General features: G+C 35.5%; 25 protein-coding genes, 7 long non-coding RNA genes and 1 pseudogene across 143 annotated transcripts; 18 read left to right on the forward strand and 15 right to left on the reverse strand.

Moving 5' to 3' along the window:
- Positions 1–11,754: 11,754 nt before the first annotated feature.
- LOC126869835 (uncharacterized) lies at positions 11,755–14,558 on the reverse strand. Of its 2 annotated transcripts, none has more exons than XR_007691021.1 (3): positions 13,808–14,558; positions 11,945–13,684; positions 11,755–11,850 (listed from the first exon to the last, which is right to left on the reverse strand). It is a non-coding gene; the product is annotated as an uncharacterized LOC126869835 (long non-coding RNA). The 2 variants fall into 2 exon arrangements; XR_007691020.1 differs by having other exon boundaries at positions 11,945–13,687.
- Positions 14,559–17,262: 2,704 nt separating this feature from the next.
- On the reverse strand, positions 17,263–110,916 carry LOC126869803 (uncharacterized). Its single transcript, XM_050626813.1, has 11 exons — positions 110,122–110,916; positions 36,352–36,397; positions 36,110–36,277; positions 31,357–31,576; positions 24,691–24,774; positions 23,511–23,644; positions 22,033–22,169; positions 21,556–21,710; positions 19,959–20,200; positions 19,651–19,837; positions 17,263–19,514 (listed from the first exon to the last, which is right to left on the reverse strand). Exons 1-11 carry the CDS (start codon positions 110,154–110,156, stop codon positions 19,318–19,320), a joined length of 1,605 nt encoding a protein of 534 aa, XP_050482770.1. The 5' UTR covers positions 110,157–110,916; the 3' UTR covers positions 17,263–19,317.
- Positions 80,643–147,667, forward strand: LOC126869838 (uncharacterized). The gene is made up of 3 exons (XR_007691023.1): positions 80,643–81,647; positions 81,834–81,895; positions 147,536–147,667. It is a non-coding gene; the product is annotated as an uncharacterized LOC126869838 (long non-coding RNA).
- On the reverse strand, positions 146,125–157,992 carry LOC126869804 (D-xylose transporter-like). 2 transcript variants are annotated; one of them, XM_050626814.1, is made up of 13 exons: positions 157,465–157,992; positions 157,268–157,391; positions 151,063–153,783; positions 150,744–150,962; positions 150,290–150,452; positions 149,889–150,010; positions 149,576–149,820; positions 149,121–149,263; positions 148,527–148,701; positions 148,310–148,424; positions 147,883–148,042; positions 147,646–147,773; positions 146,125–147,577 (listed from the first exon to the last, which is right to left on the reverse strand). In XM_050626814.1, exons 3-13 carry the CDS (start codon positions 151,127–151,129, stop codon positions 147,528–147,530), a joined length of 1,587 nt encoding a protein of 528 aa, XP_050482771.1. In that variant the 5' UTR covers positions 151,130–153,783; positions 157,268–157,391; positions 157,465–157,992; the 3' UTR covers positions 146,125–147,527. The 2 variants fall into 2 exon arrangements, with proteins under 2 accessions (XP_050482771.1, XP_050482772.1); XM_050626815.1 differs by lacking the exons at positions 157,268–157,391; positions 157,465–157,992 and adding an exon at positions 153,853–154,386.
- Positions 157,993–158,001: 9 nt separating this feature from the next.
- On the forward strand, positions 158,002–198,186 carry LOC126869783 (phosphatidylinositol 4-phosphate 5-kinase type-1 alpha-like). Of its 23 annotated transcripts, XM_050626733.1 has the most exons (20): positions 158,002–158,063; positions 158,253–158,347; positions 158,423–158,753; positions 159,709–159,743; positions 161,597–161,725; positions 162,004–162,252; positions 162,423–162,575; positions 162,654–162,818; positions 162,899–163,114; positions 163,191–163,417; positions 163,508–163,643; positions 163,787–163,874; positions 167,801–167,875; positions 173,081–173,158; positions 175,210–175,263; positions 176,140–176,517; positions 180,146–180,353; positions 180,931–181,142; positions 185,340–185,440; positions 192,673–196,319. In XM_050626733.1, exons 3-20 carry the CDS (start codon positions 158,642–158,644, stop codon positions 192,826–192,828), a joined length of 2,772 nt encoding a protein of 923 aa, XP_050482690.1. In that variant the 5' UTR covers positions 158,002–158,063; positions 158,253–158,347; positions 158,423–158,641; the 3' UTR covers positions 192,829–196,319. The 23 variants fall into 23 exon arrangements, with proteins under 23 accessions (XP_050482690.1, XP_050482689.1, XP_050482704.1 ...); XM_050626732.1 differs by lacking the exon at positions 158,002–158,063 and adding an exon at positions 168,275–168,286 and having other exon boundaries at positions 158,311–158,753; positions 167,801–167,863; XM_050626747.1 differs by lacking the exon at positions 158,002–158,063 and having other exon boundaries at positions 158,311–158,753; positions 195,892–198,186.
- A 3,439-nt stretch (positions 198,187–201,625) lies between these two features.
- LOC126869808 (tropomyosin Per a 7.0102) lies at positions 201,626–241,925 on the forward strand. Of its 28 annotated transcripts, none has more exons than XM_050626844.1 (11): positions 201,626–201,777; positions 205,053–205,215; positions 205,555–205,680; positions 217,935–218,068; positions 221,169–221,286; positions 226,876–226,946; positions 228,903–228,978; positions 229,915–229,977; positions 231,179–231,248; positions 237,557–237,768; positions 238,354–238,938. In XM_050626844.1, exons 2-10 carry the CDS (start codon positions 205,102–205,104, stop codon positions 237,637–237,639), a joined length of 855 nt encoding a protein of 284 aa, XP_050482801.1. In that variant the 5' UTR covers positions 201,626–201,777; positions 205,053–205,101; the 3' UTR covers positions 237,640–237,768; positions 238,354–238,938. The 28 variants fall into 28 exon arrangements, with proteins under 28 accessions (XP_050482801.1, XP_050482802.1, XP_050482795.1 ...); XM_050626840.1 differs by lacking the exon at positions 237,557–237,768 and adding an exon at positions 202,035–202,145 and having other exon boundaries at positions 201,650–201,777; XM_050626845.1 differs by lacking the exons at positions 237,557–237,768; positions 238,354–238,938 and adding an exon at positions 239,755–241,912.
- Positions 241,926–244,070: 2,145 nt separating this feature from the next.
- Positions 244,071–286,926, reverse strand: LOC126869822 (LIM and SH3 domain protein Lasp). Of its 2 annotated transcripts, XM_050626889.1 has the most exons (6): positions 286,508–286,925; positions 272,304–272,398; positions 252,187–252,458; positions 250,527–250,733; positions 247,148–247,290; positions 244,071–246,533 (listed from the first exon to the last, which is right to left on the reverse strand). In XM_050626889.1, exons 1-6 carry the CDS (start codon positions 286,574–286,576, stop codon positions 246,354–246,356), a joined length of 966 nt encoding a protein of 321 aa, XP_050482846.1. In that variant the 5' UTR covers positions 286,577–286,925; the 3' UTR covers positions 244,071–246,353. The 2 variants fall into 2 exon arrangements, with proteins under 2 accessions (XP_050482846.1, XP_050482847.1); XM_050626890.1 differs by lacking the exon at positions 250,527–250,733 and having other exon boundaries at positions 286,508–286,926.
- On the forward strand, positions 252,466–257,042 carry LOC126869841 (uncharacterized). Its single transcript, XR_007691028.1, has 2 exons — positions 252,466–253,070; positions 256,317–257,042. It is a non-coding gene; the product is annotated as an uncharacterized LOC126869841 (long non-coding RNA).
- Positions 286,927–287,784: 858 nt separating the features above from the next.
- Positions 287,785–293,093, reverse strand: LOC126869824 (3-hydroxyisobutyrate dehydrogenase, mitochondrial). Of its 2 annotated transcripts, none has more exons than XM_050626893.1 (7): positions 293,059–293,093; positions 290,094–290,173; positions 289,615–289,793; positions 289,403–289,524; positions 288,328–288,538; positions 288,131–288,257; positions 287,785–288,055 (listed from the first exon to the last, which is right to left on the reverse strand). In XM_050626893.1, the coding sequence occupies exons 2-7, from the start codon at positions 290,127–290,129 to the stop codon at positions 287,867–287,869; spliced, it is 864 nt and encodes a 287-aa protein (XP_050482850.1). In that variant the 5' UTR covers positions 290,130–290,173; positions 293,059–293,093; the 3' UTR covers positions 287,785–287,866. The 2 variants fall into 2 exon arrangements, with proteins under 2 accessions (XP_050482850.1, XP_050482849.1); XM_050626892.1 differs by lacking the exon at positions 293,059–293,093 and adding an exon at positions 290,259–290,798.
- Positions 293,094–293,752: 659 nt separating this feature from the next.
- LOC126869794 (uncharacterized) lies at positions 293,753–301,313 on the forward strand. Of its 6 annotated transcripts, XR_007691002.1 has the most exons (13): positions 293,753–293,924; positions 294,020–294,164; positions 294,239–294,421; positions 294,677–294,828; positions 294,905–295,001; positions 295,129–295,195; positions 295,264–295,504; positions 296,127–296,316; positions 297,165–297,255; positions 297,329–297,484; positions 297,572–297,655; positions 298,627–298,865; positions 299,901–300,044. XR_007691002.1 is itself a non-coding variant. In XM_050626788.1 (12 exons), exons 1-12 carry the CDS (start codon positions 293,753–293,755, stop codon positions 300,180–300,182), a joined length of 1,860 nt encoding a protein of 619 aa, XP_050482745.1. In that variant the 3' UTR covers positions 300,183–301,313. The 6 variants fall into 6 exon arrangements, 5 of the variants coding, with proteins under 5 accessions (XP_050482745.1, XP_050482747.1, XP_050482749.1 ...); XM_050626788.1 differs by lacking the exon at positions 298,627–298,865 and having other exon boundaries at positions 299,901–301,313; XM_050626790.1 differs by lacking the exon at positions 298,627–298,865 and having other exon boundaries at positions 297,562–297,655; positions 299,901–300,110.
- Positions 301,160–306,664, forward strand: LOC126869819 (uncharacterized). Of its 10 annotated transcripts, none has more exons than XM_050626878.1 (10): positions 301,160–301,308; positions 301,380–301,795; positions 303,716–303,879; positions 304,091–304,217; positions 304,321–304,414; positions 304,728–304,843; positions 304,933–305,169; positions 305,250–305,455; positions 305,526–305,594; positions 306,359–306,664. In XM_050626878.1, exons 3-10 carry the CDS (start codon positions 303,852–303,854, stop codon positions 306,502–306,504), a joined length of 1,023 nt encoding a protein of 340 aa, XP_050482835.1. In that variant the 5' UTR covers positions 301,160–301,308; positions 301,380–301,795; positions 303,716–303,851; the 3' UTR covers positions 306,505–306,664. The 10 variants fall into 10 exon arrangements, with proteins under 10 accessions (XP_050482835.1, XP_050482836.1, XP_050482838.1 ...); XM_050626879.1 differs by having other exon boundaries at positions 301,380–301,719; XM_050626881.1 differs by having other exon boundaries at positions 301,380–301,701.
- A 7,186-nt stretch (positions 306,665–313,850) lies between these two features.
- LOC126869373 (bromodomain adjacent to zinc finger domain protein 2B-like) lies at positions 313,851–543,523 on the forward strand. 24 transcript variants are annotated; one of them, XM_050625812.1, is made up of 34 exons: positions 313,851–314,012; positions 314,121–314,464; positions 320,066–320,941; positions 369,247–369,306; positions 463,815–463,872; positions 479,247–479,415; positions 513,055–513,282; positions 514,311–514,496; positions 515,334–515,496; positions 515,627–515,644; positions 516,422–516,665; positions 517,297–517,558; positions 518,436–518,830; positions 519,538–519,852; positions 520,016–520,290; positions 520,709–520,790; positions 523,525–524,088; positions 524,845–524,868; positions 529,668–529,733; positions 530,344–530,388; positions 531,448–531,501; positions 532,528–532,726; positions 532,798–532,917; positions 533,957–534,530; positions 534,941–535,160; positions 535,254–535,995; positions 536,076–536,336; positions 536,435–536,933; positions 537,056–537,401; positions 538,285–538,406; positions 538,482–538,623; positions 538,732–538,862; positions 539,670–539,954; positions 540,156–543,523. In XM_050625812.1, the coding sequence occupies exons 6-34, from the start codon at positions 479,256–479,258 to the stop codon at positions 540,331–540,333; spliced, it is 6,900 nt and encodes a 2,299-aa protein (XP_050481769.1). In that variant the 5' UTR covers positions 313,851–314,012; positions 314,121–314,464; positions 320,066–320,941; positions 369,247–369,306; positions 463,815–463,872; positions 479,247–479,255; the 3' UTR covers positions 540,334–543,523. The 24 variants fall into 24 exon arrangements, with proteins under 24 accessions (XP_050481769.1, XP_050481770.1, XP_050481768.1 ...); XM_050625813.1 differs by having other exon boundaries at positions 313,852–313,951; XM_050625811.1 differs by having other exon boundaries at positions 313,856–314,464.
- LOC126869543 (uncharacterized) lies at positions 348,433–348,870 on the forward strand. Its single transcript, XM_050626196.1, has one exon. It carries the CDS (start codon positions 348,433–348,435, stop codon positions 348,868–348,870), a length of 438 nt encoding a protein of 145 aa, XP_050482153.1.
- Positions 459,651–460,052, reverse strand: LOC126869544 (uncharacterized). Its single transcript, XM_050626197.1, has one exon. The coding sequence runs from the start codon at positions 460,050–460,052 to the stop codon at positions 459,651–459,653; it is 402 nt and encodes a 133-aa protein (XP_050482154.1).
- Positions 474,490–479,240, reverse strand: LOC126869393 (uncharacterized). The gene is made up of 2 exons (XR_007690921.1): positions 476,385–479,240; positions 474,490–476,282 (listed from the first exon to the last, which is right to left on the reverse strand). It is a non-coding gene; the product is annotated as an uncharacterized LOC126869393 (long non-coding RNA).
- A 691-nt stretch (positions 543,524–544,214) lies between the features above and the next one.
- LOC126869380 (NAD kinase 2, mitochondrial) lies at positions 544,215–546,795 on the forward strand. Of its 2 annotated transcripts, none has more exons than XM_050625846.1 (6): positions 544,215–544,391; positions 544,860–545,157; positions 545,262–545,585; positions 545,670–545,751; positions 545,826–546,087; positions 546,162–546,795. In XM_050625846.1, the coding sequence occupies exons 1-6, from the start codon at positions 544,355–544,357 to the stop codon at positions 546,392–546,394; spliced, it is 1,236 nt and encodes a 411-aa protein (XP_050481803.1). In that variant the 5' UTR covers positions 544,215–544,354; the 3' UTR covers positions 546,395–546,795. The 2 variants fall into 2 exon arrangements, with proteins under 2 accessions (XP_050481803.1, XP_050481804.1); XM_050625847.1 differs by lacking the exon at positions 544,215–544,391 and adding an exon at positions 544,413–544,675.
- Positions 546,796–546,863: 68 nt separating this feature from the next.
- Positions 546,864–552,273, forward strand: LOC126869378 (steroidogenic acute regulatory protein-like). 2 transcript variants are annotated; one of them, XM_050625840.1, is made up of 13 exons: positions 546,864–547,083; positions 547,162–547,457; positions 549,033–549,310; positions 549,426–549,506; positions 549,621–549,698; positions 549,796–549,849; positions 549,925–550,057; positions 550,145–550,362; positions 550,446–550,598; positions 550,677–550,781; positions 550,853–551,028; positions 551,103–551,310; positions 551,400–552,273. In XM_050625840.1, exons 3-12 carry the CDS (start codon positions 549,068–549,070, stop codon positions 551,287–551,289), a joined length of 1,428 nt encoding a protein of 475 aa, XP_050481797.1. In that variant the 5' UTR covers positions 546,864–547,083; positions 547,162–547,457; positions 549,033–549,067; the 3' UTR covers positions 551,290–551,310; positions 551,400–552,273. The 2 variants fall into 2 exon arrangements, with proteins under 2 accessions (XP_050481797.1, XP_050481796.1); XM_050625839.1 differs by having other exon boundaries at positions 551,103–552,273.
- Positions 552,274–553,309: 1,036 nt separating this feature from the next.
- LOC126869377 (diacylglycerol kinase 1) lies at positions 553,310–704,023 on the forward strand. Its single transcript, XM_050625838.1, has 18 exons — positions 553,310–555,217; positions 632,036–632,164; positions 638,694–638,782; positions 683,234–683,365; positions 683,619–683,832; positions 686,631–686,792; positions 698,199–698,321; positions 698,671–698,720; positions 699,079–699,153; positions 699,521–699,758; positions 700,028–700,233; positions 700,699–700,872; positions 700,960–701,254; positions 701,328–701,452; positions 701,544–701,831; positions 701,945–702,146; positions 702,234–702,415; positions 702,492–704,023. Exons 2-18 carry the CDS (start codon positions 632,101–632,103, stop codon positions 702,579–702,581), a joined length of 2,709 nt encoding a protein of 902 aa, XP_050481795.1. The 5' UTR covers positions 553,310–555,217; positions 632,036–632,100; the 3' UTR covers positions 702,582–704,023.
- Positions 704,024–707,541: 3,518 nt separating this feature from the next.
- Positions 707,542–712,254, forward strand: LOC126869375 (enhancer of mRNA-decapping protein 4). The gene is made up of 9 exons (XM_050625837.1): positions 707,542–707,746; positions 707,855–707,927; positions 708,221–708,426; positions 708,500–708,879; positions 708,958–709,226; positions 709,312–710,951; positions 711,049–711,256; positions 711,323–711,613; positions 711,691–712,254. Exons 2-9 carry the CDS (start codon positions 707,872–707,874, stop codon positions 711,878–711,880), a joined length of 3,240 nt encoding a protein of 1,079 aa, XP_050481794.1. The 5' UTR covers positions 707,542–707,746; positions 707,855–707,871; the 3' UTR covers positions 711,881–712,254.
- Positions 712,255–713,332: 1,078 nt separating this feature from the next.
- LOC126869384 (rRNA-processing protein UTP23 homolog) lies at positions 713,333–715,143 on the reverse strand. 3 transcript variants are annotated; one of them, XM_050625852.1, is made up of 4 exons: positions 714,998–715,143; positions 714,634–714,771; positions 714,251–714,483; positions 713,333–714,167 (listed from the first exon to the last, which is right to left on the reverse strand). In XM_050625852.1, the coding sequence occupies exons 2-4, from the start codon at positions 714,751–714,753 to the stop codon at positions 713,738–713,740; spliced, it is 783 nt and encodes a 260-aa protein (XP_050481809.1). In that variant the 5' UTR covers positions 714,754–714,771; positions 714,998–715,143; the 3' UTR covers positions 713,333–713,737. The 3 variants fall into 3 exon arrangements, with proteins under 3 accessions (XP_050481809.1, XP_050481810.1, XP_050481811.1); XM_050625853.1 differs by having other exon boundaries at positions 714,856–715,004; XM_050625854.1 differs by lacking the exon at positions 714,998–715,143 and adding an exon at positions 714,856–714,991 and having other exon boundaries at positions 714,634–714,766.
- Positions 714,593–715,847, forward strand: LOC126869390 (probable small nuclear ribonucleoprotein Sm D2). Of its 2 annotated transcripts, none has more exons than XM_050625867.1 (3): positions 714,593–714,741; positions 715,330–715,585; positions 715,662–715,847. In XM_050625867.1, exons 2-3 carry the CDS (start codon positions 715,358–715,360, stop codon positions 715,764–715,766), a joined length of 333 nt encoding a protein of 110 aa, XP_050481824.1. In that variant the 5' UTR covers positions 714,593–714,741; positions 715,330–715,357; the 3' UTR covers positions 715,767–715,847. The 2 variants fall into 2 exon arrangements, with proteins under 2 accessions (XP_050481824.1, XP_050481823.1); XM_050625866.1 differs by lacking the exon at positions 714,593–714,741 and adding an exon at positions 715,004–715,152.
- An 89-nt stretch (positions 715,848–715,936) lies between these two features.
- LOC126869385 (proteasome subunit alpha type-6-like) lies at positions 715,937–717,331 on the reverse strand. Its single transcript, XM_050625856.1, has 5 exons — positions 717,174–717,331; positions 716,913–717,007; positions 716,669–716,750; positions 716,114–716,543; positions 715,937–716,041 (listed from the first exon to the last, which is right to left on the reverse strand). The coding sequence occupies exons 1-5, from the start codon at positions 717,247–717,249 to the stop codon at positions 715,984–715,986; spliced, it is 741 nt and encodes a 246-aa protein (XP_050481813.1). The 5' UTR covers positions 717,250–717,331; the 3' UTR covers positions 715,937–715,983.
- A 380-nt stretch (positions 717,332–717,711) lies between these two features.
- On the forward strand, positions 717,712–720,388 carry LOC126869381 (probable galactose-1-phosphate uridylyltransferase). Of its 4 annotated transcripts, none has more exons than XM_050625848.1 (8): positions 717,712–717,949; positions 718,059–718,131; positions 718,731–718,790; positions 718,869–719,038; positions 719,121–719,326; positions 719,395–719,623; positions 719,695–719,911; positions 719,992–720,388. In XM_050625848.1, the coding sequence occupies exons 2-8, from the start codon at positions 718,116–718,118 to the stop codon at positions 720,237–720,239; spliced, it is 1,146 nt and encodes a 381-aa protein (XP_050481805.1). In that variant the 5' UTR covers positions 717,712–717,949; positions 718,059–718,115; the 3' UTR covers positions 720,240–720,388. The 4 variants fall into 4 exon arrangements, with proteins under 4 accessions (XP_050481805.1, XP_050481807.1, XP_050481806.1 ...); XM_050625851.1 differs by adding an exon at positions 718,372–718,506 and having other exon boundaries at positions 717,714–718,131; XM_050625850.1 differs by lacking the exon at positions 718,731–718,790.
- LOC126869379 (adenylyltransferase and sulfurtransferase MOCS3) lies at positions 720,245–723,367 on the reverse strand. 4 transcript variants are annotated; one of them, XM_050625844.1, is made up of 6 exons: positions 723,234–723,367; positions 722,010–722,191; positions 721,605–721,818; positions 721,177–721,475; positions 720,630–721,097; positions 720,245–720,557 (listed from the first exon to the last, which is right to left on the reverse strand). In XM_050625844.1, exons 2-6 carry the CDS (start codon positions 722,185–722,187, stop codon positions 720,406–720,408), a joined length of 1,311 nt encoding a protein of 436 aa, XP_050481801.1. In that variant the 5' UTR covers positions 722,188–722,191; positions 723,234–723,367; the 3' UTR covers positions 720,245–720,405. The 4 variants fall into 4 exon arrangements, with proteins under 4 accessions (XP_050481801.1, XP_050481802.1, XP_050481800.1 ...); XM_050625845.1 differs by lacking the exon at positions 723,234–723,367 and adding an exon at positions 722,471–722,504; XM_050625843.1 differs by lacking the exon at positions 723,234–723,367 and adding an exon at positions 722,300–722,356.
- LOC126869386 (ras-related protein Rab-39B) lies at positions 723,199–725,464 on the forward strand. The gene is made up of 3 exons (XM_050625857.1): positions 723,199–723,347; positions 723,879–723,988; positions 724,097–725,464. Exons 1-3 carry the CDS (start codon positions 723,240–723,242, stop codon positions 724,533–724,535), a joined length of 657 nt encoding a protein of 218 aa, XP_050481814.1. The 5' UTR covers positions 723,199–723,239; the 3' UTR covers positions 724,536–725,464.
- A 17,553-nt stretch (positions 725,465–743,017) lies between these two features.
- LOC126869394 (uncharacterized) lies at positions 743,018–746,106 on the reverse strand. Its single transcript, XR_007690922.1, has 2 exons — positions 744,646–746,106; positions 743,018–743,487 (listed from the first exon to the last, which is right to left on the reverse strand). It is a non-coding gene; the product is annotated as an uncharacterized LOC126869394 (long non-coding RNA).
- A 1,531-nt stretch (positions 746,107–747,637) lies between these two features.
- LOC126869387 (katanin p60 ATPase-containing subunit A-like 2) lies at positions 747,638–750,181 on the forward strand. Of its 3 annotated transcripts, XR_007690914.1 has the most exons (7): positions 747,638–747,921; positions 748,057–748,254; positions 748,384–748,672; positions 748,829–749,030; positions 749,089–749,254; positions 749,408–749,607; positions 749,758–750,181. XR_007690914.1 is itself a non-coding variant. In XM_050625858.1 (6 exons), the coding sequence occupies exons 1-4, from the start codon at positions 748,172–748,174 to the stop codon at positions 749,145–749,147; spliced, it is 633 nt and encodes a 210-aa protein (XP_050481815.1). In that variant the 5' UTR covers positions 747,639–748,171; the 3' UTR covers positions 749,148–749,254; positions 749,408–749,607; positions 749,758–750,181. The 3 variants fall into 3 exon arrangements, 2 of the variants coding, with proteins under 2 accessions (XP_050481815.1, XP_050481817.1); XM_050625858.1 differs by having other exon boundaries at positions 747,639–748,254; XM_050625860.1 differs by having other exon boundaries at positions 747,639–748,254; positions 748,393–748,672.
- Positions 750,182–750,831: 650 nt separating this feature from the next.
- Positions 750,832–754,054, reverse strand: LOC126869383 (survival motor neuron protein-like; annotated as a pseudogene).
- On the forward strand, positions 753,397–755,427 carry LOC126869389 (adrenodoxin-like protein 2, mitochondrial). 6 transcript variants are annotated; one of them, XR_007690918.1, is made up of 6 exons: positions 753,397–753,758; positions 753,856–753,902; positions 754,033–754,223; positions 754,318–754,430; positions 754,595–754,727; positions 755,095–755,427. XR_007690918.1 is itself a non-coding variant. In XM_050625863.1 (4 exons), exons 1-4 carry the CDS (start codon positions 753,754–753,756, stop codon positions 755,183–755,185), a joined length of 504 nt encoding a protein of 167 aa, XP_050481820.1. In that variant the 5' UTR covers positions 753,398–753,753; the 3' UTR covers positions 755,186–755,427. The 6 variants fall into 6 exon arrangements, 2 of the variants coding, with proteins under 2 accessions (XP_050481820.1, XP_050481822.1); XR_007690915.1 differs by having other exon boundaries at positions 753,397–753,902; XR_007690917.1 differs by having other exon boundaries at positions 753,399–753,902; positions 754,033–754,169.
- Positions 755,428–755,951: 524 nt separating this feature from the next.
- On the reverse strand, positions 755,952–759,913 carry LOC126869388 (protein odd-skipped-like). Of its 2 annotated transcripts, none has more exons than XM_050625862.1 (2): positions 759,817–759,913; positions 755,952–758,753 (listed from the first exon to the last, which is right to left on the reverse strand). In XM_050625862.1, the coding sequence occupies exons 1-2, from the start codon at positions 759,844–759,846 to the stop codon at positions 758,217–758,219; spliced, it is 567 nt and encodes a 188-aa protein (XP_050481819.1). In that variant the 5' UTR covers positions 759,847–759,913; the 3' UTR covers positions 755,952–758,216. The 2 variants fall into 2 exon arrangements, with proteins under 2 accessions (XP_050481819.1, XP_050481818.1); XM_050625861.1 differs by lacking the exon at positions 759,817–759,913 and adding an exon at positions 758,895–758,954.
- A 7,026-nt stretch (positions 759,914–766,939) lies between these two features.
- On the reverse strand, positions 766,940–768,959 carry LOC126869391 (uncharacterized). Its single transcript, XR_007690919.1, has 4 exons — positions 768,454–768,959; positions 768,043–768,196; positions 767,775–767,951; positions 766,940–767,420 (listed from the first exon to the last, which is right to left on the reverse strand). It is a non-coding gene; the product is annotated as an uncharacterized LOC126869391 (long non-coding RNA).
- Positions 768,960–769,405: 446 nt separating this feature from the next.
- On the reverse strand, positions 769,406–770,476 carry LOC126869392 (uncharacterized). Its single transcript, XR_007690920.1, has 2 exons — positions 770,339–770,476; positions 769,406–770,291 (listed from the first exon to the last, which is right to left on the reverse strand). It is a non-coding gene; the product is annotated as an uncharacterized LOC126869392 (long non-coding RNA).
- Positions 770,477–789,862: 19,386 nt separating this feature from the next.
- On the forward strand, positions 789,863–793,867 carry LOC126869896 (translation machinery-associated protein 16 homolog). Of its 3 annotated transcripts, none has more exons than XM_050627044.1 (5): positions 789,863–790,186; positions 792,957–793,048; positions 793,166–793,310; positions 793,395–793,534; positions 793,601–793,867. In XM_050627044.1, exons 1-4 carry the CDS (start codon positions 790,142–790,144, stop codon positions 793,410–793,412), a joined length of 300 nt encoding a protein of 99 aa, XP_050483001.1. In that variant the 5' UTR covers positions 789,863–790,141; the 3' UTR covers positions 793,413–793,534; positions 793,601–793,867. The 3 variants fall into 3 exon arrangements, 1 of the variants encoding a protein (XP_050483001.1); XR_007691046.1 differs by lacking the exon at positions 789,863–790,186 and adding an exon at positions 792,544–792,562; XR_007691045.1 differs by lacking the exon at positions 789,863–790,186 and adding an exon at positions 792,629–792,647.
- Positions 793,868–979,005: the final 185,138 nt, after the last annotated feature.

Consider the following 979,005-nt stretch of genomic DNA (forward strand, 5'->3'; position numbering starts at 1 on the left):
TTAACCCTTCTCCTTTTATCTCGCTCCACCACCGTCCTCTCCTCTGTCTTCAGCACGTTCTGCCTGTTCTTTCTGATTCCTCTATCTGCTCTTAGATGATCCGGCTCTTAGCTCCTACCACGTTTAAGCTTCTCTTACCTCCGGGGGTTCCTTCTCCTCGCGCTCGTATATTTTTTCCTCCGTTCGAACACTCGCCGCTTTCCTCGCGAACAGTCTCCCGCGAACCGAGCGTTCGTCTTCGCCAATTCGATCCGTTGCTCCGTTCTTTCTCTTTTCTATTGATCGTCTCGTGTTTTCTTGTTATTGCTACGAGCTCTGGTTGACCGATGCTGCAAACTTCTAGGTCTTCGTCTGTTCCTTCTTCGAAGGATAGAAACGAAACGTTGTTTCGTGGTTACGATCGTTTCTCGGCTACTGGATAAATCAATCGCGTCGGAACCGCGGCAACGATCCTATGATCGCTGCTATTACGGTAATACACCGTTGTAACCATTCGAAACATTGTACAGACCTATCTATCCAATTTCATCTTTAGCGGCGAGTTATAGGGGAACGAGCCTAATGTCTCGAACGGATCTCGCGTGCATTATTAAGCGACTCTGGATCGGCGCAACATATTTCTTTTTTTTTTTCTTCTGTATTTTCGAGCAATGCCTCATCACTCTCATACATATTCAATCGAATGGAATCGAGAAACGATGTAGGCGAATTCCACGGTTGAACCCGTTTCAGTAACAAAGTAGTCGGCTGTTGTGTGATTCGAATTAAATTGGAATTACAGGAAACGTATCTCGATCTTTTTTTCTTTTTTTTTTTGCTTCTTGTTTTGGGATATTCTAAGTAGTCTAACGCGTCTCTTGATACATTTAGGTATATGAAAAAATGCTATATTACAATCATTGATGTTGAAAATAATAACGCGAGTTCGTGCTCGCCATCCATATGCAAACGCGTTAGTTATAAGAAATAGTAACTAGAGAATGATCCTGGTTACAATCGATAGATTTGATCGATAGGCTTAAGATGCCTTTTTGTTTTTATCCCTAGTTTTTGTAAACGCGTGCAATAAAGGTTTTTTTGGCTCAGAACGATGTGATAGATTTATCCATTCGATAAAATAATAACTATTCTGATCTTACCTCTGAGTATAGAAATAACAACAATTGAATTAATAACTTACTAATTATTAAATCATATACGATATGATTATTAATTTTTAACTGTCGCTTTGAGAACATCACTAGGGGCGCATGTAAAGAATTTTGTTTTCATTTTTATTGTAATTATTCAAAGAAACCGGAAATACCTACATTATGTCACACAGTTTTTTACACTAATCGTCTCACTATCTTTGCGTATTTCGCGCTTCTTACGAGTAAAGTATTCCAAAAAGGAATAAGATTTTTGAAGAAATACAGCTGTGAAAAAATGGGAAGAAGAGAAGGATTAAGCCGATTTTCACGTTTCCCCGTACCTATAAAATCTTTCGACAATTTCCATACTTTTCCATAATGTCGCGAGCGAAATTTATATCCCGTACAAGTTTAACACGAGCAGATGTGGCCCGCCGAAATTAACAGATAAAGTAGAAATACTTATGGGGGGTTAATGAGAGAAAAATCGAAACAGAATACAAATGGTGAGTGCAGACGTGGGAAGCGGATAGGCAAAAAGAGCTAGAGATGCAGACGCGTCCAGCTTTGCAGAGAAACGGACGTTAGCTCCGCGAATATCGATTCACCCCGCGCCGGTTTTTCCTCCGCGATGGAGAACGGTGGCGTGCATGCGCGCCGTGAATCACGTATTCATTTTTCGTCGGGTTCGTGAGGAGCTTGGGTGCGCGTCAACGTGCTCTCGGGGCGATCGTTAAGCCTCATTATGGGCCGATCTTTCAGCGGATAGGAGGCAGCGAAAGAAAAAGAAAAAAAAAAAAAGAAAAATGTCAGCTCGTAAATCGTCGGTTAGGTGAAGTTTAAGTGCGTCAACATCGATCCGTGACACGTAACTTCCTTCGTGAGTTTTACCAGCGATTTCCACAAGCCGTACCCTTTCTACCTGTTTCGTGATCGACTGATTGCTTCTTGAGAAGATTAGAGGGAGTACGGCTTGTGTGAGAAGATTATCTGAGAGAAACGGTAGCGGTGGTAATCGATGAAGATCCAATAATCCGATAGAGATAATGTTTATACAGTAGAAGTATCGAAATTTGTAAAATAGCGGGTTTTAAGATTTCGAGTTTCCTCGATCTTTAAATATATGCGAGCGTTTTTGATATCATATTGATGCTGTTTTCAATTGATACGTGATCAGATAAAATTGATCAATTGTATTATATAAATTAAAAAGTAAGGAATAGATTGTCATAAACATCGTTCCCTTCAATCTATGTCGATACATAATATTTATTTATAGAATCACTTTGTGAAAAATAGATTGGTGAATATAACTTGCAAGTGCATTTATGAATTAATACAAGGAACAAACGAGAATTTAAAAATTTCGCTATAACGAGTACAAGTAGATGAATGATCTGAATCTAGATTACGATAATTAGGATAGGAAAGCGAATTTTATTAAAATTAAAATGACTACTGTTTCCTATTTCAACGATTAAGATGGTTATTTTGTTCTATGTTAATAAATAAATGTGTCATTTGATAACATCGTTTTGTTTATATGTTTGTATGTTTATATGTAAAGACTTTTGTGGGTGACTGTATGCAAATGCTTCATTTTTTCTTAACACTTTGACTGCCACGCCGAAATCACATGTTTCGCTCAGGACGCTCCAGAATATACTGTTGAAACGTGTAAAAGATATTAGTAGACGGTATTTGCTCATTATAATAGTAAAGTGGAGAGACAAGCGTGACATTTTTATGATTTCGACGAAACATTCGGCTGAAATAGCAGAGATCCGCAAAAAAATTATGTTTGTGATAAACCAATGGTAGTGGTAGATCACAACTGAGGAAAATGTGCTGTAGATTTATCGGATCAAATGATAGCATATTCTACGCCACATAGAAGAACCTTCAAGTGGTATATAAAATTAGCTTTAGAGTTATTGTTAAATACATCGATTTCAAACGCGATGATACTCTATAAACAAGCAACAAACACAAAAATCAGGGTATCAGAGTTTAGAATGGCACTCGCAATGCAGCTTACACAGTGCCATTCACCAGAGCCGTCAAATATACTTATTCGACGAAGATTGCGACACGGAATGCAGAAGAAAGAAGAGCAAGCGTATCTGGCACGAAAATTTTGCAGAGAGTGCTATAAAAAAATGTTAAACAATCAGGATCAAAAATAGCTAAGAATCGGACCAAAAGGTGACCACCTATTATCCAGATTGTATTGCTGAACCACATTTATGTTTAAAGTATTTTAACACAGTGCACCGTTAGATGCAAGATTTCTTCTCATTTTTTTATTGATGTTCTAATAAAAATGTTTAATTGTTCAATGGGGCACTTTTTATTTCAAAATATTTTCTATTTATCGGTTATATATAAGCAAAACGTCCAGAATATATTGTTGAAACGTGTAGAAGATATTAGTAAACAGTATTTGCTCATTCTATATATAATAGTAAGGTACGTTCACATTTCTAACTTCAATTATATAATTATAAAGCAGCATTTACGGTTATTTTCTAAGGTGTGTTTATAATAATATTCGTAGATTACTCTTGAAAGATATGGATGCAAACACAGTGCACCGTTAGATGCAAGATTTCTTCTCATTTTTTTTTATTGATGTTCTAATAAAAATGTTTAATTGTTCAATGGGGCATTTTTTATTTCAAAGCACCTCTATTTATCGGTTATATTCAAAATGCCCTAACTGTCAATTTTCATTCAATTTTTACAATTGTAAGAAGTTCAAGCGCTCCGGTCACCAATGACCAGCGTGACAGTCAAAGTGTTAATGTTTAATGAAATTATGAACTCATCGTGATGGAGGTCGCGTTTCTATTTGATTGTTTAAGAAATCGCTTATTAAGATTATCTACCTCTTGTTACAATATCGCTTCTCTCTCACGCGCCTTTCTTTTCTTTCTGCCCACGTTCAGAAAAGTAAAATTTATTACCAAGTAATTCCGGATTCATGACGCGCCTTTTCCACGAGAGAACGCGGAAATCTATGCTAATCCGACCGAATCCAACCGGGATAGTATCTGTCCAACGTGTTCGCCAAGGTGCGTGCAAAACCTTTTATGGCTTCCTCCGGTGGAAATTGTCATTTATGGAAATTAAAGAGTGGGAGTGACTTGGATTGGAACGCTCAGAAAATCTATCCACGACGTTTGCACGATCAACGAATTGACTGGTAGCGATGGAAATATTCTGTGTGCAGTATAAATCGAAGTAATGGCGATCGATTAAAAAATTAATCTACTATATTTTCGGAAAATATGTTAATTTTGGTATCAGGTTAGGGTAACTTTAAAATGCTGGAGATTAGCCGATCGAAAGAACTCTATTTGCTGTTAAAATATTCTGATATTGAAATTGACTTTTCCGAGACAAGTAATCTTTAAAATCTTCAAAATCTTAACTTTGTACTTGAATAATCAAACTGATATATCGTGAGACACTATCAGATCCTAATATCATGTTGTAATAAAAGATTATGTGCAAAAGACATGCTCATTAACCCTTTGCACTCGGAATTTTATTTCAATTTCGTTAGCAGTAGCTCCCAACGCTTTGAAGTGTTTTATTTGAAATTTACTTTAACAAACAAGTAAGACAATTTAAATAAATAAAGGAAGAAAGAAATTCACTTAAATACCAGCTTTATTCACGCTATTGTTGTATTTTGCAACTTTTAAACGTATGATATATCTTGAAACAATTTCCAGGATGCAATCCTGCTTTTCTTCCGCACGTTTAACAAAAAAAGCTGGGACTCGACAAACGAATTCCTGAGATAGAAACTGATATCGAGTCACACTCAGCATAGGAGTGCAAAGGGTTAATGTTGATAAAGCATCCAATGCTTCATAAAAAAAGGGAAATGAAACATTCAAAGTGACAATGTCCCATTCCATTGGTCAAAGATTAAACAGCCAAAGTTATTTCGCATTTTCGCGTGTTAACGAATGTCCACGTAATTTGTTAATATTGTGAAAAAGTCTACTTATTATTAGACGCAGTAGATGAGTCGAAGACGAATTCCGATTCGTAGGCAGCTTCTCTCATTTACCGAGTCGACGCAGTTGGCCAGACAGCTGACCCGTAGATTTTAATTGTACGCCGCATCCGGATGAATGCCAGACAACTAGACGGGAGGGAGTGTGGGTATTTGTTCGTTTAGAGGATTAAATGTTTGTTTTCCCGGCTAATTTGCGGTAATGGTATTTGAAGGCAACGAGTGGATTAGTTCGTGATGTAATGAGAGGCCGCATCCGATACGTATTATGCGTTATTATCGACGAGAAATAATTTTCATTCGAAAATTGATTTTGTAAGGATCGATTGTAAATACGATAGTTGATAAAATAAATCAAGATACGTAATGTTAGTTTTGATAGGATTGAAAAATTGTAAGAGAATTACTTCGTATGTATATTGAAGTAGTATATTTCATATATTCTGCTATATGTGCCCAATTCATTCAGTTCATGGTTTGGATTATTTAAGGGGGTGTCCTGAATTAGAATGTTCTAAAACAGCGTATTTTTGTGATTTTTTTTAGAAGGGAAAGAAAGAAATGAAGTTATTGAATTTTGAGGTATGGTTTTGTATGTATTTAACGAATACAAAACAATTTTTTTAACGTAAAAAAAAAGATTGTAATAGATTTCTAAGCCTGTTTCATGGGAAAGATCCAGCTCGTAATTCTTGACTGAAATAAAAATCCAAAAAAGGATTAAATTATTGTATATTTTTTTCTGGGCGAACTAAAAAAAGGCAGAAAAAAGTTTATTTAAATAATTGTTATAGCATCTTAGTTTATTTTCTTTTAACCGCCAAAATTTTTAATTTCACATTTTTTTCTGCTATTGTTTAATTTACCCAGAAGAAAAATATATAATAATTTAATCCTTTTTTAGTTTTTTGTTTCAGTCAAGAATTACGTGGATCTTTCACGCCGATCGAAAACTGTAGCCCATGAAATAGGCTTAGAAATTTGTTATAATTTTTTCTTTTACTTTAAGAACAATTTTTTGGAAAACGTTAAATATGTATAAAACCATATCTCAAAATTCAATAACTTCACTTCTTTCTTTCCCTTCTAAAAAAAATCACAAAAAGACGCTGTTTTAGAACATTTTAATTCAGGACACCTCCTTAATATTAGATACTTACACGTTTCTTTTCCTTATATTTGATTATTCAATTATATTGTTTCGTTAGATTCGTTTATTTACATTCGTAGTTTTTATTTATATTCCCAATTTGTTCGTTTACATATCTAATTCCTTTCTTGACATTTCCAGTTTACTTAATTAAAATCCCTAATTGCTTAATTTGCATTCTAAACTCACCTATCTACATTCTAACCATCTATTTACATATTCTATTCGTTTAATTACATTTTATTCGAAATCTTAAGGTTCCTCGAGCAGAAACATATACTTTTAACGACCACCATGACACATACCAATATTTCGCCGTAATTCAAAAGCCCACCGATATCAATCACCGATCATCGATTAATAAAACCTGTCGACAAATTGCAAATCAAACCACGAAACAGTGAATACTAATATCGTTGAAACAAACGGTCGGAACATGAACGCGTTCACGCAGATACCTAATCCACCGGGACACATTTTTCACCGTGGACGTTCCTATAGCAACTTATTATCGTGGAAATCCGTATCAAACTGTAATATCGACCCGTTGACACGTAATTACACCGAGAAATCAGTCGACCACGAATTTGTTATAAGTTGCAATTTTCGTACAACGGCCACTCCCGTTTCAGTCGTCGATACGAGTGGCCAATTTCGACAACGAAGAAAACGTCCCTTCCGTCTTTCACGGAATTAACATTTCCAATAGACGCGTCGTAACCACAACTTTCCACGAAACTAGCCATTACAGACACATGTTGCGCCTTCGACGTCCACACGACGCTATCATTTTCGCGATTACGCGGTTGATTTTTTCCTCATTAAGATGCTATCGTTTTTAAGAATAATTGGCCAAAGCGATAGCGGTAAGACCGGCCCTCCGTTCCTCGTTCACTCGAGTATCGATTCCTTGAGTATATCGAGCAACCCATGAGGCATTAGCATGGAAAAGAAGGTGGCAATTTGCGTCTGATAAGCGGCCTCTCGTCGATTTAACGACAAGAAACGCCGCTCTATTGGTTCTTCTCCATTTTTCTAGCGGAGCCTGAACTTTCTTTTGTCTTTTGTTCCCGCTTTTCTTTTTTGTCCTGATCTTCGTCGCCACTCGTTATCCTCGATTCCCTCGTTCAGGAATGGGAAGGTAGAATGTGACGAATAATTATGCGAAATGTACGTAAAGTCACTCGTAAATGTGTTAGAAAATAAAGCACCACGAAATGGGTAATGAAAGTTTTTTAAATAGTAGGTATTCGATGTATTTTATAAATAATTGAGCAGCAATTAGAATGATTTATTTTATTTAATTTTTAAGGGGGTGTCGTGAATTAGAATGTTCTAAAACAGCTTCTTTTTGTGATTTTTTTATAAGGACAAGAAGGAAATGAAGTTATTAAATTTTGAGGTATGGTTTTATATATATTTAACGAATACAAAAAAATTTTTTAAAGTAAAAAAAATATTATAACAGATTTCTAAGCCTATTTCATGGGCTGCTGTTTTCAATCGGTGTGAAAGATCCACCTTGTAATTCTTGACCGAAACGAAAAACCAAAAAAGGATTAAATTATTATATATTTTTCTTCTCGATGAACTAAAAAAGTTCGTCAAAAAGTTTATTTAAATATTTGTTACAGGAATTGTTACAGTTCTTAAAGTTTACTTTTTCTTTTTAAAAAACACATTTTTTCTTTAAACCCGCCAAAATTTTTAATTTCACACTATTTTTTGCCTTCTTTTTAGATCATTGAGAAGGAAAATATATAATAATTTAATCCTTTTTTGGTTTTTTTCCCGCCGATTGAAGACTGCAGCGACATTAGAAATCTGTTATAAATTTTTTTTACATTAAAAAATTTTTTGTATTCGTTAAATATATACAAAACCATACCTCAAAATTCAATAACTTCATTTCCTTCTTTCCCTTCTAAAAAAAAATCACAGAAACACGCTGTTTTAGAACATTCTAAATTCAGGACACCCCCTTAAAGCGGTACTTTTTTTATAATTTTACAATCCTGCGTCGGACAAGGTAATCGAATAATTTGTAACTCGCAAATTTCCATTTGTTCCATTGGAACAGTGTTCCAATTTTCTGACACAATCTCCTAGTATCTACTAATACATAAGTGTGGCGGATGAAAAGAGGAGTTGTGCGTTTCGTCCCGGGACTACCGGTGGACTCGTCAGTAAGGCTATGCCCGGTAGTCCCTGCCTTAGGCGTAGAGGGAGTCTCGGGCTAGGTGCGGTATTTGTATCAATCGCTCTTATATTCGACCGCTATAGCGAGTTAGACAGACTCGCTGTCGGTGGTCACCAATGTGGCGGATGAAAAGAGAGTTTGCGTTTCGTCCCGAGACTACCAGTGGACTCGTCAGTAAGGCTATGCCTGGTAGTCCCTGCCTTAGACGTAGAGGGAGTCTCGCTAGGTGCGGTATTTGTATCAATCGCTCGTATATTCGACCGCTAGCGAGTTAGACAGACTCGTTGTCGTCGTAGCCCTCTAGTGTTGGCGGTTGGTACCAGCGGATCGCCCGGGAGGTGTTGCGCCGCGTTGATGCCTCGACCTGTCGGCGTCCTGTTGATACCGATCCGCCACAATAGTATATATAATAATAACAAGTGTAATTTGCGACAAGTGAAATTTTATCAATAATGTTAATTCAATTGAGCGAAAGAGAGGTGCTAGGTTTCTATATCATTTACCATTTTACCATTTCTCAATCGAAACGTTTTTACTCGATCACGAATGCCTTGATCGTATTTTTCTCCCAGGACTTTTTCATTATCCTGCTCCTGGTAATCATGCGAAATCACGCGAGGGTCCTTGAGTTATATCCGCAGATACGTCACGGAGAGAATCGGCGAGGAGCATCCATCAGATTTTATCTGCCGACCAGCCTCGAATACTCTCTCTCTCTCTCTTTCTCTTTCTCTCCTGAACCGGTAATCTCACTTATACATAGATCATAGCGGGAACCAGTCGAACATGTTTGATGAAATGATTTAATCAAAGGTAAACGCGAGCACGGAAAAATTCCGATCCCGAGGATTGACGAAAATCGGCGATGCCATATTTCGCTCGTTATCTACGGTTGCCGAGTATTTGCACAGGTAAATGTATATTACACGCGCACGAGGCGCGTTTTATCGATTGAATATTAGGTAAAATAACGTATAAATGTGTTGTTCAGCAAACACAATCGTTTTTGAACGATGTCTCGGCGTTTTGGAGCGGAGGAAAGTTTGGCTCGTTGGAAAGCTTCCAAATTGAATTTATTTGAATGCAGCAATACATGTTTTAAAAGCCGACAATTCTTTTTAAACTGTAAATGTTTATGAAAATTACGATTAAAGAATTTAAACGGAGATAATATTATAGCAAGTAAGTATTTTACTTCGAATATTTTAGACAATATTTTATAAATATGGTTAAAGAGAGATGGCAAGTAGGTATTTTACTTTGAATATTTTATACAATTTTCCACGCTATATGCATTTTGCAGATTTTTGCATAATTAAAAGTGTTGTAATTATAATATCCAAGCGTTTGTTAGATATTATTACTTGGTAATAAACAATCCTGTTTTACAACAGTAAACGCGAATAGAGACAAAAGTACGTAATTCTTAATCCTAAAACTGAAACACAGATTATAAGATAGCTGAAATTAAAGTAACTTTATTAATAGAAAATAAAGATAAATAAATAAGATAATAATAAGATAATAATAATAATAATAATAATAATAATAAGATAATAATAAGATAATAAAGATGATATAAAGTAGTTAAGTAAACAGTTTCAAATAGAATGTATGTAAATCTCAGAAAAATTATAATAAATAGTAGTTTTGTCCAAGTTATCTTACAATGTGTCGTTCCATAAATCTCGAAAGTGTTCAATAATTTCGTAATTATCCAGAGAAGTAATCGAGCTTCTACAATTACTCGTTCTTTCGTGGCGATTTGCTCTTGAACTTGTTGCAAACCGAGTCGATGGATTGCGCTGCATTATTTTACGAACGTCTCTTTACCTACTCGGCACTCGGTATCATTGCGTATCGAGTATCTCTTGGGCCGGTGAACCACGTTGTGTGTGTACACTTAATAAAGTAGAGGTGTGGAGTTCCGCGATAGCGGCTCGCGGAAGTTATGTCCGACCGGAATCGCTGTTAGGTCTGTGCGCGGCAACGTTTGCTGAATTATCGCCGACCGAAGGCTGCATATAATACCGCAACGCACTCAGTTTCCCGATTCCCCGACTACTTGCGATTGCCACCGAGATTATTTTCCATTCCGACCGAATTGAACAAGTTTTAAGCTTTTAAATATATTTGTACTAATATAATAAACTAATATAATTATGAACGATTGATTCAAGTAAAGTTTGGATATAGTTATTTAGCTCGTTTACATTCACTCTGCATTGTGTCGAATTTGGATGTACTATTTTATTTTTAGTATTAATTTTAATAAAATGTATTTAAACACCAATCAAATATATTGGAAAATTTGTCTGTCCGGGGTATGGTTTTTTTTCAAAATTGCTAAAGTGATATGAAATGAGGATATGTGATACTTGAATAGTTGCAGAGATTAATAGAATTAGGGAAACGTATAAAAACATAACTATAACGTAGTATCGTGCACAGATTGCCTAAGAAATATCGGTTGAACTACAAACAATGTTGCGGGAAAACCTAAGTGCCGACAGGCCAAAAAGGTCTGGAAACTTCAATGGGCCAAGCGGAACATCAATGTGTCGTTGGTCCTTCAGTCGAATAGTTACGCGGAACAAGACATAACTAACTATTATAGAAGAAGAATAAATAACTATTGTAGTACGTGATCATGCTCTCGAACGATTACGAAATACGTACGTGGTGGAGGTATGAGAAAAGACAAAGGGATGCTTAAGGGAAAAAGACGAATTAATCGGCATTCGTTAACTAAGAGTCGAGTTGTGAAGAGTTGCGAGTTGAGTCAAGAAAGAGTTGCCGAGTTGTTATCAGTTGTTAACCATTAGTTGTGAGTTGTGAATTATCCATTGAGTTATATCCATTAGTTATAGCACGTTACTGTATTTAGTTCATGTTAAGTAACCATCGTTTCCTGTTTAACCCTTAACGTGTGCCTCTCAAGCACCACCGATGTGCGACGCTCTACTCCAAATGTATTTTTGAGTCATTATCGGTAATTGTTTACAAATAAAAAATAATACTCCTCAGTGAGTACTATGAGACCTATGAACGCAAACCCGGTTTGCATCTGAATGAATATTTTAAAAAATTCCACACATTACTCAATTATAATTAATATAAATATTGTAATCAAAATTATATTACTTCTGAGATGAATAAAGATGATTGTGAATGACTTTAATATAATTATTTAATATTAAGCGTCATTGTAGCATTTAAAATGTGACACTTAAAAACTTACAAGCCAAAGTACGATGAGAACAAGTTGAAATTGCTCCTCGATATTGACAATTAAAAGTCGCAGTGTTAATGGTTAATCCATTGTAAATAGATCCATCTATCAATAAATTTATTAGGATAGAAATCATTGGAAACCCTAATTTCTAATATTTCTGAATAAATAAATCCTATAATAACATTAGTACAAATACCTTATATTTGAATGCAGTTGCGGTTTCCAAATTTTTGCAGTTTCATCTTTTTAAAGAATAAAGTATATATTATAAGTAAGTATCTAGATTTTCGATTCCAGAAATTATTTCTAGAACAATGTTCAGCCTGTGAAAAATTAAGAATAGTTTAGATTACTTTGAAATCTTTCATTCAAAGAGTGTAGATTAATATAAGAATCAAATTTAAATTAACTTTGCAGCCAAATCTTCTCTTAATGTTATAAGTATAATTTGATACAAAAACGATAGATATTCTTCCAGTTTTATCAAAGACACCCTATTTTCATGGATCCTAGCCAACGAAGCTACCTCGTCGTTTCCACATCGCATGATAACTCGATTAAACCCGATAACCGAGTATTTATTATCCTGGGAGATTTCATTTTGATAAAATCCGCTGGCACCCTCTTTCGCCGCTGCTGTGCCCTCGTGCAACGATGCGTTTCTCCAACCGGAAGTTGCACGTCCAGAAGTACACGCTTGAATTCGCGGCGAGATACCGCATTGGATTGAAATACTGAACCATTCCTAGGAATGCATTTTCATGATATTCCTCTCTCTCATCCCTGTAGCTCGTAAAAAAATTTCTAACGTAACTTTAAAATTTATAATGTGCACGTTGTTGATAAAAATTTCCTCGGCTACGTTTCACTCCATAACCTGCAAGCCTGTTAATGCTGAAAATATTCTATACCCTTCATTATATGTATCTACATATCTGTGTAATAAATATTAGTTTTCAAACCATTTGAAACTAGTAGACTCTCAGGCTCTGTACATGCAAAGATGAAAGATATTATTATCAAAATCATAAGCGACATATTATATACAGGATGGTTATTCACCGTTTATTGTGAATATGTACCTAAAACTGTATCCTTGGATTCAATAAACTTAAGCTTAAAAAAAAAATATACAGGATGGTTGGTAACTGGTGGTACAAGCGGAAAGGGGCTGATTCTACGCGAAAAAAGAAGTCGAAAATATAGAATATAAATTTTGTTTTTAATTTTTTTTTTAATTTTTTTTAAAATCTACAGTGAGATCCGTTATAACGAGACGTGATAAAGTGGACGCGTACCGGGCGAAAATTCAAAGTCGATTTTCTCGAAAACAAAGCCTCGAACGAAAAATTGTTATTTTATATTTTCGACTTCTTTTTTCGCCTAGAATCGCCCCCTTTCCGCTTGTACCACCAGTTACCAACCACCCTGTATATTTATATATGCCACATTTGTATACATATACCTTTTTAATATCTTTCTGCGAATTAGGAACTACATGTTTTGCATTTATGGCAAAATTCTTACAATTTCTTTTACTTTTTATGTTGCGTCCTCCAAATCGCCAAACGTATAAAAAAAAAGATTATTTTTCATATTCCACAGAGTAAACTTCCACTTTGTGTTTCTAGAGAACCAGTTCCACTTTGTATTTCATGCCATATGTTTTTTAATGCAAACAAAAATTCTTCCGGCACCGCAATCTTCGTGCAAGGAAACTTCATTTCGTAACGAAGCACCATAGTCCATAAAACGAATCGCATTGAGAATTGCTTTTGAATAACGTCTTCGACCATCTTATGCACGAGCCCTTTGACTTAATCGTTGCTCCACTTAATAAACGACATTTGCGTCGGTAGGATGATAAAACTGCGCGCGAAACGGTGGCTGGCGATGCGATATTTCGCGTTGCGATCTTTCTTCCAGATGCATTAATCTGCTGCAACATCGAAATGGTTTCGCCAACGATTTATTTATCACGGACACCCTTTTATTGAAATTAAAAGCGATTTAAAAGAGAAGAGTAGCGACAGCCAGGGATCGATCGAGATATACGTACGTATCGAATTACCAGCGGATTATCGTCGTGCAGAGGGATCAACGCGTTGCCGTGGCGCACGATAATTATTTCTGCGTTAGCCATAATTATTGCCGGGGTGGTAATTAATTCCTGCCTGAGCGGCAATTAATTTATTGCGGCTTGATTAATTGCCGCATGCTCGCCGCCGAGAGACAGTTCGTTACTGCGTTGCTGGATCGCCCTTTTGGCTCCACTGCGAAATCGACCGACACTGCGACCCTTTCTTAAGAAGAATTCCTGGAGACATCCGGATCGTGCATTGCTTCCCTTTGTCTACAATTTTCGATCACATAATCGGAACGAGGTTAACGTTTCAAGTAAAAAGTTGATATTCCTCTGAATTATACTAGTTATCTAAAATTATTGGGTTGGCAACTAAGTGATTCCGGATTTTGTCAATAGGTGGTCTTAGCACATTCTTTTGTTTTGACAACGTATTCAAAGCACCTAACCTATACTGCTTTCTTGTTGTGTGGAGTTCTGCCTTTAATTTAGTAAAAATTATATCAATTAGTTATATAGTTTCGTTTTTATCTGAATTTAAAAGTGGAAGACGCGCATTTAAGACATGTTTTATTGTATTATTTCCGAAAAGGCAAGAACGCATCGCAAGCACACATGAAGTTATGTGCCGTATATGGGAATGAAGTCTTGAAAGAAAGGCAGTGTCAAAATTGGTTTGCCAAATTTCGTTCTGGTGATTTTTCACTGAAAAATGCTCAACGATTTGGCCGACCAGTTGAAGTTGATGAGACCCATATCAAGGCCATTATCGATTCAGATCGTCATAGCACAACGCGTGAGATTGCAGAGAAGCTCAATGTATCGCATACATGCATTGAAAAAAAATTAAAACAGCTTGGCTATGTCAAGAAACTCGATTTATGGGTCCCTCATTCGCTTAAAGAAATTCATTCGACGCAACGCATTAGCATCTGCGATTCGCTTCTGAAACGCAACGAAATTGATCCATTTCTGAAACGACTGATTACTGGCGACCAAAAGTGGATAGTTTATAACAACGTTAATGGGAAAAGATCGTGGCTGATGCAAGATGAACCAGCCCAGACGACACCAAAAGCTGAGATTCACCAAGAAAGGATTATGTCGTCAGTTTGGTGGGATTATAAAGGAATTCTGTACTTTGAATTTTTACCAAGAAACCAAACGATTAATTCAAATGTGTACGTTCAACAACTCGTCAAACTGAGCGATACAGTTCAAGAAAAACGGCCAAAATTGGCAAATAGTAAGGGTATTGTTTTCCAGCATTATAATGCAAAGCTCCACACATCATTCGCCAAAAATTATTGGAACTTAGATTGGGATGTGTTGTTACATCCACCATATAGCCCTGACCTTGCGCCTTCAGATTACCATTTATTTCGTTTCATGCAGAACTCCTTAAATGGTACAATTTTTAATGACGCTGATAATGTAAAATCACATTTAATTCAGTTTTCTGCTGGCAAAAATCAGAAGTTTCATAAACATAGAATTATGACACTGCCCGAAAGATGGCAAAAGTTCATCGACAAAAACGGACAATACCTAATTCAATAAAGTTATATCTGTAAGCAAAAATTTTGAATTTTCCTTCTTATTTAAAACACGCAATCACTTTGTTACCAACCCAATATTAACGAAAATTTTGGTTGTAGCAAATGGCTTCATAATTTGAACAGAAACTTGATGCTAAAAATTTACTATTCCAGAAAGTTTGAAATGTTCAATGTTGTTCTAAAATTGAACTAAAATTTTTGGTAGTAATCGATGTTTCCTTAATTTTCAATTATCAATGTTAGAATTCTCGATTTCACTGTTGATAAAACATCAGAATATGTTTTCTAACAGGATATGATATACATTTGGAATGTCCAATGTATTTATATTTTCTTCGTTCGATGTTATATTTCTTTGCTTCGTATCTATCAGTTTTATGATATTTATGCGTACATCTATCTCGTAATGATTATCTTATATGCGAAGATATGTTTTTCTATAAACTAAAACTGGCCACATAGGATAGTCATAAAAATCCTCTATAGAGAAAGGATCTTATTAATTGCCTGGGTCCCAAAGCTATTTGAAAGGTTTCCCTCTGTCGAACAAAAATGCAGTCATCGATAATGCGCTAGCTTGAACGAGACCGACGAACTATCGTATATTTCTTGCGTTATCGAGGGAGGATCGAGCGACAAATGGCGGTGCCAGTCCATTCTGCAGGTGAGATATTGCGTAGATTTTCACTTTTCACCATGAACCGGCCATTTGCGGCGATCTTTGAGTGTGCTCGAAGAAACGAAAGCACCGGCTGCATCTCGATGAAGGATATGCTGTTTGGAAAATACGATTCGTTCCGTGCCGTGACCATTGTAATCCTGGGACACGTCGAATTTTTCAAAATCAACCAGGTAGAAGTCCTCTTTTCGTCACGCTGGTTTTTCGCTCCATCGGTGGTGGACTAATTCCTGGAAAAGCGGTATTTGTATAAAATCGTCCAGATTCATTCTCTTTAACCGATCCTTTGCGATACGTGAGCCATCTGATTTACCGTTGACAGAAATTATTTTCGACTTCTTCGTTTCCAAAATTTCAGATATTTCATTGGTAATACCAACGTAAGAGGAAAATTTTGTGAAGGGGGTGTCCTGTATTAGAATGTTCTAAAACAGCGCTTTTTGTGATTTTTTTTGGAAGGGAAAGAAAGAAATGAAGTTATTGAATTTTGAGGTATGGTTATTATATTATTATAAATATTAATTATTATATATTATATATTATGTTATTATAAATTATTATAAATTATTATATATTTTTCTTCTGTGTGAACTAAATAACGGCAGAAAAAAACGTGAAATTAAAAATTTTGAATAAAAAAATTTTTAAAAAAATTAAAGAAGTTTAAAAAAAAAATAAACTTTAAGGTGCTATAACAATTATTTAAATAAACTTTTCTCTGCCTTTATTTAGTTTACCCAGAGGAAAAAATAATTTAATCCTTTTTTGGTTTTTTGTTTCAGTCAAGAATTACGAGATGTATTTTTTCCGCCGATTGAAAACTGTTATAAATTTTTCTTTTACTTTAAAAAAACTTTTTTGTATTCGTTAAATATATACAAAACCATGCCTCAAAATTCAATAACTTCATTTCTTTCTTTCCCTCCTAAAAAAAATCACAAAAGAACGCTGTTTTGGAACATTCTAATTCAGGACACCCTCTGAATGGAGAAGCTCATAATTACAGACATGTATACTTGTAATAATACCTAATATTGTCGTAATAATATCACTCGTGGTATAATACTATCATAGCAATAATATAAATAGAAAATTTCATAATAGGACTGACAATATAATAATATTTTCATAATAACATTATTCGTGAATAAACAATTGTACGAGTCGATGAAGTTTATTTAAAAAGACAATAAATACTCCTGCTACAGTTTATTGGAAACCTTGATACACTCGAGCTTAATTATAAATATTATGGATCATACACTGCTATATTTACAAGTAATTCGATCGAGAAGGTGGATTCTGTTTGCTGTCGATTGTAAATGGGCAGGGAGGGGGGGGGGGGCAGTATATCCGAAGAACGTGTAGAAAAAAATGTTTCCGGAACGACCAGGAGGGGAAATTAATATTTCACAGATTGACGAATTCAGGATGCTTCCGCGAAGTTTCGCAATAAATTATCAAGACGAGAGCTGAGCTACGTTTCTTTGGCTCCCCCGATACACGCGCGGGGTCATCTCGTATGATGCAAAATATTATTTAATCCTCGCTGGCTGTTCTCTGGCTTCTGGCAATTCTTTAATGCTCCTGCCTCTCGAGAATTGAAGAAATTAAGAGAAAAATACAAAACAAGAAAATACGAAGAATAGCATGAAAAAAAAAAAAAAAAAAAATAAGAAAGTCCAGACACACTTGGACACTGAGTATATATCATTATGCATATAAAGTATAAACCTAAATATTGTAACTGTTTATTGCATAGCGATGTTTATATCATACGAAAATGCATCGTTCGCAAACATTCAGAAACTTCGACTATAAAACGTGTTGTTATATCTCTGAGATACAGCTAGATCTGAAATATGATAGATATAGTAGTGTTCGCATAAATTCCGATACACTGGACGTCTCGTTGTATTCTCTAATAAACAATTCTCACAAAGGAGATAATGACCTTAACCCTGCTGCGATTTTCGAATTTTTATATTACAATCTTTTTCACGCTTCAGCAAACAAATTTTTAAAATGTTCAATAAGGAATTGTGTCTACCATTAAAGTCTCTTCAGTATTTTGTTCAATCATATTGCAGTACAATTAGATGAGAAATAATCGAAAGGATGTAGCAGGGTTAATCCAAAAACACTTTCACACACGCCTGAAAAAGAAGTACATCTAACGAGAACGAGCGAAAAAGGTATAATATTTATGGTTTACCCTTGCTATATCTATTTACCGTCTTTGTCAATGGTAAGATGGTGACCTTACCGCTTGAACATAAGCGAAACAATTCTTCCAATGATCTAAAATATAAGAGAACGCTACTATAATGTTATCTATGAGAGGATGATTTGAAATTGTAAAAAAGTGCACTGACACGTGTAATGCACGTAGTTCTAAATTTTTGTATAAGTACGGTAACACGCATATAAAGTATGATCAATTATTTGTTCAGCTGTAGCTCGAGACCTCGATGATTTTTATGTTCCTGAATATGGCGAGTAATGCTATTAGGCATACTTAAAGTACTGAATCTCATTAAACGGTATTAAACGACTGTATATCTAGTCATTCGTTTTGATCTCGTATAGTAACGTCCGCGCGGCCGAGAAAGATTGTAATAAAATATTTTTCTCAATCGCGCGTTCGATACGGAGAACGTGGCAAAATCCTCGACTTCTAAATTCGCCTTTGATCGTTGTTATCTACGGACGGCAACTCACTTGTACGCAAAATAAACGAAAAAATTACAATTGAAAAAAGATAAAAGGAAACAGCGTTTACGTAAAAAGGAAGCGCGAGTTCAATCGTCCACGATCTACTGGACTACGTTTCGCTTGTTATCGACGGTTAATTAGTTATTAAACAAACAAAAAGGAAGTAGAAATTTAAGCCTAATCGTATTTATCACAATATATATTCTTTGACTTTTCTAATTTCATTTTCTAGCTATTCGTCTAAGTATCTCACGCTTTACCGAAATATACAATTTTTAGCTACATTTGTATCGCTTGTGTCTCGCAATTTGTATTCTCGACCGTCGATTGAAAATACCTTTTTTATCGATCGAGCTTGTGTTTAGCTTTATTACCGATCGCGTCGCTTCTTACAAACGCGATGATCGTCCTCGCCTTATTACCGACGGAGAATGTTTCCTCGGTGAATCTCTCGATACGCTTGTACCGATGGAGTTGCCACGAAGAAGAAGGAAAAGAGAAGAACTTCGCTTGTACGTCCAAAGAGGCCGCGTTTAGTTGATCCTACCCTTGTGGGTCATGTAACTTATGCTATCAGATAGAAGTTTTTCCCTAGCCTGTCTTCGAATTCTCGAACACATCGCTAATATCGTCCCTGCCATTAAACAAAGGAAGCCACAACCGATTCCTATGATCGTACTAAGAACAGTTGATCTAAGGCACACTCTGTCGTTCGTGGATTCACTAGGTCCTGCAAAAAAAGCATCAATAATCAGTATATATAAACAAATAAAAATGTTAATAATCATAATCATACAAGTTCTGTTTAAACGATGACTCGGATAACAGATTAAATATTTTAAGGTCGAATCATTTACTGAAATTACCACTTCGGAAAGCTGTAGTGGAATTCTGGAAGAATTCCGTATCTGCCTCGCCTTCCTGTAGAACACGCAACGATTGGAACAGATTGACGTTCTCTGACAAACTCGTCGCTGGCGTCGACGGGCCACCAATTTCTGGCAAAGAACGTTTAGCCACATTCTTGGCGTTCCTCCAATGACACGGTTGACTCTGTACAATCACGAATAATTCATATAACAACAGGCATATAAATTTACATCAAGACTTTTAACAAAACGATCTATTGTATGACAATTGGCTAAGAATTTATTCTCATTCGTTTCCTACATACTGGACATCTTCCGTGACACATTCTGACGTCGCACTCGATGTATAGAGCAGGTGAGCCAGTGAACCTGAACGTCTTCATGTAGGCGAAAACTTGAGTCTCGAAGAGACCACTCTCTGACCAGGATCCGCGAAATCTACTGATCAATTTATCATCCACTGGGCACCCGTATTGATCAATCAGCTGAATCCTTTTATTTCCACCGTTGTGGGCGTAACAGTCGTTCACGACGATGTCGAAACCATCTGTGAAAATAAAAATATTCATTTTAGATGTCCATCCTAATATAGATTCGAATCTCTTTTATTAAATTTTACAGTAGAGTTCGATCTCTATTTATTAGAGTTACATTTTAATTAAGTCGACCAAACACCTGCAAGTAGAATCTATTTGAAACTAATACTTGAATGAGAAATTACAAAATTCCTATTGTATCGATGTTTCAAAAAATTAAAGTCAATAAAATAAATATGTCATATACAGTGAACAGTGGTATCGACCACACCTATGCTGTCGATAAAACAGGAAAGACCTTATTGATGAAAATATGTGATATTTAGATTTTTGTTTATCCAGACAAATATTTGCTTTTTTAATAACTATTACATATTCCTGAAGTTTCATATCAACGTTCTGAACCAACCTAATGAACTTAAATAGCCTGAGTATATCGATTCTACTTAGAATTCTAGTATCTTGGAATATTTAAACTACCGACTTATCGTTGTCAATTATTGGCAACTTGGAATCGCGACTCGTTATCGATTTCTCGAACGAGGAAACCCTACTCTAATTTTAGTTTCTCGAAGGGAAACTGTGTACATAATAGAGGTCCTGGGTATCCCGTTGACCAGTGGAATAACACCAAGCAGATGTTATGTAGCGCCACGTGATTAGCACTAGAACTACCACACCAGATAAATTGACTGCTTTTACAATTTTATTTTAAAATTCCTACTTTATGTTATATTTTTTTCCGCAAAGATATAATGACTTTCGCAACGATAACTAAAGGAATAATATAATGAATTTTATCTTGTTCTTTATGTATTCAACCTCAAAATAATTTTGTATCAATGCTACTTATACCAATGCCAGTTAAAATGACTGGTACTTGTCAAAGCGTAAAAGGGTCCTGCAATCTGTTTATCGAACCCCAATTAACCAGTTTCCTCGTTTTCTACAACTTGCCACGCGTTTTTTAAATTTTTACTGTATATCATTCGATATGATGATATTAGTTATGAGAAAAATTCCGAGTCGATCGCTAGATTACTAGATGCTAGTTAGATTAGTTAGTCTAGTTCTACAATTTTATAAATGTGTCAACCCTCGTTTAGGGATTATGGTCCCAGATGGATTAATAATACCAAAAATGTACTACATAACATGGAATTCCTTGCGTAAGAAAGTAATAAATCAATAAATATAAAAATATTCTATTATCACGTATTTTTTAAAGACCAGTCATTGTGACTGCTTTTTGGTAGAAATAACTTCCTGTTAACTATCGGTAGTTCTAGTGTTAGACACGTCGATCGTATGGAATCGATGTAAGAGTAGCGTAACGCGAAAATGCGTGTCCGCTATATCCCCGTACCGTATTTGCTGCGCATATAGATAATGAGAGTCAGAGGATCGCCGACACGGACTGGTCCAGCCACTCTAGTTCCAGTGGTCCCGTAACCGTATCTGATTTCCATGTAGCACTCTGGTGGCTGCAGGGTGAACACAACAGGATTCCCCGTCGCAACTCTGAAAGAAGATATCCGCGTTAGAGCCTTCTGCTGGGATCAACTTCCCGTTATCCATCAGTGGGACATCATACAGTACACGTTAAAAAATACACGGTAGTACAAATATATATATATACAATAATTTTGAATTCTTTACTGTTATTATGGATGACTGATTGGCATGGCAAGTTAACAGATATTTAATAAGATGGTCGACATAGAGGAATTGGAAGGCGAAACTTCTTCCAAACGTTGTAATCACATTCGCAAGTCGCTTTGAAGAGCTTAATTAAGGATCACTAATTGGTATTAATAATTAAGGTATTTAGTAAGACACTTACTCGACGTCGAGGAATGGAAAGGTGACGGTTTTCCAGAAGTCATAACCGTATTCGCAAGTCACTTTGAAGTGTTCGTCGAACTCCTCTTCGATCAGCGGGTTGTACTGCACTGTGACCGTGTTCCACATCAAGTTTTTCTGCAATGGAAAGAAATCGAGCGTTGTAAATCGCGAGGAGAAAATCACAGTGAGTGGGCCATTTAGACGAAATATCGATCATCGATCAATTGGTTAAAGCGGTTTACAAAGAAATGCAAGCGCTAGATACTATGTATTAGTGGAGTTAACTGAGTGTGAAGAGCGAAGGAAAATTCTTTGAAGAGTCGACATTAAAATATTACTGGCGCTACTGTATTTTTCTAATATAAAATTAAATATGATATACTGTTGAAATTTTTCATGTAAAACAACTAACAATTGGAAAAGAAGAAATATAGGAAAAAAGGATGAAGAATGACAAAGAAAGGAAAGAGGGAAGTTAGGAAAGATATCAAATGGGAATGAAGGAAACAGTGAGAATAAAATGGACACAGGCAGAGGAAATGAGATGAAGGCCAGATCGAAAAGGAAGAGAAAAGTGAAAGGGAAATTTGTGATCTGTATTTAATTATTCACTTTATATGTTCATTTTATATCTTTTCAACGACTCCATAAGTCTAGTTCGCTAATCTATAAACTACTTAAGAGTCAACAGAATATCGTCTTCATCCAAATTCTTTTCCTCCGTTTCGTTTGATCTCTTTCTGACCGCAACTCAGTAGGAACAGACACGATTTTAGTGCATCCTGTATAAACCATGTCGAGTTTAATAAATCACAGCAGAACGTAACAGAATTATTAGCATCGGCATTTATGATTCACGTCCGTTAAAGTTCTCTAACGGCACGGACGGTGCGTATATTAATATACATGTCGAGTCTCGTGGGACGTTAAACATTCAGACGACGGTGGATGATCGCGAGATAAAAGATAAAACGGGCCAAGTCGATTCTTTTATTTTTTTTTTTTTTTCGTCTACGTTAATCATTATTATTCCTTGTCAAAAGGGGCAAGTGGTCACGCTGTGATCATAACGAACCACACCATCTATCTTTCGTCACACTATTATACAGTACTGTGCAAAAGTCTTAAATCATCTGTGTTACTCGTTTTACAATGGCAATTAAATATGTAGTCCCATTGGAAAGTCTTAGGATACATCTTTAATAAAACCGCAGTGTTTGATATAGATTACGTATAACAATATTAAGATATTTTGTTCATGCCACTGGCTACTTGTGCTTTCTTCTGATGCACAATTTCTTTTTTCAGTTATAATACACAGAGCCCTGGTTTAATTCTAATGCAGTCGTTTACAACAGGTCTTCTTAACAAATAGCGTCATCTATTTGTTCGTTACTAGAAGTGAAACATTCTCATTTAATACATGGACTAAGGCTTTTGTACGTTACAGCATACACGCATGCTCTCTTTACGTACCGTAGGATTTTTTCGGCTGTCCTGATGATGAGTGTTCTCGCCGAGGGTGCCGCAACGATTCAGCTGAATATAGAACTCGTAGTAGTCGCGGCCAGTTCCGTTCACGTACATGCAGTCCGGGTCATAGGAGTAGCCTTTAATTGAAATTGATCGTTCACTGTCAGCAATTTTCGTACACACACCCACGTTTACAAGTACATATTCATTAACACACTTACTGGGGTCATGTAAAACTCAATAACGAATCCAGATTACCAAACAAAACCATTTACAACAGATACAGTAAAAATATGATAATAAAGTTTGCTAATAAATTGAGAGCTGTAAGAAAAGGTCAAAGTCTTTTGTAGAACTGAATTAATATTAATAGGAAAATTATACGAGCTACAAGCTATGTACGTGTATTAACGCATTCTGTTCCATAACAGCATGTAACACGCTTGGCAACAAAGCAAATAAAATTGTGAAAATTACATGTGCTACAGTAACCTACATAAGTAACGTACATGAGATAGGATTGTAGACTCGAGCAATTTCCTCTATGTTTTATTCTTTTCATTTCTTCTATATGTTGCCACACAGAAACTAGACTACGTCGGAGCTAATTGTTAAATTTCTGAATAATTGAAACACGCGTCGTGTAAGAGAAGTTTTCCTTTAGCTTTTAAAATCACAAATATGAAAGAACGATCGAGCAAAACTGGAACGATAATCATCTATACCCTGTTGGAATCGAGAGGAACGCTCAAAGAGAGCTGAATAGTGTGGAAGGAGGACGGTGACCAACAAGGACGAGCTATTTGCAGGTGCATCGCGTGCATCGTGCAAAGAGCAGGCAACGCGTTATGCTTCTTTCAAAATAACGGAAATGCACGGTTCGACTATGCTGGTCTGGATGGACTCGCCTTGGAAAAAAGGAAAATTTTCTCTCTTTCCATCTTCCTTTCTCTATCTCTGTTTGCTAGTGGCGAACTTCAGCGAGATCGTTTCACGATAATGTTTTGCCATTAGCTCGTCAGCATCGTAACAGTTCGAGCGTTGTGTCCGCAGAGATGATGATTGCGAACGGCAAAGTCGTGAGGTCGTACAACGCGGACGTGATAGTACGTCTTTTGATGCGGATCCTCGCAGCCACGTCCACGATTCATGTCGCGATGTTAATTTCCAAAGGGCTACTTACCCGCTGAGTAGAGCAACCCGGTGAAGGAACCGTTGAAACCGATCCGGATTTTCATGTAGTCGTCCTGACACTCCGCCTCGATATCTACAAATTTTTATTTTATTAATGAGAGATACTTCCACAATTTTTTTTTTTTTTTTTTTTAGATGTTAGTTTTCTGTGAGTTGAGTGAGTTCTGTGTGATGAGTGTTTATACATAGTTTGTACATTTCTCTTAGTAATGTTATAAAATAAAGATATCTTTTGATTTTTATATGTGAAGCACAATATTTATCGTGTTAACCATGTTCATACTAATCTTTTTCTCATTATTCTCAGCATTTTTAAAAAACATTTAACTCTGAAGGAATCAAACAATTAACTTTGTCAGGATTGAGTTGTCAGTTTGGTGTTTGCATATTCCATATGCCGATGATTAATGACTAATAACGTTCAACTTTAAATGTAAAACTCAAATTTACATAAAATACTTAACACTTTGACTGTCATGCCACGCTCAGGACGCCACAGTGTTTTAACACAGTGCACCGTTAGATGCAAGATTTCTTCTCTTTTTTTTTATTGATGTTCTAATAAAACTGTTTAATTGTTCAATGAGCAACTTTTTATTTCAAAGTATCTTCTATTTATCGGTTATATTCAAAATGCCCTAACTGTCAATTTTCATTCAATTTTTACAATTGTAAGAAGTTGAATGTCATCAATGACCATTGTGGCATCACAGATAACCGTGGCGGGTCATATACCTACAGGGTGGTTGGTAACTGGTGGTACAAGTGGAAAGGGGGTGATTCTACGCGAAAAAAGAAGTCGAAAATATAAAATAAAAATTCTTTTTTTAATTTTTTTTTTAATTTTTCTATCGGGACAACGATCTACAGTGAGATCCGTTATAACGAGGCGTGATAAAGTGGACGCATACCGAGCGAAAATTCAAAGTCGATTTTCTCGAAAACAAAGCCCCAAGCGAAAAATTTTTATTCTATATTTTCGAATTCTTTTTTCGCGCAAAATCACCCCCTTTCCGCTTGTACCACCAGTTACCAACCACCCTGTATATCACGAGGAGAGAGTAGCTCGAAGAAAAAATTCTTCTTCCATTTGAAATAAAAATTCTCGAGTAAAACATATTTCTGTTTCATTTCTTCACTTCTTATTATCCAATGTAAGAGCAGCATAACGTAATAAAAGTAGGCCAGAAGTACTATGAAGTTGTCTTCAGCGTCCATTTTTGATAATATCATAGGTATTTAAAAATATGTTCGTTAATAGAAAGTACATTTATTGGCCTTTGATAAATATATATCATAAACTTGTCAATAGTAATGGAAAATAACAAAATTTTAGAGTTTTAAACAAGTTGGAAATGTCCCTTTTACGACTAGGTAATTTTGTATGGGACATTGTACGGTATGAAGAACGCACATGAATGAAAATAATCTTATCAAGTATTACAATTATAATTCTAAACCTTGGTATTATAAAATAAAGCTTCTTAAATTATAAAGTAAAAATTGTTATAAAATTTGTGTCTTACAAACTAAGTTCAACGTAAGAACACCCTCGAGTTGTAAATATAAGTACGAATATACGAAATGTACAAAACATTTAAGTAATAAAATAAAAATAGTCCTATTCAAGACTCGTTATGTTATTTCATTCAAGACTATAAATAAACATATTATAAAATAATCCAAAAGCAAAGAAAATAATCAATCAAGTTTACCTCCTAAATGTTCACGTTTCAATCGAATATAGGCACTTTTAAAAACATAATATTTAGTATGTAACATTATATAAATAAAAATATATTTACAAAACGACACAGGAAACCAAAGAAAATTTTATTTTTACATCCGAGAAACATTAACCGCGGGCTACTATTTTGTTGCGAGTGCGACCGCAGTGAAATTTAAAATTTAAATCAAACTAGATACTAGTGTTGGCATAAAGAGAAAAATAATTTGTATACGTAATGAGTTTAGAATTTTAGCAATATGACTTATCTTCCAAACCAGCTGGCTGCTGAAGCGAGCAAAACTCCCATAGAAAGAAGACCAAAAAGAAAACACCGTACTGACCTCACTAAAGAAATAAAATAGTCAAACTCGAAGATGGTATCCCGCTGGGGTTAGCCATCCACATTAAGCCAGCCCAAAGTGCAGGAAATATCGGAGATTAAGAGATAAGCAATTTCTAAATTCTTCGTTTTATCACACTGTCGAAGGGTTAATAGCGGAATATGTAGTACACATACATCCCCCTCAAATTCCCCCATGTTCTTCCCAAAGTCACGTATCGTACTTTCCAAACGAGCGTCAATTTCCACGATGACGAACGAGTCATCAACACCCGCCTGCTTTTACGATCGGAAGCTTCGATAAAACGGTTCCAACGAGGCAGCGAACCTAAGAGAAGTCACGATGCCGAAACGTTGGTGTTTCGTGTCGAAACGGTCGGAAAATCGGGGGCCATCCGGTGGGCGGAAAGCGGCGGAAAACCGGCCGCCGATGACGAGTGAAAGTAAACCGGCGAAGCCCCTTTATAGGTGCTCTTCGTGGTAAGGAGCCGTTTCCATCGTAAAACGACGTAATCCAGCGGGAGTGTGGAAGATGAACGGCGTTAGATGGAGGCTGAAGATAGTCACACTCGAGGTAATCCTCGATGATACAACGTTTCGTCGAGAGAACGTTTCCCGCCCGTTTTCTTTTTCTCTCTTCTTCCTTTCTTTTCTTTCTTTTTTTATTCTTCAGTGTGACTGTGTAGGTAGGTGCGCGTGCTGCCAGTGCAGCACGCGTACACCATTTTCGACCGGTATGCACACTTATTAGAATTGCGGATAAGTAAAGTGCTTTGTGTTCAGAGGCCGGCAAAACGTCCGAGAGTAAACAATGGAAGCGGTTACGCAACTCTGATATACTCGCGCTCGAGTACGCGAGGAGAAGTATAGTAGTATCTCGGTGTCACGACGAACATTCTTCACTCGCGATTTCGCCCGTGACTCCTTTCGTCGTTGGTTTACCTCTTTGTATCTATGCACGAGATACGATACGACTCGATGGTATGTGAATAATTGTATATTTTATCTGGATTTTGAGTTATATTAAGTCGTTGCATAACGATATCTTATTATTAGGTTGTCCGAAAAGTTTCTTTCGTTTCATTAGGTGATGATGGATGAACAACAATTTCTGTTTTATATTGTTTTATTGAATTAGGTATGATACATTTCGTTATTATTATGTTCGTGCATAATTCAATAAACTAATATAAAACAAAAGACATCGTGCGTCTATTATTTCCTTATAAAACGAAAGAAACTTCTCGGACAACCTAATACGTAACAATGTTGTTCGAAAATTGAAATCTTCCTAACTTAATCTCATTTTCGTTCGAACCAGGGACTCTACATATTTTCTGTAAACGTAAATAAAAGATAAATAATCCTCTTCCAATTCCACTAAATATAACGCGCAATATCTCACTCTGAAGAACAGCGAAACATTGCCAACAATCTATTAATCATCCAACTTCTAATCATAGTAACATTTAACTATCTAGCTTTTAACCGTAAGGACATCGTTCATTTTCAACAGCGAAATCGTTTGTACGCGCACGATGACGAGATTACGAGTTTCAAAAATAAGAAGCGCGATGGTTCATTTACGTGAAAGACGCTGCATCAACGACGACGAAGAGCAGAAGAAAGAAGAGAAAATGGAGACCCGAGGTCGTAGAAACGAGCGTGCACAGGAGGATACATTAAAGCTAATGGGCCTTCTTTCGCGTAATCGACGATACCGCGGGTGGCCGCCGTGTTTCCCGCAGAGAGAACCTTTATGACTTCATCGAGACTAAGCCGGTCTCCATTGGGGAACGTGCACAGCTCATCATCGATAAGCATGCTCTAAGACGAGTCGTCTAATTCGGGAACCTGTCATGTCGTTCTTTAACGATTCGTATCAATTTACCTCTTGATTAAGCCAGCCTTCGTCCGTGCATCCTTAACCTTCCAGCAATTACGAGTCGTGTTTCGTTCGAATCTGGACAGCGTAAATCTCGGAAATTACAATGGAGACTGGACGAGCAACGCCTTCGAGACGAATTTATTGGAGGATAGCGTCTCGCGATCCGCAATTTCGCGAATTACAGACCTTCACGGGTCACGTCCACCAGATAAGATCAAGTTCTTTTTCCTTAGGTTGGCGCATAAAAGATGTTTTTTCAAGTCGCACACTGCATTTAATCGAAGTAATTTTCACGTTAGTCGTTTAATCGATTAACAATTTCTATTTTAAACGATGATACTTATCCTAGACTTGTCAGAAATTCACGATAGACGACACTTTTTCAAATCCATCAAATATCATACAATGTACAAAATGTAAATTGTTCAGTCAAGAAGAAAGTGGTGAGACGCGTGCAATTGTGTATCGATGAATATCTTTGAAATCGCTTATCAAATAAATATATAACTATTCTAATATGTATCGGAGATGTAGGAACATTGGGCCACTCTTTTGGAATTTTGGGAATATCCCCAATACTAGAAGTAGTTGTGTGATATCATTTGATTATGTTTGCCCGAGATTTGTGACGTGGGCTCGGGCTCGAGGTGACACAACTGGTTGCCGAACGTAGTCACGGTCATGGGATGAACGTTTTTACCTAACAGAAGAAGTATCAATATCGAGGGACACACGCTGTATTAACAAACAAGCCCCGGGCAGGAGCAATGTCGACTCTACGCGGGTCTGCCTAGTAACGGTGTCTGGAATTTTGTTGATATCCCCGGTCAATATGCAATTGACAAATGTGATCGTATCAGTCTTTTATTCTTGTGATCACCTTGGAGAGTTTTCACATAACGTCTTGTCAGTCTGTCAGAAAGATACCGAACGTCACAGCTAACGTCATTTTGTGTTTCAAAATATATTCTATTGTACAAAGAGTTTTCCCCGTTGACCGTGGATTCGTTAATGAACCGAAGAACATTGTCTTTAACATCTAGAGTGTCTAATCACCACGTTTAATTGTCAAACTCTGTTAAATCAATATTTGTACATATCATTGTAAATATAATCTTCATTGAACAACAACGATGGCTTGTCCTAATGAAGATACGTTACACGCCCCTAAGTTTAACGTCAACCCGACATATGAATTCTAAATGTAAATGTAGCGTTCCTATACCATTATTTCGGCTATTAAGATCCAAAATTCTCAACAACTGGTAATAGATTAATAAATTTTATTAGCGGATTCACATGTTATAGATTGTAGGCGATAGACTGCGGTTGATTTTGTATTAATGAGAATTCTGAAGGTGAAAAAATACACGGAACGCGCTCATAAAAATATATAAAATTCTACTTCTTTGGTTGTATGTATATATAAGAAAACAAAATTCCATCTTTCATTTTTCGATTTATAATTCACGCTCGAATTTAAATTCCATCTCACGTTTCTCTACACCATTGCTGGTAATTTTGCAGCAAGTCTTGCGAATGCTAATTGCAATGATTACCGCGATGCGGCATTTCCATTAAATATCCCAACATCAAATCACTCGAATATCACAAAATGTCATAATTAATGACATACACGGAAACCTCTGAAAGAACAACAGCGCTATCAAATTTGAAACGAATCGAATATCCAACACGATCCTTTCAAATATGTATGTATATCGAATTATGTACAAATTCTGCATCGACCAAACACAAACGAGTCTTTTATTCTTGTGATCACCTTGCAGAGTTCTCACACAACGTCTTGTCAGTCTGTCAGAAAGATACCGTGTGTCACAGCTAACGTCACTTAGAGTTTCAAAACATATTCAATTGCACAAAGAGTTTTCCCGTTGACCGTAGATTCGTTTGAACCTCAGAACATTGTCTTTCACATTAAGAGTATCCATTAAATTACCATTAAATTACTGTTAAATCAACACTTGTACATATAATTGTAAATATAAACTCCATTGAACAACAACGATGGCTTGTCCTAACGAAGATACGCAACGCGCCCCTAAGACTAACGCCAACCCGACAAACCCGACATATATATTACTATCCTTCGTGTATCAAACGGTTTATAACTAAATAAATGGAATTTATAGAGAAAGGAGACTCGAGAGCTATAGAGAGCTATAGAGAGCTATGGAGACGCGGATAATACCGATCGAGAGAGAAGTGAAGAGAAAGGAAATGAGTGGACGTGTCGAACGCAGTAGTGTCTCGGTGTCGGGAGTGCCGTACGAGTTTCCGACACCGTTTTAATTGCGTCCACTCTAACGGTAGCTGTTCGCCATAGCATCGCGTCGCGAATGCCGGATCGTCGAGAAAGCTGTGCACCAGCGACGACGCCGATGGATCGATCGATCAAACGCTTCCTAGCTACGTCCACCGCCACTCGGAAAAGTAGCAATAATAACGGATATCTGCGTGTGGTAACGGTCCTCGAGGGTGAAAGCGTTCTCTTTCTTATTGGAGATTCCTAGTTTCAGGATTTAGGTATTTAATTTAATCGAATGAAAGAGAATCGTGCAATAGCATAGTTAGAAGTTTTTGTTTGGATATGCAAAAACTGCTATCCTTTTACAGTTGGGAAATGTGGTAAGTAAACTGATGGTAAAATGTTTCATAGTATTTGGAAATCACTTACGTTGAACTCGAGTAGTATTAGGTCTGTATCTCCTGTGTTCCCGATCCCAGGTCTCCGGATGCCTTTTCCAGTCCTCATCCCCAACCACTCCAGTTCCTCCACCTCCAGGTATTCCTTGTAGACCCTGAAGGGTCTGAAGAGCTTGAAGATTCGGGCTCAAGGGTCTTCCTTTTAGCGATGGTATTGGCACATACGCTGCTCCTTCTCCAACGTACACAACCTTCGTTCGAAAGGAACAAAATTAACTCGATTAACAAAGCTAAATTGAATTAAACCATTCGAAATCCATTTCCAACTAATAGACAGTCCAGTTACAGATTGCTCAATCTTTCCTTATATTTTTGAATTTCTAATAATTTTAAATTTCAGATGGTACTTTCCACAATACGTTTATTTTTTTATTTTAACTAGATTGCGAATGTTTATGCATTTATGAAAAATTTAAATATACAGAAATATGTAAAATATATATATAATATGCAGAGGTATCTATAATATGAGTAATACATAATATAATTGAAATAATCCAGCTCTAAAAATTCTGTTCTTTTAGGCAGATATATTCGCAAAATTATGAATTTGCGTAAATATTCACAATCTATTAATAACAGAAGCACAATTTTTGTCACATGACGAACACCGTCGTCAAAAATCAATTTCAAATATCTTAACGTCATCACCGAAACTTACAAATTAATGAATAATGAATAAACGATGGTATACGAGGAATAACAAAATTGCCAAACCACACTATGGGAATCGCACAACAAACAGCAAAATAGACCCACACCATTCATAACAGAGATTTAATGCCTCTTTTACCGTTGATCCAGGTGCAATTTCCCACGTGGAAACGAGTGGTTACAAAGGAAAAGGGAAAACGACGAGATGAGAAGGAAAAGAACTGTACGATGGACGCGTGACTAACGCTTGGCAAGCTCGTTCCTCACGTGTTGTGTGAACGCCTTGAAACATCGGGTTCTTGTTCTTGTACGATTGCAATGCACGCGCGTCAGGATAATACTTGGTTTCGCTTGTCGCGTAACCCGTGACTTCCATTTGTTCCACCATCTCCAGCAATCTTCCTTCTCCTCTTCCTCGTTTTCTGTATCACTTGGTGCACGTGTCTTATGGATCTAGCAGCGTGCACCAAAGTTAGCCGATAAATGTTTCAAGAGAAAAGTCGTGTTTATGTCAAAGATGGTTATTGCAGTTCGTAGTACGATGCTAATACTCGCTACTTTGCAACAAAGTTCTTAAACCAATGTTATACAACTTTCCTCAAATTGTGAATTTCTTTCGTAATAGCCAAATAATCTGCCACCTCCTCTCTTTTATATGGTTTAGATAGAGCTGCGTTTCATAAGGATAAGACTATCATAAATTTCCAATTCATATAACACGAGAAAATCTAACTATAAGTCTACAAAATTGAACAGTTATGAAAGTTCACTTAAGGAACTTATCGTGTTTTTAGTTTAATTTTCGTATAATAAAATATTCTGCTATTTTAGCGGCATAATTATGAAACAAGAATATAAATTCTTCCTCTTTAGCGAATACAATCAAACTTGATTTCAAACACCTTATCATTCAATATATAAAATACATTCTTATATATATTAAGTTAATATACAAAAATTAAAAGTTTTTAGGTGATTTTATGGTTATGAGACGCAGTGCAATGTATTTCCTTTCTAAAAATCTTGAAAAATAATTATAACGATCTTTAAAAACCAATCCTCAAAAAATACTTTGCGATTCAGAGATTGGTAACCTGAATTATAAGGAATCGTGTAAACGAAGTCTATCTGTGTCTGAATATCAGTTTTGTTTCTGATCTTCAGTTTTACGAGACTGTTTCGCCTTGCAAACGCGGCACGCAGAATCCAGAGGGGAGAAAGAACAATAAGAAGAGAAGCAGATTGCAACATGCACCGTAAACGAAAAAGAGCATAATTCTTGTGGAATAAGTCGTCTTACGGGACCTCTGGAATCTGTTGCAATTATCGAAACCATAATAGAAAGCCATTTTCACAGGACTTTTCAAAAAAGCCTCTCCCTTCCTTCCTCATCAACCTTTCAAACCCTACGCAAACTTTCGAGACTTTCCAACCTATCGAGATGTTCAAGATTTCTAAAACGATCAAGTTTCTTAAGAGTTTTAAATTTCGCATCGTGTTTGAAGCGATTGGAAATTTTTACTATAATGCAAATTCAATGCGAATTCATCACTAGTATTCTCTCTGAGCCGGATCAGCTAGGAGGCGGCACGTGGTTGGTGGTAAACGCCAGGCTACGCAAAAAGTACTGCAAATAGCCTCCATATGTCGGTACCAGTGGAAACAATCGTGTCGTTACACGCTCTTCTTCGCCGATCTCTCGCCTCTTTTTACCTCGTTTCTTCGTCTGCTACCAGCTCCAACAACGAGCTGAGATTCTTTCTCGGATTCCAGTTCGTGCGTTCTCCACCCGAATCAACTCTCCGCGCGAGCAACTTACACGCAGTATTCTCGTCATTTTCCTTTTCGTTCTCCTATTTGTACTCTTTCTTGGGAGATTATAGCTTTTCATGGATTCCACTTTTCTGACATTTCTGAAACTTCTTCTGGAACTTGAGCGGCGTTTATGGGCCACTAGAATGGTTAACAGCATCGCTCCTTCGTGGTATCTTCTGTCTCTTCGCTTTATGGGAGCCGGAGGATACTTCGAAACGTCTTTAGAGGTATCGTTTTGAGAAACGCTCGCGAGGTAGAACGTGCAACGTGTTTGGCAACAGGCTTAGGTTAAAGTGCTCGGTTTCCACGGAAATGGATCGTTTAGATCTTCCTTTTCGGCTTTTAGGAATATCCAGGAAGCGCGCCTTTTCACTGCGGATGATCTCTTGTTCTTGTAAGAAATAGAATTTTGAGAGCTAAATAGCCTTTCACAAATTGTGATTTTGAAACGTCAGTGCTTGTGCTTAAAATATAGCTCATCCTAAGGATCAAAACTTTATTGAATTATCTCAATAAACTTTCTATCCTTTTCATTGTTAAATACAATTTTGAATCTTCAATCGTAGCAAATTTATCTAAATATCTATCATAATAAATTCAAAATAAATTCAATAAATTCAAATAAATAAATAGATGAGAATATTAGAAATATTTCTTCTGGAACTGGATATCTTGTGAAAAATATAAAATTGTAAGACTCGTATCATTTTGAAAATTGTAACTTTCCTGTTTTCTATGCTCCATGTCTATTTAAAATCGAAAGATCTATTTTCTCGAAATATCTTCCATTGTCTCTATAATTAAATATATTAATTCGCTACGTTCAATATAATATAAATATATTCTAAATCCTCTACATATTATAAGCTCGATATAACAAGAATACTTGGAATGCTTCTCCTAATAGACGATGGTTTTTTACCTTATGAGAAAAGTAAGAATTTGAGACTTAAAATTCCTTTTTAACAATATTGATTTTCTACATAATTTTTTATGTTTGATACTTAAGATCAAATCTGCATAGATATTTTATCTTCTTGAGATAGCTTCAGTCGTCTTCTTCGTTAGATATCATTGTGGATCGACTACGTGTCATAGTAAACTCGAAGTGACATCCATGGATAGCGTATTTTAAGACAAGATCTTTCTGCGGGCTGTTGTCGATGGTCTCTCGAGTCTCATCATGACACGAGCACTCATGCGATGATTAACGGTCGCGTGGTTAGAGCGACGAAACTCATTAGTCGAGCTATGATCGGTCAGATGAGAGCTAGGTGAACGTACCTATCGTATCTCGGAGATTGTCCCTGACCTACACCTGTTCATCAACCAAACCTGATTATCTTATCGTTTAATGTTTCTTGCGAATTCCATGTGATCCGTAATTCCCGGTTTTAGCCAGAAGAATTCTCTTGTGGTTGTACTAAATTACAGAAAATACGTTCATCGGTGCTTTTTATAGTTTCTTCTGTTGTGATTTGTTTCGTTGATGCACAGGTATTTCGTTCACTGGATACTACAAGTAGGAAAGAATGTTGTTGATTATCGTTCGAAAAAACTGTCCAAGTTCGCAATGTGTAGATTCTTAGAAAATAATGATTTATCACTTCACAAAATGGAAAATAACCAGCCGTTTCTATAGAACCGCATGATCAGGGGGATTAACCTTCGGCGTACTAGTCAAACACGTGTCAATCGCTTATCTTCTCTCCTAGCGTACAAATAATCGATGCGGAAAATATATCGTCGCTCTGCTAAAAGAATGATATAAACAGTAAATTTAAACTTTTTAGGAAATCGGTTTAAAGCAGCAGATTATTAAAACAGAGAACATTTTTCAATCTTCTTCCCTTCGCAGTTGAGTTAATTTTTAACGTTAAGCAAAATCTTTAAATTTTGTACGTCTCTAGTAAAAATTCCAAAGGATTATAATAGTTTTTTGTGTCAAATAATATAATTTTATTAGATAAGATGATGGTATCACCGTGCTAAAATATAGGGAAATTTGCAAATACACAAAATTAACTCTTCTAGTAAACCAAAGAATTTCTTTTTATTTGAATAAAAAAATTCTTAAGTTTCCTTATACAAGAACTACCAATGTTCTTAAAAAAACGGAGGTAAATTATGCTATAGACATCACCGGCGCAATTCAGGTGAAAATGATTCGATGAAGATGAAGAATTTGCAACGTGAATATGCATCATGGAACTGACGCTTCGTCGAATCAACTTCGACTTCGTAAAAATACTCACAGCATCGTGATCGCTGGCCTCATGCGTTAACGCTTCCCTGGTTTCATTGTGAAGCGAGTCGTCATCCTCGGGACCAGATCCACTTCCGGCCCAATAATCCTCGGTTGTCTCGTCCAACACCGAGTCTTCCGCGTTTCCATCGCCCTCTCCGTGCTCGTGATTCGTTGCCTTCAAAATTTACCTTTAACTTTAGTCTTCATAAAAGATTAAAATTTCAAATAGTCATTTTTGTGCTGATCTACCTGACATCGAAGCGTTGCCACTGTTAAAAGCCACACGATTGCGTATCTGGAACAAAAAGAAGACAACGTTTTTATTAGTTTAATAATATATTTTCAAAATTTTAGAATTTTGCGCTCAAAATAATTATTTTCTCTTGTCTGAAAACAACTATTTTCTCTACCTGAAGAAGAAGATATTTCCAAAATGCTATAATTCTATAATATTTTAAATAACTATTTTAATTATTGTTTACACAATATTGAAGGCAATATAGATTAATGTACTACACATATTCCAATGTAAAGACATACAAATCAATTAAAGGCAAAATTAGAATTATGTACTCGGATACTTAGCAGTGCAATTCTCGTAGGCACCTTTTATTTATTCGATGACATAAGCAAATTAATAGTCTACAAGTTCTAATGCATTCTAATGACCAGTTTAGACGCATTCTAATAACTACTTTAAATGCTATGAATATATTTGAATAGGTATGCTAATTTCAAATACTGTCGCAAAGTTCTTTGGTTTCATTAACTTTTCTATTTCTTTTTACAGAAAGCTTTCTGCAGAAACAACAACAATATTTTTATGTACTTGATTAGTTTAGCCATTAGTTTAGCAGTGTTAAAGACAAGGTAAATTTAAATTATATTTCAATTGCCATATAGAATATAGCAACGCTTCTTCGATATTTGAGTTTTCATTTGCATTTGAAATTATAATGGCATTAATAATTGCTACTTATAAGTGCCAATAATATTGTCGCTTTAGCATATTGTTATTTGCGTCGCCCCGCTAATTCTTTTATCGTCGAGTTCAAATTTTCTATTGTTCGTTCATCTTCCAAAGCGAAACATCTACAAAAATCATTTAGCAATTGTCCTTCTGAAAAAATTATAGCTAGATAACAAAAATAACATGTGAGGGAAACAAAGAAGATTTAAGAAATCTGTAATGTTTAACAAATATGAAGAAACCAGACATTTTGGACAGAAATAAACTTTCCAAACTTGTTGGTTTCTCTCGGTAGAGACAAAAATAACAAATTTTTCCACATTGAGTCAGAATTTGATCTACAAGATTTTGATTACCCTACAGATTTCCAGTCCACACACGTTTCTAGTCTAGACAGCGTTCCCTATGCCAAAGAAGCCCCAGGTTCCCTGTGATTATCCAAGGTAAGCGAAGCAGCCTGAGAACGTGAAGCGGACTCGGAACGTGCACGTTTGTTCACGCGGTAACAGGCCGCGGACCGACGCGAATTCGCGATAATAACGAAAGACAACGGACGGATAGGATCGCGGGAAACCATAATCGGATCATTGCCAAGCGTGACTTGGCCTAATCGGCCCGCAGGATCGAGGGAATCCTCGTCGATGCGTCAGCAAACGCGTGTCTCGCATACGGAACGCGTTTCACCACTTTTTGACTCGTGACACTCGCCAAGTTCCTGCAAGCTTCCATAATGTTCCCAGAACGAGAGTAGAAGAAATAGAATGATCAATGAGTCGTGTTCACGAGAGAGTAGCGCAATGAACTTGACAATACTCGATCTTGTAAGAAATGGAAAGACGTTAACCCGTTAGGATTCGTGTCACTTTTGTTCTCATAGAGCGAACCGATGAATTCGTTCCTCCCCTTTTGTTTTATCACTTCCTCCTTCTCCGGGCTACGTTTTTCGCCATCTACCTCTTCTACGTGGCTGGTTGCACTTCATCGACTTCCTTTCTACGACGCCGATGTAACGGGTCTCTTTCTTTCACATCGATCACACTCGAGTCTAACCCTGTGTGGTTTGTTGGTTTTCCTTTGATATATTCAGGACATATTGTGATCTAAAAATCATAGTTCGCTTATTTTTTTCATAAAGCATTGTTGTATTCTTATTATTATAGAAAAGCTTGAACTTTCGAATTAATAAAATATATCATGAAATGAAATTGTAATTTGATTAACTGTCAAATTAAACGGATAATTCTTTTAATATACGCTTAAAACTTCGACTTACGCCACTCTAATTTTCAGTCTTCGATATATGATGTATGTACAACCCTGTTCAAAAATCTTCACATAGCCGCTACGTATAATAAAACAATTGAACGGCTGTGTTCGTAGATCGAATACAGAAAAATAAAACAATCATTCAGCTCTTAAGCTATGGAGTGCAAAAGGAAAAGATTGTTCTGTATATTAGCAGTCCACGTGAACGAAGTGGCGGTCAAAAGCTAGTAGACACTATCTATTAATAGAATCATCTAGGTTAGATAGAAAAGAATTTAAGATTGAATTTAGGTTGGCAGAAAATTCGAGGAATTATATGTTCGTATAAAATGGAGACATACCTCTGACTAACAAAAATTCCAATTTATTTGGGTCGGTTGGAAAATATGTTTCCGGAGTGTTGGTTTTCCTATTGGTTTGCTCTAGACATTATTTCCCAATAAACACGCGTTCACGATGATTACTATGATATAGGTGGTAATGAGGCGGTCGGAACCGATGTAATTTCTGTTATCGAGATAAACGCGTGTACACGTTAACTCTTGGTAACGGCAGGGATGAGGTTCCTTTCTGGGCTGTTAATTGCAACGCTGCAGCTTCTCGCGGAAATCGACAACTTCCCACGAGCGAAAGATCTCGATTAAAAACGGGGCACGTGAAATCAATCTTGCGAATTGTTTCTGTGATAAGCTGAATGATTATTTCAATTAACCGGTCAGCTGTTTCTGACGAGTATACTCGTCATGAAGAAATGGCAATATTTTGTGTTATCACGAGCCCTGTCAGTAATAAAATTAAAAAATAAAAGTCATTTTACAATATAACAAGTTAATTTTATATTATAACAGCCACACGCTTACCTTTTGCGACACATTTCAGGCACACACTTTTCAAAGAAATCGCAACGGCTGATTAATTAGATGCTACTTTACGTGATATTAGGTTGTCCGGAAAGTTCTTTTCGTTGTTTAAATAGGAGGTAAATATAAAATGTATTTCCTTCTGTGTACCTTTCTTAAATAATGTATGATCCTTTCTCTCCTAGCATCTTTTGCCATCTCTCCGGGAGCCTCATAGTGCCATTTTTCCAAAATTCTATTGACTTGCTTTTAAAATATTCTTCGAGGCCGTTTTCTACTTCGTTTACTGATTTGAATTTTCTATTGCGAAGAAAATTCTTTAGAGAGAGGAACAAATAATAGTTCGATGGTGCAAGGTCTGGAGAATATGGAGGATGTGATGAAACATCCCAACCAAACTCTAGAAGTTTCGTTCGCAACGCTAAAGAAACGTGCGGCCTCACGTTATCGCGGTGGAACATGACGCCACGTCTGTTCACCACTTCAGGACGTTTTGTGATAATGGCTTCCTTAAGTTTTTCGAGTTGGGTGCAATATTTTTCACTGTTGATCGTTTGCCCTTCCGGAAATAATTCGTAGTAGAGGATACCCTTCAAGTTCCACCAAATTGAAAGCAGCACCTTCTTCGGGTGAAGTCCAGGTCTTGCTACCGTTGGAGGACACTTGTCGTGTCGTAGAGAATCTAACTTTCATCCCCAGTAATTAACTTTTTAAAAAATGGCTCTCTTTTGTTGCGTTGAATTAGCAAATCTCATGTCGAGATTCGATTCAGGAGATTGCTCTCCACCAGTTGATGGGGGACCCACACTTCGTAGCGATTAACGCACTCAAGCTTTGACAAATGCTCATGAATCGTTGTCCACGGATTGTTTAAAGCATCTGCTATCTTACGAACACTAGACCTTGGGTTTTCATCGAGGTAGGCCTTGATGAGGTCAGTATCAGTGGTGGATGGACGTCCGCTGCGATCTTCGTCTTTCAGATTAAAATTTCTTGCTCTGAATCTCCTAAATCAATTCAGGGCTGTTTGAACAGTTATAGACCGATCACCATAAACGTCACAGATCTCCTTTGCAGTGTTTTTAGGCGCACTGTTTTTTTTAAAGCAGTGAAACATAACGAAAATGCATCTTTTGGTCTTCCATCTTTCACCACGAAAAAAACACTTCATACACTTTCCACTGACGCCGAGAACTGTTCTCTTGCCTCACCAGAGGATAACTAGTCACCCCACGATTGACGGTAGAGTGATTTGGTGGTTTGTTTACTTAAGCAGAACGAGATAAGGCCCCGAACGGCGAACGCACAAAAACTTTCCGGGCGACCTAATAGTAATTACGTGTTCAATCCTGATCCGTTTGTTTACTCTTGGGCTTGTTCCTTTATGCTCTCCACTTGTTTGTTTACATTCGTGCCTTGTCTATTTACATTTCAGATTTTTTATTTCCAATTAGCTTGTTTACGCGATATTCTTAGAACTTTTTATAATTTCGTAGCGGCACATGAGTCGGAGAACAATGTTGTTGTTTTGCCTTGGGACATTGACACCGTCTGGCCATATCAAACGTAGCCGCAAATAAACTCCAGGCAAAACAATGTCGCCGCTACGTGCAACCGTCAATAGAAGTTGAATTTAAGCTTTTCGGCACTCGCCCGACCAATATAAATAACCGAACACGATCGTTAAGAGAATCAGTCTTTGGACGAGACAGTAGCGAATCAGTTAGTCAATCAGTCTCGAGCATTCTCATATCAGCAATCAGTACGCAGTCTTTAGAGCGAATCAATCAGTAATCAGTCTGTGGCGGCACTCGACCACGGAACTTTCCAACGGCTTCGCGACACAAAACGCTATATCTTCAAAGCGTAAAGCCGACATGCCTAATGTACCATCGATATCCCTACGGTTCTTTCGCCGAATATTCGGAAGAATGCATACGCGGCAACTATTGCGGACATCTAATTAACGCGTGCGTAGTGAGGATATCGAGGGGCAACAAAGAAAAGAATCCGTTTGGTTTCGAACAAAAGATTCATTCTGCGAAGATTCAGCTGCGAAAGGTTCAGCGTCATAGCGAAGCAAACACAAGCCGAGATACGTGATTATTAACTCTTGATAGTTGATTGTTGATCGTAAATTGTTGACTGTTAATTGTCAATAATTTAATAAACCTCTTTTGTTGAACATCAAAAGTATTTCTTGTGGACACCTTCATCAACAACCACTTCAAGTCTTTAGCGAATCAGTTATCAGTTAGTATCGAGTATTCTTATAGCGACCAGTATCGAGCGACCTACGGTTAACTTTGTATTCTGTATTATGTATTTATAAATATTTTAAAATACATCTGACGGCACAAATATCAACTCGTCTCATCACTATAAAAACCAACTCGTTTAATCGTCCTCCACAATTTTAATTTAAATAACTGCTACTATCACGTTTGAGTGTACTATCTCTCAAAAAATCAAACATAATCTGAGTGACCATCAAGGTATCACACAATACAGCCCCTTCACATCCAAAGCTGGTCCAAAGAAACATAGCGTTTACGAATCAGGAAGCAATTAAGACCAATATATTGTAGCTTAAAGGACGACATAGAACGTAAGCAACGCGGATCTCACGGATCAGGATCGACAGAACGCCGGAAGGGAAGGCGGCAAAAGCCGTGACCAGCTCTTGTTAAGGCATTTCGTATGGTTTTCTTGTTTGCGTTATGCGAACGAATCATCCTGTTCGCTATGCGTAATTATTATTTGCTTGCTGGCGGCGCAGCTAAACGGAGCGGAAGGTGTTAGGTATGGGATGACCGCCTCGAGAGACTAATTGTAAGTAAGGTGTCGTCCATAATTTGGACATCCAGCGTGCATCGATCAAAATTTTGAATTTTTTGTTGTATATTTGTTATATATCTTGTTATGTGTTATTATAAATTTTCAACGTCACGACTGAAGAACATTTTTCTTTATTGTTATTTCTTCACTTCTTCTTATAACTTATATCAAATATTCTGCTAAATTTAAACCAAGAAGAAATTTCTGAAAAGAATTTTTTGTTGTATATTTGTTATATATCTTGTTATGTGTTATTATAAATTTCCAACGTTACGGCTGAAGAACATTTTTCTTTATTGTCGATTCTTCACTTCTTCTTATAACTTGGATCAAATATTCTGCTAAATTTAAACCGAGAAGAAATTTCTGAAAAGAATTTTTTGTTGTATATTTGTTATATATCTTGTTATGTGTTATTATAAATTTTCAACGTTACGGCTGAAGAACATCTTTCTTTATTGTCGATTCTTCACTTCTTCTTATAACTTGGATCAAATATTCTGCTAAATTTAAACCGAGAAGAAATTTCTGAAAAGAATTTTTTGTTGTATATTTGTTATATATCTTGTTATGTGTTATTATAAATTTCCAACGTTACGGCTGAAGAACATCTTTCTTTATTGTCGATTCTTCACTTCTTCTTATAACTTAGATCAAATATTCTGTTAAATTTAAACCGAGAAGAAATTTCTGAAAAGAATTTTTTGTTGTATATTTGTTATATATCTTATTATGTGTTATTATAAATTTTCAACGTTACGACTGAAGAACATCTTTCTTTATTGTTGATTCTTCACTTCTTCTTATAACTTATATCAAATATTCTGCTAAATTTAAACCAAGAAGAAATTTCTGAAAAGAATTTTTTGTTGTATATTTGTTATATATCTTGTTATGTGTTATTATAAATTTTCAACGTTACAGCTGAAGAACATTTTTCTTTATTGTTATTTCTTCACTTCTTCTTATAACTTATATCAAATATTCTGCTAAATTTAAACCAAGAAGAAATTTCTGAAAAGAATTTTTTGTTGTATATTTGTTATATATCTTGTTATGTGTTATTATAAATTTTCAACGTTACGGCTGAAGAACATCTTTCTTTATTGTCGATTCTTCACTTCTTCTTATAACTTGGATCAAATATTCTGCTAAATTTAAACCGAGAAGAAATTTCTGAAAAGAATTTTTTGTTGTATATTTGTTATATATCTTGTTATGTGTTATTATAAATTTCCAACGTTACGGCTGAAGAACATCTTTCTTTATTGTCGATTCTTCACTTCTTCTTATAACTTAGATCAAATATTCTGTTAAATTTAAACCGAGAAGAAATTTCTGAAAAGAATTTTTTGTTGTATATTTGTTATATATCTTATTATGTGTTATTATAAATTTTCAACGTTACGACTGAAGAACATCTTTCTTTATTGTTGATTCTTCACTTCTTCTTATAACTTATATCAAATATTCTGCTAAATTTAAACCAAGAAGAAATTTCTGAAAAGAATTTTTTGTTGTATATTTGTTATATATCTTGTTATGTGTTATTATAAATTTTCAACGTTACAGCTGAAGAACATTTTTCTTTATTGTTATTTCTTCACTTCTTCTTATAACTTATATCAAATATTCTGCTAAATTTAAACCAAGAAGAAATTTCTGAAAAGAATTTTTTGTTGTATATTTGTTATATATCTTGTTATGTGTTATTATAAATTTTCAACGTTGCAGCTGAAGAACATTTTTCTTTATTGTTGATTCTTCACTTCTTCTTATATCTTAGATCAAATATTCTGCTAAATTTAAACCGAGAAGAAATTTCTGAAAAGAATTTTTTGTTGTATATTTATTATATATCTTGTTATGTGTTATTATAAATTTTCAACGTTACGGCTGAAGAACATCTTTCTTTATTGTTGATTCTTCACTTCTTCTTATAACTTGGATCAAATATTCTGCTAAATTTAAACCGAGAAGAAATTTCTGAAAAGAATTTTTTGTTGTATACTTGTTATATATCTTATTATGTGTTATTATAAATTTTCAACGTTACGACTGAAGAACATCTTTCTTTATTGTTGATTCTTCACTTCTTCTTATAACTTATATCAAATATTCTGCTAAATTTAAACCAAGAAGAAATTTCTGAAAAGAATTTTTTGTTGTATATTTGTTATATATCTTGTTATGTGTTATTATAAATTTTCAACGTTACAGCTGAAGAACATTTTTCTTTATTGTTATTTCTTCACTTCTTCTTATAACTTATATCAAATATTCTGCTAAATTTAAACCAAGAAGAAATTTCTGAAAAGAATTTTTTGTTGTATATTTGTTATATATCTTGTTATGTGTTATTATAAATTTTCAACGTTACAGCTGAAGAACATTTTTCTTTATTGTTATTTCTTCACTTCTTCTTATAACTTATATCAAATATTCTGCTAAATTTAAACCAAGAAGAAATTTCTGAAAAGAATTTTTTGTTGTATATTTGTTATATATCTTGTTATGTGTTATTATAAATTTTCAACGTTGCAGCTGAAGAACATTTTTCTTTATTGTTGATTCTTCACTTCTTCTTATATCTTAGATCAAATATTCTGCTAAATTTAAACCAAGAAGAAATTTCTGAAAAGAATTTTTTGTTGTATATTTGTTATATATCTTGTTATGTGTTATTATAAATTTCCAACGTTACGGCTGAAGAACATTTTTCTTTATTGTCGATTCTTCACTTCTTCTTATAACTTGGATCAAATATTCTGCTAAATTTAAACCGAGAAGAAATTTCTGAAAAGAATTTTTTGTTGTATATTTGTTATATATCTTGTTATGTGTTATTATAAATTTTCAACGTTACGGCTGAAGAACATCTTTCTTTATTGTCGATTCTTCACTTCTTCTTATAACTTGGATCAAATATTCTGCTAAATTTAAACCGAGAAGAAATTTCTGAAAAGAATTTTTTGTTGTATATTTGTTATATATCTTGTTATGTGTTATTATAAATTTCCAACGTTACGGCTGAAGAACATCTTTCTTTATTGTCGATTCTTCACTTCTTCTTATAACTTAGATCAAATATTCTGTTAAATTTAAACCGAGAAGAAATTTCTGAAAAGAATTTTTTGTTGTATATTTGTTATATATCTTATTATGTGTTATTATAAATTTTCAACGTTACGACTGAAGAACATCTTTCTTTATTGTTGATTCTTCACTTCTTCTTATAACTTATATCAAATATTCTGCTAAATTTAAACCAAGAAGAAATTTCTGAAAAGAATTTTTTGTTGTATATTTGTTATATATCTTGTTATGTGTTATTATAAATTTTCAACGTTACAGCTGAAGAACATTTTTCTTTATTGTTATTTCTTCACTTCTTCTTATAACTTATATCAAATATTCTGCTAAATTTAAACCAAGAAGAAATTTCTGAAAAGAATTTTTTGTTGTATATTTGTTATATATCTTGTTATGTGTTATTATAAATTTTCAACGTTACGGCTGAAGAACATCTTTCTTTATTGTCGATTCTTCACTTCTTCTTATAACTTGGATCAAATATTCTGCTAAATTTAAACCGAGAAGAAATTTCTGAAAAGAATTTTTTGTTGTATATTTGTTATATATCTTGTTATGTGTTATTATAAATTTCCAACGTTACGGCTGAAGAACATCTTTCTTTATTGTCGATTCTTCACTTCTTCTTATAACTTAGATCAAATATTCTGTTAAATTTAAACCGAGAAGAAATTTCTGAAAAGAATTTTTTGTTGTATATTTGTTATATATCTTATTATGTGTTATTATAAATTTTCAACGTTACGACTGAAGAACATCTTTCTTTATTGTTGATTCTTCACTTCTTCTTATAACTTATATCAAATATTCTGCTAAATTTAAACCAAGAAGAAATTTCTGAAAAGAATTTTTTGTTGTATATTTGTTATATATCTTGTTATGTGTTATTATAAATTTTCAACGTTACAGCTGAAGAACATTTTTCTTTATTGTTATTTCTTCACTTCTTCTTATAACTTATATCAAATATTCTGCTAAATTTAAACCAAGAAGAAATTTCTGAAAAGAATTTTTTGTTGTATATTTGTTATATATCTTGTTATGTGTTATTATAAATTTTCAACGTTGCAGCTGAAGAACATTTTTCTTTATTGTTGATTCTTCACTTCTTCTTATATCTTAGATCAAATATTCTGCTAAATTTAAACCGAGAAGAAATTTCTGAAAAGAATTTTTTGTTGTATACTTGTTATATATCTTATTATGTGTTATTATAAATTTTCAACGTTGCGACTGAAGAACATCTTTCTTTATTGTCGATTCTTCATTTCTTCTTATAACTTAGTTCAAATATTCTGCTAAATTTAAACCGAGAAGAAATTTCTGAAAAGAATTTTTTGCTGTATACTTGTTATATATCTTATTATGTGTTATTATAAATTTTCAACGTTGCGACTGAAGAACATCTTTCTTTATTGTCGATTCTTCATTTCTTCTTATAACTTAGTTCAAATATTCTGCTAAATTTAAAGCGAAAAGAAATAGCTTCATATTTTACTATATACTGATAATAGACATGTTTCGTTATGGTTTATTTATAAAATTTCAGAAAGCTCGTTTGCTAATTGTTTGAATGTTTTCTTAAACCAGTTTATATTTTATATATTTATAATAATCCAGAACAGTATCCAGCTATTTATAGACGGCAGTAAACGTTGTTGCAGAGATTCTCGAAGAAATCGCCATTAATCACGTGGCAGTTAACGTGTGCGCACGAGATACACATAAGCGTGGGCGACTGCGATGTTTCGCGAGCAATGCGTTTATCACTGAACTCCAATGTTTTGACCTCGGTCACTGATCGACATTTTGGCTTAAGTTGTTCTCAGCTAACCTCAATTATACCAGAGATTTCTACGAGAACGATGAGAACAAGTGCAGGTAAGTGATTAATCTCGTTTCTGTCCGAAGAATTACCATGTCTGGTGTTGAGGGGAAAAATGGATGATATATTAGGATGTCCGAAAAGTTTCTTTCGTTTCATAAGATGATAATAGATGAACAACAATTTCTGTTTTATATTGTGTTATTGAATTAGGTATGATCCATTTCGTTATTATTATGTTCGTGCATAATTCAATAAACTAATATAAACAAAAAACATCGTGTGTCTATTATTTCCTTATAAAACGACAGAAACTTTTCGGACAACCTAATATTTAGTAGAACAAATGAATAAGAGAGGGAAAGTACTTCGCCCTGAGACTCAGTTAAAAAAATATCACTTGAAATCTCTGAAAAGTTCTCGTTTAATGTAATACACGCCTGTTCTTATACAGTTAAATGTAGAATTTATTGAAGAATGAAATTTCATTTATTTTAGAAGAATTAAGAATCAAGTGAAATTTGAAACTTTAAAATATCAGCCCTTAGGAATTGTCTTTTAATCAGAGATTAGTCTCGAATGGAGTAAAGTTACACTACTAGATACATTAACCAGATCGTACAATTAAAAATTAATAAAGATGTTGAAATGGTCACCACTTATAAGAAAACTCTAATCTGGTCTTTTTAGTATTCTCAAGCAATGAAGCCATCGACAGCGCGTAGACAAAAGACTGCGACGAAATCTGACAGGCGACGTTGGCTTCAGCTCCGCTTCCCAGCGGCTCAAACCCAAAAATTGTATTATACAACGAAAAATGTAAAGCGCCGACACATAATACAGCATGGCAACGTCGTACCGCTGCGTATCGGTACCCTTGCCTAACATATCATTACAAAAATTCACCGTTTATTCTGAATATGTACCTAAAACTATATTCTTGGGCTCAATAAACAAAAAAAAAAAAAAAACGACGTTGGCTTCGGGGTTTTCAGTTATTGGGTAACACAGCTAGAGTACGGATCTGGAGCTCAAATTGTATTCTTACTTACAATTACACTTCTATTTAAATATATTTTCTGCCTTACAATTTATCCACGTGTTTTCTCTGTTTACACATCGAATAACCTCAACAAAAGATAAGTCAATTTTACTTGGAAAATGAAATTCTAGATTTTACAAATGTATATGTTAGCGTTAACATATACATTTCGTTTCCTTGGATCAACTTTGGTGAAAAAGTACGATGGAATCGAAGCACCGAGATAAAATCACCACCATGGCGCAAAGATAGTGAGTCCAATTCAGTGCGGCAGTTTCTTCTTCGTCGGAAATTACGAAGTGAAATGAAGTCGGGGCAAAAGAAACGGAGAATGATAGAGAGACGTAGTGCAAGAGTGGCTGGAGGGCAGATCGGGAAGTGATCGTCTTTCAATTCCGTTATTCAAGCGTCAGGTAGCGGGCGGCGAATCTTGGAAGGTTTTCAGTCGCCTTGGGCACAGCGGAAAATCTTTAAATGGCCTAAGGATTCGCATCGCGAGAGGGAAGGTAATTGGCGCGATTCGCGGTCGCTCGCGATCTGCCACGATCCTCGCCGTCGGCGATTCCGCGTCTGTGAGAAACGTGCCTGGTTGAAACTTCACTTTGCTCCATCCACCCGCGGTTGGCCGTACAGTTACGCATTTGAAAGTCAGATCGTAGCGACAAGTTACGAGCTTGTAATTTATCATCTCTTTGCTTACTGAGATAATGTCTTTCCTTGAATATTGTTACGCAGTACTGTGATTTATATTGCGCAGGTTTTTCAATATTTATGTGGTCTTGACGTTAACATTGTCGATTGTCCGCTAAGAAACACAATGGCAATATTACTTATAGGGCTCAAATTAACAAAAACTTAGAAATGGCCACTAGGATGATTTGAATGCTGTATAAACGCAATAGTAAGCGACGTATGTATGTAGATGTTACTTCTTTTTCCTTATTTCTTCACAAAAGTATACCTCTTTTCTCAAATATAATCCTCAGTTCTATACTGGGCAGTACTGTGATTTATATTGCGCAGGTTTTTCAATATTTATATAGTCTTGACGTTAACATTGTCGATTGTCCGCTAAGAAACACAGTGGCAATATTAATTATAGGGCTCAAATTAACAAAAACTTAGAAATGGTCACTAGGATGATTTTAATATTGTATAAACGTAATAGTAAGCGACGTATGTATGTAGATGTTACTTCTTTTTCCTTATTTCTTCACAAAAGTATACTTCTTTTCTCAAATATAATCCTCAGTTCTACACTGGGCATATTTATACAAATATATATTTTTAGAAATACAACTAAAAAATGTCACCTAAATAGAAGTTTATTTCACTGTTTAAATATCGTATTATGGTTTGAATATTTTGTATATTCTTTCAAATGATGTACACTCTATTTCTAATTCTAATTTAGATTTCGCCTAAATTTATAAACACCTGTAGTTTAATAATAGTTATCACTGCGTACAAATATCAAATTGAAGAAGAAAAATTCTAATGAATTATAATTTCTTCTCTCGTAACATACAAAATTTTAATTACAATGGGTTAAACAATATTTTCGAGGAATCACGAGCATTTCATGGAAATAGAAGTTAATCCGATAAAGTTAAGAAAGATACAACGATTTCTTGAGGACAATAACCGGGTCGAGCTGAAAAACGGAACGCTAATTGCCAGGACCCGAACAGGAAGTTAGTCTCTTGATGTTTTCCCCTGTTAATGACATTTTACCGTTCTTTATTAATTCCAAGTTTCGTGGCGTTCCTGTTTCACGGTTCCGTCCGATTACAAAGCGGAAAGACATTCGATTTTCACTGTTTCGTTACGGTATTTCAAAGAACTGACAGAATCTGTGGGAACTGGAGGAACAATGAATCCCTTGAGAATAGGAAACCATTCGAGCGAGACACGAATTTTGAGACAGAAGACGGCGTTCAAGGACCATTTATCCTTGAGGTTGATACGACTGTCGCGGTTAAACGAAGTAAAATGATATCACTTTGAGCAGTCGTGCGTATCAAGATCTCACAGACGTCTGGTTATAGACCGTCCTGAAAAATAGCTTCTCTCTTAGAAATGGAACTTAAATTGTGAAGATAAATTAGAAGAATGTATTTTACAGAGAAAATGATGACAATATTCCTCCAGGAAAAAATTGTTTATATATAATTTAGTAGAATAAAGAGTTAAGATTGTCAAACTATATGAACGATTCTATTTTTTATATAAAATATTTGTAACACAACAATAATTCAATCAATTAACACTAAAACTACCGATAGTTAACACGAAGCTATTTCTACCAAAAGATCAGTCAAAATGACTGGTCTTTAAAAAATACGTAATAATAGAATATTTTTATATTCATCGATTTAGTGCTTTCTTTAGAAGGAATTCCATGTTATGTAGTACATTTTTAGTTTTATTAATCCATCTGGGACCCTCATCCGAGATAAACGAGATGGTGACAAATTTATAAAATTGTAGGACCAGTCATTTTGACTGGTATGGTATTTCTAGTGTCACCCAAAAAGCAAGCTACCGAAACGTCCTGTTTTACAACCAAGTTTTCAGGACAGAAAAAACAAACAAAAACAAAATCACACAGAAGCTCCGCATCCCCAGCGGCTTAAACCTAAAAATCATATTAAACACGAAAAATGTAAAACGCCGACACATATTATAGCATGGCTACGTCGTACCGTCGCGTATCGGTACTTTTGCCTAAAACATCACTACAAAAATTCACCGTTTATTGTGAACACCAAAAGGTATTTAAACATTTGTATCTTGTCTTTAATAAACATCTTAAATAAAAAAAAAAGTATTTCTAGTGTCAGCATCTAGCGATCGATCCGGAATTTTCCTGATATCTGATATCATCATATCGAATGATACGCGGTAAAAATTTAAAGAACGTGTGGCAAGTTGTAGAAAACGAGGAAACTGGTTAATTGGGGTTCGATAAACAGATTGCAGGACCCTTTTACGCTTTGACAAGTACCAGTCATTTTAACTGGCATTGGTATAAGTAACATTGATACAAAATTATTTTGAGGTTGAATACATAAAAAAACAAAATAAAATTCATTATATTATTCTTTCAGTTATCGTTGCGAAAGTCGTTACATCATCGTGGAAAAAATATAACGCGAAGTAGGAATTTTAAAATAAAATTGTAAAACCAGTCAATCTGACTGGTGTGGTAGTTCCAGTGTTAAAATTAGTTTCTCTGTATCTAGGAATTCAACTCGAAGTCTGTCAGAACTGATTGCAATTTTAGATTCAACTGTGAATTTCTATAATCTAGCGAATCCTATATCCATCGTAATAAGACATAAGGATCGCTAAATTATATCACATACTACTTACTCAAGTTAAAAATTCCTCGAAAGAATTCTAGTCTATTCTGAGTCTATAAAAAAAATCCTAGCCACATTCTGTTTCCATGATATGTCGAATAATACGTCCGTAATATTATCGTAACAAGAATAACGCCATATGAAATACGATTTACTTAATTTCAGAAATTTCACATCGAGTTTCAGATCGAAAAAAAAAAAATTCTATCGAGTAGTCCGAGGTCAACTAATAAAGGTACAGTAGCCTCATAACGTTAATTTACGATAGTAATTCGCTATACAGGTATACGTCATCGTTCGGCATTACCTTGTAATGATGTAACTACTGGTGTAACGCTATGCGAGTAAACGCGCTACAAAATAGCGGCATCATACTTATTTCTACCGCTATGTACAACGTGCATATGGGCATAGAAATATATCCTGGATCGATGACCTTGAACGATCGTTCGCTGTAATCGATCGATCGAAGAAGCACGATGATAAGGTGCCGTTGCTTGCCGCTTTCGTCCTCGATAGCTTGGCGTCTCTGGAATTTACGGTACACCAGTGTGATCGTTACAATAAAGTATCACCGTCGAATGACTTTACAAGAGTACCGTGTGAAAGATCTTTAGATAATTGTTTCATCAATGACGTCGGTTTATGGGCTTTTCGAATTGATGGCAGTTGAAGGGTAGTAAATTCGATTTAACGGAGTACCTAGATCGATCGATTGCGTAAAGTGAATCTGACGAGCGTTCTATAGCGAACTCTGTTCATGGTTCGAGGAAGAAATCGTTTTAGTTCGATGCAACTTTCTTCGCGTTATGATCATTGGATATATTAAGTTGTTTTTCAAATAAGGCTGCAACCGCAAAGTAATTTCTTCGAAACGTCATTTATTTAATCAAAGCAATTTCCACGTGATTCATAGCACTTTCCTAACGAGTAATTGATTTCAGTATTCCTGATTTATGAGGCTTATCGGTTATAACATTCAAAAATTCTTGCAACGAAGCTGTTACTGCATTTTAAATATTAATATTTTCAGTTGTCGTTATGGTTTTACGGGTTTTCTTTTAAAGAAATTCACGAAGAGTATCGTAAATTACCATTTTTTTTCATCGCTCTTTCAATCTTCTTCCGCATTGATTCGCTGCTACTGACACACACGATGCAGTTATTTCACTGTTAACTATTGACACAAATGTGGCACTTTTATCCTTCTGTGCGTTTCGATGAAACGACTTAGAGAATTAAAGCAATTAGCGCAGAGTGAACAAAAATTTTCCTTTTTATTTCAAATAAAAATATATGCAATTTAAGAAAAAGCTGAAAAATGCAGCGAATGTTAACACTGATTAATAAAATTCGTAACTAAGAAACGATACGTTACGAAACTACACATAATAAAAAATTATCGTACCAATGGAAAAACGACTTATAATTCTTCTGCAAAAATTCAACAATTCGAATAATTTTCTCCATATAATATCTCCCTTGGTTAACATCGTAAAAGATCTTCGCAAGAAAACGCAGTGCTCTCACGGTTCATCCACTTTGTAAAATATGATCGGGTAGTAATAAAGAGTAATGGTAGAAGAAATACAATCACGCGCGAAAAAAATCATCCCTTTACGGTTTCGCCACAGGATTTGTATGTATGTATAAGCTATACGTAATTTATCGAAGTACGCACTAATGGAATACTCATTTTCCGTATACACACGTGTTATTCTTATCCGCATGATCCCTACGAGAACGATTCATTAAGTTATCAATAACACGTCGAGGATCGGTAATCACCGGCTTCGCTCCGTTTATCCCTCGCTCGCACACAAAGTGTCCATCAAACTCTCTTCCGCCGCCGCACCTGCGTCGTTCCTCCTAACGACTTACTAAATCGTCAATAACGCCTCGAACATCCTGTCGACGGGATCGATTTATCGCGCGATATCTATCTCCGGGTTAAATCTGACCGGTCTCTCATACCAATACTTCTCGCTGGAACAGTGTTCCCGCGATGAATCACCACGTTCGGCTTTCTGTACGCTCGAGCAAGTACTTTTTCCATTACGACTGTGGTAGAAAACGTGAAAAATCCAGATTACACACACAGGCTGCATCTTCCGTTTCATTAACCATACGCTCTTATTATACGATCCGACGAGATTCGTTGCGGATCGTATCGCGTTGTCTTCATTAAGAGGTCCTGGCACGTACGAATCATGATAATCGTGCCTACATCTGCACCATATTCATCGTTTCACCGTATGATTCTTGCTTTTCCTTTTTCCTCCCTGTACCTTTCTCCGGCTTTTTGGGTCATACTCGAGTGTACACGAGTTACGGATTTATATTTAGATGCGATTAAACTCGCTCGTAAGGAGATGAGGAACAAACGTTGAGAAGTAGGATAATGAGAGGAGGTAGAAGTTATAGAGATTGATTTAAGTCTTACGAAATTAAAGGGTCAATATGTTTGCAGATAGTTTTTAGGGAGGGGAATTATTTAGAATTACATATTTATATATAAGATTCTACTCTAATTATCATATACATATATCACACATCACATTTTAAGCTACATGTGGTGTAAAAAATTGTAATTAACCGATATGAAGATCATAAATGAAAGATATGACAAGTATATTTTTATTAATTTTTTTATTCTATTTATCACTTTATAACTAAAATGGAATATTTTAATACAAAGTAGTTAAAGATAGAAAGGACCTATTAAATTCAAAGATATAGTTGATGGTGTTTTATAGCAGTCAGAGGTATAACTATTAAGACAAACAATTATAACTAAAATGGAATATTTTAATACAAAGTAGTTAAGGATAGAAAGGACCTGCTAAATCCAAAGATATATTTAGTTGATGGTGTTTTGTAGCAGTCAAAGGTATAACTATTAAGACAAACAATTATAACTAAACTGGAATATTTTAATACAAAGTAGTTAAAGATAAAAAGGACCTGCTAAATCCAAAGATATATTTAGTTGATGGTGTTTTGTAGCAGTCAGAGGTATAACTATTAAGACAAATTATTAAGACAAACAATTATAACTAAAATGGAATATTTTAATACAAAGTAGTTAAGGATAGAAAGGACCTGTTAAATTCAAAGATATAGTTGATGGTGTTTTGTAGCAGTCAAAGGTATAACTATTAAGACAAACAATTATAACTAAACTGGAATATTTTAATACAAAGTAGTTAAAGATAAAAAGGACCTGCTAAATCCAAAGATATATTTAGTTGATGGTGTTTTGTAGCAGTCAGAGGTATAACTATTAAGACAAATTATTAAGACAAACAATTATAACTAAAATGGAATATTTTAATACAAAGTAGTTAAGGATAGAAAGGACCTGTTAAATTCAAAGATATAGTTGATGGTGTTTTGTAGCAGTCAGAGGTATAACTATTAAGACAAAACAATATTCTTAAAATCATGAAGCTTATGGAAAAGTACATGCTTGTCCTAAGGTGAAATAAAAGAACAATTTTGGTAACATGAAGTTTATACGACGCACTGAATTTTAAAACCACTTCTTTATAAAAGGTGGAACTTATTATCGTCTTTCTCTGTAGCCTTTATATTTTTTTAAATTTGAGTATATTACGTTTTGTACTACGACATTATCATTTTCATTCTTTATTTTATTCTTAATTCAAAAGAAAAATCCATCTCGAAACGTTTATAGTTTATAACATGTAAATTCTAGGAATACCAATCGAGTTATCTAGAATTCGAGTCGTGCTTATCAGAGCTATTCGCTGGATAAACCTGACCTGGTTCACGGAGGATGATAGTGCGAATGTCCATCGGAGCGTGGATAAATTATACACACGCGAATTTCATCATTACTCACGGGACGTAAATAGGAATAATTTCGTATGGTAATTTTTTGGTACGCGTCCCGATCTTATCGATCGTATTTCGTAGTGAAGATTTATTGGAGTCACTCGTTGGAATTTAATTTTACTCTTATCAGCGTTCCGTGTCGTCCATTGAAATCAGATTCAAAGGAGGATGGCAGGAAATGGTTATCTCTAGCTCTACTTGGAAAGGAAAAATTTCTACAGTAAGGAAAATTCAAATTCAAAGGAGGATGATAGAAAATGATTATCTTTAGCTCTAAATACTTGAAACCAAAACTTTTCTATACCTAAACGATATATCATATCATAATATGCACGACATCAAAATACACATTCCTATTCACAAGTATTAGAACACTTACAGAAAGTGAGGTAAATTGAATAAGAAATTATTAAAATTATTCAGAATTATTATCTCGTTTGGGTTATAAAATTTATGAAAAGATACAAGTTATATAATCTTAAAATAAATAAAGGATTTTAGAAGACATTCGATGTTCTAATGAATGCATTTTCTTGTATATAAACTGTTAAATTTTTCTCCTTTATATTCACCACATATCCTTATCATTGCTTTAATTATCTTTCACGTTTGTATTATTAATTACGCTATGGTATTTGTTTCCATTTGATTCCAAACTTCGATCCAGATTTTAACATTCTACAAAAATCTTTCGTTTTCAAGGAAGAATGAAAACTGGCCATTATCCGTTTTTCTACTTGTTGAACGGTATATCATCGTTCCCGCGGCAGAAGAATGAAATAAGAACAGGCGGGAACGCGGAAAAACCATGCGCGATCGAGAGTAAAGGGAAGAAGGAGGGAACGAGTGATCCAGGAGACTAGTTACCGTTGCTTTTAACCGATGCGCGCTCGAGATTGGGCTAATGCGCCGTTCGCGATAATTATAATGCCCGTGCACCGCCATAGGCGAGAAAAAGAAATGAATCTCTTCAATATCCTTGATCGATCGATGAATTTAATATAATAACATCATAATCTACGAGTATGCCGTGCCCTTAGCTAGATTGATCAGGTATGGTAGCTAGAAAAAATTAATAAAGTTTGATTAAAAGAAAAATCATCCATGTGATCGAAGCTCTGTACAGTCTGTAGTTAAGTATTAATTATTATACATACTGCGGATGTTTGAGCATCCATGGGAAATCTAAAGAAACAAAAATGTACAGGTTGCGTATAATATTCCCAGTTTATGCCTCATTTCTTTAATTATATGAATCCTTCCATTTAGGATACTAGCTATACTGACATTTTTGATATACTGATTTTTTCATTATCATAAATACGAGCCTTATAAACGTATTCAGTTTATGAAATTATTAGATAGCAACTTTATATAAAATATTTTGTTTCAGAGGAAATTAACAAGATATCAATTTCAATGAGTCCACGATAAGGAATAATCTCTTCTTCTAATTATTCTAATTGTCCTAACAATTATTTGAGAAAGATACCACGTTTTAAAAAGTTATTAGAACGTATATAGAAAGCAATCTTTTTCATAGTCACAGCAATTATGTTTAATGATACAGAAACGTTTCCCGAGTGCAAACGATTAATAACAATCTAGCAATCTACTTACGACAATAATGCTCACCTAAGCGTATCATATCCGTAATCACGACTATTCTTCACTGCTTTTTAATGCCAATTCCAAAAGGATCGTATTCAGTTGAAAAGTCAACTACGCAATGTCCTAGTACACAAAACGTACAAAGCCACACAAAAACGCACATCCTTCATCAAAGAGAAAGATCATCGGAGACAATTACCAAGCATTCTTTCAACGAGAACCGACACGACTCGCGATTATTCCGCGAATCGTTCCGACCAATTGCACGAAGAGCAGTGGCTGAACATGTAGAGCAACGTTTTGCTCGTGCAAAGAAACCATCGTCCATGATGAATCTCACAATAGGGAAGGCGAGGAAGGCGCGTGCACGAAGGCGGCCGTGTGTGCACGCGCAGGAAGACGTTGATTTGCCTCTTCTCCTTTGCAAAATGAGTAGAAATCGAGTGACACGGGAAGTCTACACATCCGGTAGCTGCGAAAACACGTGGTGGCTATCAGCAACGGGACGAAGAAACCATCGCTTGTATTTCTTGCCCCATCTTTCTTCTACACTCCGCTCCTTTCGCCTTCCATCTTCATCGGATGTTTTTAAGAAAAGGCAGATAACGCTAGTGGCGATTACACGAACGATTTCCGAATGCAATACATCCTTGGGCCACTGATTTCACGGATAAGATGATGAAGCAGCGACCACGCGAAGTCAACAACCGCGAGACGCTCTTAAAATTGTCGCGAAGTATTCCCATTGCCAAGATTGAGATCGTATCGAAGCAATTATCGACGATGAAATCGAAAGAAGGAAAGTACGTGATTTCCCGGTTGCAGCTTTTAAAACGTCTGATGACTGATGATGCTACACTAGCGCCACGTAGCCATCTAACTACTGGCGCACGATATAGATTAGTGTTCATAAATAAGAGAACACTTTGATTGATTTGTGGTTGTGATAGTGATACTAATTAATGATGACTTGTTTTTAGATATTAAAGATATTTAGGTATTAAGATATTACAATCTGATTATATGCTTAGTTAATGAAACTGAGAATTTCATAAAAAGTGGACTTAGTCAACTTAGCTGCCGAGGGACTCGATTACTTTTATTTCTTTGTTTTCCAAATATTTCAACTTGTTGAATCTTCCTATAAACATCATGAAAATTATATTCTGTTCATTTTCAGCCAGCTATCACGATATTCAGGAAAGGATTAACGGTTGCGTTGCGGGATGGAGAAATACGCCAAACATCTTTGCAGATATCGAACACGTCCAGAAATAGACCGTGGACGATTCGAACGATAATTACGAGCATCGATCGGTCGAACCAATAACAGATAGCTCCGATATCCGAAGAATTCGCGACTAACGACGAGCTACTTCTCTCCTTCTCACTACTACAGTAGCGAATTCCGGGCACCGATAAATTCACCTGGAGACGAGCACGGAAGAGAATGTTCGGTCACGCGTGGTTGCGGCCCTTTTAGAGCGGCTTGATCTCTCTACAGCTAAAGAAACGGGATGAATCAGCGTTAACCCCTCGATTTACATGTTACATAAATTACGCAAGATTGGAACGCGCTGGATTAGAACCTAACCCGAACAGTTATCCTTGCGTCGATTCTCGTCGTCACCTAATGCGCACGGATATGAGTGACCATGCGATTAGCCTCGATGAGAGGTTTAACATTAGAATTAGCCACGATTGAAGTATAAATTGTATATTAAAGAAATGAAGATGTAAGGTATGCGAAAAGACGTAACACAAGACAGAAACAAGTTTTTATCTGTACAAATTGATAACAGGAGTAACAAGGCCATGTTAGATATTCACATTAGTATAGTTAGATAGGTAAATATAAATATTTTCTCTTCTTTATATTCGTGTGCAGAGAATATACGTAACTTAAATATAGAGAAGCAAAAATAAATCGAAATCTATTTTTGATAAATATTTCTTATTTTATTATAAAGTGATAGTAGCGTAAGAGTTGTTGGAAGTATAGTAGTACTAAATGCCAGTTTTAGTGTGAATTGATGCTTGAATTTTTGCTTATTTTGTTCCATGATTGGGTTCGATTGTTTTGTAACGATATGAAGGAGATCAAGTTCACGATTAAGCGAATTAAAAGTTATGGCGCGTTTCTAAAATCGTTGAGCATGATTAGCTTGCTCCTAACTCTTTCATTTACTTCTCGATGAAAATTTAGAATTAGTACTTGTTGAATAATATTATTTATTATTATGTTACCGAACATTACGTAGATATTATATGATCGAATATTATATGGTATCATATTATCGAAGATTGGGCTTCAGCAATCAGAGTCGCACAGGTTATCGATTCTTCATCATTGACAATAATGAACATGATCTTCTTTCAACACTCTTATTTCTACACCTCTGTTTATGTTATAATCAAGCTACAAGAGTTTGCTGCTTCCTCTATAGACACGAAGCAAAGACTATAAATTCAGTATAGGTTGAACATCCTAAATAAAGTAGAAAATCTACCATCAGTGTCTGCAGACCTAAACACTGCTAAAAAATTCGATCTAACGAAAATGTTGTACACGAAAGATTGAATCATAACTAAATCACGAAAATGTATAAATTTACGTCAAATTTAAAGCTGCAAAAATAACGTCACTTCCAAACAGCTCATTCGTCTTTCCTATTAATGCAGATAAATTTCTTATTATATATAGGCAGTATATATAATTGTTGCAAATATAGTCGGTAAATAATTCATTTTTAGACATTTGATTAATGTAATTACCTGACTTATAAATACGAATGATCCCCCAGTGAGAATCGGCGTGAAAAGTAAATCAAGAACTAAAAGCATCATATAAATTAAATATCCAAAAACACTTAGAAATCAATAGTAAATCTGCAAACTTGGCTACTACTGGAAAATTTGATCAAATGAAAGATTCGTACACGGAAACTATAACAATCTGTTGCTTCTTCCCCTGACATAAATCGATAATTACAAATTTCATACAAACTGCATATCTTAAATCAACAAAAAAATCATCACAGACCTGCAGACCTAAGTACGTACTAAGAAAATTCGATCGAACGAAAGTTTCATACAAGTCATATACGTAATTATCTGAAGGCAAAGGAAGAAAAGAAAGGAGTAAAAAATCGGTGGACTCGCCTTCCAGGAAATTTATTTGATAAATCTACGGCAGAGCCGCTTCGGGCGCACGTCGCCCGATCATTATCGGTTCATTAATTTCTTCTCGCCACGATTAGCCGTGCGACGGTATCACGCGCGAGGAAATATAAAGTTTTTCATCGCTTCGCGTTCGCGAGCCTGCAGTTTCGAGCGTGGATTTCTTGTTAGCCAAGTCGTGGCATAATAACTTCGTCTGAAATCGTAAAGGTGCGTTTCCCGGTTCTACGATCGTTTCTCCGTTGCTTTTTCCCCTTACCCTTCCCCTTTTCCACGAATACCAACACGAATATTATTCGCCACGATTATTATCGCGACCAGTCCGCAAGGTTCCTCGTTAACACGGTCGTCGAATTATTCGCACCTTTTTCGCATGTTTGCAAGCCACGGTGACACTTAACGGGAAATTTTTCTAATTTAATTCCCCGGTTGGAATTCACGGGATCGTAAAGACACGCGGAACCGTTCGGATAAAGCGAGGCCGCGGATAAACGACGCCGTATAAGCTCGTCCTAAACTATCGAAATTTTTTTACGATTAGCCGACGATATTACTCATCATGTATTTCAGTCATAAACGTGAAACACGGAAACTTCTACATGGATAAAGTTGGATAAGATTCGATAGAACGTCGCGAAAAACTCAAACTTGACGGTTTAATTGGTCAGAATTTGATATTATGTATTTCTTCTGTGGATAACGATACGGATCTTTGAAATTTTCTCACGTGAGTATATGTTGGAGAACATCAGCGAAATTTACGTGCTCGTGCGTGTTACGAGTAGCGTGATCGAGGCACTTTTCATTGAGTAAAAAAAGAAACGAAGGTGATCAGGAAGACACGAAGAAATAGGAACGTGTGACACGTCCAGTTGGTTGTTTAATCGGCCATGTGTCGTGTGCAGACAGGGGATAAAAAACGAAAAGATGGAATTCCGTATCAGGAAGCACTTTTACCAATTGCGCTTTATTTCAAATCTGTGTCTGTGGTATCGTACCTGGCTCCAAAAGAATGACACGCTCTTTTCCTTTTGAAAATTAGGATTGAAATTGAATTGAAAAAGGAAAGATTAATCTCTTTTCCTTTTTGAAAATGCTATTAAAAAAATGTTTCATAGCAAAACCGATTCTTTGAAGACAATTAGGTTTATTAGCATTTTAGCATTTTAAAGATTCATAATACAATCAGTGGCTATCGTAATACAATTTTGAAAGAAAGATTAATCTCTTTTCCTTTTTGAAAATGCTATTAAAAAAATATGTTTCATAGCAAAACCGATTCTTTGAAGACAATTAGGTTTATTAGCATTTTAGCATTTTAAAGATTCATAATACAATCAGTGGCTATCGTAATACAATTTTGAAAGAAAGATTAATCTCTTTTCCTTTTTGAAAATGCTATTAAAAAATATATTTCATAGCAAAACCGATTCTTTGAAGACAATTAGATTTATTAGCAATTTAGCATTTTAAAGATTCATAATACAATCAGTGGCTAGCGTAATACAGTTTGGAAAGAAAGATTAATCTCTTTTCCTTTTAGAAAATGCTATTAAAAAATATATTTCATAGCAGAACCGATTCTTTGAAGACAATTAGATTTATTAGCATCTTAGCATTTTATTTTAGCATTTTAAAGATTCATAATACAATCAGTAGCTATCGTAATACAGTTTGGAAAGAAAGATTAATCTCTTTTCCTTTTTGAAAATGCTATTAAAAAATATATTTCATAGCAAAACCGATTCTTTGAAGACAATTAGATTTATTAGCAATTTAGCATTTTAAAGATTCATAATACAATGAGTGGCTATCGTAATACAGTTTGGAAAGAAAGATTAATCTCTTTTCCTTTTTGAAAATGCTATTAAAAAATATATTTCATAGCAAAACCGATTCTTTGAAGACAATTAGATTTATTAGCAATTTAGCATTTTAAAGATTCATAATACAATCAGTGGCTATCGTAATACAATTTTGAAAGAAACATTAATCTCTTTTCCTTTTTGAAAATGCTGTTAAAAAATATATTTCATAGCAAACCCGATTTTTTGAAGACAATTAGGTGCTATAAATATATAATATAAACACAAATGTTCAAATGCTTTTATGAATAAGAGTAATTACTAAATTAATTACGGATGTTTATACAAACAAACAAAATTTACATGTATATACAACAGTACAATATATGAAATACAAGCAATATCCAAAAATATAAAATATTTCCAAAGTAAGATACTTATAATATGAAATATTTAGAGGGTAAAACAAATTCCTATTTAGACTAAATTTCTGTATTTGCATTTATAAATATATAAATGCATAAAAATGTCCGCAGTGGAGTAATTACTTCGAAACCCGGAGGAAAGTATCATGATCATTTTCGCTCCGGTTGTCACGCTAATGATCTAAGGGAGGATCGTGTGACTGACGATTGCCTTGCCACGATAGAGAGAATATTTAGCTGCCTATTGAATTCACGAAGATAAAGGAACGATCCTGGTGGTGAACGCGCTGCTCTGGGAAATAGGACGGAGCCACGTTAGCTCGCTCAGTTATCTCATTTCGCATAGTAAGCTATCTGCTCGCCTTTTTCCTCCCTCTTCTGTCGCTCGCCTTTCCTTTTTCCACGGGCCGCAAGGATCGGATATTATAACTGTTTATTTTAATCTACATCATCGGCATCTACGCAACGATAAATCTCGCTGGACGTCCATAAAATCGTTCTTCTTCTATTCCATCTTCTTCTTATTATTCTCTGTTACTTCTCGTGTCTCCTTTCTCATCATATCTTATATGTATATATGTATAATAGTCCATCATCTTTCTGTCTCTCTCTTACTTCCTCAACTTTAGCTGAGCGTAATTTGCCGTATGTAATGTACTTTCGTTCGTCGTTGCTTGGTACGCAGGAAGCTGGCCGTCTGAACAATGCACGGCTATATCTACTGCGCGATCGCGAGATCGACCAACGATTCGTTGGGCGAAATAACCATTAATAACGAATCTCAGCAGCCTGATTTTGGTCTCGGTACAACCGGTGATCTCCTTTCTATATGCCATTGCCCGGGCTTTCACAAATGAATTGCTACGTTCATTGTTTCGTTGATTCTTGCGAATCTGGGTAACTTTTAATCAATAAATCTCTCGTTTGCATTAGGATTTCTATCTAAAATACGAATAAAAATATCTTCTACTCCGTCCACGGTAGATGTCAACGACAGATTTTTAAATTTTAATTTTGTACGTATTTGGAATTATTATCTTGCGTGAATATATAATTTTGACGGATTAATCGTTTTCCTGATAATCTGGATCGATCGTCATGTTTTGTACATGAGCAGCAGGTATCTTAAAACACTGATGAGTGACTATGTATATTTTCCTCACATAATACTCATAAAACGAGTATCAGCATTATATTTTACTTGGAACTTATACGGTTACTATATATGTACATAAAAAGTGTATCTCTGTCCAGATAATATGTCTACGCTAAGTGAGAACAATACACGAAATGGAAAGAAATTGAGAAATGTTGAGATCTCCTCAATCAATGGCATCCCAACATATTTCGAAACAGGAGAAATAATTAATTCGATAAAGTTAATTCAACAGATGATTATGCAAATTCCAAATTGCATCAACGAGAATGTCCCACTTATAAGAACAAATATGCGACATCTAAAGATGCTTTGTTAACAATAAATTATTACATACGCGTGCATGGATAACGACAGAAACACCATCTTCAACGAAACGCAGTATCTCAAGTAAACTTCTTCCTTGAAGTACCTGATTCGATAGTAGCCCTGACGATCACGAACTGAACCAGTCGAGCAGATCGTAAACAGGCTCATAAGACTTTCCTTCGCAGTTACGATCAGTTCGGGTCCAAGAAGTTGCTTTCGTTCGAACCAATTGGCACTTGACACGGCTACTCTCGCGTATTTTCAGGCCGCAAGTATCAATTTTCCTCGAACAAGAGTTCCTTCGTTCAAAGGCCGGGTGTTTCGTTTTGTTCCGACCGGGAAGGAACCGTATCCTGGCCGAGCAAATCGATCAGGCGTCTCCGTACCGTTAGAAGCGTGCCCTTTCCTTCACAGGCAGCGCACCTGCGTCGATCCTTTGCAAAATCCCATCCATAACATTTGAATTCCCGATCGGCGATCATAACATCTGTATTTTTCGTTTCGTTCTATTGCGTTCCTTTCATTCTTTTTTTAACCCAAAAAGAATCAGGCAAAGAAAGAATGCTATACATACATCAATTTCTCGATTTTCCATGAAATTGTAAAACCTAATTGGAAGAAATCGGGACGAGGAGGATATGAAGCGAATCTTTGAAATATTCTTACAGTCTGAAGAAAAATGAAAAGAAACGAAGGTACAGTCTATACAATTGAAATTCATATAACGAGATTTCGTATGCAAACGAATGAGTTGAAGGGACAAAAGCTCGATCAAAATTCAGTTCTAGATGAACTTAGATCGTGGGATATTTTTAACTCAAGTTACTAAATTCTATATATATCTATACTGAACATCCATTTAGCTCTAACATAATCTTAGTTTCTAGACTAATAACTGTTTTACGAGTTCACCTGCGAACTTCTTCAAAATATTAATGCCCTACACGATCACCCATTTACTGCTGAAAAATACAGAATAAAAATTAGCAGTCGGTTTCCTTCGAAGCTCGTACGCTGTACCGCAAAACGTTATGCTAATAAAACGATTAACGCGCGTAAATCAACGCGGTCTCTCAGCACAGCCAGCGTTCAACCAAGGATAAAATAGGTAGAGAAGAAGCATATTACCGGTAATGAAGGCAACGAGTAATGTTTCTTGACCTGTGCTGTCCGTTCACATTATCGAAGTCATAAATGCGACCTCGCTATTTCCAAACGATTTGCCAGATAAAAACTAGTGGCGGAAAATTATTCGGGAAGTATAAAAACAGATAAATAGGATGTTTCGGGAAATTTATTATTGCCGAGTGATAAATTATTTGGATAGCACGTGGCTGGTTCTCGGATCCGCTCGTTACCGTTTTCAACCGAATACGGTAAACGCTCATTAGTCGGAAAATAACGCGTACGGCTGCATCGGCCGGTGTTTTCTGCTAACGACCTACCGGCTGGCTCTTTGTAATACACCCTGCCGACCGGAAGCGCTGAATCGTGAAAACGAACGTTCTTGGGTGCGGCGATGGCTTATTGTTTGCTCCGACGACCGAGTCTTCTTCACTCGTTTGTAAGTAGTAAGTATGTTGTTATTGCGATTAATCATAAATCATCGATAAGTTACAATAGGAGCGGCATAAGCTGACAAGATTATCGTAGAATTTGGTTTTCCGACGAACAATAGTATAATTTGCCAATTGACAAGATAATTAACAAGTTCTAATCTCTTTTTGCAAACAATTTTTACTAGCTTATATCAATTATTTAATTTCTAAATGGTAGAATTTACATACAAATCTTTGCTTGTTAGTATTGAAGAAGTTTTTAATATTGGCAGCTTACTTTTTAATATAACAGAGTATAGTTAGAAGACTATTCCATTGTCTTTCTAGCAGAAACCTAAATTAACCCCTTGTCGGATTTTTCTAGTAGCTGCTAATGACACTTACAATTAACTGCCTATCTCCAAAACTAAGTGTCATTAGCCTTAGTCTTTCAAGTTCTACTATTGTGCAATGGTTCATCACTGTTGTAACTAAGACGTGCCTCAGATCTTCTTGTTGGAATTTTTTTTCGACAGTAACTGGACCAAAGCAAAGGTATACTTGTGTTTTATGTGTCGTTTTAAATACATCACAGACCTCTATAAATTTTAGGTGGAATTCTAACACTATAAAATAATATTACTAAAAAATAATCATCCAAGCAATTTCATCGTTAAAAAGACATGGATTATTGAAGCAAGCTAACGACGAACTCGTAGAAACAAAAAAGAAAAAAGAAATTATGTCACAGGAATGTCAAAAAGTAAATTCATTAATGAAGATAGTAACGTAAAAAAGAATGAAATTTCAGGAATAAAGAATCCAAGTTAAGAACAGCGTGAGAAATTTCAGCAAACGAAACAACAAATAATCGAAACAGGAGGCAGTGATATATTATTATCGAATTGAATATCATAAATGAATGCTCGGAACATAGTTCAAGGACGAAAATCAGCGAATACAGCGGAAAAGGAGCTAAGGCGAAGCTAAGGTAAAAGCGAAGGTTGATTAATTAATCAGTTGATTGATTAATAGAAAGGGGCGTGAAAGACGAAAGGAGGCACTCGAGTGGTTTCAAGCGGCGTTTGAAAACAACAAAGTGGGAAAACTACTCAAAAATCGAAGCCCGCGTTAATCACTTAGCGCGTTGATTAATAGACGCCTGTCGGGTAAAGCGTCGCCTAGGAAAAGCGAAGCGTAGAGCCGCTCCTGAACACGATATCATCTTTCATCCGCAATGCGTGTTATTATCGATGGAGGGGAAAAAATCGCAAGCTCGTTTCTCACGAGTTTAATGAAATGGCAAATTGAATTTATGGGAAGAAGTCGGGGGAACAGTAGAGAATGATTCTTTACGAAAGAAGAAATAGGAAAATATATTTTATGATTTTTGGATGAACTGTATTTTAAGCTTCTCCTACATCATTGACAGTTTATTCTGTGAGCAATTTTCGCGAAGCTTTAAGGAATTAAGTGAAGCAGTTCATTCTGAAAAATTGTGACGCGTAGATGTTATCGGTTTGTTAGAGCCTCTCTTTCTATCTTTGTCCTATTCTGCCTATAATATGATGTTTAATAAACTTTGTTGTGGAAGTCAATATAAAATCAGTATGTATCTCCAAACCAACAGTGTTAATTATCAAAAATATATGTATAAGACATATCTTTTTACACCTTTTACTATACCCAGAAATAGTTGAAAACACAAAAAATATATATATTTTTATATTTCCTATTCTCACTTTATAAAATTGTTTACCATGTTTAATAATTCTTTATTGGTCGAGAAGGAAACAGTTACTAGGCTAAGCTCTCTTGCACAAAAGAACTAATAATATTAAAAACCTAGGTATAATTAAAATATTTAGTACTTTATCTCATCACAGAAGGAGCATACAAGAACATAACAAAACTGCAGGAAAGCAGTACATGCAGTGGAGTAAAATATTTGGACATGAAGTAAAGCAACTATTGTAACAATATTACTAATCTTGCGCTCAGTTTGCTACAACTTTCGTTCTTTTAGTATCGCAATAATTTTGAAATGCCCCTACAGCTTCTCAATATCCTTCTCTACTTCTACGTTCTTTCATTCCACGAAACAGAGGGAAGCACAAAACCGAAAGAACACGGCCAACTGGCGAATCAGTTCTGCAGAAAATTACTCGAGTTCGGTGTCTTTGTGGTAGAAAATGTGGAACAAGCAGACACCTGAGGGCTCGAATTCCGTTCGGAAGAAGTTCGAGGCGAAAGAAATGCGGTTAATCAATTGGCAAATTGTTGCCCGTTATTCGACTACGTCGAACTATTCTCTCGATGGCACCTTCGACCCGGTGCAAGACAGCTTTCGTTCTCTCTATCGAGCTGACTGCTCCCTCGAGCAACATCCAACCCGATTTATCGAAACGAGAACTATACTCGATTCCCCGGAACAGCGTGTCTTTTTCCAAGAGGCAGGCCACCATGCTGCCGGCGATCCAGATCAATCGAACGACGCCAATTATTGGATTCCCAAGGATAGAGTCGTTGATCGTGACACGAGAAAACTGGGCGATCCAGCTCCTCCGCGAGAACTGACCTAAAGTCTATTTTATCGACCGGTTATGCTTCATGGTTTTGTTGTTTCCGTTGCACGTTTCTTATCAAACAGTCAACTACGAGCTGCTGGTATTTTGTTTCAAGAGTTGATCATGTGGAATTTAGAATGATTGAGAGATGTAGGTATGTAAATTAGTATATTACTTTCGATAGTTATACTCTGACTATTTATAATTGTAGACAGCTTAGGAAACTGTTTTGTAGCTTAAGATTTCATCACGAAGATTGGGAAATTATTCTTTAGATTAAATTTGCTATTAAAAATTGGTATTAAATTTGGTAATTAAATTGGTTAAAGGAATACGATGAATTATTTATCGAAGCGATTATGACTTATGGTTTATTGCTTTTTTTAATCTGTTGTCTATCGAAGAATCGTCTGTACTTTTCCAGCATTTCACTCAGAGTGTTGATTTCTAGTTTCTAGCTAATTTCAATTAATCGTTCGTATTAAAAATCGACCAAATGTACAGCTGCGTCTGACAATCGCAACTATAACAACGATCAGAATGCGGCCAATCTGCATTTAATGGCGAGCAATTCGAGATTGGCACAATTCTGGTTTCTCGAATCGTTGAAAGATGCATTGTTTTTCGCTAGGAGAAATTCCATAGAGCACATTTACGTCGTTCAATGTGACGTAACGTGTTCCTTCCGCGACGGCCTATAAAATCCTCTCGTCTAGAACATAAATCTTATGTATGCATCTCACGAAATTCCATTCGACGAATACGATTCGTTCAGGTTCCGCGTCTATCACAATTAATTAACGTCTACTGGAATCTACTTACGGTAAATTTGAAATGCAAAGACAGATCAATTAAGATGACGAGGCGGATAAGAATCGTTACTAAATTCTAATTACCAGGCAATCAAGTGGTGCAACGATTAATCGATAAGTAACAATGATTTATGCCCATAGAACAATCCACAGATCCCTTAAAGACGATTATCGATTCGTAGTGAATCGATAAGTACGATCTGAAATCTCATTACAGACTATGTTTAACGTAACCTCCATAATTGTAATTTCATTTGCTTATAAGAAACAAAATTATAACTCTTAGATCCTATGAAATACAGTGAACTTACACGTTAAACATTAACTTTTTTATGTACTATGTCGTGTAAATATATAGAAAATTATGCTTTAATATGCTATTAACTAATTATTTAATTAAATTTTATTGTATTATTTAATTATATTATATTACTTATATTATATTATTTAATTAATCTAATCTTTTTAAGGAATGTGTCCAGAGTATATCAATGAGAGTATGTTTAAATTTCTATTAATAATGAAAAACATATAACGTACAAAAATATAAATAGATTCACAATATATTTTTATAACATATGTAGATATTTTAGTATATAAAATGTTATGGATCTTGAATCCATAAAGGCAAAAATAAATGGCTAGAATAATCGAGTAAATTATAAACAATTTATACCCACAGGTATGTGTCATAGAAATGTGTATTAATTGGATAAACAACAAATGCATTTCTTTTCAGTAAAACTAATCAATCTTTTTCATCTTATCTTCGAATTAAAGTATTAAATCTCTTGTACACAAACATAGGGAAAATATTTACTATTACCAATCGATAACAACAATTTTTTTCACGACACGTAGAAAATGATAAAATAAACTTTAATTCTGCTTCTCGAAAGTTGAGATAAAATTATATCACTTATAGCGCAGGAGAATTATAATATACGATAATATATGTTAGCAATATGTGTACTATAAATAGATACCATTATCGAAGATATGTATTTTAAGAACACGAAGTTAAAACGGTACCGGATGTTTCACGACCAAGTCCCCACTCCCAACTCCTCGAACAAAATTATCTAATTATTCGTCGATTGTTAATCTTATTGTAGGATTATACCGCTAGGCCGGGAAACCTGCTCCGTTAACAGTTCTCGTTCGAGAAAATTACACATTCTCGTGAAACGAACGTCGATACACGGAGTATTTATTAGACACGGGACATAAATTTCCCTTAAGACCTTGGATCTCGCAGGCAAATGATGATGAATTACCATGACCGAGAAAAGGCAATTTCCTTAGAGTTACGGAACATCAGCAATCGTCTCGAGAAAGAAATGAGCGAAACACCGTCCTTGCCATTCACCGAGAACTTACAAACAGAATTCAATAAATTAATCATCTCTTGATTAACTTGGCTATTTTACACAATCTTTGTAGTTACTTATCTCTACATTTCTGTGTGACACTAATTATATTAATATTATTAATATAAATTATTAATTATCAATCATGAGAGAGACACTAATAATTAAGCTCAATTCAAGGCTTTACACAATTCTAAGTGACATATGTAGTTTATCATTGACTTTTTTAAACAAATATTGAATAACATACCTAGTGCGTTGTTAGCTTCGTATAGGTCAAATAATATGAAATTTCATGCGGAAAAATTTATCCTAACATTGTAATCAGTCGTAAGAGTGCAAATTCTATCTGTATAAAGGATTCGTTGTATCGAGCCTGGATAAATAACGCGATAATTTAAAAGATGAAAGATTTCTAATAGGTCGAGTGGACAGCATTCATTTAAATTTTATTAAAACGACAAATACCGTATAAACCTTATATAACTTACACTGAACCTTCTATTTGGACCTTCAATATTTTCATATATACACAACATACATTATTAACCCCTTGACCTACGATTTACGTTCGAGAATTTACGTTTGGTCCGATCATCTACCACGGACTATGCCCGTAATATTTACGTTTGGCCCGATCATCGTACTACGGGCTATGCCCGTAGTTGTGGGTTAAGGGGTTAATACATATTTCACACATAAAACAACTGTCAATGCATAACATCAGTAGTACAAATAATTTACAAGCAGTATAGGTAGGAACCTAACACAACGCTCAATGTATTAATACAACGATATTAGAATTATTGATTTGCCCATTATCAGTCTTGTACAGAAAGCAAAGCACTGCTATAACTCTTCATTTTACCTTCCGGTTGAACGTCTAACAGCACTATCAACATCAAAAGCTAATCCGTAAATTTCTCACGACAGGAAGCCGTGCCTTTGATCTAAAATTAACAACCGACCATGTGCCACATTCTCGTAACGTCGTTTTGATGGGAAGAGGCGGAACCTGTCGATGACTAACTCATATCTCATAGTACGCGTATACCTGGGCTAGAAGCCGACCCGGCCGGTATCGATAAATTTTTCTATAGAAGCATCTGCGGTCATATTTTTTCACGCGTCGTGATACAGCATGAGGAGCAGCAGGATGTCTGATGAGACACGGGACTGGTCGTAACGCGATCCTCGTAACCGCGGGCTAGGATAACTAGGTAACGGGTAGCACACAGCCACTAAACGCGTTCGTCCTCCTATACTGCATCCTGAAACCTTCACCGACTATTCAGGATACGCTGAATAATCCGCTACCAGCTTTTATAGCGGGACAACGTCGCAGGGCGGTTTCCATTGCCTCAAAATTCTAACATAAAATAGTATACATATACAACGAGGTAGAGATATTTGAGCTTCAACATCTTATATGAAATTCAATATCAAAGACGAGAAAATAATTCGAATAATTCTATGATGGATAAAATAGCTTCCAGAAATAAACTAATATAAGTAAGTAATATACTACTGAATTATGATGATTACAATTGAGAGTATTGACATTAGTTGAACAAACTCTTCTTGTGAAGAGTAGAAGTCACATCCTTGTAGAAAACTGTGACCGTCAATCTGTCAATGTATGCGATATTTCACTGTTTATCACGCCATTAGTAACGAATTAGACATGTAATCTGTTTTCAAAAAGGTCACTTAAGAATTATATTACCCAAATTTGACGAATTACAAGGCAAAACTTAGGCTTCGCTCAAATATCCTTCTGGTTCAAATAATCCTACCTTATCTATATTCTAAAAGAAAAACTACTAAAAGAAACAGGAATAAATGGAATGGATACGACTATTTTCGTTAATTAATTCGATTAACAGTATTCACAATGGTTGACAGCTCGTCAGCTACTGGTCACTTGGCTCGTCTAGCTGCTTTTGTTTGTGCCTCAGGTTCGATGGCGTCTAAAGCGGCTTTTCAAGGCCGGTTACGAGGCGATTCCATGCAAACTAGCTTCCTTAGGGACACAAATAACCATCCATCCTGCGATACAATCGCGGAAGCTTTAAATGCTTCCATAGTTTTAAAACTTATTTAGTGGAATTTAGGTAAATGACTTAATCGACGTTGATAATTAATTCGATGATTACGGTGAAGTTTCCTTTATGGCATTGAGCTTCCTTCGTCCTCGATACCATTTACTTTCTTTAATTTATGATGTAACGATTATTCCCATTGATTTATTAAAAACTCAATTCCTCTATTAGCAAAAACATAAACCGCATCCTCTGTATCACTCGCCGATAACTTTCTCGTCCAATTCCACGTATGTACGAGTTTGTTTCGATTTTCAACGAGCAACACACTCTTCTCGGACTGACGAACACGAGGAAAATTAATCTCAGCGTGTCAAACGTCGAAATGAATTTTCTTCCAACTGGTGAAATTGTTCCACCTCGTTAACGCAACGAATTCATTTCTTCCACAACGGTTCATATGAGAAGACATTTTTTAGCTTGATAAGATGACACCTGCTGAGCTCTGCAGGTGGTCAGCTATTATCGTACGCGTATTTGCACGAAGAGGCAATTGCATGATCTTAACAAGAGAAATTGAATATAGATTAGTATAAGCAAAGAAAATTAGGATATAGTAGAATGTATACGTCGAATGTCTTTTTTGAAGTGCAATCATCTATTTCTTAATACACGATTGAGTATATAATTCCCTGAGAAAAAAGTATTACTGGACTAACTATTTGTATCAAATACCCAATACTTTCAAAGTATTTTAATTTCTACATTTAAAAAATCTCTTGTATACTCTCTCAAATAATACCGTAGTTATACATATAGCGTAGTAATATATACAATCATTTTTGCTTTAATCGATGTATATTAAAAGCTTCTAAATACTCATGTTCGTATTTTTTCTTATTAACAAAAACAGCTATACAATCTTTGCACCAAAATCCTTCGCCTCCAAAGATCTCGTAGCGAAAGGATTAAATGCAATTAAACTACACGAAGAATTACAAGCGACTTCAAAGCACTCCTACAGCTGAAAAAAGAAATCTACATGTTCACACCTAACTGCTATAATTCATCCAAACACGATTCTATACATCCACTCAATCTTTCCCTACGAGCACTCGTCTTCGTTTACCACACGTTCAACACGCAAGGAGTTCGTTGGTCGCTATCGATCGGTTGTTCTGTCTCGAACTCATGTATCCACTCCACTATGTACGAAGCGGATTCATCGTCAGAAGTCGCGTTAACACATTTCCACTTAATGAACCGTTACCGTGCGAAGCAGCTTCTGGCCAAGAGGCTGCATTCTTGTCCAATGTGTATCTGTACGCGGCGAATGACCGGTCGTAAATTGCCACGGAATTGGTAGCGAAAGGCCCGGATCCCTTATCATGACGATCGACAGATCGAACCTCTCCTGTGGCGAGTCATCAACGCGAGAACACATGGTGTTACGGTAATACAAGCTTCTGCTCGGTTACCATGACTTCTTCCTGCCCGCCTGTGGGAACAATCAATGCCACCGAGAATACTTTGTCTCTGTTCATGCTTGTTATTTCGATGTTTCTTAAATTGTACGATTTGTAAGAATATAGGAGTGTAGCAACATGGCATGAGAAAATTTCCATTTGAGATGGTTGGTGGAATTGCGAAGATTCGTTGAGATCTGAGACAGGTCTTTTACGGCTACTGCTATTTTAAGATGTTTACAATTATTTATATACTAATTGTTTATACTAAATGTCTATATACTCATTTGAAATCAAGAAATCTTATTGGCAATTGAGATTTTTATTGTAAGAGTATTACAAGAAGTGCAACACTCGCTTAAACTGGTTGAAGAAAATGGAATATAATATATAATAATAATATATATATAATATAGAAATAAAGAAAAATTAATATATTTTATACTTTCTCTAAATTAAATAAATTTGAAAAAAGTGGTAAACACTGGAGCTTCATAATATGATAAATAATCCAAAGTGACGAAATTAACACAAATATATTTTACATTTCTATTGGAAATTTTCACTTCTGCAGATTTCTCATTTAATCTTGCCATTCGTTTATCATTCCAACTCTTCGATTCGACTCGCGTCTTAAATTGCTACGAGGAAGTAGATTCAAGCCAAAAAATCATAAATATTAGAATCCTCCAAAAGAGCATTAATACCAAACTTTTAATCTGTTAGATAAACATGGTTCTAATCCTCGTAAAGAGTCGACTGATAAAGTTGTTCTCTAAAACGAACAGTTGAAGACTTGATTGTGGCGATATATACGATGTATACGTCGATAGTGACAACTGATGCGGAACGAAGCCATGTAAATCAAGCTTTACGTGAGTCGAAATAAGAAATCGTTCGAGAAAAATGGAACAAGGATATTCTCTTCTACAAAATTGAAGTTTTACGATGAAGGTTGCAAGGCGAAATAAACGTATACAACTAGAAACAGTAAATCAAACGGATTCACGTAAAACGTATTCCTGCCCGATATCGAAATGATTGTTTTATGCAAAATGGGCACTGACTCGTTCCCGCAAGAACGATTTTATTCTTCCTTACAAAACGGAAATTGTACGATGAGAAGGCAGATGGGAACGAAGCTACACGAATAGGTGCCAATTGCGTGGAAACAGTGAATCGAAGTCCTTTCATTTGTGGGTATTATCTTTACAACATCTCGCGTCATTTTCTACAAATTGAAACATTTCAAAGCGAACGCTTGAAGCATCGTGAATATTTCTAAAAGAAGTTAAATGTCTAAGAATAAAAGAAATAAAATACACGGTAACCTGGTTTCCAAAGTATGTATGTTACTCGAGATATAGAGATAGTTCTCCAAGCAAATCTAAGATCTGAAGGCGACGTTGATAAGTATATGTATTACTTTGAATATATAGTGAGTCTAAACTTCAAATACCGTGTCATCGATCCTCGGGATATTGTTCTTTTTCGATGTTCATCGTCGTTCTCGTGGAGTCCCGTTCCGGTGTCGGAATACCGCACGAGCGACGGCCGTAAAGAAGCAACAGAAGCAACAGCGTATCGATGAAACATGAAGAAAAAGCCTGCTGGACGTATATTTTATCAGGCTCATTTAACCGACCTTAAATTTAAACTCACCCGGTTTATTTTCTTCCTCATTTGCTAGCTTCGAGCATCGATTATAGATTCAAGGCCTAGTGCATAAGCAAAAGTTGACGAAGAAGAGGTTGGATGAAGACGAGAACGATCGCAATGATAGCAAAGAAGACTCAAGAAAGTAGGAAGGTAAAATAAGAAGATGCGAAAGGAGGATGAACGGGACAGAAGAAGAAATGCATATTTACTTGGTCGCATGACCGCCCAAGAAATTTAATCCCGAGCGATCGACCGCAACGACAAGGAAACGAGGCGACACGGAAGAACAATTCGGTCCTTCGACGTTCGACTAACGTCCTCATCCTCGTCGTCGTTGTCGTGCCTGTACACGTTTTGGAATTCCATCGAGGAACCGTCCAGCCTATCTCCTCGCGGGAAACCATTGGCGAAAGCAATCGACGCATTACACGTGACGTAACGGACACGTGCTCGAGCCGTCTCTCGTGACCGTTTCCGCCGCGTGGAACCAGTTTTCCTTTTGGTCCCAACCGACACGACGCTCTTGCCGTACGATTCTCTTCAACTTGTCACCTCGTAGATTGCCATTTAATTGTTCTATTAATATAAACGATAGGAAACCTTATCGTAAACATCTAATTTGCATGGCGAACGTCATTTGCCAGTTTTTCGTTTGATTAATTGCCAGGAATGTCGCGAGAAAAAATGTTCTGGATCAGTTTATTGTCGATTATAGTCAACTAATTTCTGTTTTATGTTATTGGTATTATTTGAGGATGTAGTATTTGAGATGATTTTAATATTCTGGCCTTTTAATATTTAAATCTTTTATAACATCTTTATGGCTGTTTTATATATGTAATTATCATAAATAGCGATGTGCATGCAGATTTATAGGCCGAGTTACGACTGAGATTCTATCTATTCAAATTTGGTAAAACTAATCTCAAGAGATAAATCCAATAATTAAGATAAATTATATCTGAAGTCTTGTTATAGATAGAAAACTATTTTCCTACAATTTTACTTTTTTATGAATGTAATGATCTTGGAAAATGCAAACGCATTAAATGGGACTACTTATTTTTGATTCAATTCATCGGTGCAATCTGTGCCAAAAGGAACTAGAATACAACACTATCTCATCTAGCCATCTTTCTATATAAACTTTCAGAAGTATAAACCTGTAAATTGTATTTTATCTGTAATATATAGACTACACTATACATACAAATAACTCTAATTAAAGTGATACATGTATTGAAAATGATTAGGTTATATAATTATATTCCCACATCAAAAAAGTAAATTTGGTATATTTACATAATACTACTTTTGCATATTTTTTATAAATATGTAAGTAAGAAATCTAAAATCATCCAGATCGAATGCTTCTATTGTTCAGGTGTTGAAATCCTTCGATTTTAACGTTAAAGCGATCGAACATTAAGTAGTCTCGTCTCGTTAACCGCTCGTTAGGAGAACGATCGGTTGATCGCGTCAATTTTGCGCTAATAAAATCGTTCGTGATGAACGATTACGTTGCGTGTAATCCGTGCGGGTCTCATTTAACCGCGCCACAGGCGGCGTGGAACAAGCTCGAAGAAACAAAGGTATCCAACATACACGATCGCAAGAAAAGCAGGAGTGTCTAACAAATCGTCTCCTAATCGCCTTTCTCCCTTACAATCTTTAACGAAACCTAAATCCTCCTCTCTTTGCTGTTTTTCGTCTCAGAAGCTCCATTCCGCTCGTCTGCACTGTTGGCTTGCGTTTATAGCCAGCTCATTATTTATTACTTCGTTACTATTATTTATTTATTTACTCCTCGGAAATCTAATGGAACATAATGACGACGGGTGCCAGGCTCTGTCTATCTGTCTCTACTTTATTTCGTTTTTCTCTCCTCCTTTTGCTGGCTGGCGAGAACTGGTGAGGCACATAGAAGAATAGCTTGGTTCGAACTGCACACACCGGGTGTTCGTAAATCAACCCCTAGCAACACGAATTAACCGGCAGATCGTAAAACTGCCTATACGCCCTCGCTACAGGACTGAAATTCTACCTTGCTACATCGCGGCGAATCATTATTGCACCCGTTTAACATGCTGGAAGGCAAACGAGAGGAATTGATCACGTTTAATTGATAGACTTCATTCCGTTGAATCAACCTTGTTAAGTTTCTATCTTTTCAGCCAGCGATTTTTAAACACGAAGATAAATTATGTACATTTCGGGTGCTTGTTGCAAAGGTAATAATAATTGTATCTGCAATATTGAAACATTGATAATTATATCCATGGAATTAAAATATTGTAAACTAAGTAACTGGACAAAAATAGAAGATTAACCTAAGACCCAAAGGCATTGTTATTATTGGTACACGACTTTATCAAATACCATTTATCTAGAACGTACTGATTCTGGTATACCAAGCGGATTAGACACGGTGTTTAGTTGGTCTAACAATCTGCAGCATTCCACGCGGCAAAAAAAGAAACATTTTTTGTAACAAATACTCCACACGATTCTTTCCTTCCAATCGCTACTCCAATTTTAATGCATCTCGCAGATCAGATTCATAAATCACCATCACCGCACGAGGCAACCATGCCTGCTTCATTCGATTTCCATTATCGTATCTTCTCGTTGGAGCGAATCCATGCCGTGGAAAAATCATCTTCGACGCTCGTTTATTCATCTTCTCTTTTCTTCCTCTTTCCACGAACTATATGTACCTAGCAGAAGATCGATGCGATGCAGGCTTGAACAGTACTATGATTCGTTCCGCGAATTCAATCTTCGTTTTCGCTGTGGGCTCGATTTTCAGTTCATGAATAATCGGCGTGGATCGACTCGACGCGATGCTGTGCACAGCCACCAGGTAGGTATAATGAGAGAATAACCGAGGACATTTACTCGGGGCGCCACATGGAACGGACCGTTATCCTCGCTTCGCGAACTCACCATCACTCTCCTTCGTCGTCCCTGGTCTTTTTTTCCTCCTGGTCAAGTAAATTTCGAATTTTCCACCGGCTTCCCGACACCGATACTAACGTAATTATTACGGTAAACGATGACGTGGCTGAAGGACCGGAGGAACGACTGTATTAACGGGGAATAATTGATGGAGATTTTATAAAGAGGTTGGGACTGGTTTAAGTACACGTAGAAGTTGTATTAGATGGTGGCATGTTCTGTCGTAAGATTTTGCTGATATGTACTTAGAATTTTATTTCGAGGTAGATCATTGAGATGTAGATAAAATCTTGCAATAATTTTTTTCGCTTGTATTTATACTCTCTGATTTTATTATTACTTTGAAATTAATCTTATTCTGTAGGATTCTATAGAATAAATTACCTCTATATAGATTTTAATTCAATACCTTTACATCCTTCCATAGAATCTTCTATTTGATAATATTTTTTATATAATAGTATGTTATTTCTTTCTATATAAAGCAGCAGAAAATGGTGAAACTCGAATAAATAATATCAGATTGGCGTGGATCATTGATCATCGAGATGTACGATAAAATTGATGTATCAACGACGCACTGATAGCGTCAGAGATTATTGGGATTATACATTTGATCGACTGTGAGGGATTTATTTGGGCGAAATGGGCCAATAAACAAGGTAATTGCCGTCTTGTCGGTCAAGTAAGGGTACTGGGATGGAACGGAGGATTTATAGCTTGTAAGAGATATGAATCACGGAAATTTCTTACTCTAAGACGAACCATTCTATTTCAGTCTTACAACTCTACTAAACTATTTTCACTTCCGTGACATTTTTAGTTTATACGTTTAGAATAAAATAAATAATCGAAGATCGAACACTTTTTCATCAATTTCTTAGATAAATTTGGAAAATAATGGCACCAAGCACGCATCTGTACGGTACGCAATAATCGCATTACAAAAAAACGTTGCAGACTTTGTCGAAACTAGTATATTTATATATACATGTAGCGACACATAAGTCATAGGACGATTCGAATCGAGAGTGACTCATGTTGTTATTTTGCCTCGGGGCATCGACACAGTCTCGACGTACGAAATGTAAAGATAAACAAACTCGGGACAAAACAATATGGCCGCTACGTGCAACCGTCAACCGGAGTCGAATTCAAACTTTCCGGTACTCCTTCGGCCAGTATAAATAAATGCTCATGTTATCCAGAAGAGAGAGAGTATCGAGTATCCTTATAGCGAGCGAGCGACGATTACGTCTAACTCTGTATTCTGTACTTAGAACGATTTTAAATATATTTGACCATCACAAGTATTCATTCGTGCCGTCATTTAAAGCAACACGTTAAATCATCACACCGCATACATAATATTCTAGCTGAACGTTAATCGAAGTGTTTGTAACAATAACATGATAGTTCTAATATTTATTTATTTTTATTGGGAGAGAAAGAAAGGCATAGATTTCACATCCAAAAATACTACAAATACTATTATTTACTACATGTAATACTTAAATATAAATCAAAGTTGATTTTCATTGACTTCGAGCTGTTCTTTATTGTTTTGCTTAAATTACTAGAGGGCGTAATTGTCTTCTTACTGTAACAATTTCTCTCTTTAATTTTTTAAATCAAAAGACTCCTGACAAATACCAAAAAGAAAAGATAAGAATATAACACAAAATTTCCTTTGTTTCATATCGATTAATCTCGATAAACTGTGTATAGTATATAGCTATTTCCCCAAGCTCAATTTATGCAATTAAGAGACACGTCGCGATAGGTCGTGTAAACGTTGATGCAATTTAATAGTAATTGCTAGTAAATTCGATTTCTGGGTGGCATCGAGTTATGAGGTCTTTCTAGTAACAAAGGATGAACAAAAACCCTGGAAACATAGCGAAAAACTCGCGAATATTATTCGAAGATAATTGCCCACTTGGAATAATGTTTTCACGGATAATCCAATGAAACGTAGCTTATCCTGATTTAATGCTGCGCCTTTAATACGAACGACTTTAATAATAACGAGCACGAGCTCGGTTTCGTTTGTTCCTCATGATCGAAGAGTTGGTATATATTACATATATGTCTGTTATACATTATAACGTTCAGTGACTCATGAAAGCATTTGAACATTTATAAAAACTTTATATATATATATTACTTGTGTTACATAAAACATTAAAAAATTTCATTAACATTAGAATCATACTTAAACTTTAATTCCGTAATTTATTAGATTATAATTTCATTTTTTCCCGGCATATATTTTCATAGCATAAAGAATATGATAAATTTTTTATAACAATAAACACACAACAGAATTTTATAAAAACTAGCAGTGGGCTGACTTATATCATTGTAATTCTCAGCCAGTCAGAAAACTACAATAGTTTTCTTTTTATACATTACTTATAGGTTAACTAATATAGAAAAATATAATCAAATTTGATACGATTATTTTCAATACGTAAAGAAATAATGGCATGCATATATGTGTAAATCTAAACCAGACATACCGTATAAATTTGAAATTTCTGCACCACTTTCAGGTCACCATGTGTAAGTATATTTTATTCAGAAGTTCTTCACACATCTCCGTTCCATCATTGCTCAAATCATCTCCTATTCTCTTCAACGATTGCACTTAACCACAACACAAATCCGACCGCCATGAACTCTTCGCCTGAAACACGCTTGATAACGCCGTCCATGTATGCTTTTTGCATCGTCTACTTAATCGGTCTTGACAAGAAACGATTGCAAGAAACACGAAGATCGCTTCCTGCGATCGTCGACGAGGGACCAGAAGCCGACCCGTGTCGGCGCGTTCCGCCGCGAAAAAATCGGTTACACTTTTATGGACGTCCCGAGCTGAGGGAGTTTCTTGCGGCACGCGGCTCGTTCCTGCACTCCGCGCGACCAGCTTCGTGCCACAACCACGCACTCCTCGCCTCTTGACAGCTTCGACATCGAATAATTTGTACCGCGGGCTAATTTACCGATCGAGAAAAAGTCGAGCGGCTCCCTCTCGAGGGGAAGCGATACACGCGATTGCCAGTAGACTGATTGCGAGGATGTCACTGGGTGTTTCAAGGAGCATGCAAAGAGATCGAAAAACGTGTAATTAAGCGAAGGAAGGAAACGTGGGGGTACGGAGGATTCGCGATGTCGATTACTTATATCGTGTCGTAACGGGGTTTTCAATGGTTTTGTGTTCGATTGCCTGATGTACGAGTGTGGAATGATTTGCGATTGGTAACCTTCACTGCTTCTAACGGCAATATGTACTATATGTTTCTTTTTGTGACTATGAAATGGAGTGTATGGATATGTAAAAATTATGTGAGTAGAAATTGCATCCAGCAATTAGAGAATCCGAGCCGTTAAGAAATCTTTTCTCGAATCGCTTCGTTTGAAATAGTGTAATATGTGCTATGAAATGTGTGTACGTATGTCTGGATGTGTGAACGCTTTTGGAACTGGATGGTTTATCTACATATGTAAGAAGTTGAAGCGTCGTTTGAGTAAGTGAGCTATTATTTACTTTGATAGTATATAGGTTGTCTGAAAGGTTTCTCTCGTTTTATGGGAAAATAACAGATACACAACGTTTTTTATTTTATATTATTTTGTTGAATTACATACGATCCATTTTGTTCTATTGAGATAAACACCACATTTCATAGACTTGGTTTCACGTTTGTATGAAGGTGCGCTGTTGTAGAAAACACGTTTGCGAAAGGAAGACACTTTCCGGACAACCTAATAGACTGTAAGTTGAGTGAAAAATTATTTTATAGAGTTTGTGTAGGTTTGAGTCGTCTTTTTTTATTCGAAAAGCTAGATTTTCGTAGAGCTACGCGTGGATTATGATTACGTGATCGTTGCACGAGAATCGCAGATGGCCAAAATAATCTTTGACACGGACGTATCGTTCTAATCACGTAATAATATATTGCATGTTTTTGCCAATAGATGCTATTATTATATATAGACTGCAACGAGTTTTGCGTCATCTTTGAAAGAACTGAGTTATTCCGCGCTTAAATCGCATATATAATTCAACTCCCTTTAATCATAACCTATCTATTCATCTCGTAATATCACTTAGCTTTAATGCGAAATCAGAAATTTATTTTGTTCAGAAAATGAAACCATAAAAAAATGTATATACATATATAATACATACAAATGTATATATATCATCTTTATTGATACAGATGATGGTGACAAACGGAGATAAGTCCCCGTTAGCGTACATACTTATGTTACGGTTGTAGATGCAGAATTTTAACATAGAATGCAAACATACATGTTTTATATTCAACCCAATTGATGCGTAGAAATTTTGCAAAAATTGAATCTGTCATTTATGCTATAAATCTCGAAGTTATATATGTATACTTCAATCCGCCAGAATAATATTTTGTCGAAGTCGTTTCCTCGTCTCCGATTTGTCATCCTTCTTCAATCCAATATCTCGTTGTTCCTTTCCCTGTGTGCTGACGCGCGCGCACGATTCAGAGCAGAAAACAGAAACGCGTCGTCGTTTCTCATGGTCGATGACATTCAGCGACGGGCAACGGAAAACACGCGATAAAACAATACGAGTTTCATTCTCACGCGCCGACTGCACGATTGTTCGTTATTCGGAATTGTAGCACGAATAACGTTGATCAATTTTACGCGCTGTTCTTTCTTTCTACTTTTCTGTGTACCCGGATCTAGCTCGTGACACCTGATTCAAACTTTGTCTAATCACGTGGCAAAAACGAACAATGAAGATAGGAACAATAAATAACATTCATGTAATATTTTGACATTAAAACTATCAAAGTCAAGATGATCAATTCAAAAAAATTCTAACTGTGTATTTTTTAGGATTTAACAAATTTTGAATAAAATATTTACTTTACTCAAAATCTTTCAAATCATTAATATGAACCAACATATTACATGTTTCGGGTAAATTTAAATTTGGTGAGCTAATAAACCGTTTTAGTTTATTATCAATTATCGACTACATCCAGGAAGAAGATATCTGTCATAAATTACATATATTCAGTATAAAAAAGATATATGATAAAAATATCGAAAGCTTGTTAGTGATAGCCTTGAATTATTAATTATAGTTAGTCATGGAATATTTTTGTGTTTTTTTTATATTAGTTTGACTTTGAAGAAAACATCATGAAAGTATCTGGAGAAATAAATTTAACAAGTAGACATTTTTTTAATGAATAGATTATTTGAATTGTTTAACAAAGAAATGATATGATAGTACCATTATAAGAATTGTTCGAATTGTTTTTACAAGCTTAGGATAACGAATCTGTTTAGTCATTGAAGTGCCTACATTGAATAACGTTATGAAAATTACTTAGATTATATAAATATATGTTCTCTCTCTCCCTCTCTCTTTCTCCCTCTGCATTAATTACCTGTGGTTAAGGTTTTATTTCAAAAAGTGGTGTTCATATGCACCAATCTAACATGTCTAACTTTATCTGCATTTCACTCGAAGACGTGATTTGCAAACAACCTTCGTATTCAGCGACCCGTCAGCTTTAATTACGTCTTTCTCTTTCTACGTCCTCAATCTTTTACTTCTACGTCCTAGGAACCTAACGCGTCCCGGAAAGCTGGCTGATTGTTCCCCGCTTGTTGGTTGCGTTTGTAACCAGCAATTTCCAGGCAGAACTGACTTTAACCGCCGCGTTAATAGTCTCTTACAGTTGAATATTACTGTTCGTGAAATAAATAAGATCATACTGGTCATGATCAAACTGGAAATTTCATTGAAAAATTAGAAAATTACCGATGAGTGATGAGTAGAGTATAAAGGATATATGTATATATAAAAAAGTATTACAATGCAAGTACTATAATGCAATTCATGTAATATAACTTCTGACCATTGAAATAGGATAATTTTTGACGGTTTTCAATACAAAAAAATATTGCTAGAAAATTCAAGAGATGTGAATATAGTTTATGTATATATGCATAATAGAAAGAGATTAGTGAAGGGATCGTGAAAGAAATTCATATGGAAACGATTGCTTATTTGCAAATTGCAATTCTCTTGAACCACCTGTAAGATATGTTTATCTTGCGTTTCATCAACTCGTATCAGTATCGTTGTCAACTGTTGATTCGTAGAAGAGATTAGAATCGACAATTTCTATAGATCGTAAAAGAAACTTGCTGCATCATCAATCGAAGAGATTCTGGTTAACATGCTTGCTTGTCATTAACCGCGCTCAATAATTGCATGCTGACTGACATTTCGACCTCTGCACTGTACATATATATAGTTATTCGACGCTATCACTTGTTCGTCACACTTGATATTTCCTATTCGTAGACCGGACATGCCTTAATAAATATCTAAAGCTGATCGAAAAACGATCTGCGGAATATACTTAGTATATTTTTACAATTATTGTAATATTTAAACTCTTCCCGTGCCATTTAGTTCGACGAAACTCGAGCCCAAGCGATAGCCATCGACGCGCGCTAAACAGACCAGACTGATGCTTGTAAACAGTAACTAACACTCAGTCACGATCGTAACGGGCAAAAAAACAGTCCGCGAGCTCGGCTTGTTATGTTTACGTTTGGCCCAAGTCTCTGGTCGCGAGTCAAACTCGCGATATTTATGTTTGGGCCAAAATCTTCATCGCGAGTATGACTCGCTAAAGCACAGGAAGACGTTAAATAGATAAAAGAGTAGTTGACAAGGACGACGTTAATCGAATGTTGTAAGAAAAATTCAATTACCTATGTAACAAACTATCAATCTTTATACGTTCATACATGAGATCATTCTCATGATTTATAAAAAATACAACGATCTGTAAAGCATACTGCTTTTTTATCATTTATCGCTACATATTAAGCTGAATCAAACGAGGGTTGAACTCAAACTTCCCCACGAGAAAGTTCAACGACCGACAGAACGATCCATCACTGTCTTCGGCGTTCCAGAAAAGTAATCGTTACACGTAAAACGTAACCCTGCTTTTGCGTCCAAGTGTACGCAGAACAATCCTTCATCAAGGTCACATACGATCAAAGGATATCCTTTGCCAGCGTAAATAACACCCTGCACCAAAAATTCGAGCGAACCGAGTCACTGGGCCACTTCCCGGACGCCAAGAACGCGTTGAAACGGCGAAAATGTCGGTTGCTGATATAACACCAAAGACTGAGAGTGCCAAGAGGAAAAACGACGACGAGATGTATGAAGAAGAAGAGGAGCGCGAGATGAAAGAGGAAGCAAAAGAAGAAGTAAAAGAGGGAAACCCGTTAGAACGGCTGACACGTTGTTACCGTGGCGTCTGTCTGCTCTCTGTTATTGGCTCGCAAACCGAGCTAATGAATGCATCGCCCACGGCCTGCTACAACTTGCTAAAACAATTTCAGCCCGTTCACTTATCCGGTTATGTGTGCGTGATTCGTGCAAGTTGGCCTTGGCCGCCCCAGGGCCAGCGGTATCGGTCGAAACGCTGCTGGTGAAATTAACCGCGATTCCGATAGCGACCAGCTGATGCGATGTCACGAAACCACGGATACTGTTAGCGGCGCATTAGCCGCTCGTTTTGCTCGCTAACAGCCAACCAACGCGTTAACAACGCGACTAAGCTTCCCAAGCTTCCAGTTACGACTGACCTTGCGTCCGGAGAACGCTAACGGGTCGACATGGCCCACCCATTGTTCGCGGTTTCTTTCACGAAATGATCAGGTTCTTGGTAAACGAGGATAATAAGGAGCGTTATAGAGTATTTTTAAGAAGCTTAGGTAATGAGGCTAGGATTTTTTAAATGATCAGCTTTTTGTGTTTAGAGAATGGGATGGTTTCATGCTTTTTTTATTACCGAGGAGTAGGTAGAACTTAAACGAGGAATATTGATCGGTTTGAATTCTTGGTAGTAACAAACGGTGTTTTATCGAAACCACTCAGCCTATTTCCATTCTGATGGTAAATGCCCGTTTTACGAGGCAATGTTGCTATGAAATAATAAAAAGTCTCTTCTAAAAAAGTTTCTATCTCTGGATGGTGGTTGCGGTTTGGAAAATGAATGGTATCGCACTATTATCATCGCTGTTCGTCGGTTTTCGAGCAATTTTGTTGCGACCATTGGGCATCCTTTAACGGAACTGCTAAAATAGCTCTACTCGCTAGATGAAGTCTATTTTAGTAAGAAACATTTCATAGAATTGGAGAATCTTCTTTCCGCAATAATTTAGAATATAGATAGTTTTTTATGATATCAGCTCCACAATGAACTTTAACTAACTGTTTTATAATACCAGTTTCACCATAAACTTTAGTTAATAATTCTTTTATGATACCAGTCCCACCATGAATATCGTTTTAAGAAAGAATACAAATTTTTTCAGAATCATCTTTTTATTTCTTTAATTGCAGTACCCGGTTAACTGATTTGTCATTTCAATAATTCGCGTAGACTGTTATCTCAATGACTGATTCCTAAATCGACGTGATTCCTAAAATTAACTGCAATGGATTGGTCAAGTGGTATTACAAGGATACTGTTACCGCGAACAGGCTGTCGCGTTCTTTGAGATAAACGCGCACGAGCGAACGACCCAGCATATCCTCATCCCCCGGTCGTTTCTGGGACGAGGACGTGGCCGACCTCGAAATCTCTTGAGGTAACGGAACGACCTTGCGCCTCGACGGCCAACACCAGCTGCTCGCCGATGACGGCCGCGCGAATCGAAGTGAACGGTCGATGTTGTTTCCCCTAGACACCAAGCATCATAAACGTCGCAAACCATGCCACGAGCTAACCTTCACATTAAGAAAGCATCAAGAAAGAATATGTATACTGTAAGAGCTTTGTGAGGTTTCTTCCGCAAATCTGTACCGGTCTTTCAAATTTCAAAACGTTTAAATAGAGATTTGTCTCATTTTTAAATATTAGGCTAGTACGAAATACTTTCTTTGTTTAGATAAGATGTAAGTTGAACATATATATTCCCTTTTTTTAATTAATCAAAGGAAATTTCGCATAATCCAATGTACTTTTCCAATAACTAGTTATATTCATTCTTTCAAATTTCTAAGAATTATCGGTTTTAAGTTCAAGACCTGTGACGTAGAATGTGTTTTCCAAAGTGGTTTTTCTTTGCGATTACGTGTTAAGTATCAAAGTTAATTGGAGAATCACTCGAGTTAAAATCCAGGTTCTTGACACGAACGAAAGTGACATAGGAAGAATGATGGGCGTGAAATAACCGCCTGAGGAAAAACAAGCCTCAGCTCTTTTTCTTTATACCGGCGTACATAACCATCAATCCTTACGCTGCTTCTCAGTACATTAAGAGTTACTTTCCCAAGAGGCCGGCGTATTAACGACCATTCGATCTCAAGATCATCCTTGTGCGATACAACCGAATAGACACCTTGTGGCTCGATCACAGGTACCAATCAAAACTTCGAAACTACCGATATTCGACGTAAAGTATCTAGGAAACGAAACACGGATCTCCCTGGAGGAACGTTACGAAACCAGCTTCCCAGGGAGTATGATCAATGGATCTCGCGTGTCTAGCTTCCACGACCAAAATCGGTCCGCGAGCGGCGTCCGTAATTCCGTTAAATGCACGACCAGCGCATTATTCAAATTTCATCGCGTTCCGCACGTGTACACGTGTATACATATTCTTGGCCACAGATACGAGCGACCCCTCGAATTACAATATTCGCGAGCTGAGATTCGTCTTCGCGCGACGCTGCACGGAAATCACGGGTAGATCGTTAGATGAATCACCGAGTAGTGGTCACGATGGATCCATGGCACGGGACGAAGTAGAAAAACGGCGATCGGCATGCAAATACGAAAGTGAGAGGGCCTGGACTGTATAAAACGAGACGGGCGAGAGTGTTTCCTGTTTGCGAAGCATCGCGCTGAAGAAAATGGTGGGTGGCAATGCCTGTCCCATACCGTTAAGGTCAACGTACAAACACAATCAACGGCTTCCCTCTTGCATAATTCTTAGAAGCGATATAGGCAGGTCGTAAAATCGATCAGAAGCTAGAATTTGTATGTTATGTATTTGAGGGATATTAAGGAACCTGAAACTTTGTTTAAGGTTGTGGTGAAATTTACGTATTGGTTTATATAATAACGAGACGAATTGATGCTTGTGCCGTCAAATGTATTGTAGTATCGTGGACGAAGGGCCTAAGAGATATCGGGTGAACCATAAACATTGTCACGAGAAAGCCTAACTGCCGACAGGCCATCAATGATCGTCGGTCCTTAAATCGAATAGTTACGCGGAAGAAAGGCCTACGTGACTCTGGCCACGAACGGTTGCGGAATACGTGCGTGGTGGGGCTATTAGGAAAGACAAAAGGACGCTAAGGGAGAAAGACGAATTAACAGCCAGTGTGAGTTGAGAAGTCAGAATGTTGTCAGCGTTGTCGAGAGAGTATAATCCGCGTGAAAGAGAGCGTTAGAACCGTGGTGACGAGAGTTGTAAATTAACTATTTAGTTGTCTTATTTATAGCACATTACTGTATTTAGTTCACGTTAAATAACCATCGTTTCCTGTTTAACCAACACCTGTTTAGTCCATAATAAATAAATAATAAATAAAATCCTATAGTATTTAAAAGTATTTTTAAATATATAATACAGAATATAGAGTCAATTGTTGTTCGCTCAAAGTCACTCGCTATAAGAATGCTCGCTACTTGTACGCTGGGTATTGCTTACGTTCGCTCGATACTAACTGTCCTAAAGATCGTGTTCGTTTATTTATACTGGTCGGAGGAATGTTTAAATTTGACTTCGGTTAACTGTTGCACGTAGCGACGATATTCTTTCGTCCGGAGTTTGTTTATCGTTACGTTTCGGTCGTCAAGACGGTGTCAATGTCCCGAGGCAAAACAACAACATGAGTCACTCTCGATTCGCATCGTCTTCTAATTCGCGTGCCGCTACAAAATCATACAATGTGAATTTAGAACTCGTTCCTTTATACCAGAATAGAATCCTGATTATCAGAATACCATTTAACGGAACCGATCGATTGTCAGAGTATCATCTAATAGATTTGAGGATGATTTCTTGTAACAGACACATTCAATATTCTCCCTCTTCTATGTTGTATGTGAAACGATATAGCGAGGTCGTCAAATCGATCAGAAGCTGCAATTTAATGTTTCGAGGCCCGAACCAAGGTGATTTAAGACGATTTGAGAGATATTAAGAACATAGATCTTGTTTAGGATCATATAATGTTAATTAACACGTTGACGCCGGCGTGTGTCGCGACCGGCTCAGTTCAAAACCGGAGATAAAGATGTGGCGGCACTCGGCAACAATATATATCGCCGAAGCGAAGTGCCTAATGAACCCTCAATATCTCAACGGTGCTTCCGCCGAATATTCCGCCTAACAAACTCGAGGACAGTGGGGATATTGAGGGGTGACAAAAGGAAAATAACCGAATCCGATCGGAAGTCGAATCTTAAAAAGTCACGCTTAGAGCTCGGAAGCAAATTGTAAACCAGGTGTTAGAAAAAAAATAAAGTTCCTTTTTTTATTTTTCATCTTAAATTTATTTTTTTATTTTTTTTTTTTTTTTGTGTTATTTTACGTGACACGTGCATCATCGGCGGGTCACACGTGTCTGTCCCGTGAGGCGGCTTGCACTACCGATGGGTCACTCGAGTTTGTTCCGTGGGGCGTCGTGCATCGCGATGGGTCACACATATATTTCACAAAATAGGTAGTACAAAATAGGTTTATATTATTTTATCTCAACATTATAACATACCTGTGATTTTTGGAAGTAGCTAGCATACATACTGGCCTTTTGTCAGTCCATTTTAAATATTTACCCTAACATTATTTTCGTCGTGCGTGTTCCTTACGCGCGCCGTCGTTCTCCGACGAACACGCATGACTATTTTTTTTTCCTGTACGGAATTGAAAATTTTTTTGATTCGCGCTATGAACGTTTCTTATAGGAAAGTGTTCACAGAATTGCGTGCGATGGTCAGAATTCGCGTCAGTCTACTTTTTGAGAAAAATCGGAAAGAGTATAAAATTAGAGCCAAAGCTGGTCCCGTCAGCTTTATTTAACATTTTTAGATATATGCAAATTGATATTGTCAAACTATTGTATATCAATGTATGGTGGCACGTAAACTTGAGACTTGGATTATAAAAGAAAAGAAGGTTGAGTCGTAACCCAACCATTAACTTTCTTTTATCGAACTTTATTATGAATACAATGGTTTTACAGAGGTAGAATGATACTAAATCTGAAAAAGGCTAAACAAAAACTGCCCTAGCTGGCTGAAGTCTCGGCGTATATGTTTTGGTTTGGGTCGAGAGTCGATGTCTTACCTCTGGTGTAAATTAAGATGTAGTTGATGTCACGCACGCGACGACGAAACTTTCCGACGACTTCGCGACACTTGGCAACAATGTATATCGCCGAAGCGTAGTGTCTAATGAGCCAGCAATATCGCAACGGTCCTTCCGCCAAATGTTCAAGAAAAAGGAGTGCGTGGCAACAGTCACGGACAACACAAACAAACGCGTGGATAGTGGGGATATTGAAGGGCGACGAAAAATAATATTCTTTCCGTTCTGAACAGCGTAGTGCGAAGGGTCTACAGTAGCAGCGATGCAAACACATTCGAGAAGCGTGATTGTTAATTGTTGATCGTTAATCGTTGATTGTTGACTGTTAATTGTTTAATAAACTTTTTTGTTGAACATCGAGGGTATTTATAGGGGCACTTACATGCAACACCACCTCAAATGTATTAGTTGAAGTTCACGGAATTCATGAACCTAACAGGAATCGTATAGCTTTTGTAATTTTGCTATAAATTGAGATCAAAGTTGAAAAATTGCGGTCGTGTCGAAGCAGACTGTGCATTCGGGCACCCCCTCACAGAGAAAACCATGAATATCGGCGCCGGCGTCAACGTGTTAAGATCCACATAGTTTTTCCTTTGTAGCAGAGCAGGACGTTATCAGAATACCATTTAACGAAACGATAGACTGTCATGGCATCGTTTAGTGAAATTTAGGGATACTCACTTATAAAAAGGAAGAAATTGTTTCATTTTGATTCAACAATTGCTATTTTTGTTTAATATCGATATTCGTAATATAATCTAAGACGAATGATTGCATATGATAATAAAGTTGTACGATTGTCTAAACAGTGTGAATCATAATTATTTCGGATAACTGAGATTCGACTGGCATATCTAACAGAATTCGCTACTTTACCTCTGTAAAAGAGAACAATCGTAGTTCCTTTGTAACTTACATTCAGAAAACTTCAGTTTTATCGTTGAACGCTAACGATGAGAAAAATTGATTTTCAAAAAATTTGTAGGAGTATTCGCATGCACCTATCAGTCTAATTATCGAATTAAGACCACAATTTCAACTAAGGCGTTCACTCTGTAATTAACATTCCTTGCCATAGATTTTTCTATATTCTTACTCTCATTAGGAATCGGCTCGCTAATTACGACGATAGTTATTCTTAGAGAATAAGATATAATGAACGTAATAATTGATAGGAATAATAGATAGAGAAAGTGTGAGGTGTAATCTATCGGTGATCAGCGAGGGAAGGTTCGTTCAAACAATAGCGCCAATTGTTTCCAAAGGAAGAGTTGATGAAGCGACTTGTCATGAATCGACACGAGCGTAGATGTAGATTGAAAATGTTGATAGGACATGTAACCGATATTTTGATAACTATCTACAAGAATATTTTAAGATAAATTAAAGTAGTTATTTATAGAGCGTATAATTTAACGTATCGAAACACTGTGTCCTCCCACGCATGTCCGCGTTCTTGGTGCAACACGATGATCCGATGAAAAGAAGTAGATCGAAAGATCCGGCGGCGAACTGCCCGCGGAATTGCCGTAATGACACGAGCGCGGTCGCGACGAATCGATCGGAGCCGAGTCTCGTTTAATCTCTGGGAACGCGTTAAATTCAACTTCTAACTATAGTGATATTACAGCATCAGCATGAATTTCCATACTGTAGAGAGAGAAACACCCTATGTCATTGTATATCATTTGAAAATACCTGTGTCCCATTAGTATCATATAATACTAAACTATATTTCACCGTATAGCGTATCAAGAAAATACCATTCCATCCGAACGAGCATTCTACGTTGTACCGCAAATTACAACTATTCTTCAGGAAATCTTTAAGCCGATCGTCGATCCCCGCTACAATTATCGTATTAAACGAAACTGTGTATCGATCGGCGTATTAGCATTACAATGTATCATTAGGATGAGTGGCGCGTTATTCGAATAATTTTCATGTTCGATGCGTTACCACGGCCCGGTTAGAAATTTCCTGGAATTATTCTCGATCTCACGGTAATCGTTAAGGTTTAACGAGCATCGATACTAGTACGCGAACGTTTTCGGAGAGCCAGAATGTCTCTATTAAAATTCCACCATTGTTCTTTACGAGCAACCAGACCTGGATGCTTCGGTGCGTGAACAGTGAACACACTCGACCCCGTACTTACTCGCTTCCTTGCCGTACGATCCGCAATGTCACAGAATACTACAATATAATACATAACGATTATTGTCTGCCGTCTGTTCATCCCTCTTCCTATTATTACACGTCCTTATAGATATGATCATTCCATACTATTCGATAGAATTCCAGATATTTAACGATTTTTGTGTTGGCTGGAGTTTGAGGTAGGCTCCTTTTTCGAAAGGACAATTTTTTATTACGAGGAAGATATTACGAAGAAATCCTATGCAATGCATTTTCTGATGAATAACATTTTGACGAATAGGATAGTCAGATATACAGACTCTTATGAGAGTAGCTACATCGTTCTTGAGATGTTTCATTCGTCAGACAGTTTGTCACAACATATACACTGTAATCATATCCTTATTGGTCGTTCAGTTCCAAGATAAAAGATAGTAGAGAATGCCACGCACGTTCTCTTTCTTAGACTAATAAATTTCATTTTCGCACTTAAGGGAAATATTTTATTGGTATTTCTTTGGCATATCTAATTTATTAGAATGACTAAGTAATAACCTTTTCGCATTGGAGTCATTTTAAGTAGAATAAAATTTCTTCGATACTATGACGAACTTAATAACTAATGATATTAATGGATTTACGGAAATATGTCATTTGTTTCTTAAGAATTCAATAATAATCATGTACTTATGTAATGAAATTAAGAAGTTGAAAAAGGTGGAGTTGCATCAGTTTGTCTTCTAAGAGCCTCAACAGTCATCAGTCGCCTCGAGGCATTTCATGATACACAATCGATTGCTTTGGTGCGTTATGGAAAAGTTACACGTATCGAGTGTTGTATTGCGATTGTTCAAGCGTATTTATACAAGGTCCCGTTACAATTTACTGTTCCGACAGTCTTATTTATTTCATGTCAAAGCACTTCTCGCATTCCATTAGGGAAAATCCGCGGTACACAATAGAAGCTAATGCGCGGACGGTTCACCGGATAATTTCATAAATTAAACATTTCTCCCAGCCGGTAAACGAACAAAGAATCGATGTCTCGTTAGGGAGCAGCGTGCGAGTGCTTAGGTATACGTATTCCGTAACGGGAACCACTGTACGGTGTCCCAACGAAAAATTCGTTGATCTTTATCCATAGAAACGAGTAAGAGTGGAAACCGGCAAGTCGCAGAATGGGACGAGAATTCCCAGGCTGGTTTCAATGAGGTTCGCCCCTCGTGCGACTTTCGCGATTTGTTCATTTCTGTCCCGTTGCTGTAACTGTTGTTCTTTGGATTTTCGTTTGTCAAATTACGTTGGGTGTACACATTGCAAAATTGAAAAGAAATAACATAGAAGTGGATAGAAGAAGATGAAAAAGATTGATGTGCAATCGCCAATCGTATGATTGAATACAAGAATTCTTCTGTATGTAAGATTCCAGAGAGCAGACTCTTCCTCTAGAGCGATTATCCTTACAGAAGGTGCTTCTGTGTTCGAGCGACATTGTTTTGGTGACACTATAAACATTTGCAAAGGAGACACCGACCATTAAAGGTCCGTTCTGTAGATTGGAAATGTTAAGGTACGTCCTCACTAGCTCTCGCGAACAGATTACATATTGCTCGTGGATATGTTCATGAAATATAGTTCTTTGAAGCATTTATGCCAAAGCTCTTGTGAACACGATAGAGTGTATACGATATGAGATATAGATATGGAATATTTTCCTAGATTTCGAGAACTATCCGTAAGTTTAGTAGCGAAGAAGTCGTAAAATGGTCGTAAAATATTTCCGAACATCTTACGAGCGCTCCTCACAAACAGTTTGCTAATGAGTACACGCCAGTTTCCTCAATTTTTTATCGATCTTAATTTCGTTTCACTATACTTTTCAAACCTACATCCCATTTAAATTCGCTTAATTTTTATTTCAAATATAATCAAAAGGTCAATTTACTGTATCATTCACAACTGTAGATTACTCACTATTACCCACTATTAAAAATAACCATTCAAGTGCTACCAAACAATCTTCAAAAGTCAACATCTATTCAACCCTTCGATCTTGATTTTTCTATCAGATTATAGTTGCTTCTACGACCGCTCGTTAAATTGACCACGGGGCAGCATCTTTTACGACGATCGCTACTCCGAGAGCGGAAGATTCTTTGCTAGGACGAGGCTATCCCCAGTCGTTCTCTTGAGCCCTTTCGTTCATCCGCGAGCTTACGATGCCGACAGAGAGAGATCGGGCCTCCTTTTACGAGGGTCGAGAGCTTCCCTCGATTCCTCCTATTCGAGCTCGTGTCTTGCGGTTCTCCCATGGTGGAAAGCCGATCGTTAAACGACCGAACGATCGACCATCGTCCTCGCCATTATGTTCCACTGAGTAATTTTCGTCGCGCCGCGCCGCGCCGTCTCGATCGCAACGAATAAACCGTCCCCTTCGACACCCGCCCTCCATCTTTTCAATTTTACGACTGCTCTTTCATTTAGTCGTACGTTGTTTTCTCTTCGACTTCCTGGTTCCCCTAATAAACACGTGTGGCAGAAGAGAATTGAAAAGAGAAGGGAAACGCCCTGGTATTTTAGTTGGAGGAAATTGTGGTTGGGTTAGGTTTGCACAGTAAAATGCTAAGCAGTTTAATGCGTATCGTTAGGTTTCGCGGCGCCTGTGTTTGCTATAATAGAACGAACAGAGATAATCTGGATCGTGTTCCATGTTATCCAATGTTCGTCATTGTTACAGAAATAAAGAAAGCTCTGCTAAAACGTGGAGGTAATGGTCGTTGCGTGCAGTATCGTAAAACGCGAGCTACAGTTACGTAACTTACGCAGAAAAGGAGATCGAACGAAAGATCCTATCCAACAGGCAAATACTCTTTGTAGAACAGGTTGGCAAAAAGCGGAAGCAATTGGAACGTTTTGCGCGGTTTCGCGGCCGCGTCGCTTCCGGCCAATCGCTGCTCCCGAAGTTGCCGCGTAACCATTACATGCGTTATCGGTCTCTCAAAGGAAAGCAAAATGGAATTCCACGAAAAGAAACTAAGCAAGAACGTCTAAGAAGCTTTAATTGTTCCGCGATGTCGTGAATCCCTTAAATCATCGATCAAAAAATATATTAAGTATAAAAAGAAGAAATAAAACAATGTTTTCATTCAACATTCTTGGCGAGGAGTATTAAAGGCACAGAGAGGATGCAACTATGTCTTCCTGGTGAAAAATAGCATGGAGAATATCAAACAACCCCTGGATGATAGGGATCTGAATAAAAACAGCATATTTCCATAGAATTCAAGATCGATCTCCTTAATCTCCTCGACCGATCTTCGACACGGCGTGACCGTGCACAAGATCATCAGCTCGATCCCCTGTCGTCGTATACAAGACACATAGCGTAGAGGGGATGAAAATCACGGAATGGTAAACAGAATCGGATGATCGTAGGAAGCGGAAGTATGAATGTTGTAGATGGATCAGTTATAATCCTGTAGGTGGAACTTTATGCTGTGCCGGTTTTATGCGTGCAAATGCTGGTATGCATCGAGTTGGAAGGCCGAAGAAAAGGGAAAGAAAGAAGAGAAGGAAGACTGTTTTCCTATTATCCAACCACCGCCAGTTTCCAGGTATAACAGGCTACCGAGAATCAGTTCAGGAAGCAGCCCTCGCCGCGGGTCGCTTCTCCTTGCTCTCGCCGCTTCCGTGTTCCTCGCTCCCTTGTCCAAGTCTATGCACGATGTTTTTTCCACCCGTTTCTACTCTTCCATGCTCTGTCTGTACCATTTCGAAATTACGACACCACCGTGAATGCCAGTTATTACACCAGCCGGACTCTTTCAACGATTTTTTCCATCACGTTGGGAAGGTGAACTTAGACTCTATGTTGAAGAATATCTTGGGTAAGAAGAGAGAGCACTCGGTGTAAAACAATGATGATTTTGTTTTGTCGTGATGGATTCTGACTTTCAATGAGTTCTTGGAATTTATGACATACGAAGCTTGAAGCTTTCATGAAAACTTTTAAAGAACAACCTTACAGACTGAGCTTTTAACGTTGATATTGTACGAAGAGTTTCAAGTTTTCGAAGTTTTAAAGACAGCAGCTCTCAGAGATCCCAATTTCAACCCAGAGAATTCAACAACACAATTCGAGGTTTCAAAGCTGAAAATTAAGCTCATTTTAACAATACTCCATTGAATAAATCACTAATTAAATTGATATTAATGCGATAATATCATAAGATGAAATGCTAATAACAAGAGGTCACGTGTAACTACGTATCCCATGTAACTGCAGTGATAGAAAACTACACATAACTCGGACCAACCATACCAATCACCTCGCGTTCCTTCATCCACTATCTCAGACATGATCTCCACTATTAAATACAAAATGATCGACAAGTACACGGTTCCGCAGCATCGTTCCCATTATTTATCGCACCCGGTTCGACCGGTCACTGTTCCACTGTCACCCACGCAACAAGTGCATCCTACGCGCATTCCATTCGAGTTCGTGGTGTCAACAACAAACGGAAATGCTGGCTTCACCAATGGAAGACAACCGTTAGCTCTGGTCAAGTCACCGACAACCTTATTTCGATTCGATCATTCTGATCTAAGCGATTTATACTGTCACCATTGAAGTCCAAAAGCACTGATTGCTATAAGGTTAACCCTGTGGATATCTAGTTGGTTAATCGAATTGGTCAATGTCGATAGATAAACGATTCTTTAACAGTCACGCACGAGTTCATCGATCCTGGAATGATGGAAAAGAGAAAAAATGGTAGATGACTGGTTGCTCGAGCAAAGACCTGATTGTAATTACGACCGTGCAGAGTCATGCTCGCCAAGATGACACTCGATGCCGTTGTCCTTCCATGAGTACACGCGACCTGCCTTGAGAAACCTCCGGAATGTTCCGGAAGGACTGTCTTTTCTCTAGAATCCGTCAACTACTCCATTTATTTCGGGGCTGACAATTTCTTTGAAGCTATTTGGTGGTTTTCGTTTATCGATTGGACGTTTCGTGGAAGTTCGTTCGCTTCTTAATGAATGAATTACACGAGAATGAATTACGAGAACTGTAAGTGTTTATTGAACACTTGTTATAATTATACTTGATACAGTTGGTACGGTTTTATGTTTAGAATAATTAGAGGGATTTTAGTGACAAGTGTCACAGATTTTAAGGGTTCGAAAGAAATTGGAGATGGAGATAGGAAAAGTGGTCGCATTCGTGGGATTATGGAAGACATATAGCAATCTTAAAACGTTTAAGCAATTAAAAATATTTGTTCACACCAAAGGATAGAGACTCAGTTCCTCAGGAGATACAGAGCAAAAATATTTCAAGATTACAGTGATTCAAAGGAAAGTACATTACAACTTATACAGCTTCTGATATATTAGCCGAAAAGGAAATATTTGAAACTTTGACATTGTATCCACTTTTCTAACTAAATTGAAGGCAATATAAAAATTAATCAATGCGTTCAATTTGTATCTCAAATAAAGAGGAAATGACATTATCTTGGAAAACGTTATACAAAAATTCGTATATATCTACATTAATTGATATATCTCATTCTAAAGAAATTGACAATTAATGTTTCACGTTTCCGAACAATATCAGACTGTGTAACGTAGAAGTTGCCTAATGAGCGTTATAAATATTCATTAGGCAATTTCTAACAATTAACTTTATCTAAATACGTATACTCAAAATCTCAATCGCGTGCAACGTACGCGTTAACTACGGTTAGTTCACGATTTTTATCGAGTAGCTGGCGCACGAAGCGCGTAAACGATCGGAAATCATGACGGCAGGATGTATAAAGGAACCACCGGTAGGCTAGAATAATTACAAGGAGTATCTAAAATAACAGTGGTAGACAATAATCAGCAAGTTCTACTAACGTTTGTAATTGCAAACATCTCACTTCCCATTCTCGTCTTACATCCTCGTTCTTGATAGTTTTTCAACCTACCCGGAATCACGAAGCTACATTCCACCTCTTGTCGCTTTTATTTCATCAAGACTACGAAATGAAGTAGGAATCGCGTGGAAGATAATCTTTATATGTATATCTCAGTTCGAGATGACGTTCATGCGCTGAAAAAGCTGTGCCATTTAGAATGCAAGCGTCAGAAAGAGATTATTACGCGTGAAAGAAGAAACGTCGTAGAAGATCGATCATTACATCGGACCACACTTAAAGAATCAATGCTGTTTTCCTTTTTCCTCGCCTGATTATTTCGGTACAGAAGAATTCCATTTATCTGAATATTCAGGGAAACCCTATTTCACGTTTATTATACGCTTAAGATGTTGCATACTATTTTTTTTACCAAATATATAAATAAACTTAATCGTAACAATCGTGCCTCATTAAAATGCTAATGAAATTTCAAAATGTTTTATGTAACACATACAAGATGACCATAAAAGTTTTATATGCGAGTGTTCTAATATTTTTATGAATTAATATATAAACTAGTTCAAATAATAATTGATTATAAAAATTATAAGTTCGTATATCTGAAGTTGAGCATTATTTTGGTCCTGTAAAAAAGTGTGGATAAACGATACTCTACTACTGTATTGCAAATGATTATACTAGTTATACTTTTTAAATATAAAGTTTATAGTCATTGATCATCGAAAAGAAAACAGCAGAAAGAGAGAGGACAAGTTGAATAGATTGCAAGGAGAAAAAAAACGAATAAGATAAGTTCGTGCAATTAAACGCTTATGAGATTGCAAGGTATCCTCGTCATTATCATCAACGTGCACGTGGGCAAAGGCTCATGGTCAGGAGCAGCACCGTGGCGATTATGAGTTTTTCGTTCGTTTACACCGAACCATTATGTTAGCATGACATAATTTAGTACGTTTCGTCGTAACAGTTCCTAAGTGGTTCGCGCAGTTGGTTTCGTCGTACGCAGCGGGAAGAAACGTTAGTCGTGTCTGAAAATTGTCATGATTAATAAGGGCTTCCGTTTTTAGAGAACTGAAGCCACCTTTTTTTAACAACTCATCGTTCTTTGTTTTAAATTCTCGTTAAATATTTGAAAAAGTTATTATTTATTTGTATAAATTAAATACTTTTTAAATTATTCTTTATTTGTACATAAATTACATAAGTATAAAAAGTTCATGTTATGTTTCTATTGTCAAAAAAATACCAAGTACTAATATATGGCTGATGTACTACTATTGGATAGCATAGTAACACTACCAAGTTGTAACAATATTACATTGTCGCGACGTAACAAGCCAATTGTAGTTATCTAATCGTAGTCGTAGGGACCATTGTGAATTTTGTCGCCTTCTTACGATTTAACGGCACAGTCGAAGTTCCAGCTAGTTGAACATCGTAATAGGACCAGGCAAAAATTCATATCTCCTAACCCAAGTTCAGTGACAACTGGCCTTACGGTTCTTTTCACTCTCATCTACGACAGACAACGTGTCGTCTAATTCGTACTTCCGATACTTTCTCTTCCATCTACTTTTTTACAAATCTAAAATTATTAATGCAGCTTCCTTCCACATTTAAAACTTACTGTTTCAGATAAAAAATCCCATATTTTCTTTCTAACATTGAAAGTCTATTAAGTAATAATTTTTTAACTCCTTTAATTGTTTTAACCCCTAAACTTTTTGTTAAATTGCATTAGAATGAAAATTGAACAATTACGTCGCAAAAAATTCACTAATTATTAATATAGCGCAATGTATGTGTCAATAGAAGCGAATGTGTTAACTGCAACAGTTTGAAGCATAGCGGACGAACGATCAATACTCGACAAAATCCATAACCATTCCAAGAAGCAAATTAGCCGAATGTTTTCCGAGTTCAACGATCGTCGAGTATCTCCTTTCGTCACAGAATCTCGTACTAAGAGGACTCGTTCCACTGTTCTACGTCGAAAGAATGCCAATAAGCGTTCAATCGAGCTGGAGAGACCAAAGACCATCCAGAGAGCAGGATCGATTCTCTGTCGGTATCCAAGGAAGCAAATTAGTCGCGTTTTCTACGCCCGCTTCGATACTCTGCGTCGTGGTGCCGTACTTCAAAGTGAAATTATTAACGGAAATACTACGTGGATGGCTCGAGGACACGCCTGCAGTCATTTTCCATTGACGTCTATTCGAACGCAATCGAATCACGATTATTCGTAGATGTTGGTGCGTGTCAGTATTGTATGAGAACTTGAAACTTGCAGTATTCACAGCGATCATACTGCCAGAATGGTCAGGTTTTCTGTTATCTACCAGGGAATTCAGGAAGTGAAAGCGACAGACTTTGAGGGTGGTTTCTTTCAATATTGTGTGATAGTTTAGGGAATTCGAATGTCTGTCCAAGAGATAGAAAATATTTTTGTAAAAAGAGTGTGAACGAAGTTAGAGATGGATTATTGAATTTCCAAATACGTAGAATATTCATTCGTTATAATCACTTTTATTTAAGAAGTATTGGTAGTTCACAACACAAAGAATTGAATAGAAAAAACAAAAAAGATACAGAAACAATTTTTAAAATTCTTCTATATTTTCGCCTAGGTTAGACGTCTGTTCTCTTATAATATTTAGAAACTTGGGAAAACAAGCTGGCTATCATTATGCCCTGCTAATTTAAAGCAGTATCATTTTCTCATTCGGAAGTGCTATTTTCAACTGAAAAATGATTACTCAATTATATACCAGGAGACTTAAAATTTCCCATACAAGTTTGATTACGTTGTAAGAGAATATATTGTAATTTTTGTGAATGTGTTGTGTTCCTTTATTTAAGTACATACTAAGACACGATCCAAGAAGAAACTTTATGGTAAGACAAATATTAAAATGTCTAAAGCTTTCCAACAACTTCGGTCTTATTTTACTACACCTGTAGCGGCACATGAGCTAGAGGACAATTCAAACCATATTGTTGTCTTGCCTCGGAGTGTCAACATCGTCAGGACGTCCGTTTATAGACTCATTCCCTTCTTTAGAAAATTCCGAATTACATGTCCTCCCCGAGCTGTAAACCTAATGACTCCAAGGTCAAGTAAAACCCCCGGGAAAGGACCAGCCGGAAGGGCACGATGGAGGACAGTTCATCGACAGACATCGTACCGTACGGGTGAAATACTTTACTCCCAACAAGATCTTACCACCGCCGTGCATCACATCACACGTTACGTTTATACAAGTTCAACACAGTGCTGGATTACTCTGACACTCGATATATTAAAGCTCCTCCACTTTGAGCGTTAATTCATTCGAGGTACGCGACATCGACCGATCGATTTGACCTGACCGGCTGCTCTTTAGTCGATAATTCGCAACACATACATACTGCAATTATAAGTAAACTCCGGGCAAAACAATGTCACCGCTACGGGCAACCGCCAAACAAAAACGAATTAAAATTTTTCGGTATACCCTCGACCAATATAAATAAACGAACGCGATCGTAACGTGACCAGTTTATCAGTCTCAGTCTCGTTGTTTATACAACAAACTCAACACAGTGCTGGATTACTCTAACACTCGATATATTAAAGCTCCTCCACCTTGAGCGTTAATTCATTCGAGGTACGCGACATCGACCGATCGATTTGACCTGACCGGCTGCTCTTTAGTCGATAATTCGCAACACATACATACTGCAATTATAAGTAAACTCCGGGCTAAAACAATGTCACCGCTACGGGCAACCGTCAAACAAAGACGAATTAAAATTTTCCGGTATACCCTCGACCAGTATAAATAAACGAACGTGACCAGTTTATCAGTCTCAGTCTCGAGCGATCTTATTAGCGATCTATACACAGTGTTTAGCGAATCCGTTAGTACCGGGCGTCTTAGCGAATATTTTCTGTATTTATTAATTATTTTTAAATACATTTGAAGGTTTCAATATCGAGTAATCTCGTCATTTAAACCACACAACCATCCTCTACACACACATATGCATAGAATTTCATAATACCGATGTAAAATCTTTTTCATCCATACGACGCATTTCCTCGTGATCGAGGTCGTCTACCGAATAACTGCAAAGCGTCCCATCGATAATGATCCACTCGATCACACCACAACGGTCATAATAATTGAACCGCTAGTTCTGCATGCAACAGAGGCACGCGAAAAACAGCTTACACTATTTGCCGACAAATAGCCTGAGATGAAACCGAGGAACGTGGGTTGATAGGATTGGCCAAATGGTTCTAGTAGATTTTGATGGGACGATTGATCGACGTCGTTACGGGGAAGAATGACATAATAGTGTTTATCTGCGAATCTCTGGATCATTTGTTTGCAGTAAAAATCTAGCTTCTCTGTATAGAGATAATTGATTAGAATTATTTTCATTCGCACAGCGGGTGATATACATACAGATAAATTAATTATTGCGTGAAAAATCTTAGCTAAATGAAGTAATATATTCCATATGTATTTTTATTCTATAGTTAAGAGTTTATGATTTTGCAGTTAAGGAACACACTTTTTTGAATCGTATTCAAGCGTAACAATAACAGAAACTACCACTCAATAAAATGTCTAATACTAAAAATATCATTGACGTATCTTCCACTTATTAAGATACATAAATTTGAAATTCAACTTACTACAAATTACTTCTTCAACAGACACTGACTTTCTTTATATAATTGAAAAGTATACGTCTCTAAGGCGTATCGAAACGTATAGAAAATCAGAAAGTAAACAACGAATTACTACGACTGCTGTATATCTTCCCATATATTAGTTCTCGCGAGAGCCAAGAAATCACGATCTTGACGCCAGTTTCGCCCTCGCCATTTGCCCACTGGGGTCGCAAAGGTCGTGACTGTAACGCGCAGTTGCTCGGTCACGTTTGGCTATCGTTTCCCCGTTATATGCATATCAATTTAAGTCCACCTGCGGCCCAGGATCCATTGCGTTCAATTTATTATGATCCTGGTCCCAAGGAGTGGCCATGGTCGCATTTTCAGCGTGGGCGGAGATACGTTTGTTCATTTGGCGAAATGCTCGAATCCTGACACTCGATATTACGCGAAGTGCATGGTTGCGTTGTTTCTCACACAGAACGCTGTTCGCTAGATTCGAGACATTAAATCGAGCACTAGCAGCGATAAGTTGCGAGAAATGGCCAATGCATTTCGCTTGGTCGATTGGCTCGCTGTTCGGTTACTTGTGCCAGTGGAATGTGAATCACGTGGTGAGATTTGTTGAAAAGAGTACTTTATAGAAGACAAAGAATGGAGTAAATGGGAAAATGTTTTTGACGTTAATTAAGATTTGTTTGACAAGGAATGGGCCTGCGTTTGGTGGACTTCGGTTTTAATCTGCACATATGTAGAATATGGATGTTTATGGAAATTTACATTTTTATGAATACATCCAATTAAAATTATTTAATTAAAAGTTATCAAAGTAGAATGATCCATTCTTGCACCAATGTGATCCTGTGCATGTTAAATTATCCTACGATCAACTTCCACTTATCAATGTTTCCCTCTTGTAATTTCTAAAATTCACGATGCCATTTTGTTTATAATACTCGAACATTTTATATCATATTTTCCTTATACCTACGTGCAGTGATTATTATCCAGCATTACATGCCATGTCACTTCGATATCATCTTTACAATCGATACCCAAATATCGATATATTTTATCAAATAGAATTAATATTCAATATTATACTTCCCTTGTTAGAAGAAATTCAACTGTTTAATTGTATAAAATCATAAATAAAACTCTTCCACCGGAATGCAGTGATTGTAAGACAAGCTAGCTGGCTACTGTTTTCTGGAAAATATCTTAATAATTCCTGGAAAGGAAAGTCTCCCGGTTGTTTTTTAAAGTCTCTGGCAACAGAGTCAAGGAGGCTGTGTTTGTACGGATGCAACCGATAGAAATAGCGTACCGGTGATCGGTCAAGATTTGCACATTTTGCTGGCGGAATTGCAAGGCGAAACCGACCTATAAATACACGTTTCAACTGCCACTTAAGATTCCTAGCTGCCCTTTCTCTATCTTCCTCTTGGCTATTTCTCCACGTTCGAGTACAACGAATCGAGAGAGAGAACAGGAAGCACCAGGAAACTGTTCTCCAGAAACAATAGCAACCACGTAAAAGCTCCCCACGAGAGAATTAAGCGAGCAGCTCGCCGAGATTAATGGATGATTCTCGTAATTGGACGTAGCCACGAAAATCTAGCTGCAAGAACACGTATTTTACTTTGAAAATTCACTTTATCTCAATTTCTTTCACTCTGACTTGTAATTTCTTGCGAATAGCTCAGGCAAATTGTTTAATCAGTTTTTTCCTTCTTTATTATGTCGACTGATAGTGAACGAATAACCATATCAAAGATAAAACGAGGTATATGATTTACTAAAGTTAATGAACTGAAACAAAGATAAATGAGAAAAACTGGATCTCATCAAAGTGTTTGAAAGTTAAACCTGAAGCAACTTTAAGGAAACTGTTCAAATTGCCAATCTCATGAAAATAATAATTTTTTCACTTAAGTACTATTACGTACGATTTCCTTTCTGTTAAAAATAGATTACTATATATCTGACTAAAACTAATCTAATAAAAACTCAGTTTAATCAATTTTGTGATTACAAAATTCCTCATTAAGGAATAACACAGTTAACGAGTTAATTGACTAATAATCGTTTTGTATCGTCGCTACTTGCCGCTTTTTTATGTCATGCTACAGAAAAGAAAATCACTTATTATCTTAACACATCAAAGAGTTTGAATCGGTTCCAAGGAAAAAGCACAATGAAATTGTCTTCATGGTAAGAATCGATCAAGAAGAAAGGGAATCAAAACTACATTCTTCCGACCTTTTTACTTCGCTTCTTTCTTCGCTACAAGAATACGTAGGGTACCTGTCGCAGATTAGCAACAAGTTAATCATCTGGAACGCGCGATCAGAGCAAAAGCTGAAAACAAGAGCGTAAGAAAGAAATGTAGACAAAAGACGGGGACATCGTAGCCGGAAGACGTTGGATTTTTACGCGACTTTTGCGCGTTTTACGCTTCATGAAACAGCTCTTTCAGTATTTCAACGTAGCGTACACTGTGAATCAAGGAGACTCGTCCGTGTAATTCGCAATATGTCTATCGAACGACGTTCCATACACGTCCATTCGAGACGTGGTAGAAAAACGTACTTTTACTTCTGAAAAATGTCGTGTTTTTTATCTTCGTACTAGTACGCGTCGTTAACCAATCGTAAAAGGAGCAGAACTAGGGGCGTTTCCGTGTTTTTAAACGAGAAATCTGAATTACACGTCCTCGATCTCCCGTTGAGATTGATCAAGATATAATTCGTCACAGTAAGCGGGGAAGAAACTAGAGAAACATGATGTCCCTATCTGTAGGAAAACACGCATAACATCGCGAAGAATTGGAGCTCGTGCTAAACGAGCATACACCACTTATCGATATTTATCGCGGGCATCGTAAAAGCAGCGACTACATTCCACAGATGGCACCTTCTTCCGTGTCGGACGTGTTTTACGCTGAAAAATTCCGGCCTTTACGTCGAATTCAAGTCCATACGCGTTTCTCGTCTTATTTCTGCACACTCATAAAACCAAGAAGATTATACGCTCCGTAGAAGACGCGTGTGTTTTTGCCACCTCGAAAATGACATTGTGTCGATTGATACCCTCGTTTCTTCGCAGTTGTAAATCTGTTCGATTTACGACCGATCGGGGGCTGCAATCGAAATACGGGCTCGGTGGGTCGCAAGGAATTTTTACGGGAGCCAATTAGCCAGTTAGTAGTACTGGTCGACCGGAAGAACCGACCCCATTATAATTTCTGATCGTGGCTCAATCTGCAAGATCTCAGAGTGAGCTTCCGGGATTACGATCCCGCGTTGGTTGACAGGGACGTCATAGAAAGATATGGCGCTCGAGATAGGAGGTGGATACGAGCTGCAGAACTAGCTGTAAATTAACCGCACACCACGGACCCGATGTATTCGTCGCTTCGTGTTCTTCTTCCTCCGGCAAGTCCGTATCTGTGCGCATGTTACGTTGGACGGGTATAGCTCGTGTATCGAGCTGCGTATACCACGGAAGGACTGGAGAGTATCCTGTCACGATTTCAGATACCTCGTACGCAACCATCTAGCCGATCGTGCGCAGCATTTTTCTCGTGAGATTTGTATCGTTGCATGAATTCAAGGTTCCCGTATCTCTGTGTTACCTCCAAGTATTTTAGTGTTTAGTAAAGGACAGAAGATTTTTAGAATTTGTACATATGGAATTTCCGAAAATTAGAGAAACTACATTTTCTGTTATCTAGGGATGGTTTCTGTTTCATATCTTGTTCTTTGTTCTTTTGTATCTATATTTTGCCATTATCTTAATCAGAATTGTTCGACAATTTTCGATAAATTGCATTGTGTTCTATTATGAGTAGTTTTTAGTGAAAATTAATTAAATCATTGGTTTCTAAACGGTCTCTGACGTGTAAAAGGTTTGTATTGGATTTATTAATTTTATTGAAACTGTAGAAAAATCATTTGGCATATCCAGTTTGAAACCCTAGCAAGTTTCAGTAAAAGTCTGAATCCTTATCCTCTCTGTCATCAGGACACCAACTTTCTCTTTCGTTTCAATATTACGTATACTTTTCAATCAATCTACCTCAAACATCTCTAACAACTTTATCCATTTCTTCCTCTCTACAGTTTCATCCACATCCGCGCAATTATATCAAAGTTAATGCTTAACACATTACTTCAAAATAACTTCTTCTTCGCTTTAATCCTATTTTCTTCGTTCTAAATTTACTAATACATATTACAGTTTCCAAGCTTCTATATGAATGATCTAAATTAACCGATATTCAAGGCTGTAATTACTCGATACTTAGCGTGTTTGTATTTCACTTGGTTTCTCGCGGAACGTGTAACGCAACTTTCAGATGCTAATGATTCAATTTCTCAACGCGTATCACACGATCGTATATACATAGGCGCGCGTCAGTTTTAATTACTAATCTCCTTTCGCGCACGTTCCACCGTTATCGATATAATTTAGGCGTACGCATGCATAAATTACCATTAGATCAGATAGATCTTTTCCCTCGATCTTTCCTTATCTCTGGCACATTCAAACCAAACGCTCGATTTCTTCGCAACGCTGTGGTTAATGTCCCGTTTGATCGCTCGACGAACCGACCGACGACGATCGATCAAGAGATCAAGGCCAACGCTACGATCCGCGAGATCGATCGTTTTTCCATTGGCTCGGACAACCATCGTTTCCGTGATCCACTTATTACGCCACCTTCCGTGCGCGTTCACCGGTAATAATTACCTAATTATTATCCACTCAATAAGAAATGTTTCTTACCTACAATCGTAAACTTATGTACGTTACACGACAACGTCGTCTACGCTATGATTAGTACGGTCATGAAAATAATTTTTTACAACCCCGAATGAGGTGCATGATTGATTAAAAGGAGATACTATTTTTTAGTGTAACTAATAATCGAATCGTTTTGTTGATATAATGTTCTGATTTTCTCTAGTTATTCATCAATGACCATATGAAGGAAAGATTTGTACTATGTCATTCGCGGAAATGTACAAGAAAATGTTTGTTACTGACATAATCGTTCTTTACGAATCATTTATTTTGCAACTAAAGTGATTCGAATGAAAGTAACGTGTCTCACCTATGCATTTGTGGGAAATTTACAGATACAAAAATGTATAGATTGCAAATAATGTTAGAAATGTATAATATCAAGTATTCGTTGCAATGGTATTCAATGAAATAAACACTTTTCTAGCAAAATGTAAAATTGCATAAACACCCACGGTTTAATTATAATATTTAAGGCAATTTTATTGCTTTACTTACTATAAAAATATGAGTCTGCGTAAAGATCCACGGCTTAGTGAAATGTTCTTCACTCAATGAGAAATTCATATTTTTAATTTGTTAAATCGTCAGTTAGAAGACAAATAGGAAAAGATGATTTCCATCGTAGATCAGTCAACGAAAGTAAAGACGATGTTGGTATCTGAAAATACCAATTATTATTTACTTCGGCGCGAAACGATCGCAAGTTGTTGGAAGATCGAGAGGCAAGGGAAACGGATAATAGATAAACGAGATATGCGGCGTTTCACGGTCGATAATTCCGCCTCTAATCGATTATGTTATTTTTCATCGTTCCTCCCCTTCTGTTCGGTTGCCTCGTGATCGAACAGTTCTCATATCGGCTGAGAAGATCGTGGCGAAAACGCTGGACGAACGATTATTCCTTATTTCCCGTAAATGAGCGGGCAATCAGCACTTTAATGCGATACCAAGGAATAATCCGCCGATCCCATCGACTCGCCGCGTGGTTATTAATCCATCGTTTAATTGTTTCCTTTTCTAAACCGTTCTTTCGTATGAATTAACATTTTTTCACGTTTTGTTTGCCATTTAAATTAAAATTAATCGTGTTTCGTAGCAACTGTCCGAAATATTCATCTGTTCTATTCGAACATGCAAATAAATCTACGTATATATTGAGATTTACTTTTAACACAAACGAAACAGCTTTCTTAAGTAAAGAAATTGTAATATTAGGTCCAAAGGATTATCAATTACAAGATAAAGAATCAACTTGCCATCTTCGATTAACTTGTTAAAAACTTGTATAATAAGTATAGGAAATACTAAACTCGAAAAGTACTATTTCCATGTACCTGGACATAAAATATATAGCAATTAGTTAATCAAACATAGCATTCGAAATTAATCAATAAAAAAGATGTGTTTCGACACGAGGTTGAGTCCTTCGTAACGATAAAGTATAGAAAAGTAAAAATGAAACATAATCTTCCTGTCATTTATTCTATTAAATTGTTGTACTCTGATTTATTTTCATAATGACGAAAAAGAATATTTTAGAAATCTGTGAACATTACTTGGAGGAAGAAACAATGAAACATTTGTCGAAAGAATAAAATACTAATTTATAAAATACATACGTTGTCCTTAAGTTCTGAACTTTCCAAACAGCTTTCTTACGCTTCAAATTCTTGAAACGAAGGCACAGCTTACATTTTCTCGTAAACAAGCGATGATAGATAATCGTATTCTAGAAAGGACATTTACCTTGCGAAAGGAAAGTTGCACCACCACGTGCACCACCAAGCGCGACGATCATCAATCTCGACGTTTAAAAAAACATTCAACCAATACGCATAATTTCTCGCGAGAAAGGTACCGTTTTCGGAAAGAACGACAGACTCCGTGACGAGGGTCCAGAGGAAATGAGAGAAAAAGACGAAGAGAGGGATTCGATGCACAGAGTTGGCGGTGTGCACTGTTGATCGCGCCTGCTCGTTGTCAAGCGTCCCCTTAAGCAACTAGAGCGAAGTAATAAAAATAATCACTTACAATCTAAACTTCCAGTCCATCCTCGTGGCAGCCATGACGCGCTGCTCGGTTCCACGGACCTGCAAGACCTTCGTTCGCCCTCGTCGCTGAGGAACCAGTCCCTGGAAACTCACTGGAACAGGGTCTCTCACGAATCACCAGTTGCACTGTCTTCCCTCTCGTCGAAATCGAAAGCGCTCGCTAACGTAATATCACGCGTATCTGTGCACGTGTATACGCGTGTATATTAACGAACTATGTCTGTCGTTGGCCGCGTAGAACCCGTTCACCACCGGTTTCCGTTTAGCCGCGCCACGAACGGTCCGTTTCCACTGTCTGGTCGCGGCAGACGATCCACTTCCACTGTAACGGAAGGAGAACACCCGACGTCGAACGAAACGTATCGTAACAATACGACTCTACCGATCGTATCGATCTATCGTCGATTGCAACGTATCGGATTTTTATTTCAATAATATTTCTTTTCTTCTTCGTCGAGATTTACAAAAATTTCCTCCTTTCTGTTACGTTCTCTGTGTTTGCAATTGGTGCACGAAACGAAGGATCGCTGAGTCTCGATATACGGTTGTGTTCTTTCTACCGAAAGTCAAAATAGAGGCGCGCGTCAGTAGAACCGATCAAGAGTAGAAGGATAAAGAGAAGAGGACGGGCTTCCTACGCGCGATCCACGAAAATGGAGCAACGTGCGTTCTGTGCCACTGTTCTCCGTTCTCCGTAACACTCTGCCAGGATATCCGCGCGTGGCTGCTCGTCTTCCACGGCTGCGAAAGGTGGGAAGATGAGGAGGAGGAGGACGAAGAGTAGTAGAAATAGAAGAGGTTATGCCGAGGTGGAGGCGGTGGTGGTGGTGCTGGTGACGGCGGTGGAGGTAGAAGAGATGGTGGAAGTGGTGACGACGGTGGTGGACGAATGATTGTGACGGTGGTGGAGATGGTGGTGGAGGTGGTGGTGGTGGTGGTGGTGGTGGTGAATGGTGATAGTGGAGTGGTGGAGGTGGGTACTCGTGAGAGGATCCTCGCCGTGTGGAGTACTAAGTAATAATGACATGGTCTAGGAGATGCCAGTCAGTTTTGTAATAACGTCCGTAAAAAGTGAATTTCCAACGAAGGTGGGGAAACGTAGCTGGGTCCAATCCGAGATAGCATGGGTTCGGCAGTTGGCCAATCGGAGCGCGACATTCCGGACCCCCAGGCTCCTTCGTCCTCGTCTTTTTCACAAGTTTTTTCGTTCCTCTCGCGAACCATCTTCTTCACAGAGTCGTAGGTGTTTTTGAAGTTGCGCTAGTATGCTACTTGAAACGGACCGCCCGAGAGAAACGCTTTGGGTGTCGAGAGCGGATGAACAGAATCGAGCATTTCGAATCGAAACGTTTCGTTCGAACAGACTCTAGGAAGTTGCCGATTCGTACGAAATATTTTCCTGCGATGGTTTGTCTTTTTACGAAGATTTTAGATTCGAGAGAACGAACAAAGTTGCAAATATCAGAAAAATCGTTAATTACGAAAGAAGCGTGATTTGTCAAAACGAACGTGGTTCAAGAATTCGGGAAGCGAAATCGCACGTGTCGATCTGCGATTGTACAGGTTGTTGTCATTATGGAGCATTACGCCATCGCCAGGTACTCGGTACATTTAACTGTGAACGGTATGGTGTATAATATGTCAATATGATGGTACCATCGTTAGAAAATGATCACCGCAAGAACAAATCGGTCCACGAGGATGATCTTTGGTAACGAGAAAAAATGATTTGCCTCGTATCATGTAGATGCTACAGGCACCGATAGCTATCTCTTTATTGCATAACAATAACTTATTTCTTTTTTTTTGCTTATCTTATTTATTTTTGCTTTTCATTAATCCTATTTCGTTTATCACGTCGATGTGTTTCGTGCTTCTCTTCGTATTAACGTTCGAAATTTTGAAATTCAAACTAGTGATATGCTTTGTAGATTGCACTTATTAAAGATATCCAAATTCCAGTGATTTTTAATTTAATTTACGATCAGTTTCCTAATAAATACAGAATAGCAATTTATAAAATGATTCTATCGAAAACTATAACATACGAGCCATTTGGAATTGCTTTTCGTAGCATGATTCAAGACTGATATTACTTTTTTATTAATCCAATACTTGGTTAAAAAGTTATAAATACATACAATTAAACATACAGTTAACTGTTAAATAGAAATTTAAAAGTTAAATACAAATAAATACAAAAGTTACAATACATAGCTAGAAATACATTGTGCGAACGGAACACTCTACATAATTCTTATAATTAACGAACAAGAAATTAGTAATATCGCCAACGCAAAGCTTAAGTAACACATCAACCTCCGAACAAACGACAAAACGGCAGATTTTTCTGGTCGTTTTGAAGAATAATAAAAAGGGTCATTGTTCGGCAGGAACTACTGTCGCTTTGAGCAGCGTTTCCGCGAAGATTCCGTTTCGCACTCGTGTAACGGCACCGGGCGCATCCTCGCCAGGGAAATCGTCGAACTGTTGGAAAGAGAAAGAGACCGGTACGCCACCAGAAAGAATTCCGTAATAGAAGTCCCTTATTTCCGGGAAAGAAATCTTTATTTTTCAACTGAATTTCCCATGACTCGTTAATTGCCTGCGCTCGCGTTCCGTTGGACCTATGGCGTGACGTCATTAGTTTCCGCACCATCAAGAAATCCACGAATAATTGATACCGATACGATAATCCCGTGATTATCGTCTTAGTTTTCCATTAGCCTGAGAATGCCAGCTTCAACATCGTATTTCAATTAGACGAGCGAAATAAGCGGTTAAAGAAGAGAAATAATTTACGATAAAGATGCATCCTCACTGAAGCAACAATTTTGTACATTTTGTAGTCTATCGTTTCTTGTATGTTTCAAACAATACTCAATAAGTATCAAACCTGTAGAAACATTTTATCGTTTCGGTTTCAAAGTGACAATTTGTTTCAAGCAAACAAGTTAACAACTGTGAAACAGTCTATGAACTGTGAACATTGAAAGATCGTTTGAGTTTCTCAGAAGCCAAACTAATTAACTGTACTTTGCTCAGAAACATAATTGCTATACAATGTCTTAAAAATTGTATCATATTCACTTCCATGAACTTATTTATCGAAAGAGAAGCGTACAGATAATTGTAAATTCGAATGTGAATTTTAAAGAATAACATTTGTAATATCGTCAGTCTTTCTATTTTTTAACGTATACAGTTAATGTCAGTGTGGCCTCTGAACTACTCATTTGTTTCCATCTTAAAGTATCGCCGCGTGTTCCCTATTTTCCGCCAAAATCTGCCTCCAAACGGAAACAAATAATTTTTGTTACTATCAACACACATTAACTAATAACCATCAATTTTTTCAAAAACCATAATACATCAACAAAAAGCTCCTCGCTGTTGTCCCCGTGAGGATGCTGCTTAAGGAACCTTGGAAGAGTTTCGTGCTCGATCCTGTTCCTCGTCTCGATCAGTGACGTGAAAGGAAATCGTTCGTTTACGAGCACCAAAGGTTAATTGATACGATGCTACTACTAAATAATAATTAGGCCAAGAGTACTACCGATGAACCAACAGGGAATTGATAAATGGACCGAGTTAGGTTTGGTACACATGGCGATGCATCGCCTGGAACATGCGAACAGGCTACCGTTCGCAGAGAACGTTTCCGCGAACCGTCTGTTTTCACGTAACGGGATCGGTATCTGCGGAAATTGACGAAATTGTCGACGATACCGGTTACATCGGGGAGAACGTTGCATAAGATGGTTCCGCGTGTCGGAGGGCACCAACGGTTTTCGTTTTCACTCAGGTTTATGGCTTCGTGCATTTCTCTCGGTTCTTTTGAATTTTCCCAATGTTAGAAATATCTTCCATATTCGCTGAGTTGAGTATTAGCGATGCATTCCTTCAGAGTCCCTGCGGCTCCTGAAGTATTTAGATAGAACACCATAGAAATTTTAACCGATAGAAAACCGCCACTATACTCTGCATCCTCCCCTAGAGACTGCAAGGTGTTCATGAAGATTTCCTCCACGAAAAACAAGAAATGTTAAGAAAAGTTGAGAAATTATTGACAAAGGATTCTATCATGAGTTATGAAGTTCTAAGACTTTAAAGTTTGCTAACATACAGATGTTTATATTAATTTTTATAGTTTCAGTCAGTTTCTTCAAATCGAAAGTTTTGTCACTTGTACTACTTTTTTCTTTTGCAGACTTTTTATTTATTAACATCACTGACCTCTTGAGAATGGTAATGCGAAGAACTTTATCGTTATAGTTCTGTCTGAATTTCATCTGCTAAAATATTGACGCGCACAATCGAGAATTTTACTTATTCTTATTTCAGAAATCCTTTGTTGTCGTTATCAGTTCATCGTCTCGTAACAGCGCGGCATGCTTTACCTATTACGCGTTTTGTAACGTAAACGACGTAACGGTGAACTTCTCTGCAGGTCCCTGTGAACGAAATACGTATCTTAATTATCTTCTTTTGATAAATTTAACGAGCTTCTTGCGCGAGATCCATCTCCGCGGATTTTTATCTAATTTGCTTATCAAACAACGAACACGTCGCGTTGGCCTATTTCTCACTATACACTAGGTGCTCTTATTCTTCTTCCACGTACCAAACAAAATGATTTAACGGTATTAACACCCGGTCACGAGTCTCTCTTTTTTATACGATACTCTTCAAATCTTTATGATTCTCTAACAAAATGTCCCACTAATCATTCTTAAATATATCTGTCAAGCCGTTTTTGAGCGATTGTCATTTTCATTTTCTATACACGTTATGGAATTTGATAAATTTTGTAGCTTTTTGTGAGGTAAATAAATACAGAACTGTAAGATAGTACAGACAGGGTGTGGCAGGTGTGGTACAATCGGATTCCACACTCCGTGTGGAAGAATAAGTTGAGCGACTGAATAGAATTCTTTTGACTCAAGCCTCGCTTTAGAGAGTTGAAAATTTGTCAAATGTAAACTTGGCTATTTCTATACTGGGTATAAGTGAACCAACAGAATGTCATTTTATATGGAAAGCAGGTCGAAAAAGTGAACAAACAATCGAAGTCAAATCAAATTTTCGTTTACGAGGAAAATGAATTAAAAAATGCATGCACGAGACTAATTCCCGACTAAAAATTGTAAAACGAAAACATTTTAATCTACAAATTTGAGTTACTTGTGCGATTATATTCCACTATATATAAAATAATCTCCGGCTAATTATTATCGAAATTAGCCGAGTTCTCGTATATTTAACACTAGAACTACAGAAACTATTTCTACCAAAAAAGCAGTCAAAGTGGCTGGTCTTTAAAAAATACGTAATAACAGAATATTTTTATATTTATTGATTTATTACTTTCTTACAGAAGCAATTCCATGTTATATAGTACATTTTTCGTATTATTAATCCATTTGGGACTATGATCCCTAAACGAGGGTTGACACATTTATAAAATTGTAGAATCAGTTATTTTAACTGCAGTGGTATTTCTAGTAATTTTCCTGATAACTGATATCATCGTATCGAATGATACGCGGTAAAAATTTGAAAAACGTGTGGGAAGCCGTACAAAAAGAGGAAACTGGTTAATTGGGGTTCGATAAACTGACTGCAGGACCCTTTTACGCTTTGACAAGTACCACTCATTTTGCCTGGTATTGGTATAAGTAGCCTTGATACAAAATTATTTTCAGTTTGAATACATAAAAAAGAGAATAAAATTCATCGTATTATTCTTTTAGTTATCGTTGCGAAAGTCGTTACATCATTGCGGAAAAAATATAACACGAAGTAGGAATTTTAAAATAAAATTATAGAACTAATCAATTTGACTGGTGTGTAAGTTCCAGTGTTAACAAGTTTCAAATTAGATTTGTCAAAAGCGGAGACTTAAACGAAACAAATTGATTCTAAATCTCCTACCCAATATAAAATACGTAACTCAATTTCGAAAAAAAGATTGACCTGCATTAATAGCGTCTGTAACTCTCTCAAGTTCTCTGTCCATATGTTGCGTTTTTGAATAGATAAACTCGTGTTTAATTTGAACATTGCGTTTTTATTCACGGAGGAGGCCATGTTTTACGGGAAATCTCATTGACAATGACACTGCAGCAAACCAAACAATTGAAACCTGACCTAGGGCACAAAGCCGCAGAAATGACTAAATACCGACTCATTAAACGTAATTGTTTGTGTACCAGCGAAGTGAATACGAGTCCCCTTCTGGTGGCACGCTTGATGCGTCGCTCTTGCGTGCGTGTAATCTTTAAACGAGACTTACGTATGTTACGCGTACGCTGATCAATCTGATTTTTCTGTTCTTTTTTCCTAAGCAACATCAACTTTGTTATTTATAAAAGATTCGAGATATAATTAACTAATAAAGCATTTTACGAGCTTTGTTTATAACTCAGACTGACATTTTATGCCCACACCAAGTAAACAATAAATATATTTTTTCTATTTTAGTGCATTATATTTTCTTTGCAAAAACATCAAAAAATGAGTGTTTCTATTGTTAATAATTGCAAATAAAATTTGTTCTGCTGTTGAAAAAAGGTTCGGTCTTGAAGCAGTTAAAATTGCTTGATGCGAGAAGAATGATACAAGTTTCGAAAAAAAGTAATTAAAAATATCGTATCAGATAATTATCTTAAAAAATTAAGCATTTTTCTTATTAACATGAGTAAGATCGATAAATATTATAACAATACATAGTACGAAAAGCTTTCTGTACAGTTCAAACCTAACTTCTTCCTCAAGACGTTCTAATTTGTGTCACAGAACATCCAGAAGACGTATTCAAAAAATATTTTATAGGATATTACCAAAATTTCTTTAAAACATGCATAAGATGTCTGTGTACTGTTTGTAATGTCCGGGACGGTTTGATGGATTGGTAAAATTACTGCAACCTTTCGGATTACCTGAATGGTAATCCGTTCTTGAACCACGTACATAACAAGCATGTACAACAAGTTCAATGCGGTTAATCTCGTTACAAATCACGGTACAGAGAATACCTACAATCTCCGTGAAATCCCTCTTTATCCAAGGTCTGGCAACGCAAACGAGTTGCAAAGGAGTTCGACTTGAATCGATTGTAAGCTTACAATTAGTATCTTCAACTGTGGATTATCATTAGAGCGGAGTAAATCTCTTTTCACATTCGACATCTTCAACTTCTTATTGCTTCACAATATTTGAAGAAATATATAAATGAAGATAATTAGATTTAGAATAGATTTTAATAAAATCGTTGCGATAATATAAATCTAATAATCAATTACATAATGCATGTACATATTACATGTATTTTAACCATGGAAACATGACCTATAAAAAGGCGGTATAACATTACTGGAAAAATTATCTGTTATACATTCGATCGATTAATCGTTCTACAACAAAGTCTATTTTAAATATTATTACATTATACAAGTTATAGATACAGAAAATGTACAATATTCGAGCAGCAATATGTAACGCGAACTGTAATTTCTCAATACAACAATATTGTTCCTAAATCGTCTGGAAATAGAATTCCACGCGAAGAATCATTTGAAACAGAAGCGTGTCTTGTTCTTTTATACATCGGTGGCCCTGAAAGTTCGCACAGCCGAGAAACAATGGTCCCAGAAGTCGAACCACGGTAACTGTTGCATTATTCGCTGCAAGATGCAGCGTCAACCGGGCTATCGTGGGTTTCGATCGACCTCTTGCTGGATGTTAGAGGCCACGTTCGCCGAGCTGTCGTCCTTTCCTTCTGTTTTAAACTCGATGGCCAAGCGAACGATAATAGAACAAGCAGTTTGGCTGAATTACGAATTATTTGCCTTAGCGTTTTCAGAGGAAAATTTTTATCTGCGACACCATTGTCAGAGATAATTTGACCCGGTCAAAGAATTCCTGCAAACGAACAGTTTCACTTTACAATTCCGTCTCTCTTCCTTCTTATCGTTGTTCACGTAATTCTCATGAGTAATGTTGACTTCGTGATTTAGGAAGTTGGTGTACCGTTTCGTAGATCCTCCGACACGTTTAATACAAGAGAAAATGTTAGGTTATTGTTTTTGTGTTTTTATGATAGATGATTGGCGTGTAATAGCTCCATTTGTCTAAATTCTATAACATCCTACGAATTCTGATAATCAACCACTTGGAATTATTCTATATTTTTACATTTTATTTTTCTCGTAAAGACGTCAGAAAATCGCTCTGGAACCATATTCTTCGTTTTAACATCGATTTACATTTTCGAAATAAAAATTAACGAAAGAAACTTTAGGTATTGAAACCGCAACCTTATTTATACGCTTTACATTTCTTTTATTCATGGAGTATCTAATTTTTCCTGTTCATCGTTCAAAATATATGTTTCTCGAGAAGAATCAGGAACATATGCGCCTGAAATTCAATAGAGTTAAATGGCAAGAAATTATGCACTTGATGGAAAATTAACCCGCTAAACTTGTGAAAATTGCCGAACAGAAAACGTATTGTATAATACTCTTCTACTTTGCATTTCAAATCACGAATTCAATCTCCTCTTCGATTCTTATTACCATCGCCTCCTTTTCACGACTCTTTGTCCCACAACATTACAACCACAATTTCATAAAGATACACCTGCAAGTACCTCAATCTTGCACAAAGTCTTTTACACGCCCTGTAACAAACGCCTTACACAAAGATTACATCCACCTCACGATCACGAAATGCATTTCCATCTACATACATGTAGACTTGTGTTTTCCAGTCATTACGATACCAAACACGATACAAACAATGAAAAAGTTTGATGAACTTCCGATTTGAGGCGACGTCTTGATCATCATCGTCCGACTGGTATAATAGCCGTTGTTTCGTTCGGCTCGTTTGACCCTTGCCCATGAAATCATCCTACTATAATAATTTACTGCTACCAGCTCGTGTTTCTAGTCGGTAGGCGCCTTCGTTCCTCTCAATCTAGATCGGTCGGAGGAAGAAGCAACGTTTCTCGAGTCAGCCCTGGGAATCGAACCCGGAACCCAGCCTGTTTTCTTTTTCCTCGCGGTACCTTCTGCCCGTACTATCTTCGCTCCACGCCGCAAAACTGCCCTGCGAGTTATCCTATCGACCATTTCTTCAATTTCGCTGGATGCATTTTCCGTTACGCGAACGCGGAATCTCCATTGAAATTCCGAATCATACATGACGCGTCTTCACGCTTTTTTAGGGGAAAAATTATCCCTTTTGTGGGTTTTATTTGTGAGTTATTTTCCTTTTGATTCGTTTGTTCTTTTCTGCGATTGAGAGTTTAAAAAAATAACAAAAGGAAGTAAATGATAATCTTTTGATTTGTGTTACAAGTGGTTTAATCGTTAAAGGGTTCAGATGAAGATTAGTGCAAGTGACAGGAACTTTAATTTGAAACAAGACTGGACCGACACTATCCTTATATAATCCATTCTAAAATACAGTGACAAGTGTTTAACATAAATTAAAGTGTAATTATTATATGTATACTTGAATTGAATATTTGAAAGTTGTTCAATATTTACTTTAAACTACTTTTAAATTTGCAATTCTTTACTGAAATTCTACTTCATTTGACTCTTTTCAATTTTATTATATATTCAACCTTTAAAACTAGAAAGATTAACAAATTTTAGCTTCTTCATTTTTACAACTTTTCTATTTACTCCCATAAATCATAATAAGGTATTGTCAAGTAAGATTTCTTTTTACAATATTTTCTTCACACACCTCATGTGACTTGGCAAGGCTGGACCAACACTATCCTTCTATAATACATTCTAAGATACAATGACAAGTGCTTAAATAAATTACAGTGTAATTATTATATATGTACTTGAATTGAAAATTTAAAAGTTGTACAATATCTACATACATGTTACATACATGTCTTTAAATTACTTTTAAATTTACAACTCTGTACTGAAATTCTACTTCATTCAACCGTTAAAACTAGAAAGATTAAGAAATTTTAGTTTCTTCATTTTTACAACTTCTCTATTGACTCCCATAAATATTGTAATAAATGTCATAACAAGATATTGTCAAAGAAGATTTCTTTTTACAATATTTTCTTCACACACCTCACGTGACTTATATCTCGATAATAGTACTCTTTCACAATGAAGAATCCTTGTATACTTAATGTCTGGCTAGACGTTATGTATCTCCTCAAACAAAGATAAAAGATGCGAAGAGAGTATCAAGCGGAACCGGTAAGGAGCTACGTTTGAAAGTAACAGCTCTATTAAATGCGATCGTACAGCTTCGAACTTCCTGCTGTTGCTTCACCGACGACGATAATCGATGCTTAAGGACACGACAAAGGCAAGAAAGAATTCACTTGATCAGCGCTCGTTGAAGGATCGAGAACGGTGAATAAAATATATACATATTTCTGTAGTGAACCATCGGGAATTCACCGTTACGTGGTTCACCTCATAGTCTGAAAAGATCAAGGAAAGAATAGTGTGATAACCATTTGATTCGATAAGATACCAAATATCTCTGGTATACAAAATATTTTTTTTTGTTATATCTATTACATCGAATTCAAATACAATATATAATAAGCAAATCGCGAATATTTATATACTTTGATGACTGCAACTAAAGAAATTTGTTTTGCTTCCTAAATATTATAATAAATACTTTTCTTTGGATAGTTTATACACTTTTGTCTATTTAAATTCCTTATGAACGAATGAACGTTATCTAAAACGAGATAATGGATGATGATTGCTGAAATATTTGACCTGAAGAATAGCCCATTTAAGTGTTTAATAGTAGTCAATCAAAATACTAGAACACTACTTACTCTGATATCTTTTCATGCCCGAGTTATTCTGAAATTGGTTGCCAAGTTCGTAATTTATGGTATCCGCGGCTTCGTACAAAAAATCCAAATGAAATCCAGGAAATGAATTTTTAAAGACACTTTACGTTGCAAATTTTTATAAGACTTGATAGAATAGCCATAGATTATTGACAAACTAATTATACATTAAACACTGAAAGATACAGAAAATGATAGGTAATGAAAAAGTCTAACAGTAGATTGGAATTTAGTATAGAAAAATGTAAGAATAAGTGCAAATATTTATACTGTGACAAAAAGTTCGTTAATCAGTGCATTAGATCACGCGATCTTCGCGCCGTTGAGGAATCGATCCCGAAACAGAGAATCGACGATCGTGTTTTCCCGTTGTACAAACAGCTTCCGGTATGATGCTTCGTTGTATGGCTGTCCTGTGTAATGACACGTCCTCTGGTTATGGTGTCACTCGTCTATTGTTCGCTCGTTAATTACACAGGTGACTAGAGCCTCGTTCGCACGTCATGTTTTATTTTCTGGAGGAATTACGGTGACACGGTGAAACATGGATATAATTGAGGACCTGTAGAACAAGCATCATAAGGAAAACAGTAAAAATCATTAGTAAGAAAGAATCGTCGTATGGATAGCACGAATAATATAGTTTGATCCTGTGGATTAATTTTAACGTATACCTTAAATCCGTATCATTGAACTTATTAGAAAATCAATTGTAGATGATGAGTATTCTAGGGATCCCTAGAATCAATTTAAATGGTTTTCGAATCTTAAAAGATGATATTTTGGTAGATATAAATATAGTGAATATGATCAGATAGATATAGCGAACCGAGAACAAAGTAGATTCTGTAGAAAAACTCCAATCGGTAACTTAAATTTATGTGTTTAGATTTGGATATTAGGGAATTGTAGGTGATGCGTATTCTAGGGATCCCTAGAATGAATTTAAATGGTTTTCGAATCTTAAAAGATGATATTTTGATGGATATAAATATAGTGAATATGATCAGATAGATATAGCGAACCGAGAAGAAAGTTGTTTCTGTAGAAAAACTCCAATCGATAACTTAAATTTATGTGTTTAGATTTGGATATTAGGGAATTGTAGGTGATGCGTATTCTAGGGATCCCTAGAATGAATTTAAATGGTTTTCGAATCTTAAAAGATGATATTTTGGTAGATATAAATATAGTGAATGTGATCAGATAGATATAGCGAACCGAGAACAAAGTAGATTCTGTAGAAAAAGTCCAATCGGTAACTTAAATTTATGTGTTTAGATTTGGATATTAGAGAATTGTAGGTGATGCGTATTCTAGGGATCCCTAGAATGAATTTAAATGGTTTTCGAATCTCAAAAGATGATATTTTGGTAAATATAAATATAGTGAATGTGATCAGATAGATATAGCGAACTGAGAATAAAGTAGATTCTGTAGAAAAACTCCAATCGGTAACTTAAATTTATGTGTTTAGATTTGGATATTAGGGAATTGTAGGTGATGCGTATTCTAGGGATCCCTAGGATGAATTTAAATGGTTTTCGAATCTCAAAAGATGATATTAAATATAAATATAGTGAATATAATATAGTAAATATAAATATAGTGAATGTGATCAGATAGATATAGCGAACTGAGAATAAAGTAGATTCTGTAGAAAAACTCCAATCGGTAACTTAAATTTATGTGTTTAGATTTGGATATTAGGGAATTGTAGGTGATGCGTATTCTAGGGATCCCTAGAATCAATTTAAATGGTTTCCGAATCTTAAAAGATGATATTTTGATAGATATAAATATAGTGAATGTGATCAGATAGACATAGCGAACTGAAAACAAAGTAGATTCTGTAGAAAAACTCCAATCGATAACTTAAATTTATGTGTTTAGATTTGGATATTAGGGAATTGTAGGTGATGCGTATTCTAGGGATCCCTAGAATGAATTTAAATGGTTTTCGAATCTCAGAAGATGATATTTTGGTAAATATAAATATAGTGAATGTGATCAGATAGATATAGCGAACCTAGAACAAAGTTGATTCTGTAGAAAAATTCCAATTTATGTGTTTAGATTCGGATATTACAGAACTAATTACAAATGCTAAAGTAATATTTCGAAAATTACGGTTCTAAATATCGATGAACTTAAACAGTTTAGAAATCTTGATTTAAAGAGGAACGATCATCAAGAAGTTTATAGCTCAGTCACGATAGTAGAGATCCTTACAATGAAGTCGTTTAACCAGGTGGATACTTGTCAGATACCTGTTCCACGAAGATACAGCATCGCCATAGAGATCGGAACCAATCCCTTCGTGGGAGAGACGAAACGATTTCATGGTCGTTCCCTGTTACGGTTCGATTGTCTCTCATCTTCCATCGGCTTTGTTCTTTCCTTCTAGGACCATGTGTTAATTGCATTAGTGTAGGGCGAAACTTTGCAAGAGTTTTCGCAAAACTGGGAGAGATGCATCGCTCTCTAAGTACTTTAACGTTGCAAAACAGTGCAAGATGCATCGGCGGTTGGAAATGTTATGAAACAGTTTGCAACTGGCATTTCCGGTTCATCCTCTCTTTTTTAACCGCTCTATTGCCCTCGTTTCTCATTATTCACAACAAAGTTTCGAAAAGATTTTTTTTTTTATTATAACTTGTTTGTTAGTCGTTATTATCCAGGTCAGAGATTCGAAGAATATTTTGTTATCGATCATCTTTGTTAAACAGAAATTTATTTCAGCTATAGAAACATTTGTAATATTTTGAAATCCACTTTTTACATTTGCATTATAAAACATGTTTTCGAAAGGTATCGTCATATTACACTTTTCTCCCTTAAATATCCTTCTTGTTCAGATCTCTATGCCCTGGAGCGTGTAATTCTTATATTTCATTACCATTTTGATTCTAAATCCCGCGGGACTGTACCTTATTACCATATTACCATAACCTTACACTAAGTATAAATATTTCTACAATTATTAAGACATAATTACACAGGTAGAATTGCAGAGAAGTGGTACTTTAGAGAATCTTCAAGACGTACAAAATTAAAATCCAGTATTATAAATTAACGGTTGATCGTACTGTTTCATCTGATTTCTAACGATCATCCATATTAGTGAATATTAAATATCGAAATATTCCTATTTCAACTTGGATAGGTTAATTAAAATAATGACGATGGTAAAAAATCATCTAATAGCCGGTTATGACTTCATATCCTGTTGTTTCCAACCGATGATAATAAAAAATACATTTATTAGATAGAATCAAACTCTAACCTAACTGCGATCATTACATGAGCTGAGATGCATCGATCGACCCAGGTTGCATAAAAGGATCTAATAAACAGAAAACGTAGTTGACGAGACTGACCTCCACCTTCCTCTTTGACGCGTGACTGTATATGTATTTACTGTATCAATCCTGTAGATATCGATCGTTTGAATTGATAAAGCATCTATCGTAATTTATAGGAAATCGTTAATTATAGGTTGCTAAACTCAATCCGGCAGTAATGATTAAGGATGTATGGAAGAAAACATTCGTGGTATAACATGATTGAATTTATTGAACTTAATTAACACATTCTGTTCGAGCCATTTTAATATCTTATTTATAAAAAGAATTTTCCCTTAACATCATCTCTAGGTACACAGCCATGGTTTATATTGCAATATTTTCTAGATATGTATATCAGGCTTTTTTATTTATATAGTAATAATTTTCATCGTTCTTCTTCGTCTTTAACTACTATGGGATATAATTTATTTAATAAATATAATGAATGAGTAAGTCGAACGTACACTATCGTGAATTTGAAAAAAGTTAATTTATAATTCTATTACTGAAAGAAATTCTTTAATAAAAAATGTATCGAAGTAGATAAAAAATTAGCATTAATTTTCAGTGGTTAAAAATGTCGCAAGAAGTTATAGGAACAACTAAGAGAGTGATAAAAAAAGGGAGCGATATTTTATAACGTCCAAGAGTTGTTAGCCAAAGCCTGGTCCCCTACTTGAACTTGTTATTTCCAACCGATTTCTCGAAAGTCGTTGATCCGCAAAATTACCAGAGATATTGCGGTTCAAATTTAAAACTCCATTGTAACGACGCTTTACCAATAATCGTTGCAACCTGGCTCCTCTTCTATTGTTTTTCCCAGCGTCGTTCACCACTGGCTTTGTCATCTCTCACGCTCCCACACTTCGTGGTCAGTCGACTGTCACGCTCAGTGAGACATTACAAATTCGTTGATAGCTTTTAACGAGTCGTTTCCGTTTGATAATTTATTTTTTCTCACAAACTGAGGTGCAAGGTAATCTAACTGGGATTACTTTTGCAAGAAACCATAAAGTATCAGAGTATTAAGCAGATTGGAATGTTATAAGTATTGGATTGTTAGAGCATAAAGAGATTGTGATATTGAAACATTTAATATTAGAATTTTGGGATATCAAGAACCAAAAAATTGAAATATTAGAGCATTTAGGATTAAAAGTTTGGAACATCGGTGTATTTGATATGAGAAGATTGAGGCATCAAAATATTAACTAACGAAGGATAAAAGTATCTAGGGTATGTATCATTCGGGTGTTGAATTAATCAAATATTCTTATTAAATAATTTAGAATATTGAAATATTAAAAATCAAAATTTTGAAGTATTAAAAATTGATCGTGGGAAAGATCAGGAGTGGATATTAGGGCAATGGAGTAGCTTCAAAGATTGAGAAAAACTTCTGAAACAAAGTGATTCGTCCAGTTCATTATCAAGAAAGATAATTGTCTACAGTCTATAAAATGCCTGTTTATGTTAATCGCATTGTTTGCTCTACCTTTGTTGAGCGAGATGTATATACTTATATACTTCTTTTGTGTTTATGTCATCCGAAAGTATGGTATAAAGAGTCAGTATCTCGTAAAGGAATCATACTGTCACCCAACAGGTCGTCAGGTCTAAGGTCATGTCTTATAACACAAAAAAATACTGGTGGATACAGAACCCATAACAAAATAAGAGAGAACATTAAACCGACAGAACTCAATTCTGACACCGCATAACACAGGTATAAAATGTAAATACTGTAAATATTTGTAAATAATCCTATTTGACATCCCTCCACTCCATCCCTCTCATCCCACCCCTCCCCAAAGTTTCACAGCACCCAAAAAGCAGACTACCGAAGCGTCCTGTTTTGCGACCAAGTTTTCAGGACAGAAAAAAGTAAAAAAGAAATACATAAAAAGAGTTCCGCTCCCCAGAGGCTTAAACCCAAAAACTGTATCATACAACGAAAAATGTAAAGCATCGGCACATAATACAGCATGGCTACGTCGTACCGCCGCGTATCGGTACCTTTGCCTAACATACCATTACAAAAATTCATGTTTATCGTGAATAATGTACCTAAAACTGTATTTTCTGGTCTCAATAAACTTTAAACCTCTCTTTAAAAAAAAAGGTCTAAGGTCTTCGACACACGCGTCGTCGTCGTCACATTAGAACGAACAAAATTGACGTTACCCTGAATAATTAGGTTCTCTCTCTCTCACTCTGAATTTTATTTCAATTTCGTTAGCAGCAGCTCCCAACGCTTTCAAGTGTTTTGTTTAAAATTTACTTTAACTAAAAAATAAGACAATTTAAATAAATAAAGGGAGAAAGAAATTCACTTAAATACCAGTTTTATTTTGTAATTTTTAAGCGTATGATATATCTTGAAACAATTTCCAAAATGCAATCCTGGTTTTCTAGGACATCTATTAATTTGGACATGAAAGAGTGGGACTCGACAAAGGAGTTCCTGAGATAAAAAATGATATCGAGTCACAATCGACATAGGAGTGCAAAAGGTTAACGAGCTTGCTATCGATATTAATCAAATTATTCCTACGATAACATTTGATACGATTATAACATCAATTATACAATTTACAGCTTTCTTTAGATTTTTATTTTTACGATAACGTTTACTTTTATTTGTATGGTATTAAAAAATATTTGCACATCTTATCTTTAATATTAGTTAATATTAAAGTGTCAACAAGAAGCACGTGCACATACCTTTATTTTACAACGAGATATTTCTTTTATCAAATCTTACATTCCACTTTCATAGTATTTGCAGTATTGTAATATCAAATATAAATAAATTTATATATATATATATACACTGTAACAAATGGTGTGCAAGTACTTTGTATTTTTAAATAAACTAAATAACCACTAACAATATTTATTTTCTCCCATTTGCATAATTAATCTCCTTCTAGTAAAAGGTGTTAGCAAAATACTTCTACAGACACCAAGTTCCTATTCCCTCGTAGAACAACTTCATCGTTTATAAAACAGGGTGTATAAAGGTACGATAGTTTTTAATGAAGCAGCGATCGTGTCATCCTTTGGGTCGTCGGGTCGAAGGTGTTCAATGTACGTGCTCTTCAATTAACCCTCCCCGGCCTATCGACAGGTCTGATCGGATCCGTGCAGCCGCATCGAACAACCGTGCTCGTAGTACTTTCGCCATGCTCGCAGCGTGGGATGATTCGATCCTCTGTCTTTATACTTGCGTACCGTCAATGGATCGTAGTTTTTTCCACGTCAGTCATCCGCGTCATAAAGCCATCGACGTTTTATTCCAGCCTCGTTTTACCACCCACCTGTTCGTTATACTACCGCTTTATAGTACCAAAGACCGGTTGTTAGTAAATCTCTACCGAACGTAACTGAATTTCAGTCTCTGAAGTGAGTATAAATAAAATTGTCACGACTTTTATCCCGAAGTAACGGTTGTTACATGTCTATTAGAGCCATTAAATGAAAAGAGGTATATCATGTGACAATAAAGGAGTCAGGTTAACAGGAGTTCTTTTCAACGAGGGATTAACCAAACAAAAGATTCTTTCGCCATTCGTTCAAGGTAATTTCGAAATCTCTTTCCGAATGAAGACACAGAAACAGATGATGGGGATAAAAATTATTTTGAACGCGTACAGAATAGAGAAACGAGGTCTCGATCGATACGAATTTCGAGAGTTTCGACGAAGCAACGGTACTTGATAACCTCGAACCAATTATGCATGCGAATTATTTCGCAAACATTACTCTGTGTTCGCATTTCCCCTCGGTGGTTTTTCAGTCTGTCGATTTGCGGTCAGGTTCTTCGTTAATTTTCTATAACGCGCTTCTTATATCGACGTCGATCCTCCCATCCTTCTCACGTAGATATTTTTTTCTAGAAAATTGCAGTTAAGTAATTTCAATTTGAAATTGAATTGTGACCGAGAAACGCGATACGAACTGAAATTCTTCAGATTCCGAGGATACCGCGTTCGGAAAAGAGGGAAGAGATGTTAAAGTAAACTAAGTGGTTAAACTGGTCGGCACACGACGATTAACCTGCATAGTCACTTTATCTAAATCTACCGAGCCAGTGGACTCTACAAAGTCGTCCCTAAACTGGTATAACGTTTCTTTCTTCTCACGGTTGTACTCTGCACAATCGGCATCTCGTCTAACAGAACTAGAAAGGCGAGCCAAGTGGATGAAGATCATCGTCGTCATTTAGATACTGTTGATGATACAGCATCGTTCACAACTCGATGTATTGATAATCATAGATATTTATTTTTTTATTTATTTATTATTGCTTAGTCCTTTGGACCAACTTTCGGTTTTACATCTCTTATATTTATTTCGATTCTTTTATGTCTACCTCTCCTCTTATCCACTCTATTATATTGCACTCCCTTAATTATTTTATCTCTAAAAACTAAAACTAAACACTACAAATTAACAACTAATGACTAAAAACTATTGCAACCTTGGGCTTTTGCCTCCTTGCTGTGCTTCCTTCCTGTCGTTTCCCTTCTCTTCTCTCTATTATTGCTTTTAGTTCTGTTAAACCTTCTCCAGTCTCATTTAGCGTTTCTCCTATGTCCTTTGGTCCTCCCGTTATTTCACATTCTTCTATTACATGTCTCAGGTCTTCTTCTTTCCTTCTACATAGTCTGCGTTTTTTTTCTCTCTCTTCTTTCCAGTATTCCCTTGCTTTGGTCTCGTTCCCACATCTGAATCTTGCCAATATGATTATCATAAATATTCGTTCTACAAATATAATTGATTCACTTCGTTTCAGGTATTACTAGGGAAATTTTCACCTGATCGAATCTATATTTTTATTAGAATGGTCTTACAAATTCGCGTGTATATCTTCATTAATATGTGATAAAAAAAATAGAAGAAGTTTTAATTTCGTGCTTCATAAGGGAAGTTTAAACGATGTTCTATCATGCTCACTCTCAGTTAAACGTATAAATATTATTTTTATAAATATGTTGACAATTTCCTTTAGCGTAAATTACAGTGACTTGTCGAGGCCTCGAGCCTAGTCGCATTAATCAGAGGAATATTCATATTAAAATTGACTATTCCAAAATTGAAACCAATAGAATGCCATTTATTGGTATGAAATTTATTTAGTGCTGAATCAAATGAATTTCTATCCATTGAATCTGTTTATCTAAATTCTCGTTATTTGCTTTAGAAGAAACTCCTATTCCATGAATCGTTTTCTCCCCGGCGATTCCAAATAAATGAAATTCTACTACTTCTGTTTTATTTCATATCCTTCAGTTTTCATTCGTAACACGATATTTCAAATCCCAATGAAAGGACCTAATCTTTCTCTCTGATCCGTAGAACCAAACCATAAACTTAATGACACTCTATGCTGCCCCAATTTTGATAGTCACCACTTGTTGCTTCCTCCTTGGAACGCAGGCTTCTGCATCGTGCAATTGACGTATACGATCACGTTAAACACAGGCCGCTCCTATCATCGCTGATATTTGGTTAACTGTACAAGACTGTGTGCACAAGCAATCTCTTAATTGCTACAAACATCTCGGTCGAGCGTATTCTTTTTCCTTTTCCTCTTTTTTTTTTTTTTTTTTTTTTTTTCTTGAAAAGAAGCGACTGACGAGCGATGAACGAGCTACGAGAGACGCACGAATAGTCGCGACGCGATTTACTTAATTACGGGGAACACCGTTAACGCCGTTGTAAATACGCCGTTGTACCGTTCGTCAACTTTCAATGTCGACCAGTATGTCCTGCCCTCGCAAAATTTACGAGGTACGCTTAGAATTTCCGTGCTCGCTCCTCCTCATCCTGTCTCCGAAGCGGAGATGTCTCTGGCTCGAACCTGAGTACAGTTAGCGGAACAGGCATTTAAATATCACTTCTTGGATACAAAAGGAATCTCCCTCTTATTCGAGAAATCAGAAGAAAAAAAGAATTTCGAACTGTCTGTCCTTCGCTTATACGAGAAATCAGAGGGAAAGGAGAATTTTCTGTTCTTTCAAAACCCGCAGACTTTCGCATCGTCGAAACGATGACACCTTGGATGGAAGCAGTAACCATAATCTGAATATTTTAACAACATACATGGTATAAAGATGGTTGCAACGTGAACGCGATAATTTCGCTAGATACAAGGCAACGACTTGCACGGATTGCGGTTTTTCTTGAAGACGCAAGGACACCGACGCGCAACATTCTCGAAATAACACTTCAATTTTTCAACAGCGTTTGCCGTGTTAGTATTTTTACATAATTTCCAAGGCGACGCAATGGCGATAGAAGGTCGGTACACTTTGATTTATGAAGCAGTTAGCAGGAGTTACTAGTTTCAGTAATAAGCATAATTATTCGTCAAGTTTTGACATTAACACATTGACTATGTATCTGAGTCTACGCGTATAATATTGCTGTCCTTAGCTAAAATGCCCTATCTGTTATCAAAAAACTGAAATATTTCTTTTTTGCTTGAGCCATCTGCGTTTTTCTTCATTCCATTTAAAATATTTGATTATTATCTTATAACAGTCCCTATGGTATTAATTTTTTTCAAATGATAAAATAAAAGATTTCTGGGCAGGACATTTTAACTACTAAAAGGAGCAGACTTAAATATGGGGCACAAACTGAAGACCACGAAATTTGCTAATAATTCACATTTTTTTTTTATTTCTTAAAATTTACAATCAATTCTCTCATTGAGAATTTTCAGTAATTTTTTCTGGCGTGGCGCAGTGACATGGCTAATTATTTATAATAAGTTAATACTTATTATAGATAAGTATAATTTATAAGTAAGTATTATGAATAAGTAAATATTACTTAATTTCAATAACTAATTGAATCTAGCTTTAGATCTAGCGGGTGTTTGTTGACTCTTTTGCTATATCTGTCGCTATATTTTGCTATTTCCTCTTTAACTGTTGTTATCTTGAGGTCGCGATGTTTTTCTACGATTTAAAGTTGTTCATTGAGCCCAAGAATACAGTTTTAGGTACATATTCACAATAAACTGTGAATTTTTGTAATGATATGTTAGGCAAAGGTACCGATACGCGGCGGTACGACGTAGCCATGCTGTGTTATGTGTCGGCGCTTGTATAATACAATTTTTGGGTTTAAGCCGCTGGGGAGCGGAACTTTTTTTATGTATTTTCTTTTTTATTTTTTTCTGTCCTGAAAACTTGGTCGCAAAACAGGACGCTTCGGTAGTCTGCTTTTTGGGTGCTGTGTAACTTTGGGGAGGGGTGGGGTGAGAGGGAGGGGGCGGGGGATGGGGATGTCAAATAGGTTTATTTACAAATATTTACAGTATTTACAGTTTACACCTGTGTTATGCGCTGTCAGAATTGAGTTCTGTCGGTTTAATGTTCCCTCTTATTTTATTATGGGTTCTGTATTGGGTACCACCAGTATTTTTTTGTGTTTTTTCTGTGTTTGTCTTTGGTGTCTTTCCGGAGAAGAGCCATGTTGTATCTCCATCTGGTGTCTGCGGTCTGTCCATTTATATTTTCTTCGTAGAATATGGTTTTGATCCCTATTTTTCTTTTTATGTGATAAATTATTGGCATGTTGTTTTGGTCCTGGAGGTAGTGGATGTTGTTTTGGTCCTGGAGGTAGTCATTATAGTCGCGATATATTAGTTCGTTGGTGACATACCAGGGTGCATTTATGATGGATCTTAGCGTTTTCGATTGGAAGCGTTGAAGTATTTCAATGTTGGAGTTACTTGCTGTTCCCCATAGTTGGGTTCCGTAGGTCCAGACAGGTTTTATTACGGTCTTATAGAGGATAATTTTATTCTGTGTGTTTAGTTTGGAGCGTCGGCCAGTCAGCCAATAGAATTTTTTGAGTTTGTCCTTTAGTTGCTTCGTTTTGTCTGTGATGTGATTTTTCTAGGTTAATCTCCTGTCCAGGGTCATGCCCAGGTGTCTGACTGTGTCCTTGCTAGGAATTGTTGTATTGTCGATGGTGACCTGGGGGCAGGTTTGTTTTTCGGAGCGTGAAGGTTACGTGTGTGGATTTCTTTTCATTAATTTTCAAGCCCCATTTATGAAACCACTTTTCCATAGAGTCGAGACATCGCTGGAGAGTGGGTGAAATAATTCACATGAATGTAAAAGTTTCACGTTATTGAGCCAGGTATTGTACGAAAATTATTTGCTACTGTTGAGGAGGAGTGGATGAATTTGTAAGAGAAAAATATATTGAAATAAATAATAGTATAAGTATAAGTATAATGTATAAGTTTATGCTGATCCATATCTTCACTCTCATAGTGTTACAATATAATAGAATCAATAGGGAGCACGTGCATATATTTAAAAGGCATTACCAAAAAAGTTAACCTTGTAGGTCAAGCTAAAGGTTACAAGCAACATAAATAAAAATCTATTTATTAGCTCCTTTGTTCCTAGACCTTGTAACCTAAAACATAATTTATATTCAAGGGCACAATAATGAGGATCTCTCTTTATTTAGAATACTTTTTGTTTCACCAAATTCTATTTTCTATGCAACAGTGATCTCCAGGTCATGGATATACAAAAATAAAGATGTAGAGTTTTTCTTAATGTAATTACTTCAACAGTTACTGTACAGTATTCTAGATAGTGAAAATACATAATTAATGAAGCACTGAATGTGTTAAAGAAAAATTGATGTCCTTTCATGTGCTATTTAAATTGAAAGCAGATTATTCTTTAGTGATTCGTGATAAAATATGAAAAACAGTATGTGCTAAGAGGAATACCAAAGCAAAAAAGATTTTAGTAATTCTACAATTAAAGTCGTGCGCAAAAATATTTTGTACTGTCGCGAAATTTGCAAAGAAAAATACATAGATTATCTCCGATAAGAATCTGTTCTAAGCAACACTGTGGCAAGACCTACCACCAGATGCCAACGGTTGAACAGGTTAATTACCGAGCAGCGACCAGTTTTATCTTCAGGCTGTTGCCGCGAAAAGTTTCCCGACCCCCCGGTAAATTCAAGGATCACTCGTTCCTAGAAACGTAATTACGCTGTGAAACACCGTGGCGATGCGTCGAGATGTTTAAAAAACTCCTAGTAGGGAATAAAGTAAAATCATGGTGAACTAAAAAGGAATTAATAAAGCTAACATGTACGCATCTTTTTTTTCATTCTGACAGCAGCGTGATGAAACGGAACTTCGTGTCAATCGTGATTAACCACTGCGAAGAATATTGACGCCACTTCCACGATGAACGTGTGAAACGGATGCGTCGTCGCCATTGCGTAACAATCGTAAGCGTCGTTTATTAGACAACCGTGGCCCGCTTGAAATTCACTTCTCACGTAACTCGTCAGCAACCGTGATATCGACACGAGAAGGAAATAATGACTCCATGATAGAGGAAAGGGAGCTCTCCGGCAAAAGCAATCGCCTCTGTCTTTTTCTCTTTCTCCACGCTCGCTGGCGAATGTGTAACGCAAGGTCCGTTAATTACCACAGATTTCTATCAGCCTTAACTAGAAACGGTGCGTTTATTCATCGCGCTCTCCGCACAAGAGCAAAAGACACGATATCAATCAAATCGGACAAAAACGGTTTGTGGTATATGTGCAGCACGTGATGAGAGACTAGAGGCGCGGATGAATTAGAAGCGATTCTCGTGTGGAAAAATAAACTTTAACACGAGCGCTACCAACCTCGTCAAAATAGCGGATATTAGGTCTTTTGTTTTTAGAAGTATTTGGTTAAAAGTATCTGCAAGAGTGCAGATGCTTTTGTGATATTATTGTTGAGTTAATTGAGATAGAAATATAACTGTACATATTTATCTATTTATATTATATATTATCTATATCTATTATAACGGACATTAGGTTTTTTGTTTTTAGAAATATTAAGAAGGCTGGGAGAGTGCAAATGCTTTTGTGATGTTAATGTTGAGTTAATTGAGATAGAAATGTGACTGTACATATTTATTTATTTATATTATACATTATCTATATCTCATATATTATATATTATTTATATTTATTGTAATGGATATTAGGTCTTTTGTTTTTAGAAGCATTTGGAAGGCTGCAAGAGTGTAAATGCGTTTGTGATATTATTGTTGAGTTAACTGAGATAGGAATGTGACTGTACATATTTACCTATTTATATTATATATTATCTATGTCTATTATAGCGGATATTAGGTCTTTTGTTTTTAGAAGTATTTGGAAGGCTGGGAAAATGCAAATGTTTTTGTGATGTTAATGTTGAGTTAATTGAGATAGAAATGTGACTGTACATATTTATATTATATATTATCTATGTCTATTATAGCGGTCATTAGGTTTTTTGTTTTTAGAAATATTAAGAAGGCTGCAAGAGTGCAGATGCTTTTGTGATGTTAATGTTGAGTTAATTGAGACAGAAATGTGACTGTACATATTTACCTATTTATATTATATATTATCTATATCTGTTATAATGGATATTAATTAGGTCTTTTGCTTTTAGAAGCATTTGGAAGGCTGCAAGAGTGCAAATGCTTTTGTGATGTTAATGTTGAGTTAATTGAGACAGAAATGTGACTGTACATATTTACCTATTTATATTATATATTATCTATATCTATTATAATGAATATTAGGTCTTTTGTTTTTAGAAGCATTTGGAAGGCTGCAAGAGTGTAAATGCGTTTGTGATATTATTGTTGAGTTAACTGAGATAGGAATGTGACTGTACATATTTACCTATTTATATAATATATTATCTATGTCTATTATAGCGGATATTAGGTCTTTTGTTTTTAGAAGTATTTGGAAGGCTGGGAAAATGCAAATGTTTTTGTGATGTTAATGTTGAGTTAATTGAGATAGAAATGTGACTGTACATATTTATATTATATATTATCTATGTTTATTATAGCGGACATTAGGTTTTTTGTTTTTAGAAATATTAAGAAGGCTGCAAGAGTGCAAATGCTTTTGTGATGTTAATGTTGAGTTAATTGAGACAGAAATGTGACTGTACATATTTACCTATTTATATTATATATTATCTATATCTATTATAATGAATATTAGGTCTTTTGTTTTTGGAAGCATTTGGAAGGCTGCAAGAGTGCAGATGCTTTTGTGATATTATTGTTGAGTTAATTGAGATAGAAATGTGACTGTACATATTTAGTTATTTGCTTTCGTTAGTATTATTGTTGAGGTTAAGGTTGACTGATTGTAGAACGAGTGGATGAATTTGTAATAGAAAAGTATACTGAAATAAATAAAGGTATAAGTTAATGCCGATTCAGATCCTTACTATCTTAGTGTTACTAGATAATGGGATGATAGGGAGCACGTTCATATATTTATAGCAAAAGGACATTACCAAAAAGCTTTGGCTAGAGGCTACAGGGAACATAAGTAGAAATCTGTGTATTATTCTCTTTGTTCTTACACCTTGCAAACCAAAACATAACGTATATCAAAGGTACAATAATATGCACCTTTCCTTATTTAGAATATTTCTGCCTAATAGCAGTTTCCAGGTCACGGATATACATAAATAAAGATGTAGAATTTTTCTTGAATTAGTTACTTCAACATTTACTATAGTAAATATATTAAAGACTGGCAATGGCGTCTGGAATTGTATAGAAGTACATAAGTACATTTTTAAATCTCCTTTTACAAACTCGCTTATAATCGCTATTTTAATATCTCTATTTAATACTATAGCCTAAGCAATTAAATCCAAATTAATTATATACCTAACAAGTTTCTCAGAAGATAAATATGACATAATATTTTTATATTTTATTATTCCTGAGTGGGGAGAGGCATGATCGTGTCTATCATCACCTCCTGTCTGCATCCGCCGCTAAAAATTGGTGGTTTTCGTTTATGTTAGTCTGTTATACAATTTGTTTGTATGAAGTGTTTTTTCATTTTTCCATTGGAATGTTCCCAATTTTTTGTAATCAATTGCGAGAGCATAATCTACAAGTAGAAATACGGACAAAATTTTTTGTCGGAGATATTTTTTTATGAAATTATACACAACATTGTGAAATATAAAAAATTAATCTATTATAGAATCTACTAATATCCAATTCTAGTCAAGAAAAACAATATAAATATAAATATAATAAATATGATTAATCTTCTACAATAATTTAATTTTTTAACAACACATTCATAGTTAAACTTCACGTGACATTCTTTTTCATTTTCACTTGCAAATTATGTGCTTATAATTCTTCAAGAAAAACCGGAACCATTCTATACGCTTATCTTGTATCTTTCTCATGAAATTCCTCTAAATACAAAAACCACAAGATAAGAACGAAGGAAAAAACTAAGTCGATCATCGACCAGCGTGGAATCGTGTCGCAATTTCCTTTCGGTTCGCTATCGACATAGATTTCGACCAACACAGCACACATTCCGATGCACGTGCGTTCGATGACAAACTGACGTTTACCACAAAAAATTCGATCAAACACGCCTGTCCCCACAGCTGTCTCGCGTAAAATGCGAGCATCGCGAGACGACTCGTCTCATCGTTCACCCAAGTCAACTTGTTCAGAACGGTTGATTAATGAACGTGATTATGCAAAGTGGATCAGTATCTCTAAGTCGCTGGACCAGGCTTATCTCGTCGACGGTGACGCCGCGCTGTCTTCTGACGCGAATTCTGCAGCACTACTGATAATTAAGGACGTTGATTTGCAAATTTTCCTTTGGGTAAAAGTGACGCAACTTCCCATCAATTTCCTTTCTGAATTTATGTTTTTCTTTAAGGGTTGTTGGTTACAAAAAAAAAATTCAGTATCTCAAGGTCAGTAACCTAAACATTAAGTCACTATAGTCTGAACCATATTCAGATATTTGTATCATTGATAAATTCTTGGATCGCAATAGAAAGGAGTCGTTTTATTTTAAAAGTGAATTGTAAAATAAAGTATGTAAATCATGAAATAGTCGTTAGTCTAGAAATGAAGAAAAAATATATACGAATATACATATTCCAAAATACAAATTATAACTGCAGAAACTAATTGTCACTGAGGGCAGTCTAATCAAAATACACTGATCTCGAATTTCTATATAATTAACTATATAATTAAGATCATATACGCTAATGAAGATAGTATACACTGATAGCATCCGAACAAATCAACATTTTATGGCGAATAATCGTAAAAAGACGTCAGAGAGCTCAAGCTTCCAGACTTAAAAAGATCAATGAAGCTTTTGAAGATTCGAACAGATCTTAGCCTTGGACATGTTTTCCAACGAGTATCGACTTACTATTAATACTCGTTAATTTGATAATATATCTTGTTCATTGTTAATTGAGACGATGTAATTAGCAACAATGTATTATTCTAATTCGTATGGTTGCCATTTCAATATCGATTTCTTGTATTTACGAAGATAAGCCTTTTTATCGTGACTTCTCAACTTTGATCGAAAGCTGAGAAATCTCTCGAAAACTATTAGCGGTTTCTAGATAAAAACCGTAGGAGAACGTCCGTGTGGAGAACCATGCGTCAGAGTTTAATTATTACGAACCTGTTGGTATGGCGGCGACACAAGGATATCCGCAGATTGAGTCGCTTCTTCGGGATGACAATCTCCCTGTCGAGCTGCCATTCAGCTACTCGTCGGTGGTCTTTGAGGACCTATCACGGAGACTGCTTCGTCATTGTCACCGGAAGTAGCGTGTTCGCGTCACAAACGGCTGAAAATCTCGATAAAATCAACCTACTCTACCGTTCTCGTTGATCATTGCATTAAGTTTTGTTTTATTGTGTGATTAGCACTAACTATCAAAATATCATTTTTTCACAGAAATTTTATGAATCTACAATCATGTATTTTCGAGTTTGAATAATTCTTTATAAAATACACCTGCTTATGAAAGTATTTGAACACTTATCATAGAAAACTTTTGATCACCATAAACAGCAAATATCAAGGTAAACTCTGAGAAATAGTATTTGTAACATCGGTTTTCTCAATTTTCCAATTTATGGAATTGATCAGTAGCTAAATTATTGAAATATTGAATACGTTTATTCTGGAAATATTGAGCCACGTGTATCCTGAAACATAAAAATACAAGGCGTATCGATGACTTTATCGATTCTATCAATTTTGCTAATCGTAGCGCGAAATTTCGTCTTCGTATTCCATGATCAAATATTGAATGCGTTTATTCTGGAAATATTCGGTTACGAATGACCTAAAACATAAAAATACGAAGTCGTATCGATCGCTTTATGTCTCTTGCTATTCTTATACCAAAGAAAAAGGGCATTCCACTAATAAAAATCGTTGTCCAAGTAAGAGAAGCGAGAAGATATTTACAGCAATAGAACGCGACTACTTAAGAGGAGGTCACTAAATCAAAAAAACGAAAAGACGAGGTGAGTAAGGTGAGAGTAAACAAGATGAACGTTAATGCCAAAGCACGCTAGTTATTTTCATTTTCACTGACTCAGGCGGAAACGATTTGCTCCGTAACGAAGTTAACATATTGTCCATTGATAATGCAGCAATTAGTGGATTTAATATGCACAGCTGTACAATTGTAAACGTTGACAACGCGAACGTGCGTGGAAGATATCTCAATGAAGATATGTGGCTTCAATGAAATTCAAAACACAACGTTATCCTATATACAGGGTGGTTGGCAACTGGTGGTACAAGCGGAAAGGGGGTGATTCTACGCGAAAAAAGAAGTCGAAAATATAGAATAAAAATTTTTCGTTTGAGGCTTTGTTTTCAAGAAAATCGACTTTGAATTTTCGCTCGGTACGCGTACGGTACGTTATAACGGATCTCACTGTAGATCGTTGTCTCGATGGAAAAATTAGAAAAAAAAAAAAAAGATTGTATACAGAGTGGTTGACAACTGGTGGTACAAGCGGAAAGGGGGTGATTCTGCGCGAAAAAAGAATAGAATAAAAATATTTTTCAATTTTTTTTTTTAATTTTTCCATCGAGACAACGATCTACAGTGAGATCCGTTATAAAGAGACGCGATAAAGTGCACGCGTACCGAGCGAAAATTCAAAGTCGATTTTCTCGAAAACAAAGCCTCGAACGAAAAATTTTTATTCTATGTTTTCGACTTCTTTTTTCATGTAGAACGCCTCGTACCACTAGTTACCAACCACCCTGTATAATGCAATATCGTATAATACAGCGTAATACAATAATTCTATATAATATAAACGACGTAAGATATATGACAAGGAATTTGGAATGAAAAATTGAGAAAATAATTATTTCTTTGTCATCGTTGAGAAACATCTTACCTAACGCAATAAAAGAATAATTCATAAATAATTCATTTTACCTACGAACTGTGAAAAGGTACGCTGCCTTACGGAATGTTAAACGAAGTCCCCGTGAAACGCAGAGAGATCAAAGGTTTCTCAAACGTGTATCGCCAAGATAATTTCAAAATTACGATATTACGTTACACGGTGGTAAACACACACTGTACGACTAAATAGAAAATCAACGTGTTGGCAATCTCGACGGGAGATCTTGGAAGCTTCAGGCAAAATCGAAAAGTATAATAGAAAGAAACGACGGGGAGAGGTGAGAAGAGGAGACGTTGGCGAGGAATGAAAGCAGAGTGAGGAACCACGAAAGACAAGTATCAGGAAGAGAGGCCGGGTTTTGCAGCGTACTGGCAACGGGAAGAGGCGAACAAGGAAGCCGTGGGGAGGTCGTAAGAAGGCATAACGAGGAAGAAAGAATTGAACAAGAACGGTAAGGAGCCAAGGAGTCACACGGTGTTCCATAGGCATAGCGGATCTCGACGTAGCGGTAGATACTTTCAGATAATACTCTTATTTACATAGGTAGGTGCATAAATGAAAAGCAATGCGATGCATCGGAGTGCGCATATGGCCGACGAGTTATACATATCTGGGTAAGTGGATGCAGGCCCGTTCCTGAACCCACTTTGAGCTCTTTAACGACGATTATTTTCGATATCATGCAGATTACCTGTGTTAATAATGCGTTTATTTAATAGATCTGCGCGTTTAATTGCTTACAATGGACCACCCGTTCGATGCAAATCGCTTACTCGGTTGATATGGATCGTTTATTAATAAATGTACAGTAGTCTTGAACATTTAAATATTTTATAATATAAATAAATAAAATGGAATATTTTACTTTCTGTAATGTTTCTAGTGGAACTTGGAATTACAAATATCCTGTTATTTAAAGTGTACTCCACATATTGATTATTTCAGGAATAGTTGTACACCATTTTTATATCATTTTTATATCACAGTAGTTGATACGAACTGAACAAATATTGCAAATATAAATATCGTAAAGATAGATAGTAAGAAAAGCAAACCTGTCTTAAGTAGGTAAGCTTCATAAAATTGTAAAAGAAGGTAGGAGGAGAAGTAGTAACAAGAAAATATTAAGCAGATTCTTGTAATTCTTTCCCATAACAAGAATGTTCAAAAATACAGAATTTAAGATAACTGTTTTCCATTTATGACATAGTTTGTTAGGTAGCATTACATTCGTTATCATCTGTTTCTGATTATTGGTGCTGCAACTGTTTAAGCAGGCAACAAATTACAGGAAATGAACTTGCACTATTTCCAAAATAATTGATTATGCAATGCCGTTTATTAGGGAAACCTCCATTGATTAAAACAAACGAATATTTTAAGTTTAAATTAAAAACTTTTCATATTAATAAATTCTATAAATGAAAGTTTATGAATAATTTATAAATAAATTTAGAAATAAAAAGTTTACGTTAAAGTGTACGTAAATTCTTCGTTTTTTCAATTTTTTCACAAAATGGATTTGCCACTCAAAATATATGGTCGAATTAAGATAAAATTTAACACAATAGTCCAGAAAATACTAACCATTTGCACATATAAAAGCCACATAAAACGATGGAATGTATTTGCAGAAAGTCACTTAGTTTCATTCATTTATTGACGTAAGTCATAACAAGTTTTGTGTTTAAATATTTAATATTGCCATTATATCACACGTTTAAAAATGCGATGTGAATTGAAAATCTCGCTTTTAAAATGACGCTTTTACCCTTTTCAAACGCTCAAGACATTCTTCCAAAAGAAATTCATCACCAAATTGCAGCATTTTACGGTAATAAAGTTATAGATGAATCATTGATCAGACGATGGGTGTGTGGATTCAGTAGACAAACTGTATGTGATTACAGTTGTGATTACGCCTGTCTCTCATTCCAGAGAAGCTCAAGAACGTGCCTGCGACTTCATTGCAAATGATAGACGCGTCAAACGAGTCAGATTACCATTTTCTTTTTCTTTTTTTTGCAAAACTTAAAGAGTTTTCTGGTCGATAATCGTTTCAAAAGAAACGATGATTTAAAGGACTGCGTAAGACGATGGTTATGCGAACTGGCAGTGGAAATGTATGAATGAAGGTATATGCAAAATTCGTATAACGTTAGGACAAGCGTTGGAATGGGGCTGGTGGTTGTATTGAAAAATAACTTAGTATATATACTACTTATTTCGAAACTATTTATTTCAGATGATATCGATTCAAATCAAATTTTAATTTGGAAAACCACACTGTGAATGTACCTAAATTGCGCTAAAATTGATATCAATTTCTCAAGGAAATTAATAAATTGAAGGAAAGTCCTAAATGATATATCGCATTAAACAACGTTAGCAACATTCACGCTTACAAATAGGCGATTAATTTCATTAATTAAAACAGCAATAGCAAACTGTCTAAGAGAAAATAAAGCAAATATCGCGGTTGCATGTTCGTGTGCGTATGAAAATATTTGCAAAAAGAAACCAATTTTTATTAATATGCCAACGACTTGATGAAACGTAAGGCCTAACATCGTTTACGTTCATCCAGTTAAGTTCTCGTTCGATGAATCGATTGATTATTACCTCGCTATTTCCTTCCGCGAGGGAATTCAGGGATTTCGTTGCTTTATTTTCACCGCGATCTCGCGTAACAAGTTTCTTCTCCTGGAGAAGCTTCAATTTTCTACAAAAGGAACAATTATTTCGTTGATTTGCACAGTTCAGAGTCAACAGCGTTAACTGTCACTTACGATAATGATAGTCGCGAATGACTCACAACCTTCGATTAAGCAAATGTTACAACTTATCAAACATACGACTAATTATGTAATTGCAAGCCGCGTTTATCTTCTGGCCTTCGCCGGTTACTAGGATTAAAAAGCTCCTTTCTCGGCTTCTATACATTGCGTGCTTCGAGGAACTTGTATTTTACACCTTGGTATTTGTTTTGATTTTCTGCACGGAAGAATAACAGGTCGTTAAGGAAGCGGATTATTCTCAGAAAGATTTACATTCTTCGACTATCGAATTACATAAAATACTTACCATTCTCAACCTTTTCAGTTTTTAGTCAAATTGTCAGGTGTGAGGAAACTTTATATGCATAGCAAAGTTTGTTAGTTACCAGTATCTAATTTATGTTTATTTTCCTTATCTCTATTGCCATTCATTATAAACATTACGTACTTAACTTATGCAAATATCTTGAATTTTTGTTTTCTAATCGAGCAACGTTATGGTCGAGAATGAGTTCATAAAGGATATGAGCAGCTTCTAATCATTCTGAATGATATCCAAGTTGGATGAATTGCCTAGCTATAAAAGTACTTACCAAAGTATAATACATCGGGGCCTTTTTTTGGAAAGTTTGGCAAGGTACCCGATACTTTAGTCCAGGCTTTTTATTATAGCTGTACTTAAATACTAAAACTGAGAAATATTTGTTTATGATCTAATCCGAGTATGCGTGTTAGAGGGACATGTACTTAATAGAGGTATGGAGTAATTATATAATTCTCCTTAAAAACAAAGATTGACCCGAGGGGTCCAGAGAGGTACGGACAGGAGTATGTAAGGGCAGTTTCACTTGGACCGAGATTGAGTCAGATAAGTTCTACTTGTACTGTGGACAAGTACGTTGAGACACGGCCGAATCGTGGATCAGTGAGTTGAGTTCGACTTAGACTGTGGCTGAAATCGCATTCGTCATCACGTTGACCGTGGATTCGTTATCGAACCTAAATTCATTATCATCAACATCTCGATTATCTAATCGTCGCTATCACTTGTTACACTCTGTAATAATCACATTTGTATCAGTAAAATATCATCTATAGTAACATAACAACGATGGCCAATTCACGTGAAGATTCATTATACGCCCCTAACTCCAATGATAAGCCGACATATACAGGGTGGTTGGTAACTGGTGGTACAAGCGGAAAGGGGGTGATTCTACGCGAAAAAAGAAGTCGAAAACATAGAATAAAAATTTTTCGTTTGAGGCTTTGCTTTCGAGAAATTCGACTTTGAATTTTCGCTCGGTACGCGTGCACTTTATCACGTCTCGTTATAACGGATCTCACTGTAGATCGTGGTCTCGATGGAAAAATTAAAAAATAGAAAAAAGAAGTCGAAAATATAGAATAAAAAATGTTTTTTTTCCATTGAGACAACGATCTACAGCGAGATCCGTTATAACGTACCGCACGCGTACCGAGCGAAAATTCAAAGTCGATTTTCTCGAAAGCGAAGCCTCAAACGAAAAATTTTTATTCTATGTTTTCGACTTCCTTTTTCGCGTAGAATCACCCCCTTTCCGCTCGTACCACTAGTTACCAACCACCCTGTATATGTAACGAATATTCTCATTCAGACAAAATTTAATAGATGATATTGATCCATTGATTGATATTTAGAAATTTAGACTTGGAAAATCACACCTAAAACTTACCTAAATTGCGTTAAAATTGATATAGATTTCTCAAGGAAGTTGTAAAACAGAAAGAAGTCGATCCAATTTCATCGTCACCGAATGAAATCCGCATTAAATTTCGCAGTGACGGCACCGTCATAAATTAAAGGGTAAAGGCAGTACCGGAGTGCGGTCTTCAGCCGGAGGGCGGTCATTTTACACCTTTGTTGTTGTTTCCCGAGGACATTCTCGGTTTCTTGCCTAGAGGATACTTCTTACTATTTCCATGAGAAACTGTCAAGCTTATTGCACTCGTTTCTTCGAAATGAAGTAAATAAATCCATACCCAGGGTGGTCCCTCGAAAAAAAAAGAAAACAGTAATTCTAATTGCATTTTCAAAACTTAAATACATGAAAAATATTTTCCTAAATCTCCTTAGATATCCCACAGACTTTATACAGTCTAACACAGTAATTATTTATAAGTAAGAAATTTTCTACGAGTTACGAATCTACTGCAACTTCAAACCACGAAATTTATTTCTGTTTGAGATAAAGTGTCCTTAAAATCTTAGCTGAGTCGCTTACTGTGATTGCACCAATAAATTACTTTTACTATATAAGACGTCTCGTGTTCTCGCGATTATATATACAGTGAGAGCCAAAAGCGAGTATACACCTTGAAGACAGAAAATTTATTCGAAAACTCTTACGCGCATATATTGATAACATTGATTGAAATATATAAAGTAGGAATATAAATTAGTAATAAAAATAAAGTCAATGTTATACAAACCTTATTTTTGTAAGGTGTATATTTGAAACACAAAGGAGGGAGAAGAGAGAGGAAAGAAAGAGAAACGATGAATACGTCGATGATTCGAGGATTTTGCGGGAAGAGTTAACAGTATCGAGGCGATTCTGATGCGACTGGCTGCTGGTAGCCGTACCCACGCCGTCCGTTCTATTTCTCCGGAAGAAAGAACGATCGAGCGAATAGCAACCGTGAAATCGCGATACGTCTTCGTGTCCGTAAAGAATGATTAGAGGACCGTGGGCCCATCTACGCGATCGTTTTCACAAGACACCCGGAGATGTTGTTATTTTATTCCCTGTAATTCGTCTTTGCGTATTTTCTGATTCCTCTGTCGAATCGATGACTGGTCAAACTCGAACCGTTATTTTCTCAGGCGTGTTTTACGATTAATATTAGATTGTTGCATAATGATATTGTTCTTTTACATTTTACAAATATTTTACATTTATGAAGCATACGATAGTTGTTTTCATTTATTTATTATATTATCGATTATTAGTTACTTAGTGAACCTAATAGTTTCTTACACATACATGAGTAGTAGGTTCTGTTAAAATAATTGAAAGTCAAATCTTATCTATATCTTATCGTATTATAATCTATAAAGATTACTCGGAAGTCAAAGTAGAAATTTAAGAAGAATTCTTTAGTAAATGACGAGAGATAGCCATGTTATGTAGAAGAGTTTTTCCATGTTGTAACAATATGGAGCTCTTAGTAGATGAACACTCCAGAGAGAAAAACGCAAAAGCTATGCCAACACGTTTTTCCTCCGACACGTGCGTACGTCTACGCTCTTCCGTTCCGCAATTTATTCGGAATGCTGTCTTAGGCGCCACCTTGGGTGCTTCTTACGCGAAACGCCAACGAAACGTATACTGCGCCAGTCAACTCCACATTCTACCCCAGCAATTTCTTTCCTCGTGGTATTATTGTGTAATACCATTTAAAGCCTTACATTCGTTACTTTAGGACAAAGAAAGTAAAGTATGCGGTTCAAGTGAACGCATAGCTGTAAACGAGTTCCCTGAACCTCATTGTGCTTTATTTAAAAGATAATATTGTGAATCAATAGCGCAAGAGGCGCAGTATTTGCTCAAGTAAAACAAGATTAATTTCTTTTTACGAGTAGCATTTATTGCCATTCGTATCCCGTTAGCCTTATTAAATTTAATCTAGTTATTCTATAAAATATTCTTTTTATTTTATGATACAAGGATCGTAACTGTAACGTCTTAATTAAACTAATAAACAGAAATAACATCGAATTACATAAGTGTATAATATGAATTTCTCTAGTAATTCTTGTGATCAAACTAATGATACAATTGATACATTAACATAGACATAATTTCTTAAGCATTTCTGGCAAATTAGATTGTTCAAAAATACACGAAATACGTACAATCCTATACAAAAATATATAAAATATCCATAATATTTATTGAAACAAATCTTCTCTTACATTCTGTTTCTTTAAACGTAACAAAATTCTTCACAAAAATGTAATCCTACGCTACCATCTGCAATCTATTAGTAAATATAAAATATATGCATGAGATTTGAATGCACCAGTTCACAGGTAGATTGCCGTTTAAGTAAACGAAAGGAGCAAAAACCAAAATCAAATATCAAGCATCATCGCTGCATCTCGTGACAAAATAAAACGTCACGTTGCAATCAATTCGATACCTTGACTTTCTCCCATTCTTCCATTGTAATACGCGCGGTAAGTTTTATGGACACGCGTAATTACTCGATCAACGTGGCTAGCGCGAAGGTGTCGAGATCCCGGGCGCGCGATAAAGCCGCGTCCACACGAAACGCCGGCTGAACGGAGCCGTTGTACGCGGGGGATCGAGAAGAACGAGCATGTGGGTGAAGGCTGCAGCGTGGAGGGCTCTCCAGGATGTGTCGAAAGTGAAACCCAAGGCCCCCGTAGCAGCGTCGTGTTCACGCTGGGCGAGGAACGCCGCGTTCGTCCTCGACGCGCTCGATCATTGTTTTAAACTGAGATCGATCTTCTCCTGAAAATGTGACCGTGAAGAGTGTCCAACTGGAAACATCCCACCCTTTCATTGTCTAACAAACATCGTTGTCGTTGTTTTTGCCTGTATTCGCCTTCGAACGCGTGCTTCCTTGCTTCGATAGATCCTTCTTTCTATTATCCTCTTATTTTGTACGTTTCGTCTTATTGATATCATTCATTTATCTATTTATGTCTTTCTTTAATTATCCGATACTTTTATCTTCCTACTTTTTAAATATTCAAAGTTTGTGAATGTTCCTACATTTTTGATCCTCTTGAAATTTGTCTATTCTTAATGTGAATATTATAGTCATATCAGAGTCTTAAGAAAGGTATCATGGTTCGCTTTGGAAATTTTGATCATGTTAGAATGATTCAAGGATGAGTATACATGTAATTCCTTGGTTTAGTGTTGGAGAACGAGGTCTGTAGGCTATCTGCGATGCGATCTATTATTCGTAGTTAGAGTATGTGTATGTACGTAAAAACTTCTCTATTGGCAAGTTCTTTCAGAGAAGCTTAAATATCGTAACACAATCTTACGTATTTCTTATTATTTAGCTTTCTTGGTCGACGGAAGAAAACACGTTAAAATGAAGCAAACTACAATAAAGAAGAGTTATAGTATTTTCAAAAAGAGACACGTTCGACAGCGGGAGAGGGCAACTTACGTAATATCAAGCACGCCAACTGGATCATGGGTACGAAGCATCCTTGAGCCAGTAAAATTGGGAAGAGAAGGTTCCCAATCACCGACCCTATTCTTCCGGCTGACATCACCAGACTCACTGCGATCGCTCTAATTTTAATGGAAGATATTAATTTAATTTGAAATTCTGAATTTTATGTTCCTATAGTAATACCTTAGTTAATATTATTATTTAATTGGTACTATTATTATATTTAACCTTAGAGAAGTTGGAAACATAATAACGGTTGCAGCAATAATTATATTTTGGGTAGTGTTTGTCAATCCAATGAACACACTCGTCAAAATTAGTGTTAGTAATGTGTCAGACGACCAGTTCAGATAAATTATACATAAGAATGCTACTCCGTAAGAAATATCTATAATCATACGTTAATACTATCAATTAAGCGCGAAATGTGTAAATATAATACAATAGCGTATAATACACTGATTACCAGAATACTGATTATTGGAATTGTATAATGTATAGTAAAAAATTTGATCAATATTGATATTTACAAATATCTCAAAATGAGAATAATCTTTCGTACAAAAGCGAAATTATTGAGCGTGTGCCATAAACAGTTCGGATAATCGAGATTTTACTATAATTAGACTATAAAATTTTCATTATAAGTACTTACACAGTAAGATTCTGTATTTCAAAATATTCAGTAGAAAGCTACTCAATAAAATAAGAATGCCTCCAAAGGCAGTTACAACTATCGTATTCACATAAACAGACTCATTCACGACAATCTAGAAAATTCAAAGAATATTATGTAATCAGATAAACACAAGGAGAAATAAAATTTACTGAGAGGGACGATGAAAAAATATTTGCTAAGTAGGCTGCCCCACGTTTGTACAGTTCACGTTGTCTTCAACGGCTACGGAAGTTTCGTCTACGACAGAGAAGAAATCCAAGATCTCGCAAAATGTCGATTTATGTGCTTCTGTTAGATTATGATTCACTGGATCGAAATTTCCTAGTATCGTGAAAAGTTGAGGTTGCCACATACGAATCGTGTTGGTTCTGTAAAATGAAAAACGTATAAAGATTTACTTAATATCAATTTGTATTCTCTTCTTCCTTGGAATGTCGTCCTTTGATAAGATTGTTTCCTCACTGACGTTTCGTGGATTTTTTTACGATTACTGTTTTCATATCAGTCTTGATAAACGTCACCTCTCGATTTCTTGTCGTTTACGTCTTTTACTGAACACAGCAACGCAACGTCAGTATTTATAGATAAAGCAAATAAGGTCGTTCGTCACAAACATCGTCATTCTGACAAAATGAATCGATTAAAAATTTCATTCTACTAATTACTTTTTAACAACAACCCATTTGCAAAGTTCCTTGTGACACAATTTCCGATCACGGATAATTGTGTTTACGCCAAAGTTAATGTAATATTAATTCGTTTCAAAACATTAAAAAGAGATACTCACGTGTACATTGAACCAAATTGCATGACTGTGACCAAGAGAATTCGACTTAAATGTGGAGTAAAGAAAATTGCCTTCTTCTCTATTTTTCCATCGTAGTCGTTATCATTTCCTTCTTTAGGAAGTTCGTTTTCTAAATATTGTATCTTAAACAGAAAACATTGACACTGTTGATAAAATCTTTTGTTAAAAAAAATGTATTATTTAATCCAAATATGTCTATCGTGTTTCCAAAAAGATGATTGTAGGGTTTTTGCAGCACTGTTCGCACAGAGATTCTTGGGATGAATGATCATTTCTAGAAACTAGCTAATAGCAGTACAAAAATTGAATTAATATATTTATTTTAGATATCAAATAAAGAAAAATGTAATAGTATTTCGTAGAACATCACGAAAGATTTGGACATATGTGAGTTAAATTATTTAAAAGCTGAATAAATTGTTCAAACTTCTCACCGGATATTCTTCCGCCGATTTTCCCGTGTTGATGCTATAAATTATCTTGAAAACTTTCAACGCATCCTCCATATGACCCTGAGACATGAGAAACTTTGGACTTTCCGGAAACAGGAAGAGACAACTAACACCGATCAATGTTGGTATTCCACAGATGGAAAGAAAAAGTCTCCAGGAATTGTAGACAAACGCACCGTCCCACAAGACGATGGACCAGCGTTGTGGAATGATGATGAACGCCAGCACTACAAGATTTAGTGATCTGACATATAAACAAGCGTTTTATCTTGATGTCAACTCGCATATACCACACCTGCGCTTACGATATTTCCAGATGTAATGGCAAAACCGACGATCAATGAAATTCTTCCTCTTTCTTTTATTCCATAAAATTCCGAAGTGTAGGCCACGATGGAAGCATGGGGACCGCTTATTCTAACGTACAATATCTATTACACTGTGCGTATTCATGTATTTGTGAGAAACTTAAGTGTAAAAAGTAATTTAAATATTAAAAGAAATTACTTTAAAATATTTTTTATATCTGCTGCAATATTTTATAAATGAAACAAGTATTTATTCAAGTCCGAATTGTTTAATTACGTCAATTAAAATTTGACCTTGCATTGTTATCCGTAATCCAATAATTATTTTTAAACACTCGAATTGACAATTAAGGGTTCAAATAATTTAGAATCTCTGTTATAAACTCACATGAAACCACTAAGGAATTTGAAAGATACAAGCATCCAAAAATTCTGTGAAAACCCTGACAGGAAGTTACAAATGCCATCAGCTATATAGCCATAAAGAAAAACGGCTCTCCTGCCCTTAACATCCGCTATGTAAGCCCATAGAAAACCACTAGAAATCATTCCTAAAAGTTTCAAATAAATGCCTTTAACATATATTCTTATGAACACTAAGATTTTAGACTTAGCGTACTAGTTGGCCCTGATCGAGCAGAAGTGGGATAAGAACAGTCTGTAGCGACCAGTAATATTGATTTAATCAAGTAACTAGTCGCTCACGTGACTGACGTTAACTACATACTTATACAGTTTTTAAATTATGTTAATCATGGTATTTACTTGAGTAAACAAATATATCAAGGAATGGACTTGCGATCGTCGCAACAAAATCTTTTTGACAGAGTTACAATACAAACCTATGTATATGATGGCGTTTAGCACACCCTTCTGAAAGAATGTCATTTGCAAATCGCATTCTGCAGAGGGAAGAATCATCGCTACATTGGAACTGTCGATACTGGTTGCCCATGATACTGGAATAATCGCCAGTAGCAGAAGATATTGAAATTTTCCATAACCAGCTGCGGCAATGGCTGTCTCGAAATCCGCAGACTTCTTCTTTTGATTCGCTTCATCTGTTCGACATACATTGGACAAAATGTTCTTTTAAGAAGCATCTGTTTGAACGATAAAACGATACGATTAAATAAACTGTTCTCCATGAGAAAAACTTACTTGAATCTTTTCTATGCTCTTTGGTAAGCTTATCCGGAACAGCAATGATGCTAACTCTATGTGGCATTTTTATAATTTTCCACGCCGGTCGTAATTTTTATGTGTACCAGATGATTTCTACTATGGACCTTTCTCTGAATTTTACATGAATCGGTGTATACGTTTTTCTATTTCACTCTGTCGGAGAAATGTGTCGGAGACAGTAACACGCATCTCCTAAAACGGCTTAAATTAAACGAACTGATGAAAGCCATATAGAATGTTGCCGTAACACGTGCACTGGCTCAGATATTCACAAACAGTTTTATCTTTTATGTAAATAACCGTCAGCAGTTCATCACTGGCATTACATATCGAATTAAGATGTAAAGTTATCGTTCGATCGATCAACTAAAGAATAATAAATGTTATAAAAGTAATCAGCAGTTTGACCTATCTCAGCATGTCAACATTCGTTAATTATTTTTTTCCATTTTTTTTCATTAAAATTAATTTGATATACGTGCAGAATTCCAGGTTGATAATTAAATATTTATACTCCACTAATTGAGTATATTTTTACATTATTTTTACGAAATATACATAAACTGGAGATAACTTCTGAACATTTATTTAAATTGGATCACAATACAAATAGAACTACCACAAACGTAATATAAGCCAGCATCGCGCGACTCACGTGGCTTTAATTATACAATTATCTTTTTGCTCTTGCACGCCAAGTTACTAAGGCAAAACCCATCGGGTTTAAACAGACGATTTTATCGATTAAATTATTCTTTTCCGTTCTTTGAATTTGCTGTTCGAAAAGAGAGCAAAAATAATAGAATATAAAGAAGTAATATCAAATATTTGTAATTCTTATTATTTTCTTTCATTTTCTTTATCATTTCTCCTCTCCTTTCTTAAATGACTGATTCGTTAATTGAAAGAACAATGCTCTTTGCACTTATTCTTGCAAACATTACAAAAGAACACGTTACATTTTCTGCGCCACCTTGGAAAGGATGATTTCAACGACCTTTCTCGCTTATCGGAGATTATTTTGCGAAACATATCTAACGATTGTGTCATATAGTGATATAGTAAATCATAGAACGTATCGTATGACAATAAAAACATGTTTAACTACGTCGCGTTTGTTCAGATAAATTTTCCTTTCATATGGAATAGAGACGCATGGAATTTTTGAATCCATCAATCAAGCTGTCCAAACAACAGCTCAAACAGGTCTATAAATTAAATATTATAGAGAAGCGATGATGTTATAAACACTATTTCTCATGATTTACGATTTACGTCATCTTATTGCGATGATTCTTCTTATAAAAGTTTGAATTGAATATTGATCGTGGGCTTATGTAATCGATCAGTCAGGCCTCTGAGAGGCTCAATTGTATCATAATCAAGACAGAGCAAAAAATCGAATATTTTCTGAAATCAATTTCCTCGAAGCAAGAGGAACAGAGGAGGAAAACGAGAAGAACGCTTTGTTCGCCGTAATTAGCAATGCAGTTAGTTAACTTCGCGTTAACGATCAACAAATTGGTGGCCATTCCTTTTAACTCGTGATAACTTACACGCTTCGCGTACTTTGACAGCAGCTTTTGTTCCTTTGTCTTGCGGCCGATACAGGAAATATCATGTCCACCCTGACCTTACGTTCGCGATACCAGCCAGATACTCGTTGAAAACGGCCGAAACTCCTGCGAAGCTAACGGCCATTGTCTTCACGGGAATCTCGATTGGCGATGGTCAAAGAATCCAAGTACTCGTAAAAGTTCCATCGTTTCGTAGATTTATTGTCAAATTTCTACCCTTTCCTTTTCTCCGTTTCTTAAAACAATTACTTCCTTTTGGATACTAGACGCTCCTCTGATAGCCGTTTTGATTAAACGACTCGCAACAAAAACGGCCCTTGTCCATGTTTGCCTTTTTCTCAGGAATTTGGAAGAATACTGACATCTTTAATTGTTAATCAATACTTTACAATATTTTATATCTTTAACATAATATTCACCGTACTATACAACTACATCGTGAACTGTTTACTGTTTACTATTTACTATTTAACTTTGATTTGACAATAAATAAAAACAGAACATTTCTCATAATCCATATATGCTAGGTGCATTATTGCCTAAAAAAGAAAACAAAATAAACTATACATTTCCGCTTCTTATCTTCAATACGAAGTCTAATTAGTTTCGAAGCGGCAAGTTTTACCAATATCTGTTTACCTAGTTTATGCGAGTTCTAGGAATCATCGCCTGTAAACATGAAATCTGATAGGCGGTTAATGAAATTTACCTTTAGCTCTTCGTTACCGTGATCATCGACTCAACAGAATGCCTCTGCCAAGCATATTATATTAATATGCTATTTTATACTCGCAGCATAATTATCTATTATCTCTTTGATCTTTATTCAAACACCATTACATACCAATATACCCATACATCAGTTGATCGAGGAGTAAAATATCAAGCATAAATATTATCAACACATTCTACGTATAACAATCAGAAAGAAAATCATTTGATTTTATCTTCCATGTGAACTCTGATCAACTTCCGGAAAACCATTAGTATTTTTCGAATCCGTAGCAGAAGGACACTTATCGGACGAAAGCTGTTGTTGGTTCTTCATCCGTTGCTTGTTGTAGTCATGGCTGGCTTCTCTCGCCTGTCGATATTCCAACGAGCTCATGTACTCCGTCACCTTGATCGCGAAAGAGGGAAAAGAGTTACAAGGTCAGGCCGTATCGTAAGAGCACAAAGCTCGTCTCACCGAACTAATTAAAGTTTCCTGTTTTTAAGGCTCGTCCGAATCGACGTTGCGTGACAAATGACCTGCTTTTTAGGCTGTTCGAACGATTTCTGGACGACGCGAGAAACGAGGGCTCCGTCGTTCTTCATACACACAACGCATAACATTGCAATACATACGTATTTGCACGGATAACCACGTCTATAGTTGACCCTTTTACCGAAGTAGGGTCATTGCTGATTAGATATCGACAGCTTAATAATCGAGCTGATTGATCTCGCAACGCTGGTACGGTCAATCAGCACGGAATATGCGGATTAATGCGAAATAGCAAGAACACGTTTGATCGAGAACACATAGGAAACGTCCTTTCCTCCTTTTCCGTTTCTTTTCTTTTCGTGGGTACTGTCCGTGTTGTACAGGATGTTTCAGAAAATCGATACCGAATTTCAGAAGTATATAGTTCTGATTATAACAGAGATAAGTCTTAATAAGCTTTGGTTCAAACATCGTTAGTTTTGTTAGCTATGTACAAGACTTTTTCAACTGCGAGATTGTAAAAGCATAAGAAACTTCATTGCATGTTTATCGTGCATAAATCATTAGATTAAGCGTAATAAACACATTATTATTATATAATTGTACTGATACCGCGTATTGTTGGTAACAGTAATAAAATAACAATGCTTTCCACTTTAATGTTATAGCATTCGCGCGCGTATATTTCACAGTTATATCATAATTTACTTTTACATTATTTAGTTAATTGCAATGAGAAAACATGCTGATACGACTGTTACAGTGAATGGATATCATATCAAACGGTAGCTCGTGAAATTATTTGTATTATGTGTGTTACATAAAAGACTTTAAAATTTCCTTGTAATTAAATATCGTGTACCTTCTGTATACATCTCCAGATTAATGTCAAATTATGTCATCATAATCATGATAGCCACGTCTCATTATACTACCAATGAAATTTTTAAATATTTTATATAATACATACAATATACGTATATAGAAATTTTCTCTAATTTTTCATGTATTTTCATGAGTCACCGTATGCTATAGACAGAGATAAATAATATGAATTTCGCTGATGAAAACACCGTATAACTTCCTCGTTCGACTCATACTTATTAAATTTTACCGTATACGTACTCCTGAAGTTTGAAGCCAACTTTCAGAAACATGCTGTATGGGTAACTATTGCGGATCTACGCGCGTACGTATACGAACATTATCGCGTTTTTCGGTTTAATTCGCTTACTTGCCATTTAACCGCGATAGATTTTCATCTACTGTTTGCGATCTCTCCGGCATCGAGGCTAGCGGGATTCGTAGCGGTAAAGGACGATTAATATAGGCAGAAATCGTACGCCGCGATAATTGGTTTTTATCCAGAGGAAACTCGGTCAGATACGGGAAGAACGATAATGCGTTATGTAATCGATGAGAAGTTTGATATCGAAGAGAGTAGTGCATCTTCCCGGTGATAAAGTGAAAAAGTAATTGATTCACGCCTCCGGCTGATCACCAGACATCGCGTTATCTTATAGAGTCGTTAAATCAGGTCAAAAATATACCTGTTCGAATTCTAAAAACGACTGATTGCCTTATATCGAGAGTATCGTCACGCATCTCTTTAGTAGACTAAAGCCTTCTGTTTCTTAAAGCCAAATCGATTGAAAAATTCGTGAAATAAATTCAACACATCCGTTTCCTGTTGTTAATTGAATATCGAATCGCTGTTTGGCCTCGTTATATGTATATACTACTGTTAAAAAGTATTCGGATGCTTAGTTATTTTTGACAAGATGTATTTTAATTAGAAAATTAAAGATAAATTGAAATGATTTTAGTCTTTAGATAAGTATAGTAATATATTGTAACGCGATTAAATTGGTTATCAAAAGTCACTATTTTATAAATCTTTACGAACTAGTTTGTTACTCATACGCTCCTTATGCTTAAATCCCGCAATTTCTGAATTAGAAATCAAATCAAGAAGAGTTTTCTACGCTGATATAAAAACTTCGGATATTAACATAAACATTAATGTCTAAATAGTAAATGTGTTTAGTAATATACATAATACATTGCAAAATATATTACACTTGCAATAAATATCTTGCAATTTTTATAGAAATGTTTTTCTAATTTAATCAATATAGTCACGACAGTACTCATGAAATTTCAAAACGTTGAATATACGATATATTCATAAAAGTTTTCTATAGTGAATGTTCAAGTATATAAATTCACAAGTCGCTATATGTATGTACCTACATGAATACATTGACTGAAATTCAACGTTGAGTGCGTATCGTAACGCGCATTGTGACAGTATGTATTTTAATTGTCGTATCACGGGAGCGCTATATAAATCGCGGTTCAAATACGTACAACGCATCGCGTGATATAAACATCTGATATCTGAACTTGGATCAGCGATGCAACCACGCTGGGGCGTGTTAGATTTTCCACACGCGAATACCAAAGAAGTACGTGAATCAGAGATAAATACCGAGGAAACACACCGAACCGAATCAAGAAAGTTTCGTCGAACGGTATGATAATTAATTGTGCATTGCCCGCTATAAATCTCGTCCATCTGGCCAAGCCTTAAACGAAACTTCTATGTAAAACACTTCACACGATCAATGCGCTCCCTAATGAGCGGATGAATTAATGACGTCAGATGCTAGCTAGTCATTCCGATAATGCGAGTTGCCAACAATTAAATTGAACGATGATTCATAACTTAGTTAAACTCGCATGGCATGTTTTATTCTTTCCCTATTGCAATTTTCTTTAGGGACTGATGTTTACGTCTTTATTATTATTAGGAGCTAATTAATCAATTATAGGTGAGTGGTGATTGCATGAAGGGAAATAAAAAAAAGTGCAATTCCTGATCACCGAATTAAAACTGTTCGAAACTTTCTGTATTTCTCGCTTTTTTAATCGAATTGAAATTTGCATGAGCAAATTTTAATAGCTAAATTTATTAATTACTGCGATTTTTTATATACACATACATGTTGATAATTTGTTTTCTTTCTTTACCTTCATTACAGTATGCTTCATGTATATTGTTGTGTTATATATTTTATATTCTTATTGTTTTGCTAAATATGTTGGTCAACGATGAATAAATAATTTAACTATGCTCCAGAAATTGTCAATGGCATTCAAGTCAGATGAATTGCCTGACCTGGGAATACCAAAATATTTTTTGACATGGTGTAATTATAAATTAAATAAAATGAAATACTCGTAATCGTGTAGATATGTATTAATAATTTGGACAATCAAAAATAATTTGTGTGAGTGTGTATGTATAAGACATATTACAGTTAGAAAAGTGCATATGGTTCTAATTCGATGACCAGGGACTGTAATTTTATAGGATTCGAAATGATATGGTTACCTCTTTTTCGTATTTCATGTGACCCTTCAATATTCCGTATGAAATCATACCAATGATGGTCAAGAGGATCATTCGTTGCATTTGAATCTTGTTGGAAGACCACTTAAATGTAACCATGATATGACTGGAATTTATAAGAATGATACCCGGTATATAAAAATGTGTGCAGTTTATTTACAAAAAAATAAAGTTCTTACTTTTACAAACATTGCTGTGTCTGATGTTAACAATCAATGCTAATTAAAGAAATGAGAAATCGCTTTTACGGCAACTGAGAATTTACCTCTTCATCGCGTGACCAAATGCAAATCGCAGTCAATTTCAAGATCGATATCGTCACTATCTATCGCTATATTCAGTGTTATTAATTTAGAAGCACAAATATAGAAACTTTCTATTTGTAAACAGAAATGAAAATAGAATGTTGTGTGGTTTCCAAATCGCAACATAAAATATAAAAAAATTATGGTTCATTATGTATCGATATAAATTGCGTGTCATGCATGATGCTGCATATAATGTAATGTAATTTTAATCTCGTACACGTAACAATTTTATCGTAATTCTAGTGTCGTTTAATGCCACACGTGTTCATTGATGGAAGACATGTAGATACAGATTTTCACCTTTACTTGCACAACATTAGACTTATTGTTTGTCATTAATTACTTATATTTATTTTTTATTTTATCTCTCATGAGACAATATCTATTTCTAGCACGATATGATCATCGAATCGTATTCAAGATTTTTCACTGAAATAACACTTCTTCGAACGGCGAAAGATCTACCGTAGGTAAATATCTAAAACGAGAACATGTTATAAACAGAATTTTTATTTTTAGCAACCATTCGCTAATTTATTCACTTTATTTTCTTCAACTTGCCAAATTGATAACATTTTACATACATACATATACAAAGATATGTAAACTATAAGTCATTAAACACACGCGATTATAATAAAGACATCTTGTACGTGTAGCTTGCAAGTATTTCCACTAGATGGCGGTGAAATCTGGGCAAGATGGCGTCCGGTCAATAGACGAAGAGCAGAGGGAGGCCGGAGGCGCTCTCGAGGTTCGTGGGTGTTCTCAGCCCGGAGCTGGAGAGCCTTTGAGGCCGTTTATCATTGATATTTTTTCTCCACCGTAGTAAAACGATCGACACGCGAGTGAAACGTAAAAATGTTTCGTGAGGGAGTGCGCGTTACATATATGTCGGCTTGAACGTGCCGTGTTTCTCGAACTCGAAAGATGCTGCCATGTAAAGCGACGACAGAGGAGGTGCCTTCGCGAAACTGTCAGGAAGATCGTCGTCGTCGTACGTGAGTCAGTGCGCTCGGTCGATTGAAAGAAGGCACGTACGTACAAAATGGCTTCAGGCGACAATGTGGACGTGATCGAAGTGGTCGAGACAAGCTTCTCTGGCCCGGCACAGGCCACGGAGGATCATCTCAGACCGGAACAGTACGCGGACGAGGACAGTGAGTAGCCCTTTATCCACGTTAAAACTCCTTTGTTAGTTCTCGGACAAGTGTCACGACTTAACCTATAAAAGCAACGCGATTTCAAACGCCTATAACGACGGGTATCGTTTCTCGCGGTGTGCGGGGCATTTGCGCCGCGAGACGTGACGAGATAGGCGTGATCGATCGATTTTACCCGATCGGATTTTCGTTTCGCTTCCGCATGCCCGCACTACGTTCCGTCCTTTGTTAAGTCGCCAACCGGACAACCCAGTATGCTCTTTCAGGGCTACACTGTGCTTAATCCAGTTCGCTATTTGACAGCTGATGGGTGTCGCCAGTCGTACCGTATAGTGGCAGCAAGCTTCTAAAAATCGTACTTATCTGTTAGACATACTTCTCCAAATTTTTTTTTTATAAATCATTTTTAAAACGCCTTGAAAGTACGACTAATTTTTCTTCCCGCTATCGCGTTACAAACACAAAGAAGACGACTACCGAATGAACTTTCACGAAAATAACATCGGTCCGAGTATGAATGAAAGTTGTACGTGGAAAACTGAGTTCTCAAACAGAAAAAAGTTGAATGAATCTACCTTGTGAAGCCTTGTACAGGGGCTGAAATTTAGTGGTAACGGGAGCAACGGTACTAAGACTTACATATGTCAATAGTGAATCCGCGTCGCAATCACCGTGTGCACGACTTTCGTTTTTGAACTCGGTTAACGTTCCACTTTCTCGCTTCTTTCCCGGAATACACGCGATTGACTCGGCTGGTCATTTTAAGCGTGCGATCTTTCTTTCTTTACATGCATGGTTCCTTCGATATTACTCACATTAGAAACGGGACTTTCGTTCGTTCCGACGCCAACGTAATATGTGTACATATATATATTACGGTGTGCACGTCGAGAATCGACTGTTACGTGACCTTATTTCGTATAACAAACATGTTGTTTTCGATCTGTTACAGGTAAATCTACAGGGGATAAGGTGACAACATTTGAGGTAAGTAAAAAATGCACAAATCTCGCCTTTTTTTTCGATACGGTGTGATACCCGTGAACAAATTTTTGTTCCACGCGCGTTCTGTAGATATTAACATTGACACTTGCATGCTCTAACTCAGTATACGATGGACGAAAGCCGGAGATAACTAATAAACACTTTTACGTAGGCATCGCTATCAAAATTCTCGTGGCAACTTCCAACTTGGCGACTATCATCCTTACGTTCTAATCATTTATTTTTTTATAAATTTAACAACGATTAAATTATTAAAAATTCTTGTTTACAAATCATAGTGCAGGTCATATATACGAGATATGAAAATTTGCATCATATGAAACTAATGTTGCGCAAAATCCTTCTAAATATACTGCCCTCGTTAATTTTATATATCATTCTTTCATTTTTTAAGATACGAACCACACATTTGCTAAATCGATTGACTCCACAAAGCAGAAAGTAAAGAATATTGATGAAATTATATAAGATAAGCATCAATACTTTGCTACTAAAATTTCAAAGATTTCAAAAAGTCGAGTTAATCACTTTAACCTGTGAGTGGTTTGTGTATATATTGAAGTATGTGGAATTTTCTTATACCTCTAAAGTAAAATTATATTATACAGGCTCTTGTGAAGTAATTAAAAACAAAAACGATCAGTTTTCTGCAGTTTCGAAATGATAAATATAAAGCATTTTAAGTAATGAGAACAATATTCATTTAAAACTGGTGTTATAATATAACAAGCAATAAATGTAATAGAACGTTATATAAAAGAACGCGCTCCTTAATCATGTAACGCGCGTGCATGTTTAAACGCTTGAATCCCGTGCAATTTATTTTCAAGCAAAAAAAGAATCAGCGCCCGGTAACATAGTAACGTTCTCAAACACGGAACTATGCTTCACAGATGCAGGTGAACATTATGTAAGAAAAATCCTCGCTATCTCTCTGCTGCTTCTATATTTTCACATGTTTATTTCATTTGAATGCATCGTTTCACTCAACAATGTCAATTTTGCCGCGTCTCGTGTCATCTCTGAACAATCGATCGATACAGAACGCCTCGATTCTTTTCGATTATACAGCCCATACAACCATTCATCATCCGTTTCATTCACGATCGACATTTCGATTGTCAAAATCGAAGATTCCATATTCGCGCCAGCACGTGTTAATCGATTTATCTTCGATGCGTATCGCGACTATAGTCGATAAACGAGACAGATACTCGCTGGTTCTCAGATCGATTATATCGTTGTCTTATCGAGTATTATCATCTATTATAACGTTCGCCGAGATTTTCTGGGAAGAAACGCGCGCGAACGTTCCGACAATTGAAATCATTGATTCGAAATAGCAACGTTTTCAGTAAGATGGTTGAATTCATCTTGCGATGAGTTGTATTATGTGTACCACCGGTCTCTAGAGGCAAGAATAGTTGTGTAATTATTCATTCGAATGACGCATGCCCGTGTATTTCTTCTTCGGTGCTTCTTCTCGCGCCTCGGTGGACAGTGAACATTCGACGCGACGTTCGAGCTCGCTCCCATTTAACAAACTTAAGAGAAACTTAAAATAAAGAATCTTTAAGCGTTGAGGTTATGGAGGGCAAAGTGAACGCGAGTAAAGTAATTTTACTGCGCTATCTTGTTTTCGAGATTAATCATTTACATCCATATCTTCAGCTTTCGTTCACTAATCTATTATTCACTAATTTTAGCATATTTTAACATTTAGTTCCGTGATTAAATACAGGCGAGTAGAATTTTTTTTCGTAACTTGTAGATTAGAGATGTATGTACAATGTTTGTAGTGTTAGAAAAGAATGACGCATCTTTTTTTTTTACAGAGTTCGGTAAATCAACATGGCACCGCGGGGCCCAAGACCCCTGTGGGGGTGTCGAGGAACAAATCGGAGCGAGAGAGAAAGATCGGCCACAGGAGAGTTGGAGTGGGAGGTGAAATCACGTACAAAAAGGTATTTTGAAGAAGTACAGAAATATCGTGTTTTATCGTTTCGTAAATAGTCTGATAAAATAAGGTAACAGGATAAATAGATAAAACCCATTAAGCAACTTATTGTTAAAATGATAACTAGAAAGGAAATAGATGCCAAGATTAATAATAACACATTCCCTTGGAACATGAACTTGATGAATAACAACAAAAGTGAAAAATTATTATTAATCTAAAAATACATTAAACTCAGGGTCAAATTAAACTAAGTTTTATTATTGTGTTTTATTCACTGTGTAGATCCAAACGACACAAATCATGGGCTCCATCCAGCTAGGCATCCAACACGCAGTCGGTGGTTTGGCTAGTAAACCAGAGCGTGATTTACTGATGCAAGATTTCATGACTGTAGAAACGACGAACTTCCCGAGCGAGGGATCCAATCACACTCCAGCTCATCATTTTTCGGAGTTTAAGTTCAAAAATTACGCACCTATTGCATTTCGTTACTTTCGGGATCTCTTTGGCATTCAACCGGATGACTTTTTGGTAAATATAAATTGGTCTACGTATATTTGTGTTATTTTCTTTTGTTATCGTAAATGAGTTAAGAAAGAATACAGTAGATTTTAAATTCCGTATGTTTCTGCCCGTAAACGGTCATCGTCTTATTTGTTTGCTAATTAGCGTACATCTAACGACACCATTTGAATATTCAGATGTCGATGTGTAGCGCTCCGTTACGCGAATTATCAAACCCCGGCGCTAGTGGAAGTATCTTTTACCTAACAGATGATGACGAGTTCATCATAAAGACTGTACAACACAAAGAAGGAGAATTTTTACAGACGCTTCTTCCAGGATATTATATGGTGAGATCGAATATCTTTTTAAATATAATGTAGCTTTATATCAAAGATTATCATTGAAGAAACAATTTTTATTTGTAGAATCTAAATCAAAATCCAAGGACATTATTGCCAAAGTTCTTTGGATTATATTGCTATCGGTGTAATAGTAAAAATGTTAGATTAGTCGCTATGAATAATCTTCTGCCCTCGTCGGTGAAATTGCATCAAAAGTATGACTTAAAAGGATCAACATACAAAAGAAAGGTTCATAACTTTGAAATATTTATATCAGCTTTGTGAACAGTTTTCCAACGAATGTAATGAAATATTCCTGTGATTTGTAGGCATCGAAATCAGAAAGATCTAAATCTTCTCCAACATACAAAGATTTAGATTTCATGGAACACCATCCAGAAGGGATCTTTTTGGAGGCGGACACGTATAGTGCCCTAGTTAAAACTATTCAAAGAGATTGTCGGGTGTTGGAAAGTTTTAAAATCATGGATTACTCTTTACTCGTTGGTCTTCATAACCTCGACCAGGCTGCAAGAGAAAAAACGGTAGATATAATAGAAGTTATACGAAAATATTATTACTCGTTATCAAGGATATAAAGCACAATTTTTTCTGTCATAGCAGGAGCAGAGATTATCAGCGAGTGCGGAGGAAGAAGTTGGCGAAGTGGGAGGTGAGAGTACAGCACTTACTCAAGCAGAAAAAGAACGGGAACGAGAGGACAGAATAGGAGCCAGCGCTCTGAACCGATCACGAAGCATAAATCGACAAAGGTTGGTTGCGCACAGTACCGCTATGGAGAGTATTCAGGCTGAAAGCGAGCCGATAGACGAGGAGGACGATGTACCGTGAGTATCGTGTTTTCATTTCCTCGCACGACGATTGTATACAAAACGAGTGCTCTAGTAACGTGATTTTAATTATGTTCGTGTTCCTAGCAGTCCAGGTGGAATTCCTGCTCGTAATGCCCGCGGCGAACGCCTTCTACTTTTCCTTGGTATTATTGATATTTTGCAAAGTTACAGGCTTAAGAAAAAATTAGAACATACTTGGAAGTCAATGATACACGATGGTGTAAGTTCTATAGACCTCCTTTATTTTTCCTATGATGATCGATCTTTCTATGATTGTTTATAAATAAACGTACTATATTGCCATTCATTTTCATTTACTGTTTTGTATATATGTTAAAAAATGTGAACTATCTTTGTTTGCAGGATACTGTGTCTGTACATCGGCCAGGTTTTTACGCGCAACGTTTCCAAGATTTCATGGCGAAGACAGTATTCAAGAAAATACCATCACGTAAGTACCATCCTAATCAGCCTCTTCTAACAAATTTGACCTCAATGTTAACACTGAACAAGGCTCATTTTTAATTTGTAAGCAATTTTTTTAATGAGTTACTTACCGTTATATTTTTGGGTTCATTAATATTGACTGACGTTTCTCGTAGTATCTCGTCAAATCGATTTAGCTATATGTCGTATAAAGCGTTAAGTACAAGAAAAATGTTAAGCTTTAAGTAGAAATTATAACGACAAGTATTTTTATCACCAGCTGAACGTGATTAATTGAATTTTTCTGTTTATAGTAATAGCATCAATTACTGTGATTCAACTACATTATAAACAATACAATGTTATCGCATAGTACTTTTTACAAAAAAAAAAAATGAAAAAATCTTTGAAATATATTTTAAATGTATGGATAGGTAAATGGGGGTGAACGAGAGTTCGGAAAAATTAAATTTCTAAGGGTAAAACGCTCAAAAATGTATGATACTTATATATTTACGTGCATAATTCTGCCATTTACAATTAAGTAGCGATGTAATGATCTTGTTTAAGATTTCAATTTGTATAGAACCGTAAGCCATAAGCTAGAGTTACGTATAATTATATATATTTTTTAGCTTTCTTATTATATAAGCGCTATCACTGAACGTTTAAATTTATTTATTCGATTCAGTGAAACATTATTTTATTTGTTCGTAATGCATGATAAGTTCACTATCGAATCATATTATCAGCGGATCATTCGATTATGTAAATTTTTAGTTCCATCGATTCCATTTACACATATCATTCCATTATTTTTATTTTTCGGTCTATTTTCGATTTTTTTTTTCCACTGGGAAAAGAAAAGAGCTATTCGAAGCGAGAATGAGCGAATATCAATTTCTTTCTATCATACTATTTATCACAGATAAATTTAGCCGTCCAAAAAGATTCTAATATTCGTAATAGTGACTTAAGGTAATTAAGTGACAGCAGAGAATGCGATAAATCCCGTGCGGATATCCGAAAACTATGTACGCATTTTTGACTGCGTCTCATATCGAATTTTAGGAAAGTTTTTAAAATGAAATTGTGTTTTATGTGTACGTATAGTATATATGTGACAATATTAATTAATGTTCGGAGAATGTAGTTGTCAGCCTCGACGTCGATTTTTCGGATACCTGCATCTCCTTGATAAAGCAACGCTATCGGTCAAATATCCTGGATTTATTGAATGTCAGTTGGTCACTTTTGGGTTTTGTATTGTGGTGTAACTAATTGCTAACACGGCACACATATTTCTTAATATTTTTTTAATTTCGTTCAATTTCATAACGTTCTTTCAATTCGTTTTTCATTATTTTGCTCGTTTTAACATTCGATCTCATTATTCACTTCGCATTTCGTTTTGGGAACAATCATTTCTTATCTTGAGATGTTTAGTAAAAATGCCATTTTTCACGAGTATAAAGTAATCAATCCACTGGTGTCCACACACGTAGCTGAGTATTTTGTTGCTAGTAATTCCGCTAATGTCGAGCAAAATTTTGCTAAGTAACGCACGTAGATTATCGAAGCATCTCGAGAAACACTAGTAGCGATTACGATCGAATCATATATAGAAAAAAGAAAAGACGAATCGATAATAAAACATGAGTTTTTTGTGGGAAGCGCACATTGTGAAGACAATTCCGTAACATTTAACGTAAAGACATTTCTGACTCTGGAACGTAACCGTCCCATATGAATAGAATCTTTAACGACATATGCCCTACGTGATTTTCAGTCAAGTTTTCCCATCGTCGAAGTTCCTTAATCGTTATCGTATGAACGTGCCAAAGTTTTGTAAAACTATATCCACGTGTTCCTAGTAGTGTACAAAATAGTAAATGGGTCGGGATTACAGAGGTTTCTATTTTACGAACACGCGACAGAGCAATCACTGACGACTTGCTGAAGCCTGCTATCAAAACAATGTCATAGATCGCACAAAATTCTTATAACAATCTATATAATAATAAATATAAAAATCGTATAGTATTAGTAATTGTGAAATTTGTTAATGATATGCAGTTCCAAAGAAGAAAGATTATACACTTTTTATATACATATTTACTGTAATCATTTTTAAGTATCACTGACAGTTATACAATATGAAATAATTTTGTGCGATCCATTGTAAAGTTTAAAACAATCCTTTACGGCGTGTATAGTCGAGTATATTTTGGCAAAGCTAGTTAGTACGGTATGGATGTATCAGAGAGAGAGTACACGAGAGAGAATGTGAGAGAGAATTAAATGGTAGAAGTAGATACACATTCTTTTTTATTGTGAAAATATTCAGCTATCAGCTCAACGTGGACACCAATGTACATATTTATATATTTTGCAATAAACATTTTCGCTGTTTACAACTTCATTTCATTTATAAAGCCTACCCGTACATATTATATTTTATTTTGTCACTTTTTTCTCTCATCGTCATTTATCATTCTGCTTTTATAATTTCTTTTTCTTTACCTACCGACATTTATTTTATCGATTAATATTCCCATTACTATTTACCATTACCATCACCGCTATATTACTGCTTTATTGCAACGTATACTATTATCAAACACTATCTCGTCGTCCAGTATAACTCTTCACGTTTCCTTCATCGTAGTCATGGGCTCATCTATAAGATTTTATTTTCTGCACTATACCGTCGCGTGACACTTTATGTACTGTCTTAAATAGCATATCATGCGATGTGTTTGTTGTTTGTGTTTAAACGTATATACGTTTGGGTTTTAATCGCCACCTGTTTACCACGTGTACTTTGCGATGCGATCACCTACTAAAGTACGGAATTCATGAAAGAACAAAAAGATCAACGAGACGATTTTCTATCGATCCCTCTTACCTCCGTCATCTTTTCGATACTGTAACAATATTCTTCCATCCCGTTGTTTTCTTTTTTTTTTTTTTTTTTTTTGTAGATCTTTCGTTCGATCGAAATGACCAATTTATTTGAATTACCATAAGTTTTGTACTTCGTTCTGAAGATACGTTACTAATAGATATCTCTTACGGGAATGTGGATTATTCGAACGAAAACGTGGAATTTGTTTGTATTACGCGATCTATTTATTACGGCACCATTATTAATCCATGTTCTTAAAAAATCACCTCGTTCAATGTGAACATAACGTGAGATATTATAGCTGAATTAAAAGTAAATCAAATTGGACTTAACATCGTTGAAATTAGTTAAGTAATGTTTAAGATGCGTGAACTCACGCCACAAACAGAAAGTTATTCCCTGAAAAACACGTTAGTGGGACTAACGAGCCGCTATTTCAAATGAAAAACAAATCGTGTTTCCGTGCTCTTACCATACGATTGATATTCGGATCACCGTTTTATAAATTAAAGTTTCACAAGTGAAAAGAATATACGTATAAGATCAAATAAATGTATTTACACGTTCGAATAATCAAGCTTTCATCGCGATGGGAATCTCCAATCGTTGAAATGTAAATTAACTCAAGATAGGATATATAAAAAGATAAACGATACACTGTATTTATTTGTTTAATCATTTAATCATTTAATTTACAAGATCATGAATGATACTCTTTTACCATCGCATTCTCCTTCTCTCTCTCTCTCTCTTTGTCTGTCTCTCTGTCTCTCTCTCTCATACACTCTCTCTCTCTCTGATCTACGATTCTATTTCGAGGCAAGACCGTAAACCACGCTTTCCTTTATGTTGCTATTTTGATTCTCGACAGTCCCTATGATCTATCGATCGTTTTAATAATTCCGGTATATATAAAAGATGTTTAAGTACGGAGTTAGCTAAATGTTGATGTTTCTGTGTCCCGTGCACTTCTTTTCGTGTCAACCCCCAATGACCTGATCTGACCTGCTACCGATCGAAACTCGAAAATCGAATACCAAAAGTGGACCTGCCTGAGATTAAGGGGAATCATCGCAAATTCCGTAACCTCGTCACCAGCTACATAGGTAACTTTGTCTGTCTGTTCGTCCGTCTGTCTGTCCATTTTTGTATAGTTGTACGTATAGTTGTGTTTTTTTATTTCTCTCTTAACTCTCCGTCTTTTTTAACTTCTTTTTTTTTTGTGTCTCTCTCTTAAATAAATTAACGTCGATCGTTTATATATGCTTGAATGCGTACACATTTTTCTCTCTCTTTCTGGTGTCGATCTGGTTTGTTGCTCCTTCGAGTCCCTTAAATTGCTCCACGATATTTTTCTATCGTCATATTGCTGTTTTTTCTTTTTTTTTTTTGTTATCGATTTTACCTTTGGTCTGTGTTTTATTTTATATTTCTTTGTTCTATATACTTACTGAACTATTTGTATCTGATCGAGTTTCAACTAATTTAGGCGCTTTTCTGTTTTTTCGCAAATACAGTCTTTGCTCAAAGTGAGTTTTTCTATATTGAAATTCAAGTAGCCACAGATACGTAGAACTTTCAGAGTACTGGTTTTTCCTAGATCATACCTGTATCTATTGTCTGGCATGTGAAACCAATCTTTTTTTAGCATTTGTGAATCGTAGATTTAAGATGTTACACACATTTACTTGTAAGTAAGAAAGATCGTAAATGTAAAATAATGCTTTCTTTGCAACCGTTATTTTCTTTTTTTTTTTATCCAATCTTAACTTTAAAACGATTACATTCAAATGGAATTGCGTGTAACTGCAATCTGTTTCCCTTGAATTTTGTATATAATGTTAATCTTCTGTGATATGCTTATTGTTTGTGGATTTGGAGTCTTCTTTTTGATTTTTCTTTTCCTTGTTACTTTACTTTTAATCTCTCTTTGTATCTTGCCAGTGTTCAATACTCACCGTCACTTTTTTCTTTCATAACTAGACACTCTTTTCCAAATAGAAAATTTACACTCGAAGAATTCATCTTTGCAACGCTTCTTTGATTGTCTTTCTCTTTTATATCTAACCGAATTTTCAAACACTATGTGAACACATGTATATACGTTTGATATTGCAAATGTAATTTTAGATAATTTATACATTGGATATGTGAAATGTGCTCCGAACATCTTTGCTGATTATATCGAGAAAAGCGTATTCCACGCTTGAAAAATAAATTCATAATTTATATATATGTATTTGTAGACATACTTAATACTTTCAATGATCTCGTATAGTTGGCAAAAAAAAGGAGTGCAGAAGTTGTAGAAAAAATTTGATCGAGTTTTCCGCCCTCGTTCTGATTTTCTCTATTGCTTTTTGCATCGTGAGGTCTGCGTGCCTGGTTCGAATTCTCTCCCTTTCTTGTTATCACTTTCTCACACTTTTCTCTTTCCGTCCTTCTTTTTTAAGCTTCGACACGTTCACAATTTTTCAAGTACACCAAGTAATCACCCAACTCTTGATCAATGACCCTTTTTCTCCGCCAGAATCTAGGTCACCCTCCTCTCGAAAAGCATCTAAGGAACCACTATCCGATCCCATTTATAATCGCGATCGAGTTTTTATTATCGTACCGCCGATTTAGATGACGTATATCCGAATTTTCGTTAGGAACACTTTTGTCTAGAACATAATCCACACTATATATATTCGCATACTCACACATCAGCCCGTTTTTAGCTATGATAACCACGAATTTAAACCCAATATCGAAGGATACTCTCAAATTACGTATGCGTGTTGTGAAAAGCAGAACGACGGTGTTAAGTGCGCCTTTATTCGCTTATTTTTGCTGCAATCACAAAATTACAGAGTTACACCGAGTGTTCACAGTATTACGTATTATGGTTTTTCTTATGAGTGATAAATCTATGACGGAAGATAGAAGAGGACAAGGTGCAATTTAGTATTTCTTATGATAAGTAATATAGAATGGATCGAATATATATTTTTTTTTAAATCATGATTTAAGTCGTAATGACGAGACTATGGATGTTATTGATACAGCTACGTATAATTCTTTGTATATTATATGAAAGCGGTTATCGAAACGAATTCAACAGTCTATGACACATCTATCGGATAACAAATTTCTATTATTTTGAACGTTAAAGGCATAACAAGCAGCAAAGAACTCCAATGCATCGAATGTTATTCAATAATTGTCAACAACCTCTTTCATACGATGAAACGAAAATTATAGCTATTTAATCATAGCTTGTTCCATGACAAAAATAAATTTCAAAAATCCATTTAGACCGTCATATTACGTATAAGAAATAGTACCATGTGCAATTTATACAATAATATTTCTACAAAAATTGTATCCTTTTCTGCATTTCTCATGAATTTATCAATTACACAGGAGAAAAACGCTGAGAAGTAATAGCATGAACACTATTTCTATGGTGCAATTGAAACCGTTTGAGAAAATTCTTCCCATAATCGACTCAACGATGCTGCAGAAAAGAAAAGAACGTCTGGTTGCGTGCCTTAGCTCTGCCGTTCGTTTCTCTCCCGTACATGAGAATAATTTCCCAGAGATCCGTAGCACATTGTCGAGACTCGCGGGCTCGTTCTAGTTAACTTTGTTGCCCGGATTCTAATCAGACCTGAACACAACGTATACAGCGATACAGTCTGATAGAAACCAATAGAAGCCGTGGTCACGCGTGTTCTAGCGATTAGAAATGTTCACCGATCGCGATCGATCGAACATTTGTGAACGTCTGTTCGCCACGATATGTCGCCATTGTGTCCATGTACGTATATATATATATATACATATAGTAACGGACAAAAACCAGTTAAATGGTATGGAAATTACCATAATTTTACAAAAGGAAATCGTATTTGACAAGAACAGGCGATAGTCAGCAACGTACAATAGTAAAAAATATTTAATAGGAAAGTCACTAATACAAGCATATTTAGCAACTTTAAACTTTTCTCTGTCCGCTATTGTATGTACATACAGAGACATGTACAACAAAGAAAATGTAGCGTGTAGCACAAGTGACACACACGTAACTTTAACTCTCTGAAGATTATAGAAAGACTAAAAGGCCCTCTCGCTTTTAGATCGGTCAGATCGATAGTAAGAGGGAAAAATAGAAAAGCTTTCGGTGTTGTGTCAGCTTGACTATCGATATGTCGTAGACATTGGCGAGGAGATTAGATAAACAGACGAGGATAATTCCTCGTTTTGCAGTAGTAGTTTCGTTTGTGCCTACCCCTGTCCGATAACGTAGAGAGATCAAAGAAGCGTAGCTCCAGACGTTGTGGAGAAAAAGTTTATTAGACTTAGCCGTGACAAGCAGTGCTGTAGCGAGATTCACTTTACATGGGTGTTGATAGCAAGTAAATTGGAATTTTTAGTTAAAGAAAAATTGAATAGTTTACGCTTTGTGGTATGTGTAATATTCGACATTTTATTATAACATAATCAAAAACCTGTTGGCAATTTGGATGTAGTTTTATGCTTTAGTTATTGATAGTGTAATTAACACTAGTGTAATTAAGACTAGTCAAAATGATTGGTCTTTAAAAAATAGGATATTTGTATATTTATTGATTTATTACTTTCTTACAAAAGGAATTCTATGTTATGTAGTACATTTTTTGTATTATTAATCCATCTGGGACCTAAACGAGGGTTGACACATTTACAAAATTGTAGAACCAGTCATTTTCATTGGTGTGATCCGGAATTTTCCTGACAATTGATATCATCGTATTGAATGATACGCAGTAAAAATTTAAAAAACGTGTGGCAAGTTGTAGAAAACGAGGAAACTGGTTAATTGGGGTTCGATAGATCGCAGAACCCTTTTACACTTTGACAAGTACCAATCATTTTGACTGGTATTGCTATAAGTAGCTTTGATACAAAATTATTTTCAGTTCGAATACATAAAAAATAAAGTAAAATTCGTTATATTATTCTTTTAGTTATCGTTACAAAAGTCATTACATCATTGCGGAAAAAAATATAACACGAAGCAGGAATTTTAAAATAAAATTGTAAAACCAGTCAATTTGGCTGGTGTGGTATTTCTAGTGTTAATACTAAATTGATATTTAATGATTAACAATTATCTATAATGAACAAGTAAATGTCGATGTTTCTTATCGATGGATATTGCTATAATTTGATATAACATAGTAGAAAATTATATTGATCACATTGACAGAATATTATCCCAAAATATACCTGTGATAAACAAATCGATATACAGGGTGATTGGTAACTGGTGGTACAAGCGGAAAGGGGGTGATTCTACGCGTAAAAAGAAGTCGAAAACATAGAATAAAAATTTTTCGTTCGAGGCTTTGTTTTCGAGAAAATCGACTTTGAATTTTCGCTCGGTACGCGTGCACTTTGTCACGTCTCGTTATAACGGATCTCACTGTAGATCGTTGTCTCGATGGAAAAATTAAAAAAAAAAATTTTTTTTAAATTTTTATTCTATATTTTCGGTTTCTTTTTTCGCGTAGAAGCGTAGACGCGTTTTTCGCGTGAGATCCGTTATAACGTCCCGCACGCGTACCGAGCCAAAATTCAAAGTCGATTTTCTCGAAAACAAAGCCTCAAACGAAAAATTGTTATTCTATATTTTCGACTCCTTTTTTAGCCTAGAATCACCCCCTTTCCGCTTGTACCACCAGTTACCAACCACCCTGTATACGATATATATCGATATGTATATATACAAATAAATACGATGTCCCAAAAAATTCAAAAGGATCGACTGAAATATAATAAAATGTCGAGATAGGACCACAAAGGATTAATCGAGAGAGCTAGCGGAAAAGTGGTACAAGTGCATTTTTCTCGAAAATTAGATAAGTAGAAGAAACAATATAAACATACATATGATCTACACTTAACTGAACTTAATAATACCCCATGCAAGGCGCATTAATTGCGATACGGTGTTGCAGTAAATACGGTGCGAAAATAGAAAGTCCGTAACGCAATGGCACGTGCGTAATGCGTTTCGCGATATACACGGCGTACACGATGCGCAGCGAAGAACTTTTTCAAAACAAGTACGACGCTTCACGCATAAGCTAACACTTGCTACGGTACTGACGTCAGCTTTTGTAGCATTAACTCGTTTGATATCCCCCTTACGATACATAGGCACCGTTCTGAGACTTTTTTTTCCAATTAATCGTTCCGATTTCCATGAGTATTATCGATGTTCTTAATCCTGCACATCGATTCTATCTACATCGATTACAAAGGTACTAACAACATATTGATATGTGTTTCAGCGTTGAAACATTCCCCATCGAAGAGAAAAAGCATAACCAGGCCTCTCAGGCCCTTGGACGGCGACTTCGATTCAACCGGTGAGTTTGTTTGGTGATTTATATTTCCTAGACATTCATTCTTTTCCAATATCTGTTTCTAATTCGTTTCGTAAGCTTCAAGTGGTCTCGCGTGACCGCAGGTTTCGCGATTTCCGGACCATTTCAATGAACCACGTCATTTTTATGATATTTTCTTATCGTTCGTTCTTTTTTTATTTGAAACACTTTGCACGTGTATTTCACGATTGATATACCTCAACAACAAGTTCTTCAGAAAAAGCAGCGAATTATTTGGAAGCTCAGAAGGAAATTATTTAACTTATAACAAATATGTTCTCTCTTGTTCTCTTCGTGTTTTTCTAACACGAGACTGAATTATTTCGATAATGTCAGTTTTGAATTACACTTTTGAATACCGCTTGTTTGCTATAATTGCAACATGGAGAAAATCGTCTTACAATTATTACAGTCGAGAAATTGGATCTGGTCCGAAAATCGCGCAAATGTTATACGAACGAATACTTTCCACGATTTTATTATTGGCTTTGCGCTGAATTTCACATGTGTAGCCAGGCACAGCGATCAGTGCAATAAACTTAGACCCGGCATACCAATGTTCCCCGTGTCCAAAACATTCACCACGATCCCTGTCAGTGTTGGCGCCACGAAATGCCATTGAACCACCATCCTCTATCAGCCGTTCCTTTTGACAAGATATTCTGCCGCTTTTACGAAGATTGCTCGCGCGTGCTTTCACGTGTTGATCACGTATGCCTGTTCGTATTTCGTGTTGGTAGGTAATCCATTATTTTACGATCCTATTAACCCTGCGGAAATCGCGGTTCATCTGATAGATACGTGCGAAGATATTGGATGTACATATCGTAAATAGAATATATTTCCACAATAATGAAAGTACAAAGACTGGGGAACTGAGAGGGGGAAGAGAAAAAAGTGTGGGTAAAAAGATAAAAGTGGAAGTTAAAAAAGAAGGAAAAATGGTGCGACGGAAGGGAGGGGTGTAGAGAAAAGGAAAGACAGGCTAGAAAGCAGGAATAAAAACAAAATAGAGAATGAGAAATTAAGGGAAAGGAAGAGAGGGAGAGCAGAGGGGAAGATTAATATGGACAAAAAGCAGAGAAGTAAAGGAAAAAATGATGAAGAGCGTCGAGTGGTGGAGTATAAACTGTGGAAGTTAGGGTTAAAGAAAAAGATAGAGAAACTAAACTACTAAGAGTAGCGCGTATCTTCTTTATTCCTACTGATTTCATAGTATGTATAAGCAGAAATAATCTAATGTCTGTTTTAATAATCTATTTTTTGATGTTACTTCGTATCTACAATAAGAAAATTAAATATGCTTTATATATTTCATTCAGTTTTTAGATCGCAAGCTCCGCAGGGTTAAATTTGATCTCGTATGAGTAAAACTGGGAAATGGTATGGTTCCCATCGAGACAAATATTTTTTATTAGAATTTCATTCTCATTTCGCAATTGATTTGATCATTTTAAACTCGCAAAACAAACTATAAAGTAACGAAATCGCGTGACAATATCTCGTAAATCCGATACAATCGATAACATCGAAGAATTGAATAAATCGCCAGCAATAAAGAAAAAAACATCAAAGAATACAATTCAACTGTATCGTGAATTATTGCGTATCGAAAATATCGAGAATTTATGGCTTTATCCGCCTGTCAATCGTCCCATCAAAATCCGTTTGATTCTGTCTGCAGACGCAAATAACGTACGTATACAGCTTTCTATCGTGAATGTCAGTCGAATGCGCGCATTCCGACCATCGAATCCCTCTCTGTTTTGCCTCGAACGTCCCTTGCTCGAATCCCTGTTTTATTTCGGGACATCTTCGATCCGTGACTGGACAGAGAGACTTTGGAAATCGAAGAGCAATAAATCAACGTAGATGGTCTCTGTACGATCACGAACAATGAAAACAATGGGAACGTGGACGTGGTTTTGTAGAAAATGTCAAAAGAGAGAAAAAACGCGGAAGTTTCTCTGTCCGATCAAGAGTCGCACTCATGGTGATACGGTAATGGTACATGGTGTTGTATGGTGGTTTAGCGGTGCCGACAACCGGAACTTCGACAATGCATGCTACGTCACCCACGAAGGCTGGTGAGTCTCATACGATCATTTATTTTCCTAATATCCGTTTATTATCGTTGTCTCTCTTGTGTCGATTAAACGTCCAACGAAGAATCCTCGACATTTCTGTAACATCTAGTACGGTGAAAGAATAAGTGAGATAACAATAACAAGATACATGTAATAGGGATATTTGTGATAAAATTGAAAGAGATATCTAGAAATATTATTGAATCGATCACTATCACTGATAAAGCAGTCTCGAATGTTAGCCATCCGTTGTTCTATTGTTACGTAAATATTTACATATTAATATTTTCTCTCTAAACGAGCGATGTCACGTTGCTTCGAAATTTTAAACGATCCAAACCCTCTTGCACAATAGCGCTAATATCGTTAACTAAAGTTTCCAAAGCCGCGAGAGTTACAAATTATCAAAACTAAAAATTACTTTTGCGAAATAATGATTTATTTAAAATTTATTTAAAATTATGAAATAAAATCTTATAACCTGCATCTCCTAAGTCGTTGATTCACTAATAGGTATAATTAGAGTTGGCAAATTATTGCCCAGAGGAGCCCCGAAATGCGTTTCGTCGAAAGACATTTCATTTCCATTCAACTTAAATGAATCACCGCGAATATCAAACTCGCACGCGATACGAAGATTTTCGGTTGAACGACTTCTCGAAGCAACGTTGCACGATTCGTATCGCCACGCGACCTCTCACTCACCCAGCTTCTCTGTTTCTGTCTGCCCCATCTCTCTGTCTCTCTCTGTCTCTTTACCCGACTTGATCACCGTTGTCGCTGTACACGCAACCCTCGTGCACTCGATCTACCCGTTTCCGGCCACCATCGTACGACCTTGGAAACCGCCCATCCTGGACGACACAACGAAAACAGTAACCCCGACAGACGCTGCGATCAGCACGACCAGCACGGTGATGTCAACCGGTTCCGCGCCAATCGCCACCTCCACCCCCGTGAACTTCGCCGCGGGCCCGGTGAGTCCGCCTCCGTTGACCTTGGCCGCTGGTCCAGGCCTTTCTCATCACGAGCCACCGGTGACGACCTCAGCGGCCAAGGTCACGAGCTATCCAGCCGTCCTGAAGGGCAGGACCGCCGCCAGTCCACCGAATCCGAATCTGGTACCCTCCGGCAAGATTCCACCCCCTGTTCCTCCAAGAGGTACCGGTCAATCGAGGACCACGAGGTCCTCTGAGGAGCACCGTGGCCCTGGAACAGCCACCTCCACCACGTCCTCGATGACATCCAGCCGAGGTGACGAAGCAGCCATAATCACGAGATACCGCTTGCATGAAAGTTCGAGCATCCTGCACCATCTTCCCACACCCGATTACATTTCCACCGTTTCTGCTGCGTCCGCCGTCACTACTTCTACTACTACTTCTACTATCTACTCTGCCGCTACGTGTACTACCTCTTCTTTGCTGTTCTCCGCTGGTACCACCACTACTACCGCCACCTCGAACACCGCAAACTGTTACTCCGATTATAAAAATGCTACCGATACATTCACTACTTCTGTATCCACCGCCGTCGATACCAACGTATTGCATGCGCGTACATCAACTCCTGCACACCTACCCTCGCGATACGACAGTCTGATGTTCCACGATCGAACGACCGACCTGGCTGCAGCTGCCTTCCAAAGCATTCACGAGGAACCAACGCCTGTGCGTTGGAACGACCGTTGGCCGGCCGAGGACGTTTACGAAGAGGAGGAGGAATTCGTGAGCGTGGAGAAGGTCGATGGTTCGTACGTGATTAGAACCAGCCCTTATCCGTTCAGACCAGAGAGAGGGAACTTCAAGCGAAGAGAGAAAAATATTTCAACTAATCTTGAAGATTCCGTAGATAGCGGAGAGAAGAGAACCACGAGCTCGAAGGCTGATCACATGGCCAAGTTCACGTACTTCTTGAACCCTGCGTCCAGACCAGAACTAATGAACTACAAAATGTCGCGGAAGGATAAGAAGCACTCGGAGACCTACTATGAGCTAATGAAGAGGAAGCAGAAGGAACTGGAATCCTCGATCACGACGATCACGACGATGGCGCAAAGAAGCAAGATCGAAGCTACCAAGATGGACAGATCGAATACTACGATAAGTAAACAAGAAGGGGATCCTGAGAAAAGGATCGAAGTTCAGAGGCTCATGGATCGGAGGAGGGATAGTAAATTGTTAAGAAAGATCAGAGAAAAGTCTGCTCAGAGAAGGAAGAAGTTGGCTCCTGAACCATCGCCAAAAGTGCAACCTTTTAGAGATCCAACGAGGGTGAACGATAATTTTGAATATTTTGAGAAGAAGAGGAAAATCGACACTGGTGAAACTGCGCCTTCGTCTTCGAAATCTGATTATGGGGATGAGGGGAATTTGAACCAGTCGACGAGTGATGTGAAAATGTTGGAAAATAAAGAAAACCAGATTGTTCTTAAGAGTGATACGAGAACCTTTTTGGTTACGAAAGTTGATGAAGAGGTTCCGATAAAATTAAAGAATATAGACATGGTTTATTCGTGTGAGAATGTGAGAAAAATTGATACCAGAAATAGTAAAACATTTATAGTACCTAATAAAGTTCAAGTAGATCGAGTATATGATCAAATATATGAAAAATCGAGATCGAATGCCAGATATAACGAACATTTGAAAAAGAGCAAGAATGAAAATTTTAATATTCTAAAATCTCTGACCAAGTCTGATAAATCGAAAGGCGAGTTTCAGGAGCATCCTTCAAACATTTTGATACCTAATACTTCCTTTTTACACGGCTACAGAAAGTCTCAAAAGGAAACCTTGTAACCAAGGAAAAAGCTAATGTTAAACTTAAACACGTTTTTTTTATCGGTGTAAAGGGACCAAAATATGAAAATATCTAAGGGATCAATAGGATATTTAAAAAATGTACAACATGGAACACGATGATGCGAAGAATTAAAGGAAGTTTCAATTTGGAATCTGAAAATGAGAAACATACTCTGAATAGAGTGTTACTCAATTAGCATATTCTAAAAAAAACTTTTCTCTCCTGCATGCGCAAATACACTTTGAGTTATTCTTCCTGTTTTTTCATCTTTCATCACACTCTCTCTTTCTCTCTCTCTCTCTCTCTCTCTCTCTCTCTCTCGTCTGTCAGTTTATAACGATATGGATCTGTTTAACCAAAGACTCATGCAGAAACAAGAAAATATTTTTCCCACTATTACTTCTATGAGAACGAAGGAGTTAGTAGTTTTAATGTTTAGGTATTTTCTACCACTAGATGATGCACTTTGTCGTTACTGTTCTATTGTATACTCTGAGCTCGATGCCGTATCGACGTCGATTTTATAGCGTCGACGAGGTATCGTTTGAAATGTCGGGCCCGACTGTCCTCGGCACGCAGATGTTCCACGTTTGAGAATGTAGTGCGTGTAAGAATTGGTTTATTTCTGGTCTCGATTGGAGTATATTGTATTCCTGCATGCGTAGCGATCTTCTATCCTTTGATAGGACAACAATAGACGTAACTTATGAAAACGTAATCGGAAAAGATTTTTAAATGTTATTATTATATTTTGAAATACTTCTTATTCTATTTAATATTTATAGAATTTGCTGTAGCTATCGTGATCATCTATTACAATATTAAAAGTCGACGATTGTTTGAACGTTTCACCCTTCCTAGGCAACCGATCAGTATTTCACTGGAGAATCCCCGCGAAACGTATTTCTATTTTTCCCGAACAACATATCGAACCTTTAATTTAAAGGCTGATTGTATAATTTAGCAGAAACTTTAAGAAATATTCCAGAATCTTTCTCTGTTTTTTGAAAGCCTAATACGGTAAAAAATTCATGCCATAAACGATCTATTTTGCCTACGAAGAGTAAAATATGATCGCACACGAAGAGCGAAGATAAAAAATTAAAGTTTCCAGGAAGAAGATTACAAATAGTTACGTCTATATATAAAAGGTGTATTTAAAAATTGTCAGTCCTGTTATGCATCGTTTGGTTGTCTAAACAGGGCAGAATCTTATTGGTGTGTTTGTATGGTGTGCTCTTGTACCACAATAAAGGGACGTTCACACGAGTGTACTATTTACGGTGCAAATACCCTTCCCCGAGCAAAATATCAAGTTGCTGTATGACATGTTGGCTGAGTAGTTTACTGTTTGTGCACCTCTGTAGACACGCAAGTAAATGTAGCTTTAGAATCGCAATATATGCATAACTGTTGTCCCACCACGTCGAGTTAGAATGGCTTATTCGAACTGACTTCAATAGGAAGTACTGATTAATTTCTAACGTCACGATTATTTACTCGAACAGCAATGTTGCTGGCAAATTTAATAGCCTAAATTTAATTAAAAAATGTTCAAACTACGCTTATGCAATGGAATCTCATTCGCACCGTGTATTGTTTAATAAACGTTAGAAATGCTCGTAATTTTATTTTTTAGCAACTGCTTACTGTGATCAATGGTAATTGACAGCGTCAAGTAGGTAGCATTCAAATCCTTCCCAATCGTCTCCTGTTAGAAAGAAGTAGCTTTCAATTTTTCACATCCGTTTCTTTGACCTGATAAAATAACGTGCAAAGCTTTGATCGTGGATTATTATATTTTTAGTATTTTACACGATGTAAAAGTGAATATAAAATGCAATATCAATAATTAACACGGGTGTATTTATTTGTTTGCTTGGGCACAAGGTAAAAAATATTTATTATATCGGGTTAGCAAGATTTGCTCAAAATTGTTGGAAATATTTTTTTATTTTTTCGCCTCTGAAGGGCCAAGTCTTTCCACGCTAACGACTCCCCCCTGTCCATAGAACCCTTAACGACGAAGCATACTATATCGTGTTCATTAGGGCTAACTGTAGTGCGCTTTTTGTAGGTGGCACCCTTCCTTCCACTTGTTCCACCCCGCCCCCGCCCTTTGACGATGCAGTGCGCTCAAATGACCAGACCTTGGCTTCTGGTGGTCAACTTCAACAGGGTGCACCGACCACGATCTTAACGAGCAGTCTAAGCAGTGCTCACTCCAAGCAGAACAAGGTTGTGCACCATGTCACTCTCACAAAGACTTATCACGATGCCGTGAGGTGAGCGAACTTTTATTTTCTTCCATAATTTCCACAAGAAACTCTGTCAAATCGAGAGATCTCGTATTTATCGAATTAAATCGAATATAAAATATTTAACATTTGTAAACGACAACAACAACCGTATATACTTCCAAATGATACAGCGATTTTATTGTTTGTATTTTCAACAAAATAATTTGCAAATTCCCTATGGAATTTGATAGCAAATTAAATTACAAAAATAAAGGATGACTGTCTTTGGAAACCAAAAACTTGTGGATAATTATACTTAGCGATAAAAATCGTAACTGTTGTCAATTCTTCAATGTGTTTCAAAATAACACACCGATCTTCCTACCGTTAAACCAAAATTTATTCGCAAAATACGAAACTTTAAAGAATCGTCTCCTGTATCACTTTCATTTTATACCGAATCTTGTGCCCGGACATTTTGTCTTTAATAGCAATGCTCTAATTATCTCGAGCAGTGTAAAAATCTTTCAAAATTTGGAAATTCACATGGAACTCGTGATTTTGAAATTTTTGGTGCTAAACATAAAACAATTAAATACATCGTACTCAATTAATATTTCAGCATATCCGACGTACACTTGGAAAGCAGCGGTAGCGGAAGCGGAAGCGGCGGCAGGGAAACGAAATCTTCGTTGAGCGTAGAAAGCGGTGGTAGTAGTCGAGGAGGTGGGGGTCTGACCTGGACACCACCCGCTGGCAGTGCCGAGGGCTCTACGCCCACCTGGACAGAAGGCACGCCGTCCTTTACCGAGAGTTCCAGCAGCGGTGACGCAGGTAAGTTCCCGTACGCGCTCAACATCTACTACGCCACCTGAAGGCTCCCACTACGTGCCTCGAGGATTCCTTCGTTCTCTTCTTCTTGTTCTTCTTCTTCTTCTTCTTCTCTTCGACCTTCGCGACAAAAGGATTTGCATCGGGCGTGACCATCCCGTTGATTGCCCTGTCGATTTATAATGGCTGACTGAGAAACAGAGGTGAAATGATATAAAATTTCAAGTAATTTAACATAAAATTTGAACAAATATTGAGTTTAGATTTAGGCTGTAACCTAAATAAGATCAGACTTTTACTTGTTACTTTTGAGAGGCTGGTATTAGTCATGAAAGTTTTCATGCACTTTATAAGTGCGATATTTTTATGAAAATAAAATTTTGTCAAATTTTATTATCATCAACCTATTTTATAACAGAAGGAATAATTACAAGATATTTTGAAGCCAAAAAAAGTTCCCATAAAATATTATTTAATCTGTTTGAAATAATAATATTGCATATATACATTGTTTTCTTGTATGTTCGAATATTTTCATAAAATAACTTTTAAAACACTAACTTTTATTATGATTATATTTATCATTTGTTTTTATATAATTTACAGTGACTCACGAAAATATTCGCACGCTTACACTTACAAAATTCAGTTAATACAACGAGGTGTATTAAACTAATTTGTTAGAACAATTTGGTAACTATAATGATATAGGGAAAGTGTCAAGATTACATCTGTAAAATTTGAAAACGATTCAATAATATAGACAGGAATTATGATACATTTATTAGAAACATTCATAATAAGTGTCTCACAAAAGTATTCGAACGCTGTGATAAAATTATAGTTTTTCATCTTCCTTAGCACCGAATATAAACATCATTGCTAAATGAAAATATCGGTACGTTCACTTGATGTTAGGATATCGTTTCAGTAACAGTAACGTAAAAGTGTGCACAATAGCATTTAAAATGAATACCAAAAGGTCTGAAACAAAAGTGTGAAAGAGAAATGATATTCCGATTACATGAGGATGGCAAATCATGTAACGAGATTGCCGGAATTGTGAACAGAAGTAAGTCCACAATACATTGTATTATAAAAAAGTCAAAGAACGAGAGAACATTTGCAAACAAAGCTCGATCAGGTCGACCAAAGAAATTGACCGGAAGAGAGGAGAAAGATATCATTCGCGAATTAAAAAAAATCCTACTACATCCGCTCCTCAACTTGCAAGTATGGTAGCTGATATGTTTGATCAAGAAGTTCTCCCGGAATTATGTCGACGAATCTTACGAAACAATGATTTTCATGGCAGAGTACCGCGAAAGAAGCCACATATTAACGCTGTAAATCATAAAAAAAGATTGACTTTTGAAAAACCTATATTAATAAAGATAATTCTTTTTGGGACAAAGTCATCTTTTCGGACGAGTCAAAGTTTAACATTCTTGGCTTAGATGGTCAAAATTATGACTGGAGAGAACCAAATACGAAATTGGAAATTCCACATTTGCATGAAACAGTGAAACACGGAGGTGGATCACCTGGTGGCACCAGAAGTTTGACATTTATTAATGGAATACTTGATAAATATAAGTATTTAAATATTTTAAAAAATAACCTTAAAGAAAGTGCCCATGAATTAGGATTATTGAAAGATTTCCACTTTCAACAAGATAATGATCCTAAGCATGCTGCTAGAATTGTGAAAGGATGGATCGTATATAACACACCACACATGTTAATTACTCCACCGCAAAGTCCAGACATAAATCCGATTGAAAATTTATGGACTGAAATCGGAAAAAGATGAAATAAATTTCATATAATCTCAAAGCAGGTATTGTAAGATGAAATTATAGAAATGTGGAACTCCGTTGAGTGTAGTGTTACAAAATCATTGGTTTACAGTATGGAACGTCGATTGAGACGCACCATTGCTGCTAAAGATGGTCCAACAAAATATTAATATTAAATAATTTAATAATATATGTAGCGTTCAAATACTTTTGTGAGTCACTTACAATGCGTGTTTCTAATAAACGTATCATAACTTCTACCTACGTTGTTGAATCCTTTTCAAATTTTACTGACATAAGTCTTAAGACTTCCATCTTCCTATTGACATCTGCTCGTCTAAGCAAATTACTTTGATGTACATTATTTCGGCCATTCAAGTTTGCATATGTAAGCGTTCGAATCTTTATTTAATAAAGGTAGCCTTCGTAGGGTGCACAAGAATTTCGTGACTGTATTTTCTCTTTATTACGTTCGTTACTTGCTTAGTAGTTACTGTTGCTTTTGTTAGAACGCAGATAAATAGAATAGTCTCTATTGAATTTCGCTATACAAAAGGTATAAAAACCATTGATCTTAGTGCCATTCATAGTATAAAGAAGGATAGCCTCGAGCAGTAAACCGACAAAATTCAGCAAACTATAATCATTTATCTTCTGAAAAAAAAAAAAAAAGAAAATAGAATAATTAAACGGCAAAACGTGCAAGTTAATTCAACGGTGATATTATATTTTTTTGAACCGAGATTATTTTCGAAGAATGTCGATTTATGGGCAATCAACGCGGCGCTCGCGCCAGCAATCAGAAGTCTGATTAACGTGCCACGATTTAAGGTAGTGTTCTGAAACGAGCGACAGTATACCGTTGTCCAAGTAATTCGAAGCACTGCGTATTAAGCTCGTAATATTAAGCTTATGTCGATAGAAATATTATTTCTGCTATTTGTAAACGAGGAATCACTCCGTGCTGAAATAAATGTGTAAAATACATAGAGACTCGTGTTACTAGCTAGCTGTTAATTCAGATACATGCCGCATAATCATCGAGATAAATAACGATAGTGTTTCTATGATCATGACACAAACCTACATGTTGTTAACCACCTACATCGATTGCATTCTGTATACCAACGTTATTACGTAATCCGGAAACTAAATGAGTTTTACAGCAAATTAAGTTACACCGTTTTGCCATGGTATACTCGTCGTACCTCATTCTTCGTTATATTTGAAGAAAATTCATCTAATCATGAAATCATCGTTGTGATACTGATTTGTACGAAGAATTAAAAGTGTTAATCTTGTTAAATGACTTACGTTACGTAGGTTTAATTCTAGTCTCAATTACATACCTTGTACTCGTTTGAATCGAATTGGAAAGGTCATGCGACGAATTGATCATAGTCGAAGGAAAAAGGAATGGAAAGAAAAAGGAAGTTAAAACGAATAACAAAAACTCAGTGCCTAAATTTAATCTCATCGCCTATGTGTTGTAGACCATGTCTCGAGGTTATTCTCCGTAAGTGTCACGGTAAAAAAATGCTCTTAAGTCCATCGATCGTGTAACATACGCTGCGAAGGTGCTCGTCGTCGAAAACTAAAGTAACGATTAATAATAAAGCAGTATGAAAGCTGAAACGAAAAAAGGGGCGAGCATCTTCGGTTGTTTCTTTAAATAATTACGATACAATCCAACAACCACTTTTCTTAGTCCTGTCTAGGTGATTTCAAAATCTTGTCAAAATATTCGAACACGTTTATTTCTCGACGATGAGAGCGACAATAAAGCGACAATTGCAAAAGAAAAAAGTACACGAGATCTCATTCTCGCTGAAAACCCCATACACACGTTTGTTTTACTTCTTTTATGGTTCCTTTTAAAGCAAGAACGGGCATCGCCTAGAACCGATGTTACCTCTCGAGATAAGTCTAAACTTTTTCTTTTTCTCTATCTCTTTAGTTTTCTCTTTGATTTTTCGCTACACTCGCATATGAATATCGTTGTGTGAAATAGCTACACACGCTTCTTGTCACACGTAGTCATCGATTAGAACGATGCACGCTTTTTTTCTTATCGATGCATCTTGATAACTACAAGTAAAAATCTCGAAAGGACCATCTATATAAAATGAAAAATTACGTCACCACACACCTTCAATAATCACACGCTCTTCGCATGAGATTTAGAATAAAACGAGAAGAAAAATAATATGATTTGCTGGTCCTTTTGAAGAGCAGGTTATTTATTATAAATTAAAAGTTTCTCCATAGTTTCTCTTTCCCATAGATAGCCGATTCGACTCGAACACTACCACTAGACAAACACGTATCTACGCTTCGGTGATCGAGCTACAGCAACAGGCTGATCTTTATTTTGCACTATGACGATTAACGATAATTTTAGGTTGTCCGACCACACCGATCAGAGGCAGCCAGCGTCACGATGACGGAGGGAGAATCGCTGCCACCGTCGAGGAGGCGCTAGCCAGTCTTACTACAGAAATGGTAAGTTGGTAATCGTAGCTTTGAACGATTGGTCACTGCAAAAGTTGTGGTAGCGATATTTGGAGATTGTATCGTCATGTAAATACTTGAAACTTACAGTATATGTAAGTTAGATTATATTTCAATGAAAAATGTAAGATTGTTTCACGACTTTCGCATATATAGGCAATTTTCAGATATGGCAATAAAATAATGGGCATAAAATTAGGTTCACGATCTCCAACTATCATTATTGTATCTTCCTCGAACGATTCCTCAAAGCGGTAAGTGCGTAATGAGAGCCCAGTGACCGATCGATCGGACTGTGTAAATGTTTCCCCCGAGTGGCCGAGGGTATTTGTAACTAATGAACTGCCCCCAGACGACGACGTGTCGCGAAGCGTGTCATCTGCGTCGCGCAACGCGATCGTCTAAAAGAAGAAAAAAAGATTTGACCTCGTATCATACATTCGTCGTGTCTTTGGTCTCGTCTGCGTTTCGTGTCTATGTCGAGTCCCTGTCTTTTGTGTGGAATTCATAAAGAAGTACCGATTCGATCGCGCACGGAACGTTCCAAAGCGATGATTTTTCAAATTTAAATACACATCTTTACAAACGATTCGAATACGAGAATGGTTTGAAAAGGATGCATGACAGTCGTATTTGAAATTCTTCTTTGCTTCGAGCATCTTGGGCTGATCTTAGTATAGTTTGATCTTTTAGTGATCTAATTATATTGTAGCATACTTTAGTAAAGGAAGCTGCATGTGGAAAGTTAGATGACAGAACAATTTTTTCAAGTTTCAGAATAGAATATTTTATAGCGTCGATTCTATTGTTTGTTTATAAAGGGTTGCCCATTCGAGACCATCTCAGGTTATGAACAATGATATAAATTACTATATATAACTTCTTTTCTAATTTAGTTACCTGGCTACAATTTCAGGTAATTACCCGGCTACAATTTCAGGTATATATTTGAGATAAAAGACAAAGAGGTTACTGTTTCTATGTTTTTCATATACAGGGTGGTTGGTAACTGGTGGTACAAGCGGAAAGGGGGTGATTCTACGCGAAAAAAGAAGTCGAAAATATAGAATACAAATTTTCCGTTTGAGGCTTTGTTTTCGAGAAAATCGACTTTGAATCTTCGCTCGGTACGCGTACGGTACGTTATAACGGATCTCACGCGAAAAACGCGTCTACGCTTCTACGCGAAAAAAGAAGCCGAAAATATAGAATAAAATTTTTTTTAATTTTTCCATCGAGACAACGATCTACAGTGAGATCCGTTATAACGACACGCGATAAAGTGGACGCGTACCGATTGAAAATTCAAAATCGATTTTCTCGAAAACAAAGCCTCGAACGAAAAATTTTTATTCTATATTTTCGACTTCTTTTTTCGCGTAGAATCACCCCCTTTCCGCTTGTACCACCAGTTACCAATCACCCTGTATAATAGAATAGATCAATCATAAAATACAGGATGTTTCTAAATTTGTGGTACAATCCACAATTCCGTATGAAGCTCTATTTCTGAATAAATTAATAGACTACATTATTTTTTTGCTACATTTAGCAAAGAAATTCTACACAAAAAATTTGTTTTTTAACTTTTTCAGCCTACACTGCATAATGCAGTGAATCCACAGAGCAATACAATAATATCACAGAGACACTTATAAGACGTAGACGTAAATCAGGCTACATGCACCTGCACACATACATACTGGATAAAATTTGAACATCGATTTATTCGAAAATAAAGCTTCCTGCAAAAAAAAAAAAAAATACCACTCATCGTTTCGTATGGATTCGTCCTCTTTCAGATTGTACTAGGTAATTTTTAAAAAATTCTCTGCTAAAAATGATATGCTTTATAGTTACAAAGCATACTGTTGGAAAGAGTATGAGGGCAATGAAATGGTCAAATCGACTTCGAACGAAGAAAATTCATTCCACTTAAAACAAAAAAAAGAAAAGGTCATCGAATTAGCAATCTGTCAGATTTCTGCACATAATGACTCGTCTGTTGCGACACATTGAGAACGCATCCTCGAATTTCTGCGTACGCACGAATCACATCGTGCACCGTAAAGTTCGTATCAGCAATTATTCGTCGCGTGATTCGCCAGTACGTGCATTTTAACGAGAGTAAACAAGCTCGAGGGTTTGCAACACGCGAAAGAATGTCGAGCACGTAGAACCGCGTAAAACGTCGGCCAGGTAATTCCATATTAACCCAGTATTACTGTCGTCAAGAATTAGTATTGGTGAAGCATTTCAAACGATCGTCCTGGCACGACAATGTCTTTCATGTTTCACAAAATAGGTATTATTTCGTTAAAAAGAATCTTACGATTTACCTCGGAGTATCGTCGTTTGATATTTCATATTTTTCTATAAATATTTTTATAAATTATATTTCTAAGAGTAAGATATACTTTGGAACGATCCGTGCGAAAAGATCAGATTATCTGAAAGGTTTCTCTATTTCCTCAAATCAGAAGATACTGCAGCAAGAGTGAATTCAAAGCAGCTCATCCCTGTAACCTACGTCAAGTCAGTTTGGATTTGGTCTGGTGCACCGTCGTAGCGACGAATCTTCGAAAGAAAGAAAAAAAAAAAAAAAAGAAATGAAACTCGAACAGAGAAGAATAAATCATAGAGGAAAGCGTTTGATCGCGAATCAAGACGGATCGTGAGGGTGGAAGGGGTGAAAAGGTCGAACAAAGACACGTAATCTGATATGTCTTTAATCATTCCTTGCGCATTTTCGTGTTACTTGAGACACCATACTTTATCATATTCGATTCTGTACTTAACGAACAGCTTGCGTGGGTTGGAAGAAGTACTCGTCTTGATTCGCGAGTTTCTGAAGTATTAATCATCCAGCGTGCGTGAATCTTGCATTTATTCGTATGGAATGAATTAATGATTTAAATAGGCGCGTTCTCGCGAAGCAATTAAAGAATCGATGAAGAATTAATGATTCTAAAGCTTTGGAGCATGTCGGATAGGCCAGGAAGCTTATACAACGTGATAAAACTCGGCCTACAGTATTAGAGGACTGTATAATACTCGTTCAGGATACAAACACTTTGTGGAGAATTCAAGAATCCATCGTTCCAGTTGTATCTTTTATATGTCAGGTCTCATCGTATCGTTCGATTTTCAATAAGTAGCTAGTTAAACGTAATAATGTCACGTGTTTCGATATCTCACGAATTAATACACTGCTTAGCACAATTAGAGGTTCGTTTTGTCTTTTTAGATTTTTCGAAATAAATTTTTATACCCATTACTTGTGTCTGTATATCTTCTTTTAATTATTATCTTGAAGTCAACTTTTATTAGAGTGTCATATTAACAACGTTTCAATCTATCAAGCCTATAAATGTTTCTAGCTTTGTTTACTTGATTAACAAAATGGAACCGTTTATAATAACAATCCTCTAATTATTTTGAGCAGCGTAGTTTGATTTTAATCGATTTCTGTACCAAGCAATTATCAATTGACTTAATTTCAATGCAGACAACCTGTTTCTATCTTTTTTAAATATTTTTTTATCTCCTATTGAAAATTTTATATTTTTATATTTTTCAAATCGTTTGCAAAAGTTTTATATATTATATAATTATTATTATTATTAATTATATATTATATAAAGTTTTATATAAAGTTCCAAACATACATACACACTCGTTGGATAACCACTTTGTTTGACTACATACGAATTTTGAAACTTATACACTTATTCACCTAACAACCATATTTAGTCACACTTTTCTCAGAAAAGAAAAACTCGTGCCATTATTACAGTTACATAATTCGTTTTCTCGTTGCTTGTTCATATCCTAGCATTTAGCTGTAAAATTGTATGATCATCGAATCGCCGAGCTTTACGAGTGACGACGTTTAGGTTACACGTGATGGGAAATTGTCGCGAAATATATTCATTCATTACCTCTTATCGTAACTGACAATTACTTGTTGTTACGTTAGTTAGTTGTAAACGTTAAGAGGAAGGCGCTGGAGAGGAATGAAAGGTGTAAAACGAGGAAATGAAATGACCCGCGGACGAAGGAGATGTAAATAATACTTACAATCTAATTAGGACGCAGTCCTCAATCCCGTTTTTATTACAATAATATAGCCAACGGTCGTGTACATGTACCTATATGTGTCTCACGTTCTGTCTGTCTCCTGTACGTAATTATACATATACTTATACATATGTACACTGTACACACATAAAAGGAAACGTGTATACCGCATTTATTGTCGAGATGGTCGGTGAACTCTGAAATGTATTGGTAGCGAAATGTGGAAGTATTGATTGAAATCATTTTTAAAACAAAAATTTGGATAATAAACGTTAAAGATTTTGAAAATCGCTAAAATTTCAATAAAAGTAGCTGCCAGTTTCAGAAATATTCCGCAGAGCTTAAGAAATTCGTCTCCTGAGATTTACAAATTTTGGAAGATTAACAAAAAATTATAGATATCGAAAACAGATTTGCTACAAAGTTAAAAATTAAAATCTATAATTTCGAAAATTCGAAAAATTTCAATAAAGAAAATCCTACATGTCAGAAATATTCCGCAGAGCTCAAGAAATTGGTCTCCTGAGACTTTAAAATTTTGGAAGATTAAAAAAATATTATAGATATCGAAAATAGATTTCCCACAAAGTTAAAAATTAAAATCTATAATTTCGAAAATTCGAAAGATTTCAATAAAGAAAATTCTACATGTCAGAAATATTCTGCAGAGCTCAAGAAATTCGTCTCCTGAGATTTACAAATTTTGGAAGATTCAAGGAAAATTGTAAATATCGAAAATAGATTTGCTACAAAGTTAAAAATTAAAATCTATAATTTCGAAAATTCGAAAGATTTCAATAAAGAAAATCCTGCATGTCAGAAATATTCTGCAGAGCTCAAGAAATTCGTCTCCTGAGATTTAAAAATTTTGGAAGATTAAAAAAAAATTGTAGATATCGAAAATAGATTTGCTACAAAGTTAAAAATTAAAATCTATAATTTCGAAAATTCGAAAGATTTCAATAAAGAAAATCCTGCATGTCAGAAATATTCTGCAGAGCTCAAGAAATTCGTCTCCTGAGATTTAAAAATTTTGGAAGATTAAAAAAAAATTGTAGATATCGAAAATAGATTTGCTACAAAGTTAAAAATTAAAATCTATAATTTCGAAAATTCGAAAAATTTCAATAAAGAAAATCGTACGTGTCAGAAATATTCCGCAGAGTTAATAAAATTGAATATTAACATTACACTTTCGAAACTCGAAATCAATTGCAGAATTCATCGACGATCTCGATGAATATTATAAATATAGTAACTGCGCAAACTGTATTATACGTGATACGATAAATGATATTAATTAACGGGAGTGCCGCTGGTACCGTGTACGTATACATATATATATATATATGAATATATATATACGTGTATATATATATATATATATATATATATATATATATATATATATATATATATATATATATATATGAATGAACAAAAAGTTTATATATATATAAATATTACAGTAGCCGCAGAGCAAAGTTAAAGGAACGTTTTGAAAAAAAAACCAAAATGTTGTTCAATTAACACATACGTACACGTATAATGATATATTGTCCTGAATGAAACGCTTTCGACAGTCGATATGTTGTATTTAGGAAAACGGTGGTAAAAATCTAGTCGCAATCTCGGTGATCGGTCCGTGTTTTTCTTCTTTCTCCGAGAACTTTTTATTTCCTAGTTTTAATCGCGTCTTTTACTTTCTACGTTTATTATATTTTCTCTCTTTTTTTTACCTAATAGAAAAGAATCACTTCATTTTTGTAAGTTAGCGTAGTTGACTTATTTCTCTTTATTTATTCAATAAAAAGCGTGTTTGAGAATCACAACGATTAGGAACGCGCTCATTTCTCTTTTCTCGTTCTCTATTTTTTAAATCTACGATTTAACCATTGAAATCCAGCGCAAATATAATAAATAAATAATCAATCGTTTCACAAATGCGTTTTCATAAATAATCGATCGGTGTAAGATATTGTTCGAGTACAAATTGTCGTTTACACTGATTTTACAAATTTCCAACGAAAATTCAAGTAGTATTTCCATTGCGATCGACTTCCAATAAGGAAACGTGATTCGTACAACGTAGCGTAAAACTACTTACTCGATAAGAAACTATGAACCAATCTACGTGTCGCTGTTGCATCGAAGCTGGCACCTCTGAAAATTTCAAAGGTTAAATCGCCTGGAAAAGCTTTAACCCGTGGACACAGATTGTACGACCGAGAGGAAAAAAATGAACACAGAAGCTTGATAAACTCGTAACTTTGTTAACTCGAGATACTGTTTTATGGAGTATCGTGTATTATCATTCTTGTTATATACATATATATGGTAGCTAGTGTGCGAAAGGACAGTACCAGTGTTTATTAGCGATCTTGAAAGTGTGATATTTTTTTAACAAACATATCGCATCGTACGTTCGAGTTCTGCGAGTGATTCCAATGCTTGTACTTGAAGGAATGCTCCAAGTAGAAATTCAGGGAGGATTAAGATGAGATTAAATTAGGATCGATGGAAACGCGCTTAGAGAAGATTTCGTGCCAATTAAGTATTATTGCTAACCAGAGAAAAGAAATTTTCGTTTCAAACGACAAAACGAACCAATTCAACGAAAAATATCGTTGTTAATAAATTTCTCTGAGCGCAATCAGTCGAAGATCCGTCGCTTTTTACGCTTCTCTTTGTCACAAATTTCAATTGTTTGTCGATAATCGTTCGCAAGCCGTTAAACCGGCATATCACATTCCACACTGAATAACATATTCTGTGTTGTGTGTGCTTTGAACACGGTATCGTGTTAACTCTATGTAGAAGAGATTAATCAGCAGCTGTCTTTTATTAACTCACTTTATCGAAATTTATCTACATTCAGGATCGCTCTATTTTTTCCTGTTTGTGTGTTCCCATTTCTAACGTTTGTCCCGTATTTTACAATCAATTCAATCCGATTAATTGACTAATCTTGGTCGTTTCGTTCTTTATTCGTACAATCGGAAGCAAAGTACGAAGCAAGTGGAATTAAATCACGGAAAAACGGATTAATCGTACATAAAAAAAAGTTTCATTGAAAGAAGAGTGATGTTAATTGAGCAAACGATAGAAATCACAGAATTGATGTTTTTTATGCTCGTATTCAGAAAGAAACGAACAACACGAGGAATTTTGTGGAACAGAGAAGGTCCCTTTCGAAGTACAGTCAAGTGAGAACGAGTTTCAAACGTGCCAGCGCGAACCATGTGTCGATCATGAGGAACGTGCAAAATGTGTTAAGAGTTCAACGCCGGGAGCCATAAGGATCCAAAGAAGCGGGACTATAAGATAAATTCAAGTTTTTTTTAGAAATGTAATCCAACAAGGACCGCGTATAAACTGCGTGTAGAAAGATAAATGGAATGATTTAAGAAACCAAGAAGCAATTCAGATTTTATCGTCGAAATCTGTGATCATACGAACACGTCTAATTACTTCATCCTTTCATATACATCGTTAAATTAACGATATTCTTAACTCGTTTTTATTACCGCATACTCGATCATTTTTTTAATATTGTCGAATTGTAGATAATTAGAAGAGAAACTATGCCTGTTTAACCGGTTTGTACGATAGTCAGGCATAACTACGATCTTAATCCTCTCGTGACTATAAATCAGCCTTGCGTCTAAGTGTCTACTTAACTAACTGCATAAGATTTCGTTCTTTTCTTCCTTTTTCGTTGCGTCAACGTTATCGCGTCGTATGTTTTTTGATAATCGTGTAAACGAATGAAAAGAGAAAAGCAAAAAAAAAAAAAAAGAAAAACGAGAAGTCTCGCATTAAGGGAATTATTATCGAAGCAATATACCGCATATCGCGATCGAAGAGACGAAAACGGAAAACAATCGAATTCCTCGCCTGCGATAACGTGGTTGCGAGCGTGCGGAGGAAATGGCAGGATAAAATGACGATTTTATGGAGTGGCTCGTTTCGCGATCATTCGCAAACATTCTTCCACTTCGTGCTTCTTCTTTCAAATTCTCGAGACTTTATGTCCTTGTGATTCGAGTTATCTAGTAAATCTTCAGATTTGATAATGGTTCGAAGATGGCAGAATACGAAATAATCTCGAGAAATTGATTTTGGAAAAGAAGTTGAGAAGCTGCCGTAGAATTCTACAAGACGTATTGCATGTTAATTGATATTTTTAAAGGTATACTTTCCTCGGTATTCGTTAGATTCTTTTGCAGTTGCGTACAAAATTACATAAGCTTTCGATGGAATGTGATTTATTCGCGTTAATATTTACTTCGACTTTATTATCTGAAAGCCGGTCCTCTTTGTATTCGAGGAAAATTTCCGAAAGATATAGTTTCGAGTAGATTTGCGTAGAGAAATCGTGAAACCAAACGTGCCATTGAAAATGTTCAATTGCGTAGAGAGAAAAATGCGTGCACGAGTGAGGTTGCAAGAGCAATTAAAAGCGATTGCAGTCGCTGGAATAATTAACCCTTTAACCTAGCAATATATGTTAATAAAACGACTAGCGTTTAAGGCATTAATCGAAACGCGTTGATATCTTAATAAGCTTAATATTAATTTTCACATTTTATTACTACACATTGCCATCTTTTATCGTGTCTATAACAATTCCTGTCTTCAAATTTAATTGCCTGGTTAAAGAGTTAAAACGTTAAAGAGTGTAAACAACAGTTATGGATCGGTTGCACTCACGCCATGTGTTTCAAGCTATACATTTGTAACATTCTAATTTAAAAGTGCCTGCTACTATTTTTAATTATTCATAAGGAAGCAATATTTTTTTTCCATTTTCATTGCACGAAAAAAAAATATATATATAGTGGAAGACCAACTTTCCTAGAGATAGTTTAGAAGGCCGGTCCATTTCTGTTCTATTGAAGAAAACAAGGAAACGTGAAAACATACGTATTAATCATACGTAAAAGATAACTGTATCAATATTATACATAAATACGTTGAAACAATATGAAAAGATTCAGATGCATAATGCGAGCAATTGTGCTGTTGCGAAACAAATTGTCACTTAACCGAGATATTTCGGCAATACATACTATTACGATTATGATCATTACCATTATGATTATTACTATCACCATGATTATTGATATTATTTAAATAAAGCAGTTACTATTATTCTTATGACTGTTTCTGTTATCGTTTCGTTATCGCGATTTGAAATACGCGCGTTTTCGTACGTCGGGGGTAACCTCCTTTCAATTATATATTTTCGTCGTTCGATTTCTAGTTAAATATACAGTTTCTGACGAAAGTAATATTTGAAATTATGAATATATTACGTGTACTATACGATCCATTTTGAAATTTTATTAGCGCTATAGTGCCACGTGACTATCATTAATCGTATCAGAAAATTTTCAAACAAAACTGAAAATGTATATAGAAGCTTCAAATTAAATGCAAGTATATGTTTCGCAGAAATAGCAAAAATATTTAAACGTTCTATTGTTGTTAATAAACCTTAATATTTTCAGTGATGTTAATATACTGAAATGCTGTATGTTCTTGATGTATACGAATTTTCTACTAAATATATGTTTGCACTAAATGTCTCGCAATTTCTATATATATTTTCAAATTGATTCGAAATTTTACCAATACGAACATGACAGTCGTATCTCGTTTCGATGCTAATTAAATTTCAAAATGTTTTGTATAACACAGATAATATATCGATGAAAATTGTATTATTATACCTATTCAAATACTGCCATGAGTCACTGTATGTGTTATACAGGGTGGTTGGTAACTGGTGGTACAAGCGGAAAGGGGGTGATTCTAGGCGAAAAAAGAAGTCGAAAATATAGAATAAAAATTTTTCGTTCGAGGCTTTGTTTTCGAGAAAATCGACTTTAAATTTTCGCTCGGTACGCGTGCACTTTGTCACATCTCGTTATAACGGATCTCACTGTAGATCGTTGTCTCGATTGACGTTATTTTTTTAATTTTTTTTTTTTTTAATTTTTCCATCGAGACAACAATCTACAGTGAGATCCGTTATAACGCGTACCGACCGAAAATTCAAAGTCGATTTTCTCAAAAACAAAGCCTCGAACGAAAAATTTTTATTCTATATTTTCGACTTCTTTTTTCGCGTAGAATCACCCCCTTTCCGCTTGTACCACCAGTTACCAACCACCCTGTATATACATATATGTATGATATATGCGTGTATGTACTCCTGTCGGTAAAGATCGATCGATCGATACCTCGTATCGTTTACGTAAACCCACCCTCGGCGCACTTTATTTTCACTTTCTTTTCACCCTTTTTTTACCGAAATATTTTCTTATCCTGGTTTCTTTTATTTGCACCCGTTTCAGACCCACCTGTAGTCAAGCAAAAAACGAAGATAGTTATAGAAAAAAAGTCAAATGAAAAACACATAAAAAAAGAAAATACAAATTTGTATGTACGAGAGAGAGAGAAAGAGAGAATTGACTGCGGAGCCTGTGAATCCTCGCTGTCGGCGCATTTAGAAACCCTCCCCCTCCGGAATTAGCTTGAAAATGCATTAGGACGTTGATGTAAGTTCAACAGAAAGCAGGCATATAAGTGTGCGCATTTTAAACTGTATTTATAGAGTGTGCCGAAAATATCCGACCACGGAAGCGGCCTTTATTCATCCGTAGATTTTTGTCATTGTATTTTTCATTATACGATTGTGTTCGTCATGTCATCCTTCACTACTTTTGTGATGTCTAGTTGCAGAATTTTTATACGCTTATAAGAAATTTAAGGATGCAAAAATGCATATGAGCTTCAAATATAAGAAATCTAAAGTACAATATTTAGGTAACATTTCTTTATATTTGTTTATAAAAATATAAATTTGCATAAATGTTAGCAATCTGTTACTTATCTATTCTTTTAATCGTCCCTTTTATTAGTACAGTTTTTCTTTCATTAAAAACAACATAACGAAAGGATAATTTCGGAACACTTTATATTAGCAACTAAGAGATCGATTCGAGACGACATTTTGATCCTTCAACGTTCCCTTAAATCATCTCAGATTTTTCTACTTTTTCTCCGAAAAGATCGAATAAACTGATGATAAAGAAAATAAAGCAAACGTCTCAAATCGATGATAGCCAATTTAGTTATTTATTTTTCTATTGTTTTACTGCTATGTACCGCCAGGAAGTTGCAGTTTCCTTAGCAGGACTCTCGTTCTGGCTCAAATGTACAATGTACACAGATAAACGCTGGATAAACGCATCTTAAATCCTCTTTCGGAAAGACTGCGTGCGTTTATTTCCTCCGTTAATTTTTCTTCCTTTTTCTGCCTATTTTTGTTTGTAGTTTATCGTTTTTTCGACGACTGTCGATAAATCATCTGAGATTTGTAGTGTCTCAAAGCGATGTAAAAAACGATTCGTGAAGACGCGATGGGAAATTTTTGAAATTTTATCCTCGTTGAAAACAACAACTGGAGAATTTATTGAGAATTGCACGACTACACGTGTACAGCGTATACTTTGTACATTTAGAGAATTAATATATTATTATCCCTGTACACTACCATTAGTTCGTGAGTTTAAAAGTCTGTTCCCCAGTCTTTAATCGTCCAATTGGAGATATACCTGATACATTGCATGGTATTCTTACAAAAGATCAATCTTCGATTTACAATCTATTAATTAAATTAATTAACGAGGTCTGAGTGTTACGATAATCAAGCAGGATCAACAATTTTAATCTCTTCGTTGAGAAATTCTTAAGTGTTTAATTCGTTCTATAATTAAACGTTTCTGTAAGAAATCTCTCACACATACACGCGTCACGAAGTAATAAATACTTGCAAACAATTTAATTCGTTTAAATTGCGGTCGCCGTTCCAAACAGCGCGACTCAAGCATGATCGTTTTCGTGAGAAGAAAAGTTTTGGAAAATCGTGGATTCCGTTAAGCATTAGACGTTGGCTTGGAATATCAAGACTATTTCCATCGAGAACAGACGGAATCGCTGGCGTCGACTATGCATTAGGAACTCGGTGCACTTGAATATCCTTTCAAGTGGTTCTCGCGACGTTCCTCCAGAAGAAAACAAAAAAATCGCGTTGTCACTGCTGTATATATTTACTAGAGGGTATTGCTTGTATCTTGTATGTATGAAAAAAGGTATCTACTCGTATGTTTGTATATTATAAATATGTACCTACACAGACATTACCAAACATATATACATACATATATATACATACATTAACAAACATATATACACAGGCACAGATACACATTGACATACATACATACATACCCGAGCTACACACTAATATACATATTATATATATATACATATACATAAACACACGGTCGGTTATCATGTACATCGATGCATTTATTATGGCGCGTGCGACCGTGTGCACACAGTTGCATTTTCCTCAAGAGTCACAATCTTGATACCTCATTTTATTTGTACACGGCCGATCGCAGCGATAATGTACGATATAAGGGTGAATAAATTATTGTTGCGTTCTATTTATTTATGGAAGGACGATGGTCCTTCCATCGTAAAAAGTTCCGAGTCGCACGTAGGAAGATTTCGTTCGATTCTCGAGGGAGATCTTCCTTTGGCAATAATTGTTGTAACAATAAAGTTTGCGATGAAAATTATTCGTCTTGCATATTGCACTTTTGTCCCTGTGTCCGTGTTCTTTTCATTCGTTCCCTTGTTTTAGGTTTAAACGATGGTTTAGCTAAAATAAAGGTGAGTTGAACAATTGGAAGAGAATTAAGGTTTGAGAATTCATCATTTTCATTATATTTATGTCTCGTCCGATTGATCGATCGCGCATCAATTCCAACGGAGAAATTAAGGTGTATGACAAAGTAGGGGCTAACGAGAAGGTGACTCAACTTACTTATAAAGGCTTATGTCGATGAAGTAGAATTAGGACAGAAGGTGCCTCGACCTCGCCGGTGCAATATATCCTGCATAAGGTAAGTACTAACTAAGGACACGTACGCATACGTTGAAATAATGACGGACTGCTTTATAATAAGCATCCTAATTGTTGATCCAAGGTTGCCTTCTCTGTTAATTGTTGGCATACCGCGATAATAACTGATTCGATAAACCCTGCTGCCTTATGAAGCTCGATGAAATTGAAAGTAACATCGTGCAACATGATTTCATTTAATTTTTCAATTACAGAAGATTATTAAAAGAACTACCATCGCTTGGATTTTTACTTACTTTTTAACGCACTTTGATCATTATGTCATCAAGTTTCCATGCGCGATTGACAAGAAAATTTTTCTTTTATTACCACATTAAGAATCAGGTGATAAAAGTTATGTAAACAGCGTTATTGAAAATTGTATATGTACAATTAAAAAGAATAACACTTTATGATAATCCTGTAAATACCTTAACTTTTGTTAAGCTTCATACAGTTTTAGAATCTGGGTGTAAAAAAAGTAGTCAACAGAATCCTTGAAAATCTCTTTTATAAATACAATATGAAAAAGCAAAATTCAAAAAGATACAGATTAAAGAAAATATCAAGCAAATCCTTGGAATTTTCTCTTATCTTATGATATTGGAAAATATAATATAATAGTGTAAGTTGACTGAAAAAGTTATGTAAACATAGCGTTGTTGAAAATTGTATATATACATTTAAAAGAATAAGACTTTATGATAATTTTATAAATACCTTAACTTTTGTTACGAATCTGGGTGTAAAAAAAGTAGTCAACAGAATCCTTTAAAATCTCTTTTATAAGTACAATATGAAAAAGCAAAATTCAAGAAGATACAGACTAAAGAAAATATCAAGCAAGTCCTTGGAATTTTCTCTTATCTTATGATATTGGAAAATATAATATAATAGTGTAAGTTGATCAAAAAGATATGTAAACATAGCGTTGTTGAAAATTGTATATGTACATTTAAAAAAATAACACTTTATGATAATCCTATAAATACTTTAACTTTTGTTAAGCATCATACAGTTTTAGAATCTGGGTGTAAGAAAAGTAGTCAACACAATTCTTGAAATTCTCTTTTACAAGTACAATATGAAAAAGCAAAATTCAAGAATATACAGACTAAAGAAAATATCAAACAAGTCCTTGGAATTTTCCCTTATCTTATGATATTGGAAAATATGATATAATAGCGTAAGTTGACCGAAAAAGATCGCGGATAAAAGATTATCTCAATGAATCACTGCACTTTAATGTGTTAATTAAGAAAAATGAAAAAGATCGATGATAATTAATTGAATTTTCTATAGTATCCATGTGATCGCGTGTTCAGATCACATCGCAGGTAAACAGACGCGGCGTATTCATTGACTTTTCGCCGGTGATCGGTATGTCAGAAGTACGTACGCTCATAAACGCACACGAGCCAGTACTTAAACAGACGGTATATGAGTCAAGGCTGCGCAGGGACCCTTACCTACTTTTTCCTTTTACGGTATTGAATCGGACCGATGCATGAATGTATGGGATGTGGTGACCGATAAACTTACGCAAAAGATTTCGCGCGTCGACAAATTGCCTGGCGAAATTTTCACCGTTCCCATCACGAACGCATTCCATTGAAATTAAGTCGTCAAATCAGACGATTACCATATAAAGACTGCACGTTAATATCTAACATAAAGATCAAGTATAATATTCAGCAAGTTTCCATGTGATCGCTATCGAAATTACTCATTTGGAAATTGCTCGAATTATTCGGTAAATCTTGAAATAATTACACAAACGGCCAGGCTAAAAGCGTTGTCCGAGTCATTGCGAATTGACCATGACACGACTTGACTCAAGGAGACCGAGCGAGATACCTATAACCCCAATGCCAAAATTGTCGCCGCCTAATATTAGGATCTTCCTGCTGGAGACGCGATACACGAGACATTGTTACGATCGTGTATTTTTATCTTTCACGCGTTACATTTCCGTCTTGCGAATGGTCACACAATTGATACCCGTTTTAAGAAATCTTTTCCACGAAGATTATCTTATCTGTCGCGATAAATAATCTACGTATTTTTAAGGCCATCAATGGTAAGTTTTTTTTTTCTAATTGGTATTAAGGTAATCGAAGAAGAGTATCTAAGTTTTTATAGCAACTTTGCAACAATCCCGATGACTTTGATCTTGGTAACTATGGAAACTGGATCAAGGAATTACGAACGTAATCCCGAATGGATCTATCTCTTTTACTGGCGTACAGTGCTACTTCGCTTCCTTCTTGGTACAGTTATACAATTCCTGTCCAAAGTCTTCTAATGATACTCTTTATTCTCGGTTTTAGTCGTAACAATATATTTTCTCCTTTTTTTAAAGATAGTTTTAAGGATCGAAGATCCTTTCGAAGAATCAATTGATAAATAATTATTTCTTTACGCTGAAGATTTTCTGCATTTCCACTATCGGAGTATAAATCTCATATTCATAATGTAAAAATATGTATATACTTTCTACTGCTTATAGGAAATAAATATCAATAATTGCGTTCTGTATGACTTTATTTAATTTATAATGAAATTTTTCGACCTTTTTTTAAAAGTGGAATATTTTGCTCTCGCATCTATTTCAAACAACGAATTACGCAATTTGTCGAGCATTAGAATTAATGTCTCAAATATACTGATCCTTCTACGAATTTTCAATACAATCACCTCCATGGTAATTATCGCCACGTTACTTGCTTGAGAGGAGGCGACGACAAAAAGAAAGAAAGGAAGCTCCACTTTTCTTTCAATGCCTCGAATGTGCCTCAAACTCCATCAAAGACTCCACTGTCTTTTCCCAAATACTCTGAATTTCGGATCGCCGCGTTGGGCAAGAGCTCTCCAGGACCCGAGTGAAAATAAGCGGCGGTGCGATCGGGCGTTGTAGCGTCGCCGATTCTAAAGATAAATTCCGCAGCGGTGTATGTTTTCACAAGCCCGTACGTAGAAAATGCTCACGGCGAGTCTGTACACGTATAGTGTACACACATATAGACACGCATACGAGGTGTGGTAGGGATAAGAGACGTCAGAAAACGAGAGAAAGAGAGAGAAAGAGAAGCGCGTCCTGGCGCGCGACGTCATCGTCGTCTTTTACGATCGCGAGGAGAGAAGCCCGCGAGAAAAGGTGGGAGCCACGACGAACGGTTGTAGCCGAAGCTTTCAGCGACCAGTCGAGACTTAGCCTGCGAGTCAGACGCATCCCAGACGACGAACGAACCTGAATACTTGCCCCGTGAGTAAGCATGTGCACTTTTTCCAGTCCGTACCTACGTCCGATGCAACGGCCTGCTCGAGTTTCGCCTTTCGACCTCGCGTGTCTTGCAGGACCTTCCTGGATCTGCTCGATCGTGACTCTCGTTCCCTCTAACATCGTCCATGTGTGTGCCTGTCCGTGTATGTGTGCGTGTATGTGTGTGGGTGGGTGGGTGGGTTGGTTGTGCGAGAAAAAAAGTGACGTGAGTAGAACGTGCGTGTTTCTTTCGTGCGCAGGAAAGTGAAGAGGGTCGATCGCTGTCGGAGGCAGAAATCAGTTTTCGAATAGAGGCGGATGATCTTGCAGGTCGACGACGATTTTGCCTTGAAAAGGAGTTGAACCAAGTGGTAAATGAAGCTTGGATCGCCTTATATTTGATCTACTTACTTTTTTAACCGATAGAGATTCAATTGAGTTGAGAGAGAATTGATAATTGCAACGTCTATCATGCGCAGTTCATGCGAGCGATTTTAAAAAGCAATCGGTTATTATGCAAATTTTGGCGGACGTTTCGTAACGTTCAGGCCCGCAACCCGTTGTCAATCGTGGATGCAGCCTGAGTTGGTATTTGCCAGAAAAAGTGTGACTCATAAAAAGTTTCAGGCATTCACGCGTAACCGCTGTGACAACATTGTCCCAGACTACCGATTTCTTTGCTGTGCCAGAGTAGACAAGAATTTCTAACTGCGAGATAGCAGATCGCGGTCACGATGTTGTTCCGGACGCTCGCTGATAACAAATTCTCGAAAGAACCAGTGCAAACGTTACTATACTCTGCTTTTGGTGTTCGGTGTAGGCGATCGAAGAAATTGATAGAACAACCTGTAGAAGGTTTCAGTGTCCCATTAAAAAGTGTAGACTAATTTATTCGTAATATCGCATGGAATACTCATAGTATTTGCAGTGATTTGATAATTTATTACTTCATTATCGAACTTGTATCGAATTTTAATTCAAGAAATTTATTAAACAAGGTCGAATTTCTATGTCACGATCTAGGTCGCATTCTTTTCGCACACAAATTTCTTATCTGCTCCAAAAAAGATGTAGAACGATCATCATCATGACGTAGGTGGATTATGCAAAAATTTCCGCATCAAGTGTCAGAAATTGTTACGATAGGGGGCCTGGTAGGGAGGATAATTTTCTTTCGAGCGTAATCAGACACCGATCCGAATGTAGTAATGAAACTCGGCTGTGCGTAACCCGAAAAGGTTCGACGGCAGGCGACTAGCGATTCCACCCTCTCCTCTCGCGTGTAAAAATAACCCTCTGCTTTGATACAAGCTCCATTGCAATCCGGCAGCTGGGCTTATTTTTTATCCATCACTATTTCGACTGTGTGCTCTGTGACTTTCGATAGGCTTGGGATGTGACTTCATCACAATCTATACATTAAAACCAGAAACGGAAGAAAAAATCCCCACCTTTGATTAGGTATCTTTTCCCATTATATCTTCTTTTTCTTTTTTTTTTTTTTTTTTTAATTTTATATTTCATCTTTGCAAAGACTTTATTATGGATATATTATGGTAAATATATGATGGTGTCAACGATTTGATTTCGAAGGTATTTAAGTTTCACAGAGTAAAGGTGAGAAGTGATGACACGAAGAAGTTCGTTTCTTCGGAGCATTGTGTCTAGAATTTCTGCTTCTTTGAACTGGTTGAAACTTCGTTTTCTTCCCTCTTCGCTTCTCCGGCATCTCTGATTACGGGCGAGCCAGGAATCGTGCTCATTCGTTCGTATAGATACCAATGATACGGATGCAGAGATTCATACACGCGTAGACTCAACGAGTACCAAGAAGTTCTTTAACCCTGCTACGATTCTCAAATCTTTTACGTTTCAATCATTTTCTCGGTTCCTAAAAAGTTACCTAAAAAGAGACTCTAATGAAATTAATATTTTAAGAAAATAATTATTACGCAATAATGTATTACACAGCAACAGCTAATCACTCGTATCAATAACAATTCCTTAATACTTTCCTCGTACTTTAGAAGTTGTCAAAGCATAAAAAAATACGATTTGGTTAAAAATATTTCAAAGAACGCGGCAAGCTTGAGAAACTAAACTGAACTTTCTATAGTCTGACTCTGTCTTCTTTCTTCTCATTTCAATATCAAGTTTCACTTTAGAAGCTTAAAAGAGAAAAAAGAATTGGGAAGTAACCATCCACTGTTAACTCTTGATTAAAGTTTCGCTACTTCCTTAGAAATTAAATTCGATCTTCTATAATCTATCTCCGTGTGCTTTCTTCTCATTCCAATGCCAAATTTAGCGTTAAAAGCTTAACAAAGAAGAAACAAGCGAACAGTGACACTCATTGTTAACGTGCCAGATTAAAATTTCACTCTCGGCAAAAGAACTCGATTTTGAAAGCGAAACAGGATGGAAAAAACAATAGAGATAGAATGATCCAGGAAGAAACAATGTCTGGAATGTTTCCACGAAGAAAATTAACCCGTTCGTGGCTCTGTCCTGCTGGCCGTATCGGTACCCTCTCGTCCTCGCGATGCATCGGTTTCGCTCGTGTAGTGAAACGAGCGCATAAAATGCGAAAGCAGCGAGCCCGCGAAGAATCCTCTCGTTTCGCCTTGGTTCGTCCTGGAGGATCGCATACCTGAATGTCTGACGTCACGAGAGAGGAAGAAAGACGGCCGGAGCAGCGAAGACGTTTGATTTTATATATACGGACACGGTACAGAGCCCGGGCCTTCTTGAGCAAGAACCTGTCTCTATAAATAGGATATCCGGTCGTTCGCTAATTATACTTCGATGCATGCTGTCCGTATAGCGAGAACTTGCACGAATTTGCGGCCGATCCGGCGATTTCTATGGTAATTACCGTCGCGTCGCGTTTTTAAGAGATAACTTTGCGCTTCAGCTTCTGAAACAAACGAGAGGGAAGAGAAAAATAAAAAAAGCGATAGAAAAGAACGGTCGTCAAAAAGGTATGAGATATATAGGAGAACCTGCACGAAAAAAGAAAAAAATCAAATAATTAAGTTGCGGTTAATTGCAATCTTGATTCGTCTCACGGTCATTGAAATCTCCGGCACGATGAACGCGCGCGAACTCGATCATTCTCCTTGGGAATCGATCGAGTTATACGGACCAAGGGAGAATTAAAAAGTACAATTTGCCGATCGAAGATAAAAGCGTATGGGAAGGAATACGGTTTACGTGCTGGAGAGAACGCATATTCGAGAACGTTGAGATGATAATGGAGACGTCCGTTGCTGTTCTAGATACGTTGTCTTTTTTCTGGTAAACGAGTGAACAAACCAAACCGCCACCATGGACGCGATCAAGAAGAAGATGCAGGGAATGAAGCTGGAGAAGGACAACGCGATGGATCGCGCGTTGCTCTGTGAACAGCAAGCTCGTGATGCAAATGCGCGAGCAGAAAAGGTAAATGTTTCAAATTTTCAGCGTATTATGCGTTTCAGTTGGAGGACCTGAAATAACTGCTGACAAGCTAAGAATAAAAAGTAGTCTGACGTAATAAAAGAAATACCAAAAATGTCTATTTACCTGCTTTGCTAAAATGGGGAATAAAAATAACGATGAAATAATCACAATGTGATAAAAATGCGTTATAGGATTGGCATCTGTTCAAGAACGTTGATTATAGATCTGGAGTGTCTATACCTGTTTTCTCTGCCATAATCATATATATACACAACAAATGTGTAATTATCTGTTATTGTGTTAACTGTTTGATTTATAACATTCTTTTGTCCAACAAAGGCCGAGGAAGAGGCGCGCGCCCTGCAGAAGAAGATCCAGACCATTGAAAACGAACTCGATCAAACTCAAGAGGCTCTTATGCAGGTCAATGCTAAACTTGAGGAGAAAGACAAGGCGCTGCAGAACGTAAGTTATTCGTAATATTCCATCGTCGTAGTTCTATCGTAATTTCTTATCAAATTTAAGTTTCAAACTTCAAATATTTTAACCTTTCACGGACAATTTACAGTATATTAAATTACTTCATTTAGAAAGAGAAAGTTAGATAATTGAGTACACTGATACTTGGAGAAAGAACAACAAATATCATATAAGAAACATTTAAAAAATAAACTCAACCGGTTTTCGGATATGAAAACCCGCCAGTCTTTATCAATCACCGCGTTGTTACCGACAGAATAGTGACGTTCGAGCGCCATCAGATGTCGCGGCGATCGTGCGCAGGCGTTTCACAAGAAAAGAATAGGTTCTCCGCGAACGGAGCGCACAGTCGAGCATTAGTACGCGAAGCTGCCGCTTCGTTTGTTCGGCGGTGGTCGGCAAACTTCGGTTTCGTGTCGTAGTTTATGGTAGGGGTAACCTGGATCGAGCATAGAGCAATAGACGGAGAAAGAGAGAGAGAGAAAGCAAGAGCAAGATAGAAATCAGACCAGGACGGTGCAGAGAGCAGAGACCAACGTGTCTCCTCTCGTGCATGCGTTCGCCTGTACGGAACGGTGGTGTGTGTGCAACATAGAGAGACAGACAGAAGGACGTATGCGTGGCGCGGTGAGAAACGTGTTACGAACAGTGACAGACAAGATGGCGGTGTGTCTTGTGCAGTAGTAGGAACAGTGGTACGTAGAGTACATTAGAAGGATAAATAGTGGAAGAAAGGGGTTAGGTGAAAGGTTTAGCAGCTGGATAGTATGGAACCAGCTCTTACGACGACCACGAGACGTCGCGGTCATCAACATCATCCGCGGTACACTACGCGTCGACGTATCGATGTCTCCAGCAGAGGACCCGCGCAGTGTGGCCCTGCTGATATCGTTAAAGATACGCCGACTGGTAACAACGAAACGCCAACGACTACAACGTCATCGAGACTCGATGAAAAAAGCACTGTCATTGGTACGGAGTGTTCGACCGCGGTGACAGTACCCACGATCGTCGGCCCGAGGTGGCTCCAAGATCCGACGGCCACTACTGTGTTCTCAAAAGACGTCAACAAGATAACGTACAATCTCGAAGATGATGACAGAGAGGACATCCGACACAGGCTCGCGCAGTGTAGCCTGGATGTCCTCAATGAACGACGCGAACAGTTTGTTCTTGATAGAAACGAGAACGAGAGCTGTGACAGCCACGAGACGGAACAACCATCAACTGATAAGCCTCGATTAAGGCCACGTGGGATCGAGATATGCAAAAACGAGTCCGACAACGAGACGAGGAGCAAAGAAACTTCACCGGAGCCTGAGCACGCGGTCGCGAGGGCTCGCGGTGACGGGAACTCTGACGACGAGTCGACCAACGTCGAGGAGGACCCTGAACTTGCTGAGCTTGCCAAGCTTAGATGTCCTAGCGAAAGGACCGAGGTGCAAGCTGAAAGGGAAGCAAGAAGAAGAAAGAGATGCGCCGATTATCCTGGATTAGCTTTCGGATGGTCCATATTCTCCAGCGACACGATGATGAAATTCGGTCTCATAAGGAACGAATTGCAGAATATTATGGGGAACCAGCTTAAACGGGTCAGTATCGCATGATACATCACTGATGCACCCGGTACGTAGGTAAACGAGCGTGCTGCGTGAAGGTCATCATATGACATAACCTTGACGCAGTTTGACGTCACGTCGGTCAATGGGTCCTCGAGGGTCATACAGCCCTTGATAACGGAAAGAGATCATGACCAATGAAGATCTTGCTTTCTCTCTCGGACCATATCATACCACCCGTGTATATAATTCTTCATCTCTTTTGCATTTCTTTCTGTCGACTTACCCAACGTTTTCGTCGAACGAGGTAATCTTCGTAAATTCGATACCTTATATGGTTGAGAGCAGGATAAAAATACGCGCGCAGTTAGGTTAGGTGATCTAGTGGTTAACCACGGACCCCACGGTGACGTTACAGACCATTAAATCGTAGGTTGCTTGAGAAGGTTTTACAAAGGAACGTTGACGACTCTTGTTACTCTTTCTCACGTTTTAATTACACGCTCTTTTCTACCGACCATTCTGGAAAATTACCGAACCGCCACGAATACTGATTAGAGAAAGGCCGATTAATACATCGGAATTCCAGCCGTTGCCAAGTGAAAATCGAAATCAGTTTGCATTATCGCGTACTAAATAAATGATATACTACTTATTGCGTTTAATAATACTTAAGAGAATCATTAGTAGCGCTTTTAGCGACAAGCGACTTCTTGCAGAACTTAACGATGCACGATCGTCCGACAAAGGATACTTATTGTATAGGGTTACTGAACGGAGACAATGGATGAAGCGTAATTCTTTCATCCAATATGATAAATGGTATTCTTATTTAGTCGACTCCAAGCGACCGTACGCCCAGGTAATTCAAATTTTTCGATTATTTATATACAATCACGTCCGATGCACATCATAATATGCGGCGTTCTTACCAATTCGTTTTTGGTTTAAGCCACACCTTTCGATTTAATATGACGCGTTCGTACAACGAGTGTAACATTGCCAAACTTGGAAGCTTATGTTCAGTTTCATGAAGAACCTAACCTAACCTGACCAAATGCAATAATATATTGTAAAATGACATTATAATTGAAGTTTCTTGACGATTTTTAAAAAATTTTAATATTTTTAATATCTTTGCGAAATAGATAAAATAATTTAACAAATGAAAGATATCTTCGTATACATATATGCTTTTGGAACACATTTCCAAAAACAAACCCCACCCTGCACTGGTAACACGCGTTAAACATAAATAGCACTCGTCAACATTCTAAAAATACGTGGCTGTTGGTACACGGATCCAGCAGCTCTTTTATTCGGCACTCTGAGAGAGCATTGCGTAAGCATAGCGCCCGGAACACGCTCCCACAAATCCGCTTCGTTATGAGCGTTTTATAAGCCGGTGACGATATAGAGTATGTGTAACACCGTTGCAGAATATTCATAACATATTGCACCGGAATTTGAAATACGTTCTATACTTTATTGTCGACCTTTGAAACAAAGATCTGTTTCTTTACCCCGTTATCTTAGCCGATGTTTACACGTCACATTCTCTGCGATTTCATGGCAGATCAATGTGCTGCCATCTATACTTACATTCTTCGCATAATTCTGATGGACGAGTTTCTGGATTCTCGAACTTACATTCGAATTCAGTTGATTATTCTTAATTCGATGCTAACCTGGGATTTGCATACCATTTGAATTTATCGTAGAATGACTGAATATTAGAGATGGAGCTGCGGTAGTTTTTCATAAATGCACAATCATATATTTCTAACGTGTTATTTATACTTTGCAGTCACTTTTTAATATATATATAACTGTTTATTCTTTCTTCTGTAAAAAAATACTACTGACATATAAAAAGAAGAGTATTAGAGATAATACGAGTATTAACTATGCAGTTTGATGTATTCTGTAATTAATTCTTCGCGACGCAAACTAGTAATTAAATTAATATGCATAGCCAGTCAAACTAGATAAAATGTATTGAATATTTAATTAAAATTACACTACATGAATTCAAATTAAGAAATATGTTGCAAGCAAAATAACATTTAGTTTGATTTTTCCCGAAATTATATTCTTGAATAAAACAATTACGTCATAATTTATTAAAAATGTTCAATTAACGGTCGCAACTCTTATATAATGATATTACAATAATTCTCTTGCTCTAGAACTTCATAATAAAATATATTACTATTTCCGGTAGCGCTTAAACCATATGATACAATCCGTTATTCGATTTGTCCATAATTGTGTCTTTATTAAATCTCTCTAATGCGTACAAAATGAATAACAATTTATTACTAGGGGTCACATAACCGTTATATTACTGATCTCTATTATCATTTAAATTTCCGCGTCACTCATCCATCTCATTCTACCTACTCATCGTAAAACCGTCGATCATAGAAAACAACCAATTTTAGGAAAATTACGTCGGTACTGGAATTATCATTGGTGCATAGAATAAATGCGAAATGCCCCTCACAGCGAATGAAAAGCAGAAGAAGCGAAACAACGCAGGAATTGTTGTCGACCATCCATTCGAACGGTTGGGCGCGCTCGCGACGGGCGCGGTATTTCCGGGGCTTTGCGCGCGACGACACGTCGATTGGCGTAGCGATACTCGGCGTGCGCATCATACTGTGACACGGTCTCGAAAAGAAAAAAATAACGATTGAATCAATGAGCCGACTCTTTATAAATATAGGCGTGGTCAGATAGGAAGTATTTAAACGATGAGGTCAATTGCAATTTGATCAAAGGGAAATTTTCCACAAAATATCGTAGGAGAAACGTCGTTAAGGGCAAGGGACTATTTGACGTCCGCAGAACGGTAGCGCGCATGCGCGTACTGACCGGGGGCGGCCATCTTGCTTTCCAGTCAACAGCAGCCAGTGGTCGTCAGTGTACGACAGCTCGGAGGCTACGAAACTCTCTCTCTCGCACGGGTACCGGTTGTCTATCGTACCCCGATATACTTTGTCTTCGTACGTCGTGTTCACCGGCTGTCTTAGATCCTCCATTCTTCCATTTATCGTTCGAGCATTACCTCGATCCGCGCACTAGACTCGTAATCGCGATATTTACAAGTGAGAAGACGATAACACGCGCGAATATCCAGCAGCATGTCGACGCAAGTGCAGGGCACCCTTCTCGACGTGCTCAAGAAGAAGATGAGGCAGACCAAAGAAGAAATGGAGAAGTACAAGGATGAGTGTGAAGAGTATCAGAAGCGGCTGCAAGTGGAAGTGATACGCCGCGAGGAAGTGAGTGAGAAAATTACCTCAACTTCGTATTTCGTTCGTTTTTTCTGCTTACGAATTGGCTCGATACTATGTAGGGTTCTTTGTCGAGGATATTTTTCCAGTTTCCTCAGATTCGAGTTATTCCATTCTCTGGCATAACCTGACCTATCGTACGAGGTAGCTCGTGAATCTCGTCAATCGTTTCACGATGCTCGAATAGGGATGTGAATTAAACGCACAGAAGGGAAGAATTCAGTGAGGTTTGTCAATTTCGATGTCTGATTAACAGTCATACGAAGTGCACCGATCGCAAAGCCAATCGATTCATCTCGTGATCGACTCATTGTGCGGTTAATTTCATCGAGAACACGTAACGAACTGTACGGTTCACGGCGTGTCTTTACCGGAAATATGGTGCTCAACTTCGCTCGGTATTCGTCTGGAAAAGTATCGATCGGTTTGCGTGAGAGAAACTTGTTATATTGAAGAAAAATGGATACATTCTATCGAATGACATCACGTTTTGAATATTTAACTTAAAAGATAGAATAGTAATCATGTTCGAAGTCGGTGGACTTTCGATGGAAATCATTTTCACCTTTGTACACGAAACGCTGGAGCCGGCGTCCGCACGGCTATAGGATCGATCGTGAGTGTCAGGCAGCCAGGCACGTCGTCGTCAGGCTGGGTTGTGCCTCTGGAGAGGGCAGCCAGGGGGATATAGAAGGGACACCGACTCGACTTGCACTCGAGACATTCTTGATACAACGAGGACCGGCTTGAAAACTTACCTCTGTCGCTACTCTTGAGCGTTAACCAAACAATTCTTCGTACATTCGGAAATGTCGTTACGATAACGCCCAGAGCTAATTAACCGTGCGCATTGCGCTAAACCAATGTGTCCCTCGTATTCGCGGAATGGAATCAAGGGGAATACCCGGTCGACTTCTGTGTACGATCGTACAATAATTCTCGCATGCGAAGGCTTTCGTAGTATTATCGATATGATACGATCTGATATATTTTTTCGAGGATAATTACGTTTTTTCATTATTCTGCGTCATTTATGAAAAAAATGAACATGAAGTAGATTATTTTGAAGATTATAATTTTTGATCATCTTTTTATAAATTAAGAATTTAGAATATTAGATAGGAATTTATATCTGATGGGTTAAATATAATTGATCAAAAATATTCAGGTAAATATGTGCAGTGTCTGTAATTGTAAGCAGATTAAGAACGAATGAATATTCTAGGTGTAAGCCAGTTCATCAGCTTCGATTTCTACCACAGTCTCACTGTTTTTACCCTTTTCTTTCGCTGACGGTCTGGTAAAATACATAGCTGAACGCATAGGTGAATTTACATCTGGCCTGAAGATGTTCCAGTACGTTTCAAAAAGGTATTACAAGTAATTCGAACATTCGAAATGTTAAATACACGTTTTTAATTTAAATGTAAAATTATAAGTCTGCTTGTTTTACATGTATTCGATTACCATGACACTTTTAATAGATAGTTCAATGGTCCAACAGATTCCAACGCAAGAATACGATATATTGAATGCGTAACTCGTTGAAGTTCCAAAGTTGAGCACCGGTGAGAGAAAAAACATTGCTTTTTTTTTACCAAGAAAACATTACTGACCATATCTACCTGCTCGGTGTTATTTACAGTAGCGATATTTAAAATCATCAGCGTTGGGAGTCGATGATTTTATTTTCCTGCGGAGACCTTTCGACCCTCTGTTGAGGAAGCCTGTCACAGACTAATATCCTGTATACAGTTCTACCATGACTAACCTCTGCAAAATTATCGATTATGAATGAAGTAATCAAGTCACAGTATTATATATGATTTTGTAGAACTATCTTTCATCCTAGAGTATGGAGAATGTCTTGAAAAATATGTAACTTAATTCCTGAAAAATTCTTCATAGAAAGAGAAGAGACTTGGAAAAAAAAACTTATTAATAATTCAACTATTTGAGTAGAAAATATACTTGATATCTACATATATGTATAATATGTATATAACATTTACTATAGATCTATAGGGCGTCCTTTCGAAAACCTATCTTTTCTATATTTACATTCATTATACATATCATATTAATTATCTTTAACTCCATTCAGTATCTGTTGGTAGAACCTCTGCATCTTTTAATCCATCCTATTAAATAATTGCCAAAATCTATCCTGGTGAAGAAGGAACGTTTATAATCAAACTACAGATATTTATACAAATTCATATTTTTGTGAACTTTGAATATTTCCAATATTTTTGTATATTGTGTATGTACGTATATATTTTAGCATCTTTAAATTTGTCATAAATTTATAAATATCCATAATCCAGCTATAAGGATTCATGTAAAGGTTAATTAGGGCGATTCTTTTGTCGATTAGAGATTAACCTTGTATAGTCTCCGAAAAATGTCAATGTACCTCCGGTGACGTTGCTCGCTTTCTGCCGCTGACGTATCGTCGTCCTAAAAGGCCAACGAATAGGAGCTCGGTGAAGCTTCACTAACAAGCTTTTGTCATTGAGCAATGAAGTGCACTGCCGTGTATGCACTTCTTTTTTCTTCTTCTTTTTCTCGTCTAATAGAACTAAATAACTAACAACGTGTGTCCCACATGTTACGAACATTTATCCAAAGGATATACTCCTAAGTTCGGTTCATTGATTTACCGGGCAGCAACGGATTTAGCTTGTACCGTGAAAGTGATATTACGTACGAGCCGTACGCCAGCACGTGGCGTCTCTTTTATTGAGTTTATATAATCATGCCTCGATTGTCCTCATCCTGGGGGCAGACTTATTAATAAACAAATAAACATCGTCATAGCGCTTCGTTCGTGTTACGTTCCGTTTTTATTGGTTTAGCATATTGGTAATTGATCGATCGATACATTTTGACTTGCTTCGCGGAGGAACGTTTTCAGGATGGATAGTAGTCGTTCTACGTTTCTGAAATAATTCGAAGGATTAGGAAACGCTGAAAGCTTTTCGAGAGAAAAGAGGACTTTGTGGAGTAATCGGATACCGTTGCTTTGGATGAAATTCTCTTGTAGCGTTCCTATCGTATATAGGTTGGTATGTCGTGGTGTTGGTATATCGTAGGGCTGGTATGATTCTACACTTCAAATCAGGTTTTTAAACTAGAAAAGTATGTATTTAATACCAGCATTCTCATCGCGTACCTACTATGTCTATTTAAATACATAAATTACATATTATACGCAATGAAAATTATGTTTTTATTTCAGAAGCACTTTTTAATAATTTAACAAAAAAATATCATCAAAATATTACAGGATTAAGTAATATTACACATACGCTATAATCCATATTCTATGATATAAACAAATATTCCTTATTGAAATTATTTACTGTACCATATCATTACAGTATCATTTTCCTAGTCCCTTTTATAAGCAACAAAATAAGTTTTTCCTGAAATTTTCTGTGATACATTGCTGATACAATTAAACTACAGGACTGATGCGTGCAACATATAAACACAGTAGTACAATCGCGTCGAATTAACAGAACGTAGTGGAGGCAACGGAGGGTGATCGTTGCCGGAAGTTTGGCACACTTACCGTCATTACCGCGGATATGATCGGCAAGACCTGTTCGGTTGCGCCAGTGTGCGTGGGCGTGTCGGTTTCCTCCGACACAGATCGTCCGTGCACGACCTGATAGACGTGATCAATGATCGATACCGAGAATACATGGGACCGGAAATGGCACTCGCGTTACTTTAAATATTATACATTGTGACGAATTATCCGGTCGACAATTTAACCCGCCACATCGTCTGGATACGAATTATGACATTGTACGCGTTATGAGCATGCATAGGCGTAGCCTCTGGTTTCTTTGAGTGAATCATTTTAAGTAGAAAGAACGGCCAATGAAATTCTTAGTAATATAGTTTGATAATTCTCAAACTGTTAATGGGACGTTCTGAAAATTCAACGGGTGTGTTGTAAAACATATTAAATATGAATTGACTGAATAATGTAACAAGTTGGAATAAACAGGAAGTAGAATAGAATTTTATTTATTGGAAGAAAAGGAAATTAGATTTTAATTCAAACGAAACTTTGACTAAAGTCGTGCTAATTCCATTCGCTTAATCGAATGTGAACTTCTTTTATTTGAGTATCTACATCGTTATCATTTGAATGATACGTTCCTCGCATTACATGAATTCTAGTTATACAGGGTGGTTGGTAACTGGTGGTACAAGCGTAAAAGGGGTGATTCTACGCGAAAAAAGAAGTCGAAAATATAGAATAACAATTTTTCGTTCGAGGCTTTGTTTTCGAGAAAATCGACTTTGAATTTTCGCTCGGTACTCGTCCACTTTATCGCGTCTCGTTATAACGGATTTCACTGTAGATCGTTGTCTCGGTGGAAAAATTGAAAACAAGATTTTATTATATATTTTCGACTTCTTTTTTCGCGTAGAAGCATAGACGCGTTTTTCGCGTGAGATCCGTTATAACGTACTGTACGCGTACCGAGCGAAAATTCAAAATCGATTTTCTCGAAAACAAAGCCTCAAACGAAAAATTTTTATTCTATATTTTCGACTTCTTTTTTCGCGTAGAATTACCCCTTTCCGTTTGTACCACCAGTTACCAACCACCCTGTATAAACCAATAAATTGAATTATCACCAGAAACGAAACAAATCCATTACATATGTATGCACATTAAAACAACACCATCCTAAATCATACTAAAACAATCAAACGCGCAATATAAATTTATAATATTTATAACAATTGAACACAAAAGAATGTCTCGAAATTTTCTACAAACATTAATCAAGAAAGTTCACCGTACATTACACAAATCAGAGTATAGATATTAATCTATTTTGTAAGATAAGATAACCAAAATTAGTAGAATTGCACATTCATCGATATCGATATCTTTGGCCGATTTGGACGCGTCATCGGTCAAGGGGAATTGCAGGTTTGTTGAATCGGTCCGGATGCAAAATGTTGGTGGATGATCGAAGAACAGTACTTGCATGAAAGCGCGCGTAATGCCCGGTTCACGCACGATAAACTGGGATTTATCCGCTTGGCGCACAATCGTCACAGGTGCAGCCACAAACGGGGACAAGGGCCTCGAATTGCGTAGACTGTAGACGAATACGCGCGTAATCGAGCGTTAAGCAATTTACATTTGTAAGGGCGCGATCGGTTCGTTTCATTTGACGTAACACATCGATGAAGCCAACTTCTGAATACGTTACAATTCCATGTCTTAATTAAAGAACGCTTTAATTAGTATCATATTGTAATAGGGTGTTCGTGACCTCGTTTCACTCATTTTATTTCCATCTTGAGACGAAACAACATTAATTCACCTTCCTAACGCTAACAGGAAGCGCAATTTTCTATTGAACTGCTTATTTATTGGAAAAGTGTGTGGAATAATCTAAAAATGGTGTTTATTCGATAAGAAATAGATACGAGAAATAAAGATTGATAAGGAACGCGTTGAACAATTTTTGCAATAAATCAACACGTTGTAAACAGACTATCTGTAAGCTCTATTTGGTACTATCTTACAAACGAGTACAAAATTCTCCAAATTGAATGAAAGTTTTAAGTTAAATAACATGGGCGAACAATAACTTCCATTTAATACAATCGTACGAAAGAATACAAAGTTTTTTGGCGATTGAATGAAAGTTTCAAATTAAATAACACGGCAAGATACATCGAGTGAGAACGTTAATTACGTAGAAACTGTAACAAAGCGCCTGAGCCTAACATCTTTACGGAAAGTAATTATAAAATGCGGATTTTCTATTGGATCACGTCATAGGATCGAATAGAAACTTTTATGAATTTAATTAACCGATATTATTTGGAATCGAGTTTCATACTATTGCAACTGTTTAATCCACGAAGCGTTAAGTCTCGCGCTTTTAATAGAATGTGATAAGTATTTCTTTTCTTATCTTAAGATTAGTTTTCTTTTTGCGAGACAAGTATATATTCCATTTGCAAGGAATTTGAAGCTATTCGCATGAAAACGTAAGTGGATGATGTGAAAATGGTCGACCCATTCAATTAAATCGGTTGTTACGAGGAGTACGAGCACCGAAGGAAGTTAGGGTCATTGATATGCGAACAGAGCGAAGACCTTGGCGATCCCGCGATGAATATTCTTGCGAATTCTAATCACGTGTTGTACGATTGTGGACAATAGCTCTTTAATCTTGTTTTCCTTTTTGTATTTTTTATTTTCTTCCTTTCATCTTTTTTCTGAAATTCTTATAAGGATAAGGAAGTCGAGGACATCAAGCTAGAAATAAACGGCGCAATCGTGGTTGTCGAACGACGATAGCTTATCTGGTGTTTGGTCTTAACTTACTTCGTTCATGTGGTAATGAATTTATTGCAACCTTGTAACTTGTTGGCTGAAAAATTGTGGGACGATAACTATTGTTGTTATGGCGATGCAAAACTCTTGTGGTCATTCATTAAATCAGGACCTCGTGTTACAGGGATTTATATTTATTACTGCAAATTGTCCGTTTTTATATTGCCAATATGTCACTTAAAACTTAAGGCTAATGAGAACCGCTAGTGTCCGTTGTCATTACAATAGATGCAGCAGAACAAGATAAGCAAAAATATACAGGGTGGTTGGTAACTGGTGGTACAAGCGGAAAGGGGGTGATTCTAGGCGAAAAAAGAAGTCGAAAATATAGAATAAAAATTTTTCGTTCGAGGCTTTGTTTTCGAGAAAATCGACTTTGAATTTTCGCTCGGTACGCGTGCACTATATCGCGTCTCGTTATAACGGATCTCACTGTAGATCGTTGTCTCGATGGAAAAATTAAAAAAAAAATTTTATTCTATATTCTCGACTTTTATAATTTAAAAAACACTAAATATCACAATTGCTTGAAATGAACGAGCTAGCGTGGATATGAATCGATAGAGACAAATATAAAAAGATGGGTCAATAAATAGGTCAGGAGAGAGCTAAATAGATTACGCAGAAAATAAGAACGTCATTTATCACGAAACTAAGTCTGTTTCTTGACAAAAACAGCGAGATCAATACAATACTAAATATATAATACACTAGTAAAATTACTATTTAAAGACTCCATTTATCAATGTATATATAGTAATATATATGTATATCTTAAATATAGTAATCTTCAATCTAAAAATATAGTGATGGTAATAGGTCTATTACCGCCTGCCATATAGCTTTTAGTGTCAACTACAATTTACATTTTTACAGTTACATCAATAATACTTGCATACTGCGACTTAATATGTAATCTAAAGTTACTTAAACTACTTAAGTCGTAACTTAAATTTTAATTTTCCGTACTTAATATTTTCTTTTGTATTACAGGCTGAGTCCGAAGTAGCCGCTCTGAATCGTCGTATCCAATTGTTGGAGGAGGACCTCGAGAGATCGGAGGAACGCCTCGCAACGGCCACTGCTAAATTGGCAGAGGCGTCGCAAGCTGCGGATGAGAGCGAACGGTAAAGGAACTGCACATTTTTATCTTCATGTTTTCCTGTAATGAACAGAGCACCGGACGACCACGTAAATCTTATAAATATCCGTCGACGAACAGATATTTATAATGGAGCCGTTCAGTATAGTGGCATTCATGTTTTACTCAATGGGTAGATAACAAACCCCTTCCCGTTTGATTGATCGATTCAATGAAAGTTCGATTCATACACTTTCTTCGCCTCCTCGCAAGGTTCATGTTAATAAAGTTGTCAGAGATTGTAATTGTTTATTATTAGCAATTGTATATATATTAAAAAGGAAAATCGTATGATCGAGGTGTCGAGTTATTAAAGATGATAATTCTGATAGGCTTGTTGTCTGCCCTATGGGACGATAGGAGATTAAGTTACAGATAATAATTTGAAGTAACTTATGCTCTTATTGAAGACACGGCGAGGATATTGTAAAGAAAATTAATTCTACTTACTATAGTGGAGGTTATTGAATTATGCGAATGCTTTAATTATAAATTCTTTGAGATAATAAAAATCGATAAAATAGTACCTGTACGTTGCTCATAATAATTAGAAGATTATATCTGTGATAAATGAACTTTTATCAGAGTATAATACAATTTCAAAATTCTTGTCGTTGAATATATCAAGTCACAAGAAAATAATTAAACAGACGAATGCTAATGCATTTTTAGTAGATCTTTCGCCTTTACAATAACTTCAAACGTCGATATTAACCCTTCGATTACGAGCCATCCATTGATGGAACGAGATACAAATGATATTTTATATTGATATAAATACAGAAAAAATTAAAATATTTATTTTATTAAAAGAAATAATGATAACACACGGTGGGCATTATCGTCGAGCTTTTATAGCAACCCATAACAGTCAAAGGGTTAACATTTCCAAAATACAAGACGGTCGTTCGATGCTCCAAAAAGAATCAGAACTAACGCCGTACGTTCAACAAAATCGAGTGGGAAGAGCGAGTATCCTGAAACAAACTTACATATTTTCCCATTTATAAATAATCGTACAATGTTGCACTGTAATGTTTCGCGGTTAATACCGCACTCAATATAGACCTAGTTATATTTATATGACAATCGAGCCTAAGCACAGACGCAATTACACAGAGCAAATTCAAGGCTGCTGGTGAACTAGTAATTACTGTGATTTTATGGAGCGTGCATTTTCATTATACATTTATTATGCGTAAAGTGCCTGCTTAATTATCGATAGATCCATTCCAGAAAGTGATGCAATTATTACGCGAGCATTAAATTCCATCGTCGTTTGATCAGCTAACGACGAAAAAAACGATAGAATCTTTTTCTGGCAAATGAACCTGACCAGTCGATTGGTTTAATCTAATCGATCACTCGCCCTTCCTCTTGATTTTCGATCGATATCCCGGCATTATTTACCGCTAGGACTAACTTTTCGACGTTGAAAGAACTCGCAGATAATTATTTTGTCAGAATTTTCCGCTCTCGATCGATTGAAATACCGATTCTTGTTTGCGTCGATAAGAATTATCAATTTATCAGAACCGTGACTTTGAACATCTAGAGCGAGAGTTACCTCTGTTCTGTATAGATTAATTTAGATTCAAAAACGGCTAGGAAATTTGCGGATAAACGATATCATTGGCGATTATAACGCTATTGACGATACTGGATGACATGTTTGAGGTTTGTTATCGCGGAAAAAGAAATTGATAACTAGCCGACACATAATTCACGATATTTTATCGTTGTTTCGTATGTATTCGATTAAGCTTTTTATGCTACTACATTATCTAAAAAAATGTTGCAGATTAGAAAGTCTCTTGTAAAGAGAATTTCAAGAAAGTTATTGAAGATTCTTCTTTATTAGAAATTTTACCGTTTTTATAAATCAAATTTCTCGAAACATGAAATCCATGATGAATATTTGATGAGTTAGACCGGCCATAATTATCGTTTTAAATCGTATAATGTTGTATAATATGATCATATAAAATAATCATTAGTGGAACATCAATATTTTTATCCAGAATTTAAAAAAGCGAATGTTAATTCACGCGCGATTCTATATGCTATAATAATCGAAGAATATTTTATTCATAACCGCGAGAATCCTGTTTTCGTGTGTCGATGATCTTTCTTTCAACGGCGATCAAACCGGTGCTAAAAATCGAATGATAATCGATCACTAGGATACGCAAGGCACTCGAAAACCGTACCAATATGGAAGATGACCGAGTATCCCTGTTGGAGCAACAGCTAGCACAGGCTAAACTGATCGCCGAGGAGGCGGATAAAAAATACGAGGAGGTGGGTCACGAACCAGCGAACGAAAAAACAATTTTTTCGCGACGATCTTACGGAAGCCAATCTGTATTCATCTTGACGAACCACTTTACCATTTTAGAAACAAATTTCTTTTCGACATATTTTATATCGATGAATTTTCTTATTCGATAAAAAATATCATTGTCTTCGCCACTATATTTTCAATTGATATTTTAAATTGCACTTTAGTATTGTGTTACAGTACAACATTTAATTCCCAAAAATTGAATAATATAATGTCGATAATTTGTAACTCACAAAGTCTCATTGACGTTAACTATATTTCGTAGATTGAAAAATTTTGAGACTGTTTTATCAGTAGGAACCTGCCACAATTAGTTGGCTTGAATATCCTTTTAAATTTTTACTCTAATTCGCATTAGTCAAGTCGCTTGATCTCAATTTATTGGAATTTAAGTAATCCGTCTAATCTGAACGAGCCTTAAACTTCGAAACATTTCTTATTTATATCGTGAATTAAGTAGATTATGGAAATATTATATCATCCTCTAAGAAGAAAAAAGTGGCGTAGAATTATATAGCTGGAGAGGATTCAGGTTTGTCAAGATCAAGTACCAATTTGCTCCCGCAGGTATATCTTTCCAAGAATTTTAGCAGATAGTTGGAGAGCAGTGCTGTGCCTGATCATCGTGGAACCTTCGTTACAACGAACGAGGCAACGACCGATAATTTAAAAACTTCTCCTTCCAGCGATCTTTTCTTTCTTAATGTATGTTAATCGCCGTTCTTTGTGATAATTATTAAAGAGCCCGCAAGATTCTCGAGAATCGCAGCTTGGCCGATGAAGAGCGTATGGACGCCCTCGAAAATCAGCTGAAGGAGGCCAGGTTCCTCGCTGAAGAAGCTGACAAGAAATACGATGAGGTTCGCGAGCCCACGACTGACAAGCGTGATGGCTGCAGTGACAATGATCATGATAAAAATAATGATGATGATGATGATGATGATGATGATGATGATGATGATGATGATGATGGTTCCTAGTTTATAGTCGAGATAATAGTGCCTAACCCCATAACTCTCTGTTTTCTCTCTGTGTGCTCGAAATTACCGTGGCTCGGTATAATACGAAAAAAAGAAACGAAAATCTACTCACATTTCGATCGATCGAAAGTAAACGCGTTAATATTATACTCGAGAATATTTCAATTGAATAATTCAAAGAATTTCGATTCTTCTTCAACCGATCGTCCGAATCGTTCGTGAAAATTATTTCGAATAAAATCTCGTTTCTGGTAAAAATTCAAAAATATTTCTAACGAAACAGTGATTAAATGAAAAAAGAAAAAGAAAAAAGAAAGAAAGAATGGAAGGAGGAACGAAAGGTATTGATCGTCTGTGATTTCGTCGAGTGAGATAACGACTGATCGATCAACTGGTAAGAAGTGCAGTGTTTCAGTAAAATAATTCTTATTTTGGGAATATTTAAAAAAAAAAAGGAAAAAAATGATGGATAAGTGATACACGTATATGAATAATGTCAGTGTCACGTGTTTTGAGCGCGACTTAAATGTTAAAAACCGCTGTATATCTGTGATTTCCAAGTGTTTGTTGGAGCAAACAAAAGGGGCGGGGGGGAGAGAACAAGCAAACAATGTTTCAAGTGCCAATTTCGTAGAAAAAAAAAAGAAAAATAAAAGTCTACTTTGCATATAAAAATTATCGCGCAAAATCGTTTTTCAACGTACATTCGGTGAATATCGTAAGTTCGCGTGTTCGGTTTGTCTGATCGGAAACTGGCTTCGTTAAAATATGGTTAACGCGTTCTGTGTTGTGATAAAAACGAGACTATGTGGCTCTCGGTCAGCTGCGCGATTAAAATGGTGCTGCTTTTGTCCAAAGACTCCCTCTTTTTGCTTTTCTGGAATTCGGAACGTAGCTCAGAAATATTGCAAACATCCGTCTGTTATGGTAGGTTGTGTCACATGACGACGTCGAAGTTACAAAGATTACAAAATAATTACTTACTTTGATATTATAATATTACACAGTTCAAGAAACATAAAATTCATTTTATTCGATTCTTCCTTCTCAGCAGATGTAACTAGTATGCAGAAATTAGAAATTCAAAATAACGGGGCATCAGAATTAATTGGTTCGTGGTCGTTGCACATCTATAGAATTTGATATGCAATTTCTTTTCTAAATTCGATTATTTTCATATTACTCAACCGTGTTTTATACTTTGAATAAAATTGCGGCTCGATATATTCAAACGACTGTCTTGCAAAATAAAATTACGAAAAATTAATTCACCAAACTTTCCTGGCACGCTAGAGAACGTGAAATATTAGGAAAACGCTGTTCGATGAGCACAAACGAATCTTTGCTGCATCGAACGTACATCAACACATCCGGCAAACGATTAAAAAAAGAAAGTTCCATTACATCGTCAGATTCATCGAATATCTTGATTTATTGCTTGTTATTGCTCAAATGCACAGTGTCTTGCGCAAGTATTGATAAAAGTTTCACAGAAAACTACATTATTGATGACTCCTCTAGTGTTTGACAAAATTGATTTAATCCTAAAACTCATCGTTGTAACTTCAACGCGTCTGTATCCTCTCCCAATAACAAAATCGAACTCATCATTTATTATCTTCTTAGAGCGTCATTGTATTAACAAACATCGAAACTAGACAAATTGTACAATGTTTCTTAATGTTTGCAGTGATACCGAATCAAATTTCCGAGATTCTATTAGAATCTCGATTTGCTTGTCTGTCTAACGATCTAACAGCATAACAGTTGTTGCAGAAAATCAACGGAAGCGAGCCTTAACCGAGTGTGATATTACTTTCTGTGTTTTAACCCTATGCAATAATCGCTTATCATTGAACCCTCTGTATCTTGGACTTGCGAACGTTACATAAACCTCCCGCCAAATGACAAATTTTGGTCAGTTACGTCATCCAGATAACGTAGGTTTTATTGGTTCTAAAAAAACATTCCGAAATTTTGCGAATTGTAATTCTTGCTCCAATATTTAGCTATTAGATATCTAATCCAATTCCACTTAATGATCATTTCATGTCATGAACGTATCATCTTGATCAACTTCGTTTTTAAACAGTTTTCATTGTCGTTTGATATGTAAAAACAATGTGGGAAAAATGTAGAGTTTGCATTTGTTGATTTATATTTTCTAAATATTCAAAACGGTAAAAAATGCATATTCAACCTCGAAAGTAAATATTAAAACATATGGAAGATATTTTGAATATGCAATATAAGAAAAATATTTTGACGTGGTGTTGATTAACAATGTATCAAATTTTGAAATTAATCTTTTATAAAATATGCGGCTTCTTATGTTTTCTTCTAAATTTCTATATTTTATATCGAGTACAAAATTATTGGCCAAAATGAAACATCTACAGACGATAATATATTGTTTTTTATTTTTATATTTCTGCATCGAGTAGAGAATTATTGATCGAAATGAAAGATCCACGGACGATGATTGTCACGTGGAGAGGCAGTTGTACGAGGGGTTGCGTCACGTTCGCATAAAAGATGTTGGTTGCATGCATAGAACGAAAGGTCTACGTAGACAAACGAAAGGGACATTCCAGAGAGCTCGCTGTGAACAGCTTTATTCCGTGGTTTATGCTGGGGGACGACGTGAATTCTCTTTCGTTTTCCACGACGATCTCGTTGTTACTGCGTAGTATACGAGTATTTCTATCCATTCGTGCCAATCTCTAGGAACGAAGTGGAGAAAACGTCTTCTCTCGCTTCGTTTCTTATCTCCTCTTTACGAGATGCGTTCTACAGAATTGAAAGAGCTGTTCGTTAAAGATTATTCGAACGCGTACACTTATTCGACTCGTGTCGGTCCGAGCCACGAATACGGTATATCTGGAGTTTTATTTAAAATTCCAACCTCTCCGTGGCTCGTTGTCGCCAAGTTAAACGCGTTTAAATTATTCGTTCCTCGTCTAGCGAACGAAACAGTTCGAGCAGAAAAGCACGTTTCACGGTTAGTGTTTCACTGGTTCAATATTTGCGATTTCATGACGAGTGGGATTTTGCGCGGAGCAACGCGGAATACTATTAACCCCTTAACCAAGCGCGACGAGTTAGCTCGAATAAGTGGGCGAATATTTGTGAACGAATAATCAGATGATTAAGTGGTTCCGTCTTCTGGCTCTTTCCGACCCGTTCCACTTGGTCAAGAATACGCGATCTGCATCTTGTTTTGCAAAGAAGCGTCTAGGAAATGTATCGAATTGTTGGAAATGTTGAAAACAAGGACATCTTGCTGGTGATGGGACGACAATGGAAATTTTTTAATTAGAATTACTTTTTCTCGATTGAGTGGAAAGTGAAGGATGGAGGTGTTGGAGAGATTTGGAAGTTTGGTAGCTTTTTTTAAATGGAGGTAAAGGAAATTTCATTTTATAGTATCTTGTAGCTTGGAAGATATAAATACGTCCATGTATTAATATTTTTTTTACTTTTAGTTTACTTGCTTGTCTTATCTCTGCATCATTATACTGCCACCGAGCAATTTAGTGATTATCAGATTTTAGATATAAGAAACTGTAATCAGTTGACATGGTTCTCCTTGAAAGAAAATAAGATTCTATTAGAATGCTTCTGGAAAAATTAGTGTTGCTTTCTATTCGAAAAGCAACATAGATACATGTACAATTTATTTCTATTACACCATTTTCACTATAATTATTTACCGAGCTGTTCAAGTATTATAACACACTATCACTAATACTTTAATGATAGTAATTGCAATAGAGCGAATAAAATAGGCATTTTTATAAAAAAAATTCTCTACAAGGATTCCACAATATCGCATAGAAAATGTTTTTGGAAAAATTAGTATTGCTTTCCATTCGAAAAGCAACATAGTTACATGTACAATTTATTTCTATTACACCATTCTCACTATAATTATCTACCGAGCTGTTCAAGTATTATAACACACTATCACTAATTCTTTAATGATAGTAATTGCAATAGAGCGAATAAAAGAGGCATTTTTATAAAAAAAATTCTCTACAAGGATTCCACAATATCGCATAGAAAATGTTTTTGGAAAAATTAGTATTGCTTTCTATTGGAAAAGCAACATAGTTACATGTACAATTTATTTCTATTACACCATTCTCACTATAATTATCTACCGAGCTGTTCAAGTATTATAACACACTATCACTAATTCTTTAATGATAGTAATTGCAATAGAGCGAATAAAAGAGGCATTTTTATAAAAAAAATTCTCTACAAGGATTCCACAATATCGCATAGAAAATGTTTTTGGAAAAATTAGTATTGCTTTCTATTGGAAAAGCAACATAGTTACATGTACAATTTATTTCTATTACACCATTCTCACTATAATTATCTACCGAGCTGTTCAAGTACTATAACACACTATTACTAATCCTTTAATGATAGTAATTGCAATAGAACGAATAAAAGAGGCATTTTTATAAAAAATTCTCTACAAGGATTCCGCAATATCGCATAGAAAATGTTTTTGGAGAAATTAGTATTGCTTTCAATTGGAAAAGCAACATAGTTACATGTACAATTTATTTCTATTACACCATTCTCACTATAATTATCTACCGAGCTGTTCAAGTATTATAATACACTATCACTAATTCTTTAATGATAGTAATTGCAGTAGAGCGAATAAAAGAGGCATTTTTATAAAAAAATTCTCTACAAGGATTCCGCAATATCGCATAGAAAATGTTTTTGGAAAAATTAGTGTTGCTTTCTATTGGAAAAGCAACATAGTTACATGTACAATTTATTTCTATTACACCATTCTCACTATAATTATCTACCGAGCTGTTCAAGTATTATAATACACTATCACTAATTCTTTAATGATAGTAATTGCAATAGAGCGAATAAAATAGGCATTTTTATAAAAAAAATTCTCTACAAGGATTCCGCAATATCGCATAGAAAATCTGATACAAAATGCACGCCAAGAAGCTACCATCACTTCCCCTCCACATCTAACAACTTCAAACAAAATTTTCGTACTCCAATAAATCTCTGAAAGCAGTCAGTTAACACTAATCACCGACTCGTTACAACCAAACGCTGTTCCACGTTTCCGACGAGCCATTTACTTTAGAAATTCGCCACGTTCAAGGTAGAGTTAGAAAAACGAATGGAGGGGACACTAGACTGAGTGGAGTCGATGGAAGCAACCAGACGCAAAAGGAGTGTCAGTCTCTTTCAGTTCGTAGAGCGACATCGAGTCGGTCAGAATCACGGTGATCTCGATGATGGGGCGATAATGGCGGCAAGATCGAGGCGCGAGAGCGTCGATCTTGGCCCAGATGCCTGGTCGAGACACGAGACAGGGACCGGCGAAACGGAAAGAGAAAAAGAGCGAGCTAAGGAACTGCTGGAGAGAGACAAAAACGGAACATAAAGAGAAACCGTGTGTATGTGTCGTTTATACAGGTCGCCCGTAAATTGGCCATGGTTGAGGCCGATCTAGAACGTGCTGAGGAACGTGCCGAGGCCGGAGAGTCGTAAGCATCCGTTTCTCAAAAAATCAAAACACTCACACCCACCATATTTTTCTTTTCTTGCCATTAACAATGCCTTTTTTCGAATTTCAAGCGTGCGCCAAAAACCGCCAGTTTCTTATACCCCATTTTTCCCCCCTGTTTTTCGCTACACTTTCTCATGTGTGCATGTCCACGAGGATGTACACCTGCCACATATGTATACGTACACACAGAGGCACGATTAAAGACGTTTGATGACACGTGATCACGTGTGCAACTGTCTTAACACAGATGTTTCCTAATGTGTTCGTTTGATTGGTTTTCTTTTTGAGTTTTCTCCCAATGAAAATTCATATAGTTGTTGGTTCGGAACCAAACAGGTTCCGTGCAGTTGCGATCGATCACGATTTGTGTCGCGGATCGATCGTGTATGTCGATTGAATCGTGTTACTTTTAAAAGAGAAATCTGAGTCTGTAGACTCACTTTTATGTGAGGAGGGAGAGAACTTGCGTAAGAAAAATTGCAATTGCAAAACAATATTTACAATGTGTAGTGTAATAGCGATTGTGACTGAGATTCCTCTTCAAATTCTTGTATCCAAGAAAATCGGAATCAAAAAGTACTTAATACGACAAGGCAACTTGTGTATTTCTTTTTCTATATTTTATATTTTATAAAATACTTTGTTTTAATACTGTAATTCCTGAATGCACTATATATTTTATGAAATTCGTTTTGATTCCATTTTTTTTTTTTTTTTTTTTTTTTTTGGATAAAAATATATTTCTATAAGAGCGTTTCACTAAGATTCGAGTCACAAATCGAGCAGCAGACCGGTGAAGCAATGGGAAACAAGGAGAAGCAGACTGGAAGCTGACTGTCCGCATGCATTTGCGATATAACTTTTGTTTTCTGTATTTTACTGGAATTTTTTTTCTTTTTGTTTCTGTTCATATTTTTTTTATCATCCTTGCTTTTTCGCATGACAAGTGTGGCTGTTGATCACAGGTTGCCAGAAAACTAGTCATGATGGAGCAGGATCTTGAGCGCGCCGAGGAAAAGGCAGAACTTTCGGAAGGGTAGGTGGTTCAGTTTGTGCATGTGCCACTGTTCTCTACATTCTTTTTAATTTTTCAACGTTCATGAACAATTTCCTTCCGCTTGTCTGACAAGAACGAACGCTGGTCGATGACAAATCAGTATAAAATTATAGTCGGTGATATTATTGAAAAAAGAATTTCTATATAATACTGTTGCAAAAAGTTCCATATAAATTTTGAAACACCCTGTATAATATTTTTGATACTTAATATTTAAAATCGGGTATCTTAAATTCCTTTCATGAAAAAATTTTAAGAAGATCATATTTTGAATAAAAATTAAATGAAAAAATTACTGAAAAAAACACCCTGTATAATATTTTTGATACTTAATATTTAAAATCGGGTATCTTAAATTTCTTTCATGAAAAAATTTTAAGAAGATCATATTTTGAATAAAAATTAAATGAAAAAATTACTGAAAAAAACACCCTGTATAATATTTTTGATACTTAATATTTAAAATCGGGTATCTTAAATTCCTTTCATGAAAAAATTTTAAGAAATCATATTTTGAATAAAAATTAAATGAAAAAATTAGTAAAAAGAAACACCCTGTATAATATTTTTGATACTTAATATTTAAAATCGGGTATCTTAAATTTCTTTCATGAAAAAATTTTAAGAAGATCATATTTTGAATAAAAATTAAATGAAAAAATTACTGAAAAAAAATTAAAAATTAAATGAAATTAAAAAATTACTTGCTTAAGAAAATATTCTGAATTCTCTGTTGAAAACAATTCAGTCATCCTCAAAATTAAAACACAAAGACCAGCGACCAGTTCTCTTCCGCATACTTAAAGAAACACACTCACAGGTAGGAATTCGTATTTACGACCTGGATTTGTTGTAAATGATTTTTTCATTTTACAGGAAGATCGTCGAGCTTGAAGAAGAGCTGCGCGTAGTTGGCAACAACCTGAAATCCCTCGAGGTTTCCGAAGAGAAGGTAAGTACTATTGACAACAAATATATATATATATATATATATATATATCTATATATATAATCTCGAATATACATACATATACAATCTGTTTCACTTTCTCTTTCTTTCAAATTCACTGCACGTTCGCGCCGCGACCAATTTGTGTCAATTCTACGTCTTATAAACGTTTCTCATATACAAATGAAACATTTTCTGTATCTTTGCATACCTTGTAAATTTATATAAATTTGTATACCTTTAAAGTATACAAAATTAATATTAAACTATACAAAATTAAAATTAATATTATAATTAAAGTATAGAAAATAAAATTACTATCTTTTCTGTGAATACATAAATATCCGACAGTCTAATTATAAATATTGATAGATTTATTTATATAGTAGGCTTCTTCTCTTTTTCATTTTCGGAGCAATTTCACCTCTGAAAATAATAGAAGAAATAATTTTCATGCCATAAAATATCACTATAGCGATATCAGAGGAGAACAAAGAGTTCAGTTTATTAATAATCCAATTATAATCGAAAGATCAGATTTCAACGATTTGCCTCATAACGACGCGTTCATTTAACACTCGGGTTCTCGTTTTCCTTCGCGCGCATCAAAACCCTGGCTTCTCGAGGGACATACACACTGCGAAAGTTATCACGGGACAAAAGAATCGCTGTAAGAAAAACGGTAACACCATGTAAGAGAAATATCGCAAGATTTTCCACGGTAACGTGAGATGAATACACAGGTTCGCAGAGGTTTTAATGCACCGCGTTCGTCCACAAAACGTGTATGATAAACGCGATAGAAAATAACGCGAGAGATAAAAAAAATCGAACAGGCGGCATAGAATTAAAAAAGGAAAAAAGAGAAGACGCGTGGATGGATCGAGAAAAGTAAATTTCCATATTAAGATGCATAATGTTCACGTTACTGTACCATAGGCCAACCAGCGTGAAGAGGAGTACAAGAACCAAATTAAGACTCTTACCTCTCGCCTGAAGGAGGTACAAATCATTTTAGAGAGTGTTTTGCATCTGATTCTTGTTTTTTTTTTTAGCAGAGTGTGATTTGTCGTCGCGAGTTTTCCGCCGTTTCTACTAAAACATTAACTCGTTCACCCTTTTCTCTCTCCTCATTTACGCTACTTTCTTTCTATAACCTTAGCCGTCATTTTTCATCTTTCTTCTTCTCGTTTTGTTTTACTTCACACATTTTTTTTCTCTCTCTCTCTTTTAGTTTTGTAAAGCTAACTTGAGATCGTTTTTTTTTCTCTTTTTGTTTGCGCTTGTCTAAAAATAGGCGACGCAAAGAGAGGAGACTTTCGTGGGCCAGGTGAAGATTCTGGATAGTCAATTAAAAGAGGTAAGTGAGAATCGAAACGAAAGTGGAATCCTTCATTGCAGAATTTGAAATATTATCATTTTTTGTAAAAAAAAAAAAAGAAATTTTTAGAGACTCTTATATCTATTATTTTGGTTTCGTTGTACAAGCACTAGAATTAGCTGAATTAGCAGAATTTTATTTAGGTTTGTACATACTGTAGTATCCTGTTGCTTCTTTCCATTAGATGCTCGTTCTTTTTGTACACATTCCCCTTTTATTTTGCACACCTTTCATTAATCCAGTTCAGGTACTGATATCTCACATATTACGCATAAGTACAAGCGAAAAGAACAACCATAAAAGATGTATATCGATTGCTCAATTCCTGATAAGCAACGAATGAGGTACGAATGTTTGGGTGTTGAGTCATCAGTAAAAAAAAAAATAGAATTTTTTTAATTAACAAAAAACAATGTGTGCATTTAACTAACAGTTTTTCGTTATATTGTTTTCATTGGAAGTAAAAATAAAGCATGGAGTGCAATTGTACTAATAAGAAAATATGGTAGAAAAAAGAAATCCGTCGATTTTAAAAGGATATTTTATTTTAATAATATTTCATGTATATAATGATATTAGTAAATATCGATATTTAATTATTAATTATTATACTCGATATAATTTAATTATTATACTCGACATTGCATTTTAGTTTGACGAATTTAAATGGGTGCATAATATACGTATGCGTAATACTCTGTAAATTATTAGCATTGACGCATGCATAGAATTTAGTTTCCTATGTAAAAATTTTAAAATCGACGACAAATCACATGAATGTGACAAAGTACAAATACTGATCTATTCTTCTCGTTTCTGTAGGCTGAAGCTCGTGCCGAGTTCGCAGAAAGATCCGTGCAGAAATTGCAGAAGGAGGTCGACAGGCTCGAAGGTGCGTATCTCGTCCAACCATTTTTCATTTCCGTTTCTCTCGTGTCATCGTTCGAAATTTTCGTTTTCGAGACATTTTACTTTCTCGAACGGTCATTACGAACCTTCTTTCCAACTCTACTACGAATAGCAACCATTTTGTTGTTTCTTTGGTACTTTAGTCTAATTTAGCATTAGAAATTATGTTCTTAGTTAGAGTAAGAAAGAGAGAGAGAACTACGAATCGAACGTTAAAAACAAGTCGAAGGGAGCAGAATATGAACAGTAAGATTGCATTCAGTTACAGTTGCGATAACCTGTTAGGGATCTATTAACGAAACCATAACATCGCTTCTTTCCAAATTCACCAAGCTCCTCGAGTTTGTTTGAGTGCATCCAATGATTAATAGAACCGCAGACGACAGTCAGTTGGAGTACTAGATTTATGGAAAAATTCCACTTTCTTATGTTCAACGATTGGGGTTAGGTTAAAATCTGATTATAAATTACTCCACGTTTTCTTTCCTACAAATTATTTTTACGATTTTTACTATTGAATAACGAATAACTTATGTAATATTATGTAATGATCCATTAAGAATATATACACTGTTGGTCATAAAGATTAGGACACCCATTTACATTTATTGGTCACTTTATTTAATCTTTCACGATACAAGATACGATATGATGCGAATGAAATAACAGATTTATAATAAAATAAATAACGAATGAAGTAAAATAGTGGAAGAATAATAAAATCGCTAAAAGCCAGTGAAAAGAATTCAGTTTCTTTTTACGTATCTCCACGTGTCCTAATACGTGTATCTGATAGTGTATTTTTATTTTTTTACTACTTTTTTCTTCATTCGCTTCTTCTTCCATCTACGAAACAATCATGCCTGTCGTTTGCTGTACAACCTATTTCACGTATTTGCCGATTTTAATGCTAACTGCGACGACGACTTAAAACCCAAAAAAAGCGATGACATAATCGTCATATGTCGCGTCGTCTCGTGTGACGTGTGTACATAGTTGCTCGATGATTACGACGTGTTTCATTCCTCTAACCACTGCAACCCCCGAGAGGGCATATCCGCGATCAATGAGAAAGTTGTGCGCGCTCGTCTGTGCCTTCTATGTGCGTGTGCAACCTCCCTCTAACCGGTGATCTTTACAGACGACCTTGCCGCCGAGAGAGAGAAAAACAAATTGCTCCAGGAAGAGATGGAGGCCACCCTGCATGACATCCAGAACATGTAGATCGTGTCTCGCGGCTGACAGAAACATGAGAGAAAAAAAAGTCGAGAAAAGATTTATATAAATAACAAAAACGTTGAGAATTTAAAAAGCATACGCAGATACTAGGGTACGATTCCTTCGGGATTAAAGGAACAAAACAGAGATAAAAGGAATGAAAAGTAAATACTGTAAACAGAATTCGAAAGGGGTGAGGGTCGCAGAACGAACGAACGAACGAACATCGAAAGCTTTTTTTGAGTTCGACGATATTTATCGAAATATCGTTGAGAAACAAAAAATACACGCTGTGCGACACGAGTGCTTTCGTAAACGTTTCGCAAAACGTTGAAAAACTTTTTTTTTTTTTCTTTTCTTCCTTCCTTTTCTCTTTTTCGTCGGAAAGAGAGGATATACTTTATACTTTGTATACTTCTGCTGCGCACGCTTTTCACTCGAACTATCGTTTCTTCATCCTTTTCGTAGGAAAGGATAGAACGATGGTTCGAGTAAAATGTATAATGTATAAAAAAAGAAAGGTAGGGTATGCGGTTTATCAAAGGGGCTCGAAGATGAAAACTCCCTTTGTCTTCTGTGTTTCTTTTCTTCTTTTTCTTTGAAATTTTGTCGTTTGTTGTCCAAAACATATCTTTCACGACTATCATTTTTTTTTTCTTTTCTTCTCTGGTAATGCTTGCTTTTAATTGGATTGTCGATCAGTATGATTAATTTCAATACCATTGAGTGTCTTTTAATTCCTTACGAGGCGAGTACTGTAAAAGAGAATCGTGAGCGAAGACATAGGAAACAGAGTAAAAAGGGCAACCGATCAAAGCGTGTACGTCAAGGAAGAATTTTCTATCGAGTTTGTCAAGTATTTTCCACCTGTTACGTCCTATCACGTATCGTGGCTTCCGAACGTTCGCGAGATTTATACCATTCTACTTTTTGAATTAATATATTTTGCTGAAAATTCTACTCTTCTGTATTTTAATTATTATCTTTGTGTACGTGAGTTAGTTATACAGCTTTTATATAAACAGTATTAAATTGAATAATTAATGGCTTAGACTCCTCAATTTGTTAATTAATGCACATTTCAATGACAATCATAAAAAGTTCCAATAAACATATTGGGACGACCTTAACAAAAATATTTGACAAACTCGACCACATAAGTAAATTTTTCCTCGACGTAGGACTACTGTATGAATTGGCAGCAAAAGGGCGAACATGACCATTGTTCGTTGCTTTTCGTCGTTAACGTTTTATAATTCCTTGGGGCTCAGCATGAAAAAGGAACGTCCTTGGCCTTCTTCCACTGCTCGTTCGTTCACTGATGATAAATCTTAAATGCTTCTAAAAGACGCTCACTGCCAGCTAAGTGATACCTTCGAGGAACAAATCCAATATTAAGCTCGTATTTGCGCGTGGTCCAGCCAAAAAGATACTAGTATTAATCTCACTGGTTAAAGCTTAGAATTTAGCGAGGTGTATACGTCAGGAATAAGAGATATATAGAAAGAAACCGCAATATATGTTAAAAGTTTTTGTATATTTGTAGTTTAAATCGTATATTAATATACATGTATGATAATACAGGGCACTTCAGAATATATAGTCCAGTTCAAAGAGAAGGAGATTATTTATATATAATTATGCATGAAACGTGGAAAGGAAGTCTGTTGAAAATTTTTGAAGGACTTTTATTCTATGCTTTTTATTTGACTCTTTGTGATTCTGTGTTGAATTGTATTTTACATAATGTTAAAAAGTAAATAACAAATATGTTAAATTAAATAATTTGAAAATATTTCGGTTTTAATTTATATTGTTATTTGTATCATTATTCAATGTTGAAGTTTTAACTTTAAATTTAATAGGCAAATTTGTATTTTTATTTGATAGAAATATGTCAACATGGATACATATAAAAATGCATTCCAATTTTCTACATTTTTTAAAAGCATGTTAACTATAAACTATTTGATATTAAATGTCAAAAGCTATTTGAACCGCAGAGTGAATTTTTCAAACAGAATCTCCTTCTCTAATTTTCTACTACGTGTTCCCCAAGTACTCAATGTTTAATCACATAAAGATTATTCGACAAAATGTGATCTTGGAAACATCCTCACAGAAAAGGGTGAACTTGCAATCGCAATTAACGCAGCAATCATTAGAAATAGAAAGGTGAACGAGCAAAGTACGTTCGCAAAAATCCCGTGTCCTTCTAGTTCACGCTGAGCCACTCGACGTTTACCGATCGTGCCTGGATTAATCCTTTATTGTAATCATTCTCTGGCCAATAGAAAACGAAAAAGGAGAAGGAAAAAAGAGGAAAAGAAAGAATGAGAGAATTTCCATTTCATGGCGCGTAACTTCATCTTATGCGATTGTTCATCGCCGCAGTTAATCGATATCGTTAATTAATATCCACATCCGTATTAAGATCACCTAATTCGAAGGTGTGTCATAGTTAATTCCACGTGAAACATTCCTCCCTCTTTATCATCGTGAAGAAGAAACTGCCTGACCATCTTTTACGTATCTAATCCCCTGGGTGATTCTCGTTCATTGTAGCTTGTCGGATGTCGTGTCGAGATGAATTTAGAAAGTTTTCTCAACTTTGTAAAAGTATGAAGTATTAGGTAATCCCGTAAGCAATGCAGTTTCTTGAAAGTTGCATTTAAACTTAAGGATATGAATTGTCACTTGTCACGCTAAAAATGTGATAAACGAGGAATAGAAAATTCAATGGAAAGATGGCTAATAATTGAAAACGTTGCAGCAATAAGGAACTCTACCTCTTAATAGAGTTATGTAAACCAATAAAAATCAGCTCAAAATTAAATCACTGTAAACTTTTGAATAAACTGTTTCATCGTTGAATATACAAAGTCCTTCTATTGTAAGAAATAAGAAGAATATATCGGTAATTAATTGTTATGAACAAATAATAATTATTACTTTTCACTTGAAACAAAGATGCCGCATTTACTTACGGAATGACCATTTCGAAGAATAATTTGTGCAATAATGTTTTAGATTTGTTGTATAAATCGATGAATACGTTAGTATGCTAACTAAATCTTTTTAGATACAATACAATGTACATTTGGGTTTTTCAAAATCTCGGGAAGACATCCGAAGAAATTAATGCGCGTCCAGCGATCGAAAACGTCACGAGTTATTCTATAGAGAGAGAACGATAGTGAAAAAGAGAGAGAGTGCGTGTGAGAAAGAGTAAGAGAGATCATGCTCTTGCTCTCTAATTATGAAAATCGAAGAAAGCACAATAACGACGATTCCACGCGTCCTACCGTTAACGATAACGACATTTCTTTGTTATTCCCGTATTTTTTTTCTTTTTTTCGAGAAAATGCCAATAGAGTGAAAGAGCATGAGAGGGAGAGAAAGGTGGAATGAATGAGAAAGTGAGAATGAGTGCGACAGAGAAAATGCATAAAAAAGAAAACGCAAATACTTGAGTTCACACTTGAGAGTTTTAGTTTATTAATTTACTTAATATTAATAAAAAAAAACGAATGAAACGATAATAACACTAATATCATTGTAATGATTATTATATATATTGCTATTATTATAAAACTGTTTGTAATATATATTTTAATTTTGAAAAAACAGCGTGTCGTTTGTTTTTGTGCGTCTCTGTATGAGTGTTGATATTTTTTTTTTTTTTTTTTTTCTTTAATCTGATCTCCAACAAAGCGTTAATTCCCGATTTCTTAACAAAAATAAACAAATCTACTGACCATCAACTGTGTGTACAACGCGATATAACACACGACGCTGCCCGTTGTGTTAGCTGTGCGTAGTTGTTGCATGCCACAATACACAAAGGAGAACCAAAATGTGTCCATGGTACGTATCGAAAAAAATCGTGGTGAGTAAACTCGCTTGTTATTTTATTTGCTAGTCTTCGAATTTTTTAACTACAATCCCGTTGTCCAGCATGGCCCATCCCTTTCCTACGATAATCGTCAAACTTTCGACTGTTTATTCGGAGGACATCTCCGATCATAGTAAGTGTATTCGTAGTTTCTACAGACATATGTGTACATAGTATAAAGGTCTTTCTCGAGTCGAAGTCACGATGATTCAGAGAAACATAATATGTAGTGATGTAACCACTGCTTTTCTCTGGACCGTCGAAGTTCTCTTAAATGAAGACCGCGGCCTTGAGGAAAGATTTTTATGACGCCATATTTGTTTCCTTCGAATCGATGCCATCTTAATTAGGCTCTCGTATTTTTAGGAATATATAGAATATAGAATACTTAATCTTTTTTTTTCAATAACTTTTAACAATTTCGTACTCCCTTAGAAAAAATGTAGAATTATAGAAAATAGCCTCTCTCATTGTCGCTTAAGGAACATGTATAGTATAGATTCTGCGTTTCCAACCTATGAGTCGCGATCCCGAAAGATTGTAAAGTGTTTGCTGGCGAGTCACTAGTCAATTTCAATTGAACATTTTTGGCACTTATTTACTTCAGTTATATTAAATAACGCTGTTATATATTAGATAGAATTGTAAAGCAAAATTAAAATAGAAATTGACTTTAGCTACAAAAAAATTTTTTAGCGTTTATTTATCATTGTAATCTTCTTTATTTATATATATATATATAGAGAGAGAGAATGGAGAAGTCGTAAATTATTAGTCTATTACAAAGAGGATCGCGATTCGATAAAGATTAGGAAACACTGATACAACTAAGAATCATCTTTCTTTATTCCTCAAATTTTCAAATCATATATTCATATTTCATACACGACGCGTTACATCAGCATCATAAACTATAATTCAAACTCCATGGTCTACAAGCAGCTGTCAGAGATACATGAGTCTCATTCATCTTTACTAAAACGTCCAAGGAAGAACAGATTGAATCTGCTCCAAAGCCCACTTCCTGTCCAACCAACGCTTCATAGCTCTTTAACGATTCTCAGCAGCTTAGCACTACCTTCTTAGAGCTTAGATCTGCTCGGACACTTGCGACACTGTCGAGTAGATATCGAAGAGTTTGCAAATTTTCTTCGAAATAACATTGCGAATGCTTGCAGATGAAATGGTGGCTGAGAAGGAGAAATACAAGGAAATCGGAGACGGCTTGGATCAGGCATTCATGGAACTCTACGGCGTCTAACGTGCCACTAACCAACCTCTTTAACGCTTCGACCAAACAAATAAAAAAAATATATATATATATATTCATATATATACCACCAAAATTTCAAACTTTCTCACAATCTCGCTTGCTCTTAACACGTACTCCGTAAGTTACTTCTCGAGCTTAACCTGCTTAACTAACGACTTCGAGGCTCTAATTTGCCACAAGACAGCATTTTTCCATGAAAGTGAAATATCGATATCGTCCCTTGCTGAACCGAGACAATGGAGATATCCGTAGAGACATCGTCATGAATATCATTTTTTCACCTTAACTCTTTGCTTTTTTCCACAATTATCGAATCTTTTATTGTTTCTTTATTGCGTCTATAAATATAGAAGAAGATTTTTGTCAAATTATTTTTAGATCGTACAATTAAAATAAAGCTTGGAATGCTTGATAAAGAAGGAAATGGCGTAAACTTATCATAATAGATGCATATAAGCAAAGAGTTAAAAATCCAACATTGTTTTGTCACCGAAATGCATTTTTTATTACCATCAGATCATTTTCATATCAATATTTTCATACATTAAGTATGTATAAAGGCGATGGAGCAATATATTCGCTTCTTACTTTTTAGGATAATACAGATTACCTTCTATATATATATATGTATAAGTGTAATGATAAATGTTTTATTAGTTGCTTAATCCGATAAATTTTTAACGAAGGCATTGTTTATTTCAGACGAGCTTGTACACGAGAAAGAAAAGTACAAATACATCTGCGACGATCTGGACCTCACCTTCACCGAGCTGATCGAAAAGAATTAATTGATAATCGGCGATCGTGTGTATCCGACGACTGTCGAAATGATTGGCGGCTGTTCGTGCATCCGACAAACGCGGTGTACTATCGAGATCATTTTGTAAAACCGACCAATCCGCTTACGTTATCGTTATTATTACTATTACACTTGTATCTCAAATTTGTTGCATCTGAAACAAATACGTTCCGCGTTCCTTCACGTCCAATTCCTCCTTTTCGTTTTCTTTTTTTTTTATTTTATCCGGTTAACACCTTGGTTTTTCAATTATTCGTCGCTTACGATCTTCTCCCTTCCTTTCCTTTTTTTCTTCTTTATTCATTTTGTAAATCATACTTTAGATTACGATTAATCAAATCGCTCGTTTACGATAATTCCGATTTTACGACAAAACGTATTCGGTAAGTACTCACATTCGGCGATACAGAAGTTTCTTAATGACTGTGAAGCGCATTCGTCGATCATTGTAACTAAGCAAACAGGCAAATAAAAATTTAGCCCTGAAACTACCGTCTTATTTTATTTGTTGACTATTTTATGTAGATCGTGTTCTAAGAAAGAATGTTTTTTTCAACACTTACTGCGAGATTTCAATAAAAATATTCAAACTACGAGCATCTGTATTTTCTCTCAAAACCTTGCATAAAATCCTACCCTTTTTAAACCATCACTTATTAACAATACTAATATACTAACAAATAATAATAATGGTGTAAAACCATCAAAAACTACTGTAGATTTAATTACTATTGTAATTTTAAGTTATAAGTTATAATAATTGTAAGTTATCTCGGATAAAGATGTAAGAAACCCACAATTCCTAAGCAAAATGGTGAATCTATGGTTAAGATAGTCCCATTACTAAATTAATAACATCCTCTCTCTCTCTCTCTCTTTCTCTCTAACAAGATGATGATTGTTAAACTGCGGATTTTTATGCATAGCTAAATACATTTGCTTTGTTTAGTCATTTTACACGTATTAATATACTTTAATATCATAATATTTTCAATGCACTTTGAACGTTATAACGAATATTGGTAGAGCAATTTGTTTCATCTTCTAAACATTATGCTGAAAAGTTTACTTTGCAACTTTTGTATATTTTTGCATCTGTCGACTCTGGTGTAACAAATGAAATAAAGAAAAGAATGCTGCGCATTATAAGAAGAAATTACATTAAAATCAGAAAATAAGTAAGTGCAATAAATGAAGTTAAATACATAAAGATCCGCAGCGCGGTGACGGTAAAAGGTACCCAAAAACTAACACAGGATCTAACATTCGACTAGTGCCACGTAACCCTGCCTTTTGCATTGCAGACGTGGTGGTAAACGAGCGCTGTAAGTACAAAGCGATCGCCGACGAAATGGATCAGACGTTCGCCGACCTGGCCGGATATTAGCAGGCGGGCTAATTCTCTGACGAAACGTGTATACTTCATGTGTACACATACACGCGCGCATATACACTTCTCTGAATACATGTATCGTTTTAAAATGAGAAAGGGAAACAAAATATGAAAAAGGTCACGCTACGTTTAAAGAAACACTGCCAGCACGCGGATCCTTCGATGCACGACGCCCAGAGAAACCTTGATTGTCGATCAGGACGAAGAGGACGCAACGCCAGGCGTCTTCTCCAGACCCTACACAGCCCACAGACGCTCGATGGATTATGGAAACAGTCGGTTAGATCGTGTTTATTGGTTTTTCCTATGGTTATCTTATTTCTTACACTTCGGCTGAGAAAAAGCAGGTCTAAAAGGAAAGATTAAAGTAATTCTAACGAAGAATGTTGGAAATACAAGTTGAAGATAGCTGTTCGTCAATTTGATTTTCCAACAGCTATTTCATTTTGCAAAGTTTGGTTAAGGAAGTAGGAAAATAAAAGGAACAGAGAATGATCGAAGTTTAGGGTGATTTTGGATGGATGATGGGGAAATAAGTGGGGGATACTCGTTCGTCAAGTGGCTTTCCCATGGTTACCTTATTTTGCAGCGTTTGTTTGAAAAAGAAAACGAAGGATAGGAGATGACGAGAATTTGAAATAATTTCAATGAAGCACGTTCAGAGTAGAAGTTAGGCGGACTTGTTTGTCAATTTGATTTTCTAACAGCGTCTATTTTCATTTACAGAAACTGATAGAAAGAACAAGGATGATTTTATATTTAAAATATTTGATATAGGAATGGGCGGCAGTTTGAAAATCGTATAACAGGTTTCAGCGTGACGCTCATTCGTGATTAAAAACGCAGCATTAGAATCTCTATCTAAAATAACATAAACGAAGGAAACACTCGGAATATCAGAGGAGAATGAATCTGTTAATTCGCAATGATTGAAGAGTATTTTTTGTTTGATTTTTTTCCCATTTTTGTAGGTCTTTAGTACATGAAAGAGAAAGATATTATTTTTATTTAACTTTCATCCAACCCTACATTCCAATAACATGATTTATTACTCGTTTATTGTTTCGTTTATTAACGATAACTAGAATTTAGATCTAAGCGGTCGTATACTTAGACCGAATTCCTTCCCTGTCTCTTTACTGTTTCTATTCTATTTATTTTACACATATTTTATATTATCAATTCCGTTCTTCCGTTAGTTTTTAGCTTCTATACTTCATTTTATCATTGATACTGAAAACGATTGACTAATCGATCGATCAATACATTTTTTCAAACATTCCGTTCATTTTCAACTTTATGCATTTAAAAAATTGTTAACGACAAGTATCAATATCGGTGCTCTATAGCTGTGTAGGCGTTCTTTCATCCAGCTCATCCTTAATCGCGAATCATAACCTCCCACACCCACGTAGACGGTCCTGTATCCATCAGCAACGCATTTAATCGCGGAGTTCAGCTTGTGATAGCAGCCAGATTGATAGTTATTCGTCTCGCGTACTCGTCATTAAGTTTGTCGTGAATTGAGAATCGGCTTCACTTCGTGCCAAGGGATGGCGGTAACTTTCTTGTATAATCGAGATACTGTGCAGAGGGATAACCAACGTTTGATACTCGACAAACGAAAAGAAACGAAATAAGGAGGATAAAAATTCGAGAAAGAAAATAAAGCGGAAAAAATAATTGGCGGATTTTTAAAGGAAATATTTGTCGTCGTCCAGTGTGTACGTATAATATAGGCAAATCGTTAAAAACGATTAGGAACGAAAGGTGTGAAAAAGGATTGTTTGAAATTGAACGAATAGTCAAAAACAGCCACATCGAGTATATCCAGAGTGGTTGGTAACTGGTGGTACAAGCGGAAAGGGGGCGATTCTACGCGAAAAAAGAAGTCGAAAATATAGAATAACAATTTTTCGTTCGAGGCTTTGTTTTCGAGAAAATCGACTTTGAATTTTCGATCGGTACGCGTCCACTTTATCGCTTCTCGTTATAACGGATCTCACTGTAGATCGTTGTCTCGATGGAAAAATTAAAAAAAAAATTTTTTATTCTATATTTTCTATATTTTCTATTTTATATTATTCCATCGAGATGTACAGTGAGATCCGTTATAACGAGACGTGAAGTTCACGCGTACCGAGCGACAATTCAAAGTCGATTTTCTCGAAAACAGAGCCTCGAACGAAAAATTTTTATTCTATATTTTCGACTTCTTTTTTCGCGTAGAATCACCCCCTTTTCGCTTGTACCGCCAGTTAGCAACCACCCTGTAGGACATGAATAGGGACATTCGACGAATTATCTTCGCGATCTTACGAATTGTATTCGAATGTACGTTGCTGGTTATAAATATTAAGATATTGGATCTATTTGATATATTTATTGGAAAATTCTTAATAATAAATCTCAGTTTGATAAAACTTGTTTTATTTAACATTACAAGTAGACCACGGATTTTTTAACGTTTACGTTAAATTTAAAGATGTAAAAAAAAGTATCTACAAAGATCGACTTTTTCGATTATGTTCATAACGATATGAATTTGTATAAAGATTCAGGGTCCAATCATATTTAGATTTATAATAAAATAATTTGAAAATAGAAACAGTAAAAAGCATTGAATTTGTCGGAAATTTAAATATTATGGCGTGTTTTAATACTTGTGACTAGCAGTGTATATCAGTAAAAAAAAGAGGACAAACTCTTTGCTTCGTGTGTTGAGTTCTTTCATATCGATGTGGCTAGGCAGTGCGGTCTATCGATCGATATAGTCTGTCTGACATCGGTTAACCTCTCAAGGCCATTTGTATCTAGAGCAATCCCCACTACACTCGCAATCAGTTTACTTGGTATCTCTCTCCTATTATTTTCCAGGAAGAATGGGGCAAGTTTCTAATTAAATTACTCACTGAATCTTGTTTCCTAATGTGAAATGTGTTTGTAGAGAATTTAAGTGGAAGAAATGTATTTTAGAATAAGAAATAAATGGTCTTGAACATTGCATAGATTTTGGACAGACTCTAATGTCAATTTAGAGTTAAACTTCATTATGTTTCGCGATCTTTAGCGCCTGCTTCTTTGCTTTCGTAACTCGTAATTTTACGAGACTGCCACGCGTTTCGGTTAACACAAGCAACTTTTATGTTGGATGTTTCGCTTAGACAAAAATGAATTTTGCCAAGAAAGATTGTACTGTTTTATGTTAACGAATTAAAATGATTTGTCTACCTTTTAATTACTCCAAGATTCTTTTTATTAACGTCCACATAACGTGTTTATATCCACAGATTACTATTAGATATAAATTAAATATGAATATTAATTTTCAATTAGTATTAACGTTAAGGGAGAATTCTTGGTAATTAAAAGGTAAAGAATAAGAAAGTAAAGAAAGTGATAACGAATTGATAAGATTAAGAAACGCTCATGGTATGTTTGACATTTTTTAAGATTGAATTTTTTCAGTTTCTCTGTGATTAAAAAAAGAAAAATGAGATATTGCTGAAATCTAATTGCGAAAGGCTTTGTAGCAGAGTTGGGCATTATTAAGACGAATCTTTCGAATCATTCCATAAATATAAATCATATGTCGGTGCATTTATTCGTGTAAATGCATTTTAATCGCTTTTATGCTCAATTGTTTCACGTATTCAGCCAGTGAGTAGAATTTTACCCAAATCTGTTTTAAAATGGGCCCAACTGAGAACGTGCACTTACCACTGCGATACCGGTCCTACGAAACAGTTAACCTTTTACTGTACTTATATCACTTTCAATAAATGTGCATTTTTTATACTTGAACGCAGCGTTATCTTATTTATCTTTGATTTGCAACAATTGCAAGCGTTTGGTTTTGCAAGAGGATTTCGTTTTATTTTGAACAACCGCACTGCTCTGTTTTCATAAACTCTATCATGATATTGTTTTGAAAAAAGGCTCAGATTAAAGCTACTGATAACGCCAGACGATATAAAATATCAAATATTCTATCCTTGCAAAATCTATAAAAATGAAACTTCAGTCTGAATAATATTTAACACAGTGAAGAAACAGAAAAGAAAGATCTGTAGCGTTTACATTTTAAATTGTAACAAAAAAGAATAACGGATATGGTATGTAAGATATAATAAAGAATCTCTTTCTCATTCTCTGCTACTGTGATAAAATAAACAAATCTATGCGCGAGATCTGGAGAAAGAAAGGATAGAACAATAAGTCATAGGCGATGATTTACATAACATGTTCATTGTTTATGATCTCGTATCATAATATAATATTATCTGTTTTAAACAACGCTAACATATATTTCTGTATGCTTTCTCAATTATAAATTGTAGATTCTTCGACTTATTGGTGTTTTAATAATTACAAAAGGGGGAAATAATTATAATATATTTATAATAATTATAATAATAATAATAATATTAATAATAATGCTAACATGTTTCCAAAAATATGAATATATCTCCTCGCGGTTTATCACGAAGTCGAACGACGTCGCGCACGCCGGAAACGCGGCGTACGCGCGCGTGCACGCAACAACATTACTATTTATTTCTTTTACGTAATAATATAGCTTATAATCTTCTATTCTCCTACTCAGGTAAATGCAATGTAATAGATACGGCTTGCGTCCCAGGAACCAGATTTCTTTTCATTTTTTTTTTTTTCCAGCAGAGGGAAGAACAAATTTCGAAAGACAATGATCAAGGATTAAGGGACGAAAATTAGAAGAGAAACGGCAATATGGGGCGCGGTTAGTCTCCGAAATGGTGGCACGATGTTCCCGTTATACTTGAAATTTTCTCGCTATATTTATCTGTACATTAATCGAACGTTAAGAAGGTATAAAGCTATCTAGGAAAATCGAGACCATCGCGGAGAACAATCCTCTATTGCCGATAAACCCGCTTTTTACCACGAGAAATGTGTTCGCAGAAAGCGATCTAATCCTTTTAGTACTGTTTCGTATGTCATATTTGTGTTAATCAGTTAAGTAGAATAAAACGATAGGAAGTTGAAGAAATGTATTTCGTTTAACTGCACGTGCAATAAGCCGGATACACCGGCTTAATAAAATTAAAAATTCTTTCGTAACGATTTCTTAAATTGTTACAATTCCAAATTTCGTCCGATACAAATACACAAATACAAATATAAATTTAGTACGACTTATAACTAACGGTATGTACTAACTACAGATAATACTCTTTGTTACATCGTGTACAATTTGAAAAACGTACGTTTCCTGAATCATGCGCTTAATAAAACGCTTGAAATTTTAAAACGTTGTAACACAAGAACGCTAGTAGATATCGATATAGATCTTCTAATTATCGCTTGTTATCGATTGATATTTTCGCTATTTAATCAGTCGAGTATCACCGATACAGTGACTAAAAGGATCATCGAAAGCCGAAAAGTAAGCATTTCTTTGTTTAATGCAGGCGAATCTCGCGTGATAGAACTTAACAGCTATTCTAGGTAAATGTCGGTTAATGTCGTTAATTGGACAAAGTGAAACGGTAATAAAGATTTCTAGCGATCGTTGCTTTCTTTCGAAACGCATCGGATCGAGCAAGGCAAGTGCAACGAAACTTTCCTATCAACAATTACACTACAAAATTTCTTCTTCGTTTATAATCCTAACTAGATTCACTTTTGTTTCCTACAAAGTTCCCTCTTATGTGCTCCGATGATATGTAACTCAATACGGAACCGTAACTAACATACTTTTTCTTTTTCTTTCATCTTTTCCTTTAAGTCGCTGCGCAAAAGCTCGCAGGAAAAGATTGACCTAATTGGAGGTCTACGTATATAAGGCACATCGTTCTTTCTGTTTGCATCACAATAAACAATGCGTGTGGTATGGTGGTGAAGCCTAAATCTTCTGGTAAAATATTGCAATACAGTTTTCATATTTTCAGATAAATATCCATTGTAATTTGCGCATCATTCTCGCCAACGATTTACGAAAAAGTGAGAACTACGCTTAAAAAAGGTGGACAAAGGTCGGAAGAATATCGTTGAATATAAAAGTAATCGTTCGAATCTTGTGTACAAATGCAAAATGTTCGCGTATTGTAAAAGAAAAACGCCTTATCATAAGAATACGAGCAAAAGAAATAGAAAAGAATATTTTACGAATAACGTACACAATTCCTTCAAATGGAATATAAAACTTATATAAAAAAAAGTGAAGAATTTAAATCTTCCAGGCTTTGTCACCGCTCATCATTATTAAATCGTTATTCATTTCATCATCATTACCGTGGAATCCTCGAAGCAACGGAATGGTTTCGAAAAATATTGTATAAAATTGTTGACCGACAGGATAAATCTGCGTCACCATGAAAAAGGTCGTATAAAAACTGGGTCGATACTCTCGTAGAAAAATGTTTAAGCACATGACAGCTATCGGTGCTCTTCGTAATAGAATCGAGCAGAATTTGGTCCCAAAGTGGAATTACCCTCTAGTTTGCTGACTTTAAATGCGAAAGATGCTTTTTAAATTTGCACTGGTTCGACGTAATTCGCAGGCAACATGCCGTGTCGTCCGGTGCGCTGTACCAGGCCGGTCATCCAACCCTCGTCAATGGCTGTACAGTTAACGATCAGATCGCCGTCGCAGAAGCTCACCTCGTCCAAATCTTGCGCTTGGTAGTCGTACATCGCTCTATACACTCTCTAATGAAAAAGAAAATTATTTGAAAAATATATTTCAACTGGTGAAATAAGAAGAAGACGAAATACGATTAGAGAAATAAATAAATAAATAAATGGAAAATATTAACCAGTTTCTAATTGTTGAACATATAATACAATTGATAGATCGCATAATTGAACCATCCAGGATTGAAGTATGAAACTTGAATCAAAATTAAAAGTATATGAGAAAGATATACAATTCAAGGGAGGAAACAAATTTTTATACAAATAGATATACATACATATTTTAGAAAAAAATACAGAATGTTCACAGAAACATAATATTGGGCATAAATACTTTAGAAGCCAAAAAAGACGAGCTAGAAAGTATACTGGACAAACACAAACAATTTATTTCTTAAAATAAAGTCACATCTTTCTAGCAAGGAATGTGTTAAATAGAAAAATGTATAACCATTAAAAAGTTAACAAAAATAGCATTGAGTGACAATATTTTCAGAAAATGCTTGAATTACTTTTATACCACCCAATATCAAAGTTTGCATCTAATAGAAAGATACTTAAACTTTCATCTTCCAGCCTTATGGACCGTACTATTGAAAATAGCAATTTGAAAAATTAAAATAACTCACCCCAACATTGGTAGCTGGTGGTGGAGACGGCATATGCTGTGGGACGTGATTGTTATTCGTTGCTGGTGTTAACGATCCGTAGTACTCGTTTACAGGGTCTATATCAGCCACCGAACCAATCTTTCTAGCTGGTGGATTCGTCACTGAAAGAATTCGTTAAATTTACTAAGTAAAATGAAAGGAATCGAATTTATCGGAAAAAGTGATTTCCCGAAGAAGATTCGTCCGAAACAGCAGATATCGGTTTCAGACGCAACTTCCTCAAAAACACCACGTGTTAGCGTTTCGTGTTTAATGAAAGTTTAGATCACGTAAAACATATAAAATAGATACAGTATGGTGCAGAAGAATTGGAAAGCAGTTACGAGTGAATCGACGCAGTCGACGAATTGGCAACAACAACGAAACGGAAAATAAATATACCACATAGAAAACAGAAATAGTTTGTGACCAGCCACCGTTAACTACAAAACATCTTTCTCAATTATTATATTAAATCGTTTTATAAGTTTCATCGTATTTTTTTTTTTTTTCATTATTAGAAGTGTAACATGAAATTACAGAAAAGCATCATGAGTTCCATTGTAAATGTATTCTCTCTCGTTTTTTATTACCCTCTCATATAAAAATTAAATTCATTCTACTAGTTTATCAAATTTCTGTGATTCGGAATTTGGTCAAAATTTCTTGTAAAAAATTTCCTTCTGGGAACCTAAAAAATATTCCTGGCATGTTGCTGCATGCAAAGCCAATTAATATTTTGCTTGCTACTGTTATCTTTTTTTATACGAAACTCTTTTAGAGCTAATTTTTTACTAACTTCTTCACAAAATTGTACGGATCTTCTAAATCATACAGTGGCATAAGCGTTTATCGTTTGATCTTTCAATTGTCATTCTTTCAGCACTGTATCGATCTTCTTGGAATTTCCACTTACCAAAGCTTAGATACTAATCTAAAAGACAGACAATTAAGAAGCAACAGAATTCTGACAGATAAGCAACAGTGGCTTTTTAACAAAAAGGAAAAAACAACAGAGCTTATAAAACGATCTAATATTTTGTATGAAAATCTGATAAACAAACAGAGGTTGCACGTTCAAGAACGTTCAAGTCGTCCTATGGAGGAACGATATAAATTCACCGTGACGTCGTGCTCTGGAGATAATGGCCAACGATACAATAGGAGTGACCGAATTGTATCTACCTATCGTTCAAGCTAATCCAATTAGAAGTTTGATCTATTGAAACTAACTATTACCGGTTGCTAACTATAACCAATGACCAACCCATATGGTTGACTGTATAGGAAACAAGGCAACGAGGATATGTTCCAATTGTATTGAAGTATCGGTTCACTGTCAGAATAGCAGAGGGAAATAGAGCAGATAGTGTACAGGGTGTTCCATTTATCACTATCATTTATTTTTATCTCCTATCTATTCCCGCTCTTTCTTCATTTTTAGACTAATTGTAACTTACGAGTTTCTCAGCAACATAGTTTGGATGAAATCGTTTAACTGTTCAAGATTACTGTCCCCACTACTACAAGTTATGTCACGAGCAGGGATCCCCTTAAGCGAAGAGAGGTTATTCCTACTCCCACTGCTACTCTTGATACAGTCATAAAGATAATCTGGTATATTGGCCAAAAAGTCACATACACAAATAAGATTATATTGCTATCGACAGTGATAGTGGCAGTGAGAGTATGATTAAGGTATTAAGGGAATTGTCTGGTAACCGTGGTCGCGAGCCACCTCCTCTATAAGTTTTGCATTTTTCTATTGTAGGTATCATAGCAAAGGATACATCTTTGTATATTGTAGACCTATCTACGTCGCTATCTTAAATATTTTACAACATTTTCTTTATTGCACTTATGTATTCGTATTACTATTATGTATTCTGTATTCATATGTATCGTTATACCATTATCATTGCATTGAAACGAAACACTTTATTTATGAGAATTATCAGTCTACACAATTTTTAGATCAATCAATTAGAATTTGTCTTGTCGTAAGCAAGCAAAATTCCATTTATCTTTGAAAGTTGATCTCTTAACACATTGTTGACCGGCAATTTTACTGACAATTTATCTCATGTCACCGGCTAAAACAATATAAATACACTTTAATAAATTTTATTTATTATTCAACGTTTAATATTTCTTTTTCCTATGATAAACAGTGTAACAATCACCTACGTGTAATGGCACGCAACAGCTTTTGCAAATATATCCAGTTTCGCTGCGTTTTTCTTTCGAAGAGCATACTCTACACGCTCTAGTCGGATCTGTTTTTCTGCCAGTGACTATTTTTTCTAAGACGTGGTTTCTCAGTCGTCCGGAAAGCCTGAAGGGTGCATCATTATGAGAAGCTGTTTTAGAAATTCGAGAAGCGTCTGGTGCAATGCTGCGTTCTTTGGAATCCACAGTTATCCATTCTCTAGCTACTTCCAGTAGACATTTTTTGTATCTTGTTTTATTTTTTAGCAGATAGGTACAGTACGTTTTGTATGCATCGAACAAGGTGCAGTTTATCAGAAAAAATGCTCATTTTTTCGACCACTTTAAAGTTTCTCGTAAAATACTGCTGTTCGCCAAAAACTGATCTGCACGATCTACCCCTTTCATGCGCTTATTGTATTATAATATGCACGTAGGTTTAATGATATTTTGCCGGTCTAATATCAGACTCGCCATCTTCCGATACAGTATCGTTTTCCGAGTCACCACAATTTGATTCACAATCATTCGGACAATCAGGTAAAACATCGGCGTGTAATTCATTGAAAGATTCTTCATTGCTACGTTCCGTCATCGTTGACATTTTTTTACAACAAAGGACGCGACTTGACGAGTCTTATAAACGAGAGACACAGCTCGAGGTATGCTGACCAACACTTGCACTGTATCATCTCCAACAGCACACTGAGAAGTGGACAACGTTTGGCCATGAAAACACGAGTTAACTCGTGGCCGGTCAACAATGCGTTAACTTACAAATTTTTCATTGGATTGCCATTAGAAAGTGATCAAATATCGCATTATTATAATAAAGAATAGCTGCGGATAAAAGTGTATCTGATACGTGTTTCACGGGATACAAATTTCAATATCCGATACTATAGCCTGAATCTATTAAGATTGACGACTAAAATAAAAAGATCTGTCAAACGATTATGTATTATATTATATATTTACATCAAATGAAAATGAACCACTCTGTACGTAGCTTCCTAACTAGACAGATTATTATAAAAGTAACTAAATAAGCAAAGAGTAAGAAAAGAAGATGTAAAACTTGGTTCTAGAGCTAATCTTTTCTTAGAGAAGTTAGGAAGAAACCTACTCTGTAAAATGGACGAGAACTCACCTGGTCCCTTGTCGCTCGTATAAATCACAGTGGTTGCCCCAGCTTGCCTGGCGGAATAGGGGCTCGGTCTCACCTCGCTAAGAGGATCGTAATCGGCGATCCTACCTGGTGTCCTTTGCACCTGCGAGCTCGCAGTTCTAGCGGCCGGTGGATTCGCGTTCACGCCCGATGTAGGCGCGATCGAACCGTCCGTGTACTCTACGTACTCTAAAGTCAACAATACACAAGCTGCCGATATGCTTTTCCGACAACCATTCAAACGCCAACTTAAGCGATTCTCTCCAAGATACGAATATTCTCAAATATTCTAACTCAATTGGCAAGTTTCAGAAGCAGCTCTAGACTTTTCAGAGTTTCAAATAGATTTGATGTACGCGTTCGTCGAATACCTAGCCCTGATATCTATCGATCGAACGTATACAGGGCAATGGGAGAGATAGCGTTGACTAAGAGACAATTAACATACAAGCGAATATTAGTTGGTGACAGTGCATAAGTTCATAGATTAGTAGGACTCTTCGCTTCTTTTAAGTGTTTGTTAGTACATTGAGGATAGTTTGATCAGGGGTACGTTAACTCATTAAGGACAATGGTTGTGTTAATGCAATATTTGTGTTGTAGTTTCTTTCTGTTAGTCAATTTGTATTATTAAAGCCTGTTTTTTTTTCTTCATGTTAACAGTATAAAAGAAACTTTCAAGAATTTATTTCATACTTTCTTGAATAGTTAATTCTTTTTCCACATAGATACTGTTTTATAAAGTTTGCAAAATGTTATGTAACTGTAACGCTATGATAAACTATTTTCTCTTTGAATTATGAAAGCTCTTTTATGTATGTTATTTACGCAATACACTTATATAAAGTATATGATATTCTATAATATACAGGGTGGCTGGTAACTGGTGGTACAAGCGGAAAGGGGGTGATTCTACGCGAAAAAAGAAGTCGAAAATATAAAATAAAAAAATTTTTTTTTTAATTTTTCCATCGAGACAACGATCTACAGTGAGATCCGTTATAACGAGACGCGATAAAGTGCACGCGTGCCGAGCCAAAATTCAAAGTCGATTTTCTCGAAAACAAAGCCTCGAACGAAAAATTTTTATTCTATACTTTCGACTTCTATTTTCGCGTAGAATCACCCTCTTTCCGCTTGTACCACCAGTTACCAACCACCCTGTATATACTTTATACTTCAATAAAACAATATATAAGAAGATACTTTATATCGTTATTTATGCATGGAAATTAATGTATTTATAATAGCACGGTACACTATTTTTCTTTAAGTTATAAAACCTACTTTATGTGTCTGATTTCTATATATGTATTGCATTTACACATCTTTTATTCATTACTCCATTGTTCAGTCCTTAACGAGTTAAAATCTACTTAAACTTGTAGAAGTAATTTAAAGTTATCTATAATGAAATCTTAAACCTTCAGATTCCATGCGTATCACAATTATCAAAACAAGTAACGAAAAAATGCTTATGGAATAATCTCACGAGTATTACGAACATTAATATCTGTTAGGTATAGAAAGCTTCAGGAGCTTCTATTCACCGATTACCAAATCGCGGATACAAATACTTAAACAATCTAAGCAATACGTGAATAAAGAGTACAGGTAAACCATAGGACAAGTCTCAACTCACCGATCTGTTCGCCATTTTCTCCGGTCATCGTCCTCTTCTGCTCCATGATGGCCTTCTTCTGAAGCTCACCGTGATAAGCCACGTTCGAGATGATCTTGCTGTTCTGCTTGATTCTCAAGGTTTCCGGATCATCTGCCACCTGGGTGAACTTGCCTTTTGCCTTCTCGAATTCGGCGTGATACTTCACGTTACTCTGAATCTTCGTGTTCTCCGCGATACGCTTCAGTTCCAACGTTTCCGCCATCGTGGTGGCCTTCGCCTTTGGTATGTGTCTGAAATACATGGAAGTAACAGACCGGACTATATGGAAAACTCGATCGCCAGGAGTAGAGCAGTGGCGTGTGTCGATCTAGCAACACTTAATTAAGCATCGATAATCGCAGCGAGTTCATGGTGAAATGTTTCTGATACTTGTTCCACGCTAGTTGAGAAACCATGTCACTCGAATTTGCAAGTTTGCTCGAGTCATTGAATTGTGTTTTGAATTAATATTGGCTTCTAGAGGGCTACGTTGATTTGAAAGGATTGTTATTTATTTGAACCGTTTTGAGGAAAATTTCTTTTTCAGCAAAAAAAAAAACAATAATACAATAGTATGAATTATAATGCGAAATTTGAAAGAAAGGAACGAGTTAAATATGATATGCAAAATGAGAAATATAGTGGCGGAAATTCCTTCAAATGATATTGCGTATATACAGGGTGGTTGGTAACTGGTAGTACAAGCGGAAAGGAGGTGATTCTACGCGAAAAAAGAAGTCGAAAATGTAGAATAACAATTTTTCGTTTGAGGCTTTGTTTTCGAGAAAATCGACTTTGAATTTTCGATGGGTACGCGTGCACTTTATCGCGTCTCGTTATAACGGATCTCACTGTAGATCGTCGTCTCGATAGAATAATATAGAATAGAAAATATAGAAAATATAGAATAAAAAATTTTTTTTCCATCGAGACAACGATCTGCAGTGAGATCCGTTATAACGAGACGCGATAAAGTGGACGCGTACCGAGCGCAAATTCAAAGTCGATTTTCTCGAAAACAAAGTCTCGAACGAAAAATTTGTATTCTATATTTTCGACTTCTTTTTTCGCGTAGAATCACACCCTTTCCGCTTGTACCACCAGTTACCAACCACCCTGTATATTCTCAATCTTTTGCTTATAATATAGAATATAGAATAAAATATAGTCGAAAATATAGAATAAAAATTAGATCCGTTATAACGAGACGCGATAAAGTGTACGCGTACCCATCGAAAATTCAAAGTCGATTTTCTCGAAAACAAAGCCTCGAACGAAAAATTTTTATTCTATATTTTCGACTTCTTTTTTCGCGTAGAATCACCCCTATCCGCTTGTACCACCAGTTACCAACCACCCTGTATGTAATAAGTATCCCACAAGTGTTGACAAATGTGCAAAGAAGGGGATGATTCCACGTGAAAAGAGGGATGAGGTCGGAAATGTAGAATAACATTTCTTTAACACGCAGGCTACTTTGGAAGAACTTAAAAATGTTACAGTTGACACATGTCTAAAACGAAGAGGATTAAAATAAGGACAAGTGAGTCATCTTGGCTGATGCGCGTTCCTCATGGAGAAATTATGGAAATCACAATGAATAAGAGTTTCGAGTGCACGACAAGCGGTCGATGACGCCGTTGGTTATCGCTTACATCCTTTGTGAAGCACAGTTGATAATCGTACCGCAGAGAGAAGAGTATGAAACATACTCTGAACAGACAGTGACGGTGAAACACTTAGAAAAGTAGAGAAGAAGATGGACAACGTTGTGTCTTTCAATTTACTAAGTGAATCTTTTTTTTAAAGCTTGCCGTGTGAAACCATAGAGATACAATTTACTAGCATTCTATTTCTATAAAATTAAATTACCATCAAACTTTTCCCAAATCTTCTTATCAACTTTCCGAATAAACTAATATTTTTACGTCTTAATTCCATCTTGTTTTTAATACAAAGTTGAAACTATCGTGGATAAGGAAATAATTATCTTCCGAATCATTTATTCTGAATTTTTTGACATTTTATTAGATTATTAATCTTACGGATATATTCGATGGTACACGTAACGCGCCAATTAATGTTGATCAAAATCAAAGCTATTTCACCAGGGTGCATCGCAATGAGAGCATCGTAATTCAATGGAACGAAAATGATGCGAACCAGAAACGTACTATACTAAGTATAATTAATCGGATGCAAAGTTTCCCGCGTTTCGCAACGAAAACTTTCGACATCGGCTTGCGATCGTGAGTTTTTGCTCGTTTCTAAGCCTGCGACGAGGAAATAAAAGGCTTCTTATCATAGCGTTCAGAACGCACGTTACAACAGACGCTCGCGTGGATCGAGCGGAATAGAATTACGAGGTCGTTGCCGGTGTATTAATTAGGGGAGGAAACGGTGAGACGATGGGATGGACGCGTAATCGGATGCGCATACGTTTGAAACAAAGAAGAAAGTGGTGAAGAAAAATGGAAAAGAGAATGGAGGAAGGAAGAAAGAATGAACTGTAATAATTGAGGATGCAATCAACATTTAATAGATATGTATTCGCAAATCTAGTTGTAAATCAATTCCAATAAAATCAAAAGTTTCGCTTAAGAAAATTTGATTGTCAGTTAAAAATTGCTTCATTAAAAAAGAAAAAAAAAGTGAAGAAGAAGACAGGAAAAGGAATTGTAATTTCAGTGGGATTCGATATCGTAAACAGATAATAAGCTTTTAATTACAGTTCTTATAAAATCATTAAATTTTCTTAGCCAATGCATAAATTATGCATAAAATTACCGCTCTCACTCTTTTCAACGTATAATGCCTCTATTTAACGCTATTTTCCTTCTCTGTTATATCCTTTTCATTCACATGCAAACTTACAATAAAGTGGATCCTGCAATCCTACCACTACCTCTACTACTAGTAGTTGCTAATTAGTAAAATTTCTCTTTCTTTCTCTCTCTTTCTCTCGCTCTTCCTTCCTGAAGGATGCCAGGCTCCGATGGGGAAAATTTGCATCCAACGCATGACGAGGAATTCGAGGCTTTATCAGAGGACCGCGACGCGATAAGAGGAGCCAGGTATCGCGTAATCTTTCACAGTTTGTTGAATAATTGCGTCGCTCTGGCTGGTAATTAAAGGAAAGTGAAAAGGAAAGTAAAGAAGAGAGCACAAAGAAAGGAGAAGAAAAACGCAGCGACGGTTCCAGTCGCAATCAACGTTGTCGGCGAGCCCAGGATCAACCGGAGGAGGCTAATAAGCCGATATCGAGAGTCATCCGCCGGATAGAAACGTTTTGCAGAACAGGTCGTCCGATCGAATCGATACAGGGCGGTTGTCGATCGAGGCCGAGATCGAAATACATGCGCCTTTCAATCATGTGCGTATATGTAAATAACTCGCAGGAATTAAAATAATTAATCTTGCTTCTTATAAACTTCGCCATTTTATTATCTTTTTAGAAAATTCCGGTCTCAAATTTATTTATGGCACATTATAATAATTTTGTTTCATTCACATGGGTACAAGCTACTTATCGTTTTGATTCGCCTTTTTATGACAAAATAATACTACGTTTAATACAAAAGATGATGTTTCGTATCCTAAAAGCGAAAAAAATAGAACAGCGTAGAACGTGTCGAGCTTAACTCGAAATAAAACTGCAAGATATTAAAAGATTCAACCACTGATAATACGATTCCATAAAGGGAGAAAGAGGGATAAATAGAAATAAATAGAAAAATACTAGACAACTAAATAAATATTAGAAGAACTCGGCTGCTTCACATACTTGATTCTGCAACGAAAGACCTGTAGATCGGTTGAATAAAAAAAATTTATAAAAGGTGAAAAGCCTAAGAACTTTTTGCACTATCCGATTACTCGGCTTTTGTTTCCTTCCCTGGATGAATCACAAATTTGATGTAAAATATATACAGGGTGGTTGGTAACTGGTGGTACAAGCGAAAAGGGGGTGATTCTACGCGAAAAAAGAAGTCGAAAATGTAGAATAACAATTTTTCGTTTGAGGCTTTGTTTTCGAGAAAATCGACTTTGAATTTTCGATGGGTACGCGTGCACTTTATCACGTCTCGTTATAACGGATCTCACTGTAGATCTCGATGGAAAACTAAAAAAAAATTTTTATTCTATATTTTCGGCTTCTTTTTTCGCGCAGAAGCGTAGACGCGTTTTTCGCGTGAGATCCGTTATAACGTACCATACGCGTACCGAGCGAAAATTCAAAGTCGATTTTCTCGAAAACAAAGCCTCAAACGAAAAATTTGTATTCTATATTTTCGACTTCTTTTTTCGCGTAGAATCGCCCCCTTTCCGTTTGTACCACCAGTTACCAACCACCCTGTATAATGGTACATCATTGTTGCTAAGTTATATTTGAGAGGACACCGGTACATAGGTGTGCAATGCGATTCGATAAATCACGCGTCCGCTATCGCGTTTTGTAAACACCTTGTAATCAAGAGAAGCTCTTGTCAACGACCACAGAAAACGTAACTCTATAGCGAACAGATACTAGCGAACAATATTTACAAATGAACTTGTACTTCTAAATTATTCATTGAAAAAGAGAAACAGACATTTTCAGAGGTAATAATGAAACAAGATAATAATTCTCAATTCTGTCACAAACAGACAACAACAAACGATATTTTCAAACAAAGTAGTACTCTTACATTATTCAAAAAAAAAAAAAAAAAAAGATTTCAAAAGTAATAACAACAAACATCATAATGCTATGGTAATCAGATAGTAACGAGTAATAACTCTGTACTCTTGCATTATTCCTTAAAAAAAAAGAAGAAAAATATAAAAAGCAGAAATCTCAGAGATAATAAGAAGAGAAGACGATAATTCAGTATTTTTTCTGCTATTTCTGTGTGTAAAGAGGAATCAGACATGATTGTATATGGTGACAAATTAGTCATACATTGTTTTTTTTTGTTGAATTTTCCTTTGGTATGCATACACATCGTGTAGAGAACCCGCATAAGAATGCAATGAAAGTTCAAGTGTATCTGTGACACAAGCGTTAACGAGTGACTAGCTCCGATTAGTCATTGCGTTAGAACGCGCGAATAAATTATATTGAATATCGTTTCATGAATCACGCACGGCTAGTCGTCGGTTCACCGATGACTTCCATCAGCTTGATTTTTCCAACAACTCGTTTTCAATTCATTCATCCGGCAGATACATATATTAACAAACTCGTTCACCTGGTCGATTTCAACCTTTCTGCTACATTCAACGGTTACAAATTCAAATTCCACGTCCTGTTTCCTGCGTTGTGAAAGTCTAACTCTATGAAAAGATCTGGCTGAAATAGTTAAATGTAAGAAACAAGCGTAGAAAACAACTCTTGCGAAAATAAGTTCTTATAGTGTGACCGACGATGTATGTGTCCTGATTGATATAAATAGTGATGATAAATAGTAGTGCGTTCTAATTGATATAAAGATATATAAAAAATGTATTAAAAAACATTAGAAAGTTTTAGTAAAAGAAAAAATAAAAGGAACAAGAACTGGAGCAAGGAATACACACAAAATCCTATTTTCTTCAATTATTCTAGCTAATTACCTTAACAAATCTTACAACATGTGCGCTGTTACTCACTTACGGAATTCATTTGACATTGCACATCTCTTTCTCATTCAAAATATCTTTCTTTTTTCAAAGTAATATTGTTTGTTTCAATATACTGTTCACTACTTTGAACAATGAATGGATCATAAAAGTTAATCTATATTTACTATGTCAAACGAGTATTCTGGTTTAGAATGCCACTAAAATATTTGTTTCGAATCTTCTTCGAAAGAAAGTGTAAAGCTTTCTTGTATCGTTTGTTGCACACACATTTATTCACGTGAAAATAATCAACTGTATGTGAGTTAAATAGGGCACAAGGCCGATAACACAGACACCATCGATAAGAAAATATCTTATAGATTCTTTGGATAAAATCTCGAACACAGTCTTTTTAAAAGTGGCGTTCTAAACCAGGATAACCCTTTAATACAATAAACACGGATTAGCTTTTACGCTCCATTTAATGTTCATAGTGGCGCCTCGTTAGTTGGACACAAAAGTGCGAAAAGGTGAGCCGCGTATCGTGCCGAGCAGCTCACACCAGCGTAATCAAGATTTGTGTCACGAGTTCGTTTTCCATGTACGGCATCTATAGCGTTGTCTACCCCAGGTAATTGTGCCAGCCAGGTTACGTAACACGTGGTTGTGCCACGCATGAATATAATAGATACGCGTACCGGGCCTTTTGTCGGTCCGCTTCACAGAACTGTGCACTGTGTGTGTTCTACATTGTACACCGTTAATGGCTAGGATATTTCCTGTCGTCTCGAGGATCCACGCTATTCGCTCCACGCTACGTATTCGCATCTGCATAAAACTCCCCGTTGCCTGTGCTACCGCAAGATGCAACCGATTGGCGCGCGCTTGCGACACTCCTGACATTTAGTGATCTAATGAAACAGGAGATGTATTTGGTACGTTGTTTTCCCACTTAGAGAATTCCTATTTTTATTGGTGCTTGTAATTTTCCTCTAACGTCATAAGTTTTTTATTATCTTCGTCTTCTCTTCTTCTTTATTTTTGTTTAATTTGTTCAGTATACAGGGTGGTTGGTAACTGGTGTACAAGCGAAAAGGGGGTGATTCTAGGCGAAAAAAGAAGTCGAAAATATAGAATAAAAATTTTTCGTTTGAGGCTTTGTTTTCGAGAAAATCGACTTTGAATTTTCGATGGGTACGCGTGCACTTTATCACGTCTCGTTATAACGGATCTCACTGTAGATCTCGATGGAAAAATAAAAAAAAATTTTTATTCTATATTTTCGGCTTCTTTTTTCGCGTAGAAGCGTAGACGCGTTTTTCGCGTGAGATCCGTTATAACGTACCATACGCGTACCGAGCGAAAATTCAAAGTCGATTTTCTCGAAAACAAAGCCTCGAACGAAAAATTGTTATTCTATATTTTCGATTTATTTTTTTGCGTAGAATCACCTCCTTTCCGCTTGTACCACCAGTTACCAACCACCCTGTATATTCCACCTCAAACTGCGATATTTGGTACAAGCTATGAATTTGAAATTACATGCATTTTGTAGTAAAGTTGTTGATATATTAAAAACGTATACTTTTCTTATCTTATACAATATCAAAAATTAAACAAATCAGTACAATAAAGTTTGTCTATTATTTTTTACAATCTTGGAACAAAGATACTATAATTATCCTAACACTTTTATACGGGGCTGTATGTGTATGTACAGTTATGAATACATGAATAGGCAAGCTCTTTATGCTAATTTCTAAAGTGTTTTTAGAATCTCTAATTACTTTGTCGAAAGTGTTTGTCGTAGCTCTTTATGACGATCATGTCTTGCTCTTTGTATTCGTAGGAATTTATGCAGCTTCTTTACAACTAGTGGGATAGTTTTTATATGAATTCAACTTGATTTAGTTTATAATATTTTCTTGTTCTCGCAAGACAAGTAAAATTCCAATCCTTGATATATTTACTATTACTGACGCACATGTTGCCTCAATTCGGTTATATAAATATTCTTACGTAAACGCAACTGCGGCATTTTCATTTTTATGAATTCGAACAAAATAAATTATAAGTTTCGTGATGTTTTTCTAATATGCCAAACTTCCAATTGATGATCTTTTGAGTTATTGCCATTGACAATTATAATCGTCACTATGGGTGAGTGGAAAATGGATAAAATGGACTGATAGAGGAAAAGGAAGCTCGTCTAATAGACGGTTCCACGTTTTCAACAAAGCGATGGAGCAGAAACAGCGCTGAATGGAAGTAAAGGTACAGACAAAACGATTTTCTGAAACGTTAGGGAAATCTTGAACAAGGATACAAATTTTTCGGGCTATCAGATTCAGTGGAAAGAAAGACTGAGGGCAGGTGCGAACGAATGGAATATTTTCAACGGTTTATAATAAATGAAATGATAAAAATTAATAAATATGTAAGAACAGCGGGAAAGGCAGAATCCGAGGAAGAGAGAAAAAAAAAACAGCCAGAGGCGATTGCTATATGTTAGACTTTAGCCTAAGAACATAGATACGGAACTAAGCCAAAGGTAGACATGTGAGAGTGTATAGATTAATATAGGATAGTGGATATAAATTGAAAGAAAGATATATAAGTATATTTAAGCTTTTATTATTAGATATAAAATGAATGATAAGATGAAAGCATGAATGGGTGTGCCTATTTGGATATGATTGCTGCTCTATATAAAGTATGGGAATGAGTGAGAGTTAGAAATATGTAAACCAAGTGCTTTTTCCCGAAAAATAAATAGAAACGAAAACAACGATAACTGTCTTTCACTATTCAAGAATTGAAAATTCACTGTGAATTTATAATCAATAATTACATATCCTCGGCTACTTTACTCCCTAATAAAACCTTCGAAAAATATCCTTTCTAAAAATCGAATCCTGTCAACCATAGAAAATTAATAGATCCTCGACCAGTGTTTATCCCACGAATAACGCGTAAGAAAGTTAAGAAATAATTAATGCGAAGTACATGCAATAAGAGCAGTCGAATGCAAAGAATCGTGTAACTGCAGGCGATCGTAGCATGGTCAGGTATACCGGTCCTGCAGTAGACAACCACAAGGTCTCCTTTTTCCAATGACGTCTCGTTGGGGAGAAATTTTCCGAGACTGGTCTTATTGGATTCCGTAACCGCTGGCAGGAATCGCGAGAATGGCTTCGGAAGTAGCCTGCCTAGCAGTGTCGGCACAGAGACCGAACGAAGCCTTACTTCGACCGCATTACTCGAATTCCAACGAAGGCCGAAACGAGATTCCCACTTTTTCTTCTTCGGGCTTGTGTCCCTCTCGAGCCCGTAAAGATATCGACGAGGAGAGACAGCGTGCCACTGTGAACGAATTGAAATGTCGCGTATCAAAGAACTCGATCGATCGAACGACGATTGAGTTTCGAGCTGAGATGCTTCGGTTAACCTATTAACTCGGAGCAGACGAGTTAATTCGTTCTCCGGATCACAGATCTTCTCGACCTTGTGATTTCTTCATATAAAAAGTTTTTATATTTTAATCGTGGTTTCGTTTCTGTATATTTGTATATGTGAAATAAATTGTATCTATATTCGCAAGAATTAAAATTGATAATTGAGACTGGTTTAGCTTTATTAATTAATAGATCGCGAATGTTTATGCATTTATATACGGCAAATTTAAATATGTAAGGGTGTAAAGAATACAGATGAATACAGATGTTTCCATATTTTAAAGTTTTTATATTTTAATCATGGTTTCGTTTCTGCGTATTTGTATATGTAAAATAAATTGTATCTATATTCGCAAGAATTAAAATTGATAATTGAAACTGGTTTAGCTTTATTAATTAATAGATTGCGAATATTTATGCATTTATATACGGCAGATTTAAATATGTAAGGATGTAAAGAATACAGATGAATACAGATGTTTTCATATTTTAAAGTTTTTATATTTTAATCATGGTTTCGTTTCTGCGTATTTGTATATGTAAAATAAATTGTATCTATATTCGCAAGAATTAAAATTGATAATTGAGACTGGTTTAGCTTTATTAATTAATAGATCGCGAATGTTTATGCATTTATATACGGCAGATTTAAATATGTAAGGATGTAAAGAATACAGATGAATACAGATGTTTTCATATTTTAAAGTTTTTATATTTTAATCATGGTTTCGTTTCTGCGTATTTGTATATGTAAAATAAATTGTATCTATATTCGCAAGAATTAAAATTGATAATTGAGACTGGTTTAGCTTTATTAATTAATAGATCGCGAATGTTTATGCATTTATATACGGCAAATTTAAATATGTAAGGGTGTAAAGAATACAGATGAATACAGATGTTTCCATATTTTAAAGTTTTTATATTTTAATCATGGTTTCGTTTCTGCGTATTTGTATATGTAAAATAAATTGTATCTATATTCGCAAGAATTAAAATTGATAATTGAAACTGGTTTAGCTTTATTAATTAATAGATTGCGAATATTTATGCATTTATATACGGCAAATTTAAATATGTAAGGGTGTAAAGAATAGAGATGAATACAGATGTTTCCATATTTTAAAGTTTTTATATTTTAATCATGGTTTCGTTTCTGCGTATTTGTATATGTAAAATAAATTGTATCTATATTCGCAAGAATTAAAATTGATAATTGAAACTGGTTTAGCTTTATTAATTAATAGATTGCGAATATTTATGCATTTATATACGGGAGATTTAAATATGTAAGGGTGTAAAGAATACAGATGAAAAATTATAATATTTAGTAGAAGAGATTTTAATTTCAAATTTCTCCAGGTATGTTCATAAAAATATAAAATTGATAAAATATAAAAATATTAAATTTACCCAAGTATCTGTCTGTTTATAATCTTCTCTTTGAAAGCAAAAGTAAGAAACTAGACCAAGCAGAACACGTAAAATTATAGGTATAGGTACAGGTATAGGTATAGATTAAGTAGATCGACATTGTAGGGACTGTAAACGAAATCCTTTTCAAGGCTGTGAGGTGGAAATACAAAGATGTAAACATATATAATATTATATATAACATTATATAAGAAATTATATATATAATCTCTTTTCGTAACAAAGCCCCTGATTTCGAAAAATAATATTCAAGGACTAAAACAAACTTCTATCTATACAACAATCCCAAATGTAAGAAAACTCAGCAAAATTCTGAAAAATAAGAATTTGCATAAATATTCTCAACCTACTAATCAAATTTACAATCTACTGATTTCGTAATTTTAGTAGTTCCTAGTCTAAAAAAAAATGGTCTAATTAAGAAAAATTAAAAGTTAGAAAAAAAACGGTTTGTCTAGACATCCGCAGTCTATTAATTACTCATTTCCGAATAGTGAAAGTTGCTACTTAAGAAGCGATCCAATTAACAGGTTAAAAATGAAAAACATAATTACTTCCCATAAGCGTTATTCGCGTCGTACGAAGTGCAGTCTGTTGCAAGTAACGCGACAAGAAAGCTTGTCTGATACAGGGTTGTAAAATTACACTTAGGCCGAGTTGTCTCAACTATGGTGGGGTTTAAAGGTGCATTGTGGGACAAGGTCGGTTCACCGTAGCCACGCAGTCGGGTCACGCTACGCTGGCCACCCCTTTTACTCTTAGCTGTTAAATTACTCCGAGTTGAGGCCACGCGATTTAACGACGCCAATACTTCCGGCATTTTTTCTTCGGCGATGCGAATTTCTCACGTGCGGAGTATAGAGCTTAAAAGTTTAGTATGGAGCCACTTTTTACAATTCTATCCTTATTGCGAATATAGTACATATATTTGCGAATTTCATAGAGCCGTTAATTCAATACGAACTCGACTCATACGAATTTTCTTAAAAAAAAATTTTTTTTTTTTTATTTAATATTTCACATTCACAATTTGTCCAATTTGGACATTTGGTAGAATTTTTTAGCTGTTTGATTGTCATGTGGGCGGCTACCTCCAGCGGGGTACCATCTTCGTGTTTGTTGGGTTATATCCTTTATGAGAATTTTTCTTTAAATGTGCGAAATTTTGTCCTATCTCCGCAGGAAGACGAGCCAAACGGCATAATATAGCGAATCATTGAAAAGATTTCAAGATAACGTCACCGGACTTCTTTTCTCTTTAAAAAGCGAAAAATTGGAACCTTGAAACACCTTTGTGTTGCAGATTCTTTATCCCGATGCGACATTCTTCGCGTTCTATCTTGATAGAGCAATGTTAAATACACTCTGTCTATTTGAAAACTTGAGAGAACTGTTAATCGAATTACTATCGTAACCTTAAAGTTTATCTTTTTTATCATTATACGAAGATTTCAAAATAACGTCATTGAAATGTAATTTTGCTCTCTTCTGACGTGAGCTTTTCAGAACGAGAAAAGATTGACCTTGAAAGACTCTTATACTTGAAAAGCGGTATTCGTATCTGTACGCGACGCTATCAGAAATAATATAACTCTTATCGCATTTTTTATTTCATAACTGATACTTTATCATACGTAAAACATGCTCAAATTCAAATTCAGCAGCAAAACTCGAAATGAGAAGACGGTTAAATATAACGATCATCCTGTACAAGTTAATATGCGGTTCATTTAAATATCTTGATCATATACATAACATTTAAAAGCGATTTTAATAAAACGAATGAATAATGGAACGATTTAGAGAGACGTACGACCGTGTAACGAGCGTAATTTACGTACATAAATATATTACACATACGCAATGCATAACGACCACTGTTTCAGATTATGCATATACACATATGTGTGTTCTCGAGTTTCTTCCTCAGTTCGTATTTTATTCCCGGCCCTTGTGTCTCGTTTTACGCTACCGTGACATTTTTGTTCAACGTACTGTTCTAAACTAAAGTCGTTGCTTCCAACAAAACGGAGGAAAAAGAATGTAGAAAATTAAAATGAAATTTCCTTAAAATATTGATTTAAATAAAGGTGTGTTTCACTGCTCAATGTTTAGTCTTAAATATGTGATATTCACATAGAATTATTGCTTTAGCTTCATAGTTAATTACATTACAACTTTACTCACTGTTACGCATGTTACGTTCCCATGACTTATGGTATAATGAATTCCGAATAATAATAAACGTAGAACGCTATTTTATGGAAAATAACGATGTATGCATTTACATTAATTCTCAATCAGCTACACATATTTCATACTCACAGTTTCCATACATTCAGAAGTTGTAAAAGTTTATTAACACGAATATCAGTTGGCTATGATTTTATAGCGCGTTTCGAAAAGTGATTCGATTTTGAATAATTCTGAGTTGGTCTATTCAAATGATTAGAAAGTGAAATCTCATTCTTACAGCAGCTTCTTTAATTGTTTTTCAAGTGATCACGTGAGATTAGCAATCGGAGAAACTGCAGAACGATACTAATGACTGGCAATTAGAGAAAGGACCGACGATTATGAGAGTGTGCCAAGTTGTTCTGAGGTGAACCGCAGCCACGCTGCATGCCTCCTCTAAATAGAGAAGAACGAGGCAAAGGGAAGTGATTCATTCGTGGTGAACCGATGACGATCCGGAGGATGACATCATTTCCCAACGAAGAGTTGAAATTCGGAGGAGACGCGATCATTCGACCACCGGGCAACCGTGGATAACGCTACCGGAAGGAAACGATGACTAATTTCTCAATAAATTATGGAAATTCCGACACTTCACAAGTTTTCTCAATCATTAGAAATATCGTAGAAAATGATCTGCAACAGAAAGGGAAAATCTAAACGTTGTGCGATCGAGCTAGTATCACTAGCAGGAGTTTACAAGTTACAAGTTATCAGTGTCAATAAATTCTCTTGCATAACGATGAAAATAACAAGTTTGATAATATGGCAGAACTTTAATTATCCGAGCTAATTATAATACACGCTACTCGGATAATCAAACTATACAGATAATCGAATAAATTTGTTTTCGCGTCAGAGAAGATAATTTATATTGAACTGCTTTTATAAACACTAAGATTAAGATATTAAGAAACAGAGACAACATTCTTTGATTATAAATATAATAATTTCTCGCAATCTTTATTCTTGTTTTTCTCCAAGAAAGAATTCCACGCATGTATAACTGAACCTACGTTATTCAAAATTCAGATGTTATATTTAGCAACACAATGTCCACCAGTGCGCACAATCCTACTATTAAACAATATAAATCCATGTAAATCGATTCTAAACATTCTTCCCGTTATCTCAGAATACAATGATTTGCAGAAGACCAGCCGCGATGATTCCACATCTGAACATGCGGCAAACGTAAAATGTATTAATTACGGGCAATTAAAATCTCAATTTGCCGGCAATTACGTTGCATAGCTTCGTATCCAAGGTGCTTTCATCCGCGGGAAACAACGATCGTTTTCATTTCTAACGTTTCCGCACGCGTCCTTATCGAGCATCGCCATCATCGTTGCTGAAACGTTTAATTAAAACAGCGAGGAACGCAGGTATCGCTCAACCAGCATAATGACTAAGCGCGTCTACGTGCCTGTGCCATCCTGTCAATTACTATGATAACGAAAGGAAAGGGAGGAAGAAAGAATTAAAAAAAAAATAGCAGTTGGCGAAGAGAGGCGCGACAGACGCGGAGGAAAGACGCAGAGGAAAGACGCGGATGGAGAACGGAAGACGAGGAAAGGAACTGTCGCGTCGGTGGAACAAAAGCGGCCACGAAGAAACACGTGTTACCTTTTGCCATAGGCATTTGCCGGGTGTAGTTAATTCTGCGCGCGTCGCGCGACGACAGAACCCGGAACAAGTGTTCGCGCGCATTTGTAAGCAACAGTACATCAACCAGGGGAAACGTTTCGCTTAATTCAAATTGTTTTCGCGCGCTTCACGACGTGGGAAACATCTGCTGGAGAAATGGTTGGATTGGACCAGCTTTGGCGAACAAATGAAATTGGTAGGAAGGATGATATGCAATGGAAAATTGAAAAATCGTGATAACAGCTGTATGTAATTCTCTAGTATCTAATCTTGGATTCTGTTTAAGGATTAAATACAAGTTTCATTATGATATCTTTCCATGCTGTATCCACGTTTTGCAATTCGTGGAAGCTGTTAATCGAGGAAGACGTGTTAATTCCTTTTACTCGGAACCTTAATCTCTTAGAGATAATTCCTTTGTTTGCATCAGTTTTTAGTATAATTTGGATAAGTTTTATAGCGTGTATATGTGGAAAATTTCATTAATCGAATCTCTTGAAACCCTTAGCGATTAGAAGTGATTAGAATTGTGTATTTAACGGTAACTGTGAGAAATCTCCTTTTTTGTCTATGCGAATCATTTCAATTATCACTTTCAATAATCAGCCTTAAATTGAAAATTGCGTAAAGATATTGTGTTCTTTTTGATATTCTTTTTGTATGAACGAATACTGGGGCGAAGGAGGTCATCTAACTAGCAGACAACGTACGTTGCTCATATATACGGGCTCATAAAAATTAAATGAACGGTGGACAGACGCGAGAAAGGGGGAAGATAAAGAGCAAGGGAAATGAAGGTGAGGGGTGAGCAGGACCGAGCGGGAGGATGCCAGACGAATGAATGAATCTCACGACTCACACGTGTTCTGCTTTGCTTATTCAGACCATCGCACCGTCTGATTCGCCACGCATTGCTCGACACATGCACTCTGTCATTGCCGTAGCGAGGAACGCGATGCCGCCTCATAAACCGTTCGATTCGCGTAATTTTTCTTCTCCACCTTATAGTCACGTTTGGTGTAATTGGTAGAAGCCGTATGTTATTCTCTACATAATGGAAGCTGAGTTTTCGACACAGAATCAAAGCACTTTTATAAGATGCGTAAGTATGCGGCTGTATCAATCGATGTCCACATAGTGTTTTAATTTACGACTTTGCTATATCGGTTCCACTAATTATATGCAGGAAGGATATTCGAATTTCTACAGGGTGATTCTACAAACGAGGACAACGTGCAGTTGTTCTTTAAACGATGGAGATGAAGATGAAGATTCCGACGAAAAGCAGATGTCGGATGGTTTAACGAGATCTATCTTCTTATAACGTGACTTCTGCAAGTTGCAGTTGTTCTTCACCGAGCAAATGTACTTCCTTCTTCGAGGGAGGAAAAAATGAAACAACGAACCGTGAAGTATTATACAGTTACAAAAGTTCTTTAAATTTGGAACTTGAAAATTTGAAATTTGAAATTCCTATTAACCGAACTTAAAAAAATAACAAAATTTATAGAATAACAGACGATTCTACGACGAAATGTATTTTTTATTTCTTTCGATAATCCCATTATACAAAATTTGATGGGTATATATAGGAGTTTATAGACTGACTGTATATATGTATATGTACAATATACAGGGTGGTTGACAACTGGTGGTACAAGCGGAAAGGGGGCGATTCTACGCGAAAAAAGAAGTCGAAAATATAGAATACAAATTTTTCGTTCGAGGCTTTGTTTTCGAGAAAATCGACTTTGAATTTTCGCTCGGTACGCGTATGGTACGTTATAACGGATCTCACGCGAAAAACGCGTCTACGCTTCTACGCGAAAAAAGAAGCCGAAAATATAGAATAAAAACATTTTTTTTTAATTTTTCCATCGAGACAACGATCTACAGTGAGATCCGTTATAACTAGACGCGATAAAGTGCACGCGTGCCGAGCCAAAATTCAAAGTCGATTTTCTCGAAAACGAAGCCTCGAACGAAAAATTGTTATTCTATATTTTCGACTTCTTTTTTCGCGTAGAATCGCCCCCTTTCCACTTGTACCACCAGTTACCAACCATGAACCATAAAAATTGCAAATTTCATTCACACGGAATATAAAGATAAAATTCAACTTCGGTCGTGTATTAGAAATCCATGATCTATAAATAATGATCGAGAAAATCGTAACGTTCGCGTGTTCTTCGATTTCTTAAAGCCTCGCAAGGTATCGTCAATATGCGCGCAATCAAGCGAGGACGTTGCAGAAATTTCGTTTCCCCGTGGCAACGAAACGACCTAGTATTCGTGCAAATTGCAGGCCGTTACGTGGCGAAAAGACACAAAACGCCGGAGAAACGCAGATTCGATACGCGTTTCGAAGGATTTCATCATCGCAGATGCTCACTCGGAATACTCCGCGAGTCACTGCTTTACGGTAAAACGCTGTGCATACCGATCGTCTCCTGGATCGACCTGGATCATGAATTACGTTGTTCGATTTTGAAGAATCCAGTGCTATTGATTTGATAAGTGTGGAATATTTGAAAAATACAAAATTCAATACACAATTCAACGACACCGAGTGATACTGATTATTCAAATATTATTTATTGGTAATATCGCTGTTTGATAATATATTTCAATTGGACGAGTCTAAAAAAACATATTGTGGAGAAGTTATCACGAAAAAGCATTAAATCTCGCACGCTTTCTCCTCGGCCTTCCCCTCGTATATTCCAACTGATCTACGTCAGTGACACGAAATTGAGTGGTACTTGAAATCAATTTCAACGTGTCAACCGACGATAAATAAGCAGTAACTGCACTTATTTTTTTTTTTTTTTTTTTTTAGTAACGCAGATGATCAACATTTGCAAACATATCGAAAGAAATTTTATACAAATATGGTGCGCTCATCCACCGCGAATTTTATTTCAATTGATTATATATGAATAATAAGGATGATTATAATCTAACGCGAAAATAAGTGTATCTAATTATGGATGAATTCAATTTGAATATTTTCAACTTCTTCTAAGGCCCGGTGCAAACGAACGCTATTAGGTTGTCCGAAAAGTGTCTTTCTTTTACAGACACGTCTTTTACAACGATACATCTTTATACAAACATGAAACCTGATCTGTCAAAGGTTGTGATCTTTATTTTGATAGAACAAAATGGATCATAGGTAATTCGATAAAATAATATAAAACGGGAAATATAGTGCATCCATTATTTCCTTATAAAACAAAAGATACTTTTCGAACGACCTAATATGTGCGTGCACAGCGTCCTGTAAAACAGATGAATACAATTGTTCCGTTGGTAGCGTGGTAAAGAAGATGGTGAGACAAAAAGAATGCTGAGACTCGTGCAAATGTATATCGACGCAGATCTTGTAAATAACATATTAAATAAATTTGAAATTATTTTCATATCAATTCTAAGTGTAATCTTAGTGTAGTTACACATTTATTTCGGCGATTAAGATCCACAATTCCCAACAGATATAAATTTTTATAAAATATAAAAGTATAAAATATTATCAATATGAAATTGGAAATATTATATTAATAATATAAATATTTATATTAATAAATATTAGGTTGTCTGAAAAACGTCTTTCTTTTACAGACACGTCTTTTACAACGACGCATCTTTATACAAACATGAAACCTGATCTGTCGAACGTTGTGATCTTTATTTTGATAGAGCAAAATGGATCATACGTAATTCGATAAAATAATATAAACCGGAAAATATCGTGCTTCCATTATTTCCTTATAAAACAAAAGAAACTTTTCAAACGACCTAACATTTCACAATTTCAATAAATATTATCCCATTTACTTTAAATCTTATATTATATTCTCCATACTGATGTCTCATAGTAATTACAATATTATTTTGACAACTTAAGTCTAACATGCACATAAATATTTATTGTTCAATGTAGATGAGACATTTTGTATGTATAACACTGATATACCGATAATATATGTAAATCTTTCCCCTCGAAAGGGGATAAAATTTTATTCTATTAAATTTTCAAAGTTAACATACAGAGTACAACAGTGCACCTTCATACAAACGTGAAACCAAGTCTGTGAAATGTCCCGGTGTTCATCTCAAACAGAACAAGATGGATCGTGTCGTAATTCGACACAATAACATCAAACAAAAACACATTGTGCGTCTATTATTTCCTCATAAAACGAAAGAAACTTTTCAGACAGCCTAATGGAGTAACAGCGATACGAAGCGGTGGCAAATTAACGCAAAACGTTCGTTTGAACTGGAAGAAAAATTGAACGCCCGAAGCTGGCCTGCCGCAAGCCGCTCGCCTGCAACGAACCTAAATTCCTTCCAAATTTCTAATTCCTTATCAGAAGCTAAAGAACGACGTTTCCCAGAACACAGGGGAACAGATGGCATGTTTCCCCACGTACCGATGCCTGGTTCGCTCAATACACTTTCGGATCCTTTCACTCAGATCCCTATTGGAGACCATGAGTCGCAACGACGCGACACAGCGCAGTGGACGTGGCAAGGACACGGCAGCTGAAAGGAGCCACGATAAAAGGAGGATCCGTTGAGAAAACACGACAACTATACGTTATCCTGACCGCAGAATCGCGCGCTTTCGCCACCTCGACTGCATCTAACCATGAAAACTGGCCATTTCTTACGAATCCATGTTTCTTTCTCACCGATCATTTTTCTTTCTCGTCTAAACACGAGCTTCGCAGTTTATTACACGCTGAAGAAGCTGAGTACACGTGTGACCGATGATTTAATTGAAAATGAGGTAGCTGTTAGTCATTAAGAATTAATAGCTTGGTTTAGTCACGGCGTGAATTATGTAGTTTATAACGTTCGAGAAATGATAAAAATTAACTGTTTGAATGCTTGAAAATCCGTTTACGAGATTATGTGTGTAATAGAGTAATTCGTTCACAGAACTATTAGATTGTCCGAAAAGCTTCTTTCGCTTCATAAGTGAAATAATAGATGCACAACGTTTTTTATTTTATGGACTTATGTATGATCCATTTTGTAGTAGAAGTAGTATAATAAAATGGATCAAACGTAATTCAATAAAATAATATAAAACACAAAATGTTGTGCATCTACTATTTGCTTATAAAACGAAAGGGACTTTTCGGACAACCTAATACTTGAAATTAGGGAAAAGTTGAACGAATGTCTGGTAAACTCTATTCCCCTTAAATTTTACCATTACAATTGTTATACTTTAATAATTTCATAAATCACGACGAAATTAGAGCCATTAGAGTTTGGATCCTAGAGAGTCTCTTTAAGATACCAATGACAACTGATTTACATAAATATTTCCAATTAAGGAGAAGTTGAACGAGATTGAACTAAGAATTAATAACTTTGATTCCGTCAAACAAAAGTTTATGAAACACGGAGTTTGAAAGATGATAATAGTAAGAGTTCGAATGCTTGAAAATCTATTAAATGAGAAACTAATGGAGAAGCGATTTATGGAAATGTTTGGGATTAGCAAAAGTTAAACGAAAGATCAAAAAGAAATAGATCTATATATCGGAATTTATTATCCAAGAAGGAGGATGTTTATTTAATATTTCCTATCTATAATAAATGATAAACTTTTGGCTTTAATTACATAGATAAGAGCAATTAAGTGAACTAGTCATTATTCTGTTTAGAAAATATAGGATCGTGCATCATGTCGCAATATAAAGTGAGGAATTCTGTGCTACTTACGCCTCGCAGTATGGCTGTTTGTTGAAACCCTTGTACGTCCGCATGTTCAGAATCATGCCGCAACCCTGACACTTGAAGCACTGTTTGTGCCATATCTGCAAGAAATATATCTTTGAGTGAGTTTTCCCCTCGAACTTTGTACACAAATACATATTAATGAACCATTGACCAGAATATTTGTAAAATGTTATAGACGCTTAGAAAATAGAAGAGGAAATATATAGAAAAGAAGACAGAAATACTGGGTTGTCCGAAAAGTTTCTTTCGTTTCATAAGGTGATAATAGATGAACAATAATTTGTTTTATATTATTTTATCGAGTTAGGTACGGTCCATTTCGTTCTATTTCTATTATTATGTTCGTGCATAATTCGATAGACTAATATAAAACGAAAAACATTGCGCGTCTTTTAGTTCCTTATAAAAGGAAAGAAACATTTCGGACAACCTAATACCAGGAATATTGTGCACATTGTTCATCTTCTTTTTTATATGATCAACTCCATAGAAAAGATAGAGAAAAATGATATTAAAAAGATTCTTTTTTTTTAATTTATCACGAAGTATCTATAGTATAATATTTATGTCATCTCCTTACTATAAACAAGATTATATCTCAATTCTTGCGATCATAGAAATGACCAACGGTCAAAGAAGGAATCGGCAGGTACGCAGAAAAATACAAGGAAAGAACGGCAACATATTCAAACCAGCTGGCTGCTGAAGCGAGCCTAACTCTCATAGAAAGAAGACTAAAAAGAAAACACCCCAGTAACCTCGCTAAAGAAATAAAATAGTCAAATTCGAAGATGGTATCCCGCTGGGGGTTGCCATCCACATGTTATTTAGCAATTAAATTAGAAAAATTTACCAATTGTCCAGCTAAACAAATTCTAAAGTACAAATTAAATAATAAAAAAAAGAAAAAAATAGAAATGACTCGTTTGATTCTGAAGAAGCTGAACGCTAACTATATATCCAAGTAATCAAATCGTGTAACATGCAACAAGCTATTTTCTTTATTTTGAAAGATTCATGAGATTTTTGAGCAGCTCGAATATAAATCCAGTATTTTGGTATCAGACTGAAGAAACTGAGAAGTAAAATGAAACATTCTGTACGATAAAAGTAAAAAAGAATACCAAGAACCATTCGTCTCCTATCATACGCAAAAACCAACAGTTTCGCTCGCCGTATTTTCACCCACGTGCAGGAAAGAAACATTATTCGTAGGTTTCTAGGAGAACAAAAGCCATCTAATCGTGGCAATGCCTTTGTTTCATTGTTATTCATTGGTAGCATCTAAACGATAATACGCAGCCTCCCAACATTGTCTTTTCCGCGTGAGGATTTATCACGTGCCAACAATAAGCACGCACTCTGACCCAACTATCCATTTTCTAATGATAAATAAACGCGTGAAATAGTATTCTTCGATAAGATCGGCGAACGTTCAATGAGTGAAAAACGTAATCATCGTTTTTCTATCGAAGGTCGCGAACAATTGCAGATATCCAGAAGAAAATATCCTCGAACAACCCCTGTTAAACATTTTCATGTTTCGCAGTCTGTAAACGTAGATCAGGAACACGATATCTATGAAAATTAATTCGTTTTGTAAATCATCGTGCGTCGTAACTCTACCAAAGAGATCACAACGACAATTCGATTTGGAATGCGTTTGGTTCTGTATAGATCCATCGGTCGAACGTTTCTCACAGCTGACCCAGAGATAACCGAAGGCCGTCATAGTTGCTGGTCGATAATTAGCAAGGCTGCTGGTGATGTCAGATGTCGAATAAGGTCGCGGATCTTAGAGTAGAACGGCCATCGCGGGAAGGCCTACACCCGGAAAGAGAGAAATGACTCACGAGCGTGTGAGTCAACTTTGATCGCGGTCAACAAAGGGTTATAATTATTCCTCGTGAAAAACGCCTTGTCTCTTGAACGCTTTTTATTCTCCAGACGTTTCATTGTATTTAGGATAAAGTTTCTCTCCTTTTGTGTAAATTGTCGCAAAGAACGCGAAAACCAGTGAATTCTAGTTCAAACGTAAAAATTACCTAAGAAATAGAAGACTATTGACTATTTTTCGACCTACTGTGGCCCGCACATTTTTTAACATAATGAAACTTAATAATATGTTAATAATCTAACATAAACGTTGACCAAAAATGGTCACTTTAATAATCGATACAAACCACGGTAGAAAAGAAAGACAATCTGATCTTTTTGTCATACGAGCCAACTTTACCTAGCAGTTGTATGGTTCTTGCAAAGCATTGTAAAATCGAAAACTAAAAGGCAGAGCAAAATTGCTGGCTAATTAACCTTCCAAAACTGATAAACGTTACTACGTATGCCCTAATTACCGCGTAGATAAGATAGTCTTTTGTGGTCTCTAATGTATCATCGATCATCGTTAATCAACCTCTTACGTGAAAAAACAGCAACAAAATATATAAATAATTCATCTATATATTATACAGGGTGATTGGTAACTGGTGGTACAAGCGGAAAGGGGGTGATTCTAGGCGAAAAAAGAAGTCGAAAATATAGAATAAAAATTTTTCGTTCGAGGCTTTGTTTTCGAGAAAATCGACTTTGAATTTTCGATGGCTACGCGTGCACTTTATCGCGTCTTGTTATAACAGATCTCACTGTAGATCATTATCTCGATGGAAAAATTAAAAAAAAATTAAAAAGAATTTTTATTCTATATTTTCGGCTTCTTTTTTCGCGTAGAAGCGTAGACGCGTTTTTCGCGTGAGATCCGTTATAACGTACCGTACGCGTACCGAGCAAAAATTCAAAGTCGATTTTCTCGAAAACAAAGCCTCGAACGAAAAATTTGTATTCTATATTTTCGACTTCTTTTTTCGCGTAGAATCACCCCCTTTCCGTTTGTACCACCAGTTACCAACAACCCTGTATATTCAAGCGTATACTAAATTGTTAAAGAGAAATATCGGAAAACACTAAAATGCATGAAACACAATTAAGAAGATATGCAATTTGGACTGTAGGCTCGAAATACGATGAGTTAACCAAATTTCAAGTTTCAATGTCTAATGTTTCAAAGCTTTAAATTTCCATGTCGAATTCTTCAATATTTCAAATTTCACATGTCCATGTTTCAAATTTCAAACCTCCAAATTTGAAATTTTAATATTTCAATCGAACCAACAACCACAGGAAAGAAGAGAGAAAAACACGGGAATGCAAAAGAAGAGATAGTAACCGGTTGAAGCAATGGCAAAAGTACTTGAGCAATCTTGTCACGTTTCGATTTCTAGACGATGCAGGTCGTCAGTGTCAGTCCGTGAGACGGTGGAATGCATCGTCGAACAAACGCAACGGTACCTTATTTGTATCGTGCTGGCAATGTTAATCGCGCCACGAACAAATGCTAGCAGTGCCACTTTCGATCGTGCTTTACGTCGAGAACGCTATGGGACCGGCTAGCACGTGACGCACACCCTGGATCTCGTTGTTTCAATTTAATTGCAATTACTTAATCGCGATTAGCGGTAATTGCTCGTGGTACCGCTTTCAAATCAGTGAACAGTGAACAGTTAGTAACTTGATTGCAAGTAAAAATTCGACTCGCGAACGTCACGAACGCGTAACTTTGCTGAAATTATTTGCAAGTCGGTGAATAATCGAAGAAAATGATGATTTTATTATATGATAATATTATTGCGATATTTAAGATTAGAAACTTGGTTTGGAAAATTGTAGAAAGTTTGATAGATCTGTGGCAACGTAATTGGTATTTTAATTATGCAAATGTTTCAAAAATGCTGAGAGAATGATAGTGGTATTGTCGATCACAAGTTATCGCTTGACAAATTCTTTTGTATAATTGTAACAAGATTGATCAATTTTACAGATGAATTTTCTAAATTATAAATTGTTTGTTTTAATCGATACGTATTAAACAATTGTAGAAATTGTTTCATGTAACAAGAATTTATAACTTATAAAATGTAGTTTATAAATTTACTGATATTATCAGTAGACATATAAAATGTAATTACTTATGTAGTAACTTATAAAATGTAGTTTATAAATTTACTGATATTATCAGTAGACTTATAAAATGTAATTACTTATGTAGTAACTTATAAAATGTAATTTATAAATTTACTGATATTATCAGTAGATTGCAAATGTTTATACAAATCAAGAAATAGAATCTAGATACATATACATATAGATATATTTGAACCTCTAAATATTATAACAATTTTATATTTATTCATACTTATTTATACATATATTATTATTATTACATATACATATTCTATGTATTTATACATATATATTTGTACACATATGTATTTATACATATGTTATTTATACACATATGTATTTATACATATTCTATGTATTTTGTATATTATATTTCCCACAAATACATCGAAATCTGCGATTTAATTAATAATTAGAAAATTCTTTAAAAACTACTCGAATGAACACGTGATCAAAATGTAGTGTACATAGCTGCGTATTTTGTTCGCGTTTGAGTCATGAAATTTCCCGAGGACTCACGGTTGCGTGTACGCATCCAAAACGATCTTACGAGGTAGCAACGAGTAGCAACTTAACTCGATTACTCAATTATGTACGATGTTTGCGATTCGATTATACAGTCGATATTCACAAACGACACGATAAAACCCGATGGAACATTGTACTCGGAGCACTTTCACTCGTTTTTGGAATGTTTTTCGCTCATGCAACGACCAATCCCTTATTTCGCAAGACATTTTACTCACCATAAACGTTGTCCAGGATCAAATATGGTCATCGAGCTTTACGATGTTTTACGATGAAAACGATGCCGTTAATTGATCACATCGCATGATACATAAGATCGTAGCCATTAAGCTTAACTATATTTTTTTATATTTACTGATATTGGTTCCTAAACTGTGTTCACTTTAGGTATATGCGTGTCGTTTTAAGTATTCACTTTTCATTTCATTTATCTACCTATTTATATTTACATATATTTTTAACGCTAAAACTACCGATAGTTAAGACGAACCTATTTCTACGAAAACCAGCCAAAATCACTGGTCTTTAAAAAATACGTAATAATAGAATATTTTTATATTTATTGACTTATTACTTTTTTACAGAAACAATTCCATGTTATGTATTGTAATGTAATTCCATGTTATCATCCCTAAACGAAGACTGACACATTTATAATATTGTAGAACCAGTCGTTTCGACTGCTGCGGTATTGCTAGTGTTAGCATCTTGCGATCGATCCGGAATTTTCCTGATAACTGATATCATCATATCGAATGATACGCGGTATCACACAAAACGTATGGCAAATTGTACGAAACGAGGAAACTGGTTAATTGGGACTCGATAAACAGATTGCAGGACCCTCTTACACTTTGACAAGTACCAGTTGTTTTAAGTAGCCTTGATACAAAATTATTTTCAGTTTGAATACATAAAAAAGAAAATAAAACTCATTATATTATTCTTTTAGTTATCGGTGCGAAAGTCATTACATCATTGCGGAAAAAATATAACACGAAGTAGGAATTTTAAAATAAAATTGTAAAACCAGTCAATTTGACTGGTGTGGTAATTCTACTGTTAATTTATACGATATATTATATTGTAGAAATTTAAGTTGAAATAAATGGATTCACCTAATCAAGTACTAAGTGAAATTTCTTTCGAATAATTGCAGTTTCACTCCATAGAATTACATTAATTATAGAATGATCTAACACCATCGAGAAATCACCACTGCCGACTAAACCTGCGAATTTTATTTTAATTCCTTTAGCAGCATATGCCAACCCTTTTAAGTGTTTTATTCGAAATTTACTTTAACTAAAAAATAAGACAATTTAAATAAACAAAGGAAGAAAAAAATTCACTTAAATACCAATTTTATTCACACTATTGTTGTATTCTGTAATTTTTAAGTGTATGATTTATCTTGAAACAATTTCCAGGATGCAATCCTGCTTTTCTTTCGCAAATAAGGTGGGACATGAAAGAATGTCGAGTGGGACTCGACAAAGAAACTCCTGAGATAAAAACTGATGTCGAGTCACACTCGACATAGGAGTGCAAAGGGTTAATATTCCCCTAATCATCATGATGGCACTTAGTATGAAACCCATTAAGCTCTATCGAAATCGATACCAGTAATGGATTAAATGATTCTTCCCCTCAACACTCCTGCACATTGTTCTGAATATTCATATATTTTCTACATTATGTGCATTCTATACATATTTGCACTGACATATATATACAGGGTTGTTGGTAACTGGTGGTACAAGCGGAAAGGGGATGATTCTACGCGAAAAAAGAAGTCGAAAATATAGAATACAAATTTTTCGTTCGAGGCTTTGTTTTCGAGAAAATCGACTTTGAATTTTTGCTCGGTACGCGTACGGTACGTTATAACGGATCTCACGCGAAAAACGCGTCTACGCTTCTACGCGAAAAAAAAGCCGAAAATATAGAATAAAAGTTTTTTTTTATTTTTCCATCGAGACAACGATCTACAGTGAGATCCGTTATAACGAGGCGCGATGAAGTGCACGCGTACCCATCGAAAATTCAAAGTCGATTTTCTCGAAAACAAAGCCTCGAACGAAAAATGTTTATTCTATATTTTCGACTTTTTTTTCGCCTAGAATCACCCCCTTACCGCTTGTAACACCAGTTACCAACCACTCTGTATATATCCATAGCTTACCTATAAAACGTCAGTTTTGTCAACATTGGAAGTAAAAAATTGCAGGAATTTCGCTTTCGTACGAGCCACGATCGCTCATATGTTACACAATTACAAGGAACAGAAGCAGAGGATGGTAACAATCGGTCGTGTAATCGTGCACGTTGAATAACCAGCGCGGTTTTTCCGTATAAGGATGCTTCCCTACTCGGGAAGAAAGCGCGGCGTGCGAAATTAAATCGACCGCATAGAGGCAAGGAATCGTATCACACTATCACGATGGAATCGCATCGCGCGACGTTTCGTCGTTGAAAGTGAAAGTTGGCGCGGCCGAATCGCTTCTCCGCGGACAATGACAGCCAAATGATCCCGTATGACCTTTCTAACCTTCTAAATATCAAACGTTGTACATATTTCATCGGTGTACATTATTTTATTATTCCTGATCGATGAAAACTTGCAGAATAGAAGTACTTTAATCAAAATCGAATGAAATTTAATGTTGAATGACTTGCCAGGGATGAAGATAGTATTTCTTGACGTGGAGAAATAGTTCGAAGTTTATGTTAAAATTAATGCAGAAAATAAGAAAAAATAAATTGAAGAAATTCAAGTAAGAATATTAAGTTTAAAAATTAATCTATATAAGTTAAATAATCTATGTAGCATTAGTCCCTAATCTATTAGGTTGTCCGAAAAGTTTCTTTCGTTTCATAAGGTGATAATAGATGAAGAACAATTTCTGTTTTATATTATTTTATTGAATTGATCCATTTCGTTATATTTCTATTATTATGCTCGTGCATAATTCAATAAACTAATATAAAACAAAAAAACATTGTGCGTTTATTATTTCCTTATAAAACGAAAGAAACTTTTCGAACAAGCTAATACATAAACCATGGATTAATCTATATCTAGAGATGCAATTTAAACGAATTCGAACTGCTTCGAATGTATATAAGTGGCGGGAAATTTGAATCATTTCAAACATAATTCCATACTTGAAACGTTTTTGTAAGGAGGTATAAATTATTTTGCGGTGAAATTTGAACGAATATAACTTGATTTGTTTCGCTACGCTTGCAAATGGCAAGGATGTTGATTCGTCAGGAATAAAAATGCAATGTTGAAAGTAGAAACTGGCGTCAGAGTTGGTAGTTCTATCGGCTAGTTTTTTCCTTGCTTTGCAAGGGAAATAGTTTGTGGTTTTAGATTTATAGAAATGTCGCCGAGGATACAGGTTTGTGGTGATAAATTATAAAGTAAGTTGCAGCTCGTCGGAGAATTGAAATGCAACGAGGAGGTTCTCGATTTTTTCCTACTAAAAGGTATCTAGTAGATGTTACTCGCGCACGTAGAATAATTATTCGCGTTTTCGCAACAACTGGTGGGAAACAACCGGATGCCGTGTCGCATCGCTGGCATAACAGAAATTTCTAACGGCTGAAACCGGGGATGCAGGAAAGTAAAAGGCTCATTCTTCTAGATCACATCGTGCATCCCATGATATTACCTCAGATCATTCTATTATCTAATACAATTCTCTTTGTTCAACAAGAATAAATTCTTCGAAATTTAGATAAAATTTTTATCTACAGATAACGTAATTTTTCGTCGATTATCGATCATTTTAAATTCTTGGAAATACATAATTAATCGAGTTTTTTGACATTTTTAGATAATTATTTTTTTTTTTTAATGATTATTTATTCTTAGGTTATTTAATCGACGATTCTTGTTTGATCGATTAACGCCCTCGCTATTTATCATTAGGAATATCGTTCGACTAATTTCAAAGTGGAGATCATGGATATTCTCAACTATGAAAAATATTCTTCTCGATGGAATCACGTAAAAGACATTCGAGCAAATATTTGTGGTTCGACTCTCGAGCGGAGCGCAAACGTTCGTACGCTCGGCTCGAATCAATGTATTTTTGAAGAGATGTAGGCGCAACAGGTTGGGAATGACTCCCACCTGTTGCAACCGTGTGCCAGGCCCACGCAACCGAGTAGCCTCAGCCTGGAATTCGATTATAATTTCACTAAACTACGTTATTCCTGAGGATCACATAGCACGTTACTATAGTCGTATGATAGATGATCGTTTCGGATTTGTTGCCGAGCTATCGTGACATTTCCATTTTTCGTTTCGGTGATCTTTCGTATTCGAGTGGTATTCAAAGCAAAGGTGAGCGTTTGAATATGTGAAATTTCATTCTAACTTCGAACTGTTATCGATGCAATTTGAAAATTTATCAGCTGTGAAATTTATAAATTAAAAAATGTACAAGTTTGAAAGTTTGATGAATTGAGAATGAGAAAATTTGCAAATGATAAAGTTTATAAGTTTGAATGCTCCAAAATTGAAAGTTACGAGGATAAAAATTCAAAATGACAACAAACGTGTTCAATTTCCATGGAAGCGAAGATGATAAAAGTTCGCTCCTCGCCCTCGACCACGCCTTAATTTAATCATAGCGCGTGTTTTTGGAAAAAGAAAGAAGTAACGGGAAGGGGGAGGGGGGAAGAAAACAGAGAGGAGGAGGATCAACAATGCCGAGGGTGGTGAAAAAAGCAGCTAGCGGTTCCTTCTCGGTTAATGGGACGAGGATTAATTGCTTCTACACCAGGATGCGTATGTCTGGCCGTACGCAGATGCGGGTAGTGTAAATTGAAACAAGACACTATTTGAATCCGGCGCTGCACCATAACCGCGTCACATATACGATCGAACGTGCAAAAATAGAACAAACACTGTGAACGCGCTTCAAGCCCAGTGAAAGTATCCAATACAACGAAAAAATTCGTATAACGTGCGCGTGGAATAAAGAGCGATCTATAGATCGCAATCTAAAAATACATAATATAAACGAGATCGGTCAAATACTTTGCCACTACGAATTAGAAAACAATAAGAAACAGCCAATTTTTATATCCTTTTGCGTTCTTTTCCACCTTACAGAGTAGATATTCCTTTGCAATCTAATATTATATATATTTATAATATTAGATTAATAATAGAGAAGAGAAGGGCAATGCACGACGGGGAGGAACGACAAGAAGGAAGCACAGCAAGGAGGCAAAAGCCCAAATTTGCAATAGTTTTTTAGTCATTAGTTTTTAGTTTTTAGAATAATTAAGAAGAATAATTTAGAATTAATTAATTTAGAATAGTTAGAAATAATTTAGAATAATTAAGGAAGTGCAATATAATAGAGTGGATAAGAGGGGAGGTAGATATACAGGGTGGTTGGTAACTAGTGGTACAAGCGGAAAGGGGGTGATTCTAGGCGAAAAAAGAAGTCGAAAATATAGAATACAAATTTTTCGTTCGAGGCTTTGTTTTCGAGAAAATCGACTTTGAATTTTCGCTCGGTACGCGTACGGTACGTTATAACGGATCTCACGCGAAAAACGCGTCTGTGCTTCTACGCGAAAAAAGAAGCCGAAAATATAGAACAAAAATTTTTTTTTATTTTTCCATCGAGACAACGATCTACAGTGAGATCCGTTATAACGAGGCGCGATAAAGTGCACGCGTGCCGAGCGAAAATTCAAAGTCGATTTTCTCGAAAACAAAGCCTCGAACGAAAAATTTGTATTCTATATTTTCGACTTCTTTTTTCGCGTAGAATCACCCTCTTTCCACTTGTACCACCAGTTGCCAACCACCCTGTATAAGAAGCGAAATAGGTATAAGAGATGTAAAACCGAATAATAAAAAAAAAAATGTTAAATTACATACAGAGAGAGAGAGAGAGATTTTTCCATACATAAACTTGTTAATAAGCGATGTAAGAGTCTGTATGGACAAATTACAGATACGTATATACGCCACACATGCCCCGTCCTCACTGAATGCTTTCATTCCCCCTATCACTGTCATCATTAGTTCTATGGCGCCAATTTGAAATTTCAGGGAATACAATAAATAAATTTGAACGAAGAAAATAAATTCGTTATTCTATTATAAAATTATATATAACACGATCGTTTTGTTTATTTCATTATGGAAGAACTCATTGCAAAAAAGTACAATAATATAATTTATAGGTATAACACGAATTTGAGATTGTGAAGAGTACAACAAGCTACTTTTTGTATTAATAAAAAGAAAATTCTTTCGTTATAATTTATATCTTATAGAATTATACTTAACAATAATTTCGCTATTTCATTACGAAGGATTAGTTACATAACGCGAATTTCAAATTGCAAACAGAGAACATCAAATAAAGTTGAATATTTCTAAAAAGAAAAATTGCCCCATTCTCGTTTTTCCATCATATAGTCATATTTAACGACCGTTTTGTTTCTTAATTGCAGACAACTACGTTACAAAAAGACAACGTCCTTTTAGAAGTAATTTAAATTTCTTCTGATTAGAGGGACGCAGCACGCGTTAATTGTTCTTCGTGCGCTAAATTCGTCTTCCTCGACGATGCAACGCTCTCGCTACTCGCTTTGATCCGCGCACGTTGTCCTCCGTACTCGAGGTTTCTTCACAGATGGAGACCACTGAATCAAGATGGAGAAGGAGCGAAGATACAAAAGAAGAGCGCGCGCGCGCGCGAGAGAGAGAGAGAGAGAGAGAGAAAGAGAGGAAGGTGCTTCTATACACGCTATTCACAAGAACGTACAGGCTACGAATAACGAGAAGGCAAGATATGCGCGCGCGCACGCGGAGAAAGGAAAAATCAGCGAGCGCGGTAACAGACTGTAATTTTACAAAGAAATAATTATTCGCGGGTAGATCCGATTCTAGTGGTTTGCCTTCGTACATAAAGTATATATATATATATAAGTTTCTATATAACACAATGTTGACCGATCACGAATAAACTCGTATCTTCATGCACAAAATTAAATTGTTAGTTTTTTATAAAATAGCCTGTGGCGCGAATCAGTTTTTGTATGAAATAGCCGATCAACGATGTGTTAAAGCTTGTACGATTTTAATAATTGAAAAAGTAAAAAATTTGATACCAGTTATTTTCACTGGTTTGGTATTCATTTCGCTCATAAGAATTCTTATGTATATTAGTGGACAGTGAAACTGAGACAGTAAAACTGATCAAAAATCATAATTTTGAGCCACATACATACATACGTATACCGTGTATCATACACATATGTATATAAATACTAAATGTTAGACATAAGTGAGTTAAATTAAGGAAAAATTAGAGCTGTAATTCGTAACGTCCTAAAGTTTAACATACAGTGTATTTAATAAAATTAAAAACAGTCGGATTGTAAGCATTTTCAAATTTCTGTCTATCCTTTAGAAAGGTTAATGGCTGAGTAATCTAGTCGTGACCCAGAGAAGAGGCTAAAAATACATGAACTTAGAGGAGAGCAGGAGAAAGACGTAGGAAGTGAATTTAGAAAACCAACGTGAAGAGATCGCGCGTTTCGATACGTCCAAATTTAGGAGGTCCGAGCCTCTGCGTCCAGCTCCGGTTCGCTTTCCGGCGCAGAGTACCGCCTACACGATTTAAGCCTCGTTAACGCGATCCTATGTGCACAGCAGTGTACGTTAAATAAATTGTAACTGCTATACGTTATTTCAACGTCTATAATCTTATTGAAGACGATTAAGCGACTGAAAGTCGCGATATGTTCAACTATTCCACAAATACAATGTACGAAATAACGAAAGGGTTAATAGCAACAAACACGTGCAATTCACACGAAATCATTAGTTACCGCGTCGATAGCAACACGCTTGGCACGTGCAGTTTTCTATGCCACATTGTGTGCACTGTCGTGACGCTTCCGTCGAAACAACCCTATTAACGACATTGCCTCGCTACGAGTTAGTTGAACTGTCCCCGGAGACGCGATTCTGTCACACAATATAAGATGAAAATCAAGAATGGGAAAATTATTTTGTAGAGCGGCTTCATCTTCGAGAGAAATGCTTTTGAAAATCAAAATAAAATACAAATGAAGTTAAATTGCCTAGTAATTTATTATATTACTTAAGATCTTGTTGAAAATGTTGCTCATTTACACGGCCATCACATAACATCTGTATCTAAACTAAAATGATAAACTAACCTCAAAATGTTTATTACTGCCATTTATTATGTTCGTTGTGTTCATTCCTAAATCTTAAAAATAAATTAGTAAGGAGGTATTGATAAATAAGTCCTGACATTGTACTCTGTGTATACGAAAAAACATAAGAGAGGTTTATGTTAAAACCTCTAGCAAGTTAGAACATATACATTCGATAAGTTTTCATATATAAAACGAAACATCCAGTATCAACTTGTTATTATGGCTTTTCGTTGTATTTTGAATCATAAAATCTCATCGCCTCTCTGATATTACTACAATTTTCAACATACGGTATATACCAAACTAAAATATCCACTAGGAACTAACTAATTTCCTTGTATGTCACATCCTCTGGAAAATGACTACGCATATCTCAATTAATCGTCTATTCGAATAAGCATGCGTAAGTTGATGATAATGGTTTCGATGAAAATGAACTAAGAACTACAAACGTACTATAAAGAAGCAGCATCTTCGTCAGAAAAATGTTGGTAGATTCGATGGAAGGGAGAACAGAGAATATGTTGTACGCTGGCGTGGACGGACAGAACGACACAGACAATTATGCCGAATGGAACAGCACGCCTCAGTAAGCGGAACTAAACGAGAACGGTACATCCTACGATCTGTTGCAAAAAGTTCCGAGCCGTTCCACGCTATCCGTTCACAGCGGGATCATTCTTGAGGGAGATATGTATAAACCAAGAGCGGAACGTTTTCGAGGCGCAAAGAAAACAAAGAGGCTCGTGTAGTTCTTTTACAGACAATAATCTACAATCTAGAATCTAGACTGTAGATAATACGTTGTCTATACAAAAAAATCTTATCGCGTATTAGAGATTCTTTATATAAAGATTATTAGTTTCCAAAGTGCAAAAACAAAGTTCGCTTTACTTATTAAATTCGCATGCGTAGTGGGTTGGAAATAATCGCATCGCACGAAAATCGTAAATCTTTCCGGGAAACTTTGAAGAGACAGTATAAGACCACTTCTGTCGTTCGAGTAACAGTAAACCAATAATTTAGCTCGTGTTTATTGCATTAAATCAAATAAAGATAATACAAATGTAATTCTATAACCTATTTTCATTTCATGACAGAATAGATTTGGTTGAAACATTTGTTACTACATACAGATGAATAGACTGCGGACTTTTATGTATTTATGGAACATCTGATGGTGCAAAAATACACAGAATACACAAAATATGGATAAATATGTAAATATCGAAGATATAATACTCGTTATAATTTTTAGTGGATAGAATAAATCTCTAAATTTAGGTTCCATTTTTTAAATTATATTCATAAAAATATGAATTTGCATGAATATCCGCAATCTACAGATGAGAGAAAACATAGTAAGATCTTCGAAAATTCACCAGACAAACACAACAAAAACGTACCTTGTCGAGGCACTTGAGCTCCTCGATCGGGTAGACCGTTTTCTCGCAGCGGGCGCACGTCTTGCTCATCTTCTACTTCTTCCTTCGTTTCTTCGTCGTCTTTCTTCTCTTTCTCTCCTTCACAGCCGCAGTTCCGCGTACGTATGTATCTTGGCCTCTCTTGTCTTCACGAAACACTGCGCGAACGTAAAAACACGTGTAACACTAACGACACATCCGCGCGGTCTTTCGTATCGGGACGATCGCAGAAAATCAGAGACAGAGCACGTACACGATTTGAGATTGTTTACGAATTTTCTCGACGACAACCGCCACGATTAAGAAAATGCACACCAGCAGAAAACCTCGAACTACACGGGTGCCACAGAGCCGCACCAAACTACACTGCCCTCTTGTTCTCGTCTAGCTACAAAAACTTCTTGACTGACAGTAATGGTGGTGTACCACGCTAATCAAAACGATAACGAAATATTTATATATATCAAATCTTTCCAAAATCTTTTCTGCAAGAAATTATTTATTTGGAAGACTTTAATTACGAACAAATGAGATACTGATTTTATTATTCTTCGAAATGTTGGTTATAAATATCATTTCAAGCGTAGCTATCTCGAATGCAATGTGTTGGTAAGGTAGAGCAAGTCGAAAATATCTTGATAATTTAGGTTTAGAATTACTTTCTCAGATTAAATTTTTTTACTTTGAAGTATCTTTTTTGTGTGATGTTTTAATAGATAATATGCAATAATTGGATATTTAATGATGCTATAATCGATACGTCTAATTCAATTGGGAAAGTTTTAAACTAGTAAGTGGTTTAATATACTGCGCTAGTCAATGTAACAACGTGTGCTATTTACGTCTATCAGTAATTTAATTTTCGTATGGCTAGAATTGAATGTAAGTAATCAAGGAATACGTATGATAATTTTAACACGATTATCTGCGTTTGCACTATAAATATGAGTAATTTTAAAACGTGACGTATATAAATATCAGCGTGACAAAGTCGGTATAGTAGAAAACTAATACGTTTGTAAAAAACACTAATCTGAAACAATTCGCTTCTACTTTATGTCACATCCTATTTATTATTATATATACTATGATATATTTACATATAACATTAATCTGTAATCTTTTAATTCATTATTCTTGATTTGTTACCGACACTTCGTTACTGTTCCGTCTTGTAGCGCACTCTATGCTACCATATCACAACACGTTTCAAAGTTTAAGATAAAGAAAATCCAATACTACATTTCAAACATGTCTAATTACGTATAAAAGATTATAAAATCATTTATTAGAATACACACCTAATAGTAATAAATTAGTTACATCATTAGATTTCTAGAATTACAGTTGTTGCTGACCTTTAAGAAACTGATAAACGAAACTGAAATCTTTCTTTGTAAATCCTTGAGCGATAATTGCCCTATAAATTTGATGAGCCAAGGATCCAAAAGGAATACTTGCTTCTACCTTAGCCGCGGCAGCCTGCACCAATCCTAAATCCTTGGCCATTAAAGTCACTCCAAAACCACCCTAAAATTAAATCCATTAAATACACCAATAAAGCAAATCTTAACAAAATAAAAGAAATGCAACGTAATTAAATACCTCGTAATTTTTAGAGCTTGGAACATTGTCGAGGATACCTGGAACAGGATTATACAACTCGGAAGACCAACATCTGCCGGAGCTAGAGTTCACAATATTAGCTAACACCTTGGGATCTAAACCTAACCTAAAATATAATAACCAAATGAAATAGTTATATTTATAGTGTAGTATGAAATACAAACTGCGCGAGTTACTTTTGTCCGAGATTAAATGCTTCAGCTGTACCGATCATGCTAATAGCCAAAAGCATGTTATTACACAATTTTGCTGCTTGGCCCATACCCACGTTTCCACAATGAATAATCCTAGATCCCATGGATTTTAAAAGAGGCTTGGCAAGTTCGAAATTTTCCTTAGAACCTCCAACCATGAATGTTAACGTTCCATCCTTAGCTGCGTTTATACCTAATTGGAGTTAAACGAAATGACATTAACACGTGCTCAAACATATCTTCGCATCGTCCATGAGTATATTCGATCATCTATAACCACATCTAACTTTTTACTATTGTACCTCGCTGGTCACATTATTCAATCATGTTTTAAGTCACATGTATACATAAAGGATTTTTCTAGATAAATTTCGCTCAGAGTATAAATAATACAAGTTGCCTAGATTTCCAATTTTTATGTACGGTAGTAGATTTTATTTTTGAAACAAGAAATTGTTTATAGTTCAAGTAAACAGATTACGTCTATTAAACAGTTATAACATCCGATTGAATGTGTTTTATTAATATGTAATCTTGGGCAGAAACTTGACAGAAATATAGTATAGAACGCGAATTTCAAGTCGTTTAAATAGATAGAAAGAGAAAAAGCAAAAAGGACGCAAGCAAGAAAGAAAGATATGGGATATACTCTATAATGGTAGATCTGGAGCATCTATGTGCAACAATAGGTACTATTTTCTCTGCATCTAACTGTAGAGTGTAAACACGCTGTGGATAAAACCAGCTTAAGAATTATTAATACTTTATTATTTTTTTCCAGGTGAACGGAGTCGCTTGCGACTCATGGTTCCTTGGAGACTTTTGTTCCTTACGATGAACGAAGAACGTTGCAATAAAAAAATTTTGATCTTAAAAATCATACCCAAATTCAATTTTTCACGAACTTTTCTTTCAAATTTTCATCGATTCAGAAGTGTAGATTTACTCCACGCTGATTTATATAGGTTATTCACTTTTCATATACTCTGTCTTGTTTCCTCGTGCACTTTAAAACTTTTATTAATGCATATGAATTTCACGATCTATTTAGAATTACCTCCAGATACTGGACTGTCTATAAAATTAACGCTCATTTTTTCAGCCTCCTTCGCCAAGATTTGAGATACAAACGGATCTATTGTGCTGCTGTCGATCAGCAGTGTGTCTCTTTTTGCTGAACTGAAAGTACGAAAAGAGAAAAAAGAGACTCGGGTATTTCTTTTTTAAAGATAATACGCTTGATAAATTGAGAGGAGGATACTTATTTACCTCAATAAACCATTTTTAATGTTATAAACGTCCAGAACATCTTGATTAGATGGCAACATCGAAACGACTACTTCGACGTCTTTTACCACTTCAGTAGGATCCGAAGCTCTGTCAGCACCTACCTCTGTCAAATTCGACACAGCTGATTCGTTCACATCAAAGACAACTAGTTTGTGACCCTGTAACATGATATAAATCAATACATTCGATTTTAAATGAATCTTTAGATAAACATTATTTGATTGCAAGTATGCATATATGGAAAATTTCAGCTTTTTCAAGTGGATTTTTCTTTTGTAAATGAACATAATACAGAAAAAATGTAGGAAATATCTATAGTAAAGTTTCGTAATTGTTATATAATTACTTGTTACATAATTTAATAGGTGAAGCCATCTTCCATTTATGCCTTATTTTTTCGTTTCGCTTATTTTTCACAAAATTACGAATTTGCATAAATATAATAATGAATAATTTACGTTTCGTAGAATATTTCTCGCCATGTGACCACCCATGTTGCCCAAACCGATGAAACCGACTCGAGAAAAACATCGTTTCCCTGCATCACATGTAAGAAAATAAAAATATAAGGTAAAAATTGATTTCTTATTGTCATCGAATATTTTTACTATAAGATAAACAACCTGCACTAACACAGATAACAAACTTCTGCAATGAAGTAAAAATACTCATTGTAAAAATGCTTATATCACAGTGCGTTAAGAGAATTGATAGTTATCATTGAATTCTGTCATTATACACTATTATCATGCACGATAGTCATATAAACAACTAACTATATCACGAAACATCACATGTATTCGAAAAGTATAACACTGCACAGTAACAAGGTATAATATTTTCGTGGGTAAAGTTCAGTTTTCGAGTATTCGGCACAAAATTCAACGAGAAACTAACCAAACAGCTTATGAATGATGTTTACCATAAACGTGTTATCGACATGAGTTCAGTCTAACCTTATCGTATAGATAAATATTTTTTTGTTAGCTGTGTTGTACTAGAAAAAATATATATAGCTACTATATTATTATAATATGCCTTTTAAAGACACTGTATGTATTGCGTAACGAAAATAATATAACTACGAAAATGGAAATTACTTTCTCGTAGGTTGGTTTAATGTTGCGTCAAGTTCATGCCTTGTCGTTTGTCATTTAAAAAGTAATTGTATGCTGTTTTATATACGTATTTATTTATTTCATACGAGTGAAAGAAATGAAAATATACCTTCTTTGTTGTTAGACAATCATCTTTTTCCTGGTAGTGCATTCGAATATCTACTTGATAACGAACAAAATTTATTTAATTGTGAAGATGAAAACTTTAAAACGATTCGTTATGAAAGAACTCTGCAGTATGGTTTTTTATTTTAGGAGATAAGCATAAAGTCGGTGCCAAAGGCAGGTGATTAAATTTGCATAATGTTGTTCGGAATCCAATGTACTCAAAACATGGGCATGAAAGGAATTAGAAACAAGCACGTATTTCACGTATTACGTTATATTCCGCCGCATTACCATCTATTTTATCGAAATTTTTCTACAATAAATCCAGAAGTGCATGCATCAGCCTCAAAAGTAAATCAAACCTTGATGCAGGGAATAACAATACAGTGATAATTCGGACAAATATATAGATCGTCTTATTCAGATTTTTCTATCGATACTTGACATGCGACATAAGTTTTTGATGCTATCTGATTTTTTTTAAAGAACTACAACGATTTTCTTCTGTTTTTGCCGTAATTAATTTCATTAGTGTTTTATTGCTACTTGCGATCTAAATCGTTCCAGCTTTGTTGATGTTTGCACGTGTGTGTGTATGTGTGTGTGTGTATTTGTGCCGACTAAGAACTAAGTGGTTCGAAGGATCACCCTCGTTCGAAAAAAACACTGTATGTGGTTGACCATTTAATAGAAATATTTACAGAATACTAGGAGCTGTCCTGTGATCGTGCCTCACGTTGTGTGTAATTATTCTGTATAAACTATCTTGCGCGAGTGTTCTATCAGTTCGATGTACAGATGATTCTAACATAAGAAATTTCAACCGTTCGAGTCGTTCGGACTGCCTTGAATATTTTATAGATTCTAACGACGAATAGGAGGAAAAAATGGCTTTGCTCCTTCCTTCCACAGCCAATTTCAGGAGGATGGGAGTAGGGTGCAAGCGATATTGTATTTGATAGATGGCGTTTTGACAGCTTAGGGAATTTACATGGTTTCGTTCGCTCATGGTCACTGAGTATCGTTACGGTAACTTATACGTTTATAGCAAATGCACCGCAGGTACTTGGAGATCCAATAACCAAAGGTTGGGAGCTTAGTACACTAAAAAAGAAATATTAATAGTAACCTTGTCGATTTCTACCTGCAAGTCATGCTTGTTGTAACAATCAGTATGTTATCTTATCATTTCCGATAGAATAAACAATAAGTAATAACAATAAATTACAAAAAAAAATCAATATCATTTCCTGTATCTTTACCAGTGCCAGTACTATCATTCTTGCATATCTAATTGAAGAAAAACTTTGCTTATCTCGATTTTAATACTAATGGCCTTACAGTAATTCGCTTCTGAACCTTCATATACAAAATTTATTGTCATTTAATACAATTAAAAAAATTTGCTATTTTGTAAATGAAATGTAGAATACGATAAAAAGCATTTCATTGAAAAACATCTGCAAGAAAAAGGAGGTAATATCTTGTACGATCTATGTATAATATATTGCTTAACACCGTACTTTTTATTGCTTTTTACAGAGTAAAAAGTCATGGACATTCTTAATAGCTTCACGATAACATGTTTAATGATACAGATATATGTAGCTATCGATCAATATTTAATCCTTTCAGAATTAAATTTTTCCTAGACCCTGGAAAAAATTTTTGGTCAGTTGGGAGCTCATAGTAAAATCTTGTCAAATTTTTTGACTTTTATGGATAATAATATATTCTACTATCGGGTTGGCAACTAAGTAATTATGGATTTTGTCATTAGGTGGCAGTGACAAAATCCGCAATCACTTAGCTGCTAACCCAATAGTTAGAAGTAAGTCACATCATAGTAAAAATAAACTTGCTATTGTATGACGATTTATCATTCTTGCTACGAATCTTCAACTATTAATATATTAATAATATACGAAGAAGACAAAATTTTATTATTAATTTAAATTTCAGTTTTATCGAAAACAAATACATTTATCTCGTGTAATCTAATACATTTAATCTAATATGTTTAATTAGTTGACGGTTAATTAGTTGTTCGAATACAATTAAACAACGTATAACAATTCAGAATTTGCTTTCACCTTTAAAAACATCATTCTATTTTATATATATTTCATGAACAATGCGCAAGATATGAAAAACAAAGAAATGCCGCGACAGAGATAACAAAGAATATTCCTCATACCTGATATTTAATGTTATTTTGTTAGATTATCTTCTCACACACGAGACATCGATGAATACTTAAAACATCGTCAATTAGACATCAACGAAGCCATAAGCTTTGAAACTCGTTTATAATTATGTGTTTTGTGTCCACCATGAGTTGTAATTCTGTTTACACACTTTTTTATCGTCGTTTTTATCTGCCGTCAAACCACACCCTTAATTTACGTTTGTGTACAATAGACCACTCAAATTGCACGTATCGTCGTGTTCAGAAGCTTGTGTATATATTACGTCATTCTCTACGTCGAATCGTACTCCCGGCAACCTAAGAGGAGGTTACACTCAGGTTGGCCCTACGTGGACACAGAGAACTTGGCAAAAAAAGGAGACGACGCTGCACTACACGGAAAACACACGATTTGGAGATTAAACAAAGGGTTTCCTTGGCTCGCGAAAAGATTTGTGCTTCCTCAAGAAACGCCATGATTAACTCTTAACGCTCCGACTTTTAATTGTGAATATCGACCGGCAACTCCAACTTATTCTCATCATACTTCGATTTGCAAGTTTTTAAATATCAAATTTTAAAGGGTAGAGCGCCGCACATCGGTGGTGCTAGAGAGGCACATTTGTAGAGTTAAGGTTAAGTTGCGCGCAAAATAAATTAAATGGCGGGAATGCCTCCGTATAAATAATCGTACGAGTTCATTATGAAGGTGTATTCGTTGATTTACACATTTGTAGCGTATATTTTTATAGTGATGGCTGATAGAAGAAATATCTTCTTATCGAAGGGAAAGTCGTGGATTGCAGATGAGTATTTTACGAAACTTATCAAGTTGTCGTTTACTTCTTCTGGATGCTGCAACGTTTTCTTAAGTGGTTAGTAAAAATAAATTATGGGTTTTATTTATGTTTCTTTACTTAAATTACTTATAAATTACGAATATAATTTAAAATTATGGAATTTTATTTAGATACGACTGAAGATTCGGAAACATTGTTCAGTCAATTCAGAAGCATCTATCCATCCAATTACCTCTTGAAATCGAACACGCACGACTGCCACGAATTCTTTTTGTTGGGATCAAGTGAAGAAGGAATCATGGAGTCTATAAAAAAGTAAAATAAGAGAATCATGTTGAGTGTATAAAATCTGTTCCGTTTTTAATAAAAATGTAACTGTTTCATTATAGAATACCGTTGCTACAGTGGAATACAGAGATTCTGATTATAGTGAATAACGATATTTCCAATGATTCTCGTCTATTGAATAATTCTGTGTACGGAATTGCAAACATAAATATTGTCTCTATGTCGGGAATGTGGATACTATCGAAAGACTACATAAAACCGCGAGTCTTTACTAAAGTTGACAGGTAATACATAGTGATAAATAATACAAATTACGGTAGAACTCCATTTACTGAAAAGAAATGTTAATTAATTCCTATTATGTAAATGAACCACAATAGCTAATAGAACGAATGAATAGATGTATAAAATAAGATGTATTTATACAACAGCAATTGCAAAAACAAACAGTTTTACATAAATGAAGTTCTACCGTAAGAAGAAATTGTAAATATCATTTCAATGTGTGGCATTATCATCTTCTTTGTTAAAATGCAAAGATACAAGGAAATCCAGATAAACGACAAGGTAAACTTTCGTGGTAGAGAATTACAAGTCTGCAGCGATTATATTCCCCCTATGACGTACTTAAACCATACAATTCAAAAAACGATTAATGGTGTACAAGCAGAAGTATACACAATGGATAGTGGTATATAAATAAATGAATCACATAATTTAATGCAACCTTTGCCATAAGAGCTGTAAGATATATTTTTAAAATACAGATTTGGATTGGGACGGTATCGAAATGCGGTTGTTTCTAATAATGGCGGAAAAATTAAATTTCACGTGGACTTTGAGAAAACCAGAGGGAAACTACACGTAAATATAATGAATATAATCATTCTTGTTTTCATTAGTTCTTTGAATTATTTGTTATTGTTCATTAAAATGAAAAATTGTATTAATTTAGCTTTAATTTGCTTTTAACTTCATCTTAATTTGTTAGATATGGCAAACGAATCAACGACACATATTGGACGAGCGGTATAATGCAAATGATACGTGATCAAAAGGTACACTAATTTATTTATTATAGAAAATTAGTTAAAAATCTTTTTATATTTATCCCGTGTTTCTGCAGGTAGATTTAGCGTTCGCCAGTATTTGGTTAATATTGGATCAAGAAACATTCGTACAGTTATCCGAACCTTGGTACCAACTACATATACATTTTTTGGTACCTCGTCCTCATCGAACCACAGGCTTTTTGGCGCTCAAAAGACCATTCTCAGAAGAAGTTTGGCTCTTACTCTTATCTGTATTGCTTCTACACAGCTTCTATACATATGTTCGGACTTGGATTGATCCCAAATTTCCAAAACGTAAGAAACCATAAAAAATACTTTTTGCCATATATTTCATCGTCATATTATCATCTTATAGATTCCAAAATACTATAATTCTTCAATCATGTTTTTTCATTACATATATGTATATATAAATATATATAATATATATTTATATTTATACAAACCATTATTGATAATACTATCCCTTTGCGGACGGGACAGTTCGAAGTCAACCGTACCGTAGGGCCAAACTGCTGCCGCGATAGTCAGTAAAATTGCCAGCGCACATTTCTGCATAGACGCGATTCTCCACAGGATAAATAAAATGACATGCATGTGAGTCTTTTATATATACGCATATATGAGATATATGAATTTCTCGACCATAGCGAAGCGTTTACGTGGGGCACATATATGAATCTTCTGACTCTATCAGTTGTTTTCGTCAAACGCATATATGAGTTCCTCAGCCAAATTGATGGTTTATGCAGAACGCATATATGCGGCGGTAATCCACAAAGGGCTATATCATTTATACAAACCATTATTGATAATACCATATAATCCGTTTTTGATAATCTACATCATTGAATAAAGAAATAATAAACATACTCAGGAGTCAAGAAAGAGTGAGTTTCTAAAATAATCTTTTCAGGATATCGTAATTTTCTAATTATCCTAACCGATCTGATCGGCTGTTTACTAAGCATGTCGGTACCGAAGAGTGTCGGAACCACGATGAACAAACTACAGATTCTTTTCTGGCAGATTACGGGCTGGTTAATAATTACAGCTTATTGCAGTAGCCTTGCAGCTAGACTTGCGAGTTCAGGCTACGAGGACAGGTAACACAGAATCGAAGTGTCTAATTATCAGACTACTACTATAGTTTCGCTTTAACTGGTCTCTGCTTTTACTAATCGCATCTGTTTTTGTTGAAGTAGAAATAATTGCTCTACACATCAGTATATGATTTTGATAATATTATTTAATATGCAAAGTAAGTACGTAATTATGGAAGTACATTATATATACTACAACCAGAAGTGTTAGGATTCACACTCTATATATACACACAAACACACACAACATATAAGGTTGCAGAGTGTTCGGCAACAGGTGTAAACAAATTTAATGGATTATTCTTGAATCCAAGATAAGATAAAAATCAAGAATAAAAAAATTTGTTTTTTAATTATTGGCAATTAAAAATTAGTCGAAATATCCCTGTACGCGAACAAACCTCCTTACACGAACGAAAGTAGGGCAGCGTAAGCAGCGGGGTGCGCAAAAATCCTCAAATCGAACGATACATAGACAGCAACTTACCTTACGTAAGTCGTAGAGAAGAAAATTATGACATTTCAAGCCATAAATCATTCTGCACGACGTTTTGTAAGAAAGAACGTAGATTATACATTACGCGTGCCTACTCATTAAACTGCATAACAGCATATCAAAAACCGCCTGATGGAATTTTTATATATATCTCTATATATCTCATGTATATCTAAACATCTCTAATAACAGCACATATAAACAATGTTTATACAATTTTCATACACGTACCGCGACCATGTATGTATACACTAGGTTATATTTATTGCAAACTTTACTAAATTTCATAAGAAACAAATGAGGATGTCCACTGTGCAGATAAATTTAAATAAAAAATCATAATAAATATTTTTAGGATCGATACCATCGAACAATTTGTTCAAGCAAATTTGCAATGGGGAAAAACGGGTCAACCACCTCCGTTCGCCGATTTCTTCGACCTCACGGTACGTCATTTCAATCAAAATGATAATTTTCCAAAATTCACATTAAAAAAGAAAATACATTTGATTTAACTAGAATCCACATGCAGCGCAACTGCCAAATAGATATCGTCAAGTACAAAATAGTACACAGTTAAGACAATTCATTATGCAAGGTAATTACGCTATTCCAGGAATAATTATAGACACCTTTTTTTTTCCAACCGACTATATATCAAACGAAGACTTAAAGGTATCTATGCATAACTATATTCCACATATGTTTCATACATGTGTTGAAAAAGAATATTCAAGTTAAAAATAATATAGTTTATAATAGAATTACAGATTGATGAGAGAACCTGTGGGACACTTTTATGCTGTTTTTGCCGTTCAACCATGGCTTTTGAAACCCATAAACAGGGTAAATTACGATTCTCAGTATCAAAACTCTACATAAATGAATATGGCAGGAGAAAAACATGATGAGTGCAATTTCTTTAATTTTTTTGTTTTAACATCTCTCCACAAATTAAATAGGAAAATTTTAATGTAACATAATTGGAAATGGAAATAATTTGATAGGTACAAAGGTGGACAAAATTTCTTTCAAAATTATTGGTAATAATTGAAGTCAACGAATTTTAATGCAAGCGATATTGTAACATTTTTAATACTGTAATTGTTTTTTCGACCAATCGCGGGGAGACGAGCTCGCGAGGAGGGACATCAACGGGAGTCGTAAATTCCCATTACGATTATAGCAATCGACACCGCGAATTGACCGATCCCCTGATTTCCGTTAAGATAATAGGGGTGGTTGAGTTAGTATAACACTGTGATTCACAGAATTATAAGGTTTTATTTCCAACACTTAAGTTACACTGTTGAGTAGATATAATTCCTTGATGACAACTTGTCGCCCGAAGGTAAGATAGATATGCACGCTAGAGCAAGGTTCTTAGACTTGAATTTCGTACGTTAGTGGACGTAGCACTAGAGGATACTTAGTAAAGGACGTGAGTGTTCGTGCTCAGGCGTTAGATTTGGACTTAGTTGGTGAGTTTTCTAGCGGTGTAGAAGAAGTAGTTGACCCTTCCAACGGTGTAGAAAAAGTTTGACTTGATTCTCCTGAGGTCGTAGGAGCAGTAAATTACAGTGACGATGCTGTGTCGTAGGAAAACTCGTGATTGGTGTGTCTAGCGCACGAGACCATCGGATTTGTTCGTGACGATTTTGGCTAAGAGAATGAGGGAAATAGGCTTCGTTGTTAATTGGTTAAACGGAAAGTTGTTATTAGGAAGCATCGTACACGGGAAAACTCAACTTTCCTTTGTCAAGCCGTAGTTTTACCTTTAGAAGGTGATTTAGAAAAGATATTTATTCTGTCTGCAGGACCTTAGCAAGCAAATTAATAGGATTTATGACGGGGGCTTAAAGTTATTGAGGGTACGCCGTAAGAAGGAGCGGACGTCTGCTGTCCGTCGGGCCCACGGTGTATGACCTGGCCCAGGTAGAGAGTCGCCAGGCGTAACAGTAATATTATGACGAAGAATATTTTGAAGATCGTGAAGAAAATGGAAAACATATGTTTAGCTTCAAAATCGAATATACCTCTCACCCAAAAGTCTTACGTAAGGCATGATATTCATATGAAAAAGGAAGCATACATATATAAGATATCAAAATTATAGAAATTAGGATTACTAGTGGTTTCTATCCTATATGATAAATTTATTGATAGATGGATTTATTTACGGTGGTTTAAACAGGAAACGATGGTTATTTAATATGAGCTTAATGCAGTAATGTGATATAACTAAGTTAATTCACAACTGACAATTAACAATTAATAACTCATAACAATTCGCCAACTAATGATTAACCAAGCCGCAATTCACTCGCAACTCTCTCTCTCTCTCGACTCAACTGACGACTCGCAACAAATGAACTCCTCGCAACTAGGCTCTCAATTAACAACTGACTACTAATCGATTTTCTTCCTCAAGCTTCTCTTTGTCATCCTCTCGTATTTCCACCACGCACGTGTTGCGTAATCGTCCGCGATCATGGTCACATACGTCTTCTTCCGGGTATTATTTGACTGAAGGACCGAGGACATTGATGGGCCGCTCGGCTCATTGAAATTTCCTGTCCCTTTTGGCATTTAGGCTTTCCCGCAACACTGTTCATAGTTTACCCGATATTTTTTAGGTAATCCACGATACTACACATATATGTACGTATACAGTACTGACGTATTGATAATTTTATTTAAGACATATGTGTAATCTGAAATTCATGATCTACAGTAAATATCCAAGTTTTTGTAAAAGTAAGGAATATCCTAAAATATTTATGAGGAGGATTGTATAAAAACAATTTTGATAATACGGAATTGATTGACGGTATAGTGAATTGTAAAACTATTTTCTATTCTATTCTATTTTATTATTTATAATTTTATATTATTATTTATAAGTTTAGTTTATTTACAGATATTATATGAAATAAAAAAATTACGTAAAATATACCAATATTATATATGCTAATATTATTCTACATAATTTGTTTATCTCATGTAGTATCTATAAATTTTAACGACTTTTTTACTCTGTATCTCATAAATATGTATCTATAATAACTCCCATTTTTTCTTGTGTATACAGATCATTCTCTGGTTAAAGGAAACCGGTATCGTTATTTGGCATTTGCGCGATGTTATTCGCAGACGGGATAACTATAATCTACGCGAGGTTCTCGTGGAGCACGATAAGTACGACGGACACGTGCAAGTTCTCGGATTGATGCCGCTCGGCGCTGGATTCTCCTTGTTACTCGTTGGCATGTCGATTGCAACGTTTGTATTTTACTTGGAGTTGAGACGCACTGCTAAAACTACCTCTGTTAGCAATCGTCTTCGCGATATCGATAAAAAACACGATGCATAAAAATTCAATTTCACAGATGACACAATCGTAAACATACAATAATATTATATAATTGCTAGATCATTGTACAAATAAAGCAATCTCGTCATCACGTTGTTGTTGACTATTCTAATCTTCACAAGAATGTGCAATATCTCAGCATTAACAATTTGAGGACGAGATTTTGTTGTCATTTCTCGACGAAATATGTATTATTGCAATTTGTACGTTTAAGAATTTAGAAAGAACAAAGACCCTTAAAAGTTTAGAAAGTAAATTGTAATCTAGACTCCGAAATATTGCACAACAATAACCGCTGAATGTCATTCATGGGACACTGAACATCGTGTATACATATGTGGTATGCAAGCACAACCAACGTAGAAATATAGTGTGATCGTGTAGTAGCATAGTCGTGATTTGAATACATCTGCTTACTATTGATTCCAATAGAATAAAATAGATAATACACAGCTCAATAAAATAATATAAAATAAAAAATGTTTTGCGTCTATTATTTCCTTATAAAACGAAAGAAACTTTTGAAATTACATCAGCACGATAGTAAAAACGAATCTGAGTATGTATAAAGAAATTACAAGATATTAATATATAAGTTAGAAGATTTAGTGAGATCATTATTGGAATTTGTTTTGTTCTAAGGAATAAAAATGCGAGAACTTTTGTTAGTAATTTATGATGCTCATCCTCGCGATCTAAAGATTAATTTAGAAAACGCGAAATTTCCTTTAATATTTATAATAGCATACTTTATACTATTATAAAGCCGATCGTCAACGCTCGAGGGTCGGCCAGCGTAGTTCCATGACTTACCTAATAAACAGTACTAAGAGTCCTTCACATTTCAAGCGCATGTAAGTGCAATAAATGACGCTTTGTGAGCGAATATCCTGATTGGTCATTTTCTTGCGTTGGGTGAAAACCAATCAGCGTCCGTATTTCGGAATCTCCGCTTCAGACTATATTAGAGCTCGACATGGCATCTGCAGTTTCGTTTGTGTCGTTCAACCGTGAACATCAACTAGGAAGTTATTACATATTCGAGAGAGAGAAAAAGTCTCTTTATTAGAAACAATTGGTATAATCTTGTTCGTGATTTCGAGTCAATAATATCTTCTCCACCAGAGTAAGTTATAAATAATTAATTCTCTTAACCTTTCGAGAGAAGAGTTTCATATAGTCTGATTTTTACGGTAGCATGCCCACTGGAAGTGGAGCATTTGAAAAGATAGCAGCCCCACCTGCTTATCCTGATTCATCAACATCTCAAAATATTCGTGGAGACAAAATTGTTCCATTAGTCGCAACGATCAGTTGACCGCCTTCCCAACCATACCCGACTCATCAACGTCTCCAATTATTTGTACCATTACGTGGAGTGAAGTGAACGTTCGTCAGTGAACAGTCACACGGGGGTTTTTCAATTGTAAGCAGCATCGATATGTGTTCGCGGACAAGTATGATATCGTTAATCATTCGTAATGTTCCATCGTATATCGCGTCGCATCTGTTTCGTAACGTATGATCATACACATTCGTAAGCATTCGTAAATGTCATTTTAACCGAGAAGGCTACATTTTCAGACTGGTTTCAAGTTTCAAATTTTATCAATGTAATTATGACAGTCATTCCAGTCATTCCAGTCATTCCAGTGTTGACACCGCTAGCTTCAAAAAACGTATACGAATACTTTCGCAATTGTGTTCAAAATATTAGATGATCGTGATAAATTTTGGTGATACAGATGCAATATAGGTGATATAGGCATTATTAGACATAAATCAGCAACGTTTTGATTTTTGAGAGTTATCAATCACAAGTTACTCAGAAACTACATTTATCGATAAATCAACAATGCGATTACGAAATCAGTTCCGTCGATGGAAGTATTAGTTCAACATCGCGCTGCATTTCAGTAGTATTATATCCATAAAACTAAGCAGTACGCTAACTGACAATGACCGGTTTATAAAGTACGGGATAAGAATTGTTATATAGATTTAACGACACGGACGATGAAGTACAATAAAGCTGCGCGCGCAATACGGCGTAGAACAAGAGAAAAGTAATCTTCATTGCCTGATAATTTATGTAACGAGATACGAGATTTTTGTACAGTGTCCCAGTTTTTTCAGGAAAATGATATTAGCATATTGTACGAATGAAAATAAGAAAAAAATGTTGCATAAATGTAGACACAAAAGTGCTTTAGTAAAAAGATTAGAACGAAAGTAACTGGTCAATTTTCGTTTAATGTGGGTCTACGTCGATTGTATTTTTCTAATCTGTTTAATCAAGTTATGTTTATAAATTGAGGTTGTGATAATATGACTGGTATTAACACTAACAATATTGACAGTTATTAAGTTGTATGATCTCGTATTAACATGCTACGAGAGTTTCCCAATAGAAAATATGCCAATATTTATTTTATTTGCGGTTTCACACATGTAAATGCTTTACATGCTGTACGGGAATATCGGCGAAGACTTCTCAATAGGAAAGTAACATACAGTTTAGGAGAGTTCATGGCCGATTATGTGAAAGCGGACCGTTTCATTGTGTAAAATAAAAGCAACAATATGTACATGGACGTGATGAAAATCGAAATCCAAGGATTTTGAAAGTTTGTGATGATAATACGCTGCAGAGAAAGCGTTCACCGAGCTTTCTATAAACTAAGAATACTCACAGCTACTATTTGGTGAACGCTGCCTAGTAATTACATTGCGTAACAGGAACTTTCGTTCATTGATTATGGAAAGAGCCAAAATCGCACTTGTGTGTACTCCTTGAAGATAATAATTTGTAACTAAACATTCAAGAAGGTATTTTTAAAAAGCGCAATAACCATTAAATCCACACTCTGTTCGAAAAAGAGCATATTAACGCTAATTCAAATTTAATATGTTGGAAGGAATGTGTAACAATAAAATATTTACTTGGGCCTTACTTCCTACAACAGCGATTAACTGCACATACTTTCTTGAATCTTTTGCAAGATGAATTTGATCCAGAATTGGCAGGAAACATGCCACTACTTTTCATTTTAAATTTATGCATACAATTACATAGTTGTGCAACACATTATGTTGTGGAAATGTGGTTAAACGAGAATAATTTTTACAAATAAATAAATCAAAGAGGACCAGTTACTTGACCTCCAAAATCCCCAGATATCACACTTGTTTTTTGCTTATACGAAACAGTGAAAGGTTTACCAGATAAAACTTAATTCACGTGAAGAGTTAACGCAAAGAATTTTATAGAAATTATAGAAAACCAAGAAAATATTCGCAATGTAGCAGATTCAATTTTTTATAGACGTCGATTTTGTATTAATAAGAATGGGCGATACTATGAAATGGAGCTAATGAAAATAAATATTATCTGTTGTTATTTCGTATCTTGTAATTTTTTAACTAAGCTCTTCAACTTAGGTTTATATAACATCTTTTTCTTATCTTCACTCGTAGTAAAATATGTTGATATCGTCTTGTTGAAATAATCTGGGACACTTTGTATATTGTAGATTTAAATAAAATAGAACCTGTAACGAAGCGTTAAAATACAGTGAAAACAGTGCCGTGTTGAACGCTGTAATTTTCTATGCGAAATCTTTAATTCTGACATTATTTCAAAGAGAACGTTTTATTTAGCGAAGAACAATGAGGACTAAGACACACATCAACGACGGTAAATATTTATTTAAATACTTGTGCATTTGTTTTTTCTTCTTTTTTTTTTTTTTTTAATTGTATAAGTAATACATTCCTTTCATATCAACACAATGAAAGTGGATTAACCTTATTGACATTAATGTGGATCAACCTTATTGTTGAGATGACAAATTTTTATCTGCTACTTTAGAAACTCATAATTACTAAATGTTCGTACTTGTTGTTAGCTCAACCGAAAACAGTGGATGAGCATTTTCAACTGATCTTGCACGATAGGGAAATTATTGATCATGACTTCGTAAAAGTGACACCGGATGATCTACCTGAGTGGTTCGATGAAAAGTTATTCAAAATGTGAGTAGAAAATTAAAATAAATAATAAAATTTCCCTCGAAGTGTAAGTGATTGTGACAAGCAAAGAAAACACATAAGTAATTAATGAAAATTATAATTTTAGAGGCCAGGAATATTATAACGGAAATTTACTAGGATTTGGAGCTGCACTTGCGTCAGGCCTGACAGTGATATTAGCCGTTCCAGATATACTCGAGGTAATTTACATACTAACGCGTTTTAATTTAAATGGAAAATCAATTAGTTTTTTCTACATCAACAGCACAAGAAAGTGTCAATTAGAGTAAATTATTCAGATTTTAATCACAACCTATAATTAAATACCTAACCTCTCTATAATTCCATTTTTTGGAGATTCTGCGTTGTCAAATCTAAAAATATTCTTAGAAATCAAATATTCTTTCAAAATCCGCATATTCGATCAAGGTAACCGACGAAAACATCATAAAACCAAAATAGAAATGATAATTACTGTGTTGCTCAAGTAAGGAATATATTTTTATTTTCAAGGTCCTTCTTTTCACCAGGCAAAATGCCACGATCAACTCGTCTTACAAGCGATTCTCCCAAACGCTGTTACTCATGTATGCGCTCTTTCACTCGGACATGCTCGACCCAAATTCGAAGTGAGTTTCAAAACATTCCATTAAATATCGCATAACAATATTCGATGGAATCTGTGATATTAAATCTGCTTGAAACACTCCTATTGAAGATGGTTCAGTGCGTTGAACGTAATTCGACAAAAACACGCGAAGGTCAGTAAAAAGCGTGTTAAGCAGAATCTCCATGGGATATACCAGAAGGACATGGCGATCACGCAATTCGGTTTCTTAGGGTACGTCTTTGTGTGTCCCGAGAAAATTGGACTGGCGTACGCTACTGAGGAGCAGAAGATAGGTTTTAATCATTTTTGGCAAGTGACGGGTCACCTATTGGGTGTAAGCGACAGGTAATAGATTTATAAAATATACAAAGCAAAACTGGAATTTCCATGATAAGAAATGGCTCCAATTGTTGCGATCTTTTTAGGATAAATATTTGTAGAAGAACGGTGGAGGAAACGATAGAACTATGTAAAAGAATCCAAAATGAAATATTGGTAAAACATTTAGAAAATCCGCGTCCAGAATTTTTACGGATGATGACAAATATAACGCATGGATTGTGGTATGTCGATTTGTCAGTAAACGAGGACGCTTTCCTTGCTCTCGCATACAATCTAACGGGAATAAAATGTTAGCACATTTAAGTATATTTTATTTACTTTTATTAGAAAGGCGATACTGAGCTAATTTTCTTTTTTAGATATAAAGCCCATTGGCTGGTACTCTTATTTGAACCAAAAGACTCGTGAATTGATATTACAATCATGTAGTAAGTAATTGCTTTTTGCTAGAAAAAGGAATTAAAACGTATGTAGAAATTATAAGATAATAACAGCATAAAATACATCAGATTCAATAGATTTTGCTTATAAATCGATCTTGAAATTTAAATATTAAGTTGCGTAATATGTCCTGTCGCGATTCTTTAAATTCTTAAATACATGTACTTACTCAGTAGTTCGTGCGGAACCTAAACATCGCATTTGCCCATCATACCAAGTTTTTTTAAATGCAATGTAATCGATTTGTGTGAAATGTGTGATATATTGGTAATCTCTCTTGTTGAACGTCTTAGATTTTGTCCAATTAAACTTGCTATTTTATTCATACTAATTGTTATCGGTCTGCCACTTCGTTTTCGATCTTCCAAGTTGTAGCCTCTATTATTATATTTTCTAATTCGTCTTTAAGTAATACGTTTGTTATCGCCATTATTATCACCATAAATATCACAAATTCTTTTCTTTAGTTGTTCCGCAATCTCTTTCCTAAAAATAAAAAGCCATCAAATGCTGAAAATGAATACATTTCAAAGATGCACTTTTCTATATCAAAACTAAAGAAGAACTAATCGATACTGCAGATAAAATACTTGCAAAGCACACTTAACTCAATATCTTTATGCATCCCAACTGTTATAAGCAACAACTCCAGATAACTATTACACAGGACTATTACATGGCTTATAATTATCTAAAATAAAAGATTTCGTACATTCCTATTCGATACTTTTTTAATAAAATTGTTTTACAGATATACCGTTCATTGGCTGGGTGATACGACAAATATTCAATTTAATACTCGCAGTGTCTTACTGGATACTAGAATATCATCCACTGATACCAATGTTAGCATTTGGGAGAAATAATGCACAACTTTGTCTGTATTCAAAAAATTAATATTATTATAATTATTGTAACATAGGAGATGTTCAGCAACAGGTGTAAAAAAATTTAATCAGTTATTTATGAAACTAAAATAAGATGAAAATCGAAACTGACCAAATTGCATTTTTGACTTTGTTCTTTAATTATTGACGATTAAAAATTAGTCGAGATATCCCTGTGTGTGAGCAAACCTCCTTACATAATGAAAGTAGATTAGCCTAAGCAGCGGGTTGCACAGGAAACCTCAAATCGAACGATACATGAGTAGCGTTCTCACATATCTCACATAAGAAGAAAATTATAATATTTGAAGACGTAATATGCACGATGCTTTGTAAGAAAAATCGTAGATTTAACATTATACCTACTTACTTATTAAAATCCATAACGGCACATCGAAAACCGCCTCATGGAATTTTTGAGTAGGGAGCATTAATGTTTCCTCTAATCCTTTGGCTCCATAAATAATTAATAAATAATAGCACATGTACATAATGGTTATACGAATTTCTGTGCGATTTTTCTGTGGATACCCACTGTCAGTACGATCGCGGAGTGTGTGTAAAATTTATATAAGGATCATTCTTTACATTATATATACTATATATTAATATATAATATTATTGATATTAAATAATAAAATGGAAACATGTTTTAAATGGTGGTATATTTGATAAATTCAATAATTATAAAAATATATAATCCATGTTGATCTACCAGATTAAAATTGCCTATTTATTGAAATTTCGAACGAAGTACGATTTAAATGTCTATAATTATTTTACTTCTGAAACGAGTTCGTTCAGAAATGAGTAATATTGTATATACAAACATATATATTTACATAAAATACATGTATTTATCTGCGGTAGCAACTTTATTCTATGTATGTATACTGTATCGATAATGTCGCATGTGACAGGAAAATGATAAGAAATCATCTAACTGTCGAAATAATGTAACACGAAAAAGAATTACATGCACATCTATCCTATGCGTTGTCTATACCTAGCCTTATCGATGTACATATCTATTGCTTAATCATCAAGTGCTTCGCAGAATTGTATTATCTATAGTCGATACCACTAGATTTGCGACCGACAATGAAACGAGTTATGATAATAATACTGATCACCAGAGTTCGTTGTGTGTCACATAACGTTAACTAAATATTTAAATGGTAATAAATGATTGATTAGAAATTCATTAACACAATCATAATTCATTAAGCCAGAATGAATTAAACATGATCTGTAGATAATATGTAGACTTGTCATTTAACTAATGATTGACCGTCTCAAAAAACACAGACAACTTTCATTGTAACCAACAGAAAAAGAAAGACATACTTTTTCAGAAATATATAACATACCTTTACCGGTGTGCATATCGATAAATCTATTGTGGTGAAGAATCATCTGAAGAAATATCGTGAAATGAAAATCCTAATGATCGTGCATTAACGACGCATTTACCATTTCCTATATCTCGATTATTAACAGCATTTAATAAATCGTCCGACAGCTTTTTACTTCAGAAACACATCAATCGGTCATTCAATCGAATCAACCACTTTCCAGCTATTTCCTCCATGCCATTCCCTGTGTCTGTAACTGTCAAAAATTGGTCATTCTATCTGGCGGCGAGCATACCCCGATATCCCTGTCCGGCACTGGCGATAATTATCAGTTGCAATTTGTCTGGCACTGTTCTCCGCTCTACTCCACCCACAAACACCGCTCGAATCTCCACTCTTGCGCGCGTTCATCCATTCGGTGTGCCATTATCCCATCTCTCGCCGCGCAACGCCATCCTCTCCCTTCACCCTCCCCCTTCAGGATCGCAGGATCATTTTTTACGCGAGTCGCGTGATTCCATGTTCGCCGCATCTTCGATGCGAGCTGGTTAGAGAGACTCGCGTGAGAAGTAAGTCTCTGCTCGCACACACCTTCGTGCATCGTGCCAGGACACGATCGCTCGCGTGCACGCGCGTTTAGTTCGACTAACACACTGAATCACAGCAACACACACACAAACAAGGAAACGCACACCTGCTCGCTTACTTATACACGGAGGAACGGAGGCGTATATAACACGGGTCCCGAGTACATAATACACAGCCATATATCCTTCTGTCCCGTAGCTACTCTCCCTCGACCCTGTCGCCTCTCTTCTCGATTCCTCTCCTCGTTCCTTGGCACACCGGCCCTTCCCGCCCCTCGCACCAACGCCACAGCTAGCGAGCCCCTTCCTTCCCGCTCCTCGAACGCCCGGCGTCTCCGCGCGCCATCGAGTCCTACTCATTCCCCCTTTTGCTCGGCTTGCACGACCTAAACGAGATGACTCGTCGCGAGGACAGAGGAGCGGCGTCAGAGGAGACGCTGCTGCCGCCGTTGCTGCTGTTGAAGAAGAAGGAAGATGTGAAAGCAGGAAAGAAGGAGGGGAATAGGTATCAGAGGCCGTCCAGAGAGGAGAAAGAAGATGGCCCTGCGGCCCTCGTGTTGCACAAAGAGATCCGCGAGACCGTCCGCCTCTAAAGCTCGATCCATACGCAGCAACGGCAACGTGGCTCCGAATTGTTTTGCGCCGTTGTAAATTGCCAGCCGCCCTGGCTACCACTATCGTCAACGCGTGCGTTATTTCTCCCTCTTCTTTTCAGAACTCATTATTAGGATTATTTGAATCACCCAAGATTCGATACCTTAAAATTCGATCTTGAATTTTGCAGGGAGTAGTTGAACTTGTGTATAATATTATATGACACTGTTAGTCTTTAATTGTATACTTACATATATATATATATATATCGAAATTGGGTAATGAATAAAAAATGGAATCGATTAGTTTGTCTCTTGAGAAGCTTATAGAACAATCATCTTCCATACATTTGGTTACTATAAAAACACGAATACGAAAGAAACAGTTTATCAAGCTTTAAGTAAGCGTGAAAAAATAGATTTTTGTCACGAGCATGCATTCTTCGGACACAATCACATATCACTCGTAAGTTTCGATTCGTGTAATTATCTTTTGCGAGCTTCTCACATTAAGAAATGAATTGACTCGTAGATAGATATCTATGAAAATGAAGAAGTGGAAATTGTGAATAGTTCGGTGTGTTAACGCGGCTCCACGAGTTGAATGATCAACGTAGATTCCATATGATGTGTCTTTCTACACTTACTTCGTTCCATGTATTCCACCGGGTTTCATACGTACGCGATACATAGTACATATACACGCTCTCCGCAAAGTAGATGAAATATCATCATGTATCGTATTACAATGTTACCCGGCATCGATATATAGCCGCGATACGAGAGAATTCCGTAGAACATATGTTTCAAGGTGCAGAGCGCATTAGTGATAAAACTGTCTTGTTTCACGATTCGAAGGTGAATTCCGAAGTATGAGATTCTCTCGAAACTAGGAAGAGACGATCCCGGAAACTGTGTCAAGGTTGCAATAAATATATTCACGTCGCTTTCAAAGAAATCAATCTTCGTTAATCATTTATAAAATTTTACTACGTGTTTACATATAGTTCAAACATTGCAACTATATGTACGCATATCTATTATACTCTGAAATACAACTCTTTGTAAGTTATCAAATCTTGATGCCTACTTATTCTCCAAAATATTTACTTTCCGCTTGACTACAAATCTCGTATTTACGAGCCCCGTGAACCGGCCAAGTTTCCCCTGTAAACATGCACCTATGTACATACGTATATATATGTACTCATAGAAAAATACTCGGAACGAGCGTATATACGTTCTCGCGCGTATATAAATCACAGAGATTCCATTCTTCCGGTACGATTTTCGATCTTATACCGTGGCTGTGCGAAAACTACCAAAGATTACGGGTCGGCTGGTCGCCGAGGTTCGTGCAGAAGCTATTACGAGACATTATCTCGCGCAGGTGTCTGGCCGCGGAGAAGGCGATCGCCGCGCGCACGACAGAAATTCACGTAGTCGGTAAGAGGAGAACGTTCGTTAGGCTTTCACGAGTTAAGCTAGATAGCCAGAGGCATTGCGTACGATCTCCAGCGCGTATCGCATCCACTCGGACGACGTGCCTTTTTTCCCTTCCTTTCTCGTTCCCTGTTCACTCCCCCTTCCGCCACCCCCTTTACCATCGCACACCCTCCCGTTCCTCCCGTTCTCTGGCTCGCTACCCCCTCCCTCCCGTCCCTTCCGCGCGCCTGGTATCCCTTCCATCGTCTTACAGCATCGAGGAAACCATCTCTTCTCCCTTTCTCCCTCACAACGTGTCTTTTACTTACTCTCTCCCTCTCCCTCTCTCTCTCTCTCTCTCTCCCTTTTCCTTTTCTTCTTTCTTTACGCGTCGTGGTTCGCGAGGTACGCGACCGAACCAACGACTCCTCTCTTTCTCTGGATGAGAAACGACTGTCCTCCGATACTTTCGAGCCGGCGCAACGACGAACCTGAACACGATGGCGAAATGCGAGCATCCGCGGCCACCATGGGGAGAAAAAAATAGGCGAGGGGACTTTCCTCTTACGAAGGCTGCTACTACGAGCTCTCTATCTTTTTCTACCTTTTGTTTGTCTTCGTTCTTCTGATTTGTCTGATCTCGTTTCTATCGATGCGACAAATCGTATACGTACGAAGATTACAGGAGGAAACGTGATAAATAACATTTTGGTGATTTTTATGATTAACATGAACTTGTAAATTTAACATGGAACTGATTGACAATGTACTTGAATCCTAAAACCGTGAAAAGTAGGAAATATGACTTATCGTATTCTTTCCCTATGATCTTCATATATTCTATGTATTGCGCAATCGAATGCAAATTAATAAGCAATTACAATTACCTGATCGACTAGTAGTTCATTTTAAACGCGTGTCCATTATGCTTAACGACGGTATGAAATGTCTCGTAACGTATATATTAGCATACGCTATTACGCAACCAAAATAATACGAATAGTTGCAAACGCTATTAATACCGCGGACAAATTCTCAGCTACTTTAGAATCACGACGTTCTCCATCGGCGTATACACGTGTGTCTCGAATCAGTTTTCTGTTTTAGCGGATATTGGGAACGCGGCTTGGTATCTCGAATGAAACCGAGGGGCTCGCTTTTCTCTTTCTTCGGATAAGAAATGAACGTCCGCCAATGCTTTCGAGTCGGCGCAACGGTGTCGACGAAGGAGCACGACGAAGGCGATGACAAAGTGCGAGCAGTTGTAATGAGTTTCCTCAAAGTCCCTCTATTTCCAAGATTACATCGGAAGGTAGAGATGTAACAGCTGAATTCGTTGCACGCTTGTCAGCTCTTTTCCTCAGACTCTACCCCCTACGCTATATTAACTAGATGTAAATAAGGAAATGCATTATTACTCGATGCAACTAATTGCATATTGCGATAGCTGACGTGCAAATGCATAATCGCATGGAACACTACTACGACGATGGAATAACGCGTGTAGGATACTAGCCGTTCGATTATTGTACGTTGATTTAACCTTTATTATGGAAACGTATTTACTCTGAATCTATTGACCATGTCATTTCTTAATTCAAATCTTTTTATTGGGTTAATAGTTAGTAAATACAAATTAATTTCAACTGGTCAATCTTAGTATCTGTAAATATAAATGTGATATAACTTATTCGTAACGGAAACGATAAAAAAATTGTTATATTCAGGAGATTTGCCATGTAAGCGATGAACCAATTCGTTTTCGTCGTAATTTGTAAACTTTAGTTACACCGTAGAATTAAACTGTTGTTATCTGTAGATAAAAGTGCATTCGCGTTTTGTTCATGACCGATACGTGTTTCTGTGAATAATAAGTCTTGGAAAAATTGGTAAAGATTGTTATAACATCTTCAAACATTTTAAATTAAGATTATCATAAAAGAAGACGAAATGAAGGTTCGGAGAAGACCACGATAAGTCTCATTACCTATTTTTTACCGCGAAACAGTTTTATGATTCACCACGTTGCCAATCACTCCGGTATTATAAAAAATTTCTTTACATTTGGTATATAGTATAGGTCAATTGTCATATAGCGAAAAGTAGAAAGCAAAGTACATGAAACGTAGCGTCATCTTCGAAATAGTTCGAACACGAGAGACATGTGCCCTCATAGTAAGAAACAGGTAATCGTTTAATCATTGTCCTATTGGTGATATTCAATTTTGGTAAGGACTGGACTGCGGCGTTTCAACCACTGCGTGGATCGAAGAACGTCCTGAAAAAACCCACCAATGGAAGGGCTCGGTCTCGCGTCCTCGCCGATGCTATTTACGTCGGCGTGGTTCAATCATCGTGCAAATACTGACCAATTTTTACGACTTGTCGTACCTTTTATCGATCGAGAACGAATGATCGATAAAATTTATGAAACGTTCGTTGTGTTGCTATATCAATGTTTTATTGGCCTCTTCTATGTCATGATGCTTTCATCGGAGAAACAAACTGAAGAGTTTGTGAACACGTGTGTGTTAAGAGGGGTTGGTCGAGGAATCGAAGCGAGTAAAAAATAGACACCCGTTAGTTCGTTGGGTCGCGCAGAACCGGTGTACGCTGTTCAGAAGCCAATTAACGTAGTTACAGGGAGCAGAGTTCGAGAACAGTGAAGGTTTTATTACGATTACGACAGAAGGGTAACGAGGTAACTGTATCAACCTTATCACAGTTATCCGTGCTTATAGTAATAATCCGTTTACGTGTTGTTGCTCGTAAGAAAGAAACTAGAAGGACCAGATGATTTTCTGGAATTCTTACATCAATATTCCTTTCCTTTTGTATCTCGCATGGGTCACTATAATTTTTCTACTATAAATCATCAATTCGAATTTATCGTGGGATTTTTAAGATTTTTTATGTTACATTAAATCTAATTAGTAACCCCAGAACAACTTGACTCGACAAATTCCGTCGACAGAAAAATCATGAAAACGCCGAATTACAAATTGTTCGATGTCGTCAAACACGAATACGATCGAGGAAACAAAAGCCACACCGATTTGCCCTTCAAATACTACACGGTGGCTGGAAAAATGCAACGTGTATCGGATGATACGTACTTACACGATAGTACGTATTGGTGTAAATCAGTGGACACCCGTTAGATGGTGTAACGAGGGGAGGCGGGCCAGGTGGTCCGTCGGTGCGAATATCCATTATAGATTCGGCGGAGTGTAGCTGTCGTACGATCCTACTCATTTTCCGTGTATTCGTGCAGCGTATTTCTGGCATCGATGAGCGTCGGTCCATCGTATTGGTAAGAGGTTGTGTTTGTGTCGGTAGAAGAGGCGAGTTAGTTCACGAGGGCGCCTGTGTCGGCGCTCGCGGCGCCACCGGTTCATTCCGCCATCGGCGCCCGCGACGTACGGACGTGAAAAGACGCGAGCACGGCTCTCGTTTGGGCGGACAACGTGAAGGAGTGGACAACCGTTGCATATCGCGTACATACAACAAAACAAAAACATCGGACACGCAATACATCGATTAACGCAAGATTCGTCGGTAATATATTACGGGTGTTCCGAACGTGATATACATACGTATATGTATATATATGTATACATATATACATATATATATATACATATACATATATATATATATTCGTAGCGTGTGAAATTAGTGCGACGGATATCAGTGAGAATTCAGAGAGAGCAGAGCATCGATTGTCCTTTGTGTGATCGTCGTTACTCGGCTTCTTGTTCCTCGGGACGCCACCGCGACGTGTCGTGCCGGGGCTCGAACGAGTGAGAGTCTCATCGTGGGCTTCGAGGTCCAATTGCAAACGTCGTCGTGTTATACCTGCGCGTCCCTCTCACAAAGTGAGGCTCGTCGAAGGTCTCGTCGTCCCACCGGTGGCTGGGAGACGTGGAATGATATTTCGTCGAATCGGAGGTGCAGCCAGGCTCGTTAGGCTGCGACGTGACACGCGAGCCGAGTATTTGATACGTTAGGTAAGGAATATGCTGCGTATCGCCCAAGTCGATAAAAAGAAAAGAGGCCGCGTTAAATCGTGTATATTCGTATAGTGAAACAGTTCGCGCGTTTATTCGGTTCCGATTCTTCGCAAAAAGTGCAACCGATAGTAGTCATAGTTCATTGAATCCTTGAAATTTGAGGTTGTGACACAGTTGTGCTTCGGTAACTAAAGAAATCGATAGATCGTAAATCGATAGGTGAGACACGGTCAGAAGCGATACAGTCATTAGTGTTTTTCGTTCTTTATACGACGTCATATATATGTATGTGTGTTTATCAGATGTCCATGTATGATTGGAAAAGTGCAAGCAAGATAAAAGGTTAGATACAATACGACACACGAGGACTGAATTTGTTTAGGTAAGATAGAATAATACAGTTCGATTCAGAAGGATGTCGATTAATGGTACATCCTCTTTCGTTTCCTTTATACGGTATAACATTGCCTCTGTATATATATAAGTATGTGGTGCGCGTCCTGTCTTGTTTCGGATTTTATTGTTCGCTCGAGCGGCGATCAACATGGAAACGTTCGAACGTTTCCAAGCAATCGAGAAAGATTAACGCGATGACGCGCGCGTTGCGTGACAAACGTGTCATCTTTCGACACACTCGAAATTCTTATACTACTAATACCCTTATGCTTTACACGCGTACGTGTTGTTTCTTTTTCTTTGAATACCGTGCATCACCGATTTGCAAACTCGAGTCAATGAAAGAAAAAATATCGAAACTCGAAGGTTGGATGAAAAACGTAGGTCTTCGAGGATCTTTAGAACCGTGGAAACCGTGGAGAACGTTTAAAGAAGCACGGTGACGCAATTTTCGTGCAGGTGCAATTACATGGCAATCGCGCGAGGCACGTCAGCAAAATCGAGAGCCGTCGTAACGGGTCTTCTTTGGTTTCGCGGAGCGCAAACGCCGTTTTACCGTTAACGACCTAAATCGACGCCGAAGAACGAGATGCGCGCTCTTTTGCGAGTTCTTCGTGAGAGCACTTCTTACGTCGAGTACGGCTGGAGTGGTGGAGGCCGAGGATGCGCACCGACTCTTCGTGCTTGGCAAAAGTTTTTTCGACCGTTTAATTTGATGACTTCAGAGTCGCTTTAAGGGACCAACTGATAACACGCCCGCCTCCCACCATCTATCAATCGGTGTGCCTTCGCGTTGGACACGCTTCGCGTCCCAAAGTTCCACGCCAATGCGAGCTGCAGCGTAACATTGGCGTACGAATTTTTAAATGTCGATTCCATATATTCGGCGACAAATCATTCTAGATAAATACTTTTTCACCAATTCGTTACGCTACCGTGATAAAGGCGACGAAGAATTTTAAACAAGAACTCGATCGAAGTTCGTAACAAAATTCAATATGACTAACTGACGAAGACATTGTACATCATCGAATGTACTATGTATCTTTATCGATGATAGGTAACCACGCAGAAGGAGGGAGTGGTGGGGGGATCGGTCAAACGATAACGCAACGGAAGCACGTATACGTCACTCATTCGACCATACTAGGCACGCTCTGGTTTTCTAGCGAAAATTGCGGGCTCGCTTCGCCGCGTAATCTCGACTACCTCGATGCAGCTTACATCGCTGACAAATAGATCGATAACATTCGAGAAACAGTTATATCCCATCGCGGCTGCTGCTACGCGTTCGGCTTTTCACGCGTGTCGGTTTATTTCCGTGTTTCGTTTCAACGATTCTTACCTTTTCAAGCGTAACGTTCTGCAGAATATCTTCGCCTTCATTCCCCTGAATATGATTCGCGAAACAAAGAGAGGGAACAATTTTTTCCTCTTTCCATGGATAAAACTCGCGTATTTTTCCTTTTAATGGCTTTTATCCGGTTGAAATAAGAAAAGAAATTCACAGAGAGCTCGGTTAAATCGTCTACCGCCGGGTGGAATTCGAATGTTGGCAAGAATGGACTTAGAGAGGTTTAGCGGTCAAGCGAATTCGAGGATACCTTCAGACTCGTAGACTGGCGGACGAAATGACCTAGGCCGTTCTTTTACAGTGTCACGCCTGATTGGCTCGATCAGCCGTCTCTATCTGTGACTTTGTGTAGCTCATCTTCAGTTTGTCGTGGATGTTCGAACGCAGTGCCAGGACAGTGAATTTAGTGTTTTGTTTCTCGTCAACCTTTTTTCTCTCTGTTTCTCTACGTTTTGTGAGTATATACATTTTTGGCTACGAGTATTAGCGCATCTGTTAGATACGTTTACTGGAACGCTTTAACAAATTTTACTACAAATGAAGTAAGAAACGCCATAATATTTCAATGCATTGCATCTAACAAAGCGATAAGCAACACTCGCTGAGCTAATTACTAGAGAAATCTTAAGATAATACGTATATAGATTTAGGATTAATGTACATATAGATTCGATGAAACGCTCGATCTATTTATCACTTTTACCAAGAGACGATTTTCTCCGATTTATCCGATCGATTCGGGGGTTTCAGCCTGCTATCGTCTCGATCGTAAAATTTTAGCATTTCATGTCCGAACGATATTAAATGTCTCCGGGGCGAGATAAAGAGCGCAGAAAAGACAAAGGGGGCGTATCTTCTGTAGAAGGATCGATCGTCTTATGAAATCGAAACGTGACTAATCGCGGAAGAGGAGTCGCTGTTACCGAGCATGGTATCGTGCCAGACGAAAACGTTTCTCCGCCTCGATAGTTTCGATCTGACCAGCAACGATAATTGTTAACAACGAACGGTCGATTCGAAAAAACGACGAAATGTTGGATTCAGCACATTAAACGACGCGCTCACCCTTCCAGCTGATGAATCTCGTGACTAACCGGCGTAATCCGCGCAGCGCAATTAGCATACATGAATAAAGAATCTATGAATCCTTTAAGTCAACTGGCAAACGCCGGCTGAATGAATAGATGTTTGTAACTTGTTCGTAGTGCGACGAATAGGCTCACGTTTGTTATAATCAAACCTATTTATAAGGTGAATCGTGATTTTAATGCTTTCTTTAATTTGATTAAGTGATTTAGTTAAGTCGTGTCATCGATAAAAGTCAATAAAAATCGATTTCTGACTGAGGAAATTTATCAACAAATATTAATGCATCTGAAAATGAAACTCAACGATATTTCAGTTGATAGTTAATTGCTTGATAGGATATAAATATTGTGTCAGAAGAGCTGACAACACAAGATATGTACACTGATAGTTCATAGGGTATTCCAAACACTCTTCTGTTATGTTTACGCGAGTAATCGTAGTTGTGACTTGAAAGAAAGGAAAGCAAGTCGCATATCCAGTCGGTTCATTTCCTAAATCCAAAGCGACGTGTAGAATTTCCAAACGATCTTCGTTGATGCTGCAGTGAGTGAACTTTCGTACCGGCTAACTCGACGCTTTTACTGCTTCCGACAAATTGTTCGGCAGCGTGGTGACCTTATTTTATTGCGAGCCTAGCGATAGTCTATTCAAAATGCGTTTTACGGGCTATTAACGAACGTACCGTAATTTCCTGGAATAACGTCCGAACGAAAATTCTTTCCTCACGAATTCGGTCCTGTAAAATCGATTCCTTCGTTCTGTTCAAAAAAGAAACACGACGAAACGCGACGTTTGCCTCGAACAGTCTTTAAGAGCTCGTAGCTACATCCGATCATTGGAATTCTACCGATAAAAAGAAACGCAGAGGAGTAAAAAGAGACACAGAGACAGAAAAACAGGGAGACGTGGTATCTTATATTGCCGGTGGAACTCGAGACACGCAGGTAGCGAGCATAATTTTCTATCTACCTACGAACGCCCCGTAAATTGATCGAGGTTACGTCGAGCGTATTTTGTTATAGTGGAAAAGGACTCGTATACGCCTCGAACGATTCTCAGCCGCTTATTACCGGGCTTCGTTCGTTCGTGCTCAGTCACGCAACGCGCCACTCGGTATCGTGGGATTCGCTGGTTGTCGAATGAACTCGTTTACGAACTCGGGAAGGACGAACTCTGTGTTGCGTCGTCGTGACTGTGTCCACGTTTTCGATGAAAATCGATCGTTCTCGTTGTCGTAGTCACAGTCGTTCTCGTCGTCGTCGTCTCCGTCGCCACGTTGAAAAACGTTGAACGTTCGCGCGCTGCCGCGTTGTACGAGACGTTACGTGCCCGTTCGACCTTTCCCCGAGCCTCCTTTGCAGCCTTCGTTCCAGGGGCAAAAAGGGTCCCTCTCCGTCCGCCTCTCTGTCTCTCCACGCGCTACGGTTTCGTCCTGACTCTTTACCCCTCTTTTTCTCCGCGCGGCTCCCTTTCTTTCTATCTGCTAGTTCACCCTCCCTCTCTTTCTGTTCCTTTCTCCGTGTTACTCGTCCTTTTTCTCTCTCTTTCTCACTCCCTCTTTGTCGCACGCGGTAAATCGCTCTCGCACTCGACAAGAACGGGGCGAGTTCCCGAAATAATCGTGCGTATCGATCCTCACGCGGGGCGTGCAGGGTGAATTTATTCTCGTGCACGGGGAGAACGAGAGACTCGTACAAGCTCGCCTCGTTACTTAATCGTTCCGCGTTAGAAACGAAGGGTATATAGCGTGGAAACTATAGCGACGTAGTAGAGGCGGTAGCGTCTCCTGCTTGTTTGTCCGAGAAATATACAACCGAGCTGTTTGTCGGTGACACAGGAATAACGAGGATTCGTTGGCCAGTTTGTTCGGAAAGATATTCTATAGTGGTAATTACACCGTCTATTATGATACATATTCGATGTGTTTTCATAGCGAGCAATCGAACATGGAGTAGTAGTGCCGCTTGGTAGTATTCTTAAGTTGGCAGACCTGACTATTTGTTTCGATCCCTGACGTGCATTCGACTTATTCGTTTTATCACTTTTCGAAATTGGCGACACTTTCGTTTGGAATTTCAGTTTTCGCCGTAAGCGGAGAATGAGAGCAAGTGTTATCGTCGGTCGATATTTGCGGCAGCACCGGTCATTAGATCCGCTTTAACGGCGGGGACACAGTGTGTGACACACGGAAACGTGCACTCTTCGACCATTTCCGTGGTGTTGCGTATCGTGCTCGCGAACGTGCCGTATTTCTTTCGCCTGAGAACTAGATCCGTGGAACGCCACGATCATTTTACGGAGCCTCCTCCTCGTGTGTCGTATTCTGGCGCGAAGTCAACAGTACATAATCGTAAAATTCGCTTGATCGCGAGCCTAAGAACTTTGAAACAACATGCGAGTCCCGAGTGTTCGTTTCGCAAGGAACGCCCAAGGTACATATTTACCGGGTTGGTAGACATTTTCTGTGAATTCGCGTATTTGCGCGTCTGTCGTTAAAAAACATGACCCGCATCGTCTTACGTCTCTTCTCTCGTTTCTTCGTTATTTTTCCCGGTCCCCGGAGCACAGGTAACGACTAGTCTCTCGTATTTTCGTTCGTATTTTCCTTTTTTTTTGCTTTCCTTTCTCTCTCTCTCTCTCTTTTTGTTCTTCGCGGCGTCGCGGTGGAGAGAACCCTTGCGCGTTTTTTCGCGGGACATTGTTCGGCGCGCGTTTTGTCCGCACGTCAGCCATCACGGCGTATTGTATTCATTGTTTAGAGGCTGTTGGAGCTCTACAGGCAAGAAGACGGCAAGAGAGAGAAGGGCACCTCGTAGTGGCTCCGAAGGAAAGGAAAACTCACCGTTCGCCGGCTTATAGACAACGCCGGGCTCTTGCTTGCTTGCTTTCTTTCTTTTTCTCCCCCGTGTTTCCCCCTCTCCCTTTCACTCGACTCCGAGGCTTGCACGAAATCGCGTGTCGCTCCCGTACCGCGTAGAAATGTCGCCTCCTCAGGATCACGAGGTTCCGTGATCGCAGCTGTGCGCACAGCCAACGTTCTTCCTTCTTCGTGCGCTTCCTCTCCACCTACGGCCCGTTGGAAATTCAATTTCTGTGCAAACGAGTGAAATCAAGAGGAAGCGAATGCAGGAAGAGAAACTGGACACGGAGAAGGGAGGGCATCGCAAGGTAACCGTGAGGAAACATAGATAAAGAGAGGAGGAAAGAAATTTACAGTTGTACCGTTCTGTGTATCGGACCAGTGAGACAAGAGAGAGACAGAGAGTGAGAGGGCGCGCTTATTGTTCTGCTTTCGAAGAAACGCATTGGAAAAGGAGAAAGAATTGACAGAGGCAGATGCAACGATTGCTCGTGTTTGTATACACGTATATACTGCCTACGGAGTAGGACAAAGGGCACGTATGGGACAGAGATAAACGCATAAGGACGGGAAGAAGAAACTGGAAAGGATGCGTCCGATTTGCCAGTGATCGAACGTAGGCCTCGTCATTATTGCTTCGTGCGTGGGTGAAAACAGTGGTGTCGCTGGAAAACCGACCGAAGGAGAGAGAGAGAGAGAGAGAAGAGGAGGAGTAGAGGAGGAAGGGAGGAAAAGCGGCTGGCGGCGGAGGCCACTTCCTGTGGGCGACGACAAGGTACAGAAAACAGTTTCGATATCAAATATATTATTTGCTCGTTTTTGAAACCTAAGCTAAACCAAGGGTGTCGTTTAACGCCGCCCTTGGTAATAGCGGCAATTCTCGCAGAAGTAGAGCAATTGGTGTTAAGTTGTATTTATAACACCCTGTTAAAATTATAAACGCTCTCCCATGGAAGATGTATCGACATACATACATATATGGTATGTGGGAGTTCGATCGAAGTTTCTGTATTTGTCCGTTCGCGAAGAATCGAAATTAGGAAAGCGTTTACAGTGCTCGCAGGGTTTGTATTCTATACGCGTGGCAGTAACTTCGGACATATTCGTTATCTTATTATTCTAATTATTGTTTATCGGGGTTAGTAAGTTGGCAGTACGCGTGTCAGATGGCGCGAGTCATTTGGATCCGCCTGCAAATCTTTATCTATCCATTATTTCATAACACAAATTTAAACACATTTCGGGAATTGAATAATCGTTGGTTGCGTACCAACGAATTCTCACATAGGAAAACGGGATCGTAAAAGCTTAGAACAGACTCAGAGAGTAGCGTCAGTGAATAGTAGCGTAGTTATACATGGCCATGGGAGATTCAAAAGTTTTCTGTTTACCGTTACTAATCCTGAGGACTACCGCCGCTAGGGTCGTTCTCGGCGACGAGTTGACCGTAGGCAGTTTTAGTACGTGCTATTAGACTGTGCAATCTGTAGCCCGGAATTCCTCGCCGATAAAACCCCGAACGAAATAGCAGGTTATTTAACAGGAGAAATAATCGTTTTTAAACAAGCGTGTACTTCATTCCCGTCGATACTAAAATCTTTTACGCTCTGGTCAGTTTATACCAGAGAGAAGAAGACTCACCTTTTAAGAGAACCGATTTAATTAAATAATCCTTGTTATTACATGCGGTTCGTGGATTGTGTAATAATCGGGTCGCTTCGCGAGAACACACTGAAACGCCAGACGTTTCATCTCGAAATGGTTTTAAATGACAATGACCACCATCGAGTCGAGTTGGTTCTCTCTGTGTACCGTAATACTCGATCGGCGCTCGTTCTCGCCATTATGCTAATGAGACGTATTGTCGTCGGCCATGGCGGCCAAACTACTCCTCGTTCAAGGAACCCGTGTCTGTTAAAAAAATCCTTTATTTCGACTAATCGATTCCACGTTATCGTTCAAAGAAATTACATTATGCAGTAAAATGCATAACTCCTACGATACTTGTGTATTTACGTGTCGATACGAGAATACAAACTGCCTTTCTTTCTACAAAAAATAATGAAAGAAAATAAAAACGGAAAAAGAAAAGAAAAAAGAAAAGCAAGGAGAGATATACGCAGAGCACGTTGCACGGAATTCGCTGTTTGCAACGATGTCTTCTCTATATTTATTGCGTAATGCTTGAAATTTTTGTTACGGCCCGTAGTCACGTTGGTCGTTACACGCAGCGCCCGTTCGAAAATCCCCGATTATATCGACGTCGTTATTCACGACGGCGCGCGACAGTTGTTACTGCTCGTTACGTCTCCGGGTGTCTCTGGTTTATTTAGAATTTTGAGGTGCGCTCGCGGCCATCGCGCGTATTTTTTTCCCCCACTGAATCTCTTTTCCTCTCTTTCGACAGAGGGTTAGAGAGAAAGAGAGTGAGAGAGAGAGGGGGGAGGTGGACGAGAGGCGCCCCCGTGTGCAGTTTTTATTTCCGGTGCGTTAAAAGCGGTACGAGAACGAGAACTCGCTGACGGGTGCAAACTTCACGCAACGAAGAATAATCGCTTGGCGCCCAAGCGTCGATTCTCGGAAGCTGAAAATTTTTCGTGTATTTTTTTTTTCCTCGCTCCGGAGACGGCAAACGATAGCGATGTCGATGATAACGGGAAAAGCGAACGACGCTAACGACATGGTCGCTGTCTGTACGATACCGTTCGTGATAATCGAATTCTCGTAACGGTTGACAATGTCTATCGATTCATTATGACATTAGATGTCGCCTCTCGCGCAGAAAGGGGAGAAATGCGTTTACACCGAAGCTGTCGCGTGATCGATACGAGAGCCGACCGACTGCCGCGTGCGCTCGCTCGCTCGTCTAAAAACTAAGAATCACTTCGACTCGGTCACGAAACATCTCCCTTGTTCCAACTACATAGTAGGGAGAAATAATTTTATTTGCTCGTTTCTTAGGTGACAGCGTAGTAATTATGGTTTTAGAGGGGAATAACGATGTTTGACCTCGTTACCGAAACTGTCTCTGTATATAAAGATCGTAGAAGAAAACGTGACGAGTGCGTTTTTGGTAATTCTTTTTATTTCAATTTGAATTCACTTTATGACTAAATAAAATAGTTAAAGGTAGAAAGAATCTGTTAGATCCAAAGGTAGAATCGACGAAGAAATTTGTAGAAGCTAAAAATATGGCTCTTAAGATAAATAATACTTTGATGTTTTTGGTACTTTAGCGTTGTAACATTTAATGTTCTTCTTTATAAAACATGGAAAATCTAACCTCTTCTGCTGTCTATTCAAATTGAAGTTAAAATGTATTATCGTTTAGAGAAAATATCTGGGCTCATTTTATAATGTCACTAAATAATATTTGAATATTTGATAGATAGAAGATAATTAAATTTACTTCATTAAGTTACTAAAATTGAATCCAGCTAATGGAAAAATTCGAAACATTTTATTCCCCTTGTTACTCGCTTTTTATTTCAAGCTGAACAACCATTAATTGGTCCACTTTCTTTCTAAATTCGAATACGAATAAATGATCGCACTCTGTTGCGAATTTCCAACGATCGTGCGCGATTGCAGCCACCCTATGGATTCACCGTCGATAACTGTTTGTGTGTTTTAAGTGTTTTAACGTTGACCTTGCCGCTCGGCATGCTCGCGGAGGCTCAAGATATCGCTGACGGATATTATATGGTACAATGGAACAATAGGGCGACTACTGTGAGATCGCGTTCGCGCGTACAAAAGCCATAATAAACGAGGATGTATTAGCAATGTGATTCGAGTTAAAATCACGCCGAAACGTACACATCCGTGAGTTCGCTGAAACGTGGTGTTGCATCGGTGGAGGGAAGCAACGCATAGTTTAGCGAACGTAAGAGGGAGAAAGATAAGTAGGGAAAGGGGGGAGGAGTGGGATAAACGAAGACAAACCGATAGAGAGAGTAACAGGAACAATGGAATCCAGAATTATTAATGCCCGTTGAATTAATCACTTCAAATGTACGACCGTTAACGTCCTTACGCCAAGAGTAATCTATTTTGATTAAGATTAATTAATCAATTATCCGGCAAATTACCAAGTCTCGGAGCAGCGGCGACTCGAATTGTTTTTACATTTTCATTCCGCGAAACGAGCCTGGCCATTTTTTCGTTCCCCTCTTCTAGTTACTTTTTTCCCTGATAATAGTCGTGAAATGTAATTATGACATTTATTATTGTAGCGCCTTTGTAGCGCAATGGAAAACGATTAAAACGAAGAAGAACATCGACGGGAGAAGTTCTGTGTCTTATTCGTCGTATCTCGTAAATAGCTCCGTCGACGTTGAAAGAAAGTACATATGTACTCGTAAAACGTTCGATTCCACTCGTTCCGTGAGTTTATCGTTTTTACAATAGCCACGACAACGCACCCTGCCGGAGAGAATTCGTTTCGCAGCCGAATGCGACATGTTCTTTCGGTCCTCGATATAACGAGCAACGAGCGAGCAGGAAGTAAAAGTGCAGTTAGTGCTTGTAATTAACGCACACACGGACTGCGTGCGTTTTCAGCCGTCGAGCGGAATACATGTCTTTTCTTCGCGTCGACTCACGCACACACGATCGTGCTTCGATCCGTCTTATCGATGCAACGATTAAAAACATTTGCAAGCCGCATCTATCACTCGATAACGAATTTCGTTCGTTAAATAATAAGAAACCTTACTTCACGGGTTTCCGTATCGATACAATCGACGTTCCCAACGTATTAGACGCTTCGTTCCCTCCGATCTTAACACTATCGAGACAATAGAACAAACTATCTGCGTCACCCAGTAGCGGTCGGAGATTACAACGCCGGCACGCTTAACTAATTATCATAAGATCTTCGTTCTGGCCACGCTATTGAAAGAAACGATTTAATTTGCACAAGGTGTGTAATTATCGGCGTACCTCGAAACTGGAGCGATTTAATTTCACCGAGACAAAGAAACCGATAAGGGGCTCGTCCGTTTGTTGCTCAAAAGTGATACACGCATCAGATTACGCGGCGGTGGCGGTGGCTATCGCGGCTGCAATTATTCCTCTCGCGACACGTACAAACGCGCATATACACTCGCCTTTATTTCCTACGGCCGTTTTTCAGAGGCGCGTATACGCTCGTGCTCGCGCTCACGCGCGTATACCTGTCTCTCGCACGCGATTCCATATAAGAAAGTCGATGGTAACGCCTAACGTGCCTTCTGAAACTCGATACATATGTGTGTGGTACGGATTCGTGGCACACGAGCGGCAACACGAACGATCACATACACACACACGGTCCACACATGCACGCTATTCCTCGTTCCTCTATTGTGTACGAGTACACACACGAGGTCCCTCGCACACACGGTCACCGCGCGAACGTACGCGCGGTCGAGGTTTTCATGCGATAGTGTGTGTACCCGGTGATCCTAGTTTGCTGGCAGCTGCCATGAAAAAACCGAAAGCCGGCCTTTTGCGGCCCTTCCCGAGAGATCCCGGCTGTCCATGGCCCCGTCATGTATTCAACCTTCGAAAACGGAAGAATACGAACGAGCGTTTGTCTTGCTCTGTTCGCTAACCGTGACAGCCGGATATCGGGAGGCGAAGAATATGTAGTACAGCGTAGTTTCGAGATTTTCGGGCAACCTTGATTTTCTCCCTATAAAATGTTAGATTCGAAAGTTCCGTATTCATCGAATAAACGATGTTCATAGGAAATATTAAAACAATGGACACGTATGTGTTTGGTTGTAACGATTTGAATATTCGCTGTGAATAAGAACGGAAAGGGTCGCGTAACCGCAAAATGGGAGCATAATCAGTATCTGTGGTTTCGTACGGATCGTTTCGTAGTTAATAAACATCGAAGAAGAGAGGTTACGAGCGAGTACAAAGAAATGCAAGGACCGACGTTAATTACGACACATCGAGCATTGAACGACTCGCCGACGAGACCGACTAATGCTACCCTATTCAGGATTTCCACGTTATATTCTGTCTCCCTTTCTTCATTGAAATCGCGCTCTACTTTTCCTATTCTCGTTTTATTCGACAAACGGCCAGCCCTCTTGTTATTGATTAATGTATTCGGTATTCCGGATCAACGATGCGCCGACTTCCTCTCTATTCTGTTTCTATATCGCCACCCTCTTCGTCTCCCAATCTTATCGATTGTTTTATTTTAACTGGCCGTTATCTCTTCCACGTTAAGCTACCGCGGTCTCTCTTCGACTTACGTTTCGCCAATTGCCGACTTAATGACGGGTGTAATTCCGCGATTTCATGTCAGATTATTCCTCGCTTCGTATATACATATGTGTTTACTATATCGTCTGTTTCCTTTCCTTTTATTATACCAGTTAATGACTTAATGCAAAGACACGCTACATTGTATTAAATATGAGTCTTTTCAACAACGTGTTTCATTATCGTGTTAATTCAATTCGATATTTCATAATAATAATTCAATATTCACCATAGGATTGTAATTTATAGAAAAACGCAAACAGTTCTCCTATACTACTTGACAACCATGTTATCTTATCAGCCATGTGACACACATACGTTCCCGCGATCATTGATCGCTGTTTATCGCATCGATTCTTACAAACCTGTTCCTCCACAAATCCAAAGTTTCTCGTTCACCAAAGCTTTTCCACTAGTTTCACGCACGTAGCGATGCTACTGCGTGAATTTGGTTCCCTAAATCGTCGTCTATTCGGCAACAGCCCGCCATATTCCCTGCATCGATGTTAAATATCCTCCGCTCGACTTCGTCTCGAATTTCTCTGGCCTAAGTTTTCGTCTCCTTTCGACTTGCAAAAACGCAGGCATTTCGCCGGGTTTCTTGGTCCTCTCGGTCCTTTGCGAGAGCAAACGAACGCGCGCGTGTTCCATCGAGAAGGAAGCGGTCGAGCGAGAGAAAGAAAGCGAGCATCGACTCGAAGCGGAGATGACGAGGACGCGCTGGCGGTGATCTCTCTTCTTCTCGCGGCATCTTTCTCTGCGGGGAAAGGGTCCTCTTTGCCGCGCGTGCACCAGGTTCTGCTCTTCACTCGTTCTGTAATCTGTACGGCACGGCGGGCCGCGATTGGACCGCGGGAGGGGTCGTTGTGGGAAGGGACGACGAAAGCGAGAGAGAGAGAGAGAGAGAGAGTGGGATAGAGGTCGGAGAGCGAGGAAAAGGGATGCCGGGACGATGGCAGAGAAAGAGGATGAGGAGGAGATGGCGGTGGAGGGAGGGTGTTACCGTCGCATTTCAGAGAGGACTTTAGCGCTCTGGATGGAGGTAGGCTAGCCTAGTGAGCACCAGAAGGGATAGAGAAAGAGAAACGCGAAACGCTAAAGGCGAAGAAGGAGAGAGAAGTTGGCGAACAGTGGTGCGAGTAAGAGGGAGAAAAAGGGTCGTGAGAGGAAGCGAAAGAAGACTAGGGGATCCACAGAGCCGGCACGTCTCTCTGGCTATGCTGTATGCCGTGCCGGCAGGGTACCCTGCTTCACATTGCCTCCGTCTTTCTCCCGCGTGTTCGCTTTTTCGCTCTGTCGTTGGCGTTCGAGCTCGTTCCTACCCTCTCTTTCTCTGGCTGCCGCGTTCTCTCTACGTTTCTCTCTTTCTGCAACGGTCGTAGCGTTCGCGCTCGATCTCTCTCTCGGTCGCCGCTGCCTCTGGTCTCCTGGTTCCTCTCCTCGCGCTCGTTCGTTCAATACTCTGGGAGAGAGTGAGGTAGGAGGTGGAGGAGGAGGTGGCGGAGGAAGAGGAGGAGGAAACGGTTGCGAGGGGAGGTAGAGGCCAGAGGGAGAGAAGCAGCAACTCTCTCGCGCAAACCCGACGGACTTACGGAACACGATTCCACCGTTGGTTGGTGGGCTACGGATGGTTTGTTCGCACGATCGAAACCAGCCCGGCGCGACCGAAGGAGAGCCAAGAGAGAGAAAGAGAGAGCGAGAGAGCTCTCCGTTCGCTGATACGGAATGGAACCGCGATCGGTTGAAACGCGGCGACGGCAACGGCGACGACGACGACGGCGGCGACGGCGGTGGTGCCGGTGACTCTCGCCAATAGGTAGTATCGTTTCTAAATAGGTAGTTGACGACGCGACGTCAGCTACGACCGGCTAATGTGGTTTCTAGGTCGATGGCCCGACACACGGGGCACTTGTTAAACCGATGTGCTCCAAATATTCTATGGTGTCGAGTATCCTTTCGCGTTACTTCGGTCCAAAGTTTAAGGGAAGTTAAAGTTTAAGGGAAACGAGAAAGAAAGAAAAATGATACGTAGCTGTGTGTACCTTGGCGAGGGATAACCTACGAATACGAGATGTTATAACGTTTTTGCACCCTTCCGTTGGTTACCATTGTCGAAGAATCGAATAAGGTCACAGGGAGAAGCGGAGGAAATAAGACGTGGATATTAAATAAAAAGTAACGTGTATCGTGTGCGGCTCCGGGACTATTGTCCTATTGGAGGGGTAGTACCTTTTATTGTCGTAAAAGAGGTTCACCAACGCGCAAGGGAGAATGGAATCGGGAGTCCTGGTCGTACGACTCCTCCGTTTGTGCTTCGTTCCACGATATACACGAGGGCTCAATGATGTATCGTTAAACAAAAAGCACTTGGCTGTGTTTGTATACGGAAGTACGTACGGCAGAAGACTCGCGATACCGGTGAGCAGACAGGCGAGTTCAGTCAAGTTACCAGCGCAAAGTTGTTGTGCTTCGTCGGCTAACCATCTGTCTTTCTCTTCCTTCGTTGCTCTCCTCTTTTTCTTTTCGTCCGTTCTCCTCTCAATACGCGGTTGTCTGCAATCGCATATAAGCGCGTGGTACACCTATATGCATACCTCCGCGTATCTATACATATGCACACATTCAGCTATCCGGAGTCGTGACCTATGGTGATCGATACAGAGTGCCGCTCATTTGCCACGAGGTGAAACGACTACTACTACTCTTCGTCTCGTTTCCTCTCTTTATTTTCCTTTCTTTTCCCTTCCTCTGTAATTTCTCCCTCCGCTCTTGCTCATCGGCGATATACCTCCGGTTCCTCTTTCTCTCTGTATCTTGGCCTTCTTCCTTGCGTTCTCTCGCCCTCTTTTACCGCGGTGACGATCTTCCTACCCGACACTCGAGGAATAATTAGGACGGGTTCGTTGTTAGCATGGAGATTCGTCGGCGAGGCTATACTTTCTCCGTTGCGCCAGTCCTTTCCTCTTCGTCTCACGCACGGACGAGTAAGTTACGGCTGTCGTGGCGCAGGAAAAGAGAGAAAAACAGAAGGGTCGAGAAGGAACGACGAAAAGACAAAACGAAAGAGATCCTATGCGGATGCCAGGGGAGAAGATGGAGAACGCGACAGAAGGAAAAAGAGGAGAGAACGCCGGGTATGGTACCGAGTTTCGGATAAAATTCATCGCTGCTCAAACTCTTTTTCTCTTTCTTCCCCTATCTTTCCCTATATCCTCGTTCCCCTTTACTCTCGAAATGTTCTTGCTCGTTTCTTCATCGGCTCGTCTCTTATAGAGTTCTGGCTCTCTCCATCGCTCGTGAAACGTTGCTCCTCGTGGCAAAAGGGACTCTGCACTCGTTCCTTCACCTCGCTCTCCGGCAGCGTACGTTTTTTTCCAACTCGTTTCTCAGGTATTCCGCCGCTCTTAACGGTCGAGCGAGAGAAGAGCGGAGAGCGAGAGGAGAGTGGACGAGTTGGAGAGACGACGTTTCGCGCGTCTCTCCTTCACCTCCTCCTATTAATTTTCCACAATTCGTTTTGTTCGTAAGGCCATTCGTGAGAAACATTATCGTTACCCTTCTGCTTGCTAATTCGCCATATTCTTTGAGGCTTGAGCGGTTGTCGCGAGCCGTGACATTCTCGTTTCATAGCCTTCACAATCGCTGCGTGTACGCGTCGCTTCGGGACAGTATTTCAGTCAACGATATCGAACCTAGTAATTAGTAAAACGACGAACAAAAATCTAGGTACCTATCAGTGGAAAGATTACAGTTGCTTCGTAACGTTAATTCCAATCGTATCGTATCCGTTCCACCAACTATTGACCGAAACGAGTATTCGTGAATCAGGTAGGCATGTCTTCTTACGCTCGATACATGCGAAGAAACGTTCGCTTGGCTAGTTGCTCCGATACTGTATGCCTCGTTTATAAGCCGTTGCGAAGTCTCCAACGTTGTAGCAGCCGATCTCCCAATCGGTACCGCGGCCATAAATCTGGCGAAGGTGCGCGCCGGTTTAGCCGTGAATTAATCGACGATGAGTTACACACGGATTAACCGTGTTTGCGCTGCTCGGTCGTACCAATGACACACACCGATGCTGAATTCATTTAATTTTATTCAATATCGAGTCGCGATCGAATGTTTATAGACTTTCCATATTTTCGTATTTCACATTATTTCGCGGTTTGCGGTACACTTTAGTTGGATATAAAGTATTACGTTCAACGTATTGCAGGAATTAAAGAAATAACAGGTTACGATGTTTCATCTAGCCGTAAAGGATTGTACCTATAATTAGCGAATTTTCTTTGTTGTGTCCACGGTTAATCGTTATTTCTACTTATTTTCCATTTTCATTGGTGCAAATTCACGTTAACCAACATTCTCAAATGTTCATATCCTGCTTGGTCGACGAATACCCAATTCTACGTATCATTGCTATCTGCGGATCTTCTTGCGATTCTTTTGCCAGTTATTGGTCATTTCCTTCCCAAACTTCGAATCGCGTTACGACTCTGTACTATCCTCTAACGAAACAGACGATGCGCATACACGTTCGATAAAAACAGGCAGAAAACGAGCATGGAATTCAGAGAAATGCGAGATAATCCGTGTCCCGCGAGATTTATACCGCGATATCGCGAATTTATTACGCTTGTCATCGATTATGCACACTCGCGTGTAAAATGGTAAACGTTGGAACCGGGTCAGTCTTCGATATATGCTATCGACTACGAATGAAAAGAACGGAATGAGAAGGAGAGAAAAAAGAAATGCAATCGTTTCAAAGCTTGCTCGCGAGAAAACGAGGCGATGCAAAAGGGGGACATCCGGATGCGATGCTCGAAAACGTACGTAGAGGAGGCCCTCGTATTCGATTGTAAATTGTTCATAAATTAAACAATCCCGTTTCGCAACGGTACAAACGCTGCAGTTAATCAAATGTAGCGTAATTTTAAAAAACGACTTATACCGTTGAGGTGGTATGGTGATAGGTGCGTAAGGAACTACTCTTGGTGTTTTTAACGAACAATAGTTTATTTAGAATTAATCAACAATCAGAGTTAACAATTAACAATTAACAATTACACTTAACAGACAACTGGTAACAACTAACAAATAACGATAGACACCGAGAGATCATTCGACGCGTTGCTATGCAAATAGTACCGAGGAGTTACACATTTAATGGCGTAAGACAGACTACCTGCCCTTTTGTTTCGGATCGCGCAGATTCTTCCCTTCGTAGCCCATCGATATCCCCCACTAGCGTGCATTCATTAGATGTGCCGCCAGTGCTGGCACGTGTATGCTCTTCCGAGAATTCGGCGGAAAGAGTGTGAAGATATCGATGGTACATTGGGCACGTCGGTGTTGCGCTTTGGCGGCGTCGCGCTTTGCATCCGGAGCCGTTGAAAAGTTCCGTGGCCCGTGCTGCCACACCGTCTTGGTAGGAAAATGTTGTCGCTGTTGTGCATATAAAAATAAATTAGCTTACTACTTTGTTTTATGTCTGTTCGTCTTCATGGAAAGAAATTGGTGTTGTTCGAAAAAGCGAACTGATACTCCATTAAAATTCCATTTAAATAATTCTAGAATGGCGAAGAAGGTTGGTATATTTCTTCATGCTTTGAGAATAGGTTGGAGACACCAGTATAATGAGAAAGAATTTCAAATATACAGGGTGGTTGGTAAGTGGTGGTACGAGCGAAAAGGGGGTGATTCTAGGCGAAAAAAGAAGTCGAAAATATAGAATAACAATTTTTCGTTCGAGGCTTTGTTTTCGAGAAAATCGACTTTGAATTTTCGATCGGTACGCGTCCACTTTGTCGCGTCTCGTTATAACGGATCTCACTGTAGATCGTTGTCTCGATGGAAAAATGAAAAAAAATTTAAAAAAGAAATTTCTATTCTATATATTCGACTGTATAGTCACGTTTACATCTTTTTTAAATTCATGTAACACAATCGACAAAAAACAGACTTTGTCTGCTAATTATAATAAAATTATTTCTAATATTTAATATAAAAATACTCGTCTACATTGACTTCTATGCTTAGAACAGAATTTAGTGTTTTCTAAACTCAAAATATCATTTGTATAAAATAACTTTATTGTAATCTGTGAAATATGAGCCACTCGAAGCTATGACCTGTGCTTTTCTTAGTACGAACAAAACTCGGCTTTACTTTCGCATCAACAATATTTCGTTCGGGATATCGATACTTCAAAACACAGAAATGTCCATCGACGCGAGAAGCGAAACGAAGACGATAAACGAGGCATACTATCCCCAATGTGTGTTGTCGAACGAAATTGAATTCTGTTTGGTTTTGGAACCATAGGTGTCGCGTTGAGACCAGGGAAACAGGATCGAGAAGGTGTGACGTGTAGAACGTGAGGGCAGGTGTTCGTCGCACGTACGACTGTCCCGTAATAAGATTCTGTGGGTGTGCCAAGCGAAAGCTGCGGCTGTTCCATGAAAAATGGATGCGTCTTTGACTTTTTCTTTATCAAACTGTAGTTAAGAGCGTGAACCAAATAACTGGAGAATCAGGAAGAAAACAAACCGCGAATATTGGAAAAGTATTTAGGTTGTTATTTCTACCGATGAAACGAGAACTAGAATGAAGGTTAACTGGTGCTTAACATCCTCCACGTTTCTTCGTTCGGACAGCATTCCTTTCGAGTGTCCCTCTTAAAAGAACGTATATCTCTGAATCACTGGATATACATACGTATAGATTTCTCATACAAATTTCTATCTAACATTGTAATTTACAATCGGTTAATATATATTTTTTTTTATAAAACATTAAATATATCGCTAAATGTAGCCAATTTTTCCTACCGACAATGACTGTCATATTTTGTTACTCGTACACCTACGGAATAACGAAAGAAAACAGTAGAACCAAAGTGAAATTTAATGTGGTCGGCTTTATGGCTTGTTATTCGAGATTGCATAATACGGCGTCGTAATGAAGTACTGCTTATAGTTAAACGATCGCGAGCGTAACTTCATTCATAAATGTGGGCGGGTGAGGAGGGGGAAATGTTGGAGAGGGGAGGACGTTTGTTACAGCGCGAAACGACGAATCGTATTTCATGTACGACTATTGTATCGAGCGTTGCCTCTCCCGAGTTCTCCTCGACTTTTTCACCCGTTCGCCAGCCACGACGGGGACCGTTATATAAATCTATGACGTCCGCGCTAACAGTTGTCGAACGCTTGTAAATTAGACGAACCGTGATTTCCTAAACGTTAATTACTTTTTTTCCTTTCCCCACCTCTCTTTCTCTATCTGTTTATTTTGCCTGTTCGTTTCACATCGTTGCACGATAATTCTTCGGCGAGTATTATCCCGCGAGGACATTAAATCGCAAATATCGCAGCAAAACGCATTCATTGGAAAAGTGACCGGTCGCCGCGTCGACTGGAAGATGAAGTTTTGCTATTACACCAATCGGTGCGTCATAAATCGGGCGCGCGCGCGCACATCTCGTGATTCACGATTATAGATGTATCGTAAATCATCGGAGTGCAGGCCGGAATTTTCAAATTACCGTACAATTCGTGTATAATTTTACGGCGTGTGTTGCCACCATATTTTATCGGTAACGGTAATTTCTCATTACCAGCTGAATTTTTCTTCCCCTCCTTTTTATCTTTTATTTCCTGTCTTCTCTCGATATCTCACTTCATTTACGTATTGCAAGAAAGCGTGTTTAATACAGGCTGGTTGGTAACTGGCGGTACAAGCGGAAAGGGGGTGATTCTACGTGAAAAAAGAAGCTGAAAATATAGAATACAAATTTTTCGTTCGAGGCTTTGTTTTCGAGAAAATCGACTTTGAATTTTCGCTCGGTACACGTGAACTTCACGTCTCGTTATAACGGATCTCACTGTAGATCGTTGTCTCGATGGAATAATATAGAATAGAAAATATAAAATAAAAAATTTTTTTTTTAATTTCTCCATCGAGACAACGATCTACAGTGAGATCCGTTATAACGAGACGCGATAAAGTGGACGCGTACCGAGCGAAAATTCAAAGTCGATTTTCTCGAAAACAAAGCCTCGAACGAAAAATTTTTATTCTATATTTTCGACTTCTTTTTTCGCCTAGAATCATCCCCTTTCCGCTTGTACCACCAGTTACCAACCACCCTGTACATTACACATGTATTGATAGTATATTGACAGGCAACGTTGACGCTGTTTGCCAGCCACAATGTGAAACGTGAAAGACAAATGTGTATCGTTGTTTTTGTTACGAGCCCTACAACTGTATGACGCATTCAAAAGTCTCATTGACCATTAATTGAAGAAGAGACAGAAACATGATGTTGTTACAAACACTGTTCCTTAGAATTCACAATTATTTGCGTCATCTGGACTTACGGAGATAAATCATGTTGTTTTTGAATATGTTAATCGTGTACTTACGTAATGAAATGAAGAAATTAATAAGAGGTGTTGATCAGTTAACATTGATATGAAAAGTAGAACGTAATAGAAGAAAAAATAAGAAGAAAGAGGAGAAGGAAGAACGTATCCAATACGAACGACCGATCTTTGATAGTATTTCATCGAGACAAAGAATCTGAAATATCCAATACACGTTTCACGGCAAAAAATTGTCGCACGAACGAATCGAGAACGTCGGAATAAGAGTTTCTTTGAATTTATTGGCTGGCAGGTGATTGGCCGCTCCCAAAGGTAGACTTTCTTTCCCTCTTTTATTTTTTCACATTCACGTCCCTACGAAATTTGATTCTCGAGATATCTGCTCGCCAGCATTAAACGAAAAACTCTGCTCGATGACGTTACGTCGCGTGCTAGCCAGTCGCCTGTGTGCTACACGATCCCGCAAGCTGTAAATCAGCGGAACAATGAACTCGGCGTAGTAAACGTCCACCTCGATATAATTTATTTTCGAACGAAAGCGATAATTAGTCCCGACAGTGGAACTTTCTCGGCGGAACTGTATCGTTCGTGATTTTTGCAACAAGATCGACTGACAAGGATCGCCCGTGTCTTGCCGCATCCATACATCATGGCCGCGCTACACGGAGGGAACAATAATTTGTAAAAAGACGTATACATCATCCCTCATCGGTGCGTTCCGATAGATGGCATTGATATCAAAGAAAACGAATGCCAAGATATCGGCGCGAATAACTTTGTGATCGTCCAGAATCACGAATTAATTAATGAATTACAGAAATTATTCGGTGCTTGTGTCAGTAAAAATCTATATCTACTTTGTAATCATTCATTGATTGTAAAATTGTTAATATATTGCGATGATTAATGTACATATTTAATACGATATTTCATTAATGGTTTGTGTTATCATGTTTTTGGAGGGCAAGGAAATTCGCTACCAGTCGAACGAACGTTTCATCATTCTATTCATGCCATTTTCAGGTTTCGTTGTAATCAATCGTTCAATGTAGCAAAGTTAGTCGTCATTTTATAACAGTCTGCATGATATAACTGTGCTTAAAAGATAAAAATCTCTAAATATTTCAAAAATATCTCGTATATTTTTACTCGTCATTTAAATGTTGAAAAGCGAACAAATTTTAGGACGTTTTAACTAAAAGAGACAGGATAGACGATCTACTTGCTGTTCAATGTATTAAACATAACACCTTGCCTACAAAATTACAAAAAACACAAGAATACGAATGCTTATACGTCCTCCTTATTGTGTATCGTTGGAGGAATACGTGTGGCAGTGCAATGGCATGCAAGAAGTAGCCGAAGCAAATTACTGAAAATGAGAGTTGAATCGATAAACAGCACTAAAACGATCGTACCATACCAATATCGCAAGAAATAAAAGTCGGACTGTGGTTAAACCATGGATTAAAAAGGAGGGAAAAAATGTCGAGCTTCTAATTATCGACCAAATTTGTCGCTGCGAAGAGACGATTCTTCGTGGACCACCCTGTTTCGAATTCCACGACTCGTTCTCCCCACCACTGCGGCTGCGGACCAGCGATAGAGGAACACTTATCGCGTTCGTGCCGGTATGACCTAAGTTAGGTATGTACGGCCGTCGAGCTCGCCAGAGAATACAGAGAACATCTCTGCTTCTCTTCGTTTTCTTTTCTCCTTGTTTCTCTCCCTTCCCCTTCTTCGGTATTCTCTTTCTCGTTGGTTCTTCGTCCTTTTCTCTCTACGTCGCTCGTATGTTTACTCGTCGTTACCATCGTCGTCGCCGCCGCTTCTGTTTCTGCAGTGGGCTCTTTATACTCGACCACACGCGTACACACGTATATGACGCACACGCGTTCGACGAATATACGCCTCGGTCGTATTTGGATCGCTATATGCGCCACGACGCGCGACGCATCGCCGGCACACGCGTGTACGTAAATGCGTGGCGAGTAGCCGCTCAACGGCAGAGAGAAGATAAGCGTGCAGGAAAGTGCGTTTAGCGCAAGCACGCGCGTGTTTCGGCCACGCACGCGCTCTACCCCTGTTTGCGTTTCGCGCTCGTGTACACATACCCAACGAGGGTAATTAGCAACCGAGTGGCGCGATTTTTGAACGCAAGACGGATGAAGAGTTATTGGTTTTATTTTGGTTGAGTGTTGGTCGAGGTAAACATGAATCGTGAAGTGGTCGGTGTGGTTAGTTTTTTCGATTATGTATTTTGGATCGGTAAATAATTACGTATGGCTGACCATGTGCTTGAATTTAAAACTTGCAATTTGATCTTGTACTTGAGCTTGAATTCGAACCTGAATTTGAACTTGAATTTCAATTTGAATTCAAAATGTAATCATACTACAACGATATATGAATTAATGTTAAAAATCAAGGCTATTCTTTTAACTGAAACATTAGAACGCGCTTTTTTGATTTTTTGAGTAGGAAAGTTACAATAAACAAAAAATAGGTTTGAACGATCAATTCATTTTCGATCAAATTACGTTGAATAAAAAGCTAGCAAGTAGTAGGTGCTGCCCGTGAATACCATCGATTTAACTGAATATTTTAGTTGGCGCTTTTTTACTCCGTACAAAATAAAAAGCAATAAAAAGAAAGTAGCGTCACAATACAGGTTTTATGTGACAAATTAAAAAGCACGCGTTAAATAAACGCGCGTTTGAAAGGATGCAAGGCACATATAATTCGCATGCGTTCGTGTCGGAACCACAGACACGTGACACTCACATGTCTATTGGGAGATCGTATCGTCTGACTTTATATTATATGTTCCTCCTACCTAGAAAGTCATTTCTCATCGCGAGCTTTGGTACACGTATCTGCATACATACGTGTGAATTCATGTATGTGTGTATGTATATGCACACAATTGGTTTGCGTTACCGACGTGCTGTTGGATCAAGCAATACGACGAATTGTCAGTGATTTCGAGGAAAGACAGAGAGAGAAAGAGGAAAATGTGAGCATCACGTGTGTCGGCATTCAACTTGTTTGAACCTAGGAAACGGTCGTCAATTAAAACTAAAGCATTTCCTCTCATACAAAGAGGAAGCGCAGTAGTCATCACGATCGTTGTTTTATGAATACATCATTATCGATTATATTATCATTTTCCTTTCCACTATCCACGGCTTGTAGTTATCAAATTAGGACGAAAGAAGGAAATTTCATTTTTCTAATTGTCATACGATATATTCATTTATATTATACACATATTACGTTCAATTGGACTATCCTGTATATGTAGCAATTATTTCATTCATTTCACTTGTTACAATAATATATCGAAGAACATGACTATATTCTACTTGAATGTCATTGAAAATGTCTCGAGCTTGATCAAGTCACCTGTATGTATATTCATCTTTGGCTACTGTATTACTCGATTGGAGGATACAAATCCAAAATATTCATTGAGATAATGACCACATAAAATACATACATGGTATACATGGAGTATGGTGTCAACCGCTTCCCATACTTTATCGAGTCAGACTCGCGATGAAGATTTTGGCCCAAACATAAATATCGCGAGTCTGACTCGCGACCAGATACTTGGACCAAACGTAAACATAACAAGCCGAGCTCGCGGACAGTTTTTTTGCCCGTTACGATCGTGACTGAATGTTAGTTGACGTTTACGAGCATCAGTCTGGTCTGTTTAGTGCGCGTCGATGTCTACCGATTGGGCCCGAGTTTCGTCGAACTAAATGGCACGGGGAGGGGTTAAAGGCAAAGAGGAAGAACGCAAATTCTCAAGATATGTATGAATAATAGCTGTTTTGTAGGTTGTGCACATTAGTAGTTTGATCATATGAAATGGCGTTCATGACATTCAAATAGTTTTATAAAGCAAATACTGAAATTGTTTATCGCAGGAATCGTTCAAAACAGAAAAGAGACTCGCTATATAGATAATCTTTCGAAAACGAAGCAATCGTGAGACGTGTCTCTCAAGGGAGAGGTAACACGATGGAAGGATGATCAACCTTGCGCAAGGTGATCGATCGCGATATTCGATCTACGAGAATGGCGTAGGTGTGTATATAGTAGGGTGTCGATGGGAATTTGCGAATTTTCTTTTGCTAGCTTTTTTGCGGTTCGATTCGATCTCTGTTGCTCGCCACTTTATACGGTGGCTCACGAAAATATTTGAATGCTTATAGACATTTTTGATCAATGTACATATTATGTGTGCTACATAAAACATTTTGAAATTTCAGTCAATTAGTTATATTAGTAGCCACGATATTTAAAAAGACCATCCGCAACACTAATTATATTTTTAATATCAACGTTCTCGTTGTATTCTAATTTTTTACCAAGTGAATGTTTGCGATAGATGTTTTGTACTTTCTATGTACATTTTCCGATTGGTTTCAAATTTTACCAACGTAGCGATAATACTCGTATCCCACTTAATCAAATTTCAAAAGTTTAACACGCATAACATGTTCATAAAACTTCTCTGTGGTTATAAATGTAGGTATGTATATTTCTTTTTCTCAACTAGTTTCGCACACATTGGCCGATTTCGCTAAACATTTCCTCTCCCTTCTCCTCTTTAATCATCTCTCGACCAAACATCATTAATTCTGCACGGCTAGTGTTGCGCGTTAACGTTAGATTTATTCGCATTCCGCTCGAACTTCGATTCGACTAATCCAGGCAAATTGCTATAATCAATCAGATGAGTTCGCTTTTGATTTCCCGGTGCTCGTACAGCGTTAAACGTGCAAAGGCAGAATATTCTAGTTTAACAAAAAAAGATAAAAAGAGAGGAAAGTAGGAAAAAAAAGAGACATCTTTTACGCGTTTCACGCGATTGACTCTAACGCCAAAGCTCCCCGCGTTGCATAACAATAACAGCGACCAATTTTATGGTACAGATTTTTTTTCAACCATCCGTTACATAACAGTGACACGTGATGTAAAGTGCTGTTACAGGAGAAGCATTTAAATCGTGATGTATCGCGTTGCCGAGAAAGCATCGATATCACGGCACGCAATACAAACACAGAAAAGAAACTTATCGGTACGTGAAGTTGGCGTGTACCGTAATACACACAACTCCCCTACCTTTTCAAGTTCAAATTCAAATTTATGTGAAGTACGCAGCACACTGTAACCGAGATCGTCAAAATTTGTCGCTAATCACGATAAAGAAATGTCGCATGCCGAGATAAAGAGACTGAAAAACATATGGCTACGTTAGAATTTGAAATCTTGGTTACAGATGTTAATATAATAGAACTCCACTTATTGGAACGAAATCTTCGTTAATGTTCGATCGACTGAACTTGTGCTGGTTGAATTTATTTATCTGAATGCAAGTTGCTATTATGCGAACGAAAAATAATAGACGGCGAGAAAAATTGGTGAGCTCCTCCTATTCTATGAACTTCGATTACATATATCGATTGTTCGTCCCTAGACAACTTCAGATAAATACAGTTCCACTGTAGAGACCCGGTAATACTTCGTGTGCATAGTTATACGTATGCGTATTAACGTAAAGGTTTGTTTGCATTGAATTTTTGTCAATTCGTTGAAGTAATAATGCGTTTCTCTCTTATTGTTTTTTATTCTGTAGAATCTTAAAATAGAATGTATTGGATCGCCATTAGGTGACAAATCCGCAACCACTTAGTTGGCAACCAAATAGTAGAGGTTAGGTACTGTTCTAGGTTAGCTTACGATTGTAAAACATCGGTCAATGTTTATGTTATAAGCTTGCTATGTCGTACTGTACCAGCGCGATTTTTTGATTTCATACTCATTTACATTTGAGGTTAATGGTACATATATAACGTACAATAGGGATTTGAACACCAGACAGTAAGATATAATATGAATGTAACTGCGCGTTCGATCGAGTGTAGCTACATACATTTAACAAGCACTGAATAATTGTTATCTACAACAGAACTGTTCCGATAACTGAATGGTTTCGATAATAGGTTCACTAGCTGTCCCTTCCACCTGTTCTTATTAATATCGATAATAGGAGTTGACGCTGAGAAAATTGAAATCGAGCACGTCTGTGTGTCCTGTCTGAATTGACTCAACTCGTATGCAATTCATTTCAAATACAAACAAATAATAGTTTTGTTACCAATTTGTATATTTGAAACTCTACGCCAACTTGTTCCTATGTGATAAAACTTCATTTATCTGAATCCATCGGTGATAAACTTTGGATAATAATAGAAGTTTGATAATTATCCCTGTTATCTATGATTTTTCACTCGTATAGTAAGATTTCGCATTCAAATAAGAACATTCAATCAATAAGAATTTATTTATTAATTGGGTATTAAATTATTGATATGTGCATACCAACGTGTCGTCCGTGCAAACAAATTAAGAATGAAATTCCACAGGTTCAAAATTTATCCGACTCTCCGTAACCCTACCGTTTTGGCTGCGGGTTAATCCGAGCATCGAAGGTTAATTATACCGCCGCTAGGAGGAAAATATTTCATCGTCTGGGTGGAATCCTTGGTGAATAGACCCACCTACTCGGATCCTTCGGCACGACGACGAGAGACCGTTGCTTTGAGGCCCCGGTTCGCCGAAGGGCAACGTGATTCATGATCGCCGACGATGATTCACAGCTCCGCCGTGACGTTTCCTCGTTCGACGCGCAGAAGCGTACTGGCTCGTGGGAGAAAATGTCGTTTGCGCCTCCTTTTCCTTCCTGTGCGTTCTCGTTCACCGTCGTTGTATACCAACGGTGTTTCACCTCGATCGAAGATTATTCCTCAACGGCTTTGATCGCTGTTCTTAGCTAATCTCCGTGATTGATGTTTCGAGAGAAAGAGATATCACATCCTTTCTGCAAGAGTGATATACAACTGGGAAAAATGTAATGTGTTTTTCTGCGTGCAAATACTTTAGAGTTGCAGACCGTAAAGTGAGGATAATAAAACCTACGCTTTATATTATTTTATGAAATTTATTAATTCTGCCATGTTTATTGGTTCATTTTTTTATTCCTCTTATGGAACTGTTATGCAATTATGTATTTTGCAATGGTTAAAAATCTTGTTTAATTTGTAGAAAAATTTCTCATTGCAATTCTATGCTAAACTTGAAGAGTTCATAGCAAGGAGAAGGTAGTGCTATATTTAAATCGTGGGTATTTATTGGAAAGAAAGCTGTAGGTTTCATATTGAAAAGTACAGAAGCTTATTACTATTAATTGAAATTAATTGAAAAAGTGATTTGCTTGTATTTATTCAGTGTTATTTTCAACTGAAAGATATCGTCTATTGTAAATTCGTCACATTTTAAGAGCAGCTTTGAACTTATCTATTTGTTCTCGCTAATATGTTTTTAATTAATCACGTTTGTAAAGCGAGTATCCAGCCTTCACTTCATACGACTATACCTCTACCTTCCATCAACCTCTTAAAGATTGTGTTGCAGTTGTGTTACGGCACTCGATATATGGATATGTGAGAGGACGTAACCGGCGCGGCGTGTTTAAAGCATCGCGTGAAAGTATTCCAACCTCCTTTCTCCTCTTAAAGCTGTCCGTAATTCGCCGTAAAGATCGCTCGTCTTTCGCATACACAAAGGTGTTTTTTGTCCGAAAACACGGAGGTGTCGAACAAGACTTCCCCTGTCGTATAATGGCCGCGGCGTATTCCAAGGAACTTCCTGCCACGGTTATCGTTTCGATCTTCCACGAGTCGCGTGATCGTATTCACGGGCTTGTATCTCGAGCAAGTTGGCGTGCCTTTGCGCTAACGCGTAATTTACTTCCTTCATAGAGGCAAGTTTCGCGGTAAAGCGCGAAAATTTGCCGGCCCTTCGGTCTCCGCATTGTTTTCTTGCATTCCTCGTTGCTCTTGTGTGAGCGTGGTTCTCAGCTCGTAAATCAAATCGACGGAAAGTCGAGTCATTAATTACGACCGATAATCATTGATGGCTAAGTACGAGATAGGGCAATACGTATATCTGGAAGTAACTAGGAGTTCTTCTTGTTGGTGAAGTTCGATTGAAGCAATCGTTGCAACGATCTTGTGGTCCTTGTAATTATAAAACTAGGTAAAAGTTCTGAATTTTTATATACAGTTTTATATACAGCTCTTGTGACTGTATTATGTATGGTATACGATACTTTCGAAATCTTAACAAATTGCGTACGACGCTCCCTGGGCCCGCACATTTTTGATCGACAAAGATCTACCGATATACTGGATATACTGACTGATTGTTTTTACGTGCTTGGAATGTCAACATTCAGTTATTTTGCTAATCATTTGTCACAAGAATGCGCAAGGCTTCATTACCCTGATAACATAACAAAAACATTTGTCTCCGGTTGCCGAAGTCAACGGTTCAATCGAAAAAAACATGAAAACGAGATATCTCGTCACTCGGCCAGAACGTTCGGCTTGCTAAAAACGAGATATCTCGTGACCCGTACGTAATGTGTTAACGTTTCAGTAGCACTGTTATGAAACTCGACTATTATGTTTATATTGGTAAACGAAAACAAAAAGACACATTTACAAGGACACAGAAATGACAAAAAACCGCTAAAGCGTGCAGTTGATCAATTTGGTGTTCGAAAGACATATATATATATATGTTATTGAGATATGTGTAATTTGAGATATGTGCTACACCAGATTAGCTGCGTAGTAGTGACACACATATATGAGTACGAGCGTGTGAGAGTACGCGCGTGCACAGCGTCTCGTAAAACAGAAGAATGCAACTGTTCCGTTGGTAGTGTGGTAAAGAAGATGGTGAGACGAAGAGAATGCTGAGACTCGTGCAAATGTATATCGACGAAGATCTTGCAAATCACATATTAAATAAATCTGAAACTATTTTGATATCAATTCTAAGTGTAATCCAAGTGTTGTTATACATTTATTTCGGCGATTAAGATTCACAATTGCCAACAGATATAAATTTTTATGACATATAAAAGTATAAAACATTATTAATATAAAATTGGAAATATTATATTAATAATATAAATATTTATATCAATAAATATTAGGTTGTCTGAAAAACGTCTTTCTTTTACAGACACGTCTTTTACAACGACGCATCTTGAACAACATGAAACCTAATCCGTCGAACGTTGTGATCTTTATTTTGAGTGCTGAGACGCGTGCTAATGTGTATCGACGAATATTTTGTAAATCATATATTAATTTATTTCGGCGATTAAGATCCACAATTCTATATATGGTCCGTTCGAGTTTGTTAGGCAATGTTAGGAACATCATCGATGCCTAATGGCGACAAGTGAAAGCAGCGTTTGAAAATATAATGATCGTTAAGTAAGTCTTCTCGGTTCGCTCTAACGATCGGTTTTCCACTCGTCGTTTCTTCAACGTTCACGTTTGCAAATCTTGGCGCGTTTCTTGAATGATTCGCTGCAATTTCACGATCCGTTCTTTTTCCGCAGATATCTATAATTTTACAGAGGAATCACAAATAACCACGATACCTCGCGATTCCTCGACGATTCTTTACGTTATAGGAATTCTGGGCTAACGTCCAACCGACAATAACGACATAAACGCGGAGACCGAAATAGCGTTAGGCAAGCTAGAAAAGCAAACGACATGTAGAAATACAAGAGCGGAGTGAGGCCTGTAATCATTCTGTTTATCGCTCGTGCATATTGAAAGAAAATTAACGACAGACGATAAAACGGATTTTATTTGTTTGATGTTTACCGTGTAATTGTCTTAAGTATTTGAACATGGTAGAAAAAGAATTTAATAATTGAGTGATCAGGGGAAAAACAAAAATACGTTTCTATTGATTTTCCGATTTTAATGTCATTTTATGATCAAACAGAGGATTTTAATATAACATAATTGAAAAGAATAGATAGGTCCTGAGGTGTACAATATTCTTGAAGATAGCTGATAAATTGAATTGTGGAATACTGTTTCGTGGAAGACAAACATTTTGATGCTAAAATTTAATAATTAATGTTTGTATTATGGTTAAATTAAAACTGTCGAAGAAACAGCATTTATTGCACCAATAATGTCATAACGGGGATGGAAAATACAAGTTTAGCCTGAAAACCAAATACAAAAATAATTTTGGTAATATGAAATAAATTGACAACATGGCAAATCTTAAAACTGCTTTCCTGTAAAAAGAAGAAATGTGACTTTTGGTGTTTTTCCTCTATAGTTGCCAATTTTTTCGCTACTCCATTGTCTAGTCTAGTCCGACGTGTCACACGCTTCCGTTTAATTTCCCCGCGATCGTATTCAGCGCGAATCTCCGTGTTCAAATAGAGGACTAACGATGCTCGACGATAGTGTATGACTTTAATATGTCGCGGAAGTGCGACAAAGCGGCCAGTAGGGGCGCTGGTTCGCGTACAAATTGAAAACGCGAGGTATTAAGAGACGGACATTTTAATATGAATAGCCCGGCGCCCGCGTAATCGAAAAATTAATAACGCATCGCGAGTAGTCCTCCGCGGCGTACTTTATAGACGGGGGAGAAAAGAGACATCGTGTAAACGTAACATACGGGAAAACACACGATTCCCGTCTCTGTCCACGGTACGCTGTGTAATTTAATCAGCTGCACGTCTAATTTGGGAATTAATAATAGCCCGTTACTAATATTTGAACTATAGCGGAGCGTGGACACAATGCGTATCGTATACACTTCGCGGTCGCGGCCCACCTCCAAACAAAGGTTAATGGCGACTTCATACAAAGTCCAACGATATGGCGTCGTCGCGATGCGAAAGCACGCGGTAATGAAATTACAGTAAATAACACACAGAGAGCAGTAGAGTAAAAAAGGGAGGGAGACATAGACGTATACAGTAAAGAAAGAGATGTAGCAAGAAACAGTACGAAGAGAAAGGAGAAAAGCACGCGGCCAATGCGCGCATGGGCCCGGTAATTTCGCTGGAAACTGGCGAGAGTCCCTGGCCGAGTATCGTTCGGAAGCCATTTTCGCGTTGCTTCGTTTCGTCGTCTCTTTGGCATCGCCTTTTGGTCCGCGTTCCCTGCTCCTCCTCTCGCTCCCAGCGATCCTGCTGCCTCTCCTTACCCGCGCAAAGCCCCGACCTTTTTCCATCTTTCTCTCTCCTGGCTGTGAACGCGAGCCGAACTGCAGGTGTCTGTGCTGTGCGGACTTCTCTCGTTCCGTCTTCCTCGTTCTTACCGCTACGCCTGATTCTCGTCCTCCCTTTCGCGTTGTTTCCGAAGCGCGCGCGACCGAGCAAAAGGAGATAGAGAAAGAGGGTACCAGGCGGTAGTACACCGGAGCGAACGAGAAAGAGAAGATCGTGTCTACGGTTACGAGAAGAAAGGGTGAAAGGAGAAGGGAGAGGCGCTTCGGGCAAAAACGTAGCGCGGAGATGGTGTCGTTGCTCGTGGACCGTGGCCGAAGAACGCCGAGTCGACGACGAGTCGACTCAACCCTCCGCTCGTTCGTCGTTTTCTCTGTTTCGTCGAGCAAAATGGAACAGGCTGTGCAGAATCCGCCGAATGTTATTTCGCCTCGCGTTTCGCCACCTTACGACGACGAGGCAACGTATCGAAATACGAGAACTATAGGGAATTTCGGGCTTCACGGATGACGCTCTGCTATTCTAACTACTACGCTATAGCACTCTCGTTTAGACTCGATTCGTGTAACCGCGTAAATACTACGTAGAAAGCTGGAGAAACGTTTTCACGATTTCAGTTGGCGATTTTCTTCCGTTCTAACTTTCAACGTGGATCTTTTCTTCCAATCGCACCATCAATATCTTGAAAATCGACTAAAATTCACGCATCGAGTTTACGATGTCGGCAAACTATATTCATCGAGTTTATATCTACATGCATGCATCGTGTGAAATGATAGGATAGGCAGCTCTGTGACAATTTCAGAACTTGTAAGAACCACACTCTGTGAATAAGACACCGGAATCGTTGATACAGCTTTTCTCAATGATAGATTCACGAACAATGTCGAATTCCTTGAGATCGTGGCTAAAGAATGCAGGCTCGGCTCGTCGAGCGTCTCCTTCTCCTTCTCCTCCTTTCTTTCGTCAGCGTGTTATTGTCGACCATGGGGCTACCGACAACGAGCACACGTATGCCGAAAAACTTATTCAACCTCTTGTTCGTGGGCGTTTCCTTAAAGGAAACATTCCTTTGCGGGAATTATCTCCTATAAAATCGATTCTATATACAGTGGCTGGTGAAAATATTTAAACACTTGCGGAAACCTTTTACGAATATATCTTGTGTGATAATGCGAAATATTTTGGAATTTTATTAGCACTGCAATGATAAATGGCTATTATGATTATGTTGGTAACTTTTGGAACAAAGATAAAAATGTATATACAGCATCAATAATCCGTTACATTAATAAGCTGTAGAACCGTTTTTAATGTCGAGTATGTTCTTAAGGTGGCTATTTACGCTGTATATGTATTCATTTCCTTACTAAACATATTTTGTGATGACTATCTTGTAACTTGCATGTACATTTTCACATTTGTTTAGGCTTTATGAATATAATCATTAGACCGGGAATATTTATGCACGTGGAAATCTGCAATAATAAGAAATTTAAAATTTGCAAAGTGCTCTGAATGTATGTTATATGTAAAAATATGTAAGATAATCAGACTACAGTATTTGTTACATCTACCATCTAAAAATTTCTCTTTAGATTCAGTTTTTAAAATTCTATTTATAAAAATACAAATTTACATCGTACTGGCGTGTCATTATAGCGCTAATGAAATTTTTAATTATTTTATATTACACGATATATTTAAAATTCTCTTCTCATATGTTAAGTTAATCACTCGTTACACGTTACAAAGAAAGAGAAAGAGAAAGTGGAGTGTTCAAGTCAGGTATCGAAACGCAGTTATGATGATATATTTCAATACGTATTTCAATACGTCGTAGATGGTTTCCTGCGACTTTACAACCGGAAATGCTCAGGTAAACGCTCGTTGAACGGCGAATCGCTAAACGTCGACATTAAAATATAGAACAGGCGCAAAGGTCGGATGTAAGTATTTCAGTTCACGCTACAATTAGAACGCGTCTAAGTGTCTGGCAATTTTATACGTTCATCATACTTGTACAATAGCGATGGGATCAAGTACTACGTCGCAAGTAGGTTCGAACATCGCCCAACTAGCACTTTGACTGCCACGCCGAAATCACATGTTTCTCTCAGGACGCCACGCGAGTATTTTGATTATTCAAAGCATATAATGGCAAAATAATAATAAATTGATGATGTAAGACAACATTCTTCTCTAGTGGACCGGTTATCTTATTGGTGGTCTCGGGTGACCACCGTGGCGCCTTGGTAACAGTTGATAGCGACAGATTGTAACAAGGCTTCGTTTATTTCAACAAACCATTCGCATTCGGTATTTCGTCGTAAGCAAAACGTCCAGAATATATTGTCGAAACGTGTGGAAGATATTAGTAAACGGTATTTGCTCATTCTATATATAATAGTAAGATGAAGAGACAAGCGTGACATTTTTATGATTTCGACGAAACATTCGGCTGAAATGGTAGAGGTCTGCAAAAAGAATTATGTTTGTGATAAACCAATGGTAGTGGTAGATCACAACAGAGGAAAACGTGCTGTAGATTTATCAGATCGAACGATAGCATATTCTACACCACATAGAAGAACCCTCAAGTGGTATATAAAATTAGCTTTAGAGTTACTGTTAAATACATCAATTTCAAACGCGATGATACCCTATAAACAAGCAACGAAAACAAAAATCAAGGTATCAGCGTTTAGAATGGCACTCGCGATGCACCTTGCACAGTGCCATTCATCAAAGCCGTCAAATATACTTATTCGACAAAGATTGCGACACGAAATGCTGAAGAAAGAAGGACAAGCGTACCTGGCACGAAAATTTTGCAGAGAGTGCTATAAAAAAATGTTAAACAGTGAGGATCAAAAATTGCTAAGAATCGGACCAAAAAGGTGACCACCTATCGTTCAGATTGTACGGATGAGCCACATTTACGTTTAAAGTGTTTTAACACAGTGCGCCGTTAGATGCAAGATTTGTTCTCATTCTTTTTTTATTGATGTTCTAATAAAAATGTTTAATTGTTCAATGGGGCACTTTTTATTTCAAAGTATCTTCTATTTATCGGTTATAATCAAAATGCCCCAACTGTCAATTTTCATTCAATTTTTACGATTGTAAGAAGTTCAAAAGCTCCGGTCACCAATGGCCATCATGGTGTCACAGGAAAAACCGTGGCAGTCAATTCACATTGTACTCGTTCATTCAAAATGAAATTGCTTTTAAATTTTACCACTCTAATCGTAATAGCCATTTCTTATTACAATACCGACGATATTAGGTTGTCCGATAAGTTTCTTTCGTTTTATGAGGAAATAATAGACGCACAACGTCTTTCGTTTTATATTATTTTGTACGATCCATTTTGTTCTGTTTATCTCAGCACAGCGACATTTCACAGACTTGGTTTCACGTTTGTATGAAGTTGCACTGTTGCAAAGAACACGTTTGCAAGAGAAAGACACTTTTCGAACAACCTAATATTTTTAAAAATGTCACACAGATATATCCACAAAAATGTGTTACGATAAGATATTATACTCTCGTACTAGAAATACTTTCGTAAGTCAGTATATGTACCTCGAGTAAGAGCACGAAAGTTCAAAAACGATCGACAAGGTGATAATTACATTTTAATTAATAGCAGTATCGCTTCGAAATGATATTAGAGGTATGGAAAAGAAGATGTTAAAAAGAACGAGGAAGACGAAAATTGAATAGTTCAATTTTTACGATTGTAAGAAGCTCAAAAGCTCCGGTCACCAATGACCACCGTGGCGTCACAGGAGAAACCACGTGGCAGTGAAAGTGCTACATTCAGAAAAAAAGTATTACATACTACTTTGTACAGATAGAATAGAACACAGGTAGATTAGGTACCTCACCATTTTCTATAATCTATTTTCTGAACCAAAATTTATACAGATATCGCTTATCGTTTACGATTCTGTATAACTTCTGCGAAATCTGTAACAAGAATTCCATAAAATGGAATTTGCATAGACGTTCGTATTCTGGCTGCGAATGGTACTTGTTCGAATCCGATGAATCGAATCTTTGATATTAAATTTGACTCGGATTTGTTAGTATGCGTCTACATGTTGAACTCGATGGCATCGTCATCGCTCAACTTCCTTCCCCGCTATCTTTTCTTTTCCGCATTGAACTTGTTAATTCCTCAACAAAGAGATTCGTTGAATCCCGTAAGATGTTGTAAATGAAGTTGTTATCGGTCGATTCGAAGGACGATACGAAGAGAGAAGCATTTTCTCGGGGGATCCGTGGTTCACGGAATCGAAAAACGTATTAACATCGGCGTATCGTAATACGCTATTAATCACTCTTGGAGAAGAGTGGAAGCGGAACCGTGGCAGACGAGAGACACGATCCGTTAGCATGGTAACAGAGAGAGAAAGAGAGAGAGAGAGAGAGAGAGAAGCAGAGAGCAGACGCCGGGTAATTAGGCTGAGCCAAGGGAAAGAGATTGTGCAAATTATTAAGATATCGAGATAGTAATAGAGCGATATGTTTTATAATGGTCGCGTGGAGGACATGCGCGTTGTGAACGCAACGCAATTACTCGTCCCGCGGGGGACGTAATTCAATTCACGAAGGAAGCAGCGGGTTGTATTCACCGGGAGCTCACGTATATCCCCGGCTTCATTTCAATTTTCACTGATAGAAAACATTCCTCCTTCAATCTTTTGTATCTGGCGTAAGCGTAATTAAATACGCCGCACGCCGAACTGTAATTACGCAATTATCCTATCGTAGAATTAGCGAAATCATAGACCGTTTCGGAGCACTTAGCATCGTGGAAACGCGATACTGCCGTCCGTTTCAGATAAAACCGAAAAGTCAGCGGCGAGCGACGAAAATCAAACGATTTTCTCGTAAGCGAAGACCAGCGAAAAAGAACGCGACAAGTACACGTTTCTTACTGTGCTCTTTGTATTCGTGTCACTTTATGACGGACAGCGAATACTTTAACATAAAATAATAAAAAGTGGAATAAACCTGTTAGATTCAGAGATATACAGTGGCTACAAAAAGTATTTGTATCTCTATTTTCTAACGAGGCGGCTTTTTTCTCTCATTCTTTTTCTCTCTTGTTCTCATAGCGTCAAATTTGTGTAGTCGTATGGAAGTATATTACTGAATGACATAAAATTTAATATACATACCTGAACATCATTAACTACGATATAAATGCTGTAATAAATGCAGTGACGCACATACTTTTTATAGCAACCGTAATTGTTAATAATCGACGAATATGTATAGAAACCAAAGTACGTGTAATATTTTAATGTCTTTAATATTTTAGTGTCACGGCAGACAATATTTTCAAAGATAGTGCAAGAATATATATTTATCCTTTAAAACTAGATAACAGGAGATTTTTCGGTAACACGAGACAAATATAAAATGTTTTGAATTGTAAAGTTGCTTTTTAGTCAAACATAGAGAATGCGACTTATTATGTTCTTCGCCTATGATTTATGGCCTTCGAGTGGAATCGTTTTCGTAAACACGAATCGACGAAAAATCGGTGTTTCGTTTTTATATCTCGAGAAACATGACACGAGAGAATTCTATATAGAAAAATAACTCGTCTTGAGGCGATTACATCGACTTATCAGGAAGAATGAAAAGAAAAAAATAAAAAATAAATTGGAGAGAAAGACGATGGAAAAGAGACGAAGTGATTCTAGGAGAGAACGTCTCCGCTCGATAAAAGACACTCTGCGTCCTCGTTCATCCTCGCCTACCTCTCCGCTGAAATAAAGGAGAGAAGAAGAAGCAGAAGAAGAAGAAGAAGAAGAAGAAGAGACAAGGTTGGATAGACCCGTTTGAAATAGTTCCAGCCACGAGTTCATAAATAATGAGCCTGTCGATGATTTTCGTCTTGGCAAATACTTCGACCAGCTTATCAAAAATTTATTTTCCTAGCAGTCTCGAGTGTCCATTAGATTAATTTTAATATTCCAAAGATAGGTATCAATCGTGAACGGAGATAGATAAATAAGTAACGGCGGCTTACGAAAGTATAATATTTGAACGTGTACCATCACCGAAATCTTTTATGTATTTACTGCGTGTGTTATATTAAAGATTTTTAAATTTCATTAGCATCGTAATAAGACACCACTGTCGTGGCTATATTGGTGAAATTTGAAACGAATTTGAAAAATCTCGTAACGCTTGCTACAAATATATTTAATAAAAAATTAGTATACGACATAAACGCTAGAAATAAATAGAAGCTACCAAATAGTTAGGCCTATTAATGTAATGAATAATTTAATGATAAAATAAATTCTTCTGTGATTATAATAGGTCGTAATATTGTAATTTTATATATTGATTATAATAACGGGAAAATAGGTGGAAAATTGATCGATATAACAATGATAGTCAAGTGGCATTACGATAATGAAATTTCAAAGTGTGGAAATATAACACACGTAATATATTCGTGTTATATAAAATATTATAAATATATAAAGATAATAAATAAAAGATTGCTATAAAAGGTTTCTACAAACGTTCGAATATATTCATTAGCAACTGCAGAGCGCTATGTAACTCATGAGCAACCATATATTACCGATGCTTAAGTCGGCTGCTTATGATTCCTTTGCCGCATCTTTATGAAATTTTTAACATCATTACGATAACGGTGCACGGTGATTGATACGACAACCGTATTAATTAGAAGCGTTGCACTCGCACCTTTGCCATCGATTGGCAAAGGCGCGCTACCATACAGACCCGTGACTGGAAAATCTTGGAAAAGTTCAATTAATTCCCCCTCATTTTCTCCGTATACGATCGCGTTACGGTTTAATCGATGACTACAATAACGATCGCTTGTTATACATACACCGGGGCCTGTTCAATCAGTCTCGAAACAGATAGGATCGCGTTTGGTACGGGCAAACGTCGCACGGCATTATTTCCGATCTCGTTACTATATAAAACACATTGTATACGCGCAATTCTTTATATTAGGTGTATATGCTTTAATGTATGAATTCCAACCTTCTCACAAGTTCGCATTAATTGCCGCATCGATAGAAGGCGATAACCTAAATCGGGAGCTTCTAGAAATTCCCGCCTCTCTCTCTCTCTCTCTCTCTCTTAATAAGACCATCGAAGGCCACAGAGGCTTCAGAAATTGTCATTTGAAGAAACACCGGGTAGATTTGGAGAATCTTCATTCAAAGACATTGCGTTAGTGAATGACGCGAGAGCCTTCTGAAAAATCGATGCGATCGCCAGCCACGTAAAGCGCGTAAAATTTTGTCAAGGTGCACTCGCTGTACACGCGTTCGGTAGGCAAGGCCTACCGATAGTATCGATAATTGTATAACGAAGCGGCAATCGAGGCGGTATGAGAGGCAGACACAGCCACGATTCCAGAGAGAAAGAGACAGAGAGGGAAAGAGAGAGAGAGAGTGAGAGCAGAGAGAAGAGAAAACGTGGTCGGACGACGATGGACGGAGCAATATATAACGGGTGGCCGGATCGTAGCTCCTCGCGTTTGCCGTCTCTTATTCGCGGTGGGTCATTCGGTTATTTATGGCCTCGTAGTTGCCAGCAGCGCGGGGTTTGAACGATGGCCGGCGAGGGGTTGCTACGTAGCAGCAGGCGAGCGCTGCGCTTTGATGCCGCGAAAGGGGGAAAAGGGTGGCGATTTCAGGGGGAGGTGGCAGCAGAGGCTGACTCTCTTTACGTGCGCCTGTTTTTGCCTGTGTGCGCACGTGCGTGTACGTGTGGCGTAGTGTGCACGCGCAAGAGAGCGAGAAAGAGGGCACACGTTCGTTGGACGAACGAACGAAACGAACGAACTGAACGGTAGAGGGAGAGTTGGCCAAGCTTGTACAGCGTGTGTAGTGAAGTCTATAAAGGAGCGCTTTATTGATCTCAGTTTGAACGCACGCTAGGATACCGATATAGTCCTCTGGCCGCGCTATAACGCCGCAACTCACTCTGAATAAGGGGAGTTCTTGAGATACAGGGTGTGTCTGATGGCCGGTGCGCGCTTTCTTCGCAAATGCCTGGATAATGGCGAGAGCCAGGCAAACCCGCTTGTCGTCAAACTGGCCTGCGTGACTGGCTCCCCCAACGAACCCTGGAAAAATTATGTGCCGTCGCGATCTCGCCTGGAACGCCGCGAACGCTGCTCCGCGGTCTCGATCACGCGCGCTCTACAAAGACTATCGGCTCTCTCGGCTTCTACCGCGGCCCAGCTCTCTTTCGCACTCTCTCTTCGCGCCGGGGATCTGGTCGATAAGACCAGCCCGATAATTTTGCGCGTAGCTTTCGCGACGATATCGGAATTCAACTGTCTGATATAATATTAACTGTTCGTATCGCGGTCCATCTTTTAGTGGTATTGTCGTCGCGTGTTGCTTTCCAAGGATAGGATTGCATCTCTTTCGGATCGATAGCGAGCTCTGTCTACTGGAGTATTCGGAGTGGTAGGTTTGCATTTCGAAACGTTCAGTTGCTGACGTTAAGGCTAATTGGTAGGAAGTAGGAACTGCGTTCGTGAAATCGAATATGAAACTTTAATGTTCAGAGTTATATACGGAGATCATTGTTTTATATCGCCATCGTTTAACATTCGAATTATTAATAAATACGTCAGATTAGCTGCGTGCTATTCGCAGATCTGTGACACATAGCCTTTTGGAACCTCCGCATTCCCTAAAGTTTCCACGGTTATTTTCATTTCAGGCTAACTTTCGTTCCAGCCTTATCCGTCGTTATCTTATGGATGTCACTATTTTTACAGATATTAGCGTGTCATTTTTCTTCTATTTCTATTTTTATTCCTCCTCTTTTGTTACGCAAAGCTGTCTTCTGTTGAGGGAAGTCGAATTCTCTCGGTGTCAGAGTTCCGATAGAATTGTTCGAACGCAGACATTTTTCCAAGTCTCAATTTCATCACGGTAGAATGTATCCCAGGATGGTATTGCCCATGATCTAATAGATTATTTCCCATCGCTGATCCGCAATGGACTCTGTCCGCGAAAGCAGTTGCAACTGAATCGCAACTCCGAGAAACGTGTATGTGTCTGCAGAGATCAGATAGTCGCCAGGAACCATTCCCAAGAAAGTGATCACCGGTGACCACTCGACAGACGTGATACTCGGTACTGTGGAGGTATTTTTCGGTCGCTCTGACACCCGTAGAAATTAAAGAAATGAATTAGAGTGCCGTGAAGGATGCATGTTCACTTGTCTTTCGGTAAATGTTGGAAAGCAGTGGAACAGTTGCTACTTGTCGACAATTATTTATCTTCGCAATCAAATTGATTATTTTTCAATTAAATAGGTAATTTGTGTTAATTTCCATTCTGTTTAATCCTGATTTTACGTATAATATTATCATTGAAAATACGTAATATTAAAGCAGTAATTAATATATTATTGCAGAAATTTCAATAATTGACAATAAATAGCGTACAGATCAATTGAAAGGCAATATTCACATAAAGTGTCCTAAAGCCAGCCTCGATGCTTTGTCGAAAAATTTGCAACAGTATGTATGTATGTAATTCTGAGAATCATTGCGTTAACGATAATAATTTTAATTAGGACCTGTACTGCAAAAATTGTTAAACGAATTTATATCACGAATTTCTGAAAGCGTACACGCTTCCATGCACGTTTTACGCGCGATTACTCCACTCTGGATGTGTTTTCGGACCAGTAGTCGTACAGAATCGAAATATCGGCGAGCAGTGACTCAAGATTAATAAGAGATTTTTGCTAGTCGCTGCGCAAACAACGCACGTTGCAATAGATCGAGTATACATATGCATAAGCTACTCGAGCACTCGATTTCATTATCCTTCGCAATGCTTTCATTGCTCATGGCGAAAATTGATTGATTCGTGGAAATCGGTTTGAAAACTCGGTTACAATGGTGTCTATGAGCACTTTGATAGTAAAATTGCACGTTATATCGATAAATAATTAATCCACGATGAAAAGTATGTCACGTTCACACGTCACTTTGCAACATAGTTCAGTTTTTCCTCGCTGTTGATTGGACCCCGTTTCAGACGAACCGTTTGTGTAAATACATACTAGCATTTGCATCATTCGTGGTTAGCCACAATGATCTCGTATACGGCTAGGCGAGCCATTGGGCCTTTCTTTTAACGTCAACGTACATACGTACATATATCGTCACACTCTTTTTATCTCAATTCAGGTACAACTTAACCCCTTAACCTACAACTACGGGCATAGCCCGTAGTACGATGATCGGGCCAAATATAATATACAGGATGGTTGGTAACTGCTGGTACAAGCGGAAAGGGGGTGATTCTACGCGAAAAAAGAAGTCGAAAATATAGAATAAACATTTTTCGTTTGGGGCTTTGTTTTCGAGAAAATCGACTTTGAATTTTTGCTCGGTACGCGTGAACTTCACGTCTCGTTATAACGGATCTCACTGTAGATCGTTGTCTCGATGGAATAATATAGAATAGAAAATATAGAAAATATAGAATAAAAAATTTTTTTTTTAATTTTTCCATCGAGACAACGATCTACAGTGAGATCCGTTATAACGAGACGCGATAAAGTGGACGCGTACCGAGCGAAAATTCAAAGTCGATTTTCTCGAAAACAAATCCTCAAACGAAAAATTTTTATTCTATATTTTCGACTTCCTTTTTCGCCTAGAATCACCCCCTTTCCGCTTGTTACCAACCACCCTGTATAATAGCTTGTTTACGTTTCCGGCCAAAATTCTCGAACGTAAATCGTAGGTTTAGGGGTTAAAATGTGAGAAGATTTGTTATTTAGAAAATGATAGTTTAAAATGAATTTTATTACTGTATATATAGAATTGTATAATATTATATAATTTCGAGATAAGCGGAATTTGAGCAATTTTCATCTGATTGCTGGTAATTGGGCACTAGAAAAAGGCACGTTACACGCCAATGGGAAAGACGTATATATGTATGCAGCGAGATCGTAAAATCGATCAGAAGCTAAAACTCGTATATTTTAAGAATTGGAACAATTTGAGACATTTCGATGAACGTATGTGTGGACTTCTGTTTTCTTTCAAAAATATACATCTTAATCTTTAACAACTGCTTATTATTTTTTTCTGATATAATTCTTATTGACTAAGAAGCTACAAGAGATTCATATCGTACAATTTTAATGAAAAAACTTCTAATTTCTTATGCTAAAGTACTATACCTATTCGAACGCTTACACTTACAAATTTCAATTAATAAAATGAGGTGTACTAAACTAATTTGTTAAAACAATTTGGTATCTATAGCGACGGGAAGGTCTCAAGAGTACATCAGTAAAATTTGAAATCGATTCAATAACATAGACAAAATTTATGATACATTTAATAGAAACATTCATGACGAGTTTCTCGCAAAAGTATTCGAACGCTGTGATAAAATGATAGTTTTTCATCTTCCTTTGCACCGAATGTAAACATCATTGCTAAATAAAAGTATTGGTACGTTCACTTGATGTTAGGATACCGTTTCAATAATAGTAACGTGCCTACACAATTTTAGAACTGTATACACTAACCTTAATTTTATTAAGCTATTCGCTTTAAGCAGGTTCAGACACATATTACTCTCGATATTCCTATGTCAGAAAATTGACTAGGGCCATGTCAGTGAGTGTCGCCACTTATAGCTTCAATTTACGATCTTGCTATATCGGTCTCGCCAACTATACGTGGCAAAAGTCGAGCAGTCGAGGTCGATTCGTGAGACGTTGTCGGGTGCTCGAATTACGTTTGGTGTATTTCGTTTCTTGCGCGATTGCGTCCGAAAAATGCGAGCCGTTTCACTCGGTCAACGTGTTTCGTAAGCGCATATCGCGTGCGTGACAGGGCTAAGAAACGTTACTCTCGCGACAGCGATTCTTGACCATAGATTCGTATCTGTATATAAAACAAAAATACTTTGCACGTCTATAATGACTATGTTGTTCTAGTGTAAACGATATCCTTCGATTTATATTCCGTTGCAACTGTAGAAAATTGAATATACGATTCATGAAAGTGGAAATAAAAGTCTGAGGGATGACATATTTGTGAAAGTTCAGATGAAACATTTTGTTTCGATATCACGGCTCGTCTGTCGCGGAAAACTCCATGGGCGTGTGGAATTTATCGGTGTTAATCCATACGATATCTGTTCGTCGATAACGCGTTTCCAATACCCCGGCATAAATATGAGAGAGCTCTAGATTCTTACATATCTGTTGCCGCTTTAGAATTCCCCTGTCCGTCATTGTCGACTTATTCGAATTCCAAGAGTGAACACTTTCCCGAATATACGAGTTTACCTTTTCCAATAAACCTGTAGCTCCTAATATTTTTCTAAGTCATCGCTCTTCTATATAACAGACAAGTAATCTGTAATATTCGTCGCGTATAGAATACTTTTAAGGAATTAAAGAAACTATTAAAAATAAGTATTTCAGGATATAATTCTAATTTGATCGTTTCTCATTAGGCTCGGGTCTTATTAAACTCGGATATGAATGCCGCGCTGGTCAGAATTAATTTTCATCCCACGAATACTAATTCAATTATACCAAAGAAAATACCTAGAGAGTGAAAATAAAATTTGGCGTTACTACGTCTTTTATCATTGTAGATCATTCCTTGTTGGTATAATAAAGAAAGACAACTTAGTCTTATCGAAAATCTTGTGTATCTGCAAAACGTATTGGCTCAGAATAATAACGTTTTGGTAACTGTAAGTGAATATTGGATCCTAATTACAAAATCCGCAATCACTTAGTTGCCAACCCGATGTACGACCGCGAATGGTTAAAACCTAATTAGCGTCTAATTTGTTGTGTAAATCGTTCAATGTCATTAACGCTTAATTAGCAAAAATCTGCAACTAAAAATCATAGCGACAACCCAGCAGAAAACAATGCGTCCCGCGGGTTCGGAACTCGGGCAATGAACATTCCTTGACATCGACATTATCGCGATCGTGGAAGATGGGAATATTTCATCGTTTCGTAGCGTCACTTTTCTTCGAAGCGATGGTGTCACGATGAATCTTAACGTATTTCCCGACCACCACGCTCTATGTTAATTTACGACAGATCTAGGTGGCATTCTGCAGCGGCCGCTGTGACATCGGCACCGTTGTATCGCGCCACACGAACCTTCATGCCACGATAATAAGAGCTGACTGTCGGCTCGTTTATATCGTGTCATGGTCAAAGCTTACGAGGGTCAAAGACACAACTCGTCAAACTCTGCGAATGCTACTGTGTGACGTTACATGGAACAACACGTACACGGGCTAAGGAGGTGAAAGAGCCGTCATAGCTCGCAGAAATGACACGCCGACATGATTCCGCAGCCGTGTTACGTCAGATAAACGGAAATTTTCATCCGATACAGTGGTGGACAAACTTTGTTTTGTCAGTAACCATAACATTAAAGATTTTTCACAGTATCATTCATCGGAAACGTACTTACGCGAGGCATCGAGAACAGAAAGTGGACGACAAACTGAATACATAATTTCTTACCCAAAATAGATGTAACCGCGAAATATACATATACATGTAATATCGTGATTGAATATATCTACAACGAATGGATGATACAGGTGTTAATCAGACAGAAAATCGTGTTCAACATGAACTAATCGCAGCAAACGTTTAATAAACAGCACAACTAAATAATTAATCGACTCGACTTTCATAAACGCAATCGACACTCTCCCGGCAACGCAACTCGCAATCACTGTCGATTCGTCTCTCGTTCCTTAGCAACCGCTCGTGGCCAAGATCACGTAGGTCTCCTCTTTCCAAAACTACGCGATCGAAACGAACGCCTCGGCTCTCGCGACATTCGACGCGGTTCACCCGCCAACTCCCAGGCCCCTCGCTCGCGATACTACATACATGTAAATATAATATTATAATGATGATTTATTTACGATGAATGGATTGCACAGATGTCAATTAATCACAATAACGTATTATGGTCTAGACAACGCAATAGTTAATTTGTAACTCTCGTCACAACGCATCCAACGCTCTCTCTCTTTCACGCGGACCACACTCTCGCGACAACGCTGGCAACACTGTCACTTCTTGATTTGCACTCTCCGACTCCTCAAAATGGTACTGCCCGCCCTTCGATCTTTTTTGTCTTCTCTCGGAGACGACCCCCCACTACGCCCGAGTCACGCCACCGTTCGCGCCTATGATCGCCTATGCACCTTCCTTGTGTATGTGAAAAAAAACGGACCGAAGGCGAATCGACGTTTCTGGAACTATACGCTGGTCGCTACATTGTATGCATTTCGATGGTCCTATACGACGATCTGTCTGCGGCACTGCATTATACTATTCCGAGAAACTCGAACTTAAATATATGATGGACCAAGCGTATGCCCCGCCCCCCTTTTTTTGATATTACATACATAGTGAATTAGTGCTATAGCTTCACATTCAGAGAAAACGTGGCTTAGTCTGCCGTTGCACCTAATGTCTCAGTTTAAATTATTTTTTAATTGTACGTAAACTTGTTAACGATATTTAAGAAATACTGTAAAGGTGTTGTAGAACGAACACCTGTGGAACTGTAATGGGTTACATTGTAAAAGGATATTGTTTGAAAAGTTTCTATAGCTTAAAACGCGGATTAACAACCAACTCTTTCACCATTCTGAAACAAACCCTGTTAGATCTTTCTTTCGATTTCTATTAATATTTGTAAACCTAATGAAAGTTGGTGTGGCGCGATACAACAGTTTATGGTTATTCGGGTTTCTTTTCAAATTTAAACGATAAATCAAGCGATGAGTTGGCAAAAAGTGGCGGTTTAAACGCGGCGCGGATCGTTCTGTTGTAATTCACGGGAATTACGAACGGCAGCTTGCGCTCATTACGGATTAATAATTTATTTCGGGACCGTCTGTCTCATATTGGAAAGCAATTGTCGCGGGTAAAACAAAGCGCGAACTGCCACATACTTTTTTGTCCGCTTGTGCGTCGCAAACACATGCAATTATACGTACGAGCGTGTTATTCCCGTGTATAATCCCGTGCCGTCCAGGCGAGCGTGCACCTCGCGAATTAAAACTATCCCTGAACGATGATTACACGCAAATGGCCACCGCCTACGTTATACGACCAATACGCGATCTTTCTTTCTTTAAAAGTCTACTTATTCGCAATGGCAATGTTATTTATTGTAAAAAAAGAAGGTAGGATGGGGTTGACACATGATCGTTAAGGGTGTTAACCCTTAGCACTGGGAATTTTATTTCAATTTCGTTAGCAGCAGCTGCCAACGCTTTTAAGGGGGTATTCTGGTCTAGAAATTTGAAAAAATCAAAAAAATTTTTTTTTCATACTTCCAAAGTTTAGACATTCGAGAATATGCCCTTTAAAGGATTTTTCAAAATTTCAATTATTTTATGCGTTACAGCCATTTTTGTGACGCGGCATCTGCTCCGGTCCGATCGGAACAAATGAATAGTAGACGGTAGACGTTGTCCGAGTAAATTTGTCTGGAAACTTTAAACGCGTTTTTCTCGAAACTACTTTTTTCGAGTTGGCGTGCACGATATCTCCAGTTCTAATGAACCGATTAATTTTAAATTTGGTCTGTATATTCCTTATATATTCCTCTATCGTCCGGATCACGCTCAGCTCAAAATCTTTAATATTACTATTTTTTAAACATTCGGAATTGTCAAAAAAACGTGCGAAATAAGAAATTTTTCTTCAAATGGCCGTCATTTTGTGAAAAAATGTTGTATTGACTTTTCCAAGGTTCAGACGATAGCGGCATCCATACTAATTAAGAATCCGTTCGCATTTTTTGTCTCGGATGACCAGAAGGGTTGATATCATGCACGCCACGACACCCCATTTTTTTGGCAGCACCCACTTTACCAGCTCGTAACTTTTTAAATATTGAGTTTTTTTTTTCAGTGAATTTTTTACGTATTCTCGAAATATCAATAAACAAATGCTAAAAAGAAGGATAGCAAAAATATTTTTTGTTTCGCTTGTACAGCCTCTAGACCAGAATACCCCCTTAAGTGTTTTAGTTGAAATTTACTTTGACTAAAAAATAAGACAATTGAAATAAACAAAGGAAGAAAGAAATTCACTTAAATGCCAGTTTTATTCACACTATTGTTGTATTTTCTAATTTTTAAGCGTATGATATATCTTGAAACAATTTCCAGGATGCAATCTTGCTTTTCTTTCGCACGTTTCGCAAAAACAGCTGGAACTCGACAAAGGAGCTGCTGTGATGAAAACTGATGTCGAGTCGCACTCGACATGCAAAGAGTTAGCATGTTTGTCGCTAGTAGAAATTCATAAAACAGATAGATATTATGTGCCATAGATTCGTGTTCTCAAGTATGCGTATGCTTATCGCATACGTAATCATCATTGTTGATTATCGCGTGCATGATCGATCAAGATCTCTAGTTTTAAAACGAGGTTTTTAGTCCACAGTACGCTATTGTAGTCAAATGATTCAAGTTCAACGATCTGTTCTACCCGGACGCATACCGATCACCTGTACCGATTTTTTACACCGTTTCAAAATCGTATACAGAGAATTTTTGGGGAATGCAAACACGATGATCCGGATGGTGGCGTATTTCGTCCTCGTAATTAACAGCTGTCGTAAACGCGTGATAAAGGAGTGGTGCGGGGGTTAAAGCTGTGGCAGGATGTGGTTAAACCTTTAAATTGGGGTTTCTTCGCAGGCAATCTTTTGATATATACAGACTCGGTGGCGAAACGGTAGACGCGACGCACGATAAAAATAAATTACGTGATATTTCTTTTCCGCTCTTCGTCCGCGGGGATGTAATATATCGCAACCGCCGGGGGTGGATTTCTCGGGTTACAAATTCTTTATCGCCGCGACATTGTTGCACGTTTTATTTCCATGTCACTGGAGCAAATCAATGGGTGTTAACATTAAAAACCGACGATACATTGACGGTGCAGAGCTGATGACTAAAGAGAGGACCGAGACAGAAGAGGATCAAAGATCGCTTGTGTTATGTAATATAAAAATTAAAATCATTGGATCGTTGAATCATAATATACAGAGTGGTTGGTAACTGGAGGTACAAGCGGAAAGGGGGTGATTCTAGGCGAAAAAAGGAGTCGAAAATGAAGAATAAAAATTTTTCGTTTGAGGCTTTGTTTTCGAGAAAATCGACTTTGAATCTTCGCTCGGTACGCGTTCGCTTTATCGCGTCTCGTTATAACGAATCTCACTGTCGATTTTCTCGAAAACAAAGCCTCGAACGAAAAATTTTTATTCTATATTTTCGATTCATTTTTTCGCGTAGAATCACCCCCTTTCCGCTTGTACCACCAGTTACCAACCACCCTGTAGAATATCTATTTTTTTTGGTCGAAGTGGATATGCTTTTCTCGTCGCAGTAAATGTATCAACTCTGCTACAGTCTTCAAATTTTTATGTATTTAATATAATACCTGTTTCGACAAAGCAAAATCAATGTTAATGTTCAAGGAAAATGAAATTCATCTGTTAAAAGTTTGTTTAGGAACAGAAAAACACGATTAGGTCGATAATGATTCGCAGAATGCAACAGAGTCGATCGAAGTAGCATATAAATAGATACACATTCTTCTTATTGTTAGTATATGAGTTGTTTAGCTCCACTCAGTAGCTGCATTGATCAACTCCATAAATAGAAAAGTAGAAAACGATGATGACGCCAGTAACATCATTTTTCAAAATGTACCGTGGTGTTTATCGTTACTTGTACCATTTTCTTGAGTAAACTTGTCGAAATCATTCATTTTTTTTTTTTTTTTTTTTAAGAATTGGATACAAATGCTATTCCCGAATGAAGTAATTAAGAAATGTACAAAAGATGTAAATATTGATCAGTTTAAAGCTTGAGAGCCTCGATGTGTAATCTACAATCTAACAAAAATCATATTCACTTTAAACACGCGAAATGTCCAGACGATTTTTCAGGTAGCCTATTATACGAACGTACGGGCACGATTTACGAAAGAGCGTAACAGCATTCGTAGCGTCGAAAGACTGCCACCTTTGCGCTAAAACCGTTTTCCACGGATTACAGGAAATTACATGTAAAGAGTTTGCCAGAATGTGTCCGCCAGAACGATCAAAGCTACAGAAGCAATTACTTCTCACCTGTACGAAATTCGTCATGTTCGCGCGATTTTCCCCATCTGTTTGTCTGCTTTTTAATGGCTCTTCGATACCAATTCGCGATTACTTTATTGCATGGCATTATCATATATTAATATGCCGCGCTAACGATCGGAAAACAAATCGATGGACGCGGGCGGCGATTATGCACTCATGAAAGTGATCTACGCGGTGTGTTTGTGCACGCGCGCAAAACCTGATTGCTCTAACTGAACAACAAGCGATTTGACCGATATTATACACGACGACTACGTGTCTGTGCGCACGTGTAGCGTAACTATGATTACACATGTACTACTCCAATTGCATTCATTCATAAGTTTCATATTCGTGACAGAAACGATATATCGTGTATAAATATGTATGTACATGTACATATATCGTAACATATGTACGTAATTGGGTATTGTAACAATCGATTCGTTCCATAGACCATCAAGGTTTGTTCAACTTAGACTCCGCTTTTATTTTCTCTTCTTCTTTATTGTTTATTTATTTGCACATTCGTTTCTCTTTTTCCACTTCACGAGCATCGATTCATTGATATTTGCGCAGTCATTATTACATGATTGATCCTTTTCTTTTCGCGATGTTCAAGGTGCATTGTGCGTAATTCCACGGAAATCAAGAATAAAACGTCTTATCGCATCCCCTTCTGGCGGTCTCTTGCTTCCGTTTTCCGATGGCCGTCTTATCGCTACCGTTTATTTATGGAAATCATCGCGACTATAGAGTCGAAGTTTTCGTTTCGCCATTTTACAGCTCTGTTTTTATATACTAATTAACTTCACCTAATCTAAATTATTGAACATCCACTGATTCTTCTTTTCATTCGATATAACATGAATGTTACTATGCGGAGCTAGAGGCAAATGTGAATCCGATTGGTTGTAACGAATTAAACTATGGTTGCAGTTAGTGCGTCTTCTGATGAATGAAACATCCGAAGACTGAGATGCATATACTCGTAAGATTTATGTATTTACATTATACATGACATATTCGATTGGTTTGACGTATTCGTCATATAATTCGTTATACAGGCTCCTACGAATATGATGGTATTTCGTTCTCCAGATGTTCCTTTCGTCAAGACACGCATCCACCCATAATCGTAGCCCAGATTCACTTCAATCTCGCACAATGTTTCACCGTAGTGTGCTATTGGACAAAATGGTCACATACTTACGTACACTAATTGTGCCGTCTTATGAATGAAATACACCTCTTACCCCCGTATCATCTCACAGGCTTCTTTCCATCTCTCACAGTACACGCGCACCTGTCTATCACAAACGTTAATTAACATCATCTGCGATGTTAACAACGCGTATCGATATCCAGCTCGTAGCTCGACAGACCATTAGCTCTCGTATTTTACCATTACCTCTTTACACGTCGCCTTTCTTCTAAACTCTATCTCGTACAGCATCTCCGTTAGTCTAGTATCGTCGTTATCCTAGCAAGTCTTTCACGGAGCGCTGGGTCTGGGATACTCTCTTTCGCCAAGTCTCGCAGTCGTCCATCATTTTCTCGTATTAATTATCGAGGCTCTTTTATCCGGCACATCGGAATTTTTGGTACTGCTTTCGTGGCAGCAGATACAGGGAAGAGGTAAAGAGGGAGAAGAGGAGAGGGAGAACGCAGCAGAGGCTTTCAGGCTCGTTCTTCCGGTGCAACAACCCGGAATGCCTTCAGATCTCGTCCGCAAACGACGTCCGTCTTGTACGTGTCGGTACGTTACGGGCCATATCTCGTTCCCCTTAAGCCCCGTGCGCGTTCCATCCCCCGATATACCAATTCCACCCAGTGCTTTGCGATGGAACGTGAACTCGCTTCTGAGCCTTTCTCGTGTCTCATACACGCCGGGACACACGGAACGAGCCAGCGGAGAATCGGTTAGAGGAGGACCCGCACAGCGATAGAGCGACCGAGTAAGCTGCGAGAGAGATGACAAACGAGCGGCTCGCGATGGATAGAAAGAGAAAGAGAGCGAGATGAAACGAGAGAAGAGACGAGGCCAGGGAAACGTCGAGCAGGAGGAACCGGGCCGTGGAACGTGCACGCGGGAAAGAGAGCTCCTACCCGAACACACATCCACGGTTCTACACACACGGACAGGAGAACGCAGAACGAGAACCGATGCGGCTGTCGCGAGGAAGAAGAGTCGACGGGGGCAGGGAAGGCGGCTGGTTGGAGTGTCAGGAACGAATCCAGAGGGGGATAGAGAGAGAGAGAGAGGGAGAGAGCACGAGCGAGCCCGGCGATGCGACGGACGGTGCGAACGTGGAAAAGAGAGAAGAGGAAGAGCTTAGAGAGAACGAGAGCGCGCATTGTAAACGAGAAAGACGGCAAAGAGAGAAGGACGAACGGAGCGAATCGAGAGAACGAGCATAAGTGAAAGAGGATCGAGAGAGCGTGTATATATGTGCATCGCGGACGAAGAAGAAAGAGAGATGACGGCAGAGGCGTGCAAAAGCACGAGTGAGAAAGAAGAAGCGTAGCTACAGCTATACAGCTACAGAGAGGAACGAGGGACACGGCCAGATAGAACTCGAGCTTCGAAGAGTAGTAGCGCGTGCTCACAAACTCAGCCAGCGCCTCTCGCACAGCGTGTGTCTCCCCGATGTCCCTCTCCTCTCCTCCCTTGATCCGCCGGTGGTACGCTTCTCTCCTATGCTCTACTACGCGCGTTCGTCGTCGTCGTCGTCGTAGTCGTCTCACTCATCTCTTGGCCCCGCGTCCGCCTAACCAACCTCATCCCACCTAGCCTTTACCATTTCCTCCTCCTCCTTCTCCTCTCTCTTTTCCCCGTTCCTGCCACGCTCTATCTCGGTCCGCTGCTACGCTTCTCTCCCGGTCCACCCACCCACCGACCCACGAAACCGCTCGTTCCCGCGCGTCGACTCACCCCACGTACACCAGAGGCTCACTCCCTATTACTCGGCTTTGCTGCACCGTTCTCTCTTTTTCTTGCCCTCCGCGGTTCTTTTTCTTCCTTTCCTCCGGCACCCTTTCTCTACCGGTTATGCTCCCTTCGTTTACGCGTTTTCTTTCTTCGCGTCACGCGAAGAAAGGTATACACAAAGAGAGATACAGAGGAGAAGTAATCTTTTTCCCGCGTTCTCTCGTGGCTCTTCTTCGGCCCTTCGATCTCTTCTCATCGCTTTCCATCTCCTCACCCTTTCGCGTCGTCCTCCTTCGACTCGCCACGACCTCTCTTCGTTCGCGTCACCGCTGTTCGGTCGTTGGTTCGCTCGTTCAACGGCTACAAGCAGCATAGGCGCCCAGAGCCGGCCGACGCGACCGACAGCCAGCTCCTCGCGATTATCTTTTGTCCGATCGTACATACGTGCGTGTGCACGTCGCTCCGCAGTATGCTTGTTGCGCGCGGGATGAAAGCGCGAGCAGAGAGGCGCACGCACTGGATACCGGATACACATGCTCGTTTTAGTTTCTCTCCTCCATGCATCTGTCTTCCTCATCGTCGTCGTGGTCGACGTGCTCGTTCGTACTTCTCGTTGCTCTCCATCGCCGTCGTCGTCGTCGTCGTCGTTGGCTCGTCGGTCGCCTGTATGCATGTATCTGCGAGTGCCGCCGCCAGCGTAGCGCCACGCCGCGACGCGACGCGACGCGACGGCTAGAACGACGAGCTTTATATTATCGTCGCTCCCGGCGATGCCGCGCGTAGCACGGGAACCAGTAGCGGTAGCGGTCTGCTCTTCTTGCGGCGCAACAGAGAAAGATGGAGCTCTGGAACGATGGAAAAAGAGGTGCAGTGGGAAACAGGCAACGAAAGAGAGAGAAAGAGAGAGGAGACGGAGAGTGAGAAGGAAGGAGAACGCGGCGAGTCTGGAATTTTGCACAGCTCTGCGGGTCTCGATGGCCGGGAATATGGGTATTATCGGTGGGATGCTTTTTGAAACTGTAGCTCGTTTGGTCCTCTTTCTCCTCTCGCTACTCCTCCTCTCCATCTCCACCTGCATACCCTCCCACCTCCTCCTCCACCATGGCGCTCGGCTCTTCTAGGAGGTTGTAATTATTTGCGCGCGTGTGTGTAGGCGCGTTACGCGGTCGCGTAGTTCGATACAAAAGTAACGCTGTCGGGCATGCGGCAAATCGGCGGTTCGTCGACTCGACATCGGTTTCGTATAACGTATCTGCAATATAGATAGAGACGTACGTGTCTCGCTGTGTGTACGAATGTGTTGAGCACGGTGAACGAGATACATGCTCGAACGAATCTTTATACCTGATAGCTTTTGGTTAAGCCGCGTGTGTACGCTCGCATTCGCGTGCACGCATGGACCATCCGTAATTACAGGGAATATCGCGTCGGCGTTTAAAGCGTGCTCTAAACCGAGACAACGCTAACCGAACGGTACTTTACGAAGACCTTAAAACCACGGGACATTCCGGCAACTATAAATAAGGCGAGGCGCGCGAGTAACACACGCGTGCCTTCGTGCATGCCCACAGCATGGTATAGGATATAAGTACGCGCATAGAGAAGCAAAACCTAACCTAAACGATAATTGAGAAGCTTTCTGGGAAACATAGGGTAAAGTGGGGATTTGGGTAACTTGTATTGGAAGTTTCAGTTTTAGTTGTTTTAATATTAGCTACGTTTGTGAACACCATGATAAGTATATTTTTGTACATTTTTTGATTTGAACGTTACGAAATTGTGACTGATATCAGATTTTTGTTTTTTCAAGTACTAAACAATATAGTTGTTTTTGCTATATATATAGAGAGAGAGAATTTTTTAGAAACAATTGATTTTAACCAGTTGTAGATGGCGTTAGTTGAACACAATGGCAAATGTCAAATGGAAGAAGATGGGTTTTGAACATGCACAGGTCGAGAATACACTGACAAGTAGATTTAGCGAAGGGTAACGCGCGCGCGTCTAGTTTGCTTCTCCTCGCCTTTGCCAGCTCGTTTCGCTCGCTACTTTATGATTTACTATCGTGCCGTTATCCGGTGCACACTCAAGACACGTTTCTTTCTGTTTGATTCCGCAGGAGTTGGAGTGACGAAGGAAGTTCCTAAGAGGTTCCGGTACAATGTCGACAGCCTACAGGGTGAGTTACTTAAAATCGTTCAATTTTTTATATTCGCGCATATATTTCGAAAGTTTGTGTGTTAAAAGAATACGAAAATCGTCGATAAACGATTCCAATCGAAAAAATACAAAAGCATTGTTTGACCATTGTTCAGAATTTATAGTAGTCACGGTATTGTTCATACTAGAATTTATTTCTTCTGTTAATATTGTTTATTTGGCAAATACCATTTTCTGTAAACTTCCAAATAGTTTTTCGTTTTTCCTGCAAAGCTTGTTTCAGTTTGTGTGAGTTCACTTTTGAGATACACGCGTGGTATATGTACCTATCGTGTATACGGTAAAATGGGTCAGACCACAGGAAAGTGTAATTTAAAATAAAACACGAAGCTCAATTTTCTAAATAAACATCGAGGTTCCAGAGATTAGACCGTAACCGTTATTATATTTTATTAAATGGAAAATTTCAAGCCTCGAACCGTGTATCGGTTCTTATTACGAAAGCTTCGATATTTTCAACCAATTTTTGAGTCTATTCTGGCGAACCTAGAATTTGGCTATCCTTGCGGTAATGACCGCCACGAGACGATCGGATTAAGTTTATCAGATGTTTCTCGATGGATACTTAGCACGTTAGCGGCGGTGAACTCGCGATAACGGTTTTCCATGCTTCGTTTGTTGCGTGTAAATCACCCGTTCCGTGGCCACGTATAATTTGTACGTTATATGCTCGACACTCGGCAACCCTTTCTATGAATACCGCTTCATCGTTCGTGGACGCGTGTATATGCGTATAAACGTATGTATATATGTATTTGTGTGTAAACTACCGCGCGCGCATCAACTCCCCTTCTTTAGCTAGTGCAGCCTCGTTATCTGTGCGAGAAAGCTCGATTGATGTCGTTTCACGCACCGACGATCTTTTTGGATTTTGTATCAGTGCTAGCAAAGGGATGAGAGGGAGTCTAGGTCGAGATTAACGTGAGGATATTTTGCTGGCAATTAGCGAAAGTGGAAAGTTCCGTTTCCCGGTGCGACTACCATGACAGGATTTTCCAATTTCGTCAACATCGTTTTCTGTAGACGTTGGTTTCTTGAGTCGGAACTTGGAAAGCATTTTTGAAGATCGTTCCCGAACAAGATTCGGAGTAAATGTATTTTTAACTTTATCTGTAGATATTTGTGTTAATTCTTTCGCTGTGATACCTTCAGAGCCCTTTAAGGCGAAAGGGTTAAAAGTTACGACGCGAAATTCATGTTTAAATTTTACTTCAACCTCTATTAAAACTGTTCTAATTTTAAGAAACTGTGTCGAAATAGAAATGAAAGAAAGATACCTCTTCTTAGTCCATTCTACTATATAATCCTATTATCTACATGCATGTAACATATTTGTATTATAAATGTTCATAAAACTGTATCAGACGCTATTTATCGGAAGCATTTTCCCTTCTCGTATTTACGTAATACGAGATTAAATATGCAAAACTCAGCGTTTCTTTTTTTCTCGGAGATAAATAAATCGTTGAAAGAAAAAAAAAAAAAAAAAAAAACAGAAAGACGATGAAACTGGAATATACTCGTTGCCGTGGCATTACGTTCCGTGGGCACGTCGAACTCCCGCGAGTCGTATAATTTGTCACCGGATGACGTCAACGGACAGTTCTGTTTCTTAGGCGGCACAAACGTACTTACGTGTGCATCGTGATTACTGCTTATACGCTCATGCTGCACCTTGCGCATGGAAATACAGGAATACGAGGTAGCGTGTTCGCGAACTCGCTGGAATGAGTCCACTCGCCTCGTTTCTCCAACGACTCCGGTTCCTCGTCGCTGATCGAACGTTCCACCTACGCCCTTTCACCTTCTTTCTATCTTTCTCTGTTACCAGTGTAAGTCCGCATTCACGCTTCCTGTCTTTCTCTAAAGGTGTGTTTCTCGCCGATATTCGCAAATTACTTTGGTACTCTGATTAATTTATAGTAACAACAATTGGATCCGATTAACGACGAATTAATTAATAATTAGAAATAGAATTTACTAGCTTTTTATGGCATCGGCAGGCTATAAATTGAAACTATCTGTTAGAGAACGTAACAGTAATATTCTTGACTATTTGCTGTATCATTATGTATTATATGTACCTACGATTACTGCTTAAACATTACACTGCTTCTTACATTAACTGGCAAGTTGAGTAAGAACGGTTTTTCTACTAATTTAGGAAACTTCTTAATCAGACTCGCAAGTCAAAAGCTACGCAAAAGAATCTGCAAATGGGGTACTTGTCAAATAACGAAATAGTTCTACAAAGCTTGTGTCACATTCTATTTAGTTGCCGCGTTCGGTAGTGTTAACTGACGTTTGATGCAACTGGCAATATGTTCCACTTTCGGCTAACCTGCTGTGTGCGGGAATATTGGCACGGGAGAGGAGCAAAGTTGTTCGAAAGTAAATTAACAATATGATTAACAATGATTTATTCAAATCTTACTCGATTTCGATATTGACAATTGACTGACAGACTGACGGATATGAAATTCTTCGGTTGACAAAATGTTAATTCTTCGGTTGACAAAATGGTAATTATTCGGTTGACAAAATGGTAATTATTCGGTTGACAAAATGTTAACCAACTCTTCAATAGACAAAATGGTAACTAACTCTTCGATAGACAAAATGGTAACTAACTCTTCGATAGACAAAATGGTAATTCTTCGGTTGACAAAATGGTAATTCTTCGGTTGACAAAATGGTAATTATTCGGTTGACAAAATGGTAATTCTTCGGTTGACAAAATGTTAACCAACTCTTCAATAGACAAAATGTTAACTAACTCTTCAATAGACAAAATGGTAACTAACTCTTCAATAGACAAAATGATAACTAACTCTTCAATAGACAAAATGTTAACTAATTCTTCAATAGACAAAATGGTAACTAACTCCTCGATAGACAATGGTAATTATTCGGTTGACAAAATGGTAATTATTTGGTTGACGAAGGGTAATTAATTATTGACTTCTTTGAGTCGCTACATTTATTTATATCTGTCGGAGATGAAAAGACATCGGGGTCTTTCTTTTGAAAATGTTTTGGAAGATCCCCAACGTTTGTTCAAACTGCCGACATTGTTTAAAGCTTTAAACTGTTTTAATATCGTTATAAAAACATAGTTGGATAAACTGCCTTTTACTTCAAATACTATAAAAATGGTTTCAAGTAAACGTTTTAAATTACCTCGATTTCAAAGAAATTACCAATTTTACTTTCGCGCTACGAATCGTGCGAGGTGCAGGACGTGACACTTGACTCTTAAGAATCGTTTATTATTGCGTATTAGTTTTTAAAAATCAATTTAATCTTTTCACAACATTCTATTATACGTAACTATGGCGACTACAAAGAAACACTGCATTTACATTTATTTGTATCTAATTTTTCAATGAAATCTTCTCACGTACATCTTGTCAAAAGTGAGCTACTTACTAATACTTTCGAATTAAAAGCACATAGATATTATATTATGCACGTTCTTTGTGTCCTACTATCTTTTACTTTCTACATGCAGTTCATTTCAATATTTCAATTGTAGAAAGTATTTCAATGTCCATATATAGATATTCTAGCTATAAACATTTTGCAAGCATCGTTCGTGAACACTAGTCGCGAACACGTTTGCTAGCGAGTACACACGCTTCAACATTAAACGACGTTTGGGAGAACGCTTCGTTGCATATATTACGCGATCACGTTCGCTCGTGCCTTTTCACGTTCGTCATCCACAAGTTTCCTTTTTACCGTTTTATTCGAAAATAAGTGGCCAAAAGGGAGGAAAGGTTGGTTTTCTCTCCCTGGTGTTTCGCCTTCACTTTGCGTCCCTCTCGATGCCGCGATCGAATTTATGGCGCAGATAACTCGGGTTAAGTACGATCTTAAGCGACTGGAGGGGCGTAAAATATTTTATGGTTACAGTAAATTTTATCGGTTTATATCTCTGCTCTGTTAGCTTCGTATTAATATAAGATGATCTTCGCCGTAGAAACCGATGCGACCAAGCGATATTTTAACGGACGAATCAGCTTCGTTTGCGCGATACCGACGCGATTAGTAAATCGGGTACCTGGATCGTTTCATTAAAGCTGTCAATTGGCTTTAAATTTCTTCTGCTCTTTCTCTCTGCTCGTTCGATTTATCGGTCACATTTAGTTGGTTATTATACCTTCACGGTAGTTTATTTAATAAAAAGAGAATGAAAGAAACGGAGTTAAAGAACAAGGAGAGAGAAATAACTTGGCGTTTAATGAGAGTTCATCGGCCCTCCACACTTTCTCACGAAAATATTTAACAGCTACTGTACAGAAGACTTTTATGTCCATATTATATGTGTTGTATAAAACATTTTGGAATTTCATTGGCAAGATATCTATTGCAAAAGTATATTTAGTAACAAAAATTATACACCTATTTACAGCATGAACAGCCATGCTAAGCATACGGTAGGTGTCAAAACGATGAAAATTAACTCTTTAAATACCTTTATCACCTCTCTGAAGTATACAGGGTGGTTGGCAACTGGTGGTACAAGCGGAAAGGGGGTGATTCTACGCGAAAAAAGAAGTCGAAAATATAGAGTAAAAATTTTTCGTTCGAGGCTTTGTTTTCGAGAAAATCGACAGTGAAATCCGTTATAACGAGACGCGATAAAGTAGACGCGTACCGAGCGAAAATTCAAAGTCGATTTTCTCGAAAACAAAGCCTCGAACGAAAAATTTTTATTCTACATTTTCGACCTCTTTTTTCACGTAGAATCACCCCCTTTCCATTTGTACCACCAGTTACCAACCACCCTGTATAACTCCATTAAATATTTTCTGGCTTTTACGTACATTTTCAAATTTCTTTCAGATTTGACCAATGCGTTTACTGTAGTCGGGTCTCATTATTACACGATCAATGAAATTTCAGGATGTTTCGTATGACGAATAATATATTCATAAAAGGTATCTACAATTGTTTGAACAGTTTGGTGGAACTGTGCATATCATACAGCCTTTTTCGTAGCTCTTGTTTCTACCACTTTTATTCCAACCTCGCGACGATTCACTTCGTATCCGAATGCAAATCCCATTACTTTTTACCCTTTGTTTCTCCGCCAGCCGTGTCTCTTACACTGGCCGCTCAAGAGCAGCGATTTTAAAATTCGCGCTTCGTGCGCGTCACCGTCCACCGAGACGCGACTCGAATCGGTAACTTGCTCGTCTTTTCGGATACGTTCGAGGATGAGAAGCTCCGAAAATCGTGACTCACGCGAGTATTTGTCTGCTCTGCGACCTCGAGCTCTAGCCGAAATTTTAAGTAGCATGCCGCTACGCTCTCACGTAATTTCCAACATGTTCTCCAACTGTTCTCTGCGTGAACTCTAATCGAAATTTAAGGAATTTCTGCGTAATATCCAACGTGTTCGCGAACTGCACTCAAACGTCAAATTCATTTGCCAACTGTACTCAAATGTCAAATTCAGTCGTTCTTTGTTCTTTTATCCCATCGCTACTAATTGTTTCTGTTTCTTAATAACGTTGAAAGACGCTGTCGTATTTGCATAAATTAGCATCGTTCACGTACTCGCTAGGAAGAAATGAATTAACTAAAAGGATACAGACGAGAATGTTGAAAAGATCGTGTTTAGAGATAATTCACGATGGATTATCAGGAACATATTTTTCTCCGAATTTTGAAAACAAGAGTCACGATCGTTTAAGCAAAAGGTTTGCGGATTTTATTAATTGCGTCTCTTATGTTATCCTACTTTATTCGTCTGCATATTATTATCCTTATTACCTATCAGCGTGTCGCGCGTAATTTCTTTAAATACAACCTACTATACGTACTGCATAAAAATTCCTACTATCACTGGACTGCCTCATCGACGAGGCCAACTAACTATAGCTTCATTGATTAAAGTGTACAATTTGTTATTATTTCTTTCGTGTGTCATAACTTGCTGAAAATTCAACAACTCACTGTATTCTTAGGATACGTAACCCAATGTCACTTCCGCTACATCCACCCAATGCGTCACACTATAGCAGCGAAAAGTTTCTCAGCGTGTTGTACGCGTACACGTGGCGAAACAACAAAAACGAACACACGCACGCTCCTAGCGCAGTTAATCCGAGTGCGCCAGTGTCACCAAAGGGTTAATTGGGAAGGAGCAGCGAGCCGCGAATACTACGCGAGGTTACCTTAAAAGCAAGCAGCGACGTTGGACCCGAGGCGAGTCGCGCGTTGGAAGCTGCCGGCGGACTAGCAAAAGACGAGTGAGATATATGCACATCTATACAGGGTGTATGAGAAAATTGGTGTCAAACTTTGTGCCGAACTGGTCCGAGGAACCAGCAGGGAAATCTTAAAGCTGCGGATCATCTGTGACTCGATACACGTATCATACAGATAGATAATATTTCCTTTTTCTTTCTTAAGAAGTTCATTCTGAACATTTCTAAAGATAGGTACATGTCTTTTGTCGTTCGAAGCGTTTTAAACTTGTACAAAGTTGTCGTCAAAATTGGCCGCCGTACGAATCCCTCTTTACGCTCACCGTACCATCTTCGCCGGAAGTTAGAATCTAGCACAGTGAACCTTCATCTAGCAGAGTTGCGCAAGAAATTTGCAAACATCCGGACATAAGCTGTCGAAGAGTGGCATTCGAACGAAGAATCGCTAGCCATGTCACCGTGGAGAGAATCGTGCATGACCAATAGTTGTTTCCTTGTCGTTTAACATCTGTAAATAGGTAATATACAGGGTGGTTGGTAACTGGTGGTACAAGCGAAAAGGGGATGATTCTAGGCGAAAAAAGGAGTCGAAAATGTAGAATAAAAATTTTTCGTTCGTGGCTTTGTTTTCGAGAAAATCGACTTTGAATTTTCGCTCGGTACGCGTCCACTTTATCGTTGTCTCGATGGAAAAATTTAAAAATGAAAAAAAAAAATTTTTTTCTATATTTTTGACTTCTTTTTTATATACTATGTATATTAGTAACTGTATACTGGCAATTCCCAAGTATTGGGTTGTCCGGGAAGTTTCTTTCGTGTTATAAGGAAATAACAGACGCACAATTATATTAGTTTATCGAATTATGGACAAACATAATAATAGAAATATAAGGAAATAGGTCACACCTAATTCGATAAAATGATGTAAAACAGAAATTGTTGTTTCGTCTATTGTCATCTTATGAAACAAAAGAAACTTCTCGGACAACCTGATACGATATACAGTAAGCCACGCTCTCACGAGAACGTCTCATAAATCTCAAACTACTGATATTCGAATCCACGTTTATCAAAGGCTTCCGCTTTCTTTCGACGAACACCACCTGGAATTTCGCAGCAATTTTCTGAAACACCCTGTATAGAGAGGAAATCAGAGAGAAAAGGAGAAGACGAGACCGAGGGACAGGCGCGGCGAGGTACAACGAGAGAGAGCCGGTGGAATCGTTGCGGACGCATGAAACGGCGTTAGCTGCGCACGCCACCGTCTCCGCCGGAAATTATGCCAGCTCTCCGTTTCTACGTTCGGTGTAAACGAACCGAGGTAACGCCGGCCGGCCAGCGTCGACCATGCCAGTGCGGAACACGCCCCCAGGAACTGCGTTTCTCGTGGGCGACGGCCTGAAATATCGAGCGCCTTGCCCACGTACACACGCGAAAACGATGGAACCCGACCGACTGTCCGGAGAGAAAGAGAGAAACCGGCCTCTCTCCGGCGGTGGGTTGCCCGGGACGAAAACGAGAAGGAAGCAGGCAATCGGGACAGGTTCGACGCTGGATACGAACGATCGTTGCGGAGAAAGAGAGAAATATTATAGAAGAGGGTGTGGGTTCCAGCCAACTTTCCAGGGATAATTTTCCATCCTCCTGACCCTTCTTCGGTTAAGGAAAATCTCGGCCGGAATACCGCGTTCCTGTTCGCTACGCGCACAGTTTAGGGCGAAGGAAACTACGTTTCGATGTTTCAATGACTCGATGATGCTTGTGGCAATGTTGAGTTCCGCGAGATAAGATAGGCGAGGTTTATGTTCGTAGATGCGCTCAGTCGAATTGTTCTTGGAGATTCTTAGGCAAAGAGGACTAAGAGCGGTTTCTTTGTTGCGTCTAGCATGAAGATGCAACAGACTGAGAACAGGCTGAGATTGGAAAGAAACAATTTTGCCGTAGTTTAGAATCAACGTGATCGGTGTTAAAATATCGATCTACTGTAAAATTGAAGAGAGGAAAGAAAATCGTGTTACGAATATGGTTTTTTAAAAAATTACCTTGCCAGCTTCTGTCATCTCTTGATGATAAATGAATTTATGGAAGCGAGACGTTTATTCCTCTGGAATTAAACGTTAGATTACAATTACTAAGGATGCGTGTCCTGATGAATAAAACATTCGAAGATGCAACGATTCTCATAATAATCTATATACATGTTTGACCATTCCAACGTATCTTCCAGAACGTTAGTTCATTATAAAAGATCCATTACAACCGTTCTCTTAATCATGTACCTGAATAATGTAATTCAAACGCTTGCAAAAGTAGAATCGGCCAATTTGCTTTCCCAAATACTGAAATACCCTCCAATAAAATAACATTTATGCATCTACATATGTTACTACTAAATTATCCAATAACCCAAAATGATGTAATTTCCTTTTAACAATATTATTTCTATCCAAACCAGTCAAAGTGATTGGTCTTTTAAGAACACACGTAATGATGGAATATTTTTATATTTATTGGTTTATTACTTTCCTACAGAAGCAATTCCACGTCATGTGGTACATTTTTCGTATTATTAATCCATCTGGGACCACGATCGACCTAAACGAGGGTCGACACATTTATAAAAATTGTAGAGCCAGTCGTTTTGACTGCTATGCTATTTCTAGCGATCTAGCGATCGATCCGGAATCTTCCTGATAACCGATATCATCGTATCGAATGATACGCGGTAGAAATTTTAAAAAAAACATGTGGCAAGTTGTAGAAAACGAGGAAACTGGTTGATCGGGGTTCGATAAACAGACTGCAGGACCCTTTTACACTCTGAAAAGTACCAGTCGTTTTAAGTAGCCTTGATACAAAATTATTTCCAGTTTGAATACATAAAAAACAAGATAAAATTCATTATATTATTCTTTTAGTCATCGTTGCGAAAGTCATTACATCATTGCGAAAAAATATAACATGAAGCAAGGAGTTTAAAATAAAATTGTAAAACCAGTGAATTTGTGGTAGTTCTAGCGTTAATTAACCAGCCTGTATTGCCTCATCAAACGATCGACGGATTAATCATAATTACACGGCACATAATAGGCAAAGAGTTAAAGGAACCGCTGTAATAGAAGGTTAGCTGAATGTTGTAAAATCCGCGGTGGTTATCGTTGTTATTATCGTTTACACGGCTCGCTAAGAGATCCAAAATCAGTAAGATTTTTAAGCGTTGTGATCATGTACGCGCATGTTACATGGTCACGAAGTTGGTTCCGGGATGAAAAAAGTTTATGTTATGTGGGTGGATGGCTTAGAGAGAAAATTAGATGCTGGCAGAAAAGAGGGAAGAAAAACAGCGGTGGGGAAGTTTCGAGGGATAATTTTCCGCCTTCCTAGCCTGTGGCGGCTACGCGAGCACAGGAAACCCGGATACGAGTCGAGCTGCACGCAGCTTTTTATAGTTTCTTAGCGTGGAAACGCTGTCCCGAAGCAGGTTGCGGGTTGACGCATCTATTACGAAAGAAGTAATTTAATCGGCGTTCCGTGAAAAAAATCGAGAAACCTGTTATTAAAGCTTATCGTTAAACTTTGACGCATCGTGTTTATTCGATCTTCTCAAGAACACGAAAGTTTGAAAAGCTTTTGTTTCTTGCGAATAGTGCAGTCTATTATCGGTTATTAATCAGTGGAAGATAAAACGCGCAATATTGTATCATAATATATGATAAATCGCAATGTAAACTTTTCGCACGAGTGTGTTAGTTTTTTCATAGACAAATACGGTGTTTTTTCTGTTGGCGTTGTTTCGTAGAACCTCGGAGGATTTAAAGAAATGTATGTGCGTATAATATTTAGAAATCCTAGCTTAGGATTTTAAGTACGTTTGATTCATGGCAGAATTTTAACGTAAGCGATACTATAAAGCGTATTCAGGGCGCAATGGGTGCAATTCTTTCGCTTTATGAATTTAATTTCAGTTTATGTAGCGAGTATCAAATGTGTGTGTGTGTGTGTGAACAAAGCGCAGGAATTTCAAAGCTGTTTTAAGGTATTGCTTAACAATGACATCGCCTGGTCACATATGTTTATACATATGTATATAAATATTTACAGATAAAATTACAATTAAAGACAATAATACACTGGTACTTGGATTTCGATAAAAATCAACATTAAATTTGCCGAAAACACCTCTATGCATTTAGTAATTGCAAAAAAAAAAAAAAAGAAAAAAAGAAAAAATATCGAAATCCGTCATTTCGACGAGTTTGGTAGTTCTAGCGTTAAATTTCAGCGCTATCAAACAGTCGAACCAAATGAAACATCGATTCCAGTGCGTGAACGTGTGTACTGTACGATAATTTCGTTGGGAATCATGCGATTGTTTACTTAGCGTTGCGCGGCGATTCTTTCTCGTTTATTTTCAAACGCATTCGCGGCCCATCGATAAGCGAAAATTACAGTAACGCAGCAGGCCGAACGAGTTACGAGTGCTTTTTAATTGCACGCCTGCTCCCGATAAATCGGTTTTTATTTCGTTCGTTCCACGCCGAATACGAAACTGCTTGCTCTCCTCGCTGATTTTTGTCTCGGATCCACTGCGAGCTTGGGCGATATCGTTCGTGGCTAAGAGCGTGGCTCGTGTTTTAAATAGTCGGCTTAAATTTTGATTTTCAACTTTTTAGCAGGCGGAATTACCGGCTAACTGGCGCGGGAAATTAAACCGCCGATTCACCTCTTATATTTCGAGCAAGTTTCACGCGTTAACATCCAGTTAGCTCGCAGCTCGCACGGTGTACATTTTTCCACTACTTTTTTTTCACGTTTCTAGTTACATCACCTACGATTTTTTTTTTTTTACAACCGTCCCACTTGAACAGATTCTTACCTGTTACTTTTGCCTTTAATAAATTTAGAAATGTTTAGTATGTCACCGCGTAGCTACAACTTATCGGTAAATTAATAAATTTGTTTGCATAATAGGTACAAGCTCGACAAGCAATAAACCGAACGACGTTTTACGTGTAAATTTTACAAATTACATGCCACCTTATTATCTTATCTGTCTTGCAATTTATCGGCTCATTAATATCATGAATAATACACCGCTCGTAACAATTAAAGGATCGTTACTACCAACTATTTCGTTGCAACAAACAAGTATGTAAATAGAAATTAAAGGTATTATACACACTAGATAGTTGACACGTTATAATTATCTTACAAAATATAGAAGCGCGAAGAACGAATATGAAGATTAAAACGACACGGATGGCAATCCTCTGAATAATTTGAGCAACGCAAAAATAAGAACGTTACCCGAATTTAGCACCAGAACTACCAATAGTTAGCCCCTTAACCTACACCTACGGGCATAGCCCGTAGTACGATGATCGGACCAAATATAATATACAGGGTGGTCGGTAACTGGTGGTACAAACGGAAAGGGAGTGATTCTAGGCGAAAAAAGAAGTCGAAAATATAGAATAAAAATTTTTCGTTCGAGGCTTCGTTTTCGAGAAAATCGACTTTGAATTTTCGATGGGTACGCGTGCACTTTATCGTGTCTCGTTATAACGGATCTCACTGTCAATTTTCTCGAAAACAAAGCCTCGAACGAAAAATTTTTATTCTACATTTTCGACTTCTTTTTTCGCGTAGAATCATCCTCTTTCCATAAAACAGAATATTTTTATATTTATTGATTTATTACTTTCTTACAGAAGCAATCCCACGTTATGTAGTGCATTTTTCGTATTATTAATCCATCTGGGACCATGATCGACCTATTTGTAAAATTGTAGAATCAGACATTTTGACTGCTATGATATTTAGCGATCTAGCGATCGATCCGGAATTTTCCCGATAACTGATATCATCGTATCGAATGATACGAGGAATCTGGTTAATTGTGGTTCGATAAACAGGCTGCAGGACCCTTTTACACTCTGACAAGTAGCAGTCGTTTTACCGGTGAATACACAAAAAACAAAATACAATTCATTATATTATTCCTTTGGTTATCCTTGCGAAAATCATTACATCAAAAAATATAACACAAAGTAGGAATTTTAAAATAAAATTGTGAAACGAGTCAATTTGACTGGCGTGGTAGTTCTAGTGTTAAGCATCGAAAAATATCCAAGAAATGCGAGTATCTAACAAGCTCACCATCGCTGACCCTAGAAGATTCGTTAATTTGTCGCGAATCAGCGCCATTTCCATCCAAATTTTATCAGCGATCGAGCGCCTTCTGTTCCTCTGCTGATGCTGTTCTGATGGAGCAGCTCCGTGGCGTGGAAAGAAGCACAGCCTTTAAGCAGTAATTCGGCGGTGCAGAATGCAAAAGTCGAGTCACGGCGGAGGAAGACGGTTGCGGAGGAAACGCGATAAAAGAAGGGGACTGACGATCGGGTGAAAAAGGAAGAGGAAAAAGGCGGTCTCGGCGGTGGTGTGCTTGTTTGCTACGAAGATCCTGAGAGCGCGCGAAAAGAGGGACGGAGACGGTGCGGAACCAAGAACGATAAAGATGGCGTAGAATCGCCAGAGAAGCAGAAAGAGAGGACCAGAGATAGGATGAAGAGGAGACGATTCTTTTGAGCCCCGGCCAAGTTTTGTGGCCTGTTGGCCGGCTCGTGGAATCCAGTCGCAGGCGATTTCTCGTCTCTGCGCCTTTTAACCGTACTACGTGTCACGTTCGTGTGTGCACGCGTGCAGGCATATGTCTGCAACAGTGCAACCGAGAGGAAGCGTAGCGTGCGTGTATACAAGACGAAGAGGCCACAGCTCGTACCACGTTGTGTGTATTTGAAAGAGCGCGAGTGAGTAAGAGAGAGAGAGAGAGAGAGAAAGAGAAAAAGAGAGCGCACACGAGAAGGAGACGAAGGAATGAGAGATCGGTGACAGAAAGAGAGGCAAAAGCGAGGAGAGCGACAGACTAGCGAGGATGCAAGGTGCTGGCAGACGAAGAGAGACGACGGAGGAGGGAACGAGAAACCGTACACGTTTATTACACGCTGTCCCTTGGATCGCGCTACAGCCGCTGGCAAGACGTTCCATTAACGTCGCTCCGTACCTACGCAATTATTATACTTCCTTGTACAGCGCGTTTAATCGCGTGCGCCACGGTTTTCTTAATCCACTGGCCGATGCGAGTGGGTGCTTCGCAGCTACATCGATATTCTCGTTACAGTTGCGCTAGTGATCGTCGTCGTCGTCGTCGTCGTCGTCGTCGTCGTTTTCCTTGTGAGCCTTTTAATGGAAAGAAACGAAGAAAATGTTGAAGATAACGTTTCAGTGATTAGTCAACGACGAGCCACGGTGGTTAGCTGTTGTGTGTTCCTTCGACTCTCCGTTTCTTCCTCTGTGTTTCTCTCTTTATAGTTGGACGATGTGTAACATGCAGAGTGTCGTTCCACGAGTACCGTCGCGACGCGTGTACAACGATTGATACGATCCAGGTTGCAGAAGCCGCGCGTCTGCACCCCGCCACGCTGCTCCTCGCCAGTTCCTCTTGGTACGTATTATTACAGACGTGGTGTACGCTGTTCGCGATACGCTGTTGTACCAGGCAAGTTGCTTTCAGCGAACTGCGTTTCCCTGTGTCGATTTTACGCAGGCTTGGCTTCGATATGGCACAGACTGGATGACGTTGCAACTGGGAAACGCGTAATGTGTATTCTTTTGTTAATTGATCGGCTATGTCGTTTGCACGGCGGCTGACGCTTTGATATGAAACTCAGTCGCTGTAAGCGTTCTTTCTTAAGCAAGTGGATATCTCGCGATGAGCCAAGTATAAAGTATAATTCGACGAGGCAAAGATACGCGGCTGAAAGATTTATCGCTTTGATTGAGAATAGACTACGTCGCCAATTACAATCTCAAATTCGAATCGAGTTTAGATTCCACGAATAAAACACGTACAGCGTTTGTCTATCAGTTTAGTTAAAAGGTGGATATTTTCGTGATATTTTTAAAGTTGCAAGCGAAAAACGTCTCTATAGATACCATTGTTCTGTTAAAACATTGAAACAAGGATTATAGCCGCGAGTTGCATGAATTTGATATCGATACTTCGTAAAATCTATGTATTAGGTGGTCCGAGAAGTTTCTTTCGTTTTGCGAGGAAATGATGGGCGCACATTATTTTATCGAATTACGTACTATCAAAATAAAGATCGCGACGTTCGACAGATCGGGTTTCGCGTTTGCATAAAGATACGTCGTTGCAAAAGACGCGACTGTAAAAGAAAGACACTTTTTGGCCATCCTAATAACTCTGGCGTTTAAAAAACGAAAGAAACAGAATCCGATAACGTACATTGATGGGAAAATTCGCGAATGGAACGTTCCGTTGACGCAATGTCAGCCTTCAGCGTGTTGAAAAGCTTCGTTCGAGACGAACACGTATATTTTATATATTTGCAATAATTTAGAAGCGTTGAAAAATTGATAAAATCGCATAATTTGTGCATGGCAGTGTACAGATGCACACGGTACGCACACGGACACGCGTTTGTAACTGCAATGTCTTACTTAATTAGAAGTCCGTGGCGTGTAAACGAGACAAAGCCGCGAGTCGACGCATATTTTTGGAGCCGTGGTACGATTCGATCGTGACAGAACGTGGCGCGTCGCGATATGCGAAGCCGCAGAGAGAGAAAGAGAGGGCGGGAGGGAGAGAGAGGAAGCTGGGGTTTACATTTTTAGCGTAGCTTGGCAAAGATCGACCCCGAGGAAGATTCATGCCGGCACACCGTCGAAAACAACTTTTAATACGGCTTCGATCGGCGGAGTGCAATTCGAATTTAAATTGGCGCAGTCGAGTAGCGCGCGCCTAGCGCCGCTGCTCGTTACGAAACTTCGTTACTGCCGAGTATTTTCAACCCCGAAGATCTCGATGGCTCCGGGGCGAATCCATTAAAGGTAAAAGCTTCTCGTTTACATCTGCCGTTGCTCGCGTTCAGACTTTCTCTTTCTTTCCTTTCCTTTCCTTCGCCGGTCGTCGTCCTGTCTTCTTTTATATCTCTGTTTCACGCAGCACGTTACGATTCCTTCGAAACGTCAGCTGGTTAGCGCGACGCTCCTTCCACGTTATTATCCGGTCAACCGATGTCGTATCTGAATTTTCCGTTTTTTCCAAGATCGCCATTTTCAACGAGATAAAGCGTTGCTTCTGCAGTTTAAGTTGGCAAGAGAATCTGCACACTAAATTCGTGATAAAATTGAAATCAGGCCGAGTCTGTGACTCTAAACCAGACGAAGATCAAGAATGGACGCTTTATCTTGGAGAACGTCAAGTTTGACGACTTGTCAGGAATACGTAGAGTTACCTAAGTCAAACTACAGAGGAATAGACATTCACGATGTGAATTTTTTTTTTTTTATTTAACACGTTCGTCGCCACGTTGACGCTCTTCTTGTTCGAGTTAATTAAATATACAATATTATATATAGGTTATACAACATAAAAGTATTAAAAACACATTGTATCATACTTTTTATTCATTTAAAATTAATAATTAATTAATATTAATTTTATTAATTTAAAATATTACATTATGCTATATGGTATTCGTTAAAACATTCCAAACACATTTGAAGTGATTTTGGGCACTTCGGACGATATATTGTAGTTCTTTTCATGTTTTTTCTCGCTTCTTCACGCGAGTGGTAAAACTTTCAAGCCTGTTACTCTGTTCTGTAGTTTCGTTATTCACACTGTTTACTGAACATTTTGAGGATAAAAAATCACTGATGTACGTCTCACAAGTATGCTTCTCGACTAAATCAAAGACCCGAGATATCTGCCATGAGATCCCTCGGAATACTCTAGCTGGAAAGTTTATCGCTTTCTCCATTTCAGAACTAAATATATTTGTCGGAGATGAAAGAACATGGAGATTTCCCGTCTGGAATGTTGGGAAGAACCCCAATACCCTAGACTTTTACTATAGCTACGCTTAAGTAATAAAAATAAGAAATAGTTTCAATGTTCCAATCTGGCTTTATGACGATGGGTTCGGGCTCGAAGTGACATAGCGGGTCACTGGACGTAGCCACGGTCGGATTTGGGCCCCGCAGGAAACAGCCGAAACACCCTGAGCCACGAACGTGTTAATATTTCACATTCACAATTTGTCCAATTTGGACATTTGGTAGAATTTTTCAGCTGTTTGATTATCACGTGGGGGTACCATCTTCGGGTTTGTTAGGTTATATCCTTTATGGATGTGAATGCGTGTATGAATTTATTATACATATCTATTCTTTATTTGATGTGGTTTATCGATTGTTTTACGTCTTCTTTACTTTTCACGTACTAACTCGGATACATGCAAGTTTTTGCTGCGATTGTTAGCTGATTGCGCGAAAGACAGCCATCCTTGTACAAAGACAAGGCTGAAAAATCATAGAACAAAATGAAATAGCGATCATGCTGTTAGAAGTATATTCCTAATTTTTCAAACTTGTGAGATTAAACAACTCGTTTCTTGAAAGATTAAGCGTATATCTCAATAACGAAATTAAGATATTCACGGAATGTGTAGTAGAGAGATTAGACTTTTATCGAGTCATTTAAAGATTACGAGTTCGAGAATTCCTATCAATAAAATTAGAATATGCATAAATGTTACACTGTATAAGGCGTGGAAAACATTCAAACAGAATTGAACAACATTGCGTATATCTGCGTTGGCAAGATTTTAGCTGCGTCGCCTGCATTATGTTCTTTTGCCTGAAAACGCGGAGCGATGAAGAGGCTGAAAATCTGTGCTGGTACGTTGAATAACGCACGCTGGCTGGAAATTCATTCAGGAAATCGGGGGACGTATCTCGTAACAATGGGCCGCGAGTGTACGAGGGCGAGAAATCGGCGATCGCGGCAAAAAAAAAAAAAAAGGAAACAGACGGAAAGAATGGCGGACAATGCGGAAATGCAAGATGGGGAGTCGAGGCTTAAGTGCAGCTGCAGTTTAGCCGTCGAACGAGCTCCATACTCGCTCTCGTAATCGCGCCAGGACCGTACTTACGGACAGTATGGACAGATTCGAGAGAACGCCGGCCGTGTCTCTACGCGGTGACCTTTTCGCGGTGCACCGTAGAAACCGCATCGATGACGCACTAGGTCGAACGACAATCCTACCGTTGACTTGTACTCGTCGTATTCATAGTGAAAAATGCGTAAACCGGGGATTTTCAGCATTTTTCATTTCATGGCACACGCAAACCAAAATTACTGACCCTTAACGCCCCGATTTTTAACACGTTGTTGACCGGTCACGAGTTGACTCGGGTTTTCATGGCCAAACGTTGCCGACCGGCCACGAGTAAACTCGCGATGTGCTTTTTTTCGCATCAGCGTCCTTTTCTCAGTGCGCTATTGGAGATGATACAGTGGAATTGTTGGTCAGCATACCTCGAACTGTGTCTCTCGTTTATGAGACTCGTCAAGTCGCGTCCTTTGTTGTAAAAATAATGTCAACGATGACGGAACGTAGCAATGAAGAATCTTTCAATGAATTACACGCTGATTTTTTATCTGATTGTCCGAGCGATTGTGAATTAAATTGTGGTGACTCGGAGAACGATACTGTATCGGAAGATAGCGAGTCTGATATTAGACCAGCAAAATATCATTAAACCTACGTGTATATTACGATACAATAAGCGCATGAAAGGAGTAGATCGTGCAGATCAGTTTTTGGCGAACAGCAGTATTTTACGAGAAACTTTAAAGTGGTCGAAAAAATGAGCATTTTTTCTGATAAACTGCACCTTGTTCGATGCATACAAAACGTACTGTACCTATCTGCTAAAAAATAAAACAAGATACAAAAAATGTCTACTGGAAGTAGCTAGAGAATGGATAACTGTGGATTCCAAAGAACGCAGCATTGCACCAGACGTTTTTCGAATTTCTAAAACAGCTTCTCATAATGATGCACCCTTCAGGCTTTCCGGACGACTGAGAAACCACGTCTTAGAAAAAATAGTCACTGGCAGAAAAACAGATCCGACTAGAGCGTACAGAGTATGCTCTTCGAAAGAAAAACGCAGCGAAACTGGATATATTTGCAAAAGCTGTTGCGTGCCATTACACGTAGGTGATTGTTACACCGTTTATCACAGGAAAAAGAAATATTAAACGTTGAATAATAAATAAAATTTATTAAAGTTTATTTATATTGCTTTACTTGCACATGCAATTACGAAATAATAGCCGGTGACATGAGATAAATTCTCAGTAAAATCAACGATGTGTTAATTGTGAATATCGACCGGCAACTCCAACTTATTCTCATCATACTTCGACTTGCAAGTTTTTAAGTGGCAGATTTTAAATGCTACAATGACGTGTAAATAATAATATCAAAGTCATTCGGAACAATCTTTACTCATCTCAGAAATAATATAATTTTGATTACAATATTTATATTAATTATAATCGAGTAATGTGTAGAATTTTTTAAAATATTCATTCGAATGCAAACTGGGTTTGCGTTCACAGGTCTCACATTATTTTTATTTCTAAACAATTATCGATAACGACCCAAAAATTCATTTGGAGGGCCAATTTTCTACAGCACATCGAAAGATACGTTACATGGATGTTGCTCAAGACGGTCATCGTTGCTTTTATTTGATAATCTAAGAGTGAATAAATAGTTAGGTATTATAAGTTTCAATAATTCTTTTGTCTTTTCACCGGGTGAAAATTGTGGGCGTTGAGAGAGCGGCCCATAGGAGAAACGACTTTAATCCTAAGACTTGTAAAACTAATACAAAAATCACAATACACCTGGTTGCTCTCTGCTATAATACATTACACACACTTTGCTCGGCCGCCTTCCTCGCCCGTGCTTCTCATTTGCACTTACAGATGTACCTTTCATTCTTAATTACCAGTATTTCTCGGTCGTACATTCACTCGCGAGTCACATTTACGATAAAAGCAACCGCACAGGCCTAAAACACACAGATGTCGAAAGTGTAGGTAGCGATTCACTGGATTACATTTTCATTGGAAGGGTTTTACTCGTCGAGAATCGTCGGATGAACAGTTCGAATTCAGCTGAAGATTGCGCGACGATTGTTATTTCTGTCTAGTTTCTCACAGTTCACAGAGCTATGATATCAAATATCTAGGATCTCGTGTATCAAATTAATTTTGAATTACTCGTCGATCGATCCTCCGCAGCAATTACGCTTCGCGCAATCTTCTTCTAATTCAAAAAATTACCGACAGATTTTCGAAAGTGGGTTTTGGCTCGCAAAAGTTTCGGAATTCTAGCCTAAAATTTGTCTTTTCATCGCTCGGGACAAGACAAACTTCATTTTCTGATCTTCTCTTCGCGAAATAATTCTCGATTTTAGCAACAGATCACGCGATCAGCGTTTAATCGGTGCAATCGATCGGTTTAGTTCCTGAATTGCCGATTGATTTTTGAAATTTGTGAAATTTTGAGATTCTTGAAGTGCCAGGAATTAAAGAGGTACAGTTTCTAGAAGCACAGGAAATCAGTTTTTGAAATAGAAACTTCCAAAAAGCATATTATCAGTAATTCAACACACAACAATTGTGTGCAATTTAAGATTCAGAATCTATTGGGCTGGCAACTAAGTGATTGCTGATTTTCTCAATACCATCTATACTTAGCTGCTAAACATCAAAGTCCTGTTCAAGATATCAGATATCCTAAAACTCGTGTACACGGAATTTATAAAAATATCCTTTCCAAATATCTGTACATTCTGCCAAATAGTGTAACCAACAAGCTGAAGCTCGCTAAAAACTAGAATGATATTCCTAAAAATCAATGGTAGACTCGGTATCGTTGCACGCATCGAAACTCGGCTCTCGCCTAGATAATAGCCGGCAATAGTATCGCGTGTAACGTTGATCACGGTGATGCAACAACAACGGCGTAACGGCGATCGTTTCGACTATGGTAAAGAACCTTTAACGACGATTGCGAAACACGTCTGGCGAGCAAAGTAATCGCGATGTATCGTGGTCGAACGCTTCTCTGAACGATTCTTTAAACGACGCATGATTTGTCGTCGAAAGAAATAGAGTTTCCGCGAATCGCAGCTCAGATATACGGGCTGATCCAAAGCGTTAGGCTTCTTTCACACGGCACTACGAGTAATAGCGATACGCGTATGGTGGACATCGATTATTTATTATCGTTTGTGGAAACGTTCAGGCGACAATTCTTATGATATACGGCAACGTACTACTGATTTTCAGTATCAGATTGATTAACAGCCGGCGATTTTCTTTTCATCTATGCGGCTTCCTTTCAATCCATACAAACTATAGAAACAAATGCTGGTATTCGTACGTGTTGCAATTTCACCGATAATATGCACACGCAAACACAATATCTTTACGTAAGTGCGTAAGTACAAAAGCCTCTCTCTCGGCGACCTCCGCTTTTACTGCGCTGTTTGCTGATCAGAGAGACGAAAAAATACAGCAACCACGTCAGTTCGAAGATCAACCGATTCGCCCACGCATCAAAACTGTCTTACAGTTTTAATAAACAGTTTCACAAATAATTCAATCCACAGTTTTGTTTCGCATTTAGCTCTCTCTTTGCCGACCAAACACTAATTACGAAGACTTCCATTTTGATAAAAATTGTGTATTCTTTATACATTGCGTTGGCAACTAAGTGACTGCGGATTTTGTCATTAGGTGGTATTGACAAAAGCCGCAATCACTTAGTTGCCGATAGATGATGCGAGATTCGTTCGTTTGTTCGAGGTTTGCACGAGTTTGATCGATAGTTCGGTTATTTGTCGTAGTGTGCAAAAGTTATTAATTCATTCAGTGTCAATGTCACATTTGTGGTATATTTTTAATATTTCATTTTAAGCTACACCCACATAGACGACCCAGATAGATAGAATAAGTTCGACACTGCTCTGCTGCTGTCTGCGGCGGAATGTCCATGAGGATTTCTCCACGTACAAAAAAAAAAAAAAAAAAAAAGATAGATAGAATAAAGAAATCGAACAACATAGTTCAGTAGTTGTAACATCGCTTAATTTAGTCGATTCTCTCTCGTGTCAGTCATTTCTCAGCTGTGAAATAAACGATCCACATTTAGCTATCCTTTTATGAGCACCTACCTATCTTATTATCGGCCTCGTTTTCCATATATACAGGGTGGTTGGTACAAGCGGAAAGGGGGTGATTCTACGCGAAAAAAGAAGTCGAAAATATAGAACAAAAATTTTTCGTTTGACGCTTTGTTTTCGAGAAAATCGGCTTTGAATTTTCGCTCGGTACGCGTCCACTTTATCGCGTCTCGTTATAACGGATCTCACTGTAGATCGTTGTCTCGATGGAAAAATTAAAAAAAAAATTTGTTGTTCTATATTTTCTATATTTTCTATTCTATATTATACCATCGAGACAGCGATCTACAGTGAGATCCGTTATAACGAGACGTGAAGTTCGCGCGTACCGAGCGAAAATTCAAAGTCGATTTTCTCGAAAACAAAGCCTCGAATGAAAAATTTTTATTCTACATTTTCGACTTCTTTTTTCGCGTAGAATCACCCCCTTTTCGCTTGTACCAGCAGTTACCAACCACCCTGTATATCGCGATACACGTATTGTCATGTGAAAGAGGCTCTACGCGTCGCCATCGCGTTGCTCGTAGTTTCCGTAGCGCTGACGACGGCGCGTTGGCGAACAGAAGGAAACTTGCGCCACATACGGGAAAGCTCCGTTTCTTGGTGGCGTGCCTGCTTGCCCGTCTACCATGTAATCTTTCGAATATCTGCATTTTGCACTGTTAGGAAAGTTACAACGGTAATCGCATAGCCGCAGTTTTGCCCGCTCGCATGCACACGGTATTTACAGGGAACTCTTGCACAAGTAAAACGCCGCTCGCCTCTCTCTCTCTCTCTCTCTCTTCCTCCATCTTTTAATCGACCTCTACTTTTCGCGCGACAGTTTCCCAATTTCGATTAACAAATTGTCTATTTCTTTTTTTTTTTTTTTTACTTCTGATTACACATAGAAAGGAGAGGATATTGTAAATAGGTTTGAAAAGAGAATAGAAAGTTTTTGGTGTGTTTTAAGGTATGTTGGAACAAAGAGAGACAATATTTCTAAGGAGATTCGAACTTGGATCACACGAGCTTCAACTGTTATATCCACTTTCTCGTGTTTTCCTGATTGCATAATTTTGAACGGCGTTAACGCAACTGTTTAGTATTATTCCATATGTAAATACGTACAATAATTTTAATATTATTTTAATTATTGTTTAATTAATTAATTTAATAATTATTTTAAACAATAATTTTAATATCAGTTAAATAAGATCGGTGGATTTTGTCGCTAGTTTCTATCGATTCGTCAATAGTTTCTTTATTGATCGGTTTGAAAAGTGGAATATCTTTCACGTTCGTGCCAGTGAAATTGAAAATTTCGTGAAAAATAAATTTGGTCGATTTTATTTCTGAGAAACTTTACTATGTACATATGTTCGTAAATTGTTGAGTATACGATAGCATTTAGTTGACTATACGAATTGCAACTGTTTTGTACGTAAGCATTCGACACACATTGAAATAAGAAAGGACACATCGACATACAGACTTCACTTCCGTTATCTCTTCTCTATTAATAATCGGATTAATCTTATCTGGTGATTCCATAGACATCGATTAATGCTTCGTGGAAGCAACAGACGCGATCAGTACAGGATCGCCGCGAAGAAACAAAGGAGAATCTACTGTCTTTGTGCCTATCTAACTGTCAATCGGAAACCTGTGCCACTTGTAATAATACGCTTAGGTGAGCCTTTGAAAACGATCTCCTACTTTCCAATATCTGATAACTTTCTCGTTCTGAACTTGTTACCATTAATTTCAAAACACGTTGTACGTATTGTCGAGACAATGTTCGTCAAGTGCATATCGCAAATAGATTTGCAACATGACTGAAGAGGTTCGAATGTCTGGTGAAAACTTCGAAGAAGAGTAGAATAGAGAGATACTTTTAAGTAGAATCGAATCTTATACTGTTCAGCGGCGTTTACACTTCGAGAAACGGTGTCAAACCTTGATGAAATAAATTCTAAACTTCGACGATCATTTTGCGCTTCAAGTATCGTCAGAATTTTTGTTTGATCGCGAAACGTAGGTTGCTATAGCTGTGATTTGCTCCTCGTAGCGTCACGTCGTTAAACAATTTTCCACATTTACGTTTCTTAATTACAAAGATCTTGGCAAAAGTTTATAACGGATAATTTCGTTCGATCAGAAATAGCGAAAACACGTGCACAAAATATACACAGAACTCACTGCATAGTTGAAAATCTTGTACCATACGAGTGCTCGATAAATACAGGAAATGAAACATAATCTCTTGTAAGCGATAACCGAATCTCATAAATCGAAATTTTTATATTGAAATTCATCATCATCGACTCATCCGATACATACTGCACTCGATTTTACCCATTATTACGCACGATTTCGTTATTGAATCGCCACATTTCTGTGTCGAGTTTCTAAAGATCGGACGTTAAACGATCGACCGTCGTGGATTAATCGGTGAACTCTGGTCGATGGAGGAACGCGGAGGACCGCGGCATTTGTATGCAAATCCGGTGTTTCCATTATCGTTCGCTGTCAACGATTAGAGAGAGGCGTGCAATGCAACGGCGAGAAAGTGAGTCGAAGCGTGCTGTGCAAACGCTCCAGTCATCGAGAGAACGCGCGTTTTTAGCCGCCGCGTCGTCGCCGACCTCGTGGTCGTCGTTATGCCGCGACCATAGATTTAGATTCGATGCAATAAGACACAATACTTTTGATTTACCCCTAGACCTTTTCGAACTTCTATTTCAGCGTTTAAAATCAGCGATAGACCTTCCAGTCTAACTTCCCTTCCAATTTAATTTTATCTCCTTTATGATTTATTCTTTATTTTTGCTCCTTGCTGTCTAACTTTATAACAACATTCTTATTCTTTATTTATTTATTCTTTATTTTTACTCCTTGCTATCTAATTTCGTAACAACATTCGTATCTTCTGTATATACAGTGGCTGCAAATGGTATTGGCACGTATCTTTATTTTCTTATCAGGTTTTACATCTCATTTTTATAGCATTGGATCGTGGTAGTGTCGTGAAAGTGTTGCTAAAATGAAATTCAATATACCTGAACCTAATCAATTAGTATGTAAACACTGTAATACCTTTTGTGTTGAAAAGAAAAATATTTTTATGCTCGTCGCACCGTACTGTCCGCAGTTTCACACTCTTGTTTTCTCATATTTCTGTCAATTCTCTTGTCCCAAACATGTTCATTTCGCTCTTGATTGATTTTACGACCTCGGCATATCCGGATTATATTACAAAGGAAGAAACGTCTGGAGTCAAGAAGTCTCGAATCTCGAGCCCATTATCTCCTCCAGTATGTCTCAAATTACCGTTTCGGTTCTCGGAACATGTAAACTTTACCACCTGACCGATTTTATCACCTCGTCGCATATATCTTTTTCACCGAAGCTGCCTCAAAGCACATGTTCCTGATAAGTCTACATATGTATTTGCAAATTGTTTACGGAATGTTGGATGGTCACGACTTTACTTTCATTCCACGATCAGTATACAAACTTCTTGTCAGATAACGTATTTACCACCTTTTAAAAACGTCCACTTTATATTCTTTTTATATTTCAGCGTCTTATCGTCTAATCTGGATATCTTTAAAATATCGATGCAAGACTGACTTGTGCACAAAAGATTTACAGATGTACACAGGTGTAGAGAATGATAATTATTATTAATATACTATATTACAAGTATGTATATTATATACAGGGTGGTTCTACGCGAAAAAAGAAGCCGAAAATATAGAATAAAAATTTTTCGTTCGAGGCTTTGTTTTCGAGAAAATCGACGGTGAGATCCGTTATAACGAGACGCGATCAAGTGGACGCGTACCGAGCGAAAATTCAAAGTCGATTTTCTCGAAAACAAAGCCTCGAACGAAAAATTGTTATTCTATATTTTCGACTTCTTTTTTCGCCTAGAATCACCCCCTTTCCGCTTGCACCACCAGTTACCAACCACCCTGTATACTATGCTATATACTTTAATAAATAAATATCTTTACAATAGTTGGAAATATTTGCCAAAGGACAGCAAACCCATTTTCAACATATAAACGTGCTGATTTTCGAAATAGTATGTCTGAAAGGTACCTTTGATATTATCTCTAGTTGTTTCTCTACAACGGCCACAAAGTCGTGAAATATTTCCGTGAAAGTATAGTTGCCGAACTGTTTGCAAATGGTTCGCGAATTTCAGCGTGGATGCGGCATTACGTTAGAGCAACGTGCCACGAACGAACGAACGTTACACTAAAAATCTCTGCTCGATACGGTCACGTTACGTGTGCATTCGGAGCTGTCGTTTTTCTGCCTAACGACGTTTTCCCGGCGCTCGTTTCGCAACAATGTATCCGTGTAACTCGCCGCTGCTTTTCTTCACGCCTCGAGATTATTCCAGCTAATCGCAATACTCGTGATAACGAGCAATGCGACCTGTTGACGTCACTCTCGTTCGCTGACATCAGCTGTGCGCTTGTGAACAGTACGTGACGTACTGTCAGTCGATTAAATCGCGTAACGATTGCGAGTATATGTGGTATAAGTCTGGATTCTCACTTTTTGCTAACTACATAATTTTTTAACGTTATCTAATAGATAAGGCAATTATTCGTTACACGTAATTATCTAAATTTAGACTTTGAATAAGACAGGAAAATTGTTAGCGGTAGAATCTAAGGGGAAAGCTTCTATCAGTTCGTCAAATCCTCATTTTATGATAATTTCTTAATTGTTTAATTTGAAAAAATTCGAATCCCTTGGAGTATGATTCGAAGCTTACAGCTCTTGGAAATATTGATAGGTTCGAAATTCTAAAGAGTTTAGGTACGTTTTGAAAACTCGATGAGTACGCGATATTTTGATTACCTTCGCCCAAGCAGTATCATCGATATGAAATATTAACACTGCTATGCACCTAATCGATCTTATTATACGATAGAACCTCGTTTATCTGCATCTCGTTTATACGAATAATATCACGTGTATTAAAATATGTATTCACTTGCGTTGTAATTTACGCGAAAGAAAGTGTATGTATAAAAGAACGGTTGAAATCCTGACAGCTGGATTATGTTAGTGAATTAACACTAGAAATCGATAGTTCACACGAAGCTATTTCTACCAAAACCAGTGAAGACGACTGGTCGTGAAAAAATACGTAATAATAGAATATCTTTATATTTATTGATTTATTACTTTCTTACAGAAGCAATTCCACGTTATGTAGTACATTTTTCGTATTATTAATCCTTAAACGAGGGTTGACACGTTCATAAAATTGTAGAACCAGTCGTTTCGACTGCCGTGGTGTTTCTAGCGTTAGCATTTAGCGATCGATCCGGAATTTTCCTAACAACTGACATCATCGTACTGAATGACACGCGGTAGAAATTTAAAAAACGCGTGGCAAGCTGTAGAAAACGAGGAAAATGGTTAACTGGGGTTCGATAAACAGATTGCGGGACCCTTTTTCACTTTGACAAGTGCCAGTCGTTCTAAGTAGCCTTGATACAAAATTATTTTCAGTTTGAATACGTAAAAAACAAAATAAAATTCATTATATTATTCTTTTAGTTATCGTTGCGAAAGTCATTGCATCATTGCGGGGAAAAATATAACACGAAGTAGGAAGTTCAAAATAAAATTGTAAAACCGTTAACAGGAAGCTATTTCTACCAAAAAGCAGTGAAAATGACTGGTCTTTAAAAAATATGTAATAATAGAATATTTTTATATTTATTGATTTATTACTTTCTTACGCAAGGAGTTCCATGTTATGTAGTACATTTTTGGTATTATTAATCCATCTGGGACCATAATGCTTAAACGAGGGTTGACACATTTGTAAAATTGTAGAACTGGTCTGAGTAATCTAACTAGCATCTAGTAATCTAGCGATCGACTCGGAATTTTCCTCATAACTAATATCATCATATCGAATGATATACAGTAAAAATTTGAAAAACGTGTGGCAAGTTGTAGAAAACGAGGAAAATGGTTAACTGAGGTTCGATAAACAGATCGCAGGACCCTTTTTCACTTTGACAAGTGCCAGTCGTTCTAAGTAGCCTTGATAGAAAATTATTTTCAGTTTGAATACGTAAAAAACAAAATAAAATTTATTATATTATTCTTTTAGTTATCGTTACGAAAGTCATTGCATCATTGCGGGGAAAAATATAACACGAAGTAGGAATTTTAAAATAAAATTGTAAAACCAGTCAATTTGACTTGCCTGGTAGTTCTACTGTTAAAGAAAGGTTCTATCAGTTCGTTAAATCCTCATTTTATGATAATTTCTTAATTGTTTAATTTGCTTTCTACAGTATCGCTCTATTGCTCGGTATAGATCGGTTGGCAACTAAGTGATTACGGATTTTGTCATTAAGCGGTATTGATAAAATCCGCAATCACTTAGTTGCCAGCCCAATAGTATCCTCGGTATGATTTTTCGCAAAAAAATCCCTGATATTATCCACCTAATCCTCGTAGCTATTCGAAATATACCGAGCACCGATAGGTAAATTGCTAATTGGACGATCTATTCGTCGGTGAATTGGCATTGCTTGTTAGTGGTTGTTGCGCTCCTTTCTCTGTGTCTCGCGATCGCGATTCTCGTTGGAAAGTGCTCGTAAGATCGAGATCCTCGATCACGATCGATCCGTCGACCCTGAACTAGAGCAATTAACGACTCGAAACATGATTCGACTTGTAAGGGACATTTTATGGAACAAACTAATTAAATAAATTAATTGAAATATCATTGACCATCGAAATGAATTGTTTTTATTTTTCTGTGCGTTTAATGTCGCATTAATTGTAAGATTATTAACGACATTTTGACAGACTTTCTACATAAAAATCAACGATTCATGGATGGTCTTGATTTTTCAACTGTCTTTAAAGGGTTTAATTGGCCTTTCTCACGAATCCTGTTATCGTTCAAGATGTTGCAAATAAATAATTCCTTGTTGGATGATAATAAGTTGCACGTTTCGAATGTCCTATTCTAATATCGTGAAATACTTGATCTGTTTTGCAACATTCTCATCTTGAGACCTTCTATCTGATTAAGAGAAATTAACGCCGTGGGTACACACGTTTCAAAATTATGGTGAAACCGAACCGACTAACAGGGCTCGTAAAACGTCGAAGAATCTTAATAACCATTCGTTCGAAAAATAAACATTCGTCTTTACGATCAGCTACAGCCACCGAAGTACGTACACGAGCAAAACGAGAGTCAACTGGTTGGCGTGAAAATGACGTTCACCTGGTCCATTTCGATCACGATCCTTCGTCCATTTTTCGAGCGATTGCAATCGCAACTCGAAGTTACGTTATTTTTACACTTCGTCGTTTTATTATTCTCATTTTAGTCAATTGTCAGCTTATTGTCTTCTCGTTTTGCAACACTTTCGTATCGTTTTTCGACAAACTTATTTCCTATGACTTTTGGGATAGCTTTCACAAGATACTAAACATTCTTTGTGTTATCACGATGCACTTGAAATATTATTTTCAATTAATAGAATAAACGAAAGTATCGTTTTGGTGTTGCGACTTAGTAAAGATTACAACAAATCAAATTGTTTTTTCTTTAATACAGTCTCGTTTCGTATTTATAATTTACGTTAACTCAATCTCGATATTCTGAAGCCCATTTCACACCTGCTTTTTCTCTTAAAGACTTTTCAATTAATAGAATAAACCAAACTATGCGACTTAGTAAAGATTGCGACAAATCAAAATGTTTTTTCTTTGATACAGTCTCTTTTTGTATTTATAATTTACGTTAACTCAATCTCGACATTCTGAAGCCCTTTTCACACCTGCTTTTTCTCTTAAAGACTTTTCAATTAATAGAATAAACAAAAATATGCGACTTAGTAAAGATTGCAACAAATCAAATTGTTTTTTCTTCGATACAGTCTCTTTTTGTATTTATAATTTACGTTAACTCAATCTCGACATTCTGAAACCCTTCTCACACTTGCCTTTTCTCTTAAAAACTTTTCAATTAGTAGAATAAACCAAAATATGCGACGTAGTAAAGATTGCAACAAATCAAATTGTTTTTTCTTCGATACAGTCTCGTTTTGTATTTGTAATTTACGTTAACTCAATCTCGACATTCTGAAGCCCTTCTCATACTTACCTTTACTCCTAAAAACTTCATACAAACATGGATTTATTTTTACAAGGGTCACTTCCGAGGAGTTAAGCATGTTTACAAGCTCCATAGTTACTATGGCTTCGTCCTAACGATTTACTATGCATGCGCTTCAATGAAATATTCGACGTTGCTTGTATCATATCTCGTTGCTATCTATTAATACGTATTAAGCTTTTTCGTTTAGCCTCTACGCTAGTAAGATGTCGAACGACTTTTTTCTCTTTCTCGATCCTTCTCGCATGTAACATCATTAATCTTAATAAATAAACACTTAACAACTATATTTAGATGTCGATCGTTACAACCAACTAGTTGGCTTGATTTCGTATTGGCTGTCTGAATCGTGATCGGTTCACACGCTAAGAAACGCTTATCACAGTCAGATAATAACGATATCTTCCGAAAAGAAAATTAAGATATATCGGCATTGATCGTTTGTGTCGATAGTTGCTTTCAATTTAATCCAGAAGAATAGTACGTACTAACTGGAATTCTAACGTTCAATTCTAGACAAAAGTGTTATAGTAGTATAGTGAATTAAATTACATAATAATGACCAAGCAAATGCTAAATAGCAATAAGAAGACTAATGGTACGAATATGCGAATTGCTTGCTGCGATATAATTCGCATCGAATATATCAGCTTCTTGTGCTCTAAAGACTGAAAATGTGATAGTCATTCTTAATGATTTGAATAATTTGGCCTTCTCAATCGCCTAATTTCTCTATTCTTCTATCAGTGTCATAAAACTTATGAAATAAACGCAAACCTGCTAGAGCCAAGTCTACGATAAAATATTCGCAAAACAATCAGGAGCGATTAACCTTGCGAGAATCATCGTGATTCGTGATTTTCTCAGTGTGATCGCGACACTTGAAATTTTCCAAGCATCGAGAGACACGCGTACGATCGTTCTACGCTTGACAGTAGTCAGAGGTGGTCGTCAATGAGTCAGACGTCGTAAACGGAACCTCACGCGGAACTGGCGTGCGCAAAGCGTGCTCAACCGAATTAGGAGCACCATGCTACCAGCCGACTTCTTTTAATCAGACTTTCTAGTCTTAGTTTAGTATTCGTTTCTGCGAATCTTACTCTTTATTCTTCAAAATTTTTGTCTCATCCTGTTCCTGTTCACGGAACAGACAACTGTACAAGCTGACTGTGGGATCGCGAACTGTTCTGTTACAGCACGCCAGTACTATCGTGTCATGAGAGTTGAAACGCCGCAGATTTCTCCAGAATTCTTCAATTTGGAAGTTCTCGAAACTCAAAATGCCTAATTTTCTTCCCTTTCTCGAGGATTCTTTGCTTTCGCGTACGACATTAAACTGGTTTTTCTCGATACGTTCTCGAAACTCAAAATGCCTAATTTTCTTCCCCTTTTTCGAGGATTCTTTACTTTCGTGTCTCAATAAGTTCTCGAGACTCAAAATGCCTACTTTTCTTCCCTTTCTCGAGGATGCTTTGCTTTCGTGTACCACATTAAGCTGGTTTTTCTCGATATAAGCGATCGTAATTAAAAGAGTCTTTAGAATCGTAAATTTTCGGAACAATCGGATTATATCGCGTAGAAAAAGTAATCGAGAGTCGATTATAATTATTTCGTCGTTTGCAATTATTTTTATGTACGAGAAGAAAGCGAAAGATAATCAGAGCGATAGCACAAAGTCTCGCGTTTCTCGGAATTTCCAGGTTTCGAATGCCGCATCCCTATACTTTAAATTTATGAAATTTATGGAAAGGTAAAATCTCAAGCATATCCTTGCTTCGATTTTCTTCCTGTTCGCGAGAAGAGTCCAGTTGGAAACACAGCGTAGGCAGCGGAGGAAACGTGGGCAAAGCGCGTATGACCAGCTTCGAGAAATGTCGTTGCGATGACTCGACATCGCGTCGTCACGGAAAGTCCGACTTAACCTCGATCGCCGCTAGATTCGCGATCCCTCCTCACGCCTGTTGTTCCGTGGAGAGATAAGGAAACTGCTAGCTAGCTAGCGTGCACGAGATTCTCTGTTTCGCCTGGTAGATCGCCAAGTAGACTTTGTGTTTTAGCTCGCAACTTCGCGCGCGAGCATCGTTCTTGGATCGTTGTCGCCTTAGTCGCACCGCGGAGCATTTTTTAGCAAATGGCAATAGCGAGAAGCTACGTACGAAGATATACAACGAACATATAGAAAATAACGAAAGGTGTTGCTTGGAAATATCTATGCTGCGGCGATATTGTTGTTTTCGGTATCTCTTGGTAGATGTACTTTTGGGTTGACAACTAAGTGATTGCGGATTTTGTCATTAGGTGATATTGATAAAAGCCGCAGTCACTTAGTTGCCGATAGATGATGCGAGATTCGTTCGTTTGTTCGAGGTTTCACGAGTTTGATCGATACGTTCGGTTGTTTGTCGTAGTGTGCAAAAGTTATTAACTCATTCAGTATCGGTGTCACATATGTGGTATGTTTTAAATATTTGATTTTAAGCTACAAAGTAAACTAGAGTATTAGGGTATTTCGAAAGTTCGTAGAGAAATTTAAAGGAGATTTCAAGGTAATATATCTTTACAGAATGAAAATTTTTCTTTCGAATTCACTAGGGTTGAGAACGTGTGAAAGTTAGAACAGTACATAAACGCTATTTTATTTATGTTTGTATCAAATCTCTTGATAAGTTTTTTAATCTGCGTGATAATTCTCGATTGTTACCGATTCTTTTCTAAAACTCTTTATAACTTTATAATTTAAACTTTTCTAAAACTGTTTATAATATTCCTTGAGATTTGTGATGAAAAAGAACGCGTGTATTTTCCATTGCTTCCATGCTTCCCTATCGTTTCACGCATAGTATAAGATAACACATCTTTTGTGGTAGGTCGTGCCATAAATAAGATTTTATTAAAAAATATTTCTACAGAATCAAAATTTTTCGTTTGCATCTACTGCGTTCAGGAACGTGTGAAAGAACAGTACATAAACAGATGTGTATTATATTTTGAAAATTTCGATTCGCTAATTTATTTATGTTTATATTAAATCTCTTGACAAGTTTTTCTAGTCTGCATAATAATTTTCGATTATTGTCGACTCTGTTAGACATTTCACAAGTTTATGTTTATAATATTCCTTGAGTTTTTTGATGAAAAAGAACGCGTGTATTTTCCATTGCTTCCATGCTTTCCTATCGTTTCACGCATAATGTAACATGACACACGCCCTTTGTGATACGTCGTGTCATAAATAAGATTTTTTTAATAAATATTTTTGCAGAATAAATATTTTTCGTTTGAATCTACTACGTTCAGGAACGTGTGAAAGAACAGTACATAAACAAATGTGTATTATGTTTTGAAAATTTCGATTCGCTAATTTATTTATGTTTATATTAAATCTCTTGACAAGTTTTTCTAATCTGCATAATAATTCTCGATTTTTGTCGACTCTGTTAGACACTTCACAAGTTTATGTTTATGATATTCCTTGAGATTTTTGATGAAAAAGAACGCGTGTATTTTCCATTGTTTCCATGCTTTCCTGTCGTTTCACACATAATGTAAGATGACACACGCCCTTTGTGATACGTCGTGTCGTAAATAAAATTATTATTGTTGTTACAAAGCTCGATAGCTGTACCAAGCAAGATTTATCAGGCAGGTATGGTTGGTCTTTAAAGTATTGGTATATATGTATTATAATATACATACGTTAATGGACGTATGGCTTCGAACGACCGGTTGTCCGTCAACTTTGCTTAAGATGGTTTCGATGAAAGCCGCGGGACAATGCTATTCTTAGCTGAAAACTGTCATCCTCTTTACAGGCACAATCATACGTATGTTAAACTTGGTGAAATTGATCGAACGATAGTGAACACCTTCCACCTAATTTTTCATCCATAGAGGATTCCCATTAACTTCTCTCTTGATGTAAAATCACATAAAATTCTATGGAGAAGAGAGGAAAGGAAATAAGGACAAGGTTAAATCATATTGGACAAATTAACGATCAATACTGATGCATTGTTAGGCAAATTAGCTGGTATGGCTGTTATTTTATCACTTTATCAATCACAGATAACAAGTTACCAATATTAAAAATATTTGTATGTAACGATGACGGGTTTAGCGATAACCAGATGAAGTTGTACACGTAAATTTTACAAATTAAATTACAAACTATCTGATTATCCTATTTGAGAAAAATGACGAAATTGTACAAGAGAAGTTTACAACTTCAAACCTCTAACTTGTCAATTCATTAACGTTATTAGCTGGTAAATTATTATGCAAGAGGACTTTCAACACCGAATTGCAAGCCCTTTCGAGACTGAAATACGATTATTCTAACAGCCGCATAAAAATTACACTAATATCGCCGTATTATTATATTTCCCAAAGCCGACGTATCAGGCTGAGGCAAGGTTTTCCCAAAAAAGAAAGGGCAGTTTTCGACTTGGCAGACGTTTCGGGAAGCGTTCTCGGTCGCAGCAGGTGCGATCGACGATAAACCCGGAATTTATCCCTTCGACGCTTGTTTATGGATTAAACGAGGATAATACGAATTTACGCTGCATCGTATACGAGCCGAAATTCAGGTAGACGAAATAACAGGGATTTTTATAGCGCGCCAGGATCTGCCTCCGCTGCGGGCGAACGTATCGAATGTAATTGCAAACGTACGAACATTTACGTTTGTTTAATTTGTTTATTCGACGCCGACGACAACAGGTGTATGTGCACAAATCGCGAAAGTGATTTATATAAGTTGTACAAATAGTAACGAGAGAGAGAGAGAGAGAGAGAGAGAGAGGGGGGGGAGGGAGAGAAAGAACGCTGCGTAAATTTACATTTATTTAATATCGAATATATATATCCCCAGCGAATCTGCATATTAATATTTACCTTCGAAATCTGCGCTCACTCGACTGTTTTATTGCGCGCGGGCATTAATAAACGGCCTGGATGTTAAAGAATTTAGAGATGCCCAACTACCCCACCCGTTCTCTCTCTCCTTTCACCCTCTTTTCGTAATGGAGATATTGTAATTCGAAGTGGATCGATGAGTTCGGCGCGGTTACCGCGCGTTTTCATTGTCGCGTTTCCTGGGGAATATCGCGGCGGTAAATATTTTGCTTTTCGTCCTTCCACCTCTCTTTATCTCTTCTATTGTTTCGCCGCTCATCTTTTCCCCTTCGGCCTGCCGTTGTTTTTTGTTGCTTCAAATTAAGCGCCATGCTCGATATTTGCGTTCTTGCCTGGACCGGGCCGCGCGCGTCATATATCGCGCTCGATTGCGTGGGAACAAAATCGTCGGAAAAAATGGCAAAAAACAAAGCTGCCCCTCTCTTTCTACCCTGATATGAAAAACGGGAAAAACGATGCTTGTTGGACGCGGTTGTTTCCCCTATGGCACACCACCCACGTGTTGAGTCACGCGTCATATAATTAAAGGAAGGAGAGAGAGAAGAAAAAAAGTGGAAGACGAGGAGCAAAAAGGAATCGAAGAAAGAGGGAAATAGGAAAAGGAAAAACAATTCTTTAAGTGTCCTTCGTTCAAAAGAGTGGAAGCTATGGTACTCGGGGGAGCACAAACGGTCGACGCGGAATTACGTGGAAATTCCTCCGCCTTCGTCTCTCTCTCTCTCCCTCTCCCTCTCCCTCTCTCTCTCTCTCTCTTTTTATTTTTTCTTCCTTTATTGTGCTATTTTTCTTTCTCTCTTACGATTATTAACTGCTTCTCTCGACTCGATTCGAGTCTTTGTCGAGGTGGATCATACGACACACGAAGAAGAATCAACCAATTCGGATAGAAACGATCGGACGGAAGTGACGGATCTTGGTCTCTTTTTCCATCCACGGTTTTCTTTCTTGCTTTTTCCCCCCTTCTCTCTTTCTCCTTTGGTTCGAGGAGACAGCGGTTACGACTCGGTTCGACGAGTTCGCGTTACGCCTCGTGATCACCTCTTGACGACCACGACGACGATGGCGACGACGAAAGACCGAAGACGAATAAGAGAATCGTTGTGAATGGCGGCTTTCAGCCGGTAATCGATTCGCGGTCAGAAAAAGAAAACGAAAAGAAAATGGGAGAGGGCGATTAAACTGCCGTGCCGGTCCCATTTTCTTTGTACGCCTGTCCCCCTTCCTTCGTCGCCGTCACCCTCTTCAACTTGAAATAATAACTCTTGGATCACGGAACGTTAATTCTCTCCTTTCTCCTTCTCTATTTCTGTATTCCAACGATCAACGAGGTGTCTCTGGCTGTTGAATTAATACGCTTTATCGATACCTTTATTCGAACGCGGATTGCAAATAACTTACGTCCTATTTCTTAAGATTATTTCAAAAATTATATGATTATTAGGTTGTCGGAAAACTTTCTTTCGTTTTGTACAACAGTGCGCGTTAAATAAATGAAATATATGTTTCGGTGAAGAATAACGTTGGTCCGAGGTAATGACACAGTTAAGCGGGCTTTTTACAATTTCGGCTCAAAATTGATCATAGATTAAGTTAAATTAAGTTAAATAAAGTTTCAGCCAATAATCTTTTAGTAGTTAACAATGCTATATAGTTTCATTTATTTAAACATTGAAACTTTGCTTAAACCTAATTCAGATCTGATCTGGTCGAGTGATTTTGGTAAATTTTGAGAATTAGGTGAATTTAGGTGAGAAAATATATTTTCGTTAATTTCTACGAGATGGGAAAAAATTGTTTAATTTGTGACTTTCGTAGCAAGGCAATGAATGGTATATTAAAGTGTCTCATCATCCCTGTTGACGTTTGTAGTTTTAGTAATAAAATAAAACTTGAAAAAAAATACTAGTTCAAACAGCAACAATTGGGAAAAAAGTCAACTATTATACAGGGTGGTTGGTAACTGGTGGTACAAGCGGAAAGGGGGTGATTCTACGCGAAAAAAGAAGTTGAAAATATAGAACAAAAATTTTTCGTTTGAGGCTTTGTTTTCGAGAAAATCGACTTTGAATTTTCGATGGGTACGCGTGAACTTCACGTCTCGTTATAACGGATCTCACTGTAGATCACTGTCTCGATGGTGTAATATAGAATAGAAAATATAGAAAATATATAATAAAAAATTTTTTTTTAATTTTTCCATCGAGACAACGATCTACAGTGAGCTCCGTTATAACGAGACGCGACAAAGTGGACGCGTACCCATCGAAAATTCAAAGTCGATTTTCTCGAAAACAAAGCCTCAAACGAAAAATTTTTATTCTATGTTTTCGACTTCTTTTTTCGCGTAGAATCACCCTCTTTCCGCTTGTACCACCAGTTACCAGCCACCCTGTATATGCAAATAGATGATAAATAGACGATGTACTGTTCTCGAATACATATGAAGACGTAGCTTGATATATTCAGACGATAAAAGTTCATTTAATCAAACAGTAATTGAAATTTCCAATCTAATAAACCAAGTTTCACCGTATATGAAATGTAACTGGTGTAATATAAGACACAGAGTAGGTACATGCATTAAGTTACGCAGCAGAAGCACGATGAATATATACGGTGTCCACTCGTTATCTACTTGTTTGAACCGTAGGTACTTACCACGTTAAGCGGGATAAAGGAAGGAAAAAGGTGAGATTGTGGATTGGTGAATATTTTAAGCGGATGGAAAAACACACGATTTCTTAATGATCGTAAAATAATCCTGTTTTATTCGAAATTTCGACTATCTATACATAGGTGTACAATGAGTCAGGAAAAGTGTTGTATATAAAGACTACTTTAGTAAAATAAAATTCATTAAGAAGTGATAGTGTACTCTATTAACCCTTTGCACTGGGAATTTTATTTCAATTTCGTTAGCAGCAGATGCCAAAGCTTTTAAGTGTTTTATTTGAAATTTATTTTAACTCAAAAATAAGATAATTGAAATAAATAAAGGAGGGAAGAAATTCACTTAAATCCCAGTTTTATTCACGCTATTGTCGTATTTTGCAATTTTTAAGCGTATAATATATCCTGAAACAATTTCCAGGACGCAATCCTGCTTTTCTCTCGCACGTTTCACAAAAAAAGCTGGGACTCGACAAAGGAGCTGCTGAGATAAAAACTGATGTCGAGTCACACTCGACATAGGAGTTCAAAGGGTTAAGAGCTATTTTAAATACTATACAATATACCTACAAAATATTAACATGCTCTGTAGTATAAAATAATCTACACAAACACTGATTTTTCTTATCTGTTGGATTATTTTTACGAATTATAATATAGTCATTCTTTAACGTATCAATAATATTCTTACACAAAGATATAATATATCTACTTAATCGAGACGATTTACTTCTAAAATGCAGAAAAACTTTGGTGAACAGCAATACGTTATCGAACACGTTATCTCTAATCGTATCGACGATCGCTGAGAAGTGCAAACTTTGGCTCATTCAGCGCACGTAACTTCGTCTACTTCTTCCACATTTGAATCGTCCAGTAGATACGGATGACTGGTTCCTGGAAGTTCAGGAACTTATCGATTCCCGTCGACTACGTGGGCGACTTGGAGTTGACTGTTTCATCGGCGTTCCGCGTACCAGCTACTCGATCCACACACGGCCTATACCTACATTTACGCTCCTTGCATACAAACACACGCGCATCTCTACATGTACATATTTCCAAGGCATTGTGTAACCGCGTAATTATTCAAAAGCATCGCGCGATCGACGCATTCGCGATTTCGACGCCGCACCGTTCCACACCGCGCCGCCTAGTTTGCCACGCAATTACGCGAGCTACGATCGATCGCCAGCAAACGCGTGCAGAACACGTTGATGAAAGCGTAGGATCGAGTTGCGATGGGATACGAAATATTTCAAGGTTATACATATATAGTAAAAAGATAATACAAATAATACGTACACATAGCAAAAAATTCGAATCCCTCGGAATGTGATTCGAAGCTTACAGCTTTTGGAAATCTTGATAGGTAGAGGAAACTCTAAAGAGTTTAGGTACGTTTTGAAAACTCGATGAGTACGCGATATTTTGATTACCTCTGCCCAAGCAGTATCATCGATATGAAATATTAACACTGGTATGCACCTAATCGATCTTATTATACGATAGAACCTCGTTTATCTGCATCTCGTTTATACGAATAATATCACGTGTATTAAAATATGTATTCACTTGCGTTGTAATTTACGCGAAAGAAAGTGTATGTATAAAAGAACGGTTGAAATCCTGACAGCTGGATTATGTTAGTGAATTAACACTAGAAATCGATAGTTCACACGAAGCTATTTCTACCAAAACCAGTGAAGACGACTGGTCGTGAAAAAATACGTAATAATAGAATATCTTTATATTTATTGATTTATTACTTTCTTACAGAAGCAATTCCACGTTATGTAGTACATTTTTCGTATTATTAATCCTTAAACGAGGGTTGACACGTTCATAAAATTGTAGAACCAGTCGTTTCGACTGCCGTGGTGTTTCTAGCGTTAGCATTTAGCGATCGATCCGGAATTTTCCTAACAACTGACATCATCGTACTGAATGACACGCGGTAGAAATTTAAAAAACGTGTGGCAAGCTGTAGAAAACGAGGAAAATGGTTAACTGGGGTTCGATAAACAGATTGCGGGACTCTTTTTCACTTTGACAAGTGCCAGTCGTTTTAAATAGCCTTGATAGAAAATTATTTTCAGTTTGAATACGTAAAAAACAAAATAAAATTTATGATATTATTCTTTTAGTTATCGTTGCGAAAATCATTGCATCATTGCGGGGGAAAAATATAACACGAAGTAGGAATTTCAAAATAAAATTGTAAAACCGTTAACAAGAAGTTATTTCTACCAAAAAGCAGTTAAAATGACTGGTCTTTAAAAAATATGTAATAATAGAATATTTTTATATTTATTGATTTATTACTTTCTTACGCAAGAAGTTCCATGTTATGTTGTACATTTTTGTTATTATTAATCCATCTGGGACCATAATCCCTAAACGAGGGTTGACACATTTGTAAAATTGTAGAACTGGTCTAACTAATCTAACTAGCATCTAGTAATCTAGCGATCGACTCGGAATTTTCCTCATAACTGATATCATCATATCGAATGACATACGGTAAAAATTTGAAAAACGTGTGGCAAGTTGTAGAAAACGAAGAAAATGGTTAACTGGGGTTCGATAAACAGATCGCAGGACCCTTTTTCACTTTGACAGGTGCCAGTCGTTCTAAGTAGCCTTGATACAAAATTATTTTCAGTTTGAATACGTAAAAAGGAAAATAAAATTCATTATCTTATTCTTTTAGTTATCGTTGCGAAAATCATTGCGGGGGAAAAATATAACACGAAGTAGGAATTCCAAAATAAAATTGTAAAACCGGTCAATTCGACTGGTGCGGTAGTTCTACTGTCAAAGAAAGTGTGGAAAATTCGAGTTACGATGGATGACAAACAACTTAGGACTTATCGGAACTTTCAAAAGTTTTAATATTCGGATCAGGTTCGAGGCGATTCGCATGTGACGCCATATATACAACAGAGATTCGAAGCGATTCGAAGATCCTATCACTGAGTTTTGGTCGCGGTCGAACGAACGAAGAATCATCCTGGTCTCGATTTTAAAGGGGTATGACGTCAGTGATCCGGCGTGGGCTGACTTTTCTTTCTTTCTCCCTCCATCGCTTCTATGTAATCCTCTGCCTCTTTCGTTATGCGTGGCTATCTCTGTCTTTCTGGTGTTTCCGTGGCGCGTTCGATCGTGGAACGAGGACTGGCCTGGCAAAGCCTCCGGGCAGCTGTCGCCTTGCGATCCTTTCCATATAACGATCTTTCCTCCGGTCTCGACATTTTTCATATAGCCCCTGTCGACTTTCTACCGACTGGAAGCCGGTCGCCGGAGAAAGAGAGAGGAACGACACGCCGCCGTGGTGTAACGAATTTTAGTCGAGCGCATCTCTTGCGACGACTCGCGAAAGGGAGCGATGGGTTCCCTGTAAATTTGCTAGAAATTCTTTTTATAAATCGTCATTGCTTCCATACAATGCTGTTCTTACGATTTAGCCTTTAGAAATTAGTTCCTCAATATTTCTTTCGTCTGACGTATGCAGTTGTCGTTCTGCTGTTCACGCGTCCTTAGTGAGTCTGTATTATCTATGTTGGAATGAACAAAAATTGATTGATCGAATTAAGCCGTGGAATATGTGTCTCTTTGATTTTGATCTGTTAGATTCCTTTCGTTTTATGAGGAAATAATAGACGCACGATTATATTAATTTATTAAATTATGCAGAAGATAATAATTGAAGTATTATCATCTTAGAAAACAAAGGAAACTTTCCGGACGACCTAATACAACAGTGCACCTTCGTACAAACGTGAAACCAAATCTGTGAAATGTCCCGGTGTTCATCTCAACAGAACAAATCGGGTTGTACGTAATTCGACAAAATAATATAAAAGAAAAAAACCTTGTGCGTCTATTATTTCCTCATAAAATGAAAGAAACTTTTCGGACCTAGTATGCAGTTCATTTTGATTCTAGAGTATTATTAATGGGTTTATAGCATTTCTGTTACAATAGATCACCGACGTTCATTGTTGAATTAGGACGTGCTCGTAATGATTTAAGCGTGAGAAATTTATCTTCTCTATGAAGCGTGTAGAATTCTCATCTTTGATTTTCATCTACGGAGTTCACGCTATATTTTACAACTGAATTCTTGGTTTTGAAGCACTGTCAATAAATCTAAATCATTTGTGTACGAACTCATTGTTACTCCTCTCGTTGTTGATCGAGTCGAAGACACGAAATTCAGTAACTGTATGTTTTCTATGGCTAACTGTATGTATCCGTCTGTCAAGAGAAATGGATATTGTTTGACGCATGAAGCATTCATAGAAACAGCGTTACTATTGGTGTTTACTTATCGTACAATGCAATAAGTTCGCTAGCCTTATCATACAATGCAATAAGCTTCGTTAATGCATGAATTTTAAGGAATGTTTATAAAAATTATTAAAAAGATATGAAGATGTGGATATTTGAACTTCCTAATGAAGGATAAATATATTATACAGAAAAATGGGATTGATAGATAATTTTTAATTAGATAATTAACCTGTCATCGGCTATCGAGCTAATAAAACATTGAGAAAAACATTGAAAACGTTTTCAAATACGAAACGATTCTTTTTACGAAGAATATTCGAATTACTGGGGGGTCGGAAGCTGGCGAATGCCAGGATCGCGGCGATCTCTTCGAGGCTGCTTTTCTACCAAGCGAACCTGCATCCATCCGACGCACGATCGGATTTCAGAGCGCAACTCTACGTGGGAATGTGGATGCACGTCGATTTCACGTGTAACCCGCCTCAAGGCGTAGCAACCGGTCGCTTCGGCTAACGTTACGCGTGGAAACCGCGCGTGCTTTTCTTCTGTCCCTAGAAAAGATCTATATTTTCAAACTCAATCTTTCCAAAGTCTCACAAAAGGGCACGCGATCGTTATTTTCTTATTATCAAAATGTGAAATTTTGTTCACTACGTGCTGTTAACATCTTTGGAATTCTACAACTTTTAAAATAGAAATTCAAAGTTTCCATGACTTTCTACTTATTTTTCCCATGAATTGTTTTTTTTTTATGAAGTACTATATTTCAGTTTCGTAGTATGAAACTTTTCTAACCATATGAAAATTCTATTAAATGATGCGAAATTTAATATATTTGGATCTCATGAAGTATTAGTTGTCCGGAAAGTGTCTTTTACAACACCTTCGTACAGGCGCGAAACCAAGTCTGTGAAATGTCGCGGTGCTTATCTCAACAGAATTCGACGAAATAATATAAAACAAAGAAACCTTGTGCGTCTGTTATTTCCTCATAAAACGAAAGAAACTTTTCGGACGACCCAATAAAATGTATATACTATAACATAAATAGATAAAACGATGAAGAAATACTTTGTTAGTCATTGAATATCTGCCCTACAGAATATACGACGCGTATATTGCCATAATTTCGATCACCGCGAAACGTCTGTCACGCGCGATTCAGACGATCCATCGATATCCATAGCCATTCTCAAACCTTCGCATAAAATCATCAAACTGCAGAATCCTACATCCACGGGACAAAGACAGCGATAAAAAACGGCGCAGTTAGGAGCACATCACGCGAAAGTATTCGCTTACCGACGATTATCGATCCACGGAAGACGCGTTCACGTATTCTCGTAGGAAGTTCGCGCAGGATACTCCAGTCAGAGGCAGCTCTCGAGCAAATAGCGACTTCCGCGTTCGTTGCACGACGCCGACAGCGGCGACGACGTCGACGACGACGACGAAGAAAAGCAAGTAGCTAAAGAAACAGAGGAAGAAGAAGAAGAAGAAGAATAAGAAGATAACGGCGAGAAATGCTTGCGCGTGTAATGAAACCGTGCCACCGTTTCTCGATGGTGCCGACAAAAACTGGTCGCCATCCGCGATCCCAGCGACGTACGCTCGCTGCTCTACGTTGCTTGATGAGGATTCGATGATGCACGCACGCCGTGTCGAGAATGCAAATTGCCTCTTAAGATCGATAATCGCGCCGGTTGCCGACCGAAGAGGCGGCGGACTGCCTTCGAACGAGGTCTCGATAAGATCGATAGGACCGCTCTCTCACAGCTCGATACCAGAGGCTGCTGGCTATACGGATCGTTACTCGATCATCTTACTCCGAGAACGTGTTCTTACTTTGTTGTAATATCGCGTCGAATTTATTAAGGTCCCCCGGACAAGATTTACACGTCTAATGATACGGTGTGTGGGTACTTTGTAATTATAGGGAGCCGTTGCGCCAGGTTTCTCGGCTCTCCCGGTATATATCGTTGCGCAGGATATTGTACGGTTGACCCTTCAACGACGCTGCTGTACAATTCTATAGGCTGAGAGATCCGACAAGTAACGAGGTTGCAGATGTATTCATCCGAATGTTGATCGGTTATTTTATTCGAATTCTGTTCTGCTAATATCGCCACAGAACGCTAGCAATTGTTAATGAGCGAATAGATTTCTCGAGATGATCCTACAGTGGCACACTGACGTCTTTCGTCACTTCGCCAGAATAACGATTTTAGTTACTCCACTGCCAAGTATTTCATTGCAAATGAGAAGGTCCTTTAACCCCTTAACCTACGATTTAGGTTCGAGAATTTTGGTAGCTGGTGGTTTGGTAGGTGGTTGGAGCGGAAAGGGGGTGATTCTAGGCGAAAAAAGAAGTCGAAAATATAGAATAAACATTTTTCGTTTGACGCTTTGTTTTCGAGAAAATCGACTTTGAACTTCCGCTCGGTACGCGTCCACTTTGTCGCGTCTCGTTATAACGGAGCTTACTGTAGATCGTTGTCTCGATGGAAAAATTAAAAAAAAAATTTGTTATTCTATATTTTCTATATTTTCTATTCTATATTATTCCATCGAGACAACGATCTACAGTGAGATCCGTTATAACGAGACGCGATAAAGTGCACGCGTACCCATCGAAAATTCAAAGTCGATTTTCTCAAAAACAAAGCCTCAAACGAAAAATTTTTATTCTATGTTTTCGACTCCTTTTTTCGCGTAGAATCACCCCCTTTCCGCTTGTACCACCACTTACCAACCACCCTGTATATTATGCTTGGCCCGATCATCGTACCACGGGCTATGCCCGCAGTCGTGGGTTAAGGGGTTAACGTGTTTCGAGCATTTGAACTTTATTGCTTTAAGCTACACGCTTGAAAGTATTTTAGGGAATTTTTGCAGAATTTTTTGTATATACAAAATATGCGAAATTCATGCGAAATCCGAAAGACCACTACGCGAAGCAGTTCGAATAAATAGCATGCCATGTCAAAATTATTATCTTTATCAGATATCCATGTACGATTATTTTTATTGGAACTTAGAGTCTTGGAAATCGGAAGTAAAAATATCTGATCTAAACCCCATCCATATTTGCGTGTTGTCTGCCATGCTATTGTTATGTCTTATCGTTTGCCTTCGTTCTATTTGATTGGTAACTAAGAGATTGCGGAACCCAATATTCTGACATCTTCCTCTTGCGGTGTGTTGTCCGTGAAAAAAGCTAGAATGGAATTACTTGAACCCAGGTCGTGGCACGCCGTGCTATGCTACTTGTGGTGTGTAGAACGTCGACTGGTTAGTCGGCCTTGCTGCGTTAATCTCTTCCTGATGCTCGTGAGTAATCATATCGTTGGACGCTATCAATTGTAGTTGAGAATTTTTAGCATATACTGGGTGATTCGAGACGATGAGGTAGCGAGATTTGTTGTCGGCGATGAACACGAATGGGGATCGATGTCTGGATGAACGTCAGACTTGCAACGAATTAATTGGACAAGATTGTGGAATTTTCCCTTAGATTTAGTTCTTCAGCATGTAATGGACGCAAGAAGTTGCATTACTCGTTTTACAAGCGTTTTATTCTTCAATTTAATTGAGCATAATGTTCTGGCGGTACACGTACTGTCGACCATAAGTATTAGGACACCGACTGATGCATAGCGCGAATGAAATGTTTTTCATTAATCTTGCTTTCCAGCTATTTTATTATATTCGGTTGGAAACTAAATGATTGCGGATTTTGTCAATACCACCTAATGGCAAAATCCGCAATCACTTAGTTGTCAACCCAATACATCTATTTGTTGTTCTATTCGCGTTGTATCTACCTTATAACGTAAATTATTGTATAAGATAAAATTTGTTAGAATTTTTCAATAGGTAAATATAACCAGTAATTGCTCTAATATTTATGGTCGCCAGTGTACATATTAGCTTGTCCGAGAAGTTTCTTTCGTTTTATGAAATAATAGACGCACAATGTTTCTTGTCGAGTTACGTACGATTCATTTTGTTGAGATAAACACCGCGACATTTCACAGACTTGGTTTCACGTTCGTACGAAGGTGCATTATGTTGTATTAGGTCGTCCGAAAAGTTCTTTCGTTTCATAAGGAACTAAAGGATGCACAACATTTTCCGTTTTATATTATTTTACTACGCCAGAAAAATTCACTTATAATTCTCAATGAGAATTGATCGTAAAATACATCCAAATAAAAAAGAAAAATATTTTATCGAATTACGTACGATCCATTTTGTTCTATCGAAATAAAGATCACAACGTTCGACAGATCAGATTTTCATGTTTGAAAAAAAAAAACACTTCCCGGACAACCTAATAAAAGACACGTTTGCGAAAGAAAGTCACTTTCCGGACAACCTAAGACATAGGTATAAATGTAACGCGAATGTGACGGTTCAAAATCGTTTTGTGATGATACGTCTCCTCGATATTGTATTGCCGTACACAAGCATCTGTTATCGATAGTATATCTCTGTGTTGATGTATAATGTACCATGTAAAATATTCAGGATTGCTTAGGTATCGATTATTCGGAATATCTTCATAACTAGTTTCTCTAGGAAATGACGGAGCAGTCGTTAATTTTCGGACCGAACGAAGCATCGTCGATGTCTGGAAAGACAGCAACATTACTTCTACGAGAGCTCTCGTCGAGCGAGGGAAATTCTTCGAAACGTAACTCATCGCAACTTGTTTGCAAGTCCATGATATAAACGTTTCTTCCGCTTAATACTAAATTCCAAACGTCTCAAATAATATGTATCCTTCGTGCTGGCGAGTTTCCTCGAATAAGAAAGTTCTGCGAGCATGTATCCAAGAATACGCGTTCGCGAATTTCAAGAAAACGTTCGCAATATCTTGGCGTCGAAAGAGGAAAAGGATTTCTCGCGTGTGCCGGTGCGCGCACGCCACTACTTTTGGCAACGAAAAACCACATCTCGCTATCGACCAGCGCTGTTCGATATTTGGGACGATGCTGACCGCTTGCTGCCAAATTTTTTCTCCTCCATTCGTCGGTAAATTTCCGGGTGAGCGCTGCCGCCGTGGCAATAGCGAAATCGGTTTCGAGATCGTTTCTCCAAGTACAGTTTTTCCTTTCGTGTGTTATAGTTTAAACGACACCAGAACATTTTGAATTATTTATATCGATGAATTAAAAGCCCAGGTGAAATTCCACGCAGCCATAAAATATTCTTCCTCGGATCTCTTTCTAAATCTTTCAAAAATCAAATCAAGTAGTGCAAGAAGAAGCTGTTTATTGCATATAAATATTCACTTTATCAATATTTCTATCGTTGATTATTGTCTACAATCGATTTAGCATAGATTCCATTCCTATCGATCGCCGTATCATCTATTAGAAACCTTTATAAAAATAATCGTACGTTTTAAAAAACAGTGGCACGTTCCAATGATCTCGAGACTCCGTCGTACATTCAGCGACTGTTCTCACGACAAAAATGGGTCCGTACGATGCAGCGAGTTCTCAGCGTACAGTTTCGAGTCACGTTGATATCGACCGTTCGAACGAGCCCTTCTAACTTATTTAAGGTATCTCGATTCCCCATCGATGTTGTCTATTCTATTCGCGACGCCGAGCCGCGAATACTATCTGTCCGGCCGCAGTAGAAATAGAATGCCGGTTGAATGGCATTTGACGGTCCTCTAATCGAGTGGAAATTCCGAATTAGAACGTTGGATCGACAGGGGGTGGAGCCCCGTTGCCCATTAGCCGAGCTTTTATTCGGCCGTTCTCGTTAGCAGAAACTACCGATCGACGCGTTTTGAATGATTAATGAGTCGAAAACGGCGCGGTCCGTCTTTTGCTGGATTTCGGTGCCATCCGATTTATATCTCACCACCGTGTCATTTTGTCCACGTATCTTTTTACGTGAATAGCCGAGGTTCTAACCTGGTTCTAACAAATGCGTGTTTCGACGAATCAAACATCCGACGACCAAAATGCATCTAATCAATTTTACTATACAGCAGAACCTCGTTTATCTGCGTCTCGTTTATACGAATAACATCACGTATATTAAAATATGCAAAGAACAGTTGAAATCCTGACAGTTGGATTATGTTGTTGAATTAACACTAGAAATCGATAGTTCACACGAGGCTATTTCTACCAAAACCAGTGAAAACGACTAGATTTTAAAAAATACGTAATAATAGAATATCTTTATATTTATTGGTTTATTACTTTCTTACGGAAGCAATTATGTAGTACATTTTTCGTATTGTTAATCCATCTGGAACCACGATCGACCTAAACGAGGGTTGGCATATTTATAAAATTGTATGTATAAAAGTGTATGTATAAAAGAAGAGTTGAAATCCTGACAGTTGGATTATGTTGTTGAATTAACACTAGGACTATCGATAGTTAGCACGAGGCTATTTTTACCAAAACCAGTGAAAACGACTGGTCTTGAAAGAATACGTAATAATACAATATCTTTATATTTATTGGTTTATTATTATATTTATTACTTTCTTACAGAAGCAATTATGTAGTACATTTTTCGTATTGTTAATCCATCTGGGACCACGATCGACCTAAGCGAGGGTTGGCATATTTATAAAATTGTATGTATAAAAGTGTACGTATAAAAGAAGAGTTGAAATCCTGACAGCTGGATTATGTTGTTGAATTAACACTAGAAATCGATAGTTAACACGAGGCTATTTTTACCAAAACCAGTGAAAACGACTAGATTTTAAAAAATACGTAATAATAGAATATCTTTATATTTATTGGTTTATTATTATATTTATTACTTTCTTACAGAAGCAATTATGTAGTACATTTTTCGTATTGTTAATCCATCTGGGACCACGATCGACCTAAGCGAGGGTTGGCATATTTATAAAATTGTAGAACCAGTCGTTTTGACTGCCGTGGCATTTCTAGCGTCAACATCTAGCGATCTAGCGATCTAGCGATCGATCCGCAATTTTCCTGATAACAGATATGATCATATCGAATGATACGCGATTGAAATTTGAAAAACGCGTGGCAAGTTGTAGAAAACGAGGAAACTGGTTAATTGGGGTTCGATAAACAGACTGCAGGACCCTTTTACACTTTGACAAGTACCAGTCGTTTTAAGTAGCCTTGATACAAAATTATTTTCAGTTTGAATACGTAAAAAACAAAATAAAATTTATGATATTATTCTTTTAGTTATCGTTGCGAAAATCATTGCATCATTGCAGGGGTAAAATATAACACGAAGTAGGAATTTCAAAATAAAATTGTAAAACCGTTAACAGCAAGTTATTTCTACCAAAAAGCAGTTAAAATGACTGGTCTTTAAAAAATATGTAATAATAGAATATTTTTATATTTATTGATTTATTACTTTCTTACGCAAGGAGTTCCATGTTATGTTGTACATTTTTGTTATTATTAATCCATCTGGGACCATAATCACTAAACGAGGGTTGACACATTTGTAAAATTGTAGAACTGGTCTAACTAATCTAACTAGCATCTAGTAATCTAGCGATCGACTCGGAATTTTCTTCATAACTAATATCATCATATCGAATGATATACAGTAAAAATTTGAAAAACGTGTGGCAAGTTGTAGAAAACGAGGAAAATGGTTAACTGGAGTTCGATAAACAGACTGCAGGACCCTTTTACACTTTGACAAGTGCCAGTCGTTTTAAGTAGCCTTGATACAAAATTATTTTCAGTTTGAATACGTAAAAAACAAAATAAAATTTATTATATTATTCTTTTAATCATCGTTGCGAAAGTCATTACATCAACAAATATAACACGAAATAGGAATTTTAAAATAAAATTGTAAAACCAGTCGATTTAACTGGTGTGGTAGTTCTACTGTTAATAAGAAAAGCTGGAACAGCCCGGCCAAACGAGCTTCTATCACATACGTTCTAATGTGTTTGATCGTTCTAATATATTCGTCAGTACATGCATCCACGAGAATCAGAAGAGTGTTTCAAAAACTAGCAGAAATATGCGGAAAAAAGATTAAATCGGTGGAACGAGGCTGATCGATTGTTTGAGATGCAAGACCATTACGTAAGTGTGGAAACAGAGGTGTTTTCGCGAACGCGCCGACTGAATTATTTTGGGATCTGCGACGCGGTTTATCCTCTCTACAGCTTTTAGGATCGTTCGAGAGTTTCGAAGCTCTGTCATTTTCAAATCGACCGTATTTTTCCATCGTTGAAAGATTTGTCAAGTTTGCAGGAAATCTAAGGGAATCTTTGTCAATACGCATAATTTTTCTCCTTCCAATTTTATGCTAAAGAATTTGTTAAAACGTGAAAAGTTCTTTTGTTTGTTGAAGAAAGAGCAGGAAGGATCAAGGAATGAAAATTCGAAGATCATAAGAGGATTAAAATCTAGACCTATATGCAGCTCGAATCGAGAAGTGCGGAGATTCAGTTTGATTTATTGTGTTAAAGCTATACGTAATGATATGCTAACGACTTTATTAGGCGAGATGCCTCGGCTGAGATACATAGTTTGAACGATGAGATGGAAATGCATGAAGAGAAGGTGTGACCATTCCTGCTTTTATTCCGCTATAAATCTAATCTGAACAGCTTAGATGTTTAAGGGTTAGTTAAAGGGAGGAATACACGGGGGGCATTGGGGAAATCAACGAGGGATGACAAGAACAAAGGGGTTCGTTTCCACAATTTCACTTTTCCACGTTGGGATAATATCGACTATTCCATTAAAACTTCAACATTGATTCTATCAATCTTCTACTTCCATACACTGTCACAATCAATGACGCTAATGTCGTTCGAGTATTAACTATTATTACACGACATATGTACCTACTTATACGTTTCTCTAATTATTCCTTATCTATGCTTCTTTATTTTTCAAATATTCGATGTTATTGAATTTTTCTACGATCATGAAAATTCTGCTTCAGGATATTTAAGACAAGAAAATGAGTTTATATACAAAAATTTGAGTTTCACTTTTCAAGTTTCAACCATTTAATTTTACGCTATTCGAAGACGCAGATAATACAAAATAGCAGTTTCAGTGTCAAATAGCGTTTTATCGATGGAAAATTGGTGTGTTCAAGTAAGACATTACACAGCGTAGTTGGCAACTAAGTGGTTGCGGATTTTCTCATTACCATCTAATGACAAAATCCGCAATCACTTAGTTACCAACTCGATATATCTACTAGTCGATCGTATAAAACGAAAGATATCGATGATGGCTCATCGATATGCCGGACGATAATGCTATCTTTCGACGTGGCAGTTGCTCGATGCTTTGTATAAACACAGCTAGCAACAGTCGGACTAATTAAGCTTAATTACGGTCATCCAAGTCATTAATTAATTCGTCGGTGTCGCACCTGCTGATAAATACCTGCAAGAGAATCGGACTTTCTATCGTCTCTTCCTTCGAATTTGAATATCGAATGATGAAAGATATTGTGATCGATTTTTTGGAGCAAAGTAACGATGTAAGACACGGTCGCCAGCAAAACGAGTTGGCTGAATTTTTCCTGGCAACGTTCGTACCGGCCTGTATATCGGAGATTGACATACTTCTTGCGAAGTAGGTAACTCGAAAGGAGACTTTAAATGTGTTCCGTGCTTTATAGAATCAGTAAAATCATGCAGACGTTATACTTGGAACGCTCGTCAGTTGTAAACGCCAGTTTAAAGGAAATTTATAATCCACTTAGAAGTTGCTCAATGTTTGTGTACACTGCAAGATAAAATAGAACAATTATCGTGATCTTTATTGTCGAATAAGTGTCTGGTCATTCTATGTTCTGATAATCCTCGTTATACTCTAAACTGTTATAACGTACCTAGAATGCAGTCATAATGATAATTAAATTAATCTATCACCTGTCTTAAACCAGTACTTAAAAACCAGTCGTTAGAAGCGTAAGAACTAGTTAGATAAAATTACTGAAAAGTATTTACGTGTTCGTGCAGTAGTTAATTATTCGTACAATTCGTAGGAGTAATTAATCAACCCCTTTTTCATCTCATAATTATTATGAGACACATAAGTTCCTAAAAACGCATCTGAATACTTTTACTACGATTGTTTATCAAAAAGAAGGTCCTATTAAACACATACTGTACGTAGTTACGCTGATATCAGTATCATTAGCCCATAGATATATTAAAATATCTAATGAACTGTAGCCACGAAAAATTACATTTCAGATAACTTTCATACCATACATAATCTCAGAAAATATTTCAGACGACTATTGTATCGCGACTGGAGTATCGTATACTCACTGTATACAACAATCACTCGATCGCAAATAATTATAAATCGCCTGTAGGGACAAGAGGGTTAATATATAATCATTATGAGATACATAAGTTCCTAAAAACGCATCTGAATACTTTTACTACGATTGTTTATCAAAAAGAAAGTGCGTGGTACATGGAGTCCTATTAAACACATACTGTACGTAGTTACGCTGATATCAGTATCATTAGTCCATAGATATATTAAAATATCTAATGAACTGTAGCTGCGAGAAATTACATTTCAGATAACTTTCATACCATACATAATCTCAGAAAATATTTCAGACGACTATTGTATCGCTACTGGAGTATCGTATATTCACTGTATACAACAATCACTCGATCGCAAATAATTATAAATCGCCTGTAGGGACAAGAGGGTTAATATATAATCATTATGAGATACATAAGTTCCTAAAAACGCATCTGAATACTTTTACTACGATTGTTTATCAAAAAGAAGGTCCTATTAAACACATACTGTACGTAGTTACGCTGATATCAGTATCATTAGTCCATAGATATATTAAAATATCTAATGAACTGTAGCCACGAAAAATTACATTTCAGATAACTTTCATACCATACATAATCTCAGAAAATATTTCAGACAACTACTGTATCGCTACTGGAGTATCGTATACTCACTGTATACAAGAATCACTCGATCGCAAATAATTATAAATCGCCTGTAGGGACAAGAGGATTAATATCTAAACAGCAGAATATTTGTAAAAAGTGTGGCACCGAAAAGCCTCTAGTTTTATCGATTACGAGCACACACGTATCCCGTGTACGCAGAGAAGAGACACCAAAAGTGACGAACACGCCGGCTAAACGTTACCCAATGGAGGCAGATCGATCTTTTCTTCTACCGGTTCCGCTCCCTTCCCCCCTGTCTCTCCCCCTTTGTGCCGCCTCTATTCCATAGGTCTGTTCCCCGTGTAATTCGTATTCCACGGCAGTTGTATCCCGGATCGCCTGCAGCTCGAGCGCGCGTCTCAGTGTATTTCAACGGCACGTCGGATAGTTAGTCGATGATGTCGGACGACTAATGCGCCGGAGGAAGTATCGACGTGTCTCCGCCGTGAGCCCCTTGCACGTGTTTCCACCCTTTTTCCAATTTTCCAAGCTTACTTCTCTACCGTTACCGCTACTACTATTGCTACTGCTACTGCTACTGGATGCTGATGTCGAGCGCTGCACGCTGTACCGCCGCATCGTCTCTGTTCTCGTCCGTATCGTTCTACTACTCAGCGTCCCTGTGTATCGAGATCGACGAGATGCGCCACCGATGAGACATTCCGCGGTTGGGGAGATGGGAAAGCGAGCTTTGTTTCAGCCGCGTTCGCCAGACGGGTTTTCACCGTACATCTCCACTACCTTCTCGGATTATATAGATTTCGGAGGGAGAACGTGCACGAGGAAGACGTGGACTTTGAAAATTTCGTGCGAAGGAGTTGGTTGAAGTGCGATCGAATATTTGTGCATGGGGAGGAAACGGTGGTGTTTTGGGTAGCGCGGTTCTCTTTTTCGGGTTCAGTGTTTGTCGATCATCGTGAAATATATTGTGAAAGTACAGCTTCGATGCTGTGTTGGAGTACGTGGATTTTGCAGGCAGAACGTGAAATTGACTGAAGCGAAGCCTCGTGAAGAGTTGTGTTTGCAGAGGAAACGTTAGTGTTCTCTTTCTTTCCTGTTCTTCTTCTTCCCGGAGAGTAGTGGGTGTTGTTAGTAGTGAAATATATCGTGGAAATACAACTCTACAGTTGGATTATACAAATCTTGGAAGGGGAAAGTAAATGAGGAAGATGTGCACTTTGAAAATTTTGTATCAAGAGATTAGCTGAAGCGTCACTTATGTCTTGTGGTATGATATCATTTTTCTTTCTTCTTTCTCCTTTGAAAGCTTCTTTCGTACGACTGTTCGATGCTTGTCGACATCATAAAATACTTATTTATATCGAATTATATAAATTGGAATGTTGATATTTCTCGTGGTGTGATATCTTTCTTTCTCTTACTACTTTTTTTTTACAAATATTCAGTGATTATCGGTATTCGAGAAAAATTCTTAAAATTCTTAACTCCGTGTTTATATCGTGACGTTCGAGGGCAAGGGAAACTGGATAAAATTAGGAAATGACGATAAGTGTGTAGGGATGATCGCGAAAGGAACAGGACCCGAAAACGTCTACTTCAGAGTCGATTAAAACGACGGTCTTAACGTGTAACCATACTCCAAGAAGATGTTGGAGTTCGGTGACGAGGGTAAACTTAGCGAGACGTGGAAATTAGGGAACATTGGAAAATCAATGTTGAAACCGTTCTTGCATTCCCACCTATGTATAGTACTCTACATTCTACGTCATAATCCTTTTATTTGTTTGGTTCGACACGCGATTTCTCACAAATCAACGTAGCCTCTAAAAATAGGTGATATCAAGGTGATGTTAATGCGTTACACGGAACCGCGTGTCGCATCGCGTTATTGCCGAAGCATGTAACGCTCTCGTTTTGCACGATATTATCTCTTTTTCTACTTACTTCCATACTATCATTACGCGTTAAAATATGCGCCAAACAGATTTTTTATATCAGTGAACGTGTGTAAGATTTTTAAATCTTCGACTTATTCTGCGATAAAATATAGACAGGAATATCATTTGTCCATTAACGAACATTTGATATGAGAAACTTGAAAACTTTGGTACAACTTACACTCAGAGGTCCTCAGAAATGTATTTGTAAATATTCATATTAATGCACAACGAAACAACCTAGTGCCTATTGTCTTTATTTAAAGAAAGGGGAACTTATCTCAGCAAACATCCGAGGAAGCAGCTGTTACACAACTGTTTTGTTAGCCAAAAATGTCGTTCTTCCTCTTGATCTTCTTCTTAATGGATCAATGTGAGAAGAATTTCGCCTAGTCTCAAGTTAATGATTATCATCGACAGCTAAATAGCTGAAATGCGTTTGATTACTTATGGTTTGTGTTCATATCACCTTCCATAATTCGAGAAGAACGAATCGATCCATGGTGCATACAACATTTTTTATTCAGAAGAACTTGCCATGCATGTTGGCAAAGTTTGTCGATTTTATTCTACAACTTCAGTATAATTTCCTTTTTTTTTTCCACTATCGATGATCGCTCTGTCTCAACGACAGCTCTGTCTTTCCATCGTCGCGTTTCTTTCGACTTCTCGGCTAGCACCGATTGAACAAACGCGGTTGGTGTTCATGTGCATCGAATTGGCTGCGGTGCAACTGCAGCCGCGCGAAGGGTGAGGCGGAAGGCACGCATATTTTCGAGCGTGACGCACCTTGGACGCTGGGCTTGGCTCACCGGTCGACAGAGAGAGATATCGGACCGCTTTGTGCACAAGCGTGCAAAGCCGCGTTCACAAGCCCAGCTCTGACCGAGAGGAGTCGTCGCGGATCTGGTTCGTCTGGTTCTTTCGGTGCAGTTTGAAAACCACGGGGAACGAAGAAGCGGTTGCCTCCTATCGGATTAGGTCGTTAAGTTGAGAGAGTAATGGTCAGTGTAACGTCCAGGGTTAATGGTTCGAGTGATCAACACAGCCTCGAGAACTCTCTCGAAATCTTTTCATTATTACGTACTAATAGTTGTTGTTCTTTGATATACTTTTTTATGGAACATGTTCATACATGTGTCACGCAACTATTCTCCCAGTGGGTTGCGAAAGATTATCATTTTCGAAAGTGGATCTTAGATTATGAGATCTGAGATTAGAAGATGATCTTAGATTTGTAAATAATATACAAGGTGGTTGGTAACTGGTGGTACAATCGGAAAGGGGGTGATTCTACGCGAAAAAAGAAGTCGAAAACATAGAATAAAAATTTTTCGTTCGATTCTTTGTTTTCGAGAAAATCGACTTTGAATTTTCAATCGGTACGCGTACGGTACGTTATAACGGATCTTATAACTTAATCTTATAACTTATAACTTAATTTTTTGCTTATATATTGTTGTTTTTAATTTTTCTTTTTTTTTTTTTAATTCTTCCATCAGGACAACGATCTACAGTGAGATCTATTATAACGCACCGCACGCGTACCGAGCGAAAATTCAAAGTCGATTTTCTCGAAAACAAAGCGTCAAACGAAAAATTTTTATTCTATATTTTCGACTTCTTTTTTCGCCTAGAATCATCCCCTTTCCTCTTGTACCACCAGTATATCACTATTCGTAATAAGACATAACACAAAACGATTTGCATCCATTAGCACTTTGACTACCACGGCGAAATCACGTTTCGCTCAGGACGCCACGGGAGTATCTTTATTATTCAAAGCATATAATGGCAAAATAATAATAAGGTGACGATGCAAAACAACATTCTTTCCCAATGGACCGTTTATCTTATTGGCGGTCACGGGTGACCACCGTAGCGCCTTGCTAACAATTGATGGCGACATATTGTAACAAGGCTTCGTTTGTTTCAACAAACCATTCGCATTTGTTATTTCGTCGCAAATAACGTGCAGAATATATTGTTGAAACGTGTGGAAGATATTAGTAAAGAGTATTTGCTCATTCTATATATAATAGTAAGATGAAGGGACAAGCGTGACATTGTTATGATTTCGACGAAACATTCGGCTGAAATGGTAGAGGTCCGCAAAAAAATTATGTTTTTTCATAAACCAATGGTAGTGGTAGATCACAACAGAGGAAAACGTGCTGTAGATTTATCGGATCGAACGATAGCATATTCTACTCCACATAGAAGATCCTTCAAGTGGTATATAAAATTAGCTTTAGAGTTATTGTTAAGTACATCAATTTCAAACGCGATGATACTCTATAAACAAGCAACGAAAACAAAAATCAAGGTATCAGCGTTTAGAATGGCACTCGCAATGCACCTTACACAGTGCCATTCATCAGAGCCGTCAAATATACTTATTCGACAAAGATTGCGACACGAAATGCTGAAGAAAGAAGGACAAGCGTACCTGGCACGAAAATTTTGCAGAGTGTGCTATAAAAAAATGTTAAACAGTGAAGATCAAAAGTTGCTAAGAATCGGACCAAAAAGGTGACCACCTATCGTTCAGATTGTACGGATGAACCACATTTATGTTTAAAGTGTTTTAACACAGTGCACCGTTAGATGCAAGATTCGTTCTCATTTTTTTCATTGATGTTCTAATAAAAATGTTTAATTGTTCAATGGGACACTTTTATTTCAAAGTATCTTCTTTTTATCGGTTAGATTCAAAATGCCCCAACTGTCAATTTCTACAATTGTAAGAAGTTCAACCATGGCGTCACAGGAGAAACCATTGGCCGGTCATAGTGACCAACGTGATCAAAGTGTTAAGACGTATGAAAGTTTCACCGTCGATTTTCAGGGATTTCCCTATTTTCCGCATCGCGTACAAATAAATTGCCCGCGAGAACGTTCATCAGACTAACAGTAGTCGCAGAAGACGAGCTCTTCTAGCGCGAGGAGAACTATGTAAGCGGTTCAGTTTTATTCATCGTACGTCGTAAGTCTCTGGGTGTAGGTACTCGTGTTCGTCACGGCGTTGTATCGCGGCCTAAACGACGAGGCCGTCCATGTTAGATGCGACTGCTAGGCGCCATTAACGTCGAAGCGGTCGCGATCGCCTTTGAATTAACTATAGTATCTCCCTTATTACGCCGTGGTAAAAGTCGTCGCGTAAATAAAATCGCGCTTTCGCTGTGACACGCAACCTAAATGTCGTATACTTTCTCGAACGAATCTTCTTCGACGCTCTTGCATTTCGTCGTTTACAGGAACGTTCTGGTCGCGTCCGAAACTGGAAAGAAATTAAAGTAAGAAAGATGGAAGAAGGTAAATGAGGAAAAGAGAGAAACAGGAAGAAATAAAGGGGCAGAACGTAGGATAAAGGCGAAGCGGATACGCACGACGCGTACAAACGGACACGCGAATATACGCGATTATACGCCAGCTATAGGGTGTCCCGTACTTTTCCTTTCTAACTACGTCGACGTGTTTTATAAGCAACGTTAAGAGTAAAATGTCACGTAACCACGGGTTCACTTTTTAGCACAAATGCTTCGCCGAGAAATTATAAAACAAATATCGAAAACGAGGTTGTTTATAATTATTCACGAAAGTATTCCAATACTTGTGAACACGTTTTATGAATTTTATTTTATGTCTGTTACATATACCAAATATTCGTTAATTTCATTAATACTCCAATGACATTGAATTATCACGATCAGGTTGGTAAAGTTTGAAACAAATTTGAAAATATACTTAAAAGATAGAAAATATTTATCGCAATGTCCACGTGGTGTTGAATTCCCAATGAAGCATTTATAGACTTTTCGTTACGCGGCATCTCCCCCTTATTTCTACTTGTACGACATGTTGCTGCAGTTTAAACACACTGAGAAAGTGTGAGACACCCTGTATGCACTGGTGTGTGCGTCCGTTTTCACTGTCTCTTTCTTACTCATCTGTAGAGTATGTAGAGACGGGGCAAGCACACGATTAACCGGCACGGCGGTTCGTTTTCTGCCGGGAGACTCTTTATACGAGCACGCCGCTCTGCTAACTGGCAACCGGCTACGCTAGCTTAACTGCTTGGCCGAGGAACTAACAGGCGCGAAAGAGACGGAGAAGGAAACGGACGGAGACGAGGAACAGGGCCGTGCTTAAGCACCTTTAGTACCACCAGCCTCGCGATTTCCAAGGGGAATGCACTCGTTCCACGAGCCACGCTCGTTTTACGATACATCCAAGCCTTTTTTTTTCCACCGACCTCTCCTTTCTTCTATGGCTGTGCTTTGATCTCGTTCGAACGCCTCGTACATTGGCCTTTTAATTGTGGATCGTAGAACGAAGTCGATCAAATCTGTGTCTTGTCTGTATTCGTATATCGTATTAGAAGAAATGCTTTATTTTCACGTGCCTGGCTAACGTTACTCGAGTTTCATACTCTGACTAACGTACGAGACTTGGTATCAAAGAAGTAGGTATGTGTATGAATAAATACATAATGCAGGGAAAACAAGCCTCTATCCATATACTTTATCAAAGGCATTGAAATCTCCATAAATACAGCCTTGTAAATCTATAGAATTTCTATGACAACTTATGAATTGGTTACCTTGGTACTTGTAGCGTTAACAGGCCATAATCCCTTTGATATCATATACATTGTGGAAAGAGACGAAGTAAAATGAAAAAAAAGAGGAACGAGAAAGAAAGGAAAAGAAGGGTGTAGACAGGTTTGAAAAATTAGAAGAAGGAGCGCAACGGTTGCGCACCAATACGTCCATATTTTCCAAATCCCATTTTCTGCTCTGATTATCATATTCCACGCTCAATATCGATATCGTAATCAGCCAGATCCCACCAAGGTGCGATTACAGCTAGTCGAAATCGCATATTATATCTCGTCGATTTAAATTAGCAATCTGCTGTATTCGGATATAGTTATTTCCCATTTCAGCCGAATGATTCTCGCGAGCGTCAGTCGAACGAAATCGTAATTTATTTGCCGGTATTTCCCGCGCCATAGACACACAGCGGCTACAAAAAATATCGCCATACCGCTGTATTTATTATAACATTTATGTACCGATTAATTAAGTTCAAACATATCACATTACGTATCATTTAATACCACTCTCACGTGACTAATCCGCTATAAGAAAATGGAAAAAATGTAATACTACGAAAATGGAACGTAGAACGTAATACATTACCATAGCTTCGTAGGAAAATAAGAATATGTGTGGATACTTTTTAAAACCACTGTATGTATATCGATAAGTATACTTATAGTTGTTGTCGAACGATCAGAAGCTCGCGACGAATTAGTGGAACGAATTAAAAATACAGCGGCAGACCGGGTCGAGTGGAACGAAAGGAGGCTCGTATCGATCCTTCGGGGAGAGCCAGGGTGAAAATAGTTTTTCCTCGTCCCGACGCGAGTGGCAGTTTGACAGAGCGCGCAGTTGATATCTCGCGATGCGAATATTCACGACGTCCGTCCTCTGCTCTACTCTCTCGCTCTGGCACATACTTCGTAGTGGTAGTATGTATGCTCGTCCTCTACGTTTGTCGTCGTGGTCCGTGCACCTGGAACTTGCACGTTACTGGACCCGCAGCGTCGTCCTCGGGTCTTTGACCCCGTTGCATCTGGACAGAACGCGCTAATAATGCATCGGGACGATTATCGTCGGCTGCGCCAACCTCTCGCGATCTTGAACGCGTCCACAGGCGATTTCTCTCGTCGAACGACTTCGAGTTTCCATCGTGCGAACGATAATACGTAATGCTGGCTCCACACTGGCCAGAACTGCTTGAAGACAGCTCGTCAGCTGGACGCAGGTAGGTTTTTCGTGAATAATTCCTTTGAAAAACACAGCCTCGTTGAGAAATCTTAAGACAGTCGTCGTACTTGTTTCGAAACTGGACGAAAAACGATATGGAACATCGCTTAAGTTGATAGTTTATATTATTATAATTTTGTACAGAAAATAGCCGATGTATAACATCGTAATGTATCAAACATTATACCAAGAGATTTATTTAAATCTGAGCTTTATAATCTATCAGGTGTTGAAGTTTCACTGGAAATGGAAAGTGTGCTGAGATTTTTCAGTGTATTCTTAGCGGGGAAGACATAATAAGAATTAAAGGACTCGTAACAAAAATTATCCTTAACGATATTCGTATTTCTCCAGGAGAGCAAAATACGCAAACATCTTTAATTTCTCTTTGATACATTTCTTTTTTTAACCCAGTGACCAATTTTAAGATTCCATCGCATCATTTTCATCAAAAGTATCATTTCCTAAAGAAAGATTAGTTATTCGTTGACGAATTCGCTGTTCATAAAAGGCATAACGGGCAGAGTAAATATAATTTTTCGCTGATTACAAGCTGCTTGTGAATAACAGTGTGGATCCAGCAAAATTCAAGCCGATTCGTCGAGTTTTGCAATTAGTGGTCGTTGATACGAGGATGGCTCGATGGTAGGGAATAATCGGTGTCTCGTTAGACAGCAATTTCCTCGGTAAAGCGGTGCAGTCTGCTGTGTGACAGTTTGGCATTTTTACGCGTCAAGACGGTCGCGTGATATACGCCAAGCTCCTGCAATAATTGCATCCGTTGCTATGCAATGACAGCACATGCTACAAGTATACGTACGTAAGACTCATCGATAGTTGATGATCATTAAATCTCTCAGTCAGTGAAAATCCTTTTCGAAAGATGTTCTCCGTAATTGATGATCTTTTGATGTTCCAAGTTCCTAGAAATAAATCTTTCATTTTTTTTTTTTTTTTAGATAAAAATCCTATCATGGAACAGTAGAGTTAGCCAACCAGTTTGGCTTGTGAGATGTTGAAAAGTGAAAAAATGTTACACATTCGAACTAATTGTAGCAAGGACGTTGCCTTAGATTAAGAAAAAGAAATTTAAACGTTAAATTATATTGTTTATTTAATTCTTATCAAATATTCAAATCAAATTCAAATTCTTATAGTATATGTATTTATATTTCGTCGTTGTTGTAGAGATTTCTAGGAAGTAACGATTTGAAAGTCGCTAAAAACTCGGTCCTAGAAATAAATCTTTCATTTTTTTTTTTTTTTTTTTTAGATGAATCCTATCATGAAAAAGTAGAGTTAGCCAACCAGTTTAGCTTGTGAGATGTTGAAAAGTGAAAAAATGTTACACATTCGAACTAATTGTAGCAAGGACGTTGCCTTAGATTAAGAAAAAGAAATTTAAACGTTAAATTATATTGTTTATTTAATTCTTATCAACTATTCAAATCAAATTCAAATTCTTATAGTATATGTATTTATATTTCGTCGTTGTTGTAGAGATTTCTAGGAAGTAACGATTTGAAAGTCGCTAAAAACTCGGTCCTAGAAATAAATCTTTCATTTTTTTTTTTTTTTTTTTTTAGATGAATCCTATCATGAAAAAGTAGAGTTAGCCAACCAGTTTAGCTTGTGAGATGTTGAAAAGTGAAAAAATGTTACGTGCAACACTTGAACTAATTGTAGCAAGGACGTTGCCTTAGATTAAGAAAAAGAAATTTAAACGATGAATTATATTGTTTATTTAATTCTTATCAACTATTCAAATCAAATTCAAATTCTTATAGTATATGTATTTATATTTCGTCGTTGTTGTAGAGATTTCTAGGAAGTAACGATTTGAAAGTCGCTAAAAACTCGGTCAGAATGCATGCATAATAATTAGACTGAGCGAAAAACGATATTCGTATAGACAGGAAAGAACAAGGTTAGAGAGGAATAGAAGCATGCTGACGTTGGATAGGTCGCTTTGTTTAATTGAATTTTTCTGTCGACAATTTTTCCAGTATATTAAAAATCATCTTGCCTCGTTCGCGTGTCGGAGTATCGATCATCGCGACAGGTGTATCGAGTTCCCTCGACCGTTATTTCGATGGAATTTTCGAAAAAAAAATCGCCAACAGGAAGGAGACTCACTTCGAACACCGTTTTAACAATTTTTTTTTTTTTAATTTTTGTTTCTCCTATTTTTTTTTTCCTTCTTCCTTCTCTTCTCGTTGCGGGCTGAAACATATGTATTCGCGGTGCGTCGCGTCGCTTGGACGCTGCGTTTCACACGTGGCCACTCGCGTCGATACACCGTGTCCACGACATTTTTATGTAACCGTCATTTTCGCAGTTTCAGAATGCCAATCGCGGCTCGTTTAATGGCGACGCTCGTACGCGTCCAGAATCGTTTCATCACGTCCGATCTCTGATTGCGTACGATATCGATCGACTACGCCATCCACTCTTTGCAACATCTGTACCGGTTTACGCTTTCTTTACTCTCGTTTAGCTATATCGATCAATTCTACGAATTGATAGAAACGAAAACGCAATGATGTACGAATACTTGTGGACATGTTTTATTAATACAGGTTTTATTAATAATAACATAACATAATAATATCCATCTAGACAACGATCTACAGTGAGATCCGTTATAACGAGACGCGACAAAGTGGACGCGTACCCATCGAAAATTCAAGGTCGATTTTCTCGAAAACAAAGCCTCGAACGAAAAATTTTTATTCTATATTTTCGACTTCTTTTTTCGCCTAGAATCACGCCCTTTCCGCTTGTACCACCAGTTACCAACCACCCTGTGTATTATGTGTGTCATATGAAACGTCTTGAGATTTCATTAGCAGCGTTGTGATACTCTGAAACAAATCTGAATCTATAGAAATTACAATATATTTGGCATAAGTACGTATTTCATGGAGATCACAAAAGTATTTAAATAGTTAATCATCCATTGTGCCAATGAATCTGAATATTCAGTGTTGTCACGCTATTCGTATTAATATTTTTACCAAGTACGTGTTTCCAATAAATATCTGTAATTTTTATCTACATTTTCAGATCGGTTTCAAATTTCATCGGTACGATCATGACAGTCCCTGTCTCGTTGTAATTTCAATGAAATTTCAAAATGTTTTATATAGCGCGAGCATGATAATTTAGTCAGTGGCAATATTGTGGCAATATTTATGCGTGTAGGGAGTTTAGGGTGGAAAATGTGAACTGGCATGGAAATTTGTGAAGCGTCAGGATAAAGTCTGCCTGATAATTTTCACGATTGACTGACGAGATCGAATTTAGACGATTGTAAGAGCCATTTTACGAGCAGCGGGCTTAAGAGGATCTGTCGACCTAGATGATTCAATTGGAGCGGCAACTCGAATTTAACGACAATAGACGCGATCGATTTTATTTTCAAATCTTTAAGTTCCGTTTATAGGACATGAGAAATTTTCGCTTTGAGAATTGGCAAATTCGTTAATTTTGTTATTAAATATACGAACATCTTTATTCATTTTCTGAACACTTACAAATATTTATCGTTGTAACATTGAGCCATCCATGTATTGCCCAATTTTTCTCTCCCTCTTTGACTTTGTTATTAAACACCTGTATATATTTGTCAATTTGCTGAACGTTCAAAAGTATTGTTTATTATAATATTACGTTATTGATGCGTTACCAATTCTTTTCAGTTTATTTCATTTTGTATCAAACATACACATGTATATCTCTTTCAATATCGCGAACATTCAAAAATACTGAATGTTATAACGTTATGATATCGGTATATTACAAAATTTCATCCATTTCTAACATACTCGTGTCTTTAGATTCAACAAATATTCTTTAAAAATTAGATTCGCATTTCTGTGATCCTTAACCTTCCAGCCGAAATCGCGTTCTACTTATTTTATTACGCTGAGAACATGTAAAAAATATGCAGGTAAAATTCGCCTGATACCAACGCGTTAATTTCACCGCACCACGCTGTTATCGCGTCGTGGCTTTTGTATCGCATATTAATATTTTTAGCAAATACACGTGTGCAGTAAATATCTGTAATTTCTATCTACATTTTCAGATCGGTTTCAAATTTTATCGGCACAATCGTCACAGTCCCTGTCTCGTTATAATTTTAACGAAACATTTCAAAATATTTTATATAGCACGAACAATGACAATATTGTGGCGATATTTATGCGCGTAGCGAGTTTAGGGTGGAAGATACTCTGTCTAGAAAAAGATACGAAAAACGCCCGCGGCTGCAGGCTTCATTAGAACAGTTGACTGACTTACGAACCAGCAGCGTACACACACACATCCGTAATGACCATAATCCAACATCTCGAAGCATCTAATTGAATTCCCATAGGATTATCGCGGCGCGTTAAGAATGGTTTGGCCGCATCCGGCGGACGGTGTAGAGTATCGATCGCGTACAGCTCGCCGCGGCCTCGAATTTCACGCGATAGCAAAGGCAGATACCGTATGCGGCGAAGGGAAACGCGGCTTGGTTGTTCACTGGACGTGCTCAAAACGTCGTTTAGGAGCCTTAAACCCAGGCCACAGAGCGAGAAAGAGAGACAGAGAGATGGAGAGCAGCCCCACCCCGATATCCAGTTTGCCAAACGCCGGTTGTTTTTGTTCGCGCGCGTTGCACGAACTGAAACCCTCTCTCTGCTTGGTCACGCGCACATATAAAGATGTATATGTATGTATACAGGGTGTCCCGCGTAACTGGGACAAGCTATAACTCCGAAACGGTGAAAGATAGAAAAGAATTTCATTAGAGAAAATGAAATATTTTAGAATGACACGCGTCCACTTTCAAAGTGTTGGTGTTTCAAAGGTTTTAAGGACACCTATACCTTTTTTTAATAAAATTATAAATTTCTTTATACATCGATCTATCCTTTTTTTTTTCGTTCTCTATATAAAAGTGTCAAGCTAGTGGTGTCTTTCCTCGATACTTTTCTACGATAATACTTTTTCGAAATGGAAAGATCCATCGGTTGCTGTATAATCAAAGTTCCAAGATCGAAGAAAGCACGGGTAACCTTCGAAGCTTCGACCTTTCGCAGCCGGATATGGCACAGTGGCGGCATTTAAAATTTAAAAAAATAAATAAAATTAAAAATTAAAAATCCGAAGGTTCAAACTGTAAATACTTATTGCTTCGACTAGCTAAGTGATGCCATCGGAAACATTTTTCTTAACGAAATTCTTTTCGATCTGCCACTGTGTCCCACAGTTACGGCTTGTCCCAGTTGCGTAGGACACCCTGTATAGAGGAGGAAACACGTATATACACATAGGTAGATAGAATCGAGAGCGTGCGGAAGGTTGGAGGACGAGCGATCTACGTGTCCCGGCGCGGCAGCAGGACCCTCGTCGCGGTCGTCAGCAACCGGGGGAGGTTGGAACACGGCAGAGCAGGGGTTGGGGGGCCACGACAATGCCCCACCCCGAGTTCTCGTATCGATCTGTCGCAACGAAAGTCGAGATACCGGCCTGAAAGTATCAGCTGGATGGATAAGCCTGAATTATATTCCGATTTTCCCTCCTTCTTTTCCTTTTTCTCGTCTCTTTCGTTCTTTTTGCTTGCCGTTCGATTTCTATTCCTACGTGATTCTTGCATGGGGTAGCAACGCGAGTCCGACATGCATCGCGGGATTTGGTAGATCGCTTAACGACTGACGAGAAGGTTTTGTAGTTCGTTAGTTAGGTACGGGAACAGTCTTTTCCTTTTTCTTTCTCATCAGTTCACTTCCACTCTGTTTGTAATGTGCAACTTTTGTATATAATTACACGAGTTTTAATCGTAGATGCGGTCTGATGGATAGTTCGTTGCAGTTAGTGGCAAGGTTTCCTTTGCTGGTTTTCGTTTAGTTTGCATTGTTAACAGTTTCATTGATGGGAAATATTGACGCAACCTCTGGGTCTTTTTGTTTTGTTTTTTTTTTTTTTTTTTTTGGGAGGGTTGTTACGTTGTCAAGGTAACGTTAAACCATATCACGTATGCTCGTAAAACCAAGTTTCTACCCTTCCTCTTCCATGTCACCTTCCAGATTCTTAGTAACCAAAGCATGTACACAAGGTGGTACATCGAAGACCATCGTATCGTAACTCAGTCATCGAGTGCACCCTCGTCAACCAAGTAGGTTGAAATTTAACCGAAATATCCCCGATACCCTGACTGTCCATGCCCTAAAACGTCATTCAGCGAGTCAAACATCGATCCCTCGTGTTCCGCGTACCCCTTTCATGTAAACCAGGTGATCCAAATGACCTCAAGCGTCGGAAGCATGGACGCGTAATCAAGAGACAGCGAGGAAAGCTGAGAAACTACAGCGACTAGCGTTACGATTCGAGCATCGTATGTGGAACGTTTTATCGTTGCGTAGTTTTGTTTCTAATTGTTAATTATACAGGGTGGTTGGTAACTGGTGGTACAATCGGAAAGGGGGTGATTCTACGCGAAAAAAGAAGTCGAAAATATAGAATAAAAATTTTTCGTTTGAGGCTTTGTTTTCGAGAAAATCGACTTTGAATTTTCGATGGGTACGCCTGCGGTACGTTATAAAGGATCTTATAACTTAATCTTATAACTTATAACTTAATCTTTTGCTTATATATTCTTTTTTTTTCTTTTAAATTCTTCCATCGAGACAACGATCTACAGTAAGATCCGTTATAACGTACCGCACGCGTACCGAGCGACAATTCAAAGTCGATTTTCTCGAAAACGAAGCCTCAAACGAAAAATTTTTATTCTATATTTTCGACTTCTTTTTTCGCGTAGAATTCTTTTTTCGACTTTTTTAAATTTTCCCAATTGTTGCTGTTTGAACTAATCCTTTTTTTCAAGTTTTATTTTATTACTAAAACTACAAACGTCAACGGGGATCACGAGACACTTTAGTATACTATTCATTGTATTGCTACGAGTCACAAATTCAAAAATTTTTTCTCATCTCGTAGAAATTAACGAAAATATATTTTCTCACCTCAATTCACCTAATTCTCAAAATTTACCAAAATCACTCGACCAGATCAGATTTGAATTAGGTTTAAGCAAAGTTTCAATGTTTGAATAAATGAAACTATATAGCACTGTTAATTATTAAAAGATTGTTGGCTGAAACTCTATTTCATTTAATTTAACTTAATCTATGATCAATTTTGAGCCGAAATTGTAAAAAGCCCGCTTAACTGCGTCATTACCTCGGACCAACGTTATTCTTCACCGAAACATATATTTCATTTATTTAACGCGCATAATTTTCCTTAATAAGAACAAATCAACTGAATAATCCAGAAATCTTATGAAATTTCCGAACATTGGCCCGAGTTATCGTGCACGCGTTGTCGTTGCGTGTTACGAACGAGAACTCGTCCGCGGATACGTTGCAGAATCGACTTTCGCGGGCAAACGCGTTTGTGTGGGTACGTTCACCCCAAGCACGCGTCTTATGCACGCGTGAACACGACCAGGAAGGTGAACATCGGAATTCTTTGGTTCACAGACACTGACATTTTCTCGTTTGAAGATGTGCGATAAATACGCGCACAGCCTGGCATTTCGCGTCCGGTTCTCCGCAAAAGTTCAGTAGCTCCGTTCATCATGGCTCGTTTTATGCAAGCATCGAGGGTTTATCGTGAAAGCTTGGCTGAAGTTTCGAATATCATGCGACTCTCAGGAAACCTGTTTCATTTTACGCAGCATTGTGTTTAATCAGACAAAATGAAATGGTCGGTTTAAAGCATTAACATTGCACAACATTTCGTCGTGTTGACGTTAACGAATTTTATTTGTTAACGCTAAAGCTATCAGACAAGATGACTGGTATCGGATTTGTTGTTTTTAGCATCGTTCAAAACATGCAACACGTGTCTTTATTAGGGCGGAAACGTGATGAGGTACACACACTTATTCATTTTCGTCGTATTGTTAAGTTTAATTAAAGATGTGGAGCATATTTAGGTATCTACACGTTAAAAATAGTTTTATGGTGTTAAAGCTATGGCAATTCGTCTCGCACGTCACTGTCACGTTTTACATTAATTAAATACACTTTCGGCTACGTTTCAAGGAAAATTCAATGACCGAGTGTTTGAGAAGTACAAAGCTTGGATTAACAAACGATGAAAGAAACCCACAAATAAATAAATTATTATCTTATCGCATAAGCTCCATTCAGATTAGTCAAGTTACCCTAATTTGAGAATCTTAAAATCAAATGGCTTGGCTAGTAAGAACAAGCGTAGAAATTTGACAAAATATTCCAAATCAAGTAAATATTAGGTCATCCCATAAGTTCGTGCCGACTTTTGTGTATACATTTTTCATGTGTCGATTTATAAACATACGGCGATAAGGGACCAATGCACTTGAGCTGAGCTGATCGAGAACAGGCTAGAGCAGATTTTCGTGGCTATAAGATCGTAATATAGCGAACACAGTGACTTCTAACAGTAAAAAATCACGAGTGAAATGCGTATCCATTTTCGACATCTTGTGTTATATGAATTTCGGAAAGGAAGTTCTGTAACAATTGCCACGAAAAACATATGTGCTGTTTATGGAGAAAATGCGCTTTCATCTGGCACCTGTAGGAAGTGGTTCCAACGTTTTAGAGCTGGGAATTTCTGTTTAGAAGACGAGGAACGCTCCGGGCGTCCTCCTCGGACAGACGAAGGTAAAATTCGGGACCTTGTTGAAAAATCACGAAGTTTGACAGTTCAAGAGATGTCAAATGTTCTGAAAATACCTAAGACAACGATTCATAGGTGTTTAAAAAAAAATAACATATATAACCGCTCGAAAAACGGCACGAACTTATGGGATGACCTAATACATAGATACGTACTAAGTGCACGATGATCGAGCGATTTAAAATTGCTTGAATCCGAATAAATAAATTAATTAATTTAAACGAGATATTACCTGACACTCGATGAATTAATTATAATTTGTACGCGTAAGCTAAACATCTACATATACATAGCAAAAATGTTATTTTACCTTTCGGTAAATAAGCAACAATGACATTGAAAGCGTCGTTATAGCGTGATATCACAGGTGAAATTGCAGAGGCGAAGAGACTAAAAATGACACAAAACAGACTCGTAAAATAGGCTAGAAAGTTGAATCGATACGAGCAACTGAGAAATGAACCGCGAACAGAAGGTTATGCGATCGTTCGTTTGTCTGTTTCATCGTAAGAATTTGAATGGGTCGCGTGAAAAGGCTGATTCTAGGCGGAGATGGAGAAGAAACAAAAGCTTGGCTGAATGCAGTGAAAGAGAGAGTGAATGAAAATGGAAAGGATCCGACTTTCCGCAACTGTACTTTATTCTTCGAATTTCTTCGAGAACTGTTGGTTGCCTAAGCGTCGCTGGCGAACTTGTTACCCTATGTACGGTACATAATATGAAGTTGGCCAAACTAACGCCGAAACTTCTGGCCGTGAACGCGCGCCAGAGTTCGCATGCCGCGTTTACGCGGATTTCAGGCTTCATTTTGGACAAAAAAAAAAAAAAAAAAAAAAAAAGAAGAAAGTAGTAGAGTAGAGAGAATAATAAAAATAAAGTTGGCCGACAGAGCGATTAAATCACTAGATCACCGGCGAAACCAAGTTGTAGCTCGTAACCTCGCCACGGGGATCCTTGATTTTTATTCACGAAACTTCTTTTTACCTGTAAAAAGTTGGCACGCTGATACGGATTACGTTAACTGCTCGATTTCAGGCACTGAAAATTTTCTATCGAGTCTAGACGCTATGTTTTATTTATTTTATGGCTTCATAAGGGCGCGATAAAACTCTGTATACGATATTCCCGGAAGAAGAAGAACAAGTTGCAGATATGCAGGATTTTTTAGTCGTAGAAAATTAATAAGTTGAAGTTAGATTTTGTATCCGAATTTTCTATACCTGTTCTCGATATGGAATGTTTGGATTTTTAATCAAGTAGCATCAAAATTGTAGCACGTAGCATCCTGAAAGATTATTTTAATATTTCTGTTCCGTCTAATTTCCATTTTAATGTCACCAAAATTCTTATAAAATTACGTAAAAGTACTAGAGGAATTATGAAACTACGAGACGCGAGAAACGTGTCGTTGTAAATCTACAAAATTTCTATGAACAGTTATCAGTCGGTGATTTTAATCTCTTTGGTGATTCTACCGATCTTCGTTAAGTTGCGCTTTATTTGTTATTTATCAGTTTCTTGTCGCCAATGATTTCACTGGGTCGCGCGTGCAGCTGGTTGAAAAATTGTACTTCACACGCATATGGGCCTTGAGCAGGTTCTCGAGTTTTCAAGGGATCGCGAGGCCTGGATAGACAAAGTTACGTTGTCTTCCGGCTAGGAACGGATTCCACTCGACTTTCATGTAATCGGCTGGACGTATTTAAGCATCGTGACGCAATCAGTTGTCTAGCACGTAAATTGCGAAACGAAAAAATAACAAAAATAAGATATTAATTAATAAGAGTTACGTTCGACACTGTCTACTTATTGCAAACATAAATCACAATTATTTGATTTGATATTCTTTCGAGTAAAAATAAAAATTCCAAAGGAAGATATTTCACCCGTGTCTTCGTCAACGACTCGATTTACCTACAGAAAATTATATCTCATGGCAGCAATTAACCCTTGTTCCTCACCTGTTTATATTTGTATCTTCTCAGATATTTTCTTCTTTGAAATACTTTAGTTACAAAAAAAAAAAAAAGGGAGATGTGGACAAAAGCTAGTACAATTACATTAAAAATTAATGAAATATTTGAAGGTTATTATCCATGCTTTAATAAAATCTATTGAAATGGAAGATTTATTTCGGCTTACATGGAATAGCGGATTAAATTGTAAAAGTGAATATCGTGGTCTTTTCCAGAGGAAAATAAGAATAGTTTTAATAAAATCGAATGATGAAATATCCTCTCTTTATTTCTATAATCAGAAATACCAAGCATATGCTGCTATATTTTTAGCAATTTTCTCTTTTACCGCGTTTTACTCAAATATTTTAAATAATTTCGATGTTTTGAATAAAACTCGTGACAACTATGGAGAACACGATACGCGTTATTCAAGCGAGAAAAAAAGAATCGAAAGGTAAAAACACAACGAACGAAATAGCCACGTGTAAAACGATGAAATAGGAGGGTAAAAGAAGCTGTCGGTATTTCACAAATTATCGTATAATTAAATTAATGGCACGGCTGTAGGCACGACTGTTGAAGAGAGAAACATAACGAGAGCGAGCGTTATCCGATTGCGACGGATTTCCTGGCTGGCGTTGGCGAATTTCGTTGCCGGTGTGTATAATCCGATACGAAAAATCACGCAAATTAATAATAATAGAGTTACGAAGCGGCCGTACGACTCGTGGAATTAAAACATATCACGGCCAATGTAATTACCACGAAGTTGACGCGTGCTACTCTTGGAACGGTACGAAAAATGATAAAAAGAAATAAAAGCGAAAAATCGCGGGAAATAAAGAGATTAAAAACGTGTCTTTGATGCTGCAGGCTCGAAATAATAGGGAAAAAGTCGAAACAGCGACGACATTCTAAAGTTTCAATGAGATTGTTTCCAAGGTGTACGCGCGATACACGTCGTAAAAATGTTTGTAATTTAATTAAAGTATTATTCAGAGAATCGTTACGTTTATACAGTCAGTTATGTTGTAACCATTCAGCATCGGTAATTCAAGCTTCTCGATGCTATCATCCAACTTTTACGACTTTTTTAGATCGTTATTCCTGTCGATTCCTTTTTTTTCTTTTTTTTTTTTTTATCCCTCGCGGTGTTATCGTGGTTTTTAGTGGAAGATTATTGCACATGGAGCTTTTCTCTCGACGCAAGATGTACATATGTGTACATTTTACGTTACAATTATGTAGGCAGAGGTGAATTTAATAATTGAAGATTATAATGGAAAAACGCGTTGAATCGGTATATAACTCTGTTAACCCATGAAATAGCATGGAAATAAAAAATCGATAAAATGGACTTAATATGAATTTATAAATGAATTTTTCTCGTATGGGCTTCCATTGATATTATCCATATACTCAAAATCATCGCTCGGTTCTGTCGAACATTTTGCACCTGAAATTTTGGTTAACCGTTTTAGCACCACGCTGTTCCGAATGTAGCTCGTCGCGAGTCGTATCGAACTTTCCTCTCGCAATTATTCTTCTTTTTTCAAATAATCGCAAACTTTTCAGTGTTTAGTATAACGTTTCTGATATGATTGATGAAACGAAGATAGACCAAGAAAAATGAACGAAGCGCTATCTTTCTTAAAAATTCTTCTTCTTAAAAAACTCTTGGCACTGAAACGTTTAAGGATGAACACAATAATCTTCTGTATTTTTAAAGAAGAGTAGCTGCGCTATTTCACAACAGTAGTCACCTAATGTTATTATTAATAAATTGCAAATGTTTACATATATGTACGCATTAGGTTGTCCGGAAAGTGTCTTTGTTTTACAGACACGTCTTTTACAACGACCTTTATACAAACATGAATCCTAATCTGTCGAACGTTGTGATCTTTATCTTGATAGAACAAAATGGATCATACGTAATTCGATAAAATAATATAAAACGGGAAATATCGTGCTTCCATTATTTCCTGATAAAACGAAAGAAACATTTCGGACGACCAAACATTTCACAATTTCAATAAATATTATCCCATTTACTTTAAATCTTATATTATATTCTCCATACTGGTGTCTCATAGTAATTACAATATTATTTTGACAACGTAAGTCTAACATGCACATAAATATTTATTGTTCAATGTAGATGAGACATTTTGTATGTATAACACTGATATACCGATAATATATATAAATCTTTCCCCTCGGAAGGGGATAAAATTGTATTCTATTAAATTTTCAAAGTTAACGCACAGAGTACAACAGTACACCTTCATACAAACGTGAAACCAAGTCTGTGAAGTGTCCCGGTGTTCATCTCAAACAGAACAAGATGGATCGTACGTAATTCGACAAAATAATATAAAACAAAAAATGTGCGTCTATCATTTCCTCATAAAACGAAAGAAACTTTTCGGACAACCTAGTATCCATGAAAAATTCCAAGGAACACAAAATACACGTAATACGCAGACATAAAATGTTGAAAACACAGCACGTAGGTAATTATTATACCTAACATTTAGCGTTAGCCTAATCGTAAACACGCGCAATCTTATTTACCCCAATTTCCAATTATCGATTGCGCTATTGTACAAATCTCTTCACTCTGGCTGCGTCGAGACGAAACGCGTTTCCTCGCAATTCTGCAGTCGGTTGCGACTTTCTGTGTGTGTCGTATAGACGATCGTTTCGACCAGTCGATCGATCCTCCGCTCTCTTTCTCTGTGATGGCAAATGTGGGACGACGACGCGCGTTTTACGACGAGAAAAAGAGAGGAGCCAGTGCACAAAAGGGAAAGAAAGGACGGCGGAAGACGAAGCCGAGGAGGGCAACGCCGCGTTGCGCTGCTCCACGGCCTGATTTATAGGCAATACCGTCCAGGCGTTTTCACTACGTAACTTCCGCCAATTTCGTTCCATCTTGACACGCCGCGAGAGAAGTTTCCGGCTTTTAATCGAGTAGCCAACCGATCTCCCAACGAAATCCTCGTCGATCCTTCGTAAAACTCCCAGGTTATTCAATTTTCGAACCGATCTTCGTGAACCTCCGTTTTTAACGATGCTGCGAATTTTTGAATAAGGCTCGAGATTTTTGTCGATTGAGTAGATTTCGTAGTAGAACAGAAGGGTTTTGCTAGTTAGTAGGCTGTCGGAGGAAAAAGTAGGGGCTTTGTTGATTAGTTTTTGGAGCAAAGCCTAAGGGTTTGAAGCAGAAACCTCTCGAACGGAGCATTTCGACCGGTTGACTTTGAATTTTCCTTGCGTTTCACGTACGTATCGGTTTATGATTGTACAAGTTGCGATCGAAGAAGTAAGTGAGAAAAGAAATGAAACTGGCCATTGCTAGATACGATGACATAAACTTGTAGAATTGTGGCATTAAAGAATTGGAGGCCTTAAATGTGCAAATTCAAATTTTTACATTGTAATCGTTAAATTCAAATCTTCAAGCTGCAATTTTCAAGTCCAAGTGTGTAAACACACGTTTAAGAATTTCAATGTTCAACTGTCGTTTCTGCCGTTGACCAACATCGCGGCAATGAAGTGTCTATCAAAATTCAGACATCTAAATCCAGCCAGCGCTATTGTTATCTCGAATTTAGAACGACCACAATCCCCTAAGCCCTAAACAATAAACTGTCAATCATCAACGTAGCACAACACGTCGAATCTGATTATCCAGAGTTTGATAACAAAACGAACAACGCGAAATACGATCCTTCTTGCATAATAAGGAAAAGTTCGTCAAGGACGTCGGTCGATCACAAAGAAAACAGCGAAGGCGAGGTTGATCGAAGAACGAGAGACAGACAGACAGACAGACAAAGATAGAGAGACAGAAAGGGGGAGGGCGAAAAGGTTTCAACTTGAGAAACGCTACTCGATCGTTGGCTAGCGAGCGAAATGTGGGCCGTGCGACTCTGAGAACTGGAACGTGCGTACAGGTGCGAAACCTCGCTGTGTTTCAATCCGCAGCCACAGGTTTTCCTTTGAATCCGACTGCTTTTAATCGATCCGCTGAATTTCTACCGCCTCTGGCTTCGCCATCTTTAGCTCGAATCCGCCTGATAATTATTTTTAATTGCCGCTGACGATGATATAGCCGAGGAACTAGTGCCACTCTCTTTCCCCTTGCACTTCTCTAACGTGTCGCGTTCCAGTGAAATTCAGTCGATCGACGATTTCGTTGCCTGTGCTATGACGATTGAAAGGGACGAGGTTTCTGACGAGGATCTTCTCAAATTCAATTCGAGATCACGAGTCTGTTAAATTGAGAATATTTTGCTACGTTATTTAATTTTATTTAAGAGAATTTTGAGATATTAGGATGATACTGGTTGTTGGCGAGATCGCGTGTTTCCTTTTCTGTAATTAAAACATGGCTAGAGTCCTCCTGCAGATTAAACTAATATTATTAGTAAGATTTTACAAATAACTAGTTAGAAATTATTAATAAATGTTTTTATGTGATCGAAACGAGTTTGATAACACAGGAAATGTAATTTTATTCCTGTAAATGTTACGTATCGAAAATCATCTAATTATCATATCTGACGTAGAATTCCAGAATTGTAAACGAAAAGTCTATAACCTGCAAGTTGACACTTGTCGATTCGCTAGTATTATACTTATCGTTACTTAATAAATCATTGTGCCAGAGACTCTAGGTAGGTCAATTATAAATGACCGAATGAATAGTTCACGATTCAATAGATTAGTCAATGACAATCAACATGAATAATAAAACGTAAGAATAATAAAAATGTAACGCATTTTACTTACAGACATGGCAAAACCACGATGTTAGTTTATTAATTATGCATCTTATTCTTGCACAAGGAACGCTATTACATTTGAACAGACAATTTGTTGTATTTATTCCAGCTAATATTAGTAAACTGTACAAGTCCTGATACATATTAACAACTTCTGAATCTCGCATAGTTAGCCTAATTGCACAAACTCAGGATTTTCTACTTTAGTGAACGTATGTATTAACGCTTTGACTGCCACGTGAAAATCACATGTTTCGCTTAGGACGCCACAGGAGTATTTTTATTATTCAAAGCATATAATGGTAAAATAATAATAAATTGACGATACAAAACAACGTTCTTTCCCAATGGACCGGTTATCTTATTGGTGGTCACGGCTGACCACCGTGGCGCCATGATAACAGTTGATAACGACATATTGTAACAAGGCTTCGGTTGTTTCAACAAACCATTCGCATTCGTTCTTTCGTCGTAAGCAAAACGTGCGGAATATATTGTCGAAACGTGTAGAAGATATTAGTAAACAGTATTTGCTCATTCTATATATAATAGTAAGATGGAGAGACAAGCGTGACATTGTTATGATTTCGACGAAACATTCGGCTGAAATGGTAGAGGTCCGCAAAAAAAATTATGTTTGTGATAAACCAATGGTAGTGGTAGATCACAACAGAGGAAAACGTGCTGTAGATTTATCGGATCAAACGATAGCATATTCTACGCCACATAGAAGAACCCTCAAGTGGAATATAAAATTAGCTTTAGAGTTATTGTTAAATACATCAATTTCAAACGCGATGATACTTTATAAACAAGCAACGAAAACAAAAATCAAGGTATCAGCGTTTAGAATGGCACTCGCGATGCACCTTACACAGTGTCATTCACCAGAGCCGTCAAATATACTTATTCGACAAAGAAATGCAGAAGAAAGAAGGGCAAGCGTACCTGGCACGAAAATTTTGCAGAGAGTGCTATAAAAAAATGTTAAACAGTTAGGATCAAAAATTGCTAAGAATCGGACCAAAAAGGTGACCACCTATCGTCCAGATTGTACGGATGAGCCATATTTATGTTTAAAGTGTTTTAACACACTGCACCGTTAGATGCAAGATTTGTTCTCATTTTTTTAATATTAATGTTCTAATAAAAATGTTTAATTGTTCAATGGGACACTTTTTATTTCAAAGTATCTTCTATTTATCGGTTATATTCAAAATGCCCCAACTGTTAATTTTCGTTCAATTTTTACGATTGTAAGAAGTTCAAGCGCTTCGGTCGCCGATGACCACCATGGCGTCACAGGAGAAACCACGTGGCAGTCAAAGTGTTAAGAGTTTCAATAGCGATCAGATTGAAAACACTGTTTGCTGTCGATTGTTTCGACGATTCTAAGATTACTCGAAATTCGTGTCACGTTAACAACGCGGTTAAAATTGCCGATGCATTCGTAGAATTCATTGAAACGCACTGGAAACAGGTCCGCGTATTCTAAACAGCCACTTGACCTCTTGCACGCTTCCTTAAACACTTATCATTCACACGGAATATACCAGGGGAGAGGTTCATTCACTGCAGGTTCATTCACCAGCCAGCCTGAGGAATCCTACAAAAGAGGAGATAGTAACTCTTCACCGGATGATTAATACTTTTCGCGTAACCGTTGCATTCTTCGGGAGTAGTAAAATTACTTAAGAAAGCGTAAAGCACCGTCGAAGGCAATAACTGCCGGTGGCCTTCAATGGCCAGGCGTTTCGAAGCGTTTTCGCGAGTAGAATCACCTCGAACGTTCTCTCCATGAAATTAATTCCGACCAACAGTTTAACTGGAACGAGCTCCACTAAAGAAACTCGACTGCGTAGAAAATCCTTCTTGCCTTCTTGCAACTATCGATTTTCTTCTTTTTCTTCTTCCTCTTCTTCTTCTTCTACTTCTTCTTCTTTTTATTTCCTTTGCCTTTTCTTTCTTCTTCTGCAACTTTGAGATAAACTTGCTCGTCAAAGAGTGACAAAGAGAGGGAAAGAACGATGTAGAATAAGAGAAAGAATGTACTAGACGGAACGTTGTTGTTTTTCGCGAAAATCGTCGATTAAAACTTTAAGGTCGGCCATTAGCCTTCACCCACATTGCTCAATCGCGAGTGCTCGAGACGATTACGGCAAAACGTGTCCGATTGCCGTGTGCCGCGAGATGTGTTGCTCGTGGAATTAATTCGTGCTTATTACCGTGATTGCTTAAGCGCCCCGATAATATTGTATTCTTGTCATTTCATTTTAACGACCTGCGATTGACGCGGTTTACCAATTAGGTCACACGTAGCCTAATTTAACGCCACAAGCTAAGTTTCGATAAGAACGATGAAAACATTTATCACAGTAATTGTTGAAAATATTCTAACATGTTAATTGAATCAGTCGCAATAATTACCGCATGTTCTATTAGATGATATCATTTATATGAGCCCCTGAAAGGCCAAATTGATGATTTGCACTTTCTGTTAATTTCTTATTTTCATTACATAAGAATGTGATTAATATTCTACTCTCAAGAATCAAACGACCTACTTCCACGAGTTTATTTATGAAAGGAATATGACATAAGAGATAGCACATTTCAAGGTAAATTTAAAAAATAGTATTTGTAACGCCATCAACTTTTTTCGCTCTTCAATTTACAGAGTTGATCAGTGTGAAAAGAGGTTCAGACGCTACGACCCGAGTCAGTTACACCGTATTTCTACGATAATTTATCTGGACATCTTTCTCTCTAGAATTATTCCATTGATAAAGCTCAATATTTTCCACCTGTCGCACAGATTCCGCTGGAAAGATCTTCCTCTTGAAAATCGGATCGTTTTTCGAAAATCCCTCTCTTCTCTTGCGGTCACGTGTTCTCTAAACAAATCCGCCCACTCAAAACGCAAATAGGCAATCGAAAACAAATAACAGCAGAAAAAAAGAGAAAAGGGAAAAAGAGAAAAGTATACAGCAGGACGAAAAGGGAAAAAGAAGAGGGCAGAAAAATCAGAGGGTTTGGACAAACGGAAACGCCATGCTGTGTGGCAATCACCGAGGGCTAACCTTGGCAGCGAAAAAACAAAAGAGAGGCACGTTTACAAAATCAAGGAAAATCGAGGTGGGAACACCGAATCGAGGCTCGAAAAGCCACTCTCGAGGAAGACACTGACCCAGATACTCGTAACATGGGGAAGGTCGTGTGTAAACATACACGTACGCACGCATCAGACCTATATATACTCGTACGTATAAGCCGGATGAATAACGCGGCTGGGACACGTGTGCAGCGTGCACGCACACGAACGCGTGGACGCGCGTGCGTCCATGCTCATCCACACACACAATGGCCAGACACATAAAATAGAGGGTTATGTATTTTCTTTGGTCTATCGTGAGCGAGAGAGCAGCCAATTTGCTTCCCTCTTACCTGTGTGCACGTTCCATATGTTTCCATGCGTTTACGTATATCCTCGTACGATTATATATGTAATATATATGTGTATAGTCACAGAGCTCATTTATATATATTTGTTGTGTATTTAGAAGAAGAAAATCACAATTCATGTATTTTATATTATGAGAATTTTAAATTTGTGTTACATAATATCATTCATGAATATTAAGACATATTCTGACTTTGGACAAGATGTTATAATTGCTCCAAATTATTACAGGAAAAATTAATTGATTAGAATTTTGAATTCATGCGAGAGAGCAGCCAATTTGCTTGTCTCTTGCCTGTGTGTACTCCCCATATGTTCCATGTTTACGTATATTCTCATACGATTATATGTATATTATAATTACAGAGGTCAGTTATATATATTTATTGTGTGTTTAGAAGAAGAAAATACGCATATATATAATATATATATGTATTATAATCACAGAGCTCATTTATATATATTTGTTGTGTATTTAGAGGAAGAAAATACACAATTCACGTATTTTATATTATGAGAATTTTAAATTTGTGTTACATAATATCATTCATAAATATTAAGACATATTCTGACTTTGGACAAGATGTTATAATTGCTCCAAATTATTACAGGAAAAATTAATTGATTAGAATTTTGAATTCATGCGAGAGAGCAGCCAATTTGCTTGTCTCTTGCCTGTGTGTACTCCCCATATGTTCCATGTTTACGTATATTCTCATACGATTATATGTATATTATAATTACAGAGGTCAGTTATATATATTTGTTGTGTATTTAGAAGAAGAAAATACGCATATATATAATATATATATGTATTATAATCACAGAGCTCATTTATATATATTTGTCGTGTATTTAGAGGAAGAAAATACACAGTTCATGTATTTTATATTATGAGAATTTTAAATTTGTGTTACATAATATCATTCATGAATATTAAGACATATTCTGACTTTGGACAAGATGTTATAATTGCTCCAAATTATTAAAGGAAAAATTAATTGATTAGAATCTTGCATTCGAGCGAGAGAGCAGCCAATTTGCTTGTCTCTTGCCTGTCTGCACGCCCCATATGTTCTATGCGTTTACGTATATTCTCATACGATTATATGTATATTATAATTACAGAGGTCAGTTATATATATTTGTTGTGTATTTAGAAGAAGAAAATACGCATATATATAATATATATATGTATTATAATCACAGAGCTCATTTATATATATTTGTCGTGTATTTAGAGGAAGAAAATACACAGTTCACGTATTTTATATTATGAGAATTTTAAATTTGTGTTACATAATATCATTCATGAATATTAAGACATATTCTGACTTTGGACAAGATGTTATAATTGCCCCAAGTTACCAAAGCAGAGATTAATTGATTAAAATTTTGAATTCATACGAGATAACAACATAAGAATTGGTGAAAGATATTTGTAAGAGTTGCAAGACGAACGTGATAAGTTAGAAGTTATCGAATTTCATTTTGTTGAAAAATTATGCCATTATACAATCGTTAGTTAACGTTTTAATGTTAAAAAAATTCATGACAAATTACCCTCATTTAATCTTATCAAGTGCAATGCAGAACATATCCACAGTCGAGGAAATTATGCATTTTCTGAACAATTTAATAAATACATCTTATGAAAGATGAGTAAGTATTCAAATACTCATCAATAACAGTGTATGTGCAACGTGCGTGTAAAGATGAATATTATTTCACGCACGTTACGCATGATTGATTACGCGCATTATACGTATGAGTGTAATAATAGTGTGTTTAAAAAGTTGTGACCTGCTTGGAAATTATGTTCATTCGGTTGGATAGTTTTTATATTGCTCCTTTAGCAGTTCTTAAGCATCGTGCAGTGTTTATTATGATTGAAGAGAATGTGAACGCTTGAATGGTGTAATTATCGTTAGAAGGAATTCGTAGGATGAAGTTGGCAATTGTATTGCACTTGAAACTGTTTGGAAACTTTCAACTCTCAGATTCTTCGACTTCGCCAAAGTTTAGTTATGATTTTATTGTAGCCTTTAAATACTTCCGTATTCGAACAATCTATAAAATCTATATGTAACAAAAATCTAACACAATTTTGAATTCAAGTTCACGTTCGTAATTTAAATTTCAAAAATTAATTGCCAATATTGTGTTATTTGTCTGTGATCTGTTTTTTTTTTATTTTATATCCATATCATAATGGACAGAAACGAAATAATTGAATTTACAAATTCCTTTACAAAAATTAATTATTCGCAAATGACAAAATCATGTACAATACTCCCTTTTATAATAATTCATCAACTACATGATACTAGTGTTTTGTCAAGTTACAAACTGTAGTTTATACACTTTTCTTTTGCAATTTTACAATTTTATTATCACGTGATGCTCTAAATGCAAATTGTAAAATTTATTTCGTAAAATTAGTTCTGTCATAACCATAAGTAGTTATTATATTATACAAGAGAATTTACCGATATTAATAATTTGCAATTCATAAGATTTTAATAATAATATAAAATCAAACGTATTAAGTTGATGTCAAAGACAAATGCAAATGAGATACGCGTTTTTTTAAATAACTGTAGAAACAATCACATTCTCGGAACAATTTCCATAGAACCTTTTCAATTTTCATTCTCCACAATCTCGTACGATTAGAATCGGAAACTTGAATGAAATACTCGGAAAGCTCTAGGCTAAGCGAAAGTTTAGCATGTGTCGCAGGTACACGTGCGCGGGCGCACGTGTGCTCATTTGCATACGGTTCTTTAATAGGCACACGTGCGCATCGGTGTGCGTAAGTCGGCCTTTATGTTTATGAATGGAATTGTAGTGGTGACGTTGGTGCGCGGCACGTACGTGCGTAAAGTTATATTGATGACTCAGCCTCTGTCTCTTGTTGCACTCGTGATGCGCCATATACACATATTACGATCCTCGGAAACGTTGAACCGCCCCCTTCACCCTTTCACATTTGTATCTTCTCTACCGTGCCCTATCGACGTTCTCCTATTTTTTCCTTATTTTTTGTTACCCCTTACACCGCCTGTTTTTCCTCTTTTCTATCTCCTTCTTGCTAGAAGCTTTTCAATTAAAATCTATCACTTTTTTTCGTTCGTTAGTGATAGAGCTATTTTTTAGATAATTAAACGAAATTGAATTTGACATTTGAACTATTTAAGAATCAAAGTGATCAACTTCGTTTTGTTGAAAAGATTTCTTGATTTTAGACTATGATTACTATTTACATGGGTTTTGCTTACATAGACGTTTATGGAAAATTGAAATGATGGGCTGAAAGGTTAAAAATAATGACGTAACTCAAGTCTCGTAGATCTTCGGTTCTACGTTTAGTTCAGATCTTTCGTTTTATCGTTGTTTAATGACTCGAAGAAAAACAATGAATTTTCTGTAATAATAATAATAATAATTTTATAATATAATAACAATAGTATAGTATAATAGTAAATAATAATAGTAAAAGTATAATAATAATAATATTATTTTGAAATATAACAGTGAATTGATTTATATTTTATATCACTATAATTTTCAACAAGTGTGCAAGGATATAAAAAGATATCCAAAATAAAAAAAAAAATTATTTGTTACGAGCTTCTATTTCTTTGTGTAATTTTGATCGCAAAAATATAAACTTACTCATACGATTTACATAAGATACGTTCGACGAATTTTGGTCAGAAAATAGCGCGACGTTAAATGAAAGTGAAAATATTTTCGAATTTTGCACGTATCATAGGTATTGATTGTTGAATGGCACGTGGCTGGGTTAACAGAGTACACCCTGTATACATTGAAGTTGGGTAACATTGAATACCCTTCCTTCCGAGCGATAAAGTTACGAGAGCAGGTAAACCTCTAATTACTTGAAGCGTTGTTCGCAACTGTTACGTGGAAGCAACATTATTTTAATCCATCCATCAAGTGGCACGAGTATGCTTATTGACATATGCACGAAACGATGTTACTCGGTCATTTAGACTCTGTGTGTTGAAACTTTGAAAATTTAATAGAATAAAATTTTATCCCCTTCCGAGGGGAAAGATTTACATATATTATCGGTATATCAGTGTTATACATACAAAATGTCTCATCTACATTGAACAATGAATATTTATGTGCATGTTAGACTTAAGTTGTGAAAATAATATTGTAATTACTATGAGACACCAGTATGGAGAATATAATATAAGATTTAAAGTAAATGGAATAATATTTATTGAAATTGTGAAATGTTAGGTCGTCCGGAAAGTTTCTTTCGTTTTATAAGGAAATAATGGAAGCACGATATTTCCCGTTTTATATTATTTTATCGAATTACGTATGATCCATTTTGTTCTATCAAAATAAAAATCACGTTCGACGGATTAGGTTTCATGTTTGTATAAAGATGCCTCGTTGTAGAAGACGTGTCTGTAAAAGAAAGACGTTTTTCAGGCAACCTAATATTTATTAATATAAATATTTATATCATTAATATAATATTTCCAATTTCATATTAATAATATTTTATACTTTTATATTTTATAAAAATTTATATTTGTTGGGAATTATGGATGTTAATCGCCGAAATAAATGTGTAGCAATACTTAGATTACACTTAGAATTGATATAAAAATAGTTTCAGATTTATTTAACATGTGATTTGCAAGATCTTCGTCGATATACATTTGCACGAGTCTCAGCATTCTTTTTGTCTCACCATCTTCTTTACCACGCTACCAACGGAACAATTGTATTCATCTGTTTTACAGGACGCTGTGCACGCACATATTAGGTCGTCCGAAAAGTTTCTTTCGTTTTATAAGGAAATAATGGAAGCACGACATTTCCCGTTTTATATTATTTTATCGAATTACGTATGATCCATTTTGTTCTATCAAAATAAAGATCACAACGTTCGACGGATTAGGTTTCATGTTTGTATAAAGATCGTTGTAAAAGAAAGACACTTTTGGGACAACCTAAATATCCGTAGAGGACTTGTGTAGAGGATGTTGGTCGGTGAGGTTTAATGACGTGATTGCTCGTTGTCGAAACCGTGGAATATATTTAAAAATAATAAATTAATATACAGGCTATGTTCGCCGAGACTCTCGTACTGTGTATAAGTCGTAAAATAATGACTCGTTAATTAGATCGCTGATAATTCATTGATAACGGAGTGATAACTGATCGACAACTGACTGTAACTCTTTTCGATTGCATCCGATTGTATTGTTTACACTGGTCGAGGGAGAGTCGGAAAATTCCAATTCGTCTTCGTTCGACGATTGCACGTAGCGGCAACAGTGTCTTGCCCGGTGTTTATTTATTCTTAAATTACGTGTATCCTAACGATCTTGATACTCCCAGGCAAAATAACAACATGAGTCGCTATCGATTCGCTTCGTCCTTTGACTCCTGTGCCGCTACATATCAATGGCAAAGATATACGAAAATAGGAAGAGAATTATGTCGAATTTCGTTGCTGTAAATCACCAAACCCAATGTTATTTCTTATACATTTTCCTACTTAACCATTTAACTTACGATTTACGTTCGAGAATGCCCGTAATATTTACGTTTGGTCGGATCATCTTGTAGGTTAAGGGGTTAAAATATAGAATGAAAGAGAATATAAACAAGTGTTTGCGACAGAGAACTATGGCCGATATTTTTTACGCAAAATCGTACCCGGATGGCTTTTTAACGGCGCGTTATATAAATATCGTTATAACATTTCCTCGATTTTATTTCTCCGATTTTATATTCGCGAAACAATAACGCAACGCGAAACGGGAATAATTTTTCCCTGCGACAATTAACCACGCGTGCTAGTTCGAATTCCCAAATTTGCCATTCGTGGCAATGTAGAACGAAAGCGTGAGAAAGGGGGAGAAAGAGAGGAAGAGAGAGAAGCAGGGACAGAGTAGGTTAGAATAAAAGGAAAGAGGGAAAACGGATAAAGATTAACGGGGCAACCATTTCGAAGACTAATTGCATAAACGCGCAAATCGCGCCTCTGGAACAAACTACTTTCGTTCATTCTCAGCGACGCGCGTATATCTCGGGCCACGCATTATCGTATTTTTCACGTAACGCGTTCATACGGCGCAACCTCGCCGCCGATTCCGATTTGCATATCGTATGAATAATGCATACGCCTCTAACAGTAACAAACGCCTCGAATTACCGCCAACACACGAATAGACCAGATAACTAATATTAATAATAATTAATCTTCCTTCCGCCGACTCGTGTTTCCATCTTTCGATAAACATTATCACGCAACCTTTTTTTCTAATTGCGTGAAAATTCTATTTTTATAATTGAAAACCATAGAAGTAAAATATGACAAGTTAGATTTCTCTTGATTTTCTTAGTTTAATTTCACTTTATGGTTAAACAAAAGAACCCTAACATACTGTACCTTGCCTTTAAATGAAAATCTGTTAGATTCAAACCTTTTCAAAATATAGGCAAGCAATATTCCAATAATATTAAAGAAATTTTTAAAGAACTTTGTTATCATTGTTTGAGAAAAGCCGAAAAATTAAAAATCCAAAATTAAGAAATTTAGACTTTCAGTTTCAGATTTCTCCTGATTTTTTTATTTTAATCTTACTTTATGGTTAAACAAAAGAACCCTAACATACTGTACCTTGCCTTTAAATGAAAATCTGTTAGATTCAAACCTTTTCAAAATATAGGCAAGCAATATTCCAGTAATATTAAAGAAATTTTTAAAGAACATTGTTATCATTGTTTGAGAAAAGGCGAAAAATTAAAAATCCAAAATTAAGAAATCTAAACTTTCAGTTTCAGATTTCTCCTGATTTTTTTATTTTAATCTCACTTTATGGTTAAACAAAAGAACCCTAACATACTGTACCTTGCCTTTAAATGAAAATCTGTTAGATTCAAACCTTCTCAAAATACAGGCAAGTAATATTCAAGTAATAATAAAAAATTTTTTAAAAACATTGTTATCATTGTTTGAGAAAAGGCGAAAAATTAAAAGTCCAAAATTAAGAAATTTAAACTTTCAGTCTCGGATGTTTTTTCCAATAATATTAACTTTTCAAAAAAGACAAGAAAATTTCTACGAACCCAAAACGTTATAAACGATAACAATTGAAAAGGTCATTTACTTTAATACTAGCGATCCATAGAAAAGGCAACACGTACGAATCAGAAATGGAACACTCGCAGTTAGAAGAACGTCTTGCCGGTCGAGTTTCGAGTTCGAGTTTGTGTATCTGAAAGAAACGCGCGAACTCGGCTACTCGACTAATCGAATCACGAAACTAACTCATTTGCGTTAATTGAAACGGCGCGGAGTGCCGCGACGAGGCCCCGACGGTCACGAGTTCAATCCTATCGAGACCAAGAAAAAGATGTGTTTGTTTAATTAATTGGCTCTCCTTTGAGCGAGTTCAGCCGTAAAGAACAATCCACTAACGTTACAACGATTTTGACACGTCCGAGCAATCTCGATCGATTATCAGGCGTCGTTAATTCATTGATTAAAGAAAGATGCTCTTATCTCTGGACGAAAGCCATCGATAATAGCATAAAGGTGCTAATCTAGCTGAAAATAAAAAACAAGCTTCTCTGTATATGCTTTTCTATCATATTGAAAATAAACAGAAGAAATTTTGTTCGAACATCGTACTCTATTCTTAACGTCAGATTTATAATCATTGCAATTGCAATGAATTCTAATTTTCAGATTTAATTTTTCCAAGATAAAGATTCTCAAATTCAAATTTTGCACATTTTAAATTCAAACGTATTAACTTTTGCATTCAGTGTTACCTTTTCACCTTCGTGTAGCGTGGAAAATTTCATTCCATTAGCAGCGTCTAATCGAAATGCAGCGTGATCATCGATGAAGGTTTTCGAGAGTGCGAATATCGAACGCGTGTTCGTGAAATTCCACAGGATTTCTTGCCGGTTGTGGCGTCGTGCGAGAAATTAAAGCCCGTTCGCGTAATACCGTTACGTGACGCTACATCGCGTCCCGATCTCTCCAGCGTCGTTTGGTAATTTGGTTAATGCGAGAAAATTTGGATTATATCCAGACCCGTGGTTACCGAAACCGAATCAACCATTCGACACGATTGCGTTACTTGTTTGTCACAGTGTTAATTTCTCTACGGTAAATTCACGCGGGACTTTTATCAATATTTTTTTTCTGTTTTATACAAAAATATTTTGAAATTTTATTAGCTGTGTAATGACACCGAACGCTTATCAGAAAGCTTTCGAAAACTTTGAAATTTCATTAGTTCTGTATATAATAAAATTCGGCTATCTTGATTAGACAGTGGATGTTTCTGCAAATTCATATTTTTATCAACACCTTGAAATTTTATTAGCGGTATAATGACACAGAATCCATCGTGGTCATGTTAATTTTCAAACAAATCTGAAAATATATGTACAGTAGCTCGCCAGAGTATACTAACGCTTATAAGAAAGCTTTTATTCATATTTTACGTTTTATGGGAAAAACTTTGAAATTTCATTAGTTCTGTATATAATAAAATTCGGCTATTTTGGTTAGACTGTGGATGTTTCTGCAAATTCATATTTTTATCAACACCTTGAAATTTTATTAGCGGTATAATGACACAGAATCCATCGTGGTCATATTAATTTTCAAACAAATCTGAAAATGTGTGTACGTTAGTTTGCCAGAGTATACTAACGCTTATAAGAAAGCTTTTATTCATATTTTACGTTTTATGGGAAAAACTTTGAAATTTCATTAGTTCTGTATATAATAAAATTCGGCTATTTTGATTAGACTGTGGATGTTTCTGCAAATTCATATTTTTATCAACACCTTAAAATTTTATTAGCGGTATAATGACACAGAATCCATCGTGGTCATGTTAATTTTCAAACAAATCTGAAAATATATGTACAGTAGCTCGCCAGAGTATACTAACGCTTATAAGAAAGCTTTTATTCATATTTTACGTTTTATGGGAAAAACTTTGAAATTTCATTAGTTCTGTATATAATAAAATTCGACTATTTTGATTAGACTGTGGATGTTTCTGCAAATTTATATTTTTATCGACACCTTGAAATTTTATTAGCGGTGTAATGACACAGAATCCATCGTGGTCATATTAATTTTCAAACAAATCTGAAAATGTGTGTACGGTAGTTTGCCAGAGTATACTAACGCTTATAAGAAAGCTTTTATTCATATTTTACGTTTCACGGGAAAAACTTTGAAATTTCATTAGTTCTGTATATAATAAAATTCGGCTATTTTGGTTAGACTGTGGATGTTTCTGCAAATTTATATTTTTATCGACACCTTGAAATTTTATTAGCGGTGTAATGACACAGAATCCATCGTGGTCATATTAATTTTCAAACAAATCTGAAAATGTGTGTACGGTAGTTTGCCAGAGTATACTAACGCTTATAAGAAAGCTTTTATTCATATTTTACGTTTCACGGGAAAAACTTTGAAATTTCATTAGTTCTGTATATGTAGGAATGTTTATTATAAGTTAACAGAAAAGACAGTATGATAAACACAATATTGTAACACTCTCGCAAAATCAAATATAATATCGCGCCTCACGAATTCGCTTATCACTATTTCTACGTCACAGCAACACGATGAACTTCTCTCGACCACGATTAATTCAACTCTGACAGCATTACCACGCTCATTTTTCCCTTAACAAACCTTGGTAACGCTCACAACACTCCTTTACAACATTAACGTATCTTAACAACGTTTATAAACAATCAGCCACGTCTTTCCCTATCGTCACACCATCCAACATATATAATAAAATTCGGCTATCTTGATTAGACTGTGGATGTTTCTGCAAATTCATATTTTTATCAAGACAAATAAAGAAATGGGAAACCCATGTCGAGATTTGTTTCACCTACTGAATATTACGATGTTTTATTGCGTACTTCGGTTGTATTAGATTTCCTTCATATTATGCGTATTTTTCTGCGTTTAAATTTGCGATAAATACATAAAAATCCATGGTCCAATCGGTGCAAAAACGAATCGAAAAACCGCTGTATTAACTAAATTATCGATCAACTTTCTTTCTGCATATATTTTACAAGATTTATTTGTCGAGTATAAACTGTTGGAGAATCACTCGTAACGATAAATCGTATCGCTATTTTGTTCAGAATAACGATCGATCGGTAGGTTACAGGAGAGGAAGCGTAATATCGGAGTGGAAAGAAATTATAACGACAGGGGATTCTATTTAGCGCGCGTACGATGTAAATCGTTGGCCACTAAATTTTCCACGTATTTATTAGCTATTCGCCGGTGCGTAATGTGCCAGAACCTGGCTATTTATAAGGTAGCTATTTATCCGGCTGAGCTATTCAATTTTCGTCTTCCTCGTTCTTTTTAACATCTTCTTTTCTATACCTCTAATATCATTTCGATGCGATATTGCTATTAATTAAAATGTAATTATCACCTTGTCGATCATTGTTGAACTTTCTTGCTCTTACTCGAGGTACATATACTGACTTACGAAAGTATTTCTAGTACGAGAGTATAATATCTTATCGTAACACATTTTTGTGCATATATCTGTGTGACATTTTTAAAAATATTAGGTTGTCCGAAAAGTGTCTTTCTTTTGCAAACGTGTTTTTTGCAACAGTGCAACTTCATACAAACGTGAAACCAAGTCTGTGAAATGTCGCTGTGCTGAGATAAACAGAACAAACCGGATCATACAAAATAATACAAAACGAAAGACGTTGTGCGTCTATTATTTCCTCATAAAACCAAAGAAACTTTTCGGACAACCTAATATCGTCGGTATCGTAATAAGAAATGGCTATTACGATTAGAGTGGTAAAATTTAAAAGCAATTTTATTTTGAATGAACGAGTACAATGTGAATTGACTGCCACGGTTTTTCCTGTGACACCATGATGGTCATTGGTGACCGGAGCTTTTGAACTTCTTACAATCGTAAAAATTGAATGAAAATTGACAGTTGGGGCATTTTGAATATAACCGATAAATAGAAGATACTTTGAAATAAAAAGTGCCCCATTGAACAATTAAACATTTTTATTAGAACATCAATAAAAAAAGAATGAGAACAAATCTTGCATTTAACGGTACACTGTGTTAAAACACATTAAACATAAATGTGGCTCATCGATACAATCTGGACGATAGGTGATCACCTTTTTGGTCCGATTCTTAGCAATTTTTGATCCTAACTGTTTAACATTTTTTTATAGCACTCTCTGCAAAATTTTCGTGCCAGGTACGCTTGCCCTTCTTTCTTCAGCATTTCGTGTCGCAATCTTTGTCGAATAAGTATATTTGACGGCTCTGATGAATGGCACTGTGCAAGGTGCATTGCGAGTGCCATTCTAAACGCTGATACCTTGATTTTTGTTTTCGTTGCTTGTTTATAGAGTATCGTCGCGTTTGAAATTGATGTATTTAACAATAACTCTAAAGCTAATTTTGTATACCACTTGAGGGTTCTTCTACGTGGCGTAGAATATGGTATCATTTGATCCGATAAATCTACAGCACGTTTTCCTCTGTTGTGATCTACCACTACCATTGGTTTATCACAAACATAACTTTTTTTGCGGACCTTCACCATTTCAGCCGAATGTTTCGTCGAAATCATAACAATGTCACGCTTGTCTCTCCATCTTACTATTATATATAGAATGAGCAAATACTGTTTACTAATATCTTCTACACGTTTCGACAATGTATTCTGCACGTTTTGCTTACGACGAAAGAACGAATGCGAATGGTTTGTTGAAACAAACGAAACCTTGTTACAATATGTCGCTATCAGCTGTTACCAAGGCGCCACGGTGGTCACCACCAATAAGATAAACGGTCCATTGGGAAAGAATGTTGTCTTACATCACCAATTTATTATTATTTTGCCATTATATGCTTTGAATAATAAAAATACTCCCGTGGCGTCCTGAGCGAAACACGTGATTTCTGCGTGGCACTCAAAGTGTTAATAGTAATTCTACTAGTATTTTCAAGACTGTATTCTGACCTCTATGAAGTACATACGTGTTGCAATTACATTTCCTAATTTGTTTCGAACGTTGTCAATGCGATTATGATAATCACAGGTGTGTCTTATGCTTATCTATTTCTACAAGTGTCGATATACTAAATAGATAAATACTTTCGCGTGTCACGTATATTAAAATAATATACTAAACTCTTTCTTTGTCATAAAAAATGGCATTAAGTCGGTCGTGAGTTTCCGTACGACCAGTTTCATCGTGAAATGGAATGAAACTCGCGTGAAAAAAATTCCTCTGACATCCGTAAATGAAAGAAGGCAATGATTTATGACTTGGTTGGACAATCAGTGATATACGAAGCAGACTTTTAGAGAAGCAAACGAATTTCTCAAGGAGAGAAAGACAGATCGAGGCCACGAAAGTATTTCTTTGGCACAATAAAAAACAGTCGATGTTACGGTGCCCTTATCGTTTCGAATCGTCGAGAATCGTCAATGAAAAATCTGTACGGCCGTCGAAAACGGAGACGACACGCACGCGACTAGTAATATTGATTTCGTATTAACGAACGCCGATATACAGACGTTTCGTGGCGTTCTCTCATTTGTAGCGCGACGACCAACCTGACTGACCCTCCACAAATATTACCTTCGTTCGCGTTTCCACTTCGAAATCAATTTACTCGTTTGTGGTATTACTTTCGTTCGTCGACGATCGGAAGAAAGAGAGACAAGCAATTTGACCGACACGCGACGACGACAGAATCCTGGATTTTCCACCCCCTGCCCACCACCGTAGTTAGTTTCACATAGTTATTAACGATCGGTACATGTTTAAAGAATGGGCAGTAAAATGTGAATAACTTTCAGTGTCATTTTGCCGGTAATATTGATAAATTTTTCAAAGCACAAAATTGCTAGATTTATGAGAAAAATGTATCCTGTCAATTTTTCCCTGTTTTCTGCAGTAGGAAAAATATTGTAGTTTTGAATTGTCAGATTTTATTTTTTTTTTTTTTTACTACGGCATTTATTATATCATAAATTGCTGCGAGTATTATTTGTAATTATATCGCAATTAGCTGTCCATAGACAAACTGGGTCGTTGGTAATTTAAGCGAAAGTTGAAACTAGCTGCGTGTGCCCGGCGTTTCTCGCGCTTTTGAGGGGCTGAATAATTTGAACCTTGGGCATTAAACCTTCTTTCAAGGGTCTAAACCCTCACAAAATTATTTTTTTAAATATTCATAATTTTTTTCAAGTCCTCGCTTGTTCAAATTTCGCTTTAATTTACTTCCCGCTTTTTTTTTTTTAAAGTGATACTTTTACGTTAAATTTTGAAATTATCCAGGATACACGTGCACCATCGTGCGAGGAAAATCGATTCTTCACACGTTCTGTCTTCAAATTATCGAAAATCACCTATCAAGTCACTATAGAAAAATTTGCTCAGGCTTAAATTTAACGCATTTGGTTGTAATTGAGGATCCCGATAGAATTTTTTCTAAGGTGTTGAAGAATATTCATAGAAAATTTGGTGCGGGTACGTTGACTGCTGTGGAACTCTTTACAGAACACACAAACTTTGATTTTTATATATATATATAATGTTCAATTCTAGGATAATTCAGGGATCGATTCTGAAAATCTGAAAATCGAGTTTGTTGTAACAATACTTAAATAAAATACAGAAGTAACAATTAATGATAATTCATAACAATAAATAATAATAAATAACAAGGCTTTGTACAAGGTGTACCTGAAAATCGAGAATCGATTTTCCACGTCCTAAACTACCACTCTTCCTCTGTCAATCTTCAATACTCTAAATAATAATTTCTCTCTTATGATCGTGTCTATTTCTAACGCTCGAAATCTTTCTTCTTCTCTAACCGTCCGTCTGTGAAATGACTGTTTGGCAAATCGTAACAACAAATAAGGCCACACTGTCCATTAAACAGAGAAAGTCCCTTTGTTTATCCGCGTTTGAACTCTTAGGGAGTTTACGTATATAAGCAACGAATTGTTTTATACATAATAGATAAAAAATACATTATACATAAAAAATCATCAATTTTGACAGGAGTTATTTTTTTTATCCACCCTTAATCTTTACGAAAGAGTTGAGATAAGATGAAGGAATGGAATAAATTTATTTCATGGATATTCTATGCTTTTTAAGAATTACAGTACATTTACATTGTAATAGAATAGTAAAAAGAATTTTTAATTCATGGACTGGAATGTATATTCGTAGCATTCCATTTCAAAGTGAAATGATCGAAATATTAGTTATTAAAATATTCGTCCTTGCTTTAATTTTCCTCTTACACGTAACAGTATGTTGCAAGTATCTCGGTATAGTCGAATTTGCCCGATATCGTTTCGATATCAGTCAAAGTTGCTCCCTCGTACGGAAACTTGGTCTGTTTGCACCAGGAACTTCTGAAACATGGCGAAATTAAACATTTACCCTCGGTTGCATATGGTGCACCGTTCACCGTGTACGTATAAATATTTATCAGGAGTAGCTGGCTGTAATCCCTCGCGAAATGGATGCTCCGTGAATATGAATGGCGATAATCGCGTGCACACTATTGTACTTTGTTCCACGTAAGCAGAGCGGCTGTTTTCATTCATTGATATGGAAAATTGATTCTTGCGATATGCTCGAACTCGAAGCATAGAGTTGTCAGAGTGTGCAATTTTTTTCGAAATTCTGAATCCTTAATCTTTTCATATTCTCTGAAAATTTACGAAAGTTTCGCGTTATCGTGCAACTGTTAGCTCAAGGATTATAGATGCCGAAAGAATAATTTTTGGCAACTTTAATAATTAAATCCAAAGATAACAGAAACTGAAATTTAATTCCTTATAATATCAGATTATTGTTCCTATCTAATAAAAATGGAATGTATTTTCAATATAACTGAAATCGAACACTGATTTCGCATCGTATTGCTTACAGTATTTTGTGATTTTCATATTGCGTATATTTTGTTAAATTCTATCACCATTTGCATCTATAGTTACGTCTGAATTCGATCGATTCATTATAAATAAAATACAAAAATGTTCAAGGCTTTCGATGAACGTATCGTTGGCTATTAGGGAATGTCATATGTTAAAACTATGAGAACTGTCTCGCGTCGAACCGAGAATAAAAAATGACCAAACGAAGGATAAAGGGCGAAACTGTGGCGCGTAATGAACGAGTAGAAAACTCTTCGGTTAACATGCAAATGTGACGGAGATTTCCTAATGGCTGTGTGTTTGCATTCTAATTGGTCGAGGCGGTGATATAGGAACTGCGGAGAATCGTTCGACAGCGAAATATTAATGGCACCTCGTATTTCTCTGTTTCAGATGTGATGGAGCCTCGTGGAGCCAGCTTTTACTATGAGTTGAGGCCCCGTAATTAATTGTGAGTATTTCAACATTTTAACGCGCTTTTCCTTACCTTCCATAATCGATCGTCGCTCCATATTTGTTCACAGCGTGATTTGACTTTAATACACGGCAAATTAAATTTTATTTTCTATCCTCAGCATTGACAATGATCTATATAGCAGTAACATAAATAATGTAAGCATAGTTGCAAATTGAAAATTCTTTTCCTTCCGTTTAAATTGCAACGTGTTAAGAACAGTCGAAGAAATTAATTACCAACGAATAATCTTTGTAGTCAATGCTGAAACAAATTAAGAAAAAGAACAAATTAACAGACCGCGGATTTCTATCCCATTTTATCAATTACTAACCATGGAAACACATTTCTTCTTACGTTTCTGTAAATAAAACGCTAAACTTAGAACCGGGTTTGGCAACAATAAATGCATTTAATTGATTAATTAACAACCTGTTAAAGCACTATATCGCGTACATGCAACATCCAACATGAAAAGCTATCTATTTCCGTATCTAATCACAAGCAAAGCAATAGAATTTAAATAGACGTTTGTTTCATGTGTTTAAGTAGATATTATTCTATACATTCTATACATTTTTGCATTTTGAAATATCCATAAATAATCGTAGTTTATTAATTATTCAGCGTCAAGATTAAAACCGACCATGATTCAAGCGTATCTAGTGTAGTATCGTGGAAAAAAGGCCTGTGGCGGCACTCCATAGCAAATACTATCACTCGACACTAACTAGTGTCGGACGACGAGACCAAGTTTTCAGGATAGAAAAAAATAAAAAAAAATCATAAAAAAGCTCCGCTCCCCAGCGGCTTAAACCCAAAAATTGTATTAAACACGAAACCGCCGCGTATCGGTACCTTTGCCTAACATATCATTACAAAAATTCTGTAAACTGTTAAAACTGTATTCTTGGACTCAATAAACTTTAAATCTTCTTAAAAAAGTGTCGGACGACGGCAGCGCAGTGGTTAGCGCCTTAGGTTGCTAACGTTTGGAACTCGGGTTCGAATCCCGGCGACCGGAGTCCGATTTTTCTTCCACGATACAAAAAATGAAAAGAAAAGCGGCTGTACCCAGCAGCGACGTCTTACAGCCTGAGTATTCCGATACTACACTAGTAACCTTGTAACGTTTGAAATCTGGTTTAAAATGTCACGCGTCTGTATGTCTAACAAATCCTCATCCTCCGTGACTGTTCGCCTGGACTTCTGTTCGCATTATACTCGTTGATCGAAGGAAATGTAATTTACGCAGTGATCGAAGCGTTTCACGCTAGTTTCATTAATGGAAGGTTTAGCGAGTCGGCAGAGTCAAGGTCCATGATCTTGCGAATCCAAGTTCACGGGGATCGTGAACGTTCAACTAAGCAACCTTTCTCTTCGCCCTTGAATTATGCGCACAGCATTGAACCACGTGGTGTAATTATTATCGGTTCAAGAACGCAGTATTGTTCATGACAACGACGATCTGTCTCCAGTTAACTTCATTTGCTAAGAAATGTCTTCTTTGTCCTCTTTCTCTATCATTTCTTTATTATATCAACCCTCTGCTTAATGATTTGTTTACGACCAATTTAACGCGAGACGCACAAGCTAGTAGTAAAGAATAGCTCGCGAGGAACTGAATCTACCAAAATAATATTTCTACAAAAGTTGTTCGATGGAGGAAACCAAATGGTAGAAATTGTTTTCTGTAGATCGAGTGGTGGCGGGAAAAAGTGAAATTAATTTTTTAAGTGAAACCGTATATTCCTTTTTAATAGCACGATGGAATTTGTTAAGACGATTTTAATAAATGACCTACCCTATGCGGGCATTTATCGTTGGAATATCTTACAAATTATATTGTAAATTCGCAAAGGCAAAAACTATATCCATGTTCATAATGTTTAACGCATTTGATCGTGCTGCATTAGTAGTTAAGGGTGAAATTTACGGAAACGGTTCTTTAAAGACATAACGAAAGAAAGAAGAGAAATCCAATTATTTCGCTGGTATCCTGCGCGCTGGTTCATCGAAACACCCAAACCACCTCTTTGCAAGCCAAATCGGAGCCGCGTAGCTCGGGCGCGCGTTCCGAGCTCCGGCCGGTCCACTGGCGCACGCACGATCGCTCATAATCGCAGGTAACCCGAGCAACACACAGAGAGGAGAGAGAGTCGATGCGCACACAGAGAGCCGTGTGGCAGCTAACAGAAGCAGCAGCGGCAGACGCGGTCGCTCTCGACGGAACCGGATCGCGCGGGTGTGTACAACGCGAGAGATACACAGAGAAGAGAGAGAAGAGACCGGGCCAACACAGCCGAGTGGAAGCGTACGAAAGTCCCTGTTAGCGACGCTCTATGCCCTATAGCATCCATATAACCGTCGTATTCGTGGCTGTTAGGGGTAGAGAGAGCGAGAGAAACGGAGATAGAGGGATGGTGGAGGTTAAAGAAGAAAGATAGCGAGACCGCGATAGGAACCGAGCGCAAGAGAGAGGTAGATAGAAGTCGAGGGATGGTTTTGCTCTGGTGGCTCTGTATTGATTGCTACTCCTCCTCCACTTCCACCGCCTCCTGCGACCACATCTCTCGTTCTCTCTTTTTCTCTCGCTGAATTCTCTCTCCGGTCGCCGTGCTCTCCGAGCGTTGCCTGTATATTTCTCCTTCTACGCGTACCTGTCTCTTTTTTCCTCCCTTTTTCTGCACCCCCTTCCTCCTCCCGTTGGCACGTTCGCCAGCGTTCACCGCCACCCTTCGTTCCATCTCCGTCACCCTCCGCCTCTCCGCCTCGTTCATCCGTCCCTGTCCCTCTGGCCGTTCTTGCTGGCCCGGTCTCTCCTCTCTCCGGAGCCGCACACCAACGCATCTCGTAACCGTTGCCTCTGCTACGCGCAACCATCAAGATCCGAGGTCCTCGTTGCCACGTATATCCGAGCGAACCGCTCCTCTTTCCTCTTCCAACCACCCTCCTTCCTCTGTTTGCTTCTTTCTCTCTCTCTCTCTCTATCCCTCTCGTTTGTATGTTGCCCGTCTCTGTTCCTCGCTCTCGCTGTTCTCCTCTCTTGCTTCTCTGTGGAGAACCGACCAAGTTCGTCTGTAATTGACGCAGATGCGGCAAAGGGGGAGCGGGAGGATAGCAGAGACCGGTGACAGCGGCTTCGACGGCGGAAGCGCAATTCTTTGCGCTCCGCGTGGAAATTGATCGAACCAGAGCCGATGCCTGTGTAGAGGGGCAGGCTGTCTGGCATCGATACGAGACACGACTCGTTACCCACGGATAACGAGAAGTCTTCTTCTTGCGTTTAAGCACGGTTTCCTTAGATTCGGCTTAGTTTTCGTAAATTCAGGATCGAGGGCATTAAAATGTCGCGAGCTGTGCTGCAGAGTTTCGAGTGATAGATCTTGAGGAATTGTTCTTTTGTTTCCAGGAAGATGTTGGTCAGTGGAGGAACATTTTATTTGGACTTGTCGTTACGTGCAACAGGATTTTGTTGCTACGTCATGGTATTCGTTGTGCTAATATTCAAGGATTAAAGAAAGGGTAAATGAAAATAAAATGAATCTTGATTTTGCCCTACAAATGCTATAAATGCTGGATCAAACGTCGATCAAATGTTTAGAATCGTTATGTTCTGTGCTGTACAGGTGTCGATAATTCGATATATATGCACATTACAGCTTTAAAGTCTTTAATATCCTTGGTTTCGTATAGCTCAATCCATCTTGAAGTTTTTAGACAAATAAACATCATCCTTGGTAGCCAAAGGACTAAGTTAAACAAGGATTCTCATTTTCCTATATGATCTGTGATCCATCGAAAAGTGATATCGTGTCAACACACGCGACATGTTTCCCGTGGTCTGTTCCTCTACCATGTTTTGTATCCATTGAAGAGAATACTTCAAACAAGTGGGAACAGCATTTAAACTGGCGGCAAGATTCGCGTTGGGAAAACGGTCATAATTTAACGTCGATGACAGAAGGTAACGTTCCTTGACAGCAGTCACCTCGAAATTGACACCTGTCACCGTCACCTGCTGTCAGACGAGTATCCGACTAGCATGTGCATCGATAGCGTCGCAAAACAATATCGTTCTCCGTTATTGATTGATCGGTCGGCCTGCGGATTTTTCCAGCAATTATTAGAAACATTTTTTCGCAGTGGCAGGCTTTTTCCAATGGAACATGGTTCCGTTGTTGGAAATATAAAACGAGAAAAAAAACTATCCACGCTTCCTGGAGGCGTTTTTCGGATGCAGATCGACTTTTATGGAGAACTCGCGTTACCAAAATTGTTGTTCGTCGTTGATCGTAGTTTGATCTGCGTGTCAGTTACAAGGTACATGGCTTCTTCGTTTTCGTTTTCGCAACAGGAAAATACAGGTGGGTGGTTTTTGTATCGCGTCGATGAATTGTGCAAGTCGTAACGATGGAAACGCGCGGAAACAACAGAGAGGAAAGATTCATGATAATTTTAATGAAAAATATTTAGAAATTTATGGACACCGGTGGAAATGGAGTGTGTATGGGTTGATAAAGAACACAGAATCGGTAAATACGCGCGGTCTTGATTAAACGATCAAAGTTAACAAATAAAATATAAATCATTATGCAAATAACCGACGATGGGGTTTATCATATGCGTCGATCGGTAAATAAATCATTTCTCTCTTTGTCGAATGAACATTGTACCAACGCGTAACAAACGTGTAAAATTTTAGCGAAGATATAAAATCATCCGCTCTCTCGTACCTCTGGATACCAGCACTTCGTTATTCACGCCCGTGTAATTTATCTTCTGGCAATTTTGCGGCGTATCAAAATTAAAAGTTACCATCTTCTTTTTTAGATTTTCCGAAACACCGAATATCACCATTTTCCCATATTAGATTGATGTATGTTATTTTATATTTAATTTGATGAACCTATCCAATTTTATTCTATCGTTAAAAAATACGAATCTCGTTTATTTGCTTTCATGAATAACGAGAATTTTCCTGTGTTTCTCTTATATGAGTTTAAATTTGAAAAAGTGGTGTAAAAGTGGAGATACAAATTTGTAATTCGGACAAGGTTCGAGACATCTTCTAGACAGTTTCCTAACGCATGAATCATTCTAGAAACAATTGTAACTCTATTCTAGAAATTTTTCAATCCTAAAACTGCTAATTCGTATGAAATATCGACTGTTATAAATGAAACTATCTACTTGGTCGTTAGGAACGTGTCTTGAACTACGTAGAAATTGTTGAGAATTGTGAATCTTAATCGCCGAAATAACTGTATAGCAACACTTGGATTACACTTAGAATTGATATCAAAATAGTTTCAGATTTATTTAATATGTGATTTGCAAGATATTCGTCGATACAAATTTGCACGAGTCTCAGCATTCTCTTTGTCTGACCATCTTCTTTACCACACTACCACAATTGTGGACCAATTGTATTCATCTGTTTTACGAGACGCTGTGCACGCACATACTAGGTCGTCCGAAAAGCTTCTTTCGTTTTATAAGGAAATAATGGACGCACAATATTTCCCGTTTTATATTATTTTATCGAATTATGAATGATCCTTTTTGTTCTATCAAGATAAAGATCACAACGTTCGACAGATTAGGTTTCATGTTTGTATAAAGATCGTTGTAAAAGACGTGTCTGTAAGAGAAAGACATTTTTCAGACAACCTAATATTTATTAATACAAATATTTATATTATTAATATAATATTTCCAATTTTATATTAATAATGTTTTATACTTTTATATTTTATAAAAATTTATATCTGTTGGCAATTGTGGATCTTAATCGCCGAAATAAATGTGTAACAACACTTGGATTACACTTAGAATTGATATCAAAAGTTTCAGATTTATTTAATATGTGATTTACAAGATCTTCGTCGATATACATTTGCACGAGTCTCAGCACTCTCCTTGTCTCACCATCTTCTTTACCACACTACCACAATTGTGGACCAATTGTATTCATCTGTTTTACGAGACGCTGTGCACGCACATACTAGGTCGTCCGAAAAGCTTCTTTCGTTTTATAAGGAAATAATGGACGCACAATATTTCCCGTTTTATATTATTTTATCGAATTATGAATGATCCTTTTTGTTCTATCAAGATAAAGATCACAACGTTCGACAGATTAGGTTTCATGTTTGTATAAAGATCGTTGTAAAAGACGTGTCTGTAAGAGAAAGACATTTTTCAGACAACCTAATATTTATTAATACAAATATTTATATTATTAATATAATATTTCCAATTTTATATTAATAATGTTTTATACTTTTATATTTTATAAAAATTTATATCTGTTGGGAATTGTGGATCTTAATCGCCGAAATAAATGTGTAACAACACTTGGATTACACTTAGAATTGATATCAAAAATTTCAGATTTATTTAATATGTGATTTACAAGATCTTCGTCGATATACATTTGCACGAGTCTCAGCATTCTCTTTGTCTCACCATCTTCTTTACCACACTACCACAATTGTGGACCAATTGTATTCATCTGTTTTACGAGACGCTGTGCACGCACATATTAGATCGTTTGAAAAGTTTCTTTCGTTTTATAAGGAAATAATGGATGCACAATATTTCCCGTTTTATATTATTTTATCGAATTACGTATGATCCATTTTGTTCTATCGAGATAAAGATCACAATGTTCGACGGATTAGGTTTCATGTTTGTCTAAAGATGCGTCGTTGTAAAAGACGTGTCTGTAAAGGAAAGACACTTTTCGGGCAACCGAATACTTTCTCGATTTTGTAGAATCTGTTTCCGTCAACGAGTTGTGTCTTTCGTCGAAATAAGGGCGAGAGGAATCGCAGAAAGAATTGCGAATGAAAAATGGCGAAGATTACTGAATTGTGAGAATTAAGGGATAGAGGAATATCGTGGACATGAGCACTGTATGTGGTCGGTATGCTGTGCGATTTTCTCTTTTGTGTTTGGTCGATGTGGAATTTGTACAAAATTCGATATACATACATGTCTGAAAGGATCGTGTTGGATATTCGATTCGTTTCAAATTTGATAGCGCAGTTGTTCTTTCAGTTTCATATGTGGTGTTCATATATGTGTGTCACTACTACACGGCTAATCTAGTGTAGCACACGAAACGACACATATTTCAATAGAAATTAATTCGATTAAATACGTAATTTCGAAGAACTACGCGCAATTGAAATGTTTTTTCGAAAGATATTTACTTTTTTACGCACTTTTTTACATGTTATACGCATTTTAAACTTTATACATAGTCATAATGTAATCGTAATAACCGCATTTCATTCAACGCCAAGAAAATTTCTAAGTGTTTCGTGTAGCAGGTACAATACGATATACAAATTGGTAAAAAGTTTGGATAAGTGAGAAAATGCTTTCTTGAATTACTGTAAATCACTCAGCACGTGGCGCACAGTCAATCACGAAAGGGGTAAAGTTTTTGTCCATATGCGCAGGGTTGGAGGAAGTTTCATAGTCGTGTCTGGGTCACTATGCTTGGCAATAACCGATAAACTTTTCGCGCGATGGCACAAGCAGAGAAGAAAAAGGGCCTTTCCCTCTGTGTAGCCGTGTGTTCAGCAAGATATATGAGACACGACGTCCCCTGTATCTATTTCCATGTTATTGTTACACCATGGCCCAGTCGCGCTCTCAGAGGCCTCCATTTTTCTTTCCACCCTCCGTCGCGTTCTTCAAGGGGTTGGTCGATGCGTTCGAATAAAAATATTAGCTTGAAGTTCATTCTTTCTGGTACGGAGGTTAAGAAAATATTTTCATTCTACTGATATGCAAAATTTCATTTGTTAAATCTTTCACAGATTGTTAACTAATTAAATGTTAAGTATATTTGTTTTCAATAAAACTGGTTTTGAAGCTTCATGCGTCATATCTTCTGTATAAAACATCAGAAGATACGTGTCGTTTCTATCGTAAACGATAGATAAAACTTTCAAAAATTTCCTGAAAATTCAATTCTAAAAAAGCTAAGCCTGCTATTTTATGTTTTTCGTATGAAAAGCAGGTTTGTTATATTTTTTTAAATACTCGCATTTATATTACGTGGGAAATATTATAACAATTGCGAAGTAGAAGTGATACAGAAATTGTGCTATCGTACTGAAAACAGTCGATCCATTCTTATTGTTAGATTTACGTGAATCCATCCTTCCCTTTTTCCATGAAATTTTGCAAACTCGTGATATTGATATGCATGCGTGGTTTCAAGGAACGGAATCTAGGTTAACGCTTTCCGTGATTTATGCTTTGTCCGTTGTACCATCGGTCAGTGTTGAGATTCCGCAAGGCCATTTTATCGATTCGTAGCTGACTGTGTCGATTGACACTTGCAAAAATCGTACTCACAATTTGTTTTCTTCCGATGACATTATACAGAAAAATGACAATTATATCCTAACATATAATTTACCTACTTCTCGTTCTTTGACTATTCATAGACGTTTACATTAAATATTTTTAAAGCTACCACGTATTTCAATGGAAAAATCTCGCGACGAGCTATATTCATCGTTTCAAAGTATAAAAATCCTTTCGTTTCGTCGAATATTTATTTCTGCATTTTGATCCTAACATTTTTAACGCCTCCAGTGTATATCTTAAAATAGTTCCTCCGACGTTGAATATTTTTGGTAATTAAAGCCATTGTTCGTTTGAACCCAGAAACCTGGCAAGCTACAGTCGTCTCAATGCAAATAATTAGAAGGTCTTTTTATGTTTCGATGATTTTCTACCTTCGCAACTTTGCTTCAGTTTTTCCAGCACACCCAGTGTGCGTCTTAATAACAAATTCCCCAAGGAGCATTTTTCTCGTCACCGCGTACAGCCATAGCGGATCGTCGAGCGGCAAGTTTTTCCCAGTCGAAGGAGCGTAACACCGGTCGAGAAATCGATGGTCGCAGCCGCCTCTGGCTCTTCAGCTTCCCTTCGTTGCCTCTTTCTCTCCTCTCGACCATCCTTCGATTCTCTCTCGTTGACCGAAGGCTTCCCTCTTCTTATTCGTCTTCTTCTCTTCGTCTCACTTTATTTCTCCCTTTCGCCAATTTACGAGCGTCTGGAAGTGCTCGCGCGGCTGAAAACCGGGCAGCCAGGAGAAGTGCAGCCAGCATTGCGTCGAACAGAGGCTCGTTTCTCGATATTCGTTGACTACCGGGAATTCGACGCTCATGCACGGTCACTTCGGTATTCGCCGTATGAAACAAGTATCCGGGGAATATTGTGCTGCTTGTAAGCGGCGAATTTTTAGCAACTTCGTCGAGGGGTCGAGGGGTCGTCACGTCGCGGTTCACTGGTATTCCGAAAGTATCATGCCCGGTTGGACACGTACAATCGAGTATAGAAGTTTCGTCGCAACCATCTTCAGTCTACGAGGCTTTCCATTCAGTTCCGATGGTGTTTTCAGAGAGTATGATGGATTGTTTCTATTATTAGGTTATTTTGTAAGCGTAGATTTTCTTAGAGCCGAGCTTAGCAACGGGTTATCCAAATATATCATACATAGATAATTTTAACACATTGTTGACCGGCAATTTTACTGTCAATTTATCTCATGTCACCGGCTATTATTTCGCAATTGTATGTGCAAGTAAAACAATATAAATAAACTTTAATAAATTTTATTTATTATACAACGTTTAATATTTCTTTTTCCTGTGATAAACAGTGTAACAATCACCTACGTGTAATGGCACGCAACAGCTTTTGCAAATATATCCAGTTTCGCTGCGTTTTTCTTTCGAAGAGCATACTCTGTACGCTCTAGTCGGATCTGTTTTTCTGCCAGTGACTATTTTTTCTAAGACGTGGTTTCTCAGTCGTCCGGAAAGCCTGAAGGGTGCTGTTTCAGAAATTCGAGAAGCGTCAAGTGCAATGCTGCGTTCTTTGGAATCCACAGTTATCCATTCTCTAGCTACATCCAGTAGAAATTTTGTGTATCTTGTTTTATTTTTTGGCAGATAGGTACAGTACGTTTTATATGCATCGAACAAGGTGCAGTTTATCAGAAAAAATGCTAATTTTTTCGACCACTTTAAAGTTTTTCGTAAAATACTGCTGTTCGCCAAAACCTGATCTGCACGATCTACCCCTTCATGCGCTTATTGTATTGTAACATACACGTAGGTTTAATGATATTTTGCTGGTCTAATATCAGATTCGTTATCTTCTGATACAGTATCATTTTCCAAGTCACCACGATTTGATTCACAATCACTCGGACAATCAGGTAAAACATCAGCGTCTAATTCATTGAAAGACTCTTCATTGGTACGTTCCGTCATCGTTGAAATTTTGTTTACAACAAAGGACGCAACCTGACGGGTCCTGATGAGCGAGAGACACAGCTCGAGGTATGTTGACCAACAATTGCACTGTATCATCAACAATAGCGCGCTGAGAAAACGACGCTGATGCGAAAAAAGCGCATCACGAGTTTTCTCGTGGCCGGTTGGCAACGTCTGGTCATGAAAACACGAGTTACCTCCTGGCCGGTCAACAATGTGTTAAGATAGAGTAGAAATAAATAGATTAGGTTTAAGTTACTTTATTTAGGTACTTAGCCTTGAATTGATTTTAACACTAGAATCGGTTATAGATGATTTTAATTAAAATGATATATTATAAATAAAATAGTGTACAAAGCCGTATTTCCATTTCAATAAAAGTTAGCATTCGTTTTGTCAAAAACGCTGGAATATCTCTGATAGTTAAAAGTAAAAGTAAAGAGTCTAAGATCCGTCATTTTTACCGGTGAAAATCGTCGTAATACAAGCTTTGCAAAAGAAGAATAAAAAATTTGATAGAATAATAATTCTAATAGTAAAATTTATTAATTGTTAATTCGTGTTTCTTCTCTTTGTCTTCGTTACAACTCTTGTCGTTCTCAAAGTCGTCCGAAAAGTTTTATAAGGAAATAATGAAGGCACAATATTTTCCGTTTTATATTATTCTATCTAATTACGTATGATCCATTTTGTTCTATCAAAATAAAGCTCACAAAGTTCGACGGATTAGGTTTCATGTTTGCATATAGATGCGTTGTTGTAAAAGACGTGTCTGAAACAGAAAGACACTTTTCGGACAACCTAATATTTATTAATATAAATATTTATATTATTAATATAATATTTCCAATTTTATATTGATAATATTTTATACTTTTATATTTTATAAAAATTTATATCTGTTGGGAATTGCGGATCTTAATCGCCGAAATAAATGTGTAGCAACACTTGGATTACACTTAGAATTGATATCAAAATAGTTTCAGATTTATTTAATATGTGATTTGCAAGATATTCGTCGATACAAATTTGCACGAGTCTCAGCATTCTCTTTGTCTCACCATCTTCTTTACCACACTACCACAATTGTGGACCAATTGTATTCATCTGTTTTACGAGACGCTGTGCACGCACATATTAGGTCGTCCGAAAAGTATCTTTCGTTTTATAAGGAAATAATGGAAGTATGACATTCCCCGTTTTATATTATTCTATCGAATTACGTATGATCCATTTTGTTCTATCAAAATAAAGCTCACAACATTCGACGGATTTGGTTTCATGTTTGTATAAAGATGCGTCGTTGTAAAAGACATGTCTGCAACAGAAAGACGCTTTTCGGACAACCTAATACATTTGTAATACATTTGTAAAATACAATGTTTTATGAAAATCTACTTTTTCATATTCTAATAATAAACGTAGAAGCGTCGTCATACTTATGATACAAGTTGTGTCGAAATGTAAAGTCATGCAGAATGACTGGACATTGTTTTGTATGGCATTGGGAATTGGGTTAATCAATCGACCAAATGTTCCGTAACCGAAACAATTCAAGTACTGCGTCTTACTTTGTCGAATGTCGGGGTTCATCGATCGTCGATGACACGGTTGCAAGTCGATTTTGGACGCGTCAGAGGGTAGATAGCGCTCCATCGATCCCCGGAACGCAGAAAGCGCGCTGGTCCAAGACAATTTCCGGCGATCGACGGCTTCCACACGGCTTCGTCCTTCGATTAGGAATAAAAGGCTTCCCGATACTGTAGACTTTCTTCACGGTGTCTCGAATCAGTGCAAGAATTTTCTTCTTTTCGACTAAAGATATTTATTCCTCCACATGCTTACATCTCCTTAATTTTCAAACTACCGCGTCTTTTTTCTTTTAAATATGTCGGAGATGAAAGGAGACCGGAGCCGCCCCTCTGGAACTTCGGGAAAATCCGTAAAATTGCAATTAAAGTTTACGGTCGTAATTAAACAATTTGCCGTCATCCTGCCCAATTGTACTTGTTTGCGATTTGTGATAATAAACTTGGGCTCAAGGCGACCATCAGTCGCCGAACGTAGCCGCGGTCAACGGGACGGGCGCTTCGCCTAGCAAAGATGTGGAATTATAGTATGACCCTGGTTAAAAGAAATACCAATAGAGGTACTTGACAGTAAAACATTTCATCGGTTCCTTCGGACAATGAATACCTGATGTTGAGGCACGTACACGGCACAAGTCCAGTTAGCCCGAGGACCCGCTATAAAACCTGGGTTTTTTAGGCAATTAAGATTTTCCAAACGGACAGACAGTCTTTGTCCCAAACTGACCAATCGACAGTGACGTCAATTTCCCTTACTTTCGGAACGAGAGCTATATCCGACGGATCCGATGATCTCGTCACCTTAGACACACCCCATCATAGTTTTCCTCTGTGGCATCATTGGGACGAAGATTCATTCTTTCTTGAGATCCCACCGACGAAGGGAGCAGGGCCTGACGATCAGTGAGTTTGAGTTAGAGCAAGTATCTCTTCCATCCCGTTGACCGTGGATTCGTCATCGAACCTAAGACCAACGTCGCTAACATCGCAAGTGCCCAATCACCGCTGCTGATTGTCGAATCGGTAGTATCCATACTCGTAGCATCAGGCCGCGTCTTCGTTATCACACAACGATGGCCAACTCCAAGGGAGGTCTATCAAACGCCCACAACCCTGTTCCTGACTCTTCTCCGACAAATATATATAATAAAAAAATAAAAATGAATAAACACAATTATCTTATTACATATACAAAATAAATACAATTTTCTTATTACATATACGTAGTCATTTCTCGTATAACTAGAGAAATAAATCTGAAACCACGTTTTTGCGTATTAATCGTCATGTTTGTTTGCAGAATCGTTTCAACAATTTATCAACACCGTGTATACACGCATACGTTTAAATACCGTTGTTTAGCCAGAAATATATTTGTGTTTGCATAGCAGAATATAGAGGAAAAATTTGTGATCAGCATTCAGGAAACGTAACGTAGAAGAAACTGTAAAATGTTTAGCCGATAGTATTCGTCAACCGGTCTAATTATTGAATATATTCGTATATTTACATAAATGAATATATTCTTTCGTAATTGCATAAAATTACATAAAATCGCGATTATAGGTTTCGCGCGTTCTATTTCATAAATTTCCTTAAAAATAATTTTAAAAATTTATTCGCCTCGTTCTTTGTTCAATTACGGAAATGTACGTTTGCACGAGTTAATTTTTTCACGCGCTAATAGCTCAACAATATGTTAAGTAGCGAGAGAAGTACGCGATGTATGTAAGTAAATATATTTGCTCGCGTTGTCGAGCTCGATACGCGTTAACTATACTACTATACGTAAGGCAACAGTGTATGATAATAACGGTGCCAGTGGCTGGTGCGGTGTCTAGCCTAGCACCAGCCTAACCTGACTCAACGTTGTAACGATGTATATTTATACAACAGCTGTGCGGCGAGGGAGGGGAGTGTGCCAGTCAGCTGATTGAAGCGCTGGAGGGGAAATAGTGGAGGGGAGAACGACCTTTATTTAAAGCGCTCGAGGAAGCCTTTCTTCGACTGGTAAACAGTCATCGAATGAACATGCGAGACACACATACGTGTTTACGTATGCTCGTGACTGAAATAATAACGTTGAATTTTTACCTTCCCCCACCTTCACATTCTTTCTTCGTCATAAGGTAGAAAAGAGGGGGAAGGAGAGAAGGAGAGAGAGAAGAATGTTTCGCGAGTTTCGAGACGCCGCGCCGCGTCGGCGTATTAACATAATTAACCGGAATCCAGACGTTCCGCAGACACGATGCTTTTCTTTTTCCATCTATATACACTGTGTGCCATAATTACTCGAAAACTTTCAATTTTTATGTATTGTGTTATGAATTACGTTAATACGGCGGGGAACGAAGTCGTCTCGAAACGATTTGTTCTCTGCTTTTTCTTTAAACGAGCTGGGTTTATTCACTGGAAAAAGAGGTAAACGGTAGGAAAATAGTTTTTTATTCTTCTTTCAACTACATCGAATCAACGTGATAATAATTTCATTAAATAAAAGTTAGACTCTGAGAATACAATAATTTTTACAAATATAATAACTGTTCGATTTTACATGCTTCTGGTTGCATTTTGTCCGATTACATGTTCTATCTGTGATCTCTATGAGAATTGCAATAATTCTTTCTAGTTTTTGGATAATTCTAAAGCTGTGAGTCATTGTCAAAAATATCGTCGTTTATCGATAATAAAATACCAGTTATCTATTAAAGTCTTAGTATATCGCTTACGTAATAAGGTTGAGTTTTAAACGAGATGTAATCGCCATAGTTCTATAATTCTTCACAACCTCGACGTCTGAAAGGTCAAGGCCTGCGAAGACCTTCGCCGATGATTGTACGGTGGTTTGGAAAGAATGAAAGGAAAACAAATAGTACTATTGTTCCGTTACTACGAGCCTTACTATTATCGACTTTTCATTCATCGATCACTCCGTATATATACGTATGTAACCTAAATATTCCATTGAAAATTCTCTTCTCTGTATCCTAAATAAAAAAACCTCGAAACAAGGTCTAATATCCAGATTGCTACCGATTTACGTGAAATTTAAAACAGCAAAAATACACAAAGTGCATGTACGTGATACATAAAAATGTATAAAATATTCAAATCAGACATTCCACTTAATTTACTCTAATCTTCGATAAGTAAAACGAATCTCAATCACATATGTCCATCGACGTATATCCAGAGAACACGGAAATTTGCATAAAAATCCTAATCGTAATCTCTTTGAGAGAAAATTCAACTTAAGAAGCAGGAACCTGTCGTTCGTTTCTCGTCAAAACTTCCTGGCCATTGTTACCAAGTGCCATCCAGTTTCCACGGCAAAAATGTTCACCTTCCTCCGTCCTGTTCCCCATCCCTGTTATTCTTCTATCGCGAGCGTCTACCCGGCGAGGAAACGATCCATACGGCGGTGGCACGAAGTTAACGGTTCTAACGAAACGCTGATGCTCGTTTTCAGGGGACTGGCATGGAGAAGGAGAACTCCGCATCGGGCGGAGGTGGCGGGGGCGGTGGAGGTGGCGGAGGTGAAGCGGCGGCCACGGCGACTCCAGGCGCCACCTCCGCCTCCGAGAAACTGCAGGCGGACCAGGCCAATCCGTTGCTCGATCCGACTGCGCTCTTCGGTGGTAAGCCAATTTTTCTTCCCCCATTTTTTCCTCTTCCCCGTTTCTAGCTTCTCCTTCTGCTTCTTTTTTTCTTCCACGATATATATTTTTCTGTATTTCTGTATCTCGTGCGCACGTTCTTCTTACCGAGATCTAGTTGTCGCATATATAGATATGTACACTTCCGTTGATAAGTCACCCAACATTTATCTACTTTGGCCCCAAAAACACAGGAAGTTGATGAAATTTTGTACAAAAATTTGTGCAATTTCCAAAAATCCAGAAAGTCGTGCCTGTTTATGTCGTCGTAGTCGTTTCGCGCATAATAAGGATATTTCCAATGACATGGATTATACGTAGATACACTAACACGTTACTAGGCTTACAACGCGAGTCCTCTTGGTCCGAGCGGCTTAATTGACACGCGCGTCTTGGCAGATCGATAGGCCGGCAATAGACGAGCTAATTACACTAAAGTGGAATTCCTGGACGTGTTGAAATTTCAACGATTTATACGTTAGTCCGTGATCGATGGGTTTTCCTTTACAGTATTTTTCTGAGAACTGGAGCGATTTCCGTGTTTTGGCAAATAATCATGGCAGAAAATTTCTTTTTGTTAAATATGATAAATAATTTTTTTGGTCGAAATTAGGAAATCTTTTATTTTGGTAAAGTTGTAGAACTCTGTTAATGATATGCTACTGTTTGATTTCATATAATTCATTGCACAAAGAGATAATAAATTCGTCAAGTTCGCTTTTTCTTCATTAAAACTTTCTTCAGTCGCGTACCAAAGGATTTTAGAGTTTTTTTTAGTTCTTACAAATCTAATAGAGATTTATTCCATCTCTACATAAATTATCATATCCAAGTGTCTAATTAACTCGTTTCAGACTCTCGTAACCCGTTAAATGGGAAAAACGAGTCGTTATTATTCATTATCGGGATTATAAATGTATTTTCGTTGGATAGAACGCAGGCAATGTCGAAGCATCTTTAAAATTCTACAAAACTCTGTAAGATCAGACTGTAAGTATCAAATATAGCTCGAATGAGAAAGACGAGGAGAACCAATAAAATCGCTGCGATTAATAACAACATGATCTATGCTGAAAAGCATTGGATATTGAATGAGATTATCGACGTAATCCCTTTTGCTTGCTGCCGTTAATCAAGCTGTTTGCACTAATGCGAAATATCGCGGAGACGCTATATAAATTCCCTTTCGGGTACCTCGTTTATCTATAAACGAATAAATATTACTATAGTTGGTATACACTTGGTGTTTACAACGATCTGTATTTACGATGTTGAAGTATCAACAGGTTATCGAAATATCAATTGTTCCGAAATCAATTCGATAAATCCTGCAATTTTTATAATTTACGAATTTCTATTAATATTATCATACATCGTGTGTATATATACATATTTATATATGAAAATACTCGAAAGTTTTAGATTTCCCACGTTTAGCAAAATAGTCATATGATATAGGTAATCAGTAGATAATTTCGTCTAAATTATGTAGATTATTTTAGATTGCACATACGTTTCAGTAAGATAACCGTTATATCAACCCTTTGCACTCGACATTAATTTTTATCTCAGCAGTTTCTTTGTCGAGTCGCAGCTTTTTTTGTAAAACGTGCGAAGGAAAAGCAGGATTGTATCCTGGAAATTGTTTCAAGATATATCCGTAGAGGTTGTTCAGTCGTGTTCAACCCACACCGATTTGTAGAGGTTTATGTGTAGAAGATGGTTGGTCGGTGACGTTTAATGGCCGAGATTGCTCGTTGTTGAAACCGTGGAATATATTTAAAATGATAAATTAGTATACCGATAACTAAGACAGTGTATAAGTCGTAAAATAGGATCGCTAATGACTCGTTAATTAGATCGCTGATAATTCGTTGATAACTGATCGACAACTGACCGTAAATCCTTTCGTTGCGATCGCGTTCGCTTATTTATACTGGTCGGGGGAAAGTCGGAAAATTCAAATTCGTCTTCGTTCGACGGTTGCACGTAGCGACGACATTGTTTTGCTCGGAGTTTGTTTATTCTTACGTTACGTGTATCCTAACGAGCTTGATCTCCGAGGCAAAACAATAACACGATTTGAATTGTCCTCTAACTCATGTACCGCTACATATACACTTAAAAATTACAAAATACGACAATAATGAGGATAAGACTGGTATTTAAGTGAATTTCCTTCTTCCTTTATTTATTTAAATTGTTATTAGTTTTTAGTTAAAGTAAATTTCGAATAAAACACTAAAAAGCATTGGGAGCTGCTGCTAACGAAATTGAAATAAAATTCCCAGTGCAAAGGGTTAATGGCATGTAATTTTCTGGCGTATACGTGTACTGGATTTTTTTCAATTTTTAAACTTGTTGAAGTGGTCACCACTTCTAAGATAACTCTACGTCTGGTCTTTTTAGTTTTCTCAAGCACCGAAGCCATCGACAGCGCGTAGACAAAAGACTGCGACGAAGACAGACCATAAACAGTAGACAGGCGACGTGGGTTTTCAGTTATTGGGTAACACAGCTAGCGCGCGGATCTGGACTAGTTTAAATTGTATTCCTACTTATAATTACACTTCTATTTAAATATACTTTCTACCTTACAATTTATTCACCAGTTTCTCTGTTTACGCATCGAATAACCTCAACAAAACTAATGGAAAAATTGTGCCAAGACTTGTGTACCAGGGAGCTACTTCATGAAAGTATCAAATTCGTTCACGAGAAGTCTGTTAGGTTTATGAATACTCTACTCTTAAAATCAGTTCGACGAACCCTTCACTCTATCATTCATAAAATGCACAGTATCAAGAGCCTGGAAAGTACGTCTCAAGTTCAAGGTCGTGACCTGGAGTACCTACTTATTTTAAAAAGCAACTCTCACTCCGTTTCAAGGTTGTCGAACTCTCCCCTCAACCCCCTATATTGTAACTTGAAACTTACCTAGGTATCCATATATTAAAAGTTTACTGCCATACTTCGTTACTATATCATTATGCTAAACCGGATTAATCTATTCATGGTGATTATCGCTTCAGGTATTTCAAGTTAAAGCTATAAATTGTAATCAATTAGAATCCTTTCCTGTCATAAAGAGGCGACATTCTCATTATAGGAAGTTAACCTGTTTAAACATTGTAGTTTAACAAACTATCGACTAACTAACTTATAAAATTAATCATAACGTTGGTATATTACATTTTCTTTAAACGACACCAGCAAAAGTGTATTTCTTTTATCAACGTTTAAGGGGGGGGGGGAGGGGTAAGGTTCATTCGTACAAAATAAGGCATGTTTTTGTGAATTATTTGTGACGACACAGTTAAAATCTCTTTATTAAAACCAATAGTACATTAAAGTATGACATTCGAAGAATATTGTATAAAATTTTCACGGAGAAATATTAAAAAATACGGTAATGGCAGCAATTGCGGTGCCCCTGATAACTTGGTACTGAATCATCTGAAATAAAAAAATCAAAGTTCATTCGTTAGGTAACAATTTGCTCCAGGTAACGCTGGGAGGATTTTCCGAAATTTCAATTTTTCACTTTTGTGAAACACTTTAAAGGGAAAATTAGCCGCAAATTTTCGCAAAATCGGCTAACTTATCCCTTCAAAGTGTTCCAAAAAAGTGAAAAATTGAAATTTCGAAAAACCCTGCCAGCGTTACCTGGGGAAAACTATTACCTAACGAATGAACTTCGATTCTTTGATTTCAGATGATCCAGCACCAAGTTATGAGCAATTCTACTTTTTTCCGAGACACGTCCGAATAATTGCTGCCATTGCCGTATTTTTTAATATTTCTCCGTGAAAATTTTATACAATATTCTTCGAATATCATACTTTAATGCACTATCGGTTTTAATAAAGAGATTTTAACTGTGTCGTCACAAATAATTCACAAAAACATGCCTTATTTTTGTACGAATTAACCTTAGCCCCCCTTAATAGAAAGTAACTTTTCCCATAACCTACGTATCATTCAGTCCTGAAAGGGTTAAAGGATAGCCTTGAAATCTCTCACACGTGAAAATTTGGTAGAAAATTCTGCAAAAGGAGTGATGTATTTTAGCGAGCGATTGATAAAGAGAAACTTCCCCCCATAATACGAATACAATTAATTTGTCAGATAACTGAAGGTAACCTTGTAAAATCAACCTTGAAATCTTGCAGACGCCACGTATTATCGGCATAATCGACATCGCAAAGCCAGATTTCCGGTCGGAACAATTCTCGAATATGCGTTCTCGATATCGTGAATCACTGTAAATGCGCACGTTCTCCGACACATTAATAACACAATTGTATAGGTGTATACGATCATTCAACACATTCTGCAAGTTCCACGAAGTGTGTGTTCCTCATCGAGGAAAACGCAAACGGCGTACTACGAAACAGAGTCGGGAACGAACTTGCACAGACGTTATTTCTCCAAGTTTCAGACCTTGAACAAGCATCGAGATCGTTCAACTTTCGCTCAGTTTTGATATACGGGCGAAACCGTATATCATACTTATTTCCATAACTTATTCGAAGAAAACGACCACCATTTGACAATCATTGTTTGCATTTTATTTTATTTGAAGCATTTTTCAATAGAAACTTATTACGAAACACACACGCTGCAGTGAATTATTAAGTTTCTTGTGTTTTCAAGTGTTCCGATCTTACTTTCCACGATAATCAAAAGCGTATTATAGCGTTTTGGTTGCCGGTAGGTAAGTTACACGAATAAATATGATAACAATGTCCATTTACGTAATGTTTCCAAGATCACTGCCAATTATGTAGCCTAACAGTAGCCTACTTCTGGCGTACAAGTGTTTTCAGTTCTGGGATACAATAGCGCGGTGTAAAATCGTCATGTAGTATCGTTATCGTTCATAAATTACCGTTCAATCTTTTGATAGTACCGAAGCGTCCTGTTTTGCGACCAAGTTTTCAGGATAGAAAAAATAAAAAAAAAAAAAAAACAAAATCATATAAAAGCTCCGCTCCCCAGCGGCTCAAACCCAAAAATTGTATTAAACACAAAAAATGTAAAGCACTGACACATAACATAGTATAGCTACGTCGTACCGCCGCGTATCGGTACCTTTGCCTAACACATCATTACAAAAATTCACCGTTTATTCTGAATACCAATACGTATTTAAAACTGTATCTTGGATTAAATAAATATCATTAAAAAAAAAAATCTTTTGGTAGTAACAGGTAGAAATAAAAATTGACGAACGAAAGGTGTAGAGCAAACGATCCTAAATACAAGACAAAACAGTGAAAATGACTTTTACGTATGTTAACACGAGAAATATGGAGTAAGCCACGAAGATTGTGTACAGCGCATAAGATGTGGTGGAGAGGCAATCGAACTTGATCATTTTCAATATCGTCGTTTTTAATTTAAACGAACGGCGTTTCCATGTACCTCCGTATGCAAGTTTAGTCAGCTGATGCCAAAATGAAAAAAGGAAGAGATTTCTACTAAATACATGTGTTTGAATTTTCGAACTCGGTTTTTGTTATACCATGTTCTTTACGAATGTTATTTAATAAATAGAATTTTGATTACGCGCGTACGGTTTCCTACGTGTTTCCCATATACCGTAGTCGCACATTCACAGCAAAACGGATATTTCTCGTGGGTGGGTTGTTCTTTCACTCGACTCTCTCTCGTTTCCGTTCATGCTCACCCAAGACCCCTTCTAACGCTATTTTTTCCAAAGGAGTCGAACCAGCCTTCGTATTTTATATATACACCTATATATATATATATATATATATATATATATATATATATATATATGTATCTATATAACGCGTTCTTGAGGAAGGAGAGACCTGTTCGGCCACTTACCTTAATTAGCACTACTTGCACGTTTGCGATCGAGCCCTTCCCTACGCTCTCAGTAGGCGGTTAGCCTTTTCTCTTCGATTCGAGGATCCTTCTGACGTTGTTCTTTTTTTTTGAATCCACGTCGTCGTCGACACACTGAACACACTTTTGATACACGCGACTTCAACACTGATTCTACCATATTTTAATTCGAGTATTTACTCTCGAGCGGCGAAGAATAGTTACTTTTTGAGCACTGGTTTTAATTAGTCCATGAATCTTACGTTTCCGCTGCCATTAACTAATTAAAGTGTGTCCACTGTGAATCGTTTGAGTTCCAGTTCCTTAAAGAGGCGTAAACCTACAGACTCGCTTGTTTCAGGAAACTCGATTTAACATGGTTCAGAGGCGAGACCTTGACAATTATCATAAGTGGAATTTCACTTCTTTCGTATCTTAAATATCAATGAGCTTCTTTCGTATTTTACTTCACTTTTGATACACGCGACTTCGACACTGATTCTGCCATATTTTAATTCGAGTATTTACTCTCGAGCGGCGAAGAATGGTTACTTTTTGAGCACTGGTTTTAATTAGTCCATGAATCTTACGTTTCCGCTGCCATTAACTAATTAAAGTGTGTCCACTGTGAATCGTTTGAGTTCCAGTCCCTTAAAGAGGCGTAAACCTACAGACTCGCTTGTTTCAGGAAACTCAGTTTAACATGGTTCAGAGGCGAGACCTTGACAATTATCATAAGTGGAATTTCACTTCTTTCGTATCTTAAATATCAATGAGCTTCTTTCGTATTTTACTTCACTTTTGATACACGCGACTTCGACACTGATTCTGCCATATTTTAATTCGAGTATTTACTCTCGAGCGGCGAAGAATGGTTACTTTTTGAGCACTGGTTTTAATTAGTCCATGAATCTTACGTTTCCGCTGCCATTAACTAATTAAAGTGTGTCCACTGTGAATCGTTTGAGTTCCAGTCCCTTAAAGAGGCGTAAACCTACAGACTCGCTTGTTTCAGGAAACTCAGTTTAACATGGTTCAGAGGCGAGACCTTGACAATTATCATAAGTGGAATTTCACTTCTTACGTATCTTAAATATCAATGAGCTTCTTTCGTATTTTACTTCACTTTTGATACACGCGACTTCGACACTGATTCTGCCATATTTTAATTCGAGTATTTACTCTCGAGCGGCGAAGAATGGTTACTTTTTGAGCACTGGTTTTAATTAGTCCATGAATCTTACGTTTCCGCTGCCATTAACTAATTAAAGTGTGTCCACTGTGAATCGTTTGAGTTCCAGTCCCTTAAAGAGGCGTAAACCTACAGACTCGCTTGTTTCAGGAAACTCAGTTTAACATGGTTCAGAGGCGAGACCTTGACAATTATCATAAGTGGAATTTCACTTCTTACGTATCTTAAATATCAATGAGCTTCTTTCGTATTTTACTTCACTTTTGATACACGCGACTTCGACACTGATTCTGCCATATTTTAATTCGAGTATGTACTCTCGAGCGGCGAAGAATAGTTACTTTTTGAGCACTGGTTTTAATTAGTCCATGAATCTTACGTTTCCGCTGCCATTAACTAATTAAAGTGTGTCCACTGTGAATCGTTTGAGTTCCAGTTCCTTAAAGAGGCGTAAACCCACAGATTCGCTTGTTTCAGGAAACTCAATTTAACATGGTTCAGAGGCGAGACCTTGACAATTATCATAAGTGAAATTTCACTTCTTTCGTACTTTAAATATCAATGAGCTTCTTTCGTATTTGAAATATCAATAAGATCACTGAAACGCGATTAATTTTATTAATATGAATGCTATATATGAAACGCATTGCATTATTCAATGTTAGCTGAAAAATACAATAGGGAAGTTATTATTGTATTTGCAATAATAACATTATAGGACGTAATACTAAAGCAAAATTTACATGCAGTGGAATATCGTGAAATTTCTTCTTTTCATATTTTCTTCGATACTTTACAGAGTCCTTAATACGTGCAGCAGTAACTTACGCTTTCTGACGATATTCGTGTTCAAGGGTCAGAGAATGACACCACATCGATCGAAGAAAATGGTGTCGCTTCGGGTCACGGGGAAAATTATCAGGAGCATCGTTTCAGGGTTATGCTTCGTCAAATACGCGTTACTGTTAACTAGTCACGCATCGAGGTCTTATCTGACTAGCTATGGAACGAGGTATTGAATCGATACATATCAAAATTTGAATTTGGATATTCAATACTATGCACTAAATTCAATTCGATGATGAATGACGTTGAAGAAGAGAAAATTTGACATACATCAGGTACATTTAATATTAAAAGCCAGTAATAATCAAAATATTTTTCTGATTCTGTTATATGAGCTTCGATAAACAAAAAATTCTGGGAAAGTAAAAATATAAATTTTTCTTCTTCTTGAAATTCTTTCACTTCAACAGCTTTTTGACGCGTGAATTGATTTACAATTGAATCGTTTGAATCCTAGTATTGATCATTTTTATAAATTATTCGCCTTGTCAAATCAATTCCAACGACAACTAGACATAACAACGATCAGTTAACAAAGGAAGAATCCTGTTCAATTGATATACCACTACTATATTCTAGACGCTTATTTACCATTATTCAGCCCATTTCTTCCACTGACCATTTTTTTTCTCGAGGAAACTTAAGACACGTTACAGCAAGGAAATGTCTGGAAAGAGCCGTTCAGCCGGAAATCGTAGCTAGAAGTTGGAACAGGACGACGCGACTTTTCGTACAGTAGCAATCAATATCTTTCCCCTGCGTTTTCTTTCACGGTCCGATTGTTCCAATCGAATCGATCGTTTGGTCAGCGCGGCTGCATTCGCCATCCGCTCTATACGTTAATTATCGAATCTTCATCGCGATTCGAATTACAGTCGCGCTACCACGATACCGTTACAAGGATCGTTCGACTATCGTTAAGCATAGATCGCGATCGCTGGTCAAGCTCCAAGAAGATTTCACTGGCTTCAAGTACCGATTACCGATCCTCCTCCAATTAAACCCAGTGAAAAAATAATAACTAAAGATTATAGCAGAAATGTTATTACGTAGCGGTATAATGGAACATTACATTGAATAAGAGTTTTGCTTACCGAGCCATGTTTTACTAAGTCAGCTACGGTATCTGAATTTTTCTCTTCCAATGTGATTCTTGTTTCAGTATGTATCATTTCTTTCAATGCTTTAACTCTGCTGTTTCTCTTTAGATATCCTCGTCTTTTTTTCGAATTTTTACAAAAATCGTAGAGTACACGAAAGGTGGTAAAATGTTGTATCGAACACTAAAACCAAAAACTTGTATTTATTAAAATACAGCAACCATTTCGAGTTATACGAAGAGAGGAGAATAGCAGGATTTAGGGAAACTTTAATGATTAAACGATCATAGCAAAATATCGATAAATTCAGTCCCGTACAACGTAGTAGAAAAAACATGGAAGACTCTGACAAAACAGTAAGATTTTCCAGGATAACGTATTAGTAATATTTACCCAGCAACATCCATAATGGTATTTCACGATAGTTACCGAACAACGTCCAAACGATTCGCAGATTCCTCATCCGCAAGAAATTCTGTCGACACGAAACTACGAGGAAGTTCGGAATTCGCCAAACAGTAGTGTTCGTGTGTCCCTTTGGCAAACGGTTCTTCCTCTATCCTTGGTTCCATCGCGTTGGATGGGATTTCGTTTATTTCGTTGCCTCACCTCCGCGACCCGACGCGACGTTGTCCCTCCTCGCGTTTTCTGGACCTCTCCTCGCATCCCTGTATCCCATCTGTCTCTCTCTCTCTCTCTCTCTCTCCTCGCCCTGTTTGTTCAGTTGCCCCTGTCTTTTCAACCAAAGCCTCTCTCCAGAGCCTTCTCTGCCGCGTACCTCTCTTACTCTCCTGTAGTCTCGTTCCATCGTATCCCTGTCCCGCTTTCTTTCTCTCTCTGTAGCGAGAGAACGAGCGTCGGTTAGATTCGTGGGGGCTTTGGGGACGCAAGAACGGACCGACGGTCGGACAGACGCGACGAGCGCTCCTCTCCACCCTTCTCTTTCACCCCCTATCTTTTTCTCTTTCTCTCGCCGCCTCTTCGTGGCTCGATCTACCACTCTCTCTCTCTCTCTCTCCCTGCCGGTTCTCTGTATATTTATTGATTGCCACCTCACCTCGCCTACCATGGCCTCGGTCTGCGGCAGTTTCCCCTCCCTTCACCAGAATCCCTCGTTTCCCTCGTCCCAGGCTCGTTCTGCAGCAAGCAGCAGCATCGCGCTCCGCCACGAGACCAGAGAATCTCGTATCTTTCTCTATTCCTGTTTTTCTCCACGTTGTCCTCTTCCGTGCTCAACGGTTTTCTAGCATCCTACCTCGGTCTCTTTCTATCGCAAAGGCCACGACTCTCGCAGAGGTCCGACCCTCCGCAGCTTCGCTCGCGCTTTTGCCTCCTACGCTCGATACAAACTCGTTGGACGCGGCGGAGTTTTCGTTTGAACCTACCCTCCGGAGTACGCGCCGTGCCCAATACCAACCGGCTCGCCTTCTCGCTTCCATTCTACATCCTCCTTCTTCTCTCCTTCTTACTCTTTTCGCCTTCGACTCTCAGTCTCGTCTTACTCGCTCTTTTTTCTTGTTAAATCGGGTTCTCGTCCGGCTTGGTCGCCGTTGACGAGCTGGCTTTTCGGTATAAGCAGGAGATTGCTCGTACGAGATTATAAGAAGTTTTGTCTTTACGAGTAGAAAGTCGGCAGAAGTAATTAGCAAGTTATTTGCCACGCTTCCCGAAATGTCAAAGTGTGCTGCGTTTTTTAATCTATGGATCCAGTGGGAAATCGGAGCGACGTATTGCTCGATTGACACACTTACTCAATTTTCCAGTATATATAGTAACACGTTGATACGTTGCTCGATGGAATTAAGAAATCGCCACATCACTCGAACACCGTTATCAACTTTTATCGATTTAGCTAAATTACCGGAAAATCGAGTTGTCCTCTGATTGCGGCAACCTCTTCAATCGTCTGAAATTAAAGATTTTGTCACTCTCAGCACCTTTGCTCCGAGTTCGATCGATTTCCTTGTTTCGGTCGAAGCAGATGAACGATGTGACGTCGTGGCGATTCCACACCTGTGACGCCGTACGACTCGACAGGTTTATGTCTGTTATGATGCAATGCGCACCAGAGTGCTATCCTGCTATTGCACATATTAAACTGCGAATAGCGCAGTATCATTGTCTCTGCAAAGCAGCTACGATATCAAATCGCTGGTCCAGGTCGAACCTTCTAATTTTTCATTTTCACCATGTGGATCATTTCCGCGGTTTCACCGATGGTTCGTATGGAATACGTAAAGCAATCGGAGCAGCAAGTTTGCTCCAATTTGTAAGATTCGAAGGGGGAAGAAACGTTGGTTTTCGAGTTACTTCGGCATATTTGTTTCGCCGTTTCGAGGGTGAAATACAGTATATGTGTAGCAACTTTCGCCACGAGGTATTTTCTCCTTCTCAAGATCTTCACGTGTGTACCTATTACGCTTTGCTACCTGTGTCTCACGCAGAGGGAAACTTCGCGTCTGTTACGAACGATTTTTATTACCAAGGATTTTATAAACCGCGGTGTACTTGTTCGCTTTCTCTGATCGTCAGTTTCGCATTGGTTTATTCAATTAATTAAAATAACGATCAATGAGGAAGTATTAAAATAACACGAGAATTCCATTAAACAGATTGTACGTTATAACGAATAAAGAAGCTTAATAATACTTACTAATACTTAATATTACTTAACTTAATATTATCTCTATTGGAGAATGTTAAGATTGTGAATATGAATTGCTGTTTCAATAAATTCGAGAAGTTCTACGGTAGAATTTGATTTATTTGAATACATTGGAAGATAGACAGTTCATGTAATAGTAGTTTATTGATACTCTTCATTATCTTCATTCATGTAATAACAGTTTACGTTGAGGTAAGTAGAGTCAGACGGCAGGAGGGCATTTAATCAAACGAGAGCCTAGATTTCGTTCCATTAAATGCAGTTCTAGCTTCGTGCGGTACGATCATGTGGAATACAGAACTTTATTTCGACATGGTTTACAACATCAATTCTTCTGTCTTAATAATTTCATCGAATTCCTTGCACCGATAAAACGCGTTTAGTTTAACTGGCGTCTGATTCTACAAGGAGACACCTACAGCTACATCGTCCATCACATTCTGATTTCATCGATTCTTGACAAAATGTTCGTACTTATTTTTGGAACTGCAATGTGATCAACGAATGTGAGAAGAATCTGAGTGATCCAGCAAATACTTGAAACCCTCTTTCAAGGAACTTGCAATAGCAATTGAAACTTGAAGATACAAAGATGAAGCATCCATGTGTAATTTCATGGTGAAATTTTCAATAATTATCCATTCGTAGAGTACATAATTCCAAACAATGTCTATGATACCTTTTCTTGTCTCTTCAAAAAGGACGAAAGAAAATCGAGAAAAGGAAACGTACGCATTCCTTCGAGTTTATAACCGCGGTCGCGGGTTCACCCTCCTGTGGAGCGTGTCGCGTTTCTATTTCACAAGAACGACGCGTGAGACGTGGTAGTTCTCGCAGCTTTCATCGTCATTCTGGCGCTTGCCGGGATGTTTGTGTTCATAGAATAAGACGTGCACCATTTTTTTCGACGACAGTTCTCCATCTACGACTCCGCGAGATATTTTTCAAGAAGATTTTTGTCTTTTTTGGTAACACATGCTTTCGAGTAGCGTACAGGGGCCTCTGATGTGTTCCATGTGATCAAACGAATTTTTTAACGACTACACTAAACGCCGGTATGATCATTCTACATGTGACGTGTTCTTTAGATATTAAATATATTAGCTAAAGAAGAAATAAAGTCATAGCGAAAATCAGTAGATCGTTTTATTAAAAAATAAAACCTTGCTTATTAATCAATAATTTGTGACTTATAATTATACAGGGTGGTTGGTAACTGGTGGTACAAGCGGAAAGGGGGTGATTCTACGCGAAAAAAGTCGAAAATATAGAATAAAAGTTTAAAAATTTTAAAAATTAAAAAAATAACGTCAATAGAGACAACGATCTGCAGTGAGATCCGTTAAAGTGCACGCGTACTGAGCGAAAATTCAAAGTCGATTTTCTTGAAAACAAAGCCTCCATCGAACAATTTTTATTCTATATTTTCGACTTCTTTTTTCGCCTAGAATCGCCCCCTTTCCGCTTGTACCACCAGTTACCAACCACCCTGTATATTAAAAAGTTTTCTAAAATACCAGTATTCTGTGTTTACTTCTTTCATTTTAATTGTTATATTCTGTGAAACATTTAGTAATTCTAAACTTTGTAATATTGGTGTACATATGTGTAAGAATAAATAAAACAATAACTCTGATATGCTTATCATACCTTTAATTAAAAGGATAAGTGCAGTACAAGACCCAGTTCACGCTACTGGAAATTGTTTTGGAAAGGTGGTCATCTTTTAGAAAATCAGTAGTTGAAAATTTAAAAAATGCGCCCTATTTACGGACCAAGTGAAGAAAAAGACGACCGACGTGAAAAATAACTAATTAAATTAAAACAACTCGCTTCTATATTAGTTTTGGATTAATATTAGATTGTCCGAAAAGCTTCTTTCGTTTTATAAGGAAATAAAAGACGCGCAATGTTTTTTATTTTATATTAGTTTATGGAATCATGCACGAACGTAATAATATAGGGATCATACCTAATTCAATAAAATAATACAACCACCCTGTATAATATTTCATAATAATTTTTCTGATAATTCTTTAACAATTTCGTCTTGTATTCCATAATAATAATATAGTAATAATTCTACAATATTTCAACATAATTTCCATGATAATACTGCGATCATTTTCTAACTTATTGTTCTGTTTTGCGTCCAATTACGATCAATGTTTGTTTCAACGCGACTGTTAAAGGCAACTCGGTATTTCCACGTCGACGCCATCCGTGTGATCAACATTGCGCGGTGTGACGACACTCGTGGTGTGTGTCACGCTAGATTTTTCAAGAAGCTCGCAGATGAAATGCTGTTAGGCGAGAGGAACGCGGCCGAACGAAACGCGCGTGAGGCAGAATCGGCGAAAAAAGAGGGAAAGAAATAGGTTCTTTTTGCGCGGCGCGCTCATCCCCCGTATTCCACCCTCGTCGCCGGTTTCTAATTTCACTGCGTTCTCTGATACACGTCGCTTTTATCTCCGAGCGTTCGATGCAAGCTCGCGCTTCATGCGCCGGAGTTTTCGTTTCAAAGTGTTCTGCTTTCTTCCATCGCCGTGCATCGTCTTTTTCTTCCTTCTCCTCTGCTTCTGGCGACGATGACGGCGCGGTCGTTATGCGTTCTAGTTAAAGAATCGAGGGCCCGCGTTCGAGGAACCGGATGAGACGGCTGCAAGCAGCCGTTGCTTCTCCTAGTTGCAAGGAAACAGCGGAACGCAAACGCTGAAGGGTTTCTATTTCGTGGAGTGTGCAGAAATTGAAGATGTTGTGCGGTTAGCGACTGCGTATTTCCACGTTCGAAACGTTACGGTTAAGGATTTTTCATAATCGAATCGAACTCTGAACGTGGAAAGATAATGGTGCACGCGCGAGTTTCAGACGAATAAGCAATAGAATATTTAGGAAATAGACCTTGAATAGTAGACCTTGGTAGAGTTTGAGGTAATCAAGTATTTTGTTGCTAATTTTATAATATTTTATCTATAATATTTGGCGATAAAAATTAACGTTCAGAATTTATAATGCCAAACGTTCAGGCAATAATACTTTCAACAAGAATCGATGCAAAAGGTGCAAAGTAATTTTAAACAACTTTCGATTAGAACTCGTCCGTCGTCGCGCGTGTTTTACGAGGAATGTTGGATCGCGCGAGTTCAAGCTGCAGCTCGCAACCGACTCTAAGATTGCACGCGGAACGACGAATCGCCGAAAGCGGCTGGTGAAAAGCACGCGTAGAGGCGCGTGGGCGCTCGCGCGAACACGAGTGTGACATTTAACTAGCGTGCCCCTAGGGACACGCTGGCGCGAACCTTCGCCTACATGTGAGAATGTGGTTCTAGTATGTATATCGCGTCCCACGCGTCGCCGTCTTTTTCCTCCGCATAACTGCTCGCCAACTCCTCTTCTCTCCTCTCTTCCGATCTCTTTTTCCCGCTACACAGCCTCTCCAATAACGACCACCCACTCGTTTGCTCTCTGTTAATTTACTTTTTTCACTGTTTCCACGTTTCCTGCATTTTTCGCAAGTTTTCCTTGTGTTTTCACATTTTTCCTCTCCGTATGGATCTTTTTTATAATAATTTCTATGGTTTTCCGTGACTTCCGTTGTGTCGTTTTAGTTTCCGCCGCGTACGTTTATGCAAATTCATATTTTTTATCGACTCCTCTAGATAAATAGAACCCAAACGCAACTCACTGTTTAGGTATAACCGTTTCTCTTTAACCCCTTAAACTACAATTACGGGCATAGTCCTCCGTAGTACGATGATCGGGCCAAATATAATATACAGGGTGGTTGGTAATTGGTGGTACAAGCGGAAAGGGGGTGATTCTAGGCGAAAAAAGAAGTCGAAAATATTGAATAAAAAATATAGAATAAAAATTTATAGAATAAAAAAAAACGTCAATCGAGGCAACGATCTACAGTGAGCTCCGTTATAACGAGACGCGATAAAGTGGACGCGTACCGAGCGAAAATTCAAAGTCGATTTTCTCGAAAACAAAGCCTCGAACAAAAAATGTTTATTCTACATTTTCGACTTCTTTTTTCGCCTAGAATCACCCCCTCTCCGCTTGTACCACCAGTTGTCAACCACCCTGTATAATAGCTTGTTTACGTTTTCGAGCCAAAATTCTCGAGCGTAAATCGTAGGTTAAGGGGTTAAATATCTTGTGTAAGCTTCTGTACATCTGAAGGCACAAACAAAGCCGCAGTCTAGTAATTAATATTAGAAAGAACAATTGGATTACGTTTGAGGCGTTAATGATTCAGAGAAAATTACTAGTTTCACGAATCAATATATAATTACTGCATATTTATACACAATTGCGTTCTATCAAATTTCCTACTCCCCCGTCGTGACAAGGCTCATTATTCAATACTCGCTTCTAAGAAATAAAACCATATTACTTGGCAGGTGACCCAATGGTAAAAGGATTTAATTTTCTCATAATCGTCTTACTCCGTCTCAGTTGCTCTTGCCTGGTCCATCGTTACGTCTGCGCATCCCCATTACCTCGACCCGCCATATTTCACCGCCATAATTCCACTCCCTTTGCCGTGGTAGCCCCTCGTTTTCCAAATCTCAACCCTTCCAACTTTCACTCTCGTCTCATTTTCATTCTCCTGATTCCTCTTGCTTTCGACTGGCCTCGTTACCTCCATCAAGCCACGCTGATTTCTTCCCCGTGTTCCATCACTTTCTCCGCCTTTTCCTCCACCCTTGTCCGTTCTAAGAATTTCTTTTCACCCTCGGTGTCTTCTCCCCTTCTTTATGGAACAGGCCTTTCCCCCTTGCGTTCAAGCAACGTGTGCAGCTTGATAAATGCGATCATCGTGCCACGAATCCGATACAGGAAGAGCAAAACCATTCGAAGATCCTTCGAAGATAAGGCAAGACATTTGGTGTAATAATAAAGAAGGGGAACAAGTATAGAACACGAACCACCCCGTTTTCGATCGATTCGGGTTACTGGCATGAAAAATATTAATTCGACCGACCCTTTTAAACATCAAATCATTGAATTATGGAACGCGGGTAATCCGCCGGAAGTTTCTTTCGGGGCAGATTAGGCGGTTGGTAGAGGTAAAATGGATGGTACGTTGCGTTCAAATATGCATCACGTTCTAATAATTGTGCTGCAAGCAAGAACAGATGATTTTAAATGAGGCAAATGAAAACGAAGAGAGCATTTTAGTGATACAAAGCAGGGAATGATTCCGCTATGTGATTTTTATGTGTTTATGGGAAATTTCGAACTGTAAAAATGGACCCAATATAAAGATATGCATAGAAAATACCCAAAATATGTAGCAATTACCTTATCTACTTATAAAATACTTAAAATCCATTTTCTTGAGAACAATCCATTACTTTGCATTTTTCATTTATTTTTTCACATAAAATTACTCTTCTTTCGGTCGTAGTAACCGTAATTATTCAAACACTCTGTATGTACCTAAGTTGCGTTCTCCAATTCTGGGCTTTGAAAACGCAATTCCAACTACGCAAGTTGACAACCTTTCGCGTTGTATTAGGTCGTCCGAAAAGTTTCTTTCGTTTTATAAGGAAATAATGGATGCACATTTCCCGTTTTATATTATTTTATCGAATTACGAATGATCCATTTTGTTCTATCAAGATAAAGATCACAACGTTCGACGGATTAGGTTTCATGTTTGTCTAAAGATGCGTCGTTGTAAAAGACGTGTCTGTAAAGGAAAGACACTTTTCGGGCAACCGAATACTTTCTCGATTTTGTAGAATCTGTTTTCGTCAACGAGTTGTGTCTTTCGTCGAAATAAGGGTGAGAGGAATCGCAGAAAGAATTGCGAATGAAAAATGACGAAGATTGCTGAATTGTGAGAATTAAGGGATAGAGGAATAGCGTGGACACGAGCAATGTATGTGGTCGGTATGCTGTGCGGTTTTCTCTTTTGTGTTTGGTCGATGCGGAATTTGTATATAATTCGATATACATACATATCTGAAAGGATCGTGTTGGATATTCGATTCGTTTCAAATTTGATAGCGCTGTTGTTCTTTCAGAGGTTTCCGTGTATGTCATTAATTATGACATTTTGTGATATTCGAGTGGTTTGATGCTGGGATATTTAATGGAAATACCGCATCGTGGTAATCATTGCAATTAGCATTCGCAAGACTTGCTGCAAAATTACCAGCAATGGTGTAGAGAACGTGAGATGGAATTTAAATTCGAGCGTGAATTATAAATCGAAAAATGAAAGATGGAATTTTTTTTTCTTATATATACATACAACCAAAGAAGTAGAATTTTATACATTTTTATGAGCGCGTTCCGTGTATCTTTTCACCTTTAGAATTCTCATTAATACAACCGCAGTCTATCACCTACAATCTATAACGTGTGAATCCGCTAATAAAATTGATTAATCTATTACCAGTTGTTGAGAATTTTGGATCTTAATAGCCAAAATAATGGTATAGGAACGCTAAATTTACATTTAGAATTCATATGTCGGGTTGACGTTAGACTTAGGGGCGTGTAACGTATCTTCATTAAGACAAGCCATCGTTGTTGTTCAATGAAGATTATATTTACAATGATATGTACAAATATTGATTTAACAGAGTTTGTCAATTAAACGTGGTGATTAGACACTCTAGATGTTAAAGACAATGTTCTTAGGTTCAATAACGAATCCACGGTCAACGGGGAAAACTCTTTGTACAATAGAATATATTTTGAAACACAAAGTGACGTTAGCTGTGACGCTCGGTATCTTTCTGACTGACTAACAAGACGTTGTGTGAAAACTCTCCAAGGTGATCACAAGAATAAAAGACTGATACGATCACATTTGTCAATTTGCATATTGACCGGGGATATCAACAAAATTCCAGGCGCCGTTACTAGGCAGACCCGCGTAGAGCCGACATTGCTCCTGCCCGGGGCTGTTTGTTAATACAGAGTGTGTCCCTCGATATTGGTACTTCTTCTGTTAGGTAAAAACGTTCATCCCGTGACCGTGGCTACGTTCGGCGACCAGTTGTGTGACCTCGAGCCTAAGCCCACTGTCACAAATCTCGGGCAAACATAATCAAATGGTATCACACAACTACTTCTAGTATTGAGGATCTTCCCAAAATTCCAAAAGAATGGCCCGATGTCCCTACATCTCCGATACATGTTAGAATAGTTATATATTTATTTGATAAGCGATTTCAAAGATATTCATCGATACACACTTGCACGCGTCTCACCACTTTCTTCTCGACTGAACAATTTACATTGCTTTGTTTTCGAGACGCCGCGCACACACACATACTTCCACACGCTGATATTCACATACAAGTATCACTACTACGCATCTAACCTAGTCTAGCATATAAAATTATACATACCTCAATACTAGTTAATAAATTATTGCTCGAGAGAGCTTAGAGCGCAAAATATGTGGCTAAACGAAATAGAAAAATTCTTGTCGTTGATTTGCCCTTTGAAACTGATTTTTAGAGAAAATCAGGTTGAAACAATTTAGAAAATTCGTAACCACAAAGGATGCTTACACGATGGCCGTATTATTCGTTCACTTTCGATTGTTAACACGCGAATTTTGCGAAACATCATATGCATTTGCCCAAAACGATTCCCGTTACCAGTGTTCAACGTAATTTACAAGCTCTCCCTTTGGCCAGCCCGGTTCATTCTCTTTTCACCGCCCTTCGAACGAATCCACAATTACCAACAACCAACCCTTTATTACTTCGTCAAGCTTATCCTATATTTCTAACCAACTTATCCGACGTCTTGGCTCGATTATGTTTAAAGAAGGGAGCTTGCCGTGACTTCGTTAACGAGAAATTAATTAGCACGTAGCCAGGCCACGGCTAGATACCGATCCGCCTCACTCCCGTCACTCGATATCCGATCCTTTCTTGCGGTGAACAATAATATTGGATCGTTCGACAAGTTTTGTAGCGATATTTAAGATAAGTTTAAGTACAATGTGTGTTTCCGGAACTAGTATTTTGTTTGACGATATTTTTTTATGTAGGCAATAGCTTCGAGAGATCCTTTTCCACAAATTGTTCGTCCTTTTCGGTGATAAACTCCTTCAACTAACCCTTAGAAATATTCTATATCTTGGGACTGAATAAATTTTGCAACGACTATAATAAACAGATAGAGCAAGAGAATGTTTTTCATCGATACACGGGATCCTATATTATTTTATTCAGAAATAAAGAATCACCTTGTATTGCGTGTACGTATGCGTATAGTCGTTTTAGTCGCGAATAGTAGACTGCAGGTTGTTATGAATTTATGGGAAATGTAAAAGCGCAAAAGTGTGAAAAATGCGCGTAATATACAAAAGTATGTAAAATATAAAAAGTTTAGAGAACATTTAGATTAGAACATTTAGTTTCTGTAGCTTCATAAAGATACGAATTTATTCCCACAGACACGATCCATAGCTATTATATGATTAACATAACCGATACGAATCGTACGTACTTAACGTTTCCTAAGGGAAAGGGCTATACTTAAACAGTTTACGATTAGTATATGGATAAAATTACGTAAGGCCATCCAAGTTTCCGATATTTATTAACTTTAGTAATATCATTGTCCTCCTCTCGTTGCAAGCTGATAACTTCACGATTCGGTGATCGACTCGAAACAATTCGGCAAAAATTCACAAGAATAATTGAAAGGTTAAATGAGTCAATGATATAACAAATACCAGAATAAATAAATAAGAAAAAATAAGAAACAATTTTTTTAGCGAGAGTGCATGTAAATTCTACGCTCAACAAAGATTTAACCCTTTGAGCGCTGCGTTGTCCGACGTTAAGCGTACGCCGTGGACTGCCCACTCTTTACGAAGAAGCACACCGTGGGCTGCGATTTTTTGCGAAAGAGCGCAAGTTGAGCAGACTGAATTTTCATTGGAAAATATATTGATTGTAACTAAAATAAATTATGTAGTGACCTGAAAAGCCTTAATGACCATTTATTTCATTAAGCAATAATAACACGAAGAATATAAAAGTTTTCAATTATATCTTTCAAATTGAACATTTAATAATTTTGTATTGTATGGTAAATCTCAAAGCAGAGTCCAATACATAAACCAATGTTACGTTTTTTGCATTCGTAATGCGAGTCAGTCCTGAGATTATGTTTAACGCAAACAGCGCATCTTCGTTGCCAAGAATGTTTATTATTTTCTTTAGTTATGCAGAAAGTAGGGAAACGCCTCTACGTTAACCGAAATGGAAAGTCGTCCGAATGAACTCTTAACACTAGAACTACCGATAATTAACATGAAGCTATTTCTACGAAAATCAGTGACAATGACTAGACTTTAAAAGATACGTAATAATAGAATATTTTTATATTTATTGATTTATTACTTTCTTACAAAAGGAATTCCAGGTTATGTAGTACATTTTTGGTATTTTTAATCCATCTGGGACTATGATCGACCTAAACGAGGGTTGACAGATTTATAAAATTGTAGAACCAGTCATTTTGACTGCTCTGGTATTTCTAGCGATCGATCCGGAATTTTCCTGATAACTGTTATCATCGTATCGAATGATACGCGGTAACAATTTGAAAAGCGTGTGGCAAGCGTAGAAAACGAGGAAACTGGTTAATTGTGGTTCGATATACGGATTTTACACTTTGACAAGTATCAGTCGTTTTAAGTAGCCTTGATACAAAATTATTTTGACTTTGAATACATAAAAAGCAAAATAAAACTCATTATATTATTCTTCTAGTTATCGTTGCGAAAGTCATTACATCATCGTGGGAAAAAATATAACACGAAGTAGGAATTCTAAAATAAAATTGTAACACCAGTCGATTCTAGTTGTCGATGTAGTTCTAGTGTTAAGGTTAATGTGATCTTAAATACATAAATAAGCAATCTAGTAATTTCGTTATTTTACAAGGATAGAAAAGAGAAAAGAAGAAAGAGAAACGGTTAAAGGAAAGTCAAAGATTTCTCCAGCGAGTTGCCTAGCTCTCGTCACCGCTTGCACGCGAATGAGCCTCTCTTTATCCCTCTGTTTCTCTCTCGCTCTCTGCTTTTCTCCTCCGCTTTGGTCGCCGCGTAAACGAAATTAAAGCGATTTGGAGGCGAGCCAGCCATCGCATCGCGGCGACGCGCGACGCTCGCACGCGCCACCCCTCTCGGCATTCCGATCCCTCGATCGATCCTCTTCCTCGAGGGACAGGATACACACGTACGCTCTCTCTCCGCTCTCTCATGGACCGATGCTGAATCGCGATTGGACGGTTATAAGCGGAAACGCCGACGTTAAGGTGTAAAACCGGAGGAAAGAGAGAGAGAGAGAGAGAGAGAGAGAGAGGAACAGAGAAAGGAAGAGGAGAATGTCGTCGATATAGATTGGATATCCGCGTCTTTCGCTCGGCTGGTCTGTGCTGTCGTTTCAGCATCGCTGTAGACGAACGTTGCGATGTCGTTCCGTTTTTCTATGACGATCCTGCGTCACTTGGTAGCTTCATATTTCTAATAATGGAAGTGTAGGCTTGTGTGAGTTGTATCGCGTACAGAATGTGCGTAATGCAAATTCTGTTTCTTTGATTCTACTGATTTATTCTACTTTTATTTTACTGATTTATTCTACTGATTTATAGAAGTTTATGTGTAGAGGATGGTGGATTGGTGAGGTTTAATGTCGAGATAGTTCGTTGTTGAAACCGTCGAGTATATGTAAGATGATTAAATAAATTAATATATAGACAATATTCGCTGAGATGCTCGTACTAACGGATTCGCTATGTCAGTGTATAAGTCGCAAAATAAGATCGCTAATTAATACTCGATTAATACTCGCTAGATACTCGTCGATAATTCGGTAGATAACTTTTAGATAACTCATCGATACTATTGATAGAAATACAAATTTACATAAAGATCCACTGACGCAAAGATCTAATTATTATTATTAAAATCAAAAGCTCCAATAGGGTTTATTCGATTTCTGAGAAAGCTAATTGTAATCCTAACAAAAGCGTATGTATATACCTTCTGCAATGTAATGAAATCTAATCTTAAAGTTTTATTAAATTAAAGCGTGAAATATAAATAATTTTTTAAAAGAACTAAGCTTACAACTGAAAGCAAACAAAAACATATGTATATACTTTCTGAAATGTAATGAAATCTAATCTTAAATATTTATTAAATTAAAGCGTGAAATATAAATAATTTTTTAAAAGAACTAAGCTTACAACTGAAAGCAAACAAAAACATATGTATATACTTTCTGAAATGTAATGAAATCTAATCTTAAAGATTTATTAAATTAAGGCGTGAAATATAAATAATTTTTTAAAAGAACTAAGCTTACAACTGAAAGCAAACAAAAACATATGTATATACCTTCTGAAATGTAATGAAATCTAATCTTAAAGATTTATTAAATTAAAGCGTGAAATATAAATAATCTTTTAAAAGAACTAAGCTTAGATAAGCTTGATAATTTTATGGTACGAGTTCGAATATTTGTGTATGTAAAAGCCTGAAATTTCTAATAAAATTGTCAAATGGCTCAGCGTCACTGCGAAATCACAATGCCATCTCGTCGCTACCGAATAAAACTGCCAAATCATAACGCGTCATGCTACAAAATCGCAACAACGACGTTACATCGATCGTCTGCACCGAGTTTAAGACCACCAAATCGCGAAGCGTCATGAAATTGCAAAGACACGCGTCACGTCGCTTGTTTCCACTATTTCCTATCTAAGTAATAAAACGATGCTCTTGCTCGTAATTGCAATCTGTGTCGCGATGTCTCCTGATAACATGGTATGCTCCTTTTTAGTGTCTCAATTCTGCGATACGGAGCAGAGATGAGGAATTTAAAAAGACGTGTGTAGATTTCTGCGATTCTTGGTCGAGTATACCTGCACAATGGCTGGCAGAATCGAGCAATTCGTAAGCGATGATTGAACAGTTGTAAGGCTACCACACCATTATATAATATGTATAGCGTCATTCGCAACTATTTGAGAGATTGAGAAGTCTAATGCTTTTCGTAAAATGATACGTTCTTTCTTTATAAAAATTTCATTATACTTCTTCAAGCTTATTAAGGCGATACTTTTGAACATCGAAGTAGATGACTAAATGTAAATTCTCAAAATCCTGTCTTACGTCACGGTACGATTTTCAGCTTGTCCTCTGAGAAAATTAACCTTCTATGTTAAAATTATTTGAATTAACTTGTTCCTTAAAACTTCCTGGGACTTTATAAATGGCTCGTTTAAAAACCCTTCACTTACAGATTCAGAGGATAGAACATATGATAGATATGAATAAAAAAGATCAAAATTCTATGTTAAAATTAAAGCAGCTGTAAATTTAATTATCTGTAAATTGACATTTTTCTGAGTCTTCGTAAATAGCTTCTTATAAATTGGCGCCTCTTCACGGGTAATCCATACAAAATACTCGAACAGTAAATAGCTCGCTATTAATAATGCATTATTACTGAAACTATTCGAATTAACCGTCGAACGAAAACATATAAAATCCGATGGACGAAAAGGCCGTGATTTCCCATTACACTCGCCAGTGAACGATCCCATAGTCCGGAACAATAGCGCTATGACGATTCTCGAAGGCTATGCAGGGATTTTAGGCACAGGGGATAGGAAAAGGGCATTGAAAAAAGCTGAAGCGTGATACGTATGTATGTACATATGTATACGTGTGGTACTTCGCCTCGACGAGACCCTTTCGTGATTACGCGAGTCTTATTTGTATCTCGCTGGTGAACACGTTGAATGAATATAGCGTCGCGTTAAATCTCGGATCTTTCATTCCGTCGCCTTTCCAGCTCGTAAGATTCGCGTCGTTCCGTGCCACACCGTTGGTCCGAGCTATTTTCTTCTCGGCACGTTCCTCTCGTCGAGACTGCACCAACGACGAGAAGAAAGGGGGAAGGAAGAAAAAACGAAAGAAAGATAAAAGATCCAGTCCGTATATTCTGTACCCTTAAAATAGCAGCAAGAAGTTACGTTACCCTGTTCCGCAATAATCTCGTTCTTCCTCCCTCTCTGTTTCTTTTGCTTTTCTTTGCTCTTCTTCTTCTTCTTCTTCGTCTTCTTTGGTTCAACGTGGTATTTCGTAGAATTTCTGCTGTCTAGTGTTCATTATTATAAGTTGCGAGCTGGAGAGCGCAGAATTTGAAGAGGATTAATCTGGAAGATGAATTAACTCGTTATTAGGATTGTCAATCTCTTAGATACAATATTTTCTTTATTTAGAAATTTATTTAGGCGCCGTTTCGCAAGCATTCAAGAATTCAACTGATATCGATTTATTTATAACGTCGACTCGGTTAACAAGTTAAAGATACAGTCTCTAGCTATCAAATTAGGACCACGTGCAAAAATTTGGCTTTTCCAACTGTGAAATAGAAGTATTAATCGTTATTACTCATACAAACCTAACTTTATTTCAATTCGTAAATCATCCGATCGGTGTTCTGTATTCCAGCCTAGCAAGAAGCCATTTCTGTAAGTTGAAAGTAAGTTAATCTTCTTTCAAATAAACAAAAGGAGTTGTCAGAAAAAACAGCCAATAGACGTATGGTATTTTTTATCCGAATAATAGATTTATTATTAAATTTCCCTTTATATCTATAAATATATATATGTATATAATTATACAACTATAAATGTAACCTTATAACTATAAGGAGAACGAGATTCTTGAAGAGTCATTATAGGTGTCGAGGCAAATATTAGGAAGAATCAGAAATTTCCAAGCAAGTTCTTTTCCCATAAGAGCTCGTCGATCAATATGAATGAAGAATTTTGCATTTACTGGAAAGTTGGCCGGCAATGTGTTAACAAGCACATTTCACAGAAATCGTAACAGACGACCCTCTTCTTTATCCGTTGGAATAATTCCGCAGCGAGCATTGTGTATTAAAACGCGTAAACAGGAGACGCCGATTTCCGGCGGTGTGACGACCAAGCAAGAGCCATTCGTAATTCTCGAGCCCCTTTCCATCGCGTTCTCATCATCCCCGTGGCTATATACGTTTCTCTCCCTCTCGCAGCCCCCTGGCCTAGCTCCAACCCCTACTGGCCAGAGAGCGCCGATCGATTTAATAACACGGCCATTTTCCCGGCTCCCGGACCGAACACATCCTACGAACCAGTCGCTCCGTAACGCTTTCCTCCACCTACGATCCGCTCCTCTCGTCTATCCTGGCTTGTTTAGTTTCTCTTATCGGGCTGTTCGTTCGCTGATTTCGCATCGAACCTGGCCGAGATTTGTTGTTCATTGAACGCAGCCACGTACAGAGGAGAATTTGACCGTGGCGTCGAATCTCTCGTTAACCAACGAATTTTAGTTGCTTTTGCTTCTCCTTTAACGTGGAATTACGTATCGAGAGATGGAAGCGAGAAGATACTTCGTTGAGGTTCTACCTTTTAGTTACTTTTTTCATTGACTAAGTATTGGATATTTGGATTGGAACTAGGTCTTCCGAGTATTTTGCTTTATAGATAAGTACTCCTTTATTACTCACGCATGTTAGAATTAGGTTTAAGTATTTTGGTTATTTCGGATTGTAAATGTATACCGTTCTATATTATTCAGGTATTATCAGAGTTAGGTATTTTTGTCATTTTGCATTAAAGACGAACGCTCTTCTATTATTTAGCATATTATTTATTATTTACAGATAAATATATTTTATTATTATTTAAGATTTGAATTAGTATTGGATTTTATATATTGTAGTCTATATGTTATTCAACCATGAGAATGGATTTTCTTTGAGAAAAGGATACTCAGATATGGATATGATTTTCGTCACTGGAAAGTCTATTATTTTCTATGATTAATTCCATCTTAACTTTCAACTGACTTACATTTAAATTTTCCTGTCAGCCTGTTACATTTTTCATTGTATAAATACATGTTCTTTTTTGATCCAGTTAATAGAAGATGTAAGATTTAGTGGATGATATTAGTCCGGCAAATTTATGCTCGAAAGAAACGTTATACATTTTATATGTAGCGATTTAACACGAAATATCGAGAGAGAATGCAATCATCCTCGTGGAAACGGAATAAGAGAACGTTTGGAAGGGGGTAGAAACACAGGATAGGGTCATCGATGTGCCCGTTCATCATCATCGTCGGCGTCTGACTGGAAGCGACAGTCACGGGCGCGTCGCTAATTTCCTGTTTTTCCGTGCCCGTTAATAAAGGGCCCACCCCCTGTGTGGGGGTGTGCATTGTTTTTCCGTTAATCGATGGCCATGTCGAAAGCTCTCCGCCGTTAAAATCGTTAAAATCGTGCAATAAACGTCCTCGTTGGAGAGCGTGGCCGGTTATTGCGAGTGTGAATCGTGCGTGCGCTGATATTTATTCCAAGACAGATTCGTTGGCCGACCAATTTTATGGCGACGTAAAAGCCATCTGCCGTGGCAACTGCGATTTGTTCCCGTACTCGTGTCGATCTAAAATCGCCTCGATATCGATCTCAGAATGTTTTTCAGCGGACGATAATTCTTACTGCGATAATTCGATGTTCCGATTGAAACTTATACAACGAGTGTGGAATATCGTGCAGCGACATGTGAGGAAGCTGATTTACCTTGAGTCAGTCTTTCTATAAATTTAAATAAACAATCAGTCAATAAACTTTATGGAAAATTGTATTAAAGATTTTATAAATAATTGTATTTAATACAAAACCAGGTAGGATATTGTTAAACTAAATTAATTTCAGTCAATGAAAATTAAGGAACTTTTTCAAGTGTAGTAGCAGGATTGACAAATTTCGTGAAGAATGCGAGTTTGGAAAATTGAAATTTGGACAGGCAGCTTAAAAATTCGATTATTCCAAGCGATTCAAGGTGTCTTCATGCTGTCACTACCTAGTTCTCCCTAGTTCTGGGTAGGTGGCCCGTACCCAGCTGGCCAGCTCTCACACCAAAGCTTAATCACAAATCGATAAACGTGACGCATCGCGTGCTGAAACTATAAGACCGCACTGGCAGTCTTTGTCTTCGTTTAGAACACCGTGTTGTTGAATTTTCAAGAACACGTACTGCTACCGATCTACAACGAACATCAAACACATATTTTTTTCCATCAATTTCTCTCGTACAATTTTCCCAACGTCTTCTTCTCCCTCCAGTGAATTTCATTTTATTTCATTCAATTTTCCTAAGATATACAAGGTGGTACAAGCGGAAAGGGGGTGATTCTACGCGAAAAAAGAAGTCGAAAATATAGAATAAAAATTTTTTTTTTAATTTTTTCATCGAGACAACGATCTACAGTGAGGTCCGTTATAACGAGACGCGATAAAGTGCACGCGTACCGAGCGACAATTCAAAGTCGATTTTCTCGAAAACAAAGCCTCGAACGAAAAATTTTTATTCTATATTTTCGACTTGTTTTTTCGCCTAGAATCACCCCCTTTCCGCTTGTACCACCAGTTGCCAACCACCCTGTAGAATTGGTCTCGTTCGACTCGTTGGAAAAACGATTAGTCGAACGATTTATCGCGCCAATGTTGTGGAAACGAAGAACCTTCGATAAAATTGTCTCGTATAAACAAGATTACCATACGTTTAATTCCTCTTCGTTACGCGAATCCACGCAGCCTTCATTTATCCGATCGAAAGATCGTTGAAATCTCCAATTATAGATTTTTTTCCTTTTCAATTAACGATCATTACGTTGCTAGAAGCGTTTCGCAACGAAATTTCATACAGGCTGGCAGAATTCTGCCGAACGAATAAACGAGATGTTTGTTCGTCGTTTCTTTAATCGAGAATCGTTACAGAAGTTGGCGTGGCGAACGTAGTCCGCGGTCCCGAAAATGGCGGACTGGCTTAATGCGCGCCATCTCTCTCTGTCTTGCACGCTGGTCGCTCGGTTACTCGAATAATGGATTGCCATTAAAGCATCTACGTTAAAGAGGAAAGCACGTAACAGCTCGTGCACCGTCGCTGGCTCATTAAGGCAAGAAATTTGTGACTGTATTAAAAGTCGAGTAAAAAAATGTTATGTACGTTCTTGGCGAGGATGAGCGAAAGAGTAAGTTCAGAAATGTAATTCCCGTGTCTCGTATAATTCTCGAAACTATCTCTTAACCGTTTCGTCTTATACGTGGTGTTTATTAACAGGCATTATTAGAATATTTATTGGCAGTATCGATAACTAACAAGATTAAAATGATATAATGAAAATAAATGACATTATATAATTTAAAGAAGAAAATAACTCTTTATGTAATATGTGTACATACTTGACAAAGTATCATAGAAAATCCTCGAAAATGCATCATAGTACATCAAAAAAAAAAAAAACATATATGAAGAAGTCACGAATTTCTCATACTGACCACTCTAATGATTCTAATGTCAACAGACTGCCGTTTTATTTTTTTTTATTAACGACTCTTGTGCTTTTAGCCTGCTCTGTCTCTTTTCTTCAACTTTTCCCAATCATCGCATAAACTTCGTACACTACGATTTTTTAAATTAACGTGACGTTACCTTCGGCAACTGTAGCGTATCAAAAGAATCTTGTGCCGTTTGTTCTGCATACCGTGAAAACGTGGAAGGATAGAGAAACTCTGTGAAAGAAAAGTTAAAAATCGTGAGAACAAAGTAATTGCGATGAAACCAAGTGGGGAAGAGACAAAATCCATCGCGATAAAATTTCAATTTCCCATCATGTAAAACATCGTAACGCGTGCGTACGTACTACGTACGTACATCTATGTATACATATATACATATATATAGTTATATGTATGTACATAACACGTATGTATAGTATGTATATATGCAGCTGGAGTATTATGCAGTTGCTCCAGTCGGTGAAGTAGTCGTGTAAGCCAGCCGAGGGTTCAACGTCCGGTATAAATTAAAGCGGCGCTTGGATTTCAATGCCACGGCCTTGCTCAAGGCCGCCGTACTCGTAGAAAATCTATGGTACATTTGCGACCACGTTTGTAACAATAAATTGTAGAAACACGAGAATTCGACCAAACTCGATTCGTTCTTCGATCAACGAAAAATTGGGGGGGGGGGAATTCCAAGGTCGATTGATCTTTAATTTCTGAATGGTAGATAAAATTTTATTAAATGGTATAATATTATTGATTCGATTAATAAAGATCAACCGTTCACACGCATGGACCAAGTATCTCAGGATTAGATTTTAGTTCAGTTTCTGACGCTATAAATGATTCGATATTAATAACAATAATTCATTTCATTTGGAAAAATATAGGAAATTTATTTTCGAAAGCATAAAATAAATATTTTACATATATTTGCATGTAGCATTCTTAATTTATCGCATCTATGAGTGAAATTACGAAAGATCTCGCAAACTGATTATTTATGTAATCTCGTGCTTTTACATATCGTTGACCAGTCACGGTTGTATTATTTGCGTTTGCATGTTGCATATGCATACATTAATTTACGCAATTATACGAGTATAAAATTATGTAAGTTGTTCTAGTGCTGTTTGTCGTATGGGATAGTGTTTGTTTTTTAAATTATTGCAATTAAAGTTATTGCAAAATCTATCCAACGTTCTTATGCAATTATGAACATAGAGATTAGTGGCGCACATTAAATTATAAAAAAAATATTTCCACAGATGTATAAAAATTAATAAATGTTCATTGCTCGTCTAAGGGCTATGCCTCTTCTTAATTATCGTTTTCTACTTAAGAAAATACTAGTCGTCAAATTATAGCAATAGATATTTGCAATGATTATTAATTAGCTAACTGTTTAGATTATGAATCTTTATATAAAACTTTAATATTAAAATATATGACTAGCGTTTAATTTGCCAGGAATCGAATGATTAACTTGTTCTGTGTGTCTCCATTACATTTAATTTCTAAAAAGAATGTCAAATGAAAGCTTCGATTATACAGTTTAGTTTCAGTTCGAACCGAGTCCATTATTTGCCATTGAAGTTGAATCGTCTCCTTCTGTATAATTTCATTCAACCGATACTTACAGCTATCTGTATTCATTGATGATTCTACTTAAAAAGAAAGAATAGAAGCTCAACTTCGTATATCAGTACGAAGCGTAATCGCAGCCAGTCAAAGCACTATCATTATTCGAGGCAAGAACGCGTAATAGAGGAGATTTAGGGCAATTTCATAGGGACCGTAGGATATCCTCGATGCTTGATCACAGTCGTATAACTAAAGAAAGGTTTTATGAAAATCGTTAGCACTTCATGAAAATTAGAAAGTATCGGCATCCGCCGTTTTTATTTATCTCACCTAAACGGCATCGTCATAACGAGTTCCAGCAATGTGTACACTGCAATTTATTCCTCGCTTCCTGTTCTGCGTATCATTACGATCGTTGATACAACCGATAACAATTTAATTGTTAATCGCCTCGATAGGGATAATTCGTTGTACTAGGGAAATTTAATCGGTCAAACGTTAGTGTTATTCTGGCACAACGATAGGTTATTAGCAATTGGTGTAAGTTATTACCAACTTGAGAAATAAAAGTAAACCTACGGCGCAACTTATTTCAGTGGAATTTTAGTTACCTGAACTCATATTATATTATACGAGCGAAGAATAATAAATGGCGAAGAAAATTTGTGAATTCCTATTATGTGAACTCCAGTTATACGAATTGTTCATTCTCTGATAGATTCAGATAAATGGAGTTCTACTGTATATAAAAAAGACATATAAACATATAAGATGTGTCACACGCTAAAAGATTAGCGTAATGTTTCCTTTCTTCTTTCTTTCTTAAATCTTTGAATAAAACCTGCGGAAATTTTCCATTCATGGATTATTGAAACGTTAAGGAAACTTCTAATCTTCTGAATTGATAATTTCTATGGTATTCCTCTTTTTCCCTTTTAATTAAATTGCTAAATTTTGTATTAATCTGTTGGAATTTTCTTTTCATTAATTACTGAAAAGGTATTGAAATTTTGAATCTTCTAAGCCAATGATTTTCGAAATATTTAAACTATCAGGTTTTGGGTTGTGTGTAAGCAGATAGGTTGTTCTTGCGCATTTCAATCTTTTCGCATCGTTCGCGATCGGAGTTTCCAGCGTCCATTAACGGGGTTACATAACGAGGGCGAAATATCTGGCCGGCCCTCTAATTATCTCTTCGTTTCCCGAATTTACAAATATTTTTCGGCAACGCCGTACGTACGTGCTGGCGCTCTGCGAACCTCCCGTACTGAATTATATTTAATTCCGGGAGGTAAATCAATTGCGTATGACGCTCGCGGATAATTGGTTAATTAACTGGAATTGCCGACGGGTGTGTGCGTGTATGCACCAGTATCGTGTTACACGAGTACGAATCTGAGTGCTCAACAATGTTTGCAGCTAGTATTGGTAATGAAAATTTGAAGCTTCTTTTCTGCTCTCCCGTTTCATTGTTAGTTAAACATTTAATTAAATAATGGAATCTTTAACGATTACTTCAACGATGGTTGGGAATTAGTAGTAGCGTATTTTCGGCAATGAATTATCAAAGCATCAAATTCTTACCTTGTAGCATTTGGCATCAGACTGTAGCGGCATTTGACAACAGAACTTTCTAACGGTTTCGTCGATACACAAAGTACATCACCGAAGCGTAAGGCCGATAGGATAAATGAACCTTCGATATCTCTACGATCCTTCCGCCGAATATTTGGAAGAAGGAGTACGTGGCAACAGTGGCGGATGCCTAACGAACGAGTGCGTAGTGGGGATATCGAAGGGCGACAAAAGAAACAAATCGGACGAAGAAAACAGTCGAGTTTTAACCACGAAGTGAGAATAGTGAGTTGAAATCGAGAATTGTACGAAACGAGTCGGAAGCGAGGATTGTTAAATAAATATACTGTTGTGCATCGCCGAGTATTTCTTTGGCACCAAATTCACCTCAAGACTAAAGAAAATGGGTTGTTTGAAAAATGGCTAGACAGGACGCACGGGAGCAACAAATTTATTTCAATTGTATATACGTATGTTAATAATAGTATTCAAATTGGCAGTAGTAGTAGTAATAATAATAATGAAATTACAATAACAAATAACGGGATTGAATAAGAAAATACCCAAATATTTTGTAAGATCGTAGATAATTGTCGAAATGATCGAACTTGGAGGTTATGTAAATAGGACTACTTCTACGTACAGCTTTATAGAGATGATTCGCTATGAAGTTATCGCAATATTATATATCGCAATATATAAAGAGGATTCGCAATATCGATCGCAGTTGTAAATCGAAAGTACATCCCTCAAAGACGTTGTTTTCTTACGGCGACCATATATCTGTTATTTATTCATTTTATCACTCAACAAACACGCAGAACAAGCACCATTTTAATTTTCTCGTGTAACACGTTCAGAATATTGTTCGTAAATTTGCATATTAGAAAGTAATGGGTAAAATCTCTCGTCAATATTAAAACTCAAAAATTCATTAAACGTCCCAGCTGTACCATAGCAAGAAAAAAGAGTATACTTAAATTTAACGATGAGTATGTATCACTATAAATTAGCTACAGATATTGTTAAGTATAAAAAGCATGATATATTATTAACTAATAAGTCGTTTATAAGTGATGTAATTTATAAGTGATAATTGGTATATTAAAAGAGTTCAATTCAAACTGAAATTTTATTTACAGTGGCGTCTAATAAGTATTGGAACACCTACGATATTTAGCACAAATTGAACGTTTCATGTTCTAGTTATCTTATTAATAATGTCCTGGCTCGTGAAAATATTCCATAGAAAACTACTCCTGTATACATATATTGTATATATAATCGTAAACATACATAACCTAATAGAAGTTTGTTTTTCAAAGAAATTAAACGATAACGTCTCTACACTCGTGTAAGTACCTGTAATTGAACGTGCCAATTTGATTTTGATTGCAGCGTATTGGCCTCGAGGCGACAGTGCAGCTTCGTCGTTATTCGGCGGAATGCCGGGCGGATATGGATTGGGGGCCCATCATTTACCATCGGCTTATGCCATCTTGGGCCGTGGTGGCTCTGCTCCTGGATTCGGGGGGCACACACCAGCTTCCGCTCCACCACCACCTCCATACTCCCATAGCAGCCTTGGTACTCTGAGTGTAGCTGCCAGTCAGGCTGCGAGTTTAGGTAATTTCATTGTTATCCTACACATTATAGAGATATCAATGTTAGTATAGAATGGACTGTGTAATTGGAGGGTTTACAGGAATACGAAAGTAGCAGTAGAAATATATAAATTGTATTGTCTGGAGAGGGAAAAACGGTATAGGTATTTAACGGTTTTACATGAAACCCGTAGAGGAGAATCAGTGGTAAGTTACGCTTGTCTTTCATAGAAATTTTAAAATTCGTTAGTCTGTCAGGTAGTTTTCTATTACCTATCCTGATTGTTTGCTTGATTTAGGAATAAAATAAACTTCCATTACCTGTCTGTTCTTGAATATTTTCAAATTATTGATAGCTGTAATATTAGCTATTTTGTAAATTTGATTTTGATTAATTTTGAGTTAGTTTTTATTGGTTTACTTAAGTTACTTAACAATAAAGCTGACTTCATATTGCACCAGTGTCTTCAATTGTGAAATTTCATAGGAGTTCATATTTTTTATTCGTAAACTAAATGTATGAATTAAATCTATAATTCAATTTAAAGTAATTCAGCGTAGTATTAACATAGGTATGCTTGTCATCGCCCTAAAATTTCATTTTACGAGTTTTGACAATTTGATGTCATTTTTTTGTTTGCGCGTTTCAGGCAATAAACGAATAATAAACAGTATCATAAAATATTAAACGATATATTCAACATTAATACAAACAAATGAATATTTACAAAAACATCATACAAGAGAAATTCGAGTGTATCTGGGTTAGTAATACATGGTTAATTTGCTGCGGTTCTCGAATTTTTATGTCCCAATCTCACTCTTGTTTTAACAAGCAAAAGGTGAAATTGGAACAAGAAATCATGCATATCAACAACGATTTTTTCATATGTTTCTTCAACTTTAAACATTTTTTAACGGTAGAAAAACACGATTGTGTCGAAAATGTCTTAGGGAACACAGTAGAATGAACAATAATAAAGTGATTATGGTTATGAACGACTATAAGATAGCAACGTGAAAATGAAGCTAACAATTTGAAATTTGTAGGTATCAATCCTGCTAGTGCAGCGTGGTGGACAATGGCCTCACATTTAGCTGCACAGGACTACCTCGCGAGGTTACAAGGAGCGGCAGGGCTACCCGGATTTCCGCCTGGTGCCGAGAGCCTTCTGCCACCCTATCCTGCCTCTCTACTTAATCCCCCGTCCCTATCGTCACACAAGTCTAGTAAGTGTAAGTATCACAAATTTACAATCTTTCATTCTTCCTTATTTAATATTATTCCTGTTCATTACTTTTGTTCACATTTGATTCTAATAATTTTAGATTAGATCGTTTGATATTTTTTTAAATGCTGCCAATTTCACTATATAGTTACTGAAATCACACGAGATTAAAATTCTTCAGAATTTGTTCAACTCTTTCGCTACAACAATTAGAAAAAATACAGTCACGTGATAAATACACTGTATGAGACACGTGTAATTGCGTTAGTTAGTTAGTATAATTAAATTATCTAATTATATCTCTAAATACTTTTGCAATTTTATTTATAAAAGATGCTTTTAGTATTTTTTTTATATTTAAGTATATTTTTTAAAAATAACTGTACACACAAGTCAATGTCACAAGTATAATACTGGTTTCATTGCTCTTTGCAAAAACTATAGTAAAACAGCATTTATCTGAACTTCATTTATATATTGCGATGAAATTCTAGTTATGTTTGATTAAACAAACTCCTGTCGACTTATCTAAATGTAATTCCGGCCTCAATGTGAATGAAAAATTATAAATAATAGTGAAAATCAATACCTTCAAATTGAAATTAATTCAGATAAATGAAGTTATACCGTATTCCTTCAGAAAATATGAACTCTTTTTATATGGCAACCATGAATTATTCTTTGTTATAAGAATCGTAATTACAAATGTCTAGTAACGAAAGAGTAAAACAACTTAGTAATTTTTAATCAAACTTTTGAAATTTCTTTTATCTTTCTCGTACTTGGTAGTGCGTATAAAAGAATGAATAATGATAAAGTGTCTCTGTTTCCTATGAACCGAAAGCTAAGTCAAGTAAGAGTCACAAGACGCCAGCGAGCAGTAGCAGCTCGACGACGCCGAGTATGACGGGCAGCAGTTTACCGGTTTCGACTCAAGCACCAGTCACGTCGTCTCATCACAGCACGTCGACCAGCAGCACGCCGAATTCGCAAACGAACGTTGTCAGGTACGAGTGTGCACGCTCGTTAAATCGATGGTTTTCCCGTTTTCATTATTTTTTAACAGACGCCCCGCGTCCGCAGCGCACTTACCGTTTCCCATTAATTATTTTTCCACGCTTGCCGATACGCCTACAGTTCTGCGAAAGAGGGCAGGTGAGAGATCGTTAAGAACGAACAAAAAAAAGTAAAAATATTAATAACAACGACGAATCTAAAAAAAAGAAAAGAGAAAAGAAAATGATACGTAAAATGAATAAAAATGAAAGAGAAGAGGAAGGAGATAAAACAAAACGAATCGAAAGAGATGCTCGTGCACGATCGATATTTGTTATTCGCAATTCATGGGGTATTTTTCTCTATTTCCATTTCTCTCTCTCTCTCTCTCTCTCTCTCTCTCTCTCTCTCTCCCCCGTGAATTCCGCGCTACCGGCACTCTCCTGTTCATTTAACTTTCATACGATGCTTGTAACCGTGTAATTTCGTTGTTATGATTGCTCGATGGCCCTTAACGTCGCGCCGTTTTAAACAATTTGTCCTTTAACTAGTCGCCCGTTCCGTTGTATTTAATATTCAAAATAGTCGCGGAAAAAAAGACGATTACGCGCGGTTAACATTTTAGCCCTTTGTGGACATAGATTATATTCATCCTTTCGCATATTCGTCTCTAATACTTTGATGCTGTATTATAAGCTCTTATTATTATAGAATGATTCTTTGATTATAAAATTATTTTTATATCAATCTTATTTAGTTATATCTATATTACAATAATTAATTCAGTATACGATAATCGTGTGCTTGAAGGGCTACTAAACGCATGAATTGAAAATTTAAGTAAAAGTATCTCGTTCGTAAATCTTGCAAGATTCGGTCGAAATGCAAACAAGAGATTGAATGATCTAAATGATTATTTAAATTATATTTATTTAGCGATCCTAGCAGTATATTAGGAGGTGTACGCCTACCACCTGATACTGAGATTATCAAGTACACGTCGAGCATAGTCGGTCCAAAGGTTCCTGGCACAACGAACCGCGGGAGGAAGAAGACTATATCCTTAGACACACCGAGTGTGAGTGTGCATCCACCGCCGGTACCTGCTCTGAGTGCTCATCAGACAAACACCACGACATCCTCGTTAATGATGGAACCGAGAAAATATAATCGCACGGGGGTAATTATCATTTTCTATTTTAGAATGCTATGATAGAATGGAAGTAGTCTAAAAAATAGTTATATAGTCAATTTATCTTAGGGTGGAAATCTGTGTATTCTCAGCCAAGAAATGTATAAATTTTCTAATTAAAGGTTCATCAAATAATTGAAGACAAGGCTAGTTAGTAAAGTCGAATTCTAGTAGAAGAGTCTGTATGATTTTAGAGATTAAGACACATTAGTATACATATTTGTAAACGTTTGGAAATTCGCAATAGAATCCTCTAGATAAATATAAATGTTATATGTCGTATGATGCATTCTATACAATACTAATTATGCTATAGTGAGTGAAAGAATCGCTGTAGTCTTGATATATTTGATACTAAATGTCTCGAGGACAGTGCATCCTATAAAATATTAATTAGCGTGTGGTGAGTGTAAGAATCATCACATTTCTAATCTATTTGATATCAGATATCTTGCGAATAATGCATTCTATGCACTGCACGATATCAATCAAAAATTAAATCTGTTTAATATAGTCGGTTGGCTGAATTGAAGAGCTTAGAAGACAGAGTTTCAAAGTTAAATCCCAAAGAAGATCCTAAGAGTACTGGGTGTAATGTTGTCGTTTGTATTTCTTTCAGACCGAGTCGAACGATTATAGGGAGTCGGTGGATCGCGTGGAGGTGATCAAACTGCCGGCGCACTCGACAAACGGCTCTGCCTTACCAGCGCCATCGTCGTATACAACAACCACTAACGCGAGCAATTCGAATGATTCGGACGCGCCGCTGAACCTCTCGCTGAAACCCTCGACGACGAGCAGTAGCTCGCCGATTTCAGGCAGTCAGCCGCTCAGTCAGCTCAGTAATTTAAGTCAGTCGTTACTCGCCTCCGATCGAACTTGTAAGTACTACATTTGCGCAAAAATTCAAATGATTCAAAAACATCAAACGATATCGCAACAATACCTGAATAGATTGACCCATTCGCAACGACTACAGTAATCATATACACTATGGAGTCAGTCAATAGAACCAAGCCAAACAATAAAATAATGTAAAGAATCGAAATAAATGTACTAGCAACGAGGGCTGTGAATAATGCTTATTTATGATAATCTACTGCAACTGAGAAAAACAAGACAAAAACTTCTATGAATGTTTTATCTTTTCATACTTCATATTGCATATATGAAACACTCTATTTTAACAAATAACTTAGTAACTTGAAGATAAGTGTATTTGTTTTGAGTTAAACTGATTCTAATTTTAGATTTAGATTTTGATGTCCAGCTTTAGATCGATAAAAGAGGAACTTTTGCTATAACTGAAACTTCATTCACACCTGATAAAGTAATGTCACTGAATTGTGACACGTAGATTGTCCATGAATGTTTGATGGATGTGTTGATATATCTGATAAATTTGTGACAATGACCAATAAGAGTTTGACGTACATAGCTGCTCAAAATGTTAGAGCACCTTTTGCTTTTTCCACAAAACAAATTTTTTTTATACATTTCTTTAAGAAATAAGAATTATAATTATAACACACAGGTTTCATTTTTACATATAATTAATTACAATCTCAACACTATAAGAGAATTATGAATAAAATAGTTATTTAATTAAGGACATCATTATTTCTTTTGAAACTCCAAACTTTTGAGCTGGAGTGTCATCCATCGCGAACTGAAAAAGAAATTTTAATGCAAAAATTACGAAGTTTCAAATAAAATTTTGTACCATATTTCGTATAAACCGACTGTTTCCACAACTAGCGAGAAGAAAGCCAGGACCGAAGCCTCGAAGGGTGCCACAGAATTCCGTACCGGTGCCAGCATCGCCGAGTCCATCCTTGGCGCAGCTGTTCGCTGCAGCGGATTCACCTCAACGACCGAGCAGCGGAAGCGAGGAGAGCGAGAGCGCTAGCACAACCCACCACAAAGATGGTCGGCCGAGAAACTTGGGCCGTGGAGTATCTAAACCGAAGAAGAACACGGTGGCCTCGCTGCTAGCTCAGAGTAGAGCTTTGGGAATCAAACCGACGCCCACTTTGGATCCTAGTGTGCCATTGTCTCATCAGGTCTCGTTACTTAGGTCGAATATTCTGGCTGCTCAATTGCATGCCACTGCCACTGGCCAGGCTGATGACAAGAATCAGGTAAATTTCATAGTAAGTAAATACATTATGGAAATAATTTTTCGATTTTTTTTAAATGGGTATATTCTTTGTTTCGTTTTACGCAATTTGTACGTTCGATGAGTTAAGCATCTTGATTTATTGATTTTATTGAAGCTACGGTTACAGTAGTGCTCGTTTAAATCTCGATAGAGTTGTACAGCCCAGATTCAAATGACTCATTCAGTATTATTGTTCTCTATTATTTATTTTCAGTGTTTTCAGCTTAATGTGATCTAATGACTATGATATTTACGGGAACTTTAACAGTGTACAGAACGCGCCTAATATGAAAACGTATCTAACAAAATGTAGTGCTCTCATTATGATATTTAATTAATCGAACAAATGTCTATTTAAGCTCTATTTGTTTCGTCGCACTCATAGAAATATGCAATCCAAAGACAGTGGAAAAGACGTAATAGTTCTCTTACTTTTGCCAGATCTATTCTCTTTACTTGTCAAAGAGTTCAAGAGCACTCTTATGCAAAACGAAATTGCTGCTAGTTTCGCGAGAATTGCAAATTATCAGAATTTGAACGAGCACAGCTACATTAATTTTCACTGTAAAAGTGAAATTTCAAGCAGATGGAGCATCACGAAGGAAGAAATACCGAAAAATCGAAGCGAAAACCACGGGCGCGGACAGTTTTGTTTTTTTTCACTTATGATTTTCCACTAAAACCATTCTCCCTATATAGCGGTCTTTACAGGAGAAGATGAAGAACAAGGTGCTCGAGGTATCCGGTGAGGAGAGTAACATGGACGTGACGAGCGAGAGCGGCAGCAACACCGACGTTGTGACGGACACCGACGACGACAACGCGGATGGCGTGTCTAGCGCGAAGAGAAGAAAAGTGAAGCCTAGCGAGAGGGATCTCCAGGTGCCGCTTGAGCGTGGCTGGAAGCGAGAGACCGTCATCAAGGGATTAGGAAAGTCAGGGGTGATAAAGGGTGACGTGTCTTATTATAGTCCTTGTGGAAAGACGTTCAGGAGTAGTCCGGATTTGGCGAAGGTTAGTTCCTTTTCTTGAAAAGGATTTGTTTCTTCTCCTTTAATACCTTCGTTATTGATTTTTCATCCATTTTAATTTGATATTTTTTTCTCGTTCTTTTGCACTGAAAGATTGTAGTTTATATATATACGTGATTATCTTACGTTGGAATCGTGTTTTGTAGTTTTTGGAGCAACAGAATCCACCCGACTTAACGACGGCAAACTTTTCGTTCTCGTCTCGTCCGCTTGTGGGTGAATTCCTACAGCCAACGATGGGTCTCGCGGAGGCGGAATTCGTTAGGTTGGGCGCTCAGGAAGTTGCGAGAAGATTGGAGGAGTTGAGAGCCGCAGGTGGTTTCAGGGACGTGCGAACAAACAATCAGTACGAGAGGGAGAAACTGGCATATGCAAAAAAGCTAGCGAAAGAGGAGGCGCAACGACACAAGGAGCAAGCTAGGTAAATCATTGAATATCGTTTTAAATATAAATGTAACGATGTATGTCGATAAGGCAGTGTCTTCCCTTCATTAACCCAATTCGTAATTCTAGTTTTAAGTTTCGACCCAGTTGCAAATTGCGGAATTACTTCGTTCTAGAGAAACACTTGGACCGCAGAAGGTTAAATATTTATCAATTATGTAAATGATAGATCAATTGATCGAATTTTAGTTCACACAACTATGCTGATATAATGGGATAATGTATTTCTTTCATCAATGCAATTCGTAATTTGCATATTCTACATTTTTTTTTCTTTTGAAGTATACGCTTTGTAAGTTTGAATTTTTCCTTTCTAGAAAAATACTATTCGGGCCACAAAGGGTTTAATATTTATCACGGTAATGATTGATCACTTAATCGTGTTCCCGTTGCAGGCTCATCAAGGAGCAAGAGAAAACGGAAAGGCAGGAGGCAGTGAGGCGAGAGCGGGAAATTCGAAATCAACAGCTGCTCGAGGTAAGTTGAAACCCCTCTTTTATGACAGTGTTTACTTCCTTTTCACATTTTGTCTCGATTCTCGTTGTTTCATTCACAAGGAGTCTGTTCTCTCACTCTATTTGGGATACCTATTACGTTTTTTTGTATTTTGTCCACCTGTCGTGCGTGTCGCATGCTCTCTGTGTGTGTCGTATTTATATTATACATATACATATATGTATATATATATATTATCTATATCTATATACGTATATTATATATACATCTATTTGTACATTATATATATACATACATATATATATATATACTTCTCCAGTGGATATATTCTTGTAAAACTCCAAAAACTTTTATATACTCGCATATATGTGAAACCCCCTTAAACCACCCATTACGTATTCCAAACAACCAACCAAAAACAACAAAAAAAAAAAAAAAAATGAGAAGAAACAGAGAAAAAATGTCCCAGGACACACGAAAACCAAGAACCCCTATAGACGATCGAGAATCGCTAGCAATAGTGACAGGAGAACCCAGCATGTCCTCCCAGAGTCTCTTCCAAACTAATATACTATACCAACAATTTCTCCACCTAATCTCGTACCCCTTAGTTCCAAAGTTTCTTTTTTTAGTTTTGTGTTCGATACATTTTTCTGTTCGTTTACGCACCTCGTCGCCAGTGAGCCGAGAACGCGTTTCTTTTTAGTCGTTTTCCATCGAGGATCGTTTGTGGCTGCATCTCGCTTCCGGGTCCTCCACACGGCGAGAATCGACCCGACAGTCTTTGGGTTTCATTGATGAGAACCGCGATGAACCGTGCAGCTTTCATAGAGAGAGAATGAGCGAGAGAAAATGTACGAGAGAATGGGAGGGAAGAACTGTCGAGAAAAATCGAGACCTCCATGATGTCGATGTTTCAATTTCGAATTGCTTCTTTTCCGTTATTTTCTATATATTCGTTAAATTTTACATATCGTTAGAGGCGTTTCAATTTTACAAATTACGAAAATAGATACTAATTGCAACAGTTACAACAATTTTATTAGGTGATTGAAAATTCTTAACGATTTAGCGAAACCTGTATAGTATTCTCAGTATAGAAACAGGATATAAATAAAAGTAGACTAAAACGATATTGTTCTTGGCGAACATAAAATTGAAAACATCGATGTTTCCGGTGGTTTTGGTATTTTTAGTGGATAATAATTCGCTCCACCTACGTATCGAGATAGTCTGCCCGAGATGTGTTCCCATAGTCGTGTACGTGAACTCGATGATGCATAATTCCCGGTGCTTTTTGTGTGCGCTGTAGACAGTCTCATATATATCGATCTTTGTCGTCGTATAGTTTGTTCTCACCCGATTTCACATAGATCGACGGCGAATGATCGTGTGAGAAGTTAGATTAATCGGTTAGAACCAGAATCCATTTAGATTAGCTTCCTTTTCTCGAACGTATAGAACCTGCGCCCTGGATCGTGTACACGACTCGATTTCTTTCGTTCGACAGACCAAAACGCCGAGAAGTTGGTAGAAGTATTTAGCATGAAATAGAGGGAATATGGAGGAAAACGACAAAGAAAATCGACATGTACACGATCTCGAGAGCGCAAAGGGAAAGCGTACTTCGCCCGGAAAACTTCTCCGGTTGTTCGAATACCAGACGAAGTTCCTTTCTCGCTCGTCGAACATCGGTGAAAGAATGATTCGTGGTGCGAGAAATCAAGTTTACGATCTCGTGAAATATCCTCGACTGTGTCGTCGAACATTTTCGAGGATTTTTCCGCGGCGAAGACCGAAAACCGACGCGAGTAGATACGCGACTGTAGAAACTTTAATAGCCCATCCATTGTGATAGCTTTTCCAAAAGATATCCAAAGTGAACGGAATATCCTATCGCCCGAGGAAGCGAGACACACCAAAACTACAGACCAAACCCCCATCGAGGCCTTATCGCCCATTTTCAATCACTCTGTCACTCGTTCGCTCATTCGTTCCTTCGCATTCACTTGCATCCACCTTCACACGCACTATACATCACATACGTGTCCACCTTGGTCCCCCTCTGTTGAAAACACACGCAACACGCAGTTACCCCGCGCAGAGCAAGACGTTTTGAGGAGATGAAAGAACGTCAGCCGAAAGGAGAGGGAAACAGAAAATACATACATGTAATTAACCAGCTGAAACGCGGCCTAGGGATGCCCAGTTCACTTGTATAATCGATCCTAATCGATTTTTTCCCCTTCCACCTATGTTTCATTTTATTTCTCTCTACGTTAGAAATCATTTTTGTTACACCGACGATCGAGGGGAAAACAAAGAGTCAATTTTTATGTAGACAATACGACGAATACGGTATAGAATAGAGAGAGAAAAAAAAAAAAAGAAAGAAAGAAAGAGTATAGCGTTGAAGAATCGTAAGATCGCTGGTGTAGAGCCTCTTAGTTTGTTCTGTTCCAACTTTCAGTTGGTTACGAAGCTCGAAAAAGGCTCAGCCTATCCTCTTCACAGTGAGACCACGCTAGAAATCCAACCACCACCTACCACCACCATCACGACCACTACCACTACCACCACGATCATTCACCCAAGTTGCTCAAAACAATTGTTTACGAACGTCCTCCTCGAACGAAGGACGGGCCACCGTCGTCGAAAAGAGCGACGGGTATCACTCGCACGCGTACCACCACGTAATCACGTACCGCCGATTAACACGATCGATTATTGGGCATCCCTAAACCTACAAACGCAGGGTCGAAAGCGGCTAGCGTTCACGATCAAGCAGAAAATGAAGATCATCCAAGAGATCGAACGCGGTAAGAGCAAGAGCGACGTGGCGCGCGAGCTGGGTCTGGCTAGCAGCACGGTGGCCACCATTTGGAAGAATCGGGAAAGCATCGCGGAGAGCTGGAGGAACCGCGACATGATGCAGCACTCTGATGTCGAGGACACGGTCGCAAAAAAGTCCGGCCTGTCCTCATCATCGTCGAATTTGGCGTCCGTCACGTCGTTGGTGACGAACAATACGGTGTTAAACACCGTCAACACCACCAACAGTAGCACCACCGGCACCACGTTGCCCACCGCCATCGTGGTGGCACCGCCACAGGTGCAGGTGGTGCCGCCGCCACCACCACCGCCTCTCCCATTGCCGACCACCTCCGCCACGGTCGTCCCGTCGACGTCGCAACCGACGCAGCTCTCCACACCGCCAATCTCCAGCACCATGTCCACAGGCACCACCACCACCACCAACGCCAGCATGGACAATACTCAGCAGGCCCAGACCCAGACGCAAAGTCAGGAGCTTCTGGAGGTAAGATGTCGTATGACGCCTCCCGACCCCTCACCGAAATACCCTCAGATAACTCGAAAAAAAATCGAGTTACCAACCCCAAAATTCTCTCCGCCCTCGATCATCCCTTTCAGGGGAACCTTCCATCGCGAGTCGCGTCCTCGAGGTTTTTGGTCATGTTCAGATGGAATTCACGATGGAATTGTGGTTGGTGAGGAATCCATAAGCAGTGATTTTTTGATTTGGAACTTGATTCAAAGTTCTTCAATCAAATGACACTACTGTAACGATGGTTCGGTGATATTGAAATTTTCCAGGGAGTCGCTTTTCTTTAAAGAACGTTTCGCTCAACGCGAGTCTCGTTTCATATAATTAGAAGAAAATGTATTGGTATATTTAGCGAAAGCAAATTGATTCGTCGAGTGCGAAATTACTTTCGAACTGGAGCGTTCCCTGAAGAAGTTCTTTGCCCGAAGCCGGTTTCCGGCACCGCTGCCATTCTTTCCGCGAATCTTTTGTCCATTAGTTGCACTCTCGATTAATTGCTTTCGAAGAATCCGCTGTCTCTCACCTTGCCTCCATGCTCGAGAGTCCCCCAACCCGCTTCGCGGGACGCGAACTGCATTCTACGATCCTACATCGTCATTAAACCCTCATCGACTTCATGTTCACTAATGAGCGTTACCGTCGTCCTTGTGATTTCTTCGTTCAATCTCCTCCTCCCCTTTCTCTCCACCGTCTCCTCTACATTTATTTTTTTCTTCCGATTTGCACGAGGACCCAGACGAAGGACCTCTCGAGGTAAGACTACGATTGCCTGGTTTTCTATGTCGTCCATCCCATTTTTTTGCGATCGACATCTTTTCTCTAACCTGTCTACTCCATGCCCAACTTGTTCCTTCCATCATTTCACCGTCTCTACTCTGTCCATTGCTAGATTAAGTGTATCACGATGTGACAAATCAGAGGTAAGATATTATACTGCGTCTCTTTCAGACGTTTCTCACGCCAAGTATTTCACATGAACCATATTCCGCGGACCATACCACGTGTTCTTTTTTCTTTTTTTTTCTTTTTTTTTTTGTGTGTGTTCTCAATCGTTTGCATCCGGCATTTCTACATCGATCATCTGTGAATCTTTTTTTATATATTTTTTTTTCCTCATCATCGACCTTCTTTATGTTTTTTTCATTTTTCTCTGTTCGCAATTTACACGCGTGTCTCCCTTTAATTAACGAATTCGGGATTTTTGTTGGTTCTCTGGAAACAGTCTGACCAAGTCACGAGTTTACTCTTATTTTCCCGCGTGCTGGTTCACATGTTCTCTTCGCTTGTCTTTTCGTTTCTTCTTCGTAGTGTCTGCAATAATTTCTAATCGCTCGAACGATGGTCCGGGTTCCCTTCGACGAACACTTGTCGCGAGAACGACGCCTCGTACCGGCCACCATCGTGTCGTTTAACGTTTTCGGATTATCTTTTCTCGGTCGGGATCGATGGGTTTTACACGCGACACCGTCGTCTGTTTCTTATTAGGCCATCAAACTTTACCACTCGAGCTGTTAAACCGTTTACTCCCTATGGTCGCGTGCGCTCGGGATTACTCGCGATGGTTTTACCATGGAAATTCGAAAGGCTTGGCCGAACTACAGAGACTTTCTCTCGAGATTTCGAGACGACGTAACGAGTCGAAAAATGCGATGGTCGAAGGTACGAAACAGGTACACGAGCACCAGTAGCCACGTTATAAAATACCTGTGCATCACGTAGCGATCGAATGAAAGAGGACACACCACACACAGCCGCACACATACTCACACATAACGCGTGTGCACGTGCGCGCCAGCGCGTATATAGATGCACACACAGTGCTTTTGTAGGGTCAGAGACGCCGGGTGATAACAATATCGACATCCCTGGCACACGCCAAATTGAGTCCGTTTTTCTTTCTCTCCTCGGCATTTTTTTTTTTTTTTTTTTTCAAAACGCAATAAACGCGAGAAAATGAAGTTGGAACTGTCGATGGGTTTTGCAGGGTGGTTCACGCGGTGTCGCTAACGTGAGAATTTTTAAAGTTAATGGCGTAATCTGGCAGAGGATTTTTTGATTTGACAGAAAACGTGATATCGTCGAAAGTAAGAACATGCTTACGTATATGTACGTCTGTCTTTTATTTTGATCGAACTCGAAACAGAGATATCGAGAATCATTAAAATGTTCATGATCATTGAGAAATAAAAAAAGTTTCCTTTGAACGTCGATAATTTTGATAACAGACCACGTCGTGCGAATCACTTTGTACAAGGCAAAATGAATCGTATTTAATCGGTGAAATTAAATCGTCGAAATAAAAGAGAGAAATTTGGTGAAATTACTTTGGATTTCCAAATATTTAAACGACTGTTCGTATAAGACAAATCGCGTTATATCGATTGCAATAAATCGACCTTTTTAATCGGTCATTTGGACGCACATTTTAAAGACGGTGCTCAATTCGGCTCGAGTGCCATGAGAAACGAATCGTCGAACTTTTCTATTGATTTACTTGATGATACATGAGAAAGAAAGTTTCGAGATTCGACGTCGATATTGTGACGAAGATTAACACAGTATGCGTAGAAGACACAAGAAACCTTCTATTTTTTTTTTCTTAAACTACACGTGAATGTACAATATCTGCGAAACTATGACGATAAATTAAAAAAAAAAAATATTGTAATACCGACTGTCGCAATGCTATCCTGTGCCTAGCTTCTCCTGTCACTATATATACAAGAATAACAGCTAGCTACATGATTATCCAGCATGCCATATTTTTTTCAAATTTTTACGTGTTCTACCCGATTATCGAGTACCGCTGCCCGTGCAAATCAAGCGCTTTCTTTTCCTCTCGCTCGACAATTTTCCTTTTTTATTTTTATTTCGTTCTTTTTTATTTCGTTCTCTCTCAATTTTCTCATTTTTTTTTCACGTCTCGTTTTATTTTTTTCGCCCCTCTCTTTATTTAAAGTCGAGAAAACGCTGTCGCGTGCAACATATAATATTATCTACTCGATTAATCGTACCTACGCTCTCTTTGTAATTATCGCTCTTTATTATTACCGTTGTCATTATTCTAATTACCATTATGATTATGAATTATTATATATCGAATACCGATCACGCTCACAGCTATTAAGAACTCTTTGTAATTTAAACAGGCTACTGTTCCACAACACGTTCTAATTAACAAATACTCTACTATTTTTATCAATATAGCAGCTTCAGCGATTAATACGACTCCGATATAATATCATTATAATATGTGCATAATACATAAGGCGAGTATATATGCTTGGCTCCTGCATGCGCTCTCTTCCTGTTTCTCTTTCTTCTCACAATTTTCTTCTTCACGTTCTTCCTCTTCTTCTTCTTCTTCTTCTTCTTTTGATCGCTTCAAAAATTTACTCTTATACTCTCTTTTTTAACACTTTTCCACTTTTCTACGTTATTTTGTCTTTCGTCTTTTTTCTTGTACAAATTATGGTGGTGGTTTACAATATATACATATTTATATATACATATTACTATTATATATATATTATATATATACACACTTTTTATATATATATATATTTATATCAATTAAATATTTCATATGTTGTCTATATATTTTTCTCTCTGGTAGTTGGTGAGAAGCTTTTGGTTTCGTTCGATAAAACCTCAACCTCACTTCTCTTCCATGTTCCGTTTCGTGATCCGTGCAGTCACGCGGTTTCCTCGCGAACACGGAACACGTCGGTTTGTTTCGACTTCTCTGCTTGGCTGCAGTTCTTTCTCTCTGTTCGTCATTTCCATTCTTCTTTGTTTTTACGATTTCTCTTTTCTCTCACTCTCACCACGTTATATCTGTATATTATCATCACGTTTCAGTTTTCTTCTTTCTGTCACGAGATTTTCCACGAACTAGCATGCGTACGATTTTTCACCAGTATATTTCTTTTCTTTCTTTGTTTCTTGGAAGATTCCGGTGCAAGAGATTTCTCCGTCAAGAGTCCCGTGACTCGAACACACGCCGTTTTTATGTGTGCAATTACTTCTGTCCTCGTAGTTGTTTCCAATTTGTATCTCGATTTGATCCACTCGTTCACCAATTATGTAGGATGTTACAAAAAGAATTTAAGATTCAGTGTATTTGTAGTACATATTCACTCGGACGAACAAAGAACGTGGAATCGGTATAAGACTCAAAATCGATCGTCTCGATGAAAAGCGGGAAAACCTATTTTCATGTTTATAAAGGATGTTCGATGTGTTTTTCTTTTATTACTTCGATATTTTATGGGTTCACGTATGCTTTCCGTGTGTCGTAATAGACGTGTATTTTTAATAGATCATTGCCGTATCGACCACGTTATTATTAATCAACAAGCTGCAAATGTTTATGCAAATTATCAAGACAAAAGTTCCTTTCGCCTATTTAATACTTTTATATTATACTTTAGATATTTTATATATCTTTGCACTGCGTGTATTTTTGCATTTCTAGATAAGTGTATATAAATCCGCAGTCGTTACAAAAAAAAAAAAAATCCAAAACATTTCGATCCATCTCTCACCATGAATTTAAATATCATCTTACGTTGGTCGAAAAATGTAGCGAATACAAAACTCGATATAACGTGGAAAGAATTAACTTTGGCATTTATATCGAGCCAAGTCTTACATTTTCTTTGTAACTACCTATATTTGGATTGCTATTCTCCGCTCATTGGCATATTCTTATCGATTTGTACGTTTATTCATTTCTCAAGAAAAACGGATTCACCGAATTACCATGATTTTAATGAAATCGAGAAGGTTTACGTCTCGAGAATGATTTTTTATCAGCGGATACTGAAACCGACCAAAATGACGATATCGAGCCTCGATTGGAGAAATTAGAATTTAGACACGCTAGATTAGACGCTTATCTCCCTGTCACAGACTCTGCTAACGTAGTCGAGTTCGCTTCTACACTGTAGCGTTTGAGTTACGAATAGCACGAAGAGATCGGATTTTCCACAAAAAAAAAAGACCTCGCGAAAGAACAATTTTCAATGAGAATCTCGGGGCTTCTCCAGATTTTCAACGTAGAAATTTTAGACCTTGCAGAGAAGAGAATTTCATAGAGGTACACGCGGTGCACACGGTATCTAAGAAGAGAAACGATCGAAAAACAAAATATTGAAAATATTTCAACAGAAAAATAAGATCAATGTGACAGAACTTCCTGTATAATTCTTCTTTTTGTTGCTCTTTTTTTTTTATAAAATAAACATCCAATAAGATCCTTCGATTAGTATAGATATTAGCATAGATATTAGTATAGATAATAATATCGCGTGATTGTCGGTAAAAAGAAAAAAAGAAAAAGAAAAGAATCTACGGAAATTCCCCTCGTGTGAAATCGAAAAAAAAAAGACAAAGGAAAAATAGACGATCTGTGAATTTAAAACGGTAAAACTCCCCCGCGAAGGACGAGAAAAATAAGAAATCAAATTAAGCAGAAATGATTGTATAAGTTTGACCCTGCAAAAAATAATGATGGATGCGAGTGACGTGTGTATATGGCATGTGCGCAGGCTCGGAAAAAACGGCAGGAAGAGGTGGAGAAGATACGACTGGAAGAGCAACAACGGAAGCAACAGGTAATCCTAAAATCGTTGTTACACGTTAGCCTGATTTCTCTAAACCGTAACGTTCCACTTCGTATTTTATCCCGTCTCTGCGATTTATTAAAATGAAAAAAAAAAAAAAATACCCGACCCTGAAATTGCCTAACTTTATTCGAGCTGCGCTTTATTTAACGATAAATTAAATTCCAACTTGTTACTCGACTCTTGCTTTCCGCTATAGACTCGATTACGAATTTTATAAAATTATTCTCTATTTCAGCGTATTTGAAAAAATTTGTAAAAAATTTCAAAAGCCTGTTATTGTTAATTCGTGGCATGAAATTGGCGTTTCATCGGCACGGAAAGTTGTTCTCAAAGCGGGATGTTGTTTGTCATTAACAATTTGGCCATAGGAATTTCCTTTTTGCTCGTTGAACGATCACACGTTTTGTGTCTCCTCCGTTTTTTTTCCCCCCCCGGTTTCTGTCATTTTGTCTTTCTTTTTCTTCCTTCCTATCGTTTCGTTATTTTGTCCCGTGCGAACATACTCGCGTCTCGGCAGCTTCGTTAGTTGCTTTTTAGAAGAACGATAATTAACGAACGAGAGAAAAATGACTACGAGAATTCTCTTGTGATTTCCCAGGAACGAGAACTGAAGCGGCAGCAGGCGGTTATGCTGAAAGAACAGGTGAGTGCAAGCAGATCTTCTATCATTTTCAAAGATCATTCTCGCGTATCGTCTCATTGCTGTAGAATAGATGGTGTGTATGTGTGTGTGTGTGTGTGTATTTTTATTTCTTTCGTAGAGATATTAGCTTCTGTTTTTTATATATTTTCGACCTATACAAACAGCTTACGTCCATCCGTCTCTCCATTTACTAATCTGCTAAGCAATTAAATATTGAATTATATTATCTGTTCATTTTTCACTTTTATCATATTTTTGTTTCTTTTTTTTTACATCTTTTTTTTATTTCAATCAAGCATTCATTAATTGTTACTTCTATAGATTTCGTTTTTTATTCAAAATTTTTACATCCCTTTCGGTTTTTTTATATTGTATTTTTTTTCCTTCTAAATTCTTCATTTATTTATTTAAGAATTATTTCATTTGACTTTGATCTTCATACGAAAGCAAAGCTACACGACGGTGAGGAGACGCAAAGTTTTCCGTTATTTCGTCATTTCCACAGACACACGCTACGTCACACTGTTCTGTTACATATGTGTTTGCTTTTCTTTTTTTTTTTTTTTTAGTTTTGTGATGTAGCACTGTAATTTCGTCTCTGTAGTTTCTTGAACCTAGATTTCGCGGCACACTGCCGCATCCCTATGGTTGCCTTGAGTTTTCGTTTCCGTTCGTTTGTGACACAGGCGTGAATTTGGTCTTGACGTAGCTATCTTATGGAATTAGACGATCCGCTTGAACGTAACGTAATTACGATTCAAACTACGTTTTTTTCCAAAAATAAAATCTATATTTCAAAGTGTCTTTGATCGACGTTGATCTAGATACGATAATCGCGAACTATGGTCACTATGATGAACACAGATGTCAAACAGTCTTTTTTTATATGATTTAAAAAAGAAATTCTTAAAAAGACAGTTGAAAATTTATTTCTCATGAAAGATTTGATTTTGCAACGTGATTATAAGACGCGTCAAAGAAACCAAGATGTACTGTTAGTAGTGAGCGCGTAAAGTTAGTTTGAGCACTGGTGGACTGTGGATATGTTTTGTGCCGCAGATGTACATGCAGGAGCTCACCAAGCAGCGCGAGATGCTCTACACCGTCGAGCTGGTATGTCTCATACCCAATCTAGTTTAAGACGACTTCCTTAAAACGGAACGAATCGAATTTTCATCAACTTTAAACTCGTCACTGTCTACGCGAAGAAAGGAGGAAATAAAGAGTAAAGCACAGTCGATCGATTAAATCCCAATCCATACGTACGATACTTTTTCATAAGCCAATAATTTGTCAAATTTGCGGATAGTCTTACTGCGAATTTAAATTGAATTATCATCGCTTTGTTATCATTTTATCAAGCTTAATTATGGCAAATTATACAGTTGTGATATGGTAAGATTGAATCGATAGCTCGCTAAACGATGAGTAGCGGAAAGGTAGACCGGCTGACGAGTTCAAAGTTATCAGGTTCACTTGTGCGTCACTAGTTGAAATTAATCTGCACTCGCAGACTCGTCGGTTTCTCGTCGAGGATCTTAGATCTGCCACGAGTTATCGACGATTGAAATCGCATTTGAAAAATAATTTCGCCACGCGAACGACACTAATGCTTTTCGAGAGATCCACGTTCACTAACCAGTCCCTCGGTAACGATGTTTATACCCCGTCTCAGTGATATCAGTCATTTTGCATCCTAAGACGCTTCTTTCTCGCTTCGTTCATATCGATATAAAATTCAGATGCTTGCATCTCACGTAATAATAACAGAATAACGAGTAAAATATGTAGAGAAATGGAAAAGAAATATCATACTAAATAGAACGCTGTGTGGACATCAAAGCGCAGTGATCATTCGAAAAATAGTAGACGAAATATCGAACAGTGTGGTTGGGTAAAAGAAGAGTTTTTTGTGCACGGTATTTTTGAACAAAACCAAAAGTCGAATTGCCACTATCGAGTTTGTAGCTTTCTCTGAAACCAGTATCTTTGGAAACGGTCATAGAGTTTGCCGTAGTCCGTGCGTGTCAAAGTTGTGCTGCTAACGAGATCTTTTAAGAACAATTTTCTCTGCATGGGACGCTCTCTGTTCTATTTTATGCCTTTCGTTCGTTACATTCCTTTCCTTGGATACTTTAGGAGAGAGAACGAAGGAGACAGCACATGGCGTTGGTTCGAGCGTTGGAAAATCGACGAAAAATGGAGGAAAGAGAGAAGAAACGGTTGGAGGCGAGAGCCGAGAGAATAGCGACGAAGGAGAAACGAGCTGAACAGAGGAAAGTTGAGATGGAACTGATCGAACAGATCAGAAAGCCTGTCGAGGACATGGAGCTAACGGGTACGTCTCTGCCAAGCTTTTGTTCCTCGATTATAGAGCTTCTGTGACACAAGGTATTTCTCTGTTTTCAGATCACAGACCACTGCCAGAATTGAAACGACTACCTGGTCTCAAGCTGTCCGGTCAGGCATTCGCAGACATTGTGATGGTGTTCGAATTTCTGCATAATTTCGGCGAGACTTTAGGCTTTGGTGGGTTTAATTGTTCATTGGTTATGGTAGTCTTTGATTTGCAATAATTTTCCTGAAACAGATTATTGACTTACCACGTAAACCTCCGTTACGTTGGTTCCTTCTTCGCTAGGATACTGAACAATTTGTTCTTGACACTAGAACTTTCAAGCTGATCAAACGACTGATTCACAATTTCCTGACAAAATATGTAGATAACATTTCTCTGGTATTTCATATTTTTTATGTATCTTTCGCTTTGATTTCTTTGGTTACAAGTTTTATACTTTAATCTTCGTCAGTTGTAATATTAGATCGACCAAAGACACGACTGCCACGTCTTTCAAGATTTCCATGCTTATAAATCATTCCATTCTACTTTTGGAGCATTAGAATAGGAGAATGAATCAATTTTTTCCTTACTATCAATGATCACCTTGAATTGTGTGTCGAAAAAGATTTGAGACAATTCTAAAGTTAGAAGTAGATTAATTGTTCATTGATTATGGTGGTCTTTGATTTGCAATAATTTTCCTGAAACAGATTATTGACTTACCACGTAAACCTCCGTTACGTTGGTTCCTTCTTCGCTAGGATACTGAACAATTTGTTCTTGACACTAGAACTTTCAAGCTGATCAAACGACTGATTCACAATTTCCTGACAAAATATGTAGATAACATTTCTCTGGTATTTCATATTTTTTATGTATCTTTCGCTTTGATTTCTTTGGTTACAAGTTTTATACTTTAATCTTCGTCAGTTGTAATATTAGACCGATCAAAGACACGACTGCCACGTCTTTCAAAATTTCCATGCATATAAATCATTCTATTCTACTTTTGGAGCATTAGAATAGGAGAATGAATCAATTTTTTCCTTACTGTCAATGATCACCTTGAATTGTGTCTCGAAAAAGATTTGAGACAATTCTAAAGTTAGAAGTAGATTAATCATTGAAGCATTACTGATCGAAATCGTTGGCAATCTTTTATTCGTGAGTATTAATCGCACATAATTCTATTAAAATTTACTGATCATATAATCTTCGCTCATTCAGATATGGAATCGCTCCCAAGCCTAAAAAGCCTCCAACTCGCGCTGCTAAACGATGAGGAAGCTGAGGAAGAACTTCTTTCCGTGATGACACATCTGTTAGTATGCGCGATCGAAGATCCAGGAATCCCTCAACCGGCAAGGCATACAACCGGTCTTGGTCAAAGTTTACGTCAAGCTGATATAACGCACGCTAACATCAGCGAAGTCTTACGAATCTACTTATACGCGAACGCGACAGGAGAAGTGAAGGCTTTGACAGGAGTATGTTTGGAACGAGAGCGTGACAAGAAATTCGCAGATCATCATCAGAATGGCGGTGACTATGCCTCGACCTGTTCAGGAAAGAACGCTCAATTCTACGAACACTTGCACAACAACGAAACATGGAAGATGTCCGAGAGGCTGAGGGACAAACCGTTCCTGGCCTTGAATCCCACGCATAAGGCGCAGATGCTCGCGTTTCTCTGCAACGAGCTATTGCAGAACAAGGCTGTGATCCGACAGATCGAAGGTAGCTTGGAGACGGTAGCTCAATTGAGGAAAGAGAGATTTGTGTTGGATACAAAAATTAGGAAGTAAGTATTTTTTTATGCTAATACTTTGATGTATACTACCACTTGGCGTTACTATACTTTTATGTAATTTATACTATCTTAAATATTCAAATAGTTTGGTCGCTTTATACTAACTTTGCTTTGAATTTTTCCAACGTATGTAAATTAATGATAAATTATTACTTAGAAGCAACACTTATTAACTTTCGAAGGAATCGTTAGACTATAAATTTACATTACCTATTGGAAAACATTTTATCAGATCAATGATACTACTATATAATCACAATAGTGATTATGAAGAATAAAATCATTGCAATTTGATTTATCGGTAATCTTATAATTAAAATACATTTGATTAAAGGTAAGGAAGTGTCCAGATACTGCATATCTTTGTGATAATGATTGATTCTTTTCCATCTTTTTCGTAGATTGAGGCAGTTGCATAGTCGAAAGGTTCGAATGGAAGCAGTTGGCGTAATCGTTAACAAAACTGGGGATACTATTACGATCGAGAAGAAAGAGGTTGACGAAGAAGGTAACACGACGTCGACAGCAGTGGGGACGACACCCACTCCTGATGAAATTCATCACGAAGACGAGGTTGAAGACATGTCCGAGAATGAGAGCGAAGGAACTCAGCCAGAGGAGGTAAATTATATAGTTCAATAAATTACAATTTAATAAAATACAGTTGATTGCTCTATTCTGAAAGATGGTTTAATTCTCTTGTGCGTAACTTAGGAGGAGGACAAAAATCTGTCCGGCGAAGAACTGGGTAAAAAATTGGATAAACTGTTGAAACAGTCAGAGGAACAGTTGCAGAAATTGAACAGCTTCTCGAAACAGCTACGAGCACATATATTTGGGCAAGACAGATACTGGAGAAGATACTGGGAGCTGGCATGCGCTGGTGGCATCTTCGTCGAAGCCATGGAAAGCGCTGAACCAGAAATCCTAGAATTGCAGGCTGAACTAGACGAAAAGTACAAAAACGTGTCGATGGAGGAAAAATCAGAAACGAAGCAGGAGGACACCAAAGTCGAGAATCGCGAGAACGAAGCTCCTAACGACGTGAAGAAGGAGAAGAAATTCAATTCGAGCGAGCAAGAGGCCGACGTCAAGCCTTTGGCGGACAAAACGAAATCTGAAAGTGAAGATGTTAATTGCAAGAAAGAACCTATGCAAAACTGCGAGAATTTGGCGAACATGAAGGAAGAGAAAAAGAATGATTTGGATAATTCGATGACCGATGCGAAGACCAACGTCACGTCTGAAGAGATTAAACAAGAAACAGAGATAGTTAGTATGGATGTCGATATCAAAGAAGAGACGAAGAAGGAGAACGACGAAGCAGATGAAGACATGAAACCAGCGGTGAAGATAATGGAAGATAAAATCGTCGAAACAATTCCAAACGGTGATAAGTTCAACCATGTTAACAATCTTCATAATGGAAAAGAATTAAACGGCACATTTATATCTAGTAAGATTGTCTCCATTTACTGTTGATGTAAAGTTTTATTAAAGACGTTTTATTAATGTGCTTTACGCTAATAATTCCAGATAATAGCAACGAATCCAATTGGTTCTCGATTTTACCTCGCGAGACTTGCGATACTCCAGGACCAAGTACCAAGCAAATATTTGGAATAGCCGAACCAACCGAACTGAGAATACCAGTGTTCCCTCCGCCGGCTAGTCCAAATTATGACAGGTGCGACAGTCCAGCTCCTTTGATTTTGACTCAAGACGAAGCAGCGCAACTTGAGTATTTGAAAGTGCATGGTTTACCACCCCCTGGAGAAGCCAAACCAGTACCAAAAGGTAAGTAACATATGCTAGAGCTCTAGCTAAAAGACATAACTAAAAGTTATGTTTAAGATATATTCTTAAGACTAACGTCTCTCTTCGTTCATATTTAGATTTGAGATATGGTTGGTGGAGAATAACGGACGTAGACACGTTTCAAGAACTATTGGAGCACCTTCATTCTCGCGGTGTTCGCGAGAAGGAACTAAAACGTACAACGTGGGCGACCATGGAATCTTTCCTAGCTGTTACGGGCAAGATCAACGTGGACCCTGGTAACCTGACTGCTACCGAACTTCAAGCGACACCAGACGAACCCGACACACCGATTCCAAAACCAGACAACCCGGCTGACTGGAGTGAACAAGTCGCATTACGGGTAGATGCGCAGCTCTTGGAACAAGTCGAGGCTCTAGAAGATAAAGTCGCAAATGCCAGCATGCAGATCAAAGGCTGGAAGTTACCTCCACGAGCAGGAACCGAAGAGGCAGAAGAAATTGAAAAACTGAACGAAATGGAGAAAATTAGCGCGGTTGAACAAGCTCGACAAAGGTTACTATCCCTGGAAGCAGCTATTGAAAGGAGATACTTAAAACCACCGTTAGGCGTTTGGTAAGACTATCTACTAGTATTTAGGCTTTACATACCCTAGTTATTTTAGTTCAATATTATTCTACAATTTAAATGTTTTTCTGTCTGCATTTCAAATTTAAATACTTCATTTTAAATTATAGTACTGGAGATCCAAATCTAGCGGCCTTAAAGGCAGAACAAGCGGCCGCTGCTAACGCAAATTCGAATAATTCGGATCAGAGCAATCAGACCCCGATACCTCAAGAAGAAACGACTCCAAGAGGGCTGAACAACTGGCGAGAAGCAACGGCTCGAGCACACACGTCCGCTCAGCTCGCCATGGCGCTTTATATGTTGGAGGCCAGCATCGCTTGGGACAAGAGCATCATGAAGGCTGTGAGTCTAACACCAGCTAGAAACTCGGTCTGCGTCAAGCTACGAAACCGCTGCGTCTCACTCAAAGCTACCACTCAATACAATCAGCTATTGACTACTTCTCAGGCCTCTGTGGGTATTCGCACTAACTTACTAACCAAAGTATCCTTTTTACTTCCTGCGTGACTCTTTCGTCCTTCCTTGCACAGTGAACCACAGAGAACATTATCGCTTTCGATGATGATTGGTAAACGGTTCAGTCAAACGAAATGCTCTTACCGTGGTATTTTCCAATAATATACATACTTACATACGATATTGTAAGGAAGTTTAATACGAATTAATGGTAATTTTTATAAGTGCGAATAATGCGGCAGCCATAGTTGTAAATTAGCGAAAAATCAAATATAGAAAAATTAAATTATTTGATACGCTTTCATCATTGTTATTTGAAATAGTTTGATATTTTATCAATTCTAAACTTACAAACTAAGTTACTTTAAATTACTATAATTTGAAAAATGAATAATACGTTAACAAGTTTAATGGTGGTTAGAGTCTAACGTAACGGTAGCATGCAAGAAAATATGCCGCTTATCATCTACTCATTTTTTCCTTTATTGCTTCATATTTTTCCTTTTGTAGAGTAGCTTCGATGTTTAGTTATAACGACTTTATACTATATGCATAATCTAAGCATCGAAATATATCTATTATTCTTTTATCCCGACTCGCCATTTATACTCAATCTTAATCACATAATAAATTATAACAATGACGATATGCACGACACGAACGGAATTAAAATGCTTTACTCTCATTTCGTTAATTAAATATTCCTGAATGTTGATTTATCCCACTTATTTATTGTATTCTTTGCTTATTAACATTTATTGCATCCATGGGGTTTAGCTTTAAATGCTTGAATAACAAAACGCTGAAACATAAAAATTAATTTACCCCGAACAATGTGTTTTAACATTTTAAATTGGAAAATTTTCTTTTTCTGTTACAGAATTGTCAGTTCTGTCATAGCGGAGATAACGAAGATAAACTATTACTGTGTGATGGTTGTGACCGCGGCTATCATACTTATTGTTTCCGTCCAAAAATGGAAAACATTCCTGATGGTGACTGGTAAGAAATTGTATCTTAAACGTACAAGAAATAGTAAAAACTCGTTTTGTAATTAAACGATTGTAAATATCTTAGGTATTGTCACGAATGCATGAACAAAGCTACAGGGGAACGAAACTGTTTGGTATGTGGAAAGAGGGTTGGTAAAAATTTAGTGCTATGTGAACTCTGTCCACGGGCTTATCACACTGACTGCCACAATCCTGTTATGCCAAAAGTAAGAAATTATTTTATCTATTGTTTACAAACCACAGAATGTATTGAGGCTTTCCTTGAATAAAATATCTTTATCTGCTTGATTCACGCGCATACTTGATATTTTCAGATGCCAAGGGGTAAATGGTATTGTTCTAATTGCCACAGTAAACAACCAAAGAAGAGAAATAGTAGTCGAAGGAGTCATACCAAAGGGGCAGGCACCAGAGAAAGTGAAAGTTCTGATCATCCACCAGCTAGGTGATTACGTTAAAAAACCAAACATTGTCAACTCGCTGATTTAACAACGTTTCATACGAAGTATACAGTAGGGAAAACAGCTACGAAACCATGACTCAATAATTATAACATTGTTCAGCGAACGTATACGATAAACAAACAATTTCCGATCGAATATGAAACAAAAGAACCGCTTTAAAACGAACGAACATAGAAAGTATACACTGTTCTCATGCGATTATACCGACTTATATCCTCGACTCGTATCGTACATACTCGTCGAAAGTTATTGTTGTAAAGAAGTATTTACTCCATACAGGGTGTTCCACGATAGGTTAATCGTAGTTAATGTTGTTCTTCTACTAACTAAAAAGCAATCATCGATACCCTGTGAATATACCATAGCGTCAGGTCCCTTCTCGTCGGGGGACACCCTGTACTTTGTACAGCGTGTTACGATCATCAAGTATGGGATGGGTATTTTCTTAGAAAATTCCTCGTAACGGTAGTGCTGCCTTCAGGTTCTATGATTACTCGAAAATGTATAATAATAATAATAATAATAATAATAATAATAATAATAATAATAATAATAATAAACCATAGAAGGGCAAAAAAACGGCGAGAGAGAAAAAAGGGAGACCAAATATAAACGAAAGACAAAGAGTCAGAAAGACGAAATGTTCCATCGAGAACAACGTACCCGTCTCAAGCAGAAAAAACACGCTCGAGTCTTAATGCATTCGTCCAGAAGCTTTTATGACGGAAAAACCTCCTGCAAACGAGAAAGATAAACGTGCAAATAATTTCTGTTGTTTTGCGTCGCAGTCCAACGCCGTCAACGGCATCGAACACACACGTAGAGGACGTCAGTTCATCGGAACCGGCAACCCCAACTGCTTCGCCACGGAAGGAGGGAAACAATAGGACGCTCACGAAGAAACAGCAACGAGAGTTGGCTCCTTGTAAGGTGCTACTCGAACAGTTGGAGCAACAGGACGAGGCCTGGCCGTTCCTCTTGCCGGTGAACACCAAACAGTTTCCTACCTACAAGAAAATTATTAAAACACCCATGGATCTCAGTACGATCAAGAAGAAATTGCAGGACTCCGTGTAAGTTACACGCGTACCAACGACTACTAGTTAATTGAACGTACTCTCTATTTAGAAATGCCTCTTTCCCTAAACATAAAAAAAAAAAAGTAAACAGTTCACCTAAGATCTCTAGAAAAAAGCTCTAACGTGATCGTCAGCTTCAATCCGAACAAATTGGAAAATTGCCGAATATGTTCCAAAGAGTGCTTCTCGATACAGGTACAAGTCTCGCGATGAGTTTTGCGCCGATGTCAGACAGATGTTCATCAACTGCGAGGTATTCAACGAGGATGACAGTCCCGTGGGGAAGGCTGGACACGGGATGCGCAGTTTCTTCGAAATGCGTTGGACCGAGATTACTGGCGCACCACCTCCACACCCACAAACGCATAGCTGAGGCTCGGTTCGCTCTCGCAACACCTGCAACAGTTTTGCCCACTTCTACTACTAGAGGATAGATCCCTTGACATAGAGTATCATTAGGAATCGTCCAAGAGACTAACGGCGAGTCCTGTTTTCTCCGTGCTCCGTCGGCCTCGTTCTAGCGGCTGACCGAACAACTTTAATACTAATAGAGAGAAAACAAAAAACAGTAATAGGAAGTCCACGAATACGGGTACATCTTCGTATGCGTCGCGTTACACATTCGCCTCTCCTCATCTTATGTACTCGTTACTCACCCGTAATCGACGCTCGCGTGGCTGCTTCTCTCCTTCTAAGTACACACATACCTTAATACTCGAAACTAATCTAATGGTGACGAACGTCTTTAACGGCTCGTACTTCCCCTCTCTGTAGCATCAACGGCGAACTAAAGAAAAAAACCGCGATGTTGCAAGAATTATATATATATATATATTCGTCGAGATGCCTCTGCTGAACGAAACTCAAGTTACGTTTAACGAACAACATAAGGATTGTTAGTAGGATCATGAGAGAAGTTATAAAACTTATCATGGCCGGAAGCCGTGACAGAGACTTTACGATATAGATTACATTTTGTGATTCGGAGCTTCTTAAGATCGGCGCGACTAAAAACACCCATGTATGGGAATGCATCTACTCGTTCGAAGCCTCCAAACTCCCTGCTTCCCGAGTAGAAATGAAACACAATGCAGATGGTCACTGTACTTACTGAATAAAATGAGTAAATTTTTGCCTAAGCAAACAAGAATGTAATTTGCAATTGTATTATACGGGCTTAGTGCCGGCGTGTCGGCAAAAGAAATATTTTGCAAAGTAATGAATGTGAAAAGAAGAGGTATATATAAATATATATAAATATATATAAATATAAATATAAATGTATAAATATGAATATAGTGTATATGTATACTATATAGATAGTCACGTCACACGAACATGCAACACACATACACGTAACACTTCTGCCCACGAAAACGTCAGCACGATAAGGGTAACATTTGCTGTACAGTAAGATATACAACAGAATGACGAAGTCAATCTTCCAATTAAGGACGGAGTTAATGCCATTCCACGGATTCTTTGTCCCTTTCTTTTTATTAATTCGCTTTTTACTTTATTTATTTATGTTTGAATCATGGGTGAACGGAAATGAGGCTTATTTGATTGAATGATTGCACACAAACAGAGTATCTTAATAACTCGACGTGAATTTTTATAAAAAGAAATGTAAATCTCTTTACCTATGTCAAACGAAACTTGATAAGTAATTAATTTGCAAGGGAGAATTAAAACTATAAGACATAGGATAAAATAAAATATATGAACGTTGGAAAATGTAGTCTGTTAAAGTCTGAAAGTGAATGGTTTTTGTTGACTAAGTACGTTTTAATAAATCTGATTTAGCATGGCTAAAACTAGTGCTACAGTAACTCAACTGATATCATTCGGATTCAAATATCATATATGAAAGCAATATGAATTAAAAATTCCATTTACCTTAGAGTGAACACAGTACAATTGTATGCGTTGAATGGCAGTCGCTTTTAACAAAGAAAGAAAAAAGTTATAAATTTTAAAGCAAGGCAATGGACTATCATGTTCACGTTCTTTTTTTTTTTTTTTTTTAACAAATTAAAGCAGTTTTATCCTACATGGTGCGTAGCGTTACACTGTGAAATGTAAGCGTCGTTGAATTTTATCCGCGTCGAGTTCCGACAGGACCTCGAGTTTGATTGTTCGTAATAATAACGCGAGTTTTTTAAGCGATAATCGATTTCTCGATAGGATTACAATAATGTAATATCTCACACGCAGTGTACCCGGGACGATGAAACAACCCAAACATGTTTCGAAACGGATATCGTGCGACAGGGCGATGTAAGAACATGCTACGTATGAATGATGGTGTCGGTAGTAAGTCTTGGATTCATTAGATAAGCCGCGGTACCTTCGTAAATGTGACCATCGCACGACGATAAAACGATTAACACAAGAACATTAATGATATCTTGTTTTTTATGTAATTGATGTACATTATTGCTCGTAATAGCGGATAATTATGTAATAACAACGGTTAAAAAGAGAATAGAGAAAGAAAGAGAGCGAGCGAGAGAGAGAGAGAGAGAGAGAGAGAGAAGTGGTTCGGCCGTAGTGATATGTGCTAAACATTCGTAGTATGTAAAAGTATTAGCTAGATTATAAAATGCCGCGTGAAAACGACTACAACGTGAATGACGATTAACGAAATATGCAGGGTGCGGCTGAATACGCAAAATGGATGTATTGTCGTCCTGACATGATCTAAGAACGATCGGTAACAGTAAGATCGTAACGAGTAAAAACGCGCGTCTTTTTATTATCACTTTTTAATTTCATTTGCAGACAATACGTTTATATTAAATGACTATATAGTCATTTTCTTACTAATTTTTTTATTTCCGCAAATCAATCTATATATGTACGTCTCGGAATTTTTCTTCTTTAGGACGATCGTTGGTTTTCACAATGATAAATAATATAAAATATACAACGTTATATATTTTAATACGTGAGCGCATTGTCGGGGCATTTCGCGATCTTACCAAACGTTCTTAGAATGCAAGTCGACGTAAACGTATGCGTGAAACATGTGTGTACATCACTTTATGCACGCCTTGCACCCTCGTATTATAGTCGATGCATTAGACATCTCATACATTCAGATACACCACCAATAACAACAAGAACAAATAATTTTTTAAGATTCAATTATTATTTAAATAGTACAGTTACATTGTTAGTATGAATAACGACGCTTTTTATACGAATTTTAGTTTTTAATGTCGATCTTATGATATATTATATGGTATAATGATAATGACAATGGTAATAACAATAACGATAAACGATATCGATAATGGAACAGATTAAAGAGAAATTAAAAACTGCGCAAATGAGAAAGGAGAACACGAAGAGAGAACGAAAGAAAAGGAATGAGTGAGAGTGAGAGAAAGAGAAAAAGAGATTATTGGAAGCCAGAGTGTGTGTTTAAGCTAGATGATTGTCTATAGTATAAACGAAGGCATACAGTAGGTAGCCTCGATGCTATTTAAACAGACTTAATTAATGTATTGCAAATGAATTAATAAAGTGTAAGCGAAGCGTGTATCTGTACAGTGAAATCTTTTTTTCTCAATTATTTCAAAACGCTTGAGTTTAGAAATGGAAACGCTCTTTTATGTTATCTCTTATTACTTCGTAATTTGTTAATGACTTTTTTATATCAATATGAATAGACATCGAAGCATTTACAATTTTTTTTTAATACATTTCTTTTGGCACATTTTCTTTAAAACACTTTCTTTAGTACATCTTTAACATGTTAAATAGTATGGCGTATTAGTGACCGGAACTAAACTTATTAATGGCACATGGCACATAAAGCTCAGTTTAAGTATATATTTAAATTTAAAAGAGTCATAATTGTAAAATTTCTAATACTTTCAATATTCCAAATGATAATATTCTAAAATACTCTAAATGCAACATAAAATACTTAACTAATTTGCTTTCACTCAGATATGTTCATATTATATGGACATTATGATATTATGGTATATATTATTTTAAAATTAGTGATCGTGCTTTGGCGCTATAGGCAGGATATTTAAAATTTACGCGGCCATCAACGTGTTAACTATGCAATTTTATCTTTCACGCTTAGTAACTTTTCTTTTAATTAATCATTAAATTTAATAAACTATCATTTTATCAATGAAAAGAAATTATACGCATTCGTATTTCCCGCGGTCGCTGTACTAGTCTTTGAAAATTTATGCCCGTTATACTGCCATATATATATGTATGCTAACTCACATATATATATATGTCATTGCTGTAGTATTTACCATTTGTGCCAGTAGAGAGGTTAGAAACGTTTTAACGCGCTTAATATTTCTTTGTTTTGTATTATTTGTTCGCATTTCGTATATCAATTTTTTAAGCAGCATGCGATGACGACTCTCAACCATCTTCGAAAAAGATCTGCCAGTAAGTCAATTATCATTATCAGTAGCGTTTAATTCCATTGGTGACGATACGTAATGTCAAGACGCTCCAATGAAAATTCGCGAAACAAAAAACAAATTCTAATAATAACTTTAGTATATATTTTATTTTGAACGATTTCAAACACAAGATTAATTGGATATTAATCATCCGTCAATCAATGGTCTCATTAATAATAATGGAGACATTAAAATGTAAAAGTACTGTGAATACGTACTTTCTACACATGAAGCTCATAAATAAAGCCATAACAATAAAAAAAATATGTACGTAAATGTTATATAATTTGATATTTCTTATAAAAATCAAAATGAAATATTTAATGGTTGTTTAAATACATTTGTTATACTGCTATGACAAATGTATACAGGTGTCATTCCTCATTATTTATTATTTTGGAGTTTTTAGAAAATCAATCGATAACTTAATTTACACTTTATATCTTTCTAGGAGCTGTACAATTTTTACAACCGCATAAGTACAATGCTTCCAATAATCTTAGGTTATTCCTCCGAAATGAATCGAATTTTGTACCGAAGCGAGTGCTCATTGTGGCAAAATTGTCGCGATATCATTTTGAAAAAATACGAGAACCAAACTTAAGTGACGAACAATTAAAGTTTAAATTGTTGGAAAGAGGTTCTGATTATGATACAATGATAGCTAGTCATATAGCAACCAAACATGTAAAAAGTCAAGTAATTGAAGTCTTGAAGAAACTGAATATAGAGTATAAAATAATAAATAGGTAAAAATACATAATTCTTATTCTATGAATCTTTGTTGAGTTAAATATTTGTTAAACTAGCGCTGTGTTTATCCTGATTGTTATGCTTATGTATGTTCTATAAGGGAAAATCTAGACAGATCAAATTTTATTTGGGCTGATTTAATTCTTCCGATTGGTGGCGATGGGACGTTTCTGTTGGCGTCAAATATGATATTCGATGACAAGACACCAATAATTGGTATTAATTCATTTCCGGAAAGATCGGAAGGATATCTTATGTTATCTCCGAAATATACGACAAGGATACCTGAAATTTTCGAAATGCTAAAAGCAGGTCATTACAACGTAGTAATGAGACGAAGAATTCGTACGACGATAAAGGGAGATAATATTTGGGACCCTCCTTTCCACACGCACGAGAAAGGTCGCGTTGTAGGTGAAGAAAAGTAATAAATTAAGAGAGAGAGAATCACTTTTTATATAACAAATTTGAAGACATCATACATTACAAAAATGTTTTACTATTACAGATTTTACACACAAGATCTGAAGCAAGAAATATCAAATAAGTTACCAAAAAAAAGACGTTTGCCTTGGTTGGCATTAAATGAAGTAAGTTACACGCAAATAAATCATGTGTTCTTTAATAATTATGGATTTAAATTTAACATTTTTTAAACATCTAGGTATTTATAGCAGAAATACTTTCTGCTAGAATAAGTAATTTACTAATAAATTTAAATAATGAAGAGAAATATCATTTGGTAAGAAGTTCTGGCTTGTGTGTTAGCACAGGAACAGGATCAACATCTTGGTATAGATCTATAAATACTGTTAGTCCACAAGTAGTAAAAGAAATACTGAGCCTTTTAGATAAAAAACAAATTGACAATGAAGAGATTGAAAAAATCTCTTCTACTTTCAATGCTGGTTTACCTTTTCATGCGGGTAAGTATAATATTGTATTAAGTAAAAAAAGTTGTAATAAAATATGTATATATAATATAATATTTGTATTTTAGAGGAATTAAAATTGTGTTATTCTGTAAGAGATATGATGGTAAATAGCATGTGGCCTACACCAAAGTGTCTGCAACCTCGTGGATTTTGTAAAAAACTGACAGTAACATCACAATGTTACGATGCTGGTTTAGTCCTTGATGGTGGCATAGCAGTACCATTCAATTTTGGGACTACTGCAGTATTGGAGACTTATCCTGAAGATTCTTTACGAGCGCTAACCCTTCCAGATTGATAAGTATTTATTTTGAATAAAGATTTAGTTTTGATTTAATTTAAGAAGGTGGGAAATAGTTAGAAGGTGGGAAGTATCAACAGTTTTGATGTATTGAAGATTAACAAGGCTTTCACAGTATGTGAAATTTGCACTTTTGTATCTCAGAATGTTTTGGAATTTTATAAACCGCATTTGATTTGATATATATGTACAATTTCTCAAAGACTATTATAATTTTATAACGTTTTGCATTCTGCAATATAATTATGTACATGTATAAGTTAATGTAAACCATATTCCAATGAATAGCAGTAATAAAATCAATATAAGTAATGTTCATGTAAATGTAATATCAGTGAATTTTTATGAAATTGTATTTCTTAGGAATAAAGGAACAAAAATATTGTTTATACGTAAAAGTTCTAATCAATTGTTTATTTGCTCAGTTTGTATAATTATGCGCCCTTTTTATACAAAGATACATTGTCTAATTTAGAACGACAAATTAAAAGAGCCTTTGTTTAATGTTAATGTTTTAAATATTAAAGTATTAAGTAGAAAAATCTATCTAATCTTATCTCTATTCTAATCTTATTTCACGTTGTGTCGGTAATATTGGAAGTGACACTAGAATCCCCCGAGATGTGAGACAACAGAATACACAGTCTTCTAGATCTATTCTGTGCTGCCCATGTTACCTCATCTATGTTAGTAATAATTACAAATACAAAAATATTAATCTAAATATTAAAATATATTCAGTAAATATTATTTTTTATACGCAGATAAATTAACTTCTTCTCGTATAAAAACATCGAAAGATGTCACTATGTTCATCACCATCACATGGCGCCACCGTTGTCCATATAGTAAAAAATTTATGTGCAACTCATGTAGATAAATTGCTAGATTTGCAAATATTTATCTCTGTACAACGAAACTCGAAATATTAGTGGTGCTGTTTAAAATTAAACATTTCGTTGGAAATTCTTTCCTTCGGAATGATACGCGAGTGGAATATGTTAACGCTTAATTCTTCACCGATGCGATTGGATTTATGAGGACCTATAAGACTTAAACGGTAAACAAGTCATTCATTCATGATTCTTTTTTATTCTAATGAAGACAATATAGTTTTTACATTCTTTATTTATTGAGGTATACAAGTCAAAATTTTATAAATAGTATTATATTAAAAAATCTGGGAAAACAAGTTAATTATCTTCAAATTGTCAGTCTGAACGCTTCTTCATAAAGTTTGAGGTTAAAATGTTTCGTTAACGTCAATTCAGCTGAATACACCGGGAGAGATCCTTTGTTATTAGCATTTTATTCATGATTACGGAAACAGTATTGGAGGAGACTGTACGATTTACACAATAAACATGATTCTATATATATTTTGAGGAAATGTTTTCTTAGCATTGGTAAGGCCATCGACCGCATCAGCTGTTGCATTTCGTATATGTACTTTCGGACCTTAAAGTTTACTTGTGTATTTTATTAAAAAATGAAGCTATTTCTGGAAGAAAAAGGTATAAAAATATGATTCATCAGATGTAACGAAAAAATTTTAAACACACGCTCAAACAAATATTTGAAGATAAATAAAATCGTTATCGTGATAAGTATCGAACAAATTTCTGTAAGATAGTGGATAAGAGTAAAGTTATTAGCAGATCTGTTTTCAATATTTTAATGTGAAAATGTAATTTTTATGAGTCCAATTCATTCGTACATTTCTCATTTATTTTGTACTTCGATCATTGTAAAAGACATGTAAAGTGTAGATTTCTTTTATGTAATCGCTTATGAACCAAAAAATGACTTCGGTAAAATGTATGTAATTGAACAACACATGTATATAACTCGATATCGGTTGACGCGAATATATATTTATTTGTTTGTATTAATGAACCCAATAAATGTAAATACTTCGATCTAAATAAATAAATAATTCTTTGCTATCGAAATTATGTACATGTACACGAGTATATAAAAATAGAAAAATAATGTTCGTGATAATTGAAGTAGATGATACCTTTGTGCACGATGATCACGTCCTTGTAGGAAAATCAATGATTATAAATATAATTTTCAACTACATAATTCTGAACTTGTTTCTCGTAGATGTAAACGAAGTTGAAACAAAAATTGCCATGATTATTAGTACTTACTAACTTTTATCTTATAGGGTGGTATAATTTTTATCTCTTAAGAATGTCAATTCGATCACTTGATATCTTATAAAAGAAATTGCATTATTGCGTAGTCCTGGAATCACAATACATATCGAAGCGCATTTGAAAAAACAAACAATAAAAGCCAGTTACTCACAATAGTACAATAGATTTAAAGTGTTCTGAGTCGTACACTAATACATGTTTCCAATATCAATATATAACAATATAAACGATCTTTTTTTCATTCGGTAATTTAAATAAACCAATAGTCTAACAATGCACAAATACACAAAGTAACGAATGTAAATATAACGTGTAAACATGTTATATTATATAATGGCAGAATTCCTAGTTTTAGTCTCAAATAATCGGTATGTATTTCCAGTAGGTATAGTATCGATTCGATATATTATTATTGAAATGTTAATCGTGATTAAAGAGTATTAACCCGTGTTGGAAATTTTATTCTTCAGGTTACTGTTGCGCATATCAGAAGATACGGTAGAGAATGGCAGAAGACGAGAGGCAAATTAGAGCGGCCGCAGAAACCTTGCTGAGTGAATCTGTAAACTCCCACAGGAGTTTGTACACTCAACAAAATGTAACGCGAACTCCGGATATCATCCTTAGCGAGGACCTTATCGCGGGTGCCATGCATAACGGGAGGATGTCCAACGTCAGACGCTTCTTTTGCCTCTTCGTCACCTTCGACCTCCTGCTTACATTCCTCATGTGGCTCATTTGTACAATGGTAAATTGCACATGTTACCGCAACTAATTCGCAATTGGAGAAAAAATAGCTTTTTCATTTATGTTCGTTTGATCATACATGAAATATTATCAACTTACCCGAAATGTATATCTAGATTGCCGGTGAGAGTTTGGAGTCCGCCTTCATGAATCAAGTAGTCCATTATCACATAAAAACCTCACTCTTCGACATAGTGGTAAGTACCATGGTAATTATATGGCGATAACTATTCGAAAAAGAACGAAGAACAATGTCCAAAATGACATTCACTTCGTCGAAAACAGAGATTCTAAGGATTTCATCTTCTCAGATGGCAGCGATTTGCAGGTTTACCGTGTTGTTGCTCTTCTATGCTCTGCTCCATTTGGATCATTGTATTATCGTAGCTGTAAGTATCGTAATTTTGTAAACGATTAGAATGCGATTAATCGTAAAATAGTAATATACGATATTGTATAAAAGAAACGCTATGTGATTTGTTACAGTTGACAACTGCCACGACGTGTGCTTTCTTAATTGCTAAAGTGTTTCTTTTTGATGTAAGTGCCAAGTCTTTGTTTATGCATTAAATATTTATAATAACAGACTTATTACTTTATCACTTTCATTTTTAGTGGTCGATATGCAATCAACCAGTATTTCAGGTTCTTCTTATCCTTACATCTTTTGTATTGCCTTGGGTGGAGGCTTGGTTCTTTGATATTCGTGTGTTACCTCAGGAAACACAAGCCAGAAATTGGTTTAGAAGTACGATATTTATAATTATTTTCATTATTGAACATTAAGATGGATGTTGTGTATCAGTAGTAAACAGAATTTTCGAACTGGTTTTAGATTTTACGGATAATGAAAGAGAACCGCTCCTTCGAGGAGTTGTTTCGGAATCACGTCAATATACCAGCGAACCTGGTACATTTTTTACACCTATGGATTCACCAGCTCATTCTGATAACGAGGATGAAAGTTCTAGAACACCAGGTAATACTCGGGGCTTATCAAAAGCAACTGAAGTATTTCCACCTAAGTCTCTACCAAAACTCACGACAGAGATGGTGAGCAAAAATTGTATAATAAATCCTAGAAAGATATTAGTACGTTTAATAGTCTTTTTTAAACGATTCTTTAATGTTTATAGATACAGGACTATAAACGAAGAGCATATATATTAGTGCAAACTTGCCACGATTTATTGCAATCTAAAGATTGGCAAATTCAAAATATAATGTCAAATGGTGATATTATCTTTTATATAAACCGTCCTAAGGAAGGGAAAACATTAAAGATAGTAGTAAGTTTAAATGGGATATTAAGTTTATATATATTGAAGATTTTTTATTGTGAAATTGATTTCATATGATTTTTTAAGGGAACTATTGAAGCTCCAGCTGGTATACTCGTGAACAGATTATTCGACGAAGTTGAATTAACACCTTCATGGAATAGACTCGTTACAGAGTCGAAAAAGTTACAGGTAACATCTTTTTTATTATGTCTTATTTTTTACATATTTATCAAAATTACAAATTGTGATTTCTCAATCAGGACATTGATGAAAATACAGATATTGTTTATCAAGCCACAAGTGCCCAAGGAGGAGGCATTATTGGCGCTCGTGATTTCGTTATTTTAAGACATCGTGTGCAGTACGGTAACTATTATATAAATAGTGGAATGTCAGTGCCTTTTACGTCATTACCAAATCGCAGTAACGTCGTCAGGTAAGATTGCAAGATACATCTTTAAGATTGTGCTATATCAAAAACTAATTATTTGTGCTAACGTTTTGTTAAAGAGCCGAGAACAAGCTAAGCTGTTGTGCAGCAGAACAATTACCTAATGACGAGAGTAAATGTCGATTTACGTGGATAATTAATACGAATTTGAAAGGCTGGCTTCCACAAAAAGTTGTAGATAAATCAATGTCTACTGCATTGATAGATTTCATGTCTTATGTAAGGAAATACATGGATGATACGTAAGGATCAACCGTTTAGTATATTGTAGGTTTCGATATTTGATCAGAAAACCACGGTCTTTCATAATCATCCTCTGGATTCGTGTGATTGAAGGAATTTCATTTTTTTTATAGCATTTTTAATGTTCCGAGAGTAACGTAATTGTTAATCAAGTCAAATATGATTTTCCTACAATGTTTTCCATATGCATTAGTACAAACTAAAGGAAAAATGTAGGAGTCTATGAATGTTTATTTTGTGGAATTGACAGACTGACAAAAGGACGGTAAATGACTTTTTTCCATATTTCGTATTTCCTAATCAGAAATTAAAGTGAAGAGATACTTTTTATAGATGAAATATGTTTAAAAAAATGATTGATGTCTTATTTTCGATACATTTATACAGGATGTTATCGAAGTAGTGGTATAAGAGAAAAGAAGGTGATTCTGCGCCAAAAAAGATATAGAACAAACAAATAATATAGAATAAAAAAATTACGTTTCGTTTTTGAGAAAATCGAAGTTGAAAAAATGTGACTTTATATTTTCGACTTATCTTTTTATGTACATTCACTTCCTTTCAGCTTATACCACCAATTTGGCAACACCCTGTATCTTAAATTAATAGAGAAATTAAACATGCGTCTTGGGCAGGCACCATGTTTTGTAATTACTTTTCAATATATTATGACTTAACTATTATATTACCTGTTTATAAATTATTCAAAAGCGACATTATCATAACAAAATCTAATCTTGTTATTTATAAATCGTCTAAAATATTGACGATATTTATGGCTTTTAATTTTCTGCTTTATTCGTCTTGATAATTCTACTTTGCATTTTTAATTTTTATTTGGCTATGTTGATTTACGAATGCAAATTATGTCCAGGTAAAGTCACTTTTGTTATAAGAATATTATTTCGAAATATTCATTTAGTTAATTACTTTAAATCTTGAAACTTTTGTTAAATTGCAGTGTAAATATACGAACATATACAGATATATAGTGCTTTACATAAATTCTTATTTGCTTATATATTCAATCACAATTAATTGTATTTACAATACACGTTTAATCATGATTCATGCATGAATCTGGTTGACTATGTTTATCTTCATTGCATGTACAAAAAAGGCAACAAAATATCAGGGAAAAGTTAAAGAATAAATAGTTATATAAGTAATTTGACATGAACAACATAATGGAATGTTTAAGAAAATCTTTTAAAGTATTTTCATATCATTATAATTTTTTAAAAAATACACAATAGCATGATTCATTTTTAATGGCCGTTTCTCGTATATTTCATTCTTCGTATATTTCTTTGTTTCTATAATTCCATAGGTAGTATTCTTTATTATTTACAAAATTCATTTTATTCACTAGATATATGTAGATTGTAAAAGAATGCATTTGATAAATTATGAATGAAAAATACACAAAGAACGCGCTTATAATATAGTACGTATGTGTGTATGTGTATGTATATATATACATATATAATATAACATACATATATATTTATATTATATAATGTATATATATTATTATATATTTTTTATTTTATTATTACATTATATCATATAAATATATATATTTAGTAATATGTAATAATACATATAATAATATATAATATATTAAATAATTTAAAATATTATATATTTTTTATTTTATTTTATTATTACATTATGTTATATTATATATATATTTTTATTTAATAATGTAAAATATATTATATAATTTAAAATATATATATATAATCTATATATATATTAACGTAGTAAACTGTACATTTTAAAACAGTGGAACCTTGAAGAAAGTTATGGTATATCTACTTATTCATGACGCTAATGGAAATCATATCAATGAAAATATAGCATTTAATGTTAAGACATACTTTTGCCACTTCTAATAAAGTTTATTTTTTATCCTAGATGTTATTGCAAATACATGATTGTACAATCTATAAACATGATTATTGTATAGTTACTTTTAATCGCATATATTTGTATGTATATACATAACAGTCCATGTTCCGCTAGTCACATTTTTATTCTTGTAGTTAACTCAAATGAAGTTAGTTGTGTGTTCGATATCTAAGTTTGTAAGTCTGAATTACGTTTGCAGACAAATAACGATTAAATTGGATGTCAAGTTTGATCTGATTTTATAAAACTGGCCTAAATAAGGAAAATTGCCTATATGAATTGACGTTAATTGTACCGAAGTAATAAAATGTAGCAACTTTCTTTCGCTAAAGAATTTCATATAATTCATTTAATTTTTCCAGCGCTTGTTTCAGTCACGTTTTATGTAGAAAATCTTTGAAATTATATTTTTGGCTGATTATCATTTAGTCCCAACTAAAATTCTTATCTATAGTATAAAGTCGTGATGGCAATTCATCGTATAATTCGTGGCACGTATTCATGGTAACTTTTGTAATTGTATTGCTTAACTTGTTTATTTATTATCAACTCACCCTTTTTAAATACCTGAGTTCCAAACGTTCCAAAAACAACAATGCCCTCTACGTATGCATTCGCACTATACCACGAAAGTGTTTATCCTATATCCGTCACGCTTAAATTCTGTATCTAGTGAATGTAAAGATAAGATTCTGTTATCTCATGTTACAGCTTACCAAAATCTATCGTTATCCGAAAAAGTTATCTTTAATACTCTCGTAAAGTTTTATCCCTCTTGAAGTTCGAAAGTTGAATAGTGTTCCCTCTTTAGTCAAGTTCGCGGAGCAACGATACATATAAATTGCAGTATAACGTGGTAAATCACACTTACCGAAGATCCGAGATCTCATATGAATAATTCGTAAACGAAACTTTGTTGTCGCCCTGAGACATAACCCGTAAGAAAAGTTATCCGTAAGAAAACAAGAAAAGTTATTACAGTGCGCACACATTAATGCGAGCGAAGATGTAGGGTAGTGTCACGTTAAGTGGCCGAACTATGCCTCGATAACTGGCTATCGTTATCCCCACCAGTCATGTGAACTGATTTTATGAAGCGAGGTTTTAATGTTGCCTATGTGAAATAAATGTGTTAGGCTATGATTACATGCGTGTTTTGACGAATTGAATTATTAAAGCAATCAAATATGTGTATAAATTATTACGAGTAGAGTGCAAGTTTTTATGTAAATTTATATTTTTAAGGGTATAATTAAAATAGTATAGATTCGATAAAAAATTGTTTTATCTGCTAAGTATTATAGAAAGCACTATATTTTGAATATTATACATGTATATCTTTTCATACTATGTGCATTCTATACAATTTTACACTTTCAAATTTCCTGCAATAAATGCATAAGAATCCGCAATCTATGAATGAATATATACGTATATCGGTTTCCAGATGTTTCATTCGTCAGTATGACAATTTGCTAGAACACATCCACTGTAACCGTAGCCTTAGGTGCCCGTATTGCATTCGCGCTTAATGAAAATGAAAGATATTCCAGATTTCTTAGAAGTATACCGTCCTTGGTAACTGACCAGATAAGGTCCCAACCCGCGACCGGTTAGCGAAGTATTACTATATAATCGGTGGGTCGGTCACTTGTGTGTGTGTGTGTGTGTGTGTGTGTGTGTGTATGTGTGCGCGCGTATGGTGTGTGTAAAACAGGTGGCGCTGATGCAGGAGCCACAACCGAAATCGAGAAAGTCAGTCAGTCGGTCTCGCGCCTTACGCGTGTGCTTGTCATGTTTTGTGTTCGTTCGTAGTATTGGGGCGTCGTGTTTCATTATCACGTATTCACATTTAAAACGATTGTCAACGATTTATCGTGACAAGAACATTCTTTCTGTTCAATTCTACGAGGACAACAACAGGAACTTGCATCTAAACGGAGTGACGCCGGTTCAGGACGATGCCGGAAACGTAAAGGACGCTTCGAAGCGTCTATGACAGGATGATGCAGAAATGGTGAGTGCAAAATAATTGTTATCGTTTTTTCTTCTTCGAACGTGTTTCAATTTTAAAAACGTCCCTTAGTTATTCATGCAAACCTTATATCTTGTAACCGAAAGAAAATTACCATTTACCGGTTACAATCGTTCGCTTTATAAGATCGTAGTGATTTGAATCGACGAAAGCGCAACTTTATGCGACTGATTCTGAAATAAACGTAGTTTAGTCGTCTGTAAACGTGTAAGTGTCGATTGTTTCTAAAGCGTAATAGTCGTGCGTAGAAAAATGTGATTCTAGGAGATCACGAGTAAGATTTAGTAGAACGTTGAATCTGATCGATAAGAATTCCAAGACACGTTTGACAAACGAACATTTTCGAGCATCAATGATTCTTGCACTAAACCTATGGTCGATTGAAGTATAGATAAAACTCGTACCAAAGTAATTAAAATTAAAGGTGTATACAAAATTGCGTAATTCTTTATAGAAATTCTCTAGAAATGCAAATTTCAAACATTACTAACAGTCATTTTGATCAGCATGATAAATAGTTGTAATATTAAATTTGACGCGTAATTCGAGATTGTCATCCGAATTGAAAGAAACGTTTAATAAGTCTTGACTTCTGTTTTGACTAATTCGTTTTTCAAATACGGGACATATCGAGGTCGCACATTCGATGTCTATTCCTGATCCTTTGGGCGCGATCCTATTGACCTTCGACCTTCCAAGTCAGGCAAATATACATATTAGATATCTCTGTGTATACGTTTAGGAAGTCGTGTATGCACGCTGTTCCCGTTTTCTCGCGAAATGTAGAATTCTGCGGTTTCGAATGCATTATCCTTTGAAAAGTAACGTCCTCGTCTTCCATCTACCTCTCACTCCTTTTTTCACTATATGTGCACTTCCGTTTCGAGGTAACTTTGTTTCCAACTAGTTCCTACCGCCTTTTTCTTCAGACTCCAGACGAACTTTTGACGTTGCACTACGAGCGTTTTCGATTTTCGAATGTTACGAATATTGTTGTTTTATTGTTCCAACTTTAATCTTTTAAACGCTTCTTTTTTATTTTTATTATTTTCTCCTTAAATCTCTCTAAATGTACGTTCCAGAGTAACATAATGAAGCAGTTGAAATAACTTTAATCTTTTGAAGCTTCCATCAAAGAAAATTACGTTTTTTTATTATTTTACAAATCAAAATCAGACAAATGTAATTAAATTAAATTATAATTGATTTATTTGTCTTTTTCGGGAACGTAATTCGTAATATCATGAATTTAAAGAACATCGGGTGAAATTTCATCCATAATAAATTTAATTACTGCTATATTTATTACACATCTGTTAAGAATTAATTATTCTATATCTATATCTCAATCTTTTACTAATATATAATATAAATATAATTTCGGAATGTCTTGTAGTAATAAAAAATTATATTGCAAACGAGTCTACAAAATTACGACCGTTTTGTTATGTCAACAGTTCTCTCTCGCGCGGAGAAAGGTTTTTTGAGGAACGTAGATACATATTCGTATGGTTGGTACATGTGTAAACGAACTATCGTGTTGCATCGTCGGGGGTTTTGTTGACAGTAGCGTAGACGTTGACCTTTGGCAGCAAAACAGTTTTCTAGGCGTGACGCTGTTTCCCTCAAGGTAAATCGATTTCGCGCGCGGTTTCGAAATTTAAATTTAAACATTAAATCCCGTCACACTGCCGAAATTTCTAGTTCGGTTTCTACATTCGGTAAAACGCCAGTGGTTTGCTTGTCAGATGCAACCGTTAGTACGTTCGTTAAGGTTTGTACAAATAACCATAGGTTGAAAATTTTTACATTTCAGCCTTCCAATTTTTGAGTTCGAATCTTCGCATCTTTAGGTCTGAATTTTCGATTCTTTCTTTTTTTCAATTTTCAAGTTTGGATATTCAAATTTGTTTAATTTTACGTCTACATCTTTCGATTTTGAACTTTGCACCCTTATGTCTCTTTTTAGACGAATCTCGCAAAATCTATACAATTCTTGTTTAATTTCCTCTTTCCCTGAAAACCTTCAACACATTAAATGTCGCTCCTAGAAGGCCGACACTAAACTTTCTGTTTAGGTGATATCGATATACCAAACGTTTGTCTTTTGCTTGTACAGGGTGGTTGGTAACTGGTGGTACAAGCGGAAAGGGGGTGATTCTACGCGAAAAAAGGAGTCGAAAATATAGAATAAAAATTTTTCGTTCGAGGCTTTGTTTTCGAGAAAATCGACTTTGAATTTTCGCTCGGTACGCGTGCGGTACGTTATAACGGATCTTATAACTTAATCTTATAACTTATAACTTAATCTTTTGCTTATATATTCTTTTTTTTAATTTTTCTTTTTTTTTTTTTTAATTTTTCCATCGAGACAACAACAATGAGATCCGTTATAACGAGATGCAATAAAGTGGGCGCGTACCGAGCGAAAATTCAAAGTCGATTTTCTCGAAAACAAAGCCTCAAACGAAAAATTGTTATTCTATATTTTCGACTTCTTTTTTCACCTAGAATCACCCCCCTTTCCGCTTGTGCCACCAGTTACCAACCACCCTGTATAGCGTATTATTACTATATATGTAATATATTTATAGTATATTATTATAGTATATTAATATTATTATAATACAGATGTATCTTTACACATCATCTAAATGAAAAATAAAAGAAAATGAACTCCGCATTTAGCGTGCTAAAGGTGCTTTCAACTTAACAAACGCATATGCGTTTCAAAAGAATCTAATTATTCGTTGAGAACGCTCACTAATGAAAAAGTATTTTTGAAACATTGGCTAAACTGCATGCACCCTTATACGAAACATTGTCAAATCGAAACCGATGTTCCGTAACTATTGCGAATGTCGGATATGTCAAACTGAACTTAGCGAAAGTCCTTGGTGTTGTCTTGTTGATCGAGAGACTATTAATCTAACGTTGGCATTATTTCAAAAGTAACTTCTGCTTTTCGCTTATAAATGGCTGTACTTAGCGTTTCGCTGCGTCGCGGAAAACCACCCAACGTTATAATAGTAAACTTGTCATTATTGATTATGTAATTTCTCAATTTAACAACGAACCTCATTATTCCTCTATATATTCGTATTTATTTTTGTCGAGAATAATCAACTTCTTCTATTTTTTCTCCTTCATTAGGAAATTTAAATAACGAGGATCCAATTAATATTATTATCCTTTATGGAAGTTTATCGTTTTTTTGAGGTTTTAAATATTTCATTCGACAAACTTTCGTCAAATTAGACAATTTTACGAATAGCAAAGAAACATGTTTTAAACTGTTTTTAGTTAAATATACGTAAAGATTTATGAAATATTTCGATTTCATTCTTCTAACTTATCGAATAGCATTGCATCGAGCCTTTCATTTTCCAGCTTCGATATTGTCGCTGCTCTAAGTTGAGGTTATGTTGAGTTGGCAACTAAGTGATTGCGGATTTTGTCATTATCACCTAATGACAAAATCCGCAATCACTTAGTTGCCAACCCAATAGCATCACTCTGTCAGGAATTGAAACGAATGTATGAAAGGAGCTTAATATTAATTTTTACTATAAACAGGATTTGAGATCATTTTTTGTTAAGTTTAAAAATATATTTATAAATTAATAAATATATTAGAATTCAGATAGAAGACTTAAAAATTAATATTATAATTAACGTCCCGTCTAATTCCAGCCATTTTACAAATTTCTTCTGATAAAATGAAACTCACGGCAAACTAAGTCGATGATCGCAATAAATTATGTTCGAACAAGTTATGTTCAGTGGTTAGCTTTCCTATCGATTTCGACGCGGATGAAGATCTTTAACGGGGAAATAGACCAAGGCGAATTTATTGGTAGGATCTCGCGTCTGTGCTGTATTTATAAAATTTATGGAAACATCTAAATGGAATAAAGATTAATATTTAGGAACGGAAAATGCATAGAGTGCCTTTAGAGTCTAATATTATTTATGTCTACCTTTTCTTTGCGTTTCGATACGAGCGAAACTTTCTAACACCGAAGGAGAATAAGTTTCTTGATAGAATCGTTTAAATTTGTTCTGTAACCTATTCACTGAAAAATGTTCATAGACGAAGATTCAATATCTCAGAGTAAAGTGCACAAATGGGTTATACAAATGGGCGAATTTACAATTTTTGGAAAGTGGTTATAAAATTCTTGTTCAATTAAAAGCCTGGCGACTATAACAATTTGAGGTAGGAGATGAAAGAGCTGAAAAGTGGATATCAATAGGCAGGAAAAGCAGCATGAAAATGTTACTTTCTCGGCGTTTTTAACCCCATGAATCCTCCTCTTACCTTTCGCTTCTTCTTTTTCCATATTCCTCAAACTTGCGTGTATCTTATTATCATTTCTCTTTTCTCTCTATTTTTATTTTTCATATAGCTACGATATTGCCAACAAGCGATTGTTAACTATCCACTTTTGAAGTGTCTTTATGAAATTGGAAGCTACGATGGCAAACGTCCTTTCCAGAAATCTTTGGATTATTCAAGAATACGAGCTGCAATCTCAAAGTAATTATTGTTTATACGCGCCATCAACGATGCTTGTGAAATGCGAGGATCGCAGGTAGTTGAAAATTTCCTGTGTTGAGGCTGTAAGGAATTTTTTTAACGTTGTCTCTAGATCTTCTTCCACCGTCTTACTCGCTTCTTCCCTTCTATAACACATTTTTCTTCTTTCTTCGTCTCTCTGTTTTCCCTCCATATGGTCCCCTTAACAAGGTCAACCTACCGAGGCTATATTACCATCACGACGTATAAGTTTAGGTTAATAGTTTCTCATTTTTATCCCTCTTTCGTGTGCTAAACGTGAAAAAGCACGACTCGCGGCTAGGAACTAGGCTAGCGATGACGGTTGAAAGTTGGAAGAATTTCAAGTGCTTGCTTCGATTCTGTCTTCATGGCCAACACATCTTTAGCGGATGCGAGTATATTTTTTAATATAAACAGGATTTGAGATCATTTTCGTTAAGTTTAAAAATATATTCGATTGCACAAGGATAAGATTTTGCACAGGTTAGCATTCAGATAGAAGACTTAAAAATTAATAGATACCAACTTTCTGTAATGTTCCCCTGTGTCATGAGACGATGTCACGAGACATTTCACGTTGTACTACTTGCAAAACAATTTGCGATTAAACCAACATTATTGGTTAGTTTCATCACGTTTAAATGTTGATTCAGATGGTAAAGTCAGGTAGAATGATTTTTGTAAGCGATTCTTAAGGCGATGTTCGTATTAGGTTTCTTTCCGAAAAGTTTCTTTCGTTTTATAAGGTGATAATAGGTAAACGACAATTTCTGTCTTGTATTATTTTATTGAATTAGGTATGATTTCTACATTATTACGTTCGTGCATAATTTAATAAACTAATATAAAACAAAAAACATTGCGCGTCTATTATTTCCTTATAAAACGAAAGAAGCTTTTCGGACAATCTAATATTAATCCAAAACTAATATAGAAGCGAGTTGTTTTAATTTAATTAGCTATTTTTCACGTCAGTCGTCTTTTTCTTCACTTGGCCCGTAAATGGGGCGCATTTTTTAAATTTTCAACTACTGATTTTCTAAAAGATGACCACCTTTTCAAAACAACTTCCAGTAGCGTGAACTGAGTCTTGTACTGCACTTATCCTTTTAATTAAAGGTATGATAAGCATATCATAGTTATTGTTTTATTTATTCTTACACATATGTACACCAATATTACAAAGTTTAGAATTACAAAATGTTTCACAGAATATAACAATTCAAAGGAAAGAAGTAAACACAGAATACTGGTATTTTAGAAAACTTTTTAATATACAGGGTGGTTGGTAACTGGTGGTACAAGCGGAAAGGGGGTGATTCTACGCGAAAAAAGAAGTCGAAAATATAGAATAACAATTTTTCGTTTGACGCTTTGTTTTCGAGAAAATCGACTTTGAATTTTCGTTCGGTACGCGTGCGCTTTATCGCGTCTCGTTATAACGGATCTCACTGCAGATCGTTGTCTCGACTGACGGTATTTTTTTAATTTAAAAAATTTTTAAATTTTTATTCTATATTTTCGACTTTTTTCGCGTAGAATCACCCCCTTTCCGCTTGTACCACCAGTTACCAACCACCCTGTATAGGTCAAAGGTAAAATGGAGAAAATCATTTAAAAACTTTTACTCCGTGCTGTATATTTTGATTTGTAGTAGCACAAACGCAGTTTCTATTTCAACTAATCCAATGTGTTCCAAATATCCCAATAACCTACCATTCTGATTTGTAACGAGTTTGTGCAACTGTTGATGGAATTATCGTAATGTTTACATTAACCGAGTAATTTGCTATCCTCTGTTAGAATTCCATCAACATTGGATATCCAACTAGTCTGGCGTTAAACGCGTTTAATAATCACCGTTGTCACGCATGGAAATCGTTGATTGCCCGCGCGTTTATCATAGAAACACTAGCGATTACCACATACTATTTGTTTACGTTTGGAACGCTGCACCGTGTAGTGACGCGAGACACACAGTCTGTAGACCACTACGAACACGTTGAAAACAAGGACGATACGCAACTGATCTCGTACATATGAAATGGAATATCAAACGTTAATTCGATTTTTCTACTCTCGATTCCAACAAACAGCTTTTTCGTGATACGTTACGAATCGTGCGATACGTGTGTTTGCGATGGGTATCGCTAGACAAAAATGTTTTTGAACGATCAATGATTTACCAACTAATACTACTGACGAATTGACAAGTTACTGGCAATAGGTTACACGACTTGTTCTCTGTAATTTTCAAATTTATATTCTGATGGATAAAAAGACGATTCATATATTTATTACTATCGTACAAGTGCATGTATTAACACATTGCTCAACGCGCTCCCAGGGCCTGCACATTTTTAAACGCTGCAGAAACGTGCTTGCCAAGCTATGGGACGCATATACAGGGTGGTTGGTAACTGGTGGCGATTCTGCGCGAAAAAAGAAGTCGAAAATAAAGAATAACAATTTTTTTTTTAAATTTTTCCATCGAGGCAACGATCTACAGTGAGATCCGTTAGAACGAGACGCGATAAAGTGCTCGCGTACCGAACGAAAATTCAAAGTCAATTTTCTCGAAAACAAAGCCTCAAACGAAAAATTTTTATTCTATATTTTCGACTTCTTTTTTCGCGTAGAATCACCCCCTTTCCGCTTGTACCAACCACCCTGTATATAGATTTTTCATTTGCATTTGGTATTATATTCTGTTAGAATCTAATCTCGAAATTAAGATTAATAATCTGTGGAAGACACGATGTTTATGTTGAAATAATATTATGTGATATTTAGTAAACAAAAATTACAGGAAATATAAGTGAGTGTTGTGGAATGTTGACAGTTGGCTAGTTATTCTCAGACTCACTGACTTAGCGACCCCTGGCCCCTGAAAAGATTTTCGACCTCACTCTCTATGCAGTAATGAGTGTGACCTGTGTAGATGCTGTGTGGCGGCACGTGCTACGGAACCTTCCAGCAGCTTCGCGATACAAAGCGCTACGCCGTTGTCACGACCGGCATACTTCAAATCCGACGGACTGACGATAGAGATAAAGATGTGGCGGCACTCGGCGACACTGTATATCGCTGAAGTGCCTAATGAACCATCAACATCCCAACGGTCCTTCCACCGAAGGTTCTAGAAGAAAGAGCACGTGGCAACGATCGCGGACGCCTAGCAAATGCATGGACGGTGGGGATGTTGAGGGATGACAAAAGAAAGTAATCGGATCCGATCGAAAGTAAAATCATAAGAGTCAGTCTTAGAAAGTCACGCCTAGAGTTCGGAAGTAGATTGTAAAGTGTATTGATGTTAGAAAAAAAAAAAGTTTTCTTTTTTATTTTTTACCTCAAATTCCTTTTTTATTTTGTTATTTTACGTGACACCGTCAAAGCGCGACACCGACGTGCCCGATGTTCCATCCATATCCTTACGCTCCTTCCGCCGAATTCTCGAAAGAGCATACACGCGCCAGCCGCCGCGGTACGTCGAATGAACGCACGCTAGTGGGGATATCGAAGGGCAACGAAGGGAAGAATCCGTTCGATCAATCACCTCATCTGTGTAAGACTAATATCGTTGTATTCCAACATATTCACATAAAGTATTTGTGGTGGAATTGTAGAGGATTGATAAAACGGTAACGAGAACTTGCTGTTGCAACCCGTCAAATATATTTCAAATAAATGAAATTAATTATAAATAAATATAGACAAAGTCGCTCGTACAAACGTATTCGCAAAGACAGTGTATAATCGCTCGCAGATAACTCGAAGATATTAATCGAGAGCTCGTATAATAACTCGTATCATAACTGCTAATAACTCGTATGATAATTAATAATAGTTGATTCGCTGGCGATCGCGTCTGTTTATTTATATTGGTAGGAGGAGAGTCGGAAAATTCAGATTCGTCTTTGTTCGACGTTTGTACGTATACTAACGATCTTAATACTCCGAGGCAAAACAACAACATTATTTAAATTGTCCTCTTATCTAAATTGTCATGTGCCGCTACGTATTTTTAACACTAGAACTACCACATCAATTAAATTCACTGGTTTTATAATTTTATTTTAAAATTCCTACTTCATGTTATTTTTTCCCGCAATGGTGTAATGACTTTCGCAACGATAACTAAAGGAATAATACAACGAATTTTATTTTGTTTTTTATATATTCAAACTGAAAATAATTTTGTATCGAGGCTACTTATACCAGTAGCAGTCGAAATGACTGGTACTTGTCAGTGTAAAAAGATCCTGCAATCTGTTTATCGAACCCCAATTAACCAGTTTCCTCGTTTTCTACAACTTGCCACGCGTTTTTCAAATTTTTACCGCGTATCATTCAGTACGATGATGTCAGTTATTAGGAAAATTCCGGATCGATCGCTAGAAATACCACAGCAGTCAAAACGACTGGTTCTACAATTTTATAAATGTGCGAACCCTCGTTTAGGTCGATCATGGTCCCAGATGGATTAATAATACGAAAAATGTACTACATAACATGGAATTCCTTCTGTCAGAAAGTAATAAACCAATAAATATAAAAATATTCTATTATTACGTATTTTTTAAAGTCTAGTCATTTTAACTGATTTTGGTAGAAATAGCTTCGTGTTAACTATCGGTAGTTCTAGTGTTAAATATTACTATATATTTTATACATCTATTTATTATGTAAGATTTTTCATGTTTCAACTATTATTTATTTCACAAACTTGAATAATGCTTTAGAGTGTAATATCTGGTAAAGCATTTTTTGTTATAAATTGTCAGTAAGAGATCGAAAATGTAAACGACATTTAAAAAGCTGTTTCCTTACAAATTAAAACACGAACTTTGAAATAAGAAAATGTACAACAATAAAACACTTTATAAAATACGGTAGACGATCGGCATACATCTACCGATATACTGACTGATTGTTTTCACATGCTTGGAATATCAACATTCAGTTGTTTTGCTAATCATTTGTCACAAGAATGCTCGAGGCTTCATTATCCTGGTAACGTAACAAAAACAATTGTCTCCGGTTGCTTGAGTCATCGATTCAGTCGAAAAAACATGAAAACGAGATATCTCGTGACCCGTACGCAATGTGTTAATATCATTAATTCACGACGTTTGATTTGTAAGATTTCACTAATAATATTAATCCAATTGTACAAGAGCGTGGCGAAGATCATTTTTATTTTTAGTGAAAAATTTCAATTTTCTTTTTCTTTTCTTATCTTTCTTTATTGAAATACGAGACGGAATAAAATCGCTTTATCGTTTTCATGGAAATTTATTTGAAATGCTGGTTTATTTGCAAATAGAAAGAAATCGTTGGCGTTTGTTTGACGTTCCCCTCCCGAATCGGATTTAATTTGTGACTCGATTGAATGAAACGCTTGCTCTCTACTCGGTCGCACTACTACGATGCTCTATTTGTCTTGAAATTATCTTATGTCGTTTGTATCAGGTTTGCTTAGGGTTTAATGCTAGCGGAAAGGTCGTAGAATATTTGACAGTCGTAACTATCATATCTTATATATTTAGTAGAAATGGAGAAAGTATAATCAAATGAAATGCTAAATTCTATCCCCAATTCATCAGTTACAATCGTTAGTATATATTATCTTTTTACTTTAACTCAGGCTTTCCATCATTTTACTACAGTTCCTCCATTTAAATCTCTAAATATACATACGGACGTACAGAAATTACAAAAAATATTGACACACCGTTCAACTTGTAGAATTTGCATACTAATTAATTAGTATATTAAATTTCGTTTCTTCTAGTTTCTTCACTTTCATATGACTAAAAGAATTTGATGCTATGAGAACGAAATGTAATACCACATAAAAGAATGAAATAGGAAAAACAATTAATTGGAAAATATAATAAAGAAAATATGTGCTAACATTTTTGCCACTCGCTTTATGTATTATGTTGTGGCAAAAGTTTCTTTCATTTTACAAGGAAATATTCGGTTGGCAACTAAGTGACCTCCTAATTTTTATTAATTTCCCATTATCACCTAACACTTTGACCGCCATGCCGAAATCACATGTTTCGCTCAGGACGCCACGGGAGTATTTTTATTATTCAAAGCATATAATGGTAAAATAATAATAAATTGACGATGTAAGACAACATTCTTCACCAATGGACCGGTTATCTTATTGGTGGTCACGGCTGACCACCGTGGCGCCTTGGTAACAGTTGATAGCGACATATTGTAACGAAACTTCGTTTGTTTCAACAAACCATTCGCATTCGTTCTTTCGTTGTAAACAAAACGTGCAGAATATATTGTTGAAACGTGTAGAAGATATTAGTAAACGGTATTTGCTCATTCTATATATAATAGTAAGGTACGTTCGCACTTCTAACTTCAATTATATGATTATAAAGCAGCACTTACGATTATTTTCTGTGGTGTGTTTATAATAATATTCGTAGGTTACCCCTGGAAGATATGGATGCAAACACAGTGCACCGTTAGATGCAACATTTGCTCTCATTTTTTTTATTGATGTTTTAATAAAAATGTTTAATTGCTCAATAGGGTGCTTTTTATTTCAAAGTGTCTTCTATTTATCAGTTATATTCAAAATGCCCCAACTGTCAATTTTCATTCAATTTTTACAATTGTAAGAAGTTGAAGCGCTCCGGTCACCAATGACCAACATGGCAGTCAAAGTGTTAATGACAAAATCCGCAATCACTTAGGTGCCAACCCAATAATAGACGCACAACATTTTTTCTTTTATATTATTTTATCGAATTATGTATGATCCATTTCCTTCTATCAGAACCATCTAATACTAATATCTCCACATAATTTATGTCTATAAGATGCTATAACGACTAAAGATCTAGAATCAATTGTCAATCAATGTAGAATCTACAATCAACTGGATAGTTTATCCTAACATACTCCACTGCAATTGTTTCTCCCTTTCTTCCTGCTCTTCTGTTTCAATCTGATCGATTTGAGAATTGACTGCCACCCAACGTACAAGATACCTTGGTACTCTAAACCGATTCTTCAAACGCCCGCTACGAAGTCTGTTTTCAAAGCAAATAGCTCGCGGCGTGGTCTCGCCTCTATTTCCTCGTTGCGATTCCCAAATTCTCTTTCCCCTCTTCTTTCGATCTCGATCGTGACTTACGAGTGTGTTTTTACCAAGAATACGGCGCCACTAACTTCACAGCTCTTTCGGATTTCGCGCCGGTCCAGTGCCAAGAGTTTCGTAACCGACGCGGCGGCTGTCGCGCGGATTCGTGCAAGTGCCATTGACATCGAGAATGCCAACCGACCACCTGTAGAAACAAACGCTCGAGCCAAACTACTGTCGTCACCGGCTGTCGCTGCTAATTTTGCGATTGTTTCGTAGACGCGAGCCGTCAACCGGCCTCTTCGACCGATGTAGATGATTTGCACTCGTTCGCGAACCTCACTGCTACTCGAAAGTGCGCTCTGGACGATGATTCAATTATTCCGTAGTCTATAGTTAGATTCTGTAGTTAGATGGTGTGAATCTTGATCGTGATCGTCTGTGAAACTGGTTCATTAACGATGCACAATTAATGGAATCGTTTCGCGGTTAGGATTGATGTTTCTACTGAAAGTAGTACGAGAACATTATCAGTCAGGCAAATTGCAGTGTCTGGTTCTTGAACGGTTTTACTAATTAATTAGACAGAAATAATAAACGTATTTGTTGCATATTATTTAAGGACTTATTCCTTATGCATATTATTTTTGTCAACATAATTGTTGCACTTTAATTCTCGAGCTCTTTGACGAAACAATTTAAAAAGGCAAGCAATGAGGATAGTATGCAGCATACTGTGCTGTGACAAATATTGTTACACCAGGGATAATTGTGTTGTAGTAATAGTAAATGTGTTAAACAACCAATTAGAAGATGCTGTCATAAATTTTTACAGATTAGTAACTTTACGACATTTTATTTAGAAACAATAGGTACATTATTGTGCAAAATTCTTACATCATCTCATAAACTAAATATACTTTAGAAAAATTCTTCTATGTCTTATCATGGTGTAAACTGAGGAGGACTGTTTCTCTAGAGATGACAATGCTAATTATGTTGAACGAATCAATATTTTTTAAGGTATTTACTGATCCTGGAATTAAAGTAACATCAGGTATCCCTGTATTCATCCTTAAAAATAAATTATGTGTTTCTATGTGGTAAATGTAAGAGTTTTGCACGGTACTGTATATTGTTAACTTCTTCTGACAAATTATCATATCTTACTATCTTTTAACGCTGGATCATAAAATGTTGATAACCACTCAAAGATGAAAGGAAGCTCACTTTGCAGTATTCTTATAGTTTTCTTTCATAGTTTACAGTTTTTATTCTATGTGTCTTTAACCCTTTGCACTGGGAATTTTATTTCAATTTCGTTAGCAACAGCTGCCAACGCTTTTAAGCGTTTTATTTGAAATTTACTTGGACTAAAAAATAATAACAATTTAAAGAAATAAAGAAAGAAAGAAATTCACTTAAATACCAGTTGTATTCATACTGTTGTTGTATTTTCTAATTTTATAATGATATATCTTGAAACAATTTCTCTCGCACGTTTCACAAAAAAAAAGTGGGACTCTACAAACGAGCTCCTGAGATGAAAACTGATGTCGAGTCGCACTCGACATAGGAGTGCAAAGAGTTAAAGATTTTAAACACTAAAATTCTTTTCATTATGTTTTATTAGATCATATGATGGACTTTTTGCATTCTTCTTCTCAATTCAAGTCATCGTAATATTGTTCGGTAATAATGTAGAACCGCTCCTAAGTGACTGGTTTTACACGACTATTATGGCTTTAAACTTCGTTGTCGGATTCTTCGTTGAAAACTTGCCAGACATACTGTTTGCTTGAATTGCAGGAATTGTGGCCATTCGCTCGATGAAATCGTTCTGTATCTTCGCGTGTTATCTCGAACGCATGTGGAAACGATCGAACCTTTCGATTGTTCTTAGATCGAATCTCATCGAACACGTGTCTTTGTCGACGTACATGTTTCGCACGAGATATTTCGCCTAGTAAAAAATTTCTCAGCCAAGTGAAAGCCACATTCCTTCTGTTCTTTTATCAAATTTTTCCACTCTACTATCTTTCGAAATTTATAAGCAGCGAAGCATCAGTTTTCTAATTTTACGTGATTTATCATCTGGGTCACACTCCATATACCATCGATGGCTCACGCAGTAGTTCACATATTTTATAATTTTATATTTATTAGATAAATTCTGTTCCGTAAAGATTATACAAATTATTATTGTGATAAAAGAAATTAATTATACAAATTATCAAATATTACAGTATGCATTATTATACCGTGAGTGTAAATTTATGTAAATATACATCTTTATAAATTCGACTACAAAAGTAAAATGTAAATAGAGATTTATTTTACGCTCTAAATTTACATATTTAAGATAATAGATGCGGAAAAAAATACATAGTATAATCTATATAATAAATATAATAAATATGATCGTGAACCAGAAAATAATATATCCAAACTATCATACGAAATTGAAACGTATTAGCGAAAAATATCTTGCTTAAAGTTTTCAATTCGATCAACGCACGCGTTAATTGGTTTCGTTAACGAATATACGTGTTTCCTAGCTTATCATTTAAAAAACGTTGATTTTCGAGAGAAATCAGAATTGTATGAAAATAGTTTCGACATCGCAACTATAATTCATCGTACTTTTTAATGTTTGAAAACTCGGTAGGAATTATTATCATAACTGGCCACGGAGGAATAAGTCCGCGCACTTCTATTAGTTATTTATTGCTGAAGTTTATCTCATAACATCTTTAAAGTAGTTGCTGTTCAGTTACATTTACGAGCGGTACAATACGCTATCTGTATTTTCCTCGTTTCTTCTGCTGATGTAAGTTACCCATTGCCAAGATATCAGTATAAATGTTAATCTTATCGCATCCTACATATTGCTCCTTTTCTCATTACAGTTTCCACCCATTACAATTCTCCTCTACACCTCGATTCTACACTTTTTGCACCTACATGTTATCAGATAACATTTTTTCTCTTAGAGCGAATTTTTTGTTCGCCATCCTTTTTCTAATCCTGAATCTCAGTGTAGTTTATAGCTGTTTACTTCTAGATATATGTATATAGGTAGAGACTTTATGTTTGTGTTTTAAGTATCCTTGAATTTAGTACAGGAATAGTCAGATATTTTGGGTATTCAACGTTTTTAAACTGCGTGCGTTATTTCATTGTTTTAATTCATCAATTTACCTTTCTTCGTAACAAGATTTATGAAATATCGTAACAGTGATACAATTCAGGATAACTATACATTTTTCAATAATGTAGAATAATTTTTAGCCAGTTTTAAGAATATATTCGTATTTATGTTGATATCTCAGCGGTATAAATTCGAAGAGAAAGGAGAACTCTGTACTCAGCATCAACGACAAGTACTTCAGCAAGCTTTTTTTTCGTCATATAATATCCTAAAGTAATATAATATCATAAAATGTCACAAAGTCGCATTAATTTCACACCAATAAAATGAATATCAATCATATCGATAAAAGGTTCAAGGTTCAAGCTATGTAACACAGTAGCTTTTCTCATACATATCATATTTGGAAAATGTTAAACCCACTTAAACGAATGATATATTTTTCCACGAAACAAATCAATACAATCAATAGAGTAATCATTTAGGTGAAATTTTTATCTCCAACATCATCGTTAGAAAAATTTATACAAAGAGACACGCACATCTTTCTTCTACACGTTGCTTCCTATTCAAAAAGCATATTTCAATATATTTCATAGAAATATTAAATAATGCAAATGAAATTTTAGCTCGAATGTATCTCAAATACAGTAGAGAATTAATTATCGCGTTTATTAATTTATTAGAGAATTAATCAATTTATTAGCCAGACCTAGCAAAATTGATATTTTTAAATATTTTACAATTGTTCTATCGTGCAACTCTGTACAGTCACGAAGAGTAATGGTCGTCTCTCAGAAATTTCTCTAATAATTGCGTTTCTCTGCCTCAACGATCGCAGTCGCGATAATCAATCCACGCGACACGTGGAGCAGCAGCCCTCTCAGCCGTGAAATATCGTTTCACCGTTGCGCCACGATAAAGCGTTGATTTATACAAGTACTCAAGTCACGGTGTAATCACGATACAATCAAATATCGTTCGCTTTCTTTCGAACAAGGTAATCGTAATAATGTTCGCGAACGTGATCGATCCGCCATACTGTCAAACCTAATTGTAAATCAAAGCAAAACTGCTTCACTCGCATTTGTACGTTGCACGAACGCAGCACAGTCGACAATGGTGGTATTTAAATTACGCATCACGGACGAGGAAAATATATTGTGCGATATTTTATTGATTCGATGTTTGTAGCTTGTCAATTGGGCATATTCGATTCCTATTAGATTGGAAAGCACTCGATCGCTGGCTATTTAATCACAATCGATAATGTGAATAATGTATAGCATAATTGAAACGTATCGAAACATAATTATGTTAATTTAGAACATATAATACAGAATTTCTGTCCCTTTCTCACAATTTCACTTTGACACGAGTGACGTATGTTAAAAATCGAGAATTCTCAGGTATCTGTAAGGATGAATTTCAAGATTGAACTATTTACTAGCATGTAATATACAGGGTGGTTGGTAACTGGTGGTACAAACGGAAAGGGGGTGATTCTACGCGAAAAAAGAAGTCGAAAATATAGAATAACAATTTTTCGTTCGAGGCTTTGTTTTCGAGAAAATCGACAGTGAGATCCGTTGTAACGAGACGCGATAAAGTGCACGCGTACCGAGCGAAAATTCAAGGTCGATTTTCTCGAAAACAAAGCCTCGAACGAAAAATTGTTATTCTATATTTTCGACTTCTTTTTTCGCGTAGAATCACCGCCTTTCCGCTTGTACCACCAGTTGCCAACCACCCTGTATAGTGTTATAACTATTCAATAAAACTCTATTATTTAACAATGATATTGATAGCCGATTCTCTTGTTCAGATAAGGCCTATAAATATTATAATATAAATATACAAGAATTTAAAATTGTTTTTACTTTGATAAGAAGGAGTTAGTAAACGTTGTCGAAATTAGACACTTGAATATTTTTTAAAGCACTTTGGATCTATGTGAAAAGATGATCACACAGTACAAACATTACATATCCTCGAGCAAATTACAGTAAATATTTCCTTCTACTAATATAACATTAGAATTTGTAAACAACGAAAAAGTAAAATTACATATATCTATGCAGTACTTTCAGAAAGCAAAACACTAGACGATAATGAAAGCTCGTAAACTTATTCCGTCCCTACAAATTTATGCATGTCTGTACACATTCTACTTCAATAAACTAGCATGTGAATGGGAAGGAGCGAGCAACACAAGTTCAAATAATAAGGAAATTGGAAGGACATGACAGAGGAAATAGGCATGGTAGACATCGGTACCAATAACCGTAACTCGCTGTTCAGTTCCATCACCGTAACGTGTTCCATCCCATCGAACCCTTGGCCGACATCTCGTAACTCGTTGACACGCAGCCTCTCTTCCGGCGCAAGTTCCTTCGCGACGACGATTACGGACCCACTTGTATCCATTTCTTGGTAGCTTTCCGTATTCTTATCCATCTAACCATATCCATCGCGCCCGACCCCCCATGCAAAACGATCGATCGAGATTTTCTCGCATTTTCTTCAGAAATATTCGAAGCGTTCGCGTGTATCGATAAAGAAATTGGCCGCTCACTCTCGACCGAAGCGGAATAAATTTAGAAATTTAGGAATTTAGAGACACATCGAACGAATTTTCGCGTTTCCTCTGTTCCGGAAACGTTGACGGTCAACGCGGGGATGGCGTTCTGGTGTGTTCCGAGGTATCTGTATAAAAGGCAAAGAGCCTGGCAATCGACGTTGAAACGTCGCTGACGGAGTAGAGTGCACGGTCTGAGTGGCCACTTAAAATCTTACGGTGACGGAACGCCTTCGTAAATCGAATAAAATTATCCCTTCGAGTGCCTCGTGGCTGAGAGAATTTTTGAAAAGGTGTAGCACGTGGGTAAACGTAACACTATGGAGAAACGATCGTTGTTCGATCGCGTTACGATTTTGAGTGCTCGTGAATTTTACATGCGAATGTTTTATGGTTGGAATCGATATGGAAGTTTTTTTTTTTATTTATTAAAATTTACAATCAATTCTCGCATTGAGAATTTTCAGTAATTTTTTCTGGCGTGGCGCAGTGACATGGCTAATTATTTATAATAAGTTAATACTTATTATAGATAAGTATAATTTATAAGTAAGTATTATAAATAAGTAAATATTACTTAATTTAGATAACTAATTGAATCTAGCGTTTAGGTCTAGCGGGTAATGTCTCTTCAGCCTGCGGATCTGGGGGGGTTTCGATGTTTGTTGACTCTTTTGCTATATCTGTCGCTATATTTTGCTATTTCCTCTTTGACTGTTGGTATCTTGAGGTCGCGATGTATTAGTTCGCTGGTGACATACCAGGGTGCATTTATAATGGATCTTAGCGTTTTCGATTGGAAGCGTTGAAGCATTTCAATGTTAGAATTACTTGCTGTTCCCCATAGTTGGATTCCATAGGTCCAGATAGGTTTTATTACGGTCTTATAGAGGGTAATTTTATTCCGTGTGTTTAGTTTGGAGCGTCGGCCAGTGAGCCAATAGAATTTTTTGAGTTTGTCCTTTAGTTGCTTGGTTTTGTCTGTGGTGTGGCTTTTCCAGGTTAATCTCCCGATATGGAAGTTCTTATTTTTTCGCACACCTGTACTATTATTCTTATATTATATAATTCTGTTTTTAAGTTTTAATACCCTAATCGTGGTATTTATTTAATTTTAAAAACTGTTATAATTTAGTATTGGTATTCGCTGCTCTTTTTCTTCTTTCTTTTTAGAAAACTTTTAGTCATTAGTGAGCAAATAATGATGTTGTAAAATAACGATTATTGACAATTAGATAGTCAATATATTAATGTTGGTGGAAGTATTTGCAGCTACTGTCTTCAGATTTCTATGCTTTTCTCGATCTTCCTCCTCAGACTTGTGTTTCCAAATTCTCGCAGTTTTCAACATATAATTCTCGTACTTCAAAACTACTTCGCCATGAAAAATTGAATCTTTATTGATAACTCACGTCTTTGGAAACTTGAGTTTATCACGATCAGCAGAGAGTTCTCGCGGCAGCTTGAACATCGTCATTCAGTAATAGAATATGCTTCTTCTGTTACCTTCCAATCTCTTATACAACTCCGTTTGATACAGCAAGATAGTCCAAAACCTTATTTTATATTTTCACATTCTTTAACACTTTGACTGCCACGCCGAGATCACACGTTTCGCTCAGGACGCCACAGTGTTTTAACACTGTGCCCCGTTAGATGCAAGATTTGTTTTCGTTTTCTTTTTTATTGATGTTCTAATGAAGATGTTTAATTGTTCAATGGGACACTTTTTATTTCAAAGTATCTTCTATTTATCGGTTATATTCAAAATGCCCTAATTGTCAATTTTCATCCAATTTTTACAATTGTAAGAAGTTGAAGCGCTCCGGTTACCAATGACCAACGTGGCAGTCAAAGTGTTAACTTTTTATTTTGCAGTTATGGAAATGGAATGGCAAATAATGTATGCAAATACCAGAAGTAAAAATGCTTCAATCAATTTATATGTAGAAATAATATTTATTTAATCGTTTGAGCGCTATGAACGCATATATGCGTTCTCACACAATCATTCAATTTAGGCTAAAAGTGGCGTTAAAGTGGCATGATAAAAAAGACGTATGGTTGTTATGCACCTTACATTCTGATAATTTTGTTGAAATGAAAAAAATGAATTATCAAACTGGCGAACCAAGGCGAATACCAAAGTGTGCAGCAGATTACAATGACTTGATGGACGCAGTTGATGAAATCCATACGATTTTGAGTTCACTTCACTGCGTTCGAAAAAGCACAAAATGGTATAAAAAATATTGTTTCCTCCTCTTAGACCTCGCTATATATAATGCATATATTCTTTACAAAAGTGCTAATAATAAAACTGGAACGTTTGAAAATTTTCATCTGCTTCTCATAAAGCATATTTTGCAAAAATACCCACCACGCAGAGTAAAGGCTGAAGGAGGAAAAATTCATTCGGACGACCTTCCATTTCGGTTAACGTAGAGGCATTTGCCTACTTTCTGCGTAACCAAAGAAAATAATAAACATTCTTGGCGACGAAGATGCGCTGTTTACGCTAAATATAATCTCACGACTGACTCGCATTACGAATGCAAAAAACGTAACATTGGTTTATGCATTGAACTCTGCTTTGAGATTTACCATACAATACAAAATTATTAAATGTTCAATTTAAAAGATATAATTAAAAACTTGTATATTCTTCGTGTTATTGTTGCTTAATGAAATAAGTGGTCATTAAGGCTTTTCAGGACACTACATAATTTATTTTAGTTACAATCAATATATTTTCCAATGAAAATTCAGTCTGCTCAACTTGCGCTCTTTCGTAAAAAATACGCAGCCCACGGTGTGCTTCTTCGTAAAGAGTGGGCAGTCCACGGCGTACGCTTAACGTTGGACAACGTAGCGCTCAAAAGGTTAAATCTTTGTTGAGCCTAGAATTTACATGCACTCTCGCTAAAAAAATTGTTTCTTATTTTTTCTTTTTTATTTATTCTGGTATTTGGTATGTCATTGACTCATTTAACCTTTCAATTATTCTTGTGAATTTTTGCCGAATTGTTTCGAGTCGATCACCGAATCGTGAAGTTATCAGCTTGCAACGAGAGGAGGACAATGATATTACTAAAGTTAATAAATATTGGAAACTTGGATGGCCTTACGTAATTTTATCCATATACTAATCGTAAACTGTTTAAGTATAGTCCTTTCCCTTAGGAAACGTTAAGTACGTACGATTCGTATCGGTTATGTTAATCACATAATAGCTATGGATCGTGTCTGTGGGAATTTCTCGTTCCGAGTGCTTTTTACACTTAGCATTCGATTAAGCGTTAAATTCGATTTAAACGTAAGCATGCTTAACTAATGCTCTGTTCTATAAACACCATTGTAACACGAACTGTTCGAGATATCGTAAATTTGAAGCATCACAATGTAAATGTTAAATGTTAATGTATTTATATACAGGGTGCTTGGTAACTGGTGATACAAGCGGAAAGGGGGTGATTCTACGCGAAAAAGAAGTCGAAAATATAGAATAAAAAATTTTTTTTTTTTTAATTTTTCCATCGAGACAACAACAATGAGATCCGTTATAACGAGACGCAATAAAGTGGACGCGTACCGAGCGAAAATTCAAAGTCGATTTTCTCGAAAACAAAGCCTCGAACGAAAAATTTTTATTCTATATTTTCGACTTTTGTTTTCGCCTAGAATCACCCCCTTTCCGCTTGTACCACCAGTTACCAACCAGCCTGTACATTATGTTGAAAATGACAACGTGAGTTCGTGCTCGCCATCCATATGCAGATGCGTTGGTTATAAGAAATAGTAACTAGAAGATAATCCTAGTTACGATCGATAGATTTAATCGATAGGCTTAAGATGCTTTTTTGTTTTTATCCCTAGTTTTTGAAAGCGCGTGCAATAAAGGTTTTTGGCTCACAACGATCTGATAGATTTATCCATTCAATAGAATAATAACTATTGTGATCCTACCTCTGAGTATAGAAATAAAAACATGTATTAACATGTTGTTATAATAATGTTGTTGTAATAATATATATATATATATATGTTGTAATAATATAATGTAATATATATAATACATGTTGTTGAAATAACATGTATTATATATAATTCTTAAACAGTGGTTCGTACATTTATGAAAAATTGAAAGGTGCGTCAATTGTACGAAATGCACATAATATTCAAGAAAAGTATACATAATATTTTGCGAATGAAGCAACTTTGAATGAAATGATTCTTAACTCTTTGCACTCGAAATTTTATTCCAATTTCGTTACCAGCAGCTCTCAACTTTAAGTGTTTTATTAAGCGGTTTTATTTGAAACTTAATTTTTATTTATTTATTTATTTAAATTTTACAATTTGTCCAGTAGGACATTTGGTAAAATATTATAGCTTAGTGGTATAATAATATAACATGTGGATGGTTACCCCCAGCAGGGTTCCATCTTCAAAACTTATTTTAACTAAAAAATAAGACAATTGAAATAAATAAAGGAAGAAAGATATTCACTTAAATACCAGTTTAGTCACACTGTTGTTGTATTTTGTCATTTTTAAGCGTATGATGTATCTTGAAACAATTTCCAGGATACAATCCTGCTTCTCTCTCGCACGTTACACAAAAGTAGGTGGGACTCGACAAAAGAGCTCCTGAGATAAAAACTGCTGTCGAGTCGCACTCGACATACGAGGGTTAATATACAAAATGCTTGTTTTATTTTGAATTTGATAGTTGCAGTGGTCAATTTAAAAAAATGCAATGGGCAAATTTCGAAAAAAAATTCGATTGGACAATTTAGAAGGAATTCACTGTTACAAATTTATTTATCCCGATTTATATCGAAATACCATATTATGTGATCGAGGAAATTGCGATGTCAGTTTCGAACGCTTTTAAATCACTGCGACGTATATGCGCGACGTACGAATTTCTCGTGCAACATGCACGGTTTCCAGCCTAGCAAAGGATGTCGGTACGATTATGTGGACCGTAATTAATTATCGTGGAATAATTAACACGTTTTAACAGCCGTCTCCGGATTGAAGCTTATCGATACCTGTCATTATTGCGCTAGCTAATAAAGAGAAGTGTCGTTATTCGAGTAACGTTTATGGAAAATATCTGTCCACTAATAAACTTATATCGAGCCCGCACTTTTCATGAAGTTTTCGCGTGAACTTTTCGTGTGAAGTATTCGTGAAGTTTAATGAGATTCATAGGAAGCGAAGATTTATGGATATAGTTAATCTCTAGAGAGAATCTTGTGATTTTCATGTGGAAATTTCCCATAGTTAGATCCTCGTGTTTTCTAACTTTAAATTAATTAATCCTTAGCAAACCATTTACGATATCTGCTTTGTTGCTGTATTATTTCCCTCCTCGTCGTATTCCGTGATAAATTTAACTATAACAATTTTACATATTCATCAATTCCATAAATCAAAAGGCAATATTTTTTCAAGTTTGCCTTGATTTTTCCTCGTGAAGTAAGCTATCATTTGCTTTGAAGAAGTAGAAGATAATCACATACCTGAGCCAACTTGTACAATGGAACTAGTGTCTTGAATAACATTTTATAAATCACACATTACAAATTTTCCTGTATTAATAAGTATCTTAGCATAACAAAACAAAGGAAATTCTATAAGTAAATTTTACAAACTCATAAAAGAATTGAATGAAAAATTATAAAATCGTGAAACGAAAGTATTGTAACTCGTAACTTGAAACTTGTCAATTTTTGAAGTTGCTCATTATAAAATTACAAAATAATAAAATACAAAGGAATAACAAAACCACAAAAACAAAAGCTCTAGCTGGTCGATTTACAACATTCTCTAAGAAGTCCACGCTTAGCTTGTCGAATAATCGAAGCATCCAGTCAGAAATCGAATGATTCGACTCCATCTGTTCATCTCTAACGCCCCGGTTATTCTACCAAAAGCTTGTCCTGATTTCTCTAAATCCTGCCATTTATTATTTCCAATATTTTCAGTGAAGTGTGCATTGACGATAAGCTGCGAGAAACTTTCCTGCATCCGTGGAAACGAAAGGGCAACGAGATTTAGTGACACGTTCGTAGGCAGAAATTGAGGAATTCACGCATAGACGTCGAGCTTGTTAATTCTCCGTTAGATATTCGAGCTAATCCAGGTGTAACGGTATAATTCGATCGACTAAGCAGCAGAATAGAGCCGTTGTCTGTGCTACATGGTCTGTTAATGCAATCATTGCCGGAATTTGAGCCACGATAAGTCGCGTCGCTTTAACGAGCTCTCAGAGTCGAGTAACGAAACTTCCGTTGGGATTTAAGTTGAGGATGTAACCTGGGCATCCTCTCACTAATAACGCTACTCCGATGTCATATTTCGTATCGCTTGACACCAGGTTCGATTGCATCGGGACCTCGTGTCCCGACTCCACGACGCGTTATATCGCGAAAGATTGCGTAATCGAACGTTATTGAGAAAGATATTGCCATCTCGTGTGAACATGGTGATGAAATTTCTGGATTTAATTTTCAACCCCTTCTCAACACTTATGTGCTGTCCTTGGGATCATTCGTCATCATTTTAAATATGAATGAATTAGTCTTGGAACGACTGTGAAGCTGCTTTTACAGATAATACATCGAGAAGAAATAACTCGATGATACAATAAGTATCGTGTGAAATAATTGGTGTTTAAATTGGTGATTAAAAAATTGGTGTTTCTTGAAGAAAGAATTTATACGTCTATCATAAATATGAGGCTGTCAAGAGCCAAATTAATCGACTCCAGCTTTTGTAAATTCCCTAATTTTGAGAACAGTGTTCTTAACACTTAGCCAACCGAATAGGGAGACCTTTTTGACTTTAGCAATGTGTTTTCTTTTTTTTTTCTTTTTTGTTGTTATTACCAGTTATTGTTTACCTGAAATTATTGCCAATTAATTGCACCAATTTTTCTACTTTTATAAAGTACAGTATATAATAAAATACACCAATTTAGTGGTGTTAAAATTAATTAAAAGGTTATACTGTCAGTTATGACTAAATAAAGTTATAATCGAACGATAGCACACTGTGAAAAAATATTAAAATGCATTATGAATTTTTAATTTCACCTTCAAGTCGTGTCATGTACCTCTAGTTATCTTTAATGTTTTTAATTTTACCTATATATTTTTATATTTTTAATATATACTTTTAATTTGATAAAGAATATGTGAAATAAATTTATAATCGAACGATAGCACACTGTAAAAAAATATTAAAATGCATTGTGAATTTTTAATTTCACCTTCAAGTCGTGTCATTTACCTTTAGTTATCTTTAATGTTTTTAATTTTACCTATATCTTTTTATACTTTTAATGTATACTTTTAATTTGATATTTTGTATAAACAATATGTGAAATCGTCAAATAAAATCATTATCGTAAAATATAATTAACCATTTAAATAATTTGTACACTTCTTCGGTTTTTAAGTAGTAAACTTGGAAAAATGCACGCTAGAAACGTATAGCTCGTTGTGGCGAGCGCGGTTGGCTAAGTGTTAACATAATTTTTCTCCTATTTTTTATGTTCTGAAAGTGTCTCGTATATATATAGATGTTGAGAGTATTTTGAAATCAAATAATTAAATTATTTTGAAAGTTCTATCTATTATGTAGATATAAAGGGGACAGAATTGCTTAAGACATTACAATTACCAATTGTAAGGTATTTAATAAATATTGAAAAAATTGATCTACACCTCCCGAAAAACTTACTCAACTCACGATTTTGTCTTACGAGATCTTTTGCCAGATAGCAGGCTTGTTTTTCAATTAGCTAATTATAATTCTTCTTCATCCATCGACATAATATAAATTATATTATTCTTAAACAATTATTATGTAGGTGTTATCTTGATCTATGATAAGTTACGTGTCACTAACGTACTTTAACACTAAAACTATCACACCAATCAAATTGACTGGTTTTACAATTTTATTTTAAAATTCCTACTTCACGTTATATTTTTTTCCGCAATGATGTAATGACTTTTATCTTGTTTTTTATGTAGTCGAACTCAAAATAATTTTGCATCAAGACTACTTATACCAATATCATTCAAAATGACTGGTACTTGTAAAAGGGTCCTGCAATCTGTTTATCGAACCCCAATTAACCAAGTTTCCTCGTTTTCTACAACTTGCCACACGTTTTTTAAATTTTTACCGCGTATCATTCGATACGATGATATCAATTATCAGGAAAATTCCGGATTGATCGCTAGATGCTAACGCTAGAAATACCACAGCAGTCAAAACGACTGGTTCTACAATTTTATAAATGTGTCAACCCTCGTTTAGGTCGATCATGGTCCCAGATGGATTAATAATACGAAAAATGTACTACATAACATGGAACTGCTTCTGTAAGAAATCAATAAATAATTAAATCAATAAATATAAAAGTATTCTATTATCACGTATTTTTTCAAGACCAATCATTTAGACTGGTTTTGGTTTTCATTTTTATGAATCGATAGTTCTCTTTCTATTTCATCTTCTTCCTTCATATTGGTATGAGTGTTACACAGAGTTGCTTGGGATGTAATCAGCGGTCGAAGGTTATCGAAGGCGCTATTTCTCATTCAATCAATGAGCATTCTTGTCGGTGTAATAGCGTGACTTAAAGCTCGTTAGAAAGTTGTTCCTATCATGTTTGAGATTGTGTTGTGCGAAGTTTGATTGCTTCGAAAGTTCGTGTCCGGTTTAGGAAGCGCGTGTCTTGTGTGGCGCGTGTTCCAGCTTATTGTTAGTCAGGTAACGACAGTTTTAGAGAACTTTTCGATATTTTGGTGAATTGCATCTCAATTGATTCTTTTCTGTTTCGATTCCGGAACGCGTTTTTAAAAGAATCGAGCAGTTCCAACTCGTAAATGGAGAAAACGTAAAATGTCAAGTAGAAGCACGTATTTTGTCTGCAATTATCGTCGTATCGTCGCCAAAGGACAAGGTACAAAGACTCGGCAAGCACGTTCTTAATTATGGTGTAATGTCAAATGTAATGCTAGAAGACATGTTCCTCGTGAGACTTGACGAGCTGTAAACCGCAGTTTCCACTGTAGATAGAATGAAGTATGCAACTCGTAACCGTAAACTTAGCATTAGAATTAGCACATAATCTTATAATATAACGAAACGTTTTTGCGTAAATTATTACTGACAATGAAAAATTTCGAAATTTTGTAGGTTTCAAAACAGTCAGAAATATCTACGTGTTTTCTTTTCAGCTGCAGTAGCTCAAGTTTGAGGGATGAAAATTATGGGATGGAGATCAACTTTGTTTCTTTCAAATGGAATCATTTTTTCTCGAGATTCTTCATAGAAAATTATTCACCTACTTACGTCGAAAAACTATAAGTTTAATAGATATTTTAACTTTTAGTTGGAAAAAATTATCATATGAAAGACAAGGGAAGACGTACGGCATTGCTTTTGTATATTTGTTTTCTTTGTCTTTTTCGTACAATAATTTTTCTAAATTAAAAGTTAAAATACCTACTAAACCTATAATTTTTAGACATTAATAAGTTAACAATTTTCTATGGAGAATCTGAAGCTACATCTATTAATGTGTTAAAACATATATGCGATTCCATTTTAAAAAACAAAGTTGAGCTTCGCATGACTTTTGACCTCCACCTACAGAAGAATTAATAACATCAAAATATGCTCCCCTTGAAGCAATTCAACTTTTATCGGAAACATTTTCCGATATAGTTAATAGTAACGAAAATATTTCAGCTTAAACTCTTAGGTGACTCACCCTCTCCTCTATACGTGTGTGTTTTCGACGAATTTTCAATGTTGTTCGATGGAACGAACTTGTCGATCAATTCCCATAATAGAGCGTAATATAATAGAAGTGCTAGAGTAAGAGAAACAGATGTGAAGAATAAATAAACAAAATAAATAACAATGGAGCGTACCATTTCGCTAAAAACTACTTCATTTTTGTAGTATGCCAAAAGCTATTTAATTTTTATTTCAAGATTCTTCTCTATCTTTAAGCGTTTCCGAGTTTTAAGCTTTTTGAGAGTCAAAGTTCGAAGAATAGTTTCATCCCTCAAACTTTAGCTAACCGCAATTAAAAAGAAAATACATAAGTAGGTATTTTTGGAGGTTTTCAAGCCTACAAAGTATTAAAATATTTCCTTGTCAATAGTAATTTAAATTAAGAACATATTATTAATATTAATTTAGATTAAACATATTCAAACTTGATTTTATTGAAAATGGGGCTCTTAATGAAAAAGTTCTATTCTACATTAATAATTTTGTTTTGCATGTGAAATTTCTTCCTATCCGTTTTTATCAATTACCTCGCCATACTTTGTAAAATTCGCTCAATTCTACTATAAATTTTGCAAATGTTGAACCATTTCGATGGTCAAAGACTGTAAAATATGCGCCCTATAGTTTTCGAGACAAGTTCACGTTTGAAATTAAATGACCAACAAAATTACGAGTTACATCAAACGAAATTTCAGATCGAATACTTGTATTCATAGCATATGGGGTATGTTATCAAGCGTATAATGTAAATTGGTCAACAGCCCCGGAAGGAATGGTAATTTGAACGCGTCCAGGTAAATTAGGAGTTGGCGTTTCTGAAATTTCGCTTCTAGCCACGTAGCTAATTCATCGTGACCGTTAAGCGGCAAGAATCATAAGCTTTTCTCAACTCCAACTGGCTTCCTCGCCATTCTTATTTCTCATGCGTTTCCTGCACCAGCATTTAGGCTCGACTTTGTATTTCTAATATTACGGCCCTTTAAAACCATCCTGTACAGTAAAAAACGCGTTTCTACGCTAGCGGAGCTTTGCATACGACCCACGCACATTAAATTTACACGTCGTGTTGTATTCATGAATTTTTGACTCTAAATTCTGACGCTAGTGGTTTTCACGATGTATCGAGCTACTAAGTTAAAGCATGAAGAAGTGGCACTGATTGATATACCGACATGTAGCATCGTACGTAGCTTTCTTTCCATGGACCTTATGGCCTAGGGGCTGGGCCATTTTCATGCAAGCCTGGCTCATGTCTCAGACGCTGATTCTCTTAGATTCCTGTCTGTGCAGTCGTTTTTACATGTGTGGATTTATGTATTTGCTAGTGCATAAATAGGAACATTTTTTGTATTCATAAATTAATATTATTATTATTATCAATTTAATTTAATTTTATATTATATTATATTAATAATATAAATATTAGGTCGTCCGGACAGTTTCTTTTGTTTTATAAGGAAATAATGGGTGCTCAACATTTTCCGTTTTATATTATTTTATTATTTTACCAAATGTCCTACTGGTCAAATTGTAAAATTTAAATAAATAAAAAAAAAGAAAGAAAAAAAATATTATTTTATCGAATTATGTATGATCCACTCTGTTCTATCAAAATAAAGATCGCAACGTTCGACGGATTAGGTTTCATGTTTGTATAAAGATGCGTCGTTGTAAAAGACTGTAAAAGAAAGACACTTTTCGGACAACCTAATATTTATTAATGTAAATATTTCTATTATTAATATAATATTTCCAATTTTATATTAATAATATTTTATACTTTTGTATTTTATAAAAATTTATATCTGTTGAGAATTGTCGATCTTAATCACCGAAATAAATGTATAGCAACAGTTACACTACACTTAGAATGAATATCAAAATAGTTTCAGATTTATTTAATATGTGATTTACGAGATATTCGTCGATACAAATTTGCACGCGTCTCACCATTTTCTTTGCCACACTATCAGCGGAACAGTTGCGTTCAGACGTTGTGCACCCACATACTCCCACACACTCATACTCATACTTATATGCGCGCGTCACTACTATGCAGCTAATCTAGTGTAGCACACAAAATTACACATATTTCGATAATATCATATAATAATATTGATTATTAACCCTTTCCCGTGTCATTGAGTTCGACGAAACTCGGGCCCAAGCGGTAGGCATCGACGCACTCTAAACACACCAGACTGATGCTCGTAAACAGCAACTAACATTCAGTCACCGTCGTAACAGGCAAAAAAACAGTTCGCAAGCTCGGTTTGTTATGTTTACATTTGGCCCAAGTATCTGATCGCGAGTCAAACTCGCGATATTTATGTTTGGGCCAAAATCTTCATCGCGAGTCTGACTCGCTAAAGTACGGGAAGGGGTTAATTAATATTGTTATTTATTTAATATTATTAATAATAATACTATCTCTAAATAGATTCGTAAAGCTGTAATGAATATTCAAAAAATACATTGTTTTTCCATTCTTTTTCTAATGACTGTTTTAAAGTTAATCTTCATTTCAGTATCATACGAATAATACGCTAAGCTATTACGCTTATAGGATTTCTTCGTTTCGCTTGCTTGGCGCAATAGGGTCATTCATAGTAGATATCCTCTAATTCAAAAGGTAATTTCAGTTTTTATAGAAGTATTTATAATTACATTTATGTGGTTGTTATTGTACGTGCAATTACTCGTTAAAGTTTACTACATGTTTAAATTTTACACAAATATTCGCCATCTTATTACGATAATAAAATATCCCAATAACAAGATACTCGTCCTAATAACCTTCCTAATATTGTAAAATTATCCGAATATCGAATTACCCGATATTCCGAATTATTCCGAGTGTTACAGTCCTACGTCTAAACGACAGTAAAATCATCGATAGTTTCGAGGCAATTAGGTCAGGGGGTAGCTTAACTTTTACGAACCCTAAAATCCGTTGCGGAAGGCTCGATCAGATGGGAGGAGACGAGCGATGACCGAAATTTAAATGTCTGGGAAATCGAATCGACCGCAGATCCTCGTCGTAGATATCAACGAAACTGTTTCCGGTGCTTCCGGCGGAGTTACGTCTCTGCTACATCACGATATATCATAAGTTCGTATATTAAGCCGGATGCCCTACAGTTGATAGTATGTATATGTCAGGTTCACATTATGATTAGGGTTAGGGGCGTGAAACGAATCTTCATTTGGATTAGACATTATTGTTATGCAATAGAGGAGATATTTACTAGTGCAAATATGATTATTACTTAATTTGACAAGTAACCGTGGTAATTAGACACTCGAGATGCTGATGACAATGATCCTAGGTTCAATAACGAATCCGCGGTCAACGAGATAACAAAATGCGCTTTCTTCCAAGGTCCAAGTTGTACTCAACTTTCTTGTCTATGGTACAAGTATTACTGAACTAACTCTTTGTTAAAACGTAGAATATTCACCCAGCGTAAAGACGCTACGTAACTCGCTAATGAGACCTCACGAGAGAATGACTTTCCGTCACGATGATGCTGCAGAGGAAAATTATGATGGGGTGTGTCTGAGGACACGAGATCGTCGGATTCGTCGAGGAAAGCCTTCGTTCGAAAAGTGAGGGAAATGGACGTTTCTGTTAATTGGTTAATTTCTATGTTGGTGGTTGAAGAAGGATGCTAACCGCCCTTGAGAGAAAACTGCTAGCTGGAAGCGTCGTTCGTGAGAAAAGCAGATTTCTCGTATCTTCCTGTAGTAGATGGTAGATTTAGGAACTGTTAAGATAAAGACTGTTTGTCCGTTTGAAGGACCTTAGTTAACTAAATCTTAAGATTCACAACGGGTCCTCAGGCTAGCTGAACATGTACTGTGGAGATGCATCGACATTTGATAATCATCTTGCCCGAAGAATAGGGTCTGTGTGTGGCGAGCCACGGAACAGAAACCGTTGGAATGTTTACTGTCGCGTGCCGCCACAACTATTCCTTTTTAAGGAGAGCTATACAATTACTCCATACCTCTGTTAGGTAAAAACGTTCATCCCGTGACCGCGGCTACGTTCAGCGACTAATTGTCACTTCGAGCCCAAGCTCACTATCACAAATCTCGGACATTTATAATCGGGCTAAATCATAAAGACTAAAGTATTGGGGATTTTCCCAAGAATTCCAAAGGGAGGGCCCCGGTGTCCTTTCATCTCCGACATATATATATCTTTTATGTCGTTGTATGATTTGCGTATACCGTGTGACATTTTTACAGCGACAGCTTTGCAGTTGAACGGTAAACCTGCATTGTCAGATTTGTGGAACATGTCCTTTAGAATCTTAGCTCATAATAGGAACTTGGAAGTCGCTTTTAATCGTTTTTATTAGAATCTTATTCTCACTTTTCCGTGTATTTCAGTTTCTCCACTGTTTTATGATGTCTTATGATCTCTGTTCTTATCATCTTATCGTTCCTCGCATTAAAAGTATTCTTTTTTCTACCTTTGAGTTGAGCTTCTCTTGTTGAAACTTTCCTGTATTGTTACTTTTCACCACTAGAAACACGTTCTTCTTGCATTACGGGATCTTCTTTTTCTCTTAATATTCTTATATCGTATTTTATAGTGTAACTGCCTTTTGTTTGGATTTGGCCCACTTTTTTTCTTCTATTACTCGAATCTTTCTTTTCTTACAAGATTGGATTTTCTTTTCCTTAGAATTCTCGTTAGATATTCTTCCCTCCTACTTATAGGAGGATTGCTTCCGCGAATGTAGAAATTTTTGTCAGTCCAACTTTCATCACGGTAAAGTGCACGTCAAGGAAGGTATCGTCGAAGGGAAAGCCCTGGGGTATAACAGATTATTTTCCACCACTGATTCGGCTAGCCACTGTCCACGGAAGTAGTCGGAATCGGAAGCGAAGCCCCAGAGACGCCCACGATAGTCGAGTAATCATCAGGCATGATTTTCGTGAAAGTGAACGCTTGTGACTACTGACTGACCACAGGATATAAATACGTCCATGACAAATACACAATGTCGACTGTGTTAGACGAAATAACTCGGTGGGTTTAGTTGATATCGTAGAATCGTTATATCTCATTCAGACATTCGTAAAGATAACAAATAATAAATGAATTTAGTTATTTATGGTTTTCGGAAATTCTAGTGGACGTTCGAATTCAGATATTCGTATTCAGATAGAAGTGTGTAAATGAATTAAGGATCATGTTTCGTAGGATAGTGTAAGGTGTAATATCTAATTTGCAATAGCATTTCGTGCTTATATACATGTATATAGCTGACAAGAATTTTTAACAATTTAGATAACGTTTAAGATAATCACTTTTACAACAAAATACGAAAATACTCATGTAGATTATGTATTAATGTAAGCGTCGAATAAAAATTGTAGGTACATTGTAGTAGATCTATGTTAATATACAGGGTGGTTGGTAAGTGGTGGTACAAGCGGAAAGGGGGTGATTCTACGCGAAAAAAGGAGTCGAAAACATAGAATAAAAATTTTTCGTTGGAGGCTTTGTTTTCGAGAAAATCGACTTTGAATTTTCGCTCGGTACGTTTGCACTTCATCACGTCTCGTTATAACGGATCTCACTGTAGATCGTTGTCTCGATGGAATAATATAGAATAGAAAATATAGAAAATATAGAATAAAAATTTTTTTCTTAACTTTTTCTTTTTTAAATCTTTCCATCGAGACAACGATCTACAGTGAGATCCGTTATAACGTACCGCAGCGTACCGAGCGAAAATTCAAAGTCGATTTTCTCGAAAACAAAGCCTCAAACGAAAAATTGTTGTTGTATATTTTCGACTTCTTTTTTCGCGTAGAATCACCCCCTTTCCGCTTGTACCACCAGTTACCAACCACCCTGTATAATAAACTATTATGGTTATACGTATATATATAAATAAATAAAAAAAGTCATTTATCTATTTATCTATAATCATCTATATATATAGAAGAATTTGTTCATTTCATAAAAATCATCGGATGGAATAAAAGAGAGAAATATATTGTATATAGATGATCATAGATAAATAACTTTTTTCTCTCATCTGATGATTTTTATGAAATGAACAAGTTCTTCTAGTACGAAGGAATAGATTGATAGGCAAACAAGTAAACGAAAAATAAATATCTAAGAACAGGGAGACTCGTTGAATTTCCTCGCTTCAGACAAACGTCGGAAAATCTAGGAAACATGGAGCGTGTCGAAAGTTCGCAACGAAGTTGTTGCGTTCGCGACACAGAGCACTGAGAAGTCACTATTATGTCGCGTATTCGTTAAAACTAGCAACTTTTAGAATCGCGATAATATTTCTGTGTATACGAAATTAACCTCGCAACAACGCTCGAAAGAATAAAACTCCGAATACGAAGTTTCTACCTCTCAACCTGTCCGAGATTCGGACAGCTACGTCGACGAAATTTTCTGTCGCTAATAACTAGATACGTAGAATTGCGGAAATGGAAGAACTGCCACTTTGTCTACTTGCGGGTTGCATAATTCGACGTGAAAAGGTCTCGTAGCCGCGTAGAAAATAAGTTGCGTAAAGGAGAATGTCATTGTTGTCGATGAAATCAGGTTTCTCGATTTGAATCGACGTTCGACTTCGTTTTCTTGGCAGTGTTGATTTCGCCCCAGCAGCTTTTCCTCCACTTTCCTGCGGTTATTTGTCACGTACGCTGTTGAAGCACTTTATTTTCATTGCCTCGAGCTCTCTGTTCGCATCAGGAAAAACGAGGTAAGAAAGCATAGCGCCTGTAGCTTATTAAGAATCTCAAGGCGTTCGATTACACATAGCTAGAACCATATACGTTGTGTTTTGCTGATTTTCACGAAACGGAGACTTTCTATTTACTTTACTTCTTCTAAACTCTCCAAATGTAATATTTTTGATATTGTGCGGAAATATTTGTTTTCTGATACATTTGGCATATACAACGAATTCAGCGGGCGAAACTTGGTCTCCTTTAATTTTTAAATTCACTTATGAAGAATTAGTGTTAAGAATTCTTTAAGATAATGGAAGAAAAGAGCATTTTTCAGTTTGAGCAAGTCGCGTACTGGAAGTTTAGGGGTTAGATTAATTATATGCTTAATTAAGAATTAAGTAAGAGTAGGGCACATTTCATGGGTTAAATTATACGAGACAGAGTTATATCTTTAATTAAGAATTAAATTTACTTGGGAGTAGCATTTATTTAATATTTTGGAATTTCTGTATTGCGAAACTTAAACACGAGACTTTCTTTAAAAGATCAATAACATATAAAACAATTTACTAAAAAATATTACCTTTTACAAGAAGAAGAGCCATCGTTAGATGATATTTCTGAAGAGATTGTTTACTTCTGTATAGACTAATTGTGTTACTTTAAAAGGCAGACATTGTCCCGTATTTACATCGTTCAGTGTTATCATATTTAAACAATTCTCTTAGGTGTTGTTGTTGTTGTTGTCGTTGTCGTTGTTGTTGTCGTCGGCGTCGTCGTCGTTGTCGGTGTTGTTGTTGTTGTTGTCGTTGTCGTCGTCGGTGTTGTTATCGGTGTTGTTGTTGTTGCCTAGTCCGTGCCTTCCAGCTTTTGACGAACTTTCAGTTTTACATCTCTTATGTTTATTTCTCTCCTTATATGTCCACCCCCCCCCCCCCCCTCTTTTCCACTCTATTCTATTGCACTACCTTACGTATTCTACCTCTAAAAACTAAAACTAGAAACTACAAATTAGCAACTAATGACTAAAAACTATTGCAACTTTGGTCTTTAGCCTCCTTGCTGTGCATCCTTCCTGTCGTTTGCCCTTCTCTTCTCTATTATTGTTTTCAGTTCTGTTAAACCTTCTCCTGTCTCATTTAGCGTTTTCCCTATGTCCTTTGGTCCTCCCGTTATTTCACATTCTTCTATTACATGTCTCAGGTCTTCTTCTTTCCTTCTACATAGTCTGCATCTTTCTTCTCCCTCTTCTTTCCAGTATTCCCTTGCTTTGGTCTCGTTTCCGCATCTGAATCTTGCCAGTATTCTTCTGTCCTTCCACTTCATCCTCCCTTCTAAGTACTTTGTAGGTAAATAGTATTTTAATTAAGATTGCTTAAATATTTAGAGACATAAGGAAACCGAGGATTAGGTCGTAGAAAATGGTCAAAATTATGTTCTTCTCACGATCAGATAGTCAATTTAAGACACTGTACGACATTTCATTTCAATCCTCAACCGCTCTAATACAAATTTCCCAATCAGTGGATATTTCTTTGTTTTTTTGAAGCGAAAACTGTATCCATTTACATTTGAAGAATTAAGAAGACACACACAGTTATCCGTAAAAGAGTCGAGCAATTCTCAGACAGGAATGATCGATGCGAGCCTATTCCTAGAGGCAGGCTCAAATACCGTAGCTCATAATCTTTCAGAGAGCGTCGCAAACCTGATTAATATTTAACCGGAAACCACGACTGGCGTACCGCGGTCGAACGAATGATTAATCACAGCTAGATACCTCGTGGAACAATGCGCGCCGACGAAATTAATTAAAAGGACTACAAAGGGATTGTAGAAACAGGTGTAATTAGCAACGGGAATTGTAAAAGGAAAATCTGGCGTCTTTCGTGGAACAAGACGTTCTCTGATTCGCACATGACCATCTCTCCTTCGTAGCTTTTCTTATGGACTGCCACTTATCTCCATGTGTTTCCTGCTCGTTCATTTTGAACACCCAGTACAGCTTTTGTCGCGTGAAACAATGAACCGCGTGATTGCACGCAGGAAACAAGGATAGTGCAGTAAGTTTGTAAGTTAACAATAATATTCGAGCTACGTCATGAAGTTCTACGGGGACAGAAGATAGTTTATCAGTTCTAGTTCGTTAGTTTATTAACGTTTTAGTTATTTTTGAAACGAATAAGTATTTGTTAAATAGACTGCGGAATTTTTCTGCATTTATGCGAAATTTATAAGAAGCAGAAATGTATAAAGTATAGTATCTAAATGTGTATAAATATCCGCAGTCTCTTGATTATTTATATACTTCGAAAATGTCCAGAGAAGATATTTCAATGAATATTAAATTGAATAATCCATCGAGCGTATCTGTTACTTTATCGAATGATGCAGACTTTAATTGAAGATGCTGTAGAATAAAGTCAACTAAAAGATTCTTTGATAACGTATAAATCAGTGTCGTAATTCACTATTATCAATGTTATTATCTGCAACATCAATTACGAGCAACCATCTAGCCAGACCACCAGTATTTTACGTGGTCACGCAGCCAGAAACGATGAAAATTCATTTTGGACCAGGGCCAGGGCGTTAGACAACTGCGTACGCGGCTTCAACATTCACCTCCTTATAGCTCTCACGAGCACAATACCAGTGTACGCCCCTTTCGAATCAAGAGGACGTTCCATCGTTTGTTTTTCATGCCACGGAACCCTTCTCGAAGGGATGTTGGAAAATTGTAAAAATGGGACACAGGCACGACAAAATATCCGCTGCTATGATAAAGTTGCCGAATTGCGACGATACAAACTCGGTCACATCGAATAACAAGTTTTATTAAATAGATGGCTAAATTAAATTAGCTATGGTACATAAAGTAGCCCACGAAAGTATTTCTATATTTTCCATAGAAACTTCTATACCTACTTATATATTTATAATATGTGATTATATAAAATATTTGGAAATTTCATTAGTATTGGGTTAGCAATCAAGTAATTGCGGATTTCGTCATTAGGTAATGCCTATAGCATTTTCAATTAAAGTCTGCATCATTCGATAAAGTAACAGATACACTCGATGGATTGTCGAAATTAAGATTTATTGAAATATCTTCTTTAGACATTTTCGAAGTGTATAAATAATCAAGATACTATATTTTATACATTTCTGCTTCTTATAAATTTCACATAATTGCAAAAAAATTCCGCAGTCTATTTTGTCTATTTTGTCATTAGATGGTAATGACAAAATCAGCAATCACTTGGTTGCCAACCCAATACTATAACAAGACACGACTTTCGTCGTTATATCGATAAAATCAGAAATAAATTTGAGAACGTATGTAGAAACTACAAGATATTTATTGCAAACATATATTTAATAAAATACAATGTGGAGATTCGGTAACTGACATTCAGATTCATTAATATAATGTAATTGATTATTGAAATACTTTTGTGATCTCTGCGAGACGTATACTTGACTTTTGTAGCTTCTATGTAGCTTCTGTGTATTTTCAGACTCGTTTGAAATTTCTCCAACATAATCATGATAGGCTTGTCTCGTTACAGTTCACTCAGATTCATTAATATAATGTAATTGATTATTGAAATACTTTTGTGATCTCTGCGAGACGTATACTTGAATTGTGAAGCTTCTGTGTACTTTCAGACTCGTTTTAAATTTCTCCAACATAATCATGATAGACTTGACTCGTTACAGTTTACTCAGATTCGTTAATATAATTGTAATTGATTATTGAAATACTTTTGTGATCTCTGCGAGACGTATACTTGACTTTTGTAGCTTCTATGTAGCTTCTGTGTATTTTCAGACTCGTTTTAAATTTCTCCAACAAAATCATGATAGGCTTGTCTCGTTACAGTTCACTCAGATTCATTAATATAATGTAATTGATTATTGAAGTACTTTTGTGATCTCTGCGAGACGTATACTTGACGTTTGTAGCTTCTGTGTAGCTTCTATGTAGCTTCTGTGTATATTCAGACTCGTTTTAAATTTCTCTAACATAATCATGGTAGACTTGACTCGTTACAGTTCACTCAGATTTATTAATATAATGTAATTGATTATTGAAATAGTTTTGTGATCTCTGCGAGACATATATTTGAATTGTGAAGCTTCTGTGTACTTTCAGACTCGTTTTAAATTTCTCCAACATAATCATGATAGACTTGACTCGTTACAGTTTACTCAGATTCATTAATATAATTGTAATTGATTATTGAAATACTTTTGTGATCTCTGCGAGACGTATACTTGACTTTTGTAGCTTCTATGTAGCTTCTGTGTATTTTCAGACTCGTTTTAAATTTCTCCAACATAATCAGGATAGGCTCGTCTCGTTACAGTTCACTCAGATTCATTAATATAATGTAATTGATTATTGAAATAGTTTTGTGATCTCTGCGAGACATATATTTGAATTGTGAAGCTTCTGTGTACTTTCAGACTCGTTTTAAATTTCTCCAACATAATCATGATAGAATTGTCTCGTTACAGTTAACTTAGATTCATTAATATAATGTAATTGATTATTGAAATACTTTTGTGATCTCTGCGAGACGTATACTTGAATTTTGAAGCTTCTGTGTATTTTCAGACTCGTTTGAAATTTCTCCAACATAATCATGATAGGCTTCACTCGTTACAGTACTAATGAAATGTTAAAATGTTTTGTATGACGTACATAAAATATTCATTAAGTGTTTCTACGAGTATTCGTACACTGTCATTAGCCACAGTACGTAACTTATGGCAAACATAGAAAAACGTACTCTAAAATATAAAACCATTAGAATGCGAGTTGTAGCAGCGATCCAACAATATTATTGTCGCACTGTGCTTGTCGGCAACTAACAGACGGTGCGGTTGACACGAGATACGTACTTGAAAAACGGTCTGTCGTAGCTGGTTGCTGCGTATGTACGTTTCGACGTGTTCGCGTCATCAGCCTCTCGTAGACGCAAATATTTCGTCAGTTCGTAAACGCGAGTTGCAAGATGACGTTTGCATACGACGTGCACGTCAAGTACGACGTGATTCCTCGATTTGATGCGCTCTAGTGCTGTTTACTATGCTCGATACAGCTTGATTCGCGCAATTTTCAGAGCCATTTACTCGCTCGTCAATCCTAGGAATTATTTGTTGCCAGAACATCCTGCCGTGTGTAGATAAAACTGTTTTATGTTTTTATTTCATCCTGCATACTTCAACGTTAACTTTGAAGCTTGAGGAAGGATGCGCGTTTTATATAGATACAGACACACATATCCATATCGCGGAGATAAAGAATCAAAGGTCGATTGAAATAGTGTCAATATTATTTCACATATTTATATCGCATGTTCACCTACACTTTGTAATTTGTCTGTTTCATGTAGAACGTCAATCGATGCTCTCTATCGTTAAAGTGTTAGTACTTTATAGTACAGTTTCTATTGAAACGTTTTTGTTGTGAATATACACGGTTTATTTTTTCTCTTCGGCATCTTGTTTTTTTCTTTTTTTTTTAGCATTTTTGATGGTATTGTATGTAATATTCATAAACCACGATTATTAACATTTTCACGTTTCTTTATCTTCACGCGATATTTCGTTTATTTGTTCCATATGATACTTCTGTAGTATCGTAAATTACTATAATTAGTTTATTAATAATAAATGGATTAAACAGAAAACGATGGTTATTTAACATGAACTAATCGTAGCAACGTATTATAATTAAGACAACTAGATGATTAATTAACAACTCTCGTCACCACAGATTCAACTCTCTCTCAACAACGCTAACAACACTATCTCGACAACGCAATTCGCATTCTCTGGCTTCTCAACTCATACTGCTGTTAATTCGGTTATGTCCCTTAGCAACCCCTTGTCTTTTGTCTTAGCCTCATATCTTTTGTCTTAGCCCCACCACGCACATGCTCAGCATGCGCTTGTTTATAATTCGCACGACACCCCCCAGACTCCTCGTTCACGATATTACACTTCGTTATATTGAGTTGGCAACTAAGTGATTGCGAATTTTCTCGATACCACCTAATGATAATATTATTTTAATAATAAGAAGAATTGAATTTCTAATAAAGTTTAATTACCATATAAAAAGTGGAACTTTAACATAATAATAACTTAGAAATTGAGACTCTATCGATTTCTGAACGACATCAAACGTTTCTATTGTGCATTTCAAGATCGAAATTTTAAGATTTTAGTCCGATGAATAAATTAAAATACAATGTACGACAATACTGACATTCTTGAGTTCCAGGAAATGCTTTATCCTCTTGCGAGACCTGCGACTCTACTACCGAAAACAAATGTTTAACAAAAAAAAAAAAAAGAATAATAGAACAGCAACCACTCGCGTTTGCGTTTACTGTACCATTTGTCATATCATTCTATTAAATCGTGTAATATAAAATATCGGATTTTCGCTGAAAAATCCGAGCCAAATTGTTCGACATAATAACGGCTGCGAGCGTTGAGCCGAATATATAACGCTGGCGAAAGTATTAAAGTACTATTTCGTATACTTTCTAGAACATTGCGTTTGTGTGCTTTCTTACCAGAGCCAAACAACTTTCGTCTCTACACATTGCAATCTGATTACCACTAAAACTGTCAAAAACTTCTATTCGAATGGAAACACAATTAATACACGTACGTATATGTACATACATCAGCTTGAGGTACAAAATAATCTTCGACACCATTGAACAGTAAATAATTTCATTGAACATGTGAAGAATATCAGTTTCTCTATTCGAACGAGCGATGCATCCGTGGCGGATCGGTACCAACAGGACGCCGACAGATCGGAGGCATGAACGCGGGTACCAACCGCCAACACCAGAGGGCTACTACGACGACAACGAGTCTGTCTGTCTCGCTAGCGGTCGAATATACGGTGTCACGATACAAATACCGCACCTAGCGAGACTGCCTCTACGTCTGTTTCTTTTCAAATGCGAGATCCGCGTTGACTGAACCCAGACGTCTACCATTAAGTAAACGTAACATCCTCAAACATCAACTTGCAAACCAAGAATACGGACGATTGTTTTTCTCAGCCTGCGCATGAACGTGTCGTTGCACAGTGGCCAATTAGGCACATTCGAGTCGTGTCCAATTAAACGGACAGTCGAGCCGCAGCCAAAGTGTACATCGTGTTGCGTCTCGCCATTCGGTAAACAATCGCAAAGGAGAATTATAAATCTCGTTAATTGCATATGTTGGAACGTCCGACTGGACAATATTTCACGAAACAGAGAAAATGATTTGCACGCAACAATAATCGTCCCGATATTCACAGAACGCCCGTGTTTTCCAGTTTTTCCGCGGGTTTAACGATTCCATGGAATTCGATATATTTATCAGCGAATGAAACGGAGAGAAAAGTTTGATGCGTTGTTACACAATACGTAATTGATGGCTGGATATAACGAGACACACTTATTTCGCGTAGAAAAACGATAATTCATCGGAAATTCATCTCTGTCATTCAGGGGAAATCTGGATAAAATCGAGTATCGTATTTGGCGAACAGCATACACAACACTGTGGGAGTAACAGTAAACTTCGTGAAAGTTATCCTCTATTGTTATTAACATTATTGTTATTAACATGAATCCGAATGGTTCGTTCTTAAGTTGCATATAGTTTCTTCTTATTTATCTGTAACATCAAACATCAATCAAAATCAAAATTTTGTACAATAAACCTCCGATTGTCAACGTTAATCGTAACACGCGTGATTCGAATAATTGAATAATTTTAAAGATTATTTTCATTTTCAGGTATTTTATGAAAAAAAAAACATTATTAAATAGGAATATCTCGTGTAATCGTTAAAAATTCCGGCCTCGGGTTGGTATTTTCATGAATTCATTGTGTATGTACGTATGTGGAAAAGAGACAGAGACAACTATGTAGCGTGAAAAATCAGTAAAATGAAAAATTCTGTAAATCCACTTGATCGACGATAGAGGAGTAGCTTGGGGAATCGCGTTATGCAATCGCGAGATTCGCGCTCAACGATTTTATTCCGCGTTCCGTTGCGTGTATCAAGCGTTATGATCGTGTTATGATCGCATCAATGGTGAATCATGATGAGAGAAAATTTTTTTCCGATAGGTTCGTTACATGTGAAATTTTAGGTAAAATTGTTAGCATTCTAATTGTTATTCATATGAGGAAAAAACTTTTTGACAGAGAACTTTGAATTTCACGCTTAGAGGAAGATCAAGGAGTGATCGTTAGTTTTATCGATTAACCAGTTAACAAATTGATAATATAATAGAATAATAATATTTAGTAAATGGTTTTATTTTTCTAATCGCGTCATTGTCTTTCTGACATAATACATTTTTATTTAACTCGTGAATTATTATCTCGCCCGATCTTATTTTTATATTTCGCGGATATTATAAAGTTTACAATTTTATTTAGATATATCGTTCCTTTATCAAATCAGCGATACACAATTCTAACGTAACAATTTCATTTCCCGACTAATTAAGCGTATATATAGCTAATATTGGAAAATGTCAACGTATAATTTCCGTGTATTTCGACATAAACAGAACAGAACCGTGTTGTAAAATATCGAATATCAGTCAATGAACGTTTCATTGGAACACCGTTTCGCATTGTATTCTGTGCTTTCGTGTACAAGCGTACGCGTATCAGAACAATGGCACAAGAAGAACAATAATGGCAATGTTCGTGTAAGATGTGATGTCGATCGTGCGTAGAAGAGTTTAGACGTTTACTTACGTACACGGCTAAAATTGAGGGTAAATAGACCGCTAGAATATTTTTGGATCTAACGAAACAGAAGATCCGAATCGGCTAGAGATCGCGTGAAACTACTTTCGGAAATGACGTTGTTTCATCTTTGTGAAATCGTGTTACACATTCGCCAACTTCGCGTTATTCTCCTCTCGCTCGTCTTACTATTTTCTTTCGATTAATTCGACAACGATGCTAACAGCAAAGAACATGATCGATAAAGAAACCTAATTTCGCTATAATACTGCAACTTTCCACATGTTCGACAACAAAACGATATTATACATTTTAAAAATTGTACGTAACACTGTCAATGAAATTCAAAGCAGTCGTGAAAAATTACAGTCGTTAAATGAAAGAGAAAAGAGGGAATTTCCTTTCAGACATTTCTACGCGTAGGCAAGTCTTGTTGCTTCTATGTTCGAATGGTTGATCCTCTATAAAGGGTAGTGAGAAGAAACGAAAAGGAAAGATGGAAACATAGATCGGACGTGGCTGGTTTGACCGAACACAAGAAAAGAAGAGACAGGGCGAGAAAAGATTTTCTCCTCGAGAGATAACGTCCTTCTTTCTCTTCCGAATATCCATTTCCTTTCTGAACATCCTTCATCTATTTCCCTTCGCTGGTCGATACCGATGTCGTTCTTCTTAAAGAATCGTCCTCGTTCCTGCCCCGAATTTCTCCTCGTATCGCCCAGTATTACATTTTTCTCGCAGTCCAATTTTCGTGCAGTCCCCGGTAATTTGCTATTTGTTTCGCGAGAATTGAAAGTCCAAAGCTATTCGTGGCGCTGAACAAATAGAATTATACAAATTTCGGGAGTAGTTTATTATAATTCATATTTTTTATTTTGTTCTTCTTCGCTGTTTTATTAACAGCTGGAAAAATAAAATTTAACAGTTTAGTACAGATGAATAATTATCCAAGAATTTCCAAAAGTGGCGCCACTTTAATTTATTTATTTCTCTTTCTTTTCCTTCTTATTGAAAAACGAAAGAACAATATTTGACGGTTTAAGCGCGTAAACAAGTATTCGACAATTGCTAAAAGCGATGACATCTTTTCCGCCTATTCCTTTTCCGCTCTTGCTTCCTTATCGAAGGACGGGAAAGGAAAATTTTGGGAAAATCGATACACACGAATAATAGTTCAGCAATTGTCACAAACGAGAGGAAAGAAATTGACGAATTTTAGTAATTCGCGTAGTACATCTTTCAGTCGGTGTTCACGACTTCGATAATCGTAAGTCATTAAAACGGAATTGGTCTGCAAATTTCAGACATGCTATTTAAACGTTAAAGCTATCTCGGAAGCCTGATTCAAGCGTCTTTACTTGCTGCTTGATAGTCGCATTTCGTACGACAGGTATATAGTGTACTTCCAAATATTAACCCCTCGGTAGTAGCACCGTAAACCATTGTAATCCACAGTTATTTATTACCTCGTCATTAGTTTGTTTTAGCGCTATTGATCTGAATCTGCGTGTAATTTCTTGTCAAAGTGCTATTGCGATTCCGGATGTATTACGTTGTAGCAGTTTATGTAACATTATTTCTTCAGACGATTTCCATATCGCATCTATTAATTGTTATAGCTGGAAACTTCTAGCATGCCATGTATTAGTTTGCCCGAACAGTTTCTTTCGTTTTGTCGGGAAATAATAGACGCACAACATTTTTTGTTTTGTCTGTCGAGACAAACACCGCGACATTTCACAGACTTGGTTTCACGTTTGTATGAAAGTACACTGTTGTAAGAAACACGTTTGCGAAAGAAAGACACTTCCCGGACAACCTGATCGATGAAACTACCTTATTATTATTATTTATTATTATTATTTATTTTAGTCCGTGCCTTTCGGCTTTGTACGACTTCCAGATTACATCTCTTACATTGTCTTTACTTTGAAACTATCTTAGTATTCAAATTATTGAACTGATCTATAAGTATCTCGCTCGCTGATACGCTAGATTATAATTGTCGGAGATGAGGGAACATAGGGGGCCTTTCTTTTGGAATTTTTGGGAAGATCCCCAATACTTTGGTCTAGACTATTATAGCTGTACTTAAATGATAAAACTTAGAAATAGTCGTTATGATTCAATCCTATTATGTTTGCCCGAGATTCGTGACGGTGGGCTTGGGCTCGAGGTGACACAATTGGTCGCCGAACGTAGCCACGGTCACGGGATGAACGTTTTTACCTAACAGAGAAGTGCCAATATTGTGGGATACACGTTGTGTTAACAATCGAACCCCGGGCAGGAGCAATGTCAGCTCTACGCGGTCTGCCTAGCAACGGCGGCTGGAATTTTGTTGGTATCCCTGGCCAATATGCAACGAACAAACACAATCGTAAGGAGAGGAAAATTTCCATCAGTCTTTTATTCTTGCGATCACCTTGGAGAGTTTGCACAGTTGTCCTTACGTGCATTATTATACCGAGCGCCACAGCAAACGTTACTCTGTGCTTCAAAATATATTCTACGTTTAACAAAGAGCTATCCCGTTGACCGTGGATTCGTTATTGAATCTAAGAACATCATCACTAACATCTCGAGTGTTTAACCACCACGGTTATTTGTCAAACTCTGTCAAAATCAATATTTATACCAGTAAATAGAATCTCTATCGTACAACGACGATGGCTAGTCCGAATGAAGATTCGTTACACGTCCATAAACCTAACGATAACCCGACATATATTTATTTGATAAACGATTTCAAAGATATTCATCCATACACACTTGCACGCGTCTCACCACTTTCTTCTCGACTGAACAATTTACATTGCTTTGTTTTCGAGACGCCGCGCACACACATACTTCCACACACTGATATTCACATACAAGTATCACTACTACGCAGCTAACCTAGTCTGGCGCATAAAATTATACATATCTCGATAGTCTATCGATCGTTAAACGAACCATTTGAAAATCGCACTGATCGATTGTACAAATTGAAAAATACAAGAGAATTACACTTGAAATATGTCAGGTTGTCCCAAAGATGTCTTTCGCTATCTGCACGCAGCTACTTTATCTGGCAATATTTATACGAACACGAAACCTAACGTGTCAAACGTCGTGGAAAATCAAAGAAAGCATTTCCGAGATAAAAATGCTGCATTGTTTAAAAAAAGGCAACAGCGTTAAAGATACCGCAACCGCAACGGTGAGATTTGTACGGGAGCGGTGTCGCAAATGTTAAAAATTTAAAAAATTAAAAATGTAACGTCAATCGAGACGACGATCTACAGTGAGATCCGTTATAACGAGACGCGATAAAGTGGACGCGTACCGAGCGAAAATTCAAAGTCGATTTTCTCGAAAACAAAGCCTCAAACGAAAAATTGTTATTCTATATTTTCGACTTCTTTTTTCGCGTAGAATGGCCCCCTTTCCGCTTGTACCACCAGTTACCAACCACCCTGTCTATCAAATAAATCTGGAACTATTTTGATATCAATTCTAAGTGTAGAGGATGGTTGGTTGGATTATAATGACGGGATAAGTCCATGTTACAACCGTCAATTATATTTTAAAATAATAAATAAGCACAGACAATATTCGCTGAGACGCTCGTACTAACGGATTCGTTAAAGGCAGTGTATAAGTCGTCGATAAGATCGCTGATTACTCATTGATAACTGAACGCTTACGGTCACGTTCGTTTATTTATACCCGTCCGGGGACAGCCAGAAAATTTCAATTCAAGTTGTACGTAGCGGCGACATTGTTTTGCCAGGAGTTCATTTATTGTTACATTTGTATACTAGTGATATACTATTGTGTATACTATTGATACTCCGAGGCAAAACAAGTCCTCTAGCTCATGTGCCGCTACATTAGTGTAATCTAAGTGTTCACAAACAAAGATACCATATATACATTTCTCAAAATAATTCAACTTTGTACCTGTTAATTAATCCACTTTGATATCAAACACATAAGTACAAGCGATACAAAATGGAGAACAACGAGCGCTGAATTAGCGATACGACGCTTCTCTAAGTTACAGGAATATAAGGATTACGATGAATTACAATAAATTACATGAGATTTTCATGGGAAATACAGCTTCCTGTTTATATAAAAATTCGAGGATCGTAAGAGGATTAAACGAAACGAGTCAAATTGTACCACTTGTAAGGACATCTACTTCATCTTTCTAAGGACGAAAACTGATATAACATCGATAACGGTAACTCAATTATTCCTACCAGTTACAAGCCAAATTGCCACTATCGCGAAAAAGAATAAATCAGAAGACGACGAAATTTCGTTGCCATCGAAACTTGCGGAGTTCACGGAATTACGTGGATCAGAGGATCCAACGTTTGGCGACGGTCGAGGAGGCTTTTCCGACCTGGCTTGACCCATATCGAACCCTTGTCGTTCCTCGTGATTATACCAGATCGGCGAAACCCAGTCTCATCGGGTGTACGCTCTACCTAATTTCAGGCTGGACATTCTCGCGGCAAAAAACGAGCATAGGTTGGCGAGCGTTAAATCGCTTTGCTCTTTGGGACGATCGTAAATTTCCTCAGCGTTGATTCGACTTTCGGCTGCCGTCGCCGAGTAACAAGATGGAAAAATAAAGCTGAAACAATCACGATCTCTTATCGTGTCGTTTCTCTGTTTTCGTCTTATCCATATTTATCTGTTGTCCATCGATGACAAAGTGATAATTGGACACAGACTACATTTTCCTGTAAAATCTCGTACAAGTCTGGAAATATATTTTTTCAATAAAAGCATGGCTCGACAGACTTTCAGACGCGGAATATATCAAAGCAACATTGGACTTTGAATTTTATATTGAATTTTTTGAAATTCTATATTCTTGTCCCATTATTGCGATCAAGTTTCTCATCATTTAAGTTTCTAAAATTCCAATTAAATTTTTAGATATGCAAATGTAAAAACTCTTCCGACGAGAGTTTCACTAAAACTCCATACACGCGCCATGTCGACGATAAATAGGAGCCTCGGTCGTGAAAGTTTCGAATCTTTCAGAATCTTCATACGTCGTCGTATTAGTACAATCTTCGTTACATCGAACACGATAAAAATTTCAGAAACACGTTGGACCAATCGTTTTTGGCAACGATTCTCTGACGAAAAATTGATAATTTTCGATCACATCTCGCTCAAGTAAATTGACACTTCCGTAAGGTAGCAAGCGTTCCAAAAATTTTGATGAAATTCCGTCCATCGAACGTCGTCGGCGTGCGACGAATGCGAACAATGCGCAATCGAAGGCAGTTGGGAAGCTTAAGGGAGACTGTTCGGGCCTTGAATAACCTAGCCAGTCTTTTGTGCCGATGTTTCGGTGCTATCGAAACGCGAGCAACGCGAATTTCTACGAATCGACGATCGTGATCTGTTAAAATATTACAGGAAGCTTGGTGCGTACTCGTTTGATATCTTTGAATGTTTTAGAATTCCCTGGGAAAATTCCACTTTCGACCGGTCCCCATTTCTGTTTATTCGCATAAAGCATTCCGTTTGACTGGCTATCCAGTTAAAAAGCTTCACATCGCGGTTAATAATTCGTTTCACGATGACAGATCAAACAGACGTCGACCATAAAATCCGCTTCGATATTAACGCGTTCCTAATTCGAATTACGATCTTGTTTTAATAACGTATATATACATGTACATCAAAAACAGATACGTTGGATGTTTCAAAGTGTAATGTTTGGTTTTTCGAAATAGTTTTAAGACGACTTTTTTATGGACTGCTGTGTTATTGATCATTTGAAAATCGTAAAATATTTGATAATTGTGTTTGTTCTTTCGTGTAAATGCTATGTTGTTTAGAAAGCTTCGGCTTATTAACAAACTTTATCGACCAATGTGTGCTTAAATATGTCAATATTTAGATCAAAGCGATATAATAAACAAATATATGCAATCGTGTTATTAAATTAATAATGTTGAGATATTTAAGTAATTTAGTAATATAATGAGAAACAAAAATATAATGATAAACATTTTGCTTGTGCAATTATGTTTGTACTTCTCTATCTCTCTGTCTCGATAAAAAAGAATATTAATTTTTCGAAAAATACTTACATGCTTTTAGTAAGTGCAAGTACAAGAAATCTGAAATCCTTAATTTTGTCTGATTCATATTCTACTTCTTTCAAAGTGAGCCTTGATTTTTATGTCAGTTTTAATCAAATTTTCACGAAATCGCAAGAATGTTAAATTTTTCATTCCTTTTTAGATCACATCGTCAAAACCCGATCTTACGCTGTACTGGAATAAAAAAGTGAAAAAAATTGGAATATATCGGTCCTTAGCCTACGATTTTACGGAGTATGAACATTGTAATTTGTTCGCTTTTACCTCGACAAGACCGATAGATTCACGGCGATATTTCGAAACGACAGGGCGTTCCTGCAAGCCTGGGATAAAATGAAGATCGCGCGAAACCAGCGAAAAAGTCGACTTTGTTTTGTATCTGTATAAGCCCAGCCGCTTGAAAAACACGACACACCTCTAAAGTATAGACGCTCTCTTTATATTTGATCCCTCACGGTATGTTTTACTGTGACCAGGTCTATTCACGCGTCGTATATTATCATCATCGGCTACATATTTATGAGACAAAGTGAATGTTCGGATGACGAGAATTAAATTCTGAACAATTGAAATCAACCAATTTATACAATTACAAAAACAGAAAAAATACGCTGTCTCGGATGATTGTTACTTTTGGAACGAAACATAGTGCGAAGTTTCATTGGCATTGTAAATACGACTATAATGATTTTTAACACTTTGACTGCCACGCTGAAATCACATGGTTCGCTCAGGACGCCACGGGAGTATTTTTATTATTCAAAGCATATAATGGAAAAATAATAATAAATTGACGATGTAAGACAACATTCTTCCCCAATGGACCGTTTATGTTATCGGTGGTCACGGCTGACCACCGTGGCGCCTTGGTAACAGTTGATAGCGACATATTGTAGCAAGGCTTCGTTTGTTTCAACAAACCATTCGCATTCGTTATTTCGTCGTAAGCAAAACGTCCAGAATATATTGTTGAAACGTATAGAAGATATTAGTAAACAATATTTGCTCATTCTATATATAATAGTAAGGTGGCGAAACAAGCGTGACATTTTTATGATTTCGACGAAACATTCGGCTGAAATGGTAGAGGTCCGCAAAAAGAATTATGTTTGTGATAAACCAATGGTAGTGGTAGATTACAACAGAGGAAAATGTGCTGTAGATTTATCAGATCAAATGATCTTCTACACCACATAGAAGAACCCTCAAGTGGTATACAAAATTAGCTTTCGAGTTATTGTTAAATACATCAACTTCAAACGCGATGATACTCTATAAACAAGCAACGAAAACAAAAATCAAGGTATCAGCTTTTAGAATGGCACTCACAATGCATCTTGCACAGTGCCATTCATCAAAGCCGTCAAATATACTTATTCGACAAAGATTGCGACACGAAATGCTGAAGAAAGAGGGAAAGCGTACCTGGCACGAAAATTTTGCAGAGAGTGCTATAAAAAAATGTTAAAGAGTTAGAATAAAAAATTGCTAAGAATATTATATATTAATATTTATATTACTAATAGCAAACAACATAAATAATTTAAACTCTATAATAATATTAATATTCGTATCGGTCTTTAAAGAAAATTTCATCGAAACTAAAATTGAAGATAAATCGCTTTCATAACTTTAACTATACAACGATGAAAATTCATTGAAATAATAATATATATTGTTTATTATATTTATTATATAGGAGATTATAATGTAGGAGAAAGATTGTAAAAACGTATGATATCAGAGATATGTAATAAGAAAGTGATAGCAATCTTAGGAATGTTCATTATTTCATACTGCCACTTTAATACTATGCAATTCTTAAACACTTTGACTGCCACGCTGAAACCACACGTTTCGCTCAGGACGCCACAGTGTTTTAACACAGTGCACCGTTAGATGCAAGATTTGTTTTCATTTTTTTTTATTGATGTTCTAATAAAAATGTTTCGCTGTTCAATGGGGCACGTTTATTTCAAAGTATCTTCTATTTATCGGTTAAATTCAAAATACCCTAACTGTCAATTTTCATTCAATTTTTACAATTGTAAGAAATTCAAGCGTTCCGGTCACCAATGACCAACGTGGCAGTCAAAGTGTTTTAAACGAATTTGAAAATATATAATTACTACGAATAGAATTACTTGAATCGCAATTCAAGGCAATCAAAGAATTCGGTCGATTCGAGTTTTTTCACGAACCGGAAGATTTTTGTTATTGTTTGTCCCGCGAGTAACTGCGGGATCGAACATTACGATGATTGAAAAATTGAAATGGCCTCATCCGATCGTGAAGAACATGCTTTATGTGATTTATTTTCATCTATACCAAGTGCACATGTGGATCGTATATATGTACATGTTTCACTACGTGGATTTCGCAATAGTTGGATAAAGCGAACGATCCATTGCACGGAGAAGTTGTTCGAGCAACGTTCAATGATTTCATCGATATCGATTAATAATGCAGAAATGTAGTATTCGCAGATATGTATAACGTTTGTTAATCGTTCTACACGATTTCATGCTCCAACAGATTTGATATTATCAGCGTCTCCGAAATAACGCATCCGATTCGTGTTTTTCGAGTCGTAAAATAATTATTTTCTCAACTAGAACTTGTAGCTTGTTCAAAGCATAGGGATCGAAGCAATTTCCACATAAGTCAATAAATTTTTCCAACAGTTTTATCATCTTAGATTTATAGGTATTATCAGTTGCAGAACTAAAGAACTCTTGGAACAAATCCAAGACAATTTGTGCATTAAGAAATTATCCAGGGATAAAGAATTTCTTTAATCTTCCTCAAATGTTAAATCTGTTGCTACTTTTTCCAAATTTCAACTCGTACATGAGAAATCAGAATTACGAATAAAGCTTAACAAATACATAATGTACAGAGAATATCTTTTTCTTTGATAGTTACGATTAATAATCAACGATAAGAAGAAATCTAACGCGTAGTATAACTCGTCCTCGTCGACATCGACAAACACTTGCCGATTCATTTGACTTTTGACAAACTTCCTTTTGACAAAATTCTCTTTTACGTAAGTAAAATGTAGATGATACACTATCGTACCGTTTAACGTGTCTGTTCAGCGAGGACATAAGCTGGTCCTCTTGCTGGAGACGAATAGAATCGGCGCATTTGGGAAAATATTCATAGTGAAGTGCGTGTTACGTAACAAAGGGCTTATGCAAATGTTTCCTGTGAGCGGCTATGGGACATAGCTCGTACGTTTACGGATTCTGGACAGATAAGAGACTGCAACGATGCTTCATAGTTACCTACCGTCATTTCCTGCTTATGTGATGTTGCTTTTGATGCATCAGTAAATATCCCCGGCGCTAATGTTTCCGACATTTTCCCGACATGCTTTACTTAGCCGCGCAAACGAAGACTTAAATCGTCATCTGCACGGCTTAACGAGGGAAAAAGACTTCCATCCGCTGGTTGGTCTCGACCGCGTTTTACTCTCCTCTGAAAATTAGCAATTTGTATCGTAACCGTAGTACAAAAGGGTGGAGATTTGCCAGGGACTGGAGTCGTGAGAAACGAACAGTCGCATGCAAAAGGCGAGTCGTTGATTTTGTCACGCCGTGATGCCAGTTGAAACGCGTTCCAGACGGTTAGTACGTATTGATTCTTCCTTGGCATCCTTACCCTCTCTCCGCCTAGAAAAGCATCCTCTACCCCTGGCGGATCTCTTTCTTAAACCTCACCCTTTGACCTCACCTATCACCTTCGGCAAAGCTTAGGTTTCCTTTGATCTGACAGTGACTCTAGGCATTCCTTTTACTCGATACAGAACCAGACTTTACGGTAGTTCTGCTAGGTATCGCTAAAACGATATCGCTGAAAACACGGCACGAGGTGTTGAGATAAAATATCTTTTAGCCTTCTCTTTTTTTTGGAAATGAACGTTTTGGAGTAACGAGGCAGATGTTGTATAAATATCTACCTTTTCTTCTTTGGCCTTTCTATGGCCTCTCTGTTGTGCTCAGCTTCTTATTTGATTTATAATATTTTAGTTTGGACTCGATCCAACCTATTAAGAACCAAGCAATAGTTCATCGCGATGTTAAAAACACGTACAAATACAAAGTCAAGATTTGAATAAATACAAACGCAACTTTTGAAAAATTTAATTTCTTTAAACTATATAAAATTGTACGGTGATACGCGAAAGAGGTGGAGAGGAAAATGATATTAAAGCAATTCGCTCCTGCAGTCACAATGTTGAGAGGTAGAATCAATAATACGAAGTGATTTTAAACATTTTATTTCCAACTTGTTTGAAATAAAATGTTGCTTTAATTCAACGCTGTCCCTTAATGGGTTGAAGAGGAATAAATATCGTTTTTTTAATCGTTCGGTGATTTTATGCAGATCTTACGGTTTGTTTCAACAGTAAATACGCGATTATGTGTTAGAACAATAGTAGTGTACTAGTAGCATTAACGAGTGGCAGTCAGACAGCTGCCAGCGTCTGACAAGTTATTGTCTCATACTACTTACGCCGACTGCACTCCGAACGCTACATAAACTTGGAATTTAACGAACACTTATAATTATTCTCTGTCTATTGTTAAATTTACTATTGTACGAAGTTTTAATTGCCACAGAAGCTGCCCGAAAAATACAAGGACGTAATTAGGGACGGTTTACCGTAGCCATTAAAAGAGGAAACGTGGACATTATAACCGAATGAAAATTATTTCAGGCCATCGTATCACCGTGTACATAGAACTTTTAAAAAGGCCGTCGTTTTATTTTAGCGACAGTGGGCAAATAAAAAATTTGTTTTTCCCATGCGGCACACCACAATGACGAAATAAAAGCAATTTCTCGGCGAACCTATTCCACGAGGCAGTTGTATTTCACTTTGAAAAGCATTTACGCGAAACCGCGTTAAACAAGACCAATTCTTTCCTCGGCGATAGACAAGCCACGTGGGTAGAAATTTTTAACGCGACAACGATGACGTTTGGATTATGATCACGTAGGAAATTTGAATTTCAGATTCCAGTTAGTTATGGCGTGCCGTATTACGTATCATGTATATCCAGTTTCTGTTCTCCGATGGTCGGCCGGGCAGCGAAAATATTCTCACCATCGTGAAAGGTACCGCTACATTCGTGGAATTTTTACGATTAGATGAAGCGAACTTTCGAAAAGAGTTATGTACCGGCAAGACATATTGATCAAGGTCACGCCCCAAAATATTTAGTTAACCTGTTAATGAGAAAACACGAGATAACGAGTCATATTTAAATATAACAATTTGTTAATTTACTAATTCTTCATCTTTTTGTATATCGTATCGTTCTTGTTAAAACTAAATTGCGCAAAAACTAAAACTAGGCAAATTAATTCGTTGTCGTTCGTTTTCAATTCCGTAATAGAAAGAGCATTAGGTTGTTTGAAAAGTTTCTTTCGTTTTATAAGGAAATGGTAGATGCACAACATTTTTTCTTTTATATTATTTTATTGAATTACGCATGATGCATTTCCTTCTGTTACCTTTCTCCATCTCTGTGGAACCATCCTTCCAGAACTTTTTACCGCGAAGAGAATTTTTTAATGAAAGAAATAAATAATAATGACACGGTGAGATAAAACATCCCAATCAAATGATAACAATTTGTTCCTGACGGTTAAAGACATATGGAGCCTGGCGTTATCGTGTTGGAAAGCGACGCCTTGTCTGTTCATTAGTTCCGGCCGTTTTGTCGCGATTGTTCCCTTCAATTTGTCCACTTGGCAACAGTATTTCAAATTGATTGTTTCACCTTGTGGAAGCAGTTCATAATAAATGGCACCCTTCCAGTCCCACCAAGTGGACATCAAAACTTTTTTCCGCTGAAGATCACACCTTGCTACCGTTAAAGGCTTCCTATCCCTTCACCAAGATCTTTTACGTGTAATATTCTCGTAAAAAACCCACGTCTCATCCTCGCTAACCAATCTCTTCAAAAATGAATCTTTCTCCTTTCGCTGAGGAAGCAAATCACACGTAGAAATACGCTTTTAAGGAGCTAGTTCTCTGTCAACTGACGCGGAACCCATACTTCAAAGCGATTGACATAGCCGACCTTTGTAAGATTATTATACATCGTTGTTCGCGGAATGCTTCAAATATCCGCCAATTCAAGAACATTATATCACGGATTTTCATCAACCATGGCCTTGATTAATACCGTATCCGTAGTAGATGGGCGGCCGCTGTGTTCTTTATCTTCCAGATTAAAATTACCAGTTTTAAACTTCTTAAACCAACTACGAACTGTCTGAACATTTGTGACACCGCTCCCATACAAATCTCACCGTTGCGGTTGAGGTATCTTTAGCGCTGTTGCCTTTTTTTAAACAATGCAGCATTTTTATCTCGGAAATGCTTTCTTTGATTTTCCACGACGTTTGACACGTTAGGTTTCGTGTTCGTATAAATATTGCCAGATAAAGTAGCTGCGTGCAGATAGCGAAAGACATCTTTGGGACAACTTAACATATTTCAAGGGTAATTCTCTTGTATTTTTCAATTTGTACAATTGATCAGAGCGATTTCCAAATGGTTCGTTTAACGATCGATAGACTATCGAGATATGTATAATTTTATGCGCCAGACTAGGTTAGCTGCGTAGTAGTGATACTTGTATGTGAATATCAGTGTGTGGAAGTATGTGTGTGCGCGGCCTCTCGAAAACAAAGCAATGTAAATTGTTCAGTCGAGAAGAAAGTGGTGAGACGCGTGCAAGTGTGTATGGATGAATATCTTTGAAATCGTTTATCAAATAAATATATGTCGGGTTATCGTTAGGTTTATGGACGTGTAACGAATCTTCATTCGGACTAGCCATCGTCGTTGTACGATAGAGATTCTATTTACTGGTATAAATATTGATTTTGACAGAGTTTGACAAATAACCGTGGTGGTTAAACACTCGAGATGTTAGTGATGATGTTCTTAGATTCAATAACGAATCCACGGTCAACGGGGTAGCTCTTTGTTAAACGTAGAATATATTTTGAAGCACAAAGTAACGTTTGCTGTGACGCTCGGTATAATCTTGACTTTGTCAAGATTTTTTTTTATTTATTTATTATTTTAAAATATAATTGACGGTTGTAACATCGACTTATCTCGTCATTATAATCCAACCAACCATCCTCTACACTTAGAATTGATATCAAAATAGTTTCAGATTTATTTGATATACAGGGTGGTTGGTAACTGGTGGTACAAGCGGTAAGGGGGTGATTCTACGCGAAAAAAGAAGTCGAAAATATAAAATACAAATTTTTCGTTTGGGGCTTTGTTTTCGAGAAAATCGACTTTGAATTTTGGCTCGGCACGCGTGCACTTTATCGCGTCTCGTTATAACGGATCTCACTGTAGATCGTTGTCTCGATTGACGTTATGTTTTTAATTTAAGAATTTTTTAAATTTTTATTCTATATTTTCGACTTCTTTTTTCGCGTAGAATCACCCCCTTTCCGCTTGTACCACCAGTTACCAACCACCCTGTATAACTATTCTAATATAAATTCTAAGTGTAAATTTAATGTTCCTGTACCATTATTTCGGCTATGAAGATCCAAAGTTCTCAACATAGACAGAAAAATTAAAACCTACGCTTGAAAATTAAAATTAAAAATTAAAAACCTACACTTCGAAACAAGCACTAAAAATTACGTTTAAGTAAGTCAATCTTTTCCCAGAAATTACATTTGCAGCGTCGTGATTCAAAGAACGATCTAACTATGGTCGACAGTTTTCTGTGGCAACGTGACGCGTCACCTCGACGATATTTTTTACATTTGTCGACACACGTTTCAATTCATCTATCCCTGTTCGGATCCAACCAAATGACGAAAAAATTCCTTTCGTCTTTGGTCAGTCTAATTTTTCATCGTACCCCGTAATGGTCATCCTGCCAGCCATCATCCCTCAGCACACATTTCGACAATGTGCTAGCACTTTAAATGGCGTCTCGACAAAATTTAACCAAGAGAATCGCGAACGCCCATCGGAACTTTGCACGCTGGCAAATAAATTCCACTCGTTCTCGTAGTTCGCCGGTCCGACGACGTCCATGAGAGGCCCACACCCTTCGTTTTTAATTAAATGCTCGCCACCGCCTCGCTTCGACCATCTCTCTCCCCTTCTTTCGTCTTTTTCCACTCTCATTTATTCGTTCCGTCTATTTGCCTGTTCTTTCTTTTCTTTGATTAATCCTGCTCTCTATCGCGTTTCTGTTTTCCCTTCACTGTATATTATTTTGCGTCTCATTGGTTGTCCCTATTGACTCTTGGTTAATTATTTTCTTCAGTCTGTGCCACGTCGGAAGACACAAGAGCGTGGCCGATAAAAAAACTGCTATTTTGCTTATCTATGTATTGATAGGATTACAAGAAAATGACAGAGACTGCGATTTTGTGACAAATTTGTTTAGATTTTTTCTTATTTCTCAGATTTGTTATTTGTATTGTATCGGCAACTAAGTGATCACAGCTTTTGTCAATACCACCTAATGACAAAATCCGCAATCGCTTAGTTGACCTTGTACCAACCTAATAGTACTGTTTCTATGCAATTTGATGTTCTTTTATTTAGGAGTATTCTGTGTATTATGTTTGCCACGTGGGAATTCCACGGTTTTCCAATAGAGTGGGTTTCACTAACGCACATACATTGCATACACATAGACAATTATAATTAAAACGATGTAATGAAAATGCAATAAACAGATATACGTAACGCGTATATAAAACTGAAATAAATTATTCTAGCTCTTGCAACGCGTTACTCTCCTACTAAAAATACCGTTTTATATTTTCTTGTTATTTACATGTTTCCTATTTTACCGTACCACTTACATCCACTTGCCATTTTACTTTACCATTCAAATTTCTCCGTTTCTAATCTAAATTCAACTCCAACTTTTTCCAACCCTTCCACGTGTTATTATTTTTTCTAACTCTCAACAATCTCCGATGTTTTATATCTTTCTCCATAGTATCTGCGCTTTTCTACCCCCAACCCTTAGTCGCGTTAACCCACCCATTTAGCTCGTCTTTTTTCCGCTTGTTTCCTGCGTATCGATCGTCGTGATATATAATCAGCGGTACCGGAAGTGGAAATTGCAACCAACTCGTTTTCCAGCTCATACACACAAGGTAACGAAGATAAAGGAAAAAGAAGAAAAGAAAGAGACGTTGATCGGGTTTTTATACGACAGAGATACCACGAACGGGATATGTCGACAGCGCCGCTTTTTCCTCGATATTCGAGTATCTTTGGTCGATACAGAATTACCCTTTTGCATCTGATTGTCTCGATCAATTCGAGCGTTCTTTGAACCTATATCGAGTTAAATGTTACTTCTTCCATAATCGCTTTTCGCATTCAAGTACTTTCTTGTTGGAGCATGTGATCGTGTGAGCGCGTGGATATTTTTACGGATAAACGCTTTATTTACGCACACAAAAGGATACAAACACTCGCGAAGCTAAATGTTCTTCTGTTTGCTTGTTTGATCACCAGACCGGTTATAGCGATACTCAAATATTCAAATATTTGTCGGTATTTTGTCGTCAGGTTACTACGTTTGATTAAGTATTAAGAATCGTTCAATATTTGATTCGATTCCGTGACTGTACAAAGAAGTTGCGACTTTTCCCTGTGATAGAACATAATCTCACGTTCGCATCCACTCAGCAATTTACAATGCGTCGATGTTCAAGGACCTGGCGAACGATCTAAGGAATACGGATAAAAAGTTGGTAATGGAGTTTCCCTTAATCGAGAAAATTTTAATTTCGTCCCATGAGTATCTCACTGTACAGCCATTTGCCTATTCCATTTTGACGTTTGCATTTAAATAGGCATTTGTCATCTTTCTCATTGTCGAGATCCTCTCAGCCGTTTAAATTTTCTCGCTATCGCCCAAACATTCTCCTCGCTTAATACGTTTATTAATAACAGTATGTGGAGCGTGCGTTCCGTGCTATAGTCGAAAAAAAGGTGATTCCAAAAAAAAAAAAAAAAAAATAAATAAATAGAATAATAAATAGAAGATATAGAATAAAATTTCTTCATATCCCGGTTCCTTTTTGAAATAATCGAATCCCAAAATTTGTCAAGCGCGAGCGTATGACGAGGTTCTATTCTATTAGCAAAAAATTAATAGAAAATTCTTGCATTTGAAACCTCGTTTCGAAAATTTGTCGTTTGTTCAGACTTCAATTTATTCCACGTTTCCACCTTAGTTTTGCATGTAGAATAATTTTCTGGCGATTGTCCGTTGTTATTCATTCGACAATTAGTCGCATTCCTCTCGAACCTCGCAAGCTATTAAACCCGTTGTTGCTGAAAACGAAGTTTCATGTCGAAAAATTGAATTTTCTATTTTCGACCTATTTTAAATAGCATGTAGAACAACCATCTGTCTTAATCGAATCAACTAATTGTAAATTTATATTTATGTTAAGTTTGTTGGGTTGGCGCTAGTTTTAGGGGCACGTTGCGTATCTTCGTTAGGACAAGCCGTCGTAATTGTTCGAAGAGGTTTATATTTACAATTTTATGTACAAGTGTTGATTTAACAGGGTTTAACAATTTAACGTGATTATTAGATCTCTTTAGGGAGGGGGGGTAAGGTTAATTCGTACAAAGATAAGACATGTTTTTGTGAATTATTTGTGACGACACAGTTAAAAATCTCTTTATTAAAACCAACAGTACATTAAAGTATGGCATTCGAAGAATATTGTATAAAATTTTCACGGAGAAATATTAAGAAATACGGCAATGGCAGTAATTATTCGGACGTGTCTCGGAAAATTGCGGTGCCCCTGATAACTTGGTGCTGGATCATCTGAAATTAAAAAATCAAAGTTCATTCGTTAGGTAACAGTTTTCCACAGGTAACGCTGGCAGGGTTTTTCGAAATTTCAATTTTTCACTTTTTTGGAACACTTTGAAGGGAAAATTAGCCGCAAATTTTCGCAAAGTCGGCTAATTTATGTGGGATGGTGTGACGTTAGTGAAAGACGTGGCTGATTGTTTATAAACGTTGTTAAACGTTGTTATAACGTTGTTAATGTTGTCAAGGAGTGTTGTGAGCGTTACCAAGGTTTGTTAAGGGAAAAATGAGCGTGGTAATGCTGTCAGAGTTGAATTAATCGTGGTCGAGAGAAGTTCATCGTGTTGCTGTGACGTAGAAATAGTGATAAGCGAATTCGTGAAGCGCGATATTATATTCAATTTTGTGAGAGTGTTACAATATTGTGTTTATCATACTGTCTTTTCTGTTAATTTATAATAAACATTCCTACATTTATCGAGTTTTCGAAACTTGCAACGAAAAATAAGTTATTCCACGTTGTTAAGTAATTATTTTCGCAAGTACAATAATCTCTTATCAATTGTAAATCTATAAAAATTTATGTACAGAGGTATACCTTATAAACTATCGTATTCCATTTTCATGAAAATAAAACTTCAAAACCATTTCATTCTGCATTTTCAACTTACTTTCGTGCGTAAAATAAACTTATTTCCAGTGTCTTATCCAACCAGCAATTAGCCAAATTGTTATACAGGGTGGTTGGTAACTGGTGGTACAAGCGGAAAGGGGGTGATTCTAGGCGAAAAAAAAGTCGAAAATATAGAATAAAAATTTTTCGTTCGAGGCTTTATTTTCGAGAAAATCGACTTTGAATTATCGCTCGGTACGCGTGAACTTCACGTCTCGTTATAACGGATCTCACTGTAGATAGTTGTCTCGATTGAAAAATTAAAAAAAAGAAATTAAAAAAAATTTTTATTCTATATTTTCTATATTTTCTATTCTATATTATTCCATCGAGACAATGATCTACAGTGAGATCCGTTATAACGAGACGCGATAAAGTGCACGCGTACCGAACGAAAATTCAAAGTCGATTTTCTCGAAAACAAAGCGTCGAACGAAAAATTGTTATTCTATATTTTCGACTTCTTTTTTCGCCTAGAATCGCCCCCTTTCCGCTTGTACCACCAGTTACCAATCAACCTGTATATTGGGTTGACAACTAAGTAATTGCGGATTTTGCCATTAAGTGGAATTGATAAAATCCGCAATCACTCGGTTGCCAATCCAATACTTGACAAAGCTTTGAATTGTCAGCTGTCGAATGAATAATATTTAATCTATATTTTCCACTTATCTTATCACATACAATCACTCACTGCCCATTTGTACAATAACGAGACGTCCTATACTTCGCGTGAATAACAAATGAGTAAACGAATTGGTTGCTTCGTGTCGAGGGACTAACCATCAGACGAATTTTTATGAAATCTTTCGGCTGCGGGCGAAATCACCCCTATTAATCAACCCCCCGGAATAGAATTCCATTTATTCGTTTTTGATCGTCCTCCCCACTCACGTCTACGAGCTATCGCGCCTGATTGAAGTTAATTTATTTCCCGCCGCGTAAACAACTTGGCGTTCGGCCGGGGAACGGAAAAATGCCGCGATCCTCGAGGATCGAGCGACGATCGAACAACGTCGATCCGGGATTGGACGTAGCTGGACACGGTCGTGTTCTTGAAAAAGAAAACAAGGCTCGATGAAAGGCAAACAAAATACGTTGCGATGATTCCCGCCAAATTCTCCAATCCGTATAATTGCTCGCGATAATCAAAAATCCACAATGTCCTCGTCCTCGTTTTATTTCGTTTCGCTTCGAATTTCCTTCGTTGTTTGAATAGCTCGCCTCGTAGTCACGCGCTATTTCCAGTCCTGACTTAACGAACAAAGAAATCTGGTTATCTCGCTTCTAAATCCTTTCTTGCGGACTACATCAGTTTAATGATTTTATTGAGTGCGTTGCAACGTATAACGTGGGTATATTTCCTCCACCTCGTTATGTTGGGTTGACAACTAAATGATTGCGGATTTTGTCATTAGGTAGTATTGATAAAATCCGCAATCATTTAATTGTCACGCTTAAGCGGTTAGTAGATGTTCGCGTTGCCTTTAACGGCGATCGCCTTTGTCTTCACCAGTGACTTCGCTGAAGCGATTCGCGGGCTCAAGGCGGATGTGTAATGAAGAAGATGACTTTATTAACCCGTGTGGAACTAGACAATGTTGGATTTTGATATAAATTAGGCAGAGAATTTCGAAAGTTTAGGTATTGAAAGTCTGAAACAAAATCTGGGAGAAAATAATAGTAAATGTAATAGAAAAATGGGTAATATGAAAACGAAGGAAACCGTAATCTTATAAAAGTGGAATACTATAAAAATGCAGTACTATAATTCTCATATCTTCGATATTATCATGCGCAACTCGATTAATAATATTTATTTCTTAGAAAATGTTAAAAGTGTCTGGTATTCGAAATGCTCGAGTCTTGCATTGTCAATTTTTCCTCATTTTATTGCGCTATCAAATGGTCAACAATTTATTATCATGTGCAACTCAATTAATAATATTTACTTCTTAGAAAATGTTAAAAGTGTCTGGTATTCGAAATGCTCGAGTCTTGCATTGTCAATTTTTCCTCATTTTATTGCGCTATCAAATGGTCAACAATTTATTATCATGTGCAACTCAATTAATAATATTTACTTCTTAGAAAATGTTAAAAGTGTCTGGTATTCGAAATGCTCGAGTCTTGCATTGTCAATTTTTCCTCATTTTATTGCGCTATCAAATGGTCAACAATTTATTGTCATGTGCAACTCAATTAATAATATTTACTTCTTAGAAAATGTTAAAAGTGTCTGGTATTCGAAATGCTCGAGTCTTGCATTGTCAATTTTTCCTCATTTTATTGCGCTATCAAATGGTCAACAATTTATTATCATGTGCAACTCAATTAATAATATTTACTTCTTAGAAAATTTTAAAAGTGTCTGGTGTTCGAAATGCTCGAGTCTTGCATTGTGAATTTTTCCTCATTTTATTGCGCTATGTAACAGACTTGACCTAATGTCTTTAGTGTTTTTGGATGTTGATAATTCTGTATGATTTCTAAAAGATTAAAAACTTCATACAGTGGATTTTATTGCGCTATCAAATGGCCAACAATTTCATAATAATATTTGAGACATGCCTCATTTTCTCTAAGTATTCTAATTCTTGTTGATGAGAACCGTGGATCTTAATCGCCGAAATAAATGTATAGCGATACTTAAATTACACTTAGAATTGATATCGAAATAGTTTCAGATTTATTTGACATGTGATTTGCAAGATATTCGTCGATACAAATTTGCACGCGCTTCGCCACTCTCTTTGTCTCACCATCTTCTTTGCCACACTACCAACGCAACAGTTGTTTTCTCCTGTTTTAATGGATAAATAGAAGGTACTTTTAAATAAAAAGTACCCTATTGAGCAATTAAACATTTTTATTAGAACATCGATAAAAAAAGAGAACAAATGTTGCATCTAACGGTGCACTGTGTTTGCATCCATATCTTTCAGGGGTAATCTACGAATATTTTTATAAACACAACTCAGAAAATAATCGTAAATGCTGCTTTATAATCATATAATTGAAGTTAGAAGTGCGAACGTACCTTACTATTATATATAGAATGAGCAAATACCGTTTACTAATATCTTCTACACGTTTCAACAATATATTCTGCACGTTTTGTTTACAACGAAATAACGAATGCGAATGGTTCGTTGAAACAAACGAAGCCTTGTTACAATATGTCGCCATCAACTGTTAGCAAGGCGTCACGGTGGTCACCCGTGACCACCAATAAGATAACCGGTCCATTGGTGAAGAATGTTGTCTTACATCGTCAATTTATTATTATTTTGCCATTATATGCTTTGAATAATAAAAATACTCCCGTGGCGTCTTGAGCGAAACATGTGATTTCGGCGTGGCGGTCAAAGTGTTAGGTGATAATAGGAAATTAACAAAAATTAGGAGGTCACTTAGTTGCCAAACGAATATTTCCTTGTAAAATGAAAGAAACTTTTGCCACAACATAATACATAAAGCGAGTGGCAAAAATGTTAGCACATATTTTCTTTATTATATTTTCCAATTAATTGTTTTTCCTATTTCATTCTTTTATCTGGTATTACATTTCATTCTCATAGCATCAAATTCTTTTAGTCATATGAAAGTGCTACTAGAAGAAACGCATTCGATACGAATGTTCTCTTATTTCATAGTAAGCATAATTTGAAAGTATCGAGTGTCTTGAATTCTTTTCAGAATTCTTTTCGTCTGGTATGTCCGTATCCTTTTTTTTCCTGAGCTTGTAGTAGCCTCGTACACCGTAAAGCGGCACATAATCGTTTATGGAAGTGACTTGATTGTTCCGGGAGCCGGAGTTGGGACAGTGAATCTTTATTACCGAGCACGGAGCGCGTTACTCTGTCAGGGTAATGATCTCGGAATAACGCCTTAGGTACTATCGTATCTTCGTTAATCCGACTAATAGCACTTTATTAACGGCCATTACCTATCACACAGTACAACACTCTTCGACCGCCCAAATCATTTTCACTCGTTCTAAGTATCCAACATTGGCGATATCGCGTTCCACCAAACGATCGTTTCTTTCTCTAACAGAACGTGTCAAGTTATATAGCAACGTGTTAATTCGTCCCTGAAAGGATTTTTATTTTGTTACTGCAATTTAGTGGCAAATTTTGTAAGCTTGAAAATTCGAGTATCTTAAGTTGCGAAACGATCTAACAAAATATATATTAATAGAATAGATATGGTTAAAATTATGGGGAATTTAAATAAACCATTCAAATACAAACGGCCGTGTTTTATCCATTGTCGTGGATGTAAAGTCTTGCAGATAATTTATAATTAGCAATTTTATTTATCAAGTTCTTGCGTTATAGAAATTAATCCAGTATACGTATCTGTTACTGAAATTCTGAAATTTCTAAAATTCTCCATCAGATCGTGATTCGTAATTAAGGATTAAAGAATTCGAGTTCTTTAGAATATCGTTCCACTTAAAAATTTTCTACTGTAACCTTTACAATCCTACGTTTACGTAACGATGATTAATCGAAGAATCTATAACAGCTTTGAATATTCTGTCATCGTTGTTTCGTAACGACTAGCCTCATCAGAGAAACAGGAAATTAGCGAAGAATCGAGCCATCTGGTTATTGCACCTAATAATTGGAGTGAAGAGTGCAAGATACTCGTGTCGAGAAGCCATTTAGTAACAGTCTAATTGGAGATATGCCGACGAATACTTTGCGTAACGATCCTTGTGCCAATAAAACCAGTTTCATTCCTTTCCCTCTGTATCTTTCTCTCTTCATTTTTTTTTTTTTTTTTTTTTTTTTTACAGTACTAATTATAATTTTACCAATTACCTTTAATCACCTAATACAACGTAATTTTTGAACGATCGAAGAGAGAGTTTGGTTAACAGTTTCGATAAAAAATACTTTATATAACGAGGGGTTCGTGACGTTTTTATCCTAATTCAAGCGCAAACGTTATTAAACGATCCGTAGAAGGTAATTTACAAGGCAGATTGTGCTCTGATAAGAATCCACGATGTAATGAACGCGCTGGATATTCGGATCGATACATTTTTTAGTAACTCACGGCATGCGAACCGATCCCTTAGGTGTAATCGTAATTTCATTAACGAGATTAGTCCGCCTTTGTCGGGCGAAATTTCATGCCAATTAAAAGATATTAGCCCGGATATGAAAATATCGCTTCGACATATATGAAAGCATAATTTGTATACAGGGTGGTTGGTAACTAGTGGTACAAGCGGAAAGAGGGTGATTCTACGCGAAAAAAGAAGTCGAAAATATAGAATAAACATTTTTCGTTTGAGGCTTTGTTTTCGAGAAAATCGACTTTGAATTTTCGCTCGGTACATCGTTGTCTCGATGGAAAAATCAAAAAAAAATGAAAAAAAAATTTTTATTCTATATTTTCGACTTCCTTTTTCCAACCACCCTGTATAACCTCCGATCTTCATCTGAAAATGTAAAATAAAGACTTGAGGAAAGTAACATGATGGATCAAGTTCTTTATTCTTGAGAATATAGTATTACATTGTCAATCGATATAATTCTGTTTCTATGTGTTTCTTCATCTCCTTCGAAAAATTTCACATTTATATTATCAAAGATATTAAAACAATAATAATTATATCCTCGTAACGTAATTTTGTCCTAATAATTGTATCTTTCACTGCTCAACTATTCAACTGTTTCGACTATTTTTAAAAGACGTTTTCGAACCTAACAAGCTGCGTTTATTTTCAATTATGTCACATTAAAATTCTCATGTTTGATCATAAAGTGACATTAAAAAATAAAATCAAGAAAAATATATACATATGAGATCTTATCAAAAAATTGTATAATATTTCGTCTATCTCTGAAGTTCCCTTCGCTTTTCTAATAGATAAGAATTTATTTCAAAATAACATACCTAGAGCTTAAAGGAAAAATGAACTTTTTTAAAAAAAAAAGATTTCACAATAACAATAATGCAACAATGACTTGTCACCGGTGTTGACCAACTATAATATCGACGATAGTAAATACATGTTTGGTCAGCACTTAAAATCGGCTAATTTAAATAACTAAAGTGACCTATAGCGTGTACGCTGTCACGAACAATTAGTACACTTTCCGCGAAGAAACGAACTTCCAATTAGCAGAAATAATAATTACATTTTTCGTGGTAAATTTATTTATAGAAGTTAATTGATTTCCCGATCGATCGTTTATCTTTCAATCCAGAATCCTCTTAATTACTTCCTTTCATCACCGAAAACTATGTCATACTGTAGTATCGTGGACCTAGGTGTCGGGCGAATTATAAACAAGCGGTTGCGGAACATGTGCGTGGTGGGGCTAAGACAAAAGACGCGAGACTAAGACAAAAGACAAGCTAAGGGACAAAAACAAATTAACAGACATTGTGAGTTGAGTAGTCAGAGAGTGTTGCAGATCCGTGTTGACGAGAGTTGCAAGTTAATTATCTAGTTGTCTTAATTATAATACGTTATTGTGATTAGTTCACGTTAAATAACCATCGTTTCCTGTTTAATCAACATCTGTTTAATCCATTTATTGTAAATGTTGAAGTGGTTGCCACTTTTAAGAAAACTCTACATCTGGTCTTTTTAGTTTCCTCAAGCACTACTGAAGCCATTGACAGCGAGTAGACAAAAGACTACGACGAAGTCAGACCATAAACAGTAGACAGACGACGTTGACAAAGTTTTCAGGACAGAAAAAAATAAAAAAAAAATACATAAAGAAGCTCCGCTCCCCAGCGGCTTAAACCCAAAAATTGTATTATACAACGAAAAATTTAAAGCGCCGACACATAATACACAATAATTACATAATAATTACAAAACATAATAATTACAAAAATTCACCGTTTATTGTGAATATGTACCTAAAACTGTATTCTTGGACTCAATAAACTTTAAATCTCCTTAAAAAAAAAAAAAAGAAAGACAGGCGACGTTGGCTTCGGGGTTTTCAGTTATTGGGTAACACAGCTAGGACCAGCTCAAATTGTATTCTTATTTATAATTACACGTCTCTATTTAAATATATTTTCTGCCTTACAATTTATCCACGAGTTTTCTCTGTTTACACATCGAATAACCTCAACAGTAAATAAACTAATTGTAGTAAAGATCCTACACTACTAATTGTGGTAAACTAATAATAGTAGTAGTGTTTACTAATTGTAGTAGAGGATACAAAACCTTTAATATTTCAATAATATGTTTGCAATTATTATTATATCATCGAAGAATGTTAGAGAAAATTAGAGAAATTACGCAGGACTCAATTGGATAAATTTCATAGACAAACGAACGTAAGTTAAAGTACTGTATCATGAGATACATATGTAACAGGAGTCTGCACCTTCATTTACATGACGTGAACATAATTGCTATTAATTATCAACGCCCTTACGATTGCATTATCACGGAACCGAAAGTTCAGCCTGTAGAACCTAGGTATCTAGGTTAACTCGATTATATCTCTGATCTAACAAATTGCCACCATTCACCGCTTTTCGAACCATCAAAAGAACGATATATTACCGTTATAATATAATCGTTTTACTGATTATTTATCATTATCGAATCCTTATTATTTTTACCAAGAAATATTTCTTTTGTATGCGTTAATTCCTTTCTTAAAGTAAAATTTAAATGTTTGTAGAAAAACAGAAATTTCGCCACATATTTAAGTACACGAAAGTTATTCACAGATCATAAAGTTAACTAAAGGTGTTTTGGAAAAGTGGATTAAGTTAATGCGTCAAGAAATGTACGAAGGAATGCTACAAAGGAAGAAGAACTACATTTTTTATCTTCATATGATTTCTGCTTATAAGAAATAAAAACAAGAAACTAATCGCATTAGATTCATTTAATTTCTGGTTGGTATTTACTGATGACTTATCATTATCAAATCCTTATTATTTTTACCATGAAATATTTCTTTTGTATACGTTAATTTCTTTCTTGGAGCAAAATTTAAATGTTTGTAGAAAAACAGAAATTTCGCCACATATTTAAGTACACGAAAGTTAACTAAAAGTGTTTTGGAAAAATGGATTAAGTTAATACGTTAAGAAATGTACGAAGGAATGCTACAAAGGAAGAAGAACTAAATTTTGTATCTTTTATATCTTAAGAACAAGAAACTAATCGCATTGGAATCATTTAATTTCTGGTTGAAACACACTTTTGGTGTAATTAATAGTTGCGTGGCTATTTTAAAATCCTAATGTTAGGTGGCTTGCTCTGTAATTTCACATCGACCATATGCGTGACTTCGGTTTATTAAAAAAGTAATTCCTGCTGTCTATGAAAGACGATTATAATTTAAATAATTGGCTGCAGTTGTTTTTATGGAAGATTTCAATGTACAAAAATGTACAGAATGCGAAAATGTAAAAATGTACAAAATATTCAAAGTGAAATTTTCGTTAAAATATTCATAGGGTGAAACAAATTTCTATTTAATTTCTAGTCGTATTCATGAAAATATAATTTTGCGTAAACGCCCGTAGTTTATTTATTAACGACGTATGATTGATCGAGGTCGATTGAAGTCCACGAATCCAAAGTTCTCTATTCGATCGATAGCCTAATCAAAATCGAAGATAGGAGCGCCATGGTTCTAATCGCGCTACGCTGCTGAATCGCTTATTCACGAGCTTTTAATTACTAGAACATGACCAACGCTGCCATGAAATTACTCCATTAGCAAATAAAAGCTGGCTTAGCTTTACGAATTCTACGTGTCTCTGGTTAAAACGCTCGTTGCCTCGAAATTCTCGCAACACGCATCAACTTTTCTCTCTTAAGATGCAACGATGACGATCAATAGATTGATCTTTTTAAGTAAAATGCCCAACTATTTCTTTCTATTTATTTATGTGATCTAACAACGACGAATATATATTTACCTGCACATTGTGAAAAGACGTCTGCATTTGACTTTTACACTTGCTATTCTGCTCTTTCCCATTCGCATTGCTCATTGCACGTCTTTCGAGAAGCAGCTGGTAGCAATAAAAAATTTCATTATTACACTCAGCGTAAAGTGTAAATAAAAAATCATGTTGATAATTCGATAAAATAATAAAACAATAAAAGCGTGGAAATCGTACGTAGAAATATTCCAGTGGTTGGCATCGTGGTCCATCGCTCGAAGACGAGTGGAATACCCTGAGAAAACGATTGCCCGATTAAAACCATTCGTCATCGTTCTTCGTATTCTTTTTTATTGCGCGGTTTCCAATTTGTATTCGTAAAATGTAGTTGATAAGAGAAACAGGCGATTCAATATTCCACTTCCAAACGCAGATACGTGCATTTGCCCCGACTTTGACAGGGCGTCGATCGATCGAAAATGTCCGCATATTTTCCTATCTCGCCCGTTACCCGCATGATATATCGACCTACGTTGCCCGACGGTGACATCACGCTGAATGTATAAGCTCTGAGAAGCGGCAGTTCCTTCATCCGAATAGAGAATATTCGTTCGATTCGAATCGCACCCTAGCCAGTTGCATTTTGCTACCCTCGATCGGTTTCGTGACGAGCCATCGATATTTGTCAACCCGTTCCAACCAGATTTATCTTACCTAAGCTGTAAGGATGTTCGAGTAGCGAGCTTATCGATGCAATGACGTAAAGTCGCTTTACGGTTCTTGGAAAACACAGCGATGAATATTTGCTCGCAAGCAATGGTTATATCACATTGTATATCTCCAGCTATATAGCAATAAGCTATGGTAATATCACACTGTAGATCTTTATGGAAATTGATACTTCTACGAACGAAATTAAATCTTTCCAGACGAATTTTATTTAACGAACACGTTATATTTTTTAATGAACACATTAATATGATAAAATGGATTACACGTAAGCCCGTGATATGTTTTATTATGATATTAGGTTGTCCGAAATGTTTCTTTCGTTTTATAAGGAAATAATAGACGCTCAATGTTTTTTGTTTTATATTAGTTTATCGAATTATGCACGCACATGATAATAGAAATAGAACGAAATGGATCACATCTAATTCAATAAAATAATATAAAACAGAAATTGTTGTTCGTTTATTATCACCTTACGAAACGAAAGAAACTTTTCGGACAACCTAATACGAATACTGATTGGCGAGTATTGTCAAAATTACAAAATACGCTTTGCGAACAAATCAAATTCAATAAATAATATAAAAAGGAAATTGTTGTTCGTTTATTATCACCTTACGAAACGAAAGGAACTTTTCGGACAACCTAATACGAATACTGATTGGCGAGTATTGTCAAAATTACAAAATACGCTTTGCAAACAAATCAAATTCAATAAATAATATAAAAAGGAAATTGTTGTTCGTTTATTATCACCTTATAAAACGAAAGAAACTTTCCGGACAACCTAATACGAATACTGATTGGCAAGTATTGTTGTGAGTATTGTCAAAATCACAAAATACGCGTTGCAAACAAATCAAATTCAATAAATAATATAAAAAGGAAGTTATTGTTCGTCTATTATCACCTTACGAAACGAAAGAAACTTTTCGGACAACCTAATACAAATACTGATTGGCGAGTATTGTCAAAATTACAAAATACGCTTTGCGAACAAATCAAATTCAATATATAATATAAAAAGCAAGTTGTTGTTCGTCTATTATCACCTTACGAAACGAAAAGAACTTTTCGGACAACCTAATACAAATACTGATTGGCGAGTATTGTCAAAATTACAAAATACGCATTGCAAACAATATAATATAGTAACCCCGGTTACCTTATACCTTATGTGCCCTATCCGCCTTGGAAAAAGTATCCTACACAGGATTATAAAGAGTTATTGAGAATATAATCTATAGGAAGTTGTCGTTGACCGTGAATAAATAACGTTTTAATTGTCCCAATAGTTATAATGACTGGAATACGAATGTTGATGCAAATTTATGTCTTCAATTGTGATTTTTATTTGGGTTAACTACTTAACCATAAACCGAATGTCACAATGTTCCTTGATTCGCGACATTTAACGTTTTAACGACGGAATATTTCAATAAGCATCATATGAGACAATCACATTAGAACTTGATTTGATATGAAATATTGGGTTGTCAGAAATGTTTCTTTCGTTTTATAAGGAAATAATAGACGCTCAATGTTTTTTGTTTTATATTAGTTTATCGAATTATGCACGCACATGATAATAGAAATAGAAAGAAATGGATCATACCTAATTCAATAAAATAATATAAAACAGAAATTGTTGTTCGTCTATTATCAACTTATGAAAGGAAAGAAACTTTTTGGACAAGCCTAATAAATTTCATATATTTCGTTGAAATTCCTGAGATTTCCTGGAAAATATTGTCTCAGGTTGTGAATCTTTATGCAAATTCATATTTTCATAGCAGAGATAACCCTCGTTTTCTCACCTTAATTTGTCTCTTAACGTTAAATCAACGTAATGGTGGAATTCGATACAATGAGAAGATAAATATCCCTTCAAGTATCCCTTCAAATATAAAATAACGAAATATGCATAGATATTGCCTTTTTCACTTTATCGAAACGTGTGAAATTAACGGGGGAAAAAGGAATGATTTAATTTTAATGTTAATTCTCTTTTTAGTAGAAAGTATCTCTTTCGCTTTTATTTAAAATTCCATGGTGTTTATCGAGAATATTCTTGGGTAATATTTCCTCGTGGTTCTTACGGAATTATTCAATCCCTGGGAATGTATAGTAGGAAATGTCTGTTGTAACATACTTCGGAGACCTTTTGCCTCGCAATGCAATAAAATCTACCTTGGTTTCTAAAGAGAAAGACAATAGAATTTATAAGTCAATAACGATTACACAAAAGCAACGAAACTTTCTGATTTTGTAAAATTCCTATTTGATTACTGATGAGATTACTTGTTTCATAAATCGAATATTTTATAATCGATAAACTAAGATGAAAATATTTTCAAGGGGAAATCCTCGAATAAAGAAGCTTCTCAAGAGCCACCAAAAAAAAAAAAAAAAAAAAATGAAGCGTCTACAAAGAAAAATAAAATTCGAATGAAAAATGATCGTTTTTAATTACACAAACACAACGAGAAGCTTTTCACCTAGATCAGTCATGTAATCTTATCTTTCTCTCTTGCTTCTCTTCCTTTTTTCTTTTTTTTTCCAGTCGAGAACTTTTAATTCTGTTCCCCTGGAGACTCGAGTAATTTCGAAAATTTCTTATTCCAAGTACTTGCGTTAGATAACATCAATCGCCCCTCGGATATCCTGGTAAACTTGTGACAACCATTATCTTATGTTAATTTAATCGGTCAGTCCTCTGGAAACCTGCTTAAGAAACCATTCTCTTTTGTTTATCACAAATTTTATATTGAACATAGTTATGAATCATTATTGAACGAATGATAATCGATGACTAACAATATTAAAATAATCAATCTTGTTCTTTTTAAAACGAAAACAAAAATATTCATCGTATTCAATGTAGGGATATCGATGGATACAGGTTTGTCACATCGTAAACGTCAGCAGCAGCGAGGATGCTAAGAAAAAATTCAGGAAGAAATAAAATTTTCGCTTTTCGGGTGATAGCATTGTTAGAATAATTGGCGAAATACAACATACGCGTGAGTAACGACGAAAATTGCATGGAAAGAAAGCAGGAAGAGAAATTTTCAATTTTCTCAACTAGTTTGCAGATCGATGAAATCCGCCACTGGCGTTTGAACGTTCTACGTCCACACGAATATTCTCTTATCTCGTTCTTTAGCTCTTTCAAATAGTCGACAGTGTTTTATTTAACGCCGCGGCACACCGCGCTGTATCGAGCGAGATCGGTTGCGAAGAGGTTGCCGATAAGAGACAAACTCTCGCGCAGCCATTCCGCGGAATTCAGCCGTAAACTTTTCCACCACAAAGTGGCAACTTTTGGACTATTTGCTCGTGAACCGATAATTTCACTCTTGAATCCTGTCGCTTGTCGACCCAGCCGTATCTCAGGTTTAAATCTTTTTCTTTTTCCCTCTGATGTCTGGATCGAAAGCAGAGATTCAATTTGCCTGGAAATTCTATAAAAATTTCAAATAGACCTGCGTACCTAACGAAATACAGAATACAGAAAACGATCAGAGGAAACTTTGTCAGGTGCTTCTGTCTCTTTGGCAACTCTTTGTTACTCTTCTTTCCTTCCTTGTCGAGTGTTGCGCTGTTTTTAAATATTTGCACACTCTGGAAATTGATATAATCGTACTCCTGTTACACATTGTAGAGATTTTTTTATGTATGATTGACATACATTGTTGCGACACACAACTAACGACCAGTCAGGCACAACTGATCGGTTGGTATCGCGAGCCTTGTACGTTACTAGCGCCCAAGGTGGAGAATTATAATAAATGTAAAGAGCGAGGTTTAGTTCACCTTATTTATCCCACTCAATACTCTGAATACAACTGTCTTTAAGTTCACTGGCTATCCTGTAAAATATAATGTTCACTGACTGAATACTGTTATATATTGACTCTTAGAATACTGGTGCAAGAGTGTCTCTTGGTGATGTTGCTGTCGTAGAGGAAGGTTCGTGGTGGGTGTTTCTCAAGTCTGTTCCTAACTGATCATTGGGTAAAGACGCATGTTTGAGGATGGGCTTCATGAAGGTTCGCGCGCGGGTGACCTTACGCTTGGGGAAACCCGCGTGTCCGGTCTTCCTGAGATGTAGCATAAAATAAAGAAGTTGCATGCTTTATGGGTTTTCTCCGTGGGGTCCTAAAGTACTCTGACTGTACAATAGGCCTACTGTTTATGATGAGTCCGCACTAGGGTAGCGTAGACCCTCGACGGTCGTCCTGCCCGAGGATCGCATCTGGTTCACATAAAGCGTCGTGGCAATTACCAGGCGGCCACTCCAAATCCCGAACATACACATGTCACACTGATCAACACCATTAAATTTATATTAATATTATAAAATTATAATTTATATAAATTTATATTAATATTAACACAATGTCGACCGACCACGAGTAAACTCGTGATGCGCTTTTCTCGCGTCAGCGTCGTTTTCTCAGTGCGCTGATGGTGATGATACTGTGGATTTGTTGGTCAGCATACCTCGAGCTGTGTCTCTCGCTTATAAGACCCGTCAAGTTGCGTCCTTTGTTGTAAACAAAATTTCAACGATGACGGAACGTACCAATGAAGAATCTTTCAATGAATTAGACGCTGATGTTTTATCTGATTGTCCGGGTGATTGTGAATCAAATTGTGGTGACTTGGAAAATGATACTGTATCAGAAGATAGTAAATCTGATATTAGGTCAGCAAAATATCATTAAACCTACGTGTATATTACAATACAATAAGCGCATGGAGGGGGTAGATCGTGCAGATCAGTTTTTGGCGAACAGCAGTATTTTACGAAAAACTTTAAAGTGGTCGAAAAAATTAGCATTTTTTCTGATAAACTGCACCTTGTTCGATGCATATAAAACGTACTGTATCTATCTGCCAAAAAATAAAACGAGATACACAAAATTTCTACTGGAAGTAGCTAGAGAATGGATAACTGTGGATTCCAAGGAACGCAGCATTGCACCTGACGCTTCTCGAATTTCTAAAACAGCTTCTCATAATTATGCATCCTTCAGGCTTTCCGGACAACTGAGAAACCACGTCTTAGAAAAAATAGTCACTGGCAGAAAAACAAATCCGACTAGAGCGTGCAGAGTATGCTCTTCGAAAGAAAAACGCAGCGAAACTGGATATATTTGCAAAAGCTGTTGCGTACCATTACACGTAGGTGATTGTTACACTGTTTATCACAGGAAAAAGAAATATTAAACGTTGAATAATAAATAAAATTTATTAAAGTTTATTTATATTGTTTCTCTTGCACATGCAATTACGAAATAATAGCCGATGACATGAGATAAATTGTCAGTAAAATTGCCGGTCAATAATATGTTAAAAGGTACAAATTGTGATGTTGCAAATATTCTTTAAAACATACGTATGTGAGCTTGTGAGAAGCCAAAATCGATTAACTCAATTTGTTGACAATTTCTCAGTTTCGTTACGTAAGTACACGATTAATGTTCGATACTAAAAAAAAATAAGTTGTTTCTATAGTTCATTTATTGTAAATTCGTATATTGCAAGAAAGTTGCACAAATAATAGTAAATTCTATATTAAAAAAATTGTGTTTGTAGTCTTTCTGCGTTTCAACTTACTAAGTTACGTGAATGTGGCTTCTGAGCAGCTTCTATAGACACCCTAAATTTTAAAAAATAATACTCGTAACATCGCATTTTTATACTTTTTAATATACGCAGTCGATCAGTGTATGTTTCGAGGAACTCATACGTGGAAAGCTGAAGGGAATCGTATTCTTGAAAAATCTGGATTCCTTGTTTTCAATGCACGTCTCGCGTCGTCAGAAATTGGTCCGAGAGGACCGCAGTTTACTCCATTTGATGCGAATAGAGAGAGAGAGGGAGGAAGGGACGCGACAGGTTTTCTAAAAAGGTAAAACGGATATTCAAGTGAAATGCTTTATAGGCTGGTGGTCCTTAAATTTACGAAGCTCCGTAGCCGAAGTTTCCAACCTGGAAAATTCAAGGAAAAATATAATTCTACAAATAATAGTTCCGAAGAAGAGAGAAAAATAAGAGAGAAATAAAAAATGTCGTTTTTATAGAATTTCTTACAAGTTTACGGCTACATATACACTATTACAATTGCACATATTACAACGATTACAACTCATATCGGTGAAGCATTTATTGCACAAATTACAGCGAGCGTTGGAACGAGCGTGTTTACGAGGTAATTACCTGGCATTTATCGAATAATCGCGACCGAGTTATTCGTGTAATAATGCGCGTTGCACGTTTAGGATGAATGTTTGAACGTTCATTTTAAACATGTGAAATATTCATCAGAAGGAAAAGAACGAACATGAGCGATGGTTGTCGATGCAAGGTAAAAAGGTCTCGTCTATCGTGTAAAGCGGACGTTAAGTAGCCGCGAGTGTACTTTGTCGCTAGTCTTCAGACCGCCAAAAAAGATAGCACGTTACGCTTTACGTATTATTATATTACTTTGCAACATTTGCTTGAAAAGTACACTTTGAAGAAATTATCGCAAAGATGTTGAAAACCTTAAAAAAATTATTGCAAAGATGTTGAAAATATTCAAGGAATTTGGAACTTTGAAATTGTTTATTAAAGCAGTCGACCTTATCACGTGAATTTATAGCATATGAGACTTTTGTGCGCCAATATCTTCGCGTACAATGGGATTGAAAAGCTTTCCCTAATCCAGCGATATCTTTCCATCTACAGGTGACGACTTTCAGCGTTGGACAACTGGGCGTTCGTCCTGCGGGAGACAAAGACCAGAAGTAAGGATGGCCTTTCACTGGGATAAGCTCTCACCGGCAGAATTTCAACAGCTTCAGGATTTAGCAGTTTGTAAGTAAAAAGTGAAACGGACGGCTGGTTGCGAGTTTAGCAAACTTTGTTACCGAAGCGACGCTGGTCAAGGAAAGATCGTGTCATTTGTGCAATGAGTTTGCACTGATACAGTTTCTTTATCTTTCGAGCGAACGAATGTTACTTTCTTTGCTCATTCGTGTTGCGTGCATGAAAAGAGTTGTTTGCATTTAGATGGATGTGAATCTTAGGAAGATTAAGGGTGTGGCGAAAGAATGGCAATCGAGAACCCAAGTGAAGATTTCGAACATTACATGAACATTTTACGAACCTCGTAAAAAGAGGTAAATGAACAATGTGGCAATTGAAAATATTGCAATAATTCAGCTTTGAAATATAAGAAGAAGCGAAGTTCAAGGTTCAAGGAAAGAGCAGTCAGTGCGATGCTGGTTCGGATTTCTAAATTGATCTGATAATACTTTTCAGTAATTCCGTTCAACCTGCCGATAAGATTAAATGATTTTGATGAAATTTTTGGTAAAAAATTAACAGCGAAACTTATGCAACGATCTAACATCGTTATAAAATAAAAATGTTTTTAAACTTAACACGTAAAATTGTAAAATTGCAAAAACGATTGCAACGCATAAACGCGTCTAATAAAGTGAATCTCGAGGATGTCAACTGAAAGTCATGAAATGTCGGGTTCATTGTTTATGGAATTATGGAAATTCACGCGACATCGGCTGGAAGGAAGCGGAATTTATTCCAGCCGCGTTGCACGACACGTTTGTCTTCAGAATTTTTAAATTTCGAAACTGCATTTTTCTTGTGTAAGCCAAACGAAATTACCTAGTACCTATTACGTTATTTCATTGACATCATAAACCACATTGCCTTCGTTATTCACTTTAGAGAAAACTGCGCTTAAGTAGTACGTATTTGTTTGTCTGGCCATAGTTAACCATTTCTACTTATTATTTTGCCAATTTAAAGTGTCATCGATGCAATACATCATACAAGAAAGACAGAGAATATTTTTACATAAAGAAATAACTGTATCTGTTGAAGTAACTACTTCAAGAAAAACTCTACATCTTTATTTATGTACATCCGTGGCCTGGAGACTGCTATTACGCAGAAATATTCTAAATAAGCAGAGGTCCATATTATTGTGCCCTTGAACATACATTATGTTTTGGGTTGCAAGGTATAGGAGCAAAGGAACTAATAAACAGATTTCTGTTTATGTTTCTTCTCTAGCTAAAGCTATAAGATTAACTTTTTTGGTAATGTCCTTTTGCTATAAATCTATGAACGTGCTTCCTATCGATTCCATTGTATTGTAAGAATATGAATCAGCATAAACTTATATATTATACCGTAGTAACGTAAACTATTATGATTTATTTACAATGAATGGATTGTACACATGTCGATTAAACAGGAAACGATGATTGTCTAACAGGAACTAATCACAATAACGTACTATAATTTAGACAACTCAATGGTTCATTTTCAACTCTCGTCGCCACGGATCCAACACACTCTCTCTCTCTCTCTTTCTCTCTCTCTCTCTCTCTCTCTCACGCATAACACACTCTGTCGACAACATTAGCAACATTATCTCGACAACACAACTCACACTCCTTGACTTGTCGATTCACACTCCCTGACTTCTCCACTGACACTCACCGTTAATTCGTCTTTCTCCCTTAGCACCCCTTTGTCTTTTCTTAAGCCCACCACGCACGTGTTCCGCATCTGCTCTTGACCAAGGTCACGTAGTCCTTTTTCACGAAACTATTCGATTGAAGGACCGACGACACATTGATAGGCCTGTCGGCACTTCGACTTTCTCGCGACATTGTTTATGGTTCAGCCGATATCTCTTAGGTCTTTTGTCTGCGATACTACGTTACTTATACTTGTAGCTTTATTCATTTTAATATACTTTTCTATTACAAATTCATCCACTCGTTCCTCAATCAATCAATCTGAACGGTATCTAAAAAGTTAACGATTTGTGTAACAAGTGGAAAATTAAAAAAGAAAAATTCCGATTGCTATCCAATATCCTGAACACAGATTTGCCATTTTTGAGAAGAGCAACAGCCAATTTCCCGATTTTGGTGCGGAAACGTGAGTTTCCGAACGGGGCCGTTAATCATGCGAAACGTTGGTGCGCGATCCATCATAGTTCTTGTCAATCGCCTCGAAAATGCCGACTACCTAAAAATATCTTGCTCGTTAAGTGCATTATAACATCGATGTTTGGTAGATTAGACCAATGGTCTGCTATTATTAGTCAATTTATCGGTGTTGTTTCCTCTGCAAACAACTGAATCCCAGATGTCCGATCGATTGTCTTTCTATTCTATAGCTCTCGTGCTTTTTCCTTCTTCCTTGCGGCCAGACCTGGCCAATAAACCGAGCGAAAACGCGCCTTTATCCCTTGTCGTCCCTTTTTTCTCTATGCCTGGCTATTCGTTCGAAAGCTCAGCCTCTACTCCACGAACCGAGTAATATTGCGTCGATATCGTTTTAATTGCCAACGCCAGAACCACCACGAACTGTTGACATTCGTCCCGGTGAAGTTTGTTCATTGGCTGGGTCAAGCGTCCTATCGATAAAGACCGGTTTGCGGTAAGAAGCATAGTCGAAGAAATTGGTATACGTATACAGTCAGGAATAACAATAAATGGATAGGTAGTGGAAGTAGGTATTATTATGTAACATAGTTTAATCGAGCCGGTACTAGTGATATACAAGATGGTTGGTAACTGGTGGTACAAGCGGAAAGGGGGTGATTCTACGCGAAAAAAGAAGTCGAAAATGTAGAATAACAATTTTTCGTTCGAGGCTTTGTTTTCGAGAAAATCGACTTTGAATTATCGCTCGGTACGCGTGCACTTTATCACGTCTCGTTATAACGGATCTCACTGTAGATCATTGTCTCGATGGAATAATATAGAATAGAAAATATAGAAAATATAGAATAAAAATTTTTTTTAATTTCTTTTTTTTAATTTTTCAATCGAGACAACTATCTACAGTGAGATCCGTTATAACGAGACGTGAAGTTCACGCGTACCGAGCGATAATTCAAAGTCGATTTTCTCGAAAACAAAGCCTCAAACGAAAAATTTTTATTCTATATTTTCGACTTCTTTTTTCGCGTAGAATCATCCCCTTTCCGCTTGTACCACCAGTTACCAACCACCCTGTATATCCTTATATCAATCATTGGGTAAATAATTGAAATTAGTATTTACATTTTCTTGTAAACAAACTATATTTAACGAAACTTCATTGATATTTATTTCCACTGTCTGTTCACTTGACTGTAATTGTTGAAATAAATATACAGATAAGCGTTCGCCTAAATTCCAATATATTTCTTCCGCCCAAATTCAAATGACTCAGCCTTGCGATTTCCCAGTGTGTATTGGATCGGCAGCTAAGTGATTGCGGATTTTGTCATTAGATGGTATTGACAAAATATGCAATCACTTAATCGCCAACCCAATACTTGGTTCTGGTTTCTCGAGCTGGGTGTAACCCTAAATTCCATATCTTTTTCCTTTGGTTTGGCCAGATCTATTATTTTTCCCTCTGGTGGAACTGGCAAAGGCTCTACCTGTTCTGTCAGAATTACTACGCGGATTTATTGGAATTTAAGCAGCTACGTACTACGGTAGTAAGGTGGTAAAATCCATACAATATCATTGGTTAGGTTGTATCAGCAATTATATGATGCACACCGTGCGTTAATCGTTTCAAATGGGTTTCAGTGTTAAGTAGTATAAGGCGCTGAAGCTCAGCTAAATGTATACGGTACGGTACCGTTGTATTCGTTTGCGGAAAGTTCTCGTCGTGAGGTTTTTCCTTTAGCTGTTAATTATAATGATCGTGGAATCGTCGCAGAGAACACCACAGGTTTCCGTATAATGTTAGGTCGTCCGAAAAGTTTCTTTCGTTTTATAAGGAAATAACTGATGCACAACTTTTTTCGTTTTATATCATTTTATCGAATCCATTTTGTTCTATCAAAGTAAAGATCACAACGTCTGACAGATTAGGTTTCATGTTTGTATAAAAATGCATCGTTGCAAAAGAAAGACACTTTTCGAACAACCTAACATATAGAGGGAGTGCAGCGTTTTTGGAAATTATTGGTAATCTGGAATACCAAAATATCTAAAAAACTAGTAACGTCATCTGATCTATAACGTCACAAATAATAAGAGCGAATGACCCGTGAACCACTGGTATTTGTGAAAGGACTGTAATTTTGAAATTTTCGATTCTATTTGCAGGGTAAAAGAATATCAAATTGCGAATGGTTTTCAGCAATTATTTCGCTGTGGTGGTGATTAGAATACGTCAAAACTTTATACTAAGATCATTTAATCTACTCGTTTGTATATTAATTCTATGGTTTCATGTCAATTTTGCGAATATTTCGAGGATACAAAATCTGACGCGGAATTTTAGATTTTTATGTGATATTGCTAATTCAGAATACGTAAGATAAACTTACCGAGAATGCTATGTATCTCTTTTACAACGTGAATTACAGCGAAGGCAAGAGAGGAGAAACGCGGTTGCAGTGCTTCATGAGTGAAATGTGGCTGCATTGTGTTAAATATGTTATGACTGCGGAAAATTACACGTCTAACTACTACAAACAAATTTTGAGACATAAGATTGATATTTAGCTAAGATAATTATACCTATGCTGTGAATTTTCTACTCGATTAAATCCCAAGAGGAAATAATTTTATTATTTACTTGTTCTTTATTTTTATATTTATAACAAAGGTAAATTGCAATACCGCTAGTTCAAATTGTCTGCACCGTAACAAAATCATTACCTTTCTCTATTTTTACACCAAAAGTTCACATACTTTTTGTTTTCCATTGTTAATGAAAGTTTGGAATATAAAAATTTATTAGTTTCTTTATAATATTGCGCACTTTTTTTTTCTTGGTATCCTGTGCTGTAATTGTTTATTCTTCTTAAACAAACTGATATTCCAAATACGCTGCACTTGCTGTATATATTTATAAACAAATACCTATATCATTTACAGTAGTACGATATCCACTGACATAGTTGTACCTGAGTATTATAGGATACTCCTTGTTCTTGTCGTCATCAGTTAATGAGTTCATCAGTTAATCAGTTAATCGTTATCAGTTAATAACAGAGAAACAGGCAAAAAACTGAGGTTTTGTAGAAGAAATATTGTAAAAGATATCGTGTGAAATTAAAGAGTGATATCAGTTTCAAGATGAAGGAAAGAGGGAAAGTATCTCTTATTTATGGTCAGAGACCTATCTGCCAAAAAATAAAACAAGATACAACAACTTTCTACTGGAAATAGCTAGAGAATGGATAACTGTGGATTCCAAGGAACGCAGCATTGCACCTGACGCTTCTCGAATTTCTAAAACAGCTTCTCATAATGATGCATCCTTCAGGCTTTCCGGACAACTGAGAAACCACGTCTTAGAAAAAATAGTCACTGGCAGAAAAACAAATCCGACTAGAGCGTGCAGAGTATGCTCTTCGAAAGAAAAAACGCAGCGAAACTAAACATATTTGCAAAAGCTGTTGCGTACCATTACACGTAGGTGATTGTTACACTGTTTATCATAGGAAAAAGAAATATTAAAAGTTGAATAATAAATAAAATTTATTAAAGTTTATTTATATTGTTTTACTTGCACATGCAATTACGAAATAATAGCCGGTGACATGAGATAAATTTTCAGTAAAATTGCCGGTCAACAATGTGTTAAAAGGTACAAATTGCATTGCACTTGCTGTATATATTCATAAACAAATACCTATATCATTTACAGTAGTACGATATCCACTGACATAGTTGTACCTGAGTATTACAGGATACTCCTTGTCCTGTAATAATCAGTTAATGAGTTCATCAGTTAATCAGTTAATTGTTATCAATTAATAACAGAGAAACAGGCAAAAAACTGAGGTTTTGTAGAAGAAATATTTTAAAAGATATCGTGTGAAACTAAAAAGTGATATCAGTTTCAAGATGAAGGAAAGAAGGAAAGTATCTCTTATTTATCGTTAGAGATCAGTGTCGGATGAATCATTTAGACTTGTATACTGCCACTGACTATGTATACGTTATACGAACAAGCAAGTAGTTTAGCTATTTTTGAAGCTACAAGCAACGTGTGTTTTGATCAGGAAATTCGATCGTTTCGTTAATTCGCGACTGAGAAAACACGTATCTTTTGAAATTTCATAAGCTAAAGTTGTTTTATTGTTATCGTTAGGTATTAATTATTATTGTTGTTTAATAGGGTGGCGATTTCTTCTTTTTTTTTTATTAAATGTGTAGAATTGTAAAATTTTCGCAACTACGAGGTTGAACGTAATTTCATTGTAGATTCTAAGCAGAGAACACAATGCGCTCTTCGGCCATTGCATTGCTACTCTGGAAATTGTATTTTCTGTTCCGGTAAACAGGAAGCCACCGGTACTGCGTACGGCAAGTCACAGTTGCTTTTAACTTCATTGTTTCAGATTCTGCGCGAAAGCTACAAGATGTCCTCACCGAATTCTGCGGATCAAACACAACGCCCAGCGGTGCGCCGAAATATCATCCAGATGGTGTAAGTTGAGTCGAAATTCTCTATTGATTATACCGTTGAATCAATCTTCTCGTTTAATTTGAAATTTACTCTGGTTCTTTAATATTTGTTATGGTTTTATCGCCCACTCGTCTTCGTTTCTTTCCGACTTTACCAATTTGAATGGGAAATTAAATTATTGCCATGTAGGAGAATTATTTTGAGTTAATTCATACGAAAATGTTATTTTTACAAATAAAACCGTAACCATTCGTATAGTTCCTTTAAAACATCAAAGTAACTTCTACATAATTCTCTTATAAGAATTTACGTTATTTATAGCAAATATGATTAATAATCAAGGATAAAATTTAACAAATATAACTTATTAAATATAATTATGGAACATTTCGCATACAACAAACTAAATATGTGTAATATTGTGAAGGATTCATTGGCAGTGGGAAAGTGCATTTTCTTTGATGAGTACAAGAAACGGTGCCTAACGTCAATATTTGCCTAAAGAATTCTATTGTGAATCATTCAAAGTCTTACGAGTATACAATAGCGTAACGTATAGGAGCATAAAGATTTCTCTATTAGATTTTCTCTTTATCCACAACTTATAATATTACCATATCAATTTTTCTACCGAAGCTTTTAAAATTACGTTACCTGTAAAATATTCTCTCGACAATTCGGCCAAGTATCAAGATGCTATCGCGGTGTCATTTGAACGTGAGAATAAATTAGTCGCCGGAAAAAGAACGATACGGCTAATGATGATAGAGAAAAATAAAGAAACGTTGTTGAAAACGTCAAACGGTTCTCATTAATTCTTGGTCAATTTCAACTTAATCTTTAGCTTTACTATTCTTAGTTGCGTGAATGAAATACTCCCGGAGGATGGACGATATTCATGAAACGTGCGCGTTTTTAAAAAAGAAACAGAGAAAATAATTGGATGAATCAACGTCATCGCAATAGCACGAAAATTCAGCAAAGTGGCAAACGGTCGAGTAATACGCTGCGTGCTTGAAAGCTTTAATTCCGAGAGCACGACGTAATTTCATTACAATTTTTTTTTTTTACATTTTTTCGTACAGTCGTTGAAAGTAGTCGCGCGTCGACTAAATTTCCACCGATACACGAAATAATGCGTTCGCAATCTGCATTTTGCCTCCGCTTCGTCGACCTCGGAATTCATGCGAAATAAAACGATCAGAATGCAGGCGGATAATAGCGTAACCAAATAATCGTTGCAATTCTCTCGTAAACGTCTCTGAATCACGTTCGAACATAATCACGCAATGATTATTTTATTTTTGATTCTTCGTATATTTGTCTAGTTATTTTCTCTTTGGATATATAGAGGACTTGTGTAGAGAATGTTTGACCGTGAGATTTATTGCACGAGATTGCTCGTTGTTGAAACCATCGAATATATTTAAAAATAATTCAATAAATTAGCATACGGACAATATTCGCTGAGACGCTCGTACAGTGTATAAGTCGGAAAATAAAATCGCTGATACATACTCGATAAATGCTCGATAGATACTCGTACATACTGATCGATAACTGTTAGATAACTTGGTTGTTAACTGATTCGCAGGACTAACGGATAACTCTCTTCCTTACGATCGCGTCCGTTTATTTATACTGGTCGAGGAGAGTCGGAAAATTCAAATTCGTCTTTGTTCGACGTTGTCTATTCATTCTTGCATTACGTGTATCCCAACGATCTTGATACTCCGAGGCAAAACAACAACATGATTTGAATTATCCTCTAACACATGTGCCGCTACAGATATAATATACAGGGTGGTTGGTAACTGGTGGCACAAGAGGAAGGGGGATGATTCTAGGCGAAAAAAGAAGTTGAAAATATAGAATAAAAATTTTTCGTTTGAGGCTTTGTTTTCGAGAAAATCGACTTTGAATTATCGCTCGGTACGCGTGCACTTTATCACGTCTCGTTATGACGGATCTCACTTCTATATGTTATAACGGATCTAATTTTTATTCTATATTTTCGACTATATTTTATTCTATATTCTATATTGTAAGCCGAATATTGAGAATATACAGGGTGGTTGGTAACTGGTGGTACAAGCGGAAAGGGGGTGATTCTAGGCGAAAAAAGAAGTCGAAAATGTAGAATAAAAATTTTTCGTTTGAGGCTTTGTTTTCGAGAAAATCGACTTTGAATTTTCGCTCGGTACGCGTTATAACGGATCTCACTGTAGATCGTTGTCTCGATGGAAAAATTAAAAAAAAAAAATTAAAAAATTAAAAAAATAACGTTAATCGAGAGAACGATCTACAGTGAGATCCGTTATAACGAGACGCGATAAAGTGCAGGCGTACCGAGCGAAAATTCAAAGTCGATTTTCTCGAAAACAAAGCCTCAAACGAAAAATTGTTATTCTATATTTTCGACTTCTTTTTTCGCGTAGAATCACCCTCTTTCCGCTTGTACCATCAGTTACCAACCACCCTGTATATATAAGCAAAAGATTAAGAATATATATATATATATATATATATATATATATATATATATATATATATATATATATATTGTTATCAATTAGAAATGTTAGATAGCAATAATAATTGCCTTTATCTTCATATGTAGAATTTCGAGGAAAAAGTTTTCTAATCAAACAAAATTCTAAGTGGAGTTTCTGTCCAAATTCGTTGCACGTTGCAATTTCAAACTTTTGCAAGCGAGACAAATTATTTTGCTTTGATTATTGATAGCAACATATGTTTCGTATAATTTTGTAAATAAATGCAAAATACACTGAAATTTAAGTATTTACACGGAAACTTGAATAAGTTATACTATAATATTATAGTAAGTTCTGTCGATAAAATAACACAGTTTGCTTAACTAATCGTCAAGAGTCAATATTTTTTTTAACGATAACACTCTTGTCGATAGGAAAAATAAAACGAATTTGGATCCCTTTTGGACCAAACGACGCACGTTCGAGTGTGATAGCGTCGATTTGGGGGCGAAAACGTGAACAGTGTGTGCGAAAACACAAGTACATGTACGTAAAGCACATCGTGCGGTATAAACTCGCAATAACTCGCACCTGTTCCCGTGGACCCAGACATATTCCCACTGTAATAGCTACAGGAATAGTTTCGGATTTTATGGGACGCGTGTTTCCTCGATGCATACTAACACGTTCTAACCCTTTGCGTGTAGTTCATATATACAGTTATATCGATTGCATATTTGTCGTTGTATTAAAAGCGGTTGTACTGTATGAAATGCGGCATCAAGTCACAGCAAGACCGGTGACTTTACCTTTTATGGCCACGAGATTTTCCGTCAAAGGTAACGATTATACCTTATCCGCCAGCTTTATATGTTGCTTCGTTCTAGACGCGCATAGCTTAGCGCATGTCAGTGAATAATATGCGATATATTGTACCATGTCTGGGAATAAATTTCATAGATTTTACTGTAATAGCTATATGGTAGCTATATGTAAATAAATCATCATTGTTTAGGAAATTCATTGTTAGTTCAATTTAATTCAAAAGAGTGACTGTCCGTTTACTCGAAGATCTAAATTTTGTAATCCTTTATATTCTGAAAATTCTTTAAACACTCGTTCAATACCAGAACAATGAATGGGAATTTTGAAATCTAAAATGAACGAATGTGCAATTTTCGAGATCCAGTGTTGTGCTCCGAAGAGAAAATGATTGTAAATGTCTGTGAATTTGTTTGTACAATAGCTGTTTTTTCACTTTTCGATTTTATATCGGTAAAAGAAAGACAAAAATCTGGTAACACATTACGCATTATCAGTAGAAGAGCATAGACGGTTAAAAATAAATAATACGAATAAAAAAGTTTAAACCTTCGTCTAAATTGTTTAAAAATATTTTGAACGAATTATTAGTAAATATTCTGTTGTATCCACTTATTAAACCACAATGTTTTGTAAAAAAAAATCAACAACACAATTAGTCTCACGTCGATCAAAAGGCAGCTTTGACAGCATATTGAATTTTAAAATTATCTACTCCGCTATAAGACACGAAAACTATGACTCATCGAGTCTTCCTTCGTGGTCTTCGAATAGTTTCGTTAAAAATTCACTTCGCTGATTTTAGCTGCTAAGGTTACGCTAAATCCTGTAGACGTTTCGCTTTCAAAGCGAATGTTTCTACTAGCCTCTTGTTCCACGGTAAATGCGCAACAGAACGATGTCACGATGTTATCCATTTTGTTGCTAGATTTTAAATCATCAATGTTTGCTAAACAACTTGTCACTCTTTACTTGTATCTTTTTATTCGGGAATTTGATATCCGAGCCTCAGTGGCAACGTAACTTTAAACTCTTGACTGTCGTCTGGAATTTAACCACCGTGCTGCGTGAAATATTCAGCCGTGAATACTCGAGTAATATAATCTGCAACAACTATGAAATTAACATAATCAACACGTGGAAAACTTTAAAGCAAGTAAATTAGCTAATTTATCCGTATGAAAAGAATCAGAAGAATCATCATATTTTTATAATATTCAGGTTGTTATAATGATTATAAAAATATTAAAAATTGTAATATAATTATATTGAAATTGTAAATATTGTTAAATATATCTATGTCTACTACGAAATTAAAGTTACGACTTAATTACTTGTGAAACTATAGATAATGTTATTGTATTAACTATGGAAGTTCTAAATTAAAATTCTCAAAATCCTGATCTATTATCATTTGCAACCTACCATATCTTTGAACTTAATAAACGGTTTACTTTTAATCAAATATCATTGACACCAATTTAGATCAAAACTAAGAAATCAACAAAATGGACTGGTCACGTTTACTCCCAAACTCCAATAACATAAACATAATGTATCATTGATATCCATTGACAAAGGTTCTAACAGAGAATAGTTTTCAATGTTTGTCAAGACATAACGTTAATAATAATTGGTTATTAGGGGGACTTACGATGACAGTCTCGGACGCAATGATAAAACTATGAGAATAAGGGTTGTTATCGTAGTCGAAGCGATAGCTGATAATGTTCCTTGACTGATGGATTGTCGAGTGGCGCATCAACCACGGGGGAAGCCGTGAAAGGCGAGTATACATCGTTATCCGGTACCAGGATAACGATCCTTTATATCGAGCTAGCTTACACTTCTATATTTATTTCCCTTTCACGATTACGTCGCCAGCGCCCTGAGCAAATATTACGCAAGAGATTCCTTCATATCCACATCTTCTTTTCTTTCTCCTCTCTTACCCGTTTTCATTAATTAACACTACAACTACCGATTGTTAACACGAAGCTATTTCTACCAAAATTGGTCAAACTGACTGGTCTTTAAAAAATGCATAATAATAGAATATTTTTATATTTATTGATTTATTACTTTCTTACAGAAGCAATTCCATGTTATGTAGTGCATTTTTCGTATTATTAATCCATCTGAGACCACGATCGACCTAAACGAAGGTTGACACATTTATAAAATTGTAGAACCAGTCGTTTTGACTGCTGTGGTATTTCTAGCGATCGATTGGGAATTTTCCTGATAGCCGATATCATCATATCGAATGATACGCGGTAAAAATTTGAAAAACGTGTGGCAAGTTGTAGAAAACGAGGAAACTGGTTAATTGGGGTTCGATAAACAGATTGCAGGACCTTTTTACACTGACAAGTGCGTCATTTTGACTGCTACTGGTATAAGTAGCCTCAATATAAAATTATTTTCAGTTTGAATATATAAAAGACAAAATAAAATTCATTATATTCATTACATCATTGCGGAAAAAATATAACATGAAGTAGGAATTTTAAAATAAAATTGTAGCACCAGTCATTTTGACTGCTGGAGCATTTCTAGTGTTAGCATCTAGCGATCTAGCGATCGATCGGGAATTTTCCTGATAACCGATATCATCATATCGAATGATACACGACAAAAATTTAAAAAACGAGGAAACTGGTTAATTGGGGTTCGATAAGCAGATTGCAAGACCCTTTTATACTGACAAGTACCACTCATTTTGGCTGCTACTGGTATAAGTAGCCCTGATACAAAATTATTTTCAGTTTGAATACATAAAAAACAAAATAAAATTTATTATATCGTTCTTTTAGTTATCGTTGCGAAAGTCATTACACCATGAAGTAGGAATTTTAAAATAAAATTGTAAAACCAGTCATTTTGACTGCTGTGGCATTTCTAGTGTTAGTATCTAGCGATCTAGCGATCGAGCGGGAATTTTCCTCATAGCTGATATCATCATATCGAATGATACGCGGTATAAATTTGAAAAACGTGTGGCAAGTTGTAGAAAACGAGGAAACTGGTTAATTCGGGTTCGATAAACAGATTACAGGACCCTTGTACACTTTGACAAGTACCAGTCGTTTTAAGTAGCCTTGATACAAAATTATTTTTAGTTTGAATACATAAAAAACAAAATAAAATTTATTATATCGTTCTTTTAGTTATCGTTGCGAAAGTCATTACACCATGAAGTAGGAATTTTAAAATAAAATTGTAAAACCAGTCATTTTGACTGCTGTGGCATTTCTAGTGTTAGTATCTAGCGATCTAGCGATCGAGCGGGAATTTTCCTGATAACCGATATCATCATATCGAATGATACACGGCAAAAATTTAAAAAACGAGGAAACTAGTTAATTGGGGTTCGATAAACAGATTGCAGGACCCTTTTACACTGACAAGTACCACTCATTTTGGCTGCTACTGGTATAAGTAGCCCTGATACAAAATTATTTTCAGTTTGAATACATAAAAAACAAAATAAAATTCATTATATTATTCTTTTAGTTATCGTTGCGAAAGTCATTGCATCATGAAGTAGGAATTTTAAAATAAAATTGTAAAACCAGTCAATTTGACTGGTGTGGTAGTCCAAGTGTTAATTCTCTTCTCGTCCATTTTACCATCGATGAGTTTATTCTCCCGTAATGCCAAGATAATCTGTCTGCTTAAACGATCCTCTCTTTTCGCATTTTTCATTCGTCTATCACAGGATTTGTGTGCTTCACGTAAGTACAATTTGTGTCGTTTTCGTTCTATTATGTGCACACGCACACTGCAGAATGACACACATGGATATAAATAGTAAGGGAGATTCTTTGATCGAGCGAAATTACTGGCTCGCTTTTATCCACGAAACTCACCGAGTGAGAAAGAAGTCCATCAGGACCATCTTGGCCTCTGAGGAAATAACATCCAGTTGAACTAACTAAGCGATCAACGATGTAATTCGAGCCTTCTTGTTCGTCGATAATCACTAAATTCTTTGCGATAAGGTGACAGACAAAGAGAGACAAAGAGGCTAGAAAATAATTTTGAGTAATTAATCTCTTTATAAGACGCTCGAGTTGTACGGAAACTTGAAACAATTTAATGTAATTAATCTTCGTTTACATAGGATCGTAAAGCGTATAGTTGCAAACAAATGACGCCGCTACAGATTCTATCAGTCTTCGTTTAACAAATGTTTCTTACAAGATACGATGTTGGCAAAAAAATGTACGTTATTTAAATGGAAATTTGATTGCGTTTTTCTTTTAGAATTCTATGTAATGGTAGATTGTATTTCATTTTTTACTATTCTTCACTGAATGTTAAAAGAAATAGAAATATGAAAAAATAATTTCCTCGAAAATAAAATTTCGTATGAAAAAATTATTCTGTGTTTTCGATTTATTATATTTTCACCTAGAATCACATACTTCCTGGTTGTACATCAGTTATAAATAAAACGATCATCCAGACATCCTAGGTTTAAAAAAGGAGATTTGAGAAAATTGAACATATTCTCTAGGAGCAAATATTTTTCAAATTAATGTTATTCTATATTAAAATTGTATTTTTAATTGTTTACGAACTTGCAACGCTGCGATAGCAATCGATAAATAATTAAATTCTGCAGTAAAACACGAGTTAATTCTCAAAGGTTTCATTTAAAGGAAGAACAGTATTCCTATAAATTCCTGGACGAAACACCAGAGACAGGGGGAGAGACATAGAGATGCGCTGTTAGTAACATGGCAGGACGCTTTCGTCCTTTCTGCCGGATCACTAGTCGTGAGTTATAATTGAACATGCCAGACATGGTTAACTATTCCGTGTCGGTCACGATCGACCTCAAATCTCCACTTTGCCCACTACTGAGAGAATTCAATTTGCTCTGTCACGCCTCTTCCTCTAATATATGCTATTAATTATGCACGCTAGAATTAGGATATTCACCACCAATAGTATGCATTAAGAAGTTCAATTTGCACTGTATACAGATTTACCCATGAATCGAGATTTCCGCGGGAAATCTCACTGTCCGTGAATCTAACGTTAATTCAAGAAATTCTGATTAGAATCGTCAAGCAGAATTAATTACTTAGCGAAACAAAATTATTATGGTAAATAGAAGAAAATCCATCATCTCTCGGGTGATTTATTTCGAAGCTTGGAAATTATTCAAATGGTTTTTAATTAGCATTAGAATTACTGGCGCTACGGTACAAAACTTGTTCAAAAAAAAAAAAAAAAAAAAAAAAGAAAATACAGCGTAAAGCAGAATAGAAATTTTTGTCCATATACAGGGTGGGTCGACTGAGTGAGATCATCTAAATATTTGCATTATTTATTGGCGCATACAAAAAGTTTCTCGGGAAAAGGTTACACTGCTTCGTGTGGTACATGTGATACTAGAAATAGCTTTTTTGATTATTTTTTTACGAAACCTCCAGATTAATGATATTTTTTGTAGATGATCTACTGCCTTATCGCTTGCAATAGGAATTAATGTTTATGTTTGGATACGAACGTGAAGAATCAGCGCGCTACGTAATCCGAGAAATGCCACGTTCATCGAGATATCGCGTACAATTTGAATGCATTCAGACGTAAATATGTGGAAACGATGATTCGAATGTTCCAGTAGATCTTTAAACTCTTTTTCACACTCTTCGAAAATATCCAAAAATAAACATAGGGTTATCAATGAAAAAATATCGGTAAACCTCGAGATCTCATAGAAAAATAATCATAAAGAAGATTTATTTGCAATATTACACGTGCTCCTTGAAATAGTGCAATTTTCTCTTGCAAAGTTTCTTTATACGACAATAAATGATGCAGATACTTAGGTGATTGCATTTATCTGATCCATCCTGTACGTTAAAAGATCACTAAAAAAATCCCGAAATTATTGAAAATACTTGCAAATTCGTCATTGCAAATTTATAAAATTTCTATGAAATATTACAAATTTCGATAGTACATCCAAAAGACTAACATGCTTTTACTTAATAACGAGTCCAATTTTTCCAAGTATGAGACAGGCAGACACCTGAATATTTTCCACATTTTACATGTCACGAAGTTTACGCTTCAAAACAGTGTCTGGAATAGTGAAAACATCTCGTTGTAAGAAATTACTAGAAACGAGTTCAACACAGTCACGTTTTGCACCACCTTCTGTAAATTCGAACTCGCGTGCTTTTACTTCGACGTTCGTCCACACTACCAATTGTACAAAGGATAATCGAGTACCCTCGGCGTCGTAGCCGCGAAGAAGGTCAAAGCGCGCTAACCTGTGCGCTAGCGAGGAACAGGACATAGCGTTCGACAGCCTCAAGTGGCTTCGCTGTCTCTTGCTAAAACCGAAGCAAACGGAACCCAGGCAATCAATTGCTGCGAGCGTTTAGAGCTTCGCGTTTTCAGGCGTCTCAATCGCAAAACATCGGCACCGCTAGCCCACACACCATGCGGATGACAGCTTAACACTGACTGCCACGTTGGTCATTGGTAACCGGAGCGTTTGAACTTCTTACAAATATAAAAATTGAATGAAAATTGACAGTTAGGGAACTTTGAATATGATAAATGGAAAATACCTTGAAATAAAAAGTGCCCCATTGAGCAATTAAACATTTTTATTAGAACATCAATAAAAAAAATGAGAACAAATCTTGCATCTAACGGTGCATTGTGTTAAAACACTTTAAACATAAATGTGGCTCATCCATACAATGTGGACGATAGGTGGTCACCTTCTTGGTCCGATTCTTAGCAATTTTTGATCCTAACTCTTTAACATTTTTTTATAGCACTCTCTGCAAAATTTTCGTGCCAGGTACGCTTGCCTTTCTTTCTTCCGCATTTCGTGTCGCAATCTTTGTCGAATAAGTATATTTGACGGCTCTGGTGAATGGCACTGTGCAAGATGCATTGTGAGTGCTATTCTAAAAGCTGATACCTTGATTTTTGTTTTCGTTGCTTGTTTATAGAGTATCACCGCGTTTGAAATTGATGTATTTAACAATAACTTTAAAGCTAATTTTATATACCACTTGAAGGTTCTTCTATGTGGTGTAGAATATGCTATCGTTTGATCTCGTAAATCTACAGCACATTTTCCTCTGTTGTAATCTACCACTACCATTGGTTTATCACAAACATAATTCTTTTTGCAGACCTCTACCATTTCAGCCGAATGTTTCGTCGAAATCATAAAAATGTCACGCTTGTTTCGCCACCTTACTATTATATATAGAATGAGAAAATATTGTTCACTAATATCTTCTATACGTTTCAACAATATATTCTGGACGTTTTGCTTACGACGAAATAACGAATGCGAATGGTTTGTTGAAACAAACGAAGCCTTGTTACAATATGTCGCTATCAACTGTTACCAAGGCGCTACTTTGGGTCACCCATGACCACTAATAAGATAAACGGTACATTGGGGAAGAATATTGTCTTACATAATCAATTTATTATTATTTTTCCATTATATGTTTTGAATAATAAAAATACTCCCATGGCGTCCTGAGCGAAACATATGACTTCGACATGGCAATGAAAGTGTTAATTTATGACACCCTTAAGTGTTGGAGGCTTTCTCTTTCCCATAGCAGAAGGTGACGAAGGACAGGCGGCCGCCCAGGCGTTCGAACTTCACATTTTCTTATACTATCAAGAAAATATATCAATGAGTGCTTTAAAAATCGACCAACTTGGGCTCGTTAGAACAGTTAGTCGGTAGAATAACGAATCTTCTTTCGATCCATGTAATACTTTTTACATACTATTATATTTACAAACAATTGAGGAGTCCAGTGGGAGAATGGAAAACAAAAATAAATAAATAACTACAGGAATGAACATGTATAACATTCATACTTTGTATAGTAACGGTTTTTAGTATGGACAAAATTTCTGTGTCAGAATCTAACTTTATCTACTGTTGTATCACATGAAAGTTTTGGTTACTCATAATTCCTTTATATCCACGCAGTTAATCTTTGCAGAAATATTGCATCCATGATCTTGTGTCACGGATCGTAGTTTCCACTCCAGATACATAATCCAAATATTTCGCATTTAGTTGGGGCTTCGTGACCGTTTGAACGAGCGCGGCAGTGGGTTGCTCGATCGACTCGGCAAAAGGTACTCGAAGTGGAGAAACTCAACCATACACAGACGGATTACCCGTTCGGACAAGAATGTTCGCCGAGAACTCGCAATTAGGCAAGAACTTAGGATCTTGTTCGCGTAGTTCGTTTGTGTTGGCCCGTTTGATCGCATATTTCCGCCATTAGCCGGCCAGATATGCAAGAGAAACGCCCCATCGAGTATCGACTGGCACTCCTCCACGTCGATAATGATTCTCTACGGAAATACGAGTAGCTCTATCGAAACTCGGCTGGCTGGCAAAGCAGCTTACATCTCGTACAATCGTTCATGCTGTTGAACGCGACAAATCAGCTTTGTCACCGCGATCACGTTCCTCTACCAAAGGAAAAACACTAATTGTAAAACTACTAATTGTAGTCGTCTCTGGAGAAACCAAGCTGTGTCTTCGTCTTCTTTCTTTCCCTAAAAGTACACTCTAGCAATTATCAGGTTCGGTATATGAGCTATCCAGAAGATAATACAACTGCGTAAATCGAAGGATGGAAGAAAATGATGACGTGACAAACACTATATTTTTAATTTACCCGAATCGATTTTCTACTATTTATGCAATTTTCGTATAATAACGATACACGTTTGTTTCTTAAGGATCGAGTATCAATCGTGTTCTTGCACTGGCTCACGGAAGTGTTTCAACGTTTACCTTTAGTGCTTTGTGTCAATCGACAATCGTCAGCTTCCTTCATTGCAGACAAAATGCTTGGTATAACGCACGTAATATGTATATTCGTAAAAGATTGCTACAAGTAAATTAACAGAAAGTGGAGTTAATCAGTTTGGCTTCTGAGAGGCTCATATCGTATTGATGATACGCAACGATCAATTTCCAGCTGATATATTACCCATAAACATAAATAAACGTATACCGCAGGCGAATAAACACGTCGAACATGTGAATAAATCAAGCATACGATAAACAAACATATAAATAAATAATGGATCCAATAGAGGAATGATACCCGCAGTATTTTTTCCTAAGAACGAAGTACGTGTAGGAAATGGTATGTAATATTGATGTTTATGTAGAGAATTCACAGAATGCCTATTTTAAGCGTAAATGTATAAATTATCCAAGGTCAAGTGCTTAGTGTGTTAATTATTCTAATAGTTAACGTTGTATGTAAATAAATGTAGTACAACAGTCGATACAAATATGAATTAAACGAGCTCCTATCAATTAAATCTATTTATCTGAAGCAAAATTCCTACTGTTTGAATAACAAGTCATAGATTTTTTGTATTATTATTTATAATTTGTACTTTACAATTTGTCCAGCTGAACATTTGGTAAATTTTTCTAACTTAATCGTTAAATAACACGTGGATGGCTACCCCCAGCGGGATACCATCCTCGAGTTTGACTGTTTTATTTCTTTAATGAGATCAATGCGGTGTTTTCTTTTCAGTCTTCTTTCTATGAGAGTTTTGCTCGCTTCAGCAGCCAGCTGATTCGGATGTGCCGCCGTTCTTTCCTTGTATTTTTCTGCGTAGCTGCCGATTTCTTCTTTGATCGTTGGTATTTTTCAGTCTTTGCGTATATCCTCGTTTCCGACATACCATGGAGCGTTCACTATTGTCCTCAGTATCTTCGATTGTGGCGATTATAGTTTATTTATGTGACTTATTGCTGCTGTCCCCCATAGTGGTATTTCGTACATGCAAATTGGTTTATTATCGCTTTTTAGATTTTTAATTTATTTTCTATGCTGGGTTTAGAGTTTCGACTAATTAGCCAGTTCACGTGTCTTCTAAAAAGTCATAGATGATACTTCAATTCGATGCTACTGACAATTTTTCAAATTCTGAATTTTGTCGCTCCTACCTGTCCTCTGAAATCCTAGAATAGACGACAGATCAAACATACGTACAGACGAACGAGTGAAAGAACTCGATAAACGAAGCAACGTGGAGACCCAACAATCACGAAGATGACAGAGATACGCGAGCAGAAACGAAAAAAAATTGTAAACCGTAAAGTTAAATGTCAGTCTGCTAGATGGAGGATAATCGACGAGCTGAATCGAAGGTTCGTTTCCAACGGACGATCAAATCAACGAACGAAAGTTGCCACATAGGCTCGATGCCTTTTTTTTTCTCCTGATGCAGCGTTAGAGTGCAGAGGTCGTCGATATCGAAATCCAATTTAGTGGAACAAAGGGGACCGCGAATCTGACGCGTGCAAGGTGTTAAACTCTTCAACGCTGGCGAGCTCTAATCATACCACATATTCGCGTCGTCTTTCTCCAAAATTTCCCCGGACCATCTTCCACTTTTGCAAATTTTCTTTCTCAGTGAGAGGACGTAACTTGTCAGAACTACGTGGTTTATGACAAAGTATTTGTTACTCAGACGTCTAAGAATGAAAATATGAAATTTGAAGTACGTTATTTCCTTGCATAGGGATAATTCTATACAATACATTATGTTTTATACAGATTCGTATGCTTGGAGAATTAAGTTAAATAAGAATAAGGATCACTAATATTTTTTCATGTTATGTGAATTCTCTATAATTTTGCACTTTCGAATTTCCTATAAATGCAGAAAAACCCGCAGTTCATCGCGAAATTTCGCTTTAACACAACTATCGATAGTTAACACGAAGCTATTTCTACCAAGAACCAGTCTAAATGATTGGTCTTGAAAAGATACGTAATAATAGAATGATTTTATATTTTGGATTTATTATTTTTATTTGCAGAAGGAATTGCATGTTATGTAGTACATTTTTGGTATCATTAATCCATCTGGGACCATGATCGACCTAAACGAGAGTTGACACGTTTATAAAATTGTAAAACCAGTCGTTTTGACTGCTGGGGCATTTCTAGCGTTAGCATCTAGCAATCTAACGATGGATCTGGAATTTTCCTGATAATTGATATCATCATATCGAATGATACGTGGTAAAAATTTAAAAAACGTGTGGCAAGTTGTATAAAACGAGGAAACTGGTTAATTGAGGCTCGACAAACAGATTGCAGAACCTTTTTACACTTTGACAAATACCAGTCATTTTAAGTAGCCTTGATACAAAATTATTTTTAGTTTGAATACATAAAAAACAAAATAAAATTCATTATATCGTTCTCTTAGATATCGTTGCGAAAGTCATTACATCATGAAGTAGAAATTTTAAAATAAAATTGTAAAACCAGTCAATTTGGCTGGTGTGGTAGTTCTAATGTTAATGAGAAATAAATAGATACATAGAACGAGATATGTTCGCTTATGATGAATAAGTATCATCAAAGTTCTGTTCCAAGAAGACAACATAGAATTCTCGGTCATAGTACAAATAATTATAAATAACAACAACATCAAACAATCTTACGCACCCGCCAGATCGTTAGCTTGTCAAAAAGTTCATCCACTGTGATCATATTGTAATTCGAGAAAAACGTAATTGTGCATTTCAACACGATTTAGATTACCCAAAAAGTTACATCGAAAAAGTTACATCGTGTAATTAGAAACTCCAATAGGAATTCGCGTAATCGCGATGGGAATTCAATTGGACACGCAATTGGGAAAAATTGGACGAAAGAATCGAGTCGTAACGACGGAGAAAAAGATATTCGGCGGAAAAGATTCTGACTACTCGGTCGAGAAATGCTGTTTCTGCTCTGGCCACGTGCCAGCATCCGGCACGGCGGCGTGAAAAATCGCGCAGTGGAATCTCGCTAATTTCCGCTAATTTCCGCTAATTCCGTCGTACTCTTTTGCCGCAGGAAAAGCACATTGAAATGTGCGACTGTGAAAGTCGACTGTTGAACGTCTCGAGTAATTGAACGAGTGATTAAGCAATCGTTTGTTGAACAGACGAGCCCAGTGTCCCACTGCTACGCCGTGTAACCAGAGAAACATAGATTTTACGATGTTTCATCGCGCGTTCCTCAAAGTTTCTGTTTTCAATCAATCACATTCACTCGTTTTCGCACGATCGCTGGCAAAAAATAAACGCACCGGATTTAATGCGATTCACGATGATTTCTTCGGATTATCACGTGTGATGATCGCGAGAAGAAAGGAAATGAAACGAGAAAAAGGAAGAAGTAGAGAGAAAGAAAGTACCGAAAGGATGAAAAGAAAAGGAGAAAAGAAGAAAATAATACGAGTTATGGCGGTTCGTTTGGTTTATCACGAGTGATGATTACAATAAAATGGAGAAAGAAATAGCATGAGGTGATGGTAGGACGTGTAGGGCGCGAAAGAAATATTCCGCAGATTGATTTTAACAACGAGTTTATTAATATCAGGAAAATGACAGCCTTATCAGTGCGCGTTACCTGGGCTTCTGTACTTGTACTGTTGTTCGTGTGCTCAACGTCAACTCCACTTCACTCGGCACTCGCGACGTGTCACTCCGGGTGCGACTGTCTCTAATTGTGTGTCCAGCTTTTCCTCGTTTCCCTTTATATAGAGTGCCGAGGTGGCCGAAAAAGAAAGTCTTCTTCCGGGGTAGGTAAACGGTCTTTTTCTTGCCGAAGACTCTTGCAGATTTTTGTAAGTCCCAGGGTTTATTCTTTTACGACGTCCTGGCCAGGGTTTTTTTTTTTCTTCTACGACGCCCTGGCCTCGGACGTCGTTTCGCAGGCCATGTGGCCAACACATGCGCTTAAATCCTGGAACTTTCTTTACGGCCATAGGCCGCTACAAGCAAAAAAGAAAGAAACGGACAGATGAAGAGAAACAGAGACAACGAAAGGAGAAGAAAGAGGGGAAGAAAACGAAGAAGAAACGAAGGGGCGAATGAGGAGAAGAGTGCGAGGACGTAGAGGAAAAGAAGGGAGTGGGAAAAAGAAGAGAGGAAAGGAAAGTAACGGAAGGGGAGGAGTAATACCTAGTTTCTTCCACGTTCATTTCAAGGTTCGAGCAGGGATGACCTAATGCTCGCTTAACGAAGGACTTTTATATTCTACCTCGTCACTATCCAACTTTAACTCTATTTTATCATAACTCCATTAAGACTTTTAATCGCGAACGGCCTACGCCTCACTCTGAAGTTTTTCCAATCTTCTAACTACTAAATTTACACTCTAAATTTTAACTAATTGGATACATTACGTTTATTAACCACTGTAAATATCGTACTGATGAATCCTGCGAAGATTGCAGTTGATCTATGAAATGTACGCGAAATCTTCTTACAAATGTTAGCTCGTCCGAAAAGTTTCTTTCGTTTTATAAGGAAATAATGGACGCACAACATTTCTCGTTTTATATTATTTTATCGAATTACAAATCATCCATTTTGTTCTATCAAAATGAAGATCACAACGTCCGTAATACTTATTGGTATATACGCGTTTATGTAAAAATTGTGAATTTATAAGTAATTACATCGATATATTGAAGTTATTGTTAAAAAATATGCGAAATATCGATGTATTGATTGATCAACTAGTATAATATTTATTGTTTCGAACAACAATCGCTTATTTTCAACAATACAGGGTGGTTGGCAACTGGTGGTACAAGCGGAAAGGGGGCGATTCTACGCGAAAAAAGAAGTCGAAAATATAGAATAACAATTTTTCGTTTGAGGCTTTGTTTTCGAGAAAATCGACTTTGAATTTTCGCTGGGTACACGTGAACTTCACGTCTCGTTATAACGGATCTCACTGTAGATCGTTGTCTCGATGTAATTATATGGAATAGAAAATATAGAAAATATAGAATAAAAATTTGTTTTTAATTTCTTTTTTTTTTAATTTTTCCATCGAGACAACGATCTACAGTGAGATCCGTTATAACGAGACGCGATAAAGTGCGCGCGTACCGAACGAAAATTCAAAGTCGATTTTCTCGAAAACAAAGCCTCAAACGAAAAATTGTTATTCTATATTTTCGACTTCTTTTTTCGCATAGAATCACCCCCTTTCCGCTTGTACCACCAGTTGCCAACCACCCTGTATAATCGCATTTCGTAAATTATTAGACAAATATAAATCACGATGATTGAGAAGATAGGATGGATATTTCTTATAAATTCGCTCGTTTTATCGCGTTCTCCTGGCTTTTTTATTTTTGCTGGATAAAATCGTTATTCCTTCTCGTGCGTTCGATTCGTCGACCAAACGACGACCAAGACTTCTGCGGCTGCTCCTCGATAAATAGAAAGAATCGTTACGCACGTTTTATCTCTTTGTTTCAGTGATTTAAACTGACCTCTCGAGTAACCAGCCTCCGTTCTCCGCCGTTATTTATGTGCTAATACCAATGTCAAAAGTATAAAAAATATTTGCAAGCGCAAAGAATAGCACGGCGAACGTCGGATGTGAACTGTGTTTCTTTAAAACGTGCTAGAAGAACTGCATAAAAATTTCAGACGAAGAAAAATGTAAAAAAACAAAGGGAAGGAATTAAGGAAAGAAAAGTAAATCTCGTAACAGGCTAAAATATAAAACTTCCGTAAACAGTAGTTTTTCACCTGGCACACAAGTATCCTTAATTTTTAATCGCACGCTCTTTCCTCTTCGTAACAAAAGAAAACCAACCCTTTGTCTATACGTTGTAACAGGTCTGCCAATGCTATTTCCTCTGCTCTTCTCGCATTTAGGTAAATAAGGATGCACCGGAGTGAAGATTCGTTACGCGATTCCTCCACTGTTTCCATTATACGTAGAAACGCGATATCTGTGAAACTGAAGAAGCCGCTTGCTGTTTGCCGCTAAACCATTCGAATCGCTGGAACCGTCGCGATTGCCTTTTTATTTCGCGCGAAGGGGACTTCATTGCTAATTTTAAAGTGGATCCACCGAGGGAAAAAGACGATTGCATTTTCCTTCTCCGTCGTTCCCTCGATTCCATCACGGAACGTGGCTTCATTTTAATCGTAACACGCGTGATTACTTACGAAAAAATCAGCTTTCACACTCTTTGAGTCGCAACGAGAGGCACAAAGTGGCGGAACATGAGACACGCGTGTATTTAATTTATTATAAGACGATTATTTCTGCGAAGAAAAAAATACCTTTTCCGCTCTTGACCCTTACCCCGATCTTCTTCCGCCCTATTTCCCTCTCCCTCTTCCACCGATTAACCGCTATTTTGCCTCGGCCAGGTCTCTTTATATAACTATCGATTTATTTAAGCGCGCATTACATCCCCTTCCCCTTTTAGCAAAATTTTGCCTCGTCAACGAAACGCGCATTCCACTCCGCCCCAGAGACCAGGCTTGTTACCGCGAACGACAAGAAAATTTCATTCGAACAATACCGTCGTGCTACTGTTGCCTAAATATATTCTCGTTCAATGTTCCCGCTTCGACGATTTTCCGTGTCCGGAAACTTGTGTCTATATAACAGAAAACGGAGACCAAGTATCGTCAAACTGTCATGCATAAAACATTAACATTAACGAAAACAATTTGTGAATGCGACCTATGGAGAATTCCTCGACCCACGTTCTCGTTTTATCCAACGAAAACTAAAAGAAAAAAAGGAACTCGAAACATCGAATGTTCTAAGAATTTCTTAACTTTCTATTCGCATTAAAAATGCATTTGATTCTGGCGTGTGTGTGTGTGTGTGTGTAGATTATATGGGAATATTAACGAAAGCAATTTTTAATGTGATTTATAGCGAATTTCTGAATCTACGCTCAATTTCTTGAGGAATAAAAGAGGAGAAAAGGGCACAAAAGATAAAATGTTCGCGATATTAAGTGATCCGAGGATTAAGGTAATCCTCTTCGAGGAATTTCTTGGTATTTTATTAACGTCAAAAATCACTTTCGTCGTGTACAGATTATTTATTGCTGTAAATAATTTATTATTAAATGCCTATCAAATGGTAGTAATAAACTATAGATAATAGTAGTAATAGGTAATAAACAAAAGTAATTCGCGACACAATTTATAGAAAATTTCGAGATCTACTTGTTTCGTGAAAGAATAAAATTTAAAAAATCGAAATATGAAGTAGTTTGAGAATTTCGATAGCTTTGGGAATTCCGTAGAAAAACAGTTTCACGAAACGTAGAGACAAAGATAAACAGGGGGAGATCAAGATGAATGGTAAAAAAAAAGGGCTTTGTGTTCTATATCAGACTACGATATTTCCGACGAGAATGGATTTCTTCTGAAAGTCTGGACAGACGCATCGCAACCGTCGTACATCATCTAAAATTACGATCATAGCATAGTATCCGGTGATGCAATCGCGATTTTTCCATTGTATCGTGTTGTTGACGGTGGCAAGAAGCACAGTCTACAGTGAAATTAATCGACAGAGGATATTAGCGAGCAAAGTATCTAATGCATAATGATTTAGTGGCAAAAAGAAGATTTCTCATTCTCGGTGATAACAAATTCATCCATGATTTAACGTTATTGCTGGTTTACTATTGGGTCGCCCGAAAAGTTTCTTTCCTTTTATAAGGAAATAATGGGCGCACAGCATTTTTCGTTTTATATTATTTTATCGAATTACGTATGTTTCATTTTGTTCTATCAAGATAAAGATTACAACGTTTGACAGATTAGACTTCGTGTTTGCATAAAGATGCATCGTTGTAAAAGACGCGCGTGTAAAAGAAAGACACTTTTCCGACAAAAAGTTGAGCACATATTTTGGAAAAGACGAAGGCAAAAGAATTGCTGTTTCAGAGTTCCAATGACTGTGAGTGATTAAACAGAAGATACGATAAAGTTGGATATAAAATCGGAAATGACTGGTTCTTTCATTAAATGATACCTATAGCGCGAATTTTTATGCATTTGTGAGAATTTGTAAAATATGAAAATGCACATAATACGTAAAGATTATAAAATATCCAAGATATAGTACTAGTTATAATATTTAATACACAAAACGAATATTTCCACGAATACCTACAATTTAACGATGTTTAAACGCTAAAGAATGCTTGTACGTCAAAGAAATTCGAAATCGAGGGTATATGAAAAAAATGGATTATACAAGAGAAAAATAATCATTTTCAAATACGCTAAAACGCATCGTTACAAATCTATAGAAATCTATAGAAAATCTGTCGAGAAACTGACAAATTATTCGCTTTGATCGCTTTGGTAATTCCACGCTTTACAAATCCTATTACATCATCCGTTAAAAGGGATCAGATATTACGCAATAAAATTTCAAAAGCCAAAATCAAAGTCGACTCTTATTTTAATTAAAATTCCAATCAATGGGAAGCAGATTACGTTTCTCTACCCTGGATGTATCAAGTGTGGTGGCACGCAAAAATCCGATACCGTCTCATAGGTTCGGGCCAATTAACCCAAGAAGAACCGGTCCGAATATAAGTAACGGAGCTCTTGGACGACTTTCGGATTAACCATCTTCCACGACGGCAGATTATTAAAGCAACAAACTGCTCCTATACTTACGTTCCCTCGCGTTAGCTTGGTCTTCGCGGTTTCGTCCATTGGCGCGGGAGATGTCGAAGGACGCACGGAGGTGGAGGAATAGACAAGGTTGAAACGAAAGGTAGAAAAAGCGGGTGTTGGTGGATCGCAAGGGTGCGGTTGCCTAGCTACTACGTGACGTCATCTGTGACGCAGTCGAACAAGAGGAAACATCCGCATCGGAGTGACAAGGATGTGCGATAGGGAGCGAGGTCACTGCGTCATCATCCACGGGGATCCACTGAGAAGGTGGATTGACCAGATTAAACGTATCTTTTCTTCGAGTTCGCACCGAGACCTTTTCTACTCACGGGGCTAATTTCATCTAGCTGGAAAGAGCTGACAGAAATGTAAAACACATCGACCAGAAAATACGCCGCTTCCGGTATGCGCGTAGATTATTTCCGCTACCGGATACTAGCGTTTGGTATAGCGTTTTGGCCTATTGGTATAGCACGCGTAAACGTCTGATCGTAGTAGCGTGGAACGACCTACGGCTTGACACGAGAAACGTTGAAGGGATTTGATGTTCTGCCATTATTTGATTCTCGCCTATTGCGTAAAATTGATGTTTCTATTAACTACAATAAGTGTTTCAATACATTAGAAGAGAATTAATTCAACAATACCATTACAAACGAATATCTAGGGCAATAACTTTTGGCCTATTGCGTAAAATTGATGTTTCTATTAACTACAATGAATGTTTTAATACATTAGAAGAGAATTAATTCAAGAATACTATTGCAAACGAATATCTAGGGCAATAACTTCTAAAAGAACTATACATGTTCGGAAAGACAAGCTTTCATTATTATCAAGTTTCGTTACACCTCTTTAACTGCGATTAATCGAATGAAATATATTTAGAAACACGATGAATTGTTTGTAGTTTTCTTATTAAGAAAATTGACGTTGAAGTAGCAAGTATATGAAAGGAAAAGGAAAATTTCATACTCAGAAAGGTATAACAAAGATATAACAAACGTATACCTAATATGTCATAAAACCTGATACCCGACACCTAAGAATATCATAAAAAAAACTGAAAGCAACAATGATTAATGTCGAGCGAACAAAAGAATAAAGTAGTATTGGATGAACACTGACGTCTGACCACAGACTGGCAAATACTACTGATGCTCGGAAGAAAAGACACAGGTACGAGCATCCTGCTACGACTTTTCGTGCTAATATAAATTGTGTTGTCGTAAAGATGGAATTCTTGGCGACCTCGAAATCATACATCACGTTCGGACATGCAAAGGATATATCTCCCGTAAGGGAAACTTCTGGCCGATACGAGGCGTACGAGCCGACGGATATTACATTTTCTCCGGGTCGTCTGATCTCGCCTTGCAACGATTATGGCCACTGATGTCAACTTATTCATGCTCGATGAAGCATATCGCGGATGCCTCGTGTTGCTTCTGAAAACGACCATCAAAAAGACAGGATATTTAAGTTAGACGCCTGTCACTTATTTCTTTAGGACTCATCGTCTGTTATCTCGTATCAATATGCATTCGGCAATCATTTATTAATGTCGAATATTCGATAAGTTCCATCCATGTATCATTGAGTATGTAAAAGAAGCATGAAACGATATTCTTATTAAGTCAACCAGGAAATGCAATTTTGTATTTATTGTATTTATAATTAAAATTAGATATAAGCTTACATATAATGAAGCAATAGAAATATTGTGATTTTTATATTTGTAATGTAGGAACTGTACTTGGAATCGTGTAACATTTCCGAAATCTCGATTTGTTAACCATTACAGCATTATTGAACTATGAAAATGGTTTGTCTAATTCAATTAATATTTATATTGCTAATAGCAAACAACATAAATAATGTAAACTCTATAATAATATTAATATTCGTATCGGTTTTTAAAGAAAATTTCATCGAAACTAAAATTGAAGATAAATCGCTTTCATAACTTTAACTATACAACGATGAAAATTCATTAAAATAATAATATATATTGTTTATTATATTTATTGTTGATTATAATGTAGGAGAAAGATTGTAAAAACGTATGATATCAGAAACGTGTAATAAGAAAGTGATAGCAATCTTAGGAATGTTCATTATTTCATACTGCCACTTTAATACTATGCAATTCTTAAACACTTTGACTGCCACGCCGAAACCACACGTTTCGCTCAGGACGCCACAGTGTTTTAACACAGTGCACCGTTAGATGCAAAATTTGTTCTCATTTTTTTTTATTGGTGTTCTAATAAAAATGTTTCACTGTTCAATGGGGCACTTTTTATTTCAAAGTATCTTCTATTTATCGGTTAAATTCAAAATACCCTAACTGTCAATTTTCATTCAATTTTTTTAATTGTAGGAAGTTCAAGCGCTCCGGTCATCAATGACCAACGTGGCAGTCAAAGTGTTTTAAACGAATTTGAAAATATATAATTACTGCGAATAGAATTACTTGAATCGCAATTCAAGGCAATCAAAGAATTCGGTCGATTCGAGTTTTTTCACGAACCGGAAGATTTTTGTTATTGTTTGTCCCGCGAGTAACTGCGGGATCGAACATTACGATGATTGAAAAATTGAAATGGCCTCATCCGATCGTGAAGAACATGCTTTATGTGATTTATTTTCATCTATACCAAGTGCACATGTGGATCGTATATATGTACATGTTTCACTACGTGGATTTCGCAATAGTTGGATAAAGCGAACGATCCATTGCACGGAGAAGTTGTTCGAGCAACGTTCAATGATTTCATCGATATCGATTAATAATGTAGAAATGTAGTATTCGCAGATATGTATAACGTTTGTTAATCGTTCTACACGATTTCATGCTCCAACAGATTTGATAGTATCAGCGTCTCCGAAATAACGCATCCGATTCGTGTTTTTCGAGTCGTAGAATGATTATTTTCTCAAATAGAACTTGTAGTTTGTTCGAAGCATAGGGATCGAAGCAATTTCCACATAATTCAATAAATTTTTCCAACAGTTTTATCATCCTAGATTTATACAGTTAAAGAATTAGGATCAAAGTTTGCTAAGAATCGGACCAAAACGGTGACCATCTATCGTCTAGATTGTACGGATGAGCCACATTTATGTTTAAAGTGTTTTAACACAATGCACCGTTACATGCAAATTTGTTCTCATTTTTTTTTCTTGATGTTCTAATAAAAATGTTTCACTGTTCAATGGGGCACCTTTATTTCAAAGTATCTTCTATTTATCTGTTAAATTCAAAATACCCTGTCAATTTTCATTCAATTTTTGTAATTGTAAGAAGTTCAAGCGCCCCGGTCACCAATGACCAACGTGTCAGTCAAAGTGTTAACCTTCTCACGGAACATTTTATATTCTTCAAAATCGAAATTCACTTTTCAAATGGCTCAAATATTTTCCAGAAATAACCAATCCAAAATATGGGAAATCGATATGAAGTGAACGTAGAAAGATCTTTCCTATGTCATACGTAACTACCCCTCGAAAATAATTGTCCATAATCATCAGACCCTTGAAAAACCTCTTGAAGAACGTCTGAAGGAATCTGGTCGCGTTGAACATTTTTTTTATTATTATTATTCAATTTGTACTTTACAATTTGCCCAGCTTGGAGTTGCCCAGACGTTTGGTCAATTTTTCTAGCTTAAAAGCAGCACTCGCTATGACAGGAAAACCGATGCATTGTTTCCGCGCTTTGCTTTGCGCTATTTTTTTATTAAAGCTCGGCATTTCATCGGTGTGAAAGATTGGACGACTAAGCAATGGATTGGAAACAACGAACGAAATGAAAATGGAAATAATAATACATAATCGAAAGACGTAAAATAGGACGAGAGTAGTTTCTTGCGACAGTCTGATATCGATCCTGTACTTCATTTCATCGCGTTACTTTCTCGCCAATACTCTAATTGTGAAGAAGCGATAAACAACGTCGAAAAAAAGAGATGCGAATCCGAAGAGGGAAAGTTATTGGACGAGAAAATTCGCAGCGATTTCATAGCAAAATGGTCGTTTCAACGTGGCCGAAAATACTGGACGCTGAAAGATTCGTCGGAATAGTTAACGGGAACGATAAAAAGTCGAACGAGACGCGACAACTACGAGAAGATCAGCGTCGATCGCTTGCTGTTATGGTTCCTTTGCGAATATAAAATACGAAAATAACGCGACGAAGTGCTTGGTTGCGTGTTACGTACGAAGTTATAAAACGCGTGCAGCAGCGTATAATTCACGGTGACATGGAGCTCGTCGATGAATTTACTATCCCAGGGGAATCGAATAGGAAAAAATATAGACGAGCAATCGTGCAGAAATCTGCATATCGACAATAACGACTGTGTAACAATCGGAATTTCACGAGCGAAAGAATTGCGTGATGTAATTGTGAAAGAAACTCGATGATCACGAATTACTCTGAAGCTCTGAGTTTTATCTGCGACGTAACACGGATGCAAACTTGTTCGGCGTGGAAAACCCCGGAAGAATGGGAATATCATGAAAGGGCGTATGAAAGAAGACATAAAGAAAATGTCAAGCCGAAATCACGATGCATTACACTGGACGGTGCACGTAAATCTTTCTTCTCTTTGTAGTAAGCAACCTGATAAGAGGAAGAAGAAACGGAAGTAAAAATAAAAGAGAGAGTTTTCGAAGAATCTTCGCATAGGAAAATTGACTATGTAATTTCAGGGTGCACCGACAACACGGCTCTTTTCTTCTGTTTTTATCTTCGCCTCGCCCTTTTCTTCCAGCAGACCGTTTATCTTGCTTGCTGGTTGTTTGCGTACATCCGTTCCAACGGAGTTTCAGCAATCGCTGGGAAATATTTACCAAGACCCTAGCTAGCCAGAGGCACGCTTTTCAAGGCGAGCCAGAAGGAATAAGCGGGGGCGTGAAATTAAAGCGACGCGACGCGTCGGGAGGCGGCCGACTAATCCAACGCCACCTAATCACTTTTCTTTATTGCGTTCTCAAAGCGACCGTCACTTCCAACCAACCTCGATTGTCCATAACAATCGAAGACGCCTAAGAGATATCGGGATATTTATCTTCCGCTTTGTCACGTTCCAAGGGTTCACTTTTTAAAGATGAAGACCACGAGGCAAAGACGTAATAAGCCACACCTTTGGTTTTTTATACGAACATTACATGGAAAAACACGATAAGTACGTTCTCGTTCATTGTTTTGTTTTAATTATACTGTACGCTTTTATCAACAAAATTATACTTATCATATTTTTCTCCTGTAATCTTCAAAAATGTTGCATATTATTTTTTATTGTTTTAGTCAAACATAACGACGCTATGATAACGTTTGATTTCTTTTTCTTTTTTTTTTTTTTTTATTAGCTTTTAAAATTGCGAATGTCAGTTGAAGAGTATCGAAGTTTGAAAATTCTAACGAATCGATTGGATTCTGCCGCGAGTATTGTCCTTGATATTACGGCTGCCTTTTCCAAGTATCCCGAGATTACTAGAAACAACAAAAACCCTTTTTCGCGAGGGACAGGCCGCTTTTCAAGATATCGAGCAACGAGCAAACAAGTAAAAAGGAGGAAAAACAAGTGGAAAGCTACTTATTGTACGGAAAAGTAGGTCGATCATGCAGATCGTCACTTTTTTTACAAAAGAAAAGGAAATTTTGCGATACAACAATTTATTGATTTTCTTCTTCGAACGTGGTATCCCCTGTAGGCAACAAACTTTGCTGCAAAATAACTGTTTACGGAATTTCCTCTGTTCTAAACAACTTCCATAATTAAGCGAATGGTCGCGATCAAAAGGGATTCCCTTGTTAATCGGAAACAGCCGACGAACCAGACGCCGCTCGAAACTCGCTGCTAATCAAGGTTCACCGAATCTATTCCTACCGTTAAGCTACCACCCTTTATTACCAAGGAAAAAGGTAAAAGCGATGGAAGAGAATTGAAAATAGTTCGTTCGATTGAAATACAACGAACACCGAGCAAAATTACCCCCTTGCACTGCAATGTCGAATGTAACTCGACATCAGGTTTTATCTCAGCAGCTCCTTTGTCGAGTCCCACCGTTTTTCGGTGAAACGTGCGAAAGGAAAGCAGGATTGCATCCTGGAAATTGTTTCGAGATATATCACACGCTTAAAAATTACAAAATACAACAATAGTGTGAATAAAACTGGTATTAAGTTGTCCGAAAAGTGTCTTTCTTTTACAGACCCGTCTTTTACAACGACGCATCTTTAGACAAACACGACGTGTGGGACGTTGTGATCTTTATTTTGATAGAACAAAATGGATCATACGTAATTCGATAAAATAATATAAAATGGGAAATGTTGTGCATCCATTATTTCCTTATAAAACGAAAGATACTTTTCGGACGACCTAATATGTGCGTGCACAGCGTCTCGTAAAACAGATGAATGCAATTGTTCCGTTGGTAGCGTGGCAAAGAAGATGGTGAGACAAAAAGAATGTTGAGACTCGTGCAAATGTATATCGACGCAGATCTTGTAAATCACATATTAAATAAATTTGAAACTATTTTCATATCAATTCCAAGTGTAACCTAAGTGTTGTTACACATTTATTTCGGCGATTAAGATCCACAATTCCCAACAGATATAAATTTTTATGAAACATAAAAGTATAAAATATTATCAATATGAAATTGGAAATATTATATTAATAATATAAATATTTATATTAATAAATATTAGGTTGTCTGAAAAACGTCTTTCTTTTACAGACACGTCTTTTACAACGACGCATCTTTAGACAATCACGAAGCCTAATCTGTGGGACGTTGTGATCTTTATTTTGATAGAACAAAGTGGATCATACGTAATTCGATAAAATAATATAAAACGGAAAATGTCGTGCTTCCATTATTTCCTTATACAACGAAAGAAACTTTTCGGACGACCTAATATTGAACCGAATTTTTTCCTTCCTTTATTTATTTAAATTGTCTTATTTTTTAGTTAAAGCAAACTTCAAACAAAACACTTAAAAGGGTTGGAATATGTTGCTAACGAAATTGAAATAAAATTCCCAGTGCAAAGGGTTGAAACAAGATCCTTCCAGCGATCGTTTCTTGGTCAGAGTCTGTCAAATTTTCAAGACAAAAATGCATCTTGTGTAAAATACGATGGCTGAAAAACGGCCGATTAATGATGGATAAGAGAACGTATTTCAAATCTCTAGCGCGCCGCTTCTTTTACCTAAATAAACGAATATTCTCTTTTGGAAACATCGGTTTGCTGGAGAGGCGCCAGACTTTTTATGAAAGATAGCCTAAGAGGTGTAGGTTCAGATTAATTGAAAAAATGGGGGTTGTAGAATTTAGAAAACTATGGAATCGTAAAGTGGATGAAAGATCGTCGGGTAAGATGGATCCGTAAATCAATCATTCTAAGATAGAAAAAGTAGCGTTTGTCGGATATCGAAAAATCTCGTTTTAGAAAAGAATAAATAGAATTTGTACGTTCGGATATTTCTGGACGAATTCTCTGTTTAGGTCATCTCTTAATCGGAAAGTTCCTTAATCATTTAACAAACAACAGTCTCGGTTAGATTGAAATGATCGCAAATACAAATATAATATGCGATGAAAATGAAAACAAACGCGTTAAGTTAGAAAACAGCGAATTAAATAAGTAAAAGTTATTGTTATATCCAAGAGATTGAGAATTATCAAACAGGTTCAATTTTAAAACACCGTTCATACTTGTTTGCTTGTAACAATAAATCTGAGAAATTGTGCGCATATACCGAAATCCTTCCGTTCTTTTTCAAATGTTCTTCTTCGGATGTATCGTAGCGAACGAATTGCGGAGAAATTTCAAAAGTTCTATGGTTCGTTAGAATGGAAAGTCGCGATATTTTCGAATATTGAGTCGCTGAAAGAACGAGGTAAACATCTGTGGACGGTAAGAAGAAAATGATGTAGTGACGTCATTGCACAGATGCATGCCAGATGCAGGCGTTGGGTGCACCGACCTTCGTGCCGTCGTCAGCCCGAGCTTTGCAGCTAGTGACGTCACCGTTTGCCCATACTCCCGTTTCCATGAGAACAATGACGTCATAGTTTCCGGGCCGTGAATATACATCGGTTCTAGGTCGGTGAACCGATATTCGCGGGTTTTATCGAACGCGCCAACCCCTGCTCGCTTTCTCCACCAAAATGGATAGACTGTAAAATAATAGGATATAATTAGTTTAGAATAAAATGGTTTACATTCTAATTCGGATATTTATTTATATAAGTACTTATAGAGAAACTTAACCCTTGAAAAGTATCGTCACTGTGCATCATAGACGAGGATATACGCAGAGACTTAAAAATAGCAACGATCAAAGAAGAAATCGGCAGGTACGCAGAAAAACACAAGGAAGCGAGCAAAACTCTCATAGAAAGAAGACTAAAAAGAAAACGACCCACTGACCTCACTAAAGAAATAAAATAGTCAAAGATGGTACTGTTATTTAGCGATTAAGTTAGAGAAATTTACCAAATGTCCAGCTGGACAAATTGTAAAGTACAAATTAAATAATGATAATAAAAAGGAACTATGCGTCATAGAAAATCGCTTTAGTTCTACGTGTAAAATTTTATTCCAGGACAATGAATAAAGTGAAGCAGAAACAATGAAATATTTTATTATCGTTTGACATTAATCAAGAATTAACGAGTTATTGTTTAGAGTGCTTAAAAATAATATAAAATTTTAAATTTCATTTTTTTATTTCAATTGTTTCTCACATATGCATACATCACAGAGTGCATATAATACAGAAATATATATGAAATACCAAGCTTGATTTTCATTTTCTCTTCTCGAGGCCCATAGTGACAGAAGTCAAACGATCGTTCTAAACGTTACAATTTCCACGTTGCCTTACGGAAAACAATCGCCGTTTTACAAAGTACCCGCTGGATACAACGGTAGTTTCAGTCAGGGAATTGTCAATAAGAATAGAGGAATGATCAGCCAAAAGTTATTAAAATAATAATTCGGAGTTGAAAAAGTGAATTAATTATTAGAATGGGATGGAAAATGGTAAAACAAGTTAAAGAGAAATCCGTAGTGAAAGTGGTTGTTACGCAAGAAGAAGATCCTTTACTCCAAACAATATAAACTTTTAAAGATAATTGCCGATTCGCAAAGGACCGAATACGTCGAGAGGAATAATACTTTTACTCGAATCTCATTAAAATACTTAACATAATAATACACGAAAATTTGTGTTTCAAGCGAGGATCGAGGTCGTTCGTCGAGGTTGCGAGAAGCTTGCGAACTTGGCTTTCCACGATGCGAAACGCAAGAGTTCTCGAGAATTCTTGTTTATTTATAAATCCTGAACCGCGTAATTCGAGAGCTGCCGCGAGAATCTCGTTCCTTATTCTATTAAGAAGCTAATGCGAAGAAAGAGACCGACGACCAAGAAAGCGACCAAGCGATGGTTGCGGTAAAAGTGGCCATCCGCTTTTCCACAAATATATGTATATTATCCTCGGAAACGCTGTCTCGCATCTTGATCGTATACCTTGCACGTAACGACCGACCTCCTTCAATTTGACAACACGTAATATCGCGGCTGACTCGAATGTCTTCGATCTCTGCAGTCTCTAAAATAGAAGGGTTTACAGAGAGTAACGCGTGAAAGATTTTCTCGCGTATGTTTTATAGTTACGCCAATATTTTATAGTTAAGCCAAGTATGTGTTAGATATCAGTTTATCGCGAGCATACATATATCAGAGCAGCTCCTGCACACATCAATTGGATAAAAGAGAGATTTTTGTTGTAAACTTTATAACAACGTATGGTCGATTTGGACTGCATTTTTTCTCAAAATTTTGAAATATTCCACCGAATCCCATCATTCGAATTTCAACACATATTTGAAACGTATTTACAGATATCAACAATCAAAATATAAATCTTGTACTAAAGAGATGAGGATGAAGATTATATGAAAAAATAAATATTGCAAGAGATGAAACAGAACTTTATTCATATACTTTAGCAAAAATTATTAAAATTTGTATGAAAAATCATGATTCATTGGTGTAATTCTAGTTGGTATGATTATAGTGTAAATATTTATCAGTGTAGAATATTTCGAATAGATATAGAAAAAGGAAGAAGAATAGGAAACGTATATATTTCTGTTACTTGTATTCCAAGATGTTGAATACGTATATGAGAGAAAATGTTGTGAGAAAACCCGGATGCTGGATGAATGCGTGTGTCGAATAGTGCGTACTACAGCATATAGCCGTCATGACAGAAACAAACAGAGAAGCCTAGCTATTTTCGGACCATCAACCAGTCCACCGTATATTTAGATGATACGTACCCGTCTATCTCTCATGCTCGGTGTTAACGCGTGTGCCTACGCAATTATTCCCTTTCGAGTGACGCACTCGCGAAAGGGTGCCACTGACCTCCTCAATAAACAATACAGAAAGAAACATTGGAAGCATTCAATTCTTCCTACCATATTTCTTCAATTTCAGTTTATTTCTTATTACTATCAATAAGTACTAATGGTATTTCTAATTCGTGTGATGATAAACAACGTAGAGGACTTAGACTTGATGGTAATATTTATTCTGCAATCTATTTGCTATTTACTATTTACACTACTAGAAATATTTCTAATTCATAGAATGAGAAAAAATATAGGAAGATTAGATTTCATAATAACTAAATGATTTCACTAATTCGTGTGATGATAAACAACGTAGAGGACTTAGACTTGATGGTAATGTTTATTCTACAATCTATTTACTATTTACACTACTAGAAATATTTCTAATTCATAGAATGAGAAAAAATATAGGAAGATTAGATTTCATAATAACTAAATGGTTTCACTAATTCGTGTGATGATAAACAATGTAGAGGACTTAAACTTGATGGTAATGTTTATTCTAGAATCTATTCACTATTTATACTACTAGAAATATTTCTAATTCATATAATGAGAAAATATATAGAAAAGTTAAATTTCATAATAACTATCAATAAGATGGTTTCACTAATTCGTGTGATGATAAACAACGTAGAGGACTTAAACTTGATGGTAATGTTTATTGTAGAATGTATTTGCTATTTACTATTTACGCTACTAGAAATATTTCTAATTCATATAATGAGAAAAAATATAGAAGGATTAGATTTCATAATAACTATCAATAAGTACTAATGATTTTCCTAATTCATGTGATGATAAACAACGTAGAGGACTTAGACTTGATGGTAATGTTTATTCTACAGTCTATTTACTATTTACGCTACTAGAAATATTTCAAATTTATATAATGAGAAAAAATATAGAAAGGTTAAATTTCATAATAACTATCAATAAGTACTAATGATTTTCCTAATTCATGTGATGATAAACAACGTAGAGGACTTAGACTTGATGGTAATGTTTATTCTACAGTCTATTTACTATTTACGCTACTAGAAATATTTCAAATTCATATAATGAGAAAATATATAGAAAGATTAGATTTCATAATAATATTCACAATGATACTTAAATTTTCTGGAAGTGTTTAATTATTTGAAATATTTTTAATATCTCAAAAGAATAAGTTGAACCGTACAATAAAACTTTATTGTTACCTGAGCAGTACAAATTTGTGAAAGAAATATATTACAGAGCAATGTCATGGCGCAAGTATTTTAATAAAAATGTACGTATATGCAATGTACATAATATTAGATCGGATTAAAGGAACTGGATGAAAAGTTGGCCTTCAACATTTGAGAAATTGGAGAAAGAGAAGAAGAAAAATAGGTGAGAATGGAAAATAAAGAAAGAAGAAGAGGATGTGAAAAGAACCAGGGAGAAAAAGACTTAACCTCACGTGTCCGCGACGAAAAAGCGTTTTTTTTTTTTCATCACAAAACTAAATCCAGAGATCAAACAGTCTCGTTCCGTTTCTAACGGAGAACGTTGAAAATTCGTGGATTCGAAGATCGATTCGTTGACAGATGGCAAACAGTCTAAACCATATTTTAGATTGATTAAAACAAATATAGATACCATTTGTGAGTGTTGCTTCCCCCCCGTTTAGAAACGTTCAAATAAACTGACAAATGGGTGAGAAGGGGTCGGCTAAGAATAGTCTGTATATCAGAATTTAAAAAGCTACGATGCGTAAAACTCGAAGCGAGCATTAAATCTGTCTGCAGTCTGCTCATGAATGTTACTTCCAACTCGGACGTTTCATTTTTCTCTAATGTTACTAACAAGCTTCTCTTTTTATCATTATAGCATTATTATCGGAGTATTATGTTGTACAAACGTCCAATTTTTGCTGCAATTCTTCTTTGGAATCCCAACTATTGACTAGCCGTCCGTTCCTGGCATTCCACGTGGTAAATTCCACAAATGAACCGTGGCCAGTCGCTTATGATGTTGGCCTACCAGAACCCATCAAGTAATGAAGTACGTTTGTACCTTGTGGACAATCGTCCAGCCATATATATTTATCTATACTACTTAAATTCTCATAAGGAATGTTTTACATCTTTTCCAAATATCGTGGCCCGAAAATCACTCGTATATGAATTATTAGGAATATTTGTATAATATGACGCTACAGTAAATGTAAGGGAAGAATTGGAATTAAAATTGTGTATTGTTTATGCATTCAATAACTACCGGTGGAATTTAATCAGACTGTTGATATTTTCGTCATATTTTTAACGTTATGATTGAAAAGCGTTTCTCTGTTGTTAATTCTTATCACTTGTCATAATTTGTACTCAGTTTAAACTAAAACAAGGAATATACCCGCATCATTCAAGTTCTATGTTCACGTATAATGGGAAACTAACATAAAATCTATACGAACATTCAAAATGTGGCTAGGAACACGTGTTTCAAACATTGAATAGGCACATTTAAATTTACTTAACTCAGGCATCTCCGCAAAACCAATTTTCATCCGCCTTCTTATTTATACTGATTAATAAAACTATTATTTTCATCGATATCTACTAACTATATATGGCTGCTTAATGTCAGAATGCTTAAGAGGCCGAAATTAGTTCAAAGAGTTCCATCTTATCTGTATTTTATATATTTACAACAATATGATGTATCCAAATATTTATAAATGATAATATACATAGAGGATTGAAATTTTTGAAAAATCGACTGCAGTGTTTACAGATCGTGTTACATTTCCTCACCATAAAGTTGTTAAACTAGGTTAAATGGATATTCATCGATATCTACTAACTATATATGGCTGCTTAATGTCAAAATGCTTAAGAGGCCGAAATTAGTTCAAAGAATCCCATCTTATCTGTATTTTATATGTTTGCAACAGTATGAAGTGTTCAAATATTTATAAATAATAATATACATAGAGGATTGAAATTTTTGAAAAATCGACTGCAGTGTTTACAGATCGTGTTACATTTCCTCAACATAAAGTTGTCAGGTTAAATGGATATTCACGCGCCAAGGAACGCGATTCATTCTTATTCCACGCGTGTAATTTCGAAGACGATCCAGTTCGAAAATTTAATAGCTGTCCAGAGAACTGGAGAGCACATCAATGGTACTATTCTCCATTTCCAGCTCTTTCTCGAGCACGACTCGTGACAATATTGAATCCGAAGGCGGGAAATTCAGGTTCCTCCGCCTCCATTTCGAACCACTCTACTCGGGAGAGCTACTTCCACCGTAATCCACCGGCTATTGGCTTAAAAAGTATCCAGGGATGCTTACTCGCCTTCTACGAACACTCGAACGACTTTATATAACGTTACCGACGAAATCGATGCCTCTGATGTTGGCTGAACGAACAGCTTAACCGTATCAATTTCCCTGGAAAATCATACAACCCGTAATTTCCCTTCCAATATTTTATTCACGAATTCCACAACGGTACCGCTCTTGAAACTTTCATCGAAAGTTCCGCGAACTCGTGAGAGAACTTCTCGAAAATAACAAATATTTTCCGCTCGAGCGAGGAGAGACTTTATGAAAGCATCCGAAGGAGAGAGAGAAAGAGAGAGAGAGAGAGAGAGAGAGAAGAAACTTTTCTAACACAGAGGATAAGTTCGATCCTAGTAGCTTCCATTTTGTCGTCGTTTAACGAACACGCGATTCACTTATGGTAACCCTTAGAAGCGACGCCCTATCGAGACAATGACCCAAAAGCGGTTGTGTGAGGGCTACCAATGAAACTTGGAAGTTTCTTAAAGAGAAGCACGAGGAGCATAAATCTCGTCGAGCTCGAACAACTGACTGGTTCATACAGCCAGATAAAAGATGTGCTCGTGGAAACAAGGTCGATCCAAGTTGCGAAGAATTCTACTTTCGACGATGTACACTGGCGAAGTATTAGGACACCTACGCTTTACATTTATTGGAAAACTCTAATAAATTTTACATTATTTAGTACTTTACGTTATAAGGCATATATGGGGGCGCACATATGTGTATGTGTTATAAGATATACAAGTATGGGTAGACTAAATTTTCATGTAAAATTTTGTATAAATCTGTTACTTAACCTTAACTTAATAAACCTAATTAAACCAATACACAATTATAAATTCTAACATAAATGGATAATAAAATATACATAATGGACAGTTTTCAATGAAACTTCAAACTTTAGTCATTGTAAAATGGGTACAGAGATCCATTTCATAACTCTTCGATTCTTTAACCAATATGATATAGAGTTATGTAGATTAAAAAGATGATAATTTCAGAAGCAATTAATCGTAACCAGAATCAAAATTTCGATTATTTCTAAAATTTATCCAAAGTAAAGATTCCATATAACTATTTGAAGAGCCAAGATCAATATCATGGATGTATATAAGTTTCAACGCCGTAAAGTACATAGAGGATTTTGTAAGGAAAGCTGGTCTCCGCCGTTGCTTTTCTTCGTCGTTGTATATTTTATATTCAAAACTAAAAATGAAATACAACCGTTATCTCGGAGATATTCTTCTCCGTTTCAAACTGAATAAGTCACAATGCTGATACGTAACTTTCTCATCGTTCCATTTGATTCATTCTTTGCGTTATCTCGCCGATCGATGTACGCGCTCTTCAGTATCACGTCCAGAGGTAGAACAATTGCAATGCAAACGCGATAAAGAGTTCCCGCTTCAGTTGTTTCACTTATTGAACTAACGCAATTTGTTTCTTGCTGTTACTATTATTTAAACTTGAAAAGCTTTACGATGTTCTAGAAACTATTTTCTCGCAACTACTTTATAGGTAAAAAGATCCACCAGTTTCGAATTTCGTTGCATTAACAGATTATTCGCTGATAGGCAAAATTCTAATGAAACAAAAATTTTCGCTGTTTATTATTGGTAACAAAAGATATTGTCACCGTTGATAATGGTTATCAGTAACTAAAAAAAATTCCTATTTTGCCATTAAAGGAATATTCGTTACGTGTAATAAAATATTCGAATACCTGTAGAAACATTTTATGAATATATTATTAGTCTTACACGACACATTTTTCACATTTACAATTATCACATTTACAAAGTTTAAGATAAATCTGCAAATGTACATAGAAATTACAAAATATTTCGTGGAAGTATATATTTCGTGGAGATGAAAAAACGATTTAAACGATCAATTATATTAACAAGTCTCAGTATTCAGTGGGACCATCTTTAGCGCTTATTATATCTGACCATTCGTGCTTTATAATAATTTTAAATACAGGGTGGTTGGTAACTGGTGGTACAAGCGGAAAGGGGGTGATTCTACGCGAAAAAAGAAGTCGAAAATAAAGAATGAAAATTTTTCGTTTGAAGCTTTGTTTTCGAGAAAATCGACTTTGAATTTTCGCTCGGTACGCGTCCACTTTATCGCGTCTCGTTATAACGGATCTCACTGTAAATCGTTGTCTCGATGAAATAATATAGAATAAAAAATATAGAAAATATAGAATAAAAATTCTTTTTTTAATTTTTTTTTTTTAATTTTTCCATCGAGACAACGATCTACAGTGAGATCCGTTATAACGTACCGCACGCGTACTGAGCGAAAATTCAAAGTCGATTTTCTCGAAAACAAAGCCTCAAACGAAAAATTGTTATTCTATATTTTCGACTTCTTTTTTCGCCTAGAATCACCCCCTTTCCGCTTGTACCACCAGTTACCAACCACCCTGTATATGTTTGCAATAAATATCGTGTATCTGCTACATACATTTTCGAATTGGTTTCATATCTTACCTATATAACGATAATACTCTGTGTCTCGTAATAGCGTTAACGAAACTTCAAAATGTTTTATATAACACATACGATATGTACATAAAAGTTTTCTATAGTAAGTATTCAATTACTTTCATGGTTCACTTTATACCATATCGTAGTAATAAAATCCAGTTAATAGGCAACAAGAAGTTGAAATTCCGCAATTTCCAATAGAGTCTGTACTGTTGCCAGTTTTCACCACGCAATTAACTGATCAGTCACAATTGGTGCAGCAACGGGGTATGAAAATTCTTTTAATCAGAGCATAAAGGATGCTCCTTATAACGAGGAAAACGAGTAATATATATCATTATAGAACTTCACCCAGACTCATAGGGGTGAAAAGCTTATTATGTTTGAGCAAGGTGTGGATTCTCTCCATAAGAGGTTTAATTGAAACCAACCCACCTTCGTAGCAGGCAACCTTTAAGGTCTCCTTATAGACCAAGTACATGGACGATCGAGCTATTCCTGGCTCCTCAATTGTTGACACTGTGCTCCACCCCCCTATCAAATGATCAAACCCTGTGTGGTGCCCATATAATACGTGTAAACACGTGCTGAGTTAGTTTTAACCACGATTCGTAACGCGCGCTTGGTGAATGAAAATTCCTTCTCTAGCTATGCGGTAGAATTAAAGGATTCGGATTAACGAACCGCTTACTGCTAGTTAATTAGAATATTTAAACAGATAATCGACTGCTTTTAAAACTGCGTTACAGTTTCAACGTTTTCGCCTATTTCGGTTTAACGAATTTCCGCTTACCGTGGTGTAACATCGATGCGTAATTATTATCTGAACTTTTCGTTTTTGCAAACGATGCGTTGGAAACTAAAGCATCAAGAGATGCGCGAATTAAAGGATTTGGATAGATATTACGAAATATGTGAGTGATAGATATTATATTATAGTTTGTTAGTGTTGATACGAATAGAACGTTGCTGATAAATTATGAATATATGGCAAGTAAAATAGATTAGTACGCGATTCAGTATGAATACAGATTCAAGAGACTTTAACAATCTTTTCACGTCACTTCCAGAACTCTCGATACACCCTTTATACATATAGTTGTATGCAAAAGTTTCAAAGGATAATCGCATCTCATAATGATGTACTATTACATAGAAATAGATTCATAAGCTTTTCTCTTTACTACACTTATTTATCATTTTCATGATTCCATACATTTTTTAAAAATACTTCAATAATCAAATAAACGCATCTTGAAATTGAATGTAATACTTTTCCACAATACTGTACGTTTGCTTTCTTTCTCTAAGTTATACTATTTTCCAAATTTCTCATCGTTCAAACCCAAATTCAGTAAACAAATAGATTTTCTCAATGGAGCTAATTTCTTTCCTGATCGACTCCTAAATTTTGTTCAATTATCTGTGTTTAAAATTACCGTAACAAAAATATTTCTCCAGTTATACTCGACGTTAGAATTTACAATTCTCCATAACAAAACCTCAACCATCTTTCATAATTTACCACCTATAGCTCGTCGTAAAATCAGCTCTCACAGAAGGTACCGTGATCCTGGTTGCCATTTTTCCTGATTCCATGCTACGTATTAACGGGGCAATGAGTCAATTTTACGATAGCCTACGTGACATTTGAAAATATCCCGCGCTCCCTCTTCCTACGAATCCAAGTGCCATATCCTTTTCTTCTCTCTTTGACCTATATACCCGGCAGCCTTATCGAGGTTATGACGACCTCAGGATGATGTCATCGGCCCACTGACGTCACCAGCACCCCCTTACGTGACCATTGAGAACAACCTCGTTTCTATCTTTCTTCAAACTCACCCCCTGTACGACGTCTCGCCCTTCACGAGTTCTACAGACTGTCTCTTCCCAAAGCTTAATGGTCGTGTCCTGTCTCATTCATGCGGATATTCCTGCGACCAACGAGCGTGAACCAGTTTCCGGGACATTCATACGATCGTATATCCTAGCATAATCCATGACTACGCTCGATTTGTGATCGCTGAAGGAATCGCTCTGCTATTGTTCACGATCGTCCCATCTTTCTCTCAAGTAAAATTTCTAAAGTATTTCGATTGCTTTCAACACCTTTCGTATCGTTTTCATTTCTACGAATTCTTCTTAGTTTCTGAGTGCTCTATTTTATTTCTTTCCTTCTGTCTGTTTTTCTTCGATGGGATAATGAGATTGGATAAAGTTAGGAATTAGGAATTTAGGTTGGATCGTTGATTGGCGTGAAATAGAATTTCTAGATAACCCGTGCTTATCCTTCGGAACAATATTTTGCTTTCTTAGAGTAATTGCCTTGATGGAACTTCGCACAGAGAATTCTGTTGTTGAACTTTGGAATTGGAAGTTTTGCACCGGATATGTTTGCATTGGAATCTTTTGTATTGATTTTATGGTTAATATCGTGTTTGATGGGTTAAAGGGAATATCGAAAATAGTTTTTTAGGTGATACGTGTCTTTATAACATAAGTTTTTAGCTATCACGATGTAATTAAAACTCATAAGTAATAATTTCATGAAAACTTAATAGAAGATTTTATAAAATATTTCATGTTCTACTCTATAACATCATTTTGAAATATTCTTTCCTCTTCGTTCGTTAAACACACCTCGACACGAAGGTTGCCATAAAAGCTGCTTTTTACAAGACCAATGAAATCAAGTCCTATATACAACTTTTTTACATCGTACGATATCGTAACAAGCATTTTATCTGCCATTCGAGCTTTAAATGATTCACAGGAACATGTAACCGCTACTAGATTCGAAGCTATTGAACAAACAACCTCTTGGAGTTTTTCTTGAAAATTATATTGAATCGTTAAAGTTGTACGAGTCTTTTAAGGAAGATGTCGTATATGCATCACTTGCCTTAATTAACTGGCGGGTAAGTTGTAAACCACCGAGTACAATTGTTAGTCGAAGTTAGGACGAGTTTGAATCAGTTGTTTCGCTTGAAGAATGTTTGTAAAATCAACAACATTCGCAATGTTGTCGCTTTGTAAATATCGTAGAAACTCTAGGCAGAATACAACTGCAGCAAACGATCTCGTTTTGCCTGTTAAGTAGTAAATTCGAGCATTCGCCTGGCCAGCATCATTTCGATTGATTCTCACGACGATGGCGAACTATTTTAAATCTGTTTCACTTAGTGGACGAATAAAATAAAGGAAAATGAAGGAAAGATTTTTAAGATTAGAATGTTTCATATTCTTTTCGTATTGTTATATTGATTACTCTAAAAATATATCTCTACGAAATAACCAGTCGCTTTCATGTCAACTCTCTGCGTTATAAAGCAATACAAAGCGTAAAAAGATGAAACTCTCGAATCTCAGACTGTGAATCACAATTTCGAAATAATATTTTACAATATAGGGCGCCTTTATGCAGCATTTTCCTTCCTCCCCAAAACAGTGACACGTGTACACGTCGTTTCGACTTCATTTACAGAACAGTAACATCGAAATTGCTTTCTTTTTTCTTCTCTCGAGGCGATCCCTTATTTGGGGACGAACGTGTTGCGTTATCGGTCGCTCGCGGCCAAGTAACTGTGCCCTTTCGTTTTGCAACTGTGATCCATCGAAAAGCTTTATCGTCCGTGGCGCTTCAGTTCAACGTGAAACGAACAGGAGGTAAGAAAGAAAAAGAAAGAGAGCAAAGGAAAGGAGAGAAAAAGAATGGCAAAAGGCAACGCCCTCCGTCCTGGGCAAGGGAACATCGATAAATATCGCTCTCGAACGGATCTGTTCAAATAAAATACGAAACTGGGTTGGTCGTCAACGGCTCCTAGCAGACTTGTTTCCTCATTAACTTGGCCAAGCAATTAGAAGATGTCGGTGACTTCGGCGACCGGCCGTCCTGAATTCTGATGCGAAGTTACAAATGCCGGTTGTGCCGAATGAATAGACTGCTTAACATGCTGACGAATAAATAGCTTCATTGAAGTTCTGTACAGAGGATGTTTTGTTTCGAAAATGTACAGTCTACTGTAGATAGTAGAATTTGTTGAATGTCAGTCTGCGAGCTAAACATATCGGTCTATTGTTGAATTTATTGCATTTTTAAATGAAGATCATTTGGCAAAAAATGATAGGTACTTTTTTGTTAACTTTTTTATTTTAATGTTGCTTTGAGACTGAAAAGAATTTTAATATAAAACTTGAAAATGTAAAAACCTATTATGCCCCGAAATTTAAACATGTGTGTGTGTATTGAGATATGTGTAATTTTGTGTGCTACACTAGATTAGCCCCGTAGTAGTGATACACGTATACGAGTATGAGTGTGTTGGAATATGTGCGTGCAAACATGTATTACGATATTCTATATTTGTTACGAATAAATAACATATGCGTTAGGAAATTTCTTTGGTCTGAATATTTTTTAATTTGAATTGTTAAACATTCCATTATTTTGATGCTCTCCTCTGTTATTAATTAATTCACCTAAGCAGAAGAATGCAACTGTTGCGTTGGTAGTGTGGTGAAGAGAATGGTGAGACGCGTGCAAATTTGTATCGACAAATATCTTGTAAATCACACATTAAATAAATCTGAAACTGTTTTGATATCAATTGTAAGTGTAATCTAAGTGTTCGTATACATTTATTAAGTTCCACAATTCTCAACAGTGTATAAAAAGCAATCATAGAAATATTTATTGAGCAATAAATGGAGAACGAGATAAGTCGTTAAAGTAATAGTATGTATAATGAGCATTCTAATAACGAAGGAAGAGTCTAGGAACAAGCCGCAATAATTAATCATCTGTGATATCACAAACGCATTATTCGAGATCCTTCGTCAAGTACTAATTGTAATAAACAACCTGGATGGTTATAACTGATATTCATAAGCGACAACTAATGAATGCTAATTAATTTCGTGCGAACATGCTCTAAAAGGCATCTGCAATTATCGATTATGTTAAAATATCAGCCTATGTACGGGTTACGAAACTAAATTTTACGAGCGAAAAGTGAATTAATTAGTAGCAAGGGAGAGCATCAAAATAATGGAATATTTAACAATTCATATTAAAAAATATCCACACCAAAGAAATTTCCTAACGCACATATTATTTATTCGTAACAAATATACAGGGTGGTTGGTAACTGGTGGTACAAGCGGAAAGGGGATGATTCTACGCGAAAAAAGAAGTCGAAAATATAGAATAAAAACTTTTCGTTTGAGGCTTTGTTTTCGAGAAAATCGACTTTGAATCTTCGCTCGGTACGCGTCCACTTTATCGCGTCTCGTTATAACGGATCTCACTGTAAATCGTTGTCTCGATGAAATAATATAGAATAAAAAATATAGAAAATATAGAATAAAAATTCTTTTTTTAATTTCTTTTTTTAATTTTTCCATCGAGACAACGATCTACAGTGAGATCCGTTATAACGTACCGCACGCATACCGAGCGAAAATTCAAAGTCGATTTTCTCGAAAACAAAGCCTCAAACGAAAAATTGTTATTCTATATTTTCGACTTCTTTTTTCGCCTAGAATCACCCCCTTTCCGCTTGTACCACCAGTTACCAACCACCCTGTATAATATCGTAATACATAAGATATAATTAATTTTATTGCAACGAATCTTTTACACGAATCTACTACATTTTTTCGCTTGAAAGCATTTTTCTCTATTTAAGCAATTTGTTCTTGAGCAATATTATACCCGTAGTCTTGATCAACAGGTATGCCAACAGACGAGAGAAATATCGAACCAATTAAAGCAATTATTTCATTATACAGGTGCTCGAATGACTTTTATCCGAGCTCTGGTAAAATTTCATTTCGCCCCTATCGGGCGACTATCCTTTTTGTCCCGAAATCTTTCACTAGGAACGGCCGTATTACCAACGCGCAATCGCCAATATAATTTTAATCTATTCGAAAAACTGCCTATATTCGATGGATCAAAAGCCATTCATGTGATCCTGCAGTTTCTCGTATGGTGATTCGAAGCGCGACAGAATTTCATTTTCACCCGCGAACGCCGTACTACCATCTTTGTGTGCACAAAGCTTACGCGTTAACAGGATTTAGATCGCCGCATAATCCATGTATAATAGCAGTTGATCCAGATCGACCAGTTCCGAGCAAACTATTCAGCATCGCTGATTACAAGATGGCCGTTGCTGTTATCGAGTTAATATGTATGCTGGGGAGATTCTGGACATCATTAAATTGCTTGATTAGGAAAGATCGAGTAGAGAACGTTCGTGGTAGATATTAGGTCGTCCGGAAAGTTTCTTTCGTTTTATAAGGAAATAATAGACGCACACAATGTTCTTCGTTTTATATTAGTTTATTGAATTATGCACGAACATAATAATAGAAATAGAAGGAAATGGATCATATCTAATTCAATAAAATAATATAAAAGGGTAATTGTTGTTCGTCTATTGTCACCTTATGAAACGAAAGAAACTTTTCGGACAACCTAATACAAATATTGATTGGCAAGTATTGTTGCGAGTATTGTCAAAATTACAAAATACGCTTTGCGAACAATATAATATAATAACTTGTGGAATTTATATCTTGCTTATTATTTTAAATGAGTATATTTCACATTTGTAAAAACCCTCATATTATTTTAACATTTTTATGTTTCGTTTACTGTTCACATAGTAATTATCATTGAAGAGTATAACTCGAATGATCTCGTCATCTTTAGACGACTTTGAACTTCAATCACACGACTTTCATGACTCTGCACAATCTTCAAATAGCTTTGAACGTTAATCCCATTAATGAATGATCTCCGTGAATTTGAAAAGACTTTGAGCGTCAATGACACATGTCGATGATATTTGTAACTTTCAAACGACATTAAATGTCAATGAAAATGCGCTGTTGCGATGTTCGCGTGACGGTTTAATATCAGTGACAAAGCAACGATGATCTATGACGATATTCAATGGAGATTTGCTAGTACAATTGGGATTTGCTATATCAACATAATGTTTAAGTGATAAACCTAGGCGTAATCTGTTTCGAGAACAGACTCCAGGGATGATAATTAATTAAATTAAGTACTATCGATCAGGTTGAGCAATAAACGGTTCGCTGTTGCCAGGTTTGCATAAATAATCTACTTACGTCGCATTTATCAGTGGATGAGCTACGCCTTGATCGCTTCCCCGATTAAGGGAAACGTTAGTTCGAGATTAAGAAATTATAATAACTAAAGTTACTGTCATTCATTTTTATGTAGGAAATTACAACGCGAATTGGGATAAATTTATTTTTATGCTGAAATTTTGTAAATAAATATTATTAACGTATTATTGAGAATGAATCTTCTCGTTTCAGGACATCGATTACGAGGGATTTCGTAAATTTTTGGACACCTATCTTGAAGTGTCAACCCCCGATGAACTTTCACGACATCTTTTTTTATCGTTCGTTAAGAAGGTGCCTCGAGTCGATGGAAAAGCTTTCAAAGTAAGATTTTTCTATTTAATTTCTAAAAAATCCTTTCCTTTTTTTAAAGGGGTGACCTTACAATAGCCATTGAAAGGGAAGGTGACGAAAATAGTGTTGGAGAAATTATAATATCGATATCCAACCTGTTATACTATTCGAAGTTTCGTTAAATTTTTCATAATAATTTGTCAATTAAATCGTTAAAATTTGATCAGAAATACAAATATCATGTGTTCGTCTAAACTATCAAGGATAATAAATTCTGCATCAGGAAATGGCTGTGCTATCGTCGACAACCGCCTGTGCTGCCATTACGTCTCACACAACGTCCAGCAGCAACGTGAACAACACCGGTTTACCTGGTGGAACGTCGTCGGAAGGACATAGTTCTTCCTTGGCCGACAAAATTCATGGTCTCACGGAGAAGTTGCAAGCATTAGGGCACCATAGAACGGAAAGCGAAGCCTCCACCAGAGCACGCACAGGTAATTAACATTTCATCTTTAACTGAGTCACACAGATATTCGACATTCGCTATTTTCTAAGATACCAATTTCTGTATTGTTCTATCAAACTCTACGACTGAAATAAAATTGTAAAAAAATTCAAATTATTTTTCAAATAAATTTAATTATTATTGGTATTACATTTTACTTTTTATGAAATTTAAAGTTGCACAGACAAAAGAATATAAAAACACGAAAAATTACACAGAGATAAAAGGCCTCCTCGTTCGATTCTGTACTTTATTGTTATAAAATATAATGTTTAACGCTCGTGATAATGATCCAACTTGCCCAATCACTGAAGAATTATTTAAAATAGAATCTCTTCTTATGTAATGTTTAATCCAATATTGTTAAACAAACTGAATACATGTAGCTGTTTTCAAATCTTATAAAGAGAGAGAAAGCTATTATCGCTTCTAATTACTCGCAGCCTTTTAATCCTTGAAACGTTGACGAAGGAAAGGTCTATTTAGAATGTCCTTCGATGATAAATTTAGGTCCCTGATAAAGGTATTTACAGTGTAAACGCAATATACGTGCACGTAAACGCGCTGAATCATCTTTCACCAGTGCGCGTTTACAGGGACATTATGCAACATTAACTTCCTCTAACTCGGAGAGAAACCGACTGAAATGTTTGCATTAACTAGCTGTTCCTCGCGGGATACAAGAGGATTAGACAATAGATGCTTTTGATACGTGACTCTGTTATAATTGCACTGTAGACAATTATAAAATCACAACTTTAAGAAAATGTTAACTTAGGGTATCCAGTTAGCGCATGTGAAATGTCATCTTGTCAAATGAAACTTTTACTGCACTCGTAACTAATTTCCTTAAAATATTCTATACTTGATCAAAATAATTTCTATATAACTCGACAATTTCATTATCGTAAATTTGTATGAATTGTCGGTAGAATTAATAAATTCTTGGAATAGAGCTCATTTCATAAAAAACAGTTATTACGTAGAACAGTTTCCTTATCTACAGTTTGCTTTTAAGTGATTTAAAATATTATCATATGATAATATAATAATATGTTTATAAATATCGCATTAAAATAGTTTCCAAATGGAATAGATAAGATTTGTAATTTTTACTTTACCTTTTACGTACAAACGTAGTGTACAAACACGACACTTTTTCTAAATTTAATTTCATATAAAAAAGATCATACGAATATTTTAATCGCTTGAGGAGGCCAATAACAAGAGTTTCATATCTTTCTTATGGGCTCGTTAAATTCAAACTTTCGTGAAACGACATCTCATATGGATAAGCTTAATTTATTACCATAATTAAATACACAAGTAGTTCGTCATATTTTCGATAATGTAATAAATAAAGCGCAATTTCACCGTTTTACCATTTAACACATTGACGAACATCTCGAAGAACGATACTGGCAAAGGAACCGTCAATTATCCTTATTCGGTTCACGCACACTCTAATACCGAATGATACATTGCGCGGCCAAACGTTTCTGACATTGTCACCGGCTAGTACTATGCATAATCGCGAGTTTCAAAGTTATGACACGGAAAAAATCGATCGATCGTACAAAATGGGTCACCGTGAATGATTACTGGTTTCATTTGATGATTTAATCTCGCCGCGAAATCGTCCAGGGTGTCGATTTTCTTTCGCAACAGCAATCTAAGTGAAAGAGCATTTCACTGTTTAGTCGCATTAGCAAATAATCGAGGCACTAGCGTCGTAAAATAAACGAAAGAGAAGGAGACATTTAAAAGGAACGATTTTATTTGTCCAGTCATTCGCATTACAATACATTTCTTAGTCATTGACAAAACTTTCTTTGTGAAATTTGCTTGTAAACAGAGGAAGATAAGATGGGAACTGCGAGAAGAAGGAAATCATTAGTCTGACTTTATCCGCGCGCGACATCGTGCACAAAGAATGCTGAAAAATGAAATTTCTGGTTGATCTTCTTTCATCGGTTGCTTTGCATGAAAGCGTAGAAAAGGAGATTTATTATTGTATCGTTACTTGTAATTATTCTATACATAAATTTAGAGAATCTCATGAGTAACGAGGTTTTATTATTTTAAAGCAATGAAATTTGTTATGAGAATAACAGCAAATTCCAGAGGGCAATAGTAACCAGACATTTATGACAAAACGATAGAAATATTTATTTTCATTTAAAAGATGTATGAAAAAGTCCTAACTATTTGCAAGATAACGTGACAGAAGGTATAAGAGTGGGTTGCCAAGGAAAAGGACTTTTCTCTTGTCTCTCTAGTTCTCCTTCGGTGGACCAACGCCACAAACGAAGACAATTTGATCCAATCGAGGAATGATCGAATTAACCAAGCCAAAACTTGCTCCTCTAATTATCGTTTCCATCGAAATGCCCGGCAACCGTACTATTGAAAATCGAAAATCTCGTTAATGACTGGTATAATTGCAAACGCAAATGGAAGAATATTTAACGTGGCATTATTGACAATATCAGTAACTCTGTCCTTCTGTCGGGCAAATGTCGGCTGTTACGGGAAATTCAACGCGCGCACATTAAATGATCGGTGTCGATTTATCCGTGTTTGTGCATCTGATTGATCGAAATCGGAGACAAAAGCGGTCAGAAACGCAATGTACCCCCACGAACATCCATTAGGCGTTGCTTTGCCAGTATAGTAAATGGAGAATCGGAGCCACGATAAATCAGAAAGCTCCATCATTCGTTCGGTCATTCGACCACTCACTTGGCAATATCCTCTCTTGTGTTTCATCCGTTTGGGGGCTTCAAGGAAGCGTCCATCCTATATTGACGATACAGCACACCTCGTACAGCTGTCACGATGTGATTGAGAAGAAGAGCACCGACAGCAGCCCAAGTCACAGCCAAATGTCGCGAAATTCGTCCAGGAAGTCGAACAATTCGTTGCTCGTCAACAACGGGAAATTGGAAGGTAGGTGAAGTTGGATGTTAACGACGATGTGGACCAATTTGCACGCTCCTCTTCGGCATTCCATTGCTTTTGAACGGGATTACGGTGATTTGATGGCCCGCTTGCTCTCTTTTCTTTCCTCTCTTTTCTTGCTCTTTTTTTCCCCGTCGCCGTTGAATCGAAAAAACTTATTTAGGTGCTTGTTTTACGAAAACATAGAAGATTATTTTAATTAATTAGTTTTATTGGTAGATCGCGGGTTTTGTGCATTTGTGGGATATTTGAGTGTGACATAAAAATTTTTTTATTGACATTTGTCTAAAGCAAATTTTGTAAAAATCTGCATATTCATAGTCTATTAATTTATTATTGGCATACTAATTCTTTCGCGTTAAACGTTCCTGTATACTAGTTTCTTTCAATCGAAATTATTATTTTTCAACAAGCTTCTTTTAACTCTGCCTGTCCTATCTCTGTCAGCCCCAACACATTTAGAATTTCATTATAATATGAGAAGCGCAAAAATGTAGGAAGAACGACAGCTAACAACATCCAAATTAATACGTAAACTGTGGATATTTATGCATTTGTAGGAAATTGAAAAGTTCAAATTTGAACAAAAAGACGTGTACATAATATTTGCTCAGATTCCATTTCCTTGCTTACATATAAAATTACGAATTTGCATAAACATCCGCAATTTATTGATGAGAAGCAGCCATAATATTGCAAACTGCTTAACATTCGATTATTCGTGTAAATGGGTCAGCTGGATAACATTATGAATCCTAAAAATGGTATTAAAGTTCAAGAACATCTGGCAATGGATATAAAACTTGCGTTCGAGCAGGACGACGATATTAAAATTTACGTGCAAGGGAAATACATCAGTCGTTCTGTTTAACTCGAACAGGAAGTTATAGCTTTTGGTCGCATTTCAAATGGAATGCACAGGGATTCTGTTTCGAGGAACATAATGGTACAACGCCGATAAACGTCCGATTCGAAGTAGAACGAAGAATAATTCTGCGACTATAGGCCATCTCAAGTTAAACGACGATGGCATCACAGGATGATCGTAACGTAATTCTGTCTCTTTTCCTCTATGATCATCGTAAGATTCTTTACGATGAGTCGTGACATATAGATTGGCAAACAAATCGATGCCATAAAGGCGAACTGCCCGACACCGTAAAACTTGTAAGAATGTGTAGTACTTAATGGCGCGTCCATGGTAGCTCGATGATGTCTTAATCGATTAGTCTCTGCGTCACAATTATAACGCAGCGCAAAAGCTGTCGACGCATGTCCGGTCATATGTTGCTTGGTAAAAAATTATTTTCAATGGAAGCTTACTGGTCGTGTGTTCTTCCGTATCAACGTGATGTCATTGTCAAAGGAAAGCGGAGCTTTTAAATATCGTTATTAGAATTTTACGAATTTTACGCAGTAATTTTTTATAAAAACATAGATTTGATCTATTTTCTTGAAATTTGAATAACTTAGAACGTCTTGATAACAACTCCTTTGGTTTCCGTAAGACGTTATCGGCTTACCAACCATTTTTAAAAGGTCTACATCTCCTGATTCAACAGGTTATTTCCATTTTCAATTATGCCATATTACAATCCTCCTGGTTAATCCTAAGATAACATTAAAATCAGAAAATCAACAAATTTATGCGATGTGATCTTCGTATCTTATCCTACACATTTTTGGCGCAAGTTCCAAATCCTATTCATTTAGCTATCAATAATTCTAATGTTAAGACTTCGTGAATAGAATTTCCAAGGAAGCTACGTACAAAAAGGGGAAAAAGTAGAAAGATCTAAGAAATAGTTCAGATTTATAACGTAATAAAAAGATGACACACACTAGTCAGACATCATAAAAATCTAGGTATACTAGGTACTTCACGAAGCTATTTAGACACTTACCATAGAAAACTTTATGTTCCTATTGTATTTATATGTTATACAGGGTGGTTGGTAACTGGTGGTACAAGCAGAAAAAGGGTGATTCTAGGCGAAAAAAGAAGTCGAAAATATAGAATAACAATTTTTCGTTCGAGGCTTTGTTTTCGAGAAAATCGACTTTGAATTTTCGCTCGGTACGCGTGCACTTTATCGCGTCTCGTTATAACGGATCTCACTGTAGATCGTTACCTCGATGGAAAAATTAAAAAAAAAAATTTTTTTAATTTTTATTCTATATTTTCTATATTTTCTATTCTATATTATTCCATCGAGACAACGATCTACAGTGAGATCCGTTATAACGTACCGCACGCGTACCCAGCGAAAATTCAAAGTCGGTTTTCTCGAAAATAAAGTCTCAAACGAAAAATTTTTATTCTATATTTTCGACTTCTTTTTTCGCGTAGAATCACCCCCTTTCCGCTTGTACCAGCAGTTACCAACCACCCTGTATAATTGAAATTTCATTAGCGGTATAATGAGACACGACAGTAATGTTTTACATCGGTAAAAGCGTGGATGAAAAATATTTTGCCAGTAAAAGACAAGCGATCAGCGACAATCTCATCACGACCTACATACAAACTCGGAAGATCTGCTCTCCAGCTGCAGAATAATAGTTCGAACGTTCCATTAAAACCAGTATTCTGGACCAGCCGACGATAAATTTCGTGACAGCTCCGGTGGAACAGCGCGTTATTACCACTCGACTTCCAAAGTGGGATTTCAATTTAAGAAGCCGGATATTCGGGGCTAATTTTCATACTGATGAGATAGTCGGTGGCCCAAGAAAGTTATGTATCTCCAAGACCGACAAAAAATACGATCCGTGAGCCTGTGGATAACCGTAGAAAGCGAAACAGCGACACGAGAACACCCTTTGCACGCTGGAAAAATTCATGTGTTCCGAGAATGGAGTGGAATTTTCTTTGCTGGAAGGGAAACGCGTTACGTTCGATATGATAAGGGGAGGTTTCGTTCCGTACGCCTACCGATTTTTACGTCGATGCATTATTCCTGGGGATCCTATGTAACGCGATCGTAAACGCGGTTGAATTATAACTTGGCGCATCAGCTCGATCGCAAGTGCGTTCCTTATCATAACGGAATTGGAAAGATACGAGCCCCGCAAGCCTGTTCAGTTTTACGAAGCTTTTATTCGCGTCTCTACAAACGAGCCACCGTCCCTATCAGTCAGATTGCTTGAAACGTTTTGAAAAGTAGATGTTAATGCGTTCATATTAATCTTCGTTCAATGTCATTGATAATTAAAAGTAGTTTTGTTGTAATTTCAGTTAGATTACTTAAATGTAAGTGAAAGCACTTTTTACAGCTACTGTAAAATGTAAAATTCGAAAATTAAGGTTGCTGCAGTTTCAGCATCATTTTCACTCTGTCGTCTCTTTTAGTGGTTTAAAAATTGTTTAAACTTGAAGGAAATATAACGAGTTATTTTTAATTATCGATTAATCGTCTGAATTCTATGATAATGTACTTCTTAAAGCATTAAACATACTTTTATTGTTATTGAAAATTCGGAAACCATAATAAGTAACTTAACTCACATTTTTGCTGCTTATCTACAACTCAATAATGCTATTGTTCAGGGTCATCATTTTTACAGGATGTATTCAATATATATTAGATCATTTCGCTTATTTGAATTCGTAGTCGCATTTTAATATTTCATAATTTATCGTTATGAATAAGACTGAAGTCCACGTAACAAAAGTTCACCAACTCTATCGGCTACCTGTAATTTTTCAGATTATTCAGATTATTCTATCGAGAGAGCTTCATTAATTCAATCGACAGGAGTCCAGTTAATCAAGCACTAACTGAATCTTCGTTCAGGTAAATGGAGTTCTGTAAATATAATAACTGTAAAGTTCGAAAGCTACGAAGATAAAACGGTGTGTGTAAAAGAGAACACGCAATGGCAATGGCAATGGCAATAAAGAGTGACCTTTAGTGCCCTTGAGCGTCAGGAAATATTTAGCTGACTTTGACTAGATTTTGACGAGATAGACTAAACCTTTGCGCCTTCCTAGATACAGGAAACCGCGTAAATATCCATTTTTAAATGACAGCTTGATCTTTGTGAAATGTCACGGAGTAATTCGAGAAAATTCAAGATTAACTGTTTGTGGAGTTGTTCTGGGCAAAGAGGGAAACGACGAAATCTCAAAGGCGGTATATTTTTGAAACATGAAAAGAGTTGAAGCAACGACGACATCAAACGTTGTGTTCTTGCTTTACCTCGTTTAAACGTTGTCACCTTCGTTTCTTGATCAAAAAGAGCAATCTTATGGAAAAACATTCCCTTGGGAAAAACATTCAAACGATAGACAGACTGAAAGACGTATGTACGTCGTGCAATATAAAACGTACGTTTAACAACCTATTGTTCAAATAATGTATTACGATATTGTATATACAAATTGCAGTTATGTATTTTAATTACATTATAATGTATTGTTTTATTAATAGTAAACAATGAGAATACTCTTACACTTGAATATATACGAGATTCATCCTTTTATCTTTAGAGACAGAAATTGCAAGTTTATGGTTATTTTTCTTTTCTTTGTATTAACATTTTCTCATGTTGTCGATCTAATATCATTGGACAAATTAATTTATTTTCTAATTTATTTGATATATTATATAATTTTATTTTATACATAAATATTATTATTTTATTTTCGAAAACAAAAATTTTTAATTACTGACGCTTCCAAATCTCAAACCAGATGTATTCGTTATATATGTCGGAGATGAAAGGGTCTTCCCTTTGGAATTCTTCGGAAAATCCCCAATATTTTAGTCTCTATAATTTAACTCGATTATAATTGTCCGAGATTTGTGATAACGAGCTTGGGCTCGAGGCGACAACTAGTAGCTGAACGTAGCCGCGGTCACGGGATGAACGTTTTTACCTAACAGAGGTATGGAGTAATTGTATAGCTCTCCTTAAAAAGAAATAGTTGTGGCGGCACGCGACAGTGAACATTCCAACGGTTTCTGTCCCGTGGCTTGCCACACGCAGACCCTATTCTTCGGGCAAGATGATTATCAAATGTCGATGCATCTCCACAGTACATGTTCAGCTAGCCTGAGGACCCACTGTGAATCTTAGGATTTAGTTAACTAAGGTCCTTCAAACGGACAAACAGTCTTTATCTTAACAGTTCCTAAATCTACCATCTACTACAGGAAGATACGAGAAATCTGCTTTTCTCACGAACGACGCTTCCAGCTAGCAGTTTTCTCTCAAGGGCGGTTAGCATCCTTCTTCAACCACCGACACAGAAATTAACCAATTAACAGGAACGCCCATTTCCCTCACTTTCCGAACGAAGGCTTTCCTCGACGAATCCGACGATCTCGTGTCCTCAGACACACCCCATCATAATTTTCCTCTGCAGCATCATCGTGACGGAAAGTCATTCTCTCGTGAGGTCTCATTAGCGAGTTACGTAGCGTCTTTACGCTGGGTGAATATTCTACGTTTTAACAAAGAGTTAGTTCAGTAATACTTGTACCATAGACAAGAAAGTTGAGTACAACTTGGACCTTGGAAGAAAGCGCATTTTGTTATCTCGTTGACCGCGAATTCGTTATTGAACCCAGGATCATTGTCATTCGCATCTCGAGTATCTAATTATCACGGTTACTTGTCAAATTCTGTATTAATCATATTTGTGCTAATAAATATCTTCTCTATTGCATAACAATGTCTAACCCAAATGAAGATTCGTTTCACGCCCCTAACCCTAATCATAATGTGAACCCGACATATACTACGACATATACTATATACTACAACATATACTAAAAAAGAAGTCGAAAATATAGAACAAAAATTTTTTTTTAATTTTTTCATCGAGACAACGATCTACAGTGAAATCCGTTATAACGAGACGCGATAAAGTGCACGCGTGCCGAGCGAAAATTCAAAGTCGATTTTCTCGAAAACAAAGCCTCAAACGAAAAATTGTTATTCTATATTTTTGACTTCTTTTTTCGCGTAGAATCACCCCCTTTCCGCTTGTACCACCAGTTGCCAACCACCCTGTATATATTCATATTACATAATTATACAACTTCTTAGAAACGATAAAATACATATACACGCAGGTACATTAAATTTAACAAGTAATAGTGTCATATTAATTAGTAGTTATCAAAACAAAGGTATATAGATATCGATATAGATATCCTACGAATAAATGACCCAATATTAAAATCAATCACACAGGAAATGTATATATCGGATCACATTCTGTTCTTCCTTGTTTCAATCGATAGCGACCAGTAAACAAGCGAATCAATTTTTCAGCAATCCATAGACCCCCGTTTTCGTTGTTCAATCGTCCCGCTGTTCACCGATGAGTTTGCGTATTTGTTCGAATCCCAAAATAACGTCGAACCAGTATCATCTGGTATAAATAACGTCAACCTTAGAGTACATCGCGACTCTTCTTGGCGTTAAGCTCTCTCGATATACTTTCTCAGTATCTCTCGAGTCACGCGGCAAGCAACAAGTGTCATCTTCATATTTCCCGCTATATATTAATCGTTGATCGCGGCCGATGGTTGTTTAATAGTATTTTCAACTGCAACTTCATCGTCTTCCGGTTGCAAAGCTTCCGTGTTCTCCAACTCTGGAGTCACCTTGTTAATCATCGATTCCTGACACAATGGTGCTGAAGGGCGCTCGAACGCGTTTACCAGATATTCCTGGTGCATTGTTGAAGGAAGGTGAGACGAAGGCAATATTTCTAAGTTGGATAAAGACAGATTAATTGCGATTTCAATGGATTATGTTCGCTCTCTGAAAACTTCAACTAGTGTATATTATTGGATGTCTGGATGACATACAATGAATCAGATTGCAAATGTTATTAATATCGATGTGTCACAAAATTACATGCGGTATATAGTTTCAACACGGTGCACAAATAAGAATTATACTAAATACCACGTGTTTTTCGAATAGAGATTTTTCTGTAATATAAATATTTCAATTTTGACGGAGAATTCGGAATTGACAAAGAATAGCCGTAATTTAAATCCGAAGTATGCTTCCAACAAATAAAATGTCGAGTAATCTGGTCTTGTTTCTTGTTAACCAGCTTGTAAGTAACAAACTAGAGAATATTTAGAAGTAAGTATTTTGTGTAGTATATTTTACGCAACTTTTTCCCTTTCAACTTGCTCCGTTGTTTAAAGATAGCAGTGCTTTGTCATCCATTTATATTTATTACAAAGACAACGTAGAATATCATTGTTGAACATTATTAACAATGAAAGTTACAAACGAGCGAAATTCCGCTGTTAAATAAAATCGTTGCTCCGTGTCTATAACGCAAAAATTAAGCGTCATGAATTTCCAGGTTGACAGAAAAACATTTGTGTCATCGACGCTCGCCGCGATTGGCCAACGCTTCTCGTTGTTCGAAACAGGCGAAACATCGAGCCCTTTTATCAAACAAAAATAACATTGTGCAAGAATATCGCTTTCTCGACGTGGCCGAAAGACCAGGTCGGTTGTTGCACCGGATTAATTGTCGCGGGAAACAATGCACGTGGTCGTTCAGGATGATTCTATTCATACGGCGAAATGAAATCTGGCCGGAAATAACGTCGAATAAGTTAGCCCGTCCGGTTATTCATTACACCGTGATCGTCGTGGCGAGGCAATCAATCGTGTCATCCGGCGAGCACCGATGGTTTCAATTAAATTAATTGTTCTCAGCGATCACGTTGCTCGGTGGAATAAATTGCAGCCAAGTTTCTCCAACGAACCCGTATACCATGCACCTCTGATGATCGATGAACTCCTTTTCTCCCTTTCGCACCAGTAACTTCGTTGTTTGGAAGAATAATTAGTCGGGGCAATCGTGTTCTTTTTGTCTTCCTCGAACCTGTAAGTTCGCGCTGTATCACATTGCAAACAAGCTTTTACGTTAATGATTTCATCGGACGAAAGATTCGACAGCGTTTAATTACATGTTCAATATCAATATTTGTTGAAATACGAAAGCGTTGCTGCATCCACAAATAACACTGGCGTGGTCTGTTCAAAATCAACTGTTTACTTACAGCTATCGAAGACCATCCTCTGCTACCATCTTCATACGTAAATGTCGGAGAAGTTATGCCAAAGATATTCTCCGCTATATAACGATGAATCAGTTTTACTGGTAAAACAGAAGTTGTAGAATTTTATGAAAAGCAAAAGCGAACGCTACAGTACCGAGTATCAAGCTGATACGTATTAAGCTGTGCGATGGCCTGCTCAAGAGTGGAAAACAGGATTTTTCGCGTGTTTCTTGGCGGCGAGAATGAAATCAGTTTTCGCGGTTCATTCGTGCGTCACTTGAAATCGCCGCAATATAAATCGCGAGCGTAGCCATCGAGAAATCATGGACGAGGCAAAATGGACCGCCAGAGAGCAATAGAATTACCGGTGAATTTGTTTCAACGTTGTTGCGCGTACTAAAGATAAATCGTTCGCCTTCAACGATTGATCGACCGGTTTTATTTCCCTCGTGACTAGCCGTTTTAACCTTCCTCCTTTTTTTCTTCTTCTTCTCCTTCTTCTTAGTCTTCTTGTTTTTCTTCTCTGTTTCCTTCATAGGGACATCTCAGGTGTCTACGTATCTAGAGACTCGTAAAATCACGAGAAGGAATTACAGGGACAGTATCGATGTCTCGAGGCTTCGTCTTGTCTCCGATTCGGGACTATTTTTATCAGCAACACGGTAAACTAATAGTCTCACACGAGTTGCCTCTCGGTCAGACAATCACGTTCTACTCGTTTTATTGAGTCATCCTCGAGTGTCCTCGAATAGTTCCGAATCGGCCAGTTCGAGGGAATATTATTTCGATGAAATTCGATAGTTTTCTTTGCGCGATGATTGAAACATTTTTTACAGATATTTCCAGATCGCTCAAAAGTATACTAGATTATTCAAGGTTACACTAAGTTTTAATAAACTACGACAAATACTCGAAAAGCGTCAAAAATCGTGTCAAGGTCATTGGAGGGTTACATCGACGTCATTGAAAGTCACTTGGAGATCGTTTTTCGGATTTTCAAACAACTTGCTTGCGTTCTTCTATTATACAATTTCGACGAAATAATAATAATAATTCTTAAAACAGAATATTTTAACAGAGTATATAGTAATCCGCTCCAAAGTTCTTTTTAAGTTTAAAGAAATTGAGAAAGAAACATTGCGATATTAAAACGTTAAAAGACTTTTCTTGCTTGAAATTAAAGTAAGATTGGGAAATAAAGAATCGGAAAATCATAGCGCGGTTAAGTTATCGACTAAATTACATTTTGTTACAGAACCAGAGAAAGGTTGTACGATATACAGCAACAATATAACAGCAGAATATCAAATGTCAAAGATCCCAGTAACTTACGTTTTTTCCGTATTCGATCGTTCGATCGAGAAATTGTTTACGTATCGAGCGAAATTACGAAGGTAAAACACGAAATTTCTGCTTACAAATATCGTTCCAAGAATATTCGTCGCGTCTATCAACGAACAGTCGTGCACGTGCAATGCTCGATCGTTATAATTAGAGCGGTACTCGTGTGCATGCATCGATACTTGGCTCCTAAACCCCGCTACGTACGAAGCAACAGGTTCCTTGTAGAAATTCTTAGACACGACTGACGAAAGCCATTTCGTTCTAATCTAAAAATAATATTCGATCGGACTTTTCTTCGACTTTGACGTCACCATGAGACCATAACTTTTCCTGGACTTATTAGAAATCCAGGAATGTGTGCAATAATAGTTGAAACTGTCTAGTCACGCTATAAGCGTCGATCGAATGTAATGGTATTTTATATCTATGTTCGCTGCAGACGATGCGACACCATTGCAATTTCGTTGCAACAACGCTTTACGATTCAACAGGTTTATATTTCCAATGACGAAATGGACACAAGGGTGCTATATTGGAAATATACAGGGTGGTTGGTAACTGGTGGTACAAGCGGAAAGGGGGTGATTCTAGGCGAAAAAAGAAGTCGAAAATATAGAATAACAATTTTTCGTTCGAGGCTTTGTTTTCGAGAAAATCGACTTTGAATTTTCGCTGGGTACGCGTGCGGTACGTTATAACGGATCTCACTGTAGATCGTTGTCTCGATGGAATAATATAGAATAGAAAATATAGAAAATATAGAATAAAAATTTAAAAAAAATTTTTTTTTTAATTTTTCCATCGAGGTAACGATCTACAGTGAGATCCGTTATAACGAGACGCGATAAAGTGCACGCGTACCGAGCGAAAATTCAAAGTCGATTTTCTCGAAAACAAAGCCTCGAACGAAAAATTTTTACTCTATATTTTCGACTTCTTTTTTCGCGTAGAATCACACCCTTTCCGCTTGTACCACCAGTTACCAACCACCCTGTATACAACTATTGAGTCGTGCAATGTTACTAGTGGAAAATTGCAACGATGTATCGGATCGTTTGTTTCCACCAGGTCTCAATCTCTTCAGTTATAGCGTACCATTGTTTTGATAGATTTTACTAGGCATTTGATTTAAGCACTGAAAAAGTGAGTAGATATTGAAAAGTACGATTCCATTATATCGTAACACAGTTAGTACAAGAATGCCAATTAACCTAAAGATACGAAGCTGCGTTATGCTGAAACAAAGTTTCGATGAAATTTTTACGTCTGACTATAGTTATCCTTAACCATTCGATACATGCCCCTAACATATACGGTCATAGATTGCTTTTAATTTGGCTGATTATTTTAGTCACTGATCTTTATAGATTCGTACTATAAGACGATTATACACGTTTTCATTGTTAGTCGTTTTATATTGTAGCGGCACAAGAGTTAGAATTCGATTCAAATCATGTTGTTTTGCTTCGGAGTAACAAGACCGTTAGGTCACAGGTATTGTAAGAACCGTAAAACCGTGTAACCCATGTAATCGTAAAACAAGACAAATTTGAATCTTTTGACTTTCCCCTGACTATTATAAATAAACGAACGTTTCATTATAAACTGTGACCAAACGACTTTATACATACCGTTTCGCGACGAGAAGTGTTTTAAATACATTAACGATTACACATACTGGCAGTCTCATTATTCGATCTCCTACAATATTACGCGAAAATTTACCCATTTTCGCTACTAAATCAGAGAAAAATTCGTGCGTTAAGGGCTTGATATATTGAATTGCATCACAAATTCGTTCTATTTTAATGGAAGAAGACGAACGAATGTTACAATCCAATATAATAAACGCTTGATACTGGCTATCCACGGGTATAATTACTCGTTGTAACGAAAGGATTAAACGAAAATGAATAGAGAGCAGAATGTTTTTGGCAGTTAAACGATACGCATCGAATCAAACAGATCTTAATTTCGTTCATTATCTTTCATTCCGCAGAAATGAGAAACTTCGTTAGAAAACAGAGCACGATAGATGTCCACTCGGTTAAAGTCAGCCTCAAGGATATCGTGTGCTATCTTTCCCTCCTGGAAGCTGGTAGGCCAGAAGATAAATTAGAGTGTAAGTAATTGTTTCTTTTGTATCGATCAAAGTTAATTAGATCTCATGAAAGCGAGCAGTGGGTATTTTTGTTCCGATCTCGGGTAACCTTTCGCCATTAACGCGTTCTTATGTCACTTTGTCATAAATCATGGCCTGATAAAAGAAAAATTCACGGACGGATGCATCGACAGTCACGGCTGTATTCCTTAAACGTTCGTATTCGCGTGTCCAACGCCACTCATTTTCTCAGTCTGCTTCGCTAGTTGCACTCGCACACAGTGCACTCGAGCTTGCATATCTGCTGCAACTTGTTGCACGCCAATTTCGACGCGCATTAATTCATTTGCCTTTCTCTCTTTTTTTTCAGTCATGTTCCGGCTGTACGATACAGATGGGAACGGCGTTCTTGACACAAACGTGAGTAGAACGAGATTTTTTGTTTTATTTTTTCCCTTAATTGTTGCAAAAAACCGATTCTCATCGACAGCGTGTTTAAACGCGAAGAAAATGGAAACTGCACGGAATTGCAAATAGTTTGCGACGTTTCAAATGGTCGATTTTATATCTATATTTTTGTTCAATGTTTTCTCACCATATATGTTAAACGAAATGATTATAGGTTTCATATGGTAGTATTGGAAATTTATCGACCAATTAATCGTAAATACGCCTGTCGATAGGGCAACGAAGTCCATCAACGAATTGAAATAGATCGATTCGAGAGCACCTTATCTAACGTAGCCACGGGTTTAATATTATTATCACGTTTCCCTAGGAGATGGACTGCATTGTCAATCAGATGATGAATGTCGCCGAGTATCTCGGATGGGACGTCTCGGAATTGAAACCGGTGAGTTGGAATATCATTAATATTCCTTTTCAGATGCACGTTGTCGTATCCACGCGCATCTTAATAACTCTATTTTTCATCTAGATACGATTCTTTTCGTTTAAAACATTTATTTTAATTAATACGAAAAGAAACCTTTTCTAAAATAACGAACCATCCCATTAAAAAAAAAAATGTACTTTAAATAACATCGTGAATTTCAATTTTGTAATAAAACAGTTGCCCCAAGTTACTCTATTATAAACATTACAGAAGAGATATTACGTTTGGGATGAAGATACATAAAATCTAAAATTTCTTTGTTTACACAACGAAGAGATGGGAAATTGATGAGCGATATCTAGACGTAAATCCTCGATATTTCTAGATACTGCAAGATATGATGATAGAAATAGACTACGACGCGGATGGTACGGTATCTCTGGAAGAATGGAAAAGGGGTGGTCTGACGACGATCCCGCTGCTAGTTCTTTTGGGCTTGGATTCTCACGTAAAGGAAGACGGTAACCATCTCTGGAGGCTAAAACACTTTAGCAAACCCGCCTACTGCAATCTCTGTTTGAATATGCTAGTCGGTCTCGGAAAGAAGGGCCTTTGTTGTGTCTGTAAGTATCATCGGAGCTTCTTTGATGTTACAACGGTTCTTTTTTCACGGATGTTTTGCTAGAAAACATTTTCATCCGATCAGCTTCCATCCTTTTTATATGTTCTCTTTTCTCCTTTTGCGCCTTGGTAATCTGCGATGAAAGAGGAGCAATTTTCGTAAAGTATATCGTTGTTTATCGAGTTTACAGTAACCCGCGTCTCGAGTACCAATCATTTTTTTCATTCGCACTGAAGCAACAGACAAACGAGCCGTTCTCTTTTTATATAGTTTGCAAGTACACTGTCCACGAAAGGTGCGTTCAAAGAGCACCAGCCTCTTGCATAGCCACCTACGTGAAAAGCAAAAAGACGTCGCAAACGATGGCGCACCATTGGGTCGAGGGAAATTGTCACGGCAAATGTTTCAAATGTAGAAAAACTATCAAGAGCTACAACGGGATTACGGGTTTGCACTGCAGATGGTGTCAATTGACAGTGAGTAGTCTTTCCTTTTATAATTATTTCCTTTGTCAATGAATCAGATTCCCTGTGTAGGCAACCAAATATTCCAGTTATGCTGTAAGTGTATATGAAAGTTTGGAGGTTTGATACGTGAAACTTGTATGTACGTTTCGATATAAAACGTACGTTTCGTATGTACGTACAGATCGTATTTTTTATATTTTCAGCAAGAAATGTAGACATAGCTGGAGTTGAAAGAGAAAAGAGATAACAAAGCTATAATTAATCCACGTTCGTGTAAAAATTTAACGATACAATAACGCTGAAAGTAAACATAATATAGAAAAATACATAGAATGCCGAAAGTATTGAACGCGCCAAATCTCTGACTATATTCCATTCTTGTAATTATGTTCATAAACATATAAATTCTAGTTGTAACTATCGAACAACAATTATACTCGTATAACGTTATTCACGCTAATAACGATTTTACAGTTGCATAACAGATGCGTTTCGCAAGTGAGGACAGAGTGCACGTTGGGTGAGTACGCAGTTCATATCCTTCCGCCTACGGCGATTTGTCCAGTTGTCTTAGACAGGCAAAGATCGTTATCTAGGGACAGTAAAAAGGGAAGCAAACACGGCCAGGATTCGTCGACTGTTGCCTCGGTAAGTGCAATGAGCTGAATCGAACGATTAAACACCAACCAGACGCGATATCAAAGGATTCTAATTCGAGATGCAAAATTCTATTAGCAAAGTGGATTCCTGACATCCGGTGCTGCTACTAATCAACAGCCAGCTATGTCCTTCCAAATTACACCGCCGCCGGACACTTTTCCACTTCTGGTGTTCATAAATCCAAAATCCGGAGGAAGGCAAGGCGAACGCATGTTGAGGAAGTTCCAATATATCCTGAACCCGCGCCAAGTTCATAATCTGGCCGTGGGCGGACCTATGCAGGGTTTGCAAATGTTCAAGGACGTGAAGAACTTTAAGGTGATCTGCTGCGGCGGTGATGGTACCGTTGGCTGGGTGTTAGAGACAATGGGTACGATTAATAATTTGAGAGCTGGGTATTCAAATGATCCATTTATAACCAGCATTTTGTGTTTAAACTTCAGATCGTGTCCAATTCGAGCATCAACCAGCCGTAGGTGTCATACCATTAGGGACAGGCAACGATCTTGCGAGGTGTTTGCGATGGGGTGGTGGTTACGAAGGAGAAGCTATTCATAAAGTACTCAAAGTATGTAAATATCATGATAAAAGATCATTCTTACACGGACAGTTAAAACGAGGTTGATGCATTTAAAATTGCTGTGTGAAATAATTTCTAGAAAATAGAGAAAGCGACACCTGTAATGATGGACCGCTGGCAGATAGAAGTACTTGATCAGAAAGATGAGATGAAACCAAATCAAGACAGTATACCGTACAATATCATTAACAATTACTTCTCTGTGGGCGTGGACGCCGCGATCTGTGTAAAATTCCACATGGAAAGGGAAAAGAATCCCGAGAAATTCAATAGCCGGATGAAGAACAAACTTTGGTACTTTGAGTACGCGACAACGGAACAATTTGCTGCCAGCTGTAAAAATCTTCACGAAGATCTAGAGATCATTGTACGTAAATGTTTCAAATGTTTAAAATGTCGTTTAAAAAGATGGTTAAGATTAATAATGAATTCTGTTCATCCAGTAATACCGATTGTAATCTCGATATTTCTCATTCACAGTGTGACGGGACACCGTTAGATTTAGCACACGGACCTTCTCTCCAAGGTGTCGCATTATTAAACATTCCTTTTACTCATGGAGGTTCCAATCTCTGGGGTGAACACCATACGAAACATCGACTTGGTAAACGCAAGAAACGACCAGACAAAGAACTAAGCACCAGCAGTTTTAATTCCGTAGATCTTACAGCCGCGATACAAGGCAAGTGCATAGACAATGTTTCGTGATCGCTTAACAAGTTAGATAGACGTAGTTAGAGCAAATGAAAAATAAGTGTAATGTTTACAGATATTGGAGACAATCTCATAGAGGTGATCGGTTTGGAAAACTGTTTGCATATGGGTCAAGTGAAAACTGGACTTCGTCATTCCGGTAGAAGGTTGGCACAATGCAGTAGTGTCACCATCACCACCAGCAAACGTTTCCCGATGCAAATCGATGGTGAGCCATGGATGCAGGGTCCATGCACTGTAAGTTGATCCTTTGAACACTTAGTAATTATTTAATTATATCTACCGATCACTTATAGATATTTTATTGTTCCAGATTCACATAACGCATAAAAACCAAGTACCGATGTTAATGGCACCGCCACCGGAAAAGGGTCGAGGCCTCTTCCGTTTCTTAAAGAGGTGAACTTCAATATTATCAAATAACGAAACTGGAAAATCGAAATAATCGACTCAGTTCTCGATCAGAACGTAGTCTCGACGTCGTCCCGCCTGTTTTATCTTATCTTAATTAAAAGAAAGGGAGAATGAAGCGTATCAATTCGGTCGTACTTAACACAGCTTCGATGCTCGTCCGAGAGCATGGAACGAGCTTCGACGTAACTTAGGTATTCTTGTGTACAGTATTTTTGAGAATAATAATAAAGCATCGCTCGTCTTAGTGATAGGATTAGCGGTAGACTCGTCGGTCATCGATACCGATGTATGATCGTTTTGTATACTATGCGGAGATACGCCGAATATGTTTTCTTCTCTTCCGTTTCTCAAATCCGTGGCTTGAGTCTACCGTTTCAAATGTGCAAGCAAATACGAGGTTGTACTATTGCAATCGAGCGTATAATTTATATACCGACATAACGGATTGTACGGTATCATGCAAAAGAGAAAATAATCTCGTACGTAACGTTATCTAGATAATATTAACGACAACTTCTTTAATCATTCTTTTTCTTTGTACAACACTTAGATATATCGTAAGGGTTTTATTTCTCCATAAAATATCATAGTTGAAGATATGCAGATCATATTCTTTAGATGAATAATATTTGTTGTAAGTAAAGAGTATAAAATCTAATTTTATATCGATCAAACGTTGAGTATGTATCTGTTGTACGTTATTTTATATTCTACTTGCTGTTTTTTGATCTGCATATCCTCGACCAGTCTTGTATCCGTTTACTTTTATAAAGAAAAAAAAAGAAAGGAAGAAGTTTATCGCATTAACGGCGCATGAAACTATTCGAATCGCTCCTCTTTTTTGCACGACTCCGTCCAATAATCAAAGATCTTCTACTTTTCTCTCTTAACGTTAAGATTTTTGTACGGAAGCTTAGTCGTAACTGCTTAGACATAAATCACGATAGATTGGTTTTATTTATTTATTTATTTATTTATTTATTTATTCGTCCGAACTTATTTATTTATTCGATGGCTCTCAAGACGGAGCAGTATATCGTAAGCATATCAGCATCAGCAAACCGAGCGCGGCTATAAATTAGAGCCGCGAGGTTCAGTTGTTCCGCGTTTGTCTTTTGTATGAATCGCACAATCAAAAGTTACGAAAATTATGCGTATATTTTCGATTTGATGCGATGTAGCTTGTTAATCGGTGCAATAGTTCTTATAATGCGCGCTCTTATAAATTAGTCCCTTAAGTTTCTCTTCAACATATTGTTGTCTTTCTACACGTTGGCCATCTCTCGATCGATACGCAAATAGAGTTAGCACTTTTTTAATTGTACGCGTATTAACGCGCGTCGAACTATTAAAACATAGAAGTGGATTACAGTGGACATATTAAATATCATATTGCTAAATAAGTAGGAGACAAACACAGATATTATAATCTACTGCGAAGTTTAATCAAAAATCGATTCAGCCAACGTGTTACGTATAATGATCAGTATTGTGGTATGGAATTTATAGGATTTTTCATAGAATTCTTCTACGACTGCATCAGCACGCACTTCCTCGTTGTCTGTACGAACGCTTCTATAAGTACATTTGTAATTTTCATAGCCTCGTTTCCATGAGTATTCCAACTTATTTACCATTAAATTATTTATTTGCCAGAAATGTTTGGATCATTTCTCCAAAGTATTTTTCAGATCTTCCGTCCGATAATAGAAGTAATTAAAAATATAGGTTGCATTTTTTATTTCCGAGCACACGCAACTCACATTCGTTTCGCGTTATTCCAAAATGTCAATTTTAGTAGACGAATCTAATCGTACTTTGACAAAAAATCGACAAGGCAGTATCGAGTAGAGTATACTTGATGTTACAACATGCCAATGTCGTCATGTTCACTCGCATTATTCTGATTTGTATCTGCATATTTCGCTTTAGTATCGCGTTTCGAGATATTTATGCTTTTGTATGGAAAGTGTAACGAAAAAGTACGACACCAAGTATATAACATCCCGCAGGGACCATCACAACGTCGAAAAATCCACGTAATGATTATAGAATGATGTTAAATTTTATCTTGTAGCAGTGATGACCATTAAGCCTGATGTAACGTTTCAAAATTGAAGCAACGTCAGCGATGTCTATTGTATCCTCGAATTCTTTCAATTTTATTATTTATTTTGAAAAAAGCATAGATCCTTCTGTTCTCTTCCATTTTTCTTTCATATTTAACAAATTTATCATCTGTTATTCCTTTGATCGCGTACAAACGCAGAATATACATTGCTCGAAATGAATTCCCACGAAAAGACGTTCTAGAGGCAAGCGTTTACGAGTCAATATTTTCAAGCATGTATTTCTCGATCGTTTTACGTAGAGGAATTGATATACAATTTATTCATCGCGCAAATAATGATCGTTTCCCTTATAATCGTTATATACGCATATTTCCCTTAGCGATTATATGATCGACTATAATATAATATAGTTGCTCTCGTTAGACGAATCGAAATATTACGCTTACGTATAATGATACAACCATTAAGGTCTTAATCGTTAAGTTGTTATTCATTAGCAAACAAAAATCGGATGAAAGAAGTATCGGACGACAGAATACAAATAAATACATATATCGTCGTGCTTCTTCGTCGCGAAACTGTGAATACTATTGGCACAATAATTACAAATATTGTTTTTCTATTGGATTGGCGCAGTGTCTCAGTGTGCTTGTCATTGTAATAATGTTATGATATAAGGAAAGACCCAAAAATCAAAAAAAGAAAAAAGAAGAAAGAAAAAAATGACAAAAAAAAATATGAGAAAAGAAAACAAGTATATTCCCGTGCACAGCAGCGTGAGAAACCCACATCACCATTGCCCGAAACCGAAACGAACTTTTTAACCCTTGATGCGAAATATCGATTTCCTCGAGATAGAAATACTTCTATTCTGATTCATGGATTAGTAAATATAATACAGGGTGATCCATTTTTTTAACGTAATTCATACGTTTTCGAAGAGTATGGAAACGAAAGATCACGGTAAATTTTAATTAATAAATACATTGTGAACATGTCCCTTGACCCTTCTGCGTCAATTCTTCTTACTCAAACACTTTTAAACTTGAATTCGTTTTTTTAAATTTAACATATTCCTATGGTATAGTTATTATAACAGATATAACTGTTGACGTCTTTAAATGAAACGCCCTGTATATATAAAAGTAACACATAGTAACATTGACAATAGCGCACGTCAATTATTCCTTTCTTTTTATTACTAAGCGCGCTCCATGATTCATAGTGGAACCAGTAAGTTAAAGGAACAACGTTGTTATCTTCAGCGATGAAATAAAAACATCTTACTAACCAAAACGAGAAAAGAAAGAAAGAAAAACGTGTATTTCTCGTTGATGATTAAGAAGGCAGAAAAAAAATATTTGAATCGTACGATTCGAGTTGAAAATTCAAAGAAAACGTTGCCTCGGTGCCTCGAATATTTTAGTCTAAATCGTTGCGCGAAGTATGACTGAAGACATGACAGAATAAAAATTACGCAGAAACATTGATTCCTTTGTCGATTTTCAAAAATTCTCTTACGTGATATCAATCGAATTTCCATTACCTTCGATCCTGTCGAAAAACTTTTTCTTTCATTTTTAAGTTAATTTTATTCTAGGAATGTTTTTATTAATTAAAATTTTTATATAAAATAAATACACGTAAATGATTTCAAGGAAATTTTCTATTTCTTATAGTTTCGTGAATATAGTTTCATGAATAGGCTCAATGCATTGGGCTAATGAAATATGCAGTCTTAAATAAATAAGTAAATAAGTATTACATTATACGATCTTACAACTCTCATTCAACAATATTGTTACAACTTCTTAATAATTCTTCTACAACAACTCTCTTACAACTCTTCTCTATAGTACATATTCGATTTCATATACACAACAAACAATTTTACGACGTGTATTTAAATGTCCACATGTCACAATGCATCAGTTCCACGTGTATACGTATATCGCTTTTCAGGCTTATCATTCAATTCTCTAACATAAACATTTGATCTGTATTGCTCACTGTCAATCCTTAATCCTAATCCCCAAATCGTCACCTGTATCCGCACGTGATTCATTCCTTTATACATATATACATAGTAATTCGACCTATATTTATCATATACTATATAAGTGATGCAAATTTGAAATTCAGAAAAAGATTTTTTATCATTACGTATTTTATTATTTAACCGGTTTTTATTTCAGATTTTTTACTTTTCTATCCCAAAAATCAAAATCGAAGAAAGATTTATATATTTTGAGATTTAGTTATCGGAGGAACTTGTCGAAATAAGCAGAGAGGGTTAAAAAACGAAAGAACGCTTCATTGGGATTTGTAACAGTTAAGCGCGATTGAAAGATATTCAAATTAGAGAAATTTACTGCCACTTTTACTGGGTCTATGTACGTTTGAGCACTACTGCCATTTTCCAAAAGATAGTCATATATGAAGAGAAAAGCCTGTCTATTATAGTGTATTATACGAAATAAAGTGTAAATTACGATACAAGATTCTCTGCGAGTATCTATTTCAATAAAAAATATTCTATGTAGAACATTGATTATTAAATCTTATAATGAATATAAAGTATCAAAAAGATATATTACATGCTCCGTATCATATACAATACATATATACCTATACATACATAGCTATAAAGAATAAATTATAAATTGAGATTGCTATGTATTACTGAAAGTATAATTCTTTAACATAACCGATATAATTATTTTGTAATGTATTTGGTTGTATAATGTATTTTGGTATTAAAAAATCATCTTCCTGTCTATGCAATCTGAAAAATTTACTAATTATATACATACTTAGTGATTAAAATGCTTAAAATTACGATAGCTTAAAGCGCCACATAGCGCGAAATACATAAAATACCGTCAGTGCACTTCCGGTCCATTTTTCTGACAAGTATCTGATAGCTGTCTGACATTTCGTTTTTGATAATTTCATTGAACTATGTACATGAAACACGTTATTTATTCGCATCGATGAAATAATAATTCGCGTATGTTTCATTAAAATAAAAACCGCATCATCAAAAAACACTTTTACAATCCGGCAAATATATGCACGAAAGGTAAGACTGACAAAATATCGTTATCAGGCGTGCCACCGGCTGGGGTTAGAATTATCCGAATTCCGGCACGGTAATCGCCAAAATTTTATTAATTTTATCATTTTTTAGAATACGCTATCACGTTTATGAAAATGATCAAAACGGGAGAGGATAACCTAAATCTTCAATATCAGCAAACAGTGTAAGTATTTATTGAAATTTAGCTTCATTTCAGTTATAAACGGTAGAATTTCCATTGATAATTTTTATATATTTTTACACGTCTTTCATTCATAACATTTGATGCTTTTGATTTTTATCTATCTTGGTATTACGCTATATAAACACAATAAATATCAAAAGTGTAATCTTTAAATTTTTTTATGTTAATTTTCTGATCTTTATTATTAAATTTATCAACTTAATTTAATTTCTTTTTTATTGCTCAATTTTCTTTTTTCATATATATATAAAGATCTTCTCCTCTATGTTTAGAGAATTCACTGGACAAGAAAATCAACATTCAGTTGAATTATATAGTAGCAATGTTGTTGTTATTCCTTCACCAGGAGGTCATAATCACGGTAGTTCAAAGGTGAAGTTAAAAAATATTGTTGATTTTACATGGGAACATAACTTTTACCCAGGCCAATTATTAGCTGTTCATATGTCTGGGAAATATTTAGCTTATGGCATAAAAGGTAATGGTAAATTTAAACTTAAATTATAATTATTTTATTGACCTTCTAAATTTAAAAAAATAACATTATTTAGTTGGTAATGGAGGAGGTATGGTTAGAGTTGTATACAAAGAATTGGAACAAAGAGCTCTGTTAAGAGGAATGCGTGCAGCAATACAAGATCTGGCTTTTGCACATGTTTCTAATGCAATTTTGGCATGTGTTGATTATTTGGGAAACCTTTTTATACATACCATTGAATCAACACCACCAGAATTGTTATGTAGTTTATTGCTACAAGTAGATGCAGAAGATATATCTCCTACTAGTCATCGTGTGATATGGTGTCCATATATTCCTGAAGATGTACCATCAGATGGAGATAAAGTTTCAAAGCTTTTAGTTCTAACTCGTGGTTCCAAAGTAGAGTTGTGGTCAGTTAATACTGTTTCGGCAAGATTCAGATCAATAGAGGTGAATGTGTACCTTACTTACAGATTATAAAATCCATACAAAATGAACAAAGTATCCAACTGTTTGACTAAATGATAGGCAATTGATCCAGCTGTGAAGGAAAATGGAGGCATGTTGGAAATTGATCAACATTCTGACACAATCATAGAAGCAACATTCAGTCCAGATGGCACAGCCTTAGCTACAGCTAGTTTTGACGGAGAAGTCAAATTCTTTCAAGTTTACTTACATAGTAATTCTCATGGTAATCAAGTACAACCTCGTTGTTTACATCAATGGAGACCACATGGTGGACGACCGATTTCCTGCTTGTTCTTCCTAGATGACCATAAAACATACCATCCAGAGTAAGCAATATGTAACAGAATATTTTATTGAATTTATTTTATTATTAAATTAAAATAATCACTGTAACTGTATTTTGTTCCACAGAGTTCAGTTTTGGAGGTTTGCCATAACTGGATGTGACAATAATACAGAATTAAAAGTTTGGTCTTGTGAGGTATGGTCCTGTTTACAAACCATTAAATTTGCACCTACACCTTCTACCGGTAAATTACCAGTGTTAAAAGCCGGCTTAGATCTTAGTGCAGGATACCTTTTATTATCAGATATATACAATAAAGTTCTGTACATATTAAGTCTTACAAAAGATAATGATGAAATAACATCAGTAAATACAATATCAGAGTTCCTCCTCCCGTATCCAATACTGAGTTTTGGAATTGTTGATGCTGGTTTATGTAAAATGCGTCCTACTGGAGAATCGCTGGAAGACTTATGTCCTTGTGAAGAAGATACTGAAGAGCAACTTGTTATAAGGATGTATCTAGTTCAACCAAAGTCATTACAAGAATGTCATATCACTTTTAAGCCTGCCTCACAAGTGAGTGGTAACTGCCTTATGGACACACTAACTCATAAATCACTGGGCTACTCTGAAGACACACGAGATATGGGAAATGTTAATCATAATGGAATTTCAGTGGAAAATTGCGAAGAAAATCGTTCCTTATCTGCCACACTTGAGGCAACAACAAATCACAATGCTGGCTTAAATTTAATGACGCCAGATGCATTCAGCTCGCCTGCCAAAAAAGAAAATAATGAATTAGATTCTCGCCCTAGTAGCCCAGAATTAGGTAAAGTGTTATCTGCTAGTCCCTCACTTGCACAAGCAGTTCAGGCTCTAAATGCAACAGACCCACCATTAGCCACAAATGAGTTAGAAGAACAAGCACCTGCTAGTAGTGGTAGTAGCCCGTCGAGAGAAGTAAGAGAAATTTTATCTCTTACAAAAGCAGATGAAGAACCAGAACCAGAAAATAAGCCAAAAGATACCAATACTGCTGATGAAGATTGGCCTAATATCCCGATGGTATTATTAAAAGATGTAAGCAGACATGCCATGCAGGAAGCCGATGGATTCACAAATGATGAAGAAAAAAGAAAAAGATTAAAAGACGAATCGAAACCAACAACGCATACTACAGGAAATACTGAAAATACATGGCAAACAACAAACGAATTGAATACTCTCGAACTAATAAATAAAGTAGAGTCAATTTTGGAAATAATTCAAGATCAACGACAGGAATTAAGAGAGTTAAGTACTGAAGTGACTAGATTAAGGCAAGAGACACCAATTTCGACGCGAGTAGAATCTGCTTTAGCACGAGCTTCACAGCAACTAAATGCAACCTTAGAACAAACATTATATAGCCAAATGGCTCGGCAACACGATTTTCTTAAGACACTTGAAACAGCAATGAAAGACAAAATTGAAACTACCTTACCACGTATTATTGAAGACACAGTAGAGCCATTAAAGCATCAACTTAGATTAGATTCTGCTCGAATGGATGAACTCTTAAAAAAGAATTTGACAGAACTCATTAATAGTAATCATATAAAAGACACACTTGCTATGGCAGCAGTGAATGCAGCAAAACCAGCATTAGACGCAGCATTTAAAGAAACCTTTACAAATGTTCTTTTACCTGGCATGGAAAAAGCATGTCAAACAATGTTTAAACAAGTACAAGATGCTTTTGTTAGGGGTACTCGTGAATGTAAGATATCTACGATTGATAATACGATTTAAGGAAAATACCAATTATATTTGAAGGCTAATTTCGTATAAAACATTTTTCTTTTTTTTTTTTTTAGACCTTCAAAATGTGGATGCAATTGCGGATAAACAATATCAGCAAAGAAATGAACAACAAAGTGAAGCGCTATCCGCATTAGTTCGCGAAGAGTTACAAACAGAATTAAATAGAGGTTTAATTATTCTCCAAGAAGGAACAATACGTACAATTCGTGATTCTATTAGAGATAATTTAAACCAACAACTTACTGAGATCACAAATGCGCGGTAAGTGTATTAAAAACACTATATCAGTTTCCATTAAATGGTGAAATTAATCGAATATGCTTATAGTTCTCGAGCTACTACACCTGCTATACCAGTATCAGCGGTTGCTGATGCTCAAGCGCGAGTTATATCTCTCCTCCAACGAGGACAGTTAAATGCTGCCTTCCAACAAGCTCTAAGTGCTAGTGATTTAGGCTTGGTAGTACTAGTTTGTGAAAAAACAGAACCTTCTAGAGTATTTTCTTCTGTAGGACCTCAAGGTCAAACCTCAAGATGTATTTTACAACAACCTGTAATTCTTTCACTTGTACAGCAGTTATCCGCAGATTTAGGACACCGTACAGAACTGAAGCATAGGTAATAGAGATATCTTTTATTATTAGTGCTTAACAATGTTAGATAAAAATTTCTCATTCTTTATGATTATTTATTAGGTGGCTTGAAGAGGCGATATTAAATTTAGATCCCAATGATCCAGTAACACGAGAACATATGGGTACTGTGTTAATGACTTTGCAATCTCAGTTAGCTGCTTTTGTAGCAGCTAATCCAAGTCATAGTTCTATACGGCGTATGAAAATGTTAGCTATGGCTGCCCGTGCACTTTTTAATCAACAACCTTGATGTTATATATGTATGGAATAGAAAAGACCCATTGACATCAGGTTTTACATGTTTTGTTTAAAAAATACCTTAATCTGAAAGTAATATTCACATTATCCCTTCATGTCAAGACTGGCAGTAATTTACATAGAATATAAAAGAATATTGTACGAAGTTATCGTTAGCAGTTTACACAATTTGTCGAAACTCGCGCCTATAATTTGATTTTTTATAAAGTATACACATTTACGAAATATTCGAGAGTTTACCAAAAAATTATTTTCTTGATCTTACATATAAACAAATATATAAATGTATTATACAATATAATTAAAGAGCGTGATATAAATGAGATTGTCATTAAAATAATGGCACAATAAACAATAAAAACACTATATGAATTTAAATTATTAATTATTTTATAATTATCAATAAAGTTTTATTAATCACCAATATTATTCTATCAATTGGTATTGAAAAAATTCTCTATTAAATTTTATGGTACATAAAAAAGATTTATTTTTAATTATTATAACTCTATCTTTTGATAGCATTTTTCTGCGAAATTATGCTATGTACTGTCTTTATATTTAAAATGAATTTTAAATTAGGATCTTTACATATAATTAATGTATATTCTCCTAATTCTCTTAAATGTTAACTTTGTATTAACCTATAGATAATACATTTCATGACATATTGTATAATACACATTAAACTTCTCATACGCATGAAGATACAGTAGCAATTAAATTTTAATTAGAATTTAACTTGTAATCTTAAATGACTTCCTTTTAACGAAACGATGTTTCAGGAATTTTGTGTTTAAAACTATACGTATTTTGAAGTATTTCTATTCCATATTATTTTATTTTATCTCTGTCTCATTCATATTTTCTTTTATCTAATATGCTGCTAACTGTAATGTAACAAACCAAGATATTCTATATTTCTTACTATGAAAAAATAAACACTTTGAAATTAATAAATTGTATCTCAAATTTTATAATATATTATACTAGTATGTGGGAGAATTTTAATGCACCTTATTAATTAGTAATTTCTCTAACGTATAAGAGCATATAATCAAGACTTATTTTTTATTTATGTATTACTCTATATCGTAAAATGTATATTTTCAGTATTCCAGTTTATATAATTGTTAAATGAATGTAAATAATGTGCAATTTATATGCATTTATATTTCCTTCATGTTTTCTACGCATAGAAGTTCCTAATTCAAAATTTACGTCGTGTTCCTTATATGATTAAATATTTGAACGAGAATGTAATATATGTATAGAGTGAGTATTATTAATTTAGAGTATTCATAGAGTATTATATCTTCTTTATCATAATCATATCTTACTTTAAAGTGATGTGATTCCATTTACTTATTTTTCTTACTTTAAGCGTAATTATTAGTACTACTTGAATAGTATAAAGGAATATAAAGAATAGGACATTTTAAAATACAATGAATAATTACATATATTAGTCAATAAAGTCGAATGCTTAGACATCTTTTACTATACAATATTGTAAAAAAAAATTGTTGAAATAATTTTGTAATGTACATCAATATGAGATTTTTCAGTTCTATCTTCCAATGTGTTCGTTCTTTGTTACACAAACATAAATAACATAGTTGTATGATACTTCATGTATTTACAAGTAACAATTTTACTAGTAAAATAAGTATACTTATATTTATAAATGGACTCATATAAATACATTACGACACAGCTCTAATTACTGCAATTTTGTAAGCTGAAAGAAATAACTGTATCATAAATAAAAGGGAATTTGCATAAATTTTAATAATTTATACAAGTTTTATGTATACGTGTCCTTTTTTCATTATGTATCTTTTTCAAATTATTTTGTGCTTCCTAACTGTGTATTCTTTACTTCTGCAATCAATGCTTCTTTGATATGTGCTGCTATTTTCATTTTCTTTCTCTTCTTAACTCTACCAGATATTTTTTCTTTAACATTTTTTGGAATTTCTGTTTGTGATTTACTCTTCTTCTTCAGACAACTGAGAGGATTTGGGCCCCCTTTTTTCTTCTTTTTTAGTCTTACTTCTGTTTTATCAGTTACTCCAGCTACTTCTTTTAGTACTTTAATATTTTCTTTCTCCCATTCAGTCATCCCTAATTCTTTACGAATATTTTCAGCATATTCACGACTAGCTTGTGAAGGTGCTTCCAAAGTTGGTGCTTTACCATGCAAATACATTATTGGTACACCTGGAATTTTTCTCAAGTAATCCTGAAGTTCTCTGTCTTGCGTAGCTATAATATATCTGAAAAAAACATAACAGATATATATACATATATGTATAGTATCACTAATTTTAATTTCCACCCATTGAAATTTTTATTATACCTAAATGAATTATTTTTTCCAACCATAGATAGTAAACATTTTGTGCCACTAATTGAATGTTTTTCATGTCCACATTTATGTATAGGATATTGTTTAACAATTTGCATAGCACCACTAACTGCTTTTGAAAATGAACTTAATTTTTCAGTTTCCAAAATGATACATGGTGTAGTTAATAATTTTACTTCAGATTGAAAATATTTTGATAATTGATCTTGTATATTAAATTTATTCTAAAAAGAATTAAAAATTATTACAGATTCAAGTCACTTGTCTTCATTAATTTATAAGTAATTATATATATCATTTTCTATTCTTTATATACTGAAAGCAGACATCAACTTTAATTACAGTAACATAAAATAATATATTTAAATGCAAACCTCTAACGCAGCCAAAGCAAATGTGCCATCAATAAGAACTTGAAACGGAGATCTAAATTTGAAGTTGTTAATAAAAAAGCTTAAATTTTTTCTCGCTTTTTTCTGTCGGTTTGTTTTCATCTTATTTTCCCAGCTAACCTTAAAATGTGTCACATTTATCTTATACACATACAGATTTAATCTTCGAAATAATATGATAAAATATTATTAAACATTGTAAACCTTTATTTTAAATTGACAAAAATACTAAAAATTTTAACCACTAAATAAAGAGCTTTGCTTTTTCAATGTATTTCATAAACACAAATTGTGTATATATATACATATAGAAAGATTACTCAATATGCAATATAACATAACCTACTTTCAGAGGTGATCGGAATCGGAAGTGAATAGAAGTAAACTGAACGTTGTGTTGCTCGTTGATTTGAAAACATAGTTATTACTTATATTTTGTGTACTATTCCTGAGAAAAATTTTGCATTATCGATTTCATTCGTAACAGAAATTCATCAAAATGTAAATGTTTATACAAAATTTTTTATCGTTTTAACAGTAATTTTTGTATTTACACAAAACTTAACCTTACTTTTCTATTTATATGCTATCTTTTTGTGTAAATTTTATCTGAAGGTTATAACTTTTCTCTTTGAATTCCTATTAGCAATTTTCTAACAGAACAACTTTTATTTTTAGGTCGTCTTTAACTAAGCCAAAATCTGAAATGACTCCTGAGGAATTAGCAAAACGAGAGGAAGAAGAATTTAACACTGGACCACTTTCAGTATTAACTCAATCTGTGAAAAATAATACACAAGTTTTAATTAATTGTAGAAATAACAAAAAATTATTAGGAAGAGTAAAAGCATTTGATAGACATTGTAACATGGTTTTAGAAAATGTAAAAGAAATGTGGACTGAACTTCCACGTACTGGTAAAGGAAAAAAAAAGGTAATATAATATAACTATGTGGTATTGAAGCAAAACTTATGATTGACAGTATACTGAAAGCTTTGTTTTTATCTAGGCAAAACCAGTAAATAAGGATAGATTTATTCCAAAAATGTTTTTGAGAGGTGATTCTGTAATTCTAGTTCTACGAAATCCTTTAGCAACAGCATCAGGAAAATAATTTTACCAATATCTTCACTATTTTATAACTTATAAATAAGAAACATGAATTTGAAATAAATTTTTTAATTTAAACTATAAATATGTATAATTTATTCGTGTTAACAATTATATCTTGAATTTAATATAATATACTTTCTCTTATATTTTAAGTATAAAAATGAAACAGTGTTAAGTAGGTCATGACATTTATTTGTAATGAATTATACAAAAAATCATTAATCTTTTTCAGCAATTGCAGTAAGATGCTTATCAATTTCTTGTTCTGTTAAAGTTCTGAAACATAAAAACATTTCATACGTTATTTATTTACAACAATTTTATACATGAAGTAGAAATAATATTTACCGAAATTTGGGATTGTCCTTTGATACTACCCCAACTTCTATCTCTGTTGGCTTAAAATCTACTGATAAAACAGTAGATAAACAAGTAATTGCTAACTGTATTGTTTCATCATGATCATAGTTTTGTTTCTTCTTTAACTTTTTTTCCAGATAAGAATTAGCTTCAGTTTGTTTAGCACCAACAGAGATGGCTCTGTAACCACAATAATATCCTGCAGGATCAGCCTTATAAACACAAGGTCCTTTTTCTTTGTCATATGAAATAAGCATCATAGAACATCCAAGAGGCCGCATTTCTGCATTTTGTGTATATACTTGACTGATATCTGCAATACGTCTGCATAATGCATCCACAGGAATTTCATATTCATACTTGTATTTAAAATGAGCTGCTTCATATCTTGCACGTTGAACTTGAGATCTGCTATCGGCTAAAATGCACAACAAAAACAATATATCTTTAGTACAAAAAAGATCTAGATATTTCAAATAATAATGATTGAAAAATTATATAACAAATCTTTAGGATAATCATTTTCTTTAAAACTTTACTCACCTATCATGCCTGTCACAAGGCAACCGATATGCTCAGTGAGTTGAAAAATATGAGTAACACTGGAAGCATCAAGCAGCTTATCCTATAAACAAATATCCTTAAATTTAATAAGTTTCATTTGTATTCTTTGCAGAAAAATCTTTAAATGTTACTTTAAAATACTATACTATATACTGTAGAAAGAAGAGGATAATATTATAAAGAACTACTAGTAATAACAGTATAGTGATAGAGGTTATCTTACAGGCACTTTCTTTTGTGTAGCAAAAACAGCTGTGTCCACTCCTTTTACAGCAACAGATGTCAAACCACCTTGATTTATCGCTTTAAACGCATATTCTGCAAAATATTCGATACTTTTACTTAAAAAGGTTGAAAATTGCTAATCACGCCATGTCATGGTTCCCGCTTAGAAAATTCGTATAAGAGTTAGTACTTCGAAAGACAGCAACAAAAATTGAAAAACTGTTTATGTCTTAATGTAAAATATTTTCACAAATCTTACCTACTTGGTAAAGCCGCCCTTCCGGTGAAAAGATTGTAATATGTCTATCAAAACCAGCACTACTACCGCGCGCCATATTCGCAAATAATGTTAATGGTCGCGTTTAAAAGTTGCAGGCAACTATTCGAAACGTCAAATCATGCAAGGCGAGTATTAAGGTAATTTACATTGAACGACAGAAATTTTTACCGGAACAATTTTTATATATTCTTATATTCATTTAGAAAAGTAGACTTAAAATCAAATATAAAGATCTGACTTTCTAAGAAATTTGTAAAATTGTTTATTACTTATCCTTACAATTTTAATATATTTTTTAATATAAAATTATGCTCTTTATTATTCTGTATAAAAATCTGAATTTTATTTAAAGATTAAATTATAATTAAAAAAGATAATTGTTTAGTATTAACAGTTAGAATTTAAAAAGATATAAATTTTAAAATTTGATTTCAAAAGTAATATATTTTATTATGAATATTTCTCTTTTGAGAAATATACGTAGTAGCAGATTTTTTAGTATAATTAACTACGAAACATATTAGCATTCCTATGTCAAAAAATGAAGCAATTTAAACCGTATTTTCTTTATTGGCAATGCACATACATATATTTGTTTATTCGTTTTCCTATAAATAACGCTTGCGATATCTTTTAACATCTTAAGCTTGTTCTGATCGAGATCGAATCTGATTTTACACCAACCATCTAATACGTAGTAATACGTGATACACATCGATATGTGTACACATTGAACATTAGATTTCGTAAGCAATGTAAATGTTATCATAAATTACTGTACTTGGTATAGTTACACAAATATCTTGTCTATGAAAACAATGACACGTATATCTTAAATTACTGCTGTCATTAAAAATTTTCCAGTACGCTAGTAGCACTTAAGCGACACTTGCGATACCAAAAGTAGATACCAAAGTACAAATGTCTGCATCAACAGGTAAAAATATTTTATATTAAATGAAAAATTAATCACTTAGTACAACAAATATCTGTAAAAGATAAAGGTAGTCGTTGTATTATTTATAAAAGGTACACATTATTAATCGCGTAAGGTTTTTTTCAAGTAAATAAATTTTAGAACATAAGCGTCGGTCATATGACCTTCCATAAATTTTGTTTTATTTTTTTTATATTATAAATGTGTAGTGGCATGTGAAACTAATAATAATTTTTACAGTTTATTGTACATTCTGTATGATCGAAATCAAAACAAAACCCGCGTGAGTCTATTGTGCATTATTTATAGTTCTGATTAAAACGAAATCCACATGACGATTAAAATTTGTATTACTATTCGTAGCATTCCAAAAGTGTAAGTAATGCGTGTATATGTATATAGTAATGAAGCAAAATACTTTTATATGATATTTTTAAATGTTTATATTGAATAATATACTTTAATGCAATAAACTAATTGTAATTTAGTCAAACAAATTAATTTGCTGTAAAAATTAATTTAATACATTAATGTAATATATACATAATCTTATCCAAATTTTTTGTGTATATACATGAAGGCTTAATACTAATTTTCAGGTGATAAGAACAGCCTGAAAAATGGCACAGAAGCTTTAAAAACACAATTTGATCCTACTGGTTAGAATTTTTGTTCTTATGAAGAAATTATATCAAATTCAAGTTCTATGTATCATCTATTAGATCAATATTTTATAGAACATCAACATATTCGATATAATCCCTTAAAGGGAGAATGGGTACTAGTGTCACCACATCGAATGAAACGACCCTGGGGGGGACAAATTGAAACAAATATAGAAGAAGATCTTCCAGATTATGACCCTGATAATCCACTTTGTCCGGGCAACGTCAGAGCTAGTGGACAGGTAATGCATTTAAATAACTATCCTTTAACTTTAAAACCAGAATTGCACAACTTTTCTGATACTAAATGTTTTTGTTTTCCAGGTAACTCCAATATATGAAAATACATATTCATTTGTCAATGACTTTCCTGCATTATTGGAATCAGTTCCTAATCCATCAAAATCTGAAGATGAATTATTCCAAATGGATGCTGCCAGAGGTACTTGTAAAGTGATGTGTTTCCATCCCAAATCAAATGTAACAATAGCACTTATGAAAATTTCAGAAATTAAAGAAGTGGTTAAACGGTATGTTGGTAATACATTTAGTTTGTAGTATTGTAATATTTTATGTAATAAATGTCGTTATGATTTAGCTGGATTTTTGAAATGCTTGAGTTGGGAGAGAAATGGACTTGGGTACAAATTTTTGAAAATCGTGGTGCTGTAATGGGCTGTAGCAATTCTCATCCTCACTGTCAAATTTGGGCTAGCTCTTTCTTACCAAATGAAGCTAAAATAAAGGATAGATACCTCAGCGATTATTATAATCGTAATAAAAAACCACTTCTTATAGATTATGTACAAAAAGAACTTTTCAAAAAAGTAAAGTACCATATTAAGAGAATTTAGATTTAGATCTTCAGATTTTTTAATTTGTATATTTTATGTTGTAGGAGCGCATTGTATCAGAAAACCGAGATTGGGTAGTTTTAGTACCATTTTGGGCAGTATGGCCATATGAAACTATGGTATTGCCTAAGAAACAAGTATCTAGAATGCAAGATTTATCAGAAAGTCAACAAGAATCATTAGCAGCTACTATGAAAATACTGTGTACAAAATATGATAACTTATTCCATTGCTCTTTCCCTTATTCTATGGGTTGGCATGGTATGGTTAAATATTATTGGATATGTTCATTAAAAAAGGTCATGTAACTAATCACGATATTTAATTGATTCTGTTTGAAGGAGCCCCAACTGGACCATATGTAAAACAAGATTATCCTTATTGGACTTTCCACGGAATTTATTTACCTCCACTATTACGTTCAGCAACTGTAAAGAAACATATGGTTGGCTATGAACTTCTTGCACAAGCACAAAGAGACTTAACGCCAGAACAAGCAGCAGAGAAATTACGAAATTTATCAGATTCCCATTACAAGTATCCAGAAACCAGTTTAACTAGTTCTGAGATAGAAGAGTATTCTAAATGAATTAATTCACTTTATATAACTATATATTTTTATAAATGTACGTGTTATTCACGTATATATATTTATAAAAATGTAATGTCGAACATCATGTAATTATACACATATTAATTTTAGTAGTAAAAATCAATAAACATGAAAGTAATCAATTACATACAATTTTATACAATTAATATATAGGAAATGTACAATCAATTTTCTTGCTCCAAGCATGAATGCCACCAATTACATCTTTTATTTCTAGATTATTTCCCTGAAATATTTCCTGAAGACTTTTTACAGCCTTTTGCGAATCATTCCCTCTTCTGCACATAACATATACTAGAACAAATGCACACATATTTATTATATATTTACAACTTCAACATAACATATTAAGAAAAATATACTTACAACTAGCATTATCATGTTGTTTTTGTATTTCCTGTATTCTACTTCTTATTAATGTTACTGTTTCGTTGTTATTAATATCACATAATGGTATATTTATAGAGTTCTTTAAATGACAGATGTCAAATTCTTCGGCTGAACGTACGTCAATTAAAATATGAGCTTTCGTGCCTAATTTCAATGTTGTGTTATATTCTTCCACGCTTATTCTTTCTTCCGTTCTTAATAAATTTAATTTCGGATCTTTATCATTTGCTTTTGCACCACAAAATTGTTCATAATCAATTAATTTGTGCAGAGTTGGATGTTCGCCGCAAACGGCACAGTTTATATTTTTAGCACGCAGGTTGATCTTACGAAACTTCGTTTCTAGTCCATCAAATAATAGAAGTTGACCGGATAGTACATGCGGAAGATCGAGTACTATCTTCAGCGCTTCTAATGCTTGTAAGACGCCAATAGTACCAACAGCTGCAGTTAAATTAAGTAATAAATATTTTTCGAATTAAAAATACTGAATAAATTAACTAAATTAATTAAAAAATAATACCTGGGCCAAAAACACCACCATCTCCACAATTTGTTACTGTTTCTGGAGGAGGAGGTTTAGGAAATATACATCTGTAGCAAGGTCCATTATAATTAAATACAGATAAATGACCTTCAAATTTTAATGCTGATCCAGATACTAAAGGTTTATTACTTAGAACACACGCATCATTCAATAAATAACGTGTAGCTACATTATCAGTAGCATCTACCACTACATCGTAAGACTTTATTATGTCCAGAGCATTACTGCTATCTAGTTGAATTTTATATGGAGTAACTTTAATGTCACTGTTTAAGCTAAAATTAGGGATATTTAGTTTAGATTATAAAAGTAGGGATATTTTATATCATGAATTTTACCATCAAATAAACATTTAATACATATACTTGTAAAAATCTATGCATATTATATTGATATACAAATACCGATTAAGACTTTCTGCAGCAGTATTTACTTTTGGTGTTCCAATACTTGTTTCTGCATATAATAATTGTCTATGAAGATTGTTAATCTCTACATCATCATAATCAATTATACCAATTTGTCCAACACCAGCAGATGCTAAATATAATGCAGCTGGGCATCCAAGTCCACCTGCCCCTACGATCAATATTGCGCTATTCTTTAATTTTACTTGACCTGTAATTATATAATGAAAAATGTTAGAATTGAAAATAAAGACTTTATTATTATTTATATATCAAATTAAGAATACATATAGAAGAGAAAATATTAAATACTAAAGAATAACAGATTTTTGTTATATGAAATTCATATGATTTTAATTTAATATATATAATACATTTTAAAATTTTGTAAATAGAATACACCTTTAATAGCAATTTCTGGCAAAAATATTTGCCTACTATATCGTAATATTTCTTCGTTATTCAAACCGTAATCTTGTAAGATTTGTTTTTCGCGCCTTAAGGCAGCTAGTTGAGTTTCCTTCGTGCGTAACAACTCACGCAATTCAACAATTTCATCAATCAATTTCTTTTCGTTCATTTTTCTAGAAAAAAATTTAAAAATGATTTACTGTTCTACTATAAAAGGTTAAGAGTAAAATTAAATTCAAAATTTTTTATTACAGAAAATCACGTAGTTAGGTTATACGTACTAAAACTTATTCACAAAATTACTGGTTAGAAGGTTGTTATTACATAAGTAGCAAATCCTACATAAGAAACAACTCGTTATAGATAAAACTTAAACAAAGACGAGTGAAGATTATTATTCTAATCTTTATTATTTTATTATTAATTTCGAATACTATCACTTGTTTTATTACTTTATAATCAGTATACACGCATCTACTTGAATAGATATATATTACACATTCTGTGCCCTGTTCTACGTTTAAGATGCAAATGGCACTATGCTTTACATATTTAGTATACGCAAAAATGCTCGACTAATCTCTTAATTAACCTTTAATCCTTTCAACGTGATAGATAAAATGAAGAATTTATCGTTTCAAGTAGTGTAACAAAAATAGAGAATATTTTCGAATATTTACTTTTAGAGTTTAGAATAATATTCTTTTGTCCATTTTACTTAACTAGTAAAGAAAAGAAGTCAATATTTTCTTTTAATTTTTTTGGTATTCATTGATTGTATACAGATTTGTATTAAGTAAACTATAAATATGTGTAAGCAATATCTATAAATTAAATTATTATGTCTTTCAAGCTTTCTAGTTAAACCCGTGAAATGTGTATTTTAGGTGGCTACTATGACCGCGTGGTTCTGTGAGTGTCTCAAAGAATTAAAGAAGAAAGAAGCAGTGAAATTTGGAACTGCTAAAAACAGCTAGTTCGTTGAAAATTACGATGTGCTTGGTTTCAAAGATCCTTACGAGATCTACGTGTTTATTTGTACAGTGTCGTGCGCAATAAGTGCAGTACAGTCTTGGGCAAAGGTAGGAAGTTGATGATTAATGTCACGGTCAGCGAGGTTCTCACTCTTGACAAGTGCATACAAGAAAATCATGACTTTATAAGTGACAACTGGAGTATTGCTTGTGAAGAACTTTAATCGTAATATATACGTACGTCAAGATGGTGGAACCAATTTTTGACTATCAATTTCGCCTGATACTTATCGGTGACAGTACAGTCGGAAAAAGTTCGTTGCTGAAATATTTTACTGATGGGAAGTTCGCAGAGGTACGCAGCGACTCTAACCGTTATTGTCAACAATGTTGATAAAAATGTTGATTTTAATCAAATCTGTCATGTTTTGTTTTTTTGTCATTTTTCATAATATCAAATAAGTTATACTGTAATTGATGTTGAAATCGAAGTTGAAATAGATTTTATGTCGTTGGAGTATTTCCAATTTTGCTGATCTAATAATATTTATGTAGTTGATTGCTATTTTTTAAATAAAGAATTCAGGACAGCATAAAAATGCTATGATATTAAATATGTTTGAAGAATTTTTGTCACGCAAATGAATTAGTTTTAATGTCCAATTATAATTATTATATACATTGTACAATTAGTAGGTTAATGAACAATAATAAACAAAACGGTATCTTTGGTTGAGATACATTTTTATCTTTTATCTTGAATCTGTCATTGACTTTTATATAGAGTATGTTTTTTAGTAAATCAAAAATTATAATTCTTTTACAATTCAATGAGTTTATATCTGATATTATTATAGGAAGTATATAACGTATTTTATTTGATTAGCTTTCAGATCCAACAGTAGGAGTAGATTTTTTTGCTAGATTAATTGAAGTAAAGGATGGAACAAGAATAAAATTACAGTTATGGGATACAGCTGGCCAAGAAAGATTTAGGTGTGTTATATTTGTATTATATGTTTTTAGTAATTACGAATATATTAAAAACAAGATATGATATGTCATTGATACAAGTAAAATAATGAAATGTATTGTTTATCTTAGGTCAATTACAAAATCATACTATAGAAACTCTGTTGGTGCCCTGCTTGTGTATGATGTCTGTAATAGAGCAAGTTTTGAACATATTCCTCAGTGGATGATGGAAGCTCGTAGACATATTGAGCCACATCGCCCTGTATTTGCATTGGTAGGTTGTAAATTAGATTTAGTTACCAATGGAAGTAGGCGAGAAGTTTCAAAAGAAGAAGCAAGAGCTTTTGCTGATCAACATGGAGTACATCACATTGAAACCAGCGCAAAGACTGGAGTTAATGTTGAAGAAGCATTTCGAACAGTTACACAGGAAGTTTATAATAGAATACAGACTGGTGAATATAAGGTAGAAGATGGTTGGGATGGAATAAAAACTGGATTTGCTAGGCCTGGTGGTTTAGATTTTAATCTAGTCGAAGCAGAACCTGCAAAATCCTCTTGTTGTTAAGTTAAAATTTAATTTGTTATAAAAGCAAACAATGTTCAGAATGCAGTGGCACTATAAAAATTCATGTTTCTTAAGTTTTTCTAAATCTTGAGACATGTATATTAAGAGAGAGAAAGACCGAAAGAATACATTCAAATTTCCATATCAATTTTATTTGACAAACATGAAAGAAAATTCTATTCTTTAATAATTACATTCCACTGCATTCTCGTTTTAGAAGAAAGATTTACAACAAATTTAAAATGTGTATAAATCTTGATTAGACATTTTTGTACATAGCTTGTATAAACGAATGATTATATGTCATTGAAGTACACAGACATTGAACTAGAACTGTTTCTTATCTTATTTAAGGAACAAAATATCTCAATGTAAAGAAAGTTCATGTTCATAGTATAAATGTAGCTATAGCATTTTTATGAATTTTGTCATAAATTAATGATTTTGTTAACGATGAAAGAAAATAACGAATGTGCTTCTTTGTCAAAATCATCTTTTAAATATTGTAATAATAGAGTATTATAGTGAATATTATATAAATTAAAGAAAAGTTTTCGAAATAAAAATGCAAATGTTTGTAGATCACGCGTTTTACATACAGAAGTTATTTTTTGTTTTTAATGACACAGTTTGTGATAATGTCACATATATATGAAGAGCCAAAATACATACATATATATATATTCGTACTGTTCATATTTAATTAAAGCCAAACAAGTTAATATATCAGTACTTATATCTTAATTTATGAAACAATATATAAGAAGCGATCTGTATGTGCTCTAATTTTAAAACATCATAAACTTATTCTGTAAATATTATATTATATAATTATGTCAAAATATTACAAGATCTTGTTATAGAATAATAGATAGTGCATCACAATTTGTATAAGTTGCTACGAATTAATAAACATCTGCTTTATCATATTTTTATCATAAGATATAAACATGTCAGTTTAAATATGATATGAAAAATTTATATAATCTAATATAATATTTTTAATACAACCATTTTTTATTGGATGGTACATTTTACATTTTATCATGTCAATCTCTTAAAAGAAAATAAATTTCTGACTTTCAAGATATAAGTTAAGAACATAAACACTTGCATATACATACATACATTCTTAAGACAGAAATAAATTAGTCAAATAAATTTTATTCAAAAAAATATTATTTATGTGATTTGCATTTTTCAATACAACACGAATTAAGCAGAGATGTATTTATATCTGTACAATGTAACAGATATATAGAATACGTATCAAATGATAAAGTGCAGTAAAATCTGCATTTGTATAAATAATGTAAGTAAATGCAGCATGGATAGAATTTATGTATGAAGTTTTGTACTTATTAACTGTGGCATAAGACGAAATGAGTAATAGCTATTAGGAAAAAGAAAGAAAAACGCGAAACAGTAACATATAACTTATCATTATATTTGTATAGCTATAGGACATATCTTTTTGTCAATAAGTGATGTATGTATGTAATGAACGTACAACGTTGTAATATCCTAATTGACAAATAGACTTTTTCATCTATAAAAAATCTAAATTTGTTATGTGATCGTTTCTGTTTTAAAATATTTTTTTGTAAATAGAAATTAATATCATATTGAGGACATGAATTATAATAAATCTATGTTATATTATTTTAACATGTGACTATATAAAACTATAATTATACATAATATGTGAAAAACGGACACAGACATATATATACATATATTATAATGTCTATTTTGTAAAAATTGTTTTCTCATAAAATTTATTTTATGTCTAATTTGACAATTCAATATATACATCTTAGTGCACTACACATTTATATACATATAATCATGTTGGAAAATAAACAATTATAGAATTATATATCCTTTTTTGATAATGTAATGCGAGTATTAATTATTGACATTTCTTTTGTGATAGAATTCACAAAATTATGTTCTGCCACCATATTCTAGATAATTTCTATTTATTTAGCTCAATAAATTAATATTTTTGCTTTTTTTTAGAATAAATTAATTACAAAGATACTTCTACTAAAATTACATATTATCATATTCATAATTTTAGATATATATAAAATATGGTGTGTGTTTTGTGTAACTGGTTATTTTTATAGGCTGTAACAGATGGAGTAATCAAAATGTTGATGAGATATAATTTCATATTTAATGTACAATATATAACATATATACAGTATATACAAGTTAATACTTTCTTGCCAATATGCTTAAATTATACAGATTTTTGTAAACTGAATAATTTATATCTCTGAAATGTAAAATTGTCTGAATACAAGAAAAATATTACAAAATATCATTGTTACAGTTACATTTTCACGTAATTATGAAACATTAGCTAAACAGAATAAAACTAAATTTGTAAAAAAGCAAACTGAGAAAGAATAGTTTATATAATATTCTCATAATTAAATAATAACAATTAAAGAATATTGGTCGTTGTTAAGAAATATCTTATTGGTTTTATTTGACAAAATAATATAGTATTACGTTATATTATAGCACGTTATACTGAATTACGTTACGTAGTATTACGTTATATTGTACTACGTTATACTGTATTACGTTACATTATATTATGTTATATAGAATTACTTTATATTATACTTCATTATATTATATTACGTTATATAGTATTACGTAATAATGTATTACGTATTAATGTAATAAAATATAATGGATTACGTCACAATGTATTACGTTATATACTACTACATTATACTATATTACGTTATTTTATATTACGTTATATTATATTACGTTATAATCTATTACGTTATAATGTGTTAAGTTGTAATGTATTACGCTATATAGTATCATGTTATAATGTATTATGTTATATGGGATTACGTTATATTATAATACGTTATAATGTATTACGTTATATTGTGTTACGTTTTGCCCTAACTTCAAATACTGGGCAGATAGCGTACATTACCGTAATCACAGACGGATACGAACACATGTATAGTGCTGATATCGAAAGGTGACAAAGGGAAGCAAGTGGATCAAGACAGTAGTTGTCCGTAACCAGTCATTAGTAAGAGTCGCGAGTCGAGAGTTCTGAAAAAGTCGCTAGTCAAGGAAGTAAACAAACTGTTGAACGAACCGCCGCGTTTTCAGTTGATAGCTTTCACATTCTACATCTCAGTTATATTGTATTACCTTATATTACATTACGTCATATTGTATTACGTTATATTATATTATATTACGTTTCATAGTATTACGTTATAATATATTGCGTTATGTGCTATTACGTTATAATGTATTACGTTATATAGTATTACGCTATATTATATGTGGAGGACAATTAAACATGTTGGCGTATATAGTGATGGGACGAGTTGATACTTCGTGTAGCCAAATGTATTTAAAACTATTTGCAGTATAGAGTTAGTCGTCGTTCGCCAGTGCTGCTCGATACGCGTATACAAGGTAATGCGTACGTTCGCTCGATATTAATCGCTATAAGATTGCTCGATACTAACTGATTGTCTTAACGATCGTGTTCGTTTATTTATACTGGCCGGAGGAGTACCGAAATGTTTAAATTCGACTTCGATTGACGGTTGCACGTCGCGGCGACAATGTTTTGCCTGGAGTTTGTGTATCGTTACGTTTTGTACGTCAAGACGGTGTCAATGTCCCGAGGCAACGACATGAGTTGCTCTCGATTCGTATCGTCCTTTGACACATGTGCCGCTACATATATTGCGTTATATTATATCACGTTATACTGTATTACATTATAATGTATTACGTTATAATAGTATTATTTTATAGTGTATTACATTATAATGTTATATACTATTACGTTATAATGTATAACGTTATATTATATTACTTTACAATATATTACGTTATAATGTATTACGTTATATTGTGTTATGTTTTGTCCTTCCTTCAAATACTGGGCAGAAGGCATACGTTACCATGATCGCGGGCGGATACGAGCCGCGAAGCGCGAATGGTGAAGAGAAACGAGTCGACTATTTTTGAGAGATCGGTTGATCGTCGCTGTTGTTAATCGTCGTCAAGCGTCTACCGTAGTTAATCGTTAATCGTTATTCAACCGTTGTTAATCGTTTATTATTATTGAATGATAGTCTAATAAACGTTATTGGTTGTTGAACATATTTGAGTGTACCTTCAGTACCTATTACGACATTTTCTTTTTTTTTCTTTTTTGTACGTGGAAAAATCCTCATGGACACTCTGCTGCTGCAGTAATCACGTAACAGCAGAGTTGTGTCGGACTCCTACCGACTAAAACTCCACGATGACCATCCTATGCGTGTGACAGGGGTGCTCCAGGAACCTCTTATGAATTAACTTCTGTTGCACCCCCTTTTCGCGTCCTCTTGTTGGAGCCAATCCTAGTACCTCCTGACTTTTGAATTGGCGTTAGGAGGAGGTCATTGCCCCTAGCGCTGACGCTCCTTCCCGGCGTGGTCCCAAGGATCTCTCTAACAACCGACTGTGTTTCGAGAATATTTTTAAGCTTTAGAAATTCTTCAAGACAAACGGATTGAAGACACATGGCGAAACAATACAGAGAAGTGAAAGTTACGGTGGGTCCTTAGGTTTATTGAGGGTCGAAGTGACGTTACGCAGGCTGGTTGTTGTCCAGTGGCGCGGGCTGGCGTACAGATGTTTTAGGCGGCGTAACAACAAGGAAGATCCTACAAAATGAGAAGAGTGGATTAGAAGAACAAAGAAAACTCGAAGAAGATACAAAAGAAGAAACTACAGAGACAGAAGTCAATTCAAAAGGTATATTAAATAATAAGTGCGATTTACTTCGCACAGGACGACACAAGAGCTCGAGAAGCACATAGAGGACATGAAGGAGGAAGTGCAAAAATTAGAATTGCAACTCGACGAGTTACAAAAAAAAAAGTATACTCCTCGAGGTATAATTACTCAGACACGTTACAGCGTACCTTCGTTCCCTGATGGCTGATATTGATCGTTGACGTTTATAATGAAAGAATTTCGTCAACGGCGCCATCTGGGTCCTTGTTGAAAAACTAAAATAGCCGCAACAGCACCATTAAGCTCATCACCCAGAGTAGCTCTTGTTGCTGAGTCGTGGAGGAATTACTGTCAACGACATGAATTATACCAGTTCCGGTAACGTTCTCCAGATGGTCCAGGCACTCGAACTCGCAACATCGCTCTCCAACACGGAATTTCTTGCATGTCTGTAGTAAAAAGAAATCGATCAATTGTACAGATCAATCGTCACTCGACTGCTCGAGAATTCAGGTCATTCAGAGAATAGAATAGAGACGTGGAAAAATGTAGTGCGATCATCGCAGTGGGAGGAAATAGGGGGATAGGGACCAAATGAATGAACGAAAATGTTAAGGACAACTGACGATAAGTTCTTCTTTTGTCGAGAATTGCATGTTTGTGAATGGTTTGTGGGTGGTTAGGTGGAGAGAATTGAAGAGTTTGGAGGTGACTGGAAGAGTGTTTTGGGCAAGGTAGATTGCAGAATGGTTGCGGTAGCATTGTGTTAATTATGGGTTTGTACATGTAATCACTACATACAACCTAACGTATATTTTTAATAATACATCAGAGTTTTAGTTATTTCATAGCTATGAATTTTATACTCTATAATCTTGACGTTTTATTTCACAGAAGCGTTTGAATATCCATAAAAATTAAATGAACCAATGTATTCATTATCTTATAGAGAAGATATATTATTTTTAATTATGTTCCAATTATTTATCATGATCCTGATTTCCTTATTCTGAAAATTTGAAAGGAAGTTTTGTAGTTTGATACTTTCAGCGACAAAGGGTCAATATTGCTTTAGTATATTTCGTCACATATACATGTATATCTATATATCCACCGAAAATGCGCTCTTGTAGACAAACGCTCGATTCGCGTCATAGCTTTTAAAGCTTGTCGCATCTCAATCCGTTGGAAAAAGTTTTTCCTGTAGCATATTTTATTTTTACGAACCAACAAGGTCTTTGTTTATTTCCTTCTTTTTTTTGCTCCAATTTCCCCATTGTTTTTTCAAGGATAGTATTTCAGAGCCACTAGTCAAGTTTATTGTAACAATAAACGTACGTTTCGGAAACATTTTGCGCTGTGAAACAGAATACACTAAAGTTTGAAGGTCACATCGATTTTCGAAAGTTTATAAATGGAGGTGTATGACAGTATCACCAGCTGTTGCTTTCCCCAAGCGCCAAAATACGTTCTGACTACTATTTTATGTATCTCACAGAAGTATGTCTTCATTCATTATCTCCCACCACCATGCCGTCTCCCACCCAACTGCCACCCACCAACGTGTTCTTAACATGTTATCTCCTAGTAAAATATTGATGTTGAGTCAGATATCTACTATAAGACATTTAAAACCAAGGCTCGTACACACGTGTGCTTATACGTCAGATGTAATACTTAACACGAAACTTGCTTATATTAATATTAAATTTATGCATAGTAGGATGTTCGACCTTTGTAAAAATGAAATTATAATACATATTTATATTTATATCGTTATATCGATATTTATTCAAATATTTATATTTATAGTGCGCCATCAGCAAAGAAAACGTGTTTATCGAAACGTGCGCTATCGATTTTATGCTTTTGCCACGCAAACACGGAAATTGCAACTTAAAATTGAATTCGCACTGCAAAGCGTTGACGTTACGACATCGATTGCATATTTTAAAAACATCGAAGGTATCACACGGAATCAGGGAGATTCTATGAGAAGTTAAACGCATAGTCACCCTATTGGGAATAGGATTGCTTTGATTCAAGCTCGAACATAGGGAAAGCTGAAAGAATTTTTTGCGGATCTTCGTTCTTCTCTACGTTGGATTTTATACAAAACGACTTTAACCTTTTCAAGGAAATACGGAAATAAGGATTTTAGATAGAGAGATTTATCTGAAAGGAAATGGATAGAAAACGTATAACCAGTTCTTGTTGGTTGAAAGATGTTTTCTCTTCGCAGAGATTCAAACTTTAAAGAACGATCAAATATTATTAAAAAAAATTGTTGCATTTAAAAGGATAAATATTAATTTAAATTTAAAAAAATTGTTTGTTCCATTATCATAAGTTTAATTTAAATTTAAAAAAATTGTTAGTTCAATTATCATAAGTTTAAAGATATGTAGATATTGTATTTACATATCGAAAATCAGACAGCAATATTAATTAACACACCTAGTCAAACGCACACGTACTTTAAAACCGTGCTTTAAAATCGATATTCGCTGAAACAATACATCGCTTTGCGCTTCCAATTTGTTTTCGCACGAAGAATTAGTCCACTCATTGTTACCGTCACCATCTCTACCGTAATCTATATTACTCGAATAAATTCTATATCTTGATTGGAAAATCACATATTTTAACGAACTTCCTTATGACTTTTATGACTTTAATTGGCAATTTCCATAATGTTCTATAACTTGACAATAGACTGATAATATTTCAGGATATATATACATACATCATGTTTTTGAGGATTCTGTAGTAAAATAATGATAGGTTCTGCGGAAAGGGCAGGGACACAGCGCAGCACACCCTGGAGCTCTGTCCGGCGTGGGAGCTGCCCCACTACACCTTGCGTCCGCCTCTTCTGCGAGCGAGTTATGCTCGCGAAGGAGCGAGCGGAAAGGGAGAGAAAGAAAAACTCTCACCCCTGCAGGATAAGACGATAGAGAAGGATGGCAGTCAGACGACCCAGAGCCGCCCCACCACCACCCCAACGGACTACGACCAGAAGAAGTGACAACGACCTCCCCCTAACGCCTACTCAATAGCCGGCTCGAACAAGAGAACGCGAGAAGGGGATGCAACTGAAGTTAATTCATGAGAGGTTCCTGGAGCACCCCTGTCACGCGCATAAGATGGTCATCGTGGAGTTTTAGTCGATAGGAGTCCGACGCTACTCTGCTGTTACGCGATTATTGCAGCAGCGGAGTGTCCATGAGGATTTCTCCACGTACAAAAAAAAAAAAAAAAAAAAGTAAAATAATTATAGGAAAAACAAACTATTTAAGAAAAAATTACCACCTTCGAGTAATAAATTATAGAAGGTTACCAATGTAATTTAAAACTTAAAAATAATTTATTACACGTAACAAAGAAAAAGATTTCTTCGCAAACGGTAACTCGAAAATTACAGCCATTGCTGTAGAAACAGTTTTACAGGGAGAAGAATTTCGCTAGAAACTCTCGACGATGTCACATCAAGCGAAAATTCAATAAAGCGATTACTAACCATACTACCAGCGGCAATCGTGTTACGGCAATTCGTAAATAAATTAGTCTTCTATTTGCAGAAACGTCTCTGGCAATATCGTCACACTCTTGATTACGTCGACGCTATCAAATGGTCTTTGAAAGAAAGTTTTCCATTATTATTACTTTTGCCTATGGCGTCGTTCCAACAAATGAATTCGAGTTCTGAATCGCTTTGTCTCGTATTACGACTTTATAACGGTGTTTCTTTAAACTTTAAACGATCGTAATAAATGTATTTACGGACGATGACTGATATCTGGTCTGTCTTAAAGTTTCAACTAATTAGTGCCCCGTTACTTTGGACGTTATGAAATGTTGTATAATCAAAGACTTATCTTCTCTTTTGGTAGTTACATAAGAGAAGACTGAGCCATTGAAACGCTCGAATAGATTAGCTGATTCGCTTAACGTATTTTTACTTCCGACGAGCTAAACACAAGAGCAGAAAGCACATAAGGAATAATACAGAAACGTCAAACGTATACAGAAATATATTTCGTAAAAGCATTAGTACGTAACATGTCTTTATAATTCTATTTATGTATAGTAAAATGGCTTGTATCCATTTTCATGAATTATAACTGACATTTCAAAGCATTCATGTAGATATGTAACTCTGGTTAATTAATAATTTAACAATGCGTCATGAAACGTATCATTTTCGTTTCTTCCTTTGTTTCATTATACACGGAAACGAATTTGTAAATAACGATGTATAATCAACGATAACATATGACAGCGAGTATAATAACTGTCAGCAAAGGAAGACGTCGGTAAAATGATTGTGGTTGATTTCAGTGTATCGGTAAATAAGCTTTGACAGACGTTGCCGGGGGACTCGGTGTGGGTGAAACCGCGTCGATGGAATGATTATCAGTAATTTAAAGATAACCCAATTTATTGATCTGTCTCCCCTTCATGACGTTGTACGTCTCTCTATAAAACATATTCTACCTCGGAGGGCTGAAAAATTTAACTTGGTCTCACTGGACTGGACTGTAAGTAAGAAAATTGAAATGCAAAATCCACGTGTGAGCGCAACGGTTTAGATGGAAAGTTCGATAGGACAATTATGTATATTAGCCTGAAAGAAAGCTCGTGGCTTCGCACGCAACACGTAATTTCCCTCGCTGAAATAATCCTATTACAACGATACGATTTAAAATTTTCCTTAACAGACCTCGCAATGTAATTCTTCATCTACAATTTTTTATTCGGCCTGAAACAAGAGACTTTCGAAGCCTTATAGAGTCTCGCGAATCTAAAAGTCAGCTTTCAACGTATTTTCGCGTCTTATTCTATAATACTGAAGACATTAAAGGTGTTAACGATTATTGTCTCACTATGTACGTACATCAAACGAGTACTTACGTAAGAGACGAATGGAAATGGAAACAGCCGAGAATAATTGAAGATAATTTGAATACGTCCCAGGCTATAATACAATTTCTCGTGAACCGTAATTGATTCGCAGAAGGGAATTGCTGCTTCTCACGACTAGCAAAGTGTTTCGCAAAAAAAATCGCATTTGATCGTTATGTTCATTTAGCATTTTTATAATAAAAGCGTAGAACACATGTACATACACATAATATTCCATGAAATGATTTATACAGACTATGAGTCTCGTTTTATCATATTATAAAAGAATGAATTTTTCCCAATAAATGTAACTTCATACAAAATCTCGTTTAAAAACTTCAGTTTTTATTCTCATCAAATTAATTTAATATCGGAATATGTCATTTTAGTCGTTATAAAAATTTTATGTCAAAAAGCGTTCACAGATACATATATAAATAAATGTCCAATCCTATGCATTTATTTAAGCTGAAATCTGAATTTAAATATTTATTAACAATAGTCTGACGAATATGTAATGAAAGATAAAAGCAGCTTTATTTTTTTTTATAGGATGGCTCATGCTTTTTATTCATTTTCATGAATGCCAGGTTTTAATACTCAGAAGCGAAGAAGCACAGATGCAAATATACGTTACCTTGCATGGAAAGATGTTAGGTAAATATAAAAGTCATAACGTAGCTGTTTACACATGGGGAATATTAATTTTTGTATGAAATATTTTTGCCTCTGAATTCTCATTATAAATGTACGTCCATTTCCTACGTTAAAGTACGTCTTTGCTTTGAAAACCTTCATTTAAATATAACGGTTAAGAAAACATTATTAGAGAAATATTAAAACGAGACGCTAAAAGAACATTTTAATAAAGCACAAACGATTATTTGTTCTGCTGTAACCCCAATTTTATTAAATTCAAAATGAATCATTTATACACTGAACCGGAATATAAAATTTTATTCCGCAAAAATCATAAAGTTGAAAGTTAGGAACGAATAACAAATGAATAACCTAATTTCATTAAAAGGCACGTGTACGCCAATCCGCGTAATAACTTTGACACTCCAATTATTATAAAATATGTATCCTTAAGGGATTTTTTTGCGCGAATGCAAAATACTTTTCATACGTGCAACTGAATAAATGGGACGTGATTTTCAATATTTCTTTTTGTAGAATTTATAACAAAGTAACTTTTTCACAAATGTTTTCGCTAACATTTTTACAACGTAAATGTCTTCTTTTGTAATTAATAATTTCAACATTTCTCTGAACAGTTTCGTTGCGATAAAAAAAATATACAAAGCTTATGACGTGCTTGTTTAAAAATATTTATACGGAACAATACTTTGAATTTGTCAGACCAATCGTCCTAACGAACGAATAAATTAAACGACTCGTAACAAAAAATTATTCCTGTCCATGTTTCTCTTTGTAAAAGTAATTCAAGGCAAGTTAGATGAATCGCTGTGTACCCTATTCGCGTAGCATGTGCTTAAACGACCAGCGTGCAAGCGTTAACGGCGTACTTTAGTTTCTCTCTGATTGTGTTAAGTGTTTAAGTAATGAGCATATACTCACTACGGGCGGTTTGCAGAAGATCGCCTGGCACCACTTCGGCTCCGAATGATAGCAGACGCAGAGACTGCAAACCGCAGGTCCCGGCACATACATAAGACCATGTCGAATGGTTTCTCCTTGGAAGTCAGTACAGTCGTCGTCTGTAGCATTTAAAAACGGTTCTCAGCTTGAATATCTTTGCCATTCGACGGACGTACGCGCAGTTACGTTAACCGTTTTAACGCCACTCAGCGTGATCATGCTGTACGCGTAGTGTGGTGAACTGTGTCGCGATGTTTGGTTACGATTGTCAATTCACAACGCGCTCGGTTCCGAACGTAGCTTGTCGCTAGTCATATCAGAGTTTCCTCTCGTAATTACTTTTCTTTCAAATAATCGTAAACCAAATAAAGAAAAAACTAATGTATAAATTACCTCTTGAATTGGAAAACCAATTACAGAACGTCACACAAACAAAAGGTAAAGTACGAATATTTGGCAACCTTTTGACTCTTTAGTGTAACGTTTCTGATATAGCTGATGAAGTGAAGCGTGAACGCGTTGAACGGTATGTTTCGACAAAAAAAAAGAGCAGTGCAATCGAGTTGATCGGCACTTCTCGTAAATAAATAAACGAAGCGCTATTGCGTTTCATGGTACAATCCGATACGGATTTTGAAAACATCCCTGATACTGAAACGGCTAATAGCGTTACGAAAACGATCGTGCCAGGAAATTTTTGTTCGGATCCGCAACGGATCCGCATTGCGGCTGCCACGATGCTTCTACGTAGCATTGATGCTTCATCGATGAAGCACGATTGAAATTGGATATTCGATTTCATACTAGGGAGAGAGTTTTCATATCGTGTTTACTGTTTCACTTCGCAAGTGTGCTTTACAGTATACGTTAGAACTTGAAATCGAGCTATTTGAGTTAAAGTCGCTTGAAGCTTGAAATGACGTTTAAAGGATATAAGAATAATAGAAGGCTAAAATTCAAAAGTGTATATACGTACATATACATTTCAATAAAAATAGCAGATAATCTCAAGTAAAAAAAGTAGATTCGCGCTAGTAAAATAGTTTCAAAATACTTGTGAAAAGTCAAACGACTTGACTAATTAAAAATGGATGTAAGAGCTTAAAGGACAAAGGCGTATAAGAGTATCAATTAAGTAACAAATTCACAGTGACAAAGAGGTTTCCAGTCGATCGAGTTCAAATAAATCGGCTAATTTGAACGAAACTTTAGATGCACGAGAAGCGACACTCGTCCTCAAGGACTACGAAAGTTCTACTGGGATGAATGAAAACTTTTGTCTGACCCGGTGTGTATACACAAGATGCGCGAATCTCGAGTACAGCTTGCATTAATTAAAGTAATTGGTTGGTTTGATCAAATTAATCGGTTTAAGCAAATCACTTTGAGTCCAATTACCGGATGTCATCGATGCTACGTTGAAATGGCGAAGACCATCCAAATAATTGATGTCCTTTGTAATTATTTGTTAATCATGCGCGGAATCAGAACGATTCGACCTCGTTCCAAAGCAAATCGTTACTAAAGTAGAGACGGAAATTAATAATTCGTGTCAATTGTTCGATCGTGTTCACAAATTCAAATGCGGTTAAGTGGCGGAAACCATTTATAACACGTCCCATACAGCGTAGATCGCATACACGTCTTAGGATGTATTTTTGGTACTTATATATACTCTATATATACTTATATGTACTCTATATATATTCTCTATCTTAGATATACCATAAAATATTTCGTGAAATCGCGTATTCGTGTCTAATGTCAGGGATTCTCTTTCCATAAGAATCTCACAATTTGTGATTAATACTGCTCGTACAGGAATGTTAGGTTTTTGACGTTGTAAAATTTCACGTGAAATAATAATGCCTATATATTGACTAATTTATCAATTAATTAAATCCGTGTATATCAAGTTTTCTATAATTTAGTACTTTCGTGTAACTACAGAAATTTGATGCAATATAAAACTTGATTAAAACAGCGATTCATTAGGAAACGAGAATAATGATGCAAATATTTTTTGTAGCCATGTATATTTTGTAGGATTTCGATCGCATAATTAATCAGTATCAACTTACCAGTCTTTAACGGAAGGGCAAAAAGAAGAGCAGACGGCATACAGACCGCAATCATGATCATTTTCAAGTAGAATCTCACACGGCCGTACATCTTGGAAAACTTCGTCCGGATGATGTCCGCGCTGCGGAAAATAGATGAGAAGCGGTTATTTCAACAACCACCGTGTAGGTACTGCACTAGCCAGAAGTATCTGCGACAAAAATCAGAATACACTCGTTTTCGCATGGTTGGATCAATTTCGCGTGGGACTAAACTGATTGAACCAAACGCGGGATAATTGCTCAACTCACGACTTTAACCAGCCCGCTTGATTCTCTGTAAATGCTTGAAATTGACGCTTGGATTCTTTCCAGATTAACTAGCTTTGCCCCTCCCTCCCTTTATCTATTTTCTTAGATCGACTTAGACTGCCACAACATATTATCTTTCTTCTTTTCTTTTCTTTTCTTTTCTTTTCTTTTCTTTTCTTTTCTTTTCTTTTCTTTTCTTTTCTTTTCTTTTCTTTTCTTTTCTTTTCTTTTCTTTTCTTTTCTTTTCTTTTCTTTTATTCTAGTTATTAAAACTATACAGTTAAACCAATCTAATGTACTTGTAAACAAGTAATGTCGTTATATATTCTTTTTTAAATCTATATATTGTTTAATAAATCGTGGTTAGGATATAGTAGCTGACAAAAATATTCGGACAAATATATTTGTAGAAACATTTTAGGAGTGTATTATGCATAGTGGCACTATTTAATACTGTACTGTGACTATCATGGTCGTGTTGGTATTATTCGAAACTAATCTGAAAATCTGTATGGAATTTGTAAGATATTTAGTACGAGTACTGTGCATTACTGATATGTACACAACCGAGACGAGATAACGATCCATCGTTCATCGCTACGCGTTGCTAATAGCAACGTATAATGCATATATATCTCGCAAAGTCCATAAAAGTACCCAATGGAACCACGTTTAATATTTGATAATAATGTCCCATTACAGTTTCGTCATTTCCAATTAATTAAACACGACCCTCTCTTTAAAAATTAGAAGATAAAATACGTAATACAAATCTACTCGAAATCTTTTAAACCTTACGGACGACCTTACGGACCTTACTTATGGTCTTTAAAAGCAGCAGGGATTAGCAGAATATTAACTGCGGATTTTTCTCGGACCGTAGCATGCAATATGAAATATGGCTATTAAAATGTACATTGGAAATCTCATATCCATAAGATACTCGTGCTTGTAGAACCTTGATAATGAACTCTTAACCCAAATAGTCGACCGCGATACTCGAGAAATTTTGTAAAGCTGACGTCAATACCAATATGTACCGTCGTTGTGCTATTATTTCGTGATAAGCCGTATTGATTGCACTTCCATTTCACGGAATTAATTTTTCCACACAAAAAGTGATAACGATAATCGAAAAAAGAAAAATATACTACCACTTTTCGTATCGGCATACACAAGCGCACTCGATTTTACACGAGTATACAATTTGCAAATTCGACGGAACGATCGGATTTAATTATTTTTTCGATATTTCAGGCATCAAGTTCTATTTACACATCGAACGTTGAAATACGGCGAAATACAAAATGTACAAACCACTCTGGACATTATTTAACTTTAAACGTTATTGATTAATTAAAGAAACCAACCATTGTGTTGATTTTTACATTTTGAAAAATTGTTATCCACTTTTGCTTTGTTTAAAAATTGAAAAAAATACGTTTATTGTAAGTCACGAGTATCTCTTTTATTTATTTAAACTTTAGATCAAATATTACAATTTATAAATATATCATTTATTTAGATATACTTGTAATATCTGTTTTATAAGTTTGTACAACCATTTATCTATTTATCTATTTTATTTGCACCTAATCTTTAAAGACTGATTTTGTAAAGAATAAAAAATTGTGATTCTATTTAAAAACGATCGTGTCAGACTCAAGTGATAAGCGATATATATTTCAGCGATATATATATATATTCAGATTTCACCATCACATAAACGGTGCTATTGGAAACGTTTCACAATAGACGTCTTATAAGCGCCTGCGATGTCCGTCATATGTAAAGCTATACAACTGAATCACGGCCGCCATTTAGTGATTAAGGTCGATCACTTAGAGCTGTTAATCCGACATAATGGCGAGCAATATATCGAAGACATTATTGGAAACACAGTTACAGTTTAATTTCATTGAGCTTATTTGCAAATAAATGTGTACAATATATTTTAGAGGTTTTAAATATTATTGCTGACTAAACTTCGCATCTACGCATCATCTTTCTTTAACTTTTTTTGCATTTTCTTATCGACGCATGAAGACGAAATGCGTAAATTTTATTATTTATTTAAACATTACTATATTGTGCTCAAAGTAGCGGAATATCGTTCTATTATCAATATATGAAGAACTAAAAGAATTAAAAAAGAATTAAAAAAATATGTAGTTCAATCAATACTTCGTGTATTTTTCTATCTCCACAAGACAATATCCGGACCAGTTACGCTTACAGTATCAACAAAGATTTGTCCAGCCATACGGAATAAGTCGTACTCAGTAGTTTAAAAGTATTAACCGCACGAACTCCAGAAACACTTTTGAAGTAACTTTCGAACCAATAAATCCCCGAACTAAGAACTGTCATATTTCGTCTCTATTTATCGAATATTGTGAGAAAATGCAAAAAAAAAGAAGTTAAATAGAAAAAGTACTTGGAAACTTAAAAGAAAAAATCTCGAAAAATCTCTTAATACTCTTTACTGTCGTCTTGAGACGCACCATATGTTAAGCTTCTTCGTAGTTACAACTTTTACCAGGGCAGGGACACAGCGCAGCACACCCTGGAGCTCTGTCCGGCGTGGGGGCTGCCCCGCTACACCCTGCGGCACGCCATAGGAGAAACGTTCACCCCCTCAGCGATTGGGAAGCGATGTTGAGAGGGTCACAGGAATACGAGGCCGCCCGCCACTTCCGCGAGCGAGTTATGCTCGCGAAGGAGCGAGCGGAAAGGGAGAGAAAGAAAAACTCTCACCCCTGCAGGATAAGACGATGGAGAAGGATGGCAGTCAGACGACCCAGAGCCGCCCCGCCACCACCCCAACGGACTACGACCAGAAGAAGTGACAACGACCTCCCCCTAACGCCTACTCAATAGCCGGCTCGAACAAGAGAACGCGAGAAGGGGATGCAACTGAAGTTAATTCATAAGAGGTTCCTGGAGCACCCCTGTCACGCGCATAAGATGGTCATCGTGGAGTTTTAGTCGGTAGGAGTCCGACGCTACTCTGCTGTTACGCGATTATTGCAGCAGCGGAGTGTCCATGAGGATTTCTCCACGTACAAAAAAAAAAAAAAAGTAAAATAATTATAGGAAAAACAAACTATTTAAGAAAAAATTACCACCTTCGAGTAATAAATTATAGAAGGTTACCAATGTAATTTAAAACTTAAAAATAATTTATTACACGTAACAAAGAAAAAGATTTCTTCGCAAACGGTAACTCGAAAATTACAGCCATTGCTGTAGAAACATAGTTTTACAGGGAGAAGAATTTCGCTAGAAACTCTCGACGATGTCACATCAAGCGAAAATTCGCGTCGTAGCTTTTAAAGCTTGTCGCATCTCAATCCGTTGGAAAAAGTTTTTCCTGTAGCATATTTTGTTTTTACGAACCAACAAGGTCTTTGTTTATTTCCTTCTTTTTTTTGCTCCAATTTCCCCATTGTTTTTTCAAGGATAGTATTTCAGAGCCACTAGTCAAGTTTATTGTAACAATAAACGTACGTTTCGGAAACATTTTGCGCTGTGAAACAGAATACACTAAAGTTTGAAGGTCATATCGATTTTCGAAAGTTTATAAATGGAGGTGTATGACAGTATCACCAGCTGTTGCTTTCCCCAAGCGCCAAAATACGTTCTGACTACTATTTTATGTATCTCACAGAAGTATGTCTTCATTCATTATCTCCCACCACCATGCCGTCTCCCACCCAACTGCCACCCACCAACGTGTTCTTAACATGTTATCTCCTAGTAAAATATTGATGTTGAGTCAGATATCTACTATAAGACATTTAAAACCAAGGCTCGTACACACGTGTGCTTATACGTCAGATGTAATACTTAACACGAAACCTGCTTATATTAATATTAAATTTATGCATAGTAGGATGTTCGACCTTTGTAAAAATGAAATTATAATACATACAGTTTCACCGTGGAAAAGTGAATCTTTCTAGCATGTCCACGCAAATGCAGGGGAGGGGAGGACTGTGCATGCACCAAACAACTTTACGTTCGTAATTTTTCACACAAATGTACAACTGTAGGGAAAAAATTATCTCTGATTTTTCGGATGTTAGGAATCGACAATATCGCATAACGGAATGCTGTGTTCTACGTATTCTATTTTTGTTACGAAAGTGGTACAAACGAAGTCCACGTAAGAATAGTACAACAAAATCGGTTGAGGTTAGGTTATCGTGCAGATATCGCGGCTTTTGCATTGGAAATCACGCAACTGCCAGTCTCGTCGTTCCTTGTAAACGAAAGAAAGGTATTGTAATCGGTCGGAATTAACATAAAACTCGTCGCATGCGACCATATGGCCTGAATGTTGAATAAACGAGAGTAGAGCGCGAGCTATGTGATTCTAACCGTTTAGGCGGAAACTAACGATTGTAACCAGAGCCGAGATAAATGCCAATATTACTTTGCTCGACAAAGCGTATAAGATGAGGAGAGAATCGCGATAAGGTAGAACAAGAGACAGATATTCTCTACGTAAAGCAAGTCTGTCAACTAGATTGAAATCCTATAGCTATAACTACAGTGAATCCATATTCTGGCGAATTGTCTTTTCACAAATGAAGCTTCTGAAGAACGGAATTGATACAATAACTACTGTTCATTCATAACTACTGTTGTAAGAATCTATATCTTTGTCTATCTATATCTATATATATCGATCTATATATATTTGTCAGAATGTCATTTTATCAAAAAACCCATCCTCTGTAATCATAGTTTAACGAAGCATAATTAATAGAATAGGTAGAGCGTTAAGTGGAGATGATTTAATCACAGTTAAGTAGATAAATCTCTATATTAGTCTCTTTAATTAAAATGTCCTACGTTTTATTTGCGTCATTTTTTTCTTCATCCAATTTAAAATGTTTAAATAACAATAGCCTATACAATATAATTTTATGTAAAAAAATTGATTATACCATGTTTATTACAGATATTTAACATTTTTGTGTACATACAAAATTTAAATTATACCTCGCTTGAGAACAAAAATTCTATTTATTTTCCTAACATGTACTAATAATTATTGATCAAACTAGAAAAAGCTGGAGGAGATTACTTAGGAAGATTACTTAGCATCTTATATTCCTGGCAAGGCTCGAACGTTTTATCTTCCTTTAGATTTTCCTAAGTTTCCATTTCTCTGACTTGCTATTTTAGTTAGCTTAGTATACGTGCTATACATAGGTATGTATAGTGTCATGATCGCGACAGTCGTGAGTTACCCACGCTTTATCCTCTGTAAACTATTTATAAAAGAAGAACAAATTACATGTTAGAACTTTCATTCAATTTACCAATACAAATAATTTTAAACAAGAAAAAAGACCTAATGCAGTGGTTTCAACTTAAACATATCCAACAGTTATTTACGAATAAATAGTATAAATCTTTTAGCAACATGAAATTCGCGATATTTATTCAAATATTTATATTTATAGTGCGCCATCAGCAAAGAAAACGTGTTTATCGAAACGTGCGCTATCGATTTTATGCTTTTGCCACGCAAACACGGAAATTGCAACTTAAAATTGAATTCGCACTGCAAAGCGTTGACGTTACGACATCGATTGCATATTTTAAAAACATCGAAGGTATCACACGGAATCAGGGAGATTCTATGAGAAGTTAAACGCATAGTCACCCTATTGGGAATAGGATTGCTTTGATTCAAGCTCGAACATAGGGAAAGCTGAAAGAATTTTTTGCGGATCTTCGTTCTTCTCTACGTTGGATTTTATACAAAACGACTTTAACCTTTTCAAGGAAATACGGAAATAAGGATTTTAGATAGAGAGATTTATCTGAAAGGAAATGGATAGAAAACGTATAACCAGTTCTTGTTGGTTGAAAGATGTTTTCTCTTCGCAGAGATTCAAACTTTAAAGAACGATCAAATATGTGCGCAGCTGACTTACGCGTGAAGTTATTATTAAAAAAAATTGTTGCATTTAAAAGGATAAATATTAATTTAAATTTAAAAAAATTGTTTGTTCCATTATCATAAGTTTAATTTAAATTTAAAAAAATTGTTAGTTCAATTATCATAAGTTTAAAGATATGTAGATATTGTATTTACATATCGAAAATCAGACAGCAATATTAATTAACACACCTAGTCAAACGCACACGTACTTTAAAACCGTGCTTTAAAATCGATATTCGCTGAAACAATACATCGCTTTGCGCTTCCAATTTGTTTTCGCACGAAGAATTAGTCCACTCATTGTTACCGTCACCATCTCTACCGTAATCTATATTACTCGAATAAATTCTATATCTTGATTGGAAAATCACATATTTTAACGAACTTCCTTATGACTTTTATGACTTTAATTGGCAATTTCCATAATGTTCTATAACTTGACAATAGACTGATAATATTTCAGGATATATATACATACATCATGTTTTTGAGGATTCTGTAGTAAAATAATGATAGGTTCTGCGGAAAGGGCAGGGACACAGCGCAGCACACCCTGGAGCTCTGTCCGGCGTGGGAGCTGCCCCACTACACCTTGCGTCCGCCTCTTCTGCGAGCGAGTTATGCTCGCGAAGGAGCGAGCGGAAAGGGAGAGAAAGAAAAACTCTCACCCCTGCAGGATAAGACGATGGAGAAGGATGGCAGTCAGACGACCCAGAGCCGCCCCGCCACCACCCCAACGGACTACGACCAGAAGAAGTGACAACGACCTCCCCCTAACGCCTACTCAATAGCCGGCTCGAACAAGAGAACGCGAGAAGGGGATGCAACTGAAGTTAATTCATGAGAGGTTCCTGGAGCACCCCTGTCACGCGCATAAGATGGTCATCGTGGAGTTTTAGTCGGTAGGAGTCCGACGCTACTCTGCTGTTACGCGATTATTGCAGCAGCGGTTTGACAGCAGAGCGATCTCGCCAATTCAAAGCTTGACATTACAAACTACCGAGAATCATTAGGCTCGTTATCGAGCATCTAGCTTTCAGAAGTTGCTTTATCATATGATATGACTTCACGATATTTTTATAGCAAGAAGAATGGCCAACCTCTAACAAAACAAATTTTTACTAAGTGCTGCATGTGAGCTGCAGGCCGGCCTACTAGGGAAATTTGACGAATGAATAAACTAAAATATATACGAATATATTCGTTATATCATAAAATGCCCGCATTATGTTCTCTAACACCATAGAGGAAACTAAATTTATATATTAAAAAATTGGAATACCTGTTATAAGAGAGTTAATTAAATTCTAACCTATCGATGACTCCATAAAAACCTTTATTTCCTAAAAATGTATATCTTCCAAATTCTCCTTAGAAAGTATCATAGAGAAAATATGAAACCTGAAAAGTACATCACGCTGATGCCTCGATCAACCCTCGTGCTTCGCAGTCCATGTGTCCGAGCGATGAATTCCCTCTAAACAAGGAAAAACCAAAGGGAGGTCTTCTTCGAAGGACGTGAGAGGGTAAGGGAAGCAACAGCTGTTGCGAGAGAGTTCGCAAGAAACAAGAAGAAAAAAGGAATCGTAGGCCGACGCGACTATACGCTGTCGACGGACAAACAGCGACTAAGCCTAACTGAAACGAACTCTGTCGCAGTATGAGCACAGGCTACGTTCGCGGGTCGATCGAACACGTTCTGCGCCTTTCCTCGGCACCAGCGTCAAAACCACCCTTGACGAGCGCAACGCACTGGTGCACCTGCAATATTAACCACTGGTCTTTCCTTTTTCGCGCGATATTATATCAGCACCTATGATACCATTTCAAAGACCGCAATCAAAACATTAAATACCGCATTAAAGCCATACAATAATTCGCAATATTCATTCGTAAACGTTATTGTATATGTGCTTAATTAATCGTTATTATGTTTCGAATGTTTACTACCTCATATTCCATAAGCAGATATATGGTTCATTTTCACCTCAAGTACGATATAATTTGTAACAAATATTTATAATTCACAATGTAAAATATTTATAATTCATTGGAAATATTTTTCTATCACGATATAGTGGTCAAATTTCACATAAATCACAAACATATGGTAGTCACTCACGACATGACAAATCATGATGATGTCATGAAAAACGGCGTCCGTTCATATATATTCAAACGCAACGAACAAGTTCGAACTTTTCGAGAATAAACGATTTGTTCGATAACATCTGTCGCGAGCTTCTCTTCCTTTAACGATAACAATTGACAACTAAACCTCGAGAGGCTCGTAAGGATGAACAGCGACGAGTATCTAGAAGCTATGTACTCACCTGGGCAAGGAGACTCCAACACCAAGGACGTTGGAAGTTTCGAGAAGCGAAGATGGAAACTGAAGTAGCACGTCAGGTCAACTCTGGCAAAAACTGCTAAAGAAAGAAAAATCCAACTAATTTGTTTCCAACAATAAAATGAAATTAATTTGTTTCACAAATTATTAACTGGATATTATTCAAAAATTATTCAAAATTCGCTTGATTGATTCACGGCCCGGGACACTTGGGTCATACCATTTTGGTAATGGACGAAAATGGCAGAAGGAAGAACGACCGTTTTTTTCATATTTCTCTTTCCCCGGGAAACGAAAGAATGCCCGAGCACCTTGTTTCATTTCTTCTCGACATCAATTTCAATCTTTTTAAACGAAATATAATCTGAACGATGAAAAGTTCATTCAAATAATGCTCCGCGCCAGACACTCACGAAAATTAAGAAGAAACACGGAAAATTCGCGAATAAAACGGATTTCTTTGTCCCAGTGAGATAATAAACCTCGTACACGTATTGGTTTTTAAAATCAATATATCCACCAATGTGCACTCGTTTAACAAGGGTGATGGAACGTGCCAAAAATCTCTCAAGAGGGTCTTGGCAACGGAAGAGTCGAAAATGTCACAATTATGATTGAAAAATTCGAATAGTTGCTGATTTTACAGTCGAAACCTATAAAGAACTCCAGATATTCCCCCAATTAATTTACAATAAATTCGCGAAAATGATCGATTGCTGACGTCATTGTATTCTAGAAAGATTGTAAAACGATAAGAATTTATTGAAAAAACTTATATTCGATGATAACACTTCTAATAAGAGTACTAAGCGGAGCGATTCTGTACTCACCTTCCTGCCTCGAAGTACCGAACGCAATTAATCGTCCGCCCAGGATGGAACCGTTCGGAACTTTTGTAAGTCACTGCAAGGCCGCTGCTTATGGTGGAAATGTAATAGATATAGGTACAGAGCGCGTGAGCGAGCTAAAAACGCGATAGAGAAGTAGAGAGATGATGTTCCGTCCTTGTCTAATGACACGCACTTGTATAGGAAATATGTAACAGCGGTATACGATCAGTGTCCACTAGTGTGCATGCCTGATTAAACAAAGACAGGAAGCATCTATAGATGGTGTTCTCTTTCTATACAGTACACACACTCAGCTATTCTATCATTATATTTGTGCGTTGCTTATGTGTGAACCAAACATTTCCATGACAACAAATCGTTTGTCTCTTGTTTAATGCTCGGTTTTCAACGGAGTTGAAAGAATTTTTTAAGAGAAACGTAATGGACGGCTTGTTTTTAAAGTAATAAACGGAAATTCTCGTATCCATTGAGAAACGATAAGCGATTTGAAAGTGTCACTATGAACGGTGATTTAAAAGCAGAAGACAAGAAATTATCTTCGAGGATTTATATAGTAAATACATTCTTTTGCCTGTCTTACCTAGAGATAAAACAGTTGTTTGATGGTTATCTTATAGTGTTCAGTCATTGCGAAAAATATTTTTAATCAGTTAAAAACTATAATTAATTAAAAACTACATTTTTTTAGGTATATAGACATTAGCGATGTATTATTCCGAGAAGCTCGTCTATCTCCCGAACATCGGGTCTGCGACAACATCGATTTGGAAATTATCGTTGCAGAGTATGAAAATTATTACAAGATGAAATTTCAAAAATATCCCATATTGTGTAAGAAAATAACTGGAAGGGAAATGACGAGGGAAGTGACAAATGCAAGCAAAACGTAAGAATTTAAATTATTTAACGATATTAAACGGTATTCAACGTATTCAACGTATCGTATTCAACGTATCGTATTCAACGTATCGTATTCAACGTATCGTATTCAACGTATCGTATTACAATGATCCAGTGTTTGTAGAAGTATTGAGACGAAAGCCAAATCTGTTAGTAAACAAGCGAGAGGTGAGCCTGTGAAAGAGACGAATCTACAGCAGAAGATAACTGATGACAATACGAATCATATTAATCTCGCAATGACAGCGACGTCAATATTCCCCAATGAGAGTGATGGACGTTCATCAGAAGAGCTATTTAACGTCCCAATGAAACAATCCATGCAATCGAAGATATTGAAATGCATTGAAAAGCTTTATTCAGATAATCCGGAATTACGAAAGATTGCTGAGGACATCTCATGCGTAAGTTATTTTTGATTAATATATGTATCATAAAGCTTTTAAACGATAGATAAAGTTCCCGTGGATAAACCGTGGATAAACCGTCCAACTATATCGACGATGACTGATTTCAGTAACGCTTCAGATATCAAATTACGTAACACTTACTTAATATAGAGAAGACGCCATTTTATCTTTGTATTGTCACAAGAGATCATAGTAAACAAATTAAATGTACATTGGGATGACGTTATAGGCCTAGAGGAATGTAAAACCGCTGTTAAGGAGGCCATTGTGTATCCCCTTAAGTATCCTATCTTTTTTGATGGCCCGTTTTCCCCTTGGAAAGGTATTTTGCTGTACGGCCCACCTGGTACAGGTAAGATACTCGTATTCTTTTCATTTCTGTACGTGTTTACAAGAAATATACAAAACAGGGAAAACGAAGTTAGCGAAGCAGTTGCGACAGAATGCCATTGCACCATTTTTAACATAACTGCCAGCTCATTGGTCAGCAAATGGAGAGGCGATTCCGAGAAGTATATACGTTGCTTTGTCTGTGTAAGTTTCTTTGTTCCTTTGTCTATGAAGGAGAGATTCTAGGTATAAAAAGATTTGATTTTATTTTTCGTCATTTATATATAAATAGAATAGTTGTTTGGAAAACGAAATGATATCATATTCGTGATGAGGCAATGAATTTAAGGAATTTCGAATATAATATTTAATGAATAATACATTTGTTAAACTGAACAGGTTTTATTTGAACTTGCCTATAGTCATTCGCCTACAATTATTTTTATCGACGAGATTGACTGGATCGCCACAAATAAAGGAGACTGTATATTGTCTGAACCTGCAAAGAGATTCAGATCAGAACTTCTTTCTAGATTGGATGGATTAGTGTCTAATGAGAATTCTAATGTAGTTCTTCTGGCTACAACTAATTCCCCTTGGTACGTATATCACGTTATTTCAATGTTTTCTAAGTAGAAAATATCGTAATATTTCTCCAAATTCCAAATATGTTATTGTGTTGTTTGAAGTATTCCTTCATTATTATTAGTATAATAGAACGATAATATTTATTGTAAATATGTTATTAGGGGCATTGATGCAGCTTTACTCAGGCGTCTCGAAAAGCAAATATACGTATCATTACCCAATGAAGTTGCTCGACTTGGTATATTCAAATTATACCTTAGCAACCACTTATTAGAAAATACAGATATTGTAAACCACATAGTAAAATGTACTGAAAGATATTCTTGTGCAGATATAAAATTGCTTTGTAAGCAAGCGTGGCTACTAGAAATAAGCCCGATATGGAGGAGACTTGAAAAGAAAGAAACACCTGTTACCACTTTGAAATATGAATTAAAAAGTTATGAAATATTAGCAAAATTGTTAAAAAAAATGTCACCTACAGTTATGCAAATAGATAAATATGATACGTGGAATAAATAAATACGCAATCGTAAGGACAGATATTGAAAAATATAAATAAATGGATTATCGTTCGAGAAATCATTCGCATGTGTGTGCATGACAGAAATTGCCTAGCAACAACGATTGGAACCTTCTCGATGTTTCCAGCGAGCGTATAACAAACAAATGCAGTCGTATAGCGAAAAAGATTTTCATCAGATATTCATTCGTGTGATCGCCTTGGAAAGTGATACATCGAGCAATTTACCGAGTGTCTCAGCAATTGTATTTTGTGTTTAAAATTATTCTACACATAGTAAAGAGTTATCCCGTTGACCGTGGATTCGTTTGAACCCCGGAACATTGTTAATAGCGTTAATTAAATTCATTATTCGCGAAACCTATCAATCGTTGATCTCATTATACGTTAAATTCATTATTCGTAAGACATATTATTCGTTCCTCTTATTGTTCGTTAAACTTATTAATCTTTAATCTAATTATTAGTTAAACTTATCGTTTGTTAATCTTATTATTTATTAAACTCATTATTCATAATATTTTGTAAAATCTTGTTTATTCGCGTAAATATATTCTCTGTTTCGTAAAACAATGGCTAATTCAAACGAAGGATCATTACGCGCCTTAAATCCTAATGATAACCCGACATATACATGTGAGTGTATTTTATCAAAAATATGTTTTTTATGTTTTCTTATCTTAGTAATTATTTTTAAAAAAGTCTTAAAGTCTTATATGAAAATAAAGCTGTTCTTTATTTCAAATAATTGAAGTAAATAAATACAATGAGTTTTATATTTTATTATATCTTATATTATCGTTATATTGTTATTGAAAAAATTGATATAATCAACAGTTCTTCCTGTTCTCTTGATTGTTTCTTGCTTGTTTCAAACCATGATAATAACCTACAAAAGAAATAACATAGTCCATTGAAAATTTAATATACAATAAAATACTTATATGAAATAATTACCTGTGTAATATACCATGTAACCACTAATATACCATGACATCAACATACTTGAAAGTGCGTCTGTATCATTATCTGGTAATCTAGTACATTTTATTAAAATTTCGTATTTTTTTTCCAAATAAAATGTTAAACTTATTCCAAATTACTTATTAATATTAGAAGTATTCAGCATTCCATTAGAATTTTTAAATTGTACTTACTTGGCCATTAATTGTGGTGGTAAAGGAGGTGCAGGTGGCATTATATCAGTCATTGAATTGAAAGATGGTCCCGGTATGAAGTGATGTTTATACGCATTTGCTTCTTCAGAGTCACAATCCATTTTTTCTACATTATATTTTTTCGAATTTACATTTGTAGAAAAATTAGTCTCACAAGTCTCATCGTTCTCTTCATTGAATTTCTCTTCCAAAGCTTTCTTTTGTTGTGCTATTTAACTTTGCAAACCTTCTGATTCTAAAAGAGAACTCAACTCGACTTTCTCTGTATTACCATAGCCTAAACACAGAGTAAAAGAAATTTTTGTCATTTAATAGAATGACTGAGTGCCATTCAGTTACTGTCCTTACAGGCAATGTATTAGAATTTCCCGTGCATAAATGTATATGTATAAATGTTTGCCTTGATATATGTAGTAATAATCACTCGTCTAATGAGGAGAATTATATTCCAAGCAGCTAATAATGAACAATAAGTAACATGCATGTTTATGGTTCATGACCCTATATTCCACGGGTCTCCCCATAGACATTGACAGGTACTCCTGCCCAGTTAAGGACCTGCTGAATGACACTGTGATAGACTATGCGAAAGCCTTTACTTCATATATATGTGTATTTTTAGTACATTTCTTAATTGACATAACCATCATGCTAAAGGTATTACCTACAAATTTTACAACACACGTGCCATTGTTTTCGTAAATTTTTGATATTATAGCTTCATAAATTTCTCCATCCTCTGAGTATATTGCACGACAAGGTGCTCCTATGATCCATTTCTATAGAGAAAAGATGTGTATACAAATAAATATAAGTAAATAGCAAAATAAAATAATTTGCTTCTTAATCAATATATTTAATAATATTCTGTATCAAATTTGTAATATTCTATCAAAATCACAACCTTGTGTAATTTACTTGCGTGTTTAGGCTGCTTAAGATTTTGTAGGTTTTCTTTCGGTTGAGAATTTCCAACATCCATTCCCATTCGCTTGATAACTTCTTCTTTTGCTAAATTTATTGCTTTATCATATGCTTCTATTAATGCACTATCGTCCCAAACATTATCATTGGCTGTGTCTGTATCCTTTTGAGATAGCAAATTATACGTTATTAATATCGATACAAGTATTTTATTATCAAACTATTGCAAATTATCATATATGTCATTTTTCAAAAATTGACCAAAAGGTAATGGATACTGTTAATTACTATTATGCTAAGATCTTGTACTAAAATAATGTTAAAACCATTACGTTTCCATTACCATACATACGTTTCCATTTCCTCGTATAAAGAGAACATTCATATCATCTGCCATTTTAAAATAACATCATTTAAATATTGAATTTGCTTCTGAAATATTAATTTGTCTCATTTCTTTAACTTTAACACATTGTAAACAATGATGACATTATACCAACTATAATACTAAAAATCTATTCCCCATTCATTCGAAAGATTATTTTTTGAAGCAAGGTTAACATTGAATGTTCCCAGACTTCAATAACTGTATTTTACTTTCTTTACAATATCTAACAATATATTAGAATACTATAAAAAAATATTGTATGCACAAAAAACTGTTTATAGCGAAATAGCAAAAGAATTAATCACATATTATAACTAAAACGAGATTGTTAAGTAGATTATATTATACTGCATATGCGTTAGTGTTTCAGCTGGTAAATATAGTTTTTATATCTGAAAATAAATAAGATTTAATTCTATAAAATTGCATAATGAATTATACATCTATCTATTACTATTCGTATTTCCCTTTAGTTGTATGTTGTCAATAGCATCAATCACGAACATATAAATAAATATAGAAGAAACCGTCCGGAAATGGAAAGGGAAAAATGAACATGGAAGACAAGAAAGTTTTCTTCAGGTTTAGCGTATGCGTGATACGCTTTGAATGTCTCAGATAAAGATAAAGATACTCTGCTCATTTCTATTTGTTCCGCAGAACGAGAAATTTGTTGTCTTTCATATTGGTTTTTACGATTCAATTTTTGGGCAGTTTTCCCTAGCGAGTGTCGGTCCCTGTTTGATATAACCAGATCGTAATTTATACAGATATGTATTATAGATATATATTTGTAAAACTGAAATCAGATGAAATAAATGTTGCCTGAGGTTTTAAACGTTTAATAAAAACAATATTTCATTTGGAAAAAATGTAAGATATGTAAAATTACACATTGATCATTTTGCTGGTCTTGTATCATAAAACGTGTGGCCCGAAGAGCACGTGTCCGGTAGAGATACGTCACTTGTGTTAGGAATCGTTTTATAACCTATCACAGTAAAGGAACGTCCCAGTATAGCAGCCGAAGAATGCCGTGAAAGTTTCTGTACAAAGTACAATTGATCTACAATTGATATTTTCCGCAATACTTATCTGGTGTTCGGTCAGGGTGTCCCATACTCATGATATTTATGACAGTGGAATGGCGTTAGTAAATCAATTACAAAAATTTTCGAGATCAATTCTCGGTATTGCATCAAATTATTCAAAATATACAAGCAACACAACGTTGCCCTTTTTGCAGGCAACAAGAGGAATATCGACCACGCAACCACTTTCAGAAAAACAAGAGTAAGTGATACAAATTTTCTTGTGCTTTCTTTCTTTTTTTAATAGAATTTCAGTACTTACCTTCCAATATAAAATTGGTGTCAAAATAATAATGCTAATAATAATGTCTAAGAAATTTTTCTCTTTGTAGGAGTATAACATCTAGAAAAATAACATAGTATTAATAGAATAGTATTAATAAGAACAACATTGACAGTGAACAACTAAAAATATAACACTGTTATAAATATATGATATACGAATTTTATTCATGTATTATTAAGACAAGTATATCTTATTTTTAAATTATTTCTATTATCATAAGTGATACATATAATTAAGGTATAATTAAGAGAAGATTAATTGAAGAAACATAAAAAATAAAGAAAATAATTATATTGAGATAATTTTTATCTTTCATAAATATTATTTTCAGAGTAAATATAACGTTTGTTAAAGCAAGTGGAGAGAGAATCAAAGCGAAAGGGAAAGTTGGAGATACTATATTAGACATAGTAGTAAATAATGAAATTGATTTAGATGGATATGGTATGTTTTAAAGAAGCATAATTTACTTAATTTAAAATAAATAATTTTGAGGTAGAAAATATTTGAAAATTTTCATTTTTATCAAGTTTAATATTCTTATTATTTTTAACTTTTGATACTTTATTATATAAGTATGTTGTAATATTAAAATATAATTGATATAGGTGCTTGTGAAGGAACATTAACTTGTAGTACGTGCCATTTAATATTTTCGAAAGAAGTTTATGATGCACTTCTTGACAAACCAACAGATGAAGAATTAGACATGTTGGATTTAGCATATGAATTAACAGATACGTTAGTTCATAATAATCAGTATCAAATCATTCACATTATTAATTCTATTACTTTTTAATATTTTATAAAGTGAATTTTTCTATTTAAATTTATGTAAAAACAAGTTAGTATTGGGTATTTCGAAATCTGCATCTCAATGTAGAATTTCAAATCGCTATCTCTGAATACTACGAAACTGAAATTATAATAAATTTTCGTAGTTTTTTATTTATGACCCTATAATCATTACAAATCTATGTTGGAATTAGCATATTTACAATGTTGATTTTCAAATGGATAAATAGAAATCTTATTGTGTATTAGTATTAATTTGTATAGCAATAAATATATTTATTGACATATTCAGTTATATAATATTTAATTTCAGGTCACGGCTAGGCTGTCAAATAGTAATGTCTAAGGAACTAGATGGAATTGAGGTAAGAGTTCCATCAACAATTAATGATGCAAGAGCATAACTGAAATTATCTATAGGTTTTTGAAAATTTGTATACAATGTTATACATCTCTTGTTAAAAAACCCTTGTTATAATTATTAAAATATTGGTATTAAAAAAATATAATAAAGAATCTTGTGTTTAAATGTGAAGCTTATATATATACATATGTTATAGTATAATTGCAATTTTGATATTTGTACATTGCCATTGTAAAAAGCCTATCCAATTATGAAGAAAATATATCTTTTATTTTTAATATACAGGGTGTCAATTTTAAAACGTTCATCTAAATTATTTTCGTTACTATTAAAGATAAGAAGAAATTACTAAGGAAGACTTAAATGGTTTTAAGATGTGTACTTGGTTATGATAAAAAAGACTCTTGTGGAATAAATTTTGCAACTTCTGAAAGATTAGATAAAAGCTTAGAACCTAAAAAATAATTTGAAATTAATTTCGTTTAGATATACTGTTTGATTTCTTAGCTATTGGCAAGTTTAAAAGATCATCAAACTCATGGTCAACAAAACAACAGAAATGTACATGCAATGCTTTTTCATTTCACAACAAGTTATCTGACACTATCATCATTTTCGTGGCACATGCAACATTATCGATTCAGTATAGTAATGTTTTGGATTAAAACAAATGTCTCGACATTGGAGCAAAATATTTCAACCTTTAAGGACTAAAATTAAAACTTATGAGTTTGTTTATAATTTTAATAGATTTTATTAATATTGTGTTTACTGGTTTATTAATTACAAGAAAGTTTGTAAAAGACTGAAGTTTTACGTAAAAAGTACAAATATTCTTTCAACAAAATTAGTCAAATCACATCATTATTTATACATATTGTATATAAATAAAATATGCGGATATATTACTTTACCCTAGAATTAAAATTCAATAATATTGAAGAATCTTATTTATTCAGATTTTGTACATTATCGCTTCTAACCTCGGATAATAGAACAACAAATTAAATATTTTTAAACAAAAAAACTTTGTTCCTTTGTTTGATTTCCCTTGCTCGCGTTTCTTAACTACTTAGATATAAAATACTTACGTTTTCGAAAATTCACACTTCACAAGCTACTAAACGCTTTATCTGTTCAGAATAATTTATTGTTTTCTTAACTAGGTACATATCAAATACATCTATTAAGTTGGTATTTCTCATAATTACCAGTACATAAAGCTAAAACACTTTTGTACTATGCTTGTTATACATGGATCTAACAAATAATTTAACTTGTGTATTGTCGTTTGTATATTTTGTTACGTGTAAAATATTCTATTTCTACACTACTTACAAGTTCGATAAAGTGTACATTACACATCGTGAAATTTACATATTTTCACTTGGTTACCCTGCCCAATTCGAATATAATTCAGAACGTATGTGCTATATTTATATATTCTGCATTTGTTTTGTATATTATGTACACTGATCTGATCTTTGTAAACGCGAGTTTTACGATATTAATGAGAAATTTGCCAATTTAATGGAAGTTGTTAATTTTTTCTGGCACGTTTCACGTTAGCAGACATTTTTCTTAAGTTACAGTCGAAAAGTGTTTTTATGTAAAAGAATAGGAATGATCAAGTTATTTTAAGATGACAAGATATTTCACGTCTTCTATTTAAATATAGCGTTAAATTTTAATTCCGTCAATTCGTATATACTCATACATCGAATTTCCTTTTCTCATGTCATTTCTTTTCTTTCATTTCACATTTAATTACAAAGATAAAGTGTAAGTACGTTCCTCATAAAATTAATATCAAATGTCGCAAAATATACAAAAGTAAACTAAGAAGAGGGGTACATATTATTACACAAACTGTCGTTCATATTACATATGTACATATGCAGTATAAAAACAATACTTTTTAGTTTTTAATCTCTTGTTTAAATAATCCTAATATCTAAATTTGTATCGGTCATTGATTCGATATAACTGCGTTTATTGGAAGTAATTAAGCTATAGCCTGCGCACAAGAGAAGAAGGAACAAACACGTATAGTATACACGCTTAAATAACAAAATTAAGTCAGTTTACGTTCAATGTGAACTTGATCAAAGTTCCAGTCTCGAATTATAGAGTTTCTTACTATCAGTTTACAAAATTCGATATTACGATTATGTACCGTATTTGAAAAACATAAAATGCTTTGTTCAATTTTAAATAAAACTAATATTTACCAAAGCGAATACGAAAAAAATGTTATCATCAAACTCAATTTTCAATTATCAAACTTAATCCAGCACAAATACAAATGTTATTCGTGCTTTTTTACTTTTACTACTTTTCAACTCTCTATAGTTCGAGATTTGAGTTCCGCTAACTTTCTTTCTACTGCGCATGCGCAACAGGAAAACTTGAATTACACGTAATAGTAAAAAATTCGAAAATCTTATCTTTTCGTGGCAGCGAAAGTAACCTAGGACTAGAGGTTCCATAACATTAATAATAATAAGGCAATAATATTAATATTAATAATAATGTAATCGAGTACTACTAACAATATTAATAATAATAATAATAGTATGGTAATGGCAAGATACACGCGGGTATAAATTAATCATTCCTTTCGTAATATCTACGACGTCTTCGGGATATTCTTTAGAAATTACTTTATTTCTGGTCAATATTCATTAACGAGCAACTTTTCTCTCTGTTTCTTATCACGATTTTTTTCACTTCATCACAATTGTACCGTTAGAAATTATTCAAAACATTGTTAAAATGTCCATGAAATATATGCAATTGCCGTATTGAATAAGCGAATAATGGAGTTGCTGTTTCACTGAATAAAAGTGAAATCTCCAATGCGTGTGCTCAAGTATATAAGTTAAAAAAAGATTGGTACATCAATGCCTATTATTCTTAATCAATATTCATCATTTAACAATTAGGATCGAATTTTTACAAACCAACTCTAAACCACGACCCAATTTACAAATAAAAAGATCGATGTGTAAATTAACTATCAACTATTAATCTCCAATCCTATGTGAAGATATAATGTTCGGACCAAATTTCTAAACTAACGTGGACAATTCATGCGGACTATTGGTGGTTGCTGCGCTACTTAGATCCAATGTGGCAGCCGGAAGACCAGGACTGACGCTGCCGGTTGCTTCCCGTGGCAAATGCTGCGATCTATTTAGCTTATTTCCAGGACTCGGTGGCGATCTATCTGCTGATGTATCCGGTGGCTTAACCACGTTTCTGTGTCCGCTCACGTTCTGATGATTGTGCGTCGCCGCGATCGGAACTGGCGATGAGAGCAACAAGGGCGGTGGGGACATTGACACGTGTCGATGATGATGATGGTGATGATAGTGTTGGTACTGTGCAGCTCGGCCGTGCGTTGCGTGGCTGGTATTTAGTTGGTTCGTCACGGGCCCGACTTTCGTTGGGCAGCCAGCATGGTGGATGGTTAACGGGCCACGTAGTTGTTGTTGCTGTTGTAGCTGGGGCTGGTTCTGGTGCTGTTGCAGCTGTTGCTGACGCTGCAGCTGTACCGCCGCTTCGCACTGTTCGCGCGCTAACGCCTTCACGGCATTCGTCTTCTCCTACGAAATAAGAATGATAAGTTAGGTTGTAGTCAGGGACCATAACAAATTAAAAAAGTTATAATATAAGAATTTACATTTTAGTTGAAATGATTCTAGTTACGAATAAGTATTAAGGATGATTCAAATCTTTTTCGTTACCGATAACCATGGTGAAAACTCTTTTGGATTACTTTCAGCCATTGTCGATCTTATTGTCAATACTACATGCTTGAAGTAGAAGGAGGAGTACAGAGAAAAAGACTTTTTCTCAGCAAATATAATCGTTACTCAATTATTTTGTTCAACAGTTTTACAAATCTCCCAAAAATAAACGAGAATACGAAAATACACTGAATATCGTGTGTATGGTTATTTATAAAATCCCCTTGAAATAGTTGCGATCGCGGATCACATAAACAAACGAACCTGTCATTCTACAGAGTATCTTTTTCGGTGAAATTATGCAAACGTAAATGTAACTTCGGTAGAACTCCTCGAGAACTTGTAAGCTTATATCACTCTGACCCAACCAGTCCACTCTAAAGTGTATAATTTATAAAAGGGGATTATATTAATACGCGGAGGATGTGGTAGGTGGTAAGTTTTGCATATGAATGTTTGTTGATACAACGAATGGTTAAATGGAGGTTTTCATGAATGTGATAAGGACTAGATCGAATGTTTTAACACTTATAACTAGAATGCGTATTTTTATACAAGTTTGTAGTTTTACGAACATAATCAAAGAAATAAAATTTTAATCGAGATTTGTTTTCTTATATACGTATATTTTAGCGCATTTTATGCATTTTGCGCCATTTGCGTACTTTTCAATTTCGCACGAACGTATAAAGATCAGCAATATAATTATAACGCTTCTTAAAAATGTGAAAAATCCTGGTTTCCTAAAAGCTTGCAATTGATTTCAGAAAAATTTTTATGAACTCTACCAGATAAATTACGGTAACTCTGAAAAACAAAATTTCACGATAAAATGATTTCCGGGTAAAATACACATAAAAGATGATTTAGACGTGTTTGAACGTGTTCGTTTTCTTTTTTAATAGCGATATGTTCTTACCCTCTGCCACACGAAGACGTTATGGACCATTGCGCATCCACAAAACACGATGCCAAGGCCTATGAAAACCGACGTAACGATTGCCGGTGTGACACCAATTACCTCTCAGAGAAAAGACATCGACTCCCGACTGTCGGACGCCAACGCCGCGACGCATCTTAGTCCCCATCAGAGATAAGGCCCCAACCCCGACTTTCGGACTCCTTGGAATCCACACCAAACCCCCCAACATCCCCAAGCCAGGGTGTATATAAGCCGAGACTTCACCCAGCCCGGGGAGTTCTCGTTCTAGTTGCTGTTCTTGTACAACACCCCTTTCTCTGTTCAACGTTATTCTACTGTAAGTGCCAAAGTCATAATAAAGTTCGATAAAAGAGAATTAATAGTTGGGCTACGACTCAGCTTTCTTTTCTCTCGCAACCCAAGTATCCATTTTACGTGACACCGGCGTCGAATGAAACTGGATGAATGTATACAATATCATACCTGAAAGCATTGTTAGAGGATCATTATAACACGTATGCCATAACAATCGGGACAAAGAATCAGCGCAAATACATATTCTCAATACATATAATTCTCGAAGCGTAAACTATATACATATGCTTTTCATTGAAATTTTCAATACTAGTCGCAAATTATTTTTCAATTAATTTATTATTTAAGTCTTTATATATCAATTCTCGACGAATAAATTACTTAAATTATAGAGAATCTATCTTCAGACAATAGAGAATTCAATATTTTTGGTCGTTAAGTAATTTACAAATTTCTAAAACGATTACGTTCGGAGTTTTGGACAGTATTTGAAGTTTCTAACATGACATTAAAAAAAATAAATAAATTTTATGATATAATTAAAAAAACATTGTAGTCTATCATAATTTCTATTCCGTCAAATTTATTAAAACGCAGTTTTCTTCTGAACAGAGTCAAAATGTCCGTCTTGAATCGAGTTCAACAGCTTAACGATCGATCGAGCGAATGATAGCTGTGTAAACTAGCATGACACAACGTAAACTTTAGATTAGATCTCGATCCATCCACCAGCCGTATTCATGCATGACATGAATATTCTGATTCAGCTCTTTATAAATTAATCTGTTAAAACTTCCCTAAAAGACGATCATTTTTTATTTTTCTAAGAAAAATAATGACTATTCGGCGTTAAAATTAACTTTATTTCCATTGGATTTCTAAACTGATTTCATACACTCAGAGATAGTTCACAGTATCTTTTAGATTCATGCCTGAATTCAAGAAAAATTAAACGTATAACTTATGTACTAGTATCTTTCAAAAGGTTAAAGTTGACAGAATTGAAGGAATTGGTTCTTACCAGTTAGAAAGACGGGAATGCTAATGAAAAACCCTCCGACAGCACATATCCGGCTGATGGATGATTTTTGCAGGTACTTGTTACTCCTGAAACAGACAAAATTTGAAGTGAAAGTCAGTTTCACGATTCTATGATAATTGAGCGAAATATAAAGGAACTAGTTTTTTGTTTAACAGCCAAGAATCTTTCAAAAATTCTACTGTAATTGATACTTCAAATATATTTAGTCAGACAAAGGATAATCATAATCGCAACGTTAATCTTAACTTTAATTCAAGGATCAAACAGTATCATTATACATATAAAAGTAAACATAAAGTCTATCCACATTATTGTTATTATTATTATTATTATTATTATTATTATTATTATTATAATATGTTATTCTATAATTGATTTTTATTTCTTTATTATCAATATTATTCTATTTTCTATAATGATTCAATTATAGATCTTATTTTTTGTCAATCATATTTCACTGAAAAGATCACTTTGAAAATAATCTAATAGTAAAAAATGAAAAATAATCTTTTTCTACCTTGTCTTCATTTTTTACAAACTCTGTCCACCGCCGTAAACCTATTAAATGCATGAAACGACAAAGCAAAGCTGCTTCACATAATTCCCCGCTCACGCAGTGTCAATCAGCTCACGACCGCAAACGATACTGCTAATTTCCAGCGACCACGAACGATTTCACCGTAATTGCCGGTGTGAAATTTACCAATACGTGCTCGAATTGGTCAATAATGGATAGAGCGCTCTTGCACACACTAATCTACCAACAAATAATATTGACTCAATTGAACAACAGCGCCTAGATTAACGGACAAACCACATGTTCCAAACAGATTTACAATCACGGCAGAAAATACATGCCGTTATAGATGTTTCCTGGTCAAGACTAATTTCCACGCGTTAAGAACATTGTAACCGGAATCTAGGAAGAACTAGCACTTCCTGGAATAATACTATTGTGTCCTCGATGAATGTCTCTCCGCAATGCCCTCGAGTGAGTTGTTTTTGTCTTTGGTCGTACGACGTCCGGGATGAGAATTCGGGGAACGGTTTTGCGCTGCTTTAATACTCGCACAACCATCCATCCATGGGACTGCATCTTTTTAGGAGGACCAGTGATTAATCTTTTCCCACTCATTTTCATCTCTAATTTCTCATGAGGCTAAGATTCCTGCATCTTTTATCATAATAATTTATTAATACTATTAATAAATTGAGACAATTTTACACGTCGTATTTTGCGTTATAAGATGACTTGTAATTTGTAAAATTTACCTGTAAAATTCCTTTGTTTGTTTTACCGAAGCAATAGTTGGCATTTCTATACGACAATAAGAATTTGTTAATACTAATAATTTGTAAGGTTATCATGTTATCATTCTTCTAATGGATAGTATATTATTGAAACTTTTTTAATATTGAAACGCGATATTTTTTTGGAGAAGAAGTGCATAGTAGTAAAGAGTTGAATTCTACGGACGTAAAAAGTGGACATAACATTTTCTGTACATGGAGTCGCCTGGCCTAAACATTTTATGATTTCCGGGCAAAATACAGACGAATCCAGCGCTGATTTTAAAGCAGCTTCATCCAAATAAGCCACAATAAGAAATTCCCACGAAACAGTTGCGTTCATCCCCTTTCGAGGTCGCCGACCTCTTTGAATGCGTTTCAAGAGCGTCGTACCAATGAAACTTCGAGTTCTAAACTAATTTCTCAGCCTTTTGCGTTAAATTTAACCTTCCGCGTTAGTGTATTTCGGACGAGTTCCTATTTTACGATTTCGTCGACTTCACCAACGTAACACGCAGCATCCGCAAGTAAAACTGTCTCTTAAATTTGATGTGACACCAATACACGACGAGAAGAATCACAATGCCATTTTTATTCCACTTCGTTAATTTTTCGTCGTAAGGTTTAGCTGTAAATAGGATTAAAAAAATTTAGATTAACGAGGAATTTAAAATTGATCTGTTAAATCAACAATTTCCATTAGTTGTCAATAGATTTTATAAGCCTCAGATTACTGAGAAATTATACACATTGCAAAATATTTACCATTGGTTACCCACGCTACACGTAAATTTGATCAATCTACCAATGCACTAACACTGCAATAAATTTCTATTGCAACATTCCACGCTCCTTTGCCGCACCTTAAACTCCTCGCTAGATTTATTCCACCTTAAAGTGTCACATAACTCCTACGACACCGATATCAAATCTTAAACTCCACCAAATTCCAGAGAAACTTGATTTCGTCGAAAGTAAGAGATTAAACTTAAAAAGCAATTTATTTCATCTTTAAACTATCCCAAACTTCTTAAATATAATTTATATATATATGTTGGAGATGAAAGAACACCGGAGCCTTCGGAATTTTGGATAATCCCGCAACATTGTAACCTAGAATCTACTATAGCTGTAATTGAACAATTGTAGTTATTCAACCCGATTGTAATTGTTCGAGAGTCGTGATAATGAGCTTGGGCTCGAGGCGACAGTCAGTCGCCGAACGTAGCCGCGGTCACGGGATGAACGCTTTGTCTAACAAAGGTATGGAGTAATTCTATAGCTCTCCTTAAAAGAAATATTCGTGGCGACACGCGACAGTAAACATTCCAACGGTTTCTGTCCCGTGGCTCGCCACACGCAGACCCTATTCTTCGAGTAAGATGATTGCCAGATGTCGATGCGTCTTCGCAGTACATGTTCGGCTAGCCCGAGGGCCCGTTATAAATCTTAAGGTTTAGTTAACTAAAGTCCTTCAAACAGACAAACAGTCTCTGTCCCAACTACGGGAAGATAGGGGAGACATATTTTTCAACGAGCGGCGTCTCCCACTAGCAAATTTCGCTCGAGGGCGGCTAGCATCTTTTTCTAACCATCGATATGGAGATTGACCAATTAGCAGCAACGTCAATTTCCCTTACTTTCTGAACGAAGGCTTTTCTCGACGAATCCGATGATCTCGTATCCTTAGACACACCCCATTATAGTTTTCCTCTGTGGCATCATCGGGACGGGAAAGGCATTCTCGCTCGCGATCTCATCGATAAAAGAGTAACGTCTTCGCGATCAGTGGTTATTTCACGTTTTAACCAGACTTAGACTTTGTGAGTACGTTCTGTTGTCATCCCGTTGGCCGCGGATTCGTTATTGAGCCCGAGAGCATCGTCACTCGTGTCGCGAGTGCCGAACCGCCGTGATCAATTGTCAAGACTGTACTAATTCTATCATTACAATAAACTACACCTGTGTGTATCAATGGCTAATCCTCGAGAAGATTCATTTGACGCCCACAACCCCACTCCCAGTGCCAATCCGACATCAGAAGTGGGACCAGAACGGCTTCGAGCGCTGGAAGGGCAGGTCGCTGTCATGAACAACCTAATTCATACGCTAATGCAAAGGCCAAATACGGGAACCACCAAATTACCACATTTTAACCCAGAAGTCGCAGGCGCCGACCCAGCCGCGTGGTGCGCGGCTGTTAGTAGGGCCATGAAGAACAACCCCCTACGAGATGACACGCTATACTCTGCCTTAAGTGACTCTCTACAGGGTTCTGCAGCACATTGGCTGGCACGAATGACGGGAGACGGAGAGGTTACTTGGTCTACCGTTAAGGAACGATTCCTTATACATTTCGGTGGCCGAGAGACGACGTCCTCATCGTTAATCAAGGTATCCAGGGAACCGCGGGGAGTGGACGAATCCACGGGGGCGTTTGCCGGCCGTGTCCGTTCCCTCCTGCAGACGCGGTGGCAACATTCTACGCTAGACGAAATACTTAACGCTGTCACTCTCTACATATTAATTCCACACGACCAACGTCTTAAACGATTGGCCCTCACGAGCGATATCAGAACGGAGGACCAATTTCTGAGCGAAATGCGACCCTTTTGTTACGAAGAAGAGTCGACATTTTCGCTGAGAGATGCACCGGCGGAACCCGAAGCTAAGCGACGCAAGTAATCGGGCCACCAGACGAGGTGTCATTACTGTGGTACTCTCGGACACAGAATAAAGGACTGCCGCAAGAGGATGCAGAACGAACAGCAGAGGGATGCACGACGCCAGGAAGGAAGCCGACCGGCCGCACCGTCCAAGGCGGTTTGCTACAGGTGTCATGCGGAAGGCCATATCGCACCTAACTGCCCGGCACGACGGGACGGTAGACCAGGCCCCAAGGATGAGCGTAAAGTCAACTCCTGCGTGGTGGAGTCCCCAGCCGGTAGTTTAAGTCATCTGGGTGAGTCGTTCCCATTTTACTTCGATTCCGGAGCCGAGTGCTCATTAATTAGAGAATCTGTCGCTCCGAAATTCTCCGGTAGGAGAACGACAGATATAGTAGTTATGCGAGGAATAGGAAACACCTGCGTTAAGAGTACATCCCAGATCTTATCTACGGTACGCATTAACTGTTTTACATTGGAGATAACCTTTCACGTTCTGGCCGATAGTCACTTGCATTATGATATCATGATTGGCCGCGAGATCTTAAGCCAGGGTTTTGATGTAACTATTACACGAAATAGTGTCGATATTTGTAAAACGAAGACTATTAATGCCTGTAGTAAAACCTCCGAAGACGAGATCAATATCAATGCGGTTGACACTGACGTGGTTGGTAACGATAAAAGTCGGTTAATTTCTGTTCTCGAGAAATTCAAAAATTCATTCATTACGGGCTTCCCACGTACTCGCGTAAGCACGGGTCAGTTAGAAATACGGTTAATCGATCCTAATGTCACCGTGCAAAGAAGTCCTTACCGACTTAGCGAAGAAGAGCGTAGGATAGTGCGTGAGAGAATAGACGAGTTAATTAGAGCAAAAATCGTGAGGCCGAGCAACTCACCGTTCGCGAGCCCTATCTTACTTGTAAAGAAGAAAGACGGCTCAGATAGACTGTGCGTAGATTTTCGGGCATTAAATAAAAATACGGTCGCGGACCGGTATCCCCTACCCCTCATCGCGGATCAAATCGCGAGATTGCAGAAGGCGAGATACTTCATTAGCCTGGACATGGCCAGCGGATTTCACCAAATTCCCATTCATCCTAATTCGACGGAATATACGGCGTTCGTTACACCCGACGGGCAATACGAGTACGTTACAGAAACCAAGATTTCAATATTTACGATAAAAATTAGGTCTGAAAAATAACAATGATGTTAAAAAGTAATCGTTTGTAAAGATTTCGAGTGTTAGGGAGGGTGTTGAAGTAATACTCACTTCTAGGAAAACTACATCTTCTCTAGCGTTTAGTTCTCTTAGTCCCCGATGCTATTGAGTATTGTTTAGCTCTAAATCAATTTGAAGGGCCTCTCAGTCTCATAGCCTTTTTTAGGAATATGCCATGCACAGATGGTGCAGCAAGGTATATATAGACGAGCCAGTTTTCGTAATTATATAAATACCCATGGACTTATGGCTTCGAAGCTCTGTTGTAATGTAACACTGCCACAGTATGGTTCTGGATTAGTATACACTGTACTTATACTTATGCTTATACTTATACTTATACTTACAGTTACACTTATACTTAAATATATTTCTGTTACACATTCATCACGCGTTCCTCAAAGAGATAACTTCAACAAAGGTGGTTGGAAAATTCTTCAGCTTGCTCTTCGTTGCTTCTGGCTCATGTGTTGTCCGTTAATCTGATTGCTGGGATTAATTTAATTGGCTCCTTTATTTTGTTCGTGGCTTTCCATAGGAAATAGTTGGAATTCTCGTACGCAAAAAGTGAATCTATGAATTTTGAGAATTCGTTATTATTATGATCTTTTATTTTACTTTCTATTTCCTTTGCAAGTTTGTTTAGATGTTTTTTTGCTTTCACATGCTCTATGTTTTTGTCATTTTGCTTTCGCTTACCTTTTTTCCTCTGATTTTGTCAAGAAAGTCTTGCGGAATTATTTTTGTTTGCCTATTATTTGGTTCATAAGTAGTAGTTGCCAATGCTACTTCTATAATCTCTGTCAATGTACTGCCTGTTCGCAGTGGTGCATATACTGCTACATCTGGAAGTAATTGCCGTTAGTTAGTATTGTAACGGTGGTTGCTTGAGCGTATTACTGATGGATTTGGCTATGTTGGTGTTAAGGGTGGCGATTGGTTAGTTACTTGTGCATAACTTCGGCTACCAAAGGTGTTGGTGTTTCCATGATTAGAGTTCTATACATATTGTATTGTTTGCTGTTGGATCTGATTCCGTAATATCTACTCGTTGTATGTTCTGCTTCGAAGTATGTAGCAGGAGGGTGTGAGGAAAAAGCAACACCATGTTAATGATCATAGAGATCAACTTTTATCTTAGATATATGATTATTATGATTATATTATTCTTATTTTATATCTAACTAATGTCTAATAAATGTTATATAAAATAAATATTTTTTCATTATTAAAATCCTTTGTAAACTCTATAATTATATTATAATTTAGCTTCCTCAATAAAGAATTTAATAACATTGAAAATTTTTAATCATGGGTAATATTTTAAATATGACACTATTTACGTATGTTATAGGTAATGTTAATAGTTACACAATTTTTTAATAAATTAAGAAAAAACTAAAAACAAACTTACTTTCCAATATATGCGTCAAATGTAAAAGCATTAAAGATATGTGTACATATTTAATTTGAAAATTGTGGTCTTGTTAAACTTGTTTGTTGGTAATAATAATGCATGTTTAATAATGGTTCATAATTAATATTCATTTAAACAATGCTTTCTGTAATAAATGGAGTATTGTAGATGTATCTGCTTGAAATAAATGATGAGAAATTATAATAAATACATAATATAGTATTAGTTATTGAATAAGCTTACTGCTTTAGTTTATATTCTTTACCTTTAGTGCTTTCACCGAAGAATGGCGCCAAACACAAAATCCTAGCTACTCGATCGCAGTGTTCAATGGTGGCCGATTGGTAAAGTACATCTTGCAACATTAAGAACCTTATCTCCTTTACAGCAGTTAACAGATCTGTGTGTACAACTATGGCCTAGGGAAATTAACAGCGTAAAGTCATTAGTGTCTAATTTTATTAATGAAAACTTAAATACATTTTTTATGCTTATTATATATTTTTTTTAAATACTGTATGACTGGAATAATGTAATGCAAATACTTTGTTAAACATAATATATTAAAAATTGGATTTATATTCAATTACATTCTATTTTCCACCAAGAGTTACGCAATTAATTTGCAATTACTCTCTTCGTTTGGGATCGTTTGGATGATAATACATTTTCTTACCACTCTTTGACTTGTTTCTGCATCCCTTGGCTGAGTAATCAGGCATTTGAACTAACGTTCCAAACTTAAATGTTAATTCTGTATGTTCTCTATGATGACTGCAAAAATTTGTAATAAACACGAAGTATAAATCACCTTAAAGTAAAAACGGATAACACCATACAGATTTAATTACTAAGATGTGTGTAGCTCAAAATTTGATGTTAATTTAAAATTGTAATATAATTTATCGTTAAACTTTGCAAAAAAGTTGTATTTTCTTTTGAGGTTATCTTTAGCAATCTTATGAAAAGGTTATTCAACTATTATTTATATCTATTAATAAGAGCGACTTTTAATAATATCTTACTTTTTCTTATTATTCTTTATTTCCGTCGTTATATACAATCCAATACACGGTAAATATTATTACACTTTGTTTACAGACAACTTTGTAAACGTATACTTTATACATTTATATTTATACCAATCTATACATAACTGCTGCAGGAAGCGCTTTTATAAATGGCGGAACCAATCAGCGTTGAACGAGTAGATTTGCCACACTGTCCCTGGACCAACTACACATCGCAGGGTTTAACTCTTCAGTCAGGTCTGTAACTGATTCCGAATTTGAAAAATCACCGTAAGTGTAATCGATCCAATGATCGAATTAAACTGTCAAAATTTCCAATTAGTTGTGGAATAACAATAATTTTTTGGCCGTTATCTTTTCTGATTGAAGAAAACAGTTACAAAACGAAGTGTATTCATTGAAACTTTTATTGCATGCAATTTTGCATAAATAGAAAAGTTTTATTTTTTTAGGAGTAGAGTTTTAATTAAACAAAAATATTTATTTTGCTTTGATAAAATTAAAATTGAGTGTTATTAATGTCTTAAGACGAATATTAATGAAAGTAATCTGGGAAATACAATATATTACTGTAATATCGTGGAAATAAGGATAGAATTTTTTTTCCGATTACTTACAATTTATTAATATTAAATTGAATATACAAATATAAATTGGACAGAAAACGATGTTTATTTAACGGAAACTAAATGCAATACTCGTATCTATATCAAATAACTTTACAGTTATTTGACCACCCTCGTCACAACGAATCTAACACACACACACACTCTCTCTCTCTCTCTCTCTAACAACTCTATCAATTCTCACGACTCTACTCTTCGACGACTCGATTACCTCTAACGACTCTACTCTTCGACGACTCAATTAGCTCTGATTCTCGCAACACGCACACTTTTCGACTCGCACACTCTGATCTTTCGGTCGTCCCGCCTTGGATAGCGAAACCGTCCTTCTTCTAACGTTGTCTATTGTTTCTCTCATACCTATGTAAGAACTACCAACTACGTGCCTTTAGTCACGTAGGCACTCTTAAATGTAAACGAACCACAGAAAGACGACGTACACGGTTTTATCTATTTTCAACTGATTTCTAATTCGAACTACCTTACGATATTACATTACTCCTAAAACTAAGCTCTGAAATCTGAGCATACATATATATCAGAGATGAAAGGACACCGGAGCCTCTCCTTTGGAATTTTGGGAAAGTCCCTTAACACATTAATCTAGATTCTACCATAGCCGTAATTAAGCGATTGCCGCCATTCAATCCGATTGTATTTGTTCCAGATTTATGATAGTGAGCTTGGACTCGAGGCGACAACCAGTCGCCGAACGTAGCCGCGGTCAAGGGATGAACGTTTTTACCTAACAGAGGTATGGAGTAATTCTATAGCTCTCCTTAAAAGAAATAGTTGTAGCGGCACGCGACAGTAAACATTCCAACGATTTCTGTCCCGTGGCTCGCCACACACAGGTCCTATATTCTTCGGGTAAGATGATTAACGGACGTCGACGCATCTCCACAGTACATGTTCAGCTAGCCTGAGGACCCGTTATAAATCTAAAGATTTAATTAACTAAAGTCCTTCAAACAGACAAACAGTCATTGTACCAACTATAAGAAGATAGGGGAAATCTATTTTTCTCACGAACGACGCTTCCCGCTAGCAACTTTCCCTCAAGGGCGGCTAGCATCCTCCTCTAACCACCAACATGGAAATTGACCAATTAACAGCAACGTCAATTTCCCTCACTTTCCGAACGAAGGCATCTCTCCACGAATCCGATGATCTCATGTCCTTAGACACACCCCAACGCGACGGAGACTTATTCCCTCGTGAGGTCACATTAGCTAGTTACATAGCGTCCTTACGCTCGGTGGATATTCTATGTTTTAACAAAGAGTTAATTCAGTAATACTTGAACCGTAAACAAGGAAGTTGGGTACAACGTGGACCTTGGAAGAAGGCGCATTCTGTTATCCCGTTAATCGCGGATTCGTTATTGAACCTAGGATCATTGTCATTAGCTTCTCGAGTATCTGATTACCACGGTTACTTGCCATATTCTGTAATAATCATATTTATACTAGTACATATCTCCTCTATTGCATAACAATAATGTCTAATCCAAATAAAGATTTGTTTCACGCCCTGTTACGCCACGAGGCTTACCACAGGCTGTATTTTCTAACCGTCGCTCGCGGTCCTACAACGTCGCAGACGGATCGTCGCGGCTGCCCGGCAAACAAACATTGTAGTGGCAAGCGCATGGTTCATTAAGCAGGGCGACCTCCAGAAACGTCGACTCGTGGCCGTTATTTTACCTCGCGTAAAAGAATGTGGCGTGATCCGAACGTAGTGGGGGTCGCCTTCCAGAAAAAACGAAAATAATCGAAGGGCGTTCAGTTCCTTCTGACGAGTCAAACGTGACACTTCGACAAATCTGACGAGCAAACGAATTTATCTAGAGATATCGCAAAGTCGAGTCAAATTTCTGTAACATCTTCATCATATTATTGTAAAATACATTGTTCTATGTTAACCTGTTAATACAGTGTTACATTCATTAAACCACCTTTGTTATCCTAAACGAAACAGGGGAACGACTATTTCGCGGCGTCGATTAACATGATCGTAGCGAGAATTTACGCCTCTCGCTGACGCGTTCTCCTAGCGACCGCGTCTCTCCGCGAACGGTCGTAACACGCCCCTAACCCTAATCATAATGTGAACCCGACATATATATGTAATTAATTAGCTTTTGTTTTGTTCAATTTTCCTCTTATTGTTAGTATAGTAAAACAGTTATATCAATAAAAGTCACAACCTGCTTTCTCTCTCATACTTATCCTTCTTTCAATTCTTTAAATAATGCTCTCTTGCATATTTTATATTAAAGTACTTGTTAAAAAATATATGATCCGTCAGAGTTTTTGCTAATAATGTTCGCTTCGATATATGTTGTCAAAGACATTTTCCTGAACAATTTCTAGAAGATTTTAGCGATCGCCTGTTATTCCCTAAGAAATTATCAATAAAAAATATTTATAAAAAACAATGTATAGTATTCATTTACATATAGTAGAGAAACACTGTTCTCGTTGCTCGCTCTACTCGCTCGTAAAAAAGGTAGTCCAACCTAATACCAGTTTCATATGCGAGCGAACAAGAAATTTTTAGAAATGTTTTTTTGGCCGAAAGGTAGAGAAGCCGCTTCGCTCGCATATGGAACATTGGGTTGGAATAGATTTTTATGAACTCGCAGAGTTCGCGGACCGAGTGGAACGACCAACATATGTGATGTTCCTTTCAAATAAAAACTAGGAAATAAACACGTACGTCCATGTTTGCAATTCACAGTCATATATATTTACATATAGGCAGAATATAATGTACAAGGTATTAAAAAATTATTTGTAATTGCTTTGGGGGGGGGGGAGGGGGGTGATGCTACATCTTTAAATCTGCGGAGATCTGTTGAAAAAATGATTCGCAAAACTGATTTTGAGCATGATATTCAAAATCAAATTTTTTTACCGCGTCATATAGTACTTATCACGAAAAACAAATGTCTAAAAAGAATCATGGTTTGCAAATGACCCGTTCATTTGAAAAAAATCTTTAAGGTTACATTATCCCTTAAACTAATTTTGTTATTATATTGCGATAATATATTACGAATAAAAGACAATACAAGCAGAAAAATAAAGAAATAATATAATAATGATACGATATTATTATTGTATTAATACAAAATTAATAATATTATGAACATAATAATAAGTAATAAAGTTTAGAAAGCGTGCTGGGAATTGTTCTTTGTTCAAGACCTAATGGAAGATCACAGCGTGAAGTAGAAGTTTCAGATCGTCGATTGGGGATAGGTTGATTTCCACTCGACGCTCGTTGTGTACATTGACGTAAGAAAGAGCAAGTGTCGTTTGTGCAGTGTACGTATAAATCTATTGATGTATTTGCGAACAATAGCTTATCGAATAAGAATTTCACAAGAAGCAGTAAGAAGAATAATACGTAAAGAAGGTCTATGTTTTTATATGGTTCATATAATGCAAGAACTTTGTACGGTAGATTATTCGGTACGGTAAATAGAAAAAAAACCGATATTTCTTAGGCAATCTGTCCACGATACTACATATCTGACTTTAAAATATGAACAAAATCAGTTTAAAAATTCAAGACACTTTAAATACCTGTTTCTAAGAGAACAGATTTTTGCAACAGCAAAAAATTTGGCCTTGTTAATCATGTTCAGTGTTGAGATTATTCGATGTATAAACAGAGAAAACAAGTGGATAAATTGTAAGGCAGAAAATATATTTAAATAGAGACGTGTAATTATAAGTAAGAATACAATTTGAGCTGGTCCAGATCCGCACGCTAGCTGTGTTACCCAATAACTGAAAACCCCGAAGCCAACGTCGCCTGTCTACTGTTTATGGCCTGACTTCGTCGCAGTCTTTTGTCTACGCGCTGTCAATGGCTTCAGTGCTTGAGAAAACTAAAAAGACCAGATGTAGAATTTTCTTAGAAGTGGTAACCATTTCAACATTCAGGAAATTTGGCGTTCCACTTTTTTGACAAATAAATTTTTTAACACGCTGTACATAGTAGTAGCAATATGCTTCTGTTAACAAATTTTTAAGGACTATCGAGTGATGGCTAAAATCTTCTGGAAGTTAATCAGAAGTGTGTCCTTGTCAACATATATCAAGGCCCAAGGTATTGGTGCTGGCTTCCCTTTTGTTAGTATTTATTTGACTATGTAATTGTATATATGTACTATTTGATCCGCTTCAATGTGATTTCGGCCTATTTTCAAGAAGGAAAGGGGAAATATAACCCTCCCTTCTTTTTATCGATTTACTTTCGCGTTTCGTCTCAAAATTATGTTAAATTTTGCTTGTTACAGTACCACGCCAAAAGAATTTACTTATAATTCTCAATGAGAGTTGATTGAAAATAGTTCGGTCGAGTAATAATAACTCCATTTGATTTTAGGATTGAGTTCGACTCTATTTTATTTTGAATTTCTTGAATTTCCTTATAAGATCTCGAGTATGTTGCTGGTCCGTGATTGAATGTTGCTTTTTTCACTATGAAGTGATATGTGTCATCAACGGCATCAAAAGACACAATGAGGAACCGAACGCACAAGACAAGATAGATAGTTTATTTTCTAACTGTGAGCACAGGAACTACTACATACTTAATCCTTAAAGAACAGGGCACAGTAGATAATTATTATTATTAAATAATTTCCATTGACGTACTTTTTACTATCAACTCAACATATGTATAAATATATGTATATAAATGAAATGAATGCAAATGAATTTTGGAGAATTTTAAAGAATGCTTTGCACTGTTTCGGTAAAGTTATAATTCAGTCCTAAGCGGTACAAAGTAAAGTGTATAATTTATTTATTTTAATTTACAATGAAGAACGCAAGAATGATCATTAGATCGCTTATGCAAATAATAAATTTTCATTATTTTTAAAAATGCAATAATTATTTTAAGTTTAACTGGGAATTGTCAAGATTTATAGCTACTTCGTTTATGATTCATAAATATTGATTGGGTGAAACTATAGAACCGTAACGTCTTTTCCGATTTCAATGACTTTTGAATATGTTGTCACGTGCATGATTGCGAACAACTTCCTTCTTTAACTATCTCAGAAATCTATCTATATCATTACAATGAATTCTGTTTATAAATTACATATCATATAATTATATAATGACTCATTGAAAACCAGCTTTCATTTTTTGTTGATAGTATGGTAAGAAAATGTGAAGTTCGAACGCTTGTAACGATTGCCTGAGTTGCGTCATCCTTGGTTTTAGGAAAAGATAGGGAAGTCACTCAAGGGTGTCGCGACTTCGATGTCTTTCGTAGCTGCGACGCGGAAGCCACTCGGTTGTTCTTTGAACAATCGTCAACGTGGACGAAGGTCAAAGCGAAACCACGCGAATTCGGCATTTCCGATAATACGGAACACTGTAAACGCGACTGCGTTGAATTCGTTCGATTAATTCCTAGCAGTATCTATAAACAGTGAACTTAAGGCCCCATACACAACTGCATACGCTAGGTTGTAAGAAATAATAGCTATGTACGTATATAGCGGCACATGAGTTAGAGGACGATGCAAATCGAGAGCAACTCATATTATTGTTTTGCCTCGTGACACTTACACAGTCTTGACGTACATGTAACGTCAACAAATATCTCCAACCGCCTCAGGAAACCTGAACCGCCTTGCACACGACACCGACTCCCAAAACAAAGGAATATGAATTCGGCACATAGGCATAAGATAAACGAACATCTAGAAGGGCTGAGTCTTGATCGAGGCTTCAGTCTTTCGGTAACGGTCTAATCGCACACTTGTAATCCTATTATAAAATAAAGGTACCTCGAACTCTGGTTCAAGAACCCAACATTTTTTTATTATTATTTTCCCATTATTTTTACGTGACATTTTGGCGATCCTGCCAGGATCCATTCGTTTCAGTGTAAGCGAAATTACGATTTCGGTCTACGGACATTATTGAAGATCGAAGGATTCGAAGCACTTGTGTTATGAACTCCGCTGCCAATAATTTACCACAGTGAATCAAATCAACGGGACCACTGTCAGCATAGAACAAATCAACAGAACGAGTTTGACACTCAAACAACACCTTTGAACGCGCCACAGAGGAAAACACCGCAAGGGAACCTCATTCTACGAACTTACGTATCAAGGTGAGAAAAGTCTGGATTCTTTTAAACAATATAGAACGCGAAAAGTTAGTTTCTCTAGTAACTCTAGCGAAGAGACAATATTCACTATGAACAACAAGAAAGATTCAAAAGTCGAGACAAGTTTACCCTCTACAAGTGGAGTCCAAAATAAAACGGGATCACTCGATTCCTCTACCAGAGCAATTTTAGACTTAGTACAGAGACAGAACGAAGAATTTCGACAACAATTTAACGAAATAAAGAATGCTTTAAAATTAGCCAATGAAGAAAATAGAAAACGCGTTAACGAAATGGAAATATTAGGTAGAAACCTCTCTCGTGTTAAACTATCACAAATAGACGTAAAATCAACTGAATTCGGTTCTATGATGACTGACGATGACGATAATATATCAGTATTAAAACACGATACTAATCCACCTCCACCTATGCCACAAAAACCACCAACATATGTCCAACCATCCAATCCAACAGCTGCAAACTCTGGAAATCTAAAAGCTGTTTAGTATCTCCGATACTAAACGGAGAAGACGATATAGGTGTAGAAGATTTTATTCGTGAAATAAAAGAAATGAGAATGATGTGTAGCGAACAAACGTTATTATTAAAAATGATCAAAATAGAGAAAATTGTAGGAAAAGCCGCAATGACAATCCGCAATATCCATATTAACGAATTCGAAACTCTGTACGAAGGATTAAGGACGTAACGTAGCTACTCAAGCATCAGTAAGAGAACACCAAGATCAGTTAAGAGTGATAAAGCAAGGAATAACCGAAAGCGTGCAAAATTATAACATTAGATTTCGACGTGTTTTCAACAAACTTCAATACAGCATTACCAATGAATATAAAGACGAATTAACTCGATGAGCGATGAACGATCGACTATACATGGTTTCTGTGATTGACTATGTAAGAGGCCTTCGTTCAGAAATAGGACACGTGCTATTGGCTAACCCCCCCCCCCCCCAAACATCATCGATGCAGAAAAAAAGGCAATGGACGTGGAAAAATACTTTCGCGAAGACAACGCTCGCAGACGGATGACACGACAAAGAACCACTCCACCATCTTATCGTAACCAGACGTCTCGTCCAGTAGGTAACCGCTTCACGATTACAAGTAACATGAATAACAAAACTCCATCCACACAAAACATTCAACCAAGAATGAATAATTCTACAAAGCTTGAGAATCGACCATTAAACGAAAGGTCACAAACGAAATGTTCAAATGCAATCGATTGGGACACCTTGCCAATCAATGCCAAAATTTTCGAATACCGCCTCAAACAAAAGCCCCTCCAGGAATAAACCACAATCAAGAACAATCAGAATTAACAATGCTACCTCAGGAAGACTACCCACAATACGACTACAATTACCAGGACGACCAGGATTGCGATTTCTCGTTGACTCGGGAGCAGGAATCAACTTGCTTAAACGAGGATGCTACCCAGGAAGAACAATAATACCAGACACATAGAAATTCTCCATGGGACATTCCAAATACGAATCCAATTCCAAAATTAAACTAAATTTATTCAACAAAGAGATAGAATTTTCCTTAGTAGATGATAATTTCCTTATCATAGAAGACGGCATATTAGGCTTACCTGGTTTAAATCAATATCGATTCGAACTCTCCAATAAAACATTAAAATTAGATAATAATACCCTTCTGCTGTAGCAAGAACCAACCCTCGCATCAGGAGAAATCGTTCAAAAAATTGTATACCTCGAGAGAAAGCCAACGCCAGTAAGCTTTATCAATGGTGGTAAGTTTTCAGTCCAAATTTCTAACATTATTGAAAATATAAACACTGTAGATCAAATCGAAAAATTCAAATCTTTGATTCGACTATCGCACATAGAAAAACCTCTTGGAGAATCTATGTAGTATTTTCGTCTGTACCTACTTAAATTATATTTATCTTATTTTTCTTTAAGCATTCGTGAACGTAGTGGTAATGAACTTCAATGTGTTTAAAATTTTTTGTGAAATTTCCGTACTTTGCTATACTTATCACTCCAGAGTTATCGTCATAAATTTTTACAGGGTTATTGTCTAGATTTACATTGAAGACCTTCATAATTTCTCTAATAGACATTAATTCATTCACCGCTTCCGATAGAGCTACATACTCTACATACGTCCAGGCTTTTGTCACACACCTTTGTTTTTTAGATTTCCAACCGATTACATTTTCATACAATTTAATTACATATCCAGAAGTAAATTTCCTATCTAAATGATCTCCTGCCCAATCAGCGTCCACATAACAATCTATCGTTTCACACTTTTCATTCCTTTTCTAATGTAACCTTAAATCTTTAATATTAAATATTTCAATATTTCGGTACAAATATTTCAATATTCGCAAAGCATATTTAAAATGTGTCTCGCTACAACAATCTTGAAATCTACTTAAGATAATTCACACTATAACTTATATCGGGTCTGGCATTTGTACTAATATACAGCAACGCACCAATTAAGTTCTTGTATCCAATGTCATTTCTATTTATCTCGGCTGTTACGCCGCCTAAAACATCTGCACGCCAGCCCGCGCGACCTGACAACAACCGACCTGCGTAACGTCACTTCGACCCTCAATAAACCTAAGGACCCACCATAACTTTCACTTCCCTGTATTGTTTCGCCATGTGTCTTCAATCCGTTTGTCTTGAAGAATTTCTAAAGCTTAAAAATATTCTCGAAACACAGTCGGTTTTTAGAGAGGTCCTTGGGTTTATTAGTCGCACTTAAAACACGGAGAAAGCGGGTATGCACCCATTAGGAAAATCCGAATAGCCCTGTAATAAAACAAGCTAGGTTTTTCTCACGCACACAGTCATCTATTCACCACGATGGTAGGAGACTCCCTACTCATCCCTTCGAGCAGTAGTGCAGGTCATGACCAATCGACACCGCGGTTCGTTACCCTCACTTTTCCTAACGAAAGTGGGACCAACGAATCCGCGTTCTTTAAGCATAGGGGCACACCCACACCGAACTTTTCTTCCGTATTAAAAAAAGAGCGACAGACAGTCTAAAAACTAACGCCTAACGCGGCAGTCTACACATAGCGCGAGAGTCGCATACTTCACGCAAATCTTTTGTCGGTTCTCGGTGTTGTCGAACATACATCTTCTCTCCTAAACATATCATAGTGCTAAGTCCATTGATACATTAATTTCCATTATAAGAGCCCTGCTCTAGCGTACATATCTATCGCATTTTCGTGCGACAAGTTGTTAACTATTTATTTCTCTACGTCAGTGTAATCTAAGTGTTGGAAATATATACTTTATAATTCTGTGAATCACAGTGTTATACAAACTCAATCACCCCTTATTATCTCAACGGAAATCAGGGGATCGATCAATTCGTGGTGTCGATTGTTATAATCGTAACGGGGATTTACGACCCCCGTTGACGTCTCTCCTCGCGATTACGTCTCCCCGCAATTGGTCGAAATTACATCGGCTTTTTCAATTTTTAAATTTGTTCCCGTTGGTGTACAGTACAATTTGCTGTTTTGTAATTTATATTTGTTCGCTAATGATTCAATGTATTTCGTTTGGCTTAGTTTCATTTCATTTTTTATATAATCATACTCTATATTTATTCCAAAATATTCTTTTACTTCACTTAAATCTTTCATTTTAAATTTATCAGTTAATAACTTCTTTACATTTTGTATCCTTTTTTTGTTTTTACTACAGATTAACAAATCGTCTACATATATTAGCAAATAAACAACATTTTCCCCCTCTCCATGAGTATATAGGCACAATTCTATGTTATTCTTCTTAAAATCCAATGTCGTCACATATCTATCAAAACACTCATACCAGTTCCTCGGACTTTCTTTTAACCCATAATGTGCTTTCGATAATTTACAAACTCTATTCGTTTCGTCTGCATATCCCTTTGCTTGATTTACATATACCTCCGAACTTACTTCGCCATTTAAAAAGGCAGTTTTTACATCCATTTGCTCAATGATTAATCCATTTTGACAACAATATGGTAGAAGAGAAGAGAATATATGTCATCAACGACTACGTTTCTTTGTTGAAATCCTCTTACCACTAATCTAGCCTTATACCTGTCATCTGATTTTCTCGTGTAAACCCATTTTACATCTAATACTTCTTTGCCTTTTACCCTCTCTACCAATTTCCAAGTTTTGTTTTTATAGGGACACTCCATTTCTTTATCCATAGCCTGTTTCCAATCTTCACTATTTTCACAACAAATCGCCTCCTCAAATGTACAAAGGATATCTACTCTACAATAATTTGCGTGAATCTCACTACTGTTTTCCTTTTCTGGATACCTTACTGGAGTTTTCTTATTACGTGTAGATCTCCTAGGAATCTTTAAGCTTTCAGAACTATTATCATTTTCATCTTCTCTACTTTCTAACTCTTCCTTATTCATGCTGTCCAATAAATAATTATCTTTACTATCATCGCTAACTGCATCGAATGAATTCTCCTCAAAACCGATACATTTTTTGTCTGTTTCTACGACCTCTACATGTCGCTACTGTTATTTTTCCACCTAATAGGACTCTGTAACCTACTTCACTATATCCTAACAGAATTCCCATATCTGCCTTCTTATCCCATTTAGAAACTCTTTTTTGTTCTGGCCTTCTTACAAAAACTTTACTTCCATATAGATACAAATTTTCAACACTTGGTTTTCTCTCGAAGAATATTTCAAAAGGTGTCTTTCTCTCTGCAGTGTTTGCTAGTCTTCGATTTTTCAAGTACACCGCTGTACATACTATTTCCGGTCAGTACTTTTTATGTACTTTCGCTTCCATTAACAAGCAACGCGCCATGTCCATCACTGTTCTATTATACCTTTCCGCTGTCCCGTTTAATTCATGTACGTAGGTTGGACAATTATTTATTATGATACCTTTATCCCTAGCAAATTTATAAATTCGATTGTTTAAGTATTCTCTTCCATTATCGCATCTTAATATTTTTAACCTCTTGCCCGTTAAGTTCTCAACTTCATTTACAAACTGTACGAGAGAATGAAAGACCTTATCTTTGGATTTTATACAATAGATCCTAGCTATTTTATTATAATCATCGATAAATAAAATAAAATATTTCTCTCCATTTAATCCGGTAGTCTTAAAGATACCGCACACGTCCGTATGAATAATTTCCATTATCTCCCTAGCCCTAGTTCGATTATTTTTGAAAGATAAATTATGAATTTTACTTTCTATATACACCTTACATTTCAACAATTCCTTTTCAAATTTATTCGGTATGCCTGTCACTAGCTGCTCTTTACTTGCCCAAAATATTTAAGTATCTAAAATTTACGTGTCCTAGCATCCTATGCCATCTTTCCTTTTTACTCATATCACTACGTTCGCCACTGTTTACTAAGTGCTTCTTCCTTTCAATATACTTTTCATTTTATATGTACCATTCTCTTTGACCGCTAAAGCTGTAAGTTTATTGTTCTCATCTATTATTTTTGCAATATTTCCTTTTGAAATAACCATATTATTATTATCCGTTAACTTGCCGAAACTAATCAAGTTTGCGGACATTTTTTTCACATAAAAACTTTTATTCATATTTATTTTATTTCGTTTTTCAAATGCTTCAAAATAGCTTATAACATTTCATACTTTTGTTGCCTTTATCGATCTATTATCGCCCAAATATATATTTACCGGTTCTTTAAGGTCGATAGATTTATCAAAATAATTTACGTCGTTAATAATGTGATCGGTACAACCGCTATCTAATAGGCATGTTATTTCGTTACCACTTATCTCGTTCATCTCGCTGCTGTGTGCTGCGTGCGCTGTTGCCATCCATATGCCTGCTCCTGAGTTGCCATATTCGCTCGTGCCGGCTGCTGATTGACGATGGAAGTTTCCACGCCCCCTGTTCGTATTGCCTTTGTTTCCTCTTTCTCTGCTGCGACCACGTGTTGACCCACGCCGATAACTGTTACTGCTTCCCGCTTGGACGCCATTTTGACACTCTCATGCAAAATATCCCACTCTTCCACATTTGAAGCATCCTTCCTTTTTTGCAACAAAGGCATTAGTTTTCATTTCTCCTCGATTAGACTTATCTTTCTTTTCCGCTATTTCTATTTTATTCTTCACGCACGCTACTGTTTGTTTCTCTTCTTTCACTGCATCTATTATATCCGCTATGTAGCTATACTCTTCGGGTAACGTATTTAGCATGTAATTCAGCTTTTCCCTCTCACTCACTTGTGCGCCTGCACCTTTTAATTCATTTATTAATTTTTCAAAATCGCTAAAAAACAATGCTGAATCACTGTATTTATCAAGACTTATCTTCTCCAATCTCCTTCTGCACACGATCTAGTGCCGTCGACTCTTGTCACGACCGGCATACTTCAAATCCGACGGACTGACGATAGAGATAAAGATGTGGCGGCACTCAGCGACAATGTATATCGCTGAAGTGCCTAATGAACCATCAACATCCCAACGGTCCTTCCACCGAAGGTTCTAGAAGAAAGAGCACGTGGCAACGATCGCGGACGCCTAGCAAATGCATGGACGGTGGGGATGTTGAGGGATGACAAAAGAAAGTAATCGGATCCGATCGAAAGTAAAATCATAAGAGTCAGTCTTAGAAAGTCACGCCTAGAGTTCGGAAGTAGATTGTAAAGTGTATTGATGTTAGAAAAAAAAATAAAGTTTTCTTTTTTTATTTTTTACCTCAAATTCCTTTTTTTATTTTGTTATTTTACGTGACACTTTCAAGTACACTTCGTCGAACTTTTTCATTATTTCATACGCTGTTTTTTCTTCCCTAATATATTCTAATTGTCTATTTGAGAAGGCACTGTAAATTATATTTATCGCCTTCAGATCCTTTTTATCCCAGTCTGGATTGTCTGTTTCAGTCTTCACTCTAGTTATAACAATATCACATTCTTTATACCTCAGAAACATCGTTATTCTTTTCTTCCACATACCGTAACCCTCACCATCAAATATCGATATCATAATTTCCGATCTCTCCATTTTAATTGATTTCCTATTCTTTGCTCAAGCGTTCCTACGTGCTTGAAGTATTTTTTCTTTTATTTTATATTCTTTGAACGTTTCTTCCCTTACTAAACTCGCAAGACTAAAAACTACGCACTAAATAGCTTGCAAACTAGTAACCACGCTCTGCTACCATATTAAGGTTTAGAGAGGATTCGAAAATACAAATAGTTTACTTTATTTCGCACACAGCAGCTATACATATATATATTACACTCTGAAGACTTCGATAACCTTCTTGGACGCACGCTTGTTGTCAACCAACTCTTCTAGATTCTCCTAACAGCCTCCAATCGTCTTTTGTCTCAACTGAGACCTGGACGCCCTCTGACGCTTACACACACATTCACATGTACAGTGTAAATGTATCATCTACCTAACAAGATCATCAACGTAAAATCCTACCTTCCTCCCGAACATCATAAAACCGAAATAAATAAACAGATGACTGAAATGTTAAACAAAAAGATTATAGAACCCTCCGCTCCCCCTATAACTCTCCTGTCTGGGTCGTTCCAAAGAAAATCGACGCATCAGGGAAACAAAAGTGGCGAGTAGTGATTGACTTTAGGAAGTTAAACGAACTAACAGACCAAGACGCGTATCCACTACCTGACATTGACGATATACTATCACAGCTAGGAAATGCGAAATATTTCTCCTCTTTAGACTTATCCTCAGGGTTCCATCAAATACCCATGGACGAGAATTCAAAGAAATACACTGCATTTAGCACACCACAAGAACACTTCCACTATAATAGAATGCCATTCGGGCTCAAGAACGCACCTGCTACCTTTCAAAGAATGATGGATACCACGTTAAGAGGTTTGATTAACAATCATTGTTTCGTTTATCTCGATGATATCATTATATTCGGGCAATCGATAGAAGAACATACTAAAAACTTAGTCATTATATTCCAAAGACTCGGGGAAGTAGGTCTAAGAATACGACCAGATAAATGTGAATTCTTGAAGCCCGAATTAGAATATCTAGGACATGTAGTGACAGCAGATGGAGTAAAACCTAACCCTAAAAAGATAGAAGCAGTAAAGAATTTCAAACTACCAAAAAATCCTACAGATGTAAAATCATTCCTTGGGCTAGCTGGATACTATAGAAAATTTATTAGAAACTTCTCTAAAATTGCCAAACCTCAATCTATTTTTAAAGAAGGACATTTAGTATTAATTCATAACGATCATAAAGAACACAAGATAGATACTGAATGGCCAGGGCCATACACCATTGAAAAAGTGAAAAACCCCTTATTATGAAATAATAGTAAATCACTCGATTAGGAAAATACATGGTAACCGTATTAAACCTTACTTTCCAGGACGATCTTCACCTTCTTCATAGTTAGCTAAGCTAAACGTTATACCCCTTAATGGTAGTTCTATATATCAAGAAAAATTAGCTCATGCATACTTATATAGCGAATCTGTAAACGTAATTATAGGTTTAGACATTAAGGATATATATGCAAAACTCAGCGAAATTAAGAGATTTAGACTAATGTTAACAGAACATTTTAAAAGTGAATGCCCGTATTCCAATGAAATGATTACACGCGCTCGCAAAAGAAATTTAATCATGCATATTAAATTTATGACACACACTTGTTACCGAAGAGGGTCATTGAATTTTGTTGGATCCATTTCTAGAAGTCTATTTGTAACTCTGGATAACGATAATTTAGAATTAATGAATAAAAATATAGATAAATTTTTTGATGAAAACAATAACTTAAAAACCAATATAACTTACAAAACAAATCTCAAAACTATAGCTTTACTCTTAACTGACAGTCTAGAAGAAATCCTAACAAAAATTGAAAACACTCCAAAAATCATTAATAATGTATAATCGTATAGAATGCACCTCAATCAAATTTCCAACGAAGTAAACTCTCTTAATTACGAACATAGAATTAGAAGTCTTAAGAAATAGGAACTAAGTGTCTTATAAATTATTAGTTATATTGATCTAGCATTACTAGGAATACATATATAACAAAATAGGATTATATATTGGATTATATATAGGATTATATGGGTATATTTAACAAAATAGGATTATTCGATATTATAAGCAAATGCCTACCTTCCAAATTATGTATTCGCGTATTATGTTGTAAAACCAAAAAAAAAGACACAGGTATAAGCAATATCTCTAGACCAATAGAGACGCCTAGCGCACCTTTAAACACATATTCACATAGCGCACAAAAGGGGGCACTACACCGAAAATAAGAGTCTGGAGGACCAGCCCCACTCTAACACTGGGGGAATGTAACGTCAACAAATATCTCCAACCGCCTCAGGAAACCTGAACCGCCTTGCACACGACACCGACTCCCAAAATAAAGGATTATGAATTCGGCACGTAGGCATAAGTTAAACGAACATCTAGAAGGGCTGGTTCTTGATCGAGGCTTCAGTCTTTCGGTAACAGTCTAATCGCACACTTGTAATCCTATTATAGAATAAAGGTATCTCGAACTCTGGTTCAAGAACCCAACATTTTTTTTATTATTATTTTCCCATTACTTTTACGTGACAAGCAAAGCGTAACGATAAACAAACTCCGGGCAAAACAATGTTGCCGCTACGTGCAATCGTCAACCGAGGTTGAATTTAAAGTTTCCGGTACTCCCCCGAGTATAAATAAAAGAACACGATCGTTAAGACAGTTAGTATCGAACATTCTTATAGCGAATTAATATCGAACAAACGTAAGCATTACCTTGTATACACATATCGAACAACACTAAGCGAACGACGACTAATTCTGTACTGCAAATAATTTTAAATACATTTGACTACACTAAGTATCAACTCGTCTGGTCATTAATCAACAACACGTTTAATCGTCCTCCACATACATGTTGTATAAGCTACTATGTGTATATTTATTTATGTTTCCCATAGTACAGACGTATTCCTTATTTTATTGTAGCTGTGTAATTTCAGTAGTCTTGCATAAAGGACATCTGTTTTGTTGCAATTGTATCAGCTATTAATTGTAATACTTGAAGCGTTTGTATCTAATTGTCATGCATCTGTGGTGGCACTCGACCATGGAACTTTCCAACGGCTTCGCGACACAAAGCGCTATACCTTCAAAGCGTAAGGCCGACACGCCTAATGTACCATCGATATCCCTACAGTTCTTTCGCCGAATATTCGGAAGAATGCATACGCGGCAACCGTTGCGGACATCTAATAAACGCGTGCGTAGTGGGGATATCGAGGGGCAACAAAGAAAAGAATCCATTTGGTTTCGAATCAAAGATTCATTCTGCCCCGAGCTGCGGAGTGCGAAAGGTTAGACGTCATAGCGAAGCAAACACAATTAGAGATACGTGATTATTGACTCTTGATAGTTAATCGTTAATCGTTAATCGTTAATTGTTGTTGACAGTTAATCGTTAGTCGTTAATTGTTGATCATAAATTGTTGATTGTTAATAATTTAATTAACTTTTTTGTTGAACATCAAGAGTACTTCTTGTGGGCACCTTCACCCACTATCCACCTCACATCGTTATTCTACATACGGAAGGCAAGATTGATATCAAGTTCGAAAGACAGACCGCAGAAATCTGGTCTCTGCTATTACCACGAGACCTTTCGAGACCGCGCAAGGAAGTGCCGGGCCCCTTGCAACTGGACTCAGTGAAACGAGACCAGCCGTCCGTAAACGCGGCATGTGGCGATGGCTTTAGTATCCCGTCGCATTTTCGTGACGGACAGGGCACCAAGGATCTCTTTCCTCGTGAACACCGGTGTCAATATAAACGTATACCCATGCAACAAACTACGCGGATCCGCGAACAAAGATACGTACGAGCTATTCGCGGCGAATCGAGTGGTCGAAGCAAACCAATAACGCCTTTCGCGAGTCAAAACGCGTCGTCTCTGACGCCACAATGTTAGTGTCACGACCGGCATACTTCAAATCCGATGGACTGACGATGGAGATAAAGATGTGGCGGCACTCGGCGACAATCGGCGGCAATATCGCTGAAGTGTCTAATGAACCATCAACATCCCAACGATCCTTTCACCGAAGGTTCTAGAAGAAAGAGCACGTGGCAACGGTCGCGGACGCCTAGCAAATGCAAATGCATGGTGGGGATGTTGAGGGATGACAAAAGAAAGTAATCGCATCCGATCGAAAGTCAAATCATAAGAGCTTCAGTCTTGGAAAGTCACGCCTAGAGTTTGGAAGTGGATTGTAAAGTGAATTGTTGTTAGAAAAAAAATAAAGTTTCTTTTTTTTATTTTTCACCTCAAATTTCTTTTTTTATTTTGTTATTTTACGTGACATTAGCGCATCCGGTATCGGCAACAGCGCGTGAACGACAAATGGCAGTCGCTAGGATTCGTTACAAAATCTTTGTCTCCCGCGCGATTAATTCTGTATTTAGAATAATTTTAAATATATCTGACAATATCAAGTATCAACTCGTCAGGTCATTATTTAAATCATCCACCACAAATCCAAAAACAGAATAAGGAAAACAGAGAAAAGAACAAATAGAAAATTAAATTGCTAACATGTTTTTCTATAATAATATTTTAACATCAATATTGTAATACGCAATGTGAAAATGAACAAATTGGAAGCAACCGAACTACGGATGAAACTAAATCACTTCGCTGCTTGTAAAGATAACTTTTAGTGTTATAAACATAAGTCAAGTAGCAAAGAGCATAAATTGAATTTACCCAAACTCTTCTTGAAATCTGACAAAATGATTCTTTATTTTGTCAAAAAAATCTTTACGTATTTTCCATTCCCATTCGTCGCTTTTTTCAGTGGCGTGTTTATCGCTACGTCGAAACTCCGTCGGGTAGCAGTTAATTTCATTTAAAGTAGAAAAATATTCAGAAACGTGTATACGTTACACAGCAACAAACCAGTCGCCCTGTTATTACCTAGTTCTCAACAGTTCAAATTTCAGGGACGACCGACTACTTAGTATCGACCCAGTACGTCATATTTACTCGCCAAAAGTATTGTAAACGAAAATTGTAACCAGACGTGCCGTTAGTAACTACCATTTTTCGCGAAACTTCTTTTTCATTTGGCGGAAATTTAAACAAACCCCGAAACACCGTGGCGTTTTGCAACTGTCTTTAATCCTTTAAGATAAAAAAGATTGACGCAAAATTTTGACGGGATGAAATTTCACGATATATTCAGGTGAAACGATGCGAAATTACAGCGAAGCTTATAATGGGAATATAGTTTGCTTGTCTGTTATCATAAAATGAGATATGCAGAATATATTAAAAAATATAGTATATGTAATACGAAACTTTATATTATTCATGTTATTATGGACAAAATATCACAATATGTTCATATATTTAAATCTCATCCGAAAAAGATTATTGTATGTAGAACACAGTTTAACTGTATTTTGAATTCTTGTTTATCAGATCACAATTGATAAGTTGATATTGGGATGATTATCCTCATTTGAAACAATTTTGTGACTGTTACTTGTCAATATACTTTATATCTTATGTACATTTTAAATATAGTACGAAAACTCGAAGTTGCAAGGAACATTAATAAAAATTCAATGTTTCAATAACGCCTTTCATGATTATAATTAAATATTTTTCAAAATGTCGCATCAGTGTTACATCTAGCACCCCCTCCCCCACACACAGTTTACCAATTTTAAAGTTAAACAGTTTAAAGTTTACCAATTTATAATATATGTACTATTAGATTGACAAGTTACGATTTACAGGTTATATAGAATTCTATTTTATGATTTTATAATTTTTCGTTAAATAGAATAATCAAATAACTTGCAATTAGTAAAATTTCATTTGTTTTATCGTCAAACTTGTGCAAGGGAACATATTAATGCTGGTAACTTTAGTGACTTGCAAAATTTCAATAGTGCAAGACAGGCCAGATATTCAATTGCAATTGGTTGCTATCCATATTTTCATCGGTCTTACAATAACCTTATGTTATCAATTATGAATTAAAAAGTCAATGAAATCACAACTCACCCAAGGCCAATGGGTATGACTTCTTTTCGAAGATCGATTGAAATCTCGAGTTTGTTGTTTGAGACATTCAGTTACCACAAGACAAAAACACCACTCCATTACAGCCGACGTAAACAAAACATGACAGATTCTTCCAATTCACGGACAACAAACATAGGCTTACATACTTACTGTTTTAAAGTCACAGTCTGTCGTTGAACTTTCGCCAAGTAACTTGATACGTACATATACACGTCCCTCGAAATCAGTTTTCGACGAAAATACATACGTGATATGTTATGTTGCAACCGAACGTGAATTTCTCACGGGGAATAGCCTGATATCGTTTATTTATGCGTCTCTCAAATACGAATTTTACTATACACTTCGTTTAAGGTACGCCATTTTGCAAAACGATTATCGAAAGATTACTGCTTACATCGAGATCGAGAATAGATTCGCAGGAAGCTGGATGCCGCGATTTCTTCCCGCGCTTTACTTTCTTCCGAAGTTGTGATTGGTTGATTTCCTGCTGCCATATTCGGTTTCGCCGAGAATCGTGAACACGTACGCTGGAAGCAATGCGGGGTAATTATTTAATTTATTTCATAATATTATTTAACATATATCGTGAAAAGTTCTGAATATTCGGATTCTTCTGTTATCGTTTCATCGTATGTTAGCATTATCAGCTCTCGATATCGAATTGACAAACAGAATTTTTCTCATACAAAGTAAGTCACATTAAGTATATGTATATGTATAGTCGAAGCAATGCAATTAAAAATTTTTCCATTTTAATTGGAATTATTTATCACAGACATTTTACCGAGCATTCATTTTATAAATCTTATATATATATATATATATATATATATATATATATATATATATATATATATATATATATATATATATATATATATATATATATATATATATATATATATATATATATATATATATATATATATATATATATATAATATATAAATATATATAAATATATATATATATATATATATATATATATATATATATATATATATATATATATATATATATATATATATATATATATATATATATATATATATATATAACCAATTTATAATATATATATGAATACACACACGAATACACACACACACACATATATATATATACAAACAATAGAAATACTTTCGTGTGCTATTATACGTAGTTCGATAGTTTACATTTCACGGGCCCCGTGTTGCACCCGCGTCGGTTTCGTTCCTGTTTCCAACGTATAAGTGTAGCGTCAGTGATTCGCGTGACGCGACGTAACCTTCAACGTTTGTTTTTCTCCGTTTATGCGTTGTGTGTTCGTTTGAATGAAAACGTCGCGAGTGTTGTAACAAAAACCACGGAAAACAGAAGAAGAATACGGGAGCAAAAGGAATTCCAGGCTACGGCAGAATGCCCATTGCCCAACAGGGTTTCGTTCCATGGTATTTCAACGAGGTAAGCTACCTCTTTTAGTACGCTTCAAGGCGCCTCTTTCCAACCAATTAATTTGCGTCCAACACCATTTTAACTTCGTATACTTAGAGAAAATATCGTTCTTTTGTATTTTCTAACTCTGATCTATGTATAAATTTACTGCGACGGGTCATTTCTACGGATCAACGTATCTTATAAAAACGTTGCGTGAAATGTTAATAATATATAAGTCTTGAAACATTTGTATTAATTTCATAGAGGAACGTAGTTGGTACCTTCCGGGTGGCATATTGTATGCTTGTTACATGAACTTTCCAAATATCTTACAGTTAAATGGTTGGATTGTTTATTAGAATAAGCAACACAACATTGTTTTTGACTTATTGTGAATGAATTTATAGAATCATATTATTTTACACATATACACTATCGCGCAAAAGTATCCCAACATTTGATTACTTTTGATATTATGTTATTTAATTGCACAATCAAATTGATAGTATGTGCCGATATATAATGATTACGATCTGTATTATTATTTTATTCCTATGATGTGGTTTTAACATAGGTCGTAACAAAACGGTCAAAAAAATTCTTTATTCTCAGACTCTGTAGCCTGTAAGAAACGAATTAATTAATTAAGAATCTCGTTGTAACCTACAGGTTCGGAAAAGGCTGATAGGCTTTGGTCTACGTGGTGGTTGGGAATTTTCATTCGTTTCGAGTTCGCTTAGCTGATAAATAGTGAATGTGCATTTCTTCCAAAATAAAGAAGAAAGCGAAGTCGATAGAAACGTGGGTCAAATTTGAAATCATTTCTTGGTTATGTGGAGGTTGATTAAACACGTTGGTGCATATAGTGATGAGACGAGTTGATATTTGGTGTAGTCAAATGTATTTAAAACTATCGGCAGTACTCTTCTAACGATCTCCTTCTAACGAATTTAAATTCGACTTCGGTTGACGGTTGCGCGTAGCGGCGATATTGTTCTGTCCGGAGTTTGTTTATTATCAAGTTTCGTACCTCGAGACGGTATCAATGCCCCGAGGCAAAACAACAACATGAGTTACTCTCGATTCGCATCGTCCTATAACTCATATGCCGCTACAATATGCAATTGAATAAAGTGATAAATAGCTTGCAGATGTTTACGCGTCTCTGAAAATGTTAAAAGATATAACATGTTTAACGCGAAGTATTCGTGATAATATTCGCTGCAATTTGAAATATCTGCGTGCAGTCTCGTAGATTTTGAATAAAAATTTATCTTTTATCGAAAAATACATACATGTTTTGGCCTACATATAGCTTTGTACTCTTGTAAACTAAAAGAGAAGTCGAAAAAAGGTGATGTTGACTCTTGGAGTAAAAAATTCATTTATGTCAATACTACTTTTAGAAATGCACCAAGAGAAGCAAGACAAATTATTGACGAAACACAGGATAGTCATTTCCGATCCAAAAGAAAAACGCAACTAAAATAATATGTAGATAGCTATTAAGGCAATAAATAATAAAGTCATTGAAATGATCCATCATTTCAAACTAATATCGCTTCTCTTTACTTCAGAACTGCTATAAACATTTTAAATATCATTTATGTCTTGGTTCCCTTGCGAAGTTCTCGAAGAATTCGTCAAATGATGTCATGAACAATATAAATAATCGTAAAAAATCTATATTTGTGTTTAAAAAATAGGCGAATAAAGAGAAATAGGATAATCGAGACCGGTGAAAAAGGATCAACCTTTTCAGCAATGGCAAGGCACATCCCGCATCTGATACAAGCGGAAGAGAAATCAATTTCTATCATGTCGCACGGTGAACAAGAACGCAAATACGGAATCTTTTGTATAATACTACTCCAAACTCTGTTGAGTCGCAGTAATAATAATAATCGGGTGTTGACTTCTGCTCGTTTTTACTTGAAGTTTGCTCGTTACCTCTTTGACATTTGGTGGATCGTTTTCTGTCGAAACCCGTTCCATCTGACGTTAAAATCAATAAAAACAATATTACGATAAAGACTTTTATCTCCATTGTTGTCAACTTCCGTCAAGTCTTCGTTTTCTGCTCGCTGGATATAATACGGATTCCCAAAAACTTTCTTCGTATGAAATTTTACTAATGTACATTTATCAAACATTGCACATTTTAAAATAGGTTATCATTATAAGATTAAAAAAAATAGCTAAAAATATCTTGAAACAAAAGAAACCAATTTTGAAGTTTGTTAGCCCGGAAATGTCATGGTAAGAAGGTATACTTCGATATTACTTTTACTATCGATAGGCGTCGCCGTCGTTGCTGTTGTCACATACGAGACACAACAAATCACGAAATGGACAAATCACCGGTGATCTCCTCGAGTCGCAGTTCGAACGTTTCACAAATAAGTTAAAGAATTAAACTTTAGATATAGTGGTAAAATTTATTGTATGAATCCAACAGAGTGACGGTTCGGAGTGTTATAACAAAGAGGTATAGAACGCTGATTTGGGAGACTTCTTGTACTGAGGTTTTAGTCCCTCTGAAGCGGTTATCGTCGGGTGTATATCAGAGGCGCCTATCCGTTGCTATCTGGTTATTGTTTCGATAGCTGTGGCATGTAGGATGTTTTGTCTACTCTATTAGTGCTTCTAAGCGTGTGATACTGTCGACGATTCGCCTGTACATGATTATACATTGAGTAAACGCATAGCCTGAGTTAGAGTTTTGATGATTAGGATAATCGAAATAATTCATAACCATGGTAATATTTTAACTAATTTATTTTGTTGTCTTTTATAGGCCACTGCAATGAGAAAAGAATTCCTGAAGCCAAAGAAAATGATACATCCAAATAGCAGAAAGTCTATCGCTATTACGAAAAAAGCCAAAAAGTAAATACAATTACTATTAAATTATGTGATTTTGTTATGTACATTTCATTTATTTTATATGATTATATAATACTTTTGTGTAATAAAGAAGGAAATGGACAATGTGTTTTGTTTCAGAATATCAAATAGACAGAAGGCAGAAATGTCCTGCTTGATAAAACAGAATTCAATAGGAGAGAAAATATCGTGGATCAGAAACAATATGATTCCAGGCGTGTGTCCCTATACTCCAGAGTTAACTGCAAGTTTGTTAGAAACGAAGGTAAAACAAAAATGTATACACATGATGATACAGAGATTGTACATTAAAGATGTGATTAGTTATAGTTCTATATTTGATCCAAAGGTATGTAGCAAGAAATGATGAAGAAATGAAAGAAATTACTATTAAAAGGTCTATAGGTAGCAACAGGAGTAGACAGCATGCAGGAGGGAACACATAATTAGAGTAGAAAGAACTAGGAGAATATCATACACGTGGAATAGGTAAAGAATTACAGCCAAATTTATTTTCAATATATCCTGATGTACAAACCCTCCTTTATTTTTCAGAAATTTCTGATATTTTAAATGCAACTCAGTGTGAAATGTTATTGAATTGGAATAATGAATTACAGTGTGTGAATAATTTTAAATTTATAAGGTTTGGCGAGAAAGATTTAAAGAAAGTATTAGAGCTAAGAAAAAGAATGAAAATAAGCCATATTAGAATATCCAAATCTCTGTTAGCTATGCCTGTAAACAAGAAGAATTTATTAAGTAAGTCAATTGATTTAGATGAAAATAGTGTAATGGAAATAGAATAAATTCTGTAGATATGACTTTTTATCTTTCATCTCTATTTAAAAACAAGAAAACAGAAGAAAAGCGAACAGTTTCGTCCTTTTTTGTTTGCGAAATGCTAGAAACCGCATTTCGTCTTGCTCTTATCTCCCACGAGAAACAGTCACGTCACAAGATACAAGAGTACGATAGAAGAGAAAAGAAAATGTTCGAATATATAACGTCGTTCCATATAACGTAATACGTTATAACGTCATACCATATCACGTAATACGTTATAACGTCGTCCCATATAACGTAATACGTTATAACGTCATCCCATATAACGTAATACGGTATAATGTCACCCCATATAACGTAATACGGTATAATGTCACCCCATATAACTTAATACGTTATAACGTCATACCATATAACGTAATACGTTATAACTTCATACCATATAACGTAATACGTTATAACGTTTTAGCATATAACGTATTACGTTAGAACGCCATCCCATATAACTTAATACGTAATAACGTCATACCATATAACGTAATATGTTATAACGTTTTAGAGTATAACGTAATACGTTATAACGTCGTCCCACATAACGTAATACGTTATTACGTCATCCCATATACCTTAATACGTTATAACGTCGTCCCATATAACGTAATACGTTATTACGTCATCCCATATAACGTAATACGGTATAACGTCATCCCATATAATGTAATACGTTATAACGTTATAACATATAACGTAATAAGTTATAACGTCATACCATATAACGTAATACGTTATAACGTCGTCCCAGATAACTTAATACGATATAACGTCGTTCCATATAACGTAATACGTTATTACGTCATCCCATATGACGTAATACGGTATAACGTCATCCCATATAACGTAATACGTTATAACGTTTTAGCATATAACGTATTACGTTAGAACGCCATCCCATATAACTTAATACGTAATAACGTCATACCATATAACGTAATACGTTATAACGTTTTAGAGTATAACGTAATACGTTATAACGTCGTCCCATATAACGTAATACGTTATTACGTCATCCCATATACCTTAATACGTTATAACGTCGTCCCATATAACGTAATACGTTATTACGTCATCCCATACAACGTAATACGGTATAACGTCATCCCATATAATGTAATACGTTATAACGTTATACCATATTACGCAATACGTTATAACATCATACCATATTACGTAATACGGTACAATGTCACCCCATATAACTTAATACGGAATATCGTCATCCCATATAACGTAATACGTTATAACGTCACACCATATCACGTAATACGTTATAACGTCATCCCACATAACGTATTACGTTATAACGTCATAACATATAACGTAATAGGTTATAACGTTATACCATATAACGTAATACGTTGTAACGTCGTCCCATGTAACGCAATAGGATATAACGTCATACCATATAACATATTACGTTATAACGACATACCATATCACGTAATACGTAATAACGTCATCCCATATAACGTAATACGTTATAACGTCATCCCATATAACGTAATACGTTATAACGTCATCCCATATAACGTATTACGTTATTACGTCATCCCATATGACGTAATACGGTATAACGTCATCCCATATAACATAATACGTTATAACGTCATCCCATATAACGTAATACGGTATAACGTCATCCCATATAATGTAATACGTTATAACGTTATAACATATAACGTAATACGTTATAACGTCATACCATATAACGTAATACGTTATAACGTCGTCCCAGATAACTTAATACGATATAACGTCGTTCCATATAACGTAATATGTTATTACGTCATCCCATATGACGTAATACGGTATAACGTCATCCCATATAACGTAATACGTTATAACGTCATCCCATATAACGTAATACGGTATAATGTCACCCCTTATAACGTAATACGGTATAATGTCACCCCATATAACTTAATACGTTATAACGTCATACCATATAACGTAATACGTTATAACTTCATACCATATAACGTAATACGTTATAACGTTTTAGCATATAACGTATTACGTTAGAACGCCATACCATATAACTTAATACGTAATAACGTCATACCATATAACGTAATACGTTATAACGTTTTAGAGTATAACGTAATACGTTATAACGTCGTCCCATATAACGTAATACGTTATTACGTCATCCCATATACCTTAATACGTTATAACGTCGTCCCATATAACGTAATACGTTATTACGTCATCCCATACAACGTAATACGGTATAACGTCATCCCATATAATGTAATACGTTATAACGTTATACCATATTACGCAATACGTTATAACATCATACCATATTACGTAATACGGTACAATGTCACCCCATATAACTTAATACGGAATATCGTCATCCCATATAACGTAATACGTTATAACGTCACACCATATCACGTAATACGTTATAACGTCATCCCACATAACGTATTACGTTATAACGTCATAACATATAACGTAATAGGTTATAACGTTATACCATATAACGTAATACGTTGTAACGTCGTCCCATGTAACGCAATAGGATATAACGTCATACCATATAACATATTACGTTATAACGACATACCATATCACGTAATACGTAATAACGTCATCCCATATAACGTAATACGTTATAACGTCATCCCATATAACGTAATACGTTATAACGTCATCCCATATAACGTATTACGTTATAACGTTATAACATATAACGTAATACATTATAACGTCATGCCATATAACGTAATACGTTATAACGTCATCCCATATAACGTAATACGTTATAACGTCATCCCATATAACGTATTAGGTTATAACGTTATAACATATAACGTAATACATTATAACGTCATACCATATAACGTAATACGTTATAACTTCATACCATATAACGTAATACGTTATAACGTTTTAGCATATAACGTATTACGTTAGAACGCCATCCCATATAACTTAATACGTAATAACGTCATACCATATAACGTAATACGTTATAACGTTTTAGAGTATAACGTAATACGTTATAACGTCGTCCCATATAACGTAATACGTTATTACGTCATCCCATATACCTTAATACGTTATAACGTCGTCCCATATAACGTAATACGTTATTACGTCATCCCATATAACGTAATACGGTATAACGTCATCCCATATAATGTAATACGTTATAACGTTATACCATATTACGCAATACGTTATAACATCATACCATATTACGTAATACGGTACAATGTCACCCCATATAACTTAATACGGAATATCGTCATCCCATATAACGTAATACGTTATAACGTCACACCATATCACGTAATACGTTATAACGTCATCCCACATAACGTATTACGTTATAACGTTATAACATATAACGTAATAGGTTATAACGTTATACCATATAACGTAATACGTTATAACGTTATCCCATGTAACGTAATACGTTATAACGTCATCCCATATAACGTATTACGTTATAACGTTATAACATATAACGTAATACATTATAACGTCATACCATATAACGTAATACGTTCTAACGTCATACCACGTAACGTATTACGTTATAACGTTATAACATATAACGTAATAGGTTATAACGTTATACCATATAACGTAATACGTTGTAACGTCGTCCCATATAACTTAATACGATATAACGTCATAACATATAACGTTATACGTTATAACGTCATACCATATAACGTAATACGTTATAGCGTCGTCCCAGATAACTTAATACGTTATAACGTCATCCCATATAACGTAATACGTTATAACGTCATCCCATATAACGTAATACGGTATAACGTCACCCCATGTAACGTATTGCGTTATAACGTTATAACATATAACGTAATACATTATAACGTCATACCATATAACGTAATACGTTATAACGTCATCCCATATAACGTAATACGTTATTACGTCATCCCATATACCTTAATACGTTATAACGTCGTCCCATATAACGTAATACGTTATAACGTCATAACATATAACCTATTACGTTATAAAGTTATAACATATAACGTAATACGTTATAACGTCATACCATATAACATAATACGTTATAACGTTTTTGCATATAACGTATTACGTTCGAATGCCATCCCATATAACTTAATACGTAATAACGTCATACCATATAACGTAATACGCTATAACGTCATACCATATAACGTAATACGTTATAACGTTTTAGCATATAACGTATTACGTTAGAACGCCATCCCATATAACGTAATACGTTATAACGTCATCCCACATAACGTATTACGTTATAACGTTATAACATATAACGTAATAGGTTATAAAGTTATACCATATAACGTAATACGTTGTAACGTCGTCCCATGTAACGCAATAGGATATAACGTCATACCATATAACATATTACGTTATAACGACATACCATATCACGTAATACGTTATAACGTTATACCATATAACGTAATAGGTTATATCGTCGTCCAGTATAACGTAATACGTTATTACGACATCCCATATAACGTAATACGGTATAAAGTCATCCCATATAACGTAATACGTTATAACGTCATCCCATATAACGTAATACGGTATAATGTCACCCCATATAACTTAATACGATATAACGTCATCCCACATAACGTATTACGTTATAACGTTATAACATATAACGTAATAGGTTATAACGTTATACCATATAACGTAATACGTTGTAACGTCGTCCCATGTAACGCAATAGGATATAACGTCATACCATATAACATATTACGTTATAACGACATACCATATCACGTAATACGTAATAACGTCATCCCATATAACGTAATACGGTATAACGTCATCCCATATAACGTAATAAGTTATAACGTCATACCACATAACGTATTACGTTATAACGTTATACCATATAACGTAATACGTTGTAACGTCGTCCCATATAACGTAATACGATATAACGTCATACCATATAACGTTATACGTTATAACGTCATACCATATAACGTAATACGTTATAACGTTATACCATATAACGTAATAGGTTATATCGTCGTCCAGTATAACGTAATACGTTATTACGACATCCCATATAACGTAATACGGTATAACGTCATACCATACAACCTATTACGTTATAACGTCGTACTACATAACGTAATACGTTATAACGTTTTAGGATATAACGCAATACGTTATAACGTCGTTCCATATAACGTAATACGTTATTACGTCATCCCATATAACGTAATACGTTATAAAGTCATCCCATATAACGTAATACGTTATAACGTCATCCCATATAACGTAATACGGTATAATGTCACCCCATATAACTTAATACGTTATAACGTCATACCATATAACGTAATACGGTATAACGTCACCCCATATAACGTATTACGTTATAACGTCGTACCACATAACGTAATACGTTATAACTTTTTAGCATACAACGCAATACGTTATAACGTCGTTCCATATAACGTAATACGTTATAACGTCATACCATATCACGTAATACGTTATAACGTCATACCATATAACGTAATACGTTATAACGTCATCCCATATAACGTAATACGTTATAACGTCATCCCATATAACGTAATACGTTATAACGTCATCCCATATAACGTAATACGGTATAATGTCACCCCATATAACTTAATACGTTATAACGTCATACCATATAACGTAATACGGTATAACGTCACCCCATATAACGTATTACGTTATAACGTAGTACCACATAACTTAATACGTTATAACGTTTTAGCATACAACGCAATACGTTATAACGTCGTTCCATATAACGTAATACGTTATAACGTCATACCATATCACGTAATACGTTATAACGTCATACCATATAACGTAATACGTTATAACGTCATCCCATATAACGTAATAGGGTATAACGTCATACCATACAACCTATTACGTTATAACGTCGTACTACATAACGTAATACGTTATAACGTTTTAGGATATAACGCAATACGTTATAACGTCGTTCCATATAACGTAATACGTTATTACGTCATCCCATATAACGTAATACGTTATAACGTCATCCCATATAACGTAATACGTTATAACGTCATCCCATATAACGTAATACGGTATAATGTCACCCCATATAACTTAATACGTTATAACGTCATACCATATAACGTAATACGGTATAACGTCACCCCATATAACGTATTACGTTATAACGTCGTACCACATAACGTAATACGTTATAACTTTTTAGCATACAACGCAATACGTTATAACGTCGTTCCATATAACGTAATACGTTATAACGTCATACCATATCACGTAATACGTTATAACGTCATACCATATAACGTAATACGTTATAACGTCATCCCATATAACGTAATACGTTATAACGTTATAACATATAACGTAATACGGTATAACGTCACCCCATATAACGTATTACGTTATAACGTTATAACATATAACGTAATACGTTATAACGTCATACCATATAACGTAATTCGTTATAACGTTTTAGCATATAACGTATTACGTTAGAACGCCATCCCATATAACTTAATACGTAATAACGTCATACCATATAACGTAATACGTTATAACGTCATACCATATAACGTAATACGTTATAACGTTTTAGCATATAACGTATTACGTTAGAACGCCATCCCATATAACGTAATACGTTATAACGTCATCCCATATAACGTAATACGTTATAACGTCATCCCATATAACGTAATACGGTATAATGTCACCCCATATAACTTAATACGTTATAACGTCATACCATATAACGTAATACGTTGTAACGTCGTCCCATATAACGTAATACGATATAACGTCATCCCATATAACGTAATACGGTATAATGTCACCCCATATAACTTAATACGTTATAACGTCATACCATATAACGTAATACGTTGTAACGTCGTCCCATATAACGTAATACGATATAACGTCATACCATATAACGTTATACGTTATAACGTCATACCATATAACGTAATACGTTATAACGTTATACCATATTACGTAATACGTTATAACGTTATACCATATAACGTAATAGGTTATAACGTCGTCCAGTATAACGTAATACGTTATTACGACATCCCATATAACGTAATACTGTATAACGTCATACCATATAACCTATTACGTTATAACGTCGTACTACATAACGTAATACGTTATAACGTTTTAGGATATAACGCAATACGTTATAACGTCGTTCCATATAACGTAATACGTTATTACGTCATCCCATATAACGTAATACGGTATAACGTCATCCCATATAATGTAACACGTTATAACGTTATACCATATTACGCAATACGTTATAACATCATACCATATTACGTAATACGGTACAACGTCACCCGATATAACTTAATACGGAATATCGTCATCCCATATAATTTAATACGTTATAACGTCACACCATATCACGTAATACGTTATAACGTCATCCCACATAACGTATTACGTTGTAACGTTATAACATATAACGTAATAGGTTATAACGTTATACCATATAACGTAATACGTTGTAACGTCGTCCCATGTAACGCAATAGGATATAACGTTATAACATATAACGTAATACGTTATAACGTCATCCCATATAACGTAATACGTTATAACGTCATCCCATATAACGTATTACGTTATAACGTTATAACATATAACGTAATACATTATAACGTCATACCATATAACGTAATACGTTCTAACGTCATACCACATAACGTATTACGTTATAACGTTATAACATATAACGTAATAGGTTATAACGTTATACCATATAACGTAATACGTTGTAACGTCGTCCCATATAACTTAATACGATATAACGTCATAACATATAACGTTATACGTTATAACGTCATACCATATAACGTAATACGTTATAGCGTCGTCCCAGATAACTTAATACGTTATAACGTCATCCCATATAACGTAATACGTTATAACGTCATCCCATATAACGTAATACGTTATAACGTCATCCCATATAACGTAATACGGTATAATGTCACCCCATATAACTTAATACGTTATAACGTCATACCATATAACGTAATACGGTATAACGTCACCCCATATAACGTATTACGTTATAACGTCGTACCACATAACGTAATACGTTATAACGTTTTAGCATACAACGCAATACGTTATAACGTCGTTCCATATAACGTAATACGTTATAACGTCATACCATATCACGTAATACGTTATAACGTCATACCATATAACGTAATACGTTCTAACGTCATACCACATAACGTATTACGTTATAACGTCATACCATATAACGTAATGCGTTATAACGTCATCCCATATAACGAAATACGGTATAACGTCACCCCATATAACGTATTACGTTATAACGTCATCCCATATAACGCAATACGGTATAATGTCACCCCATATAACTTAATACGTTATAACGTCATACCATATAACGTAATGCGGTATAACGTCGTACCACATAACGTAATACGTTATAACGTTTTAGCATACAACGCAATACGTTATAACGTCGTTCCATATAACGTAATACGTTATAACGTCATACCATATCACGTAATACGTTATAACGTCATACCATATAACGTAATACGTTATAACGTCATCCCATATAACGTAATACGTTATAACGTCATCCCATATAACGTAATACGGTATAACGTCATACCATATAACCTATTACGTTATAACGTCGTACTACATAACGTAATACGTTATAACGTTTTAGGATATAACGCAATACGTTATAACGTCGTTCCATATAACGTAATACGTTATTACGTCATCCCATATAACGTAATACGGTATAACGTCATCCCATATAATGTAACACGTTATAACGTTATACCATATTACGCAATACGTTATAACATCATACCATATTACGTAATACGGTACAATGTCACCCGATATAACTTAATACGGAATATCGTCATCCCATATAATTTAATACGTTATAACGTCACACCATATCACGTAATACGTTATAACGTCATCCCACATAACGTATTACGTTGTAACGTTATAACATATAACGTAATAGGTTATAACGTTATACCATATAACGTAATACGTTGTAACGTCGTCCCATGTAACGCAATAGGATATAACGTTATAACATATAACGTAATACGTTATAACGTCATCCCATATAACGTAATACGTTATAACGTCATCCCATATAACGTATTACGTTATAACGTTATAACATATAACGTAATACATTATAACGTCATACCATATAACGTAATACGTTCTAACGTCATACCACATAACGTATTACGTTATAACGTTATAACATATAACGTAATAGGTTATAACGTTATACCATATAACGTAATACGTTATAGCGTCGTCCCAGATAACTTAATACGTTATAACGTCATCCCATATAACGTAATACGTTATAACGTCATCCCATATAACGTAATACGTTATAACGTCATCCCATATAACGTAATACGTTATAACGTCATCCCATATAACGTAATAAGTTATAACGTCATACCACATAACGTATTACGTTATAACGTTATACCATATAACGTAATACGTTGTACCGTCGTCCCATATAACGCAATACGATATAACGTCATACCATATAACGTTATACGTTATAACGTCATACCATATAACGTAATACGTTATAACGTTATACCATATAACGTAATAGGTTATATCGTCGTCCAGTATAACGTAATACGTTATTACGACATCCCATATAACGTAATAGGGTATAACGTCATACCATACAACCTATTACGTTATAACGTCGTACTACATAACGTAATACGTTATAACGTTTTAGGATATAACGCAATACGTTATAACGTCGTTCCATATAACGTAATACGTTATTACGTCATCCCATATAACGTAATACGTTATAACGTCATCCCATATAACGTAATACGTTATAACGTCATCCCATATAACTTAATACGGTATAATGTCACCCCATATAACTTAATACGTTATAACGTCATACCATATAACGTAATACGGTATAACGTCACCCCATATAACGTATTACGTTATAACGTCGTACCACATAACGTAATACGTTATAACTTTTTAGCATACAACGCAATACGTTATAACGTCGTTCCATATAACGTAATACGTTATAACGTCATACCATATCACGTAATACGTTATAACGTCATACCATATAACGTAATACGTTATAACGTCATCCCATATAACGTAATACGTTATAACGTTATAACATATAACGTAATACGGTATAACGTCACCCCATATAACGTATTACGTTATAACGTTATAACATATAACGTAATACGTTATAACGTCATACCATATAACGTAATTCGTTATAACGTTTTAGCATATAACGTATTACGTTAGAACGCCATCCCATATAACTTAATACGTAATAACGTCATACCATATAACGTAATACGGTATAACGTCACCCCATATAACGTATTACGTTATTACGTTATAACATATAACGTAATACATTATAACGTCATACCATATAACGTAATACGTTATAACGTCATCCCATATAACGTAATACGTTATAACGTCATCCCATATAACGTAATACGGTATAATGTCACCCCATATAACTTAATACGTTATAACGTCATACCATATAACGTAATACGTTGTAACGTCGTCCCATATAACGTAATACGATATAACGTCATACCATATAACGTTATACGTTATAACGTCATACCATATAACGTAATACGTTATAACGTCGTCCCACATAACTTAATACGTTATAACGTCGTTCCATATAACGTAATACGTTATTACGTCATCCCATATAACGTAATACGGTATAACGTCATCCCATATACTGTAATACGTTATAACGTTATACCATATTACGTAATACGTTATAACGTTATACCATATAACGTAATAGGTTATAACGTCGTCCAGTATAACGTAATACGTTATTACGACATCCCATATAACGTAATACTGTATAACGTCATACCATATAACCTATTACGTTATAACGTCGTACTACATAACGTAATACGTTATAACGTTTTAGGATATAACGCAATACGTTATAACGTCGTTCCATATAACGTAATACGTTATTACGTCATCCCATATAACGTAATACGGTATAACGTCATCCCATATAATGTAACACGTTATAACGTTATACCATATTACGCAATACGTTATAACATCATACCATATTACGTAATACGGTACAATGTCACCCGATATAACTGAATACGGAATATCGTCATCCCATATAATTTAATACGTTATAACGTCACACCATATCACGTAATACGTTATAACGTCATCCCACATAACGTATTACGTTGTAACGTTATAACATATAACGTAATAGGTTATAACGTTATACCATATAACGTAATACGTTGTAACGTCGTCCCATGTAACGCAATAGGATATAACGTTATAACATATAACGTAATACGTTATAACGTCATCCCATATAACGTAATACGTTATAACGTCATCCCATATAACGTATTACGTTATAACGTTATAACATATAACGTAATACATTATAACGTCATACCATATAACGTAATACGTTCTAACGTCATACCACATAACGTATTACGTTATAACGTTATAACATATAACGTAATAGGTTATAACGTTATACCATATAACGTAATACGTTATTGCGTCGTCCCAGATAACTTAATACGTTATAACGTCATCCCATATAACGTAATACGTTATAACGTCATCCCATATAACGTAATACGTTATAACGTCATCCCATATAACGTAATACGGTATAATGTCACCCCATATAACTTAATACGTTATAACGTCATACCATATAACGTAATACGGTATAACGTCACCCCATATAACGTATTACGTTATAACGTCGTACCACATAACGTAATACGTTATAACGTTTTAGCATACAACGCAATACGTTATAACGTCGTTCCATATAACGTAATACGTTATAACGTCATACCATATCACGTAATACGTTATAACGTCATACCATATAACGTAATACGTTCTAACGTCATACCACATAACGTATTACGTTATAACGTCATACCATATAACGTAATGCGTTATAACGTCATCCCATATAACGAAATACGGTATAACGTCACCCCATATAACGTATTACGTTATAACGTCATCCCATATAACGCAATACGGTATAATGTCACCCCATATAACTTAATACGTTATAACGTCATACCATATAACGTAATGCGGTATAACGTCGTACCACATAACGTAATACGTTATAACGTTTTAGCATACAACGCAATACGTTATAACGTCGTTCCATATAACGTAATACGTTATAACGTCATACCATATCACGTAATACGTTATAACGTCATACCATATAACGTAATACGTTATAACGTCATCCCATATAACGTAATACGTTATAACGTCATCCCATATAACGTAATACGGTATAACGTCATACCATATAACCTATTACGTTATAACGTCGTACTACATAACGTAATACGTTATAACGTTTTAGGATATAACGTAATACGTTATAACGTCATCCCATATAACGTAATACGTTATAACGTCATCCCATATAACGTAATACGGTATAATGTCACCCCATATAACTTAATACGTTATAACGTCATACCATATAACGTAATACGGTATAACGTCACCCCATATAACGTATTACGTTATAACGTCGTACCACATAACGTAATACGTTATAACGTTTTAGCATACAACGCAATACGTTATAACGTCGTTCCATATAACGTAATACGTTATAACGTCATACCATATAACGTAATACGGTATAACGTCACCCCATATAACGTATTACGTTATAGCGTACCACATAACGTAATACGTTATAACGTTTTAGCATACAACGTAATAGGTTATAACGTAATACGTTGTAACGTCGTCCCATATAACTTAATACGATATAACGTCATAACATATAACGTTATACGTTATAACGTCATACCATATAACGTAATACATTATAACGTCATACCATATAACGTAATACGTTATAACGTCATCCCATATAACGTAATACGTTATAACGTCATCCCATATAACGTAATACGGTATAATGTCACCCCATATAACTTAATACGTTATAACGTCATACCATATAACGTAATACGGTATAACGTCACCCCATATAACGTATTACGTTATAACGTCGTACCACATAACGTAATACGTTATAACGTTTTGGCATACAACGCAATACGTTATAACGTCGTTCCATATAACGTAATACGTTATAACGTCATACCATATCACATAATACGTTATAACGTCATACGATATAACGTAATACGTTATAACGTCATCCCATATAACGTAATACGTTATAACGTCATCCCATATAACGTAATACGGTATAACGTCATCCCATATAACGTATTACGTTATAACGTTATAACATATAACGTAATACGTTATAACGTCATACCATATAACGTAATTCGTTATAACGTTTTAGCATATAACGTATTACGTTAGAACGCCATCCCATATAACTTAATACGTAATAACGTCATACCATATAACGTAATACGTTATAACGTCATACCATATAACGTAATACGTTATAACGTTTTAGCATATAACGTATTACGTTAGAACGCCATCCCATATAACGTAATACGTTATAACGTCATCCCATATAACGTAATACGGTATAACGTCACCCCATATAACGTATTACGTTATAACGTTATAACATATAACGTAATACATTATAACGTCATACCATATAACGTAATACGTTATAACGTCATCCCATATAACGTAATACGTTATAACGTCATCCCATATAACGTAATACGGTATAATGTCACCCCATATAACTTAATACGTTATAACGTCATACCATATAACGTAATACGTTATAACGTCATACCATATAACGTAATACGTTATAACGTTTTAGCATATAACGTATTACGTTAGAACGCCATCCCATATAACTTAATACGTAATAACGTCATACCATATAACGTAATACGTTATAACGTTTTAGGGTATAACGTAATACGTTATTACGTCATACTATATAACGTAATAAGGTATAACGTCATCCCATATAACGTAACACGGTATAACGTCATATCATATAACGTAATACGTAATAACGTTTTAGAGTATAACGTAATACGTTATAACGTCGTCCCATATAACGTAATACGTTATTACGTCATACCATATAACGTTATACGTTATAACGTCATACCATATAACGTAATACGTTATAACGTCGTCCCAGATAACTTAATACGTTATAACGTCGTTCCATATAACGTAATACGTTATTACGTCATCCCATATAACGTAATACGGTATAACGTCATCCCATATAATGTAATACGTTATAACGTTATACCATATTACGTAATACGTTATAACGTTATACCATATAACGTAATAGGTTATAACGTCGTCCAGTATAACGTAATACGTTATTACGACATCCCATATAACGTAATACGGTATAACGTCATACCATATAACCTATTACGTTATAAAGTCGTACTACATAACGTAATACGTTATAACGTTTTAGGATATAACGCAATACGTTATAACGTCGTTCCATATAACGTAATACGTTATTACGTCATCCCATATAACGTAATACGGTATAACGTCATCCCATATAATGTAACACGTTATAACGTTATACCATATTACGCAATACGTTATAACATCATACCATATTACGTAATACGGTACAATGTCACCCGATATATCTTAATACGGAATATCGTCATCCCATATAACGTAATACGTTATAACGTCATACCATATAACGTAATACGTTCTAACGTCATACCACATAACGTATTACGTTATAACGTTATAACATATAACGTAATAGGTTGTAGCGTTATACCATATAACGTAATACGTTGTAACGTCGTCCCATATAACTTAATACGATATAACGTCATAACATATAACGTTATACGTTATAACGTCATACCATATAACGTAATACGTTATAGCGTCGTCCCAGATAACTTAATACGTTATAACGTCATCCCATATAACGTAATACGTTATAACGTCATCCCATATAACGTAATACGGTATAACGTCACTCCATATAACGTATTGCGTTATAACGTTATAACATATAACGTAATACATTATAACGTCATACCATATAACGTAATACGTTATAACGTCATCCCATATAACGTAATACGTTATTACGTCATCCCATATACCTTAATACGTTATAACGTCGTCCCATATAACGTAATACGTTATAACGTCATAACATATAACCTATTACGTTATAAAGTTATAACATATAACGTAATACGTTATAACGTCATACCATATAACGTAATACGTTCTAACGTCATACCACATAACGTATTACGTTATAACGTTATAACATATAACGTAATAGGTTATAACGTTATACCATATAACGTAATACGTTGTAACGTCGTCCCATATAACTTAATACGATATAACGTCATAACATGTAACGTTATACGTTATAACGTCATACCATATAACGTAATACGTTATAGCGTCGTCCCAGATAACTTAATACGTTATAACGTCATCCCATATAACGTAATACGTTATAACGTCATCCCATATAAAGTAATACGTTATAACGTCATCCCATATAACGTAATACGGTATAACGTCACCCCATATAACGTATTGCGTTATAACGGTATAACATATAACGTAATACATTATAACGTCATACCATATAACGTAATACGTTATAACGTCATCCCATATAACGTAATACGTTATTACGTCATCCCATATACCTTAATACGTTATAACGTCGTCCCATATAACGTAATACGTTATAACGTCATAACATATAACCTATTACGTTATAAAGTTATAACATATAACGTAATACGTTATAACGTCATACCATATAACGTAATACGTTATAACGTTTTAGCATATAACGTATTACGTTAGAATGCCATCCCATATAACTTAATACGTAATAACGTCATACCATATAACGTAATACGCTATAACGTCATACCATATAACGTAATACGTTATAACGTTTTAGCATATAACGTATTACGTTAGAACGCCATCCCATATAACGTAATACGTTATAACGTCATCCCATATAACGTAATACGGTATAACGTCATCCCATATAACTTAATGCGGTATAACGTCATCCCATATAATGTAATACGTTAAAACGTTATACCATATTACGTAATACGTTATAACGTCATACCATATAACGTAATACGTAATAACGTTTTAGAGTATAACGTAATACGTTATAACGTCGTCCCATATAACGTAATACGTTATTACGTCATCCTATATAACGTAATAAGGTATAACGTCATTCCATATAACGTAATACGGTATAACGTCATCCCATATAGCGTAATACGGTATAACGTCATACCATATAACGTAATACGTTATTACGTCATCCCATATGACGTAATACGGTATAACGTCATCCCATATAATGTAATACGTTATAACGTTATACCATATTACGTAATACGTTATAACGTTATACCATATAACGTAATAGGTTGTAACGTCGTCCCATGTAACGTAATACGTTATTACGTCATCCCATATAACGTAATACGGTATAACGTCATACCATATAACGTTATACGTTATAACGTCATCCCATATAACGTAATACGGTATGACGTCATACCATATAACGTATTACGTTATAACGTTATAACATATAGCGTAATACGTTATAACGTCATACCACATAACGTATTACGTTATAACGTTATAACAGATAACGTAATAGGGTATAACGTTATACCATATAACGTAATACGTTGTAACGTCATGCCATATAACGTAATATGGTATGACGTCATACCATATGACGTATTACGTTATAACGTTATAACATACAGCGTAATACGTTATAACGTCGTACCACATAACGTAATACGTAATAACGTTTTAGCATACAACGCAATACGTTATAACGTCGTTCCATATAACGTAATACGTTATAACGTCATACCATATCACGTAATACGTTATAACGTCATCCCATATAACGTAATACGGTATAACGTCACCCCATATAACGTATTACGTTATAACGTTATAACATATAACGTAATACATTATAACGTCATACCATATAACGTAATACGGTATAACGTCATCCCATATAATGTAATACGTTATAACGTTATACCATATTACGTAATACGTTATAACGTCATACCATATCACGTAATACGTTATAACGTCATCCCACATAACGTATTACGTTATAACGTTATAACATATAACGTAATAGGTTATAACGTTATACCATATAACGTAATACGTTGTAACGTCGTCCCATGTAACGTAATAGGATATAACGTCATACCATATAACGTATTACGTTATAACGTCATACCATATCACGTAATACGTAAAAACGTCATCCCATATAACGTAATACGTTATAACGTCATCCCATATAACGTAATACGTTATAACTTCATCCCATATAACGTATTACGTTATAACGTTATAACATATAACGTAATACATTATAACGTCATACCATATAACGTAATAAGGTATAACGTCATCCCATATAACGTAATACGGTATAACGTCATACCATATAACGTAATACATTATAACGTTTTAGCATATAACGTATTACGTTATAACGTCATACCATATCACGTAATACGTAATAACGTCATCCCATATAACGTAATACGTTATAACGTCATCCCATATAACGTAATACGTTATAACGTCATCCCATATAACGTATTACGTTATAACGTTATAACATATAACGTAATACATTATAACGTCATACCATATAACGTAATAAGGTATAACGTCATCCCATATAACGTAATACGGTATAACGTCATACCATATAACGTAATACGTTATAACGTTTTAGCATATAACGTATTACGTTAGAACGCCATCCCATATAACGTAATAAGTTATAACGTCATCCCATATAACGTAATACGGTATAACGTCATCCCATATAACTTAATACGGTATAACGTCATACCATATAACCTATTACGTTATAACGTCGTACCACATAACGTAATACGTTATAACGTTTTAGCATACAACGCAATACGACGTTATAACGTCGTTCTATATAACGTAATACGTTATAACGTCATACCATATCACGTAATACGTTATAACGTCATCCCATATAACGTAATACGTTATAACGTCATACCATATAACGTAATACGGTATAACGTCACCCCATATAACGTATTACGTTATAACGTTATAACATATAACGTGATACATTATAACGTCATACCATATAATGTAATACGTTATAACGTCATCCCATATAACGTAATACGTTATAACGTCATCCCATATAACGTAATACGGTATAATGTCACCCCATATAACTTAATACGTTATAACGTCATACCATACAACGTAATACGTTATAACGTCATACCATATAACGTAATACGTTAGAACGTTTTAGCATATAACGTATTACGTTAGAACGCCATCCCATATAACTTAATACGATATAACGTCATAACATATAACGTTATACGTTATAACGTCATACCATATAACGTAATACGTTATAGCGTCGTCCCAGATAACTTAATACGTTATAACGTCATCCCATATAACGTAATACGTTATAACGTCATCCCATATAACGTAATACGGTATAACGTCACCCCATATAACATATTGCGTTATAACGTTATAACATATAACGTAATACATTATAACGTCATACCATATAACGTAATACGTTATAGCGTCGTCCCAGATAACTTAATACGTTATAACGTCATCCCATATAACGTAATACGTTATAACGTCATCCCATATAAAGTAATACGTTATAACGTCATCCCATATAACGTAATACGGTATAACGTCACCCCATATAACGTATTGCGTTATAACGGTATAACATATAACGTAATACATTATAACGTCATACCATATAACGTAATACGTTATAACGTCATCCCATATAACGTAATACGTTATTACGTCATCCCATATACCTTAATACGTTATAACGTCGTCCCATATAACGTAATACGTTATAACGTCATAACATATAACCTATTACGTTATAAAGTTATAACATATAACGTAATACGTTATAACGTCATACCATATAACGTAATACGTTATAACGTTTTAGCATATAACGTATTACGTTAGAATGCCATCCCATATAACTTAATACGTAATAACGTCATACCATATAACGTAATACGCTATAACGTCATACCATATAACGTAATACGTTATAACGTTTTAGCATATAACGTATTACGTTAGAACGCCATCCCATATAACGTAATACGTTATAACGTCATCCCATATAACGTAATACGGTATAACGTCATCCCATATAACTTAATGCGGTATAACGTCATCCCATATAATGTAATACGTTAAAACGTTATACCATATTACGTAATACGTTATAACGTCATACCATATAACGTAATACGTAATAACGTTTTAGAGTATAACGTAATACGTTATAACGTCGTCCCATATAACGTAATACGTTATTACGTCATCCTATATAACGTAATAAGGTATAACGTCATTCCATATAACGTAATACGGTATAACGTCATCCCATATAGCGTAATACGGTATAACGTCATACCATATAACGTAATACGTTATAACGTCGTCCCAGATGACTTAATACGATATAACGTCGTTCCATATAACGTAATACGTTATTACGTCATCCCATATGACGTAATACGGTATAACGTCATCCCATATAATGTAATACGTTATAACGTTATACCATATTACGTAATACGTTATAACGTTATACCATATAACGTAATAGGTTGTAACGTCGTCCCATGTAACGTAATACGTTATTACGTCATCCCATATAACGTAATACGGTATAACGTCATACCATATAACGTTATACGTTATAACGTCATCCCATATAACGTAATACGGTATGACGTCATACCATATAACGTATTACGTTATAACGTTATAACATATAGCGTAATACGTTATAACGTCATACCACATAACGTATTACGTTATAACGTTATAACAGATAACGTAATAGGGTATAACGTTATACCATATAACGTAATACGTTGTAACGTCATGCCATATAACGTAATATGGTATGACGTCATACCATATGACGTATTACGTTATAACGTTATAACATACAGCGTAATACGTTATAACGTCGTACCACATAACGTAATACGTAATAACGTTTTAGCATACAACGCAATACGTTATAACGTCGTTCCATATAACGTAATACGTTATAACGTCATACCATATCACGTAATACGTTATAACGTCATCCCATATAACGTAATACGGTATAACGTCACCCCATATAACGTATTACGTTATAACGTTATAACATATAACGTAATACATTATAACGTCATACCATATAACGTAATACGGTATAACGTCATCCCATATAATGTAATACGTTATAACGTTATACCATATTACGTAATACGTTATAACGTCATACCATATCACGTAATACGTTATAACGTCATCCCACATAACGTATTACGTTATAACGTTATAACATATAACGTAATAGGTTATAACGTTATACCATATAACGTAATACGTTGTAACGTCGTCCCATGTAACGTAATAGGATATAACGTCATACCATATAACGTATTACGTTATAACGTCATACCATATCACGTAATACGTAAAAACGTCATCCCATATAACGTAATACGTTATAACGTCATCCCATATAACGTAATACGTTATAACTTCATCCCATATAACGTATTACGTTATAACGTTATGACATATAACGTAATACATTATAACGTCATACCATATAACGTAATAAGGTATAACGTCATCCCATATAACGTAATACGGTATAACGTCATACCATATAACGTAATACATTATAACGTTTTAGCATATAACGTATTACGTTATAACGTCATACCATATCACGTAATACGTAATAACGTCATCCCATATAACGTAATACGTTATAACGTCATCCCATATAACGTAATACGTTATAACGTCATCCCATATAACGTATTACGTTATAACGTTATAACATATAACGTAATACATTATAACGTCATACCATATAACGTAATAAGGTATAACGTCATCCCATATAACGTAATACGGTATAACGTCATACCATATAACGTAATACGTTATAACGTTTTAGCATATAACGTATTACGTTAGAACGCCATCCCATATAACGTAATAAGTTATAACGTCATCCCATATAACGTAATACGGTATAACGTCATCCCATATAACTTAATACGGTATAACGTCATACCATATAACCTATTACGTTATAACGTCGTACCACATAACGTAATACGTTATAACGTTTTAGCATACAACGCAATACGACGTTATAACGTCGTTCTATATAACGTAATACGTTATAACGTCATACCATATCACGTAATACGTTATAACGTCATCCCATATAACGTAATACGTTATAACGTCATACCATATAACGTAATACGGTATAACGTCACCCCATATAACGTATTACGTTATAACGTTATAACATATAACGTGATACATTATAACGTCATACCATATAATGTAATACGTTATAACGTCATCCCATATAACGTAATACGTTATAACGTCATCCCATATAACGTAATACGGTATAATGTCACCCCATATAACTTAATACGTTATAACGTCATACCATACAACGTAATACGTTATAACGTCATACCATATAACGTAATACGTTAGAACGTTTTAGCATATAACGTATTACGTTAGAACGCCATCCCATATAACTTAATACGATATAACGTCATAACATATAACGTTATACGTTATAACGTCATACCATATAACGTAATACGTTATAGCGTCGTCCCAGATAACTTAATACGTTATAACGTCATCCCATATAACGTAATACGTTATAACGTCATCCCATATAACGTAATACGGTATAACGTCACCCCATATAACATATTGCGTTATAACGTTATAACATATAACGTAATACATTATAACGTCATACCATATAACGTAATACGTTATAACGTCATCCCATATAACGTAATACGTTATTACGTCATCCCATATACCTTAATACGTTATAACGTCGTCCCATATAACGTAATACGTTATAACGTCATAACATATAACCTATTACGTTATAAAGTTATAACATATAACGTAATACGTTATAACGTCATACCATATAACGTAATACGTTCTAACGTCATACCACATAACGTATTACGTTATAACGTTATAACATATAACGTAATAGGTTATAACGTTATACCATATAACGTAATACGTTGTAACGTCGTCCCATATAACTTAATACGATATAACGTCATAACATATAACGTTATACGTTATAACGTCATACCATATAACGTAATACGTTATAGCGTCGTCCCAGATAACTTAATACGTTATAACGTCATCCCATATAACGTAATACGTTATAACGTCATCCCATATAAAGTAATACGTTATAACGTCATCCCATATAACGTAATACGGTATAACGTCACCCCATATAACGTATTGCGTTATAACGGTATAACATATAACGTAATACATTATAACGTCATACCATATAACGTAATACGTTATAACGTCATCCCATATAACGTAATACGTTATTACGTCATCCCATATACCTTAATACGTTATAACGTCGTCCCATATAACGTAATACGTTATAACGTCATAACATATAACCTATTACGTTATAAAGTTATAACATATAACGTAATACGTTATAACGTCATACCATATAACGTAATACGTTATAACGTTTTAGCATATAACGTATTACGTTAGAATGCCATCCCATATAACTTAATACGTAATAACGTCATACCATATAACGTAATACGCTATAACGTCATACCATATAACGTAATAAGTTATAACGTTTTAGCATATAACGTATTACGTTAGAACGCCATCCCATATAACGTAATACGTTATAACGTCATCCCATATAACGTAATACGGTATAACGTCATCCCATATAACTTAATACGGTATAACGTCATCCCATATAATGTAATACGTTAAAACGTTATACCATATTACGTAATACGTTATAACGTCATACCATATAACGTAATACGTAATAACGTTTTAGAGTATAACGTAATACGTTATAACGTCGTCCCATATAACGTAATACGTTATTACGTCATCCTATATAACGTAATAAGGTATAACGTCATTCCATATAACGTAATACGGTATAACGTCATCCCATATAGCGTAATACGGTATAACGTCATACCATATAACGTAATACGATATAACGTCATACCATATAACGTTATACGTTATAACGTCATCCCATATAACGTAATACGGTATGACGTCATACCATATAACGTATTACGTTATAACGTTATAACATATAGCGTAATACGTTATAATGTCATACCACATAACGTATTACGTTATAACGTTATAACAGATAACGTAATAGGGTATAACGTTATACCATATAACGTAATACGTTGTAACGTCGTCACATATAACGTAATACGATATAACGTCATACCATATAACGTTATACGTTATAACGTCATCCCATATAACGTAATACGGTATGACGTCATACCACATAACGTATTACGTTATAACGTTATAACATATAACGTAATACGTCATAACGTCATACCATATAACGTAATACGTTATAACGTCGTCCCAGATGACTTAATACGATATAACGTCGTTCCATATAACGTAATACGTTATTACGTCATCCCATATGACGTTATACGGTATAACGTCATCCCATATAATGTAATACGTTATAACGTTATACCATATTACGTAATACGTTATAACGTTATAACATATAACGTAATACATTATAACGTCATACCATATAACGTAATAAGGTATAACGTCATCCCATATAACTTAATACGGTATAACGTCATCCCATATAATGTAATACGTTAAAACGTTATACCATATTACGTAATACGTTATAACGTCATACCATATAACGTAATACGTAATAACGTTTTAGAGTATAACGTAATAGGTTATAACGTCGTCCCATGTAACGTAATTCGTTATTACGTCATCCCATATAACGTAATACGGTATAACGTCATACCATATAACGTTATACGTTATAACGTCATCCCATATAACGTAATACGGCATGACGTCATACCATATAACGTATTACGTTATAACGTTATAACATATAGCGTAATACGTTATAACGTCATACCACATAACGTATTACGTTATAACGTTATAACAGATAACGTAATAGGGTATAACGTTATACCATATAACGTAATACGTTGTAACGTCATGCCATATGACGTAATATGGTATGACGTCATACCATATGACGTATTACGTTATAACGTTATAACATATAACGTAATACATTATAACGTCATACCATATAACGTAATACGGTATAACGTCATCCCATATAATGTAATACGTTATAACGTTATACCATATTACGTAATACGTTATAACGTCATACCATATCACGTAATACGTTATAACGTCATCCCACATAACGTATTACGTTATAACGTTATAACATATAACGTAATAGGTTATAACGTTATACCATATAACGTAATACGTTGTAACGTCGTCCCATGTAACGTAATAGGATATAACGTCATACCATATAACGTATTACGTTATAACGTCATACCATATCACGTAATACGTAAAAACGTCATCCCATATAACGTAATACGTTATAACGTCATCCCATATAACGTAATACGTTATAACGTCATCCCATATAACGTATTACGTTATAACGTTATAACATATAACGTAATACATTATAACGTCATACCATATAACGTAATAAGGTATAACGTCATCCCATATAACTTAATACGGTATAACGTCATCCCATATAATGTAATACGTTAAAACGTTATACCATATTACGTAATACGTTATAACGTCATACCATATAACGTAATACGTAATAACGTTTTAGAGTATAACGTAATACGTTATAACGTCGTCCCATATAACGTAATACGTTATTACGTCATCCTATATAACGTAATAAGGTATAACGTCATTCCATATAACGTAATACGGTATAACGTCATCCCATATAGCGTAATACGGTATAACGTCATACCATATAACGTAATACGATATAACGTCATACCATATAACGTTATACGTTATAACGTCATCCCATATAACGTAATACGGTATGACGTCAAACCATATAACGTATTACGTTATAACGTTATAACATATAGCGTAATACGTTATAATGTCATACCACATAACGTATTACGTTATAACGTTATAACAGATAACGTAATAGGGTATAACGTTATACCATATAACGTAATACGTTGTAACGTCGTCCCATATAACGTAATACGATATAACGTCATACCATATAACGTTATACGTTATAACGTCATCCCATATAACGTAATACGGTATGACGTCATACCATATAACGTATTACGTTATAACGTTATAACATATAACGTAATACGTCATAACGTCATACCATATAACGTAATACGTTATAACGTCGTCCCAGATGACTTAATTCGATATAACGTCGTTCCATATAACGTAATACGTTATTACGTCATCCCATATGACGTAATACGGTATAACGTCATCCCATATAACGTAATACGTTATAACGTTTTAGCATACAACGCAATACGACGTTATAACGTCGTTCTATATAACGTAATACGTTATAACGTCATACCATATCACGTAATACGTTATAACGTCATCCCATATAACGTAATACGTTATAACGTCATACCATATAACGTAATACGGTATAACGTCACCCCATATAACGTATTACGTTATAACGTTATAACATATAACGTGATACATTATAACGTCATACCATATAATGTAATACGTTATAACGTCATCCCATATAACGTAATACGTTATAACGTCATCCCATATAACGTAATACGGTATAATGTCACCCCATATAACTTAATACGTTATAACGTCATACCATACAACGTAATACGTTATAACGTCATACCATATAACGTAATACGTTAGAACGTTTTAGCATATAACGTATTACGTTAGAACGCCATCCCATATAACTTAATACGATATAACGTCATAACATATAACGTTATACGTTATAACGTCATACCATATAACGTAATACGTTATAGCGTCGTCCCAGATAACTTAATACGTTATAACGTCATCCCATATAACGTAATACGTTATAACGTCATCCCATATAACGTAATACGGTATAACGTCACCCCATATAACATATTGCGTTATAACGTTATAACATATAACGTAATACATTATAACGTCATACCATATAACGTAATACGTTATAACGTCATCCCATATAACGTAATACGTTATTACGTCATCCCATATACCTTAATACGTTATAACGTCGTTCCATATAACGTAATACGTTATAACGTCATAACATATAACCTATTACGTTATAAAGTTATAACATATAACGTAATACGTTATAACGTCATACCATATAACGTAATACGTTCTAACGTCATACCACATAACGTATTACGTTATAACGTTATAACATATAACGTAATAGGTTATAACGTTATACCATATAACGTAATACGTTGTAACGTCGTCCCATATAACTTAATACGATATAACGTCATAACATATAACGTTATACGTTATAACGTCATACCATATAACGTAATACGTTATAGCGTCGTCCCAGATAACTTAATACGTTATAACGTCATCCCATATAACGTAATACGTTATAACGTCATCCCATATAAAGTAATACGTTATAACGTCATCCCATATAACGTAATACGGTATAACGTCACCCCATATAACGTATTGCGTTATAACGGTATAACATATAACGTAATACATTATAACGTCATACCATATAACGTAATACGTTATAACGTCATCCCATATAACGTAATACGTTATTACGTCATCCCATATAACTTAATACGTTATAACGTCGTCCCATATAACGTAATACGTTATAACGTCATAACATATAACCTATTACGTTATAAAGTTATAACATATAACGTAATACGTTATAACGTCATACCATATAACGTAATACGTTATAACGTTTTAGCATATAACGTATTACGTTAGAATGCCATCCCATATAACTTAATACGTAATAACGTCATACCATATAACGTAATACGCTATAACGTCATACCATATAACGTAATAAGTTATAACGTTTTAGCATATAACGTATTACGTTAGAACGCCATCCCATATAACGTAATACGTTATAACGTCATCCCATATAACGTAATACGGTATAACGTCATCCCATATAACTTAATACGGTATAACGTCATCCCATATAATGTAATACGTTAAAACGTTATACCATATTACGTAATACGTTATAACGTCATACCATATAACGTAATACGTAATAACGTTTTAGAGTATAACGTAATACGTTATAACGTCGTCCCATATAACGTAATACGTTATTACGTCATCCTATATAACGTAATAAGGTATAACGTCATTCCATATAACGTAATACGGTATAACGTCATCCCATATAGCGTAATACGGTATAACGTCATACCATATAACGTAATACGATATAACGTCATACCATATAACGTTATACGTTATAACGTCATCCCATATAACGTAATACGGTATGACGTCATACCATATAACGTATTACGTTATAACGTTATAACATATAGCGTAATACGTTATAATGTCATACCACATAACGTATTACGTTATAACGTTATAACAGATAACGTAATAGGGTATAACGTTATACCATATAACGTAATACGTTGTAACGTCGTCACATATAACGTAATACGATATAACGTCATACCATATAACGTTATACGTTATAACGTCATCCCATATAACGTAATACGGTATGACGTCATACCACATAACGTATTACGTTATAACGTTATAACATATAACGTAATACGTCATAACGTCATACCATATAACGTAATACGTTATAACGTCGTCCCAGATGACTTAATACGATATAACGTCGTTCCATATAACGTAATACGTTATTACGTCATCCCATATGACGTTATACGGTATAACGTCATCCCATATAATGTAATACGTTATAACGTTATACCATATTACGTAATACGTTATAACGTTATAACATATAACGTAATACATTATAACGTCATACCATATAACGTAATAAGGTATAACGTCATCCCATATAACTTAATACGGTATAACGTCATCCCATATAATGTAATACGTTAAAACGTTATACCATATTACGTAATACGTTATAACGTCATACCATATAACGTAATACGTAATAACGTTTTAGAGTATAACGTAATAGGTTATAACGTCGTCCCATGTAACGTAATTCGTTATTACGTCATCCCATATAACGTAATACGGTATAACGTCATACCATATAACGTTATACGTTATAACGTCATCCCATATAACGTAATACGGCATGACGTCATACCATATAACGTATTACGTTATAACGTTATAACATATAGCGTAATACGTTATAACGTCATACCACATAACGTATTACGTTATAACGTTATAACAGATAACGTAATAGGGTATAACGTTATACCATATAACGTAATACGTTGTAACGTCATGCCATATGACGTAATATGGTATGACGTCATACCATATGACGTATTACGTTATAACGTTATAACATATAACGTAATACATTATAACGTCATACCATATAACGTAATACGGTATAACGTCATCCCATATAATGTAATACGTTATAACGTTATACCATATTACGTAATACGTTATAACGTCATACCATATCACGTAATACGTTATAACGTCATCCCACATAACGTATTACGTTATAACGTTATAACATATAACGTAATAGGTTATAACGTTATACCATATAACGTAATACGTTGTAACGTCGTCCCATGTAACGTAATAGGATATAACGTCATACCATATAACGTATTACGTTATAACGTCATACCATATCACGTAATACGTAAAAACGTCATCCCATATAACGTAATACGTTATAACGTCATCCCATATAACGTAATACGTTATAACGTCATCCCATATAACGTATTACGTTATAACGTTATAACATATAACGTAATACATTATAACGTCATACCATATAACGTAATAAGATATAACGTCATCCCATATAACTTAATACGGTATAACGTCATCCCATATAATGTAATACGTTAAAACGTTATACCATATTACGTAATACGTTATAACGTCATACCATATAACGTAATACGTAATAACGTTTTAGAGTATAACGTAATACGTTATAACGTCGTCCCATATAACGTAATACGTTATTACGTCATCCTATATAACGTAATAAGGTATAACGTCATTCCATATAACGTAATACGGTATAACGTCATCCCATATAGCGTAATACGGTATAACGTCATACCATATAACGTAATACGATATAACGTCATACCATATAACGTTATACGTTATAACGTCATCCCATATAACGTAATACGGTATGACGTCAAACCATATAACGTATTACGTTATAACGTTATAACATATAGCGTAATACGTTATAATGTCATACCACATAACGTATTACGTTATAACGTTATAACAGATAACGTAATAGGGTATAACGTTATACCATATAACGTAATACGTTGTAACGTCGTCCCATATAACGTAATACGATATAACGTCATACCATATAACGTTATACGTTATAACGTCATCCCATATAACGTAATACGGTATGACGTCATACCATATAACGTATTACGTTATAACGTTATAACATATAACGTAATACGTCATAACGTCATACCATATAACGTAATACGTTATAACGTCGTCCCAGATGACTTAATTCGATATAACGTCGTTCCATATAACGTAATACGTTATTACGTCATCCCATATGACGTAATACGGTATAACGTCATCCCATATAATGTAATACGTTATAACGTTATACCATATTACGTAATACGTTATAACGTTATACCATATAACGTAATAGGTTATAACGTCGTCCCATGTAACGTAATACGTTATTACGTCATCCCATATAACGTAATACGGCATAACGTCATACCATATAACGTTATACTTTATAACGTCATCCCATATAACGTAATACGGTATGACGTCATACCATATAACGTATTACGTTATAACGTTATAACATATAGCGTAATACGTTATAACGTCATACCACATAACGTATTACGTTATAACGTTATAACAGATAACGTAATAGGGTATAACGTTATACCATATAACGTAATACGGTATAACGTCACCCCATATAACGTATTACGTTATAACGTTATAACATATAACGTAATACATTATAACGTCATACCATATAACGTAATACGGTATAACGTCATCCCATATAATGTAATACGTTATAGCGTTATACCATATTACGTAATACGTTATAACGTCATACCATATCACGTAATACGTTATAACGTCATCCCACATAACGTATTACGTTATAACGTTATAACATATAACGTAATAGGTTATAACGTTATACCATATAACGTAATACGTTGTAACGTCGTCCCATGTAACGTAATAGGATATAACGTCATACCATATAACGTATTACGTTATAACGTCATACCATATCACGTAATACGTAAAAACGTCATCCCATATAACGTAATACGTTATAACGTCATCCCATATAACGTAATACGTTATAACGTCATCCCATATAACGTATTACGTTATAACGTTATAACATATAACGTAATACATTATAACGTCATACCATATAACGTAATAAGGTATAACGTCATCCCATATAACGTAATACGGTATAACGTCATACCATATAACGTAATACATTATAACGTTTTAGTATATAACGTATTACGTTATAACGTCATACCATATCACGTAATACGTAATAACGTCATCCCATATAACGTAATACGTTATAACGTCATCCCATATAACGTAATACGGTATAACGTCATCCCATATAACTTAATACGGTATAACGTCATACCATATAACCTATTACGTTATAACGTCGTACCACATAACGTAATACGTTATAACGTTTTAGCATACAACGCAATACGTTATAACGTCGTTCTATATAACGTAATACGTTATAACGTCATACCATATCACGTAATACGTTATAACGTCATCCCATATAACGTAATACGTTATAACGTCATCCCATATAACGTAATACGGTATAACGTCACTCCATATAACGTATAACGTTATAACGTTATAACATATAACGTGATACATTATAACGTCATACCATATAATGTAATACGTTATAACGTCATCCCATATAACGTAATACGGTATAACGTCACCCCATATAACGTATTACGTTATAACGTTATAACAGATAACGTAATAGGGTATAACGTTATACCATATAACGTAATACGTTGTCACGTCATGCCATATAACGTAATATGGTATGACGTCATACCATATGACGTATTACGTTATAACGTTATAACATACAGCGTAATACGTTATAACGTCGTACCACATAACGTAATACGTAATAACGTTTTAGCATACAACGCAATACGTTATAACGTCGTTCCATATAACGTAATACGTTATAACGTCATACCATATCACGTAATACGTTATAACGTCATCCAATATAACGTAATACGGTATAACGTCACCCCATATAACGTATTACGTTATAACGTTATAACATATAACGTAATACATTATAACGTCATACCATATAACGTAATACGGTATAACGTCATCCCATATAATGTAATACGTTATAACGTTATACCATATTACGTAATACGTTATAACGTCATACCATATCACGTAATACGTTATAACGTCATCCCACATAACGTATTACGTTATAACGTTATAACATATAACGTAATAGGTTATAACGTTATACCATATAACGTAATACGTTGTAACGTCGTCCCATGTAACGTAATAGGATATAACGTCATACCATATAACGTATTACGTTATAACGTCATACCATATCACGTAATACGTAAAAACGTCATCCCATATAACGTAATACGTTATAACGTCATCCCATATAACGTAATACGTTATAACGTCATCCCATATAACGTATTACGTTATAACGTTATAACATATAACGTAATACATTATAACGTCATACCATATAACGTAATAAGGTATAACGTCATCCCATATAACGTAATACGGTATAACGTCATACCATATAACGTAATACATTATAACGTTTTAGTATATAACGTATTACGTTATAACGTCATACCATATCACGTAATACGTAATAACGTCATCCCATATAACGTAATACGTTATAACGTCATCCCATATAACGTAATACGGTATAACGTCATCCCATATAACTTAATACGGTATAACGTCATACCATATAACCTATTACGTTATAACGTCGTACCACATAACGTAATACGTTATAACGTTTTAGCATACAACGCAATACGTTATAACGTCGTTCTATATAACGTAATACGTTATAACGTCATACCATATCACGTAATACGTTATAACGTCATCCCATATAACGTAATACGTTATAACTACATCCCATATAACGTAATACGGTATAACGTCACTCCATATTACGTATAACGTTATAACGTTATAACATATAACGTGATACATTATAACGTCATACCATATAATGTAATACGTTATAACGTCATCCCATATAACGTAATACGTTATAACGTCGTCCCATATAACGTAATACGGTATAATGTCACCCCATATAACTTAATACGTTATAACGTCATACCATACAACGTAATACGTTATAACGTCATACCATATAACGTAATACGTTAGAACGTTTTAGCATATAACGTATTACGTTAGAACGCCATCCCATATAACTTAATACGTAATAACGTCATACCATATAACGTAATACGTTATAACGTTTTAGGGTATAACGTAATACGTTATTACGTCATCCTATATAACGTAATGAGGTATAACGTCATCCCATATAACGTAATACGGTATAACGTCATATCATATAACGTAATACGTAATAACGTTTTAGAGTATAACGTTATACGTTATAACGTCGTCCCATATAACGTAATACGTTATAACGTCATCCCATATAACGTAATACGTTATAACGTTTTAGCATATAACGTATTACGTTAGAACGTCATCCCATATAACGTAATACGTAATAACGTCATACCATATAACGTAATACGTTATAACGTTTTAGGGTATAACGTAATACGTTATTACGTCATCCTCTATAACGTAATAAGGTATAACGTCATCCCATATAACGTAATACGGTATAACGTCATATCATATAACGTAATACGTTATAGCGTCGTCCCATATAACGTAATACGGTATAACGTCATACCATATAACGTAATAAGTTATAACGTCATACCACATAACGTATTACGTTATAACGTTATACCATATAACGTAATACGTTGTAACGTCGTCCCATATAACGTAATACGATATAACGTCATACCATATAACCTATTACGTTATAACGTCGTACTACATAACGTAATACGTTATAACGTTTTAGGGTATAACGTAATACGTTATTACGTCATCCTATATAACGTAATAAGGTATAACGTCATCCCATATAACGTAATACGGTATAACGTCATATCATATAACGTAATACGTAATAACGTTTTAGAGTATAACGTAATACGTTATAACGTCGTCCCATATAACGTAATACGTTATTACGTCATACCATATAACGTAATACGTTATAACGTCGTCCCAGATAACTTAATACGTTATAACGTCGTTCCATATAACGTAATACGTTATTACATCATCCCATATAACGTAATACGGTATAACGTCATCCCATATAATGTAATACGTTATAACGTTATACCATATTACGTAATACGTTATAACGTTATACCATATAACGTAATAGGTTATAACGTCGTCCAGTATAACGTAATACGTTATTACGACATCCCATATAACGTAATACGGTATAACGTCATACCATATAACGTAATACGTTATAGCGTCGTCCCAGATAACTTAACACGTTATAACGTCATCCCATATAACGTAATACGTTATAACGTCATCCCATATAACGTAATACGGTATAATGACACCCCATATAACTTAATACGTTATAACGTCATACCATATAACGTAATACGGTATAACGTCACCCCATATAACGTATTACGTTATAACGTTATAACATATAACGTAATACATTATAACGTCATACCATATAACGTAATACGTTATAACGTCATCCCATATAACGTAATACGTTATAACGTCATCCCATATAACGTAATACGGTATAATGTCATACCATATAACGTAATACGTTCTAACGTCATACCATATCACGTAATACGTTATAACGTCATACCATATAACGTAATACGTTCTAACGTCATACCACATAACGTATTACGTTATAACGTCATACCATATAACGTAATACGTTATAACGTCATCCCATATAACGAAATACGGTATAACGTCACCCCATATAACGTATTACGTTATAACGTTATAACATATAACGTAATACATTATAACGTCATACCATATAACGTAATACGTTATAACGTCATCCCATATAACGTAATACGTTATAACGTCATCCCATATAACGTAATACGGTATAATGTCACCCCATATAACTTAATACGTTATAACGTCATACCATATAACGTAATACGGTATAACGTCACCCCATATAACGTATTACGTTATAACGTCGTACCACATAACGTAATACGTTATAACGTTTTAGCATACAACGCAATACGTTATAACGTCGTTCTATATAACGTAATACGTTATAACGTCATACCATATCACGTAATACGTTATAACGTCATCCCATATAACGTAATACGTTATAACGTCATCCCATATAACGTAATACGGTATAACGTCACTCCATATTACGTATAACGTTATAACGTTATAACATATAACGTGATACATTATAACGTCATACCATATAATGTAATACGTTATAACGTCATCCCATATAACGTAATACGTTATAACGTCGTCCCATATAACGTAATACGGTATAATGTCACCCCATATAACTTAATACGTTATAACGTCATACCATACAACGTAATACGTTATAACGTCATACCATATAACGTAATACGTTAGAACGTTTTAGCATATAACGTATTACGTTAGAACGCCATCCCATATAACTTAATACGTAATAACGTCATACCATATAACGTAATACGTTATAACGTTTTAGGGTATAACGTAATACGTTATTACGTCATCCTATATAACGTAATGAGGTATAACGTCATCCCATATAACGTAATACGGTATAACGTCATATCATATAACGTAATACGTAATAACGTTTTAGAGTATAACGTAATACGTTATAACGTCGTCCCATATAACGTAATACGTTATAACGTCATCCCATATAACGTAATACGTTATAACGTTTTAGCATATAACGTATTACGTTAGAACGTCATCCCATATAACGTAATACGTAATAACGTCATACCATATAACGTAATACGTTATAACGTTTTAGGGTATAACGTAATACGTTATTACGTCATCCTCTATAACGTAATAAGGTATAACGTCATCCCATATAACGTAATACGGTATAACGTCATATCATATAACGTAATACGTAATAACGTTTTAGAGTATAACGTAATACGTTATAACGTCGTCCCATATAACGTAATACGTTATTACGTCATCCTATATAACGTAATAAGGTATAACGTCATCCCATATAACGTAATACGGTATAACGTCATACCATATAACGTAATAAGTTATAACGTCATACCACATAACGTATTACGTTATAACGTTATACCATATAACGTAATACGTTGTAACGTCGTCCCATATAACGTAATACGATATAACGTCATACCATATAACCTATTACGTTATAACGTCGTACTACATAACGTAATACGTTATAACGTTTTAGGGTATAACGTAATACGTTATTACGTCATCCTATATAACGTAATAAGGTATAACGTCATCCCATATAACGTAATACGGTATAACGTCATATCATATAACGTAATACGTAATAACGTTTTAGAGTATAACGTAATACGTTATAACGTCGTCCCATATAACGTAATACGTTATTACGTCATACCATATAACGTAATACGTTATAACGTCGTCCCAGATAACTTAATACGTTATAACGTCGTTCCATATAACGTAATACGTTATTACATCATCCCATATAACGTAATACGGTATAACGTCATCCCATATAATGTAATACGTTATAACGTTATACCATATTACGTAATACGTTATAACGTTATACCATATAACGTAATAGGTTATAACGTCGTCCAGTATAACGTAATACGTTATTACGACATCCCATATAACGTAATACGGTATAACGTCATACCATATAACGTAATACGTTATAGCGTCGTCCCAGATAACTTAACACGTTATAACGTCATCCCATATAACGTAATACGTTATAACGTCATCCCATATAACGTAATACGGTATAATGACACCCCATATAACTTAATACGTTATAACGTCATACCATATAACGTAATACGGTATAACGTCACCCCATATAACGTATTACGTTATAACGTTATAACATATAACGTAATACATTATAACGTCATACCATATAACGTAATACGTTATAACGTCATCCCATATAACGTAATACGTTATAACGTCATCCCATATAACGTAATACGGTATAATGTCATACCATATAACGTAATACGTTCTAACGTCATACCATATCACGTAATACGTTATAACGTCATACCATATAACGTAATACGTTCTAACGTCATACCACATAACGTATTACGTTATAACGTCATACCATATAACGTAATACGTTATAACGTCATCCCATATAACGAAATACGGTATAACGTCACCCCATATAACGTATTACGTTATAACGTTATAACATATAACGTAATACATTATAACGTCATACCATATAACGTAATACGTTATAACGTCATCCCATATAACGTAATACGTTATAACGTCATCCCATATAACGTAATACGGTATAATGTCACCCCATATAACTTAATACGTTATAACGTCATACCATATAACGTAATACGGTATAACGTCACCCCATATAACGTATTACGTTATAACGTCGTACCACATAACGTAATACGTTATAACGTTTTAGCATACAACGCAATACGTTATAACGTCGTTCCATATAACGTAATACGTTATAACGTCATACCATATCACGTAATACGTTATAACGTCATACCATATAACGTAATACGTTATAACGTCATCCCATATAACGTAATACGTTATAACGTCATCCCATATAACGTAATACGGTATAACGTCACCCCATATAACGTATTACGTTATAACGTTATAACATATAACGTAATACGTTATAACGTCATACCATATAACGTAATTCGTTATAACGTTTTAGCATATAACGTATTACGTTAGAACGCCATCCCATATAACTTAATACGTAATAACGTCATACCATATAACGTAATACGTTATAACGTCACACCATATAACGTAATACGTTAAAACGTTTTAGCATATAACGTATTACGTTAGAACGCCATCCCATATAACGTAATACGTTATAACGTCATCCCATATAACGTAATACGGTATAACGTCACCCCATATAACGTATTACGTTATAACGTTATAACATATAACGTAATACATTATAACGTCATACCATATAACGTAATATGTTATAACGTCATCCCATATAACGTAATACGTTATAACGTCATCCCATATAACGTAATACGGTATAATGTCACCCCATGTAACTTAATACGTTATAACGTCATACCATATAACGTAATACGTTATAACGTCATACCATATAACGTAATACGTTATAACGTTTTAGCATATAACGTATTACGTTAGAACGCCATCCCATATAACTTAATACGTAATAACGTCATACCATATAACGTAATACGTTATAACGTTTTAGGGTATAACGTAATACGTTATTACGTCATCCTATATAACGTAATAAGGTATAACGTCATCCCATATAACGTAATACGGTATAACGTCATATCATATAACGTAATACGTAATAACGTTTTAGAGTATAACGTAATACGTTATAACGTCGTCCCATATAACGTAATACGTTATTATGTCATCCTATATAACGTAATAAGGTATAACGTCATCCCATATAACGTAATACGGTATAACGTCATACCATATAACGTAATAAGTTATAACGTCATACCACATAACGTATTACGTTATAACGTTATACCATATAACGTAATACGTTGTAACGTCGTCCCATATAACGTAATACGATATAACGTCATACCATATAACGTTATACGTTATAACGTCATACCATATAACGTAATACGTTATAACGTCGTCCCAGATAACTTAATACGTTATAACGTCGTTCCATATAACGTAATACGTTATTACGTCATCCCATATAACGTAATACGGTATAACGTCATCCCATATAATGTAATACGTTATAACGTTATACCATATTACGTAATACGTTATAACGTTATACCATATAACGTAATACATTATAACGTCATACCATATAACGTAATACGGTATAACGTCATACCATATAACCTATTACGTTATAACGTCGTACTACATAACGTAATACGTTATAACGTTTTAGGATATAACGCAATACGTTATAACGTCGTTCCATATAACGTAATACGTTATTACGTCATCCCATATAACGTAATACGGTATAACGTCATCCCATATAATGTAACACGTTGTAACGTTATACCATATTACGCAATACGTTATAACATCATACCATATTACGTAATACGTTCTAACGTCATACCACATAACGTATTACGTTATAACGTTATAACATATAACGTAATACATTATAACGTCATACCATATAACGTAATACGTTATAACGTCATCCCATATAACGTAATACGTTATTACGTCATCCCATATACCTTAATACGTTATAACGTCGTCCCATATAACGTAATACGTTATAACGTCATAACATATAACCTATTACGTTATAAAGTTATAACATATAACGTAATGCGTTATAACGTCATACCATATAACGTAATACGTTCTAACGTCATACCACATAACGTATTACGTTATAACGTTATAACATATAACGTAATAGGTTATAACGTTATACCATATAACGTAATACGTTGTAACGTCGTCCCATATAACTTAATACGATATAACGTCATAACATATAACGTTATACGTTATAACGTCATACCATATAACGTAATACGTTATAGCGTCGTCCCAGATAACTTAATAAGTTATAACGTCATCCCATATAACGTAATACGTTATAACGTCATCCCATATAAAGTAATACGTTATAACGTCATCCCATATAACGTAATACGGTATGACGTCATACCATATGACGTATTACGTTATAACGTTATAACATACAGCGTAATACGTTATAACGTCGTACCACATAACGTAATACGTAATAACGTTTTAGCATACAACGCAATACGTTATAACGTCGTTCCATATAACGTAATACGTTATAACGTCATACCATATCACGTAATACGTTATAACGTCATCCCATATAACGTAATACGGTATAACGTCACCCCATATAACGTATTACGTTATAACGTTATAACATATAGCGTAATACATTATAACGTCATACCATATAACGTAATACGGTATAACGTCATCCCATATAATGTAATACGTTATAACGTTATACCATATTACGTAATACGTTATAACGTCATACCATATCACGTAATACGTTATAACGTCATCCCACATAACGTATTACGTTATAACGTTATAACATATAACGTAATAGGTTATAACGTTATACCATATAACGTAATACGTTGTAACGTCGTCCCATGTAACGTAATAGGATATAACGTCATACCATATAACGTATTACGTTATAACGTCATACCATATCACGTAATACGTAAAAACGTCATCCGATATAACGTAATACGTTATAATGTCACCCCATATAACTTAATACGTTATAACGTCATACCATATAACGTAATACGGTATAACGTCACCCCATATAACTTATTACGTTATAACGTCGTACCACATAACGTAATACGTTATAACGTTTTAGCATACAACGCAATACGTTATAACGTCGTTCCATATAACGTAATACGTTATAACGTCATACCATATCACGTAATACGTTATAACGTCATACCATATAACGTAATACGTTATAACGTCATCCCATATAACGTAATACGTTATAACGTCATCCCATATAACGTACTACGGTATAACGTCACCCCATATAACGTATTACGTTATAACGTTATAACATATAACGTAATACGTTATAACGTCATACCATATAACGTAATTCGTTATAACGTTTTAGCATATAACGTATTACGTTAGAACGCCATCCCATATAACTTAATACGTAATAACGTCATACCATATAACGTAATACGTTATAACGTCATACCATATAACGTAATACGTTAAAACGTTTTAGCATATAACGTATTACGTTAGAACGCCATCCCATATAACGTAATACGTTATAACGTCATCCCATATAACGTAATACGGTATAACGTCACCCCATATAACGTATTACGTTATAACGTTATAACATATAACGTAATACATTATAACGTCATACCATATAACGTAATATGTTATAACGTCATCCCATATAACGTAATACGTTATAACGTCATCCCATATAACGTAATACGGTATAATGTCACCCCATGTAACTTAATACGTTATAACGTCATACCATATAACGTAATACGTTATAACGTCATACCATATAACGTAATACGTTATAACGTTTTAGCATATAACGTATTACGTTAGAACGCCATCCCATATAACTTAATACGTAATAACGTCATACCATATAACGTAATACGTTATAACGTTTTAGGGTATAACGTAATACGTTATTACGTCATCCTATATAACGTAATAAGGTATAACGTCATCCCATATAACGTAATACGGTATAACGTCATATCATATAACGTAATACGTAATAACGTTTTAGAGTATAACGTAATACGTTATAACGTCGTCCCATATAACGTAATACGTTATTATGTCATCCTATATAACGTAATAAGGTATAACGTCATCCCATATAACGTAATACGGTATAACGTCATACCATATAACGTAATAAGTTATAACGTCATACCATATAACGTAATACGTTATAACGTCGTCCCAGATAACTTAATACGTTATAACGTCGTTCCATATAACGTAATACGTTATTACGTCATCCCATATAACGTAATACGGTATAACGTCATCCCATATAATGTAATACGTTATAACGTTATACAATATTACGTAATACGTTATAACGTTATACCATATAACGTAATAGGTTATAACGTCGTCCAGTATAACGTAATACGTTATTACGACATCCCATATAACGTAATACGGTATAACGTCATACCATATAACCTATTACGTTATAACGTCGTACTACATAACGTAATACGTTATAACGTTTTAGGATATAACGCAATACGTTATAACGTCGTTCCATATAACGTAATACGTTATTACGTCATCCCATATAACGTAATACGGTATAACGTCATCCCATATAATGTAACACGTTATAACGTTATACCATATTACGCAATACGTTATAACATCATACCATATTACGTAATACGTTCTAACGTCATACCACATAACGTATTACGTTATAACGTTATAACATATAACGTAATACATTATAACGTCATACCATATAACGTAATACGTTATAACGTCATCCCATATAACGTAATACGTTATTACGTCATCCCATATACCTTAATACGTTATAACGTCGTCCCATATAACGTAATACGTTATAACGTCATAACATATAACCTATTACGTTATAAAGTTATAACATATAACGTAATGCGTTATAACGTCATACCATATAACGTAATACGTTCTAACGTCATACCACATAACGTATTACGTTATAACGTTATAACATATAACGTAATAGGTTATAACGTTATACCATATAACGTAATACGTTGTAACGTCGTCCCATATAACTTAATACGATATAACGTCATAACATATAACGTTATACGTTATAACGTCATACCATATAACGTAATACGTTATAGCGTCGTCCCAGATAACTTAATACGTTATAACGTCATCCCATATAACGTAATACGTTATAACGTCATCCCATATAAAGTAATACGTTATAACGTCATCCCATATAACGTAATACGGTATGACGTCATACCATATGACGTATTACGTTATAACGTTATAACATACAGCGTAATACGTTATAACGTCGTACCACATAACGTAATACGTAATAACGTTATAACATATAACGTAATAGGTTATAACGTTATACCATATAACGTAATACGTTGTAACGTCGTCCCATATAACTTAATACGATATAACGTCATAACATATAACGTTATACGTTATAACGTCATACCATATAACGTAATACGTTATAGCGTCGTCCCAGATAACTTAATACGTTATAACGTCATCCCATATAACGTAATACGTTATAACGTCATCCCATATAAAGTAATACGTTATAACGTCATCCCATATAACGTAATACGGTATGACGTCATACCATATGACGTATTACGTTATAACGTTATAACATACAGCGTAATACGTTATAACGTCGTACCACATAACGTAATACGTAATAACGTTTTAGCATACAACGCAATACGTTATAACGTCGTTCCATATAACGTAATACGTTATAACGTCATACCATATCACTTAATACGTTATAACGTCATCCCATATAACGTAATACGGTATAACGTCATACCATATAACGTAATACGTTATAACGTTTTAGCATATAACGTATTACGTTAGAACGCCATCCCATATAACGTAATAAGTTATAACGTCATCCCATATAACGTAATACGGTATAACGTCATACCACATAACGTATTACGTTATAACGTCATCCCACATAACGTATTACGTTATAACGTTATAACATATAACGTAATAGGTTATAACGTTATACCATATTACGTAATACGTTCTAACGTCATACCACATAACGTATTACGTTATAACGTTATAACATATAACGTAATACATTATAACGTCATACCATATAACGTAATACGTTATAACGTCATCCCATATAACGTAATACGTTATTACGTCATCCCATATACCTTAATACGTTATAACGTCGTCCCATATAACGTAATACGTTATAACGTCATAACATATAACCTATTACGTTATAAAGTTATAACATATAACGTAATGCGTTATAACGTCATACCATATAACGTAATACGTTCTAACGTCATACCACATAACGTATTACGTTATAACGTTATAACATATAACGTAATAGGTTATAACGTTATACCATATAACGTAATACGTTGTAACGTCGTCCCATATAACTTAATACGATATAACGTCATAACATATAACGTTATACGTTATAACGTCATACCATATAACGTAATACGTTATAGCGTCGTCCCAGATAACTTAATACGTTATAACGTCATCCCATATAACGTAATACGTTATAACGTCATCCCATATAAAGTAATACGTTATAACGTCATCCCATATAACGTAATACGGTATGACGTCATACCATATGACGTATTACGTTATAACGTTATAACATACAGCGTAATACGTTATAACGTCGTACCACATAACGTAATACGTAATAACGTTTTAGCATACAACGCAATACGTTATAACGTCGTTCCATATAACGTAATACGTTATAACGTCATACCATATCACGTAATACGTTATAACGTCATCCCATATAACGTAATACGGTATAACGTCACCCCATATAACGTATTACGTTATAACGTTATAACATATAACGTAATACATTATAACGTCATACCATATAACGTAATACGGTATAACGTCATCCCATATAATGTAATACGTTATAACGTTATACCATATTACGTAATACGTTATAACGTCATACCATATCACGTAATACGTTATAACGTCATCCCACATAACGTATTACGTTATAACGTTATAACATATAACGTAATAGGTTATAACGTTATACCATATAACGTAATACGTTGTAACGTCGTCCCATGTAACGTAATAGGATATAACGTCGTACCATATAACGTATTACGTTATAACGTCATACCATATCACGTAATACGTAAAAACGTCATCCGATATAACGTAATACGTTATAATGTCACCCCATATAACTTAATACGTTATAACGTCATACCATATAACGTAATACGGTATAACGTCACCCCATATAACTTATTACGTTATAACGTCGTACCACATAACGTAATACGTTATAACGTTTTAGCATACAACGCAATACGTTATAACGTCGTTCCATATAACGTAATACGTTATAACGTCATACCATATCACGTAATACGTTATAACGTCATACCATATAACGTAATACGTTATAACGTCATCCCATATAACGTAATACGTTATAACGTCATCCCATATAACGTAATACGGTATAACGTCACCCCATATAACGTATTACGTTATAACGTTATAACATATAACGTAATACGTTATAACGTCATACCATATAACGTAATTCGTTATAACGTTTTAGCATATAACGTATTACGTTAGAACGCCATCCCATATAACTTAATACGTAATAACGTCATACCATATAACGTAATACGTTATAACGTCATACCATATAACGTAATACGTTAAAACGTTTTAGCATATAACGTATTACGTTAGATCGCCATCCCATATAACGTAATACGTTATAACGTCATCCCATATGACGTAATACGGTATAACGTCACCCCATATAACGTATTACGTTATAACGTTATAACATATAACGTAATACATTATAACGTCATACCATATAACGTAATATGTTATAACGTCATCCCATATAACGTAATACGTTATAACGTCATCCCATATAACGTAATACGGTATAATGTCACCCCATGTAACTTAATACGTTATAACGTCATACCATATAACGTAATACGTTATAACGTCATACTATATAACGTAATACGTTATAACGTTTTAGCATATAACGTATTACGTTAGAACGCCATCCCATATAACTTAATACGTAATAACGTCATACCATATAACGTAATACGTTATAACGTTTTAGGGTATAACGTAATACGTTATTACGTCATCCTATATAACGTAATAAGGTATAACGTCATCCCATATAACGTAATACGGTATAACGTCATATCATATAACGTAATACGTAATAACGTTTTAGAGTATAACGTAATACGTTATAAGGTCGTCCCATATAACGTAATACGTTATTATGTCATCCCATATAACGTAATACGGTATAACGTCATCCCATATAATGTAACACGTTATAACGTTATACCATATTACGCAATACGTTATAACATCATACCATATTACGTAATACGTTCTAACGTCATAACATATAACCTATTACGTTATAAAGTTATAACATATAACGTAATGCGTTATAACGTCATACCATATAACGTAATACGTTCTAACGTCATACCACATAACGTATTACGTTATAACGTTATAACATATAACGTAATAGGTTATAACGTTATACCATATAACGTAATACGTTGTAACGTCGTCCCATATAACTTAATACGATATAACGTCATAACATATAACGTTATACGTTATAACGTCATACCATATAACGTAATACGTTATAGCGTCGTCCCAGATAACTTAATACGTTATTACGTCATCCCATATAACGTAATACGTTATAACGTCATCCCATATAAAGTAATACGTTATAACGTCATCCCATATAACGTAATACGGTATGACGTCATACCATATGACGTATTACGTTATAACGTTATAACATACAGCGTAATACGTTATAACGTCGTACCACATAACGTAATACGTAATAACGTTTTAGCATACAACGCAATACGTTATAACGTCGTTCCATATAACGTAATACGTTATAACGTCATACCATATCACGTAATACGTTATAACGTCATCCCATATAACGTAATACGGTATAACGTCACCCCATATAACGTATTACGTTATAACGTTATAACATATAACGTAATACATTATAACGTCATACCATATAACGTAATACGGTATAACGTCATCCCATATAATGTAATACGTTATAACGTTATACCATATTACGTAATACGTTATAACGTCATACCATATCACGTAATACGTTATAACGTCATCCCACATAACGTATTACGTTATAACGTTATAACATATAACGTAATAGGTTATAACGTTATACCATATAACGTAATACGTTGTAACGTCGTCCCATGTAACGTAATAGGATATAACGTCATACCATATAACGTATTACGTTATAACGTCATACCATATCACGTAATACGTAAAAACGTCATCCGATATAACGTAATACGTTATAACGTCATCCCATATAACGTAATACGGTATGACGTCATACCATATGACGTATTACGTTATAACGTTATAACATACAGCGTAATACGTTATATCGTCGTACCACATAACGTAATACGTAATAACGTTTTAGCATACAACGCAATACGTTATAACGTCGTTCCATATAACGTAATACGTTATAACGTCATACCATATCACTTAATACGTTATAACGTCATCCCATATAACGTAATACGGTATAACGTCATACCATATAACGTAATACGTTATAACGTTTTAGCATATAACGTATTACGTTAGAACGCCATCCCATATAACGTAATAAGTTATAACGTCATCCCATATAACGTAATACGGTATAACGTCATCCCATATAACGTAATACGGTATAACGTCATACCACATAACGTATTACGTTATAACGTCATCCCACATAACGTATTACGTTATAACGTTATAACATATAACGTAATAGGTTATAACGTTATACCATACAACGTAATACGTTATAACGTCATCCCATATAACGTAATACGGTATAACGTCATACCACATAACGTATTACGTTATAACGTCATCCCACATAACGTATTACGTTATAACGTTATAACATATAACGTAATACGGTATAACGTCATCCCATATAACGTAATACGGTATAACGTCATACCACATAACGTGTTACGTTATAACGTCATCCCACATAACGTATTACGTTATAACGTTATAACATATAACGTAATAGGTTATAACGTTATACCATATAACGTAATACGTTATAACGTCATCCCATATAACGTAATACGGTATAACGTCATACCACATAACGTATTACGTTATAACGTCATCCCACATAACGTATTACGTTATAACGTTATAACATATAACGTAATACGTTATAACGTCATCCCATATAACGTATTACGTTATAACGTTATAACATATAACGTAATACATTATAACGTCATACCATATAACGTAATAAGGTATAACGTCATCCCATATAACGTAATACGGTATAACGTCATACCATATAACCTATTACGTTATAACGTCGTACCACATAACGTAATACGTTATAACGTTTTAGCATACAACGCAATACGTTATAACGTCGTTCTATATAACGTAATACGTTATAACGTCATACCATATCACGTAATACGTTATAACGTCATCCCATATAACGTAATACGATATAACGTCATCCCATATAACGTAATACGGTATAACGTCACCCCATATAACGTATTACGTTATAACGTTATAACATATAACGTGATACATTATAACGTCATACCATATAATGTAATACGTTATAACGTCATCCCATATAACGTAATACGTTATAACGTCATCCCATATAACGTAATACGGTATAATGTCACCCCATATAACTTAATACGTTATAACGTCATACCATACAACGTAATACGTAATAACGTTTTAGAGTATAATGTAATACGTTATAACGTTTTAGAGTATAACGTAATACGTTATTACGTCATCCTATATAACGTAATAAGGTATAACGTCATCCCATATAACGTAATACGGTATAACGTCATACCATATAACGTAATACGTAATAACGTTTTAGAGTATAATGTAATACGTTATAACGTCGTCCCATATAACGTAATACGTTATTACGTCATCCTATATAACGTAATAAGGTATAGCGTCATCCCATATAACGTAATACGGTATAACGTCATACCACATAACGTAATACGTTATAACGTCATCCCATATAACGTAATACGTTATTACGTCATCCCATATACCTTAATACGTTATAACGTCGTCCCATATAACGTAATACGTCATAACGTCATAACATATAGCCTATTACGTTATAACGTTATAACATATAACGTAATACGTTATAACGTCATACCATGTAACGTAATACGTTATAACGTTTTAGCATATAACTTAATACGTTATAACGTCATACCATACAACGTAATACGTTATAACGTCATACCATATAACGTAATACGTTAGAACGTTTTAGCATATAACGTATTACGTTAGAACGCCATCCCATATAACTTAATACGTAATAACGTCATACCATATAACGTAATACGTTATAACGTTTTAGAGTATAACGTAATACGTTATTACGTCATCCTATATAACGTAATAAGGTATAACGTCATCCCATATAACGTAATACGGTATAACGTCATACCATATAACGTAATACGTAATAACGTTTTAGAGTATAATGTAATACGTTATAACGTCGTCCCATATAACGTAATACGTTATTACGTCATCCTATATAACGTAATAAGGTATAGCGTCATCCCATATAACGTAATACGGTATAACGTCATACCACATAACGTAATACGTTATAACGTCATCCCATATAACGTAATACGTTATTACGTCATCCCATATACCTTAATACGTTATAACGTCGTCCCATATAACGTAATACGTCATAACGTCATAACATATAGCCTATTACGTTATAACGTTATAACATATAACGTAATACGTTATAACGTCATACCATATAACGTAATACGTTATAACGTTTTAGCATATAACGTATTACGTTAGAACGCCATCCCATATAACTTAATACGTAATAACGTCATACCATATAACGTAATACGTTATAACGTCATACCATATAACGTAATATGTTATAACGTTTTAGCATATAACGTATTACGTTATAACGTCATCCCATATAACGTAATACGGTATAACGTCAGCCCATATAACTTAATACGGTATAACGTCATCCCATATAATGTAATACGTTATAACGTTATACCATATTACGAAATACGTTAGAACGTCATACCATATAACGTAATACGTAATAACGTTTTAGAGTATAACGTAATACGTTATAACGTCGTCCCATATAACGTAATACGTTATTACGTCATCCTATATAACGTAATAAGGTATAACGTCATCCCATATAACGTAATACGGTATAACGTCATACCATATAACGTAATACGATATAACGTCATACCATATAACGTTATACTTTATAACGTCATCCCATATAACGTAATACGGTATAATGTCACCCCATATAACTTAATACGTTATAACGTCATACCATACAACGTAATACGTTATAACGTCATACCATATAACGTAATACGTTAGAACGTTTTAGCATATAACGTATTACGTTAGAACGCCATCCCATATAACTTAATACGTAATAACGTCATACCATATAACGTAATACGTTATAACGTTTTAGAGTATAACGTAATACGTTATCACGTCATCCTATATAACGTAATAAGGTATAACGTCATCCCATATAACGTAATACGGTATAACGTCATACCATATAATGTAATACGTTATAACGTTTTAGAGTATAACGTAATACGGTATAACGTCATCCCATATAACTTAATACGGTATAACGTCATCCCATATAATGTAATACGTTATAACGTTATACCATATTACGAAATACGTTATAACGTCATACCATACAACGTAATACGTTATAACGTCATACCATATAACGTAATACGTTATAACGTTTTAGCATATAACGTATTACGTTAGAACGCCATCCCATATAACTTAATACGTAATAACGTCATACCATATAACGTAATACGTTATAACGTTTTAGAGTATAACGTAATACGGTATAACGTCATCCCATATAACTTAATACGGTATAACGTCATCCCATATAATGTAATACGTTATAACGTTATACCATATTACGAAATACGTTATAACGTCATACCATATAACGTAATACGTAATAACGGTATAACATATAACGTAATACATTATAACGTCATACCATATAACGTAATACGTTATAACGTCATCCCATATAACGTAATACGTTATTACGTCATCCCATATACCTTAATACGTTATAACGTCGTCCCATATAACGTAATACGTTATAACGTCATAACATATAACCTATTACGTTATAAAGTTATAACATATAACGTAATACGTTATAACGTCATACCATATAACGTAATACGTTATAACGTTTTAGCATATAACGTATTACGTTAGAATGCCATCCCATATATCTTAATACGTAATAACGTCATACCATATAACGTAATACGCTATAACGTCATACCATATAACGTAATACGTTATAACGTTTTAGCATATAACGTATTACGTTAGAACGCCATCCCATATAACGTAATACGTTATAACGTCATCCCATATAACGTAATACGGTATAACGTCATCCCATATAACTTAATACGGTATAACGTCATCCCATAAAATGTAATACGTTAAAACGTTATACCATATTACGTAATACGTTATAACGTCATACCATATAACGTAATACGTAATAACGTTTTAGAGTATAACGTAATACGTTATAACGTCGTCCCATATAACGTAATACGTTATTACGTCATCCTATATAACGTAATAAGGTATAACGTCATCCCATATAACGTAATACGGTATAACGTCATACCATATAACGTAATACGATATAACGTCATACCATATAACGTTATACGTTATAACGTCATCCCATATAACGTAATACGGTATAATGTCACCCCATATAACTTAATACGTTATAACGTCATACCATACAACGTAATACGTTATAACGTCATACCATATTACGTTATACGTTATAACGTCATCCCATATAACGTAATACGGTATAATGTCACCCCATATAACTTAATACGTTATAACGTCATACCATACAACGTAATACGTTATAACGTCATACCATATAACGTAATACGTTAGAACGTTTTAGCATATAACGTATTACGTTAGAACGCCATCCCATATAACTTAATACGTAATAACGTCATACCATATAACGTAATACGTTATAACGTTTTAGAGTATAACGTAATACGTTATCACGTCATCCTATATAACGTAATAAGGTATAACGTCATCCCATATAACGTAATACGGTATAACGTCATACCATATAACGTAATACGTAATAACGTTTTAGAGTATAACGTAATACGTTATAACGTCGTCCCATATAACGTAATACGTTATAACGTTTTAGCATATAACGTATTACGTTAGAACGCCATCCCATATAACTTAATACGTAATAACGTCATACCATATAACGTAATACGTTATAACGTTTTAGAGTATAACGTAATACGGTATAACGTCATCCCATATAACTTAATACGGTATAACGTCATCCCATATAATGTAATACGTTATAACGTTATACCATATTACGAAATACGTTATAACGTCATACCATATAACGTAATACGTAATAACGGTATAACATATAACGTAATACATTATAACGTCATACCATATAACGTAATACGTTATAACGTCATCCCATATAACGTAATACGTTATTACGTCATCCCATATACCTTAATACGTTATAACGTCGTCCCATATAACGTAATACGTTATAACGTCATAACATATAACCTATTACGTTATAAAGTTATAACATATAACGTAATACGTTATAACGTCATACCATATAACGTAATACGTTATAACGTTTTAGCATATAACGTATTACGTTAGAATGCCATCCCATATAACTTAATACGTAATAACGTCATACCATATAACGTAATACGCTATAACGTCATACCATATAACGTAATACGTTATAACGTTTTAGCATATAACGTATTACGTTAGAACGCCATCCCATATAACGTAATACGTTATAACGTCATCCCATATAACGTAATACGGTATAACGTCATCCCATATAACTTAATACGTAATAACGTCATACCATATAACGTAATACGCTATAACGTCATACCATATAACGTAATACGTTATAACGTTTTAGCATATAACGTATTACGTTAGAACGCCATCCCATATAACGTAATACGTTATAACGTCATACCATATAACGTAATACGATATAACGTCATACCATATAACGTTATACGTTATAACGTCATCCCATATAACGTAATACGGTATGACGTCATAGCATATAACGTATTACGTTATAACGTTATAACATATAGCGTAATACGTTATATTGTCATACCACATAACGTATTACGTTATAACGTTATAACAGATAACGTAATAGGGTATAACGTTATACCATATAACGTAATACGTTGTAACGTCGTCCCATATAACGTAATACGATATAACGTCATACCATATAACGTTATACGTTATAACGTCACCCCATATAACGTAATACGGTATGACGTCATACCATATAACGTATTACGTTATAACGTTATAACATATAACGTAATACGTCATAACGTCATACCATATAACGTAATACGTTATAACGTCGTCCCAGATGACTTAATACGATATAACGTCGTTCCATATAACGTAATACGTTATTACGTCATCCCATATGACGTAATACGGTATAACGTCATCCCATATAATGTAATACGTTATAACGTTATACCATATTACGTAATACGTTATAACGTTATACCATATAACGTAATAGGTTATAACGTCGTCCCATGTAACGTAATACGTTATTACGTCATCCCATATAACGTAATACGGTATAACGTCATACCATATAACGTTATACGTTATAGCGTCATCCCATGTAACGTAATACGGTATGACGTCATACCATATAACGTATTACGTTATAACGTTATAACATATAGCGTAATACGTTATAACGTCATACCACATAACGTATTACGTTATAACGTTATAACAGATAACGTAATAGGGTATAACGTTATACCATATAACGTAATACGTTGTAACGTCATGCCATATAACGTAATACGATATGACGTCATACCATATGACGTATTACGTTATAACGTTATAACATACAGCGTAATACGTTATAACGTCGTACCACATAACGTAATACGTAATAACGTTTTAGCATACAACGCAATACGTTATAACGTCGTTCCATATAACGTAATACGTTATAACGTCATACCATATCACGTAATACGTTATAACGTCATCCCATATAACGTAATACGGTATAACGTCACCCCATATAACGTATTACGTTATAACGTTATAACATATAACGTAATACATTATAACGTCATACCATATAACGTAATACGGTATAACGTCATCCCATATAATGTAATACGTTATAACGTTATACCATATTACGTAATACGTTATAACGTCATACCATATCACGTAATACGTTATAACGTCATCCCACATAACGTATTACGTTATAACGTTATAACATATAACGTAATAAGGTATAACGTCATCCCATATAACGTAATACGTTATAACGTCATCCCATATAACGTAATACGGTATAACGTCATACCATATAACGTAATACTTTATAACGTTTTAGCATATAACGTATTACGTTAGAACGCCATCCCATATAACGTAATAAGTTATAACGTCATCCCATATAACGTAATACGGTATAACGTCATCCCATATAACGTAATACGCTATGACGTCATACCACATAACGTATTACGTTATAACGTCATCCCACATAACGTATTACGTTATAACGTTATAACATATAACGTAATAGGTTATAACGTTATACCATATAACGTAATACGTTATAACGTCATCCCATATAACGTAATACGGTATAACGTCATACCACATAACGTATTACGTTATAACGTCATCCCACATAACGTATTACGTTATAACGTTATAACATATAACGTAATACGTTATAACGTCATCCCATATAACGTATTACGTTATAACGTTATAACATATAACGTAATACATTATAACGTCATACCATATAACGTAATAAGGTATAACGTCATCCCATATAACGTAATACGGTATAACGTCATACCATATAACCTATTACGTTATAACGTCGTACCACATAACGTAATACGTTATAACGTTTTAGCATACAACGCAATACGTTATAACGTCGTTCTATATAACGTAATACGTTATAACGTCATACCATATCACGTAATACGTTATAACGTCATCCCATATAACGTAATACGTTATAACGTCATCCCATATAACGTAATACGGTATAACGTCACCCCATATAACGTATTACGTTATAACGTTATAACATATAACGTGATACATTATAACGTCATACCATATAATGTAATACGTTATAACGTCATCCCATATAACGTAATACGTTATAACGTCATCCCATATAACGTAATACGGTATAACGTCACCCCATATAACTTAATACGTTATAACGTCATACCATACAACGTAATACGTTATAACGTCATACCATATAACGTAATACGTTAGAACGTTTTAGCATATAACGTATTACGTTAGAACGCCATCCCATATAACTTAATACGTAATAGCGTCATACCATATAACGTAATACGTTATAACGTTTTAGAGTATAACGTAATACGTTATTACGTCATCCTATATAACGTAATAAGGTATAACGTCATCCCATATAACGTAATACGGTATAACGTCATACCATATAACGTAATACGTAATAACGTTTTAGAGTATAACGTAATACGTTATAACGTCGTCCCATATAACGTAATACGTTATTACGTCATCCTATATAACGTAATAAGGTATAACGTCATCCCATATAACGTAATACGGTATAACGTCATACCACATAACGTATTACGTTATAACGTCATCCCACATAACGTATTACGTTATAACGTTATAACATATAACGTAATAGGTTATAACGTTATACCATATAACGTAATACGTTGTAACGTCGTCCCATGTAACGTAATAGGATATAACGTCATACTATATAACGTATTACGTTATAACGTCATACCATATCACGTAATACGTAATAACGTCATCCCATATAACGTAATACGTTATAACGTCATCCCATATAACGTAATACGTTATAACGTCATCCCATATAACGTAATACGTTATTACGTCATCCCATATACCTTAATACGTTATAACGTCGTCCCATATAACGTAATACGTCATAACGTCATAACATATAGCCTATTACGTTATAACGTTATAACATATAACGTAATACGTTATAACGTCTTACCATAAAACGTAATACGTTATAACGTTTTAGCATATAACGTATTACGTTAGAACGCCATCCCATATAACTTAATACGTAATAACGTCATACCATATAACGTAATACGTTATAACGTCATCCCATATAACGTAATACGGTATAACGTCATCCCATATAACTTAATACGGTATAACGTCATCCCATATAATGTAATACGTTATAACGTTATACCATATTACGAAATACGTTATAACGTCATACCATATAACGTAATACGTAATAACGTTTTAGAGTATAACGTAATACGTTATAACGTCGTCCCATATATTGTAATACGTTATTACGTCATCCTATATAACGTAATAAGGTATAACGTCATCCCATATAACGTAATACGGTATAACGTCATACCATATAACGTAATACGATATAGCGTCATACCATATAACGTTATACGTTATAACGTCATCCCATATAACGTAATACGATATAACGTCATACCATATAACGTTATACGTTATAACGTCATCCCATATAACGTAATACGGCATGACGTCATACCATATAACGTATTACGTTATAACGTTATAACATATAACGTAATACGTTGTAACGTCGTCCCATATAACGTAATACTATATAACGTCAGACCATATAACGTTATACGTTATAACGTCATACCATATAACGTAATACGTTATAACGTCGTCCCAGATAACTTAATACGTTATAACGTCGTTCCATATAACGTAATACGTTATTACGTCATCCCATATAACGTAATACGGTATAACGTCATCCCATATAATGTAATACGTTATAACGTTATACCATATTACGTAATACGTTATAACGTTATACCATATAGCGTAATAGGTTATAACGTCGTCCCATATAACGTAATACGTTATTACGACATCCCATATAACGTAATACGGTATAACGTCATACCATATAACCTATTACGTTATAACGTCGTACCACATAACGTAATACGTTATAACGTTTTAGGATATAACGCAATACGTTATAACGTCGTTCCATATAACGTAATACGTTATTACGTCATCCCATATAACGTAATACGTTATAACGTCATCCCATATAACGTAATACGTTATAACGTCATCCCATATAACGTATTACGTTATAACGTTATAACATATAACGTAATACATTATAACGTCATACCATATAACGTAATAAGGTATAACGTCATCCCATATAACGTAATACGGTATAACGTCATACCATATAACGTAATACGTTATAACGTTTTAGCATATAACTTATTACGTTGGAACGCCATCCCTTATAACGTAATAAGTTATAACGTCATCCCATATAACGTAATACGGTATAACGTCATCCCATATAACTTAATACGGTATAACGTCATACCATATAACCTATTACGTTATAACGTCGTACCACATAACGTAATACGTTATAACGTTTTAGCATACAACGCAATACGTTATAACGTCGTTCTATATAACGTAATACGTTATAACGTCATACCATATCACGTAATACGTTATAACGTCATCCCATATAACGTAATACGTTATAACGTCATCCCATATAACGTAATACGGTATAACGTCACCCCATATAACGTATTACGTTATAACGTTATAACATATAACGTGATACATTATAACGTCATACCATATAATGTAATACGTTATAACGTCATCCCATATAACGTAATACGTTATAACGTCATCCCATATAACGTGATACGGTATAATATCACCCCATATAACTTAATACGTTATAACGTCATACCATACAGCGTAATACGTTATAACGTCATACCATATAACGTAATACGTTAGAACGTTTTAGCATATAACGTATTACGTTAGAACGCCATCCCATATAACTTAATACGTAATAACGTCATACCATATAACGTAATACGTTATAACGTTTTAGAGTATAACGTAATACGTTATTACGTCATCCTATATAACGTAATAAGGTATAACGTCATCCCATATAACGTAATACGGTATAACGTCATACCACATAACGTATTACGTTATAACGTCATCCCACATAACGTATTACGTTATAACGTTATAACATATAACGTAATAGGTTATAACGTTATACCATATAACGTAATACGTTGTAACGTCGTCCCATGTAACGTAATAGGATATAACGTCATACTATATAACGTATTACGTTATAACGTCATACCATATCACGTAATACGTAATAACGTCATCCCATATAACGTAATACGTTATAACGTCATCCCATATAACGTAATACGTTATAACGTCATCCCATATAACGTATTACGTTATAACGTTATAACGTTATAACATATTACGTAATACATTATAACGTCATACCATATAACGTAATACGTTCTAACGTCATACCACATAATGTATTACGTTATAACGTTATAACATATAACGTAATAGGTTATAACGTTATACCATATAATGTAATACGTTGTAACGTCGTCCCATATAACGTAATACGGTATAACGTCATCCCATATAACTTAATACGGTATAACGTCATCAAATATAATGTAATACGTTATAACGTTATACCATATTACGAAATACGTTATAACGTCATACCATATAACGTAATACGTAATAACGTTTTAGAGTATAAAGTAATACGTTATAACGTCGTCCCATATAACGTAATACGTTATTACGTCATCCTATATAACGTAATATGGTATAACGTCATCCCATATAACGTAATACGGTATAACGTCATACCATATAACGTAATACGATATAACGTCATACCATATAACGTTATACGTTATAACGTCATCCCATATAACGTAATACGGTATAATGTCACCCCATATAACTTAATACGTTATAACGTCATACCATACAACGTAATACGTTATAACGTCATACCATATAACGTAATACGTTAGAACGTTTTAGCATATAACGTATTACGTTAGAACGCCATCCCATATAACTTAATACGTAATAAGGTCATACCATATAACGTAATACGTTATAACGTTTTAGAGTATAACGTAATACGTTATTACGTCATCCTATATAACGTAATAAGGTATAACGTCATACCATACAACGTAATACGTTACAACGTCATACCATATAACGTAATACGTTAGAACGTTTTAGCATATAACGTATTACGTTAGAACGCCATCCCATATAACTTAATACGTAATAACGTCATACCATATAACGTAATACGTTATAACGTTTTAGAGTATAACGTTATACGTTATAACGTCGTCCCATATAACGTAATACGGTATGACGTCATACCATATAACGTATTACGTTATAACGTTATAACATATAACGTAATACGTTATAACGTCATACCACATAACGTATTACGTTATAACGTTATAACATATAACGTAATACGTTGTAACGTCGTCCCATATAACGTAATACTATATAACGTCAGACCATATAACGTTATACGTTATAACGTCATACCATATAACGTAATACGTTATAACGTCGTCCCAGATAACTTAATACGTTATAGCGTCGTTCCATATAACGTAATACGTTATTACGTCATCCCATATAACCTAATACGGTATAACGTCATCCCATATAATGTAATACGTTATAACGTTATACCATATTACGTAATACGTTATAACGTTATACCATATAACGTAATAGGTTATAACGTCGTCCCATATAACGTAATACGTTATTACGACATCCCATATAACGTAATACGGTATAGCGTCATACCATATATCCTATTACGTTATAACGTCGTACCACATAACGTAATGCGTTATAACGTTTTAGGATATAACGCAATACGTTATAACGTCGTCCCATGTAACGTAATAGGATATAACGTCATACCATATAACGTATTACGTTATAACGTCATACCATATCACGTAATACGTTATAACGTCATGCCATATAACGTAATACGTTATAACGTCATCCCATATAACGTAATACGTTATAACGTCATCACATATAACGTATTACGTTATAGCGTTATAACATATAACGTAATACATTATAACGTCATAACATATAGCCTATTACGTTATAACGTTATAACATATAACGTAATACGTTATAACGTCATACCATATAACGTAATACGTTATAACGTTTTAGCATATAACGTATTACGATAGAACGCCATCCCATATAACGTAATACGTTATAACGTCATCCCATATAACGTAATACGGTATAACGTCATCCCATATAACTTAATACGGTATAACGTCATCCCATATAACGTAATATGGTATAACGTCATACCATATAACGTAATACGATATAACGTCATACCATATAACGTTATACGTTATAACGTCATCCCATATAACGTAATACGGTATGACGTTATACGTTCTATCGTTATAACATATAACGTAATATGTTATAACGTTATACCATATAATGTAATACGTTGTGACGTCGTCCCATATAACTTAATACGATATAACGTCATACCATATAACGTAATACGTTATAACGTCATACCATATAACGTAATACGTTATAACGTTTTTGCATATAACGTATTACGTTAGAACGCCATCCCATATAACTTAATACGTAATAACGTCATACCATATAACGTAATACGTTATAACGTTTTAGAGTATAACGTAATACGTCATAACGTCATAACATATAGCCTATTACGTTATAACGTTATAACATATAACGTAATACGTTATAACGTCATCCCATATAACGTAATACGTTATAACGTTTTAGCATATAACGTATTACGTTAGAACGCCATCCCATATAACGTAATACGTTATAACGTCATCCCATATAACGTAATACGGTATAACGTCATCCCATATAACTTAATACGGTATAACGTCATCCCATATAATGTAATACGTTATAACGTTATACCATATTACGTAATACGTTATAACGTCATACCATAAAACGTAATACGTAATAACGTTTTAGAGTATAATGTAATACGTTATAACGTCGTCCCATATAACGTAATACGTTATTACGTCATCCTATATAACGTAATAAGGTATAACGTCATCCCATATAACGTAATACGGTGTAACGTCATACCATATAACGTAATACGATATAACGTTATAACAGATAACGTAATAGGGTATAACGTCATCCCATATAATGTAATACGTTATAACGTTATACCATATTACGTAATACGGTATGACGTCATACCATATAACGTATTACGTTATAACGTTATAACATATAACGTAATACGTTGTAACGTCGTCCCATATAACGTAATACTATATAACGTCAGACCATATAACGTTATACGTTATGACGTCATACCATATAACGTAATACGGTATGACGTCATACCATATAACGTATTACGTTATAACGTTATAACATATAACGTAATACGTTGTAACGTCGTCCCATATAACGTAATACGATATAACGTCATACCATATAACGTTATACGTTATAACGTCATCCCATATAACGTAATACGGTATGACGTCATACCATATAACGTATTACGTTATAACGTTATAACATATAACGTAATACGTTGTAACGTCGTCCCATATAACGTAATACTATATAACGTCAGACCATATAACGTTATACGTTATAACGTCATACCATATAACGTAATACGTTATAACGTCGTCCCAGATAACTTAATACGTTATAACGTCGTTCCATATAACGTAATACGTTATTACGTCATCCCACATAACGTATTACGTTATAACGTTATAACATATAACGTAATACATTATAACGTCATACCATATAACGTAATAAGGTATAACGTCATCCCATATAACGTAATACGGTATAACGTCATCCCATATAATGTAATACGTTATAACGTTATACCATATTACGTAATACGTTATAACGTTATACCATATAGCGTAATAGATTATAACGTCGTACCACATAACGTAATACGTTATAACGTTTTAGGATATAACGCAATACGTTATAACGTCGTTCCATATAACGTAATACGTTATTACGTCATCCCATATAACGTAATACGTTATAACGTCATCCCATATAACGTAATACGTTATAACGTCATCCCACATAACGTATTACGTTATAACGTTATAACATATAACGTAATACATTATAACGTCATACCATATAACGTAATAAGGTATAACGTCATCCCATATAACGTGATACGGTATAACGTCATACCATGTAACGTAATACGTTATAACGTTTTAGAGTATAACGTAATACGTTATAACGTCGTCCCATATAACGTAATACGTTATTACGTCATCCCATATAACGTAATACGGTATAATGTCACCCCATATAACTTAATACGTTATAACGTCATACCATACAACGTAATACGTTATAACGTCATGCCATATAACGTAATACGTTAGAACGTTTTAGCATATAACGTATTACGTTAGAACGCCATCCCATATAACGTAATACGTTATAACGTCATCCCATATAACGTAATACGGTATAATGTCACCCCATATAACTTAATACGTTATAACGTCATACCATACAACGTAATACGTTATAACGTCATACCATATAACGTAATACGGTATAACGTCATCCCATATAACTTAATACGTAATAACGTCATACCATATAACGTAATACGTTATAACGTTTTAGAGTATAACGTAATACGTTATTACGTCATCCTATATAACGTAATAAGGTATAACGTCATCCCATATAACGTAATACGGTATAACGTCATACCATATAACGTAATACGTAATAACGTTTTAGAGTATAACGTAATACGTTATAACGTCGTCCCATATAACGTAATACGTTATTACGTCATCCTATATAACGTAATAAGGTATAACGTCATCCCATATAACGTAATACGGTATAACGACATACCACATAACGTATTACGTTATAACGTCATCCCACATAACGTATTACGTTATAACGTTATAACATATAACGTAATAGGTTATAACGTTATACCATATAACGTAATACGTTGTAACGTCGTCCCATGTAACGTAATAGGATATAACGTCAGACCATATAACGTTATACGTTATAACGTCATACCATATAACGTAATACGTTATAACGTCGTCCCAGATAACTTAATACGTTATAACGTTATACCATATTACGTAATACGTTATAACGTTATACCATATAGCGTAATAGGTTATAACGTCGTCCCATATAACGTAATACGTTATTACGACATCCCATATAACGTAATACGGTATAACGTCATACCATATAACCTATTACGTTATAACGTCGTACCACATAACGTAATACGTTATAACGTTTTAGGATATAACGCAATACGTTATAACGTCGTTCCATATAACGTAATACGTTATTACGTCATCCCATATAACGTAATACGTTATAACGTCATCCCATATAACGTAATACGTTATAACGTCATCCCATATAACGTATTACGTTATAACGTTATAACATATAACGCAATACATTATAACGTCATACCATATAACGTAATAAGGTATAATGTCATCCCATATAACGTAATACGGTATAACGTCATACCATATAACGTAATACGTTATAACGTTTTAGCATATAACGTATTACGTTGGAACGCCATCCCATATAACGTAATACGCAATAACGTCATACCATATAACGAAATACGTTATAACGTCATACCATATAACGTAATACGTTATAACGTTTTAGCATATAACGTATTACGTTAGAACGCCATCCCATATAACTTAATACGTAATAACGTCATACCATATAACGAAATACGTTATAACGTCATACCATATAACGTAATACGATATAACGTCATACCACATAACGTATTACGTTATAACGTTATAACAGATAACGTAATAGGGTATAACGTTATACCATATAACGTAATACGTTGTAACGTCGTCCCATATAACGTAATACGTTATAACGTCATCCCATATAACGTAATACGTTATAACGTCATCCCATATAACGTAATACGGTATAATGTCACCCCATATAACTTAATACGTTATAACGTCATACCATATAACGTAATACGTTATAACGTCATACCATATAACGTAATACGTTATAACGTTTTAGCATATAACGTATTACGTTAGAACGCCATCCCATATAACTTAATACGTAATAACGTCATACCATATAACGTAATACGTTATAACGTTTTAGAGTATAACGTAATACGTTATTACGTCATCCTATATAACGTAATAAGGTATAACGTCATCCCATATAACGTAATACGGTATAACGTCATACCATATAACGTAATACGTAATAACGTTTTAGAGTATAACGTAATACGTTATAACGTCATCCTATATAACGTAATAAGGTATAACGTCATCCCATATAACGTAATACGGTATAACGTCACCCCATATAACGTATTACGTTATAACGTTATAACATATAACGTAATACATTATAACGTCATACCATATAACGTAATACGTTCTAACGTCATCCCATATAACGTAATACGTTATAACGTTATACCATATTACGTAATAGGTTATAACGTCATCCCATATAACGTAATACGTTATAACGTCATCCCATATAACGTAATACGGTATAATGTCACCCCATATAACTTAATACGTTATAACGTCATACCATATAACGTAATACGTTATAACGTCATACCATATAACGTAATACGTAATAACGTTTTAGAGTATAACGTAATAAGTTATAACGTCGTCCCATATAACGTAATACGTTATTACGTCATCCTATATAACGTAATAAGGTATAACGTCATCCCATATAACGTAATAAGGTATAACGTCATACCATATAACGTAATAAGTTATAACGTCATACCACATAACGTATTACGTAATAACGTTATACCATATAACGTAATACGTTGTAACGTCGTCCCATATAACGTAATACGATATAACGTCATACCATATAACGTTATACGTTATAACGTCATACCATGTAACGTAATACGTTATAACGTCGTTCCAGATAACTTAATACGTTATAACGTCGTTCCATATAACGTACTACGTTATTACGTCATCCCATATAACGTAATACGGTATAACGTCATCCCATATAACGTAATACGGTATGACGTCATACCATATAACGTATTACGTTATAACGTTATAACATATAACGTAATACGTTATAACGTCATACCACATAACGTATTACGTTATAACGTTATAACAGATAACGTAATAGGGTATAACGTTATACCATATAACGTAATACGTTGTAACGTCGTCCCATATAACGTAATACGATATAACGTCATACAATATAACGTTATACGTTATAACGTCATCCCATATAACGTAATACGGTATGACGTCATACCATATAACGTATTACGTTATAACGTTATAACATATAACGTATTACGTTATAACGTTATAACATATAACGTAATACGTTGTAACGTCGTCCCATATAACGTAATACTATATAACGTCAGATCATATAACGTTATACGTTATAACGTCATACCATATAACGTAATACGTTATAACGTCGTCCCAGATAACTTAATGCGTTATAACGTCGTTCCATATAACGTAATACGTTATTACGTCATCCCATATAACGTAATACGGTATAACGTCATCTCATATAATGTAATACGTTATAACGTTATACCATATTACGTAATACGTTATAACGTTATACCATATAACGTAATAGGTTATAACGTCGTCCCATATAACGTAATACGTTATTACGACATCCCATATAACGTAATACGGTATAACGTCATACCATATAACCTATTACGTTATAACGTCGTACCACATAACGTAATACGTTATAACGTTTTAGGATATAACGCAATACGTTATAACGTCGTTCCATATAACGTAATACGTTATTACGTCATCCCATATAACGTAATACGGTATAACGTCATCCCATATAATGTAATACGTTATAACGTTGTACCATATTACGCAATACGTTATAACATCATACCATATTACGTAATACGGTATAATGTCACCCCATATAACTTAATACGGTATATCGTCATCCCATATAACGTAATACGTTATAATGTCATACCATATAACGTAATACGTTGTAACGTCGTCCCATGTAACGTAATAGGATATAACGTCATACCATATAACGTATTACGTTATAACGTCATACCATATCACGTAATACGTTATAACGTCATGCCATATAACGTAATACGTTATAACGTCATCCCATATAACGTAATACGTTATAACGTCATCCCATATAACGTATTACGTTATAACGTTATAACATATAACGTAATACATTATAACGTCATACCATATAACGTAATACGTTCTAACGTTATAACATATAACGTAATAGGTTATAACGTCATCCTATATAACGTAATAAGGTATAACGTCATCCCATATAACGTAATACGATATAACGTCATACCATATAACGTTATACGTTATAACGTGATACCATATAACGTAATACGGTATAAAGTCACCCCATATAACGTATTACGTTATAACGTTATAACATACAACGTATTACGTTATAACGTTATAACATACAACGTATTACGTTATAACGTTATAACATACAACGTAATACATTATAACGTCATACCATATAACGTACTACGTTATTACGTCTTCCCATATAACGTAATACGTTATTACGTCATCCTATATAACGTAATAAGGTATAACGTCATCCCATATAACGTAATACGGTGTAACGTCATACCATATAACGTAATACGATATAACGTCATACCATATAACGTTATACGTTATAACGTCATCCCACATAACGTATTACGTTATAACGTTATAACATATAACGTAATAGGTTATAACGTTATACCATATAACGTAATACGTTGTAACGTCGTCCCATGTAACGTAATAGGATATAACGTCATACCATATAACGTATTACGTTATAACGTCATACCATATCACGTAATACGGTATAACGTCATCCCATATAATGTAATACGTTATAACGTTGTACCATATTACGCAATACGTTATAACATCATACCATATTACGTAATACGGTATAATGTCACCCCATATAACTTAATACGGTATATCGTCATCCCATATAACGTAATACGTTATAATGTCATACCATATCACGTAATACGTTATAACGTCATCCCACATAACGTATTACGTTATAACGTTATAACATATAACGTAATAGGTTATAACGTTATACCATATAACGTAATACGTTGTAACGTCGTCCCATGTAACGTAATAGGATATAACGTCATACCATATAACGTATTACGTTATAACGTCATACCATATCACGTAATACGGTATAACGTCATCCCATATAATGTAATACGTTATAACGTTATACCATATTACGTAATACGTTATAATGTTATACCGTATAACGTAATAGGTTATAACGTCGTCCCATATAACGTAATACGGTATAACGTCATCCCATATAACTTAATACGGTACAACGTCATCCCATATAATGTAGTACGTTATAACGTTATACCATATTACGAAATACGTTATAACGTCATACCATATAACGTAATACGTAATAACGTTTTAGAGTATAACGTAATACGTTATAACGTCGTCCCATATAACGTAATACGTTATTACGTCATCCTATATAACGTAATAAGGTATAACGTCATCCCATATAACGTAATACGGTATAACGTCATACCATATAACGTAATACGATATAACGTCATACCATATAACGTTATACGTTATAACGTCATCCCATATAACGTAATACGGTATGACGTCATACCATATAATGTAGTACGTTATAACGTTATACCATATTACGAAATACGTTATAACGTCATACCATATAACGTAATACGTAATAACGTTTTAGAGTATAACGTAATACGTTATAACGTCGTCCCATATAACGTAATACGTTATTACGTCATCCTATATAACGTAATATGGTATAACGTCATCCCATATAACGTAATACGGTATAACGTCATACCATATAACGTAATACGATATAACGTCATACCATATAACGTATTACGTTATAACGTTATAACATATAACGTAATACGTTATAACGTTATAACAGATAACGTAATAGGGTATAACGTTATACCATATAACGTAATACGTTGTAACGTCGTCCCATATAACGTAATACGATATAACGTCATACCATATAACGTTATACGTTATAACGTCATCCCATATAACGTAATACGGTATGACGTCATACCATATAACGTATTACGTTATAACGTTATAACATATAACGTAATACGTTGTAACGTCGTTCCATATAACGTAATACTATATAACGTCAGACCATATAACGTTATACATTATAACGTCATACCATATAACGTAATACGTTATAACGTCGTCCCAGATAACTTAATACGTTATAACGTCGTTCCATATAACGTAATACGTTATTACGTCATCCCATATAACGTAATACGGTATAACGTCATCCCATATAATGTAATACGTTATAACGTTATACCATATTACGTAATACGTTATAACGTTATACCATATAACTTAATAGGTTATAACGTCGTCCCATATAACGTAATACGTTATTACGACATCCCATATAACGTAATACGGCATAACGTCATACCATATAACCTATTACGTTATAACGTCGTACCACATAACGTAATACGTTATAACGTTTTAGGATATAACGCAATACGTTATAACGTCGTTCCATATAACGTAATACGTTATTACGTCATCCCATATAACGTAATACGGTATAACGTCATCCCATATAATGTAATACGTTATAACGTTGTACCATATTACGCAATACGTTATAACATCATACCATATTACGTAATACGGTATAATGTCACCCCATATAACTTAATACGGTATATCGTCATCCCATATAACGTAATACGTTATAATGTCATACCATATCACGTAATACGTTATAACGTCATCCCACATAACGTATTACGTTATAACGTTTTAACATATAACGTAATAGGTTATAACGTTATACCATATAACGTAATACGTTGTATCGTCGTCCCATGTAACGTAATAGGATATAACGTCATACCATATAACCTATTACGTTATAACGTCGTACCACATAACGTAATACGTTATAACGTTTTAGGATATAACGCAATACGTTATAACGTCGTTCGATATAACGTAATACGTTATTACGTCATCCCATATAACGTAATACGGTATAACGTCATCCCATATAATGTAATACGTTATAACGTTGTACCATATTACGCAATACGTTATAACATCATACCATATTACGTAATACGGTATAATGTCACCCCATATAACTTAATACGGTATATCGTCATTCCATATAACGTAATACGTTATAATGTCATACCATATCACGTAATACGTTATAACGTCATCCCATATAACGTATTACGTTATAACGTTATAACATATAACGTAATACATTATAACGTCATACCATATAACGTAATACGTTCTAACGTTATAACATATAACGTAATAGGTTATAACGTTATACCATATAATGTAATACGTTGTGACGTCGTCCCATATAACTTAATACGATATAACGTCATATCATATAACGTTATACGTTATAACGTGATACCATATAACGTAATACGGTATAACGTCATACCATATAACGTAATACGTTATAACGTCATACCATATAACGTAATACGTTATAACGTTTTAGCATATAACGTATTACGTTAGAACGCCATCCCATATAACTTAATACGTAATAACGTCATACCATATAACGTTATACGTTATAACGTGATACCATATAACGTAATACGTCATAACGTCATAACTTATAGCCTATTACGTTATAACGTTATAACATATAACGTAATACGTTATAACGTCATACCATATAACGTAATACGTTATAACGTTTTAGCATATAACGTATTACGTTAGAACGCCATCCCATATAACGTAATACGTTATAACGTCATCCCATATAACGTAATACGGTATAACGTCATCCCATATAACTTATTACGGTATAACGTCATCCGATATAATGTAATACGTTATAACGTTATACCATATTACGTAATACGTTATAACGTCATACCATATAACGTAATACGTAATAACGTTTTAGAGTATAACGTAATACGTTATAACGTCGTCCCATATAACGTAATACGTTATTACGTCATCCTATATAACGTAATAAGGTATAACGTCATCCCATATAACGTAATACGGTGTAACGTCATACCATATAACGTAATACGATATAACGTCATACCATATAACGTTATACGTTATAACGTCATCCCATATAACGTAATACGGTATGACGTCATACCATATAACGTATTACGTTATAACGTTATAACGTCATACCACATAACGTATTACGTTATAACGTTATAACAGATAACGTAATAGGGTATAACGTCATCCCATATAATGTAATACGTTATAACGTTATACCATATTATGTAATACGTTATAACGTTATACCATATAACGTGATAGGTTATAACGTCGTCTCATGTAACGTAATACGTTATTACGTCATCCCACATAACGTAATACGGTATAACGTCATACCATATAACGTAATACGGTATAACGTCATACCATATAACGTAATACGTAATAACGTTTTAGAGTATAACGTAATACGTTATAACGTCATCCTATATAACGTAATAAGGTATAACGTCATCCCATATAACGTAATACGGTATAACGTCACCCCATATAACGTATTACGTTATAACGTTATAACATGTAACGTAATACATTATAACGTCATACCATATAACGTAATACGTTCTAACGTCATCCCATATAACGTAATACGATATAACGTCATACCATATAACGTTATACGTTATAACGTCATACCATATAACGAAATACGTTATAACGTCGTTCCAGATAACTTAATACGTTATAACGTCGTTCCATATAACGTACTACGTTATTACGTCATCCCATTTAACGTAATACGGTATAACGTCATCCCATATAATGTAATACGTTATAACGTTATACCATATTACGTAAGACGTTATAACGTTATACCATATAACGTAATAGGTTATAACGTCGTCCCATATAACGTAATACGGTATAACGTCATCCCATATAACTTAATACGGTATAACGTCATCCCATATAATGTAGTACGTTATAACGTTATACCATATTACGAAATACGTTATAACGTCATACCATATAACGTAATACGTAATAACGTTTTAGAGTATAACGTAATACGTTATAACGTCGTCCCATATAACGTAATACGTTATTACGTCATCCTATATAACGTAATAAGGTATAACGTCATCCCATATAACGTAATACGGTATAACGTCATACCATATAACGTAATACGTTGTAACGTCGTCCCATATAACGTAATACGATATAACGTCATACCATATAACGTTATACGTTATAACGTCATCCCATATAACGTAATACGGTATAACGTCATACCATATAACGTAATAAGTTATAACGTCATACCACATAACGTAATACGTTATAACGTCGTCCCATATAACGTAATACTATATAACGTCAGACCATATAACGTTATACGTTATAACGTCATACCATATAACGTAATACGTTATAACGTCGTCCCAGATAACTTAATACGTTATAACGTCATTCCATATAACGTAATACGTTATTACGTCATCCCATATAACGTAATACGGTATAACGTCATCCCATATAATGTAATACGTTATAACGTCATACCACATAACGTATTACGTTATAACGTTATAACAGATAACGTAATAGGGTATAACGTCATCCCATATAATGTAATACGTTATAACGTTATACCATATTATGTAATACGTTATAACGTTATACCATATAACGTGATAGGTTATAACGTCGTCTCAAGTAACGTAATACGTTATTACGTCATCCCACATAACGTAATACGGTATAACGTCATACCATATAACGTAATACGGTATAACGTCATACCATATAACGTAATACGTAATAACGTTTTAGAGTATAACGTAATACGTTATAACGTCATCCTATATAACGTAATAAGGTATAACGTCATCCCATATAACGTAATACGGTATAACGTCACCCCATATAACGTATTACGTTATAACGTTATAACATGTAACGTAATACATTATAACGTCATACCATATAACGTAATACGTTCTAACGTCATCCCATATAACGTAATACGATATAACGTCATACCATATAACGTTATACGTTATAACGTCATACCATATAACGAAATACGTTATAACGTCGTTCCAGATAACTTAATACGTTATAACGTCGTTCCATATAACGTACTACGTTATTACGTCATCCCATTTAACGTAATACGGTATAACGTCATCCCATATAATGTAATACGTTATAACGTTATACCATATTACGTAAGACGTTATAACGTTATACCATATAACGTAATAGGTTATAACGTCGTCCCATATAACGTAATACGGTATAACGTCATCCCATATAACTTAATACGGTATAACGTCATCCCATATAATGTAGTACGTTATAACGTTATACCATATTACGAAATACGTTATAACGTCATACCATATAACGTAATACGTAATAACGTTTTAGAGTATAACGTAATACGTTATAACGTCGTCCCATATAACGTAATACGTTATTACGTCATCCTATATAACGTAATAAGGTATAACGTCATCCCATATAACGTAATACGGTATAACGTCATACCATATAACGTAATACGTTGTAACGTCGTCCCATATAACGTAATACGATATAACGTCATACCATATAACGTTATACGTTATAACGTCATCCCATATAACGTAATACGGTATAACGTCATACCATATAACGTAATAAGTTATAACGTCATACCACATAACGTAATACGTTGTAACGTCGTCCCATATAACGTAATACTATATAACGTCAGACCATATAACGTTATACGTTATAACGTCATACCATATAACGTAATACGTTATAACGTCGTCCCAGATAACTTAATACGTTATAACGTCATTCCATATAACGTAATACGTTATTACGTCATCCCATATAACGTAATACGGTATAACGTCATCCCATATAATGTAATACGTTATAACGTTATACCATATTACGTAATAAGTTATAACGTTATACCATATAACGTAATACGTTATTACGTCATCCCATATAACGTAATACGGTATAACGTCATCCCATATAATGTAATACGTTATAACGTTATACCATATTACGCAATACGTTATAACATCATACCATATTACGTAATACGGTATAATGTCACCCGATATAACTTAATACGAAATATCGTCATCCCATATAACGTAACACGTTATAACGTCACACCATATTACGTAATACGTTATAACGTCATCCCACGTAACGTATTACGTTATAACGTTATAACATATAACGTAATAGGTTATAACGTTATACCATATAACGTAATACGTTGTAACGTCGTCCCATGTAACGTAATAGGATATAACGTCATACCATATAACGTAATAGGTTATAACGTTATACCATATAACGTAATACGTTGTAACGTCGTCCCATGTAACGTAATAGGATATAACGTCATACCATATAACGTATTACGTTATAACGTCATACCACATCACGTAATACGATATAACGTCATCCCATATAATGTAATACGTTATAACGTTATACCATATTACGTAATACGTTATAACGTCATCCCACATAACGTATTACGTTATAACGTCATACCATATAACGTTATACGTTATATCGTCATACCATATAACGTAATACGGTATAACGTCATACCATATAACGTAATACGTTATAACGTCATACCATATAACGTAATACGTTATAACGTTTTAGAGTATAACGTAATACGTTATAACGTCGTCTCATATAACGTAATACGTTATTACGTCATCCCATATAACGTAATACGGTATAACGTCATACCCTATAACGTAATACGTTATAACATCATACCATATTACGTAATACGGTATAATGTCACCCGATATAACTTAATACGAAATATCGTCATCCCATATAACGTAATACGTTATAACATCATACCATATAACGTAATACGTTATAACGTCGTCTCATATAACGTAATACGTTATTACGTCATCCCATATAACGTAATACGGTATAACGTCATACCATATAACGTAATACGTTATAACGTTTTAGCATATAACGTATTACGTTAGAACGCCATCCCATATAATGTAATACGTTATAACGTTATACCATATTACGTAATACGTTATAACGTCATACCATATAACGTAATACGTAATAACGTTTTAGGGTATAACGTAATAAGTTATAACGTCGTCCCATATAACGTAATACGTTATTACGTCATCCTATATAACGTAATAAGGTATTACGTCATCCCATGTAACGTAATACGGTATAACGTCATATCATATAACGTAATAAGTTATAACGTCATACCACATAACGTATTACGTAATAACGTTATACCATATAACGTAATACGTTGTAACGTCGTCCCATATAACGTAATACGATATAACGTCATACCATATAACGTAATACGGTATAACGTCATACCATATAACGTAATAAGTTATAACGTCATACCACATAACGTATTACGTAATAACGTTATACCATATAACGTAATACGTTGTAACGTCGTCCCATATAACGTAATACGATATAACTTCATACCATATAACGTAATACGTTATAACGTCATACCATATAACGTAATACGTTATAACGTTTTAGAGTATAACGTAATACGTTATAACGTCGTCTCATATAACGTAATACGTTATTACGTCATCCCATATAACGTAATACGGTATAACGTCATACCATATAACGTAATACGTTATAACGTTTTAGCATATAACGTATTACGTTAGAACGCCATCCCATATAATGTAATACGTTATAACGTTATACCATATTACGTAATACGTTATAACGTCATACCATATAACGTAATACGTTATAACGTCGTTCCAGATAACTTAATACGTTATAACGTCGTTCCATATAACGTAATACGTTATTACGTCATCCCATATTACGTAATACGGTATAATGTCACCCGATATAACTTAATACGGAATATCGTCATCCCATATAACGTAATACGTTATAACGTCACACCATATCACGTAATACGTTATAACGTCATCCCTCATAACGTATTACGTTATAACGTTATAACATATAACGTAATAGGTTATAACGTTATACCATATAACGTAATAGGTTATAACGTCGTCCCATATAACGTAATACGTTATTACGACATCCCATATAACGTAATACGGTATAACGTCATACCATATAACGTGATAGGTTATAACGTCGTCCCATGTAACGTAATACGTTATTACGTCATCCCATATAACGTAATACGGTATAACGTCATCCCATATAACTTAATACCGTATAACGTCATCCCATATAATGTAATACGTTATAACGTCATACCATATAACGTTATACGTTATAACGTCATCCCATATAATGTAATACGTTATAACGTTATACCATATTACGCAATACGTTATAACATCATACCATATTACGTAATACGGTATAATGTCACCCGATATAACTTAATACGCAATATCGTCATCCCATATAACGTAATACGTTATAACGTCACACCATATCACGTAATACGTTATAACGTCATCCCACATAACGTATTACGTTATAACGTTATAACATATAACGTAATAGGTTATAACGTTATACCATATAACGTAATAGGTTATAACGTCGTCCCATATAACGTAATACGTTATTACGACATCCCATATAACGTAATACGGTATAACGTCATACCATATAACGTAATAGGTTATAACGTTATACCATATAACGTAATACGTTGTAACGTCGTCCCATGTAACGTAATAGGATATAACGTCATACCATATAACGTATTACGTTATAACGTCATACCACATCACGTAATACGATATAACGTCATACCATATAACGTTATACGTTATAACGTCATACCATATAACGTAATACGGTATAACGTCATACCATATAACGTAATACGTTATAACGTCATACCATATAACGTAATACGTTATAACGTTTTAGAGTATAACGTAATACGTTATAACGTCGTCTCATATAACGTAATACGTTATTACGTCATCCCATATAATTTAATACGGTATAACGTCATACCATATAACGTAATACGTTATAACGTTTTAGCATAAAACGTTATACGTTATAACGTCATACCATATAACGTAATACGGTATAACGTCATACCATATAACGTAATACGTTAGAACGCCATCCCATATAACGTAATACGTAATAACGTTTTAGAGTATAGCGTAATACGTTATAACGTCGTCCCATATAACGAAATACGTTATTACGTCATCCTATATAACGTAATAAGGTATAACGTCATCCCATATAACGTAATACGGTATAACGTCATACCACGTAACGTATTACGTTATAACGTTATACCATATAACGTAATACGTTGTAACGTCATCCCATATAACGTAATACGGTATAACGTCATCAAATATAATGTAATACGTTATAACGTTATACCATATTACGTAATACGTTATAACGTTATACCATATAACGTAATAGGTTATAACGTCGTCCCATATAACGTAATAGGTTATTACGACATCCCATATAACGTAATACGGTATAACGTCATACCATATAACCTATTACGTTATAACGTCGTACCACATAACGTAATACGTTATAACGTTTTAGGATATAACGCAATACGTTATAACGTCGTTCCATATAACGTAATACGTTATTACGTCATCCCATATAACGTAATACGGTATAACGTCATCCCATATAATGTAATACGTTATAACGTTATACCATATTACGCAATACGTTATAACATCATACCATATTACGTAATACGGTATAATGTCACCCGATATAACTTAATACGGAATATCGTCATCCCATATAACGTAATACGTTATAACGTCACACCATATCACGTAATACGTTATAACGTCATCCCACATAACGTATTACGTTATAACGTTATAACATATAACGTAATAGGTTATAACGTTATACCATATAACGTAATAGGTTATAACGTCGTCCCATATAACGTAATACGTTATTACGACATCCCATATAACGTAATACGGTATAACGTCATACCATATAACGTGATAGGTTATAACGTCGTCCCATGTAACGTAATACGTTATTACGTCATCCCATATAACGTAATACGGTATAACGTCATCCCATATAACTTAATACCGTATAACGTCATCCCATATAATGTAATTCGTTATAACGTTATACCATATTACGTAATACGTTATAACGTCATACCATATAACGTAATACGTAATAACGTTTTAGAGTATAACGTAATACGTTATAACGTCGTCCCATATAACGTAATACGTTATCACGTCATCCTATATAACGTAATAAGGTATAACGTCATCCCATATAACGTAATACGGTATAACGTCATACCATATAACGTAATAAGTTATAACGTCATACCACATAGCGTATTACGTTATAACGTTATACCATATAACGTAATACGTTGTAACGTCGTCCCATATAACGTAATACGATATAACGTCATACCATATAACGTTATACGTTATGACGTCATACCATATAACGTAATACGTTATAACGTCGTCCCATATAACGTAATACGTTATCACGTCATCCTATATAACGTAATACGGTATAACGTCATACCATATAACGTAATACGATATAACGTCATACCATATAACGTTATACGTTATAACGTCATACCAGATAACTTAGTACGATATAACGTCGTTCCATATAACGTAATACGTTATTACGTCATCCCATATAACGTAATACGGTATAACGTCATCCCATATAACTTAATACCGTATAACGTCATCCCATATAATGTAATACGTTATAACGTTATACCATATTACGTAATACGTTATAACGTCATACCATATAACGTAATACGTAATAACGTTTTAGAGTATAACGTAATACGTTATAACGTCGTCCCATGTAACGTAATACGTTATTACGTCATCCCATATAACGTAATACGGTATAACGTCATCCCATATAACTTAATACCGTATAACGTCATCCCATATAATGTAATACGTTATAACGTCATACCATATAACGTTATACGTTATAACGTCATCCCATATAATGTAATACGTTATAACGTTATACCATATTACGCAATACGTTATAACATCATACCATATTACGTAATACGGTATAATGTCACCCGATATAACTTAATACGCAATATCGTCATCCCATATAACGTAATACGTTATAACGTCACACCATATCACGTAATACGTTATAACGTCATCCCACATAACGTATTACGTTATAACGTTATAACATATAACGTAATAGGTTATAACGTCATACCATATAACGTAATACGTTATAACGTCGTCCCATATAACGTAATACGTTATCACGTCATCCTATATAACGTAATACGGTATAACGTCATACCATATAACGTAATACGATATAACGTCATACCATATAACGTTATACGTTATAACGTCATACCAGATAACTTAGTACGATATAACGTCGTTCCATATAACGTAATACGTTATTACGTCATCCCATATAACGTAATACGGTATAACGTCATCCCATATAACTTAATACCGTATAACGTCATCCCATATAATGTAATACGTTATAACGTTATACCATATTACGTAATACGTTATAACGTCATACCATATAACGTAATACGTAATAACGTTTTAGAGTATAACGTAATACGTTATAACGTCGTCCCATATAACGTAATACGTTATCACGTCATCCTATATAACGTAATAAGGTATAACGTCATCCCATATAACGTAATACGGTATATCGTCATCCCATATAACGTAATACGTTATAACGTCACACCATATCACGTAATACGTTATAACGTCATCCCACATAACGTATTACGTTATAACGTTATAACATATAACGTAATAGGTTATAACGTTATACCATATAACGTAATAGGTTATAACGTCGTCCCATATAACGTAATACGTTATTACGACATCCCATATAACGTAATACGGTATAACGTCATACCATATAACGTGATAGGTTATAACGTCGTCCCATGTAACGTAATACGTTATTACGTCATCCCATATAACGTAATACGGTATAACGTCATCCCATATAACTTAATACCGTATAACGTCATCCCATATAATGTAATACGTTATAACGTCATACCATATAACGTTATACGTTATAACGTCATCCCATATAGTGTAATACGTTATAACGTTATACCATATTACGCAATACGTTATAACATCATACCATATTACGTAATACGGTATAATGTCACCCGATATAACTTAATACGCAATATCGTCATCCCATATAACGTAATACGTTATAACGTCACACCATATCACGTAATACGTTATAACGTCATCCCACATAACGTATTACGTTATAACGTTATAACATATAACGTAATAGGTTATAACGTTATACCATATAACGTAATAGGTTATAACGTCGTCCCATATAACGTAATACGTTATTACGACATCCCATATAACGTAATACGGTATAACGTCATACCATATAACGTAATAGGTTATAACGTTATACCATATAACGTAATACGTTGTAACGTCGTCCCATGTAACGTAATAGGATATAACGTCATACCATATAACGTATTACGTTATAACGTCATACCACATCACGTAATACGATATAACGTCATACCATATAACGTTATACGTTATAACGTCATACCATATAACGTAATACGGTATAACGTCATACCATATAACGTAATACGTTATAACGTCATACCATATAACGTAATACGTTATAACGTTTTAGAGTATAACGTAATACGTTATAACGTCGTCTCATATAACGTAATACGTTATTACGTCATCCCATATAATTTAATACGGTATAACGTCATACCATATAACGTAATACGTTATAACGTTTTAGCATAAAACGTTATACGTTATAACGTCATACCATATAACGTAATACGGTATAACGTCATACCATATAACGTAATACGTTAGAACGCCATCCCATATAACGTAATACGTAATAACGTTTTAGAGTATAGCGTAATACGTTATAACGTCGTCCCATATAACGAAATACGTTATTACGTCATCCTATATAACGTAATAAGGTATAACGTCATCCCATATAACGTAATACGGTATAACGTCATACCACGTAACGTATTACGTTATAACGTTATACCATATAACGTAATACGTTGTAACGTCATCCCATATAACGTAATACGGTATAACGTCATCAAATATAATGTAATACGTTATAACGTTATACCATATTACGTAATACGTTATAACGTTATACCATATAACGTAATAGGTTATAACGTCGTCCCATATAACGTAATAGGTTATTACGACATCCCATATAACGTAATACGGTATAACGTCATACCATATAACCTATTACGTTATAACGTCGTACCACATAACGTAATACGTTATAACGTTTTAGGATATAACGCAATACGTTATAACGTCGTTCCATATAACGTAATACGTTATTACGTCATCCCATATAACGTAATACGGTATAACGTCATCCCATATAATGTAATACGTTATAACGTTATACCATATTACGCAATACGTTATAACATCATACCATATTACGTAATACGGTATAATGTCACCCGATATAACTTAATACGGAATATCGTCATCCCATATAACGTAATACGTTATAACGTCACACCATATCACGTAATACGTTATAACGTCATCCCACATAACGTATTACGTTATAACGTTATAACATATAACGTAATAGGTTATAACGTTATACCATATAACGTAATAGGTTATAACGTCGTCCCATATAACGTAATACGTTATTACGACATCCCATATAACGTAATACGGTATAACGTCATACCATATAACGTGATAGGTTATAACGTCGTCCCATGTAACGTAATACGTTATTACGTCATCCCATATAACGTAATACGGTATAACGTCATCCCATATAACTTAATACCGTATAACGTCATCCCATATAATGTAATACGTTATAACGTTATACCATATTACGTAATACGTTATAACGTCATACCATATAACGTAATACGTAATAACGTTTTAGAGTATAACGTAATACGTTATAACGTCGTCCCATATAACGTAATACGTTATCACGTCATCCTATATAACGTAATAAGGTATAACGTCATCCCATATAACGTAATACGGTATAACGTCATACCATATAACGTAATAAGTTATAACGTCATACCACATAGCGTATTACGTTATAACGTTATACCATATAACGTAATACGTTGTAACGTCGTCCCATATAACGTAATACGATATAACGTCATACCATATAACGTTATACGTTATGACGTCATACCATATAACGTAATACGTTATAACGTCGTCCCATATAACGTAATACGTTATCACGTCATCCTATATAACGTAATACGGTATAACGTCATACCATATAACGTAATACGATATAACGTCATACCATATAACGTTATACGTTATAACGTCATACCAGATAACTTAGTACGATATAACGTCGTTCCATATAACGTAATACGTTATTACGTCATCCCATATAACGTAATACGGTATAACGTCATACCATATAACCTATTACGTTATAACGTCGTACCACATAACGTAATACGTTATAACGGTTTAGCATACAACGCAATACGTTATAACGTCGTTCCATATAACGTAATACGTTATAACGTCATACCATATCACGTAATACGTTATAACGTCATACCATATCACGTAATACGTTATAACGTCATACCATATAACGTAATACGTTATTACGTCATAACATATAACCTATTACGTTATAACGTTATAACATATAACGTAATACGTTATAACGTTATACCATATAACGTAATAGATTATTACGTCGTCCCATGTAACGTAATACGTTATTACGTCATCCCATATAACGTAATACGGTATAACGTCATACCATATAACCTATTACGTTATAACGTTATAACATATAACGTAATACGTTATAACGTCATACCATATAACGTAATAAGTTATAACGTCATACCATATCACGTAATACGTTATAACGTCATACCATATCACGTAATACGTTATAACGTCATACCATATAACGTAATACGTTATAACGTCATAACATATAACCTATTACGTTACAACGTTATAACATATAACGTAATAAGTTATAACGTCATACCACATAGCGTATTACGTTATAACGTTATACCATATAACGTAATACGTTGTAACGTCGTCCCATATAACGTAATACGATATAACGTCATACCATATAACGTTATACGTTATGACGTCATACCATATAACGTAATACGTTATAACGTCGTCCCATATAACGTAATACGTTATCACGTCATCCTATATAACGTAATACGGTATAACGTCATACCATATAACGTAATACGATATAACGTCATACCATATAACGTTATACGTTATAACGTCATACCAGATAACTTAGTACGATATAACGTCGTTCCATATAACGTAATACGTTATTACGTCATCCCATATAACGTAATACGGTATAACGTCATACCATATAACCTATTACGTTATAACGTCGTACCACATAACGTAATACGTTATAACGGTTTAGCATACAACGCAATACGTTATAACGTCGTTCCATATAACGTAATACGTTATAACGTCATACCATATCACGTAATACGTTATAACGTCATACCATATCACGTAATACGTTATAACGTCATACCATATAACGTAATACGTTATTACGTCATAACATATAACCTATTACGTTATAACGTTATAACATATAACGTAATACGTTATAACGTTATACCATATAACGTAATAGATTATTACGTCGTCCCATGTAACGTAATACGTTATTACGTCATCCCATATAACGTAATACGGTATAACGTCATACCATATAACCTATTACGTTATAACGTTATAACATATAACGTAATACGTTATAACGTCATACCATATAACGTAATAAGTTATAACGTCATGCCATATCACGTAATACGTTATAACGTCATACCATATCACGTAATACGTTATAACGTCATACCATATAACGTAATACGTTATAACGTCATAACATATAACCTATTACGTTACAACGTTATAACATATAACGTAATACGTTATAACGTCATACCATATAACGTAATACGTTATAACGTTTTAGCATATAACGTATTACGTTAGAACGCCATCCCATATAACGTAATACGTAATAACGTCATGCCATATAACGTAATACGTTATATCGTTTTAGGGTATAACGTAATACGTTATGACGTCGTCCCATATAACGTAATACGTTATTACGTCATCCCATATACCTTAATACGATATAACGTCGTCCATATAACGTAATACGTTATAACGTCATAACATATAACCTATTACGTTATAACGTTATAACATATAACGTAATACGTTATAACGTTATACCATATAACGTAATAGATTATAACGTCGTCCCATGTAACGTAATACGTTATGACGTCATCCCATATAACGTAATACGGTATAACGTCATACCATATAACCTATTACGTTATAACGTCGTACCACATAACGTAATACGTTATAACGGTTTAGTATACAACGCAATACGTTATAACGTCGTTCCATATAACGTAATACGTTATAACGTCATCCCATATAACGTAATACGGTATAATGTCACCCCATATAACTTAATACGTTATAACGTCATACCATATAACGTAATACGTTATAACTTCATACCATATAACGTAATACGTTATAACGTTTTAGCATATAACGTATTACGTTAGAACGCCATCCCATATAACGTAATACGTAATAACGTCATGCCATATAACGTAATACGTTATATCGTTTTAGGGTATAACGTAATACGTTATAACGTCATCCCATATAACGTAATACGGTATAATGTCACCCCATATAACTTAATACGTTATAACGTCATACCATATAACGTAATACGTTATAACTTCATACCATATAACGTAATACGTTATAACGTTTTAGCATATAACGTATTACGTTAGAACGCCATCCCACATAACGTAATACGTTATAACGTCATCCCATATAACGTAATACGGTATAACGTCATCCCATATAACTTAATACGGTATAACGTCATCCCATATAATGTAATACGTTATAACGTTATACCATATTACGTAATACGTTATAACGTCATACCATATAACGTAATACGTAATAACGTTTTAGAGTATAACGTAATACGTTATAGCGTCGTCCCATATAACGTAATACGGTATAACGTCATCCCATATAACTTAATACGGTATAACGTCATACCATATAACGTTATACGTTATAACGTCATCCCATATAACGTAATAAGGTATGACGTCATACCATATAACGTATTACGTAATAACGTTTTAGAGTATAACGTAATACGTTATAACGTCGTCCCATATAACGTAATACGTTATTGCGTCATCCTATATAACGTAATAAGGTATGACGTCATACCATATATCGTATTACGTTATAACGTTATAACATATAACGTAATACGTTATAACGTCATACCACATAACGTATTACGTTATAACGTTATAACAGATAACGTAATAGGGTATAACGTTATACCATATAACGTAATACGTTGTAACGTCGTCCCATATAACGTAATACGATATAACGTCATACCATATAACGTTATACGTTATCACGTCATCCCATATAACGTAATACGGTATGACGTCATACCATATAACGTATTACGTTATAACGTTATAACATATAACGTAATACGTCATAACGTCATACCATATGACGTAATACGGTATAACGTCATCCCATATAATGTAATACGTTATAACGTTATACCATATTGCGTAATACGTTATAACGTTATACCATATAACGTAATAGGTTATAACGTCGTCCCATATAACGTAATACGTTATTACGACATCCCATATAACGTAATACGGTATAACGTCATACCATATAACCTATTACGTTATAACGTCGTACCACATAACGTAATACGTTATAACGTTTTAGGATATAACGCAATACGTTATAACGTCGTTCCATATAACGTAATACGTTATTACGTCATCCTATATAACGTAATAAGGTATAACGTCGTCCCAGATAACTTATTACGATATAACGTCGTTCCATATAACGTAATACGTTATTACGTCATCCCATATGACGTAATACGGTATAACGTTATACCATTTAACGTAATACGTTATAACTTCATACCACATAACGTAATACGTTATAACGTCATACCATATGACGTAATACGTTATAACGTTTTAGCATATAACGTATTACGTTAGAACGCCATCCCATATAACTTAATACGTAATAACGTCATACCATATAACGTAATACGTTATAACGTTTTAGAGTATAACGTAATACGTTATAGCGTCGTCCCATATAACGTAATACGTTATTACGTCATCCCATATACCTTAATACGTTATAACGTCGTCCCATAGAACGTAATACGTTATAACGTCATAACATATAACCTAATACGTTATAACGTTATAACGTCATACCATATAACGTAATACGTTATAACGTTTTAGCATATAGCGTATTACGTTATAACGTCATCCCATATAACGTAATACGGTATAACGTCATCCCATATAACTTAATACGGTATAACGTCATCCCATATAATGTAATACGTTATAACGTTATAGCATATTACGTAATACGTTATAACGTCATACCATATAACGTAATACGTAATAACGTTTTAGAGTATAGCGTAATACGTTATAACGTCGTCCCATATAACGAAATACGTTATTACGTCATCCTATATAACGTAATAAGGTATAACGTCATCCCATATAACGTAATACGGTATAACGTCATACCACGTAACGTATTACGTTATAACGTTATACCATATAACGTAATACGTTGTAACGTCATCCCATATAACGTAATACGGTATAACGTCATCCCATATTATGTAATACGTTATAACGTTATACCATATTACGTAATACGTTATAACGTTATACCATATAACGTAATAGGTTATAACGTCGCCCCATATAACGTAATACGTTATTACGACATCCCATATAACGTAATACGGTATAACGTCATACCATATATCCTATTACGTTATAACGTCGTACCACATAACGTAATACGTTATAACTTTTTAGGATATAACGCAATACGTTATAACGTCGTTCCATATAACGTAATACGTTATTACGTCATCCCATATAACGTAATACGGTATAATGTCATCCCATATAATGTAATACGTTATAACGTTATACCATATTACGCAATACGTTATAACATCATACCATATTACGTAATACTGTATAATGTCACCCGATATAACTTAATACGGAAGATCGTCATCCCATATAACGTAATACGTTATAACGTCACACCATATCACGTAATACGTTATAACGTCATCCCACATAACGTATTACGTTATAACGTTATAACATATAACGTAATAGGTTATAACGTTATACCATATAACGTAATAGGTTATAACGTCGTCCCATATAACGTAATACGTTATTACGACATCCCATATAACGTAATACGGTATAACGTCATACCATATAACGTGATATGTTATAACGTCGTCCCATGTAACGTAATACGTTATTACGTCATCCCATATAACGTAATACGGTATAACGTCATCCCATATAACTTAATACCGTATAACGTCATCCCATATAATGTAATACGTTATAACGTTATACCATATTACGTAATACGTTATAACGTCATACCATATAACGTAATACGTAATAACGTCTTAGAGTATAACGTAATACGTTATAACGTCGTCCCATATAACGTAATACGTTATCACGTCATCCTATATAACGTAATAAGGTATAACGTCATCCCATATAACGTAATACGGTATAACGTCATACCATATAACGTAATAAGTTATAACGTCATACCACATAGCGTATTACGTTATAACGTTATACCATATAACGTAATAGGTTGTAACGTCGTCCCATATAACGTAATACGATATAACGTCATACCATATAACGTTATACGTTATGACGTCATACCATATAACGTAATACGTTATAACGTCGTCCCATATAACGTAATACGTTATCACGTCATCCTATATAACGTAATACGGTATAACGTCATACCATATAACGTAATACGATATAACGTCATACCATATAACGTTATACGTTATAACGTCATCCCATATAACGTAATACGGTATGACGTCATACCATATAACGTATTACGTTATAACGTTATAACATATAACGTAATACGTTATAACGTCATACCACATAACGTATTACGTTATAACGTTATAACAGATAACGTATTACGTTATAACGTTATAACAGATAACGTAATAGGGTATAACGTTATACCATATAACGTAATACGTTGTAACGTCGTCCCATATAACGTAATGCGATATAACGTCATACCATATAACGTTATACATTATAACGTCATCCCATATAACGTAATACGGTATGTCGTCATACCATATAACGTATTACGTTATAACGTTATAACATATAACGTAATACGTCATAACTTCATACCAGATAACTTAATACGATATAACGTCGTTCCATATAACGTAATACGTTATTACGTCATCCCATATAACGTAATACGGTATAACGTTATACCATATAACCTATTACGTTATAACGTCGTACCACATAACGTAATACGTTATAACGGTTTAGCATACAACGCAATACGTTATAACGTCGTTCCATATAACGTAATACGTTATAACGTCATACCATATCACGTAATACGTTATAACGTCATACCATATCACGTAATACGTTATAACGTCATACCATATAACGTAATACGTTATTACGTCATAACATATAACCTATTACGTTATAACGTTATAACATATAACGTAATACGTTATAACGTTATACCATATAACGTAATAGATTATTACGTCGTCCCATGTAACGTAATACGTTATTACGTCATCCCATATAACGTAATACGGTATAACGTCATACCATATAACCTATTACGTTATAACGTTATAACATATAACGTAATACGTTATAACGTCATACCATATAACGTAATACGTTATAACGTCATACCATATCACGTAATACGTTATAACGACATACCATATCACGTAATACTTTATAACGTCATACCATATAACGTAATACGTTATAACGTCATAACATATAACCTATTACGTTAAAACGTTATAACATATAACGTAATACGTTATAACGTCATAGTCATATAACGTAATACGTTATAACGTCATCCCATATAACGTAATACGTTATAACTTCATACCATATAACGTTATACGTTATAACGTTTTAGCATATAACGTATTACGTTAGAACGCCATCCCATATAACGTAATACGTAATAAAGTCATGCCATATAACGTAATACGTTATATCGTTTTAGAGTATAACGTAATACGTTATAACGTCGTCCCATATAACGTAATACGTTATTACGTCATCCCAAATACCTTAATACGATATAACGTCGTCCATATAACGTAATACGTTATAACGTCATAACATATAACCTATTACGTTATAACGTCATACCATATAACGTAATACGTTATAACGTTTTAGCATATAACGTATTACGTTAGAACGCCATCCCATATAACGTAATACGTTGTAACGTCGTCCCATATAACGTAATACGATATAACGTCATACCATATAACGTTATACGTTATCACGTCATCCCATATAACGTAATACGGTATGACGTCATACCATATAACGTATTACGTTATAACGTTATAACATATAACGTAATACGTCATAACGTCATACCATATACCGTAATACGTTATAACGTCGTCCCAGATAACTTAATACGATATAACGTCGTTCCATATAACGTAATACGTTATTACGTCATCCCATATGACGTAATAAGGTATAACGTTATACCATATAACGTAATACGTTATAACTTCATACCACATAACGTAATACGTTATAACGTCATACCATATGACGTAATACGTTATAACGTTTTAGCATATAACGTATTACGTTAGAACGCCATCCCATATAACTTAATACGTAATAACGTCATACCATATAACTTAATACGGTATAACGTCGTCCCATGTAACGTAATACGTTATTACGTCATCCCATATAACGTAATACGGTATAACGTCATACCATATAACCTATTACGTTATAACGTCCTACCTCATAGCGTAATACGTTATAACGTTTTAGCATACAACGCAATACGTTATAACGTTGTTCCATATAACGTAATACGTTATAGCGTCAGACCATATCACGTAATACGGTATAACGTCACCCCATATAACGTATTACGTTATAACGTTATAACATACAACGTAATACATTATAACGTCACCCCATATAACGTATTACGTTATAACGTTATAACATATAACGTAATACATTATAACGTCATACCATATAACGTAATACGTTATAACGTCATCCCATATAACGTATTACGTTATAACGTCATCCCATATAACGTAATAAGGAATAACGTCACCCCATATAACTTAATACGTTATAACGTCATACCATATAACGTAATACGTTATAACGTTATCCCATATAACTTAATACGGTATAACGTCATCCCATATTACGTAATACGTTATAACGTCATACCATATAACGTAATATGTAATAACGTTTTAGAGTATAACGTAATACGTTATAACGTCGTTCCATATAACGTAATACGTTATTACGTCATCATATATAACGTAATAAGGTATAACGTCATCCCATATAACGTAATACGGTATAACGTCATACCATATAACGTAATACTTTATTACGTCATCCCATATAACGTAATACGGTTTGACGTCATACCATATAACGTATTACGTTATAACGTTATAACATATAACGTAATACGTCATAACGTCATGTCATATACCGTAATACGTTATAACGTCGTCCCAGATAACTTAATACGATATAACGTCGTACCATATAACGTAATACGTTATTACGTCATCCCATATGACGAAATACGGTATAACGTCATCCCATATAATGTAATACGTTATAACGTTATTCCATATTACGTAATACGATATAACGTCATACCATATAACGTTATACGTTATAACGTCATCCCATATAACGTAATACGGTATGACGTCGTCCCATATAACGTAATACGTTATTTCGTCATCCTATATAACGTATTACGTTATAACGATATAACATATAAGGTAATACGTCATAACGTCATGCCATATAACGTAATACGTTATTTCGTCATCCTATATAACGTAATAAGGTATAACGTCATCCCATATAACGTAATACGGTATAACGTCATACCATATAACGTAATAAGTTATAACGTCATACCACATAACGTATTACGTTATAACGTTATAACATATAACGTAATACGTAATAACGTCATCCCATATAACGTAATACGTTATAACGTCATCCCATATAACGTAATACGTTATAACGTCATCCCATTCAACGTATTACGTTATAACGTTATAACATATAACGTAATACGTTATAACGTCTTCCCATATAACGTAATACGTTATAACGTCATCCCATACAACGTATTACGTATTAACGTTATAACATATAACGTATTACGTTAGAACGCCATCCCATATAACTTAATACCTAATAACGTCATACCATATAACGTAATACGTTATAACGTCATACCATATAACGTAATACGTTATAACGTTTTAGCATATAACGTATTACGTTAGAGCGCCATCCCATATAAGGTAATACGTTATAACGTCATCCCATATAACGTAATACGGTATAACGTCATCCCATATAACTTAATACGGTATAACGTCATCCCATATAATGTAATACGGTATAACGTCATCCCATATAATGTAATACGTTATAACGTTATACCATATTATGTAATTCGTTATAACGTTATACCATATAACGTAATAGGTTATAACGTCGTCCCATGTAACGTAATACGTTATTTAGTCATACCATATAACGTAATACGTTATAACGTTTGAGCATATAACGTATTACGTTAGAAGGCCATCCCATATAACGTAATACGTTATAACGTCATACCATATCACGTAATACGTTATAACGTTATACCATATAACGTAATACGTTATAACGTCATCCCATACAACGTATTACGTATTAACGTTATAACATATAACGTATTACGTTAGAACGCCATCCCATATAACTTAATACCTAATAACGTCATACCATATAACGTAATACGTTATAACGTCATACCATATAACGTAATACGTTATAACGTTTTAGCATATAACGTATTACGTTAGAGCGCCATCCCATATAAGGTAATACGTTATAACGTCATCCCATATAACGTAATACGGTATAACGTCATCCCATATTACTTAATACGGTATAACGTCATCCCATATAATGTAATACGGTATAACGTCATCCCATATAATGTAATACGTTATAACGTTATACCATATTATGTAATTCGTTATAACGTTATACCATATAACGTAATAGGTTATAACGTCGTCCCATGTAACGTAATACGTTATTTTGTCATCCCATATAACGTAATACGGTATAACGTCATACCATATAACCTATTACGTTATAACGTCGTACCACATAACGTAATACGTTATAACGTTTTAGCATACAACGCAATACGTTATAACGTTGTTCCATATAACGTAATACGTTATAACGTCATACCATATCACGTAATACGTTATAACGTAATCCCATATAACGTAATACGTTATAACGTCATACCATATAACGTAATACGTTATAACGTCATACCATATCACGTAATACGTTATAACGTTATACCATATTACGTAATAAGGTATAATGTCACCCCATATAACTTAATACGGTATATCGTCATCCCATATAACGTAATACGTTATAACGTCATACCATATCACGTAATACGTTATAACGTTTTAGCATATAACGTATTACGTTAGAACGCCATCCCATATAACGTAATACATTATAACGTCATACCATATCACGTAATACGTTATAACGTTATACCATATTACGTAATACGGTATAATGTCACCCCATATAACTTAATACGGTATATCGTCATCCCATATAACGTAATACGTTATAACGTTATACCATATTACGCAATACGTTATAACGTCATACCATATTATGTAATACATTATAACATCATACCATATAACGTAATACGTTATAACGTCATCCCATATAACGTAATACGGTATAATGTCACCCCATATAACTTAATACGTTATAACGTCATACCATATAACGTAATACGTTAGAACGTCATACCATATAACGTAATACGTTATAACGTTTGAGCATATAACGTATTACGTTAGAAGGCCATCCCATATAACGTAATACGTTATAACGTCATACCATATCACGTAATACGTTATAACGTTATACCATATAACGTAATACGTTGTAACGTCGTCCCATATAACGTAATACGGTATAACGTCACCCCACATAACGTATTACGTTATAACGTTATAACATATAACGTAATACATTATAACGTCATACCATATAACATAATACGTTATAACGTCATACCACATAACGTATTACGTTATAACGTTATAACATATAACGTAATAGGTTATAACGTTATACCATATAACGTAATACGTTATAACGTCATACCATATTACGTAATACGTTATAACATCATACCATATGACATAATATGTTATAGCGTTTTAGCATATAACGTATTACGTTATAACGTTTTAGCATATAACGTATTACGTTATAACGTCGTTCCATATAACGTAATACGTTATAACGCCATACCATATAACCTACTACGTTATAACGTCATCTCATATAACGTAATACGTTATAACGTTATACCATATAACGTAATAAGTTATAACGTCGTCCCATGTAACGTAATACGGTATTACGTCATCCCATATAACGTAATACGTTATAACGTCATACCATATCACGTAATACGTTATAACGTCATCCCATATAACGTAATACGTTATAACGTCATCCCATATAACGTAATACGTTATAACGTCGTCCCATATAACGTAATACGTTACTACGTCATTTTATATAACGTTATACGTTATATCGTCATCCCATATAACGTAATACGTTATGACGTAATCCCATATAACGTAATACGGTATAATGTCACCCCATATAACTTAATACGGTATATCGTCATCCCATATAACGTAATACGTTATAACCTCGTACCACATAACGTACTACGTTATAACGTTTTAGCATACAACGCAATACGTTATAACGTCGTTCCATATAACGTAATACGTTATTACGTCATCCCATATAATGTAATACGTTTTAACGTTATACCACATAACGTATTACGTTATAACGTCATCCCATATAACGTAATACGGTATAATGTCACCCCATATAACGTAATACGGTATATCGTCATCCCATATAACGTAATACGTTATAACGACCTCCAATATAACGTAATACGTTATAACGTCATCCCATATAACGTAATACGTTATAACGTCATCCCATATAACGTAATACGGTATAATGTCACTCCATATAACTTAATACGGTATATCGTCATCCCATATAACGTAATACGTTATAACGACATACCACATAACGTATTACGTTATAACGTTATAACATATAACGTAATAGGTTATAACGTTATACCATATAACGTAATACGTTGTAACGTCATCCCATATAACGTCATCCCATAAAACGTAATACGGTATAACGTCACCCCATATAACGTATTACGTTATAACGTTATAACATATAACGTAATACATTATAACGTCATACCATATAACGTAATACGTTATAACGTCATCCCATATAACGTAATACGTTATAACGTCGTCCCATATAACGTAATACGTTATTACGTCATTTTATATAACGTAATACGGTATTACGTCATACCATATAGCGTAATACGTTATAACGTCATCCCATATAACGTAATACGGTATGACGTCATGCCAAAAAACCTATTACGTTATAACGTTACAACATATAACGTAATGCGTTATAACCTTATACCATATGACGTTATGCCATATAACGTAATACGTTATAACGTCATACCATATAACGTAATACGTTATAACGTCGTCCCATATACCGTAATACGTTATTACGTCATCCTATATAACGTAATAAGGTATAACGTCATCCCATATAACGTAATACGTTATAACGTCATACCATATAACGTAATATGTTATAACGTCGTCCCATATAACGTAATACGTTATAACGTCGTCCCATATAACGTAATACGTTATTACGTCATTTTATATAACGTAATACGGTATTACGTCATACCATATAGCGTAATACGTTATAACGTCATCCCATATAACGTAATACGGTATGACGTCATGCCAAAAAACCTATTACGTTATAACGTTACAACATATAACGTAATGCGTTATAACCTTATACCATATGACGTTATGCCATATAACGTAATACGTTATAACGACGTCCCATATAACGTAATACGTTGTAACGTCGACCCATATAACGTAATACGATATAACGTCATTCCATATAACGTTATACGTTATAACGTCATCCCATATAACGTAATACGGTATGACGTCATACCATATAACCTATTACGTTATAACGTCATCCCACATAACGTAATACGGTATAACGTCACCCCATATAACGTATTACGTTATAAAGTTATAACATATAACGTAATACATTATAACGTCATACCATATAACGTAATACGTTATAACGTCATCCGATATAACGCAATACGTTATAACGTCATCCCATATAACGTAATACGGTATAACGTCACCCCATAGAACGTATTACTTTATAACGTTATAGCATATAACGTATTACGTTATAACGTCGTTCCATGTAACGTAATACGTTATAACGTCATCCCATATAACGTAATACGTTATAACGTCGTCCCATATAACGTAATACGTTATTACGTCATTTTATATAACGTTATATGGTATTAACGTCATCCCATATGACGTAATAAGGTATAACGTTATACCATATAACGTAATACGTTATAACTTCATACCACATAACGTAATACGTTATAACGTCATACCATATGACGTAATACGTTATAACGTTTTAGCATATAACGTATTACGTTAGAACGCCATCCCATATAACTTAATACGTAATAACGTCATACCATATAACGTAATACGTTATAACGTTTTAGAGTATAACGTAATACGTTATAGCGTCGTCCCATATAACGTAATACGTTATTACGTCATCCCATATACCTTAATACGTTATAACGTCGTCCCATAGAACGTAATACGTTATAACGTCATAACATATAACCTAATACGTTATAACGTTATAACGTCATACCATATAACGTAATACGTTATAACGTTTTAGCATATAACGTATTACGTTAGAACGCCATCCCATATAACTTAATACGTTATAACGTCATCCCATATAACGTAATACGTTATAACGTCATCCCATATAACGTATTACGTTATAACGTTATAACATATAGCGTAATACATTATAACGTCATACCATATAACGTAATACGTAATAACGTTTTAGAGTATAACGTAATACGTTATAACGTCGTCCCATATAACGTAATACGTTATTACGTCATCCTATATAACGTAATAAGGTATAACGTCATCCCATATAACGTAATACGGTAGAACGTCATACCATATAACGTAATTCGGTATAACGTCATACCATATAACGTTATACGTTATAGCGTCATCCCATATAACGTAATACGGTATGACGTCATACCACATAACGTATTACGTTATAACGTTATAACAGATAACGTAATAGGGTATAACGTCATCCCATATAATGTAATACGTTATAACGTTATACCATATTACGTAATACGTTATAACGTTATACCATATAACGTAATAGATTATAACGTCGTCCCATGTAACGTAATACGTTATTACGTCATCCTATATAACGTAATAAGGTATAACGTCATCCCATATAACGTAATTCGGTATAACGTCATACCATATAACGTTATACGTTATAGCGTCATCCCATGTAACGTAATACGGTATGGCGTCATACCACATAACGTATTACGTTATAACGTTATAACAGATAACGTAATAGGGTATAACGTCATCCCATATAATGTAATACGTTATAACGTTATACCATATTACGTAATACGTTATAACGTTATACCATATAACGTAATAGATTATAACGTCGTCCCATGTAACGTAATACGTTATTACGTCATCCCATATACCTCAATACGTTATAACGTCGTCCCATATAACGTAATACGTTATAACGTCATAACATATAACCTATTACGTTATAACGTTATAACATATAACGTAATACGTTATAACGTCATACCATATAACGTAATACGTTATAACATCATACCATATGACATAATATGTTATAACGTTTTAGCATATAACGTATTACGTTATAACGTTTTAGCATATAACGTATTACGTTATAACGTCGTTCCATATAACGTAATACGTTATAACGCCATACCATATAACCTACTACGTTATAACGTCATCTCATATAACGTAATACGTTATAACGTTATACCATATAACGTAATAAGTTATAACGTCGTCCCATGTAACGTAATACGGTATTACGTCATCCCATATAACGTAATACGTTATAACGTCATACCATATCACGTAATACGTTATAACGTCATCCCATATAACGTAATACGTTATAACGTCATCCCATATAACGTAATACGTTATAACGTCGTCCCATATAACGTAATACGTTACTACGTCATTTTATATAACGTTATACGTTATAACGTCATCCCATATAACGTAATACGTTATGACGTAATCCCATATAACGTAATACGGTATAATGTCACCCCATATAACTTAATACGGTATATCGTCATCCCATATAACGTAATACGTTATAACCTCGTACCACATAACGTACTACGTTATAACGTTTTAGCATACAACGCAATACGTTATAACGTCGTTCCATATAACGTAATACGTTATTACGTCATCCCATATAATGTAATACGTTTTAACGTTATACCACATAACGTATTACGTTATAACGTCATCCCATATAACGTAATACGGTATAATGTCACCCCATATAACGTAATACGGTATATCGTCATCCCATATAACGTAATACGTTATAACGACCTCCAATATAACGTAATACGTTATAACGTCATCCCATATAACGTAATACGTTATAACGTCATCCCATATAACGTAATACGGTATAATGTCACTCCATATAACTTAATACGGTATATCGTCATCCCATATAACGTAATACGTTATAACGACATACCACATAACGTATTACGTTATAACGTTATAACATATAACGTAATAGGTTATAACGTTATACCATATAACGTAATACGTTGTAACGTCATCCCATATAACGTCATCCCATAAAACGTAATACGGTATAACGTCACCCCATATAACGTATTACGTTATAACGTTATAACATATAACGTAATACATTATAACGTCATACCATATAACGTAATACGTTATAACGTCATCCCATATAACGTAATACGTTATAACGTCGTCCCATATAACGTAATACGTTATTACGTCATTTTATATAACGTAATACGGTATTACGTCATACCATATAGCGTAATACGTTATAACGTCATCCCATATAACGTAATACGGTATGACGTCATGCCAAAAAACCTATTACGTTATAACGTTACAACATATAACGTAATGCGTTATAACCTTATACCATACGACGTTATGCCATATAACGTAATACGTTATAACGTCATACCATATAACGTAATACGTTATAACGTCGTCCCATATACCGTAATACGTTATTACGTCATCCTATATAACGTAATAAGGTATAACGTCATCCCATATAACGTAATACGTTATAACGTCATACCATATAACGTAATATGTTATAACGTCGTCCCATGTAACGTAATACGGTATTACGTCATACCATATAGCGTAATACGTTATAACGTCATCCCATATAACGTAATACGGTATGACGTCATGCCAAAAAACCTATTACGTTATAACGTTACAACATATAACGTAATGCGTTATAACCTTATACCATATGACGTTATGCCATATAACGTAATACGTTATAACGACGTCCCATATAACGTAATACGTTGTAATGTCGACCCATATAACGTAATACGATATAACGTCATTCCATATAACATAATACGTTATAACGTCATACCACATAACGTATTACGTTATAACGTTATAACATATAACGTAATACGTTATAACGTTTTAGCATACAACGCAATACGTTATAACGTTGTTCCATATAACGTAATACGTTATAACGTCATACCATATCACGTAATACGTTATAACGTAATCCCATATAACGTAATACGTTATAACGTCATACCATATAACGTAATACGTTATAACGTCATACCATATCACGTAATACGTTATAACGTTATACCATATTACGTAATAAGGTATAATGTCACCCCATATAACTTAATACGGTATATCGTCATCCCATATAACGTAATACGTTATAACGTCATACCATATCACGTAATACGTTATAACGTTTTAGCATATAACGTATTACGTTAGAACGCCATCCCATATAACGTAATACATTATAACGTCATACCATATCACGTAATACGTTATAACGTTATACCATATTACGTAATACGGTATAATGTCACCCCATATAACTTAATACGGTATATCGTCATCCCATATAACGTAATACGTTATAACGTTATACCATATTACGCAATACGTTATAACGTCATACCATATTATGTAATACATTATAACATCATACCATATAACGTAATACGTTATAACGTCATCCCATATAACGTAATACGGTATAATGTCACCCCATATAACTTAATACGTTATAACGTCATACCATATAACGTAATACGTTAGAACGTCATACCATATAACGTAATACGTTATAACGTTTGAGCATATAACGTATTACGTTAGAAGGCCATCCCATATAACGTAATACGTTATAACGTCATACCATATCACGTAATACGTTATAACGTTATACCATATAACGTAATACGTTGTAACGTCGTCCCATATAACGTAATACGGTATAACGTCACCCCACATAACGTATTACGTTATAACGTTATAACATATAACGTAATACATTATAACGTCATACCATATAACATAATACGTTATAACGTCATACCACATAACGTATTACGTTATAACGTTATAACATATAACGTAATAGGTTATAACGTTATACCATATAACGTAATACGTTATAACGTCATACCATATTACGTAATACGTTATAACATCATACCATATAACGTAATACGTAATAACGTTTTAGAGTATAACGTAATACGTTATAACGTCGTCCCATATAACGTAATACGTTATTACGTTATACCATATTACGTAATACGTTATAACGTTATACCATATAACGTAATACGTTATAACGTCATACCATATAACGTAATACGTAATAACGTTTTAGAGTATAACGTAATACGTTATAACGTCGTCCCATGTAACGTAATACGTTATTACGTCATCCCATATACCTCAATACGTTATAACGTCGTCCCATATAACGTAATACGTTATAACGTCATAACATATAACCTATTACGTTATAACGTTATAACATATAACGTAATACGTTATAACGTCATACCATATAACGTAATACGTTATAACGTTTTAGCATATAACGTATTACGTTAGAACGCCATCCCATATAACTTAATACGTAATAACGTCATACCATATAACGTAATACGTTATAACGTCATACCATATAACGTAATACGTTATAACGTTTTAGCATATAACGTATTACGTTAGAACGCCATCCCATATAAAATAATACGATATAACGTCATCCCATATAACGTAATACGGTATAACGTCATTCCATATAACTTAATACCGTATAACGTCATCCCATATAATGTAATACGTTATAACGTTATACCATATTACGTCATACGTTATAACGTTATACCATAATACGTAATACGTTATAACGTTATACCATATAACGTAATAGATTATAACGTCGTCCCATGTAATACGTTATTACGTCATCCCATATAACGTATTACGTTATAACGTTATAACATATAACGTAATACGTTATAACGTCATACCACATAACGTATTACGTTATAACGTTATAACAGATAACGTAATAGGGTATAACGTTATACCATATAACGTAATACGTTGTAACGTCGTCCCATATAACGTAATACGATATAACGTCATACCATATAACGTTATACGTTATAACGTCATCCCATATAACGTAATACGGTATGACGTCATACCATATAACGTATTACGTTATAACGTTATAACATATAACTTAATACGTCATAACGTCATACCATATACCGTAATACGTTATAACGTCGTCCCATATAACGTAATACGATATAACGTCATACCAGATAACGTTATACGTTATAACGTCATCCCATATAACGTAATACGGTATAACGTCATACCATATAACGTATTACGTTATAACGTTATAACATATAACGTAATACGTCATAACGTCATACCATATACCGTAATACGTTATAACGTCCTCCCAGATAACTTAATACGATATAACGTCGTTCCATATAACGTAATACGTTATTACGTCATCCCATATAACGTAGTACGGTATGACGTCATACCATATAACGTATTACGTTATAACGTTATAACATATAACGTAATACGTCATAACGTCATGCCATATACCGTAATACGTTATAACGTCGTCCCAGATAACTTAATACGATATAACGTCGTACCATATAACGTAATACGTTATTACGTCATCCCATATGACGTAATACGGTATAACGTCATCCCATATAATGTAATACGTTATAACGTTATTCCATATTACGTAATACGATATAACGTCATACCATATAACGTTATACGTTATAACGTCATCCCATATAACGTAATACGGTATGACGTCGTCCCATATAACGTAATACGTTATTTCGTCATCCTATATAACGTATTACGTTATAACGTTATAACATATAACGTAATACGTCATAACGTCATGCCATATACCGTAATACGTTATAACGTCGTCCCAGATAACTTAATACGATATAACGTCGTTCCATATAACGTAATACGTTATTACGTCATCCCATATGACGTAATACGGTATAACGTCATCCCATATAATGTAATACGTTATAACGTTATTCCATATTACGTAATACGATATAACGTCATACCATATAACGTAATACGGTATAACGTCATCCCATATAATGTAATACGTTATAACGTTATACCATATTACGTAATACGTTATAACGTCATACCATGTAACGTAATACGTAATAACCTTTTAGAATATAACGTAATACGTTATAACGTCGTCCCATATAACGTAATACGTTATTTCGTCATCCTATATAACTTAATAAGGTATAACGTCATCCCATATAACGTAATACGGTATAACGACATACCATATAACGTAATAAGTTATAACGTCATACCACATAACGTATTACGTTATAACGTTATAACATATAACGTAATACGCAATAACGTCATCCCATATAACGTAATACGTTATAACGTCATCCCATATAACGTAATACGTTATAACGTCATCCCATACAACGTATTACGTTATAACGTTATAACATATAACGTAATACGTTATAACGTCATCCCATATAACGTCATACGTTATAACGTCATCCCATACCACGTATTACGTTATAACGTTATAACATATAACGTATTACGTTAGAACGCCATCCCATATAACTTAATACGTAATAACGTCATACCATATAACTTAATACGGTATAACGTCATCCCATATTACGTAATACGTTATAACGTTATACCATGTAACGTAATACGTTATTACGTCATACCATATAACGTTATACGTAATAACGTTTTAGAGTATAACGTAATACGTTATAACGTCGTCCCATATAACGTAATACGTTATAACGTCATCCCATACAACGTATTACGTTATAACGTCATACCATATAACGTAATACGTTATAACGTTTTAGCATGTAACGTATTACGTTAGAGCGCCATCCCATATAAGGTAATACGTTATAACGTCATCCCATATAACGTAATACGGTATAACGTCATACCATATAACCTATTACGTTATAACGTCCTACCACATAGCGTAATACGTTATAACGTTTTAGCATACAACGCAATACGTTATAACGTTGTTCCATATAACGTAATACGTTATAGCGTCATACCATATCAGGTAATACGGTATAACGTCACCCCATATAACGTATTACGTTATAACGTTATAACATACAACGTAATACATTATAACGTCACCCCATATAACGTATTACGTTATAACGTTATAACATATAACGTAATACATTATAACGTCATACCATATAACGTAATACGTTATAACGTCATCCCATATAACGTATTACGTTATAACGTCATCCCATATAACGTAATAAGGTATAACGTCACCCCATATAACTTAATACGTTATAACGTCATACCATATAACGTAATACGTTATAACGTTATACCATATAACTTAATACGGTATAACGTCATCCCATATTACGTAATACGTTATAACGTCATACCATATAACGTAATACGTAATAACGTTTTAGAGTATAACGTAATACGTTATAACGTCGTTCCATATAACGTAATACGTTATTACGTCATCATATATAACGTAATAAGGTATAACGTCATCCCATATAACGTAATACGGTATAACGTCATACCATATAACGTAATACGTTATTACGTCATCCCATATAACGTAATACGGTATGACGTCATACCATATAACGTATTACGTTATAACGTTATAACATATAACGTAATACGTCATAACTTCATGTCATATACCGTAATACGTTATAACGTCGTCCCAGATAACTTAATACGATATAACGTCGTACCATATAACGTAATACGTTATTACGTCATCCCATATGACGAAATACGGTATAACGTCATCCCATATAATGTAATACGTTATAACGTTATTCCATATTACGTAATACGATATAACGTCATACCATATAACGTTATACGTTATAACGTCATCCCATATAACGTAATACGGTATGACGTCGTCCCATATAACGTAATACGTTATTTCGTCATCCTATATAACGTATTACGTTATAACGATATAACATATAAGGTAATACGTCATAACGTCATGCCATATAACGTAATACGTTATTTCGTCATCCTATATAACGTAATAAGGTATAACGTCATCCCATATAACGTAATACGGTATAACGTCATACCATATAACGTAATAAGTTATAACGTCATACCACATAACGTATTACGTTATAACGTTATAACATATAACGTAATACGTAATAACGTCATCCCATATAACGTAATACGTTATAACGTCATCCCATATAACGTAATACGTTATAACGTCATCCCATACAACGTATTACGTTATAACGTTATAACATATAACGTAATACGTTATAACGTCTTCCCATATAACGTAATACGTTATAACGTCATCCCATACAACGTATTACGTATTAACGTTATAACATATAACGTATTACGTTAGAACGCCATCCCATATAACTTAATACCTAATAACGTCATACCATATAACGTAATACGTTATAACGTCATACCATATAACGTAATACGTTATAACGTTTTAGCATATAACGTATTACGTTAGAGCGCCATCCCATATAAGGTAATACGTTATAACGTCATCCCATATAACGTAATACGGTATAACGTCATCCCATATAACTTAATACGGTATAACGTCATCCCATATAATGTAATACGGTATAACGTCATCCCATATAATGTAATACGTTATAACGTTATACCATATTATGTAATTCGTTATAACGTTATACCATATAACGTAATAGGTTATAACGTCGTCCCATGTAACGTAATACGTTATTTAGTCATCCCATATAACGTAATACGGTATAACGTCATACCATATAACCTATTACGTTATAACGTCGTACCACATAACGTAATACGTTATAACGTTTTAGCATACAACGCAATACGTTATAACGTTGTTCCATATAACGTAATACGGTATAACGTCATACCATATCACGTAATACGTTATAACGTAATCCCATATAACGTAATACGTTATAACGTCATACCATATAACGTAATACGGTATGACGTCGTCCCATATAACGTAATACGTTATTTCGTCATCCTATATAACGTATTACGTTATAACGATATAACATATAAGGTAATACGTCATAACGTCATGCCATATAACGTAATACGTTATTTCGTCATCCTATATAACGTAATAAGGTATAACGTCATCCCATATAAAGTAATACGGTATAACGTCATACCATATAACGTAATAAGTTATAACGTCATACCACATAACGTATTACGTTATAACGTTATAACATATAACGTAATACGTAATAACGTCATCCCATATAACGTAATACGTTATAACGTCATCCCATATAACGTAATACGTTATAACGTCATCCCATACAACGTATTACGTTATAACGTTATAACATATAACGTAATACGTTATAACGTCTTCCCATATAACGTAATACGTTATAACGTCATCCCATACAACGTATTACGTATTAACGTTATAACATATAACGTATTACGTTAGAACGCCATCCCATATAACTTAATACCTAATAACGTCATACCATATAACGTAATACGTTATAACGTCATACCATATAACGTAATACGTTATAACGTTTTAGCATATAACGTATTACGTTAGAGCGCCATCCCATATAAGGTAATACGTTATAACGTCATCCCATATAACGTAATACGGTATAACGTCATCCCATATAACTTAATACGGTATAACGTCATCCCATATAATGTAATACGGTATAACGTCATCCCATATAATGTAATACGTTATAACGTTATACCATATTATGTAATTCGTTATAACGTTATACCATATAACGTAATAGGTTATAACGTCGTCCCATGTAACGTAATACGTTATTTAGTCATCCCATATAACGTAATACGGTATAACGTCATACCATATAACCTATTACGTTATAACGTCGTACCACATAACGTAATACGTTATAACGTTTTAGCATACAACGCAATACGTTATAACGTTGTTCCATATAACGTAATACGGTATAACGTCATACCATATCACGTAATACGTTATAACGTAATCCCATATAACGTAATACGTTATAACGTCATACCATATAACGTAATACGTTATAACGTCATACCATATCACGTAATACGTTATAACGTTATACCATATTACGTAATAAGGTATAATGTCACCCCATATAACTTAATACGGTATATCGTCATCCCATATAACGTAATACGTTATAACGTCATACCATATCACGTAATACGTTATAACGTTTTAGCATATAACGTATTACGTTAGAACGCCATCCCATATAACGTAATACATTATAACGTCATACCATATCACGTAATATGTTATAACGTTATACCATATTACGTAATACGGTATAATGTCACCCCATATAACTTAATACGGTATATCGTCATCCCATATAACGTAATACGTTATAACGTCATCCCATATAACGTAATACGGTATAATGTCACCCCATATAACTTAATACGTTATAACGTCATACCATATAACGTAATACGTTAGAACGTCATACCATATAACGTAATACGTTATAACGTTTGAGCATATAACGTATTACGTTAGAAGGCCATCCCATATAACGTAATACGTTATAACGTCATACCATATCACGTAATACGTTATAACGTTATACCATATAACGTAATACGTTGTAACGTCGTCCCATATAACGTAATACGGTATAACGTCACCCCACATAACGTATTACGTTATAACGTTATAACATATAACGTAATACATTATAACGTCATACCATATAACATAATACGTTATAACGTCATACCACATAACGTATTACGTTATAACGTTATAACATATAACGTAATAGGTTATAACGTTATACCATATAACGTAATACGTTGTACGTCATACCATATTACGTAATACGTTATAACATCATACCATATGACATAATATGTTATAACGTTTTAGCATATAACGTATTACGTTATAACGTTTTAGCATATAACGTATTACGTTATAACGTCGTTCCATATAACGTAATACGTTATAACGCCATACCATATAACCTACTACGTTATAACGTCATCTCATATAACGTAATACGTTATAACGTTATACCATATAACGTAATAAGTTATAACGTCGTCCCATGTAACGTAATACGGTATTACGTCATACCATATAGCGTAATACGTTATAACGTCATACCACATAATGTATTACGTTATAACGTCATACCATATGACATAATATGTTATAACGTTTTAGCATATAACGTATTACGTTATAACGTTTTAGCATATAACGTATTACGTTATAACGTCGTTCCATATAACGTAATACGTTATAACGCCATACCATATAACCTACTACGTTATAACGTCATCTTATATAACGTAATACGTTATAACGTTATACCATATAACGTAATAAGTTATAGCGTCGTCCCATGTAACGTAATACGGTATTACGTCATACCATATAGCGTAATACGTTATAACGTCATCCCATATAACGTAATACGGTATGACGTCATGCCAAAAAACCTATTACGTTATAACGTTACAACATATAACGTAATGCGTTATAACCTTATACCATATGACGTTATGCCATATAACGTAATACGTTATAACGACGTCCCATATAATGTAATACGTTATAACATCATCCCATATAACGTAATAGGTCATAACGCTATACCATATAACGTGATACGTTATAACGTCATACCATATAACGTAATACGTTATAACGTCGTCCCATATACCGTAATACGTTATTACGTCATCCTATATAACGCAATAAGGTATAACATCATCCCATATAACGTAATACGTTATAACGTCATACCATATAACGTAATACGTTATGACGTCATACCATATAACGTTATACGTTATAACGTCATCCCATATAACGTAATACGGTATGACGTCATACCATATAACGTATTACGTTATAACGTTATAACATATAACGTAATACGTTATAACGTCATACAACATAATGTAACACGGTATGACGTCATGCCATATAACGTATTACGTTATAACGTCAACCCATATAACGTAATACGTTATAACGTCGTCCCATATAACGTAATACGTTATTACGCCATCCTATATAACGTAATAAGGTATAACGTCATCCCATATAACGTAATACGCTATAACGTCATACCATATAACGTAATACGTTATAACGTCGTCCCATATAACGTAATACGTTATTACGTCATCCTATATAACGTAATAAGGTATAACGTCATCCCAAATAACGTAATACGGTATAACGTCATACCATATAACGTAATACGTTATAACGTCATCCCATATAACGTAATACGTTATAACGTCATACCATATCACGTAATACGTTATAACGTCATCCCATATAACGTAATACGTTATAACGTCATCCCATATAACGTAATACGTTATAACGTCGTCCCATATAACGTAATACGTTACTACGTCATTTTATATAACGTTATACGTTATAACGTCATCCCATATAACGTAAAACGTTATGACGTAATCCCATATAACGTAATACGGTATAATGTCACCCCATGTAACTTAATACGGTATATCGTCATCCCATATAACGTAATACGTTATAACCTCGTACCACATAACGTACTACGTTATAACGTTTTAGCATACAACGCAATACGTTATAACGTCGTTCCATATAACGTAATACGTTATTACGTCATCCCATATAATGTAATACGTTTTAACGTTATACCACATAACGTATTACGTTATAACGTCATCCCATATAACGTAATACGGTATAATGTCACCCCATATAACGTAATACGGTATATCGTCATCCCATATAACGTAATACGTTATAACGACCTCCAATATAACGTAATACGTTATAACGTCATCCCATATAACGTAATACGTTATAACGTCATCCCATATAACGTAATACGGTATAATGTCACTCCATATAACTTAATACGGTATATCGTCATCCCATATAACGTAATACGTTATAACGACATACCACATAACGTATTACGTTATAACGTTATAACATATAACGTAATAGGTTATAACGTTATACCATATAACGTAATACGTTGTAACGTCATCCCATATAACGTCATCCCATAAAACGTAAAACGGTATAACGTCACCCCATATAACGTATTACGTTATAACGTTATAACATATAACGTAATACATTATAACGTCATACCATATAACGTAATACGTTATAACGTCATCCCATATAACGTAATACGGTATGACGTCATACCATATAACCTATTACGTTATAACGTCGTACCACATAACGTAATACGTTATAACGTTATACAACATAACGTAATACGTTACTACGTCATTTTATATAACGTTATACGTTATAACGTCATCCCATATAACGTAATACGTTATAACGTCGTCCCATATAACGTAATACGTTATTACGTCATTTTATATAACGTAATACGGTATTACGTCATACCATATAGCGTAATACGTTATAACGTCATCCCATATAACGTAATACGGTATGACGTCATGCCAAAAAACCTATTACGTTATAACGTTACAACATATAACGTAATGCGTTATAACCTTATACCATATGACGTTATGCCATATAACGTAATACGTTATAACGTCATACCATATAACGTAATACGTTATAACGTCGTCCCATATACCGTAATACGTTATTACGTCATCCTATATAACGTAATAAGGTATAACGTCATCCCATATAACGTAATACGTTATAACGTCATTCCATATAACGTAATATGTTATAACGTCGTCCCATGTAACGTAATACGGTATTACGTCATACCATATAGCGTAATACGTTATAACGTCATCCCATATAACGTAATACGGTATGACGTCATGCCAAAAAACCTATTACGTTATAACGTTACAACATATAACGTAATGCGTTATAACCTTATACCATATGACGTTATGCCATATAACGTAATACGTTATAACGACGTCCCATATAACGTAATACGTTGTAACGTCGTCCCATATAACGTAATACGATATAACGTCATTCCATATAACGTTATACGTTATAACGTCATCCCATATAACGTAATACGGTATGACGTCATACCATATAACCTATTACGTTATAACGTCATCCCACATAACGTAATACGGTATAACGTCACCCCATATAACGTATTACGTTATAAAGTTATAACATATAACGTAATACATTATAACGTCATACCATATAACGTAATACGTTATAACGTCATCCGATATAACGCAATACGTTATAACGTCATCCCATATAACGTAATACGGTATAACGTCACCCCATAGAACGTATTACGTTATAACGTTATAGCATATAACGTATTACGTTATAACGTCGTTCCATGTAACGTAATACGTTATAACGTCATCCCATATAACGTAATACGTTATAACGTCGTCCCATATAACGTAATACGTTATTACTTCATTTTATATAACGTTATACGTTATAACGTCATCCCATATAACGTAATACGTTATGACGTCATACCATATAACGTTATTCGTTATAACGTCATCCCATATAACGTAATACGGTATGACGTCATACCATATAACGTATTACGTTATAACGTTATAACATATAACGTAATACGTTATAACGTCGTCCCATATAACGTAATACGTTATTACGTCATTTTATATAACGTAATACGCTATAACGTCGTCCCATATAACGTAATACGTTATTACGCCATCGTATATAACGTAATAAGGTATAACGTCATCCCATATAACATAATACGGTATAACGTCATACCATATAACGTAATACGTTATAACGTCATCCCATATAACGTAATACGGTATAATGACACCCCATATAACTTAATACGGTATATCGTCACCCCATATAACGTAATACGGTATGACGTCATACCATATAACGTAATACGGTATATCGTCATCCCATATAATGTAATACGTTATAACGTTATACTATATTACGCAGTACGTTATAACGTCATACCATATTACGTAATACGATATAACATCATACCATTTAATGTAATACGTTATAACGTCATACCATATAACCTACTACGTTATAACGTCATCTCATATAACGTAATACGGTATAACGTCATCCCATATAACGTAATACGTTGTAACGTCGTCCCATATAACGTAATACGATATAACGTCATTCCATATAACGTTATACGTTATAACGTCATCCCATATAACGTAATACGGTATGACGTCATACCATATAACGTTATACGTTATAACGTCATCCCATATAACGTAATATGGTATGACGTCATGCCATATAACCTATTACGTTATAACGTCATCCCACATAACGTAATACGGTATAACGTCACCCCATATAACGTATTACGTTATAACGTTATAACATATAACGTATTACGTTATAACGTCGTTCCATGTAACGTAATACGTTATAACGTCATCCCATATAACGTAATACGTTATAACGTTATCCCATATAACGTAATATGGTATAACGTCACCCCATAGAACGTATTACGTTATAACGTTATAGCATATAACGTATTACGTTATAACGTCGTTCCATGTAACGTAATACGTTATAACGTAATCCCATATAACGTAATACGTTATAACGTCATACCATATAACGTAATACGTTATAACGTCATACCATATCACGTAATACGTTATAACGTTATACCATATTACGTAATAAGGTATAATGTCACCCCATATAACTTAATACGGTATATCGTCATCCCATATAACGTAATACGTTATAACGTCATACCATATCACGTAATACGTTATAACGTTTTAGCATATAACGTATTACGTTAGAACGCCATCCCATATAACGTAATACATTATAACGTCATACCATATCACGTAATATGTTATAACGTTATACCATATTACGTAATACGGTATAATGTCACCCCATATAACTTAATACGGTATATCGTCATCCCATATAACGTAATACGTTATAACGTCATCCCATATAACGTAATACGTTATAACGTCGTCCCATATAACGTAATACGTTACTACGTCATTTTATATAACGTTATACGTTATAACGTCATCCCATATAACGTAAAACGTTATGACGTAATCCCATATAACGTAATACGGTATAATGTCACCCCATGTAACTTAATACGGTATATCGTCATCCCATATAACGTAATACGTTATAACCTCGTACCACATAACGTACTACGTTATAACGTTTTAGCATACAACGCAATACGTTATAACGTCGTTCCATATAACGTAATACGTTATTACGTCATCCCATATAATGTAATACGTTTTAACGTTATACCACATAACGTATTACGTTATAACGTCATCCCATATAACGTAATACGGTATAATGTCACCCCATATAACGTAATACGGTATATCGTCATCCCATATAACGTAATACGTTATAACGACCTCCAATATAACGTAATACGTTATAACGTCATCCCATATAACGTAATACGTTATAACGTCATCCCATATAACGTAATACGGTATAATGTCACTCCATATAACTTAATACGGTATATCGTCATCCCATATAACGTAATACGTTATAACGACATACCACATAACGTATTACGTTATAACGTTATAACATATAACGTAATAGGTTATAACGTTATACCATATAACGTAATACGTTGTAACGTCATCCCATATAACGTCATCCCATAAAACGTAAAACGGTATAACGTCACCCCATATAACGTATTACGTTATAACGTTATAACATATAACGTAATACATTATAACGTCATACCATATAACGTAATACGTTATAACGTCATCCCATATAACGTAATACGGTATGACGTCATACCATATAACCTATTACGTTATAACGTCGTACCACATAACGTAATACGTTATAACGTTATACAACATAACGTAATACATTATAACGCTATACCATATAACGTAATACGTTATAACGTCGTTCCATGTAACGTAATACGTTATAACGTCATCCCATATAACGTAATACGTTATAACGTCGTCCCATATAACGTAATACGTTATTACGTCATTTTATATAACGTAATACGGTATTACGTCATACCATATAGCGTAATACGTTATAACGTCATCCCATATAACGTAATACGGTATGACGTCATGCCAAAAAACCTATTACGTTATAACGTTACAACATATAACGTAATGCGTTATAACCTTATACCATATGACGTTATGCCATATAACGTAATACGTTATAACGTCATACCATATAACGTAATACGTTATAACGTCGTCCCATATACCGTAATACGTTATTACGTCATCCTATATAACGTAATAAGGTATAACGTCATCCCATATAACGTAATACGTTATAACGTCATTCCATATAACGTAATATGTTATAACGTCGTCCCATGTAACGTAATACGGTATTACGTCATACCATATAGCGTAATACGTTATAACGTCATCCCATATAACGTAATACGGTATGACGTCATGCCAAAAAACCTATTACGTTATAACGTTACAACATATAACGTAATGCGTTATAACCTTATACCATATGACGTTATGCCATATAACGTAATACGTTATAACGACGTCCCATATAACGTAATACGTTGTAACGTCGTCCCATATAACGTAATACGATATAACGTCATTCCATATAACGTTATACGTTATAACGTCATCCCATATAACGTAATACGGTATGACGTCATACCATATAACCTATTACGTTATAACGTCATCCCACATAACGTAATACGGTATAACGTCACCCCATATAACGTATTACGTTATAAAGTTATAACATATAACGTAATACATTATAACGTCATACCATATAACGTAATACGTTATAACGTCATCCGATATAACGCAATACGTTATAACGTCATCCCATATAACGTAATACGGTATAACGTCACCCCATAGAACGTATTACGTTATAACGTTATAGCATATAACGTATTACGTTATAACGTCGTTCCATGTAACGTAATACGTTATAACGTCATCCCATATAACGTAATACGTTATAACGTCGTCCCATATAACGTAATACGTTATTACTTCATTTTATATAACGTTATACGTTATAACGTCATCCCATATAACGTAATACGTTATGACGTCATACCATATAACGTTATTCGTTATAACGTCATCCCATATAACGTAATACGGTATGACGTCATCCATATAACGTATTACGTTATAACGTTATAACATATAACGTAATACGTTATAACGTCGTCCCATATAACGTAATACGTTATTACGTCATTTTATATAACGTAATACGCTATAACGTCGTCCCATATAACGTAATACGTTATTACGCCATCGTATATAACGTAATAAGGTATAACGTCATCCCATATAACATAATACGGTATAACGTCATACCATATAACGTAATACGTTATAACGTCATCCCATATAACGTAATACGGTATAATGACACCCCATATAACTTAATACGGTATATCGTCACCCCATATAACGTAATACGGTATGACGTCATACCATATAACGTAATACGGTATATCGTCATCCCATATAATGTAATACGTTATAACGTTATACTATATTACGCAGTACGTTATAACGTCATACCATATTACGTAATACGATATAACATCATACCATTTAATGTAATACGTTATAACGTCATACCATATAACCTACTACGTTATAACGTCATCTCATATAACGTAATACGGTATAACGTCATCCCATATAACGTAATACGTTGTAACGTCGTCCCATATAACGTAATACGATATAACGTCATTCCATATAACGTTATACGTTATAACGTCATCCCATATAACGTAATACGGTATGACGTCATACCATATAACGTTATACGTTATAACGTCATCCCATATAACGTAATATGGTATGACGTCATGCCATATAACCTATTACGTTATAACGTCATCCCACATAACGTAATACGGTATAACGTCACCCCATATAACGTATTACGTTATAACGTTATAACATATAACGTATTACGTTATAACGTCGTTCCATGTAACGTAATACGTTATAACGTCATCCCATATAACGTAATACGTTATAACGTTATCCCATATAACGTAATATGGTATAACGTCACCCCATAGAACGTATTACGTTATAACGTTATAGCATATAACGTATTACGTTATAACGTCGTTCCATGTAACGTAATACGTTATAACGTAATCCCATATAACGTAATACGTTATAACGTCATACCATATAACGTAATACGTTATAACGTCATACCATATCACGTAATACGTTATAACGTTATACCATATTACGTAATAAGGTATAATGTCACCCCATATAACTTAATACGGTATATCGTCATCCCATATAACGTAATACGTTATAACGTCATACCATATCACGTAATACGTTATAACGTTTTAGCATATAACGTATTACGTTAGAACGCCATCCCATATAACGTAATACATTATAACGTCATACCATATCACGTAATATGTTATAACGTTATACCATATTACGTAATACGGTATAATGTCACCCCATATAACTTAATACGGTATATCGTCATCCCATATAACGTAATACGTTATAACGTTATACCATATTACGCAATACGTTATAACGTCATACCATATTATGTAATACATTATAACATCATACCATATAACGTAATACGTTATAACGTCATCCCATATAACGTAATACGGTATAATGTCACCCCATATAACTTAATACGTTATAACGTCATACCATATAACGTAATACGTTAGAACGTCATACCATATAACGTAATACGTTATAACGTTTGAGCATATAACGTATTACGTTAGAAGGCCATCCCATATAACGTAATACGTTATAACGTCATACCATATCACGTAATACGTTATAACGTTATACCATATAACGTAATACGTTGTAACGTCGTCCCATATAACGTAATACGGTATAACGTCACCCCACATAACGTATTACGTTATAACGTTATAACATATAACGTAATACATTATAACGTCATACCATATAACATAATACGTTATAACGTCATACCACATAACGTATTACGTTATAACGTTATAACATATAACGTAATAGGTTATAACGTTATACCATATAACGTAATACGTTGTACGTCATACCATATTACGTAATACGTTATAACATCATACCATATGACATAATATGTTATAACGTTTTAGCATATAACGTATTACGTTATAACGTTTTAGCATATAACGTATTACGTTATAACGTCGTTCCATATAACGTAATACGTTATAACGCCATACCATATAACCTACTACGTTATAACGTCATCTCATATAACGTAATACGTTATAACGTTATACCATATAACGTAATAAGTTATAACGTCGTCCCATGTAACGTAATACGGTATTACGTCATACCATATAGCGTAATACGTTATAACGTCATACCACATAATGTATTACGTTATAACGTCATACCATATGACATAATATGTTATAACGTTTTAGCATATAACGTATTACGTTATAACGTTTTAGCATATAACGTATTACGTTATAACGTCGTTCCATATAACGTAATACGTTATAACGCCATACCATATAACCTACTACGTTATAACGTCATCTTATATAACGTAATACGTTATAACGTTATACCATATAACGTAATAAGTTATAGCGTCGTCCCATGTAACGTAATACGGTATTACGTCATACCATATAGCGTAATACGTTATAACGTCATCCCATATAACGTAATACGGTATGACGTCATGCCAAAAAACCTATTACGTTATAACGTTACAACATATAACGTAATGCGTTATAACCTTATACCATATGACGTTATGCCATATAACGTAATACGTTATAACGACGTCCCATATAATGTAATACGTTATAACATCATCCCATATAACGTAATAGGTCATAACGCTATACCATATAACGTGATACGTTATAACGTCATACCATATAACGTAATACGTTATAACGTCGTCCCATATACCGTAATACGTTATTACGTCATCCTATATAACGCAATAAGGTATAACATCATCCCATATAACGTAATACGTTATAACGTCATACCATATAACGTAATACGTTATGACGTCATACCATATAACGTTATACGTTATAACGTCATCCCATATAACGTAATACGGTATGACGTCATACCATATAACGTATTACGTTATAACGTTATAACATATAACGTAATACGTTATAACGTCATACAACATAATGTAACACGGTATGACGTCATGCCATATAACGTATTACGTTATAACGTTATAACATATAACGTAATACGTTATAGCGTCATACCATATAACGTATTACGTTATAACGTCAACCCATATAACGTAATACGTTATAACGTCGTCCCATATAACGTAATACGTTATTACGCCATCCTATATAACGTAATAAGGTATAACGTCATCCCATATAACGTAATACGCTATAACGTCATACCATATAACGTAATACGTTATAACGTCGTCCCATATAACGTAATACGTTATTACGTCATCCTATATAACGTAATAAGGTATAACGTCATCCCAAATAACGTAATACGGTATAACGTCATACCATATAACGTAATACGTTATAACGTCATCCCATATAACGTAATACGTTATAACGTCATACCATATCACGTAATACGTTATAACGTCATCCCATATAACGTAATACGTTATAACGTCATCCCATATAACGTAATACGTTATAACGTCGTCCCATATAACGTAATACGTTACTACGTCATTTTATATAACGTTATACGTTATAACGTCATCCCATATAACGTAAAACGTTATGACGTAATCCCATATAACGTAATACGGTATAATGTCACCCCATGTAACTTAATACGGTATATCGTCATCCCATATAACGTAATACGTTATAACCTCGTACCACATAACGTACTACGTTATAACGTTTTAGCATACAACGCAATACGTTATAACGTCGTTCCATATAACGTAATACGTTATTACGTCATCCCATATAATGTAATACGTTTTAACGTTATACCACATAACGTATTACGTTATAACGTCATCCCATATAACGTAATACGGTATAATGTCACCCCATATAACGTAATACGGTATATCGTCATCCCATATAACGTAATACGTTATAACGACCTCCAATATAACGTAATACGTTATAACGTCATCCCATATAACGTAATACGTTATAACGTCATCCCATATAACGTAATACGGTATAATGTCACTCCATATAACTTAATACGGTATATCGTCATCCCATATAACGTAATACGTTATAACGACATACCACATAACGTATTACGTTATAACGTTATAACATATAACGTAATAGGTTATAACGTTATACCATATAACGTAATACGTTGTAACGTCATCCCATATAACGTCATCCCATAAAACGTAAAACGGTATAACGTCACCCCATATAACGTATTACGTTATAACGTTATAACATATAACGTAATACATTATAACGTCATACCATATAACGTAATACGTTATAACGTCATCCCATATAACGTAATACGGTATGACGTCATACCATATAACCTATTACGTTATAACGTCGTACCACATAACGTAATACGTTATAACGTTATACAACATAACGTAATACATTATAACGCTATACCATATAACGTAATACGTTATAACGTCGTTCCATGTAACGTAATACGTTATAACGTCATCCCATATAACGTAATACGTTATAACGTCGTCCCATATAACGTAATACGTTATTACGTCATTTTATATAACGTAATACGGTATTACGTCATACCATATAGCGTAATACGTTATAACGTCATCCCATATAACGTAATACGGTATGACGTCATGCCAAAAAACCTATTACGTTATAACGTTACAACATATAACGTAATGCGTTATAACCTTATACCATATGACGTTATGCCATATAACGTAATACGTTATAACGACGTCCCATATAACGTAATACGTTGTAACGTCGTCCCATATAACGTAATACGATATAACGTCATTCCATATAACGTTATACGTTATAACGTCATCCCATATAACGTAATACGGTATGACGTCATACCATATAACCTATTACGTTATAACGTCATCCCACATAACGTAATACGGTATAACGTCACCCCATATAACGTATTACGTTATAAAGTTATAACATATAACGTAATACATTATAACGTCATACCATATAACGTAATACGTTATAACGTCATCCGATATAACGCAATACGTTATAACGTCATCCCATATAACGTAATACGGTATAACGTCACCCCATAGAACGTATTACGTTATAACGTTATAGCATATAACGTATTACGTTATAACGTCGTTCCATGTAACGTAATACGTTATAACGTCATCCCATATAACGTAATACGTTATAACGTCGTCCCATATAACGTAATACGTTATTACTTCATTTTATATAACGTTATACGTTATAACGTCATCCCATATAACGTAATACGTTATGACGTCATACCATATAACGTTATTCGTTATAACGTCATCCCATATAACGTAATACGGTATGACGTCATACCATATAACGTATTACGTTATAACGTTATAACATATAACGTAATACGTTATAACGTCGTCCCATATAACGTAATACGTTATTACGTCATTTTATATAACGTAATACGCTATAACGTCGTCCCATATAACGTAATACGTTATTACGCCATCGTATATAACGTAATAAGGTATAACGTCATCCCATATAACATAATACGGTATAACGTCATACCATATAACGTAATACGTTATAACGTCATCCCATATAACGTAATACGGTATAATGACACCCCATATAACTTAATACGGTATATCGTCACCCCATATAACGTAATACGGTATGACGTCATACCATATAACGTAATACGGTATATCGTCATCCCATATAATGTAATACGTTATAACGTTATACTATATTACGCAGTACGTTATAACGTCATACCATATTACGTAATACGATATAACATCATACCATTTAATGTAATACGTTATAACGTCATACCATATAACCTACTACGTTATAACGTCATCTCATATAACGTAATACGGTATAACGTCATCCCATATAACGTAATACGTTGTAACGTCGTCCCATATAACGTAATACGATATAACGTCATTCCATATAACGTTATACGTTATAACGTCATCCCATATAACGTAATACGGTATGACGTCATACCATATAACGTTATACGTTATAACGTCATCCCATATAACGTAATATGGTATGACGTCATGCCATATAACCTATTACGTTATAACGTCATCCCACATAACGTAATACGGTATAACGTCACCCCATATAACGTATTACGTTATAACGTTATAACATATAACGTATTACGTTATAACGTCGTTCCATGTAACGTAATACGTTATAACGTCATCCCATATAACGTAATACGTTATAACGTCATGCCATATAACGTAATACGTTATAACGTCGTACCACATAACGTACTACGTTATGACGTTTTAGCATACAACGTAATACGTTATTACGTCATTTTATATAACGTTATACGTTATAACGTCATCCCATATAACGTAATACGTTATGACGTCATACCATATAACGTTATACGTTATAACGTCATCCCATATAACGTAATACGGAATGACGTCATACCATATAACGTATTACGTTATAACGTTATAACATATAACGTAATACGGTATGACGTCATACCATATAACGTAATACGGTATATCGTCATCCCATATAATGTAATACGTTATAACGTTATACTATATTACGCAGTACGTTATAACGTCATACCATATTACGTAATACGTTAAAACACCATACCATTTAAAGTAATACGTTATAACGTCATACCATATAACCTACTACGTTATAACGTCATCCCATATAACGTAATACGGTATAATGACACCCCATATAACTTAATACGGTATATTGTCATCCCATATAACGTAATACGTTATAACGTCATACCATATCACGTAATACGTTATAACGTCATCCCATATAACGTAATACGGTATGACGTCATGCAAAAAAACCTATTAGGTTATAACGTTACAACATATAACGTGATGCGTTATAACCTTATACCATATGACGTTATGCCATATAACGTAATACGTTATAACGACGTCCCATATAATGTAATACGTTATAACACCGTCCCATATAACGTAATACGATATAACGTCATCCCATATAACGTAATACGGTATAACGTCACCCCATATAACGTATTACGTTATAACGTTATAGCATATAACGTATTACGTTATAACGTCGTTCCATGTAACGTAATACGTTATAACGTCATCCCATATAACGTAATATGTTATAACGTCGTCCCATATAACGTAATACGTTATTACGTCATTTTATATAACGTTATACGTTATAACGTCATCCCATATAACGTAATACGTTATGACGTCATACCATATAACGTTATACGTTATAACGTTATCCCATATAACGTAATACGGTATGACGTCATACCATATAACGTATTACGTTATAACGTTATAACATATAACGTAATACGTTATAACGTCGTCCCATATAACGTAATACGTTATTACGTCATTTTATATAACGTAATACGTTATAACGTCGTCCCATATAACGTAATACGTTATTACGCCATCGTATATAACGTAATAAGGTATAACGTCATCCCATATAACGTAATACGGTATAACGTCATACCATATAACGTAATACGTTATAACGTCATCCCATATAACGTAATACGGTATAATGTCACACCATATAACTTAATACGGTATATCGTCATCCCATATAACGTAATACGGTATGACGTCATACCATATAACGTAATACGGTATATCGTCATCCCATATAATGTAATACGTTATAACGTTATACTATATTACGCAGTACGTTATAACGTCATACCATATTACGTAATACGTTATAACATCGTACCATATAAAGTAATACGTTATAACGTCGTCCCATGTAACGTAATACGTTATTACGTCATCCCATATAACGTAATACGGTATGACGTCATGCAAAAAAACCTATTAGGTTATAACGTTACAACATATAACGTAATGCGTTATAACCTTATACCATATGACGTTATGCCATATAACGTAATACGTTATAACGACGTCCCATATAATGTAATACGTTATAACACCGTCCCATATAACGTAATACGTTGTAACGTCATACCATATTACGTAATACGTTATAACGTTATACCATATAACGTAATAAGTTATAACGTCGTCCCATGTAACGTAATACGTTATTACGTCATACCATATAGCGTACTACGTTATAACGTCATCCCATATAACGTAATACGGTATGACGTCATGCAAAAAAACCTATTACGTTATAACGTTACAACATATAACGTAATGCGTTATAACCTTATACCATATGACGTTATGCCATATAACGTAATACGTTATAACGACGTCCCATATAATGTAATACGTTATAACGTCATCCCATATAACGGGATACGTTATAACGTCATCCCACATAACGTAATACGTTATAACGTCATACCATATAACGTAATACGTTATAACGTTTTAGCATATAACGTATTACGTTATAACGTCGTTCCGTATAACGTAATACGTTATAACGTCATACCATATAACCTACTACGTTATAACGTCATCTCATATAACGTAATACGTTATAACGTTATACCATATAACGTAATAAGTTATAACGTCGTCCCATGTAACGTAATACGGTATTACGACATACCATATAGCGTAATACGTTATAACGTCATCCCAATAAACGTAATACGGTATGACGTCATGCCAAAAAACCTATTATGTTATAACGTTACAACATATAACTTAATGCGTTATAACCTTATACCATATGACGTTATGCCATATAACGTAATACGTTATAACGACGTCCCATATAATGTAATACGTTATAACGTCATCCCATATAACGTAATAGGTTATAACGCTATACCATATAACGTAATACGTTATAACGTCATACCATATAACGTAATACGTTATAACGTTATACCATATAACGTAATAAGTTATAACGTCGTCCCATGTAACGTAATACGGTATTACGTCATACCATATAACCTATTACGTTATAACGTCATCCCATATAACGTAATACGGTATGACGTCATACCATATAACCTATTACGTTATAACGTCATCCCATATAACGTAATACGGTATAACGTCACCCCATATAACGTATTACGTTATATCGTTATAACATATAACGTAATACACTATAACGTCATACCATGTAACGTAATACGTTATACCGTTATCCCATATAACGTAATACGTTATAACGTCATCCCATATAACGTAATACGGTATGTCGTCATGCCAAAAAACCTATTACGTTATAACGTTACAACATATGACGTAATGCGTTATAACCTTATACCATATGACGTTATGCCATATAACGTAATACGTTATAACGACGTCCCATATAACGTAATACGTTGTAACGTCGTCTCATATAACGTAATACGATATAACGTCATTCCATATAACGTTATACGTTATAACGTCATCCCATATAACGTAATATGGTACTACGTCATACCATATAACCTATTACGTTATAACGTCATCCCATATAACGTAATACGGTATAACGTCACCCCATATAACGTATTACGTTATAACGTTATAACATATAACGCAATACATTATAACGTCATTCCATATAACGTAATACGTTATAACGTCATCCCATATAACGTAATACGTTATAACGTCATCCCATATAACATAATACGGTATAATGTCACCCCATATAACGTATTACGTTAAAACGTTTTAGCATATAACGTATTACGTTATAACGTCGTTCCATGTAACGTAATACGTTATAACGTCATCCCATATAACGTAATACGTTATAACGTCATCCCATATAACGTAATACGTTATTACGTCATTTTATATAACGTTATACGTTATAACGTCATCCCATATAACGTAATACGTTATGACGTCATACCATATAACGTTATACGTTATAACGTAATCCCATATAACGTAATACGGTATGACGTCATGCCAAAAAACCTATTACGTTATAACGTTACAACATATAACGTAATGCGTTATAACCTTATACCATATGACGTTATGCCATATAACGTAATACGTTATAACGACGTCCCATATAATGTAATACGTTATAACGTCATCCCAAATAACGTAATAGGTTGTAACGCTTTTCCATATAACGTAATACGTTATAACGTCATACCATATAACGTAATTCGTTATAACGTCGTCCCATATACCGTAATACGTTATTACGTCATCCTATATAACGTAATAAGGTATAACGTCATCCCATATAACGTAATATTGTATAACGTCATACCATATAACGTAATACGTTATAACGTCATACCACATAACGTAATAGGTTATAACGTCATCCCATATAACGTAATACGGTATAACGTCACCCCATAGAACGTATTACGTTATAACGTTATAGCATATAACGTAATACGTTGTAACGTCGTCCCATATAACGTAATACGATATAACGTCATTCCATATAACGTTATACGTTATAACGTCATCCCATATAACGTAATACGTTATGACGTCATACCATATAACGTTATACGTTATAACGTCATCCCATATAACGTATTACGTTATATCGTTATAACATATAACGTAATACACTATAACGTCATACCATGTAACGTAATACGTTATACCGTTATCCCATATAACGTAATACGTTATAACGTCATCCCATATAACGTAATACGGTATGACGTCATACCATATAACCTATTACGTTATAACGTCATGCCATATAACGTAATACGTTATAACGTCGTACCACATAACGTACTATGTTATGACGTTTTATCATACAACGCAATACGTTATAACGTCGTTCCATATAACGTAATACGTTATTACGTCATCCCATATAATGTAATACGTTTTAACGTTATACCATATAACGTAATACGTTATTACGTCATCCCATATAACGTAATACGGTATAACGTCATCCCATATAACGTAATACGTTGTAACGTCGTCCCATATAACGTAATACGATATAACGTCTTTCCATATAACGTTATACGTTATAACGTCATCCCATATAACGTAATACGGTATGACGACATACCATATAACCTATTACGTTATAACGTCATCCCACATAACGTACTACGGTATAACGTCACCCCATAGAACGTATTACGTTATAAAGTTATAGCATATAACGTATTACGTTATAACGTCGTTCCATGTAACGTAATACGTTATAACGTCATCCCATATAACGTAATATGTTATAACGTCGTCCCATATAACGTAATACGTTATTACGTCATTTTATATAACGTTATACGTTATAACGTCATCCCATATAACGTAATACGTTATGACGTCATACCATATAACGTTATACGTTATAACGTTATCCCATATAACGTAATACGGTATGACGTCATACCATATAACGTATTACGTTACAACGTTATAACATATAACGTAAAACGTTATAACGTCGTTCCATATAACGTAATAAGTTATTACGTCATTTTATATAACGTAATACGTTATAACGTCGTCCCATATAACGTAATACGTTATTACGTCATTTTATATAACGTTATACGTTATAACGTCATCCCATATAACGTAATACGTTATGACGTCATACCATATAACGTTATACGTTATAACGTCATCCCATATAACGTGATACGGAATGACGTCATACCATATAACGTATTACGTTATAACGTTATAACATATAACGTAATACGTTATAACGTCGTCCCATATAACGTAATACGTTATTACGTCATTTTATATAACGTAATACGTTGTAACGTCGTCCCATATAACGTAATACGTTATTACGCCATCGTATATAACGTAATAAGGTATAACGTCATCCCATATAACGTAATACGGTATAACGTCATACCATATAACGTAATACGTTATAACGTCATCCCATATAACGTAATACGGTATAATGACACCCCATATAACTTACTACGGTATATCGTCACCCCATATAACGTAATACGGTATATCGTCATCCCATATAATGTAATACGTTATAACGTTATACTATATTACGCAGTACGTTATAACGTCATACCATATTACGTAATACGTTAAAACACCATACCATTTAAAGTAATACGTTATAACGTCATACCATATAACCTACTACGTAATAACGTCATCTCATATAACGTAATACGTTATAACGTCATGCCATATAACGTAATACGTTATAACGTCGTACCACATAACGTACTACGTTATGACGTTTTAGCATACAACGTAATACGTTATTACGTCATTTTATATAACGTTATACGTTATAACGTCATCCCATATAACGTAATACGTTATGACGTCATACCATATAACGTTATACGTTATAACGTCATCCCATATAACGTAATACGGAATGACGTCATACCATATAACGTATTACGTTATAACGTTATAACATATAACGTAATACGGTATGACGTCATACCATATAACGTAATACGGTATATCGTCATCCCATATAATGTAATACGTTATAACGTTATACTATATTACGCAGTACATTATAACGTCATACCATATTACGTAATACGTTAAAACACCATACCATTTAAAGTAATACGTTATAACGTCATACCATATAACCTACTACGTTATAACGTCATCCCATATAACGTAATACGGTATAATGACACCCCATATAACTTAATACGGTATATTGTCATCCCATATAACGTAATACGTTATAACGTCATACCATATCACGTAATACGTTATAACGTCATCCCATATAACGTAATACGGTATGACGTCATGCAAAAAAACCTATTAGGTTATAACGTTACAACATATAACGTGATGCGTTATAACCTTATACCATATGACGTTATGCCATATAACGTAATACGTTATAACGACGTCCCATATAATGTAATACGTTATAACACCGTCCCATATAACGTAATACGATATAACGTCATCCCATATAACGTAATACGGTATAACGTCACCCCATATAACGTATTACGTTATAACGTTATAGCATATAACGTATTACGTTATAACGTCGTTCCATGTAACGTAATACGTTATAACGTCATCCCATATAACGTAATATGTTATAACGTCGTCCCATATAACGTAATACGTTATTACGTCATTTTATATAACGTTATACGTTATAACGTCATCCCATATAACGTAATACGTTATGACGTCATACCATATAACGTTATACGTTATAACGTTATCCCATATAACGTAATACGGTATGACGTCATACCATATAACGTATTACGTTATAACGTTATAACATATAACGTAATACGTTATAACGTCGTCCCATATAACGTAATACGTTATTACGTCATTTTATATAACGTAATACGTTATAACGTCGTCCCATATAACGTAATACGTTATTACGCCATCGTATATAACGTAATAAGGTATAACGTCATCCCATATAACGTAATACGGTATAACGTCATACCATATAACGTAATACGTTATAACGTCATCCCATATAACGTAATACGGTATAATGTCACACCATATAACTTAATACGGTATATCGTCATCCCATATAACGTAATACGGTATGACGTCATACCATATAACGTAATACGGTATATCGTCATCCCATATAATGTAATACGTTATAACGTTATACTATATTACGCAGTACGTTATAACGTCATACCATATTACGTAATACGTTATAACATCGTACCATATAAAGTAATACGTTATAACGTCGTCCCATGTAACGTAATACGTTATTACGTCATCCCATATAACGTAATACGGTATGACGTCATGCAAAAAAACCTATTAGGTTATAACGTTACAACATATAACGTAATGCGTTATAACCTTATACCATATGACGTTATGCCATATAACGTAATACGTTATAACGACGTCCCATATAATGTAATACGTTATAACACCGTCCCATATAACGTAATACGTTGTAACGTCATACCATATTACGTAATACGTTATAACGTTATACCATATAACGTAATAAGTTATAACGTCGTCCCATGTAACGTAATACGTTATTACGTCATACCATATAGCGTACTACGTTATAACGTCATCCCATATAACGTAATACGGTATGACGTCATGCAAAAAAACCTATTACGTTATAACGTTACAACATATAACGTAATGCGTTATAACCTTATACCATATGACGTTATGCCATATAACGTAATACGTTATAACGACGTCCCATATAATGTAATACGTTATAACGTCATCCCATATAACGGGATACGTTATAACGTCATCCCACATAACGTAATACGTTATAACGTCATACCATATAACGTAATACGTTATAACGTTTTAGCATATAACGTATTACGTTATAACGTCGTTCCGTATAACGTAATACGTTATAACGTCATACCATATAACCTACTACGTTATAACGTCATCTCATATAACGTAATACGTTATAACGTTATACCATATAACGTAATAAGTTATAACGTCGTCCCATGTAACGTAATACGGTATTACGACATACCATATAGCGTAATACGTTATAACGTCATCCCAATAAACGTAATACGGTATGACGTCATGCCAAAAAACCTATTACGTTATAACGTTACAACATATAACTTAATGCGTTATAACCTTATACCATATGACGTTATGCCATATAACCTATTACGTTATAACGTCGTACCACATAACGTAATACGTTATAACGTCATACCACATAACGTATTACGTTATAACGTCATCCCATATAACGTAGTACGATATAATGTCACCCCATATAACTTAATACGGTATATTGTCATCCCATATAACGTAATACGTTATATCGTCATCCCATATAACGTAATACGTTATAACGTCATCCCATATAACGTAATACGGTATAACGTCACCCCATAGAACGTATTACGTTATAACGTTATAGCATATAACGTAATACGTTGTAACGTCGTCCCATATAACGTAATACGATATAACGTCATTCCATATAACGTTATACGTTATAACGTCATCCCATATAACGTAATACGGTATGACGTCATACCATATAACCTATTACGTTATAACGTCATGCCATATAACGTAATACGTTATAACGTCGTACCACATAACGTACTATGTTATGACGTTTTATCATACAACGCAATACGTTATAACGTCGTTCCATATAACGTAATACGTTATTACGTCATCCCATATAATGTAATACGTTTTAACGTTATACCATATAACGTAATACGTTATTACGTCATCCCATATAACGTAATACGGTATAACGTCATCCCATATAACGTAATACGTTGTAACGTCGTCCCATATAACGTAATACGATATAACGTCTTTCCATATAACGTTATACGTTATAACGTCATCCCATATAACGTAATACGGTATGACGACATACCATATAACCTATTACGTTATAACGTCATCCCACATAACGTACTACGGTATAACGTCACCCCATAGAACGTATTACGTTATAAAGTTATAGCATATAACGTATTACGTTATAACGTCGTTCCATGTAACGTAATACGTTATAACGTCATCCCATATAACGTAATATGTTATAACGTCGTCCCATATAACGTAATACGTTATTACGTCATTTTATATAACGTTATACGTTATAACGTCATCCCATATAACGTAATACGTTATGACGTCATACCATATAACGTTATACGTTATAACGTTATCCCATATAACGTAATACGGTATGACGTCATACCATATAACGTATTACGTTACAACGTTATAACATATAACGTAAAACGTTATAACGTCGTTCCATATAACGTAATACGTTATTACGTCATTTTATATAACGTAATACGTTATAACGTCGTCCCATATAACGTAATACGTTATTACGTCATTTTATATAACGTTATACGTTATAACGTCATCCCATATAACGTAATACGTTATGACGTCATACCATATAACGTTATACGTTATAACGTCATCCCATATAACGTGATACGGAATGACGTCATACCATATAACGTATTACGTTATAACGTTATAACATATAACGTAATACGTTATAACGTCGTCCCATATAACGTAATACGTTATTACGTCATTTTATATAACGTAATACGTTGTAACGTCGTCCCATATAACGTAATACGTTATTACGCCATCGTATATAACGTAATAAGGTATAACGTCATCCCATATAACGTAATACGGTATAACGTCATACCATATAACGTAATACGTTATAACGTCATCCCATATAACGTAATACGGTATAATGACACCCCATATAACTTAATACGGTATATCGTCACCCCATATAACGTAATACGGTATATCGTCATCCCATATAATGTAATACGTTATAACGTTATACTATATTACGCAGTACGTTATAACGTCATACCATATTACGTAATACGTTAAAACACCATACCATTTAAAGTAATACGTTATAACGTCATACCATATAACCTACTACGTAATAACGTCATCTCATATAACGTAATACGTTATAACGTCATGCCATATAACGTAATACGTTATAACGTCGTACCACATAACGTACTACGTTATGACGTTTTAGCATACAACGTAATACGTTATTACGTCATTTTATATAACGTTATACGTTATAACGTCATCCCATATAACGTAATACGTTATGACGTCATACCATATAACGTTATACGTTATAACGTCATCCCATATAACGTAATACGGAATGACGTCATACCATATAACGTATTACGTTATAACGTTATAACATATAACGTAATACGGTATGACGTCATACCATATAACGTAATACGGTATATCGTCATCCCATATAATGTAATACGTTATAACGTTATACTATATTACGCAGTACGTTATAACGTCATACCATATTACGTAATACGTTAAAACACCATACCATTTAAAGTAATACGTTATAACGTCATACCATATAACCTACTACGTTATAACGTCATCCCATATAACGTAATACGGTATAATGACACCCCATATAACTTAATACGGTATATTGTCATCCCATATAACGTAATACGTTATAACGTCATACCATATCACGTAATACGTTATAACGTCATCCCATATAACGTAATACGGTATGACGTCATGCAAAAAAACCTATTAGGTTATAACGTTACAACATATAACGTGATGCGTTATAACCTTATACCATATGACGTTATGCCATATAACGTAATACGTTATAACGACGTCCCATATAATGTAATACGTTATAACACCGTCCCATATAACGTAATACGATATAACGTCATCCCATATAACGTAATACGGTATAACGTCACCCCATATAACGTATTACGTTATAACGTTATAGCATATAACGTATTACGTTATAACGTCGTTCCATGTAACGTAATACGTTATAACGTCATCCCATATAACGTAATATGTTATAACGTCGTCCCATATAACGTAATACGTTATTACGTCATTTTATATAACGTTATACGTTATAACGTCATCCCATATAACGTAATACGTTATGACGTCATACCATATAACGTTGTACGTTATAACGTTATCCCATATAACGTAATACGGTATGACGTCATACCATATAACGTATTACGTTATAACGTTATAACATATAACGTAATACGTTATAACGTCGTCCCATATAACGTAATACGTTATTACGTCATTTTATATAACGTAATACGTTATAACGTCGTCCCATATAACGTAATACGTTATTACGCCATCGTATATAACGTAATAAGGTATAACGTCATCCCATATAACGTAATACGGTATAACGTCATACCATATAACGTAATACGTTATAACGTCATCCCATATAACGTAATACGGTATAATGTCACACCATATAACTTAATACGGTATATCGTCATCCCATATAACGTAATACGGTATGACGTCATACCATATAACGTAATACGGTATATCGTCATCCCATATAATGTAATACGTTATAACGTTATACTATATTACGCAGTACGTTATAACGTCATACCATATTACGTAATACGTTATAACATCGTACCATATAAAGTAATACGTTATAACGTCGTCCCATGTAACGTAATACGTTATTACGTCATCCCATATAACGTAATACGGTATGACGTCATGCAAAAAAACCTATTAGGTTATAACGTTACAACATATAACGTAATGCGTTATAACCTTATACGATATGACGTTATGCCATATAACGTAATACGTTATAACGACGTCCCATATAATGTAATACGTTATAACACCGTCCCATATAACGTAATACGTTGTAACGTCATACCATATTACGTAATACGTTATAACGTTATACCATATAACGTAATAAGTTATAACGTCGTCCCATGTAACGTAATACGTTATTACGTCATACCATATAGCGTACTACGTTATAACGTCATCCCATATAACGTAATACGGTATGACGTCATGCAAAAAAACCTATTACGTTATAACGTTACAACATATAACGTAATGCGTTATAACCTTATACCATATGACGTTATGCCATATAACGTAATACGTTATAACGACGTCCCATATAATGTAATACGTTATAACGTCATCCCATATAACGGGATACGTTATAACGTCATCCCACATAACGTAATACGTTATAACGTCATACCATATAACGCAATACGTTATAACGTTTTAGCATATAACGTATTACGTTATAACGTCGTTCCGTATAACGTAATACGTTATAACGTCATACCATATAACCTACTACGTTATAACGTCATCTCATATAACGTAATACGTTATAACGTTATACCATATAACGTAATAAGTTATAACGTCGTCCCATGTAACGTAATACGGTATTACGACATACCATATAGCGTAATACGTTATAACGTCATCCCAATAAACGTAATACGGTATGACGTCATGCCAAAAAACCTATTACGTTATAACGTTACAACATATAACTTAATGCGTTATAACCTTATACCATATGACGTTATGCCATATAACGTAATACGTTATAACGACGTCCCATATAATGTAATACGTTATAACGTCATCCCATATAACGTAATAGGTTATAACGCTATACCATATAACGTAATACGTTATAACGTCATACCATATAACGTAATACGTTATAACGTTATACCATATAACGTAATAAGTTATAACGTCGTCCCATGTAACGTAATACGGTATTACGTCATACCATATAACCTATTACGTTATAACGTCATCCCATATAACGTAATACGGTATGACGTCATACCATATAACCTATTACGTTATAACGTCATCCCATATAACGTAATACGGTATAACGTCACCCCATATAACGTATTACGTTATATCGTTATAACATATAACGTAATACACTATAACGTCATACCATGTAACGTAATACGTTATACCGTTATCCCATATAACGTAATACGTTATAACGTCATCCCATATAACGTAATACGGTATGTCGTCATGCCAAAAAACCTATTACGTTATAACGTTACAACATATGACGTAATGCGTTATAACCTTATACCATATGACGTTATGCCATATAACGTAATACGTTATAACGACGTCCCATATAACGTAATACGTTGTAACGTCGTCCCATACAACGTAATACGATATAACGTCATTCCATATAACGTTATACGTTATAACGTCATCCCATATAACGTAATATGGTACTACGTCATACCATATAACCTATTACGTTATAACGTCATCCCATATAACGTAATACGGTATAACGTCACCCCATATAACGTATTACGTTATAACGTTATAACATATAACGCAATACATTATAACGTCATACCATATAACGTAATACGTTATAACGTCATCCCATATAACGTAATACGTTATAACGTCATCCCATATAACATAATACGGTATAATGTCACCCCATATAACGTATTACGTTAAAACGTTTTAGCATATAACGTATTACGTTATAACGTCGTTCCATGTAACGTAATACGTTATAACGTCATCCCATATAACGTAATACGTTATAACGTCATCCCATATAACGTAATACGTTATTACGTCATTTTATATAACGTTATACGTTATAACGTCATCCCATATAACGTAATACGTTATGACGTCATACCATATAACGTTATACGTTATAACGTAATCCCATATAACGTAATACGGTATGACGTCATGCCAAAAAACCTATTACGTTATAACGTTACAACATATAACGTAATGCGTTATAACCTTATACCATATGACGTTATGCCATATAACGTAATACGTTATAACGACGTCCCATATAATGTAATACGTTATAACGTCATCCCAAATAACGTAATAGGTTGTAACGCTTTTCCATATAACGTAATACGTTATAACGTCATACCATATAACGTAATTCGTTATAACGTCGTCCCATATACCGTAATACGTTATTACGTCATCCTATATAACGTAATAAGGTATAACGTCATCCCATATAACGTAATATTGTATAACGTCATACCATATAACGTAATACGTTATAACGTCATACCACATAACGTAATAGGTTATAACGTTATACCATATAACGTAATACGTTGTAACGTCGTCCCATATAACGTAATACGATATAACGTCATACCATATAACGTTATACGTTATAACGTATTCCCATATAACGTAATACGGTATGACGTCATACCATATAACCTATTACGTTATAACGTCATCCCATATAACGTAATACGGTATAACGTCACCCCATATAACGTATTACGTTATAACGTTATAACATATAACGTAATACATTATAACGTCATACCATATAACGTAATACGTTATAACGTCATCCCATATAACGTAATACGTTATGACGTCATACCATATAATGTAATACGGTATGACGTCATACCATATAACGTATTACGTTATAACGTTATAACATATAACGTAATACGTTATAACGTCATACCATATAACTTAATACGGTATGACGTCATACCATATAACCTATTACGTTGTAGCGTCATCCCATATAACGTAATACGTTATAACGTCATCCCATATAACGTAATACGTTATAACGTCATACCATATAACGTAATACGTTATAACGTTATAGCATATAACGTAATACGTTATAACACCGTCCTATATAACGTAATACGTTAAAACGTCATACCATATAACGTAATACGTTATAACGTCATCCCATATAACGTAATACGGTATGACGTCACCCCATATAACGTATTACGTTATAACGTTATAACATATAACGTATTACGTTATAACGTCGTTCCATGTAACGTAATACGTTATAACGTCATCCCATATAACGTAATACGTTATAACGTCATCCCATATAACGTAATACGGTATAACGTCACCCCATAGAACGTATTACGTTATAACGTTATAGCATATAACGTAATACGTTATAACACCGTCCTATATAACGTAATACGTTAAAACGTCATACCATATAACGTAATACGTTATAACGTCATCCCATATAACGTAATACGGTATGACGTCACCCCATATAACGTATTACGTTATAACGTTATAACATATAACGTATTACGTTATAACGTCGTTCCATGTAACGTAATACGTTATAACGTCATCCCATATAACGTAATATGTTATAACGTCGTCCCATATAACGTAATACGTTATTACGTCATTTTATATAACGTTATACGTTATAACGTCATCCCATATAACGTAATACGTTATGACGTCATACCATATAACGTTATACGTTATAACGTTATCCCATATAACGTAATACGGTATGACGTCATACCATATAACGTATTACGTTATAACGTTATAACATATAACGTAATACGTTATAACGTCGTTCCATATAACGTAATACGTTATTACGTCATTTTATATAACGTAATACGTTATAACGTCGTCCCATATAACGTAATACGTTATTACGTCATTTTATATAACGTTATACGTTATAACGTCATCCCATATAACGTAATACGTTATGACGTCATACCATATAACGTTATACGTTATAACGTCATCCCATATAACGTAATACGGAATGGCGTCATACCATATAACGTATTACGTTATAACGTTATAACATATAACGTAATACGTTATAACGTCGTCCCATATAACGTAATACGTTATTACGTCATTTTATATAACGTAATACGTTATAACGTCGTCCCATATAACGTAATACGTTATTACGCCATCGTATATAACGTAATAAGGTATAACGTCATCCCATATAACGTAATACGGTATAACGTCATACCATATAACGTAATACGTTATAACGTCGTCCCATATACCGTAATACGTTATTACGTCATCCTATATAACGTAATAAGGTATAACGTTATCCCATATAACGTAATATTGTATAACGTCATACCATATAACGTAATACGTTATAACGTCATACCACATAACGTAATAGGTTATAACGTTATACCATATAACGTAATACGTTGTAACGTCGTCCCATATAACGTAATACGATATAACGTCATACCATATAACGTTATACGTTATAACGTATTCCCATATAACGTAATACGGTATGACGTCATACCATATAACCTATTACGTTATAACGTCATCCCATATAACGTAATACGGTATAACGTCACCCCATATAACGTATTACGTTATAACGTTATAACATATAACGTAATACATTATAACGTCATACCATATAACGTAATACGTTATAACGTCATCCCATATAACGTAATACGTTATGACGTCATACCATATAATGTAATACGGTATGACGTCATACCATATAACGTATTACGTTATAACGTTATAACATATAACGTAATACGTTATAACGTCATACCATATAACTTAATACGGTATGACGCAATACCATATAACCTATTACGTTATAACGTCATCCCATATAACGTAATACGTTATAACGTCATCCCATATAACGTAATACGTTATAACGTCATACCATATAACGTAATACGTTATAACGTTATAGCATATAACGTAATACGTTATAACACCGTCCTATATAACGTAATACGTTAAAACGTCATACCATATAACGTAATACGTTATAACGTCAACCCATATAACGTAATACGGTATGACGCCATACCATATAACGTATTACGTTATAACGTTATAACATATAACGTAATACGTTATAACGTCATACCATATAATGTAATACGGTATGACGTCATACCATATAACGTATTACGTTATAACATTATAACATATTACGTTATAACGTTATAACATATAACGTAATACGTTATAGCGTCATACCATATAACGTAATACGTTATACCGTTATCCCATATAACGTAATACGTTATAACGTCATCCCATATAACGTATTACGTTATAACGTTATAATATATAACGTAATACGTTATAACGTCATCCCATATAACGTAATACGTTATAACGTCATACCATATGACGTAATACGTTATAACATCGTACCATATAAAGTAATACGTTATAACGTCGTCCCATGTAACGTAATACGTTATTACGTCATCCCATATAACGTAATACGGTATGACGTCATGCAAAAAAACCTATTAGGTTATAACGTTACAACATATAACGTAATGCGTTATAACCTTATACCATATGACGTTATGCCATATAACGTAATACGTTATAACGACGTCCCATATAATGTAATACGTTATAACACCGTCCCATATAACGTAATACGTTGTAACGTCATACCATATTACGTAATACGTTATAACGTTATACCATATAACGTAATAAGTTATAACGTCGTCCCATGTAACGTAATACGTTATTACGTCATACCATATAGCGTAATACGTTATAACGTCATCCCATATAACGTAATACGGTATGACGTCATGCAAAAAAACCTATTACGTTATAACGTTACAACATATAACGTAATGCGTTATAACCTTATACCATATGACGTTATGCCATATAACGTAATACGTTATAACGACGTCCCATATAATGTAATACGTTATAACGTCATCCCATATAACGGGATACGTTATAACGTCATCCCACATAACGTAATACGTTATAACGTCATACCATATAACGTAATACGTTATAACGTTTTAGCATATAACGTATTACGTTATAACGTCGTTCCGTATAACGTAATACGTTATAACGTCATACCATATAACCTACTACGTTATAACGTCATCTCATATAACGTAATACGTTATAACGTTATACCATATAACGTAATAAGTTATAACGTCGTCCCATGTAACGTAATACGGTATTACGACATACCATATAGCGTAATACGTTATAACGTCATCCCAATAAACGTAATACGGTATGACGTCATGCCAAAAAACCTATTACGTTATAACGTTACAACATATAACGTAATGCGTTATAACCTTATACCATATGACGTTATGCCATATGACGTAATACGTTATAACGACGTCCCATATAATGTAATACGTTATAACGTCATCCCAAATAACGTAATAGGTTGTAACGCTATACCATATAACGTCATACCATATAACGTAATACGTTATAACGTCGTCCCATATACCGTAATACGTTATTACGTCATCCTATATAACGTAATAAGGTATAACGTTATCCCATATAACGTAATATTGTATAACGTCATACCATATAACGTAATACGTTATAACGTCATACCACATAACGTAATAGGTTATAACGTTATACCATATAACGTAATACGTTGTAACGTCGTCCCATATAACGTAATACGATATAACGTCATACCATATAACGTTATACGTTATAACGTATTCCCATATAACGTAATACGGTATGACGTCATACCATATAACCTATTACGTTATAACGTCATCCCATATAACGTAATACGGTATAACGTCACCCCATATAACGTATTACGTTATAACGTTATAACATATAACGTAATACATTATAACGTCATACCATATAACGTAATACGTTATAACGTCATCCCATATAACGTAATACGTTATGACGTCATACCATATAATGTAATACGGTATGACGTCATACCATATAACGTATTACGTTATAACGTTATAACATATAACGTAATACGTTATAACGTCATACCATATAACTTAATACGGTATGACGTCATACCATATAACCTATTACGTTATAACGTCATCCCATATAACGTAATACGTTATAACGTCATCCCATATAACGTAATACGTTATAACGTCATACCATATAACGTAATACGTTATAACGTTATAGCATATAACGTAATACGTTATAACACCGTCCTATATAACGTAATACGTTAAAACGTCATACCATATAACGTAATACGTTATAACGTCATCCCATATAACGTAATACGGTATGACGCCATACCATATAACGTATTACGTTATAACGTTATAACATATAACGTAATACGTTATAACGTCATACCATATAATGTAATACGGTATGACGTCATACCATATAACGTATTACGTTATAACATTATAACATATTACGTTATAACGTTATAACATATAACGTAATACGTTATAGCGTCATACCATATAACGTAATACGTTATACCGTTATCCCATATAACGTAATACGTTATAACGTCATCCCATATAACGTATTACGTTATAACGTTATAATATATAACGTAATACGTTATAACGTCATCCCATATAACGTAATACGTTATAACGTCATACCATATGACGTAATACGTTATAACGTTTTAGCATATAACGTATTACGTTAGAACGCCATCCCATATAACGTAATACGGTATAACGTCACCCCATATAACGTATTACGTTATAACGTTATAACATATAACGTAATACGTTATAACGTCATACCATATAACGTAATACGTTATAACGTTATAGCATATAACGTAATACGTTATAACACCGTCCTATATAACGTAATACGTTAAAACGTCATACCATATAACGTAATACGTTATAACGTCATCCCATATAACGTAATACGGTATGACGCCATACCATATAACGTAATATTGTATAACGTCATACCATATAACGTAATACGTTATAACGTCATACCACATAACGTAATAGGTTATAACGTTATACCATATAACGTAATACGTTGTAACGTCGTCCCATATAACGTAATACGATATAACGTCATACCATATAACGTTATACGTTATAACGTATTCCCATATAACGTAATACGGTATGACGTCATACCATATAACCTATTACGTTATAACGTCATCCCATATAACGTAATACGGTATAACGTCACCCCATATAACGTATTACGTTATAACGTTATAACATATAACGTAATACATTATAACGTCATACCATATAACGTAATACGTTATAACGTCATCCCATATAACGTAATACGTTATGACGTCATACCATATAATGTAATACGGTATGACGTCATACCATATAACGTATTACGTTATAACGTTATAACATATAACGTAATACGTTATAACGTCATACCATATAACTTAATACGGTATGACGTCATACCATATAACCTATTACGTTATAACGTCATCCCATATAACGTAATACGTTATAACGTCATCCCATATAACGTAATACGTTATAACGTCATACCATATAACGTAATACGTTATAACGTTATAGCATATAACGTAATACGTTATAACACCGTCCTATATAACGTAATACGTTAAAACGTCATACCATATAACGTAATACGTTATAACGTCATCCCATATAACGTAATACGGTATGACGCCATACCATATAACGTATTACGTTATAACGTTATAACATATAACGTAATACGTTATAACGTCATACCATATAATGTAATACGGTATGACGTCATACCATATAACGTATTACGTTATAACATTATAACATATTACGTTATAACGTTATAACATATAACGTAATACGTTATAGCGTCATACCATATAACGTAATACGTTATACCGTTATCCCATATAACGTAATACGTTATAACGTCATCCCATATAACGTATTACGTTATAACGTTATAATATATAACGTAATACGTTATAACGTCATCCCATATAACGTAATACGTTATAACGTCATACCATATGACGTAATACGTTATAACGTTTTAGCATATAACGTATTACGTTAGAACGCCATCCCATATAACGTAATACGGTATAACGTCACCCCATATAACGTATTACGTTATAACGTTATAACATATAACGTAATACGTTATAACGTCATACCATATAACGTAATACGTTATAACGTTATAGCATATAACGTAATACGTTATAACACCGTCCTATATAACGTAATACGTTAAAACGTCATACCATATAACGTAATACGTTATAACGTCATCCCATATAACGTAATACGGTATGACGCCATACCATATAACGTATTACGTTATAACGTCATCCCATATAACGTAATACGTTATTACGTCATTTTATATAACGTTATACGTTATAACGTCATCCCATATAACGTAATACGTTATGACGTCATACCATATAACGTTATACGTTATAACGTAATCCCATATAACGTAATACGGTATGACGTCATGCCAAAAAACCTATTACGTTATAACGATACAACATATAACGTAATGCGTTATAACCTTATACCATATGACGTTATGCCATATGACGTAATACGTTATAACGACGTCCCATATAATGTAATACGTTATAACGTCATCCCAAATAACGTAATAGGTTGTAACGCTATACCATATAACGTCATACCATATAACGTAATACGTTATAACGTCGTCCCATATACCGTAATACGTTATTACGTCATCCTATATAACGTAATAAGGTATAACGTTATCCCATATAACGTAATATTGTATAACGTCATACCATATAACGTAATACGTTATAACGTCATACCACATAACGTAATAGGTTATAACGTTATACCATATAACGTAATACGTTGTAACGTCGTCCCATATAACGTAATACGATATAACGTCATACCATATAACGTTATACGTTATAACGTATTCCCATATAACGTAATACGGTATGACGTCATACCATATAACCTATTACGTTATAACGTCATCCCATATAACGTAATACGGTATAACGTCACCCCATATAACGTATTACGTTATAACGTTATAACATATAACGTAATACATTATAACGTCATACCATATAACGTAATACGTTATAACGTCATCCCATATAACGTAATACGTTATGACGTCATACCATATAATGTAATACGGTATGACGTCATACCATATAACGTATTACGTTATAACGTTATAACATATAACGTAATACGTTATAACGTCATACCATATAACTTAATACGGTATGACGTCATACCATATAACCTATTACGTTATAACGTCATCCCATATAACGTAATACGTTATAACGTCATCCCATATAACGTAATACGTTATAACGTCATACCATATAACGTAATACGTTATAACGTTATAGCATATAACGTAATACGTTATAACACCGTCCTATATAACGTAATACGTTAAAACGTCATACCATATAACGTAATAGGTTATAACGTCATCCCATATAACGTAATACGGTATGACGCCATACCATATAACGTATTACGTTATAACGTTATAACATATAACGTAATACGTTATAACGTCATACCATATAATGTAATACGGTATGACGTCATACCATATAACGTATTACGTTATAACATTATAACATATTACGTTATAACGTTATAACATATAACGTAATACGTTATAGCGTCATACCATATAACGTAATACGTTATACCGTTATCCCATATAACGTAATACGTTATAACGTCATCCCATATAACGTATTACGTTATAACGTTATAATATATAACGTAATACGTTATAACGTCATCCCATATAACGTAATACGTTATAACGTCATACCATATGACGTAATACGTTATAACGTTTTAGCATATAACGTATTACGTTAGAACGCCATCCCATATAACTTAATACGTAATAACGTAATACCATATAATGTAATACGTTATAACGTTTTAGAGTATAACGTAATACGTTATAACGTTGTTGCACATAACGTAATACGTTATAACGTTATGCCATATAACGTAATACGTTATAACGACGTCCCATATAATGTAATACGTTATAACGTCATCCCATATAACGTAATACGTTATAACGTCATACCATATGACGTAATACGTTATAACGTTTTAGCATATAACGTATTACGTTAGAACGCCATCCCATATAACTTAATACGTAATAACGTAATACCATATAATGTAATACGTTATAACGTTTTAGAGTATAACGTAATACGTTATAACGTTGTAGCACATAACGTAATACGTTATAACGTTATGCCATATAACGTAATACGTTATAACGACGTCCCATATAATGTAATACGTTATAACGTCATCCCATATAACGTAATACGTTATAACGTCATACCATATGACGTAATACGTTATAACGTTTTAGCATATAACGTATTACGTTAGAACGCCATCCCATATAACTTAATACGTAATAACGTAATACCATATAATGTAATACGTTATAACGTTTTAGAGTATAACGTAATACGTTATAACGTCGTCCCATATATCGTAATACGTTATTACGTCATCCCATATACCTTAATACGTTATAACGTCGTCCGATATAACGTAATACGTTATAACGTCATAACATATAACCTATTACGTTTTAACGTTATAACATATAACGTAATACGTTATAACGTTATAGCATATAACGTAATACGTTATAACGTCATCCCATATAACGTAATACATTATTACGTCACCCCATATAACGTAATACGGAATAACGTCACCCCATATAACGTATTACGCTATAACGTTATAACATATAATGTAATACGTTATATCGTCATACCATATAACGTAATACGTTATAACGTCATCCCATATAAAGTAATACGTTACATCGTTTTAGCATATAACGTATTACGTTATAACGCCATGCCATATAACTTAATACGTAATAACGACATACCATATAACGTAATATGTTATAACCTTTTAGAGTATAACGTAATACGTTATAACGTCGTCCCATATAACGTAATACGTTATTACGTCATAACATACAACCTATTACGATATAACGTTATAAAATATAACGTAATACGTTATAACGTTATAGCATATAACGTAATACGTTATAACACCGTCCCATATAACGTAATACCTTATAACGTCATACCACATAACGTAATACGTTATAACGTTATAGCATATAACGTAATACGTTATAACACCGTCCTATATAACGTAATACGTTAAAACGTCATACCATATAACGTAATACGTTATAACGTCATCCCATATAACGCAATACGGTATGACGTCATACCATATAACGTATTACGTTATAACGTTATAACATATAACGTAATACGTTATAACGTCATACCATATAATGTAATACGGTATGACGTCATACCATATAACGTATTACGTTATAACGTTATAACATATTACGTTATAACGTTATAACATATAACGTAATACGTTATAGCGTCATACCATATAACGTAATACGTTATACCGTTATCCCATATAACGTAATACGTTATAACGTCATCCCATATAACGTATTACGTTATAACGTTATAATATATAACGTATTACGTTATAACGTTATAATATATAACGTAATACGTTATAACGTCATCCCATATAACGTAATACGTTATAACGTCATACCATATGACGTAATACGTTATAACGTTTTAGCATATAACGTATTACGTTAGAACGCCATCCCATATAACTTAATACGTAATAACGTAATACCATATAATGTAATACGTTATAACGTTTTAGAGTATAACGTAATACGTTATAACGTTGTAGCACATAACGTAATACGTTATAACGTTATGCCATATAACGTAATACGTTATAACGACGTCCCATATAATGTAATACGTTATAACGTCATCCCATATAACGTAATACGTTATAACGTCATACCATATGACGTAATACGTTATAACGTTTTAGCATATAACGTATTACGTTAGAACGCCATCCCATATAACTTAATACGTAATAACGTAATACCATATAATGTAATACGTTATAACGTTTTAGAGTATAACGTAATACGTTATAACGTTGTAGCACATAACGTAATACGTTATAACGTTATGCCATATAACGTAATACGTTATAACGACATACCATATAACGTAATATGTTATAACCTTTTAGAGTATAACGTAATACGTTATAACGTCGTCCCATATATCGTAATACGTTATTACGTCATCCCATATACCTTAATACGTTATAACGTCGTCCGATATAACGTAATACGTTATAACGTCATAACATATAACCTATTACGTTTTAACGTTATAACATATAACGTAATACGTTATAACGTTATAGCATATAACGTAATACGTTATAACGTCATCCCATATAACGTAATACATTATTACGTCACCCCATATAACGTAATACGGAATAACGTCACCCCATATAACGTATTACGCTATAACGTTATAACATATAATGTAATACGTTATATCGTCATACCATATAACGTAATACGTTATAACGTCATCCCATATAAAGTAATACGTTACATCGTTTTAGCATATAACGTATTACGTTATAACGCCATGCCATATAACTTAATACGTAATAACGACATACCATATAACGTAATATGTTATAACCTTTTAGAGTATAACGTAATACGTTATAACGTCGTCCCATATAACGTAATACGTTATTACGTCATAACATACAACCTATTACGATATAACGTTATAAAATATAACGTAATACGTTATAACGTTATAGCATATAACGTAATACGTTATAACACCGTCCCATATAACGTAATACCTTATAACGTCATACCACATAACGTAATACGTTATAACGTTATAGCATATAACGTAATACGTTATAACACCGTCCTATATAACGTAATACGTTAAAACGTCATACCATATAACGTAATACGTTATAACGTCATCCCATATAACGCAATACGGTATGACGTCATACCATATAACGTATTACGTTATAACGTTATAACATATAACGTAATACGTTATAACGTCATACCATATAATGTAATACGGTATGACGTCATACCATATAACGTATTACGTTATAACGTTATAACATATTACGTTATAACGTTATAACATATAACGTAATACGTTATAGCGTCATACCATATAACGTAATACGTTATACCGTTATCCCATATAACGTAATACGTTATAACGTCATCCCATATAACGTATTACGTTATAACGTTATAATATATAACGTAATACGTTATAACGTCATCCCATATAACGTAATACGTTATAACGTCATACCATATGACGTAATACGTTATAACGTTTTAGCATATAACGTATTACGTTAGAACGCCATCCCATATAACTTAATACGTAATAACGTAATACCATATAATGTAATACGTTATAACGTTTTAGAGTATAACGTAATACGTTATAACGTTGTAGCACATAACGTAATACGTTATAACGTTATGCCATATAACGTAATACGTTATAACGACGTCCCATATAATGTAATACGTTATAACGTCATCCCATATAACGTAATACGTTATAACGTCATACCATATGACGTAATACGTTATAACGTTTTAGCATATAACGTATTACGTTAGAACGCCATCCCATATAACTTAATACGTAATAACGTAATACCATATAATGTAATACGTTATAACGTTTTAGAGTATAACGTAATACGTTATAACGTTGTAGCACATAACGTAATACGTTATAACGTTATGCCATATAACGTAATACGTTATAACGACGTCCCATATAATGTAATACGTTATAACGTCATCCCATATAACGTAATACGTTATAACGTCATACCATATGACGTAATACGTTATAACGTTTTAGCATATAACGTATTACGTTAGAACGCCATCCCATATAACTTAATACGTAATAACGTAATACCATATAATGTAATACGTTATAACGTTTTAGAGTATAACGTAATACGTTATAACGTTTTAGCATATAACGTATTACGTTATAACGCCATGCCATATAACTTAATACGTAATAATGACATACCATATAACGTAATATGTTATAACCTTTTAGAGTATAACGTAATACGTTATAACGTCATCCCATATAACGTAATATGTTATTACGTCATAACATACAACCTATTACGATATAACGTTATAACATATAACGTAATACGTTATAACGTTATAGCATATAACGTAATACGTTATAACACCGTCCCATATAACGTAATACGTTATAACGTCATACCACATAACGTAATACGTTATAACGTTATAACATATAACGTAATAGGTTATGACGTCATCCCATATAACGTAATACGTAATAACGTCATACCATATAACGTTATACGTTATAACGTCATCCCATATAACGCAATACGGTATGACGTCATACCATATAACGTATTACGTTATAACGTTATAACATATAACCTATTACGTTATAACGTCATCCCATATAACGTAATACGGTATGACGTCATACCATATAACCTATTACGTTATAACGTCATCCCATATAACGTAATACGGTATAACGTCACCCCATATAACGTATTACGTTATATCGTTATAACATATAACGTAATACACTATAACGTCATACCACATAACGTAATACGTTATACCGTTATCCCATATAACGTAATACGTTATAACGTCATCCCATATAACGTAATACGGTATGTCGTCATGCCAAAAAACCTATTACGTTATAACGTTACAACATATGACGTAATGCGTTATAACCTTATACCATATGACGTTATGCCATATAACGTAATACGTTATAACGACGTCCCATATAACGTAATACGTTGTAACGTCGTCCCATATAACGTAATACGATATAACGTCATTCCATATAACGTTATACGTTATAACGTCATCCCATATAACGTAATATGGTACTGCGTCATACCATATAACCTATTACGTTATAACGTCATCCCATATAACGTAATACGGTATAACGTCACCCCATATAACGTATTACGTTATAACGTTATAACATATAACGCAATACATTATAACGTCATACCATATAACGTAATACGTTATAACGTCATCCCATATAACGTAATACGTTATAACGTCATCCCATATAACATAATACGGTATAACGTCACCCCATATAACGTATTACGTTAAAACGTTTTAGCATATAACGTATTACGTTATAACGTCGTTCCATGTAACGTAATACGTTATAACGTCATCCCATATAACGTAATACGTTATTACGTCATTTTATATAACGTTATACGTTATAACGTCATCCCATATAACGTAATACGTTATGACGTCATACCATATAACGTTATACGTTATAACGTAATCCCATATAACGTAATACGGTATGACGTCATGCCAAAAAACCTATTACGTTATAACGTTACAACATATAACGTAATGCGTTATAACCTTATACCATATGACGTTATGCCATATAACGTAATACGTTATAACGACGTCCCATATAATGTAATACGTTATAACGTCATCCCAAATAACGTAATAGGTTGTAACGCTATACCATATAACGTCATACCATATAACGTAATACGTTATAACGTCGTCCCATATACCGTAATACGTTATTACGTCATCCTATATAACGTAATAAGGTATAACGTTATCCCATATAACGTAATATTGTATAACGTCATACCATATAACGTAATACGTTATAACGTCATACCACATAACGTAATAGGTTATAACGTTATACCATATAACGTAATACGTTGTAACGTCGTCCCATATAACGTAATACGATATAACGTCATACCATATAACGTTATACGTTATAACGTATTCCCATATAACGTAATACGGTATGACGTCATACCATATAACCTATTACGTTATAACGTCATCCCATATAACGTAATACGGTATAACGTCACCCCATATAACGTATTACGTTATAACGTTATAACATATAACGTAATACATTATAACGTCATACCATATAACGTAATACGTTATAACGTCATCCCATATAACGTAATACGTTATGACGTCATACCATATAATGTAATACGGTATGACGTCATACCATATAACGTATTACGTTATAACGTTATAACATATAACGTAATACGTTATAACGTCATACCATATAACTTAATACGGTATGACGTCATACCATATAACCTATTACGTTATAACGTCATCCCATATAACGTAATACGTTATAACGTCATCCCATATAACGTAATACGTTATAACGTCATACCATATAACGTAATACGTTATAACGTTATAGCATATAACGTAATACGTTATAACACCGTCCTATATAACGTAATACGTTAAAACGTCATACCATATAACGTAATACGTTATAACGTCATCCCATATAACGTAATACGGTATGACGTCATACCATATAACGTATTACGTTATAACGTTATAACATATAACGTAATACGTTATAACGTCATCCCATATAACGTAATACGTTATAACGTCATCCCATATAACGTAATACGTTATAACGTCATACCATATAACGTAATACGTTATAACGTTATAGCATATAACGTAATACGTTATAACACCGTCCTATATAACGTAATACGTTATAACGTCATCCCATATAACGTAATACGGTATGACGCCATACCATATAACGTATTACGTTATAACGTTATAACATATAACGTAATACGTTATAACGTCATACCATATAATGTAATACGGTATGACGTCATACCATATAACGTATTACGTTATAACATTATAACATATTACGTTATAACGTTATAACATATAACGTAATACGTTATAGCGTCATACCATATAACGTAATACGTTATACCGTTATCCCATATAACGTAATACGTTATAACGTCATCCCATATAACGTATTACGTTATAACGTTATAATATATAACGTAATACGTTATAACGTCATCCCATATAACGTAATACGTTATAACGTCATACCATATGACGTAATACGTTATAACGTTTTAGCATATAACGTATTACGTTAGAACGCCATCCCATATAACTTAATACGTAATAACGTAATACCATATAATGTAATACGTTATAACGTTTTAGAGTATAACGTAATACGTTATAACGTTGTTGCACATAACGTAATACGTTATAACGTTATGCCATATAACGTAATACGTTATAACGACGTCCCATATAATGTAATACGTTATAACGTCATCCCATATAACGTAATACGTTATAACGTCATACCATATGACGTAATACGTTATAACGTTTTAGCATATAACGTATTACGTTAGAACGCCATCCCATATAACTTAATACGTAATAACGTAATACCATATAATGTAATACGTTATAACGTTTTAGAGTATAACGTAATACGTTATAACGTTGTAGCACATAACGTAATACGTTATAACGTTATGCCATATAACGTAATACGTTATAACGACGTCCCATATAATGTAATACGTTATAACGTCATCCCATATAACGTAATACGTTATAACGTCATACCATATGACGTAATACGTTATAACGTTTTAGCATATAACGTATTACGTTAGAACGCCATCCCATATAACTTAATACGTAATAACGTAATACCATATAATGTAATACGTTATAACGTTTTAGAGTATAACGTAATACGTTATAACGTCGTCCCATATATCGTAATACGTTATTACGTCATCCCATATACCTTAATACGTTATAACGTCGTCCGATATAACGTAATACGTTATAACGTCATAACATATAACCTATTACGTTTTAACGTTATAACATATAACGTAATACGTTATAACGTTATAGCATATAACGTAATACGTTATAACGTCATCCCATATAACGTAATACATTATTACGTCACCCCATATAACGTAATACGGAATAACGTCACCCCATATAACGTATTACGCTATAACGTTATAACATATAATGTAATACGTTATATCGTCATACCATATAACGTAATACGTTATAACGTCATCCCATATAAAGTAATACGTTACATCGTTTTAGCATATAACGTATTACGTTATAACGCCATGCCATATAACTTAATACGTAATAACGACATACCATATAACGTAATATGTTATAACCTTTTAGAGTATAACGTAATACGTTATAACGTCGTCCCATATAACGTAATACGTTATTACGTCATAACATACAACCTATTACGATATAACGTTATAAAATATAACGTAATACGTTATAACGTTATAGCATATAACGTAATACGTTATAACACCGTCCCATATAACGTAATACCTTATAACGTCATACCACATAACGTAATACGTTATAACGTTATAGCATATAACGTAATACGTTATAACACCGTCCTATATAACGTAATACGTTAAAACGTCATACCATATAACGTAATACGTTATAACGTCATCCCATATAACGCAATACGGTATGACGTCATACCATATAACGTATTACGTTATAACGTTATAACATATAACGTAATACGTTATAACGTCATACCATATAATGTAATACGGTATGACGTCATACCATATAACGTATTACGTTATAACGTTATAACATATTACGTTATAACGTTATAACATATAACGTAATACGTTATAGCGTCATACCATATAACGTAATACGTTATACCGTTATCCCATATAACGTAATACGTTATAACGTCATCCCATATAACGTATTACGTTATAACGTTATAATATATAACGTAATACGTTATAACGTCATCCCATATAACGTAATACGTTATAACGTCATACCATATGACGTAATACGTTATAACGTTTTAGCATATAACGTATTACGTTAGAACGCCATCCCATATAACTTAATACGTAATAACGTAATACCATATAATGTAATACGTTATAACGTTTTAGAGTATAACGTAATACGTTATAACGTTGTAGCACATAACGTAATACGTTATAACGTTATGCCATATAACGTAATACGTTATAACGACGTCCCATATAATGTAATACGTTATAACGTCATCCCATATAACGTAATACGTTATAACGTCATACCATATGACGTAATACGTTATAACGTTTTAGCATATAACGTATTACGTTAGAACGCCATCCCATATAACTTAATACGTAATAACGTAATACCATATAATGTAATACGTTATAACATTTTAGAGTATAACGTAATACGTTATAACGACGTCCCATATAATGTAATACGTTATAACGTCATCCCATATAACGTAATACGTTATAACGTCATACCACATAACGTAATACGTTATAACGTTATAACATATAACGTAATAGGTTATGACGTCATCCCATATAACGTAATACGTAATAACGTCATACCATATAACGTTATACGTTATAACGTCATCCCATATAACTTAATACGGTATGACGTCATACCATATAACCTATTACGTTATAACGTCATCCCATATAACGTAATACGTTATAACGTCATCCCATATAACGTAATACGTTATAACGTCATACCATATAACGTAATACGTTATAACCTTTTAGAGTATAACGTAATACGTTATAACGTCGACCCATATAACGTAATACGTTATTACGTCATCCTATATAACGTAACAAGTTATAACGTCATCCCATATACCTTAATACGTTATAACGTCTTCCCATATAACGTAATACGTTATAACGTCATAACATACAACCTATTACGATATAGCGTTATAACATATAACGTAATACGTTATAACGTTGTAGCATATAACGTAATACGTTATAACGACATACCATATAACGTAATACGTTATAACGTCATACCATATGACGTAATACGTTATAACGTTTTTGCATATAACGTATTACGTTAGAACGCCATCCCATATAACTTAATACGTAATAACGTAATACCATATAATGTAATACGTTATAACATTTTAGAGTATAACGTAATACGTTATAACGTCGTCCCATATATCGTAATACGTTATTACGTCATCCCATATACCTTAATACGTTATAACGTCGTCCGATATAACGTAATACGTTATAACGTCATAACATATAACCTATTACGTTTTAACGTTATAACATATAACGTAATACGTTATAACGTCATAACATATAACCTATTACGTTTTAACGTTATAACATACAACGTAATACGTTATAACGTTATAGCATATAACGTAATACGTTATTACGTCATCCCATATACCTTAATATGTTATAACGTCGTCCGATATAACGTAATACGTTATAACGTCATACCATATAACGTAATACGTTATAAGGTCATCCCATATAACGTAATACGTAATAACGTCATAACATATAACCTATTACGTTATAACGTTATAACATATAACGTAATACGTTATGACGTTATAGCATATAACGTAATACGTTATAACACCGTCCCATATAACGTAATACGTTATAACGTCATACCATATAACGTAATACGTTATAACGTTATAGCATATAACGTAATACGTTATAACAACGTCCCATATAACGTAATACGTTATAACGTCATACCATATAACGTAATACGTTATAACGTTATAGCATATAACGTAATACGTTATAACATCATCCCATATAACGTAATACGTTATAACGTTTTAGAGTATAACGTAATACGTTGTAACGTTGTCCCATATAACGTCATGCGTTATAACGTTTTAGAGTATAACGTAATACGTTATAACGTAGTCCCATATAAAGTAATACGATATAACGTCATACAATATAACTTTATAGGTTATAACGTCATCCCATATAACGTAATACGTTATTACGTCATCCCATATAACGTAATACGGTATGACGTCATACCATATAACCTATTACGTTATAACGTCATCCCATGTAACGTAATACGTTATAACGTCGTCCCATATAATGTAATAAGTTATAACGTCACACCATATAACGTAATACGTTATAACGTTTTAGAGTATAACGTAATAAGTTATTGCGTCGTCTCATATAACGTCATGCGTTATTACGTCATCCTATATAACGTAATAAGGTATAACATCATACCATATAACGTAATACGTTATAACGTCACACCATATAACGTAATACGTTATAACGTCGTCCCATATAGTGTAATACGTTATAACGTCATACCATATAACGTAATACGTTATAACGTCATCCTATATAACGTAATACGTTATAACGTCATACCATATAACATAATACGTTATAACGTCACACCATATAACGTAATACGTTTTAACGTTTTAGAGTATAACGTAATGCGTTATAACGTCGTCCCATATAACGTCATGCGTTATAACGTTTTAGAGTATAACGTAATACGTTATAACGTAGTCCCATATAACGTAATACGTTATAACGTCATACCATATAACATAATACGTTATAACGTCACACCATATAACGTAATACGTTATAACGTCGTCCCATATAATGTAATACGTTATAACGTCATACCATATAACGTAATACGTTATAACGTCATCCTATATAACGTAATACGTTATAACGTCATACCATATAACGTTATACGTTATAACGTTATAACATATAACGTAATACATTATGACGTCATACCATATAACCTACTACGTTTTAACGTCATACCATATAACATAATACGTTATAACGTCACACCATATAACGTAATACGTTATAACGTTTTAGAGTATTACGTAATACGTTATAACGTCGTCCCATATAACGTCATGCGTTATAACGTTTTAGAGTATAACGTAATACGTTATAACGTAGTCCCATATAACGTAATACGGTATAACGTCATACCATATAACGTTATACGTTATAACGTCATCCCATATAACGTAATACGTTATTACGTCATCCCATATAACGTAATACGGTATGACGTCATATCATATAAACTATTACGTTCTAACATCATCCCATGTAACGTAATAAGTTATAACGTCGTCCCATATAATGTAATACGTTATAACGTCACACCATATAACGTAATACGTTATAACGTTTTAGAGTATAACGTAATACGTTATAGCGTCGTCCCATATAACGTCATGCGTTATTACGTCATCCTATATAACGTAGTAAGGTATAACATCATACCATATAACGTAATACGTTATAACGTCGTCCCATATAATGTAATACGTTATAACGTCATACCATATAACGTAATACGTTATAACGTCATCCTATATAACGTAATACGTTATAACGTCATACCATATAACATAATACGTTATAACGTCACACCATATAACGTAATACGTTATAACGTTTTAGAGTATAACGTAATACGTTATAACGTCGTCCCATATAACGTCATGCGTTATAACGTTTTAGAGTATAACGTAATACGTTATAACTTTGTCCCATATAACATAATACGTTATAACGTCATACCATATAACATAATACGTTATAACGTCACACCATATAACATAATACGTTATAACGTCGTCCTATATAATGTAATACGTTATAACGTCATACCATTTAACGTTATACGTTATAACGTCATCCCATATAACGTAATACGTTATTACGTCATCCCATATAACGTAATACGGTATGACGTCATACCATATAACCTATTACGTTCTAACGTCATCCCATGTAACGTAATACGTTATAACGTCGTCCCATATAATGTAATACGTTATAACGTCACACCATATAACGTAATACGTTATAACGTTTTAGAAGATAACGTAATACGTTATAGCGTCGTCCCATATAACGTCATGAGTTATTACGTCATCCTATATAACGTAATAAGTTATAACATCATACCATATAACGTAATACGTTATAACGTCATCCCATATAACGTAATACGGTATAACATCACCCCATATAACGTATTACGTTATAACGTTATAACATATAACGTAATACGTTATAACGTTATACCATATAACGTAATAAGTTATAACGTCGTCCCATGTAACGTAATACGGTATTACGTCATACCATATAACCTATTACGTTATAACGTCATCCCATATAACGTAATACGGTATGACGTCATACCATATAACCTATTACGTTATAACGTCATCCCATATAACGTAATACGGTATAACGTCACCCCATATAACGTATTACGTTATATCGTTATAACATATAACGTAATACACTATAACGTCATACCATATAACGTAATACGTTATACCGTTATCCCATATAACGTAATACGTTATAACGTCATCCCATATAACGTAATACGTTATAACGTCATCCCATATAACATAATACGGTATAACGTCACCCCATATAACGTATTACGTTAAAACGTCATACCACATAACGTAATAGGTTATAACGTTATACCATATAACGTAATACGTTGCAACGTCGTCCCATATAACGTAATACGATATAACGTCATACCATATAACGTTATACGTTATAACGTCATCCCATATAACGTAATACGGTATGACGTCATACCATATAATCTATTACGTTATAACGTCATCCCATATAACGTAATACGGTATAACGTCACCCCATATAACGTATTACGTTATAACGTTATAACATATAACGTAATACATTATAACGTCATACCATATAACGTAATACGTTATAACGTCATCCCATATAACGTAATACGTTATGACGTCATACCATATAATGTAATACGGTATGACGTCATACCATATAACGTATTACGTTATAACGTTATAACATATAACGTAATACGTTATAACGTCATACCATATAACTTAATACGGTATGACGTCATACCATATAACCTATTACGTTATAACGTCATCCCATATAACGTAATACGTTATAACGTCATCCCATATAACGTAATACGTTATAACGTCATACCATATAACGTAATACGTTATAACGTTATAGCATATAACGTAATACGTTATAACACCATCCTATATAACGTAATACGTTAAAACGTCATACCATATAACGTAATACGTTATAACGTCATCCCATATAACGTAATACGGTATGACGTCATACCATATAACGTATTACGTTATAACGTTATAACATATTACGTTATAACGTTATAACATATAACGTAATACGTTATAGCGTCATACCATATAACGTAATACGTTATAACGTCATCCCAAATAACGTAATACGGTATAACGTCATACCATATAACGTAATACGTTATAACGTCATACCACATAACGTATTACGTTATAACGTCATACCATATGACGTAATACGTTATAACGTTTTAGCATATAACGTATTACGTTAGAACGCCATCCCATATAACTTAATACGTAATAACGTAATACCATATAATGTAATACGTTATAACGTTTTAGAGTATAACGTAATACGTTATAACGTTGTAGCATATAACGTAATACGTTATAACGTCGTCCCATATAATGTAATACGTTATAACGTCACCCCATATAACGTATTACGTTATAACGTTATAACATATAACGTAATACACTATAACGTCATACCATATAACGTAATACGTTATACCGTTATCCCATATAACGTAATACGTTATAACGTCATCCCATATAACGTATTACGTTATTACGTCATCCTATATAACGTAATAAGGTATAACGTCATCCCATATAACGTGATATTGTATAACGTCATACCATATAACGTAATACGTTATAACGTTATAACATATAACGTAATACGTTATAGCGTCATACCATATAACGTAATACGTTATAACGTCATCCCAAATAACGTAATACGGTATAACGTCATACCATATAACGTAATACGTTATAACGTCATACCACATAACGTATTACGTTATAACGTCATACCATATGACGTAATACGTTATAACGTTTTAGCATATAACGTATTACGTTAGAACGCCATCCCATATAACTTAATACGTAATAACGTAATACCATATAATGTAATACGTTATAACGTTTTAGAGTATAACGTAATACGTTATAACGTTGTAGCATATAACGTAATACGTTATAACGTCGTCCCATATAATGTAATACGTTATAACGTCACCCCATATAACGTCTTACGTTATAACGTTATAACATATAACGTAATACACTGTAACGTCATACCATATAACGTAATACGTTATACCGTTATCCCATATAACGTAATACGTTATAACGTCATTCCATATAACGTATTACGTTATAACGTTATAATATATAACGTAATACGTTATAACGTCATCCCATATAACGTAATACGTTATAACGTCATCCCATATAACGTATTACGTTATTACGTCATCCTATATAACGTAATAAGGTATAACGTCATCCCATATAACGTATTACGTTATAACGTTATAACATTTAACGTAATACATTATAACGTCATACCATATAACGTAATAGGTTATAACGTTATACCATATAACGTAATACGTTGTAACGTCTTCCCATATAACGTAATACGATATAACGTCATACCATATAACGTTATACGTTATAACGTCATCCCATATAACGTAATACGGTATGACGTCATACCATATAACCTATTACGTTATAACGTCATCCCATATAACGTAATACGGTATAACGTCACCCCATATAACGTATTACGTTATAACGTTATAACATATAACGTAATACATTATAACGTCATACCATATAACCTATTACGTTATAACGTCATCCCATATAACGTAATACGTTATAACGTCATCCCATATAACGTAATACGTTATAACGTCATACCATATAACGTAATACGTTATAACGTTATAGCATATAACGTAATACGTTATAACACCGTCCTATATAACGTAATACGTTAAAACGTCATACCATATAACGTAATACGTTATAACGTCATCCCATATAACGTAATACGGTATGACGTCATACCATATAACGTATTACGTTAGAACGCCATCCCATATAACGTAATACATTATTACGTCACCCCATATAACGTAATACGGAATAACGTCACCCCATATAACGTATTACGCTATAACGTTATAACATATAATGTAATACGTTATATCGTCATCCCATATAACGTAATACGTTATAACGTCATCCCATATAACGTAATACGTTATAACGTCATACCATATAACGTAATACGTTATAACGTTATAGCATATAACGTAATACGTTATAACACCGTCCTATATAACGTAATACGTTATAACGTCGTCCCATATAACGTAATACGTTATTACGTCATCCTATATAACGTAATAAGGTATAACGTCATCCCATATACCTTAATACGTTATAACGTCGTCCCATATAACGTAATACGTTATAACGTCATAACATACAACCTATTACGATATAACGTTATAACATATAACGTAATACGTTATAACGTCGTCCCATATAATGTAATACGTTATAACGTCATCCTATATAACGTAATACGTTATAACGTCATACCATATAACATAATACGTTATAACGTCACACCATATAACGTAATACGTTATAACGTCGTCCCATATAATGTAATACGTTATAACGTCATACCATATAACGTATTACGTTATAACGTCATCCCATATAACGTAATACGTTATTACGTCATCCCATATAACGTAATACGGTATGACGTCATACCATATAACCTATTACGTTCTAACGTCATCCCATGTAACGTAATACGTTATAACGTCGTCCCATATAATGTAATACGTTATAACGTTACCCCATATAACGTATTACATTATAACGTTATAACATATAACGTAATACACTATAACGTCATACCATATAACGTAATACGTTATACTGTTATCCCATATAACGTAATACGTTATAACGTCATCCCATATAACGTATTACGTTATAACGTTATAATATATAACGTAATACGTTATAACGACATACCATATAACGTAATACGTTATAACGTCATACCATATGACGTAATACGTTATAACGTTTTTGCATATAACGTATTACGTTAGAACGCCATCCCATATAACTTAATACGTAATAACGTAATACCATATAATGTAATACGTTATAACGTTTTAGAGTATAACGTAATACGTTATAACGTTGTAGCATATAACGTAATACGTTATAACGTTATGCCATATAGCGTAATACGTTATAACGACGTCCCATATAATGTAATACGTTATAACGTCATCCCATATAACGTAATACGTTATAACGTCATACCATATGACGTAATACGTTATAACGTTTTAGCATATAACGTATTACGTTAGAACGCCATCCCATATAACTTAATACGTAATAACGTAATACCATATAATGTAATACGTTATAACGTTTTACAGTATAACGTAATACGTTATAACGTCGTCCCATATATCGTAATACGTTATTACGTCATCCCATATACCTTAATACGTTATAACGTCGTCCGATATAACGTAATACGTTATAACGTCATAACATATAACCTATTACGTTTTAACGTTATAACATATAACGTAATACGTTATAACGTCATAACATATAACCTATTACGTTTTAACGTTATACCATATAACGTAATACGTAATAACGTCATACCATATAACGTTATACGTTATAACGTCATCCCATATAACTTAATACGGTATGACGTCATACCATATAACCTATTACGTTATAACGTCATCCCATGTAAGGTAATACGTTATAACATCATCCCATATAACGTAATACGTTATAACGTCATACCATATAACGTAATACGTTATAACGTTATAGCATATAACGTAATACGTTATAACACCGTCCCATATAACGTAATACGTTGAAACGTCATACCATATAACGTAATACGTTATAAGGTCATCCCATATAACGTAATACGTAATAACGTCATAATATATAACCTATTACGTTATAACGTTATAACATATAACGTAATACGTTATGACGTTATAGCATATAACGTAATACGTTATAACACCGTCCCATATAACGTAATACGTTATAACGTCATACCATATAACGTAATACGTTATAACGTTATAGCATATAACGTAATACGTTATAACAACGTCCCATATAACGTAATACGTTATAACGTCATACCATATAACGTAATACGTTATAACGTTATAGCATATAACGTAATACGTTATAACATCATCCCATATAACGTAATACGTTTTAACGTTTTAGAGTATAACGTAATGCGTTATAACGTCGTCCCATATAACGTCATGCGTTATAACGTTTTAGAGTATAACGTAATACGTTATAACGTAGTCCCATATAACGTAATACGTTATAACGTCATACCATATAACATAATACGTTATAACGTCACACCATATAACGTAATACGTTATAACGTCGTCCCATATAATGTAATACGTTATAACGTCATACCATATAACGTAATACGTTATAACGTCATCCTATATAACGTAATACGTTATAACGTCATACCATATAACGTTATACGTTATAACGATATAACATATAACGTAATACGTTATAACGTCATACCATATAACATAATACGTTATAACGTCACACCATATAACGTAATACGTTATAACGTCGTCCCATATAATGTAATACGTTATAACGTCATACCATATAACGTATTACGTTATAACGTCATCCCATATAACGTAATACGTTATTACGTCATCCCATATAACGTAATACGGTATGACGTCATACCATATAACCTATTACGTTCTAACGTCATCCCATGTAACGTAATACGTTATAACGTCGTCCCATATAATGTAATACGTTATAACGTTACCCCATATAACGTATTACATTATAACGTTATAACATATAACGTAATACACTATAACGTCATACCATATAACGTAATACGTTATACTGTTATCCCATATAACGTAATACGTTATAACGTCATCCCATATAACGTATTACGTTATAACGTTATAATATATAACGTAATACGTTATAACGACATACCATATAACGTAATACGTTATAACGTCATACCATATGACGTAATACGTTATAACGTTTTTGCATATAACGTATTACGTTAGAACGCCATCCCATATAACTTAATACGTAATAACGTAATACCATATAATGTAATACGTTATAACGTTTTAGAGTATAACGTAATACGTTATAACGTTGTAGCATATAACGTAATACGTTATAACGTTATGCCATATAGCGTAATACGTTATAACGACGTCCCATATAATGTAATACGTTATAACGTCATCCCATATAACGTAATACGTTATAACGTCATACCATATGACGTAATACGTTATAACGTTTTAGCATATAACGTATTACGTTAGAACGCCATCCCATATAACTTAATACGTAATAACGTAATACCATATAATGTAATACGTTATAACGTTTTAGAGTATAACGTAATACGTTATAACGTCGTCCCATATATCGTAATACGTTATTACGTCATCCCATATACCTTAATACGTTATAACGTCGTCCGATATAACGTAATACGTTATAACGTCATAACATATAACTTATTACGTTTTAACGTTATAACATATAACGTAATACGTTATAACGTCATAACATATAACCTATTACGTTTTAACGTTATAACATATAACGTAATACGATATAACGTTATAGCATATAACGTAATACGTTATTACGTCATCCCATATACCTTAATACGTTATAACGTCGTCCGATATAACGTAATACGTTATAACGTCATAACATATAACCTATTACGTCTTAACGTTATACCATATAACGTAATACGTAATAACGTCATACCATATAACGTTATACGTTATAACGTCATCCCATATAACTTAATACGGTATGACGTCATACCATATAACCTATTACGTTATAACATCATCCCATGTAACGTAATACGTTATAACATCATCCCATATAACGTAATACGTTATAACGTCATACCATATAACGTAATACGTTATAACGTTATAGCATATAACGTAATACGTTATAACACCGTCCCATATAACGTAATACGTTGAAACGTCATACCATATAACGTAATACGTTATAAGGTCATCCCATATAACGTAATACGTAATAACGTCATAATATATAACCTATTACGTTATAACGTTATAACATATAACGTAATACGTTATGACGTTATAGCATATAACGTAATACGTTATAACACCGTCCCATATAACGTAATACGTTATAACGTCATACCATATAACGTAATACGTTATAACGTTATAGCATATAACGTAATACGTTATAACAACGTCCCATATAACGTAATACGTTATAACGTCATACCATATAACGTAATACGTTATAACGTTATAGCATATAACGTAATACGTTATAACATCATCCCATATAACGTAATACGTTTTAACGTTTTAGAGTATAACGTAATGCGTTATAACGTCGTCCCATATAACGTCATGCGTTATAACGTTTTAGAGTATAACGTAATACGTTATAACGTAGTCCCATATAACGTAATACGTTATAACGTCATACCATATAACCTAATACGTTATAACGTCACACCATATAACGTAATACGTTATAACGTCGTCCCATATAATGTAATACGTTATAACGTCATACCATATAACGTAATACGTTATAACGTCATCCTATATAACGTAATACGTTATAACGTCATACCATATAACGTTATACGTTATAACGTTATAACATATAACGTAATACATTATGACGTCATACCATATAACCTACTACGTTTTAACGTCATACCATATAACATAATACGTTATAACGTCACACCATATAACGTAATACGTTATAACGTTTTAGAGTATTACGTAATACGTTATAACGTCGTCCCATATAACGTCATGCGTTATAACGTTTTAGAGTATAACGTAATACGTTATAACGTAGTCCCATATAACGTAATACGGTATAACGTCATACCATATAACGTTATACGATATAACGTCATCCCATATAACGTAATACGTTATTACGTCATCCCATATAACGTAATACGGTATGACGTCATATCATATAAGCTATTACGTTCTAACATCATCCCATGTAACGTAATACGTTATAACGTCGTCCCATATAATGTAATACGTTATAACGTCACACCATATAACGTAATACGTTATAACGTTTTAGAGTATAACGTAATACGTTATAGCGTCGTCCCATATAACGTCATGCGTTATTACGTCATCCTATATAACGTAGTAAGGTATAACATCATACCATATAACGTAATACGTTATAACGTCGTCCCATATAATGTAATACGTTATAACGTCATACCATATAACGTAATACGTTATAACGTCATCCTATATAACGTAATACGTTATAACGTCATACCATATAACATAATACGTTATAACGTCACACCATATAACGTAATACGTTATAACGTTTTAGAGTATAACGTAATACGTTATAACGTCGTCCCATATAACGTCATGCGTTATAACGTTTTAGAGTATAACGTAATACGTTATAACTTAGTCCCATATAACATAATACGTTATAACGTCATACCATATAACATAATACGTTATAACGTCACACCATATAACATAATACGTTATAACGTCGTCCTATATAATGTAATACGTTATAACGTCATACCATTTAACGTTATACTTTATAACGTCATCCCATATAACGTAATACGTTATTACGTCATCCCATATAACGTAATACGGTATGACGTCATACCATATAACCTATTACGTTCTAACGTCATCCCATGTAACGTAATACGTTATAACGTCGTCCCATATAATGTAATACGTTATAACGTCACACCATATAACGTAATACGTTATAACGTTTTAGAGTATAACGTAATACCTTATAGCGTCGTCCCATATAACGTCATGCGTTATTACGTCATCCTATATAACGTAATAAGGTATAACATCATACCATATAACGTAATACGTTATAACGTCACACCATATAACGTAATACGTTATAACGTTTTAGAAGATAACGTAATACGTTATAGCGTCGTCCCATATAACGTCATGCGTTATTACGTCATCCTATATAACGTAATACGTTATAACACCGTCCCATATAACGTAATACGTTATAACGTCATACCACATAGCGTAATACGTTATAACGTTATAGCATATAACGTAATACGTTATTACGTCATCCCATATAACGTAATACGGTATGACGTCATATCATATAACCTATTACGTTCTAACGTCATCCCATGTAACGTAATACGTTATAGCGTCGTCCCATATAATGTAATACGTTATATTGTTATCCCATATAACGTAATAAGTTATAACGTCATCCCATATAACGTATTACGTTATAACGTTATAATATATAACGTAATACGTTATAACGACATACCATATAACGTAATACGTTATAACGTCATACCATATGACGTAATACGTTATAACGTTTTAGCATATAACGTATAACGTTAGAACGCCATCCCATATAACTTAATACGTAATAACGTAATACCATATAATGTAATACGTTATAACGTTTTAGAGTATAACGTAATACGTTATAACGTCGTCCCATATATCGTAATACGTTATTACGTCATCCCATATACCTTAATACGTTATAACGTCGTCCGATATAACGTAATACGTTATAACGTCATAACATATAACCTATTACGTTTTAACGTTATAACATATAACGTAATACGTTATAACGTCATAACATATAACCTATTACGTTTTAACGTTATAACATATAACGTAATACGTTATAACGTCATAACATATAACCTATTACGTTTTAACGTTATACCATATAACGTAATACGTTATAACGTCATCCCATATAAAGTAATACGTTACATCGTTTTAGCATATAACGTATTACGTTATAACGCCATGCCATATAACTTAATACGTAATAACGACATACCATATAACGTAATATGTTATAACGTTTTAGAGTATAACGTAATACGTTATAACGTCGTACCATATAACGTAATACGTTATTACGTCATCCTATATAACGTAATAAGGTATAACGTCATCCCATATACCTTAATACGTTATAACGTCGTCCCATATAACGTAATACGTTATAACGTCATAACATACAACCTATTACGATATAACGTTATGACATATAACGTAATACGTTATAACGTTATAGCATATAACGTAATACGTTATAACACCGTCCCATATAACGTAATACATTATAACGTCATACCACATAACGTAATACGTTATAACGTTATAACATATAACGTAATAGGTTATAACGTCATCCCATATAACGTAATACGTAATAACGTCATACCATATAACGTTATACGTTATAACGTCATCCCATATAACTTAATACGGTATGACGTCATACCATATAACCTATTACGTTATAACGTCATCCCATGTAACGTAATACGTTATAACATCATCCCATATAACGTAATACGTTATAACGTCATACCATATAACGTAATACGTTATAACGTTATAGCATATAACGTAATACGTTATAACACCGTCCCATATAACGTAATACGTTAAAACGTCATACCATATAACGTAATACGTTATAAGGTCATCCCATATAACGTAATACGTAATAACGTCATAACATATAACCTATTACGTTATAACGTTATAACATATAACGTAATACGTTATGACGTTATAGCATATAACGTAATACGTTATAACAACGTCACATATAACGTAATACGTTATAACGTCATACCATATAACGTAATACGTTATAACGTTATAGCATATAACGTAATACGTTATAACATCATCCCATATAACGTAATACGTTATAACGTCATACCATATAACGTAATACGTTATAACGTTATAGCATATAACGTAATACGTTATAACAACGTCACATATAACGTAATACGTTATAACGTCATACCATATAACGTAATACGTTATAACGTTATAGCATATAACGTAATACGTTATAACATCATCCCATATAACGTAATACGTTATAACGTTTTAGAGTATAACGTAATACGTTGTAACGTTGTCCCATATAACGTCATGCGTTATAACGTTTTAGGGTATAACGTAATACGTTATAACGTAGTCCCATATAAAGTAATACGATATAACGTCATACAATATAACTTTATAGGTTATAACGTCATCCCATATAACGTAATACGTTATTACGTCATCCCATATAACGTAATACGGTATGACGTCATACCATATAACCTATTACGTTATAACGTCATCCCATGTAACGTAATACGTTATAACGTCGTCCCATATAATGTAATAAGTTATAACGTCACACCATATAACGTAATACGTTATAACGTTTTAGAGTATAACGTAATAAGTTATTGCGTCGTCCCATATAACGTCATGCTTTATTACGTCATCCTATATAACGTAATAAGGTATAACATCATACCATATAACGTAATACGTTATAACGTCACACCATATAACGTAATACGTTATAACGTCGTCCCATATAATGTAATACGTTATAACGTCATACCATATAACGTAATACGTTATAACGTCATCCTATATAACGTAATACGTTATAACGTCATACCATATAACATAATACGTTATAACGTCACACCATATAACGTAATACGTTTTAACGTTTTAGAGTATAACGTAATGCGTTATAACGTCGTCCCATATAACGTCATGCGTTATAACGTTTTAGAGTATAACGTAATACGTTATAACGTAGTCCCATATAACGTAATACGTTATAACGTCATACCATATAACATAATACGTTATAACGTCACACCATATAACGTAATACGTTATAACGTCGTCCCGTATAATGTAATACGTTATAACGTCATACCATATAACGTAATACGTTATAACGTCATCCTATATAACGTAATACGTAATAACGTCATACCATATAACGTTATACGTTATAACGTTATAACATATAACGTAATACATTATGACGTCATACCATATAACCTACTACGTTTTAACGTCATACCATATAACATAATACGTTATAACGTCACACCATATAACGTAATACGTTATAACGTTTTAGAGTATTACGTAATACGTTATAACGTCGTCCCATATAACGTCATGCGTTATAACGTTTTAGAGTATAACGTAATACGTTATAACGTAGTCCCATATAACGTAATACGGTATAACGTCATACCATATAACGTTATACGTTATAACGTCATCCCATATAACGTAATACGTTATTACGTCATCCCATATAACGTAATACGGTATGACGTCATATCATATAAACTATTACGTTCTAACATCATCCCATGTAACGTAATAAGTTATAACGTCGTCCCATATAATGTAATACGTTATAACGTCACACCATATAACGTAATACGTTATAACGTTTTAGAGTATAACGTAATACGTTATAGCGTCGTCCCATATAACGTCATGCGTTATTACGTCATCCTATATAACGTAGTAAGGTATAACATCATACCATATAACGTAATACGTTATAACGTCGTCCCATATAATGTAATACGTTATAACGTCATACCATATAACGTAATACGTTATAACGTCATCCTATATAACGTAATACGTTATAACGTCATACCATATAACATAATACGTTATAACGTCACACCATATAACGTAATACGTTATAACGTTTTAGAGTATAACGTAATACGTTATAACGTCGTCCCATATAACGTCATGCGTTATAACGTTTTAGAGTATAACGTAATACGTTATAACTTAGTCCCATATAACATAATACGTTATAACGTCATACCATATAACATAATACGTTATAACGTCACACCATATAACATAATACGTTATAACGTCGTCCTGTATAATGTAATACGTTATAACGTCATACCATTTAACGTTATACGTTATAACGTCATCCCATATAACGTAATACGTTATTACGTCATCCCATATAACGTAATACGTTATAACGTTATAACATATAACGTAATAGGTTATAACGTCATCCCATATAACGTAATACGGTATGACGTCATACCATATAACCTATTACGTTATAACGTCATCCCATGTAACGTAATACGTTATAACGTCGTCCCATATAATGTAATAAGTTATAACGTCACACCATATAACGTAATATGTTATAACGTTTTAGAGTATAACGTAATAAGTTATTGCGTCGTCCCATATAACGTCATGCGTTATTACGTCATCCTATATAACGTAATAAGGTATAACATCATACCATATAACGTAATACGTTATAACGTCACACCATATAACGTAATACGTTATAACGTCGTCCCATATAATGTAATACGTTATAACGTCATACCATATAACGTAATACGTTATAACGTCATCCTATATAACGTAATACGTTATAACGTCATACCATATAACATAATACGTTATAACGTCACACCATATAACGTAATACGTTTTAACGTTTTAGAGTATAACGTAATGCGTTATAACGTCGTCCCATATAACGTCATGCGTTATAACGTTTTAGAGTATAACGTAATACGTTATAACACCGTCCCATATAACGTAATACGTTATAACGTCATACCATATAACGTAATACGTTATAACGTTATAGCATATAACGTAATACGTTATAACAACGTCCCATATAACGTAATACGTTATAACGTCATACCATATAACGTAATACGTTATAACGTTATAGCATATAACGTAATACGTTATAACATCATCCCATATAACGTAATACGTTATAACGTTTTAGAGTATAACGTAATACGTTGTAACGTTGTCCCATATAACGTCATGCGTTATAACGTTTTAGGGTATAACGTAATACGTTATAACGTAGTCCCATATAAAGTAATACGATATAACGTCATACAATATAACTTTATAGGTTATAACGTCATCCCATATAACGTAATACGTTATTACGTCATCCCATATAACGTAATACGGTATGACGTCATACCATATAACCTATTACGTTATAACGTCATCCCATGTAACGTAATACGTTATAACGTCGTCCCATATAATGTAATAAGTTATAACGTCACACCATATAACGTAATACGTTATAACGTTTTAGAGTATAACGTAATAAGTTATTGCGTCGTCCCATATAACGTCATGCGTTATTACGTCATCCTATATAACGTAATAAGGTATAACATCATACCATATAACGTAATACGTTATAACGTCACACCATATAACGTAATACGTTATAACGTCGTCCCATATAATGTAATACGTTATAACGTCATACCATATAACGTAATACGTTATAACGTCATCCTATATAACGTAATACGTTATAACGTCATACCATACAACATAATACGTTATAACGTCACACCATATAACGTAATACGTTTTAACGTTTTAGAGTATAACGTAATGCGTTATAACGTCGTCCCATATAACGTCATGCGTTATAACGTTTTAGAGTATAACGTAATACGTTATAACGTAGTCCCATATAACGTAATACGTTATAACGTCATACCATATAACATAATACGTTATAACGTCACACCATATAACGTAATACGTTATAACGTCGTCCCGTATAATGTAATACGTTATAACGTCATACCATATAACGTAATACGTTATAACGTCATCCTATATAACGTAATACGTAATAACGTCATACCATATAACGTTATACGTTATAACGTTATAACATATAACGTAATACATTATGACGTCATACCATATAACCTACTACGTTTTAACGTCATACCATATAACATAATACGTTATAACGTCACACCATATAACGTAATACGTTATAACGTTTTAGAGTATTACGTAATACGTTATAACGTCGTCCCATATAACGTCATGCGTTATAACGTTTTAGAGTATAACGTAATACGTTATAACGTAGTCCCATATAACGTAATACGGTATAACGTCATACCATATAACGTTATACGTTATAACGTCATCCCATATAACGTAATACGTTATTACGTCATCCCATATAACGTAATACGGTATGACGTCATATCATATAAACTATTACGTTCTAACATCATCCCATGTAACGTAATAAGTTATAACGTCGTCCCATATAATGTAATACGTTATAACGTCACACCATATAACGTAATACGTTATAACGTTTTAGAGTATAACGTAATACGTTATAGCGTCGTCCCATATAACGTCATGCGTTATTACGTCATCCTATATAACGTAGTAAGGTATAACATCATACCATATAACGTAATACGTTATAACGTCGTCCCATATAATGTAATACGTTATAACGTCATACCATATAACGTAATACGTTATAACGTCATCCTATATAACGTAATACGTTATAACGTCATACCATATAACATAATACGTTATAACGTCACACCATATAACGTAATACGTTATAACGTTTTAGAGTATAACGTAATACGTTATAACGTCGTCCCATATAACGTCATGCGTTATAACGTTTTAGAGTATAACGTAATACGTTATAACTTAGTCCCATATAACATAATACGTTATAACGTCATACCATATAACATAATACGTTATAACGTCACACCATATAACATAATACGTTATAACGTCGTCCTGTATAATGTAATACGTTATAACGTCATACCATTTAACGTTATACGTTATAACGTCATCCCATATAACGTAATACGTTATTACGTCATCCCATATAACGTAATACGTTATAACGTTATAACATATAACGTAATAGGTTATAACGTCATCCCATATAACGTAATACGGTATGACGTCATACCATATAACCTATTACGTTATAACGTCATCCCATGTAACGTAATACGTTATAACGTCGTCCCATATAATGTAATAAGTCATAACGTCACACCATATAACGTAATATGTTATAACGTTTTAGAGTATAACGTAATAAGTTATTGCGTCGTCCCATATAACGTCATGCGTTATTACGTCATCCTATATAACGTAATAAGGTATAACATCATACCATATAACGTAATACGTTATAACGTCACACCATATAACGTAATACGTTATAACGTCGTCCCATATAATGTAATACGTTATAACGTCATACCATATAACGTAATACGTTATAACGTCATCCTATATAACGTAATACGTTATAACGTCATACCATATAACATAATACGTTATAACGTCACACCATATAACGTAATACGTTTTAACGTTTTAGAGTATAACGTAATGCGTTATAACGTCGTCCCATATAACGTCATGCGTTATAACGTTTTAGAGTATAACGTAATACGTTATAACACCGTCCCATATAACGTAATACGTTATAACGTCATACCATATAACGTAATACGTTATAACGTTATAGCATATAACGTAATACGTTATAACAACGTCCCATATAACGTAATACGTTATAACGTCATACCATATAACGTAATACGTTATAACGTTATAGCATATAACGTAATACGTTATAACATCATCCCATATAACGTAATACGTTATAACGTTTTAGAGTATAACGTAATACGTTGTAACGTTGTCCCATATAACGTCATGCGTTATAACGTTTTAGGGTATAACGTAATACGTTATAACGTAGTCCCATATAAAGTAATACGATATAACGTCATACAATATAACTTTATAGGTTATAACGTCATCCCATATAACGTAATACGTTATTACGTCATCCCATATAACGTAATACGGTATGACGTCATACCATATAACCTATTACGTTATAACGTCATCCCATGTAACGTAATACGTTATAACGTCGTCCCATATAATGTAATAAGTTATAACGTCACACCATATAACGTAATACGTTATAACGTTTTAGAGTATAACGTAATAAGTTATTGCGTCGTCCCATATAACGTCATGCGTTATTACGTCATCCTATATAACGTAATAAGGTATAACATCATACCATATAACGTAATACGTTATAACGTCACACCATATAACGTAATACGTTATAACGTCGTCCCATATAATGTAATACGTTATAACGTCATACCATATAACGTAATACGTTATAACGTCATCCTATATAACGTAATACGTTATAACGTCATACCATATAACATAATACGTTATAACGTCACACCATATAACGTAATACGTTTTAACGTTTTAGAGTATAACGTAATGCGTTATAACGTCGTCCCATATAACGTCATGCGTTATAACGTTTTAGAGTATAACGTAATACGTTATAACGTAGTCCCATATAACGTAATACGTTATAACGTCATACCATATAACATAATACGTTATAACGTCACACCATATAACGTAATACGTTATAACGTCGTCCCGTATAATGTAATACGTTATAACGTCATACCATATAACGTAATACGTTATAACGTCATCCTATATAACGTAATACGTAATAACGTCATACCATATAACGTTATACGTTATAACGTTATAACATATAACGTAATACATTATGACGTCATACCATATAACCTACTACGTTTTAACGTCATACCATATAACATAATACGTTATAACGTCACACCATATAACGTAATACGTTATAACGTTTTAGAGTATTACGTAATACGTTATAACGTCGTCCCATATAACGTCATGCGTTATAACGTTTTAGAGTATAACGTAATACGTTATAACGTAGTCCCATATAACGTAATACGGTATAACGTCATACCATATAACGTTATACGTTATAACGTCATCCCATATAACGTAATACGTTATTACGTCATCCCATATAACGTAATACGGTATGACGTCATATCATATAAACTATTACGTTCTAACATCATCCCATGTAACGTAATAAGTTATAACGTCGTCCCATATAATGTAATACGTTATAACGTCACACCATATAACGTAATACGTTATAACGTTTTAGAGTATAACGTAATACGTTATAGCGTCGTCCCATATAACGTCATGCGTTATTACGTCATCCTATATAACGTAGTAAGGTATAACATCATACCATATAACGTAATACGTTATAACGTCGTCCCATATAATGTAATACGTTATAACGTCATACCATATAACGTAATACGTTATAACGTCATCCTATATAACGTAATACGTTATAACGTCATACCATATAACATAATACGTTATAACGTCACACCATATAACGTAATACGTTATAACGTTTTAGAGTATAACGTAATACGTTATAACGTCGTCCCATATAACGTCATGCGTTATAACGTTTTAGAGTATAACGTAATACGTTATAACTTAGTCCCATATAACATAATACGTTATAACGTCATACCATATAACATAATACGTTATAACGTCACACCATATAACATAATACGTTATAACGTCGTCCTGTATAATGTAATACGTTATAACGTCATACCATTTAACGTTATACGTTATAACGTCATCCCATATAACGTAATACGTTATTACGTCATCCCATATAACGTAATACGTTATAACGTTATAACATATAACGTAATAGGTTATAACGTCATCCCATATAACGTAATACGGTATGACGTCATACCATATAACCTATTACGTTATAACGTCATCCCATGTAACGTAATACGTTATAACGTCGTCCCATATAATGTAATAAGTTATAACGTCACACCATATAACGTAATATGTTATAACGTTTTAGAGTATAACGTAATAAGTTATTGCGTCGTCCCATATAACGTCATGCGTTATTACGTCATCCTATATAACGTAATAAGGTATAACATCATACCATATAACGTAATACGTTATAACGTCACACCATATAACGTAATACGTTATAACGTCGTCCCATATAATGTAATACGTTATAACGTCATACCATATAACGTAATACGTTATAACGTCATCCTATATAACGTAATACGTTATAACGTCATACCATATAACATAATACGTTATAACGTCACACCATATAACGTAATACGTTTTAACGTTTTAGAGTATAACGTAATGCGTTATAACGTCGTCCCATATAACGTCATGCGTTATAACGTTTTAGAGTATAACGTAATACGTTATAACACCGTCCCATATAACGTAATACGTTATAACGTCATACCATATAACGTAATACGTTATAACGTTATAGCATATAACGTAATACGTTATAACAACGTCCCATATAACGTAATACGTTATAACGTCATACCATATAACGTAATACGTTATAACGTTATAGCATATAACGTAATACGTTATAACATCATCCCATATAACGTAATACGTTATAACGTTTTAGAGTATAACGTAATACGTTGTAACGTTGTCCCATATAACGTCATGCGTTATAACGTTTTAGGGTATAACGTAATACGTTATAACGTAGTCCCATATAAAGTAATACGATATAACGTCATACAATATAACTTTATAGGTTATAACGTCATCCCATATAACGTAATACGTTATTACGTCATCCCATATAACGTAATACGGTATGACGTCATACCATATAACCTATTACGTTATAACGTCATCCCATGTAACGTAATACGTTATAACGTCGTCCCATATAATGTAATAAGTTATAACGTCACACCATATAACGTAATACGTTATAACGTTTTAGAGTATAACGTAATAAGTTATTGCGTCGTCCCATATAACGTCATGCGTTATTACGTCATCCTATATAACGTAATAAGGTATAACATCATACCATATAACGTAATACGTTATAACGTCACACCATATAACGTAATACGTTATAACGTCGTCCCATATAATGTAATACGTTATAACGTCATACCATATAACATAATACGTTATAACGTCACACCATATAACGTAATACGTTATAACGTCGTCCCGTATAGTGTAATACGTTATAACGTCATACCATATAACGTAATACGTTATAACGTCATCCTATATAACGTAATACGTTATAACGTCATACCATATAACGTTATACATTATAACGTTATAACATATAACGTAATACATTATGACGTCATACCATATAACCTACTACGTTTTAACGTCATACCATATAACATAATACGTTATAACGTCACACCATATAACGTAATACGTTATAACGTTTTAGAGTATTACGTAATACGTTATAACGTCGTCCCATATAACGTCATGCGTTATAACGTTTTAGAGTATAACGTAATACGTTATAACGTAGTCCCATATAACGTAATACGGTATAACGTCATACCATATAACGTTATACGTTATAACGTCATCCCATATAACGTAATACGTTATTACGTCATCCCATATAACGTAATACGGTATGACGTCATATCATATAAACTATTACGTTCTAACATCATCCCATGTAACGTAATAAGTTATAACGTCGTCCCATATAATGTAATACGTTATAACGTCACACCATATAACGTAATACGTTATAACGTTTTAGAGTATAACGTAATACGTTATAGCGTCGTCCCATATAACGTCATGCGTTATTACGTCATCCTATATAACGTAGTAAGGTATAACATCATACCATATAACGTAATACGTTATAACGTCGTCCCATATAATGTAATACGTTATAACGTCATACCATATAACGTAATACGTTATAACGTCATCCTATATAACGTAATACGTTATAACGTCATACCATATAACATAATACGTTATAACGTCACACCATATAACGTAATACGTTATAACGTTTTAGAGTATAACGTAATACGTTATAACGTCGTCCCATATAACGTCATGCGTTATAACGTTTTAGAGTATAACGTAATACGTTATAACTTAGTCCCATATAACATAATACGTTATAACGTCATACCATATAACATAATACGTTATAACGTCACACCATATAACATAATACGTTATAACGTCGTCCTATATAATGTAATACGTTATAACGTCATACCATTTAACGTTATACGTTATAACGTCATCCCATATAACGTAATACGTTATTACGTCATCCCATATAACGTAATACGTTATAACGTTATAACATATAACGTAATAGGTTATAACGTCATCCCATATAACGTAATACGGTATGACGTCATACCATATAACCTATTACGTTATAACGTCATCCCATGTAACGTAATACGTTATAACGTCGTCCCATATAATGTAATAAGTTATAACGTCACACCATATAACGTAATACGTTATAACGTTTTAGAGTATAACGTAATAAGTTATTGCGTCGTCCCATATAACGTCATGCGTTATTACGTCATCCTATATAACGTAATAAGGTATAACATCATACCATATAACGTAATACGTTATAACGTCACACCATATAACGTAATACGTTTTAACGTTTTAGAGTATAACGTAATACGTTATAACGTCGTCCCGTATAACGTCATGCGTTATAACGTTTTAGAGTATAACGTAATACGTTATAACGTAGTCCCATATAACGTCATGCGTTATAACGTTTTAGAGTATTACGTAATACGTTATAACGTCGTCCCATATAACGTCATGCGTTATAACGTTTTAGAGTATAACGTAATACGTTATAACGTAGTCCCATATAACGTAATACGGTATAACGTCATACCATATAACGTTATACGTTATAACGTCATCCCATATAACGTAATACGTTATTACGTCATCCCATATAACGTAATACGGTATGACGTCATATCATATAAACTATTACGTTCTAACATCATCCCATGTAACGTAATAAGTTATAAAGTCGTCCCATATAATGTAATACGTTATAACGTCACACCATATAACGTAATACGTTATAACGTTTTAGAGTACAACGTAATACGTTATAGCGTCGTCCCATATAACGTCATGCGTTATTACGTCATCCTATATAACGTAGTAAGGTATAACATCATACCATATAACGTAATACGTTATAACGTCGTCCCATATAATGTAATACGTTATAACGTCATACCATATAACGTAATACGTTATAACGTCATCCTATATAACGTAATACGTTATAACGTCATACCATATAACATAATACGTTATAACGTCACACCATATAACGTAATACGTTATAACGTTTTAGAGTATAACGTAATACGTTATAACGTCGTCCCATATAACGTCATGCGTTATAACGTCGTCCTATATAATGTAATACGTTATAACGTCATACCATTTAACGTTATACGTTATAACGTCATCCCATATAACGTAATACGTTATTACGTCATCCCATATAACGTAATACGGTATGACGTCATACCATATAACCTATTACGTTCTAACGTCATCCCATGTAACGTAATACGTTATAACGTCGTCCCATATAATGTAATACGTTATAACGTCACACCATATAACGTAATACGTTATAACGTTTTAGAGTATAACGTAATACGTTATAGCGTCGTCCCATATAACGTCATGCGTTATTACGTCATCCTATATAACGTAATAAGGTATAACATCATACCATATAACGTAATACGTTATAACGTCACACCATATAACGTAATACGTTATAACGTCGTCCCATATAATGTAATACGTTATAACGTCATACCATATAACGTAATACGTTATAACGTTATAGCATATAACGTAATACGTTATAACACCGTCCCATATAACGTAATACGTTAAAACGTCATACCATATAACGTAATACGTTATAAGCTCATCCCATATAACGTAATACGTAATAACGTCATAACATATAACCTATTACGTTATAACGTTATAACATATAACGTAATACGTTATGACGTTATAGCATATAACGTAATACGTTATAACACCGTCCCATATAACGTAATACGTTATAACGTCATACCATATAACGTAATACGTTATAACGTTATAGCATATAACGTAATACGTTATAACAACGTCACATATAACGTAATACGTTATAACGTTAACCATATAACGTAATACGTTATAACGTTATAGCATATAACGTAATACGTTATAACATCATCCCATATAACGTATTACGTTATAACGTTTTAGAGTATAACGTAATACGTTGTAACGTTGTCCCATATAACGTCATGCGATATAACGTTTTAGGGTATAACGTAATACGTTATAACGTAGTCCCATATAAAGTAATACGATATAACGTCATACAATATAACTTTATAGGTTATAACGTCATCCCATATAACGTAATACGTTATTACGTCATCCCATATAACGTAATACGGTATGACGTCATACCATATAACCTATTACGTTATAACGTCATCCCATGTAACGTAATACGTTATAACGTCGTCCCATATAATGTAATAAGTTATAACGTCACACCATATAACGTAATACGTTATAACGTTTTAGAGTATAACGTAATAAGTTATTGCGTCGTCCCATATAACGTCATGCTTTATTACGTCATCCTATATAACGTAATAAGGTATAACATCATACCATATAACGTAATACGTTATAACGTCACACCATATAACGTAATACGTTATAACGTCGTCCCATATAATGTAATACGTTATAACGTCATACCATAAAACGTAATACGTTATAACGTCATCCTATATAACGTAATACGTTATAACGTCATACCATATAACATAATACGTTATAACGTCACACCATATAACGTAATACGTTTTAACGTTTTAGAGTATAACGTAATGCGTTATAACGTCGTCCCATATAACGTCATGCGTTATAACGTTTTAGAGTATAACGTAATACGTTATAACGTAGTCCCATATAACGTAATACGTTATAACGTCATACCATATAACATAATACGTTATAACGTCACACCATATAACGTAATACGTTATAACGTCGTCCCGTATAATGTAATACGTTATAACGTCATACCATATAACGTAATACGTTATAACGTCATCCTATATAACGTAATACGTTATAACGTCATACCATATAACGTTATACGTTATAACGTTATAACATATAACGTAATACATTATGACGTCATACCATATAACCTACTACGTTTTAACGTCATACCATATAACATAATACGTTATAACGTCACACCATATAACGTAATACGTTATAACGTTTTAGAGTATTACGTAATACGTTATAACGTCGTCCCATATAACGTCATGCGTTATAACGTTTTAGAGTATAACGTAATACGTTATAACGTAGTCCCATATAACGTAATACGGTATAACGTCATACCATATAACGTTATACGTTATAACGTCATCCCATATAACGTAATACGTTATTACGTCATCCCATATAACGTAATACGGTATGACGTCATATCATATAAACTATTACGTTCTAACATCATCCCATGTAACGTAATAAGTTATAACGTCGTCCCATATAATGTAATACGTTATAACGTCACACCATATAACGTAATACGTTATAACGTTTTAGAGTATAACGTAATACGTTATAGCGTCGTCCCATATAACGTCATGCGTTATTACGTCATCCTATATAACGTAGTAAGGTATAACATCATACCATATAACGTAATACGTTATAACGTCGTCCCATATAATGTAATACGTTATAACGTCATACCATATAACGTAATACGTTATAACGTCATCCTATATAACGTAATACGTTATAACGTCATACCATATAACATAATACGTTATAACGTCACACCATATAACGTAATACGTTATAACGTTTTAGAGTATAACGTAATACGTTATAACGTCGTCCCATATAACGTCATGCGTTATAACGTTTTAGAGTATAACGTAATACGTTATAACTTAGTCCCATATAACATAATACGTTATAACGTCATACCATATAACATAATACGTTATAACGTCACACCATATAACATAATACGTTATAACGTCGTCCTGTATAATGTAATACGTTATAACGTCATACCATTTAACGTTATACGTTATAACGTCATCCCATATAACGTAATACGTTATTACGTCATCCCATATAACGTAATACGTTATAACGTTATAACATATAACGTAATAGGTTATAACGTCATCCCATATAACGTAATACGGTATGACGTCATACCATATAACCTATTACGTTATAACGTCATCCCATGTAACGTAATACGTTATAACGTCGTCCCATATAATGTAATAAGTTATAACGTCACACCATATAACGTAATATGTTATAACGTTTTAGAGTATAACGTAATAAGTTATTGCGTCGTCCCATATAACGTCATGCGTTATTACGTCATCCTATATAACGTAATAAGGTATAACATCATACCATATAACGTAATACGTTATAACGTCACACCATATAACGTAATACGTTATAACGTCGTCCCATATAATGTAATACGTTATAACGTCATACCATATAACGTAATACGTTATAACGTCATCCTATATAACGTAATACGTTATAACGTCATACCATATAACATAATACGTTATAACGTCACACCATATAACGTAATACGTTTTAACGTTTTAGAGTATAACGTAATGCGTTATAACGTCGTCCCATATAACGTCATGCGTTATAACGTTTTAGAGTATAACGTAATACGTTATAACACCGTCCCATATAACGTAATACGTTATAACGTCATACCATATAACGTAATACGTTATAACGTTATAGCATATAACGTAATACGTTATAACAACGTCCCATATAACGTAATACGTTATAACGTCATACCATATAACGTAATACGTTATAACGTTATAGCATATAACGTAATACGTTATAACATCATCCCATATAACGTAATACGTTATAACGTTTTAGAGTATAACGTAATACGTTGTAACGTTGTCCCATATAACGTCATGCGTTATAACGTTTTAGGGTATAACGTAATACGTTATAACGTAGTCCCATATAAAGTAATACGATATAACGTCATACAATATAACTTTATAGGTTATAACGTCATCCCATATAACGTAATACGTTATTACGTCATCCCATATAACGTAATACGGTATGACGTCATACCATATAACCTATTACGTTATAACGTCATCCCATGTAACGTAATACGTTATAACGTCGTCCCATATAATGTAATAAGTTATAACGTCACACCATATAACGTAATACGTTATAACGTTTTAGAGTATAACGTAATAAGTTATTGCGTCGTCCCATATAACGTCATGCGTTATTACGTCATCCTATATAACGTAATAAGGTATAACATCATACCATATAACGTAATACGTTATAACGTCACACCATATAACGTAATACGTTATAACGTCGTCCCATATAATGTAATACGTTATAACGTCATACCATATAACATAATACGTTATAACGTCACACCATATAACGTAATACGTTATAACGTCGTCCCGTATAGTGTAATACGTTATAACGTCATACCATATAACGTAATACGTTATAACGTCATCCTATATAACGTAATACGTTATAACGTCATACCATATAACGTTATACGTTATAACGTTATAACATATAACGTAATACATTATGACGTCATACCATATAACCTACTACGTTTTAACGTCATACCATATAACATAATACGTTATAACGTCACACCATATAACGTAATACGTTATAACGTTTTAGAGTATTACGTAATACGTTATAACGTCGTCCCATATAACGTCATGCGTTATAACGTTTTAGAGTATAACGTAATACGTTATAACGTAGTCCCATATAACGTAATACGGTATAACGTCATACCATATAACGTTATACGTTATAACGTCATCCCATATAACGTAATACGTTATTACGTCATCCCATATAACGTAATACGGTATGACGTCATATCATATAAACTATTACGTTCTAACATCATCCCATGTAACGTAATAAGTTATAACGTCGTCCCATATAATGTAATACGTTATAACGTCACACCATATAACGTAATACGTTATAACGTTTTAGAGTATAACGTAATACGTTATAGCGTCGTCCCATATAACGTCATGCGTTATTACGTCATCCTATATAACGTAGTAAGGTATAACATCATACCATATAACGTAATACGTTATAACGTCGTCCCATATAATGTAATACGTTATAACGTCATACCATATAACGTAATACGTTATAACGTCATCCTATATAACGTAATACGTTATAACGTCATACCATATAACATAATACGTTATAACGTCACACCATATAACGTAATACGTTATAACGTTTTAGAGTATAACGTAATACGTTATAACGTCGTCCCATATAACGTCATGCGTTATAACGTTTTAGAGTATAACGTAATACGTTATAACTTAGTCCCATATAACATAATACGTTATAACGTCATACCATATAACATAATACGTTATAACGTCACACCATATAACATAATACGTTATAACGTCGTCCTATATAATGTAATACGTTATAACGTCATACCATTTAACGTTATACGTTATAACGTCATCCCATATAACGTAATACGTTATTACGTCATCCCATATAACGTAATACGTTATAACGTTATAACATATAACGTAGTAAGGTATAACATCATACCATATAACGTAATACGTTATAACGTCGTCCCATATAATGTAATACGTTATAACGTCATACCATATAACGTAATACGTTATAACGTCATCCTATATAACGTAATACGTTATAACGTCATACCATATAACCTATTACGTTATAACGTCATCCCATGTAACGTAATACGTTATAACGTCGTCCCATATAATGTAATAAGTTATAACGTCACACCATATAACGTAATACGTTATAACGTTTTAGAGTATAACGTAATAAGTTATTGCGTCGTCCCATATAACGTCATGCGTTATTACGTCATCCTATATAACGTAATAAGGTATAACATCATACCATATAACGTAATACGTTATAACGTCACACCATATAACGTAATACGTTTTAACGTTTTAGAGTATAACGTAATACGTTATAACGTCGTCCCGTATAACGTCATGCGTTATAACGTTTTAGAGTATAACGTAATACGTTATAACGTAGTCCCATATAACGTCATGCGTTATAACGTTTTAGAGTATTACGTAATACGTTATAACGTCGTCCCATATAACGTCATGCGTTATAACGTTTTAGAGTATAACGTAATACGTTATAACGTAGTCCCATATAACGTAATACGGTATAACGTCATACCATATAACGTTATACGTTATAACGTCATCCCATATAACGTAATACGTTATTACGTCATCCCATATAACGTAATACGGTATGACGTCATATCATATAAACTATTACGTTCTAACATCATCCCATGTAACGTAATAAGTTATAAAGTCGTCCCATATAATGTAATACGTTATAACGTCACACCATATAACGTAATACGTTATAACGTTTTAGAGTACAACGTAATACGTTATAGCGTCGTCCCATATAACGTCATGCGTTATTACGTCATCCTATATAACGTAGTAAGGTATAACATCATACCATATAACGTAATACGTTATAACGTCGTCCCATATAATGTAATACGTTATAACGTCATACCATATAACGTAATACGTTATAACGTCATCCTATATAACGTAATACGTTATAACGTCATACCATATAACATAATACGTTATAACGTCACACCATATAACGTAATACGTTATAACGTTTTAGAGTATAACGTAATACGTTATAACGTCGTCCCATATAACGTCATGCGTTATAACGTCGTCCTATATAATGTAATACGTTATAACGTCATACCATTTAACGTTATACGTTATAACGTCATCCCATATAACGTAATACGTTATTACGTCATCCCATATAACGTAATACGGTATGACGTCATACCATATAACCTATTACGTTCTAACGTCATCCCATGTAACGTAATACGTTATAACGTCGTCCCATATAATGTAATACGTTATAACGTCACACCATATAACGTAATACGTTATAACGTTTTAGAGTATAACGTAATACGTTATAGCGTCGTCCCATATAACGTCATGCGTTATTACGTCATCCTATATAACGTAATAAGGTATAACATCATACCATATAACGTAATACGTTATAACGTCACACCATATAACGTAATACGTTATAACGTCGTCCCATATAATGTAATACGTTATAACGTCATACCATAAAACGTAATACGTTATAACGTCATTCTATATAACGTAATACGTTATAACGTCATACCATATAACATAATACGTTATAACGTCACACCATATAACGTAATACGTTATAACGTTTTAGAGGATAACGTAATACGTTATAGCGTCGTCCCATATAACGTCATGCGTTATTACGTCATCCTATATAACGTAATAAGTTATAACATCATACCATATAACGTAATACGTTATAACGTCATCCCATATAACGTAATAAGGTATAACGTCACCCCATATAACGTATTACGTTATAACGTTATAACATATAACGTAATACATTATAACGTCATACCATATAACGTAATACGTTATAACGTCATCCCATATAACGCAATACGTTATGACGTCATACCATATAACGTTATACGTTATAACGTCATCCCATATAACGTAATACGGTATGACGTCATACCATATAATGTAATACGTTATAACGTCATCCTATATAACGTAATACGTTATAACGTCATAACATATAACATAATACGTTATAACGTCACACCATATAACGTAATACGTTAAAACGTCGTCCCATATAATGTAATACGTTATAACGTCATCCTATATAACGTAATACGTTATAACGTCATAACATATAACATAATACGTTATAACGTCACACCATATAACGTAATACGTTAAAACGTCGTCCCATATAATGTAATACGTTATAACGTCATACCATATAACGTATTACGTTATAACGTCATCCCATATAACGTAATACGTTATTACGTCATCCCATATAACGTAATACGGTATGACGTCATACCATATAACCTATTACGTTCTAACGTCATCCCATGTAACGTAATACGTTATAACGTCGTCCCATATAATGTAATACGTTATAACGTTACCCCATATAACGTATTACATTATAACGTTATAACATATAACGTAATACACTATAACGTCATACCATATAACGTAATACGTTATACTGTTATCCCATATAACGTAATACGTTATAACGTCATCCCATATAACGTATTACGTTATAACGTTTTTGCATATAACGTATTA

The sequence above is a fragment of the Bombus huntii genome, chromosome 9, assembly GCF_024542735.1.
Source record: "Bombus huntii isolate Logan2020A chromosome 9, iyBomHunt1.1, whole genome shotgun sequence".
Lineage (NCBI taxonomy): Eukaryota > Metazoa > Arthropoda > Insecta > Hymenoptera > Apidae > Bombus > Bombus huntii.

What these genes read in the sequence shown, in the direction of transcription:
- LOC126869803 (XM_050626813.1), bottom strand. Translation starts at nt 110,156, where the DNA reads ATGGCTGCCACGAGGATGGACTGGAAGTTTAGATT. An exon ending in AGGCCAGCGATCACGATGCT is followed by an intron (nt 31,577 to 36,109) that starts GTGAGTATTTTT and finishes TTTCGAACGAAG; the next exon opens with GTTGTGTACGTTGGAGAAGG. An exon ending in CACTACAGCTTTCCGAAGTG is followed by an intron (nt 19,515 to 19,650) that starts GTAATTTCAGTA and finishes CTTTTTTTGCAG; the next exon opens with GACCTAGTGAATCCACGAAC.
- LOC126869804 (XM_050626814.1), bottom strand. Translation starts at nt 151,129, where the DNA reads ATGCCACATAGAGTTAGCATCATTGCTGTTCCGGATAAGCTTACCAAA. An exon ending in AAATTCCTTAGTGGTTTCAT is followed by an intron (nt 150,011 to 150,289) that starts GTGAGTTTATAA and finishes ATTGTACGTTAG; the next exon opens with AATAAGCGGTCCCCATGCTT. An exon ending in GAAATACAGAATCTTACTGT is followed by an intron (nt 148,043 to 148,309) that starts GTAAGTACTTAT and finishes GTATGATTATAG; the next exon opens with ATATTTCTTACGGAGTAGCA.
- LOC126869783 (XM_050626733.1), top strand. Translation starts at nt 158,642, where the DNA reads ATGGCTTCAGGCGACAATGTGGACGTGATCGAAGTGGTCGAGACAAGC. An exon ending in ATTCAAGAAAATACCATCAC is followed by an intron (nt 163,875 to 167,800) that starts GTAAGTACCATC and finishes GAATACCAAAAG; the next exon opens with TGGACCTGCCTGAGATTAAG. An exon ending in CGGCGACTTCGATTCAACCG is followed by an intron (nt 173,159 to 175,209) that starts GTGAGTTTGTTT and finishes ATGGTGGTTTAG; the next exon opens with CGGTGCCGACAACCGGAACT.
- LOC126869808 (XM_050626827.1), top strand. Translation starts at nt 206,463, where the DNA reads ATGGAACCAGCTCTTACGACGACCACGAGACGTCGCGGTCATCAACAT. An exon ending in TGGATAGTCAATTAAAAGAG is followed by an intron (nt 230,336 to 231,178) that starts GTAAGTGAGAAT and finishes TCGTTTCTGTAG; the next exon opens with GCTGAAGCTCGTGCCGAGTT. An exon ending in GGAGGTCGACAGGCTCGAAG is followed by an intron (nt 231,249 to 238,353) that starts GTGCGTATCTCG and finishes TGTTTATTTCAG; the next exon opens with ACGAGCTTGTACACGAGAAA.
- LOC126869822 (XM_050626889.1), bottom strand. Translation starts at nt 286,576, where the DNA reads ATGAGCAAGACGTGCGCCCGCTGCGAGAAAACGGTCTACCCGATCGAG. An exon ending in AGAAAATGGCGAACAGATCG is followed by an intron (nt 250,734 to 252,186) that starts GTGAGTTGAGAC and finishes TGTTGACTTTAG; the next exon opens with AGTACGTAGAGTACACGGAC. An exon ending in TACGAGCGACAAGGGACCAG is followed by an intron (nt 247,291 to 250,526) that starts GTGAGTTCTCGT and finishes GAATTCTTTCAG; the next exon opens with TGACGAATCCACCAGCTAGA.
- LOC126869824 (XM_050626892.1), bottom strand. Translation starts at nt 290,307, where the DNA reads ATGAGTATTTTTACTTCATTGCAGAAGTTTGTTATCTGTGTTAGTGCA. An exon ending in CGAGAAATATTCTACGAAAC is followed by an intron (nt 289,794 to 290,093) that starts GTAAATTATTCA and finishes ATCATGTTACAG; the next exon opens with GGTCACAAACTAGTTGTCTT. An exon ending in ATTAAAAATGGTTTATTGAG is followed by an intron (nt 289,525 to 289,614) that starts GTAAATAAGTAT and finishes TCGTACTTTCAG; the next exon opens with TTCAGCAAAAAGAGACACAC.
- LOC126869794 (XM_050626788.1), top strand. Translation starts at nt 293,753, where the DNA reads ATGAAGGTGTATTCGTTGATTTACACATTTGTAGCGTATATTTTTATA. An exon ending in ATCATGGAGTCTATAAAAAA is followed by an intron (nt 294,165 to 294,238) that starts GTAAAATAAGAG and finishes GTTTCATTATAG; the next exon opens with AATACCGTTGCTACAGTGGA. An exon ending in AGTTCAGGCTACGAGGACAG is followed by an intron (nt 296,317 to 297,164) that starts GTAACACAGAAT and finishes AAATATTTTTAG; the next exon opens with GATCGATACCATCGAACAAT.
- LOC126869819 (XM_050626878.1), top strand. Translation starts at nt 303,852, where the DNA reads ATGAGGACTAAGACACACATCAACGACG. An exon ending in CTATTGGGTGTAAGCGACAG is followed by an intron (nt 305,170 to 305,249) that starts GTAATAGATTTA and finishes CGATCTTTTTAG; the next exon opens with GATAAATATTTGTAGAAGAA. An exon ending in ATTGATATTACAATCATGTA is followed by an intron (nt 305,595 to 306,358) that starts GTAAGTAATTGC and finishes ATTGTTTTACAG; the next exon opens with ATATACCGTTCATTGGCTGG.
- LOC126869543 (XM_050626196.1), top strand. Translation starts at nt 348,433, where the DNA reads ATGGTAGAGGTCTGCAAAAAGAATTATGTTTGTGATAAACCAATGGTA.
- LOC126869544 (XM_050626197.1), bottom strand. Translation starts at nt 460,052, where the DNA reads ATGGTGAAGGTCCGCAAAAAAAGTTATGTTTGTGATAAACCAATGGTA.
- LOC126869373 (XM_050625812.1), top strand. Translation starts at nt 479,256, where the DNA reads ATGGAGAAGGAGAACTCCGCATCGGGCGGAGGTGGCGGGGGCGGTGGA. An exon ending in CGACACAAGGAGCAAGCTAG is followed by an intron (nt 520,291 to 520,708) that starts GTAAATCATTGA and finishes TTCCCGTTGCAG; the next exon opens with GCTCATCAAGGAGCAAGAGA. An exon ending in AGCCAAACCAGTACCAAAAG is followed by an intron (nt 536,337 to 536,434) that starts GTAAGTAACATA and finishes GTTCATATTTAG; the next exon opens with ATTTGAGATATGGTTGGTGG.
- LOC126869380 (XM_050625846.1), top strand. Translation starts at nt 544,355, where the DNA reads ATGACGACTCTCAACCATCTTCGAAAAAGATCTGCCA. An exon ending in GAGTATAAAATAATAAATAG is followed by an intron (nt 545,158 to 545,261) that starts GTAAAAATACAT and finishes ATGTTCTATAAG; the next exon opens with GGAAAATCTAGACAGATCAA. An exon ending in TGGTTTACCTTTTCATGCGG is followed by an intron (nt 546,088 to 546,161) that starts GTAAGTATAATA and finishes TTTGTATTTTAG; the next exon opens with AGGAATTAAAATTGTGTTAT.
- LOC126869378 (XM_050625839.1), top strand. Translation starts at nt 549,068, where the DNA reads ATGGCAGAAGACGAGAGGCAAATTAGAGCGGCCGCAGAAACCTTGCTG. An exon ending in CCTCACTCTTCGACATAGTG is followed by an intron (nt 549,507 to 549,620) that starts GTAAGTACCATG and finishes TCATCTTCTCAG; the next exon opens with ATGGCAGCGATTTGCAGGTT. An exon ending in CAGAGTCGAAAAAGTTACAG is followed by an intron (nt 550,782 to 550,852) that starts GTAACATCTTTT and finishes TTTCTCAATCAG; the next exon opens with GACATTGATGAAAATACAGA.
- LOC126869377 (XM_050625838.1), top strand. Translation starts at nt 632,101, where the DNA reads ATGGCCTTTCACTGGGATAAGCTCTCACCGGCAGAATTTCAACAGCTT. An exon ending in GCCAGAAGATAAATTAGAGT is followed by an intron (nt 698,322 to 698,670) that starts GTAAGTAATTGT and finishes CTTTTTTTTCAG; the next exon opens with TCATGTTCCGGCTGTACGAT. An exon ending in ACGTCTCGGAATTGAAACCG is followed by an intron (nt 699,154 to 699,520) that starts GTGAGTTGGAAT and finishes CGATATTTCTAG; the next exon opens with ATACTGCAAGATATGATGAT.
- LOC126869375 (XM_050625837.1), top strand. Translation starts at nt 707,872, where the DNA reads ATGAAAATGATCAAAACGGGAGAGGATAACCTAAATCTTCAATATCAG. An exon ending in CAAGATTCAGATCAATAGAG is followed by an intron (nt 708,880 to 708,957) that starts GTGAATGTGTAC and finishes ACTAAATGATAG; the next exon opens with GCAATTGATCCAGCTGTGAA. An exon ending in ACTGAGATCACAAATGCGCG is followed by an intron (nt 711,257 to 711,322) that starts GTAAGTGTATTA and finishes ATATGCTTATAG; the next exon opens with TTCTCGAGCTACTACACCTG.
- LOC126869384 (XM_050625852.1), bottom strand. Translation starts at nt 714,753, where the DNA reads ATGAAAACAAACCGACAGAAAAAAGCGAGAAAAAATTTAAGCTTTTTT. An exon ending in TTGCTTTGGCTGCGTTAGAG is followed by an intron (nt 714,484 to 714,633) that starts GTTTGCATTTAA and finishes AATTCTTTTTAG; the next exon opens with AATAAATTTAATATACAAGA. An exon ending in GGAAAAAATAATTCATTTAG is followed by an intron (nt 714,168 to 714,250) that starts GTATAATAAAAA and finishes TGTTTTTTTCAG; the next exon opens with ATATATTATAGCTACGCAAG.
- LOC126869390 (XM_050625866.1), top strand. An exon ending in CTGGTAAAGGAAAAAAAAAG is followed by an intron (nt 715,586 to 715,661) that starts GTAATATAATAT and finishes GTTTTTATCTAG; the next exon opens with GCAAAACCAGTAAATAAGGA.
- LOC126869385 (XM_050625856.1), bottom strand. Translation starts at nt 717,249, where the DNA reads ATGGCGCGCGGTAGTAGTGCTGGTTTTGATAGACATATTACAATCTTT. An exon ending in AGGGCGGCTTTACCAAGTAG is followed by an intron (nt 717,008 to 717,173) that starts GTAAGATTTGTG and finishes AATATTTTGCAG; the next exon opens with AATATGCGTTTAAAGCGATA. An exon ending in CTACACAAAAGAAAGTGCCT is followed by an intron (nt 716,751 to 716,912) that starts GTAAGATAACCT and finishes ATTTGTTTATAG; the next exon opens with GATAAGCTGCTTGATGCTTC.
- LOC126869381 (XM_050625848.1), top strand. An exon ending in AACACAATTTGATCCTACTG is followed by an intron (nt 718,791 to 718,868) that starts GTTAGAATTTTT and finishes AATATTTTATAG; the next exon opens with AACATCAACATATTCGATAT. An exon ending in ACGTCAGAGCTAGTGGACAG is followed by an intron (nt 719,039 to 719,120) that starts GTAATGCATTTA and finishes TTTGTTTTCCAG; the next exon opens with GTAACTCCAATATATGAAAA.
- LOC126869379 (XM_050625844.1), bottom strand. Translation starts at nt 722,187, where the DNA reads ATGAACGAAAAGAAATTGATTGATGAAATTGTTGAATTGCGTGAGTTG. An exon ending in GCCAGAAATTGCTATTAAAG is followed by an intron (nt 721,819 to 722,009) that starts GTGTATTCTATT and finishes ATATAATTACAG; the next exon opens with GTCAAGTAAAATTAAAGAAT. An exon ending in ACAACATGATAATGCTAGTT is followed by an intron (nt 720,558 to 720,629) that starts GTAAGTATATTT and finishes CATTTGTTCTAG; the next exon opens with TATATGTTATGTGCAGAAGA.
- LOC126869386 (XM_050625857.1), top strand. Translation starts at nt 723,240, where the DNA reads ATGGTGGAACCAATTTTTGACTATCAATTTCGCCTGATACTTATCGGT. An exon ending in CTGATGGGAAGTTCGCAGAG is followed by an intron (nt 723,348 to 723,878) that starts GTACGCAGCGAC and finishes TTATTTGATTAG; the next exon opens with CTTTCAGATCCAACAGTAGG. An exon ending in GCTGGCCAAGAAAGATTTAG is followed by an intron (nt 723,989 to 724,096) that starts GTGTGTTATATT and finishes TGTTTATCTTAG; the next exon opens with GTCAATTACAAAATCATACT.
- LOC126869387 (XM_050625858.1), top strand. Translation starts at nt 748,172, where the DNA reads ATGAAATTTCAAAAATATCCCATATTGTGTAAGAAAATAACTGGAAGG. An exon ending in GTGACAAATGCAAGCAAAAC is followed by an intron (nt 748,255 to 748,383) that starts GTAAGAATTTAA and finishes ACAATGATCCAG; the next exon opens with TGTTTGTAGAAGTATTGAGA. An exon ending in TTGCTGAGGACATCTCATGC is followed by an intron (nt 748,673 to 748,828) that starts GTAAGTTATTTT and finishes TACTTAATATAG; the next exon opens with AGAAGACGCCATTTTATCTT.
- LOC126869389 (XM_050625863.1), top strand. Translation starts at nt 753,754, where the DNA reads ATGGCGTTAGTAAATCAATTACAAAAATTTTCGAGATCAATTCTCGGT. An exon ending in AATTGATTTAGATGGATATG is followed by an intron (nt 754,431 to 754,594) that starts GTATGTTTTAAA and finishes TAATTGATATAG; the next exon opens with GTGCTTGTGAAGGAACATTA. An exon ending in ACGTTAGTTCATAATAATCA is followed by an intron (nt 754,746 to 755,094) that starts GTATCAAATCAT and finishes ATTTAATTTCAG; the next exon opens with GTCACGGCTAGGCTGTCAAA.
- LOC126869388 (XM_050625861.1), bottom strand. Translation starts at nt 758,936, where the DNA reads ATGGCTGAAAGTAATCCAAAAGAGTTTTCACCATGGTTATCG. An exon ending in AGTTTTCACCATGGTTATCG is followed by an intron (nt 758,754 to 758,894) that starts GTAACGAAAAAG and finishes CTTATTTCGTAG; the next exon opens with GAGAAGACGAATGCCGTGAA.
- LOC126869896 (XM_050627044.1), top strand. Translation starts at nt 790,142, where the DNA reads ATGCCCATTGCCCAACAGGGTTTCGTTCCATGGTATTTCAACGAG. An exon ending in TTCCATGGTATTTCAACGAG is followed by an intron (nt 790,187 to 792,956) that starts GTAAGCTACCTC and finishes TGTCTTTTATAG; the next exon opens with GCCACTGCAATGAGAAAAGA. An exon ending in ATTACGAAAAAAGCCAAAAA is followed by an intron (nt 793,049 to 793,165) that starts GTAAATACAATT and finishes GTTTTGTTTCAG; the next exon opens with AATATCAAATAGACAGAAGG.